Here is a 1153433-nt window from a genome sequence, read left to right as displayed (position 1 = left end):
ACTAACCTGATAAACCACTCATTTCAGCGTTAGAAAAACTAGGGTTCAAATCCTGGGTCCATGAAATAACTAATGTGTTCTATGGTCAAGTTATGTGACCTTTCTGAGCCTCAGTTTCTTCATCTGCAAAATGGGACTACACAGTAACTCTCACTCATTCTTCAGTGTTGTGGTTCAAAAGCCATTTCTCCTTGGAAGTCAGGGCTGAGCTTTCCAACCAGTCCAGGCACCCACCCACCCAGGGTATGCCCTCACAAAGAGCACGGGAAACTTCTCCTTTGAAACACTGACCACAATTCACCAACTGAGTAGTGTGAGACTGAACACATGGTTTTTGAATAGGTGAATAAATCATTAATAATGATTAAATACATGTGTAATGGATCACTCACTCTCGGTCTCCACCACCAGTATTTAAGTTCAGTGAGATAAGGGGTTGAGCTATCTTGTTCAAGGCTACATCCATGGTGCCTGGTGTGAGGATGCACTCAACACAGTGAGTAAAACAAAGGGCTGAATATAGGACTGGACAAGTGACGTGATACATATGGTGTCACTGGCTCACAGAGGTCATGCAACAAACATCAGCTGTCTTAATAATTATCTTCAGAGAGGCCCAGTATCTTGCCCACAGACACACAGCAGGGTTGAAACCTGAACTCAGTCCTCTGGACTGCCAGCCTCATTTTTGTCCATTATGTCACTCAACCTTACTTTTCACACTGAAGAGAGGGCTTCTAGGAAATAATGGCAGGCTGGCTTTGCCCACTGGAGTGAGCTGGAAACCCATAGCTTCTTGCATATTCCCAACCTTCACTGAAGCAGTCCACACACATGCACACACATTTGCTGATGATGATTGGCACCGTGCTCCTTGGTCCTCTCTTGAGAAGGTTTTGGGTCAAAAGCTCCTTGAGGACAGAAACTGTGATTTTGGCTCCCCTCACACAACAGGCCCATAGGAAGTCTATTCTTTGCTAATGACGGATTCAAGGGACAGCACTGTTTTGATCTAAGCACCAGTCAAACCATATGCACTGTGGGGCCAAATCCCTGTGAGGATTTCCAAATTTCCCCATTGGCCATCACGCTGTCTGAGGTTTAGGGGCAGTTGGCCCTTAGAGGGTCACATAGAGGTGGCAGAATTCACATCATTGTCTGCTTACACACTACTGGGGAAGTGAGTTTCAGAATAAGACCAGGGTGAGTATTTTGGGGAATGACTTTGGATGACCCCTTGTCTGTCTGCACTAGCACTGGTATCAAGAACTCTTCAGATTTTCATTTTAGTAGATTTCATTTACTTAAAAGTTCTATATACTACCATATGTAAATTAGATAGCCAGTGGGAAATTGCTGCATCACTCTGGGAGCTCAAATGGATGCTCTGTGACAACCTAGGGGGTAGGATAGGGTGAGAAGTGGGAGGGAAGTTCAAAACGGATGGTACGTATGTCTACCTATGGCTGATTCATGCTGAGGTATGGCAGAAATCAACACAATACTGTAAGGCAATTATCCTTCAATTAAAAATAAATTTTTTTTTTAAAAAGTTTCTATGACCCAGATCCTATGCCAAGTGCTTTATAGATATAATTTCATTTAACTGTTTTGATTCTGAGGGATTGTACTCATTGTCATTATCTTACACAAATGGAAACTGAGACTGAGAATAATTTGCTAAAGGTCACAAACACCAGTACAAGCCAAGACCAGCACTGGACCCAGGTCTAAGTAATGATTCCAGGGCTTTAGTTCAGTCCACAAAGATTTATTGAGCCCCACTATGTGCCATGTTTTCCAGCTGCAAAGAATACGCAGTTAGCACTCCATACCTGCGAGCTTCTCAGCAGGCGACACAGAGGGCCAACCGTGTATTCATTGTACTATGCCATTCAATATAAGGGACTTAGCATCCACCAATCTTGGTATCCGAGGGACTCCTGGAAGCAACCCTCTGAGGATACCAAAGAATGATCGTATTACAGACAAAGCTCTTTGTTCTTATGGGACTTAGTTTTTGTCAGAAGGAGACAAACCATAAATAATAAATCTAATCACCAAGAAAAGTAATAGTGCTTTAACTAACAAGTGCTGGAGAGGGTACAGAGAAAAGGAAACTCTTCTACACTGTTGGTGGGAATGTAAGTTGGTGCAGCCACCATGGAAAACAGTATCCAGGTTCCTTAAAAAAATAAAAATATAGTTACCATAAGATCCAACAATTTCATTCCTGGCCATGTATCTGGACAAAATTGTGATTCAAAAAAAAAAAAAAAATGCAACCCTATTTTCATAGCAGCACTACTCACAATGTCTAAGACATGGAAACAGCCTAAATGTCCATTGAGAAATGAATGGATAAAGAAGATGTGATACAGACATAGATACATATAATGGAATATTACTTAACCATAAAAAAGAATGATATAATGCCACTTGCAGTAACACAGTTAGACACAGAGATTATCAGACTAAGTAAGTAAGTCAGAAAGAGAAAGATAAATATCATAAGATATCACTTATATGTGGAACCTAAAATAAGACACAGATGAAGTTATTCATGAAACAGAAACAGACTCACAGGCACAGAGATCAGACTGTGGTTGCTGAGTAGGGGAAGTAAGGATAGGTGCTTTTGGACCCGCAGATGAAAACTATTACACATAGGATGAATAGACAACAAAGTCCTACTGAACAGCAGAGGAAACTATATTTAATATTCTGGGATAAAAAATGAAGAAGAAAATGGAAAAGGATAGACAGACAGATAATGTATAACTGAATCACTTTGCTGTACAGCAGAAATGAACACATAAGTCAACTATACTTCAATAAAATTTTTTACAAAGAGAGTGTTGGTACTCTAAAAACTGGGGTAGTGAAGAAAGAAAGGGAGTGGTTGGAGGTATGTGGGGAAGGGAGGCTGTGATACAGGTTTGCAATTTAAAATAGGGTGATTAGGACAGGTCTCAGTGATGAAGTCACATGTTAGAAAAGAAGAAAAAGAGTCTAAGTTATATACCATGTTCATTATGACTCCCTAAAATGAATGGATGTACAAAACAGTGAATGTAACCACCACTGATGAAGCACCTGATAACGCATCAAGGGCTGTGCCAACCATTTCATCTGCAATGTCTCACTGAATCCTCAAAATGACCATATAAGATGAAGATCATATCCATTTTCCAGATGAGGAAACTGAGACTCAGAGACTATAAAAAACACTGTCCAAAATGATTGGGTTAATGAGTGATAGGGCTGGCATTTTAATTCAGTTCCTCCAGCCCCAGGCCACTGCCCTTTTGATGACCAAGATGCTGATGATGTTATGTTTTATTTCCACATGGTTTTGAAATTCATTGTTTTGTAGTTGGAACATTTAGATGTAGAGAAGCAGTCCCCAAAGAGCCATTTGCAAATGTCAGAAAATGCATGCTTTCGGGAAGCTTCCCAGGAAGGCTGCTCTTTCATGGAGGAATAGTGGTACCCTGGGCACTAGAGGCCAGAGGTTAAGCATCTTTTTAGGGTGTGTTAGAGGAAACCATTTATAAACTTAAAAGAACTTTGTTCTTGACTTGGCAAGCTTGGCTGTCATGAGTGATTCCCGTATTAAGTCTGACGTCATGCCCTCACACTGCACTTTATCTTTCCTCTCGAGATCAGGAGCCCAGTGGTCTAAGAGGACTTGACGTGTGGAATGAAGATCTCTCAGCCTACAATGTATTCAGCCCTCCCCACTACCCAGCCTCACATGGATACCAATGCAGCCAGGTCAAGTGACATTCATTTGGAAGTCTGTGAACAAAAGAGGTGGGTCACTTGAGTGCCTTTGGTCACTCAGTAACAAACCTACTGAGACAGTGAAATGACTGATGTGTTAGTGCTCTGAAAAGTTAGGGGCACCATGGAAATACACTTGGAAGAAAATGAGGAAGTGGAGAAGGATGTCTGAATCCATTCTTTCTGGGAGATCCAGGTTTCACAGCCTCAGTCTACCCTTTGACCCTAAGCCAACTCAAAAGTATAGATCTGTCATTTACATCCATTGCATATACATGTATTGAATGTGTATGTGTAACAATGACAACCAGTATTTGTTAACATGTTTTTTATGTTTTGAAAGCACTACAGATGGGCATTGACTTGTTTATTCTCATTCAAGTGACATAACTCAGTGAATGTGATGTGGTGCTTTAAATCTCTTTTTGTAAATGAGGAAACTGAAGCAACGAAAGTTCAATGACTTGACCAGGTCAGAGCTGGCGAATGATGGGTAATGTACGTGAAGTCCAGGTACCCTGAGTCAAATATTCAACTTTCCTCTCTGACAGGGGAAGGGTGTTTGGTACCAGATTCATCCAGAACAAGAACAGTAGGATCACTCTCTGCCTGTCTCTCTCTTCTTCCTGTATCCCTGTTTACTCAGCATCTCTACTCTCCCCTCTCTCTCTTCCCCTTCCCCTCCTTCTTCCCCTTCTTCTCCTTCCTCTCTCTGTTTCAACTTGGATTTTGGTTTATTTCAGGGTGGTTTTGTGTTGTTCAGTCACTCAGTTGTGTCTGAGTCTTTGTGACCCCATGAACTGTAGCCCACCAGGCTCCTCCGTCCACAGGATTTCCCAGGCAAGAATACTGGAGTGGGTTGCCATTTCCTTCTCCATACTGCAGGGTGAAATATGCAGAAAACCATCATTATATGTGGTCTCACCTACAGCATGATCCTGTGGCAGGGACCCCAAGAGGGATACTGTAATGAGACTTTTATAAATTACTCTAGAGCGCTGAGTTGGCTGCATGCCCTGGTGCCTTATTGAAGCTAAAACTGTCATTGGGAGCAGCATCGAGGATGGTGTCCCATGACACAGGCTCACATGGAGTGAGTGATGTTCCAGGTCATGCAGAGTCAAGGCCGAACCCAGGGTCCAAATCCGGAGTCCCTCGGGGCCCTTCCTGGGGACTCCGTTACATTCATCACACTCTGTCCAGCGTCCTTCTCCCCCCTTAGCCGGGCGACGTAGGGTGTAAGGGCCACAAGGACTGTGTCTGCCTTGTTAACCACTATCCACTGCACAGTGCCAGGTGCTGGGTAAGCCCTCACAGGCATGTGGAGAGTAAGTAAATGAATGAACAAATGAAGGGTTGATGCAATAACAATAGCTTAACATTCTCCCCAGCTACACTTCCGTTTTGAAAGAAGATTCTAATGAAGGCTGTGTCTTAAACTCAGAATTTTCCACATCTTGGCTATTATAAACAGTGCTGTGGTGAACACTGGGGTACACGTGTCTCTTTCAGATCTGGTTTCCTCGGTGTGTATGCCCAGGAGTGGGATTGCTGGGTCATATGGCAGTTCTATTTCCAGTTTTTAAAGGAATCTCCACACTGTTCTCTATAGCGGCTGTACTAGTTTGCATTCCCACCAACAGTGTAAGAGGGTTCCCTTTTCTCCACACCCTCTCCAGCATTTATGCTTGTAGACTTAAGCCCACCAGCAGACGAATGGATATAAAAGCTATGGTACATATACACAATGGAATATTACTCAGCCACTACAACGAATACATTTGAATCAGTTCTAATGAGATGGATGAAACTGGAACCCATCATACAGAGTGAAGTAAGCCAGAAAGATAAACACCAATACAGTATACTAACACATATATATGGAATTTAGAAAGATGGTAATGATAACCCTATATGCAAGACAGAAAAAGAGACACAGATGTATAGAATGGACTTTTGGATTCTGTGAGAGAAGGCGAGGGTGGGATGATCTGAGAGAATAGCATTGAAACATGTATATTATCAAGTGTGAAACAGATCACCAGTCCAGGTTGGATGCATGAGACAACTGCTCAGGGCTGGTGCACTGGAAAGACCCAGAGGGATGGGATGGGGAGGGAAGTGGGAGGGGGGTTCAGGATGGGGAACACATGTATATCCATGGCTGATTCATGCCAATGTATGGCAAAAACCACTACAATATTGTAAAGTAATTAGCCTCCAACTAATAAAAATAAATGAAAAAAAAAAAAAAAGAATTTTCACAGAGAAGGAGTTCCCTGGAAGGCTCACTCTGGAGTGAGTGTGGTGAGGATGGCATCTTTCCAGCATTTCTGAAATGGTACCAGCAGATGTCCTGGCATTAAATTCGTCTCATCCCCAAAACCAAGAGTGATTGGACCTCAAAGAACAGTTGAGGAAGCCAAGGAAAAAGGCAACTGGGGTTTGACTTTATCCCACCCAGACGTCCCCTCTGTGAGCCTCTGGTTATTCCATCCTGAATGCAAGGTGAACGTGTAGAGGTCTAGAGTCACGGCCTAGGAGGCCAAGTTCTCGTGGGACAATAAAAATCTGAACCAACTGCGGGCCCTGCTGGGTCTGTCTGTTATTGGAATTAAGTTCCCCATTTCATTTCATTCAAACTGAAGAAATTTTCTGGCATGGTGTCAGGTTTCAAACAGAAATGTCAGCCAAGGGCTCCTGAGGCCAAAGTCTGATCAGAACAAACTTGCATCAGTTTATGCACTAGGTAAAAACTCATAGTAGTCTGGTGGGCCTTTCTGTTGAACAGTCCTCATTTGCATGTTCAGGACTAAAACCCTGCAAGGAGCTATGTATAAAAACAACATCTGAGGCCAATGTGACTTCTACACAAAGTGAACACACATCTGTAGATGAATATGAAGGGCCCACTACAATGATTTTCCTCCCCAGTAGAGGAGCAGAAAAGAATATGAACATGTTCTCAGGTCCAGTGTAAACCTTGATCTTTGACCCAATCAAAACTAACCCAACATGCAGGAATATAAACTGGATGCTTATTGCAGATTTAATTGTAATTTCATACCCTGTACAGGATATTTTTCAGAACTCAGATCCCATTTTGGTAGCAAAGATAGATAAGCCAAATAGTAGAACTTGGTTTGTTCCTTCCAGTTGCTGGCACAAAAAGAAAGCACTGGATACTTAACTGGAAAATCCAGTCTCCAAATGATTTAGCTTTGTATCAATACACTAGACAGCTCAAGATTCTGCTTGTCCCCTGGGATATTGAAGATATGTTTAAATCACTTCTTTATACCCTTAGCATGTAGGCAGAGAAATAACCAGAGATTGTTTGGGATTCCTATAGTCCTGAAGACCACAATAATGAATAACATGGCCATAAGTAAGTGCCCTGATAGGGGGATGGATTTCATCCACCCACTAAATTATTTTCAACTATATACTTGCTCTTTGCAGAAGGCTTGAATCAAACCCTAACTAAAACAACAAGTACATGGATAGATGCCCAACTCCAATAATATAGAGAGGAATACAAATTAAATGATATTTTTCACATATCATTTTGGCAAATATTTAAAAATTTGATAATATCAATCATAGCAGTGGTAAGGAGAAGCAGGTTAGCATCTGCTCATGACACTGAATTGGAAGGGTCATTTTGGAAGCATTAAAAATGTATACCACCTGTGAGTTAATAAGTCCCTTTTACATATCTACCATCAAGAAACATTTATACATATTCATAAGAATGCTCACTGCATCATCATTTGTGGTATCAAAAATTTAGAGATGGCTGAAATGTAACAATCCATATCATGGAATGTCACACAGCACAAAAAAGATAGACCTTCTCTACACTGACCAACAAAAATGCTTGACACACCCTTAACTTAAAAAATTAATAAAGCATGGTATAATCCAATGATATTATCACACATACACACACCGATGTATTTTTTAAAAAGGAAGGGAAAGGCACACATCAGAACCAGAGATTAGATTACTTCTGGGGAAGCTCCAAGGTTGGAAAGCAATGGCCATGTGAACCATCCATCATTCATACATTCTACAGATAATGTCTAGCACCTTCCAGGCCAGGCACTGGTGCTGCTTTGTGATCAACAGAATAGACTAGAATCCTTACAACCATGACATCTACATCCTAGCAGTATTGTTTTGTGAGGTATGATTATAGGATGAGAATGTATGGCTTCCCTGGTGGTTCAGACAGTAAAGAATCTGCCTGCAATTCAAGAGACCCAGGTTCAGTTCCCAGGTTGGGAAGATCCCCTGGAGAAGGGAATGGTGACCCACTTCAACATTCTTGGGTGGAGGATTCCATGGACAGAGGAGCCTGGTAGGCTACAGGGAGGGGTTGCAAAGAGTCAGACATGACTGAGTAACTAACACTTTTACACTTTCACTTTCTGTAAATAAAAATAAGTAAAAATAAAAGCAAATTAAAGAACAGATTTTAACATTGATGAAATGTCAAGTGACTATTTTGGCTTTTGAGAGTCCTTGCAAACTGTCTCAACCCTAAATGCTGTACTGGTAACTGTCATGTGGCTACCATATTCCTCAAACAGTCCTCTTTCAATGGCTGGCACAGAGTGGTACCGTGACAGTCTCTCCAGCACAAGGACTTGCATAAAGTTGGTTCATTTCCCCTCTCATCATCTTTTGAGAGTATCATTAGGCATTAAACTTCATATGTGTTAGTTGCTCAGTCATGTCTGACTCTTTGTGACCCCATAACCGTACCCTGCCAGGCTTCTCTGTCTGTGGGATTCTCCAGGCAAGAATACTGGAGTGGGTTGCCATTTCATTCTCCAGGGGATCTTCTTGACCCAGGGATGGAACCCAGGTCTCCTACATTGCAGGCAGATTCTTTACAGTTTGAGACACCAGGGAAGCCCAAGAAGAAAGGCTTCCCTGATCGGGAACTGGACCGGGCCATGGTGCTGAGAGCACCAAATCCTAACCACGAGACCATGGGGGAGCATGAGTCAACTCCAACTGCTTATATACATTCACCAAAAGACATGTACAGAAGTGATCTTAGCACTACTAGTCATAAGAGCCCCAAACTGACTCTGTGGGAGAAGGCGAGGGTGGGATGTTTCAAGAGAACAGCATCGAAACATGTATATTATCTAGGGTGAAACAGATCACCAGCCCAGGTTGGGTGCATGAGACAAGTGCTCGGGCCTGGTGCACTGGGAAGACCCAGAGGGATCAGGTGGAGAGGGAGGTGGGAGGGGGGACCGGGATGGGGAATACATGTAAATCCATGGCTAATTCATGTCAATGTATGACAAAAACCACTGCAATGTTGTAAAGTAATTAGCCTCCAACTAATAAAAATAAATGGAAAGAAAAAAAAGAGCCCCAAACTGGAAATGATCTAAATGTCTACCAGCAGTTGAAAACATATACAATGTACTATACTCATGGAAAAGAATGTTACACATAAATTAAAATCAATGCATTAAAACTACACATAGAGACTTCCTTAGTGCTCCAGTAGCTGAGACTCCACATTCCCAATGCAGGGGGCCCGGGTTCAATCCCTGGTCAGGGAACTAGACCCCACATACCACAGCTATGACCTGGCAGAGTCAAATAAATAAATAAATAAATAAAACTATATACAAGTATGTGAATGAATCTCACCAATATAGAGCTGAAGGAAGCCAGGTGCAAGAATAACACACTACATAATTCCATTTACGTGACCTTTAATAATAGGCAAAAACGAGACATGATATTAGAAGGCAGGAGAGTGGTTACCCTTGGGAGGGAGCAGAGGCTACAGTACATTGTAGAGGCTTTGGGAAGTACTAGGAAGGCTTGACTTCTTGCTCGGGGTGCTGGTTATGTGGTTATATGGGTATCTCAGTTTAAGAAAATCTGTTGAGTTTCACAGTTATGATTTGCCTTTTCTGCAAGTATATTGTATTTCTACCAATAGTTTACCCCCCCTTCAAAAAAAAAATTAAAACATAAAACCCTAAAATCCAATCTGTGTTGTTTGAATCTCATATTTGGTAAGTCATACCCATTCTCCAGGCTTCAGTCTCAGCCTGTAAGATGGGAGGGGGATTTGTTAGCGCATATGTATGGGGCCTTCCAGCTGTATCACCTGTGTATCCAACAGTCAATTTCTGGAACAAGGGGAAATGAGAATGAGACTTGGGTCATTTGCTCTTTGAAATTATAGAAGGCTTACAATGTTATATGTGTCCCATTTTCAGGACATTTGTTGTAAACTGAAGACACAATCAATGAGCAAGGGAAATCCTGCCTTCCAGGAAAATGCTCATAGCTGATTTCTTCCCAGTTTGCTCGTGGGATAAGTGTGAATATGCCAAATGCTGCTCTGCCAAGCCTGTTGGTGTGGTGTCAATTCACAGACCTACAGTGGGAGAGTCAGCAGCTGCAGAGGTGGGGCTATTCCTGGTAGGAAGGAGGCAGCTGCCACGCTTGCGCCCGCTGACCGGACTGCTGTTTCAATAGGAACTTCCTCTCCAGGGGAGTTGGTTCATAATTTTCCTCTTACCCCTACTGGAAGTCCTAGAATGGCCACATCACAGCCTGTACCCATTCACAACAGGAAAGTTAGACATCCGCAGACAATCTTGGCACGAGAGGAGGAAAAGTCCGGTCTTGTATGTCAGCTTTTATATTAGAACCAGAACAATCATTTTTATGGTATAGACCATGCTGTCGCCTTCACAAGAGAGGTTGGGCTCCAAAAAGGAAAAGGTACTCTAGTGAAATTCAAGTGTGATGTCTGCAAGCAGGGACCCCAGAGAAGGCAACACTTTGAGGACCCTGAACATACACTCTGTGGTGACTCTAAACCCAAGGAAAGGTGCTTTGATAGTGGGAGACCGTTTCTGGTGCATGAGTTCCTTGTACGGTATTATCCTGCGTGTTCAGGACAGCTGGGCCCCATGTGAACTATGGGTCCTCACAGGCATGCTGAAGTTAACAACTGAAATTAACCACTCACAAAATCTGATAGGCATCTTACATCCTCCAGCTTGGTTTTTCTCAGATTAGCAGATGTGAAGGGCTCGTTCTGTTGTTTGATTTGATTTTGTTTGGTTATTTATTTCTAATCACTCACTGGTCAATACATTTATAAAAACAATAAAAAGAATTAAAAGTAGCATAAAGAGATAGGCAAAATATAGGTCCAATTCTTGCTTATTATTTTCAATAGACATTATTCTGTCAAGTGGCTAGCAAAGTTCATAAATGTTCCTTCCTGAGCTGGGCACTGGTCAAAGAGATGCTTTAAGCTTATGAAAATGCGTTGAGCTGTACATAATGTCTGTACAATATGGTGAACTGCTGGTGGATTTTAGAATTGCTGCTCCATGGAGGTTTTCTCACCCTTCTTTGGGAGGAAGTAGTTAACACAATGCCCCAAAATAGAGGAAAGGGCCAGGGAACAGGATATTGTGATAAGGATGGAGACCCAAGAGAATGGGAGAACAGCTAGGAAACTAGATTTGTGTTTTAAAAAAAAATCACGATTGTAGGGATGAAGTAAGTTTTGGTGATGAAGAAAGGAACCTGCTATTTTTAGAGGAGTAGGACCAAGTGACATGAGTAAATAACCAGAGTAATTATGTAGAAGGAGGCACAGAGATCTCTACTTATGGTATTCAGCCAGTCCAGATGCTAATCAACACATATGCATCATGTCAGATATTTAAGTTCTCATGCAGGTCAACCAGGGGACATGTGGCGGGAAGTGTCGCTTCTTTCTACTCATTTCCTACTCACACATGGCAGATGGAAGACCGATTTTTACAAAAACAATACTGCTGTTTCACCAAATTCCAAATATAAGGACTCATGTCAATAATATCGCTGTTCATGATTCTTGAAGGCAAATTTATAATTAGGGACAATTACCAAGAAACATGAAGAGAACAGGCTATGAAACAATTTATATAAAGTCACAGGAATAATGTTTCACTGAAGCCAGCCAACTATTCTTGTACTGTTTTGGTATTTTGGAAAAAAGAGAGATTTAAGTAGGTAAGACAAAAGGCTGAAATTCTACAAGTATTTCAGTTTCCAGTCCTCCAGGACAGCTGTTGGGTGATATCACCCATTGTGAGAACAGCCATGCGTGGAGGGAATTAGCAGATGAAAAGCCAGCAAACTCGACAAGGGGTATGTAAACGTGCTTTCTCAGTCTCTTTCGATTCTCCTTACAGAGGCACACACCTAAAAGTGAAGTTACATGTGTGGATGTTTATATGAAACAGAAAAGACACAAGAAAGGGTCTGAGACATGAAAAACGGCGGAGGAAGATAAACATTTCAAGATTCATATCACACTGCTGCTGCCTTGATTCAGAGAGTCTCTAAGGAAATAGCCAGAAGGGCTGCTCAACACTCAGCTTCCTCCCAAGGAATAAAGAGTTTGCTATGAGCCAAGGAAGTGCCAAGAAAATGCCAATTTACGTCACACTAACATCTCTCTTAAAGCTGAACATGGACTTCAGAAATGTAAACTTTTGGCTCCACTGAGCACAGCCAGTCTTAAGGGATTGATATTAGGCTCTTCTGAAGGACTGAGGGAAATTTGAGAAGAGATCAAATTAGACACCCAGTAATTAGAAAATGTACTGACACCAGAGTTTTATTCACAAGAGTGGTGGGGTCAACTTTTCCATGGCACCTGATGTGAACTCAGAAAAATGGCAACCTGAAATCAGTGTTTGGGAATGATTTCACTGGAGACAGAGAGAGACGGCAAACACTGGAAGGAGAGGGAACGAGAGACAAACTAAAGTGAGATTCTGTAATTGAGAAGACCTGCGGGAACTAGGCAGAAAAAGTTTCCTGCCACAGACAAAACAACCTTCAAAGGCTACCTTCTTTCTCTCATCGCTAGGGTAAAGTTGCTTTTGGAATAACCACCAATGCATTATACATATTTAAAACCCTCCTCTCTGGGTTTATAATTTTCGCAGAGACAGCTTCCTGCCAACGTAAGTCATGAATGTAAGATGATGCTCCTTTGTGGGGTTGTAAAGACAATCTAAGAACAAGTGATTTCAGAGTCACAAACTTCACAGCTGGGGAGCATTTCCATTGCCTAATGCACTTTCCCTTGAAGCTTTCATTGTTTCACTCTTACCCAGTGGTGTCATTATTTGACTTACCTCATCAGGGAAATCACTGTTTAAAAACTGAATATAAACGGTGAAATAGTTTTGTACTTATCTTTTCCAGGATAATAGCTTCCCTCGCCCGCTCCCAGTTCCCGCCACAGAAGGGTTAGGCCCCTGTGGGTGACAAATTGTCCCAGAATTTGACAGTTTCAGGGAGCGAAATGAGAGTAAAAATAACTAGCTGATTACCAATAGGAAGCAAATTGGCCACTTGAGAATTCAGCGGCTAGAAAGATGACAAATGAGAAAACGAAAATCCTCATCAAGAGATGAGGCTTTCTGATTAGGCCAAGGGCTTTGCACGCCTCTCCCTCCCTGCTGTGTGGTGATGTACATCCGACGGGACATCGTTTTGTATTGGGGGCAGTCACTTCCAAATGGGAAGACTTTGAAGTATTTCATTATAACCAGGAAGCATCAGGAGCTGAGCAAGTAAAATGGAAGATGCTCTATCTTGGGCTGTGGAATGTACATTTATAGAAGGAACCCACGTCTGGTTAGTTTGGTCTGGCTTTTTATTCCATCACCCCATAAGGCAAGCTTCCAAAATTTTCTGGACTCTGGAAGAAAATAAAAGTGAGAGTGTTCTTGGCCAAGGAAATTCACATTCAAGGCAGATTCAAGGATTTCAATATGTGGATAGACTGGGTTTTCTCTGTTAAGAGTCAACTACTAAAAATATAAATAATTTGGGAATCCTTTAAAGAGAGGCCATTTTTGCTAGTCCTCATTTGAATAAATCCATAAAGTGACAGAGGGTATATAATGAACTATAGACATGCTAGCTGTCCTCAAAAACCATAAATGTATCAGTGGTATTAAGTCATTTGTGCATGAAGAGATAAAACAGACCATCAACCATTAGCCTCCAACTGGGCACAGCCATAAGAGTTGTAGAAAGTAAGAAGAGAAACTGGGGAACTTTGAGTTAGGCAATCAGAATAGAATTCAGGGAGGAAGGGTGATAAGATGCAGGCCTTGAAGGATGAATAGAACTATAGCAAATTTCTGAGTGAGAACTGTTTGAATGGATAACAGCACTATTTTCTTTTTTAAAAAAATGATTTGTTAAAAAGTGACTGCAAGTGGTTTGTCTTGAGTAAAGGGGTTTGGAAAGATGAATTGGGATGTAGGTTTCCCACATATGCCTGGGCCTTCCACACCAGGCACAGGTGGGTTTGATCTTAGGAGCAGTGGAGGAACATGAGTGGTTTTGAGTAGTGTTTGAACTCTTTTAGAGGTATGTTATCCCTGTCAATGAAAAGAATAGGCAAAAGGATGTTCTCTGGAGCTTTACCAACAGGTCAGATTAAAAGATAAGGCCACCATTTTGATTCTTCTTCAGTTTTGACACCTGTGCTATGGAAGAGAAGAATGCATAACAGAGTGCTTGGCACATAGAGGGACTCAACCAATACTGCTGAATAGAGCCTGAATTTTCTCAGAATCAGAGTATTATCATTTCCTAGAATAGCTGAGGAAGACCTGAGGTTGCCTCAGCCCTCTCAAGAGGTAGCAATGAATGATTTGAAGAAGACCAGATTAGGAGTTATGTGAACCTGAGAATTTAAATTGACCTTCATGGGTCTGTATTATCTCAGTTAAGAAGGCAAAGGTTAGTTTTGTGAATGAACTCTAATAGAAGAAATCTTTTTGTGTATATTTTTGGAGAGCCATGTATACCTTGAGTTGAATGCTTAGAGGACTCTGTGACCCAACTCAAGGTTAAGAACCTAGGAATTACATTCCCTTTGGAAAACAAGAGATGGTGATTCTGAGAGTCCGAGAATGATTTTGTTCTCTGGAAGGACAACTGGGACATCTGGAACCATAGCTCTGCCAATCTTGTCACCTCGGAGGCCTGTGACTGATTGTTTTGACTGAAATGAGGAGGAAAGGATTTTGTCTCTAAATGTCAACCCAGCCTCAGATTCCCAAGCAATTTAAGGAGTTTTATTGATCTTATCAGGCATACTGGGGTGTAATTGACCATCAAAAAGAGACAAATCATTGAAAGACACTTGCCCTCAACAGAAAGTGACATTGGCAAAGTGTAACCTCTGACATACCTTTTTTTGTAGAATTTATTTTGCATTTCTGCTTCCTTTCTTAACGGCCTCTGTCATAGGGTTGCTGGAAAGAATAACTAGTTCATGATGGGGGAAAAGTACTTGGGAAGATGATGTACTTTGGCACTTAAGTCTATTGTTCAAAAACAATATGAAATAATATTTTTGTTGAATGGACATGTTCAGTAGGTGCTCTGATTTGGGGACTTGTCAATAATGATATGATGCTGTTTGCCAGAAATATGAGCAGTTAAAAAAATGTTATCTTTCTCTAGAAGCTATTTTCGGTGTAAAACTCCAGTATGGAAAGCTATTTCTTGCAATTTTTAATGAGGCAGGACTCTTAATAATGATTTTTGGCTTAATGTGTTAATGAGTAGAGATCTGAGGGATAAAGGACTTGCAATGTAAGAAGGAAACTCAAAGAAAGATTAGGCTCTAATAAAAATAAATAGTTTTAAAATTGATTTTAATAAATTCAACTCTGTTTCCTTTAATTTATATCATAAAGAAATGCACTTTGGTAAGCTGATTATAGCATTGATTAAAGAAAGAATGGATATTATATTTTAATATAATATTAATAAATTACAAATGCCAACTTACAAAAAAGAAATCACATATAGGCAAGAATATATATTCTTGGTAAGAAAAAAATGTTACCTATAAATGTAAGTAAATTTCTTTTCACTTTTTGAATAGCAGCTGTCAGGTTTAATTGAAAAGCTGATTAGTTCCATAGAAAAACATCTAAAATGGCAATGCTATGGATAATGGCAATAAAATTTAAAAGTACCCTTTCTTCTGATTGTTTTGCCCTACTGATGCCTTCTGCTTTTCCAAGTAGTAATGATGTTCCTTATTCTTCATTGAAAATATAAAAGTATTAGTTGCTCAGTTGTATTCAACTCTTTGCAACCCCAAGGACTATAGCCCACCAGGTTCCTTTGTCCATGAAATTCTCCAGGAAAGGATACTAGAGTGGGTTGCCAATCTCCTTTCCAGGGGATCTTCCCAACTCAGGAATCAAACCCAGATCTCCTGCACTGCAGGCAGATTCTTTACCATCTGAACCACCAGGGAAACCTACAGGCAACTTAAACTGAGAGAAGGCAATTTCCTCTAAGAAACGTCTTTAAGAAATCCAGTTTACTTCACTGAGAGTGTTATATAGAAAATACTGTCAAATGAGACAAGATCACTCTATTTCGTACCTAACTACTCTAGACTTGTCTAAAAAGAGAACCCTTCATGCACTGTTGGTGGGAATATACGTTTGTGTAGCCACTATGGAAAACAGTACAGAGGTTCCTTAAAAATTAAAAACAGAGTTGCCATATGATCCAGCAATCCCACTCCTGGAACTACATCCAGACAAAACTATAATTCAAAAAGATATGCACACTCCTAGTTCATTGTAGCACTATTCACAAAAGCCAAGACTTAGAAACAATCTAAATGTCCACTAACAGATGAGTGAATAAAGACGATGTGATATACATACACAATGGAATACTTCTCAGCCATAAAAAAGAACAAAATAATGCCATTTGCAGCAACAAATATGCAACTAGAGATTATCATACTAAGTGAAGTAAGTCAGAAGGAGAAAGACAAATATCATATATCACTTACAGGTGGAATCTAAAATATGCTACAAGTGAAACTATAAAACAGAAACCAACTCACAGACATAGAGAATAGATTTATGGTTGCCAAGTGGAGAGGGATGGAAGAGGGATGGCGTAGTAGTTTGGGGTTATTAGATGCAAACTATTACATATAGAATATAAGCAAGGTCCTACTGTATAGCAGAGGTACCTATGTTCAATACCCTGGGTTAAACCATAATGGAAAGAATATTTTAAAAATGTATATATATGTATAACTGGGTCACTTTGCTGTATAGTAGAAATTAATACAACATTGTGGATCAATTATACTTCAATCAAATACATAAATAAATAGATTTGTCCATATCTTTAAAATCTCTTCAACATGAAAACAAAGACTTCTACCCCAGATATAATTTTCTTTCTTCCACTGAAAATAATTTTTTTAAAAATGTACCCAGAATCACCCAAATCTCTGTCTTCCACTGAGCATAGTAAACTCTTTCCAGTTGCCTGGAAATGAAGACTATGGGTTAAACTCTAACTCTGGAGTCCAGTGCAATGCCATAAGCTAGTGTAGGTTCTGAGTAATATAACAGTATTATATCCTGTTTACATATATTATATATAAACATACATTTATATATATTATATTTAATATATATTATATTTATATATTATATATTATTTATTTTATATATTTTGTGTTTTAAATATATAAAAATATATTGTTATTAACATATTTTATATAAACACATATAAACATATTATAAATACATAATATTTATATATTATTTTATCTTTTATTTATATAAAAATATAATACATATTTATATTATATAATATGTATTATGTATTTATTTTTATATATTTTTAATATTTTATATTCTATATATACTGATATTGCAGTATCAGCAACAGGGAGTGCCCAATAAAAACTTGTTAAATAAAACTGAAAAATGGCCCAAACTTAAGTCACTCTGAGTTTGCAAGTTGTGCGGGACTCTATGCTTCGGACCCCAGTGTGGATCCTGTGGCTTCCCAAACCACCTAATCTCCCATATCATTGCCCATATTCTGAGAAGAGTTCTCTCAACGATACTATGATTTTGATCTCTTATTTCAAAAATCTAGTTCATGTAATAGATTTTTTTAAAAAACATACTGACTAGATTCTACCTGGGTAACACTGGGATCAGATTCTCATCATAGTGAACACCAAGAGAAACAACATGGATACAGTTATGAAAAATATAAACTAAGCCTATCCACATTGAATTCTCATTGACATCCTGAGGACAAGAGGGTCTGACTAGATGGTTTACCCAAGTAAACAACATATAAGGGTATTTATTAAATACCTTTAGACATTTTAGGTTATGACATGTTTAAGTGCCAACAAACACTTTTTTTCTGGGTACGATAGGATCACTGGCATTTTCATGTTAAGACAATGGTTGTATGTTAGTTCCATGGTAGATGTTAATTCCCTGCTGGCTCAGATGGTAAAGAATCTGCCTGCAATGCAGGAGACCCAGGTGTAATCCCAGGGTTGGGAAGATCCCCTGGAGGAGATGGCTACCCACTCCAGTATTCTTGACTGGAGAACTCCACAGAGGAGCCTGGCAGGCTACAGTCCATGGGGTCACAAAGAGTTGGACACGACTGAGCAACTAACACTTTCATCTTTCAGATGCTAAGTAATCCTATATTATAGTTATAATTGCTGCTGGAAACTGGGAATTTTGTGATGGCTCTTCTTTGGCATCTGAAACAGTGTGGTGCTTTTACTGGACTCTCCAAAATTGCTGCTTTTTTACCCATGGAGGTAAGTTCCCACTGCATAAGTTTTATGTCTTGAATGTTTTAGGATGCCCTCAAAAGATGGAACAGAGATCATGGATTCCAAACCAATTTGATGGGCTCCTGAAATACAGGTAAGCTCTAAGAGATCTGTGCTCCTCATTTATTCCTAGTAATTTTACCTCCAGTCTGAGTATCTTCCTCAGTGAGTTTCACTTCACAGATGATGAAACCAAAATTGCAGAAAGTTAAACAGTCATCTACAAAGACATGAAGAATATCAAATCAACCCAATTTGTATCATTGATTTAAAATCTTGACAACTTACCATCAGGGTCCCAAGCTGGCTACACCCCTACAATACTACAGTGGAGCTCTCAAAACAACAAAAGATTTAGTGAGTATGGGAGAAGGAAAGAGTAAGACAAAGCATCTCTAGCACTGCTGTATGGGAAGAGGTGCTTGTGGACACACACACACACGCGTGACCTTTTACGTTTCAACTCTGTTACTATGTTTCTCTGACTTTGGGAAGTCACTCTTTCAGTTCATTTCAGTTTGGTTCAGTGGCTCAGTCGTGTCGGACTCTTTGCGACCCCATGAATCGCAGCACACCAGGCCTCCCTGTCCATCACCAACTCCCGGAGTTTACTCAAACTCATGTCCATCGAGTCAGTGATGCCATCCAGCCGTCTCATCCTCTGTCGTCCCCTTCTCCTCCTGCCCCCAATCCCTCCCAGCATCAGGGTCTTTTCCAATGAGTCAACTCATTGGAAATGTGTGTGTGAGGTGGCCAAAGTATTGGAGTTTCAGCTTCAGCATCAGTCCTTCCAATGAACACCCAGGACTGATTTCCTTTAGGGTATTTAACTTATATGCAGAGTCACTGTTTAGTCTTCCTTATTTGTCAAATGTGGGCAGGAAAAAGAGTGAGTGGATGAGTTCAACTGCATGTGTTCTTAGGGCTGATGCTGAAGGATTCTAGAGTGTGTACATGCATGATATCATAATCTATAAAAGCCTGGAAAATTACTATAGCTTGGGAGTCTCCTTTTCATGATCCTTCCCCTCCCTCCTATCTCTAAACTTGAAAATTGCCAAAGTTTCACCCAAGCTCTCTCTTCTTCTCTAGCACTACTTTCTCCTTGGGTGGTCTCACCCATTTCCAGAACTTGTTTTAAAGTCTATTTTATCTGCTATTAGTATATCCACTCCAAGTTGCTTACGGTTGCTATTTGCATGGTGTATCTTTTTCCATCCATTTGCTTTCAAGCTGTTTGTATCTTTGAATCTAAAATGCCTCCTGTACACAGCAAATAGTCAGATCATGTTACTTTTCCAACCTAATCTGATAATCTGCCTTTCAGTTTGACTGTGTGATGATCCATATTTTAGTATCATCCATAAACCGTATTACAAACATGATTGAATTTACATCTGCCAGTTTGCTTTTGGTTTTATGTCTCAAATCTCTTTGTTCTTCTGTTTCTCTTTTACTGCTTTCATTTGTATTTAATGGATATTTCCTAGGTGGAGGACTAGAGGCCCTATTCCTTCTGAATAAAGGTCCTGCAACACAGGACTTTTGAAGAAAGATGAAAAATGCTGGCAGCCTGCCCCTCGCATGGTGATTCCGAAGATATAGCTGGGAGGGAGGTGTCATGGCTCAAACGTCAAAGACTCTCACTGTTCTTACTAAGATTTACTAAATTTACTTGAATGAATATTGCTCTAATTGCTGTTTGCCCTTAGGAAAGTTTTCAGAAAATATATACAATTTTCTTTAGTTAAATGGTCACTGGGGAGAATGTTTGCTGTGTTTCTCACTCCATCATTCCAGAGGTTACTCTCTTATCCAACCTCTTAAATATCATCTATGAGCTAACGATGCCTGTGTGTCTACTGCCAGCCCAGGCTTTCATCTGGATACCAGACTTCCATCTCTAGCAGACTGCTTGTCATCAAGTAGATATGGTTAGTTTTTCTCAAAAGAGGTTCTTTATAGGTCTTTTTTATTTTAGTAAATAAACCTACCACTGACCTAGTTAATCAAGTAAAAACTCTGAGCATCAGCTTGGATGCCTTCCTCATCGACCACATGTAATCCATCAGCAAGTCCCATGGGTTCTTTCTATCAACTGCATCTAGACACTGACCATCTCTCTCCACATCCCCTCTAATGCCTGAATCTAAATCACTCCCCCTCTCCCAGTCTACTAAAATAAGTCTTCTAATAGCCTCCACTTTCATCCCTGCTACCCCTCCAACATGTGCCTCACACAACTCCCAGAGTGATCATTTTATATATAATATTAATATATTACCCTTGGCACATAATTTCTACCACTGGCTTCAGTCCTGTATGAACTGGCTGAATTTTATCTCTTCTTCCAAACTTATCTAAACCTCCTCCATTGCCTGATCTGTTATAGTCACACTGACCTCTTTTATTTAAAATATTTATTTATTTGGCTGTGCTAGGTCTTAGTTGCAGAATGTGGAAACTTTTTTTTTTTTTCCCAGTATGAGGGATCTAGGTCCCTGATCAGGGATCAAACCCAGGCCCCCCTGCAGTGGGAGTGTGGAGTCTTAGCCACTGGACCACTAGGGAAGTCCCTGTCCTCTTTCATAGTATACTTTCCTTTGCTTTAGTATACTTTCCATAGTTCTCTCTCCTCCCTTTTCATAGTGGCCATTACAGCCTCTTTTTTTTTTTTTTTTAGCTTAAATGAGAAGTTTTCTATGTAGCTTTCCATTATTATTCTCTGTTGATTCATCCCATTCATTTATTTTGCAACCCTTGATATAGTTTATAATTATTAACTTGTATAGTGATTTATTGTCTGCTGCTCCCACTAGCTGGTAAATTCCAGGACAGCAGAAGTCATAGTTATTTTTGTTGACCATAATTGTTTTGTTGATCCGTTTTTGCTTATGATAGCAGAAATCATAGTTGTTTTTGTTTTGTAATAAATAGCTACCACTATTAAGAGCTCTGTCTTACCAAGTGCTGAATATGCATCAGAAACTGATTTAAGACACACATGAAAATAAATGTATATGTACATCTACACATACATACATATGTAAACATATATACACTCACATATATAGACATACACAGGTATGCACATTTATATACATCATCATCCAAGTACACATATACATACACACCAATTTAATTCTCATAACAAACCTACAAGATAATTTTAATGTTCACTTTACAGCTGGTTAAATTAAAGCACAGGGAGGTTAAGTGACTTGTCCAAGGTCTCACAGTAAATGAGCAATTGAATCCACTGTTTCAGAGTCTGGGCTCTTAGCCAGTTCAGGTTTTTCTGAGAGCATTGCCAGGAACAAAGTAGGCACTCAGTTAACACTGTAGGATGAGTAAACAAGGAGTGAAACAAAATGAACATACTATCGACTGCTAGAGCAGAGCTGTTCAAAAGAAGTTTCTGGGATGATGGAATTTCCACATCTCTGCTCTCCTATACAGCAGTCACAAGTCTCATATAGCTGTTGAGCATGTGAAATACAGCTAGTGTGACTCAAAAACTGAATTATTTTTGTTTAATTTCAAGTAATTTGAGTGTACATAGCTACATGTGGCTACTGATTATCACGTTGGATAGTACAGTCCAAGACTTTTAGGAGGTGGTATCACTTTTGATGTCATGAGGTTTATACAATCTTGATGAATTTAACTCCAAAAACAGACCACAAAATTCCCTTCTGCATTTCTTTTTTCCCTAGTGCCTTCTACCCACAGTTTTGCAAACATCCTTCATCCTCCCACTGTACTTCATTCCAGCCTAGAGAATGACACTCCTACCCTCACCCATAGCTCCAACAAAGTCATTTTCCTGCCTCCTCAATAGTGCCATAAACAGTCCTCCAGAAGTATTTAAGCAGCCGACAAACATCTAGAGACTGCTTGGATGGAATACTAGCCTGGGCACTGGGAAGGGGTAGAGGGAGTTGGAGATGTAAAGAAAATTAAACAAGGTCCCTGCCTAATAGTGTGTGAGGGGTGAGGGAGGTGGGGAGAGCAGTTAGATTGATAAACTGATACATTGTAAGGATTCAGTCAGAGGGGATGGAGTTGGGGAAAAGGCTTGTAGCCTCAGGAGTTTGCACTTCACAGAAATTGCTCTAAAACAGCACTGATTCCACTCACACCTGGACCATAAGAGTAAATGGATGGAGATGGATTTGCTTTCAAAACCAAGTTCAGGATGGATATAAGAAAAACCGTACAGATGTCTAAAAAGAAATGACTGGTCCAGATAAAGAGAACTGTTGTTACATTTCACCCTGATTGCCTGGGCTGCGGGTGGTTGGATTCAGTTCTTAGAACAGCACCACACCTTTTACAGAAAGAGAAATAATCAAAGAAAGAGTAGAGATTAGACTGAGAGCAAATATTAAGAATCAGGAGGAAGAAGAACAAAAGTGGTGCACATTAACCGTCCAACTCGTGGGCAATCACTACTCATATTCTTCCACAATTTCCAATAACTGGGGTAGTGAGCATGCATTTCTTTCCTCCCACTAGGTGCATGCTTGGAATCTCACTTACATTGTATGTAGGTTAGGGCAAAAGATGTTGCTTTGTTTGGATTTTGCTTCTTCTGTGGAATTCATTATAAAGCAATGTGCTTTTGTGTACCAAAGAGCAGAAAGGCTCCACTTCCTCTTTTCAAAAGGATTTGGGCAGAAGTCAACTACTCTATTTATTCCATGCAGTTTTCCTTTTGATGATTAGATGTGTGCTGGTTATAGATGCCACAGAAAAGCAGTGAATTTTCTCACCACAAAGAGCTTTCTATCTTAGGATGTGTTTCACAGCATCATGCTTCCGAGAATGCAATTTTTAGTCTGTCCTCTGAATGTCACTCCATCAGAGAAAGCACTTAAACATATAGAAATACCCAGATGATGCCAAAGTGCTTCATTTCTCATCCACAGATCTGTTATGAGTGGGTGAGTGTGAAATAATCATGTCTTCTATTTTCCCCAAACTTCCTCTATTTTATTCTTTTCAATTAAAGTAGTTTGCTAAACACAGAATCAAATGGGATTTCATTGTGATGCTTTCCCCGCACTTTTCTGATACAGGACATCACAGATCAGAAAATCAAAATGTAAGCAAACAGAAAAGGACTACATCAGCTGTCCCCATATATTTTAGACTGATGGGAATATCAGCTAAGAAATTAACTCTCTGCTTGTAAATTAACTCCAGCCTTTCCCAAAGTGTGCTCCTGAGAACATTAGTTCTGTGAATTGTACTGCAAAGAAAGCATTTCATGGCAAATTGCCCCTCAGCCCATTTGACCACACAAAATTGTTGGACTGTTTGCATAAAGATTTTCAGCGTTCAGGTGTACCCTCCACCTCACACCTCTACTGCCGAGCAAGAAGTCCTTATGCAAGCAAGCCTCAGACCAAGCTCTGCCAAACACACATGAAGGAAAATGTTAGTCACCCATTCGTATTTGACTCTTTGTGATCTCATGGATTTTAGACTGCCAGGCTCCTCTGTCCATGGAATTCTCTAGGCAAGAATACTGCAGTAGGTAACCATTCCTTTCTTCAGGGGATCTTTCCTAGCTAGGGATCAAACTCAGGTCTCCTGCATTGCAGGCAGATTCTTTACTGTCTGAGCCACCATGGAAGTCATATATGTAATAGCAGATAAACACAAATTATGGGAATGCCTATTTTTCGTGTAAGCCCTGGGAGATCCCAGTCTGCCTTGAGGTTGTTGCCTAAGTCCCTTTCATGAAATGTTCACTCTGCTTAAGACAGGCTGAGACCACAGTCCTCGGGTGGCTGGACCAGCCACTGTAGGGTTGGCCAAGTGACAGAGCCCTGCATGAAGTGCGGCCATAGGGAACCCAAGAGATGAGGTGACTGGCTCCCCTGGTTCACACGCTTTATTCACAGAAGCATAGGTGGGGCCATACAATCATTCTGGCCTTTAACATAGCTGGACATCACTAATTTTAACAATCAATAAAGCTTTTCTATTTCTCTTTTGAAAATTAATAAATCCTATGGTGTGGATTATAAGAGGCACATTCTAAAGGTCTGAGTCACTACCTGTGAGGTTGGATTTTTGCTGAGGGCACTTCAAATGCAGCTTTCTCCTACTGGGTAAGCTGACAGTAGTTTACACGTGCCTGTGCTCACACAGAAAACATGACCCTGTTTATGTTAAGTGATTACCGAAGTGAATCCACACATTGATCCAATCATGCATGCTTGGGGAAGTTTGGAAATCCTCTTGGGAATTCACAGAACTAATAAACACACTAAAGTTTCTCCCAAGTCCTACAAAAAGAAAATCTTGGCTACATTTGAAAGATTTCCATGTATTTGGCCTTGGAAATGTCAGGACACATGCATTTGAAGAAAGCACTGATTCTGTGTTCAAAGGAATCTACTAATCTAAGCATCATTTTCAAACTGGATTCTGAATAAGAGCTGGTGTTCAATGTCATTCCAAGTCCAGCCAACTCTTTACATGTGAAGAAAAAGACATTCCGATTCAGAAATCATTCTCCTGTGAGTCTAATGTGCAAGGATCTGTCCCCTAGAGTCTAGTATCTTCTAACATGGTAAAACTGAGTTTAGAGATCAGCAAAATTCACAGGTCACGGCAACCCTTCATTAAGATAGCATAGAACATACTAGGGATGTATTATGACAAGGACATAGCATCTATCATTTCATTCTTTCTTTTCAACAATGTATGTAAAAGATAGCATCATCAGCCTTTTATAGACAAGGGCATTGAATTTTTGAAAGGCTAAAGACATTTTTAAAATCATTGAGTGACCAGTCAGGATGGCTGCTATCCAAAAGTCTACAAGCAATAAATGCTGGAGAGGGTGTGGAGAAAAGGGAACCCTCTTACACTGTTGGTGGGAAGCAAACTAGTACAGCTGCTATGGAAAACAGTGTGGAGATTTCTTAAAAAACTGGAAATAGAACTGCCATATGACCCAGCAATCCCACTTCTGGGCATACACACCGAGGAAACCAGATCTGAAAGAGACACATGCACCCCAATGTTCATCACAGCACTGTTTATAATAGCCAGGACATGGAAGCAACCTAGATGCCCATCAGCAGACGAATGGATAAGGAAGCTGTGGTACATATACACCATGGAATATTACTCAGCCATTAAAAAGAATTCATTTGAATCAGTCCTAATGAGATGGATGAAACTGGAGCCCATTATACAGAGTGAAGTAAGCCAGAAAGATAAAGACCATTACAGTATAATAACACATATATATGGAATTTAGAAAGATGGTAACCATAACCCTATATGCAAAACAGAAAAAGAGACATAGATGTATAGAACAGACTTTTGGACTCTGTGGGAGAAGGCGAGGGTGGGATGTTTCAAGAGAATAGCATCGAACCATGTATATTATCTGGTGAAACAGATCACCAGCTCAGGTTGGATGCATGAGACAAGTGCTCAGACCTGGTGTACTGGGAAGACCCAGAGGGATCGGGTGGAGAGGGAGGTGGGAGGGGGGATCGGGATGGGGAATACATGTAAAACCATGGCTGATTCTTGTCAATGTATGACAAAAACCACTACAATATTGTAAAGTAATTAGCCTCCAACTAATAAAAAAAAAAAAAGTAAAAAAAATATATATATATAAAAATCATTGAGTGAGTAAGCAGCAGCATTAGGGTTAGAATATACAGAAGGCTTATTCAAAAGTGTGGACTCAACCACCACGCTGCCCTCTTTGAGGAGCAGATCCTATACCTATGGCCAACCTCTTATGTTCTGCCTCCTCTAAGTTTAGGTTTCAGTAGCAAACCAGCTGCCCTCAGCTCGGGCCCGCTTTGCAGATACGTAATCTGTGCAAGTGCCTGGGCTTGGCCCTGGGCTTGGCTTGGTGCTTTGCTGTGCCGTCTTAAAATTCTTAATAATTTTTGAACAAGGAGGCCTACATTTTTATTTTGCAGTGAGCTTCACCAATTACATGGCTGGTGCCATCCATACCACATAAGCTATAATTGACATAAGCTTCAAAAAAGAATTTTAAAGGCAAATTAGCTGCATAGAGTTCAGCTGATTTTGGAAACCAATTTGAGGATATACTGCCCAATCTTAGGTTATGAAAAAATATTTTGGCTTATTATAACTCTAGTGGAAACAGATAAGCCAATTATTATTCTATTAATTACCCTGGGAAGAGTTTTCAAAACTCATGAGCAACAGAGCAGAAACTTCACACCCTCCAACATGTGACCCAGTTCTATATGATTAATGCCCACACTGACCAATTAAATGATTATAAGGTCACAAATCACTGGTCACAGTACTTGTTCGGTTAGGAATGCTCCAGATGTGTCACACTCACACTGTGGCAGAAACTACCCGTTTGATAACACACAGAGTCGTTTCTATCTCCCTTGTTAGTCTTGCCCTAAAGAGGATGGAAAAAAGCTGAAGACTTGCTTTTTTCCCCAACTTCCTTTACAGCTAAGTATTATCATGTCACTTAAGGCTGGCCAATATGATGGAAAGGGAAGTTTTCTGGGAAGCTTCTGGAGAAAGCGTTTTCCTTTGTTAGAAGAAAGAGAGTTCCATTGTAGGAAAAGAGGTTTTTCACGACCACACCTTTGTCCACTTCCTACTTTAGTTTTATATGGTGCTCCAGCAGCCATCTTCTGACAATGAGGTAAAATCATGAATATGAAAAGCCAACAGCTAAGATGGGAGAGTAGACAGATGGGATATTGCTGACAGCATGCAACAAGTGACCCAATGCTGATGATCTCTTGATTAACTCACCATTTGTTTAAATTTCTGTTATCTTTTATTTTCAACCAAAAGTATTCTTAACTAAGAATACAATTTTTCAAAATCTGATCTCTTTAACTAAAGGACAAGACTTCCATTAACCTCATAGGGAAGACTCTGTTCACTGACTGTCATGGTAGCTCAGACCAAGTCTCCAAACCATCTTGGCCTTCCCTCTAGTTCTTCAAAATTCAACACATCCCCCTAAACTTATCTGTATATCTATCACCAAACTCTGCACATTCTTGTCATGCCACCTGTGTCTTACCACACATTCTAGTGTCTACCACAGAGCCTGACACCTTTACCCATACTGGGAAATGTATTGAACTGATAAGCAGCATTCTGTGACTGTATTCAGTGACAAAATCTCATTCTTCAAAAATTTTGTGCTTTTACAACTGAATTTAAAGGTGGAATACCTACTGCTCAATGTTTCGATAGGTGATGGCCTTAAAATTTTAAAAAGGAAAATACTGTATAATAACTGAAGGATACTAAGTATTAATATAAAGTTGATTGGGTTCTAATAGGCCATCAGTGATCTTGGCAATGATTGGCAGGATCAGCTGTGATGTGATGTGGTATTGTGTGGCATGGCATGGCATGGTGTGGTGTGGTGTGGAGAAGCATAGAGGTCATGGGCAAAGGCTGTGGAGTCAAACTACCTGGACTTAACTTCACCTCCATCACCTACTAGATGCCTCCTTCAGCTCCATCACTCATTAGATGCCTTTAAGCAAGTGTCTTCCTTCTGAATTTTGGTTTCCTTATTCCAGAATGAAGAATACTACCTACCTGACTCAGGAAGGTAGTATGAGAATCAAATGAATAAGAGAATGAAAACATGAAGTACTTAACACAAGACATGGCTCTTAGTAAGCACTCAATAGGTTTTAGTTACTGTATTTCACCTTAGGTGCTATCCGGGAGTCACTTTTCAAAAATTCTCAGAGCACTGCACATATCTAATGAAGTCATATAATACATATTTAAAGAAAAATTTAAGAACAGTAGGTAGCACACATATTGGAATGGCCAAAATCTGGAACACTGGCAACACCCAATACTGGTGATGCTGTGGAACAACAGGAAGTCTCATTCATTGCTGGGAATGAAAAATGGTAAAGCCACTTTGGAAGACCGTTTGGCTGTTTCTTACAAAACTAAACATACTTTTGCTATGCAACCCAGCAATCATGCTCCTTGGTATTTACCCAAAGGACTTGAAAACTTACGGCCACAGAAAATCCTACACGTGGATGTTTACAGCAGTTTTATGCATAACTGTCAAAACATGGAAGCAACCAAGATGTCCTTTAGTAGGTGAACAGGGATAAATAAACTGTGCTATAACCTGATAATGGAAATTACTCAGCACCAAAATTAAATGAGCTACCAAGCCATAAAAAGACAAAGGGGGACCTTAAATGCATATTACTAGGTGAAAGAAGCCAATCTGATAAGGTTACATCCTGCATGGTCTTTACTTTATGACATTCTAGAAAAAGCAGAGGAAACAAAAAATATAATGATTGCTGGGGTAGTGAGGAGCAGGGGAGGGATTAACAGGCAGAGCAAAAAAAGTTTTTTAGGGCAATGAAAATATTCTGTATGATACCATAATGATGGATACTTGTCATTATATATTTGTCCAAACCCATTGGAATACACAACACCAAGAGTGAGCCCTAAGGTAAAACTATGGACTCTAGGTGATTTTGATTTGTCAACGTAGTTTTCAGTAATACAACAAGTGTAACCTAAGGTGTGGAATATTGACAATGGGGGAGGCTGTGCATATGTAGGGCAAAGAATATATAGGAAATATCTGTATTTTCCTCTCAATTTTTCGACTAACTCAAAACTCTTTTAAAAAGAAAGTCTTTAAAAACAAACCAAAAAAGTAGTCACGGATAACTTCTGAAGAGTCAAAGTATTAATCGCTCAGTCATATCCAACTCTTTGCGACCTCATGGGCTATAGCCAGCCAGGCTCCTCTGTCCATGGAATCCTCCAGGCAAGAATACTGGAGTGGGTTGCCATTTCCTTCTCCAGGGGATCTTTCAACCCAGGGATCGAACCCAGGTCTCCTGCATTACAGGCAGATTTCTTTACCATCCGAACCAGCAGGAAATCCCCAAAAGAGTCAAACTGAGCTTCATATCAGACCCACATAGGATGTCGGAGCTTGGGGCCCAGGTCCAACAGCTTAAAGTTCCCTCATTGTCCAGTTCTGTCATCAAAGGGAAGTCAGTTAACATCAAGTTCCTCAGTTTCCTTAGGTGTAAAAATGTGAATTATAAACACCCTATTGGGTATTTGGAGGAGTGATGGGTTCTACCCAGTGTCTGACACTTAGCAGTCAATAAGTACTAATTCTTTTTAATAAACCCTAGAGAAGGCTCTGTGTGCTACGCTGAATGAAAATACACACCTGATTTTAATGTCCCTTTTTTTCCCCCGAGGTTCTTTCTAAACCTTGTGACATTCAGCTCTCTACAGAGCACTGATCAGTCTTAGAGCTCCTCCACTCTGCGCAACTTGTGAACCTTACCATACTAAGTACACAGCACACACCTCTGTCACCTCTTCTCTCATAAACAAAGGGCTCCCTGCCGGAGTGGTAGTCCTCAATTGCAAATTCCTATCTGGTTAACTCTCCAAAAGCAAAGTGTGAATTGGAGTCAAGCATATCATTCCTGGCATCCTTGCTCTGATGAATTAAGGTGAACGATGGGCCCGTTCCACAGTTTGCCGGAGATGCTGCATATGGCAAAAGTACATGCCTGAAAAACCAGGGGATTTTAGAAGTTCTTCCTAGCTGCATGCAGCTATAGGCACTGTCCTTCCTCCCATAGGCAAAAATATAAAGGGTGGCCAGATAAACAGCATTTGTGGGAAAGAGGTAGATCTCCTGTGGTAGAAGAGGATGGTAAATAGAAGAGTCTTATTATAGAAAAACTGGGCAGAAAGCAGTGATGGCAAATAGAATCCTGATACACAAGCAAAGGATGTAAGGCATTTACTGCATTTCCCTGTCCAGTGTTTATGCCGTCCTTTTTTGATATCAATGCCTCAGTTTCTCTGAGGAGTCTTCTAGTCCTTACAGTTTAAGGTGGGCTTGGGAAAGACCCTGGTGCTGGGAAAGATTGAAGGCAGGAGGAGAAGGGGATGACAGAGGATGAGATGGTTGGGTGGCATCACCAACTCAATGGACCTGAGTTTGGGTGGACTCTAGGAGTTGGTGATGGACAGGGAGGCCTGGCATGGCCGTGGTCCATGGGGTCGCAAAGAGCTGGACACGACTGAGCGACTGATCTGAACTGAACTGGGAGGGAAAAATGACTCAGTTTCAGCAGAAAGAACTTTTCAGAACTTCTGCTGAAACACTTTGGAAAGTCACTTTTTTCCCATATGGATACCAAGATGACAGGGGGCAGCCTGCTTGAGAATAAAGTCCACACAGAGGAGCAAGAGTGAGGAGGTAAGAGGTGTGGCTTTGCTGGGTCACTGATCAAGAATCTGTATCTAGCCAGCCATGAATCCCCTGGACTTTTCTGTTACAAGAGCCAGGGAATTCCCTTTTGCCTATGCAAGTTTCAATTATTTCCTGTCACCTGAAACTGAAAAAAGTCTGACTCATTACTGAGGTAAAAGAGGAAGTCACATCTACTTATCATATGTCATACTTTCCCTTCAAACACCAAGTATCTTCCATGTGATCTCTATATTGCTCTGTGGTGGCTGTATTTTCCCAACCACTTACTCATGTATTCAGCATAACTGCTCCGACAAGTAGAATTTTATTCATGGAACAACAGAGCATCTTGTCTGAATCAGAGTTACTCTGAAAACCAGGGACAGTTGGAGAAAACACATTTTCTGATAGTAATAATCACATAGTCTCGTTCCCTGGGTGAACTTTGGAGGCATGCATTTCAAACTCACATTCCATAATTTAGTAATCAGGCTAAAAATATCTTTGCTACACTCTCTAAGTAAAGATGGAAACACATTGCTGAAAACCACTTATCTGCAGCAAACTCTGAGCTGGTTAGTCAATATTTGGACCTCATGGAAAGAATTTCACCCCTTATGCCATCTTGCCCCTTGGGAGTAACCCACCCTAGTAACTTGTCTCTTTAGCATCTCAGGAACCACTTTGCTATGCAAGGGTAACACATCTTACATGTTATAGAAAGTTTCTCCTTAGAATCTGTGCAAACTCAAGTTTGTTCACTCCAGACCTAAGGTCTATGCATTATTACACATGATCATTTCAGAGATGATGGGTTACTAATTATTGCAGATTGGCAGCTGTCGAGGGGTTCTTAAGGCTGTGGCTTCTACTGTGACTGTTGGAATTATAATTTGCTTTTACAATCCAGAGGGCTACTGCTGGATTTAACCCTTACTATGTTCCAGGCCCTGTATTAAACACTTTACATATACTGACCAATAAACTACTTAAGAAAACTCCATAGCATAAGGTCTATTGATATCTCCAATTTACATATGAAGAAACTGAGGCTCAGAAAAAGTTGAACAAAATTCCCAAGATCACATACTTCGTAAATGATGGAATTGGGGCTAAATTCTAGGGCAATCCCCTCTATTCCCCATAACTCATGTTCTCGAATGCCTTTCTACATTTAGGTTTCTTATGAGAACTTTGGTCTTTTACCTGGGAACATCAGTGTTCATTCTGATAACTTGAAAATACTTAATAAGAGAATGCAAAGATAATACATTAAGCACACGCATAGCAGGAATACACAACAGTAAGAATAACTCAGCATCTTCCCCGGGGCAAACACAAGGCTTGGGGAATACAGCAGCCTCGTGAAGCCTCAGAAAAAAGCAATGACAAAGGAAGGCTCATGCATTTCTAGGAAAAGCTGAGGGTTGAAATCAGAAACTTCTGTTCTGGCATCTGCACTGCTCTGCGACCCGCTGGTTATCTGCACCTGGCAGGATGGTTCACCCATTGGGAGTTCAGTTTTCTAATCAATAACAGAGTAAGGCTAGATGATCTCCAAAGTCTCTTCCAGCCCTGAAATCTGTGGAGCTTCACGCTTTCTTCCTGGATCCCTGAAGAGAACAGTAAGTAGACAGATACATGCAGGAGCATAGTTCTCAAATTGAGTGAACAGTAGAAAAACCTGGGAAACTTGTTAAAACAAGATTTCTAGACCTACAACTGGGGAGAAGGCAATGGCAACCCACTTCAGTACTCTTGCCTGGAAAATCCCATGGACGGAGGAGCCTGGTAGGCTGCAGTCCATGGAGTTGTTAAAAGTCGGACACGACTGGGCAAATTCACTTTCACTTTTCACTTTCATGCATTGGAGAAGGAAACGGCAACCCACTCCAGTGTTCTTGCCTGGAGAATCCCAGGGACGGGGGAGCCTGGTGGGCTGCCGTCTATGGGGTCGCACAGAGTCGGACACAACTGAAGCAATTTAGCAGCAGCAGCAGCAGCAGCAGCAGACCTACAACCGGAGGGTTCCTTCCAGAAAAATGGAAGATCTGCATTTTTAATAAGCCTCTCAGAGGATTTTGCTACATGAATTGTGATTGAAATGCTGTTATTCAAAGCATCAGCAGTACTCAGGAGCTTATCCCAAGTGGATCTTGGATCCGACCCAAGATGAACTGAATCAGAACCTGCATATCAAGGTCTCTCGGTCATGCTCATGTAAGGGACAAACCTGGTTAATCTTTTTATTTAAAAAAAAAATTATTGGAATATAGTTGCTTTACAATGTTGTGTTAGTTTCTGCTGCATAGCAGCAACCTGGTAAATCTTGATACTGTGCTCAGTCTTGACACCAAAGAAACCACAGCAGCCCCTTACCTTTTTGTTATTAATTCAATTTCTCCTGTGGTGGATGTTTTTATCCAGGAGAGATATAAAAATGACTACTTCGAAAAGCATCTTCTGGAAGAGGGTTGTTAAGGTCAGTTTGGCAGAGCCAAAGACTTCAGTCCTCCAGGGCCATCTGGGAGTAAGGATTATGTCAGGCAACCTGGACTGAGCCAACCTCCAGGCCGCAAACCTCACTTCAAACCGAGCTGCCTCACTTTAATCAGTTTTAGAAATTGGGATTACAGTTTGATTTTCTTTGAAAAAAAGGGTTTCACTGCTATCAGTTTTTAAACTTATACTCCACAGCGCCCCTAAATACCATCAGTACCTTCTTCATGTTAGACAAAAGATGGGCTTAGAGAATGAACCTGGTTCTGTTTTCCTACATGCTTCCCTTGGGAGCTGAGATGTGACCTTCAAAATGTCAAAATGTGCCCCTGTTCCCAGGAGGGTTGTTAAGTTACTTTCCTATCTTACTTTAATATATGATGACCATGAAAGACACTAATGTGGAAAATTCTGAATTTGGCTCACATGCCGGTCCTAGTTTGTCTAATGAAAGGTCCATGTATCTTTTCTTGCAATGCAAAATGTTCCCACCAGTCAATGGGAACTTGATCTTTAAGGTAAACATAAGTAGTCCAGATCCTTCTTTAGACTAAGTATTTTGGGGATGTCTTTAGTGATTAACATTGCTTGGTGGCTCCAGAGTTAGAGTCTCAGAACTTACTTAATTAAAGTCTCAAGAGGCCCAGGAAAAGATAACCTCAGTTTCATTAACACCTAATGAGTGATTGTCAATGGGGATGCATGTAGAATCACCTGGGGAGCTTCGAAAAATCTTGATGCCTAGGCCACATCTCACTAAATCAATTTCTAGGATAGGGTCTCAAACTTTAATAGGACCCTAGATGGTTCTAATGTGCAGCTTCATTTGAGATCCACTGACCAGCGCGCTAGATATGGGAGTCCTGGAGATGGAATCCTATCAGACACATGCTCATTGGCCCTACGCCACCCTCTCTTGTTCTTCCTCTCCCTGATCTAGATCATTTAATCACTTAGCAGTTATTTACTGGAACTCCACTATATACTCATTTGGAACTGGAAATCAGAAATTCACAAATCCTATCCTCATGAAGCTAAGAGTACTACAAACAAAAGTGAATTAGAGTGAAATTAAGTCAGAAAGAGAAAAACAAATATCGTATATTAATGCTTATATGTGGAATCTTGAAAAATGCTACAGATGAACCTATTTGCAGGGCGGGAAGAGAGACACAGACAGAGGAAAGACCATGAACACAGTGGGGGAAGGGAAAGGTAAGATGAAATGGGAGATTAGGATTGACAAATACACATCACCTTATGAAAAATAGATAGTGGCACATGCTATAAAGCACAGGAGGCTTAGCTTGGTTCTCTGTGATGACCTAGGTGGGTGGAATGGGGCTGGGGAGTGTGGTGGAAGGGAGGCTCAAGAGGGAAGTGATATATATGAATACATAGAGCTGATTCACTTCATCATATGGCAGAAAGTAACACAACATTACAAAGCAACTATACTTCAATTAAAATTTTTTCAGGTATGAATAGGTGCTACAAAGAAGACAAAATAGGGTGCTAGTGTGTAGGAATAGCCTCTCTGAGAAAATGCCATTTGGGTTCTAATCTGACATATGAATTTGGATAAGAACAGAACTATAAGACAAACTGAGGTAGAGGCTCTTGTGCACAAGGAATAATCAGCACAAGAGCCCTCCCTCCCTCCATAGGAGGGAAAGAGCTTGGTAAATGGAAAGGACAGATAAGTCAGGGAGGCTGGGGCAAAGTGAATGGGGAGTGAAGTTAAAGGAAATGAGATCAATGTGGTCTAAAAATGAGATGGCGTTTGCCTTTACAGGGCCTAAAAAAAGAGTGGAAGAGAGAGTTTGACAGATAAATTTAACCATGGGAAAATATCTATACAAAAGACTATATGGATCACATGAAAAATGGCCTATACTCTAACATCAGATTGCATTTATTTTAGCTTAGTTTATGGCAAGGAGGGAGAGTCTAGAGACAGATACTAGAATTGCGTGGGAGAGGGGTTCCCTCAATATTCATTCCTGAATATTCATTGGAAGGACTGATGCTGAAGCTACAATACTGTGACCACCTGATTCGAAGAACTGACTCATTGGAAAAGACCCTGATGCTGGGAAAGACTGAAGGCAGGAGGAGAAGGGGATGACAGAGGATGAGATGGTTGGATGGCATCACTGACTCGATGGACATGAGTTTGAGTAAGCTTCAGGAGTTGGTGATGGACAGGGAAGCCTGGCGTGCTGCAGTCTATGGGATTGCAAAAAGCTGGACATGACTGAGCGACTGATCTAAACTGACTGGGGTTCCCTCAGGATGGATGGCATACTTTGTCCCTCTTCACTGTAAGAGTAACTCTCTCCCACTCCCTCAGGGATGTGATTCCTACCCTCTGAGCAACTGCTACTAGCAAGGTGGGCCATAGTCCTTGGTTCAAAACACAACAACAGGCACACTCAGCATTTTCAGGTGTACACCTGTCTAGTTCATTCACCCTGAACTTCAAACACCTGTACCCTCTGAAAAAGTCTATCAGGATGTCCCACCGCACCTCAAATGCACCATGACCAACACTGAACTCATCTTTCTTCATAAATAGACTGGTATCTCCTCCTATAATCTCTCTGTGAGTTGATATCAACAGATGGTCATTGAGGCTGGATCATCTCATGGTTTCCTCACTCACAGGTCTGCTGCTTGGGCTGGGTTGGCCAGAAGAGCTGAGTGGGAGCTAAGTCAGTTCTGTCCATTCTCCTCTGTCTAACTTGGGCTCCTGCACATCATGGTGGTCTCAGGATTGTTAGATTTATGTGGTCACTGCCTTCTCCCTAAATGAATGTTATAAGAGGCAGGAAGTAGAAGTTGCCAGTCTGATAAGGTTTGAACCTGAAAACAGTCACAGCATTACTTCCTCCATATCTATATCTGCCTGCTCAAATCAGTGTCTGAGCTCATGGGGTAGGAATCAAAGATTCACCTCTCAGTGGGAGGATTGTTGATGCATTTGTAGCCATGTTTTATCCATTGCATGTATAAAGTACACACACACACATATATATGCTCACATAATATATATATATATAGACATATACAGTGTCTGATAATGTTAAGTTATAATCTTTCAAGTTGAATCTACTCTAATAGTAACTAAATGTTATCCTGATTACCTTACAGTGATGTCCTTCAGTCTTTTTATAAACTTACTGGGCCAGCAAATGTTAGGGGAAGACAGGGGAAAGCAACCAACATCAGCCTTGGAAAGAATCGCTAACTTCCCTGTCAGAGGCATGAGTCACCCTCCATCTGTTGGGCACTGGAGGGTTGCAGGAAGTTCCTATCATAATCTTCCCAGTGTAGGCATTGTGCAGTCCCAAAGAAGAAGGGGCAGGCAGGGAGACTCATCTCATTGCAAATGCAGGAGCTTCTGTGCTCTGTGTAAAAGGTGGCCCATCAACAGAGAACAGGATATGCCAGTGTGACCATGAGTCATTAAGTGAAACCATGGCTACTTAGGTTGAAATATCTGCCAAAGCTGGGAGCAGTAAAACTGTCCCAGTCTCCCATCACCTCCAAGGAAGGATCAAAGAAGTTTCATCTCAAGATATATATGAGGAGAGGAAAGAACATGGTACCTGAACTTCTCAAATACAGATATTGTTGGATTCTTTATAAGGGCAAGGATAGAACCACAACTTTTCCTGAAATACATTATGAGGAAAAGGTGAAAATGAGCCAACCTAAGAATATATTAGATACATAATATGTAATATAATTGTCTTCAAATCTAATACATTAGACATATTAGATCTGAAGATATTTCATTATGACCAAGTTGGGTTTATCCCAAGTATGTAAAGCTACTAGACATTGGAAAATCTAACAGATGTAATTCACCCATGAATATATTCCTATAGTTGGTCTGTAAAGATGACCTCTCGCCAACTTGTCCTCATGTTGTCCCTCTGGACCTGAATCTAGGCTAGCCTGTGATTTACTTTAAACCACTGAACATGGTTATGCTGATTTCAGGAAAACGCCTTAAGGCCTGGAAACTCCTGCTTCACACTTTGGGCCACCATGGAATACATCAGCTACCAAGCTGGAGAGACCTTGTAAAGGCCAAATATAGAGACCACAGAGAGAAAAAGGGCAACAGCATTCCCAGCATGCCAGCTGCACTGGAACTTCCAGAAACCTCCAAGGAAGTACAAGGCATTTAATGAGCCATCTGGGACCTTTCAACAGCCAAGCTGAGATTCCAGATGAATCCAGAGCCAGAGCTACTGCCACTGCATGAGACCACCCAAACAAGAATGGGAGAAAAAAAAAAGAATGGGAGAGAAACACCTTGCTGAACCCTCTTGACCCACAGAATGTAAGGGATAATAAATGGCAGAAATTTTGGTATAGACTGTTATAAAACAATAGATAAAAGAGAAGACTCATAAAACAATAGATAAAAGAAAAAAAATCATTTCAAAGAATGCAGAAATGCAGAAAAAACATTTGGGATCAATTCTACAGTCATCAATGATAAAAAAAAAATAACAGAATGGACCTAGCTTCCTTAATCTGATAATGGAAATCTATGGAAAAAAAGAATAGAAAAGAAAACCCTGACAGTCATCATATTTGAAGGTGTAGTCTCACTTTGAGTTAAAAAACAAACTTTCCCACTGTTACCACTTGCAATGAGAATTACACGGAAGGTTTCAGTCAGTGCAGTGAGGCAAGGAAAATAAAAATCAGAAAAATAAAATTAATAAAAAGCATAGGAATTAGAAAGAAAGCAACAAATTTGTCATTTAAAGATTATGCTTAAGAATATAAAAGAAACCAGAAGAAAAAAACCCAAAAAGTCACCAAAAGAAACTACAGATATGTTATTTACAGATATATAATGAGAAAATATATTCTCTAGATATAATATTAATATGAAAAAGTCAACAATACTAAAGAGTTGCAAATACAAATAAAAATTTTTAAATAGCACTCAGAATAGCATCAAAAATATGTAAAAATAAATCTAACAAATGAGTTAAGACTTCCACTGAATAAATTATAAAATATTATTAATGGGCAGTAAAAAAAAAAAAGAGAGACCTAAATAAATATTCATAGATTGAAAGCCTCAGTACTATAAATATAGAAATTCTCCTCCAATATAATCCCAACTAGATGTCCCAATTTTTTAACATGATAATTTGTTGATGTTGTTAGTTGCTAAGTCATGTCCGACTCTTTGCAAACCCATGGACTGTAGCCCAGCAGGCTTCTTTGTCCAGGCATAAACTGAGTATCAATTGTGTTGGAATAGAAAAGGATGAATAAGATGAATAAGCAATGAATAAGCACCAAGAAGAACAGAAATGTGGGATGTGTGCCCCATCAAGGACCAAGAATTACCATGATATGAGAATTAACTGTGGATCAGTTAACTGCAAACAGACCAATGGAACAGAATAGTGAGCCCAGAAACAGACCCGGGCATGTAATATGGGCATTTGCTGTATGAGAGAGGTATCATGGCTGCTTGGTAGGGAAAGGACAGATATCAATAAGTTTTGCTAGGACAATTGCGTATCCATGTGTTTTTTTTAAAAAGAAAAAAATTATACCTCTACTTTACATTATATATAAAATAATACCGATTATGATCCAAATAGGAAAGTATAAACTATAAAATTTACAATACAGAAGAATATTTTCACAAGTGCAATGTAAATAAGAATGCCTTAAAAAAATGCAAAGAACCACAGGACAAGGTTGCCTACTTCACTACATTAAAAAAAAAAAAAAAACAACTTTATCAAAAGACACTATTAAGAGACTGAAAAGAAAAACTATAGGTTGGGGAAACAAAACCAATGAAGGTCTTGTTTTCAGAAAATTAAAAGAACAATTCCAAGACAATAAGATAAAATGACACAATAGAAAAGCATCTGCAAAAGATTCAAGTCTTTTGCTTTGTAAAAGATAACATAGACCAATAAGAATATGGGAAGGTATTTGATCTCATTAATTATCTGACACATACAAATGAAAAACAAAATTAAATAGCTCTGTGCATCTCCTAGATTGACAAAAAATGTAATGCTCTGAAAATGCCAAAAATGGGGGGAGTGTAGAAAACTTAGAATCCTCATACACAACTGGTGTGGAAAATGTAATCACTTACTTTGGCATTGTCTACTCAAAGATATATTTATCACATGACTCAATGATTTCAATCTTAGAGAAATAGGTGCACATGTGCCCCAGAATTATTGCAGCAGTGCAAATTTGGGATGTCCATACTGAGTATAGTAGAAAAATCTTGGTATATTAATACAATGGTAGGGCTTCCCAGGTAGCACAGTGGTGAAGAATCTGCCTGTCAATGAAGGAAGAGGCAAGAGACGCAGGTTCAATCCCTGGGTTGGAAAGATCCCCTGGAGAAGGAAATGGCAATCCATTCCAGTATATCTTGCCTGGAAAATTCCATGGACAGAGGAGCCTTGGCGGGCTACAGTCCATGGGGTTGCAAAGAGTCGGACATGACTGAGCACTCACACACGCACATAAAATGGTATGTCCTGCTGCACTGTAAATGAATAAGCTACATGGATAAATTTTACAAACATACAAGGAGCCAAAGAAGTCAGATACAAAAGTATGCTTCCATTTTATAAAAGTTCAAAACAGATATTTTAGGGTATTCATTCATATTTAGTAAAACTAAGTATAAAAAGATGAACATCACAAGGGTGGGTACCTCCAGGGAAGCCTGGGGAGTTGTGATAGGTAGGGGCTCATGGGCTGCTGGCAGTCATCTTTCCCTGGTCCAGTGTTGTAATTATACTAGTGTTCTCTGTTCTCTCTCTTTTCTTGTTTTGTTTTTTTGTGGCAAAAGTATATATAACCCAAAATTTATCATTTTAACCATTGTTAAGTATAGAGTTCTGTGGCCTTACGTATATTCATACTGGCATACAACTACTGCTGTTCCTTTTAGCATTGACTCAACTAACTGTAAAAACGTTTTCTGTGCTTTTTCTGTATGTTGATTATCTCTCACAAGAAATGACACCAAAACAGTACAAAATCAAGGAGGCATGAGTTCAAAGGTTTGGCTACAGAGGTATTAACCTTAACACTGTTTGTGATAGGAAAGAAAAATCTGAAACACTGAACCACTGTTTTGGATCACAGGAAGTGATGAATCAAATATCTCATCACATAGAGAGCCACAGAAGGGAATTCACAAAGCTTCCAGAGAGGAGCGCACAGAACAATATTTTATGGCATGACATCTAAAGACAACTGAGGGATGCAGTAGGTGGGAGAAGATATTTACAATACATCATGCACAAATGTTCCAATGTTTTAAAATAAACTACAAATATTTATGCAAGGAAAAAGACTGGGAAAATTACATTATAATTAACTATGGTTCTATTTGGGTGATGTTTCATGAGCGATCTCTGTTTTCATTATTTTGCTCATTGGTATAGTTTCAGTTTTGGGCAATGAAGATAGATTACTTTTTAAGGGAAATCAAAAGGAGACAATACATTCTATTGGAAAACAACAGTAACAACGACAAAAGACTAGAGCTGAACCATTCTAATAAAACAAAGAAGAAAATGAACTCTTCCTACGGGAGTAAATTCATTTGTTTTTTGATGGATTAACAGTAACAATAAACACTTAACTACATGCAGGGGTGTGTGGGGGGAATAAGAAACCTGGTACTGGGTGTGAGGTGTATTTATAATAGAATACCAGGTGTATCCTATCAACTCCTATTCATCCATTTGAATATACCTTTTCCATGACAATTACTTTTTTCCTGCTTGGTTACTATGTTCTCCAGCGCCCTAGCTCTGATAGCAAAATCAACATCTAGCTGTGCGCTTTGGAAACAAGTGGCAGCCGCGGGAGGGAATGAGGGGAGTGACCCTCCAGAAGAATCTGCTCCGAATTAAAAGAAAGTGAAAACCTCCAAATGTTGCAAGGAGGGTTGATAGATTGTCCTTCGGTTCTCACCCATCTGGTCTGCCGCCTCTTACAGAAACCAAGAGAGGAAATATGAAGTGTATCTAACACAGCAAATGAGGGGAGTCGTTTGGGTGATATAGTACCAGCTCCCCTTAGAATGTGTGAGGTGAACTGAGCAGTGAGACAAAGGGCACCAGTGACAGTGTTCACATCTGACTTCACACTGGGTACCTAGGCACCTGAGGACGCAAAACTATGGGTGCATATAGAAGGCTCCTCACTCAACACACAAATATTCCTGGTAGAAGGGGTGGGTTCACTCTCTGCATCCCTGTTAGCGCATCAGAATGAAATGTCCCAAACAGCTGTGGTATAATTTCCCCACTCAACTGATCCCCTGAGCCCTTGGGGCTATGGCCAGTACTTCATTAATTTACAGAAGGATTCACAGAATACTTATGGTGGGTAAAGATAGTCAAATATCATGAAGTAGACAAAAGATTTTCATGATCATTATGGATATATAAGTCATGCAACTATTATAATTTTTATTATATGTGTCTATGGATGTCACAACACAAAAAGACAGCCAAGTATTGGAGCTACTATAGGTCATGCTTGCATTAAATAAAATCTGGGGAAAAAAAGAGCTTGTGGGGTTGGGGAGGGGAAGTGCAGATGGGATTCCATACTATTTTTCAGTGGAAGTTGAGTTACTGTTAACAGGTGTGCTGTAAAATAGGGGTCAAATGAATCTGCAGAAACTTAAGTTTAGAAGAGTATACATTGTTTCAGGAATACCTAGGGTCTTTGATGAAAATGCACTGTGATTCTGCTACACATTTGTACTATGCAAATAGAAATAAGATGGAGTTATTGTGCAAAACATTTATGACCAGAGAATAGCATCTAAGGAATACACTTTGGAAATTTCTTCCATAAAGAAACCGTCCTCTTGCTGTTTTATCCACTCAAGAGACACAGTGTGCTCTTCTTTTGCACAGCCTTCACCCAGTATGCGAAAGAAAAGAGATGTGTCTCCACACAGTGCTTCAATACTTCCCTATCTGATGATATGACTTTCCCCACACTGGCTTTTCCTTGTATTGAGGGCTAGTGATAAACCTGATAAAGCTACAACTACTAACAAGTATCAGAGGTTTTCATCAACCAGACTGGATCCAGAGTCTTTGCAAAATGAGCCCCCAGCACTCAGAGGTAATCCACGGCTGAAACTGTTAATATTTTGCCAGAGAGTACACTTTGTCTTTGTTTTCAGTGTATTTTCTTTCCCGGAAGAGAAACACAAATGAGCTCAAAAGAAATAAATAGAGGAATGTATAGAATACCTTAAAAATGGCAGCTCTATGACTTTACCAAAAAAGAAAGAATGAAGGCATAATTTACCTATGTTCACTGACAAGCTTGCCACACTTAATAGTCACTTTCTGTGGCACTCGTGATCATCTTTGAAAACAATGGAATATAAATATTCAGTCAGAAGGATTATCCTACAGATGGAGTTAAGTTATAATAAGGACTAAATAAAGAACATGGCTAAGAATTATGCAGCCTTCTCACTTTACTTTTTCTGAGGTTCCAGGTGACCGCTCCCCTCTTTTGGCAGTAACAGAAACTCAAGGCACAGGAGCAAAATTCAACTGAAGTCTATATGCCAAAAGAAATAGAACTTAGCATTTATACTCTGTTCCTGCTTCCACTTGGAAATTGTCTTTCCCCCCCTAAGAAACATATTTAAAAGGATATAAAAGTGGCTTTCTATTTTTGGCCAGAAGTAGAAAATGAAAGACAATGGAGGGAAAAAAAAAATATTAGCTTTTCCAGACTTGAAATAATGTGTGATTTTTGCTGTTTTTCCAACTTTTGAAGCCAAGTCTGGTAAAATGCTTAATTCATTCAGCTGGTGAATCACCTTTCCTTTGTGGGGATATTAATGCCAAGCTAAAATTTCTCCATATGAGGAAGGAAAAAAAATTTTAAATGAGGTAAAGCTGGAGTAGGTTGGAAAAAACAATCATTCTGTCTTTACCTCATGACTTCTCCCTTCACTGTCTGGAGGTCCTGTAGCAGTGCATCATTGAAATGGTACCTTCAGGTGTTTCACTGAGAAATAATTAAAATGCTGTCATCTGGTGTTTCCTTGTGCAATTTGTCTAACTCCTTGCAAATGGCAAAACAGAGATCTTCATTATGACTTTGTTCAAGAAACTGTCCACGATTTCCTTGAGGTGCTCTGGAAAAGTGTTCGCCCAACTGGAAGAGAACTTAAGCATCACCAAGTTTCCTAAAGGGATTTCCTTAGCAATATATACAAGTGGTCCATTTGAATGGACCTGCTGTGACAGGCAAGCTTGTATCCAAGATATTCCATGTCAGAGTCGAACAGCACTAATGAATTTTTAAAATCTCCCTTATATTTATTTCTTCCCCCCCAAAGTTCTGCTATCAGGTGCATAATATGAACTTCCCATTGGAAAGAAAGCTATGATAGGGAACAAGATTCTATCCTGATAGAGTCGCTCATGGTCTAGAAGGAAGGCAGACATCTAGCTAGTAATTAACAACAACATGAGAGGAAATAACCACTATTGTGGATTTAACCTAGGGGTCAGGAAGACCATCCTCCCTGAGGAAGCAAATTCAAGAAACCTCCTAATGGATGCTCAGTGAAGATGGGAGAGAGGAAGGTACCAAGGTGAGGGAGAAACATGAGCTGTAGATCATCAGAAACAAAAGAGCTATACACTCTTGTTTCCTGTCTTTCGTATTTTGGTCCAAGATACATCTTTAGTTTTACATAGGCTAAGCCCACTTACTTCTCAAACAAGACTGGTAATAAGATTGTGTTTTCCACTATTTTCATTTATTCTGTTTCTTTAAAATAGGATGAATCTCAAAATAAGAGCTACTATTTGCTGAGCATTCATTTTGTGCCAAGCCCACTGAATCCTCACAAAATCTTTTATTTTATCCACTTACTTTGAGGGCAACTGGGGTTTAAAAGGGTACCGAGCCAGGCTATACCTGAGCTAGGTTTCAAAGCCATATCTGAGACTTTTAAGGTCAGGATTTTCACCACTTTACTGGGGTTTCTTCATGTTTGGCTCTACAAAAAATTTCACTAAAACGATGGGGGTGGTGTGGAGGGGGTGCATATTTGTTAAAAAGACAGACTCTCAGGACTCGACCAGCTGTTTTGAGTCTGAATCTCCGAGGAGGATGTGGTCTGGGAATTTGCATTTTAACAAAGTCCCCAGGTGCTTGCCTTGCATTTTAGAATCACTGAACTTAATCCATTTTTGAGAGAGAGAGGGTGTTGGGGAGAGAGCAAGAGAGGGAGAGAAAGGAGACAGACAGACAACCGCTGCAGTAGTTTACTGTATTCTTGCCCATGCTCTTGGAATGCTCTCCTGGTTATTTGATGAAACACTGCAATGCAGAATGGTTATAATTTTCAGACTGCAACACATTTAGCTTCGCATTCTGGCAAGATGTCTAGGCAGGGCTCAGAGAGCTGCTTTATTCAGCCTTCAGCCAAGCTGTGAAAAGTGAGGCTTTTTCAGAGGAAGTGAGATAAGACAAAAACTTACAAAAACAAACATCCTGAGGCCAGTGTTCAAAAGGCCACTGGCAGAATCTATAGTCTAATGCGAAGTGAGCTAAACAAAACACATTACAGGGCCATCCAGGAAACGTGAAGCAGATGCCTGGAAGCAGGATTGTGTTTTCAACCTGGGTAGAAATATCCTGGGGAGTGATGATATGGAATCAGACACAAAGTTCAGATAAAAACAACAAGGTTTGGCTGTGGAAGGGGGGCGGGGGGTTCAATAGGCAGTATACCCAGGATGGACTGGAGGTACTCTAGAGCAAGTTCAGGATAGAAGGGAGACCTACCGGTGCTCCAATCTTAAAGGTGTATGTCCTACTTTTCTCCTCATCACGGGGTGACCTGATGGCAACTAGTCAATGGAGGAGTGATGATGAAGGCCCAATGGCCAGGGTCGAATCTGCAGAGGTTTTGATATTGAAAAAATGATGGTGCTAGCCCCATCATCCTATTATATAGTTTAAAATAAAAAACAATACCAATTCAAAATATGAAAAAGGTAGTTCAGTAACATGCCAAGTTTCCTCCTAACACGAAGTCAAGGATTTTTGAAAATGCAAAATATATCTGTGTCCAGCAAAGAAAGAGAATAAAGTTCTGTGTACTTCACCATTACACTGTACAGAAGCTTAATCTGATGAGAAACAGCCTGTGAAATGCTCATCAGACTCCTTAGCATAGATGAAATACTGACTCAATGCTACTTATTATTATTTTTAATAATAGCAATCCATGTTCCCTAATTACATTTACTGCAGCTTCCTTCCCTTTAAAGGAATGCTGGGGCTCTCCCTTCTGTGGACTCATTTGTGCTAGTATTTTAGTAGTTGTAGTGTTAATCGCTCAGTCAGGTCCGACTCTTGGTGACCCCATGGACTATAGCCCGACAGGCTCCTCTGTCCATGGGATTCTCCAGGCAAGAATACTGGAGTGGATTGCCATTCCCTTCTCCAGAAGATCTTCCCAACCCAGGGATCGAACCTGGCTCTCCTGCATTGCAGGCAGATTCTTTACCGTTGGAGTTACAGGGAAGACCTTTGCTAGTATTTTACTATGAGGCATTGTTGGAACTTGGCTCTGTAGACATGAGAAAGTTGACCTTCGCTTCCCTCTCCTCAAAATCAGTCCAGTTCTCTGACCTGGTTTCCCACTGAGGTGTTTCTTTCCTACACTTTCCCTGTCCCATCACGACATTTAATGAGTTATCATTTTTTGCTTGTACTTAATTAAAGAAACACTGTTTACACTAATCTTGGAATCATTCAGTGAATGCCATTTAACTCTTGACATTTACTTAGGAAATACCATTTTGCAGAGTTTTTATAGCATGAATATTTGATGACTAGAGTAATTTCAGACACTCTCCAATTACAGGATTATTCCTCTTCTTCTATAAGATGATACCAGTCAGGTCGACCTTAAAATTCGTTATGACTCTTTCACACTGAAATTTCAACTGCATTTTGTATTTACATCATCAGTAATAACTGGGGAAGTTATAGTGTATTTTAGGATAACATACATATTTTTGTTATGCCTTGAAATTTTTCATGTTTTTTTTTCAACAAAAATTTTTCCCTAGGAAGTGATTTATTTTGCTACCAACAATTTTAAACACTGCAGTTGTCATGGTACAGCCTAATTATTATTACAAATAACTTTTTCCAGATCTGGATCTGGGTATGGGCAAGATATACTCCATGAAAAAAAGAGCAACAACAAAACTCTTAGCCAATATTTCCTTTGTTAAAAAGTTGCATTCAGGTCATTTAGTTCTGTTCATGACATCAAGGATGCCTATTTTTATGAAAAGCTGGTTTTACAGCAGGAAAATTGGCCTTTTCGTTATGATGCCTAATGATTCATGGTTGTTAGAGAACTCTTTCATAGAACAAAGCAGATTGGATTTGCTGGGGGAATTTGCATTCCACAGCATCTCTAAGGATCTCTATGGAGGCCAGGGATTTAAGTACTGGAAATTGTGTTTGGGCTCCAAGTTATTCGGTTCCATTTACTGCAGTCTCTGAGGGCAATTGTAAAAACTGGTAAAGAGGCAACAGTGTGAGTTGATGCAAGACACCACTGCCAGCAAAAAAGACCCAGGGGCCACCAAGGGTCTCAGCTCTCAGTAATAAGGCAGAGATGCTCACTAAGAATGGAAAGAAACATGGACAGCAGAGAAAAGTAGCCATAAAAGAGGAACCAAAATGTACGTAGAATGGTTTAACTTTTAAAAGTTACATCAGTAATTGTGGATCAATAGATACTATTAATTTATACTATGGATAAAACATAATCAACATAATCAACAAGGAACTATTGTGTGGCATGGGAAACTATATTCAGAATCTTATAATAACTTGTGATGGAAAAGAATCTGGAAAAAATACTATATATATGTATAGCCAAATATTATATATAGTGAAATACTATATTAATATATTAATATAGTAATCCTAATATAGTAATATAGTAAAATACTATATATATACTATACTTATCTTCTATATATAACTGAATCATTTTGCTATAGATCAGAATCAAATACAACATTGTAAATCAACTTTATTTCAATAAAAAGTTGTTTGTTTTGAAATAAATTTCATATTCTGTCTGCCTTGGGATAACCACAGTTTTCAAGCCTCAGAAGCATCTCACTGAGCTGTGAGAGGATTCTTTCCTATACACACTTGCTCAACTCACCTAAGTTCCTGATTCTTCCATTTATGTCTACCTAAGTGCTAGTTACTAGTAATCTTGGGCCAGATCATGTTTTATCACATTTATTCCACGCACATACTATACTGAGAGTAATAAATATCCTATTTCCTAAGTTCTATAAAGTCCACTCATCAAGTTAACCCCGGGGTATATGGAGAATACTGTATTGATACAGTATTGATACAGTAAGGTGTATCCCTACTTCATAAATTTTATTTAAAATATAAAAGAAGAGAACTTATCCTAGAATAGGGTGCTTGTGGAACATTTAAGAGCACAATTTATAAGCATATGGCTTTAAATCAGATTGATTCAGGATTAAATCTGGGCTCTGCCATGGGTGAGTGAGCTGAAATAAGTTATTTAAACTCCCTATGTTTCAGATTCTCATCTTTAAATCAGGATGATGGGAATTATTTCACAATTTTTTGAGAGACTTAAAATAATGTTAGCAAAACAGCAATACAATTGCCAACATTATCATTCTTCTAGGTTTGAGCTAAAGATTCAAACTGTGATGATTGTTAACATATAGGGACTTGGTGAGGGAGTAAGCCTAATGATTAAGAACTTGGAACGTGATATGTGGGTTTCAACCTCAGCTTTACAACTTCTTAGCTGTGTGACCTTGGTCATACTCACCCTTCCCAGACCTCAATTTTCTCATTGGTAAATAGGATTAACAAGAGTACTGATCTCCAAGAGTTAAGGGATTAAATGACTATATAAAAAATGATCAGCCCAATGCTTGGTACATGGCAAATATTCAATAAATACTAGCAATTTTTCTTGTTATTATTATACTATACTTAAAGATTTTTTTCTACTGCAATATAAAACATAAAACTTACCATTTTAACCATTTTTAAATGTGTAGTTCAGTGGCATTAAGTGCACTCATATTGCTGTACAACCATCATCACCCTCCATCTTCAGGTGAAAATCACTCAGTCATGTCCAACTCTTTGTGACCCCATGGACTGTATGTACAGTCCATGGAATTCTCCAGGCCAGAATACTGGAGTGGGTAGCCTTTCCCTTCTCCAGGGAATCTTTCCAACCCAGGTATGAAAGCCAGGTCTCCCACATTGCAGGCGGATTCTTTACCAGCTGAGCCACAAGGGAAGCCCCTCCATCTCCAAAAATGAGAGAAAAAGCCCTAGGAGCCCGAACATTTAAAGAGAGAGCAATGGGAGACTTACTCCCTTAAGAAAGCTAGATTCTTTGAATGGTGTTAAGTAGAGGCAGGGTTTGGTCTCATTAGTGGGGAGTTGGCAAAACATGTCAAGAATCTTACTTAGGACAGTGGCGTTGAACACAGTATGTTCAAGACTAAACATACATGCACACCAGGGAAGTCTCACAAACAGAGATCATGCTAGCATGAACAGCCTAATCAGAACCTCACAGCCCCTTCGAGAAGGATTTGCAGTGCTCTGGGCTTCAAATGTACCTTGCTCTACATCAGATCTTTAACCCTCTGTGCTGCCCCCAAAGAGTGCCATCTGCAACCAGCATATGACGAGACCAAGCATCATCACCTAAAGGCTATAATTTCAGAATCCTAGCTGATGGTAGAGCCAGCATTTCAGTCTGGGCCTGCCTTCTGCTAACTCCTAATTCAAAAGCAATATGCTCTGTGCCAGTCCTGAATGAGGCAAGAACTCCTCCCACATTCAGCCAGGAATCCTCTGAATCCTTGTTCTGGCTTGGTCATCTCTTGGAACTCTGTGTCTTTAAGACTTCTACAGAATCAGAGTGTCCTTCAAGTGTCTAATGGACTAGACACATTCTTGATCATACATTTTTTAGCTTGCCAAGGAAATTCAAACAGTAGCTCAGGCTCTGACTTCCCAGTCTCTTCACTAAATGTTCAAGTGATGCTGTATGCATTACAGCATAGTAGAGCCATGCACAGAATAGATCACAGTCCAGGATCTCTCCCTGATCATGACCCGCTTCTATTTCAGGTTCTATAAAAAAGGTAACTTAAATAAGGAAATCACTTCTAATATCTTTTGCTGCCTTCCAAAAATATGATTTTTTTAAAAAATTAGATTTATGTCACACTTGTAGCATACCACATAATTTAACACTTCCAAAGCAGTCCCTGAAGCTCTATTTTTCTCTGGGGTGAGTTCACTCATCCCAAGTGAGAGACATACGAGTAGCCCAAAGCCTGCATACTTCCTTCTAGAAATAACTGTCATGATTTGATGGTGACTCCTCAATAATTAAGGTGTTATCACAAGTTGAAAAGCCATTTCAGGAGATTCAAAAGGCAAAAATAACTTCCTTTCTATACAATGATTAGACACCAGCTATAACCCTTTAATAGGGTTGAAGCAATGATTAAACATGTGATGCATGTAAATATATTTTGCATACTATAATGGGCCTTACATATGTAAGGGATAACTGTTATTTTTATTACAAATGAACCTGTTATGCTACTGCTGCTGTCACTTCAGTCGTGTCCGACTCTGTGCGACCCCATCCCTGGGATTCTCCAGGCAAGGACACTGGAGTGGGTTGCCATTTCCTTCTCCAATGCATGAAAGTGAAAAGTGAAAGTGAAGTCACTCAGTCATGTCTGATTCTTCGCGACCCCATGGACTGCAGCCTACCAGGCTCCTCCGTCCATGGGATTTTCCAGGCAAGAGTACTGGAGTGGGGTGCCATTGCCTTCTCCGATGAACCTGTTATACATCTGATATTAAAACTTGAAAGTACTGTGCATAAGAAAGCTATTGATAAACCATGTTGAAAACTAAATTAAATGTTAGTTTCTTCTTTTAGCAAGCCTGCCAGCCTGGGAAGTTGGCATATCTGATTATAGAGTTAAAGAAATGATCTAGATCTGATTTTTTCAAATTTATCACTATCAACATTGTGGTCCAGATAAATTTTTATTGTGAAGTTTGCCTTGTGCATCATTGGATGTTTAGGAGTATCCCTGGCCTATGTCTACTTCCAACTCTGACTCACGATAATCAAAAAGTATTTAGACACTGCAGTGTTCCCTGGGAGGCAAAATTGCCCCAGACTGAGAACCACTCTTCTAGACAATGAAGTTGGAACGGTTGGTATATCAGCATGGATGCTCAGTTACATATTATTTTTAAAGTATTTTTATTTTTATTTATTTATTTGCTTGTTTATTTTTGGTTGCCTTGTTTATTTTTCATTGCTGCACGCCGGCTTTTTCTAGTTGCAACCAGAGGAAGCTATTCTTTGTTGTGGTGCATGAGCTGCTCACTGCAGTGACATCCCTCTGTGGAGCACTGCTTCTAGGAGCACGGGCTTCAGTAGTTGTGACTCGCAGGCTCTAGAGCTCAGGCTCAGTAACTGTGGCACACATGCTTAGTTGCTCCATGGCATGTGGGATCTCTGGGGACCAGGGATCAAATCCATGTCCCTTGCATTGGCAGGTAGATTCTTACCCACTGGAGGACCAAGGAAGTCTGAATTTTATGTTGTTTTAGAGCTTTTGGTACTGTTTCTGCTTTGTGGGACAAATACATTTTCATCCTTCTCTTTGACAAATCTGAGATATTGAATTGAAGATTCTGTAGAATGCCACTGAATTCATGTGGCTGATGGCTAAGACTTCTAAGAGATTAACCATAATTGGCTAAATTAGCATTTGGAATTACATCATCCAGAAATGAGCAAAAGTGAAAGCCAATAAGGTGGGGCTTTGTTTCCTCTGTTCCAAATGTTTTATATTTTTGGTGTAAAAAAAGATAAATTGCCAGCACTGCTCACACACAATTCAACATAAAACTCTTTCTCTCTCCTCAATCCCCCTCTCTCCCCCTTGCTCTTTCTCTCTCAAGCCCCCAAGATATTGTGCTCTTCTCTTGTAGGTGAAACAATAAAAACATTCAAAAGAAATCAACTTCCTAAGCAGTAATTTTGTTTTTTTTTTGTGAACAGAAAACTTCACCAAGTTCCCAACCTCTGGGGAGAACTTTATCAAAATTACTTGCTACCTGTTAAATAAGATACCAAATCTTTGGAGCTTATTCATTTCAGAGAAATCTGAAATATAAATTATGTATCATACTTAGCACTTGAGCTACACCTTTCTCTGAAAGCCCACCAAGAACTCTATAGTTTAATTAAGTCTGTGAATTTAGATAGGGCAACAGAGACATAGACGAAGTGGTCTACCCAAAGTGAACACCAGAGGGATTTTCAAATCCTTTTTCCTAAGTTATTTTTTCTCTCTCTCTGCCCTATCTTCTATCTTTCCCCCCTCATTCCGCTTCTCTTAGCTTATTACTGAGGATTCTGTCAATATAAAGTTTGGCTCATCATAGATGCTTGAGAAATATTTATAACTCAATGAAAGAAGACTCATACCATAGATACCAGGGAAATAAATTGAAGCAATTTGCCAGTGAAGATATTATTTGCCTTAGAACAATAAGGCATTGTGACTCTGAACATAAAAATTCTGGTTGACCTCACTTTAAATTCATGGTCACAGATCTCAGATGGATGTTCACCAAGGCCTGGTAATCCTACTGTATAGGACATTCAATTCTCCACTTTATCCCAAATCATAAAGCAAGAACCTTAGAAACCCACAGAAATCTTTGGTAGACAATCAAATACTAAAATAAAAACAAATTTACAGGTAGAAGCGAGCCCAGCGTGGCTTAAAAAAAAAAAAAGTCTGCTTTAGATGAAGGCTATGCATAAGGAGAGGAACATCTAAAGGCCAGTCAAAAGTCTTCACTGGAGCTTGAAAATCCACAGCTCTGAGCCTCCACGCACCGTCATTTGAAACCAGATGTCAAGCCCTCCTTTCTTTTCAGATATTCAGTGAGTATACCCACAGGAAAATCAGAAACTCATTAACGCTGGTTATTCTCTGCCTTCTCCATTCGATCTCATGCCAGGGAAACAGAAGAGAGACCTAGGGCTAGTGCATCTCCTCCTATCCTTGCCGGAGAAGCTCGCTACCATGGCAACCACACGCACAGACAGACATTTGCAGAACCTCAGAAGTTCAAGTGTTTAATTTAGCACATGCCTAGAATCACAGATATAGGCACTTTGTATACTCGTAATCTCTGGCAAATGACAAAATTTAAAGCAGCAGTTGTAGCCTTCCAGCTTCCTTAATTGTTATTTCCCCTGAGAATGCTTAATGGAATTCATGCAATGTAATCAAACTTCTACAAACATTTCACGTTCATGTCAGCTTTGACCAGGGTCCAAATGACTATAGCCAGTGACAAAGGAACAGATAAATAAATACATCTCACTTGTGTTCCTCTGCCCTGCTGCACTTGAACTATTGTAATCGCCCATTATCTCAACCCCTGCTTCCACTCTTCTGCTTTTCCAGCCCGTCTCCTCCCCCAAATTGAGTGAGAACACTGCAGCCGGAATGTAAATCAGATCATACCGCGTTCCCATTTAAATCTCCCCAGTGCCATTTCATTGTCTGGGACTCTCTGGCCTTTGGTTGAGCCGCCCTTGCACTGTCCAAGAATGCACTCGCCACTGCCTGCAGTCAGTCCAGGTTCTTCCCGTGAGCAGCTCCCAGCCCAAGAAACTCCACCCTGGTCTCCTTGTGTGCACATGGCCCCATTTAGGTGGTGGTTCTTCACACACCTCTCCCCTGAGAACTTCATCTACACAGATCTCCCCCTTCATTCTGCACCAGAATACCCCAATCGCTTTCTTCACAGCCACTGTCTCAGTTTGCAAAACTTGTTTATAAATAGTCGTCTTTGCTTATTCCCTTATCTCTTCCCTCAAAGACTGGAGGAGACTGTCTGTCTTACTCTCTGCTGTAAAGCAAGTTTCTAACTGTGCCAGACACCAAGTCAGTGCAATAGATTTTGCTTAAATGAACAAACATCTATCATTATGCAAAGAGGATGACAGCTATTGAGGGGACACGTCTGCCCCCAGAAGAGATCAAATTGAAGCCTGGTACCCAATGATTACATGTACCCATTTAGCCCTCTATCTCTTTTCTGTTCTGTTTTCTTGCCCTTTGTCCAAGTTTGGGATTTACAGAACTTGGGACTTTTCAATGTGGTAAAACCCTAGGAAGCTCAGAATCAGTCTACTGCTTATTTCATTCTGAGAGATTTTTGACCCCTGTGTATTTTAAGAGAAATCTAACCTTGATTCATTTATACTTGATGAAAACAATTTCATCTAATTGCCCTCAAAAAAAATTTTTTTTTTAATCAAAACCTTTTGCTGATCCAGGAAGTCATATTTTGTCAAGACTTGATAACTTGAACCCGGAGAGGTTTGAATTCTACTGCAACCTCAAAAACCACAAAAATGGAAGAAATTTGGAAAGTCAGATATGTCCTTGTGCCTCGTCGATAGGGCCTAACATTTTGTTCATCTTGGGAAGATTTGTGTGTTACCAGTTACATCCCCATTGTGGTTTCTCGGTACAGACACGTGATGCAATGTGGTGACTCTGATGTTAGAAGGCCATTTTCACAGCAACCCTTTTTAGCCTTTGGAGTTTCTAATGTAACCTTTGAAAACAGCTGGTCCAAATTCCATCTTGCCCTGGACCCACACATCCCTCCTCTGCATTGTGCTCAGATTGAGGACAAAGGAAGTTCAAGAAGGATCATGGAGCAAGATCTGATTTGGCCAAGCGATTACAGCTGCTTTGCAAGCAGCCACCCAGAATGCAGATTTTATTGTTGTTTTTGTTTTTTTAAAAAAAAAACTTTTAATGACTTATGGATCTGTACACTTTGATACTTTCTCCCCCAGAGTTGAGACAGAAGGCTTAACCCTACCGGGTGTTTTTCTACCCAGTAAAACCCTACACATTCATGAAGAAATCCTCCTCATGGCCTGGTTAACTCCCAAGATATACAGACTGTCACAGCCCTGAATTTCACTCAATGAGGTCCAGTAAAATTTAATTTAATGATGGATGTGACACCTTCTGACCTTGAATAAGCAGGCAACAGAGTGTAAGAGAAAAGAAATCCAGCATTTAGCTTGGAGTCCAAGAGTCTTAGCTTATGTCTCCGCTCTTTCTCTTGTAAATTATGTTAACTTGACCTCACACTTCTCATACGAAAAGCAGAGCTAAGTAATAGAAACTTGTATATCAGAGGATTACGATGAGATTACTTACTTACTTGAGTAAGTTAATGTAGATAAGATGCTTAGCAAGGGGCCTGACATATATCATTTTCTCAATATGTAAAGCCAGTATCATTACGACTTTTTTCCCTTCCTTCAGAATGAGGAACAGGGAGCAGTAAAGCTGTCTGAGGTGGAATCTGGGCATTTAATCGGGGTCCCTCAGTAGTGAAACACATGTGGGTATGCATCCACCTTAGCACGTACAATTCAAATTCCTACTACAGCAAAACGGTGAGTGACTTCATGGCATGAGTCTTAGGGACTGCTTTGGAAGAGACTTTAAACTCCAAGCATCAAGTGTCTACGATTTTAAAATTTTTATTTACTGGAATTTGAGATATGAAATGAATTAGAATTCAACTACATATGGAAATATTTTTCACCTCAAAATGAAGTTTTCCTTAAAATCCTATGTTAGAGAGATAAATATATCTTGTGAAAACAGAACTTGGTATAACCATTTTGGAAAAGAGTTACAAAAATATTTATTGAATTCTTTGAAAGTTTATGCAATTTCACTTTCCTGCATTTAATATGAGAGAAACACTTACCTGCAGAAGCATGTACAAAATATTAGGAAAAATATGATTTGCAATAGTGAGAAACTGGAAACAACCAACAATCAAAACCTAGCCTCTTTTAAGTTCAATTCAGTTCAGTTCAGTTGCTCAGTCATGTCCGACTCTTTGTGACCCCATGAATCACAGCACTCCAGGCCTCCTTGTCCATCACCAACTCCCGGAGTTTACTCAAACTCATGTCCATCGAGTCGGTGATGCCATCCAGCCATCTCATCCTCTGTCATCCCCTTCTCCTCCTGCCCCCTATCCCTCCCAGCATCAGGGTCTGTTCCAAAGAGTCAACTCTCCGCATGAGGTGGCCAAAGTATTGGAGTTTCAGCTTCAGCATCAGTCCTTCCAATGAACACCCAGGACTGATCTCCTTTAGGATGGACTGGTTGGATCTCCTTGCAGTCCAAGAGACTCTCAAGAGTCTTCTCCAACACCACAGTTCAAAAGCATCAATTCTTCGGCACTCAGCTTTCTTCACAGTCCAACTCTCACATCCATACATGACCACTGGAAAAATCATAGCCTTGACCAGATGGACCTTTGTTGGCAAAGTAATGTCTCTGCTTTTTAATATGCTATCTAGGTTGGTCATAACTTTCCTTCCAAGGAGTGTCTTTTAATTTCATGGCTGCAGTCACCATCCACAGTGATTTTGGAGCCCAAAAAAATAAAGTCTGACACTGTTTCCACTGTCTCCCCATCTATTTCCCATGAGGTGATGGGACCAGATGCCATGATCTTAGTTTTCTGAATGTTGAGCTTTAAGCCAACTTTTTCACTCTCCTCTTTCACTTTCACCGAGAGGCTTTTCAGTTCCTCTTCACTCTCTGCCATAAGGGTGGTGTCATCTGCATATCTGAGGTTATTGATATTTCTCCTGGCAATCTTGATTCCAGCTTGTGCTTCTTCCAGCCCAGCGCGTTTCTCATGATGTACTCTACATATAAGTTACATAAGCAGGGTGACAATATACAGCCTTGACGTACTCCTTTTCCTATTTGGAACCAGTTTATTGTTCCATGTCCAGTTCTAACTGTTGCTTCCTGACCTGCATACAGGTTTCTCAAGAGGCAGGTCAAGTGGTCTGGTATTCCCATCTCTTGAAGAATTTTCCACAGTTTATTGTGATCCACACAGTCAAAGGCTTTGGCATAGTCAGTAAAGCAGAAATAGATGTTTTTCTGGAACTCTCTTGCTTTTTTGATGATCCAGTGGATATTGGCAATTTGATCTCTGGTTCCACTGCCTTTTCTAAAACCAGCTTGAACATCTGGAAGTTCTTGGTTCACGTATTGCTGAAGCCTGGCTTGGAGAATTTTGAGCATTACTTTACTAGCGTGTGAGATGAGTGCAATTGTGCAGTAGTTTGAGCATTCTTTGGGATTGCCTTTCTTAGGGACTGGAATGAAAACTGACCTTTTCCAGTCCTGTGCCCACTGCTGAGTTTTCCAAATTTGCTGGCATATTGAGTGTAGCACTTTCACAGCATCATCTTTTAGGATTTGAAATAGCTCAACTGGAATTCCATCACATCCACTAGCTTTGTTCGTAGTGATGCTTTCTAAGGCCCACTTGACTTCACATTCCAAGAGGCTAATTCTGCAGGAAATAACCCTAAATATTTCAAGAGATTAACTGTTTGATATGGGGTGCACAAGCAGTCAATATGATGATTTTAAGACCCAGTCTTATTTCATCTGTGGCTCAGCCATTTCTTAGAACCTTGGCATCTTCTGCAAAATCCTTTGCATGTAATTGGCACATGAGATATGAGAAGGCATGGAGGACTTCATAAGATATTACAGATCAGGACTGTAAGTATTATACATTACTTCTTTCCACAATCCAGCTGTCCAAACTTGGCAACCTAGCTATTTCTAATCATCATGTGGTCTAGATACAGGTTCAGGAAGAAAGGAAACAAGGACTTTGGTGAACAACTACTCAGTTTCTGACACAAATACTATGAGAATGTTAAAAGATTAGGGCAGATCTAAGTTACTAGTAAATGAGCCTTCCATGACACACTACTGAGTGAAAAGGTTGGCAACAGACGTGTCATAGGGTGGGTTCCCTAAAGAGAAGGCTATGAGTTTACTGCTTACTGTTCAGGATATTTATTAACAAACACTTTTGCCATTAACATCTGAGAAAGCATGCTTGGGCAAGGGGAGAAGATGAGCTACAATACAGATGCAGCAGCAGCCTCAGTCACCCCATGCAGAGCTCTCAACCTTGAAAGGTCATTTGGAGTTGGCCCAAGTTAGGTCAATGTGGCAGGACATTTTATAGTCTTGCAATGAACTTGCACATTGGAACTGGATCATTTATTGGATGTTGGCTGACTTAGGAGAGACTGAGGGTGAGACGCCTCTGTGCCATTGCGGTAATCTATGAAGGGCCTGACAGTTAAAACTGTCTGCTGACAACATTTCCTACTGAAGCAATGAGTCCTTCATTAAAGAGGGATTTGGGCAATGTATTACAGTGTCTACCACATAGCTGAACAGTATAGTCTATTATTACTATAAAACAAAACAAGGCTTGCTTATGTTCTTTGGCTAAATTTCTACATAAATACAAAGGAAAAATCTGGGTAGATAAAAAACTGGACACTTTATGTAATAATAAATAGATATCAAGATTGTAATGTTCCTTTTCAGAAGAGGCAGGTCTGAGATTGAGGCTAAAGGTTAAAAAAAATTCAGTCAAATCATAATATTTAGTATTTTAAAACAAGGAAAATGAATTCATATTTCACTCCTGTAATAGAAATTGAATAAAACTGTATTTGAGATGTGCTAGAACAAATATATCTGATAAAGGTATCAATCAAAACAACAGTCTACAAAGAGCAGGATCTTCCAGTTGGTAAGCACCACATTAAAAGAGTTCTATTTTACACAAGGACTGACTGACTTTCCTTCTCTCTTCTTCCTCCCACAGCTTTTTGGCCATTCCATTGTTTACTAATATCTCCATGGAAGGGTGACTGGGGCTGGGGGCACTGGGTGTGGAAAAGAGAGGAAGGAAACTAGAAGCAGCAATTTCCATTACTTGCTAGCAATGCTGGTAAAGACATTTAGTGGGGGAAATGCTGAAAATCAGGTATTTGGATTATCTGAGCCTGTCAGCTGTCCATGTTCCACCCTCTTCCCAATAGCACAGACTCATGAGACTTGGTCATTATTGCATTTGCAGAGATGGCGCCTGAAATAAGATTGCTGTCAATGATTATGTGGTTCCAACATAACCTTTTTCTTCCTCTTTGAAATGGCACATCCTCACAAGGCATTCTAAAGAAGGAAATGTTTCCTATTGTATTCTCACCTGTCACACATCTATACATCTTTCAGGATGATAGTTAATCCAGACAGACCAGGACAGTTTCCTTGAGTTTGAAGGGGCATTTTATCTTTTGTCTTGGTCTGGTAATAGAAGAGTTTATGTGGGAGGTCCAGTAGTAAACAAGGCATCATGTCAACAATAAAAAGAAACAATAAATATTTGAATAAGTATTTGTTGGATTTAACAGAATTAAATATTATTTATAATGCCAATGTTAGAACTCAGTCTTTAAAATCTCTGCTGAGACTGTTCATACAGTGAGTTTTAACCAAACAACAGAAGCCAATGCAAAAGTGGACAATTTTCTCTTAGAATTACAGAATTCTGTGTTGGAAAACCTTGTAATAAAATTAAAAAGCTAGCGTTCTGATTTAGAGCACTCCATCTTAACTTAGTGATTTTGAGGCAAATTCAGCAAACCCTGACTCTGTTTGTTCAGTGACAAAATGAATATACAAGAACAAACTTTACGTTTAATGCTTTACAAATATTTTTGTATCATGATTTCTATGCTGACACTAATATTAACAAGCTATAGAAGGGTTTCATTGGTACTGAATCTCAACTTAATCATATATTGGCTGTTTGATGTTAGGGAAGCTAAGTGGCCTCTCCAAGATCCTATGTGTTCATTTGTAAAATGAGGCTACACATAACTCATTTATCACTGAATTGTTGGGAAGGTCAAAAGGGCAAAAACATGAAAAGCACATAGCACAATGCCTGGGACATAGCAGTCCATAATAAAAAGGAGTTATCTCTAAGTTCCAGTTATCCCTTGAACAAGACCCACTCTGTTTTTCTCCTCTTCTCAGAAAAAGTACACGTTGTAAACTAAGCATTCTTCAAAGACAACTTGAAGACGTCTGGTAATTTCAAAGCCTGAAAATTCCATGAGTTCACAGACGCTTTCACTAATTCCACTGATCTAAAGACAAAAAGGAGAGATGAAACCGTGTGCCCAAACTCATTTCTGATGATTTCTTCCATCCTACCCTTGTTGCCCCTCTGGGGGTGATTGTGCCTGTGAAAATCATTGACACTGTCAGGAACAGAATCAGCTTTCGAGATTGGAATGTCACAGTAGAGTCGTCTTTTACCTCAGACCAGAAGAGGCGTGCTTGGGTAAGAATTTTCAGGTCTGAAAGGAGACAGAGGTGGGATACAGGAATTGATACAGATAAACAGAAGGAACACCTTGGGAGGGTGATATGTCAAGAGAGACTAAAACAGACCAGGAAGAAGATCTGAAGCAAGATGAGATAAGAGCAAAAGACCCTGTCTACAAGTTCTACTGTGTGTTGCAACCAAAGACTGACCATGTCCTACAAAATCCCAAATTACGTAATTATACTGGGTAGTGGACACCTTCTCATAAAAAATGAGATTTTTTTTTCCCTTTTATGGCTAAAGAGAAAAGCATGAGAAGTCAGCCCATTAGGAACTACAGAGTGCCATCATGTGAGCTGGTATATTTAAGGTGAGTTAGATTGAAAGGATTAGGCAATTGGTTTGATTTTACACAGAGTAAAAGCTTATTTCTAACAGTGTTGAGAGAGAAACTTGGGACAGGTGTTAGAATGTTTGGCTGCTCTCTTTTGTTGTGAATAGGCCATTAAAACAGTTAGACAAAGAACCAAAGAAAGGGGTTCTATTCCACACTAGAATGTAGGCTCCATGAAAGATTGTTTTGTTCACTGTCATATTTCCAACTCCTAGAACATGCTCAGCCCTTTATAAGTATCTGTTGAGTTAATTAACCAGCTGAGAGGCCTTAGGAAGGAATTAGCCCATCTGTGTAATGAAAGGAATGAATTAGATCATTCTAGTTTTAAAATTTTATGATTCTATCAGAAACCACAAGTGAAACATTGTCATTCCATATTTTATCTCCACCACTTCTTCATTCAATGCTGATGTGACCTACTTTAGTATGATTATATGTAGAAAGTGCTAGGTGGTATATAAGATGCTTTAAGTAAAAAAAAAAAAAAAAAATGCTTTAAGTAGTCCAAAGATACAGTGTTTATTTTTAAAGAGCTACCTGCTTTTTAAAATATGTAATAGAAAAATATAATTAGTTTTTAAGCTGAGCGTTGAAGAATTGATGCTTTTGAACTGTAGTGCTGGAGAAGACTCTTGAGAGTCCCTTGGACTGCAAGCAGATCCAACCAGTCCATCCTAAAGGAGATCAGTCCTGGGTGTTCATTGGAAGGACTGATGCTGAAGCTGAAACTCCAGTACTCTGGCCACCTCATGCGAAGAGTTGACTCATTGTTAAAGACCCTGATGCTGGGAGGGATTGGGGGCAGAAGAAGAAGGGGGTGATAGAGGATGAGATGGCTGGATGGCATCACCGACTCGATGGGCATGAGTTTGGGTAAACTCCAGGAGCTGGTGATGGACAGGGAGGCCTGGCGTGCTGCGATTCATGGGGTCACAAAGAGTCGGACACGACTGAGCGACTGAACTGAACTTGTGATAGTGTTTTAGAGCATACTTTTCAAACAGAAGAATATAGGTCTGGAAATGTCACCCATTGGCAGTGTGGATATAAAATGGTATAAATATCTTAGAACACAACTTGCTAAGTAAGAATCTAAGAAATAAAGCCTGTATCTACATAGACTGTTCATTTGTGTATGTGTGTGTGCATGCTAAGTAGCGTAGTTGTGTCTGACTCTTTGCCACCCATGGACTCTAGTCTACCAGGCTCCTCTGTTCATGGGATTGTCCAAGAAAGAATACTGGAATGGGTTGCCAATTCCTTCTCCAGGGGATCTTCTGGACCCAGAGATCAAACATCTCATCTCTTGGTCTCCTGCATTGGCAGGTGGGTTCTTTACCACTAGGCGCCACCTGGGAAGCCCTTATTTGTATATGAGTAGTTGTTAATACATACAATATGAACGATTCTCAAAACCTTTTTGCTTAGTGAAAGCAGTAAAACACAAAACAGTACATATCACATTATTCCATTTGTATGTAGATTTAAAACAAGTAAATTTAGTCTATATCGATAAACAAAAATAAAACAGTGCCTGGGGTTGGATTGGGAAGTTGCTTGTGTTGGAGCAGAAAAGGGTATTTTAGTGTATTGGAAATTTTCTGTTTATTGCTTTGGATGATGGTCACATATATTTATGCATACATCAAAATTCATTGAACTGTACATTTTAAATGACTATATTCATTTTGTTGTATGTAAATTATACTTCAGTAAATCTAATAGCATATTTATATGCATACACATAAAGGGCAAAGTTATTGTAAGTTTCTGCCTATACATCTTCTTATCTTACATCTTCTTGATATTTTTTTTCTGTATCAGATTTATGCTAGTCTGTGTCTCTTCTTTCCTACTCAATAGGTTTTGGCTCTTCCTGCAATATGTTGAATGATCAACCTAATAAGTGATAGCTGTTGTCATATCTACAGAAAATACCTTCAGTTGTACAAAAAGAAAACCTCAAACTGTTTCCAATTAGGTTGCATACCCATGAAAGGTTTGTGGCATACCAAATGAGACCCCAAAATCTACAATCTTCTAGTTCATATTAATGACCTAATGCTTAAGCTAATTGTTCCTTAAGCAGATCCTAAACAATCCTGCTTTGTTTCTAGTCTTATCAACAGAAACTAAGGATGTTACACGGACTGAAGAAGGAAGGCAGGAAGAAGCTAGAAGCAAGAATTAACATGTCTTTGCATGATCTGAAAGCCTCTTTGGACCAAAGATAATACACGCTGAGGGTATGGTTGCCAAAAACATCAAATTTTTGGTTTCAGCTCATGATCCAAAAGCTGAAAGTATGTCAACTTTCATGATATCCAGAGATAATTCAGTTCAATCATCTTTGTCTACTGATAAGCGAAATGAATGTCAACAACACTAAACAGCCAGAAAACAAAAGTACAGTGTCAGCAAGGAACAATAAGAGAATCTTAACATCAATAGGTATAACTTACAGCATTACAGTTGATGAAGTTAGTAACCTTTAGCAAGGAGACACAGAATCAATAGCTGCCTAAGAGTTTGCAGCTGTGAATGGGAATTGACCAGGAATTCAGGTGTAAGAGGGGCTGGCAGAATATTTAAACCACATGAAAAATCATAAGATTTATAAATAAGTGACCAAAAATATGGTATTAGAATAACAATTTCTTTCATTTCCTAGAAAAATGGGGCCAATCTTCATCCAAAATATAGCAGATTTAGAGGACTGTGTGTGGATGGATTCATGGAAAGGACTTTTGGGTATTTAAACTGTGGCTATGAAAGTGCAGAATGGGAAAATATACTTTTAAAATTCAATGCATGCATTTCTATTTATCAGCATATCATGTATTTATCTGCTTAATTTTATGGTATTATTGTTGAGATGCTTATCATACAGCCTACTCAATTGGACCATGCTATATTGATGTACAGAGTTCATCAACAGACTAGATAAGTGATGAGGCCTCAGGGAAGAAGCACATTAAAGCTCAGCTCCAACACAATGAGTTGTCAGCCCCTTTGGGAAAGCAGAACTGTTAAACAAAACCAGGAGGCCACATTGCTCAGTGAATTCAGTGGGATCTAATGGGGATTTCAGAGTAAATTTAGTTTTAAGATGTGTAGGAAGCTTAATAATTCAAAGTACTTTTCTATCCCAAAGCAAGTCTTTCCACCAAATCTTTTCATTTAACACTAATGGGTTTGCTTAATGGATTAGGAAGGGAAAGGACACACTCTGAGTTAACTTTCTTTAAATTTTGCATTTAAAACTCTGTTAACAGCCTCCTACAAATGTATTATTTCTGCTGTCACAACTTAAGGGTATAACCTTGACTTTTTGCCAACTCTTTGCTATTTATTCCCTTACCTATTCTTACAAGTATATCAGCTTCATGCTGTAGAGTAAATAATATCTCAGAGATTTTAAAAACTAGTGATCATTTCATTTTAGACACCACGTCCAAAGACAGTGGGACCTGCCTCTCTGAACGACTGAGTAACATTCCATTGAAGGCTTTCTCACTTCTCACTGTCTTATTCAGAAATTATCAATAAAACATTGCATTCAAACTAAATAAAATTCAGAATGACTTTTATGAAAGAAGACAGTTTTAACACTGAACATTTTGATTCGGGAAAATTTGATTAATCTGTTATGCACACTAACTCCTTCTGTAAGACCAATTCTATTGTTGGCTACCTACTTTTGTCCCAGTAATAATACCAATCACAACTACAACATTTCTCTCTATTTGCTGCTGCTGCTGCTAAGTCGCTTCAGTCGTGTCCGACTCTGTGCGACCCCATAGACGGCAGCCCACCAGGCTCCTCCATCCATGGGATTCTCCAGGCGAGAACACTGGAGTAGGTTGCCATTTCCTTCTCCAACGCATGGAAGTGAAAAGTTAAAGTGAAGTCGCTCAGTCATGTCCGACTCTTCGCGACCCCATGGACTGTAGCCTATCAGGCTCCTCCATCTCTGTTTGAGTCACTATTCTAAATCCTTTATGTGTAACTCACTATATTCTCTGAATAATCTGAAGCGTTAGCTATCATCATCTCCAAAGAAACACAGTGAATCATTAACTTGCCCAAGATCACAGGGCTTAGGAAGGGACAAAGCAGGCACTTGCACTTTGCACAAAATGATATCCTTAAAGGCACAAGGAACACAACAGGAGTGTATCTATGAAACTCCATCTGTAGAAGTCCTTCACCGAAAAATACTAGCCTGACGCATCCAGAGAACACTCTAATTTAAAAAGATACACGCACTTCAGTGTACATTGCAGCACTATTCCCAATAGCCAAGACATGGAAATAACCTAAACGTCCACTGCCAGATGAATGGATAAAGAAAATACAGTGAGTGTGTGTGTCTGTGTGTACACACACAGAGACACAAAATGGAATACTGTGCTGCGCTCAGCCACTACAGTCATCTCCAACCCTTTGTGGCCCCGTGAACAATAGCCCACCAGCCTCCTCTGTCCACGGGATTTTCCAGGCAAGAATACTGGAGTGGGTTACCATGCTCTCCTCCAGGGGAATCTTCCTGACCCAGGGATTGAACTCATGTCTCCCACATCTCCTGCATTGCAAACAGATCTTTACCACTGAGCCACCAGGGAAACCCTAATGGAATATTACTCAGCCATAAAAATGAAATAATTTGCAGCAACATGAACGGACCTAGAGATGATCATACTAAGTGAAGTAAGTCAGAAAAAGAAAGAAATACCATATGATATCACTGATAAGAGGAATCAAATCTAATATGACACAGATAAACTTATCTATGAAAAGGAAACAGACTTACAGACATAGAGAGCAGACTTTCGGTCGCCAAGGGGAAGGGGGGTGGGAGGAATGGACTGGGAGTTTGGGATTAGTAGACACAAACTATTTTATATATAGGATGGATGAACAACAAGGTCCTACTGTATAACACAGGGAGCTTTATTCACTATCCTGAGATAAACTATAATGAAAAATAATGTGTATGTATATTTATATATCTATATCTGAATCATTTTGCTGTACAGTGGAAACTTATATAACATTGTAAATCAGCTATATTTCAATAAAATTAAAACAAAATACCAACCCTGTTGAAACAGAAAAATCGAGACAAATTCTGGCCAGAGAGTGACAACATCTTTCTATGTCCAGCTAAAAGACAACTAAAAAGATGTCTCAAATTGCCAGTATGCATGAATTTGGGTTAAAGAAGGAACAAATCCCAAAAGCAAGACAGGGTACCTTTGAAACTTAAGATGGAAATTTCAGAATCACTTTCTGGTTATTACTGAAAAGTGAACACCATCAGAAAGCAACATAAAGAAAAGTCACCAACAGTTTATTTGTGGCTTACTAAATGGCAACCAGGTCAAAAATGATGACTTTTCTGGTCTATCATTATGCAGTGGGGCAGAGCGAATATTTGCTAAGCAGGTAATGAAACTGACACTTTACATATGGCACAGCATATAAGGTTAAGAATTATGTCCTTTTTACAAATTTGGAATCTAAGGCTCAAAGTCCTTTCAAGGTCACACAGTTACTAGGCAGTGCTGGGATTCATCTCCTGGCCTATCTGATTACAAAAGCTCTCACTCTTTCCACTATCCTAGGCTTTGACTCTCATCACGGAAGCCCTAAATACAAAAAATGAACATGTATCATTGTCCAAGATGAGTTTCGATTGTCAGTTTATCTCTTCAGATAGATATTTTGGCTTTGGAAAAGAAAATTACTGGTTAGTCCTTCACCCTATTTCAACTTCTTGTCTTTCAGCAATCACATGAGAGTATTACCTTAAAATCTTAACGTTGGCAAACAAACCACATCTGGTGATATCAGATGAGCTATATTTCCCAGAAAAAAAAACAAAGTATGGGAAGGTTGGGAAAGTAACTCGACCTTGTTCTTGAGGCTGAAGATGCTGATAGGCATGTGTGAAAACTCTCAGAGGAAAATATTCACCATTTTTCACCAGTTCGGCTCAGTTTCCGTTGCCTCATCATTTTATTATCACCAAATACTGCATATTTACACAGGTGCTTCTCTGATTTAATTGTTTGGAAGCAGTCACTGGAAGCAAAACTATGTGACTCAGCTTTGGTGATGCAGTCCAGCTGGGGTCTGACAGGTAAATAATTACCACTAACCAAAGCCTAAATGAATTCAGGTTCTTCAAAGTCAGATGGGGGAGGGGCAAGGGTTATAAATGAACTGTGAGAAATATCAGGAGAAGTAAGAGCTGGGCAGTCTAGTCTTGGATGAAAGCACCAAACAGAAGAGTGAACAGTAAGGTCTCGGTTGCCACATGTATTTTAGCCCAAAGACCTCTGGCTGAGTCTTTTATCCCTTCTTCAGCCATCATTGGGATGGGATCTTAGGAGCCTCCCTGAAAAACTGAGTCCAATGAGGAGCTAGATTCTTTTCAGCTCTTAAAGTGTATAATCTCTTGATTTCATTACATAGAATTTGAATTTCTTGACATAAAGAGGAAAAAAATTCTTTCTCTGGGCTATCAGTAAATATAGCTTAAGACAAAAATCGAGAATGAATCCATGTTTGTTTAAGAGCAAACCGTCATCTCTAAGCATTTAGTAACTGAACAGATTACAGGTGGGAGGATATCCTTCATCTAGGGTCCAGTGATTTCAGCAGAGATTTCCTCAGTTTTCATGAAAGATACCTTCCTTGAAGCCTCAGCCCTTACATGATGTATTCACAAGCTTTGAGGATATTTGTTTAAAAGTCAGCCTGTACTGGTGGTAGAAATCCTTTCAGTCTTATTTGTAGCTTCTTGATAATGAAAAAACAGGTCTGATCATTGTGAATAAGACATTCAGGAAATGTGTGGTACAGGACTGCAGCTTCCAAGCAGTTGACAGAGAAATCTAATTCCATCAGTGTTGAGAGCCATGTCCAAAGATGCCATCTGTGTTTTGGGATGGGCTTTCCGGGTAGTTCAGCTGGTAAAAAATCTGCCTGCAATGCAGGAAACCCTGGTTTGATTCCTGGGATGGGAAGTTCCCCTGGAGAAGGGATTGGCTACACACTCCAGTATTCTTGGATTTCCCTGGTGGCTCAGATGGTAAAGAATCCGCCTGCATTGCGGGAGACCGGGGTTTGGTCCCTGGGTTGGAAGATCCCCTGGAGGTGGGCATGACAACCCATTCCAGTTTTCTTGCCTGGAGAGTCCCCAAGGACAGAGGAACCTGGCAGGCTACAGAGTGTGGCGTCACCAAGAGTCAGACATGACTAAGCAACTTAGCACATATACACACAGGATGGTGGTATCAGACTCAAGGCTATACTTTGACTGGTTTTCATCAATTTGACTTTGGTGGGTTTTTTCTCTTTCTGCCTCTTATGAAATCATTTGGTTTTGAAGGAGAAAAAAGCAATTTTTCAGCTGTAACTCAAAGTACTTTCTTATAGTCACCCATAGAATGTGGGCTGGAGGATTTACTTTATGGTTTGGCTCTTGGCTAGAAATGAGCGAGAGTCCAACATCAGGGGGAAATTTTAAATAGCCACTTGAGTTTCTCCTCTTAATTCTCTTCTCTAGTCTGAAATGATGATGCATAACCCTAAATCCTGGGCAGAATTCCCATCACAGCCTTGAATGTGGGGGTCTGGGAAAAACACATATTCTCTTGTATCAGAATGAGCACCTTGAAAATCACAACCCCAAAGAAAATTACCACCATCTTAAGGAAATGGTTCTGACCAACTAAGCTCTTCCAAGATGTAGGACTATGTGCTGACTCAGGGAAACTTATGGCCACACATTGAAAACATTTGCAGGCCTGGAAAATAACTAGTTTAATAATTCAAGATGTTTTTAAGTTACAAAGGAAAAAAAATCATAAAAACAAATAAGTCTCCCTTTCCAAAAGTAATGGTGTAGGATAAACTACTCTTGAAATGAAAAATAAAAACAGAGCTTGCCATCAAATGCAAATTCAGCTTTATGAAACTCCTAAACAATTGACCAAAAAACCTCAGCACTCCACACCCCAAGTGGACAAATGGAAATATCTATTTCATGACTTCAAAATATTTAGACAAAATGAAAATATTTAGTCAATACTCCAGATGTATTTTCATCTGAATGTCATAATCCTAGTGCTTCCAGAGGGATTTTCCAAGTGTTCCATATTCCTGGATGACTTCAGGATTTTTTCTTTTTTTGGTATGGCTACACAGTACTGACTAGGATTTATACCAATATTTTCTTAACCTCAGCACTGGATAATCCTCTGCTAGGGGTGGCGGGAGGGAGCTATCTCTGCACTGTAGGATGTTCTAAATCATCCTGAGTCACTACTCATTAGATCTCAGTGACATGCCCCCAGTTGTGACAACCAAAATGTCACCAGACATTGCTAAATATCTCCTGGGTAGCAAACTGCAACCAGTTAAGAACACACTTCTCTTACTTCTCCTGGTGGCTCAGAGGGTAAAGAATCTGCCTGTAATACAGGAAACCTGGGTCAGGAAGATCCACTGGACAAGGAAATGGCAAACCACTCCAGTATTCTTGCCTGGAGAATCCCATGGATAGATGAGCCTGGCGGCCTACAGTCCATAGGTTTGCAGAGTCAGACATGACTCAGTGACTAACACACACTTTTCTCTTGCTTTTACTAATTCAGTCCCAAAGACATCTTCTTCAGTAGGAGCTACTACCTCCCTCCTATTTCTTCGTCATTTATAAATAATGAGAATATAGCTGAGAGTGCTTTAAGAGATCTGTTTAATTTCATAGTCCAGTAAGTGGCAAAGGAAAGACTTCAACCAAATATACAAAACTTAGACTCTTCATCCTAACACTGAATACTCAGAATCTGAATTGAACAACATTGTAGATCTTTTCTCTATAGTCTAAGATTTCTAAAAATACAGAAATAAATAAATGAATACTTTTTTTAAAAGAGTCACAAGACGACTGTATTGAGATTTCCTCCCAATTCAAAGATGTTCGTTGGAAGGCAGGGAAGGAGCAAAGACTTGCCCATACTTGCATGTGGATAACTGAGTCATAAGTAATGCTTCTATATGCTCCTTAACACTTGCTGGTTATTTCAGTTACTTGAACAAATAAATAAGTCAAAAAAGCCTGCTAGATTCACAGCAAAGTTGATTGCTCTAACACTGGTTGGCAACAGATCCACCATGACAATGGAAAGAGAATGGAATTGGGAGCTGGGCCTACCTAGGGTTTCCAGCTCACTAGCTCTAGGAATTTAAGGAAATTGATTAATGCTCTTTAATTTCGGATTTCTTATCTGAAAAAAAGAAGACAATCATAACTTTCTTACAAGGTGGTTATAAGGAGAAGTTAATATATGCAAATCCCACGGGATAGAACTTGGTATCGAATAGGTACTTGATGTATGGTAGCCACTATCATGATTCACTTAATAGTTTTGAGTAACACAGACATAGATAATAGACTTACGGTTGCCAAGGGCTGGGTGAGGGAGAGATGAATTAGGAGTTTAGGATTAGCAGATGCTAACTCCTATACGTAGACTAGATGAACAATAAGGCCCTCCTGTAAAGCATAGGATACTGTATTCAATATCCTGTGATAAACTATAATGGAAAAGAATATGAAAAATATATATATTAATGTATACACACATATATAACTGAATCATGTTGTTGTACAGCAGAAATGAACACTTTGTAAATCAACTATACTTCTATAAAATAAATTTTAAAATTGGCTGTGAGACAAGGAAATTTTCAAAATTTTATTAGAGAATAGTGGGGGAGACAGACTTCATAAAATTTATTGGGTTTTTACTATATGTAATACTAAGCACTGTGCTGAGTGCTTTGCATGAATTATTTAATTTGATTCATGAAGTCCATTGTCTACTAAACATTTACATTAGGCACTTCTTCTTTGGTTTGTTTACTTATCTGTTATCTATCTCCTTCACTTACAGGACAGCAAGGAGCATATCTATTGTACTTACTAATAGAGTCCCAGTGCTTCATATCACAGTCAATGTTTGTTGAATTAATAAGTTGACAAATCAGTGAAAGAAGACAGGTCCCACTGGGAAGGATCTTTGACTCTTCTATCAAGTACTCTTGATTGATGGCAGCATTTCTGGGATTCATTCATTTCTCATCCGCCCAATAGCCACTAGGCTGCTCCTGACCCTCATTACCTTGAGTCTGGACTATTGTAGCCACATCATAATTCTCATGTGGTTTTAGCCACTTCTCACTGCCACCCATGCTCCCCGCTGCTGCAGTGGGACTCTTCCTCACAACCCCATCAGTCAATCATTTTCAGTAACCAGGTCCAGGTTAACAACTTCAACTCACAGAAGCCTTCCAAGATCGAGCTCAGCTTGCTCTAACTCACTTCAGTGTCTAACACTGACTAACGTCATCCTCTATTCCAGGCAGACCATGGTCTGCTTGAGCACTCTGGTATGTGAACCCTAAGATCATCCTCCCATTTATGTAGCATCCAGTTTATTGCGTGTCTCCTTTGGTCAGGCACTACATACTATGTGTTCTGCAACACCAAACATGATTCCTGTCCTTTAGAGCTTAAAAGGTAGATAAGGAGAAAAGCACCATAACAACTGCAATACAGTATCAACGAATTTGGGTTGTATAGCATACCAGATATCATCTATTACAAATACTTGGGAGGTCAGAGAACAGTTCTCAAGGGAGAGAGGACATAACTTGACATCCAACAACTGAAAGATGGAGACAACTGTTCTAGGAAAAATAGTGTAGAGAGAATAATGTCACATGTCAGCCCTCCAGAAGGAGGAATGCGGCTCGTTGAGTGAGCTGAAATAGGTGAGAATGCCTGCAGAGTAGAGCAAAAGTGAAGGAGGTGGAGGAGAGTAGAAGGGTGGAAGATGCTGGAGATGTGAATGTCATCACAGACACGGGCTTGCCCACCATTTGAACCCCACTCTCAAGACGATGGGCAATCATAAAGGAATTTTAAGTAGCTTATTTAAAATGTTACTATTTGAGACTCAAAAAGAGGATGGCATTTCCAGGAGCAAATGAGTCACCACTTCTTCCTTAAGAAATATAGCCTTGCAGAGCAATTCCAATTCCTGGCAGACAAAAGGAATGCCACTTACAGTGTAGCAAAATGATTTTTGTCATCGGAGTCCGGAAGAGGTCTGAAAAGCCTGTATTTAGGTCTTTCCTGAGCTCCATCAACAACTTTGGTGCATCTCTGTGCCTCAGTTTCCTCCTCTGTCAAATGATAGTGATTAACTGACTTTATGATCTCTCAGGGCTCTCTCAGTGCCTGCCTCCTCTGAATCCTGGCATCTTGCAGGTGGTCATTTTAAAGCTAAAATTTTTCTGAGAAGAACTATCTGAGGGACTTGTTAATATTGTAAAAACACATGCCTCATCCTCTGAAATGTAGGTACTATAGGTGTCAGGTGGGGACATTTAAAAAAAATGTGCTCCAGGTGAATCTCATGCACTGATCCTTAGACCAAACTTTTGAGAAACCCTGTAACAGGGGAGTGAGTCCCTTCATTTAAATAGAAAAGAGGCCTGTGAATGTCCACTCTCCCAGGAACTGTCCCCTCTAAAACTAATCAAAAGGAATCCCAAGTATCCAATAATGCCTTGAGAATGTAGAAGTCAGATTAGAATAGATAACCTTGTGGAACTGAAATAGAATAAATACCGCCTTCTCATTTCGTGCTGTGGCAGATACTTGACACTCATTAGTTGCTCCACTTGCTCCAGCATGATAGGCAGCATCACCAGGTTTCAACATTAAAGGGCATAAGTCCGGAGAAGGAGGTCTGTGGCATTTGTGGATAAGGAGTAAGTATCACCAACAATGACAGCTTTGGCTATAATTTCTCATTTCCCATTATTTGGTCATCCACGTTTCAGTTATGTATTCAATACATTTGCCCTTTGGTTTAGTGTTTCTTCCCCAACATTTTTTTTTGTTGTTGTTTGTTTGTTTTAACTAAAACAACTCTCTCATCTATATATTATCCTAATCTATGATTGAAAATATATCACTCTTAGAGGCAGTGCTCAAGGGAATTAAGTTCCCATCTCCTCTGTTCCTGTCAGATACACCATGAAACAGAAAAGATCAAAATAAAATGCATCAAAGAATTCAACTATGGAGATCTTTTCAGGAAATAATCCATCAGCTTCTAAGATAGTCAATCTGGCTGTTACAATCAGGGTAACTCCCTCCATACAAAATGACAAACTAATGTTGAACTTGAACAAGTCTCACACTAGGAACTCTCAAACAAGGAAAGAAATGGCTTGAGGAGGATTTGTTCTCAAAGGTGAAGCATGGATGAAGAATTAACCAAGGAAATGGGTGTTCTGGTATTGGGAACTATTCCTTGTTACTACTATCAAAACATTCTTGGCATGGGAAGATGACACAGTAGCCAGAATAGGCTGGATAATGCAAAGCTTGAAAGCAACACTTGCTTTGATTTTTGGTCACTAGACATCTTTACGGTCATTATGCATCTCTCTTGGAAATAATGCCAAGTACTAGGGAGACATGCCATAAAAATTAGAGGTAACATGTAATATGCCTAGGACACAGCTTGGTAAAAGAAGGCATTTCACAGACAGTAACCGTGATAATTGAATGGCATTCCAGTGAATTGGTTTTCTTGAGCTGAATCATAAGCACCAACCTTCCCTCAGCACAGGAGTCTGTTAAAAAGTGAGTTTCTGAACCTGCAGAGCTGTGCAATGTTCTATAGAAAACCACAACATTAATACTCAGCAAAAACAGGCTGCCACATTCAACCATCTCCAGAGTGGTAGCAAGCCTTGTTTTGTACAGGAGTTTTCAACATCCTTACTGTCCAGGACTTCACAAAATTGTGTCTTGAGGAGATGGTACTTTTTAAAAGATAAACTTATTTTCCCACTTTTCTCTAAGGCATAAGTCATTTTCTCACATAGTTTTGAATTGATGGCCTTCATTCACCAATATGTATCTATGGAATACAGCATGTCACCTGTCACACGCTGGGTATACTGCACTGACCAAGACTTGGTCCGTGCTCACAGTTTGATGTGTAGACAGAGAAATAAAATGACTGAAGGATGAATAAGAGATAACCCAGGAAGGAGACACAGGAAGAACGCTTTGGGCCAAAGGAACAACCACTGCAAGGCTGCCAGGTGAGAGAACAAGGGGATTCCAATAAAGGAAAGAAGCTTGGTGTGGCTGAAGGGTGATCTCTCGATGTACTGTCTTCCACTGTCTCATGGGGCCAAGTGTTTGATTTCTATTAGACTTACTGCAAATTTCTTTCACATCACTGGTGCTTTCACAGACCCCTGTAGATTTATAGAATGCCAACTTGGAATAATAAAGGGTTCTGGGCCAAACAAATACAAGCTAAATTCTCAATTCTACAGCAGAGTCTCTGCACAACTTTGGACTGGACACATACTGTCTTCAAGCCTCAATGCTGATATTTACGAATGAAAGGATAATAATACCTACCTTGTTAAATAGCTGTGACCATCAGATATAGCAATGATTTGGTTAAAGTACCTAAAATGCACTCTGATACATAGTAGGTACTTAATCACAACCATCAGCCATCACTGAAAGCTGAAATCTATTAATTTCCAACTGGCAAACACTGATAAAGAGCTTATGATTAAAAACTAGATATATCCAATTTAGATAAGTTTTGGAGACCAAAACCCTCATTAATAATAATCATACAATTATAATCATACAACACTTGCTACTATTGATTACTTACTCTGGGACAGGCACCATGGGAAGCATTTATCATAAATTCTTTCAACAATCCTATGAGGTCACTTGTATTTCATGAAACACTGCTCCCATTTTCTACCAAAGAAAAGAAAAAGAGTTCATGAACTCAAGCATATTTTGACATTGTGGATTAAACAAAGTTAAACAGGTTTATTTCCTTCAGAACTTCTCAGGAACTTTAATCTGACAACAGACATCATCAAATCCAAAATACAGGAAAAGAGTTTCTAAAGGGTTTTCCAAATGTACTTGACCACTAAATCTCTTTTTAGTTGGATGAACACTAAAATATCTTTTAAATATACTTTGTAAAAGGCTAAAGTAAGAATTATCAGTTACATTTTATACCTGAGAATATTGGGCTCAGAGAAAGTAAAGAAAGATGCCTGATGTCACAAAATTAGTCAGTAGGGTGGGCTGTGATTTGAAACCACATCTTTCTAACTCTGAAAACCACACTCTTGGCTGCAGAACAATGCTTTTCAACATTGTCCCAATTCTTCGAAACTGTTTAGGCTGCAAAACACATAGGCTGCTCTGCAGAGCTCTGACGATTCTGCACAGGATGGCCTCTTGAACAAGACCAAAGAAAACATTAGGGTACCAAGGCAGGAGTCAGAGTCTGAGAGGCTGGCCATCACCCCACACTAGGAAAAGGCAAGAAAGACCCCAGATCCAATCCTCTCCTGCTGTACGGAGCTCCTAAGCCCTGGTCACAGAGCTCAGTGGGACACCTACCTTATTGCTTCCGATTGTACCCAGGCTGTTTCCTTCAAGCTTCAGAGCTCAGGCCCCACCTATATGGCTCAGTGGTCCCCCACGCCCCCCCACCATTCTAGGGGTACTTGGTGACAGCTCACACCTGGCAATTCCCTCAGCAAAGGCAACTGCAGCCCACCACTGAGCATATTGCTTAAGTAAATAACTCACGGAGCCCAAACCTAATAATCCCTCCACAAAACTTAGAGACTAGGAAAAAGAATTACCCCATCTAGTTCCCTCGGCATGATGGGAACAGGCGAGACTTTCATTTATTCCAGCAGTCCATATGTTTGAAGGTCAAACAACACCTGGGTATTTCTTTGAAATAAACTAATTGAGCCTGGATGATTTACAGTCAGCCTTGCTGAAAGGCTCACTGGATCACCAATGGTAAAGTAAGATCTGCTTTAGAAAACGCTGGACCCTCCAGCCCCAGCTTTGTCAAACTGCAATGAATATTTGATGCTGTTCAAAGATTAAGAGCTGGACCAAACTGAGTAAAGAGCAAAAAGAAAGGATGGCTTTCAAACTGCTCTGAAAAGGCGTCTTGGCCCCAGGTGTTCAGGAGGTAAAGAAATCAGAGCCAGCCAAAAGAAAATCAGGCAGAGGGCCTAAAAAGGAATAGTTCCCAACCACTAAGTCTGCTCAGAAGGCACCTGGGAAACCCGTGAACAATGCAGGCTGCCCAGCTGGCCTTTGCCTTTTGTTCCCCTTTTGGCTGGTTTACATGGAAACTTGTTTGTGAGAACAAAACACAATTAACACATACAGAGGCCAGAGTGATTCAGAATGGGAGAGAAACATTGACTTCACCTACTGGGATTGCATCACATGCCACTACTTACACCAAACAGTTGGCCTGGTTTGTGCACAGGCAGCTTCTACCTGATGGTCAAAGGTGGGCCTCGAGATGAGAACTCCCTTCCCTGTTAAAGCTTAACCTCCTGACACCACGCACAAGTGAGACCTTGTACTCCTCCATAGCGTTGATGGCCACTGTAGTGAACTGCTTCCCTACTGGATTGTTTATACCTTTCTCTCCACTAGACTGTCAGCTCTATAAGGAACACCCCGTATTGGTCACTAGCACATCTCCAGAACCCTAAATGTACATTGAGGCGCTCTAATTATTTGCCAAGAAAATAAATGAATGATATTAGAAACCAATAACAAAGTTAATCAGAATTTCGTGGAGCAAATATTTTGGGAGATGAAGTTTTGGGGGAAAAATGACACATTGCACAGGCATGGATTTTCATCTTACAGTTCAAAAATGTATATCCTTGTAAAGAACTGTACTATTTAGTTTTAGTTACATTTCATCATTTTGATTCAGGGAGATTCTGGAAACTGAAATGATAATAACAGTGAAGTCATAATAATAATGATGCTAATAATAATGATCAAGGACTTGCGTGCCTGGCCTGGTGCTAGGTTTTGTTCATGAATTACCCCATTTAATTGTCTCAACAAACCCCTGAGGTAGGTATCCTCATTTTAGAGAATGAGGAATAGACGCTAACCATGAGAATTCCAGGCTTTCTGTGCTCTCAAACAGTATCCAGATACTGAAAGGAAATGTTCATTCATTTGAGTATTCATTCCTTCAATGAATATCTGAGCACATTCTATTCTAGTACCGAACACTGCAGACAACAGCAAGCAAAAACAGATCCTGTCCTAGTTCTTCTGGAGTTTACAGTCTAGTGGGCTGACAGATGTTAATCAATAAACCATACAAATAAGAAAAAAAAAAAACAGTTGTGTTAAGCACTACAAAGGAGCAGTATACGGTATTAAGAGGAACCAGTCATTGTCAGCTTTCTTAAGCTAACCTGAAGAGTCGGTAGACATTAACCAGAGAAAGAGGGAAGAGAAAAGCTTTCAAGACAGACAGAAGAACGGCTCAAAGGCCCTGTGGTAGAAAGAGACATAATGTGAAGGTGGAAAGGGGATGAAAAAAGCCTGTCAAGGTTAGAATTGTGAGAACAAGAAGCCAAACAGCCAGCAGAGTAAGTAGGCTCTAGAGCAGTGGTTTTCAAACCTGAGAATACACATCAGAATGATCTGGAGAACTTGCTAAATCTGCTGGATTCTATTCCCAGACTTTCTAATTCATGACATGTGGGGAGCAGTCCAAAACCCCGCATTTCAAAACACACACTGGGGTGATGCTGATGCATTCTGAGACTACAATCTGAGAATGGCTACCCTAGACTATCCAGTACCTGGTGGGCCAGGAGATGAATTTTTTTGATTCTGTCACAAGAGAATGAAAAATTATGCAAGGATTTCAGCACAAAGATGATATGATCAAATTTATCTTTTGAAAAATGAAAAACAAACTAGAGCTGCTGGTGAACTAGTCACAGGATGGAGAAATAACTATGTAGGGAGGCCAGTGTGGAAGCAGGTAGACAGTCAGCAGGTGGACAGCAGTCATTTAAAAAAGAGATCGTGGTAACATGGACTAGGGTGATGGCAGTGGAGATGGAGAGAAACAAATGGATTTGAGAGAGATTTAGGAGGGTGAAATTTATAGGACTTGATGATAAATAGGATGGTTACGGGAGAGAACAGATCCTTGGCTTCTGCTTGAGCAACCAGACAGACATTGGTGTCATTCATGAGACCCTGGACAAGGACCAGAGTTCAGCCTTGGGCTTGCTGATTGTGAGATATCTTTGAGACAGCTGACTTACATGCCCAGATTTAAGTGGTGAGATCAAGACTGGAGATAAAAATTGTGAGTCATCTGAGTGTATGTGTGATATGAAACCATGTGAGTGGATGAAATTACCAAGGAGAGAAACTAGGATAGGAGAAGCAGAGGTCCTTAGGACCTCCAACATTTAATGGCTAGGTAGAAGGGGAGCCAAAAAAGAAGTGAGATAAGAAGTATTCAGACCTGAATCAAAGAGAACTGTGCCCTGAAGTCAACGGAAGGGAGGCAATAGGAAGCAATAATGCAAATGCTTCTCAGAAGTCAGTGAAGATGAGGAGTGTCTTGCATTTAAGAAGGTGGACCTCACTATAATGAGAACTAACATGGTGAAGAGAGAGAGAAGAGGTGAGGGCCAGGCTTACAGCAGAAGTTGGGAAGACAGAGTGCTTCATCTCCAACCTTCATTTGGTATTATTTTCAATCTCCTCTCACCCCAGTGACAGTCCAAACCGATTACTTCTGGTCCCCATTTTCTGCCAAATGAATCAAGAGTTCACCCTTTCCTTTTCAAATCTCTCATTTATTCTTCCTACCCCTTCAATTTGCCTTCTGCTCTCATTACATTTTTAAGTATCATATTCATTTTTTACTTGTTGTACCAACCCATCAAATAGTTGCAAAAAATTTACCTACTCTTTAACAAGAAAGATCTCATCTCTTATTTTGCATTAAAGGTGATCTCAAGAATGCCAAGCCCCACTTCTTTCATTTTTCTGACTTGGCAGTGGAAGGTAAAAGCAATGGAAAGTTAAAGATAACAGAAGTCTTTTACTTAAAGGAGGAGTCTATCTGAATGTCTATGGTAGTAATTTTTTTTTTTTCCTTACCCAAATCATTCCTTGTTCAAAGGTAAACTTCAAATTTGGAATTCAGAGTCAGCTAGATTCGAACACAAAATTCAGCTCTACAACTTCCCAGCTGTGTAACTCTGAACAGGAGACTTGGTCTGTCTGAGACTCATCTGTTATTCATGGATAAAATTAGGATAAGTATAGTTACCCTAAAATATGGTTGTAAAGGATGAACTATTGGGCACAGTATCTACTTCATGTGAAGCAATTAGCACATTATAAAGTGACTGCAGTGGAAAAACAAGAAGGGTGAAGAGCAACCCTACAAAGTTTAATTGTTTTCCAAACTTATCCTTAAATCCTGAGTATACATTTGGGCTTTCCTACACTAGTCCATTTAAAAAAAAAACTTTAAAATCCATTACACTTTTAACTTCATTCACCTTGGATTGTCCTTTTTTCAATCAATATTCTACTCCTCCAGAAAAAAAGCCTGTTGAAGTTGCTTTTCACCCTTCTTGAAGTTTGCTCAGTCCACTGCAGTCACTATTATAATGTATTAATTGCTTTACATGAGTTAGGCACTGTACCTAACTCAGAGCACAGACTTCCCTGGTGGCACAGTGGATAAGAACCTGCCTGCCAATGCAGGGGACACAGGTTTGATCCCTGGTCTGGGAAGATTCCGTATGCCACAGGGCAACTGAAGTCCCTTCCCCATAACTATTGAGACCACACTCTGGAGCTTGACTGCTGCAATCACTGAGCCCATGTGCTGCAAATACTGAAGCTCATGTGCCTAGAGCCTGTGCTTCACAACAAGTGAAGCCACCACAATGAGCAGCCCAAGCACTGCAAGGAAGTGCAGCTCCCGCTCACCCGAGCAAAAGCAATGAAGACCCAGAAGAGCTAAAAAAAATTTTTTTTTAAGTAATTAAAGTACTCTTAAAGAGAGAAGTGAAGCAGGGGAAGGATAGATTGGGAATTTGGGGTTAGCAGATGTAAACTATTATATACAGAATAAACAACAAGGTCCTATTGTATGGTGCAGGGAACTATATTCAATATTCTGTGATAAACCGTAGTGAAAAAGAATATGAAAAAGAATGTATAATATGTGGATACCTAAATCATTTGCTGTACAGCAGATATTAATACAATGTTGTAAATCAGCTACACTTCAATAATATAATTAAAAAAAATAAGATAAAATACACCCAAGTTTTTGATGTATAGCTTCTAATTAAATAAAAACAAGAAATGCGTTATAAAACAAGGGGGAAATATATGAATTGAACAGGATGGTTTTGTTGAGATATGCAGATAAATCAGACATAAGAAAAAAATAAAGCATGGCACACCACTGTTTCTTAAGGAAAACAAATATCAGAATAGACAACATAAATGTACATCATTTTCATTCACTCACTTATTCATAGCTTTGAACACTTGCTTAGTAACAGGCCCTGAGCTAGGACCAAAATCAAAAGAATCAGACTTTACTGTTGTTTTTAAACTCCCACTCTTCCAGATAAGCCTTGACTCTTGTTTCAAGTAGAATTAATAGATCAGGTGCCAAAGAGAAGATGTTTGATATATGCATGGATTGTTTGCAATCTGGTACAAGGAAACCACGAAAATACTGAATCAAGATTTCTATATCAAGTTCAGTATCCAGCTATTGCCAAGTTAAAGACAATACACTCACTCAGCACTGCTGAGCACATCCAGGAGCTTTACCAATCAACTCACGAGAAAGACAATAATATCATGATGATGATGGTAATGATGGAAGCCTTTACTTTTAGTATTTTAAAGCAGTGTGCCTGCATTGATCTGTGTTATCTCTTCTACCCTGGTACCTTCTACCTTCTACCCTCATGGAAGGGAAAATATTATCATCCCAATTTTATAGACAAGGAAACTGACACTAGGATGGATTAAGCAATTTATCCAAGATCTAAAGTTTAAGTGGCAGAATTGAAATCTAACAGCATGTGGTCTATAGTGTAACTCTCCTTTTAAAATTAACTTGCTGTTGAGTCCAAAATTTAAAAACTCGAATTCTGAATTTTAAAATTCCACATCTTTATTTATCCTGTCCAGTAACTCTTTGAAGGTCATAATGGTCCCCACAGAAGAAGTGTGAAACTACCCTACCTTATTTTTATTTTTCAAGTTGCTCTGCAAAGCAAAATGGGTTCTTAGCTCATTCTTCATCTTCCAAAACAAGTCTTCCCAACCTCTCCACGCAGGCCTGCCCCATCTAATTGACATGGGAGCTTTCTGCAAATTAATCACTCTGAATATTGAAGGTCAGCAAACAATTTCTCATTCTAACCAGAGTGCAACAACTGTTTCTGATGCCAAATGAATGCTTTCACTGGCTACTGTCAAGACTTTTGAGACCAGCCAAAAGGAAAATGGCAGGACTATTCTTAGTCCTAGTGCTGGTGGCCTGAGATCTAAAGAAAACAGATATTCTTTCCTTGGAGTAAGATCTTCTAGCCATAAACCTGTTGTTTTATTATACCCGTTGTTTTATCAAGGACAGTGGTATCACCCTAAGGAAACTATTTTTGTGTTTCATGAGTCATGTGGAATGTTCACTGAGACTCAAACCTAGTTAGGTAAGCATCAGAATCCTGCACTATTTGGGGGTTTACGTTCTAAACGTAAGATCTAATCATTTCATACTAAGGGCTTGTATGTTTTGTGAACTTCCTAAAGGCCAGTAAAACACAAAGATCCTACTTTCCATTCAGCATAGGTGGTTGCATATTTAAACCAAGGATATTCTTGGTTTACATCTGAATAAACTTTTGGAGCATTTATTGCATGCCAGCCTCTGGGCTAAAGGTTATATACTATTACTTTTATAATTCTTACAAGAATTCTTTGGCATGGGAATTATTATCACTCTCATTTTACTGCTGAGAACATGGTTAAATAACCTCCTCAAAATGTTGACAGTTTTGAAGCAGGGTGATGGGTATATGAGAGTTTATTTTACCATTTTCTCTAATTTTATTTATGCCTAACATTTCTTTATAACACACTGTTGCTTTTACATTAACATCCCAAAGGTGCCCAGTTCATGAGTAGAGCCTGTGGTTTCAAATTCAAATTTATTTGCCTGCAAAGCCCAAGCTCTTAAACACAATCATACTGTTGACTATTGTCCACTTGAAAATGTTAGTCAATGTCTATGAGATGCCAAAATAGCTTCCTAGAAAACCAAAGCCCAAACTAAAATGAGGCAGCCAACTGGATATACTCAGTACTAGGCAGCCCTCCTAAAATGAATCTTAGATTGAAATTCCTGAGAGGATCACATTACAAAAAGCATTTCCTAGATGAAAACGGCTGTTTCTTCAGACCAATCAAAACTGTTCTTTCCATGAGTGTGCTGTATTTATTATTTATTTAACATACCATTTGTGGTGTAAACAGCTCCTTCTCAACAGGTCCTGCAGACCCAAGAACAGCAAACATGGCATCTGGCAGCAATCCCAGCATAAAACGAGCACCACATTTGCTATTTCCTGGTAATGTATCCCTCGAGATAGATAGCCCTCATCTCAAATAATGACCAGGGATCTTTGTGACAGGGTCTAGATTATCCTTTTATTAAACACCTAACAGCAATATACACAACTCATGTGTCCATAACCAATCACTTTTGATTTATGGCTTCATTCTTTTTCTTAAGATGACATATAAAAAGATACTTGTTTCCTAAGTGACAGCAGTATGTGTATTTGCTCCTGGCAGAATCTGTTGTGGGGAAACCAGGCCTAGGATTTACCTTGACATCAGTTTTCTAACATTTATGAGCAATTTCTAGCCCCAACTCCTAGACATGTAGCCCCGTGCCTTGTCGTTGCATTATGTCCTTAAGGAAACATGTGATTTCTCCCTCTTGCCAGAGTTTGGTTTCAGTGGCCCTGAGACCAGCCTGAGGGATAGTTTCTGGAGAAGCAGGGGGTTCTGGGAAGCATCAAACATCTGTCAGAGGGTGGGGGAAGATTGACTTAGTTTGGAAAAAGAAGCTCAGTGGAGCTTAAGAACATAAACCAAAAAAAAAAAAAAAGGAGGGGGCAACTGTTGGTTTGTGTTCTTCCCTTATCACTAAAATGGCTTATTCAGATAAATCTTCTTAGGGGAAACCTGTCTGATGCTGTGGTTTCTAAACATGAGGAAAACATTTTGAACCACTGAAAATGCTGATAAGGCAGTAATACAACAGCCATTCTCTTGGCCAAGTCTGTTATCTATAAAGTTGCATATCAGATATACATTATTTAAGTATTACAAAAAATATTAGAAGACCTTTCTATCAGTTGCTAAAATAGATTGCTAAAAATTGATATATCTGGGCAAATATTACTGAGGCCCTGGGGAGGTAAGATCAAAGGTTGAACAAAGGTTCACCTCTTCATCAAACCCATCCCAGCCCCCGACCCCACCCCTACCACGGAATGTAAGCAAATATGTCTTTGTAATTCTCAGGCTTGATGTCTTCTTGATCTGGGAGGCTTTTATACTTATCAAACCTCACATACAATTTCTATTACAAATAGTTGCTAACAAAACCAACCTACACACATAATTTGAAAAATATTAAATAACATGATGACTCCACTACATTACAGAGGACCAAGAAAAAAAATTAATTAATTACTATAACACATTTTAAAATGTAAATGCCCAGGCATGATTATACTAAAAGATATACTGATGTTTCAGCCTCTTACATCAAATCACTGTGGATTTAAGAAAAGTTACAGTACTCACAGGATGTAGCCATTCTTTCCATTTAACATTTTGAAATGAGAACCAAATACATATATTCGTATATACATGCAAAGAATTACCATGAGTGTCACAGCTACAAACTCAAACTGATACTCAAACCCAAATGTTCATATGTTTGTACTGCTATCAGTCATATGATTTTCTGAAATGGTGAACAATGCTTGGTTAATCTCTGTAGGTAATCAACTATAACCTACTTTCTGTAGTTGCATTTCTGGAAAAAAGTATATTATTAAACCTTTATCTTTCTATCTATTTAACATCTTTTTTAGTCTATATTCTACATAAGATAATCACATGCAGGTTTTTCAATCAAATTAAATGTCCAGCAGAATATGTGAAAATCATACAGGGCTTGGGAAAATTTCTCACTTTCTGTGTCTACATTACACATCTACCACCCCCACTTAAATTCCAGTAGTATCCCCTCAAATGTGACAACCCAAATAGTCCCCACTAATTTTCAAAAAACCTCCTAGTGGTTATGCTCCCTTTGAGAACCAAAGTCTAATGGAAACACCTATGAATTTGTGCACAGTTCATACTGTGGTCCCTATCTGGGATGCCCTGTTCTCACCTTCTTTGAAGATACATACTTCATTCTTTTTCAGAGCTTAGTAAACTCATTCCCTTGTCTGTTTTAAACTTTATTTTTAATTAGAGGATAATTGCTTTACAATGCTATGCTTGTTTGTACAACAACATGAATCAGCTGGAAGTATATGTATACCCCCTCCCTCTTGAAACTGTCTCCCACCTCCATCCCTTATTCCACTCCTCTAGGTTGCCACAGTGGAGAAGGAAATGGCAACCCACTCCCAGTACTCTTGCCTAGAGAATTCCATAGACAGAGGAGCCTGGTGGGCTGCTGTCTGTGGGGTCTCTTAGAGTCAGACATGACTGAAGCAACTTAGCATGCATGCATGCACTGGAGAAGGAAATGGCAACACACTCCAGTATTCTTGCCTGGAGAATCCCAGGGACAGAGGAGCCTGGTGGGCTGCCGTCTATGGGGTCGCACAGAGTCGGACACGACTGAAGCGACTTAGCAGCAGCAGGTTGCCACAGAGCACCAGGCTAAGCTCCCTGTATTATACGGCAACTTCCCATTAGCTATTTTACACATAATAATATATATTTGGACTGACACTAACCCTTATAGCTGGACTAGATTCCTTCTACTTCTGAATTCCCATTACATGGATTATTTCTGGGGCTCACATTAACAAGCAGTTATCTGCCAGCCCATGCTGATATTTAAACGTTTCATATGAACAAAGTTCCAAACTAACTGTAAATTTCTTAAGAGCAGTCTTTTCAGTATTTCTGTTAACAAAGTTTTATAGAGGCATTGTGGATTGAGGTTGAGTTAATAAAGTAAAAATCTGGGCAAGTAGATTTAATACTTTTCTGGACTTGTGAAAATGCAAATTTTGAGCAATCCAGGTTATAATTCAAACTTTGAAGTCATTATGTCACCTGAATATTCCCACAGTACAAAGTTACTCTGATCCCAATTCATAGTCACTGGCACTTTTACTCATATCAATTTTGAACTTATAACTTACAACTCAGAAACCAATCTACCTACTTTCTCTAAAGCGATACATCTCAAACTGTGGTCTATGTATTTATACTACCTATGTTAGAATTAACTGAAGATACTTGTTTAAAAAAAAAGAAATACTGGGTACAGTCCCCAGGAATGTACACTTTGAGGAACACTGTTCTACATGATATACCTCCTTTCACTTCAGCTAACCCCTTCATTACCAAACCATTCATCTATGTCTCTTGAATGTGACTAGGACCTTTATGCTAAACAGGGAATCCAATCAAAATGGTTAAGGCAGCCTCTAATTCAAATGTAAAACCCTACAGACTGTAAACCTCATGAAAGCCAAGGTCAAGATGCAGACCGTTTTGGCAGTTGACTTTTAGTGATGTTGTCTAATTTATTTCCAGGGGTCATCATTAGGTGTTTGCACATTATTTCACCAATATTTTGCCTATGTAGTACATCATTTTGCTAGTCAAAATATAGATTTTGGCACAGTAATATCAAAAATCATCAAGAGACAATTTCCTAGGGGGGAAAATCAAGGATAGGTAATTCCCTGTAACTCATTTCTTCTGCTACATTTAAAATTCCAGGAGGGCAGTGACTATCTATCCTGTTTATTCCTATCCCCCCTTTCTTGTCTGACACAGATGGGACAACTCATAAGAATGAATGAATGAAACATTCACCTAAAAATATATGAAGTGGAACACTCAACGTTAATGACAAGCGATCATTTCATTCACTTGATAAATATTTGTGCATTTCCTTCTGGGTGGATTTAGCTCCATGAAGCCACTCACATTGTTTGGAAGAAGTTAAACATGCTGATGATCACAACAGCTACATTTATGGAGTATTTAGTCTGTGTTGAATGTTTCAAAGATACTATGTTGCTTAATCCTTATAGAAACACTAAGGATAAAAGTATTACTTCTCCAATTTTGCAGATAAGAGAACTAAAATTTAGAAAAATGAAGAATCTTTCCACTTCTAAGCAGAAGTAGCAGAATTCCAGCCCAGATCTGTCTGTCTCCAGAGTCTTTTGCTCTTAATCATGCCACCATTCTGTTCTGAGTTGAGGTGATAGGAGATGTGGGTATAATAAAACACAACAATCAGAGAGCTGGAGGTCACAGAGATGAACAAGACAAAGTATTGAAAAGCTAATAATAACTGTTCAGGGGATGCTTTCAGAGTCAGAAGTGATGAGAAAGAGGCATGGAGGTGTTGGAGTTGAAGTCACTCCTGGAAGGACAGCAGGACATAACTAAGAGATGGCATTCTGGGGATCAGGGCCAGGGAGGAGGCAGCCCTGTGGCCCCTAAACATAAACAGCTGGGGATGGAAACAAGTCAGTGTACATGACTCAGGAGCTTGCAGGAGATGTACCTGGATGCAAACTACAGGAAAATCAGTGTACATAGTGTACACAGCAGCCTGCACCCATGCCTCATGAATTTCCTGCATGCAACCGGCATGCATCTCATGCAAGCCTGTGCTCTCTGTTTTCCAGTTCAGGCCACCACACCCTGTGAGTCACGGTCCCTTATATTTGTTCCTACCCACCTATCTGCAACTACCCAAAAGGAGGACAGATGAAAGATAAAATTACCTATCTGGGTTTCAGAGCCAACTGTAATCACTGATAGGAAAACCTCTGGAACTCAAGCTCAGTCTGCAGCCACCAAGAAGCGGATTACAGTGAAAGAGGGCTTAGGTGACTCACCCCAGCCCACAGGCAAGAACAGCTGGAGCTGAAGCCATCGCTAACAGGGCTCCCCTTGAGGTGAGCTGTGAAGCACTCGCCTGCTGGTCTGAGGCCCTTCCCTGAGTCCACAGAAGCCATTTCTTCTCTCTCCCTCCTCCCCATAAAAATGTGACCTATAGTCTCCCTCATCAGGCCCGTTTCTTTGAGGAGCAGGAAGACTGTGTGCATGTATCTTGGGGGTTTAGGAGCATGTGCTTCTGTCAAGCTTTGTTGACAACGAAGTCAACCTTCAGTCAGCAGAAGTGATGCTTGGCTTCTAGTCAAAATCGAATTTAATGCAACATGACATGTCAAATGCTTAGGGAAAAGGCACCATACCTGTATGTCAGGCCCAGTACTAGGCATTTTGTAATGGCGACATCTGGTGTAGATAAGATCATAATATCCAGGAGAGACGGTCAAGAGGGAGGGGATATATATAAACTTACAGTTGATTCATGTTGTTGTACAGCATAAATGCATTGCAAAGCAATTATCGTCCATTAAAAGTTTAAAACAAAAGAAAAGAAAATTTCATTTTAACCTACCATTACACAAAAAGATCATAATACCCCTCAGAGTTTGGCTTTAGGATCATGCCCATTTCTACAGATGGGAGAACTGAGGCAGAGCAAGGGTATCCACATTCAGTTCTGCTGCAATGTGCATGTGTTTCAACCGAATTGAAGCTTTAGGGGACAGGTTGAGCCTGGCGTGAATTTGTGATGCTTGCGTTTGCGGATGCTCAGTTCTCACTGGGAGAAACACCGGGTGAATGCAGCAGCTACGCTTGGCTGGAGTGGACTGCATGGAAATATGCAAAACGCACCTCTGCCCATCTCTCAAGTATCCCCCAAACATCTCAGTTCACCACAGGTGTTACAGGCCACGCTGTCTACGTCTGGTGCTACAACTTTCTGTCCCATTTCTGACAAACCTGCTTCCACCACACCACAAGTGTTCAAAAACTGCAGCCCATTCAGCATTTCCCATTTCCACATTTCCACAAGCGAACTCCTGATCTTTTTCAGGGCAAAGTGCAGTATTTATAGGATTAATGTATTTCCTAGCTACTGAACGCGTGTAAACTGTCTACTGTTGTTAAACTATGTTTTCTTTTTTTTTTTATGTCTCACTGACAAGTTTTTGCCTTGTGGCCCTAGCCTCGATTTTCTCCATAAGCTCTGTGATTTGTCTTTCGCTCACTTTTGCAAAGCACGGTGATTTTCAGGAATACATAGGCTGTGTTATGGGGCTTCCCAGATGGTGATAGTGGTAAAGGACCCATCTGCCAAGGCAGGAGATGTAAAAAACTCAGGTTTGATCCCCGGGGTCAGGAAGATCCCCTGGGGGAAGGCATGGCAACCCACTCCAGTATTCTTGCCTGAAGAAATCCCACGAAGAGAGGAGCCTAGCGGGCTATAGTCCACGGGGTTGCAAAGAGTCAGACACGACTGAGGCAACACAGCATGCACACAAGCAAGCATGGTGTGTTACAGCGCAACTATTATGAAATTTGCCCAAGGTCACATGGCTAAACGGTGGCCCAGCAGAGATTTAAATGCAATCTGCTCAGAAACCCAGCCTAGCTTCTTAACTCCTGTATTTTTCTGCTTGAACATTCATGAGCTCTTCTTATCTTCACAGCAGCCTTAAGAGGATCTCATATATAATTCCCATGTTACAAGGGGAGAAATTGTGATTAAGAAAGTAACTCACCCAAGGAAACCTTGGACCAAGTCATCCATAAGGTGTAACTCTGAAATTCATACTCATATCTGTTTTTCTCTAAGTACTTTATCCAGGTCAGGATTCCAGCAGTCTATATAATTGGTAAGAGTTGGAGGTGAAGGGGCAATGCCACAGGCCTACCCAGGCCTTCATTGACATTTTACTAATTCAATTCTCCTTGAGTACAAAAAAAAAGTAGGTCCTCAAAATTTAGAGCCATTATCTGAGCTATTTATTTACTAGATCACTTTTTGGTTATTGCCCTATCATTCCTTCATTCCTTCTCCTATTTATATTATTGATTACGTGGTATGATATTCCTTCTGTCTGGAATGCTGTCATTGCAGTATCTAACTATTAGGTGTTACCCTAAACACCACTCTCAGGGCTGCCTTCCATAATCTATGCCCCACTACATCAGTCTAGAGGGTCCTTCATCAATAGCATCCTTATTACTAGCAAAGATGGTATGAATATTTGTGAAGAGTTCTTTGTCATCTTTCCCCATACCATGCTAACCTCAACGACAGCAGACAAATTCATATATATATATATATATATATAAGTCCCAGCATCCAGGGTCATACTTGAAACATAGTAGGTGCTCAAAAAATACTTGACTATTTTTACTAATGACCTTGGAACTGGCACAGATATAAAAAGAAGCCCAGAGCACAGAAAACATTTTCAACCCAGACAGGTGCCTTTTCACAAAGTTTTAAACGTTATTGAAATTTTTAGGCTGGAAGGATATATTCCTGCAGTGTGTGCACAAAAGGGCTGTAAAGAAAAAGTAGCTGATGGACAGAAAACTGATCCACAATAGCATCTATAAATGGACCACGAAATCATCAGGTTCCTTGGTTTTTATTTGTTTCTGGATGGAATCCCAGGCAGGGAAGATAACCTTCGCCTCAGAACAATGTGGCGCATCATATGTAAATGTAATGAGATGATGAATTATTCCAGTGTCATTATGCCCCTGATTTATGGGGAGACATTATCTGCTAAAAGCCCAGGCTGAAAGAATATTGATTTCACTTTTACCAAGACAGCCATTTAAAACTTTTTAGAGACAGCAAATGATTGTTTGAAAGACCAACTTCACAAAGGCCAGTTTCAAACCGTTTGGTGGGGAGGGGTCGGAGGAAGCAAAAACAGTGATGCAGCTACTTTAAGAGCCAGTTATACCAAGCGAGGTCCTGGCGTCCTGTATTCTCCTGGAAGACCTTGTTTCTCTCCTTTGCAGCCCTTGACTGCACTCATAGGGTTTGGGACCACATTTAGGTTTGAATCTGAATTTTACTTTTTCTGAGCAAATAATTTTCTTTATCCTTCCCATTCAACTTATTTTGAAATCCAGAAGCTGTGGGTTGATGCTATTTGGTAGCAGTAATAGCAGTGGTAGGGAGTTTTCCTTTCCCCTTTAAATGAAATATTAATAACACAATTTTCTCAATCAAATACTATCATGTTGATAGTAAACTATGCTTCCTGCAGAATACAGGAGGAGTGTACTGGTGAATTTTTTTAAAGGAAGGAATACCAGTACAGAACAGTATGATATATTTGGGTCTATGCTAATGAATCTAAAGAAATATTTTCTTGTATTTTGTATCATCTTACACTCTGGCTAGGTTTCCTGCCACATACAAGAAAAAAAAATTAATTTCTGAGTACCTTTAACAGGCCAGGCATTTTATAACCATATTTTAACAGTCCTCCCAAGTTTTTCAGGATAGCTATGTTGTCTTCCTTTATAGATAAGACAACTGAGGCCCAGGAATTCTGAGGTTACAGTGACAGTTGACAGAGCCTGAATTTGCACCCGATCCTATTTGAAGCTCACACTTCTTGCTTATCACAAGACCTTCTTTCCATCTCAGTTCAGAAGATCACGTGTCCTTCCTAAGGAGGCAGTTTTAGTTTTTAGACTGTGTTAAGTTTGGAATTAGCAACCAACTCTTTCTTCTTGTCTACCTGAGTCAGTTAGGCAATACTTTTGTTCCTCATTTCCTCACAGTGTTGATTAGCTTAGACAGATAGACAGATGGATATCTAACCAACTCCGGTCACATGTTGGTCCTACATACTGAACATTAATCCCGTTGTTTCTGGGTGAGACTTCTCTGACGTAAAATGAAAATCCTAAAGGACAAATTGGTGATATGTGGGCTAAGTATAACCCCAGGCATGTTTTGTTATTCTTGTGGTAGCTGTTCATCAACCATCCTCTTAAAACTAGCGTATTCTCTTCTGTATATAAACTTCTTGAGATATAATTCACATACAACACAATTCACCCATTTAAAATGTACAGTTCCATGGTTTTCAGTATATTCAGAAGTCTGTAACCATCGCCACAATTTTAGCACATCTTCATCACTCACAAAAGAAATCAGTATGAATGAAGAGTTATTCCCCAACCACTACAACCAAATCCTCCACCTCTCAGCAATGACTAATCTAATTTCTGTCTCTATAAATTTGCCTATTCTGGGCATTTCATATACATGGGATTATACAATGCTTGGTCATTTCACTCACTTCTTTCACTTAGCACAATGTTTTCAAGGTTTATTCATGCTGTAACATATTATTTCTTTTTATGGCTCAGGAATATTCCATATTATGGATGGGTATATCACATTTTACATATCCGTTTACCAGCTGATGGACATCTGAGTTGTTTCTGTTTTTTGGCCATTAGAAACAAGCTGCTATGAACACCGATAGACAAATTTTTGTGTGGATATATATTTTCATTTCTCTTGGGTATGTATCTAGGAGAGGAATTATAAGATCACATAGTATAGTAACTCTGATTAATCTTTTGAGGAACTGCCAGACCATTTTTCAGGGTGTGTTCAAAATTTTAATTTCTCAGCAGTAGTGTGTAAGGAGTCTCACTTCTCCATATCCTTGCCAACTTGTTATTGTCTGGTCTTTTGATTATAGCCATCTTAATGGGTGTTGAATGATATCTAATTATAATTTTCATTTTCATTTACTTAATATTTAAAGATCGTTGCATATGCTCATTGGCTACTTGCATATTTTCTTCGGAGAAATGTCCATTCAGATCTTGCATCCATTATTTAATTGGGTTGTCATTTTTTTTTGAATAGTAAGAATTTTTGTTTCTATAATTCAGATGTAAGTCTCTTATCAAATATATGATTTTCTCTCAGTTTGTGGGTTATTATCTTTCCTTTTTCTTGATTGTATTCTTTCAGTACAAAGCTTTAATTATGATTAAGCCCATGTTATCTATTATTCTATTGTTGCTTGTACTTTTGGTGTCATATCTAAGAATCTATTGTCTAACAAAGTCAAAAAGATCTACGCCTATGTTTTTTTCTGAAACTTTTACAGTTTCAACTCTTATATTTAAGTCTGTGATCCATTTTCAGTTAATTTTTGTATATGGGGTGAGACAGAGGGTCCAACTTCACTTTTTCACATGTGGATACCAAGTTGTCTTAGCATAATTTGTTGAAAAGATTCATTTTACCTACTTAAAATCTCTATGTCCCATTGTAGAAAATCAATTTACTATAATTGTGAGGGTTTCTTTCCAGATTTTCAATCCTCTCTATTGATGTATATATAAATACTTATGTTAGTACCACACTGTCTTAATTAAAGGCTTTGTATTAAATTTTTAAATTGATGTGAGTTCTTCAAATATGCTCTCATTTTCAAGGTTGTTTTGTCTACTATAAATTCCTTGATTTTTTATATAAATATTAGGTTCATCTTGTCAATTTCTGCAAAAAAAAAAAAAAGACTCAGATTTTGAATAGGATTGCATTGAGTCTGTGGATCAATTTGGGGAGTGCGGTCATCTTAATAACATTAGATCTTCCAGCCTGTAAATATGGAATAACTTTTTATTTATTTATGTCTTTTTAAATTTCTTTCAGTAATGCTTTGTAGTTTTCAGGGTGTAAATTCTGTACTACTTTGATAAATTTATTCCTAAGAGTTTTATTCTTTTTGAAGCTAATGAAAATGGAATTCATTCCTTAATGTCATTTTCATTTTGTCCCTTGCTACTGTATAAAAAATATGAATGATTTTTGTATATTGATCTGTGTCCTTTAAACTTGTTCAACTCATTTATTAATTTCAATGTTTCTTTTAATTCTTTAGAATTTTTTACATATAAGATCATGTCATCTGCAAATAGACATAGTTTTACTATATCCTGTTCAATTTAAATGAATTTTTCTCACCTAATTTCCTAACTCAAGTATATATTTTATTTAAAGTGGCATACATGGACATTCTTCCCTGTTACTGATTTTCAGGGGAAAGCTTTCAGTTTTTCTCCTTTAAGGATAATGTTAACTCTGCGCTGTTTTTTGTAGATGCCCTTAATCAGGTTGAAGAATTCCCTTCTGCTCCTAGTCTATTGAGTGTTTTGTCCCAAAGGGTTTTGAATTTTGTCAAATGCTTTTTCTGCACCTTCTAAGATGATCACATGTTTTTTCTCCTGGGTTAGGTTGATATATTGATAGTACATTACATTAAATTTTTGGATATTAAGCCAAAATTATATTTTGGGGATAAGTCCCACTTTATCATAATGTATACTGTTCTTTTTTTGTATTGCTGGATTCAATTTTCTACTATTTTATGGAGAATTTTGTGTCTTATCCATAGGAGATATAAGCTGCAGTTTTCTTTTCTTGTGATGTCTTTGTCAAGTTTTGGTATCAGAGTAATCCTGGAGTCAGACTGAGTTGGGAAATGTTCTCTTTTCTTCTATTTTTTTGGGGAACAGTTGGCCAAGGTCACATACTATATACAGTGAGTCCAGGAGCCAAGTTTCCCAAATCCATGTCATTTTTCCTCCATCACTTCATGTGAATTCAAGAAAGGCTCACTCATTTTAATATTTTCCTAAGCTAAAACCGAAAAAGAGTTAAAGCTACTACAAAATGGCTATAGGTCTTTATTCCTCTTTGATTCAGTACTCTCTTTTCTTATGAAAAGGCAGAATCTATTTTCTTATTGCTTAAATGTGGGCTGGAATTGCAGTTTTCTTTCGTCAATAAAATGTGCTGAAAGGAAAGTTGTTCTCGATCCCAGCTACGTCTCAACAGGCATTATGGCTCTGCTTTCTTTTGGAACCTTGAAACTTGGGAATAAATCTAGTAGAGCTTATTGGATGAGAAAAGATACGTGGTCCAGTCAATGCATTGTGTGTATACTCTGTGCTCAGTCGTGTCCATCTCTTTGTGACCCCATGGACTGTAGCCCTCCAGGTTCCTCTGTGCATGGAATTTTCCAGGCAAGAATTCTGGAATGGGTTGCCATTTCCTACTCCAAGGGGTCTTCCTGATACAGGAATCGAACCCACGTATTTTTCAATTCTTTACCATTGTGCCATCTGGCAAGCCCTCCAGTCAGTGCATTACTCCAAAGCAAAACTCAAACAACCACTAGAGATGTGAATGAAGCCATCTTAGCCCATCCAGCCCCAGCCAAACTGCCAGCTGGCCAGGAACACACAAGCCAGCCAGACAAATCAGGTACATCTGACCTAGACCATCAGAACTGTCCAGATGACTCATGGACACTTCAGTAATAATAAATGAGTGTTGTTCTAAGCCTCTGAGTTTTGGACGAGTTTGTTATACTCCAGTAGCTTGCTGATAAAGCTGCCTAAAAGAATAGCATCAAAATGTGTTTTATATACATATAGAGAGAAGGAAATGGCAACCCACTCCAGTGGTCTTGCCTGGAGAATCCCAGGGACAGGGGAGCCTGGTGGGCTGACGTCTATGGGGTCACACAGAGTTGGACACGACTGAAGTGACTTAGCAGCAGCAGCATATATATGTGTATATATATATGCAATTTTGAATTATCTTTACTTTTGACCTCATCTAAATGTGATATGCATAAACTAGTGGTATGCAAGATAATTTTACAATAACACAAATAAATCTTTAAAATTTTAACAGATATATACGTAGATTTGGAGAAAGAAATGGCAACCCACTCCACTATTCTTGCCTGGAGAATTCTACGGACAGAGGAGCCTGGCGGGCTACAGCCCATGTGGTCACAAGAGTCGGACATGACTTAGTGACTAAACCAGCACCATACATAGATTAGTGTATGTTAGGAAACATTGGTTTTCTATAAACAAAGATCACATAAAGTATTTGTTTTAAATAAACATTTCAAACAAAAACTGTCTCAGTTTAAAGATATTAAGTAAACTATGGTAAGCAGAAATAGTAAAACGTGAATCTGGGAAATGAATGCCTGAAATGTGGGAAATATTGCAGCCAGACCTGACCTGACATTGGCTATGGCATTTAACACCTCACCAAGGTGTCTTACCTAAGAATTTGGCAATCCTTGGAGAATACTGGCCTGAAGGAATTTCTGTTCTAAGTGTGGAACAACAAAGCTGGTGTGAGGCATGTTGATGTGATAAAGGAAACAATTCTGCCAGAAAGTTCAGTTTGGTAGAACCAGGCCTGTATCTGTACATGGCGAGTACGTACAGACATACATTACTTAGTGTTTACACAGGGTCTTATCTAAGGATCTCATTACCCTTCACAGGCTTTAATTAAATCCCACAATATGCTTGATAAAGCAGCTATTATTTTAGATGGGTAAATTGAGATACTCTTAATCAAGGCTCCCCAAACTGATGAGGCAATGTGCCTAAGGACAAGCAGGAAATGATTATCTAAGCTGCAAACAGAAGCTGCTAGTCTTCTCTTAGCTTCCGACTCAAACCACTTTACCGCAGAGCCTGAGGGAGGAGAAAATTACTTCTTTTTAATGATTTCTTAGAGTAGTATGAAACTCGTCTCTCACCCTGGGCCTTACTCTTCTTAACATAGGGAAGAACAGTTTGCTTGTTATTTTTTTTTTCTTCCTGTCACAGGTAAATAAGTTCCTTATTCCATCCTATGAAGAGTATCTCAAATACTTTATAGATGTATTCTGGAACAATCTACCTATTGCATGAAGGCAGACATCAAGACTCTGCTTTTAGGGAGGATTTTAATCCCTTATCTTAAAACACTTTGTCAGAGTAAACAAGCTTCAAACTCTGCCTGTTCTCTGACAGGGGTAATGATCCATGGCCAAGCATTATCTTTGGCTCATTTAGACTTCCTGGAACCGTGAGTTCAAATCCTGCCAGGTCAGCATGGGCCTTCATCCTCCCAAATTAGATAAACAGAGAAGACAGTTTACCACACTGATTTCTTGGCTAAGACTTTGGAAAGCAAAGGTCTAATTTTAAGGTCTTGGGATGTTGGTCTTTTAAGAAAAGTTGTTGACTTTACCTTGGATCACTAGATCAAAGCTAAATGCTGCTAGGGAAGTAAAGGACTTGAAAAGGACTAATAATACTTTCTGTTGGAAAATTTTGCCAGGTTTTTTAAATAGAAGCTATTCATGAAACACACTACACACACACACACACACACACACACACACACACACACACTTGAATTGTTCCTCATACACCTTATTAACCTACTTACATGTTTTGTTAGATGCTCCTGTGCTGTGCTTAGTCGTTCAGTCTTGTCTGACTCTTTGGGACCCTCTGGACTGTAGTCCGCCAGGCTCCTCTGTCCATGGGGATTCTCCAGGCAAGAATACTGGAGTGGGTTGCCATGCCCTCCTCCAGGGGATCCTCCCAACTCAGGGATCAAACGCAGGTCTCTTGTATTGCACGTGGATTCTTTACCGTCTTAGCCACCAGGGAAGCCCTACTGGCCTGGAGCTAGTGACGCACAGAGACTCACAGGAACCAAGGGGAGTGTTACGAGGAAGATGGTTCTGATTACAACCTTTCATCTCACTTTTGTTGATTTTTGGAAAAGTCTTTTAATTAATGTGTATCTTAGTTTCCTCACATAAATGACGGATGATAATCACTTTCCATATGAGATGAGATAATCACTGCTTATACAGCAACTGTGAACAGTGAATGGAATGTATGCAAAAGCACTTTACAACCCATGAAATACAAAGCTATAAAGGATAAGTTATTTATGTAATGTTTCTTATGCACTGCATTCATTACTTCCATGTTAATGTACACTATCAGCATTCATCTGAAAAAAAATTGTATCCTACTCAAATAACTTAAACTCTTCTGATATTGCACTCAGCATATAACTTTGGTTATGAGTAATAGAAACTTCAACTTAAAATTGAAGTCTTCCTATAAATAGAATTGTCTTAAATAGAAAAGAAACTTGATTGGCTTGTGGAAGGGCCAGATTCAGTGGTCAACAAGATATAACTGAGATAGAATTATTTATAATTTTGCTATGTGTATTAATAGCATTGTAGTTATGTTTTTGAAAATTCCTTATCTACTGGAGATACAACATAGAATTCTTGTGGAAACATGGTGTTTATAATATACCTATATGATCTTAAGCCTGGTGAGAAAAGTAAGTGCACCCTCCTATCCTGAACTGTAAGCAAGCAGTAGCCTGTGACTGACCTGGCAAAATCAAACTCTGTTTAGAGGAAGCTCATAGAATAGCTTTGGCCAGAAGGATGAGCTAACCTCATAATAAGTACTTGCAGAGAGAAACCACTCCCCAAATGCATGATGTGTACCATGACCAGGACTGACATAACTAGGGTGAAGGAATCATAATTTTCCGTGTCTACAGATATGTAAGTAAGCCAAATGTGTGTTTCTTTTTCGGTATCAAAAGACAATTCTAGAACAACACTCATTGTCACATTCTTTTGAAAGGAATTCCCCACTGTCAAAAGTCTAAAAAACTACATTTTCACTCTCTTCTAAAACTGCTGCTGCTGTTAAGTCACTTCAGTCGTGTCCAACTCTCTGCGACCCCATAAACGGCAGCCCACTAGGTTCCTCTGTCCCCAGGATTCTCCAGGCAAGAACACTGGAGTGGGTTGCCACTTCCTTCTCCAATGCATGAAAGTGAAAAGTGAAAGTGAAGTTCCTCAGTCTTGTCTGACTCATGTCCGACTCTTCATGATCCCATGGACTGTAGCCCACCAGGCTCCTCCGTCCATGGGATTCTCCAGGCAAGAGCACCGGAGTGGGGTGCCATTTCCTTCTCCACTCCTCTAAACTGGAAGGCACTAATACAACACTGTTTTAACCGGAAGATTTTTGCACTCAATTCTAATTCAAAAACATATCTGCTGACATGCTTTATAAAACAATCTCTGAGTGATAATTATGTATCGAGCTGAATTACCAGTGCATTTGTCTTGAATGCTTAATATAGTCTATGAAAAGTGTCTTGAGAATTTCCATTTCTGTCCCTCCCAACAGAAAGAGGTATTAACCATTTGGAATGAGACACTCACATTAGGTTTTGTGCATAAAGGAAAACACAAGTAGGGTTTTAAGACTTAGAATTTTCTCCAGAGCCTACAATAGTAACTACTATTGAAGCACTGTAGATGCCGTCAGTATAGAGGCTGAAGGAATAGTGTCCTTCAGTATAGTATCCTCTCAGTACCTCTAATATGTCCCCCACATATTAGGCATTCAGTAAATTGTTGGTTCATGAATGAATAGCTCACAATTAAGAGAATATGTCACTTTGTATCTAAGGGCTCAAGTCTATTTTTATGTCTCATTATTCCACACATTGGTTATGTATTAGGTGACCTTACTAATTTCCCTATTTTTCTGAATTTCGATTTCCTAACTGATAAGTTGAGACTAATAATGCCATATTAGTTTGAGGTCAAAACAAGAAAAGCTACACAAAGCTTTTAGCATATTGACTGGTACATAAACAGTGCTTTATAAATGTTTGTAACTATTTTTAGAACTTATTTCTTTCACAGATCCAAAAAGGTTTTTCATTTCTTTTTTTTTCTTTTTCTTTCTTTCTTTCTTTTTTTTTTAATGATGGTTGCATTTCTTAAAATGATTACTTTTTATCTTTTGGAAGTCTAACTTCTCAACACTTAGCTTGATAATTACAATGAATTTGAGGATCCCAGATATTTTCCAGATAACATGTTACTTAGAAACAATTACAGTGGCTGTAAGAGTATACTTTTTTTAGTAACAATCTATCTGCACCCTTTAAAAAAACAACGAAAGGGACTTCCATGGTGGTCCAGTGACTCAGACTCTGGGCTCCCAGTGCATGGGGCCCGGGTTTGATCCCTGATCAGGGAACTATTAATAGATCCCACATGCTGCAACTAAGAGTTCTCATGCTGCAACTAAAAAGATCCACAATGAAGACCCTGCATGCCGCAACTAAGACCCAGCACAGTCAAATAACTAAATATACATACATATATATATATATATACACTTTTTTTTTTTCTTTAAAGCAACCCATAACAAGTGTATGCTTCATGTTAAGAAGACATGCTGGACTCCCCTGGTGGTCCAGTGTTTAAGAATCTGCTTGCCAATTCAGGGGACACAAGGTTCGATCCCTGGTCCAGGAAGATACCACATGATGCAGGAAACCAAGCCTGTGCTCCACAGATACTGAAGTCACCGCAGTGAGGAGCCCATGCATTTCCACTAGAGAGGAGCCCCTGCTAGTTGCAACTAGAGAAAGCCCACACACAGCAACAGAGACCCAGAGCAGCCAAAAATACACACATACATAAAATCAATTTTAAAAAAGAAGAAGACATGGGGGATGTGGGGTATAAATCATACACACTTATTAAGTACAGGAATCCCTTTTAGGTCCTGAATTTATACACATTGAATTTGTTGGCCAATTTAAGGAAGGATGAGACTGAGTTACCACCTAAGAAGTTGATTTCTCAATTATGTATGATTTTCTTTTACCTTTCAATAATTTTGGGATTATTTTATCCTTAAAGATCTTACATATTTTTGTTAAGTGTGCTTTAAGGACTCTGTAGTTTTTATGTATCTGTGGTAGAATACTATTATTATTATTTTCTAATTTATTAAAGCAGGAACAGAATATATGCTTTTATGTATTAATCTTCTAGCTTGCAAACTTGCTGACCTCTCTACTGTTGAATAGGTTGCAGATTCTCTTGTATTTACAATGCTAAAGATTATATGCAAATAAGCAACAATTTCATGTCTTCCACTTAAATCTTTATACATTTTTTCTTATTTATTTGCCAAGAATGTCTACTTAAAATTAAATGCAAATAACATTCAAGGGCAATATTTATTGATATTTCTCTGAATTTAAAAGCAATACTTCTAATGTTGATTAACTATAATGTTTGCTATAGATTTTTCATTTGCTAGGAATTCTTTTCTCTAGTATAAGTAGGCTCCATCACACCACTGGATACCTCCTTTAGTAAATAAATGTGTAGATTTCTGAGGACTTAGACAAAGAACTTTCAAGCAATGAAAAGGGTTCACTTAATAGTACAACCAAAGAGAAAGGAACAGATAAAAGAGAGGAAAAAGTACAAGAGACAGAAATGGCTGGTCATTGTGCAGTCCCAGTAGAGAAGCAAGGAAGAAATAATATTACTAGGGGTAGGCAAAGCAAACTTCAGCCTTACCTGCAATGTTTTATTTTACTTTTTAGAGAAGAGTTAGTTACACAGATATTGCAAAATAATCATTGGTTTTTAAAACTTAAATCTAACAAGAAAGATTTGAAATAAAGCTTTTCAAAGTCAACCTAAGAGATAAAAGGTTATATATATTCGGTTATATGAGATAAATGTAGCATCCTGATGTGTGGCATGGTGCTTTCACAGGACAAGGTTGGAGGGCACCCACATATAGTTCTAATACACCTAAATAGGCTCTGCCTCACCTCTTTCTGGGCTTCCCTGGTGGCTCAGTGGTAAAGAATCCGCCTGCAATGCAAGGGATGCAGGAGACCTGAGTTCAATCCCTGGATCAGGAAGATCCCTTGGAGGAGAACACGGCAACCCACTCCAATATTCATGCCTAGAGAATCCCATGGACTGAGGAACCTGGCAGGCTACAGTCTATGGGGTCGCAAAGACTCGGACATGACTGAGCACACATGCATGCACACCTCTTTTCAGTTTAGAAATCCCAGGGAAGTCTCTGTTCTCCCTAATTCATAGGGTTATTCTGAGGTTTTAATGACCTTGTAACCTTAAAGTATTATATGGTATCTGGCACAAAGTGCTCACTTAATGACAGCCCTTCATGTTGCCAGAAGGTTGTAACACTTGCCCAGGTCTGGATTCCTCTTGTTAGCATTGTCCAAAGCCCAGTTCTCTTTTCCCCCCTCAAAACACAGAAAGATGACTCAGTCTTGCCACCAAATTCTAACAGTGTTATAAGGTTTAAGGATTTAGCTTCTGAAAAAAACAAATTAGTATGTACAATAGCTACCCCTCATCCATGGGCTTTCTTCACACACTTTCAGTTACCAATGGTTAACCACAATCCAAAAATATTAAGTGGAAAATCCAGAAGAAAAGAACTCATCAATTTAAAATTGCATACTAGGATGAAATATCATTACCCCACTCTGTACCATGAGACACCAAGTGATCTTCTTCTAACATACCCTGTGCCTTACATAGGAGCCTCTCAATTAACAGATCAACTATCCTGGTATCAAACTCCTCAGGTTCAGGTAACCCTTACTTAAAATGGCCCTGAAGCATAACAGTAGTGATGCTGGCAGTTCAGATGCCAAAAAGAGAAGCTTTAAATTGTTTCCTTTAAGTGAAAAGGTGAAAGTTCTCAACTTAGTAAAGAGAAAACAAATCATATGCTGAGGTTACTAAGATCTACAGTAAGAAAAAATCTCCTATCCAAGAAGAAGAAGAACAAAGAAATTGGTGCTAGTTTGGGGCTTCCCTCATAGCTCAGTTGGTAAAGAACCTGCCTGCAATGCAGGAGACCCCAGTTCGATTCCTGGGTTGGAAAAATCCGCTGGAGAAGGGATTCCAGTATTTTTGGGCTTCGCTTGTGGCTCAGCTGGTAAAGACTTCACCTGCAATAAGGGAGACCTGGGTTCGATCGCTGGGTTGGGAAGAACCCCTGAAGAAGGGAAAGGCTACCCACTCCAGTATTCTAGCCTGGAGAATTCCATGGACTGTATAGTCCATGGGGTCATAAAGAGTTGGACATGACTGAGTGACTTGCACTTTCACTTTAACTTTGCTGTTGTATCTTAAACTAAAAGTTATGGCCATCTTGCATGATGAGTGCTTGCTGCTGCTGCTGCTAAGTCGCTTCAGTCGTGTGTGACTCTGTGCGACCCCATAGATGGCAGCCCACTAGGCTCCCTGTCCCTGGGATTCTCCAGGCAACAATATTGGAGTGGGTTACCATTTCCTTCTCCAATGCATGAAAGTGAAAAGTGCAAGTGAAGTCGCTCAATCGTGCCCGACTCTTAGCGACCCCATGGACTGCAGCCTACCAGGCTCCTCCATTCATGGGATTTTCCAGGCAAGAATACTGGAGTGGGTTGCCATTGCCTTCTCCAGATAAGTGCTTAGTTAAGATGAAAAAGGCATATATATATATGTATATGTATATATATATACATATACATATATATATATATATATATATATATAGAGAGAGAGAGAGAGAGAGAGACAGAGCAAGGTATTTTAAAAGAGAAACCACATTCATGTATCTTTTATTACAGTATATTGTTATAATTGTTCTATTTCATTACTAGCTATAGTTGTTAATCTCTTACTGTGCCTAATTTGTAAATTAAACTTTATCATAGATATGAATGTAGGGAAGAAAATACAGTATATAAAGGGTTTGGTACTACTGGTGATTTTGTCCATCCCCCTCAGATAAGGAAAGACTACTGTACCCAGTTTTTTTTTGAAGCTTAAGGATCAAAATTCTATAAAATAGGATTACATTTAATGAGAAGTACCTGTGCCATGAACATGTCATTGCTAATATTTGTTTCCATGGCGAATTGCACTGAACAATAAGGTATTCAGAAAAATAACCTGATACTGTGGGGTGAAGGCTCTCTTTACTTCTTATTAATTCTTGACTCCAAGTGCCCTTTGCACCTCTTGGCTCACCATTAGATCAGTGAAGTAATTATTATTACTGAAACATAAGGTTAACATTTCCATCATCACCGGGGTTAAAATTTGCATACTTCTGCATAATTCCTGTGCACAGCTGCTTGTAAACCTTGTCTTTCATCTTAGTTTGCACAGTTCATCTGGAATTTCTTAAAACTAGACTATTCATAATAACAGTCTTGTAAGAACTTAGGGGGAATGTTGACTTCAACATTTTAGCAGCATCCTTCACTTAAATAAAAATCTTCAGAGCCTCTTGAAGACATGAACAGTTTTGACTGAAAAGTATAATATCAACCACATGTGCTGAAGGATTGCAGAACAAATTTTATATTGCAATATAAATCTGCCAGAAACAACAACAAAAAAGGTCATCAGTCTCTTCCTCACGTTCTGTTGGCATTTTGAAATTACCGTCTTTTCCTGCCTCTCTGCTACTTCCCAAACAAAACCAGGGTATTCAATGTTGTCACAAATTCTATTTGTCAGTGATGTTCCTTTGATAAACTATTGAAGCTTATTGGCCAGATGAAAAGAAATCACATAAAAACTCAAACCATTTGTAAGATTCAAGACTGACTAAAAGGACTAAATGACTTCCACTTCATAGTGGACTCAAAAGAAATTGGTAAACAGCTATTATATGAAAAGAAGGAAAGGCAGCATAATAGAAAAGCTTAAAAGGAAGGGCATCTTAATTTTAGCTTTGACTTTGCCCATAATGTGATGCATTTCCTTCAGCACACATCACTCACTTTGCATTAGCCAGGCCTCTTGGTTTCAAGCAACAGAACTCAAGGCAATTGGCAAAATAAGAGATAAGCAGGGGTAGAGAAGAACCACTCACTAACTCATATAAAAAGTCCAGGGGTATATTTGGTGTGGCTGGATCCAGGTGTTTTAAAGACATCATCAAGAACAGGATTCTCCCTGGCTCCCAACTCCCTTTTCCAATGAGTTGACTTTACTTTTAGACAGAATTTTCACACCCTATGAAAAGACAATTATTAGCAGTTCTAGTGATTCAGCAATCCTTGGGACAGGAGACCACCACTTTTTCTACTGTTTCCATAAAAGTCCCATGGTCATTGGAGAGAAACTTCAGACCTCAGGCCCTACCTTGAACCAATAAAAACTGTAAATTAGCCAGGTCTAGAATATAAGGGTTTCCTTGGTGGCTCAGAGGTTAAAGCATCTGCCTGGAATGCGGGAGACCCAGGTTCGATCCCTGGGTTGGGAAGATCCCCTGGAGAAGGAAATGGCAACCCACTCCAGTATTCTTGCCTGGAGAATCCCATGGATGGAGGAGCCTGGTTGGCTACAGTCCACGGGGTCGCAGAGAGTCAGACACGACTGAGCGACTTCACTTTCACTTTCACTTTCAGAGTGTAAGCACCACATATTGCGTGGACTGAAATTTAAGAGGGGGTGTTTGTTCACAGGCAAATCAGGACACTGTTCCCAGAAAAAGTGGGGAATGCATGATAAACAGTGGATAAGTAAAAACAATGCACTTTCATCCCAACCTCTCTTGGATTTCAAAGTACTCAATAAAATACAGAATTTTAGAGCTGATAATGTAAAGCTTGTTACTCTAAGATTCAAACTACAGTATTTCAAAGAATCTTTTGAGGAAGAGATGGCTGAAACCCAATATTGACTCTCCTACTCTTGTTGCTATTCAGTCGCTCAGTCATGATAGACTCTATGACCCCACGAACTGCAGCACACCAGGCCTCCCTGTCCCTCACCATCTCCTGGAGCTTGATCAAACTCATGTGCATTGAGTTGGTGATAACATCCAAACATCCCATCCACTCTCATCCCCTTCTCCTCCTGCCTTCAATCTTTACCAGCATCAGGGGCTTTCTAATGAGTTGACTTGTCACATCAGGTGGCCAAAGTCCTGGAGTTTCAGCTGCAGCATCAATCCTTCCAATGAATATTCAGGGTTGTCTTCCTTTAGGATTGACTGGTTTGATCTCCTTGAAGTTCAACGGACTCTCGAGTCTTCTCCAACACCACAGTTCAAAAGCATCAATTCTTTGGCGCTCAGCCTTCTTTACGGTCCAACTCTCACATCATACTGGAAAAACCTACTCTACTTTCAGTAATAACCTGTCCTACCCACCTCACCTCAATTTGGATACATGCACAGCAGGCAGCAAAAAAGTATTATTTCCCACACTTCCCTGTAGCCAAATACAACCATAGGACTGATGTGGTCATTGCAGTTATGGCCTCCAAAGATATCCAAGTCTTAATCCCTGGATCGTTTGAAAGTTCCCTATGTGGTAACAGACTTCTTGCCAACTTGGTTGAGTTAAGGATCTTGAGATGGAGAGATTATTCTGGACTATAGGGTGATTCCCAAAGGCAATCACAAATGTCCTTATGAAATAGAGATCAAGAGGTATGACATACGGAAGAGAAGAAGGCCACATAGGTGGAAATGGGGGTGACGCAGTCCCAGGCCAGGAACACAGCCAGCCACCAGAAGCTGGAAGATGCAAGGAAATTCTCCCAAAAGCCTCCAGGAGGAGTGTAGCCATGTGGGCATCCTGATTTCAGCTCAAAGAGACCAAGAAAGAACTGTGACAGTATACACTTCTTTTGTTTTAAGCCACTACATTTGGGTAATTTGTTACAACAGCTATAGGTAACCAATCTAACTAAGTTATGACAAAATATGAGCAGAAAAGGAGATGTGCCGCTTCCAGTTCATGCTCTTCAAAGGAAAGATGCTTCTTTCTCTTTCATCTCTCTTCTATCCAGGTGGCTGCAATGAAGAAGTGCTGGTGATCCATCTTGTACCATTACTTATTGTGTAAATAACAGTAACATGGTAGGATGTTGGAGCAACAAGACAGAAGGGGCCCAGGCCCCCAATACTTACCTTAAAATCCCAATTTGAGAGAGATATAAAATTCTATTTTGTTTCAGCCACTATTTTGGATTCCCTTATTGTAGTTAATCTACATTTTAACAAAACTACCATTTTCACCGGCCATGAGGATGCACTTCAAAGGCTTGCAACTCTAAGGAGTATAATTAACCAAGACCCAAAGGCTACAATCTGAAATTCACCATCACATCTGCACCCAGCACTCACTTCGCAAAAGCTGCTCCCACAATCTCAGTGTGGTGAGGATGCACTCTCATTTCTGGGAGAACCAAGACTCCTCTAACAGCCAAACGACTCAAGGACTCCTCAGTGGCTTTGCTGAAACTCCTTAGGCAGCATAGCAGTCTAAAATACTTCCAGTCAATCTCCGTTCACTCTCCCTTCACTTGGAGCAGGTGGTTTCACCATGTGATGGTGCTCCCAACCTTACCAGTTTCTTTTTTTTTTTTTATTAGTTGGAGGCTAATTACTTTACAATATTGTAGTGGTTTTTGTCATACATTGACATGAATCAGCCATGGATTTACATGTATTCCCCATCCCGATCCCCCCTCCCACCTCCCTCTCCACCCGATCCCTCTGGGTCTTCCCAGTGCACCAGGTCCGAGCACTTGTCTCATGCATCCAACCTGGGCTGGTGATCTCTTTCACCCTAGATAATATACATGTTTAGATGCTGTTCTCTTGAAACATCCCACCATTGCCTTCTCCCACAGAGTCCAAAAGTCTGTTCTATACATCTGAGTCTCTTTTTCTGTTTTGCATATAGGGTTATCGTTACCATCTTTCTAAATTCCATATATATGTGTTAGTATGCTGTAATGGTCTTTATCTTTCTGGCTTACTTCACTCTGTATAATGGGCTCCAGTTTCATCCATCTCATTAGAACTGATTCAAATGAATTCTTTTTAATGGCTGAGTAATATTCCATGGTGTATATGTACCACAGCTTCCTTATCCATTCGTCTGCTGATGGGCATCTAGGTTGCTTCCATGTCCTGGCTATTATAAACAGTGCTGTGATGAACATTGGGGTGCACGAGTCTCTTTCAGATCTGGTTTCCTCAGTGTGTATGCCCAGAAGTGGGATTGCTGGGTCATATGGCAGTTCTATTTCCAGTTTTTTAAGAAATCTCCACACTGTTCTCCATAGCGGCTGTACTAGTTTGCATTCCCACCAACAGTGTAAGAGGGTTCCCTTTTCTCCACACCCTCTCCAGCATTTATTGCTTGTAGACTTTTGGATAGCAGCCATCCTGACTGGCATGTAATGGTACCTCATTGTGTCAACCTTACCAATTTCTTCCTTCCCCATTTTCTATCCCAGGTGTATCACTAGTTAAGTTCCTACTCATTTAATCCCATCTTGGCATCTTCTTTTCAGATTAACACACCACATTTTCTCAAAAGTTCATGAACAATGAGAAGCTCTGGCAAAATAAGAGCATAAGAATCTTACTGAGTAATAAAAGTATCTTGTCACAAGCATATTAACCCAAGGTAACTTTCTAGGAAAAGAAACAGACTTTCCCTTTGTCTTTTTGTCTGAAAGTAAGAAAAGAAACTTTACTTTCCCCCACACAACCTCTTGCTGACTTCCAAATTATCTGCTCTTATTAGGAAATAAATTATTCAGGCAATAGAATTTTCTCTCAAGATTTGGCAAACTGCATATTATTGATTGCAAATGAACGAGAAGTAAAATTTTATCAATTAGATAATTGCTTTGCTTAAATATAAAACATCAGGATGGTTGGTGGTAGCACATATAGGATTCAGGCTGACTAAATATTTCATCCATCTTTGTCCTGATTGAACCTAGTATAGGCAATGTCCATTAGCTCTGAATTTCTGCAGGTTTGCATGTTTTTGCCTTGGTGGGTACTATTCACCTGGCCCAGAGGTACAAATATCCATACAGTGTGAGGTCTTCTCTAACTTCCAATTACTGTCACTGTTGATCCCACTTCAGTCTACTGTTTGCACTTTTAATTATAACTTACTTCTTTCTGGAAGTATATTTGTCTCTGAGATCATCATACTTTTTATTCATTTTAGTAATCCCCTGACTCTTCCTCACACTTTCCTTATCAGTTTTCATTGCACATTTGCTGAACTGAAGTAAATGTAGAAGAGTTGGAAAATAGGGTACATTAATATTGTTGGAGACCAACATTTAGGCAATAGATTAGGAACATTCCCCCAGGAGTTGGGAACATCCCTCCAGGAGTGGTTATTAGAGTGAGAAAAAATACGCCATTGAGAATCTCAGGGATGAAAGTGTCTGCTCCTAACAAAGGCTTTGAACACAAAACTGAGCAGAGCAAATCGAAAATGATGAGTTATAACCCTTCAACATGTAGTATATTTACAACCATGCCAACTGTGGGAAGACTCTACAAACCATGGCTTATTCATTGATGTGTGGAAAGGATGAGATGTGTGTGTCTGTGTGTGTGTCCACGTGCATGTGTATCTGTGTTCCAGAAGACAGAGTTGTGCATTTCTTTCTCATCTATCGTCAGACAAAAAACAAAGGTTTTCTACTGCACTTCTGAAAACATGTTAGATTTCTACTTTTAAATGATTACAGTGCAAAACTGTTACTGACATATATGTTAACTGAACGTTTGTTTAGGCCTCAAGGATTTTTTAATATTAAAGGAAAACACGTTATCTGATCACAGTAATAAGAAAATACAATTAGAAAATTAGAGAATTCTTAGAATATCAGTATATCAGATATATGGAACTGGCGGGGTTCTGGACTTTGATTTCCAGATCTGAGTCTGACATAAACTAACAACACAACCTAGGATTAGTCACCTAAACACTCTGTGACCTGGCAACCTTATCTATACAAATGAAAGCACTGAAATGTTTCACAGATTGAAAACTGGTGGTTTATGAGCCAGGTGCTGCCTAAAGATGTGTTTTCTTTGGCTAGTTGAATTAGTTGCTTAACTTTAACTCAAGGCATTTTGCCAGAAAAATAATACAATCTCTGGCTCCTTTTGAAAAATCAAAAGATTAAACAACCTCATCCTGTATTCCCATATGGCAACCATTGGGCAAAGCAAATATTTTTCAGGTATACGTTACCCACTTCATTCATTTATGCCTGTGAATGTGTGAGTCCTACACTTCATTACCTCAAAGGGTCTGTCTAGTCCTAAAGGTCTGTGAGGCCAGAATAAAACTGAGAGTCTAGGAACAAACCCATATATATTCATTATCAATTGATTTTTCAGTAAATGTGTCAAGACAACTCAATGAGAAAATAATAGTCTTTTCAACAAATGGTCCTGAGACAACTTGATCTCTCCATGCAACTAAATGAAGTTAGATCCCTTCCTCATATACATAACAAATCATGATGGATCATAGATACAGATATAAGAGATCAGACTATAAAACTATTAGAAGAAAATATAGAAAAAAATCTTCATGATCCTAGATTAGGCAAAGTTGTCTGAGATATGACACCAAAAGATCAAGTGATGAAAGAAAAAAGATAAATTGGACTTCATCAAAATTTTAAAAAATATTTGTGCTTCAAAGGATACCTAACAAAATAAAAAGACACCCCACAGAATGAGACAAAATACTTGCAAATCATGTTTCTGATAAGGGATCTGTAAGATGGAGTATATAAAGAATTGTGTTGTTACAATGCAATAATAAAATGATGAATAACCCTCTTAGAAAACAAGAGACCTGAATAAACATTTCTCTAAAGATATACAAATGGTCAAAAAGCATATGAAAAGATGCTCACCATTATCAGGGAAATGCAAATAAAAATCACAATGAAATACAACTTCACATCCACTAAAATGACTATAACCAAAAAGATACATATAAACTAGTGCTGACAAAAATATGAAGAAATTTTTTGGTAGGAATATAAAATTTCGTACTCTTGAAAACAGTCTGAAAGTTCATTAAAAGGTTAAATGTGAAACAGGGAAGGCAATGGCACCCCACTTCAGTACTCTTGCCTGGAAAATCCCATGGACGGAGGAGCCTGGTGAGCTGCAGTCCATGGGGTCGCTCTGAGTCGGACACGACTGAGCACCTTCACTTTCACTTTTCACTTTCATGCATTGGAGGAGGAAATGGCAACACACTCCAGTATTCTTGCCTGGAGAATCCCAGGGACGGGGGGCCTGGTGGGCTGCCGTCTATGGGGTCGTTATGAGTCAGACACGACTAAAGCGACTTAGCAGCAGCAACCACATACCCAGTAATTCCACTACTAGATACATACCCAAGGGAAGTGACAATATATGTCCATAGGAAAACTTGTACATGAATGTTTATAGCAGCATTATTCACTATAAACAAAATATAGAAACAACCAAATGCCCATCCATTTGCAATAAAAATGAATGCAACAAACTGGAAAATTCTGAAAGAGATGGGAAAGCCAGAACACCTTACCTACCTCCTGAGAAACCTGGAGGCAGGTCAAGAAGCAAGAGTTAAACCAAACATGGAATGGACTGGTTCAAGATTGTCAGGGGAAATATCAATAACCTCAGATATGCAGATGATACCACTCTAAAGGCAAAAGGGAAGAGGAACTAAAGAGCCTCTTAATGAAGGTGAAAGAGGAGAGTGAAAAGGCTGACTTAAAACTCAACATTCAAAAAGCTAAGGCCATGGTGTCTGGTCCCATCACTTCATAGCAAATAGATAGGGAAGAAAAAAATGGTAACAGTGACAGGCTTTATTATCTTGGGCTCCAAAATCAATGCAGACAGAGACTGCAGCCAAAATTAAAAGACACTTGCTCCTTGGAAGAAAAGCTATGACAAACAAAGGCTGCATATTAAAAAAGCAGAGACATCACTTTGCTGACAAAGGTCTGTATAGTCAAAGAAACTTTGTTTTTCCAGTAGTCATGTATGGATGTGAGAGTTGGACCACAAAGAAGGCTGAGCACTGAAGAATTGATGCTTTCAACTGTGGTGCTGGAGAAGACTCTTGAGAGTCCTTTGCACAGCAAGGAGATCAAACCAGTCAATCCTTAAGAAAATCAACCCTGAATATTCACTGGAAGGACTGATGCTAAAACTGAAGCTCCAATATTTTGGAGCAACTCATCGGAAAAAACCCGGATGCTGGAAAAGACTGAAGGCAGAAGGAGAAGAGGAAGACAGAGGATGAGATGGTTGGATGGCATCACCAATTCAATGGACATGAGTTTGAACAAACTTCAGGAGACTGTGAAGGACAGGGAAGCCTGACGTGCTACAGTCCGTGGGGCCGCAAAGAGTCAGACACGACTGAGTGACTGAACGAAATAATACAGAAGGAATGGGACACAGAAACACACTACAGCAAGGATGAACCTTCAGAACAATATGGTGAGAGAAACAAGTCAGATACAAAAGGCCGTACGGTATGATTCCATTTATACGAAATGTCCAGAACAGGTAAATACACAGAACAGAAAGTAGGTTGGCAGCTGCCCCGGGAGGAGGAATACAGGGTGACTCTTAATGAATATGGGGTTTCTTTCTGGGGTGACGAAAATGTGGTGACATTAGATTGTGGTGATGGTTTTATAAATTTGCGAGTATGCTAAAAAAAAAAAATGCACTAAATTGTATACTTTAAAAGGGTAGATTTAGTAGTAAATGAATTATACCTCAGTTTTAAAAGTACATGAGCCTCTAGTAGGATCTAAATCTTCATCTCTATTATCCCTACTAACATTGTCAATATGATATTACTTTCCCTAGTCACAGGTTAACAGGTATGAGCTATCCACTTTAGCATAAAACATAGCAAATTATGACTAATGATGAAATGAATTTTACTTATGAAAGAATAAAACGAGTTGGAGAAATGAATGTTACTTATGAAAGAACAAAACTTGAGTTTCTTCTTTCATAGAAAGGGAACTCTGGGGAAATTTTTTAAAGACACATATTTTACTCTCTTCTAAAGTTTCAAATTTTTTGTATTTTTTTTCCTCAAATAAACATCTTAACTCTATACGATTTATCTATCTCTTTGTTTCAAGTTCTTTCTGGGCAAGGAAGACAAATACTAATCAATGATAAATTGACCCGTTTCATTTTTAACATCCTTTTGCATAATTACCCTGAAACTTACAAGCTCAACGTGTCTTCTGAAATTCAGATAAAGCTGAGGCATCTGGAAAATCGGCAGAACCTATTACAGAAGCTCACTTCAAGCCAGTCCCCACCTCTCCTCTCTATTACTTAGACATTAGAGGAAATGGCCAGCTGTCTTGTAATAGGCCTATAAAAGAAATTAATATCCTAATCAAAGGGGAGGTGTGTAGGCAAGCTCCCCAGCTCCTCCTTTCTCTTCCTGACCAATCACAAAAGGTAGTAAATTATTTAACAGTATCCAGCCAATTGGGGCAATATTCAAGCATTAAAGGTGAAAACATGATTGCCCTTAAAAGAAATTCATATGCAAGGGGCTGTGAATATAGATATGTTTACATACATAATGAGAAGTGGGAAAAAAATATGCTATTTTCTAAGGCAGCTACTGTTTGAACTGACTGGACTAAAAGAAGTGCAGATTCTCATTACTCAGCCATTAAAAAGAATTCATTTGAATCAATTCTAATGAGATGGATGAAACTGGAACCCATTATACAGAGCGAAGTAAGCCAGAAAGATAAAGACCATTACAGTATACTAACACATATATATGGACTTTAGAAAGATGATAACGATAACCCTATATGCAAAACAGAAAAAGAGACTCAGATGTATAGAACAGACTTGTGGACTCTGGGAGAAGGCGAGGGTGGGATGTTTCAAAAGAACAGCACTGAAACATGTATATTATCTAGGGTGAAACAGATAACCAGCTCAGGTTGGGTACATGAGACAAGTGCTCGGGCCTGGTGCACTGGGAAGACCCAGAGGGATCGGGTGGAGAGGGAGGTGGGAGGGGGGACTGGGATGGGGAATACATGTAAATAAAAAAAAAAAAAAAGAAGTGCAGATTCTCTTCGTTGGCAGAAAGATGTTCTTTGTTTAGAAAAACACCTGTATGAGTTGCCTTATTACCCCCTGGCCTAGATAACAGCCATCCAGAAAAGAAGAATAAAACTGATTTACATAATGAAACAAAACCAATTCCTTAAAAAGTAATTTTCCCAAAGGCAAGAGATACCTTGTGATCTATCCTTCCATCCTACTTTACTCTGTTATGTTTAACCTGTCCTCTGGAAGGCATGAAGCCGACTCCCTAACCCACTTGTTTCCAACTGGGCTGTACCAGGGGATAACTACCGATGATTGGAGGCTGAGGTCAGGGTGTTTATTCCCAAAGCTCTCTCTGTGCTGGGCCTCTGGCCCAGCAGAAGCGAGGCAATTCTTGCCCACAGTGGGGCTCCTCCCTCAAGGTTCGAGAGACTGCTTCTCTGCCCTTGTCCTTCCATCTAAAAGTTAGTAACAGCTCCCCACTGTTGCCAGCCACACAAAGCTTCAACATACATTCAGCTCTGCCACAAGCAACATATGTGTTCTTAAAAATCATCATGCAATACAAAACTGTGCAATAAAAAACATGGTGCTTATGGGAAAATGGGGTTAGAAACAAGCACACAGAAAAACTATCATCTGTGACATTTGAAAAAGAGAAGATCCTAACAAAGACAGTTGCCAGTATTATACTTATCACATGATTAAGAAATACAATAAATATTGCATTTTACTTTGAACAAGACCTTGGAGTTTGCTGGTGGAATTAAGCTTCCAAAGAGTTGCAGCATGTAAGCTATTGCGAAGCGGGCATCAGGAAGCTTATCTGCAATGGGGACAGAAAACTGTCCCACAAGATGGGGAAGGTGTGGTGCATAACTGTGTAGTCAGCTGAGGTGGGCAGAGGGTATTTGGGGGACAGTATGCACTGGTAGGTTCCTACACTGCTTGGTTCAAATTTCTGGGTTCTCCTAACTTTCTTTCTTTCTTTTTTTCATTTATTTTTATTAGTTGGAGGCTAATTACTTTACAACATTGCAGTGGTTTTTGTCATACATTGACATGAATTAGCCATGGATTTACATGTATTCCCCATCCCGGTCCCCCCTCCCACCTCCCTCTCCACCCGATCCCTCTGGGTCTTCCCAGTGCACCAGGTCCGAGCACTTGTCTCATGCATACAACCTGGGCTGGTGATCTCTTTCACCCTAGATAATGTACAGGTTTAGATGCTGTTCTCTTGAAACATCCCACCGTCGCCTTCTCCCACAGAGTCCAAAAGTCTGTTCTATACATCTGTGTCTCTTTTTCTGTTTTGCATATAGGGTTATCGTTACCATCTTTCTAAATTCCATATACATGTGTTAGTATGCTCTAATGGTCTTTGTCTTTCTGGCTTACTTCATTCTGTATAATGGGCTCCAGTTTCATCCATCTCATTAGAACTGATTCAAATGAATTCTTTTTAATGGCTGAATAATATTCCATGGTGTATATGTACCACAGCTTCCTCATCCATTCATCTGCTGATGGGCATCTAGGTTGCTTCCATGTCCTGGCTATTATAAACAGTGCTGTGATGAACATTGGGATGCACATGTCTCTTTCAGATCTGGTTTCCTCAGTGTGTATGCCCAGAAGTGGGATTGCTGGGTCATATGGCAGTTCTATTTCCAGTTTTTTAAGAAATCTCCACACTGTTCTCCATAGCGGCTGTGCTAGTTTGCATTCCCACCAACAGTGTAAAAGGGTTCCCTTTTCTCCACACCCTCTCCAGCATTTATTGCTTGTAGACTTTTGGATAGCAGCCATCCTGACAGGCATGTAATGGTACCTCATTGTGGTTTTGATTTGCATTTCTCTGATAATGAGTGATGTTGAGCATCTTTTCATGTGTTTATTAGCCATCTCTATGTCTTCCTTGGAGAAATGTCTGTTTAGTTCTTTGGCCCACTTTTTGATTGGGTCATTTATTTTTCTGGAGTTGAGCTGGAGGAGTTGCTTGTACATTTTTGAGATTAATCCTTTGTCTGTTGCTTTGTTTGCTATTATTTTCTCCCAGTCTGAGGGCTGTCTTTTCACCTTGCTTCTAGTTTCCTTTGTTGTGCAAAAGCTTTTCAGTCCCATTTTTTAGGTCCCATTTGTTTATTTTCGCTTTTGTTTCTCGTATTCTGGGATGTGGGTCATAGAGGATCCTGCTGTGGTTTATGTCTGAGAGTGTTTTGCCTATGTTCTCCTCTAGGAGTTTTATAGTTTCTGGTCTTACATTTAGATCTTTAATCCATTTTGAGTTTATTTTTGTGTATGGTGTGAGAAAGTGTTCTAGTTTCATTCTTTTACAGGTGGTTGACCAGTTTTCCCAGCACCACTTGTTAAAGAGGTTGTCTTTTTTCCCTTGTATATCCTTGCTTCCTTTGTCGAAGATAAGGTGACCATAGGTTCGTGGATTTATCTCTGGGCTTTCTATTCTGTTCCATTGATCTATATTTCTGTCTTTGTGCCAGTACCATACTTTCTTGATGACTGTGGCTTTGTAGTAGAGTCTGAAGTCAGGCAGGTTGATTCCTCCAGTTCCATTCTTCTTTCTCAAGATTACTTTGGCTATTCGAGGTTTTTTGTTGTGAAATTATTTGTTCTAGTTCTGTGAAAAATACCGTTGGTAGCTTGATAGGGATTTCACTGAATCTATAAATTGCTTTGGGTAGTATAGCCATTTTGACAATATTGATTCTTCCAATCCATGAACACAGTATATTTCTCCATCTGTTTGTGTCCTCTTTGATTTCTTTCATCAGTGATTTATAGTTTTCTATGTATAAGTCTTTTGTTTCTTTAGGTAGATATACTCCTAAGTATTTTATTCTTTTTGTTGCAATGGTGAATGGTATTGTTTCCTTAATTTCTCTTTCTGTTTTCTCATTGTTAGTGTATAGGAATGCAAGAGATTTCTGTGTGATTCCTAACTTTCTAATGGGTAAAATCACATGAGAACCAGTGCAAAACTAGGTTCAAGATGTTTCCAAAGACATCAAGGGCATTGGCAGAAATTTGAATTTTCAAAACAACTGTTAAAATATAACTGACTGTACATAGTTCATTTTCCTATACCTGGCCTATGACCTTATAAATAATAGTCCCTTTTCTATATTCTTCTCAGTTATCACATCTAATTGTGAATTATGTCTTCTGTTTCTTATTGTAATAGCTAGAGAGGGAGAGGGAAGGGCATTCTGTGGACAAGGTTCTGGCAATACAGTAGTAGTTCAGAACCTGATAAGAAATAAGTAGTTGCCAAGGAACTTTGAAGGATAGAGATGTGTCTTAATGGAATTCCAGTTGCTTCATGTACTTTAGTATCTTATAGTCCCCACCACAGCCTGCCCCACCATATCCTCTCTTACATGCAAGAGCTCTATACTAATGGAGGTCTAGACAATGAAAGGAGAGATTGATGTATGGGACATGAAGATAGGCAGGGAAGCACAGGTGTCACAATTGCTGAGATAAAACAAGAGAGACATACACCCCTTTCCCCAGACTCAACCTTTGAAGGGCATCAGGCAGTTCTTGTTCTGTTACTACGCATGTACCTCTCCTAGGGGCTGATTGGTTGGTAGAGAACTAGACTCTACATACAAGAAAAGTGAATATGGTTTTTACTTCTATATCTCTCCCCGACTCTGCCACAGTTTCTCAACAACATTTTCCATTTTAAAGGCATTTGTCCTGCAAGTAACAAGAATTTAGAAGGGAAAACATTCAATAATTCTCCCTTCAACACATCCTTTTCTTTTTTACCCTGAGTCTGAACATAAGTATAACCTAGTCTGTGCCCAATGATATTATATTAGCCATAGGCGCACACCCCCAGGAAGGGATTATTAATCCTCCAAAAAGCCTTGGCAGAATTTGATGAAAGATGAAATATATTTTCACAGACAGTTGTGTACTTAATTTGAAAAATTTTCAACAAAACAATACCCCATTTCTGTTGTATTCCCTGAAAGCAGCTATTACATGAAAAGGTAGACAGGTAAGACACCGATAACAAACACTAAAGAGTTGTCATCAGCTTAGAAATGTTCTGGAAAATAAATGAGGGCCACTTGCCAATAATATGACTATAAGATATAGAAATGAAAAATCTATATTGCAAATGTACATACACTTCCACCCCACATCACAGTTTGATGAAGCAAGAGATAAATTGCCCAACATTGATTGTTTTTACAGGAAAATGACAACTCCCCAAAGAAGAGAAACAGAACAGTTCTCCATTCACATAAAAAGCAAATTACAGATGCAGGGGTGGGGGGACACGGGGGGAAACTACTACTCTCAGAGCAAGATTCAATTAAAAAAATGTGTCTGGCTTTGACAGGGCAAATTCCAGGCATAGGAGATTTTCATAGAAGTCAGTTTTAAAGGAACGACTTGAGTGCTACAAAAGCCTATGGAACTTTTCATGGCTTGTCATAATTTCTCAGTAATACTAAACAAGGATTTCCGGCTCCTTAGCTCATATTTTTCCTCTAACTGATCCTGCAAGGTGATGTTATGCTTTTGACAGTGTGTTTCCTCTCTGAAAATCATTTTGAATTATAGCTTCATGGTAAGTATTAAATAATAAGTAATTGTGCTACCTTATCGTGTTGAATACCCTAGTATATAGTGCTTTACCAAGTATGGTGTGTGTGTGTGTGTGTGTGTGTGTGTGTGCGCGCGTGCTTATGAATATACATGGTTAAACAGCAGTTGAAACTGGAAGGAAGACCAGAGGCAGCTCATCCTGTCCCACGCAGAGCTTCAAGGACAGCAGAAATGGCATTATTGAAAGAGAAGGCAATTCTAACTCTGGGACATCCCTTTCCACCTTCAGAAATGTGAGCTCTTGTCTTTGTGTTGTTCAAAGGTACAACACAAAGAACCTTTGGAAGTGACAAGTTTTTTGACCCTAAACTTCTGTACTGCTCCCCTCTGCCCTGTCACCTTTCATCCACTTTGTACAAAGTATCATTAAGGGTTTCTAGACATTAAGTCCTCGATCTTGTTATAATGCTCAGAATTGCTGTCAGCAGACAGAAAAAGAACTCCAATCATCAGGTTTGAACTGTGCGAATAAATACACTCATTTGCGTGTTATCAAGCTGTTCCATTTGTATTATCATTTCATTCTTCAGTTGACATCGTGACCCTTGGAAAACCAAAGAAGGCGTTTCTTCAGGGCTCTACCCCCGACCTCAGGGCAGCATGGCCTTTATTCTCTCTCTTCTCTGTCCCCTTTTGCCCTTTGGAGATAATTGCCTACATTTGGGTGCCTATATTACATATGTTTCAACCTGCTCCCCAAACATTAGCTGTTTGGGATTAAAATAGTTTCTACGAAGCATTTTCAACCTTCTCTTGAACTCCTGCCAGTCTAGGGCTCTGAACAGAAAGGAAAATGCTGAGCATTAAAAACAAAATTGGGATTAGTCACAAGGAGATAATAAATAGCACATTATTGCATGTGGCAGAACCAAAAACAAACAAACAAACAAAAAACTTGTTTGTATTTTAGGGGTTTAACCATGACAACCATTTGAGGTCTTAGTAAAGGTAATAGGAACACAGGCCTGTCAAGAAGTAAGAAAAGATTGGAGAGAAGCTTTATCATGGAAATCATATCAGGTCATTGACATTGTTTATGCAAACAGATTGAGAGTTCATTCAAGTATTCCCACAAGGCATTATTCGCAATGCAAATACTAATTGAAATAATAAATGATGTAGAAAATCTTGATGAGGAAGATACAAAGCTAAGAGTTGGACTGAGGTCTGCAGGATCCAGTTCTCTTAATATTATGCTAATGAAAGTGTGGGACAAACACAACCCAGATCTTTTCAGAATCTCTGCAGGTTAAGGTGGAGGGTAGCCAGGCTGCCATATAGGAATGGAGAAACATAATGCTAAAATAAGAAAAAATACCACCACCACGACTAATCTTCAAAAAGAAAAAAAAAAGCACCCTATGAGGTTGATGTACTATTTTCATTCCCATATTACAGATGAGAAAATTAAGGTACATCAAGAGAGCTGAATCAATTTGCCAAAGGTTGCACAGTTAATAGACGTTGGAACAAAGATTTAAACCAAAGCAGTGCAGCTCATAAAAATCTGTATTCAGTCCTCCACTCTCAGTTTGGCATGAATGCTTTGGGAAAGTTGTGGCCTTTATACCACATAGAAGCAACAGTTAGAACTGGACATGGAACAATGGACTGGTTCAAAACTGGGAAAGGAGTACACTGAGGCTGTATATTGTCACCCTGTTTATTAACTCATATGCAAAGTACATCATGAGAAATGCCAGGCTGTATGAGTTACTGGATGGAATCAAGATGCAGGAGAAATATCAATGACCTCAGATAAGCAGATAACACCACACTTATGGCAGAAAGCCAAGAGGAACTAAAGAGCCTCTTGATGAAGGTGAAAGAGGAAGAGTGAAAAAGCTGGCTTAAAACTCAACATTCAAAAAATGAAGATTATGGCATCTGGTTCCATAACTTCATGGCAAATAGATGGGGAAACAATAGAAACAGTGACAGACTTTTTCTTGGGCTTCAAAATCACTGTGGACAATGACTGCAGCCATGAAATTAAAAGACACTTGCTCCTTGGAAGAAAAACTACGACAAACCTAGACAGCATACTGAAAAGCAGATATTACTTTGTCTACAAAGATCTATATAGTCAAAGTTACGGTTTTCCCAGTAGTCATGTATGGATGTGAGAGCTGGACGATAAAAAAGGCTGAGTGCCAAAGAAATGATGCCTTCAAACTGTGGTGCTAGAGAAGACTCTGGAGAGTCCCTTGGACTGCAAGGAGATCAAACCAGTCAATCCTAAAGGAAATCAACCCTGAATATTCATTGGAAGGACTGATGCTGAAGCTCCAATATTTTGGCCACCTGTTGCAAAAAGCTGACTCATCAGAAAAGACCCCGATGCTGGGAAAGGTTGAAGACAGGAAGAGAAGACGATGACAGAAGATGAGGTGATTCAATGGCATCACTGACTCAATAGGCATGAGTTTGAGCAGGCTCCAGGATATGGTGAGGGACAGGAAAGCCTAGTGTTCTGCAGTCCATGGGGTCTCAAACAGTTGGATATGATTGAGTGACTGAACTACAACAACCTTCACAGAAGTAGGCATTAGCCAATTACTCATGCATTTGCTCATACATTCAATAAATACATATGAAGCACCTACTATGTGCCATGTGTTCCCACTGGAGACTGGGGATTTAATGACAAACAAGCAGGTGAGATTGTTGTTTGGGAATTTACAATCTGGTTGGGCAGATTGGTGGAAAAATCCAGGGTGCCTACAAAGCTTTGGAGGGAAGATCCAAATAGTCAAGTGGGTCTGGAAGTTTTAACATGTATCAGAATTGCCAAGAGGGCTTATTAAAGAGGCATTGCTAGACCTGATTCCCATAGTTTCTGATTTAGTAGATCTGTTTTTAGGCCCAAGAATTTGCATTCCTAACAATGCATGAGGAGGAGGCATGCTTTGAAACCACTGCTGTAAGGGTTATTTAGTTGGGGAAGAAATATTTTTTCATGTTGTCCTGTGTATCTGTGTAGGGTAATTCTGTACTTAGAAATAAGAGCCAAGGAACTATATAGATCTAATTAGTGACCTGCTGGGAATAGCTCTCACTATGCCTTAGAAGATCAACATGTTCCCTAACATAGGTAACACATCCAGACACCAATGTTCACTTGACACAAGATCTGATAGAATAAGATATACACTAGGTAAGTTTGGCTACCACAGAGCCAAAATGAAAAGTAAAACATCAGGCCAGAGTGTGATGTCTTGAGTACATTATTGAGTAATGGGAAAGTAGCATTTAATATACTGATGGGCTGCTAAGGGGAAAAGAGAACCTACTAAAGGGGAATATTTTTACCCATCAATCAAAGAAACATTTCATTCTTACAGATAATGATACACTCTCATTTAATTGACATGATGATTCAAATTTCCTCCAGTCTCCTGGATCTGGTTTCAATATATATTAGAGGGGGGAAAAAAGCCTAAGTATTCCTTGTCTATAAAAGGGAGATTTTCCAGATTCATGGCCTTCTTGTCTATTGGAAAGATCCATGGCAAGAGTGAAAATTAATATTGGGAAAAGGCCAACTTCTTTGAAAACCATATGTGGATATAAAAGCGGCATTATCTGTGAACTGAACAACTATATATATATATATATATGTATATGTATATATATATATATATTTCCCCCCCCCTCGAAAAGAGTGGATAGTTTAATGCTACAGGATAAGAGGGAGCAGAAATGAGCAATACAAGTTTTAGCATTTGGCTGACCTTTCTCTCAGACCAAGTAAAATGAACTGCTCACGCTGGGGATGCCATTCTGCTGTGCTCTGCAAATAGTCTTCTGCTAAAGCCATGAAGGAAACTAACTAGTTGGGCAAATAAATATCCGACCTTAAAGACAGATGCAAGTGATCTGGAAAGTCATAGCTATCTGGTCACCCATTCTTTGTCTTGGCACAGGTAATTAAAAGATAGTTTTGCCAATAAGCAAGTGTTTAAGATGACAGCACGCAGGCCAAATCTGACCGATAGATCCCATTTGTTGACCTGCATATTTTGTTCCTGTTGTTGTGCCTCTAAACTTTGAACATGAATGACTAAAATGAACACTTGCCCTTTTCTGTATAACCTTGTCCTGACATTTTTCCAATATGTAGATATTTGAGATAGTCCTCGCCTAGATTGATGACATCTTTAAGTTACCAACCAATCCCCTGGGCAGACTTGAGGTTTTGATCCCTGGTGTATAATTTACAAAATCACCCTTCGATTCTAGCATTCTTCTCTGATGAATTCTAACTATACCTCATTTTTTTCATTTCACTAGTGAAAGCATAGGTTTTTCCACAAGAATTTTAATTGTTCCTAGGTGAGTGATATAAAACTATATGAAACGTTGGGAGGAAATAAGTTTCTCAGTAAAGGTGCAGAATTACATTGTATATGATTCACGTACAGTCCAGATTGTTGATCTGTTTTGCAATAGCTTAGACATTTGGAATGTTAGGGAACCTGATGCCAAGAACAGACTCATTAGAAAAGACCCTGATGCTGGAAAAGACTGAAGGAGGGAGGAAAAGGGGATGACAGAGGATGATGAGATGGTTGGATGGCATCACCGATTCTATGGACATGAGTTTGAGTAAGCTCCAGGAGTTGGTGATAGACAGGGAGGCCTGGTGTGCTGCAGTCCATGGGGTTGCAAAGAGCTGGACACGACTGAGCAACTGAACTGAACTGAAGAAATTTGGGACTCATTAAATGAAATTTCCCAGTCAAAACTGGGAAATGACTTGATTTTAGCAAAACAAACCTATCACCACCAGATAGGACTTATCCCAGAGAACACACTAAATTTGTGGACATTCAGAGTGGACTTTCTAAAAAATAGAGCTGAGAAGGCTGAAGGAATATAAAGTGCCCCAAGGCAAGTTCATTTTTATTCTGTAATGCATAGGAAATGCAGTACAATAAAAGCAGAATTAATGATTCAGAAAACAGCTGAAGATACTGCAACAGAATTAATCCTATTTTCCTGACTTGCGAAAACTGGTTAAAGGGCAAAGTGGGTTTAGAAGTCAGAACCTAAAAGGAAATGGAACAGTGATGTTAAGAATCTGTGACCATTCACATGTAATCACAGCACGCTCCTAAGTGGCAAATCTCACTAATTAGGAATAACTGGGGTGATGGCCACCAGTTGGAATCACTATGAAATGTGAAGTGTGGATACTTTTGAAGGAGATGTAGCAGTATTGTTTCAAGAGGAAAGACCAATAGTGAATGATTTTCCCAGGGTGGCAAGGTCCTGCTGGAGCTGATAAGGGGTATAATTATTAGAGGACAGGGATGCTACTCAGGGTATACCAATCACTATACAGCAGTTTGATGTTGAAAAGCTAAACCATCTCCTTCTATCTTATCTTTGCTGTTAATGCAACCATTTTCTTCAAGAATGCTAGAAAATCTTGAGCCCAAGCTGTTTTCTGAGGAACACATTTCACAATATTGGTAACCAATCCTGATGCTGAGAAAGATGGAAGACAAAAGGAGAAGGGGGTGAGAAGGTTAGATAGCATCACCAACTCAGTGGACACAAATGTGAGCAAATTCTGGGAGACAGTGGAGCACAGAAGGGCCTAGCGAGGTACTACAATCCATGGGGTCACAAAGAGTTGGACACAACTTAGCTACTGGACAACAAAAACATCAACAAAAAATGATCTTAAAAGCTTTTACTGTTACAAGTGAGGAAAGTCTGAAAAGTAAAACATACATATGTATCTATGTTTATATAAGTGTGTGTGAGTGTGGGCACCTACATATGTAAAACTTTATCTTGCCACCTACTATATTGCTATAGCATATTTGATGGAATAAAATGAACTCTAGGAGGCAAATCTGATCTCCAAATGTTTGTTTTGTGGTTTTTCTCCTTGAGTGTATTGGGAAACTCTAGACACAATGACCAGGGTCTTTCCTCACTAATGTATTTTCTGATGACTCTTGAACTAATAAAGACTTCATTTGGAAGCTCTGTTTTATCATCATCTGGTCCCTAAATGTATGTTGAACAGGAGAACAGTATTCATGTCCAAACCTATTTCAATAGCAGCTCATAACCAAAAGGAATCTTAACAGAATTTTCAAGTCCAAAGCACTTGTTTAATTCCACGTCCGTCACTTTTAAGAGTGAGGTGCCTATAAAAGGACATACTAGTTCAGGAGGGTTGCAAATGTCTTTGTGTGTTTTGGCTGGGGTTGCTCAGAGATCCTGGAAAAGACGACGACCTGAAGAAGACTGCCTGGAGGAAGAAAGGAAGACAAGACAAGAAAGGAAAGAAAGACAAGAACTGACCTCAAGTACATTCTCAGCACCAGATCCTGAATGATGCACTTAACGTCTGTGATATGTGAAAGGTCACCTTTTCATTGAGACTTTGCTGACTGCCCTATTTAAAATTATACCTCCCCTTCTTTAATTTCTCTCCTTAGCATTTATCACTTTGCACTATAAAATTTACATATTTTATTTACTTTCTGTGTTCTACTAGAATGTTAAGTCAGCTTCATGAGAGTAGGAATTTTGCCCATTTCTCACTCCTTTATCTCTGGTGCCCAGAATTTTGTCTGATAGGTAGTACATGCTCAGCAAATCAATGTCAAACGAGTAAATGAGTGAATATAAATATATATGGGTACAATCTCATATTTTGAGTGTCAATGAATTCAGCTAGGCTGGATTCTCTTTGAATCTCAGTTTCTTAATCCTTGAAATGCAGACAATGGTAGTTCCTTCCCCATAAGGCTATTGAATGACAAAAAAGGTGCATGCCAGGACAATCTTTGACATGGTCTCTAGCACACTGTAGGTGCTCCAAAATTGTTTTGGCTATTATTATTGATATTGTCTTTATTCCTGAACCATAAACTAGTGCAGAATAAATATCCAACGAATATACAAAATTCCACACCTATGTGTTTTTCCCCATTTTACTAAGAGCACTGACATAGAACTAGAAAGAAACTTATTGGTGAAGAAGCTACCTTACCCTTGCTCATATTTTGGAAAACACTACCTTAAGATTGGAGGGTAGGGACGGCCTCTTAGATGTGACCCCATGAAGGGCAGTGTGTAGCAGCTGGCCTGTCTGCCTCTGAGTTGTATGCTTTGTAAATCAAAGGATATTTGGGTCTCAGGCTGTCCACTGTGTTAGCTTCCTGAAGTCTTAAACACACTTTAAAAGCAATTATTTTGCTTCTATCTTTGGGAAGGAGGACATGAAGAGCAGCCTGGTGGAGGCAAAGCTCATATTTCAAGGCATGTCAGGGATGGAGATCGATGAAACGCAGATAACAGTGGAAATGGATGTAAAACATAACCTCAGGTAGACTCATGACCAGGCCCACACACAGCCCTCAACCCACTTCAGAATTGAGAGGAAATGGAGCCACAACATTCAAAATAGGGGCACAGTTTCAGAATGAAGGAAAGCTCAATAACACATAATCCCCAGGATTTCTGGAAAAAATGGTCATGTCTTGGCATTGTGCTGCACTTGGGTTTTATGAGCGTAAATGTTTCCAAATAATGTTTATTTTCTTACTTCCTGTTCTTTGTATTTAATGTCTTTATTAGACTTTACAGTAAAAGCTACTTTCTAAAAGTCCTTATTCTATGCCTAATTGCTTGTTGCAACAAACTCTTGAAACAGGGAGTATTATGCATGTGCCCATTTCACAGCTAGGGGCTTAAAGAGGTTAAATCACATGGTCATACACTTAGTAAGCAGTATAGTCAAAACTGGTTCCAGCTCCTCCACAACTAAACACTCTGCTCTAGACCATAACACCACAAACTAAATTTGGTTCCCAAGGATATTCTTGCAATTCCTTGTACTTTTTCTTCATATCATTGAACTTAATTTATAAATAAACATATAAATATGTGATTATAGTTGTCTAATACCTGCCTCAGTACTACACAAGATCTGTCAAATATGTAATTAAACATAAAGTCGACATAAACTGATATTTCAGATTCAGATCAAAATTTATTTAGTTTTTTAAAATAAATTAAAAGCACCCAAACTCTTCTATTTAGCAATTTTCTCCCTCTCAAAATAAAATCAGTTTGTAAGAGTTTCTAATAATTCTTTGCATAGTTATTTCACAATAACATGGGAAATTCAAGCAACTGTGCAATTTATCTATTTATCTATTTATTTATTATTTGTTGTTTGACTCTTCCACTAAACAGCTGCCAGTATATGTCTATCATGTACCCTTTTACCTCTTTTTATTTCCAGTCCTTAGTAGGCACTAAACTAACATCTGTGGAACAAACCAAACAAAAATATGTTGATGGACTTAACACAACTCCTAACAAAATACCCAACTTTCCACAGAACAAGTCATACTAAAATTTTTATGGAACTGAATAGATCACATATAGCCAAAGTCATCTTGAGAAAAAAAAAAAAACAAAGCTGGAGGTATCATGCTTCCTGACTTCAGACTATACTACAAAGTATAGTAATTAAAACAGGATGGTACTGGCACAAAAACAGACGTAAAGATCAACGATACAGAATGGAAAGTCCAGAAATAAACCTAAGCACATAGGTTCAATTAACCTGTGACAAAGAAGGAAAGAATGTAAAAACAAAAACAGTTTCTTTAATAAATGGTGCTGGGAAAATTGAACAACTATATGTAAAAGGATGAAATTAGAACATTTCCTCACAGCATATACAAAAATAAACTCAAAATGGATTAAAGACCTAAATGTAGGCCTGAAATCATAAAACTCTCAGAAGAGAATACGGGCAGAACACCATTTGACATAAACGGTAGCTATATTCCTGGGGTTCTGTCTCTTGAGGCAAAATAAACAAAAGCAAAAATAAGCAAATGGAACCTAATAAACAAAGTTTCTAATTAAATGAAACTTAAAAGTTTTTGCACAGCAAAGGAAACCACCAACAAAATGAAAAACAACTTATAGAATGGGAAAAAATATTTGCAAATGATATGACTGATAAGAGGTTAATATTCAAAATATATAGACAGTTCATACAACTCAGTAAATGAAAAAGAAAAAATTTTAAAATGGGCAGATAACCTGAATAGACATTTTTCCAAAGAAAACACAGAGATGGCTAACAGGCACATAAAAATATGTTCAACTTTGCCAATTATCTGAGAAATGTAAATCAAAATCACAATGAGACAATGCCATACACATCTGCCAGAATGGTTATCATCAAAAAAAAAGCCTACAAATAACTAACAACTAACAAATGTCAATAAGAATGTGAAGAAAAGGGAATCCTAATATACTGTTGGTGGGAGTATATCCATAAACTAGTGCAGCCATTATGGAAAGCAACATAGAGTTTCCTCAAAAAACTAAAATTAGAATTACCAGATAATTCAGCAATTTCACTGCTGGGTACATATTAAAAAAAAAAAAAAAAAAAAAGGAACACTAATTGAAAAGATGAATGTACTCCAATGTTCACAGAAGCATTATTTACAATAACTAGGAGATGGAAGCAACTTAAGTGTCCATCAACACATGAAGAAAATGTGGTATAGATATACAGTGGAATATTACTCAGCCTTAAAAAATGAAATGCTGCCATGTGCAGCAATTATGCTTAGTGAAATAAATCAGACAAAGAAAGACAAATATTGTTACTGCATGTGGAATCTAGAAACTAAAACAAATGAATATACTGAATATATAACAAAATAGAAATAGATTCACAGATATAGAAAACAAGCTAGTGGTTACTAGTGGGAAGAAGGAAATGGGGAGGGCCAAGGGTACGGGATTAAGCAGTACAAACTGCTATGCATAAAATAAATAAATAACAAGGATGTATTATACAACACAGAGAATATAGCTATGACTTTATAATAACTTTAAATGGAGTATACTCTATAAAAATATCGAATCATCTTGTTGTACACCTGCAACTAATATAATAACTCAACTAACTCTATTTCAATAAAAGGAAATACTACTGACAAGTTGTTGATATTTTAATGAAAGTAAAAATGCCGGTATCTTTATAACATATATATCTTTTCTGATTGGTATGAATTTAGAGATCTTTCAGAACAAGTTACTTTGTAACTTTTTAACATTTAAGACACAACAGAATAATGTCAGTTGATTCAAGGAAGAAACTCTGGTCATGAACCCAAGCTAAAGAGAAAAAACCTAGCTGTTTTAGTTAGGTTTTCCCAAACAAAGTCGGGAGGTAAACCACAGCTTCTGACCACATATTTAAACATTCAGAAAACTGGCTGAAATTGCTTACATGTAAACAGCAAGAGATTAATACTGTGCTTTTGATTTTAATGAGTTCTGTGAGATTTCACCACACAATAAGCTAAAATGATTGTTTTCAGAAATAAAGAGAAGTAATGTAAGAATTTATCATATCCTCCATTTATCCTTCTCTCAGAAATGAAAAAAAAAAAAAGACAAAACAAAACAAAACCCAAAACAGACAAAACAAACAAGAAGCAAAGAACAAAAGAATCTGGAAAAAAGGACTGATGATGAAGTACAGGAATGGAGAAATGTGCTATGAAGCACGGAGAAAAGCATTCCAGCGAAATGAAAGGGAAATACTGAATGAAAGATAGGAATGCAGGGTGAGCAAGAAGAAATGGTCAGAACTGGATACCAACGCAAAGGAATTGAGCTCCCAGCTGGTAAGTCAAATGTTGCAATAATCCAATTTTAATTATACGTGAGTCTCATCTTTGCTATTTGTTTAATTTTCTTCTCCTCTGCAAATACAGAGACAGCTGTTTCCCTTTTGACACAATTATCTTTGTTGAGAAGCTTTCGAAACTTTCCTTTGAAAGGTCTGCAGAACTTACAAGAAGCCTGAACATATTAAGTGACAGATCTTTTAGATTTCAGACAGGGAAAGCATTTCACTCAAGTCCTTGAATCTAAGGCCAGAGGGTCAGGGATGGTGGAATAAAACACTTTGAGATTCAATGTAGAATGAAAAGTGGAACTTATTTGATGCTGGGAGTCAACAACTTGACCATGAGCTTAATTACACTACGAGGGGAAAATTGAACCAAGGTGTCAACCCAGCAACCAATCAGATTGTCATTATGGGGAATCTGAACTAAGTTATTTAGAGTCTATAGTCAACTGGTGATGAACACTGGATCATAAACTCAAACAGATTTAGGGCTACTGGTCGGGTAGGTCACGCTAACCGAGAGACAGAAATAGAAAACTGAGGGCCTCAGTCAGGAGAGAGAAAAAATTAAAAGACACAAAACCAGGATTTCCCAGCTGGCACGAGTGCTGAAGAACCCATCTGCCAATGTAAGACATAAGAGATGTGGGTTCGATTCCTGGGTTGGGAAGATTGCCTGGAGGAGGGCATGGCAATCCACTCCAGTATTCTTGCCTGGAAATCCTAAGGACAGAGGAGCCTGGTTGGGCTACTGTCCACGGGGTTGCAAAGAGCCAGACATGACTGAAGCGACTTAGAATGCAAACAGAAAGAAAGAAAAAGACGGAATGGGTAGCCCCGGAGAGAAGTATCTTCCTTTCTTGTCAACATGCCTCCAGTCTCATGAAGACTCAGTATCCACATTCATGACAAAGATACAACGGTCAATTTTATTGAGCACATATCCAAAGCATTATACATACATACATATGATGTTTCATTATATCCTCAAACAACCCTAGGAAGTAAGAACTGTTATTGTTCCCATTTTATGGATGGCAGAGTGAAGCTGAGAGACATAGTGATTTGCCTCATGATGAGGAAATGGTAGTAAAGTTCATTTTTGACTCTAAGGCTCTCACTGTTAAGCCCAACTGTACACTATTTGTTGTATCCTTAAATTACCTTCTTTACTTGAACAAACTTGAGAGTATCTTTTTATAGAAACCAGTCATCCCTACTTAAGGCAGAAATGAACAAGTTCAAGATGTTGGGCCAGGAGGGAGCCCTCACTAGAAACTGAGGGTGTGACACAGAGACACTTCTATGGCTTAAAAGCACATGACTAAGTAGAAACATTAAAAAAGATCAGTGGTGACCAGGGGCTGGGATGGGAAGATGAATAGATGGCAAACAGAGGATTTTTAGGTCAGTGAAACTACCCTGCAACTATGACAATGGTGGATAGGTGTCATTTTATATTTGTCATTATACATCTGTTCAAACCAGCAAAATGTAACCATCAAAGGTGGTTCCTTTTGCCATGAACTCAAAATTGCTCTAAAAAATAAAGCTCACTAATGCAAAAAATTCTTTTGGGTATAAAGATTCAGCTTGTAATATTTTTTCTACTTTCCTTTCCTCCTTTCTAAATTTTTACATTCAGCAAGTTGATTGGTATAAACCACATTTCTTGCTAAATTTGATGTTCCATTGTTCTCTCCAAATCGTGTTCTGACCCATGAAAGAAGATATCAAGTAATTTAATTTTTATTTTTAAACTGAGTGGGAGAAAGACAGGGAGAGGGGATACTTTCAGTAAGAAAGCAAACAATGCTGAGGAAGTCAGATGTTTATGTTTACTACCAAGTAGATGTCAGGGGACATTTACATTTGCCAGATTCTGTGTGTGTGTATCTTTAAAGCTATCCAGCTGCATGAGATGGACACAGCATGACTACGGTCATACTCTGTTCCACCTCTCACTTCTGCACATCGGATTCCCTGCATATAAATGAAGGCCAGGACACTCATTTAAATGCAGTACTGGATGTGCTTTGCGAACAAGCTATCTAAAGAAATATTCCTTTCCAAACAGTGGATTTTCCTCTTCTTGTGTTTGGCTATGTAGGATTTCTGTTGTAGAGGAGTGAAGAGAAATCCAAAGGAAGCTCAATATAGGGGAAATAGTATCTATCTGATCTGGGCCTGGAGTGGCCATTGGCTAGTCATGTGACCGTGAGCCAGACGTGAGTCTGATTAAACGTGAGACCTGCCTGATGAAACTGAAAACCACATTATTCACATCACAGGGCAAGGTAACAATGAGACTGTCACTGGGCTAGAGTGTCTTGAACATATTGGATGATTGTTAACAATAGTTTCAAGGAAGAGCCTTAAACCCCACCTTATTTAAAGGAACAAATGTAGGGATTTACTGTGCACACAGCACTTGCTTTCTTAAGTAATAATCATGATCTCACAGTCACTCTTGGGTCTTTGCCTTCGCACAATAACAGAAGGTGCTGGACAAGATTTCCAGATGACTGCAGTGCAAAGTACTACCCACTGTCTCTCTGCCTCAGGCCTCTGTGTGGACATGAAGCAGGTTCACCCAGAAAAGGGGAAGGGATGGGCTGCAGGCACTCCAGGGGTCCCAGAGGACACAAGAAGGTGCTGAATGGGGCCATTTCTACCCCTCTTAACTGCGTTGAAATGATGGGTTCCTTGTTCTAGTCATACATTCTTTTGCTTGTCACATCACAGGCAAGATTTTCATAACCTATTTAGGTTCACATATACATTTATATAAAAACATGTTTCGTAAAAGAATAAGTCCTTAACAAATGAGCCTTTCAGGAGCGAATGAATAGTATGCAATGTCTTCCTTCCTCCTAGTAGGTCGACTGCCAGTTTCTAAGAAGGGACACCCAACTTGAGAACATTGGCTGAAATTTGTGTTCATCAGCTTCTCATGAAAGGAAACACAGTCACAGAACCAAGCTAAGGTGCCTCAAAGCAAAGTAGAGAATTTTCTGGAATCAGGGAGTTACGAGTGCTTGGAGCTCAGGAACAAATGTCAGAAGTCACATACAAAGGGTTGATTGAGATCACCCACAAACTAAGAGCACTATGTCGGTATATAGGTGTAGTGACAAGCAGTTAAGAAAGAAAAAGAACCTTTCAGACCATGTACAGAACAATGAAAAAAAAATTGTCATCACAGTTCAGCAAAGGGTGCAAGGAGATCTAGCATGAGAACCCATCATTAGCAGTGAGGAATGGAATCACCTGAGCCTGTATTATCACAGAAGACAAGGGGAACTCAAGAAACAGGAGGACAAGTCATGTGGTGTGGCCAAAGAATAAACAAATAAATAAAATAAGAAATTGGAAGAAAATGACGACTCCTGTTTAAATATTCCATGGGCAGATAACACTGCTTTGAAAAGACATTTTCAAGGGCTAAAAGACATAAAGTGGAGACAAGATGAAGTTCACCAGCTGATGAATCTTTCCAAAATATTAGCTCACCTTTCTTTAGGCAAAACAATAAACAACAACTAAAAAGGACATCTACAACCCTCTGTGAATGTTGTTGAAACTTCTAGTTTTCCAAGTTTTTCTTTTAGGTTGAATTTTTAAAATAAAAGTTATTCAAGGTCATTCCAGGTGTTTAAGCAGAGAAACCCAAAGATGAAAGAAGTAACTTAACTAATGAAGTATCATGGTGAAGATGGATGTCTGCAGCCCCACCAAGAGCCAACCCAACGCAGCTGACACTTGTAGCAACATGGCTTTAAAAGCTGCCACTGCACTCGGTGCCTGGGGGAGAGATTATCAATGGAAATATGAGACCTCAGGAGAGATGAGGATAAAAAGAGACAAAAGACTAGGGAGACTGTAGAATTTCTCATCCAAACAAGGCTGGGACTATTTGGGGAATAAACATAGGCACTGTTAATAATGACATAACAGGTAAACTGGACTGCCTCGGGCAACCTGGGACATATGAATTCTGTACCAAAAGCCAACAATGCTTTGGCTTCATGTAGGCCCTGATCAGGAGAAGGAAATGACAATTCACTCCGGTATTCTTGCCTGGAAAATTCCATGGACACAGGAGCCTGGTGGGCTACAGTCCATGGGGTTGCAAAGAGTTGGACACAACAGAGTGACTAATCCACATGCACACAGGCCCTAATCAAGCCATGGAACCTAAGATTAGGGCTCTGGTGATAACTGCCCTGATTCAAACACCCATACTGCTGCTTACTGACTGTGGGCAGGTTGTGGTTGTTTAAACTCTCTTGAGTATTCCCTACTTGAAATGGTAGTATCTGCCTCATAGAGTTGCTGGAATAATGAAAGGAGTTCATTTTTAAAATCTGAGTACAGTGCCTAGCATACAGTAGTCAGTCAAGAACAATATTATTATCATCATGATAAATTTAGTAGGTGCTCTCATGCATGTATACATATTATGACTGGAATCCTAAAAAGTATTTAATGCAAATGGCTGAGCGGAGTATTGCGGAAGAGATGGGAAAAAGAAAGACATCAATTTTCCTAGAAAAAAAATGTGTCATAACACTTCATGGAATATGACAAGCAAAAATATCAACTCCAATCTTCTTAGTTTTTTTTAAATGATGTGGCTACCTAAATAAATATGAAGTTACTGATACAAAAGTTATGGTTATCATGTTTATAAATGCAATAGTACCATAATCCAGGTTACTGTGGAGAAAGCTAAACTCTAGATAAAAGAAATTTCTCTTCCTTGTAGAACCAGCATTTCAGCTTAAGTGCTCTACCATTTTATTTATTTATTTGTGAGGGGCTTCCCTGGTAGCTCAGTTAGTCAAAAATCTGCCTACAATGCAGGAGACCCAGGTTCAGTCCCTGGGTTGGAAAGATCCCCTGAGGGAGGAAATGGCAGCCTACTCCAGTATTCTTGCCTGGAGAATCCCATGGAGAGAGGAGCCTGGCGGGCTACAGTCCATGGGGTCGCAAGAGTTGAACACGAGTTAGCGACCAAACCACCACCACCATTTTATTTAAGCAGGAAACTCTAAATGATGAGGCAATCCTTCAACTGGTCATCCATGAAATACATGAAATTTCTAGGTTTCATTTCAAAACCTGTTTTCTCTCCCACTGTTTTGATTCTTTATCTTCTTCAATTTATGAGCATTCACTCTGATAATGCTAGTTAAAATTCAACCCTGATGAAGCGTAGCATTTATGAAGCAATTTTTGTGTGCCAAATGGAATGCTGAATGCTTTATGGACATTATTTCAATTAATCTTTGAATGAATCTAGGATATGTTGGGACCATATCACCCCCAATTTACAGGGCAAGCACTGAGGCTCAAAAGAGGTTGCGTAAGTCACTCTAAATCACTGAGCTACGAATCAGACATACTTCAGTGTTAAACCAAAATCAGGCTCCCTAGCCCTCGTATGGTAACAACTATACTACTAGCTCTAGCTTTGGTGTGGCAACGTACTGACCACGAACAACACCAGATAGACCTACCCAACTTTTACCTATTTTTTTCGCTTGAGCAGTATTTCTCAAATCACAAATTTTTCTCTCCTCCCAACTTTGTTAACACCCTAAAGCAACACCCCTCTGTCCTCAAGTCTAACTGTACAAGATTTTACCTAAAATCTGTTGTTCCCTCTACCAATAATTCTCCTGTCTTACAGGATGTTCTCTCCCGGCCTACAGAAAGGAGGTATCTGTTTGATTTTAATCACTCTCCTTACAATCTCAGCTTAAGGGGATACAGGTAAAAACAAGAAAAGGAGTCAGCTGAAAAGTTCTTGGCTCCAAATTAAAAACAATTCTGGACATTCCATATCTGAAAAACGTGCAAATGATTCCTGGGAGGGACTTGGAAAAGAGCTTGCTTCTTACAGTAATAGATCAACTGTCAGCCTCTTAACATCGGAGGTTTAAAGATACACGCTGTTCTTGTTACGGAAGGCATGTTCTTGGGGGTACTTCCGCAGCCGTTTATGACTACTTCAAAATCCACTGCAAATTTCATCTATGTTTGAAATCCAGCATTTATGTGCATTTTAGGAGGCATATAAAATGATCTTAAATGAGATAATATGTGTAAAAACCCACTGAAAATTTAAAAGCTGCTTATAAATGCGAGTATTGTTATTACTGGAAGAACATTTGTTATGTAATGCATGTCAATCTCTTATCCAGCATCCTCCTGGAGAAATGGATTATGCCTTTCAAATTCTTCCCGTAAATCTGACTTTAAATGAAACACAGACAGACATGATTTTCGTATCTCTTGTTTCCATTTTCTGAGTGTTGACACACTTCAAATCAGTGAGTGAATCCATAAGGCGCTCAAATGCACTAGTGTGGTCTGCTCAGCCCAGACACTGTCCCCAGTTTTATGTGGTACATCTGACTAGGACAAGACATACAGAAAATAACTCTTTATTATTATCTGCACAACCTTTTCAGTCAGCTCCCACTAATTCAAACATTTCTAATCTGTGCAAAAGTTTTTCTCTCAGCTCTCTGATGAAGCTAACCATACAGTAAATGAAAGTATCAATAAAATAAGAGTTCAGAGGAGAAAGTTAAAAAGACTTTTTTTAAAGTTGTGAATACATCCTGATGCAAAAAAAAAAAACAAGAAAAATAATGATTACATAGCAACAATCACGTATCACCTAAACTTTTAAACCTCTTGAAAATCATGTCCAGTGTTTGCCCACAGGTTCACAATATACATGTTTAATTCCTCAGTCTGCCTTCAAATAATATACTGCTTCACATGGCAGGCAAGATAGCATTTAAGTTGCTTTCCGTGCATAACACGTGGAAATGAAAATACAGTTTAATGTGTTATGCGCTACATTTCAATCTCTTGCATGATGAGTGACCACTCCCTTTTCTGTCCCTTTATTGGTAGATTCTGGGTTCTGTTTCTTCACTTTGGTTGATGGTTCCCAAGGTGAATGTACATATAAAAATCCATTGTGTACTTTATTATAGGCATATTATAACTCAATGTTTAAAATGAGATGCCCACTCTAAGTCTTCATCATTGCTGTTCCAGAAGGCAGCACCACACTAAAGAAAATGTGGATGGAGCATATATTGGAGGCTGTGTGGGCTTCCTGTGTCAACACTCAGAGCTCAAAGGGCTGAAGTCTTTTGTTGAGCAGTTATCATTGCTCTGCTCTAATCCTAAAAGGCTTTTCCATCCCAACCAGCCAGCTTACAGATGCTGTCTGCTGCTCAAAAATGCCAGAATCCCATCAAAAAGAGGTATATTAACCAATGAAATAGTATCTTACAACTGACATTGCAGCTGGAGGATGGTGGTAGATGTTTTGTATTCCAGTCAGGTATAAAGAACGCCATCTTAATAGTGATAGGAAATCCCAATAAACGGAGAATAGTCTACATGCACTTATTTGTCCAGCATTTACTGCATGCTCATTATCTGCCAAACTTTGTGCAGGAGAGCAGTTGGAGCACCTAAGAGCTTACTGTATTTGGGGATACACAAGCAATTACAATCCAGCAACATGGTAAGTGTACGATAAATGGAATTGCAGAATATCATTCCAGGGTAGAATTGGAAGGCTCTCCCCCAGTTGGAGAAGATTAAAAGGCAATGATATGGATGTCTTTTTGGAGGATATTAAACATGATCACTAAAAATAATCTATTAGGATTTCCCTGATGGCCCAGTGGTTAAGACTCCAAGGTTCTACTGCAGGGGACACAAGCTTGATCCCTGGTCAGGGAAGTTCTACATGGTGTTGCCAAAAAAAAAAAAAAAATCTATCAATCTAGTGCCAGAAGTATTAATTCTTACCTCTCCTCCATTTCAAACATATTTCTCCCTTATTGAGCCTAATATCACCATTATTATTTTAGTTACTAAAGTAAAAAATCTGAGTCCTAGGAAGAGGCAGAAGGAATTCTTCACGATTGGTAGAAATATTCAATATTCCTATATTGTGGTTGGTTCACAGGTGTATACATCTGTCTACACATATCCAGTTGAACACTTTAAAATGGTAACATTTAATCAATAAAGTTGATTGAAAATCTAGAACTTATCCTTGATTAATCTTTTCTCTCAACTCAAACTTCTAAGTGCATCTTATGAGGTCAGTCCAATCCATCCACTCCTCTCCATTGCTACCACTTTTGGCTATGTCACCAGTCCATGTAGCCTGGATGACTCCTGAGTGGTCTTTATCTCTATTCTTTTCTCTATGTCTGTTAATGATGGTTAATGATGTAAATCTGGTTGGTCATCCTATGCCTTTATTTAAAACTTTCAAAGGTATGGAGATTCCTTAAAAAAAAAAACAAACTAGGAATAAAACTACCATATGACCCAGCAATCCCACTATTGTGCATATACACCCTGAGAAAACCATAACTGAAAAAAAATCACATGTACCCCAAAGTTCATCACAGCATTATTTACAATAGCTAGGACATGGAAGCAACCTAGATGTCCATCAAAAAATGAATGGACAAAGAGACTGTAGTACATATACACAATGGAATATTATTCAACCATAAAAACGAACACATGTGATTCAGTTCTAATAAGATAGATGAATCTAGAGCCTATTATACAGAGTGAAATGTCAGAAAGAGAAAAACAAATATTGTATATTAATGCATATATATATATATGGAATCTAGAAAGATGGTACTCAAGAACCTATCTGTGGGCAGCAATGGAAACACAGACATAGAGAAAGTACTTACAGACATGGGGCAGGGAAGGAAAGGGTGGGACGAATTCAGAGATTAGCATCGAAAGATATATATTACCATACGTAAAATTAGATAGCCAGTGGACATTTTCTGTATGGCACAGGGAGCTCAAACCTAGTGCTCTGTGACAACCAAGAGGGGTGGCATGGGATGAGAGGCAGAGGGCGGTTCAAGAGGGAGGGGGCATACATATACCTGTGACTGATCCATGTTGATACATGGCAGAAACCAACACAATATTGTAAAGCAGCTTTCTCCAATTAAAAATAAATTAATTTAAAAAAATTTCAAAAAGCTTCAAATCACACTTAGAAAAAAAAAAAAAAAAGACATTTCTTCCAAGGCCTTTAAGGTGTTACATCAACTGTAAAACTTTTTGGTTTCTGTATTCTTTTACACTTCTAAAAATTAGCAAAAAATGAAAAAACCTGGGTTATACCTATTCATACTTACCGTATTAGAAATTAAAGCTGAAATATTTTTATGCATCTTTTATTTTTTGTGATTACAATGTATTTTTATTTAATTAACTAATTTACTTTTTATTGAAGAGCTAGGCCTCTTTTAGTATAACTGTTAGTGGTTGCTCTAGAATTTACAACATATATCTTTAATAAATCTACTTTCAAATAATATTATACTTTTTTGCATGATGTATAAGAAACAAAACAGTAGTCTTGCTTTTTCTGTCCTCTACTTTTGTAATTATTTTATACATTTTACTGACATATGTTGTAAATACACTACTACTTGCTTTAGACAAATATTAACACTTGGAAAAGTAAGTTATCTTTTAGAGCAAACTGAAAAATGAAAAGCATGAATTTTATATCTACTTTCATTAATGCCATTTCCAGTGCTCTTCACTTCTTCATATAGATCGAAGTTTTTGTTGTATTATATTATTCTGCCTGAAGAAGTTCCTTTAACATTTTTAATAGAAAAGATCTGACAGTAATGAATCTCTCAGTCTTTATTGATCTGAAAAAGCCTCTACTTCCCTTTCATTTTTGAAAGATTTTTTGGGGGGGTATAGAAATCTGTGTTGCCTTTTTTGCCATGCTTTAAAAATGTCACTCTCCTGTCTTCCGGTTTAAAGAGTTTGGAAAAAGCGTCTCCTGTCATTTTCAGCTTTGTTCTTGTTTATGTAATGTCCGTTTTTCTCATACTGGTTTTATCTTTGTTTTTCAGAAGTTTTGAGTATATGGTGTCCAGGTTTCTGGATTTGGTTTTGTTTTTGTGTTAAATCTGTAGTAGTCTCCAAGCTTCTCAGATCTGTAGATTAGAATCTTCCATTAATCTTAGAAAATTCTCAGCCAGTTTTTCAAACATTGCTTCTGTCTTATTCTTTATCTCTTTTTTTTTCTAGGATTCTAATCACATGGGTGTTGAATCATCTGATATTGTTCCACAGGTCTTGAATGCTCAGATCTCTTTTCCAAAAATTACTTTTTCCATTTGTATTTCAGACTGAGCAATTTCTACTGGCCTACTTTTAATTCCACTGATTCTTTTCTCAGCTAGATTAAGTCTACTTATAAGCTTCTCACACTGAGTGACATTTTTTTTAATCTCTGTTTTTCATGTAGAGCATTTCTGTTTGATCATTTTCTGTTATTTCCATCTCTCTGCTGAAGTTTATCATCTGATATTGTATGTCATCCTCTGTTTTACTAGAACCTATAAGATACTCATTCAATTAATTTAAATCCTTTGTCCAGTGGTTCCAGCTGAAGGACGTTGTTGGGCTTCACACCTTTCCCACAGAAACCGTTGTTCCCCCCTCCAAGCCTGCACCACCAGTAGAGGTTTACTCTGAATCTTACTCCAACTTCAGTCTTTCTCCACAGCACTCACCACCAAACACTATCCCACTTTGCTCACTGCAGTCAGCCAAGCTGGTCTTTTAATTCCACCACCCAGATCTCTGATGACATAGATTTTTGACCCTATTTTCCTGACACAAAATGCTCTTTTCCAGGTCGTTAAATGACTGACCTCTTGTTATTGTCTAAATTTCAGCTTGAAAGTACCTCCTCAAAGAGGTCTTCCATGACCACCTTGATCTAAAGAACCCAAACACATACACCCACTCCAAGGCATTAGAAAGTCACACCACACTATTTGTTTTCTTTTATTGAAAAGTACTTGGGTTTTCAATATATTTGTTTTTTATTTTCTATCTTTGTCCAACTTTTAGACTTGTTTGCTACAATGTCTACAGTACCTAAGACAGCATCTGTTGGGTAGCAGCCCTTCAAAATGTTTGTAAAAAAAACAATGTCGTAGAATACTTTAATGACTGAACTGTATCAACCATTATCAAGCTAACTATACATTTTAAAATAATTTTTAAAAAAAGACTCCCAAGGGGTGATTTCACAGGCCATGGATACGTAGTACACAGAGCAAATGCTCTTTGAACTAAACTGGATTTTAACCTAGCCCCAGTTGAAATCAGTTCAGAGACAGGCTCAGCCATCAGAGACAGAGAAGCAAAGTAGAATATCTAAAATGTGATTTCAACACATGATAAAGCAAGCCTGTTTCAACAGCGTGGGAGGTGCAATTCCCTGAACAGCCAACACTGGCTTTCCATATCACATTACCTGGCAAAACACTGTTTTCTTTTCAATAATCTTTGGCTTACCATCCTTAGGCAATGTGAAAAACTAAAGGGGAAACTTCTAGCCAGGAGGCTGGTGGAAATCCCCTGTTTCTCAACTCTACTCTACCTGGATCCCCAAAATATTATCTCAACAAATAAAGATACCAGGAGTTAACGGAGACTCCAGAACTAAGTAAAAACCCATGATTAAGTGCCTGAAAATCTCATCATACTTTTTTCCCTAATGGAAGACTATGAAAATTGAGCAGAGGTGGGGGTGGGGTGGGGGCGGGTGGCAGGGAACTCATGTTTTTTTGTTGTTGTTCATTTTGGCAAGAAGTTAAATGCTGATAATTTGGGGTTTATTTTTTGCAAATTAAATAAGTATTTTAAAGAAAGAAATTTTACTCAACTCTCCTCATATTATTCACCACCTTCTCCTAAGATGTCTGATTTTAAATGTATGTTACCGAGTAGCTGAATCTTTTCTCTAAGGCTTGATAAGGGCACATACAGAAAATAAAAGAAAACAAGGGCAGTGATCCATGCCAGTTTTTAACAGTCTGAAAAGTCCATAACTCAGTCCTAGACAAAGAGTATAATATGTTGAAGAATAGAAAATATGAGGCTAAAATCATATTCATAGATATTTATATCTAATTAACTCAACATGCATTATTGAGCCCCTTCCATGTGACAGATGAAACACTAGATAAATAATAGTAAGCACACTGATACAGTTTCGTCCTTAATAGGCTTCAGAGTCTAGGAAGAAAATAAAGATATAATTAAATATGTAAATTACTACATAATGAAAAATGGAACATGTGATTAAGGAAAATGAATAATTGGATATATAAGACTGAAAACTCAGAGGAGAGATTAATAATGGAGATGAAATGTGGGGCATAACCAATATACAGGTCTTTTCTTGATGCTGTGATGGACAACAGACTGCTAACCTAGGGTGAGAGAATAAATACAAGACACAAGGAACCAAAGAACATTATGACTTAGAGTGTGGTTCGGAGGTAGAGAAACCAGAAAGTAACGCTAATTAAAAGACATCAGAGGAAAATCAGATAAGAGCCATACCACAGAAGGCAAGTTGGTGGTTCCAAGGAATAGTATTAGGTGATGTGGAGGGTCCAATGAAATGAGTACCCAAAATGGATGCTGAATGAGGAAACATGGAAGTCACTAGTGACCCAAATATGATCACTTTTATTGGTGCAATAGAAGCAGAAACCAGATCAAAGCAAGTTGAAGAATAATGGGGACTGTCTGGGCCAAGTTAATGGACTAAACACACATCTAATTCACATCCTCACAAAAGTTCAGTAAGAACCCAACAACAACAACAAAGAAGACACAGGACTACAAGGATGAGACGAGGAAGAGAAGAACAGGAGAAAAGACAAAAGGAACAAAATTTTGGAAGCTTAAAAGCAGAGGGATGAGTGGCAAATGGCTTAGCAGACTCAGGAAAGCTGAATCCAAGCTAGTCATGAGGAAATCTGAGCACAAGCCAATTTGCACCACAAAGTCCTCAGCAGACACAGGAATTAGCAGCAGCTGGTAACTCTAGAACTAGGTGCTGGGGCAGTTTACCAAAATGAAAAGGACTTGGTGAAAATTGTTTGAAAAACAGATTCCTCAATTCCCTCCCCCATTTCACTTTGTTGCGTAACTGTCCCTCTTCTGCCCCATAGAATTCTAGGGGATTTTTTTTACCTATAGAAAGTAAAACAGAGTCTTTGGATTAGTAAAAAAAAGTGAATGACATTCCAAAAACAAGGCAGATTAAATGATTATGTGAATATTCAGTGCTGAATACAGAGATCCACTATCTCTCTTTTCCTGTGTGTGCTCAATCTTGTCCGACTCTTTGTGGCTCCATGATCTATAACCCGACAGGCTCTTCTGCCCGTGGATTTTCCAGAGCATAAATGATTGCATGACTATTCAGTGATGAATACAGAGATACCCTACTTCTCTTTTCCTACTTGGCTCCAAAATAACAAGGATTCAGAACCTATTCTTTGAGCCAGGAGATGGGAAAACATCAGGTTGCCTGGGGAACCTGATCAAATCCATGGAGAAGCTCTAAAGACACCTTGAGAGTTCGTTCAAAAATAAGTAGAGTTCAAAGTTGATAAGCCCCACCCATGTGCTCAGGTCATCCCAACAGTTCAGCTCCCCCCTACTCTTAATCATGAGTATATGCTCAAGCATCATCAGACATATGGAAGAAAGTCTCTAACATGGAAGACAGAAATTATTACAATACAAAGAGGAAAAAAAAAAAACTTGGAGGAAACAAGTACTACACAGACACAAACTTCACAATTACCGAAGCAAATACCTTCAAAAAGTAAAAGAAAGACAATGCTCTCATAAGCAAAATGAAATTCTCTTCAAAATTAAATACATGATAGCAAATTGACAAATTATGTAAAGCAAGAATTGTAAGATAAAATTAAGGAAATCACTCAAAAAGAAAGCTAAATAAATTAATAGAGAGAAAACAGAAGAGGAAAAGATAGACTAGGAAAAAAAGTTCGAAAAGTCTACCTTCCAAGAAATAAGGGTATGATAAACAAAGGAAAGAGAGGAGTAGAAATCATCACTACAAAATAATGCAGTATTTCCTGAAGGACATTAGTCACCAGATTGAAAGGACCCACTGAGTGCCTAAAGTAACAGATGAAAATAAAAACATCAGTGAGGATAAAGATCAGTTCAATTCAGTTCAGTTGCTCAGTTATGTCCGACTCTTTGCAACCCCATGGACTGTAGCACATCAGGCCTCCCTGTCCATCACCAACTCCTGGAGTTTACTCAAACTCATGTCCATTGAGTCAGTGATGCTATCCAACCATCTCATCCTCTATCGTCCCCTTCTCCTCCCTCCTTCAATCTTTCCCAGCATCAGGGTCTTTTTAAATAAGTTAGCTCTTCGCATCAGGCGGCCAAAGTATTGGAGTTTCAGCTTCAACATCAGTCCTTCCAATGAATATTCAGGACTGATTTCCTTTAGGATGGACTGGTTGGATCTCCTTGCAGTCCAAGGTACTCTCAAGAGTCTTCTCCAACACCACAGTTCAAAAGCATCAATTCTTCAGCACTCAGCTTTCTTTACAGTCCAACTCTCACATCCATACATGACTGGATATCTCACAACATACATACTGGAAAAACCATAGCCTTGACTAGATGAACCTTTGTTGGCAAAGTAATCTCTCTGCTCTTTAACATGCTGTCTAGGTTGGTCATAACTTTTCTCCCAAAGAGTAAGCATCTTTTAATTTCATGGCAGTGATTTTGGAGCCCTCAAAAAGAGTCTGACGCTGTTTCTACTGTTTCCCCATCTATTACCCGTGAAGTGATGGGACCATGATCTTTGTTTTCTGAATGTTGAACTTTAAGCCAACTTTTTCACTCTCCTCCTTCACTTTCATCAAGAGGCTCTTTAGTTCTTCTTCACTTTCTGCCATTAGGGTGGTGTCATCTGCATATCTGAGGTTATTGATGTTTCTCCCAGCAATCTTGATTCCAGCTTGTGCCTCATCCAGCCCAGCGTTTCTCATGATGTATTCTGCATATAAGTTAAATAAGCACAGTGACAATATATACAGCCTTGATGTACTCCTTTTCCTATTTGGAACCAGTCTGTTGTCCATGGATAAAGATAAGAGTCCCTAATTTTTCATAAAGAAATGAAAAAATAACATGTCAGAAACAAAAGATCAGAAATCAGAACAATCTTGAGGTTTACAACACAGCCCTGGGAGCAAGGAAAATCATTTTCAACCTAAAATCCCGAACTCAGCTAAGCTATGAGTCAAATATGAGGGTTGGAAGACCACATTTAAATATACATATCCTAAAAAATAGTACTGCCTGTCTAATCTTTCTTCAAAAGCTATTAGAGGATAAACCCCATAAAAAACAAGAAACAAATCAAAAGAAGAGAAATAAATGAATACAACAAACCCAATCACATGAGAGAGGTTGTCCTCAATTGTCCAGAAGACTGTGAGTACAGATTGGATCTGTGTGACTAAAGAAACAGGAATCCTGAGCCTGCCATCTCCATACCTATTGTTGATTATTCTGATTCAAGGATAGAACGTCTGAGATTCTTGACTGTACATGTGATGTGCATGTGATTTTTATTCTTTTAGCTATAAAGGCATTTTATACACTCTTCTTATGTGCAAGATACATTTGATAGTTTCAAAAACATTTATCATAAAAAATGTTAAAAAGGGGAATTGAGAACTGGAATTATTATGGGGTGCTTATGAAGGAAAGCAAAGAAGTGAGGTAGTAACCCTAGGAGAGGTGGACTCAAAGGAAGATTTTAGCACTGTGAGAGATCTGAGCATAGGTTTTTATGCTGAAGGTTTATTTACAACAAAGAATTTGGAATGTCAGGAAGCCATTTATATGCAATTTGCTTGAAAATATTTTTAATAGGTAATGTAATATATAGGTGCATATGGATAAATTAAATCTAATATAGAATCTGGGGTCAGGTGATTAAATCTGAAGAATCCCAATCTGTTTATTTGTTACTTGTTTGTTGGGCTTTTTTCCCCCAGTTTTATTTATGTATTTATTTTACTTTACAATATTGTGTTGGTTTTGCCATACATTGACATGAATCTGCCATGGGTGTACATGTGTCCCCATCCTGAACCCCCCTCCCACCTCCCTCCCCATCCCATCCCTCTGGGTCATCCCAGTGCACCAGCCCCGAGCACCCTGTATCATGCATGGAACCTAGACTGGTGATCTGTTTCACATATGATAATATATATGTTTCAGTGCCATTCTCCCAAGTCATCCCACCCTCACCCTCTCCCACAGAGTCCAAAAGACTGTTCTGTACATCTGTGTCTCTTTTGCTGTCTTGCATACAGGGTTATCGTTACCATCTTTCTAAATTCCATATATATGCATCAGTATACTGTATTGGTGTTTGTCTTTCTGGCTTATTTCACTATGTATAACAGGCTCCAGTTTCATCCACCTCATTAGAACTCATTCAAATGTACTCTTTTTAATGGCTGAGTAATATTCCATTGTGTATATGTACCACAGCTTTCTTATCCATTCATCTGCTGATGGACATATAGGTTGCTTCCATATCCTGGCTATTATAAATAGTGCTGCGATGAACACTGGGGTACACATGTCTCTTTCAATTCTGATTTCCTTGGTGCATATGCCCAGCAGTGGGATTGCTGGGTCATATGGCAGTTCTATTTCCAGGTTTTTTTTTTCCATTTATTTTTATTAGTTGGAGGCTAATTACTTTACAATATTGTAGTGGTTTTTGTCATATATTGACATGAATCAGCCATGGATTTACATGTATTCCCCATCCTGGTCCCCCCTCCCACCTCCCTCTCCACCCGATCCCTCTGGGTCTTCCCAGTGCACCAGGCCCGAGCACTTGTCTCATGCATCCAACCTGGGCTGGTGATCTGTTTCACCCTAGATAATATACATGTTTCGATGCTGTTCTCTTGAAACATCCCACCGTCGCCTTCTCCCACAGAGTCCAAAAGTCTGTTCTGTACATCTGTGTCTCTTTTTCTGTTTTGCATATAGGGTTATCATTACCATCTTTCTAAATTCCATATACATGTGTTAGTATACTGTATCAGTCTTTATCTTTCTGGCTTACTTCACTCTGTATAATGGGCTCTAGTTTCATCCATCTCATTAGAACTTATTCAAATGAATTCTTTTTAATGGCTTAAAAAACTGGAAATAGAACTGTCATATGACCCAGCAATCCCACTGCTGGGCATACACACTGAGGAAACCAGATCTGAAAGAGACACGTGCACCCCAATATTTCCAGTTTTTTAAGGAATCACCACACTGTTCTCCATAGTGGTTGTACTAGTTTGCATTCCCACCAACAGTGTAAGAAGGTTCCCTTTTCTCCACACCCTCTCCAGCATTTATTGCTTGTAGACTTTTGGGTAGCAGCCATTCTGACTGGCGTGTAATGGTACCTCATTGTGGTTTTGATTTGCATTTCTCTGATAATGAGTGATGTTGAGCATCTTTTCATGTGTTTGTTAGCCATCTATCTGTCTTCTTTGGAGAAATGTATGTTTAGTTCTTTGACCCACTTTTTGATTGGGTCTTTTATTTTTCTGGAATTGAGCTGCAGGAGTTGCTTGTATATTTTTGAGATTAATTCTTTGTTCATTGCTTCGTTTGCTATTATTTTCTCCCATTCTGAAGGCTGTCTTTTCACCTTGCTTATAGTTTTCTTTGTTGTGCAGAAGATTTTAATTTTAATTAGGTCCCGTTTGTTTATTTTTGCTTTTATTTCCAATATCCTGGGAGGTGGGTCATAGAGGATCCTGCTGTGGTTTATGTCAGAGAGTGTTTTGCCTATGTTCTCCTCTAGGAGTTTTATAGTTTTTGGTCTTACATTTAGATCTTTAATCCATTTTTAGTTTATTTTTGTGTATGGTGTTAGAAAGTGTTCTAGTTTCATTCTTTTACAAGTTGTTGACCAGTTTTCCCAGGGCCACTTGTTAAAGAGATTGTCTTTTCTCCACTGTATATTCTTGCCTCCTTTGTCAAAGATAAGGTGTCCATAGGTGTGTGGATTTATCTCTGCACTTTCTATTTTGTTCCACTGATCTCTATTTATGTCTTTGGGCCAGTACCATACTGTCTTGATGACTGTGGCTTTGTAGTAGAGACTGTTTAGTTAGCATTTAAAAGACAAACAGGAACCCATAATCTAGTAGTTCTACAGAAAGCATTTCAAATAACTCCATCAAAATGTACAACAGCCAGATGTATGACAGAAATCAACAAAATATTGTAAAGCAATTATCCTCCAATTAAAAATAGATAATTTTTTTTTAAAAAGACACAATAGTGGATCCATGAATGAGCAAAACAGGTGTTGGAAGTAGTTTTTCCATTGGTCAAGTGAATGGTACTCAAGACAGGTAGTTGATTTTAAACACTATCCAGGACCTCTCGACCTTACAAAGATGGAACCTAGGAATCTGGTGGGCCTAACAGCCTAGCAATTCTACTACAGTGCCATCCAGCCACAGGGAGGCCTGCATCACAGCTGTGTCTGTGGTCCAGTACAGCTACCTTAGTAAATCTCACCATCAGGGCACAGCCGTGTCTGTCTTAGAGCGACCCTTTCCCTCAAGGTATTGTTCAGAGAACTTAAAACAACAAGAACAGAGTTAGCCACAGGTTCACAGAAGAGAACTGTGAGAACTGTGAACTTTGGGCAGAAACTTTTTCAAGTGTTGCCCTCAGTAATGACAAACTACTTGAAAGAAAAATGCACATGTGGGGGAAGAGACATCCACTTCCCAACCTGCTTTTCTTGTCAGAGCCTACCAATACTTGCTGAATGATCTCGACAAAGGTGAACCAACAAGGTAACTCCATTTATGACATTTGTCTGGCATACATATTGGATACAACAGTACTCATATTCTACATTTTGGATTTAAGCCTTTCTTTTCCTGCCCCTTCCCCAACTCAAAATGTCTCCTGTTCTCTTGTATATCAAGTACAGTCATCTTATTACATTATCATAACCATTCCAAAAAACTGAGTAATTCATAGTGCAAAACACTACTCATTGTAAAACACTTCTTAGCATCTCAACTGTAAGCTCCTAACTAGGAAGAATTTTGTTGCCCAATTTTCTTAGTAGTAATGACAATCATAATAATAAGAATGGATCTTTCTCTCCTGTGCTTACAATGTGCCACTGGGTTTAATGGAATTAACACCTATAATCTTCATAGTAGCTCTAAGTATCAGATACCATCAATGTGCACATTTTACAGAAGGGAAAACTGAGTCAGTGGACAGTTAAGATGTCCAGTAACACATCTGTCATTCAAACAAAGCCATTTAGGGGTCTAGAATCCAAACTATTAACCAGTATTATGAGACTTCTAACTTACAGAACTGTAAGATCATACATTTGTGCAGTTTTAAGACACTAGCTTTGTCAACTGTTTGTTATATTAGCAATATAAAACAAATACAATACTACTCCCATATGCATTCAAACCATTCAAACCAGAAGTGCAATTCTTTGCATGCATATCATACATTTTTAAGAGTAAAGATAAGAATGAATATATATTTGTTGAATTTGCTACAGTGATTCAAAAGGACTTAAGTCCTTACAAATGTAAATTCAAAGAAGAGGAAAGGGCACCAATCACAGAGACCAGAGACCATGATTCTGGACCTGGTTTTGTCCAGAAATGCCTGTGTGACTCAAGCAGATTTCTAATTTCTCTGGACCTCAGCTTCTACGTTGAAGAGTAAAGGAGTTGGACCAAGTCATCTTCAACTTTTCTCTGGCATTAGAAGGTCTTTTAAAATGTATTTTCTTCCTTTCCATTTAATTGGGTCAAATAATAATACACCCCAATATTTCCTCCGAGACAGTCAAAACATGTCATCATGAGCAGAACTAATAATCAGATTCATGATAAAATGCTCAAGAAAATACCTACATCTGACCTTAATGAACCACGGTCTAATATAAACCTGAGGTTTCCTCCTTCAACTTTTACTGATCCTGCTGAGTGGCTTGCCGTTCATCACAGAAACAGATCACACAAACCACAAGAGCATCGATCATATTTCTGGAGTCTATGCATTTGTATAACCTCATTGTCTCTACAGAGTGTACAGATTCAGACTTTCTGACACCATCTCTTTCTCTGCTGAAAAATAATACATGTTTGCATAGTATGAATGAAACTGGTCTTCTGGTGACCAGCTCAGTGGTTTACAGTTTTCAATAGAATATGCTTTTATGTATTGTTTTTCTAACAGTACTGTTACTGTAAAATACAATGGGGGAGTGTGCTGGGGAGAAGGGAGAGGATAGAAACGGGATGAGGGAGAGGAAGTAGAGGCTACAGTTGAGGGGGCTAGAAGATGCTTGAAGCTATTTGGCCTGCTGTCCACAATTGACAAAAACATTTAAATTTTTGTGGGTTGTGAAGCTCCAGCTAGAATACATTTGAAATAATGAAAAAAAAAATATAAAAATGTGATGCACAGAACTTAGAAAAACAACCATTACATGCAGAAAGCTGGAGACCTTGGGACCAACCTCTATTGCAAACGTTTGGGAAGAGAACACAGTTTGAGCCCCGTATATATCCCTCACTGTCAGAGCAGCGAGCGATAAGTGAAACAGGCAGATAAGGGAAACCACTGCAAGTAACATGAAATTCTTTTCTCAGCAAACTATAAGATAACATCTGACTTGAGTTGTGGAAAACACAGTCAAGATAGTTTTTTCTTCCTTTGAGTATGTTGATAAAATGAAAGGATAAGAATATGAGAGGGGATAAAGAAAAGGAGAAAACTTAATTAAAAACACCAACACTGTTGGATGACTAGGCAGAAAAGAGACATAGGATAACGGAGATTTTCAGAGATGAATGTCTTTTGTACCAAAGGAAGAAAAAGCATGGGCTAGCAAGAAAAAGGAAATAAAAGTTAGAGGACAAGGAAGTGGGAGAAAATAAATAGTGATAAGTTTGTGGAGAAAAAGAAGAATGGAAATAGAAAAGAGAGAAGAAAGGAAGGAGAAACAGAAAAGTAGAGGTTGACTAATGTGTATTCCTATCCTTCCAAGGGTACATCTTAGCAAGTTAAGAACCTTCTAATGTCTAATCCATCACTCCCTTCACTTTCTCCTCTTTCCTACTTTCTGTCACACCACAATGGGAAAAAAAAAAAAAAAAGCTGACTGAAGATACTCCCAGGTTCTCCCTCACTTCCATGTTAAGAAGGATGCACAGCTTAATTTTCTTTCCCACCAAAACAGCAAAAAATGGGGTTGCACAAAAGGTACTGTTATAAGATTGTTTATAATGGGGTCAGCCTAAGGAAATCAGAGTGCCTGAAGAAAAACTAAGTGATACTGGGCAATCAAAACAGAGTCAATGGACCAATATCCACAACAGAAGTGATTTTCTGAACTAGTTCAATCTTGCATTAAATGTTAACTACTCACAACTTAATGAAGGAAAGCTGAGAAGGAGACATTAAAGAAAAGTCTGTAAATGATGATTTGAAAAATTCCCCTGACCTAAGCCTGGCATGCTGCAATCCATGGGGTTGTAGACTTGGACATAATCTAGTAACTGAACAACAACAATGAATCATGAGGATGTTAATATTATTTGTCAAAAGTCAAAAACTAGTATGTAATAGAGCAAAGATTGGATTAATATCCAGGTCCACATCAAAGTCTATGTTTTCCAGTGTGTTCCTTTGATAGGCCTGCTGTAACAAAATACCATAAACTAGGCTTAGACAACAGAAAAACATTTTTTTTTTCTCTTGACCTAATCTCATAGATCAAGATTGCAAATAAAAACTCAATATACCTTTCCTATGATGTGAGTCTGTTTCTACAATAAAATCCCTAGATTAACTGAACTCTGACTTCTCAAAATTTCCATTAAAAATGAGAAGACATCATCTACTGAAAACTGAAATTAGTTACACCTTCACATATTGTTGTTTTTATATTTATGTTTTTACATTTATGGGCTTTGTTATCCCCTCCCCTTTTATAAAATTAGGTATCCTAAAGTTTATTATGTAGAAACAAATTGACGTTTTCTATATCACTTATTTTTAAAGATAAGGAGTTTTGTTATTCATTTGGTTGGTGCTGCTTCTGGCTTGTTATTCCTTGCATTCTTAAATGTTTTATCTTAAAAAATTGCTTTCAATATTTTTTCTTCATGAGTATGCTACTTAGGTCTCCCAGATTATTTTTACATATAAGATTATACATAATTATTGTAAAACGCATTTACAAATGACTAAATGGCAAAGCAAATATTTACATATATATTTACAGATAGGTATATGGTCAAAATTACCTTATACATAAATTTTACCAGACTTTATATTAAAAGGATGGCTATTTAAATGTCAAAATTCAGTTTTATCATTTTATAATCTTAGGATAATACTGACAAGGATTGCTGCCTAGAAATACTAAATGAACAAAATAAGCTGCAGATCAATATCCATAGTTTGACCTTATTGAATTAAAAAAAAACCTGTAGATGTATGAGGCTGTGATTGGTTTCTTGCATTTTTAAAACAAAAAGCAAGTTTCACATTTGCTTATAGATAAATTATTTTTAAAACTGCTAATTATGAGTGATTCTGTTTAAATGAAACTGGTAAATAAGTGGTTAAAAAGCAACATACAAGTACTTTCCATCAGTGGCTCAGTGTCAAGAATGGGCATAGTTTTCAGGAATCAGCCAGGGGCCTCTATGATTTAGTGGCTGTTGTTTGATCAATGGCTGAAATGATAAAGTGGAGAGCTTGCTGATTAAGTTTACGGATAAAGCTGTATTAACTAACTTTGGGAGCCATGATTAAGATCCAAACCAGCCTGTCAGAAGTGAGCTATGGCCAAGGGTGGGATGTGAGTGTAGTTGGGAGTGAAGAATGAATCTCTGAAAACTGCAAGGGTCAGACAAAACTACTTCAGTGCCACGGGATTCAGTGTGAACCAGAAGATGGATAAATGTCTGGAATAAACGGGGTTGCTTCAAGAAATGTGGATACTGCTCAGGCTTTTTATCTGTTAAAATAAGACAAGACTGAAAAAAATAGGAGCCTTCAGGGCATGCTGTATTGAAGATCATCAGGGAAAACATATGCATTTACAAAATGTGGTAAACTGTATCAGGCCATGTGCTACAGTGGCAAGTAAAGCTGACATCATTAGTGTCTTGGGGGGATGTACAGTCCAGCTAGCTTATAGTCTAGCTACTTTTTTTTACAACTAGGCCTTCTCTTTCTTGGTACCTAGCTTGACTGTTCTTTAAGGCCTTTAAGGCCTTCCTATTCAGAGAGTGGTCCAGGAACCAGAAGCAACAGACTCTCCTGGAGCTGACTAAAAGTGCAGAATCTGAGGCCCCATCTCAGACCCAGTGAATCAGAATCTGTTTTCTGGACAGGGTTCTGCAGGATTCTTTACTGTTTGAGCCAGACAGTAAAGAATCTGCCTGCAATGGCAGGAGACCCAGGTTCAATCCCTGGGTTGGGAAGATCCCCTGGAGAAGGGAATGGCGACACGCTCCAGTAATTCTGCCTGGAGAATTCCGTGGACAGAGGAGCCTGGTGGGCTACAGTCCATGGGGCTGCAAAGAGTCGGACATAACTCAGTGACTAACACATTCACACTTACACCCCAGAGTTCATGTGAACATTCAAATATGAGAACCACAGGTATAGGTTCTATCTGCCTCCATCCCCAGCCCCACCCTACAAGCCACTCTATTAAGGAGGAAGGCTCCCTACTTATTTTGCAGTCTCCTCACCTTTGATTTTGCCTAAAATGGATAGATGTGTGTGTGTGTGTGTGTGTGTGTGTGTGTGTGTGTGTGCGCGCTCAGTCATTCAGCTCTTTGCAACCCCATTGAATGTAGCCCTCCAGGCTCCTCTGTCCATGGGATTTTCCAGGCAGGAATACTGGAGTGTGTTGCCATTTCCTCCTCTGGGGGATCTTCCTGACCCAGGGGTCGAACCCACGTATCCTGCGTTAGCAGGTAGATTCTTTACCACTGAGCCACCTAGAAAGGCTAATGGATAGATAGGAAAACTGAGATAGGAGAAGCAGACATTCATCATAAAGAGATAAATAAGCAGAGAAGGGAAAGGCAAAGAGATTCAGACAGGGTGAGTTTGTGGGTGAATGTTAGGAAAACGTAGAGACACGAAAAAGAAATGCAGGGCAGTCACAGATAAATATATAGACAGATGGGAAAAGTCTTGCTTGTACAGTGTTAAGTGGCTTTCCATCTGCCATTTTTTTAGGAACCTCACAAAATATTTCAATTTTTTCTGCACTATCTGTAGGTGTCATTACTGCGATTTTTCTTACATGAAACTGGATAAAAGGGGGCTGCTAGAGACCCTGACTTTAGATGAGTTATATATTTATGGACTTTTCTCATCTTTTTTAGGAAGGATGATGGTGAAGGCAAGAAGAATTCAAGACAACTCCTACAATCTATAAATATGCGGTAAGCATTCTATATCATTTCCAAAAGAGGGAAGATTTTTTTTCCCATTATTTCACAATGTTTTTGTTGACGTTCATCCATCTTTGCACTGAATTATTTAATAATGCTAAATTAGAGCTAGATCCCCACATAGCTATAATTTAGCAGTTTGTAAGAGAGGAAAAGACAAGACAGATGCTGAACACTGGATTTAGCTGTATATTCCTGACAAGTGTGAATGAAAATAAATTAAAATAATCTCCAAGTTGTGGAGCCAAATTATAAGTAAGAATTTTTTTGTCTTCATTTTTATTTAAGTGAATTTCTAGAACATCAACAGCCATTATTCCTTCTATGCATTATTCCTTCTATCATTCCTTTTATGCACATAACAGAGAATTTATGTTAGAATCTAAATAAGTAAAGGTGATGGTGTAAAAGAGAATTTATAAACTGCATGGTAGAATACAATAATCCCAGCCCTTGGGACTGCTGGGTAAAATTTGTGCAAATCAAAAAAATATATCTACAACCAAAAAATCTGTTATGAAGTCTTTGAAGGTTATTGAAGGTGAAGTGATGGCTCTCTTTGGAAAACAAACTCTTGTAACATTTATTTTTTTTAATAATTTTCAGATCAGGAAGAAAAATCAGAGAGAACCCCTTCCTGGCTCTTTTTCTCTTTTTGGTGCCTGTCTGATCTGACCTCATGGTTGGGAGTTCTTAAAACAAAAATAAAGGATTTTGTTTAAATTTGAGCACAGCCTTGGATGTTCCATTACCTACACATGGTGACATATGATCTTCATTGACTTAGATATAGTACCATGTATGTGACTTCAGAACAAAGGCCTTCACAAGACTAAGTGCTCTTTTTTTCCAATTAATACTTAACTAACTAAAGTGAAAAGGCCTATAAAACAGATATATACAAAACCAGATGGAAAGAAAAGTGCTAAACTTCATGAGAATATTGTATGAGTGCTCAGTTTTTATGATTTATTATCACGAATTGCTGATGTGGATATCACCAAAATTCTCCAGATTTAAAAAAGAAAGAGAAAAGAGGAGCTTGCTCACCTGAATGTGCCTTTCAAAGACCTTATCAAGGCTATCATATTTCAAGTTGTTATACGCTATATTATTTACAAATATGGCAAAGGCAAAAAATTGTACTGGATTATTGCTGCTCCCTTTAAACCTCTGTGATATGGGCAGTGTATTTCTTAACAGACTATTACATCCCCAGGCCATATTGTCAGTGTGTTTTCTGGCTTGGGGTTTCAGTATATGAATTCTAATTATCATTAGTACACTAATCAATTTCCACTTCTTCAGCTATAAAACCCATTGTCGAAACTGGCCAAAAGTCAAAGCTGGAGAGGCAAGGTAAAATAAAATGTTGAGAAGTACAAGATCTTGTCCCTCTTCTGCTTAAATATTTTCTATGGTTCTTGGGATTAAGGTCAAAGTCTTTAGGCTAATCCAGCAACTCCTTAGTCCTTGCTCTGTCACTCTTTCCTAGCTTACTGGTCTTCAACTATATTGGCTTTCTTCCACCATAGGGTCTCCACTGAGACCACTGTCCCATGCCCCTGATTTTCTCTTTCTTTCCACCCTTCAATCATAGTGTCAAAGTCCATTTGTCAAAAGAAGTACACCATTCATACTCCAACTACTAGTTTATGTTCTGTTACGTGACCTCATAGGATCTTAAACTTTTCCGTGATAATATATACCACAATTGCAATTATACAGCTATAAGTGCAGTTTTTAAAAAATGCCAGTTCTCCTGGGCTTTAAGCTCTCCCTAACTCAATAAATATTTGTTAACCGAATGAATGAATAAAATGAAGAACAGATATGAGTCAGGTAATCCCATTAAACACTTTACTAATTTATCCATACTTTTTCTAAGAGCCTGTTTTACCAATTTTGCAATTTCGTATTTCTGAATCTGTCTTCCCTATTTAATTGTGTGACCTTCAGGCTAAGGGTCTTTGTCTGCCTTCATGCATAGTTTAGGGACTGACACATATAAAGTAGCTTAAAGATAAACTGCTTGGAGAAGAAAGGGAGGAAGACATGGAGACAGAGATGGATGGCAAGAAGGAAGGAGAAAAGTTACAGATGTGGGAGAAAAGGAAAAACTACATAGAATAGAGTTTCTAAGGATGCAAAAGACAGTCGTAATCAAGATAATTTTTAGCAAGGTCTTAAAACAAATTAAATGAAATATCAGTACATAAGAGAAAATTCATGATTAAAACCTTCTTTTGGAAGAAGAAAAGGCTTATGCAACCCTTTTGAACTGCATGCCAAACAAATGTGGCATGTTGATGACATATCATAAATAGTACAGATGAAAAAATTATTTTTATAAAGACAAACAGAAGGTTAAAATTCCTGCTGATCATATTCTGATCAAAACTATTAATAATTTTGATTTCAGGTTAAAATTTCTGTGGGACATAAGAGTGCACTTTAAATTGTTAGAAACCCCAGTGCTCTGTGACAACTGGGGGGGGATGAGGTGTGAACAGAGGTGGGATAAAGGTTCAAAATGGGTGGGACGCATGTATACCTATGGCTGATTCATGTTGATGTATGAGAACAGCTATCACAATATTGTAAAGCAATTATCTGCCAATTAAAATAAATGAATAAAAGTGTAACAGTTGTTAGAAACTGATGTATTACCAATGTAGTACCACATTCAAGGATTCTTGGGAAGTTTTGTGATGTCGCTTACTTTGAACAATATGAGGACCAGCTGTAAGCAGTACAGAATGAAGACCAATGACTAACTGTTCATATGCAAAACTCAGACTTGAAGAGGACTTCTTAGGCAGCACCAGATTGTTAGACTAAATTATTGGTTGATTTTAATTGAAAGCGTGAAAAGACATTGCAATTTGCAAGATGGTATAAAGCCAGCCTTCTTATTCTTAGCTGAAAGAATTTCACCCAAAGAGTTGCTATGATGCCAGAACTTTCAACTACATGTTGCAGATATTTTGCTGTTAATATTCTGTATTTTTAAAAGATGTGTTCAAAATGTACTGGGCTTTACTCTATAGATGGTCCCATCAGAAAGTCTTCAATTATCTAATAGTTTGAACTTCTTATTTTTACTAATTCATCCAACACAATATATTTGCTCACTGTCACCTTCTCACAAGGAATATGTATTATTAACATGTCTCAACTCCTTGTTTTTCTTAAATCTCAGGACATATACTTTTGCACACAATCATATACTTTTTGGAGAAGAAAAAGGAAACTTAATGAAATCTCTTAGTAAGAGCTTCATTCATGTTTTAGAAGAGATGGAATATCTGGTATGAAAAATCCAGTGAGTTTTTTTACATACTTTATCATAATTTTGCCAAAAGCAAGTAAAAGCCAACTAAACTCTGCATATAGGAGTGGATGATACCAATGTGAAAGTAGTGACACTTGAGTCCTGGGTCTTAGGAAGAGTACCTCACAGAGAAGCTGGGAAACATTAACTGAGCAAGATTCTCCCTTTCCCTCACCCCACTCTAAATCCAATCTAACTCCAATCCCATGAATTTTACTTCTAATATACAGTTCATATCCACCCATTTCCCATTCCCTAAGCTACTACAATGGTGTCCTAATAAGGCCTCTCTATAGTCTCTATCAATCCAACCTTCACATATCAGCCCAATGGATCTTTCAAAAGCATGCATCTGATCATATCACCTTTTAGTGATTTTCCCCCAAGTTAGGATAAAATGTAACTCTTTACCCCTACCCTAAAATGTCTCACCATTCTCTGTAAACTCACCCTGTATTACTCTCCAATCCATTTCCTTTACATTTATTTTTATCTTACAAGTTAATGTTTATTAACATGATATACACATTCACTGTGGTGTCCTCACCCATCCTGGGTCACTCATCCACAGTAAATGTGGCACTTGGTGGAGAAGGTCCACCTGCTGCTGACTTTAAAGGTCAATGGAAGGAGTTGTGATGCTATTTTTAAGTGGGGGAGGGGGAGCCAGTTGGGGGGTCTTGCTTAAAGTATGATCTCATGTGATTCACATTTTTGAAGAGTTTACTTTGGCTCTGTGCAGAGAATGGAATGTCAGGGAGCCAAAATGGCAGCAAGTGAGAACCACTCTAATAGACAGTAGGTCTTTAAAACCCAATGTCAAGCTCAAAACTAAAGAGAGAGTAATACTTCGTTGTTGAATGAACAAATAAACAATGAAGAATTAAAACAGCAGAACCAAAGACTGAGTCAAAACCAGTGGTGACTTATAGCCCATTGAAACTCACCCCGCATCCATTTGTGACCCTTCCCATCAGAAATCAGGACCACTGACCACTCCTGCTCTGGATGTCAGACAGCCCAGTGCTCTCATTTCAGACAGAGTGTATTTTATGATTTATCTTCATCCTTCTAAGTTCCATAGAAATAAATCACTGAAACATTTTACTCAGGGGAGGAGGGATGGTAAATGTTCTCAGCAAATATCCCCTTTAAACTTCTTTTGATGAAAGCAAATTTCCAAACTCACACATTTGACTGGGAACTAATGGTGGTAAACAAATACCCTGCTTCTGCCCGTGAGACCACAGAGGGGACTCTTGTATATGTCATCACTGAACAAAGCTTGTAATACATAGACAAAATTTCCACCTCCATTCTTACCTCCATTTCCAACTAACTTTAACCCATAAGACAGAAGTTGTTCAAGTTAAAATACGAGATCGCTGTGGTCTCTTAACTCAAGTTTTCACGCATGTTCTTTTTCTTTTCTGAGGCTTACATTTTCACTTGTGACACAGATCCCTCTCCTTGATTTGCAAATCTCCTTCCAAGGGCTGTCTAAATGGCAAGCTGCTTTGATCTATAGCCCAGTCAAAGGTAGGATCTCTGTTTCCAACGTCTAGAGCAGGCTGCCTCCCTGTTGACATTAATCTTCTTGCCTTTGCCAGGTCTAGACAATAGGGGTTGGAGAGTGTTAATCTAAAGATTCACCAGACACAAAGCCATAAATCTGCCTGGGGGTAGGTAGACTTGTGACATTTTCTATTTGCTCCCCTAAGAAGACTCAGTCTGATTCACTATTGCCTCTGCCCTGAAGATTGAATTACATACAGTGTCAAAACTTAGCTCCTTCAGAGCACCTCACACACAGCAAAGCTCAGAAGGAGAACTAAAGCACTTCAGGAAATAAGTCAGAAAACCCAAGGGAAGTCATTGTAGAGATAAGATATTTAGATGCTTTGAGATGTTTTGTTTTCTAACAGCGTAATGCCAGGGGAATATTTCTCGTCTTATAATCACATCTCTAATGAGCAATGTTGAGATTTTTCTACGTGCAGTGCCCATGAATACTTTTTAACGAAACTATGTAAGGGTGAAAGTTCTCGATTAGAATCCACATTTTAAAGTGTTTACAAGGGAATGCTACCAATAAGTTGGATATCTTCAGTATGTTTTCACAAAATCCAATTGTTAAGCAGCAAACCTGAAAAGTTTCCTGTATCCAAAATGATAGATTAGTCAATTGTACCTGCAAATTCAAAGGCATCATTATATCCTGTCTGCAAGCACAACTGATAAATGATTTCACCTGCAAAGTGATTCCATATTTTTGTTTTGACTTCTGTTTCCCCTGAGATTAACTGCACTGTCTACGTGTGTGGCTACAGACTTAAAGATCATTTTTCCTCTCTCTGTTTTTTTCTATCAAAGAAATCTCGGACATTTTAAAGTTACATCTCTTAACCCTTTTTATTTGTTCTGGCTTAAGAAAACCTCTAACTTAGCATGTTGGTTCTAGCGACCAGTTAACTAGAGAACTTCCAGTGCTAAACCTCTGCACACAGTAGGCAAAGCTCTGCATCAACTAAAGGAATTCCCTCTTGCACTTCTCCAGATGAAGTTTGGGTTCTTTTATATTTTGGGTTTAACTATATGTTGCCATCACTTAAAAGGAATACCCTAGTATGTACAAAAAGACGTGTTTCATTCCATGTGCCAAGAATGGGTTGGTAGTGTCTTCTGGGTTTTGAAATGATTCTGAGGCTACATCTTCCCTTAATGGGAATGAATGCCCAGATCATCAGGGCTATGTCCATAAAAATACCAAGTTGCATAGGGACACAAGTTACTTTCCACAATCTGTCCCCTAATGAGTGTTTCTATTGATAGATTTCATCTTGAACTGTCCACTTAATCCCATCACTTCATGGCTTGTGGGATCTTAGCTCCCCAACTAGGGACTAAACCCATGCCCCCCTCAGGGGAAGCATGGAGTCCTAACCGCTGGATCGTGGGGGAAATTCTCTGGTTTTTTTGAGTCTCTTAACCAAAGATGTTGGTCCATTTCTTTTTCAGGTTACCCTGACTTTAAGAAATAGACCCTGGACACTCACTTTAACCTCAAGTTGCCTGCAACATGGTTCATTCTTTGTGTTTCAGTTTCCAGGTTAATTTTATAAATAATTTGCATTAGAGTAAGGGTAAATGAGAGTCCCTTGGACTGCAAGAAGATCCAACCAGTCCATCCTAAAGGAGATCAGTTCTGGGTGTTCATTGGTGGGACTGATGTTGAAGCTGAAACTCCAATATTTTGGCCACCTGATGCGGAGAGCTGACTCATTTGAAAAGACCCTGATGCTGGGAAAGATTGAGGGCAGGAGGAGAAGGGGACGACAGAGGATGAGATGGTTGGATGGCATCACCGACTCAATGGACATGGGTTTGGGTGGATTCCGGGAGTTGGTGATGGACAGGGAGGCCTGGTGTGCTGCGGTTCATGGGGTTGCAAAGAGTCAGACACAACTGAGTGACTGAACTGAACTGAAATGAGAATTTTAAAATGAATTATGCTGCCCAGATTACCCATTTACATTTTGACTCAAATTTGGGGCTCTAAAAAGCCAGAGGAACAGACTTGTCCCCATCTCATCATGTACACAGTGTTTTACGGCTCGTCACATTATACCAAAAGGGCCAATCCCACCTTATTATGTCAGCTCTGGTGTAATCCAATTTATATTTTGCTCATTAAAACTGCACAAGAGAGTCTCATAATCCCAGGACTGAAGTCCTATAAGAAGTGAGCTGTAAATCTATGCACAAAATGGACAGTATTTTGTAACCATACAAAAAAGATTTCAGCGGCAGTTGTTACTACAGTGCACTTTGCTGATTAAAACTAGCTCAACATTGCACATTAAATACTCATGCACACTTCAGTTCTTTTAAGAACTGGTAACCAAGAAACACAAATAAAGAAATAAACCTCCTATACAAAAATAATGTGGGAGGAGGGAGAAACAGTCACATGTAGTAAATACACATTTATAGTCAGTACTGTAAATCATGAAACAGATAAGTTAATTACCCAGAAACATACAAACTTGTCCTCTAAATTATTCTTCTAACATCATAGCTCTCCACTGACACATTACTAAATTATTTTCCAGTGAATGAATTTACTTGTCTTCAAACACTTTGGGAGCTGCAAGGCGTTGGCGCTGATGAAATGTATTCTTGATTTCTACAAGGAGACAGGTTTTGTCCATACAACCTCGAATCAACTGGTTATAAAGCTGAAAACTTCTGCTGAACCACGGGGAAGTTTTCTTCTGTATAAAACAGTGGTTAGCAGCTACTCATTTTGCCACACCTGTCTTCGGAAATAAAAGTCACAGATAACATACCAATGTATCATTTAAATAAAAGATAGATAAATATTCCCTGCTTGTAATCTAGAGGGGGAAAAGCCACTTATCTTTATATGTTATGCATTACAATAATTGCATGTTTGGGCACTGAAAATCATAAATAAAAGAGTCAGAAGATTTCATCTGTGCAGAGGAGCACAAAAGCTACAAATACTCCCGATCCTTGGAACAACCAAAACTGTACCTGTAATGTCCACATAACCCCTGAAGGGAAGTGACTTTATTGAAACCTACATGTTTCTCCAACATCAAATGGTTTGTTTGATCATCTCTTCCTGATATTACTGCTTTCTTAAGCTCACAGTGTTATAGCCACTGAAGAGAATTTAGAACCACAAACCTTAAGTTTTTTTCAACTCTGTGGCAAAGTACAGTTCTCTAACATTACAACGTTAATGTACAAAGCTTAGAAACTGGTCTCATTCCGTGGACTTGTAAAAGATAGTACCAACAGAAGGAAACAGCACAAACTGAGGGAGAAGATAGTCCAGTGCAAAGACATTCTGAGGTTTGTCTTTTAGGCAGAAACAAATAGATTTTCTCTATTTCCCTTGACTTGGGTCTCTGAAATTTCAAAAGACATCTCCCTGGTTTTATTTGAGTCTGGAAAGCAGCTTGCTAGTGTCCAAAAATGGACATTCTTGGTTTTCTACATGGAACTCTGGCTTTTACTAAAGGTAAAGTATTTGAACTTCTTTGTATCTCACTAAGAAATAGGGGACTAGACATGATGAAAATACTCTCACTTATTCTGCAAGTTGCTGAGGAAATTCTCTCTATTAATACTGTTTTTTATTGTTGTTGCTGTTCAGTCAGCAAGTCATGTCTGATTCTTTGCAACCCCATGGATTGCAGCACACCAGGCCTCCCTGTAACTAGTATCTCCTGGAGTTTGCCCAAGGTCATGTCCATTGAATTGGTGATGCCATCCAGCCATCTCATCCTCTGTTGTCCCCTTCTCCTCCTGCCGTCAATCTATCCCAGCATCAGGTTCTTTTCCAAAGAGTCGACTCTTCACATCAGGTGGCCAAAGGATTGGAAATTCAGCTTCAGCATCAGTTCTTCCAATGAGTATTCAGGGTTGATTTCCTTTAGGATTGACTGGTTGATCTCCTTGCTGTGCAAAGGACTCTTAAGAGTCTCATCCAGAACCACAGTTCAAAACCATAAATTCTTTGGCACTCTGCTTCTCTACGGTCCAACTCCCACATCACACATGACTACTGGTAAGACCACAGCCTTGACTATATGAACCTTTGTTGCAAAGTGATGTCTTCACTTTTTAATACACTATTAGGTTTGTCATAGCTTTCAAGAAGCAACTGTCTTCTAATTTCATGGCTGCAGTCACCATCTACAGATTTTAGAGCCCAAGTAGAGAAATATTATGTTTTATTAGTCTTAATATTACCAAGAGAAAGAAGGATGAATTATTATCACTGAGTCTTCTTAAGTTATCTTGGAATAAAAATCAGTTGGAATTTCTCTTGTAGTAAATCATAGAGACAGGCTTTTCTGGTGACTCAGCAGTAAAGAATCTGCCTGCCAATGCAGGGGATGCAAGTTTGATACCTTTGTCCAGGAAGATCTTCTGTAGAAGGAAATGGCAAAAAAAAAAAAAAAAAAAAGGAAATGGCAACCCATTCTTACTTGAAAAATCCCATGGACAGAGGAGTCTGGTGGGTTACAGTCCATGGGATCACAAAAGAGTGGGAAACAACAGTGACTAAACAATGACAAATCACAGGGATAAAACCAAAAAACACAAAGCACTCCAATATATCAATTGTATGCTTCCTGCTTAGCTGCAGATATCTAATGAGATTTTGTACTTTCTAAAGATATCAATGGTGTTTACTTATAATATGTGTGTGTGTATCCATATGTGTGTGTGTGTGTGTGTGTGTGTGTGTAGGTATATATATATATATATATCTCCATATGTATCTTCTGTATAACATTATTCTAGAAACATTGTCAAGGTATTCAGGCTGCAAATACTTTGTACTTGCTATTCCACCAATAATCTACAAGAAAATACCCTTCTGTCCCTTCAATAATTTGCCTCCTGTAAAGAATAGATAGTTTCTATGACTTCCATGATTGTCCTCAAGCAGGCAATAGCTAAGAGTAGTAGCATAACTCAAGTGCTATGATTACAATGTTAGAAGAGTGAACAGGTACATATGTGTGACATTAGGACACAAGTTTCCTATGAAGAAGATTTCAAAAGAATCAGGGTGTGCATTAGAAAAATCTTTTTCTCTAGTTTTAGACTCTACCGTCCTCAACACAGAAGCTCTACGCTGGATTAGCTCTCCTCATGGTCACAAAATGGCTGCCACACAGTTCCAGGCTTCACACGTGGATGAAACAATGTCTAGCAGAAAAGAGACCACCTCTTCCTGAACTTGACTGAGACAGAACTTTTTTTCTGGGAAAGTTCTTTCTGAAAAGTCCCGAGCCAAGCTCTCATTTTTCATTGGCCAGAGCTGGGTTTCATGATCACACCTAAAATAACTAATTCAGAAGGAAAATTCTTGCTTGACTCTGGATTAATCTTTTGGCTAAAGAGAAGGTTCTCTTCCTGGAGGAATATCTGGGGACAGAGGAGGAAGGGAGTTCTATTGAAAAGGAATGAGCTGGTTTGTGTTTATTTGCTTGCTTTCTTTTTGGTGGGGATGGGAGCAAAGGCAGTAAATACTGTCTATTATATAAGGTTTGTAGAAGCTATCCAAGAAATTACCAGCATTTAACTTTTCTCATATTAAGGATTTCTCAAGCATTTCCATATGACAGTGCCATTTATAATTTCTTGCCTCCTCCGCATTGTTGGTATACAGAATGTTCTCTTTAGTCTCCTCTCACTGGGACTTCCAAGAAAGGTCATTTAGGCTGTTTCAAAGTGCAAATTACTATTATTTACGCATTATTAATGGGCTGGATGAAGCACAAGCTGGAATCAAGCTTTCCAGGAAAAATATCAATAACTTCAGATACGCAGATGACACCACCCTTATGGCAGAAAGTGAAGAAGAACTAAAGAGCTTCTTGATGAAAGTGAAAATGGAGAGTGAAAAAGTTGGCTTAAAGCTCAACACTCAGAAAACAAAGATCATGACATCTGGTACCATCACTTCATGGCAAACAGATGGAGAAACAGTGGAAACAGGAACAGACTTTATTATGGGGGGGCTCCAAAATCACTGCAGGTGGTGGCTGCAGCCATGAATTTAAAAGATGCTTACTCCTTGGGAGAAAAGTTATGACCAACCTAGATAGCATATTAAAAAGCAGAGACATTATTTTGCCAGCAAAGGTCCATCTAGTCAAGGCTATGGTTTTTTCAGTAGTCAAGTACGGATGTGAGAGCTAGACTATAAAGAAAGCTAAGCACTGAAGAATTGATTCTTTTAAACTGTGGTGTTGGAGAAGACTCTTGAGAGTACCTTGGACTGCAAGGAGATCTAACCAGTCCATCCTAAAGGAAATCAGTCCTGAATATTCATTGGAAGGACTGATGCTGAAGCTGAAACTCCAATACTTTGGCCACCTGATGCGAAGAGCTGATTCATCGGAAAAGACCCTGATGCTGGGGAAGATTGAGGGCAGGAAGAGAAGGGGATGACAGAGGATGAGATGGTTGGATGGCATCACCGACTCAATGGACATGGGTTTGAATATACTCTGGAAGTTTGTGATGGACAGGGAGGCCTGGCGTGCTGCAGTCCATGGGGTAGCAAACAGTTGGACACGATTGAGCGACTGAACTGAACTGAACTGAATAATAATTTAAATAAATTAAAAGCTTCCTTTTACTGACTGTTACTAAATGCCAGGCATGGTGTTAAATGCTTCCTAGGCAGACTTATGTAACCACCATTGTATTTCAGAGGCAGGTGTCATTTTATGCTTCTGTGATAAAGAAACTGAGCCCCAGAGAGGTAAGGCACTTTTTCAAAATCACACAAGTAAAAGTGGCAGAGCTGGTCCTTCATCATGGACTTATCTAACTCTGCAGCCCATGCCTAATCATTTACCCAATGTTTGCTATCTTCTCTCAGATTAGAAGCCATAGTTAGTAAGTTAATATAATCATTGACTGACTTCCATGTTCATAATTATTCAGTTTCAGCCTCCGCATAGCTCAAGGACAATACACATCATGATACCCTATCCTCAGAGTTCCTGAGAACTAGGAATGGGCTGGGATAATTAGCAGCATGGCTAAAACTCACTAGGTGAGTCAATCAGAGGAAGAGCTTAGAATTCAGTTCAGTTCAGTTCAGTCGCTCAATCATGTCCAACTCTTTGCTACCCCATGGACTGCAGCATGCCAGGCTTCCCTGTCCATCACCAACTCCCAGAGTTTATTCAAACCCATGTCCATTGAGTCGGTGATGCCATCCAACCATCTCATCCTCTGTCGTCCCCTTCTCCTCCTGCCCTCAATCTTAACCAGCATCAGGGTCTTTTCCAATGAGGCAGCTCTTTGTATCAGGTGGCCAAAGTATTGGAGTTTCAGCCTCAACATCAGTCCTCCCAATGAATATTCAGGACTGATTTCTTTTAGGATGGACTGGTTGGATCTCCTTGCTGTCCAACGGACTCTCAAGAGTCTTCTCCAACACCATAGTTCAAAAGCATCAATTCTTTGGCGTTCAGTTTTCTTTATAGCCCAACTCTCACAGCCATACATGACTACTGGAAAAACCATAGCCTTGACTAGACGGACCTTTGTTGGCAAAGTAATGGCTCTGCTTTTTAACATGCTGTCTAGGTTGGTCATAACTTTTCTTCCAAGGAGTAAAACATCTTTTAAATTCATTGCTGCAGTCACCATCTACAGTGATTTTGGAGCTTCCCAAAAATAAAATCTGCCACTGTTTCCCCATCTATTTGCCATGAAGTAACAGGACCAGATGCCATGATCTTTGTTTTCTGAATGTTGAGTTTTAAGCCAACTTTTTCACTCTCCTCTTTCACTTTCATCAAGAGGCTCTTTGGTTCTTCTTCACTTTCTGCCATAAGGGTGGTGTCATCTGCATATCTGAGGTTATTGATATTTCTCCTGGCAATCTTGATTCCAGCTTGTGCTTCTTCCAGCCCAGCGTTTCTCATGATGTACTCTGCATATAAGTTAAATAGCAGGGTGACAATGTACAGCCTTAATGTACTCCTTTTCCTAGTTGGAACCAGTCTGTTGTTACATGTCTAGTTCTAACTGTTGCTTCTTCGCCTGCATACAGATTTCTCAGGAGGCAGGTCAGGTGGCCTGGTATTCCCATCTCTTGAAGAATTTCCCACAGTTTGTTGTGATCCACACAGTCAAAGTCTTTGGTATAGTCAATAAAGCAGGAATACATGTTTCTGTGGAACTCTCTTAGAATTGGCAGAAGCTTAGAATTAAAACCAGAGTTTTATGACTCCTAGGCCAAATCTCTTCTCATAGATCGAAACATTTCTTATTTAGAACACAAACCATTCTCCCATAAAGTTCAGATGTTCTTCTTATCACCCAGGTAACCTCCTTAAGGCCCCCTAATAAATGTCAGCAAATGATATTAACCTTGATAGAAAGGGGCAAACCCAATAGGGGAGAAGTATGGTAGTTTTCCCATGGTCGCTAAACAAATCAAAGGTTGTGGACAAGGACCACAGTCATAGCAGGTATCTAAACTCTCCTTCCAAATTCTTCCGTAAGAAGAAGAAGTCCTTCTTACACTCCTTCTGCTATCTTGGTGAAGACTGTAGTAAACTATTTGATTTCACTCTGTCCACAGGACAAGATTGCTTCTGCCACATCCATTCCCCAACAGCTTAAAAGAGTATCTTAGTCTGTCAGTCCCAGTGAATGAGGCAAAATGACACTGATTTTGGGAAAGGTGAAAACCAAGTCAGGAGAGGGGAAGTGTACATGTCAACGTCTAATCGTGGCCTCTGGTCGAAGAACAAAAGTCTTAATTTCGGAGTGTTGAGGAAAGAGTATCCTCACTGGTAGGTGAAATGCAATCTCTCTGTAAAGAGGGGGCCTCACAGATCTCTGCTTTCTCTTCTCATGTACCTATTAGATGCTTTCCAAAAGGTTCATCAGCTTCAACATGGGGTAAATCACTGAATTCATTTAAAATATGGGATTTGCAAATGGATATTGGTAGTGTGAGCCACAAGGTCTATCATTCAACATAATGCAAACACACTCATATTTCATCACTAATTCAGACCCAAGGCAGCCTGTCCCTATGGCTGGGAAATGAGAATAATACTTTGGTAACTGTTATGAGGGCAGGTGTGCAGACCTAATGAGCTGAGGTTTCTTTGGACTTCTGTTTGAGGTATCCATCATGTGAGAGGACGATATTTGTATGTTAGAGGATGTCGTGCACAGTTTAATCCAAGTATATAGGGACTGATGTTAGACAACTCCCATAAATCATATCCTTTTGCATTGTTCAAAGAAGAGGAGAATGTCTCCTCTTAAAGCTGATTTGCCACACCACACTTCTGCCTGCAATCTCTCATAACATCTGTCACTGCCACAGCTTAACTCACAGTTCTTCAAAGAGATCTTGAACCATTAATCTAAAGTAGCCACGCAGCATTTGTCTTCCCAGTGCCTCTCTCCAAATGACACTCCCTTCCAGTCTTTTGCTGACTTATTTCTCTACAACAGAGTATAAACTCCATGAGAACTGGAGCCTTAACTACTGTTCCAATTAAGATGGGTTTGCTCTGCTGTTCATGGAAATTCATCAACCAGATAAGAACTCATTTTTCTTTCACATTGAAGTTGATCAGAAGTAAGAAGTCTAGGGCTGATAAGGAGTCTCCAAGACCCTCAAGGGGCTCAGGTTCTTTCAAACTTTTAAATTTGCCTTCAAAGAACTTTCACCTCAAGGTTCAGTCATGGCTTCTGTTTTCCAATGAGTAGCAAGACTAGATGAAAAGAAGCAAAGCCCTTCTTCCCTTAAATATACTTCTGCTTACATCTCACTGGCCTATGCTAAATCACATGGTCATATTTTCTGCAGGGGAGGCTAGGAAATGTAATCTTTGTTTCTGAACTGGTTTAGACAAAAAACAGGGATTTTATTATTAAAGAAGATAGTAAAAACTAATACCAGAATGCAATTAGCAGGCTCACACATTTGTCCTATTTGCTGCTCTGTACCTAAGACCTGGCCAATGATAGCCAATTAAAAAGGCTCAAAGTCATCTGTTGGATAAAAATAAGTGAATGAATTGCTTTCCTCAGCTTATACACTCAAAGATTTCCCACTGCTTGCAGGACAAAGTCCCAAAACCTCAACAAGGCCTCCAAAGACTGATATGACCTGGTATGACCTGTATCCAGTGTTCCCGCTCTTTTTCAACTTCAGCTGTGCTGACTTTCCTCAATTCCTGGAATATGCCAGGCTCTCTTCAGGTCACTACACATGCTATTTCCTTTGTGTGAGATATTCTTCCCCACTCCATTCATCTAGGTATTCCCTTGTGTTATCATGTTCCTTTTGCTCTCCCCAATTCCTAGGAAGGTACCCAGATTGTAGGAAATACTCCATAACTATCCTTTGATTGACTGAATTGACATGGGCTTCCTTCAGGGAGGACTCTCTTACTCTCTAGACCAAGTTGGGTTCCTTAATATGTACTCTATATCACTCTGAACTTTCCCTCTGTGATAGTATGTACTCTTAAAATTATTTACTTAATTGTTTACAATTATTTATTAAATATCTACCATCCCACCTTAGATAAAAATCCTAGAGGTCAAGAATTACATCAATCTCATTCTCTTTTATATCCAAAGAGCCTAGAAAAGTGTGTGGCACATAGTGGGTGCTTCATAAACATTTGTTGACTATGGATGAATGTCTAATTTGTATAAGCTATTATATGTGTATGCTATATTTACATACAAACTTTTGCTGAAGCAATTAAAACAATTAATCCTTGTTCTCATGGAACTAATATTCTAAGACAGACCCATGAGCATAAATGTACATTCAGGAAAAGACTATACAATGATACTTGAATCACATTCAGACTATCTTCATTCACTGTCTGTTGATAAGTGAAGCAACAGGGGTCTCACTTCTTGTGTGTGCTTGAACTCATATAAGCTGATGGGCAGATGATGGTTCTCCATGGAGATGACCTTGAGAACTTAGTGCTTAGTTCTGTGTCTATAAAAGGGGCATGGAAGACTTCAGAAAAGAGCATCTCAGGATTCCACATGAAAGGGAAAAAAAATCAATCTCTTCATGTCGACAACAAGATGTGAGATTCAAGATATTTAGCTTACTGGATTTGCTAAGGCTCTTGTCTGTTTCTGCCTTGGATGACTCTATATATCTCATGGGTTCCTCTTCAGAAGCTGTGATACATCTCAGCAATCATGGTCATGGGTATACCTTTGCTGACTGGGTCCACATATTTATGACAAATGCAACATGCTGTGATACAGGCATTGTTAAAAGCAGTAGATAGTAAATATTTCACAATGTCTTCAATTAGCCACTTTCAAGAACTTGTGAATTCCTGATTTATTAAGGAGGTTGGCCTTATTTCATTTCTGTTCCTCTAAAAATAATTCTTTAAAACCCTGCTGAAATTTAAATTATAATTTAGATGACTATTTAGAGGATCATAATTAATGAACTATCTGGAAAAGCTCAGCATGACTCTGCCTTTGTAGGAAACAAAAATGTCAGCTGAATGGTAGATGTTTTAATTTTTTACATTATCACATCCCTTTGGCTTCTAATGAGGATTTAGTGCCAATGAATTCTTTTCCTGCTCCAAATTTGCACAGGTGTGCATTTCATCTCAAAACAGAATCCAAGAGTCTATACTTTATGATATTTTTCTCCTGATAACTCAAGAAGTTGTGGTCAGGACAATATGAACCAACTACCTCAACAACCCATTCACCTCTCCATGGTAGATGATCTGCAAAAATGCCCTCCCCTCCAATTCCAACTATGCTGTTCCACAACCCATTCACCTCTCCATGGTAGATGATCTGCAAAAATGCCCTCCCCTCCAATTCCAACTATGCTGTTCCTCCCACCAAGAGGTAGAGCATATTTCACCTTCTCTTCAAACTAGGGTGACCTCATGGCTCTCTTCGGCCATAAACTGCAGCCAATGTATTTTTGGACCTAAACTGTAAGGGACTTGGCAGGTTCTGTATTTGCTCTCTTGAGATCCAGCCGCCATGTGAAAAAGTTTGGACTAGACTGTGAATGATGAGAGACCAGAGGGAGTGAGTCAGTCCACCCTGGGCTGCTCCTGTTCCACCCACCCCTACCCCGCAGCCCCAGGCATGTGAATGAGACCACTGCGGCCCTTCGAGCTCCCGTCCAACCCCTACCTCCCTGCAAGCCAGCACCATATGGAGCAGAGATGAGCCATCCAAGTCAAGTCCTGGCCAACGTGTGAGCAACCAAGTGGTTATGATTATTCTAAAACTCTAAGTTGTGGGGTGGGTTGTTACACAGCCATAGACAACCAGAACTGATGGGGAAACAGGAGCACAAAGGGCCATGATAGGTAATCAAGCAGCGAAACTTAAGATCTGAACCCAGGCTACCCAGCATCAGAAGTCACACCTTCAACCACTATTCTTTGTTGACTGTTTTGACATAAACCAAAGCAAAGCAGAATGAAAGGGCAGATCAAAGCTGCAGTCTAAGAGATGGGTACAAATATAGGAAGGGAAAAAGGGAATAAAACCAAAAATATCAGGCCAAGAAAATAAGGTAATAGAGGCAAGAAAGTGTATAAGAAACAGAATGGTTTTCAATACACACTTTTGCCTTTTAACCCCTGTCTGAAGCAGGACACATTTACCTTGGGCTTCATGCACATATGCAATACGTCATGAGTCCCATATACAATCCCTGGTGAGGAAAACAGCTAAGAGCTTCAACTTTGAGTAAACTCTCAAGCTCCCCTTGTAGCTCAGATGGTAAAGAATCTGCCTGCAGTGCAGGAGACATGGGTTCGACCTCTGCATTGAGAAGATCCCCTGGAAAAGGAACTGGCAACCCACTCCAGTATTCTTGCCTGGGAAATCCACAGACAGGGGAGCCTAGTGGGCCACAGTCCATGGGGTTGCGAAAGAGTCAGACACGACTTAGTGACTAAACAACAACTCAACCCCCACCCTACCTTTGTGTTCTGGTTGTATCACTTAACATCTGTGAACCCTAGTCTATCCATCTGTAAAATGGATACAACAGTTTGGTCTAACTCATAATTTGTTGCAAGGATTAATTCAAATAATACATTTATTCATGGTTAAATCTCAATAAATGAGAGATACTATTTTGATGGAAATCTACTAAACAAGGTGGCCCAGAGATTTTCCTCCTTATGTCTTTGACACTACACGTTGTTTCATTTGGCTTCAAATCTTCCAAGTTCTATCTCCAGGTCTATGTGCAGTGACAGCTACCAGATGTTGGTCCCCCTATAACACTGTAGGCTAATCCCTGCTTAGACACACCCTGTTAAACTGTCATGCCTGTTTGGCCAACAGATTTGGGAAGCTCTATTTTAAGGTTCCGTTGATGGTCATATCTGAAATCCCCCTTTCTAACCCAGAATCTCATTTGTATCTCTCATTATATTAAACAGTAAATAAATTACCACCTGATTGAGGCAAAAACTCTTTCGAAAGTTCTTTCCCTTTTCTTTCTTTTCTTATCATCAGTCTTTGTGGCTAGTCAGGTCGTTTTTTTTAATGACATCTAAGCTCTCTGCTCTCATGGGCTTCTGATACAGTCTGCTCTCTCTCAGCCTATAATGCCACAGTCCTCTCCCACTTTTCCCACTATCTCAAATTCCCCAACCACTAGAGTGATACCAACAAGCCAACAATATACTTGGCTGCCAGACCTCTTCTAAGCACTCCTTAATTCAGCTGGTCTGAGAGCAATAAGCTTTACCACCTGATGTAATTCCTTTCCTTCCCTATTCATTTTGCAGGCAAGGTGTCTGCACCTTGAAGGGGCCATGATGGATTGATTTTAGTTTAATGTATTCCTGCATGCATAAAGAAAGCATGAGAAGCTCAATTCCCATGATGAATGTACCAATCCACTCCCCTAGAGCCTTCATTTGAGCTCCTAATCACACACAGAAAGATCTGCCCATGATATGCAATGCTGGCAGCCACCACGTTCAACCTGGGGTGCTGTTCCCACTCTGAACTTCTTCAGACTCATCATGGAGCTTTACCCTCTGGTGAAGACATCCTGGAAACCATTCCTCACCTTAAGTTCCACCATGAGTTTTGTATCTTTGCCTTCTTCTTATGGTTCCATGAGAAACTTGGCTTTTAGAAGAAACACAGAATACACTCTCAGAGAATTTGCCCAATCAAATGATAATGCCTCAGATTTCCAGCAGGAAACAATAATTCAAACATAAAGCATCAGTGGCTTCTACCAGAAATACTGGCAGCACTTCCAGTGGGTTTCCATAGAGACAAAAAAGGACATTTCACTCACAAAAGGAAAGGGGAACAAAGTCCAATGACATTTGCTCACTCTCTGAAAATTTGAAAAACAACAGATGAAAAGACAAATCAGAAGCCTCCTCACAAACCTATTTTCCTAAAATAGATGAGAAAAATAGAGGCCCAGTTAAAGCTGACCCAGCCCTGTCAGCTATTAGAGAGTAACAAGAAGATCTGATAGAAGCGTCAAAAAAATACAAAGATATTTTTGTTCCAATGCCTTTTCCCATGATTTTATTACAAAACGTACAAAAATTATAGGGTAGGTCTGGAGGAGTGGAAGGAAAGGCTTCCTTTGTTCACTGCGCATCAGACCAACAGATCACAAAAATGTGACTATTTTCCTGTCTTTGGGATCTGATGTGTTGAAAGTGGGAGGAGCAGAGAGAGAACATTAGGAAGAAACTAGGAATTGAGTGAAGGAAAATCATAGCATCTAATTGAAGACAACTATATAATCAGTCACTTAATACTTGTGAGACACTCCCCTCACAAGGATCCTCATGTCCATCTCAGCTCTTTCTACTGGCCTCACCACTTATAATTCCCCAGTGGTCGACATTGTAATGCCGTGGGGACACTGCTTATGTTTTTGGAACTCGCCACTTCCTCCATTCCAACTACTTTCTCTACCTCTCAAATCCTACTTGTTCTACATGGCAGGAGAAGCCCTGAAAACTCTTCCAGTGCATTAACTGCCATTTCTTCCTCCCTCATAGGAACCCCATCATCATCACAGCCATCACTCAGTGAATGCTGGCTTCTATTTTTTCCTTGGTGTTCCGTTACTTAGCAAATATAATACTTAGGGTATTTGTGGTACTAATTGCTACTTATTTCTGGGTGGGGAGGTGGGTGTGAGGGATAAAGAGAATCAAACTTGTGCTCTTAATGAAATATCTATCAGAATGTCATCATCATCATCATCAAGTATTTAACTGCTGGTGCTATCCCATGGCTGATACATTTATTGCCCACTGAAACCACTGTTGGATCATTGAGAAAGCACGAGAGTTCCAGAAAAACATCTACTTCCGGTTTATGGACTACACCAAAGCCTTTGACTATGTGGATCACAACAAACTGTGGAAAATTCTTCAAGAGATGGGAATACCAGGCCACCTGACCTGCCTCCTGAGAAATCTCTATGCAGGTCAAGAACCAACAGTTAGAAATGGACATGGAACAACAGACTGGTTCCAAATTGGGAAGGGAGTATCTCAAGGCTGCATATTGTCACCCTGCTTATTTATCTTATATGCAGAGTATATCATGTGAAATCCCGGGGCTGGATGAGGCACAAGCTGGAATCAAAATTGCCAGGAGAAATATCAATAATTTCAGATACGCAGATGACACCACTCTTATGGTAGAAAGCAAAGAAGACGAAAGAGCCTGATGATGAAATTGAAAGAGGACTGTGAAAAAGTTGGCTTAAAACTCAACATTCAGAAAACTAAGATCATGGCATCTGGTCCTGTCACTTCATGGGAAATAGATGGGGAAACAATGGTATCAGTGAGAGACTTTATTTTGGTGGGCTCCAAAATCACTGCAGATGGTGACTGCAGCCATGAAATTAAAAGACACTTGCTCCTTGGAAGGAAAGTTATGACCAACCTAGACAGCATATTAAAAAGCAGAGACATTACATCGCCAACAAAGGTCTGTCTAGTCAAGGCTATGGTTTTTCCAGTAGTCATGTATGGATGTGAGAGCTGGACTATAAAGAAAGCTGAGCACCGAATAATTGATGCTTTTGAACTGTGGTGTTGGAGAAGACTCTTGAGAGTCCCTTGGACTGCAAGCAGATTCAACCAGTCCGTCCTAAAGGAAATCAGTCCTGAATATTCATTGGAAGGACTGATGTTGAAGTTGAAACTCCAATACTTTGGCCACCTGATGCAAAGAGCTGACTCATTGGAAAAGACCCTGATGCTGGGAAAGATTGAAGGCAGGAGGAGAAGGGGATGACAGAGGATGAAAGGGTTGGATGGACAAGAGTTGAGTAAGCTCCAGGAGGTGGTGATGGACAGGGAAGCCTGGCATGCTGCAGTCCATGGGGTTGCAAAGAGTCAGACATGACTGAGTGACTGAACTAAACTGAAATCCATGTACTTGCCCACACTCCCCTGTCCTCTGGCTTTAGAGGAGGTAATGGGAGTAGTTCTGACAAATGGGTTGTGAGGAGATGTGGCATGTTTCCCCTCCAACCTGAAGCATTTAAAGCCTGGGGAATAATGACCCCTTTTTCTCCAGCTTCCTCTCCTGTTCCTGGAAGTTGCATTAATGGGACAATGTCACAAGACTAGGGTCACCTAGATTACCACGAAGCCAGTGAATGGAGAGTAGTTGCTATGGGGATTTACCTGACTCTCAGCAGATTTAAATGAGAAATAAAGCTTTGTCAGATTGAGCACCAAAGTTTGGGGGGACTTGTCAGTACAGCATGGCCCATCCAAATCAGTGTAATACTTAAAAGTCAGATGCTCTTATCAAGCCCATTTTTAAATGAGATTCTGAGACTGAAGTATCTAACAGCACAGAGGGTAGAGAATCTGAGAGTACAGAGTGAAGTCACTCACACCTGGTACAGACAGAACCACAGTCCCTTACTTGCAAAATCAGGTCAAAACAGGAACAAAATACTCAGTAGGAACACTATAAAGCTAACTGACAACTGAGAGAAAACACCACTTTTACTAATATGGAGATGAGATTTACTATTAAGCTAATTCTAAATGCTAATCAAAAAAGTCATAGCAGGAGGGAAAATGGAACTTTTCATAACTGGAAGCCTTGATTCACTAGGTTGCTCTCTCCCAATTTTTTAAATCATTAAGCCATTTGCATGTATATCTTGCATATACTAAGTAAACTCTGTATTGTATTACCCTAGTAAAACTTATTCATTTATTTATTTTGCACAGAGCTTCCCAGGTAGCACTAGTAGTAAAGAATCCACTTGCCAATGCAGGAGACACCAGAGATGCAGGTTCAATCCCTGGGTCAGGAAGACCCCCAGGAGGAGGACATGGTACCCTACTTCAGTGTTCTTGCTGGGAGAATCCCATGGGTGGGCTACAGTCCATGGGGTCACAAAGAGTCAGACACAACTGAGCATCTTAGCACACAAAATATATTGATACATTTCATTTTGCTCAATGTATATTTATTAATTGTCAATCATATTAGTATCCTGATGGTCACAGTAGGTTCAGCAATGAAAAACACAGGCATCATTTCTACCTTCAAGGAGCACTTACAGTCTAAGTGAGAGGAGGGACAGTCATCAGATAAAGACATGAATGGCAATATATTTAAAGACAGTGATCAATGCTCTAAAGGAATATGGTTCATTGAAAATATGTGACTACAGAACCTTACACACACTGAACCAGCAAAATGTTCCTTGAGGATATGGAACTTGAGATAAAATTTAGGAAAAAAAAAACAAAAAACAGTGTTTTATATGGAGGGTAGGAAAAGAGGAGAACAGTTTAGACCAAAGAAACAACATAAAGATGCTAAGAAAGAGCAGTGGGATGAACTGAGAGAAGGTCAATGTATAGGAGATTAGAATATTTATGAAAAGATGATTGAAAGATGAATATCAAAAGATAAGCAGAGACTAAATATGGGAGGGAATTTTAGACTTGGCTATGTTCTCTGATTATTTGGCATCCTACATGGCTTGGGGTATAGATGAGAGGCTACTAATTCTTCTCTTAAAATCCTCTCTACCTTATCTCAATAGGCCAACAGCTCAGACAGCTCAACACCAAAACAAACACGCTAATCAAACACTGGGCACTTTTGGTTGGTTTGGACATTTCTCCTAAAAAGATACACAAATGGCCAACAGGAACATGAAAAAGATGTCCAACATATCTAATTGATATCTATAGGACATTTCATCCAAAAAAGAGTGTATATTTCACCTTTTTCTCAAGCGCACACAGAATGTTTTTCAGGATCTACCACATCTTGGGTCACAAATCAAGCCTGGGTAAATTTTTAAAAACTGAAATTGTATCAAGCATTGGAAGGACTGATGTTGAAGCTGATACTCTAATACTTTGGCCACCTGATGCGAAAAGCTGACTCATTGGAAAAGACCCTGATGCTGGGAAGGATTGAAGGCAGGAGAAGAAGGGGATGACAAAGGATGAGATGGTTGGATGGCATCACTGACTCAATGGACATAGGTTTGGGTAGACTCCAGGAGTTGGTCATGGACAGGGAGGCCTGGCATGCTGCGGTTCATGGGGTCGCAAAGAGTCGGACACAACTGAGCGACTGAACTGAACTGAACAAGCATTTTTCCTGATCACAATGCTATAAGATTATAGATCAGTTACCCAGGAAAAAACAGACCAAAAGAGAGAAAACACCTGTATGCAGAAAACTATCAGACACTAATGAAAGGAATATACAGGAACAAAAACAGAGAGACATACCATGTTTTTGGATTGGAAGAATCAATATTATCAAAATGACTATATTACCCAAAACAATCTACAATGCAATGCAATGCCTATCAAACTACCAATGGTGTTTTTCACAGAACTAGAACAAAAGATTTCACAACTTGTGTAGGAACACAGAAGACCCTGAATAGCCAAAGCAATCTTGAGAAACAAAAAGAGAGAGCTGAAGAAATCAACTTCTGGACTTCAGTCTATATTACAAAGTTACAATCATTGAGTCAGTATGGTACTGGCACAAAAGCAGATATATAAAACAATGGACAAGACAGAGACCCCAGAGATAAACCCATGCACCTATGGGCACCTTATCTTTGACAAGGGAGGAAAGAATATACAATGGAGAAAAGACAGCCTCTTCAAAAAGTGGTGCTAAGAAAACTGTACAGCGACATGTAAAAGAAAGAAACTAGAACACTTCCTAATACCACATCCAAAAATAAACTCAAAATGGGCTAAAGACTTAAATATAAGGCCAGAAACTATAAATTTCTTACAGGAAAATATAGGCAATACACTCTTTGTCATACATCACGGCAAGATCCTCTTTGACCCACCTCCTAGAGTAATGGAAATAAAAATAAAAATAAACGGGATCTAATTAAACTTAAAAGCTTTTGCACAGCAAAGGGAACTGTTAACAAGATGAAAACACAACCTTCAGAATGGGAGAAAATAATTTCAAATGAAGCAACTGACAAAGGATTAGTTTCCAAAATATATAAGCATCTCATACAATTCAGTATCAGAAAAACAAACAGCCCAATCAAAACATGGGCAGATCTAAACAGACATTTCTCCAAAGAAGACATACTGATGGTCAATAAATACATGAAAAGATGCTCAACATCACTAATTATTAGCGAAATGTAAATCAAAATTACTATGATATATCATTTCATACCAATCAGAAAGGCCATCATCAAAGAAATGTACAAACAATAAATGCTGGAGAGAATGTGGAGAAAGGAACACTCCTGCACTGTTGGTGGAAATGTAAATTGATACAGTCATTATGGAAAACAGTACAAAGATTCTTTAAAAAACTTGGAATAAATTTACCATATGACCCAACAATCCCACTACTGGGCATAGATCCTGAGAAAACCACAATTCTAAAAAACACATGTATCCCAATGTTCATTGCAGCACTATTTACAGTAGCCAGGCCATGAAAAAAATCTAAATGTCCATCAACAGATGCGTAGATAAAGAGATGTGGTACATATATACAATAGAATATTGCTCAGCCATAAATTGGAATGAATAATGCCATTTCAGCTATCCATCCATGGATGGACCTAGAAATTATCATATTAAGTGAAGTGAATCAGACAGAGAAAGACAGATAGCATATAATGTCACTTGTATGTGGAATCTAAAATATTACTATGTGACAGAAATAGACTCAGATATAGAGATAGACTTGCCTGTTACTGTCTGTTTCCATCATTAAAAAACACTGAAACTTCACTGAAGGAATGGCCTTTGGTCTATAGTAGCTTCTTCAGTAACTAGAATAATGCCAGGCATGTAGGAGATGCTCAATAATATCTGTAATCTTTATTAATGAAACCAGTCATAAGTATAGAGTATATAATTGTCATTCTTCTGCAATAGAAGTATGCTGTGTTAATGGGGAAGGAGTATTATATAATGGGAAGGGTTATCAAAGTGACTTTATTATTAGCAAGATCTTTTTTACTCCTCATTTAATTCTCTTCCATTAAATATCATTGATAAACTCCTTCCTTCCAGTCCTTGAGCCAACAGGTATACTATCTTCCCTGATGTACTATCAAGCCCCTCTACTCTTCCCTTGCCATGTGTGTCTCCTCCTGTTGGTTTTCCTAATCTGACCATAGCATTCCCCAGCTTAAAACATTTCCATTACATGCCAGTGCCCTTAGGATAAAGTCAACTAACATGACTTGGAAAACATTTTGCAATCCTATCTGTGCTCAGACCTTGAGCTTCACTGCGAGCCATGGAGAGTCAAAAGGAGAGCATACAACACTATGACACGGAGTAAGAGATATTCAGAAGAATTACCACCAGATTTTTTAGACATTAGCACCATAAAAGATTTAAGGATTCAGCCTTTAAACATGTGAAGTGTGAGCAGCATGTGCACAACACAACTTCCTTACCTTCTGAGGAGACATCAGTAGCAAGCTGTTGAATGCAGCATAAGGAAAAGTCAAACTTTGCTTCCATGATGCCAAAGAAACAGCCAAGTCTGCAAAAGGAGGAAATGACTGCGGATTAAACAAACTTTTTAAAGAGACCTCACTGGTCTTTGGCTTAAGTCTGCACCAATCAAAAAGTCTAGGGGAAAAGGAAGGTTCAGTGAACATGGAATCTAATCCTGCACTCACAGCAGGAGAAAGGATTGGAATGCAGAGAGGAAATCTGTCCCCAGTGGTCACACAGCTGGAGACCACAGAGCTAGATCCCAAGCAGGCATCCTGCTGCTCAGCCTTCTCTCCACAGCATCATGGCATGCGGTGGTGCCCCCCACCCCCATTTGCTTCCTTCTCTTCCACCAGGACCACCCGTTGTGCAAAACCAATGTGAGTGCAAAGTCATGCCATCTTCTGCCACCACCTTCCCCTGTCTTCATCTGAACCTGTAGGAAGGGCGATGTCCTGACACCTGCATGGGGATGAGAGGTATGGGACAAAGAGCCATCACCATTAACTGGCAGGCTCTGCCAGGTGAGAAAGGCTGCATGCTTTCCACTGCTTAGCAAGCTCCGCCAGAGGAAGAGGAGAGAGATGGATCACCAGACCACTATTCATGCCATGCTCGTTTTACAGACAGAGAACCAAGGAATGGAGGTTAGACTAAAGGGTTCCCAGAATTCAAACCCAGGCCTTCTGATTCCCACTGTAGTGCTCTTCCCATTATGATAATTTGCTCCCAGAAAACTTTCAGTCTAAAATTATCAAATAATACAAAAAAGTCCCCATTCTAGTAAAATAAGATAGGTTCTTGCTATGGGTTGAATTCTGTCCCCCAAAAAGATATGTTGAGGTCCTAAACCCTAGGCTCTCAGAAGGTGACCTTCTTTGGAAATAGAATCATTGCGGATATAATTAGTCAAGGTGAGGTCACACTGGGGTAGGGTGGGCCTGCAAAGCAGTAAGACTAGTATCCTTCTAAGAAGGAAGCCATGTGAATGGGAACACAAAGGGAGCCCACCATGTCGTAAGAAGGTCACTCATTTACAAGGCAGGATGCCAGAGATTGCCAGCAAATCATTAGACGCCAGGAAGAGACAGGGAGGGGTTCTTCCCTACAGGTTTCCGAGGGAGCACAGCACTGTGAGCACTGGCCTCCAGAACTGTGAGACAATAAATCTGTGTCATCCTAAACCACCCAATTTGTGGTATTTTTTATGATGGCCCTAGGGAATTAATTCCACTTTCATTTAGACAATCCATAAACAAGGGGAAAGCACAAACAGTTTAATGTCTGAAAGAAAGACAGAAAAGTACCCCCTTGGGATCAATTGGCTTTGGGCTACAACTCCTGTTTCCAGTGTGACCTTGAACAAGTGGTGTCTCTTTTCTTGGTCTCTCTTTTAACAACAAAGACAAGACAGTATTGACAGCTCCCTTATAGTTGGATGTAAAGATTAAATGAGGTAATGCATGCGAAAACACAAAGCACAAATAACAGATAGCACAGAATAAGGACTCAAAACTATCATTAGCATCAGTATTATTGATTTTTCAACGCAGATTTAAACACAAGGGAAAAAAACAACAACAAAAGAATAATTCACAAACTTAGTCTCAATAATCAACCTTCAGTTCACATACACTACAACTTGCCCAATAAGGGAGCTATTAGACACATGTGGCTATTCAAATTTAAATTATAAAATGAAATGAAAACTCTAGTCTCTGAGTATCTTTCAATGCTCAACAGCCACATGTAGCTAGTGACTACCATATTGGATGGCACAGAATAGAGCATTTCTAGCACTGCAGGGAGATCTGTTGGATGTTGATACCACCCTTTAAGGCATAAGGTAAAGATTTTGCAGAGACAGAGGCCAAGATGTCAGTGGTGTGGTATTTTCTTTTCAACTTATAAAAGATTTCCAACACTGCATCAGTTAATGGACATTAAAAAAATCCCTTTATCATCAGTAAACACAAAAGTCAGTTCTTATCACAACTTCAAATAGAAGGTACTGCTACCAAGACTTTTTCGTCTACAGTTGGAGATGCTAGAAGCCATGATATGGGGTGTGGATTAATAATGTAAATACTGGGATGTGAATAGCTCCCTCAGAAGTATCCATAAAAATGAAAAGGGCTTTGAATTTTGGAAACAAGAAGTGGTACAAACCCATGTAAACCAAACCCCAAACTCACGCCAGATTAAGAGAGGCTATTCTGGTATAATGTGCTGACCACACAAATACATTTTTAAAGTTCAGCACCTGGGATGGATTAAAAACCACATGGAGGGTTGTAACCAAAGCAGAGAAAACACAGTACTAAATGATAGAACAGAAATCAAAGTGACAATTATAGTTTACAAGTCTCTAGTTAGATGTCACCTAAATGCTTTGTTCACTGTAATTGGCCTATCAAGAAGGCATTATGCAGTGAATAGCTCAAGAGACAGCCCATGATGTCTCCAATCTTGATACAATTTCCAGACAGGGAAAGAGTATAATAGGCAAATCATTCCTGCTTCAATCAAGATGGGGAAATCACAGTCCAAGAAAAAGCAAATCAAAATAGAGAAATAAAGTTCAGTTTCCTACTAATCATAGATGACATTGAAAAGGACAATTGAACTCTTGGATAAAAGCCCAAAACTCTAAAGAAATCACTTGATCCCAAGCATAAAGGAGTGATAGGATCTTTGGTGCTGTTGAACAGAAAGGTGGATAAACCAGACACTATGTCCCACTGAGCCCTTTACATCCAGGGAAAGGCCTGTCCAAGAGGAATAAGATGGTATACATGTTCACTGGCAATAACCCAGCAGAGTCATCAGGCAAGCCCTTTTCTTGTCTGGCCATGCCTTATCTCACTCATAACTCACCATCCAATGATTCAATAGGACAGACAGAGAGGACCATCCATGGATGCCTGCCACAATCACCCTGTCGAGCTTTACCCAGACTCAGAAAATGATTATATCCCTTCAGGCATCCACACCAATTTTTATGGACTCTGGGTTATCTTCTTTCTGTCTCATAAATGTCAGCATGGGAGGTGGAAAGTTCTGTAGGGCAGGCCCAAAAAATATATCCCTGACATCACTTGTCCATAGAGCCCTCCCCCTGGGGGAAAAAAAAAAAAGATTAATGAAAGAGTTGATGATCCACACAAAGAAAGGGGTCAGAGAACGAACACCTGAAGAAAGAGCCTTTCTTAAGGAGGAGGAGCCCCCTCCATGCACATTTGCTGTGAACTCTGACAGCTCAAAGAGAAACTGCAGTGATCTCCACATCATGGCCACAACCCACCAGAGTCTCCACATTCCTTTCTTATGATACTTGTCTGCCACCTGGAGAGATGCGATCATCTCCTTTCCTCGGAGGGTTTTTGCACATGGCAAGGTGGGCTCAAGTGAAAGGCAAGCTATTGGTTGAAAGCGCCAGAGTATGGTTCTGCGATGTTTATGAGGTCAGATCTTGCACTGCTCCTATCATACTCCAGCTGTCTGCACTGTTAAGAAACACAAGAGATCTATCACATGATTTCTTTCTGGACACCCTCTCTCCACATAAAATGAGCTTGTCCCTCTAAGGATACTAAGTATAATGTGATCACTATAGCTAACGTTGCTGTATGGTATATAAAAAAGTTGTGAAAAGAGTAAATCCTAAAAGACCTCATTATAAAGAAGAATATTCCTTCCTTTTTTCTTTTTCTTAACACTATGCCTGTATGAGAAGAACAGATGGTTAGCTAAACCAACTGTTCATGTTATGTTCATCTCACAATATATGTAAAATCAAACCATCATGCTGTATACCTTAAAGTTACAGAAGTGATGCACATCAATTATTTATCAATAAAAGTGGAAAAATAATGTTAAAAAATAATGACCAAGATAATAAATAAATTCAATGAAGTAGGTTAAGTTTAATAAGAGGCAGTGGTACCAGAAAGTGACTGCATTAAAATGCTTTAGTAGAAATTCTGAGAACAATGAGTAGCCAATAACCTATTAGAGCAACAGAGGTGGTCATTTTTAATGACATATTTGTGAGAAAATCAGAAATAGGTAATAGAATATCTTCAAGAGGTCTCCATTTTAAAGCAGATGGTCTATCTCAGTACAGCCATCTCTGGATGGTCTCGACCCTCAGCTTTATTCCTTCTCTTTTGCCAGTATCTACATAGCCTGATGGCTTCCTGATCCCCCTGAAAGGCTATCCAAATGAGAAGAGCTAGGGATTATGTGGGTTCCAAATAGGAAAAGGAGTACGTCAAGGCTGTATATTGTCACCCTGCTTATTTAATTTATATGCAGAGTACATCATGAGAAATGCTGGGCTGGAAGAAGCACAAGCTGGAATCAAGATTGTCAGGAGAAATATCAATAACCTCAGATATGCAGATGATACCACCCTTATGGCAGAAAGTGAAGAGGAACTAAAAAGCCTCTCGGTGAAAGTGAAAGAGGAGAGTGAAAAAAGTTGGCTTAAAGCTCAACATTCAGAAAACTAAGATCGCAGAAAAAGAAGTAAAAGGAATCCAGATAGGAAAAGAAGAACTGAAACTCTCGCTGTTTGCAGATGACATGATCCTCTACATAGAAAACCCTAAAGACTCTACCAGAAAATTACTAGAGCTAATCAACAAATACAGTCAAGTTGCAGGATATAAAATTAACACACAGAAATCTCTTGCATTCCTATACACTAACAATGAGAAAACAGAAAGAGAAATTAAGGAAACAATACCATTCACCATTGCAACAAAAAGAATAAAATACTTAGGAGTATATCTACCTAAAGAAACAAAAGACCTATACATAGAAAACTATAAAACACTGATGAAAGAAATCAAAGAGGACACAAGCAGATGGAGAAATATACCATGTTCATGGATTGGAAGAATCAATATTGTCAAAATGGCTATACTACCCAAAGTAATCTATAGATTCAATGCAATCCCTATCAAACTACCAACAGTATTTTTCACAGAACTAGAACAAATAATTTCACAATTTGTATGGAAATACAAAAAACCTCGAATAGCCAAAGTAATCTTGAGAAAGAAGAATGGAACTGGAGGAATCAATCTGCCTGACTTCAGACTCTACTACAAAGCCACAGTCATCAAGACAGTATGGTACTGGCACAAAGACAGAAATATAGATCAATGGAACAGAATAGAAAGCCCAGAGATAAGTCCACGAACCTATGGTCACCTTATCTTCGACAAAGGAGGCAAGGATATACAATGGAAAAAAGATAACCTCTTTAACAAGTGGTGCTGGGAAAACTGGTCAACCACCTGTAAAAGAATGAAACTAGAACACTTTCTAACACCATACACAAAAATAAACTCAAAATGGATTAAAGATCTAAATGTAAGACCAGAAACTATAAGACTCCTAGAGGAGAACATAGGCAAAACACTCTCCGACATAAATCACAGCAGGATCCTCTATGACCCGCATCCCAGAATTTCAGAAATAAAAGCAAAAATAAACAAATGGGACCTAATGAAACTTAAAAGCTTTTGCACAACAAAGGAAACTATAAGCAAGGTGAAAAGACAGCCCTCAGATTGGGAGAAAATAATAGCAAATGAAGCAACAGACAAAGGATTAATCTCAAAAATATACAAGCAACTCCTCCAGCTCAACTCCAGAAAAATAAATGACCCAATCAAAAAATGGGCCAAAGAACTAAACAGACATTTCTCCAAGGAAGACATACAGATGGCTAACAAACACATGAAAAGATGCTCAACATCACTCATTATCAGAGAAATGCAAATCAAAACCACAATGAGGTACCATTACACGCCAGTCAGGATGGCTGCTATCCAAAAGTCTACAAGCAATAAATGCTGGAGAGGGTGTGGAGAAAAGGGAACCCTCTTACACTGTTGGTGGGAATGCAAATTAGTACAGCCACTATGGAAAACAGTGTGGAGATTTCTTAAAAAGCTGGAAATAGAACTGCCATATGACCCAGCAATCCCACTTCTGGGCATACACACCAAGGAAACCAGATCTGAAAGAGCCACATGCACCCCAATGTTCATCGCAGCACTGTTTATAATAGCCAGGACATGGAAGCAACCCAGATGCCCATCAGCAGACGAATGGATGAGGAAGCTGTGGTACATATACACCATGGAATACTACTCAGCCATTAAAAAGAATTCATTTGAATCAGTTCTAATGAGATGGATGAAACTGGAGCCCATTATACAGAGCGAAGTAAGCCAGAAAGATAAAGACCATTACAGTATACTAACACATATATATGGACTTTAGAAAGATGGTAACGATAACCCTATATGCAAAACAGAAAAAGAGACTCAGATGTATGGAACAGACTTGTGGACTCGGGGAGAAGGAGAGGGTGGGATGTTTCAGGAGAACAGCATTGAAACATGTATATTATCTAGGGTGAAACGGATAACCAGCTCAGGTTGGGTACATGAGACAAGTGCTCGGGCCTGGTGCACTGGGAAGAACCAGAGGGATCGGGTGGAGAGGGAGGTGGGAGGGGGGACTGGGATGGGGAATACATGTAAATCCATGGCTAATTCATATCAATGTATAACAAAAACTACTGTTATGATGTAAAGTAATTAGCCTCCAACTAATAAAAATTAAAAAAAAAATAAAAAATAAAAAAATAAAAAAAAAAGAAAACTAAGATCATGGCATCCAGTCCCATCACTTCATGGCAAATAGATGGGGAAACAGTGGAAACAGTGGCAGGCTTTATTTTTGGGGGCTCCAAAATCACTGCAGATGGTGATTGCAGCCATGAAATTAAAAGACACTTACTCCTTGGGAGGAAAGTCATGACCAACCTAGACAGCATATTAAAAAAGCAGAGACATTACTTTGCCAACAAAGGTCCATCTGGTCAAGGCTATGGTTTTTCCAGCGGTCACGTATGGATGTGAGAGTTGGACTATAAAGAAAGCTGAGTGCTGAAGAATTGATGCTTTTGAACTGTGGTGTTGGAGAAGATTCTTGAGAGTCCCTTGGACTGCAAGCAGATCCAACCAGTCCATCCTAAAGGAGATCAGTCCTGGGTGTTCATTGGAAGGACTGATGCTGAAGCCGAAACTCTAATACTTTGGCTACCTCGTGCGAAGAGTTGACTCATTGGAAAAGACCCTGATGCTGGGAGGGATTGGGAGCAGAAGGAGAAGGGGATGACAGAGGATGAGATGGCTGGATGGCATCACCGACTTGATGGAGATGAGTTTGGGTAAACTCTGGGAGTTGGTGATGGACAGGGAGGCCTGGCGTGCTACAGTTCATGGGGTCGCAAAGAATCGGACACGACTGAACTGAACTGAAGGGATTATGTATTGTTACTCTTTAACCTTCATCTGCCTACATGTTATAAAGAGTAGTGCATACACCCACCCTTTGTTCAGCTCTAATCCACATGGGGGACAAAACTGATTTGCAGTAAATCTAAGGATAAGCACAATTCACTAGCAATACTAGCAAAATAATCCTAAAAACACCAAAAATAGCTGTGTGCTTACTGGGTGCCTAGGCACTATTCTAAGCAGTTAACATATATCTCAATTAATCCTTGCAGCAACCCTATGAAGTCAGTCAGTTCAGTCGCTCAGATGTGTCCAACTCTTTGCGACCCCATGAACCACAGCACACCAGGCCTCCCTGTCCATTAGCCAAACTCATGTCCATTGAGTCAGTGATGCCATCTAACCATCTCATTCTCTGTCATCCCCTCCTCCTCCTGCCTTCAATCTTTCCCAATATCAGGGTCTTTTCAAATGAGTCAGCTCTTATGAAACACAAAGAAACTAAAGCATGGGAAGATTAAATAACTTGCCCAAGGTCACATATCCAAGCAGACAGCTTCCACAGATTCTGCTCGTGACTGCTCTGTCTTCTACTTGTTAAGAAACAGAAATGTAACTGCATCGTTTTCTCTCCTCTTCATAAAACATCACCAAAGGCAAAGAAAGTGAGAGTTAGCTTTAGAGAATTTCAAATTCACACAAAAATACTTTTAAACAGGAAATTGTTTATTTCAGATTTGGGTATAGAGAACCACAGACCAGTGTCAAATGACTTGAGACACACTTGCAAATCTCTATCCTAGCTCTGTGGTCATGTGTACTGGAAGGCACAGGGCAGAAGTTGCTTGGGCAAGTTTTGAATACATGCTCTGCTCAGTCTATATGATATCTTTAAGTTTTAAAAAATGTTTTTTCAAAATGTAAAGGTTGACATTTTTTTACGTAAATATTCAGGTTTTAGACTTTTTTAGGGTAAGCAGGTTTGTCAATGCTCCCTCATGCAACACTAGCCAGAGCTAAAACGTAGGTGTTGTCCTTGAAATGGAACATATAATCTAGTTTGCCATACTCACCACCACTCCCTATTGTGTTATACCTCACAACTTCTCTCCCTTATATTCCCTCTTAGGACCTCATAACACATTTGAGCAAGTGGACTCCTATTTAGAGGAAAGGAGATGTTATAGAGGAAAGAATTCTGAACCAAGAGGTGAAATTAAGGGTTTCTATTTCTAGTTATGGAACTGGTAATACTACCTTATTCCCTGTATGCACATTTTAAAAATATGAGGCCAGGCTAGATACTACGATTCCGTAAGTTTTAAAACTCAGGACACTAAAGCATTAAACTTTTTATCACAGTAGTGAGAAATGAGCTTGTCACTGTTTCACAGGCTGCCCAAGAAAGTTCTTCCTGTGCCTAGAATAACAAAGAAAAGAACTGGCCTAGGTCTAGATGAGACACTTGACCATCAGTGGAGCCTGAGAGGGAGCTCACAACAGTACTTTAGTACTTCTCATTACTGTATTGAATGTACTCTTCAGATAAGAGACAGTAACTCTTCATTTTGCAATGTTGTAAGCATCTCAATTTCACTTTGGCATCCACAGCAGAAAGGCTTTTCAGTTCAGTTCAGTTACTTAGCCGTATCTGACTCTTTGCAGCCCCATGGACTGCAGCACGCCAGGCTTCCCTGTCCATCAGCAACTCCTGAAGCCTGCTTAAACTCATGTCCATCGAGTTAGTGATGCCATCCAACCATCTCATCCTCTGCCTTCCCCTTCTCCTCCTGCCTTCAATCTTTCCCAGCATCAGGGTCTTTCCCAATGAGTCAGTTCTTCACATCAGGTGGCCAAAGTATTGGAGTTTCAGCTTCAGCATCAGTCCTTCCAATCATGCATTTTTGTACAAATTCATTAATTCATTCAATAAATGTGGATGAAGCTCTGGGCACTGTGCCAGACACTATAAAACCCCAAAGTAAAACAGTGGGTAAAGAGAGAACAAAAGGTTACTTTCTCAGGTGGCTGCCATTATGGGGAGGGTAATATGAGCACCTGAAGGTAACAGATAGTCAGACTTGGATGACATGCCCTGGGGTACATCCCAACTTTTAAGGAAAATTACTAATGCTTCACAAAGTATTCAGAAAGACCATTTTTTATTGAAAAAGAAGAGTCAGAACTTGTTAAGAGCAAGCGTAAGGCAAAATCTGGAAGGCTGAGTGAATTCAGGAAGCAGAACGTGAAAAGCAGAAGCGCTAATGCTACAAAATCACGGAGAATGCTCAGAGCTTCCTTGAATTGTAGGAGATTCAACTTAAACATGGTCTCATCAGAACACACAGCAGGAGCTCTCTAATGATTTGGTGCTGATGCCATTTGTTATGCAGGATGAAAGGATGTCTGAAGTGTGCAGCTTATATTCTGATTCCAATCTCACAATCCAAAACTGCCCAAGGCAAGGTCTTTCATCCAACTGGGCATAAGACAGACATCTGCTTCATGCTTGGTCTCATTTCACACCCACGAGGGTGTTTGCTTCCCTACCACTTCAAGAGGTCCCTTTGAGTTTATAGTAGCTCTGGGAGAACTGTGGGAAGGTACACACATGGGTCCTCAGATGGAAGCCTTGTGGCTTAGACTAAGTGTTGTTCCTGCTGGGTAATCATTGCTAAGAGTACCTTTGCATCAAGATTGGCCTGTCAATCAGTCAGACCTTTTGGCAGAGTCATGTAGAGCTACTAATTTTGTGGAAGTGAGCAGGATGTTAATATGTGCTGTGACCAGTACTTTTTCTCCAGGGCCACTTAACCAAGCACTTCCTAAGCAGATCTGAGGTACTGCCAAAATCCCTTCTGCCCAGAGTCACAGTCATTAGGCTCCTTTCTCTGTGCTTTCCTTCCCATAGATTATCACTTAGCTTCATGCCACCCTCAAAAAATCCTATTTCCTTTGTTTGGCCCACTTGGAAACTTTCACTGCCCCATTTAAAGCAGAATCTAAATCAGCAAGCAAAAATTTGGTTGCCACTCCCTTGAGGACAAGAAGGGCTTGGTCTTTAAAATAAGATTCTTTAATTTCAATTCACAGAAGTGAGAAGAAATATTTACTTGCCATCCTTCAGAAAGACACTTCATTCTCAGATGGGCTAAATCACCACTTCCAAAGCAGAAGCAACAATAGACTTTCCATATTAAAACAGGCTGAACTTTACCTAGAATTACATTTATACTGTGTATAACCTCATTCTCTAGATAAGCTAACTGGTAGAAAACTTTCACTTTTTCAAGTTCTTTATTTAGTTAGAGTCAACAAAAACTTCTTTACAGAGTGATCTCAGTTCACAGGCCAGGAAGCCATCATAGGAGTCAAGCAATAACTTGAATTCAGATATACCTGAATGCTGGTTCAGACCTCAACTAAGATACTTAATTTTTTGGTGTCCTTGGGCAAGTTATTTAACTTCTCTAAGCCTCCAATGCCAAAGAATGCTCAGACTACTGCACAATTGCACACATCTCACACACCAGTAGTAATGCTCAAAATTCTCCAAGACAGGCTTCAGCAATATGTGAACCGTGAACTTCCAGATGTCCAAGCTCGTTTTAGAAAAGGCAGAGGAACCAGAGATCTAATTGTCAACATCCATTGGATCATCGAAAAAGCAAGAGAGTTCCAGAAAAGCATCTATTTCTGCTTTATTGACTATGCCAAAGCCTTTGACTGTGTGGATCACAAGAAACTGTGGAAAATACTGAAAGAGATGGGAATACCAGACCACCTGACCTGCCTCTTGAGAAACCTATACAACGGTCAGGAAACAACAGTTAGAACTGGACATGGAACAACAAGACTGGTTCCATACAGGAAAAGGAGTACATCAAGGCTGTATATTGTCACCCAGCTTATTTAACTTATATGCAGAGAACATCATGAGAAATGCTGGGCTGGATGAGGCACAAGCTGGAATCAAGATTGCTGGGAGAAACATCAGTAACCTCAGATATGCAGATGACATCACCCTTATGGCAGAAAGTGAAGAAGAACTAAAGAGCTTCTTGATGAAAGTGAAAGAGGAGAGTGAAAAATTTTGACTTAAAGCTCAACATTCAGAAAACTAAGATCATGGCATCCGGTCCCATCACTTCATGTCAGATAGATGGGGAAACAGGAGAAACAGTGGCTGACTTTATTTTTCTGGGCTCTAAAATCACTGAAGATGGTGATTGCAGCCATGAAATTAAAAGACACTTACTCCTTGGAAGGAAAGTTATGACCAACCTAGACAGCATATTAAAAAGCAGAGACATGCCAACAAAGGTCTGTCTAGTCAAGGCTATGGTTTTTCCAGTGGTCACGTATGGATGTGAGAGTTGGACTATAAAGAAAGCTGAGTGCCGAAGAATTGATGCTTTTGAACTGTGGTGTTGGAGAAGTCCATTGGATTGCAAGCAGATCCAACCAGTCCATCCTAAAGGAGATCAGGCCTGGGTGTTCATTGGAAGGACTGATGCTGAAGCTGAAACTCCAGTACTCTGGCCACCTCATGCGAAGAGCTGACTTATTTGAAAAGACCCTGATGCTGGGAGGGATTGGAAGCAGGAGGAGAAGGGGACAACAGAGGATGAGATGGCTGGATGGCATCACTGACTCGATGGACATGAGTTTGGGTAAACTCCGGGAGTTGGTGATGGACAGGGAGGCCTGGCGTGCTGCAATTCATGGGGTCACAAAGAGTCGGACGTGACTGAGTGACTGAACTGAACTGAAGCCTCCAATTCCTAATCTAATGAGAGTGATAAAGCCTCCCTACTCTGCATGGCCCTAGGCAATACTTCAGAGCTAATATATGGACAAGCACTCAGCACAGTACCTGGCACACGAGCAGGGGCAGGGCACTAAAACAATAATGATGTCATGGCACAGAAGAGAAAACAATTAAAGCAAGGAGAGATGGCTCTCACTTTCTGTATCAATGTTTAACAGAACACCCAGAGAAAGGCGGAAGCATCAACCATGACGTGAGTTATATTTAAAAGAAAATTTTGAGGCAGAAGGATTGACCAAGGAAATACATTTAAAAAAAATTCACAAAGACTAAATAAGCAAAGAAATATACCATGTTCATGAATAGGAAGACTCAATACTGTCAAATGTCAGTTCTTTCCATTGATCTGTAGAGTCAATGCATGTGTGCATGCCAAGTCACTTCAGTCATGTCCGACTCTTTGCAACCTCATGAACTGTAGCCAGCCAGGCTCCCCTGTGCATGGGATTCTCCAGACAAGAATACTAGAGTGGGTTGCCATGCCCTCCTCCAAGGGATCATCCCAAGCCAGGGATCAAACCTGCATCTCTTACATCTCCTGCATTAACAGATGGGTTCTTTACCACTAACACCACCCAGGAAGCCTGCAGAGTCAATTCAATCCCCATTAAAATCCCAGTGAGTTGTTTTATAGTTATCAGTCAGCCAGTCCTGTTGCTCAGTCATGTCCAACTCTTTGCAACCCCATGGACTGCAGCACGCCAGGCCTCTCTGTCCATCACCAACTCCCAGAGCTTGCTGAAACTTATGTCCATTGAGTCCGTGATGCCATCCAACTGTCTCATCCTCTGTCGTTCCCTCCTCCTCCTGCCTTCAATCTTTCCCAGCATCAGGGTCTTTTCCAATGAATCAGTTCTTAGCATTAGGTGTCCAAAATACTGGAGCTTCCACTTTAGCACCAGTCTTTCCAAAGCATATTCAGGACTGATTTCCTTTAGGATGGACTGGTTGGATCTCCTTGCAGTCCAAGGGACTCTCATGAGTCTTCTCCAACACCACAGTTCAAAAGCATCAATTCTTCGGTGCTCAGCTTTATTTATGGTCCAGTTCTCACATCCATACACGACTACTGGAAAAACCATAGCTTTGACTATGGTTTGTCAGTATAGCAAAGATATGATAGAAAAAGTTCTGCAAAAGCTTGTTTATAGATATGAACAAGCCAGTTCTAAAGTTTATATGGAGAGACAACAGACACAGACTAACCAACACCATTTTGAAAGAACAAAGTTAGAGAACTATTAATAACAATACTTGATTTCAAGGCTTAACTATAAAACTGCTATAATCAAAAACATTATGGTACTGGCAAAAGAATAAATAAACAAATCAATGGAACAGAATAGAGAGCCCCAAAATAGACTTCCATAAATATAATTGATTTTTGACAAAGAAAAACAGAAAACACAATGGAGCAAAGACAGTCTTTTCAACCAACGGTGCTACAACAACTGGACAGCCACATAAAAAGAAAGAAATCAAGACATTGATCTTATGTCTTTCACAAGTGTGAAGTGAGAGTCACCAAGTCCTGTCCAGCTCTTTGCAGCCCTATGGTGTGTAAACTGCCAGGCTCCTCTGTCCATGGGATTTTCTGGGCAAGAATACTGGAGTGGGTCGCCATTCCCTTCTCCAGGGGCTCTTCCCGACCCAGGGATGGACCCAGGCCTCCAGTGTCTCCTGCATCGTCAGGCGCACTTTACCTCTCAGCCACTCGGGAGCCCCACAGTGCGGCATCACAGGTGCATCGATTTTAACAAATGCACTCTACTGTGGGGGATACGGGTAACAGGGGAGGCTAAGCCTGTGGTTAAGCATGTAAATGGGATATCCCTGGGCCTTCCATTTAATTTTAGTGTGAACCTAAACTGCTTGAAAAAAACTGTCTTAATAAAACTTCAGTTGCTGAATGGCATTGACTCATTCTGCCAATCCACACTGGGTAACAACTTCATATCAGATAAGAGCCAAATATGGCACGGGGGTGGTAATACAATGGCGAAAAAGATGTAATTAATGTCTGTTACCATGGAACTGCTGGGAGGTGGCGGTAAATAAACTACTGACAATATCATATCATGGTAGTGCTCAGGAAATATCAACAGTGCTCAGAAATATCAATAACCTCATACATGCAGATGACATCACACTTACGGCAGAAAGCGAAGACGAACTAAAGAGTCCTCTTGATGAAAGTGAAAGAGGAGAGTGAAAAAGTTGGCTTAAACCTCAACATTCAGAAAACTAAGATTATGGCTTCTGGTCCCATTACTTCATGGCAAATAGATGGGGGAAAAATGGAAACAGTGACAGACTTTATTTTGGGGGGCTCCAAAACCACTGCAGATGGTGACTGAAATTAAAAGACTCTTGCTCCTTGAAAGAAAAGTTATGACCAATCTAGACAGCATATTAAAAAGCAGAGACATTACTTTGCCCCACAAAGGTCTGTCTAGTCAAAGCTCTGGTTTTTCCAGTAGTCATGTATGGATGTGAGAGTTGGACTGTAAAGAAAACTGAGCACTGGAGAATTGATGCTTTTGAACTGTGGTGTTGGAAAAGACTCTTGAGAGTCCCTTGGACAGAAAGGAGATCCAACCAGTCCATCCTAAAGGAAATCAGTCCTGAATATTCATTGGAAGGACTGATGTTGAAGTTGAAACTCCAATACTTTGGCCACCTGATGTGAAGAACTGACTCACTGGCAAAGACCCTAATGCTGGGAAAGATTGAAGGCAGGAGGAGAAGGGGATGACAGAGGATGAGATGGTTGGATGGCATCACCGACTCAATGGACATGAGTTTGAGTAAGCTCCAGGGTTTGGTGGACAAGGAAGCCTGACGTACTGCAGTCCATAAGGTCACAAAGAGTCAGACATGACTGAGCAACTGAATTGAACTGAGTACTCAGGAAAGTATAAGGTGCTATAGGAGTATATGCCTAGCAAAGCTCTGATTGTGAAAAGCAGCTTTCCTAGAGGTTGGGCCATCTCAGCTGAGATCCACAGTGCAAGGAGAAACTTTCAGTGTGAAGGAGGTGTGTAACAGCAGGTACAAAGGTTTGGAGGTGAAAGGAAATGAGCCTTCCAAAGAACAGAAAGAAGTAGGAGAAGTCATAAGATGCTAGGAGCCACCAGGTATAGCGGTGGACTTGGCTCAGTCTAGGTCAGGTGGAGGCAATGGGGGCAGGGCAGGCTTGAAAGAGGGGAGCTGATATCCAATATACTGGAAAGCATCAGGGAGATTTTCAACAGAACAATGGCTTCTCTTTGGGTAGTGAGGCTAAGAAAGATATTTTCCCCCTTAACTTTTAGATTTTTCAAAATTCTAAAATGAGCAAGTATAGTTATGCCATTGATAAACAGCTTTTAAAGAACTCACTTTAAAGTGAAACAAATACAATAAACTATCTACCAAACAAGCCCTTCTTGGGGAGAAGGTCAGTGAACTAAAGACTGCTAACATCACCAAGAAAGCAAACTCAAAATTTAGAAACAGGGAAGAGGTAAAAACAGGATCTTTGCCTCTGCACATCAATCAAGAGATATAACTCAGCTGGAATGCAGACCAGACTCTAGAGCCTTCAACATGAAGTCCTCAGAGATGACCATCTAGAGGATGTCAGAGAAACAAGCTAGACGGAAACTTAGTCAGGGACCTCCTAAGTGGTTTTCAAATGTTTTTTAAGAAAAAAAGCTTTTTCTCTTTTTCAAATGAAATTTTCAACATAAAATAAATAAAAGATTACTGCACATTGAACAGGATGGGGAATATGGCTGGGAAATCCAAACTGTGATGACTTGATTTCCTTTATTTCCTAAGGTTAATTTTTCCTCCTTCACATAATAGTTTGAAATTTACCAGCCTAGGTTAACCATGCAAGAAACTGCAGTCCGCGGTGAGGAAGTCAAAATTTTTACCATGGGTAAGTATTGGTACAAATTTATTTATGTGTTAGTGCAGAAGAGGAATACAAACCCAGACACATGTTCAGCATTCACTCTGGCTTTCTCCACGCCCCAAAAAATGGATTTAAAAAATGATTGCCAGAAATTGTAGTGTTCATGATGAAGAAGTGAAGTGCAGCCAGAGTAGAACATCTCTTTATGAAACCCCATCTCACTTCCAAGGACCCTCTCTCCAGTCTTCAGCAAGCCCCACTCCACCCTACAAAGGAGCTCCCAGGGAGTGCTGTATATTAGTTTGAATTTCAACTCAAAGAACTTCAACAACAACAAAAGTGGGTCATTTTGGCTCACTTAAAAGGGAAGACTAAAGTCAGTTGTTCCTGGTATGACAAGATCTCAGAAGCACTCTTTCTCACCATTGTTTGTTCCAGTTTTCCTCTGAAATGCTTCTTACCGAAGGTAGATCTCTTCATCAACGTGGCCACTGACAGCTCTGAGTTTAATGTCAAATTTCTTGACATCTATGTCCTTGAAGGCAAGGGCAGCTCTTGCACTACAGTTTCAGCAAAAGTCTTCAGAAAGGCTTTGATCTGCCTGAACCAATAACTGTGATCAGGACAACTGTGATCTTCTAAGTGGCCCAGGCTGAATCTTGAGCCAACAAAGTAGAAACATTCCCACATCTGGGGGTAAGTGGGTGGGGGAGACTGGGAATTAGAGATCAGTGGTTCCTCAATGGAAATTTGGCCAGCTGTTCTCTAGGAAAGGGGCAGGAGTGCTCGGCCAGGACATATAAGACATAACCTTGACACTGCATGTCTCTGCCAGGTCATTTCCAACTTGCTGAAAGTGGTACTATTTATGTGAAATGGCACATCAGAGATACACTTAACACTTCTATTCACTCATGTAAATGGTCAAACACTGTTCACTGTCCTAATTGAATCAGGCTCAAACTAGAACTGAAGGGAAATCAGCTGAATTAAAAGACCTCTCTATTTTCTTTAAAGTCAAATGGGTCCCAAACTACTTCTGAAAATGCAAATCCTGACCTTAATACTGGCATGTAATCCTTGTCTCTACTACAGATTCCTACAGGAAAAAAAAGTATTTGAATGAAGACTTACTATATCCACCTTTAGGATAAATAAAAGCATTTCAAAGTTCTAAACATATGAACTTTTCAACACCAAATTTAAAGGATTTTTACAAAGACCACAGTGGAAAAAGTAGAATGCGCATATATACAATTATAATAGAATTAATGATTAATTTTTTAAAGAAATACCATCTTTCCAGAGCACAGAAAAATACTGAGCATTTGCCGCTGCCTTCCCTAGCCTATGGGCATTGGGAATAAGGTCAAATGCATATTTCAGAGCTTAGACATTTCAAGCTTTCTACTCCTTGGGTTTCCAAAATAGCTCTCAAATTTCTTCAAAGCTTTAGTCACAAAATAGAGCTAAAATGTAATGAGAAAAGGCTGAAAGAAAAGCTCTAACACAGATACATCAGGTGGTTTTTGAGAAGAACTTGAATGACAAAGCTGAAATCGACATCTGTTAGCACCTTTCATCAAGCCCCCTGGAAAATGCACTGAATCCATTTAACTCTTGGCATCCAACAAGAAGGGATTCTCCAGGTCCGGCAAGTATTAGATGCTCTAAACAAAGCCATGGAGTGGCTCTGATGCGACAAAAAAAAGAACACAAAATAAGCCAAAATGAAATTCACTTCTCTTCTCTTTGCTTGTCCTGCCCTGAAGGGAAATATGACGAAATGCATATGGGCTGAATCGCTGCACAAGTGAACCATGGGTAAGGGCCTCGGGTCAATCCAGGACAGGAGAATGACATCTGTTAGTGTTTGGGGATGGAAACATTCCCCAGGGACCTTTAGAAACAATGCCAGCTTTGAAATAGTGCTGGTCACTTTCCCCTTCCCCCCACCCCATATAAACAGAATTCTTCAAACTTTAATAATCAGAACCAAACTTTATACCACACTTCACACGGCAACATAGCCATTCCATGACTTTGCTATGGAGAGTCCATACTTTTTTTTCCTGCATAAAAGAGTTTCTCTATCAAATCAGTAGAAGACAATAGTTTGAAAAAAATGCACATAGTATATATTGATAAATTCAGGCAATGGAGAACCTAAGGCTTAAAATTGTATTTTCCCAAACCCAGCTCTTTGTCAAACTGTTTATCCTCACTTGTTTTGTCCCTTTTATACAGAGCAATCTAAGTAATCCAAAAGCATGTCAACATGTTCCTTTTATCCATAGTAAAACACACATGTGTGGGTACCTTGGTAGAGAAAATAAAGTCTGGGAGAACACTGTGGTGCTGTGGAACACTTAGGAGATTTGTACCTTTACTTCAAATCCTCTAAGTCTTGCTCATTTAGCTTTCATTTTTTAAGGGCCTAATATATGCTAGACATTGGATATAAAAAGATGAGCAAACGTTCACCAGGAGGTAAGTCAGGGAGATAAGCACATAAAGAAATGATTACAGTCCATTTGTGTGACTATTGAAAGCAGGCGACTGATGAGGAAAGGAAGGTTAATTTAGTCAGGCAAAGGGGTGTTATTAGGTAAGGGTCATTGGGTAGGTAACCCTTGACCCTTGAGAATTAAGTAAGAATTTACCAGGTGAAAAGTAGTGTTGAGCGGAGGAGACAGAACAAAGAGTGAGGAGTATATTCTAGACTAGTGAAAACAAGTGACTTCATCTCAAATCCTAATGCTAATTGACTGGGAGTGGTCTCTCCAAGTGTGGCAATGAAAAACACGATGAAGCCATGAAGCTGATGTTACTGAAGGTCCACTTTTCCTCGATTCTATCCACCCCTGAGTTCGCCTGTGGCCTCAGGGGACAATTGTGTTACATGCTGACAGCCTCCCATTTCAACCACCTACAGCATTCTACTTCTCCAAAGATTTTCTCTGGTTCTAGGAGCCCAAGGTCAGGGCAGCCTGAAAGATTGACAATTTCACGCCCCCCGCAGAGAAACTTTGTGTCCATGAGAAATGGAAGTCAGTGGAAAAGTATGTAAGCTCTGTGTCTTGGTTACATAATTCTCAAGTATGTCACAAATCATCCTCAATGATATGCCAATGGGACTGAAACCAACTGTCCATATTAAGGTATCTTTTATTCTCTCTCCCCTGACTCACTTTCCTCACTCCTTCATTTCTGCTTCCTAGGATCACCGTTCAAACATTATGCATTAGTTACCTATTGCTGTGTAACAAATGGCCCCCAAATTCAGTTTGAGACAATAATGAACACCTACTATCTCTTATAGTTTCTATAGGTCAGGAAATCAGGAAAAGCATAGTTGTATGGTTCTGCCCCAGGCCCTCTCCCAAGGTTGCAGTCAAATGAAGGCATGATGGACCTGGAGGGTCCACTTTCAAGGTGGCTCATTCAGAAGACTGGCAAGTTTCTACTGGCTATTAGCAGGAGGACTCCCCACAAGAAATTCTCCACAGTGTTGCTTGAGGGTTCCTCACAGCAGGGCAGCTAGCCTCCCTCCCAAGAAAGGATCCAAAAGAGAACAAAGGGAGTAGGTCACAACATCTTTTTGACTTAGTCTCAGAAGTCACACACTGTCACTTACACTCTATTCTAAGATTCAAACAGGACAGCTTTATGCAATATAAGATGGAATGACAGAAGGGAGTGGATACACAGGAAGGCTAGGATCATTGGGAGACATTTTGGAGACTGACTGTCATACTTTATCTTAGGGTTTATCAGCCAGGTTGGTTCTGTTCTGTTAGGGATAGCTGCCCTGAATGGACCATCAGAGGGCTGTCATGCATTCATTAATGCATGCTGGGACCCTAAATAATCTTTAATCTCCAAAAAGATTTAATCTCCAAAACTTTCAGAGAGTCAGCAGATTCTGATCAGGTTCTGAAAACATACTCCCATTTTGGGTGTAACTGCTCCAAAATTAAGCCAACCTTTCATTTTCCTACTAATATATTCTTCCTTTGGGGACTCATGTTGCTGAGCAGATCTGAGACAATAACTTTCCATCTCATTTAGAAATATTTTCAGAGCTCTCCACTGTTTATGGCAATGTTAGACTGCGTCAATCACCAATACAAGTTCAAAATTCTAAAGAAGTTGTTCTAATTTGTAATTTACATGCATTCTTCAGCAAAAATCAGTCACTAGGAAAAAGCAACAGAAAATCTAAATTACCCTTCAAGATTACCATATTCATATCCACATGGGAATTACACAGTATATATCAGATCTACACAAATAAGATCTGCCCCCAGATTCCTTCAAGTGTATAAATGATATCAGATAATTCAGCTTGCAGATGACAGTTCAAAACCCTCCTCTTTGTCCTCTTGTGACAAACCTAAGATAGATGTATCCAAAGTAGACTAATTGTCAAGTGGCTAAAGAGGTTCACCAGGAAGAAGAGTTACACATGACCCATATTTCAAACTCTCCCCCCAAAAACCTTGTCAGTCCATAAAATGAACAGTATCTTTAGATTGTCCCCATGGAATACTTAAATTGCAATACAATGTCAAAATTTAATTTCCTCAAGAGTATGGCCTTGGTTATACCCAAGATCATATGACCATGTAAGACTTATATTAGCAAACACAGAGCAAAATATAAATATCTATGTATATGAACAACTAAAAACTAAAATCTCAAAACTTAAACTGTTTAAATTTCTCATGTGCCCCTTCTTTTTAGGATACACTTAGTCATTTCTCATGGCAATTAAAAGCATCCCAGCAGCATATTCCAGTAGTCATGTGTGAATGTGAGGGTTGGAATATAAAGAAAGCTGAGCGATGAAGAATTGATGCTTTTGAACTGTGGTGTTGGAGAAGACTCTTGAGAATCCCTTGGGCAGCAAGGAGATCCAACCAGTCCATTCTAAAGGAAATCAGTCCTGAATATTCATTGGAAAGACTGATGCTGAAGCTGAAACTCCAATACTTTGGCCACCTGATGCGAAGAACTGACTCATTGGCAAAGACCCTAATGCTGGGAAAGATTGAAGGTGGGAGAACAAGGGGATGACAGAGGATGAGATGGTTGGATGGCATCACTGATGCTATGAACATGGGTTTGAGCAAGCTCCTGGAGTTGGTGACGGACAGGGAAGCCTGGCATGCTGCAGTCCATGGGGTAGCAAAGAGTTGGACACGACTGAGCAACTGAACTGAACTGAATTCTTATGCATTCAAGGGTCTGGGACTAAAATATTAACATCAAAGCGTGAGAATAAAATCTGACATTAAATAGACAAAGATACTCACTTGGAAAGGAAATGATGAGACCAAGAAGAAACACAACGAGAGAGTTTCAGGTTTAAAGCCATCTTCATTGCAAAAAGGCTCAACTCTTACTTGATTATCAGCTTTTATTATGACACCAAGTAGAAGAGCCTGGAGAAGGAAATGGCAACCCACTCCAGTATTCTTGCCCGGAGAATCCCATGGACAGAGGCGCCTGGTGGGCTACAGTCCATGGGATTGCAAAGAGTCGGACACGACTGAGCAACTACACACAGCACAGGAAGAGTCTGACTTTTTTCTTTTTCAAGGAAACACCAATCTCTCTTTAACCATTCTCCAACTTAAGGGGAGAAAAAGACTTAAATTGTGAGACCTAGAGGCTTTATTTAGTATGCCAAGGAGACAGATTTTAATTAATCTAATCACAGTGAAATCTCACCATCTAAAATAATTAGTAGTGCCTAGCCAACAAACTATTATCTGTTGAACATAATCATTATAGGGAGCCAGACTGGACAGGTAAGGATCCAACAAAACCTTTTTACTGTTTTTGATCAAGAGCAGAAGCATCAGGCTGAGGTTATTCAGTCTTAATTTCCCTTTTCTTTTTCTCTGCCAGCACAAGCTCAGTGCAAAGTGACCAAAGCTAACTGGATGTATTGATGGGTGAATCTCATTTCCATATGTTGTTTGTGAAGAAATCTGCTTTGTTTATCTAGTTTTTAACAGGGAGATGTGATGATTACACTTTGTTTAATACATGTTTGCTGTGTTGCAAAACAGTTTAGCTCTCTTAAAAATGTAAGTTAAAAACTACTGGCTTCTGCTGAGTCACTCATCCACAAAAGACCCGAGAGCATTATTTGAGAACAGCTGGGAAATGCCTTTATCTTTTTAAAAACAGCTTTATTGAGATAAAATTCACATCCCATAAAATTGACCTTTTTAAAACATACAACTCAGTGTTTTTAGTATATTCACAAAATTGTGCAATCATCATCACCGTCTAATTCCAAAACATTTTCATCATGTCCAAAAGAGCCGCCATACCCATTAAAAAGTCACTCCTCACCACTTCCTCCACCCAGGCGCTGCGTTAATTTACTTTATGTCTCCATAAATATAGACAGAATGTGACAATATGTGGCCTGTTGTGATGGACTTCTTTCACTGAGTTTAGTGTTTCAAGGTTCACCCATGTTGTAGCATATAGTGGTATTCACTTTTGTATAGTTGAATAATATTCCATTATATACATATATCAGATTTCTTTATCCATTCATTAATTGATGGATGTTTGGCTTGCTTCAACTTTTGGCTATTATGAATAATGTTATCATGAACATTTGTAGAAATATTTTTGTGTGGACATATTTTCAATTCTTTAGAGTTTATACCTAAAGTTGGAATTTTTTGGCCATAATAACCCTATGTTGAATTTTTGAGAAACTGAAAAACTTTCTTCAAAGTGGCTGCACCATTTTACATTCCTATCAGTAAGAAATTTACAGTTTCTTGGAAACATTGGCTATTCATTGTCTGTTTGATTATAGACATTCTATTTGATTATAGATATCTCATTGTGGTTTTGAATTGCATTTCCCTATTGACTAATGATATTCAGCATCTTTTCATATGATTATGGACTATTTGTATATTTTCTTGAGAAAAGACTATTGAAATCCTTTGCTCATTTTAAAATTAGGTTGTCCTTTTATTGTTGAGCTATAAGAATTCTTTATATATCATGGATACTAGATTCTTATTAAATATATAATTTGAAAATCTATTCTCCAATTATCTGGATGGTCTTTTTACTTTATTGATGACTTTATTTTTACTTTATTGATGATCTTTTGAAGCACACAAGTTTTATTTTATTTTTTTCCATTTATTTTTATTAGTTGGAGGCTAATTACTTTACATCATTACAGTAGTTTTTGTCATACATTGACATGAATCAGCCATGGATTTACATGTATTCCCCATCCCGATCCCCCTTCCCACCTCCCTCTCCACCCGATCCCTCTGGGTCTTCCCAGTGCACCAGCCCCGAGCACTTGTCTCATGCACCCAACCTGGGCTGGTGATCTGTTTCACCCTAGATAATATACATGTTTCAATGCTGTTCTCTTGAAACATCCCACCCTCGCCTTCTCCCAGAGTCCACAAGTCTCTTCTATACATCTGAGACTCTTTTTCTGTTTTGCATATAGGGTTATCGTTACCATCTTTCTAAATTCCATATATATGTGTTAGTATACTGTAATGGTCTTTATCTTTCTGGCTTACTTCGCTCTGTATAATGGGCTCCAGTTTCATCTATCTCATTAGAACTGATTCAAATGAATTCTTTTTAATGGCTGAGTAATAGTCCATGGTGTATATGTACCACAGCTTCCTCATCCATTCATCTGCTGATGGGCATCTGGGTTGCTTCCATGTCCTGGCTATTATAAACAGTGCTGCGATGAACATTGGGGTGAAGCACACAAGTTTTAAATTCTGAGGATATCAGATTTATCTATACTTTTTATTTTTGCTTTTATTGTCATTTCCAGGAAACCATGCCTACTCAAATGTCACAAAGATTAGTTTAAGTTCTTATATTTAAGAATATGATGTATTTTGAGTTAATTTTTGTGTATGATGGTGAGTAGGGATACAAGTTCATTCTTTTTTTTCCATTTATTTTTATTAGTTGGAGGCTAATTACTTTACAATATTGTAGTGGTTTTTGCCATACACTGACATGAATCAGCCATGGATTTACATGTATTCCCCATCCCGATCCCCCCTCCCACCTCCCTCTCTACCCGATCCCTCTGGGTCTTAACAGTGCACCAGGCCCGAGCACTTGTCTCATGCATACAACCTGGGCTGGTGATCTGTTTCACCCTAGATAATATACATGTTTCGATGCTGTTCTCTCGAAACATCCCACCCTCGCCTTCTCCCACAGAGTCCAAAAGTCTGTTCTGTACATCTGTGTCTCTTTTTCTGTTTTGCATATAGGGTTATCGTTACCATCTTTCTAAATTCCATATATATGTGTTAGTATACTGTATCGGTCTTCATCTTTCTGGCTTACTTCGCATCTGTATAATGGGCTCCAGTTTCATCCATCTCATTAGAACTGATTCAAATGAATTCTTTTTAATGGCTGAGTAATATTCCATGGTGTATATGTACCACAGCTTCCTTATTCATTCATCTGCTGATGGGCATCTGGGTTGCTTCCACGTCCTGGCTATTATAAACAGTGCTGTGATGAACATTGGGGTGCACGTGTTTCTTTCAGATCTGGTTTCCTCGGTGTGTATGCCCAGAAGTGGGATTGCTAGGTCATATGGCAGTTCTATTTCCAGTTTTTTAAGAAATCTCCACACTGTTCTCCATAGCAGCTGTACTAGTTTGCATTCCATTGCCTGTGGATATCCAGTTGTGCCAGTAGCAGTTGTTGACAAGTCTATGCTTTCCCTATTGAATTTTCTTACCACTCTTGCCAAAAATAAATTAAAATAAATCAAAATAAATAAAAAATCAAATAAAATAAATAAATCTCTGGATGTTTCAGGTTATTCCATTGATCTCTATATCTACCCTTATGCCAGTACCACCCTGTCTTTATTATTGTAAATTTTTAAAAAGATTTGAAATCAGGAAGTGTGAATTTTCCAGCTTTGTCCTTTCTCAAGCTTGATTTTTCTTCTCTCAGTCCCTTATTTTTCTATATGAATTTCAGGAACAGCTTGTCCATTTTTCCAAAGAAAGGCAGCTTGGATTTTGAAAGAGACGGCGTTAAATCTGTAGATTAATTGAGGAAGCTTTGCTTCTTAACATTATTAATTTTCCAATCCATAGACTTGGGATATTTTCCACTTATCTAGGTATTCTTTAGCTTCAATGAATGATTTCTTTTAGTTTTCCAGGTACAAGTCTTACATTTATTTTGTTAAATTTATTCTTAAGTATTTCATTCTTTTTGAGGCTATTGGAAATAGAATTGCTTTCATTTCATTTTCCATTTATTCACTGATAAAACTGGGAAATACAATTGACATTGAATGCTGATCTTATGCCCTCAACTTGTTGAACTCATTTATTGAGTCAGTTCAGTTCAGTCGCTCAGTCATGTCTGACTCCCTGGGACTCCATGAACTGCAGCACACCAGGCCTCCCTGTCCACCATCAACTCCCGGAATTTACCCAAACTCATCTCCATCAAGTCGGTGATGCCATCCAACCATCTCATCCTCTGTCGTCCCCTTCTCCTCCTGTCCTCAACCTTTCCTAGCATCTGGGTCTTTTCAAGTAAGTCAGCTTTTTGCATCAGATGGCCAAAATATTGGAGTTTCAGCTTCAACTTCAGTCCTTCCAAAGAACACCCAGGACTGATCTCCTTTAGGATGGACTGGTTGGATCTCCTGGCAGTCCAATGGACTCTCAAGGGTCTTCTCCAACACCACAGTTCAAAAGCATCAATTCTTCGGTGTTCAGCTTTCTTTATAGTCCAACTCTCACATCCATACATGACTACTGGCAAAACCATAGCCTTGACTAGACGGACCTTTGTTGACAAAGTAATGTCTCTACTTTTTAATATGCTGTCTAGGTTGGTCATAACTTTCCTTCCAAGGAGTAAGTGCCTTTTAACTTCATGGCTGCCATCACCATCTGCAGTGATTTTGGAGCCCAAAAAAATAAAGTCAGCCACTGTTTCCACTGTTTCCCCATCTATTTGCCATGAAGTGATGGGACCGGCTGCCATGAGCTTAGCTTTCTGAATGTTGAGCTTTAAGCCAACTTTTTCCATTCTCCTCTTTCGCTTTTATCAAGAGGCTCTTTAGTTCTTCACTATTTCTCTCAGCAATCTTGACTCCAGCTTGTGCTTCATCCATCCCTGCATTTCTCATGATGTACTCTGCATAGAATTAAATAAGTAGGGTGACAATATACAGCCTTGATGTACTCTTTTTCCTATTTGGAACTCATTTACTAGCTCTAATCATTTTTGTGGGGGTGGAGTGGGGTGGAGCAGGTTCCTGAAGATTTTCTGCATAAAATTTCCATGGTCTTTTAGATTCCTAGCAATATATCAGAGATTTTTAAAACCCCCTGTGGGTCTCCCATTCCTCATTTTTTTTTCTCATTTGTTGGTCAACCTCTTGTTAGCCCTAACTAGTAATGGTACCTCGGTTCAGTTCAGTCACTCAGTCGTGTCCCACTCTTTGCGGCCCCATGGACTGCAGCACGCCAGGCTTCCCTGTCCATCACCAACTCCCAGAGCCTACTCAAACTCATGTCCATTGTGTCAGTGATGCCATCCAACCATCTCATCCTGTTGTCTCCTCCTTCAATCTTCCTCAGCATCAGGGTCTTTTCCAATGAGTCAGTTCTTTGCATCAGGTGGCCAAAGCATTGGAGTTTCAGATTCAGCATCAGTCCTTCCAGTGAATATTCAGGACTGACTGGATCTCCTTGCAGTCCAAGGGACTCTCAAGAGTTCTCCAATACCACAGTTCAAAAGCATAAATTCTTCAGCGATCAGCTTTCTTTATAGTCCAACTCTCACATCCATAAACAACTACTGGAAAAACCATAGCTTTGACTAGATGGACCTTTGTTGGCAAAGTAATGTCTCTGCTTTTTAATATGCTGTCTAGGTTGGTCATAACTTTTCTTCCAAGGAGCAAGCATATTTTAATTTCATGGCTGCAGTCACCATCTGCAGTGATTTTTGAAGCCCCCCCAAAATAAAATCTTTCACTATTTCCATCATTTCCCTATCTATTTGCCATGAAGTGATGGGACCAGGTGCCGTGATCTTAGTTTTCTGAATGTTGAGTTTTAAGCCAACTTTGACCATTATAAATAATTGCCACTTATTGTTTCCAACCAATACCCTGGGGAAAATGCTACTGATACTGATTAAGTTCTGAATCAGGCTAGGTAAGAACAAGCTCTGAGAATGAAGTTTTTCAGCAAGCTTCCAGATGAGCTAAATAGTGGAAATTCTCTAAAGACTGGGCTCCAGGGGAGTTCCAAACACATTTTCTGCCTCCCGGGGCTGATAGGCTACTGGTATTTGTAGCTAGCTATCACAGGGCAATCTGAAATCACACTTTCAGATTTCAAATCTTATTAAAAATCTACATTAATAAAGACAGGGTGGTACTGGCATAAGGGTAGACATATAGATCAGTGGAATAAAATGAAGAACAATGTTATGTGCCAGTTGACCAAAAGTTTTGGAAATCTTTTTTTCAATCACAAAGCTCTTTGTACATATAAGCTTTATCCTTACTATGAACTCAGAATCAAGCAGAGTTGTAAGTAATATTTCACTATATCAAACATCCATGTACATTTTATGTACACTCCTGGTACTCTCCAGGGAGAGTGAGGAGGGAAGATTCCCTATTTTTTTTTACTTTTGCCATGCCCAAAGTATGTCTCAACTATATTGCTACCAAAATGATGCATGTTCTAGAAGATACTACAGATAAGACAAAATATTGAGAAAATTAAATTCCTTCAGACTTGCCCTAAAAAAACTGAACCATTTAGTGTGATAGCGACATCTCAGGGAGTTTCTCCAAATTTATCGGAAGGGAAACAAACAACAAAATCCCACTGGTAATAACAATACATACATTATTGCAGCCTGAGATAATGTAGGGGTAAATCTTAAGAAAAAAAAAAAAACTTTTTTAGAACAGTGTTTAATATCCAACTTTCAAGATTATACAAAATCTAAACATTTGTGGAAAGTGCTATGAGAAGCAACATTGCAATACAATTATTTTATTTCATAATGTGTTACATAGTCACTGATGACCTCAGGACATGTACCCTTATTACGTCCAAAACCAGTTAGTGATGTTAGCAGAGAGAGAGAGAGAAAGTAACAGAAGTGGTTTCCTTCAAATAACTGAAGAGTGGCACTTGTTCCTTCTCTATTTATAGCACAGGCACCCGACTTAACGGTTGCTTCAATGTAATGGGAGTAAAGTGGAATTCTCAACTCAGATATGGACAAGCTTAGAGTCAGATATAGGTGTACAATGATCCTTTTTTGATTCAGCTAATTACTTAATGACATTTTAATAAGCACCTGAGATAGGACAAACCTATTATTTATATAAAAATCAGTCCCAAGCTGCAGACAAGAATTTTGACTATAGAATCCAGGAAGAATGCCCAGATACCAAAGTGAGGTCAAATGAAAACTCCATAATTGCTACGTGTCTTTGAAGTTTCAATGCCAAAGGATAAGAAAACTTTCTCCCCATCCTATAAGAAGAATCAAAGACCAGAGCAAAGACAGTTTTCCTACATGCTGTTAAAATCCTAATTAAAAATTTCAATTTGAAGAGTCTGATAGTTCTTTGCTCTCAATTTTTTTTTAACCAACCTTTTAGATGGTTGGTTTGTGATCTCGCAGAAAACCTTGCTTCAAGATAAGCACTTTCATCTTTCAAATGGCTTTGGGGCATCTCTCTCAGTGCCAGGAACACAGTCATCCATTGCACAAATGAAGCCAAATGATGACATTACTTGGCCTTCCCTGTACAAACATCCTTCCCATCCACAACCAAGCAGTGAATGTTTGAATGGCATCTGAGACCTACAAATTGCCTGTGTAAATCTCCCCACACAAAGCAATCAATAGGTGTTTTCAGAAAGTCAAAGAGATCCCCTATAAAGTAAGAAGCTGAACACAGTGGAGGGGGAAAGTGTTGGGGGATTCCATTTCTGTGATGAGTGTGTTACTGTGTTCCGTTGGCCTATTTTCCTACCCTAAATCCTGAGAGAAGACAATCTTACTCCAAAACAGCTAAGACAGTCTTACCAGTGTGACCTTGGCTTACAAATCATGTAAGCCTTATTGGCTTACTCTCCTCACATACAAACAAGAATAATAACAGCAACTACCCTCATGAGTTGTATGAAACATAGGCTGTATAATATGCCTACTGCAGTGCCTGACTCCCTGTCAGTGCTCAACAAATAGTAGCTCTGATGATGACAAGGATTAGACTGATGAGAGTGGTGACTGATAATTGTTAAGGAAGTCAACACTCATGATAAGGTCACATCAAAATTCAGCTCAGAAACTCTTTTTGATTACTGCCTTTCTCTCTTTTTCACAAAGCTCTTTCCTCAAAATCAAAGAATCTATATCCCCCAGACGGAAAGAGAATATCAACACACTGATAAACTTAAATATCTGTAATTCAAAGATAACAGCAAGAAAACAGTGAATAAAGTACTCATAAGGTGAATTCAGGTGCTTGAGCATCTATCCAGGGCAACTTTTTGTGGGCAGCCAGGATGGAAGGAATGAATGAGACCGAGGGGACAGTAGAAGGAGCAGAGCTCAGCTGAGAATCCACCTGGGGACTAAGCTGGTGGTCCAGTGTTAAGACGTCACACTCACAATGCAGGAGGCCCAGATTTAATCCCTGGTTGGGGAACTAAAATCCCACACGCTGCACAGTATGACCAAATAAATAAATACAAAAGACAACAACATCAAAAAGAGAGAATCCACCTGTATAGATGGTCTTTGTGAAGTCAATTCGTAGATATTCCAGTGAGCATCTGTGATGGAAGAGCTGAGGCATGGAGACTTTCCCTGGTATTGGAAGATTAGAATATTACCCAAAGCAGCCCAAACGCAGTCTTCCCTTCCTCCCCCTGCCCTCCTCCTCTTAATTTCACACATTCATTTGATGACTCAATTTAACTTTTCTGTTAATTAAGATATTTCTTCCCTTAAAGGAAAGAGTTATCCTTTCTATTAGATGATAATAAAGCTCACTTGAAAAAAATGAAGAGAAGCATTTAATTTTAACTCATTCAGGAAAAGTACATTTATAGATGAGGAAGGGTAAAATCTAAACTTCTAAATTTAAATTGCAAGCTTTTGTGGTGGGGGGTGATAAGTTTTTATTCTATTTGATTTTAAAGATACTAGTATTGATGATTAATTTTTTAAAATCAGTCCATATGAGGAAGGCCAATCTGATACAGGAATAATCATACAGAAGTTGAAGTCCAAAGACCTGGATCCAAAGTCCATCTCTGGCTCAAGTGGGCAGTGTTACTGTAAGAAAGTCATTTAATTCCTCCATTTTCATTTCTCTTACTTATAAAATGAGAGTATGTAATATGTATTTTCTTCCATCTATGTGCATTCTAAATCTTTATACATTCTTATAAAAAAAAATGCAGGGGTATGTCAATGTAATAGGAACACTCCCCTCCAACTGATTAACCATAATTCTCACTGCTCAGAGATAACCACAGATGATAGTTTCTATGTATTCATAGATACATGAGATTAAAATATTTATTTTAAAAATGAGTCTACTCTATGGACTATCATGCAATTGCTTTTTTATTTCTAATAATACTCCATAAACTTCATTTCAAGTGAGTCCAAGTAAATTCACTTTATCCTTTTTTGATATTATCTAACATTATGTTGTGACATGGTTTATTTAACGTTTCACCTACTTGGAAATTTAGATCATTTCTACTCTTGTTTTTTAGCTGATAAAAATAAGGCAGAAATAAAATTTTTTGGACACAATATGTAAACAGTCAAGTTCATAGATCTGTTGACATGGATAGAATCATATTGCAGAGAGCTTTGGCAAATGGTTCTGAAATGACCTCTCTCTGTGTGTGTCTCTCTCTTTAAGAAACAAAGATACAAATATAATGACATTTTACTAAAAATCTGACAGAAAGCCTGAAAAGGGGTTTTCAGAAGGTGTTATTTAATATCATAAATAACAGGATATAGTTTTGCCTGTCAAGCTCCTCAGAAATTTAAAGAAATACTTAGAACTTGATGAATGAGAATAATAACAAAGTAGTGGCATAGTGGAGGAGGGGGAAGAGATGCTAATTATCTACAGAAAACCATGCAGAATGCAAATGAGAAGAAAAATCTCCTTTCTGATTGACAGACTGAGGAAAAAGAATAATTCAACTTCAAAGTCAAAACAAAACAAAAAAAAATTACTACTCACTGTAATTTAAGAGTAAAGACTGACAGTTGGTTACAAAAGTTAAACTCCTGATTCATGTTCAAGGCATTGACTTGATCGAATACCATCACTTATAGTACTGCCTAAGAATTAATGAAATTTGCTACTGGAGATTTTACAACTTCCTGTATTTAAGAACAGAGGTTCCTTTAAAAATGAGATGTCATTTTAGTTGTCCATGCCCCCTTTCAACTCAAATACTGCATATTACATGCAGTCAATGACATGGTAATTAAACCAGTGAAATCTACTACAAAGGAAATGGAGAATATGATGGATGGCATAGTCACCTGTTTCAGAAGGTGGACTATCAAGTCAAACAGAGGAAAGTCAGGCCAGAATGACATGACCACCATCTTATTTTCTTCCAGCAATGCATTTATCCAACACTGCCCATTCATCTTTCCCTTGCTTTATTTTTATTGTAAGCATCCATCTTCCTCTCAGAATAAGACACATTTCCTAGGTGTGAGGGAAGGCTTTTAAATTAGTGAGTTATTTATGTACCAAGTATTCTGAGGGAAAGGAATATGAAAAGGGGAATAAGAAAGTCACCAAACCCAACTCTGTGAAAAGACACAATATATAGATTTTGTTTTGTAGGAAACTTCTTACAAAAGGGCCAAATAATTCCAAGAAATCATTTTGGTTAGTCACCCCAATCCATCACCCCAACCAAGTGGTTTCTTTCTGTACAGCTGCATCAATGAGAAAGCTCTGAATGTGTTACAATCAAAGAGCCCAAGGCTAATCGTTTCACAAAAATTACTGTTGTATGACTCTGAAATTATTTATATTAATATGCTCTGAAGGAAATCTTGACTCTATAATAAGATGATATAACAAGTAACTGAAAGTGAAGCCTTTATGATTTTATAATGTTCAGTTCTTAATTTCCTCACTGTTATACTATAAACCACAAGTATTCTATAGGTTCCTAGCATTCTCCGTGTTTTAGGACTACTCCTATAAATGTGAAAATGCCAACATACAGACACAGGTATGTATATTATAAATCTCACAGAAATACTTACCTTGGACACTAACGTTTCCTTAGAAATATGCCATTAAAGGGGTTTTGATTCGACCCAGTGGCCACTTTAGAGACAACTCTAGTATGAATGTTCTAGGCTGTTACCTGCCTAATCTCTATTCACTTACCTTTCACATCCTGATTTTCCCTGTACTGCCTTTCCATCATCTCAATAGAGTGGTGTCCATCAACTCCATAGTTCCAGGTAGACATCTGAGTCTAACAAATCACAGCATCTCATCCCTGGGACCACAGTGGTTAGTTCAGAGATGAACAAAGGAGCTCAATCTAGGCTGGTTAAGGCCAATGAGTTTCAATGCTGGGAGCCTACTTTGGGGGAAAAAACTTAGTTTCCATGGGAGTTACTTAATTAATACATACCTTTCCAAACAAGCTTTTCCTTTATGGTGTTTTGGCCAATTTCTCAATTTACTAGGAACATTTGGCAAATGAAATCAACCTCAAACTTGGATATTTCACTCCTTTTTGTTTGTTTTTCTTTGTTTTGATCTTTTCTACCCCACCCCACCCCCACTTCAGTTCTCTGACTTCTTAAAAAAAATCATACTCTGACCAACTCCTTTGTTTCTTATTCTTTTAGAACCTCAGTATCCAGAAACCAATCAGAGAATGGGAAAAAAAAATTGCTTCAGAAGGATCAGGATTTAGGCACCATGTGGAATTCAGTTGGAGTGTTTCTTAACATGTTCTTTACAAAAACAATAAAAAGAAAAAAATAAATAAAGCAACTGCAATAAGAAATCTGCCAACCTAGCACTTCTTTTCTTTTTTCTTAAAGCTTGGCTGGGCATCCTGCAAAACAAAGCAATTTACTGGCAATGTGAAGTTCATGTGTCAGTTACAACTGTCTTTTGCATGGAGCTGAAAACTCAACTTGAACAGAATTAAGTTAAAAGAGAGAAGCTGTTAGCCTCTTTTTCAGAAACGTCCATAATAGAGGTTGGCTCTGGCTCAACTAGATTCCAGATCCAAATGATACTATCCTGATCTATTTTTATTCCCTGTCACCACTCTGCCTTCCACTGTGTTGACTTTATGGTCAGACCCCTAATGGTCATAATGAAAAATCATAGGTCAAGTACCCCTTAGAGCTAGATGATACAGCACATGCAATCCATTCATTTGTTTGTTCATTCATTCCTTTGGTTATCTTTGTTTCTCCACTTAGCTGTTCTCTGCTTTCAAACACATATCTGATCATGGCATCCTTTGTGGTATCAGATCATAAGTCTACATGACTTTCATCTCTCCAAAGGTGACTAATTCAATCACTATGCCCAAATGCAAGCACCCTGGAGAGGGGCTTTCATAGGGGCCATCTGTGTCTACACCTTGTCAAATCAGTGAAACCATGAAAGCTCTTCTGGTTGTAAAAGTCCCTAAAAGAGCTGAAAGGCAAAAAAGGAAATAACAGATTGTGTTCAAGCAGAACACAGCCTCTCACTCCCTCCCCCACCCCGGGAAAACACACACACATTTCTAAAGTCACTTCTGCTCTTCTTACGAAACGAACATACTCTCTTGTGTGGCATAGGACTGGCGACGCAACTGGAAAACTCTCTCCATTCAGGCTCAGCGGAATTCCCATTTCCAGTCTCTGTGTGCTCCCAAAGTGCAAACTTCTTCACACACCACTGAAGTTAGATCAGCAATTCTTTCATAATATTCCAAACACAGATTAATCCAGTAAAACCCTTGGCCAGCTCCAACTGAATTTGTAACTGATACCAGATGCACCAGACACAATGAGTTCAAATTTTGGCCCCATCGGTGATTAGCCCTGTTGCCTTATCTTTGCTGCATTTTCTATATAAAACATAAACCACATGATCTCTGTGGTGCCTTCATTCTATGTGTCACCATTTTCTACAGTGGTCCTGTGTAGTGTTATCCTTTTAGACTTACATCCCTTTTAATGTTCTAAGTTAATCACCCAAAGGATGATATGTCAAAAGAGCTTCAGTGTAGAAATACAAATGAGTTCTTGACCAAGCCCTGACCTTAGTCATTGTGTTGCTTTAAAAAGGCACTAAACTTGGGCACCCAAATTGTCACCTACAAAATGAGGGAATTGGAGTAATTGTCTCCATGTTTCCTTCCACCTTTATTCTAATAATACCCCTTAAGTGTAACAAGTATTTTAAGATTGGACTTGAGGTAACTTAAATGCTACTGTCATGGAAAAATTAAGATGCCTTTGTTCAATAAAGGAAGTACCAGGACACTGTCAAATATGGAATTCTCTTGTATACATGAGACAGGAGGAAAAAAAAATCTAAGAAAGCAACCTCTTAGCAAGGCTTCTGAGAGACTCTCTGAGGTAATATCCTGCAAGAACACAGCTTCTCATTAAGATGCTTGGGTCTGAACATGGCAGAACAAAAGAGAACACGCAGAACACTTTCCCTTGTAATCTGTTGCTGGTCTTTTGTGGGACTGTTCCCCACCCCGCCATCTTGATTCCATTTATTACTTAACTACTCATAGTTTTCTTGGTCTGGTAGTAAGCCCCTTTGTGATTTATAAGATGTGTTCCAAAGCAATCTTTGTTTTGTTGCAGGCAGAGAAATTGGCTTGCTGGACCTCTAGGCTTTTGGGTCCTGAAGGAGGCTTAACCCGAGCAGAATATTACGTCTGAGGAGCCAAGCAGTCCCTCGGCTGCCACAGTCATATATCCATAGCATGCCAGGAAATATGCTTTTGTTCAAGAATCATTTTCAAGTCACTTCCCAGGCATCTCCACAGAAGCAAATGCCACTCCGTCATTATTTTCCCTCTGACCTGAGCACAAATACATTTTCCCACAGCACCAAACGCTCTTCTGCCAAGGCTCAATCCTCCAGCCATCCTGGAAGGAGGATGCCTAGCTTCATAGCAGCACTAATTTTGAGTCTGTGCCCTGTTTTGTGAACCTAATCACATCTTTCTTATGAAAAGCCAAATACAAATTAGAGAGGTAAAATCCATAGATGGGGTGTATGGGTATCATGTCTGAAACTCTTCAGAAATGAGAAGGATAGAAAAATCATTTGTTGAGCACTTGTTCTGCAGGTCGAGCTTTAAATACACTTGTCAAATTAAATCCAGATAATAATGTGGGTGGGTGATTGATGCTCTTCTATTTCTTTTTCACACGGTTCGGAAGCAACTTGCCCTAGGCCACTTAGCTAGTAAGCAGTTGAGCTAGGACCTGAACCCAGGTCTCTTCGACTTCAAAGCCTGTGTTTTTTCCTTATCTCCAAAATGTCCATATTCCATTTGATATAGTTACAAAGAGTATGTGCCTCATATCCTAATTCAGACTCCACCTTGAACCATAACATGTAAAGTTTCCTATACGATGATGAAGGCTTCTTTCTATGATATTTTTGTAATGTCTCTGAAAGTACAATTTTTCTCTACAAGAAACTCAGAGAGAATTTGACTATCTTGCTTACTTGAAAAGGCAAGATTATACTCCACATTCAAAACAAAACAGCTCCCCCTACAGTTTTGCTCCCTGCAGGTCCTCAGCTTTGGGGAAGGAGGCTGAGAACACTCAGGTCTGATGCAGGAAGGCGGAGCTGGGCGTTTGCCCTGTAAGGATGGGAATAATTTTTAATCAATCATCTTAGAGAGGATTAGTGGATGCTACTCCTCACTTTCAACTAGATCAATCTATAACCATGCAGAGTCTTGTTCTGATTTTGACTGGCTCCAGGCTGGAGTGACAGTGTGCTTTCTGTAAGGTCCAATTCCCTTCTGAGTTGCAGTGTGTAGCTGGCAAAGGCAGACTCTGTCAGCCTTCCAAGTACTAAGATTCCTCTGTGACATCATGAGTCCCAGCTCGGCTGGGTGCCCACTACCACCCGAGAACTGTTTGGAACATTGCAGGGCCATGCGTCAGCATCACCTCGGGGTGTACCACCAACGTCATCCCCCATGGGTCAACGGGAAGGCAGGCCACTGATGATGCAAACGCTGATCGGAACTTCTCTACAGTGTTATAGGTGCCCAGGGGCATGGGAATGTCTTGAGTCTTAATGTCATTTGCTCTCATCATTATCCCTTCTAACAAGCCATCTCCACTCCTCTCCCATTGATTCTCTCTCTTAGAGAGTTTCCCAGGGAATATGGGGAAAAGAGGGCAGGGAAGATCATTCACATATCCATGCAAAACCTATGCAAGTGGTTAAATGATGTAAGATGCATAATAATCAGGCATCCCCACCACCACCACCTTATCAGTAATGTTAAGGATGATTAAATGAGAAAATGCAGCTAAAAAGTGCCCTGTAAAATTGAAAACACATTGAAATAGTATTAGCTACCAGGTCAGACACAACTGAGTGATTTGGGATTAGCAAATTAAATTAGCAGATGCAAATTATTACATATTGGATGGATAAACAACAAGGTCCCACCATAAAGGATAGGGACTTACACTCAATATTCTGTGATAAACCATAATGGAAAACAATAAGAAAAAGAATGTATACATATGTATAACTGAATCACTTTGCTGGTACAGTAGAAATTAATACAACATTATAAATCAACTACATTTCAACGAAATAATTTTTTTAATGAATAAAAAGTAGCAGTCTCCTGATTCTCAGTTCACGGGTTTTTCTACTTGCCTGAGATGCCTGTCTTTGGAACAAACAGTAACTTCAATCCTTCTACCTCTAACAGCAAACCCTGTCCTTCAGATCCACATTCCTCCTTCACCCAAACACCTCTACCCAAAAACAAGATTTATTCACTTATGTATACTTCTCCCCCTTCACTACCCAGATTTGATGAGTAACTTGTTCTCAAAATCCCCCAAGTTTCCTTGTCCAGCTGAAAGTGGTGACCAAATTACAAAGCAAGAGGAATGTACGAATGTGACAGACTAAACATCTGGAATGATATTGCCTAAGTTGAATTTATTTTAATCAAGTAGCTTAATTCAAGCCATGATTAACTCTCCCATGCCAATGGTATCAATGGAATGACCTCCTAAAAGTCCCTGCTGACCCCATCTGGACACTTGGATCCATTTTGTAGTGAAGCAAGTGTAATCTTATAAAAATGCAAGTCCCACTCTGGCATTAAGCCTCTCCAATCCTTTGTAAGGCTTTTAAGGTGATCAAACCCTTACAATAACATATGACCCTGGCTCATCTGTCCAAATTCTGAGGTCACTGCCCCACAAGCTGTCTTTCTCCTCTGAGTTTTCATCCTGTCCTCTTTACACAGTGGATGGAATGTCTCTCTACCATAGCCCTGACCATAAACCTCAGCCTAGGATTGGGCATCTCTAGGAACAGCTACAACAAGACAGCCGTTCCCTTGATAGACATCAAATTGCCATTCACTAGTTGACTCAATTAGCTCTTTTATAACTTAGCCTCTGGAGTCACAGAGATCTGGGTCCACCACACACTAGCTACATGAGCTCTGTCTCAGTCCTTCTGTTTCCTCATGTGAGAGATGGACAACCTCATAAGGTCACTGTAGCAAGTAAATGAAAACATACACAGAGCACTTCCAGTAGTGCCTTACACAGAGTAGGTGTTTAATAAACACTAGTCTCCAGCATTATCATCATCCATTTCCCCACATCCCTTCCATTCACTTGGCTACACACCCCAAGTGTCTTTAATCAATGCATAAGTGTATTAACTAGCTAAAAAAAAAGTCAGCTAACATTTATTGAGCCATCATAGGACATAGAGCCCAAGACCTTTTTATCTGAGGAAAAAAGGTCTTACATTATGTTTAGAGGATCCCTAGCCCTGCTGCCAAGATTATGAGGTGTTTGCTGACCAGGATCACAGGCCTATTGCCCACATCCTCCCACTAAGCCAAGCCCACACCTCACACGCATGCACACAGACCAAAGGGTAAATTAATTTCCCAGTTTAGTTACCTTTGGAAATGGATTTCTGATTCAACTTGAGTTTACACTAGGTATCAGTCCTAGGTACACAGGCAATAGAAGAGAAGGAAAATGACATGCTCAGATCAGGGGCAGCATCATAAGAACTTTATTTTTTAATAGATGGATAGAGGAATAAAATAAAGTAAATGCCAAGGGGGGTGGGGAAAAGAAACCCTGATGTGGTGCTCTCATTTATGTTTCGGGTTCACAGTGAAAAATCAATATGGTCTCTGTGTTTTCTTTCAAGAACTCAAATGCTTCCCACTTCAAAGCATATCATCTGCTTAGTTACTGCCTTTCACAAAGACACAAAGTGAGACGTGAATTTGTGCGGGAAGAACTGAATTTTCTAAAGAAATACACAGGGAATGGATATGAGAAGGATCTGTGGGTGCCGCCTGGCATTGATGATGTGAATAATCCTGCCCGGCCAGATGTGGGTAGATTTTACCACAGTTTTATCCTGCTCACATCCATAGCCTGAATACTGCACCAGACAAATCTGGAGAAGCATCATATTTTCTTTGTACCTACAGCCTCTTCAAACCATAAAGATGTGCTTAAAACAAGCAAATGATAAAACGTGTGGGTCTGTATTATATTATGATAATATACCATTTATTTTTTATGGTAATACACCATAAAATACTTTTATGGTAATATACCATGACTATTGTGATAAACAGATCAGAGAAAAGAAAGATCAACCTTTAAACTGTAAACTTAAGTAATTCAAAATCAAATCACCATCCAGGGCACCCACCCCATCTTGCCTTATCACTTCAGTTGGATAGCAAACTCAAGGAGAGATGAAATTAGTTTCTCGGTTTTTGCTCACTTCACGATTGCCACTCCCTCCTCACACCCTCAGTCTCCTATCAGCCTCTGCTCTGAGCAAACAGAGCTCATGGGAAAGTTGACAGCAATCCCTTCACTCTCCATCTTCAAGGCCCTTCTACTTCATCACTGTCATGTATACATTTCTGTCCTCATAACACTCAGAACATGTCTGGATAATTCCCCAGGACTCCTTTGGTTACCAGGGACAGAAACTAACATTAATTAAACTAGACTGGAATGACTGGCCCAGATAACAAGAGAGTCCAGAGGTAAGCTGGTTCACAGGGAACCCAGAAACTTAGACAATGTGATTATGTTTCCCAATCTTCTTCTGTTTCCCAACTCAGATTCTGCTGGTGCCTTCCTTCATTTCTATAGACTGGCTTTTTCCTGGTGGCCAGCAGGAGGGATGGAGTGGTAACAGAAATGTGGATGCAGACAATGCCAGGTTTCCATCACCCTCGCTTAATCCCAACACCATTTCTTTAGTTCACCATCTTTCTATATAAAATTGCAGGGAAAGATTCTGATTGGCCTGGATTGAGTCACATGCTCATACCTGCAGCTATAGGAATGGGTGATTGTGATTGGCCAGGACTCTTTCATGTGTCCATTCCTGTGGCCACAAGGCTATGACTTGGGATCAGCAGCTCCTCAGAACCACATGGAGTAGAAGAGGAACAGTTCCTAGAAAATGGGGCATATTTGATGTTCTCAGAACATGGGTGGGAAAATAAAATAAGAGATATTCATCAATTCATTCCATTAAGCCTTTATTTCTAGGATATCCATATACTGTGACCCTCTTTCACCTTAACCCACAAGCTCTGATCCCAATTAAATACTCCCTGTAATAACATTTTAATGGTTATAAAAGCTTTTTGGATCCATCTTAAAAGCCTCGTTTCAACTCATTTCTCATTTTTATATTTAAAGAAATTTATCCTAGTAACCAATAAATAAAAAGCAATTTAAATGCTTACTACAGTTTGATAAGGAAAAAAGTCAACTTAAGAGTTGTAGACTTCCCTGGCAGCTCAGTAGTAAAGAATCTGCCTACCAATGCAGGAGACCCAGGTCTGATCTCTGATCCCAGAAGATCCCACATGCCTCGGAGCAACTAAGCCCATGTCCCACAACTACTGAGCCTGTACTCTAGAACTGGGGAAGGCAACTACTGAGCTCACATGCCTAGAGTCTGTGTGCCTAGAGCCCATGCTTCACAAGAGAAGCCAACACAATGAGAAGCCCAAGGACCACAACTAGAGAGTAGCCCCTACTTGCTGCAACTAGAGAAAAGCCGACACAGAAACAAAGACCCAGAACAGCCAAAAATAAATAGATAGAGAAAATTCTTTTAAAAAATTAATCTTGTAACATCCAGAAAGAGTCTCTTGCCAAATATTCCCTCTTTCTCAAACTCTAAGATGCATGAAAGCTAACACCAACAACTGCTCTTCAAACTGGTCCCACTTTTCATTTTCCCCTCACTATTATTTTTCTCCTACCATTTGCTCTTTGACCTTTTCAGAGTAACTAACTAGTATCTCCAGACCTCACCATGTCTAGTGATGTCCTCACCATGTCCAGTGATGTATTATAAAGATTAAGAAGCTAGTGATCAAGACAGAAACCTATTTGGTAGAGTAGAAGTGATGGAACCATGTTGGCAGAGCCAGATGCCTCTTTAGCAAGTGAAGAAGAGAGGGACATGTGAATATTCACATGCTGATGAATTTTCCCTGCTGTACCCTCAACAGCCTCTCATTTCACAAACTCATTCATAAGCAGGCAGGGCTCTACAAAGCGTGTAGCCTAGCCCATGTTCTCATGAGACGCTACAGGACAAAACAGTTTAGTAACCAAATAATTTGGAAATGTTTCATTTTATTTATATCCCTTCATTTGAGATCTATGATGTCTCTGAATGGCTTGACAAGTTGTGCAGTAAACAAATGTGTTTAATTTGCTTTACCTGGCATTTCAAAAACAAATCTGTGGATTAAACTCTTTAAGGTAATACCTATTAACAGTCTTAGAATAGACTTGAAGAATTTTAACACCATGAGATTTGTGGTTAACAACATCTTCTCTGGAGAATTTTTTTTTGGAAGGCTCATGCAAACAGCACACCACTATTGAAGGAGATGGAGGCTACATGACTGGTCAGTGGGAGGTGTTTGGTATCTCCTAATGGCTACACTTCTCCCGTATTAAACTTGAATTGCTCTCCATATACCAGTCCTGAGCAACTGGATACCATGAGTAAGAGAAAAATAAATTTGGTCCCACTGGAAGGTCTCCCTCTCATCAAATCTGTTTAGTACACTTACAGCTCCCTCTGTACATTGGTCATTAACAGATTTGTACAAAGGAGACCAAATGTTCTTAATGGTATTTTAGGAAAAGTTCTCCAGGTTCCTCACATGTTTTGGTCTTAAATATGCTGGTTCAGAAGTAAAGAATCTGCCTGCAACACAGGAGACCAGGGTTCAATCCCTGGGTCGGGAAGATCCCATGGAGAAGGAAATGGCAATCCACTCCAGTATTCTTGCCTGGAGTATTCCATGGACTCTAGGCACACAGACTCTAGGCATATGAGCTCAGTAGTTGCTTTCCCAAGTTCTAGAGCACAGGCTCAGTAGTTGTGGCACACGGGATTAGTTGCTCCAAGGCATGTGGGATCTTCCGGGGTCAGGGATCAGACCTGGGTTTCCTGCATTGGCAGGCTGGTGGGCTACAGTCCATGGGGCTGTGAAGAGTCAGACACAACTAAGCAATTAACAAATACGCATGTGCTTCTTCCAGGCTTCCCAGGTTGGCCCTAGTGGTAAAGAACCCACTTGCCAGTGTAGGAGACAAAAGAGATGCAGGTCCAATCCCTGGGTTGAGAAGATTCCCTGGAGGAAGGAATGGCACCATCAGTATTCTTGCCTGGAGAAACCCATGGACAGAGGAGCCTGGTGGGCTATAGTCCATAGGGTCACAAAGAGTTGGACACGACTGAAGTGACTTAGCACGCATGCATGCTTCCTCCGTCTTGCCATTTCTGGCTGAGAACCCACATGAAGCTGCAGAGGGGGTTTCCATCTCTCTCTCTCTCTCTCTCTGGCCTCTCGGATTTGATGTTTTATTCCTGAGGTCTAGTTCTAACTCCAAATCTACTCTCATACCCCAAACGGTAGGTCAACCTCACCCTATTAAACTCAGGTTACAGAATCCCAGCCCAAGAATGAGCTTCCCATCTACCACTGATCTGCAAAAGAAAAATAAGAGTTTCCCTCCTTTAAAACGTTTCATAAATCTTATCTCTTTCTTTCGTCAAATTTAATGCTTCCTACTTGCACTACAGCTATACAAATTCATGGCCTAAATCTCTATTCCACCTCCTCTAAGATCTCAAGCTTCTGTAGGAAAAAAAAATCTGTTTATGGTATTTTTTTTTCTTTATTCTTTACAATGCCTAGTTAAAGTTGATTGCATGCAATAGGCACTCAATAGATGTGCCTAATAGGTGTTTATTGGCTCAATGAATAAAAGAATGAATTGTCTTGTATATAGCATACAGAATTTTGCTTTCAAGGATCAAGAGAAAAGAAAACCTGTTCACAAGTGCAACAAGTAAAAGTAAAATAACAGTACCTCTTGTTAGTTTAGAATGTTAATTGCAAAGTTTTGTTAATTTCCACAGTGTGATGATTTTGCCTTTCTCCTTCCACCCCCAGGTATACCTGGCAATATCTGGTAATATATTTCATTGTCACAACTTGGGTGGGAGGAGGAAAGCTATTGGCATCCAGTGGGTAAGAAGCCAGGAATGCTGCTCAACATCTTACAATGCACAGGACAGCCCCACCACCCCCTACAACAAAGAATTACATGACTCAAAATGTCAATAAAGCCACTACTATGAAACCCTGCCATAGAGGTCAAGCAAAAGCCCTCCTTTTCACTGCCCAATAACAAAGACTTGCTAAAGAAATTAATAGCTTAAAAAGACTGCAAATAGAATTCAAGCCTTTTCAAGTGCTTCAAGTCACCTGATTTGCTCTCATCAAAGAGTAGTCATCATTATTGTTATTATTTTGCACTCTGTAATCACCCAGAATGCTTTGCTTATGCTCTGTGTTTGACCAATTGGTGAATTGCTTAAATGCTTTCACTTCTTAGTGATGCTTTTGTCTATATTACAGGGTAGAAACCAAATTTAATTCCCTAGTCATAGGACAAATATTTACCACAAACAATAGCATTCCAGCAGTTTGAATCCCTCACTGTCAGAAGGCCTTCTAGAAAAGAAATGGTAAGCACAAATGCTCAGTATTTAAAGACTCAATTGCTAATAAGACAGACAGCACAGACACAAATTAGTTCTTTCTTCACTTGACAACTGCTGTTTTTACCCTGACACATCCATTCAAAAATTGTTTCTGACAAAAATATTAACAGCTTTAAATCAGTGTAATTAAAGGTAATACACTTTTGCTAGAAAAGTGTTTGATATTTTATAGTATCGCACAGTTCACTTTTCAAATCAGGTTACTTAGTGCACTAATAAACATCCAAAACACCTCCACTGACATGACCTTCTATCAAAGGAAAATGTTTCTAATGTTCTTCTGGAAGTTCCTAATTACAAAGTTACAGGTAGTCAAAAATGCTTGGAGAGTTTCTTCATAGTGTATCAGCACCATGTCCTCCAATACTACTTTATCTAGATGTGGTAGGCAGCTTCTGGCAGGGTTCCCAATGATCCTTGCCTCCTTGGACCCACATTTTTCTGTGACCCCCGCTTTCCATGAGTACATGCAGAACATAGGGACTCACTTGTAACAAGCAGAATATAACAAAGGTGATGGGATGTTATTTCCATTATGGAGTTACAAAGAAGTCTGACTCCCATCTTTCTCACTTTTTCTAGAGTCTCTACTGCTGGCACTCTCTCTGAGCTTCTCAATCCCTTTTTACCATTGCTGTCTGTTGCCCTGTGGAGAGGGCCACCTGGAAACCAACTGATGGTGGTCAAGAGCTCACGAGGATCTGAAACTTAGTCCAACAACCCACGTGGAAATGAATCTTGCCAACAGACATGTGAGTGATCTTGGAAGCAAATCCTTCCCAGTTAAGCTTTGAGATGACGGTTGCCCCATGAGAAACCCAGCTAAGTTGGATTCCTGATCCACAGGATCTGTGAAATAAGAAAAATCTTGTCTTTTACCAGCTGATAGGTCTTGGGATAACATATTATGCAGCAATAGATAACTGACACACGGTATGACCTCCAGATCTTTATCCCTCTTTTTTGAATCCCCATGTACATAAAAGGCCCATATCTTTATTCTTTGATGGAATAAAATGGTTCCAACTACATCTCCTAAACCCTGCATCTTCTTATCCACATACATGCTTTTTCTTCTTTTTTTTTTCAAAAGCATGCTCCTTTACCCTCTTTCCTCTTTCCCAAAGCCCAAATGAATGGAATGAGAAATGTAATCCCAGCCATTTGGATTCAGAGCACTGGTGTCATCGTTAACTTCCCCATCCCCTGCACTGACAAGTCTACACACAGTCTCAATGCCTCAAGCTTGATCTCTTTCCTTCACAAAGGTCCTTCCATCCATTCCTCCCTGCCTGATTATTGCTTCCTCATGTCAGAACTTTTGTAACTGTCTAGAAAAGATTTCTTTTCAATTCATTTTGTATGTCAAAGGCAGATGACACCTCCTACAACATCACTTTTCTCATTTTACATGAAGCTTTTGCCTAAAAATCTAAAGAACTCTCACCTGTGCTTGGGCAATTACTTTTCATCATGACATTCAATCTGACAGTGCACCTGGTATGTCAAGTTATGTCCCTTTTATGACCAGAACCTTATGAAAACCTGACTTCTAAGGTTCAGCATTTTCAAGTCTTAGAGGAAAAAAAAAAAAAACCATCACCGACAACATGACATAACATAACACATTTATCAAAGCTATCATTGAGGGTCAGGTTTTCAGAAAGTGAACTGTGAAATGGAATTAACACCATTAGAGAAGATTATTAAGGAGTCCTTCAAAATTGGCAGTGGGATTGGGAGGAAAGAGAGCTGGACTGGGCAGAGGGAGAAGTTGGGCAACAATGCAATCACTACAAAGGTTTCACCTTTAATCAAAATAGCATCTCTATTCATCGAAGACTAAAAGTGGAAACAATCCAAAATGTTCATCAGCAAAATCAACTGCAGTGTATTCAGACAAGGAATACTATGCAACAAATTTTTTCTAAAGAACAAACTACTGTTCATGCAACAACATGGATGACTTTTACAGACATAATATTAAGCAAAAGAAATCAGACACCAAAGGAATGACTGGATGATTCCATTTATATAAAGTTCAAGAAGTGACAAAACTAATTTAAGGCAATAAGGATCAGAACAGTCCTCTTAGGGAAGAGGGGTTATTGACTGGGATGGGCCATGAGGGGATCTTCTTAGGTGAGGAGTGCTGAAGACATTCTGTCTTAATCTTGGGGGTTATTACATAGGTACATACATATGTAACACAAATTATGCACTGAATATTTGTGTACTATAATAGATGCATGTTATAACTTTTCAAAGGGGAAAAATTAGCATTAGCCTAAACAAAACAACAATTATCTCAAACAAATATGTCCACCTTCTTTGACCAGAAGGCAATTTTTAAAAGCAATTTTCATCACTGTGCCGCTATAAGCATACCTCTACCTGTAAAGTACAGGACATAGGCACCAATACAAAGGGAAGACACTTGCATAATGACAATAGCAATAATCTCTGGGCACCTTAATTACACACAATTTTCATTTTCTCTTTTTCACCCCTTTGATTTTGTAAAATGAACACTGATTTTTTTGCTGTTGTTTTAAGGGGAAAAGTGAATATCCTTTAAAGATGCATTATAATTCACTGAAGAATGGGATAGAAGAGAAAGGCAACACTGAAAGTGAGGTTATAAACATTGCAACACATACAATGTGTGCTAAACAGCAAAGTGAAAGGGAGTGTCTTTTTCAAGACAGGAGAGTGGTAGTCAGGATAGAATGCCAATGGGAAAAGGTGCCATGTTTAAAATTAGTTGAAAAATGACCCAAACTGAAGTGATGATGCGTTCAAATGGGAGTGTCCAATCTGAAGGGCCAGAGCATAACTGCTGACAACCAGCTAAGGATTTCTGGCCAGCAGCTGGCAGAGACAGAGGGGCTGTGACTGAAACATGGCTCTGATCTCCCAGCTGGCCAAGAGAGAGCCCAGGCCTCCGACAATGGCAGGCTCTTCCAGAGGCTGTCGGCAGACAGACTAGACACAGATGCAAAAGCAAGAAAACCACACCCTTCTTTATTTACCTGTCACTGTGCTTTACTCTGGTGTTCCTGGGCAAAAGGGCTGACGGCCCAGTTACTCAGCCAGGTTCAGACACCAGAGCATCAGGGATGTCAGCCCTTTTGCCCAGGAACACCCAGAGTAAAGCACAGTGGCAGGTAAATAAAGAAGGGTGTGAACTTGTCAGATTCCGAAGGCTTCCAGCCATCCTGACTCAGTGCCTCCTGAAATCATTTCACGATGATCGGCCTGTTCCCAGAGCCCCGCACAGTGAACCATCACGTTCTCTGCCAGCGCAACTCAGGATCATGAATCCCCAGGGCCAGCTGAAGGAACACATACATTTCAGCAAAGAGTTTTAATGACAGGAGGGAAAAGATCTCTCACAAAGAACATTGAAAGCCCACAAAAAGAAAAACTTTCATTTCTTTATCACTTAGTAGAAGTAAAACAATAATGAAAATAGTAATTTAAGGATTTCTATTTGAAGAAGGAAGAGAAAGATAGCGTGTTGGCTGTGAAAGATGCCATTTGCTTTTGTGGAAGCAAGGATAGCCTTGTGATGAAAAGCACTAGGCCTGGCTGCATGGCCTCGGGGAATTTACCTCTCTCTGCCCCAGTGGGGAGAAAGATGACACCCATCTCACAGACTGTTTTGAGTAGGGGGAATTATATGTATTATATGTACTTAGCTAGCACTTATTAATAATATCTATTATATGAAACAGACTCACAGACATTATATGCACTTAGCAAGCACTTATTAATAAAATCTATTTTATGAAACAGACTCACAGACAAAGAAAATAAACTTAGGGTTATTAGAGGGGAAAGGCAGGGGTAATAAATTAGGAGTATGGAGTTAACAGATAAACACAACTATACATAAAATAGATAAACAACAAGGACCTACTATATAGCACAGGGAACTATATTCAATATCTTGTTATAAGCTATAATGGAAAAGAATCTGAAAAAGAATATCTATTAATATCTATCTATATATTAATGTATATAACTGAATCACTTTGCTATACACTTGAAACTAATAAAATATTATAAATCAGCATACTTCAATTAATAATAATAATTATATCTGTTACATGATACATGCTAGTGTCATGGTTATGGGCAGTTCTCATCACAGTCTCATTTGACATCTTATTCCAGTTTCATTCCTAGTGTAAAGTCTACTTTTTCATATCTCTTATTGTGTGTTCTTTTTGCTAAAATATAGTCTAATCTTATAAAAGATGTACATGACAAGGGCCAGTCCAAGTCATCTGACACAAGGCCACAATAAGTGGCAGTGGGATGCTGCTGCTGCTAAGTCACTTCAGTTGTGTCCAACTCTGTGCGACCCCCATCCCTGGGATTCTCCAGGCAAAAACACTGGAGTGGGTTGCCATTTCCTTCTCCAATGCATAAAAGTGAAAAGTGAAAGTGAAGTCGCTCAGTCATGTCTGACTCTTCGCGACCCCATGGACTGCAGCCCACATTGCAAATCCAGTGAAATTAGAGTCTAAAGACATTATGCAAAATAAGCTTACCTGGTTTTTCTCATTGGAGAGACATCAGAATCTTGACTCATGAAGTCTGACATGAGCCTCTTGTCTAAGTACCTATAAATGAGACGTGTTTAATCAAAAAATCTGAGAGGCTCATAGAAAATGACAGAATTCATATTCCATAAGAAAACCCACATTCTATAAAATTGGTAATAGATGACATGTAATCTTGAGCCCCTCCTCACTGAGGAGCTGGTGACAAACTCTCAACAACGAAGTTGAAGAAACAGTTCTCATTCTGTGTCTGGTAACAGACAAACTTTTTACTTTCTGTTTAGGTATTTGCAAGAAGCATAGTATCCAAATGCCTGGGATTCTAAACCCAGCATCAAAGTTTGCTAGATGTGTGATTTGGGTGTATTACTAACATCTCTGTGCTTCAGTTTTGTCAACACTAGATGGGAATATCTGTTTCAAAAAATGATTGTAAGCATTAAATCAACTTACTTATGATAAAATAAAGCATTTACAGCATGGTAAGCAGTAGGTAAATCTTCAGCTATTTTTATTAATTAATTTTTGATTAATACATTTCTATTAATTTTTACTCATATTTGTGTTAGAAATTTCAGAAAATAAATTAAAAAGGGGAAAAATAAATTAAAAAGAAGAAGATTTAAAGTCTTCTGTTATCCAGTCTCTCAGAAATAACCACTGTTAACATTTTGGAAAAGTTTCCTTCCTGAGTTTTTAATATACAATCTCAGAACTAGGAATAAACTACAGATGTTATTTTTTTTTACCTAATTTGTTTGCATTTAACCATGACTAATTGGAAAATATCATATTTTTCACTTAACCATACTTTATGGAAAAAAATTCTTAGCATTGCATTGCTTAGAGTATTTATTTAACCATTGCCCCATTACTGGATATTTAGAAGGTTTACAAATTTTTATTAGTTTTACAAAACTGTTGAACATACTTGCTGGTAAATGTTTATGCAGATTTAAGATCTCTTCCTTAAGATAAATTCCTAGAAGTAAAGTTTCCAATGTCTAAAATGAATAAACATTATGAAACCCTTTGGTATATTCAATGGATTTCTATTTGAATACATTATTCCTTTCAAAATGTTCTTTACAATTCTGGCTAAGAATGTGATGCTATACTTCTTTGTCTCACTAACCAATCACATCTTATTTTCAGTTTCATTACAAGACACACACACTCTTCTATGTGATAGTAAGAAAGGCTTTTAAAGTTTTCTGATAGAAAAGAATTCTTTCCTCTGTCATTTAAGCTGGAATTGGATTATGCAAAAATAAGAAGGCCACAATACATACTGTGCAACCTCTGGTAACAGCATCTCTAAATGTTGTCCTTTATCACTTGAAGTCCAGTATTTTGTGAGTTCCATTCTTTTCCAGTTTGACCCTTAGCTATTTGAGTTCCCCCTTCTCCTGACTTATCTCTTCACTTCTCTTTTACACTTTTTGGACTGGAATATTACTTTTTCGTTGACCATAGAGAGTTTTAAACATGAAATCCCAAACTTCAACAAATTTGGAAACTGGTACACATGCACACACATTTCCTTTAGTGGCTTCTCATTGAAATGAGAACAAAACTCCTTCCACAGACATGCGAAACAGAAGATCCAGCCCCTGGTTAGTTCTCCAACTACACTGCTGCCTCTCTCACTCCTTTGCCCACCAAACTCTCATCACAGGAAACATTCTTTAGGTCCAAGCACCTTCTGACCCTAGGGCCTACACATGAACTTTTCCCTCTGCCTGGAGGATATTCTCCTTTCTGTCATTCAGATCACAGTTCAAGTCATATCTCCTCACAGATACTCCCTGGCCATTTAATCTTAAGATGTCTTTATTCCTTCTCCTATTACTCAGTTTAAGTCTCTGCAGTACAGCTGTCATTTTCTGATCTTAAATAATATTAAAGAAGATTCCTATTGTTCTCTGCTGTATTTCTAAGAACTGATGCCTGGCACATCAGTTCAGTTCAGTTCAGTCGCTCAGTAGTGTCCGACTCTTTGCGACCCCATCAATTGCAGCATGCCAGGCCTCCCTGTCCATCATCAACTCCCGGAGTTTACTCAAACTCATGTCCATCGAGCTGGTGATGCCATCCAGCCATCTCATCCTCTGTTGTCCCCTTCTCCTCCTGCCTCCAATCCCTCCCAGCATCAGGGTCTTTTCCAGTGAGTCAACCCTTCGCATGAGGTGGCCAAAGTATTGGAGTTTCAGCTTCAGCATCAGTCCTTCCAATGAACACCCAGGACTGATCTCCTTTAGGATGGACTGGTTGGATCTCAGAGAAACTCTGGGCCTGGTACATAGGAGGTGTTTAATAAGCATTTATTGACATTTTTATTGAATTGATTATTTTCAGAATTGCTTATTATATACTGTTTGAAACTGCCAGCCTATGCGTAGTTTGCAGGTTTCTCTGTCCATGGAACTTTTCAGGCAAGAATACTGGAGTGGGTTGCCATACGCTTCTCCAGGGGATCTTCCCTACCCAAGGACTGAACCTGCGTCTCCTGCATTGGCAGGCAGATTCCTTACCACTGAGCCATCAGGGAAGCCCAAGCAAATCTACAGATACCAAATGGGAGAAGATAGATTTGGGGACTTTAAAGTATCAGAGAAACTTCCTTCTGATTGTCAAAAAGGAATGGAAGGAGAGAGAGAACACAGGCTGGAGCAGACGAAAGGGAGGAGACAAGAGAAGAAGTGAGAGAGGAAAAGAAAAAGTGAATTCAAAATGGATCTTGAAATGCTATGTGGTTAAGATCTTACAGAGGCACAAGCCACATGAAATGAACCCACAGAAAACAAAAACAATATATTACTGGGAAATCAAGGTGCATTTCAAGGAGATTTTTGAATTAAATTTGTAGATTTAGTAACATTCTTTTTCCTAACAGAAAGAGAAGGAAAAGAAAAACATAGCAGAGTCTAAACAAAGGTAAGCAGAAACAAAAGTGCAGGGCTGGTTCAGAGAAATGAAGGTCATTTGCGGGGCTGGTGTATGAATACGGAGGGCAATCAGAAGTCATTCTGACAGCTAGTATGAATGTATCTGGCACATTCATTCCCCAAGTATGCCAGCTGTGAACCATAGCAAGAAGGCCAGTCACATAGCCCATGTTCTTACCAGATTCCTCTCTTGTTTTCCTTTTTCTTTTTTTCTTTTCTTTGACATCTTTAAGGATATAAAATACACATACTATCCAATTCACCTGTGTAAAGTGTACAAGCTAGTAGATTTAGTATAGTCACTGAGTTTTACAACCATCATCACTATCTAATTCCAGAACATTTTCATCACCCCCAAAAAGAAGCCTCATACCCACTAAATCAGCCCTCATCCCCACACTCCACCCACAGGCAAACATTAATCCACTTTCAGTCTCTACATATTTGCCAGTTCTGGACACTTCATATAAAAGGAGTCTTACAACACCTAGTCTTCTCTGACTTCTCTTACTTAGCACAATGTTTTCTAGAGTCATCCTTGGTGTAGCATGTATCAGTACTTCACTCCTTTTCATGGCTCAATAATATTGCACTGTATGGATACAGCACAATTTATATATCCATTCGTCAATTCATCAGCTTATGGACCTTTGAATTATTTCCATCTTTTGGCTATTATGAATAATTCTGCTCTCAATATTCATATACAAGTACTTCTATGAGCATATATTTTTATTTGTCCTGGGTATATACCTAGGAATATTCATTGGAAGGACTGATGCTGAAGCTGAAGCTCCAATACTTTGGTCACCTGATGCAAACAGCTAATTCATTGGAAAAGATCCTGATGCTGGGAAAGATTGAAGACAGGAAGAGAAGGGGACAACAGAAGATGAGATGGTTGGATGGCATCACCAATTCAATGGACATGAGTTTGAGCAAACTCTGGGAGATGGTGAAGGACAGGGAAGCCTGGTGTGCTGCAGTCCATGGGGTCACAAAGAATCAGACGTGACTGAATGACTGAACAACAACAATATACACAGGAGTAGAATCACTGGGTCATATGGTTCACTCTATCTGTACATTTTTGAGAAATAGCCTATTTTCCAAAGTGGCTATACTATTTTACATTATCACCAACAATATATGAGGTGCCAGTTCCTCTACATCCTTGCCATCTCTCGCTCTATCTGTCATTTTGATTATAGTCTTCATAGTGGATGTGAAGCGATATCTCATTATAGTATCTCATTATAGTTTGATCTGCCTTACCCTAACGACTACTTATGTTGAGCATCTATTATTGTGCATATTGGCTATTCTATTTCTGCTCAATCTACTCTTCACACAGAAGCAAATTATAGTCCATAACCTACACCAAGTCTCAATACTTCTTTGCCTAAAATTTTCCCACAACATACTGGGCACTGCACAGTGTTATAACTTGACATTACTAATTTGAAATTATTTTACTGATTTTAATTTACTAAATAATGAACAATACACTATCATTATCCAACATTTATCATATATTTATTTTATATTGTTCCTTATAATATATTCAATATTATTCGATGTTTAATACTTCATTTCAGGGTATGTGTCAGACTTTCCCATTCAGAAGAGCAGGAATAATGTCTGGCCATCCTCTGTGAATCCACATGCCTAAAACAATGCCTAGCATATGGGAAAACACACAGTCACCAAATGCATGAATAATTTAAAGGTTAAAAACATGATCCTCCCCAAATATAACTAGATAATACCTAGTACTACATGAGGGAAAAATGATGTGAATGCATGTCCTCCATTTATTTAGATAGAATAATAGTGGTGTATTCCCATAAAACACATGCACTGGCCAGACTAGAAGTGGAGAATGTATTGAGCATAGGCATACTGATACTTATCGTAGTTAACTCAATCACAGTCTCTAAAGAGTGTTGTCTGCTACTGTGGTATTTTCAACCAACAAAACTTATATCCACGTGCTGTACATTTGTCACTCAGTGATGCTAAAAAAAAAGAGAATAAATGAGTCAGGCAACAAGCTGATTACCATTACGCTGATTGGTAATGCAGACTTTATTGCACAGACTGGCAAGGATGTGTGGACTCTGATTCTGTGAACAGCCAAATGGAAGTGTTGGCGGCTCTATCGTGACTCTGTGTCTTAACACATTCCACAGATACTGTGATTCTCCCACAAGCCAGCCTCTGTGCAATAAAACATAAAAGTCATTCTGAACCATGCTACAAAGTTTGTTTCTTTGGGGTTTTGAGGTTGCTATTGCCACACCCTGAGAAATTAAAGTAATTGGAAGTTAATAAAGACAGAAATCATTCATACCATATGCACTTAAAATGACATACCATCAGTCTGATGGCTTGTCATCTTTTACATGGAAAGCAACTTTTTTTTTCCTTTTCCTTTCTGAATATATGGCTTTGAGAATTAAAAGAAAACAGAACAGGAAATATTTCCCCCTAGTCCTCACTGACCTCTTCCTTCTTGGGACACACTTTTCTACACATTTGTTCCCAAGTACTCATCTTGTTCCTCAGTTACCTAAGCTTAAGTTTCATTTCCTGCAGAAAGATTCTAATCAGTGCACTCTTTCATAACGAATCATCCACATCTTTCCACTTCTTCGGTCACTACCAGGTCTGGGCCATTCCTTCCTGGATGACTGCAGTCACCCTACTATTCTCCCATCTCTACTCATGCTCCCCTCCAGTCCACCCTCCATCCAGCAAGTCACATCTCATCACACCCCATCACTTTTGAATGAATGAACAAATGAATGAATGATTAAGCATAGGCGAAGCAGCACCAGTTCTAATAATAATGTTCTCATATGTATAAAGCCTTTGTTCATATCCTCAAATCAGTATTTTGGTGAGGAGAGGTGGAAATTATTATTATTATTTCCATTTTCATATTTCAAAAACTGTGGTCAGGGGAGTGGAATGATGCACCTGGGGTTTTACAATTTAGTCTGGGGACCCACAGAACCAATATTCTGATTTGGAATTCCAAATTCCTTGTCTTATGTTCTTTCCATTGCATTGTGTTTTCTCTTCCCACCACCACACAAACACAGACACTCATATCCATGCAGACACAACGCACACAGACACTGATTCAAGTGAAATCTAGGATGTCTAATCTGTTTCAAAAGAAATCTAAAAGCTATTTATATTATCCTGTCTTGAGTCAGAAAGAAACTATTGCTTGAAAAATCTGTGATAACAGAAGTGTATGAGATTATTTCATTCCCAGGATAGAACCAATCATGCTGTCCTAAGCACTGCCCAAGAAGAAACTCCCAATCTCAGAACATACACACAACTCAGATTATCAGGAAAAGCCATGGAGATAAGAAGGCCATGATCTCCTTTCAAAGGAAGTACCTCAAATTAATGTTCAGCTGAGTGTATCTAGAAAATGGGAAAGATTAAAATGTTCCATGATGCTTTTCTTTCTTTCAAGCAAGTTATTAAATGAGACAGATCTCCTTATGAGGCCTGTATTTCTGGGAGCTCACAGAAGGAACAACAACATGATGAAAGACAGGGTAAAGTAGACTACAACTGAGAAAGGAGACTAGAGAAAATTTCAGAAAAAATAAGGAGAGAATCATAAAGTATCTTCATACCCAAATGACTTCTCAGGTGGTGCTAGAGGTAAAGAACCCACCTGCCCAGACAGGAGACGTAAGAGAGGCAGGTTCAACCCCTGGGTCAGGAAGATCCCCTGGAGGAGGGCATGACAAGCCACTCTAGTATTCTCACCTGCAGAATCCTAGGGACAGAGGAACTTAGCCGGCTACTGTCCTTGGGGGCACAAAGAGTCAGACACGACTGAACTGAATTAGCATGCAAGCACACATGTATACCAAAATACACATTAGAACAGAAAGCAGACAGGAGACATTGTTCCACAAGACTATCTCACTGAGCATCTTATTTCTTTATGAACCATCTAAATCTCCTCTCTCATCCAAGATAAAAACAACACCCACATTCTCTGGAGAAGGCTATTGGGTAAGTAGCAAAGGGAAAACACCTCTGTGAGTGGCTTGAAGAGACTGGTTACCAGATGGTACATATTCCACAACTATGGTCAAGAAGTAAGCTCAGGAACTAATGGGATCTAAAAGGTAATCAAATCATCCCAGACCAAAAAGTTAAGTGCAAAAAAAAAAAAAGGATGAATTCAAGCTTGAGTCTGAAATACATAAAAATTCAAAATTCTTCCTCTAGCCAAGTCTCTTTGCCTATCCTGCTATGTAGTCCCTCCCCTTCTTTCTCCAAGTTCTACTTTGTAAGAACCATATACCTCCCAATCGAAAGTTTTCTTTTCTCTCTTGAGTTCTCAGGATGGGAAGTTATTTTAAAAAAAGAAAAGAAACAACAACAGCAACTTTCAGATGTCTGGGTCAATGAAAGCACTTGCCAGGATCATGTCTGCACCGCATTCTGTCTACATGATTATCACAGCGCACCCTCCACTTTCACCAGCTAGAAGGACATCCCTTTCTCTCAGTTCTTTAAACACACTATACTATAGATTCCTTGGAAACTTTAAAAATGTTTGTTCCCTTATCTAGACTGGTTTCTTTTTCTTCTCAGCCTTCTTTTTTAAAAATTTATTTATTTATTTTCATTGGAAGCTCCTGTTTTGTCTCTCCTGTTAGACTAGACATTCCAAGAGGGCAAGAACATGATTTTACTCTCCTTACTCCTAGAATCCCAGCGATTAATTCATTGCTTGGCCATAGTAAGTGCTCAATAAAAATCTGTTGTTCCTTTTGCTATCACTTCTCAAACTCCACCCTACCTCACTGCACCCTCTTTCCCAAGTTGTATCTCAGTGTACAACGACTTGGAAATGAAACTCAGTTGATCAGAGGGAGGCTGTTAGACATCAGTGACCAAGATGCAGTAGCGTTGCCCCTCCTCTATAATAGCCTGTCTCAGTGGTAAAGAACCTGCCTGTCAATGCAGGGTATGCAGCAGACTTGGGTTAAATCCCTGGGTTGGGAAGATCCCCTGGAGGAGGAAATGGCAACCCATTCCAGTATTCTTGCCTGGATGTGTACAGACTCTGGTGGGCTACAGTCCTTGATAACACAGAGTGGGACATGACTGAGAACACACACTGACATAAAATGACATAACTCTCCCTCACTGTCACATTTAACCCATCACTTAAGACCATCGATTTTATCACCTCTGCCAACCCTTCAGTTCTCTTCTAGCAACAGCCTTCTTCTATCTGCTTCTATCTTCTTCCCACTGCTTCCCTTTCCCTCCACTCCCCTCTGTTCTCCACTTAGCAGGCAGAATGTCCCTGGTGAAACACCTGCCACACCACACCACTGCTTTCAGTGACTTCCCACTGTTCTTGGGACTGGAAACGAAAGCCTTAATTGGTCTACGAGGCCCTCACAGAGATGACCACTGTGCCCCTCACCCACCTCAACTACAGCCAGTTCCCCACATGTTCAGCCAATCTGGCCATCTTCAGACCTGTGGCCACCCCAGGCCCATGGTGTCACAGGGCCCTGAGCAAAGGCTCCCTCTGCCCAGAGTGCTCTTTCCCCTGTTAACCCTGCTCACTTGTCAGATTCCTGCTCAACAGTCCTGCCTCAGAGAGTCTTTCGCGGGCACAGTTCCTCCCCTAGTCTAGAGCCAGATTATTTTTTTCTCTTTACAGGATTTAGATATGTCTCTAAATGTTTCTAATTATGCATTCATCCACTTGGACTACTTGAGCAATATTTGTCTTTTTCACCAGACTCTAAATTCCTGAAGAGCAGAGACTTGGTATTTTAATATTTGCCATCACATCCTCAACATGTAACAGGATCTAGCACATAGAGGCACTGAACAAGCTTCCATGGATGGATGAATGGGTAGATGGTTGGGTGAACTGTCTTAGGTACCATTTTATCTATCAACTAAGCCAAGCATTACAAAAATCCCCAGAGGAACCAAGCCTATAGCATAAATATGTGAATTGTGCTGGGAATTAGTAAACGGAGTAATAGAGAAAGCACTGAAAGAGACTCCTACTGGAAGACTTGAAGAACCACTTCTCAGACAGAAAGAGAGTTTTGGAGGTCACAGGCAACCATCACACTAAGACTTCTGCTTTCAGACGGGAAGTTCTGTTCTCACGGAGCAGAGGGTATCCACACAAATCCAAGCCCGGTGAAGATGACTAGCCCATAACTTGAAAGCCCAGAATTCTCACATCTACTTAATTCTGACTCATTTCATAAAGTTTAAATGACTAAAAGAAATGTGAAACTTAACTATGTGGTATAACCCCAGAAATTCATTTGCTCAATTAAAAAAAAAAAAAAGTTAAACTTTGTAACAATAGTATGAGTACAAAAACATTTCCTAGGAGCAAAAGGAGACTTGTGGCTTTGAAATTCTGCTTTTTATCTTCATGGGAAAAGCAAAAGTTTACAAGCTGAAAAAAATAAGTTTCCTTTTGGTAAATTCACAGGACCCTGGGTATTGCTTCCCTATAAGCTCAAATGTTTTTTAATGATCATGCCTTGATCATGTAGAAATGTTAAAATGAAAAATCAAGGTCATTTTCACTTACCTTTCTTATGCTTTTCTATGAAGGGAACTCAATATATTCTAGGTTTACATGTGATTTTACTAGATTTTTGCCATTACAAATCTGTTTTTCTTTAACTGCAAACCACCTGATTCTGATTTTCCCTTGCCATAAATCTGAATTTTTACTACATTTTATCTGAGATTCACAACAGATGGGCTATGAATCAACAAAAATAAAATGGGAAGAAAGGAAAGATAAAATTACTGGGCAAAAACTGCAGAGAAGATAAAACAGCTCTCAGAAAGGATAAAACAGGATGCTAGAGGTAGTCTTAACAAAACAAAAGATTTGACAACTACCTTTAAATGAAGAAAAACATTTTCTTAAAACTGAAGAAACAGCTGCATTCACCTTAAGCATTATTGCAGCCTAGAAAAAAAGCAGATACCTTGGCATTATATCCATCATATTTTAACGTCCTGACATAAAGGATTTCTTTCCATTGCTCTCTGCATACTTAGTGGTCATAAAACAGAGCAACCATGTTCAGTGATGCTAAATCCTCCAACTCCCATATTTCTGACTCAAAACTGCATTCTTCCTGAAACAAAACTCACCAGACATCTTTAACCAGCCTTGCAAAAAGATGTTATGAAAATCAGGGTCCACTGAAATCTAGCCCATCCAAACATTCCAGAACAGGTGAGAGCAAAGTCAATTGATTGAATAAGTGTCTGAAATCTTAAAAGTTATGTTAAAATTCAAGATTAATGGCAGAAGAGCAATTTATACCATGACACAAAATGTTTAAATAGAAAATAAATCATTATATATACATATACACAAATATATATATATATATATATATATACACTTAAACACATACACTATGCCTGCTGCTGCTGCTGCTAAGTCACTTCAGTTGTGTCCAACTCTGTGCAACCCCATAGACGGCAGTCCACCAGGATCCCCAATCCCTGGGATTATCCAGGCAAGAACACTGGAGTGGGTTGCCATTTCCTTCTCCAGCGCATGAAAGTGAAAAGTGAAAGTGAAGTCGCTCAGTCGGGTCCGACTCTTAGCGACCCCATAGACTGCAGCCTACAAGGCTCCTCCATTCATGGGATTTGCCAGGCAAGAGTCCCGTGCCTACCTGGTACCAAAAACAGGTCATACATTAAAACAACTATCTTCACGTTAGGGACTTGCTATCAAATTTTTATAGGGTCCTAGTCCTGCAAAACTTTTCTGATGTATACTACTGTCTTACTTCTTTTATTCTCTTTGTAAAAATTCAAGAACAGTCTTTATCTGATAGAAGAACCACCTTTCTCATGAGTAAAAGCACTGATAAAACTTGATTTTTAACCTAAAAACTTATTTCCAAAAATTTCTAGAATGTGACTTTCAGCAAACTTAAAAAAAAAAAAAATTCTGAATGTTTGTTGTTGCTATTGTCAATTTTTAGAAGGATGAATTCCTTTTGTGTTAAAGTTCATTTGGTCACAAGTAACAGATACTCTTTGAATCCTTCTTTGCGGTAGGAGATGAAGAGAATATACTGTGGCACTCAGGGCAGGGAATAGTTCTTGGATGCGAACCAAGACCTAGACAGCCAGTCTCTGAATCCTGATCTACCTGCATGATGTTCTGTCATCTCTGCATCTCTGTAGAGTCGATTTCAGTCTTCTTTGTGTAAAATGGCTTCCTCTGCCACTGCAGGAATGCATGACACAAACTGGCCATTCCTGCATCTCACAATTTTGCAGATCCCCATTTGAATAATTTTATTGGCTATGCCAAAGGCTTTGACTGTGTGGATCACAACAAACTGTGGGAAATTCTTCAAGAGATGGGAATACCAGGCCACCTGACCTGCCTCCTAAGAAATCTGTATGCAGGCGAAGAAGCAACAGTTAGAACTGGACATGGAACAACAGACTGGTTCCAAATCAGGAAAGGGATATATCAAGGCTGTGTATTGTCACCCTGCTTATTTAACTTATATGCAGAGTACATCATCAGAAATGCTGGGCTGGATGAAGCACAAGCTGGAGTCAACATTGTTGGGAGAAATATCAATAACCTCAGCCATGCAGATGACACCACCCTTATTGCAGAAAGTGAAGAACTAAAGAGCCTACTGATGAAAGTGAAAGAGGAGGGTGAAAAAGTTGGCTTAAAGCTCAACGTTCGGAAAACTAAGATCATGACATCTGGTCCCATCACTTCATGGCAAATAGATGGGGAAACAGCAGAAACAGTGACAGACTTTATTTTCTTGGACTCCAAAATCACTGCAGATGGTGACTGCAGCCATGAAATTAAAAGACTCCTTGGAAGTAAAGTTATGACCAACAGCTTTTTTCCTTTTTGCGCTGGGCGCTGACCGGTTGCGCGCCTCTTTTTCTTGGCTGCCTCCCAGTTCTAGATTAGCCTTCGCCATGGGTTTTGGAGACTTGAAAAGCCCCGCTGGCCTCCAGGTGCTCAACGACTACTTGGCGGACAAGAGTTACATAGAGGGGTATGTGCCATCGCAAGCAGATGTGGCAGTATTTGAAGCCGTCTCCGGCCCACCACCTGCCGACTTGTGTCATGCCCTCCGTTGGTATAATCACATCAAATCTTATGAGAAGGAAAAGGCCAGCCTGCCAGGAGTGAAGAAAGCTTTGGGCAAGTATGGCCCTGCTAATGTGGAAGACACCACAGAAAGTGGAGCTACAGATAGTAAAGATGATGATGACATTGATCTCTTTGGATCTGATGATGAGGAGGAAAGTGAAGAAGCCAAGAGGCTAAGAGAAGAACGCCTTGCCCAGTATGAGTCAAAGAAAGCCAAAAAACCAGCACTTGTCGCCAAGTCTTCCATCTTATTAGACGTGAAACCTTGGGATGATGAGACCGATATGGCAAAACTAGAGGAGTGCGTCAGAAGCATTCAAGCAGACGGCTTGGTCTGGGGCTCTTCTAAACTAGTTCCAGTTGGGTATGGCATTAAAAAACTTCAAATACAGTGTGTAGTTGAAGACGACAAAGTTGGGACAGACATGCTGGAGGAGCAGATCACTGCTTTCGATGAGTATGTACAGTCTATGGATGTGGCTGCGTTCAACAAGATCTAAAATCCATCATGGATCAGTGCCCTTAAATAAAAGTTTGAAAGACAAAAAAAAAAAAAAAAAAAAAAGTTATGACCAACATAGAAAGCATATTAAAGGCAGAGACATTACTTTGCCAACAAAGGTCTAGTCAAAGCTATGGTTTTCCAGTGGTCATGTACGGATGTGACAGTTGGACTATATAGAAAGCTGAGCACTGAAGAATTGATGCTTTTGAACTGTGGTGTGGAGAAAACTCTTGAGAGCCCCTTGGACTGCCAGGAGATCCAACCAGTCCATCCTAAAGGAAATCAGTCCTGAATATTCATTGGAAGGACTGATGCTGAAGCAGAAACTCCAATACTTTGGCCACCTGATGCAAAGAACTGACTCATTGGAAAAGACCCTGATGCTGGGAAAGATTGAAGGTGAGAAGAGAAGGAGACGACAGAGGATGAGATGGTTGGATGGCATCTCTGACTCAGTGAACATGAGTTTGAGTAAGTTCTGGGATGGACAAGGAGGCCTGGAGTGCTGCAGTTCATGGGGTCACAAAAAGTTGGACATGACTGAGCGACTGAACTGAAATGAATTTGAATGATTAGACAGACTACTTTTCCTGACTGAATTTCCACATGAAATCCAACCTCCAATCAGGTTTCAACAGGGGAGAAAGTTCTCATGCAAGAACAATCTCCGAGTACAAGAATCACTCAGGCAAATTGCTATGTATACATTTCCTGTGACCTAGAAACCACCCCAAGGAAAATTTCACACAGGTTCATAAAGGGACATAAATAAGGATATTCTTTGCACCCTGTATTGGCAAGAAGCTGTGTGTCCATCAGAGCGAGAGGAAGTGAGGTAAAATTTGGTGGATGCACACGGCAGAGTGTTATGCAGCAATCAGAAGCAAAGGACGACACAGTGGCACACAGATGTTTGTTGAGTGTGGGGCTTTGTCGCACATGGTGCAAGCTACTTAGAGACAGATCAGTAATCCCAGGGAGAAGAGCTACAGCACCAAGCGGGACACACAGCTGTCCTTTGCCATGGCATCCCCTGGAGAGAAGTTCTTAGGTCAGAGTGTAGCCAGACGGACTGTGGGCTGTGCACAAGGAGGGAGATCCACTCCTTTTCATCAGGTTTGAGAGCTGCCTTGCACGCAGCAAAACAGGGCCAAGCCAGGCTGCAGAAAAAAAGCTCAAGTGTTAGTTGCCCAGTTGTAACCGACCCTTTGCAACCACAGGGGCTGTAGCCCACCAGGCTCCTCTCTCCATTGAATTCTCCAGGCAAGAATACTGGAGTGGACAGCCATTCCTTTCTAGGGGACCTTTCCGACCCAGGGAGCAAACCCGGGTCATCTCTCCATGAGTGGCAGACTCTTTACAGTCTGAGCCACCAGGGGAACCAAGCTGTACCTAGTGGCTATTCAGGGTAGTTGCAATGCTGGATGCATCTGCAGAACTTCTGGGAAACTGAGACTGGCTACAGTCCATCCCTCCTGGAGAGAGGAAAGGAGCTCCTAATACCAGCCAGCTCATTTATAGTTGATGGGAAGAGATGCTGGATCCTACAATTGACATCATATTGGTCACTGCAAATATGAAGTGCACAATGCTTAGTGAAAAAAGGTAGTTAATCGAAAGATGTCTATAAAATAATAAAGAGTACCATTAGCATAAATGGGAGTGGGGAATGTGTGAATGAAGTGGGGTGAATGATAAATAGAAAAAAGCGGATCTTCCACAGAACAATGATGGTAATGTGGCAGAACTGGTATGTACAACCAACTAAAGGCTTTATCCTGGAGGTCCAAAAACAACCACAACAAATCATTGTTTTTCTTTTTTTAAAGTATAGTTGATTTATAAAGTGTTAGCTTCAAGTGTACCTGATAATGATTCAGTACTTTTGCAGTTTATACTCCATTTTAGGCTCAAGATAATGGGTATAATGCCCTGTGCTGCACAGTAAATTGTTACTGATTACCTATTTTATGTATAGTAGTTGTGCTGGTTAATCCTATACTCCTAGTTTGTCCCTTCCCCCTTCCTTCTCCCGTTTGGTAACCATAAGTTTGTCTTCTATGTCTATGATTCTGTTTCCATTTTACATATACATTCATTTGTATTATTTTCTAGATTTCTCATATAAGTGATATCATATAGTATTTGTCTTTCTTTGACCTATTTCCCTAACCATAATATTCTCTAGTCCATCCATGATGCTACAAATGCTATCACTTCACTCTTTTTATGGCTGAGTAGTATTCCATTGTGTATACCTAGCACATCTTCTTAAGCCAGCAGTCTGTTGATGGGCACTTGGGATACTTTCATGCCTTGGCTATTATAAATAGTGCTGCTATGAACACTCGGGTGCATGTATCTTTCTGAAATAGTCTTTTTGTTTTGTTCTGTTTTTTGAATACATACCCATGAGTGGAATTGCTGTGTCATATGGTAGTTTTATTTTAGTTTCTTGAGAAACATCCAGTTTTCCACAGCAGCTGCACCAATTTACATTCCCATGGAGGGTTGTAGGAGGGTTCCTTTTTCTCCACATCCTTGCCAATATCTGTTATTTGTGTTCTTTTTGGCCACAACCATTCTGACAGGTATGAAGAGATACCTCATTGTGGTTTCGATTTGCATTTTTCTAATAATTAACTTTCTTGAACGTCTTTTCATGTGCCTGTTAGTCATCTGATGTTGCCTTTGATTAGGTTGTTTGTTATTTTGATATTGAGTTATATGAGTTGTCTGTATATTTTGCACTCTGGCTCCTTGCTGGGTCACATCATTTGCAAATATTTTCTTCCCCATTCCATAGGTTGTCTATAAAATTTTAAATAAATAAATATAACAGTTTTATGACTGCGGTTTCAGAAAGACTGGGAGGTCTCAGGCTGAGAAGACAGCCTCTAAGCTGCACATGAAGACCTATAACTAATCATCTGTATGGATTCTGAACCAGAAATAAAGGTTGTTATACAGTACAGCTGAAATGACCTGTAAATAACAGTTTATCTTTGCCACCAGGATATTTTTCACTTACCAGGAGATGCTAGGAAATAAGATTAATTCTTCTTTTCTTTGAAGGTGGTAGTGATAGAAAGATCAAATATCCTCTTGACCTCAAAAATCACATAAATAACAGCTCAGCAATGCAATGCTTCATTGTTGTCAAGGAAAATCTTGACCACGAGCAGTTTAGCATTTGTAGAGAATGAAGAAAAAGATAGTGTCTGGCAAATGTTTTAATAAATCACCACAGCTTGGAAATGTGTCTGAAAGGCGCGTGGCATAAATTGATTTTTAGATTTCTGATCTTAAAGGTTTGAACATGCTTCATATCTGCAAAAACAGATCTACTTCAATGCACATCATTTTTCAAATCAATGTGAATTGAGCTAAAGGTGGACTAAAGTCAAAGAGCATCTCTGATGAATGTGGAACAAGGCCTATTTCCCAGGTCACAGGATAATTACACACTGGATTTTTAACTATGAACTTTCTTTTTTTTTTAATCACAAAATGTTGTTGTTTAATCACTAAGTCGTGCTCAACTCTTTTGCTATCTCACGACTGTTGTCTGCCAGGCTCCTTTGTCCTCGGGATTTCCCAGACAAGAATACTGGAATTGGTTGCCATTTCCTTTTCCAAACTATGGACTTTCAATTCTACACCAACTTAAATTTCCAGTTTTTCCCTTTTATCAACAGAACAGGACTGCCACAGGGACGGTTTCACGGGGGAAATGCTGATGAAGCCAAGCTGGGGTTGGAGGTACAGCTGAAGCCAGGACTGGCCTTTTCCCAGGAATTTCTTGGACGCACAAAGGACACAGATGATTGAGGCTGCAGGAGAGAGGTCCTCAGCCACCAACGGGCAAGTAAGGGTCACTAGTTTAATGATGCACAGGATGTCACGGTGACCCCTCACTTGGGTCTCAGGCCCTACATTTTATAGTTTGATTGTTATGTGACCTGAGGGGGTTTATTGAGAACCATTAATTCTCATTAGAAGACATGTTTTTAAGTTCCAAGTTTTTAATAGTTACCATCTCCAAAATTCTTACAAGGGGCTTCATATTCATAAAACATCTCAACACCCAAGAGCATGGCTGAACCAAGGCAACCCTGGGAAGTAGGTAACATCTGTTTCTGCATCTCAACACTATCAGCCTTCTGGCCGGTGCTGCTCTATTACTAAATCCTTCTCTCCCTGACTAAATAGGTAGTCAGACACCCTGCATCTGTGGTCCCCCAATATTCAACTTCTTTTCCCCTCCCCTGGCTTGGATTTTTGCTAGAAGATTGCTGATAGGATGAATTCACAATGTGAGAGAGTCAGGAGCTGCCAGTGTCCTAATACCCAGATTCTCAAAGATAGAGGGACGTCAATGCACAGACCTGGCATTAAGGAGCATCTGTGCTAACAGCTCAGGGCCTGTGGCAGACTGTTAAAGACTTTAACACCACCCTGCACAGAGAGCATGTTCATATATATATATATATACACACATATATATATGACATATATATATGTCATGCCTTCTCTTCCCTCCAGTTTCTCTGCTCCTTACCCAAATTCAAAACTTTATCTCATGAGTCAGTGACAAAGGGAGTCACTGCGATCAATGAAGATGTATATTCATCTTTAGGTATTTTGATTCAGAAAAAAATAAAAGTCCAAGGGCCAGAGCTTCAATTTTTACTGCAATGGTTTTCAAGACTGGCTGCAGGTTGGAAATTATGTGAGAGAGCTTTTTTTTTTTTTTTAATTTAAATACCGATGGCCAGTTCTACCCTATGTCAATTAAGTTATTTTCTTGTAAATATTGAATAGCATCAGTAATTCTTAAAGATTCTCCAATTGATTGCAGCCAAGCTTGATAACTACTGGGTTGCTGTTTCCAGATAGAATACTCTATCTGTAATCTAGGGTCTATAAGGTTTTAACTCCAATGAGGAATTTCAAGCACTCTAGCTGAGGAGAGGAAATATTTTGGTTTTGTTTGGATATCACTTGATATAATCAGTTTCTTCGTCCATCTCGGCACAGGATGCCAGCATTGTGTCCGATATCCTCGCCTTTTTTAACCAACACGTAAATTAGACTGGCTCAAGACTCTATGGGAGGGGTTCTGATACCGACTGGGGTGTGTCTGATGAAAGTCTTCTCTTGATGGTTATATTAATGCATGGAAAGGCAAACTCCATGGCCCTGTGCAGTTGAGCATTGAAATTAAAAAAAAAAAAAGCAAAATCTATATCCTTAAGACACTCTACTTCATGCTTGATTTACTCTACTTAAGTTTAGTCCATGCTGGCCTTTCTATATTAAATTGTTTTTCCTGCCGTCTTATACTTTAAAGCCCTTTGAGAAGTCCGACATTAAATTGGCCACACAATAGAAAAATTGGGAGAAGCAGACTCCCTCCCACCCTCCTTTGTTAGCATGATTGTTTTTGATTAAGTCAAGTCCAAAATGAAAACCGCAGGGGCCTTCCATCACAGACATCCATCATAAGCCATGTTGAAGACATTCTCAGAATCCTATTAGAAGCCCTCCTCATGTGAACACAGAGAAACTCGCTTGGAAATTCTGGTAACTGAGAAACATTTCTGGGGAGTCATGGTTTGGGTGGGAGGTATAAGCAAGAATCATTCAGCTAAATGGCTCAAGAATAGAGAAACGTTTTCCTAAAAATAGCATTTTTTTTTCCAATTAGAGTTCTTTCAGAATGATATCACCACAAAATCCAACTCATTGTTTAATTCTGTATGGCTTCAATGTTTCTTCTATCCTCGGTTACTTCTGTTTGTAGTTGTATTTTCTATTTTGATTCTGAGGCCTCCATACCAAAGATTATATGCTGTACATAAAAGCAGCATTTTTCTGAAAAGGGGATGGTGGTCAGGAAATCTTTATTTGACACAGAAACTGCCACATATATTTTCCGAACCACAGATAATAAAAATGATAGATGCAGCAATCATTCAGTCAGCTTGGCACAGAGGCTTAGGCAGCGCTGTTACAAGTTCAGCTCATGGAGTCCTGTTGTGTCTTCTTCATAGAACTGCTATGTCCTAAGTTTCACTGAACTCTCACCACGGATATTCCCTTCAGTTTACAAATGAAGAACCTGAGGTGGCAGTAGTTAAACACAGATTGCATTAGCACAACCAGAAGGGAACCCCAGTTTTTCTCACTCCAAAGTCTATGAGCTCTTAATAGCAACTTTGTATTCCCTTGTGGAAGACAGACTATTAAATATAATAGAGATTATTAGATAGTATTTATATTATTAACACTTAGAGTATTAATACGAAATACTATTTCATATAGATTTTTATCCCCATGGACAGAGGAGCCTGGCGGGCTACAGTCCATGGAGTCAGACACAACTGAGCAACTCAGCACAGAAGAGCACACAGCCTTTTAAACAAAATCTGGATGCAAAATCCCACGCAGGCCCTTCTTCTGTCCTGAATCTTCCTGTGGACCACACTGAAGGACACGAGATGGGGTAGGGGGTGGGGAGGCCGGGGGCCAGATCATTCACATAGAGCAGGATTTCTCCCAGACCCCCAGACATAGAGAATAGACTTGTGGCTGACAACAGGGCAGGGCAGTGGTGAGGGGGATGAAGTGGGAGTTTCAGATGCAACCCGTGCTGCAGTCCATAGGGTTGCAGACTCAGACACAACTGGGCCACTGAACAACAAGGTGCAAACTACTGTATATAAAATGGATGAACAACAAGGTTTTACTGTATAGCACAGGGAACTATATTCAATATCCTGTGATAATTTAAAAGAATGTTTTAAAAGAATGCATACATATATGCATAACTAAATCACTTTGCTGTATGTCAGATATTAACACAACATAGTAAATCAATTAACTCTGATAAAATTTTTAAAAAAGAGTAGAAATAACACCAAAGGGTTTCTCCACCTCTCACTGTAGACATTTTGGGCCAGATCATCCCTTGTTGAGGGGTCTGTACAGTGCATTGTAGGATGTTTAGCCTCCCTCCTCTACACACTAGATGTCAGAAGCAGCCCCTTCCCAGTTGTGATGACCACAAATGACTCCAGACGCTGGAACATGTCTCTGGGGGCACAGTCATCCCCAACTGAAAACCAGTGACATGAGAATGGGGAGCCCGTGAAAGGCACCAGAGCATCAGCCCTGCTCCATCCATCCATTACTAAAAGGCTTTGAATAAAAACAGGGATCCAACAGAATGAGTCAAATCCAAGAGGAATGGCTACCACTAGAACAGAGGGGTTTGAGATGCCCCTAAAGCATTTATTTGCCCACTGGGTAGACTGCACTGGAGTCCATGCCACAGTGGAAGCCAGTGAATCATTCTTTATGGAGAGCCCTGTTCATATTTTTTCTAGAAGCCACCCAACTGATACCACCTTGCAGTGTCTCATTTAGGTCATACCCTATCAGATCTATAGTCTACTATATCCTGGAGTCTCCATTTCCCATCTATCAAAAGGAGAGCAGAAAACAGAGGCAGTCATGGAGATGAAAAACATAAAACTCTTGAAGTCAACGTTGATGTAAAGTCTTGCTACTAGTCTGGCTTCCTTTACAGGACAAAGATTATTCCTGTTCTACCAAACGTCTTTCTATCATATAACACAAGGTCTTTCAACCTAATGTAACACAAATCACTGACACCTCTACCCCAAGGAAACTAAGCAAAATAGTTCTTAAACAAAAGTTCTTTCAATCTTGGAATGTTGAGGCTTATGTTAGAACAAAGAGCTTGAGAGGCTCCATGTAAGGAATTTTAACCTAAGCATCAGGTTGTGTTAACAAACAGAGTAGCCGTGACACTGTGTTAATTCATGTGTTGGTCTTGGCTGCTGATCTTTTTATCCTCCCAAGTGTTGGTCCTGGTAGAATTGTGAATGCTTTCAACTTGAGTTCAAGGTGATATGTAGGATGAATGTGAGCCATGTCATTAACAGCTGATAAAAAGTAAAGAGGGAGGGAGACAGGAATGTTCTAACAACCCCAAGAATGTTCTAAGATTCCAGAACTCCTCCATACAAGTGCACCTGCAAATTTTGTTTCAGACTCAAGACAGTGGGCTCTGCAGAGTTACATACAACATTGAAAAGTTTTATACTTGGTCTTCTCAGGGCCCTGTTGCCTCCTGCCACCCCTGGATGTCACTGGAGGTGTGACACTTTCACTGTCATGGAAACAGGATGCTACTAGTTTGGCTGCCAGCTATTGGGACCTGGAAATGATATCTACACCACATGGGCACTTCTGTCTTGGCAGTTGGGGGTCTCAAATTGAACCTATAGCCTTGCTTCCCTGATAGAAATAATTTTGGGGATTTCCCTCAAGTGAATTGGAGACTGGACCCAAGTTTGGCCTTGAAAACACTTCCTGCCTCTAAACTGAGCTGACGGAATGAGTTATTTCATGCAGGAGGGCCTCCTTTAAGCTCAAAACCTCTCTGCCCCTGCCAGATGACCCAGACAATGAATCTGATTTTTTTTCTCCTTCCTGCTAATCTTCCTTCTGAAGGTCAGGCCATGTGCGTGTCTCACAAACATTTTTACAAGTCAGAGAGTAAGAAAAGGGAAAATGTAGCAGTTATGTTATATTCTCCTATCATACCCAACTCTTCTGTTAAATAAGTCCCCCCCCAAATGGCTGAAAGATCCACATCTGAAAATTTTTCCCTACTTAGGATCATGCCATCATTTGGTTTCAGCAGTAACTAAAACTGTGGGTTGGCAAGTTCTTACCCTGGTGCTTGGCACTGAGGCTGGTATGTTGGGAAAATTTCATACACATGTAAAGGAGATAAATCCCACAGACCAATACAGCCAGTTTTTTGAGAGTTTAGATAATGGCAGTCAAAAGAACACAGTCCAAAAATCAAAAGAGAATTCTCACACATGAACTCTTTACTCAGCCATCCAAAGAAAAGTCAAATAAGGAGACCTTACCTTGTCTCTCTATGTTCTCCCTTAAGCTACAACAGTGTATTTTCCATAAAGTAACTGGAATGACCAAAGGAAATTTGGCCATGTTACCCCTCCGCTTAGAATCATGAAGTCCAAAGTTATATTCCAGCCTCCGTGATCTACTGCCTGTTGGATCTCACTTCCTACCTGTGACTTTCAGAGACAATGATCGAGACTTTTGTCTTGCTTTCTTTTCTTTGAACATATAGAGCAAGCTCCTATCATTACTAGGCACAAATGTCCACTCTTCAGGAAGGCCTTTGCTGACTGATCAATAAAGCCCCCTCCTCCCACCAGCTTATTCTCTAATGCCCTTTACCCTGGTTTCGTGTCACATTAAGCATTAATTGGCTTATCTGTCACCCCCCTCTATCAGAGCAGAGACACTGTTGCCAGCATGATCAAGGAAGGCTTCTCTGAGGAGATGACACTTGAGCAGAGACCTCAGGGATCCCTGAATGAAATAAGGGATCAAGATGGGAGAAAACAGCACTGGGCAGGACACAAACATAACAAATCTGAGACCAGACTGACCTTCACCATGCTGAGAAACAAGGAAAATAGGTTTTCAATTCTTTCATGGTAATTTCTTAATGTTGGCATCTTTTCTTTTTGGAAAAAACAAACTTCCTTTTCACAGCTATTTGTTATATTTGATAGAAGTAGATGAAGACTTTGTGTTCTTATATATTTACAAATTCTATTCTCTGAGAATGACCATTTTCTGTAGTAAGATATGAGGGGATGGGAGAGTTGAACCATAAAGAAGATCGAGCAATGAATAATTGCTGCTTTTGAACTATGGTGTTGAAGACTCTTGAGAGTCCCTTGGACTGCAAGGAGGTCAAACCAGTCAATCCTAAAGGAAACCAATCCTGAATATTCATTGGAAGGACTGATGTTGAAGCTGAAGCTCCAATACTTTGGCCACCTGATGCGAAAAACCGACTCATTAGGGAAGACCCTGATGCTAGGAAGATTGAAGGCAGGAGGAGAAGGGGATGACAGAGGACAAGATGGTTGGATGGCATCACTGACTCTATGCACATGAGTTTGAGCAAACTCCAGGATATAGTGAAAGACAGGGAAGCCTGGCATGCTGCAGTCCATGGGGTTGCAAAGAGTCAGACACAGCTGAGCGACTGAACAACAATGAGGGGTCAATAAGTGTTTTGTGCAAGATGGTGAACTTTACAGGGGCAAAGAAGTTGGACTGCTAATCTATCCCACTACTAGCCCGCACGGAGATTCTTATCTGGACTTTTTAAATGCTTTTAACCAGCTTATTTCTGACCTTTTTAGAAAATAGGGATTAAGCAAACAAAGTGTCTTCTTTGTCTTCAGTATCTCCCAGAGTTTGTTCATGTACATTGAGTTAACTGCACTCAGGACTCTTGATTGGAGTCTAGACTAGAGATCTCTTCAAGAAAATTAGAGATACCAAGGGAATATTTCATGCAATGATGGGCTCAATAAAGGACAGAAATGGTATGGACCTAACAGAAGTAGAAGATATTAAGGAGAGGTGGCAAAAATACACACAAGAACTATACAGAAATGATCTTTATGACCCAGATAACCATGATGGTGTGATCACTCACCTAGAGCCAGACATCCTGGAATGTGAAGTCAAGTGGGCCTTAGGAAGCATCACTACGAACAAAGCTAGTGGAGGAGATGGAATTCCAGTTGAGCTATTTCAAATCCTAAAAGATGATGCTGTGAAAGTGCATCCAATATGCCAGCAAATTTGGAAAACTCAGCACTGGCCACAGGACTGGGAAAGGTCAGTTTTCATTCCAATCCCAAAGAAAGGCAATGCCAAAAAATGTTCAAACTATTGCACAGTTGTATTCATCTCATATGCTAGCAAAGTAATGCTCAAAATTCTCCAAGCCAGGCTTCAACAGTATGCTAACCATGAACTTCCAGATGTTCAAGCTGGATTTAGAAAAGGCAGAGGAACCAGAGGTCAAATTACCAACATCCGCTGGATCACTGAAAAATCAAGAGAGTTCCAAAAGAGCATCTACTTCTGCTTTATTGACTATGCCAAAGCCTTTGACGGTGTGGACCACAACAAACTGTGGAAAATTCTTCAAGAGATGGGAATACCAGGCCACCTGACCTGCCTCCTGAGAAATCTGTATGCAGGTCAAGAAGCAACAGTTAGAACCGGACATGGAACAAAGGACTAGTTCCAAATTGGGAGAGGAGTACGTCAAGGCTGTATATTATCACTCTGCTTATTTAACCTATATGCAGAGTACATCAGGCAAAATGCCAGGCTGGATGAAGTACAAGCTAGAATCAAGATTGCTGGGAGAAATATCAATAACCTCAGATATGCAGATGACACCACCCTTATGGCAAAAAGCAAAAAAGAACTAAAGAGCCTCTTGATGAAAGTGAAAGAGGAGAGTGAAAAAACTGGCTTAAAACTCAGAAAACTAAGATCATGGCATCTGGTCCCATCACTTTATGGCAAACAGATGAGGAAACAACGGAAACAGTGAGAGACTTTATATTCTTGGGCTCCCAAATCCCTGCAGAAGGTGATTGCAGCCATGAAATTAAAAGATGCTTGCTCCTTGGAAGAAAAGCTATGACCAACCTAGAGAGCATATTCAAAAGCAGAGATATTACTTTGTCAACAAAGTTCCATCTAGTCAAAGCTATGGTTTTTCCAGTAGTCATGTATGGATGTGAGAGTTGGACTCTAAAGAAAACTGAGCGCCAAAGAATTGATGCTTTTGAACTGTGGTGTTAGAGAAGACTCTTGAGAGTCCCTCGGACTGCAAAGAGATCAAACCAGTCAAACCTAAAGGAAATCAGTCCTGAATACTCATTGGCAGGACTGTTGATGAAAATGAAACTCCAATACTTTGACCATACTATCTTTTGTGAAGAACGGACTCATTGGAAAAAGACCTTGATGCTGGGAAGGATTGAAGGCAGGAGGAGAAGGGGACAACAGAGGATGAGATGGTTGGATGGCATCACTGACTTGATGGACATGAGTTTGAGCAAGCTCTGGGAGTTGGTGACGGACAGGGAAGCCTGGCGTGCTGCAGTCCATGGGGTCGCAAAGAATCGGACACAACTGAGTGACTGAACTGAACTGAACGAATTGAGCTGGTGATGCTGTCTAACCACTTCATCTTCTGCCAGCCCCTTCTCATCCTGCCCTCAATCTTTCCTAATATCAGGGTCTTTTCCAACGAGTCAGCTCCTCAAATCAGATGGCCAAAGTATTGGAGCTTCTTTGGTTTACAGAGCAAACAGGCAAAAGCCTAATTTTCTAAAAGTCTTAAAAGACAGCCCAACGACCTTTCTTCCCAATGGCTAAGGGCTAATTCATGGTTATAATGGGTGTATTTTCTTGTTTTAGGAAGAAATAGTATTTCAGCTGCTGTTAATCATTAAAATGTATATAAGATACACATACCAAAGTTTAGTTTAGAGCAAAGAATTACCTGCCAGATAATACCTTTGGGGTAGGTGGAAGAATTTAGGGTAAACATTTGTAATTCCATTATGCCAAAAGATCTGAGTTCTGAGTTGGTCATTTTTTAAGACACTTTGACCTCTTTGAAAGTGAAAGTGAAAGTCGCTCAGTTGTGTCCAACTCTTTGTGACCCCATGGACTATACAGCCCATGGAATTCTCTAGGCCAGAATACTGGAGTAGGTAGCCTTTCCCTTCTCCAGGGGATCTTCCGAACCCAGAGGTTGAACCCAGGGATCAAACCCAGGTCTCTCACATTGCAGGTGGGTTCTTTACCAGCTGAGCCACAAGGGAAGCCCAAGAATACTGTAGTGGGAAGCTTATCCCTTCTCCAGGGGATCTTCCCAACTCAGGAATTGAACCAGGGTCTCCTGCACTGCAGGCGAATTCTTTACCAACTGAGCTATCAGGGAGCCCTTGACCTCTTTATGTGCCTCTGAATTTGAGCCACAGGGAATATCAGACCCATCTACCCATCACCCAGTAAACAGAAGACCTTATAATCTACCTCATCCCAAAGTGAAGGCGTCATAATTTGGTACCTCCTCCAGACGTTTGCATTACAATTTCATTTTGCTGAAAAACTTATTAACCATCTGCTATGGAAGAGGCTTTCTGTTCCCTGATTACACTTGTCTTATTTCAGTGGCTTTTAATAGAATGAGGCTATAAGAATTAGGTTAGGGAGAGGGGGAGGGAAGAGCATACAAGTGGTTTGAAAAAAAATGTGTGTAATAGCTCTTATTATTTTCATAATATAAACTATATAAAGTTGAACCAAAGTTTACTTAGCTAGTGGTCTTGCAGCAGCTGATCCTAGACCTTAATCTTCAATAATCCTACCTTTCCTCTTTGTCCCTGACCCCTTGGCATGGTACATGCTTACTTTAGTGGCTGACTGGTTGTCAATTCCCACTGGCTACTCAGCCCATCTTTGATGATCCATGTAACTGATTCTCTGCATTATATCCCCTTGATCTTCAACATGGGCTTCCCAGGTGGCACTAGTGGTAAAGAACCCGCCTGTCAATGCAGGATTTTAAACAAATAGAGTGTTGTCTTTTTCTGATTGGATCCTAACTGAACCAGAGACCATACCTTACACATCCAAGGTCACAGTTAAAAGAAGGTGAACTAGGGCTTAAGTTCAAGTCTGTGTGCATCCAACAGCCATAGTTTTCCCACTACTTCATGCTGCTCAGATAAATCCATTCATTCACTTAGTATTCAATGAGTTCCCATGGCCTGCTAGGCACTGTACTAGGAAGAGGATGAATAAGATTCTAAAAGCTGGAAAAGGCCTCAAATGTGACCACGCCTTGGACCCTGTGTTTATGGATAAACGTGTTAAGAGGATTTCCTTCCCAAGAGTGAGCCTGCCTCAAGATTCTCCCTATGCTATGGCCACAAACTCCAAAGGTCAACTCAGGAACTGACAGAGTGCTTCACAGGTTTCTCTATCCAAGAAATGAATCACAAGAATCTCCTAATCTTAGAAAAGTATGTTCTTTTACTAAAATGTCAGGAGAGGCAACTCTGCTCAGAGATTCTCAGAGGGGTCTCTTACCTCCACGACTCCCACCAACACAATTCACAGATACATCCTGCCTGAGCTTACTTCTGAATCTCCTTTTTGGTTGAGTTCCCGCCAACCATCCCCACCTCCCCCTGGAGATACACTAACAGGGAGTCTGGATTGAGCACCACAAGCTTGTCACAAAATGCATATTTTATTGTCTCCTGTTCCCATAGCAAGTGACCCCCAAATCCCAAATAATCTCATGAAATCCATCTTGCTTTTTCTCCTTCTCCTGAGCCATACCGGTAGAGGATTAGAGAAATCATAACATCTACTTTGTGCATCCCATCTCTTCTTGTATCTTATCATCAAGAGAAGGGTAGAAGCTTGCGACAGTGACACAGAGGCACTGGAGTATTACTGAGAGGAAGAACTTGTCTATTTTATGGTTTACGGGTTTCAAGCACATCTAGAAGGAATCTGTTAAGATACATATACAGGAGGGCTTTTGTATTATGTATGTGAGGCCCAGAACCCTAGGCTTAAAGGTGTATGAATTTTAGATATGAGCTTCTGAATACATTACACTCCATGCCCAATGTAGCCTAACAAAGAAACTGAGGCGCAGGAAGATGAAACAATTTGACCAGAGACAAAATCCAAGTTTGTGGCAAAAAGAGTTTGTAAGGCCAGCCATTCAAGTTTTTCTCAAAAGGATGGCTGCTTCACTTTGGTTTTACTAATAAAACATTTTAAACCATTTATTCACACACACACACACACAAACACCACTGTAAATTTAGAAATCCTTGGGAAATACACAACAAATAATGGCATGAAAGGAGATTAACCAACTTTTAGAGAGCAAAAAGCAATTCTACCACTCAAAATCTCTTTCCTCAATAAAAAATGATGCTGTGTACAAGAAAGCAAACCCTGAGGATATATCCCAAGGACCCTCTGCATGCACAGGAAATACAATGGCTTACAGCTGAGCAGGTACACACCCTCCCTTCACTAGGAGGATTGCTCAAGTCAATAAATAAAAATGCAAACACATATTGGTGTGTGTAGAAATTCTCAGTATTAAATCCCACATTTCTTTGGGATTTGGAGTTCTGATTAAGAAAACACACGTAATTTTTTTCTGGTCCAGAAATTAAAAACTTCAGTCCTTGGATTCAGTGATGTTATCCTCGGTCAGATACACATAGGATTCAGTCAAATCTTGGTCTCATCTGGGAATAATTCACAAGTAAGTGCTGATTCAGAAAGGGAAAAAAAAAAACTTTTAATCCACCAGTGATATCTAAAATATATTCTTTGATGCTCTTCTCATCAAGAGTGAACTCTTATTCCATTTCCCTAGAATACAGCTCCCTTTGGAGGAAGAGAAAGCAATGGGTTTCTGTGTGGCTTCTGGGGCTAGAACCATAAAAGGCACCTGGCTCTCTCGCCTCTTGGGACATAGACCTCTGGAACCCTGAGCCACCCTACTGGCAAAACAACAAAGAGAGAGAGAGAGATGAGCCAGGAATTCCAGCTGTTCAAATCTTCCCAGCCCAGGTGCTAAATGTATGAGTGATGATGCCCTTAACATGACTCCAGGTTTGCCACCATCTGACTGCAACTGCTTTAATGACCCCAAGTAGAAACCATATAGCTTGCTAGCCAACAGGACTGTGAAAAATAATAATGAATGATTATTATTATTTCATGCCACCAAGTTGGAATGATCAGTCATTTTTTACCTGCCCAGATTTTTTTTTCCTTTTAGCAACCGAAGAACAACAAAAGCAAGTACTAGGTCCAGCCGACTCTTACACAAGGACACAAAGACTGCAAAGCAGGATCAAGGGGCAACATTTTAGATACTAAGTATTTCTCCAAGGACATTCTTCCTTCACTGAAGTCTTCTGTATCTTCTAAGGTCAAACTTAAAGTCACAAGTGTTTTATGATGGGGTTCTTGGTACAGAAATTAGTGATGACCAAAAAAAAAAAAATCCTTTTAGGAAATTGAAGGGTGGGGTTCCCTAAAACCCAAGCTATTTCAGAATTACTATTACTATATATTAGGGGACTATGGTCAACAGTCTTATTAGAAGGTAGAAACTAGATTTTTCTTATTTTCTTTTAGCTTCTCAGTGAGTGGTTGAGGAGTGAGACTAACGGATGGAGAATATAGTACTAGACCTTCTCCAAATCTCAGGTGTGCCATCATCATATATTTAAAAATCATTAACACAAAAGCCAAAGCTTTCTTGGTCTAAAGGAAGACTGGCCTTGGACCAAGGCTTTCCCATCCAAGCCACTGAAGTCACTCTCAGTTACTTAGGGACACAGGTGTACTTGGGTCTGTAGGAATGTAGCCAGAGTTCAGAGTTAATTACTTTGGTGGAATAGGAAGTACATTGCAAGCTATCTGTTATCAGTAGCACTTGGGCATCCTCCATTTAAGAAAAAAAAAAAAGTTCCTTCCTCCTTTCTAACCACTAATTACTCCATAAAATCCTATTTGCTTTTGTAAATATGTTCCTCTAGCAAAATGAATCCGTAAAACCAAACTGACACCATTAAACAGCTCTCTGTTAAGCTTTAAAAAAGAACTATCATTATTCAGATTTGGCACACGCTAAAAAAAAGGATGAAATCATTGGCAATGATTATTGACTATACATTTTAAAAGAAGTTTTAGACTCCAGGGGGCTTTATTCTAAAAACTGTTTCACTGCTTTTTAGAGAAGCATATATAGAAGGAATTATTTACAGTTTTTACTCACATTTTTCTCCACATAGACTGGCACTTCTAGATTTTGCATGTTTGCTACTTATTTTTGAATAAGTGTCTTCATTTTCCCATCTATGTAGAAGACAGTGTTAAATTGCCCCCAGAGAACCGCAGGCACTGACCAGTGGCCTGAAGACCTTTCTTGGGCTCTCATATGGGAAGACTAAGGGTGAGACTGAGAGTAAAGCCGCAACAGAAAATTTGTTCATCTTGATCCAAGTTTTGCATGGGTCAATTTCATTCAAGGAAACAAAAAATAACCTGCCATCTAGTTTTTAAACCAAGATACGTGATCTACAGAGAAATGTTGCTCATCAGTAGACAGCTCTGCTACAAAGCTGCTTCCCATCACCAAAATGTCATTATAATAATTGATACTTTATAGTCGGTTCTGCAGAGAAGGCAATGGCAACCCACTCCAATACTCTTGCCTGGCAAATCCCATGGACGGAGGAGCCTGGTAGGCTGCAGTCCACGGGGTAGCTAAGAGTCGGACACAAACTGAACGACTTCACTTTCACTTTTCACTTTCATGCATTGGAGAAGGAAATGGCAACCCACTCCAGTGTTCTTGCCTGGAGAATCCCAGGGACAGGGGAGCCTGGTGGGCTGCCATCTCTGGGGTCGCACAGAGTCGGACACGACTGAAGCGACTCAGCAGTAGCAGTTGGTTCTGACTTTCAAAAATTGTCATCAACCCTTCTTAACATTTCTTCCCAAACCAGTTATGAATAGAGCCCAAAGTTTAAGACTCAGTTTTCTGTGAGAAGTGGCTTGAATGCTCCTCTCTCTTCCTATGCCCTTCAACCCAAAGATTAGAAACGAGGCTGGAAAGGACAAGCATCTCCACTTTGTGGTCTCACTCAGTGTTATCCATGAAAAGCATCTCACATGGCTGGGTTAGAAGTCTCAGGACTTGTGGCTAGAGGAGGGACATCATAGGTATACACTTCTAGGAACTCCAAGGTGGAAATGGTCCTTGAAGCTATTTTGAAGTGGTTTCTTGGCATAGATAACCCCACTGGATACAAATGTAACAGTGGATATGATAGTCAAAAACTTGGTTTATTAGTCTTCATTCTCAGATCCTCCATCTTGGATGGGAGAGTCCTGTACTTTCCATCTGCCCACGGGAAAAACACATTTGTCTTTCTGTAATCTTAACCCCCTTCTTTGATAGATGATATTTAGTTATGAACTACTGATAACTTCCTATCTGAATGTAAGTTATATTTAGCAAGTTTATCTAAAACCCCAGAACAGACATTGTAGTTATCTCCAAATATTCATTCTATGCATTTCCCACTGGAAAAAAAGACACATAGTTTGGGAAGGTGGACCTCACATCCAGGACCCACACTCCTGGTGAGTTGTGCTGAGGTTTCCCAGTCTTTCACTTTTCCTCTTGGCTAAGCACACAGGTTCAGGTGTTGGAGAGTTTGAGTTCTAATCCTAGTTCTGCCACTTACTCTCTCTGGGCTTTTTTTTTTTTTTTTCCTACACCCTATCTGACTGGGTATAATAACAGTATCCACTTTACAGGCATGTTGTGAGGATTAAATGAGATAATCTACAAATAGTGGATGCTCAAACAATGGCAGGGCATTGGAATACAGCAGGGCTCAACTGAAGGCAGCAAGTGCCAACATTGTACTTGTGGTAAAAAGGTTATGAAAAGAGTGAGTTCTTGCATTCTAAAACCAGAAAACCTCGGAAAGTAACAATCCACAGGTTTTCAAGTTGAGTGGGAAAGAGAGAGCATGAACGAGTCAATAGCTGGGCTATTATGGAATAATAGTGGGACATGAAGAACACAAGCTTATGCACATTTCTAATTACTCTCCCAACCTCTAATTATCTGAGGAGGCCATAACAAAGTCTTAAGTCAAAAATCATAGAAATTTGGAAGTATCAAGTGCAACCCTCTAATTTCACAGATGGAAAAAATGGAGGTCCAGCAAGGTAAAATGACTTGCCCAAAATCATGCAATTTGTTTGTGGTAGAAGTAGTGATACATTAAGATCTCATGACAGCCAACACCAGTATTTTTTACCCATCAACCAGAGGAATATAATTAGCTCTATTTTATTTCTCCTGATGAATTTTTTTAAATTGATTTTTATAACTGGTTTCGATTATGATGCTATCATAAATATATTCAAAGTGTCATGACCTGCAGGTCAACCTTACACACAAACTCCTGTTTAAGTTTTTACCAGAGGAGGTCAATATGGCCCCACAAATTCCTTTCCAACAGGGAGAAGACCAGAAAGCAAATATCATTATGCTAAAATTATCAAACCATTGAATCATCATATAGAATGTACTTATATTAGAGCATCAATCTATACATAAAATAGAACACAGCACGAAACACAAACTTGGTACAGACAGATCGAGGAAGATTATGATGAACAAAACTGCTTCAAGCTAAACCAGGAGAACGAAAGGTGCTCTCACCACTCCGAATTTATCATTTTGACCCTTACAGCTGTCATGAGACCTGAGACACAATGACATACATTTCGACTCTCTTCAACTTAGGAGCTATGTGACTGGAGCCAGTTACTTAAACTCTCATGGCTCCAGATTTTGCTTCTATAAACAGGAGATAGAAGCATCTGACTCACAGGGTTTTTTCATGAAGCATTAGAGAGAAATTATTGACAATGCCCAGTAGTGTGTCCAGTCCATGGCATTTGGCACTGCCTCTCCCAATCCAGGTATACCCAAAGATACTCATTTTCTGAAAAGCCAGTAATTATCTGTTATGCAGCAGGTCTTTCCTAATTGGGCTCTTGTTTTGTTTTGTTTTAATGATTTTCCAAATTAAATAGAGAGCAAGAAGCTGGTTTAGATTACAGAGTCACCACAAAATAGCTGAGGTTGTAGATGTGACCTATTTTTAAGCCGCCACAGCATAATTGGGAATATTTTCTTTGCCTTGGTAAGGAGCCAGAGTTGGAAGCTTCCTTTCTGCTTTGTGGGTCAGACCAACCAAGGCAGACTATTTGACAACTTTGAGGCCCTGACCCAAGCCTAGGAGCTTCCTCCACCTTCCTGGGCCCCTCCCCAGAAGACTTGTTCAGTACACTGCCCAGCATCATTGACATGTCCTCTACTTACAATTAAAGCTCCAACCAAGGTGATCATCAGTGTGTTTATAATGCCATTGCAGCAATCTCTAATGCCATCTGTTGGTGGTGGGTAGAGATGATATGCTCCTGGTCTAGAGTATGGTTTTCTTGAATGCTATGCTTTATGGCGGATCATCCCTTACGATGGTCACTAACTCACCTTACAAGAAATACTAAAGGAAGTTCATTAGACTGAAAGAAAGCATTCCCAGGTGGTAATTCAAATCCACACCAAAAAATAAAATACACACCAGTTAAGGTAATTACGTAATTATAAAAGATGGTACAAATTCTTGTTTCTTTTACTTTCTTTTCTTAACTAATTTAAAAGGCAACTGTACCAAAAATACATACATAATTATATTGCTAGGCCTATAATATATAGAAGTATAAAGGGTTTGAAAGTAAAGAAAATCAGTGAATCAAAAGACAAGTCAATTACAATACTTCCTTCCCTGTACACACACACCGTTCCTCCCATCAAGAGATGGGAGTCTATTTCTCTTCTCTCTGAATGTGGAAATGCCTTGTAACTTGCACCAACCAAACAAACGTAGCAGAAATGGTCATCAAAGAGGCTATCTTGGTACACAGGTCTGGCCTAGCCTGCTGTGACAGAGGCCTCAAGGAAAGTCCTAGAGGAAGAGAGGACACAAGGTGAAGAACAAGGGCTTCCCAATGTTAGCCAGCATTGAAACCTCCAACATGTGAGACAAGATGGTGAAGTCTTACAGCCCAGCCCAGTCACCAGGTGAATGAAACTTCATGAGGTCTCCCAGCCAACACCATGTGGAGCAAAAGACCATGCAGCCCACTGACAGAGTTGTAAGAAAAAATACATGGCTGTGTTAAGCCGCTAAGTGATAACTGAAAACAGTTTTGGGGTTTAGAGCTCCTAAGTAGAGAAACTGAGTATATAATACATTTTGACTGAAGCTCAATCTTATTCATCTATAACACTGAAGACAGAAGACACCTGACCTTCTGGTCCTAGGGTTTTCAACCTCCCATAGATGAAACTAGATGAAAGCTGAGCTTCTCTGCTTGATGTGGAGCTGGTAGTGGGAAGACACCCAGAAACCCACCTCTTCAACCTCTCTGCCTCTCTGAGATTTCTCACTGCCAAAACTTTGAGTGACCAAACATCATTAACACCATTTGAAGATCTGTAATTTAACACTGTGATTTTATAGAAAACACACAGAAGAAAGGGGGTTACTCATGTCAACTTACTAGCTGACTTATAATCAGTCAGGTCTCCAGAGGCTTACTTTAGTACGTCATGCTCAATACCAGGGTTTTCCTGAAAACTACTTCATCTTGTGCTCACTATGGGGACCTTTCTCACTATGACAGGCTAGATAGAGAGCAGAGTTATGACACAGACTCTGGAGCCACATTCCCTTTCTAGCTTTGTGACCTTGACTTCTCCCAGCAGCAGAGACCAAAACTGAGTTCCCAATATGGCACCATTCCCTGGGTGCATGTTGATTACACTGGACCACTTCCATCACGGAAGGGGCAGCATTTTGCTCTTACTGGAACAGACACTTAATCTAAATATGAATTCGCCTTCCCAGCAGTCAAAAATTCTGCCAAAACCACCGTTGGTGGACTTACAGAATGCCTCATCCACATTCATGCCATTCCACACAGCATTGCTCTGACCAAGGAACTTGCTTCACAGCGAATGAACTGGCTATGGATCCACACTTGTGAAATTTACTTGTCCTGCCATGTTCCCCACCATCCTGAAGTGGGTGGCTTGATAGACTGGTGGAATGATCTGATGTCTCATTCACAGTGTCATTTAAGTGGCAATCCCTGCAGGGCAGGGGCAAGATTCTCCAAGAAGCTATATATGCTCTGATTCAGTGCCCCATAGCCAACATTTCTCCCACAGTCAAGAAATTGATGGATCCAGGAATCAAAAGTGACTTCACTAGTAAATAGCTCTAATGATCCACTAACAAATTTTGCTTCTTACTCCTGGAAGCTTTCTTCTGCAAATCTATAGATCTTAGTTCCAAAGGAATCCTTTACCAGAAGCCATGACAGTGATTCCATTGAACAGGAAGTTAAGATTGCCACCCAACCACTTTGCACTCCTCATGATTCTGAATTAGCAGGCAAAGAAGAGAGTTATCACACTGGCTAGAGTGACTGATTCTGATTATCAAGGGGAAACTGGATGACTACTCCCACTGGAGGTAAAGAAGAGTACATCTGAAATACAGAAGGGTTCTTAGGGTGTCTCTTGGTATGTACTCTTTGCTTTGTGGTTAAAATCAATAGAAAATCACAACAACTTAATTGAAGTGGGGCTACTTAGGGCCAAGAATCTTCAGGAATGAAGGTTTGGGTCAGATCACCAGGTAAAGGTGAGGACAGAGAAGTACCTGTTCTTTGTCCAGAGGTGAGGACAAAGAACAGGTAGTAGAGGAAAGTAGTTATAAACACCAGCAAAGATCATGAGATCGGTTTCAGAAACAGGTTGATGTCATCAGTGTTTTCTCATTTTGTTACAAATGTGAATCTGTGTGTATTAAGCAAGTAACTTTCTCTTCCCTCTCTTATTCCCTTAACTAATTGTTTTGGAAACAGAAGTCCATGTGCCCAATGGACAGTGAGGCCAAACTATACCAAAACATCAGAGTCTGGAAGAAAGTTTTATTGAGAGCTGCGGAAGGAGATGGGTGTTTCATGCCTTTGAGACCTCACACTCCTTGTAAGCTTTCAGCAAAGCCCTTTCCTAGGAAAGGTGAGGGAGGGGCATGGTGAGTTGTTGCAAACGTCTTGGTGTCAGAGGTCTTGTTCTTCAGGTCAGGTCATGGTCAGGTAATGAGGTTCGAATAAATCTCCACCAAACAGATTGTTACTCTCTATTCTGACAAGAAAGGGCAAGGTCCCCAGGAACAGCTTTCACCCTCTGAGGTCCAGGTCCTGACTGAGAGGAGGCAGGTCTCAGTGGCAGCTCCTCAGGGTCACCTCCACCCAGCTGTCATTGCTGAGGGAGCCAGGCATTCAAGAGGCAGCTGGCCCTCAGGCTCCTCAGGCCACACACACAGAAGGGGCAGGTCCCTCAGACCGCATTATACACAGATGGCTGCTGTCATTAGGTTGCCAAGGTGGGGATGGGGGAGAGGTTCACTGCCACTTCAAGACCTGAAACTGGCCAGTGAGCAGACATGGCGAGGGCTCTGGAGCCCTGCAGGTTCCAGCCTATTCCCTGGGGCCCCCAGCTCACCTACTGGCACGGCTGAGGGAGCTGAAGAGCCCTGAGGAGAAAGCCAGGATCCAACTCTTACCTCGCTCTCCGCCTGAGGACCACCACTCCACTGACTGTTGGCTGAATAGCCACTAAGGGTCGCCTTCTGATAGCTGGTCACTTGGGGGAGGGGCCCACTGCAGCACCAACCAATAGCTGAGCAGATCCACTAACGGTCCTCCTCTGACAGTTGCTCACTTGGGGCAGGGGCCCACTGCAGCACCAACCAATAGCTGAGCAGGTCCACTAACGGTCCTCCTCTGACAGTTGCTCACTTGGGGCAGGGGCCCACTGCAGCACCAACCAATAGCTGAGCAGATCCACTAACGGTCCTCCTCTGACAGTTGCTCACTTGGGGCAGGGGCCCACTGCAGCACCAACCAATAGCTGAGCAGATCCACTAACGGTCCTCCTCTGACAGTTGCTCACTTGGGGCAGGGGCCCACTGCAGCACCAACCAATAGCTGAGCAGGTCCACTAACGGTCCTCCTCTGACAGTTGCTCACTTGGGAGAGGGGCCCACTGCAGCACCAACCAATAGCTGAGCACGTCCACTAACGGTCCTCCTCTGACAGTTGCTCACTTGGGGCAGGGGCCCACTGCAGCACCAACCAATAGCTGAGCACGTCCACTAACGGTCCTCCTCTGACAGTTGCTCACTTGGGGCAGGGGCCCACTGCAGCACCAACCAATAGCTGAGCACATCCACTAACGGTCCTCCTCTGACAGTTGCTCACTTGGGGCAGGGGCCCACTGTAGCACCAACCAATAGCTGAGCAGGTCCACTAACAGTCCTCCTTTGACAGGCAGGCTTTTCTCTCCCCAGTCCTTCTCCCTCTCCCTCTTTCCAATACGAAAAAACAGTTATTGATTGTCTGACTCCTATGGGTTCTGTTTCACTGGAGCACTCTGACTGATAGAAACACTACACAAGCATGTACTATTACCATATATTATTACAATGTACCTCATTTCTTCAGTTCAGTTGCTCAGTCATGTCAGACTCTTTGTGAACCCATGGACTGCAGCACGCCAGGCTTCCCTGTCCATCACCAGCTCCCAGAAGTTGCTCAAAGTCATGTCCATTGAGTCAGTGATGCCATTCAACTACCTCATCCTCTGTCACCCCCTTCTCCTCCTGCCTTCAATCTTTCCCAGCATCAGGATCTTTTCCAGTGAGTCAGTTCCTCACATCAGGTGGCTAGAGTACTGGAGTTTCAGCTTCAGCATCAGTCCTTCCAATGAATATTCACGACTGATTTCCTTTAGGAAGAACTGGTTTGATCTCCTTGCAGTCCAAGGGACTCTCAAGGGTCTTCTCCAACACCACAGTTCAGAAGCATCAATTCTTTGGCGCTCAGCTTTCTCTGTATTCCAACTCTCACATCCATACAAAACTACTGGAAAAACTATATCTTTAACTAGACAGACCTTTGTTAGCAAAGTACTGTCTCTGCTTTTGAATATGCTGTCTAGGTTGGTCATAGCTTTTCTTCCAAGGAGCAAGTGTCTTTTAATTTCATGGCTATAGTCACCATCTGTAGTGATTTGGAGCCCAAAAATATAAAGTCTCTCACTGTTTCCATTATTTCCCCATCTATTTGCCATGAAGTAATGGGACCAGATACCATGATCTTAGTTTTTCGAATGTTGAGTTTTAAGCCAACTTTTCACTCTCCTCTTTCACTTTTATCAAGAGGCACTTTAGTTCCTCTTCACTTTCTGCCATAAGGGTGATATCAACTGAGTATCTGAGGCTATTGATATTTCTCCCAACAATCTTGAGTCTAGCTTGTTCTTCATCCAGCCCAGCATTTCTCATGATGTACTCTGCATGTAAGTTAAATAAGCAGGGTGAAAATATACAGCCTTGACCTACTCCTTTCCCAATTTGGAATCAGTCTGTTGTTCCATGTCCGCTTCTAACTGTTACTTCCTGACCTGCATACAGATTTCTCAGGAGGCAGGTCAGGTGGTCTGGTATTCCCATCTCTTTAAGAATTTTCCACAGTTTGCTGTGATCTACACAATCAAAGGCTTTGGCCTTTGTATCTTTGCATGACATCTCAATTTTCCTTTGAACTATGACATCAATTTCTACTCATAGAACACTGTAAATCACATTAGAGGTATGACTCTCCCTTAACTAAAATGTTAAGACTTTAAGGGCAAAAACTGTTTGCATTAATCTTTATATTCCCTTAACAAATTACAGATGATCAATAAATATTTGAATGAATAAATGAATGGATGGATGAAACAATTCTGCCCTAAAGCATCCAAAATATCAACTTGTTCTTAGCTCATGTCACATTAGTCTGATCAGTTCTGTCAATGGAACTGATAGCTAACCTGAGGTTAAGCTAAAAGAGAGATTAGATGCAACTATTTCAGGGATGAGTCACTTATAGACTCATTAACAATTTTGTCACTCTTTAGCTCACACTGATTAGCTCAAATTTCCCCAAAGTTCTTAATCATAATACAGAAAGAATTTCTTCCAGTTACTACAGTCTCAGCTGTCCTCAGGCTGAAGCTGCTTAAGAACTAGGAGGGCAAGAAATATGAACAGCTCTTAAGATTTCATGAGTTCTCAAAACTAAAGGGCCAGAAAGAAGACAGAGCCCAATAAACTTCAGTCCATCTTTCTTTTTCAACTTGACACTGTGGAAACCACATGGTGAGCACTTAACTAGGTTACCTATTCTTAGTAGCAAGTTCTGTCTTCCAATTTTAGCATATTTATTAAATCAGTACAGACCAGAAGACAAGCAGTATATCCAGAATAATCAACATATAGTTGGGCTATATAAGAACAATTGCTGGAATTTCAACAGAAATAGTCTTTCAATTATCATTATAATTAATAATAATAATATAGGTAATTTTCTAACTAGCTAGGATGAAATCACTCAACACTGAAATTGACACAAAATCTCAGTTAGAATTATAGGATCAACTTCTTAGCTGCTTGGGAATCTAACAGTTTTCTTACCACTTTCAGGAAATGAGCTTGAGGATTTAGAAAATTCGGTTCATAATGAGTCATAGAATTCCAGAGTCTCAAAAGGTCAAAACCAAGAAAAGCATCTATATTCAATTTCTTTATAAGACATTGGTGTGTATTAGCATGAAAATGTTGAAAATATACTGTCAATGAAAACAATAAACTGCAAAACAATATATATAATATCAATTTTTATAAATTTGCTGACATTGATGTTTAGTTGCTAAGTCATGTTTGACTCTTTTGTGACCCCCTGGACTATGCCCGAGAGGCTCCTCTGCCCATAAGATTTCCCAGGCAAGAAGACTGGAGTGGGTTGCCATTTCCTTTTCCAGGGCATCTTCCCAACCCAGGGATCAAACCCACATCTCCTGCATTGGCAGGCAGATTCTTTACCACTGAACCACCAGAGAAGCCCTTATAAATATAATGAACACCAAAAAAATATACCTTTTCTGGAAAAAGCTATGTTCTAAAAAATAAAAATAGATACAAATATTCTGGATAAATCCAGAAGAATTTAAAAATACTAATAGTGATTATTTTTGAGGGAATAAAGTTTACAGTGATTACAATAAGAGCTCACCTTATTTCCCCTTTCTGTATATATGCTGCTTAAAATGTGACTTTGCAACCAAAATGTGGAGTCAATTTCTCCTCTCCTTAAATCTTGGATGGCCATGAGTCTGCTTTGGCCAATGGAAGAAGCAGGAAAAAAGGAATGTCAGTTACAAATCCAGGCCTCAAAAAGCTTCCACTTGCTCTTATAGAGCCCTGCTCAGCCACCATGAGAACCAGCCTGCTGGTGATAAAAAAGACAGCCCAGACACCTCCGTTGCTCCAACTGACAGCCAGCTCCACCAGATTTACAAATGAGCCTATCCTAAACCAGTTACTCTAGCCAATATACTCGCTAACCACAGACAGATAAGCAAGTTCAGGTATGACCTACTAAGCTTGAACCGGATTAGCAGAACCACCCAACAAATATTTAAAGTCGTGAGCAATATAAACACTTAACTATTTCAAGCCACTGGATTCAGGTGAGATTTGTTATATAGTAATAGTTAACTGATATCCTGGTTGTTCAGATGGTAAAGAATCTGCCTGCAATGCAGGAGATCTGGGTTCGATCCCTGGGTGGGGAAGATCCCCTGGAGATGGGAATGGTTACCTACTCCAGTATTCTTGCTTGGAAGAAGGAGCCTGGCAGACTACAGTCCATGCGATCCTGAAGAGTTGGACATAACTGAGTGACTAACACATAATGGTTAAGTGAATACAACCTGATAATCCTTTCCTACAATGTTATAATTTTACAATCAGAAAAATGTATTGCTTTCTAAAGCAAAATTTAAAAAATTAAAGTATCTCACCTTCTAAAGAGAAGAACACTAAAGCCCTCAAGGAGTATTGCCCAATTGGCAAGAACTCTGGCTGCAAGTGGCAAAAATCTGACTCAAAATTTCAGCAAATCAGCTAACTTACTGATTCACAGGATTCTGAGGCCTTCAGTTTCAGTAACAGCTGAATTTAGATGATCAAAATATTTGTCTGAATATATTTTTCTCCTTTTTATATCTTCATTTCCTCTACTACTAGTAGAAGTAGTAGAAATTATCTTTCACTCTCAGACAGGTAATTCCAGCAGTAAGAAGATGGGGGACTGGAGGGTTAGCAGCCTCCCAGGCAAAACAGAATTCTCCTTTCCCAGAAATTCTGGCAAATTTCAGGATTCACTTTAACTGGCCCAATTTGGGTCACATGCCCACCTCTCAAGCAATCACTGCTGTCCTTATCAGCCAGGCCTGTTCACATCACATACCTCATTCACAGGTTTGCACTGAATGGAAAAGTATAGTCGTTCAAAGGAAAATTGAGGCACCACTGCTCTAAAAAGAGTAAAGTGGGAGTTTGGCAGGGGGTGGGGGGGGGGGGGAGACAGGCTTCTGATACCTAAGAGCATATAACTAATAAATGACCAGAGTGAAAAAGTGAAGTGAAAGTGTTAGTCACTCAGTCATGTCAGACTCTGCAACCCCAAGGATTGTAGCCCGCCAGGCTTCTCTGTCCATGGAATTCTCCAGGGAAGAATACTGGCGTGAGTAGCCATTCTCTTCCCCAGGGGATCTTCCCAACCCAGGGACGGAACCCGTGTTTCTCATATTGCAGGCGGATTCTTTGCCATTTTACCCACCAGGGAAAACCAGTAAGTGACCAAGTTGGGACTAACCCCCAGGTCTTCTGACTCCCAGCACAGCACTGGAAAACAACATTCCATACCCTGGAATATGGTCTATTCATCTCTGCCTTTACGCTCTTTCTCTATCTGCCAAGAAGTGTTAAAAAAAAAAAAAAGAAAAGAAACATTCTGCTGTGTGAAAACTCATGACAAAATGCTGTTTTCACAAGTTAAAATGAAGCAGCCATCATACATTTTAGGGAAGCAACAAAATTGCATTCCTTCCTTCCATAACTATCTTGTGGCCACCAACCACTATGTGCCTTAATCTATGACTCTATCAGTAATTAAATGAAAAGCAATACATACATTCTAAAAGGAGGCTAAGTTTAATTATCACAACCAGTTTTTCAAACTCTCCCAAGTAAAGTGTAAAAGATACCTTATCACAGCAGAAACATAGGGAGGCCATTGCTTGATACATGGGATAAAATGGGTCTGTGAAAATAAAATCCTGAAAGGAACTTTTACTATACTTAAGTAACCTCATGCTTTTCTGCTACAGTTTCAAAATACTGACATATTATCACATTTGTCATAATCTCTGATGGCAAAGCCTCCTAGCTCACTGTATAGAAAAAGAAAATTAAGACCCAGAGGGAGAAATCAGCATGTTACAGTTTCATTGTTTGACTAGATATGTCTCAACTCTGATCACCCAGGAGTGGAAAGGATTCTGACCTGCAAAGTGGAAGGCAGAGACACTTTTCTCTTCCACAAACTTTGACGTCACAAAGACAAAGCCCGAACATACTGGAGAACATTTGATATTCTCACCATCCTCAAATAAAACATCCTCCTTGTCTGATTCATTTGGTACTTAATCATGGACTGCCTTGTGATGCTTCTTTCCTGGTTATTTTGAAATAGGAATTAAATCTTTATACTTAACATGTCTTATGTTTGCTTTGTCTCCCAGTTAGATACCGTGACTTGAGGGCAGGGTCTCTTTGATAAGCCAGTGAAGACCAGCTCCCTTTCTGCCATTTCCAGTCAAGTAGAACTAACTGGTAGGATGTTGGGAAGTTTAATGTCAGGGCTCTATGGGAAAGAGGGCTGAAGGCATTGGTCATGCCTGCCATGGGTCTCATAGGGCAGGAGTGGGTGACCGCAAGTTAACTGCCTTGTCCCTCCATCAACCCAGCCCCCAGCTCCCCTTTCATTTGACACAAGAGCTTCTTGTTTTTCATGAAACACCAATCTATTTTCTTTATCCAGGAGTCTAATCTTTGTATGGGTATAGATCAATAAAAGTTAGATCGCTACCCAATATATATGCAGGCAATTGTTTTAAAATAAATTTGTTTTCCTATCAGAATGTTATCATGTACTTTGTGTAGCAAATATATAAAATGAAGGGGAAATGACAATAATTATAAAAAGATAAAGAAAAAATGACTTTAATTACATCAACCAAAGATAACCACTGATGATATTTTTAGGGTGTCCCTTACTAACCAATTTATTTTTCTATTTGGATATACCAAATTTGGTCTATGCCAGTATATATTTTTTTAACTGTTTGTATCACTTAACACTATATTCTAGACATTTTAAAGTTATCATTCTGGGAGGGAGGAGCAAGAGGGAGGGCACGTATGTATACCTATGGTGGATTCATGTTGTGTGGCAAAAGCCAATACAATATTGTAAAGCAATTATCTTTCAATTAAAAATAAATAATTTTTTAAGTCATTATTCTTTCCCCAAAATGTGTTTACTCTCAATAATATTCCCTTACATGGATTCCCGTGTGTTGATTTTCAATTTAACTGAGCATTTATTTCTATTAAATGATATTGGCTTTGATAATTTAGATAGAATTTTCTTAACAGCAGTGGAGCTTATTACTGCATCATTACAGTAAATAAAGTATTCTCAGGGGTTCTGCTTCCAAACTGGAAAAATATTCTGGATTCAAACCCAATCAAGCTATGAGTTCACCTGGTTTATTCAGTGTTAGAAACACTAATGATCTGATAATGAGAGGAGAATAATAGTTAAGTTACGTGTATCTATTGGAATATAATCTGGAAGCACATTCTATCTTTTTTGTTTTCTTACTGAATTAAGAATTTACACTAATTGCATCTGGTTATTTTTTTTTCCTCTCCTTAATTATTTCTAGAGTCTTCACATCCTTAAAGCCAGAGGGGAAAGAATCATCTTATCAGCAGAGAATCTCATTAACCTCATGGCAAGTAACACAGTCTGCATTTCATTTAGGGAACATTCTACAGATCTGTCCTTAGGGATTATAGCAGGCAGAAAGAAGAGTCAGCAAGAGCTAGAACATTCTAGCAATCATCCTAGGTCAGTCATTCATAGGCATCCTTACTGTTGCATAGACTTGAAACCTTACGCCTATTTAGCTTTTATAAGTTATTTAATGTTAATCTACATAAGACGTTCTTAAATGTGCATAATAACCATCTAGAGGTTTGTTAAAAATTCACATTCCCATGATTCAGCCCAAACTTACTAAATTAGAATCCTGGAAATTAGAAGAGGGATATGGGAGAATCTGTAGTGTCACAAGTTCTCTATGTGATGCTGATGCAACCAGTGGGGAACCACAGCCACAAAACAAGCAAAGTCTCAGTCAATAACTCGTTATTTTGTCTGCTTGATTCAGTGTCAAACAAACTGAATAAATTGAATACTTATCTTGATGAAATAAATGTTCCCTCAATCAAGCCAACTGATATATATTAAGCATAAATATTGTGCTCATCTGTGTCCTCAACCAAGGGTTTGCCATTCTTTCATAATCAAACCGTAGGACTCTGATAACTAGTCCCGCATAAACACCCCCAAAATTTCTATAACATCCTCGAGAGCCAATTTGCACATCGAGCAGACAAAAAAATAACTAGGATTATCGCCCTGTTTATATAATTCCAGCAAAGAGCAAGGACAACTGACATTTCAGTTGGTCTAAATGGCTTTAGGATGGGGAAATATACCTTGTCTGGTTGACATTTTGAAATACTAGAAACACCCAAGGCTTCTCATCCATTATTCCCTACTCATTCATCCCTAGCTGGGCTTCAGTTTGCTAGGAAATTATATATCTTAGGATACTCACAGAGTGATAAGGAGAACAGAATTTATTTCAAATAACAAGGGAAGAATAAAAGCCACTGTGTAATCAAGAGCTACATTGTGAAGAAAAGATCCTGAGTACCAGAGGAATTTGGTGAAGAAAAAAACTATACAAGATTTGGTCTCTATAATTACATTAGCCTTGCAGATGGCAACTTGCCTACAACTGAGTAGTTTCTCATGATCTTTATTTTAAATGTCTCATTATATTACCATCCCCGGAGCCTGGATGGGTTAACTGTTTTTGTCAATTGATATATCTGGGGAGCTTTCTTGAAAGCCTAGTTTGTACCATAAAGCAATCAGGTAAATCCCTCAACATGAAATAAATTTAAAGAAGCAATTATACTTCACCCTCTCCTTCTGTCTGTGGTAAAATAATTTTTCACCCCAATGACTGGATTGTAAATTGCCAAAAATCCATCACTTTCAGAAAGTTTGTCATATATAATAAAAAGGAAACTTTGATCACTTGTAGCTAGCTTCATTTTACTACACTACTGTAAAAGAATTTTTGCCTTAATGTAAAGGAAGTATTAGCATTTAGAAAACAAACCCTACTGAACACAGTTTTGGATATAAACATATTTTATTTTTTTATTTTTTAAACATATTTTAAAATTAAATATAACTTCAGAATATCTTTGTTATAAGAAAAATAACTTTTATGCTTGTAATTCTACCAACCAGAGAGAAACACTGTTAACATTTTGGTATATAACATTCCAAACCTTTTGCTAAATGTATCTCTGTTTCTGTCTCTGTCTCTCTCTCTCTCACACACACACACACACACACACCCACACAGATTTGTATTATACATATGAAAAATATTTTAGAGAAATATTATAAAATTACATATAGGATAATTTTATAAATAAGGCAGTATGCCATACATCTGTTTTGTAAGCTGTTCTTCTTATTCTACTTGTGAATATAATTTCCTTTATCAAAAATATTCATCTACAATGTTATTTCTAATCAATAACTTGAATTCTATTATACAGATATACAAAAATATATTCAATCAATTACACATTGGCAGACATTTCAATTTTTTCAAATTGTTTGCTATTAAATAATTACAATCATGAACAAGAAAATATTTTCACCAGTGATTAAATTTTCAGAATGAATTTCTAGACCTGGAATTTGGTGATCATGAATATTCTAGTGATACACATAATACCAAGTTTTCCTGGCCCCAGCCCAGTCCACAACCATTTGCCCAAGGTGTCAGCATGAGAGAAGAGTAACTCTAAGGCAAACCAACCTTTCTAAGTAACATGGATCTCCTGTCCTAGCCTACACTGCAGTGCTCAACACATCACTGAGCTGAAGTGTCTCCTCCCCATCACCTGTCCAGTAGGGGAAGACCAATAAGGCAAAGGGGATAGAACCCTCACAAGGCACATTCCACTCACTCATTCCAGAAGCATGTGTTAAACACTCAGTTTATGCCAGGTACTGTGAATGGAGCTCGCGATTCAAAGTTTAGCAACCAGCATTTTGAACTGAGATAATCACAGATTCATAGATAATCCTGGAAGGATGTGATAACATGCTGTGTGTCATGTGCCAGGGGCCTTGAAAACACAAAGGGCAAGGTAACAGGCTCTACCTGAGAGCTCAGAATCACACATCATAGAAAAGGTCAACAACCCCGAGCCTAAAGAAAGCCATACTTTTTTCAGGTAAACAAGTAGACAGGAGAAGGACATCATAGTCAGAGGGAACAGACACCAAAGGCTCAGAGGCCGATGTGAAAGGAAAGTTCTGGGAAACAGCAAGAAAATTATGGATACAGGGAGAAAGCACAAACCCCCAGAAACACTAGGATGTGAGGAGGGGAACATGGCCTCGGTCAGCCCTCAAAGGCCTCCAAATCCCATGTAAAGGGCTCAGGACACCAAAAGATATTCAAGAAGTCTTCTTTAAAAAATGAGTTTGAGAAGGAGATTTTTCATCTTTAAAAACATGAACTCATTTGACCAGACAGTAGTTAAACCTAAGGGTTTGGAGTCACGTGAAGCTGAAGATAGTATCTATCTCATGTTTACGAGGCGTCAGGTACCACACTCTCACACATTATACCCTATCACAAAACCTCACATTAAGTACTGTTATACAGACAAACTGAAGATCAGAGAAGTTCAAAAACTTGCCCACAGCTACAAAATAGTAGCTAGTATATTCGAACATGAGCCACCATCATTCATCATTCCTAAGCCAGCAGTTTTATGTTCTGTAAACATTTTGTCCAAACAATCCAGACAGCCCGCCTCTCCAACAACAAAAAATTCTACATCTTGACAGAAGCTATCATCAGCTTTGACACAGGCTTTTTCCAGAGCTGATGTTTCTGTATTGGGTCCCAGGGATCACTGGCTTCTTAGGCCACAGAGTGGCCCTGGCATGTTGCCATTCTGGGTCTTGCAGAGGGGCAATCTCCTATTTGAAAGGTTGCATTGGGAAAAGGCTCTTCCGTAATGCTCTGATAGGAACCGCTGCAACTGAGTGCCACTGCCTGGCAGTGTGTCTGAGTCTAGTGATGGACAGAAGGGGAGAGTGACATTTATTAAATCAGGTCGTATCCTCCATGTGAAGGAATGAGGAGCGGGAGTAAGTAAGCAGGAGTGATTCACTGAACCTGCTTCGGCAATCTGCAAAGACTTTATTCCAGGCTCACAGCAGGGAAAAACAGACTTAAATCTTGCCCACAGAGCTCTCTGGGAATGAAATCCATCATGTCACCGGAAGAGGAGAGAGAGAAATCAGCTCTGCAGTTATAGGCTGCGTCCAGCGACTAGTCACGGCTGTCAATATTCAAAATTTCCCTGGACGCTTAATAAGATGCAACCAGCAATATCTGCACATGCGCACAGCACTAACCAATGGGGACATGGGGCTCCACAGGGCAGAGAGTCACTTTGATGTAGGAGAAAACAGGCTCGGTGCAGGGAAGATGAGAGGTGGGCTTGGTTCGAAGGCTATAAACTGTCAGGAGGAATAAAAGCAGGATTCTAAGAGGGAGAACACACTGCATCCATCTTCCCCCATGGTCAACCACTATCTCACTAAACAGGATGCGAGCTTGCTGGAAGTCCCAGCCCCCTGTGCAGGAGAGATGAGTCAATGCATAGAGGTATCAAAGGAAGAGGGAGGCAGCAAAGGTTTAGCAACTAGTAACCATTCCACCCTCCTGAACTAAACTATGGGTCCGAATTGTTACTGAGGCTTCCCTATGTGCCAGGCACTATACCAAGTTCCTTATGTCTGTATTCACTTTATAAAAGAGCCCTCTGAAGTGGAAACTATTGCTATCCCTAATATACAGATGAGGGTTTTTAGTAACTTCCATGGAGTCACCCATGTCATGAGTAGCTCTAGCAGGCTTTATGTAGAGCCTTATACCCTAACTGCTAGGCTAGATCACCGCAAGTATTTACACTTGGGTCTGCTCTCCAAGGCCACTGCTAAATTATTATTTCTCCAGAAGGGATGACACCAAACCATTACTGATTTCCCAGGTCACTTCATATCTATCACAATGTAGACATATTTATTTCCTCTTGGCTTATTTATTATCATTCTGTTCTCCCCAATAGACTATAAGCTCCAAGAGAAAAAGGATCCTGTGTGTCACATTTACTAGTGATTCATCATCCAAAACCATGCTCAACACATGCAAAGCTTTCATTACATATTTGCTGAATGAACGGTTTGACATTCATACTCTTGGCTTAAGTAGGAATATAGGTCATGAGCTTCTCAGAGGCAGGGCATGGGTTTCATTTGTTTCAATGGCCCACTGTCTAATTCATGGCCTTGACCCAAATTGAGTATGCAATTAATGTTCAGGGCCATGTAGTATAAAACAGCTGTCTGAAAACAGGTAGGGACTTCCCCAGTGGGCCAGTGGTTAAGAATCCACCTTGAAGGGTATGTTGTTTTGATCCCTGGTCAGGGAACTAAGTTATTTCAAAATAGCCCACAAGGCAACTAAGCCTGCGCACCACAACTGAATCTGAGTGCTACAATGAAAGGCCCCACATGCCCCAACTAAGACCCAAGGCAGCCAAATTTAAAGAAGGACAGGTATATGCCCTTAGGAGCAGACAGACCTGAGCTTAATCACATGATAATTGTGTAAGCTTGAGACACTTACTTAAACAATTTGTGTCACCACAGTTGCAACATCTATAAAATGATAGAATTGTGCAGAGGATTAAATGATAAAAATCTTGGCTCCTAGTCATTTCCTAACAGTACTTGCCATGTTCTTGATCTTCTGTGTCTGGGGTAATGTCAAGCAAAAAGCAGAGGCTCAAAAATATGCGTTGAATTACTGAAGGGGAAATCAGTGTTCTGGGAGATGGAGCTCCTGACAGCTTCCAGGCCATGAAGCCAAGAGCATGGAGTATAGGAGTGCGGGTAGGCTGAGTCCATTAAAACTGGTCTCAGTTCTCCCAAATTCACATGCACCCAGAACCTCAGCATGTGACCTACCTGGAAACAGGATCTTCTGCTGATGTCAGCAGTTAAGAATCTAAAATAAAGATAAAAATCATCTAGAATTTAGGGTGGCCCTTTCTCTTTTAAAGAAGAAGAGAGAACACAGAGCAACGCAGAGAGCAAGGCCCTGTGCAGACGCAGAGGCAAAACCTGGAGTTACGATGCCATAAGCCAAGGAATGCCAGGAGCCACCAGAACCTGGATGAGACCAGGATTCCTCTCCAAAACCTTGTCAGGCATGTAGCCCTACTGACACTTCGATTCCAGACTTCTGATCTCCAAAACTGTGAGAGAATACATTTCTGTTGTTTTAAGCTATCCAGTTTGTAGTACTTTTTAAGGGCAGCCCTAGGAATCAAATATAGTAGTAAGAAAAGGTGTTAGTCGCTCAATCATCTCAGACTCTTCGCAACCCCATGGAATTGTAGCCTGCCAGACTCCTCCGTCCAGGGCATTTCCCAGGTAAGAATACTGAAGCGGGTAACCATTTCCATCTCCAGGGGATCTTCCTGATCCAGGGATGGAATCCGCATCTCCTGCACTGCAGGCAGATTCTTTATCATCAGGGCCGCCGGGGAATGTAGATGCTGTTTCAGAATACAGCTTGTAGCTTAAATAAAACAACTACAAATGACCCATCTTTGAAGCATTATAGGTGTACCTCTCTGGGGACAAGCTTAATGAATAAGTTTCCTAATTCACAGACAAGATGAATTAGAGAGCAAGGACCTTCTCAAAATGATTTGGCACAAGATCTCCTTAAAGAACAAGATTCAATTTAGCAAAACTTGTTTACCCACAAGTTTTCATCCCACACTTGGTGAGCAGAATAAGATACAATTATATAAACCATTGTCCTGGAATCAACTACTGTTCTTATCTTCACCCCATAAAAAAGCTGACCTGCATATTTATTAGGCATCTCCCTTCTAATCTTGTTTTAAAGTAAACCAGTTCATTACAGTATAATCTACGTGCAGAAAAGTTTCCTGCATCCTGTGTGGCTTGGTGGATTTTTCCAAACTGTTCATACCCATGAAATCAAGAAAGAAATAGAACTTGATCAGCATTCTAGAAGTCTCTCCCCTGACTCTCTATCAATAACTACTCCTCCTCCATAAGAGGTAGCTACCATCCTGACCTATTCTTCAATCAGTTTGGCCTGTTTTGAATATTATATAATGGAATCACACAGTATTTATTCCATGTCAGCTTGTTTTGCGAACATCTCTGAGATTTATCCATGTTGTTGCATGCATGGTAGTTTGTAGTTTGGGATTTCTGTGTAAATATAATAATTTAATTATCAACTGTATTGTTGATAAAATTTAGGGTTTAATGGCCACAACATTGGAATAATGTTCTATGAACATTTTCCTATCTGCCTCTTGGTGTAGATACGAACTTGTTTCCTTTGAGATAGTTAACACATTAGTGTTTAATTATGAAGGCATTAGATATCCACACACACTTTCAGCTTTCTAACATACAATTTTTGTCATCATAGATTTTCAGTGGCAATTTCATGGTGGTTTTCATTTGTGTTACTGTTGTAATTACAACATTGGGCATCTTTCAAATGTTTTCAAATACCGATTGTTCTCTTTGGTGAAGTGCCTGTATAAGTCTTCCCATTTAACAAAAAAAACTAGTTGCCAACTTGAACACATTTTTAGCTTAAGGTTTTCCATGTAAATATTTTACAAAGATCACGTGATAAACATTTCAGCAAGCCAAGTACTATAAACAAGAGTCTGAGAAGAACAGGCATTTCTGTCTTGCTATGTGGTTAGACTACCTCCCTTTTTTGTTGGACAGAGGAAAGTCTTGAACAAAGATATGGGAGCTGAGTCTAGAGGCTCGATGTCCATTTGGGGCTATAAAACTGGATATGTGGAGGCAAACATGCTGTGGAATTCCCCTGGAAGTCAGTTGGAGAACATTTAAAATCCTTCATTTCCATGTCAGCAGCCACATCTTTCCCTTTCTCTCCTATCATAAGTAATGGGAAGGCAGCACAAATGATTCAGGGTTCCTTTTCTCAGCTCACAGGAAACTCATCCATCAGTGATTACTTTATTTTGATACATGGAGGTGATTTTTTTTTTCACATAAATCCCTGCAGTGTTCTTCTATATCATTCCTTGTCCTAGTAAAAAGAATTGCTTTTCTTCCTAATTTTTACTTTGCTTTCAGGGAAAATATTTTGTTCCAATAAGTATGACTGGTTGCTTTAGATCTGGTTTCTGTTCATATCAATGCTCTGTTCATCACTGGAATGACCAATTTGAACTATTTTGGCTTTGTTGATGGTAAAGTGATACAATTTTCCAGAATTCAGACTGTGCAAAAAGTACCTAAAATAGTACTTTGAGTTCTCCTGAGGAGTGAAGAAAGTATTATACTAAACAGAGAGATTACCATTCCTATTGGCATTTCAGACCTTGGGTTTAGAGTCAGCTATAGAGGAAAAACCCAGGGAAAAGATCTGCAGAATTGAAAATGCTGTCCTCAGGGATTTTTATTAGGTGAGTTCCCCACCTAATTATTTTTAAATGTTACCTTTAAGACACACCAGAACAGGCTCAATCTCAGGGGAAGCTACATGTAAATTAGGAAGGGCAAATTTTCTCCACTTAGCAAGTCTCTCTTCTTAGTGACAGACCTAAGTTTCTAGGGGCTTATACCCTGAATCTAGGGCTGGAAATCACAACCAGCGCTGGTGACAAATACCATTGTTGGTTGTTCTTGCAAAATATATCCTAATGAAATAATAAAGGATATGCACAAAGATTTGCAGACAAGGATGGTCATATCAGCATTATTTATAATGAAAAAAGTGAAAGTGTGAAAATGTTAGTTGCTCAATTGTGTCCAACTCTTTGCAACCCCATTGAATGTAGCCTGCCAGGTTTCTCGGTCCATGGAATTCTCCAGGCAAGAATACTGGAGTGGGTTGCCATTTCCTTCTCCAGGGGATCTTCCTGACCCAGGGATTTGAACCTGGGTCTCAGGTAGATTCTCTACCGTCTGAGCCACCGTGGAAGTCTGTTTATAATGGTAAGATATTGCCAATTACCTAAATGTTAAAGAACAAAAGATTAGAGTTATATGTTTTTTATTTTTGCTTAAATGTGCTTTCTGTTTTTCCACACACAAAAAATCAATTTCTTATTTAAGATTTTTTAAATTAAGTAATATTAAAAATCAAGTTAGACTACTAAAGAAAATAATAGAGGAGAGAAATTGCAAAGAAGTATTTTGTAATCTTTGAAATAGACCTCTAGGATGGAGCTGTGTGGGATTTCCAGTTTGCAGTAATCACCTTTAGGAAAGGAGGATAATGAAATAACAGATGAGGCAGCTGGTTCCTGCACAGACTCTTGTTTGACAGAAAACAGTAACAATAGATTTGTCCTTGAGCCTAGAGAGAGTTACCATTTAAGTGCTAATAGATGTCAGGCCATGTGCCAGATATAATCCTTATGTGTATCACTTAATTTGGGCAAAGACGGGGCGGGGGGGGGGGGGGGGGGGGAAGGGAATTTGGGCAAAGACGTGATGTAGGCACAATTCATGATCAACACCTCAATCTTCCCGCAACTCCATCCTTCCGATCAACCCTATGTTGCAGTTCCCCACTACCAACCCTCTGAGTTAGAGGATGACTGCCACCATTCTTCCCTCCTGTTCTGGACCTTCTTTCCTACCCCACAGTCATGTTATACAGCAAAATCATTCATGTATTCTTCCATTCAACAGTGAGTCAAGACCCAAACCCCAGCAGGCCAACTCCAGAATCAAGCACTTCCCCTCTATGCCCAACTAGCCTTGGCACACACACAAGCTCTGATCTTTACAGACATGGCTTCAAATCCCTATGCTGCCAGCTTCTAGCTGGATGGGATCTAGGGCAAATCACCAAGAACTCAAAGCCATGTTGCCTTCCATTATAAAAATGGGTTAACTAATGGTAATTTGTTTCATAGGGTTAATATGAGGGTTAAATTAAATAAGACAGTTCAGCAAAACCCAGCATAAAATTTAGTTCAATTGATTATAATTGAACTGAAATAGTGGCCCATCAAATCAAATTCCTGAAAGAAAAATTTATTGTGTTAATTTCAACATTTGGAAAGTGTCTGAAAATGAACCATATAAATAGAGCCATTTGCTAAGTATATAAATGTTGAGTTTCTATCGAGGTCAGTTTGTGCCCAGTCATCCCCTATTATCATTTTATAAAGGTCTGATGGAGAGCCTTCTGTTCTGGAAAGTAAGCACCTCCTCTAGCAAATGTTTCTCTGAACTGCCTTTCTCTCAGAGGTATTATCTTCTGGTCTCTGTGATTCCTCCCAACAAGATTTAAAATGAGATATTATGTTACATCATATTCAAAACATTTGGCACAGTACTTAAAAGAAGGAAGGACCCTCTGAGATGATTTCTCCTGTTGCTCCTCCGTCTTTAATGTGCACACAAATCAACCTGGGGCAGATCTGGGTTCGGACCTGAGCTGCTACCTTTCTAAGATGCTCCCACGTGATATGGTGCTGCTGGTCTCGGGATCACATTGAGAGAAGCACAGCCTCAGAGTCCTCTTTCTTTAGCTTCCCTATATATCTGAGTTGCTTCAAAGCTGTTAAAATACTGCTGCCTGGTTTTCACCCATAGAGATTCTAATTTCGCAGATGTAGGATGTACCCTAGGCAGTGGGCATTTTTGTTGTTAGTAACTCTACACAAAAACAAATGGTAGCACATTTATATTGAAGTTGTCACAGGTCATAAATAGAGAGAATATACTATGATCTCCAGGAAAAAGAAAATATTTATGTAGATATATGGCCTAGATTGCTTTCTCTCAGGTAGAATACCACTCTACTAAGAAGCAAGTCCTTTGTTAGAAGGCACATATATTTCACTTAACTCTAAGATAACCTACTAGGGTAGGTATCATTATACCCATTTCACATGACACTCAAAAAATTAACCAATTGTCCAATAGTCAAACAGCTTGCAGCTAAGACAGCTTCACTTGATGGCAAATAGATGGGGAAACAATGGAAACAGTGACAGATTTTATTTTGAGGAGCTCTAAAATCACTGCAGATGGTGACTGCAGCCATGAAAGTAAAAGACACTTGCTCCTTGGAAGAAAAGCTATGACCAACCTAGACAGCAAATTACAAAGCAGAGACATTACTTTGCCAACAAATGTCCATCTAGTCAAAGCTATGGTTTTCCCAGTAGTGATGTATGGATGTGAGAGTTGGACTATAAAGGAAGCTGAGCACCAAAGAATTGATGCTCTTGAACTGTGGTGTTGGAGAAAACTCTTGAGAGTCCCTTGGACTGCAAGGAGATCAAACCAGTCCATCCTAAAGGAAATCAGTCCTGAATATTCACTGGAAGGACTGATGCTGAAGCTAAAACTCCAATAATTTGGCCACCTGATGGGAAGAACTGACTCATTGGCAAAGACCCTGATGCTGGGAAAGAGTGAAGTCGGGAGGAGAAGGGGATGACAGAGGATGAGATGGTAGGATGGCATCTCCAACTCAATGGACATGAGTTTGAGTAAGCTCCAGGAGTTGGTGATGGAGAGGGAGGCCTGGCATGATGCAGTCTACAGGGTTGCAAAGAGTCAGACGCCGGTGTCCAACTCTTTATGACCCCATTGATTGTAGCCCACCAGGCTCGTCTGTGCATGGGGATTCTCAAGGCAAGAACACGGGAGTGGGTTGCAATGCCATCCTCCAAGGGAGTCTTCCCAACCCAGGGATTGAACCCAGGTCTCCCGCATTGTCGGTTGATTCTTTACCATCTGAGCTATCAGGGACGCCCTAGAGTCAAAGGTGGGATCAAAACCAAGACAGTCTGAAGGCAAGGTTAACAGTGTGTGTTTTTTATTACTTTAACAGCTGTATTGAGGTGTAAATGACACACAGTAAACTGTGTATAAAGGGGATGGTTTGATGAGTTTTGAAATATGTCTACATCTATAAAATTATCATCACAATCTAAAAAAGTGATTCCACCTCCCCTAAAAGCTTTCTCATGCTCTTGTGTCATCTCTCTCTCCTGATCACTACCCTAACCCTACATAACCAGTGGTTTTTTTGTCACTATCCTTTGGGTTTCAAGAGTTATATTTAAATGGAATTATAGATTATGTACCTTCTCAGCTGCCTACTTCCAGCATATAAATTTTGAGATTCATCCACATTATCGGGGGTGTAAATAGTTCCTCTTATTTTTTTTCTAAGTGATATTCCATTTTATGAATATTCCACATTTTGTTTATCCATTCACCTGTTAATGAACACTGGATTGTTTCCAGTTTGACATAACTACAAAAAACACTGCAAAGAGCAATCATGTAATATCTTTATGGAAATATATGTTTTCATATCTCTTGGATAAATATGCAGGAGTGGAATGACCAGGTCCTATATTAACTGCATTTAACTTTTTAAGAATGGCCAGATTCCTTTCCAAGGTGATTGCACCACTTTACATTCTTAGTAGCAGTGTCACAGGGTTCCAGTGACTACATGTTCTCATCCACACTTAATATAATCTTTGGAATTTTAACAATTGTAATGGATACATGGTGATACCTTTGTTGTGGGTTTTTTTCAGGTTTTATAACTTTTTATTTGCATATTAAAAACCTGTACATTCCAATAATTAAAATCATCTGAACAACAAAAAAATGGCACTCTGATCAAACTGCATTTTACAGCCCACAAGTCAGCTTGGACCAGCTTGCTTTTTACTCCAGATTTCACTCTCATTCCATCCAGCTTTCTCCTTCACCAACAAGCAAGTTCTTTTCCTTCCCTGCTAGCCACACAGATAGGTGGGAGAGGCAGGCGTGGCCTATGTTGTCAGTAGTTCTTCATTCTTTGATGTGAAAAGGGTAGCACAGTCATTTAAACTTGATCTAATCTCTTTGCATATTACAAAGCTGAACAGCTAAAAGAAATAAAATAAGACAATGCTTGTGGAATATACAGTGCATACTAGCAGCACACACTTCATCACGACTCGCCTGCTTGCTTCTCCTTTTCAATCATTTCTTTTGAAGGCAGTGGATTTTTCTCTTGCATTCTGCTTTTTTTTTTTCTTTGAGAATATTTTTTTAAGTGCAGAAAAAATTATAGGAGCCTCTTGAATGATGTCATTAATAACTTAAATATAATAGATTTATATGTATTTAATTTATATTAATCATATCCTACCCAAATATATTAAAAAATTTGTGTCTCATACATTGTTATTTTTTTTTTCTTGTTTTTATTTTTTTTTTTTGTCAACTTACAGAATTTCTCAATCTCAGCCATATCGGGCGGGTTTGTGAGACATGGCTGCAGACGGAGCTGAGCAAGCTGTGAGTGAGTCAAGTCTGCAATGGCAGCCATGGAGTCTTGATGTGGTTTTAACTTGAATTTTCCCAGTGAGTAATGATGCTGAACATCTTTTCATGTGCTTATTTTAAAATGCAAGCTTTTATATTCAACATCACTATTTCCCAAACAAAACAATGTGATTCTTTTTAAATGAAAAAAATAAAATCACACCAATCCCTAAACTTTACTTAAATAATTTTTATACTGTTATGTATGTACCTATATATGTGGTTTTTGGCCACACTATATGACCTATGGGATCTCAGTTCCCTGACCTGGGATCAAACCTGTGCCCACTGCACTGCGAGCACAGAGTCCTAACCACTGGACTGCCAGGGAAATTCCTATTTTTATTATGATATTAATAAAGTGCCAATATAAAATCAGGCAAACATTTATTTTACTTATTAACTTTATGCGACTATAAAAAGTAAAGACTAAATCTAAGCAAAATATGGCGCAAATGAACTTATCTATGAAATAGAATATGAACAATAGTCATAGAGATACTGCTGCTTGCTGACCCGAAATCACCACTTGCAAATTTAATTGAACTCGTCATAGTGTGCCATGATATTATGTGGTGCTCCCTTGGCAGGTATTAAGAATTTTTGTGGAAGGTCTGCCTTTACTCTTAAGCCTGAGACAAAGTAGTTCTTCTTGGCTCCAAAAGAGTCATAAACACCAATGCAAATGTAGGCCTTGGCATTGAGTGGCAATACTTGGTTATAAGAAGAAAAAGATGATCCAGAAGATGCATGTATTTTTTTTGGTAGATTTTCATCAAAACAAACAAACAAAAAAAACCACAACACTGAAATACCCTTATAGACAACAACTTATTCTCTACTATTGAACTATAAAAAAGAATGAAATAATGCAGCAACGTGGATGGACCTAGAGATTATCATACTAAGTGAAGTAAGTCAGAAAGAGAAAGACAAATACCATAGGATACCACTAACAGGTGGAATCTAAAACATGGCACAAATGAACTTAACTATGAAACAGAAACAGAATCATGGACAAAGAGAACAGATTTGTGATTGCCAATGGAGAGGGGGTGGGGATTACAGATATAAGCTTTTATACATAGAATGTATAAACAACCAAGTCCTCCTGTAGAGCATGAGGAATTATGTTCAATATCCTATGATAAACCGTAATGGAAAATAATTTAGAGAAAAAAGAATGTATATATGTATAACTGAATCACTTTGCTGCATAGCAGTAATTAACACAACATTATAAATCAACTGCACTTCAATTTGAAAAACATATTTTTAGTGATTAAAAAAAGAAGAAAATAAGTCATTTCCTAAAGACAGGGCTATGGATTCCAGGCGTGGGCAGTCACCCTAGTTATAAAAGTTCCACATTGGGACAGGGAATCCTAAGCTGTGTTGACTTAACCAGACACGTCTCTTGAACCCTGAGTCCAACACTGACACTGCCCTGCAATGCTAATGACTCATAGTTTGTTGTGCTACTTGATTTTCCCCCTCACAACCTTGCAAGGAAGACAGAGCATCACCCTGACTTGCAGATGAGGAAACAGAGGCTGACAATTCAAGGGGAGCCTGGCCAGGTTCCCAAAACAGAACCTGATGGCTGAAGACTAAAACCAATTCTTCTGAGTCCAACCTACAGCTTCTTTCCTACATTACATGACTCCCCTGGCATTATTAGTAGAAGCAGCATTCTGGAGAACATATAAACCTGGGACTTCTTAAATAGCTCTTCTTATGATCAAACAACCAAATGTTTTCCACCCATTTCATTGCCACTAATCCAAAACAGATTCAGTGCCCTTTCCCCTATAATTCATGTCTATTTTTCCTTCGTTGTCTCTTTATCCTCTTCAATAGGAAACACAAAGTCCTGGGCACACAACTGGGTATGACACAATCCAGCTGCCACCCACCACGAGGCTACCGGCCATCATGTAAAAACAGAGACCCCCCTTCCTCACCATTTCCACAGAACTAACGCTGCTGTCTGTATAGTCACACCATCTTTCTGTATCCTGAGCACATTCACAAATGTCATTAAGGATGTCACATTTCTTTTCCAGGTGGAACTCTTCAAACAAAGCTCTAAAAACAATAGAACAATGACATCTGCCATTCATTGAGCTTTTGTTTCATGCTAGGCCTTATACTAAAAATGTGCCTCTTTTCCAGACCATGTCCTGAGGTGGCACAAACTATCATACTCCCATTTTGGAGACAGTGAGTTTAGACAGTGCCAGTGTTACACAGCTGATAACTAGCGCAGCCAAGAATCCAACTCCAGTCTTTTAAGTGCCAGTAATGTGTGCATTTCATTATCAAGTTAATAGTACATCTGAAAAGTCACTGCCAATTTCCCCAGGCTGTAGGGAATAGCTCCTGCCTCTGAAAAGTGACACCGTTCAACTCTATCTCTCTTGCCCTATTTAGCACTTCTGACCTTGCACTATCCTGAGTGAGCTGTGCTGAACAGTCCCTCGGGCTCTCATACAGGCATTAGGACACTGTTACAATTTCTTGTTGTTGTTCAGTCATGAAGTCATGTCCAACTCTGCAACCTCATGGACTGCAGGATCCAGGCTCCTGTGTCCTCCACTATTTCCCAGAGTTTGCTCCAACTCATGTCCATTGAGTCAGTGATGCCATCCAACCATCTCCTCCTCTGTTCTTATCTCCTCCTGCCTCCAACCTCTCCCAGCACCAAGGTCTTTTCCAATTGAGTCAGCTCTTCACGTCAGGTGGCTGAAGTATTAGAGCTTTAGCACCAGTCTGTCCAATGACTATGCAGGATTGATTTCCTTTAGGACTGACTGGTTTGATGTCCTTGCAGTCCAAAGGATTCTCAAGAGTCTTCTCAAGCACCACAATTCAAAAGCATCAATTCTTCAGTGCTCACCCTTCTTTATGGTCCAACTCTCACATCTGTGCATCACTACTGGAAAAACCATAGCGTTGACTATACAGACGTTTGTCAGCAAAGTGATATCTCTGCTTTTTAATACATTGTCTAGGTTTGTCATTGCTTTCCTTCCAAGGAGCAAGCATCTTTTAATTTCATGGCTACAGTCACCATCCACAGTGATTTTGGAGCCCCCCAAAAATAAAATCTCTCACTGCTTCCATTTTTTTCCCCATCTATTTGCCATGAAGTGATGGGACTGGATGCCATGATCTTAGTTTTTTCATGTTGAGTTTCAAGCCAGCTTTTTTCCTCTTCTCTTTCACCCTCATCAAGAGGCACTTTAGTTCCTCTTCAACTTCTGCCATTAGAGTGGTATCATCAGCATATCTGAGGTTCTTGACATTTCTCCTGGCTATCTTGATTCCAGCTTGTGATTCATCCAGCCCGGCATTCATTCATCTACCTTCCCCCCCGCCCCCACTATGTAGGTGGATGAAGAGGACCCAGGTCCTTTCCTTTGCCTAGTGTCCTCAATTCTGGAATTGGCATCCACAACCATAACCATGATCAACCATGGTGTCCACTATCTTCCCTGGTCATATGAAAGAAAGAATTTCCAAATTTCCCTGCAATATCAGTTGGTCCAGAAAGGGAAGCTGATCCAAACCAACTTCCCCATAGACATTTTCATGATAAAAAGTTGGTAGAAAAAAGAAGGCATGGAGTGCTATTCATCAAGGATTTTTAGCTTTCTGACTTCAGGGCATTGGGTGAGTTTATACCTCCCATCCTCTTTGAATTTAGATGTGGACAAGTGACTTGCTTTGGCCTAGAGATGTAAGCTAGTGTTGCTTCTGGAAGAACCTGTGGAGGCCTATTTGTGATTCTGCTTGTTCCCACCTGACCATTGCAGTGATCAAGGAAGCACATGTTAAGATGAAACCTCCCCCAACTTGGGTCTCTGAGAGACTGAGAACAAGCCCCAGTCAAAGCACAGTGGACATGCAGGCAAGCATTTAATAGGACTGAGGAGCTGTTTGTTACAGCAGCTAGCTCTTCCTGAGGGGGAAGAGAATGTACGTTGTGGGAAAATCAACACTTCATCCTCTAAATCACAGGAAGCTTTAACCATAAAATTTCAACTCCTAGACCCCTCCTAAATAGGAGGTTTCAAAAGCACACACTCAGAGCAGGCTAAAAATACTGATGTTATTGTTTCAAAGGATCGATTCCGTTGTGGCCCAATACCAAACCCATTGTGTTCATTCTTTTAAGATATCTGTGCTGTTAAATATAATATTGAAGAAACCATTCCAACTTCTGTATTTCCTTCTTTGCTATCTGCCAAAAATATATCACAGAATGGTGTTGAAGGATCTGGCAAGAACCTTTGCAAAAAGCTAGAATCTGCCCTGTAAGCTGGCTGCTTGTGACTCAGCAGGGGGATGTGAGCAGCCAGCACTTTGGAAGACAGATCACTGGCCTTGAGGAAGTTTCCACGGAGAGGTTGTCACAGGCAACTGGAATTCACCAGCAGTACCAACTAGAGAAGTAAACTGCTTCTCTCCACCACTTAGAGGAAATCTTTCTCAACCACTCAAAACCCACTGCACCAACTCCAGAAGCATTACTTGCTGCAGCAAGTGGTACTTGAAAGGTCAGTATTGGATTTTTTTTTTTTAAGTAGCTCAAGTGACCTCTCCAAGAAGAAATCATTTAAAAGTGAAGAAGTCACCCGGAATCCATACTCACTGCAACAAAGGTTCTCTGAGAGCAGAGGAAGATGAGATAAGTGGCATGATGGATAGGTCTGTATTAGAAGGAAAGGATCACAGAGTTTCTGGTTAATGATGGCTCCCTGTCATGCACAACATAACAATGGCTCTCACCACCTTTGAAAGTCCACGCCTCGTGTTATCCCTCAGCAATTCTTTCAGCAGCTGTGTCTGAAACCCTTGCCTTTGTCTAAGTTGACTTAGAAGTCATATGATCTCTAGCTAGTTACCTAAAATCTCTGAGCCTCAATTTCTCCATCTATAAATTAGGACTAAGAATGTTGTAAAGATTAAATAAAACCAAAATATAAAGAGCTTAGCAAGGCCTGGCACAGAGTCAGAGTCCAATAAATGTTTCTGTATTCTTTGGTAGGAACTTGCACATCTACCTGTGTTGCGTAGCCCTTTCCTTTTTAACTTTTTAAGGGGTTGAAGCCTTTGTTTTATTTCCCTCTTTAATTCAAGGGCATTGCATTATGTGCCAGGCACTGTCCTTACAGATTGTTGACAATGATGAATGAGACAGATTTCCTTGTTCCAAAAGGACAATGCAATCAGAATGTAATGCAGGAAAAAAGGCTGTGGCACCAGGAAAGAGGGTTCCAGTGGTCTTACCCTGAACAGGGGTATTTGAAGGTTACCCTCTTCCCAGGCCCAGCTACATCCCAAACAGGACCTGCAAATATCACTCAACAGGTATTAAGAAACTAAAGGAAAACTCCCCACCCAGATTCCAGTGCTATGAAAACTGGCCAGAATGAAAGAGCTCCAGAAGACATGAGTAAATTCTGAAGTACTGGAACTAAGGGCTTGAGATGGGCATGGTTTTCTTGCTTGTGTACTGGAGACAGTCATAACAAAAAGCATAAAAACAGAGCTTCTATTCTAATAAAATTGGGAAAATGATTCCAATTGTATTTTCCTCTTCACAACTTCTGCAATCATTTCTCACTGCATGCTCAAGTCATAAAGCTTCACTTGACAGTCTCCTTGCATTTCAAATCTGAATTTATTGCTTCAACAAAGCATGTGCATTTTATTAGCATGACCATACACCCTGATTTGGTTATGATAGTCTGGCTTTATTCCTGTTGTCCTGAGGTAATTATTAATAGCATTACCTTTTACTTGCAAAGGTATCTGAGCTTGAATGCTAAATGCATTTATACAGTCAATCTAATTTGCTTTTAAATTTTTATTGGAGTATAGTTGAATTCCTGGCATGCTGCAGTCTATGGTGTTGCAAAGAGTTGGACACGACTGAGTGACTGAACTGATACCTGATAGTTGATTTACAATGTTGTGTTAGTTTCAGGTATAGAGTCAACCTAATTTTAGTAAATCTCTCTAAAATTTGAAAAAAAAAAATAAAAACCTAAGGGTATTTTGAGGCTGAAGATACCTTAACATTCTGAGAAGTTGGACTCATTTTCAATATCATTCATATCATAGATTGATAGAATCGTAGTGACAAACATTTATTTACCATTTATTAAAAAGCAAGTTCACTTGTCATTATGGTAATTTGTTGATTTTATTTCACACATAAGTTTTATGGTTTCATTTTTAACCAGCTTCTATACATGTGGAAATGAGGCATGAGACAGAGCAATGGCTTGTGGAGGAATCAACCAGGGGTGGGAAGAACAGCGCTGTGGAAGGAAGACACAGTCATGACATCCAGAGGAGATGAAGACGTTAGAAAAAGAAAAAGAGGCTGGCAACTGAGCACAAAGCAAAGACAAGGAAGTCAGCTTGAAACACGAACACTTCTTGGCTTTGGAGTCAAATTTTAAGTCAAATATTCAGCAGCCCAGAAGGTTTCAAGAAGTCCTGAAGTCCACTGACTCCAGAATACTGGGATACAAGCCTTTGCAATAATAGAGTTTCTTATCATGTCAATCGTCCCCACCTCCAGCTTTTTCTTGGCCGTACGCTGTCTCTCTAGAGCTCTCTAAGGCAATATCAAATTAAAAAGATAAGCATGACTTTTAAAAACCCAAGGGTAATTAAAAATACATTCAAGAGTTATCATGGCCTGCAAAGTCCCTGCTATGGCTAAATTGCAGAGGACCAATTTCCCATCTCCTCTCAGATTAATCTACTAGCTGATACCATGGAGCGTGGCCAGTGGATCTGAGCACTGGGAGATGGATTCGGATGTCTCCTCTTGCATTATTCAAGTTCTCACTGGCATTAGCACCAAAGTCTCATTTCCAGCATCATGATTCATCTAATCCCCCCATGTTTCCACAACTAATCACATCTTCATGAAATTTAAGTTAATGTAATTTAACGTAACACTGCCCTCTTGTGCCTCACCATGTGAGGGCCCTTTTTGGGCAAAGATTATCCTTAATTAAAAAAATATATATTGTATATAATAAAATTTATAATTTCAGTACCTTATTGAACTTTATGCTGGAGAGAGGAAGATGTATTTCTTATCTCCCTTCATCATTTATCCCAGTCTTCTGTTATACTGGTTTCCATCAATGATAACTGCTGGCCAAAGAAATCAATTCTAAAGGCAGACTTTAACATAAATCCACATGTGATTATTTTAAAGTAGCATATGGACGGAAATAGCAAACAATGAATCCAGGCTGCCCAGGAATGAGGAGTGCAGGAGAAACTGAGTAAGAAATCAGGAAATGAAAAGAAAGTTATTAAATAGACTTGCCACAGCTGGCTTAGTGATTTCAATAGACTTGGTTAATGGGAAAAACAATCAGAGAGAGTCCTTTAATTGCTTTTCTGCTGAGTTCCTTTCCACATCTCCATGTTTGCAGAGATTAATTAAGAGTTTCAATCACAACCTAAAACTAAACTCAGTAAGACAGATTAGAAAATTTTTTTAAATGGTGGCATGCTCTAAAGACTTCTGAGCAGTGTATCTCATAAAATTGATGGTCAGTGGTTCCAGTTTGCAAAAGGTTATTTGTAAGGAATATGTAATGTAAGGGCAGAACCTAACATCAAAAAACACACAAACTGCCACGTTTTGAGTCATATTCCTAGCAAAAAAAAAAAAATGGGTTTTAGTATTTTCCTCTTGATAAGTCAGCACTCTGAGCAAATAATGATGGGTAGGAAAATGATCCAGAAAGCCATGGATACTCTCTATAAGTCACAGAAACAAAAAGGATGCAACCAAGCTGCCCTCTAAGAAAAGGTGAAGCAGAAACGGACTGCAGAGACACCTCTGGAGGCATGTTCTTCACTCTTCCAGGGACAGAGCTTCTAAGAATTGATCTATTTCCATTTGGTTTTCTAACTCCAGCATCCATCTTTGGATGAAGAAGGTGAATACTTTGGCCAGGACATATGTCTAAGGATTGCATCACAGCAGGGATGCCTAAAAAATCCAGTCTTTGTGTTTCTTTTCCAATCCCTTACTTATCCTGTGCTTTCTGATGAACTCTTTTTATCTAGTCCAGAAGTTTCCGTTTTGCCCAAGGGTTGGTACATTCCTGATGTCCTGAATGACCAAGACGCCCCCTTTCCCTTTATCTTGTATTACCACATTTTTGTTTTTAAGTATTACGCCCCCTGCCGGTCTCCTTCACACAGAACCACCATCAGTGTTGCATGACAGAGAAGCAAAGGTGTTATTATTAAAGGTGATGACAGGGTCATATTACCTAGGTCAGCAGGTGGGAACAATCTTCCCTAAGGACGTTTACTCTCCCTGAGAAAAGATACCCTGATTGGGTAAGGAAAAGGAATAGAAAAGAAGGATCATTTCCAAAGAGAGGTACTGCAAAGGTTAAAATCATAATAAATAGGGAAGCTTGATGTGTTGAGAGAATTTTAAAAGAGTTAACATCATCAAATAAGCAGGAAACAAACAATGCCACACATTGAGACATGGGAAGGTTCTTTTTGCTCCATTTTTCAAGAAAGAATAAGAAATCATCATCATACTATCACACTCCTCTTTCTTGATCTTAAGTACCTCTGTTCTCCAGATCACACAGAGTTCTATACCCTCTACCTATCAAAACTACATCTCAATCACACTGATGAAACTTGGTCAATGGAGACGTGGCTACAAAGTGTAGCAAGTCGGAGTCTCACAGACTACAAAACCCATGGCATCTGTAGATGGCCTGAATTCAAACCCAGTATTTCACTCTGCCTTTCAGTTTCCTCATCTGTAAAGTGCAAGTATTAATAGTGCCTTTCCGGCAAGGCTTTTGTGAGGATTTCTAAGATGCTACACTGCTTAACAGAGTACCTAACACGTCACAGCAAAATAATCTTAGCCATTATTTGCATTTCAATTATGCACAGAACTTTAGGCAGAAAGAACAAATGTGCTGGCATTTTAGGTACAAATGGGCTGGAAAGGGGGTATGCCTTTTGTTCACCTCAGAGTGCAGAGCTCCAACTTAGCATACTGAAAGACCAGGCTTACTATCTCATGAAGCAAAGCAAGATACACTTCATAAACCTGTATCAGTCAAGGTCGAGTTTGCAGCCACCTTGCCTGGGGGCCAACCCCACCCACCAGCATCCCCACAGCAATTGTGGCCAAACCACCCTGGAGAGGCAAACACAAGGGACACCCCTGGAGCATCTGGCTTTGTGACCAGGAGGTATTCTGCCAATGGGCCCCACAGGACACATTCTCTTTAAGGCCACTCTTTCCAGACTAGGAAATATACCTAATACATAGAAACACAGAGAGTTAGGCAAGGTGAGAAGACAAAGGAAAACCTTGCAAATGAAAGGATAAGACAAAGACCTCCGAAAAAGGACTAAATAAAATGGAGATAACCAATTTATGAAACAAAGAATTCAAACAGTCATAAAGATGTTCACTGAGCTCAGTGAGAACATCAACAAAGAGATTAAAAAATATTTTAAAATCTGATCTAAAGAATGCAATAAGTGAAACGAAAGATACTCTATAAGGAACCAACAGTATATTATACGATGCAGAAAAACAGATGAGCAATGTGGAAGATGGGGTAGTTAAAATCACCCAATTGTAGTAGCAGAAAAGAAAAAAAAAAAAAAGTTAAAAAATGAGGATACTAGAAATCAATTCAGTTCAGCTCAGTTGCTCAGTCACGTACAACTCTTTGCGACCCCATGGACTGCAGCAGGCCAGGCCTCACTGTCCATCACCAACTCCCAAAGTTTACTCAAACTCATGTCCACTGAGTCACTGATGCCATCTAACCATCTCACCCTCTGTCGTCCCCTTCTCCTCCTGCCTTCAATCCTTCCCAGAATCAGGGTCTTTTCAAATGTCAGTTCTTTGCATCAGGTGGCCAAAGTATTGGAGTTTCAGCTTCAACATCAGTCCTTCCAATGAACACCCAGGACTGAGCTCCTTTAGGATGGACTGGTTGGATCTCCATGCAGTCCAAGGGACTCTCAAGAGTCTTCTCCAACACCACAGTTCAAAAGCATCAATTCTTTAGTCCAACTCACATCCATACATGACTACTAGATAAACCATAGCTTTGACTAGACAGACTTTGTCGGCAAAGTAATGTCTGCTTTTTATTTTTTTTTTTTTTTTTTTTGCTTTTTAACATGCTGTCTAGGTTGGTCATAGCTTTTCTTCCAAGGAGCAAGCACCTTTTAATTTCATGGCTGCAGTCACCATCTGCAGTGATTTTGGAGCCCCCAAAAAAGTCTCTCACGTTTTCCATTGTTTCCCTGTCTATTTCCCATGAAGTGATGGGACCGGATGCCATGATCTTAGTTTTTTGAATGTTGAGTTTTAAGCCACTTTTCTCACTCTCCTCTTTCACTTTCATCAAGAGGCTGTTTAGTTCTTCTTCACTTTCTGCCATAAGGGTGGTATCATCTGCATATCTGAGGTTATTGGAATTTCTCCCAGCAATCTTGATTCCAGCTTGTGTTTCATCCAGCCCAGCATTTTGCATGATGTACTCTGTATATAAGTTAAATAAGCAGGGTGACAATATATAGCCTTGATGTACTCCTTTCCCGATTTGGAACCAGTCTGTTGTTCCATGTCCAGTTCTGACTTTGTTGTACACTTGAAACTAATGTATGTCAACCATACTTCAACTAAAAAAGAAATACATTAAATACTAATATTAAATACTGAAAATAAAACAAAGAAAAAATCTGACCATACCACCTCCCTAATGAACATCTTTTCATGGCATGAAAAGATTAGCTTAAGGATCTGGCATATTAGATTAAGGATCTGACCATTACTGACAAGACCACTTACAGTATTGCTCCTGACCAGTGTACTATAGGGCTCCCCAGGTGGCACTAGTGGTTAAAAAAATTTTTTACCTGCCAATTCAGGGGATGGAAGAGATGTGGTTCAATCCCTGGGTTGAAAGATCCCCCGGAGGAAGAAAATGGTAACTCGCTCCAGTATTCTTGCCTGAAAAATTCCATGGCCAAGAGGAGGCTGGCAGGCTACAGTCCATGGGGTTGTTAAAAGGTGGATATGACTGAGCATGCATGCACCCTGATGAATAACTCATAGAAATCCTTTACAAACTTTAATGGGCATCACATTGCTTGAGGGACTTGTCAAAATGCAGATTCTGATTCAGAAGATCAGGAATGGGGTCTAAGATGTTGCATTTCTTACAAGTTCCCAGGTGATGATGAGGCTCTGACTTCAAGGACCACACCTTGAGGAGCAATCAACTACAGCTTTCTCTCAGGAGCAGGCCAACCCTCTTTGCCCACTGCAAATCTGGAATGAATACAGTTCTGTGCTGCTTTCAAGTACTCCATGAATACTTTAACCCTAATGTTCAGTAAACTTGCATTTCTCCCTCATAGTTTGCAAGGAGTTTGAGGACAGGAAATTCTTTATCGTTTATAAACCATGGACATTACTGAGTGCCAGGGATAGATAAAAGGATGGATGAATTTATGGATGGACAGAGATAGATAGGTAGACAGATAATGAATGGAGGAATGAATGAATGAATGAGGGGCAGATCAATCTTTTCATCTAGACACATATAGAAGTTTTACTTGAATAAATTCTTAGGAATTGTCTAAAATACATTTAGCTAAATGCAAAAAAAAAAATACATTTAGCTAAATGCATAGTGACAAAAATCACCATGTGTGCTCATTAAAATCCCACACAAAAAAATGTCAAGTATCTCTAAAAGCAGAGCTCCTCTTCCCAAGAAGGGCACTATATCCTCTATTTTGACTTCCAACCATGCTAGAGACCTGACAATATAGTCTTCTTAAAAAGTTGTTTGAGGGTATCTTCTTTCACTGTGCTGTATGATTTTATTCACCTTTATGTAATCCACAAAATGTATCTGTTTCTACCACTGTAGCTACTGTATTATAAACTAAATTATAGTAACAAGATCAGCTGGAATTTATTAAGTACTTTTTACCATCCAGGAGCCCTGTTTAGTATTTTTACTTTAAACACCTCTTAGAAACAGTATAATGACCCTAATACAGGATACATGATGAGATTAAAAAGGTTGTGTTAGCCACCCAAGGTCAAAGAGCTGGAAGTAGAACAGAACTTGGAACCCAGGACTCTCTGACCTCAGAAACCATACTTTTAACCTCTACATCACAGAACCTCCCAAGGAACATGCTTTGGTCACTCACAGGCACATCAAAGCCTTTGGGACATTTGTCTGGAGAGATCTCTGGGTTTGTCACCACTTCACTGGACGACCACTGGAAATGTTCATCACTGAAATTTCCTTGACCGAAGAACATCACTGCATTATTTCCTAGAGGGTAAATTACACTCAATTTAGCCCCAGCTCACATCCAGATCTTTGGAAATTCACCCTCCTAGACAGTCTTAAATTTCTTCACTTCTGTGTCTTATTTTATTAAAGTAGTGGTGGAGAATCAATATGTATCTGGTAGTTAGTAAATGGCACATTAAAATACCAAACATTTCCAGAAATCGTAAGTCTCCTCAAAAACACTAAGGTGTTTTCTTTAGTGTTACTTACAATTTCTGGAATTTCCCTGGTGATCCAAGGAAGTGGGTCAAGTCAAGGGGCTAAGACTCTATGCTCCCAATGTATGTTCAATCCCTGGTCATGGAACTAGATGCAATTAAGAGTTACCTGATGCAATTAACTTACTCGATGCAATTAAGAGTTTGCATGCCCCAATTAAGACTGAAGATCCCACATGCCACAACTAAAGAGCTCATATGCCACAACAAAGATTGAAGATCCCATGTGCCACAACTAAGGCCGGTCACAGTCAAAAAAACAAAAATCCCAAATTCCACAGCTGTCCTCTTGTTACCTGCATGGCTGCTGCTGAGACTTGTCTTCATCTGAGATTCAGACAACCTCAGTTTTAACTCACAATTACATTGCCCTCCCAGTGTCTTCTGCCACTTTCCCATCTCTCCTATAGCCCCAGCTTCCATGTGTGTTCTGTTACCCTTTGTCAATCCAGATGAGAAATTCAGTCCTTTGCCAGTTTCTGCAAAAGCAATGCTGGAAGCAAGGAAGAATTTATTAGAGGACTGGGGACCAGGAGGACAGTCACTCAGAACTGCCATATCACTAACCTTTCTTCTTACTGCCCTTCTCAGTCATCTCCCAGAGAAACCTATCTAGTCCCTCTCGAATATGCAGAATAAATACACCAGACACTGATGTTCTTGTAATCAGCAATATTTCCCTCTTTTGCATTCTAATAGAACCCTGACATTTTTAGCAATCCAACTGTACAAGCAACTCCATGCTTCAGAGGACACGTCCCCTCTCACCAGCTCCAAAAACAGACTTGATTTGTCAAAGAGGAATCTCATTCCCCTTTCAGCAATATAAGCAGGTAGGAGCAATTGATGGTCGATGAGAAGTGAGGCAAGGTTTGCTGGGGGGTTTCTGGAAGAGGTGAACTCATTCAAAGGAGACAGCCAAAAACAGAGACAGTTTCTTTTCTTTCCTTAGCCATGGTGACAGGATGTGACACCTGGAACTGCTGCAGCCATGTCGCTACCAGAGAAGGTAGCTACCAGAAGACTTTGAGAATGTCAAAGCAGAAAAATGGAAAGAACTCATGAGGTCGAGATAGTAAGCTCACCAAACTTACTTTATTTTCTTCCTAGGCACCAAGGAAACCATAGTTAATAGCCTCCCCTGAAGTTAGGCAGTGCCACAGGATTGAGTCCTGACTAGTGCATTACAGGTGGAAATGATGTTTACAGCTTCTGGACCTGGGCTGGAAAATGTCCTGCTTGATCCTTCACAATCTTCTGCTTCTCCACTGTAGAACACATTGTGCCGGGATGACTGTGAAGCCATGTTCAAGATGGCAGGACTATAGCATAAAAGGAGGCAAGGTCCTTGGATGTAGTAGAAGCCTCCATTTTCACAGAATGCTGCATACATGAACAGTGCTGCTGTATTGTGTGAAGCCCTTGAGATCTCACAAATAATTTGTTGTAGCCTATTATAGACTGAATGTTTGTGTCTTTCCCAAATTCATATGCTGAAATCTAATTTCCAGTGTGATGGTATTCAAGGTGAGGTCTTTGCAAGGTAATTAAGTCATGAGGGTGAAGCCCTCATGAACAGGATTAGTGTCCTTATGAGAAGAGGCCAGAGAGCTCGTTCTCTTTCAGCCTTGTGAAAATATAAGAACTTGGCATTCTGCAACCCAAAAAAAGAGCCCTCAACAGAACCTGGCCATGCTGGAACCCTCATCTTGGACTTCCAATCTCCAGATTTCTGTTGATTTTAATTCACTCAGCTCATGACATTCTGTTACAGTAGCGCAAATGACAAAGACATGGCACATAGCATTTCCTACATTAATTAATATAACCAAACTCCTGGGGTACTGAATCAACCAAGCCTGAAGTCTTTCTGATATTAGACTTTCAACTCTTATGAACCAAGTTTTCTTTAATTTTTAAACCTATTTGGGGCAAGATCTTGTTTTTCCTTTGATACAAAGCATTTTAACAGAGAAATTCGTATGTTTACAGTTCCTACTTTTATACATGCATAAACAAACCCAGCTATATGTTCACAAAACCAAGGCCAGGATTCACCCTGTTAAAGATAATTATCAGTGTATGTAAAAACTTTTTGAACACTCTTTAGGAGTAGTCTACTTTCTAATTCTCACCATGTGATTTTTCTGCCCCTCTATTGGCAAGATAGATCTCTGTGCTTACTTCTGCTTGACAGTCCAGTAAATTCTAACCTGTATCCTCTTCCAGACAGCCAGGCCACGTCCAGCAACGTGGGTTGTACAGCAGGCATTCTGGAATCTCTCTCTCAATAAGTCTATTGATCAGAACTCCTCGAGCAGTTTCCTCAGATCGCACAACAAACTGGATTTTCGCCTGAGTATCATCTTTTCAGTTCCTGGTTCACTGGTCTTCCCTTAGGAGAAGGACCTTGAGGTGATGCTACCCTCCTTTTGCGGACACTTTTATCTGCCCCCAATCCAAAGGTGCCGTGTGACTTTTCTCCCAGGCAGGAGTTCCAGTGCGGCCAGGGGGGCTCCGGTGCCCCACCTGGTACTGAAGCATGAATGGGTCCACACTCTAGGGGATACCAGACTAACTCAGTTGGTCTTCCTGCAGCTCTCATGGGCTATGAAGACAGAGGAGATGCAGAGAGGAAACAAAATATTCCCGACAAACAGCATTATAGATATACATGGCAAGTATTTACATATCCTCCCTACTTATGGTATTTTCCCTTATAAAATAAAATAATCTTTCTGACTCCAAAGTCTTTCCTGAAGCTCCTCCTCCTCATTCCTCACACTAGAATTCATTGTTTCCTCCTTTATGAACCTTACTATGGTACATATGGTCCTTTGGCATATTCTTTGATGTAGCGGAGTATACAGGTTAAGAGCTTGAACTCTGGATCAGACAATGTAACCTCTCAGGCCTCAGTCTTCTCATGGGTAGAAAAGGGTAATAATACTACTGATTTAATCAAGTAGTGGGAACATTTATTGAGGAAATTTATCTAGTGTGCCTAGAAGAGTATGTAGAACAGACTAAGTGCTAAATAAATACACATACAAGTGTTTGTACACTCTCAGCTCTTCTGAGATTATAAACTCCTTGAATTGAAGAACAAAATCCTATCCATCTTTATATCTCTAGTAGTATACCTAAGTAGTGTTCTGTATGTGTTGACTGAAAGAAGGAATGAATGAGAAATAAGTAATTGGAAGAACATCCAGCTGTGTCTATGGCTAGTAAGCAATTATTTAGAGACAGTTCCACTGAAAATCACAGCTTTATAGCCAGAGAATTCCAGTCTTTGTTTCATTTGTCATAATCCAAACCAACTGTGGTTCTGTTTTCTTGGCACCAGTGAGCTTTCTGAAGCATTTTCTGCTTCCACCCCTGTCCTCAATCCCCACTCCTGCTCTGTCCCTTGGCCTGGGTGAAAACATCATGCTTAGATAACTCATCCTTCTAAGGCAAGTTGTTGGTAATAAACTGTTGAATGATAAAATCCGGTTATAAAACTGCATTATAGAATGCCCATTTTAGTAAGAAATACATTTTATATACATACTAAATGCCCAGATCTATTGTTTTTGCCTGAACATTAGACCCGTATAATGACCCCTGCCCAAGTGCACTCTTGACCACTGGAATCAGAATCTTTGGAAGAGAAACATAGTCATTGTTATTCCTTAAAAGCTCCCCAAGTGATTCTAAAGATATTCTGATATGTAATCAGTGACTGTCTGCCTGATAGAATTTCTGGAGCTGCTATTTTCTTTTCTTCACTTATCTTTTTCTTTCCTTCTATAAACATGTATTGGTTTTATGATAAGAAAAAAACTGTATGATCAAAAGGACAGTAGGAAGGAGAGTAGAGTGGAGACAGTTCTTAAACATCAGCTGGCTCCTTACTGGAATGGGAAGAGTTTCCATTCTAGAAACACTTACATGCTACACTGTCTAAATTTAGATTCCACAAGAACTTGTTAGAAGGGCTAGTGGCACAAAATACCATTGTATACTGCAGATCAACACCAACCCATGAACAGATAATTAAACATTAAACTGGGCAACTCTAAATGATAAGACTCATTTTTAACCGTATTAACCTTGTTAGTTGGGGCTTCCCAGGTGGCTCCAGTAAAATATCTGCCTGTCAGGGCAGTAGATGCAGGAGATGTGGGTTCAATCCCTGGGTTGGGAAGACTCCCTGGAGTAGGAAAAGGCAACATGCTTAAAGCCAAGCTTTAACTGTCAACTGCCATCAGACCTGAACCAAAAGAAGACACTGCACACAGGAGTGCCCTGACAGTCCACAAGGCTGTGTGATTATGAAGCAGATGGCAATGGCTGCTAAATGGACAAACACATCCAATCCTCTCCAATGCAGAGAATTTGAAAATTATCTCTGAGCTGTCTCTAGAGTTCAAGATAATGATAAATTTAGAGACTTACATAAGGAGTGGTGTAGACAGGGAGATCTGAGAAAATCCCACCAGTAACATATGCAGGGCCTAGGGCAAGAGTTCAAGTCAAAATCTACATACTATAGGGACCTGTTTTATAAGTCAAGCTAACAAACACATTTAAATAAATAAAAGGAGATAGGACAATCGAATGCAATGTGTTACCCAAGATTAGATCCATTCACTATAAATAACATTAATGGAACAATGAGCAAAACTTGAATGTGGTCTATGAATTAAATGATAGTCATTTATAAACGTTAACTTTGTGATGTTGATGGTTATATTCTAATTATACAGGAGTATGTCCTCATTTAGGTCAAGTATACTCCAAAGTACTGGGGAATGAATGGGCTCTATGTTTACGATTTACTCTCCAATGATTAAAGGTGGGGAAAAAGTTCTTTGTGTAGTTTCTTCAATTTTTCTGTAAGAAGAAATTCAAACATTGTTTTTAAGTAACCCTTCATCCTGAAATTCCACTATTATTAACATTACTAGCTGTCTCCACTAGAAGAAAATATCTTCTTTTGGTTCATCTTTTTAAACTACTAACATTCCTGAAGGAGAATACATGTTCATTCAACAAAATTTTACCCATCTATTTGATTACTTTTTAGTGCCTGTTATGTGTCAGGAACTATGTAGGCCAGAGGGTTACACTGGCAAACAAAATTCATCTTGATCCTGACCCTTTTAGGCTTCTGATGTAGTAAAGGAGAAACAAATTAATCCAAAAGTCGCACAAACAACTATAAAACTCCAATCATCACAAATATTGTAGAGAAATAAGTGATGCCACAACAGAATATGCTAGAGGAATGGACCGAGTTAGTTTCTTTGGGGCACTGAAAATAAAAGAGATATGCCTCACAGCATAATAAAGGGAAAAATACAAATCAACTTTTTTATGATCTGAGAAGTCTAGTAAGAGGAATGTGAAAATCAATGCATTCAGGGTTTAAAGGAGGGTTTGATCTTAATGTGAACAGGTCATGGATTAAGTTTCACTTCATCCATATCCTGAAAAATGGGTACACAAAGAAGTGCACCCAATCCAAGGAATTCAGGTGAGCAGAGGCAAAGGCGGTTGTAGGGAGTAGGGGTACCAGGGCTTGGTAAGAGATCAAGAACACAGTATGCCTGTCACACAAACTCTCTGAGAAAGTATGGCAGGAACAATGGCTTCAAAGGCAGGTTAAGATTTGACTGAGAAGGACCAAAATTTGACTTTTATTTTTCTAGGCAACAAGGAGCCAATACACTTTGTAAATAGTAGAGATGTATAGCCACTCCTTTGTTTAAAGTTAACTACACTCATCCATGGAGTTGAGATTTCAAAATGTTGAATGGATAAATGAGTCTTACAACTGAAAATGTAACTATTAAAAATATTGTATGAACTAGCATTCATTGTTGATATGACTACATCAGTTTTAAATGACACAACCCCATCCATCTAATGTCCAATCTACTATCACAAAGGGCTGAACTGTCCACACTCCCACCACAAGGAGCTCCAATGTATGCCTGAAATGAACCTCTGAGAAGCCCTCCCACCATGAAATGTGTTTTTCTTTTACCAATGAAATGTGGATTTTTGTGACAAACAAGATGCTACAATCTTCATGCTCAGTTTTCAAAAAAGAGATGGCTTCTAATTATAAATTCAGGAGGGGAAACTTAAATCAGGTTAAATTACACAATTATGAGTCAGAACTCTGTATCACAAGTGACAGAAACCCAACTGAAACTGGTATAAGCAAAAGGGAAGCTATAAGATCATATAATGGAGGAATCAAAAGGATAACAGACTTAGGCATAGTTTGACCCAGAGGTCCAAGTAAAGTCAAAAGAAATCTGTGTCTCCCTCTATTTCTTGTATCTTCCTGAATCTCTTTGGCTTCTTTGTTAGATAGGTCCTCTCTTCATGGTTGCAAACCATCACAAGCAGCCCTTGTTGTTCAGTTGCCAAGTTGTGTCCAACTCTTGGCAACCCCATGGGCTGCAGCACGCCAGGCTTCCCTGTCCCTCACCATCTTCCAGAGCTTGCCCAAATTCATGTCCATTGAATTGGTGATGCCATCAAACCATCTCATCCTCTGTCATCCCCTTCTCCTCCTGCCTTTGGTCTTCCCCAGCATCAGGGTCTTTTCCAGTGAGTCAGCTCTTTGCATCAGGTAGCCAAAGGATTGGAGCTTCAGCTTCAGCAGCAGTCCTTCCAATGAATAATAAGGGTTGATTTCTTTTAGGACTGACTGGTTTGATCTCCTTACTGTCCAAGAGACTCTCAAGAGTCTTCTCCAGCACCACAGTTAGAAAGCATCAGTTCTTTGGCACTCAGCCTTCTTTATGGACCAACTCTCACATCCATACAAGACTACTGGAAAGAGCACAGCCTTGACTATATGAACCTTTGTCATCAAAGTGATGTCTTTGCTTTTTAACACCCTGTCTAGGTTTGTCATAGTTATCCAGCAAAGAAGCAACCATCTAATTTCATGGCTGAAGTTACTGTACACAGTGATTTTAGAGCCCAAGAAGGGAAACTCTATCACTGCTTCCACCTTTTCCCCTTTTATTTGCCATGAAGTGATGGGACCAGATGCCATACTATTACTTTTTTCTTTTTTTAATATTGAGTTTTACTTTTTCCCTCTCCTATTTCACACTCATCAAGAGGCTCTTTAATTCCTCTTCACTTTCTACCATTAAAATGATATCATCTGCATATATGAGGTTGTTGATATTTCCCCCGTCAATCTTTCCAGCTTATAACTCAACCAGCCCAGCATTTCGCATGATGTGCTCAGTGTATAAGTTAAATAAAAAGGGTGACAATAAACAGCCTCATCATAATCCTTTCTCAATTTTGAACCAGTCCATTGTTCCATATAAGGATCTAACTGTTGCTTCTTGACCTGTATACAGGTTTCTCAGGACAGGTTAGATGGTCTGGTATTCCCATCTCTTTAAGAGTTTTCCACAGTTTCTCATGATCCACACAGTCAAAGGATTTAGCAAAGACAATGAAACAGAGGTAGATGATTTTTTCTGGAATTCTCTTGCTTTCTCTATGATCCAGAAAATGCTGGCAACTTGATCTCTGGTTCCTCTGCCTTTTCTAAATCCAGCTTGACCATCTGGAAGTTCCCAGTTCATATACTGCTAAAGTCTACCTTGAATGGTTTTGAGCATAACTTTATCAGCATGGAAGATGAATGTAGTTGTCTGGTAGTTTGAACATTCTTTAATACTGCCCTTCTTGGGAACTGTGATGAAGACTGACCTTTTCTGGTCCTGTGGCCACTGCTGAGTTTTCCAAATTTGCTGGCACATCGAATGCAGCACTTTAAGATCATCTTTTAGGATTTTAAATAGCTCTGCTGGAATTCCATCACCTCCACTGGACAGCAGTGCTTCCTAAGGCCCACGTGACTTCACACTCCACCATGTGTGGCTCTGGGTGAGTGACCACACCATCGAGTTTATCTGGGTCATTATGATCTTTTTTGTACAGTTCTTCTGTGTATTCTTGCCATCTCTCCTTGATCTTTTCTGCTTCTGTTAGTTCTCTACCATTTCTGTCCTTTATTGTTCCCATCTTTGGATGAAATGTTCGTTTTATATTTCTAACTTCCTTGAAGAGATCTCTAGTCTTTCCCCTTCAGCTGTTTTCCTCTATTTCTCTGCATCATTCATTGAAGAAGGCCTTTTTGTCTCTCCTTGCTATTCTCTGAAACTCTGCATTCAGTTGGGTTTACCTTTCCTTTTCTCCCTTGTTTTTCACTTCTCTTCTTTCCTCAGTATTGTAAAGCCTCCTCAGACAACCACTTCGCCTTCTTGCATGTCTTTTTCTTTGGGATGATTTTGTTTGCTGCCTCCTATACATTATGAACCACAGTTCTTCAGGCACTCTGCTTAGGAGATCTAATCCCTTGAATCTATTCGTCACCTCCACTGTATATTCATAGGGGATTTGATTTAAGTTGTACCTGACTAGCCTAGTGGTTTTCCCCACTTTCTTTAGTTTAAGCCTGTACTATAAGGAGCTGATGATTCTGAGTCACAGTCAGCTCCCGGTCTTGTCTTTGATGACTGTATACAGCTTCTCTTCTCCATCTCCGGCTACAAAGAATGTAAACAATCTGATTTCGGTACTGAACATTTGATTATGTCCATGTGTTAGGTCATCTCTTATGTCATTAAGCAAAACTGTTTGCATTCTCTTGGCAGAATTTTGTTAGCCTTTGCCCTGCTTCATTTTGTACCTCAAGGCCAAACTTCCTGGTTACTCCAGGTATCTCTTGACTTTTTACATTTGCATTCCAATCCCCTGTGATGAATAGGACATCTTTTTTGGTGTTAGTTCTAGGAGGTCGTATAGGTCTTCATGGAAATTATCAACTTCAGCTTTTTTGGCATTAGTGGTTGGGGCATAGACTTGGATTACTGTGATGTTGAATGGTCTGCCTGGAAAACAAACTGAGATCATTCTATCATTTTTGAGGTTGCACCCAAGTACTGCATTTTGGACTCTCTTGTTGACTATGAGGGCTACTCCATTTCTTCTATGAGATTCTTGCCACAGTAGTAGATATAGTTGTCATCTGAATTAAAATTTCCCATTCCTATCTACTTTAGTTCATTAATTTTCCTAAGATGTAGATGTTTACTATTGCCATCTCCTGCCTCCATTCATGTCCTACATGTTTAGGAGTCTTGCTAGTAAAACTGAGCCTTTTTTCATAGCTTGGGGAGGGGGAAGAAGAGAAACCTTGGGAGGTGAGAAAGGAAGACTCTTATGGAACAGAACTAAAATGGATCAAGAGCACATCTCTAAACCCATCATGGTGCCTAGGTAAACAGGTTCATTTAATTGGTCAGTTCAAGTTAGATTATAGACTCTACCAAAAATTAAGTGGAAAATATTCCAGCTCTTTTATCCTAAGTGGCAGAAAATCAGACTGCCTACACTTAAAGGGGGCCTCCCCAGTGGCTCAGGAGTAAAGAATCCACCTGCAGTGCTGGAGACATGGGTTCAAGCCCTGAGTTGGGAAGATACCCTGCAGGAGAAAATGGCAACCCATGCCAGGATTTGCCTGGAAAATCCCATTGTCAGAGGAGCCTGGTGGGGTTGCAAAAGAGTCAGACAGGACTGAAGGGGTGAAACAACCATTTTGAGAAAATTAACAGCCAAGAACTTCTGTCTTCACTCCAAAAAATCAGACAGTGACTGCAAACTCTCCTGTCGAGGAGCACTCTTTTTATGCTAAGAAAGGCAGTTCTCACACAGGAAGCAACTGCTAGAATGACTTCATTACCAAGAACTGCTCTGTTTTCTCCTCACTACTGATAAGCTAAGAGGTTCTAGAATAGTTCTCCCATGAAGTTTTTTTTTTTTTTTTGGTCATATTTCTTTTTCAGTTGGCAGTTCAGAAAAGATGTGTTGTGGGTAAAAACAACTTCCTCTCAGTGAGTAAGAATAAAACTAAGGAGGGGGCTTGACTTGAACATGTTTTACAAAGAATTTAAATTTGAAAGATATGAGACTTTATCATCTATTGTATGTCTTGCTTTGGCATTTGTAAGAAACACTTCTCTAAAGGAATGTATACCTACTCTAATGCTTATCAAAAATCTGAACTGGTCTAAGCCTGGATCTCTTAACAGTCATTTGAGAAATTATTTGCATCTGTCATGATGCAGAGAGATAAATAACCATCATAGAGATTAAAGCCATCAGTGGGGAGAAAAGCCAGGTAACAGCATTGAGGGAAACCCCAGATTTTCTGGTTTTGTTTTACGGGCAAAATTTTTCATCCCATTCTACAAGAAATAGCATCCCTCCAGGCTGCTCCTCTGGTCGACAGATTCATTACTGCTGAGAAATCCAGGAGTGGTTCTCACGAAATACTTAGGGCTGCTGTGTTGACTGTATTTATTAAGCAACCAAGGATAAATATTGGCTGTGATGTTTCAGAAATCACACAAAATGATCCATGGAAGGCAATCACTTTTAACAGGGAGGGGAGATGGCTAGAGAGATTGCTCATCAGAGTTGCCCAGAAAAAAAGAGAGTTATTACCTGTTGCTAATGAGAGGTCTTGTAAATTATTGACTCAGAGGTGATATACAGAGAAGTGAGACATCACTGAAGGACTAAGAAATTAAAAGTCACATAAAATGAATGTCAGACAGCATAAAACCTAGGGCTTTGAAGGTTAGTTTTTTCCATATGTGTCGACAAAATAGAAAAATAAATTCCTCTAAAAGTGAGCTCAATGACCTGACTTTGTCCCTTACGAGCTCTATGAGCTTGGGCACATTTCAGTCTCTCAAGGGGCTTCCCTTGGCTCAGATGGTAAAGCGTCTGCCTGCAATGCGGAAGACCCAGGTTCGATCCCTGGGTCGGGAAGGTCCCCTGGAGAAGGAAATGGCAACCCACTCCAGTACTCTTGCCTGGAAAATTCCATGGACAGAGGAGCCTGGTGGGCTACAGTCCATGGGGTTGCAAAGAGTCGGACACGATTGAGCAACTTCACTTTCTTTCACTTTCAGTCTTTCAACGCCCTAGCTTACTCATCTCTAAAATGGGGTTAATAATGGTTGCCATTCTCACTGGCTAGCTGCATACAAAGAGCTTAAAGGAGTCTTCAGCATGGAGTAAGTAAGTAAGATCAATATTATTATTGATGCTACAACAGTATTATTAAGTTAGTTTGCCATGAAATCAATAAGTACAAGTGACAAAATGAAATGGTCCTCGAATAAACTGATATAAGCCAAGGAGGAAAAGAATACAGTGCTTGAGGGCATTATGATAAAACATCTTTAAATTAAAATTCGCTTCTTCAGATCCAGTGCTATTACGGAAAATGACTTACTGGCATTTCCCTTTGAACTGCTGATTTTTAAGAAGTGGTTTTAAAACAAATAAAATGATGGGAAGTAGATTATATGGATTGCATATGACCAAGTTCAACAGAAAAAGGAGGCTGAGTGTGCGGTCAGTATGCAAAGGTGACTTCTGCTCCCAGACTTACTTAAGAAAATAAAATATATTCACCTTGACAGACAGAGCTCTTTGTACAAGCAACTGTGTAGGTTCTCCTCCCATTTTCTGACATTTCCATTTTTACATCCTTGGCAAAGTCCTCTAAATCCACTCGCCTCTTAATTTGTATTGTTCCCAAAAGTCCCTGTGGGTTACTCTACTGGGTAAGAGGTATCAGTCAGGTCTCTTCACTTACACACAGCAGGACCTTACCATGACTGAGTTAAGCTGAAAGGGATATTATTGCCAACAAAACGAAAAGAGCCAAGGTCTCTACAGGCATCAGCATGGCAGAATCCAAATGCCTAGATGATATCCATTAGGAATCTGAGTTTCTTTTCACAGCTCAACTCTGCTTTCCAAGATGGTGGCTAGCTGTCCTCACAGTAGCAAGTTGACAACCAGATGCTGATCTGCTTAGCAACACCAGCAGAATGAGAGAAACCTCCTTTTTCTAACATGTCCATCACATATCTTAGGACTGAAACTGAGGTCACATGCTCATCACTGAACCAATCAAGGGGAAAGGAGACACATTTAGCCAGACCTTGATTACATGCCCATTCCACACAGATAATATACAAAATAGTCAGCAACCTGTAAATTCATGGATCAAGTAGAACAGATGCTGGCCGTAAGACTGGGACAGGGGCATGGAGGCACCCTCCCAGGGCCAAAAAATTTTGCCTCTTTAGCTGCTCTGTCATAGGGAGATCAGCATTTTTGGGGGTGGCAAGAGAAGCATGTCAAGTCAGCAGCTACTTACCAAGTGCTATGGAAGTACTTCAGTACTTCATCAGCTAATGTAGTTTTGTGGTTGTTTAGTCACTAAGTCAAGTCCAACTCTTCTGTGACCCCACAGATTATAGCCTGTCAGGCTGCTTCCTCAAGGAGGGGCTGTGCACCAGTGTTTTCTGGCTCTCTGCCAGACCGGGGAGGTGGGCACCCTGCTCCTTTCCCTCGGGGAACCCTGCAGGCCCCCAGGGGTGTTCCTGATCACTGCTCACAATGAACTTACTGTGTATGGAAAACTTCCTGGGTACCAAGCCTTGTGTAGAGAACTTTAGGAGTCTTTGTCTCTCTTGAGCCCCTTCACGGTCCAGTGAGGTTGATGCCATTAAGCCCCGTTTAGGAGAAGGCTATGGCACCCCACTCCGGTACTCTTGCCTGGAAAGTCCCATGGACGGAGGAGCCTGGTAGGCTGCAGTCCATGGGGTCACGAAGAGTCAGACATGACTGAGCGACTTCACTCTTTCACTTTTCATTTTCATGCATTGGAGAAGGAAATGGCAGGCAACCCACTCTAGGGTTCTTGCCTGGAGAATCCCAGGGACAAGGGAGCCTGGTGGACTGCTGTCTATGGGGTCACACAGAGTTGGACACGACTGAAGTGACTTAGCAGCAGCAGTAGAGAAGGAAATGGCAACTCACTCAAGTATTCTTGCCTGGATAATCCCATGGACGGAGGAGTCTGGCAGGCTACAGTCCATGGGGTCACAAGAATTAGACACGACTTAGCGACTTCACCACCACCATCACCACCAGGCTCCTCTGTCCATGGGATTTCCCAGGCAGCAATATTGAAGTAGATTGCCATTTCCTCCTCCAGGGGATCTTCCCAACCTAGGGACTGAATGCATGTCTCCTGCACTAACAGGCAGATTCTTTATCACTGAGCCACCAGGGAAGCCCAATATAAATGTACTGGTGCACTCTTGGTAATTAACCAGCTGTATGTGTGTTTGTGTGTATTTATATGTGTAATATAGATTATATACAGGTGTACATATGAAAAATAAGATTCCCAACAGTCTGCATTTTACACATTCTCTTTTCCAACTTCCAATAGTGTTCACACAACTATCCAGATATCTGAGAAAGATACTTTTGCCCAGAAAGATACATTAACTCTCTTTCCCATTATTCTTTCCATCAAAGAAGCATCTGCTTTGACTTCAGCTCCCAAAGAAACAGCTCCTGAAAGATCCCTTGAAGATGGCTCCAAGGTGACACTAGTCTCACTGTCACCTGGTCCTCTCATAAGCAAACTAGTCTCACTCACAGGATTCCCTGAACTCACATTCATTTACCAAGAGGGTTCAATACTCTCCTCTTAAAAGATGAAACAAACACCACAAATCTTAAGTGATCAAAAGGCAACCAGGGTTGGGAAAACCAGGGAAGCTAATTTTGCATTCACAAAGGAGGCAGCAGTGGTCAGGTCCTGCCAGCGGGTGAATTTATAACATATAATTCTTTCAGAATGAGATATGCAAATTAAATCAATTAAATCCTAGCTATCGCTTGGCCATTCTAATGCGCACACTCATCGCCACATTAATTGAAACAACGCTGAAGGAGTCTTAAATTCAGGGTAATAAGTTGTGTCTGAGATGATCAACAGGCAATGCATTCATATTAGGGCTGAGCAGGAAGAGCTGATTCTAAATCATTCAGGAATCCAGCACTGCATGTGAACAAGGTGAGTCATGCGGTGCTGATAACCCAAAAGGAGCTCCATTTTTCATTTCTATTGGCAAGAGGCATAGCTTGCTTAGGAGAGAAGCTGGGTTTTTTTCTTTTTTTTTTTTTTTCCGTCTCTGGACACTGGACAGGCACGAGGGGAAAAAAGAACAACAACTGAGACCCTGACTTAGCAAGAGCTCAACAGAATAAAATGTAGGAATATAAAACTGCCCAACAGACCACATACCATCAATAAACTCAACACAGAAACCTGGGTATTATACTGTCTTCCTCCCATTCTAACGATCCCTCTCCACCAGCCAAACCATCCCTGGATCCTCATTTTTTGCCACGTAATTATACCCTTAATTCATCAGTCTCTCTCGACCTGTATTGGCATCACTACCCTAGACCAAGCCATTACCATGTCTCCGGTACTGTAATTGCCTGTTTCTGCTCCTTTCCCCCTACTCCATTCTCCTTGTGGAAGTCATAGTGATTTTTATAAATAGAAATCTGATCATATTATACCTTAAAAACCATTGCATTTGGGGTAAAACCCCAAAATTTTTATTGAGGTATAGTTGTTATACAATGTTGAATAATCTTCAGATGTACAACAGTGATTCACAATTTTAAAGGTTATATTCCATTTATAATTATTATTAAATATTGATTATAATCCCTGTGTTGTCAATATATCCTTATGGCTTACTTACTTTATACATAGTAGTTAGTACTTCTTCATCCCCCACCGTTATCTTGCCCCTCCCCCTTCCCTCCCCTCCGCTGGTAACTACTAGTTTGTTCTCTGTACCTATGAGTCTGATTCTTTTTTGTTATAATCAGTAGTTTGTTTCAGTTTTTTAGATGTCACAAAAACCCAAACTATGTATCATAGTCTACTTGGCCAAGTATACTGTTGCCCTTCCTGCCTCTCTAACAATGACTGGTACCCAATTTCCCCCTCCCCTTCCACCATCCTTCCCTACTTACTAATTTCAGTCACACTGCCCACCTTTCAGTTGGTCAAATATACTGAATTCTTTCCTCTTGGTGCAATTCCCTCTGCCTAAAACATTCTTCCCTACCACACCCAGCCGCATCCCCAACCTTTTTGCATGGCTGGCTCCTTCTGATCTTACTGGTCTCGCCCTAAATATCACCTCCTCACTGAGGAGGTTTCTGACCAATGTGTCCAAAGAGTATTCTTTATTCCTCCATGCCCAACAACTTGCAACACCATTTTCCCAAAAAAGGAAGTTTGATACCTTCTGCTAGGGTTTTCACATTATCCCTATTAGCCTGTCTCAAGAGTCTGAGAAACAGAAATCCCAATTTTTAGCCGGTCTCTTTCAAGCCCTTCAACACTGCTGCTGCAGCGGCAGTAAGAGATTAAACATTTCAAGATCTGTTCCTGCTGGGATCCATTTCCTCTATCAGCAGGCACGCTCCAAAAGGGATAACATGCGGATGGTGGGGAACCCACTTGAGCTGATTTGCTTTCAATCCAGTCAACAAGGAAAGGCAATTTAGTCTCCCATTTAGTACCACTTGCTTTTTGATAAGTACATTCTAACAGAGTTTTAATAACCTAACCCAAGGAGCATTCTATCTACATATCAGTTGATTGGTTGAGAACTTTGATTTCCCCACCAGAGACCTCTCTATTAATCCATGATTTAATAAGCCATTAGTCAAAGACTTCAACACCCCAAACATGCTGTCATTAATACTTAAGCTACCCTATCTCTCACCTTTCTTTTCCACTTTTTGGAAAGTCTACTAGGGGCTGTTACCTTGGGTATGTGCCCCAAGAACCAACAATATCCCCAACTCACCTCAGGTTCTATGTACACCCTCCAGCCCTTAATTCTGATTTAGCCAGAGAGGCCTTCACAGAATTGCTACCAAAGTCTTGGCCAACTTCTGTACTTCTTAATATGACTTTGCCTGTCCTGGCCCTGAAGAGTTTAATATGTCAAGAGGCAGTTTCCCAATTTTCTCAACTGATTAGCTTAACCCACTTAATCAGATCCATCTTCTGAAAATGCACTTGTTTTTGCAAATATGCTTGACAATATGATGCAAAGGAGGTGTATGCCACCTTTGTTGCTGAGCACAGGCTCCAGGGAGCACGGGCTTCATCAGTTGCAGCAAGGACCCAGTAGTCACAGTTCACGGGCTTAGTTGCTCTGTGGCATGTGGAATCTTCCCAGATCAAGGATCAAACTTGTGTCACCAAGTGTATATGCCACCTCTGACACAGCCCATCAAACTGCTGCTCATTTTATAAAGTTGCTTTTAAATGTACTTTTTGAAACAAAATTGTATCTCTTTTTTATCCTTCTCTGGGGTTAAAGACATGAAGTCTGGGGAGATGGGGAAATAATAGTCAACTTATTATTTCCATTGTCCTAATTTATTAAAAAGATACTTTCTTCCTTTAATACTAGTATCAATAATCAGCATTATTCTAGAATTTTGTTTTCCTTCTTTCCTCTTTCTCTTTTGGCTTTCATTGCCTTTAGTAATCAGAATTCCTAAGTCCAAACTTCCTTAGTAGTACGGTGGATAAGAATCTACCTGCCAATGCAGGGGACCCAGGTTCGATCCTTGGTCTGGGAAGATTCCACATGCCACAGAGCCAGCTAAGCCCGTGAGCTGCAACTACTGAAGCCCGTGCTGCTGAGAGCCTGGACTCCGCAAGAGCAGCCACCACCACGAGAAGCCCCCATGCCGCAACGAAGACCCAGTGAAGCCCTACATAAATAAATAAACTAGCAATGAATTCCTAAGTCCAGGAAACCAAAACGAACTCTCAGTGTCTCCAGAGAAAAAGAAATTCACTGGAAGGATATTAGAAAGACCATATCAATCAGAGATTGAAGAGCCAGGACGTGGAACTGTTAAGGAACCATGAGACACTGGAAAGCCGGGTATCAGACATACTGGGAAGAAAAGCATGCCGACAGCTGCTGTCATGACCCCAAGTGAATACTAATGGATCCTTCTTCTCTGTTTCCTTTGCTCAAGATTTAAAGTCTCTGGTGAGAGACTAGGATGGGCTGACCTCATACAAGTGCACATGCCAGAGCAGCCGGGCAGCAAAGAGACAGGGAAAGTGGCCCAAGGAGTGGATGCTGTGGTCCATGGCCAGCTCCTCCCATCCCTTGGGATGTCACCTACCGATGCCTCACAGAGCCCTTCCCAAGGAATCATCCTCCAGTGGGAAGGGTCGCCTCACCCAGGGGTACACGCTCTCCGAGGGGCAGCCCATAGTCAATGCCAGTGGATACTGGGACACTAAAGTCTGGCCCCGTGCCTCAGTTTGGACATCTCTAAAGGACCATCCCAGACTCAGAGCTCCTTGTGGGTTGACAAACTACAACACAGTTCAACATCATCCTGCTTTCCTGTCTCCCTTACAGACGTTTCTCTGAAGAGTGGACCCCAGTGAACCACATACAGACAAACGTCTGTCTCAGGGTCATCTTCAACCTATCTATGATGGCCCCCTCAGTTTCCCAGAAAAAACTACCCTTAGTAGGAGAGTCTTGCTGTAAATATAACAGGGCTTGGATACTGGGTAACCAAAGAAAATGGAATATGTCCCAATACTTTTGCATGTTAGAGTAAATGCTTCCATTAGCAAAGAGTTCTCAATGTATAGTTCTATTCTTCAAATCCTAGGAAATTCCTTTGAGGTCAGGTGAGCTTCCTTACCCCCATTCATCTCCTCCCATCCCCGTTCTCCCTCCTCTATCTCACTCCTTCCTCATTCCTAAACTTACCTCTGTATATTTCTACATCGTTCTACACAGCTGTCTCTATCTCTGGAGATGACAGGAATGGACTTGGAGAGAGAGGGGTGGTAACAGAGAGATACAGAGATGAAAGAGAGCAAGAGATCACATACAATTTTACTTCTATCTGTCCTCATGATCTCATGATCTTCTCCCTTCCTGGAATTCCTTCTCCTTGTCTTTCTCTGCCAGTATAAATCCTACCTATTCTTATTCATAAAACCAATCCCTTAGTTAGGGAGTTTGGGATTAACATGTACACATTATAATTAAAATAGATAACCAACAAGTACCTACCTACAGCACAGGGAACCCTGCTCAATATTATGTAACAACCTAAATGGGGAAAGAATTTGAAAAAGAATAGATACATGCATATATAATTAAATCACTTTGCTGGACACCTAAAACCAACACAACGTTGTTAATCAACTATATTATCATGTAAAATAAAAAAGTTAAAAATAAATCAACTGTATAAGAAAATGATTTTATTTATGATAGCATAACTCAAAATAAATTACAAGCAAATAAATTTTATAAATAAATATAGCCAAGTCCTCACATTTGAAAAGCACTTGGAGAATTCAAAGTGCTTTAATACACTTTACCTGACTTGATTTCACAAAATCACCATGAATAAAGTAGCGCACTGTTACTTCCATTTTCCCCATGGGGAGACCTGTCTTGGAAGTATGAGGTAACTCATCCAGATTCATTTTCCCATCATGTCCTTTGGGAATCTTCCATCCCACTGTGGCCCTTCAATGAGCTACGGAAGTGATTATAGTTTGTACACCAAACCTGATTCACAGCATCAGGTATCACTGTCCTGACAGGTTACTAAATAATAACAACATATTTAATGTTCACAGCATGCAAATCCAAATATATATTTTAGTCTCATTATCTTTTACAAAACACCAACTAATTCCTCTGCCTTTCCATCAACTGTGCACCAAAAAAACCAGCAGCCACTAGTACGTGTCACAGACCATCACATCACGCATACCACCAAAGCCCAGTATTCCATAAGCCAGGAGCAATTCTCGTTTTACAAATGTAGTAATTTCAGCCCAAACAGTAAGCAACTGCTCAAGGTCACACAGTCAAAAGGTAGCAGGATGGGAGCTAAAACTGAGTCCTGGACTAACATCTCTTCTCTAGTTCACAGATTAGCAGGGTTATTTCTTATCAGGTTAGCTTGCTCTCAGCTACAGGGTGAAAACTCTGGCTGGTATATCAGGAGAGATTAATGTTAATTTCATTTTAACAGAGGTTCAGAATTATTTGGTTACCAAAAATGAAACCCACCCAGACTGCCTTAAGAGGAGAAATTTTTTGAAGGGTCAGGAATATCTCATGGAATTTTAAGGCTGTTGAGAAACTGAAACAGGAAGAGCTAGGGCGAAGCAAGTAAGCTGTTTCTCTCTTGCTCTTTTCAGCTATTCACTGTCGCCTCATCTCCTGACCTCTCACATGCACGTTCTTCTCAAGCCCAGCTTTCTCTGCTGCTTCTTAACAGGGAATGAAACACAGCCACCTCAACGCCTTATACTGCTTCCCAATTCCAGTGCCACCAACCAGCTCCCTATCATCCCTGTGTCCCAATTCCAAATTCCCAGGTCAGAACCTCTCATAGCTGAGCCCAACCAATGAAAAGACTCACTTTACTCAGGTGTCTGTCTTCAGCCAAACTGCTGAAGCCATTTAGAAGTATAGTTACATAACATAATCATGATTGCAGGGTGGCACGTCTTTGAGTGCAGCAAGGGACAATGTCTCAGAGAAGGTGTTGCCCAAAAGAAACCATCAGGATAAACTTGGATATTAAAACAATAGCCTGGTATCAATCATCTGGCTACTCCCAAACATCTGGATGATGGGCATCTCCATTTGTGCATTGTGGCAATCCATCCAAAAAGAGATGTGGACTCTAACAGTGCCAAAGTCATGGGGGTGTACCACTCACATCTACCTTCAAAAGACACTGGAATCTTAAAGAAATATCTTCACAGCTATGTTCATCTTGAGTAGTCACAATAGTCAACAGGTAGAATCAACCTAAGTGTCCATCAACAGATGAATGAATAAAAAAGTGTGATCTATACCTACAAGGGAATACTACTCAGCCTGAGAAAAGAATGAAATTCTGACACATGCTACAGTATCGATGAACCTTAAGGACAGTATGCTTAGTGAAATCAGTCAGTCACAAAAAGCAAGTAACTGCATGATGCCACTTATATGTGGTATCTAATAGAATCAAACTCTTAGCAACAGCAAATAGAATGGTGGTCACTGGAGGACTGTGGGAGGGGAGAAAAGAACATTGTTTGAGAGATATCAAACTTCTGTTGTACAAGATGAAAAAGTTCCAGAGACTGTTGTACAATGATGTGCATATACTTAATATGACTGTACACTTGAAAATGGCTAAAATGGTAATTTTTATGTTGTGTGTTTTTGACCGCAATGGGGGTGGGTGGAGGGAAGGAGAAAGAAAAAAAAGAGAGACAGAGACAGAGAGTGCAGTTAGCTCTCAGTCTCCACCGTGGTTGTTTCAGAATCTGCTTCAATTTTTAGCGGAGTTCCCCCAGTCCCCAGGTACACTCCAGCCAAATATGAAGCACAGCATGGTACAGGCCTCACATGTACATGAAATGTCTCTACAGGTAACCTTCACACCAGGGCTCCCTTTGGACTAGCCAAGACTCTCTCACATCTATCCTACAATGTGAAGCTCCTACGCCTTCCTTTTACCTTACCTGTCCTACATGCAAGCCCTACTTCATGGGCTGAAGGTTTTCCCTGCATACTCTTCCTCCCTTCCCTCTCATCCTTCACAGGTATTAACCCTCTTCCATGCCTTCCTCTAACCTGGTATCTGCTTTCCCATGGGAGAGAGGACATGCATGTGCATGCACATCCATGGTTAAGGATGCTGCATGAGGATGCCTCTCTCAGCACCAGCCTGACACCCCCAGACAGTGCTAGCTCTTCTCTATCCCACTGCATCACTCATACCTCTGTGATCACACTTTGCAGCCTATCACAGTTGTTTACAAGTCCACAACCCCACGGTGAACATACCCCATGAAGGCTAAGAGCATACCCTTACTTATCACTGTAGCCCCAGCACCTGGCGGCACCTGGAAGGTAGGAAATGTATGCAGAAAGAAAGGAGCTCAGGCAGGAGGGAAAGAATGAAAGAAGGGTTAAAGGACAGGAACCACTTTTCACGAATCTCTGCACATGTCCAAAAATGTTCATCCACAGGCTGCATGCATACAGTCGTCTGTCCCTTCTTGTCACCCACTCAACTTACCAAATATCTATTGAGTGCCTACTGTGTACCATGCATGTGGTCTCCGACCTGAGCATCACAACACTGGGCATTTAATTCCACTGCGGTCACCATTTCCCAGCATTACTTGACTTGATCAACAAAGTATCCTCCGTACACCGGGAAATTTTTGAGGGAGGGTAAGGGTCATCGCTCAGGAAAATGAACTCTGATGTCACTGACAGTCCCCCCAAGATGGCACAGGGCAACATTCCACTCAATGACTCATTAGTCATTTTCAGGTACAGCCTGAGCTTTCTCTTCACTAATTATTTTGACCTTTCTTGAGGCAAAGATTGACACTGTGAATATATTACCTGTTTCAAAACTCATCTGTTTGTAAATGAAACGGTGGCATGGTGCCTGCAAAGGTTTGCAGACGTGGCCACATGAGAGTGCCTCCCATTTGGTAGATTTTACCGCATTTGAGTCATCTGAGGCCTTTAAAACAATTGCTCCAACCATGACCAAATCTTAGGACCTTCTTCAAGAACAGAAAGTACTAAATGTAACCTGATTTTAACGCCATCTTAAAAAATTTGTTTTGCTGACTCATTCCAGCTTGGGGTGGATTTCTGAGTTTCAAAGTGGAAGGACCAGTAAGTAATGGAGATTGCTTCAGTTCAGTGCCCCGTAGCAACCATCAATTCACTTTCCTGTTGCCATAACAACTATAGCACGAACATCAAGGTCATCAAGCCCACTGCTCTCAGGAAGCTGAATTTCTCACACTCTCCAGTCTTCTCTGTTTGCTCTCACAGAAGATATTTTCTGGAAATTGACATCTGCCTCTCCCTTCCTCCACTCCACAGGAGTTTAGAAAACAATCTATTTAAAATGAACAAGATAATCCCTAAGAAGGGGGATGCAAAGACCCAACCTCACAGATTGATAGAGCCATTTATAACCTGGTATATAAACTGTGCTGTATCTTCAAATGGTTCTGTTTTTCAAAAATGGAGACACAGTATAGCTGGTGGAAGGATTTCAAAATTCTTAGTCTTCTATTCCAGTATGACATGTGTCACCATCTTACAACTCCCTTAGGTCCTACAGCTTGAGTTTCTGGGGGAGAAAGGTGGCAGGGGCAGGGAGGGGAGGTTGAATGTGATGATTTCCAAGGTCCCTTTAAGGTCCCACATTTTGAGAATCCACATTCCTATGGGTCACCTCTTGCAAAGACTTGCTTTTAAGTGGTAAAGAGAAGCCAGTCCCAGCAGAGGAAGGCTTGTCCGCCTCTCAGTAAAACAAACAGCTTTGAGGAACAAAAGCAAGAAGGCCCCTCTCAAAATGTGCTTTTGTGCTCACGCTCACGTGCCCCTGGTAGAGCTGGCACTCCAGAAATACTGAATCCCCATGAATAATTAGGTGGCAGCCAAATTTTCTCTTCTTTGTGTTCTTTGAAGAAGTATAAATAGTTGACATTAAAAATGTCAGCTTCACCTCAGGTCTCACCCCTACATCACTGGAATTAGCTAGATAGTAAGACTCGCAGCTAGCATCATTTTGTAGCTCTGTTACAGCAGACAAATAAATCTCCAGGAAAAACTGATTCTATAATACTTTGCAAGAAAGAAGGGTCTCCTTGGGTTCCTACAAGAATAAGCAAATCCTTAGCCCATTTCAGGTAAACTCCATTTGTCAAGGTTTCCAAGTCATCACTATTACCTGCAACCATGTTCTGAAATTTTGCCCTACTGATCACATATGTAGCTTTCGGTGCCTATCACTTATACATTTTATTTCAAGACTTGTGCACTGCACTCAGTTTTTGAACTGAAGATCTCACCTTCTTTCTTTACTTTTTGATACTTTTCTTGTCAGAAAATAATATTTCTTTAGTTGGGAACATTATCATCTGCCTCCTTGCTTGTTCTGCCAGGCCTTACTGACCTCAAAGTCTTAATGCTTGCTCATCAGTCTTCTCTCCTTGCCAGCAGGGACAGCTTGAGAAACTGATGGAGCAGGTGTGTGTAGAGGAGGGGACATAGCACCAAGACTTACACAGCTGAAAACATTTTTTTTTGGTTGGGAAAGTAAAAGCATTGCTGGAAAGAAAGTCTGCTTCCTGGCTGCCCTTGTTTCATCAGGGCTTCTCAGGAGGAAAAATATGCTCAGCAATGGAGGAAGGACACCTGGAAACTAGACAGTGATTTCCTCCTGCGGGCATGGAGATCTGACTCATGTATTCCGTAGAAGTGGAAAAAGATGACAGACACGTAGCAAATGATAAATTCCTTATAAAAATGCTAATTAGAAACTGGTGACTGGCACACAGTGGGCACTTAATAAAAGTCTCTGGAATGAATACATGAATCCCAATGTCAGTAATTAGCATGTGCTGAGTGGAGGTAGAATAAAGTTGCAACCCTGAAGAATTCAATTAAATTCATCCACTCATAGATGATCCACATAATTCTACCTCACATTGATAGTTTACATGGCCTTTTATCTTTTCAGGACTCTGCTACACATTCTTTCTGGCACTCACAATATCCTTATGCTCAGAAAATTTTTCTATTCCCATTTCATGAAGAAACTGAGATGGACATTAAAAACTTACTGAAATCCTACAGCTAAATGGCTACAGCACTGAGGGTTAAATTTAGTGCTCCTGACTCCCAGCCCAGTGGCTTCACCCTAAGGTGCAAGCTTTTCTAGAAGGTGGATGAATTTGGAATTAGAATTACTTACCTATAAAATACAGTTTAAGCAATTAAAAAAAAAAGGCATCAGTTAGGATTCCTGACTTCAAGGAAGATAAACCAACTGGGACAACTGTTAGCAAGAAGGATCCATTGGAAGGATTTAAATGGCTCAGTTCCAATAAGCAGCTGGGAAGGAGGGTGTGGGGACGGCCAGGGCTCTAGGGGGTGATTTCGCTAGAAACAGAAAGCACAGTAACTCTCTTCAGAAATAGTCTAGTCAGAATACCGCAGGTGGTACCACTATCATCACTACCATTGCAACCAACAGCCATGAAAATTCCTACAATTTTTTTCTTTATGCTTGTATAATTATTTCAAGAATTAAGTCACAAGAGAGAGCATCCTACTGGCTGAGCTCAAGCCACACATCCAGCCCCTGGCTCTTTCAAAGAACTGGCAGAGGAGGAATCTGCTCTCCTCTCCTCACCTTTCAGTTTCTGTAGCAGGAAAGTGGTACATGCAAGCCCACATTCAATGGAGGAGGGCTAGTTCTCCAGAAAAAAAAAAAAAAAAAAACTGATGGCATTAAGAAGATGAATGATTACTGAGCCCAAAATGAAAGTCAAGCACTTGCTACCTCAAGGTTAGAGATAAATATATTATCCAAGAAAATTTCACTAGGAAGTTAAAGCCTTAATATAGACAGCTAGACCATTTCCCATCATTTGACCATTCTTGGGGTCCCTGGAGTAACGTAATGAAAACAAAAGCTAGTAGGTCATATAGCATCCTAGAAAGCCTGGCTGCCTTGGTGAGATATGGGTGGAAGGAGGCACTGTAATTTCCACTCAAAGAAGCACATGTGTACAAATCATTGTGTTGGTTAAGCCCTGCTCCATCCTGCACATTCATCCACCCACAGTGTACTCCTCCTGGCTCAGGGTACACCTCTTCACCATAAGAAATCACAGTGGAGGTTCATAACCACAGTGAAGGTTCTTATTAGCAAAGAAGTGAAGAGTACGCTGGTACAGATAATTTCTGCCTTTACTTGGAAATTTGCCGTTGAGGGCCTCATTTAGTAATCTAGAGAGTTCTTTTAGTCAATGAGCTTTCTCTTTCTAAAACCTTTCTACTTCTTAACTTCAGGGACACTCATCAGACTTAGAAGTAGTTTGAACCACAGTGAATAATTGTGAGTTTTGTCTCTCCAGCACCCTGTCTTCTTCCTTCCAGAGATAACATCTTGGTCCTAGCAAGGGGAAAAATACCTCCCTAACTCTCAGAATACACATTGCTAGTGGGGCTGAGCGCATCCTCCCCAGATCCTGGATGAGCATGATCAAAGCCTGGACTATTCACATGACCCTCCCTCCAGGCAACAGTGATTGGTTCAGGACACAAGTGTATTATTCAAGTTGGACCAATGACATGCAAGTCAAGGACATCTGATGGAAGAATGGAGAAGCTTTTTTTTCAGTGAGATGATGAAATTGTGAGTATACTTGCCTGTAGCTGGTGGCAGTCTATTCACCATGAGATAATGGACTTCCTAAGCATGAACATAATATAAGTGGAGCTGAGACATGAAGAAAAGCAGATTTTGATGCTCACTGTTTAAGCGTCTGCCTCTTTTTCCCTCCATTCCTGAATCAAAACCTGATTTGTTTAATTATTTGAGTCAATTATTCCCTTTTTGTGACTGAGACCATTTGACTTGTATTACCCTCCATGCTTATTTTTCACAAATATAAGAATAATAAATCCATCCACTCATTCATAAAATATTTTGTGAGGACCAGGCGCTCTGATAAGGGAAAATATTGTGTGCAAAATGGCACTGCATTCTGAGAGTGGAGACATGAGTCAAGTAAAGGCATAGATAAACAGGCTTTGAGGGACTTCCCTGGTTTGCCAGTGGTTAAGACTCCTTACTCCCATTGAAGGGGACATGGGTTCGCTCCCTGGTTTGGAGAACTAAGATCCCATGCAATATGGCCAAAAAATGAAAACATAAATTTAAGCAAGCATCTTTTAAAAAAGAAAAAATAGGCTTTAAAAGAAAAATATGCTAGGAAAACATGCTAAGAAGGAAAATATAGAGCCCTTCAAGGTTATAATGAAGGTCTATATGACTACTCCCTGAATACAAAAGAGACCATGAAATGTCTACAGAGGGAGCAGTGAAGAGGCACTTTCAGGGAGACCAAGGAAAATGAGAGACAGATCTAACCTGACAGGTAAGGCAGTTTCACTCCACTTTACGTGAGTAGCCCTGTGTGTGTGTGTGTGTGTGTGTGTTTTCAATTATGGGAATAATACTTAATATGAGATCTACTCAACTGTTTAAGTACACAGTACAGTGTTGGTAACTATAGGTGCAATGTTACACAGCAGATCTCAAGAACTTAGTCATCTAGCAAAACTGTAATTTTATACCTGGTGAACAGAAACTCCTCACTTCACTTCCCCCAGTGCCTGGCAACCACCATTCTACTCTCTGTTTCTATGCATTTGACGGGCTCATACCCCTCATGGAAGTGGAATCATGCAGTGTTTGCCCTCCTGCAACTGACTTATTTCACTTGACACGATGTCCACGATGTCCTGAAGGACCTGAAAATAGCAGGACTGCCTTCTTTTTTAAGGCTGAGTCATAATCCCTTTTATGTATATACCACATTTTCATCATCTGTTCATCTGTGACAGGCATTTACATTATGTCCACTTTGGGCCATTGTGCATAAAGCTCCAACAAAATATGGGAGTACAGATATCTCTTCAAAAGCTTAATTTCAATTCTTCTGGATCTTTTTAAGGCTCCCCAACATAGACTGTGGATATGGAATTGAGAATAAGAAATTTTAAGGGTTCCAGAGCAGGGAATATAGTCTAAACTTCCAATGGAGAGATTTCAGAGAGAAAAATCATATATGAACCCAAACTTAGTCAGTTTGCTTTCACCAAAGGACTCTTTGAGCATCTGCCCATGATATCTTATTTCATCTGCACTGGGCTGGGCCCTGAGGACAGTAAAAGGACAATAAATACACTCATCCTTAAAATGTTCACACTGTTCATACAGGAAACAATAAGCTGGCTTAACCAAGATCATAGTTGTGTGAAGCAGATAAACTGTGTTCAAGGATAGTCATTCTCAGCAGAGAGGAAGAAGGTGTTAGATATTTGAGAAAGCATTTAACACCCTAAAAACATAAGGCTTTATTAAATAAGTTTGTGGCTGGTACAGATACACAGAAGACAGGGAGGAGTATTGAGTGAACATGGTTTTTTTTTAAGTTCTATAATTTTTTCAGCTAAAGGAGAGGTTTATGGTAGGTACAACAGCAGAAAAAGACAGCCCTTATTAGGCTCAAGGGCTTTGCAGTCAGATAGACCCAAGTTCAAACCCCAGCACTGTCACTCACTAGCTGTAAGGAATGGGACTCTGGTTGTAGGACCTCACTTTTCTTAGTATCAGATACCTCTTTTAAACAATAGAGATACAAACACAGCCTACTTTACGGAGAACTTGTGCTAACGAGATGGTATAATTGTTGGGAAAAACCTTGTGCTTTCTGGCACAAAATAAATACCACATAACCCTTTGTTATTATCATTGTCCTGGTCTTTGATGCATGGAGAAGCTATGACTAGATCTGGCTCTTAAAGACTAACGTGTCCTAATAGCAACAGTTAATTTGTAGAGAGTATTGACTGCATGCCAGACGTTACGCTGAGTTCTTCCCACGTTATTCCTCATTCATGCATAGTGAGGAAGTACTACCATTCCCCTTGCCTACAGGTGACAGCACTGACATACAGAGAAGTTACTAGTCTAGGCTCAGAGATCAGAAGTAGCAACACAGGGCTTAACCCTGTGCAGTCTGATTCCAAGTCTCCACACATCACCATGATGCAATGCTGCTCAAGGCAATTCTTAATTCTAGGCAATCAAAACCTCTTGCAGAGATTTTTTTTTTTTTTCAAAGACTTCATCTCAGGACTCATACCAAAGGGTCCCATTCAGTAAGTTTCAAGGTGGACCTAAAATCAGAATGCTTAAAGCTCTCCGGGGGATTCTGAAGATCAAAGGAATTTGGAAACTCTGGCTTTAGAGGACCAGGACACTGATGACCCTGGCAGGGAGTTAACTTTAGCTGTCCCCTGCCCCCAGCACCATAGTCTCTACAACAGACAACGCTGCCTCTTCCGCCAACATGACAGAAGTGTTTTCCTGCAGAGCTTAACTCAATTGGGACCAGTATAGTTCAGCAGGCAGGGACTCATTCCAGGTGTCAAATCCCTACATCAAAATCAAGAGCTTTCTTTGCCCAGACTTAAGAGCCACTCAAATATTAATTTCAGTTCCACTATAAATCACAAGCTGTGGCCCGTGCCCACTGTTCTTTAAAACATTTTGAGCTCCCTAGACTGACGAATTCTGTGTTCCACTCTCCATTTATCCCACTCTCTCCCAGAATGTTATGCTGTCCATTAATGACCATCCTGGTCCCCCAGATCACAGACAGGAACCAGTCCCTCAGTCACTGCCGAGAGATATCGAACACTCTCCATCTAATTCTGAGCCACAAGGTCCCACCATGAGCCTGTGTGCAAGCTCAAAGCAGAGAAATTAAATGCTTAAGTGGTCTTGGCACATGCTCGGCACAGACTCAGCAAACAAGGAAAAGCTTTATCTGATTTTCCGGAAACACTGAGAATGAATGATGCTCCCCACAGGCCACTTAACCAGGATGGGAAGTTGTTCCTTTAAGTCTGTTAAAAACAAGAACCGGGGGCTGTATACACGTGATTGCTGATTCAGCCCAAACAAAGCCATCGCTGTCACCATACAGTCCTGGCAAGTCTTTAAAGATATGGGGTGCCCATACCCATGGGCTTCCCTCATAGATCAGTAGGTAAAGAATCCGACTGCAGTGTTAGAGACCTGGGTGAGATGCCTGGGTTGGGAAGATCTCCTGGAGAAGAAAATGGCAACCCACTCCAGTATTCTTGCCTGGAGAATCCCATGGACAGAGGAACCTGGCAGGCTACAGTACAATAACCCAGGCAAACATATCTAATAACAGCCAGAATCAATGGGCACCAAGTCCGTGTTTAATCCAGGCCAGGCACTTGCAAGCGGTGGAACCTCGCGACAGCTCAACTCCTCTCCCACCCTTCTAGGGTGATATCCCAGCAGTCATTGCTGCTGCCTGCAGCAGCAATAGACCTTGTTTAGACAAGTGTTTGAAGCACATTGTTCACACAACAATGGAGAGAGACTGAGCAAAAGCTCCGTGCTTTGACTGATGTGTGATACAGCCTAAGGTGACATAATATAAAATATTTAGGTGAAACAGTGCACAGAGCTGGAGCTCGTATGCAAATGTAAGCACAAGAGACTTCACAGCAATTTCCTCATTATCTGCTGGTGGTTTTCCTGCACTCTTGTGTTTGCTCCATCCTCCTTGCCAGAGTACTGTGGGGACTTCTTCCACCGACTTTCATGCATTTTTAATATAGATTTTTAACTCTATTAAAAATAAATTGATTTTCTGCTTTACTAAAGATAAATTGATTAACTCTGTTCAACAAGTCTGGAGCAATGTCTTTTGGAATCCAAAAAGACTTTATTTTTTTACACAAGGGAAATTATAAGGGTAAACAATACTACTTGCCAGCAATTGACTTCAATCTGTGAAATGGGTCTTCAAGGTAAATCTGGATAAGCAGAAGAGTGAACTGCCTTCCAGCTCACCCCACCCTTAACTGCCTCCCAGGTATACACATTGAAAACAAATTCTCAGCATGCTAAATTCTGAATCCCCATCCATGAATTTCCAGATGAACAAGCAAACCATGAAATTAAATGCAAGCAGGTGAACTTGGCGAATGTCTACTTATGATTTTTCTCTCCCTCTTTCTGATTCCTCTCGATAATTGTGGTACATATCACTGTGCCGTTGTTCATATATCCTAAAACTTATTCTTTTGTGCCACTGGGGAAATTTATTCTCCTTTAGCGTTATTTCCATATTTTTACAATCTATTTCTTTCCCCTATTTTTCTTGGTTAATGGCACATTCAGGATCCTCTTTGGAGAGCCTGTTTAATTCTCTGTGCTGCAGTGATTAAACACATTCAAGTGACAAACAAGTACTGAGAATATTCTTCATGATAAAGACATAGCCTTTCCTGACAAAAAACAAAAATCAAAGGAAGATGTGTATCTCAATCTTCCGTCGTCTTTGCAAAGGGGCAGCATGCCCTTCACAGCAGTCACCAGACCATGGTTTGAGTACCACCATTTTCTACGATGTCGTGACAACCTCCTGGTTTTGTGGTTTATTTATCTGTTTGGGCTGCTTAAAGCCAACAACAATCTCTGAGTTGTAAGCAAACTAGTTATGAAAGCTAAAACCAGAATAAATAGAGGTAGAGAAAGGAAACTAAGGCTTACTGAATAATTGGTGGTAGTTTCCCTCTTCGTTCTAAACAGTCTTCAATTTGTATTTGGAGATCCACGTGATTCCAGGAAGCCGACTCCACCCCAATCTCAGCAGGGGGATATGTGACCTCAGCTGAACCCATCCTTGCATTTCACCCCTTAGGTCAGTGATTGTGTCAGTATTAGGCAGGTGTTTTTAAAAGGATGCAGCTGTGAACGGGACAGAGACTCCAAATTAGCAGTGACTTGGGGGGGTGGTGGTGGCGCTGTAGTTGCTAAGTCGTGTCCGACTCTTGCAGCCCCATGGACTGTAGTCTACCAGGCTCCTCTGCCCAGGGGAGTCTCCAGGCAAGAACACTGGAGTGGGTTGCCATTTCCTCCTCCAGGGATCTTCCCAGCCCAGGAACTGAACCTGGGTCACCTGCATTGCATGCAGATTCTTTACCTACTGAGCTATGAGGGAAGCCCCAGCAGTGACTTAAACAAGATCAAAGTTGATTTCTCTATCAGATACAACTCAAGCTGGTATAATAATTCTGCTCTCTGCAGCAGCAGGGGCCCAAGCTCTTTCTGTCTTGCTACTCTTCTCTTCCTCAAGTTCTGCTCTTATTTGCATATTTCCAAGAGTGCTTGCAACCAAAAAGCACTCATTTCCTCTTTTTACTCCAGGAAAAAAAAAAACCAAAACTGTACACAATAGTTTCACTTACTTCTCATTGGCTAGAACTCAGCCACACAGTCACACTAATAGCAAAGGAAGATGGAAAATACTTTTTTTTTCCTCCCAGGCATATATGTGGCCAGCTACAATTACATTACTAGAAAAGAAGAATAGGTATTAGGGGTCAACCAGTAGTCTCTTCCTGGCCTGTGAACTGAACTATTGCAGATCTTCATGTTGTAGCCTAGAACCCAAGAAAACAGGTGCCTATTCTTTTTCTGGATGTATGGCTTGCTGAAGTGGGAGCTTATTGACAGTACCAATTTTTGAAACCATAAGGAAACCAGTAATAGGATGAAGCTGCCAAGTGGAAAAGGACAAATCAAGCAAATCCCAAAGAAAAGTATCTAGATATCTAGTAACATCACAGAATTCTAGATCAAACCACATCTGAGGCTCTGTCTTTACACTTTTCATTTATGTCACCCCTGTAAATTGTCCATATTTTCCAAAAGAGCTTGAACCGAAATGTTCTTATTTTCAATCAAAACATCCTAAGATATAGAATAAGATAGGGACAGAGAGAGAGATGGGGAGAAAGGCCAAGATAAATACTGAAAGATGCCGAATAATTATTACACAAAACCTTGACCAGAGTTACCTTCAGAAACAGGGAGGATATAAACTAAAACGGAAGTGCTGAATATCAACAAGAACGGGAGATGACCCAAATACTACCAAAACTTCTCAGAACAAAGGATAGATGACAAAGAAGGGCTGGTACTGAGCAGTCAAGAAGTATGTTCTAAATAATTCTTTCCCAAACTAGCTAGTGGGGATTAAACTCTACTGTGAAATCACTCTTTACTGCACCCTCTTCCATAGAAAAGACTTTGGTAGGTGAGATGATGCCTTAAACCTAAAAGCCTCATTAAGTTAGCAACTATTGTAGATCAAAGACTTGGGTAGATGCCGCTGGCCTTAACTCTTCAACATATCCCGCTGTCGTGATCAGTGCAAGTCCTTGAACACAGCTTTGTAAATTTCCAAAAATGTTATCTAAGCTTCTTTAACTCTGGGCTCTGATGACAAGACCAGGCAAGTACAAGCCTTCTGGCCTTTATTTTCCCTAAGATCATCATCAGGAAGTTGCTAGGCAAAACTTTTAATATAAATGAAGATGAAATAGGCACAATTATTAGAAAATTATGAAAGTTTTCTTTTTTCTAAGATAACGAAGTTAAATAAGACATGTTTGAATAAAAAGGAAACTGAAAAGATGAGAAAAAAGAAGTTGGAAGAAAGTTCATTCTTCATGGTCACAAACAAATGAGAGGTAGAGATGGAATTAGAATTGGGGTCTACTTGTTCTAATAGACATCTTCCCTAAAATTCCTTCTATGTATTGATTTACAGACTGAGAAGACTTGTAGTAGGGATAAGTCCTAACAGAAATATGGCTTAAAATGGATACCTCCTACTGCAAAAGGTCATTGAAATTTGAAAACAAACACCAGACATTCCAGGAGGTATTTTCATGCATTATTTTGCATATGAGACAGGAAACGTACAACACAGGAGTATAAAGAGTGGAGATTGTGGAGCTGAGCATTTGTTCATTTCACAAATAGTGCTTGCCCTTACTATGTGCCATGAGCCACTCTACATGCTGAGGATATAGTGTTAAATGAAGTGGACAAGAAACCCCTGTCTTTAGAGGCTTTAGGTGATAATAAGGGCTAAGGAGAAAAAGTGTAAGGAGGTTGGGGAGTTCTGGGATAGCAAGGGAGGGAGTCAGTTTTAAATAGGAGAATCAGGGAAAGATACCCTGAAAAGGTGACTGTATTCATTGTCTGTTGCTCCAACAGAAAAATATCCTTCAACTTTGCATCTTAAAACAACAAACATTTATTATCCCACAGTTTCTACGGGTCAGGAATTCGAGAGCAGCTAAGTTGTGTGGTTCTGACTCAAGGTCTCTCATAAAAATGTTGTCAGCTGGGGTTGTAGGCGTCTGAGACTGGCCTGGGGCTGAAGAATCCAGTTTGGCAAACCTCAGCTCTTTTCTGTGTGAATGTCTCTGTGTGCTTCTGAGAGTATTTGCAACCCGGCAGTTAGCTACGCCATCCCCCAGAGCAAGTGATGAGAGAGAGAACTCGAAATGCAAGCCACAGGCTTTTATAATCTCATCCCAGAAGTGACAGACCAATCCTTCTGCTGTATGCTCTTGTTCACAGACACGAGACCTGGGACATCGTGGGAGACTACCAGTGTGACTATTAGGAGGTCAGGATCCCTGGGGGGCTCCTTGGAGGCTGGCTAACACTGACACTGAATAAACACCTGAAAGAGATGCGATCAAAGACATAAATCTTCAGATGAATAATTTAATTTTTATAAATTTAGTTTTCTCAATACACTAGAAATGTTTAAAATATCTACATTGTCACCACATTGAGAAGCCTTTGATAATATCAACAAATTTCTTTGGTTCAGAGCCTGGCATTTCATAAATGAGCACTACATGTTTGTCAGCTATTTATCATTACTGTTGATGTGGTTGTCATCATCATCCTCATTTTACAGATGAGAAAACTGAGCCTTCAAGATTTAAATCCTCTAAAGCAACTATACTCCAATAAAAATCAATAAACTGTTGTTTTAAAATCTCTGTCCAAGAAAAAGATGTAAATCCTCCCTGACGGTCATGTCCCTGAAACAGAGGATAATCATGTTCAAACTTTCTGAATTCAATAGCTTCTTTCTTTATTTTACTGTGCTACCTCATAGGTTTGGAGAAGGAAATGGCAACGCACTCCAGTATTCTTGCCTGGAGAATCCCATGGACAGAGGAGCCTGGTGGGCTACAGTCCATGGGGTTGCAAAGCCACGACTGAGAGACTAACACACACCTTATAGCTACCTTGGAAAGGATAGATAAAAGATCTGAAGATTATTCCAAAGCAAGAATAAGAAAATTAAAATTCTATGAGGAAAGAAAGACAAAAAGACTCAAAACCTACTCCACCAGCAATAACCAGCAATAAGCCATTAGGAGTGCTTTTTGGCTGAAAGTAATAGAAAACCCAACTCTCTGTGGCTTACACAAGGAGTATGAAGGTCAATAATCGCTAGCTTTCATTCTGACAGTTACCTTTTGGCCTTTTGTCTACATGATTCTTGTTTCATAGTTACAAGATGACTCTCGTAGCTTCTGGCATCACATTGACAATTCAGGAAGAGAGAGGGGTGGTACGCACAAGCTCTGCCTTCCAAGATGCCTCAGCTGACTTTTATTTACACCTAATCAGCAAGAGCTGTATCAGCAGCTCCCTAGGACAGGGGTAGCGGCAAAGGCTAGACTTCAACCAATCATGACTCACCCTGAGACCTAGACACATCACTACCCAAGAAAAATCTGACTTCTGTTCTTAGAAAAAAAGAAATGTCTGTGTCTGCTGCAGACAACTGACAGGTTCCTCCATAGTCAAGTGGATTCCCCAAGAGAAAAGCACCCACCAAGCATGGCTGTATGTTCCACACTTTTCAGGTGAAATCTATGCAAATACTTTCGTAATAACTGAGAAGAGTTATCATAACTTTGTAGCTTCCATGTCAGAGATATAAAAACTAAAGAAGAGGACTTCCCTGATGGTCCATTGGTTAAGAATCCACCTGCCAATGCAGGGGACATGGGTTCGATCCCTGGTCTGGGAAGACACCACATGCCATGGAGCAACTAAGCCCATGCACCACAACGACTGATGCCTTCACGGCTAGAGTCCATGCTCTGCAACTTGAGAAGGTATTATGAGAAGCCCTCACACCACGACGAAGACCAACTCCCTACTCACCTCAACTAGAGGAAGTCCGTGTGCCGCAATGAAGACCCAGCACAGCCAAAACTAAAGAAATAATAATTTAAAAAAAAAAAACTGAAGAAAAGCCACTGGGAAAATGGCTCCTTGGAAACACCTGGTTTTGTTTACAGCATCTCTCAGTGGCAGGTGAGACAAAGGTGACTTCAACTTAGCAAAGGCTCTTAAAGGGCACCAAACAATATAACCCCTCGGCAACTGAGCCAAACAAGATTGTCCCTGCCGCATAGTCTACCCTTACTGCCCTGTGCTTCCTTCTGAGGTAATTCAGGATACTACTTTCTGGTCCTGGTAGGTAGCAACAAATGTTCTCACAACTCCAAATCACAGACATTATACACATCACATAGAACAAATGTCTTTTTTCATTATTTTTTGTATTTGATGATTTTTGTCACCATTCTCCATTTTTTGTGGGGCCAGAGAGCCCCCGGAGGCACATTCTACAATGGAAATTTTCCAAAAGCTCACAGAAGTACAAGACAGCCTTGAAAAACAATGATTCTTCTCAAATAATCTAATGAAACCATTATGCAGAGAACTTTTTATTTTATTTTTGTTTGTTTTATTTCTTGTTTAAAATTTTTTTTTTCATTTATTTTTATTAGTTGGAGGCTAATTACTTTACATCATTGCAGTAGTTTTTGTCATACATTGAAATGAATTAGCCATGGATTTACATGTATTCCCCATCCCGATCCCCCCTCCCACCTCCCTCTCCACCCGATCCCTCTGGGTCTTCCCAGTGCACCAGGCCCAAGCACTTGTCTCATGCACCCAACCTGGGCTGGTGATCTGTTTCACCCTAGATAATATACATGTTTCGATGCTGTTCTCTTGAAACATCCCACCCTCGCCTTCTCCCAGAGTCCACAAGTCTGTTCTATACATCTGAGTCTCTTTTTCTGTTTTGCATATAGGGTTATCGTTACCATCTTTCTAAATTCCATATATATGTGTTAGTATACTGTAATGTTCTTTATCTTTCTGGCTTACTTCACTCTGTATAATGGGCTCCAGCTTCATCCATCTCATTAGAACTGATTCAAATGAATTCTTTTTAATGGCTGAGTAATATTCCATGGTGTATATGTACCACAGCTTCCTCATCCATTCGTCTGCTGGTGGGCATCTAGGTTGCTTCCATGTCCTGGCTATTATAAACAGTGCTGCGATGAACATTGGGGTGCACGTGTCTCTTTCAGATCTGGTTTCCTTGGGGTGTATGCCCAGAAGTGGGATTGCTGGGTCATATGGCAGTTCTATTTCCAGCTTTTTAAGAAATCTCCACATTGTTTTCCATAGTGGCTGTACTAATTTGCATTCCCACCAACAGTGTAAGAGGGTTCCCTTTTCTCCACACCCTCTCCAGCATTTGTTGCTTGTAGACTTTTGGATAGCAGCCATCCTGACTGGCGTATAATGGTACCTCATTGTGGTTTTGATTTGCATTTCTCTGATAATGAGTGATGTTGAGCATCTTTTCATGTGTTTGTTAGCCATCTGTATGTCTTCCTTGGAGAAATGTCTGTTGAGTTCTTTGGCCCATTTTTTGATTGGGTCATTTATTTTTCTGGAGTTGAGCTGGAGGAGTTGCTTGTATATTTTTGAGATTAATCCTTTGTCTGTTGCTTCGTTTGCTATTATTTTCTCCCAATCTGAGGGCTGGCAGAGAACTTTTTAAATTAACTCAAGGAAAGCAGATGCTTCTAAAGAATCTCCATACCACTGAAATCATGAGGCAGTGTGGTGTCTTCATGAACCACAGAACAGAGAGCATCAGAATTCCTAAGTTCTAAGCCCTGCTTGTCTAGCTAGAAGCCCTGAGGCATAAAGCAATTCATTTATGCTGACACTGAGATGTTTTCTGCCAAACACATAGGTTGAGGGGATGGATCTGGGGTTGGCCCCCCAGAAATGGTACTTTGTGTGAAAATGCTTTCTGGATAGCTACATTTTATTATGAGACAAGTTTGTGGCAGAGCCCATGCAAACTTGACTCTCATCTCATTTGAGCCCAATCTACATGGTAGATGCAGTTACTGCTTTAGAGTTGATAAAATTGGGGATAGGAAGAACTATAGTGACTTAGTCTTATGACACAGACAGAAAATCTTAGGGCTTGGATTCAATTGTGGATCTGTATGGCTCCACCCATTACAGGATTATTATTATTTTTTTTTAATTTAGAGTCTCTCTCTCTTGCCCACAAACACACACATACACAGATTCAGTGACTGTGATTGTTGTAGTTGTATTCTCTAGTCTTGTCTATTTTCCAAAACATCTCACTGTCCTTCAGGTCTGCCCAAGATAATATTTTAGAATCTTCAAATGAAGCTCAACAACTTACTCTAGTATCCCATCTTCCCTAGACATATCTGCTGTTTTTGAAACAAACACATATGTGAGCATACACACAGATAATACAATCCATTTTAGATCTTGCAGTTTGGGGTGAATTATCAGAAGATGAATAAAATGACTGATACAGATTAAGTTGAAAAAATGAAAGGAATAAAACTGCTGAGGCAACAACACTTATAGAAGCCAATAATTTTCAAACAGAGAGGCTTATTGACATTTTGGCTAGATATGGAAAATCAAAGAGATGGGAATTATGAGGAGAAAATTATTCTGCCTTTTATAAATGAGAAGAAGGACAGGTGGAAAAAAGCAGTACAAGCTAGGGAAGTAATTATAGTAAGATACATTTAGTTTCAGAAAATTTCTTTGATAACCAGAAAATGCCACATTATAAAGTTAGGGACTTAATACTCCTAAGTCCATTACAGATAGAATCTTTACCATGCTGGAAATAATTGAAAAGCAGAGGCATGCAATAGACCACTTTATGGCTTCTTTGATTTCTCCAGGCTGTTTGAAGAGTTGAATTCTGGAAAGGATTTGAAAACTGGGCGCTGGAACTCTGACCAGCTAATTGCCAATGAAGAAGAATGAATTACTCTGCAATTATATTAAAGGTGAAAGAGGTCCCAGAGAAAAATTCTAACCAAAAAAATGGACTGACTTGGGATAAAAGCTTGATTGGTAACAGCCATGACTATTAAGATGCTGGGCTTGAGTTCAAAGAGAGGACAAGATCAACTTTATGTCTGACAGTCTCAAGACAAGGTCACCACCTTCTACCAAGTACATGCCAGCTTATTCAGATATGTCATTCCATGTCATACATCCTTTCTTCAACCACCAAAGTTTTAAAAACTGCTATCAGATTTGTTTAACATGACTTGTACCTGGATTTGTTCTTAAGGTTTTGCATCCAAGTCCTTAGTTTGGCCATTGTAAAGTTACAGACAAATTTATGACAGAGAGGCACAGATAGACTCATTCTTCTGAACTTATAGGTGGTTAGTGACCTTATGGAACTCATTAATCCCCAAAGCTGATAGAGCTTGAAAACAGAGATAGATTACAAGCAGGTTTTCATAATTCTTGGATGTCAGATAATAATGGGTCGTGAAGAAAAGAGAGACCCAACAATTATCTTTTGGGCATCTAATGGGGTTTCCACATAAAATTCATGACACCCAATTCAAGTTTCAGAGATTTTTAGAGTAAGGATATCCCATACAGTATTTGAAATATACTTGTACTTAAAAAGGTATTGTTTATCTGAAATTCAAATGTAACTAATCACCTTGGTTTGGTTTGATTTTTCTTTTGCTTGTTTCCTTACTTGCTTGCTTTTGCTAAGTCTGGCATCTTAGTCTCTGTTCATGTAGGGTCCCAATTCACATGGCGATTAAGGAAAAATTGCCTGGCTTAAAAAATATCTAGAAAAATTATTTAAATCACTCAAAGTCTTAATCTACTTGATTCTGTACCATTGTACTATATCTCTCAGTGATTCCAAACAGACCATTTTTCTCCCAGTGTTGACAAATTCTCAGTTGAACACCAAATGAAGTCTTTAGGTTGTGTTTATGGGCCCTGTTGTATAAATAAACAAATACGGTCTGACTTTTAAAGTTAATGTTTATCCAAAAAAAATACAGGTGCACGGTTATAAATGCCTGCCGACCAACCAACGAATCACTCAGTCGTGTCTGACTCTGTGACCTCATGGAATGTAGCCTTCCAGGCTCCTTTGTCCATGGAATTCTCCAGGCAAGAATACTGGAGTGGGTTGCCAACAGTGAACTTATTTTAATGACATATCCACATTCTTCTGCACCCTTCAGACCAACTCCCCACAGGCAAGAAACATGCAAACTCTTCTATTGCTTTCCTTAAATTAATATTTATTTCCATATTTATAAATAATAGGGCAGTACTATTCTCTCCTAACTCACCCATTTTAGGTATTATCTACACATTATATGATACTTCTGAGCCAGTCTGTATTTTATGACCATGTCTTCTTTGGACAGTCCATAGTTTTTGAAGTTAATCATTGACTTGGGTTTATTTTCTTGTTTTAGCCTGATTTTCTAAGTACAATTTGTTAAATTTTTCAAAAGCTTCAACATCTCTACTACACACCTGTGAATAATATTTTCCATTTACCCACATACATCAGTTCCATTTTCTTTTTTCACCAAAGATCTCCACCCATGTTTGCTCTATTCTGGACCTTCATTTCTAGGCCTGCTACACAATAGTCATTCTAGGTCTTTTCCTTTGAAAGTATCCTGTATTGGAGTGCCCATTCCTGAATTCTATGTTTGCTCTTTCAATGTTTTCTACCCAATTGTTTATAGGAGTACAACCTCCAGAATCTTTGTAGGGAGGATACTATGAATACATTTTAAGTCTTTGCAAGCATGAAAGAGTCATTTCCCCAGAAAATAAATATCCTGCCTCTTGTCAGGAGTGCACAGGGAAGGGTAGTCTACTGGCTGAAAAGAGTGGAATGGGGAATCTTGACATTAAGAGCTCCATATTATTTTCTTTCCTAACCCATCTGTTTCTTTAGCCACATTCATTACCCTGCCCTTAGTTATAGCTTTTTTGAATACAAGTGAGAAAACAGTTACTAATGTTAGGGACAGTATATACCAGACCCTTTATCAAATTTTAAAAAGGTCTATATCTAACATTTGAGGCTGCCATCAACCAAATCAGGGGCTTCCCTAGTGGCTAAATCAGTATAGAGGCTGCCTGCAAGGTGAGAGACCTGGGTTCGATCTCTGGGTCAGGAAGATCCCCTGTAGAAGGAAATGGCAACCCATTCCAGTGTTCTTGCCTGGAGAATTCCATGCACAGGGAAGAATGCTTGGCTATAGTCCATGGGGTCACAAAGAGTCAGACACGACTGTGACTAACTTTCACTTTTTCAACCAAATCATCTCCTCAAATATTGCTTTTTTAATCATGATGACTCGAGAAGGTTCTAACTTATATGAATGAAAAGGAAAAGATGGCATTTGCTGACTGTCTACTGAAGCTGTATTGGAGAATTCGAGAACAGGTATGAGGTGAGGATAGAGTACTAATTGGAGTTAAGAAATCCTAAATGACTAGGGATGTGATACTAGTTGGGAAACACAAACGGTTCTGGTCTACAGCTGAGGGCAGTAAAGGCTAGTGCGTGGGAAGGATGGAGGCTACCATGCTCAGGACTCCAGTGGTTAAGAACAGGGTGTAGTCCCAGCTTAATAGTCTCATCAGCTCTGGACCCAGTTTCTATCTCATACTAATTCTCCATCACCACTCTGAATCTCTCCTTTCTTGTGTGTTTCGGCAGAATATGAGGCCAAATCAAACACTATCCCAGTGCCTTCACTCCAGAAAGTGCCCCAGACAAAAGAGATTTGTGAACTCCTCTATAGATGGTTTAGAAAAGAGCCATGGGCCAGAGGCAGGGAAGGGGGGAGTCTCAACACTTTTATAGCCATTGACTAAGGATTGGATTTTGGCCATCATTTCTTTTAAATCTGTCTCTAACTGCCACTGGCTTTTAGTTTGTCTCTGGCTAATTTGCTAGCTAGCTGTCTTTCCTCCAGAGCCCCTTTGCCCCTTTCTATGGTGGTTCCTAGAGAGTACTCACATTCTTTTTTTATGAGAGGAATTTAATTCCTTTGTTTCAATTTTCTACCTTCAAGACATCTACAGAGACCATCATTTTGTGGAATAAATAGCCTATTAATGTGTTTTTGCTAAGCAAAAAGTTATCTGATGCAACAAGAAATGCTGCCACCCCTTAAACTGACAGACGTGGATGTACCTGTGTTACTAGTAAAGAACAGTTTTATTTTCCTCACACCTTCTTATAGTTGTATGGTGTGGTCACATTTTTATAAATACTTATGTGTGTATGCACATAAAAATATATACTTCATATACATGCATACATGTATATACTACATACACAAATTTAGACATGATTAGAGAGAGAGAGAGAAAGAGAAATTTGGAATTATATTTACCAAAACTCTTAATCAACCATCAGAGAAATTAATTCTGGGAATTCAGTATTCTGTGACAACCTAGAGGGGTGGGATGGGGCGGGAGGTGGGAGGGAGGTTCGGGGTGAGGGGACATACATATACCTATGGCTGATTCATGTTGATATATGGCAGAAGCCAACACAATATTGCAAAGCAAATATCCTCCCATTTAAAAAAAATAAAGATTAACACAATAACCCAAGCAATAATAATAATGGAGAACTCACAGGCAGCTCAGTGGGTAAAGAATCTGCCTGCAGTGCAGGAGACCCAGTTCAACCCCCAGATCAGGAATATCCCCTGAAGAAGGAAATGGCATCCCACTGCAGTATTCTTGCCTGGAAAATCCCACGGACAGAGAAGCCTGGTGGGCTACAGTCCATGGGGTCACAAGAGTCAGACATGTCTTAGCAACTAAACCACCACCAATAATACAATAGCAAAGAATATGCTATGTTAAAAAAATAGAAGAGATTTGGACAGTGTGCTCAGAGGTTTCCAGTCACAACCTTTGGAACTGGCCTCTCAGCTATCCTCAGCCACTGGGACCAGCCAACACCATTTTTTGAGCTTTACTGTTTATTAGGGATCAACCACAAGCTCCCAGGTTTGTCAGAATTATTTCACTAACATGGAAGCTGTCATCAATCACCATGCATCTGTGGGCCTCCTAAACCTACCTCTCTCTGGCGTCTTATTTCCACCTCCACAATGTGGTTCCGGAAGGTATGTGCTGGCTTTCTCCAGCAATCGGCCGAGGAGAAGTAAGAGGGCACCCAGCACCTCTTGAAAATGCAAAACCACTGTGGCAGCAGCCTCCCTCTTCCAGAACATGTAGGCGCCATCCCAAGACAAGTGGGGTAAAGCCAGAGCACTGCGGAGGCAGTCATTCTTATGGAGAGGAGCCTGAACTACGACCTGGCGGACCTGCACACCCTGGTTTTGCCCAGGCAAACCCACACCTCTGTGACTTACAGACAGCGGCTTCTCGCGGAGCAGGTGGAACTCACCGAGAAGATGTATGACCACGTGGCTAACCTCCGCAGGACGACTGGTCCGCAGGTGAGGCTGGGCAAGCATCTCATTGCAAGGCTCACCCTCAAGCTTGACTAGCAGCCTCGGAAGCCCAGCAGCCTTTGAGGAGCCTGTTTGGTGTCAGAGCTTCTTCTTGAAGCTCCTCTCTGCAGCCACCAGGCAGCTTTTTAACCGCCCTGTATCCCTTTCCCAGGATGTGGAAATGATAAAGCTTTTGCAGCACCCCCCAAAAAGTTTTGATTTTCTGCATTTTTACAGACATGTATTACTCAAACAATGAGAAAACGAAAGTGAAACTATCTTCACTTAGAAAAGTTAAGTGAGTAATAAACATAAAAAGTCTACCCAGAACTACAGAGAATGTTTTTTCAAAACAAATAAAAAAAGACATTTATAATAAGGAAAGAGAGAGGAATTCATAATCTGAAAAAGTCATTCAACAGGGGATGATACATCTTATGTCACATTCCCATAAGAACAAAACAGAGGTCTTAAGTGCACTTCATGAAGCATGAAAGAAAAAAGAAAGAAACCAGCTAAAGGTTAATGAAAAGTGCAAGTGAATGAAGTTAGCTGCCAGATCTGTAAAATCCATGTAATCTGAAGTTGTATTCATATTAAGGAAGTGAATGAAATGGTTCATACTTCCCTCCCAATTTATATCTTCATGGATAGTGCTGGTTTTTCTACCATGCTAATTCAGCTCAGATCACTTTCTTTATGGAAATATGTTAAATACATTAAGGAAATTAGCCTATTTGGTCAATTTTATAAAGAAATGGTGATTCTGTGCCTAATACCACATCCTGTAGAGACATGAGTAAAGAACCAAATTTCATTGCAGTAGTTACCATATGCTCACTCCATTTCCCCTCAGCACTCTGAAGTTGATGGTACCATTGGAAAAAAATTATAAATCCCAGAAAGTTAGAAATAATCTCAAAATTTCAAAGAAGAAAGGAAAGAATAAAACATAAGTCCAATAAAAGGAAAGAAAAATTGCTGAATTTCTTAGTTTTTTTTTTCCTAATTATAAAAGGAAAAAGGTTATTAAGGATGATTCTTTAAAAGGCTGATGAGGTGACAATGACAGACCAAGTTATTTGGACTAGCTCTCCTACTGAAAGCAGCTGAAACTGCTGCATTAAACATTTGTAATCCTTTTAGCAGCATCAAAGAGCTGACAAAATAGAGAGGAAATACCAAATAAGTACAATACTAAAATAAGAAAGGTAAATGGAAAACTTATGAGTTGCTTTAGCTCTGAAGGCATTTGCTAATCTGGAAGAAACAAAACTGTGTTTTGATGGCCTAGTGGGACGAGGGCTACAAAAGTATGGGGCCCATTCATAGTTGCGTGTCTGGTAAACCACCTCACAGTTATGCATTAAGCTGAGATCTCAAAGGGTCACAGCATCGGAGAAAGGATCAACCGACAGTTTTTCCACCCCACTCCTTCCACCCCAGTAGTTTTTGGGGAAATATACCTTGTTGCTGAACAGAGCAGGAGTAAAGAAAGGAAAGAAAAAGTAACGAGAATTGTCATTGAAAGGGTGTAAACCATGGATAAGCTCTCTAGGGCTTACTGTCCCAACTTTGCAGCACCTAAGCAATCAAAAAACTATACATGATGGTTTTAACTTAAAATAGCTCTCTGGTCATCAGGAAGTGCCCCTCCACACACACACACACACACACACACACAAATAGTTGTTTAAGGTCAGTGAGCCACAAAGGTAACAAAAACTACCTAAGGAAATAATATACCATGAGTGAAAAACAGCAGATATAACAGACACTTAAATACTTCAGATACTGCAATTAGGATACATGGAGTATTTTTAAAAAGCTATGCTTCTTTGCTTAAGGAAATGAGATAAATTTGAAAATGAAGGGTACAGGAAACTCTAAAAGTATTCCAGCAGATTGAAAAAAGAACCAAATTAAACTTGCATAAATTAAAAATACAACAACTGAAAGTTAAAACAATAAATTGAGCAGATCACATAACAAGAGAATAAGTGGACTAGAAGAGAGAAGGCACTTATCCAGAATGCAGCACATGAAACAAACAACTGGAAAAATAAGAGAGGCTTTAGAGGGGACTGGCTTAGAATAGGTATTCAACAAACGGTTGCTGAATGCTCTGAAAACCAACAGCACTCTAATTTTACTGATGAGATTATTTTCTGGCTTCAGATGTGAGCTGGCTCTTCTAGGTTGGGACTTAGAGAAGATCTTGTAAAAGGAGTATCAATGTCAGTGGCTGCCACTGAAAAAATAATTGATATGATCAACAGACATTTACTGAGAGTTTACTAAATGCAAAACACTGTGCTAAGCAGAGTTAAAAATACCTATGTTGCTACATGTAATTTATATGTTCTTTCTTATAAGAACAAGAGTTCTATGAGTTCTAACCTGACTTTTCTACTTCCTTGCTTTGCAGTTTTAGACAACTTAGGTAAAATCTCTCTGAGGCTCATTTACTCTATTTTTAAGATAGGGACAATAGAAACAAAAGGTAACACAGAAAGCAATGGCTTTTCTCATGGTACATAGTATCTGCTCAGTAAATGTAAGCATCTTCTCTCATTAACTAAAAACATTTAATCATGCACTGGATTTGGAGAAACCAATATATAATATTTAATTTCAAATGAATTGTGAATTCACATAATCTCCAAAGCCAAAGAAGTACTGAAATCTCTTTTTGATTGTCACAGTTACCTAACAATATGATTATGACATGGTTACCTAACAATTTGTGGAGAATATTGCAAGTGACTTAGCTAGTGACCTAGCAAAAAAAAAAAAAAATCCATCCCCTTTAGTTTCTAATGGGTTTCCCTGGTGGCTCAGACAGTAAACAATCTGCCTGCAACACAGGAGACCCGGGTTCAATCCCTGGGTTGGGAAGACCCCTTAGAGAGGGGGATGCCAGTCCACTCCAGTATTCTTACCTGGAGAATTCCATGGACAGAGGAGACTGAAGGGCCACAGTCCATGGAGTCACAAAGAGCTGGACTTGAATGAGCAACTAACACTTTCACTTTCACTTCTTCGTAACAGAACCCAAAATTTATTTGTAGCAGTAACATGATGACCTAAGGCTTTATCTCCCAACTCCTTGGAAGACAAGAGTGTTCATGTGACACCTGTAAGTCTGGCCAATGAGGTATTAGCGCTACACATGAGGATTCCCATGAGCCCTTTAGCTTTTTGTCTCTGGACTTCCTTCCTGCCTGGAAGGCAAGCAGAACTCTTAGACGTGTGGCATCCACCTTATGAGTGTGAGAAAAAGTCACACAGAAAGGCAAAGAAAGAGCAGAGAGAGAGCCTGGATCCTTGATCAGCGGGCTACCGTGTTGACCCAGTACTGCCGACTGCCAGACCTTTCCCTCTCCTCTGAGACAATTAGATCTCTTTTTCATATAAGTTTTACAGGCTTTATCATAACAAGCTGCATTACTTGGGGTTCTCCAGAGAAACAGAACCAACAGGATAAATGAAGATATAAAGAGATTTTTATCTGTAAGGAATTGACTCATGTGATTTGGGGGACTAAGAAGTCATAAGAGCCGCAGTCAGCAGGCTGGAGACTCAACAGAACCAATGATCTAAGTCCAGGTTAAATCCAAAGGCCTGAGAAACAGGAGAACCGATGGAATAAAGCCCAGTCCAAAAGCCAACAGGCTTGAGACTTAAGAAGAGCCAATGTTTCAAGTTTAAACCCAGGAAAAAAGTGATGTTCCAGCTCCCCAGTCTGGCAGGAGGAGTTTATCCCTTCATCATGGGAAAGTCAGCTTTTTTGTTCTATTCAGGCCTTCACTGGACTGGCTGAGGGCCATCCACATTAGGTAGAGCAATCTGCTTTTCTCAGTCTACCATTCAAATATTAACCTTATCCAAAAGCACACTCAAAGACACACCCAAAAGAACGTTTAACCAAATATCTGGGCACCCTCTGACCCAGTCAAGTTGACACCCAAGTTGAACCAGCACACAAGCAGTCAGATACAATCCTGAAACATGAGTCAGGACCAGCTCTTGGGCAACTATAAAAGAAAACCCAAAGCTTCCTTTATGAGTAAGTCTTTAATGAAGTGTCCCTACTCCCTACAATTTGACATTTAGAAAATCCACAGGGAGACTTCTCTGGCAATCCAGTGGCTAAGACTCTGCTCTCCCAAAGTAGGGGGCCTGGATTTGATCCCTGGTCAAGGAATCAAATACCACATAGCATAACTAAGACTTGGGACAGTCAAATACATACATAAATAAATTTTTTAAAATAAATAAACAAATTGTTTAAAAGCAGAAAATCCACAGGAAGGGTAGTAGAACGAAAACACAAATATTAAGGGAGTTAAGGATAGTGAGGAAAATTGGTAACTGTGGCTTAGTATTAACTAGCCCTGAAAGAATAGCTGTAGAAGAAGTATAAAGGAATAGGGAGAGAAAATGCGCCAGCCCCTTCCGCATGGAGTTCTTCACAACTGCTCACAAAGGAACTTTGAAATCGCCAGTGCTCTCAACCTAGAAAACGAGACTTGAGCCACCGGTCCCACCTCTGGCCCCAGGAGAGAGAACAGAACCATGTACCTCATCAGCATTACAAAAGCTTTCCTGATGTAAAATTCAACATTCTTTTTGATCATTTTCCCTGATACTTTAGAATTTGTGTATAATGAGCATGTAAAGCACAAACTTATTTATACATTAAAAGTGAGCCCAGAGGAAAGGTCCTAATTCACATGTGACACTTGCTCACTCATTCAGTGACTTGTTGGATAAACTAATGAGTGCATTCTAAGTGGCCGACTCTGGGGACACAAAGCCAGGTACTTGACGAAGAGATTTAAGAAGCCAACTCTGTGCTCTAAGAGTTAATAAATAATCTAATACTCACACTGATAGACAGACACAGACCTTATGGCAACAGAATAAAAGAATTAATCTGGGACATTCCCAGACAGTGAAGTATTTGTGTCACAAAGAGCTTAGCACTGAAGTTAATGTTTGCAAATAAGAGTAACTGGATGTGAAATGAAAACGTTTTTGCTCAAACTTCTATTCCCAATGTAGTTGAGCAAACTTGGACCAATTGCAGAGCCTCTGTGAGCCTCATTCTCCTCATGCATAAACAAAGATAATGACATCTAACAGTGCAGATTCTTTGATGATTAAATAACAGCATGTAAAATATATAGCACAATGTCCAGCACAGCTTAAATAGAAAGTACTTTTAATAGCTGCTCCTACAATATGACAATCACCTGAACAATATTAATATCCACTAGAAAGGTAAAGGGTTTACATGCTATGTGTGTGTGGCAATTTCACAGACTTACCTTTTTTCTACCAAAGAGCCAGGGTCTCCGATCTGTCCCCAATGACTCAGTTCTCACCAGAGCAAAACGTTTTATTGAAGCAAAGAATATGGGGGCTGAAAGTATGAGAAGAAATTAAGTTGATTCAGATGGTAAAGCATCTGCCTGCCATGCAGGAGGCCAAGGTTCTATCCCTGGGGCAGGAAGATCCCCTGGAGAAGAAAATGGCAACCCCTTCCAGTATTCTTGCCTGGAGAATTCCATGGACAGAGGAGCCTGGCAGATTACAGTTTATGCGGTCGCAAAGAGTAGGCCACAACTGAGTGACTAAAAACAACACTTTGAATGCTTTTGCCAGTTGTAGAATCAGCTACGTCTGCTTTGCATTATCAATCAACGGTCTTCTGAAATTCCTGTCTCTCCATCTTCTCCTTAAAACAAACAGTTCTGTATTACTAAGCATGATTTTCTAGGTCCTCCTTTATAATACATGCATATTTTTCTTATTCATTTGTTCACTGAATTCATTAAAAATAAGATTTGGGCATCTTCTAAAGAGTTAGACACTGTTTTGAATGTAACACAAAATCACTAAGATAGACACAGTTCCTAATCCCAGCTATTTCAGTGAAGGCTGCTGTTCTAAAATGTCTTTCTTTCGCACCATGCACTTTCCTGGCCACTCATTGTAAAATGTCATCCTTTAAAGATGGCCCATGATATAAGTATCCACTAAACTCCCATCTTTATTTATAGGCTACAATTCATCAGGGTGATTTTGATTTCCACTTTTATTCTCTCACCCACACTTTTTCAAGTTAGTGGGTCCCAGGATGGACAGAAATATTGATGCTTAATTTTGGTGGTTGGAGAAGTGCTCGTGTCAAGGTTTGATTGAACAATAAGTCATTCCTCTGACACAAATGAGGTCCTAATGCAATGTGATGATGACATATGAAAAGGAGGTTTTTCCGGTAAATTCTCTAGAGTTTTCATCAACTCAGCAGGTAGGAGAGATTGAATACCTGCTCAAAGCATATGTTTATCAGGGACATATGCACCAAGACATGACCTATCATTTTTCCAAGCAAGATTTTTAAAATCCAAGTCTTTCATGTTACAAGACATTAAAGGCACTGAACAGTCACTGCATGAATTACAGCCATTTACTGTGTGGGGAACCAGTGGGCAATTCTCTGCACATCAAAAGATGCTGCCAGCAAATTTTCCATCTCTCTCTGGACGTTAATGCTTGCCCTGACTGATCTCCCATGAAAGACTAATATATAATGTCTTTGTAAATAACTATTTTTGCCTTATGTAACATTCACAGACCAGGCATTCAGGGGGAAAAAAAAACTTAGCAAATTTGTGGGAAGAGTTGAAAGCCTGTTTTGTTTTAGATGTTCTCGCGTTCACGAAGGGATGAGATAAACACATTTCCAGAAGTTCAGCTAAACTTTTTCAGAAATTCAACAAAAAACTCCTGGAAGGCTAAGAGGTATTGATCAATTCCTTCCAGCCCAGCATCACAGTCCCAGCCAAGGGCTTAACAAATGGTAAAGTAAGGTCTATATTGATGTCCTTTCTCAATCGCCTAATTTTACCCAGGAAGTAACTCACCCAGCAGGGCCTGGCCTCTTTGTTTAATCATCCACCAGCCCCTTCACAGTACAGTCGTGGTGATAAAGCAATTCACTGGTACCCAGCGCTGGTCAGCAGGTAAGAGCACCCCTGGGAGTTCACAGGCTAAGAAATTCTCTGCCTGTCTCATTCTGCCTGGGTCATGCTTGTCTGTTAGTCTTCACAGCAATCTGACTGACTCTGTCCCTGGGTCTGTCTCTACCTCTGATTCTTTCTCCCTCCCTAACTTAATTTCTGCCTCCACATGCCTCTCTCTGTTCATCTCTCTGTGTTCCTCTCTCTGTGTATTTCTCTGTGTCTTTCTATTTGTCTCAGTCTCTCTCTTTTTCTTGCTCCTTCATCTCTCTCCCTCTGGCTCTCTATATAGAGAGAGCAGCAGTGTGTCTCTGTGTGTGTGTCTCTGTTTCTGTATGTGTGTGCATGCGTGTGCCTTTTCCCCCTCTCTTTCTCGGTCTCTCACTCTCTCATACCTGTTCATGCATACACAAACAACCAATGGCATTACTGTTTCCTCTTCACTATTAACTCCAATAAACTGTTACGTGTTTCCCACACAAGCGCAATGAAAAACAATGTTTCCCTGCAGAGAAATGTCGTTCACTACTAGAAAACAAAGTCCCAATACAAACACAGGGCAGGGTCTTCATTATCCTCAGCATCCAGGATTTTCCACGAGGACCCAAACATTTAGTGAAGGCTCCTTCTTGTCACTTAGATCAGTAGTCCAAAATATGTCCAGAGATAACCTCAAGTCTATAGGTACCTAGGCTGAGTGCCGAAGAATTGATGTTTTTGAACTGGGATGTTGGAGAAGACTCTTGAGAGTCTCTTGATAGTAAGGAGATCAAACCAGTCAGTCCTAAAGGAAATCAACCCAGACTATTCATTGGAAGGACTGATGCTGAAACTGAAGCTCCAATACTTTGGCCACCTGATACAAAGAGCCAAATCATTTGAAAAGCCAAATCTTTCCTTGATGCTGGGAAAGATTAAAGGCAGGAGGAGAAGGGGATGACAGAGGATGAAATGGTTGGATGGCGTCACCAACTCAATGGACATGAGTTTGAGCAAACTCTGGGAGATGATGAAGGACAGGGATGCCTGGCATACTGCAGTTCATGGGGTCGCATAGAGTCAGACATGACTGAGCAACTGAACAACAACAAAAATCACCAGGTATATACTGAATATGTTATAAATTTTATATTTGCATTTACTATTTTTTCCAAATATATGCAACTCAGAATTTCTTAGAGACCATGGATGTCCACAATAGGTGGTTTGCGGATGGGGGTGTCCATGAACACCCTGATGCCTACAAGAACTCATGTTCTGCCTATAAGCATCTTTCAGGGAAAAAAGTTCACAGTTTTCAACAAGATTTTTTTTTTTAATCCTCATCATACACAGGCAAAAAATTAATCACCAATGAGGTTGTCATTTTCAATAAGGTATAAGTTCATCATAAAGATTTTACTTTGGGTCAAATATACATCATACTGAAGTTCACAAAACATTTTGATAATTAAAACAGTGCAAATCAGAGGCTTATAAATTCCGCCTACAGGGAACATTTTTATTTGGTGCTACTGTTATATTTCAATCTTTTCTATGGTATTTGAGAACTATTTATGACATAGTCTAAACAAGCTCCATCTCCATAAATTTTTACCTTCCTGAACACTTCCAAAGAATCTTTTCTTTTCTCACAAATGTCCTTAAACAGACACTCACAGGAGAGAATAAAGATATGAAGCACTGAGTGGGTAGCACATTCTATTCTCCACAATTAGTCCCACAGAGGAGTCAAGGAAGAGAAAACGTAGAAAAGGTTACCTATTGTTTCCCTTCTCAATGCAGGCTGAGTTTGTGTATTTGGCTTCAACAACTGTATAAATAATGAAACCACAGAAAATGGTCAAGGTTAATTTAATGAAGATACTGCACTTTAAATGCAATTGTCATTTCATTTCTACAACACTTCTAAAAAGAAATGATTGCTTGGGAAATGAGTATCAAAGCACAGATTTGAAACTTTAAAAATGGGTTGTTTAGCAAGGATGCTGGCTTCAGGAAGCACCATGAGGCCAAGGATGGAAAGGTGCTTTAAGAATTCCACGATGCCCAAAGAGCAAATCTCTCAAACTGTCTTTCAAGGATCCTGAAAATGTAGTGTGCAGAGGGAGGTGAGAGGGGTTCAGGAAGGTGGGGAACACGTGTATACCTGTGGCTGATTCATGTTGATATATGGCAAAAGCCATCACAGTATTGCAATTATTCTCCAATTTAAGTAATTTTAAAAATGTAGCAGGAAACTTCAGATCCAGTCTTGTGTCCAATAGTTGTCAACAACCATTTTCTCTCTTCCTTTCCCTCTTGAAACCAATATTCTAATAACCTCCAGTGTTTTGCTACTGTGACAGACCAAATACAAACAGGCAACCACCATCCCCAACATGCCTGGTGCATTCACATCTTTGTGTCATCCAGTCCCCTTGAGTGTCTGCTTTCAATCAACAGAATATGACCAAAAGGATGGGATGAAACCCCCTGATTGTGTTATATAACATTCTCTATTGCTAGCAGATTCATTCTAGAATCTCTATCTCTCTCTCTCTCCATTGCTCATTTTAATGAAGCAAGCTGCCCTGAACTCTACAGTGTCATGGAAATTAATTCTGCCACCAATTTAATGAAACTTGGAAGTGGACCCTACCCCAGTTGAGCCTCTGATGAGAACTAGCCCTAGTTAACACCTTCATTGAAGCCTTGTGAGATTTTGCATATAGAACTCAGCCAAGCTTCGACCAAATGCCTGACCCACAAAAATGGTGAGATAATAAATGTGTGTGCTTTTAAGCTGCTAAGTTTGTTATACAGCAGGGAAAACTAATATAGTAAGTACTGTGCTGTCTTTTGAGAATGCAAAAGACATTGAAATTTGTCTTTGAAATCCTGTTCTTACGTAAAGAATCAGATCCAAAATTTCTCCTCTGCCATCTCCTCACCTAAACCTAACAATGTGTCCCAGGGTCTCCCTAGTAGTTTGGTTTTTAGGCTCTTCTCAATATCCCTTTCCCACAGGGGTGACTCTGGGATTTCTCTGCCTGTGTCCACACAGATCACCATAACTTCAGATACATCCACTCAATCGATTGCCTCTGCCCGGTAAGATCTTCATGGTTTTGTAGTCCGGTTTTCCTGGGTCCGTCACTTCTTTTCTCACCACTCGGCTCTTTTCCTCTCTCTACAACAAAGACAACCCCTAGCATCTTCCTGAACTTTAGTCACACACACACACACACACACACACACACACACCTTTAGAGCTGTAAGTTGGCTTCTTCTTGACTCTGAGCCCATGCTGATTTCCCCAGCCAACCAAACTCTCTCAAGAGCTTAAGAAGGGCTCAGTGAGGAATCATCCCATTGTAAAACACAGCTCTCTAATCAGTTCAATGAGGCCCTCACCACTGATACACTGGAACTATGAGCTGTGGGACCAGCTTCTTATCAGTCATCTGACCAGCTTTTTAAATACTCAACACTCAAGCATTGACATATATATACTACCACATGTAAAACGGATAACTAGTAGGAAGCTGCTATACAAAACAGGGAGCTCAGCTCAGGGCTCAGGGATCACCTGGGGGATGGGATGGCGGGGGAGGCTCTAGAGGGAGGGGGTAAATGTACACATGTAGCTGATTCACTACGTTGTACAACAGAAACTAAGATAACAAATTATTGCAATTATACTCCAACGATAAATTTTTTAAGTTGTTATGTAAAAAATAAATAAGCACTCAGATGCAGGAAAAGATGATCCCATGTTTGAGCCCACTTCCAGGTCACAACAGATCGTCCTCACCTTACTTTACCTGTACCTACTACACATCGAGTGAGTATAGAGTTAGCCTTCAACATCCATAAGATATTATCCAGTGACTACTAGGATGGGTGGGAATGTATAATAGGAAGGTGTTTTTGCAAAATAATCTGGAGTATCTATCAAAATATGAGTTTATACCCTTTTACACATGTCAGATGATAATGCTATACACCTGAAACTTACATAATAACAAAAGGGTTTATACCCTTTGATTGAGAAATTGCACTCTGGTTAATATCACAGAAAAGCATCTTTACAGGAGCACAAATTGACATGCACTAGGCCATTCTGGAGAGCATGGTTTTTTTAATAAAAATGTGGGAAAATGTTAAGTTGGATGACCTGCACTATGATATACCCATGCATTCATAACAGGGTGATACTCACCAGTTAAAAAGAACACCAGGACTTCAGCTTCTGGGAGAAGAGAATATACTTTTCAGTAGTCTTTCTGCTAAGTATAACTAAAAACCCTGGGTGTTATATATGAAACAAGCATAAGGAAACTCTAAAAGGAATGAAGAGGCAGTTCAGCTAGGGATCTGAGATCAAAGGAATGACATGGTGCTAAACATCCTGGATTTTCTGTTTGCCTTGTATATCCCGGAATGAAGGCAAAAGAAGCCAAAATCCAACTTGTACACAAAAGTTTACAACATTCTTAATGGTCCCCAAATGGAACAGCCAAGTTGACCTTCCATGGGTGAAAAAATTACACGTGTGGTACATCCATACTATGGAATATGATTCAGCAAAAAAAGGAACTCTGAATACATGTGAAAACTTGAACAAACCTCCAGAGAACCACACTGACTGAAAAGAATTGATCACAAAAGTTTACACACTGTGACATGCCATTTATGTAACATTCTTGGAATCATAAAATAATAGAAATGGAGGAGAGATGAGCAGTTGCAGGTTTAAAGAGCGGTGGGGCAGTGTTGAAGGATGGCAGGGAACGGACAAACAAACTGAAAAGTTATACCAGATGATATGCTATATGAGGTGAGAAATGCCGGAGAGGAGAAAAAGGAACCCTCTGACACTATTAGTGGGACTGTAAATTGGTGCTGCCACTCTGGAGAGCAGTGTGGAGGTTCCCTAAAAAAATGAAAAAAAGGGTTACCATTTGATCCAGCAGTCCCACTCTTGGATATATATCCAGAGGAAACTCTAATATGAAAAGATACAAACACCCCAATGTTCCCTGCCTCATTATTTACAATAGCCAAGACATGTAAGCAACCTAAATGTCCATAGATAGATGAATGGATGAAAAAGGTATCATATACATACACAATGGAATATTACTCAGACATAAAAAGTGAAATAATGCCATTTCTAGCAGCACAGATAGACCTAAAGATTATCAAATTAAGTGAAATAAGCCAAAGACAAATATCATATGATATCACTTATATGTGGAATCTAAAAAAAATGATACAAATGAAATTATTTACAAAACACACATAGACTCACAGTCGGAGAAAACAAACTTATGGTTACCAAATGGGAAAGAGAGGGAGGGATATCTCAGGAGTTTGGGATCACTCTACATAAAACATGTAAACAACAAGCACCTATTGTATAGCACAGGGACCTATATGCAATATTTTATAATTACCTACAAGGGAAAAGAATCTGAAAAGAAAGTGTGTGTGTGTGTGTATAACTGAATCACTTTGCCGTACACCTACATCTAATACAACATTATAAATCAACTCTACTTCAATTGAAAAATTATATCAGATATAAACATGGTATTCTCTTGAATAAAGACAGACATTGAGGGAGGTAACGTTCAGACAGCCACTCTGAATGGAGACATGAAGGAGTGGGGGAAATGCAGGGGAAGAAAGTTCCAAGAAGGAACAGGAAATGCAAAGGCCCCGAGGTAGGACTAAGCCTTCTGTGTTTGCGGCACAGAAAGGAAGCCAGGGAAGTGAACAATAAAGAGAGACTGTCAGAGACGTTGGCAAGGCCTTCTAGATCAGGGTAAGAATTTTAATGCTTTGCTTGAAAGGTGTCAAGAAGCCAGTGGAGGGTTAAATTTTACTTTTCAAGTCCATGTCATGTAGTAAGAGAACAAAGTATTTTTAAGTTACTTTCTGACCCTTAATATTGTCCTGACTTTGACAGCTTTTCTTTCACCTGTTTCAAAGTGGGGAGAGTTTACAAATCATCAGCATATGATATACCCACACACCAGGGTTCACCATCACCAACCTTGTTGCCATACATCAGAGCTTTTGCCCCTGTTCTCTTCTTGGCTGCACTGGAAAGATCAATAGCAATCTGCCAACAGAACTACAAAAATATTTTTTGTTTTTTTTCTAAGCAAACCTCTTGATTTTTCTCTGAACAAACACCACCCAATTTGACTGAGAACACACAAACACTAGCCAAAATGAAGTCCAGAGCCCCATCAGATGAAGACAAGGCTGAGTATCTGTGTAAGCAAACAGTCCCACACTGTCCAGCGCACACAGGGGGCCTTGCAGTTTAAAGAGACTCTGTGCCACATATTACATATTTCTAAAACTATACTTCTTGTTTCATCCTCTCCTTCAGATTAGGGTAAGTAGACCCAAAGCTCCGATGCTCTTTAGCACAGGCATAATGGTTTCTCAGCCTTGGCATTCTTGGCATTCTGACCTGTGAAACTCCTTGCTATGGGGCTGTTCTGGATGCTGTCGGATAAGTAACAGTATCCCCAGCCTCCACTCATGTTAGATGTCAATAGAACCTTCCTGTTTTTTTACAGACAAAAGTGTCTCCAGACGTTTTGAAATGTCCTTTAGAGGACAAAATGCCCCAGTTGAGAACAGTTTCCATAAAGGCTCAGGTGTGTGCCCTTGGCAAGGCTTCTCATTCTTTGGCCTTTGATTGTTAGCACCAACAGTGTGGACAACGTTATTCTATGTGTCTTAAGATAGGAAGTTGGATGACATGATTCTCTGACATCTCTGTGCAAGTTCTATGCTTATGTGAAATTGTGATCCTTAATGAAGCCATTAAAATAGATTGAGAGCATCCTTGTGAAACTCAGGGCTACTTGAGGGCCAGATGGAATCAAGCCCAGTGTGTGACACACAGTAAGTTCTCCATACATATTGGCTTAGTTATAACAACATACAGCCCACACTGTCCTTCTCTTGATTGGTTCCACTAGACCTCATATAATCAGTACAAGACAGGTACTTAATAAATGCTTGATAGTTTTACATAATGTGGTAAGGTCACTTTAAAATCAGGCCCTGCACTAATTCAAAAATGTTCAAGGTAATCAACTTTATTGATCATTTGTAGTGATCCAAGTACTAAACAGATGGAAATGAATGGAACATGGCTCCTGTCCTTCAAAGAGTCATGTTGTAGCGGCATAAATCAGCTCAATGCCACACGAGATTCCACTCCACAATGAAAGATGTCAGTCAGGATGGCAGAGGTTCCAAGGATAATTCTGCACACTTCTGCCAATTTTTTCCTTGCATGGACTTCCAGGGTAAGGAATTGAACAGTACTAATCAACTATATTTTGAAGCATATTAATCAACTATATTTTATAGAAATTAAGTCATTTCTTGGCTAGAATGCTTCATAAAGTAGGTCACATATTTTCTCACCCCTATACCTGAGTCATAGGCAACTCAGCAGTGGTTTCATCCTGAATGCCAACTTTGACACATATTGGCTTCCAGGAGAACTATGTTAAGAATGGTTCTGAGATCACATTCAAGCCCATACTTAATGTCTCTCATGGATCCAGCATGAAGAAATGGTGACTGATCATCTCTGATTTAACCTCTTATTGTAAGTCAACATTATATTGTAAATATGGTCCAACATGTCAGTAAATGGCAACTCCATCATCCGATTTGCTTGGACCAACATCCTTGGGATCATTCTGGACTCCGAGTTCACTCTTTCAGGCTACATCTAATTTGTCGGTAAATACCAGTGGCTCTACTAGCAGAGTGTATTCACCTCCACTGCTTCCATCTGTTTATATCTCCTACTACTCTCCTTTGCACCATACCAATCTCACTCTTATTCCTTGAACTGGACAGGAACCCACCCAGCTCAGGACTTTTGAGTTTCTAGTTCTCTCCAGCTTTGACCTGGGCTCTGTCACCAGATAAGTACAGCTTGACCCGCCTCCTTCACCTTCTCAGTGAGACCTTTTACACCTTCCTGTTTATAACTGTAGGCTTCCCAGGTGGCTCAGTGGTAAAGAATCTGCCTGCCAAATGCAGGATACGTGAGTTCAATCCCTGGGTGGGGAAGATCCCCTGGAGAAGGAAATGGTAACCCACTCCAGTATTCTTGCCTGGGAAATCCCATGGAGAGAGAAGCCTGGCAGTCTACAGTCCATGGGGTTGCAAAGAGTCAGACACAACTTAGCAACTAAAGAACAACAATGGCCAATAATAAACAATTAATAATTGCAGCTCCCACATCCCCTCTTTCCAACCCTTTTCCCTCACTTGTACATATCACTCATCATCAGTTGACATCCTGCATAATTTTCTTACTTACTTATTTAGTGGATACATCACTCCACTAAAATACACACTGCATAAAGACAAAGATTTCCTCAGTCCATTCACTATTAAATCCCAGCACCTAGAACAGTGCAAGTACATGGTAGCTGCTTAATAAATATTTATCTAGTAAAGAGTATAAACAAATGGATGAGTGGGGCTATAATTCAATGAAGCCCAGGAACTGTTGGTATTTTAGGAGCCTCTTTGTCCCTACACTATAGGCCTTATCCTACAATGCTTTGGTTACTTCACAATAGCCAATAAACCTATTTAGAAGAGAACAGCAAGGTTTATACTAGTTATTTACAGCTTGAGGATTTTGGTAACCCAGGGAGAAGTACCCATCACCAGTTTTTGCTTCAGTAGACCATGGGACCCACACACTGCATCATCACTGATACCTGCCATAGACATTTTACCTATGCTCTCTAAATAATCCAGCAAGCCAGCTGCAGAGATCAGGATGGGCAACTATCCTTCAGAATGAAGTGTTTTTCTCCTCCTGCCTTCAGCTCTCGCCTCTCCTGAGAACAAATGGATCTGTCACTGATGAAGAAAGTCCACACTTCAGCACCTGTACCATTACCTTCAGGAACAACTGCAGTCTTTCTCTGTCTTCCTGTTTAATTACAATCTGCTTTCATATCCATCTAAGGAACTGTACCTATCCCCGGTGGACAAGAAGCCTCACGATCCCTCAAGGATAAGATCAGAGATTAAGTTCAAATGAGCTACCAGCACAGTCTGATCTAATTTTAACACTGCTAAATAACTAAAGGAAAAAAAAAAACAATAAGCAAGTTTTTTAAAAAGAGTCTGACATCTTTAAATTTGCAATTAAAATTAATTTATTTTGAAATATGCCATGTCTTATCCCCTTGTTTTTTCTAACTTGAGGAATACTTGTTATTTCACAGCCAAAATGTTCCTATCATTTTCTGAAGGAAATATGTATTTTCAGATATTTAAGGTGATGACTTTTCACTAATTAATGTTTTTTTCATGATAGTGTCCTAATTTCATTCCATGATTAACTGGTTCTTTCCTTATCTATACCTCAACTCTGTCTTTTAGAAAGCTGACCAGTGGATCTTTGAGGATTCTGAATAAGTCTTATTCACCTGTTGTGTTCCTCATGGTGCCTCGTAGAGAATCTGATCATGAATTGGTGTGGGATTCTTGAATGAATGTATGAATGCAGAGCAAGCAGGTAAAGAAGTCATCGCAATATCACCAACACTAATCAGCAGGGAAATGTGAATCAAAATCACAATGAGATAATCACCTCATACCTGTCAGAATGGTTATCACCAAAAGGACCACAAATAACCAATGTCGCAGAAAATGTGGAGAAAAGGGAGCCCTCATACACTGTGGGTACAAATGTAAGTTAGTGTGGCCGCTGTGGAAAACAATAGGCGGTCTCTTTAAAAACTAAAAATCAAAAGACCATATGACCTAGCAATTTCACTCCTGGGTACGTACCCCCCAAAAAATAAAGCAAAAACACTAATTCTGAAAGAAACACATACCCCAATGTTCACAGAAGCATAGTTTACAATTACCAAGGTATGGAAGCAACCTAAGTGTCCATCAACAGAGGAATGGATAAAGAAGATGTGGCATATATATGTGTATATATATATATATAATGTGCATATATATAATGGAGGGCATTCTGCTAAATGAAACAAGTCAAACAGAGAAAGACAAATACTGTATGATATCACTCCTTTGTGAAATTTTTAAAACTATCCCTGATATCTCAGTTGGTAAAGAATCTGACTGCAATGCAGGAGACCCCGGGTTGATTCCTGGGTCAGGAAGATCTGCTGGAGAAGGGATAGGCCATCCACTCCAGTGTTCTTGGGCTTTCCCTGTGGCTCAGCTGGGTAAAGAATCTGCCTGTAATGTGGAAGACCTGGGTTCGATCCCCTGGAGCTGGAAAGATCCCCTGGAGAAAGGAAAGGCTACCCACTTCAGTATTCTGGCCTGGAGAATTCCATGAACTGTACAGTCCATGGGGTCACAAAGATTTGGACACGACTGAGCAACTTTCACTTTCACAACAAACTCACGGATAGAACAAAAAAGAAGCAGGCGCACAGATACAGAGAACAAGCAAGCAGTTACCAGTGGGGACAGGGAAGGCACAGTATGAGGGGGGAGTTTATTAGGGATTATATCCAATCATGTTTAGAAAATAAAGACTTTCATTCAATAACAGAAAAAAACAAAAGTCACCACAGGTACCTGTGGCATGGACAGTCTTGGTCTGTGTGCCTTCACTTGGAGAATGCTCTCGATCCTGCAAACAGAAGCACTTTTACCAATGGAACTTTGTTGTGCAGAATAATCCTGCTTATGCTAGCTCAGATGTGGCTGGGAACAGATGAAGGAGAGATACTATGAGAACACTGGGAGGCAACATAGTTTTCAAACAATAATAAGGACCCAGACAGATGCCATGTTCCTAAATGGGTTTAAGAAGAAAAAGTCTCTTTGGACTTAACCCACTTCTTTCAGGGCAACAGCATTTGCAATTAGGAGAATGTACCAGGGGACAAGGACAACAGGAAAGCTTCAAGTCACATACTGGCACCTGGATCATCTTGGCTGAAATGGCTCTCAGTCACTCCTCTGTTGGTTTCCAGGTGGCGCAGGGAAATGCAGTCTGAGCTGTAACTTGGCAGGACACCCTGCAGATGCAAATGCCAAGGTGGTAAGTACAAGAGACTGCAAAGACCAACTAGTGGGAGAGAAATAACTGTGGGCTCTCAGCCAGACTCCTAGATCTGCCCTTTATCTGATCATATGTGACCAAGAGACCCAGTCAAGCTACTGAATATCTCTGGGCTTCAGTTTTCCTGTATCTAAAACAGGAATAACAATTGTACGTATTTCACAGCGTTGTTGTACAGACTGACAAACATAAAGTGCCAAAAGTACCAGGAAAGTAGTCACTCATCAAAAAGTGATTGATCCTATGATGACAATGATGACGATGTTGAGAAAAGTGTATTTTAAGTAGAGATTTCATTCTAAACCACGGCTTATATTATGTACAGATCTAGGTTGTGTCCATAATCTATAGGTCCTAAGATACAGAGGAAGGAAGGGTTTCACTGAATGTGCACAGATAGGTCCACATGTGAGAGGATTCTATAGCACCGATGTTCTGGGCCATCACCACAAAAGTGGGAGGCAGTAGAAAATAGCGGTTACAAGTCGGACTGGTATGATCTCAAAGCTCACCTCTATCACTTAATATCTATGCCGCAAGGACAAGCATTCCCCAGGTGGTGCTGGTGGTAAAGAATCCACCAGCCAATGCAGAAGACAGAGTTCAATCCCTGGATTGGGAAGATACCCTGGAGGAGGAAATGGCAACCCACTCCAATGTTCTTGCCTGAAAAATTCCATGGAGAGAGGAGACTGGCAGGCTATATTCCATGGGGCTGCAAAGAGTTGGATATGATTGAGCAATCAAACAAGCTGGTGGGGAACATCATGTTCCTTTGAGTCTATCATGGGACTCTGATTCAAAGGATCAAAGTCCTTTGGATTCAAAGTCCTGATTCAAAGTCCTTCAGAGGACTTTCTAAGCTGCAAGATGCCTCCAGGATCATTTAGCCCATGGTCCTTTCTTCACAGATAAGAAAATCTGAGACCCAAGTGGGGAAGTCACTTGCCCACGCTTACCCACCTGGGTAGAGTCAGAGAATTCAAATCTGGTTTTCCTCATTTCCTGGTCTAGGGTTTCTTTAGCAACATCAAACTGACCTCCTCCTCATTTTTAGGTGCTGTTTTCTTCACCTTATCCCACTGTCTTAGTTGCTACCAATGCCCCAGCCACCACCTCTCAGCATCTGCTGCGTGGCTTATGTCCTAGCTTCTGGTGGAACATCCCTGAGGATGCTGCACACTGTCTCCCAGGGAATTGCTTGTGGGACTGAGCCCCAGCAGCTCTCAGAGGTATCCAACAACCAAGTTACCTTGGGTCGGTTTCCTTCTTTTCCTGCCTCACTTCCCCATCACCTTCCCACTGCATCCTGGGAACACCTTCCAAAACAACAATTTGCATTCAATGGTTTACCTTGTGGTTTGCTTCTGAAGGAGCACAACCTAAGACACTCACATATCAAACACTTGTTTGCAGAGGGGGGAAAAAGGAAGGATAATATAACAGGAAAAAATCAGTATAAAACAAAACACACTGCTTGCTGAGTGTTTAGGTACAATCTGTGCATTAGGGAGAGTTGAATCAGAAAGTACAAACCGGTCACTGGGAGTTACACGGCTAGAGAGCCTTAAGCTCCAGTTGCCTGGCATGTCTCCGGGTCAGACTGCCAGGCAATGGCAAGCCACCAGACACCTTCTATGGACGGTCCCACAGCACAACCAGCATCTCATACCCACAACTCTGCCAACAGACAAAGCACACTGCTTTCCTTCTCCCTAAAAAACCTCCCTCCCCCCATATATTCTTCAAACGGAAATTCCCAACTTCAGAAAACTCAGTCTTTCATTTGCCCTCCCCAACCCACGAGTACAGAGGGTCATCATTCAGACTGTTTCTCAACAGAAACAAAAAGGCACTGAGCTTTTCACAGAAAATAAAAATTCCATAGCTATTTATTTTTCAGTAAAGATACAAATAGCCCCACTATATGTCAATCACTTTATTAGTCAGTATACATATGCTATTTTTAATCTTCTCCCAAACTCTAAAATGATATTAAATATATATAGGAAATCTCATTCTGTGGGGCGATTAAAGCCCAGAGAGGTTTAGTGATTTAGCCTGGGTCACACAACATGTACACACTGGAATAAAATGTGAACCAGTTCATTCCCCAGAGCTTGAGTTCTATGCGCTCTGTGACATTCTGCCTCATGTTTAATATATACTACCTCCTTGAAACATGAATTGTCTTAGTAGCTTTCTCCTGAGCTTGGCTGATTTAAATTTTGCAGCCAACACAACAGCTGTTTGAATGTAATTCAAAGAGCTTTAGGGTCCTCTCAAGTTGAAGGCCTCAGAGGGATTATGGAGGGGGAACACATGCAACTTGTCTCCTAAAAAAAGCGGTAATTCAGACTAAGCGAAGCTAGTCTGCAGGCTACTTTCCCAGCCAGAGCCAGGCGAGGTCAAGGTTGACAGGAAATCCCAAATGAGAAAATGAAGTGCTCAGCTGTACACCAAGAAGGCTGCCAAGAAATTAATTCATTAAAGAAACAGGCTCCAGTGCCATGGAAAGCACACAGCTTTTGATAAGACAGAAATGCAAGCACACAGCCAAAAGCCTGGGAACCTCCTTGCAAATAAGGAAATGGCTCAATCCATTTTGCAACCTTGGTGGTGTCCAGCTGGGGGCTCCCTTAGACAACTGGCTCTCCAAGTCAAGATCATTTCCATGGTTAGAATGGCTATTTATTCATCATTAGAAATGATGTGTTGGGGGGCGGGGGCGGGGGGGGGGCGGAAGAGACTGGGAGAGCATAGGCAGGATGGAAGAAAATCTAGGGAAATGGGCCAAGCCTAAAATGCAATGTTCAATGTTAGACTACAGAAATGCCAAGTCTTTGAGGAATAAAGTTTGAAGACATTTATTGTCCTTTCTTGACTACAGAAAAGTCAAGAAGGGACAATAAATGACTTTTTTAAAGCTCTTCACTTTTGCAAGAACAAAAGATACTCACTATATTATGTTCACTTAAATAAAAAGAGAGGGCCAGAAATTCATGGTATCTTTAAATGGGGATAATCATTTCGAATCTTCCTCTGTCACTGCCAAGTTGGTACTAAAGGGGACTGGTAATTTTTGTCTGGGAGCGAAAAACTACAGAGAACTCAAGGTTAAACAAGCAATTAATGCAATATTGACAGTGGGACTTGCTGATAGACTTATCTGGCTCCCAGCTGCCTGGCATTTCCATCTCACTTTCATTAGCCATTTTTGGATTAGGAAGAGAAGGTTCAAGAACTGTTTATCAGAGGATCTGGCTTTTAACGAATTGAGAATTTCTACGTAGGAGCAACCTGCAATAGGGCATGGGAAGACTATGGGAAATTGAAAAGGGAAAGCTGAAAAAACTATCTTAAAGCTACATTTACATAACCAGCATAAAGCTGTTTCTTGGATTATAAGTGTCTGTGCAGGGCCTTTAAGGGAGTGATAGACACATGGGTGACTTTGCTTCTTCCTAGCCACATGTGATCTTTGGCAAATTACTAACCTTTCCAAACCGCAGAGATCCATCAACATGTACTGAAGGCTTACTGTGCACCAGGCATTGCCCACAGACACTTAAGAACCAATGGTAAAGCAGACAAGCTCCTGCCCTCAAGAACCTGAAATTTAAGGGATGGAAGACACAAAACCTAAATGGAACTCTGATTCCAGGTGGTTGTTAACCTGAATAAGAGAATAAGGAGTGAGTGAAATCAGAAGATTTGTGAAGGTTTGTGACATTGTACAGGAGGCAGTGATCAAGACCATTCCCAAGAAAAAGAAATGCAAAAAGGCAAAATGGTTGTCTGAGGAGGCCTTACAAATAGCTGAGAAAAGAAGAGAAGCTAAAGGTAAAGGAGAAAAAGAAAGATATACCCATTTGAATGCAGAGTTCCAAAGAATAGCAAGGAGAGATAGGAAAGACTTCCTCGGTGATCAATGCAAAGAAATAGAGGGAAACAATAGAATGGGAAAGACTAGAGATCTCTTCAAGAAAATTAGAGATACCAAGGGAACTTCTCATGCAAAGATGGACACAATAAAGGACCGAAATGGTATGAACCTAACAGAAGCAAAAGATATTACGAAGAGGTGGCAAGAATACACAGAAGAACTATACAAAAAAGATCTTCATGACCCAGATAACCGTGATGGTGTGATCACTCACCAAGAGCCAGACATCCTGAAATACAAAGTCAAGTGGGCCTTAGAAAGCATCACTATGAACAAAGCTAGTGGAGGTGATAGGAATCCAGTTGAGCTATTTCAAATCCTAAAAGATGATGCTGTGAAAGTGCTGCACTCAATATACCAGCAAATTTGGAAAACTAAGCAGTGGTCACAGGACTGGAAAAAGTCAGTTTTCATTCCAATCCCAAAGAAAGGCAATGCCAAAAAATGTTCAAACTACTGCACAATTGCACTCATCTCACATACTAGCAAAGTAGTGCTCAAAATTCTCCAAGCCAGGCTTCAACAGTACATGAACCATGAACTTCCAGATGTTCAAGCTGGATTTTAAAAGGCAGAGGAACCAGAGATCAAATTGTCAAAAAGAGAGTTCCAGATAAAAATCTACTCCTGCTTTATTGACTATGCCAAAGCCTTTCACTGTGTCGATCACAACAAACCATGCAAAATTCTTAAGAGATGAGAATACCAGACCACCTGACCTGCCTCCTGAGAAATCTGTATGCAGGTCAAGAAGCAACAGTTAGAACCGGACATGGAACAATGGACTAGTTCCAAATTGGGAAAGGAGTAGGTCAAGGCTTCTTACTGTCACCTTGCTTATTTAATTTATATGCAGAGTACATCATGTGAAATGCCAGGCTGGATGAAGCACAAGTTGGAATCAAGATTGCTGGGGGAAAGATCAATAACCTCAGATATGCAGATGACACCACACTTATGGCAGAAAGCAAAGAAGAACTAAAGAGCCTCTTAATGAAAGTGAAAGAGGAGAGTGAAAAAGCTGGCTTAAAACTCAACATTCAGAAAACTAAGATCACGGAATCTGGTCCAATCACTTCATGGCAAATAGATGGGGAAACAAAGGAAAAAGTGACAGATTTTATTTTGGGGGGCTCCAAAATCACTGAAGATGGTGACTGCAGCCATGAAATTAAAAGACACTTGCTGATGCTGGGAAAGATTGAAAGCAGGAGGAGAAGGGGATTACAGAGGATGAGATGGTTGGATGGCATCATCAACTCAATGGACATGAGCTTGAGTAAACTCTGGGAGTTGGTGATGGACATGGAGGCCTGGCGTGCTGCGATTCATGGGGTCGCAAAGAGTCAGACACGACTGAGTGACAGAACTGAACTGAACTGCTCCTTGGAAGAAAAGCTATGACCAACCTAGACAGCATATTAAAAATCAGAGACATTACTTTGCCAACAAAGGTCCATCTAGTCAAAGCTATGGTTTTTCCAGTAGTCCTGTACAGATGTGAGCATTGGACCATAGAGAAGGCTAGAGCTAAAGAATTGATGCTTTTGAACTGTTGTGTTGGAGAAGACTCTTGAGAGTCACTTGGACATAAGGAGATCAAACCAGTCCATCCTAAAGGAAGTCCTGAATATTCACTGGAAGGACTGATGCTGAAGCTGAATCTCCAATACTTTGGCCACCTGATATGAAGAACTGGCTCATTGGGAAAGACCCTGATGCAGGGGAAGATTGAAGGTGGGAGGAGAAGGGGATAACAGAGGATTAGATGGTTGGATAGTAACACCAATTCGATGGACATGAGTTTGAGTAAGCTCTGGGAGTTGGTGATGGACAGGGAAGCCTGGCGTGCTTCAGTCCATGGGGTCGCAAAGAGTCAGACACGACTGAGTGACTGAACTGAACTGAACTGGAATCAGAAGAGGGGAAACACTTTCAGAGAGTGAGCATCAAAGGTTTTTTTTTTCCCCCTGAGGAGAAAATAATGGGGCAAAGAACTGAAGAGGGCAGGGATTCTCACCCTTGGCAGCATTACTGACGTCTGGTGCCAAGTAACTCCCAACATTGGGGCTGTCCTGTGTATATAGGAAGCTGAGCAGCACCCCTGGCTTCTACCCATTAGATGGACTAGCACCCTCCTCAGTTGTGACAATCAAATATGTTTCCAGACAGCTGTCAGATGTCCTCTGTGGGCTGCTGTCCACTGCCCCAGGTGAGAAGCACTAAGAGAAGAGTAAGGGGGAGAGGGATGTGGCTGTTCAAGGGCAGAGTCTTATAGGGAGAAGAAAGCGCAAGTATAAATGCACCTACCCACAGGGTGAGAATCAGCCAGTGGTTTGGAAGAACAGGAAGGAGTGTAGATGTCTAAAATGCTGATGTCAAAAGGAAGAAGAAAGATGTTGATGGTGAAGTCAGAGCATCAGTGAGGGACTAGATCACGCAGGTCCTCAGAGATGGTAATAAGAGATTTGGAATGTGAATGGCAAGAGGAGCTAAAAGAAGTTTTGAAAAGAATTTGACTTTGTTTTCATCTTGAAGAGATCACTGGCTACCATGGGGAGAATTGACCCTCAAGGGTAGAATAGAAAAAATGGGTCCACTTACAGAGGCTTGCTCAGCCACCCAAGGAGAGATGCTGGTGTGGAGACTGTGATGATGGCAATGGGCACATGGAGAAGTTGTCAGAAAATATAATAATTTGATGGAAGAACTGTTAGAATCAGGAGATGTATTAGAAGGTATAAACAAAGGGAACAGAAGCCAAAGAAATGCTTAGCTTGGGGTATGAACATCTGGGTGGGGCTGCTGAAATTACAAGTAGCTGAGGCAAGATAGCGGGAGTGAGTTTGGGTGGAGGAACCAATAGTGTCAACTTGGACTTGCTGCCTTTGACATGGTTCTCCTCGGGCAGGAAGGTAGGGGGTGGGGAAAGGGTCTGCACAATGCCTGGCACATAGCGAGAGCTCTATCAATGGGGCGAGAAGAAGAGAGGGGGAAAGCAGACACAGCTGAACTATCATAGCCTAGAATTCTTTATGAAAGCCTCTGAACTGCTATTTAAATTATGTGTTTCCCGCAGATATTTCAGTTAAGACAAATTTGGGAAGAAATTGTATCCATTTCATTTACCCATACCTTTCATTCCCATTTGCTAAAATAGAATAGTTTGTCTTGCTGAAATAGGATAGTTGATAGCTGATACGAGGAATTATTTGAGTAACTGGGATCCATCATCCATGAGAAGTTGGGTTAATTTTCCTGACTTTCCCTCCATTTATTTGTTAGATGGTAAGTCATTGGCAGAGTTCTTTGGGACCAATCTCTTTATAATATTTTTCTCTATGGTTTCTTACACTAAAAAAAAAAAAAAAGTTGCACTCCAGAGAGAAGGATTACAGACTCAGATGTTGACTACAGACAAAAGTGATTTTTAAGGAGTTTAAGGGTGACGTTTATATTTAGAACAAGCTGGGCCTTCTAGGATTGAGTAGAGAAACTGCTACTGGTCATTAATTAAACAAACCCCTGCTGTTTCTCTCCATGGAGCATGTGCATGCATGTGTTCCTGTGAAAAGCACCAGTGGGTGGTTGCCATTTGGAGCATCTATCTCTGAGACTTCAGGTTTTAACTTGTTATTTGTCATTGCTGTTTTCTCTGCCCGTGTAGTCTTAACCCATATGGCACATCTCTTCCAATTATTAGGACATGGAACCTTAGTTTTAGATCCTCTGGAGTAAGGATTAGCAAATTTTTTCCTATAAAGGCCAGAAAATATATATTCTAGGCTTTGCAGACCATATAGTGTCTGTCAAAAGTATACAGCTCTATCATTGTGGCCCAAAAGCAACCACAGATAACATGTGAACAAGTGAGTATGGCTGTGTCCCAATAAAACTTGACAAAAACTGACCACAGGTGGGATTTGGTCCATGGGTTACAGAGCTCTGCTCTGTAGGATTAATCTCTTTCAGACGACATCCAAGTCAACCGTCAAGTGACTTTCATGTATACAGTAGAGCCCATTTGAAGACAATCATATAGAGTATAGCCTCCTAATCTATTGAAAAGCAAATAATAACACAAATGAACAGACTTATAATGATCTTTCTCTTTCAAGTTTCATGTCAGGGACTTAAGCGTTTTAGTTTCCAATAGAAGAAAAATCAGATAGTCTATATACTGTATCTATTACTACAGTAAGGCTATGAAACAAATCATCCCCAAACTCAGTAACTGAATACAACACCGATCTATCACTTCTCCAACATGTAGTGATCCCCTGGATGGTTCTGTTAAGCTGGGTTTGCTGATCTTGGCTGGATTTGCATATTGTCTGCAGTCAGCCAGTGGGTCGGCTGGGGCTGGTTGGCCTTGACTAGGATGACTTAGCTCTTCTCCATAAGGTCTTCATCCTCTAGAACACTAGCTCGGGCTGGTTCTCATGTCATGGCTGGAGTCCAAACATGAGGAAGACCAATTATGCAAGAGAACAAGTGAAACATGTAAGCCCTCTTGAGACCTAGGCTCCAAACTATTGTGTCATCATTTCCAACACATTCTCTTGGCTAATGCAAATCACAAAGCTGGTCAAGAATCATACTGAAATGGAAACTACAAAGTTAGGGCAAAAGGAATAAATCCAGAGAGACAATGATTTGAGGTCATCAATGCAGCTGGCCCACCCCTGTGGCCACTCCAATATCAGCTCCATACAGCCACGCATTCTCTGGGATTGGAACACATCATGCTATCACTTAACCAGGGGAAAAGAGTGGGAGAAATAAAGTGATTCTGATTCTCTGAAAATCAATGTTTCAAATTTTCAGAATAGCTTAGACGGTACTGCTGCTTTTCCTCTACTTAACCAGGCTGAAAAGAAGTCTTATAATTTCAGCGGTGATTATTTTAAAATATACTTTCCCCCAAAGTTAAGACTTAACAGAGACAAGAAGTCTTAAGAAGTAAAATAGCATCAAAATACTCTGGTTAGAGAGGCAAACTAAAACAAACAAACAAAAAAAGCCTGCCAGGAAACCAAACCACAGAGCACTGTGCTCCCTACCTTCATCCAGGCTGTTCTGTGGGCACAGGATGTTTTCTGTTAAGCCACCTGAGTGATCTGAACAAAAATCTTCCACCAAGAAAACACATCAAAGATGTTTCCCTTCTTTTGTAGCAAGCTCCATGGAAACTGTGTTCATTTGAATCTTTTGGTTGCAAGTAACAGAAACCAACTTGAATTGGCTAAGGCATTGAAAAAAAAAAAAAGAGAGAGAGAGACTTAAAAAGGATACAGGTTGTTTCTCAGAACTGATGGACAAAGATGCAGCAAAGCTTCAAGAAGAGGCTGAAAAACAAACAGGAGACAAGACAGTCTTTTCTCTCATCTCTGCTGACTTTATTTTCCTCTCTCTGCAAACTAGTTTTTTCTGTTCCTTAACCCACATGGTAGAGAATACAGAGTGGAAAATGGCTGTCTTGTTTTTCCTATAGTTTAATTTTCTCAGCTCAAACTGATCCAGAAAGTCTTAAGTCCTAACTTCACATTCTTGATAAGGTAGATTTTATTGGTCCAGCGTGGGTCAGAGGGCCACACTTGTCCAACCATATATGACCAGAGTTAAGAGATTGTAAAAATGGTTGTAGGGCCCCTCGTTTCGTGGGTGAGGGAGGCACTTAAGAGGTTGCTATGACTTGCACAGGCATACCTCTAAAGTGTTTATGATAGTAATTCTCCCCAGCTTTAGGAAGGGGTTTCAATAAAGAGGAAAAGAAGTCAATCTTGTGATATCATAAAAATTCATTCATTCATTCTGATTCTTTGAAAATCTGTGTTCCAATATATTAAATTTTTAGAATAGCTGAAAGATGGCATTGCTTATTTTCCTCTATCTAACCATGCTTAAGAGAAGTATTTTAGTTTTAGTTTTAGTTTGAGGAATCACTAGCAACAGACTCTGAGTCAAAGATTTAAGGGCAATTAGCTTCTTCAGGAGCTTCCTAAGTGGCTCAGACAGTAAAGAGTCTGGCTACAGTGCGGGAGACCCAGGTTCAATCCCTGAGACAGGAAGATCCCTGGAGAAGAAAATGGCAACCCACTCCAGTATTCTTTCCTGGAGAATCCCATGGACGGGGGAACCTGGCAGGCAGTCGGAGTCACAAAGAGTCGGACGCGACAGAGCAATTTCACTTTCACTTTTCATCTTATTTGGGAGGTAATCCCAGGAAAAGTCAACGCAGGAGTGGGAAAACCAGAGACCAGAAGGCACAAATTAATGGTGAATTAACAAACAAATTACCATTGTGGGCAATTAACACTTAATCCTGCTGGGAAACTCTTAAGAAGCAGTGTTGGTCACACACAGAAGACTTGTCAAGCACGAGGGCTGTTAGAACTGGGTTATTTAATCCCTGGTCCTGCCAGTCTGCTGCTTACATGGTAAGAATGGTTCCACTGGCCAGAGATCACTCATGGGCTTTAAAATTCAGATTCCAGCCACTGGAAGTCCAGCTGATGTTCACTGACCATAACCAACCAGGGAAGAGGGTGTGATGAATCAGGGAGGGGGCACTCAGGAGCATCTGAGCTACTTCTAAAAAGGTTCACACTAGAAGGGTGCAAATGAGACCAGTAAGTAAGTTCTACATTAGTCCAGGCTTAAGATGCTAGTATCTTGAAAGAGCATGAATGGTGAGGCTGGGGAGAAGTGGTTGATGGCTGGTAAGAGTTAGAAGGACAGTCTACAGGAATTACTAACAGATTAGAAAGTCATAAGAGTGACCTCAAAGTACATTTTTTGTTTGTTATAATTTTGTTAGGAAGGGGAAGGCATCGAAGGCCAAGCAGCAACTGAAGTGTAGGCAAGTGCCAGACTACAACGTTTGCTAAGACTAGATGCTTGGGGGTCTAGGATGGAGGTAGGGGAGCTGCTAGAAAGTTAGGCTGGGGTCTGATTTGGAGGAGCACTGCCTTGTCTTCAGCAGGGAGTGGCCCTGGTAAGTAGGCTTTTATAGGGAAGAGTGACATAATGAGATCTGTTTTATAAAGTTCTTTTGGCAAATCAAGGAAAGCACATTACTTGAGGAAAGAGTATAGATGCAAAGGTGTCCAGCTACAAAACTGACATACTCCTGAAAGAATAAGAAGAAGGCTTGAGGCAGACTTGAGACAGGCTTGAGGCAGACACACTGGCAAAGAAGTGGGAAGGCATTTGGGGAGCATTTCAGGACCGCTCAGAAGAGCTGGAGCGAGGACGTGAAGTTGGAAGAACTGGGTCAAAGAAAGAACGCTCTGACGTTGACTTTAGGTCAACAGGGAACACGGGCAAGCTCTCTCTTGAGCTAAGGGAATTCAAAAACAGAGAGAGTTTTTCTAGGGTGGATTGCCAGATAAAATACAGGGTGCCCAGTTACATATGAATTTTAAGAAAAACAATGGATATGTTTTTAGGATAAGTATGTCCCATGCAAAACTTAGAACATACTTAACCTAAAAAGTTATTCATTGTTTATCTGAAATATACATGTAATGAAGCCTTCTGTGCTTTTCCTGCTAAGTTTGGCAACCCTAGGTTTTGGATGTATTGAGTTTGAGGTGTCCATGGGACACGGGGAGCAGATGGAGACCTCGGTCTCATATTGGGAGGAGAGGTTGAGGCTAGAAGTAGATACCTGAGAAGCACTTTTGGGAAATGATTCGCACTTCTGCTTCTTGTACTTGCCCACGCTTGGGAATCATCTAGAGATTTTTAAAAACACCAATGATCAGAAGTTTTGTTTTAATTGATCTACAGTGCAATCTGGGCACTGGGATGTTTACATGCATCCTCAGGTAATTCTAAAATGGCAGGACATACTGATGATGAACATAGGTGGAATCACCAAAGTAGAGAAGAATACCCAGGATGGTCCCATGGGACGCTACTAGCATCCAAAAGGTACACAGGGGCAAGGAGACAAGGAAGATGTGTGGACAGTAGAGGTCAGAGGGAAAGGAAGGGAACAGCAAAGGTGGAGAGCCAAGGAGAGGGTGGTCAGCTGTGTGTGCAGTGCCACAGAAAGGGAAGAGAGGGAAAGCAGGACACGGGCACCGAACTTGTCTCTTAAGACTTGTCTATTAGACTTTATGGGCTTGGGTCACCTGGGGTCAATACACAGTCTGAATTGCAAGGGCTGCAGAGTGCATGTGAGGTGAGCAGGTGAACTCAACAACATGTATTGGCATCTGTAGGCAATTCCTTTATTCCCTGTCTCTTTAATCTGAAGAACAGAGAAAATGCCACCTTTCCTACTAGACTCACAGCGAGTCAAAAGCCAGAGTGGAAAAGAAAAGGTGCAATGAAAATTCTTTTGCATGAGGTGCTGGGAAGAATACAACACTGCATCATGGCTTCCCAGCTGTGACCATGGGCATGAGAGCAGCCTCTGTGAGCCTCAGTTATGGCATCTGTAAACTGGGGACAGTGGTACACACCTCAGTAGGTGTTGTGACGATTAGACGGGGTATGTAGTATGCAAGGACAGAGCTTGGCACATTCTGACTACAACTTTTTATCCAAACTGCAAAAGGTTGTACAAATAAAAGTTCATGATGAAAATGACAAAGCTGATCATTATGAGAGAAGAGAGAGACAAACACCAGAAGGGTTAAAAGATAAGGGTCTGCACAGGAAATAAAGAATCCTTAATATAGGCTGTGGTTTACTTGAAAGATTTTTAGTAGACTCAATCATATTTTCCATTTTATGGGGGACAGGGAGTAGGGGACACAGGGTGAATGGATAAAGTACATAAGAGAACACACACCATTTCTCTAATTTACTTATTGGTGTTTCAGAAGTACTACTTTGAAGTCTCCCATCACTACTAAGGGATGTTAATTTCTCTTGGGGATGTTTTTTCTCCTCATCTTGCCACTAAAAGAGAATCTGAAAATAGCCATCACAAACGAGGTTAGCGTCTTTCCACTGTAGGTCACTACTGCTTATTCCAATATCCTTCCTCACAGCAAACTAATAACTGCTTGGGTAAGGAAGAAGCCAGGCAGGATAAAAGCTACTCATAATGCCTAAAAAATGCCTAATCTGCCTATTTATTAAACTGAGAACTCAAAGCAGGATTTTTATCTTTAAAGAACCTTACAAAAGTTAACTAATTAATCCCCATAACACCTTCTGATGCATGCATTACTATTTAATTCAAGGTGAAGCTTCAGTTAGTGGATGAAATTTAGATCAAGGCCACTTGATAGTGAGAAATAATGCAACTGAATATGTAACCAAACTTAGGAGGGCTGTATATGTCAGCCCTCCTAAGAAGCCTGTATGTTACAACTAAGAAATTTAACAGACTGCTTCAGTAACTATCTGAAAATAAAGAAAGGAAACTGTTCACTGAGATGTCTGTCATTTCAAGGAAACATTCAAATAACCAATTTTGGAGGCTCATCTAAAAATTGTATCTTCTGCAAAATTAAGATGTCAATATTCTTTCAAATTATTTCCCTAAGTTCTACTAAAACTACAAAGAAGAATTTATAACTATCCTTTTTGAACTCTTCCAAAAGATCAAAGAAGAGGGAATACTCTCAAAGTCATTGTATGAAGCCACCATCAACCTGATACCAAAATCAGACAAAGATGATATCAAAAAAGAAAGATATAGGTCAATGTCTTTATGAATATAGATGCAAAAACCTTCAACAAAATTAGCAAACTGAATCCAGCAACACATAAAAAAGGATCATACACTATGATCAAGTTGGAGTTGTTCTAGGTCACAAAGATAGTTTGACATACACACATCAATCAATGTGATATAACACATCAAGAAAAGAAAAGACAAAAACCACATGAACACCTCAAAAGGTACAGGAAAAGCATTGGATAAAATTTAACATCCATAAAACTCTCACCAAAGTGAGTATAGAGGAAACATATCTCAACAAAATAAAAGCCAGTTATGACAAAAAGCTGAAAGCCTTCTTGCTAACAGGACAAGGACGCTCATTCTAATCATTTCTTTCCAACATTGTATTGGAAGTCCAATCACAAAAGAAAAAGAAATAAAAGGTATCCAAATTGGAAAAGTAAAAGTGAAAGTTGCTCAGTCATGTCTGACTTTTTTGCAACCCCATGGACTGTAACCTGCCAGGCTCCTCTGCCCATGGAATTCTCCAGGAAAGAATACTAGAGTGGATTGCCATGCCCTCCTCCAGGGGATCTTCCCTTCTCCTTGGGACTTCCCCAACCCAGGGATCAAACCTGGGTCTCCTGCATTGCAGGTGGGTTCTTTACAGTCTGAGCCACCAGGGAATCCCTGGAAATGGTCAAATTGACACTGTAAGCAGATGAAATGATACTCTATAGAGAACCCTAAAGACTCCACACAAAAACTATTAGAACTGATGAATGAATTCAGCATGGTAGCAGGATACAAGATAATATGCAGAAATCTGGTGCATTTCTTTACACTGACAGTTTTTAAAATCCCATTCAGAATTGCATTAAAATTTAAAAAAACACCAAAAACCTTGGAAGTAACCTGACCAAGGAGGAGGTGACTTATATGCTAAGAATTATAAAACATTGTTGAAGGAAACTGAAGATGATTTAGAGAAATGGAAACATATCCCATGCTCTTGGATTGGAATAATAGAGTTAAAATGGCCATACAACTCAAAACAGCTACAGATTTAAAGAGATCTCTATCAAATTACTCATGACATTTTTCATAGAATTGGAACAAATAATTCTAAAATATACATCGAACCACAAAAGACCCAGAATTGCCAAAACAATCCTGAGGAAAAAGAACAAAGCTGGAGGCATAACCTTTTCTGATTTCAGGCAATACTACAAACTACAGTTACCACAAGAGTGTGGTATTGCTGCAAAAGCAGACATAGATCAGAGGAACAGAAAAGAGAGGACAGAAATAATACCCCACACAGATGGTCGATTAATCTTCAACAAAGGAGGCTAGAATACACAATGGAGGAAAGTGAATCTCTTCAGAAAGTGGTTTTGGGAAATCTGGTCAGCCACATATAAATTGCTGACGTTAAAAAACACTCCTTCACACCATATACAAACATAAACTCAAAATGGCTTAAAGACTTAAATACAAGACATGATACCATAAAAACCCTAGAAGAGAACATAAGCAATACATTCTTTAAATATAAATATATTCTCTTAGGTCAGTCTCCCAAAACAATAGAAATAAAAGCAAAAATAAACAAATGAGACCCAATCACACGTAAGACTTTGCACAGTAGAGGACACCATAAACAAAACAAAAAGACAGTCTACAAACTGGAGAAAATATTTTCAAACAATATAACTGACAAAGATTTAATTTCCAAAATACATAAACAGCTCATTCAGCTCAATATCAAAAAAACCCCAACAACCTATTCAAAAAATGGCAGAAGACCTCAACATATTTCTCCAAAGAAGACATACAAATGGCCAACAGGCACATGAAAAAGTACTCAACACTAGAGAAATATAAATCAAAACTACAATGAGGTATCATCTCACACTGGATCAGACTGGCCATCATAAAAAATTCTACAAATAATGAATCTGGAGAAAGTGTGGAGAAAAGGGAACCCTCCTACACTGGTGGAAAAGTAAATTAGTGAAAGCATTATGAAAAATATCATGGAGGTTCCTTAAAAACTAAAAATGGAATTACTGTATGATCCTGTAATCTCCCTCTTGGGCATATATCCAGAGAAAATAAAAACTGTAATTCAAAAAGATACATGTATCCCAATGTTCACAGCAAGACTATTCAAAAAAAGCCAAGAAATGGAAGCAACCTAAGTGTCCATCAAGAGATGAATGAAAAAAAAAAAGAAAAAGAAAAAAAAAAGATGGATGAATAAAGAAGTTACGGTGTATACACACACAGACACACACACACACACACACACACACACACACACACATAATGGAATATTACTCAGCCATTAAAAAGCAATGAAATAATGTCATTTGCAGCAACATGGATGGAGTCAGAGATTATCATACTAAGTAACGTAAGTCAAAGACAAATATTATATGATATCACTTATATGTGGAATCTAAAAGTTAGTGCAAATGAATTTATTTACAATGCAGAAACAGACTCACATACAGAAAACAAACTTAAGGTCCCCAAAGGGGAAAGGGGGAGAAGGGATAAATTAGGAGTTTGGGATTAACAGATACACACTACTATATATAAAAGAGATAAACAACAAGGACCTACTGCATAGCACAGGGAACTATATTCAGTATCTTGCAATAACCTATGCAGTATAACATAATAAAAAAATATATACATATATATTTATATATATAAAACAGAATCACTTTGCTGTATACCTGAAACTGACACAACACTGTAAATCAACTATACTTCAACAAAAAAAGATGGAAGTTCCCAGCAAATTTATATCATTTGGGTTAAACCAGTTTTTCTCAACTTTTGCACTACTGACACTGGAGGCTAGATAATTCACTGTTTCTGTCCTGTACTTTGGAGAATGTTCAACAGCATCCCTGGCCTCTACCCACTAAATGCAGTAGCCAACACCCTTCCCCCTCCCCTAGTTATGATAATGAAAGTGTCTCCAGATGCTGCTAACTGTGCCCGGGGGGCAAAATTGAGAACCATTGTCTTAAGCAAGAGGTCAAAGTATTTCTCTCCAGTAGTGCTCACCTCCAGAGGGCCCTGGTAGATTTACCAGAAAAAAAGAAATTTTCTTTATCTTTCCTAGGTTATTACTCTTTTATCTAAATGAACAGAGAATTCCAGATTTTCCCATGCATCAAGGGACTTCACTGTGGATGCATGCGGAGGGTTCCTAAAGATGCACAGAATAGTGAATGCAGCCTTTGGTAACTGGTTGCAAATCCCCCTGGACAACCTGTCTGAATAGTGGCTGGGAACCAAGCTGGGGGTGTCTGCCTGTAGCCTGGAGCTTTTTTTGGTCCTCTGAGGTTTCCCACTGGCAATGCTAATTTTTATGGAAGGTTTGTAGCCCACACAGGACATTTCTGGCCTTGCCTGCCTCCTCCAACTTTGCATCCTGAAATGCCAAATTCTCCCACTTTCTTCACAGGGAGAGAAGAAGCTGAAAATTTCGTGGGCAAAGTGAGAATGAGTAATTGGGGAATCAGCCTTTTAGAAATCAATCTCTTACTTCCTATCCCTCCCCATCTCTATTCCCTCTCTCTCCTGACTTCCATACCCCCAGAGGCGAAGGAAATCTCAGTCTCTTTTAGATTAAGAGGACAAAATCATGTTGTAGTGAAACTTCAAAAAAATGTAAAGGAATTTCTACATGGCAGATACAGTTAAAGAGATTAAAGAAAGTATAATACATCCGTATAAATGCGATGGGCTGAATTATGTTTCCTTGAAATTCTTATGTTGAAGCTCTAATCCCTGTGTGACTGTGGAGATAGTCTTTAAGGAAGGCAACTAAGCTTAAATGAGGTCATAAGGGTGGGCCCTAACCAGAAAGGATTAGTCTCCTTACAGGAGAAGGGAAAGACAGCAGCAGGGCTTCTGCCCAGAGACAAGACTGCAGGAGAACAAAAACAGAAGACAACCATCTATAAGCCAGGAAGGGCAGTCACCAGGAACCAATCCAAGGAGTTTAATTCTGGACTTCTAGCCTAGAAAAAGATGAGAAAATAAACTGCTGTTGTCTAAATCACTGAATCTATGGTGTTCTGTTACAGCCGCACGAGCAGACTAGTAGACTACAGAATACTATTCAGCAGTTTAAAAAACAAGAAAAAAAGTGTGAGAACACTAACTAAACTGGTAAGATCTACAAGATACATTATGTGAGAAAAAACAAATAACACTGCCAAGCAATATGTATATTATCATGTACTTATGTTAGAATCCCACAGACAAAAACTACCTATGTGTATATATGTGTGTGTGTATATATATATATGTGTGTGTGTCTGTGTGATGTGTCTGAATGGACAGACCTAATGTGATAACAGTGGCTAGCTATGGGGTATGACTGGAATTGGGGGTCGGGTCAACAGGGTCTTTTATTTTACACTATTTGGATTACTTTTAAACAAAGCTAATGTAGTATCTATTATTTGTGTCACAACACAAATGAGGTTTTTGTCTCACCGGTCTTTGTAGTATTTTTAAAGCCTGAGTCATAGTCTCAGTGATGCTCACATCTGGCTCTTTCTAATAGTATTAAAAACAGCAAGAGAATAGGGAATCTTTTTTGGTCTAAATCCTATGAATGGAGCAGATCTCTTGCCAGTCTTTGAATGTCACTGTTCATGCCATCATGGGGGGCGGGGAGGGGCACAGAGGAGCTAACTCTTCCTCAAATCCAAATTAAAGTTCACTAATATGGGGAACAATTACAACATTTCATTCTCCAGGCATGCACCTTTGGAATTTCTTATTCAGTTCATATCAGTGGAAGTCAGGAAGAGAAAGAAAACAAATTTTTAGTAAGAAAGACTGAAACAAGAGCCATCCAAACATAACACATCCAAGTAATAAAAATAACCCCCCATGAAATAGATTTCTAAAATAAAACTGAAACAGGTTGATGGGGAAGGACATCATAAATCAGACTGGGTGATTTCACAGGGTTTGTAACCTTGCTCAATAATTTTTCCCATCTATCTGCAGGAAATGTTTTCCTGTTAAACATTTCCACTAAGACCTACCTGGTTTAAAACAAACAAAAAAAGTGACCGACGGCAAAGGTACGCCCAACTTAAGTGCATTTTCTGTAACTCAAAGGTTGGTTTTTATAGCAAGAATACACACAATATTTGTTTCTTTGTAAAAAGGAGATTAATACATGATTTTTCTTCAAATATTTGTGGTTATTCTAGCAGATTTCAGGATTATAGAGATGGCAAATATCTTCCGTTCTCACAGCTTTTGTGTGTGTGTGTGTGTGTGTGACATTTTAGTGATGGGGGAATCACTTGATCCCTTGTTAATTGCTCCTCTGGGCTCTCTTTTCTCACCCAGTAGGAGTAGGTCTCTCTCCCTATGGCTTACAGACACATTCCAAGCCTTGCTTCTCCCTCTTCCTCTCTCGTTGGCCTACATTTCTAGTCCCATGGGTCTTTGGATTCACTCCTGGAACAAACTGTACTCCCTCTGCCACGAGGCCTCTGCCCAGGTCTCCTTTCTCTTTGGCAAGCCCTTCCTCCTCTTTGCCTTTCTTTGCACTGTCTACAGTTAAGTTGCCTTCTTACAGACAGTCATGGGCACTACATCCACATCTACAGCTCTTACCGCAATTTAAGTTCATCATTCAATGTCCGTCCACCCTGCCAGACTCTAAACTTCAGGAAGGTTGGGATTTTTCTTGCCTCTGACAATGAGCACTGTGCCTGGAAAACAGTCGTCACTACATACTTGCTAACAAACTGCTTTGAACAAAGCTCTATTTTCAGGTGACAATGTGAGGAGTTAAAGTCAACTAAGTTATTATTCCAAGGATATATGAGAATTTGCCTGATAAAATTCCTTACATAAAGGGTGACTATAGAGAGGGCTATCAAGTTGAGTGGTTGGAGAGATAGATGAAATTTTCACTGGTTTTGTCACATTCATCAGTCAATGAAAGATGTATCCTGCCTCCGTCTAGACACTATGACTATCTCAAATATATTTCCCTTTGGTCCAGAGTTAGGGCTGGTCATCTCAGTGGTGGATCCCACACCAATGGCCTGGATCCACGTTAGTCTTTTATGTTAATCTATGTAAGTGGTACTTATTCCCAGCACTGTTTTCCCAAGAATTTTATACCCCTTGGATTTTAAAGTATAGATGTTGTTTTGGTCATAGGAATGTCACATTCCCCTTATTCAGCCACGGAATAATTACTTTTCAACCCCAAAGTTGTCTGCTAAAAGTACAATAGCTGTGTAGTAGGTTGAGGGAAGAAGAATCATATATACTTTGGAAGAACTTGTTAGAAAACAATTGTTCATCATCATGATTGCTATTTGCTATTTATTCAGTATTCTCTTTATTTCATTAGGTTTTATTTAACATACCACAAGTCCCATTTCATGGGCTTCCCAGGTGGTGCTAGAGGTAAAGAACCCACCTGCCAATGCAGATTAGGTGTAAGAGAAGCTGGTTCGATCCCTGGGTTGGGAAGATCCCCTGGAGAAGGGCATGGCAACCCACTCCAGTATTCTTGCCTGGAGAATCCCACGGAGAGAGGAGCCTGGCGGGCTACAGTCCAGAGGGTAGCACAGAGTCTACGACTGAAGTGACTTAGCATTGCACTGTATTGTTCCATTTTGTAAGATCATTAAAATAATTCTCGAACTAATTTAAGTGAACATACACCAGCTAAATTTTGGTTTAAATGATAGTGTTCAGATCTGTTCTTGCTGAGGATGTAGATGTCTCCTCATTATCCTTACTAATGAGTACGTTTAGCAGTGGCAGGAATATTAAACAGAACTCACAATGGAAATATATACACTTATTATCTTTTATTTACTAATAACTTCTTGGAATTGAAAGGCATTTCAGTTTACTTTGCACTTCCTGTGTGGCTCAACTGGTAAAGAATCTGTCTGCAGTGCGGGAGACCTGGGTTTGATCCCTGGGTTGGGCAGATCCCCTGGAGAAGGGAAAGGCAAACCACTCCAGTATTCTGGCTTAGAGAATTACATGGACTGTATAGGTCATTAGTTTACTTTGGGAAAATATTCTCTAACCATGATTCCTTTGAGCTGTTGCTATATTGCAAACTAAAAATGACAATAGTAGATACTATAAAGCAGAAAGAAGTAAAACAGGCCTATTCAATCCCACACAGTCTATGAGGTTAAAGTAAATGAAGAATGCAACTGCAGCCAATTAGAATCCTCTGGGACCTTAAGAAAAGCCAGGTCACATCCCAGACTAATTATGCCAGGATCTCTGAGGGTGGGTCCAGGCATTTTTAAAGCTCCTGGGTGATTTCCATGTGTATCCAAGGCTATGAACTGGTGGTTTAGTGGTGGTAAGTGGTTATTGTGTTTGGTAACTCTCCCTGATGAGATATAGGTCTCCAGTCTACAAGCACTTTGCTCAAGACAGCTATTTCCAATGCAAGCAGGCGAAGTCTCAACAATACTAGTATTATCAGAAATAAAAAAGAACTAGCACTCACAATGTATCCCTTTAAAAGTGTTCAAACCACTCAAGAGTACTGAGTTCTTGAATAAGGTTGTTTGCAGCAGCATGTTTTTGTAACTCAACTAGTTAAGTAAATGTTCAACTTCAGAATATTAAAAAACTAAGAAATATAATACTTCTACTTACTGAGCAAATATTATGTGCATCTACTATAAATATGATCCTATTATGGGAACTTGAAATATATCAGCATTCAGCACCAAGATCCTGTGAATCTTGTATTCTATACAAGGCAAGCTACATCATTTGCAGGGCTCAGTGCAAACTGCAAATGTGCTGCTCCTTGCTCAAGAATTACTAAATTTCAAGATGGTGATGGCAGAGCATTAAATCAAGTATGGGATCCACGGATGTGCAGGACTGCACATACATAAAGTCAACCCAGTTTCTAAAGGAGGGAGACAGGTGATAAACAATAAAGATAATAAGTACATACAGTGTACAGCATGTTAGAAGCTGATAAGTGCCATGGAGGGGAAAAGAGAACTAAGAAAGGGAATCAAGTTGTAAATGGAAGTGGTCAGGATAAGCCTCATTGGAAGGGGGAGATTTGAGCAGATTTGAATGAAGTGAGGGAGTCCATTGTGAATACTTGGGGAAAGAGCTTTCCAGATGGACTAGCTAGAGCAAAGGCAGTAAGTGAGGCTGGGAGCATGCCTAGAGTGTGGATGGAGCAGAACTGGAGAGGGAGCATCAGGGAAGAAGGAAAGGCTGGGTCACACAGGGCTTTAGAGCCTGCTGTAAGGACTCTGATCCTTCACTTGGGATTTTGAAAGATTTGCTGTGTGGAGAAGAGTCTGTAAGTGGGCAAGAAAAACAAGAAAGAAGCTATTGCAGTAACTTGGGATGAAGGACAGATATATGTATAATATATATATATACACACTCTAATTCTGTGTATGTATATATATATACATACACAGTCAAGAAGCAACAGTTAGAACTGTACATGGAACAAGAGACTGGTTCCAATTCAGGAAAGAAATGTCAAGGCTGTATATTGTCACCCTGCTTATTTAACTTATATGCAGAGTACATCATGAGAAATGTCAGGCTGGATGAAGCACAAACTGGAATCAAGATTGCTGGGAGAAATACCAACAACCTCAGATATGCAGATGACACCATCCTTATGGCAGAAAGTGAAGAACCAAAGAGACTCTTGATGAAAGTGAAAGAGGAGAGTGAAAAAGGTGACTTGAAACTCAACATTCTGAAAACTAAGATCATGGCATCCGGTCCCATCACTTCACTGCAGATGGGGAAACAATGGAAAATGTGAGAGACTTTATGTTTTGGGGCGCCAAGATGGTGACTGAAGCCATGAAATTAAAAGATGCTTACTCCTTGCAAGAAGAGCTATGACCAACCTAGACAGCATATTTAAAAGCAGAGAGATTACTTTGCCAACAAAGGTCTGTCTAGTCAAAGCTATGGTTTTTCCAGTAGTCATGTATGGATATGAGAGTTGGACTATAAAGAAAGCTGAGTGCTGAAGAATTGATGCTTTTGAACTGTGGTGTTGGAGAAGACTCTTGAGAGTCCCTTGGACTGCAAGGAGGTCCAACCAGTCCATCCTGAAGGAAATCAGTCCTGAATATTCATTGGAAGGACTGATGCTGAAGCTGAAACTCCCAATACTTTGGCCACCTGATGTGAAGAACTGACTCACTGGGAAAGATCCTGATGCTGGGAAAGACTGAAGGTGGGAGGAGAAGGGGATGACAGATGATGAGAGGGTTGGATGGCATCTCTGACTCAATGGACATGAGTTTGAGTAAACTCCGGGAGTTGATGATGGACAGGGAAGCCTGGTGTGCTGCATTCCATAAGATGGAAGAGTCTGACATGACTGAGTGACTGAACTGAACTGATACATGTATCAGTTTGGCTTAGGTGCCTTCCGCCCCCTGGGGCGTGTGAGATCTTAGTTCCCCAACCAGGGACTGAACCCACATCCTCTGCATTGTAAGATGGATTCTTAACCACTGGACTACCAGGGAAGTCCCAATGACCCATTTGTGTTGTATAAAATCAAACTCCTGGAATGTATACACACACACACACACACACACACACACACACACACACACACACACACACTTATGTAGAAAAAGATCATAAATGTCATAAACTATGGTGTTAGTAATAATCTCTCAGGATTGGGGTTGACAGATAGTAAGGAACAATGTCACATTTTATTTTATACTCTCCTGACACACTTGAATATTTTAAGAATGAGTTAGTTTTGCAAAGTTAAAAAAAAAAAAAATCCACCACTGGTAATTGCCTGGCAGTATAGTGGTTAGGACTCCGTGGGGTTCAGGTTCTCAGGTCCCATATGCCATGTGACACAGCCAAAAAAATAAACCCCCAAACACACTACTTTTCTAAGTGCGATGTTCTAGGAGCAGTTCCTTTCTGAATATAAATATGGGGATGTTTAACAAGGATGGGGTAATGGGGTAATACTCAACGGGGCTTCTATACCTTGAGAAAGATGTATTACAAATGATCTCAAAAAAAAAGAAAGAAAGAAAACAGGATTACAAGGTTTTAAATCAGAAGCTGAAAAAAATAAAAAAGGTAGTGAGGTGAGAAGAAACTTGAAGAAAACCAGGTAGAAGAGCAAATGACTGACTTTAATGCAAGAAACAGGATATAGGATTTTACCGTTAGTGGTTAACAACCCGCCTGCCAGTGTAGAGGATCTGGTTTTGAGCCCTGGTCTGGTGAGACTCCATGTGCCATGGGGCAACTAAGCCTGTGTGCCACAACCCTGGAGCCCATGCTCTAGAGCTGATGCTCCACAAGAGAGCTGCCCCCACTCATGGCAACCGAAGAAAGCCCCTGCACAGCAATAAGGTCTCAGCACATCCAAAAATAAATACATACATAAAGTACAAAATCATCTATTTAAAAAAAAAGAAAGAAACCAGGTAGTGTGTTCTGCAGGTCTTAACAAAGGTCTAGTGAAGGCGGTGGGGGAGGGGGGAGGGGGGGTAGAAGGATTAGGTTGGGAAGGAAATGAATTCTCCTCACAAGAGGATGATAAACATGGGCCTGGGGACTTTTCAGTTAAGAGAACTCCTGTCTTAACCAGGATGCTGTTTTATGATAAGCGATGCTCTCTGGATGTGAACTAGTGCTTTAGGAGATTCACCTCTACTCTCCTCTCATCTGCTCTCTGTGCAGATCCAAGGCCATCTTTGTTAAGTTCAAACCTGAGCTGGTCACCAGCCCCTCCCCCAGCACACATACAGCTCGTGGAGGGGTGGGGGTGGGAGTTGGGGTCGGATCGGGGTGGGGGTGGAGGTGGGGGTCGGGCGGAGTCCGGTTACACCCTCCAGTGGCCACTTATTACAGCAAAGTCTAAAATTCAAAATAACCACCCTCCCGGCCCAATGGCCCCTCAAAGCGCTCTCTTTTCCATTTTGAACCATGTTCTCTCCCTCTTTGGTCAGTTAACCCCTCTTCCTTATGCAGTCATAACCTTCCTCAGTCTGCCTAAAACCCCGATTACTTTCTTTCACAATGCCCTGTGCTTCTGCTTGAAATGGAGTTTGTAAGTATTTGGCCATTCACTTTCCCCCACTAAACTATACATGTTCAAGACCAGGAGCAGGTGTTTCTAGTCCCAGGATACTGGCCCAAAGTGGTCCTCAATGTGTTGAAAGAATGAATGTGTCACAGCCTTGACTATGACACATGTAGGAATTAGCAGCCTTTTTGAGCTCTTTCCCTTTCACCTGTAGGATCCTAGGCGATCATAGGGAATTTCTTCCCTGAGAGATAAATATACTTGAAATGTCAGTGCTTACAAGTATGGTGTAGCATTTAGAGGGCCCTGCTGTGCAGACCGAGTTATGATTCCTCAACATGACAATGCACACTTATCAGTTAGGTGGAAAGGTAGCAGTCACATGCAAAACTCCAGTATTTACTGTTAATACCACAGAAAGTGGAGGCAAGCGGCCAGCGTGCAACTGAAGCCAGAGGACACTGCTTAACTGGTTAGAACTGCCTAGATAGAAGATGGCGGAAGCCTCAATGCCCAGTGTACCTTGCGCCTCCTTATTCACTCATTATAATAATTAGCTTAATGACACGCCCACCAGCACCATGACAGTTAATAGAAATTCCAGCCCTTCCCAGCACCACCCCACTCAAATAGATGGAATAATCCTGCCACTCATTAGCGTATGAAATTACCCACCCCAGGGAATTTCTGGCAGTCTAGTGGTTAGGACTCCGCACTGTCACTGCTGTGGCCTGTGCCTGTGTGCACTCTAAGTCGCTTCACTCCTGACTCTGTGCGACCCTATGGACTGCAGTCTTCCAGGTTCTGTCCTTGGAATTCTCCAGGCAAGAATACTGGAGTGGGTTGCCATGCCCTTCTCCAGGGGATCTTAGGACCCACGGATTGAACGTGCGTCTCTTACATTGCAGGCCTCCTGCATTGACAGGCAGTGCGAGTGTAACCTGGGAAGCCCACAGGACATGGCCAAAAAAAAAATTATCCAGGCCATAAAAACTAACCACCCCATATTTCTGGGTCTCTCACCTACGGAGACTGCCCACACTCCACACTGTAGTGTGTGTTTCACCCTTGGCTGCTCTCATTTCTGAGATCACGTGCCTTAGGGTCTCTCTTGCCTTTTGAGACAGACTGCGTTCTGTCTGTGGAATGTGTATTGCTCTAAAGAAGTCCACTCTTACCTATGACTCTGTCTCCCACTGATTCTTTCTGCGATGAGACACAAAGAATCTGAGTTTTATGAAGTTCTGAGGCCAGGTATGTGATCTCACTTCAAACACAGTGGATTCAAGTCCCAATCTGAGTTGTGCTGTTCCACCACCTTGCTGAGATCTATATGCTTTCAAAAAGGCCTTGCCTTTTGGCTCGAGTGAACACCTGATGTCTTGTGTGGTGTGGAGAAGTAAAACCACATCACTCCTGCCCTGACAATGAGCACAATGATTAAAGACATCACTGGGTGAAACTTGTCAAAACATTTTCACAGAAGGCCCACTCCTGCAAAAAGAAAAAGAAAAACAAATAACTGTAGGAAGGGGCCAACTTTGTTAGAAGTTTGTAATTACACATACTGCAAAAGCACTAGCATCTTATTGTGCTGAATACCCCCATGCTGACGATGTTGAGGGATAAGAAAATTCTCCTGGAAGAACTCGGAAGGGACTTTCACAATTGATGCAGACCACGTGAGGTGGTCTCACACTGGCTCCCCAGAAGGAAAAATCCTGAGAACTCTAATTGACCCTCAGTACCTTCTCTGTGGTGTGACCATTTATGACAGGCAAAGAACGTGTGCAATTTAAGGGTTTCACAAATAGTTTCCCATTGTCAGTTAAGCCAGGGACCAATCTAGATAAAGTGACCACTGTCTACAATCACCATGTTGGTGACAAAATAAAGCAATATACTATCACACACGATACTTTTTGAGTTCTTAGGAACTCAGGTTCTGTAGGTAAATCCTAACTACTAAGTCGTATGAGGCAACAATCCAAAAACTGTAAGGAAACTGGAAAGAATTACAAAATATATCATCAACCAGAATACATGCAGAGTCACTCATTGACTGCTTAGCCTTTTCATCGAGTTAAAAGTATGTCTAACTTCACATACATCTCTATCACCAAAAGATAAGTTTTGAGGCTATTTTCATCTTAACTTTAACAGCATTGTATTCTGGATTCCTATTTTAAAACACTGGTCACTGTAATTTTTATACTTGTGAAGTAGTATGAACCACATTGTTTGCTAACTTTATAATTAAAATAGAAGGCCTTCTTCTCCATTTTAATAGAGAAAATACTTCTTCGTTTTGATTGGAAAATAAACCAGGACAATAAAAAGGAGTAGATTGGAATGCAGAAAATCCTCCTTAAAAGAAGTTTAGTGTTATTTACTGAGGATTTTTCTGATTGTCAGAGGTGTGCTAATCACTTTGCATTTCCTTTCACCAACTCTATGACATCGGCCCCTTCAAAGATGAGGAAACTGATTCTTTAAAAGAGGTTAAGGAACTGGCCCAACATTACACCATTAGGAGGCAATGAAATTCTTAGCTTAGCAGGTTGTGCTTTATCACTAGGGTTCCATGCAATACCATGCAGCTCAAACTTTCATGTGCATTACATGGGGATCTTGTTAAAGGCACATTCTGACTCAGTAGGTCAAGAGTGGGGCTTGAAACTTTGCATTTCTAATATGCTCTCCAATGATGAGGTGGCAGTTGCTCTACAGACTGGATTTTGAGTAGCAATGCACTATACTACTGAAAGACCATCATCTCTTCCCTTTCAACAGAATGGTATGATAGTTCATTGCACTGGGAGCCAGACACTCTTACTTGGTTACATGACCCTGATACATATGAGACAACACAGAGACAAAGATATCAATCCAGAAGCAATCGTGGTTATGGAATGCATACATTTCCATGTATTTTTACAGTAAAAATGCATTAAAAAATCTTTCACAAAAGAAACTTAAAAAATACAAGTAGGGTGTTAAGTCCTCCCCACGACATTCTTTCAGGCATCAACTGTCTCATGGGTGGGAGGGGAGTTCCTAAAGGGTTTGATTTCATCATACAAAATACTCATTCATATCATCTCTCATCAAGACATTTACATGAAGTGGGGAACTAGGGAAAGTAGGCTCAAAAGAATCAGTCTCCAATTTAAGGTTACAGTAGTTCAGAGAAAACTCTATCTTTCTGCTTAGTGTATAGGCCCTGTACAGTACGATATTTTCAAAGTATGAAACTCAGATGACACTGCCACGCTAAAAGTCTTCACGGATAAAGCCAAGCCCAGGTGGGTAGCACATAGATTTTAACATGTCAAACATCTCTGACAACAAGAAAGACACTGAGATGTTAACTTCATGATCCACTCCAAAAACCCACCTCTTGATTTCATTTATTTAAAACTCTGGACCACAATTGAGAGCATCGATCATTTAACATCATGGATTTGGCTAGAATAAGTGGGAGAATTCCTAGCAGTGGAGCCTTAGGAATAAAATCCCTAGTTGGCTCTTAGGAAATTGATGAAAAAAGAACATCATTATTCAGTTGTGTTCTCCCTCACCATACTACTGTAGCTCAATGTATGCTCTGTATGGAAAACTCTGAAGATAAAAATAGCAGTCTCAGACTTTTTCCTCTGTTTTAGCTATAGAATGTACATTGTGTCTGTTCCAGGAAATGAACTTGGTTTGTGCATATCCACAGAAGGACAGCTACTCATTGTAATGTTGTATAAACCCATAAGTCAAATAAAGCTATGAACAATGTAATATTTATATATGCATAGTGTTTTATAAAAAGATTGGCCCACATACTGCTTTTCATCAATACAGAAAGAGCATCAAGTCCACAGCACACTGCAAGAAATGAATGAAGAACAGAAATGCAAACAAGTGCTTAATAATTCACAAGCAGGCTCACCATGGAGGAAATGATGATACTCAAACCAACTAAAGCTTTAGAGAATTACTTATATAGTCTCCCATTTTTAAAACAGCTTTACATACCTGATTTAGTTTACAGTAAAATATATCCCAATGAATCAATTTGTTCCATATTCAGAAATATAAACACATGTCACATTCCTCACAGCTAATTTTTTTGTCATAAATTCTCTTTTATACAAGAAAAAAAGGCAACAGTTGTTTGTTTTTAAAACAGGCTCTATTAATTACAATTTTAAACTCTGTACATAAGATAATTGGCTGGTTTTCTCCATTTTTTTTCTTTATCCTTTTTTTTTTTTTAAAACAGTACCATGAGAACAACAGTGATTGACTTGCAAAGTTTTGTGTCTGTATGGAAAATGCAAAACAGTACTACAGAAATACGCAATGCATCATAAGCAGCGATTGGTTGTAGTGGTCCAACAGGTACAAGCAAGGGTTTTGGCTCAGCTAGGCAGTAATTCATTTCAACCACAACCCGGGGCTATAGCCGACCCAACCAAACCTCCTGTGAGATAGCAAAAGAATGTCTTCTATTAAAGAAAAATTTCTATAGTTTGTTCTGTCCAAAGATTCAAAGGACAGGGTCATAAGTGCAGATGTTTGTCAACCAGGTCTAGAACCAATGAAATCGAATCCTTCTCTTTCAGCCATTTTGGAGATTTTTATTATGGTTCCAAAGAAAACTGGCATTTCTAAGAATGAGCATGCCCAACCCTCATTTCTTTAAATATCAACAGAGAAGTTCCTTCTACCAAGGCTTACTCCCTTCTCCCCAATTTGACAAAGGGCAACCACAGGCTCATGATAAAAAGGGGAAACTTAGCTTTCTGTACTAGTGATTCTTAGGGCTCCTCACACCGGCACGTTGTCTCCCATGCAGTCTACTATTCAGTCTCAAATCAGGCAAGACAACACCAAAGGTGTTTGCTGTGCATTCCTTCTAGTAGTTGAGCAAAACTTTCATGGCACTGCCTTAATGAGATTCTCATTCAATGTTGGTGATGCTAATGAACCTGACCATCTGTGTTTGGGCTGCATTTAGGTAATGGTGACCAAACTTCTCCTCTCTGCACCTTTCTATAGCTAAGGAGAGTACAAACTGTTTTCTGAACAGACAATAACTTGAGAACATAATATTTCTTTGTGCTTTGTGCTGTGTCCTTTAGCTATAAATATCCTTCATTTGCAACAGTAGTCTCTTCATACAGTTTGCTTAACTTTAGGATCATCAGCAATCCTCATTCATTCCAAAGAGTCCTCAGCTTTTACAAATATAACTTTTGCCTTTTTGCTTTTTTTATTAAAAAAAAAAAAAAAAAAAAACTCACCAAACTCCTAACTAAACTACAGCACTACATCAGTACATAACAGTCTCCATCAAATTAATTAAATTTGATCAATAATTTTCCTTACTTAGAGAAAATGATCAACAGCCCCATTTAACCAGGAGAGAAAAAGATCACACCCCCCCCCCCCCCAAAGGGAACAATTCTTAACAATTCTACAGTTTATGTAGAAACAAAATTTATATCCCTTTGGGGGAAGCATTTAGCAAATAATTTCCCAAAAAAGTATGCATTTAAAAATACTTTCTTTAATATGATACATCAGGCACAACACTTTTCATATATATATTTTTTTCTTATAAGATTTCAAATGCATCAAATGTCGCTAGTCAGAGGATCATCAGGCTGACGTCAGATGCTTCATTAGGTAAGAAACTAAAATGATTTCAGGTTTGTGAGCTTCCTCTTCGAACCTTTGACATGGTAAAGGCTGGAAATGTGACGCAGGCTCTCAGATACTGAGGTCGGTGCTACATTCTTTGTAAGGTCTTCTTCGCTGCTCCGGGGGATGTCTGGAACTCCGGCCGGCGTCCTGTCTTAGACTCGTCTCGTCCCTCTCCCGGTGGCTGCCTCTGTCCTCTTTGTTTCTTTTCTCCAGGGACCGCTCTCTCCTCCGCTCAGGGGACTTGGTCCGCCTCCGGTCGGTGGATTTGGCTCTCCTTTCGGGCGAGCTTCCTCTCTTGCGCTCGGGCGATCTTCTCTGATCCAAGAGTCTCTCCAGAGACCGCCGCCGCCGGCCTGGAGAGCCGTCCCTCCGGCGGGTCGGGGACCGCTCTCGCCTCCTCTCCGGGGAAACCTCCTTCCTTTTCTCCTGCTTCTCCCTTCTCTCCAAAGTGTTGTCAGCGCTGCGCGTGCCTTCCCTCCGCTTCTCCGGAGACCTCCTCTTGGGGCCATTGGTCACCATCCGCTCGGGTTGGGCGTCTCTTCGTCCCTCGGGTGCCCGGTCTTTGGGTCGGCAAGCCCCACTGTCGGGTTTTCTAGAAGTTCCATTCCATGTGTGATGTTCATTGGGTTGTCTGCTATACTCTCTGCTGCCTTTGGGATCTCTCACGTGTGCCCGCTTTTCCCCATGTGGTGATGATTTGTGAAGATCGGGTGGGTAACTGGACTCCAATGATGGATGCTGTCGGTGGTCAGGGGGCCCAGCCCTCATTTCCGGAACACCTTGTGGACCGGTGGGGGGGCCGTTCCCGTCGCTGCTGGGGTCTGCCAGGAAGAGAAACGAGAGTAACAGTTTGGTATCAAGGACCTTGGCTCCTGTCCCCACCCGCCCTCTTGAGACCCCATTAGTCACAACAAACAAACAACTGTTAAAAGCAGTCAGAATCAAAGCCAAACTGACTCTTAGTTAAAGTGTAACTGCAACTAGCCAGGGTTAAAAACTGGTACTTGTGGCTTTTGGCAGCTAGCCTACTATCTTTATACTCATATAGATCATTCAACTTGTAACAGTCATGAGTTTAGTCTTTAAAGGAATAACCCAAGTAATCTGTCTACAAGTATCAAAATGGCCTTCCCCCTTAGTATCTCCTGTTCTTTCTTGCCCCAGCCATCACCCTTCCTCCCCTCACCCCATGACAGAAAATATTCCTTTGTTTAAAGATTGTTTTAATTTGCTTACAAAAATCTGGGCTGTTGAACTGGAGGGGCATGAGGGAACTTTGTAAGGGAATGGAAAGAATCTATGTTTTGATCTGAGTGGGGATTAAATGGGTGCATAGAGAGGTAGAAATTCACTGCTCTGGACCCTCAGGCTTTATGAATGCTACTGTAAGCAAAGTATACTTTCATTAAGGGGGAAAAAAAAGAAAGCCAGGCTGGTGATGACAGAGGCAACACAGCCAGATGTTGACGACAGGCAAATGTGACATTATGGGAGGGTCCATTACACATTCTCTCTACCTGTGTGAGTGCTGTCCAACTATTTTCTTTATTTTTGCATATGTTTAAGGAACTGTTTTTAAGCTGTGGGGTCATCTGACAGATAAAAGGAAGTGGAAGAGAGGCTGTCACGTGCACATTTGACATTACATGGGGTTGGCATAGAGGCACGTTTCTTGATGCTATAAAAGCAGCCATAATTACATCTCAGGTGGATTCACTGGGCGACTTTTTATAACCTTAAGACATCTATAGACTAAAAAGCAGGGGAGCCCCATAAAGGCTCCTGTTTATTGTTAAACTATCTGAAATGACACTGCAAAAACATTAAATAGCATCCTGGATTTATGAGAGTTCTTCTCAAAGCTTTGTCATACCTAAACCCAGTAAGCCATACATACTATCCCATTCCAGGCTAGGCACCAGAAATGATGTGCTGCCGCACAGAGGACACACCAGGCCACAGTCACAGAGACCAAGGAATCATGGGTGCTCTTTAAGGATCTTTCATGAGTCAACAAGGTCAACATTAGGCAATTAATCTTTCACAAATGATCTCCCAAAACCTAGAGTAAGTTTTAACAAAAACAGGAACATAGCCTAAAGCAGGAATCAGTAAACTTCTTTCTGTAAAGGGCCAAAGAGTAAAATATTTATGGTTTTTGCATGCCACATAGTTTGTCACAACTGTTCATCTGCCACGATATGGCAAAAGCAGCCATAGACAACACATACAAGAAATGGGCATGGCTATGTGCCAATAAAACTTTACTTATCAATTCATAAACAGGCTGTGAACAAGATTTGGCCCCTGGACTGTCATTTGACAAGAGATAACTAAGTAGGAAATCTCATCTTCCTGTTTTAGCAGAGTTTTATCTCTTTAGGTGAGAGCTTTGTGATCTGAGATTTGTTCTTTTGGAATGCTGGGGAGATGTCTAGAAATACCACACAGAGGCTTAAGAAGTCATTTTAAGATCTAGGTGAGGGAAGGGGCTTCAGTGACCATCCTAAATCTAACCTTGGGGTTTTCTACACCTATATGTAAGAGAAGGGAGAGTAAGGCTTCCAGAGTCAGTGGTGTACTTACAATTCAAAGAACGCAGGGTGCTCAGAATGAATTGCCAAACATATCAAAACAGAGCTAAAGCAGAAGCAATGAGGAAATTAGGCCACAGCACAGAAACACCTAGTATTGATTGAGCTACAAACCGTAGTTTGATTATGGCCCATAAGGTAGAAGCAAGCCTCCCCGAGCTTTTCATTTCTCATACATGCAGCGATATTAGGAGGTATCATCGCTGTAGAAGGGAGGGCCCAGCACCAAGAACAGTCAGAGAAGAGAGAGAAAGAGAGAAAGAGAAAAAGTTGAACATTTAGATTCCCTATAACAAAGAGGAAAGAAAAAAAAAATCTGCATTTGTTAACATAGGGTAAAGAGAGTTTATTTGTCCAGTCAGACAGTCTAAGGCAACACTCAAATAAGGCTGCAGAGACCAAAATCAGAACAGTGACGTTTTCAGACAGCCAGATAACGTGAGAGAACCCAGACAAAGGATGCATCCTTTTTTTTCTTTTACTTTCTTTCTTTTTCAAACAACTGGAACAATGACAGGCTGGCATAAGAGAGCATTAACAATAAACAACAAAAGAACAAAGTTCCCTCCCTCCCCCTCCCCGCCCCCCAAGACCGCGGCAGTTAAATTAAGTACAAAAAACTCATTACAAAAATAGCCTCACAGAGAAGCAGGTTCCAATCAAGTCAGAAAAATATTGGAACTTAACATATTATAACCCATTTGTGACTCTAATCAATAGAATTAGAGAAATTTAGTCCCAATGACACATGGAGACGTTACAGTAGCACAACTCTGGCACATTCAACCCTTTTGGGAAAAAAAAAAAAACGGTGTATTGAAATGATCTTTATTTTTAGCCCAAAGAACATTGGTTAGTGTTGGATTTTCATCCTCAGTGCAACAGACATAGGTTTTGAGAAGGTACACAGGTTACTGATGATGACTCGCAAATGAAAGATCACATCCAACAGAAGCATAGGGAAGACAGAAAAGGGAGACAATGTTACACAGTTTCAGTGGCATCGATACACCTACAGTCAAGGTTTAGTACAGTGCACAGTTGTGGCATCTTAATGTTGTCAAAATACTTCCCCTGTGGTTGGGCATGTTTAAAGGGGCCTCATCAGATACCCGCCCCTCCCCCGCCATGGGCCCCTTATTATTTTGCACCTGTATGGATGTCCAACACCTGGGGAGACTGTCCTTCAAAGGAGTTCTCCTTCTCCTTGAGCTGCATCTGAATTAAGGATCTCATCAAGTCCAAAATGCAACTGGGAATTGTGCCAAATGACTTTCAGAAAAAAGGGCAATAACAGATAAATCCCTAATAAAGGGGACCGATGTATATGGGGACCATTCAATCACAGTTTCTATAGAAACTTTTGTAGACCTTTGGTTGGGAAGAAGAGCCCTACATCTAGGGCATAGCTTTTTTTTTTCCTTTAAATTTTAAACAAGAATCTCAAATAGGACATAATTATTATAATATACAATATTTTGCCATCAGAACACTAAGCTATGTAAAGATCATTGCTGTTTAGTCAAATCATGTCTACAGATATGACAAAGGAACTCTATGCATAAGTTGGCTTTCCTCACAGGAAAGGTATAGTAACATGTTTCCCTCATGATGGGCACTGGGAATTGATTTCATCCTTTATCATCTAAAAACATATGGCTAAAGTTTCAACAGTTTTGTTTGTTTTGTAGTTGTGGGCTCAGGTGGTCTGATTTGGGGTAGGGACCAGTAGGAGGGATGCAGGAGAACTGTATACCCCTCCTTGATGCTGAGCAAGGCCCCCAAATCATCTCCAAAATTCATGCCTCTTAAATAAAGGTATCAAAACGAGAGAGGAGAAAAAAAAATTGTGCCTCAACATTATCACTCAGGAAACCTGCTTTCCTGCTTCTTAAAAGGAGTAGAGTCATTTTGTGCTAACAATTGGATCTGAGAAACGGTTTGGCACAGTTCAAACAAACATTCCTTCGCTCTTGGTCGGACTAGACAAAATGTTCTCTCTGATTATCAGAAAGGGGGCTATATAAAGATCTTGTCTTAGACCATGCCCCAGTCCACGTGAGCAAGCAAAAGGATGAAATGTGTAGAGATTTCAGAACAAGCGAGGCAAATAATCACATGGTGCAAGAGGCTGGTAAGACACTGGTGAATAGGGGAAACAAAAAGACTTTCCTGCTGCAGTTCTGGAGACAAATTCATGGAGTCATGCCAGGGAAGGAAGGAATGTTTTCATAGTTTGACCCACCATATTCTGGGACCGAGCCGTCTCCCCGCTTCAGAAACAGACGCACTCTGCGGCCACCATTCTTAATCAGTTCTATAGCCCGAGAATGCTTCATGTTTTTGGTGGTCTCACCATTGATCTCTAAAATCTCATCACCAACCTGCCAAAAAGAGAGAGACAAGTGAGAAGATCACCAAAGGGTTTCATCAGCTATGGAGGTGCTTTATGATTTCAAATTCTTCCACTTACTGACTGACCAACTACTCATTGAACATGTTCCAGAAAAATCTTCTATTACTTAGGAAACAGAAATGAAAAAAAAAAACAAAAACCCAAACTCTCTGTCCTCAAGGAGATGACATTCTAATATGGGAAATACAATACAACAGGCAACTTAAAAAAATACATGGTATGCTAGATCGTGTAAGTGCTAAGGTAAAAAAATAAAGCAGAGGGAAATATAAGTTACTGAAGGAAAAGGATGTGGTCAATAGCTTCTGGAATGGCCCCCAATGATCCTTGCCTACTTGAATTCATATCCTGTGTAATCTATCCTTTGGATGTGAGTTGGAATGAATGACTTGCTTTTAACAAACAGAACATGGTAAATGTGATGAGAGGTCAAAGATAAGGTTACAAAATAATTTTGGCTTTTGCCTTACTGGCCCTCATTTGTCATCTCACTTTTCTATTCTGATGCCTGTTGTGAGATGCCCTACAGAGCCTATGGTACGGAAACGAGAGACGGCTCGGGTCAACAGCCCAAGATGCACTGATCCTGACAACAACCATGAAGCTTTAGAGGCAAATCCCTCCCTAGAGGAGCCTTCAGATGAGACCACACTCCTGGCTGATACACTTGACTGCTAATACATTGGAGGTAAAGGAGTGAACAAGATAGGCCAGATACGTCCTCTCGAGAAGCACATATTCTAGAAGGCAGAAGAGAAAAAGATTGGTGCTGGAGTTTAAAGCACTGAATTTGAGTCCTATCACTTGATAGCTAAGTGATCTTGGTTAAGTCCTCTACTTTTTTGCAGTTCATTTCCTCATCTGACTAAGGGTAGGGTAACAATTCATGCCTAAAATGTTGAAGTCCAATTAAATGTTACAGTATGTCAGGTGAACTATGTAACATTATACAAAATATCATAATAATGGTATTTCTTTCAATCAGAAACTTTTTTAAATGAGTAAAGGGAAAAGCAAAATCCATGTGTTTGGAAATATGAACAAAAGGACTATATACCACTGTATATGCACAAATTATGCATGTGTATGTATAGAGGAAGGATATATAAGAAATTGGTACATAGTTTGACCTTGGAAATTATATTCTTACTATGCATCATTTTTTAATCTAATTCTAAAAAATCACATTCCTGGTCTATTTTCTCAATTTAAAAAAAAGATTATTTAAAAAATTCAGTCTTCAGAAATATAAACTTCAAGATTCTGTCTTAAGTTACAAGTATTAAATTCCTCATCTTTGGTCACTTTTCCCCCTTTCTGCTAAGGACTCATTTTATTCACTTTTTTCCTTTCCTGATCTGACTCTCAAATTCTTTTAATTCCTTCCAAATTGCTCCCAATGTCTCAATCTATGCCCCCTAGATATAATGAGCAAATGATTTTTTTTTTAAATCATTTGATCTGCCCATAAGAGCAACATATTCATATGTGGTAAGAGATATTAGATATCTAAACAGAACACAGTGGGTTTTTGGCATGTGTGCATTTAAAATTTGCATTATTGAGTACTACCAAATGATCTTGAATATTCATGCTATGGTGTCCTTGGCCCACTGTTAAGACAGTTAACTCATTCCTGAGGCCAGAGAAAGGTGGCAGTGACTAGTGAGAGACTGAATGGAGCTCACCACCCAGAACCTACAAAACCATGTGGCTTCCTGCTCTCAAAGCATGCTGGGATACCCAGGAATTCCAGGGAAGTAATACGAGATTAAGTACAAGAAATGAAAAACGGGATTGGGATTTGGAAATGGGATTCAGACAATATCCACTTTAGTAAGTTCATGGGTGATTTTAATCCTTTATTCAACGCCAGAGTTGGAAGAGCTCACCTAATTCTGGTAGATACATCTAAGCTTGAGGGAGAGATGAAAAGCTGTAGAAACATGTAATTCTCACGAGCATGCAGGTTCTAATCATAAGATGTCACGAAGTCACTGTAGATGACTTATTTACATCCACCCCACATGCCTCTCCCGACTTACCTTCATCTTCCCACACCTTTCCGCAGGACCATCCTCTGCTAAGCGCAGAACGTAGAGGTCCATGTTATACTCTCGACCGCCTCGAAGACTGAAACCAAATCCCTTGGCTCCTCTTTCCAGCTCCACAGTGTAAAAATCTTGCTCCTATTCAAAGAAATTAAACGCAGTTATTCTGGGAGGACTTAAATCGACACACATTTCTCTCTCTCTTCCCAAACACTCTCCATTATGGCTCATTTGACCCAAAGGCAAAATTTGTATTCCCTTCTTGGTGGTTTCTAATTGTTTATTAATATCAATTAACCTTAGGAGTTTAGAGATCCAGAATGTGAAAACATTCATGAGTGTGCATACAGATTGCATACCAACACGCATATATTAAAATTTAATCAGTGAGGCTGTGACTTGCATTTGTGACAGGAAAATCCTTCATTAAATAATACCATCCTGCACATTGCTGGTGTTTTAGTCTCCCTGCCCAAGGCCCTAAAATATCTCATCATTTGGATAGCAACAACAAGCTCCACACATCTTGACAGTGGTTCCTATGCTAGTTAAGGAGAACTGGGAAAAGATTAGGAAAGGCTTTGAGAAGGCCAGTGAGGGGGAGGGAAAACAAAAAAAAGACTTAACTCTGTATCACCCAATGTTTCCCAAATCTGCTTCACCTATTATCACTTGTGTACCCTCCATTACCACCTTGTGGGACAGGTAGGTAGCTTTAGGAGCCTCACCTGAAATTCACAAATCTGAGAAACAGCTTAACCAAAAGACACTTTCTTGCCATAAGTGCCTTTATGAATACCATGACCAGCTATATCCTGTTTTGCTCTTTCTCTGATCACCTATTAATTGAGTTAATTGATAGCATTTTATTTTGTTTGGTCCTCCTCACCCCCTGCCTCCAGAAAAAGGATGTCTAGGGATATTTTTCAAAGGTAGTAAAATAATGTTATTTACTTGATAACCCAATGTGAGTTGATGTTTAGTATATATTTAGTACATAAAAGGTTATTTATGTTAATTGCGAGTAGCTTATAAGATACCTGGTAAAAAGAGCTTCAGAATATTGGAAGGAAATGCACAAAGCCAACAAGGCAAAAAGAGACACAGTCCTCACCTGTGTTGCCTGGGGTGCTTTGAATTCAAACTGAGATTCTGGCTTTGGTTTGGTGGTGTTCCTGCCAAAGCAAGAGAAAAAAAAATATATATATATATATAAGAGCAACCCATGGAGAGCCTGAGAAAGAATCAAAGAGAAGTACCATCACACCACCAGGAGTTACTTTTTCCCCCTGAAAGTAACAAAAGAAGCCAAAGTCATATCTGACCTGGTCTCCTGGGCTCCTTGCTGCGAAGGGGTGTGTGTAGTGGTGATGGTGGCTATCTTCTCTGCATTGGTCAGCAGAGTGGCATTCGAAGACTCTGCAGGGTAAGACAGAGCATCATGAAACGAAGGCCCCGGAGAAGACAGTATCAAATCAGATGCGCACAAGCCCCACACCTGAATGACATCTGAATTCTCTCTCACCATTTCAAAACGTTCTGACTTGCATTTCTAAACTAGAGTGTGGTATGAGCCATGTACACCCCCATGACACTCCTCCAACCAGGTATCTCCACAAATGAAATAAAGAGTTTGCCCAAGAAAATGGTACTTTAAAAATCATAGCCAAGGTAGGTGCCTTTCACTCTTCCCCCATCACTTTAAAAGGGCAGTCCCATCAAATCACTGCAAAATTATTTCCCAGACTTTTACAGGCTAATAATAAATGTCTCTGCTAATGTCCCTGCAATTTATTGGTGATCTTTAGTGAGTCTGCTTAATTTCCTCATGTGAATAGTCAGTGTTCTAACTTCTTGCTACTAATAAATACACATCCAGAGAACATCTACTTTCTTCTCCAAAGCTTTTAATGAAACACAACTAAAAATGTGGAATCCTTGTGAGATCTTGCCTAGTATCACTCATGAAGAGTTATTTTTAAAACTTGCATTAGTCAGAGCCAGTATGTAAATCTAAGTTGTACAAATCAGGAAGCCACCCTAATGTAACAAATATGATTATATTCTTATGTAAATTGACTTTCTTCTTCACTAAACACATTCATAAACAACTTCATTAATCTCTGGGAGCTTGGAAACCTAGGATTTGAAAACACTCATGAACATGCCTACAAACTGCTAACTGACATGCATATATAAACATATATTAAAATAATTTACATAGTATCAGTCTTATTTTCTTTTACTATTTCTCCATTAAGATCAAGGCAGATAGTAAACAATGATGACTATGTTGCACTATTTGAATTTATTTTTAGATTGACAGTTTGGAACCTGCCACACATTTTCTAATCAAGAAAATGATAATGTGGGGGTGAAGTTCTTAGGTTAGCCTATAAACTACCCCTTTACTTCACACTGTGCCATGAAGTCTAGGAGTTTCTAGGTGTTCTGAGGTTGGCAGTAGGCACTCCATAGTTTGTGGAATACATGTATCTACCCATCACGTATAACCAAGTTTCTATGGATATCTCACTAATCCCACTTATTTGTGCTCTATCTTCCATTGTACTTTGCTAAAAATGCTACTCAGCTTAGGTCTGACTTTCTGTTATTCTATTTTCATTACAAATAGCTGTTAAAAGCAAAGGGCTGGAGATCAGACCCAGGTTCAAATCTCTTTGTCCTTGACTCATTATCTGTATGTCTTCTTTTCCTTGAAAGGGATGACGACAATAATCATCCCTTTTCTTGGATTAAAGTATATGAAATGTTTAGCACTGTATCTGACATATAGTAAGCACTCAATATACACTGACTGCAGCCAGCGCCCTTGCTATTTCTATGTTGTATTTATTACTGTGGAAATGTGTTTAAGTTTTTTAAACTCGCTGCAAAATGAGACAGTTGAAATATGATTTTAACAGTTTCTATTCCAGCCCTAAAGCTTATGATCTGGGTAGTGGTGGTGCAAGATCAGTAAGAAAATGTAACTCAATCAGGTGAACAAAAACTGTGAATCCAGTTCATGCTCCAGAACGACGTCTCCCACAGAACCTGTTTTACCAAATGCTGCACCGGAATCTGAGGGAACAGTAATCTGCAGTCAAGTAAGGGTGAAAAACAGTGGATGAAACAGAAATGTTTTTGCGTGTCTGTGTTTTGTTTTCCCCATGGACCCTTAATTGTGCCAGTATACCTTGTGACCCTCCAAGATGGGGATGTGGTGCTTCTCAAGCTTGTCAGTTGTATTGGTTACAAGGTCAGTGGCTAGACTCAGACTACCTGGCTTGGCAACCGAAACTTTGCAATTTACTAGCTGGGACTTGAAGGAAAGTTACTTAGACTTTCTACGCTTGAGTTTCCTCACCTACACATACAGAATAACAGAAGTATCTAAGAACACTGATGCAAAAACGACCTGGGAGGAAAAGCATTTGGGCTCGTGCCTGGCACGTAAAAACTACTCAAAAATTGAAGACCATCTTTTTTATGGGTGGCATGTATTTATTACCATTATCACAATATTAAGAGCATATTTAGTCTGTTTTTATGACTGCAGTTAACCGGCACAACCACGGTGATAAATCTAAGTGGTATTTCATAAAGTCTACCCGCTGTGCCCCTACAAAGGACTAGTAGACTGCAAAGCTTGTCAATGTGACTTGCCAGAAGTTTCATAAACATGTATTGGTCCTTTAAAAAAAACTTCATATTATGTACTGTAATTAATTTTATGGAAACTCTCTGGGAAATCACTAGATTGCTTGGGCCACAGGGAAATCACCATCAGAATACCAAAAAGAAAGTTTCCTTGTAATTAGAGTGATTATAATTACTAAATTGTGCAGAGGTTCCCCTTTAGAGGTATTGGGTGTTTTTGGTAGCCAGAGTTTTCTAGGCAGATCAGATCCTTTTCTCAAGCCTTTTTAGTACTTCTGCCATTTTCAAGGTTTGATGAGATATAACAGATAACCTCTATTTATTTTCCTCCCATCATTCCTTTGCTATTTTCAAATATTTATATGCAAATCTGTTCTGAGTTGAAGCTTAACGTCAAGCATTTCAGAAATTAACATTTAGTATGCAAATACCTATTTGAGCGAGCCCACTGAATTTTTTTTTCTTTTGTTTGTTTTTCTTAATCTATGAAGAACCACCATATTTCAATTATTTCCAATGTGCCACACACCATGTAAGGTTCATTCCCACATGCACAGTTTCATTTCATCCTCATAACTGAAAGAAATAGGTGCAGGTGCAATTAATTACGCCCATTTTAAAGCTATAGACACTGAGGCTTACAAAAAATAGGCAATATGTCCAGGGCCCTCCAGAGAGCAAGTGGAGGCACTGGCAGTTAAACCCAGGGCATGCCTGACAGTCAACTTTTAGTTTCAATCTGTTCACAAGGGAATTATTCATGGGTCAAGGAAATCGGATCTGATTGGTACATTCCCTTCTTAACAAGCAAGTACTTTTACCTTCCTGTATAAATACCACTAACTTCACTAAGTAGTATCACAGATTAATTAAAATACAAAACACTCTGGTTTCGACTTCTAGATTTCCTGGGTCATTTTCAAGCACTATAACTTTTAGCATACCCTCAATTTCCAGGATGCTTTTTAAAAGATCTATAATGTCATATACTTTTAAATGAGCTTTTAAGTCTTCATTTAGAATCAAACCAAGACAGTGTGTGCTGAAATTCTCTCCAGCTTTTAAAACTACCGAGTTGAAGCCCATCCTCACAAAGTTCTATCTCTATTCCAAAGTAAAATGTCCCCCATATAAAAGAATAAACATAAAAGACGGGTCTGATATAATATACACCCTAGCAACAGTTTTAAAAAGCACTGTCAATGTATTTGACTTGTAGAACTCTTAAGGCAGATGGACAGGTTGACTGTTTTCATGATAAATTCCAGCAAGTGCCCTATGTGCTTCCTTAAACAATGTTTATACCTGCTTTAGCTCTCCCGGAGGAATGAAAATGGATATTATTACCCTTCCCACAGCAATCATGTATCAAGAGGAGCATATCCTAGCTCTCAAGGCACCATCACGGTGCTGTGCTCAATCAGGGCACTAACTTCTGAAAGGAGCTTCTATCTGGGTTTCAACTTATCTCTGTGACAAGTGATTACCATTCTAACCTTGCTCCCATGTTAATATCCTTAGCTGCCCTTACAGAACCACATTACAAGACCAAGCAAAGAGACAACTGATATAATCATTCCATTCATAAATATTTTAATGCACAAACACATATGTAATAAATACCTGAAGGAAGCATTTGAAAATTTAAATCCCATAAATATTTGAAAAGTTTGGGGAGACTTTTAAAATGTGTATGATAGAAACTCTGTTCTTCTTGCCTAAGTATATGCTAGCTATCATATCTACAGAGCTTTCTGTTAAGATAATTAAACTCTTTTAGGCCTTTGCCAAGGAAATGGCACTACCTGTGTCACCAAGCCTTACTTCCTATACGAGTAAATACTTTTAAGTCAGAGAGATGTGAAGTACAAAAATAGATACATAAACATGTATAACTGAATCACTTTGTTGTACACCAGAAACTAACACAGCATTGTTAATCAACTATACTCCAATAAAAAGAAAAAAAAAATTAAAAAAAAAAAGACTTCAGGGAAAAGAGACTATATTTAAATAATGTCTTTTATTTTTATTATTTATTTATTTAGGGTGCACCACGGGGCAAGCCAGGTCTTAGTTCCCCAACCAGGGATTGAACCCACGCCCCATGCAGTGGAAGCATGGACACTTAACCACTGGACCTCCAAGTAAGTCCCTAAATAAGGTATTTTTAAGTTCATAAATACTTTCATTCATTTGAACTTGACTCAATCTGATGATTCCATGAAAGCCTGGCTCAGTCAGGATTAGTCTGATTAGTCCTGACTAGTCCTGGCCCTGTCTGATTAGTCTCACTCACACCCAGACTTCACAGGCTATTTCTATACACTCCATAGTAGGAGGCATGTGTGCTCTGACTTGCCAGAACTCAAGTTCAAGTTCAGTATGTTAAGCCAGTCTGTGGGCCTTTCCTATCCACCTGTGCATCTCTCACAGGAGAAGAGGCTCTACCTTCACTCCACTTCCCAGCCTCTTCCCAAAGCTTAGGAGGATGACAATGCCCCTGAATGCGCCTGTCTGAGAACTCTGAACAACACAATAGTGCCCAAATCAAGGGGGGTCATGTTTCAAAGCTTTTGTTGGAGGGGGCTAGCACAGACAGAAAGGTGAGAGGGTAATGGGAGAAAGAGAGTGAGGAGAAAAGTGAAGCTGGAGAATCAGGTGACTGATGACAAGAAGAAAGAACACGAGCATGCTACGTCCCTGGAATCCAGTCGATTATGATTCCATGCTTCCATTGCAGGAGGCATGGGTCAGGTTCCTGGTTGGGGAAGAATTATGATCCCATGTGCCACAAGGCACAGCCAATAGATAGGGAGTAAATTCTGAGCATGGCCCAATCAAGGGTGTGTCGTCCTTTTTTTTTTTTAATTTGATCATTTTTTAGTTAGAAAACTAAAACAGTTTGTAGTAAGAAATTTAAAAAATGGTTATGATGCCTTATGTAAAATAGAAGGAAAATATATATATATAAAAGTCACTTGGGGACTAATGCCAGGTATGGCTTATTCCTTTAAACCATATATTAATATTTTGGTTGTAAATTTCATTTAGGGACATTCTCAGTCATTAAATATATGTGATCTCTCCTTAATTCAAGACTCCATTAATAGTAAATGGGTTATCTCTTAGAGGCATCTTTGAATACACATTTTGCAAATATTTATCCCGAACTGAAATATGACTGACATGACAGGATAAAATCAGAAAACACAAGTATTCAATGACAGTTTGAAAATGATGACTTCAGTTCAATCCTTGTCTGATAAAAATAACCCCCAAGAACTGTTAAAATTGCTCAACCACGTTGTGATATTATTTCAAGACTATCTTGCTTTTTAAGTTTCCCTTTGAGGAACTGTGCAAAGAAAGGATGGGTTAATCTTCAACTCCATAATGAACAAGTAACTAGCCCAGAAACTAATATAAAGTGTTTAGCCTCATCTCCTTCAAATTTGGTCAGCTTCTCTCTGTCTATCTGACTCATATGAGTGCCTCTTCTTGAAGTGGCTCCTTGTGTTTCTGAGAACAGTACCCTGAACAAGATGGATTTCTAAGAGCTCCTAAGCCACTCTGATGATGGACTTCAGTTTTTTTATGAAGATCACTCAACAAAATGTCCCTGGGCTAGTCCATTAAACACTAGAGTGAGAGACTGAAATAGACCAGAACTTCCTGACATGGAGAGAATGCCTTCTTTTTACCTTACAATCTACCATGTCCAGCACACTTTTATGGAGAGGAAGTAGATTCAGCATGATTTTCTCTTCATCAGATTGCAAAGGTCACTCTCTGTTCAAGAGGTTTTTGTAAAATCCTCATGGATTGCTTCAGCATCTTTCCAGATGCTGCCTGCCTTCATTCTAGCTTCCAAGATGGCAATTTTTGGCCCCACTTAAAAGATGAGTATTAGAAATCCACTCTCTGTCAGACTTGATTCCCTTTACCTGCACTTTGAAAATGAAAAAGTAATCAGTGAAGAGTTTTATTATAATGGTGGTGAATTCCTGAAATATCTTGCGATGAAATCGCATCCTCAGCAGTACATCTATCCTTAACTACACTGTGTCATCTTTAACATTTACTTTCTTCTTACCAAGATGGCCTGTGATAGCTCTGTTCAAATTTTACACTTTTGAAGCACTGTAGTTTAAAAAAAAACCATCTTTTTATTGACAAATGTTATTGGATAATCTATCTTGCTTTCCATTTTTTGGTGTTCAGGTTCTCAAAAAATACTTTCCCTTGCCCAATATTAATTTAACTCAACAAGTATGTGCACAGGAGTATAAGTTGCTTCTGCATATTTATCTTTCCTGATTGTGAATTCTTTTCTAAGCTCTTCCCTCAAGGAGCTCTTTCTTTCCTTCCTTCCTTTTTGGAAGTTTTCATTCCCACAGACTAACCAACACAGACTCAGCAAGTTATATCCTGTGTTCATTTCTTTTGAATTAATTTTCTGAAATCCCACCACAGCATGGAAATAAATATATCTAAATTTATATACTACATTAGGCTCTCTCCACCATTTGTCACCAAATTTTCCTAGCTTCCTTCATCTTTTCCACTAGGAACCTAGGTTATATCATCTTGTGACCACTTTCCTAAATTGTAATAGCTTTCCAGAGTGGTGATTTGGTAGAATGGACTCTAGACCAGATGGTAAATTACTAACCATGCATTTGAGGCAGGCTGAAATAGACCATCATTCAAGGAGCTATTTTTTCCCTCCACATTTGGCAGAGGGTATTTCTGGTACAGAGAAACATCCCTGTTCTTAGAATGAACAATTTTCAAATATTTATTGTTTGGTTTTAGACTTACATCTTCTGAAATGCACAGCCTATAGTACTCAAATTTTAAATTAACATGGCTCACTTTCTAGCAATTGGTAGATAAAAATGTTGATCTGGTGAATTACTTTGAGATAAAACTTCTGATTTTCTTATTTTACAGATCAGTGGCATAGAATTTTATCACACTATCACCATAAACCACAGTTTTCTCTTGAGAAATACCCACTGGCTTTTGGAATATATTTTATTTTATAAAATATATAGTAAGAATGAAAAAAAAAAAAAGACACTGAAACATTCTGGGAAAAGTATCACTTTTTTCTCAAGGGCAAAGTCTGCTTAGAAGGAAGTCATTATACAGGACTTAATTCTCTGAAGGTTCTTAGAGACATTAGTGTATCAACTCCATTTTTATTAAATAATACTAAAATAAGTAAATATAATGTAATGTAATATAGTAAGTATTATATAATATATTAATATAGTACATAAGAATAATAAAGTAAGTACTGATATTTTTTGCTGGAAAACTTTTGGTAGTGGGGGCGGTCCTGTGTACTATAGGATGTTTACAAGTGTCCTTGGTCTCTACCCACTAGATTATCAGTTAGCACCTACTCCAGACAATGCCAAATGTCCCCCTAGGGGCAGAATCACCACTGTTATAAAAGAACCAAAGATCTGAATTGAACCAATCAAACAAACAAGTAAGAACATGCCTAGTTTAATGGAAGCCTGTCAAAATATTAAAAATACTGAGATTTTATTCTTTCTTCATCCACATGCAAAAATTAGAGACAAATCATAAAGCACAAATTCTAATAACTTCCTATTAAATAAAAAACATGGATACATTCACTTACTTTGATCAAAAAAAATTTTTTAAAAACCAGTATTGGCTCTCCATTGTCCTTACATAGGTTTTATGGTATCATCATACTATACACTCTGATTTTACATTCCTATTTTTTAATAATTTCCAGGTAGAATATCAGGCAAGTTTTACCACCTATACTCAAACTATTCTGTTGTTTTAAAGACAAGGACACCACGCTAAAATAAATTGGAGAGAGTTAAAAATTTTCTGTTATGTTTATCTCTGTAGCAAGACAGGGTCCCTGGGCAAGAGGATGAAGTCAAGAAGGTGAGGTGATGTAGTAACAGTGGCGCAGGAGTGCTTGATGGGTATACTCAGAGAAGGTCGGAGAGGACTGTCTCTTAAGTCAACGCTATTCAGCTACATGAACACCAAAGACAGAGTAAGACCGAAGAGAGAGAGACAGACACACACAAGAGGTATACTTTACCATCCCCAGGGATGATGCGGAGGGTGACTGTGTTGCCTGCTTCCTTGATGAGGTTGACAATGTCAGAGTGGGATTTGTTGGTGATGGAACATCCATTTACTGCCAAGATCCGGTCTCCTACTTTCAGCTTGCCGCATCGGTCAGCAGGGCTCCCCTCAATAATCCGACCTATTTTGTGAGGCATGGCCACACATGCATTGCCTGCTTTGATAGTCAGTTTTAATTTTTTTTTTTTTTAACGTTACATGGGAATAGAGTGAAGGGAGGAGAAAAAGGGTTGAAAAGGGAAAGAGAAGGTTAAGTGTTAATTAATTAAAGCATTAAGCAAATGTTATTAAAGGAGAACTCTGTGCCGAGGGTCAAAACATTGGCAAAGTTCCAGGCATTTGTGTAAGAAGTTACAGTCCTAAACGATAGTTCATCGCTGCAGTCCTTTCCCGATTTAAAACGAGGGGGACACCCCAGCTTTCCTCTTTCTATCAGTGGCAAAATTTGGGATCTTTAGCAATTTCCAAAGATTCTCAAGAGCCCCCAGAGTAACTTGCCATGGGCTTATTTGAGGACTTCAAACATGAAACCCAGAGCTGGGATGGAAGCTTTTGCACATTCTGTGTTCATGTCACTTCATTTTTGCCAGATGTTGCTTAAGCTTCTGCCAATGTTTTGTTCTTTCTCCATTTAGAAAAAACAATCACTGGGTGTCTAGTGAGGTCAGAGAGTCCACCAGTGCCAAAAATCCAATCTGAAAACACCTAACAGACAAACACTCAAGACTTTCTGCCTGCTATGCAGCATGATGAAAGCTTTAGCAAAGGGGCATAATTACAAGATGAGCCAAGAAAGCACCCAACCTTGACACGCATTTTTCCTTTTATGACCTTTGCTCAGCTGCTCTCATGGGCTTTTAGAGAAGAGCCCAAATGGCTCATTAGCTCTGAAATCCTCCTTCTTCCTCATAGAAATCCCCTCAAAGCCATAAGAAAATCTAGTACATACTCAGACTGAGCACAGTGATCTGAAGCTAGGTTCAAATCATTCCTCAACCCTTTTTCTTTAATCATTTCCTTTGTCCTCCTCAGTTACTATACAGCTCAGACAGGAAAAATCAGGGAAAGTGCACTGGAAGAAGATGTGCTCTGAGGCACTTCATGTCACAACCAAGAGTAGCTGGTAACTTTTAGAAGAGAGGTGGAAAATAGGCTCTGAGGCCTGATTGGGGTTTCCGGATACTTGCATACTGAGTTGTAAACCTTCTTGGGCATGTCCACTGATTTTGAGAGTTTGTCTTTCTGTAAAGATAGTTACATAGTTGAGCCATCCTTTGGGAAAAGGTGATAAAATTAACATGGGAAACCCTGAAATAGAAGGCTCTTCCATCCTAATTCAGAGTGTGAGGATAAAATGTATGGGAAATGAGCTGCAATTCCTTTGAATTTCAGCATATTTGCCTGAGTCTGTATCACTGGATGTTAAGGTTAAGGTTAAATAATTTTTCAAAAGAGAGTTAAACAGTCTTCTGGAAAGCAACAAGCAGGTGTGATGGAAAGCCTCCATACTCAAATTCAAGGTCTTGATTAAGTTTAGCCCATCTCCAAGGACAAGTCCCATGGGAAAGGTATCATATAGCAGGTGGGAGGAAAGCTCTGCATAGCTCAGAAGAGAAGTCACATGCAAGGTATTAGGGAAAGTTTAATTTGTTCATTGTAAAAGTTGGAGGAAAACAATCAAAGACCAAATTATGAGTGAAGACATTCGATATCTGTTAAACCACAAAACCTCCCACCAGACACATCTGTTATTTCATTCTAGAAGGGGAAACTGAGAACTCAGATTCTGAGAATATCACCAGGTGCATAGGGACAAACTGCAGATCTGAAGAAGATAACTTGAGATGTCTTTGTCCCCTCTGGTTTTCTTTTTATTTTTAAATTGGGCAGAAAAGTCTTCAAAACTAATGGAGAAACAAACCAAAAAACCACCCTGCCTTGAGGTCAAGTCACCCACCACCCACGACATGCTGTGATAATGCTATTAACAGAGCTCACAGAGGCACTGTTAGTAACGGGTGTTTGTTATTGCAGCCACACATGCACAGACCTGGCTTGACGCACTGTCCCCCTCAAGTTTGCACCTTAAAGGGACATGACTTTAGCAGGAAGCAAAGTACCAAGACTAAACAGAGACAAGCGGAGCTGTACCAGAGCAGAAATCCAATAGGGCGGAGCACCTAGCCGATGTTAGCCAGCAAGCGACCTGGACCACTGGTCCTCAGACTCTTTGTGTGCAGGTCATTTGGAGACAGAGCTGAAGCATGTTTCAAAGCCTGCACAGCCCCTCCCGTCTCCCATCGTATTCCATATAACTAACAAATGTGCTTGGAGAAAACAACAAATGACACTTTATTTAATGAAGAAGGTGGATCAGTTCTGGAGTACATACTTATGATCCATTTTAATAGGAAGACTCATGATTCCTAGTTCCTAGAATCACCTGGCTTCCTATTTGTCTCAGCCCGTGCACCCTGCAGAGGGTGGTAGTTGTGTTTCTCCAGTCTCTGCTGAAACCCCCAACATCTGGATGAGACAGGAGAACCACCCCTGCAAGAATTCAAGGGCAGTGAAGACAAACAGCTCTGCACTCAGATTTTAATTAGATTCTCCACCAGCCAACAGTAAACATATTATTTTAAATTAAAATTTAAAAATTTCAGATGGAGATAGGTAGAGTAGAGGCAGGACACAGATAAGATGGAAAGGGCATTGCATGTATATTTTTTACTCCTCACACCTCTATTTTTCCCCCCAGACATTTATTTCTACAACCATATGCTTCTTTTAAAAATGTGGAGACCTTCTGAGACAACTGCTATGATTGATACTCTGCTCAGGACCTTGCAAAGGTCTCTCTATGGCAAGAATTTTTCACACTTCATCCTGTCAAGGGGCTTCTTTGCAAATGTCACCTATGCATGAAGTTGTCTGCCTGTGAATGTGCTATCAGAATGGAAGCTGAAGAGTTAAAAAAAAAAAATCCCAACCTTCAGGAGGGGAAAAGCTACCCAATAAAGTCCGTCCCCAATTAAGACTTTCATTACCTGAAGCAGAAAGCATGACAAGCATTTCTGTTAATGAGATTCTGGCTCGTCTTTCCCTCTCCAGAGAACAGTCACCCCAGGAAACGCTGGGGAGCAGAAGTGACCACACTCACCGAACGTCGTGCCGGCCTCGGGCCTGCTCACCGACGACACGATGACAAAGCCGAAGCCCTCGTTCTCGCCGCGCCGGATCTCCACGTCGTAAGGCTGGACCACGGTGCTGACCACACCGCTGCCGCCGCCGCCGCCACTGCCGATGCCACTGGTGCTGCCGCTGCCCGAGCTCACCGTGTTCAGCGAGTTCTGGCTGCCCTGCGGGGTCCGCTTCTCCTCCGTCAGCGAGGCTGGCTGGTTGCTACTGTGATGGGATGAGGCTGGCGAGGGCACCTCGTTCTCGGTTTTGGGGGCTGTGCAAGAGACGTACCTGTTGGTTACCTGCCTCTGCAAGAAATGTGCCCTGTCAGCCCTTCCTCCTTCCCCCATCCACTCCACATCCAAATTAAGAGAGTGACAGCTATGACAGCACCTGGCCTCACATAACTGAGACACAGGAACTGAAAACCACTCTGATAAGTATTTACCATTCAAGATCTACAGACATCGATACCATGGGAGAACAACAAAGGGGACACCCAGACTATCTGTATTTGGACTCAAATCTGCAGTAAGACTAGCCCACTCTGAAGTATTTCCTGCTTTATAGGTTGAAAAATGACCCCTTGACATTATGCTAAGTGAAATAAGTCAGACAGAGAAAACAAATATTGTACGGTATCACTTAAGTGTAGAATCTAAAAAATACAACCAACTAGTGGATTAACAAAAAAGAAGCAGACACACATACAGAGAACAAACTAGCAGTTATCATAGAGCAGAAGATGGGGTGAAGGGCAGTATAGTGGTAGGGGAGTAAGAGGTACAAACTATTAGGTATAAAATGAGCTATAAGGATATATTCTACAATGTTCCAATGTAGCCAGTATTTTATAATAACTATAAATGAGCTTCCCTGGTGGCTCAGATGGTAAAGAATCTGCCTGCAATTTAGGAGACCTGAATTTGATCTCTGGGTTGGGAAGATCCCCTGGAGAAGGGAATGGCTACCCACTCAGGTATTCTTGCCTGGAGAATCTCATGGACAGAGGAGCCTGGCAGGCTATACAGTCCATGAGGTTGCAAAGAGTTGGACATGACTAAGCGACTTTCACTTCATTTCACAAATGGAGTATAGCCTTTAAAAATTGTGAATCACTGTATTATACACTTGTAACATATATAATATTGTACAGCAGTAAGACTTCAATGAAACAAACAAAAACAACCCACTGAAGGAAGCATAAGATGTGGTCCACCATCTTTGCCTCAGGGACGTAACTGCGTTCAAGTTGTCATTACCCTTAAGTCATATTTCTGCTTAGCTTTGCAAAGTTTTGCTTCTGCTTTTTCCATCAGAGAGACTATAAGTTGACAGCACCATTATGATGTCCCTACTACAGGATTCCTGACAACACCTGTCAGAGGTATACTTCACTTTTCTCCCCAGCTTCCAGATGTCAATGATCGACTCTGATCACACAATTGGATACATTAACATCCCTCAGAATTCATTTTATCAAATTCCAGTTTTATTGCTTTATTAAGTGACAGGGTAAACCACTTCTAGATAGCCACAAAAGTGGGTGGGACCACTTATTTTTCATGCCAAAAGCAAAATATGGGTTCAGATTTTGGATAGGACTACTAAATTTATTCCCTAAAGCATCTCCTTTCATAGATTTCATTTTATGGTAGGAATATACAGAACCTAAAACTCATTACTGTAAGCATTTTAGATATATACTTCAGTGGCATTAAGTATAGAAACACAGTTGTACAACCATCTCCACCAGCTATCTCCAGAACTTTTCATCTTCTGAAACTGAAGTTTTGTATCTTTTAAACACTAATCTCTTTCCCTGGCAACTAATCACTAATCACCAACGCCTGGCAGCCACCATTCTTTCTGTCTGTATATTGACTACTCTAGGCACCTCATGGAGGTAGAAGCATACCATTTTTGTCCTTTTGTGACTGGCTTATTTCACTGAGCCTTATGTCTCTCCAAAGATTTAATAGGCCTTTTTACCCAAGAGCTTAAAGCCCCCAATATTTAAGATTTTAAAAAATAAATCTGAAACAAACAAAAATCTCATTGCTCTATTATTTTTATTTGGACCAGTGAAATAAAAAGTCTTCAACTCATCTTAAAAGTCATTTCTGATTGCTGTTGGCTACATGGGACAGTATATTATCCTGATGCCATAAATGAGCTCTCAGGACATAAATGATTAACACTGCTTTCCATGGCGGCAATAGGTATTAGGGCTCTCACACTGGACCCTGATGTCTTAATTTTTTTGAAATTAATAGTATACTGTTGAAGTGAGTTCTACTAATTTTTCCTAAACAAGGAGCCAGTTGATTTTATTTGATAAGTAGCTGTTTCACTAGTACTATAGCTATGGAGAGTTCATGAAATTTCATGTCATACTTTTTCAGTAATTCCACTGATATAACATGGAATTTCTTTCTTCTGCATTCTGGGTTGTCTTGAATACCTGGAGGTGGGGGCTGCCAACAAAGGTGATGGATGAAATGAAAGGAAGACACTCAATGGACTGTCTCAAAATGGCAGATCCTAACACAGAAGTAAACCATGATTCCCAAGGATGATAAGAAAGGAAGGCTAAAATCAGCAGGTAGTTGGAGGGAGTAGAGAATTGCCAAGGGTTTTGAGTTAAGGATGTACAGGACTCCCAGGTGTAGAGGAAGAAATCAAAGATAACCTGAAACTGGCTAGCCATACGGCTTTCTTATAGAGAAAAAGTAAAAAATTAAAATAGTTTAATACATATGGCTGTCAACAACAGAGCAACTTTTTTATAAGCTTATTTGGCAGCATGAAACTGATTTTTGCTCTCCTATTTGGGTGCTACAATTCACCTGTCACAGTGACCTCTTTTGTTGAGAATTCTCATCAAATGAAGACAATGACTAAGTTCTGGTTGGCAAGGGGATGAAGGGGCATAACATATATATTCAACTAGCTTTATTCTAAAAGCCTTTGCTGGATATGCATGGCTGGCACATTAAAGTACTTTTGAGTGACAGTAGTTTTGGAGGGTTTGAGAGAAGTAAACCATCTGGAAATTCTGTGCTTAATCACATTTGCAAACATTTGCTAAAATAGATGCTTGAGGAGGCAGACATAGGAAGGGGGCCTCTTCTGTGCATAAAGTGACAAGGCAACGTCTAAAGGAATGAATGAAAACCATACCAGCAAACACCACTTTACGCCGCACTGTCAGATTGACGTGGCCTTGCTTAGCGGCTTGTTGCATAAGTTGGACCACAAGCTGGTGTGATTTTCCAATGACTGGTGTCCCATCCACACAGATTAATTCATCCCCAGACCTCAGACGGCCGTCCGTATCAGCAGCACCCAGTGGTACGATGTGACCGATATAAATCTGTTGAGTAATTAGATGATAGATGAAACACTAACCTTTTGGTTCACTGTTACAGGCACACCTCGGTGATATTGTGGGTTCAGTTCCAGATCACCGCAATAAAGCAAGTATCACCACAAAGCGAGTCACATGATTTTTTTCCCCTGTGCATATAAGTTATGTTTACCCTATCCTATGCTGGTAGTTTTGATTTCCCAAGTGGCATTAGTGGTAAAGAATCTGCCTGCCAACTCAGGAGACCTAAGAGAGATGGACTCAAACCCTGAGTCAGACAGATCCCCTAGAGAAAAAAATGGCAACCTGCTCCAGTACTCTTGCCTGGGAAATTCCATGGACAGGGGAGCCTGGTGGGCTACAGACTATGGGGTCACAAAGAGCTGGACATGACTAAGTGCTCATACAAACACAGATACTGTAGTGTAGTAAGTGTGTGATAGCATTATGTCTAAAAAGGTACATACCTTAATTAAAAAAAAAATTACGTGTTAAAAAATGCTAACTATCATCTGACAATGGAAGGTTGGCACCAAACTTCAACTTGTAAAAAAATGTAATTTTTGCAAAGCTTAATAAAACAAGGCTTGTCAGTGCAACGATGGCCTTCATATCTCTGAGCAAAATTCAGTCCATTCATTTGTGTCTGCATCCGTGCCCCTCACTGGGTTCTAGCTGCTGTGCTAGGTGGTACAATAATTCTTAAATGGTGGAAAAAAATAACTTTTTGTTGTTTGGTTCCTTGACATTTATCTGTGGTTTGCTGATGACTCATTCTTTTTTCCCCTTTGCAGAAATCAATCATTTTACTCCCTTCATGGGCAAAACTTTTTCTCCTTTTCTATCTACCTATAAGCCTTCTATTCAGAAAATTCTGCTAAGTATAACAGTAATACAACTTTTCTTTAAAGGTCAGCATGTGCCTAGCAATAGGGAATGCACGATAAATATTGTTAAACGAAAGGGTGAATCAAGCAAAGTCTGGTTGGGCATCCCTATTTCCATAGTCTATAGCACTGGCATGCAGAGCAGGTATTGTTATATTAACCAATCACTGAACTTCACAGGTGGCACAGTGGTAAAGAATCTGCCTGCAATGCAGGAGACACAAGAGACACAGGTTTGATCCCTGGGTCAGGAAGATCCCCTGGAGAAAGAAATGACAACCCACTCCAGTATTCTTGCCTGGAAAATACCACGGACAGAGGAGGCTGGTGGGCTACAGTCCATGGAGTCGCAAAGAGTTAGACACAACTGAGAACTGAGCACATCACAAACTTTAGCTAAAACATCTATGTTTTCCTTCCCTTCTCACTAGGTAATAATGTACAATGGTCTTTATGTGACATGTATCTTTTACAAAAAACTTTGGTAGAAAAGTGGTTAAGAATATGGACTCTGGAATCACAGCCTTTCCAGTCCCTCCATTTACTAACTCTGTGATCCCAGGCAAGATCACATCAACTTTTCTGTGATTTCATGATTTGAAAATGGGGGTAAATTCATAGATTTGATGCATACATGAGAAGGATGTATGTTAAAAGCCTTCAGCATAGCAACTGGCACATAGTAAGCACATAAAAAAATGATAACTATTTTTATTATGATGAGGAAAATTTGAACAATACTTATCTTTAGTTCTTTTTTTCCCCTTTCAAAAGAATCCCGTGGTGGTCTCCTCAATGTATTCTAAAGATGAGGCCCGGAGAGATTAAATGTCTCCTGATCCTTGTTCAGGATTCTTTCTCTAATTTTGTAAAGAGTGGTCCTACTTTCTCTAATCTCTCATAATGCCTTGTCAAGTGCCTTCTAAGTCCTAGCTGCTCAATATACAAAGCCAACGACCTGCTGGCAGATTTAGCAGAACTGGCCAGAAGGATCAGGCCATTGTGTTCTCACCTGATGTCTATTCCTATTTTGCTTTTTTTGGTTTCCGTTTCTTTGATAGCGAGCTACAGATGCTGCAGCTGCCACCCTCCACAAACATGAATACACACTTTTTAGAAAGGATATAGTCTCTTCTTCCTCAAGACAGAAAGAGCTTCACAAAATCCAAAGAATAACTCCCACTGGTTAAGATGAAAGAGCCAGAGAAGATACATATATATATAAATATAACTGAATCACTTTGCTGTATATCAGAAATTAACACCAACATTGTAAATCAAACTTTTTTTTTCCCCTCCAAAAGATGAAAACAGTTTTGGGTGCACCTAGTGGGACTCAAATCTTGGTGATCTGTCACTGATGCCAGTTGGTTTTGAATTCTTAGAAATTAGTACTGTGAGGGACAGGACGGGGCAGGGAGACAAGAGACTCACAGGTTCCCCTGGTTCATTGCCACCCAGAATCCTAAATCCAAATCCGGTCTCTTTTCTCCAGAGGAAGATGTCCTGTTCTTGATAATCTGGAACTGCAGAGAAGGGAGAGGAAGAGAGAGATTATTTCTGTGAATAAAAGAATCAGAGCCCTAAGGCGAACACAGTGACAGGACCAATACTGATGGTGCTTGAATGGACGACAGCTTTCAAACACACACAAGCAAACAAAATAATCTGGACAGGTGAAATAAAAGAGGACAGTGAGCAGAAATAAATGGTGGGGACAGTCATTGAGCCTGAAGTGTTTTTTTTTTTCCAAAGGACTAATCACTGTTTGATAATTCCTCATCAAGAAATTATCCCTGATGAAGGCTGCAGTCAGCGCTCGCCACTCTCCTGGGTATTGTTCCAAGAGGAATTTAGTAAATTAAAATTATCATGCTCTGCACCACAAAGCGGGTGCCCATATCTGAGGAAGGAGTTCATGCTAAGTCAGACTGACCTCTGATGCAGAGGCGGGGGACGAGGATTCAGTAGACCTGTTAAGTGCCAATGTTATCAACTACAAGATGAAAAAAAACTTATGGCAAAAACTATTAAAAAAAAAATCACTTCTGTTTTTCCCTAAAGTAATTAAGACTAGCACACTGATAATATGATCTGTTAGGTCATTTTTGCCAAACAAGTTACTCTCAAACATCCTAATATTTCCCAATTTAGAACATTTATTATGATTTCACTACTATTACCAAAAAGTAGCCAGCCTTCTATATCCTTAAGATCAATGGGGACAACAAACTGTTCTACGTAAATGAACTATATTTCATCACTAAATGAGTTTTTTACTCCATGATTTGCCTATAATATTTCAACATTGTAAGTACTAATTTATTATCCAATAACGATATTTTACTTTCAAAATGCAGTAATAGTTCAGGGTTTTGAAATGGAAATCTCATTTTTTTGTTTAAAGAAAAGTAATTTCCTTAAGACCATGCTTACTGTACATGAGACTGTCCTATACACCATTATGACTTAACTAAGGAAATAAAAAAGGGTTATTCCTATTTAATTCTTACTTAATATTTTAGTGTATTTGTAGTGTGTTTTATAGTCTATAAAATGACAAATCTTTTATTTAAAGAGAAAAAAAAATTTAGTGGCTGTGAATCCTAAAAGAGATTCTCAAATACTGCTCTGCAGAATTTCTTTAATTCCTTGGCTTTGGGGCTGAAGGAGTGTGTAGATACTAAGAATTTAATTTCCACCTTCTCTGATTTTGTACAATGGGATAGGAAAGAAGAAGGTGGTTGTTTAGATTTCAAGCAGGTGACAGATGTCCCATTTTGGGGACTCACCCATGAGCTTAACATGTACAGTGAGTGAATATGCCAAGAGAGAGGAAACTAAATGAACAGGTAAATACAAGTCAGAGGAGTCTGAATCCAATATTTGTGCTTGAGCTACCTTAATGCTGTGCTTTCAATGAATCTTCTTATCCAACGCATTTTTATAATTGCCGGGGCTAAGCTGTAAGACGCCATGGTACATGGAGTTAAGCTACATCACAGTACTCTCAGAAACATAATTTGAGAATGATATTTTCTTGAGCATGCTAAGGTAACAATATTTTCTTTCTGTTTGAGTAGCTGGCTAAAGGGTATTTGCTGTAATAGCCTCATTGAAACAACAAATTAAATCAAGTTGAGTCTCCATCTTAGGTTCACTCAAGCAGGAGGATTATTACCAAAATAGACCATGGGTGCTTTCCAGCCAATACAAGGTTCTTGGCAGAGTCTGCCTGAAAATAGCTGAACTTTTCTGTGAACAAGGAAACACCTCTGCAGAGACCTCCAGCCCAGACCAATTTTTATTTTTATTGCAGCATCATTTAACACCAGAACACTTGCCCATCCTATAGTGACACCAAATGTAGCAACGGACTTAGGCTTATCAAACAGTTTAACCCACTGGAAAAAAACTTGTTCTCAGAAATAAGCAAATGACAAATTTACTTAACGAGTGTCGGACTGAAAATGAAGACGCCCAATGACAGACCCCAAGGATGCAGAAGACGCTAACAATGAACCTTCAGGAAAACACACACAAACACAGATAAGTTACAAAGAAAGTCTTTTGGCTCTTGAACTTGAGCATTTTGACAATTATGTTCTTCTACCAACCAAATACTATGTACCAAACACAGAACTTCGGTGATCAATCAGTACTGAAACATATTACAGAATTATTTTATCTTCTCTGTCCTCTGCTGCCTCTTATTCCCAATGGCATTAAAGTTTCTAAACTACTCCCCTCGCCAAATGTTTTTCTGTTCTCTTCTTTATTTTAGGAAGATTTTATTAGAATTAAGTTTTTAGGAGGTAGCAGGGTAGAACCAACTTTCTGATATTACTATCAACTTTTTATTTTCCCAGTCTAGATCAAGAAGAGCTAGGAAAATCTCATCCAGCTCTTTACTTCTAAGCCCTGGCACATGAGACAGGAAGAGTAGCTCATTCGCTCTGGTAATTCTACCAACAACCCAACAGAGCAGTCAAAAGACTTCCTTTGATAATTAGAGACAATGGAATCACCAGGTCTGCAGAGAACCATCCTGGTGTCTCCATCACTACAGACACACAACGTATTTGCAGACTTGGTTACAACATGCCTATCACTCTTTACTTCCTTGTCTTTGATCTAGGCTTGGTCAACAAGAAAGTCCCAAACCCTTCAGTTCCTGGCATCCCTCTTTCTTCCCTCCTTTTCCTGAGTTTGTTCCCACCCCCGGACCAATGGGCACATCAAACAAGATGAATAATAATAGAGAAATGAAAGTTTTCAGTGGATCCTTACTCTGACATTCTCCAAAATTCGTGGAATTGATTTCTCTCTCTCTTTCACCCTTGCTCAATCCCGATGCAGGCGAAGGTGACATAGCTGGAATATTAATGTCACAATTTTGCAAAGCTTAATGTATGTGCTTTCTCTTACTTCATTTTAATTTAGTTTTGATTGATAAGGAATGTGCAGTTAAGCTTTCACAGTAAAGGTCAAGGCTGCTGTGGATTTTAAAAGACTGTAGTTTGAGTCTTTTCTTTTTCATGGTACTTTTCTTGTCAAAAAGCTAGAATTTACAACTGTACTATTGAGAATTTCATTGAACCAGCATTACCATCTTAAGACTCTTCCTATTTAATTATACTCTAAAGTACCCATTCTCATATGACCTTGTTTGAATCATGTCATGAACTTGAGATTTATCTAAACCACTTATTTCCTTTTGAGAAAAATGTAAGCATGCTTTTGTCATTTAAAATAATATCAAGTTTCTGATGGAATAAATTCTTGGACTAATACCTGTTCAGATGTATTCTTGGCAGTTCAACCAAAATACTCTTTTATTTAGTGACACAAGTCATCAGATCTGGCCAAGAGCTGAACAAATACACAAGTAAGAACTGTCACAATCGCTCTTAAAATCTAGAGCTTCCAAGCTTCTTAAACCATGATAAAGGAGCTGTACACCAATTCAAGCTCAGTAAGCATGTCTCTCAAGGGACAGGTGTACGCTGGTTAATATGACAGCTTTGTCATTTTTTCTTTCCCAACTCTCTTGTGAACAGGTAAAGTTTCAAGTGAAAGCTTTAGATTTTCTTTTGTAGTAAACACTAGCGGATACCAGCTGCTCTTCCTGAACATTTACAAATAATTGACTTCATCAATGTCATTTTTTAAAGATATGCACAACTGCCATGTAATCTAGAAAAAATACAAAACAGGCAATGTGGCTTTTAAGGGACTTCCATGCTTGTTTTTAACTGAACATTTAAGTTCATCAAAGGGATTTATTAACACATCTGTAATTCAGACTGATTCATCTGGACACTGATGTTTTGACAGATGGCCATATTAAGAATGTGGTATTCACAGCATTCAGACCATGTGAAGGAACTGGATCAGAGACTTGGTTAAGAATCTTCATACTGCCCCTCACAATAAAACAAAATATAAGGAAAATATATTTCCCCCTCAAAAGGGGGATAAATTAAGGGTACAAGAAGGTGCTACCACTGACTTTAATTTTCTTGTTTTTCCTGGAGTACTTTGCCTTGCGGGGAGGGGCAGGGAATCACACCTAATGAGGCTACATGTTGTAATTTTTCCTTTTTTCAAAAAAGCAGATTAAAAAAACAGCTTGTGGGAATGGCAGAAACTGATCTGGAATAAAGCAAACTACTGATTAAAAGACAAGACTAATGTAGGTTCATTCAATAGGTACTGTGAAGAAAAAAAAATCTGTGATACATACTAAGTAACTATCATGGAGAGAGAAATCTTATCATTACCCTCATTTAGTCGTGAGGAAGAAATCCATCTGAATTTTAACATCAATTAGGTTCTACAATCACTCAATTATGGAGCCTCTAATCACCAAAAAAAAAAAAAAAAACCTGCTTCTCATTTGTGAGAATGAGACATCCTTAGATGTCCTAGAAAGTCAAGGCCTAAAGAGGCACCATTCCAAACGTTTCAGTCAGCTTCTCATTGTAGGTTTTGAGCAGCTGGCTATGGCAGAATTACAGTTTGTTTGTTTTCTTTTCCTGGTAAAAACTTCTTAAAAAATTAAATACCAAAGTCTTGATATAACAGAAATACCACTTGATATAATAGCAATACCATTTCTATCAAGGTAAAAATGGCATCTGAGCTAGAGCCTCATATTCCTTCAGTGTGTTAGAATTGTCTGTCAATCCATGTAGCCCTCACCGGCACGTCAGGACAAATTGTTTTACTGCAAAAAGATTCATACATGGGAAACTCAGTCATAAATGTGTACTCTATTGAGAAAAGCAGGGACAAGGTCAATAAAGCAGTATCTCCACATCAGGTGAAGTTGGGTCATTGATTGGAGGAGCTGTGTGCTTGGAAATGTGAAGGGAATGTGAACATATTCCTCTTTGAAAAACATTTCTTCAATGAAATCTTTACAATCAATGAGAAGACACAGTAAGAACAGACGCCAGGTTCATGCTTAGCAATACTGCTTACAAGGGATGCTCCAAATGGAACTTCATTTCTTCTGGCCTGAAGTCAGGCATACTCCAGGGGTCTTTCTAGTCCAGAGACTAAATAAATCCTTCTCAAATTATCGGGCTTTTGCCAGCATAGTGAAGCCTTAGCCAAAAGAGTGTACTTAATTCCACATACTACTATAGTGAGAAGGTAATGATCTCTCTCCCTTGAAGAGGAAAAGGAGACAGGCGAACCCCTGAAAACTTCTAACACTTGACCATCACCAAGACAGGCCTTGTGTCCCCGAAGTGCTGACTTTCACCCAGCAGCGTGGCCTGCTTTCAGACAGGGTTGCTGGGTTCAGTCCCCTGTTTGGTTTGGGTCACAGAGGAGCTGCTTCAGCCAGCAAGGGAATTGCTTCCTGGCCAAGTCCAAGGGGGTGGGCAGCAGGCTGCAGCACTTCCCATACCCCCATCACCTCTATGTCTTGTCTCTCCAGAGGGCTAAACTGAGAGAAGGCCAGCTGTGACTCCAAAGGACACTTATGCTGAGGGGAGTGGGGGCCAGGAGGATGGACAGAATGACTCCCTTCTCTATTCCAATTTTAATCAGACTCTTCAGCAGACCCTTGTTAAACATGCTCTCCTACCCAATGACAACAAAGTGCATGTACTTTATAGTTACTTTGTCCTGACCACACTTATGGAAAAAATGTCAGTAAAATCAACAGCTAAAAAAAAAGGGAGAAGGGGGGTCTATTTGCACGCCCTAAGATTAAAGCATTTGTAGGAACTTGGATTTAGTAAGATAAATGAATATTATTTGTGGTGAACAGTCTTTGGAAATCATCTCACAACAAAAAGCAAGAAAAGAAAAAGTCCAGGGACTCTTCAGTTTATCAGAGCCAATAAGACATCAGTAGTTCACATTTATCAAAAAGGTAAAGCTGAAGGAACACACACAACTACAGTATAAACAATTAAAGCGCAAACACCCACAGCTTTTTTTTTTTCCTTTTTGAAGGGAAGGTTTAGAAAGCCTAATAACAGTTAAAAACATTACGAGTGTCCTTAAAAACCAAGAGACCACTAAGAAAGCACTGAATTTCTTCTTATTACTCTTGCAATCCACACCAATCGTATATGTTCTATTGTATATGAGAGCCCTTTCACAAGACAGGAGCTCAAAGGAGGCCACCATCTCTACGCAGGAAAGCATTAATGAGGCAGTAGCTCATATCTGCCACTTCTTCTAACAGAAAGGAAAAATAAATCCATTTTCCCCCCAGGCCCTTCATCTGATGACCATCCATGACTACCCCACCCCACCCAAGCAGATGACAGACAGAGCCTCAGTGAATATCTAGCAGATTCTATCACTGCTCTGAGATGCTGTCACCTTTCACCTGGATTCATCTCTCTCCTGTTCACACACTGACAATCTATTCTCAACAACCCTCAAGACAGAGTTGGAGCACCAAGATGGGGTCCAGGCAAGACAGGAGCCAGGGTGCTACTCACGTCGATTTTCATACATGCTCCTGGACTGGGCCCAGATTTTAAAAGGATCTGGTTTTTTCTGCCCAGAATTGTCGGTCTGATCTGGAGCCGGGGCCTCGGCGGGTGGGAACTCAGGCAGCACCTGTGTGCTGTGGCTGGGGGAGGCAGTGTGCAGGCTTCGGTGGCTGGCGACACTATGCTGGGAGCTATTCTGGCTGTCTTTTCTTTCCAGTGGTTGCTGAAAGGAAGCAAGTGAGAGGGGCAAGAAGAGATTATTATTGGTTCCCTGAGTGGGTGTTTTCCATCAGCTTGTTTTTGTTCACCACTTCTGTGCACACATACATAAATTTATCAACAACATTTTGGCTTCCACCTTCATCGGGCTCATGCTGAATGCAGATAAATCTCCAGGTGACTGACAGACTGATAGAGGGGTGGGCCAGATAGAAGGACATCATCACAAAACATACTGCTTTCAGGGCTGGAGCAGAAAACAAATCGAATTTCCATCACAGGTTCTCAGCTAAGACACCAGGCTTGTTTATTATGAGATGTATCTGTTTTAACATCTTCATTTTTTTTAATTACAAAGAATTTTATTCAGTAGTTAAATCTTTCCATCTTAATACTTGCATAAACATCGTCATTTTTAAACAAAACATCTGACAGAAAATATCACTCATGGTTTAAATAGGAGGCTAAAATATCCAAGAAAGTAAATCAGGGCTAACAAGGTTCCTTCAGACCCTGCATTTTCCATCTTTCAATAATAAAACACCCAACCTCTAGTTAAGGGTTTACTATCAGTCTTTCTAGTCTGTAAGAAACAAGGATCAGATCTTTAAAAAAGAAACCATGCCTAGCATTATGTGTGTGCTTGTACTTATAACTATATAAATAACTGCTATCTGAAGAGCTCTCATAATTCTTAGTGAATCAGTTTTGTAGGCATCACATTTCACCTCTGATCTCCTGATAACTGTTGGTTGAAAACCAAGATCCAACTTTATATATGGGTTGACCTCCAAGGCTCAGCCTTCTTAGATGTGCAGTAACTTGTGCAAACTCCAAGCAGTAGTCAAAGGCACAGAGTTTCACTTGAATTTCAGTTAAAATAAGCAAGTTTCCTGTTCCTTAAAATCTGCTCAGCAAAATACCCTTCCCATTTTACGAGATGCTCTTTGTCGGAAGGACCACTGAAGGGACAGCAAAATCTAGTGGGAGGAAAAATCCTGGATGGGAAATAAAATAATTTCTGCTCTTATTTTCTCCAGTGAAACATGTGATAAACCCAGGTGTGTGTTCTCCTCATTCAAAAAAAAATCCGGGAGTCCTGTCTCTCATACAACAGTGTCACTACACTTATAGTAAAAGGGCATCTCCAGCTTGTGTTATAGATTCCATGTAGCCTATCAAGTAGTTTATAAGATCTCTGACCTAGACATTCCAGTTCCCTAACGTTCTTATAGTATCAAACTCTTGCCCTTGGTCTCACAAAAGTCATATCACATCATTCTTCCTTGCTCTCTCCCCAGGCAGCCTCCAACTTTTATTCCCATCTCAATAGAAATTTCCAAGGTCCCTCTCATTTACTTCTTAGGTCCCTCTACTCCTTCCCTTTCCAGTCCTTGCTTTGAAATAAGCACCAAAGTAAGGTAAAGGAGGACAAAAACTTAATGTTCCCTTCACTGTTCCAGATTACAGATCTGAAGATGGGTTTTAGTAAGGATTCAAAGTTGAGGAAAATGGGGCATGTGTTTCATGAAGGTAAAATACATGCTTTAAAATTATACTTGGTGTGGCCTGTGGGAGAAACATGAGGAACATATTCTAAACTAGCAAAGAAGTCTTGGTAACCAATGGTATGAGAGGCTTCATTCACTCAGACTCAAGGGAAAAGCTGATGAAGAGGTCAGGAAAACACACTGGCAAGGACAATCATCACCATTACCCCACATCACCATGTTCCCTTTTGAGGACCAAGGGCTCAGCTCAGACCTGGATGGATCAGCATTCCAAAGACTTGGGACAGAACCTGGTTCTGCCAACTTCCAACAATGTCCCCCACCAAGGTGAATTCAATTCTCAGGGCCAGGTATCCCCTTTCTATTTCCTGAGAAGGTCAATACTGCCTCCCTGCTTCCCCTAGAGACATGCTGAAGATGTTCAGAGTCAGAAAAATGTTAATGACAGATACAACTCCTATCCCCTTATACACAAGTATGGGAATGTTTTTCTCTTCACTGCAGTCTTCACAAGGGTCTCCATTATAAATAAATATGTGCAGTGTCAGTCCACTTTGGGTGTGTAAACATCCCAGCATAAACAGAAAATATGTTGGATTCAGGGGGAATTTTTCCCCCTCTTATATTTTCCTGAACTGCCTACTTCTTACTTGCATAATGCACAGAGAATGTTTTTATAATCTAGACCAAATGTAAACCTGTTTTCACTTAGAAATGAACCTTAGTAAGGGAAATTAATGGGACTGTAACTTTCTACTTTTTACAATTTTGTTTCCGCCCTCCTAGAAAGAGGTGGGGGAGAGGGCTTCCCTGGTGGCTCAAATGGTAAAGAATCTGCCTGTAATTCAGGAGACCAGGGTTTGATCCCCAGGTTGGGAAGATCCCCTGGAGAAGGGCATGGCAACCCACTCCAGTATTCTTGCCTGGAGAATCCCCATGGACAGAGGAACCTGGCAGGCTACAGCCCATAGTGTTGCAAAGAGCTGGAAACAACTAAGTGACTAACACATGGAAGGGGAGGAAAATAATATTTTAAAAGTGAAAGCAGCATGTATATTACCATATGTGAAAGAGATGACCGGTCCAAGTTTGATGCATGAAACAGGGCACTCAGAGCTGGTGCACTGGGACAACCCTGAGGGATGGGATGGGGAGGGAGGCAGGAGAGGGATTCAGGATGCACACCCATGGCTGATTCATGTCAATGTATGGAAAAACCACTACAATACTGTAAAGTAATTAGCCTCCAATTAAAATAATTTAAAATTATTTAAAATAAATTAAACTTAATTTTTAAAAATTAAAAAAATAAAATAAATAGCTGAATTAATAAATAAGAGAAAAACTTAAATAACTAAAAGTGAAAGCAAATAATTCAATAGATGAAGAACCTCTGGGTTTACCATGAGAGTTGCATCCCTCTCTTCAAATGCCCTACCTTTCCTGGTTTTTCAAACGAGTAGCAAATGCCAGATGTGGGTTCCGACCATTATCACCAAGTTCAGTTCACAGGTAGAGTAGGATTCAGACTCTGGAAGCTCTCACATCCTCTGTACAGAGGCTCCTCTTCACGGACCCTGTCTGGGACCCTGTGCAGCCCACCTCAGGATTAGCTAAGGGAAACCTCACACCCTTCTTCCTCCTGTCCTGGCGTTACTGTGTAACCTCTCGAAATGTAACCTCTTCCAATCACTGCCTCTTCCTGAACAAGAGAAAAGTCTCTTTCCCGCAGTCCTGTCCCACTGAAAGAGTTTGGACATTTCTCCAACAGAGAACACATGTGCTCTCACACACATGCCCACAAAGGCATGCACAGAGATTCCGTCCATCACCTCAGGGGTTTCCAAGACCCTCTGAATCCCAGTGTAACAGATCTGACATGGAGGATCTGAAAATCTTGTGTTTAACTGAAGAGACAGCCTCACTGTAACCAAAGAGTGCAAATGAAGTTTACTGGAAATGGCTTGGGCCATTTAAAAAATTTTATCACCTTTTCTCAACTTTCCCATAAAGGACACATTTAGGTCCAATTTATCACAAAATGACAGATATGATCTGGACTGAGTTTGCAAAACTGCTTCTCCATCAAACTGCACCTCTGCATCCCCTTTGAATCTCATCTAAACTTTGTTCCTAAATGTGGAAAATCAAAGCAAAGCAGCATCCTGAGAATATGCTCTAAAAACCATAACCATGCCACCACTAACCTATCACTAATTGGAATATTCTAACCTACCCTCAGGGGCTAAACATATGAGCATCTGGAAGCTTTTTGGACTTTTCCCTGATAAGATTTAACCTTGTTTTATTTTTCTTCTCAAGCTCAATTATAAAAATGACTTAATTTGAAGATGCATTCTGTATTTAATATCTTGGCACCTTTCTGAAACTGTTTGGTGGGTATGGAGAAGTTCAAAATATGCTTTTTTATTTTCTGAGAACATGTTAATTAGCTACAACATTGTCTTTTATTTGGTTAAGGTCCAGAACTGTCCAGGAGAAAAGCAATGCTTACATAGCTCTCAAAGTCATCTTGTATGCCAACAGTCTGGATTACCTCCCAGAAGACTTGGGGCATAAGAACAAATTCACTTCTGAACTTGTTATAACACAGGATCTGACTTGCATCAGAAAGGTACAAAGATAGTATGACTATCTTTCACATCATTTTTCAATGAGAAACTGGCCCCCAAATAAGCATTAATAGTTAAAGATATACTTTCAAGGGCTTCCCAGGTGGCACTAGTGGTAAAGAACCTGCCTGTCATTGCAGAAAACATAAGAGATGTGGGTTGGATCCCTGGGTCTGGAAGATCCCCTGGAGAAGGGCATGGCAATCCTCCCCATTATTCTTGCCAGGAGAATCCCATGGACAGAGGAGTCTGGTGGGCTACAGTCCATGTGGGTTGCAAAGAATTGCACACGACTGAAGCAACTTAGCACCCACACACACATACACTTTCAAGTCTGCTGAAGCAGTTCTGTGCATGCTAAGAACATGGGTGGTGTAAACACCCAGAACATCAATGACAGAACATCCAGAACAGCCCCTCTTGAGTAAATACCTGCCATACATTTATTCCCTCATCCAATAAATATATACTGATCACCTGCTGTGAGCCAGATTCTGAAAGATATAATGTATAAGTAAGAAAGATATATTACCTAAGAAGTTATACCTGTGTATCTAGGGAAGGTGCGTGTGTGTGTACATGTGTATGTCAGTTCAGTCACTCAGTTGTGTCTGACTCTTTGCAATCCCATGAATTGCAGCACGCCAGGCCTCCCTGTCCAACACCAACTCTTGGAGTTTACTCAAACTCATGTCCATCGAGTCGGTGATGCCATCCAGCCATCTCATCCTCTGTCATCCCCTTCTCTTCCTGCCCCCAGCCCCTCCCAGCATCAAGGTCTTTTCCAATGAGTCAACTCTTTGCATGAGGTGGCCAAAGTATTGGAGTTTCAGCTTCAGTGTCAGTCCTTCCAATGAACACCCAGGACTGATCTCCTTTAGGATGGACTGGTTGGATCTCCTTGCAGTCCAAGGGACTCTCAAGAGTCTTCTCCAACACCACAGTTCAAAAGCATCAATTTTTCGGGACTCAGCTTTCTTCACAGTCCAACTCTCACATCCATACATGACCACTGGATTAGATGGATATTAATCAAATAATCAAAACAGATTGATGATAACATATTGCAATGTCCTTTAGGTAAGTAGTAAGGGGTGGCTTGGGCTTCCCTGGTGGCTCAGAGGTTAAAGTGTCTGCCCGCAATGTGGGAGACCCGGGTTCAATCCCTGGGTCAGGAAGATCCCCTGGAGAAGGAAATGGCAACCCACTCCAGTATTCTTGCCTAGAGAATCCCATGGACGGAGGAGCCTGGTAGGCTACAGTCCACAGGGTTGCAAAGAGTCGGACACAACTGAGCGACTTCACTTTCACTTTCACTAAGGGATAGCTTCTGGAAGAATATTCCATTGCTGAAAGCAGCATGTGCTAAGTCTGCAAAGCAAAATGGAGCCCGAACTGTTAGAAGAACTGAGAGACAGCTATGGAGGCACACTGGGGTCGGGGGGCAGGGGAGGTGAGGAGGTGGCTTGAGATGAACTTGGAGACCAAATAATGCAAGGGCCTTGTGGGCTACTTTATGGAGGCTGGGTTTCACTCTCAGTTCTGGGGAGGAAGACTCCATTAACAAATTAAAGCAAGGATGTGCCAAGAGCCAGCTTATTTCCAGAAAGTTTGGTCTGACTACTGCCTGGAATATATGTGGGTGGGGATGGGAGTAAAAGCAGAGGACCAGTTAGGAGGCTACTATACAGAACAGGTGAAGGACCTAGGGTGGTTTACACCAAGGGAAAAGCAGTGACAAAGGGGAGGGACAAAAAAAAAGTGGGGGGGGAGGGACAACTAACATCAAAAGACATTTTGGTGCCAGATTGACAGGCATTGCTGAAAGCTTGAATGGAGGAGAAGACGAGGAGGAGGAGGAGGAGAGGGCAGGAGGAGTGGTTGGGCAGAGGAAAAGGAGATCCTAGAGACATGGACATCTACCTGTAGGTCTCCAGCTTAAATAAACGACTGGAAATGGGTACCACATACTGAGCAGAGTATCTCCAACACAAGTTGTTGTCACTACGTGGACATTTTTGGAGCAAGATTTTTTATTTCTGAGTATCACATAGAGCCAACTAGGAAGAAAGAAATGGGTTCAATTTTGAAAACTCCTTGGAAGTCCTTGGCCACACACCAGCCTTGAACTTGTGTCATAAGACCTTTTAAAATAACACTGAACCAATCTCCCTAAAACAAATGATTTCCTTATTACTGACAGGCCAGGGAAATTGGAAAGATGCAATGGATTTTACAAATGGGAATGGGGGAAAAAGTCAGCTCATTAGTATTTCACAGAATGATTTCAAAGTGGAGGTACTTATAAAGCGAGCTGAAAATATTTGCTCAGAAGAGCAAACTAATACAGACAGCACTTAGGCGCTTAAATGATGAAAAGAATTCATATGGCTTAAAAATGACAAATCGATCCATTTTTAAAGCAAAATTATTTACAGTTCATGTATCTGCCAAGACTGAAGGCCACTGCAGTGATTTACATGGACAACAGGAAAAACTCCAAGTGCTGATGAGGTATTAGGCCAATGTCATTAAAGGTTGCTCCAAAATCAGTCTCAGATACAAACCAAAGCAGAGGACGGTCCTTTTTATCTCTCTTTTATCATTTATGGGTCTAAGTCAAATGATTTTCTCCAAAAAGCAAGAAAGAGGAGTTAATGGAGAAGAAAAGGGAGTATTGATTAATATGAAAATGAATTACGTATGTTTTAATGGAGTCTAATACAACAGCAAAGTCTATTTCACAAGGCTCCAAAGGGCTGAGGGTACGAGCCGCTGTGAGCAATGGGAGGCCTCCTACCATCTCCTTCTCCCACTGCTTTTCCTCGTAGCTTGGACTTAGGTGGGTTGTACCACTGTCCTGGCTCTGGGTCAAGTGGCATTCGGGGCACTAATGCAATGGGAGAATCTGAGAGAGGCAGCATTCAGGAGGATTCAGGCTGGGTTACCTAACTGTGTACATTACCTAACATCTTTTGGTGACTAGCTGTCAACTATGTCCTCAGAAGTCCTTCCAGGAGTAAGGGACAGAGAACAATGGGACAGAAACCTGTTATTGTTGCTGCTTTCATCTTGTTGTGTTTGCTGAAGATACTTCTTCGCCCATCATTTGGTGTCCTTTAGAAAAACTTTGTGTGAGAAATTTTTTCCAAAACTAGGAAAATACTGTCTCTTTAGTGAACACATTATGTTTTTTTTTAATTTGATTAATACTTATTTGATTAATACTACTTTGATTAATACTTATCTTTTAATAAAAGATAAGTAAATAATGTGGTTACCTACATTGCGTAGGTTGCTGGGGAACTCAGAAGAATTTCATAGCCCCATCACAGCATCTAACTCAATTTTTTAAATGGCTTTTTATGGCTTTGGATGACTACTTCACTAAGGTTATTATCATTAAGAGCTCAATGACTTTTATTATGTGTGTACTTGTTCAATGTTATATTTCTGCTTTGCTACCTTTTAAAAGTACATACTCATCAGACTTTAGGCCTCATGAGGATGGCGAGTATAGATAGATTTGTCTTTTTATCTCTCGCAAGTTGTATGAGGGCTTGAATGTTTTCTGTTTTAGTTCCTGTTGTATACTAGCACTGGGTCTGGCTCATAGGAGATACCCAATAAATATCTGTTGATGGAACAAATGCATAAAAATGTTTAGTGATCTGTGACAGGGCATCCTTTTTTTGAAAGGCGCAATCAATAAATCATTTGTAGGCTCCAAGAAGGCGCCATCTTATTTATTACATCATTGCCAGTAGCTCACACCAAACCTGACACTTAGTAGTTTTTCAACACCAGCTTGCTGAATGGATGGATGAAAGGATGAGTAGATAAAAGAGAAATGTATGGATAGATGGACAGATGAAAGAAGAGAGAAAAGGAAGCAACGGTTGGGAAATGAACTATCGAACAAACCTAGGTGAACAGTGACTTCAAATTCAGGGTTTAGCGTGATACCAAGTTTTCAATTCTCACACACAAAATCCTTGTGTGAGTCTCTGTTAAACAAGTTTCCAGTCAAGATGATTAAATTGGGCCACCGAATGTTTCCCAGTGAGGGCTAAAACCTGACAGCAAATATGTCTTATTTTTGTCTCTGCCATTTGGCAGAAAAATCCCTGATGCTATGGATGTCCAGGCATTAAATTAGAAAGATTTTATTAAGATATCACCATTGTCCCCCATGAGTATATAAACCATAAATTTAACATTTACACTAAACCTAGCAGGTGAAATTGCTGATTGAGAGTAAGTTACAGAGACTATCCAGGAGGGGAAATGAGATAAAAAAGAGAAGTCCTTCTGTTCTAATAAAAACCCAACTACTTAATTATTGAAAGCATTAGAAAAAAAAAAAAGGTATGAGGGCAAAGGAAGCTGTCAGTCACATGAGCAAGCCAACAACGTCAGGAGGCTCTACAAATAAAGAACAGACACCATCCTCAGTTCAGACAGTGTATCTCAGAACTAATAGTAACTCTCAGCATATCATAACCCAGGCACAGACAGTGTGCATTTCATTCCACAGCCTAACTGACCCTGTCTGTCACTATGGGAATGGCATTCTGGAACCAGGACATTCAACTTCCCCGTGGATTCCCTCCCATCCTACCCCAAAAAATATCATCATCATCTGTCTCTCTGGCAGGACTTCATCAAAATTCATACTGGGAAAGGGGAACAGCTTTCAACCCACCTGTACAGAACTCCCACTGATCACAGATGTTAGCAAGGCTCTAACTGGCAACAGCAGACCTTGGCTGATAGCCCCTCACTTTGTGCAGCAGCTGCCAGAGGGTGCCAGCAATGCTGTGAAAACCACCATCCCTGTCCTGGCAGAGAAACCAGGAAAGGACAGCCCCAGGCTGGGGGCTGGCTCTTTTCTAACCCAGCAACACACCAGTCTCTTAGCTTGTGGTAATTAAGAGCCAGCAGACTGTGGGCAAAGCAGTTAAGAAAGCTTTTTTTCCCTAGGAATGCAGCCTGAGTAATTGGTTTGCTGCTTGCTAATGACACAGCTTCCACAAAAATAAACGGTCACGGGGAATTCTTAACTGATTTGGTGAAGGCGGGCCCCTATACCTGTCTGATACCCTTCGAGTTCAGCAGGAGATTCCACAATGTGTTGGGGGAGAAAAGATGCAAATGAATCTACAAAGATCCTTTTGCACAGCAAGTTTAAATGGAATGCAAAGCAACACAGAACCCCTTGCTACTGATGTCATCCTGGCTGTGCCAAACTGCTCTCTCCCCCAGTATGCTCCGTGTCAAGACTCCATGTCATGTGGAGTGCATAAAGTAAGCCTATGCATCTCGTAGCATGCTAGGGGGCAGGGGAGAAAAAAGGATGACTCCTGATAACTCAAGCTCGTGTGACACGTCTCTCAGTTGTGTTTCTATTTTTTTCTGAAGGCCGAAAAGGTTTCTGACTACGACCCAGGGATGGGGAGACACATATGCATGCATATACACACACACGCGCGTGTGCACACACACACACACAAGCTTTGGAATCTCCGTAGTTCTAATACGGACACCTACCAGCCCTTCTCAGCCTGGACATTAACACAAAATGACAACGGAGGCAGCCCCGAAGTCACATGTTCCCATCACCATGGTATCATGCCACTAGAATCACATCAATTATTGCAGGTTTTTCTCTTTGGAGAACTTAGGAGTAGGGCTTATGAATGCAGGAAGCTCCCTCTCTCATCTCCTGAATAAACTTCTGCCTCTTGCTGCCAGGCTTGGAGACAGGTGGAAAAATTCAGCTGCAGCACATAAGCTGCAAAGTTTTTAAGGGTTCTCCGCTCCTGGATGGCAGAAGGTTGTCAATTTTCCCTCCCCAGCCCCCTAATATTCTAAGCCATAAGGAAGCACACCCCTCTCTCAGTATTTTAGTGTTAAAGATTTGGGAAAAGTTCTTTCACCTAGATCAATTGCACAGGCACCGGAGTTCCAGATTTTGAGTTTTTAAGTAGCATTTTAATTTGTTGTCAGTGCCCTGGGAGCAGAAGCTCACCACCACCAAGCAAAACACTAGAGCCTCTAAGCTATTAGCTAACATGTCAACTAGGTAATGCATCTTCAGGGAAACCAGATTAGAAAGGACAGCATAACATTGATTTTTTTTTTTTTTTTAAAGAATCCTATACCTGCAGCATAATGCTGCTAAAGCCGGCAAAACAACAAAGGATATTTCCACAGAAAGGAAAATGTCTTATTCTCAGTGCTGGGGCATTTTCCATGTGAGCATGGGCATATACACAGGACAGAGTTATTCCTCCGTAAACCTACAGGCTTTACAATTTTTAAATAATTTATTATCCAGTGCATAAGAAAGCTTAGGGAGGGAATCCACCCATGTGAATGGCTGGAAACACCAGTTGAGAGCAATGCTATTCAGGAAGCAGGTAAAGGGTTTTCTTCCCTCCTCCCAAAAGAAACAATAGCATTTGTATCAAGTTAAAACATCTAAGAGACTCATGCATTGGAATGAGAGTTGTGAAGCATTTATACAGAGAAGATCACAAATGTGCATTCTTTATCCAGGCTCCTGCAGCCTGCCTACAAATCACTGGACAGTTAAAGACAAACCGGATAATACCTTCTATACCAAACGGAGCTCCAGAACTTAATAAAATGAGCCTTGGTTCTTGTCTCCTCCACCCACTCTAAAACACATTTAGTGAAGTCCAGCTAGATAGCGTCTCCTCCCACCACCAGCCTCCCACCCTCCACCCCCAAAAAACCAGTACCAAGTAACTGACAAGTCCTTACCGACTTTGGGCTCTTCTTGGGAACTGGCAGTCCTGGAAAAAATGCAACAAGGAGGGAAGGGGTTGGGGGTGGGGGGAGAGAAATTATTAGCATATAAATGTTACCTTTTCCTTAAAGAACAATCCCCAGGTGTTTCATGGCAACCTAGCCATCTGCAGAGTTATGTCAGATTTCTCCCCAGCATCGGAGTTACCAGGCTGTTCATATCGAATCAAAGCAGAGGGAGGAGGAGAGCGAGAGGCAGGAGATCTATCTGCATTAGCTATGCTGACTTGTACTGCAGCAGCCTGGAGGCTGGGAAAAGAAATTCACAGACCTCAGCGGCCTGGGAAATTGAACACTTGGACAGAATCTCAAATGCTCTTCTGGATTAAGAGAGACTTAACTTACAATTAAGTCCAAGATATTTCCTTTCCACACGATCCACTTGTCAGTCGATGAGGACCAATCAGGACAGAGGAAGGGGGTGTATATGTAGTTTCAGAGGAGTCCATGGTTAAAATTAAAAAAGAAATTTTTTTTCTTAGTCTTTTTTTCCCCCTCTGCTTTTTAGGAGAGGAAATGCCTTCTTTATTTGGATGAGCTGAATACCAAAACAAAGACAGATACTCTTTTGCCAACACACACAGAACACAAACCCAAGCCAGTCTAGGAAGCCCTCTGGATTGTGGCACACCTCTCCGCACGTCACCCATGCAAGTAAACTCCTATTCAGTTTACTAGGACCAGCCCCTCGAAAGCAGATGGTTAGGAAGTAAAAAGAGAGATTTCATGGTGCTGAGAGAAAAAGATAATAATGTAGAAAGAGAAAGGCAGAGGAGAAAAGGTGCTCACGGATCCTAGCAGGCTCTTCCAAAATCCCCCTGTCTTTACCGGGACAGGGACAGCTGAGAGGGACCACTGCTCTCACTTCTGGGAAACTCAGCAGGCATTAGGCATTGGGGCAGACTTATGGGAAACCTGTCACCAAGAGGAGTGTGGCCAAGGAGGGCTTGAACGGAAAAGCACAGCATTTATCGGTGTTCAAAAAGTAATCATTTCTGCAAGCTGTCCAATCTCTCTTTTTGTTTTTTTTTTTAATTTTTGGTTTGAGCCAAGGTTAAATTGCAAAATGCAGATTCCACCTGTGTTAGGCACAATACAGGTCCTGATGTATTGGGATCTGATGACTCTGCACCGGAAATGTCAACCTTTTTTAGAACACACTCCCTAGGTAGTGATGATTTCACCTCTACTTGGAAGTGACTTGTCAAACCATGAGGTGCGCTAAGTTCAACGCAAGTGACAGGAGGCGGCGGAAGTGGGTGAGTAGGAGGAAGCCGTCCAGAGAAGCACTGCTAATGGGGCCCTGCAGGAGGGCACGACAGGGGCTGCTCGTCCCCGTAGGCAGTGGGGACACTCTTCTGGGATGGCTCATCATCTCACCGAAAGGAGGTCACCATGGTCTAGCACAGTGGTTCCGGGACTTCAGAGTGCATGCCAGGAGGACCTGGCAACTTCTTATCAAAGCAGAATCCCAGGACCCACCATCAGGGGCCCAGAATTTGCAGAATGAAAACACATCCCAGGAGATTCTGACGCAGGTCTGAGGACTCTTTTAAGGAAACTATGCCACAGTAGGACAAGGATTATCACTCTCTCAATTCTGGCAAATTTGCGCAATGCAACATATATATTGCATTTTAACATGCTAGGGGAAATATTTTGCCTATGGATGAGAATAACTGTCTTGAGCGATTTAGATGTGTCATTTTTTCTTAAAAATAATTATTAGGTGCCACTTTGATTTGTTCATTAATGAGAGTCCCTTAAGGAATTTTATCAAGTGATATTAGTTTTGGGTCACTGTGTACACATTAAAATGGTCTAATATTACATCTTTAAATATAGATTTTTCTCTAATTCAGACTGATCTTCTTAGTGCATTGGAATAAACAATACTTCACTGGAGTGAGCTTTTGCTAGACTTGTCATCACCCAGGATTCCAACAACCCTCTACAAAATTTTGTAAAGAATCTCCAACTAGTCAAGAGGAGTCAGGGAAAATGACTTCAATTTACACTCTGCTTATCAGTTCTAAAACTCTGACCATCTCAAATCCTCAATCTCTTAAGATTTTCATATATAAAATAAAGGATACTTTGGATCCTCTATCATAGTGAAATATTCTCACCCACATTCAAAGTTTTGCAGGTACATGCTGCTCACTGCAGCGTGACTAGTACAGAAAGAATCTGGAAACAACTGGAAGTTCTAGATAAACTCAGGGACAGCCAACCTATGAAGCAGAGGTTAAAAGGTACAAGCTACCTCTATTAGTGACAGCATGGATGGTCGTCTCCAAACTATAGCGCTGAATGAGAACAGCATGAAGCTGAAGGGAAGGCACAAGAGATGGGTATTAAACAGATGCAGACACATCCGTGCTCTTGACTGTCACACACAAATATTGGTAAGTGAAGTATTTCCAGTGGGGATATAAGGGACAGGGAGTGGATGGACTATTTTAAGCAGGCTTCAGCCTTAATCTAGAATTCTTTCCACAACACCATATTCACATCTTGTTGAGGCAATAAACTAAACATTAATTAATTAGTGCCCCTTCCATTAACTGCACAAAATCAACCAGTCTAAAGCATACTGTGGTAACCAGTTAGCCTGTTTGCTCTGGAGAAGCAGTTCATGGACCCTTCTAAAAAATCCTAGGCTCAAGTGACCCAACAAGTTGTTTTACAAATAAAGTTCTTTAATTTGAAGAGGGATTTGCTCTTCTGTGCTGGCTAGTTGCCAAAACTCTTCTTTTTTAAAAAGCCACACCATTGACAGGAGCCAAATGTGCCCACAAAACAGTGTTTAAAAAGTCAAAAATCAAGAGACTCCATTTGACTGCTAAAAAAAGAAGAAATCAAAGATTTGTTTTAGGTCCACATCATCATTAAATCTTAAAATCTAATGAATATGAATGTTGGAACCAAGCTCCTGATGACAATTTATAATTTATTTCAACTAAAGCTATTCAGATAGGCCGAAAATAGCTGGGAAGACCTAATGAAAAGCACTAAAAGAGATCCCTTTTTGGCAGAATTCTCCAAGACTGAGAAATCCTGCTAAGTGGCTCTGGTTTAGCTGGAGGTGACTGCAGGGCATCCGACTTTGGATAGGCCACAGAAAGCAGAACCATCCAATACTAACAGCATGTCAGTGGTTTTCCTTAGGACAAAGGTAAACTTTGTGTTCCCAGGGGAAGCAGAAAGCCCTTCTTGTAGAAATCATGTTACATACTACATAGGAGGCATATGGGCAGGAAGAGCACCTGTCTTAATGGGCTCATTTGCTCCCTTCAGGGAAAGGACGGGGGGTTTTGAGAAGAGGCAGAAGAAAGAATCCACGGACAGCACCATCTGCTCTTAGAGCCTGGAACTAGGAAATGCTACTTCAAAGGGATCCCAGAAAATTTCACGGGGAAGTGTACTTTCAAAGTGTAAGTCTGGGTGTGATCTACAGAAGTGAGAAAACCTGGGGGCCTGAATTTCTAAAGTTTCCAATGAACAAGGTGTCCCTTTGGAGAAAACAAATGGCAAATGATCTGCTAGTGACTGATACCTGACCAATTAACATGAGGAGGAGGAAGAATCTCTTTCCTTTAGCTATCAAGGCCATAAACTATGCTACTGAACATGTTCTCATATACCTAAATGGCAAGTATTATTCTTGGTGGAATTTTAAAATGGTTGTACACAAAAGTTTATATGAAAAAGGTAAAAATATAACAGAATGCAAAGCATTTGGGAATAAAGCACAGAAATTTATACACTGAAACCATGTGTTCTTGGGCCAATGATATCATGGATGGCTTTATTACCTATTTTAGAATCTTCCACAACAATAAAAGCTTTATTTACTTACAAACATATACATACCAACAGATACCACAATAAGGTCTATACTAGCTCTTTAAGTAAGATAAATGCAGCAAATTTCAGAACATTTTATTGCATTTTTAAATTTCTAGAGCCACTACTGACTTCTACTGACTTCTTCTCCAAGAGTTGCTTACTTTTTCCCAAAATGAATATACACATTGAGTTCCTTTAAACATCCTGTTGAGATTAAGACTTGTGTTTGTCCTACTGACTAGATGGAAATAGGAAAGACACTGGATAGCTCAGCTGGGTATCAGGCAAGCCAAACAGAAGTTAATCTCTTTCCCATTTTGTCACCAAGATTAACAAAACCTGAGATGCTGGGAAAGAGATTGGATTTCCCTGGACCTAATTTCCTCTAGGTTGAAATGAAGTGAGAATGTCTACCAACTTTACTCTCTGAAAGAACCAAGAAAAATTGCACAAAGGGTCTGGAAGAGGGGAATGCTAAAGTCATTGTCAAAAGCAAAGTGGATCTTCAAATAAGAAAAATGCCCTGAGTCATCAATTTCCTTTTTTTTCATTGTGATAGTCATTCCCCTTTTCACTTAGTCTCTAGATTTGAGAATTTTAATGGAAACATTTGGTTTCTGCCTCAGTATTCTGACATATACTATGTCACTAATTTACATCATCAAACACAAGGGATTCCTTAGAAGTGTGCAGAGCAAAATGATGCAGTTACAACTGTACTGCTGAATAGGGTAATGCCATGTGTAAGGAGCAAGGAACTTATTTTTATTCAGAAAGAGAGAGGTAGCTCACAGAAAAGCCACAGAAAGGAGAAGACTAAGAACTTGATCAGAGGCTAATCTTAGATAGACTTCAAAGAGATTAAGACTACTTTTGAGCACATTTTCATTTCAGACCCTACAAGTTTTCTTTCTTATTCTAAAACTTACCAATGCATAATGCTAAATGCAGGATTCAAAGATTACAACTGACTTTAACTCAGTAAACTTATCATTAGGATTTGTATTAAGGGAATACGAAGAGAGTCTCTCACACAGATATACATAGAAAAGATGTTCCACACAGTGTTATTTAAAGAAGGCAGAAATGAAACAATTTGAACTTCCAAGAACTGAAGAATGAGCAAGCATTATTGTTATATCAACAAGGTGGAAAATTATGAATTCATTAAAAATGAATGGACTGTAAAAGTGAAGACTATTGAGCAACATGGGAAAATGGTAACGACACAAGACATGAAAAGCAGATTAAAACCTGCCAGACAATATAAATTCATTTTTTAAAAATGTTATATCACACACATACATCATATACCCAAAGACTACAGAAAGATGTATTAAAACATCCTTCCAGACTGCTAGGATGAATAGGTGATTCATATTCTTATTTTTGGTATTTTTCAAGAATTTACATATACTACAACTAGAATTATAAACAGTTAATTTTTATTGACTATTGTAGCCACACTGAATGCACTTGGACAGTGGGATATACCTACTGGCTTTAGTGCACTGCTAGATTAAAAAATAACTGGAGTTTGTCTTAGCTCTCTCTTGATTCAATGATGCCATTTCTACTCAAGTGTCTGTACTGCTAAATTATGGGACATGGCCTTGATTGAAAATGGGATACAAAGCTGTTAGAGCCTTTCTGAAGCAAAGCTGCAGAGAAGCACACAGTTTTGCATACAAATTCAAGGAGTCCCTGAAACCTTGACCAAGGAGCCTGAGAAGCACCTTCTGTTGGGGTATATGATCTGCAGGTTAAATTATCTTGTTCAAGCACATGACTGTGGTGTTAGAAGCAATTCCTAGAATGAAGTTCATTTCTGCTGAGTTTGTGTCTCTAAGAACAGGGTATGCAAAATACTTCATCTGCAAATAGAGGGGACAATGAGAAGAATCAAGCAGAAAGGGGAAGGTTTCACTGCTTTTCCTCTCCTTCTTTCTTGGGAAGATCTAAAGGTCACAGCTAAGAAAATTTTGAGGAGAGATACTGCATTAAAGAACACACCAGAACACTAGTATTTATCAGCAAAAAATGCTGCTGCATGAAAAAATTATGAAACTAGTAGGTAATGATTTTACTGGAGGATAGAGTAGTATGCTGATGGATCCAAATACCAAGAGATCAGTAAGATACAGATGGGAAGAGGTACAGGACAAAGAGAGTGAGAAAATTTGTGATGTTCCTGGTAATGCAGAATTGATGATTATTAGACTGCAAACCAATGGCTCTGAACAATTAACATTAATGGCCAGTAACCTTTCTGGAAAAAAGCCACCTGCACCATTCTCTACCAATTAGTATTTCGTTTGTTTTGTTCAATACATAAAATATAAACCACAAAACAAATTTAATTTGCCCTCACCTTACCAGTGAAATGCTAATAAGGACAGTCCAGAAAACTGAAAAAGATAAGTACAGTTTGCCCTAACTTTTTTCGCTAAAGGCAGGAAGGAAATCAGGAAAATGCACTTACTCATTTAAGCAAACTGGGCTAAGGGCCTGCTATGTGCCAAGAGCTGGCATGAGATAGAGCATTGAATTACACCTGTTTTTGCAGTGTTCCCATTCTGTGGGGAAATAGAAAAAAAAAAAATTCACAAATAATTTCAGAGTGATAATTCGGTGAAGAAAATGAAGCAGGATAGGGCTTCCCTTGTGGTCAGTGAATAAGAATCTTCCTGCCAATGCAGGGAACACAGGTTTGATACCTGGTCTGGGAAGATTCCACATGCCTTGGGGCAGCTAAGCCCATATGCCACAACTACTGAGCCTGCGCTGGGAGCCCATGGTGTGCCAAGGAGAAACTATCACAGTGAGAACCCTGAACACTGCAGCAGAGCCAGAACTAGAGAAAGCGGGTGTGCAGCAATGAAGACCCAGTGCAGCCAATAAACAAATAAATTACTTAACTTTTTTTTTAAAGGAAATTAAGCAGGATAATGGAACATGCAGTGCCTGGCAAGCTTGGCTACTTTATACTCAGTGGCCAAGCATCTCTTTCTTAAAGAGTATTTAAGATAAGACCTGAATCATGAGACGAGATTGTCCATGTACCTATTCACCCATGCAAGATCTACTGAGCTCTGCCAAATGCCTATCGAAGCATGAAAGGTAAATCAGACATGGCCCTGACCTGGATGAGTTTATAGTCTGTCTTAAAAGAGAAACAGGTGGGACTTCCCTGGAGCTCCCGAGGCAAGGGACCACGAGGGAAGTCCCACCTCTTTCTCTTTTAAGAGAGGGCCTTGGTTCAATCACTGGTCAGGGAACTAGATCCCACATGCCACAACTAAGACTTGGTACAGCCAAAAAAATAAATAATTTTTTAAAAAAGAGAGAGAGAGATGCAAAACAACAGTTATGACGCAATGTGGTCAGTACTAAGTGCTGTGATAAGAGGGAGCTCCATTGCTCTTGGGAGTATGAGAGAAAAAAAAAAGCAAATTCAATGAGAAGAAGGGAGCAGAGGGGACAATGGCCACTGAAGCATCTAAACATGAGGTTAAGAGGTTGGAAGCAACATGCAATAACTGATTCCTGATTGAATAATAATGATGACCTTTTTTTAAAAAGTTACCTTCCCTTCAAACAAAGTGAGTGTGCCAGCATAAACTCAATGCCAAGTTTAAAACTAGAGTACATTTCCACTGAAGGACCTTATAAACACAATATATCACAAAACTGAATCCATAAAGCAAAATGAAAAATGGTCCTAATTTAGATATGTTTGATTTTTTCTCCTTCTTCTAGCCAAATATCATCATCAACCCTGCAGCATAATTTTTTAATGCAAATATGATATCAGCTGCCAAGAACAGGAGCATCAGACTCAATGTCTCTAAAAAGATGAAGACATTCTTTCCTTTGGGGACCTCATAATGGTCATTATGAAATAGTACGGCCATCATAATTTAAAGAGATGCTTAGACTTCCGACGTATGGACTAAGTGAGCTCCCAATGCTATGTCAGGTGGCATTTTGTTAAGAAGATTAAGAATACACTTGTACAGCTTTACAGCTATGAAGAAGTCTGCTTCAATTACACAGTACATATAGCCTAATAAATATGTCTTGAAGAGAAATAAACGGCTTGCAAGGCTGGTGATTGCTAATGGTTTACAGAGCCTTTCACCTCAAAGTCATAAGCCTTGAACTGGCACAGGTGAGGAAAGACCCAGAGTCAATAATACTCTGAGCTGCTCCAAAATCTGGGTAAGATGGATGGATTGTCCTCATGCTATTCTTAAAAGATAAATGGTCACTTCAGATAGAGTGTCACTGAAGTAACATGGATAGTCCTACTGTTGACTTTTGAAAACATGAAAAACACCTTGAAGGGTCTCTGACTCAGCTTCCTATTAAGAAATAAACAAAAAGGGGGTCTTCAAAAGCAAGGGCTAAATGCCAAAATAACAAGAACTGAGACATACACTTGCCTCTGACATACACTTATTCTTCATAACTGCTGTCCAAGTTCTAATAGCATTCCTATGATTACAGATGAGAAAATTGACACATTGATGGGTAAATAACATGGCCAAGGTCACACAGTTAGGTGAGCAGTGGCCTGAAGACCTGGTTTAATGTCAAGTTTATGCTTTTAAACACTGAACTGTACAGTCTCATTTAAAGGTGCTTCATCTATTTGGATCGTAGCCCATCAAGAAGTGATTAGAATGACACTGTTTGTGCATCAAAATGTATTCATAGCAAGTTTGGCATATAGCTTCATGGAATATATGAATATTAACCTATAGGTCAATAGGTAGAGGTATCTTGGACCCATAATTGTAATGTGAATCCAGAAAGAGTTTCCTTTCTACAAATAGCATGAGAGTCCATGTACGGTCAAACAAATTCTTAAGATGTCTGTGATATTTTACTCCAAGTCACATTATGGAAATCATTGGCCATCTAAAGCTATACATGCTAAAATGTAATAATATGGGTCTCTGATTTGAAGGCAATGAAGCCAGTCTTTTAAGCTACGTAACTAATAGGTTGGCTGGACATCAAGTCCTATGATACACTTCTAAAAGTTTCTTCTTTTTTAGCTTGAAAATGCATTCTGACACTACTTGATAATAGATTTTTGTTGTTGTTGGGAAAACAACAGGGAAAAAATGGAGAGAGTGAGAAGAGTGGGTTGTGACATCATCTCTCCAGGTAGGAAAAGAAAAGTAACTAAACAGTCAACTTAGAAAGTCCACTAGCTGCTCATGGTGTTCTTCTCTAGGGAATATTCCTACCAAGATCTACTTAAAACAATGGAATTAACCCAGTTTTTCAAGTGGTTCCAGGAAACCTCTCAATGTGGATTGGAAATGTTTTCTAATATGGGTATTTGGGCATAAGATCTCACCTTAGTTACACCTCCTGCCTGTAAGGAGGACTACCCAGCTGGCTTCCCTACCACCTATATTTCAAATCTGAAATACTTATTGAGCAAATGCTTAAGGGTTGGCCCTGTTACACCCATTCTCCTTACCAATAGTTCATCAAGGTTCTCCAAGGGATAGGAGAGAAAACTTGTCTGCAGGGCAGTGCCTCCAAGTTAAGTTTGACTTTTAGCTGCATAAAGTGTATGGGGCGGGGGGGAGATCTTGAAACAATAGCCCAAAACAGCTCCCTGAAAGAAAAAACTGATAAGGATTCCTTGCCTGGGGTGAAAAACAGGATGCTGTGTGGGTCCTTATTTTAAATTAAGGTCACCGGCCTAAAAGGGAAACCTATCACAAATAGCACTGTAATTGGTACTGAGATGGTTCTAGGTTTATAGAAAAAAAAAAAAAAAAAAAAAACATGCCAGAATCTTTTTCTTCAGGATTACTGACCTTGGGGATGATTCTTATCCTGGATGCCTATTTTTAGCAATGTAAGTTGGACACAGGACCAGGTATGAGAATCTATGAGGGTATCCCCAGTTTCAACCTTATAAGACCTCAAACCTCTAAAATTTGAGGCCCTTCTTGAGGCTTATTTATCTTTCTTATCATGTCCATCTCCTAACTGTATTCTGAAATATCTGTCCATCTCCACTACCACCACCTTTTCTTGCTTGTGTGACTGCAAGAGCCAAAAACCTGGTCTCTCTGTTTTATTCTTCATCCACTTTAATGCACTGTCCACAAAGAGGCCAGAGACATCTTTCTATAGCATAAATCAGATTACATGGACTCCTAACTACACATCCCTGTGGCTTCCCAATACAGTTTCAACAACACACACATTCTTTCTGTGCCCCACAAAGCCTTCCTTGCTCTGAGCCTGCTTGCCTCTTTAAATTCCAGCACTCTTCCCCTTGACCATGCACCACAGCCAGAAGGGCACTCTCTCCACTTCTGGCCTCATTCCTTTCATTCCTCTGGGCACTTTCACTGGCTGTTCCCCCTGTCTGGAACACTGTTTCTGCAGATCTACATGGGGCAGCTTTTTCCCATTACTCAGGGCTCTCCTCAAACATCACTTCCTCACAGAAGCCATTCAGTAATCCTGGCCAACACAAGAAAAGATCCTTCTTGTCCCACTGTATTCACACAGCTCAGTTTGCTTTCATAGACCTGGCGACAGTTTATATTGTTTATTACCATTTACTTGTTCACTGTCTCTGTTTCAGGGGCTTTGCATGTTATCCTGAAGTTAGTCCCCCAGCCCTTGAGGGTATCTGGTCCCAGTTCAATAAGTATCTTTGGAATGGATGCATGATTGTTGGGAACTCAGAAAGTCAGTTTGTGTCTTGAGGGCTGCAAGAAGAGCTGATGAGGCAAAGGGGAGGGCGACCTGGCCTTTCTTTTGATCACCACCATCACTGCTGTGACTGCTAACAGCTCTGGATCCTTGGGCCGCTCCTTGATTTATCGGTGAGCTGCCAGGATCAGCCTGACTCACCGCTGTCTCCCTCTGTGGAGAGCAAGGTTCCACTGTGCCACCTTGTGTTCTAAACTCCTTATCACAACGAATGGGAATCGCTCAAGTCCCAGAGTTAACTGGAGGCTCACAAAGCAACTCCAAGCCTGACAGTTATTGGTCTCAGCAAAGTGTGTGTGTTCTCAGGGACTCTTGGAGAATCTAAACACATTTTCAGTTAAGGACACCTTCATACCTTTCCTTAGAAAAGCAACTTCTTATGACAACACTGAGTTAAAAAGCTCCAAATTCTTCACCCTTCCTGACAAAAGGCAAACACAGGAGGATGGAAACTATTTCATGTTCTTTTCTTCAGTCAAATCTATGAATCTCTTGAGCAGTTTTAACAGCCTTTATTGGGTGTGACAATCACTTTTCTGTCACAGTGTACTTTTGCCAAATAGGAGGGCAATTTTCCCGTCTGCTCTATAAGGGCGTCTATTATTCAGCCATTTCAATTAACTTCATTACCAAACTGCTTAATTGCGACGGAAGCCACCCCTGGCACTGTATCAAACCTGACTCCAATCTCTTAAATTTAGAAAATCATATTAGCTTTTGGAAAGCATGGGTCATGGTTAACAACGGCAAGGAGATCCAACTTATGAGTCCAACAGCACTGCATTATTCAAAGTGTCTGGCAGTCAGACCCAAAGAGCCATTTACTAACGGGTCATGTTTTTCCAAAGAGCAAAGGACATATGATGAGCAGCCCCATTCTTCTCCTGTGGAGATATTAAATGTCTTCAAAATCCTCTTGCTGAAACAATATCTGCCCTGGTCTAAGTGATTATGTGAATTACAGAGGGAAAAAAAGCTGTTACCTTGACTTTGTCAATTTCTAATGATTGCTGCTTCATATAGCTATGGGAAGCAGTAGACGCTCCTGCTTTGTTCAACTATTAGATTGCAGGTTTCAGTGAGTCAATACTCATTTTGCCAATTGGATTTGCTTAAAGGCAGAATATGGGAATCAGTTTCACCCACACACACCTCAAGACACACAATGTCCCACTCGGGATGAATCTCAATTAGAAAGAACTTTTATAGGTCAAGTACATTTAAGATGCAGGGAAATTCAAGGACTGCAAGTCCTTTTAATGAAATATTTCAGCTGGGAACAAGATGTACAACAGGGCATTTGCCTTCAAGAAGTACACTGCATTTATGGCAAGGAAGAGTAAGTACATAAATTCATATTGGAAATGACACAGATGATCTCCCAGTACACATTTACACTGAAGAAGGTACTCAACACATTTCTCATGGTGGAGATCAAATGCCAGAATCCTTTTGCTCCCTCTCCTATCTGATTTTAGCAGGTTTCTTTTTGTTGTTGTTGTTAGTAAATAAAGCTCTAATCAGGTTTAGAGTTAATGCAGAGGGAGAACTTAATGCAAACGAACACACTGAAAATGGATTTTTTAAAAAAGCTGTCATAAAGTTTTGGACACTTTTTTATATGCGCAGAATTAGCCACGGATATTTTGGGGGCACCTCATGCATCGTCAATGTGTATAATTCATCCGATTTTTCTCTTGCTTTTGAATTTAACATTCTCTGCGTTACCTTAATAACTTATACATGACAAAAGAATTTGTGAAAGAGTCTAACCAATAAGTGCAGTATTTGAGCAACACAGGGCAGAGAGATGAATCCACCCCTGGCCTTGAACTTCTCACTCAGTTTCTCCCTAAATTAAGAGACTGTGGAAGCCATGGTTGAGACCAAGGAGGTTCCCATACTCTTCCTATGGTTTGGATTCTAGACTCCTCCTCACACTCTACTTCCAAGCGTCCCACCTCCTTTCCTCTGCTCTCTCTAACATCCTGACAGCCTCCTTCCCTACAGCAGTGATTCCTGCATTTGAGATTTTAGGAACCAGCAATTTTTCACTAAATGGATTTGAGCAACTGACCACAAAGTGCCAATTCCTTGTTTTGCAAACTAGAAACATTCAAAAGGGGGTGGGAAGGTAACAACCAACTACTATTCCATAAGTAAAAGGATACTTCACCAGAAAAAAAAAAAAAGATAGAGGGATATAATCTCCCAAAGAGAGTCTTTGAGAGATTATAAAACTTCAGGAATAACCTACTTCTCTATCCTGCTTTATTCTCATTTCACTGCTTACTGAAAATCACTGTCATCACAGAGTAGAATAAGAAACATCTCCAGTCACATTTTTTTCTTAAAGTGACTCCTTTTTGCCTTCTCTTGTCTCTCCCCCAGAAAACTTCTACTGAAGTACTGAAATTGGAAGTACCACCTGAGTATTTCATCCACCCGCTTTCTCCTAAGCCTCATCCAATCATACAGAGCAGTCAACCCTCCATCAGGATAGGGCAGCAGGGTGAGTAAGACGACTCCTGTCTCGATCCATCCTCACTGCAATACCGAGGAAGATACCGATCCCCTCGTATTTCAGATGACAATGCAGAGGTTCAGGGACGTTGCCCATGGCTGTCCCAGGCAGAACTGCTGGCAAGAGGCAGAGAGGAAGACTGAAGGGAGAACATGATGCGGCCAATGGGCTACTTCCATCAATGAACTGATATAGAAGCAACAATTGAGAAGGAATGGGGACTTCTCCCATGAACTCACTTCCATCCAAATTCAACACACAAAAATCCATAAACTAATTTCATTTACATCTTAAAAAAAAATGAGACACCATGTACAAGAAGTAAAAACAAAGGGCGTCTAAGGAGTCTCGTTCCAGGTTGCTGCTGCCCTTCAGGGCACGTCGGCCGTGTCTGAACACACTGTCGGGTACCACTGCTGGGGAGGTGGAGAGTGCTGCTGGCATCTAGAGGGCAGAGGCAAAGGATGCTGTGACACATCCCATGATGCACGGGGCAGCCCCCCTAACAAAGAACTGCCCGGTCCATGCTATCAACAGGGCCCGGTTTAAGAAACTCTGGGATAAAAACAACTGCGCCTTCCTGTTTCATCACCAAAGTCAAAGTGACAGTTATTTTGCAGGGGCAAACTACATAAACAAAGAATCCATGAATTCATGGGCACTATTACTATTTTTCCAACACAAACATTTCCCACTTTGGTCACTGGTATCTATGGCAAAAGTAATCACAGAGAACATTTTTCAGTTTAGAAACAACATAAATGTCTCAGGAAGCATAGATCTAATTCCAACTGTCTCCAAATTATTAAAATAAACTGATTTGTATTATGCAACTATAAGAAAGATTTTTAAAATGTAGGGTTTTTTTTTGATGGGTTCCCCATGCCATGGACCCTGAACATACCAATTGTTAAAATAAATGTCTAACAAAAACAGAAGGTAGTTTCCTGGTGGTCCAGTGGCTAAGACTCTGTGCTCCCAATGCAGGGGCCCTTGGTCAGAGAACTAGACTACACAGGCCACAACTAAGACCTGGCACAGCCAAATAAATAAACAATATTAAAAGACAAAACAAAACAAAACAAAACAGGTGGCTGAATAAGGCATGCTGGTACCCAACACCTGAGATGGAAAGGAATTTCCTCTATTATAGGATCTTAAAATTGATCCACGCTGCAGTTTCCTAGCTATCATGACTGCTACTCTAAGACACAGTGCAAAAGGATCTTTTGAATAACTCTGCCTCAAATGTTAAAATTACAAAAATAGGATATGAGAAGTTTTCATGGCAAAGGTAATATGCTAAATGGAATTTCTAGAAAAAGAACTGAGCATAAGGAAATGGAGAGGATATGATTAACCACGCTGTATTTTAGATGTTTACTTGCATGTCATTCATCTATAATGAGAGATTATCACAGTGCTGAAGGCCCATTGCATAAAGGAAAGGCTGAATAGCATTTGTTGCATGTGGTGAGAAACAAAAAACATCAATAACATTAGAAACACACACACACAAAACAGGAGTATAACATAAACCCAGGTACCAACTTGGCATTAAAAAAAGGCAGGTTCCACGCTGCCAGTGGAAACAACACTTCTAACGACCCAGTGCTATTTTCAAAGATGTTAAAATTCTACCAACAAGATTTCGGAACCAGAAAGGATTATGTTCATAAATGAAGGACATGACTAATCTTTGAGCAGGAATACAAACATGTGAGATACCAGGTAGGATACAAGTTGGGGAATGTTTTAAAATTTGCAGGTGCAATGCAAAGACCGACTCAACAAAAACTATAGCAGACATTTAACTCCAGATGGTGGTAAAGAATGTGTGATTTAATTTAAGGAAAATGAAGGAGGGTGGGAAAATATTACCCTGAGTAAACTCTCTGCCTCAACAACTGTTTTGAAAATGTTGAGAACTGCAAAATGCTTAGAGGGAAGGTTAGGAAGACACCTCTTCCAATAAAGAGAAGCTTAATGAAGTGAGGTCACAAAACTATTACCAAATAAGGGAGAACGGTAATTAAAAAAAACATAATAATGTTCCTCATATCAGATGCCTCTCACACCACAGCCCCCATCCTAAGGATGATGATGATCACTAATTAATTTTCATATAGAACCAAAGTAAAGGAAGAAAATAAACTTCAATGTCAAGAATAAAAAGTCTGAGAATGTCATCTTTCTTTTGTCACCAAAAAAAAAAAAAAAAAAAGTATAAATTAAATCCAAAAGAAAAGAAAAGCAGCCAGTTCCTGAAATTTTGAGATAAGGATGGTAGAAAGAAATTCCTAGGAAACAAGTCCTCCTCACAGTGACTGCACAATTGCTGTTTTGGGGTCTCAAAGTCCATTGTATATGAGCAAAGGGCAAGAAATGCACAGGAGTGTGTGAGGCCAGATGGCATATAAAAGGAAATGGCAGGCCGTGGCAAATTGGAATTGTTAGCACCAACCAAAGGCATGTAAATTTAAAAATACTTTTTAAAGAGACTACTAAAAAATACATGAGTGGGTTATGCCAAATACTACCCATGGACCACCCATTCACAACTCTCAATCCTTCAGGTACTTCAAAGTTCCAGTCTAGTAGTTCTCAGCAAATGGTAATTTTGTCCCATTCCCACCCAGGGGTCATTTGTCAATGTCTGAAGACATTCAGGGAGGGAATGTGGAAGCAGGTACAGTGCTGGGCAGAGACCAGGGAAGTTGTTCAACATCCAGCAATGCACGGGATGAACCCTTATAACAATTATCTGGCCCTAAGTGTGTGTGTGGGGGGTGGGGATTAGGAGACTGGAATTGACATATACACACTATGGTATACAAAACAGGTTAATAAAGACCTACTGTATACCACAGGGAACTTTACTCAACACTCTATAATTGTTTATATGGGAAAAGAATTTGAAAAAGAATAGACGCTTGTATAACCAAGTCACTTTGTTGTATACTTGAAAGTAACAACATTGTAAATCAACTAAACTCCAATAAAAATTAAAAAAAAAAAAATCTGACCCTAAATGTCAACAGTACTGAGGTTGAGACACTCCGTTGTGGCCTCAAGTCATTTAGAAGGTGCCATGGTCACCCCTTTCCTCCTTGACGCACCTCTTATCCAAATCTGCAGGCACAGATTCAGATTAGAGATTACTGCTGGTTGCATTCACAGATGAGTCTCGTCTCTGTATCTGGGTTGTGGGCACCTTGTTTCCCCTCCCCTTATCCTAGGGCTGGGCACATGGAATAAACGCAGACCTCGATTACACAATGGGTCAACTGGAAAAAGGCTCGTCACCAGTTTAGAACAAGGAAATAGAGAGGAAGAACAGCTATAGTATATAAGCTCAACTGGTTCTACCAACAGAAAACCTCAAATACACAGAAATTTCACTAGCTTAATTTTAGGAGAAAAGGGAGTCACCAAATATAGTTCTGCTTTCTGCAATTTACAAATACTGTTCCAAAAGCCAACCCCTCCTCTCTTACGCTGGGTCCTACTTCCTTCTCTTCTTAAGGCCCTCACTCCTACAATGACGCCCCTTTCTCCTCTGCATCTCCAGTTTCTCTGTCATCTGGGTTGTTTCTATAGACATACATGTTGCACTGTCTCCCATGTGAAAAACCAAAGCAAATTCTCTCAACCGCACAGCCCTCTCGACTTCTCTAGGCACTAGCTCTTTTCTCTGCTCCATTTCACAGGGAGAATTCTTGGACCACTTGATCAAATCCCCATCCCACTCCTGCCTTCTATGCCCCACTCCAGGCTGCTGCTTATAGACACATCATGAACTCTGCTCTCAGAGACGACCAATGCCACACGCAATGTTTCCACCCTCATATGCCTCCACTTCCTGATGTGGAAGGAATACACTTGAGATACTTTCTCCTCTAGGACTCATAACACCACATTTCCTGTTTGCACTGGGTGCCCCATGATAATCTCCATTACCAGTCCCTCTTCCTCAGCTTGATCCCTGCAAGATGATGTGCCCCAGGCCTCTGTCCTGGCTCTTTCTTTCCTTTCTACTCTCTCCTTAAGCAATTTCATTCATCCTCATGGCTATATATACTATCTACATGTGTGTTTGGCAAATGGTAGTGAACATAGTCGACAGTGAGAAATGCACTTGGTAACAGATTCACACACATATACATACATGTGTTCGTATGTGAGTGTATATGTGTATGCACACATATAAGTCAAAGTTTCATGAACATGTGCTTATCTTTACTGAGAAAGACATATTATTGTTTCTATTTTATTTCGCTTTTGAGAAAAACACTGGTCAAAGCCCAGTACAGTAGTTTCAGGGCCTACTAACGGGCCAGGGCTCGTGGTATGCAGCAAACTCACTAAGATAATGGCTCATAAATGTTTCTCTCTCCTGCCCTAACTTGCCAGTAATGAACTCCGGGCCCCAGACAACTGCCTGTGTTTCTGCTCCACTGGGATGTCAGATGGGCATTTCACAATTACCATGTCTGAGAAGGCACCCTTGATGCCCGAGTTCAAGGCCCATCCACTCCTACCTCATATTCACATCTCAACAAATGGTCCCTCTGTCTATCCACCTGCCCCAGCAAGAAACTTGGGGGGTCATTCCTGGCTCCTCTCCTTTCCTTTCCTTCCTCAGCAGGGCTCAGCAAACTGTAGCCCCAGGACCAAATAACGTTTTCTTGGAACATAACCCATCCATTCGTGTTCACGTCATCTGCTCCAAGGGCAGAGGAGAGCAGTGCTCACACACTATGTGGCCCACAAAGTGAGAATACAGACCACCTGGCCCTTCAGAGACAAGAGTTTGGCAACCCTTATCCTGATCAACCTTCCCAGTGCTGTCAACTCTCCTGAACACGCCTCAACACCACCCCCCACCCCCAACTTTCCTCTGTCTCCACAGCCATCACAAGAGTTTACACTGCAAATGCCCTTCTCCAACCACCACAGTGGCCCTACCGGGTCTCCCCTTCCACATCAGTTCCTCTAAAATACATTCTCCACAAATACGCCAGAGGGATTGTTTAACATGTTAATGAGACCTCATCCTCGCATTTCTTAAAACCAGCCATCACACAGAAAATAAAACCTGAATTCTAGACCCTGGTTGCTGGTCTCTGAAGCTCATCACCACTCCCCGTGCTCACCTTTCTTCAGCCACACTGCCCCCATTCTAGTTCCTTCTTGGGGCCTTGGCATTAACTGTCCCTTGTTCCTGGAATGCCGTTTCCTTCCTTGCGGTCACTCAGATCTTGTCACCTAATTGAAAGCAGCCGTCTCGGCCCTACTCCTCTGGCACCCCCACACCACTTCATCCAGTTTCTCACAGCACTTCTCTCTGGATGATATTTTCTTGCTCATCAGAATATTTCTGCCCTTTTCCTCCTTGCTCTAGAATAAAAGGGTCATGAAATATGGAGTAAACTTGCTTTGTTTGTGGATGATCTGTTTCATTCCCAGAGTCTAGACAATGCCTGGCCCACAAGGTTTAGGAATTTGTCCCCCCAAAAGGGAAAACAAAAGAACCTCTTTACATTTAAATGCAGCCCTGTAGGTAGGAGGAGTATTCTATAGCCCACAGACCAATGCAATAATTCTAACTTGAAATTCCTACACTCTTCCAGAAAGGGGAGACAATGTCACCACTCCTTAATGAAAATTATAAATCACGTACACATTTATAATAAATAATGCACAAAAGCAAATAACTTGGAACATTAAGTTTACATTTAATCACTAGGAAGTTATCAGGTAACACGCTGGATTTAGTAAGAGAACTTGACTTTCCCAAAATTACTAGAAAAACCAAGCATCACAGGTAAGCAGGGAGGTCAATTAGTTTGAGATACCAAAGCAGATAAACACACCAAGATGACTTCTACATCTTCCTTTTTTAAGTAGAGGTCTGACAAGCTGTAAATTGCTGATAGGTCATGCAGCAGATTATATACTATTTTATATTTAAGAATTTAAGGTGAATTTTTTTTGTGTTAAAGTTTCTTCCCTTTTGGGGGTAAAGATACTTTACAGAACATAATAATGTAAATTAAACTCCTCAACAGCAGTCCAGTATAACACATGAGATGCTTCCTGGCCAGGTTAAAAGTTGATGAGCTATTTCAGGACTGGAACACAGCAGATCGCCCAGGCACTAATATGTTTCAAGTGTTTCATGTTCTCTGAGTCTCAATTCCTTGTGACCCCCTAACATCCAGTTAACACATGTAGAGAGCTGAGAGCAGTACCTACACATGGAAAGAATTTAATAAATAGGACCTATTATTATTATTATCTGTATAAAAGAAGTGCATTAACCATGAAGTTGCCTTTAATTTCATATTTTTCTTCTTCAAAAGGCATTAAAAATAAGAGAAAGGGTAAAATGAAGGATATTCAACATAGCACTTTTGAGGGCAAAATAATCAAAATCTCTAGAGCAGCACTGTCCAACTGCATTTTCTACAAGGATGCAAAGATTCTAAAACTGCACTGTCCAATATGGTAGCCATTGGCCACATATGGCTCTTCAGTTCTTGAAATGTGGTCAGTCAGACTACACTTTACATTGTATTTAACTTTAATTAATTAAATAGCCACATGTGGATAGTGACAACTGCACTGGACCTGGAAAACAGGCTTAATTGGACCATGATTCACTGTCATGTAATGTATTTCCTTGTCATTTCTTTATTTACTTGAAGTAGAGTTGATTTACAATGTTGTGTTAGTTTTAGGTACAATAGCACAGTGATTCACTTATACACATACGTGCGCACGTGTTTGGGTGTGTGTATGATATATACATACACATATATACATATATATTGGCTTCCCAGGTAGTGCGGTGGTAAAGAATCCACCTGCCAAGGCAGGAGACTCAAGAGACATGGGTTCGATTCCTGGGTCGGGAAGATCCCCTAGGAAATGGCACCCTGCTTCAGTATTCCTGCCTGGAAAATCCCATGGACAGAGGAGCCTGGTAGGCTACAGTCCATGGGGTCACAAAAGACTCAGGCATGACTGACTAAGCGCACACACACATGTGTGTGTGTGTATATTATTTTTCAGACTCTCTTCTCTTATAGGTTATTATAAAATATTCCCTGTACTACACCATAGGTCCTTGTTGTTCATCTATTGTATACATAGCCGTGTGTATCTATTAATGTCAAACTCCTCATTTACCCCTTCCCCTTTGGGAACCAAAGTTTGTTTTCTACTGTCTGTGGGTCTATTTCCATCCTGTATGTAAGTTCATTTGTACCATGTTTCCCTTACCATTTAGAACAGCCCACGATAGAGGGATGGGTTTTGTAAGCCAAGAAGTCTGGGTTAGAAGTCAGGCGATGTCACCTTCATGCTGTGTGATTTCTGAGGTGGTCCATCTCCTGCTGCCCATCTTCCCAGCTCTAAGGATAAGCGCTCATCCCAGAAAGTTCTGTCCAAGACGATGAGCACTTGTGAAAACAAATGGCCTGGCATTAATTCTTATTTTTCTTTCAATATAGAGAATTTTCTGAAGTCCTACAATGTGCCAGGCACAACTTGAGGTGGTGAGGATCAAATCGTGATTGAGACCCAGTCTTTGCTCTCACGGAGGAAAGAGCAGAGCTTGATGGCGGTGGACACTGTTTGCTATGCAGCAGTCAGAGCAGGTTTTTCGGAGGAAAGGACTTTTGACCAGAGTCTGAAGGACAGGAGTGAGAGAGCTCTGTGGCTCTCTGCAAGAGGAAATATACAGACAGAAAAAAGAGCAGCTCTCGCCTGTGACACAGGACTTTGGAGTTTCCTCTGAATGATGGGACGTCATCCTGACACTAGCAGTGACTGGATCCAATTGACTTTAAATCACTCTAGCTGGAGAATGGACTAGAGGAAGCGTTGAGACCTGTTGCAAGGCCACAGCAAGGCCAGGTGCCACATGATGGATGGCAGAGGCCGGGGAAGACACGGGAGGATGACAGGACAGAGGAGGAGGAGGAGGGGATGGGTTGTGCTGATGTGAATACACAGGACTCTCCACCTCCATTAGGACATCAGTCAGCCAGCAACCTGAATTTTCCTTTCCGAGGCCCTGCAGCTTAACTGAAGAGATTCTGGCAGTCAAACCTTAAGTGGTGCAATTTGCAATTCATTCTCCAGTCCGTGACCAGAGGGCAAAGAGAACAGAGGCGCCAGATAACTCAGGTTTAACTCTGAGGCAGGGCACAGCTCACTGCGGTTCTAATTATGATGGTTCTACATCGTTTCAGACAGAGGAAAAACACACACAAAGAAGAGCTAATGCTAATCATGTGCTTGGATGATGAAATTAGATATTGCTTTCCCTATGTGGATCGATGACGATTTAATCAACTAAATATCATCATTAATTTGTATGAAAATTAAGTTGCATTAATTTGCCACGGACTTCAGACCTTATTCATTCCTTTCTGTATGGAAGCATTTAGTGTTTTTATTACAAAAGCTTTAAGCAAGCAAGAGTCTTAAACATACTTACCAACTAAACTAGAAATTTCCCTTTTGCTTTATACTAGGCAAATTTAACTGTGGAGTCTCAACACCTACAACAAAAGCAATTCCCTTTTTTCCCCTACCAATCACTGCCTTCATTTCCCACAGAGCCCTGTTCAGAATCACACTGCAAATGGATGGTTCCAATGTGGTCGCAACAATGGGATGCTAAGAGGTTTTATTTAAGTGTGTATATATCGCTTGTACCATGGTAACAATTCTGGTACATAGTATAACCAACAGTATTTTTAACACTATCATTACTATCACTACCACCAATTTTATATCTAATTTGTTGTCTTTTAACATCTCTCTTATGTTTCTGAAGTTATGAAGAGTGACTATGAAGTACATAATTAATTTTCTAATGTGACTTGCAGAGGAAGTTAAATTTATCCAGTTGGTATTTAACTGAGACCTTACCACATACCATATTCCCCAAGACGTCCAGAGATACAAAAGTACAAGTTGGATAGAGTCTTACCCTCCAGGAATCCTAGCATTTCATTACTTTACATTTAGATCCTAAAATTACTCAGTGTCCTGACAAGAGCACTCAGTAAACAAAGCATCACTTCTAACTCCATTTTGATCAGCTAAAACCACTCGGGGGATGAGCTCAAAAGAAGCATCTCTGAGACCAAGTCCTCCTTTCTATCCTCCTCTAAAGTAGAAAAATATTAACTTTGGGAGCTGCAATGGACCTTAGCGAAGATGGAGAAATCTGTAGCTTAGAAAGTAGACTTTAGAAGAAGAATATTACTTAGAAATGAAAACAACTGTTAAACTTTATACACTTATTTAACTCCCATATATATGTCACAGAATCAAAATGAGAAGGAATCAGGAGGGCAGAAGCCTAAAACTGACTCCAATTCTGACTTTATATCAGAATTGCTGGTAGAGCTTCTAAAAAAAAATACAGGTGCCTGCACATCGTGTACTCAGATTAAGATTCTGCAGATACAGGATAAAACTCTTTTTAAAAAGAGAAAAAATAAGCTACCACATTCAGTGGCTTCTGATACTAGATAAGATCAGTAACACACTACTCATCATGTGACTGCTTCTAGGTCAGGAACTGGCACAAGTAATACTTTTTTCAGACGACTTACCTAAAGTCACAAAGGGAATAAAGGCAGGAGTTGGAATTTAAACTTGCATCATCTGAATCTCGAATCTTTCTTTCCTCTACACATCAATGAACGTATTGTTGGCATAAAATTAGAGCGGTCATCCTAAAGATGATCTAATTCAAAGTATCCTTTTCTTTTTTTTAAAGATAAAGAAATGAGTCTCAGGGCAGGAGTTGTAACCCAATCAGAGTTATAGCGGAGTTACAGGCAGAGGTTGAACTAGAGGCAGACTCCTGGAACCCTCAGTTTAGCTTTCTCTTTTAAATATCACTTAAAACAAGATGATTAAAACACACTTATTCCTTGGCAGAGAAGCTGTAACAAACCTAGACAGTGCATGAAAAGTCAAAGATATCACTTTGTCAACAAAGGTCCATTATAGTCAAAGCTATGGTGTTCTCAGTAGTCATGGATAGATGTTGGACCATAAAGAAGGCTGAGCACCAAAGAACTGATGTTTTCGAACTGTGGTGCTAGAGAAGACTCCTGAGAGTCCCTTGGATTGCAAGGAGATCAAACCAGTCAATCTTAAAGGAAATTAACTCTGAATATTCTTAGGAAGCACTGATGCCAAAGCTGAAGCTCCAATACTTTGGCCACTTGATGCAAAGAGCTGACTTATTGAAAAGGCCCTGATGCTGGGAAAGACTGAGGCAGGAGGAGAAGAGGGTGACAGAGGGTGAGATGGTTGGATGGTATCACGAACTCAATGGCCAGGAGTTTGAGCAAACTCCAGCAGATAGTATAGGACAGAGAGGCCTGGCATGCTGCAGTCCATGGGGTTGCAAAGAGTCAGACATGACCTAGTGACCAAACAACAACAAAAACAAAATGATATGTACTTTTTTTTCCCCATTTGGCCATGCTGAATCTTAGTTGTGGTATGTGGGATCTAGTTCCCTGACCTGGAATGAACCCAGGCCTCTTCACTGGGAACTCAGAGTCTTAACCACTGGACCGCCAGGGAAGGCCTCAGGTTCAGCTTTTTTAATACACATCTTCTGTCCAGGTAAAAGACACATATTCCTCTTTCAAAAAATATTCCAAGTTGTCTTTTGAAACAAGAGTATTCTGACTCCACTCCCAATGGTGTCTTCAAAAGCATCGTACTTCCTACTAGGTATAAATTAGCCAAATACACAGGGGGCACAGGTAGTTATGCTACATATAGTATAATCCCTTTTTAAAAGTAAAAAACCTTCATGAAATAAATTCTTCATCTTTTGTCAATTAAAAAAATTATTCAAAACAATAGTAATAACCTTGTAGCATCATTTTCCAAACATGCAAAAAGACTCTAGACTCACACTGGTGTCAGGTGATGGGTCTTCTGAATGCAAATGCTCTGTGAAAAATTAAGAAAAATAGAAGGCATTCTCCTGACTGGACGGCAGAGGGAGAAAGAGGAATGGACTGGCCATGGGAAGATGGGAAGCCAGGCAAAGGAAGAAGGGGCTGCCTTTTATAGAACTTGACTGCTAGCCACAGACACGGACTTGTTTACAGAGAAGACACCTGTAAACAAATCAATAACGATCCCAATTGTCAAGGCTATGAATGGACATCCCCAGCAAGCCCAAGCCTGGCCCAAAAAACTGTCTCCAGAAATTTACAAGTAATATTTCAACCTTTGCTTATTTTCAGGTTGGCAGGAGGGAGATAGGAAAAAAAAAAAAACCAAAACGCACCTGATCTCAACCAGAACAAAAATAATAAATGAGTTTAGGAGACTAAGAGTGAAAACCAAAATGCAAATATAGCTAAGTTTTGCCCAAAGTAGAAAAGACTACTTCTTTAAAGCACAGAAAGTGACATGCTTGAGATATGAAGTCCTGAGAATCAAGAAAAGTGTGGACTTAATGAGTTTATCAATCTGCTTACCAGGAGTTAAGACAGAAATGAGAGAGAATCAGTGAAATGGCCATTTGCTTTCTCATTTAACCTAGCTGCTATCCTTATTGATCATCAAACCTTCTCATTTACATTCCCATCATACAAGAAGAATGATTAAAATGCCAGGCCTGATTCAAATAACTGATATATGGCAGAAACAAATATATTTATATGCTTTCTAGAAAGATTAATAGTAGCTGGTGCTGGCTTGCCAAGTGAAGATGTACAAACTTTCTATCTGATGCATAAATCAAACGCAAAGCATATAGCATATTTTAAAGACTGCTGATGTTACAGTGATTTTAAATTACTCAGGTTCTGGAATAAACTATGCAGATGTTGACTAATGTGGTAATGTATTCTGGAGCTTCTCTTATTAATTTAATGTTATAAAATGTAATAGCATTAACCAAAGAGGTCTGAGGAATTAAGAGAAAAAATAAACATATTTGAAATCAAGGGTATTTTATTTTTAACCCATACTTTATTGATGAATAGTCTGATCATTTCCATTGTATTTCACTGTGATTAAGATTCTTTAACATGCTTCCCTGTACACTCTTAAAAAAATTTTGTTTAATTTAATTTTATTATTGGAGTATAATTGCTTTACAATATTGTGTTAGTTTCTGCTGTGCAACAAAGTGAATCAGCTAGGGATATGTTTTTATAATGAGTTGTTTGCTAGCTTGGGCAGATTCATTACAAAATGGTTCCATTAACCACTGTGGTTTAGTAGATTACAATGATAACTTTGCTTCTTGTCCCTTTAAAATTAAATTGAATGGAAAAGAAAAACTGAACAAAATGACAAAAGAAATGGAAGGGCAAATAAATGAAGACGGAGAACAGTGTGATTTGTAATGTCAAATGAACAGTGGCTGAATCAGAGATGCCCTGATGTACCAAAAACTATTTACAAGTTTCCAACCTGCTGGCCACTAAAACCAGCAAATATGAAAAAATCAGCAGTGTTCAGAGTTAAGTAAAGCAGAATACTGGACTGGAAACCAAAGAATCTGGGTGAACTTCTCAATTCTGCTCTTGGTTGGTACCTGCCTACCTCTCAGGGGCATGGTAAACATGGCCTGAGAGGCGCGTGTAGGTTTGAAAAGCACTTTTTAAACTGCTCTCCTGCTTGTGAGTGCCAGGTACCACCATCCTCCACCCTCTCCCCGTCCTCATCCTTAACCTCAAGTCACTTCCTGTAACATCTTGGTCACTGTTTAAAACACATCTGTGAAGTCAAGTGATCTGGGTACAAGAAGACACTTCAAAATACTATTGGTAGAAATAATTATTTGAAAAAAATCTGTAAATGGCTTTTATACCTGTTTAAGAATGGTGAACTGAGCACTGTGATTCACACAGTCCTGAATTCTGGATTCCCTTCCAACAACCCCAATCATTTTGATCACAGAACACATCACTGTTGTGACATAGACAAGCTTTTCCATCTCAGTGAAATGGAGAGAAAGTAGAAGTCTGGTCCTGATCTTTTTTCAGAGGGTCAGAATACTCCGTGCATAAACACATCGTGTTGGCAAGAGTCAGGGGAACTACCAATCTCCTGCCCATTGTGGGAGGTAATCAATCAAGATTAGCCACAAACACTGACCCAGGAAATATTTCTCAGTGTGAGGTCCTGGAAGTTCTGGTGGGACAGGGGTGGAGGGATGGGGGTGCTGACAGGGGAAAAAGAAGAAAGCCAACTGTCTCAAGATTTATTTAGAATACCTCACTTCTCTGAGATTCCAAGTGTGGGTATGCTGAGATGTTTTTAATATGATTCATGAACTGTTGCTCCCACCAAGGGAAATAATAATCACATGTCCATTCATTCATTACCTGTTCATGCATGAACACCTAGCAGGAGTCAGATACTATGTTAAATGCCAGGGACACAGCTGTCAACATGCACACGTGGGCCCTGGCTTTAAGGATATTAAATTCTAATGAAAAAGGGAGAGCAACAAAGAAAAATAAGAAAACGTACAAAACAATGGCTTGCGATAATAATGACTGTGATAGAAGCTAACAAGAAATGGAGTGATGCAATAGGGATTACACAGGATTGCTGGGGGCTACTTTAGATAAATAATCAGAGAATCCCTCTCTCAGGAGGAGGCTTGAATGAGAATGAGCGAGCCAAGTGAAGAGTTGGGGAAAAGTTTTCCAAGCAATGGAAACAGAAAGTGCAAAGGCCCTCAGACAGAAGGGCTTAGAGAACTGAAGGCATCATAGAGAAGCCAGGTGGCCAAGCAAACTGAGGAAGGGAGAGGAGTGTGAGATGAGGCTGGAACAGTGGCCAAGAGCTACAAATCACACGCACGCTGTGCAGACCAGGTTCAGGAGACTTACAGGATAAAGGTTTTCAAGTCTTAATGGGTTTTAAAAGGCACAGTTTGATTTACATTGAAAGGAAATTGAAACAGAGCAGGATACTACGGTTCTTTCCCTCCAGATCTTCCGCCTGTCTTTTGTCCACAGAAGAACTTCAAAGATTAAGTTTAATCGGAGAAGTAAGAAAATGCAGGAGCGAATGAAGACAATCAAACAGAACCAGAAAGTATTAGTTTAGTCACTAAGCAAAGTTAGGGACCTTGAGGTTCTCCTCAATGGCTACAGATAGCAATTGGAGCCGTAGCCTTTGAGCTGTTCTACAGACACTGAAACCCCCATCAGGTGGAATAAGCTAACTACCGGATGATCAGAATGTAGCCATGACATAAGCTGCCACAATTCTGAGAAATGGCCTCCAAGAAACGGGAATACACTGACCCTGGAACTTAAAACTGACTTTGAAACAATCAAGATGACACTGATCAGACCACTGCATGACCAATTTTAAGACAACTGTGCTATTTCCACATGTAGCCTGTTCTCTCTGCGTATACACCTCCTCCTTCTGTCTATAAAAGTTCTCGCCCACTGAATGTCAGTGGGGGATGGGCGGGTGGGAATTGGCCTCTGGATATGAGTCTACCCTCCCTCAGGTTGCCCACCTCCAAAACAAAGCGAATTTTCCTTTCTACCAGCCTTGCATTTTTATTGGCTTTTGAGTCTCAAGCACCTGGATCCCACTCTCAGCAACAGTATTACCCTATGTGCATGCCCTTTGTATAAACACATAATGTATAAACATAACCTTTATTCTAAAGAGGCTAGCATTTGGAGAAATCAGAAGGCATTTTGACTGCATTTCCCAGTATTTAAATAAAAATGATCTTAGAGGACTAGATGTTTAGAAAGCCCTTAAGAGCCACCTGATAACCAGTATATATAACAATGGATGTAAGGTTTTAAAGAAATGAAACAAAATAAATCTACATACCTCCTCGTTGCACCAATAATGTGACCTCACTTCCCTTTGGACATTCGATGAGCATATCCACGACTTGGTTGTGAGTTAGGGCCTGCACATTCTTCTTATTAACTTCCACTATAAGATCCCCTTCTTTCAGGCCTCGGCACCTTGGACTGTCAACAATCTGTTTCACTCTTTGGCCGCCACCCCCAGGACTGTCCGCGATAGTAAAACCAAAACCCATTGGCCCTTTGACTATATGAACAGTTATGAGTTCTGGCTGAGTGGCTATGGAGGAAGCCAAAGAGACAGTGTCATTGGGGTAACCATGGGAACCATTTGAAGCCACATCCGCAGGGCTGCTTGGCCTGGCGTCCTTCATACTGCTGACTTTGCCTGTTTTACTACTGTGACTAGCTGGCGAGTCATAGGTCTCTTGACCATTCACAATAATTGGTTCTTTATCCAAAATGGCCACCGAAGTCACTAAACTTGTGTTGGGGTCATCTGGGTCAAAAGGCAATGGATAACCTCGGCAGAGTTCAAGGTCCACGCTGGCACCAATGGGAATGGACTGGAAGATTTTCACAACTTGTGCATGAGTGTGTCCCAAAACACAGGTGTCATTCACGCTCACAATCACATCTCCTGCAAAAGAGTTTGGGATTAAAAAAACTGCCCAGGAAAGTTCTATCAATTTTATACTATAAAATCCTACCAATAAGAAGTTGAGCTGAAATTGGATTAGGGGGTGATACTACAAGGCACAAAAAGCTTCTATTACTTTGTTTATGCTAATAAGGCATTCTTGTAACATTTACTGTCTTCCCTGCTAATGGGAATATAATGATCATTGAAAGAACATTTGAGCTTTTTTGTTCAAAAAAAAAAAGGAAAAAAACCACTGCAGAATACCAAGTTGAGAATTCATTCATTCAAATGGATCTGCTTTTTTAGTAAATTACTCCTTTACTATACTCGACAGCACCCTAACAGTTCCCCAAAAGGAAAAATGTTAAAGCAGCTTCAAAGCTCTTCATCTATACCAGGGGACACATTTACGTTGTACAGGAAGGTTGCTCATTCGCCAAGTTTTTAAAGGACAATGACAAGCTCAAGAAATCACGATGCCATCTGGTCCTGACCACACAGGACCAAGTTGTGTCTCATACCTGTTTCCATCTTGCCATCCAGGGCGGCAGGACCATCTAGGACCAAGCTCTTGATTTGCAGAAACTCGTCAGGTTCATCCCCTCCAACGACTGTGAAACCAAAGCCACGACTGCTTTTCCGCAGCTTCGTGTGAATGAATTTGCCTTTCAACTCTGAAGGGTTTCGTGTAAAAAAGGGTTTGCCTGCATCAAAACAAGATGTGTAAGGAGGGTCACCATGAGTGAAAAGATGAAGTAAATAAGAAATGATACAAGTTAGAGATATCTCTCCAAACTCCTGTGCTGGGGCATGGGCACAGAGGTTTTTCAAGAAAGTCCTTCTTGATTTCAGTTATAAGGGAATTCCTAGACCCTTTTGTGTAAGGAGGGGGCTAGGGTTCACTGTGTGCCAGCATGAAGATCAAAAGAAAATGTAACAGAAGGATGACTTTGGTGTCCACAGTCTGACACAGATCCTTGGTCTTGTTTCATGTAGTTTGACAGCAACTGAGTTGCTAGGAGGCCCTTCACAAAAAATGGAGTGGGACTTTGTTTTGTGTCTTTTGTTTTGTCACAGATTATATTTTCTACTATGGCTTCCAGTATGTTGTCTTGAGTTTGGCTCCCATTTGTAGAGTCAATTACACAGAAACTTTTCAAACAGAAAACTCATTCTGAAAATAAAAAGATGATACCAGGAGACATAGCATGGTCACCAAGAATAACTCATATAAACAAAAAATGGAGAATCATGGGACTTCTCTGTTTGTCCAGTGGTTAGGTCTTCCCTGTAGCTCAGTCGGTTAAGAGTCTGCCTGCAATGCAGGAGACCCGGGTTCAATCCCTGGGTCAGGAAGATCCCCTGGAGAAGGAAATGACAACCCACTTCAGTATTCCTGTCGTGGAGAATTCCATGGACAGAGGAGCTTGGTGGACTGTAGTCCATGGGGTCACAAAGAGTCAGAAACAACTGAGTAACTAATACACACTCTCTCTAAGACTTCACCTTCCAATGCAGGGGACATGGGTTCAATCTGCATGCCCGCTTGCCTGGGAAGATTGTACATGCCCCAGGACAACTAAGCCTGTGTATCACAACTACTGAGACCATGCAACACAATTACTGAAGCCTGAACAACCTAGAGCCCGCGCTCCAGAACAAGAGACACCACCACAGTAAGAAGCCCACAAATTGCAACTAGAGAGTAGGCCCCTGCTCAATGCAACTTGAGAAAGCCCGTGCGCATCCATGAAGACCCAGCAAAACCAAAAATAAATAAAATAAATAGAGCATCGCTATTTTAAAAATTAAAAGGAGTCACTACTTTGAATTGAATTCTAAATTCAACTGATTTTTCCTGTCCATTTGCATCATTTAACAATTTGTGAAATAGCCTAGGTATGTCCAAAATCAGTTGTCTCATTAAAAACAAATTAACAGATACACAGCTAAATAGCTTCCAAACATTTAGTGAATCCTCTTGATAACATTCACAAATAACATTTTGCACACAAATCCAATATTTTATTTTGAGTTTGGGCATTTCTCTGTAATTGAGAAGCTCAACTGAATTTCCCTGATTATCCCAAAGTAGTGAACATCATTCTAGGGTCAGACTCTTTCAACTCTCCTATCATACTTCCTATCTCCTGCCCTTGACACAGCTTCCCCATATGCCCTATTACTTTTCTACCAAAAATGCTATCCAAAAGAAAAAGGAGAAAAAAATTCCCCATGTCTCCATATACCCCTGCACTAGGAGGCAGGCACCCAGGAAGGAAAGTTATTTTTGGTTAGCTACATCTAAAAGGTCTTTTTAAAATGGTCTCTGGGCACACATACAATTTTTAATTGCACATTTCAAAAGTCTCTGGCTCTTAAGAAGGCTTTTTTAAATTGCCTGGAGTCACAGGTCTGCTCACTAACCTCCTCCCCGCTACTGCAGTCCCAAGGCTGGCTGGAAGCATGACAAACTATAGTCCTGTCCCCATGCCTAAAGAAAGGCAAGGGGATTCACCGTGTGAAGTCATCTGCCAAAGCACCAGGGAGGGGATGTCAAGCACAGCCAGGGCTTATCCTGAAAGAGTTGCCATGGCAATTACTAGATGGAAAATTGAGAACCATTCAGATAACCCCCAAATTTCCCTTTATGGGGTACGTGAATAGCAGCTATTCTTGAAGCAGAGGCTACTAAGGAAAGCTTTAAGGCAAACACATATTTCACTTAGGCAAAGACATCAATAACCATCAACTTTTCAGTGAGACACTCTCTGTCCCCTTATTAAATACTGCAATATCTGCTCCAGCATTCACAACCCCCCTTACATGCTTTATTTTTGATCTCAGCATTTATCACCATCCGACACAGGATACAGCTTACTCACTGATTGGGGGTTTTATCTCCCTCTCCCCATACCCCATTGTAGGAGAGGCACTGCACATGCTCACACATACAACACTAGAAAAAACTCCACAAGGATTTATGATTGCATGTCCAGAGTGTAAATAAAACATGGCCTGTTTCATTGTGTGTGCTCCAAAAATGTGTGCTGAATGAACGAATGAATAAGAGCACAAAGAAATGAAATTTAACGTGTCTCTGAGAAGGCTACAAGAGGTGGCTGGGTGTATTAAGTTTTTCACCCTGATTATAGCAAAGTTAGAAAATGTAAAAATGTGTCTGGCAGTTTATCTAAATGAATGTTTTAAAAAGCCATTAGCATATTTTGAGCTGAGAATGCTTTCAGCTTAAAAGAGACATGAAGAGGACTTTGAAATTACACAACTGACTTTCTGTTTCAACATTTAACTAGGGAGGGAAGATCAGAGGGTTCCACATTTATGCACATTTTATTACGTTTTATGTACAGGTAGGTCATCAGTTACTGTAGCTTTGGAGAAGAAGTGCTTTTCTATATACAAGCAGTGGAATGAGGAGCTCTCTGCTGCAGCCTTGTGGCACATGTAATTTTCTAAGACAGGCTAATTTGCTGACTAGTCACCAGTTGTAAGATCTGGTGATGTGGAAGGATCACCTGGGTAGCTTTTTAAAAATGTACTCATTTCTAGGGCCTGCCCTGGATTCACTGAATCTGGACCTTCTGGGTCTCGGCCCAAAAACATCTACTCATGAACAACCTGTAGCTGCTTGCTTCTCTGCCAAGTTGGCACTATTCTTGCAACTAGTGTTTAAATGCCATAGAACGGTGTTGCCCCAGAGTACTTCCTGTGACACAGGAAATGCTCGGTATCTGCACCATCCAATACAACAGCCGCTAGTCACAGGAGGCTCTCCTGAGCCCTTGAAACATGGCTAGTGGAAACAAGAAACTAACTTTTTTATTTTTTAAAATTGCAATTAACTTGAATTTAAAAGGTAACACGTACCCAGTAGCATCCAAACTGAATGGCATACATTAAGACGATGAGGTATCCCACAAAATAAAAAAAACACACAACAAAAGGGTTTAAGTCAGAAGTTAAACTGTTCCTAATGACCCCCAGGGTTCAAATCTGTGCTCTACTACTTCCTGGCTGTGTGTGAATGACTAAACCTCTCTCTGCCTGAGTGTCGGATGTATAAGTGGAGATAATGAGAGTGCCAACCTCACTATTTACATGATAGTTGTAAGAAGGAACGGTGACAGATAACATAGCTGAAGTGCTCAAGGAGATGCCTGACGCATAAAAAGAGCTCAATCAATGTAGGCTATTATTTTGTTGATGGTGGTGGTGAAATGGACAGGGTGAAGGAGTGACTGCAAAATCTCTGAGCATAAAGCTGGAAGCTGGAGAGATTTCCGAAGAGCAAATCTCTTTAAAGTTAACATTTTCTGAGTTGAAAAGGATACCCTCTTGATCAGAGGAAAGCTCAGTTGAGCAATGAACTCAGCTAAATTAATACCAAACAATCTAACCCTGTTAGCCACACAGCTTCTTCCTGAGAGTACTGTCAGGAACATAGACCAGGATACTTAACAGGCACACAGGGAACTCAGAGTTGTAACCTATGGTGATAAAGCCCAACTTAATGTTTCTCACAACTGTAGCTTGGAGTCAAAGAGTGTGGATTTAAACTGGCTTCTATGGTATTGGTTATACTTTGAAGATTATGATTATGCTTGAAAGACAAGAGTCAATACAGAGACTAGAAAGTTTCAAGAATGGACTATTTCCCACAGGGAGTTCAGTGAGCCTCTCCCAAACCCCAACCACTAGGGGACCCAAGAAGATTAAAAGGAGAAAAAAAAAAAAAGAAAGCGAAGAATCTGAAATAAAGTTCCTAATACAGATCAATACTGTCTGGACCCTTAACTCAGTTGGTGCACAAAGCACTTGACACTCAGAATCTGAAATTCTAAAGCTCTATAATTTATTTAATCTCTAAGACAAGCCTTTAAGGAAGCCAGGCTGTTTATCACGGATGTACATATGTTATTTCACACAATAATAAATTTAGCAGAGAGGATGAGATCTAGTTCAGGATATCCTAGAGTGGAAAAACAAAACAAAACACAATCTCATACCTCCATGGGATTTAAAGTCTGAAGTGGAAACTTGCCAGATAACTGAACTCCAATGAACACTAATTACCAACTGTTAAATTCTATAAATGAGAAGTTTGACATGGGAAGAGTGAATAGGACAGAATCCAGCAAAAACCTTAGATGAGCAAAAGTTGGCAAAGCAAAGAGTGAGAGGAAAAGGCAGCTGCAAACGGAGAAGAGCATATGCAAAGACCCTGATGTGGTGCACAGTTTCGATGATTCAAGGAATTAACAAGAGGTTCAAGCAACTAAAAAGTTAGTGTAGTTAACTTATCATGAGAGAAGGAAATAAAACAACATGAAGTTGAAGAAGGAATTTTATACTTTAAAAATACAGAGGAGCCCCCAATCCTGTTGATATTAATTTAAATATCATTATCTTCTATATTCTGTCTGTATTAAAAACATTATCACCATTAAATGGTATCAAACTATTTTATACAAGTTGATATTAATACCAATAGGGAAATAATTTTTCTTATGAAAATAAAAATGGAGGAATGAAAATTAGGGAAAAGGGGTATCTTACCTATCTTTTAATATCTAACACATTTATATCTTTAAAAATGTAGAGAGGAGAAAAGACAAATTTTACAGCTTTTTATTGGTTCTGTAACATACTCCCCAACATTATTAAATATGATGCTTATTCTACTTTTTTTTTTACTTTTTTATTTAAAAGAAAAAACCTAAAGAAAAAAAATCCCCAAATCTTTTTTATCCTTTAAAAGTAATGAGGCCTGAAAGTAGCAAGATTCTGAGTTTCCAATTTTCTGTAATGAATCTCAGTAGGGATGCATACTATTTGTGAATGTAAATAAGTGAGAACCAATGAAACATTGTAAAACATGCATGAATGCCCAAACTGCAACAGGAACAGAGGTTAGAGTGTATAACACAGTAATATCAAACCATTTTACAAGAAAACCTTAGTCAAAAGCAAATACACTGACCAGAATCTTGAAACATGTAGTGCTGAATTTTCAATGTATCTTATTTAACACAGTATTAAATGTGTGTGTTCTTTAAATTTAGGGTTCACAACTCAACATGATTTTGCACACCACCCCCCACTCCCAGCAGCATTTGGCAACATCTGGAGACAGTTTTGTTTGTCACACTGGGAGAGGGTTTCTCCTGGCACTGAGTGGGTAGAGGCTGGGGACACTGCTCATTCCCGGTACCACATATACAAGTCAGCCCCACAACAAAGAACTGTCTTGAAACAATCCTTTGGAAAAATCTAGGAATTCACAGATTTCATGTTTTAAAGTTTCTTTAAAAACATTAAACTTCTGAGCCAAACTAGGATGCAATTATAAAAACACTTTACCCTGAAGTGGAGCTTCTCTGGCTGGCTCCGGATTACTTGGGGGGTGGTTTGGAATAGCAGGAGGCACAAGCGATGAATGATCTTCTGTCCATTCTACAATAAAAACAAGAAACAGTTTACTGTTTTCCTTCCAATCACTGGTCACCTTACTTAGGATTAGCCACCTTCATTTTAAAACTATCCAAACCAATAAAACCAGAAGCAGAGAGCTTCACTTGAAAAGAAACTGGTATCTGATGCTATTCTATACAGGGCTTCCCAGGTGGCACTAGTGGTAAAGAACCCTCCTGCCAATGCAGGAGACATAAGAGCTGTGGGTTCGATCCCTGGATCAGGAAGATCCCCTAGAGGAGGGCACTGGCAACCTGTTCCTGTATTCCTGTGCGGAGAATCCCATGGACAGAGGAGCCTGGAAGGCTGCAGCCCATAGGGTTGCACAGAATAGGACACCACTTAGCACACCCACTCTATGTTAAGGTCCCTCCCTGGTTTGTGTGTTTATGTCTCTTTCTCCTAAGACCTCTGAGGCCAGAAAAAAAACCAATAAAAGAACAACCAATAAAATCTCCAGTTCTCTCTGGCTGCAGTGTTCAAAGTGAGATCAAGTAAAAAAGTATCAGAAAAGATACACAGTAAACTAAAGCAGGCCCAATAAGGCAGAAACTTCTCTAATTCATCTGAGACTTGGCTGGGCTGCTGAAGTCTGCTTGGCTGAGGCAGTAAAGGTAGGTTTCAGGAGTTTGGTAAGGTGCTGGCCCCTATCATCTCTCAAACCCGAAGGGGACCCATTACTAAAATCCCTGAGTCCTAACTAGTCTAAGTGAACTAAGTGTAGTCTTGTTCACTTTAAAGACCAAGAAATAACTCACTGAGAATGAATCTTAAGATTTATCCCCAGTTCACCTTTCCAGCTAAGCTAACACAGTCAATTGTGTATATAAAGTCAATTTTACACTCATTTTTCAATTGTACATTCTCATTCCCCAAATTCATGAAAATATTTTAAAAAATTTTTAAATAGAAAAGAGATTAAGGTAGAAAGGAGAACTTTTCAATAGCTGAGTGTGCGCACGCACGCACACACACAGATACATACAAACACACTCTCTAAAATACAGTCTATGGCTTACAGGCCAAACTGGCCCCCGTGCCTATTTTTATAAAGCTTGTAAGAATGTTTTCACACATTTTTAAATGATTAAGAAGAATATTTTGTTGACATATAAACTACATGACACTCAAATTTCAGTGTTCAGTGTTTCAGCCACATACATTTGTTTACAGTCTATAACATATTTCATACCATAAGGGCAGAGATAATAGACGCCGTATGAATAACAAAGCCTAAAGTGTTTATTATCTGATCACTTACAAAAAACGTTTGCCAGCTCCATGCTGTGGTCTATATTAATTCAGTTTAATATATAATAAGAGAAGTACTGAATTTTATATTCATATTTTACATTGAAGGAGCAGTAAACCTAATATTTTTAAAGACTGCAATGAAAAATGAAGAAAAATCTAAGCATCTGCTAATAAACAGAGGGCTAAATGAAGTAAAGAGATTCATAAAAGGAATATTATGCAGTCATTAAAAATCCCAAGGTAAATCTATATTAAGCAGCCTTGAAAATGTGCAAGAAATAACTGAGAAAAATAGGTCATAAAACTAATATGTATGTAAATACAGAATGTATTCATATACATAAATTATGACCTGGTGTTTGTTAAAATCTGCATATTTGTACATCCCCAGAAAATTTCTGCACATTGCTTATTGCTGAGAAGAGAATGGGAACCAGCAGGGGAGATGTAAATGTTCTCCACTTCTGAACTGTTCACGCTTTTGTGAAGAACATGAAGTAACTTTTAATTTTTTAAGAGCACTGAAAATTACCAGGTTTTTCTGATGCCTACATGCCTACAATTAAAAGTTAGTTCCATACCCTGCACATCTTCTTAAAGAACTAGCAGTGGTTTGGATTTATATATCACGTGCTGTGCAAAAGCTCCCGGAACAAGGGAATTCTGTCACCATCAGAAATGTTCTCCAATCTAACAACAGCCCCTTTCTAAGTGATAGTGGAGATTGGGTGCTTTTAAACTGGGCCCCCCACTTTAGCTGTCTGCGTTCACGGCGTGGACTCTAGCAGAGGTTCTGCATCACTCCCCAGGCTTCCAGGACACTGAGTTCCTAGCACCACACAGGACGTGATTCTCGCGGCCACTTTTGACCACACGGGGGTGTCAGTGCCCAGGCTTCGCCTGGCGCTCCGGGCCCACAGAGAGGAAAAGCCAACCTTCTGGCTGCGGCTGCTGCTGCTGCTGCTGCTGCTCCAACTGCTTCTTCCGTTTGGCTTCTAGAACCGGGTTCTCATACTGTGTCTTCCTGTTGATGTGGCTGGAGCAGAAGCATATCGCACTCAGTTAGAAAACATTTTGTCCCACAAGCAAAATGCCAATCAGGCCAAGTTCCCTTGATTGGACCTGCACAAAGCAGGTGGTTGAGCATGTTGTGTAAAAAACCACAGTTAGGAAGATACAATAAAAATGAAAATGAATGGTTTCCACATACTGACTGCTTATCTGTATCAAGTGTTGTACAATCAATTTTACATGTGTTTTATTTTAAAAATCTTCAGTAAATGCCAAGATGAAGGTCCCTATTGTTGTTGTTATTTTGTGGATAAGGAAAATAAATTTCTGAGCAGTTAAGTACCAGCTGACCTAACAGAACAGAGCTAGTCAACACTAAGGAGGCTTCAAGCTCAGCATGGCCAGCTTTCAAGTCCCAGGACTGTAACCACCGATTCTCCCAAATGCCCAAAGAATCACGTGACAAAGAATGTTTCTTTAATTTAACAAGAAGTCAGTTACAGAATTATTTTAAAATGGAGTTGAAAGTGGAGATGTGGTGTTGTCTGTAACATGTAATGCCAGAAACTGTGTGTAACTTTCTATAATACAGTTTATGGAACCATAAGCACCCTGCCCCCTAAAGATCAAGTTAAAAGAAGGACTCTACCAACATCTGTCAACTATTTTGATCAACAGGCATGGAGTCAGGATTCAAAGTGTAAGCCCTAGGCAAAAAGATTCCAAATGCAGCTAACCTAAGCAAATGTGATGTGTTCAAAGTGACAAAGACCCAGATACTTCAGATGGCTCCAAAACGAATAAGGCCAAGGAAACATAAAAATACACACATATATACATACAAACATATATATGAATCCAAAGCATTATTTTTTTTGCCATTGTTATTCAGTGTATGCATATGTAGGCTTCTCTGTTGGCTTAGCAGTAAAGAATTCATCTGCCAATGCAGGAGACCTGGGCTTGATCCCTGGGTCAGAAAGATCCCCTGGAGAAGGACATGGCAACCTACACCACTATTCTTGCCTGGGAACTCCCATGGACAGAGGAGCCTGGCAGGTTACAGTCCATGTGGACACAAAAGAGTCAGACACAACTGAGCAACTAAAGAACAATTATGTGTATATGTATATATACACATATTACATCAACACATATATATACAAGCCTATACATATTCTCATCTTTTTTACTTCATCAAAATCATATTTCATAAGAAGTTTAGAAATATTCCTACTTCGTGATCATTTAGAACTCAAAATACTGTTTTCAAGCCAGGCTTTATTTTTTTTTCTTTTTCATTTATTTTTATTAGTTGGAGGCTAATTACTTTACAATATTGTAGTGGTTTTTGTCATACATTGACATGATTAGCCATGGATTTACATGTATTCCCCATCCTGATCCCCCCTCCCACCTCCCTCTCCACCTGATCCCTCTGGGTCTTCCCAGTGCACCAGGCCCGAGCACTTGTCTCATGCATCCAACCTGGGCTGGTGATCTGTTTCACCCTAGATAATATACATGTTTCGATGCTGTTCTCTTGAAACATCCCACCCTCGCCTTCTCCCACAGAGTCCAAAAGTCTGTTCTATACATCTGTGTCTCTTTTTTTGTTTTGCATATAGGGTTATCGTTACTATCTTCTAAATTCCATATATATGTGTTAGTATACTGTAATGGTCTTTATCTTTTTTCAAGCCAGGCTTTATTTTTTAACAGCTTTCCTGGAGGTTCAGTTGCTAAAGAATCCACCTGCAATGCAGGAGACCTGGGTTCGATCCCTGGGTTGGGAAGATCCCCTGGAGAAGGGAATGGCTACCTTCTGGTACTGGAGAATTTAGAAAGTTTAAATGAATAAATACGTTATCACTGAGAATCTCAGACCTGAGCAGGGCAAAATAATAGGCAAAACTGATCCTCTTCCTGAAGATAAACAACTCATACTCAAATGGTCTATTGAGTAGTTGCTTTTTGCATTCATTTAAATAATACCTATTATTAAGTACCTGCCATAGACCAGGACTATATTTGGCTCTGGCAATACCGTAGTAAACAGGAGACATGTTGCCCTCAGGGATTTTATTATATATCATCATCAGATTTGCTGAATATTTTCTTATTCATTAAACTATTTTTTCATTTTAAAATTAATATAATGTTACTATTACTACTTGTTTTTACCTTATCACAATGGCAAATTCTATTCAGCATAAATGTACATAATTACAGAAGAATGCAAACTAAAATGTGTCTTAATAGGCACTTACTCTACATAGTAGATACCATAGACAGGGTCTTCAATCTTTTCCCAACCAGCAGGCAGTTCTGAAAAATAAAAGAACATTCAGAGCAAGAAGAAGATATTCCTGAAGAGCCTAGAGATTTTTAACAACCAATTCAGGCCAAAAAAAAAAAAAAAAAGAGTCACAAAAATACTGTCTAAAGTCCAATCAATGTCCAAATAAAAACTGTCTAAAGTCCAATTAAAAAGTGAGCATTATTTTATCAGTGTTTTTCTACACAAAGAGCAATTGTTTACTGATATTTTGTATAAGCAAATGAAACTTAATATAATGCAGCCTTAGGTGCCTTCATTCTAAATCAACTATTAAATTAGATTTTAATGAAAATATATTTAAATTTTGCCTTGAATGCCTGGTTCCCATACTAAATATCTACAGTGTTCTCATTCTATTGCGAGACTGCCTTACCGCACAAGCAAAAATGGATGAAAATAAATGTTCCTTTTCATTTTCAAGTCCCATTTTTGTTCTCCCTAGAATACATTAAAATTTGCATCTAATTTTCTCCTTGTTCCTAATCAAAATGCTACCAAGTAAATAAAAATGCCCACCTGGAGTTGAGTTCTTGAGTTGTACACACCTATCACTCAACTGGCTACATCTGGACAGGCCCAAATCTTCACCAGGCTGTGCCTATGAAAGCAGAAACATCGGTCCTGCTCTCCAAAAACTCCACATAACTGGGTAGACTTCATTCCTTTAAATGTGGTGGTAAAACGGCACTGGGGAATATACATGCCTTTCCGAAAACTCATCTGTGCTCTACTGAACTTCATAAAGTTTCACATCAAAAGTTGCTACTTTGTTAACGAGGTAACAGAGGGTTCTGTCATAACAAGTGCCTATTTCCAAAAGTCCACTGCACCAGATAACTGGGTGAAAGAGCAACTGTGTTGTATTTTGTGTCACTAGACAACTCTTCAGGCAGAGCTGCAATTCTCAACTTAATTTCAAAGCCACCCTGCTCTGTGCATAGTTAAGGCAAGGTGGTATAAAGTGTTGTACTCCAAAGTGAACCTTTATTCCTAGAAGGCCACATTAAGATTGACTTGAACATTACACTTGATTGAAAAAAAAAAGACTTAAAAAAAAAAAAAATCAATGATTTTGTGGTCACCATTTGAAAATAGTGACCATTTCATCAGAGCTTAGGTTTTCCATAAGACACAAACAGTTCTACCCTAAAACGGAGTCAGGTGCATGCACATACACACATGTGCAGACACACACAGACACACACAGGCTAATTACTCAAAGTTTACATTTTGCTCAGATTTGGCTGCACATCAAGAGACATTAATTTTATGGTTTTTGCTCCACATGTCATTTGTTTGCAAACAGAGACATGTTTTCCCCTCCCTCTTTCTTCATGGGGGTGGGGAACACTTAGCAGGTTTTAAAGAAGTCTTTGAATACTGGGAGACATAGCTACTAAAATGCAAGGCAGGTCCAATGTGCAGATGTTGACACAACTTGGCTTTTTTATACCCAACGTCTTGTGAACTGATGCAAATCAAATGCCTGGGAAATGCTTTCCCCTTACAATGCTGGAAATTACCATTTAAATGAAAACGAACCAGGAAAAATATTTCCAAAGAGCTGGGAAATCTGAAAATTAGAAAAATGCAAATTGGTGCCCAGGCATATGTTTGTGCTGGCACAGGCAGAAGAGTGAGTGGGTATTAGGGGACTGCACCTTGTTTAATGAACCAAACTTCTTTTCAAATTCGTCAACCTTAATATATGACCTAGGGACTTCCTTGGCAGTCCAGTGGTTAAGACTTTGCTCCCAGTGCAGAGGGTCCGAGTTCTTAAAAAGATATATATGGCCTGGTCATCTTTGGCTAACATAGGGAAAAAATTAAGAATTCAATTCATCCCATTACTTGTCAAACATCTGTTGAGTGCTGGACACCAAGGACACAAAGTGAATAACAAGGGCACCGTTTGGGCAGACAATTCAAATATGGCACAGTGAGTGCTCTGACAGAGGTCCAAGAGGGCTTCAAGAGAAGAAGCCACCTTTGACTTAGCCATGTCACCTACTCCACAATTTACATACTAGGGCTGAGACACAAGGGTGGTCAACTGGTATTTCTGGACATTTGTTCTTCTGGGGCAGATGAACAAACTCCAGAAATGGTCCAGTTTCTCAAGATAAAACTCATTTAACATTGAAAAGATAGATATCTCACTTCCAATGCAGTGATTAACTTAATAATAGGAATTCACTTCCGAAAGCTTAAAATAGAAATTGCTCATCAATTTGTCTCGCAGTGTGCCATTTGGTTCTAAAAAGTTGAAAATGGCAGAAAACACTGAAGCCTAGAAAATGATGACATTAAATTTTTTTTCTTACTCTAAAGGTACTTAAGAGAGCCATACCCTCGTGTCTAACAACTGTCAGACCTCAGACCAGTCTGGACAAGATGTCACTGGGACTGAAGGTGGTGAAGACCCTTTTGGGGTTGTCCAGATCTAAGGTATGAACCTTAGCCATACTGGTTTTTATCTGCCTCGTGTTCAGCTACTTACAAACCTTGAAACCACACCTCTCCCCTAGATTTACCTCGAAGGTCAAATGTAGATTAAATAAAGTTTGAAAACCTTTTACATAGTACCTGGCACCTAAGCTTAGCTAATGGCAATTTTAAGAAAGCCCAAAAGAAGTAGGACAGATCCACATGGCCTGTTAGCTTGCTGTCCCTACCACTAAAAAATTCACGCTGTACTAATCATCACCATGGAAGCAAATATGGAGCAGACAAATGTTCCCAGAGTTTTGTCAACACACAGATTAAAAGTCATGTTCACAAACAGAGATAAATTTCTAAACTGTGATTCAGTGTTGGCTGGGAGGGGACCTCATTTCTCTGTCTCTGCCTCCTAATTGGCTGCAGCACATGAATACTCTGCAATTCAAAAAGAAGCTTCTTCAAGTGCTTTTTGATTCTGGGGAGTTTACTGCAGAAGATGTGATAAATTCTGCAAACCCAAAGTGTGTAATGGAGCTACCGATTCAGTACAAACAACACAGCTCAGAAAAGACAACTCTGTAAGCAAATGATGAAGGTCCAACACCCAAACGCACCACCCCTACTTCTCAGGGGCAGATTATAGAGAGGGTGTCCTTGTCACATCTAGAATCACATTTTTCAATGAAAACCCTGACAGTTGCTATTGTCTGAAATTAGGATCCTCTTATTAAGAAAATGTACACAACTCTTTATACAGAGGACACATACAGACAAAAACCAGGGAGTCCTGTCTCTAAGCACACACATTTGGGCCAACTCTGTAGTATACATGTTGCTCTCCTGTCCCATATTAAACACAAGGAAGAACCAAAATGTCCCACAGGGAAGAACTGGTTAATAAATCAGAAAATTGGCAAAAACAATGTGATCACAGGGACAAATATATATTAAGACACAATATCATTAAGTCTTCTCTTAAGCCCCATGGGAGCTCGTCTTAGGTTAGGAACAGGAAGCTAAGAGAAGGTGAATGATTTCCACAAGGTCACAGAGTCAGTAAGTGGGAGAGCCCAGAAATGAAGCCAGGCAATGTGCCTTGACCCCAGAGACAGCTTCCGCTTTATCAAACCATCTCCCAGAACTGTGAATCTGATCATGAAAAGGGATACTATGCAGCCAGTAAAACTTACTTTGCAGAGTCTTTAACAGCACAGGAATGTTTCCACAATGTTACAGGTACACCAAAAAAGAGGACAATTGATTTTTCCCTAAAAATTTCAACATTCAAGCTTCTATAGAAGCAAATAAGGCTGTACCCCTGTGCACAGGGGAATTATCTCACCAGCCAGCTACACGTGGTGTTGGGCACTCACACACATTAGTCAGGTGGCCAGGGGCTAGAGTCCATGGAGTTGCAAAGAGTCAGACACGACTGAGCACACACAGAGTAGTTTAAACTGGTTTCACAAAGGATTGAGGCACTCGTTTTTCATCTGGAAAACCTAGTTCTGTCTTTTTCAACAATCATTAATATCACTAGATTAACATTTTTTTTAATTTACAAAATGAGTTTCTAATTTTTCTATTACACAGGCCGAATCTCAAATCATTCCTACCACAATGACAACTTACTGTATGTCTTTAAAAATATATCTTTCAACAGTTATTGACCACTGCTGACATATCCACCAATAACAACAGGATATATTCCAAACATTAACAAAAATAGAGCAAGATTCTCTTATATCCTGAGCCAACCATGATAAATCATCTTTACTTAGATAATAAAAACAAATAAAACTGAACAAAAACCAATAATCTGTATTAAATATTTATATTATCAGTTTTTAAGGCAAACTTAAAAATGCTAGTCTGATTGAATAATCTCAGGGCAGTTCTATTCATATTGATGTTAAATAATCTTGTTTTTAAAATATATTATTGTCAATTTTCAATCAGCCAAGGCTTTCAAGTGCCATTTAGCCAAAACTTGTGCTTTCCCATCTATCGTTTCATAGATGCATCAGATGGAAAGCAAACTAATTTTAATACTGTTCAAAGATGAACATTAAACATTTAACTTACCAGGGAACATAATTCAATATGTTCCAACAGCAAAGATAAAAGACTTTGGCATTATCAGCTAATGTAAATTATTCCCAAACTGCAAGAACTCAGAGTAATCAAGACTTGATTTCTACTGACATACACATTCAAAGGAAAATAACACAGAAACCCGGCATCTGGTTTTCAAGCCATTCACTACAGTTACAAAGTCAACAAGTAGCCTATGACGAACAATATAATACTAGGACTTAGCAACCATTCAGTTATCAGTGGAACTGTTGTACTGCTGTTACTCTCCCTACGATCTTTCAATTAGTCTGGTAGATTTTTGTTTGTTTCGCTTTTCTATATTCCCAATGGAGAAAACCACTCATATCAAATAAAGAATTGAGACCGAGATAGACTATAGGAGAGTTCAGGGGACATGGCAAGCATCTATCCCTCAGTTTTCTCTTAATCCTTAATTTATGAGAGTACTGATCTGCTAACTCTCATTCTAGTCCCAATTCCCTCAGACTTTTTCTTTGTAGACACAATTTATCACAACTCTGTATGATGTCTGCAGTCAGACACATGGGTTGTATACGACTGACCTTTTGTGGCTAAGCCGGAATGAAAATCATAATTGAAGAAGTGCAAACTAAAGAAACACAGAGATTAAGCAAGTCACTGGAAACCAAAGCATCCAGAGCAAGTCATGCAGGCTGGGAGAGTTTACCTAGTTCACTGTCCAGCTCCTCCGTATGGATCCCTTCTTCTCCAAAGGAATAGCAGGAATGAGACAGAAAAGAGAGAAAGAAAAATTCAGACACCAGCACCAAGGAAAGAAACTCCCTTCAAGAAAAACAGCAAACACATCACTTTATTATGTCCTTACCTGCATTGTGGCTTATTTCATTGGCTTGGCTACTCAACTCAGACCTCAGTGTAAATCACAAAATGGGAAGAGCTGATATTGGCAACATAATTACATGGCTCATTTCCTTGTGTGTCAAAATAAGGTTTGACTGGTTGTAAAAGATGACAAACACCTTTGCGGTTTTTGGTGTTCTTACTTGGAAAGTCACTTATTACAGACCTTATTTCGAGCAAACAAAGCTGCTAGACCTTTCAATATTAGTCCTTTTAATCCTTCTATGATCCTCTAATCTGCAAGGCAATTACACTCACAATTAAAAAATTACTTAACCTATAATACTGCTGCCTGAAAAACGGAAGGTGAGGTCAAACTGAGAACACAGATTCTAAGATAAGCTACACTGTCTTTCAAAAGGAGTTAGAAAAATGAACTATGTCAGGATGATGTACATCGGGAGGTGAGGCTTGAAGGCTGCCCTGAAAGGACGATAGGAAAGCAGAGTTTAGTTTGTTTAAGATTTCTAAGTCAAGCAGCTCAGAAATATTAGAATGAAAATGTTCTCTGTAATTTCAGTAAGCAAAACAAGTCAAGATCCTTTTCACTCCTGACCACCTCTTGCTGTCAGTTAAACATTTGTTATGACTGCAAAGAGAATATAGGACACCATACAACAAATCGCTTCATACACAGTTATGGTTGTCCCCTCCACCATAAGCTAAACAAACACACAGATCAAGTCCGCTTTCACTACTTCAGTGCTCAGTGCCCACTGGAGCTTTGGATATATAACAGGTACCAAATATTTTTCAAATGGATGAGAAAACAGACAAATGAATTGATTATTGACTTTAGTCACCAACTGCCAACAATAAAGTAATAAGGTTGACACCGGCACTGGTTCCCTAAGGAGGGAATCTTATTTACATAAAATCTTTCATGAAAATGCCCATTAGGATATTATTTAAAATATCTTTTGGGGCACTCATTCATTCCCTTAAAAATTCTTTAATGAGATTTACTATGTGCAAGTCCCTGAGCCATCATCTGAACATTATGTAAAATTTAATGAAAAGAGTTAGAGTGAAAAATGGCTAGAATTTAAGCTTGGCTAGAGTGGGGCTTCTTGTTTATTGTGTTCAATGATACAACTGACTTTCCCAGAATGCACCTGACATACAAAAAACATTCAACAATTATTTGTGGAATGTAAGAGCATTCTAAGAAGGGAGAACTGCACATCTAACTATCACAGAGCAGGAGGAACTCAATGTGGACTGGGGGTGATGGACAGAATGTGCGATGGAAGTAGAGTCAGACAAGCTCAGAGGGTGAACTGCAGAGAACTTGGAAAGACAAGCTTTGAACCTGGCATTCACTCAACAGACCAGAGAGCTACAATATTAAACAGGGCTTGAGGCAGTGGTGATAACGCAAACACATTTTAACAGACTGCTCTTAATACAGTGCAAGAAGGAGAGTGGGCAAGAGTGTGGGTGGAAGATGAGCATAACCTTGACTAGGATGGTATACATGGTGAGGAAAACGGAGAATGAATTCCAAAGATATCTGGGAGGCAAGGTGAACTCAGCTGGTAGCAAATGGATTAGAAATGGGTGTTAAGAAAAATAAAAGGTCAAGAGAGACTCTTAAGTATGCAAGAATTTACCATTCACTTAGACAGGGAATACTTTTAGAAGACCAGATTTGGGTTGATGGGAATCATTAGTTGGGTTTTAATCAGAATGAATCTAAACTCTCTTTAGGACAAAAAGCATTATTAAATATTAAAATACTGGCCTGGAGCTCACAAACAAGGGAGAAATCTAATTGAACTACTAAAATACAGAAATCACAATAAAGGTTATACGCTGAATATCAAAATCCCAAATTAGTTTCTGCTTTTTTGAGATAGGAAAAAGAAAACAGAAAAATTTCTACAATAATGTTATACTGTTACATTCAACATGCATGTGACCTACAGAGAGCAGAAACACACACAGGAACAGTATTGTAAAAGAACAATGTGACTCTTCTTTGTGACGTGATATAAACAGCACAAGACAGTGTTATGGTAATTGGCAGGAGAAAAGGCAGATACGGATACTTGCCACTGTGGTAGAATCTGCTTGTATATACTTAAACCATTTATGGTTTTACAGGCATACAGACATACATATAGTTTCCACCAGAAAAAGAACGTATGAATTCTAATGGTGAAGCGACAATCACTAATTGAACTGCATTGGATATGAATATATACTTGTCCCAGAGGGAATAATGTTCACTCCAGTGACATGAACTCTAAGAATTAAAAATTATTAGAATGGCTAAAAAAAAATTTCAGTAATTCTATCAACACTTTCACTCCATTTTTCACAGTAAAAGTTATTGGAGTCTTCTATTATCTATCAAATTATACTAACAGGCATTTTCATACATTCCTACTATAATTATAATGGATAGTGAAACTGAAGATCTGATGGTAATAAGAGGACCTAAAATAGCTTTGAAATCTCAGGCATCAAATGAAGATTACATTCCGTTCCAAGAAGTTTTATGGTTGGATGTATTTTATGTTCTTATCTTTGAAAACTGGTCACTTCTGTATCACATATTAAATAGAATATGTGAATAATCATGATAGCCCATTATCCTTAAGGATGCAAAATAATGCATTTGCCCATGCCTGTTTCTTTTCTTCTTTATGACTAAGCAATCAAAATAAAACGAGTCTCTCAGTTATGCCTCCTCAGTCAGGATTTGTATTTCCACTTGAAGTTACTCAGATAAACGTGAACACACAATTCTATGTTCATTTCATGCAATCTTACAATCCACATATATCCTGTAGTTTAAAGCTCTCACAGGATCATACTTCACTGGCTTATATTTTCAAACAAACATCAAGTTTAAACAGACAATAATTCTGCCTCATAGAATAAATTAATAAAGTTTCACTAACTTACAGTAAAATGTATATTCAATAATTATACTACTAATTCAAATGCCAGGAATGAATAATGAGTAGTAAAGCAAGCCAGTTCCCTTTTAATTTGTCCGTGTCAAAAAGCAATTTTGGTAAAACTTAGGGCAAATCAAAAATGAACACACTTGTTCAACCTTAATTTCTTTTCCACTTTTGCAAAAGTAACTAGAAATTACAAAGCCTTGGATTAGACTTTATTGACAGCGGAACCTTTTTTCGTTACATTAACAGAAATAGTGAGGCTGAGGGTAACACCTCAGGCTCTTCTGTGGAAGAATGTACTTTCTCATATTTAGGATACATTCTAAATCACACAGAGATCCCCAAACATAATAAGATCTGCTTTCTTTATGCTAAACCTGGAGAAATACTCAAATTATGAAGCATGAACACTTCAAGAAAAGTTTCTAATATTTTTTTCTCGAACACTGTCACAATATATGATTGCGGTTCAGAACGTAAGTGACCAAAGCATTTTTGGTTTCTAAATTCCTAGAGACTTTCTAGAGTTTTCTCCAAGTTCCTGAAGGGCTTAGGTTGCATCTACATCTGAATCCTTCCTGACTGTGCTGCAGTTCTGTTTCTAATAGAGAGTTGAGTACGTCTTTATGTTTAAACAAACTGTTCTTCTAAAACAATTTTACAGATTTCTCTCCTGCTTTTGGAAACCATAATGCACTTACTAGAAACTGGATTATCTTTCAAAAACTCTTTGTTAGAAACCTGGTTGACCATGCTACAACTCTTTAAACTTCGCATGTGGGACTTCCCTGGCAGTTAAGATTCTGCAATGCCACTGCAAGGGGCACAGGTTCAATCTGGTTGGTGAACTAAGATCCCGCATGCCACACAGTACAGCAAAAGAATAAAAAATAAAATAAAATTTCCATGTGTGAACAAGCCCACTTAAACTCAGACTTTCTTAGCCCCTTACCATCATCTTCACACTCTTCCAGAGGCTTCTGCTGCTTGTTCAGGCACCGAGGGTCTAACCAAGATGTTGTTTTTGTGTTGTGGCTGAAATTCAGAAATAAGAAATATGTTTGAAAGGGTGGGAAGGGGGGAATGTAAAAACTCAATGACAAAAGATTTAAATAGTCTTGAATATTTATTCTTCACTAAAGCAAAGATACTGTCTAACAGTCAACTGAGGGCAAAAGAGAGCCCTGGAATAAAGAGAAGCTTGGAGAGGCTGGACATGAAACCCTACTTCCTGCAGGAGGGTCGAGCCCAACCGGAGATGAAGTGTTTCATTAGACACTGTTGCCCTTCGATCATGAGAGAAATGAGAGGCAAATGACTGGGCTGATTGACCTGAAGCAGATCTGGGACAAAATTCTGCTTGAGCAATCAGTCCATTTTATGCAAACTAAATAAGAGGATCAAAGAGCTACAAGTCCAATAGTTCAAGCTGCAAACCAAAAATGAAACACACACAAAAAAATTTTCCGCAAGTGTAGGTAGTAAAGTCTTAAGTTTAAGTTGTACTAATAAGTATTTTGAAAAATTGTCACAGTTTTTAATTCTAGATTCAAATCTTATTAATTGATGGGAAAAACTTAAGGCTTAGGTGAAAAACACAATATGCAAAAGCCTACAAACCTTGTCTAAAATGTGTTCAAATAAAATAAAACCAATGAAAGGTAATACTGCTACAAGTATCACAACAAACAATACTTACTTGTACATGTAGAACTATCCTGTCTAACCTATCCTAATTTTGTGAGTCATGCATGCTTTTGCAGGCATGTAGTTCAGCTGGTAAAGAATCTGCCTGTAGTGCAGGAGACCACGGTTTGATTCCTGGGTCAGGAAGATCCCCTGGAGAAGGGATGGCTACCCACTCTAGTATTCTAGGGCTTCCCTTGTGGCTCAGCTGGTAAAAAATCCGCCTGCAATGCGGGAGACCTGGGTTCGATCCCTGGGTTGGGAAGATCCCCGGGTTGGGAAGATCCCCTGGAGAAGGGAAAGGCTACCCACTCCAGTATTCTGGCCTGGAGAATTCCATGGATTGTATAGTCCATGGGTTTGCAAAGAGTCGGACACGACTGAGCGACTTTCACTTTCACTAAGAATTTGGGGGTTTTATCCTTAGAACAAAGAGAACTTTCTGAAGGTTTTAAGCACCAGTGTAGTTGGGGGATGGAAGGTGGGGAGTGGAGAAGAAACTGGAGGGTATATCTGGGAAGGGTATGTGGAGAATATACAAGACCAGTGTTCAGAACAGTTTGGACCTGGAGATGAAGGAAGAGAAATAACTGGCCCAGAGAAAAACAGGGTGTAACCCAGGGCCTGGCTGAGATGCCTGCAGGAAAGACTGTGCAGAGACAGAGCTCTTGCGAGATGGGGTCCAGTCAGCAAAGAAGGCTGAGGGGGAAGAGACAGGGAGCTGGGGGACCATCAGGAAGTTATTATCTTTATCATGAAGCAGGACCTATAGAATAACCAAAAGCCCAATTAAAACTATCTTAACCTGCTTTGTCATTTACATATAAATTACAATTTACTTAATCCCTACCAAGAACCCTATGAGAGGAGTATCATTAGTATTAAAATGATTACTCCCTATTTTCCAAATGAGAAAACTGAGGACAGAGATGTGAAGAAACCTGAAAAGGACACCCTGCTGACACACAGAATCAAATCCAAGGAGTCCCACACTAGAAACCATGGTCTGTGCTATTCTTACACAATAAGAGAGCAAAAATGGAGAATGACGGGAGGGAAGATTAGGTGTGATATTTTAAAAAAACACTTATATCTCAAGATAATTGTAGATTCACATGCAGTTGTAAGAATGAACAAAGAGAGATCCTACATTCACCCTACCAAGATACCACCAAAGGTAACATCTTGCAGAACTATAGTACAAAGTCACAACTGGGATACTGACAGCCAAACAGTCAATATATGGAACACTTCCATCATCACAGGATCCCTCATGTTGCCCTTTGATAGCCACACTTGGTTCCCTTCCAACCCTTACCTACAAAAAAACCCACTGCTAATCCCTGGCAACCACTAATCTGTTCTCCATTTCTATACTTTTGTCATACCAAAAATGTTATATAAATGAAATCACATGGTATCTAATCTTTGGGGATTTGCATTTTTTATTCAGCATAACTCTCCTCAAGATTGTTGCATACATCAGTAACTGTTGTTATTGTCAGTAGTATTTCATGGCATGAATGTACTACAGTTTAACCACTGAAGGACACCTGGGTGGCTTCTAGCTTTGGGTTATTTAGAAGAAAACCTATTATAAACAGGCTTCCCTGGTGGCTCAGCTGATAAAGAATCCGCCTGCAATATGGGAGACCTGGGTTCGAACCCTGGTTGGGAAGATCCCCTGGAGAAGAGAACGACATCCACTGGATCATAGAAAAAGTAAGAGAATTCCAGAAAAACATCTACTTCTGCTTCACTGACTCTGCTAAAGCCTTTGACTGTGGGGATCACAACAAACTGCAGAAAATTCTTAGAGAGATGGGAATACCAGACCACCTAACCTTCCTCCTGAGAAATCTGTATGCAGGACAAGAAGCAACAGTTAGAATTGGACATGGAACAATGGACTGGTTCCAAATTGGGAAAGGAGTAAGTCAACACTATATACTGTCACCGTGCTTATTTAATTTATATGCAGAGAACATTATGCGAAATGCCAGGCTGGATGAAGCACAAGCTGGAATCAAGATTGCTGGGAGAAATATCAATAACCTCAGACATGCAAATGATGCCACCCTTATGGCAGAAAGCAATGAGAAACTAAAGAGCCTCTTGATGAAAGTGAAACAGGAGAGTGAAAAGGCTGGCTTAAAACTCAACATGCAAAAAACAAAGATTATGGCATCCGGTCCCATCACTTCATGGCAAATAGATGCAGAAAGAATGGAAACAGTGAGAGACTTTATTTTCTTGGGCTCCAAAATCAAAGAAGAAGGTGACTGCAGCCATGAAATTAAAAGACACTTGCTCCTTGAAAGAAAAGCTATGACCAACCTAGACAGTATATTAAAAAGCAGAGACATTACTTTACCGACAAAGGTTCGTTTAGTCAAAGCTCGTTTTTCCAGTAATCATGTATGGATGTGTGAGTTGGACCATAAAGAAAGCTGAGCACCAAAGAATTGATGCTTTTGAACTGTGGTGTTGGAGAAGACTCTTAAAGAGTCCCTTGAACTGCAAGGAGATCAAACCAGTCAATTCTAAAGGAAATCAGTGCTGAGTATTCATTGAAAGGACTGATACTGAAGCTCCAATACTTTGGCCACCTGATGTGAAGAACTGACTCACTGGAAAAGACCCTGTTGCTGGGAAAGACTGAAGGCAGGAGGAGAAGGGACGACAGAGGATAAGATGGTTGGACGGCATCACCGATTCGATGGACATGAGTTTGAGCAAGCACCAGGAGTTGGTGATGGACAGGGAAACCTGGTGTGTTGCATGCAGTTCATGGGGTTGCAAAAAGTCAGACACAACTGAGTGACTGAACTACTATAAACATTTATGCATAAGCTTTTATGTGAATATAAGTGTTCACTTGGGTTTCCTAGATGCCCCAGTGGTAAAGAATCTGCCTGTCAATGTAGGAGACACGGGTGTGATCTCTAGTTTGGAAAGATCCCCTGGAGAAGGAAATGCCAACCCACTCCAGTATTCGTGCCTGGAAAATCCCATGGACAGAGGAGCCTGGCAGGCTACAGTTTATGGGGCTGCAAAAGAGTCAGACACAACTTAGTGACTAAACAACCACAACAAAGTATTCTCTTCTCTGGACAAATGTGCAATGGCTGGGTTCTATGGTAATTGAAATGTTTAGTTTAAAAAAATGCCAAACTGCTTTTTGGAACACCACAGAATTTTACATACCCACCAGCAACGTGTTAGTGATATAGCCTCTTGGCATCTTTACCATCATTTAGTGTTTTTTAGTTCATTCTCTAATTGGATTTTTTTTTTCTTTTTACTGTTGAGTTTTGAGAGTGGCTCAGATGGTAAAAGTATCTGCCTACAATGTGGGAGACCTGGGTTCAATCTCTGGGTCGGGAAGATCCCCTGGAGAAGGAAATGGCACCCCACTCCAGTACTCTTGCCTGGAAAATCCCATGGATGGAGAAGCCTAGTAGGCTACAATCCATGGGGTCACAAAGAATCGGACACAACTGAGCGACTTCACTTTTACATATTCTAGATACCAGTCCATTTTGAGATACAAGCTTTATAAAAACTTTTTCCCTGTGTATAGTTTGTCCTTTCATTTACTTACAAGTCTTTGCAAAGTGAAATTTTTTCATTTTGATAAACCTGAGTTGACCAATTATTCCTTTTAGGATTATGCTTTTGATGTCAAGTCTGAGAACCCCTTGCCTACTACTAGGTCTCAAAGAATTTCTACTTTTTTCCCCCTAAAAATTCTATTACTTTACATTTTATACTTTATGATGATTTATTTTGAGGTTTTTTTTTTTTTTTAATAAGGCAAGAGGTTTAGTTTCAGGTTAATTTATTTGCCTTTGGCTATAGACCAGCTTAAAGTACCATCTTATTGAAAAGGTTACCTTCCATGCATTGGACTGCTTTTGCATTCTCTACTGAAAATCACTTGGACACATTTGTGGGTTTGTTTGTGGGTTCCTTTGATCTATGGGTCTATTTCTTCATCAGTAGCATTCAACCTTTATGACTGAAAATTTATAATAAGCCTGATATCGGGCAGACTGATTACTGTGACTTTATTCTCCTTTTCAAAACTGTTTTAACTAGTCTAGTTCCTTTGCCTTTTGCTAATAAATTTTACAATAAACATGTCAATAGTAACAAAAAGCTTCACTGAGATTTTTGACAGGATTTATATTAAACCTGTACACACATTTGGGGAGAACTGACATCTTTACTATACCAATTCTGAGTCTTTTGATCCATGAATAGAGTAGGTCTCTCAATTTACTTAAACTTTCATTTATTTCTTTCATCAGTATTTTGTAGTTTACAGAATACAAATCCTGTACATATTTAATTAGGTTTATACCTAAGTGAATTTTTTAAAAAGTAAATGTAAATTATATTTCATTTTGAATTTTGTTATCTGCTTGCTCATTGTTAGTATATAGATATAGAATGCAGGATACTGAAAAACTCATCAAATAGAATATACTGTTATTGTTTAGTTGCTCAGTTGTGTCTCTTTAGTGAGCCCCTGGATTGTAGCCTGGCAGGCTCCTCTGTCCATGGAATTCCCCAGGCAAGAATACTGGAGTGGGTTGCTAGTTCCTTCTACAGGGGATTTTCCCAACCCAGCGATCGAACCTACATATCCTGCACTGGCAGGTGGAGTCTGTATCACTGAGCCATGAGGGAAGTCTAAATCATGTGCATCTAATAATTTAATGTGTATGGAATCTGACCGCTGCCGACCAAATCACAGAGTTGTCATAATAAGCTATACTTCTGCATAAATTTTCTATTAAACAATAGACCAAAGATTGGCCTAGCACTATTAAAAGCTAAACTAGGTTATAAAAAGTAAGCAAATCACCATACTCTCCTCTAAAGCACTCAAAGTCTTGGGTCTTCATTAACTATTTTTACTAACCACAGTCCTCACTAACCCTCAAAATAACCCAATTTTTTTTTCAAATTTATCAAGTCAGTCTTGAGCAAACTATTAACACATTCTTTTCCAAAAGTTTGAGTTTCATATATTACTCTGTTCTAGGAATTCCTCTGTTATTTCCCTTTGCTACATACAATTATTCCTTACTAACAGGCATAATTTAGAGGACAACTTATCACAAAAGCTAAGTACAAAATTCTAAGCTTATAGCTGACATCCATTTTCATAACATTTAAGCTCCTCTGTAATAACCACATGATGAAAATAAACATGGTAACAGTAACAATAATACTCACTAATTGGCACGAGTCCAAGTTTTACATCCTTTATCTAACTCTCACGAAAATCTGACAGGGTAGGCATGATCAATAACACTCACGTCCTTCTACAGATAGGGAAAACTGAGACGCGGAGAGGCAAACTCAAGTTCACGAGGTCACACAGATAAGGAGCTTTGGAGAGTTCTTAACCAGTGTACTTTCCTAACTCCAAGGGAAAGATTTCATCGTCCACCCGTCTTCAACAAGCATTTGTCATTAACATGAAGACAAAAATGTGGACTGTCATCTCCTTCAGGCTGGAAAATAACCCAGGAGCAATAGTTCGCTCATCTCTGATTTCCTAGGTTAGTTCTGAGAGAGGATGTTTTGACACCCAAGCCTTCCCCCATACTCCCAAATCTTTAGGAAAATAGTACTTTTTTACCCTTGTTGATTTTTCTGATTACAAAATGTATGCTGGAATATCTTTCTAAGTGGTAATATGTATTCAGACCCCACAGAAAGCTATAATGTAGTTAAGAAAATAAATTTCTTAAATTCCTTACTTAACTCAAACTCAAGTGTTAATAGATATTTCTGGAATTTTTCTTCACATAGAATTATATCTACATATTCACAGAAAACAAATATACACATAGCACAGCACATAAGTGTATACACCCATGTATTTTACAAAATAAGATACTTCATGTTGTTCAGAAATGTCTGTTATTGTTCCCTGAACAGCAGACCTGCAACATTAATTCATTTGAGTAGAACAGATTTATCTATGTTTTGAATTATTTCATAGTTTAATTGGTCTTTTTGTTTTTATTTTTTACAGGTTCATAATACTATAGTGAATGATAATAGGAAATCTCAAAAGGAGAGCCAAAGAATTTTAAAAATTGACTGTCATGGTTAAGAAATTATATTAGCTTAGATTTTCTAGAATGGTTTCAATTTTATACATTTTTTTTCCTTCCCAGTATAGGTTGCTAAATGTTTAACTATATAATATTTAAGTTTTTAATTTTAAAAGACTTTTCACATCTTCATATTCTCAAACTTTAACCCATCTGCCTTGCACCATGTAAAAAAAATAACTAAAAATAGATCATATACCAAGATGTAAAATGTAACCTATAAAACTTATAAAACAAATATAGCAGAAAATGACTGAATTTTTACTTTGAGTCAGGCAAAGGTTTCTTATGTTCCACAATAAAAACACAATTCACAAAGGAAAAAAGAAAGTGATTAGAGTTCATAAAAATTAAGAACTTCTGGCTCTTTAAAAGATGCAGTTAAGACAATGAAAAATCAAATTTGGACAAAATGTTTGCAAATTACAAATGTAATTAACAAACTGAATCAAAAATATGTGAAGAACTCTTTAACACTCAAAGGAAACTGTAACCCAATTAAGGAAAAAAAAAAAAGCAAAGGATTTACCTATTCTAAGCAGCTAGATATATTCTTCATATTAATGTATAATATAATTTATATATGCACCATAATTTAGTTGTTTAACTCTTTAGGGAAATAATTATCCTTATGCTTCTTCCAGCTCTTCAGATTCAATGGTTAGGATGTTATGCTAATTGCTTTTTTTGTACAAGGCTTGTTAAATTGTAGGAGAGAAGACCAACAGCATGTGATCAATACTTTTAGAGTTAATTTAAATCTGTAGCTGCTAGAGAAAGAGAAGGGAAATAGGGGGGAAAAGGGGAGAGATTCAAGTAGAAATAATGGTACTTTACTCTATAAAATAGACTTCTCCATTTTCGGTATAGGCCATCTCCCAGTTTTCAGGTAGAGGACCTAAATTATCCTCTGCAGAAAGAGGTAGGTATTGAGGGAACTTCTGAGAAGGGTCCGTGATGGGAGCAGCGATGATGCTACTATTCACAGGTGGGAGCGTTGCTTCTTGGAGACTGTGCTCTTCTTGGTCACCAGAATCGGCTATTTATTCACCAGAGAGAGAGAAAAAAAAAATAATTCATCAATCATACTCCAAACAGGGTGATCACTACTGTGCACATTTATGTTCTTAAAATCCTTTCCTAATTGCAGGACATCAACTATATTCTGTCTCACTTAGATGAAAGTTCTTTTAATAGAAAACTGACGTGATGAACCAAATTTATTTTACTGAAAAAGAAGAAAAGGAGAAAATATGCTCAAATAATGCATTACTCACAATCCTGGAAATGTCAAAGAAGAAACATATTCATGACTCAAACCCTCAAGTCCCTCTAACTTTAAGAAGGCCATCAAGTCACAGACTGAGCTGAACTCTCATTACTTAGCTATCATTTGGCTTCATGACTCAAAAGGACTTCTGGGGCAAGGAAAAAGTCCATGCTGAAAACACAGAGATAGTGACATTATCATCCATTTGTAAAAATTTATCTAAAATATTTTTGGTAGATGGTGGCAAATATCAAAGACTGACAAATCAAACTAAAAAGTCTACAAAGGTTTAGAACACAGAGACAGCTCCACCAATGAGTCAGTCTAGCCTCTTTTGGAAAAGTGAGTAGAATGTTCCTGTGAAAACCAAGACAGTTACCCGCAAAGAGTATCCTGTGGGTGGACTGATTTGACTTGGGTCTTGAAGGCTCTAAGTTTCTGAATCTCTTTGCCTTCTTATTAACTAGACATATCCAGAAGGGATGTCATCAGAGTTTCCACAAACGGCATTGTTGACATTCTGGTTGAATTTTTATAGAGGCTGATGATATTAAATGTCAATCTCTATGGGACTTTAAAACATTAATCAGGGGATGCAGTCATTTTCTGTCTCCCACAATAATTCTCCTACAGACATTTCTGATTTACTCATAGCCAACTGAGGAATAATAAAAGGTTGCTTTCAAATCTTTCCCTGATGAGTAGCTCCCAATGACACACATGAGAATAAAGGCAATCCAAAAGTTGGATGGAGGACATGTCAAGCCTATTAAATGATTACCTCCACCAAAAATCCACTGCTTCTGAGAAGGAAGCCTGGGGTCTTTCACCGCCCTGCATCTATACCCTCTTCTTCTGGTACCAACACTCGGATCTCCATTTGGAAATCATCCCCTTCATCGGAGGTTCATGTGGTCCAGGTGGAGACTGACTGATGCCCACTCCAAGCTCATGCAGTGGGCTCAAGTCACACTCATTTCACTCATGCCTTTATGGTTGGATCAGGCACCCATGATCCTTTATGGTTGGATCATGGCAAACTACAGACTGTTCAGCCTGCAAGTGCTTGAGGAACTATTAGGCAAGAGGTAGCCTCTTGATGCTAAAATTAATAAGCTGGTAGATTCTCATGTTGTGAGATGAGAATGCTGATGGTGCTGATGGCCATCTTGAGAACCTTGGCAAGGCTTATCTGAGAACTAAATCCACACAGAGGAAAGTACAGATGAAATATGGGAAAGTCACCCAATAACCCTGATGAAGCCTCTCATAGGATTACATGTACTCCTGGCTTCTCCAACTGCGTGATTCCCTCAACTCCCTTTCCTGCTTAAATCAATCTGAATTGCTTTTAAAATTTGCACCCATGAGTGGAGATTAGTAAAATTTTAAGTTAGAAGAAAAAAAGAAGAAATTAGGCCACTATGAAAGAAACAGTTTGAAACTGGTGCGAGCATGCGTGCTCACTTGATTCAATCTCGATCGACTCTGCAACCCTAGGACTGTAGCCCACCAGGCTCTTCTGTCCATGAGATTCTCCATGCAAGAATACTGGAGTGGGTTGCCATGCCCTCCTCCAGGGGATCTTCCCCACCCAGGGACTGAACCCGTGTCTCCTGTGTCTCCTGCACTGTAGGCAGACACTTGACAGCTGAGCCACCAGGAAAGCCCCTGAAACTGGTAATTAATAACAAAGATTCAAAAGTTGGCAAGAATTAAAAGCATGCATGTGTGCAAAGTCTCTCAGTCATGTCTGACTCTTTGTGACCCCATGGACTGTAGCCCACCAGGCTCCTCTGTTTACAGGATTCTTCAGGCAAGAATACTGCAACTGGATGCCATTCCCTCCTCCAGGCATGGCTCCCTACTTCAGAGAATAGATTTGGAATTAGGTTCAAAATATATACTTTGAGGGCACCCAGGTGATGGAGATTGAAGTACAAGCATTACATTTTGAAGACTGAGATACAAAAAGTACTTAAAAAAACAAATCACTGGAATCTTGTTTCTCAGATGGGTTCTGTCAGCTGGCAACATGTCAGAGTATGGTGCGGCCACATGGTACAAATGATGGATATCCAGAACACTGCATCCTGTCTGAAGGAAGCAGAGAACTCAGTGCCAGGCAACTAGCATCCTGATAAAAGTGGACTCAGGGTTTCCAGATCCCTGACTCTTTAAGAAAAGGTGGAAATTTATATTTTGATGCAAAAATCACCAATTTACCAACCATAATTCCTTAAAAAAATAAAGCAGTGTGTCTGGCACAAGCCAAAAAAAAAAAAGAAAGGTAGTGACTATAAGCACTGACTGTGCAGTCAGTCTGCCTGAGTCTGAATCTTGGCTTTACGTTGACTGGGTTTACTCAACCTTTATGTGCTTGAGTTTCCTTATCTTTACAGGCGGAATAGTAACAGTCCCTACCTTATAAGGTTGTAGGGAGGATTAGTCTACGTAAAGCACTCAGTACAGATTTTAGTATACAATAAACCTCATCTTCCTCATTAAAGTCGTTATGATTAATCTTTGCTCGCTGGTCAGAGCTGGCCCATAGATTCATTACAAATGGGCAGAAAAGGATGGATTAGACATCAAACCACAGATCAAATCACAGTGTGCCTGTTTCTAGCTGTGTGTCTTTGAAAGAGACTTTACCTTTCTGGGTACCTGTTTCCTCATCTGTAAAATGGGCATAACACATGCACTACAAGAATGTTTTCATGACATGTTTTCAATACATGCAAAGCACCTGCCAAAGTACCTGGTGCTCAGAGTGCTCAAGAGAGCTCAGGATCAGGACCGGCTAAAGGAAACACCCAGGGCCAAAGTCAGTGGTCATCTCTTAATATAACATTTAAGAGTTTGAAAAATTTTAATTGACCCATTTTAATAGAAACTAGAACAGGAAAGGGATGGTAGCCACAGGTAGGTCACTACATGTGAAAAGAGAAACAGTGTGATTTAATACCTAATGTATACAATTTATGCCGGGAGGAAAAGAGAGGAGGGAGAGGAAGAAAGAGTTCTGCCAGCATTCCAAAATCTGGACTACATGAAGGGAATATTAGCTCACTGGAAATACATATATGTAAATTGTAACTTCCTAGAGAAAAAAGAAATTCCTCTAGCAATGAGACCTTTTTTTTTTTTGAGACTTATTTTAAATTATCCAAATATTTATTTTATAGGTTCTCAGTGTCTTCCTGTTTTAAAACCACTTTATTTACATATTAACTGACATACAAAAAGTTAGATATTAATTTCTCAGCTTTATTGAGGTATAATTGACAAAACTGTAAGATATTTAAAATGAACATCATAACAATTTGACATATGTGAATGTTACCCAAGGATTCCTTCCATCTAGTTAATTTTTGGGAGGGGGGAAAAAAACATAGATATTAAACACGTACGACTTGATATATTTAGTTTTCTGTTTCTTTTTTCAATAGAACCTTAAACATTCTCATTCTCTGAAAGAAAAAGAGAAGTCCAAAAATGAGAGAGAGGAGCAGATTTTAAAAATTCACAGTCCTAATCACAGCTTTGACCTTAACACACGCTCTGACTTCAAAAACTCTTTCATTTAATTTACCGAACATTTAAGAGCACTGCTATCACGCTCTAAAGATTAGATTACTAAATTATTACTAAAGATTGCCAATGCATCTAAAGAGGACAGGTAGAATGGATTACTCGAATACTGAGACTGGCAAGTAGATAAGAAGCTACATGCTCCAACTGCCTAGTGGGATTGATAACACTATTTCTCAGGGTTCTTGTCTGCAAAATGGGGAAGATAATAGTTAGACTGCTTATTTCTCAAAAATTTCCAAAAGGTTTATAAGATACATGTGAAAATGATTCATAAACCATAAAAAAACCACAAAAAACATTTTCATTTGCAGACACTTCCCAGTATTTACATCACACACACACACTCTTGGGAGATTTTGAAGGTGACTTTGAGAACATAAACTCGTGTCAAACACACATTCTGGAGCTTATTTTAAATTACACATGCATTTAGATTTATGTGTACACTCACTGTGTACATAACCAGTCAAAACCTTTGATGCTGCAAGGGGCTAGTAAACTTGACTTAAAACACAAAGCCATATAGATTCTGGAGTCAGGATTTTTGGGTTGAAATGACAGCTTTGACCCTCATTGGTTGAGTAATACTGGACAAGCAGTTAAACTCCCCAGTAATATGCATGAGAGCTTAGCAAAATGCCTGCCACAGAGCACTGCGGAAACATTAACTCTTTTGGTAATATTGTTATCTCTTGACATTCCAAAGCAGTATTTTACCATTAATCACTAATGAAAAAGAAGCATTGGCAGCCTAATGTTGAACAACAGGGAAGCTGTTGAGAAAACAAGCTTAGGAAGAAAAATAACATTTTTGGTGTCTCTTATATATGGTTGATGGATGCATCAACTACTTTTTAGTTGTGGTGGTTTGTTACATATTTTCCAAGTTTTTCTACAATGAACAAAATCTTTTAAAAAATGTTTTCATTTACTTATATAAATAACTGTGTTTTGCCCAACAATTTAAGCTTATATCTACTTTCATGAAGGGCCTTCTTTAAATCTATAATTTGGGCATTATTTGTAGACGATTCTCCCTCTGTCTTGTGTTCGACAGTAAGTTCTATGGTAAGAATCGGGGATGACTGCTCATGACTCAGCTCCTGCCTCCATCTTTGGTTGCAGAAAGGAAGATTCAACCTTCCCAGGATGCTCCAGGCCTTAAGTACCCTGCTCTCTGCCAGCAGACAGTGCCAACATTATTTAGGCATGTTATTTAGATATCCTGTGTCCCTTTCAAAAGACCCAAGCAGACGTTGGCTGAAATCGTACCAATATCCCATTATTAAAAAACACCCTAGGTAAATATCATTTTAAATAGCTGTATGGTGTTTCCACATTTGAATCTGGTACCCTTCATCACCATTGGCCCAACCAGGAGCCAAGACCTCATTATGTTACTGTCACTCTGTGCTCAAAGCGGCTGCTGGATTGCTACTTACAAGTGGTTCAGAGTGCAAGATGCTTTGACACAGCTAGCATGGTACACATCTCACAGACTGTGTAGTGGCAATTATTTCAAAAGAATTCACATGAGTGAGAGTATGACAGCTTGTCAGCTGTCATACTTGTAGTCTGGTAAGTGAAGAGCCATTTATTCAACATATCCCTTGCATACTGAAGATGCCCAATTGCTTGTCTATCTCAAGATCACTTCTCTCTCTGTATATCTGATCAGGTGACAATCAGTTTTCTTTCTTTGTGCATAAATGAATGTTCACACTGCCTTTAGCAATGATGACCTGGGGCCAGATTTTTTTTTTTTTTTTTTTTTGACACCAGGATTTCAAACAGGGGTGTTACAAGGTCAGATTTTCTGAGGTGTGACTTCTACAACAGGGATTTATAGTGGTTAGAAATTAGGAAGCATCAAAACCTACAGTCAGCTATCCCTGCTCTGTTCAAGCTTTGTACTGACAAGGAGGACACACAAAGGTACACAAGCTTCTTGAGACCATCCAGTCACCCTGGCAGAACTGTTTCACTGCATGTTATCCCCAAGGTCTGTTAATATTTCTATGCCCACATCTATATTTTTGGGTTATATCATGATTTGCTGTTCTTACCTGTTGAAAGATCAAGACCCTTTTTTTTTTTCATAATGTGCTTTCCTTTTGGTGATGACTACTATATATGGATAAAATATTTTGATGTAGATGAAATTAGCTGATTTCAATAAATGCCTAAGTAAAAACAGGTAAATTTCTCCTAGATACTGTTAACAACAGGTCAGTGACCAGCCTAATGAAGAAAATACAAATTTTCATGAACTTAAATCCTTAGGGCTGGAAGGGGGGACCTGATGTGATTGAATTCTAATCAGTAATTAGAGAAGTTAGATACTAACTTCATAACAAGACAGCTACCAAGAACAAAGCTAGGGTAGCAAACTGGGTCTCCTCCTTTCTCTAGTGCTTCTTGCAGAATGGCTGGTCTAACTGTTACGATGATAAGTCACCAAAACCTTTTTTTTTTAATTGTTAACTTCAAAAATTTTAGGCTTCTGAATTCAGTGAATGAGAAAGCTTCAGAGAGGTCCATACAGGCAGTAGAAAGCACTCAACTAATAGAAACTGCTTTTCTGAAAGACTCTGTTACGACTTAACAGCACAAGAAGGAAAATACCCTAAAATATCAAAAGAAATTAAGTACAGGAAAAACAGAAGAAACAAGATGGTCTTTTAAAGTCACATCCTTATAGACTGGAGTAATTCACGTCTTATGGAGCTGTTAAATTTTGAGTTACTCTATATATTAAACCCCCGCAAAGCCAAATATACTATTGAACCATTCTGGGTCACTGTGCTAACCTATAGAGCATATATCATGGCCTCAATGAACAGTGCCTCCTAGGAATGTGCACGTCCTAATCTGCATAGCTTTATGCAGAGGGTTCATCTTTGAAGATCCTTTCATAAAATATAGCCTACTAAGCTTGAGCATAGATAGTTCTGACTGTATATTAAAAACTATACTGCAATGAGCAATATATGCTATGCAATATAAAATACATATAGAAAATATAATCTTAGAATATTTATTTTTCCATCTTTTATTTCTTAGGGAATGTAGTAAACTTTGCATTAATTAACTGAAAACGTGATTTATTTCTACTGTATCTCTATTTACAAAGGTATGAGATAAAAGGATGCATTCCATATAGCATCAAGTGATATTAAACAGATTCTCCTATTTCTCTTTATAAACAATCATCCATAATTATGGAGCAGTGTCAAGGCCAAGTAATAAATGAACAAAATAGTGATTCTTATAGGTATCAATTTGAAGAGAGAGAAAGGATGCCGATTATTTTTTTTGTTTCCGCCCGGTTCCAAACTGGGGACCTTTCACATGTGAGGCAAACATGATAACCACTACACTACGGAAACTCTGAAGGATGCCGATTATTTTTTATTTCCTTCTACAAACACTTCCCTCCTGTCCCTTTAAGATAGCTGGGTGAAGTTAAAAGACTCTTGACAAGAAGCATGAAAAACAGACCAGGGAAAAGATCAGCTATTATACAGAGTGAGGTAAGTCAGAAAGAAACACAACTATCGTATATTAATGCATATATATGGAATCTAGAAAGATGGGCAGCAGTGGAGACTCAGACACAGAGAACAGACTTGTGGACACACTGCGGGAAGGGGAGGGTGGGACGAATGGAGAGAGTGGTATGAAAACATACACACTAACACATAAAACAGATTGCCCATGGGGATTTTCTGCATGACTCAGGGAGCCCAAACCAGTGCTCTGACCACCTAGAGGGATGAATGGGGTGGGAAGTGGGGGGGAAGTTCAAAAGGGAGGGGACACATGTATACCTATGGCTGATTCACATTAATGTACGGCAGTAACCAAAACCATATTGCAAAGTAATTACCTTTCAATTAAAAATGAAAATTTTAAAAATAAGGGAGGTGGGAGGGAGGTTTAAGAGGAAGGGGACATATGTATACCTATGGCTGATTCATGTTGATGTCTGACAGAAAACAACAAAATTCTGTAAAGCAATTATCCTTCAATTAAAAAATTTAATAAAATTTTAAAAAGAAAAAAAAAATTCTGGGCACAGGATAAAAATAAAAAGACCATCTCTTCCATAAGCACTGTGTGGCCACAGTTTGAATTTTAGTGATCCTTCCAAATTCTTCCCGAGAACAAAAACCTCCTCACAACTCCTTGTAAATCCTCCCTCCTCCCTCCTTCCCCAAGTCCGCTTAGGGGGAGCATCATCTGGTCTTTACCTGTAAAGCTACTGTTCATTTCAGGAACATCATCCTCTTCCTCATTCTCCGCGTGGACTATGCCAGCATTTTGCATATCATTGTAGGACTTGGTTCGCTTTGGGGTTGACTGCTTGGAGCCAGAGTGAAGGCTTTGCAAGGCATCCGTCGTGATCACTTTCCCACTGACTGGCTGGCTAGGAGGTTTGGGTGTCCCATAATAGTTTCCTAGGTGATGGAGAGACACATTTGCATGTTTTAGAAAGAATACTTTGTTTTTCTCAAGTCTGCAAATCCAAATCTCTTAGCCCATTTAAAAAAAAATTTTTTTTTTTTTTTTTTTAAATTAGAAAACCAGAACAACCTGTATTTCATTTCTGGAATGGGTAAGAAAACATGTTGGTCCTATCCAGTTAGACATGGTGATTTCAGAAGCCAGGAGGAAAGCTGCATTGTGGTGGGGAAAGAACCCACTAGGGATGAAAACAAAAGGGGCTATGCAGAATGGAAAAGCTTCATCCTCATTACATTTGAATTTCAATTGGTCACCGTTTCACATATATGCACTAGCATAATGCAGAATCCAATTTGGAGTGAGTGGCACACAAAATAACAAATTCATTACCGCCAGCACCCTTACAAGCTGACACAGTGGAGGTCACCCTCCCTTAATAAGGAAAACTCCTCAAGAGGGAACCCAAGCAATATTTTTTTAAAAAAGAGAGTGAACACCACGTGGCGCCTCTTTAGCTGAATGGCAGGTCTGAGTGGCACAGTCGTGTGTGGCTGGAACAAACCCGTGCCCAGCTCTCACAGGAAACTCTGGGTCAGCAGTGGCAGACTGGCACCCTTCACGGGTCACTTGTTTAGTCAGTGCCCATTTTCATTTTTAGCCACTTGCCTCCAGAGTTTGGCTCAGCTCTGACTCTCATGTGCAAAGTGACTCTGGGCAGGACCAGGATAGGCTTTCATGTCCTAATTTTTTTAATTTAAAATGTGTATATTTTTAGTGTGCAGTACAGAAATCTAACTAGTAAAATAAAATGTTTACTTTAAAAAATGATAAAGCAATACTTTATAAAATTGACTTTTTAAAACGTGAAGATTAAACTTCAGGTTTAAAAAAGCAGATATATTTAATAAGAAATTGGGTATATAATAACAACAGTAGAAATGAGGTGTCTTTTGAACATGAGTTAAAAATTATTTTAAAGAAAGTGTCAAGCAAATAATGGACACTATAACAAGATATAGACAAAATCTTGAAGGTTAATTCATGAATGGGCAAAATTTGAAAACTACAGCTTAAAATCAATAATATTCAGTGACCATATGATCAAAAGCATCAACATCAGAATGCCCTAAATCCACTCAGCATCTCACATCTTCTAGACTAAGGCCAGATAGACTGATCTTCTTAGGCCCTACAAAAAATCCTATGTAATGTCTATAATTTTGTGCTTGGTAAAGTAGAATTTGTAAATAATAACAAATCCCATACACACTGTTTCTTCCCAAGAATCTCATCCCATTGTCAAACAGATATTACAGGGTTTATATACATTAAGCTTTATCTTTATAATTAAATATTCTTTATGACATTATTTTTTTAAACTATTTTTTGAATCATCAAACTTATGAACATATGCATCCACTTTCTTTGAAAGTGGTGTAAATAGCATGCGTCAGCAGGGAAATCCTGAACATGCATGTTAAAAAGAGCAGCAGAATGAGACAAGCGCTCAGGGCTGGTGCACTGGGAAGACCCAGAGGGATGGGATGGAGAGGGAGGCGGGAGGGGGGATTGGGATGGGGAACACATGCAAATCCATGGCTGATTCACGTCAATGTATGGCAAAAACCACTACAATATTGTAAAGTAATTAGCCTCCAACTAATAAAAATAAATGGAAAAAAGAAAAAAAAAAACAGCAGCAGAATAAAGGGCACCATGTTTGAACTTGAAGGAAACCACACAGAAGTCAATGAGCACATTCTGGTGGCTTGCACTCAACTCAATCACTTCTTTCACACAAGGAGGTATCTCAACCTCTTCAAAACCTTCATTCAGCTTTCTAACACAAAGGTAGAGAGACTGAGCAGAACCAGTGTGAAGAAAAGGCATCCATGTGTTTCTAGGAACTAACACAAGTACAGGGAAAAATAAACACATAAATAAGCCAAGACTCAGCCTGCATTTCTAAACAGGTTACATCAAAGGATGTCCCATGTCTTTGATGAAGTTGAATCTTGGCCGCAGTATTGACTATTTTCACTAACTGGAGATTCTTAGTGGGGTTTAGGTAAATAAAACAGTTGACTATTTAAAAAGTAATCTTCACGGTGAACAAGAAATAAAGACAAAGCTCTACCGAATTCTTTATGATCATTATTATACCAAAACATAGCATACATTTTTCAGTTAGAGATTAAAGTAAGGCCAATGTCTACAAATAAGAATCTTCCAGTGAAGGATGTGATTTAAAAGATAGGACTCTTGATTCATAATTTTATAATTATAATTTTATAACATTCAAGAAGCTATTGTCATTTAAAAAATCAATTAAAACTTAGACATCCTGTTTATGACAAAAATAAATGTCTGGAAAAGAAAAGTTCTACCTAAATTTGACAAATTTATGTGGATTTTCCTCAGTTTTCAAGGAAGGTCAGGGTCTTTCTTAAGTTAGTAAATGATTAGCAGATTTCTCAACGCAATTACAAATTCTCCCAACAACCCACTTATTCATAGTTGTTTCCTGTCTCTGGAAATTAGTTTAAGATTGATTAGAGACAGATAAAGTACATATTATTAGACTGAACCATATGCAACTGCTGATACAGAAGACAAACTGTCAAATATCAGCAATTTCATTTGGGTTAATCTACAGTAAAGCATCTGCCTACAATGTGGGAGACCCAGGTTCAATCCCTGGGTCAGGAAGCTCTCCTGGAGAAGGAAATGGCAACCCACTCCAGTATTCTTGCCTGGAAAATCCCATGGATGGAGGAACCTGGTAGGCTACAGTCCATGGGGTTGCAAAGAGTCAGACACGACCGCGACTTCACTTTCACTTTCAAAGTATAGATTAACATATGTTCAACATTCACTGGATCACAGAAAAAGCAAGAGAGTTCCAGAGAAACATCTACTTCTGCTTCACTGACTATGCTAAAGCCTTTGATCATGTGGATCACAACAAACTGTGGAAAATTCTTAAAGAGACAAGAGGATCAGACCACCTTACCTGTCTCCTGAGAAACTTGTATGCGAGTCAGAAAGCCATAATGAGAACCTTACATAGAATGACTTGTCCAAAATTGGGAAAGGAATATGACAAGGCTGCATATTGTCAGCCTGTTTATTTACCTTATATACAGAGTACATCATGCAAAATACAAGGCTGGATGGATCACAAGTTAGAATCAAGATTGCAGGGAGAAATATCAACATCTCAGATATGCAGATGATACCACTATAATAGCAGGAAGAAGAGGAACTAAAGAGCCTCTTGATGAGGGTGAAAAAGCTGGCTTAAAACTCAACATTAAAAAAACTAAGATCATGGCATCTGGTCCCATCACTTCATGGCAAATAGAAGGGGTAAAAGTGGAAGTAGTGACAGATTTTATTTTCTTGGTCTCCAAAGTCAATATGGATGGTGACTATAGCCATAAAATTAAAAGATGCTTGCTCCTTAGAAGGAAAGCTATGACAAACCTAGACAACATATTAAAAAGCAGAGACATTACTTTGCTGACAAAGGTCCATATAGTCAAAGCTTGTTTTCCAGTAGTCATGTATGAATGTGAGAGTTGGACCGTAAAGAAGGCTGAGTGCTAAAGAAATGATGCTTTCAAATTGTGGTACTGGAGAAAACTCATGAGTTCCTTGGTCTGCAAGGAGAAAAAACCAGTCAATCCTAAAGGAAATCAACTCTAAATATTCATTGGAAGGACTGATGCTGAAGCTCAAGCTCCAACACTTTGGCCACCTGATGTGAAGAGCAGACTCTTCCTATTATGAGGATACAATGAGACAGTCCATTTAATGCTTTTAGTACTTGCAAAAGACTTCACTATAAGGCTTGATACATGCTATAATACTTAATGTTAACAGTGTATGTTTCTAATCTTTAAAAGGAAGCTCTTTACACCTTAGTAGAAGGATTAATGAGACAATGTGTCTGAAGTGCTTGCCACATGGTAACAGAGTACCACAACTTTACTGACATAAAGGAACAAGCAGGTAAACCTCCCAATGACCAAATAACCTTGAGCAAATTACTTATTATCATCTCATACTTTCTCTGTGATATGATAATGGCAGCATGAGCTCCAACAGCATCACGGGATTACCATGACAATCAAATGATGCAACTTTCTCAAAGGTACCCTGTAAACTATAAGATCTTATAAATACGAGAGAGTGTAATTATTCAAACTTCTCTAGCATATTACCTACAACCTTTACAGAAAAGCTTCTATCAAGTGGTGTTTCCTAAGGGCAGAGGGTTCAAGTTCCCATTGCAGATACATTTTTTAAAATAACTAGAATTTAGTGACCCACATTTAAAAACTGAGTATCTCTGATTCAAATCTGGATATACTGAGACATGCTGCTGGACAAACTGTAAGGTCTGTCTTCCTGAGATTTGTCTCTTATGGGCAATGTTGGTGACAAGTGTGTGACCAAATTCACCAGGACCACACTACCCTGTGGTGATAGAGAAGACTCTTGAAAGTCCCTTGGACTGCAAGGAGATCAAACCAGTCAATCCTAAAGGAAATCAGTTCTGAATATTCATTGGAAGGACTGATGCTGAAGCTGAAAAAGTCCAATACTTTGGCTACCTGATGTGAAGAACTGACTTATTGGAAAAAGACCCTGATGCTGGGAAAGATTAAAGGCAGGAGAAGAAGAGGATAACAGAGGATGATACGGTTGGATGGCATCACTGATTCAATGGACATGACTTTGAGCAAGCTCTGAGATTTGGTGATGGACAGGGAAACCTGGCATGCTGCAGTCCATGGGGTTGCAAAGAGTCGGACACGACTGAACGACTGAACTGAACACACACAATTAAGGATTTCTGCACAGAGGTTTTGGCTCCTATCTTTGGATAGGAGGCTCCCAGCCTTTGCCAGACAAACACCTTGACCTCAACCTAGAAGAGTACCCTAAGGTCTGAGCAGATAAAGGGGCATGGACACAAGAGGGATGAAGAAAACTTTTAAACTTCAAAAAATCCTCAGGAATCCCAGTGAGACCATGAATGAATTGATTTTGGCCGAATCTGGGATTGGCCACGTTATCTTTCCACACAACCAAGGGCAAGATGACTCACGCACTCCTCCGTTTACCACCTTTCCCACCAGCACTGCCTTCACCTGCCTTCACTCACTCCACTGATGTGGACCTCCGGGCATTTAAATTCAAAACCATGCCCTTCCAGGAAACTCCCCAGCTTATCAATCATTTCCACTCTGGTCAGCATCAAGCCAAGCCTAGCCAGAAACACAAACCTCCTTACATAGACTATGCACAAGAGACTGCCTGTGAAGACTATATGGATCGCTTAATGGTACTAAGTAAAAATCATTTGAAGAATTATAATGAATAAAAGATTAATTTAGGTTATCACTTGGCAGGCTGCATAGTTTCTAAGAGACACGAGCCTGACCATACCACAGTCCCCATGTTAGCCAACACACACTTCCTGAGGTGACTGGGCTCCCTCCCAAGTGACAATTGTGTGTGTCCCAGCTGCTATTTTCAGAACTGGCTCCACAATACAACTCAGCAGGGATGATGGCTGGGGAGGGAGAGGAGGGCAAGGAAGACGCAAGAGGAAGCCACCAATAGCCATAATTAATAGGCACACTCTTTGGCCATGACCAAGCCAAAGAAAATATTTTCTGACACAGAGTTAAAAATTAATGGGGACTGCAAATCAATTTTTAGAGCTTGATAAAATATTGAAAGAGGACTGCAACCCTGAGTTTTAAGCCAGAATGAATCAAATCTTTAAAGCCTTTCACTTTGTATAAATTTAATATTCATTCATTCATTTCCTTATAGAGAACCTCTTGTTATGCTAGGCACTATGCTGGAAAGGCAGAAATGGAACTAGAACATGATTTTCATGAATGCTCTGCATAGTATACATCAGTTTTTTAAACTTTGTACATATAACAGTTACATCAAATGGAGATTCTCTTTTAAAAGGTCAAGGTGGGGCTTGAAATTTTGAATTTCTAACAAGGACTCAGGTGATGCTGATGACACTGGTCCATGGACCACCTTCTGTGTAGCAAAGGTGAAGAAATCAGAGACAAGCATTCGCATTTAGGCCCTTTGTCCTGCAGTGCTATGTTTCTTTAGAATTGGGAGGTGGCAGAGGTGGGGAAGCTGAAGGGAGGGATGGCTTGCTTCTCTTTTTCCAAACAGAACATGCTTTGAAAATAAGTAGAGGACAGGATGACAGTGACCACAAATGGCTGGAAATCCACAGAATGTATTATCAAAGGGGCAACACTATACCCAAGGGGCAAAAGCGAGTGTGTGCTCAGTTGTGTCCGACTCTTAGCAACACCATGGACTACAGCCCATCAGGCTCCTTTGTCCATGGAAGTTTTCAGGCAAGAATACTGGAGTTGGTTACCATTTCCACTTCAAGAGGATCTTTCCAACCCAGGGATCCAACTCGAGTCTCCTGCATTGACAGGAAGGTTCATTACCGCTGAGCCACCTGGGAAGCCCAGGGTAAGATGTGTGGGGTCCAAAAACCTTACTCTTGTTCTGTGTAAAGCACAAATATGTATACAGTACATAAGGACATAGATCCAGCATATCTGATTCTGTCTTGGTCTCAAGGTCATGCATGTGTGACCCTTGCAGGCTCTGCAGGCAAGCTTCACAGTTGGACCCCTTGCTCTCTCTGCTCAAATCTCTGGTTTTCTTTCAGGTCTCATATGCAATCTGTGCCCCCACTCACCTCACAGCTCTTGCACTCACTCTTCTCTCTGTTTAACTTTCTTCCCTCTGCTTCTCATCCCAGTATCACCTGCTGATCCTCTGACCCCACCAACTAGATCCCAAGTCTCCTGTATATGTTTTTAGGGAAGCGTGTATCTCTTCCTTCCCAAGGCTCTTTGCTCAGTTTATCAGACTATTTAATGAAATGATATCTGTCTTTACCTCTACACTGTAAGCTCCATGAAGGCAGGATCCACATGTGCTCTGTGCACTACTGCATTCCCAAATCAAACATGGTGCCGGGCACAAGGGGTCACTCAGTGATTCTATGCAGAATGAGTAACTGAATAAAGTGGAGAGAGTACACACAAATCCCAGCCTGGGATGCTCCTCAATACCTATATTGTGGATCTGGTTTTTAAGAGCATGACTCATGACAGTTTCTTTTCAGTCCATCAATTCTATCTGAATTATCTCAGATCCACATCACTTCACTTTGCCACTTGCTTACTCAACACATGATGGTATCATTCATAAAACTCCCAACACTTTCTATTTATTCTTTCTTTAATGACCTGCTCCACTCTATAAATCTATGATTTACATGCACAGAATGATAATAAGTCCATGTCCTATAAGTAGAGTTTTGTTCTTACTAGTGCCATGTGCCTTTGAATTTAAGACCAGAAAGGGCAAAGTAAGTTAATAGTGTTGTGACCCTGAGCAAGGTAAGGGACCTCTTTTTTTCTGGCCTTGGTTCTCATGTAGAAAGACTAGTACCCATGAAACAGAGTTTTTGCACAGATTAAATTAGACCACATATATAAAGCACTCAGTACTGTGCTTGGCACAATATGAACATGTAATAAACCCCAGCATCAGTTGTTCCTGATACTCTGAGCAGCTCTAAGATGTAAAATTTGGTATTGTTATCAAAGCACATATTTAAAGAACATTAACAAAAAGTTACCTTTACTGTGCATCTATCATATGTCGCTACCCACAGATTCACTTATTCTAATCATTAACAATTCTACAGAAAAAAAATTAATATTCCCATTTTCAGATGAAGAAACTGACACTCACACAATGCTTAAATGACAGCTGGCATTTAAACATGGATCTGTCTCCACTGTCTATGCTCTTGACTCAAGGAATGGGTGGGGATCTCTGAGCAGAAAATTAACCAAACCGTCCCTGGGCTTGGCCTCCTTGTCTTCAAAGGCAGAGGAACATACAATTGTCGCACAGATTTCCTTTGGTTCTTTCATTATCAACAGAGAACACTCCACAGTGGAGTTTGCCAACAAAGCTTATCACAACAGACGGGTGCTGAGGCCTGCCAAAGAACAGGACTCCAGACGGTCTCGTCTTCCTCAATGACAAAAAGAACTCTCTTCACCCCAGCTTTATTACCATGTCCCCCCAAAGTAGACCCTTGGCAGCTGCCTTTTTGCAGACCTTCTAAGAAGCAGAACAGTACCATTATTGAAGGCTGACACATACACTCCCTTCCTAATTAACATGAAGAGATATGCAACCCATAACTCCAATTGGAAATGTCACATTGGGACCGCACTTCTATGCTGAGTGAAAACCTTTGCAAGCTCAAAGTGTATAATCAGCCTCTTCTACCCAGAGGCATTTGTAAAACAGGCATGTTTGGAACCACTCCCACTGAATAGTTCCGCCCTTACAAACTCTCTCCCAGAGAAGTCCCAAGGGCTGGCTGAGGCAGCAACCTGTCTTACTGAGCTAAAATGTCAACAGGAGAAAAAAAAAAAAGCAAGGCAAAAAGGAGATGGTGCTTCTGATTTATTTCAAAAATACTATCCAATAAATGAGCTCAGTGTCACAATTAGGAAGCTGGGCCAAGAGGGAAAAACACGTTTAGTCTTGTCTTCTGTCTTGCCTTGATTTTGATTGCAACCAGTGACAGAATGAGGAGTTGGCTCAAATTGCAGAGCTGAGACCAATTATGAACTCTACTCATAACTCATATGCCTTTGTGAGGGGCAATACTTAGGTTCCTTAAACAGTCACAAAGTGCATCTACTCTGTTGGAAGATACACATAATATGCCAGCATTACAGCTGTTGGGGGCGGAAAATTCCATCCTGGAGACCCTGACACCCCCCACCCCACACACACACCAATCCTGGCTCTTTCCAGTGTTTCTAATCTAAGCAAACAGTACCAACATCTTTCCAGTTTTCTAAGACAGAAGTAGGAGTCATCCTAGGTGGAATATCATCACCTAAATCTTCTACCTCTTCTTCCAATAACTAATACATTAGCAAGTCTGCATAAACATTTTATACTGTTGATATAATGCAACACTCCCTTAAAAATGGTGGCTCAGATGGTAACGAATCTGCTTGTGGGAGATCTAGGTTCAATCCCTGGGTTGGGAAGATCCCCTGGAGAAGGGAATGGCAACCCACTCCAGTGTTCTTGCCTGGAGAATTCCATGGACAGAGGAGCCTGGCAGGCTACAGTCTACTAGTAGCTACAGGCTACTGTTAGACCTCTAAGGACAACAATCATGTCTGGTTTTGCTAAACATTTTATCATTAATGGTTAAATGAATGAATGCACAAACTAGTAAGAGAGTCTATAGGGAGACTATCCATTTTCAAGCAGCAGACTCGGGCAAGATGAGCATTTCAGTCCTGCCTGGGACATGACCTTAGTGAAAGGCATTTGGCCAGATTTGGTTCCCAATTCCCTTTAGTGTCTTAGACATTCTCTTTCTGGATCTCAGTTTTGTCTTCTGAAGAGATGAGCTCTACTGCCTTTCCAGTTTATAAACTTTTACAACCCTGAAATTCTAAACCCCAAACAAATATTGGACCTGAAAGAATATTCAGAAAGTTATCAGGCCTTGAGGTTTTATTGGTTCACTCCACTTGTCTGCCCTGTATACATCACAGAATGTACACAAAGAAGATCACCTCTCCTCTGTAGTGACATCCTCTTTGGGAGGATTCAAAACTATGTTTTCCAAAAGGAGATTAGCTCTTGAAGATGAGCTTAGCTCTCTGAAATCGGATGACTGAGAAGAGAAAGATCTTCTTGAGTAGGTCCTCAACCATCCTTGCAGAAGCTTTTATTCTAAAACTGCCCTAGAAAATATGGCAGTCATTAGACACATGCGACTATTTAAGGCTAAACTAGTTTAAACTAAATTAATTTTAAAATGCAGCTTCTCAGTAACAAAAATCACATGTGGTCCATGGCTGTTGTGTTGGACAGCTTGGAATAATGAACATTTTCATCACTGAAGAAAGTCCTATTGTATGGCATTGGTTGTACAGGAAGCAAGAGATGATTCCCTGCTTCTCCATCTCTAGCACCAACGTTCCGACCTTTTCTTGGTTCACACTGCATTTGCTTTCTTGGGATCCTGGCTTTAGGGTCGGTGCCCACACCTGAACTCATGCGGTCCTCTGACAAGCTTCAGATCGAAGACCACGTCTTCACGGGGACTGACCCTAATGTTAGAGTCAACGGAGCACTCTTGTAGTTCTCTTCTCTGAACACTCATCACTTCTCTAGAAGCTGTTTAAATTATTTTGCCTCCCAAGACTGAGGGGCTGTAGAGTAGAGACCCTAGAGATAAGCCTGGGTTTGAATGCCAGCTCTATCTTGGGCTCACCATATGGAGTTAAAAAAAGACAATGGGCATCTCTGGGCCTCATACTCTTCTTCTGTAAAATGGGGACAAACTGTACTCAGCTCATAGGATTACTGGATAATTAAGTGAGTTGTTACACATAATGCACTTTGAAAAGCACTCATCACATATATACTGGACAAACACTGTCAGAAATAAATCACTATGAAGCATAGTGCGTAAGTGACAGAATGAGGTGCATAAGCACCTTCAAAGGCAGAGCTACTTTGATCTTCTGCCCCATACATCACACCCTGTACCATGGGACAATGCTGAAATGAAGGCACAGAAGGGCTGCTTTTAAAACTGCACTGCCAGGAATTGCCTCTATAAATCTATTCAAAACAGTACAGTGAGACATTTGTACAGAGGTGTTTGCAGCAGTATTGTTTACAAAACATTAAAAAAAAGTGGGGGGAGGAGACATCTTAAACATCCACCTGCAGGGGGCTAGTTAAATAAACTATATAAATTCATACAATGGCATATTTTGCAGCATTTATAAAGAATGAGGTGGAACTATGTGGGGTAACTGGGAAGATCTCCAGGATGTATTAAGTCAATGGACAAAAATACTTAGTTTTATGCCGTTTATGTCTACGTTTTCCGAATCTTTGCACTAGACCTTTTTTTTGGTTATTTATTCATTTATTTATTTATTTTTTATTTTATTTATAAAATTTTTTTAAAATTTTATTTATAAATAAAATAAAAAATAAATAAATAAATGCACTAGACCTTTTAACAGAGGTTTCCTGTGAGGAGGAGGAGAATCAACTTACACTTAAAGATGTTTAAGTTCTTTACTCTAGAAAGAATTCCATCTTGTATATTCATTACTTTTACTTCAAGCTGTTTAAAAGTCTTGCTTTAAAGAGTGATTTGCGTTGCGGTGTTTTCCTCTTTGGAGCCAGGTCAGGCCAAGAGGAATAAAATGTGAGCAATGGAAATAGACAGTGAGTTACCTAGAGAAGTAAATAAAGATATTTTACTGGTAAATCCACTAGTTTACTGACTAGGAGAAGGAGAAGAGAATCCATCCACCAGGGTGGCAATTTGGGGCCAGTCGTGTGTATAAATATAAGAGCTAACGCTGACAGAGAGCTTACGTGTGTCAGACGCTGTGCTCAGCCCTTTCCAATTATTGTCTCATTTAATCCTACCTATGAGAAAGCACTATTATTATCCTCATTTTACCGAAGGGAAAATGGAGACATGCGGCATTAAGTAACTTGCCGGAGGGCACACAGCTCAACAGCGAAGGGGCTGAGACCTAAACTCGGGCAGGGCCACAGCCCAGCCCGCAGGCTTGTTAGTGTCCCACTGACAGAATCCCCACTAAGGGGGCCCAGAGGGGCTCACAAAGATCTCTCCAGCCCTATTCCTGTAACACTATCTGGCATATCACAAAAATTCCATTTTGCTTTCACCTTATGAAAGTCAATACAATACATTCCAATTGCTACCAAAAAATTATAAGCCATCTTGTGCAGCAGGGAAATCATACAGCCAAAAGGTCAAAAGGCTGAAGAATACAGGTAAATGGCCAAAAAACACTGGACCCATACACAACATGAGAATTTCAACTCTAAAATAACTGAGTGACATTCACAGAAAGACGGTTTTATGTAAGGATGACTAGACATTTTCTGAAAAACTTTTTCCTGTTGTTACTCAGCAAGAAGTTGGGTGAAAGTACTAATGGTCTATTATCACAACTTTTTAGTTACATCAGTATCATCTTCTTAGCATGTCCAGGAAAGAGCATAGGATCTAAAAATTCAACAGCTGGGTCTGTTTCCTGACTCTCACCTTCTGGAACCAGCTGCACAACCTTAAGAAAGTCCCTAAGTGCTACCTGGTCTAAGCATCCCCATCTAAAAAGCTGGGGATAGATAGCTACCTCTGTCAAAGTGATAAAATTAATGGGGAAAAAAGGTGACTCCACCTATGTACCACTTGTAACATAAACATCTCAGTAAAATGAGCTGATTTTCTTTTTTGTCCCAGATATGCTGTTGCCTAACCACATGCTTTTCTTTTTCAACAAAGTACTCTTTGCCTTTGCACAGCCACTCCCACCCCTAACCTCTCCAAACATGCAAATAAATATTTTTTTATATTCTGGATTAAAGCTCCTCTGATGGTTATAATAAGTGATTTCAGACAGGACAACTCACTTTCTTAAACCAAAGAGGATCCACATTTGCTCTCTTCTCAGCTACATGAATTTTTAACCATATTCATATTTATAAAACAACACACTGAAGAAGCTCTTGGTACATCCACTGAGCCCCCATCCCTTTCCCTCACAACTAGGTCAATTCTTTTTTATTGGAGGATAAATACTTTACAATATTGTGATGGCTTCTGCCATACATCAGCATGAATCAGCCATAGGTATACTAAGGTCCCCTCCCTCTTAAACCTCCTTCCCATCTCCCTCCCCACCCCACCCCTCTAGGTTCACAGAGCACCAGCTTTGGTTACCTGTGTCATACCACTAGCTATCTATTTTCCATATGGTAATGTATATGTTTCAATGCTACTCTCATATCATCCCACCCTCCCCTTCCCTCACTTTGTCCAAAAGTCTGTCCTTTATGTCTGCATCTCCTTCGCTGCCCTGCAAATAGGATCAGAAGTATCATCTTTTTAGATTCCATACATATGTACTAATATACGATATTTCTCTCACTCTTTCTGACTTACTTCACTCTTCATCCATCTCATTACTCACTCTTCATCCACCTCATTAGAACTGACTCAAATGCATTTCTTTTTATTGCTGAGTAATATTCCATTGTATATAGGTACCAGTCTTAACAAATCATTCTTGCTTGGGGCACCCTCACATCTCCCAACCCACCAACCCCCAGTCAAATGCCAATACTTGAAGGAAACCACAACAGTGGATAACCAGCAATACTGGCTCAGCTGGTAAAGAATCTGCCTGCAATGCAGGAGACCTGGGTTTGATCCCCGAGTTGGGAAGATCCTTGGGAGAAGGGAATGGCTACCCACTCCAGTATTCTGGCCTGGAGAATTCCATGGACAGAGGAGCCTGGCAGGCTACAGTCCATGGAGTGGCAAAGAATTAGACATGACTGAACGACTTTCATAACAATGGATAACCAGCAATACTCAAAGAAAATCTTCTTGTATTCACAATTAGGAATCTGATAAATATCTACCTAATGTTTAATGTACATTCACAATTTGGACATGAACAGTAGGCACAAAGTTAATGTTCTTCCCTATACCCACTGCAAAAAATGCCCCTGAAACAGGGGCAATTATCACATCCAAACTTACAATGCCCTTAATAAAATAATAGTCTATTTCATATTCATCCTTTGTTTTTAAGTCTCATCTGGAAAATGCCACTGTGTTCATCCCATAAATCCAGATTTTAGTACACAAAACTTAATAACTTGACCCAGTTATTAACAGTATCATAGTATGTCCTTTTGTCTCAAATAAAAACACTCAACAAAGCAATCAAGCTATAATATTGTCTTCAGAAGATGTAAGTTTAATTTTCTCCCCACATTTGGCTTTGCTCTCATCCTACAGATTTACTTTCACCTATATGAAATGATTTATACTCACGTTATTCAACACAGTCATGTTTTAAAATATTAAAAAACGTTTATTCAAAAAGACCTAGTTAAATAAATTGTGGTCCACGTAGTCAGGAGATTACTTAGTCACTTTAAAAAGAAAACAAAAAGCACTCTAGTACTGAACCTCAAAGACTCAGAAGACATACTTTCATGATATAAAAGAGCAAGATGCCAAATAGCATATAGTGTATATCTTCTTTATAAAACAGGGAAGATATGAGAACACACGTATGACACTTGCATGTATGTGTTTGTATTTACATTAAAAAAAATTTCAGAAGAGTAACAGAAATGAATAACACTGGTTTTAATATCTGGGGAAAACATAAATGGAAATTAGGCAGGTGGAAGATAAATTTAGGATAGAGGCTACTTACTAAATACTTCTGAAATATTCTGCTTTGAAATATTCCATGAAAATCTATCACCTATTCAAAAATATATTAAACATCAATTGGTGGTACAAATGACATTCCAGTCCTTTTGATACTAAAACACCACCACCTATAAGGTCACATTTTATGCTATGAGTCTTCTTCCTCTTCTTTCTAATACTGTACATACCCATATTAAACACACACACACACACACACACACACACACACACACGCCCACACGCACACGTGTCTGCATTTAAATCAACAAATTAAAGGAGAAAAATCCTGGAGGAAAAAAAAAATCCAAATTATTTTTAAACAGCTCCACAAAGCCTTATTCCATATATTTTATTATTATTAATCCCACTAAGGTGAACTGCCATCTCCTACAGATGTTTAGACTTCACTAGTCCATAGAACATCTCTGCCTCAATGGCCCAGGATCCTCTGTGGTGCCCAGCAGAGAGGCACGCTCACTGCTGCCATACAGATCAGCTCACCTTCATAGGTGCCGACTTCCAGAAGAGTCCCGCTCTGCTCGAGGTCCAAGAACTCCTTCACAGTCAGAAAGTTATAGTCCACGCCAGGCACCTCTCCTTCTCTGGGAGACCGGGTTGTGCCTGTAGCAGACAAGGCAAAAGGCACAAGAAAACATCAGTCCACTGAAAGAGGAAGCGCCCCATCCAGGTGTAATTAAAATAACCAGTTCAGTAAGTACCTAAGCTGACAGACCCACCTACTGAGACAGGGACCTGGCAAAGGTGACTTCTTTCTAGCAGAAAAGCATCCTGACTTCCATCCTCTCGTGCCTGGGCCCCTCAAATACCAGAAAGAGAAAACCAAACACAGCAAGGCAACCCAGGGAGATTTTTATCACTTAAAAAAAATGATGAATGCACTGAATGAAAAGGGTGAACTGGATTTTATACACATAACATTCACAATCAGCAGCTTTTAGGGCTCCAGTAAATTCTAAAAACATTATCCACCTTAAGCTCAGAGCCTAAGGGGTTTATAATTTTATCACAGGCCTCGAAATTCTTGTGTTCCTCAATACATCCGGCAACTTCCAATGTAATAAGCCCTTTGAAGAAAATGACACCCGTTGCATAAACACATCACTAGAGAAATTCAATTGCCCAAGATCTGTGGCTGGATACCTCCCAGGGATCAAAATGTTGCTGTGTCTCCATGTAATTAATATGTTTGGCAAAAAGAGGCCACCCGTAAGTTCTGAGAGGAGAAAAAGGACACTGAATTTGATAGAAAATTCTCCCCCTGAATTAATCTCATCATTCATTCAAAGACTCATAAATATAACAATTCTTATGAAATAACACAGACCCTCTAAAACATTTAAGTCACCCAGCCAAGGTGCTGGGTGAAAGACCTATCATTTTAGCCCAGTCAACCTCAATCAAAAGTGTGGAAGGAGTGTGGTTTACACTCAAACTAAAAAAAGAAACCATAAGAAATTTTGTAGTACATACTAGGAATCTATATTAAATGGGAGGGGAGATTAAAAAAAAAACAAAAGCAAAATTCATGGTTTCTGCTCCAACATTCAAGTTAGGTAGGGCATACAACCAACATGAGTTCATTCTGCAAGGCACATAGTGCCTTTTAAGTCATTTTATATGTATATAAATACATATATATATATATAAAATAAGCAGGAATGTTTTCCTCTAGTCCTAGTTCTAATTCTCCCTAAAAAGAAATTAAATAACCAACTGTATGTTGTCTCCAGTGTTCATGGCAGAACAGTCTCTGATTACCTGCCCATGTGAATTTCCATGCATCTACAGTAGATGACCAGAATTCTCTTACGTCAAAAACTCAACACTTCTTGCATATCTTACTCAAGGAAAACACATTTTTAAACAAGTCGATTTTTTCTAACATCGGAAATCTGAGTGTTAGAAAGAGCTGCAAATTATCCATAGTACCAGTTATGTTACAAATGTTTGCTTGTCATGCTCAGCACACCAGGACTTTCTGGTATAGAAGCCTGCTTGTGTAGTGTCCAAAAGTCTATTCTTAAACTGTTTCCTAAGTTTTTCCCATATCTTGCTTCCCTGGCAGACTATGACACCCTTGAGGTACTTTACAATGTTTAAATTTACATCTCGGTGTCAGGCATATAGTGGGTACTCCAGAGCACACTGCTGTTGAGCAGGTACACATAGAAAGGGAATGAAGAATTCATGATCTGCCTCATTCCTGAGCTTCTGCTGTTTCTCAGTTTCCTAACCTGTGAAATAAGGACAATAAACTACCTACACATTTGTTGTGTCTATTGAATAAGACAAGGCTTTTAAAAGGCCTAGCTCAGTACCTGCTACCAGATACACAGTTCATGTTATCATTAGAATGAAATGAGTTGGTATTATAGTTCAAATTACATACATAATCGAGCTTCCCTGGTGGCTCAGGTGGTAAAGAATCTGCATGCGATGCAGAAGACCCTGCTTTGATCCCTGGTTGGGAAAGATCCCCTGAAGAAGAGAATGGCAATACACTCTAGCATTCTTGCCTAGAAAACTCCATGAACGAGAAGCTTGGCAAGCTACAGTCCATGGGGTTGCAAAGAGTCAGACATGACTGAGAGACTAACACTTTTACTCTCTTCAGTATCCAGTTGAGAAAAAAAAATTAGGGCATAGACAAGAAAAATAGGATGGAGGTGATAAGCAATGAGATTTCTATTATGAATTGTGAACACTTTAAACGGCTGTAAGAGACTACATAGGATAGATGTGTTCAAAGTACATCAACTCATCAGGCCAGGCTAGGTTTAGATTTTAAAGACAGAAACCGCTGATGGAGTGTGTAAGAAAAACAGAAGAATATGACTGGGCAAATGGGATGTACTACTTACAGACATCAAGAAGATGGGGGGAATGGTGCATAAGGGGAAAAAAAATTAAGAGTTCACTTCTGAATATGTGAAAGCTTGAGATGCCTATCAGACACCTGGGTGTAGAGAGCTCTGGACAGCTGAATATGTAAATCGAAAAATCAGATGGGTGGTTGGGCCCTAAATTTGAGAGTTATCACTAAACCACTGGCATTTGAAGGCAAGAGAAAGAAAGAACGAATCTAGGGGGAGAGACATGATAGAAAAAGCAGTCAAGAAGTCTGCCTTAAACACAAAAACTTTACAATTTTTGGAAACTGAGAAGAGGAAAAGATCCTCGGAGGAGATGAAGAGGCAGCTGTCAACAAAGCAGGAGCAGAGGAGGAGGGTGTGATGCCTCAGAGCAAAAGCTGTTCAGCCGGCTCTTTGGAAAACACAGTCCACACCATACTGGGAAATTCCAGTGTGGGGCAAGAACAGAATCTCTCTGAAACTTGCTGTGAAAGAATCTGTCCTAAATATGTTCTATATGGCCATTCTCACACTCAAGTCTCCATACCAAAATTCTATTAACTAAATCCATCCCTCCATCCCCAGCACCCCCAAATGTGGATACATAAGTAAGACCAAACAGAAGATTTGTTGTGGTTTTTTTTTTTAAGTCTTCCACACCAGACAATATTTTGGTTTTTCTCCCCCTCCTATAATCATCTTATCGTTGACATTTCTTCCAGTCATGTTTTCTGAACCAATTTGTCAGAGTAACTGTTGAGACAACACTAACCTCTGGGACTTCATTTCCTGAAAGGATTGAAAATGATCAAGAACTTGGGGGAAAATGGTACATTTTAGAGGAAAAATGAAAACAAGCAGACACCATTTTCCCTTGGAAATAAATACGCTTAGAATAGCCTTTAAGCAGCAGGGAAAGCGGGTAGGGGAGGATTCAGCTCCACCCACAAAACCTTCAGGGTTTGCTACCCAGACAAAACCTTTCCTCTCTGCAGGCCAGCAGGAGCTTACTGGAGTTATCCTCTGAGCAACAGGCCCTGGGCCTGGTCCACATGACCAGACTCCCATTCAGAGATGCTAGGGAGAAAGGGCCTGGGAGGGGACCCCGCCCTCTCTTTTCTTTCAGCAGAATGACAGGCTGCCTGCTGGACACACGCCTGGCAGATGGCATTTCAAAGGTTTTTCAGGAGCCATCTGGGGTGGGTACAATTATTACAAACCACACTTCTAACAAAGCCAGAAGGGTTACTTCCTGGCAGAAGAGAAGTAAAACAAATTCTACCATGTTTCTCAGGGACAGCGTGTTTAAAAAAAAAAATCACCAGGCTGACAAATGGAGGTTGCTTACAGCTTACTATACCATCTTTTGTTGGTCCAGCTAGAAATCAGGGCAACAATATCTTGCAGCTACTATGTTTGAACAAACAAACACAGAACTCACCTCCTGGCCTTCCAAAAGAAAAAAGAGATAATCAAACACTAGGAAAAAAAGAATAGCTTCCACTTATTTGATGCTTACCTATATCTTAGGTAAAGTGTTCAACAGTTCATCAATAGTGCTATAGCTAATCTTTCTCAGAAACACAGAAGGATTGCTATTTACTTTATTGACGAGGAAGCTGATACCCAGAGAAGCAAAGTAAGTTTCCCAAGGTCACATACAACTCAGCTGGGCACAGCTATGATTTGAAAGTAGGCAATCTGACTTTAGTCAGTTGAAATCATTGTTGTCCAATAGATCTTTCTGCCATATGGGAAATGTTTCATAGATGTGAGTCTAAGATGGTAGCCACGAGCCACATCTGGTTATTATTATTTTTATTAAATACATTTCAGGTGCACAGCATTAAAGTCCAACATGTGTACACATGTAGCTATTGATACGTGGCTAACGTGACAGAGGAACTGAATTGAAATTTTATCTAATGTTAATTACTTTAGATTTAAAGAAGCACATGTGGCTAGCGGCAACTGGATAGGCCAGTGCATTTCTAAACCAGGAGGGCATTTCCAGTATTATGTTCACTACCATGCCCCCAAAGCACTTTCAGCTTTTGAAATAAAAATAAGAAACATATCAAACTGCTTGAGAAGGAAATGACAACCCACTCCAGCATTCTTGTCTGTGAAATGCCATGGACACAGGAGCCTCATAAACTACAATCCACAGGGTCACAAATAGTCAGACATGATTTATTGACTTAACAACAACAATCAAACTGCAGGATCTTGTACTCAAACAGGAAACTCATCCTTTATTTGCTTTGAAAAATGATAGTCAAGTTTTATGTTTTGTACTAAAAATTCTGTTTGGTTTCTTTTGGACATGGTATCTTGGGAAAAAAGTCTTCTTAGATATTTGCGTCTTCACTTTTGGCAGCCAAAACAAAAACCGAAAGCAACAAGATCAAAACAAAAGCAGTCCTCGAAAATACACACACACAAAAAGTGAGTTCCTGTGAATATAGGAATGAGTAAATGAAATATGGTAGATTTGCCCTTAGGAATTTTTTTTTTTTTTTTTTTTTTGCTCTGTAAAGAAGTACTAGTTAGATGCCCAAGCAGTTATGAGAAAGAATATCTATAATATACAGTTAAGTAATATAAAGTGCAAAAATAATCACTGCATTTTATTGAAAAAAAGAAAAGAAAGCCCTATGGGTGCTACATGTTTTCTGAGTTAATAAATAGATAAACGGATGGAATAAATCCTTAACAGTGGTAATCAGAAGAGGGTGGGTGCAGAAATGGGAGGAGAAAAAAAATTGCTTCTTTATATCCTTTTGAATTGTACCACTGTGCTTGTAGTTAGTTGTTTTGGTATTTTATAAATCGAATAAAATAATTAAAATAATAAAATAATTCTGAAAGTCCTGACTCTTAGGCATCGTACCCAAACAACTTCAATATTAGCTTAATCCTTGTAAGAACATGCCAAAGAATAGAGGCTCCAACTGAATCAACACACAATACATCCCAAGGTTTCCCACTTCATAGAAAGCTAGCATCAAGGTCCTCAATACTTGCCTTTAGCTATGAATAGGCTATGGTTGTTCAGTCGCTCAGTCGTGTCCGACACTTTGCAACCTAAAGTTAGGAAAAGGTGGCAGTATTTTTCTGCCTGATTTTGGTTTTTAAATCTCAAACCGTTCATCACTTATACAGGGTCTTTTTAAAGTGTTAAAATTTAACAAGATTTGCACCAGAGAAGTGAATACTATCAGTCTTTTATGCACCAGATAAATGAATGTGAGCTGTGCCCTGCTGACTGTCTCAGTATGAATTAGCAGTACCCACAAAAGTTTGCCCCCAAAGCTTTAGTGGCTGCTTGTTTCTTGGGCACATTGTATGGTTCATAAACTTTCAGTGTACCTGGCACGAGAGAATCTTGATGAGGACATCAAAAAAACGACCTTCCTTATCATCAAACTCCACAAAATATGGCTACAGAGAATGAGATGGTGGGATAGCACTGCCAAATCAATGATATGAGTTTAAGCAAACTGAGAGACAGTGAAGGACAGGGAAGCCTGGTGTGCTGCAGTGCCTGGGGTCGCAGAGTCTCACACAACTGAGTGACTGAACAACAAGAAATGGCTACAGAAACAAAACCAGATTTGGAGCTCATTTGCATTCTCTCCTTACTTCTAGAATTTCTCTTGAAATATGCAGTTCAAGCAGGAAAAAAATTCTAGAAATGGAACACTAATATGCTATTTCCTACTGCTAAGTGTTCCCAATACCATTAAGTTTCAAGGCAAGTCATCACTCCAACTGGCCTCAAGGCCAGACTGCTAGTAGAGAGATCATTACTAAGAGTAAACTGTTATACTCAATGGGATCATCTGATGTTAACTTCATCTGGGTTTTGCTTATCCAAATGTAATGAGACTTTTTTTTTTGTAACGAGACTTTCAAAAATCATAGTCACCCCATCTGCTTACAGGTTAAGGAAACAAGTGTTTATGTTGCTTGAAATTCATCAGATATCCAAGATAACCTCATAGTCTTTATTCTTTAGTTGCCAGAGATAAAGCAGAGTAGAACATGCTTTTTCCCCAAATTCACTCAGTTACCTACCACTCACACAATTTTTCCCCAGTGGCTCAGTGGAAAAAAAAATCTGCCTGTGATGCAGAAGCCAAAGGTTCGATCCCTAGGTCGGAAAGATCCCCTCAAGGAGGGCATGGCTACCCACTCCACTATTCTTGCCTGGAGAATCCCATGGACAGAGGAACCTGGCAGGCTACAGTCCCTGGGGTCACTAGGAGCTGAAAACAACTGAAGTGACTTGGCATGCACGCACACGGTTTTAGCCATATCTTGAGGTCAAAAGAAATGTTTAACTGTTATATACCTATTAGATTGGGCTTAAAAAAAAAAAATCTTACAGTACCAGATGCTAGTGAAAACATGGAGCAACTGGAACTTTTTTATACATTATTGGTAAGGATGCAAAATGGTACAGCCACTTGAAAAAGAGCTTGGCAGCTTGTTTAAAAATTAAACATAAATCTACATAGGACTCCCAAATCACACTCCTAAATATTTATCCTCAATAAATGAAAACTCATATTTACACAAAAACCTATATACAAATGTTTATAGCAGCTCTACACATAATCAGCCCAAAACAGATAGACAACCTAAATGTGCTTAAATTGATAATTGGATACACAGTGGTAAATCCTTACAATAAACTCAACAAAAGTTTAGATGTACACAACAACATGGATTAATCCCAAATACATTTCAGTAAGTGTAAAAAAAAGCCAGACTCAAAAGGCTAGATAGTGCATATTCCATTTCAGTGATAGTCTATAAAAGGCAAAACTACAGTAGAGATGGAGAATAAACCAGCTGTTGCCAGGTGTATGGTTGACGTTGACTACAGGGGGGCAGCTCCAGGGAATGGGAGGAGTGGAGAGGGTTTGGGGGGGCAGAACAGTTCTGTATCCTGATTGTGGTGGAAGGTGAAGGACAATACACTCCTCAAAAGCTACAGAACTGTACACCACAAAGAGCAGATTTTACTACTACAAAACTTCAAACAGGAAACACTTATCATTACCTACAATGAACAATCAGTTCCAGCCTGCCATAAACAACAACTAAAAATAAATACAACAAAAATAAAATTGGTTCATTTCATCTGGAGTCTGAGGCTCTGAGCTTGAAGTCACATTCTCTTATTACAAAGGGAGATTAACAAATATTAGAGACTTATTAGCACCAAACTGAGACTTTCTCCTTAACACAATTACAAGCCTTTTTTTTTTTTAATTACAGAGAGAGTCACATGCTCAGTATTAATTAGATCTTTAACTAGCATCAAGAACACTGCTTAAAATCATCTCACTTTACCCCTAAAGTCATGTTGGGAACCATTAGGACTAGTTCTCTACCAACCAGGAAAACCCAGGACAGACATTAGAGCCTCTAGTTTTTAAGGTGGAAAACGGTAGTTTCAGAGTTCTACTCCATCACCTTACTCTCTAAAGAATTTAGGTTGCTCCATCTAAGTCTCAGTTTCCTCACCTACACTGACGCTGGAAAAAAATAAAACCATAAAAATTTACAATAACAATTTTTAAGTACTAAAAATACCTACACCTCTGGGTTTTGTGCAAGTACAAAGGGAGACAAGGTGTGTGCCACTCCCATCATGGTGTCCAGCGGGGACAGAGTACCTGAAACAAACAAGTAGCTGATGTGCAGGTGACTTGGATTTGGCTAGCTTGGTGAGTTTCATCAACACTCTTGAAATATGTTCAAGGAGAAAAACCTCTCTGCATATGATTTAAATACATTACATATTATTTTGTATTCCTACTAGATATTCTCACAGTCAAACCTGCGTCATTTCTGGCCCTCAGTTAATGCAACCTTCTTTACCCCGGCTAGAAGATCATCTGCCTATTTACCATGTCACCCCATCTATTTCATTTCAACATAAAGATGAAAGGAAGGTATGTCCTACAACTAAGCGATCTTTATGTTTCTACCCTGTAGGGCTAAGTCCTAACTCTTTGGCTCCAATTCATGAATGCTCATGCACTCTTGTCACCATCGCAGAAATACAAATCTCGTAGCATGTGCCATAGCAAATATTTTTCTTTGAGTACATGCCTTTTTCTAGGGAGCCTGACCAACCACAAGGGTGTAAACCCCCTTACTCCCCAAACAGAGATTTAGAAACAATGTATCTACTAATACTGACCACAAAGCCTTGCATGTCTAATATATTCAAAACACTAGTGACTTTTCTATGGTGCTTTAATCATGGCTTCAGGCGCCCAAATGTGGAGCCACTTGAATAGCTAGTGTGTGTTTCTTCCTGGACAAAAAGCACTTGCTTTTACTGAAGCTTTTGTATTACCAGTGCTGCCAGTGAACATGAGGCAGGAACAGAGAACTGAGGACAGAAGACCAACAGACCCTTTCTCCTAAGAGAACGTGTTTATGTTTAAAATCAGTCATCAACAGATGAATGGCTAAAGAAAATGTGGTATATATACATAAAATGGAATACTACTCAGACATAAAAAGGAATGAAGTAATGCCATTTCTAGAAACAAGGATGGACCTAGAGATTCTCCAGTGGAGTAAATCAGACAGAGAAAGACAAATATAACATGAATCTCTCACATGTCAGATCTAAAAAAATTATACAAATAAATTTATTTATAAAGCAGAAATTAATTCAGAGACATAGAAAACAAACTTATGGCTACAAAAGGGGAATTGGGGTGGGGGGGAGGAAATAAATTAGGAATATGAGATTAACATTTACATATTACTATATATAAAGCAGATAAACAACAAGGACCTACTGTATAGCACAGGGAACTATAACTATATTCAATGTCTTACAATAGCCTAGAATGGAGAAGAATCTGAGAAAGAATACATACATACATACATATACATACTCACAGATATATATACATATAACTAAATCACTTTGCTGTATACCTAAACATCGTAAATCAACTACACCTCAATTTTTAATAATTAGGAAAAGAACAGAATAAAACAAGTCCCCTACTTGTGTCCTTTTAAATCCACTAAATAGTCAAACAAAAACAACCCTATAGTTATTATTATTGTGCCCACTTCACAGGTGACAAAACGGGCACACAGAGATGAGGTGACTTGCCAAAAATGACACAGTTGGTAAGTGGCAGAGCCAGGATTTGAACCCGAGACTTTATGTCCACAGGGCAGCAAAAGCCCCTGTATATGAAGAAAGCATTGGGGACAGGAACAAACCAGTGTGAGGAGGGGGAAAGCTTTTTCATAGCTCTTCATCTCCGTCCTCATCAAACGAAACGAAGGGGTGCGGATGGGGTTAAGCCTGAGGGAGAATGCTCAGCCCCATTCCCCATGACTTCCTTAATCCAAAACCCGAGCTTCCAGGAAATATGTTTTACTTCCCCTTAATCAGAATAATGAGGTAATTCAGGCCAGAATTCACTGAACAGGAAAGTCTAGCAATAACTTGAACATGCACATAAACCATTCTTCCTCTTTGATGCAGGGGAGAGGCAAATACAAAGTCATGGGAATTCTGCATTCATTAAAAACAGGAAAGGGAAAATTTCCAAGCTGTCACAGATTCATTGCAAACATTTAGCATTCAGGCAATGAATGAAAAGAACTTCCAACACTCCATACATGCTTATCAAAAATCAACTTTGGGGGGATTATCTTGAGGCATTTTTTGTTCAGAAAGGAATTCTGAAAATCAGTAATGCCGTAGTTTAGTACTAAAGGCTGTCTATGACAAGAAGGGATTAGATCAGATAGACTTTCAGTATTATGGCAGTTTATACATTTTACTTTCTCTGAATTAATGACAGCAATTGTTTGTATAAAATGGAATGAACTAATGCCAATGATTTCAACCAGGTAATTTCAAAAGTATGTGAAAGAAAACGGTTATTTTGGTGAAAAGCTATAATTAATGGAGAATGTCAAGTTTTCACAAATAAGGTGACTGCAAGCCAATGCTAAATGCTGCTAATCTTTGGCAGCTTTCTTTCTTTAGTTTAAAAAAAATAATGAAGATTGACTGCCAGTGGGTAGATGGTTTCTTTCAGGGGTGAAAAGAATGTCCTGAAATTAGAAGGCTGGTTTCACAGTTTTAGGAATATAATAAAAATGTTGAATTTTATGGAGTGTACACTATCAGTAACACTGTTAAAAATAATACTACACTACAGATATGCAGAGATAAACAGAAGGTAGTCTCTGTCTCCAAGGATATGACTATTCAGCAGAGGAGTTGTTAACATTTCTGTGAATAATATGTGCATGGCATAAATTTCTTCTTCAACAGTAACTTGCTTTCATTAGTCCTTCCAATATATGAATCAAGTATAAGTGTGAGATCAGAAATCAGAAATTACTGCCCATGTTACGTTATATCTTCCTAAAAACTTCAGGGGTCTGGAGTTTTCCCAGAGCAGCCATATAGAGACAGAAACTGTTACAAGAACTAAAATCAGATATGGTGAGTTCAAATTCCTGGTCTGATATTGACAAACTGTGTAACCATAGCCAAGTTAAACATTTTGGGCCATGGTTTCCTCATGTCCAAAATAATACCTGCCTCATAAATTTGTGTAAGGATTAAGACAATACATATAACCTGCTAGGTCTGGTCATAATCTGCATTCAGTGAACCCTGACTATAACAACAAAAGCATCATCACCATCACCACCACACCTCCCTCTTCTCTCTTTCCAACCATTTCTCTTTAAAAGTAAAGAAAGTAAATACTGCCACTTCATTACACTGCTATTGTGGAACACAGGTTTTCTATACATGATGCCTAATTTGATTATCCCCAGTGGCATTCTTTTCCCACAAGTTTCACATTATACAAAATTTTCTATTTTTAATTATCATTCGTCAAAACCTCTCACACAAAAGCACACAACTCCCAACCACAACTTTGTGGACTGTATTTTGGTAAGAAATCATAAAGTCAACTCGTTCTGTAAATACCCTAATTTTAAATGGCCCTTGTCATTGAGCACTAGCATGTATCTGTAAGGACAGATAGGCGCCTATCTGCTGGAGTACACTGTGTCTGAATGTGAGGCCCTCAAGTCCCGTAATTTCATGTTACCATGCTATTCTCCATACAAGTAATTCCTTCCCATGGAAAGGGTAAACATACTCAAGAAATACCATAAACCCGGATATAAAGAGAGAAAAAAATTTATATCTAACACCAAGAGAGAGCAGTTACAAGAGCAAGTCAAGATGTACATAAGAAAAAAGGAGTTTGCATTGATTTAATTAATACACTGGTTCTCAGTCAACCTAGACATGACAATTCTTAAAGCCTTCTCAAGTATTCAGACTAACAGTCATCACCATGTAAATTTTACTTTGGCTCTTGTCAAGCGTATAACTGCTATGTTAAAGAAAACAAAAGGAAATAGTGTGTGACATACAATATGAGATGCTAAAAGAATAAAGCAGTTTGGTACAACATTAAGCATATACCAAATACATGTTATGGCCTTTATAATAAAGGAAAACATGGTGTGAACAGTAAAATTTCTAGGATTATGTTTCAAAAGTGTTGAAATTGAGCAAAAAGCATAAAAACTGAGTATTACTATTTTTTAGCATGTCCTTCTCTGCCTTTTAAATTTCCCTTAATACCACCCTTCACCTTGAGAAGACTATATTGGCACTCAAAACTCTTAACATTCAAAAAGTATCTTTTGAGCCAAGCCCGAGAAATATGAAGGTGTGAACATCATGTAAAGATGAGATCCCAGGCAGCTGAATTCACTCCTGGGACTCTGCTATTGTTCATAAGCTACTTATGCTTTTCCCCATAAATGATGACATCAGCAGATTCCCAGAAAACTGAATTACCGCCTTGACTTCCCCTACTCTGGGACCATCCATTACCTTATCTAATGCTTGCCAATTACCTCTCCAACTCTAAGTCACATTCCAAAAATATATGGACTGGGAACAACTGCAAAATGATGTAGATCCAGCTGATGAACTGTTATTGCCCTTCTTTTGCTTAATTCATTTCTCAATGAGCAATTACAGTCTCACATTATGCAGTACTTCTCTTGTCACGGCTCTGGGTCATTTATGTTATAGACTACACTTCCTAGATAGATGACTCATATAAATTATTATTTTTCACTCTGCCTAGTAAGCCAAATGAAGTAGCTTTCAGAGGTGAAATTAAACACAAATTATTAATGCTTCTAAACAGTTGCTTGGAAAAATGTAGACAGTGATGAACAGAAGTCTGAGCTCATGTGATATCACCTACACTGACTTTTAAAGTAATGATTTCATTAGAATAATATATGAGATAGCAAAGGTATTATTAGGAAGTGAGTGGCCAGTTTCAAATAAGTAAAATCAAATAGAAATGTTATTATGAGTTACTTATAATAATTACTACATAAAACTCTAAATTATTCTATGCTTTCTAATAGAAATTGGCCCTTTTCAAAGAAACCTTATTTCAGAGATGTCAGGTGAGTGAAAGAGCTGCCTTCAAAAACAGCCACATCATTTTTAGTCCACAGGCTTCTCCTTAACCCAAGAAAGAAAATTATGCCCATGTCCTCAAAACAAACTAGACGTAATATGTGTCCAGATAAAATCAGGTCAAGGATCAAATCAATGACTATTAAAGACAGAATTTAATAAACCAATTCATTAAAAGGCAATGACATCTTAGCTCTGACATATGAACAATCTATCTTTAGTAAAAAGTCGAGCAGTTTCATTTGTTTCTGGTTTATTTCACACCTGGTAATTAAATGTCATATTGCACAATGCTTCCTGGTCCTCATTCTTGAGTTTCATCTAATTCATCAGCCCTATTGACAGTGCCTGCTGATCAAGGGAAAGGAGAAGGGAGAGGCAATCTTTATTTCCTTGATCTGGCAGCATGGGTACCACTGCCATTAGCTTCCTGTCAGCAGGTGAAGACATGAGAAAATGATAGATGATCCTGGAGCTGTTACAAGGAGTTTTCACCAGATACCTACCTGCCTCTTAACCTATTTACCCAACACTTACACTTTCATTTTCTAAGAAACCCACATTTTTGCACAGAGGGAGCAAAGAGTCAATATCTTCTATAAATCCAAAAAGCATAAAAACTGAGTTTTATCCAAAAGCTACCAGCATGGCCTTTCACAGATTTGGTTTCACACAACAAAACAAACAAACAAAAAAGGGTATAGGTATTTGACTGAGCCAGCTGGGAAATCCAGAAAGCTTATTTTACTCTCAACATGCCATACGTGTTACATCTGAAAAGAGTAATAAGAGACTAAAGCAATTCATTTTTAAAGTTAGGGACTTTTCACCAATCTGTACAGATTTTTGTTTTACATATGTAAAACAGGAAATGAGACATTTAAAAGCAAAGAGTGCTTTCCTAAACCCTTAAATGAGCAACAACTAAGGTCAGTGAATGACATTTACAACAACATAAATGTGATATAGGACATTCACAAAATAGGGCCTGATCAAAATTGAGGTAGAAGTGGCTAGCTTAAAAATTAAAAACTTTTACTCTCTTATTTCCGTCTTCAGAGATAAAAAGTACATGCTCTGCTGCTGCTGCTGCCAAGTTGCTTCAGTCGTGTCCAACTCTGTGTGACCCCATAGACGGCAGCCCACCAGGCTCCCCCGTCCCTGGGATTCTCCAGGCAAGAACACTGGAGTGGGTGCCATTTCCTTCTCCAATGCATGAAAGTTAAAAGTAAAAGTGAGGTCACTCAGTCGTGTCCGACTCTTCACAATCCCATGGACTGCAGCCTACCGGGCTCCCCCATCCATGGGATTCTCCAGGCAAGAGTACTGGAGTGCATTGCCATTGCCTTCTCCGAGTACATGCTCTAGAAAATGTCAAACCCATAAAAAGCATAAAGAAAACAAGTTTCTCCACCATCCGGTAAGGAACACGTCATATATATCAATATTCAAGGACCTTAAGTCCCCAGTCACCACTGAGTCCTGATATTTTGAGGTAAATTCTCAGCCATGAGAATCATCCTTAACTACTGCAGCCTCCATTAAATCAGCATAATGACCGTGGCCAATACTGGACAAAGAGAAAGAACTATTTTTTGTTTTCTGTTTTCCAACCACACCAGCACACCTGCCACCGTAACACTTCAATTACACAAATTCTAAAAATGAGGGAGGACACACCAGAAAGTTTACGTAGGAAGCAGTACTGACTGATGCACAACTCAGAAATCTTTCCATGGAGTACAGGGCTTGGAATTCTAAACATTCCAAAATTGCTCAAAAGCAATTTCTTATCCTGGGCTCCAAGCTCTGAGTCATGAAAGAAGTTTAACAGCAGTAGCAGTCATGATCAAGAAGAAAAAGAAGAGAAGCAGCAGCACTAGCAACAGCAGGTGTTAAAATAATAATCAGTTCAGTTCAGTTGCTCTGTCCTGTCCAACTCTTTTGAGACTCCATGGACAGCAGCACACCAGTCTTCCCTGTCCTTCACTATTTCCTGGAGTTTGCTCAAACTCATGTCCATTGAGTCAGTGATGCTATCCAACCATCTCATCCTCTGTCATCCCCTTCTCCTCCTGCCTTCAATCTTTCCCAGCATCAGGGTCTTTTCCAATGAGTCATTTCTGTGAAGTCATTTCAGGTGGCCAAAGTACTGGAGCTTCAGCTTCAGCATCAGTCCTTCCAACCTTTAGGATTGACTGGTTTGACCTCCTTGCAGTCCAAGGGACTCTCAAGAGTCTTCTCCAAAATCACAGTTCAAAAGTATCACTTCTTTGGCACTCAGCTTTGTTTACGATCCAACTCTTATATCCATACATGACTACTGGAAAAACCAAAGCTTTGACTAGATGGAACTTGTCGGTAATTTCTCTACTTTTTTAGTATGCTGTCTAGGTTGGTCATAGCTTTTCTTCCAAGGAGCAAGTGTCTTTAAATTTCATGGCTGCAGTTACCATCTGCTGTGATTTTGGAGCCCAAGAAAATAAAGACTCTCACTGTTTCCATTGCTTCGAATCTATTTGCCATGAAGTGATGGGACCAGATGCCATGATCTCTGTTTTTGGAATGTTGAGTTTTAAGCCAACTTTTTCACTCTCCTCTTTCACTTTCATCAAGAGGTTCTTTAGTTCCTCTTCACTTTCTGCGATAAGGGTGGTGTCATCTGCATAGCTAAGGTTATTGATATTTTTCCCAGCAATCTTAATTCCAGTTTGTGCTTCATCCAGCCTGGCTTTCACATGATATAAGTTAAATAAGTTAGTTAAATAACCAAATTTGTTTAAATAAATAACTAATTTATTTAAGTTAAATAAGCAAGGTGACAATATACAGCCTTGACACACTCCTTTCCCAATTTGGAACCAGTCTGTTGTTCCGTATCCAGTTCTAAGTGTTGCTTCTTGACCTGCATACAGATTTCTCAGGAGGCAGGTCAGGTGGTCTGGTATTCCCATCTCTTTCGGAATTTTCCACAGTTTGTTGTGATCCACACAGTCAAAGGCTTTGGCATAGTCAATAAAGAAGAAGTAGGTGTTTTTCTGGAACTCTCTTGCTTTTTTGATGATCCAACGGATGTTGGCAATTTGATTTCTGGTCCCTCTGCCTTTTCTAAATCCCTTTAAAGTACTCCCTCCTTATCCCAGGAGGATACCTTTCAACAACCCTGGTGGACACTTAAAACTACAGATAATACAGAATCCATCCATATACACATATATACATATATATATACACACACATGACATTTTTTTCTTATCATATATACAGTCAAAGGCTTTAGCACAGTCAATGAAGCAGAAGTAGATGTTTTTCTGGAATTTTCTGTAGTAGTAGACCTGTATAAAATAGTAATAGACCTGTATAAAATAGTAATACAGGTCTACTATTATCACCACCACAACCAACCATTTATTAAGCACTTACTATGTGTCAGCCACTGTATAAACTACATTTTTTCCCCTTGAAACGTCATCATAACCACAGGGCATAGTGTTTATATCCCTGTTTCCCAAATGGGCAAACTGAGCATTGGAAAGCATGTATTACTTGCTTTCGATGGTCAGTTAAAGAGGGTGCTGAATTGGTATTAAAATTTGGGGTTTCCTGACTCTGGAGCATTAAGTCTGATACCAAATATCTTGAAGTCTCCCTCTGTGTCAGCCACGTTGGTCTCCCTGTTCCTAGCACACTCCAGGCAGTTTCCTGCCTCAGGGCCTTTGCACTTCCCCAAGCCATCTGAGAGGTATGTACACCCAAGGCTGGTGCTGCCTCCTTAGAGGTCTGAGCTCTCAGCCATGAAGCCCCTCCCCTAACATCCCCCCTTCCATTGGACTCTCCCTCCCTAACAGTGTGAGCCGCTTCATGACCTTACTGTTTTCTCTCTGCGTAACACTGAGCTCTCCTTTAGCTTTTTCAGACCCTACATTACTAGATTCTCTCTGCTGAAATACCTAGTATTGCTTCTGTCTTCCTGACTTGACGCTGCTGAATATACTGTAAAATATTACAGTAATTTTAATTTTATATTACAAATAAAATTTTAAAATATCTTATAGTGGAATGTAAAATCCATGAGAAGAGGGGTTTTTTGTCCTGTTAAAGCTGAATCCCTAACACCTGGAAAAACATCTGGCACATGGTAGGTGCTAAATTCACATTAGTTGAATAAACATATCCCTCTGGTTAGTAGCTTAAAACTAACCAAAAGCCACTGTCTACATTTCAGCCTAAAGACCTCCTTGCACCCGATGTCTCCCTGTCTATATCTAAAGCAAATCCTGCCTAATTGTCCTTCACAGACCACCGCATAGCTTTCATAGTGATTTTCAGAATTTGTAATGACTTTGTGTGTATGTACAATTATTTACTGTCTTCCTCTTTCATCATGATAGTAACACTATAAGAAGAAGGCTATGTCTGTCCTACTATATCCTCAGTGACTAGCACAGACTGGGCGTGCAGTAATTGTACAAGTATTTATTGAAAGAAAGGTACCTTGGAGCTTAGAAAACTTCACAGGATGATAAACTCCATGAATGTTTACAAGAAAAAGTAGGAGGAGATTGGAATAAGCAGAGATTTCATTTTGGATCTCCTCAATAAGACCTGAAATTCCAAATGGCTGTTATTAAACCAGATTTAATCCCACAGACACAAAGTTATATTCATAAATTAAAATACTTCATAAACATTAATGCCATAAAAATTTAAATCTGTGTTGAAATCAAGTTCCTCTGTGCATCTGACAAATATTCACTGAACACCTACTATGTGCCAGGTATTGTACTGTGGAAGTTACTGGGATTCAGCAACAAAATAAACCAAAGTCTCTGTCCTCATGGAGATTATATTCTAATGGGTGGACATAACACAATAAATAAGTTAATAATATGTCATATGACACTCAGTGTAAGGGAGAAAAAGTAGAAAAAGAGTGAAAGGAAATTCTGGATGGTGAAGTGGAATTCCATCTTCTCAGGTCAGCGGATGCCTCACTGAGAAGGTAAAATGCACAGAGGTCTAGACGAAAGGAAGATGGGAGTCATATAAAAAACCTGAAGGAGTATTCTAGGCATACACAGCATGCAACACCAAATACAAATGCCCTGAGGCAGGAACACGCTTGGTGTTTGAAGGAGAACATGGAACAGAGACAGTCAAACATTAGAGCAGAGAGGATAAAGATTTGATAACACAGGTAGATGCAGGCCCCCATGAGGACTTTGTTTATTACTTCAAGTAAGAAGGGAAGCAATTAGAGGGTTTTCACCAGAGCAGGATCAAGAGGTTTTACAGACTGATTTTAAGTAGGTCACTCTGTCTCTTGGGTTGAGAACAAATTCCATGCTGGACTAGAACAGGAAGAGGAACAATAGTTAAGAGAATATTATAGAAACTGAAGTAATAGATTGTGAGAAGGGAAAAAAGCTACTAATCCTGCCCATTAAAACATGGTGTCCAACTCTACTCCGCTTGAATTAGAATCTGCTTAGTAACTTGCCTGGGCTTCCCTGGTGGCTCAGCTGGTAAAGAATCTGCCTGCAATGCAGGGGACCCAGCTTCGATCCCTGGGTCAGGAAGATCCCCTGGAGAAGGAAATGGCAACCCACTCCAGTATTCTTGCCTGGGAACTCCCATGGACAGAGGAGCCTGACGGGCTACAGTCCACGGGGTCACAAAGAGTCAGACATGACTGAGCGACTAAACCAATAACTTGCTTGGCCAAGAGAATATAGAGAAAGTGATGCTATGCTATCACTGAGCCCAGTCAAAAGAACTCGTGCAGCTTGTGACGTGGCCTCTTATACTTGCTAACAGGCTTTTGTAACACCGCAGCCATGCTAGGAGGGAGCTGACAGACCACAGAGAGGAGCCGAAGTTTCCAAAGTTCCCATCCAACAGTCCCAGCCGGGCTCCCAGTCAACAGCCCACACACCTTTGCAGTCACAAGAAGTAAACCCTCTAACTCATGTGACCCACCCAGCCTACCCTTAGGAAAGACACCCCACTGAGACAGCCTAGCTGCAGACTCACGAACAAGATAAATGCTTGCTACTGTTTTTAAGCAGCTAAGTTTTGGAGTGATGGAGTGATCTGTGACACAGCAGTGGTTAACTGAAACAATTCACTGAGGACTGGATCAGCCATAAGGGGGAAAAAAGTTCCGAAGCACTTATGTGGGAGATATTACAGTAATACAGTTAAGAACTTGAGTTTTAGAGTCAGAAAGATTTGTATTTAAACTCAGGTAAGCTGCTTAACAGGTGACCCAAGGCAAATTCATTGATTTTTCTGAACTTCAGCTTCCCTGTCTGTAAATGAGATTAATAATAGGGCCTAGTTTCTAAAAATATAGTGAGGCTACATTGAGATAACATACATAAAATACTCTGCCAGTGCCTGACACACAATGAGTGCTCTTTCAAAAAAAAAAAAAAAAAAAGTATGCTAGCTAAAGAATTGATTTTCACCTTTTTAAAAAATGGCATTATCATGAGGAACATTTTCAAAATGGAAAGTTGTGTGGCATGACTCCCTGATTTCCATTACATTAAGAGCTGAACTACAAAAAGAATTAGTCCCAGGGGAATCAGCAACCACAGCTGACTACCCATCTTCTAAGCGTGAACAATGTTTATTAAGATGTCTTAGTTGTCTTATTATGATCTGTCAAACTTCCTTTCAGAAGCCTCTTGTGACTGATGAAGCACGGTGGTAACAGAAGCTAACTAAATACCTCGGCGTAATAACCCTGACAAAATTTAAGACCATCAAATCTATTTTGGCAAAGTTTTAGCCAATCCAGGGGAGGGCAAACCATCATGACACCAACTTATAAGATTCTGTAAGTTCATAAAAGAAAGAGAATGACTTTATCATTCTATTCAGAATCTCGCTGCTGATAATTAGTGCAAACTCCATCATAAAATCCAAGACATACAATGTAACATTCACCACAAACAGTGGAAGAGACTTCAAACAGAAGCATCACTGCACCACTTTATTATCCTGGGCTTGATAACAGATTGTGTTTGAGACTCACATTCCCTTTCCACTTTATCACAGAGATCACACTGAAGGGAGAGTTCCTTTTAACAGTATAAGTCTTTCTGTGGCATTTAGCCATGAACAATAAAATTTTGACCTAACAACTATAACAAAACAGAAAAACCTATTGTCATACATCTCTACATTAAATAATCAGCCCTCAAGATACATCACTGGAAGGACATTAGAAACGAATAATCCTTAAAAACATCAGCAGCCCATGATTTAGGAGGAAGTATGACAAACGTTTAACTAGTTTAATAAATATTTAAATATGCATGCTGATGTGCCATTAGTTTGTGAAATACAGACTTCAGAAAATATTGACATGAGGCCTGTACTACTTACTGAGTAAATACAAAGCACAATGAATATTCATGAATGATGAAAATTCACTGTTTTAATGTAAATATGCATACCTGAGTTCCTGAGTGATTTAGTTTCCTATTTGGTGGTTGTTAGATTATGATAAACATTATACCTCTTACCATATGTTAAAGAGTAATTCAAGGCATAAGAGCTTTATGAAACTCAAGTTATCATTTTAAACTGCCAAATGATGAAATGCATTAGAAAGCCATTACAAACTAACAGTTATAAAACTTTTCATTTTTACAGAGAAGTCACCATTTATCTGCTAAAGCACAAACCAAAGGTTTGTTGTTTAAAAAGACTTTTGGAGAATTCACTGGTGGTCTACTGGTTAGGACTCTGTGCTTTCACTGCAGAGAATCCAGGCTCAATCCCTGACTGGGGAACTAAGATCCCACAAATGGTGGGGTGTGGCCAAAGTAAAAAGAAACAAAAAACTTGCAATGGCTATGAACCTTATGCTTTAGTTTAACAGGATTCAATTTACTGGGGATGTGTTTCTCTACAATTTTCAGTGTTCTTCTTTACAACTACACTAACTTAAGTTAGTAATGGGTTCCTGATTTCCTTAACTGCTATACAGAGGTAGCAATCAAGAGAACATACTATCACAGGGAAAGGAAAAACCAGTTTCATTCCTCATTGTATACTGAATATTTCTTTCAATGTCCTCCGTTAAGAACAATGCTTTCTTCCACAGCATAGCCTGCAAATGTTAACAGATTTTCAGCCATAAAGAAATCTAAGTCAAATGATTTTGGAAAGCACCAGGTTTAATCCAATTCAACAGAATACTTCACTGCAAGACTTCTTTCTGTTTACCCAACTCTTTCTTCAGTGGGCATTGCACAGGACTAGCATTCTTTGACACACACTTCAAGAAATACTAACAGAAGCAAGCAAAATTTGAGGACCACTCTCCTTAACTTCCTACAAAGCTTACTCATGGCTTTAGAGGATCTCAGTGTGAAGAATGACTCCCCTTCTACCACATAAAGCTAAGTTTAGGGTAAAAATCTCACAACAATTAACAATACAGATTATACCTTCTAGACTCAGGAGACAAGAACAGCAAATTCAAATCTAACTACATCATTCACCTGTTTGAAGCTTTCCAAAGTCTACAAACATAAACCCAACTTCTGCAGAGTTCTTGGAAGCTTCCCGTGACCTGCTCGTGCCTTCTCCTCTGGTCATATATGTCAGCACCGAGCACTCGGGATCTCAGTTTTGTTGCTTCTGTAACTCCCACCCACGCAACTGCTCCAAAGGCAGAGCAGTCTTGGCTAATTTCTGAATGCGGCACCTACTGCAACTGTCTACACTTGGAAACCTCAAGTTTGCTGTTTCTCTCTCACAGAACACTTATACGACCAATCCCTACTGCACCCCCATATGTTCCTGCAATATAATTCTCAGTGCAGATACCAATTCTTCTAGGAAACCTAGCCTGATACACAAATACTGGGCTGGGTATCATCACTGTGGATTCTCATAGTATCCGGTCCCTGGCCACACCACAGCTCCACTCTCCAGTCAAAGAACTTGTCTGTTTCCTCAACCAGCATGTCCATGCCCTGGGTGCTATTAATAACTACAGTGTTTGGGCACACATATCATGTCTACTAAAGAGTCTTTTACACCGCAATCAATTAATAAAGCACAGGTAGTTGCTCAGAATGTATGCTAGCCCTAAAGAGTCACTAAACAAATTGTTTTTGAACCACTGTATCCCTGCCATTTAATCTCAAGAGGAGAAAATTCTGCTTCAGATGCTAGGAATGCTGAATAAGACAATGTTCTAGTCTACACACTATAAAGGTCCAAGAGAGCATTACAGGCCAATCATTATAAATGTCACCTGATGTGAACACACTTCATGAGTGACATCAGAAAAAAGGAGAGAGACGGAGCGGGCAGAAAAGAAATACACAAGAGAGAAAAGCAAGGGAAAGTGCTATTGTTACTCCATTCACATGACCTTCTGTCTCTGAGTAACCGGGAAATGAAAGGCTGCTCTCCCAGCGGTCTCTGCTTCCTGTGCATCTCAAAGCAAGCATCTTGCCCCATGGTGAAGTTAGACACTTGATCAAATAAGAAAATTTCAATGGGAAGTTAGACCTTAAAGCTACTTCATTTGCATCATGTGCTTGAAAATGAACTTGTTCTAAGTTAAAACTCAACTGCCTAAGCATTCTAAGGACGGACTCTTCAGTGCCAGTAAAAACTAGAAATAGTGATGAGAACTGAGAAGATGACACAAATTAGCCACCAAGGTGAAAAAAATCCTTTTCTTAATTTTGTGTCATTTGGACAACCATAAATATTTCCAGAGTGCACATCCTGGGAGAACTCATTACATAAGAGTCAATGAAACTCCTGACAGTAAGAGAAATTCAAATGTAGAGATCTCAGAAAACACTGCCCTCAAGTTACTCCAGAGGTTGTTACAAAGCAAATGCTCAGTAAAACTTTGAGAAAGGGTGGGAAGAAAGGAAGGGAGGATAAAGAGGAGAGAAGGAAGGAAAAGAGGAATAACAGAAAGAATGAGGAAGAAAAGTAAAGAGGGAGGGAAAGAAGCAAGGCAAGTTGGTTTTGGTCTGTAGGATAATTCTGTAATTCCACAGCAATGTCGGACAACTAATATTGTGACCTATACTCTCAAACCACAAGCCTTGTTATACAATGAAAATGGATGCTACCCAGTGGAAAAATTCCTACATGTTCTATCTAGAAACAATGGAGTCTCTCATAGACTCCATAAGAAGACAAAGAGCCACAATAAAGCAATACTGCTCTTTTCTCTTCACAGCTCACTGCACTGTTCTGAAAATTCTGAGATAACTGGTACAACTCTTCGTATGTACAAGGTTTGGCACTTCACAGGATTTAATGAATGTGAGCCCCTAGTTCTTCCCTCATTCTCTTCTTGCTTACAGAAAAGAGAAAGGCATTTAGTTGTTTTTTGACCAATTTCCAGAGCAACTTCTCAGGTGTTTCAGGGCATCACTCAGTTCCAGATTGATCACACTAGATTGGAGTAGGGTTGGGCAACACAGGGAACAAAGAAAAACTAAGCAAATGCATCACACCCTACAGGGTGTGAACACAGCCTGCTCCTCTGGCCTGCTGTGAGAGTGCGAAGACAAGTGAGCAGTCCTCTCTACAGAACCAGGATGAGCCACACAATGGATCACGCCAGGGGGATATCTGATCAGTCAGGCCAGGCAGAATTCCTTGCGGTCACTCACATTCCAGCTCTCTCAGCTCCATGGGGCTCTCTCTGGAGGTCGAAACTCATCCACAAGGTTCTGGCTGTGATCCAGAAAAATGTAATAGGAAAACTGGCAAAGCTCCCAGGCCAGCCCATTAATAATTGGCAAACTGTGCCCCTCAGATCAAGCACTCAAGACCACAGGGCTTGGAGGTGCAGCCTCACATATGTCTTCCAGAAACAATTACTTTAAAACAAAGGTTCATTTGTGTAGTTTGCTAGATTCTCCACTTCCTTCTGCTCCACTTCCCTCAGCCAGAATTTTAATACCTACTTAACTGCATTTCTAGACTCAAATTGTAAACATTCTCATCTCCCTAGAATGAGTCTGTGGTCCCCCCTTTCAGCTCACAATGATCAATCAGCATGTTCCCCAGATGCAGCCATCCTTCTGTCCTGAGGTCAAGGCTGCCTCATCTCTAAACAAGTTTCCTGGGAAAATTCCAACGAGCACTGAACATAACACCTTCCTCAAATCAACAGCTTCAACTGAGAGTCTCACAAATCCCATCAACACTCAGTAGTTCTGTTTCCTTTCTTCTCCTTAGAGTCTTTATAACCAAGTATATTATCAGCTATCATCTGCTATACTGAGGTAATCCAGAGAAATAACTGACTAATGTTTGGAATGCTTTTAAAAATCAAGTATTTAAGATAAATTCATGATACTCAAAGATTTTATTTTCACTCAAGGACCAATGGTAATCAGAAATGTAAACACTAAGTTTAAGAATACTGAGTTTTCAAGTCCAATAGAGTAGCTTGGAGAAAGGTAAAATAAAACGGTATCTTTTTAAGACTGAACTATAGTTTATTTACAATACTGTGAAATTACTACTATAAATGGTAGTTGATATCTGTTAATCCCATACCCCTAAAGTGTCCCTATCCCCTTCCCTTCTTCCCTTTGATAACTACAAGTTTGTTTTCTATACCCATGAGTCTGTTTCTCTTTTGTATATACATTCATTTTATTTTTTAGATTCCACATAGAAGTGATATCATGCAGTGTCTGCCTCTCTGTCTTATTTCACTAAAGCATTGCTTTTGTAGGTCCATCTAAATTACTACAAATGGCACATTTCATTCTTTTTTATGACTGAGTAATATCCCATTACTCTGTGTGTGTGTGTTTGTGTGTATACACCATGGGTCTTAAGTCAATTACCTATTGATGAATACTTGGGTAGCTGCTATGTCCTGGCTACTATAAATAATGCTGCTCTGAACATTGGGATACATGTGTCTCTGTGAATTGGTGTTTTCTTTTTTTTCTAGTTAAACACCCAGGAGTGGAATTGCTCTATCATACGGTGGTAGAAAAACACCTATTTCTGCTTTATTGACTATGCCAAAGCCTTTGACTGTGTGGATCACAATAAACTGTGGAAAATTCTGAAAGAGATGGGAATACCAGACCACCTGACCTGCCTCTTGAGAAACCTGTATGCAGGTCAGGAAGCAACAGTTAGAACTGGACATGGAACAGCAGACTGGTTCCAAACAGGAAAAGGAGTACGTCAAGGTTGTATATTGTCATCCTGCTTATTTTACTTATATGCAGAGTACATCATGAGAAATGCTGGGCTGGAAGAAGCACACGCTGGAATCAAGATTGCTGGGAGAAATATCAATAACCTCAGATATGCAGATGACACCACCCTTATGGCAGAGAGTGAAGAGGAACTAAAAAGCCTCTTGATGAAAGTGAAAGAGGAGAGTGAAAAAGTTGGCTTAAAGCTCAACATTCAGAAAACTAAGATCATGGCATCTGGTCTCATCACTTCATGGCAAATAGATGGGGAAACAGTGGAAACAGTGTCTGACTTTATTATTTTGGGCTCCAAAATCACTGCAGATGGTGACTGCAGCCATGAAATTAAAAGACGCTTACTCCTTGGAAGGAAAGTTATGACCAACCTAGACAGCATATTAAAAAGCACAGACATTACTTTGTCAACAAAGGTCCGTCTAGTCAAGGCTATGGTTTTTCCAGTGGTCATGTATGGATGTGAGAGTTGGACTGTGAAGAAAGCTGAGCACTGAAGAATTGATGCTTTTGAACTGTGGTGTTGGAGAAGACTCTTGAGAGTCCCTTGGACTGCAAGGAGATCCAACCAGTCCATCCTAAAGGAGATCAGTCCTTTAGTTCAGCTGAAGCTGACACTCCAACACTTTGGCCTCCTCATGAGAAGAGTTGACTCATTGGAAAAGACCCTGATGCTGGGAGGGATTGGGGACAGGAGGAGAAGGGGACGACAGAGGATGAGATGGCTGGATGGCATCACTGACTCAATGGACATGAGTTTGAGTAAACTCCGGGAGTTGGTGATGTATAGGCAGGCCTGATGTGCTGCGATTCATGGGGTCACAAGGAGTTGGACACAACTGAGCTACTGAACTGAACTGATTGTGGTTCTATGTTGGATTTTTAAAGGAAGCTCCATTCTGTTTTCCACAGCAGTTGCACCAATTTAATTTCCCACTAATAGTGTACAAGGTAACCTTCTCTTCACATCTTCTCCAACAATCATTATGTGTAAACTTTTTTTTCTTCTTGATGAGGCCCATCTTTAAAGTCTTTATTGAATTTGTTACAATATTGTTTCTGCTTTAAGATATGCTTTTTGTTTTTTGTTTTTGGCTGTGAGGCATGTGAGAACTTAGCTCCAGGACCAGGGATAAAACCTGTACCTCCTGCATTGGATGACAAGGTCTTAACCACTGGACCATCAGGGAAGTCCCACATGTAGATTTTTTGATTATCATCAAAAAATCTAATTCTTCATTCTATAAATATTTACGGAGCACACACTATGTTTAATCACCTTGCCCACTGTAAGGGATGCAAACAGTCTCCTGCTTGCATGCAAACAGGTGTTCATTCCCCTGGGGACCTCAGTGACTTCACCGAATCACAGCCGCAGGGAGATGAAAGTTTTTACACAACGTGAACAGAAAAAAGGTTTCCTGATCTTTGCAAAGACAACAAAGAACCTTCTGTTACTTATTGTTAAGATTTTCAAAGAATTAATCTTATAGTTTCCATTTTCACCATAATTTCAGTTCAGTTCCGTTCAGTCACTCACTTGTGTCCGACTCTTTGCAACCCCATGAATCACAGCACGCCAAGCCTCCCTGTCCATCACCAACTCCCGGAGTGTACCCAAACCCATGCCCATCGAGTTGGTGATGCCATCCAGCCATTTCATCCTCTGTAGTTCCCTTCTCCTCCTCTGCTCACCATAATTTACATTGCCCCAATTCATTAGACTCTCTAGTTAGTAAAATCTATTGTGACTTTTGGGCTTTCCTGGTTGCGCACTGGTAAAGAATCTGTCTGCTAATTCAGGAGATGCAGGTTTGATCCCTGGGTCACAAGATCCCCTGGAGCAGGAAATGGCAACCCATTCTTATTTTTCCTGCCCTCCTGAGATTTGGTTCATTGTGAAGGTGTTGTTGACACTACTACCGTATTACACCAAAAAGGCTGCTCAAATTAGGATGCTGTAAAACAAGTAAGACATCACTGAAATGGCTACTTCCTACTTGTCTATCATTTGAAACTTAACAAAGTCAGGGAGATGCGTCTCAGGAGCATACCTCTGGTAAAAGTCCCAGTTCTTACTAGCAATGTATGTTATGTAGTAATTATGCTACCAAGCTGTCTAGAATTCTTATCTGCATGCAAATTAGGTCATATGTGCTACAGCTGCTATTATGCCACTATTCAAACAAGAATCTGATAATGAAACTCTCCTCTTTATGGAAACACAGTTCAATTACTCTAATAACCCACTGCGCATACCCACAATAGTTCACCAACCGAAGGCCTAACTAACTGCTTTCCAGCACATGGGACGCTGCATTTAACCCACCTCCACATTGCTTTAAATAAGTGCAACAGCCAAGGGTGAGAATTTCCAGGCTACCTTTCACAGACCTGACTTCTTCAATCCTGCGATGGGAATGCTCCCTCAACTGACAATATAGGTAACTGGGTGATTAAATAATTCCACAGTCCCCTAAAGAGTAAAAAATTAAACAGCCATCAAACTCACAGGTGTTCAGCCCTAGGTTTTCCTAGAAATTGTAAAGGCTATCAGAAGGTAGGAGTGAAAAAGGCTTAAAGGATATTCAGTCCTTATTTCCAGGTCTGAAACACATGCACAAAGGCAAGAATGCAGGCTTAACCCACTGATAAGGGTCGTTACATTTCAGGAAGGCTAACAGTCACACATTTTCTCTTCCTCTGGTATTTTCTTGATGTCTCAAACAGCCATTCTAAATCATTGCTTTTAGGCTAAACCTGCAGAGTGAAAGTAAGCATCCCTTGGTCATTCCAGCAGTCTACGTCCAAGGAGGCCAAGTTGCAGCCAGCAGAACTAGCATTTACACAGCTGGCTAGCTGGGGATGCTACTCAGCATCATCTTACATATACATATTTCCAATACTGTTCTCAAAGTTAATTACATTTCAGAGAGATTATAAGTACCAACTGGCAAGTTCACAAGAAGTGTAGAATACTGAGCTTTATCTAAAGTTAATTTTATAGACTGCCTTTTTTGGTTGACTGAAAAGAATATCAAGACTTTAAGAGGACAATAAACTAATTCTCAATTACTTATTAAGTCCTTCTTGTTCCACTTCTATCATTTACATCAGGAAGAATTCAGACACCCTGAAAAGTGTGACTTCAAACTCAAGACTTTTAAAACCTATCAGAAATACCATATTTGCACTTCACTTTTATTCCATGTCAATCAATAGAGATTCATCTAATGGTGCAAAATTCATCTGTTTTCTCAGGAATGATCCCCCCACACACACAAAAGTGGTGCACTTGTCATCAAACATGGAGATGCTTTATGTAGCTAAAGACCTATGTCCATTTCTTGACGAGACTGAATACATTTGCCATGGTGGGTCAGGGGCCAGGGCCGGAGATAACCGTGGATGAACAAGAAGAGGGGGTGCCTGGCCCAATGGAGTGGAACATCTAAGGAGCCCAGCACTCACAGAGACCACACTTCTCTGTGAAACACTGGACAGGTTACAGAACACCTACACCTCTATTTCTGAATCTGTAACACGGAGAAAATACATCCACCCCACCCTCCAACAAACAGCTATTTAAACTTGATAACCTAGTTAAACATTTTGCACAGCGTCTAAAAAGAAAGCATTTTAAAAGTGGAAAGTTTTGAATACTTATTTTTAATAGAGGTAAAATAGAAAAGACATACAATTCACCATTCAAATCATTTTACACTGTATAAATTCAGTGCATTTAGTACATTCACAATGCTGTGCAACCATCATCGTAATCTGATTTCAAAACATTTGTTACCCCAAATGGAAATTCCATACCCATTAAGCATTTACTCCTATTCCCCTCTACCCAACCTCCCAGTAACTGCTATGGGCTTGACTGTTCTAGGCATTTCACATAAATTTATTGTTGTTTAGTCGACTAGCCATGTCAGACTCTTTATGACTCCATGGACTGAAGCATGACAGGCTTCCCTGTTCTTCACTATTTCCCCGAATTTGCTCAAACTCATGTCCATTGAGTCAGTGATGCCATCCAACCATTTTATCCTCTGTTGTCCCCTTCTCCTCCTGCCTTTCATCTTTCCCAGCAACAGGGTCTTTTACAGTGAGTTGGTTCTTCACATATAAACGAAACTGTACAAAATGAGGCCTTTTCTGCCTGGTTTCCTGCACTGAGCATAATGTTTTCAAGGTTCACTTATATTGAAGCATATGTCAGCACTTCATTTCTTTTCACTCCTGAATAATATTCTGTTGTGTGCACACACCACATTTTCTTCATCTATCTAGAGTTGATGGATATCTGGGTTGTTTCTACCTTTTAGCCATTGTGAATAGCAAGCTGCCATGAACATTTCTGTACAAGTTTTTGTTTGAGCATCTGTTTTCAATTATATTGAGTCTACACCTAGGAGTAGAATGGGTTTTTAATATGTTAAATATATCATATATATGAAACACACACACATAATATAATATATATACACAAATATACACATCTATTATATATACATAGATATAATTAGTATGCAGTTACACTAAATATGTACATACACATAGCACACAGCTTCTGTAGTAATCTTTTGTTATACTTGTTCTGTTAAGACCTTTCCTGTTCCCTTCTCCATGATTAGCTGATTTTGACCAACTCTCACTTTCATATTGTAATCTCCTGAAACAATTTTTATTCCTTTCCACGCCCCCTGCTTATGTATTACCCTTATATCTAGGAGAGTTCCTAGCATGTACCAGTTGTTCCATTAATGTTTGCTAATGAATGAATGCTATGTATGAATGTGAGAGTTGAACTATAAACAAAGCTGAGTGCCGAAGAATTGATGCTTTTGAACTGTGGTGTTGAAGAAGACTCTTGAGAGTCCCTTGGACTGCAAGGAGATCCAACCAGTCCATCCTAAAGGAGATCAGTCCTGAATATTCACTGGAAGGACTGATGCTGAAGCTGAAACTCCAATACTTTGGCCACCAGATGCACAGAACTGACTCATTGGAAAAGACCCTGATGCTGGGAAAGACTGAAGGCAGGAAGAGAAGGGGACGACAGAGGATGAGATGGTTGGATGGCATCACTGACTCAATGGACATGAATTTGAGTAAACCCCAGGAGCTGGTGATGGACAGGGAGGCCTGGTGTGCTGCAGCCCATGGGCTCACAAAGAGTCGGACACGACTGAGCGACTGAACTGAACTGAATGAATAAAGCAGTACCTTGTGTAGAGCAAAGATAAAGTGAGCATCTGAAGGAAAACTGACCCTACAATCAATATTCAAGGTTAAAACAAAGGGCAGCCTTCAGTGCTCAAGAGGACTACTCTGATTTTCACTTTCAGAATACCTATTACCAAATCACCCTTTTTATTTAATTAGGCAAGTGCTAAGGCTGCCCTTATTTCTCTCATCTATCACAAAACTCCTCCAAATGGTATGGCACAGCAGTTAAAAATATAAGTTTGGAGACAGATCACTGCTGGAATCTCTATTGGCCATGTTGCTGTCTACAGTTCCTGTAAGCTTCCATTTGCCTGTCTAAGAAACAAGGAAAATAATCTGCATGTCTTCGAGTTGCTAAGGGAAGTGAATGACATAATTCACATAAAGTGTACCTCTAACCATTAATTAAGTAGGTTCCAAGTCTAAGCCAAAACTCTCCTCTTACACTAAAGTCTCCCACATGTGAGCTCAGTTGCTCAATCATGCCCAACTCTTTGCAACCCCATGGACTGTAGCCCGTCAGGCTCCTGTGTCCATGGGATTATCCAGGCAAGAATACTGGCGTGGGTTGTCATTTCTTCCTCCAGTGGATCTTCCCTGACTCAGGGATCAAACTCAAGTTTCCTGAGTCTTCTGCACTAACAGGCAGATTCTTCACCACGGAGCTACCTGGGAAGCCTAAAGTCTCCTAGGACACACCAAAATCTATGGGAACATTAACTCTGTTTCAATCCAGACCCATGGTTCTACATCTACATATTGATGGATTTTAAATTTATAGCTGCAGTGTGAGCTGCAGATTTGCCTATTATCCAAAAATCTATGTGAAATCTTCACTCAGGTCGCTGAAGCATCTCAGAATATAGTGCATGCTTAAGAAATTATTGGCGGAAGCTGGGGGAAGGAAACACAGAAACTCTCTGTACTATATTTGCAACTTTATGTAAGTCAAACTATTTTCAGAGTAAAAGTCATTAATGATTTTTAAGTCATTAGTGATTACTAAAACTAACCTGGCCCAAACTGAACTAGTATAGGTTTGTTCTCTAGCTCTAAATTGCTTAGCCATCTCAATAAAAGAACCACAGTGCACCTAATGGAAGGGAGAAGCAACCAGGCATCATCCTGGCTCCTCCAGTTTCCAGTCAAATGACCTTGGACAAACGACTTGACCTTCCCTTACTTCAGTATTGTCATCTGTAAAATAAGAATAAATAGCGCCTACAGCACAGAGTTACTAGAAGGATTATAAGGGCAGGTGCTAGTTAATAACTCATCTCATTATTAGTAGATTTAATGTAAAATAGACAGTAATTGAGCACCTACAGGGTGGAGACAGTGGAGAAACAAAGATGACTGACACAGTCACTGTCCCCAGGGACCTCATGGTGTGACAAGACTTTTATCCTCATCTCGAGGAGCACCGTTAAATATTCAGGAAGTAAATGGTAAGTTGACAGTAACTTTTGTTCAGTGTATAGTTAGGAGCTTAGACATTACCCATTATTTTCATTTTTGGATCTAATTTTGGAGAACATTGGAATCACTTTTGTAGTGTTCTGACTATCACAAAACATGGATATCTTCCAAAAGATAGCTTTAAAAATGTCACAAAACACTCAGTTATTGAAAAGTTCTGTCATTGCTCCGTCCTCTCTTCAAAATCACTCTCCAGAATTCAAAGACTTTGATTACCCCCTTGAGAATGGTAACAAATAGGATTTTATAAAGTGCTTTTAATGAGACCAAATATTCTCACAAGAAGCAATTCCAAACAGATCACCCACCTCAAAACATTTTCTGCGCATGTGTGTAAGGAATTATCTTCATGGTTAAGATGGTTTCTTGATTTAATTCATGCAAGGAGGAAGCCTTGAAAATTCAGTCTACAAAGTACTATAAAATCATCTCACTTACTACATCCATCCAATCTCAGATTTTCCACTACTATCTAAGATTGCCTGTGAAAGCTTTTATCACTTGTGTAAATGTTACTTTGGGATATTTTTTCAAAAAATGACCACTAATGGTCCCACTTCCAGATTACATTATGACAAAGAATACAGTATAAAAACACAATACTAGATACTATTTTAGAGTTAGAAAGGACTATTGGTTAGGATTGTGGGATTAGGAAAAAGAAAGACCAGAGTCTGAAACTGGCCTGAGCCATGTGATGTGGACAAGTTCCTCAGTAACCATTCCAAGCCTCAGTTCCACAAGAGCTGAGGTGACAAATAAATGAGATCAGGAAATGAGATGACAGCTCCTGGCATAAAGGAGCACTATGACATCAGTGAGCATGACGATAATGACAGCGAGAGTGAGCCAGAACTGGAATCCAGGTCTGACTGCCTCTGAAACTCAACCTCATCTTACTATCTATTGTACAGCTTTTTGCATCCCTGGTCTCCAACCCAGAGCATCAAGACAAGCATCCAGCTCTGGTTCTTAAGGTGTAGAAGGTGCAAAATCTCTGCAGGATGAGTCTGCTCAACCCCTTCACTATGGCAGGTAATCTGTGCAGCAGGAAGGACAGAGACTGAAGGGGAAGTGCCAATTCTCCACATGGGGGACAAGGCACCATATGGCCCTGCAATTAGGGAAGAATTAGACTGCCAAGAGCAAAAATAACCCTGGCAAAATCCAAAACGGCTGGTAGGAGATGTCGGCCCAGGTCAGCTCCTTCTTGGGGCTGTTTTTGTTCCCCAAGAGATTTTACTGATTTGTGGCCGTGAAAAGGAACGGAAAGATGAAAAGGAAAACTGATGATAGCAGATATTTCTAAGGCCAGGCCATTAAAACAATTTTCCCTTTTCCTATAAGCCTGGTGCATCAATAAGTCTTCAAAGGGAAGATCACTGTTAACTTTGAGGAAACTTAACAACCTCACTCTCCTCTCTCTCTTGTTAAAAAAAAAAAAAAAAAGCAGGTGAACTAGATGAGCTGGCTCATCTCTTGTAGCTCTGACATAAGTTTCTGATGTCATGTGCCAGAGATGGCAAACGGGAGAGGAGGAAGGAAGCTGTGGAGATGGATCCCACCAGTCTCTAGGAGTAAAGTTCATCTTCAAAGGAAAACGGCAGGGAACACTGAAATAGGATCCATAAGAAGGTGACCTCACGTGTATTTTTATGAGTATACAGGTATGTGTCACACCAGAAAAATGAACAAAGTGATGTTTTGAATCCAGAAAGTAACCCAAATATTGTTTCTCTTTTAATAAAATGAAACTATCAGTGACATGCACATACATTTCATTCAACTGAAAGCTATTTTATGCATTTGACTACGAGGGATGATTCAAGGAAAAACAGCAAAGGGCTGTACTTGCAAAATGAAAATTAACATTCCTTAAAATAGAGATCAGTTAGGTCATCTCTTTCTTAATTATGACACCTCAATATTTTTTTCTTGACAGCTTACATTCAAAATCACCCTTCGTGGCTGCTGCTTCGGTTAAACAGCAGCTGAGCAAGCTGGCTTGGATTCAAGGACCACGTTTATTTATTTACTTGTTTTATTTAACTGGAGGCTAATTATTTTACAATATTGTAATGGCTCTGCCATACACTGACATGAATGGGTGTCATGTGTTCCCCATCCTGAGGCCTCCTCCTACCACCCTCCCCATCCCATCCCTCTGAGGACCATGTTTAATTTAAAAAAATAAAGAAAAGCACTAGATTCATACCTACTTGGTGAGATGTTCACACCATAAGGGTGTGAAAACTGAAAACAAATGAAAAAGATTCATGCTTCAATTTCTGCTCACTCTGGAGATTTTACCCACAGTATTGAATGGCGGCTGACATGGACTGTATTATATATATGTTTTTCCTTATAAATTTTGATTTAGTTTTTTATATAGACTCACACTTCACTACTTATTATTTTATTCTTTTTGTTCTAATCTTCTCTCTCCTAACAAGCTGTAACTTCTGTGAAGTTACATTCATCTTTGTGTAATAACTCCTGGCACACTACAGGTTCCTAGCTTCTAGTACTTTCCACACAGGAGGTTTTCAGGAACCTTATACTAGATAATAGTAATGGGGGGAAAATGATTGCTAATGAAATATGATTTTTTAAAGTGAAAGGTATGAAAATGTTGCTACATTTTATCTTTCCTAGAGATTTTTGTTTTGGAAATTATTTATTTTAATTGGAGGCTAATTATAACATTGTAGTGGGTTTTGCCATACATTCACAAGAATCAGCCATGGGTGTACACGTGTCCCCCATCCTGAACCCCCCTCCCACCTCTCTCCCCATCCCATCCCTCAGGGTTGTCCCAGTGCACCAAAAAGATAACATGCCTTCTGGCTGGCCTCCTTACAACAGTAAGGAAGGTAAAAAGGCATCCAAAAGGATTTCACAGTCTTTTCAAAGAAGACAATCCTTTTAATTTATGGAGTAGAATTTGCATTGAGAACATACTGTTTTGTTCTATCTAGTCTCCATTCCCTATTTTCCTACAATCCGGTGAGTGACCCTGACCTAGCTATCAGCGTGGTCCATTCTCTAGCCAAAGTGTTCAGCAGTGGTCATATGATCCAAGTTAATGCGACTGGATTCAATCTCAGGACTAACTTATGATTGCAACCATTAAGAAAAAGAAACTCACTTTTCTGGGAGATTGCTAAGCTGCAAGGATGGGAGTCTACAGCTGTGAGGAACAATATCATTCCCACCAGAGACGAGCCTATGAATTCAACTAACAAAGCAAAGAACAGAGCTGAGGTACAGATTCATGATAACAACTTCTGGGTACCTGGATCCAGCCATTTCTGAAGGCAGCAGTATCTTCAGACTTTTTCCATTAGATAAGCCAATAAATTCTCGTTTCTGATTAAATCAGGACTAATTTCAGATTCTAACTATGGTAATAGAAAAGAGTTCTAAGTGAGATATGGGTGTTCCTGAGGATTACCACAGGTTTGCAACACTCACATTCTTCACAATATATCCCAATCTACTTACTCTAACCTCACCTGCCATCATCTACCATTCATTCGATGTATTTAAATATTAGATGCCCTCCATTATCAACTGTCCATGAAAACACCAGGCACATTTATGCCAACATGCCTTTGCTCATGATATTAGCTCTTTTCATGAGATCCTTCCTCCTTTCTTTGCCTGGAAAACTCCTATTGATACTACAAAGCCCATTTTCTATAACCATCTCCCATATGCCTCCTTTGTATTTCCTCCTATGATATGGCATGTGATGACATTTGCCACACTGGACTATTATTAAGTGTTCCTTTATCTCTCCTCCTGTTCAACAGTCCATATTCAAGAAAGTGAACTTATTCACTCTTGTTTCCTCACAGTTTAATGTTCACTAAATGAATGTATGAAGGAAAAAGGAATGAAAGGCAGAGGAAAGGGATATTTTCTGAACAAGATTCTCGAGGACCTTTCAGGTCCTTGTAACAACTTGTAATAAAAGCAAAAATCAGGATATCAGTATTAGATTCAAATATTTCCAAAATAACCTTCCCATCTTCCTCCTTACACTGAAGAATCACTAGAAACAATCACTGCTATAGTCAGATTAGGATTCCATGTTCTCCTCCCAAACTTCTGAAAACTATGTTTAAAGAGACAGAGAACAAACTTAATGAAGTTAAATGTAATCACAACTGTAGATCTGCCTCTCACATTTTCCATAATGTACAGGTTAGAGCATAAGAATGAAATCATAAGGCAGAAACATGGATTTCAGGAAAGCAATGGCTTCAAGGCCACCTACTCTCAGTATAGTCAACAAACTGCCTCAGCTACAAATAATCCTCTAACAGGGGTGGACTCAATGGGAAATTGGTTGGCCAGACAGAAAAGTACACATCACACTTTTAGCACAGTGTGACACTGATCTCTCTCCTTCTCTCATCCAAAAATATTTGTCTTGTGTTAAGCATTGTTGGAAAATAATACATACATCCAGAAATCTCCTACAGGTAGATGCATCACAAGTTAGGCTGGGTTTAACTGTAAAATTACCAAAGCTCTTTGAAATCAGGAAAAGAAAACATTAAGGCTATCAAGAGAAACAAGTAATTGAGCTGAAAAATTAATTACAGCCTCAATGTAATTCTCTTCAATTGGTAAGATTTGCTAGACACTGCACTATCATCTCAGTCTCATTGAGCAAGATTCATGTCAGAACCAGATGGATGTGAAAGGCAGCAGCCAGACCCAGAGCAGCCACTTTCTCTCCATTTGGTCCTCAATATTCTTCTGTGAAACAAGACACATGCATCAAGTATCATCAAACAGCAAATTCCCTCCCGCTATTGCCAAGGGGCCATCTGAAATAGATATCCCCATTCTCTGAGGAACACGAACAACAACCAAAAAAAGATGCCTGTGTCCTTTCAACCTGGGCCCACATTTGTGATCGTGGGCCAAAGCATATGTGCTCAGTAACAGGGGTGTAAGGAAACATATGTTAAATAACTCACTGCAGCACAACTCGGGATCAAAAGCAGAGCAAACCTTGCCATGGTATGGCTAGACACAAAGGGAGCTGGCTTCCTTAGTGCTTCAGCAGCTTGTGGACAGCTAGTTAGCATACGAAGAGAGGCCCCTTGCCCATACCCACTTTCTGGAAACAAAAGCAGTCTGTCATCAATATAAATAGTTTACATACCAATAGTTTGTAATTAACCTTTCACCAGTGGTTTTGACCACAAGGGCCTTTTCCTTCTGAGCCTTAGGAGCCAGAGGACTAACTCTAGACTCAAAGCCTTTGGTTTTAAAGGGATTTCAATTCTGCATTTGAGTATCACCTCTGCTACTCAGGAGCTGTGTGAACTTGGGTCAGTAACTTAACTATTCTTGCTTTGCCATATACTTAGGAAAGGCATTATAGCTCTCTTATAAGACAGTGAGAAGATGAGGTTAAACGACGGATGGAAGTGCTCGTCACCATGAAGTCCTTAGGGGAGAGTCACAAAGCACAGAGTGACAACTGGTAGTCAGGCGTTCAGTAACAGCTGTGCTATGATAACTATTCCAGATCAGCTATCACAGACAATAGAAGAGTCCTCTTAATTTATATTTTCCTTCCTGGACCACTCTACCCTGAAGAAATACAAATCTCTTTGAAGCTCAGTTCAGAGTTCAGTTGCTCAGTCGTGTCCAACTCTTTGTGACCCCACGGACTACAGCATGCCAGGCCGCCCTGTCCATCACCACCTCATGGAGTTTACTCAAACTCATGTCCATTGAGTCGGTGATGCCATCCAACCATCTCATCCTCTGTCATCCCCTTCTCCTCCCGCCTTCAGTCTTTCCCAGCATCAGGGTCTTTTCCAGTGAGTCAGTTCTTCGCATCAGGTGGCCAAAGTACTGGAGTTTCAGCTTCAGCATTAGTCCTTCCAATGAATATTCAGGACTGATTTCCTTTAGGATGAACTGGTTGGATCTCCTGAGAGTCTCCTCCTACACCACAGTTCAAAAACATCAATTCTTCGACACTCAACTTTCTTCATAGTCCAATTCTCACATCCATATATGACTACTGGAAAAACAATAGCTTTGACCAGATGGACCTTTGTTGGCAAAGTAATGTCTCTGCTCTTTAATATGCTGTGTAGGTTGGTCATAACTTTTCTTCCAAGGAGCAAGCATCTTTTAATTTCATGGCTGCAGTCAACATCTGCAGTGATTTTGGAGCCCCCCAAAATAAAGTCTGTCACTGCTTCCACTGTTTGCCCATCTATTTGCCATTAAGTGATGGGATCAGATGCCATGATCTTAGTTTTCTGAAGGTTGAGTTTTAAGCCACCTTTTTCACTCTCCTCTTTTACTTTCATCAAGAGGCTTTTTAGTTTCTTTTCGCTTTCTGCGGTAAGAGTGGTATCATCTGCATATCTGAGGTTATTGATATTTCTCCCAGCAATCTTGATTCCAGCTTGTGCTTCATCCAACCCAGTGTTTCTCATGAGGTACTCTGCATATAAGTTAAATAAGCAGGGTGACAATACACAGTCTTGACATACTCATTTCCCTATTTGGAACCAGTCTGCTGTTCCATGTCCGGTTCTAACTGTTGCTTCCTGACCTTCATACAGATTTCCCAGGAGGCAGGTCAGGTGGTCTGGTATTCCCATCTCTTTCAGAATTTTCCATAGTTTATTGTGATACACACAGTCAAAGGCTTTGGCATAGTCAATAGAGGAGAATTAGATGGTTTTCTGGAACTCTCTTGCTTTTTCGTTGATGGAGCAGATGTTGGCAATTTGATCTCTAGTTCTTCTGCCTTTTCTAAATCCCTTTAAAGTAGTCCCTCCCTATCCCAGGAGGAAACCTTTCAATAACCCCAGTGGACATTTAAAACTACAGATAATACAGAATATATATATATATATATATATATATACACACACACACACACCACACTACATTTTTTTTCTTATCATATATATTTATGATAAAATTTAATCTACAAATTAGATTCAGTAACAGATTGACAACAATAACTGGCAAAAGTAGAACAACATCATAATGTAATAGGAGTTATGTGAACATGATCTCTCAAAATATCTTACTGAACAAATTTAACACCTTTTCCGTCTTAACAAAACATTTATCATAAGCTGTGACCATAACTTTTGCAGTATGAGGTGTTAGAGCAAAACAAATATGAATCTCTTTTTCATTCTTCACAATTTCATGGACACAAGATTTGTTCCTCCTATAGATCTTAGCAACCTCAGCATGCTTTTTTTTTTTTTTAAATTAAGTCAAGGACTTTCCTCTTTTCACTTAAACACTTCATGGCTTCTCTTTAGGACATCTGAACTGCCAGTATCACTCCTCTTGTGCTTTGAGGCTATTATTGAGTAAAATAAGGATCATTCAAGCACAAACACTTTGATAGCAGGACAGCCAATCTGATAACCAGGAGGGCTACTATTATTAAGTGACAAATGGACAGAACTCGCTGGACAAAGGGATGGTTCACATCCAGGTGGGACAGAGCAGGATGGCCTGAGACTTCTTCATGCAACACAGAATGGTGCACAGTGTAAAACTAGTACATTGTTTACTTCTAGAATTTTCCATTTAACATTTCTGGACCATGGTTGAGCTCAGGGAACTGAAACCAAGGAACACGAAACTATGAATATCTTCTCATTCTGCTTTATTATTTCATATCAAAACATGTACCACTCCCTGGCATTATATATTTATTAGGGGTTTATTTTCTGTATCCACACTCAATAATGTAAGGTTGGTTGAGCTCACTGCTATACCCCCAGTGCCCATAACAGTGCCTGGCTAAAAAGAGGCCCTCAATAAAAATCTGGAGGATGATAGAATGAAGTGAAGTCAAAAAGTATAAGGGTTATAAATTTATATATTTGTTCTGGGGAGAAGGCTGTCTTTGATAAAAGTATTTTTAATATTGCAGGCTGCTTTAAGCCAAATAGGATTATCCTCTACTTAGGCAACAAATATTTATTGGACAGTACATTTTACAATGCTACCTCCTAGGCAGGGAGGAAGAGCTAATGATTAATCAGATCCTGACCTTAAAGAGGTTTTAGAATAATCCGGTTTCTATACTACTGGGGTGCATCAAAGTGAAAGTGAAAGTCTATCAGTCATATCCAACTCTATTCAACCCTATGGACTATACACACTATGGAATTCTCCGGGCCAGAATAGAGTGGGTAGCCTTTCCCTTTTTGAGGGGATCTTCCCAACCCATGGATTGAACCCAGGTCTCCCACATTGTAGGCAGATTCTTTACCAGCTGAGCCACAAGAGAAGCCCAGGAATACTGGCGTGGGTAGCCTATCCCTTCTCCAGGGGATCTTCCTGACCCAGGAATTGAACCAGGGTTTCCTGCACTGCAAGTGGATTCTTTACCAACTGAGCTATTGGGGAAGCCCTGGGGTGCATCAATGTACAATAATTCTTCTTTCACTAGAACTGCCCTTTGCCATCCTCCTATGCGATGAAAGCAAAGGCAGCCACATCGCTAAAATGTAACAACCAGTGTGCAGGGAGAAGGATGGAGGAAGCAGATGTACAGAGATGCAGCAGAGCTGAAAGAGGACTTCAGGGCTCCCCACAGGGCTGCGAGGCCCAATTTCCAACTGTCACCAAATCTCTGGGTGCTACAAGAACCAACAATTCTGAGGGGGCGGGGATGGCAGGGAATACTTAGGCACTAGATAAGAAGAACTTCCTTAAAGTCTATACCTTCCTAGGGAAAACTAGCCTAAAGAAATCAACAGAAATCTAAACATACATTAAAACATGAAGATGTCTCTCACAGCCAATTAAAAAGTAAAAGCTGATAATTTTATGTAGGATAATGAATGAGCAACTATGTAATGTCAAGATACTATTCAATAATAACAAATAAGTACTCGAGCAAAATCAGATTTATGTTAAGGTCATATTCATGATTTATGTTAAATATAAAAAGCAGGATACAAAAGTACATTAGATATTATGGAAAATCCTGAACTTTCTGACCAAAAAAATATAAATACACACACACACACACACACACACACATATATACACACACATTCATGCCCATTATTTATACAGACACACATGAATAGAGTATGTATACATATGGAAAGAAAGATATAGAAGTGGATATAGGTAAAGGAAATATAGCTGTGTTCAAATGATGATTCCCAGTTTATGTAATTAATAAGAAACATTTATTCTTGATATCTTTTCATACTTTTCAGATTTTCTGTAACGCGTATTTACTGTTTTACAGACAAAATGCTATACTTTAGAATATTACTCAAGCACTTCTGAAATATTCTGTTTATTCACAACTAAATACCAAATGCTTCCAAAACAATCAGGAAAATACTTATAGTTGAACCAGTTGGTTTACTCCCCACTGCAATAGGGAGAGTGCACACTTCGAGGTCTGTGGGTGGTTCAAGAAGATGGTGGACTTCCCTGGTGGTTCAGATAGTAAAGAATCCACCTGCAATGCAGGAAACCAGGGTTCAATCTCTCAGTCAGAAAAAATCCCTGGAGATGGGAATGGCTACCCACTCCAATATTATTGCCTGGAAAATCCCCTGGACAGAGGAGCCTGGTGGGGCAGCAGTCCATGGAGTCACAAAGAGGCAGACATGACTGAGCGACTAAGCATATCAAGACAGTACTGCAAAGGATTTTTAGTCCTGAATCACCTGGGCATGAGTCAAGTGACTTCAGGTGACGTGAGGGAAGGTTCAGGAAGTAAGGCTTCCTTCCAAACTGGATGCTATTAGAAAGTGGAGAAAATTTTCTGTTTGCATATTCAAATAAATCCTAGAACACTACATCTGTAACTACAAAAATCAAGAAGCAGCAGTGAGTCGTGTTAGTCAGAAGGAGAGGATGTACCATCATTTTGGTGGTCTGGACAACGTTTACATTTCTGGCCATGCTGAGACATGATTATGAGTGGTCTTCTCCTGACTCATCATTCACATCAGTAACAACAAGGACTCACTGATAGTAGCAGGCCAGCTCCAGAATCTCAAGGAACAGATAGGCTGTTAAAAAGTATCGAGGAAAAAGTATTGTGATGTGTGTTATCTCTGATAACAAACACAATGAAAACTTGGTATTACTTTGTAAATTAAGTAATACATGTGAGTGCAACTGAGGAGTTAAAAACTACAATATACATATTAAGGTGGTGCTACATCTTCACCATCATTGTCACCTGTATCAATCTCTTCTAAGACATAAGAAATAAGAATCAGTATTCTTTTATAGGTCAGCAATGGAAATTTGTGCATTGGTTTTACTCTACCAAGATGGTTAAGGATGGTGAAAACTAAGACCCAGATCTTTAAAATGGATAGATACTAAATATTGAGACAACTTTTAAAACATGTATTTCTTAACTGTAACATGTATCCTTAAAAATCCATAAGAAAGAAGTGTAATACCTATCCCCAAATATAGTAACTGAAAGAAACTTAAAGATTGAGGGGGAAGAGGACCAAAGGTGAAAGAGTATGATGTGTGCAACAAATTTTCAGTGGTGCAGTCAGAAACAAAACAAAGTAATGAGAGAAAGCAAGTATCACATACTATTCATATCTGAGCATACAAACAGTATTAAAAAGATACAGAACTCTTGAGAGTTTCCTCCTGTATTCTCATGGGTCATCTCATATTTTGGAGACTAACTCGTTATAGAACCTATATAAGGGTCGGAATTCTGAAAGTACACATAAGATGTTTTTCAAAAATTAGGAAGTACTTTTCCTGAAGCAAAAATTGCTTAATTTGAGACTAGTCCTTATTGTTATGAAACTCAAATTCATATTATGGCAGAAAGTGAAGAACTAAAGAGCCTCTTGATGAAGGTGAAAGAAGAGAGTGAAAAAGTTGGCTTAAAACTCAACATTCAGAAAACTAAGATCATGGCATCTGGTTCCAACACTTCATGGCAAATAGATGGGGAAACAGTGGAAGCAGTGACAGACTTTATTTTTGGGGGCTCTGAAATCACTGCAGATGGTCATGAAATTAAGACTCTTGCTCCTTGGAAGAAAAGCTATGACCAACCTCTAGACAGCTTATTAAAGAGTAGAGACATTACCAACAAGTTCCATCTAGTCAAAGTTTTGGTTTTTCCAGTGGTCATGTATGGATGTGAGAGTTGGACCGTAAACAAAGCTCAGTGCCAAAGAATTGATGCTTTTGAACTGTGGTGTTGGAGAAGACTTTTGAGAGTCCCTTGGACTCCAAGGAGATCAAACCAGTCAATCCTAAAGGAAATCAGTCCTAAATATTCATTGAAAGGACTGATGCTGAACCTGAAGCTCCAGTACTTTGGCCTGATGGGAAGAACTGACTCATTGGAAAAGACCCTGATGCTGGGAAAGACTGAAGGCAGGAGGAGAAGGGGATGACAGAGGATGAGATGGTTGGATGGCATCACTGATTCTATGGACATGAGTTTGAGTAAACTCTGGGAGATGGTAATGGACAGGGCGGCCTGGTATGCTGCAGTCCATGGGGTCACAAAGAGTCGGACACGACTGAGTGACTGAACTGAACTGATTGATGTGACTCATACTTTAGCTATCCATTCATTACAAAATAATTTATGGAGTTCCTGAGAGGGACCATGCTTTGCATAAGGCATGAAGGTGCATGAAACCTGTTCTAATAGACAAAAAATGGGTCTCTCTCATGAGCAACTCCAAAGGCAGGACAATGAATCAATGTAGGAATTACATCCAGTAGATAACTCTCAAAAAAAAAAAAAAAAATCCAGTCCTACCATCGTAGCAAAGAGTTGTGTGTGTGCTTGCTAAGTCACTTCAGTCATGTCCAACTCTTTGCAACCCCATGAACCGTAGCCTGCCAGGCCCCTATGTCCATGGGATTCTCCCAGCAAGAATACTGGAGTGGGTTGCCATTTCCTCCTTCAGGGGATCTTCCCAACCCAGGGATCAAACCTGAGTCTCTTAAGTCTTCTGCATTGGCAGGTGAGTTCTTTACCACTAGTTCCACCTGGGAAGTCCTATCAAAGGGTTGCAAGTATTTAAACAAGGCAAAGAAATTAAACAGCATATAATAAAAGGATAACAGAAAGGGTTAGTTAAATAGAACAACACTGGGGAAAATTAGGTACTCTTAACTTTTCAGTTATTGACTAGTACATGTACAAAATGGGGAAGGGTTTGAAAAATAAGATACCAACCAACCAACCAGCAAACACAAAAATTCCCTTCCACCCCCAGTCCTATATTTGCAAACAAATATATATTCACTCATTTAAAAACATACATGGCATTGAACTATAAACTCTGTTCAATACCTTGTTTTGCCTCAAAGAACAATATTTACTCATTCAGTCAGTGATTTATTAAGCATCTATTACATAGCAAGCACTACTGTACAGGTGCTAGAGAGCTGATCAAAATGGATAATATCCTTAAATTCATGGAGTTGATACTGCAGTATTACATTCTATATCAGCATATAAACCACACTTCATTCTCTCAAGGGGCTGCATTCACCCATTCTAAGTATATGCTATTATGTCTTTAACCAGTCTCTTACTTACGGGCTTTTAGATCCTTTTCCAGTTGATGCATGCTTTTTTTTTTTTTTTTTAAAATAAATGTTGATCTTCTAGCATTCTCTTCATTTATAAACAAATATTTGGGCCAAATTCTAAACAGCCATTTAAAACCAGTTAATTCATGTCACCATTGTATCTTGAAAATGTTTTAGTCATTAAGTTCTTTTCATTTAACCAGTATCTATAAAACCACATGGGAGAATATATTCTCCTAGAGTTGTTTAACTAAGTTACAATTCCAGTTGATTATTTGTAACAGTTTAGCAAAATATGTTACAGTTTTCAGAACCCAGGAAGAAAGCAAATGTCATTGCCAATCCATTTTTTTCCCCCTTGCAGTGCTAATTCTTCCAGAGTTAGGTGCAGTGCTAATTCTTCCAGCTGGTTTTCAGACAGCTTTAAAATTAACTCTGAAGTTTCCCTAACCCTTAAAAGTCAGAGTGACTGCTTTGCCAAGAGAAACAGAGCTCTTACTAAACAAGGCACAATTCACTTAGTACTTATCATTTCAAATGTACATGTTCCCGATGTGTGTGTGTGTGTGTCCCACAACACTTGCAAAGGATCTATGATGCACCCACTCCAGTATTCTTGCCTAGAGAATCCCCATGGACAGAAGAGCCTGGTGGGCTACAGTCCATGGGGTCGCAAGGAGTCACACACAACTGAAAGACTAAGCACATTATGCACTGCAGCCCAAGGAGTAATTGCCGAACCATACTAATTCAGAAATGACAAAATAAAAACAAACCCAATACAGGAACCTGCACTGATTCACAAAAAAACACAATCAAACCAAATCAGACAACAAACTCCAACAATAACATTTCTTGAGTACTATGGATGCCAGACCCTGTGTCAAGGATTTTAAGTACATCTCATTTGGTTGGAGGGCAACCCCTCTACAGATGTGAAAACTAAGGCTTAAGAGAAGTTTAGGTGTTTTGCCAAGTTCATTCATTCATTCCTTACGTGATAGGACTGAACGTAAACATGGACAGCCTTGGCTTTAAAATCTAGTTATGACACTGTGCTCCTGCAACTACAAAATCCATTTAATAATTGTTTATAAATTATGTACCAGCCATTTAAAATGACATACCATGGAGGAGTGATAAAGGTTAACTCACAAATTCTACATATGTTGGAGCCAAGATTCAACCCCAGTCTATCTGACCCTACAGTGAGTCTTCTTGAATCCACCTTGTGGAACCTCAGGATGATGATGCCATGGAGAGATTTTACTGTCCACCTTCCTCAAAGAAGAAGAGTTAAGGGCATCAGCTCTGGACTAATACTGCCTAGATTCAAATCCCAGCAAGTGGTTACTGTGGACACAGGATAAATTAATCTCTCCATGTTTCTGTTTATCTATTACAGATTCTTGGTAGCTCTATGTATCAAAGAGGATAATATATGTAAAGAGCAGAGAACTGTGTCCAGCCAATGCTCAGGCTCTCCAGACAGCTCACCACTACAGCAACAGTGCCATTTACTCATTCTAGAATAGAGCTACAATCACCTATCTTACATACAGATGACAGAGGATGAGATGGTTGGATGGCATCACCAACTCAATGGACATGAGTCTGAGCAAACTCCGGGAGATGGTGAGGGACAGGGAAGCCGGGCGTGTTGCAGTCCATGGATCGCAAAGAGACTGACACAACTGAGTGACCAACCAACAAAATACAAACAATCACAACACTACCTCAGGGAGCACAGCCTGGGGTTGAAACACATCATATGCTGTAGAAAAGGCCAACTGTGAAAATTCATTATTAGGAGAAAATTAAGGACAATATTCAACTGAGGAGTCACGGAGGAACTCCTGAACTCCCATCCAAGAGTTCCTCAAGCAAGTATCTGTAATAACCACCAAACCCTGCTGAGAATTCACAGAGCCTGCGAACGTGGATCTACTTCGAGCTGGAGGAAGAAACTCTGCCTTTGGCAGACAGGCGTGATTGCCAGGAGTTGCATTTCCTGTGAGTGGGCAGTGAAGCCATGGCAACTAGAACCACGGGATGTCTGGGGGCATCCCAGGTGAAATGGAGCCCTCACAGCTTCAGAGCGACCTTTTACCCACAGAAGAAGAATCCCAATAGAGGAGGAGAAGGGCAGTTGACAGACAGCAAGCCAAGGATGTCTGGGGTGCTTTAGCATCCCTCCTTCTCTGTTGGGAACCTTCAGAGGCTCGAGTTGGGGTGGGGGGAAGACAGCTTTACAATGGGGCTCAGCACAAAAGGCCCTCCTCCTTTTCAGTCCCTCTCCTCTTTCTCCAGCTGAGCCCAGTTATATGCAAACAACGCTCTAAAAGAAGCTCAAAATACAGGCTACAGGATGGCTGAGGAAGAACAGGGTGGGGGAGCCAACAGTTCAAAGAGTGGCAGCAGGCCAGTGAAGTGGGGTCTGCAGGAGCGGGAGGCAGCGGGCAACCCTGGCTTTTACCCAACTGGAAGCAAAGTAAAGCATCTTCCAGCGGGCCCCCTGCCCTAAGCAGCGCGAGCCTGGAGCAGAGCGACCGCTCTCATCCTCTTCCACCTGCCCCCACGCCGCAGCCAAGGCTGTCCCCGCGTGGGGGCCTTGCCGCTCAGCTGTGCCGCCGGAGATGCTCGCCCAGAAAACATGGCTGAGCCTCCACGATGCGCGCGCGACGCGGGAGCGTTTTGGGGAGGGATGCGCCCGGCGCCCGGCCCTGCAGCTGGGAGAGGTCGGAGGTGGGGAACTTGAACGGTTGGGTTGGAGGCAAGTGCTGCGCGTGCCAGCTGCTCCTCGGCGTGGCTCCTTCCTCCCTCCCTCCCTCTCCTTTTCCTTCCTCCCCTTTCCTCCTCCTTCCCGTCTTCCCGTCTTCCTCCCTTCTTCATCCCTGCCCAGCCTCCCTCCTGACAACCCGACCCTCGGCCCTGCCCTCCGCCCGCTGTCACTCCCAAGCCCGGGGACAAAACCCGCCCGCCCGCGGTTACCTGCGGGCCCCCAGAGTAGCCCCAAGGTCTGCCTCGGTCACTGCCGGAGCCCAGGCGCGCACTCAGCCGCCGCCCGCCTCATCCCCGCGCATCTGAGCGGCCCCAGCGGCAGCTGCTCCTTTTATGGGGCCCGCAGGCAGAGGCAGTGCCCTGGCGTCCCCAGCCCGCTCGAGCGGCAGCGTTGTCAATGTGCGCTATTCACACTGAGGGGCCGCTGCTGGGTCCCCGGTAGTGAGCGGCAGCCTCCCGCCCATCCGCATCCACAGGGCCTGGGTAGGGGTGCGGAGGGGGTGGGGTGTGGATAAACAAGGGCTTTCACGGTACCCAGCGTGGGAGGGGAGGTCACGTGGTCCCGGTCCAGGGTAACCAAGGAAATATGGGCCCACTAAGAGTTGCAACCTTGGAAACGGATGTGGAGACGGTGGTCAAACAGGAGAGTCAGATATACTTTAAAATATATCAGGAATAAAGTTGCACCTTCTTTCCTCATCATTATTTTCTTTAAAATAACAATTCTTAAATAGCACCTGCCCTTTTAGCAATGACTATGAGGAGCCTTTTATTCTCTCCTGGTACAGCCTATTTTGAAAGTACTGTGCTGATGTTCCAGTACACCACTGTGACCCTTTGGTTAATACAAATCGTGTCTTCACTCTTTAGGAAACTTAGATTGGCACCAATCCATAAAATAAAAGCTAAACACCTTAACTGAGCATTCAAGGTCCTTTAAAAAAAAAAAAAAAAGACATCCTAAAAAAGGGCCCTACTCTCTAGTAGCAAAGTCAATCCATCTCATCATCCTGCAGCCCTGGAAAGAAGGAACTATTTGTCTTGCCTCTGAAAGATGAAAAGGATGAAGCTCAAAGAGGTTAAGTAACAGTCAAAGGTCACTCAGCTAAGTGCTTGGAGCAGTGTCTCAGGTCAGTCCAAGTTCAAAGTCCTGAATCTTGGTCTCCCTGTGCTTCTGCCTTTTGTGAACTTTTAAGGTCAAGGGGCATGCCTTAACTCTGGAAAATACTTCACCTCTTCTCTGGCAAGGATAAACCTGAAAAAGGTGAGTTCCCTGGGCTAGGAGGGAAAAGAAAACACTGAGAAAGCTCCCTTTGAATCTATCACCTCACCTCAGCATTTCCTTTCGATTCATATATAATTTTAGTTCTAATTTCAGGTGGAGCATGGCAGTAGTAGTGAGTGGAGCATTCACGGGAAGTCATCAATTTGACAACACTGGGGTTGGTCCCAGCATATCTACGTCACTGCCTGGGACCCCAAATCATCTCCCAAGGAAGAAGCCCTAATGCAGTTATTTGAAACACTTTACATAATGTTAAAATGAAGTTTGCATGTGAGTTACAGAAGCGGAGGACAATAAAATCCACACTGAGGGTCTGAGTGGGCCTCCCTTCCAAGGTGTGGAAAAATATTAGCCAAAAGAGCAAACAACACAACCCATTTACTGCTGTGTCTTTTTTTCCCCAGCAGCCACAGGAGAAGGATTTGACATGAGGGGTTTTCCAGAGTGAACCTAGCACAATTTCTCTAGTGGAGCTCATTACAAGACTAGATAAGCCTGATTGTGATAAGACGCAGTAAAGGAATGTCTATACTAATAACTCCAGAAAGGTAAGGGGGTGGGTGGAGGTGATTGAGAGCCTTCTGTTGTAGTGAAAGTGACTTTCAGTTTCAAACAATTATACAAGGACATTCGGTGTGTAGAAAGAAGTGTCTGTATTACACGGTGTTCCTGCTAAGAGGGTTCTCAAAGGCAGAAAGCCTGTAATTAGAAACCCTGAAGTACCCACCTCTCCATGAAGAAGGCTAGAGGACAGCCTGCCCAGGTAATAGGGTTTGAGTGTGAGTGTATCTGTGTAAAAGTGACAGAGAGGGTGTGTGTGTGTGTGTCCCCTCAGTCTCCATTTCCCAGCATTACCGTCTAATTACCATATAATACCAAGGTTTATAAGTTTTCAGTGGTGGGGAAAAAAGAAATAAAAACGAAGAGATGCACTGGGATGACCCAGAGGGATGGGATGGGGAGGGAAATGGGAGGGGGGTTCAGGATGGGGAACACATGTACACCTGTGGCGGATTCATGTCAATGTATGGCAAAACCACTACAATATTGTAAAGTAATTAGCCTCCGATTAAAATAAGTAAATTTATATTAAAAAAAAAAAAAAGGAAACAAAAAAGCCACTTAACAGGACCCTAAAAAAATGTGATTTAGAGAAAGAGATATTTGAACACACATCCAAAAGCAGCTCATCTAACATGGGGGCAGGAGAGTGGCTTAGCCTTTGAAGCAGACAGCAAAATTCCTCCCCACTCTCAGATTCTGACCTCCATAACTTCCTATTTCATTTGCACGCATGGTAAACCTTCTTAGAAGGCCCTCTCAATGCTGCTGGTATATGCCACTGAGAATAAGAAAATGGGGACTTGGTGGTGATGTCACCACCTTTTTGTCTATCTCCACTCATATATATGAAAATGGGCTTCTTCTGAGCCAGCCAAGCCTTTCTTGGGCCCTGATCCTCTGAATTACTCATTTCAGGAAGGGTCTGTGAGAACTGAAATTTGCATTTGTCTGTAAGGGATAGTTTGGCAAATCCAACTTAATTCTATAGTCACTCCTGAACCTTCACAGTATCTGAAGGAGATACACGTGCTCCCCCTTGGTTAAGGCTTATGAGATGCATTGTTTGTAATAACCTAATTTATGTTTCCTGTTCACAGATGGTAAATGTAAAATTTCTCAAGGGGAAGAAATTACATCCCATACAACTTGGGGTTTGTGTTCATCTGTCCATGACTATAATACATCTCAGATAGGTTTACTCCCTACCCCAAACAGAAATAGCTGGTCTTGACACTCAATTGAAAAAGAAAAGATGACACTGTATATTTCACCCAATTGTATTATCAATATTCTGTCTCAAACAATAATATTGGTTGTTTTTTTTTTTTGAACCCCTCAAAATGGATGGGAAAATTAAGTCTGATTTAATCTCTCTTAGCTCTGCATGGTATAACAATATTAAGTCATATGTTTGGAGTTTGAGTAGCTGGAGGCAGTTTCTACATCAAACTCAAATGGCCACCCAGAACTTATTTTCTCTGTGGTAGGTATGCGTCTTGTCATACATTTTGGTGGTTGCTGTTTATTTTTTTAAGAGTAAGCATCACGGCGCTAACATCAAACAGATGTAATTGAGTTCGGCTTTGACTTTTTTTTTCTTAAAATACAATAACCTTTTGTTTTTATTTATTCAACACATATTTTTTGAGCACTTAGTATGTGTTGCATTGTTCTCAGCATTGGAGATACAACAGTGGACAGACCAAAAACCTGCCTTCATGCAATTATATTCATGTAGCTGACTAGACTCCTAATATCAACACTGTAAATGTATGCAGAACTGACCCACAATTATTAACCTTAATCATGGGGTAATAATTAACAGGAAATTCTAATTACTGAGTAAGCCTAGAAAACTTTTCCTTGGTTTTAGGATATGTTATGGTTTTATTCTATTGACTTTCTTTTTTTTACTTGTTTTCATGAATAAGGCTACAAATTGACAAGGATAATCACTGTTTAGACCTTGACCTTGGAGCCTACCTGTCTGAATGGATATCCCTAATCTACACTTGGCTCTGTGACCTTGAGGAAGGTACTCAATTCTGCTAATTCACTATTTCCCCATTTGTATTTGTTAATGGGAATAATATGTCCCTTGAGATAATGTTGAAAATTAAAATGAGATGACATAAGCAAGTCATCTGGCCTAAATCAACATATCTCAACCTTTTTTCTCCCTCATTATTGAACCTATCAGTAAGTTTTTTAAGATTTCTTTTCCCTAATCACCACCCCCCCCCCCACTTTCAATGAAATTTTAATACCACAGATATCTCACATGGCTGTTTTGGTATTGTGTACTTATACACAAGAATACTTTTTTTTCAACTTCCCAAAAAACCAATGTTTTTTCCCCTTAGGGGTGATATTGCTCCCCACTGAGAAAAGTTGGCTTAGAGCCTGGCACAGTGCTTGCTGAGTCTTAACCAATATAATAGTCATAGCAAAAATAAATAGAAGGCCCTGTGTCCCCAGACTACAGAAGAGCATAAAGTCTTATAAAAAGATAGCAAAAAGCCCATCAGCTCTGAGAATTATCCAGGGAACCAAAGCCCAAATCCAGTATCACAGCCAGCAGCATCTGGAGGCTGGAGTTGAGCCTGAATCAGAAGATCTTGCTGATGAGAAAAAGGCAAGATGCAAAGCAGCAGGGCAGCTAAACAAGGTGTGATTACAACTCTTAATCAGTCAACTCAGGTTACCCATCACTCACACACACAGAGAAGAACCAAGACAGCACCAAAGTGCTCCCGGTTAGAGATGTGGGCACAGTTTTTTCTTGCCTGAAAACTCCTCTTTCCACTTTTCTGTCCATCCAAGTCTCACTCCTCCATCAAGTCCGCCCAAAGCACCAATTCGTCACGATGTCTTTTTCAGTACAAAGTCTTTTCCAGCCTTCAGTCATCACACAAATCTAAGCTGAAGGACAATTTACAGAATAACTTATTACAGTTTATTAAAAAAATGTTGAGGTCATGAAAGACTAGGACTGGTTGAGGAGAAACTCCCCCAAATTGGAGAGGACAAGACATCAATATGGTACCCTAGACTGGACCCTGAAACAGAAGAAGACTTTAGTGAGAAAAAACAGTGAAATCCAAAAAGTCCTTAGTTAACAGAATTGTATCAATGTTAATTTCTCAGTTTTGATCATTGCACATGGTTACGTAAGATGCTAACATTAGGGGAAGCTGGTTATGGCAAAACTTCATACTATTTCTGCAACTTTTCTCCAAATTTAAATGATTTTGAAATAGTAAATTTAAGAAAGATGATGATTTGTTCATTTATTCTTGCAGCAAGTGTGCCCAGAGGCTGGTAATCAGCAATGAACCAAGCAAAACAAAAATTCCTAATACCATGCATATTATTATATGTTTTAGGGATTTCACTCTTTCTGAGTATAGCTATGTGGCAATACCTACAGGCCAGATTTTGTCTACTACTGCTGTGCCACATCCGTGTGCTCTTGCCATGTCCCTGTGCTGGGCGTCTAACTTGCATGTGGGCATATGGCTCTTTTCCTCTGCCCTTCTCCAGGGGAGTGGATGGGAGATGAGAGCTCTTAAGTTCACTGCATGGCAAATAACATATGCCCAGAACAGTGCTTAATACAGGCTAGATCTTGGATAGGTAATAAGAGATTCCATTTTTAAAAACATGAAAGCTTTTGACACAGAGCCTGTTCACAAAGTAACTGTTCAAGGACTTCCCTGGTGGTCCTATGGTTAAGATTCCATGCTTCCACTGCAGGGGGCGTGGATTCAACCCCAGTCAGGGAACATGCAGTGTGGCCAAAAAAAACCCACACAACAAAGTAGGTATTCAGTTACCATATTTCTTGCATTGAACTTAAGAATGATCATCTCTTTGTCTCCTCAGACTTAAATGTTGCAATTTTATGACATGTAATACTTAATTTCTTGACAAGTAGGAGTGTATGTATGTGTGTCAGAGAAATTGTGTGAGAGAATGATAGGGAATTTATTTTAGAATGTATGTGTGTCAGAGAAATTGTGTGAGAGAATGATAGGGAATTTATTTTAGAGACTGTGGGAAACAGTAACGGAGATCTGAACTGATACATCCTAATGGACCCTAACACTTCAAGAAACAAATTAAGTTGGGATTTAAAAGATTTCCCTAGATGGGGCTTCCCTAGTAGCTCAGATGGTAAAGCGTCTTCCTGCAATGCAGGAGACCCGGGATCTTCGATCCCTAGGTCTGAATACCCTCTGGAGAAGAAAGTGGTAACCCACTCTAGTACTCTTGCCTGGAAAATCCCATGGATGGAGGAGCCTGGTAGGCTACAATCCATGGGGTCGCAAAGAGTCTGACATGACTGAGTGACTTCACTTTTCTTTCTTTCTTTAAAAGATTTCAACAACATGCTTTAAAAGACAAGGATGATAATCAACAGAGAAATGCCAAGAAATCCCTGTCATACTTACCAAATTTTAGCTACTTACACATAAATTAATACAAAAAAAACCCAAACCTGTCAGATGGCTCTTAAAATGCAGTGTGCTTTTGTGGATAAGAGTAGAATTACATTTTTGTTGGTAAAGACCTTCATGTTCATCCCTGTGCCCGAACCATCTGACACACTTCCTTAGTACATGTAACGATGTGTGTAAGTTCAGGGTCAGGCCTATCATGTAGTCCATACACCTGGTCCTTTTTCCAGGGTTCACTCTATTAGCAAATGTCACCTCCATCCACCCAATTCTAGAAGCCAGAACCTCATCAACCAGCCTGGATAACCCCGGCAGGTACGTCTTGAAGTTCTGACAAATTTTGCTCCTAAATACGTTTCATGTCTGTCCACGACTGTCTCTGCTGCTAATGTTCTCATCCACCATGATCTTTAGCCTGGACAATTATAATACCTTCTAAACTGGTTTCCCAACCTATAATCTATCTTGCTTATAGCAGGAAGAGAGACTTAAAAACATTTTTTAAAAAAAGTAAATCTGATCATGTCATTTACCAACTTAAGTCTCCAAAGCACAAAGTCTTCAATTTGACCTAAAAGGACATGCTTGGTCTTATCTCTGCCAACCTCTCCAGCATTATCTCTTAGACATGATTTCTGTCTCTTTCTGCTCTGTCTTCACTAGCCATCATTCACTGTTTCAAAATATACCAAGCTGTGACCACCTGGTAAAGGCTTTCTACCATATCACCCTCATTCCACCTACTCAACTTTTGTGTCTCACTTGAACAGCACCTTCTCATAAAAGACCTTCAACAACCCCCCAGACTCAGTGAGTTACCTCAAAGATAACCTTTAATGATGACCATTTCTTGGTATTCAGACTATTAAATACTCTCCACTCACAGGTACCAGGGTTGGTCTATATAACAAACAGTAGGTAGGAAAAGTGATGGTCTTTCACTTCCAAGGCTGGGTTATAAGACACTACCACTTCCATCTTGGTCATTTGTGCACACTCTCTGTCTCCTATTGGACTGTTTGGGGAAGGCAGCTGTCATCTGAGAACTGAAGCCTCCTGTACATTCTTTAGCTCCAGTCAAACTTTCAGATGATGGTAGCCCCAGCCATCTGACTATATCCTTGTGAGAATATATGAAGTAAGTCCACCCAGCTATACCACTTCTGGATTTTTGACCCTCAGAATTGAAACTCTAAGACTAAATATTTGTTGTTTCACATTGCTAAGTTTTAGGGTAATTTGATGGGGGAGTAACTTATACAGCAATAGATAATCAATACACTTAGTTAGAAATCCAGGTCATACTCTCTCACAGAATCTTAGTTCTTCCTCTCTTTCTTGTATATATACCATTTGGTAATTACATATTTATGGAAGTAAATACATCAATGTTGGTCTCTTCATCAGCTTTATCTCTCCATCTCACCATGGTGTTTCTAGAACTTTGCACCAGGAACATAGTGCACCATCAAAAACATTAGGTGCTTCTGTTTTCAGAGTCTCATATCTGGAAGATTTTCCTTCAGTAATGTAATCACCTTGCTAAACTTGCTTTTGGTAGGGAGTCACTATACGTAACATGAGCCCTAGATGTAGTCAGTAATTAATATGAGAGATCCATGTAAACAAGCACCCAAACACAGCCTCATCCACCATTACTCTCACTCTGCTGCATACCTTCAACAGGGAACACTGGCTGTCAAACCCAAGAGGTTAATCATAACAATAAAATAGCATCTGATCCCCATCTGGCCACACTGCACTCTCCCTCCTGTCACTGTCATGGAGATCTATGGAAGTCCGGGGCACTAATAGACTTTCTCACCCTTGAAGGATAATTATCAGAGTACTGCATGTTAAGAACAATGTCTTCCTAAGAACTAGAGGTGAATGCTCTCAATACCCAACCAGGGGACTAACTGCCCTGACTTGTTTCTATTTTTAATTGGTTGATTTTCATTCAACCAAAGATGAAAACCATGTTGTTGGTCTTCCCTCTGTAACATTAAGACTGCTGGTCATAAATGGAATCATCTTTGAAGTAAAATACAGCCAACGGTACCCCAAAGAGATGTGACAGGCCATCAATACCCAGTGTTAACTCAAAGATGATGATATATTTTATTCTCTCCTTGCACAATGCACCTTCAACTACTTCCCCACTTAAGGTCTTATGGGTAGACAAGGGGAAGACAAGGCCCACAATTCACTTCCAAAAAACACAGGAATTTAGCCATCACTTCCAGTGGGTTGAATGTGGAAGCTAAGGTTGTGCAGCCTTTCTTGAATACATACTTTCAACAGGGGTGCTTGCTTTAAAATTAAAAAAATCTGGATTTTGACCCCATCTTGATACATTCAGTCAGAATTTCCAGAGAAAGAGCCTTGGGATCAGCCTTTTTAACAAGTAACTGAAGAAATGGACTCTACTGCCAGGAATAAAAGCTTATAAAAGGCATAAAAGGTGATCCATTGGAATACATTTTTGTATTAGTACAGATGCAGTCCACTTTTTGAAAATGTTACAGGCAAAGCATCCTTCTATCAGTAAGTCTTACTGCAAAAACACAACCAGTATAACAGATATATAGAGAAAGAGAAAAAAAGTTGTTTGATCTATGAGATGTAGCAAAAGCAGTTCTTAGAGGGAAGTTCATAGTCATACAAGCCTTCCTCAAAAAGCAAGAAAAGTCTCAGATAAACAACCTAACCCACCACCTAAAAGAGTGAGAAAAAGCAGAACAAACAAAACCTAAAGTCAGCAGAAGGAAGGAAACAATAAAGACTGGATGTGGTGGTGGTTTAGTTGCTAAGTTGTGTCTGACTCTTGTGACCCTATGGACTGTAGCCCGCCAGGCTCCTCTGTCCATGGGATTTCCCAGGCAATAATACTGGAGTGGTTTGCCATTTCCTTCTCTAGAAGATCTTCCCAACCCAAAGACAGTATCCGCATCTCCTACATTGCAAACAAATTCTTTACCACTGAGCCACCAGGAAAGTCCCAATTAAGATTGGAGAGGAAATAAAAACAACCTGTTTGAGGCACTTCGGTGTCAAACCTGATGCTCTCCTTATTTCTGTAACAGGCTCTATACCTTAGGGTTTTATCAAGACTTTGTACTTGTATGTAGAAAAATATTTCACAGATCTTCAAACATGACTAAGAAAACTCAGAACATAAAACAATGATTTTTTTTTTATTAGTTGGAGGCTAATTACTTTACATCATTACAGTAGTTTTTGTCATACATTGAAATGAATTAGCCATGGATTTACATGTATTCCCCATCCCGGTCCCCCCTCCCACCTCCCTCTCCACCCGATCCCTCTGAGTCTTCCCAGTGCACCAGGCCCGAGCACTTGTCTCATGCACCCAACCTGGGCTGGTGATCTGTTTCACCCTAGATAATATACATGTTTCGATGCTGTTCTCTTGAAACATCCCACCCTTGCCTTCTCCCAGAGTCCACAAGTCTGTTCTATACATCTGAGTCTCTTTTTCTGTTTTGCATATAGGGTTATCATTACCATCTTTCTAAATTTCATATATATGTGTTAGTATACTGTAATGGTCTTTATCTTTCTGGCTTACTTCGCTCTGTATAATGGGCTCCAGTTTCATCCATCTCATTAGAACTGATTCAAATGAATTCTTTTTAATGGCTGAGTAATATTCCATGGTGTATATGTACCACAGCTTCCTCATCCATTCGTCTGCTGATGGGCATCTAGGTTGCTTCCATGTCCTGGCTATGATAAACAGTGCTGCGATGAACATTGGGGTGCACGTGTCTCTTTCAGATCTGGTTTCCTCAGTGTGTATGCCCAGAAGTGGGATTGCTGGGTCATATGGTAGAAATGGATTAAAGATCTAAATGTAAGACCAGAAACTATAAAACTCCTAGAGGAGAACATAGGCAAAACACTCCCCGACATAAACCACAGCAGGATCCTCTATGACCCACATCCCAGAATACGAGAAACAAAAGCAAAAATAAACAAATGGGACCTAAAAAATGGGACTGAAAAGCTTTTGCACAACAAAGGAAACTAGAAGCAAGGTGAAAAGACAGCCCTCAGACTGGGAGAAAATAATAGCAAATGAAGCAACAGACAAAGGATTAATCTCAAAAATATACAAGCAACTCCTGCAGCTCAACTCCAGAAAAATAAATGACCCAATCAAAAAGTGGGCCAAAGAACTCAACAGACATTTCTCCAAGGAAGACATACAGATGGCTAACAAACACATGAAAAGATGCTCAACATCACTCATTATCAGAGATTTTTTTTTTTATTAGTAACAGTTCCCTATTTGGTATAGCTTTGAGTTATAAAGAAGATCTCATTTTAATAAAGTATTTTGAGAGCTTTTTTCCCCCCTCCATACTTGTATTCAGTTCTTTATCCTCAGTACCAGGGCCCCATTTACAATATCTATGGTTGGGGCAAAGGAAAAGTAAGGATTCTAGCCAGATTAAAGTGGAGGATATTAGCAATGGATAAATTAAGAATTCAAAAAAGTTCTATTTCACATGTTTTTCACAAAGGAAAAAACCACCACACAGAAAAATCCAAACTGAAGAAGCAAAATCCTAGTATCTGCTTAGCTAGAGGTCAAAGAACCCTGAGATGTTTAGGAAAGAGCTCTGAGGCAGGGGTCCATGTGTGCATGCATGCTAAGTCACTTCAGTAGTGTCTGACTCTTTGCGACCCTATGGACTGTTGCCCACCAGACTCCTCTGTCCATGGAATTCTCTAGGTATGAACACTGGACTGGATTGCCATGCCCTTCTCCAGGGGGTCTCCCTGACCCAGGGATTGAACCCATATCTCCTGCACTGGCAGGCAAGTTCTTTACAACTAGAGCCACGTGGGGCACCCGAGAGTCCAGGACCCTCCTGAAATCACAAACAAACTCGATATAATGCTCTCATGAGCACTGTTTGTTGGAGAGGATTGATGGATTTCATCCTACTATAAAAACTTCTGACTCTCCTCCACCCATGCAGATGAAGAATTAGGTTCTGTTTTCTTCCAGAAAAGATCCAGAATCTCAGGATATTCAAACTGACAGAGACTTTCTAGACCTAATTTATGGCCACTCTTATTTGACACATGAGAAAAATGAGACACACAGATGTGATGATTACTTTCATTGAAACAAGATAAACTAAGAGTTTTTCACTTTTTAAAAGAAACCATTGCTTTATAAAACTTTATTAATAAACTTAGACAGACTTGGCCAAACCATAGCTGGGCAGATATGCCCACCTCAACTATAATGAGCAATTAACATGTATTTAACATGTTTTCTAGAAAATAAAATCATAAGACATACCGTGCTTCACCAAAAGTAAGATAACAGTTGTAATTTATGAAGCAATAAGGCAGGAAATATACTGCCAATTAAATAACAAGATGGTTGAATGCATTGCATTTCTAAAACTCTGCATCTTAGATCTGATGAAATGCAATATTGCAAAAAAGTAATGCCTTGATTTATATGACTCTTGGAAGAACAGAATTTAGTAAACTTCCTTTTGTAAAAATTAAACTGTAAGAGAAAACCTGTGAAACATTAAAAGCCCTCTTTTCAACATGTTTGAGACTAGCACATACTGAGTTAATCACAAGAAAAGAAATCATACAAAATTATTCATACATACGTCAAGTATCTTATTTTAACACACAGGGTGTTCATTCCTTCATCCATCTTTTAAAGTAGATTGAGAACTATTTTTGGACATATGTTACCAGTTAAAGATTCTATAGGCTCTTTCTTGATATAAACACTTACAATTTAGAGTCTATGATTTCCAATTTGGGTTCAGTTGAAATGGAGTGATAATGTAAAGACACTTGCAAAGCAACGTGAATGTTTTAGATTTTCTTTTAATGACTTCTCTTTACATTTTGCAGTTATTCCAACACCTAATTTAACAACCTGCCCACAACCAACACCCAGTAACCAGGTGTGCAAGTGAGACAGCTAGGAAGTAGATCATCCAGCCCCAGCCAAGCCTTTGGAGGATTCAGCCACCTAGGCTGATATCCACTGAGATAAACTTGGCCCAGAACAACTGAGCTAAGCCAGTCCCAGTTTCCCTTCTACAGGAACTATATGAAGCCATGCATTGTTTTAAGTCACAAAGTCTGTGGATAGTTTGACACATAAAAGTGATAACAAATACAGCAGCCAACTAAACAACGTAGGCAGTTAGCAGGCTGAGGGCACCTTTCAGAATGAAGAGTGAATTGATTAAGTGAAGCTTCCTGAAAGTTCTGTGAATTTCTGTACTACTGAAAGTGAAAGTGGCTCAACTGTGTCTGACTCTTTGTGACCCCATGGACTACACAGTCCATGGAATTCTCCAGGCCAGAATACTGGAGTGGATAGCCTTTCCCTTTTCCAGGGGATCTTCCCGACCCAGGGATTGAACCCAGGTCTCCCTCATTGCAGGTGGATTCTTTACCAGCTGAGGCACAAGGGAAGCCCTTCTGTCCTACTGGAGGCTACCAAATACCCCTTTTATACGTGAGGCTCTTCTCCATTCCAGGCCTCCCTGGTGGCTCAGGGATAAAGAATCTGCCTTCCAATGCAGGCAATGCGGGTTCAACCCCTGGGTTGGGAAGATGCCCTGGAGGAGGGAATGGCAACCCACTCCAGTATGCTTGTCTGGAGAATCCCATGAACAGAGGAGCCTGGTGGGCTATAGTCCATAGGGTCACAAAGAGTCGGATATGACTGAAGTGACTTACCACATGACAGTCTTCTTTCCTAATTCCCCACAGTGGTACTGAATCAAAGATAAGTAATAAATTAAGAGATGATAACAATGGTACCAGTAAGCAAGAGGGTTGGAGTAAGGGTGACTGAGCCCTCTGTGCTTCTTGCTGCCTGCATGATGTCAAACCAGTGTCCACTGCCTGCTACCCCTCCTTAACACCTGCAAGTGGCTACTGGCCAAAACCTAAATTCTGTCTGCTTTCTTCTCCTGCACTGCACTGTACTTCTGAAGATCTACACTGGGGAGTCATCAGCCCTTGGAATAGCCAAGCTTGAAAAAGTAGGTCTCTGAAGCCCACATACAAATCTCTTTCATAAAAAAACAAAATCTGGGGCAGAAAAAAACCCAGGAGTAAGTGATCTAGAAAATGCTACCTACATTTCAATATAGCCAATCCAGTCCCTCTTTATATACAAGGAAAATCAATTAGCAGAAACTACTGATGTTCAAATCCTCATGGTCAAGCCTTAGCTAAATAAATCTGTTTTATGAAATACAAAAGAGGCTAACACAGAAGCATGTATTAGATGAAGCTGGCTTTTAAGACCTCAAAATTCAGAGAAGGGCAAGGGTAGGCTCCGAATGGCAAAAATAGAGATAGATATCATGGTTCTCATGTGTCCTGAATATACTTTCTTATAATTATCCTATAAATTTTACAGATAAGGAAACATTTCAAGTCATGGGGATTAAGAATTTACCCCAAATCACACGGTGAGCACCCACTTGCCTTGCTCTACACTAAGATGGGGAAGCTAATGCACAGATGTGTCTCTCCTGGTTGTTTATCCCATTAGCACTGGTCAGAGCAGGGGCATTCCAGCTGCTCACTCTCTGGGATGGTGGTGGGTTCCCTCTAACTATCTCCAACTTCATCATACAAGAAGGGTAGAGAGGCTGCAGAAAGAGCTGAACTCCAGCTCAAAAGTAAGAGCCTAATTTTGGTAAAAACATAGATAATTCATCCTATAGTTCCTTTGCCTCCAGGACTGAAATCAGTTTGACAGCACAGAAAATAGAATCAAGAATAGAATTCACAACTTCACCTTAGTTCTTGTAAGCTGTGTGATCTTGGGTGAGTCAGATCAGACCAACATCACTGGGTTTCATAAAGATTACATAAGAATGTCTACAAAATAACTGCCAACAGCAAATACCCATTACACACATGGTACTGATCTCTAATATAATCAGTGCTTATGAGCATAAGTTTTGTAATCTTTCTGACCTGGATTCAAACCCAGATGCAGCCACTGATAGCTCAGTAAGTGAGGTACTCCACTCTCCCAAGACTCAATATCTCATCAGTAAAATGGGATTGACATTCATGCGAAATCACTGGGTTGTTATCAGGAGTTGTTATAAATTCAGTACAAATACTGTCAACAACTAACGGTTACCGAATGCAGACTTACATCAAACCAAGCCTTAATGTGTGTAGTCATATTATGGTGATCATAAGCCTTCTTATGGTGATCCATAAGCCTTCTTACCCTCTCACTAAGGTAGGTACCAGAGTGTGACACTTGGAAAGTACATCACAGATGCAGCTTCCAGCAAAAGGACATATGATAAGGAAGCACTCCAGCACTGAGAGGCTGGGCTCCAGGGAAACAAGACACAGGTCCCCTCAGGCCAAATGGACCACCTGAGCTGCTGTATTCGCTGTTCTCCATTCCTTCTCTCCTATTAAAGGGGCCTCCTCACTAGGTCAGAAAAACTGATCAGAACGGGGTGCAGGGCTGGCAGGTGACCTCATGGATCCTGGACCAGTGGCCCTGCCTCAGATAAGGCTACAAAAATAGATAACAAATCTTTTAAGGAAAAAACAAAAACAAAAACAAAAACGTCAGAACAGATCTATTTTAAAGATTCTTCCCTTCCTTTTACAATCACAATGTGCTTCACAAATGCCCTGATTTTGATATTTCCACTGCCATGTTCTGCCCCTGCTTTTGGCCTCCTTCCACGTCTAATTCTGATTTTTCTTTTTCACTGAATAGATCTAGCCAAGGCAAAGAGATGATTAGGTGGCGTAAGAATGAATGAGATTTTATTTTAAAAATCCCTTATAAATAACTCCCTGCAGAAATCTTGAAATAACTGTGGACAAGAGTTGTCATCTAATTTACAATCCTAACAAGTAGACCAAAAAAAAAAAAAAATAGCGGGCCATGTAATAGCTATTCTTGAATCCCCCAGGAAATTAAAAATAGGCACAGCCTCATCTCATGTTCAATAACAAACTCAAGATTTATTTGCTTAACATTTTGATGGTCTAATGGTATTCTAACCTGCAGCCAGGGTCTTTAGCAGAGAGACTACTTGTCAAAACTACTCTTAAGTGGCATCACCAATGTTTGAATGTCATTAAATGCCTATGAGAGAATAAGTTTACTGGCCTCTCACTGCCAACCAACCCACCCTGGGCAGAAATACAGTGTGTTTCCAAAGGCTTGAGACCAAGTGGGATAGCAACTTAAAAATAGAGATGAGCCAACAGGCTACATATTCAGACTACAGGTACCCCTGAGAAGACAAAAGCAGTAAACCTTCAGTTGAGACCAGCTGAACTGCCAAGATACTATGGATATTAACAGAAACTTCTGCCCAAAGCTAGATGCTCACCAACAGGCACCAACACAAGCCCATATGTACACGTGCACACATAGGGGCATACATACTGGATTCCCCTCATGGCTCAGACAGGAAAGAACCTGCCAGCAATGCAGGAGGCCCAGGTGCAATCCCTTGGTCAGAAAGATCCCCTGGGGAAGGGCATGACAACCCACCCCAGGATTCTTGCCTGGACAACTCCATGGACAGAGAAGCCTGGTGGGCTACAGTCCATGGGGTCGCAAAGAGTTAGACACGACTGAGCGACTCACACACACACAGATACACACACAGACACACACACACACACAGACACATGAATGTACAAGCAATTCATGAAACAATTAAACACAGTTCTAGTGATCAAAAGCAAGAGAAAAGCAGTGTACATGATTTAAGACACCTTTTCTCTTTACTTCTCATTATCAAATGCTGTGGCCTGTATCAGATACAGACTAACTCTATTATTCTTATCAATGGCCTATCATATTCCTTGCTGTGAACCCACAGTATGTAGCCAACTCTAGCATGTCTGTACTAATTAGAAAATACACAGGCACAGTAATGGACAAGTATTTCATAAGACTGTGGAAGACTATAAGAGTAGAACTGCAGGAGATGTTTAAAATAAAAATATGCAGTGGTTATCTGCACTCATGATTGTTAAGTCAAAGTGTTTTGGTTGGTTTAGTATCTCAGATTCTAACCCTCTTCAGCTAAACAACGTGGTTCAGTTTGGGTAGAACTACTCTTATTAAGAAATATTTATGCAGCAATCTACATGCCCCTAAGCGGGCACCAAGTAGCAGCTAAGGAAAAATCCACCACTCAGTGGACTCAGAAAGAGCTTTTACCACTTATACCAGTGGCAGGTACAGGAACTGGAAAAGAAAAATGGCACAACATCTGAACAGGAAAAAAGGATAAAAAGCAAGTCTGGTTAACATATGTACACATGTTACACATCTACAAACTTCATCTATATACTCACAGAAAAAAGATAGGAAGGAAATCAACATGAAGATATTAACAGTGCCTAAGCAGTAGGATTTGGATGATTTTTGTTTCACCCTTTTGTTTATCTGTCTTTTCTTTCCACAATTAACACAAATGATCTGTGATAGTCACATGAACTGCAAATGGTAGAAAAAGGAGAAGTACACACTTCATACTCATAACCTGGGGACATTTGTTTTCAGAGTTTCTTAAGGCTTTGGCTAACATGAGATGCTAACATAAAGGTCAGTTTTCCCAAGTCAATACTACTGAGGTTTTGTTTGTTTACTTTGCAACATGAAGCACATGCTTCTGCTCATGAGTTTAGGTGTTTGCAAAAAGCAATACAAGGTACAATACAGTTTTAATTAGTAGTACTTCTCTAAAAGTAGGCAAAATCAACAGGGCCTCTTCCATGTCAGAAGAGGCCCAGGAAGCTTCTGGTTTTTTGAGGCCTTTTGTACAAACACCCAGAAGTTCTTATAAAAATTGTGATTTAACTTTACATAGACTAACAGCTTCCCTGGCGGCTAAGTGGTAAAGAATCCATCTGCCAATGCAGGAGACACAGGTTTGATCCTTAGGTTGGGAAGATCTCCTGGAGAAGGGAATGGCAACCCACTTAGGTATTCTTGTCTGGGAAATCCCATGGCAGAGAAGCCTGGTGGGCTTTAGTCCATGGGGTCACAAGAGTTGGCCATACTTGGTAACTAAACAACAATGATACTAGTTAAAATCCTGTGAATATATCTATATGATTCTATGTCACCCTTCATTTGCAGATGATGTCAAAAGTCTAAATTTGGGGCCATTCTTCTTCCCTTGATAACTACTCTGACCCTGTGAAGGATGAAAAGAAATGCCCTCCCTCAAATGATAATATAGAAGGAGAGCTACTAATACTTAAAAATGTCCTAAGCATTTGGTGGAGAAAGTAACTTTTACAAAAATTAATGTTTGGGACTTCCCCAGTGGTCAGTGGTGAAGAATCCGCCTGCCAATGCAGAGGATATGGTTTGATCCCTAGTCTGGAAAGATCCCACATGCCATGGAGCAACTAAGCCCGTGTCCCATAATTACTGAGCCCATGCTCTAGAGCCCACACAATGCAACTGCTGAAGCCCAAGTGACTAAAGCCCATGATCTACAAAGGCAACGCACAGCAACGAAAACCCAGAGCAGCCAAAAATTAGTTAATTAATTAAACTTTAAAAATTAATGTCCAAAGTATTTGATGGAAAGCCTTATAACTGTGTCCATTACCATTTCATCAAATCGAAATAAGGAAAGAAAAAGAGGAGAGGAAGCTGCAGGCACTCCTCGTATGCTATCATGTACCCCACAGGCAGGTGATATTCACACTTAACGGAGGCTGAACAGGTCTCGAGTAAATCTCTCTTAGTCACTCAGTGTTTCCTTCAAAGGAATCTTCGCACATAAATCCTGTTATCAGCATCCATGTCAGTACCAACACAGAAACCTTAAAAAGCCCGGTCCTAAGGGAACACGTTTACCAGGGGAAGGACCCAACCAGAGGGGCAAGTGACATGGAGGACTGCTAAAGAGCCAAGCCACTACTTTAACACCGACTGTTCATAAATTCTTTACCCCTCTGAGTAAATCATAGGCACTGTTCACATTGGGAGAGAAGCAGGAATTGTTTCCGCGGCTCATTACCTCGTCTTCTCCAGTTTATAAGCCAAGCTTTGTGGCAATGAAAGTAAAATAATAACTGACTGGGAAACATGTATTTGGGGATTTTGTTTTGTTGTTCACATGAGCTTAAAGAGGCCTTGTTATATACATCCAAGGAATCCGGGTGACGTGCTGTATGGTCTGTCATCAGTCCTTAACCATAAGCAAATCAAGGTACAGAAAGGAGACATCTTTGTGAAACTCCGAGTCAGGCAGCCACTGCACATGGGCGGGAAGCTTTCACTTGATTAGCCCTCAGGCTGTGCTCAGGTTGGCTGCTTCACTTCTCTAGCAGCATACCAGATAATAGGGACTAAGTGCAACTTGGGTCTGAAATTTACTCATTCATCCTGCGCTTGCTAGTGCCTGCTGTTGAGCTAAGCTCCATGCAAGGTGCTGTATGTTGGTTCCCAGAGAACTGCTGCCAAGTTTGCTTTAGGACTTTAACCACATTAAGTATTAAATATAAGTGCAGGGTGTCCTGAAAAGTCTCTGATAATGCTCCATAAATTTCACTTACAGAACAAATCAAGTCTTTAAGTAGATGGAGGCCTGACCCATTAGTGTGATTTCCGGGGTTACTTTATCCTCTGCACCTTCAAGGTTTCTGTGACCGATAGCAATGAGTGCATAAAAATGTCCATGTGTAATTTTATTATCCGTGTAGGGCAGCTGATGCAAATGGCAGCCCATGTGCTAAATTCAGACACCTGGGAATTTTTTTTTGTCACACTGTGCTTCCAATTCCTTTGATAAATTAGTTGCTGAGCAATCCAAGTACTGATCAATGGATGAATGGGTAAATAAAAAGTGGCCCATATATACAAAGGAATATTATTCAGCCTTAAAAAGGAAGTTCTGACACATGCTACAACACAGATGGAAGCTTAAAAACATTATGCTGAATGAAACAAGCCCATCACAAAAAGCAAGCATTGTCTATGATTCCACTTATTAGAGAGGACTTCCCTGGAGGTCCGGTGCTTAAGACTACATGCGCCCAATGCAGGGGGCTCAAGTTTGTCCCTTTGTCAGGGAACTAAGACACTATATTCTATGTGGTACAGCCACACACACACACACAGACACATTTATATGCGGCCCCTAAAGTAGTCAAACTCTTGGAGATGGAAAGGAGAAGGATGGTTGTCAGAGCTGGGGGAGGGGCAGCGGGGAGTTGTTTAATGGGCACAGTTTCAGGTTCACAAGGAGAAGAAAGTTCTGGAGACTGGCTGCACAACAGTGGGCATGTCCTGCAACTGAACTGTACACTTAAAGCTGTGTGAGATGGGAAGTTTTATATGTACTTTAGCACAATTAAGAATACTGCCAACAGACAGTACTGATGACCCTGTCTACAGAGCAGCAATGAAGATGTAGACACAGAGAACAGACTTTCAGACACAGTTCAGGGGAGAGAGAAGATGGAATGATTTAAGAGAGTAGCACTGACACATATACATTACCATACGTAAAGTAGACAGCCAGTGGGAATTTGCTATATGACACAGGGAACCCAAAGCCAGTGGTCTGTGACAACCTAGAGGAGTGGGACAGGGAGGCAGGTGGGAGGGAGGTTTAAGAGGGAGGGCACGTATGTATACCCATGGCTGAGTCATGCTGATACATAGCAGAAACCATCACAATATTGTAAAGTAATTATTGTCCAAGTAAAAGATTAAAAATAACTTTAAAAACTGGGAGAAATCATAGAAAAAAAAATCCACATTTCTAGCTTGCCTTAAAAAATGGGGAAGATGTGACAGCATGGGGCCTGCACTGTGCCTGGCATGGAGGTTGGAGCAGAGGAGAATATACCCTTTATGTGCCCTAGTTTCTCAAATTCCCTACCCTCCCTGTCGTCAACCTGCACAGCCCATTTAATTTAGTTATGGCAAGAGTTCCCAACATGGGGCATGCAGAGTGCTTTGTGTGTATGAATGATGGTGCTTAGTTTCAGTTTCAGCCACAGCACCCTTAAGATATCCATATATAATATTTTGGGTGTATCCAGAGAATCTTATCCAGTCCAGTATAAAGCCTAAAACTAAATGGATGAAAGTAAGAAAGCATGTATAAGACCTATAACAAAGACCAATATACTGGGATCCGCTAAAGATGAAAAGCCCTGAGCTTCCATAGCTCAATGACATTCAGTCTCTCTGCAGGGATGAATGCAGCCCTTCACTCTCCCACTACTGGAAGGTCCAGCCTCTGAGCAGAGATTGTCAATCTCACTCTGTTGAGAGCCGAAAATCAGAGCCAACTCATAGTGATGTCCTCTCTGGGCACTGGTAACACAAAGATCTTTTCCTTCTCCAAAGTGACTAATGGCCCACTGCAGACACCCACTTAGACCAAAGGCCCTGTGATAGGCCACCTCACCTGAAGGAACGTCAGTGTGATGTGCATTCGAAAGAAGATTTCGTTTGGGTAGACTCATTTTATGTTAAGCAACATTTTCTTGTGTGTGCTCAGTCACTAAGTCACATTCAACTCTCTTGCAACCCCATGGACTGTAGCCCACCAGGCTCCTCTATTCATGGGATTCTCCAAGGTAAGAATAGTAGAGAGGATTGCCATTTCCTTCTCCAGGGGATCTTCTTGACCCAGGGATCGAACATGTGTCTCTTGCACTGCAGGTAGATTCTTTATTACTGTGTATTATGTAACAATAGCAATCCTTGATTTTTCACTTCTGGGCAGTTTCCGTATTATTTTTTGTTTAACCATGGGAAATGAATGTAAAGTGGTTTGCATATCTCAGACCCTATATATCTGACAGAGGGTAATGCCTACCACCACCATAACCACCCCCTCTTTACCAGGAAACTTTTAGAAAATGCATGGATGTGATTTTGGTTGCCACACAATAAGAGATGGGTGCTGTGCAGAGGCAGAGATGTGAAATGGTCTCTGATACCTGAGACAATGTCACACAATGGAACTGTCCCACCCACAGGGCCAGTAAAGCCATTAAAATAAAGAAGATGAAATGTTGATTTATGTTAACTTCTTGACATTGATAGGCCTTTCACCATGTGATTCAAATACAGAATAAGTACACCAATGTCAGAATCCAAGACCCAGAGTCCCAAGGTCTGTCTGCAGATATGAACACCATGTGCTCCTTGCAAGCCTATGTAGGCTCTCGGAATCTCAGTTTCTGCATCTACAAAAAGAGTCCTGTGACCCCCATTCACCTTCAAGTTTTCTGGAGGTTTAGCTTTTAAAACATGAGTGTCAAATGGGTTCTGCAACTATAAAACAAAGGGCACAATTAAAGGGTGACTGTAAAAATCTTTTTTTTATTTTTAAAATGTGATACACATCAAAGGATGAACTCTGAAGACATGTTCAGTGAAATAAGCCAGATACAATATAGTATATAATTTCACTTATATGAGATATCTTGAATAATTAAATTTACCAAAAAGAAGAAACATGGTTACCATCTGCTGGGGAAAGGAAGGGATAGGAAATTATACTTTAGTGATCACACAGTTTCAGTTTGAGAGGATGAAAAAGATCTGGAGATGGATGATGGTAGTGGTTGTGTAAGAGTGTAAATGTACTTCACAAAAATGAACTGCACACTTTAAAATAGTCCAAATGTTAAACTTTGTTATATATATTTAGCTATAATTTTAAATGTTAAAAAACCTTACTCATTTACAAAAATGAATATATGTGCACTGTACAATCAAAAATAAGGATAAGAAAATATAACTCCTTGCACAACTCAGAAAAAACCATGCTCATTATTTTGGTATAAATCCTCTCAAGACATTTTCTTTTGATGACCTAAGATTAATAATTTTCAAGAGAACATTATCTGCTGATTGTTGAGTCTTACACTATTTTTACTGAAATACTCAGTTGCTGCTGCAGCTGCTGAGTCACTTCAGTCGTGTCTGACTCTGTGCGACCCCATAGAGGCAGCCCACCAGGCTCCCCCGTCCCTGGGATTCTCCAGGCAAGAACACTGGGGTGGGTTGCCATTTCCTTCTCCAGTTAGGATAAGCCAATTGAGGAATCTGCAGCATGAGAAGGAAGGTGAGAGGCAATACTTCCCCTCAACACATAAGTAAGCTTCTTTCATTTCTACAAGACTTTTTAAAGGAATACATGTTTAATCTGATCACATTAAAATACAGCAATGAAAGAAAAAAATTATAAGTTGATTAGAAATTTAATACTGTCCTAAAAAAGAACACCAAACATCAAGAAAAGTCCACTATCTGTAAAGTCTATGATCATCAGATCAAATGCACTGAAATATTTACAAACGAAATTTGTAAACCACTAAAAAATTCTTGCCTTGAGAACCCCATGAACAATATAGGAAGGCAAAAAGATAGGACACTGAAAGATGAACTCCCCAGGTCGGTACATGCCCAATATGCTACTGGAGATCAGTGGAGAAATAAGTCCAGAAAGAATGAAGAGACGGAGCCAAAGCAAAAACAATACCCAGTTGTGGATGTGACTGGTGACGGAAGTAAAGTCCGATGCTGTAAAGAGTAACATTGCATAGGAACCTGGAATGTTAGGACCATGAATCAAGGCAAACTGGAAGTGGTCAAACAGGAGATGGCAAGAGTGAATATCGACATTTTCAGAATCAACAAACTAAAATGGACTGGAATGGGTGAATGTAACTCAGAAGACCATTATATCTACTACTGTGGGCAGGAATCCCTTAGAAGAAATGGAGTAGCCATCAGAGTCAACAAAAGGGTCTGAAATGCAGTACTTGGATGCAATCTTAAAAACGATAGAAGGATCTCTGGTTGTTTTCAAGGCAAACCATCCAATATCACAGTAATCCAGGTCTATGCCCCGACCAGTAATGCTGAAGAAGCTGAAGGTGAACGGTTCTATGAAGACCCACAAGACCTTCTAGAACTAACACCAAAAAAAGATGTCCTTCTCATTATAGGGGACTGGAATGCAAAAGTAGGAAGCCAAGAAACACCTGGAGTAACAGGCAAATTTGGCCGTGGAGGACAGAATGAAGCAGGGCAAAGGCTAAAAGTTTTGCCAAGAGAACACTGATCATTAGCAAACACCCTCTTGCAACGACACAAGAGGAGACTCTACACATGTACGTCACCACATGATCAATACCGAAATCAGACTGATTATATTCTTTGCAGTCAAAGATGGAGAAGCTCTATATAGTTAGCAAAAACAAGACCGGGAGCTGACTATGGCTCAAATCATGAACTCCTTCTTGCCAAATTCAGACTTAAATTGAAGAAAGCAGGGAAAACCACTAGACCATTCACGTATGACCTAAATCAAACCCCTTAGACTTATCCAGTGGAAGTGAGAAATAGATCTAAGGGATTAGATCTGAAAGAGTGCCTGAAGAACTATGGTTGGAGGTTCATGACATTGTACAGGAGGCAGTGGTCAAGACCATCCCTATTAAAAAGAAATGCAAAAAGGCAAATGGTTATCTGAGGAGGCCTTACAAAGAGCTATGAAAAGAAAAGAAGCAAAAGGCAAAGGAGAAAAGGAAAGATATACCCATTTGAATACAGAGTTCCAAAGAATACCAAGGAGAGATAAGAATGCTTTACTCAGTGACAAATGCAAAGAATTAGAGGAAAACAATAGAATGGGAAAGACTAGAGCTCTCTTCAAGAAAATTAGAGATACCAAGGGAACATTTCATGCAAAGATGGGCTCAATAAAGGACAGAAATGGTAGGGACCTAACAGAAGGAGAAGATATTAAGAAGAGGTGGCAAGAATACACAGAACTATTCAAAAAAACATCTTCACGATCCAGATAATCACAATGGTGTGATCACTCACCTAGAGCCAGACATCCTGGAATATGAAGTCTAGTGGGCCTTAGGAAGTATCACTACAAACAAAGCTAGTGGAGACAATGGAATTTCACCTGAGCTTTTTCAAATCCTAAAAGATGATGCTGTCAAAGTGCTGCACTCAATACGCCAGAAAATCTGGAAAACTCAGCAGTGGCCACAGGACTGGAAAAGGTCAGTTTTCATTCTAATCCCAAAGAAAAGCAATGCCAAAGAATGCTCATACTACCACACAATTGCACACTCATCTCACACACTAGTAAAGTAATAATCAAAATTCTCCAAGCCAGGCTTCAATAGTACGTGAACCGTGAACTTCCAGATGTTCAAGCCAGATTTAGAAAAGGCAGAGGAACCAGAGATCAAATTTCCAACATCCGCTGGATCATCGAAAAAGAAAGGGAGTTCCAGAAAAGCATCTACTTCTGCTTTATTGACTATGCCAAAGCCTTTGACTGTGTAGATCACAATAAACTGTGGAAAATTCTTAAAGAGATGGGAATACCAGACCACCTGACCTGCCTCCTGAGAAATCTGTATGCAGGTCAGGAAGCAACAGTTAGAACTGGACATGGAACAACAGACTGGTTCCAAATAGGGAAATGAGTCTGTCAAGGCTGTAAATTGTCACCCTGTTTATTTAATTTATATGCAGAGTATATTATGAGAAATGCTGGGCTGGATGAGGCACAAGCTGGAATCAAGACTGCTGGGAGAAACATCAATAACCTCAGATATACAGATGATAATACCCTTATGGCACAAAGCAAAGAAAAACTAAAGAACCTCTTGATGAAAGTGAAAGAGGAGAATGAAAAAGTTGACTTAAAACTCAACATTCAGAAAGCTAAGAACATGGCATCTGGTCCTGTCACTTCATGGCAAATAGATGGGGAAACAGTGGAAGCAGTGACAGACTTTATTTGGGGGGGTTCTAAAATCACTGCAGATGGTGACTGCAGCCATGAAATTAAAAGATGCTTGCTCCTTGCAAGAAAAGTTATGACCAACCTAGACAGCATATTAAAAAGTAGAGACATTATTTGCCAACAAAGGTCGGTCTAGACAAAGCTATGGTTTTTCCAGTAGTCATGTATGGATGTGAATGTTGGACCATAAAGAAAGCTGAGGGCTGAAGAATTGATGCTTTTGAACTGTGGTGTTGGAGAAGACTCTTGAGAGTCCCTTGGACTGCAAGAAGATCCAACCAGTCCATCCTATAGGAAATCAGTCCTGAATATTCTTGGAAGGACTGATGCTGAAGCTGAAACTCCAATACTTTGGCCACCTGATGCGAAGAACTGACTCACTGGAAAAGACCCTGATGCTGGGAAAGATTGAAGGTGGGAGGAGAAGGGGATGACAGAGGATGAGATGGTGGGATGGCATCACTGACTCAATGGACATAATTTTCAGTAAACTCCGGAAGTTGGTAATGGACAGGGAGGCCTGGGATGTTGCAGTCCATGGGGTCGCAAAGAGTCTGACATGACTGAGCAACTGAACTGAACTGAACTGAACAAGTGAAATTATTCAGTGTCCAAGATCTGCTCCAAATTAATCCAGTGTCAGGGGATATAGGTATATAGATGAGACAAGATTTGCCAAGAGTTGATAACTACAAAAACAAGGTGTTGGGTATATCTAGATTTATTTAACAGTCTATCTTCTTTATAGGGGAAAAATCAAGTTAAAAATAGAAAACAGAATAAGCAATGGATACAGATGAAACAACCTTTTTTTTTTTTTCTTTCCACTGCATCACTCAACCTTTAGCTGTCAAATGGTTTGGGGTCTTTTTTAAATTTAACGATTCAAAAGAAATATACACACAAAAAAAAGGAAACCAAAGCAAACTGTCAATTACAGTATAACATATTTAGTTTTGCCACTATATCTGTAGAAAATGGCCTTAAGTGTTTTTTAAAATCAGGTATATTTACTATTTTAATATTTTTACCTTGAAGAGGGCAGACAGAAAGGTCATCTCTTTTTCCAGAAACCTATAAAGCAGTTTGCTTTTTATTGTTTTTCATTAAAATTTTAAGCATGAAATATGTTCCAGCAAATGAAAAACCCAAATGCACCTGCCCACATTAGGCATTAATTGCTTGGAAAATTCCATTTTAAAAATTGCAGTGATTGAAATTAAGGTGCACTTCCCCCCATTACTCAACTATATGTGAATTAGGGAGGAGCCAAAAGTAACTGGACAAAGAGTATTGACTGATGGCTCAATTTTGAGAGATGTAAACAAATGCCATATGTGACTCTGTCCCATTCAGTGATGTGTGCTCATCTATGATGAAAACACAAATGGCATGCAGATCAAAAACAGCTCCAAGATAGTGTTGATAATTTGCTGCATTTTAAAAGGTTTAAAATCACTTGGTCAGTCAGACAAATATATCCGTATATTTGTATACTTTACTAAATGTCCCCTCCCAACTCCCCCCAAGTGGTATATTGTGTTCATATATATGGGATCTCCCTGGTGGCTCGGATGGTAAATAACCTGCCTGCAATGTGGGAGACCCAGATTTGATCCTCAGGTAGGCAAAAACCCCTGGAGAAGGGAAAGGCTACCCATTCTGTATGTATATACCACATATATCCCAATGGGGGAAGGGCATTTAGGAGACAGGGACAGGAAGGATTTATCCTTTAATAGAGAAGTCATGTGAAAAACATGGGAGGAACTAACCCTACTAACTTGTGACTAATGAGAATGAGGCAGATCAGACTGGTTGATAACACTGAACACTTAGTGTGTGTCAAGCACCATTAGTTCTCAATATTTTACAAGTTATATTTCATCAATACCACTCAACAAGAGGGGCACCCCTACTATCCCATTTTCATGGATAATTAAATTAAGACCCAAAGAAGTCAAAGGATGGTCCAAGATCACCTGACTTTTAGTGAGGTAACCTGGATTTATATCCCAGGCTAAGAGAGCAGGTAATGTAACCATCTCAAGCTAAGGACAAACTAAAGATATTAGAGGGACAGAAAGAAAACCAGTGTTGCTAGCCCATGATGTGTGACACAATATGAGGGGAGATTGGACAACCAATCAGGTAGACACTGCTGAGCACTGCAGCAGAAGAATTAAAAGAATTAAAAGATCACAAGGTCATAAACATCTATCCTTCAAAGTAGTTAAGCAGAAGCAGGAGATCACCTGTCAAACATGAAGATAATATAGGCACTGAGTGTAAAGTTAGACTTGAAAGAGACCTTATGTTTCTTTGATCCTATAAACAGACCAGCAACAACAGTGGTAGTAGAGATGACCATTTATTACTATTTATTTAAAATGTTCTATGTTCTATAAAGTATCCCTGTATCATTATAACGATACTGCCTGGTAGATATTATGCCCATTTTAAAAACAGAAAAAGTAAAAGCCCACAGGCATGTCAGTTAACAGGACGGAGATTCAAGGTCAGATCCGTCTAATTACAAAAACCCATACACTATTTTCTTCCCAAAAGAGCAACCAGATCATAGAAACACTTGATTTGTTCAACAGTTTTAGGAAGGATCTCCCACCTAAACCCAGATGATTTCTCTCCCACTTACACATTCCCCAAAGAATTTCCCAGGAGTTACTATGAATTCCACTTTGGGTTCACACATTTTACTCATAAAGAAAAAGAAATACATATTGGGAAACCAAAAAAATTTGTGTGGGGCACATTATTGCAATAAAGTATACCTATACTTGTCATTGGTAATCAGAAATTGAATATTTAAAATCATACTTATAATAGCATTAAAAATAAAAAATACTCAGGGATAACTGACTACAAATTTGAATGACCTATATAAATACTATAAAAATTTACTGTGAAAAAAAAATTTACTGTGAAATATTTTAAAAGAAGTATTCCTTTCATGATCAAGTGTTTTTAAAATGTCAATTCTCCCCTAAATTGATCTCTCTATAGTCAATGTAATCACAATCAAAATCCCACTATACCTTTTTGTAGAAATGGACAAACTCTCCTATACAATGACAATTATTAATAACCCATTCAACAATAATTTTGATGCATCCCAACACAGACAACCTGTAAATTCACCTTAAGACACTAGGATAATCAACATAGTGGTACCAATATCATAATGTATGTACTAGCATAAAACTAGTGGTGATCCATGGAGATATTACTAACCAATCACAATACTCTTCCTCTCTAAGCCTGGATAAAGGATTCCAGTTCTAACAGCCTGGAGCTGGTACAAAAGGTTAACCCTCATGCCACTCCAGATGTCTAGAGGGTGCTGCTGATTAAGGTGAGGTGAGGTGAGGTGAAGTTGCTCAGTCGTGTCCAACTCTTGGCAATCCCATGGACCTACCAGGCTCCTCCATCCATAGAATTCTCCAGGCAAGGGATTAAGGTAGGTAAATACTTTTCTATCTTTATTTTCTTGCCTGGCTTTCACTGTGCCATGTATTGATTTACCAAAATCAAGGGAAATGGACTTGGTATTATTGCCAATATTCAGTCTTGCATTTAAATGCGTTTCCATAATGTTCTCCTTTAAGAATCAATATAAGACTCATTCCAGAAGTTTCCTATTGGTTAAGCCCATATCATAGTAACTATGGCTTTCTCTGAATCCTTACAACACTAGATTCTGTACTAGGCAATGCCATAGTTATTTGCAGCTAGAGTTATTTTTGGGCATCATTTTTCTCACCTATGAAATGGTGAAACTGATATCTACATTACAGAGTTGTGAAAACTAGAGATAATGTATGGTTACCAATGGGATGTGAGCTCTACAAATACTGACATTTTGTCTAACTGGTGTATCACTGTAACTTCAGCACCTAAAATAGTGCCAAGCACATACTAAGTGCTGAATAAATAGCTACTAAATAAATGAAGTGTAAATGGGCTTTCCCATATCATGGCATATAAAAAAGACTTCAACTCATATACATAGATAATATTCTATAAATATTGAGGTTCTTGAAGATAGTCACTCTGAGTGCTTTATTTGTCCCTTGGAATCATTTTTCACTCAGGACTTCTAAAGTTAAAAACTAATGCAAATGACATGAACAGAGCTGGACTAGAGTGAAACAACTAAACCACATCACTTGAATGCAAATTTCACTGAACTACCCCCAGAATTCAGTAACTGGGAGAAATAGTTATTTTTATGCAACATTTTTAAAAATCAAAACTAGTGCAAACAAATCCCTGATGAGCCAGGCATCAGTTATAAATAAAGACGAAATCAGTTAATAGTGCCATGCTGAGTCGTATTGAAGCCTGAGGCAAAAGGAAAAAAAAGTTACACCGATCCTACATTTATTTAAAAAAATTTTTGACTTTTAAAAAATATTATTTCTCATGATTATGAAGTTTTTTTTAGAACCTGCATTAATTTTGTGCTGAAGGGGAGTGCCTCATTGGCTTCACCTAACTCCAGCTCGGAGAAGGCACCAGCAACCCACCCCAGTACTCTTGCCTGGAAAATCCCATGGGCGGAGGAGCCTGGTAGGCTGCAGTCCATGGAGTCGTGAAGAGTCGGACACAACTGAGCAAGCTCACTTTCCCTTTTCCCTTCCATGGATTGGAGAAGGAAATGGCAACCCACTCCAGTGATCCTGCCTGGAGAATCCCAGGGATGGGGGAGCCTGGTGGGCTGCCATCTATGGGGTCACACAGAGTCGGACACGACTGAAGAGACTTAGCAGCAACCCCAGCTCTGCTTGACAGTCAAAACTGACCTTGAAAAATCCCTTAAGACTGTCTGTGAAATAAAATATTCTACTCTCAACACATTCAAGCCAGTCCATTTGTCGCCAGTGTTGGAACAGCTTACTGTTTCTCTAGATAAGCTCTGCATGAAGATGTTGGCTTATATTTAAAGAGCCTCGCCATACACAAAATGTGTCTTTAGCACTGTCACACTCAGCTCAAGAGGTGCTGATGCTGTGTGAGGTTCCTGGCAACTGAGACCAACAGAATCCTGTCTTCCATGTCACCCCAACTCCATGCACAGACTCCAAGGCAGCTGGACCCAATTATGCTCTTCTGTCCATATGTGTTTTCATTTGTGTTCTTTCTTTCCCTCTGTGCCTCTTTCTCTCCATTTCTTTTTCTCTTTCTCTCTCTAACATGCACATAAACACATTTGTGCAATGTGAATGCATAAATGATGTGGCTCTACTGGAAACATAATACTGCCTGCGCCTTGGCCTTACCCGGCTTGCCTGCTCATTGACCGACTCTATCCTCAGGGGCCTCAGCTCCTACAAATCACGAGTGATTTCCTCCAGTCACCAAGACAAAGGCGACTGGCAGCCAGGCTCTGTATTCCTTTTGCTTTCCCTAAGTACCCGTACCATATTGCTTCCCACAAATTCACAGTTTTATCCTGAGATGAAATCACACCATTTCTGCCAGGAATCACACACGGAAACATGGTTCTGTTTTGTTTCTGGACATACTGTATTTGATAAAATTAGAAGAAAGTCACCATATCAACATTTTCACACAAGAAGAGAGAAAAAAAGGAGGAAAGCAAAACTCAACCAGCTACAAAATCCAGTACAGAGAAGATAAGAGCAAATGTGTCTTGCAGGTTTCAAATCCTCAGGTACAAAATAACCCCTCCCTATCCCTCTTTGTTCCTCCTCGTGGCATCGAGCCAGTCACTAACTAATCTAAGAGCCGGATGCCAATTCTATTCAATGTATCTGAGCCTAAATGGAGAAACAGTCATGGGGGAAAATGCAATCTCCCTGATCTAAGTCTCTCAGTGAGAATGGGTATTCTCTGTGAGCTCTCTGAAATCAGCTCCATTTTTTGGGTCACTGAAACAAAGCATGGATTTGGAACAGGACATCTTTTAACAGAAGGGAGGTTGGATAATCACATTCATGTAAATATCCACGAGGTGAGTGTTCTTCACATTCAAACCGGGCATTGTCCAGCACCACCACTGTGCAAATTCTGGACTCACAGAGGATCAGATTCAACTAGTCCCAGATATTATTCAAATGAGGGAGCAGAAGCTTGCTTAGCAAGGCTGGTAACTCATTTTAGATCATACTGACAGCAGGTATGTGTGTGTGCATGCTCAGTCATGTCTGACTCTTTGCGACCCCATAGATTATAGCCCACCAGGCTCCTCTGTCCATAGATTTCCCAGGCAAGAATACTGGAGTAGGCTGTCATTTCCCCCTCCAGGGTATCTTCCCAACCCAGGGGTCAAACCTGTGTCTCCTGAATCTCCTGTATTGGTAGATTCTTTACCACTGAGCCCCCTGGGAAGCTGATAGCAGGTTTGACTTTTCCCCAAAGCTTTTGTCAAGGAAGTATGATCTTTGTAGCTGCCCTGTGGTAGGACCATTTAAGCCCAAGGCTGTTACACGTCCAGGCTTTATGTAGACCCTCACCACGGTAAGGAGAGAGAGACCCCTCAACCCACTACTACAAAATAAGACATATTACGCAAGTGGCTTCAGAAATTCAGCCAAGAGTCACACAGTCACAATGGCTCACTCCTTTGAGACCATCACAGGAAGAAACGTGGACAGAGAATGATTCATAAAAAACTCGCTCAGTCCAAGTGCATAAAAAGCCAATGAAACTAGACAAGTTCACTCACATTCTTTCTTCATTAATTAGTATATCTTTCTTCTAATTATAAAACTACAATGATCTCACAAGGCTATTAGCTCCCTGAAGTTGCAAAACCTCTTCCTGTCTTATTCACTGATCTGCCTTCATCTGGGTCTGAATCTAATACTGAATAAACATTTCCTGAATTTTTTTTAAAAAGAAAAATATATCTACTTATTGAAATCCTCCCCCCAAAATACTTTAAATGAAATAAAACTCTCCCATCATTTCACAACAGAGAGATAGTGGCTGTACTATTTCAGAATATTCTGTTCGGAATGTATTCTGTACATGTAGATACAAGCTTTCAATCTAATTTGAGATTAGACCATATATAGAATTTTGCATTCTACTTTTCTTTGCCAACTAACATCATATCTTGCTTTTATTTTTAGCCTTCCCTTCGGTTCTCTCTTCTTCAACTCAAGTACATTGGCAGCTAAAGGCACCAGAAATGAGTCAGTCGATACACAGTGACCTAAAGTGAAACACTGGAAGTTCTTCCTGGAGTTAAACATCTTTGGTGGAATAAAAAGAGTCCTTCTGAACTAGTTCTTCCTCACTCCTAACACAGGTCATGTTTTCAATTAACAAGTTAAGCAAACACCAGGACCATTATCATCATATTGAACTTTGTGGTATTCTCTGCACAGAAAGGATGTAAGTCTATCTACCAAAGAACAGATAAAGAAATGAACTGAAGAACTTCCCTGGTGGTCCAGGGGACAAGATGCCCCACTTCCTCTACAGGGGGTGTGGGTTTGATCCCTGGTTGGGAAACTAAGTTCCTACATGCAGTGGGGCATAGCCAAAAATAGAAAAAAATAAGAAAGAGAAAGAATTGAAGGACCATAAAAAAGTTGTGCGTACAAAAATCCTGGGTATCAGATTACTCCAGAACTTCTGAATGATAAAGACTTACAAGTGGGTTCCTGTAAGAATTGCACATTTTCCCCCCAACTGTTTCATGATATTAAAAAACTGGTTTCTAAAAATTATTTGTTCATTTCAATTCATCTGACTTTCCAACTGATATCTCTACTTGGATAGCTAATGAAATAAAAAATGTCCAAAGCTGCACAATATTCTTCTCCTTCAAACCTACAACTTGTCCTATCTCAATAAATGACACCAGTCTTCCTTTTGGCTCAGGGCAAAAATCATGTCATGATTTTCTGCTCTCTTTCTTTTATACCTACCAAACCTCTACCTTCAGAAAAGACCAGTCCCCACTTGCTCCAGGCAACCCTCCATCACTGCTCACCTTAATAACTGCATAAGTGTCCCAACTGGTCTTCCTGCATCTCAGGTGCTTTCCCAGAGTCTACAATCCACAGAGCATCCAGAGTTGTCCTCTCAAGTATTAAGTTATTAGCAAAGAAGTAGCACAAGGGAGGTTTCTGAAGTGATGGGAAGACCGACTCTGTGCTTTGACTGTGGTCGTGGTCATATGACTGTGTGTGCTTATCAAAGCTCAGAGAACTGTACACCAGAAAAGATATGTGAAAAAAAATTTAATGAAAAATGTTAAGTCAGACCACTGAAGTTTTCTGCTCAAAATCCTGTATTGTAAAAGTGAAATTCCCTTTTGATGCAATTGCCTATCACCTCCCTGACTTCATCCTAATATTCTTTCTCCTCTGGCGCATTGTGGTCCAGCCACACTAGCCCCCTGACTACTCCTCAGACAGATTAGGTAGGCTCCTGCCTTGGCAACTTTGCACCAGCTTGTTCCCTTCACCTGGAATGTAACCCAACCCCTCTAGCCCTCATCCCTGCCAGTCCTTATACCCTCCACTCCAACTCCTGCAGAGCAGACACCTCCCAAATTAGGCTCTACTGAAAGCTGCAACCTATCTCCCACCAGCATTCCCAGAACCCATAGTTCAATTTGGAGAACTTGCCACAGCGACAGTGGTGTGAAATCTGTAGCACGATGGACCTAAAATAATCAACACATCACCGAGCATCCAGACTCAGACATTTCCCACCCTATTTCCATCCACCACGACCTAAAAAAAAGTTACTTCTGCAAAAGAGAACATACTGGTTTAATGTTAACTGCCTCCTCTGAGGGTGGAAGGCTGGTTTCCAGCCTTCAGAATGGTTCTGCCTACAGAATGAGACACTCAGGCCCACTTGTAACAGCTGACTCAGCAGCGACCAGCTGAAACAACGGTTTTTCAGACCAGTTCTGGAGTTGGTGAGGCTCTGAAATCACTCTGCGAAAATCAGTGATTTCTTCAAAATGGGTCAGGACACAGGAACTCAGATACTCTATCTACCGGCCGTCTTTCTTGGAAAAGGCAAAGACCAGCCTACACACACCCACTAGCCAGAAAACAGCCAAAACGAAACTGGCAGCAACCTCCAGCAGAGCTGAGTGATAAGCAGTGTTCAGCAAAGCTGGGAAACCATTGATCTATCTTCAATTATTTGCTAACATCCCATTCAAGTGGGAGAGACACCTAAGAATGAGACATGGGTCATGGTTCTTTGGCCCTTGAGAAAGCGTATAAAAGCAGAGAGAAGAAAAAGAAAATCATGCAGCATCCCAAATGCTTCCACCCTCAGCCTCCCTAAAAATAAATCTGAAGTGTGTGGGTAAAAAGATATCAATAACTATACACTAAAATAAATGGAGAATGTAACAGGGCTACAACTCAACAAATACTCCTAGATTCACATCACTGTCTCACAAAACTGTATGCGTGATATTCTCGGTGAGTTAAGCATAAATAGTAGGCATGCTTTCCTTGACTCATTTCTTCATTCAATCACTTCATGTCTTTCATGCTCTGGGCACCATGCTAGACACTGACACCGCAATGGTTGACAAAAACCTGCCTACCTAAGTTCACCTGAGTCAGTGATGCTGAGATTTGCAAAAACTGTTATTTGGTGAATACCTACTATGTGTTATGTTCTTTGCAAGGCACTCAGTCCTAACAACCACCAGTAAGTAGGCACTGAGACCATTTTACAGATGATGTAACTGAATGCTGCAGAGGTTAAATGACTTGCCAAGGTCAATCAGATAGTCAATGACAGAGCCAAGCTGTCCAGACTTGTCTGATTCCTGTCATAAGCTTAATGCTTGAAAATAGACTGTTTATACTGTATAGCACAGGAAACTATATTCATTATCTTGTAATAACCTATATTGGAAAAGAATCTAAATGTATGCTAAAGAATACATGTGCATAAATATATCCTTATATATATATAGATCCTTTTTCACATATATGCACATGTATACTTTAACCACTTTGTTTTACACTTGAAACTAACACAATATTGTAAGTCAACTCGAAGTTTTAAAAAATAAAATGTTTATAAATAATGCTTGAAAGCATTATTTTGTATTGAAAAAAATTTCAGGCAAGCCAAACATGAGCAGGATTGAGTGATACATTCTCTTAAAATGTGTAATTGAAAAAAACTCCACTTTATTTATTTTTTTTTCTTCCATTTATTTTTATTTGTTGGAGGCTAATTACTTTACAACATTGCAGTGGTTTTTGTCATACACTGAAATGAATTAGCCATGGATTTACATGTATTCCCCATCCCGGTCCCCCCTCCCACCTCCCTCTCCAACCCATCCCTCTGGGTCTTCCCAGTGCACCAGGCCTGAGCACTTGTCTCATGCATCCAATCTGGGCTGGTGATCTGAAAAACTCCACTTTAAAAAATGGATGAAAGACACTGGATAAATGTCTTCACCAAAGAAATTGATGGCAAATACACACATGAAAACATGTTCAACATCTTGAGCATTTGGAAAATGCAAGTTAAAATCACAAGGAAATACCCCCATATTATGTATTAAACAGTCTGGAGGTGAGGGAAACTTTTCTTTTTTTCAATTGACAATACCAACTGCCTGTGAAGATGCAGAGCAACTGGAACTTTTAAACACTGCTAAGGAAAAATGCAAAATGGTTCAGCTTTTTGCAAAAGACTTGGGCAGTTTCTTATATAGTTGTACATATTCACCATAACCAGTGATCTCACTCCTAGGTATCTATCCAAGCAAACTGGAAATCTGGTATGTCCATAAAGTGGAATATGATGCAGTGAGCAAAATGAACAAATGTGATAGAAGCAACAAAATGAATGAACCTGAAATCCTCTTAGTTAGTCAAAGAAGCTAAATCCAAAAGCTTCATACTATATGATTCCATTTATACAACATTCAGAAAAAGGCAAAATTATTAAGAACAGAAAACAGCTGTGGTTGCCAAGGGATAGGGGAAGAGACTAAGAACAAAAGAGTAAGAGGAAAGAATTTTGCAGACGGAGAGGGTGAGACTGTTCTGTATCTTGAATGAAATGGTGGTCACAAGATTGTATGCATTTACCAAAACTCAGAGAATAGTTTAGCAAGAAGAGCAAACTTTATTGCAAGTAAACTCTGAAAGGTGAATAAAGCTCACTTCAAAAAATAGTGATTTTTTCACATGAGAAATTAAATACCTCTCACAGATGCATTACAATGCTGAAAACTCATCTTGATTATAGCCATCTCAAATTACAAGTAATTTTCTTAAAGACAAAATGTTGGACCACACATACTTTCTTACTGGCAAGTAACAGACTTTTTTTCTTTAACACCTTCCCTCTGGTTGGCAAGTAGAACAGTTCCCTCTAGTACCTTCACTCTGAATGCTGGAAAATACAAAAATGTGGTGCAGGGGAGACAGGTTTCCCCTCAGTCTGTAATGTCACAAAATCTGCTGTTGCTAATGTATGTCTTTACAAGAGAGAAGGTGTCACAAAGCTGTAATTTTCCAAAGGCTTGCTGGTTTCCCATTAGGGAAGATGCACCATAAGAACAACCTGGTCAACTGCCCCAGGAGTTTCCATCCTCGACTACTCCTGGGTAAGTACTGCTGTCAAAGTCACGGTGAGCTCCTTTTGACATTTTGTGTCATTCCCCAATAAGTTATCTTAGGACCCCAAGTCTCTCCTTACCCTGATGCTTTTCTTACTATCACTAGAATATTAGCCACACTCTCCATCCCACTTTTTTGCATGACTTACCGTAACACCTATTACCTCTCTGTTAGAGACCTAACAGAGGCCCTCAATCAGCAAGTATAAATGAAGTCTCTGGCAAGCCAGAGCAGCTCCACTTGGCAGTTTTGGGACACTCGTGTCTCAATTCCCCAGCACACATATGGTTCCCTCCCTGGGGCTCGAGAGCATATTCTCTTGATTTCCTTAGACGCTCCTTTCATGAACAGCCCCAGAGCTCTGGCTCATCTGCCTACCAAAGACTTGCTAAAAACCTATATTACAAGCAATTCAAAGCATGAAATGAAAATTGATGCTTTCAACTCCTATAATGATGAAACGGGAAGCTGCCAGAGACTCCGTGTTCCTTCATTTTCCATGTCACTTTCCAAGAATACAGATATCAGCATGTTACATGAGAATAAAATGGGAACCAGGGCAAAGCATTCCTCCTTAAATTTTACCCCACTATGACAGACCTTTTGCAGGAAAACACAAGTCTGGAAGCAGAACAAAAAAAAAACAAACAAAACCAAAACCCAACACTTCAGAATCGACACTCACTAGAGTAATTATAACAACCAACTCCGTGTATACAAAAGTGCATTAAAACAAATAAATTGCTATGTTCTTGAATGGAAATCAAATGACACTGTTCAATCTGAACAACACAAATGAAAGCCTCATCACTCTACTGCTGAAATGGACAGTTTAAGTTCTATACCTGCACAGTTTAAACATGTAAAATAAGACGACTGAGCAAGAATTACAATCTCAGTGTTCTCTTGCAATATTATGTTCTATACTTTTAAGAATTAGAAAAGCATAGAGGGTAACATCTTTTCTATCTTCTATTAAAATGTAAGTTTCATGAGGGCAATCATTGTATCCTTGACATCTAGCAAACCACTTCAGTATTCTTGCCTTGAGAACCCCATGAACAATATGGAAAGGCAAAAAGATAGGACACTGAAAGATGAACTCCCCAGGTCGGTACATGCCCAATATGCTACTGGAGATCAGTGGAGAAAATAACTCCAGAAAGAATGAAGAGACGGAGGCAAAGCAAAAACAATACCCAGTTGTGGATGTGACTGGTGATGGAAATAAAGTCCAATGCTATAAAGAGCAATATTGCATAGGAACCTGGAATGTTAGGACTATGAATCAAGGCAAACTGGAAGTGGTTAAACAGGAGATGGCAAGAGTGAACATAGACATTTTCAGAATCAACAAACTAAAATGGACTGGAATGGGTGAATGTAACTCAGAAGACCATTATATCTACTACTGTGGGCAGGAATCCCTTAGAAGAAATGGACTAGCCATCAGAGTCAACAAAAGGGTCTGAAATGTTGTACTTGGATGCAATCTTAAAAACGACAGAAGGATCTCTGGTTGTTTTCAAGGCAAACCATCCAATATCACAGTAATCCAGGTCTATGCCCCGACCAGTAATGCTGAAGAAGCTGAAGGTGAACGGTTCTATGAAGACCCACAAGACCTTCTAGAACACCAAAGAAAAGATGTCCTTTTCATTATAGGGGACTGGAATGCAAAAGTAGGAAGCCAAGAAACACCTGGAGTAACAGGCAAATTTGGCCGTGGAGGACAGAATGAAGCAGGGCAAAGGCTAAAAGTTTTGCCAAGAGAACGCACTGGTCATAGCAAACACCCTCTTCCAACAACACAAGAGGAGACTCTACACATGGACGTCACCACATGATCAATACCGAAATCAGATTGATTATATTCTTTGCAGTCAAAGATGGAGAAGCTCTATGTAGTTAGCAAAAACAAGACCGGGAGCTGACTGTGGCTCAAATCATGAATTCCTTCTTGCCAAATTCAGACTTAAATTGAAGAAAATAGGGGAAACCACTAGACCATTCACGTATGACCGAAATCAAACCCCTTAGACTTATCCAGTGGAAGTGAGAAATAGATCTAAGGGATTAGATCTGATAGACAGAGTGCCTGAAGAACTATGGTTGGAGGTTCATGACATTGTACAGGAAGAAGTGGTCAAGACCATCCCCATTAAAAAGAAATGCAAAAAGGCAAAATAGTTGTCTGAGGAGGCCTTACAAATATCTGAGAAAAGGAGAGAAGCGAAAGGCAAAGGACAGAAGGAAAGATATACCAACTTGAATGTAGAGTTCCAAAGAATACCAAGGATAGGTAAGAAAGCCTTCCTCAGTGATCAATGCAAAGAAATAGAGGAAAATAATAGAATGGGAAAGACTAGTGATCCCTTCAAGAAAATTAGAGATACCAAAGGAACATTTCATGCAAAGATGGGCTCAATAAAGGACAGAAATGGTAGGGGTCTAACAGAAGCAGACGATATTAAGAAGAGGTGGCAAGAATACACAGAAGAACTGTACAAGAAACATTTTCATGACCCAGATAATCACAATGGTGTGATCATTCTCACCTAGAGCCAGACATCCTAGAATGCGAAGTCAAGTGCTCCTTAGGAAGCATCACTACAAACAAAGCTAGTGGAGGCAATGGAATTTCAGCTGAGTTTTTTCAAATCCTAAAAGATAGTACTGTCAAAGTGCTGCACTCAATATGCCAGAAAATTTGGAAAACTCAGCAGTGGCTACAGTTTTCATTCCAATCCCAAAGAAAGGCAATGCCAAAGAATGCTCATACTACCGCACAATTGCACACTCATCTCACACGCTATTAAAGTAATGATCAAAATTCTCCAAGCCAGGCTTCAATAGTACGTGAACCGTGAACTTCCAGATGTTCAAGCCGGATTTAGAAAAGGCAGAGGAACCAGAGATCAAATTGCCAACATCCGCTGGATCATCAAAAAGCCAAGGGAGTTCCAGAAAAGCATCTACTTCTGTTTTATTGACTATGCCAAAGCCTTTGACTGTGTGGATCACAATAAACTATGGAAAATTCTTAAAGAGATGGGAATACCAGACCACCTGACCTGCCTCCTGAGAAATCTGTATGCAGGTCATGAAGCAACTGTTAGAACTGGACATGGAACAACAGACTGGTTCCAAATAGGGAAATGAGTCTGTCAAGGCTGTAAATTGTCACCCTGCTTTATTTATTTATTTAATTTATTTTTTAATATATTTAATTTATACACAGAGTACATTATGAGAAATGGTGTACTGGATGAAGCATAAAGCTGGAATCAAGATTGCTGGGAGAAATATCAATAACCTCAGATATGCAGATGACACCACACTTATGGCAGAAAGCAAAGAAGAACTAAAGAACCTCTTGATGAAAGTGAAAGAGGAGAATGAAAAAGTTGGCTTAAAACTCAACATTCAGAAAGCTAAGATCATGACTTTTGGTCCCATCACTTCATGGCAAATTGATGCGGAAACAGTGGAAGCAGTGACAGACTTTATTTTGGGGGGCTCCAAAATCACTGCAGATGGTGACTGCAGCCATGAAATTAAAAGACGTTTGCTCCTTGGAAGAAAAGTTATGACCAACCTAAACAGCTTATTAAAAAGCAGAGACATTACTTCGCCACAAAGGTCTGTCTAGTCAAAGCTATGGTTTTTCCAATAGTCATGTATGGATGTGAGAGTTGGACTATAAAGAAAACTGAGTGCTGAAGAACTGATGCTTTTGAACTGTGGTGTTGGAGAAGACTCTTGAGAGTCCCTTGGACAGCAAGGAGATCCAACCAGTCCATCCTGAAGGAAATCAATCCTGACTATTCATTGTAAAGACTGATGCTGAAGCTGAAACTCCAATACTTTGGCCACCTGATTAGGAAGAACTGACTCATTGGAAAAGACCCTGATGCTGGGAGGGATTGGGGGTGGGAGGAGAAGGGGATGACAGAGGATGAGATGGTTGAATGGTATCACCAACTCAATGGACATGAGTCTGAGTAACCTCCCAGAGTTGGTGATGGACAGGGCGGCCTGGCGTGCTGCAGTCCATGGGGGTCGCAAAGAGTGGGACATGAGTGAGTGACTGAACTGAACTGAAACCTAGCAGAGTGCCTGGCATATGTGTACAATGTGCTCAATAAATTTTTGTTGAAAAACTGAGTGAATGATATTAGAGGTAAGGTAAGTTTGCTTTTGTCCCATCATTTGACTATTGGGTTCTGTAAATTAGAAACAAACACTTATACACCTAATTTGAGTCTTCATGGTAGACCGAGCAGACACACAAACATGCATGAGACACAGAGTGTATCCTTGAACTTACAATTTAGATAGGGAAGCAAGAAACAGTTATTTGAGATAAGGACCACATAGGCAGTAAAGTGTTTCCACTGAAGCGACATAAAGGTTCAGAGAAGGGAGAGTCAGCACGGACAGCCCGTAGTCTGCAAAGATGGCACAGACATGATGACAAGCCTTGATTGGCCAAGAAAGATCAAAAATGTCAAAGAAAGAACTCATTTCCAGAATAGGATATTTGATGGCACAGTGGGATTAGATGGTTCTGGACTTTTACATGATAACAAGATACTTTGAACACAGGTTCAAACTCACCATTTTGAACACCCACTTCTACCACTTAGGCTCATTTATCCCTCATTCAGCTGGACATTTCCACTCAGATGCCCCTTAGGACCTTCTGGTCAGCCTGATCACTCTTCCCAGGAGCACACACACACCATTTTGGCCTCCTCCCTCTTTCTACACCTCCCATCCCATGACTCACTAAGTTCTTTCTCTTGACTACCTCTTGAGTCTCCCCTCCCCCTGGCCTCCTTTGCCTTAAGTTTTCACTTCAGCCATAGCTTCTCTGTTTCCAGTCTACTCCTCACCATCCACATTAATTTCATCCCATAAATTAAGGGTTGACAAACTTTTTCTGTAAAGGGCCAGATAGTGAATAGCTCAGACTTTGGAGGCCGTACAGTCTCTGATTCAACTACTCAACAATGCCACTGTAGCACAAAAGCAGCCATAAACAATACATAAACACAGGACTGTGTTCCAGTAAAACATCTTTAACAGAAACAGGCAATGGCCTGAGGATCATAGTTTGATGAACCCTGTCTTAGATGTCTGCCAGAGTGGCTTTCAAAAAATACAAATAAGACCATGTTATTCCCCACCCTAAACTCTTCTAAGCCTCCCACTGCCCTCAGGAGAAGTTCCAGGCTCCTTGGCAGGACATACAAGGGCCTCTGTGTCTCTCCCCTTGCCAGTCCCTCACAGCTCTTATGACTGCACATTCAGCAGTCAATGACTTGATGCTTCCCAGAAATACCAGCCTCTCACACCATGATCTGCACATGCTTGGGTCCTCTTTCTGCAATGTCTCCTCTAATACATCTGACTACATATATCCTCTAATACATCACATCTCTAATACATCATGTCTGTCCTTCAAACCCATAACCAATGTTTCTTTCATGAAAATTCCCCGACCTGAATTCTGGACAAAATTCAGGCCAGTGTCTTTATTCCCCCAAGAACTTTTACATAATTCTTTTATAGCCTGTGGGACACTGGAATGTCTGGTTGTATATGTGTCTTCCCCCACCCACTCCAATGGTCCCTCTATGAGGATAAAGACTGTGTTTCATATATTTTTGCATCCCCTAGATCTAACATAGTATCTAGAATTTAGCTGTGTCATAGCAACTATTTGTTTAATTAGTAAAAGGAAGTCACAAAACTTCTAACTTGGTGCTCATTTGATTTGGCGTAACTTTAAATAAAGAGACTGCAATTCGCTCAATGTTCTAACTATCTTGGTGATGTCAATGATTTGAATTCAACACTCGCTACTAAAACTTGTCCAAATGTCAGAATGAACTGTTCTTTTTCAGGAAGATATAATTCAACATTTCCCCTTTTAAAAGAGACGTACTCTAAAACTGCTACTTAGCTGTCTCCCCATTAGTCTTTAATTAGCTGCTTGAACAATGCTGAATATGTTGCATCCTCTTCCAGAGAGCTAAGTCCTCAAGCTACCAAGTATGACCTGCAACACCACTGTGCAAACCTTCACAGAACAGTGAACAGTCCTATGTGTTCCAGAGCTGGACAGAGCTTCTGAGATCAGAGGACACATGAGCTCAAAGTAAAAGCCCATAAAAAGTCTTTGACCTATCGAAGTTGCAAAACTTTATAAAACGATATTAAGTTTCGGCAAAAATGAAGCAAAATAAATACTTCTGTACGCACTGATGGGAATGTAAATCATACAATCCTTTTTGGTAGAGTAATTTGGAAGTACTTTCGAATCCTAAAATGCACACACTCTTAAACTCAGTGAGGCCAGCTTCAATTTAGCTTTCATTAGGATTCACAGTTGGGCACCCAGGTGTATGTGCAAGATGCTCTTTTTCAGCACTGTTTCTACCTTTCCACAACTGTGGGATGATGGTACAGCCATGTTCTCCAAGAATTCACCCACTGAGTTCCTGACAGCCCACTTCCATGTCTAATAAACATCTCAAACTCAGTAAGTCCAAAATGAAACTCCAGACCTTACAACAAACGAAGACCCAGCCACGTGGCCTCCCTGGTAGGACCCAGGCCACTAAGAATCCGCCTGCAGTGCAGGAGACCTGGGTTCAATCTCTGGGTTGGGAAGATCTACCTGGAAAAGGGAATGGCAACCAACTCCAGTATTCTTGCCTGGAAAATACCATGGACAGAGGAGCTTGACAGACTACAGTCCATGGGGTTGCAAAGGGTCACACACGACTTAAAGACTAACATTTTCACTTTTCACTTTCTGACACAGCCCCAGCTCTCCCCACCCAGTAAAGAGCAATTCCATCTTTTAAAGGCGCTCCATTTAAACAAACAAACAAACAAACAAAATCTTGTAGTCACTCTCACATCCCTCATCTAAGCCATCAGGCAATTGCTTTAGGGATGCTTTCGAAATACAACCAGCCACTTCTTATACCACTTTCACTCCTACTGCTACTCTGGTCTAACCACTGCCATCTTGCACTAAGATTTCGATAACAGCTCCCTAGCTGTGCTCCCTGCTTCCACCCCTCCATAAATCCTGCATTAACCAAAGTGAGACTTCTCCTATGTTAATTGAGACATGTCATTATCCCAATCAAGACCCTGCAATGACTACCTCTGCACTCAGAGTCAAGTAATGAAAAGGATCTAAAATGCTTGGCATGACCTGTCTGCTGTCCCTTACAATTGGACCTCTCCTTCCACATTTCCAGCCTCTGCTCTCTCTATTCCAGCCACTGTTGCCACAACGCTGGTACCACTTCTGTCTCAGGGCCTTTGCACAGGGCTTTGTACCTTGGCCAAAGGACATCTGTACTTCAGCCAGATGTACACATGGCCCCTCACTTCACTCTTTCAAATTTCTGCTTAAATGCTACTTTCCCAGAGAGGTTTACCCTGATAACCCTGTTTAAAATTACAACATGCCCCATTTCCACAGTCTTGACAACGTTACTCTGCATTGCTTCCCCTCCCCCATACCACCTTCTAATATACAAAATAATTCACTTATTTGAGTACATTAACTGTTTATTGTCTGTTTCCCCGACTAGACCATAAACCCCAAGAGGAATCTTTTATCTCTTTTGGTCAATAATATCCCAAGCACCTAGAACAGTTTCTAGCACATGAAGGTTGTTTAATAAATATTTGCTGAATGAAAATCTTAATGATTTTGTGAACAGCCCTAGCAAATAGTCATCTAATAAATACAGGTTCCAGTTATTAGAAAGAATGAAGTAAGCATACAGGTACTGATGTAGAAGGGTGGCCAATCATAATGACAATAATAAAAGCCAAGATACTACTATGCAAAGACAGTTATCACAGTGCTATTAGCAATAATGAAAAAAAAAAAAAAAAAGACAAACAGAAACAATCTAAAATCTCTTTACCCAGGTAATATTTAAATAGATTATGCCAATCCTCAAGTCATGCTTTGGATACCACGTAGTCATTACCAAGAATTATGTATGAATACTTTATCATATTAAAATGCCAATTTCAGCTAGGGAAAAAAAAGTTGTTATTGACTGAACAGGATTTAGAGTGTAATACCATTTACTTTGACATTAAAAAAAATAAAATAAATAAAGAAAAGAAGTTGTGTGTGTAAACATTAAAGCAAAAAAGGAGGGAAACCAAATTTCTATACATACAATTTCTTATATTTGAAAGATATACTTTAAAATAAGTTATTTTTGAGGAGTGAGGCTGAGGAGAGAAAGAAGGCTCCTGTGTAATTTTATACTGCATTGTTTTATTGTGCAAGCAATCAAGCAAACCTCAGTTTTACCAACCACAGACATTTTTAGGAACAAGCATCTCACAGCTGAAAGATTTCATTTTAACTAATCATTTCAACCTTATTCCCTATTCCCTGATCATATTAGGACTAAATAAATACAGACTTTAATACAAGCTCGAGGAGGGCAGGGACACTGTCTTATTTGGTCACTGTGCTAATACCCAGAAAGTGGCTGGCACATAGTAGGCTCTTAAATATTTATAAAGTAAGTTGGTTCTAATATGAGACCACCTCCAGGTAAAAATATAAGCAATGAGTGAAAGAGTTCAAAAAGAAATATCAAAGGCCTCCACAAACTAGAGTATTAAGCCTCCAAATAAAGAGTTAAAATGTTTTAGACATTTTTGCTCCCTTTCAGGTCTCTCTCACAATCACTGTGTATTTTTTAAAGCAACTCTCTTTGGCACTGCTCCATAATTAACTTGAAAATTATGGCATTTATTGCCTCATAAGCAAGTTACTTCATATGGTAATTGTCAAATGTATAGATTCTCACTGATCTAAGATTCATAGCAACAAAGACTACCCAGGGCAATAATTCAGGCCCAAGGTCAACTACAGTGGGACAGGTCATGAAAAAGGAGATTTTCTAATCAACAGAATAGTTCAGCATTTAAGATGAATTAACTGATTAGTAGAAACCTAAATGATTTTTAAATTTCCAATAGATCTAATGAGATGGATGAAACTGGAGTCCATTATACAGAGCGAAGTAAGCCAGAAAGATAAAGACCATTACAGTATACTAACACATATATATGGAATTTAGAAAGATGGTAACGATAACCCTATATGCAAAACAGAAAAAGAGACTCAGATGTATAGAACAGACTTGTGGACTCTGTGGGAGAAGGCGAGGGTGGGATGTTTCAAGAGAACAGCATCGAAACCTGTCTATTATCTAGGGTGAAACAGATCACCAGCCCAGGTTGGATGCATGAGACAAGTGCTCGGGCCTGGTGCACTGGGAAGACCCAGAGGGATCGGGTGGAGAGGGAGGTGGGAGGGGGGATTGGGATGGGGAATACTTGTAAATCCATGGCTGATTCATGTCAATGTATGACAAAAACCACTACAATGTTGTAAAGTAATTAGCCTCCAACTAATAAAAATAAATGGAAAAAAAAAATTTCCAATAGAACAAGAGGAAAAACTGGTTTGTGGGAAAGAATATATGTTATTAAAATTGATAAAAAGTGGTGATTCTTTTTTCTATTTTTAAAACAACATTTGATGGAATCGTGCTTTTTGCTGTGTTGCTAAGAGTAATTCCACTCCAGGAAATAACTCAAACTTTTTCATAGTGACTGGTCTAAGTTCTCGATGTAACCACTCATTCAACTGCTTGTTGAACACATGTGATAGGTTAAGTGTTGGGCTTAGAACTCGTATACAAACAAAGAAAGAGCAAAACCCTCCGGGGACAAAAATGCTGAGCCTCACAAAACAGAGTTATGTGCACTATGCTTTTTTGCGGTCCTTTCAGGTTAGATAAATGTAAATGTCAACACATTCAAAATCTTTTCATTCAAGAACTTTCAACCTAGTAATTCATTTCTAAGACCTCGTCTACTCTTATGCTTACAATCTTCTCAAACATCTTAGTAAATACTAGGCAATATTTCTACCATTCTGTTTTTAAATCTGATAGTCTATTCAAACTTTAACGGATGTCAACCTCATTGGAAGAAAGAATAAAAATCAGTAACAGCAGCTCCAGAACTGTGTCAACAAAAAACAAAAACAGGTATCTAGATAGCATTCAGTTATCAACTCAACAGACTATGGGGAAGTGAATGGGTTCAGTGTGGCATTTTTATCAACATGGCACCACATATCAAATAGGTTTATCAGTGAAAATGGCATATCATACTCTTTCAGAGGTATTGTTTGGGCATAATTTTCCTGGCTGTGAGCATCCCAAATTGATCAGTTGTGCCAGAGATCCCCAGGGGCAGAAAATTGACAGCAAGACCCAACAAGCCAGCAAGATCTTTGCACTTACTGTTTATAATGCTCTAAAAGTCACCCAGAGCAGACCGGCTGTCAGGCAGAGCCATCAGAAGAGTTACTGAATTAATGATTGGCGCTGCTCTCGTTTCTTCCCACCAGACTTCTCAAATTTTTTCTGACAGTTTTTCTGGTGCCAGAGGGTGTCAGTATGACTGCAAGGGATGTGCTTACAGTCAAATATTTGGGGTCTGATTATCAACATAAAAACAATTTTAAAAAAGAAGAAGACGCAAACATGATAGGAAAATGGTAATCGCCAAACTCACTGGATTTTGCCATGAAAATATAGTTAAAAGGGAAAAAAAAATACTTGGTGTGTATTTGATGGGGCTGAGGGAGTCCTGTGATTTCCCTTTTTCTAACATTACCATCTCTGTGTTTACTTTTCTTTCTAGAAATTCTTTTCCCTTTAGTTATAAGTGTCTCCCAAATTCTTTTCCCTATAGCAACTCTAATCAGTCAGCATCATGGATCTGCATACTTCTTGGGATCAGTAAATCAGCAATCTCTGTTGGTATTACATCACCTGCTTTAAGTGACACAGCAGAGGGTCAAACAGGAATTACAATTTAATTTTTCTGTCACTGGTATCACGTAATCATGGTGATTCTCTCTCTCCTCTTTTTCCTCTCCTCTACCCACATCCAGATGCTATGAGAGAATGGAAACAAGGGGGAGAGAAGGAGTGCCTCATCAGAAGCCTCTGTTACTTGAGTCTTAATAATATTAATATTAGTCATGGCTTCTGTGGTGCCTTTAATGAATGGGCACCATTTCTGTTTTCACATTTATGCACATCAAAGAGCTACAGCTGCTGACTACAAAAACAGTCCTGGTGTCGGAAAAAATACACTGGATTGAGGTGGTCCTTTCTGTTAATGAAATTGTTACCTGCAAGTTTTCAGAGAATCTGAGTCCCATGATTGGTAGCTCTAGGAAACACACCAGAGGCTCCATCACAAACTGCTCCTCTGACCACAGTTAACTTAAAAGGTAGTGAAGCTCTGGTCTCCCCTGTGGGAGGTCTCATGATAAACACAACTCTCTATGTTTTTGCTCAACACAGTCCAGCAGGTAAGACTCAAGTCTAGAGGAAATATAGATCCATTCAGGAGCTATAGTAAGTGAAAGAACAACAAACTGATCCCACATCTCTTTATTACATGCACAACAAATTCAAATACCAAAACCCAAACATTTTTTTTTTTTAATGCTGCCACAGAAATATAGCCTAAGAAAAAAAACTACATAGGGATGCAAACCAGTAACATTCAGTATTTCATTTGGTGGGGTCCAGGAGGGGTGAGGTGGGCTTCAGGGTTAGAGACCAGTGTCCTCAGCAGGACTCTCCTTCCGGCCCATCCCCTGCTCCCAAAGCATAACTCGGAAAGACACTGGGAGGTCAGGGCAGACTGCTTCTGGTTGCTCAGCTCAGAAATGAAGGAATCAAGACCCTGTTGATATCATTAATCTGCTAAAGCTTTCAACAGCACTAAAATTCATGGGCAACTGATGAGCTGCATCTTGTTGACAAGTTCCAGTGCAAGTTAAATCAAGAAAAGAACCTACAGGCATATCCAATCAATACTTGAGGGCTTGCAAAGTTATCAAAAACACCAATTTTTAGACGGTAATAGCCTTACAGGTGATAAAAGACAAGCTTTTTCTCAACTAAAGAAATGTATTTTCCCAGAACCAGAAAGACAGTATGTTATTATTGAGGTTATCGAGTTCATATACATGGGTTCATCTGCATTGTATACATACCCACTCTCAAATATTTTTAATATGAAAAAGTCACGATGACCTCATGCAAAAGCTTCCAGTTTTAGTGGCTCCCCCAACAAACATGTCTGAACGTTTTGAAAGCACTGAATGCTTATTCAAGATGAATAGTAAAACAAACAAACAGACCACAACAAAAACCAGCAAGGCTTTTTTGGTCAGCACACGCTCATGAGTAAGTAGTCTCCTCAACGATTCTCAACTGACAAAGCACAGGCACGGTAAACTCTAGGAAAGAGAAGAGGACACCACATACCTCCTAATCCTTATAAATACGCTACACATACCCTCAAATAATTTGGCTCAGGCACAAATCCATTCCCTTTGTGTTCCAGGCAAAAGTGTGTGTTTCAAAACCACGACATGACAGCTTCCATGCACACTCCACTGCTGCCTGGCACTCAGGTCAGACAGACTCAGGACACGGGAAGGGGCAGGGCCAGCCTTCATGCCTCTCTAAAACCCTCCCAGCCTCCCTTGCTCGGCCCACTCACTCAGAAGAACCAGACAGCGAGAAGAGCCTTTCAGCTCCCAAGCACTCAGCAAGCCAGAGACTCTAGATTCTGTTTTCTATTTTCTGGTTGCCCACAGACATCCATATCCTCCCTAGATAAGACAGTGCTCTGATACACACATGTTAATTTCCAGGAAACTTAAAAAGCCGCCTGCGCCTGCAGGTACTCTCTTTCTTTTAAAAATGGGTAAAACGGGAGGAGGCGATGGCAGCTCTTTCCTCCTTTTATTTCCCCGGGAGCTTGCGAAGCCCTCCAAAGTGCAAAGGCATTTGCCCACCAGTGCCCGGGCGAAGTAGCTCACCCTCTTCCCCGCCAACCCCAGGCTGGGCGCCGGAACAATGCAGTAACATACATTTCCCAACACCTGCTGGAGCCTATTAATATGCACGGGGACCTATTGATTTTTCCCCCGTCCCTTCCCCTGCCCTCCACACTGAGCAGGCTTTCATCTCCTCCTTTACCATCCATCAGGAACTCATTTCAGCGCCCCCTTCCCCCTCCCACCGCCGGTCCCCATTCAGCCGAGCCCCTCTCTCGAAAGCCAGGCTGACGAGCACACTTTGGAATGCACTTCATTAAAATTTAGCTGCCCGATTCCAACCTGCAATGCGGAGGAGGCGATACAAAGCGCGCGCCACACTTCCTCCAGCATCCCCTTCAAAAGCCCCATTGTTCGCCAGGCATCTGCTCCAGAGCCCGGCCTCTCCCTACCCACTGACCCCTGATTTTTTTTTTTCTCCCCCCACCCCCTCCCGCCCGCCCTGCCGGGCCAAACGGGCCTGTCCGGTGAATTAGAACGCAGCCGCAGCCATCTGGCCCTCCCAAGCTGGCCCGGTTTCTCCCCGCCCCTCCTCCCTGGTCCACACACCATACACGGCATCTTCACCTCCATGGATGTTCCCACAACCCAAGCGCAAACCTCGGGCGACGGTGCGCCTCTGCCGACGCTTCCTCCTGCAGCGGAGCGTTCGAATCCAGAGGGGCAGGGGGCGGCGGGGGCGAAGAGCGGGCGTTCGTGTACCTCTTGTACTTGCCTGCAAACCCCAGCCCAATCGCCAAGATTAATCCTTCCCTTTGTGAGCCAGAAAGAGCCTCCCACCACGCTGGTCCTCGGCTCTGCAGCGGCTGTAAAGAGAGGCGGGGGTTGAGGGGGTGGGGTGGGATCCGAACCCCTTCCTAGTTGAGCTGGGGGCGCCTCGGCCACCTGACCATGGAGAGGTTTTGCGAGGGAAGCAGGCGCTGGCGGCAGGAGCAGCTGACGGTGCGAGAAGGAAAAGAAGATGCCCAAGCTTGCGCCTTTTATATTACAGGCGACATTTCTAACACATGACAACAATTTCCATCTGTATTTAAGCCGGGAGTGTGAAAAAAGAGCATTACATCACAGAGCCCGGGTTCCTAGAGGCTGCCGGATATCTAGGCCAGGGGGATTAGGGCCGCACCTGCGGAGTGGGCGGAAGCCAAGAGCCCGGCGAAGCGGGCACGGCCTCTCTCTCCCGCCGGGCGTGTCACGTCCCTGTCGCCCGTGAGGTCCTGGGGGAGAGACCCTGGCCAAGGAAAGGCGGGAAATAAGGCTGCCCCATTTGCAAGACGAAGGAGGCTGGGGGAAGGAAAACGGGGGAAGGTGGTGACTCTCTTGGCTAAGGATGCAACCCTGACTTCCCAAGAGGAAGGGGCAGCCGGCTTCCAAGCACCTTCAGGTGGGACTCATTTCTGCCCTTCTGCTTCGTCCCCAACTCTGGAGGGAACTTCAAAGATAATAACTCTGATGTTTGAAATAATAGTTTTCCCTGGAGTTAGAGGTAGATGGAGAAGCTTAGCATATTAATTTGTGGAATCTACTTTCAAGGAACAGCCACTTTAAGAACTCTGAGTAGAAGCGGGCTCAGAATCAAGCTGTTTCTTTATGGCTTATCTCTGTGTCATTCAAATCCACTCTTTAAATGTAAGAGCCTAGTGGTGTTATCTCCCCTCTGCTTCCAATGAGGCATCCCTCCCCTCCTTAGGGGCCCTCACCCTCCTTACCAAGAAAACTTCATTGAAAGCCATCTGGCTCTAAAGAGGTACATTTTTTCCCTCTATTGTCAAATGGTCAGTCCTTAGAAACTGCTGGAGCCACCTGTAAGGCAGAGAATGCCCACAGACTGTCAAAGGAGGGAGATGGTCCACTGCCTGCCTTCCCCTCACTCAGGTGTGACAGAGTCACCTGTGAGCAGCCTCTGAAAATTCCTGACTCAGTTGGGACAGGAGGAGATAAGGGGGCAGGAGAAATATTCCAGGGGGACAAGTGACAAGAATATAAGAAAAGGGAGGGAGGAAGCAAGGGACATGTCTATTCCTGGGGGTTAGGGAGGACAAGGACAATGCAGAACCTATATTCAGCATGGACAGAAGACCAGATTTCATGTGATGGTAAAGCAGGATGATGGAGGAAAAGGTGAGAGGGCAGCAGAGACATTCAAATCACGGGGTAACAGAGAGTTCACCCTTGAAGGCAGTATCAGTTGCATTTCACACCAGATGAGAAAACAAAATGTGTTCCTTCGATATTCGCTACCCAGTAAAGTCTCTGTGTGCACATCCATCTTGCTATCTGTTCCCTGAGAAACCGGGATGTGGACGGACAGCATTGCTAAAGCTCCTGGTCCTTCTAGTCACTCATGATGGTCAAAACCCTCAACTCTGGAGTCACACTCACTGGGTTCTCTCTACCTTTCTGCTGTGCAGCAGAGGGTAGCTTACTTGTTAGGTCTGCACCTGTTTTTCTCCACATGTAAAAGGTACTAAAACTATCTACTTGTTGGATAATATATACCAAGTGCCTGGCACAGCTCACCACACAAAAAAATGGTGCTCACTAAATGTCACCTATGATTATTATTATGACCTTATCTCTATGTAAAGAGTCCTCACAAAGTGAAAACCTCCATCCTCTACTTCTGTGGACACCTACAAACTGGGACAGCTCCCTGGGCTTAGCAAAAGGCACACACCAGCACCCTGGATGTCACCTGGTCAGAAACAGATACCCTGGAAGAAAAAGCAGTTTCATCTGCTTCATTCTTGTCTCACACCTACTTTGAGGAAGATGGAAAGGCCTTGAGAAGTGAATGAGAAGTATTAGATTACATTTTTGGTTTGCAAGAAACAATAAAAACTTAAGAGGATGGTTTCTTTATCACCCATGTACATAATACATGTGAACATTTACATCATTTCCCCTCTTGATCATCATCAAAAAAGAAGAAAGATAAAGGGAAGCAGATTATATATAAAACTTTTTAAAAGCCTTTAGCTACAACCCAATGCTGAAAAATGGAATTTGTGTGTTATTAGTTTTCCACAAGAAAATGATTGTGCAGTACAAATTAAATTGCTCTTTTGCAAGGAATGTGCTTAGAGACTGCACTGATGGGAACAAAAATACAAAAGCCATTCTCCTTATGAAAGAAAGAAGGGAACTTTTATTCAATAAGTATTCAAGGATGTAGCTTTCCAATCTTCAATAGGGGGAGAAAAATAGCCCTCATTTGGTTTGGAAATTGTCCCTAACAATAACAAATTATTTTCAATCAGAGCTCCAAAAACCAGGTTTCTCTACATCTAATAAAGCACAAGGAAAAGATTCCATGAAAATCTACTTGGTTTTTTATCAGAGTACACACTTGATCTCAAAAACTGGCTCTCTGAGCTTGTGTGGTCTCCAGCATAAGGCAGGAGAGATGCTTCACTGCATTTTTTTCTGAGTTTCTTTTTGTCACACACACAAAAAAAAATGGAAATCAGCAGGTCCTGAACTAGCCTTCCTTCCTGGATGTCTAACTTCCGAAACTTAAGGGTGAGCTATGCAGTGTCTCCAGAGCACAGTTCAGAGTGGTAGCAAAATGTAGATATGCCTTTATGACAATATTTAACTAACAATGGAAAGAAAAGGGCCAAGAATTTCCTCCACTGACTATGTTCAAAGCAATTACAGAAATAATTATAAATCAGACCGATAAATTTGTAAAAGTGACCACTAAGGAGGTGACAGAATGTAGTAGTTATCAAAGCGGAATTTGGGGCTAGCCTAGCGGGGCTGAAAACCCGCTTCTGGCTCTCTCTTGGTGTGAATCATTGGGTAAGAGATACCACCTTGCTACACCTTCACTTTCTCACCCATAAAGTGGGAATAAAGCATTCCTGCCTCATAGGATTGTTACAAAGACTGAGTACGTACCGGGCAAGGCACTTATATGAGTGGCTGGGGCAGAGAAAAGTACTTAGTAAGTGTTAGTTATTACTGTGACATCAATCACTTCTAACATTTAGGTATGGATTTCCTCAAAAAACTTGCTCTACATGTGTCTTCCCATAAATATGTATTAGCACATACCAAGTACACAGCATTGTTGCATGTAGTAAGTAGTACATGTATAGAGTTGAAAAAAAGCTTTATAGTTATTTTTTAATAGAAATGTACTTTGGATAAAATTATATTGATTTTTTCATGTGACATATTAATAATACAGGCTACCTTCATGGAGTAAAATGCAATAAAAACAGAAAAAATTTAATAGAAAAGGAAGAAAAATTATCAATAACAACAATAAAATCTGTAGGATGTACCTAGATTCCGAAACAGAAGGAAATTATAGCTTTAAATGATTTATTAGAGAACAAGAGAGACAGAAAATTAAGAAAATTAATGTCTTATGCTTTATACTCATGAAGCTATAAAATAAAAATGAAATGAATTTTTAAAAGAAGCAAAAGAAAATCTGAGTTGAGTCAACTGAATATCCACATACAAATGAATCAAGTTGGAAACCTACCTCATACTGTACATGAAAAGTAACTCAAAATGAATCATAGGCCTAAGTGTAAGACCTAAAACTATACTGCTCTTAGAAGAAAACACAGGAGTAAATTTGGGATAGATAATGACAACAAAAGCACAAGTCACAAAAGAAAAAAATAGGTATGTTATACTACACCAAAATCTTAAGTTTTGTGCTAAGAACAATATTACCAATTACGTGAAATGACAATCTACGGAGGATATATGTACATGTATAACAGATTCACTCTGCTGCATATCTGAAACTAAGACAACGTTGTAAATCAACTGTAGTCCAACTTTTTTTTTTTAATGACAATCCACAAAATGGAAGAGAATAGTTGTGAATCATATACCTGATAAGGGACTTGCATCTAGACTGTACAAAGAATCCCTCCAACTTAACAATAAAGACAAATAACCCAATTAAAAAATGAGAAAGTACTTAGATATTTCTTCAAAGACAAGACACAGGTGGCCAATAAACATATTGGAGTACAACATCATTAGTCATTAGGGAAATGTCAATAAAAACCAAGATAAGATACCACTTCAAACTCACTTGGGTGCCTATCACTGAAGACTCAGCAACTCTATTCCTAGATCTATAGCCAAGAGAAATTAAAACTACTTCTACACAAAACTTTTAATTGAATGTCACTAGCAACATTATTCATCATAACCCAAAGAGGAAATAAACAAATGTTCATCAACTAACAAATGAATTTATAGGTGTATCCATACAAAGGATAATACTCAGCAATAAAAAGGAATTAAGTACTGATAGATGCTGCAACTTGGATGACCCTTGAAAACATTATGCTAAGTTAAAGAAACTAGACACAAAATGCTGCATAATGTATGATTTCATTGATATGAAATATCCTAGAACAGGCAAATTTATAGATGAAGAATAGACTAGTATTATAGTTACCTAAAGCTTTGGGATTTGGGAGGAAATGGGGCGTAACTGTTAATTAGTCAAGGATTCCTTATGGGGAAGATTAAAACACTCTAAAATTTGATTGTGGTGACATCCTCACAACCTTGTGAATATACTAAAAAAAACACTGAATTTTTGAAAAGCGGGTGAACTATATAGTATGTGAATTACATTTCCATAAAGTTGTTCTAAAAATGTAGAAAGAAGGAATAATGAAATTAAGGTGGAAATATAGATAGGTAACTGGAGGCAATAAAGAAAAAAAATCAAGAGAAAAAAAAGCTGTTTTATGATAGGATTAATAAAATTGAAAAGCGTTTGGCAATTATGACCATGGGTGGGTGCAGAGTGGGGAGGAGAAATCACATACACTCAAAAAAAAAAAAAAAAAAAAAATCAACTTTAGCACAAAAGAGGTGGCATTAAAAATACATAAAAGAGATTTATTTTCATGCATAAGAGAATACTATGTACAGCTTTATACCAGTTTAATTTCAAAATCTAGTAAGAACAGATCATTTTCCAGGGCAATAAATTAATGGAACTACCTCAAGAAGCAGTAGGAATCCTAAGTAGAGCAATGGTTTTAACTAAAATGAAATGAAGTTAAAGAGTTATCTCCTTGTTCCCTTTTCCTAGCATTTATAAGCAAAAACACATGTCCCAGGCCAGGATGCTTTACGGGAAGATTATACTTATAAAGACTTTCAAAGAAGAGTGTGGTACCCTTTATGGTAATCAACACACACACACAACTATGTATTATCCATTTTTCTTTGGACTCATATATATATTTATGAATGATTAGAGAACTATACCAGAGGATAATTTTAAATGGTGATCTGTGGTTGTCTTTGGGGAAAAACAAAAGAAAACAGTAAGAGGGTCGGATGGTCAAAGAGAAGGCTGAAATTTATTGTGATGCTTTTGTTTTTAATGAAAAAATTGATATGCATTGCTTACATAATAGAAAAAGGAATTTGAAATGAAAAAAAATTTTAAAGTGTTCACAGGAGACTAAATTTTCTGTCTCATTGACTGAAACATGGAAGGTAGATAAGAGGGTACCATTATTGCCATCTTATGGCAATGTATTCTAATTGCAGGCAAAATCCCTAAGGAACTAAATAAATAGTCTCTGAAAGCTGGATTTGCAAGCCTGACCAGAATGTCAAAGCAGTAGCCTGGTAATTTTTAGAATACCAAAATTTTCTTATAAGATGTCATTAATTATAACATACATCTTTGAATTAACAGCTTTCCAGAAAAAAACAAAAGTACCACAATAAACATCTATATCTATGTTTAACAACAGCCAATCACAGAAAAAAATATTGATTTCTTACTGTCTGAGAATCAAGAAATAATGGTGCTATCTAACCAAGTGAGATGCTGATAAAAATGAAAAATATTCTTCAAATGATAATAATTTAATCTGTGTTGTTTAGATTCTGTAGCCAAGTTTGGTCTGGAAAATGATATTTAATTAGATATGGACATTAATTATAAAAAATAATAAACATTTTGGTTATTAAGGAAAACAGCATTGGTTAGGAAGGAAAACAGAATCATCTCATTATATCTGATGCTTTTAAAAGTGACCAAGGGGCCTGAATATAAGATCAACATATAACAGTGATATTGAACAGCATCGAAACATGTATATTATCTAGGGTGAAACAGATCACCAGCCCAGGTTGGATGCATGAGACAAGTGCTTGGGCCTGGTGCACTGGGAAGACCCAGAGGGATCGGGTAGAGAGGGAGGTGGGAGGGGGGATCGGGATGGGGAATACATGTAAATCCATGGCTAATTCATGTCAATGTATGACAAAAACCAATACAATATTGTAAAGTAATTAGCCTCCAACTAATAAAGATAAATGAAAAAAAAAAGTGATATTGTTCATGTTTTTTCATGACTTATGGATGAAAGATAACAAATTTCATATGTCAAAGACAAATGACATATCACTTAGCTTTGAGTATTTACATAACGAAAGAAATGGGTATTTTCCTTATAATAAACTTAGATTTCCAGCATTAAAAATATATAGATCAACTTGAGATGGTATTTTCCAGCTGGACTTTTAACTCGAATTTCCATGGAAGTGTGAGGAAAAGACCCTTTATGAAGTAACAACTCCACTGACAATTTTCTGGCTTTTGTTAGTCAACAGGGGAACCAAATAGCAAAGGGGAAATATGTAGAATTCCTATGGCTGTAAATTTCAACAAGAAATGGAAATAGGACAGACATGGAACATTTATATTAAAGTGTCATAATTCTTGCATTACTTCTCTTCAAGGTGTGAAAGATGATCATATTCTTGGATGGGACTCAAATGAGATTTTTTACAGGTTTTCCAAGAAAATGCAAAAAAAATAAAATAAAAATCAAGCTTCCAGCTGTTACACAAGAAAATGGCTCATGCAATGAAAATACACAATTTAAGGTAGTTAATAGGAGAAGGATCCTGCAATGGTGCTATCAAAGATCAAAGTTTCAGGAACTTCAGACTTTAACTGCACACAGGATAGTGTCAAAATTGACTCTTTACATTTTTGTGACCAGATCTCTCTACAAATGACCTGATTAACAAGACCACATCTCTCCCTCCTTTAAACTGTGAAACTTACATTGAACCTACAGTATCATCTTTGTGTCTTTTGACTCCTGCTGCCTTCAGGATACAAATTAGGACTCCCAAGAGTATATTCACCATGTGCATGTTAGAACGTCTCACTACATTCATATACCAGCCGAAAAGACTTCTGAATAAATCTGTCACAGTGAATGAGTAAAGAGGGCATGAAATACAGATTCGATACTTTCCAGAAAGTCTGTTGTGAAAGGCACCTGTGCTTCTTGGGGACCATGCACCACTGCGGGGAGTGCTTATCTTCTTGCAGATATGCAGTGACTCAGAGATGGAGAGCCCAGGAGCTGGCAATAAAAGAAAAACTAGCCCCTGGAGGCCAGCTAGTCCTTTCCAGGGTGCCTATCCTACCTTTAGAGTGTGCTGAAGGGCTTTCAGCAGATCAGAGTTGATGAGGAGGAGAGAATGAATTAAGCTTATACTATGCAGCATTTAAAAGTACCCATCAGTGGGCCTTATGTTAGTAAATTATAAATTGTTCAACATGGCCTCGATGGTGGGTGAGTGATACGGTAGACTTTTCTCAACAGTAATTGCTCTAATTAATATAAAACACTGTAGTGGAAGAATTATAGAGACCAAACCTTGTAAGAAAGCCTTTTTTTCCTCTTTTCTTTTTTTAAAGAAAGCCCATTTTTATCCACAACCCAGAGATGAGGTCTAGCAAGTGCTCTTGTGCAGCAGAGTAGTTACATCCAAACACCCTTTTGTCCTCCTCAGCATCACTCCACTCTGCTCACTAAACAGTTGTCATGGAAATAGAGCATGCACATCTACTCATCAGATACATGAGTATATTTCTGCAGTTTGAGTAACTATTACTTGCTAGGACCTCTCTTGGTGCTTCTTATGTCTCATATGTCGCATAACTCTCACCACAGTTCTATTGGGATGATACTACTGTCCCAATTTTATAAACTAGGAAACCTCAGGGAAGTAATTTATCTGAGATCACAGAGCCACAGAGTGGAGGAGTGGTGAGTCTAACCAGTTCCATCCACAACCAAAGCTTATGTTTACTCAGCAGTCACAACCCTGTGCCTCTCAGCATCCTGAAAACTGAAGGGGACTGATTTTCTAGGAAGTTGCCTTGAACTAAGGTTCTGCTCAATGTTGACACAGGTATTCAAGGTGAGTTTCAGTAACTTCCTATGCCATTAGGATATTCTGATTTTGATATTTTTAGGAATAAATAATCTAGCACAGTAATATGGTTTAGGATGCCCAGGTCATCTTCAACACACACAAATCTGGTGTGCAAATGGGCAACCTATGGTGATTCCTCCCAGAACAGAGGACTCTTTGCTCTTTTCTAGCCATCCCACCTACTTCCTGAAACTGCTATTGTCTGCCCTGAAACAGCCTTTCACATGGGCTGTAAACAAGTCTGCTAATAGAAGTGGTCCCTTCAGTATCTTCAATACCATCATGGCCAGCACAATCACCATGCCAATGACCCATCCCAGCATTCTCCAGATGTAAAGTGCTTACAGGAGATCAAGATGGTGCCAGACCACCTGACTAACCCTTTAAGGAAAGTATTGTTATTCCTATTTTGAAAATGAGAAAGCAAAGTCACAAGAAACTGGCTGACAAGGAAGAAAGAAGAAATAAAAGACATGCTTCCCACCACTACCCAGGGCAGGCAGATTTCTTTAATTGGGTCCTACATCTGCATTTTATCTTATTCTCTCCTTTTCAGAAACTCTCTTTTGGTTCTCACTTGTCCCAGTTGCAAGCACAGAATTCTTGAGAACAGATACAACTTCTAATTTTCTTTTGTAGGAGATAAGTCACTTTGGCCTATAGTGTATTATGCACATGGGCACTCTTCCCTTTTGTTATATAAGTATAAAAAAGAGAAGAGAATACTGGGAAAGAAAAAGAAAGGTATTTAAAGTATCTCAATAGGCTATTCACCTGGTAGCAGAACAGATTTTTTTCATTTTAGTTATAAGTCACCCATGCCTTTTCTGTGCTTGGAAACACAGGCATAGTAATGTATGTTACCAGAAATTAACATACAATTCTTCAAGTCACTCTCACCACAACCTATAAAATAGGTATTACTGGCCCCATCCTATAGATGGAAGCTCAAAAAGGTGAGGCAACCTTTCCAAGCACAGCTAATAAGCAACAGAGTCAGGATTTAAAACCCAGCTTTTTCTACCAATCAGCAAGAAAAAGACAAACTACCCAATTAAAAAGAAAAATGGGAAAGGATTTCAATGGTATTTCACAAAAGAGGGTCCCCAAGTAGACAATAAACATTTGAAAGTGTGCTTCATATCATTCTATATCAGAAAAATGAAAATTCAAATGATAATGAAATACCATGGCACATCTACCACGAGGATGAAAAATCTAAAAGACTGACAATAGCAAATGTCGGTGAGGATGAGGAGCAACTGGAACTCTCACACATGTAAGTAGTAGTACAAATTGGTACAATCACTTTGGAAACTGTGTGACAATCTCGGTTATAGGGAACTGCTTATGCCTGCATGTGCCTACACATATGCCAACAACTCTAGGTGAGAAAGGAGTACATACATCCACTTACATAAGAATGTTCCCAGTAGTAAGCTAAAACTGGGAGATAGCTTAGATCAACAGAAAAATGGATAAAGATGGTGGTATAGTCACACAATTCAAGACTCAGCACAAAAACAACAAAAAACCGAACTACTGCTACTGTTACATGCAAACAATGTGGATGAAAAAGAAGTTAGAACAAAATAATACATACGGTATGATTCTGTTTATATGAAATTCAAGAGCAGACAAAATAATCTAGGGTACTTAAGTTACAATCATCAGAGGAGACATGAGGGACCTGCTGGAATGCTCAGTGTTCTCAATATTGATCTGGGTAATGGTTACATAGATATGGGGATGGGGGTATGAATGTGAATGTGCATAAAAATTCAGCAAGCTATGCACATAAGATTTATATAATTTATTATATATGTTTTATTTGTTTTCTACCTTAACTTTTTTTTTTTTAATATGGAACGCTTCAAGAATTTGCATGTCATCCTTGCACAAGGGCCATGCTAATCTTCTCTGTATTGTTCCAATTTTAGTATATGTGCTGCCGAAGCAAGCACTACCTTCACTTTTTTTTAAGGTCTCTGTTAGAACCCAAATACACTTAGCTCCAGTAATGGCTATTGACAGCTCTACTGCCAGAGTCTGGAACAAGGGGGAGAAATAGACAGTTTGTGGTGGAAGGAAAGAAAAGAAAGAGGGGGTAGGAAATGGAGAGTGGGAAGAACAATGGGAGGAAGGAAAGAACAGAGGAAAGGAGAAAGAAGGCTGATAGGTCATGGCAGGCCAGGCCTCTAAAGTATACAACATGAATTCAGAACATAACGGCAAGTATTCTATCAACAAGTTATTTTTTTCAACTGCTCCACATTCCCTAAAGATAACATTTTTACAGTTGTATCTAACAGTTTGCTTCTGCAAAATCATCCACATCTACAGTCAGAAGGTACAAAATTCTTCCAAAGGATCCTGCTATATGGGAGGACCACATTAAGCAGCAAACTTGAAATTCAACAGAACCTGTATTAGTCACAAACTTCTCTTCACTAGGGCAAAAACATGTAGATTCTCAGACTTATTTACAGTCATGCACAGAACTTAGGCCAAATTTCAGTCTATCTGATGTTTTTATAGGATGTTTCACTTTCAGGTCATATTATTCATCTAGAGAATACTTTATGTACAATTTGGGTAACATTTTTTTGTGCATCCCTCAAATCAATTGATGATGAAAACTAAAAATACATAAGTTGTAATTTCTGACAATCCTATAGGATCTGTTTAAAATGATCTTATGAGACTGGAAAAGAGAAAAATATCAATTTTATTTACATACAGCAACTACAACTAGAAAGCCAAAGTAATAAATCTTTTAAGCTTGTTGACCCTGAAAATGACTTCATTGGTAATATAACCAAATTTTGTCTCAGTTTTCAAAGCAAAGCACTTAAGAGATAGCATGGTCTCACTTCTAATAGGGAAGTCAGGAGAGAAGTCTCAACTAGAAACATGGCAACCTCAGAAGAAGTGGTCCAAGTAATAAAAATTTTCCTTCTGATGACAGAAGTGTTAGAAATACAATGAGAAGGCTGAGCCCTAGTACAACTGGAGCTCAGTAGGGCCTGTCTTGCTTGCTTAGACAGTCCGTGGATCACTTGTTCACTCTACTTTGGCTTTTTCCATTAGCAAGCTACTGCACCTTGATTGGAAAAAGCCAAGTCTCAGTCCAAAGTGTCATCTCATCTTGTGAAAGTTGCTCAGTTTTGTCCTACTCTTTGTGACCCCATGGACTATGGGGGTCCATAAAATTCTCCAGGTCAGAATACTGGAGTGGGTAGCCTTTCCCTTCTCTGGGAGATCTTCCCAACCCACGGATCAAACCCATGTCTCCCGCATTGCAGGTGGATTCTTTACCAGCCAAACCACAAGGGAAGCCCAAGAATACTAGAGTGGGTAGTCTACCCCTTCTCCAGCAGATCTTCCCGACCCAGGAAACAAACCAGAGTCTCCTGCATTGCAGGCGGATTCTTACCAACTGAGCCATCAGGGACACCCCATCTCATCTCATAGCATCCTGTATCTACTGAGATTGAAAAGGAGACAAAGGGGCAAGATCTTTAAAAACCCATGTCTACTATTCGTGAAGGGCCTTAAAATGAGACTTTTGGTATCATCAAATAAAGTTATGTCTACAGCTACAAAGATACACTAAAAGAAATGTATTTGGACTTGGAGTCTATTACTAGACTATACTGCCTTTAATATACCTTGAGTTAATGTTTTATACATCTTGCAGTTAGTGAACAGCCCTATTATACTGCATTGTTACATGTACGCTAAAAGGATTAAGTAAATGCAAGCATTAAAACCGTGTCCCATCTTTTACTGTGGCAGTGGTTTTTGTTGTTATTATTTTTTAACATTTCAGAAGATACAAAACACTAAGCAGTCTATTCTTGAAGGGTCCTAAGGAGAGAGCACTGTACAAAGGACTATATTATCTTGAGACCAGGTCTGGGATATTAAGATGCTTAATGAGTGAATTATACCCCTAATAAACATACTCCTTTTTAAAGAGGAATTAAGCCTAGAGATCTTAGTCACTTGCCCATGGCTATATGAGTAGATATTTCCTGATTCTTCCTAGGGAAGATATTCCACTGCCTTTCCTTATGTCTTCTCTTCTGGGACTTATTTCACTTCCTGGTCACACTGATTCATTGGTCTCAAGACTGAGCCTGGTGTCTGTCTTTGTATTTCATGTAATCTTGGGCTTACTCTACCACTGGACTTACTTCACTCTCTTACGGCTGTCTCTTGTTTGTTATAGTGGTTGCCCACTATACTATAAACTCTCTTAGAGCAGGAAAGGTAACCAGTTTCCCCCCTAAATGCTGAGCATCTATCATGGTGACCTGCTCACAGTAGTATTCAACACATGCTTGCTGAATAGACAGATACATGGAATAAATGGAGAATGGCTGTGTGAATAGATGGAGCAAATGACTGAAGGCAGGATAAATGAAAGAAATATCAGCTTCTACCCTAAAAGATTCAATTCCAGTACTGTCTCAAACCTTTAATCAGCAGAATTAAGGATGGAGAGATCTTATAATTGGACTGGATTAGGCTTCTGGTGTTCAAGTATCTGCTGGGTATTACCCTCACAGGAATAAGGTACCGTTTTACCATGACTGAGACACATGCATCCCAAATGAATGGCAATTTGGTTCTCTTTCAGGCTAGCTGAGTATCTACTACTGGAACTCAGCCACAAGATAAAGCCAGGCAGTCAGGGTACTGCCCACAACCCAGGGCACCATTCACATAGATTATAAACTGAATAGTACCCCCTGGAATTGTATAATGTGGTAGCTTTGATAGAATCTAAGACTAAGACATATTATCTTAAAAAGAAAAACAGGGAATTTTCTGTCAGTTCAGTGATTAGGACTCCACACTTTTACTGCTGTGGGTCGAGATTCAATCCCTGGTCACAGCCCTAATACCCCCACCAAAAAAAGAGTATGAAAAAATAGTTGCTCTGTTCTCCAAAAAAGGAGTATGTTGAATTACTGATTATTTTCCTTTTTTTTGTTTTTCCTAATGTTCTCCAGAGTGATAAATAGCAGGCAATATGAGCCACTGGCTAAGAAGGAAACTTTTAGAACAAGACAACACAGTTCTACCTTAACCATAACATCTTCATTAAAGTATTCAATCACTTTGTTCCTCAGTTTCCCTGAATGTGGAGAGTATTAACATATACATACAAGGCTACTGTGAGGATTAAATGAGTTATTACACAAATATAAGATAAAATCTAGCACCTGGCAAGCACTCAATATATGGTAATAATTCTAATGATGATTATTATACTCATAGTCATCTAGAATGCCATTAGCAGATACTTAGGATCCATTTAAAAGAATTTTTCCTAACTTATTTCCTAAATATATCGAGTCTGTGTATATGTATCTATACACACAATCTGAGCTAAGAAAATGTGGCTACTAGTGGCAGCATTAGCATCCATGTTGAGTTGAGTGCCTTGGTTCCAGTTCGATTCCACAACTTTAAGACAAAGTATTAACCTTACCAAGTCTCAGTATCCTCATCTGTAAATGAGAACAATAATAATTACTTTATACCCACAGTTTTTCCTCAAAGGTTAAACGAGAAACTATAACTACAACATGCTATTTGGTATTCTGTAAGTGTTGGGTTTTTGTTTTAATATATGCACAATGTCTCAGGCTAGTCCCACTATAGTTTAATAAATAACATCTATCAAAGTAGTAACAAAATCTCAATATTAGGTTAAAAATATTAATATTAATAATCTGGAAAAAAATATAACACTAATATATAACCCCCCTTTCCAGAAACTACATTGGTTTTTTGGTTTGTTTTTTTTTTTTAATTTTGGTATGGGTAAATAGATGGGGAAACAATGGAAACAGTGAGAGACTTTATTTTGGGGGGCTCCAAAATCACTGCAGATGGTGATTGCAACCATGAAACTAAAAGACGCTTGCTCCTTGGAAGAAAAGCTATGACCAACCTAGACAGCATATTAAAAAACAGAGACATTACTTTGCCAACAAAGGTTCATCTAGTCAAAGCTGTGGTTTTTCCAGTAGCCATGTATGGATGTGAGAGTTGGACCACAAAGAAAGCTGAGCACTGAAGAACTGATGCTTTTGAACTGTGGTGTTGGAGAAGACTCTTAAGAGTCCCTTAGATTGCATGGAGATCCAACCAGTCCATCCTAAAGGAAATCAGTCCTGAATATTCATTGGAAGGACTGATGTTGAAACTGAAGCTCCAATACTCTGGCCACCTGATGCAAAGAACTGACTTTTGGAAAAGACCCTGATCGACGGTGGGAGGAGAAGGGGATGACAAAGGATGAGACGATTGGATGGCATCACCGACACAATGGACATGAGTTTGAGTAGGCCCCGAGAGTTGGTGATGGACAAGGAAAGCCTGGTGTGCTGCAGTCCATGGGGTCACAAAGAGTCAGACACAACTGGGTGACTGAACTGAACTGTTTTTAAAATACTTTTATTTGGAAATAATTCCATATTTATAGAAGTTTGTAAGAATAAGAATAATACAAAATTTTAACCATTTCTAATGTTTTGTAGCCATGTGAAAGTAAGCTGCATTCACCATAGCCCTATATCCCTAAATATGTTAGAGTGTATTTTCTCAAAATAGAGGTGTGTAATTGGTTAAATTTTAAATGCAAGAGGCAATATGTCAAGCAGGTCATAAGTCTACTTTATTCATATCATGACTGAAACTAACAAAAGTGACACTTTCTTCTTGTTTAAACTGTGGGTAGCTCATTTCATAGGGACTTTAGGTAACCTTAACATAGCATAACTGGTGAAGTGTTCTTACTTGGATCTCATCTAAGTGCTCATTATCCATTAGAGAAGCTAGAAATTTTATTTGTACATAGTTTTATAAAACAGATTTGATACAAGATTTCTTTAAACATATATTGTATTTCACTCTCTTAAATGATTCTTCCTAAATCTAAAATTACTAAAATTTCATCAAATCTTTTCTTAAAATAACTAAGTGGTAAGGATATTGTGAAACTTCCCTGTCCCTGCGTAAATTTCTATGGAAATTGCTTTATAATTTCAACAAATCTTGATGAAAAATGTCAGCTAAAATTATAAAGCAATTAAATAAATTAACATGGCTGCCAAACAGATATGTTAGCATATCCTACATCCAGCCAAGGACTAATCTATATGTTATTAAGACTCTTTTAAACTCAGTACATTAATTTAAACTGGTCTTTAAGGTGACTGAACCCAGAGACATAAACCAAGAGCATAGCCTCTCAGGGGAGGTTAGTACTGGATTTGAATCTGGGTTCCATCATTATTAAACTGCTCATCTTGAACAAGTCACTTATAAGCTCCTCATTCCATGCTCCTAACACAGGGATGGTAACATTATGCCTTTCAGAGTCTGGTGAAGGATAAAAGAGACAAAACTTGTAAATCACTGGGCATAGTACCTGGTACATAGTGGTAAATACTCGATTAATAACAGATGTTATTATTAAGCATTAAGGTTGGTTTAACATGTTTCCACAAGAAGATCAGAAATTCCATCAACCGTAATTAAACTTAAATCTAAACTCCTATGGCTTTTCCTTGTTCTATACTCCTGAGAACCTTAGAATAAAGAACACCAGCCACACCATGTTTATATGAGTCTATTAACAGACAAATATAAATCAAATCCAGTGTAATGTGCCTTTAAGGTCATAGTTTTTCTTTTTTTTTCGAATATGACTCCATCCACTCACCAAATATGCAATGGCAATTACAGTTAACAACATATAATAATAAATACAAAGAAGAAAGAACACTAGGGAATTAGCTGATGCTGGGGATATGCAGAGAATGTGCTATTTCAAACATGCCTATTATTGGCTAAATGAGCCAATCATTAATCTCCACTATGTTCTCACCTAACATTGAATGTTGGGTTGTTACTCAACAAACATTGGAGAATCTTTTTTTTTTTTTTAAAACTTAGCTTGTTCTTCCCCACCAACCCCACCAAAAAAGTCATAAAAATCATAAAACAGAGAACCATATACATAAAGCCCAAAGTCTAATGACAACTTGAAAAGAAAAAAGGGAAAAGAGCTGAATTTGAGGAGTCATATTAGAAAGGAAAGGGAAAGGGGTCTGGAAGAAAGAACACTGATTTACAGAGAAGAACTTTGGTACTTCCCTGGTGGCCCAGGGGTTAGGATTCCGGTCTTTCACTATCATGGCCCAGGTTCCACCCTGGTGGGGAAACTGAGATCTTGCAAGCCACATGGTACAACCAAAAGAAAACAAAACAAAGAAACTTATACATAGAGGACCCTTAAATAGAGGATCTATGAACTGCCATGATTAATGCTGGGGGCTGAGGTACCTCGGAAACATAAACACAGGTAATGAGGAAACGGAGTCTCAAAGAACCCAAGTCAACAGCACTAGTTCGGGTAGACCTGCCAGCCTCTCTGGTCCGCCATAGCAGAAAGCCCAGCACATGAGAAGGTCTAGCCCTGAGAAGAAGAGAGAATATCCAGATCAGGAATGTCCAAGATCTTCTCAAGAACTCACTGATGGGATAACTCTAAATCTAGATCACATCTAAGCAACAAGTTTTTTGTTTTTGTTTTTTCCCTAATCCCATTATTTTTAATTTGGCACAAAACTCCTTGCCTACTATTGCTTACCTTCTCTGCTTACACTTGCTGAAATGGGAATATACACACGTCTGAGAAGTGAAACAGCCAGCAGAGGGGGAAATCCCCTTGACATAGACAAGCCTATGTTTAAAATATCATCTATGTATACCATACTGTGTTAAACACTAGAAAAAGGACAAAAACAAACCAAAACCATAAGAATTCATCCCTACCTATGGACATCCCTCCAGAATATCCCATTTTATAGGATGTTTCTAGAAGCACCACATTTAAACTTATATGTGTTAAGATATGAGTATTATGTAAGAGAGAACTCTGTACCATCATATGAACCATTCACTTCTTTCTTCTAATTCTTGGCTTCTTAGAGGACAGCCCCATGAGAAACCAATGTAGAACAAGTAAGATCTGATAGAGAAGGAAAGGACAGGCATAGGCAGTAAGGGATGGGCCAGTGGGTAATGGAGTCTCCAGACCTCAGACCAGCTAGGAGCACATGGTAAAATACAGTACTGATGGGAAGAATGGAAGAGGAGAGAAAAAGTTGAGAAGTGATGGAGAAGGGATGAGGACATACACTGATCTGATTATGGGCAACAAACATTTGCAACTGAATAGAAAAGGGGGAGGGTCTATGAGTGCAGTGCGCTTGAGTTCAGGTCCTCAATAGACTGTGGGTCTTCCCTGAGGCCAGAGTGAGAGATGGCCTATGTATCAGCATTATGGCATGGTATGTGGTACACGGTAGAAGCACAAAAGACAGCATCTGGAGAGCTGTTAAACGGTTACTAGTCAGAGTTCTGCAGCAAGGCTGAGCTTGGTAAAGACTAAGGTGATCCTTCAGTATCAGCCATCACTAACTGGTAAGAGGAAAAGGGAAATAGTCACAGTGAGAACATATCTAGTGACTTTCATCTCATTAGTCTTGGGGTTGCTTACAGAACTGTCTACATCACGAATGAAAATCTGAAGCCTTCTACTTGTGTCAAATACAACCTAAACACAGAAATGTACAGTCTAGGAAAGAAGCAAAGTTCCAACACCCAGTTCTTTATCCTGGCCTCTCGCTGATAAACTGGCCTAGTTCATATCATCAGCTCTAACTGAAAAATGAGTTAGTTCCAGGCAAGAAGTACTGGAAACAGCTATGCTTAAGAGAAATTAACACATTTGAATAACACCAAAGGTAACTTATGGTCCTGTCATCACAGTCACAATCAAAATAATAAACACATCAACTGTTGGTTAGCAGACGCTAACATGCCCATTAAAATCCACCACCTCTACAAATAAAAAGCAGGATCACCTATGTTTATCACATTAGATTTAAATAATCTTAGAGATCAAACATGTTTAATTCCTTTGTAAACTCCTTTAAGTCAATGATCAATGCCTCTTACACAGGTTACAATGATCTCAGTATCAGGGAGAGCCTTGATCAACATGTTATGCTACAGAAAAAAACTGACTTATCCTTTCGTCTTTCAAATGACCTCTTCTTGAAAAGAAAGAGGTGCTCAATCACCCAGAGCCCAGAGAAGGGAGAAGGAACAGGAGGGGTGGACTTCAGCATTCCAGAGCCCCAAGACTCCTAGATGAGTTGTATCTCATTTTGACAGCAGCAGTAGAGTAAATGACAAGCCCTGTCAGGTAATGCATTTATCTTCACGGGCAAAGCAGCCGTTCCAAAGCAAGAATCTCAGATGTTGTCACATCAGCTAAGACAAGAAGTCATAAAGCAGAATGGCTATCAGTGCAGGAGGTGCAGCGATATCCAGACTGTAATGAGGAGGAGCTGTGAATGGGCAGTCCAGCTCCAAGCTCACTGGGAGCCTTGACTTTCTTCCTCTGGGTTTAGATTCTCAGTCACGTAATCAGTGGAGTCTTCATTAGCCAACTTGGAGCTCAAGTTGCTGAGCTGTCCTGTATTCTAAGAGCTTTATGGCAAGAGTAGCTCTGCTGATTCCCCCAAATGTTAAGTAATGAAGAAAAAAATAATAATAAAACAAGAAAAACAAAGAAGGTCTCTATCCATTTCTTCATCAATTCTTTCATCAATAGATATTTATCCCATGGTCCAGGCACTCAGCCAGGTGTGGGCTGATCACTGAGGTAGATCTAGTCACTGGCCTCAGAAGAGTAGGATTCTAAAAGAACAGACAGATATACACCAGGCAGAGTATGTGGTCAAGGGGGGTGGCAGGGCTGTGGGAGCAGTGAGGACGGCAATGGGCCCCACCTATGGAGGCCTTCCTGGATGAAGCGGCATCTAGACTAAAGCTTACAAGAAGTGTATGAACTGGTTAGATGGAAAGATGGAGAGAAAAGAGGCAATAATTTATACCCAGTTGTAAGAAGATATCAGGTGTATTTGAGAAATGGACGAAGTTTGTATGACTAAAGAATTAGGGGTAAGGGGATTGGGAATGTAAGCAGGATTTGAGGGACAGGAGACAGAAATATTATCCAGATGATTCTGAGGAATGAGAGAAGTCAGCAACACTGATGATGTTTACATGCATTTGAAATCCACTTACTGGGATTCCCCCGGTAGCTCAGTGGTAAAGAATCCGCAGGCGGGTTGGATTCCTGGCCCAGGAAGATAACACATGCCGAGGAGCAACTAAGCCCATCCACCACAACCACTGAGCCTGTGCCCAAGAGCCTGGAAACCACAATTACAGAGACATAACCACTGAAGCCTGCCTATTGCAACTACAGAATAGCCCCCACTCACTGCAACTAGAGAAAAGCTCATGCAGCAAGGAAGACCCAGGACAGCTGCAATTAAAAAAATTCTTTTTTAAAAGATCCATTTATCTTAAGGTGGTTTTCCATGAGTAGACTATTGATATATCTCAAGAGATTCCTACAGTGATTTTTTAAAGGCTGAATAATCATTAAGCAGTTATTAAAATTCAATTCTACACAAGAGTGAAATACATGAAAATCAGAGAAAAGATGCTTATTTCTTAGATACGATGCCTTATCTAGCTTCCCACCCCCAAGACATAAAACTCTATGATTTTAAACATGTATAATTCAACAGTGAGGGTTCTTTTTTCTCTTTCTTCTTTCAATCTCAATGGTCCATGGTATACTGCTCTAATCACACTGTGCGTGTGTTGCTGTTTAGTCTCTCAGTCGTGTCCGACTCTTTGCGACCCCATAGACTGCAGCATGTCAGGCTTTCCTGTTCATTGCCATCTCCAGGAGCTTGCTCAAACTCACGTCCATTGAATCAGAGATGCCATCCAACCATTGGGTCCTCGGTCATTCTCTTCTCCTCCGGGCTCAATCTTTCCCAGCATTAGGGTCTTTTCTAATGAGTCAGCTTTTCGCATCAGGTGGCCAAAGTATTGGAGTTTCAGCTTCAGATCAGTCCTTACAATGAATATTCGGGATTGATTTCCTTTAGGATTGACTGGTTTGATCTCCTTGCAGTCCAACACACTCTCAAGAGTCTTCTCCAATACCACAGTTCAAAAGCATTAATTCTTTGGCGCTTAGCTTTCTTTATGGTCCAACTCTCATATCCATACATGACTACTAAAAAAACCACAGTGTTGACTAGACAAACATTTGTTGATAAAAGTAATGACTGCTTTTTAATATGCTGTTCCGGTTTGTCATACCTTTTCTTCCAAGGAGCAAGTGTCTTTTAATTTCATGGCTGCAGTCACCATCTGCAGGGCTTTTGGGGCCCAAGAAAATAACAGTCTGCCATTATTTCCCCACCTATTTGCCATGAAGTGATCAAGTGGTCTTGTAGGTCTTCATACAACTGTTCAAATTCAGCTTCTTCAGCGTTACTGATCAGGGCATAGACTTGAATTACCGTGATGTTTAATGGTTTGCTTTGGAAATGTCATTCTGTCGTTTTTGAGATTGCATCCAAGTACTGCATTTCAGACTCTTTTGTTGACTGTGATGGCTACTCCATTTCTTCTAAGGGATTCCTGCCCAGAGTAGTAGATATAATGGTCATCTGAGTTAAATTCAACCATTCCAGTCCATCTTAGTTCACTGATTCCTAGAATGTAGATGTTCACTCTTGTCATCTCTTTTGTTTGACCACTTTCAATTTGCCTTGATTCATGGACCTAACATTCCAGGTTTCTATGCAATATTGCTCTTTACAGCATCAAATCTTGCTTCTATCACCAGTACCATTCACAACCGGGTATTGTTTTTGCTCTGGCTCCGTCTCTTCATTCTTTCTGGAATTACTTCTCCACTGATCTCTAGTAGCATATTGGGCATCTACTGACCTGGGGAGTTCATCTTTCAGTGTCTTATCTTTTTGCCTTTTCATATTGTTCATGCGGTTCTCAAGGCACGAATACTGAAGTGGTTTGCCATTCCCTTCTCCAGTGGACCACATTCTGTCAGACCTCTCCACCATGCCCCGTCCATCTTGGGTGGCCCCATATGGTATGGGTTAGTTTCACTGAGTTAGACAAGGCCGTGGCCCATGTGACCAGATTGGCTAGTTGTCTGTGACTGTAGTTTCAGTCTGTCTGCCCCCTGATCCCCTCTCTCAGTGCCTACTGCCTTACCTGGGTTTCTCTTACCTTGGACGCAGGGTCTCTCTTAACGGCTACGCAGCAGCCGCTGCTCCTTACATCGGATGTGAGGTAGCTCCTCTCAGCCACTGCTCCTGACCTCAGGCGCAGGGTAGCTCCTCTGCCCTTTTCATTCCAATCCCAAAGAAAGGCAATGCTAAAGAATGCTCAAACTACTGCACAATTGCACTCATCTCACAGGCTAGTAAAGTAATGCTTAAAATTCTCCAAGCCAGGCTTTAACAATACATGAACCGTGAACTTCCAGATGTTCAAGCTGGTTTTAGAAAAGGCAGAGGAACCAGAGATCAAATTGCCAACATCTGACGGATCATCGAAAAAGCAAGAGAGTTCCACAAAAACATCTACTTCTGCTTTATTGACTATGCCAAAGCCTTTGACCGTGTGGGTCACAATAAACTGTGGACAATTCTGAAAGAGATGGGAATACCAGACCACCTGACCTGCCTCTTGAGGAACCTGTATGCAGGTCAGCAAGCAACAGTTAGAACTGGACATGGAACAATAGACTGGTTCCAAATAGGAAAAAGAGTATGTCAAGGCTGTATATTGTCAACCTGCTTATTTAACTTCTACGCAGAGGACATCATGAGAAACGCTGGGCTGCATGAAATACAAGCTGGAATCAAGTTTGCTGGGAGAAATATCAATAACCTCAGATAGACAAATGACACCACCCTTAGGGCAGAAAGTGAAGAACTAAAGAGCCTCTTGATGAAAGTGAAAGAGGAGAGTGAAAAAGTTGGCTTAAAGCTCAACATTCAGAAAACTAACACCACAGCATCCGGTCCCATCACTTCATGGCAGATAGATGGGGAAACAGTGGAAACTGGCTGACTTTATTTTTCTGGACTCCAAAATCACTGCAGATGGTAATTGAAGCCATGAAATTAAAAGATGCTTACTCCTTGGAAGGAAAGTTATTACCAACCTAGATAGCATATTAAAAAGCAGAGACATTAATTTGCCAACAAAGGTCCGTGTAGTCAAGACTATGGCTTTTCCAGTGGTCATGTACGGATGTGAGAGTTGGACTATAAAGAAAGCTGAGCGCCAAAGAATTGATGCTTTTGAACTGTGGTGTTGGAGAAGACTTGTAAGAGCCCCTTGGACTGCAAGGAGATCCAACCAGTCCATTCTAAAGAAGATCAGTCCTGGGTGTTCATTGGAAGGACTGATGTTGAAGCTGAAACTCCAATACTTTGGCCACCTGATGCAAAGAGCTGACTCACTGGAAAAGACCTTGATGCTGGGAAAGATCGAGGGCAGGAGGAGAAGGGGATGACAGAGGATGAGATGGTTGGATGGCATCATTGACTCGATGGACCTGATTTTGGGTGGACTCCGGGAGTTGGTGATGGACAAGGAGGCCTGCCATACTGCAGTTCATGGGGTCGCAAAGAATAAGACACAACTGAGCGACTGAACAGAACTGATGAAGTGATGGGACCGGATGCCATGATCTTAGTTTTTTGATTGTTGAGTTTTAAGCCAGCTTTTTCACTCTCCTCTTTCACCCTCATCAAAGGCTCTTTAGCTAGTTCCTCTTCACTTTCCAGTCATAAGGGTGGTGTTATCTGCATATCGGGGGTTACTGATATTTCTCCCTGGAATCTGGATTCCAGTTTGTGCTTCATTCAGCCCAGCATTTCACATGATGTACTCTGCATATAAGTTAAATAAGCAGGGTGACAATACACAGCCTTGACATACTCCTTTCCCAATTTTGAACCAGTTCATTGTTCCATGTCTGATTCTAACGGTTGCTTCTTGAACTGCAAACAGGTTTCTCCAATCACATTACTGTCAATTATACCCAGTACAGGAGTTAGAGAATTGGTTAAACCCTGACCATGCTCTTTGCTAACTATGTGATTCAAAGCAACCTATATACTTCCCTGAGCCTCTGTCTCCTCCAATGGATCCATCTCTTGGGACTGCTGTCAGTATTTGGTGAGACAATGCTGGAGGTAGATATTTCTAGCTCCATTTTACTAGAGATTAAAAAGAGAGAGAGAGACTCAGAGAGGCTATCTGACCAAGATGACCAGTTATAGAACAGCCCTCAGATTTTACACCAAGGCTTCTGAGTAATTCTGCATCTAGTTCTCTCTTTTTCCACAGTAATTTGGGGTGGGGTGGGGTGGTGGTAGTAATTTTCAGTATGAAAAGGCAAAAAGATATGAAAAGATGAACTCCCCAGGTCGGTAGGTGCCCAATATGCTACTGGAAATAAGTGGAGAAATAACTCCGGAAAGAATGAAGAAACAGAACCAAAGTGAAAACAATGCCCAGTTGTGGATGTGATTGGTGATGGAAATAAAGTCCAATACTGTAAAGAACAACATTGCATAGAAACCTGGAATGTTAGGTCCATGAATCAAGGTAAATTGAAAGTGGTCAAACAGGGGATTGCAAGAGTGAACATTGACATTTTAGGATCAGCGAACTAAAATGGACCGGATAGGTGAATTTAATTCAGATGAACATTATATCCAATACTGTGGGGAAGAATCCCTTAGAAAAGATGGAGAAGCCCTTATACTCAACAATAGTCTGAAATGCAGAGCTTGGGTGCAATCTGAAAAATGAAAGAATGATCCCTGTTCATTTCCAAGGCAAGCCATTCAGTACCACAGTAATTCAAGTCTATGTCCCAACCACTAACGCCGACAAAGCTGAAGTTGAACAGTTCTATGATGACCTATAAGAACTTCTAGAACTAACACCCAAAAAAGATGTCCTTTCATCATAGGAGACTAGAATGCAAAAGTAGGAAGTCAAGAAATACCTGGTGTAACAGGCAAGTTTGGCCTTGGAGGACAAAATGAAGCAGGGCAAAGGCTAACAGAGTTTTGCCAAGAAAATGCACTGGTCATAGCAAACACCCTCTTCCAACAATACAAGAGACAACTCTACACATGGACATCACCAAATAATTAATACCAAAATCAGACTGATTGTATTCTTTGCAGCCAAAGATAGAGAAGCTCTATACAGTCAGCAAAAACAAGACTGGGAGCTGACTGTGGCTCAGATCATGAACTCCTTATTGCAAAATTCAGACTCAAAATGAAGAACGTAGGGAAAACCACTAGATCATTCAGATATGACCTGGTCAGGCAAAATAGTAACCATCTGTTTTACAATAGGAGGTCCTGGTAAGGAACACAGAACTAATAAGCCAGCACCAACCGGAAGAGTTCGGGAAAGTTCAAAAGGTGACACCACACGTCCAACCAACTCCCAGAATCCTTCTCGCTGGCATCCATCTTGACTGATCAATGTATACGCCACCAGGAAGGACTACGAGTCAGAATGATTGGCCAAAGACAACCTGGAAAATAATCCCTTCACCATAAAACCAGAGACTGCAAGCCACAAGGCAGAGCAGTTCTCCCGGGATCCTTATCCTACTACACTCTGCCCAGGCGCCCCTTCCCAATAAACTCTCTTGCTTTGTCAGCCTATGTGTCTCCTTGGACAATTCATTTCCAAGTGTTAGACTTTTGGGCACTGGAAGTGTACCCCCTTCCTGCAACAAAATCATTGTTGATGGTGACTGCAGCCATGAAATTAAAAGACACTTACTCCTTGGAAGAAAAGCTATGACAAACCTAGACAGCATATTAAAAAGCAGAGACATTACTTTGCCAACAAAGGGTCCATCTAGTCAAAACTATGGATTTTCCAGTAGTCATGCATCCATGTGAGAGTTGGACCATAAAGAAAGCTGAGCACTGAAGAATTGATGCTTTTGAACTGTGGTGTTGGAGAAGACTCTTGAGAGTCTGTTGTACTGCAAGGAAACCAAACCAGTCCATCCTAAAGGAAATCAATCCTGAATACTCATTGGAAGGACTGATGCTGAAGCTGAAGCTCCAATACTTCAGCCACCTGATGTCAACAACTGACTCATTAGAAAAGACAGTGATGCTGGGAAAGATTGAAGGCAGGAGGAGAAGGGGATGACAGAGGGTGAGATGGTTGGATGGCATCATTGACTCGATGGACATGAGTTAAAGAAAGCTCCAGGAGCTGGAGATGAACAGGAAAGCCTGGTGTGCTGCAGTCTATGGGATCGCACAGAGTCAAACACAACTGAGCAACTGAACTGAACTGAGTAATTTTCAATGATAATATAATTAAATTTTATCTATGATGACCCTTTTCATACTATGGAAATAATAAATGTTTTTGAATCAAAACAAAAGGAGTAGAAAATAATAATGACTATAGCAAAAATAGCACTAAATGAACAATTTAAGTGGGTGAACTATATGATATATGAATTATATTTCAATAAAGTCACTTTTAAAAATAGCACTGGATGAAAAAAAAAATAGCACTGGATGAGAAGTGAGTAACGTGGCATTAGAACTGATTTTGAGGAAACTACATTTGCTACTTCACTTTTTTACCTTAAGATATGGATGCAAAACTTGCACTGTCTTTGCCAAAAAACTAGGATAAAATGGAATTCTGAACGGCAAAATCCATCATGGTACCCAGAAGGTTCTACAGCTTTATCTGTTAATTTCTACTGACATGTGAGCCTCCTAAAATGTACAGAAAAGGAAGTCTACCCCAGCTCGCAAGCACCTGTTCATGAGATCATCCCTTCTCAAAAAACCAAAGTTACTGAAATATCGGCAGCAGGAAGTTCTGGAAAATATAGACTGCAAGAGCTCATTTCCCTGTGGCATAGTTACAACATCACTGGAAAGATCCGTGACTCAATCAAGGGCTTCCTCATCCATGAGCACAACAGCTTGGTACTGAGTTCTGCTCTATCAGTCACATGGGCCAAAGAACCAAAATAAACACAAATGTGGCCCCAGTCATCTCAGCCCATAACCGAATCCCATGTCACCCCTGTTCAAAGGCACACACACTGAGCCAGATTCAGAAACAGAGCTCTTCCGAGTTTCCTTCCTTTTTTTATGCAGGAAATATAAAACGAAATGTTACCTGTTTTCTCTTTAGTAAAAAAAAAAAAGAAAACTCTCTCCACATTCTCAATTTCTGACTTATTGGTTTCATAGACATGAAACATCAATACCAATAGCTTAATATAAGCAAAGACAAAATATTATTTTCCACTGTTTTTTAAAAAGCTGAGGTCATTTTGCCCCAATTCCTACAGAGTGATAAGCTTAAAATCAAGCCATTTAGCTCACAGTCAGGTCCAATAAATCAGTGGAAAAAATAAATGGAAAAGCTTGCCAAAATGTAACCAGAGTAACACCACAGATGCGTCAAGAAATGGTGTGCTCATTTGCTTCATTCCCCATTTCTTAAATTGGAATCTGAGTAGGGGAAAAATTACACAGAGAACAATCATGATTCTGCAATTACTGAATTCTGAAAAACTGTATCCAACCTGCTTACTAGAACTTCAGAGGCAGCAATGGTCGAGCTACAGAAATAGCCCTGGATGGCTTACAAGTCCCAAATCCCTGGATCTGCCATGTAACAGTTACTTGATCGCTCTGTGACTGTTTCCTCATCTGGAAAATGGGTACTGGAAACCTCAACCTCAAAGGGTTGCTATTCTAAGTGTAAAATGGGACAGTACATCAGAGGTAGGACAATGACTTGAAATCCTAGTCACCTTTGGCCGTGCTTTAATCAGCTTACCTTTGTGTCTTGATTTCTTTATTTTTATAAAAATAGAAAGGCAATCCCTGCCCATTCATGTGAGTAACCACAGGAATTTTCATTATTATTATTATTAATCCAAGTGTAAGGAACAGTTAGGATATTATTAGGATTATGGCTTTCAATACTAATGATGCAAAATTAAAAGAACTGGGGGCCAGAGATTCACATTAATGCATGATCACATTTTCTCTCTCTTTATTTATTTAAAATAAATAAATAAATAAATGTGGCTCTTCCACTCAGTAGAAAGAGGCAACCTTGGGGCACTGACCCAAGTCACTTGCAGTCAACTCAGTCTCTTACTCTGGGAGTCTTGGTTTTATGAATAGGTGAAATGGAAGGCAGGGTCTGTTTTAAAATCTGATCGCTAAAGGTCTCCAGCTATGCTTTCAGTCTAAATCCTTGCAGAACCATGGCATGCCTGAAATCAATTCTGTTCATCATTTTGCAGTAGTATGAGGAAACACTAGCACTCTAGCATATCACTGGAAAAATATTACTTCTTTTAAAGAAAACCATCCATAGCAAACAAATTAGAGCAATAAGCAGAGTACCTTGAACTTCAAATTTTTCTGCCTTTTTTTAGGTGATTAAAAAATTTTTTTTTAATTATAGAATTTTGAAGGACTGGATAATAGGAAAAATGAAAACTCCCAAGTAATAAAAATCATCTTTCTTCTTATTTTTTTATTTTTTTCTTCCTATTTTGAATGAAGGTAAATAATCACATGTCATCCCAGGATTCTCATCTCATAATGAGTTGGATGAGAATGTAGTCTGGTAGAGCATGGTAATACCTCATGATCTGGTAGGCTGATTCCCTCCTCCTTTCCTTCTTTCCCTTAACCACAAAATTCCCAATGTCATAGTCCCTACATTCTATTATCTTGCTTTCTCAGATTTGGTCTTATCTAATAGGTTTGGAACTTTGGGATTTTTAACCTGTGGATTTTTAATCTGTGGAATCACAGAGGCTTTCTTCAAAGGAAATCATACATTAAATCATGATTTATTGATCTCATGAAGGTGGGGAGGAAGAGAGAGTTCACTGAGGCATTCCCTTTGTTGAGGAACACCAGAGACCTACTGAAATCCTCAGAGGTCAGTTTGAAGGCCTCTGGCCTGTCCTCTCCACTCATAACAAAAATGGTTAACATTTACGAGGCTTACACCATGCCCATATGATACAAACACATTGACAAATGTCACTCCTTTGACTTTCTAACAGTTCTGTAAAGTTAGTAGGAGTGAGATGTCCTTTTCACTGCTGTGAAAACATGACCTTACAAAGGATAAATAATTTGTCTGGCATACTCAAGCCAGGACTTGAAAAACCAAGTAATTCACCTGGCTTAGTACTCTGTCTCACTGTCAATTTTTTTTCTTGTTTTTACATTGTTTTACCATTTTTTGGCCTCCCCTCGCAGTATGTGGGGTCTTAGTGTCCTAACTAGAGGTAGAACTCACGCCCCCTACATTGGAAGTGCGGAGTCTTAACCACTGGATTGCCAGTCCCCCACTGTCAATTTGGACTCCCTACACTTAGGGAGTCACTAAGTGAGCAAACTGCCAAGTATTCCAGAACCAGCCATTGCTTGTCTTCCCTCAACTTTTCATATACCCACCAGCAGTAAGATGTCCCAAACTGGCTACTTACAAGGCACAGCATGGCGGTAAAGGTTATCTCTTATGGTCTGCTGGAGCTCATGATCAGGCGACCCTTTCTGGAACCTCTGATTGAGAAAATGTCGCAGGTCTTTGTTCAGCTTTCCTCCTACAGGAAATATATAAAACAGAAGGCATCAAACATCAGGTTTCCTAGAGACTGAGCAGCCTGAGAGCCATGTATGAGAAAGCCATATGAAGCCATTCTAGTCTGCCACCCTCAGTCATCAGGAAAACTTAAGTTTAGGGTTTCCTCTGCAGGGGAAAAAGCAAGCAGGAATGTAATAAAGATAAAACAGCACTGAAACAGCATTAATTTGGGGGTCCCAATTCACATAATACTAGGAGACTCAAATAACAAAGAATTCAAAAGAGGCTATTACATTTAAAATATGTATTGTAGACACTTGCAAACATTATTAGTGGATGGCTGAAATCTTACAGAGGACAATCTAGCAATAGCCGACAAATTATAAAATGCTCTTTGACTAGGGATTCAATTGGAATAAATTTACTCAATGGTTATATTTGCAAAAGTCTATCCAAATCTCCAGTATTGTTCATTGAAACATTTTTGTAACAGTGAATAAATAAAAATAAACATGAAAACACCCTGGAAACAACCATCAGGAATCACTAGATCTTCATGTGTTGGAAGTGCAGGAAAATATGTGGAACGGTAACTACTATCTGACCTTTTATGTGAGAAGAATAAAGACAAGGAGAGACCATGTATTAATGGAAAGAACCACCAACAAGTTTTAACAACAGTCTCCTTTAGGACGAAGGACTTGAGCTTGGGAAATAAAAGAGGAGACGTCACTCTTCATTACACAGACAGAAAGAGATAGATAGATCTGACTATTCTGTGTTGATTTATAAGCACTAAACACACTTTTTTAAAAAATTGGTGTTGCTTAAGCAATAGTTATCTGGGCTGGTCTATGTGTTTATTTCTTTTTAATTCTCTCCAGATAATAGACGGAAACAAAAGCTTAAAAAATATATTATTACAAAATGTATCACAGAAAGAAGTAGGTAACCAAACTTTTTTTAAAAATTATAAACACAAATTATAGTCTACATGATCAGCAGATGGCTTATAGATCAACATAGCTAACACTTATTCTTAATGGAGAAAACTGCTTCAGTGACAGCTAAAAATAACAAGGCTAAGATTGTCCTTCCGTTTTTAGACAAGATAAAAATTAGTTAAGAGCATTTTTAGCATTAGAGAAACAATGCAGGATCTGTGTGAACCACAAAATTCACATCTTCAGAAGATAATTTTCCCATGGTCAAAAAGAGCAAGTTGTGAAGATGAAAGTTTTGATGGTTAAGAAGATGCTATGATGCCTAGGAGAGGAACTACTGATCTTTATTTTAGTATCACATTCTAAACCAGATTCCCTACTATAGTTGATCATTTTAGAATAGACTAATGAAACTCAACTTGAACTATTTTATTTGAGTTGTAGTACACCTAAGATTTCAAGTGGCCAAAAGAAAAACATATAGCTCTATCTCAGATCATTCAATTATACATCAAATATTTATTAAGTAAGAAGACACACACACACATTTCCTACCCCCCCAAAATGGTCTGAATATATAGTTTATAAAATACATACAATTGTGCATTAAGCATATGAAAAGATATTCAACATCACTAATTATTAGAGAAAGACAAATTAAAGTCACAGTGAGATCCTACTACATACCTGCCAGAATGGCAAAATCAATATTAGGTTTTAGCAAGACCGTGAAGCAACAGGAACTTCTATATACTGCTAGTGGGTGTCTAAAATGGTAAACAATTTGATAGTATCTTATAAACTAATCTTCACTAACCAATGTTAGCAAGAGAAGTGAAAACAAGTACACACATATAAACACACAATGTATAGATGAATCATCATAGTGACTTTATTCATTATATAATAGCCCCAAATTGAAAACAATCCAAATGATTGTCAACATTGAATGGATAACGGAACTACATTATATTCAAACAACAGGATGCTACACAACAATTAAAAGACACAAACCACTAACTAATATTGATGAATCTCAAACACATTATGCTGAGCAAAAGAAACCAGACACAAAAGACAACATATTATCTGATTCCATTTATATATAAAGCTTCAGAGCAGGCCTATCTACAATGACAGAAAACAGTTCAGCAGTTACCTGGAGTGAGAACAGGCAGAGATTAGCACACAGCGAATAAAATCTATAGAGTATACCTGTAATTTCCTGGCTGTGCAACTGTACTATAGCTATATAAGAATGTTAGCACTGGAAGAAGCAGGGTGAAGGATACACAAGAAGTCTGAACTATTTTTTTATGACTTCCTGAGAATCAACACTGATATCAAAACAAAAAACTTTTTTAAAAGGGGGACTCAAAAGGAAACTTTGGGGGGTGATTCCAATACAGTATATCTCAATTGTTGTTAGTGATAACACAGGTTTACACATTTATCAAAATTTACGGAATAGTATATCTAAATGGAGACATTTTATAGTATAGAAACTGTACTATCATAAAATCAATTTCAAAAGTTTAAACTGTACATAATTATTGAAAGACTATATGGTAGGCACTGTTCTTAATGCTTAGTTTTCAATTTTTCATTAAAGAGAGAAACTGAAAGAAGAGTGGAGTAAATCTTGGTGGTTAAGACAGACAGGCTTGAGTGTGAATCCTGGTTCTACTCTTTATTAGCTGGTAAACCCAAGTGCCTTGCTTAATCTCTGAGCCTCACTTTTCTCATTTATGAAAAGAGAGCACTGATGTAACAGCAGCTCTATACAAGACTTGTAAGGATTAAATGAGATTCAGACAGTACTTGGCAAAGAGAAAGCACTTAATAAAAGATGGAGATTATCACTAGAGTGGGCCACCACTGAAGCAAACGGAGAAAGAGCCGAGATCATTCCAAAGCGGACTGTTATACCTTTTAAAAATACACATAGCGAATTCCCTGGTGGGCCAATGCTTAGGACACCAAGCTCTCACTGCCAAGGGCCTCCCTTGGTTCAATCACTGGTTAAGGAACCAAGATCCTAAAAAGCCACACAGCATGGCCAAATACATACTCATACAAAATACTAACTATGAATTAATATATAAGAAATTATAATTAAAATGAACTTTTAAAAAATACACATAAAACTTTTGACTTACATGGCCAGAAACAAAATACAAGCATGCGGAAATTTGGAATAAAGGATACTTCTAGAGTTTCCAGAAGGGAATAAAACTCTCAGCTCAGTTCAGTTGCTCAGTTGTGTCCAAATCTTAGAGACCCCATGGACTGCAGCACGCTAGGCTTTCCTGTCCATCATCAACTCCCGGAGCCTATTCAAACTAATGTTCATCACATTGGTGATGCCATCCAACCATCTCCTCCTCTGTCATCCCCTTCTCCTGTCTTCAATCTTTCCCAGCATCAGGGTCTTTTCCAATGAATCAGTTCTTCGCATCTGGTGGCCAAGGTATTGGAGTTTCAGCTTCAGCGTCAGTCCTTCCAGTGAATATTCAGGACTCTAATAAAACTCTACTGCACTAAAATTTTCTGGACACGTGTAAACTGGTTGACATGTGTAAACTGGTTAACATTTAGCACAGGTTTAATACACTCCTGGCACTGTGCCACCAACTTGAAGGGCATGAGTTTGAGCAAGCTCCAAGAGTTGGTGATGGACAAGGAAGCCTGGCGTGCTGCAGTCCATGGCGTAGCAAAGAGTTGGACACGATTGAGCGACTGAACTGAACTGAACTGTCACTTCACTGGAATTATTCAGAAAATAAAATCAACTAGTAAATTACTGATATGGGATAGTCATGCTGGCCAACTCTACTTCTAGGTCTAAATATTCTTGAATTTGACCACAAGGACAAGAAAGTTTATCAGCAAAATCCCCATTGCCTAGAACCTAGGATTTATATTCCCCTAGGAGACCAGAGCTCTGTTTCTGTGCAATAAAAACACACCAACAGTTAACATTTGAGCTGTAAGTTGTAAACATGTTATGGGATCCAAATGTAACACTGCCTAAGTCAGAAGCAATTCCAAAGACTCAGGATTCGGTATCTGTCTCAAACAGGTCCTTATGACTCCAAAACAAAAATCCAAAGAAGACTCAGGATACAATATTTCTTTATCCCACATAGATCCTTATGAATCACAGTCAATACCTATGAAGATGAACCTGGGGCATTGAGACTGGAAGCATTCTTAATTCATAGACACTCTTTGTTTACACTTGAGCTTTACAATCAAACTAGCCAAGCTAACTAAAGTTTATGATCATCAAACTAAAACTCCTCCCTACTGTGGATGTGCAAAAGGGCAGGGTTAACTAAGCTGCCGGTTAACATTTACTCTGTGTTCCGTGACATTTATAAGCCAAAAGCCTCAACCTTCGCATTACATTAGAAATACTGTACTTTTTTGGCATCTAATCTCAAATTAATTGCCAATTATTCAGGAGACATGTCTATAAATCTTCTCCTAATTGTCAAGGGCAGTGAGCCAACGAAATAATAATTGTTAGAGGAAGAGTTTGCCATAGCATCTTCGCTCTCTGTGAAATTCAAGATTTGTTTTGCAAATGGAAAAGAGAACACAGGTCAGCAACATGCAGAACTTTTTCCAAGAAAAGGTTTCAGAGCTAATTTTAAGATAATTTTATCATTTAAATAGGAAAAGGGGGACTTCAGACCCTATCTTGGATTAGTCACTATTTCATATTTTCATATGTATATATCTGGAATTCTGTGGCTTTAAATTTACAACAATATAGCTCTGCTTTTTTGATTACCATTACTTGACAGAAATTTAACCATGTCAATCAGTGTACTTTTGAATTATTTACATGTTGTATAATATTCCACTTTTAAAATACAGCAATTTTATTTCTCCTTCAGAGATAATTAGGCTATTTCCAATGTTGCTGACAATTCAACAATGCTGCAGTTAAGTGTCATTAAAATACTTTAAAAAAAAAAAAAAGCAAAACTGTGTATTTTTTACTCTTAAAATATCTAAACCTGGAAATAGAAGTAGTCACCTTCCAACTTACCTGTGAAGTGAAGTGAAGTGAAGTCGCTCAGTCGTGTCTGACTCTTTGGGACCCCATGGACTGTAGCCTACCAGGATCCTCAGTCCATGGGATTTTCCAGGCAAGAATACTGGAGTGGGTTGCCATTTCCTTCTCCAGGGTATCATCCTGACCCAGGGATTGAACCCGGGTCTCGCACATTGTAGGCAGACGCTTTACTGTCTGAGCTACAAGGGAAGCCCCTCCAACTTACCTAGGTATCTCTAAATTCTCAAAATCATTGGGGCCAACTTGCTTTTCTACCAAAAGACTTGGAAGTTGTATTTCCCCACACTTAGGCCAACATTTGCTATTATTTGTGTATGTAGGGTCCTGGGACTAGTCCCAGATTTGAAGATTCGCTAGGAAGATTAACAGGACTCAGAATATACTTGTACTCAAAGTTATATTTCATTATGGAAAAAGGGTACAACACAATTGCACCAAAGGGAAAAGGTTCAAGGGGCAATAAAGTCCAAAGGAAATCAGGTACAAGCTTCTAAGAGTCTCCTCCCCAGTGAAGCCACTAATTCCCAGGGCAACAATGTGAAATGCTCCCATTAGACACTCAAGGCAGCTCATTACACATAAGGGCCCAGAATTTGTATTAGGAACTAATTGTGTAGGCAGCCTCTGCCTGGCATAAAATCAAGTTCCAGATTCTCAGAAGGAAAGGATAAAATGTATCTTTTGCATCAATAGTTAAAGCACAGTAAGCCGCTATTAGTTCTGGGAATGGATAGAACCCTCTGGAAATGCAATTTCCCAGACCCTAGCCAAGAGCTGAAGCTGAAACTCCAATACTTTGGCCACCTCATGCGAAGAGCTGACTCATTGGAAAAGACCCTGATGCTGGCAGGAACTGGGGGCAGGAGGAGAAGGGGACGACAGAGGATGAAATGGTTGGATGGCATCACCAACTCAATGTACATGAGTTTGAGTAAACTCCGGGAGTTGGTGATGGACAGGGAGGCCTGGCATGCTGTGACTCATGGGGTCGCAAAGAGTCAGACACGACTGAGCGACTGAACTGAACTGAACTGAGCCAAGAGCCAATTTGGTACGCTGACATTCAAACTAACCATCAACTCTTTTCTGCACTGTCCATGGTGTTTCCCAGGTGGCGCAATGTTAAAGAATCCGCCTGCCAATGTAGGAGATGCAAGAGACAAGGATTCAATCCCTGGGTCAGGATGATCCCCTGGAGTAGGAAAAGGCATCCCGCTCCAGTATTCTTGCCTAGAAAATTCCATGGACAGAGGAGCCTGGTGGGCTACACAGTCCATGGGGATGCAAAAAGTCAGACATGACTGAGCATACACAAACCACCCATCTTTTAAAATCTTCCTAATCTAATAAAGGTGAATTGATATTTTGGTCCTACACTAATTTATTTACAACTACCTAGTATTAATGAAATTGGACATTATTTTTTTCTTTTTAACATTTCTTCTCCAGTAACTTGCCTGTTCATATTCTTTGTGTATTTTCCTAATGGGTTGTCTTGTTATTCTTGATAAGATGCTATTTATATATTCTGGGTATGATTCCTTCATCAAGTATTTATGTTACAAACCTTGCCTGTTATTATTTAAACATGAAACAATTCCCAAAATAACTGAGTTGTGCTGTTCTTCAACTATTCCCCTCCCATGCTAGATAGTTTTCTGCCAACTCAACCAGAGCATCATTTTCAAGGTGATGATGGATTATAAAGGAACTCTGCTCTGATCTCTATCTTCTAGAATATAGATTCTAAGGAGGAATGCTAGTCAGTAGAAATAATGTGCATGGTCAAGAAATTAGGTTCCTATATAAACAAAAGTACCTACAGAATGGGAGAAAATATTCAGTATGTGCAAATGATGCAACCTATTTGGGATTTATTTCCAAAATACAGAAAAAAAACAGCTCACACAGCCCAACAACAAAAAAACAAAAAACTCAACCAAAAAATGGACAGAAGACCTAGGTAGATATTTTTCCAAAGAAGACACACAGATGGCCAACAGACACATGAAAAGATGCTCAACATTGCTAATTATTAGAGAAATGCAAATCAAAACTACAATGAGATATCACCTCACATCAACCAGAACTGCCACCATCAAAAAGTCTACAATTAATAAATGCCGAAGAGCATGTGGAGAAAAGAGAACTCTCCTACATTGTTCATGGGAAAGTAAATCTGTGTAAGCACTACGGAGCATAGTATAGAGGTTCCTTTAAAAATGAAAAATAAAGCTACCATATGATCCACCAATTCCACTTCTGGGCATATACTTGGAAAAGGTGAAAACTCTAATTCAAAAAGATATACGAACTCCTACACTCACAGCAGAAATATTAACAACAGCCAAGTCATGGAAGCAACCTAAGTGTCCAGCGGGAGATCAATGAATAAAGAAGATACAGTGTATGTGTGTGTATAGATGCAGGCGTGTGCGCGTGCACGCACACAGACACACACACACAAAACTCGAATATTACTCAGCCATAAAAAAGAAGAAAATAATGTCATTTGCAACAAAATGGATGGACCTAGAGAATATTATATTCTGACTGAGAAAGGCAAATGTTATATGATACCACTTATATGTGGAATCTAAAAAATTACATAAATGAACTTATTTACAAAACAGAAATAGGCTCATAGACATAGAAAACAAACTTATGGTCACCAAAGGGAAAGGGAGGGGTAATAAATTAAGAGGTTTGGATTAACAGATGCACACTATTGTAAATAAAATAAACAACAAGAACTTACTGCACAGCACAAATAATTATATTCAATATCTTATAATAAACTATAACAGAAAAGAATCTGAAAAGAATATATTCTTTAGGTGTCTGTATATGTATATACATTTTTATATATATACATCAATATATATACATGTACTATATACAGGATAGGCTTTTCTAATACAAAATTCTAAAGTGAAGAACAAATTTACTAGCTTTGTAGTCACTCAGACTTACAATCTGACATATCTTTAAATGAGCTTTGTCCGAAAAATATGTTCGCTATTTGTCATAACATGTTTTTCCTAATGTTTTTCTTACTGTGAAAATAAGATAAGTTACTGATGAATTTTAATACTTAAAGGGTACAGAGTTTCACCTGGGAAAGATGTAAAAAATTCTGGAAATGTATGGTGTTGATGGCTGCACAACAAAATGAATGTACTTAATGCCACAGACCTGTATACTTAAAAATGGTTAAAATGATATATTTTATGTTATGTATATTTTACCATAATAAAGAAGCAATATAAATTAATTACAAGATTTAAAAAATATAAAAACTACCCAAAGAAAGTTTATTTATTTATTTTTAATTGAAAGATAACTGCGTTACAGAATTTTGTTGTTTTCTGCCAAAAGTTTAAAATAAACTGTTATTTAATTTGCATCACCATTAACATTTAGTACTATATGCCCTGAGTATGCATATACATACATACTTATAATATGCTTACACATTGAAGCAGATTCGTTGACTCACTCAACAAATCTTTCTTAAGTGCCTTCAGCCAGATACCCTGTGGGCCCAGAAGACACGGCAAGAAAACACTGACTTCCTGAGTCAGGACGTACACACCTGCTTCGGGAAGCAGAAAGCAGGCCTCAGGACTGAGGTAACAGTGAGATGGGAAGAAAGCCGAGAAGCTGATTAGTTTTGCCAAGTGTGGGGGAAAGCACTGTAGACAGAGGGACAGCATGTGTAAAAAGTTTCAGAAGCAGAAAAGAGGTTAAAATTTTTGAGAAACAGCACAAAGCTCAGACAAGGGCTAGACTCAGACAGAGGTTCCAAAGATAAGCAGGGACCAGATAATTTTGTACCTTGCAGACCATGAGAAGAGTCTGCACTTTATTCCAAGCTCAGTAGGAATCCACTCAAGGGATTTTAGTCAGGGAGGTGGGAAGGTCTGGTGTAAATTTTGAGATGACTCTTGCAGCCGTGTAGTGGGTGAAGCGTACGGGGAGGAAATGGGATGACATCAGTGAAGCTGACCCAACAAGACCTGAGATGACCTGGATTAAGGAAATGACCAAGAAGAGGGGCAGAGAGGACAGAGGAGGTACAATTTAAAGCTGAAACTGATAAAGTTCACCTATGTGATGGAGGAAAATAGCAAATGCAAGAGAGGACTCAAAAATGACTTCAGCGTCTGAACTTCAGTTAAGCTGTGATGAACAGGTTTGAGTGGAATTGAGAGTTCCATGAGTACCTATTTAACATGGGATGTGTCAAGATCATGTGATATACATGATTCAAACCCAAATGTTCTAATAATTCAAAATATACTTTTAACTTACATAGTATTTTAGCTTATCAATTTATCACAGTCTCTGTAATCATTACCAATTATTAAGCATACAAATTGTTTCCATTGTGTTTATCTTCCTTATACAAAATCTATCTGTATTTTTTAATACCTTCTCATGATTTGTAAGTGAAAATGTTGGTACAAAAGGTATAAAAACGTTTAAGGTTCTTAACAGAAAACCCCCTCCAAAAAGATTGTATCAACATCCCTTCATCCTTGATTTCATTTATTTTTACCACATTACAAGGCATGTGGGATCTTAATTTCCCAACGAGAGATCAAATCTAAGCCCCCTGCAGTACAAACACAGAGTCTCAACCACTGAACAGCCAGAGCATTTCCTTCCAGCTTGATTTTAAATGGTCCCAAAATATCAGTGTGGGTTCACCTTAATATTATTAGCTCCACATTAATAGACATTTAGATGTCTTTTCTTTAAAAAAAAAAAATATATAATAAACAGTGCTGTAATGGAAAACACTGAATATGAATTTTTGCTGAAATTTCCTGGAAGTAGAATGAATAGAGCAATGAGTATGAACATTATTTTTAAAGACTTTTGATACATATTGACAAATTGCCTTCCATACAGCAGTTTTTGGAGAAAATATAGTATCACTGATCTGACAACTGGGGGCTTCTCTGGTGGCTCACAAAGTAAAAAATCTGACTGCAATGTGGGAGACCTAAGTTTGATCCCTGGGTCAGGAAGATCCCCAGAGAAGAGAATGGCTACCCACTCCAGTATTCTTGTCTGAAGAATTCCAGGGACAGAAGAGCCTCGTGGGCGACAGTCCATGGGGTCACTAAGAGTCAGACATGACTGAGCAACTAACACACATCTGACAATTACAGAATCCAAATGAGAATGATTTTTCTCCTTTAAATTACATGATTTTTTTTTTTAAAAACAAAAGTTTCCACCAATAATTCAAATAATTTTAATTCAAAGCTCTGTATTAGAGAGGGAGCATGGCTGCTAAAACTATGCCTCTTTTCATTCTGAGAAACTGTTGGTTCCAATGAGAAAACTAATTTGGAGAACGCCTTGTTGAGAAAAAACAAATGAATTCCATTATCATATGTATTTAAGTAAAAAAAAAAAATAAAAATAAAAACAAAAGAACCCTTGTCTCTAAAAAACACAGAACTTGGTAACACTCCGTGTGCCAGTTATGGAATTACTTCCAAGCCGCCTTCCCCCAAACGACAAGGAAGCGTTGGTCTAGGTCAGGGGTCAGCAGAATTTCTCTGTAAAGGGCCAACAGCCAGAAAGCACATATTTTTCAGCTCTGGGGGCATGTATGGACTCAGTCCAACTGGTCAACTCTGCCTTTGTAGTATGAAAACAGCCATAGATTGTATGTAAACAAAGTTGTTTTCCAACAGAACTTATTTACAAACAGGCAGCAGATTCAGCCCAGGGGCCACATTTGGCTAACTCTTTGTCCAGATGTTGGTTCTGCATCTCCAGGTGAGCAATTCTTGTGTAACACTTGGGGTACAGGATATTCATCATCTCTAACATTAGCCTGAGCAGCTCTACTCAGAAACTTATTGAAATTCAGATTACTACATTGTACTCAAGACCTACTGAACTAAAATTTCTGAAAGCCAGGTTCACCAATCTATGGTTTAACAAGCCTTCAAGTAATTTTATACATGCTAAAGTCGTCAAATTAAAGGTCTAAGTCCAGCAAAGTTCCTTAATAAAACTTGGGGAACTGGGTTCTGAGAATGAGCTTTTCCCTCTTTCTCCCATCTCGTGCAAACCTCAAGAGATGCTGCCACTCCACTAGTGAGCCAGTAATAACACTTTATAATAAGAGGCACAGCACACATGACTCCGGGCAGGTGGTATCTCATTAGACCAGCAGAGATTGAATCCTTTCCCCTAGTGGTACAAAGACTGCTGTCCTTACAGTCTTGTTTCTGCAGAACTTAAAAACAGAACAGAAAAATACATGGTGAGTCTGTGATGTGAAACAGAGTCTGCAGGACAGATTTCTGTATGCTGATGAAGCTCTAGAAATCACTATCTACATTTAACTCCCTACATGGACAAGCATGAAACATTTTGCTAGCACTTCAGGATAGCTGCTTTATTATTATTACCCCGCCTGTTTGTTCGGTTCTTTTTCTCCTGGTCAATCTTTTGATGAATTTCATCCCACAGTGAGAAGAAACCTGAATTAGTCATGGAAAGGAAAACAAGGTTCAAATTCCATCATCTCTGTTTTTCTCATTATTTCCAGCCTTTTGTGCTTTTTATATTCATTCTAGTTAAACAGGGTAGTAGAATAACACCTGCTCAGAAAAATAAATAAATAAAAGATTTACTGAGAGTAGAAAAGACAATGGTCCCCTGCCGGAAACACTATATAGCTGAGTTTCTGCCCAACCCTAATCAACAAACAGCTGCATGACCTCATGTAAAGCTGAAGTCAAATGTCTCTACAATCAGAACCGTGAGTGGAATCTGAAGATAGTGTGTGTGTGTCCTTCAGGAAGACACTAAATTCTTAAAAAGAGATTAGGATTTAACAGAACTGTACCCAGCCAACCTGCAGGACTCAAGTGCTGACAACGAACACTGGATGAACATGGCTCTGAAGGCCACCCACAATGCTAAGTAATAACTTTACAATCCTTACTCCAACCCAATGATACTGGTTCTGCTTCCAATGCCATCTTACATGAGATTAAATTGAGGCTCACAGATTGCCCCATAACCCAGGTAATTTGACAAAGTGGAAATATGTGTAAATAGAGAGAGATAAGGGGCAGAGCAAGATGTTAATAGCAGTCAGTGATGGTGGAATACATTATGCTGTGTTTTTTTTTTTTTAATTAGTGTATGGGTTTGAAATGTTTCAAGATAAAAAAAGAATAAAATGATTTTTTTTAAACAGTCATGCTCATCATGCCACTAGAAAACATCTATGTGGATCTCAACATAAAAACCACAGGCTGACTTCCCATAAAACTGTGGCACTGTACAGCTGTTCCAATATCCTCTTGATGCTCAACATAAGGAAACCAAGAAAGTGACATCTGAACAGCATTAGATTCCAGAGAACGCTCATACAGGGAGTGTGTGCAAGGTTCCGTCCCAGGATTGGGCACCCCGGCTTGAAGCCCTGCACTCTTGGGTCTTAGGACACTGTTGACAAGAAGTTTTCAGTGTGTTTACACAAATACAAACTCAGATGCCATTGGCATGCCATAGTTTGAACATACATAGTAATTAACACAGCTGTTCCCCTACCATCCCAATCTCACTCCAATTTATTCTCAGACAAGAACAGATAATGCAGGTGGTACACTATATTCTAATATGGTCTGATATCATTCAAGCAACAGCAGGCTAGGACTAGAGTTCCAGGTCCTCTGACCTACAGAAGGAAATATCATACAAGCAGAAAGTTAAAGCGAAGTCTCTCAGTCATGTCCGACTCTTTGGGACCCCACGGACTGTAGCCTACCAGGCTCCTCCGTCCATGGGATTTTCCAGGCAACAGTACTGGAATGGGTTGTCATTTCCTTCTCCAGGGGATCCTCCTGACCCAGGGATTGAACCCAGGTCCCCGGCATTGCAGGCAGACGCTTTACCATCTGAGCCACCAGGGAAGCCACCAAGCCATACAAACAGGGTGCTGGGAAAGACCGAGGGCAGGAGGAAAAGGAGGCGACAGGGTGAAACTGTTGGATGGCACCGTCAGCTCAATGGACATGAGTTTGAGCAAACCCCAGGGGATAGTGAAGGACAGAGAAGCCTGCTATGCTGCAGTCCACGGGGTCGGAAAGGGTCAGACCCTACTGAGCGACTGAACAACAAGGGTCATGTTAGCACACGCCACTCCAATTTCTGCTGGACTGTGAGAACAGAGCCCACCAGCAGTATCTACACATTATTTGATGGGTCTGAAAAAGGTGAGAGCATTTCCCCTGAGCAAAGCATCCTAATAATTCTATGCTTTGCACATCACTCCTCTTTAAAAATCTTTCAGAACTGAAAACAAATAAGAGAATCACAAGTATATGGTCCCAGACAGGTGAGAATGGAAAGAAAGACATCTTGCATCAGTAAGATTCTACAGAAGATGCAGGCAAAACTTTTCTGAAAGGTCAGACAGTAAATATTTTAGGCTTCACAGGCTATAAGGTCTGTGTTCCAACTCTTCAGCTCTGTTTTACCAGGAAATCAACTCTAAACAAAATGTAAACAATTGTGCCTGGCTGTGTTCTAATAAAACTTTATTACAAAAACGTACAGAAGCCTGGACTTGGCCCACAAGCTGTAGTTTGCCACCACCCCATTCCAGAGGATTGTCTCTCTCTCAAAAATGTGCTGTTTGCCTAAAGCTTGACAGGCTTTACATGACTGCGCATCTGTGTGTTTACAGGTAGCTCTGGTGTACAAACAACTGCCTTAGAAAAAGAATAGGAGGGTGAGCCACAGATCTGCACTGATGGGGCTTTCATAAAAAAACTCAATGGCTTAAACATAACCCATTCTAATGGCCTCTACAAAGCAGAACAATTTTACACATTTAAAGAGACTTCTGAGAAATGTATTAAATGTTTCCTGGGATGGAATGTTATTGGTGTCAATCTCCACTTTATACAAATCTGCAGGATAGAAAAACTCAGACATTATAAATAAAAATTTCCCTCTGATGATCATATGTTTGATGCTTTATCATAAATCTCTTTCATGAACGTTATCTCATTTAAACCTCATAAAACCCATGGAGAATGGTAACATTGTTCCCATTGTTCCCATCAAAACAGATGAAAAAAGTGACACTACAGGTACTGAAGGGATGAGACACATGTAGGACTAGAACTCAGATGTCCTAACTCCAAATCTCTATACTTTCCCCTTTCATCTCTGTGATTCTAAACCAGGTGTTTATCCAGCAGTGGAGAGTGAAACTTTTTGTTAAAACCATATATTGGTATTTATCACAACTGTCAAAGTCATGGAAAAGCAAGATTAAGAACCTTGTACAGACTAGAGGAGTTTAAGACATGACAACTAAACACAATATAGTATCCTGAACTGGATCTAGGGACAGAAAATAGATACTGGTAAAGCAACTTATGTCAAATGTATCATGACTATGCAAGATGTTGGCACTGGGGAAAATTAGGTGAAGGAGATTCCAGAATGCTCTGTACTATCTTTGCAACTTTTTGCATCTAAAATATTCCAAAATAGAATTTATTTCTAAAAAAATGTACATAATGCACCTATGTGAATGTGCCTATGGGCAGGGTTCTCAGGCTGTTTTACTTTTGCAAAACCAGTAGGTAAGAATTCTTATAGGGATTGATCACAGTTCTCATTTATAGAGAGTATGATATATGGTATATGTAGCTAAAAAATATTTGGGAGAAAGAGTTCTTAATTCATAGGCAGTCATAAGATATTTCTAATTCCTATAATTCCATAAGTGATTATCATTTTCACACTGTTATTTCCACTCCATCACCGTCTTTCAGCTGTTATTCCAAAGTGATTATAAATAATGGGGCTATAAAAGCCATTCAATAATTAGGACACTCACTGGCCATATGCCCACCCCGACAGTGGGAGGTGATTTATGTAAGGAAACCCCATCACATCTGCCAAGCTGGTTTCTCTCTGACAAACTCTCCAAATGCAGATGAAAACATGCCTCTTAATAGTCATCTTTTTCTTAACTAGAGCACTGACTTGCGAGCCAAAGTGCTATAGCATTTGAAATTTTGTATACAAGGAAACAAAAACAGACTCAATATAACCATTCTCTGTCTTGCCATTTCATGGATCCAGATAAGCAGACGAAAAGCACAGAACATCATCAACTGGGTCTGGTCAGAATCCTGGCCTTTGTCACAGAATGGGAAAAATCTAAAGGAAATCCACGAACAAAAGAACTCAGACCTAGCTGGTCAAATCTCACCCCCTTGATACACAAGACTTTAACAGATGTAAGCTTAAGCCCATGGCATGATTCACCAAGGGTTTCTTACAGGAGTGCCACTGACATCTTGGACAGGAAAATTCTTTGTTGTTGTGCGTTTACTCTCTGAACCTCAGCAGCCCAGCTCTTGGCAGCTTCCAAATAAATGCCTGAAGTGATCTCCAGTCACTGCAACAAGCCTACTGAGGCAGTGCCACCCTGGGAGATGGGTAAATGAAGAGCAATTAGGAACAGCTATTCCTGTTGAGCTTTCTTTCCTTTCTCCATTTAGGCCCAAGAACATATTAGAAGAATACTGGGGGGGAACCCTCATACTGGGGATGATTTCAAACAGCTAAGATCTCCTCTTCACATACTTACATAAACATATCTGCCTTCTAGTTCAGGGATGCTGGTAAAGAGAAATCAGAGCTTAATGCTGAGACCAGAGGTTTGTGTTAGTCTTCACAATGATCCAGCAGAGAGAGTCTCCAGCAAGCCTCTCATTGAAAAGCCCCTCCACCAGTATCTAGCCCATCGCTCTGGTGTATTGTGTTCACAGCTTTTGCGTGACTGCTCAGTCGCTTCAGTTGTGTCCAACTCTTTGCGACTCTATGGACTGTAGCCCACCAGGCTCCTCTGTCCAAGGGATTCTCCAAGCAAGAATACTAGAGTGGGTTGCCATGCCCTCCTCCAGCGGCTCTTCCTGACCTGGGGATAGAATCCTTGTCTCCTGCATTGCATGTGAATTTTTCACCCACTGAGCCACCTAAAGTGATGATTTTTTTTTTATCCACTGAACCACCTAAGGTGGTTTATCAATATGTTTCTTTATCTTGTTTATTGCGTGTCCTCCACCACCATGATGGTTTCGCATGAGAACTGAGACCTTCTCAGCTTAGAGGAGAAATTGGCATAGACCTAGTGATGATTAAATGAGTGGATGAAAGATGAAAACACTAGCTAAAATAACACTAGTGACTAAAGCAGGACCAAGCAGAACTACATTCCCATCCTGACTTTGCCATTTGCTACCTCTGTGTTCTTCGGCAAGTTCCTTAATCACTCTGGGCCTCTGTTTCCTTATTAGGAAAATGTGGATAATGACAGTACATATATCAGGGCAGTCAAGATTATTAAATGAAAACATGCAATGTTCAGCAAATGCTAGCTACCCTCCCCTTGACTTGGAAGTATCAGTATCATATTTCAAAATGTATCTTTTGTGGAATATTTGACCTCAAGGAGAGTTTTTTTAATGATTAATGCTTATGACAAAATGTATAGAACAAGTTAAACAAGTCAAGCTTTCCATATTACTAGGCTGAAAACTAACTAAAACTTGGATGCTGTCACTGGACTGCTTTCACACACCAAACACTTACAAATAGTGCATCCATGGTATACTCTATGGCCAAAGGTGTGCAAGCAAAGACAGGATTTTTAGGTTTGTATGGAATACGAATGATAGTGCAGAGTATCAAATACCCTTCAGTCCAGCACCAGTTATCGGGAAATCTGGCATTCATTTTTTACTTTACTATTTATTTCAATGTTCTTCATATATGTTATACTGCTTCTTCATTACTTTAATTTGTATTACCCTGATGGATAAGGATATGAAGTATCTTCTATTCCTTTGTGAAATTTCTATTCAAATTGTTTAACTTTTTTTTAATTAGTTTATCTTCTTAATATTGACTTTAAGAGTTCCTTACACATCCTGCATATCAGTCCTTTGTCAGAAATAAATTTTGCAAACCACTTCTCCTAGCCTGTAACTCATCTATTCACTTTGTTAAGATATCTTTTGATGAATGGAAGTTTTGATGGTTGATGAAGCCTCATTTATTGATTTTTATGGCTACTTTTGTCTTTATTGTTCATTTGTTACAGATGAGTCATAAAATAGGGACATGAAGCAGACAGAACTCTGAGCAAGGGTCAGGAGATATTGCTTTGAGACCTACATCTGTGCCATGTATTTTGGAAAAGTCATGGCTGAGGGCTAACTTTACACGTCAGCCTGACTGGACCACAAGGTGTCTAGATACCTAGATATCTAGTCAAGTATTATTTAACATGTTTCTTATGAGAATTCTACTGGATGACTTTCACCTTTCAACTGATACACTGAGTAAAGCAGATCACCATCTCTAGATGGGGAAACAGTGGAAACAGTGTCAGACTTTATTTTGGGGGGACTCCCAAATCACTACAGATGGTGACTGCAGCCATGAAATTAAAAGACCCTTACTCCTTGGAAGGAAAGTTATGACCAACCTAGACAGCATATTAAAAAGCACAGACACTACTTTGCCAACAAAGGTCCATCTAGTCAAGGCTATGGTTTTTCCAGTGGTCATGTATGGATGTGAGAGTTGGACTGTGAAGAGGGCTGAGCGCCGAAGAATTGATGCTTTTGAACTCTAGTATTGGAGAAGACTCTTGAGAGTCCCTTGGACTGCAAGGAGATCCAACCAGTCCATCCTAAAGGAGATCATTGGAAGTTCATGGTGTTCATTGGAAGGACTGACGCTGAAGCTGAAACTCCAATACTTTGGCCACCTGATGCGAAGAGTTGACTCACTGGAAAAGACCCTGATGCTGGGAGGGATTAGGGGCAGGAGGAGAAGGGGACGACAGAGGATGAGATGGTTGGATGGCATCACCGACTCGATGGACATGAGTTTGACTAAACTCCGGGAGTTGGTGATGGACAGGGAGGCCTGGCGTGCTGCAGTTTATGGGGTTGCAAAGAGTTGGACACGACTGAGCGACTAGACTGAACTGAACTGAACACCTAATCAGTTGAGGGCAAGCTGACTTGCCCATGAATAAAAGGGAATAACTCCTGCCTCAACCTTTGAGCTAAGACATCAGCTTTCCAGATTTCATACTAAACTGAAACATCAGCTCTCCTTGTCTCAAGCTTACCAGCCTTCAGACTAGAACTTACACCATCAGCTCTCCTAGATCTCAAGCCTCTAGACTCTTAACTAAAACCATACCATCAGTATTTCTGGGCCTCCAGCTTACCAACTATAGACCGTGGGGCTTGTCAGTCTACATAACTGCATAAGCCAATATCTTACCATAAAGTAAGTAAGGAAAAGTTGCTCAGTCATGTCTGACTCTTTGCGACCCATGGACTATACAGATCATGGACTTCTCCAGGCCAGAACACTGGAGTAGATAGCTGTTCCCTTCTCCAAGGGATCTTCCCAACCCAGGGATCAAACCAAGGTCTCCTGCATTGCAGGCAGATTCTTTCCCAGCTGAGCCACAAGGGAAGCCCAATTTCTTATCATAAATATCCATAAATAGATAAAACTTCCTATTGGTTCTGTTTCTCTGGAGAACCCGAATACGTTAACTACCTCTTCTAGTTCCAACACAACATGCAGCATTCTAACAGGCGCTTAATGAATCTTGCTGAAATCCCTAATAAATCAGCTTGGTTCACATACCTGTAAGTGAGCAGGCTAGATGTGACAATCCCAGTGTTCTCTCCCCTTCTGATACTTATCGTGATCTCACCTTCTATTCCAGCAAGGGCTTCTCCCTTGGGTGTCCTCTTGCAAAATTAATCCAGCTAAGCCTCTCAGAAAAAGTGACAAACCATTCTCTTGGCTCATCAACTCAGCAGTCACTCTTAACAGGCCCTGCTACATGTAAACCTGTTCCGGCTTGTTTGCCCCCACTTTGAGGAAGCAGAGTGCTAAGGAGTTCAGACAGTTCGAAGTTATTTGAGTGTTTACACATCATAGAGGTTACAGCAGCTGAATTCTTAACAGCACAGGGAACTTTACTCAAGATCTTGTAATAACCTACAACGCTAAAGAATCTAAAAAAGAATGTTAATCAAAACTAATCTAAAACAGAATCATACATTATATATATATATATCTGTGTGTGTATATATATATATATATATATATAACTGATTCATATATATATGTATAACTGAATCATGGCTATGCATCTGCAACTAACACAGCATTGTAAATCAACTAAGTTTCAATAAAACATAAAAAAAAAAACCCAGGATGCTAAAACAAACCAAAAAACAATAAATAAATAAATCGCTGATACAAAGACATACTCACCAGACTTCTAAACTGACATTTTAAAAACTGCAACAAAGTCACCAAATGAGGCAATGAATCTAATTACTGATTGTTGTTATGAGGCAAGCAAGTCACAGGTGACACTACAGAGGTACCAAAACACAGAAGGGGGTCTAACATTTGTCAGAGGAACAAACAAGAAGTATGTCAACACCTCAGCCTTTGGGAACCTCTGACACCTTCTTTTCCATTGCTTGATTTCACACCAGTCCATAGGAGACAGAAAATTTTCTTTAGAAATTAAAGTGATCTTAAATAAATTTTGCAACACCTTTTGAGGCCAACCTACACCCCAGGGAGATGTCAAGCCACATTTGAGAATTCCTGCTTTAGAATAAGCCGTATTAAATAAGAAAATTAGGTGATAATGATTTACAGTGACCAAGAGAACCTGAAGGAATGGAGTTCATCTGGCTTCCCTCACAAGTCTCTAACAGCAAAAGCAGGGAACTGGCCTCTCCTCGGGGCCTGGAATGTCCTAATGACAAAGAACCAGCCAGGATCACTCAGAATGGAAGAGGTAACTGGACATTACCTGGAAGGGAGGGTTATGAACCTTGATATTAGAATCACTAGGGCACAGCTGAAATAATACGAGTGTCCAATCTCCCATCGCTGAGTAACTAAATAAGAATCTATGAGGAAAGACTGGACAGTGGTGGGTTGTTTTGTTTTCTCATCTCCCCTAGTGATTGCAGTGTGCAGTCAGCATTCTAAGCCTAGCCTACTTCTCTGATCCTGAATGCTCAGTGGAGTCACTAATTGTGAGAACCTTCTGTGTAGAGAGAATCCTGTAGATCTCCTAAGATGAAGTGCCCTGAGCTTCAAAGGTGAAATCAGACTCTGAACCAGGAGCAGGGTGGGATGGGTGGAGTGAAGAACACCAAGAGGAAAGGAAGCATTAAAAAAAAAAAAAAAACAAAAACCTAACACCCTCTTAAAGCCACAGCCCTGGGAATTTAAATTGGGTTTCTGCCTGCCCTGACTAGGGAAGAAAACTCAAATTAGCTGGGTAGAAAATTCATCTCAAAGGATCTGGAGATGCGGGGTGACTTGGACTTTGATGTCTCTCGCTGCAGCTCAGCCACCCCCTTGGCTTTCTGACCAATTCCTGAGAAAAGTAATAAGCTACATACATTTAGTTTGAAGAACACGTATCAAGTGAAAAGGTGGGAAAGGGGCTACAATCAATGACAAAGAATAAGGTGAGAAAGGGTGGAGCACGAGCACAAATGCAGGGCTTTCCCACACAAAAATAGTAATGCTGATGTCTGAAGAGTGGTACAGGCTGGCTTCTGGAGCTGAATAAAACACCGGCACACTTAGAAAGAACCAGAGAAGATGAAAGAACAAACAGAAGTCTCCCCTAAATTAAACACAGCTCAAATGTAACTGCTGTGAATCGGGTAATTATTCTATTGACGGATTCTACACTCAAGCTGACACTAAACCATGGGCTGCCTCATTTTTTCAAGTACCAACACCAAGTGATGCTTTCAGCCACCCTCAGATCTCAATCAAGCTGTTCAGTGCTCACAACTGATCAATTTCCTTTAATGAAATATTATTCTGCCACTAGTCAGAGATATAGAAGCTACTACAATCATCCCTCTCTCCAAAAGACTCCCAGGGAATAAGTGAAAAGGCCTTATAGCTTTTTCATCAGCAACTACATATATTTAAGCCCAGCAGAAAACTTTTTCCGCATCCATATATTAAAATTTTCCTTGAAGTGTTTCTGTACTGTCTTACCTAGACATGTGCACTCCCTAAAACCCTCATGCGTAGTCTTTATTTCTTTATACTAAAATCACACTGGTATCTTAAAAGTTCAAGCAAAATCAAATTATGAAAGTAAAGTAGTTACACTTTCATTTCTTTTTCTTGTTAAAAGAATGCTAGCTTAACATTTGCATTTTCCCCCATAATTAGAAGGATTATGGAAAGAGAAGAGAAAATGTAGTCAAACAGGCTTGAGCAGAAAATAGCTAAAATAGAAGCCCCATATACAAAAGAATAACAATTAAAGAATAAAAGCTCCATCCTTCATTTGATAGGTATTACCTGATTGGAAATTAAAACACTTAGTGCTATCTCTAGAGAAGAATTCTGTTCCAAAACGAGGGTCTAATGTTTAAATTGTGCAAGCCAAATCAGCTTGAAGAAACAGAAGGCTCTGCTAAGCTTTAGCAGAACAAGCCCTAACATAATATGCCAAGGAACACGTTTCACAAAACAGAAGTAGAAAAATATTTTCAAAATCGGTTCTTGGCTTAAATCTAGCATTTGGCACCTCAAATAAACACAGAGAAGAAGAACTAACTTGGCTGTGCCATGTGACTTTCAGAACTGCAACAGGCCAGATGGTGGGGTAGGTTATTCATTTCTCAGCTTCTCACCATCTCTGCCCTTACATTAGAGCCTCTCGAGGTGAGGGTGCCTTAGAAGGGTTGGAAAAACAATAACTGGATAAATGCATATAACCAGTTTTCTGGGTAATTATTATCTCCTTTAAAACCATGCCTTTATCAAACATCTCATGCCAACTCAACAGCTCTCATTAATAAATGTTCTGGCTTACAGAACCAAGTCAACGTCACACCTGCTCTCTATAAACAGTAAAGGAGTAACACCTCCTCTTCTGGAAAGATGATGCAGATGTGCATTTCCCTCATCCTCCCACAGAGCACAACAGCAGACCTTGAATGTCATTTATGAAACTGACAAGAAGGCTCTGAAATGTGAACAGAAGGCAGAACTCTTAGGACTCTCAGGAAAGATCTCAGCATGCAGGTGAGTTCTGTGGGCTTTCTTTATGTCCCATATAACCCAGCTTCACAGCAGGAGATGCTGACAACAAGTAGATGCCAATAGGTGCAGATGAAGAGTCCAACAAAAGCCTGTTCTCTGTACCTAAAGAACCAGGTAATAGGTGCAAGGCAGGCGCACCTGGGTTCGATCCCTAGTCAGGAAACAAGATCTCACACGACTCAGCTAAGAGTTCACATGCTGAAATTGAGAAGTTCACATGCCACAACTAAAGATCCTGTATGCTGCAATGAAAGATCTTATGTGCCGTAATTAAGACCTGGTGCAGCCAAATAAATAAATACAAATAAATATTCAAAAAAATTAACAACGTTGCCAAGTGATGAACATGCAAATAAAGTTTGAGGGTTACTGATATGAACTATTACATGATTGGGGGGATGGGGACCGCACAGCTTGTGGGATCTTAGTTCCTCATCTAGAGGTCAACCCAGGCCTTTAGCAGTGAAAGCAGAGAGCCCTGACCACTGAACCACCAGGTAATTCCCTACTACACAATTCTTAATTCACCATAGCGATGACTTTGTACCAACATGGAATGTATTTATTATATCCCCATAAGTAAAAAAAGCAGGGCACACATCTAAAAATCCTTAATGCTAGTGTAATTTGTGTGTGTGCACACAAGTCAAGGCCTGGCAGGAAATGAGCACAACATAAAAAGAGCGGTTTCGGGGCAGAGGGATTATGACTCTTTCCCCACCAAGTCCCCCACTTTGTTCTTAACACTTCTAATCCTGCTAATATGTCATATGACAAGACGCCAGGGCCAATGTATGAGGATCAACACTTTTTACTTTCTGGCTTGCTGCTTTCCTAGGATCATGACAAGCTGGTAGAATGAAATCCCACATACTTGAGGTTACCCAGGTTCATGAACAACCAGATCTGCAAGGGCCCTGGCTTGGTTTTAGCCAGTTTAACTACCTACAAAAAGAACAAATAGTGTTCCAAAGGAGTCTCATTTGAAGGCACACCCAAAGCAGCTCAAACATGCTCTAGACATAAGGTCCAACTTGTCAGTAGAGTAACGCTCCCCGCAGGTCCAAAGTCTTTGGATCTACACTGGCTCCAGGATGCAGATATGGCAGCGAGAGCCCAGCACTCACCAGAAATACACAGTGCCCTAACTGTGATGGTGGTGAGCTGTGTGCCTGGACATTATGGTCTCTGAGACTGTACATTAAACCTACTCCTCCAGTCACACAGCATCAGCACCAGACAAAGAAATCAACTGACTGCTCAACAGTGAGTCAACTTTTACATTCTTTGCTTCCTTTTTTTTTTCTCACTGCAGGCAGAATCCCAAGTATGTCATCCTTGTAAATGGCACCAAGAAAACACCACCAGATTTTCAGAGGATCCAAGAAATAATCCGTGTCCCATAGTTGAAAAAACTATATGCTTAACTTAACCCCAAAGTTAACTCTTCAAATGATTTTTTACTACAAGCCAACTTTTCCCCACCTCATCTCAAAATGACTACATTTCAGATAAACTCTTCAGCTCATGTTGAGAGTATGTAGCGCCCCAGTTCAAACATGTTCTGGGAATATTTATATGTAAACATGTAAAACCCTATATTCCTTAACTATTACACTGATGGGAAAAAAAACAAACAAACACTTTAATTAAAGGGATAATGCTACATTGGCTGAACAAAACAATATCTACTTCCAAACTTCAACAATAATTTATACACATGCCATCCAAAATGAAAACTAAAGGAGCTTTATTACTGTTTCTATACTAGTCACACTCATGCTATGAAATCATTACTTAAATATTTTTAAACTCTGATTATCAAAGGGTAGATAAATAAGCACTTTTGTAAGAAAATTGGTTTTCCAGTTCTAAATATGAAGTCACTTGTCATTTTTGAAACATTTCAAAAAGGAAGGGCGATTCACAGTCATTCAAAGACAGTAAGAGAGGGGAGATATAACACCATAACAACTGGAACAAATAAAAGTTTTCCTTTAACTCAGGGCTTTCACCCTTAGCACTACTGACATCCAGGGTGAGATGATTCTTTGTTGTAGGGGCTGTGCTGTGCCTTGTGGGATGTTTAGCAGCATCCCTGGTGTCTACCCACGAGATGCCAAAACTCATTTGTGGCCAGTTGTGAAAACCAAACACATCCCCAGACATTGCCAACTGTCTCCTGGGGAATTAACTGTCCTCAATTGAGCACCACTACTTAACTTAAGCAACAGAGTAGACTAGTTGAATCCTAAATGTAACTGAAATCTCTCTTGGCCTCTGTGGCTTAGTGGTTTGCCAACACAACAGAATGACTGTCACCATTCAACCTCCTATGACTGCATTTGAGGAATCATCAAGTATTAGCAGATGGCATGCAATGCAAGTCCATGCATGAAGAGGCCTCAGTTTTACTGGGATTGAAACACTGGTGGTATCAACTGCTCACTGATTTTCTAGAGACTGAATATATGTATATTTTGAACGCTGAGGCCAGTGACTAGAGTTACTGTGAGGCATACATGAAAGAGTCACTATGTCCAAAACTATGGGCAAGTAGACTGCAGTCCTGGCCAAAGTTACCATCACAATATGACTGTCTATTAGCCTAAATTGCTAGAGTCCAGGAACACTGAGTAGTTAGGAGAAGTGCACTAGGTGAACTAACTCGTCCACAGAGGTCACTAGTGTTTAACAAACACATTCAAAGAGGTAAGCAACTCTGTATGTTTTTTTTCCACTTCTTCCCCAATGAAAATCTGCACTGAACTCACAGCCTGGCGAATAGGAAAAGGCACCTTCTTATACCTGAAAGGCATCTTTGACTCTATTTCCCACATCCTCCATGTCACAATAGTTGCCAAGTTCTCGCAATTCCACCTCCTGAGTCTCTCTTGAATAGGCCCACTTCTTCCCATCATACATTTCATTGCTGAATTATTACAGACACCTCCTAACCAAATACTGAGCTTCTAGTTTCTTGGCCTCTTCCATGGGACATAAAACAATTTTTCAAACGCACAAATCCGATTGCCTTTCTCCAGCTTGTATTTCTTCATGGGTGTCCCACTGTTCTTAAACGAAATCCAAACATCCTCATGCTTCTATGTTATCCGAACCATCGATATGGGCACATGGGAGGGACATTAGAAGAAAAAAAAAATCAGTATCACATGCAGTGGAATCAAATCTTTTTTTTTTCCTCTCTCAAAATTGTTTATTAGGGAAAGAATTAGAGGATAAAACAATAAATCTAGAGAAAAACAGACAGACAAAAAATACATTGGTATCCTAACACCAGTGGCTCTACAACTAGAGGTTTTCATTTTTCTTATGCTATGGTACACCAAAAAGCTATTCATAAGATCCATTGATACATATATGAAAGAAAATGAAAGTGAAGTCACTCAGTCGTGTCCGACTCTTTGCGACCCCATGGACTGTAGCCTACTAGGTTGCTCCGTCCATGGGATTTTCCAGGCAATACTGGAGTGGGTTGCCATTTCCTTCTCCTGAAATCAAATCTTAAGCTGAGTCTGGTACTAAAAGTTTAAAAACCCAGAATTATTGTTATTTTAATTATATCTAAAAATCCCACTAACCTGCCAGGACCTGGGCTTTTGGAAACTCAAAGGCCAAGAATCAACCTTAGTTTTTCTTTGCATTTCTTTCGTGCCTTTCTTTTCCCTGAGACAGTGAGGGAGTTAGGCCAAGATTAGTTTAAATGTGGCAAGGGTGAAGGATTGGGGAAGTTAAATTGCTGATAAACATTATTTAGAATGTGATTCTGGAATACAAAACACAACTCAAACTATGTTCAAAATATACATACACACACGTGGTATATTTACATGGGGTAGAGGAAGCTGTTACAGAGAGTTCTAAGCAAGGCAAATGAACCAGAAAGAAATACAGCCATATGTTAACAGGAATATCTCCGGATACTGTAACTAGAGATGATTAATTTGATTTTCCATACTTTCATGTACTTTACACTATCAGTACCAGAATAAGAAAAGTAAATAAAAACTCTAAAAGGTAACTTTGCCTTTGCTTCATGCTAAGGTTTGACAGAAAACAAAATTCTGTAAAGCAATTATCCTTCAATAAAAAATCAATTAATAAAAAAAGAAAACCTTTATATATCAGCTAAGATACAGAACAGATGGCAAAGGTAGCATCAAATTATTCTGGAATGTAAAGATTTATCACTTGCCCTTATTTTGCTAAGCTGCAGATCTCTGTGCCCAGATAACGGGGCACAGAACAGAAACTGTTGTCGTGTGGTGTGTCCAGAAGTTATCCCCTCAAATCATTCAGCCCTAAGCTTTTTGACAAACACACAGTAAGATACACAAAATTGAGGACAGGGAAATGTCCTGCAACATTGTTAAACAGTGGTAGGAGAATATTAGTGCACAAGTTAAAGGTACGGAGAAAGCTGTGGAATGCTGACTGCCGGGAATATAAGCAAAAGGAAAGGCACAGTTTTGAAGTATGAGCACCTGATAATGATCAGTGAAAAGATTTCCTTGCCGCTTTCACGAAGAGTAAAAAGCTTCAAATTCACAGCTTAATTCAACACACACTGTTGAGTCTCCATTCTCTGTGCTAGTGACATGGGCAGTGACTGCCTACTTTTTGCCCTGAAGAATGTCTTTTTTTCATTCTGGGCAAGGTGACATGCCAATTTGCCTAACTTTACCTGCTTTTATCTCTCCTTGCCCCAAAGCAACAGTGTGAATTTTGGTCCGGGCATGAAATGCACCTTTGTGTAGGGACCACATTCCACACTGACTCCTTCTGCCTATTGCATTTCCTTTCCAAGTTTCTGAGTGTTGAGGGTCCCAACTATAAGAATACAAACTACATTGACTTCATTGTCCAATAGTTTGAGAAATGCAAAATGGTAAGCATAAAGTACATGGGGAGTGAACTATGTATTTTGTAACTGTCAAATAACCTAAATTTCAACATGAAAATGCCTCTTGCTATTACCCCCATTTTTTTCAGATCAATTTCAAAAGGTGAAAACTGTCTCCTGCCTTAGCACAGCTGCAATCATCACAGGAGCCTTTATAAGCTCTCTTTATTACACACAATGCATTTTCCTACCAGCATGAAGGCCAGCGGGGGGGTCTCATTCAACTCCCTGGCATTCTAACAGTATGATGACTGGGAGTACAGACACAGAGCGGAGAGAGGGGAAAAAACAGCATCTCACCACCTGTAATCCCAGATGGCACTGGGAGACACTTCACTGAAAACCCATAAAGGCTTTAGAAAATATAAAGCAATGCACTAATTAAAAGGGAAAAAAAATCTACATCCAGCCACACAGAGTTATGGTACAGATTATTACACAGTCAACTGTGACTTTGGAAAAAGAACCCAAACTCTAGCAAAACACATATGAGAAAATGAAGAGCTTTTCTAGTGTTCACTCCATTGACAGTACAATGCCTACAGACTGGTTAACTCAGAGTGTTTCCATGTTGCTCACTTTGACATGCAGAGGAGAATTCTGAATCATCCTCATCCATCACCACGCTGACTGCAATTTATTGCAGGACTGTGGTAAGTGCTTACATACATTATTTAATTCAGTCCTCACCACTTTTTGAAATGGGAACTATCATTACCTCTGTTTTCAGAAACAGAAACGGAAGCACAAACAAGTTGAGAAAGCTGCCCAAGTTCAAACAGCTTAGTAAGAGCCAATTCCCAGGGCTCTTTCACACTCTTGTGAAAAGTCATGCTGTTTAGCAAGAAATCATCTTTCTAAGTTTGGGGGATTTGTTGGGTTTTTGTCTTTTAGTTTCTTCTCAAAGGTGGGCTCTACTTTGAGTTCACTGACAACCTGGAAAGCTCTAGTGCCAAAGACCCTGGAACTGTTGAGCATACAAGCATGGGTCTTCTTGCTAACCATTCCAGATTTCAGTATAAAAACATAATCCTCTAATCGCATCAAGTCTGCATCAGGGAAAGAGAAATGAAGTTTCAGAAGTGCTAAATTTTAAAAAAGTTTCCCTCAATATCACCACAAAAATTCCAGGCCATATATTTAGAAAATTCATTCTTGATCAAAAGTTAGAAAACTTGCATCCATCTCTAAGCCCCTTAGCCTCTGATGCATTTTACTGTACCTCAAACTACATATAACACTGCCACGATGTCAGCTCTCTTTCTCTTTTCCAGTTGGCCTCCCAGAAGACTTAATATTAGAAATGAGGTGAGGTCTGGTATCAATTTTCAAACTAGATCTCAGATCCAAAGGAGAAAATTCTATATGCCAAACTATCCTCAAACACAGAATAACACGCATCTTTTAAGTAATTTTCAATTCTAAATCTTATGCATTCCATAATATGTAATTATATGCATTCCATAATTTATATTATGCATTCCATAATATAAATATTATGGAAAGGCTAATAGACTTAAGATAATCATCATAGGTAAAAAGATAAAGGAATCTTTTGGTACAAACGTCTTATTCCATGGGGGAAATGAAGAAGGGCTATCTAACAAAAAAACAAACAAACAAAAAAATGGGAATAAATGGAAGAATATCTACTGTGTTCCACACCAAACACAGGCTATATCTGGAGATATCAAAAAAGAGGTACAATAGCAAACATGATGATAAACAGGCTAAGGATAATGATATCAATAGCTAATATTATGGAATGCCTAATACCTGTCAAGTATTGGGCTAAGAACCTGGTAAGTCTCCCAGGACTTCCCAGGTGGCACAGTGGTAAAGAATCCACCTGTTAATGCAGGAGACATGGGATCCCTGGATGGGGAAGATCCCCTGGAGGAGGAAATGTCAACTCACTCCAGTATTTTTGCCTGGAAAGTTCCATGGGCAGAGGAACCTGGTGGGCTACAGACCACGGGATACAATGGGATTGTAAAGAGTCAGACACGACTGAACATGCACACACATGTTTAGGGTGCAAACACACACACACCTTCAAAGCCACAACATCCCTAGAAAGTAAATACTATTGTTAGTCCCGATTTAAAGAGAAGGAAACAGAAACACAGGCAGGCTAAGTATGTTTGCCCAAGGCATACAGCAAATGTGGAGCTGAGATCCACCTCCAGGGCCTGTACTGACAATGCCTCCCAGGTAAAACAAACAGAAAATATGCCTTTGAATTAAGAGGGGAGGGGGAAAGCGCTCTCTATTTAGTATGTACAATAGACGCATGTAGCTAGTTATTGAGGAAGAAAGTTGCAGTTATTTCCTAAATGAACCCTCTGTCAAAGGGAACACAAAGCAGGATCCCCCAAGCAAGTGGGAAATGGAACACCTCTGCCCACCACCTACCTGCTTCAACATTTGGTCTGGTTAAACTTTACTTTCTATAAAAACCTCTATCTGCATGCATCCTAATTAGCCTGAGCTTGGTGCAGCCAAAACATGACAGCAATGACACTTGCTCTCAAGTCTGGAGCAAAGCCCAATAAAAATCAAAACAACTTGAAAAAAACCTCCAGTAGAAGCAATGGTACTAAGACTTTCATTTAAATCTTGATTCTGCCATTGAATGACCACCTGCTACTGTGAAGGTCACCAATATTCTCAGTGAAATTTCCTCATCTATCAAACTAGTGAAGCAATATCTTCCCGTGCAGGTCTTTGTCAATTGAGATAATGCATGTGAATTGTTTGCATCACATCTGATATACTTATCAGTGAAGCATTAAGTGTGTACACAGAAAGCAATTAGGGATTTAACATTAATGCAGTATGTGAGGACTTTCAAATGATATGGAAGTCACACTAGGGAAAATCAGTGACTTAACTGTTAATGTTCCTTGGGGAAAGAGATTAAATGCCAAAAAGAACAATCTGTATTGCAAAGGTGAAATGAGGTGAGGGTTTCTTAACATTTACTTATTCAAGTCTTTCTGACTCAAAATCACTTATAAAATCTTTCTTTTGGACTTCAGAGAACTACACGGTTCTCTATAAATATCACTGTTGACTTTCCATAAGGATATGACAAACCAAATATCAATTTGTCAGTAAAGGAATGAATGCTCCAGTTAGTTATTGAGTCAAAATTCAGTGGTCAAGAAAAATGCTGCTATTTAACAAACAAGTTTAATTTAAAAAATGATTTCTAACTTTTCTGTCCTCCAATACCATCTATAAGCACCAAGATTCCCATTTGCTAGTAACCAAATGAAGGAACTCTATCAGATTTATCTTCTCAGATGTTAATGTGCCTTTTTTTTTCAATTATCTAGGAATTTGGTTACAATGTTGATCTGGTTCCTCAGGACTGAGGTAAGCCATGAAATTCTGCATTTCTAACAAACTCACAGGTGATACCAATGCTGCTGGTCCATGGATCACACTTTGAGTAGCAAGGTTGTGGGACACAAGGCAACCATCACGCACATGTGCGTACACGCTCTTTCTCTCATAAATCCAGCTTTGAAAAAAAATTATCAGCTCATAAGCAACATTCTGTGCTCCTACCTAAGTTTTTGTCCAATGCCAAAACCAAATGAAATATATACAAAATACAAAAGTACACTGGGTCTAAATTTGAGGGTTTTCTTTCCCAGTATCATAATATAACTACACAAGGATGAAGATAGTAAATACTAGAAATTAGCCAGAACTTTTATCCACAATTCCTTCTTTTAAGGATCAATGAGGTGGCTCCCTCCTCATATGTTTCATGCCAGTCCTGTACACTCACCTAATCTCAGGAACTACCAGGTCAGTCAGTCAGTCAGTCAGTTCAGTCCCTCAGTCGTGTCTGACTCTTTGCAACCCCGTGGACTGAAGCACACCAGGCTTCCCTGTCCATCACTAACTCCTGAAGCCTACTCAAACTCATGTTCATTACGTCGGTGATGCCATCCAACCATCTCATCCTCTGTCGTCCCCTTCTCTTCCTGCCTTCAATCTTTCCCAGCACCAGGGTCTTTTCCAATGAGTCCGTTCTTCGCATCAGGTAGCCAAAGTATTGGAGTTTCAGCTTCAGCATCAGTCCTTCCAATGAATATTCAGGACTGATTTCCTTTAGGATGGACTGGTTGGATCTCCTTGCAGTCCAAGGGACTCTCAAGAGTCTTCTCCAACACCACAGTTCAAAAGCATCAATTCTTCGGTGCTCAGCTTTCTTTATAAACCAGCTCTCACATCTATACATGACTACTGGAAAAACCATAGCTTTGACTAGACAGAACTTTGTGGGCAAACTAATGTCTCTGCTTTTTAACATGCTGTCTATGTTGGTCATAGTTTTTTTTCCAAGGAGCAAGTGTCTTTTAATTTCATGGCTGCAGTCATCATCTCCAGTGATTTTGGAGCCCAAAAAAAATAAAGTCTCACTTGCCACGATCTATTTGCCATGAAGTGATGGGACCAGATGCTATGATCTTAAGTTTTTTGAATGCTGAGTTTCAAGCCAGCTTTTTCATCTTCCTCTTTTACCCTCATCAAGAGGCTCTTTAGTTTCTCTTCACTTTCTGCCATAAGGGTGGTGTCATCTGCATATCTGAGGTTATTGATATTTCTGCCAGCAAACTTGATTCCAGCTTGTGCTTCATCCAGCATGGCCTTTCCATGAACAGTATGAAAAGGCAACTACCAGGTAGGTCCTGTATTTATCTCTAATCTGTAGAAGAGGAGAGTGAAGCTAGGCCAGATTAAATAACTTGCCCAATGTCACCAGACAGGAAGTACAGAATGTCTGACTACCAAGTCCATGCTCATAAACATTATGCCATGATGTATAATTATCCCAGAACTGCCAATTCTGCTTCTGGAAAAATTCAGCTCCAAATCACTCCCTATGTCACAGCGACGTTGACCTCAAGTTCTACTTTTCTCATCCCTAGAATTTCCAAATGAGTAGATGGTGAAGAAAGTAGGTTCCCAGAGTTTGGCTGGGTCTCTCCGTATGATGGATTGAGTCCGTGGTTTATAGCCTGCCCAGAACAATACTAAATAGTCACAGATTATAAATTAGCTACATAGAAATCATTCAGCTGTCCAATTTAACTGCTATTTAGAAAATGATTCCTCTGTGCTTTGTTGTTATGTACATAAAAAAAAAGAGAGACATGGTTTCAGCCTCCAAAGGAGCCCAGTATTTTGGTGAGGTAAAATTTTTGTCGATTTGACTCATTCATTTCACAAATATTCACTCTGAGACTATCCCATGTCACCCACTTTGCAGAGCTGTCAGACAAGGGTTTCACTGAGTTCATAGTCAAGCAGTAGAAATACACATTAAATGTGAAATTATATAAATAATCAGAATTGTGATGAATGGAACAACAGTCAAGTACAAAATGCTGGGGGAGACCTGGTCTTGTGTAGGGCCACAGATAGTACATTCTAAAAAACTCAAGCAAGGTTAAGATAAATACTCAAACACTAATATTTAGCCACCTTTGAGGGAGTGGTCTAGCTATAGAAAGTGACTGTCCCTTGACAACTCTGAAATCTACATATTCACGGGGAACAAAGGACATTATTGTCTTTTGAAAGTTTCTAGACTTCATTAGAGGAAAATGGGCCAGATTCCTGCTCTTATCACATGATTACCTCAAACTAAGATTAAAAATCACAGAAAGCAAGGGTGTCAAAAAGTTTCCTGACATCTGTCTTCTAATTATTCTTTCCACTTTCAGATTAGACAAATTTTGCTATAATGGAACAAGATTAACAAGGAACATCATCTCCATGGGAGGCCACAAGGTCCAGTCTTCCATAACAAGCTATTACAACACGATGGAGTCAACTACACAATGCCAGAGGACCAATTATTACTAGAAGTTACTTCTGGGAATAAAACTGGTAGGCAGAAGAGCATCAAGTTCAAATAAAAACACACTCATCAAACTGGCACCTCAAAGGCATATCAGACAAAACACTAAACTACACCCCAAGGACCCCAGCACCAATACTCATTTTCTGAGCAAATTAGGCACCCTTCAGGACACAGAACTATCTTCCCCAACATCAGTTGAGAGCTCTAGAAAAAAGAAGAAAAAAAAACTTGAAAAGCCCAAATGTCTATCTTCTACACATTTGCTCAGCAGATGGTTTGCAACTAGATTAACTGTGAGTATATGTCCCCCCAGGGGGCAGAGCTAGCCATTTCGGATTCCTAGTCTCAATCTACAATGAGTGGGGAGAAAAGCAAATGTCAAAGCATACCCCCGCTCTCCTATGTGCATTACAGAATAAATGATTTCCTGTCAACAAAATGAATCCTGTAGGTTGTTTTGGAAATGGCATCTTATTAAACACACAAGTCATTTTCATAATTAAACAAGGACAAATTCAGTGGAAAACAGCCATTTAAAATGACATCTTGGTTTTTCAGAAAAAGAGCTGGAAAACTAACATCTAAAATATATGGGGAAAACAGAAACCACAGCAACCCATCAATAATCAAAAGCCTTTGATGCATAAGGGTTACGACTAGACTCAGGTCAAGATATTTGAGTTGGAAACCCTGTCTTGCTCCTTCTAAGCTGGGAGACCTTGGGTGTCTCATATGTGGGTCTTGGGTTCCCCATATGAAAATAGGGGCAGACTTGCTATATGATGTGAGGCATACAAAGTACATAACCTGGTGCTTTCTACTAGTAATCATCACCTGTTATTTCTAGTCTTATGTTATTGTTGTTGTTGAGTCACTAAGTCACGTCAGACTCTGTGACCTCACGGACTGCAGCATGCCAGGCTTCGCTGTCCTTCATGATCTCCCGGAATTTGTTCAAACTTATGTTCACTGAATGGGTGATGCCACCCTCTGTCGCCCTCTTCTGCCCTCAATCTTTCCCAGCATCAGGGTCTTTTCCAATGAGTCAGCTCTTGCATCAGGTGGCCAAAATATTGGAGTTTCAGCTTTAGCACCAGTCTTTACAATGAATATTCAGGCTTGACTTCCTTTAGGATTAACTAGTTTGATCTTGCTACCCGGGGCACTCTCCCTCGCCTTCTCTGGCACCACAATTCAAAAGCATCAATTCTTCAGCACTCAGCCTTCTTTATGGTCCAACACTCACATCTGTACATGACTACTGGAAAAACCATAGTTTCATCTTTATTTCTTTATTATGGCCACCAAGAAAGCAGGCCACGAACATACTGAAAAAACAGGAATTACCAAGAACTCCACTAACAAATTCAGGATAGAAACTTTATCAAAAGAAACCAAAAGGTGCATTAGAGACAAAAATAAAAATAAAAACCATCATTTGACTGGAACCACTCTCTCTCACCCCCATCATAACAAGTAGGACCTATTCAGTTCAAGGAGAAATCAAATTGTTTAGATCAGATATGCAAATGAGCACCCTACCCTGGTTTTACATGAAAAAGTGCTTGTCTAAATTAGGAATCACCAAACATTTTCTCTAAAAGACCACCCTGATTATCTTACATTCTGCAGACCATACAGACTCTGTAGCAACCACTCAGTTCAACTAGTTAGTGCGCAAGCAGCCAGAGACATTGCATGGACATGGCTGTGTTCCAATAAAACTTTTATGAAATGGGATTAGTTTTCCAATCTCTGATCTAAATGGAAGTTTGAGAAGTCAGTATGGTAAGTATGTGTTTATTGTTTCTCCAGCAGCTGGTTCTGTGGACTTGCTGTGGTTCTGGGCGGGGGTGGAGTGGGCGAAGACAGGGTTCTGAGTGGAGTCGAGAGGTAGAATGCTGAGCAGAGCACCGAAACACCTGTGCCAGAGAACGGCACCCTACCCGTGCCCAAGCACAGACTGGGTGTTCAATAAATATGTCAGCAATGTTGTACCTCTTTAACAAGTAGAAAAGGTGACAGAGTGAGGCTCAAAGGGAGATAACAAACATAAACTTGAGATAGCAAAGTGTCAGGAATTCCCTGGCGGTCCAGGGGTTAGGACTCCACGTTTCCACAGCAGGGGGCATGGATCCTATCCTTGCTCAGGGACCTAAGATCCTGAAAGACATGTAGCTTGGACAACTTTAAAAAAGAAAAAGATAGCAAAATGTCAACATTTGTGAAATCTGGAAAGTCAGAATCTGAGCATTGGTTATCTATACTTCTCAAACTAGCAAAAGTGAAGAATCAAGCTTTTAAATCTCCAACCTGCTGCAGTCCAATAATTCTGTATATGCAACAGAAACATCACAGGATTGGCCAATTGCTCTCAAAATGCCTAAACTCTTACTCCCACATTCTCTACTGGCCTCCTTCTGGACTGATAACAGTTTGAAGACTGGCACCACTCCACAGACCACACTGTGAGCTCTGTTTATACTGTTTTTTTCCCATATGTTTGAAATATGGCACAGTTGAAATTTTGTAAATAATAAAATTAAAAGGAAGGAGAAAAGTCAAAGATTAGCTCTTAAGATTAGAGGTCATGAAGCCCACCTGTGGACATGCCTAACCAAAGGTCTGTGCATCTGCAAATTCCTTCAATCTACAAGTGTCCCTTGAGGGTCCACTGGGCATCCACTCCTGTGTCAGGGTTCAGGAGGGTGACTAGGTCGGTGCCTGAGCTCAGGAAGTTTTCAGTTTCACTCAGGGTTTTTCACCCTTGGCCCTATGGCCGTTTTGAACCAGATAGTTCTTTGCTGTGGGCAGCTAGCTGTCCTGTGTCTGTAAGAAACGTAGCAGCAACCCTGGCCCCCACCCACTAGATGCCAGGAGCACCTCCCCCAGATATGACAACTGACAAAGACCTTCAGACGTTGCCAAACGTCCCTGATAATCAAAACCACTTCCACTGTGAACCACTAGCCTAAGGCGAAAGAAGGATAATTATAGTTGACAGGAACTATAATATGCTAAGTGGTGAGAAAGGGGCTTTACCCCAAAATGTTAAATCCTCGTGGAAAAATACTGTAAATGCTGACTAAGTGATATTCATGACTACTAGGAAAATGGTAGGCTGCATTCATACTGTTTCATCACGCTGTAACTGTTCCTGTGTTGGCCTTCAGAGCTAACCAAATTCTGTCACCAATGGTATGTCGATAAAATGCACACTGCAGCCCTCTTAAGCACAGATGAACCTTGAGCAACACAGGGTGAACTGGGTGGACCCACTTACAAATTTTTTTTGTACAGTAATTTACTACATTACTGTGTAATCTGGTTGAATCTGTGGATGTGGAACCACAAATACTATAAAGTTAAAAATGGATTTTCAGTGGCACAGAAGGTTACTCTCCCTAATCCCAGCACATTGTACAAGAGTCAGCTGTAATTATGTATGTTTGCAAGGAAAAGTAAACAAATCTAGAGAAATTAAACCTTAAGCATGAAGTAGGCCAGTTTACTCCACGTCTAAGATCATGACGGCCAACAACACAGAACATTTAACATTTATGGAGTACGCGCATATGTAAACTTGTTCTGACCATTATCTCAACTAATGGTCATGACAGCCCTATGAGAGAGCATCTGATACTATTACATTTTGCACCAAAATATAACCTGAGGATAAGAGAAACTAAATAATGAGCCTGAAGTTACGGCACGCTGACACAAAGTGTCGGAAGAGGGATTTGAATTCTTCTACATAGATGGTTCCTCAAAATCCAACTTCACATGGAGAAATACTGAATATTCATGGAGTAGGTATTTCTGAATTCACCTATATGTAACCCCTAAATCAACATTTGTGGCACTTCCCAATAATTCACAGACAAGTAACAATCAGTGAAAAATTTTCATTGACCAACATCACATTACAGGAGATTAAAGGTGAGGCTCCACCTTCTGTTTTTAGGTCTCACAGTATAAACAAGCATTTTTTTCATGATCTATTAAGTGCCATGTTTTCACACTTTTGTGCTTTTTGTTGTGATTTCTCTATTTAAAGTAACCCTCAAATAAACTGCTAAAATGCTATCTAGTGTCCCAAAGTGCAAGAAGGTTGTGATGTAACTTACAGAAAAAATACGCATTAGATAAGTTTCATTTAGGCATGAATTATAGGTGGCTTTCACCATCTGCATATTTAATCAATCTCAGAACAAAAAAAATTTTTTTTAATTTCCAGAAAGTTCCAAGAAGCAAAACTTGATTTCCCTATGCACCAGCAACTATTTACATGGCATTTACATTGTATCCAGTATTATAATCATCTAGAGATGATTCATAATATACATATAGGATGAGCCTAGGTTATATGCAAATACTAAACCACTTTATATAAACATCTTTAGATTTTTGTATCCCCGGAGCAGGGGTCCTGGAACCAATCCCCCTCAGATATTAAGAGGCTATATAGTGCCATGAGTTCAAAAGTAGGTATACTCAGAAAAAGGAATAGAAAATTTGCCCATCTGTACATGAGGCTGCTCCAGAAAGTGCTAAAAGTAACATTTATAGCACATGATGAAGATACAGAAAAAAAATAGAAATGTGGCTACATTTGTGAGTTCTTGAGATGACAACTGATTTTTTAAAAACCAGCATAGCAGACAGCACTGTGAGACTGAAAGTCAAAGAATTTATAGTCACATTATGCAGGGTCAGGAAAATATTAAATCTTTCTTATTTCTTGTTTCATTATAAAGAAATTCTGAATGTATGATTTTTAGAAGTACATGTTACATAAAATGTACGTAAACAGAAACAGAAATAAAACAAAGACATGCACTGAGTAACGGATGAAAATGTGACCAAAAGCTTGCAGGAACCTAATCCTGTATCTACCCTAGGAGTAATAGCTCAGTATTTGCAAATTCAGCACTCTGGCAACCCTACAGAACATAAGTACTGCAACTAACAAGTACCAACTACTTTTAGACTACCCATAGAAATCACACATTTCTAAGCTTTACCTTGGTGCTCTGAATTAAAATTTCAGCACAAGGGTCCATAAATCTGAACGTTCTTTATCCACAGACCTATGTCTATAAAGACCTGGGGCATACTATGCTCCCTAACAAAATTTAACTATTCATCCCAGAATCTGGCACAACCCTGAATTAAATGTGCATAGCCAGAAATACAAGCTGATGTCATGAAACCACCTGGATTATATCTTTGCTTCCAGTCAACAATTTACCTAAAACAACCAGGGGAAAAAAAAATCCAACACCCTCACAGGGTTATTTAAAAAGTAACCCCACCTAAAATTCCAGCCAAAAGTCTACTCACTGAGGCAGAAGGCTTTCTATAGTCACCACAGTTACACTAACTCATGGTGATGGGGGTGTTCAGTCACCAAGTCATGTCTGACCATTTGCAACCTCATGGACTGCAGTATGCCAGGTTTCCTTATCCTTCACTATCTCCCAGAGTTTGCTCAAACTCATGTCCATTGACTTGGTAATGCCATCCAATCATCTCCTCTGTCACTCAATGTTAACCAGTATATAACAGGAGTCCATCATTGACTCCTGCTCATTCTCAGCAAATTTAAATTTCCCACCTCTTGAAAACTTCACATTTCTGCCTTTGTTTACCATGAACCATTACATTAATAATCAAAGCAATACACAAATAGCATTAAAAAATCATCCCTCATGGCTCAGTGGTAAAGAGTCCCCCTGCTAATGCAGGAGACATGGGTCCGATCCCTAATCCAGGAAGATACCACATGCCATGGAGCAACTAAGCTCAAGGAGCCACAGCGACTGGGGCCCGTGCTCCCTAGAGTCCGTGCTCCACAAGAGAAGCCACCGCAGGGAGAAGCCTGTGCACCGCAATTAGAGAGCAGCCCCGGTGGCCAGAGAAAAGCCCGTGCAGTGACCAGGGCCCAGCACAGCCAAAAGTAAAGAAACAGAATCATTTTAAAAAATTTAAAAGATCATCAGAGACATTAACAGGATTATGAATGACTTGGAAATGTATTTTCTTAAGAGAACAATGACTGACTCCTGCTCAGTGTGGATCTCACGGTCGCCCTCAAATGTCAAACAATTTTTATCTTCAATATAAAATTCCCCAGAGGATCTTCTACTGAACACAAATCCCATAAAATTCTTTGAGAAGAAAGAATTCTATGGCAGGTGAGACTAGGAAAATTGCTGGGTAAAACCTTGCAGACATTCCATCACATAAAATACAATAAAAGCACAAAGACTCCCTAAAGGGAAGATAGGAATGAAACATGTCTGAAATATGTTTCAAAAAGCAGTTCTCAGACTTAGTTGATGAGGGACTTCTTTTAAGCACCTATAAACTCCAGGGAACAACATTGAGAAGTACTGTTTGAATATATTACTGGCAGAGGCCACAGAAAAAGATAAAACCACCTGCCACCCATGGGCCCTTCATTGCTCTCACAGGTCCTCTATGACTCCTCATCACAGACCCCTCTCTATCCGGTTTTGGATCCCTTCTAGAAATTCCACGGCTGCACCGTTTGCCACATGGCCACAGTTAAGGGTGCTTAGCAGGAGACAAAGATTGGCCTTCAGTTCTCTTTTCTCCATGACAATATCCATCCCGAAGCAAACAATACAATCCAAGTTAAGTCTTTTTAGAAATAGCTACAACTATCCCACTGGGAGAGACAAGCATGACAAAAGAATATTCTTAGAGACTAAAACTGACAGTTTCCTGTTTGTCCACATGGAGTGAAAATGGCCTTCCTTCTGTCTAGAATAAGAACAGAGGAGAAAGTCTTCAAATTAAGATATGTTCATTTTCAAAAGGCCTTTATGTAAATAATTTGGTTGGCATCAGGAGAGAGTCCATAAGAAGTAAGCAATGGGCTTGGCCTTGAGGGACAATTCCAAACGGACAAGTGGGACTGAAGTCTTCTGAGAATATGAGACGGTGGGTTAAACAGGATGAACAAACGTAACACAGAGTAGAGTTCGGTTCTTCAGAATTCCACAGTGGCTAGCTCCTACGAGAAAAGCAGCCAGAAGGTAAAACTTAATTATGCTTTCTGAAGCCATCAGAGACATGCCCGCATGAGAAGCGTGATGTGTGCTTGGCACTGGTGAGGAAGGGAGGGCTGCGTGTGAGGGAGAAAGGAGACAGCCAGGAGGAAGGGGTGTCTTTCAGAAGAAATTCTGGACCTCTTAGAGTTTTCTGAGTGATAACAATGTAATGCTGAGGTGCAGAGCACGCACTCTGAAACCAGGCTGCCTGGGTTGCCAGCCCAGCTCTGACAATTACCGGCTTTGTGACCTTAGGTTATTTGTTTAACCCTCTGTGCTCAGTTTTCTCACCAGCAAAATGGGGATGACACTAGTATATCTACCTCAAAAGGGCGGACATGAAGTTATACAATTATATACATAAGTATGTACATGAATTAATATACTTCTAATACTTAGCACAGTACCTGACACACAAGGAGTGTTAACAGCTGTGTACTAGAGTTCACTTGCACTGGCTCAGAGTAAAATCCTTTCCCAACTCCATATCCAGTGACATCTGTCATTGCCTGAAAAAGTAGTCATGTTGAACATTTCCCAAATTATCATATCTATATATATGTATACACACACACACACACACACACACACAAGTGTGTGTATGTGCACAGGCCTAGTCATTACGGGCTACAGAAGAAGCATAACAAAGGTCTTTGCCCACAAAGAGTTTAGAACCTAGCTAAAATTGTTTGCAAAGGAAATGCCAGAAGTAAAACCCCTCTCACAGGATTAAAGGAAGAGCAAGCAGGAATCGGGCCCCAAGTAGTCAGTGATCATTGCCTTCCCTGGGTCATTTTAAGTACCATTATCTGTCTTTTGTCCTTCCTCCAGTAACCTCAGCTCCCTCCACAGTTGATATAGATCAGTATAGCCTGAGGCTATGCATACTGGGGGCTCATCATTCCTACTAGATAGGTACAAAAAAAGTGATGTTACATACACACCCACACACACACACTTGTTCTCTCTCATTCAAATTTTTCAACTTAATAAAAATCAACAAGCATGCATCAAGCCCCCAGAATGTGCCAAGCTACTTTTTGTAAGTTTCCAACTTTGAAGGTTATTCATTCACTGTTTTCAGCCATGTCTTAATGGCATTGTATCAAAACTAAAAATCGTGCACTGTAATGATAATTTAATCATAACACCAAACGTTTATTGAGAATTTACTACCACCCATGCATTCTTCTAAGTGCTTTACACTATTTTATGAAGTGCCCCTCATTGTGAAGTATCCCCATTTTACAGATGGGAAAACTAAGCTTCAAGGGATTAAGTAACTTGCCTAGGGTCACAGAGCTGGTAAAATTCAATCTGGAGTCTGGCAGACTTGAGATCCTGTGCTATTAATTACTATAATCAGGTTTCTCAATTTTGACACAGGACTGAATAATTCTGTGCTGTGCATCACAGGTGTTTAGCAGCAAAGGTCTGTCTAGTCAAGGCTATGGTTTTTCCAGTGGTAATGTATGGATGTGAGAGTTGGACTGTGAAGAAAGCTGGGCACAGAAGAATTGATGCTTTTGAACTGTGGTGTTGGAGAAGACTCTTGAGAGTCCCTTGGACTGCAAGGAGATCCAGCCAGTCCATCCTAAAGGAGATCAGTCCTGGGTGTTCACTGGAAGGACTGGTGCTGAAGCTGAAACTCCAATACTTTGGCCACGTGATACGAAGAGTTGACTCCTTGGAAAAGACCCTGATGCTGGGAGGGATTGGGGGCAGGAGGAGAAGGGGACAACAGAGAATGAGATGGCTGGATGGCATCATCAACTCGATGGGCATGAGTCTGAGTAAACTCCAGGAGTTTGTGATGGACAGGGAGGCCTGGCATGCTGCATGTCATGGGGTCACAAAGAGTTGGACACAAGTGAGCCACTGAACTGAACTAGCCGCCACCAACTGGATACTAGGAGCCATTTCCATTTGTGACAATTAAAAGTTTGCCTCTGGTAAGAACAAACCTCATTCCAATGAGCTTGCCAAATGACCTCTGTGAGTCAAAAGTGCCCCTGACTGAGAAGCACTGTTGCAAATTAAGAGAAACAGAGTAGAGGAATTCCTCAAGCTGACTAGAAATTAGAAATACCTACAAGACACTTTTAAAAATAAGATTAGAATCGCAGGCACCAAGCCCTACCATACTTTCTAATTTCTAGGGACCCAGCAAAATGGCTCAGGAGAAACTGTAAGAGGAGGAGGAGACATTTGTCCCCTGCCCATTAGTTCTATTATCTTGAGGAACTACTTGCCTTCTCAGAGTCTCAAATCCCTTATCAATAAGTTGAGTAGACACAACTAGATGATGTGGAAGACCTCTCCATAGTTAACCATCCATTCTGTGAAACCACCCAGTACCCTGAGTCTCCCTCCATCCCAGATTTCTAGCCCACACTGTACACAGTGGGTCAAATCCCCCAAAGAGAAAAGCTTGTACAACTCCCTCATAGAACTATGAGACAATCTGGCCAAAGACAGATTTCTTAATGGAAGTACAATCTATTCACCACAGACACAAAACTGGTAAGGAATCAGTGCTAGAAAAAGGCTAATTTCCACTTCACATCTCAGGGGACATGAAATTTAACCTCAAATTAGAAATGCAGCTTGGCATTAAGCAAAGTATCTATTGCATCCCTGAGAAAAGCCATTCCCCAAACCAGTATTGCCATGAACTATTCACTAGAAATCTTCGATTTGAAGAGACACTGGGAAATGTGCTCACGCTTTTGGATTCATGAAATATGTCCATGTCACTTATGTAAAAGAATGCAAAAAAAAAGACATCATCTACACTATAAACATGCAGGCTTTAGTCTGAAAATCCCAGATTCTATCCCAACTCAACAAAATTCACTCTGTGACTGAAAAAAAAGTACTTTAGAGGCTCAAACTGTCATTGCTCTGTCTGTATGTACTAGTTAGGACCATAAGGGAACAACAACAATACAAGCCGAGTTAAAAGAAGCCACGTTTGTTTGCTTATAAAAATTCGTATATAATCAGCATGTTACATCAGCTTAGCGCACTTTTACTTTATATGCCCATGTGTAGAAATGAAGTGAAAGTGGTTATACTTGAAAGTGTCTGGAGTTGTCAAAGTGAAAAAGAGAATAACTGTTCTTTCATTCTTCAAATAGGAGGGGGAAGAAAAGAATTCCTGCAAGAATGTTGAATAGAAGGGAATATGCAGGGGGTCAAGAGGAAAGGAGAGACTTCCTGAATTAAAACACCATGATACAGTCTTCTGCCCAGAAATTAGTTGCATGCTATCAATTAATTAAGAGAAGATATCACTAAATCAACTTACGCGGAACTGATCTCAAAGAAAACAGACTTGTAACTGCAATTTCAAATTCACTCCTTTAAATATATACTACCAAGGCCACTCTATCAAGGCAGGTCTTATCAATATTAAAGTGTGAAAGAAACAATTTCAACTTTCTTGGCAAGTATGGAATTACAGAAGGCAATCAACTGAACCTAAGTGCCATACCACCAGGCCCTAAACAAGTATCAAAAATTGCTTTCTTCTATACAAGCTTCTAAACTGATGTATACAATAGGTTATATAGAGATGAGTGCTAAAAAATACTTGTGCACAAGCCCAGAGGGGGTGTCAACTAAATGACCACTACCACCATCTGTTGGAAGTTGGTAGAGTTGCACTTTTACTCTGGCTCACAGTTTCTTCACTCACTTTGGTTCAAGGTTCCTTAATGAAAGTTTTGCATGTGGAGGAGCATCTTCATACTATGCTTAATGCTGTGGTACAGATGTCCTTAAACATATTGCCCAATGTCTGTACCCCTTATGTATGTGGGCACTGAATGAACTCCCTGTAGTGACCTGGAGGTAAAGTTGCCTCAAATTTCCTGATGTCTCATATAATTCATATTAAAATTTCTTTAGAATTTTATGTTCAACACCAGAGTAATCCACTCCTGGGTCCACATAAAAATATTTAAGGTTACTTACACTTCAACTTCTTATATTTTATGACCAAATATTCAGGTTTAATTGCTAATTCATTTCAGTTCAGTCGCTCAGTCGTGTCTGACTCTTTGCAACCCCATGAACCACAGCACACCAGGCCTCCCTGTCCATCACCAACTCCCGGAGCCTACCCAAACTCATGTCCATTGAGTCAGTGATGCCATTCAACCATCTTATCCTCTGTTGTCACCTTCTCCTCCTGCCCCCAATCCCTCCCAGCATCAGGGTCTTTTCCAAGAGTCAGCTCTAAGCATCAGGTGACCAAAGTATTAGAGTTCCAGCTTCAGCATCAATCCTTCCACCAGAACTGATCTTTAGGATGGACTGGTTAGATCTCCTTGCAGTCCAAGGGACTCTCAAGAGTTTTCTCCAACACCACAGTTCAAAAGCATCAATTCTTCTGTGCTCAGCTTTCTTTACAGTCCAACTCTCACATCCATACATGACTACTGGTAAAACCATAGCTTTGACTAGACAGACCTTTGTTAACAAAGTAATGTCTCTGCTTTTTAATATGCTGTCTAGGTTGGTCATAGCTTTCCTTCCAAGGAGTAAGCGTCTTTTAATTTCATGGCTGCAATCACCATCTGCAGTTATTTTAGAGCCCCCCAAAATAAAGTCTGACACTGCTTCCACTGTTTCCCCATCTATTTCCCATGAAGTGATATGACTGGATGCCATGATCTTAGTTTTCTAAATGTTGAGCTTTAAGCCAACCTTTTCACTCTCCTCTTTCACTTTCATCAAGAGGCTCTTTAGTTCTTCTTCATTTTCTGCCATAGGGTGGTGTCATCTGCATATCTGAGGTTATTGATATTTCTCCTGGCAATCCAGTTTGTGCTTCCTCCAGCCCAGCGTTTCTCATGATGTATTCTGCATATAAGTTAAATAAGCAGAGTGACACTATACAGCCTTGACATATTCCTTCTCCTATTTGGAACCAGTCGGTTGTTCCATGTCCAGTTCTAACTGTTGCTTCCTGACCTGCACACAGGTTTCTCAAGAGGCAGGTCAGGTGGTCTGGTATTTCCATCTCTTTCAGAATTTTCCACAGTTTATTTGGGTGTTCCATAATTAGTCCCTGGTTTCATGTAATGCTAGATACCTAAAATCTCCAGAAACACTTTTGACCCAGTGTGAGAAGCAGCAGCATGAACTCAAGCTAGCTCCACCAAAGCCCACTGCATGCCCATGCTGAGCCTCAGTTCCTTACCTGTAATGTAAGGACCTTGGAAGGGATCTCCAAGGGTGCTTCGACCTCTACAACAATGACCAGAGGTGGATCTGGAGATCTACCAACCTGCAATGCCTGCAACAATGTCAGATCATCAGACATAAGACACTCCTCTCTCTTTATTGGTGAGGCATGGGTATATACTCATAAAATGTAGGCACAGACAAATGTGACAACACTATTATTTTATAGAATATATAAATAAAGTAATAAATATTACAAATAGGCATTTCCTATTTCATCTACATTCCTAAAGCTTTTGTATTATAGTTGACAAAATAAAAGCTCCCTGCATCCTTATAAGCAAAATGGGGTAACACCTAATCTGTGAGATCACCTCATTTTTATTGTTCAGTCAGTAAGTCGTGTCTGACTCTTCATGACCCCATGGACTGCAGCATGCCAGGCTCCTCTCTCCTCTACTATCTCCTGGAGTTTGCTCATATTCATGTCCACTGAGTCAGTGATGCTATCATCTTTAAATGCATACTAAGTCAGTAAGACTAGTCTTGGAGTTCAAGAATGAGGCAAATGATAACACTACAGACAAAAGCAATCAGTACATCATAATGAACTGAAGATCCACCCCCGACCAAAAAAAAAAAGGACTCGCAAAGCTCAACATAGGAAAACAACCCAATTAAAAATGGGCCAAAGATCCTAAGGGACATCTCACCAAAGAAGACATGCAGATGACAAACAGGCATAAGGAAAGATGCTCCACATCATACGTCATCAGGGAAATGCAAATTAAAAGAATGAAAGGCCACTACACACCTAGTAGAACAGAAAGAATCCGGAAATCTGACAATACCCAATGCTGGCAAGGATGTGGAGCAACAGGAACTCGCATTCATTACTGACAGGAGTAAAAATATGGTATAGCCACTCTGAAAAACTTCGGTGGTTTCTTAAACCAAACAGCCTCAGCATATGATTCAGCAACTGTGCTCCTTGATATTTATCCAAAGAAACATAAAAAAGTATGTCCACACAAAATCTTGCACATAGATTTTTATGACAGCTTTATTTATAGTTGCCAAATCATGGAAGAAACTAAGATGTCTTTTAGTAAGTAAATGGATAAGTAAATCATGACAATCAGACAATGGAATATTCATCATTAAAAAGAAAAAGCCATCAAGCCATAAAAAAACATTGGGAAAGCTTAGATGCGTATTGTTCAGTTCAGTTCAGTTGCTTATTCATGTCTGACTCTTTGCGACTCCATGGACTGCAGCACTCCAGGTATCCCTGTCTATCACCAACTCTGGAGTTTACTCAAACTCATGTCCATTGAGTCGGTGATGCCATCCAACCATCTCATCCTCTGTCATCCCCTTCTCCTCCTGTCTTCAATCTTTCCCAGTATCAGGGTCTTTTCCAGAGTCAGTTCTTTGCATCAGGTGGCCAAAGTATTGGAGTTTCAGCTTCAGGATCAGTCCTTCCAATGAACACTCAGGACTGATTTCCTTTAGGATGGACTGGTTGGATCTCCTTGCAGTCCAAGGGATTTTCAGTAATCTTCTCCAACACCACAGTTCAAAAATACCAATTCTTTGGCGCTCAGCTTGCTTTATAGTCCAACTCTCACATCCATACATGACCACTGGAAAAACCAGAGCCTTGACTAGACGGACCTTTGTTGGCAAAGTAATGTCTCTGCTTTTTAATATGCTATCTAGGTTGGTCATAACTTTCCTTCCAAGGAATAAGCGTCTTTAATTTCATGGCTGCAGTCACCATCTGCAGTGATTTTGGAGACCAGAAAAATAAAGTCAGCCACTATTTCCACTGTTTCCCCATCTATTTGCCATGAAGTGATGGGACCAGATACCATGATCTTAGTTTTCTGAATGCTGAGCTTTAAGTCAACTTTTTCACTCTCCTCTTTCACTTTCATCAACAGGCTCTTTACTTCTTTTTCATTTTCTGCCATAAGGGTGGTGTCATCTGCATATCTGAGGTTATTGATATTTCTCCTGGCAATCTTGATTCCAGCTTGTGCTTCCTCCAGCCCAGAGTTTCTCATGATGTACTCTGCACATAAGTTAAATAAGCAGGGTGACAATATACAGACTTGACATATTCCTTCTCCTATTTCGAGCCAGTCTGTTGTTCCATGTCCAGTTCTAACTGTTGCTTCCTGACCTACATACAGGTTTCTCAACAGGCAGGTCAGGTGGTCTGGTATTCCCATCTCGTTCAGAATATTCCACAGTTTGCTGTGATCCACAGAGTCAAAGGCTTTGGCATAGTCAATAAAGCAGAAATAGATGTTTTTCTGGAATTCTCTTGCTTTTTTGATGATCCAGCAGATGTTGGCAATTTGATCTCTGGTTCCTCTGCCTTTTCTAAAACCAGCTTGAACATCTGGAAGTTCACAGTTCACGTATTGCTGAAGCCTGGCTTGGGGAATTTTGAGCATTGTTAGGAAAGAAACTAATCTGAAACACTACATACTCCATGATTTCAACTCAATAATATTCTGGAAAAGGTGAAACTAGAGACACAATAGAAGGTCAGTGGTTGCCAGGGATTAAGGAAAGGGGAAGGATGAACAGGTAGAGCACAGAGGATATTCAGGGTGTCAAAATTACTCCTTATGATACTATACTGATGGGTAGCTACATATCATTATACATTAGTTCAATCATAAAACATACAACACCAAAGTGAACCCTAATGTAAATGATGGACTTGGGTAATTATGGCTTGTCAATGTAAGTTCATCAATTAGAACAAATGTACCACTCTGAAATCTACTCTGAATATTCATGCTAAAGCTGAAGCTCCAATATGTTGGCCACCTGATGTGAAGAGCCAACTCACTGGAAAAGACCCTGATGCTGGGAAAGGCTGAGGGCAGGAGGAGAAGGGGGGACAGAGGATGAGATAGTTGGATGGTACCATAGACACAATGGATATGAGTTTGAGCAAACTCCAGGAAATAGTGAAGGACAGGGAAGTCTGGTGTGCTGCAGTCCATAGGGTTGCAAGAGTCAGACAAGACTTAGAGACTAAACAACAACCACCAGCACTCTGGTGGGGGATGCTGGTAATGGGGGAAGCTATGTATGTGTAAGAGCAGAAGGTATATACAGGAATTCTGTATCTTCACAGCTAAACTGAGATTTTGCTGTGAACTTAATACTGTCCTAAAAAAAAAGGCTCAAAAATATATTCTCGGTCCGTGACGGGGGGTGGGGGGGGGAGGAGGGTGGTGGCGCGCGCGCCGTTTCTAGTCATTTTCAAAGCGCCTCGTGCTGGTTCTCGCGGGCCCGGCCACCGGCCCCAGCTCTGCCCTGCAACATAATAAAATGGCTAATCAGGTGAATGGTAATGCGGTACAGTTAAAAGAAGAGGAAGAACCAATGGATACTTCCAGTGTAAATCACACAGAACACTACAAGACACTGATAGAGGCAGGCCTCCCTCAGAAGGTGGAAGAAAGACTTGATGAAATATTTCAGACAGGATTGGTAGCTTATGTCGATCTTGATGAAAGAGCAATTGATGCTCTCAGGGAATTTAATGAAGAAGGAGCTCTGTCTGTACTGCAGCAGTTCAAGGAAAGTGACTTATCACATGTTCAGAACAAAAGTGCATTTTTATGTGGAGTTATGAAGACCTACAGGCAAAGGGAGAAACAGGGGAGCAAGGTGCAAGAGTCCACAAAGGGACCTGATGAAGCAAAGATCAAGGCCTTGCTTGAAAGGACCGGTTATACCTTGGATGTAACCACAGGACAGAGGAAGTATGGTGGTCCTCCCCCAGACAGTGTGTACTCTGGCGTGCAACCTAGAATTGGAACAGAAGTCTTTGTAGGTAAAATACGAAGAGATTTATACGAGGATGAATTGGTGCCCCTCTTTGAAAAGGCTGGTCCCATTTGGGATCTGCGTCTTATGATGGATCCACTGTCTGGTCAGAACAGAGGGTATGCGTTCATCACCTTCTGTGGAAAGGAAGCTGCGCAGGAAGCTGTTAAACTGTGTGACAGCTATGAAATTCGCCCTGGTAAACACCTTGGAGTGTGCATTTCAGTGGCAAACAACAGGCTTTTTGTTGGATCAATTCCGAAGAATAAGACTAAAGAAAACATTCTGGAAGAATTCAGTAAAGTCACAGGTTTAACAGAGGGTTTGGTGGACGTTATTCTCTATCATCAACCCGATGACAAAAAGAAGAATCGGGGGTTCTGCTTCCTTGAGTATGAGGATCACAAGTCAGCAGCACAAGCCAGACGCCGGCTGATGAGTGGAAAAGTAAAAGTGTGGGGAAATGTAGTTATAGTTGAATGGGCTGATCCTGTGGAAGAACCAGAGCCAGAAGTCATGGCTAAGGTGAAAGTTTTATTTGTGAGAAACTTGGCTACTACAGTGACAGAAGAAATATTGGAAAAGTCATTTTCTGAGTTTGGAAAACTTGAAAGAGTGAAGAAGTTGAAAGATTATGCATTTGTTCATTTCGAAGACAGAGGAGCAGCTGTTAAGGCCATGGATGAAATGAATGGCAAAGAAATAGAAGGGGAAGAAATTGAAATAGTCTTAGCCAAGCCACCAGACAAGAAAAGGAAAGAGCGCCAAGCTTCTAGACAGGCCTCCAGGAGTACTAAGTATGAAGATTATTACTATCACCCTCCTCCTCGAATGCCACCTCCAATTAGAGGTCGGGGTCGTGGTGGGGGGAGAGGTGGATATGGCTACCCTCCAGATTACTATGGCTATGAAGATTACTATGATGATTACTATGGTTATGATTATCACGACTATCGTGGAGGCTATGAAGATCCCTACTACGGCTATGATGATGGCTATGCAGTAAGAGGAGGAGGAAGGGGAGGGCGAGGTGCTCCACCACCACCAAGGGGGCGGGGAGCACCACCTCCAAGGGGTAGAGCTGGCTACTCACAGAGGGGGGCACCTTTGGGACCACCAAGAGGCTCTAGGGGTGGCAGAGGGGGTCCTGCACAACAGCAGAGAGGCCATGGTTCCCGTGGATCTCCGGGCAACCGTGGGGGCAATGTAGGAGGCAAGAGAAAGGCAGACGGGTACAACCAACCTGACTCCAAGCGCCGTCAGACCAACAACCAACAGAACTGGGGTTCCCAACCCATCGCTCAAGAGCCGCTTCAGTAAGGTGGTGACTATTCTGGTAACTATGGTTACAATAATGACAACCAGGAATTTTATCAGGATACTTATGGGCAACAGTGGAAATAGACAAGTGAGGGCTTGAAAATGATATTGACAAGATACGATTGGCTCTAGATCTACATCCTTCAAAAAAAATTGGCTTATCTGTTTCATCTTTAAGTAGCAATTTGCTGCCATTTGTATTTGGCTGAAGAAATCACTATTGTGTATATACTCAAGTCTTTTTATTTTTTCCTCTTTTCATAAATGCTCTTGGACATTATTGGGCTTGCAGAGTTCCCTTATTCTGGGAGTTACAATGCTTTTATCGTTTCAGGCTTCACTTTAGCTTCAAAATAAGCTGAGCACACTGTTAAAATCATGATTTTGCAGAACTTTTGGTTTTGGACAGTTTCATTTTTTGGATTTGGGATAGCCTACATAGGGGTATGGAGTATGCTGTAAATAAAAATACAAGCTAGTGCTTTGTCTTAGTAGTTTGAAGAAATTAAAAGCAAACAAATTTAAGTTTTCTTGTATTGAAAATAACCTATGATTGTATGTTTTGCATTCCTAGAAGTAGGTCAACTGTGTTTTTAAATTGTTATAACTTCACACCTTTTTGAAACCTGCCCTACAAAATTTGTTTGGCTTAAACGTCAAAGCCGTGACAATTTGTTCTTTGATGTGATTGTATTTCCAATTTCTTGTTCATGTAAGATTTCAATAAAACTCAAAAATCTATTCAAAAAAAAAATATATATATATACACATACCTAAAGAAAAAAGATGATAAGTAGCTGAGATTTTCCCACTTGGTGGTCTGTGGATTTTTCACATGCTGACAAGCCTGAAAAGATAATGCACCAGCACAGAGAACCCAACCACAGCCCAATCAGCCTGAGGTCTTTAGGGCAGATTCTTGCAAACATCGAAGAATCAAGTCCTCAAATGTATTTTCAAGAACAAAAACCAGGCATTTTATTTCTTCCCTGTGATCACAGACAGACCCAATTGCAAGAGGTGCCTGTGAAACTTCACATATGGGAAGTGTATTTTCAGGGGAAAGGCCAAAGTGTCAGGAGCAATGAACACAAGAACACTCTCCCTCTCTTTTGAGCTTCCCAGGGAGCTCAGTGGTAAAGAATTCGCCTGCCAATGCAGGAGATGCAGGAAACGGGGGTTCGATCCCTGGGTGGGGAAAATTCCATGGAAGAGGAAATGGCAATCCACTCCAGTATTCTTGCTTGAAGAATCCCATGGACAGAGGAGCCCGGAGAGATTACAGCTCATGGGCTTGCAAAGAGATAGCATGCGTACTCAGTCGTGTCCATCTCTTCTACTGACACAGTTCAGCTTTCCCTCATTCCTAACTTTCCAGATTTTATGTTCTTAGACAAGGTTCATTCTATAGAGCCACCATGAAAAAAAAAAAAATATTTCCAATGCACCCCTTCACCTTGTCACTATTTCCAGTCAAGCCCAGCTCCAGGTGTTCTGTGGTTTGAGGGCTGCCTACCACACAACCTGCTGTCTAATTCAAAATCTAATTCAAATCTAATTCAAAATCTGGTACACTTCCCAGTCACATCAGTAGTCTACATTTGTATGACAGTGAAGGCTTCAAGCTATTAATCAGTTGCAAACCAAATATTAAAAATGAGGATTAATCTCATCACCACAGCCCAACAGATGCATTTAGGGTTAATAAATAAACTTCAAACTTCCTGCAGACACTGTAAAGTGCATTCCCAATTCTGCTTTTGTACCAGGTTCCCAACAGAGAGGAGGGGAGAGTGCCATTGGTATTCTAAGGGTGCAATACCCAAGGATGCAAGCAGCCGGCTCTGCTGTATCTCACAAAATAAAAGATTCAGAAATTAGACGGGGAGAAACATTCTAACCTGATGCTCTCTGATCTTCCTAACAAAACTTCAACCATATCATCACTCTCAATCACATCATGTGGGCACTGAGATTCATGAGGCCAAATAAAAATAAAATCACGACATTCATTAACATGTGTGATGGAAGGGTAGATGAAAAGCTCCATATGTTTAGAGTTTTCAGTATAATTTAAAACAGCAATGTATCAGCCCTAAAAATGGAACCCCCATGGCCTCCAAACTTCAAGGAGGAAGGAAGATGCTTGCTTTGAATAAATCAGTTTGGAAAGCTGCAGTCATCCATCTCAAAGTAATCTCTGCCAAAGCATAAATGGCAACTTAAACACAAGAAAATTTTTAAAAGGTGCCAGAAAAATACTACTTGAGAAAGTGGACTAACAGTACATAATAGAAAATGTACAAAGGTTACCTGTTAAGAAACTTATGAAAAACACAAAGAGATAAGCTCATACAAACTCACACACAAATGGAGCACAGTGAATTCAACAGTATATTAAAAACAAAAGCAAATCCACCATGAACCACATAGGGCTTGACCCCAAAACTAAAGGGAAAAACAACAGATCTATTGCAGAGTTCATTACAATGGTAGAGTCTCATACCCACATCTGACTGAGGAATTTCAACTGTATTACTGAGCTCAAAACAAAACAATATCAACAAAACCAAGAACAACTATCTTTGATAAAAGATGGTTCTTTAACACAAGCCAGTCAGTTCATGAGATTCATTCAAAGAAACAATGATCTATTCCAATCTCAGAGGAAAATTTGGCTGAGCTCTTCTCACTGAAAAATACTAGAGCAGAAGTGGGAATGATTTGACAGATCTTCAAAAACAATCATGACAGTATTGCACAAAACCTGACTTACAATGTGATTATGTCCTGACAGACCCATCATAAGTGGAAAATACCATTAAGTCTAAATGGTAGCAAACATCACGGCCTAGTCGGCATAGCTTAAATATGCTCAGAATACTTAGTCTGTGGTTGGGCACAATCATCTAGCACAAAGAAGGTTTTATGATACAGTCTTGATATACCATGTAACTTGTTGTCTACTACACTGAAAGTGAAAACAGAATGGCTGTCTGGGTACAGAACGGTTGTAATCCTAAAGGTTGTTTACCCTTGTGATCACATGGCTGACGGGGAACTACAGTGGCTGCCACTGCCCAGCATCGTAAGAGAGGACCACACCGTATGCCACTAATCCAGGAAAAGATAAAACTTCAAAGCATGGTGTCTACTGGATACATGACACTTTTGCCAAAAAATCATAAGCCAAACCATGATAAGTCAGGGAACATCTGTACAATTTTCACCTTGTTTGTTAACTTTCAACATTAATTTGTTTTGTTGTTGAGTTGCTAGGTCATGTCTGACTCTTTCATGACCGTATGGACTAAAGCCCACCCAGCTCCTCTGTCCCTGGGGTTTTCCAGGCAAGAATACTGGAGTGGGTTGTCATTTCCTTCTCCAGGTGATCTCCCCAATCCAGGGACTGAACCCATGTCTCCTGCACTGGCAGGCAGATTCTTTAGCGCTGAGCCACCTGTGAAACCCTTCAACATTAATACCCTTAACATATCAATAATTTAGAGAAGCAAAACCATATGATTACCTGAGCATATAATATAAAGGAAGTCTCTGATAAAATTGAGCACAAATTCTAGACACACTTTGTTAAAGTACAAGGATATTTGCAGCACTGGATTCAATAGTTAATTCCGGAAACAACCCCAACATGTATCTATTTGAGAGCAGTTACAGAATTATGACAAATCTAAATAAAGAAATTCTACAAAATCATCAAAAAGAAGGAAATGTGCATATACAGTAAGGACAAAAATATGCAAATTAGAGAGAATAAAAACTATAATCATTTTTATAAAAGTCACATGTTTTGTCCTATATGCATGTATATATGTTTTTATATTTAAAGTAAAAAGCAGGAAAAGACAGGCACTAAACCATTAATAGTGGTTAGTTCTGGGGAAAGAAAGTGGAGCAGAGGTTTCTTTTTTTAACGTTATACATTTATGAAATCTCAGATTTTTTTTAAACAAATTTCCCTTATAATTAAAAAAAAAAAACCAAAAACATAAATCTGGAGAATAAGAGGGGAAAACACCTGAACTAAAAACCACAGAATTGGAATCAGCCCAGAGAGGTCATCCGGAAAAACTATGCCCATCATCTCCATCAAAGAGGACATTCCTTTTTATGAAGACTCTAGGGAAGAAGATGGCAGAGTTCCTAGATAATCCAGTCAATGGTTATATAACATGAATACTGAAAAAAAAAATCCTTCCTTTTATCTACTCCCTTCTTATTCTCAGCTCAGAGCCCAGTCTTTTGGTTCTTTCCTCAGGAGCTATAGAAAACAGATGGTCACCCCATCCTTTGAATTTGTCAATGAAATCACACAAAACTAACAATGTTTTTCTGGAGGGACGATATCATGTTTGACAATACAGAATGACATACCCCAGTTTGCTGCTCACACAGGAACTTACCAGACTTCATTACTAATGAGCTATTCAAAGGGATTTCACCAGATGTTTTTAACTTAATTCAACAAACATTAATTCAGTGTCTCCCATGCACTGATATTTTATTACGAGCAGGGCATGGAACTTCACAAATTTAAAACTTCATAGTAGGAAAGAAGATAAACAATTCAGGGTTGTTTAAGATTAACTAGGAGACTGCATTCCATCATCATCATTAATTATGATTATTATTATTATTATAGCATAAACAAGATCTTTATATAGAGTTGGGATTAGGCTTAAATAGGGTAAGCAGAGAACTTTTTAATGACTTTTAAAATTTTTACTATTTTAGTTTGTTTTCCTTCTTAAGTTTTTGGTTTTGTCTTGCTTTGGTATTTACTATTTGCCAGCAAGATCAGATAAGCTTTGGAAAAGAGAACACTGAAGTTCTGGTCAGGCCATACAGCAAGCTGAAGGCATAAAGAGGAAGAAAGAGCCTTCCACAGTCATAAGCCATCCAGCAGTGCCAGCTGGGTTAAGGGCAGTGACCATCAAAGATTTGACCTGGCTTGGTGTCAAATTAGCAAGGTTTGGTAGTCTCATAAATAGCAATGGGGGAGGTTCCAATAACTGACACAAACAGGAAGAGAGATGTTGAATTCGGGAAGAGTATTTAACAGAATGAAAAAGAATTCACATCAGTTTGTGGAAACAGGAAAGCAGTTTAAAAAGTCAAATTTGGATCCAGATTTATCCTTTAGGAAAAGGAATCAACACATGAAAACTCAGTGGCAACTTCTCCTACTTGATCTTCTGTATCCATGCCAAAAGGTAAAACCCTTCATACACCAAGTGACCCACCTATGCCTAATGCAAATCCACAAAGAAATACACTAAAGAACAGATATCATGGCATGTGTCACAGGTGAGGACAAAAATTCAACACTATTAATCGTTAGTAGGCTGTGTTTCCATTCCCTAAAAAAAAAGAAAAATGTACTAAGTGGCAGTATTTTTGTGTTTTCTTTATATATCCACCTTGCAGACCAAAAATTAAATCAAATGCCTTTGCCAACAAAATAAAAGTGAGCATTACTACCAGATCAAGTAACAGCACAATAGGATTAAGGAAAATGTGCAGAAGTCTTTCTGGTCCTAAAAATGGAGGGAATGGATAATCAAGACTATCTCATGTCCACTCTGTATTTTTAGACTTTCTGAAGATTCAAGGAAGTGTAGCTGGATTTGGTTGCACTGACACTAACACACAGCTTGCCTTGTTCAATGTAGAAACCTCAGGGTCATCTTTTCATTCCCTTGCTTATCAGTGCTGTGCTTTTCATGTTTTGTCAACTTGTTGTGCTAATGCCCTTCAAACAAGAATACTGTCCATTAGTGGAACATGGCTCTCCTATTCTGAAACAACAGATTTCTGAACAGCTGCAAAATTCCACACATACTTATCTTGTGAATCTTGAGAATCTCTTATTCATTTCAACGTACCCTTTTTTTCTTCTAAGATAGATGTTCTCTATCCTCATGGAGACCCAAATGAATAATTAAGAGCTATCTAATCTCCAAACATGAATAATGGCCTAGATGGTGACAAAATTCATTGTTATTTCCATGTTCTAGCTGCTTAGCTTTTCCTCCTCAATCATGTTGTTTAATTTCTCGTCAGCTAAGCATATCTTTGGACTAACAAAGCAATTTTCCCCTAGCGTGTGCCATTTCTGCAGGGAGAGCTTGCCATTTACCTGCCTACCTTCTTCAGCTCAAAAACCTGAATGTGGTAAATACTCAACTGTCTCAAGTATTCTGCAATTTACATGAATCACACACAGTGAACCAGTGGTTACTTCATTTTAGGACCATCCCTGTACAGGTATCTCTGGTGATAAGAACTGTGACTGATGTTTCCCTGGGGATTCTTTGGATAAGTCTTACTGTTTCCTTAACAGCATTCCCACCGCCTAATGAAAGCCTCCCCTGGGCTAATCAGAAAATCCATCAACAAGAAAGGAGAAGACTTCCCTGGTGATGCAGTGGATAAGAATCTGCCTCCCAATGCAAGGGATATATATGGGTTCAACCCCTGGTCTGGGAAGATTCCACAGGTCTCAGAGCAACTAAGCCCGAGAGCACAACTAGAGAGCCTGCATTCCAGAGCCCTTGAGCAGCAACTTCTGGGGCCCGCGTGCCTAGCGTTTGTGCTCCACAACAAGAGACGCCACCAGAATGAGAGGCCACACAGTGAGGAAGCCTACGTGGAGCAATGAAGACCCAGTGCAGTCAACATTGAATAAATCAATTTTTTTTTAAAAAAGAAAGGAGAATAAATTCAACCCACAAGACCTTATAGAGGGTGCTACCTTCAGAGGGCTCTACATGTTACCTGGACAAATGACTTAAGGCCTGTAGCTGTTTAATGTCCCCACTCTTGCTCAGAGGTCCTCAAACACTCCAGTATACTTCCCAAAAGGGTAGAAAGAATGAAACAAGAAACTTAACAATGAAGCGTTCAGGTTTGCTAACTATTTTCTTCTATTTTTCACATAAACTACTAGAAATTAGAGGCACAGTCACAGAAAACGTAGTCCTCTCATATCTGCATTCTACTCTATCTTCTTTAGTTCAGTGAGAATGTGTGAATTTTACTGCTCAAATGTCAAATATTGTATGCATTCCTTACTGATACTGCCATTAATAGTAACAAACACTTTCTAATGAAATGTTTAAGATATCAGTTTCGTTCCCTGCTAAAATGAGACTTTTTGAGATATATAAAAATTGTTGGTATCACTACTTAGGTGTTTAAAAAATACTGCTATACCTAAGAAGGGTGGAGGCACTGAGGCTACCCTTCCTTACCTTGTGGTAAAGTTTCATCATGTCACCCCATTCCTTAGAGGCAAAAATAATGATAAGAACCTGGGGACTATTCATGAAGAGCAGAAGATAGATGTGGCTTTAACAAAACCCCTCATATCTCCCACCTTCATTCTACCATCCAGTAAGAAGAGGACTGCCATCCTCAGGGAGGGCAAAGGTCATTTCGGTGGTCTCAAAGACTGGGTGGGGGTTGCTTTCTGCCTGTCAGAAGTCTGAGTGCATGAGGCTGCAAAATCTTGTCCATCTCCCAAGTTTCCATGGCTCTCGGGCAGTAACATGGTTAAGGCTCTAGGAGACAGCATGGCAAGATGACGCTGATGTTCTGGCACTGACTCTTCTCTTGATGAAGGGGGATGAAGGAGACAGAACCTTTTTCTCCCTTGACCTCAAAGATTCTCCCCTTTGAAATATGGGTAGAAAAGGTAGAAAGGCAAGCATAGGAAAAGCCCTGACATTTCATTCTTTTTTCTTTGTGTGCTTCCTATTCTTTCATGAGAAAAAGTAGAACAGATCTGCAAGTATTTCCATTAGATCCCCATGCGCTGTGCCTAACTCATCTCAGTCAGGACACATTAGTAGACAGAAGCCTAGGGTAGCCTCCTCCAGGCATTAAGGGAGGTCACCTTGTGTTGTCACCAATACTTTCAATTTGTTTAGGACTTAAGTATGCTAAGCCTACAGGGCCTGTAATATCATCCAAACATGGACCTTCTTGAGAGTGAAAGAGAGTACTTTAAATAATTAATTATACTGGGACAACCAGGGATATATATTAAAATTGTCACAGGCATGTAACATGCCAAAGAATGTTAAAACTACCACACAAATGCACTGATCTCACATGCTAGCAAAGTCATGCTCAAAATTCTCCAAGTGAGGCTTCAACAGTACGTGAACCGCGAGAACTTCCAGATGTTCAAGCTGTATTTAAAAAAGCCAGAGGAACCAGAGATTAAATTGCTAACATCCCTTGGATCATAGAAAAAGCAAGACAGTTCCAGAAAAACATCTACTGCTGCTTTGTTGACTATGCCAAAACCTTTGACTGTGTGGATCACAACAAACTGTGAAAAATTCTTAAACAGATGGGAGTACTAGACCACTTTACCTGCCTCCTGAGAAATCTGTGTGCAGGTCAAGAAGCAACAGTTAGAACCAGACATGGAACAATGGACTGGTTCCAAATTGGGAAAGGAATAAATACATCAGAATGTTTATTGTCACCCTGATTATTTAACTTATATGCAGAGTACATCATGAGAAATGTCAGGCTGGATGAAGCACAAGCTAGACTCAAGATTGCTGAGAGAAATATCAATAATCTCAGATGTGCAGATGACACACCCTTATGGCAGAAAGCAAAAAGGAACTAAAGGGCCTCTTGATGAAAGTGAAAGAGGAGAGTGAAAAACTTGGCTTAAAACTCAACATTCAAAAAATGAAGATCACAGTCCCATCACTTCAAGGCAAATAGATGGGGAAAAAATGGTGAGAGACTTTATTTTCTTGGGCTCCAAAATCACCGCAGATGGTAACTGTAGCCATGAAATTAAAAGACGCTTAGTCCTTGGAAGGAAAGCTATGACCAACCTAGACAGCATATTAAAAAGCAGAGACATTACTTTGCCAACAAAGGTCCGTCTAGTCAAAGCTATGGTTTTTCCAGCAGTCATGTATGGGTGTGAGAGTTGGACCATAAAGAAAGCTGAGCACCCAAGAACTGATGCCTGGTTTGCCTGACAGGGCTCAGGAAAGGTGTTCCCCAAAGGTCCGTAGGTCCAGACGTGCTTAACCAAGGTCTGCAGGGGGGCATGGGGACAAAACCTTCTACGTGCTTGCACTCCGATTCATCTTCTGTGCACAAGTGTCTCAGGAACTTTGAGAAGAGAGCTTAGGTACTCCATGGTTTACTGGCTACAGCATGATCAGAGACACTTGAGGGCACTCATTTCATTATTTATGAACTAAGAATAATTCAAAATCATCTCTCCCTGAATGTATTCCTTCTCTCTTCCAAAGACCTGGGATTTACTCACAGACCACAATCTAAAAACATCTGCCCCAAACAAGCTGTTCCTTCCAATTCCCTGTCAAGTAACAAAGGACCTATGACTCTCAAAGATAAAATCATTATTTCATCCTACCCTTATTTTATAATATGAGTTATATCATTTTCATTCTAAATGAACAACCCAAACATTTTTCAGAAAAAGACTCTTCCTGTGTTTACAAATCTAACTGAGACAGACATTACAATTTACACTATCATTTTGCTGTCATATTGTTTGGAAACATTTTCCAAAGAAGATAACTCCAAAAAACTTTCTGTTTAAATAAACACTGGCAAACCCTGAGCACTTATATTTATGCTCAAGTTCACTGAGATTCCAGGGCAAAACCCTCTTGCTTTTGAACATAATACTGTGAGATTGTCAGTGGCTAATTTCCACTCTTCATCCCCATTCCCAACCATGTAGATAAACTTGAACAAAATCAAAAGAAGTTAGATACCCAAGTAAGTAGATGATGGCCAAAAAAAAAAAAAAAAAAAAAGGCCAGAATGAGTCCACAGCAATGTCCTTGAAAAGTTCAGCAGGTTTAGGTGCACATAAATAAAATCGCTGACATCTACAATTTTAGTTGCGAAAAATGAGTAAGGAAAAATAAAAGACAGGATTTCCTGGGAAAAGGAAATGTTCCCTCTGTAAAACAAAATAATATCTGGAGGGAAAATTAGAACATTGAGTCCAGGGTTGAAAATGAACATCAAGGATAGGAATGCAAAACCAGAAAAGAGGACCCACCCACAACAAGCAGCCCTAGAAGAGCTACAACAATCCTGACAAAGAATGAGGTGGAAGGAATCACTCTACCTAATATTAAGGTTTGTTACAGAGCTACAATAATGAGGACAGAGGGAAAGACACAAAAATCAATAGGACATAATCTAGAACCCGGACACAGACCTACACAAACATGCCTAACTGATTGACAAAGGTGCAAAAAGCATTCAAACAGAGAATTAGTCTTTTCAACAAATGGTACTAGAACAAGTAGATATTCATTGGCAAAAAAAAAAAAAAAAAAATTACTACTGACATAATCTCACACCACACACAAAACTTTACTCAGGATGGATCATAGATTTAAATGTAAGATGTAAAGCTTTTAAAGGGGAAAAAAAATGCAAAAATCTTTAGATCTAGAACAAGTGCTATTGTAATTATTAGACTTGACACCAAAATATTGATTCATAAAACAAAAACACTGATCATTTGAACCTAATCAAAATTTAAAACTTTTGCTCTATGAAAACCCACGTGAAGAAAAAGAAAATGACAACCTACAGTCTGGGGGAAAATATTTCATATCACATATGTGATTAGTATCTAGAACATATAAAGAATTCTCAAACATCAACATTAAAAACAAAAAGTCCAATGTAACAAAATGAGCAAAAGGCCTGAATAAATATCTGCCTGAAGAAGATCTGCAGAAGGCAAGCACATGAAGAGATGCTCAACATTATCAGGCATTATTGCTACTGTCTGGGCTTCCCTGGCGGCTCAGATGGTAAACTGTCTGACTGCAATGCAGGAGACCTGGGTTAGATTCCTGGATTGGGATTGGGAAGAGTTATTGTTTAGCTGATCCGTTATGTCCGACTTGTGACCTCATGGACTATAGCCTGCCAGGCTCCTCTGTCCATGAGATTTCTGAGACAAGAATGCTGGAGTGGGTTGCCACCTCAAAAGTATTTCCAACCCAGGGAATCTTCCCAACCCAGGGATCGAACCCACATCTCCTGCATTGGCAGGAGGATTCTTTACCACTGTGCTACCAGGGAAGCCCTTAAAAGCAGTAATAAAGAACAAATAATAAGGCACTGGGGAAATGCCAATTTAAACTACAATGAGATCATTTCACACCTATCAGAATGGATAAAATGAAAACAGTGACAACAGCATATGGTAGTAAGGATATGACAAAATTGGATTATACTCATATACGGCTGGTGAGAATGATACAACAAGTCTGGAAAGTGGTTTCTTAGTTTCTTATAAAACTAAACATTTGACCAGCAATTGCACTCATGTGCATTTATCCCAGGGAAAAAAAAATGAAAATTTTTATTCAAAACAAACAAGCAAACAAAAAAACTGTACATGAATGTTCATGGCAGGTTTCTCACAGCTAAAAGCTAGATCCAGCCAAAGTGTCTTTCAACAGGTGAGTGGTTAAGCAAACTGTGGAATACACAGAATATATACACATATATGTACATACATCTAAATATATATATGCAAAGATATACTGATGTAAACACATATATATTGTATATATATAGTACGTGTGTATGTATCATGATATACTACTCAGCAACTGAAAAGCAATAAAATATTGATATCAACAACAAAGTGGATGAATCTCCAAAGAATTCTCCAAAGAATTTGGGGATGGGCACCCCAAAATGTTAATGTGTAATATTGCAGTAACACAAAATTTTTGAAAAGACAAAATTTTAGAAATTTAGCCAGAGGAGTGGTTATCAGGGGTTAGAAGGAGAGGCAGGAGGGAGATGAGTGTGGCTGTAAAAGGGAAACAGGAGGGCTAGTTGTGATGTCAAAACTGTTCATATCTGACTATGGAGGTGGACACACAAACGTAGGCAGGTGACTGAACTTTACAAAACCAAGTACATGTCTCCACACATATGAGTACAAGCACAACAGGAGAAACTAACAAAACGGGTAGACTGTATCAGTGTCAGTATCTGTGATGGGATATTACACTAGAGGCGTTTTTGTTTGTTGTGTTTACTTACTGCTACTGGTTAAATACAGAGACGTAACTGAGGAATAGCCAAAGAGAAGAGGGTGTGTATGTGCGTGGGGCTTCCACGTCCGTGGTAGTGTGCCATCCCGATGTGTTCACTAACCTGGAAACTCCCCAAATTTTGTGGTTCAAAAGTTTTCATAGAGTTCATCTCCAGCAACTTCTTTCTCCCTGAAAGTCAGCGCCACGGGATGAAATTTCCAACCCTCTAATCACTTGAGCCTTCTTTGAGATATAGTTGACTTCCAATGTTGAGTTGATTTGTGCAGTACAGCAAAGTGATTCAGTTATACATATATACATATGTATATAACACGCACATAAATGCATATATTACATCCATTTTTATATCATTTTTCCATTTTGTCTTATCACAAGATATTGAATAGATTTCCCCTTGCTAGATACAGCAGGACCTCGCAGTTTATCCATTCTATATATAATGGTTTCCATCTGCGAAACCAGCTCCCACTCCACCCCTCCCCAACCCCTCCCCCATGGCAACCACAGGTCTGCTCTCTATGTCTGCAAGTCTGTTTCTGTTTCTAGACTTGAGTTTTGCAAAATGTAACCACTGGAGGAGACTGGGCCAAGTGTCAAAGGTATCTCATGAAACTGCATGTGAACCTATTAGTATCTCAAAGTTTTCTATTAATAAAAAATTAGCGCTAATATGAAGCATCATTAAGATGCATACTTTATAACACTAAATAAAAATACTAGCATACAAAATGAGTAGAACTATTCTGATTCTGTTAAAATGTGAATATGTGCCTATACTATTTTTATATTAAAAAAAGATTAGGAAGAAATACTTGTCTGCTGTTGTCATTTCTGATGATGAGATGAGGCACACTGTTACTTGCTGTTTAATTTTTCTCTCAAATTTGTAATTTATTTTTCAAATACTCTAAAATATATATAACCCAATGGTTCTTATACTCCAATGGTATTAAAAATGTTTGATATCAAAAGGAGGAAAAAAATCATCCTCATTGTATGTATTTCTTACCCAGCACAATGAGAGAGGAGGGAACTTGTCTGAGGATTAAGATGTTAAGATTTTTTAAGTTATATTACTCAGCCATTAAAAAGAATTCATTTGAATCAGTTCTAATGAGATGGATGAAACTGGAGCCCATTATACAGAGCAAAGTAAGCCAGAAAGATAAAGACCATTACAGTATACTAACACATATACATGGAATTTAGAAAGATGGTAACGATAACCCTATATGCAAAACAGAAAAAGAGACTCAGATGTATAGAACAGACTTGTGGACTCTGGGAGAAGGCGAGGGTGGGATGTTTCAAGAGAACAGCATCGAAACATGTATATTATCTAGGGTGAAACAGATCACCAGCCCAGGTTGGGTGCATGAGACAAGTGCTCGGGCCTGGTGCACTGGGAAGACCCAGAGGGATGGGGTGGAGAGGGAGGTGGGAGGGGGGACCGGGATGGGGAATACATGTAAATCTATGGCTAATTCATTTCAATGTATGACAAAGACCACTGCAATGATGTAAAGTAATTAGCCTCCGACTAATAAAAATAAATGAAAAAAAAAAAAAAAAAGAACCTATCTGAGGCAGTAACATTGAATCCAGAAGTGGTAGTTCCTTGAAAATAAATCTTTCTTGCAATAAAACTATTAAAACCTAGAATAAGACTTTCAGCAGAACTGTATGGTACAAAGGTAGGACTTCAGAGGATTACATCACCCTGAATAACTGCTCTTTCCTTTTCTGTGTCAGGAGGATACCCATGGTCTCTGACACTGGAAATACAGGGCCACTGGGAAAGGTAAAAACTAAGCTGAAAAACAATTCAGTCTGTGGTTACCAGGAAGTTACACTTGCTTATTTCCACCCCAGCCCCGAAATTATCTCCATTTGCTTCAGTTTCTTCACAGGCCTGCATTTAACACCCTCTCACAACACACTGCAAAACAAATCTGTCAGCAGCAAATACGGCCATAGCAACTCCCTCCAATTGCCAGGGTAACAAAGTGAACAGCAGGGAAAACACCTCCGAAAAGAATGTGCCCTTCAGCTGTCATGCGCTGTGCAAGGACTTCCATCTCTCCATTAACCACAGGCCCTGGATGGTGTGACAATGTGCCTAAATAAACTACAGGGAGTGACATCACACCCGTGAATGTCCCTGTGGCCTGTTCCCATGTTTTGGTCTTTGGGTTCAGAAGTCCTCAACAGATGGTACTTCCTCCCAGGGGGCATCTTGGAAATCTACGGGGAAATTTCTGAATCCAGAGGGAAAGGGAGCTGTCATAGCAATTGAGAGGCAGGAGTGGGATCTGATGGGCAGGGTGTCCCCAGAATTGTGTATAACTCCGGACTGCCCTCAGTTCAGTTCAGTTCAGTCATTCAGTCATGTCTGACTCTTTGCAACCTCATGGACTGCAGCACGCCAGGCCTCCCTGTCCATCACCAACTCTCGGAGTTTACTCAAACTCATGTCCATTGAGTCAGTGATGCCATCCAACCATCTCATCCTCTGTCATCCCCTTCTCCTCCTGCCTTCAATCTTTCCCAGCATCACAGTCTTTTCTAATGAGTCAGTTCTTTGCATCAGGTGGCCAAAGTATTGGAGTTTCAGCTTCAGCATCAGTCCTTCCATCAGGACTGATCTCCTTTAGAATGGACTGGTTGGATCTCCTTGCAGTCCAACGGACTCTCAAGAGTCTTTTACAACACCACAGTTCAAAAGCATCAATTCTTCGGCACTCAACTTTCTTTACAGTCCAACTTTCACATCCATACGTGACTACTGGAAAAACCAAAGCCTTGACTAGACGGACCTTTGTCGGCAAAAGTAATGTCTCTGCTTTTGAATATGCTGTCTAGGTTGCTCATAACTTTCCTTCCAAGGAGCAAGTGTCTTTTAATTAAGATGCTTTTAATTAAAATAAATTTGATTCAATTTAAGATGGTGGCTGCAGTCACCATCTGTAGTGATTTTGGAGCCCAGAAAAATAAAGCCTGCCAGTGTTTCTACTGTTTCCCCATCTATTTCCCATGAAGTGATGGAACCAGATGCCATGAACTTAGCTTCCCAAATGTTGAGTTTTAAACCAACTTTTTCACTCTCCTCTTTCACTTTCATCAACATGCTCTTTAGTTCCTCTTCACTTTCTGCCATAAGGGTGGTGTCATCTGCATATCTGAGGTTATTGATATTTCTCCCGGCAATCTTGATTCCAATTTGTGCTTCATCCAGCCCAGCATTTCTCATGATGTACTCTGCATATAAGTTAAATAAGCAGGGTGACAATATACAGCCTTGACATATACAGGAATGCCCTAGCAGATAGGAAACAAAATGCCAAGCCTCCAAACCTAGAAACCTTCAGTTCACAAAAATGCAAAGAATAATTTTTTTGTTTCTGTTTTTGCTTTACAGTCTTAATATACTCAGCATGTAAAATTGTGTAAAATGAGAAGAAACTGCTATTCTGCTTTGCTGGGAACTTTACTAAGGATTGTTTACCATTTCAAAAATGGTGTCACCCACAGCAACGGTAGCCCATTCAATTCGTCTGTAGCAGTGGGTTTCATAGCTGAAGCATTCATAAAGAGTCTGTGTATAAGCACAAGCATCTGATATCTTATTATGTCCTTCAGAGTCTCCTTATCCAAAGTGAGGATCAAACTCATTGGTACCAGCATTTCCTTGTAGGTTGTTAGAAATGAATAATCTCAGGCCCCACACCAGAGCCATAGAATCAGAATATGCATTTTAGAAATTCTCAAGAAGTACTGCTCTAGAAAACATGTGCTGAAGCATCACTCACATACTGCAACATGCATCATTTGTTATAAATTACTTTCATTTTTATTTTCTAGGGTTAGATAAGTAAATGACTTTTAAGAATTAAATGAATTAAAGTAAAATTGAGAATCTGGGGTTCACAGATACACACTACTATATATAAAATAGATAAACAGCAAGCACCTACTTTATAGCTCAGGGAACCTTATGCAATTATCTTGTAATAACCTATAATGGAAAAGAATCTGAAAAAGAATATACATATATGTAATAACTGAAGCACTTTGCTGTATACTTGAAACTAATAAAACACTATAAATCTACTATACCTCAACAAAAAATAATAACAAACAGAGAGAGAAGAATCAGGCATATTTAAATATATTATCTACTAGTTTCATTTCTGGAAAATAAAGGGAATACTAAAAATATTTATTATTAAATATAAAATAGGGAGCCTCAGCGTTGAGAACTACTGAAGAAACTATTTACCCATTTCCAGCTCTGTTTGTAGTTTTATTTTTCTACCTTATCCCTACTCCTAGGAAGAGTTGAAGTTCAGCTGACTACAATAGAAACAAATGTGAATTTTTCCTTGACTATAATTTTTGTGACCCAAATTGTCTTCATTGAGGCAGTGAGATGTTAATGTCACTAAAATGTGGCATGAACACAATTTGCCACTCACAAATGGAAACATTGGGAAACACATAATCCCTCAGAGACTCAGACATCAGCTCATTTAAGAGAAAATACTCCATGAATACTTCCCTTAAATAGTCTTTTTCTTTAATACAGCACCCCACCTCCTGCATCTCATGAGGAAATATGTCTATACTTTTACCAGGGAAAATTTTGCTTAAAACTGAAGTTACAGCTAAAATTGGTTTTTCCCAGGATACAACCAAATGGACCTGAGTTTCCATGCTCACAACTGCCACTGTTTCACTAATAGGTCAGGTGCGTCTCACTTCCAAATTCACAGTCAGCATCTTTTCTCCTTAATCTGCTTTTTCCCCTACGCTCCCTTATTTCAGTTCATGACTTCTCACCAAGAAAAAATAAATACATAAAAATCCCAATCCTCTAATTCTGTAACAGTGAAAAAAGTCACTGACAATTAACTATATGCCAGGCTACAGTAACACCAAGATGGAACAAACACAGTATCCCAGGTGGACAAGCTCACAGACAAGAAATCCTCAGAGTCAACAGTCATATCAACCAGAATGAAGTCATCCTGAATCCTCCCTCTCACTTGCTTCCCACACAGAATCAATTGTCAGGATATGTTGATATTATTTCTGTGGCATTTCTTCTATTTGTTTACTTTATCAGTATCTAGTCAATTAACAAACTTAATTAGCTGCAATTTAACTAACTAGAAACTTAATTAACTGAAATCTTTTTCATTGGATTTACAGGAAAAGAGGTATTCACAAGCCTGAAGGCAGGTAATGTTTTCACCTGCCAGGCATACATTTCTGCTTCTTCGGGTCACTGTACCTCCATTTTCCCCTAGGGATCCATATCCCAAGGCCCCTTCCTTGCTCTGTGCATGGACTTCCAATGGGGTAGCCCCCACCCCTCGGCATAAGAGAGGGTACACAATCCAGTTTTGCCCACACGGGGGTAGGAGGAAATAGGAGGCAGGGAGTCACAGGACCCAAATCACACCAATGAGAATTAAATCTAGGACTCTGTTGGAAGAAAGGAAATATATATTTATATCTCAATAGCCACTGCACACACTAAGTGAGCAGGCCTACAAGAGTCCATCTCCTTAGACCGGCAAAGATCTTCCTTAATGATCAAGTGACTGCAGAGGAAGAGAAAATTCTGCAGACAGAACTGGGCTGGATCCTGAGGACACACTCTTCAGCAGTTAATAAAACCCCCTCCAGACACTTTCACACAATTTTTTGTTAAAGCCAGTTGGAATTGATTTTCTGACACTTGCAATAATAAACAAGGAAACTTTGAGTTTTTTTTTTTAATTGCTAAATTTAGTTTTAAAACTTACACTTTAAGCACTGTCTGCATTAAAAAATGATATTTAGAATGATGCCTGTGAAATACCAACATATAATTCTATGATATCTTGAATGGAAGATATGATGATTTTCTTAGATGAAATTCTGAGAAATATCCCCAAAGCAACAAAATGAGTGAACTAATTTTAGACTGTCTACAGAGACCACCCTCAAAGTATGTTTCTCAGGATACCAGTCCCTTAAGAAAAAAAAGAGTGGGGGGAAATGTGTGCAAGTATGCACACTGTATTTGTGACCTGGAAAGTCACAACGAATATCAGCATTTTAAGAGTGCTTGTGCTCTTTGACCAAAAAACTTTCATTTATTATTATGTTTTTATTTTTTTTAATTTTATTTATTTTAAATTTATTTTTAGTGGTACTCAGGAACATGAGGGAAAACACTACACTCAAGATCCCATCAGCTACATTTAAATCATCAGCTGTATTGATTGAGTACTCTAATTTCAATGGTGACATGAAACAAAGATGGCTTCTTTTTTTAGCCTTTTATCTTGAAAACACAGTGTCTGGATTTTACAAAGGTCTTGGCATATCCCAACAATGTGTACTATTCTAGGGTGTGACAACTTAGGAGTGAATATGATATGAACTTAATACTTTTAGAGGGTGTCAAATTCAGGCAGATCCATCTTCTGGCCCTTAACATGGTCCTACAGTAAATTGCTTGAGGAAATTGGATCCCAAAGAGTACAGATGGGGAATTTTGAAGTATGTCCATATCCCACTGGAGAGATCAAAGAAGTCTAACTGAAAGAATAGTGGGCTGACTAAAATGACAGCTGTGTATTGAACAAAACTTTTTGAAAGGCCTATCTTATCTTGAAGATCATGACTTTGGTGGAACTAAAGTGATTGGCAGTGAAGAATCAGAACATGTGAAATTCCTTAAAAACTTATTGACTTAAATATTTTTGCCTATGTTATACATGGAGAAGGGAATGGCAACCCACTCCAGTATTCTTGCCTGGAGAATCCCATGGACAGAGAAGCCTGGAGGACTACAGTCCACAGGATCACAGAGTCAGGCACACCTGAAGCGACTTAGCATGCATGCATGCATGTTACACATGCAAAACCTTAAAAAAAAAAAAAAAGAACCCACCAGTCCCACGTTAAGTACATCCCTCACCTCATTGTTCCCAGTTTGCTGCTATATTGATAAAAATGCTAAGAACCTTGATTTATGAAATCCAACAGAATTTAAATCCCACTATCACAGCCTATCACACGATAATGTACTTCTAGAAGTTATACTGTCAGCACCTTGTTACATTTTTCAATTTTGTATTTGAGACTGCTGTGGCCACCTGAACTTACATGGGAGCAAAAAGAAAAAGGCATGCATAAAGGGACTGCAATCATCCCAGAAAATAGCTGCTTCAACCAATTCCAATCTAATTAAGTTTCTCATAGAAGCTAACACCCTGCTTTCTACAACCACATAGCGATTCGATTTAACAACCAAAGTCAACGTGCTGCATGTCAGAACAGAGTAACATTCAGGTTATAACTAATCAGCCCAGAATTGAAATTTAAATATTCCGAGTCTGTGATTTAATTACATGAGTAACGCTACTTGAGCTGAATCAAGTAGACAAGTATAGGCATATGAGATTTTCCATTTAATGTGATTTGGACATTCCTAGATCAGATGGACTCACTTCAGAACAGGGAAAAATAGAATCCAAAGAACAAGCTCAATGTTAGAACATGAAATAAAAAGGCATGTTTTTAATGTTTCAATGATCAACAAAGTGTATTTCATTCATTTATACTTGTATCCATATTCATTCATTTAATAGATAATTGTGTGTGCGTGTGCATGTGTGTGTGTTAGTCGCTTGGTCATATCCCACTCTTTGTAACTCCATGGAGCCCACCAGTCTTCTCTCTGTCCCTAGGGATTCTCCAGGCAAGAATACTGAGTGAGTTACCATTTCCTGCTCCAGCAGATTTTCCCAACCCAGGGATCAAACCCAGGTCTCCTGCATTGCAGGCTGGTTCTTTACCATCTGAGCCACAGGGAAGCCCAAGAACACTGGAGTGGGTAGCCGATCCCTTCTCCAGGGCATCTTCGCAAACCCAGGAATTGAACCAGGGTCTCCTGCATTGCAGGCAGATTCTTTATCAGCTGAGCTACCAGGGAAGCCCAAGAGATATTTATTGATGGTCAACTCTGGGTTAAGTGCTAAATGTTAGATAACGGGGAAAGTGTGGTGAATGAAATACACTTTCTCCCTTCACTCGTGTTATTGGCTGAACTGTGCTCCACCTCCACACAGGCCAAATTCATTTAAGTCCTAACTCCAAGCACTCTCAGAATGTGACTGTATTTGGAGATAAGGTCTTAAAAAAGGTAGTTAAGTTAAAATGAGGTCATAAGAGTGGCCCTAATCCAATACGAAGGGTATCCTTACATGAAGAAGAAATTAGGACACAGACAGGCACAGAGGCAAGACCATGTGAAAACAAAGAAGGACGGTGGCCATCTGCAAGGCAAGGAATGAAACTTCAGAAGAAACCAATCTTGCTGGAAACCAACTTCTAGCCTCCAGAATTGTGAGGAAATAAATTTCTGTTGCTGAAGCCACCTAGTCAATACTTGGTGATGTTAGCAAACAAATACACTCAAAAAGCTTAAACTCTATATAGAGGCAGACTTTGATCAAATGATCACACAAAGAATCCCAAACCTGGAGTTCTGAGTGGGAGCATGGAGATCCCAAAAGAGGTTCTGTGACCTGGAGGGGAGACCAAGGAGATCTTTCTTGGGGAAGAGACACAGCACCAAGATGGGGAGGAAAAAACAGAGTGAGAAAGGTGGGGGGGGGGGGGGGTGTGTGTGTGTGTGTGTACATTCCAGGCAGGAGATCCAGTGTGTGCAAAGGTCTCATGGAGAGACATACGAGGGACCAAGAGTAGGCAGTGTGACTGGGAGCAGAGAGGAAGCGAATGTGGAAGGAGACACATGTCTGGCAAGGTAAGCAGAGGCCAAGCCGTAGGGAACAAGAGAGGGAAGGACTTACTGTTAAGATTATATTCCAAGGGTCTCAGAATTTGGATGGGTAAAAATTACATTTCTATCTTTACTCTCTTTTGACTAAAATTCAGCATTTCCTTCTATTATGAGCATAGGCAACAAATCATGATGCTATTATAGCAAGAGCTGCCACTTTCTCACCAATAGAAATTAGAATCCATTTTCCTATCTTGTTAGGGTTTTGCAGACACCATGAAATTCATACACATTCATCACTACTTACAAATTATGGAGTTACTGTGCCTAGATCTGGATCTTGTAATTTAACACATTTGAAGAAGTTCATATGTTACTTCTATGATCCATAAGCTCCAAGTTTATTTAAAATATTCTGTGCATTATGTTTAAATGTAATTGTTTCCTTTGTAATACTATTTTATACAGTTAAAAAATAGTATGCTGAGACAGTTTCCATAGGTTTTACCAGAGTGCTAGAAAGGGTCCAGACACAAAAAGTTTAGGAACTTTTAATATCTTTATTTTGTCTCTCTTCTAAGTTTAATTGCCAGCTGCATCACTTGGGCAAGTTTTAACATCTCTGAAACCTGGTTCCCTCATCTGTAAAATGGGGATTTAGAAGCCTATCCATTACAAAGGATCCAATGAGTCAATACACAGAAAATACTCAGAATGGACTTAGTAAGCCTTAAAAAACAGCAGATATTGCTTTTATTATTAACACGAATCCATTGCAGTGTTTTGAGGGAGTGACATGGTGGTCGAGTTTATACTTCGAAATACCATCCTGGCTCTGATGTGGAAAGTGCCTGAAGGAGGTCAGAAAGTGGCCAAAACAGGAGACTGCCAGAGCAGTGTTGCATTTGAAGAATTTTCTAATCTAAAATGAAACTTTTCAGTAGGGGAAACCATTCTTCAAATCAGATCTTAAGTAGAAGTCAGATACATAAATCAGAGAAAAGCAAAACCAGTCTGACTGAAGCTGGGTGTGGGAAGCCAGAGTCACATCAGCTCAGCATTTCTCTCTTCTCCCAGAAAATCAATTTCAACACACTTTAAAGAAACTCCCAAATCTACAAAGGCCATCATTTGCAAACTGTTCCTAGTTATCTTCTGCTACAATTCTGAAACTACCAAAACCTCTTAAAAAAAAAAAAAGTCCTTAAAAAAAGAAAGCTCATCTGTATCTCAACTTCCCTGCATGTTAAGTTTCAGTAGGGATCATTTGTTTATTCAAAGGCATTTGTTGAGAATTCACTCCATGCCAGGCACTATTCTAGACACTGGGGATACAGCTACACTTAAGAGCATTAAGTAAAAAATCTAGGGGGTGGAGGGGAGGACAGAAAACAAACACAATAAAATAAGAAAAACATATTATCTAGAAGATCATAGTGTAGATTAACATCTACGTGGCCATGGCACTATAACTGGCAACAATTTGTTCACTGCTGTAGGCCCAAGGTGCAAAGGGGCATGTGGTAAAATTGAAACTCAAAGTTGAAGAGGGGGTGGGGGGATGGCTGTATGGCTGGCTGGATGGACAGAAGAATAGACAGATGGATAGATGATGGATGGATGGACAGATGCATGGATGGATGGGTGTGTGGAAGGAAGAACGGGTGTGTGGGTGAGTGGATAGACTATTGGACAGATGGAAGGATGGAAAGAATGGAAGAAAGGGTAGGGAAGGCAGGAAGGAACATTGTAAAGGAAACAGACATTGAGGGAAAAGTAGAACACATAGAGAATGAAGCATCTAACTTGAGAGGAGGAATAAAAGCCCGCAGTGGCCTTAACCTATGAAGTTGTATTTAATTAATGTAACCCTACAAGATGGGCAGTTTCATCAATATCATCATCATGTCATCATCCCCACCAGCCCCATTCTGGGTTATGAGGGCTGAGATGCTAAAACACTGAGAGATATTCCTAAGATTAGGCAACTTTTATAAAGAGAGCTCAGATATGGACTCAAGTCTTTCCTGCCCTCACACTCTTGGGTCCAACCCACCCGGAACATAAAAAGTAGCATACAAATTGGCTCTGTTTCCAAGTAAGTCAAATAAGATCCTGAAGATGCTAAAAATTAGTAGAAGTAGAAGGAATGTCCACAGTCATAATTTCCTGGAGGATCTTTATTGACTTATACAAAATGTCTATTCCCCTATCCCCAAAGGGGAGTAAAGAAGAGTCTTCCTAGTTGGTACAAAGAAGGCTTGATCCAAGAGGACCAGCAGATATTGTGTTGTGATAGGATGTCCATTTCAGAGCATTTACAGGAGGAAAAAAAAAATTGGTAAAAAAATTTTTTTAACTGATTTTTTTATCAGTAGAAAAACAAAGATGAAAATTAGTATTATGAAATGGAGTCAGACAACCACATAAACAGAAAACAACACGTATTAGGTATCAGATCTCTTATACTCTGTAGTATATTCAAACTATGTTTCTTTTTTGTTAAATCTAAAGAACAGCAGCAGCAGCTATTTCCTTCCCAGAAACACTCCATGTGTATCAGGCACTGCACTAACCTGGGTGTCCTTGAGCGGTTCACCTAACCTTCCATGCCATCCCTTCCCCAAGAGGAACATGAGGGCAGCAGTGTTGATCCCAGTAGCTACTGCAAGGATCAACTGAAATGGTGAATGTAAAGTGCTTTGGCATTTGCCTGGTGGGTTTCAAGCACTCAGAATGTGAACTCTTCTCATCACCACCATCCTGAGTTAATCCCCACAGAAACCCACTGAGGCGGACCCAATTGATTCCATTTTACAGATGAGTATAGCAAAGCACAGTGAGCCATCTTCAAGGTTGGTGAGCAAAAAGGGCTCACTGTGGAGTCCCTTAATCAAGACACACGCTGACAGCAGTGCCAGTCAGTTCTGGCTGAGCCTCAGTTCTGCACCAACCACACCTGGAAACTCTTACGCAGGAAAGAGCAGCTGCCCCATACTTCTCGCTAACTCAGCTCCCATGACTAAGCCCTCAGCTGCACTTTTCAAAGCAAGGCCCTCCAATGGGCAATAAAACAAACGTAGGCCAAAAACCAGAAATCTATTATTTACAACCAAAGACTTCCATGACAAAATACTGCAACGACTACTCACTGCTCGGGCTGGGCGGCTCCGAACAGATCAAACAACTGGCTTCCTTTTTGTTTTATTCTTCCTGTTGAACGACATTTTTCTGTGTGTAAATTTTAGCAAACACTATATCAGGGTACAACATGAGAAACACCTTTTGTATATAAGGTCTCCTGGGCTCAAGGGAAATTTTAGAAAGTGAAACTGGCATTTATTACAAAAAATAATTATGGAGGGAAAGAAGAAAGGAAGTCCCCAAACTAATAAACTTATTAATACATAAATGCCATGTGAAATCCATCCTAATATAGTCCCCCACACAATCCTCATCAACATAAGTAATGGAAAAATGAAAAAAAGGAGGATAAGAAATAAAAGAATTACAGAAAGGAAGACAAAATGGAAATGAGAGCAGGAAAATGGGATGGTGGGGGGTATTAAAGGGGAAGCCCAGAACGAACTCAGGCATCCATCACCCCCATCAAAGGATGCAGAGACTTGTCAATTGTGACACAGGGAGAGAACTGCAGAGCTCACAGTCTGCATGGACCAGAAGGATACATGTGAACTAAGAAAAAACAGGATCTGTGCCCAAGATACATTCTCCTTCAGTCCATCTTGCCATGGAACCCTGTACCTGCTGCTCTTCTGCTTCCCCTATTATGTAAATGGCCCCATTTTTCAGGACTCAATCATGTTCTTCTTCTTCAAAGCACTTATGATCTGAAATTATCAAGTCTATCTACTCATAGGCTTCTTTTTATTGTCTGCCTCACAACACTCAGTACATAGTGTTGATGAATGAATGTCATTGAGCAGGTGCCCAGACCTCTTTGAAGGATAGATACAGCAGTGGAAAGTCATTTGCTATGTGAACTGTTAGGAGAGAGAGAAAGAGACTTCATTTCATGTGCAGAGACCAAGAGTTCTATTCTAACCGTGCTATGTTGGAAGCAATCTCAATGACTTTTCAGTTCAGTTCAGTCGCTCAGTCATATCTGACTCTTTGTGACACCATGGACTGTAGCATGCCAGGCCTTCCTGTCCATCGCCAACTCCCAGAATTTACACAAACTCATGTCCATTGAGTCGGTGATGCCATCCAACCATCTCATCCTCTGTCACTCCTTTCTCCTCCTGCCTTCAATCTTTCCCAGCATCACGGTCTTTTCCCATGAGTCAGTTCTTCACATCAGGTGGCCAAAGTACTGGAGTTTCAGCTTCAGCATCAGTCCTTCCAATGAATATTCAGGACTGATTTCCTTTAGGATGTACTGGTTGGATCTCCTTGCAGTCCAAGGGGCTCTCAAGAGTCTTCTCCAAAACCACAGTTCAAAAGCATCAATTCTTCAGTGCTCAGCTTTCTTCACAGTCCAACTCTCATACCCATACATGACTACTGGAAAAGCCATAGCCTTGACTAGATGGACCTTTGTTGGCAAACTAATGTCTCTGTTTATTAATATGTGTCTAGGTGGGTCATAACTTTCATTCCAACAAGTGTCTTTTAACTTCATGGCTGTAGTCACCATCAGCAATGATTTTAGAGCCCCCCCCAAAAAAGTCTGCCACTGTTTCCCCATCTATTGCCCATGAAGTGATGGGACCAGATGCCATGAACTTAGCTTCCCGAATGTTGAGTTTTAAGCCAACTGTTTCACTCTCCTCTTTCACTTTCATCAAGAGGCTCTTTAGTTCTTCTTCACTTTCTGCCATATGGTGGTGTCATCTGCATATCTGAGATTATTTCTGGGATATTTCTCCCAGCAATCTAGATTCCAGCTTGTGCTTCTTCCAGCCCAGTGCTTCTCATGATGTACTCTGCATATAAGTTAAATAAGCAGGCTGACAATATATAGCCTTGACGTACTCCTTTTCCTATTTGGAACCAGTCTGTTGTCCCATGTCTGGTGCTAACTGTTACTTCCTGACCTGCATACAGATTTCTCAAGAGGCAGGTCTGGTGGTTTGGTATTCAATGGCTTTTACCCTTTGTAAAATTGCCCTCCCTCACCACCACGTTTTATAATCCCATTAGCTTCATTCTTCTTTAGGACATTTCTTACTTGACATGATTTATTGTCTGTTTGCTCCCTCCATCCCTTCCCATGTGCCACCTAAATGTCTAAACTCCATTAGAAAAGTGATTTTGTCTTCTTTATTCAAGAAGTATCCAGAACGCTGAGAATAATATTGGGTACATATAAAGAGTCCCTGCAACATACATATTGAATGAATGAGTAATAAATAAATAAATTTCCACTGATAATTAAACTGATTAAAGCCTATTTTCATCAAAAGAATAGCTTATCCACCTATTAAAACCTGTCTATATGTTAGGGAACTATTGACTGCAACTGCCCACCTTGGCCAGGCACAATTGTAACTGCTTGCATGAGTGGTCTCGCAACAGGAGGTCCAAACAAGGAACATGGTGCTGGTGCTGAAAACTAACTGGAAAAATTGGGAGGGGCCAAAAAGGGGGAGGAGACATCAGCCCATAATGTATCCTTCAAACCTCCTAGAATCCTTTGTTTTGAAATCCACCTTGGGTGAGAGACGCTTGTGCCACCAGGAAGAACTTGAGTCAGAACAACCATGGACCAAGCAAGATGACTGGTCAGAGACACCCCAGAAACTAAACCCATTACTGTGGATGCAAGCTACATGGCAGAGTGGTTCTCCTGGGTTTCCTTCCCTTTTTGCTCTCTGCCCAGGCGCCCCCTCCCCAATAAAGTCTCTTGCTTTGTCAGCTCGTGTTGCCTCCTTGGAGGATTCACTTCCGAGTATCAGACAAGAGCTCACTCTTGGGCCCTGGAAGGGGTCCCCCTTCCTGCAACATATATGGTTTCATATCTTGCTACCCTCCTACAAAATACCATAAATCCAATTTCCCAATTTGAAACAATTCTAATGAGAAGCCAAACAGAAATGCACATTCACAGCAAAAAGCAGCGTACCCAACCATGACACGCCTGTAACAAGGAAACAAGAGGGGGAAGTCCCCCTGTGTGGCCCCTTACAGGTTTTCCCTAAAGCGGCGATTCTCAAAATATGGCCCCTAAACTCAGAATCAGGCCCCCTTCTTCCAAGCTCGAAATGCAGTCTTGGGCTCGACTCTACATACCCTGAATCAAAAACTCTAAAGGTAGAGACCCAGAAATAGGGGCCCTTTAACAAGCCTCCCAAAAGATTCTGATGTACATTCCAGTTTGATAACTACTGCCCCAAAAGGAGACATGAACTTTTTCAAACTTTAACTAGGCACAACTTTACTCTTTTGTCTTGTAAATTAAAAACATGATTCCTTATAAGGTGAATAAGATAGCTCTTAAATAATAGCAAACTTGATCTTATCTCCTTAATGGGATTGTCATTTTGACAGAAAGTTGTACAAAATGGAGTTAATGTTTTAAAGCATTTTCAAGAATCAAGCTTCATATTCCATATCTGCCCCAGATCTACTTATAAATAAAATGGAACAAGCACATCTAACCTTATGCCAATGTTGTGACTGTTTCAGGTAGCAGTTCTAATAATTAGCAGGAATCAGCAAATTAAAAAGTGACTGTAAAACGTCCTGTAAGAAATCCTCAAAGGACTGAAAACATGAGTGTCTAATGGCCCCACGTCCAGAAATTTCACAAACTGTCTTTACCTGAAGTTGTTTCTCTAATTGCTTCTAATGAAGTCAATGCATGTGTTAATTAAATATTACGTGCAAATGTGAGTACTTATAAGATGTGCACAGCTCTTCAGAAAACCGAAGTGCTCGTCACTCCCCAACTCTAGAGAACAGTGTTGGGGTCCCCATCACTGCAGCTGACACTCTGCAGCCATCCCAACAGTGCTCATTATCATATTTCAGAGACAAGAACCATGCCCGTGATATGGCTTGAGGACAGTTTATATAAACAAGTTAGCAATATGAATTGCTAGCCTTATACTATGTGCTATATTCATAGTACATGTTTCATTTTTACAATGGCCCTCTGAAGTTTGTACTTATCCTCAGTTACAAAGGAACTGAGGTCCCAACAGACAAAGGAACTTATCTAAAATTGCGCAACACAAAGACCAAAGCCTGAACTTGAATCCATGTAGCTTTCTACACAAGACTTACTTTTTTCCCCTTAAAAAAGTGGCTTCCTTGAGCTTCCAAGAAAACCCAAATAAAGGCACTTCCACTAAAGGACAGAGAAAGATGAGACTAGACTTGAAGCACTTGAATGCAAACTTCATTTGCCAAGAAATGGTCTCTGGCAGATTCAGATTTTCCCCATTTTTCCTTCTTTGATGCTCTGAATCACAGCTGTACATTTCTAACAAAAAGATACATGCATCACAGACAGTCAATTTGAGCAAAAGAATAAAATAGAGAGGGAAATAGTAAGAAATGGCTACACTGGTAGCCGTGATAAAATTTTAATGTGAACATTTTCTGAGACCAGATTTCAGCTTATCAAGTGCTATGTAAATCCCATGCACATCCCCCACAATGCCTGCTGCTGCTGCGGCTGCTAAGTCACTTCAGTCGTGTCCGACTCTGTGCGACCCCAGAGACAGTAGCCCACCAGGCTCCCCCATCCCTGGCATTCCCCAGGCAAGAACACTGGAGTGGGTTGCCATTTCCTTCTCCAATGCATGAAAGTGAAAAGTGAAAGTGAAGCTGCTCAGTCATGTCCGACTCTTAGCGACCCCATGGACTGCAGCCTACCAGGCTCCTCTGTCCATGGGATTTTCCAGGCAAGAGTACTGGAGTGGGGTGCCATTTCCTTCTCCTCCACAATGCCTGCACATATTCCCATCTCTCTCCCTTTCTGTCTCTCCCTCCCCCTCCCTCCCTGCTTTTTTTTCGCTCTGCCCTCCCTGGGACGTGGCCCTCAGGAAATCCAAGTAGAAACAACAGAACTGTGATTGCCCTCTTGGCTCGGTGCTCTGGATGGACATTGGCTGCCGTGGAGATGACAAATCGGAGGGAAGTTTCTGATCGGTATTCGGTACATACATTCACTGGTCTCCTATAACGGCAGCACTAAATCCAAACGTCTAGAAGAATTTGTATACACATATTTTTCAAGTGTCAGTTTCAAAGGCCTCAGTCTAGTTACAGGCAGACTTTTGCCACCCTGCTTCTTTAAAATTCAATGCACGCACACAACAAACCATCTCTTTGATGGACTCATTAGGCCGAAAGTTTTTCACAGTTGAACCCAATGCCTTTGAAATGAGAATTCAAATGGAAACCAAGGAAAGCTCAATGCCACCACTGCCCTCTGAGTCACTGCTGTCATCTGTCATAGGGTCACTAGCCTGGGAGACATCTCACACATGGCATATACCTCTCACTGCCTAGAATTACCAAAGCCTCTCCAGCATGGCCTTTGTAACTGTTTAACTGCTCTTGATTGTCCTAAATCTATCCCCTTTGCATACTTCAGGACACGGCTTAAATATCCACTCTTTGAAGAGGCCATCCCTAGGCTAAAGATTTCTTGTTGTTTAGTTACTAAGTCGCTAAGCTGGACAAGCCCAGGACTGTAGCCTACCAGTCCACAGTGTAGGCTCCTCTGTCCATGGAATTTTCCAGGCAAGAGTACTGGAGTGGGTTGCCATGACCTCCTCCAGGGGAACCTCCCAACCCAGGATTGAACCTGTGTCTCCTGCACTGCAGATGGACATTTTTACGGCTGAGCCACTGGGGAAGCTAAGAAGATTACTGAATTATTTTCTACCAGAATATTAATCACTTATAATTATTTCATTTATTTCATCTATAGTATATCTCTTCTAGAATGTGAATTCCTTGAAAGCAGAGACTTTGTTTGTATTGACAATAAGGTATCTCGAACGCTGTGGCTTGCTTGGCATGCTCGCCAAGTAAATAAATAAATAAGCAGCTTGCTTTTAAAATTTCCACTCCTAAAAGCTTAAGCTCCACATATGGCAGTGAGAAACTTTCTTCCTTAGATCTCTGAGAGCCAGGGCTACCCCCCTGCTAAGGAGGATGGAAGGTATTTGCCTTCATAGAATACTTTCAAGTAGAATCTGGAGGAGAAACACTGAGGGAAGGGCCTAGGGAGTCAGGGCACCCTCCAAGTTCAGGGGACCCACACAGCACTTGCCAATCTGCCTCATCTGGGCTTCAAGGCATGATGTACTTCTCCCTATTGTTTGGGCAGAGGGTGGCTGGCTTTTCAGTCTTTGCTGCTCTATGTGTTGTAATGGCTACTGAACCAGAAGATGAGCACATCTGACAGCTGCCCCAATGCTGAGTGAGCTTAACTAGAGTAATGAACACCAGGAGCGCATACACTGAACCCAGGAATGAGGTATAAGTAAGGACCCAAGACTGGAGAATCAATTACCTATTCAAATGCTAGCAAGACTGCCCTGGACAACTTTTCTGGCTCATTAGTATAAAGACCCAATAAAAACTTGCTCAAGAAAATTTAAATACACTCCTGGTGCCCTTTCCCATTCCATTAGACATGTTGCCCTTAGGCAATTCTATCTGAGCTCAAGTCTTCAATGACTATCTCTATGCTAATGAGTCTTCCAGGCTGGACCTTTCTCTTGAGCTTCTCCCATATGACCAGCTGCCCCTTGGACATGGCTACTTGGATATCTTGCAGGCATCTCAAATTCATAATGTGCAAAACTTGCCTAAGGTCATGCTGATAGAAAGTGGCAGGTTCATTTCAGGTTCAGATGACACGAAACACTATACACAGTCTTTCCCTCTCACGGATGGGGATGCCTGTAGGGAGGATGCCACTGAACTGATTTGCTTGGGTAAATGAACTTCAGGGAAATGAATTCTACAGCACAAATGGCAGTGAACACTGTCAATAAAATGCTACTCAATCTCACATTAACCTGGCAATTGTAAACGACAGTGTTAGCTGGGGATTTCTTAGACAATGACGGCCTTACAGTTGCTGCAAGAAAATCACTTGCCTAGAATTCAGTGGGTTTGCAGGGAAGCGGGTACAGCCTAATAGCCCTTTATTGCTTACTTAGCTTTTAAGGTGTCTCAATTAATGAAGGATCTCCCAGGACAAGGGATGAGAAGGAATGCAGAATGGAGATCATCAATCCACTGTTCTCTTTTAACAATCCTCTTAGGAAAATACTGTTTCTTGAGCAACACCGTGCAGGTCCCGCCAGTCTTGTGTTTTGCCTCATTCCTTTTATGTTTTTGTTCACCAACACAAACAGTCTTAGTTAGCCCCATCCTTGAACAGAGTCCTCTTGTTCTCAAAAGACACAGTTTCATTTGCAGCTTGTTTCCAAGCTTCAACTCTTTCCAATTTTCTTAGACGTGGTTGTTAACAAATATGCACCTGCCTCAGGTATCGACTCAGCCAATTTGCCCAGGGACGACCATCCATCCTTCCCAGGAAGATGCTCAAGTCAGACTCGCTGTGCTACTCCCCCTCCCTTTCCACATGCTGCCTTGAGATTTTTTGGACATTACCCCTTGCCAGATTTCCCTGCCCTTGATATTCTGTTTCCAATTATCTTTGTCCAGACAAATTATTTTTAATTTAATGTGTGACTTTTTTTATCCCTATCATTTGTGTTGGCACCAAGAACTTGCACATTTTACAACAGAATCAATGGAGTTGAAGTGGATTTTAAGTTTAGGGATGCTACTGTAGATCAGTTTCTTTTTCAACATTTATTTTCATCAATTCCTGAGAACTGAATGCCTTGACTTGTAAAGATTTACTCTTTTTAGATTCTTTTTTTTAAATGACACAGGTAGCATCAACACTAACCCTGTGCAGACATGCACCTATCTAATGAGCTAAATATTTCTCCTCTGTTGTAGTCATGCACAAGACCCCATCTCATTCCATTCTGCAATAAATGTGCCTTGTGAGGTATGTCTCATATTTACCTACTCTTCCAATTAATCCCTACTTTCCTTCTAGACTCAAAATATGGCTTTCTACTGCTGCACAAATCCCTTAGTGGCTTTCCCAAATCCCCAATCAATTAAAAATGGCTCTACCTGGCTGAATTTTTGGAGAATTTTGCTGATGTGAAGGATCAGTCACAATTCATCACATATTACTTTCATACAAATACTAGATAGGACACTGATGCAGAGAATTTTGGAAGATTTTATAAAAACTCTCATTTTCATGGTGTTAAGTCAAGCTATGCTCATATCAAGGTTCATTTGAAGTAAGAGAAATTGTCTAAGCTTACATTTAGATAATAAAGTGTTATTCTAGCTAATTTAAAAAAATTTGAGTATGTTAGCTTAACTGAGTATTTTTTCTGCCCTGTGAAGTTTTAGAAAGTGGTTAGCATTCAGTAGCTAACTAAGGTCATTTGTGAGGTTCTCTAGGAATTTACTGAAATTCTAACTAGACCCTTAAGAGAAGCAAGACTAACTACACACTCGATTCTTAAAAAGCAATTTATGGCTGTAAGTCTCTGAATTATCATTGATCATGGACATCTTCACACTCCCCTCGATGATTAGACCTTCACTCATCCATTTCAACGATTACTTCCATATGAAAAAGCTAATTTTAAAATTAAATAACTATTGACCTTTAAGTTCAATGCCATGGAACAAAAGTTCCAAGATTCTTTAGGTTTCAGAGCATCTGTCCTCACATTACAGAATCAAGCAAGAAGTTAGTACTGATAATTTTATTAATGGAGGAAAACTCTTATAGTAGAAAGATCATTTCCTTACCTGCAGTATATTTCTGTGGAGGAATTGGATTTTTAGCACAAACTTAGTCTAAGTCCACAAGTTAACAAATTCTTCCCCCAACCTCTCTGTTTAAAACTCCATTCACTGGTTCAACAAGTGTAGATTAAGCATATCCTAGGTATGAACCACAAGGCAAGACACGGGAAAACTGTCAAAAATGAGCCAAGGTTCCCTGTTTCAATGAGCTGGGAAATAGACAACACTACAATAGAATCTTTTCTATTGGTTTTTCTATTAGCTTCCATTGTAGCTCAGTCGGTAAGGAATCTGCCTGCAGTGGAGACCTGGGTTCAATTCCTGGGTTGGAAAGATCACCTGGAGAAGGAAATGGCAACCCACTCCAGTATCCTTGCCTGGAAAATCTCATGGACAGAAGAGCCTGGTGGGCTGCAGTCCATGGGGTCATAAAGAGTCAGGCATGACTGAGTGACTAACACTTATACTTACTTACAATAGAATCTGCCAAATAAAAAGGGCATAGTGAAGCTTGGGATATTGGGAGGAAATCCAGGATGCTCCTGACTAGAGTAAAAGATGAGGAGAGCTTCCCAGGTGGCACTAGTGGTAAAGAACCTGCCTGTCAACACAGGAGACACAAGAGAGCAGGGTTCAATCCCTGGGTCAGGAAGATCCCCTGGAGGAGGGCATGGCAACCCACCCCAGTATTCCTGCCTGCAGAATCCCAAGGACAGAGGAGGCTGGTAGGCTACAGTCCATAGCACTGCAAAGGGTCAGACAAAACTGAAGCAACCTAGCATGCACACTTGCAAGCATGGGAGGAGAAGGGAGAGATTCAGAAAGAAGATATGGAAATGCAAAGATTCTAAGACAAAGTAATTATGACAGCACTATGGCATTTCTGTTTATTTCAGACAAATGAAAAGAGGGCTGGGTAGCATGGGATGGAACTAAAAAAGCAGGGAGGGCCCAGACACCACAGGGCTTGGTTGGCCATGGTAATAAGTTTCTGCATCTTATTCTCATTTCAGCAGGAAGACACTGAAGACATTTATTTAGGATGCTCAATTTGCTTTAAATCCAGCCCTATAATTCCATCTTTGGGAGGCATAAAAAATTTCCGTACCAAAACCACCTGTGGATTTCATCCATCATCTTCAGTGAGCCACTGTTTCAGGAGGCAGCAGGATAAACTAAAGCCGTGGCAAAGAACTTAGAGAGATGACAGCTCATTGATCAAACATGAATGTGTATGCCATAGTTACTGTAGATAGTATAGGAACTTCTATCCCCAAAGTCTGACCAAACCTTAGATGTAGGAAACATTCTTCAGTGCTGATTAGCAAGGCTCCTAAGGTATAACTTTCAAACTAAACCTGACATTTCACACTCACAAATTAAATATTTCATGACTCATATGCTTCAGGTTTGATGCTATGCCACATGGAAGCACTTTGTAAATAATCAAAATATGTAATCAAGAAGGCAAAGGCACCTGTGGAGAAGAGAGCGTTATTAAGCCACAGAGATAAAAGATGTTTTGCCAGTCAAGGGTATCAAAACTTCCCTCTCAAGTTTCTTTCTCAGTAAAGCCTTTAAACTACATTGATAGTCGAACCAGAGGAAAAGTGATCAATAAAACACTGACGATTATAAGGCCTGTCAAAACGCAAAGTTATGACCATGCCAGTCCAACCTGAGGCTGTGACTGTGTTTAGAATATACAACTGAATAGGTACAAAGAGTTACGGATCATTAGATAGAGCATCAATGTACACATACTAAGAAAGCATTTCATCATCAAACAGCATGAAGTTGGACATACTTTTACATATGGTCTATTAACCAAAGTAACCAACCCTACAAATGCAACCCACTTTCTGTAAGTTGAAAAATAATCTTTAGAACTAACCTAACAAGATCCATGACTCTCCCGCAACTAAACCTCCAATCTGAGTTTCAAGACTGCGCCAACCATTTATAGATGAGACTCAACCTGGTTTTCCCTCTACCTTAAAATAATAAGCCCACTTAAATGTGGAGACTTTAACAAAAAGAAAAGAACAATTAAGAGAAGACAGTGAGACCCAGGAGAGGAGGAATGACAGCATCTGCTGGGCTAAGGATTCTGTGGCCAATTGAAAGGAAGACTGAGGAGTCTGGGCAGAGTTCTCTGTCCCTGTGGAGAAAGAGGGAATTCGGTCAGAAGAGCAGCCACGGGGGAAAGAGCCCAATCACAGGTGGAGCAGAAACAGAGAAAAGCTGAGAGATGCCATTTTCTCCTTAATCCAGAAAAGCTTTATTTCCTTAAAAAAAGCATTTGGGAAGATGGTCTCAATCATTTATTTCTTCTAACTAGGGTTTAAATAAATAGTAAGATGGGCAATTGTGTTACCGGTAGTGGGGGGAAGGGGGAAAAAAGGAAGGTAAATTGAGAGAACAAGACAGGAGGAAAGAAGAGTTGATGCACGGGGTGGGGAAGAAGGCTAAAGAAGAAAGAAGAGGAGGAGGGGGCATTTCCTGGCAGTCCAGTGGTTAGGCTGTCTCATTTCCACCACAGGAGGAGTGAGTTCAATTCCTGGTCGGGGAACTAAGATCCCACATGCCATATGGTATGACCAACAAAAAGAAAGAAAAAGAAGAGGATGGAAAAAGGAGAAAGAACAGACAAAAGATAACATTCCATGTCCTCTGACAGCTTCCAGAAACTCTGCATTCATATCAATTAGCATTTCCCTAATTACCCCCCCACTGCTAATGTAGCTGACAAAAGGAGAAATCCAGCCAAGAAGTGAAGAGTTAATTTCCCACTCTCACCCTATTATATTCTCCCCATTCTACACTGGCTCTGTGGCTCAGGGGGGGAATCTGAGGTTTCATATGAGTTAAACAAATTGTTCCAATTTAACTAGACCCCAGAAAATGGGACAGACCCTACACCCCAGTTTCTGCAGGGTAGAAACTAAGTTTAAAACTAGTCAGTCATTTTCCAATAAAGATGGATGGATACACATATATGTTATATATATAAGAGATCTCTGTTCCCTTTTGTGTGACAGAAATGTGCTCTATATTCACATCACTATCACTCAGTTTTTTACAAGTATAAAGAGTTGAGGAGGAAAGAAAAATATGCAGCCTGACACATTTCTTAAACCAATTTCCAAGGTAAAGGTGGTTAGTGACACATCAGAAATGAAAACCCCCTATCTCTTTGTTTCCAGTCCAATGCTTAGCACACTGGATTAGAGAGTCCTCAAAAGTTTTGAGAAAATTCATCTTTGAGGCTGAGAATTTTGCTAAGACTTCGCCTTTAAAAGTGAGTTGATTCAACCACCTCTGTTAATACTTCTGAGGTTTTCCTTCACTTTTAAGAACTACTGAAAAAAAAACCAGATTGGGGGACAAAATATTTAAATCTCTTTTAGAAACATCATAGTTGAGGTGTGGGAAAATGAAAATGTGAAATTACAGACAAAGCAAGGACATCAGCACTTTTTTACTAACACAAGCTTCCACAAGACAAGATACGTTTAATACCTTCCTTTCTGTTTCTTATCCATTAGAGTTGTGTTTAAGCAAGCTGACATCCAATTCTGTCATCTCCATCAGCACATAAAAGTGCTCACCTTATGTGTCATATGTAACAGGTTAAAAACTCAAGACATGCTTTTGTCAAGCAATTTGAGGAGAAAATGAGTAGCTGTAATTTACCTATGACACCAGCCTCTGTATTAATTGAAATGCAAACTATAACTGGTATAAATCAGACCATGCTTGCTATGCCTAGAAGTGTCTGGTGTGCTGCAAGTTATGGGGAATAACTGTCTCCAAAATCAGTGACCTTATGGCCAAAGCTCCTCCAAGAATCCTACTCAAGGACAAAAGGATGAACATAGAAGAACATAGAAGTCTAAGTTTTTGACTTTTGAAAGTACTCTTTTGGAGATTACCAAATAGTCATTGGAAAGACTGATGCTGAAGCTGAAACTCCAGTACTTTGGCCACCTGATGCAAAGAACTGACTCACTGGAAAAGACCCTGATGCTGGGAAAGACTGAAGACAGGAGGAGAGGGGGATGACAGAGGATGAGATGGTTGGACGGCATCACCAACTCAATGGACGTGAGTTTGAGCAAGTTCTGCAAGCTGGCGATGGACAAGGAAGCCTGGTGTGCTGCAGTCCATGTGGTCGCAAAGAGTTGGACATGACTGAGTGACTGAACTGAACCAAAGAAGTTATTCCCTAAGACTTTATAATCCTTTAGAGTTGATTTAGAAAAGCAAAATACTGCAGGAGGGAGACAGTTTAGGCATAACTGAAAAAGTGAAAATGTTAGTCACTCAGTCGTGTCCAACTCTTTGCGACTCTGTGGACTGTGGCTCGCCAGGCTCCTCTGTCCATGGGATTCTCCAGGCAAGAATACTGGAGTGGGTAGCCAATCCCTTCTCTAGGGGATCTTCCTGACGCAGGGACTGAACCTGGGTCTCCTGCATTGCAGGCAGATTCTTTACCATCTGAGTCATCAGGGAAGTCCATAATTGAAAAAACAAAGACTTAAAATGGGTAAGTTTAGAAGACCCTTGATTTTGAGTAGCATGTCTCCCCTTAACATTTCAAGAGTGCTTATGTACTAAGTCGCTTCAGATGCATCCGACTCTTTGTGACCCCGTGGACTGTAGCCCAGCAGGCTCCTCTGTCCATGGGATTCTCCAGGCAAGAATATTGGGACAGGTAGCCATTTCTTCCTGAAGGGCATCTTCCTGACCCAGGGATCAAACTCTGGTCTCTTATGATCCTATACCAGCAGGAAGGTTTTTCACTACTAGCGCCACCTGGGAAGAGTACTTAGTAGTGTTTTAATTTGTCTACGAACTTCAGAAGGAAAGCAAGAGGATAGAGCTGCCACTTGTGATGGCTTAAAAGAGAACCAAACATTTTTTCACACTCTTTCCATTGACAGGTAGGGTCTATGTCTCCTCCCCTTTAATGTGGGCTTTTGGACAACACGACCATGCAGAATATGGTAGAAGCAATGTTGTGCCAGTTTTCAGGCTGAGAGTTTAAGAGACTTCCACTTCCTTTCTCCTGGACACCCACTCCTGCACCCCAGTCACCACAGTGTGATGAAACCAGGCCAGGTAGAGAGACCACCAGCACATGTGCTGGCTGACAGTTCAGGGTGAGGTCCCAACTATGAGCCAGCATCAGCCAGAACATGAATTAGGAACCCCCAGGATGAATACAGCTGCAGGTCCCACCTGAACTGCAACCACACTAGAGACCAGAACAACTCCCCAAACCAGGGCAGATAATATAAAGTTGTTATGCTAAACTGTGTTGTTTTGCAAAGGTTATGGAGCAAGAGATTACTCAAATGGCACTCTTTAAGTATGTTCTCAATGAAGTTCTTTCTGACACATTCCTATAAATTTTGTCCATAGTGCTTTCGGATCCCTCTGGGAATCTTACCACAAGAGCAGCATTCTACCTTTATTCCCTCACAGGTAAAATCTCCAACTTATTATGTATTTAGGCAAATCATAGTTAGAAAAGTAATCCTATTGTTAAGTCTTGACCCTGAATACAGGCAAACCTCTCTTTCACAGGCAAAAACAGTTTTTCAGAACCCATTCCTCGAATATTATCAGCCAGTTTCTGCCCACTGTCATTGGCTGCAGACCATGCTATTCATGGTCATAAAGATTTGGGATACCTCATGATGCAACATCACCCTCTCTGCAGATCCCTCTCTCTGCAGTCCCAGCCCAATCAAAGCTGCAACCATTACCATGGAAACCACCCCAGGAAGAAGCTCAACATTCTTGGTCAAACCCTCTATGCTATCACTCACAGAAAGCTCTGGAAGGAGAAGCTCGTATTTAAGTAAACATGGTTATTTCAACTTCTGAGAGGCACCTATTGCTTTCTCCCATTGTTTTCTCCCTATGAAGCTGTAAGAGAGATTCCAAAAATAAAAACAAATGAAACTCATTTGTAACTGACTTCCAAAATTACACTTACTGCCTACCTTGTGGGAACTACTAAAACAGGTGATAGAGAACCATAAACTCAAAGGATGCTTGTGCATCAGGCTGATTCCACTACTAACTAAGAAGGGCAGAGACTAATATTAACTCTGAGTCAGAAAGACCTCATTTCCAGTCCTGACTCCATTACAAAGTGGGGGAGCAAGTCTATTTGCTCATTTATATATTCATTCAACAAATATTTGCGGTATCTACTAGGTCACAGTAGCTTTGAGAAAACCCTTGGATCCAAAACAGACATACTCCAGAAAGATCTACCCCGTGCCTAACACACCACTAGCCACAGAATCTAGCTGCAGGGAAGGCAAAGGTGAAGGAGCTGAAATCCGTGACGTTAAGGAGCTTTCGTTCTAGCAGTGAAGACAGAGAAAACATTTAAAGGAAAGGACATGTTGTGATAAGAGCCAGGAAAGAGACATATAAGAAGCTAAAACAAAATAACAGTTCCACCTCAGTGCAGGTAATGCTGTTTCAACTCTTTACATGTGAGTTTGCCTGCAATGGCACCCCGCTCCAGTACGCTTGCCTGGAAAATCCCACGGACGGAGGAGCCTGGTAGGCTGCAGTCCAAGGGGTCGCTAAGAGTAGGACACAACTAAGCGACTTCACTTTTCACTTTCACGCCTTGGAGAAGGAAATGGCAACCCACTCCAGTGTTCTTGCCTGGAGAATCCCAGGGACGGCGGAGCCTGGTGGGCTGCCATCTACAGGGTCGCACAGAGTCGGACACAACTGAAATGACGAAGCAGCAACAGCAGCAGTCACACGCTGCACTGGAGTTGTCACAAGGATGCAAATTAAACTACACTGAGTATGTATGCTGTGCTTGGAGCATGATGATGCTCAGTAAATGGCAGCTAGTTGTATGATTAATATGACACATCAAAGTACCTTGGGAGTAGCATTCCACCACAGGCCATGAGCCCTGAGTGTCCCAGCAAAGAATGCTAAGTCCTGACCACTCTTTGCAAAGGCCACCAACAGGTCTGTATCTACAGAGACCAATCTTGAGGGGAAAAGTCTTGTCTGCTTCCAGGGCAAAAAGCAAGTTTGCATAAAAGAGATGGGTCCCCCAAGCTCCCAATTCCTTGGCTTTGCAGCAAATCCAGTGCGCACAGTATTCCCGGAGGCCCCTTCACATTGCCTGTGTGGGATGTGGGGAGCTGATACATATGTGATGCTCTTGTTACCTATTGTGCTGTGACTGATTAAGTCCTTTATCTGACCCAGGAGTCTTATGTTTTCTGGAAGCACCATAATAGGTGATTCTAGTTCATATGCAGGGTAGAATCTTCAATCCTGATAGCATCCTTCCAAAATCACCAGTAACCTTTAACTTAGTTTTCTACAGATAAGTCCTCATTCACTTCCTCCCTGACACAGCAGGCTCTCTTAATGATGGTTTTCAGGCACCATCATCACAAAATATACACACATCACACAGCAACAGTCTAAAACACCTTCAATTTCTTTTCCCACCACCACTAAGTGGGGCAGTTTCTTTTACTCCTCATCACTAGAGAACTATTATATGAATGATGGCTTCTTTTTTTTCCTCTAGCAAGTCAGAAAGACCAGAGACCCTATACAGACACAACTTTAGAATCAGCATATAGTACAGTGATGAACTTATGACAAAAGACAGTGAAAGAGAGAATGCCAAAGAATCATAAAAACAAAGAAGGTGGCAAGTTTGCAAATGAGGTAAAGCACATAGATTTGCTCTCAAATGGAGACCTATCTAGGAAGAAAAATGAACTTAGACAAGTAAGTTTAATCAGCAAAAGGGCATATCAGTTGTATCAGATGGTAAAAATGGTGTGTAACAATTTCCTCTATCTCAAGTAAAAGTAAAAAATGGACAGGCAGCAGTTATTATTTTTGAAGGGTCAGAAGCTTTTCTTAGACTCTTATTGTATTTTCTTTCTTCTCTCCAAGCCATTTTATTTTTAAGTGCAAAGGTGTAAGTTGAATTCACTAACTCTTATTATATATGGCAAAAGCTCAGAATCTGAAATGCATTTTCAAATAAGGATGCTGCTGGGAGTCTGGAAACTGCAAGTGGACCAGCCGTTGTCTATTTCATTGTGACTGCCAAAAACAACAACAAAAAAAACCCCACTGCTTCCTCCTAGAAGTCACATGCACATTCCAGGGAAGGAAGTGGCAGGCACAAACAGACGCGTGCACACGTGACCCACCGTTTCAGACACACAGTTTGTTTATTTAAAAAAGAAATCTCTCAGGGGAAGGAAGTAGGTTGATCGTTTCTCCCAGGCACTAGCCAAGCTGCAAAATCATTTCACGTCAAAGATCATTGCATCAATGAAATATTTATGCACACTCATTATAGGAAAACATTGCATTTTATAACCAAGGTTTTCTGCTGAAGAAAAAAAAAAATCAGGAAGAGTTTAGGCTGTTAAATTCATTCTGTTTGGGATTTACAAATTGAGCACGGTAAGACCAGGACACTCCTTTGAACAACCAGAGGTGCACGAAGCAGTTCAAGAGAATCGAGTTTTCAAAAAGTTCCCTGTTCCCTGTCATAAGTCAAGGGATGTCAGATTCAGGTCTCTCTGTTCCCTGAGGCCTTTGAAAACAAAAAATTAGCCTCCAAGAGAGCACTTGCTCTACTAAAGCAGTCAGGCTCCCTTGGATTGCTTTAAACGAAAGGCATCCCTGGTCATCACCTTGGGGGCTGATGTACCAGACACCATCTCTTGTGGACTGAGGAACTACATCAGAGGCAGGACCAACCTGAGAAGCTAGGAGAGTCTCTGAGGACATGGAAGGCATTGAAAGGACCACTGGATGTGCTCCAGGCTGGTAAATGGTAATTCCAAAGGGATTTGTGTATCTCCCTGTTAGAAAATTCACAGACTCCAGGACACACAGCTGAGAACATAAACATATTTTATTTTGAGAAACTGCTCTGAGAAGGAAAATAAAAGTAATAAATTCTTATCCACCCAGGGTTGATTTATCAGTCACTTACCTCGATGAGCAAGGCACAAAAAAATGAAGGGAAGGAAGAGCAGCAATTAGGCTAACATGAAAACTGACTATCTTATTTCACAGAGTGGTAGGAACAGTGGGGAACTGCAATTCGTTCTTTGCTACCTGACTCTGAAATCCCAGCTCTTTAAAATCACTTAATTGCTTCTCTTTGCAGGGAATGTTTACTTCCTTTCCCTTCATTTTCTCTCCCAGAGTCCTGTCTAACAATTCATGTGGTAAAGTTTCTAATAACTCTTCTTCATGGCACCCAAGATGAATGGAAAGAATAAACTCACATTTACTGAGTTCAAAGGGAAGGCCCATTGTTTAACAGGCTTTATGTTAAGTGCTGGGAGTTTAAAAGAACTGAGTTTATAAACTGAACCATGATTAAAAAGAGGTTTCCAATACTAAATCTCAAACATTTTATTGTTAATTTTAGGGTGTAGTCACTGACATCAATCTAGTTCAAGCAAAAAAGAAATTTATCAGTGCATGCAGGAGTCAGAAAAATGTCCATCCCAACACTCTGAACTTATGAATATGTCACCTTGCATGGCAAAATGACTTAGTAGACGAAATTAAGGACCAAGATGGGGAGACTATTCTGGATTACCTGGATGGGCCAATCTAATCACATGACTCCTTAAAAGAGAAAAATATTTTCTGGCTTTGGTCACAGATACAAAGACAGAAACATGGTCATATAGACAACAGCAACAGAAAACTGATACAGTACGAACAACCAAACAATTCAAGAGTTCTCTTCAAACCCAGTTAGACCCAGTTGCTTCAACCAGTAGTTTTCACCTAGAGACGATTTTGTCCTTCAGAGAACATTGGGCAAAACCTGGAAACATGTCCAGTTATCAAACCTAAAGTTCAGGGGTTGTGCAATTGGCATCTGCTGGGTAGAGGTCAAGCATGGTGCTAAACATCCTATAAGGTATAACACAGCCCCCATCAACAAAGAATCACCCAGCCCAAAACGTCAAGACAATCTCTCTTAACATTATACTGACACATTTCTCTATATGTCTTGGCTTTGTTTAGTTTTATTCTTAGGTAAGATCTCCCCACATGATAGCAAAGTGGCTGCATACAGCTTCAAGCCCACTGCTTTCAACCTCAAAAATCCCTTCTGTGATGGGTCTGGCAGAGTCCTGGGGTGATTCTGATTGGCCCATCTTGATTCATCCCAACTCCCAAACTCTTGAGAGTCCCTTGGACAGCAAGGAGATCAAACCAGGATTAAAGGAAATCAATCCTGAATATTCATTGGAAGGACTGATGCTGAAACTGAAGCTCCGATAATATGGCCACCTGATGCGAAGAGCTGGATCAATGGAAAAGACCCTGATGCCCGGAAAGATTGAGGGTAGGAGAAGGGGACAACAGAGGATGAGATGGTTGAATGGCATCACTGACTCAATGGACATGAGTTTGAGCAAACTCTGAGAGATAATGAAGGAGAGGGAAGCCTGGCATACCGCAGTCCACAGGGCTGCAAAGTTGGACATGACTGAGTGACTGAATAACAACACATAAATTAATCTCAGCGGCTATGAGGATGGAGTACTATTCTGATTGGCCAAGCTTAGTCACATGCCCTCCCCTAAGCCCACAAGTGCTGAGTCAGCTCCGGCTCCACATAAACCATTATGCAGTGGCAGAAGATGACCATCAAAAGAAAACAATGTCAGAAAGAATTTTAAATGTCTGCTGCTGAGGTAGAGTCTGTCTAATCAAGTGGATCAAGAGTGAGTCTGGAGGGTTTTATAACCACTAACAACATCTTCCATGAACAGGAATCTGTTGGTTCCATATCTCTCTTCGGGCCTCTGAATTGTCCCTAGCTCTCCATCAAAGTGTTTCTGAAGGGTCAAAATGACATACAATTGGCAGGCTGTGTTGTCTCAGGTTAACAAGACACGATTTGGTCAAGAAGACTTTCTTTTTAAGAATGCTAAGACTGGGCACTCTCACAGTAGATGTAAACTCTACAAAACTGCCAGAAGCACTGTGGCTGGATCTAAAAGATAACTTCCTAAGATGATGAAAAAAGGATTAGTCTCAGAACTTGATGCAATTCTCTTCACAGCACACGTTTCTAGACCAAGACAAAGATGAACGAATTTTTGATCAGTAACAGCAACAGACAGGAGAAAGGGAAATGACCTTAGTGCCCCAGCCCAAACGTGGCAATGGTGAGTATTCGCTTTATCTTTTCAAACTGACCTCTTCTCTCACACTTCTTTTATCTGCAAAGCATAAGTGGTTCACTTTAGTTAAGCATTAGTCATGTGCCCTGCCTTAAAATTTCCTTCCCTTTCCATAACTCTTATATAAACAGTCAAAAGTAGTCTGTGATCAAGGATGATACAGATTTCTGAGCATAACTGAAGTCAAATTATTATAGGATCCACATACAAACATGAGAATGTGAACCCAGAAGTTGATAAAACACTAAGGAGGGCAACATAAAAGTAAGATGAATAAAATCCTCTTTCTCCATATGAATCTCCCATGAACAATGTATTTGTCACGTTTGGACTCATGCGTCCCAAGTCAAGCACCACTAAGCATCCTTCATAGATGTGTACCTTCCTTTCACACTAGAGCACAGTACTTTTCCTTCCTTCATTTCTCATTTCTTCCTTTCCTTCCTTATTCCCTTCCATCATTCCTTCCTTTCAAAATTCACTGAGTCCTTGCCAACTCCACTCTGCCCTCTTTCTGTTCCTCACCCCATCCTATGAGCTGTCTTCCAGAATTTCCAACCAGCAGCACACAGCCCTACAAACAAAAGGACACATAGTAAATGCCCTTTCAAAAAATAACATCTAAACCAAAAAATTATATATTCATTGCAAAACACCAGAAGACACAAATACAAAGAAATCTACAAGCAGCAGTCTGTCCATACAAGGTCAATCAATATAAACATACTGCTTTAGATCTGTTCAAACTGTACACACATGTGTGCCTTTATACAAACACACATGAGCTACATAGAACATACACATACATACATAGTACATATGGACTTCCCAGGTGGCACTAGTGGTAAAGAACTCGTCTGCCAATGCAGGAGACCCGGGTGTGATACCTGGGTTGGCAAGATCCTCTGAGGGAGGGCATGGCAACCCACTCCAGTATTCTTGCCTGGAGAATCCCATCAACTGAGGACCCTGGCGGGCTACAGTCCATAGTGTTGCAGAACTGGACATGACTAAAGCGACTTAGCATGCAGCACACATACAGTCCACATATATTACTATATACAACTTCATTTTTGTAAGGCATAGATAATATACTACCTTTGTTGTAAGGATATTATACCAAATCTACTGCACAGATTTCTGTATCATACCATATCGACTATACCCGTTGTTGTTGTGCGTGTGCTCATTCGTGTCCGACTCTTGTGTGACCCCAGTGACTATAGCCCTTCAGGCTTCTCTGTCCATGGGACGTCCCAGGCAAGAGCACTGGAGAGGGTTACCATTTCCTCCTCCAGGGGATCTTCCCAACCCCTCATCTCCTGCCCTGGCAGGCGGATTCTTTATCACTGAGCCATCTGGGAAGCCCTATACTGACTATACAGATTACTTCTAATAAACGATGGAACGTTATGTGCTAGTTTGTAACTCTGTTTCTACCAGGTGAACAAATACTACCAGCAACAAATACTGTGACCACTGATTCATACGAAATCATATTCACCTACGACATCACTGTTAATACATGAATGAGAAAATGATGGCCCTAGAAGGGAGACAGGATATGGCTAGCAGTGAAATCCCTATGACACTATGGATATACTGTAGTGAGGAAAATGCATCAATGAATGGGAGAAAAAAGGAGCTACCTCATCAAAAGTTCACTACTGGGGTTTTCACACAGAATGTCTCAAGCTGACATTCCCCTACCCCAAGGTAGCTCAAGAAGGAAGCAGAGACCCTCCAGATGGCAGAGACAAGAGCAGAGAGTCTTATCCTGGTACCTCTGGTTGTGGAAACTACTCAAGGTCTCAGGACTTCTTCATACTTTCTTAAATCATTCTGCCAAGGCCTTTATCCAGCTCACAGGGTCCCCTGGGATGGCAACTGGATTCCGTAGGTGTAACTTGTGCCACCATCCAAAACAGGCTGGCATCTATGCCTCTTGAACATACACCTCCTATTTAAGTAGTGCTCCCTCATTAATCTCAGGGAATCAGTAACAACATACAACAAAAGATGATAAAGTCAGTCATTCTGATTTGTAAAATACATATCATAATCCCAGTTTTGGTGGAGAACGTATGCTAAAGTGAGAGCAATGAAATCTTAATCGCAGAGGAGGGCCTCATTAGAGCCTCAAGTATTTCATGTTCACTGAGATGCAGCGTCAGCTTCAGAGAGCTTTGTGTGAAAATTAGCATGTTTTCTGGATTAGAAAAAGTGAGAATCTGCTAGGTGTTCCTGTGAACATATATATTTTAAAAAGCCCATCGCTTGCAGGCAGACTATCATTACAAACAAAGCAATCTGATATTCCAAGCGAGGCAGGGGCAATTAGAAGTCTGCACAGACAGGTTTAATTACCCTGAACATTGTAGTTATCTTTATAAAGACAACACAGGTATTACAGCTATCCTCCATCCCAACCAGGCTCTGTAAAAAGCACATTTGTGTGTTCATAAACTCACTCACACTGTCCTGTCAAAATTATGATGTAGCAGTGGAGAGAGATGCTAAGAGAAAGTAGTTACCATAGCAACGAAAATCGCCACCACACTGAAGATATCTGAGTGATTCTGTCTCATCTCTCAGGTTCTTATCAGAATGACTTGCTCAAGTTATCTTTCAGCCATCCAGAAGAAAGTTCCTTAGGCACAGGACTCTGTTCTGAATCACCTGAGTGTGGCCATAACTACAAAGTCTCTGGACAGGAAATTTTACTGCATACCTGGCTCAAAAAAATAGGCAGCACTGCCTAGTAGAATGTATGCTACATGAAAGTAGGGTATGTCCACTGTTTTGCTTTTTGCTGAATCTGCATTACCTAAGATAATGCCTGGCACATGCTAAGGGCTCAATAAATATATGTTAAATGAATGATCACAATGAAAAACACAGCACTAACCAGAACCACAGTATAAAACTCCACACTCTCTTGTAAAATCACAAGGCCCAGGATTTGGGTCAAGAGTACTCAATTTTTCAATCTGATCAGAACTCCAAACAAGATTCCTTAAGTTTTATTTCTTTATCCCCTCCATTTATCATGAACTTTCAACAGACAGAGGAGTACAGTGGTGAAGCAGATGGACTCTGGGACCGAAATGCCCGGGTTTGAATCCTGACTCTATCACCAAGTGACCTTAAAGTGATCAGTTAACCTGTGTGTGCCTCAGTGTGTCCATCTGAGAAAGAGAGTGAGAAACAGGACCCACATCAAACGTTGGCTATTACCATTCAGCACACACTATAGATAAAAAGATGACTAAAATATCCCTATGTTCTTACAACAGCAGCACCATATGATATTATATATCTGGCTATATGTTTAACTCTCCCCACCAGGAGGCAGAAGAACAATCATGAGATAACCTTCCATTGTCTCAACTATGCAAAAGCTGGTGGACATTTTGCTACAGTTGGGAAGTGGACTTAAAAACTCTACCAAATCTCTGAAGATCACAATGAATAGATGCTTTGAATTTCCAACCGCTACTCAGAAACTAAGACTGGAAACTAAACATCTGGGCTTGCTTTTTGATCCACAGCACAAAAAAGAAGGAATGTGAGGGACTTCATTGAGACCAAGGGGGTTGAAAGAAAAGAACTGTGATCTCCTCCATCCACACTCCACCACAACCGCAGAATGAGTGGCAACATATTTGATTCCAGCCAACTAAAAAAGTGGAAGGAGCCAGCCTCAACCAACCATAGACCCAAAAATCTAGAGGTTAGCTGAGACACTCCAAGCTGGGTGCTCCAATATTAGAAAATTCTGTGCGTAATAAGAAAAATGTGGAAACTCAACCTCTCAGAAAACCTGATTCCAGATAATCTAATTAGCAAAAAAAAAAAAAAAAAAAGGAAAGAAAAGGGGGAAAGAAACTATGATTTAAAGGGTTAATAGTCTGGTTGCTTTTCAAATATTTTCTAAAGCCAATTTAGCAGGGGGAAAGAGATTTATATGAACAAATTCTTGGCAGACAGAGTACAGTGAAGAAATATAAAATTATGCAAAGACTTGTTGGGATTAAATGAATTACTGTTGCATATGAATCAGTCTTTTTTCAAGAAGCTATACAGCATAAAATAGACATGGTCTTGTAGTTGATTAGATTTACACTTTCATCTTATTTAAACTATGCCACCTGGAGAATAAAATAATTCAACACTTTTTATATAAAACACCTTGGCTTAATATTTCACAATGAGGAACCTTCCTTTTGAATTAAATTATGCCAAAATGGGAGTCTAGGAGAAGAGAAAATTTATTATGTGTGATGTTAGACCATTCAATCTGGTAAAGACACTGAGTCTCTGACATTGGAGAACTATTGCAATGTATATTTTCTTATGGTTGGGAAGTAGATTTAAAAACTCCACCAATCTTTAACAACTATACCACAGGCATGTACTATCACGCTTTCTTGTTGGGGCATCAAACTTCTGCAGCATTCAGAAAGTCCAAAAATCTCTGAATGACGCCATTTTTAGTTCACAGATGACATCTAGGAAATAGCTGGAGAGAATCTGATTCTCTCCAGTGATCTTCTTCTACACATAGTGATTTGAAAGGCCATAGTCTACGTTATCTATGACTCCATTCATAAATGTGCTAGGAAGCGTAGCTTCTCAACTAGGGTTCCTAGGAAGATTGATGTCCTCGGCCCTGGGGGCCTGGGTGGGGATTTGGGGAGATGAGAGCCCCAGGATGAACTCATCCTATATGCATTTTATTAGAGCTCTAAATTCTCTCTGAAATGTCATGCTAATAATACCACTGGCTATTTCAGCCATGATATGCCAAAGGTTGGAGGCAGAAGGACAGGTTATAGGTTCCATACATCTTAACAGGAGTTTGGAAGAAAGCAAAATATAACTGGGATGGGGAATCCATGGCTAAATAAGTATAGTGAATAGTGACACAAAGTAATAAGGGGTTTCTTTACTACAGACCTTGAAAAATCCCTTGATATGCTATTGGAATATGCTAAAGGAATATGATACTGCTGGATTTCATCAACTTATTTGACAGCACTCACGTTTTAATGGTGTTTCATCTGGATTAAGAACAGAACACAGTCTGAGAACTGCTGCTCTGAGTATTTAGCTTGTGACCGGATGAAGGGGCTTCAATAAGCATTTGAGTTATATTTGAATTGTTTTTAAAATTTAAAAAAAAAAAGAAAGGAGGTATTATTCCAGATGGAGTTCCTGATGATGTAGACATTTTATGATACAAAGGACAGAATGTGATCTGGGAGAAGAGAGAAAGAATATATTTGGATGGCCTCAATTAACTCTGCCATTTTACTTTTTAAATATTCCAAGTATATTTTTACACTGTTTGCTTCCTTTTGCTCCATTTGAGGAGTATCACTGAGTGCCTACTATGTGCCTTAGGCACTGGGGGATCCCATGGTCCTTAGACACCTACAGTGGGCCACATGGAACTTCCATCCACAGAAAGGGAGACAGACAACAGAAATACTGATATACAAAATAAATTCAGACTTGAAATATGTTATGCTTTTATGCATGACTCATCAACCTGGTTGATGTGACATAGCAAGAAAGATAAGGGTGACACAGGACTGGAGTCTGTAACCAGGAGAGTAAGTCAGTCAAGCAAGGATCTGAAAAGACATTCCCCTTACTAGACAAACAACAGGGAAATGAGTTTGGAGTAAGAGAGTAACTGCAGTTGGAGCACCTCCTAAGAGGGAGAAGGTGGCAAAAGATGAGCCTGTAGACCCAGGGAGGGAACAGAGGTCACACGGGACCACAGAACCCATAGTAAAGAATCTGGATGCACATCTAAGGAAAGGAACTCGGCACTTTTTAACAGTAAAAGCCCTGACATGATTTCTGACATTAAAAATGGGTACTGTTGGGGCATCCCAGGTGGCTTGCTAGTAAAGAATCCACTTGTAAATGCAAGAGACAAGTTTTGATCCCTAATCTGAGAAGATTCCACATGCCGCAGAGCAACAAAGCCTATGCACCGCAACTACTGAGCCCGTGTTCTAGGGCCCATGGGCCGAAACTACTGAGTCCACATGCAACAACTACTGAAGCCCCCTCACCCTCGAGCCTGTGCTCCGCCGGTGCAATGACAAGCCCGAGCACCTCAACTGCAGAGGAGCCCCAGCTCACTCCAGCTGCAGAGAAGCCTGAGCAGCAACAAAGGCCGGCACACCCAATGCTTTGCAAATCCACAGGCTGTAGCCGGCCAGGCTCCTCTATCCATGGCGTTTCCCAGGCAAGACTACTGGAGTGGGTTGCCATTTCCTTCTCCAGGGGGTCTTCCCAACCCAGGGATCGAACCCAGGTCTCCCGCACTGCAGGCGGATTCTTTATCACCTGAGCCACCAAGGAAGACTTAACAAAGACCCAGCATAGTCAAAAATAAGTAAATAAATAAATTTCTCTTTAAAATAAAGATGGGTGCTGTTGTGTGGGAAACAGTGATAGGAAAAAGTAAAGAAATGAAATAGAATAATTATATGGTAGGTTACCTCCTCAAATCTTAGGGCCTAAAAGTCCAAATTCTGCAAGGGTGAGTCAAGCCTGATTTTCATCCAACTAAGAACCAGATGTTCTGTCACACAAGGGCACTGCACTATTGTCAGAGGAGATACAGTCATGCCAAAGAAGTGACACAAGGAAATTTTTTTTTTAATTTGCTTTCATATTAGCTTGTCTATAGCATCATTTATTCTTAACAACCTTCTTTTGAATCATAAATGAAAGGGAAAAAAGAGAAAGAACTCGAGGATAAAACTTTTCTTTACCTACATAAGCATTACTCCTCTAGTAGAGCCCAAGTGTGTACTGAAGCCAATTATTTCTTTAAAATAGTAAGGCTTTACCTTGATTTTTAATCAATACCCACATGACATTGCCTCACAAAATGATAACTTACCATGTTTAATAACTCTTGAGATTTAAAAGAGAAAACCTTGGCATATGGCAAAATCTGATTAATTCTGGTCCTATTAAATGGGATCCTGTAAAAATCTGGACCTGGGTAATCTGAATCAGTATTCTGCTTTATCCAATTTTTTCAAATTTTGTTCTACAAATTAGGAATTAACAAATAATTACACAGAGGAGGGTATTCAATCTGAAGAGAACAAACTCTAGAGAAATATATTTATGCATAACCAACCACTGATTACAAACAGTTCATCTACTCATTCATGCAGGCCACTTAAAGATTACTATTACATTCTTAGCCTACTTTGAGGTTTCCTGCATCTATATATTAGCAAACAAATGTATTTATTTCAAAATATTTCCTAGTTGAAAATTCTCAGTAATTCTAGCTAAACATTGAGGCTGGTTTGAATCACACATAATCAGTGCATTTTAATATTCCAGGTACAACATTTTGCCCAATATTTAATAAACAACAGACATATTCAGTCTGGTCACCTGTATATCTGGTTTTACCTGAATTTCTAAGTGCAGTAACTTACAGCTCTTCAGGTTTAGAAATGAAGCTGAATCTAACTCAGAAGAGACACTACTGATCTTGCTTTATCTAAACATTACAGCAACTGCCCAAGGCCAGGTTCCTTGAGTAGACCTGTGCCTGGCCTCTCTGGGAACCCATCCTGGAGACTCCTACCACTAATGAAAGTAAACTCCACCTCCTGACCTCTTCAGCTGTTCCAGGAATACAGTCATACTCAGAGTCTCTGGAGGCAAACTCTGAATCAGTCTACTGTAAATATAGTCCTGTAATCTAAGCAGCAGACTGGACTAGATTTTAAAACAAGTGGTTTGCAGTAAAAGACAGCAACACTAAAATCACCGTGAAATGCAATCCTGCTAGCTCTGATCTTCAGTTATACAGTAGTACAGGATAATTTAATTAAAAAAGAAATGCTAGATTATTTTTTTTCTGTTGCCAAATACTTTGGGACCTCATGTTCAATTAAAAATTAAAACTTGGCCACAAATACCAAGAGTCTAATTACATTTCTCAACATCTGTCTTTCATTCCAGGCCAAAAAAAAATAATATTTACAGAATAGCAGATTGAGACAAAATATACTACTGTCTTTTCATCTAGTTGAGTTGCTGAACTTCTCCACTGCATGTTAACTTTACATGGTATATCAATTAGGAATGCTTTTGACTGCAAATAAGAGAATCCTTAAACAACACTGGCTTCAATACTTAGTAGTTTATTTTTTGCCTAGAAACCTGGAGAGAGGTGGTCCCTGGGAGTGATTCAGCTATTCCACAATGCTGACAAAGACACAGCTCTCCCTTTCTAGTCTACCATCCTCAGCATGTGAGTTTTCTTCATCAAGCCTGTCACCTCATTTTTCAAGTTGGCTGCTACCTTTCCAAGCAACATATCCTCATTTAAAGTAGAAAGCAAGAGACAGAGGCAAAAGGATTTACCTTCATGGGAGTCCTTTTTATTCAGGAAGGGAATCTCTCCCACTTCCCCTTAAGCCTCATTGGTTAGGATTGAGTCAAATGCACATCTTTATACCAATCACTGCTGAAGCAGAATGGGCTGACCAGACTGGTTTAGACCAATTACAATTCATCAAGGATTACTAGAGTCAACCTGCTTTGCTTGAGACCAAGCTGATGACAAAAAAAATTGGGGCTCTATTAGCATGAACAAGGGGATAGGTGATAGGTAGGCAAAAATAGTTGTTTATGCCACAAGTGTTTCACAGAATGGAAGGATCTATGAAAAATCACATAAACACATGGCCATTAAAGAAAATAATATAATAGTATACCTTCCATCTCCTGTTAAACCTGAATATTGTGGGAAACTGAAATGGGTCAGAGCTATAAAAGCAGATGAGTTATTATCTAACTCTCCTCCTTGGATTTTCTGAGGATTATTCTTAATAAGAGAGATGGTTATCTCCATACCAAGTTTTACCATATCCTCTGCAAAGAAGCAGGATGAAATCAAATCATCTCTGGAAATATCTTCCCACCCCACCAAATGCAGTGACAGGATAACTCCAAGGGTAACAAAAATACAACAGGTTATTTCATCCACTCTCCCTGGAATGTGATTTAAATGTCCATTTTAAATGTACAACACATACTCCAGTGATATAACAAGTAGTATATAAAGAAAAGGTGAAACTTGTAAATACCCTTGGAGGCAATCTGTTGTCAGAATGTAGAGCTCCAAAGGAAACATAAGGATTTCTGTCTGCCAAGTCAGGCACACATACAAGTAATTTCTATGTTATAGCTAAAAACACCATTGCACAGCCAACCTTAACATTTGTTTGCAGTCTGGCAAAAACTGAATTCCAGTAGCATATAGAGAAATTTATATCATTACACATAAATTAGCAACTTTTAGTGTTTTAAACAGTCAACAGTATTTCTCAAAACTCAGCCAATAAGCAAACTGTGTATATGTATTCCCAGGAATCAAGGACTAAGATAAAAATTAAATGTTAGTAGTCGCCAAGATTGGAAAGTAAGATGCAATCTCTATTCTTGCTAAGTTTTAAGCACAGGGCAAAATGAGTCTGCAAATTTTAGAAACCACCAAATATAATATTGTTAAAGTGATTATCTGGGGTTCAGATATGATATCAGTTCAGTTCAGTCACTCAGTCATGTCCGACTCTTTGCAACCCATGAACTGCAGCACGCCAGGCCTCCCTGTCCATCACCAACTCCCGGAGTTTACCCAAACCTATGTCCATTGTGTCGGTGATGCCATCCAACCAACTCATCCTCCGTCGTCCCGTTCTCCTCCTGCCCTCAATCTTTCTCAGCATCATGGTCTTTTCAAATGAGTCAGCTCTCCGCATCAGGTAGCTAAAGTACTGGAGTTTCAGCTTCAACATCAGTCCCTCCAATGAACACCCAGGACTGATCTCCTTTAGGATGAACTGGTTGGATCTCTTTGCAATCCAAGAGACTCTCAAGAGTCTTCTCCAACACCACAGTTCAAAAGCATCAATTTTTCGGTGCTCAGCTTTCTTTATAGTCCAACTCTCACATCCATACATGACCACGGGAAAAACCAGAGCCTTAACAAGACGGACCTTTGTTGGCAAAGTAATGTCTCTGCTTTTTAATATACTGTCTAGGTTGGTCGTAATGTTCCTTCCAAGGAGTAAGCGTCTTTTAATTTCATGGCTGCAATCACCATCTGCAGTGATTTTGGAGCCCAGAAAAATAAAGTCAGCCACTGTTTCCACTGTTTCCCCATCTATTTGCCATGAAGTGATGGGACTGGATGACATGATCTTAGTTTTCTGAATGTTGAGCTTTAAGCCAACTTTTTCACTCTCCTCTTTCACTTTCATCAGGAGGCTCTTTAGATCTTCTTCACTTTCTGCCATAAGGGTGGTGTCATCTGCATATCTGAGGTTATTGATATTTCTCCCAGCAACCTTGATTCCAGCTTGTGCTTCCTCCAGCCCAGCATTTCTCATGATGTACTCTGCATAGACGTTAAATAAGCAGGGTGACAATATACAGCCTTGACGTACTCCTTTTCCTATTTGAAAATAGTCTGTTGTTCCATGTCCAGTTCTAACTGTTGCTTCCTGACCTGCATACAGGTTTCTCAACAGGCAGGTCAGGTGGTCTGGTATTCCCAACTCTTTCAGAATTTTCCACAGTTTATTGTGATCCACAGAGTCAAAGGCTTTGGCATAGTCAATAAAACAGAAGTAGATATTTTTCTGGAATTCTCCTGCTTTTTTGATGATCCAGTGGATGTTGGCAATTTGATCTCTGGTCCCTCTGCCTTTTCTAAATCCAGCTTGAACATCTGGAAGTTCACGGTTCACATACTGCTGAAGCCTGGCATGGAGAATTTTGAGCATTACTTTCCTAGCGTGTGAGATGAGTGCAAGTGTGTGGTAGTTTGAGCATTCTTTGGCATTGCCTTTCTTTGGGATTGGAATGAAAACTGACCTTTTCCAGTCCTGTGGCCACTGCTGAGTTTTCCAAATTTGCTAACATACTGAGTGCAGCACTTTAACAGCATCATCCTTTTAGGATTTGAAATAGCTCAACTGGAATTCCATCACCTCCACTAGCTTTGTTCGTAGTGATGCTTCCTAAGGCCCACCTGACTTCACATTCCAGGATGTCTGGCTCTAGATAAGTGCGAGTGATCACACCTTTGTGATTATTTGGGTTGTGAAGATCTTTTTTGTACAGTTCTTCTGTGTATCCTTGCCACCTTCTTCTTAATATCCTCTGCTTCTGTTAGGTCCATACCATTTCTGCCCTTTATTGAGCCCATCTTTGCATGAAATGTTCCCTTGGTATCTCTAATTTTCTTGAAGTGATCTCTAGTCTTTCCCATTCTGTTGTTTTCCTCTATTTCTTTGCATGGATTGCTGAGGAAAGCTTTCTTATCTCTCCTTGCTATTCACTGGAACTCTTCATTCAAATGGGTATATCTTTTCCTTTCTCCTTTGCTTTTCATTTCTCTTCTTTTTACAGCTATTTGTAAGGCCTCCTCAGTCAGCCATTTTGCTCTTTTGCATTTCTTTTTCTTGGTATAAAGTATATACCAGATGTGGTATAAAGATGATAATAAAATGTCAAAATTAAACAATTCTATTATAAGTCCTGTGGAAAATTTCCCCTTTAAATTACTTTGCTTCAAAAATAAAAATAAAATAAAATAAATTACTTTGCTTCCTAGTAGAAAATAACCATGTAAATCAATTAAGCAAAATAGCTCTTGCCAACCTGTTCAGGAATAAAATGAATTCAGTCCTAGTCTAAAGACAGAGGCCAGAAATCTGAGACAACAGAAACTAAAGAGGAAAAGCTTCTGCCTTTCTTTTCATTGTCTCTGTGCTAGGATGACAGTACAGTTCTTTGGCACTTAGTAGTCAAACAAAACAGACACGCAGGCAATATTTGGCCAGAAAGATTTAAAAGACACACACAAAAAATAAGACAGAAAAACTTGCCAAAACTTTGCATATACACGCTTCTTATTCGATTCCTAGGGATGCTACTAAACAATACCAAGCAGAAAATCTAACTTGCATCCCTTTTCTGACATCTCCAAGAACTCCCTATACTTCTAGAATTTACATGCAAGAAAGATAGAAGTTTTCAGAATTATTTCAAACCGGTGACCCTGCCCCAGACTCTTAACATTAAACTGCTCTATACGGCCTTCTAAAGGAGCTGAACATTACAGCAGGAAAAAAGACCAGACTGCTAAAGTTTTCATATCACTACGTACTTTTTATTCATTTATTTCTGATGACTTAAAAACAAGAATGTGAAATTTATTTAAAATGAGGATTTCTTCAATATAACATTCAAAACTCTTCTGAAACTTAGGTGTTTCCATTTCAACTACCATGTGGAAATCATGCAAAAATTTTGTCATAGATTGACTGTACATCACATTCAAGCATAATTTATTCAGTATAGTGTGTACCTGTTAATCCCATACTCCTACAAATTTATCCCTCATCCCCTTCCCTTTTGATAACCATAAATTTGTTTTCTATGCAGTAGGTCTATTTCTGTTTTATAAGTAAGTGCATTTGTATAGTTTTTCTTTCTTTTAAAAAAAGATTCCACAAATAAGCGATATCATATATTTGTCTTTGGTTTATTTCACTTAGTATAATATCTAGGTCCATCCATGTTGCTGCAAATGGCATTATTTCATTCTTTTTTATGGTGACTCAGTGATTCTTGAATTCACTGATTAGAAATGCAAATGAGAGAAATAAGCTTAGTTTAAAAACTTAAGGAATGGTGAGTACTGTGACAAACTGGAAAATTCATGCCCCTTATAGGGGTGAGGATCTACTTCATTCCTGGGCCCAGGGTTGCAACAAAAGTCAATTTTTTTCTAAAGAAAAGTTCTCCCAAATATATATCTAAAATCTCCATAATTTTGATGTTTAAATTACCACAAAACACTATACTGGGTAAAAGAAATCACAACAATAAATTGGATTTGCCCACTAGAGCAGATATCTCTGCTGTAACATCACTGTCAATGGCAACTACAAACCAAGAGACAAACCAGACAAGGAAAAACTCATCCATCTCTCCTACAATGAGATTCATCCTATCAAAAAACCATCTGGTGAATAGGAACAGATGTAGCACATGTGGTAATTTGAAGACTGCTTAAATCTTCAGCTAGTCCCTTTCTTGGGTTTTTCAACTTAATTTTGAAACAAAGTAGCTTTATATGGCATATTAAAACAAATAAATCACTCCCAGAGTTTGGGCTATTTCTTCCCCTGCTGGTTCAGTCCAAAAGCTCAGAGGACAGGTAGTCAGATGGTCATCCCCCAAGGAGGAAGTGGAGGCCATGTCACCACTGCTGTCAGTTGCTGTCCCCCGTGGAAGGGGCAATACAAGTCTGCTGAAACAACATTTCTAGCCTTAACTCCTACTGTTACTTTTGCACGTCTTGGGTCTGATTTAAATTCCAATCTACCCTTCCCATCGGCATAATGGCCCTTCCTCACTTCCATTTATCCCTTTCAAAAATGAGTATAGACTCTCAGTCCATTTTCTCCAGAGCTGACAGACCAAGGCATATGAGAAAAGATTTAGCAAATGAGGATGAGCTGGCAAGGTGCCAACTCATTTTCATTTGAGGGTTAAATACACTGTCTTATCTATATAACCTTTACTATCATTAGTCAAATCTCTATTTCAGCAAGCAGCACTGAAATGTCCTTAGTGACTGTTCTCCACTCAGATACATGACCTTTTAAGATTTCTGAAGGAAGCAGAGTTGCTAAAATTTAATAAAAAGACGTAATCTCTCTGAAGATACTTATGCATTTACCAGGAGTTCCCAGGGAGCCTAAATCCAGTATCATATCTGGATTAACAGCTCTGGACAAGAGACAGAGTGAGTAAGTGAGAAAGAGATAGAGAGGGAGAGAACAGACCCTAAAATTATCCTACTGACCACTGTGATTCACATGAGAGTTTCTCTCTATATATGAAACAATGTATGAACCTGTACATACCGTTAAGCTACTTGAAAAGCTCGCCAAATCTTTATTGATCATTTAAAAGCAAAATTATTCCTGAAGGAGATGCAAAGTTACATTTAAAGACCAATGGATGTTATTTCATCTCCAAACACTGATTCAGATCCCCACTGGAATTGTACTATATTCCTAGCACTTAATTTTTTCCTTGAAAATGAATGTATGAGAGCCATGCAGATGGCTTCATTTACAATTTCACTGTATTGATTGCTCCCTGCAAGTGTTCTAATAATAGACAAATGAAAGTAGAATGCATTGTTTAGTTCTCTCGTTTTAAAAGTGAGTAAGGTTGATTTTTTGTTTGTTTTTTGAATGCTGAGGTTTCCTTTCTTATTTTTTTTAATTTACTTATTTTTAATTGAAGGATAATTGCTTTACAGAATTTTGTTGTTTTCTGTCAAACTTCAACATGAATCAGCCATAGGTATACATATATCCCCTCCCTTTTGAGCCTCCCTCCCTTCTACCTCCCTATCCCACCCTTCTAGGTTGATAAGAGCCCCTGTTTGAGTTTCATGAGACATACAGTAAATTCCTGTTGGCTATCTATTATGCATATGGTAATGTAAGTTTCCATGTTACTCTCTCCATATATCTCACCCTCTACTCCCCTCTTCCCTGGATAAGGCTGATTTTTTTAAGTTTTTTTTTTTAAAGACAGGAGGTCAAGAGAAAATACAAATGTTGTGATATCTGAGGTTATGAAAAATAAGTGGGATCAGTGAGAGTCTGTGGACTTGCTTTATCATTGGGAGATTATAAATCAGAATAATCAGTCATGTTGTCACAGGGTCAAGGGCAATCTGAAGACTCCACTCATGCTCAGATAGCACTGAATTCAGTATACATAACTCTTGCTGTGGATCATTTGAAGTCAGCAGAAACTCTATAAGCTCATGTAAAAATACAATCCCCGGGTCCCAGAGCAGAATATCGATAGTGATTATTATCAACAGCCTATTAGAGACCAAACAAAATGCAACACATGGTAACCAAAGAGCTCCACAAGTAAAGATTTTTTTCCTCTGCTAATTCTCATTTACAACTAAAGAAATCAGGCATTTCAATATGAACAGTTTAACAATGATAATTGCCACCATCCATTAAATGTATAGACCATGCCAGGCACTACACCATGCACTTAACAGGCACTGTGTAAATGAATTCTGAAGACGTCCTTGTGAGACTTGCCATTCTTATCTCTACAGTCAGGGCTCACGGACACCCATGGAGATTAGATGGCCCAGTCAGGGTCATCCCACCAGTGAGGACCCAAGCTATAGCCCAAACCCAGATCCAAAGCTACATATCTTACCTAAGAAGCTCTAACAACTAAAATTCCCAGACATAGCCTTTTCAGGAACAACATGGATATTTGTTAAAATGAATTCAGAGAGGAAATGGTTGGCTATCTACCCCTCATTCTTTGTTTCCATCATTTAACTCACCTATAGCTTTATATGGGTCTCACTACAAAAGGACTTTCAATTCTATCACTGGATTGCAAAGTTCCCAGACACAGCAGCAGACTTACTTAGGATTTGACAGTGGTTATTTTTAGATGAATAGTGCTCCAGGGGCCTTGTTTAAGGGAATACTATTAATTTCAAAGACAACAACATTCATCAAGTATTACAAATCCCTGTATTCTCACCTGCCAAAACTGAACACTAGTTCTATCTACTTCAGGTCTTTTAAAATGAGGGATGAGGGAAATTCTCTGGCAGTCCAGAAGTTAGGACTCTGTGCTTCCACTGCAGGGGGCATGGGTTCAACCCCCCGTTGGGGAACTAAGATTCCAAATGCCACACTGCACAGCCAAACTAAATAAATAAATGAACCAACTGAATTGGAAAGACGTCTAAATTGTTAAAATTTAAGAAATAAAAGTAAAAGGAATAGATGGGTGGGTAGATGGATGGATGGATGGATGTCTAGCTTGACAGAAAGATAGATCTGCCCCAAAATTAATGATAAAAGCAACTTCTACTGGTCTCAGGTAATTTATTCACTCACCAAGTGTGCCCTGAATCAAAATCTAACAACATGGTAGACACTGGAATGCTCCAATTGTGTAAATGTTTCAATGAGGGTAAGCAGAAGACAGTTTTATGGGAACATAGCAATGGGGAGCTAAATTCCTATCCTAAAGACACCATGGTCATCTTCACCCATAGGTGGCAAATGTCTACAGCACCAGGCAAATGTCTACAGATGTCAGGCAAGTGACATTAATGAGCTGTGGGGCCTGAAAGCTTGGTCTAAGGGCTTCAACCACTTTTCACTGACAACCAACCACCACCACCTACTGCCAGCCCTTCCAACTCTGCTGCAAGCAGGAAATAAAGACTTTCAACGAGCAGGTAGCCAGGGCCAGGTCATCAAAAGCCAGGTAAGTCCTGTCAAATTAGAACCAGTGAAACGCTTCAAACAAGGAAGTGAGGCCATCAGATTCCACTTCATCAGCATCACTCCAGCCAGCTACCTCTGGCAAACGGGTCAGAAGTCGGTGACAAGGCAAGACTGAGGTTCCACTTCTCCAGTGACTGAACACACACACCCACCCACACATAGCATTAGCCTGTGAAACCAGCCTCATTAGACCTCCTAAAATTAGATTCTGTATCCTCTTACAATTTTCTAACATAAAAAGACTCACTGTACGCAAGAGTACTTTCCAAAACTCCAAGTTTTCTTTCCACTTCGTGCCAATGGCTTCAGGCCACATCTTCTCACTATAGTCCCAAAGTGTTTTCAACCACAGGTTTACAATGAAACGAGCACCCATCCTCCCCACTGCCTCCAAGGAGCCTTCTAATTGGTTTTCTTGTACTAGTTCAGCTGAAGCATCTGATAGGAAGGTATACTCAGCACACAAACACACACAAAACCACATACTCACATATCAAACCAGCAACCTAGATTCACATTTCTGCTAGGAAATACCATGGATCAGCTTCCAATGGGGGTGCCTTTTAGGTTTTTATAATGATCAACTGACAACGACACTAATGACTGATAATAACACTAATCACATTTTCTGAGTGCCAGACGTACAATGTACAGTTCACACATGACCTTAACATTTAATCCTTGCATGGATCCTAGGAGGTTAGTGCAACTACTATCCCCAGTGTGCAAGGACAAAGAGCAGAGCTTAGGCACATTAGTGAGCTGGCCACGGGTTACCAATCCAGTAAATTACAATCCTGAGATCTGAACCTGGAGAGCCTGACTCCAACCCCTGTGTTTCTCAAAATCATGCCAACCATATTAAGTGCAAGAACAGAGGCTGTCTACACAGCCTTCTGCCATTCTGTATCAACAACAAAAACAGCAGCAACAGAACTCATAACTTACAGGGTATTAGGGACCATGTCAAAAATTTTACATTGCCTCTCACATTTAAGAGATGACTCTCAGAATCTCTGTGCTCGTGTTTTGAGACAATGCATCCATTTCTTTTTCCTTTCACAAAAATCCACCCCAGAACATGCTCTCATTCAGTAATTCCTTGTTTATATGAGCAGGAAGGGCTTTGGAGCCTGACACATCAGAGTATGACTTGGGGGACACTGAGAATTTGTCCAAACTTCAGTCAATTCTATGGTCTCTGAGCCACTCTGTCCTCATCCGTGAAATGAAGGTTCCAGTCTCTCTTCCAGAACTCTTCAGAGGATGACATAAGATACCACATGTGAGTGAACGTGTGTGTGCACTGCTCAGGACCTGGCAGGACAGGCACACAGCAACTGGCCATGTTCTTATTCAAGTCAAGACCTGCAACCAAACTGCTTCCTGTGCTCTCACCCTTTTAATGAATTCCATGCTGTATACTTCGTCCTCAGACTCCTTATGAGGCTTCCCTGGACTCTGCTGAGTCGGTAAACTTCTCTGTCCCTGCATCTACAAAACCCTATAGCATTTGTCATACAATCAGAACACAGAAAACAGACTTAAGAAGCTGCATGTTAATTGAGGAAACCTGCTGATCGACAATATGTCTGGGAAATGTTTGTAAACAAACTGAAACATCTGCCCATATACAAGCCTGAAAACAGACAGGATACTTAGCTTTTGAAGGGGGTAATAGGAGGTAGGGTAAAACAAGCCCTATTTTATCCATCTCTAGGAACAGCAATGCTATCTGCTTTCTATCTACAAAAACATCAGCACAGAGTCCTTATTGCTAGATGCTCATAACAATACAAACAGGAGTCATACCATTCCATGATCACCTCTCCAATTTCCCTGAGATCATGTGTTAAAATATATCTTTGTTCCTGTGGTGATAACATTCATAGTCTAATGTTAAAAAGTTCTGCCCTTTCAAAAATCCCTTCATTCATCTAGCTGCATATCAAGTTCCTACTATACGCCTGGTACCATTATACACAATGATAAGATAGTCCAGAAGATCCCAAACAGTTTCTCCAATTATTCTTACTCCACCATCTCACTTATAAATCAACCAAGATAAATGTTTCTGAAGCAAACCTAGTTTCCAACAGTATTTAAAAATGCTAAGAAACATTTCAATGCATTTCATTAAGGCTTTTGTGAAAATGTGTATTTTTCCCTGTCCTTGTTGTATTTTTAGAATATATTCATTTCCCTGTGTTGATTCTCTAATCTTGAATGGGATACATTTTAATAGAAGAAAAGAAAGCCTGAGGAGAATTCATTTACACATTAAGATAGACACCATATTCACCAAGACTCCACTATCGTGTGCGAGCTCTGTCCTTTTCCGTCTTAAAATATGAGACTACACCCTCCTTCGTTAGAATTCTAGTAAAGTGAGCTATTATATTACAAATCAGTTTTGAGGAAAGGGCAAAAGCATGTCTGTCGCGCATCCACTGACATAAGAAAGAAGAGCTAGCTGATTTTGTTGTGTTTGTTTTGTTTCTGGCTGGAGCATGTGCTTGGGGGATTTTAGTTCTCTGACCAGGGATTGAACCCTGGCCCTCAGCAATGAGACTGCACAGTCCTAACCACTGGACCACCAGGGAATGTCCAATAGAGCTTACTTTAGAAAATGGTTATAACTGCTTGTTCATGGCCAGGTTACCTGCACTTAGTTTTCAAGTTTTCTCTGGCTTCTTTCAAGTACCACAATGTTTTCGAGGTTTTCTACAACTGAAAATTTTTTTAAATTTGTATTTGCATATTTGAATTTTTTATTACAGTGGAAATGTTATATATAGGAAATTATCAGGCTTTGCGTTTTAATAATGAGTGATAAACAATGAAGCAGAAGAGAAAAAGGAAGCCGCCCCAAGCAGGAAGAATATAGCAGGAATGGTACATAGGACAGACGGTCTACACACTGGTGTAGGGAGAGGAGTTTATGATCAGGGGTTATTAATCTGACTGGCACTCTGACATCAGCCTAACAGAGAGAAAATACAACCCAGAGTGTCTTGCAGAGCTCTTACCTCCAGATCCACTCCACTGACAAAAGCACAGAGCATCTTACTTACAATTGAAGCCCTAATTTTGCAGGCAAGCATATTTTGCATGACTTGGCAGGGTACAAATGAACACAAGAAGACAGCATCTGTCAGGTTCCTTAGAAAACCAGGCAGAACCAAATATAATTCCTTACCTGAAAAACATAAACACATAACACAAATTAAAATTCAATTGGCATAATTTTATGTCTTTCTTAGTCATTTAAGCCCCATGTTTAATCAATTATTTCTTCTTCTCACGGAAGACTGGCAAAGGCAAGGGGATATGGAAGTCTTAATTCAAAGCGTATTGTTCCCACCAACTCAAGACTGTTTTGATGGAAACGTTTCCACCTAGAATGTATATTTGATAAGTGCTCCTAACACAAATATATGAAACCATTGCATCAAACATAACTCAGAATTGACAGCAATTATATTATTAACGGGACAGTTAGTCATTTCCAAGACACAATAATTACATAATAAGTCCTCCACTCTCACTCAAAATCCCATCTAATCCCTGAATTCACCTATTCACTAGTTGAATATCCATCCACTCACTCAGTACAACATGTACTGAACACAAACTATGTCCATTGATGATTCACGGAGAAAAAGCAAGATGCCAGCCATTAAGGACTTTAGATACTAATGTAGAAATAAATGATGTTAAAGCCTTTTCCCTTGTTACTAGTAAATTCCTAAAAAAAATAATTGTATTAGTTTTTACTTCTGCCTACTCAATAATAGATACAGTAAGTATAATCAGAACATGTGTGCTAAGAATGCATAATACAATAGTGAATGAAGCTCCAGTCCCTGCCTTCAGGGACCTTAGAATTTGGTAGTTAAATACAGATGTTTTAATATAAGTGTGCGTGATATGATGGCACAATAAGGAGCTGTAGTATTGGGTGAGAGAGCACCTCTTTGATTACACACATCTAAAACTGAGACCTAAATGATTATTAGGCCTTAAAGGAAGCATCACATAGGTGGGTGAAAGTGGTTCTCAAAGTGTGGTCAGGGGACCCAGGAGGATTCTCAAGGCCCTTTCAGAGGATTGACAAGCTCAAACCATTTCCTAATAATATTAACACATATATGCCCTTTTCACTCTCAATTTTTTTTAAAGTATACTGTGGTGTTTTCCAGAGCCTATGTGACTAGTGGCATCACAACTGAATGAAGGCAGAATCAATCACTAGAAACCAACTGTATTCTATTAAATCAGACCAGAAAGAAACAGACAAAAATATAAAAGAATATCATTGCTACATACATATTTTTTAATTTCTCAGTTTTAACTTCCATAAAGGTGACTACATAAGAAACAAAGCCTTTCTGCATTCTCAAATATATTTATGAGTTGAAAAAAGTAAACTACAGACTTTGATTAAGTAATATATTGACATTGGTTCATCAATGCTAAAAAAAATACACACTAACACAAGAGATTTTTAGAGCAGCCTTGGGTTTACAGAAAAATTGTACAAAAATACAGAGGTGGACATGAGTTAGCAACTGTACAACAGCAACGCAAGAAGTTATTAATAAGAGAAACTATGAGGTAAAAGGGAAAAGGATATGTGGGAGCTCTATATATTTTCTGTGCAATTTTTCAGTAAACCTAAAGCTGCTCTAAAAACTAAAATCTATTGAAAAGAGAGAAATTCACATACCACATGAAAAAATAAACTCAAAATGGATAAAAGACCTAAATGTAATACTAGAAATTGTGAAACTCCTAGAAGAAAAAAAAAAAAGTAAAATGCTCTTTGACATAAATTGCAGGAATTTTTTTTTTTTAATATCTGTCTCCTAAGGCAAAGAAAACGGAAACAAACAGGACCTAATTAAACTTAAAAGCTTTGGCACAGCAAAGGATGTCAACGACAAGACAAAAAGATAAACCATTGAATGGGAGAAAATATTTGTAAATTATATGACTGAGAAGGAGTAAATAATCCAAGTGTATAAACAGCTCATACAACTCAGCATCAAAATAACAAACAATCTGACTTTAAAAATTGGACAGAAGACCTAAATAGCTATCTTTTCCAAAGAAGACATATAGATGATCAACAGGCATATGAAGAGATGTTCAACATCATTAATCATCAGAGAAATGCAAATCAAAACCACAATAACATACCAGTTCACACCTGTCAGAATCGCTATCATCAAGAGAAACACAAATAACAAATATTGGCAAAGATGTGGAAAAAAAGGAACCCTTGAACACTGTTGCTGGGAACATAAATTGGTGAAACCACTGTGGAAAAAAGTATGAAGATTCTTCACAAAACTAAAAATAGAACTACCATATGATCTAGTAATTACACTGCTGGGTATATATATCTGAAGAAAACAAAAACACTAATTCAGAAAGACACATGCACCTAGTATTCACAACAGCAGTATTTATGATAGCCAAGACATGGAAACAACCTACGTGTCCATCAACAGATGAATAGACAAAGACGTTACACACACACACACACACACACCCACACACACCCACACACACACACACACATATTCTACGGAATATGACTCAGCCATTAAAATGAAATTTTGCCATTTGCAACAACATGGATGGAATTAGAGTGTATTATGCTTAGTGAAGTAAGTCAGAGAAGGATAGTTACTATAGGTTATCATGCATATTTGGAACCTTAAAAATAAAACTAATGAATGTAAGCCAACCTAGACAGCATATATATGAATATATGATCAAACTAGACAGCATATTAAAAAGCAGACACATTACTTTGATGACAAAAGTCCACCTAGTCAAAGCTATGGATTTTCCAGTAGTCATGTATGGATATGAGAGTTGGACCATTAAGAAAGCTGAGCGCCAAAAACTTGATGCTTTTGAACTGTGGTGTTGGAGAAGACTCTTGGAAGTCCCTTGGACTGCAAGGAGATCCAACCCGTCCATCCTAAAGGAAATCAGTCCTGAATATTCACTGGAAGGATTAATGCTGAAGCTGAAGCTCTAATACTTTGGCTACCTGATGCGAAGAAGTGACACACTGGAAAAGACCCTGATGCTGAGAAAGACTAAAGGCAAGAGAAGGGGATGACAGAGGATGAGATGGTTTGATGGCATCACCAACTCAATGGACATGAATTTGAGCAAGCTCCAGGAGTTGGTGAAGGACAGGGAAGCCTGGTATGCTGAAATCCATGGAATCACAAAGAGTCAGACATGACTGAGTGAGTGAACTGAACTGAATGAATATAAGAAAAAAGAAACAGACTCACAGACAGAGAACAAGTTAGAGGTTACCAGTGGGGAGAGGAAAGGGGGAAAAGGGCAAGATAGAGGTGGAGGATTAATAAGCAGAAACTATTATATATACAATAGACAAGCAACATAGACATATTGTACAGCACAGAGAATGTAGCCAATATTTTATAACTATAAATGGAGTACAATCTATAAACATTTTGAATCACTATGTTGTACCCCTGAAAATAATATTGTAAGCCAATTATTCCTTACAAAAGAAAGAGGGGGGATTAAGAATGCTGAGATCAAATGGTTTGAGAACCACTGACCTATAAAAAAGAAGAATTGAAGCTACTGAAGGAGGTGGGCAGAGAAACCTGTAAACAGACTGCTTGGCAACCAGGATGAGAGGTGATGGTGACTAGAACTAAGCTGTGACTCTGAAGAATGCTATGGACAAGACAAATGATTCCCAGCAAGACTGCCTGAAACAGAACACCTCCTCTCTCTAATGACAGCTAAGAGGGACTATGAAAACAAAAAGCCTCAGAGACAATCAAGCTACAACCAATCCTTATAGGCACCATAGTAGCAGAATTTGGATATTAAGACTTCTCAGGTCCGCTCTTATCAAGATTAGAATAATTAAGATTTTGTTGTTTTAATATATACCAGGTAACTTGAAAATGTCATCATAGACTAAAGTGACTAAAGTCACTTTCTCCTGTGGCAAAGAGAAGGAAGCTTAGGCAGAGTCTGTACAGACATTCCAATTCTAGGTTAGGGTTTTTAAAAACTGAGCAGTAACCCCCAGAGAGTGCAGGATGCTAGGGAAAGGCAATTAAAGATATGCAATTTTCAGACACCAAGTGACGTAAATTTATAGCTATTGCTTTGTACTACTACTCAGTACAGGACAAGCTAGGTTCAGCTGTCCATTCATTCTTTCAACTGACCTTTATTAAACGCCAACTGTGTGTCAGACCTGACATCCAGGACCTGGTGATCAAGTTGATGAACTGATATTTAAAAAAAAAAAAAAGACCAGAAATATAGTCTGATATATGTTAAAAGATAAGGAAAGGATGCTATAGGCACCCAAAGGAAGGACAACAACATATCTTTCTGGAGGAGATGTTGTCAAAATTGAGGTCTAGTTAACAAGTAGTATTTGGCCAGGTAAGGAAATGAAAGGCCCAACCACGTTGAAATTTGGGGGAATACATGTACAAAAGGCAGAAGCAACACAGGATCCCAAAGCAACTCTGGGAAAGGGGATTAAACTAAATGCTGGAGAAGACAGAGGAGTGATGACAGTGGGCGTGATTGGCATCCTCAACTTAGCCAGTTAGGAACAGTTTGATAGAAGGAGATAGATGGATACAGAGATATTTTAGAATACCATTGATGAAAATGAAGTGGAAGTGTTAGTTGCTTAGTGATGTCCAACTCTTTGAGACCCCATGGACTGTAGCCCATTAGGTTTCTCTGTCCATGGAATTCTCTAGACAAGAATCCTAGAGTGGGTTGCCAATCCCGTCTTCAGGGGATCTTTCTGACCCAGGGATCAAACTCAGGTCTCCTGAGTTGTAGGCAGATTCTTTACCATCTGAGTCACCAGGGAAGCCTAGGACTCGGCAAATGACAGGATGCACAAAATTAAAGAGAGGAAAACAGCACGAACAGCCAATTCTCTCTAGTGGAAGAGCTGACAGGCATCTAAGACTTGGTCACACAGGAGTGGAAGGCATTTGGTGGTGGCCAGCAAACTGTAGCCAAGATTGTGAGGAACATGAAATGAAAGGAAACCCTGGAAGTATCTGAAAAATGTGATTCATAACTGTTGTTACTACTATTATTGGAGCTCTCCTTGTAACTGAGCATCAGTAAAAATAAAGATGAATTTGATTCTGTTCTATGTAAAACATAGACCAAAATCAGCTATTACACTGTGCTGTGGGCTAATCATTTATTATGTGAGTGAAGTTGAAAGTTATATTCAGAAAGAGCTGATATTACAGAATCAAATCGTGGCCAAGCAAACAAAGGGGAGGCCTCCAGCCATGTTCTGGAATCTTTATTCTAAAATACATATTTTGTTTGAGCCTCCTCCGGCAAAGTCCAGGTGATACAAACAGAGCATCCTCTTTCCACCAGGCTCCATAACCTTGAGGGTAGGATTTAAAGTCAAAATAATGATGCAATGGAAGACGGGTCAGAAAGACTACAGCGCAAATGAGGAAAATCCAACTTCCTGGAGGGCAAAGCTCTGGTTAAGGGCAGGCAGAACAGGATGGGGTCCAGTTGCTGCTAAAGCTTAGAGATACATGCCACAAATTAAAATCAGAAAATTGAAGCCCTCAGGCAAACAGGAGAACAAGATGAATGGGTAATCAGTAAAATGATGGTCGGCGACCATAGAGGAAGCATCCTGTAATTCTGCCAAGTGTGCTAATGGAGACAGGGATGAAAACATGTGAAACCTGAGAGTTAAAAGGGAGGTACACATGTCACAGAGGGGTTGGGAGAACAGGCCTCTTAAAAAGTGACGGAGCTGGGATTTATAAGCAGAGAGGTAGGAAAGAAATCTTTAATACTGCTTCTCATGTAGAGATGCATCTCCCTCTAAGACAAAATCTGGCATTGACAAACGAGATGAATGAAGAAGATGAACTCACAAATTTTATAAAAGATCTCACAACATAGGTCCTCTAAACTGAGATTTATTTCACAAATACTGGTTTACATACATTTAGACAACCTATTTAATGTCATTAGTGACTCTGAGAATCAGACTTAAGTTCAAAATTTGCTATTTAGATTAGAATTTCTCCAAACGTGGCCAAGGGAGAACCTAGCGCTCTCTCACTTGAGATATTTGCTTAAAAAAAAAAAAAAAGTACACTTTAGAACTCAAATCAGATTCATTTCATTGGGATCTTCAGGTCACAGGGATATGAAATTTTCACAAGCTCCCCCGAAGAATTTTACAAACACTGAAATTTGAAAGCCACGAGGGGAAAGGAAGCAGACCTTGAAGGATGGGCTGTTACATACTCAACTGTTCTCAACGAACATAAGAAATAAAATACTACTTGGAATTTTTGTTGCCAAAGAAAGAGTTTTACAACAGGAGGTGTCTTTGGATATTGAAATGAGTTACCAAAGAAGAAGCAGCTTATAAAAATCTCTGAAGCTTTCTTTATATAAGATGCAGTCAAAACATAAGAGTGAATATAACAAAAAAGAAACAAACTCACAGATACAGAGAACAAACTAGAGGTTGCCAGTAGGGAGCGGGAAGGAAGGAGGAACAAGACAGGGCAGAGGATTAAGAGGTAGAAATTGCTATGTATTAAATAAATAAACACGCTACCAGGACACGCTGTATTGCATGGAGAATACAGCCCATATTTTATAATAACTATAAATAGAGTATAACTTAAAAATTGCAAATCACTATGTAACACATCTGAAACCCTTAATACTGTAAATCAACTAATGACTTACAAACGACTCAATGCCAGCTTTAAAAAAAAGATGCAGTGGGCAAGCTATTTAACCTCTCAGAACCTCACTTTATTCATCTTTAAAACGGGTATTAAAAATAATGTCATAAATCTTAAGAGAACTTACCCAGCTAATACATTAATTATGTGCACAGTGCTTGGCACAGAGCAAATGCCTAATGGTTGTAAGCTATAATTATCGGGATAAAATATTTGCTTAAAATGATATAGCTAGTCCTGTATTTAGAAGAGGAGAAAAGTATCAATTACATTTCTGCCCTTAGCCCTGAGACTCCCTGAAGTACAAGGAGCCTTCAGCTGACCTCTTCTCACAAAGAAAGAAACTGTCCTGCCCCCTGCTGGGCAACGGGTTATTAACACACAGAGAGAGAAGGAATGAGATGTTTGCAGCATCAGTCAGGCCAGAGCGGTTTCATTGTGTGGCAGGGTCAGCTTCAAAGAGCAAACAGTGTCTCTCCTTGTCTACTTTGATGTCTCTTTTCAATCTCAGATTATGATGTCGCACTAACCTTTAGAGAAAAGGGCACTGTTCTACACAGTTCTGATAAGCTGCTTTCTAAAAAACACTTCCTAGACGCTAGCAGTACTTCTTACCAAGAGGACAAGACAACAATTGTGTCATTTAATAGTGGCCTTAGGAAAAAGACACCAATGACAAAAGTGATTTCCAAATGTCACTGAAGAATGTTCTTTGTAAGTATCACTGAGGCAAATGTGGACAGTAGGTATTGTAAGAATATATGTTCATGTGAATTGTATATGCACCTATAAACATTTTTCTCCTTCACTGAAATATATACAAATTCTACAATTAAGTTCATGTAACATTTTACAGCTTAAAAGAAAATAGAATAATTGAAAGACCTGATCACTAATTTTTAAAATTTCCTTCTTTGTTCTGTTCAGTCTTCTACAAATACAGAATTTCTTATGGAAGAAATTTTTAAAGGTATTTACCTTTAAAGCTGTTTCTAAAGATACCTAAAGGTATTTTGAAGATCGAGACTCAAACCTCAGGTTTTGTGGTTTACTTTAACATGATGTCAGCCAAGTCACTTAACCTTTTTAAGCTTTCATTTTTGCCTTTAAGATGCCTGCTTAGGTTTCCTGTGAGGCAGAAATGAAATAATGTATAAGAAAGTGCTTTACAATGGCAACCCCTCACAGAAAGAAAATTTGAAGTCAAAATGAGTCACATAATTAATCTAAAATGGTTCCTCTCCATAAAATTTTAGAAATGATTTTGTAAAGACATAAGTGCAATCTCAGAGGTGTGATTTTTAAGCATCCAGAAAGAGCCAAGCTACTAAGGGGACAGGCCTTTCTGTGTATTGACAAAGACTCTCTCTTAGACCAAACTTGAGCTGGGCTCCTCTAAGCCTTGTTCCTCATCCCACTTTTGGCCTGCCTAGCTCCATTTTAACAAATCATAATAGCTCTCCCCTCCTTGATACCTAATTACCTTGACTTGCCTTCAGCAGCAATCCTGTGAGCGGACCACATGGATGCAGGCAATTTTTCATGGACACAAAGTCTTACAGAAGAAGCAAATTCGTTTGCCCTCAACGTCAGCTATAATCACACAAAATCTTTCTCATTGTTTTTCCAAAATTTCTCCTAGAAAACCTTATTTCTCCTTCCTAACCCATCTACTATTCATTTGAAATCTAACACATGATGGCTCCTGCTGGAAAAACTAACTTTTTTTTTTTTAAAAAACTAACATTTTATCAATTATTTTAAGGCATAAAAGCAAAACTGTTATTTCCTACTTAATGATGAGAGACAGAATTTTGATCATTACAACAAAGAGTAAATCAAGCAAATACGCCAGTATCTGATGCAAAAAAAATGACATATTAAAAATTAATTTGTCTCTATTCAAGTGACAGTTGCAAGAAGGAAAAAAAAATAGCTAATTGGTGACAAAATGAAACAGTTAACTATTTAAAATATCTATCAAAGATTTATTAACATTAAGGACACTCAAAAACATGTTCAACCAATTTGATGCTTACTCACTTGTTTCAGTCCCCAGATTTTTACCCTCATCATTTTTTTTTTCAAGAGTAATAAAGAAGTTATTTCACAAATTTCCAAGACAAGTATTTTATTAACTGTATTTTATGATGTAATTTTATTGTTGAGTCTACCTTCTTAGCGGTGCTACTGTGAAAGGAAATACCTTAAGGAAAACAGCTTTATATAAACCAGTTTTACCCCCCAAAGGCAGTGTTAGTTCCAGGAAGCTAAACAAAGTAAAACTTTGGAAAAGCCCTATTAGGTTTCAAATTCTATCTTCTCATTATTTGAAACCAAATATGCCAAGTTACAGATAAACACATGGCAAAGTCCTAATCAACAGATTTGAACATTATCTTGGAGGTTAAATCCATTTGGAGAACATATCAGTTAATTGCTATTTTCCATGTTTAAAAGATCTGAGTACCTTCCAATTAAAGGAGGGTAGAAGAAGGGCCAGTTCAATACCTACTATCCCCCAAAACACAACATATTTAGAATATTTCAATTTTTTCACCCATTTCCCACCCTACCCCATCCCCACCCCCACCCCCAGCTTTTGGCAAACACCAATTTTTACTTTGCTTCTATGAGTTCTCATATATAAGTGAGAGCATATAATATTTATCTTTCCAGGTAGCATCGAGGCCTATCTCTGTTGTCACAAATCATAGTTTCCTTTTTATAACTGAACAGTATTTCACTGTATATGCATACACCACATTTTCTTCTTCCAGTCATCTGCTGATGGAAACAGGTTGCTTCTGTGTCTTGGCTATCAAGAATAATAATACTTTTCTATGAACATGGTGGGGAGGGGGATACAAATATCTCTTTGAGATAGTGATCCCATTTCCTTGAGATATATTTGAACTGTTAGATTCTATGGTAGTTCTATTTCTAATTTTTCGAGGAACCTCTGTAACATTTTCCACAGTAGCTCTACCAATTTACATATTCTCTCAATGAATGCTTAAATAATTCACCCAAGAAGGTAGTTCTCTCCTTTTGACAATTAAGGAAAGAGCTTAGAAAATTTAATTGACTTGTCTGGGTTCATGGTCATTTCTGACCAGATGCAGCCCATATTCTTGTACCCTATACCTGCAGTCTTTAAGAGTAGCACATTTACACAAACATGTGGGAGTTTGTTTGAAATAAAAATCACTATTTTGAGCAGAGTTGTAGACGAGGCAGGGAAAGAGTATGGGCAATATTAGAATTAATTTCTTTCAAATCGTATGTAATGGAATTCAGCATGAGGATGGTAGGCATATAAGCATACAAAATAAATATCTTCTAAACATGTAAACGAGACCCAAGGATATATATATTGATGGCCTACAGAAAGGTTAGCATAATGCTTTAATATTTTCTCATGTGAATAATGAAATTAACTTACCACAATCAAGCAAGTGTAGAAAAAAATTAAGGCAACAGCTATTCTTCAAAGTTACCATAATTATTAAAATAAAATCTCATTAACCCTGGGCCAACTTATTTCGAATAGTGCCCATTCGAGGAAACTGTTACCCCGGAGGCAACTTTCTGCATTACTATGTTGCAATACAAATAATGAATCACCTTTGAACCTGGATAATTCAAAATCTGTCCTTGCTGATCTCTTACATGTTACATTCATATAGCATTACCATTTTTACTTCTCCACTTATGAATAGGCTCTCACCTTGAATTTCTAAAATACTTTCAACTTTCACAACGAAAGAATCCAAAGATATTCTGAATATCCAAAGATACTCTGAATCTGGGAACAACAACACAATATGCAGGTGATGAAAACATTAATATAGGAGAATTCATGGATTTCTCCTTCTCTTTCCCAACTGAGTCTCCTCTCTGACCCCCACTGGATGAAAAGGAAAGGGACAATCTGATGAGTTTCCACATCAGAGTGAGAATGGAGGCTGCCTAGCACTGGGGAAACAGGGTCTGGTAGGAAGAAACTACACATCTCTGTGCAGCACAGCTAAGGAACTGAATGGCGGTACCTGATGGTATAAGTGAAAGCAAAGTTCTCAAGCGCTGAGTAGCAAGAGAAAAGAGCTGCGAGAAAATTTCAGTAAGAGCTGTGATGCAGTCAGTGGTTTTGGACCACCTTCAATATCTTGTAAAAACACGCATGCATGTGAAGTTGCTTCAGTTGTTTCTGATTCTTTGCGACCCGATGGATTGTAAGCCACCAGAATCCTCCATCCATGCGATTCTCCAGGCAAGAACACTGGAGTGGGTTGCCATGCCCTCCTCCAGAGGATCTTCCCCACCCAGAGTCAAACCTGCATCTCTTAAATCTCCAGCATTAGCAGGCGAATTCTTTACAAGTACCACCTGGGTTCTTTGTAAAAACATGAGTGAAGATCAAAATTCATGGGACTATGCTTCTTTAAATGCAACACTGCTCTGGGACTGGACAGGGTGAGTACAGAGTTATAAACATGATCTGTGCACGCCAGCCTCCAGCACCTGCTATTTGCAGAGGTATCCACAACAACAAGCCTTTCATAGTATCTGAACATCCTGAAATATGCCCTTTGCCCACTGGACGTGCTCCAACGTGAAACATGGTGGCAGTCTTTTTCCTATAAACTACATGTATGGAAAATTATGGTAATATTCCCAAGTGACACATTCTGTGTGAGGTTAATGGCAGACATTCTCATTATCAGTGCAGTGTACTCAGAGAAGAGAGCTAAAATGACAGGTATACAGTGTCTATGCTTCAGTCTTGATTAAAAGTAACACCCACAAACATACCATCAAAAGAAAAGAGTTAACTACTTACCTATTAAGTATTTGCTAAGATGGTGACTCTATTTAACTGTTACCTAACCTTGAAAAAAAACAATTCCTTTGGAACTTGTATTTGAACTTTTACATAGAGAAGTTTGAAAGTTTTTCAGTTCAAGAAAATAACTCTCAAACTGTGAAGAAATAATTCGCTTTCAGACACTTAAAATATACTTCAGAATCCTGTAATATCATAGCCTCAGGTTATTACAGTTTTGAATGCAAAGTTTATAAAATCATTCAAAAGCCTTTCCCAAATTATGTAGATTTCTATTAGCTAATTTTTTTTAACCAGAAACCTGGAGAAAAAACTATATTTGATTATCTATATGGACTCTTTTTCATAAATAAGTGACTTATAACCATTGACTTATAACCATTTTGGAGGGCATTTACAGAAAAGAAATTTTCTGAACATGAAAACAGAGGGACTCTACTGTAGCTATATAACCAGTTAATTTTTTAAAATATAGTGTAAATTAAATTTCTATAAATAAAACCATAACCTCTTAGTTACTTAAACCATCTTCTCAGAAGATGTAGGGACAAATAACAACTTCAGTTTGAGGTTTCTCTGACAGCTTCTTTACAGTTTGATTCATTAAACTGGAACTCTAAAATAAATTCTTAAAGAAATTAAAAAGCAAAAAATACTCATTTCTGCTTTCTCTGGTTTAAAAGTTAAGATTTCCGTCTTCTGATATAGAAAGTAAGACATACTTTAATTTTAACTAAATGAAGCACCTAATTTCCTCTGAAAAATACTGAAAGACATTCTGCTCCAGGGAGACATTTAGGAGTATTTCTTCTCTTGCCAGGAACTTCTCCAAGGAAGAGCTAACATGAGAGGCCCATTTCTGTGATACCTCAGTGCATTACACACAGCTTAAAGGCACCTGAAATCCTAGAGCCTAATTAAGTGGTTCAAACCCAAAAAAAAGGACACTTGCTGACTTCAAGAGTGCACTGACCCTCTAGGAGATAAATCTCACTCCTAGCTGAGTCTCTCAAAGAGGCGCAGAGAGGAACACACACACACACACACACACACACACACACACACACACACACACAAAAAGGAAAGCAAGAGAGCCACACATTGTTAAACTAATCACTTTCCCAAGTCAAGACGGGGCAGACTAAAACTAACAAAACCAAGGGAAGAGAGGGAAAGAAAGGTACTCATTGTCTTTAAAGATGCAACAGCTGACTTTATTGTGCTCAAAACTTTCCACATATTGGACAGTCTGTCTCACTGCTTTTTTCTTTCATGCGGAGCTTGTACCCAAGAAAGGCACTCGTGAAACACTTGGAAAAAAATCTGTACTTGGCACAGGACAAGCTTTCAGAAGAACAAACAGCTGCTATTGTTCTTTGCATGAAGTGGGACTCCAGATCAAGTGTGTAATTATAGCAGAATAATATTTAAGCAAGCAACCCAACAGCAGGAGAGGAAAGCCACCATAAGCAGCACCTATCGTAAATATCTTTGTCCAATAAAATTGATCTGAATCTAATCTCATTATTGAAAGGGACAGGTCAAACAGACTCAAAATGAAGCTCATTTTAATATGGGTGATGTGGCACTGAAATTAAAACTCAAGCCCAGCTCAAATCAGACAACCCAGATTCAAATCCTGGCTCTATGACTTTCTAGCTCTGATCAGTAGAAAGTTACATAATACTGGTAACAATTCAGCTTTCTTGTCAAATTTGGACATGACCACAGTACCTCTCCCTCACAGAACTATTCTGAGATTGAAATGAAAGCATATGCTGAACTCTTAACATATAGTACATGTAGAATAAATGCTAGCCATCACTACTGATGTTGCTTTTTGTTATCATCACAATGATTGTCATCAACACCATCATCATCCATAAGACCAAGCTCACAGCAGGCTCAAAATTTTGAATGTCTACTGATTAATAATTGCAAACATTTAATGATGGTATACTACATGCCAAACATTGTACTATGAGATAGTTACTATTACCATCCCCTTTGAAAAAGGAAGAGACTGGCCATCAAGAGAGGTTAAGAAACTTGCTCAAGGTCACACAGTTAGGAAGCAACAGAGCTGAAATTTGAGCCCAGGCTGTCAGGCTTCAAAGTCTAAATCCTTAGCCACCCCACACCCTGTTTTGAAATAGAGCAACAGTGGGGATTTCCCTGGAGATCCAGTGGTTAGGACTCCAGGCTTCCACTGCATGGGGAGCGGGTTCAATTCCTTATAAGGGAACTATGATCTTGCATTACGCATGAGGCATGGTGAGGGGTTAAAAAAAAAAAAGAGGAACAGTGAAACCAAGGCTGAGAAATTTCTCATGAACCTAAAATTTCAACACACAAGCTTCACCTCAAAACCATGAAGAGAAACTACATGCCTGAGCTGGCCTATAGAGGGAAGCTTCTGGAAACACATCTTTGAAATAAGGTATTGAGGTAGGTGGGAAATCATATTTGAGTGCAGTAAGTTTGCTTGTCATTAAACATATTTAGTGTATACTGACAGAAGACCTAAAGGCACAATCGAGGATCCCTGAAAAAGGCAGATATTGAAGAAGGAAAAGATGGAGCCTTTCCACATGGCAGATGAAGTAAAATAACATATGTTATTTTAAACCTTCAATCTTGACTCTCATCAAGCAAGTCCAATTTCCAGAGTGTCCCTGAGATGTAGAAGGGAAAAGATGGAATATTTGGGGGGAAACAGCCTTCAGGCATCATAAACCTACACAACTTTACCATATGATCACCAACCAAATTCAGAGGAATAATTATTCAACTCAAGACTGTAACTGGAGATACCAACACAGCCAGAGAAGGCAAATAGAGTAAATTTAAGAACACCGTTATAGACATTTCTATGAAGAATAAATCATTTCCCAATAGTCCTAGGCGTAATCTTGTCAAGTAAGGACTCTAAAGAACTACAACAGAATACCAAATCCCAACATTGTTAAGCCTTTTCCTACAGTAATTACATGAGGTTTCATTCCTAACCTCTCCAAATGCTTTTATGTCTGTCTCTTGTCTATAGTGGCAAAGGCAGAAAGGTTAAGAGGAGAGAACAATTTTGTTTCAAACAAGCCACAAACTGAATGCACAATGCTGCAAAAGAAGCCTTTATTCTGTCAGCTGGCCTGCTCCTCATTAACCAACCAAGAATGAGTCTGGAATGCACAATTTCATGGCAATCACAGAAAAGACAGGCTGTGATGGCTGCAGGTAAAACTGACGGGTCTTGCCTCTTAGGACCACATAGTAGAGAATGAGATCAGTTTTATTTCCCCTCCAACAGGAGGATTGCTGGGCTTCCAGGTGTTTGTGAAAACAAGTCAGCTGCTGCAAGAAATGAAAAATGGCCTTGACAAGATGAAGAGTTGCATTTTTCATCCTGTTTGTACACAGGACTCAATGGACACAAAGTGAGGACTGTTAACCCTTGGAGATCCAAGCCTCTCAAGAGCAGATGGTGATACAAACCCACAAAGTTTCAGGAGGCCACAGGGCAGTGAGGACAAGCGCTTTCCTCTCTTCTTTCTGTAACTCAGTCTCCTGTATCCAGCATTCACATACTCCAGAATAACTGCATTTCAACAGGTAAAAACCACTTCAAATGCCCAGGTCCTTTCAGGCAGGCAATCCGTGAACAATCACAGTTCAACTGGTTTCACTTTTTCCTTTCCAACAAAAACCACAAACGTATCCTGGGAAGGGGTTCCATCAGCACCTCCTTGAAAATCCATTTTGCTCTTCTCCAAATCAGAAATTTTATACAGACCTCTCTGATGATGGAAAAGAGATCTTTGCAGCAGAGCTACTTTCAAAGTACCTATTCATTCTCCAAAAACTAGCCTCTTTTAGGAATCTCAGCATTGCAGAGCAGATGGACAGTGAGGTAACAAAGAGTAGAAAGGGGAAGAAAAAAAAAGCAAAAATGCACAAGCTCTCAGACAGACACCATCATTATTTTACTTTATAATAATCCCATGAAAGTAGTGAACCACTCATTCTTCATTTATTCATTTACTGGAGAATCGTGAACAGGACTCTGGGGAAGCAAGAATGTTATCATTAACAAAAATGATCCTGTTTCTATTTGTTCCTTTGGTTACATCATGTCTGATGCGTTTATAATGGCCCAACCACTTCCCTAAGTGTTTTACATGCTTTTTTCATATAATCCTTATAAACAGCATTGAAGTAGATACTATTGGTTCTACTTACTTTATCAAAGAGGAAACAGGTCCTGAAAGGCTAAATAACTCACCAAACAGTCACATAGCTAGTAAGTAGCTTGAGATAGGATTTAAACTCTGGTCTGCACTTAGACAAAGAAACAGAGCAGCATTCTCTGTATGGTATTAACGTATACATCACTCTGTCACCTCCAGGACATGGTCTACTAAATGCAGGCATCGGTGTACATACAAGGATATTCACTGCAACAGAGTAAAACCAAAAAATGAAAATATCATCTATCCCCAAAGTAAGGCTGGGTCACAAAGTTGTGATCAAGTCATACAACGCAATATATGCAAAGGAAAACACAGACTAAGTGAGGGGGTGACAGAAACATTTACAGAGCACTCACTGTCTGTCAGATATTTTCCATCTATTTGCTCATTTAATCCTCTCAACCACTTCAGACAGCTGAGACACAGACAAAGCACCCAATCACGTGACTGCTGAGTGCAAAAGCTAGGGATCCAATCCAGGCTGTCAGCTCAAAGTGTATGTGCTTAAGCAGTACCCTATATTAATGGCTACAAAACAACACAATCTCCTTTTTGGGAATGTATGTATATTCCATATTTTATTACATATACACACATTTTTTAATAAAGAAAAACACCAATTGTTTAAAAAAAATTTATAAAAGCGTATTTTAAAAGTTTTCTCTTCCACTTTATAACAAAATACTTCATACAGTTAGCAAAATTTCCAAACTCAACCCCTCCCCCGCCAAAAAAAACAGACGTCAAAAATGGTATGATAATGAATTATTGAGATACATATATATTTGTATCTACCATTTTCTTTTTTTACAAAAAGCACAAGATGTGTAAAAAAAATAGTATCAATTAACATGACTTTTTGAATGGAATTTCAGAAATTCATTCATTTCTGGAATGAACCAGTGGTGCCTACACAATAGATACAGTTCATGCCTGGGGTTTCATGATTTCTGCCAGACATTTAAAAACAGTACCTCTTGTTTTGTCCACTTTCATGTCTTTTTCACTTAACTCAAAGTACCATGGCAACAGACCGTGTACTATCTCCTTGCAGTTTCAACATTAAACCAAGATTATGGCAGAAAAGTGATCACTCAATCATCAAGAAATCACAGGAAATAAATTAAGTCAACCAAACAGTGAGGTTGGCTTTCCTAAGGGGCTATGTCCCTGGGGTTGCGATGCATATTTTCCATCTTAGAGGTCAATGGACGGCTCTTGCCACAGTGTCCTCGGTCCTACAGAACTCAACAGCTAACGTTATGTGATTAACACCATCTGACTTATCTGTTCTATTTTAAAAGTGTAATTCATGAAGTCAGCTCCTACAGAATGAAAATCTCTGGCAAACATGATGAACCCCACTTACAGTGCTGGTATTAGGAATGGGCTAATACTAAAGGGAAAAGCCACCCAAACTACAAAAAGATACCTAATACGGGGCTCAGTTTTTATTTAGTGCCAAGTATTTGGTTCTCTCTCAATAACTGGTCATGGCAATGACAATTATAAAGGTACAACTATTCGAGAACTGTAGAACACAAGAGTCTCATTAGTGCTCTTAATAATCTTATAAAGTGTGTCTTATTAATTCTATCTTACATAAGAAAGAAAATTGAATTTTAAAGGATTTAAGTAATAAACCAACGTCATTCAACTAGAGATCTGGACAAGTAGGGAATCAAGCTCAGCACAGCCTAGCCCCAAATTCACTAACCTATAGTGACTTTCCTCCATCTTCACCTTGCCCTAAAAAGTGTGACACTAGCCTTTAGAAATACTCAACCAGAGCTTATACAGCATTTTGGAATTAATTTTGTAGAGAATTTAATCACAAGCTGGTGAATACCAGTGGTTCCTTCCCTATGGAATCAATTCCTTTGTTTCTGTAAGCAAGTCAATGGACAATCTTCACATGGGTTAACATTTTCAGATTTCCTGTCCTTCTTAAACTTGTTTCTAAGCAGAGTAACGATTCTTCCTAGACAATATTCTCATTTCTTCAAAATCTGCCTAACTTGTTAATATGTACATAACTCTGCTTAATATAACCAAAATACTTGCTGCCCTTAACTAAATAATAATTTGATTATTTGACCATCCCAAACACTAGTCCCACCTGTGGCTTTATTCTTGCTACTTATTAACCTGAGATGAAGAGGTAGGAATGAACTACACCTAACATTTCCCTGCTTATTTAATTAACAACTATGGCTGTTTGCATGTGCTGTCCTAACATATTTAGTACTAATTAAGCTTCACAGATTGAGCACAGCTCTTTCTACAAGGCACAGCAAAAGTTAACAAATTAATGCTCAGAAAATTGGTATAAGTGTGAAGTATCTGCTTCAGCTCAGAAGTAGAGATTTGAATGAGTTTTGGTGGTATTCAATGTAGCACATGATTTAGAAGAAGGGAGGTGTCCTCAGAGACCCAGAGAACAGTTGTGGTTGAGGGCAGGGGGTAGAGTGGGAGTATGGGATTAGCAGTTTCAATTTAGTATATGTGGAATAGATAAATGACAGGAAACTATATTAACTATCCTGTAATAAACCATAATGGCAAAGAATATGAAAAAGAACATATATATATACATATATATAAAGACACACGTATAACCGAGTCCCTTTGCTGTTTATCAGAAATTCACACAACACGGTAAATCAATCATGCGTCAATAAAAAATTAAAAAAGGAGGCACCCTGCTCTAGCAGGCAATATAACAGTTCCCCCCTTATTGCTAGGCGATATGTGCTAAGACCCCCCTCCCCCGCCTCCAGTGGAAACTTAAAATTGGAGGTAATACCCAGCCCTGTGTATACTATGTTTTTCCCTAGATGTACATACCCATGATAAAGTTTAATATACAGAGTAGGCACTGTAAGAGACTAACAATAATTAATAAGAAAATGGAACAACTCTAACAATATAATGTAATGAGAGTTGCGTGAATATTGTCTCTCTTTCTTTTAAAATACCATATTGCACAAATGTAATGCCTTTTCCATCTTAACTAAGTGGTTATCACTCACTGTGGCCACAACTTTTGCACTTAGAGATGCAACAACAAAACTAGCAGGGATATCTTTTTCCTTTTTCACAATTTCATGGATAGAAGATTCGATCTTACCAGAGATCTCAGCAACCTCTGCACACAGTTTTTTCTTTCCTCATCAAGTCAAGAACTCTCATGGACTCACTTCAAGGAAGCACTTTGGGACTTCTCATTGGCAAACCTGAACTGCCAGTATCACTACTACTCTTGCAGTTTGGGGTCATTAAGTAAAATAAAGGTCACTAGAACACAAGTATTGTGAATACAGTTGATCTGATCTGCTGCTGTGACTACCAGGCGGACACGTACAGAGGGATGTTGCGCGCTTGGAGCAGGTCGGCAGATTCCATCGTGTTGCTCAGAGAAGCACATGATTTAAAACCTATGAACTGTTTATTTCTGGAACTATCCTCTTAATAGTCTCAGACCACGGCGGAACTGTGATAAATGAAACCACAGAATGTAAAACCATGGATAAGTGGGGATCTATGGTAGTGACGAAACACCCAAGTTACTGTAATTCACTCTGGGTGCCACACCTTAAGAGGGACACAAACCAAACGGTGTCCAAAGGAGATGTAAATAAGAGAGATTTGAAACCAGGTTGAAAGGGATTCTACAGGAGGTATATATCTAAAAAAAAAAAATGTTCCTTACATTAGCTCAAAACAAGAGTTTAATAGGATACACTAAGAAACAAAAACAAAAGGGGGGGTTGTATGTCAAACAGTTGGAAATGATATACTATAATATCTTCCTATTGGAGATTTTTTTAAAAATACTAACATTCTTAGTATTTAGGGACACATTTAGGGAAGAGATGCTTTTTTTAAAAGGGGCTTTCCCCCCCCTTTAAAAAAAAAAATAGGCTTAAACATCTACACCTCAGCTGGCAACCCCCAGCTACCAACAAGAGCTTCAAGACAGCTGTAGAGACAAATTGGCAAGTTTGATAAAATGACAAGAGTGGGAAATATGGTCTGCTGAAATGAAAGAAAAACCTTCCCCACTGCCATTACTGTGACGGAGCAATACAAAATACACTAGCATGTGGGGTAAAAACGCCTGGTTCCTGTCCTAACAGCTGACAGCAGACCACTATCCTGAGCAAGCCCTGTGCCTCTCTTTGACTTTCAGATTCTCTTTTTTTCTCTTCTATGTGTTTGGTCTTGATTATCTACCAGAAATGGCAGAGCTACGGCAGGCAAAATCAATCAGCACAGAGGTTCCATTTGGTCAGTAAGAATTCCTCAGATCCTCACACTTGTTACCTCTCCATCTTATCAATAATCACCTATTCACACCTTTAACGTTCCTTCCTAACCCCTGTATGATACAAAAATATATATGCTTTCTCTTTCTGAGTCACTCATAATTTTGTTTGGCTAATGAAGACTTTCCTCAAAGCATTTCCAAAATCCCCATCACCCTAAATTGGAGAATATTTTTATAGCACTTAAAAATCAAAAGCTAGAGTTTCCTGCTGGTCCTATGGTTAATAACCTACCTGCCAATGAGGGTACAAGGGTTTGATCCCTGATACAGGAAGATTTCACATGCCTTGGGGCAACCAAGTCCATGCACCACAACTACTGAGCTAGCACCCTAGAGCCTGGGAGCCACAGCTACTGAGGCTGTGTGCCCTGGAGCCCAAGCTCTCAGCAGTCACCGCAGTAAGAAGCCTTCACACCACAACTAGAGAGTAGCACCTGACTGCCACAACTAGAGAAAGCCCGTACACAGCAACAAAGACCAAGGACAGCTAAAAAGAAAGAAAAAAGAAAAAATTAATTAAAAAGCACAAAGCCATCCTCTTCTGTGAAGGACAGAACACCCCAGGATGAAGCTCTGACAACAGAATTAGGCAAGCATCCTTTTCCTAATGGAAATCCTCTAAACAAACTATGGGAAAAAAAAAAAATTAAGGATATTGATTCTACCATATCAAATTCAAGAACTGGTAAAACAAAGGTCACTTGCCTCAATTAAGTTTTTTAATCATTTTTAATCATTTTGTTTTGCATGCTTACAAAAACTACTGAAATCTAAGAGCAGAAAGTTGGAATGGTTTCTGAAAAACTAATCACTCCTGCGGGGTTTACATAACAGAGCCAGCTGTGGGGTAGAATGACTTTATTCACGTCTATTAAGTAAATGACAAAGATGAAATGCAGCAGTGAAGGCCCATTTTTTCCAGTTAAGGTAAAGCACACACAACTGTGCATTTGAACCTTCCTAAAATTTAATTTTTTTTCTAAAATTTAATTTTTAATATCTCTGCTTTAGACAACTCTGCGGTGGCATTACTTTAAAGAAATCATTATCTTTTAGAAAATGTGAGAAATATGTTCTTAAAAGATAAAAACCACGCCACATAGAGAATAATATTTTCCCCTTTAAGCCCCAGCGACAAGGGAAATTTTTCCAGTGCCACCTTACTGCAGCCCGCTGGGATTCTGAGTAAGCCTTCCTATCCCAAACTCAGTGCTAAGAATTCAGGAAATGTAAAACTAGCAAATACATCTTGGTAACTTCAATCAAAGTATTTCAGTTTTAAAGTCAACATCTCCTTAATAAGAAGCAGTGACTTAAAACATTTTTTTGCAAAGTCTGAGCTCATTGTCTGCTTTATCATCAAAGAAAACAATCAGGAAAATATTCTTCAAAAGCCATCAATCTTTTTTTTTTATGACAAAGGAATTCAAGTAAGCAAGGCAAAATGGTTATTTTAATGTATATAATTCTAATAAATGTGCGTATTTAAGGGTTGTTTTGACGATCTTGTCAGGGGAACCACTGACCGAAATTGACCGCACTGGCCAGACCTGACAACAACCATCTGTATGAGCTATTTTACAACAGGAGGTCCTGGGAAGGAACGTGGAACTAACACACTACCACCAACTGGAATAATTCAGGAAATGTTACAAGGAGAGAGGAAACACAAGTCCATATGTCCTACCAACCTCCTGGAAGCCTCCTTGCTGGAAGCCATCTTGGCTGAGTGATGCGTGTGTCACCAGGGAGGCCCTTGGGTCAGAACGATTGGTCAGAGACAACCAGGAAACTAACCCCACTGCCGCAAAAATGGAGACTGCAAGCCACTTGGCAGAGCAGTCCTCCTGGGTTCCCTGACCCTGCTGCTCTCCACCCAGGAGCCCCTTCCCAATAAAGACCCTTGCTTGGTCAGCACGTGTGTCTCCTTGGACAATTCATTTCCCAGTGTTAGACAAGAACACACTCTCAGGCCCTGGAAGGAGTCCCCTTCCTGCAACAATCTTTCTGCAAACATGGGCTCACACTGCACGTGCCCTTCCTTGGTTTTGCTGCTCAAAGGCCATTAGCATCACAGAAAGCTTATTAAAAATACACAGTGGCAGGCACCACCCCGGGTACTAGCTGTATTTTAAGGATATTCAAGGGGATTCACATGCAAAAGAAAGTTGAAGAAGCCCTGGACTATAAGGGGATTCTAAAGAACCATTCTCTATTCTTCTGTTGGGAAAAGATCCAGATCCAGATACTGATAACACATATCCCTGGACACAAAGGAAATAAATATGCACCTTGTTTTAAAAGTATAGCTACCATCTCTATATAATAGTGCCTTTAAAAAAAAAAAGCATGATTTGATTTTTCTAGAATAGACCCATAGATGGTGATAATGTGTCTTATTTACCTCTAAACTGTCGTGAAAGCAAAAGTACAATTAAAAAAAACCATTTCAGAACCACTATAAGCAATTACCTAATCTCATTATCCATCTCATTTAATCTTGGTGCAATATATTTCATGTACTTGTTTGACACATAGCAAAGTGAAGCAGAAAGATGTTAAAAGACCCTTAAAGTGCAGGTTTTGGGAGGGGTGAAGGGTATTTGGGAACAGTTTCCCCAGCTTGCATCACTTCTCCAATAAAGTCACTTAAACATCATGAATGAGACAGCTTCTGCTGTCACAACTTTTAATGAAAGTCAATGCACCCAACAGGGTCCTTGGACAAAGATGCTCACGTCCAAAGTTCACCACTGAAAGTCTCAACTGGCTGATCTATATGCCACCTGAAGACTGCTATCTTGGGCCCTTGACATGATACAGCTCTCATGTACCTTATTACTGAGGATACAGGACAGGTGAGGGATAGAGAGGAAAATATATCATAGTGCTAACTGCTCTCTGTTTACCACAGGCTTATTTGAATTTTCTGCCTACAGAAATGCACCCACTGGGACAAAAGCTTTCAGGCCATTCAACTGTTCCCTGGAATTCTTTATCTGGCCCCGTTCTAAAGAAGATGCTTCCTGGAAAACTGTCATTCCTGTCCTTATATCAAAATTGGCCAAGCACCATTAGTAGTGTTTAAAATGCTAACATGCGTTTTTCTCTACCCTTTTCAATACCATAGGACATCACTTAGTGAATTTAATCTGCCATTTATCTTGCCAGGTGTAAAAAGAAACAGGTGGGAAAACCCCGCTGGTCAGTCCTTGTTCTGATCACACACACTAGCCCTTCCCAGAAGCAAGTCACTCTGTGTGCCTCAGCTCAAATGGGTAAAAGATACCTATTTGCCTCAAGTGTTTTTCACAGTGTGGTGCACTTTGCACGGAGGGGTGGGAAAGGGTTATGAAAGATGCTTTTTAATAAGTAATAAGCATTCAAAAAATCAGTGGTTCGTATACAGGTGAGTTTTCTTTCATTAGCAAAAAAATTTTTTTTAAATGTTTAAGGAAGTTGACATAAACACTATGTGCATGCTAAGTTGCTTTGGTCATGTCTGACTCTTTGTGACCTATGGACTATAGCCCACCAGGCTTCTCTGTCCATGGGATTCTCCAGGCAAGAATGGAGTGGGTTGCCATGCCCTCCTCCAGGGGATCTTCCCAACCCAGGGCTCAAACCCATGTCTTTTTTGTCTCCTGCATTTGCAGGCAGGTTCTTTTTTCTTTTTTTTAGTAGAGTCTGGCAATTCTTTATTTTTTTTTTTTTTTTACAGTAGCTTTGATATTTTTAGGACATTTTTAAGGGGAAGATAGTTTAATATTACATCAGCTTATCCTTCATGAAACCAGGGTGTTTTCTGCAACTTCTTTGAGAGTCTTATACATTATCTTCTGGCCTTGGGGCCTATTGACATTTTGTTACCTCTAAACATTTTTGAATAATATTTTTGTGTTCTCTAATAGGGCTTCCTCTCCACGAAGGGCTCTTTGCCTATTCTGCAGGCAGGTTCTTAACCACTCAATTCAGTTCAGTTCAGTCGCTCAGTCATGTCCGACTCTCTGCAACCCCATGGACTGCAGCACACCAGGCTTCCCTGTCCTTCACCAACTCCCAAAGCTTGTTCAAACTCATGTCCATTGAGTCGGTGATGCCATCCAACCATCTCATACTCTGTCATCCCCTTCTCCTCCTGCCTTCAATCCTTCCCAGTATCAGAGTCTTTTCCAACAGTCAGTTCTTCACATCAGGTTGTCAAAGTACTGGAGTTTCAGCTTCAGCATCAGTCCTTTCAATGAATATTCAGGACTGATTTCCTTCAGGATTGACTGACTGGATCTCCTTGCAGTCCACTAGCGCCCTATTATTAGGCAAATATCAGCACAGGTAATATGTGAAAGTGGGAAAAATAAATCTTAAATGTGGTTCTCAGTGTTTTCAGGTGGCAGAGCAAAGACAGTGTCATAAACCACAAGGAAAATTTCATAATTGTATAATATAAAATCACAACCATCATATTACATATCTGCAATTAAAAAAAAACTGGCTATCAAAGTGAAATATAACCAGATTTCTTCAAATATAGTGGCTCTCCATTAATATTAGCTATTGCTACTTTAACCACCATAAAATGCAAAGTTAAAGAAAAAACATAAACTCTCATGTTCTCACTGACCCTGAATCACAATGACCAAGGACTGACATTAAAACAATAGTCAATGCCTTCTGAAGACTAATGACCTAACAGGATGGGGTTTGGGGAAGGACTGCTGGCAGATGAAGTCATAATATTCTGACACCAGGTCTGAACAGCACCATTCTGAATGTACAAAGTCAGCCACTGGCTTAGAAAGTTACACAGGCTGTGGTGCTGGTAGACAGGACTTGGAATTCTAAGTTACAATCACCTTTGAATTTCCTCTATGATTAAGAAGTGCATAAGACTGCCTTCTGGAGAGATCGGTCAATTCAGAAGGAAAATAAAACTGTTCTAATTTGCTTTTCTCAGGCCTCAGATCTCCTTGACTAGGCTGGCTATGCCTTAATTATATGTAAGTCATTAATTTTAATGACATTTTTTGTAATTAGATACAAAGATTAGAATTTTTATATCCCATTGTACTTTCAATTTAACACGAATTACTTGTGGTTGCTGAACAAGTTACAAATTAGAATAATTCTAAACAAAGAACAAAGAGGAAGAAGAATTCACAGGAAGAGAGAAAATTCCAAAGGGTACATAGCTCTGTTGTAAAAATTACATGCTACGGAATCCCAAATGCAACCAACTCAATAATTAAGTGGCACAGGATATTTGTTTTCATTGCCCCAGATTCTCTAGCTAATAAACAAAAGTTGAAAACCTAAAGAGTATAACATTTTATCCTAATACTGAATGAAAATTTTCATTATTATGAATTTCTGTTTATGATATTAATATAATTCCAGCTGAACTAAAATTCTGTTTTTGACAAGCACAGAAGTCCTGAGCAGGACGAAATGGTGGTTATCACCTATGCTGTTGCTATCAAAGGCACAGAAGGCATTTATCAGTGATATTACCAAGATAATATTATTGTTGCTTCTAAAATCTCCCTGTGATTTTCTTTCCCACCCAATGAACTTATTGTAAATACATTTGAAATGAGCACAACTTCTGTCCTGAAAACGCTTCTAGAATACTTAGTTTCCCAAGGCCAAATTTGGCCTCCATTTAAAATCTTCTTGGAGTAAAAGGTTCCTTCTTATTTTGAATACCCAGGTTTTGGTAGAAAAGGACTCAGAATAAGTGCTCACATATTTTCCTTGGAACTTCCCTGGCAGGTGTCCTCTAAAGCTCAAGGGTCAATCAAGCTACTGTTCATACAGCGTATGACTGTACTGTGTACTCATTCTTCATCTTGATATTCAACTATTCTGCTAAGAGAAACAGCATACTCAAAATACTTTCCCATTTGGGGAGGAACAACCACATGGAACTTAAAGATCACAGTAAGACAGTCAAGAAATTGAAACAAAGAGCCAAATGGAGATGAACCAGTGTTCTGTGCCTAACAAGGAGTTCTTGGCCTTGGCCAATGGGAGACCATATTAACAGGTCGTGTGTTTGGCACCAGGAAAGCTTGGGTTGACTGTTGCCTGTGCAGTTGATTAGCTATATGAGTCAATTATTTAGCCTTTCTACGCTTCGGTTTCCACATCTACAAATGTAGGATAAAATTTTACCATCATCACAAGTAGTAGTGAAAATGTGATAGAACAATATACATTAAGTTCATAGTGCCTGGTACTGACAAAGAGTTCAGTAAGATTGGCTATAATTTTTTTATCATCATTATATTCTTATTATAATACAGGAGACTCACATTAACACAATATAGATATACATTAATCTCATATGTATTTTTCTAAATTTTCTGAAATCATGTTATATAATAAAGTTTCACCTTTCCCCCCACCACTCTGCAAAAATATTGCTGCTTACTTTGGGAAAAATGACACATTGTAAAAGCTTTTGTCATTGTTGTTCAGCTGCTGAGTCAGCTGCTGAGTCACGTCCTACTCTTTGGGACCCTATGGACTGCCACACCCCAGGCTCCTCTGTCCTTCACTATCTCATGGAGTTTGCTCAAACTCATGTCCACTGAAGCAGTAATGCCATCTAACCATCTCATCCTCTGTTGTCCCCTTCTCCTCCTGCCTTCTATCTTTCCGAGCATCAGGATCTTTTCCAATGAGTCGGCTCTTCACATCAAGTGGCCAAAGTATCAGAGCTTCTGCTTCAGTAACAATCCTTCCAATGAATATTCAGGGTTGATTTCCTTTAGGATTGACTGGTTGGTTTGATATCCTTGATGTCCAAGGGACCTTCAGGAGCCTTCTCCAGCACCACAATTTGGAAGCATCTATTCTTCGAAGAAAGCACAGCTTCTCTGGTGCCTCAGTGGTAAAGAATCTGCCTGCAATGCAGGCGACACGGGCTTAGTCCCTGGGTCAGGAAGATCCCCTGGAGATGGAACTGGCAATCCACTCCAGTATTCTTGCCTGGGAAATCCCATGGACAGAGGAGCCTGGCAAGCTACAATCCATGGGGTAGCAAAAGAGTCGGACACAACTGAGCAACTAAACAACAAAGTCTGTATGCTAACGGACATGCACAGAAAATATCTGCAATAATCTACACCAAAGTATCAACTGAGGTTACAAAATATGGTAACACTATAGGTCTTTCTAACAGCATTTTCTTACTGCTGTTCAATGAACAAATATTACTTATGAAATAAAGAAATTAAAATGTGCTTCTATAAAAGAAAGAAAACAGAAACCATAAGCTTACAAAGTGTCCAAAGTACAGGTGAATATATTACATGAATGCATTTTTTTGGTTACCTTTGCTACCCAGTTGGCAACATTTACCAGTTCCTTGAGGTATAAATACTCATTCCTCTGTCTTCTCCATAGGTGGTACAGAAAGAATAAATGAAATTAATGCAGCATTCTTTAATACCTTCTGCATGAAACACTACTGGCTTTAGACAGCTGGGGTTTTTTTATGGCTTCGGAATGTTTTACCTTCCATTAATTAAATCCTCCTTTCAATTTTTCTTTTTAAAAAAAGCACATAAACATTAATATAAAAAAAAGTGATGAAGTGAAAGAATGAAAGATATACATCCAAAAATTTCTGAGTCCCAGAAAACATAATTTTTTAAATGGTAATGCTTTTTAAAACATACACAAAGATCTCCTTGTCAAACACATTAAACTATAAATTGAACATCAGTTTTGTAAAGGTTGATTTCTAAATTATAATAGAACACATCTGGGGTGATTTTTGACTTTGCGAATATTTGGTTTTCTTGGCAGCTGCAAGAAATCTCTGGGCAGACACACCGCTACAATAATTAATGCCAGCTTTCAGGCATCACAATGAAAAAAAAATCCTGACAGCAACAAAAAACGGTGCACCCGCCCCCCCAGAATAACCACAGATTTAATGTAAAACATGAATCCACAGGGCTTCCAGCCTAGAACAGCTGAAAGACATTTGTGTCATTCATGAACAAAGAGTGATTTGATCTCTTCCATCAGACCTTTTCTGCATTTCAGCTACTCTTGTTGACTCCCATCACTGGCTGCTTCATTCATACCCAGATTATGTCTGGGTTGAACAGTACTTGCGGCTTCTATCACTGATTCCAACAAGGCCTTTACTTTGTCCTCATTTTACATCTTCCTGTAGCCCTGAGGGGCATCAAGGGCTTGCATAGTGCCAAGAACACAGCAGATGCTCAATGAGAGGCCATGGATTGACAGGCTGGATGGCAAATTAATGCACACATCAAGAATGTGCACCAAAATGTGGAGGAAAGGGAATCCCTCTTCACTTTTAGTGCAAATGTAAATGTGCGTAGCCAGTATGGAAAACAGCATGGAGATTCCTCAAAAAACTAAGAACAGAACTACCAGATGATCCAGCAATTCCACTCCTGGGCATATATCCAGACAAGAGTATAATTCAAAAAAATACATGCATCACTATATTCAGAGCAGAACTATTTAGAACAGTCAAGGCATGGAAAACAACATATATGCCCATCAACAGATGAATGAACAAAGAAGATGTGATACACATATACATAATGGAAAATTTGTTGTTGTTTAGTCACTAAGTCATGTCCTCATGGACTGTAGACCAACAGGCTCCTCTGTCCATGAGATTTCCCAGACAAGAATACTGGAGTGGATTTCCCATCCACTCTCCAGTGGATGTTCCTGACCCAGGGATCAAACCTGCATCTCCGGCATTGGCAGGTGCATTCTTTACCACTGAGCTACCAAGGAAGTTCTAACAGAATATTACTCAGCCATCAAAAAGAATGAAATAATGCCATAAGCAGCAACATGGGTGCAATTAGAGATTACCCTACTAAGTCAGAAAGAGAATGAATAACAAATACCATATGAATCCCTTTAAAGTAGAATATAAAATGACACAAATGAACTTAATACAAAACAGAAACAGACTCATAGACATAAAGTAAGACTTACGGTTAACAAGGGAAGGAAGGTAGGGAAGGACTGGGAGTTAGGTATCAGCAGACACAAACTATTATACACAGAAAGATATGTATCTTTCTACCAAGGACCTACTGTATCCCACGGAGAACTATATTCAGTATTCTGTGATAAAGCATAATGGAAAAGAGTATGAAAAAAACGTGTGTGTGTGTGTGTATATGTGTGTGTGTGTACAACCAGTCACTAAAATTTAAAGTAGGAATTAATACAACACTGTGAAACAACTATATGTCAATAAAATAATTTTTTTAAAATAAAGAATGTGTACCAAAAGCAAGCACTGAAAACTAAAACACATTCCTGATTCTAAAACTATTCATAAAATAAAATAAAAATGTTAAAACTTTACAATATTTACAAAGTTATAAAAACAAAATTTTCTATTGTTTAAAGTTTTTTCTAGTTTTCTTGAGATTAAAAACCAGTGTTGCCTGCCATCCAGTTCTACAAGGATTAAATTATTAGCCACTGCAGTTGCTGACTTACAGTCCACCCTGAAAGGAATTCATGATGAAGAATAGGGTGAGGCACTCTGTGCTCCGGAGAAATAAGCAAAACAGGTCCTTAGTAATATTTCAGGAGAAAACATTTTTATGAATCTGGATTTGTGCATCTTTCCATAGCTTGAAAAGCATTAAAATCACTGAGACATCTGTTTCTCCTGAATAACAGTAACTGAGATGTAAGCTGGGTTGCAAGTACTCCTTAACCAGAATTGTATAAACACTGGCATCTCCTCCCATCTCTTTCAAGTGATTCCTTAGCGCTGAGAGGCTGTCTCCCAGGCTACAGTCAGGTCCCCGAATACAAGTGCTGCAAGTTCTCACAATGTGCATCTTTTTCAATTGACAAGACATAACTATTATACATCACTGTATAAGCTTAAGGTACATAGCATAATGGTCTGACATATATATTGTGAAATAATCACAATTATGTTAGCATCCATCATCTCACATAGACACAATAAAAAGAAAAGAAAGGAAAAAAAAAGAAAAGAAAGAGCAAAAAAAATTTTTTTCCTTTGTGATGAGAACTCTTAGGATTTACACCTGTAAAATGTTTTTCTACATCTTATACAGCAGTGTTAGCTTCGGTCGTTATATGTTAAATTCCTAGTACTTATTTACCTTATAACCAGAAGCTTGCTGACCACCTTCCTCAAATTCTCCCTCTTCCCACCCCAACCTCTGACAACCACAAATGTAATCTCCTTTTCTAAGAGTTTGGCAGGGTGGCAGGCGTTGGTTGGTTGTTTGTTTTAGATTCCACATATAAGTGAGATCATATTTGTTTTTTCCCATTTGACATTTCATTTAACATAATGCAGTCAAGCTTCATCCATGTTGTTGCAAACGGCAGGTTTTCCTCATTTCTTATGGATAACACTCCATCGTATGTATATATCACAACTTCTTCATTCATCATCCTTCAGTGGACATTTGGCTTTCTCTCATGTCTAGGCTATTGTAAATAACGCTGTTATGAATATGGGGGTGCAGATATCTTTTCAAGTTAATCTTTTTGTTTCCTTTGGTTACATACCTAGAAGTGGAATTGCTAGATCATAGGGTAGTTCTATTTTTAAGTCTTTGAGGATCCTTCCTCTAAGTTTAGCAGCAGACACACAGATACTGTGCTCAGTAGCTGTGTGACTTTAGGTAAATCCCTTAGCCTCTGTGCCTTGGTTTCCTCACCTGGAAAACAAAGAGTAACAGTATCTGTCTCAGGGGGTTGTTATAAGGGTTAGATTAGCTACTGCTTGTACCTGGAACAGCATGAGGGTTGCAGAATAAAAGTCAAGGGGGAAAAATTAACTAGAAGCAAATAAACACCAAGTTCATTATCACTAGTTTATTAAAACTCAAGGGGCCATCCTTAGTGTAACATCAAATGAACATAAAAAATATGTTCAGTCTCCTAAAAAGATCAGGATCAAGTACACACAGCTGGCTCTGAATCCTGCCTATTTGGTTGGGGTGTTGTATTAATATAATCTATGGGCGTCTGTGTAAACAATCTCTGTATGGATAAGTTTTTGTGTTCCTGTCTCATAGGGTTTTTGTGAAGATTAAATTAATAATATTTGTAAAGACTTTAGCAAGATGCCTGGCACAAAGTTAACAATCAATACATTTCAGTTAACACTACAAGAGTGCTATTTGAGGATGTAGTAATATGGGTTGGGAAGATCCGCTGGAGAAGTGAAAAGCTACCCACTCTAGTATTCTGGCCTGGAGAATTCCAAGGACTATATGGTCCAGGAGCTTGCAAAGAGTCGGACACCACTGAGTGACTTTCACTTTCATTTTTTCAACATGATTAAACAGATACTGTACAATTACTCATGCATCTCATACTTATGAGAACTTGTAGCATACAAAGCAATTTTAGATCCATATTCTGAAAAGTCCCACAAGAGCCAAACGAGAGAGTTTATAGCACTAACTTCATTAAAGACAAAACATTAAGAAGGAAAAAAAAAAAAACTTGGGGGGAATGTTGGTGAGGGGAAGAGATACATTTGCTGAATATCCAGCACATTCCAGGCCCTATATAGAGCCCTTCACATATATGATCACTTCCTCACTGCATACCAAGAAGATTAATACCATCATCTCACCTGCACAGGTGAGGAAACACAGCAGTTAAGCCACTTGCCAAGACCACATAGGACCAGAAATGACCAGAAATCAAACTCAGAAACAGCCAACTTCATGCCCTTCTCTTTTTAAATTTCATAAACAGAAAAATAAACAGAGGTGAATAAAGCCAAATAATCAGAATTTATCTTTATATTTAGTACCTTTTATAAAGAGAACTCTTCATCTCAGCTCATGGTCTTATTATTAACAAATTTCCAAAGATGGCAATGTATTCCAAAAGCTCTCTACAGGGGTGATGATGCTCCCAGGGACCCTGTCCAGTGACATTAATGGTTGTCACGATGAGTGAGGTACTACTGGTGCCTAGAGGTAGAGGCCAAGGATGTGGATAAATATCCTACAATACACAGATTAGCCCGAAGAGCCCTTCTATACACAGTAAGGGATTATCCAGTCCAAACATCAATAGAATAGAGGTTAAGAAATCCTGTATTAATCAATTAAATAAAAATCTTTGACTCTCCAAACAGTTGTACTGTGCTTGCGCTTGGTCATGCTCCAGAATTCCACATAATAACCACTTAACACACTCATTTTTTCTTTACTATTAAGTTTCTGCTTCAGCAGACATTACTGGCAATATGACCTCTTCCATCACACCCTGGGCTTGGCCAGCATTCCCGTTCATGGCCCTTTTCCCCATGCAGATGGGAACAAATGGACCGAGGCAGGATTCAAGTTGATACAGAGGTTCTCAATTAGCTTCTGGAAGGACTCAGCCCAAAGTAAGGAAGGTCAGGGGCAGGCTCTTTCAGATGACATTCACTGTCACACTCAAAATTTTTTTGAGATATAATACATCCTCACCCCAGTGATAAGGTCTTCTCTGCCTGTGTTTTCTGGCATAAGAAATTGTGGAACAACTTAAAATTAAACTTTGCCAGGGCAAAGTTTAATCTGCTTTCTAATGGCAGGAACCACACAGTCACTTGATAGATTTATCCCTAATTTGATAGCCTCTGCCCCTTCCCAGAAAAATTCAACTTAAGATTTATGGGTCTAGTTGGATGGATAGTTCTCCTGTGGGAACACAAGCCTTTTTTTAAAGTCACATTCTAATGAACTTTTCTCACATCATAAAGAAAAAGATCTTACTTCCTTAAGGTCTCCAAAATAGATCCATCTTTTGAAAGTAACAAGTACGGTGTTAAGCCAAGGCAGTAGCAAGTAACTCTAACCATATTCTTACTGGCTAGATCTGTTACTGCTTACTTGTGATGGGTATCTGAATTGTCAGGCAAATCACAGCATTTAAGAAGGGGGTGGGATGACAGCTGGAGCACTTCTGACAACCTGAGAAAGAGGTGGTGCCTTGTGAGATAATGCCATCAACTTAATGTGTTACAATAAGCAGGAAAAAGGAAAGGAGATTTGCTCAAGGCCATGGCCATCTAACATGTAAGCAGGATGGCAAAAATACTCTCCCTAGCAAACTTAAACAGAGTACTTTCAATCAACACTTAATGATAAATTACTAACACCCAAGGATGAACAATCAGATCCGAAACCATTCAGGGACTTCGGTCTTCCCTGGCGGTCCAGCAGTTAAAAATCTGCCTGCCAATGCAGGGGACGCAGGGTCAAATTCGATCCCAGTCTGGGAAGACTTCACACAAAACTAAGCAACTAGGTCAGCCCACCTCAAATACGGAGGACTTTAGCCCTAGAACCTGAACTCATGATCCACAACAAAAGAAGCACTGCAATGAAAAGCCCTTACACGGCAAACAGAGAGCAGCTCCCACTCACCACAACTAGAAAAAAGCCTGTGAGCAGCAGTGTAGACCCAGTGCAGTCACAAATAAATAAATAAAATTTTAAAACAAAGAAGAAGAATCTGGGAAGGCTAATTTTCAGATCGTTTTTATATGCATATTCAAGATTACACAAGGTCAGAAAGTGTTAACAGTTGAACTAAAGTTCCTCTTTTTTTTCCTAAAAAAACATGATCCTAACATTAAAATAAATCACTATTTTGACCAATTAGATGAATAACCCACCGTGTATTTTAAGGGCAAGTGTGGATTTGTGTGTAAAATTTTAAAAAATTAAGGAAGGATTGGTATCAAATTATTAACAGTGGTTCACAGAGGGGGGCTGATGAGAGAAGAGGAAAGAAATCTAGCTCACTGAGGGCAGAAGGAGGTATTAGCACCACTTATTTTATATATTTTCAGGGCTCTGTTTATGCATGAATTTTATTTTTTCAATGCTTTTAAGTTTTTATGTTTTAATACTTCTGTATTTATATTTTTAAAATTTGGAAGAAAAAGAAAATAACACCTGCAAACAGAATCCTCAAAAACAAATATTGGTACATCATCATAAGATAGTTCAGGTTTCCCTGATAGCTCAGTTAGTAAAGAATCCACCTGCAATGTAGGAGATCCCAGTTCGATTCTCGAGTCAGGAAGATTTGCTGCAGAAGGGATTGTATTATTGGGCTCCAGTATTACTGGGCTTCCCATGTGGCTCAGCTGGTAGACAATCCACCTGCAATGCAGGAGACCTGGGTTCGATCCCTGAGTTGCGAAGATCCCCTGGAGAGGGAAAGGTCTAGAGAATTTCAAGGACTGTATAGTCCATGGGGTAGCAAAGAGTCAGACATGAATGAGCAATTTTCACTTTCACTTTCATAAGATAGTTCATAGTATCCACTGACCACTTTCATGTGCCAAGCACTAAGCAAAGGGTTTCTCTTGATGGTATAAGCATTTGGTTTTCTCCTCTTCCCAACTCCCTCATCAACCCTGATCAGGGAACGGAGTCTTTTTTTTTTAAGTAAACAGTTTGTTTCATAGAAACAGGTTCATTAAAAGAATTATTATACAAATTATATACAATTACAGTTTTTCAAAAATGAAGGATATAGTGAAATTGACTTGACATTAAAGTCATATTATAGATAATTCAGTTTCATCTCATGACTGAGATGCTGTTATAGGATCATAACAGCTTTGGGGGCCATACTGGCAATAACCATAATGAAAACAGCCTCCATGAGAGGAACCTGGTAACAGTTTGAAGTCAATTCTGATTAATCTCTATCACTCTGCCTCTCCCTCTGAGGCTACAAAAACATAGTTGAGGTAGCTTTCCTCACAGGGTCAGGGGGAGGCTGAACCATCTGATTGAAGAGCCCCTCACTGCAAATGGTTCTGTAAAAACAGACACACGTGAGAAGAGCATCCTCCTGAGCAGACTATCTCACACAGTTTGGAATGAGATGCCTTGCATGTCAGTTTCTCACAGGTACCATGTCTAGAAACTCATGGCTATCAAAGGGAAATACTCTGTAATCACACCTGGCACAGACAAAATCAGGAAGAATGAAACTCAGACTAATGGCCCTTGATGACACCCACGACCTAATATCCAGATCTTATGAATATGATATATGCCAAAGGAGACTTAACTTTGCTAACTGTAAAGCATCTTAAAATACCACCATGATCCTGGGTTATCCACGAAACCCAGATCTAATCACAAGGACCCTTAGTAGAGGACCAGGCAAGCACAATTAAGAAGTGAATTGAGACTAAGGAAGAAAGATGTAACTTTCTTGGTTGTGACGACAGAATAAAAGAGTCCTAGAAGTCAAGGGAACATTTCAAGCAAAGACAGGCACAATAAAGGAAAGAAATGGTATGGACCTAACAGAAGCAGAAGATATTAAGAAGAGGTGGCAAGAATACACAAAAGAACTATATAAAAAAAAAAAATATCTTCATGATCCAGATAACCATGATGGTGTGTGATCACTCACCTCAAGCCAGAAACCCTGGAATGCCAAGTCAACTGGACCTTAGGAAGCATCACTATGAACAAAGCTAGTGGAGGAGATGGAATTTCAGCTGAGCTATTTCAAATCCTAAAAGATGGTGCTGTGAAAGTGCTGCACTCAATATGCCAGCAAATTTGGAAAACTCAGCAGTGGCCACAGGTCTGGAAAAGTTCTGGTTTCATTCCAAAGAAAAGTAATGCCAAAGAATGTTCAAACTACTGCACAACTGCACTCATCTCATACTTTAGCAAAGTGAAGTTCAAATTTCTCCAAGCCAAGCTTCAACAGTACGTAACTGTGAACTTCCAGATGTTCAAGCTGGTTTTAGAAAAGGCAAAGGAACCAGAGATCAAATTGCCAACATCCGCTTGATCATTGAAAAAACAAGGCAGTGCCAGAAAAATACCTACTTCTGTTTTATTGACTACACCAAGGCTTTGACTGTGTGGATCATAACAAATTGTGGAAAATTCTTAAAGAGATGGGAATACCAGACCACTGATCTGCCACCTGAGAAATCTGTATGCAGGTCAGGAAGCAACAGTTAGAACAGCATCTGGTCCCATCACTCCATGGCAAATGGATGGGGAAACAACGGAAACAGTGAGAGACTTTATTTTGGGGGACTCCAAAATCACTGTAGATGGTGAATGCAGCCATGAAATTAAAAGATGCCTGCTCCTTTGAAGGAAAGCTATGACCAACCTAGACAGCATATTAAAAAGCAGAGATACTTTGCTGACAAAGGTCTGTCTAGTCAAAGCTATGGCTTTTCCAGTAGTCACGTATGAGTGTGAGAGTTGAACTATAAAGAAAACTGAGTGCTGAAGAATCGATGCTTTTGAACTGTGGTGTTGGAGAAGACTCTTTAGAGTCCCAGGGACTGCAAGGAGATCCAACCAGTCCATCCTAAACGAAACCAGTCCGGAATACTCACTGGAAGGACTGATGCTGAAGCTGAAACTCCAGTACTTTGGCCACCTGATGCGAAGAACCAACTCATCTGAAAAGACCCTGATGCTGGGGAAGATTGAAGGTGGGAGGAGAAGGGGATGACAGAAGATGAAATGGTTGGATGGCATTACCAACTTGATGGACAGGAGTTTGAGTAGGCTCCAGGAGTTGGTGATGGAAAGGGAAGCCTGGCATGCTGCAGTCCAAACTGTTGGGGTCACAAAGAGTTGGACATGACCGAGTGACTGAACTGAACTGAACTGAGAAGTCAAGGAAACAGATATTCCCCTAGAGATTTGAAGGAACACAACCCTGCAGATAACCTGATTTTAGCTCCATGAGACATCTGTCAGATTTCTAACCTAAAAAGGTGTAATAAGTCATAAATTTGTTTAATATTTAACAGTAGTAAAAAGGAAATTAATATAGGGAGTAACTACTGAACTTTTGTCTAGACCTCTTTAAACAAAGAATAATATAAACTCTTTTTAAAAGAATTACAAGGATTATTTTTAGCAAAAGAAAAAAAATCACAAGTTAGATGAACAGTTATTTATTAATAGTATTATTTTCCTCACAATATCTGCCTTCCAGAGTAATTGAAGCTCACTTTTATTATAGTTTAGGGTACGACCTTAATAATTGGAGGATTCTATTTTAGTAAAATTGGTCTGTTTTCAAGTTCAATAGCAACCATTAATATTGGCTGAGTGTTGGCTATATTCCAGGTATAAGTATTACCTCATTAAGTTATCACAACCTGTGAGGCAAATACAGTTGGGCCACTGGTAAAAATTGATTTAACGGATCATAAGTCGAAATTTAAGGGCTAAAACTGTAGAACTCTTAAAAGTAAATTCCATGACCTTTAACCAAAATATGTTTTTTAGGTGTGACCAAAAGCATAAGTACCGAAAGAAAAAAGCAGACAAAATGGGCTACATTAAAATTAAAATTAGGAGCTGTAAACAATGCTATTAAGAAAGTGAAGAGACAACCTGAAGAATGGGGAAAATATTTGGAAACCATAGAGTAATTAGGGTCCATTATCTATAAGATGAAAAAAAAAAAAAAACTGAAGCTCAACAGTAAAAAGACAGTCCAATTAAAAAAATAGCTTAAGAATTTAAGGCTTCCCTTGTGGCTCACCTGGTAAAGAATGCACCTGCAATGCAGGAGACAGGGTTTCGATCCCTGGGTTGGGAAGATCCCCTGGAGAAGGGAAAGGCTACCCACTCCAGTATTCTGGCCTGGAGAATTCCATGGACTGTATAGTTCATGGGGTTGCAAAGAGTTGGCAACAACTGAGAGACTTTCACTAAGAATTTAAATACTCATTTCTTCAAAGAAAATACACAGTGGCCACTAAGTACATAAGATGCTCAAGGTTATTACTCACTAAGGAACTGTGAATCAAAGCTACAATGAAATACCACTTCACATCCACTAGAGTGGCTTAAATCAAAAAGGCATAATAACAAGTTTTGGTGAGGATGTGGAGAAATTAGGGTCACCAGTCAGTCACTTTGAAAAACTGTCTTGTAGTTTTTCAAAAAGTTAAATGCGGAATTACCCTATAACCTAGCAATTCCATTCCTAGGTATATACACAAGAGAAAAAAAAAGTATGAGGTACAGAAGTTAAATTACATTGTAAACAGCTTTAATGAGACATAATACACCATTCTGTTCTCCATATGTATTTATGAACTACTCCATAGTTTTAAACAAGGCAGCAGATATTTGAAAAACAACTTAAAACCACAGGCACCCACAAGAGGGCGCTTTCTTCATAGCTTCAGACTCAGGAGATTCTACACTGTGCTTAGTATTAGCAGCTCAGTAGCATCAGACTATTTGTGACCCCATGAACTGTAGCCCGCCAGCCTCTGTCCATGGGGATTCTCCACACAAGAATACTGCACTGGATTGCTATGCCCTTCTCCGGGGATCTTCCCAACCCGGGGACTAAACTCAGGGCTCCCACATTGCAGGCAGATTCTTTCCCATCTGAGCCACCAGGGAAGACCAATTTTACATTACCTGGATAATATTTACCAGTTTGATCTCCTTCTCCACTTTTTGTTGGAGTTAATGCTGGAGTATATTTCATCCAATACATTTAAGCCAATAGTGTGACCAGAGATGGTGATAGGTTTAGAAAATCATGACTTAAACACAGCTAAAAGTAAACGTTTAACATTAACCTCCATCAGAGAAACTACGGATGACATTGTGTCTCATTCCTTTTTTCCCTTCTAGCTGTATAACACATTATACAAAGTTACTTATTTAGCATAAAACTCACTGAGATCATAAAAATCATTACAAGAAATGAAACATGTTATAAATACTTGGTCTCCAGTTCTCTGCTGTTTATTTCCGTCAGAACGATGCCTGGTATAAGTGGCACTCAATTCATTAAATGAATTAGAGAAACGAATGACTGAGTGAAATCCACAGTTCTTAAATTTATGAGAAAAAGAAAGTTTTATCTATGCCTTGGAAGCCAGATCAAAATATTTCCCTTGATCCATACCAAAAATGAATAAAACATTATAGTCATTTCACTGAATAAGGATCTCCCAAACAAGTTCATAGAGACATTCTATGGTGTTAAATATAATTTCTTTGGCCAAGGAATCCTTTAATACTGACTGACATCTCTCTCTCAATGCATTGTCTCTGGTCTTCCTATTTATTTTTTATTTATTTATTTTTTATTTATTTATTCCTCAATCATCAAAAAAATTTTTTTTAAATTAAGTTTCTCAATCAATGTAGCTCTCAATAAACCACAAGCACAAAACATTTCATTAGAAGCCATGTTCCTATCCATCCCTCTCATATTTCAAACAGTCTGACATCAGAATAGCATCTGAAGCAGTAATAATACTGGCCTTATTTCCTACCCAGAAGCCAGGTTTAGTTGAGAAAATTGTATTACCCCCTAGCTCAACCACAATAAAAATTAGGCATTATTTTTTAGACTGCTTTTTCATTTGGGATTAACAAATGGGTAGAGGATGACCTGCTGCAGACATAGACACTTGTCATCTTTAAGGTACCCTGAATTTATCAGGCACTGAAGCACTTTCATAGCGACACACTTTGCAAGAAACTAGATCACCAAACGATAAACTCAACTTGAAAAGTCTTCCTCTGCCATTTTTTAGTGAAGAGTGCACTGTCAAAGCAAAGATGTTATGTTTAGCCAGTTCTAGGCAGCCCAGAAACTTTAAATAGAACACCAAAACACATTGTACTTGAGCGACAAGGAAACTAACTCTCACACATCATTCATCTATATACCTAATAATTATTCCGTGTAACTCGGGGCTATATTAGGTGCTTGGAGACATAACAGCAAAAAGGGCCAAAAAGGGCACCATTCCCTGCCCTCTGGAAGCACAGAGCCTAGTAGAGCTGATGAACAAATATAAACCAGTGCTAACCAAAGAGACAGGAATGTCAGGGGTAGGCAAGTGGTGTTACGGGAACACAGAGGTTGAACACCTAATTTAACTTGGGTGGTTACTAATGACTATATCTGGATGTGATAATACAGCTGGAATTTAAGAGAAGAATTTAACCACTGACATAAATAGAAAAAATAGCCCAGGCAGGAAAACAAAAAGCCTGAACAAAAACTTGGGCGCAGGATAGCTTAGCCAGTTCAAGAAATAACAGGGTTTAATATAGTTGAAACCAACTATGGAACAGAGGCTGACAAGGGTGAAGGAGGTAAGGAGAAGCCAATCACACACACACACACACACACACACACACACACAAATTTATTTAGGCTTGATCCTACGAGAGCCATGGCTACCATGGCCTGCACGTCTGGAAGCTGCATTTTTCCTTTCCTCCATCCTTTCTAGACTCTTCTAAATTTCTTTGAGGTCAAACCAGAAACCTTAGAAAGTAATTAACACACATTGTCACTCAACTGTGTAAGAAAGTTTCCAAAAGCCCAAGTGGGCAGGCCTCACAAATCACATGTACACTAAAAGTACTTTTAAAGTTTTAAAAAGTCATCAAACGCAATTTGTCCTAGTAATCCCACCACCATCCCACGAGGTAGGGGCTCTCATTCCAATCCTACAAATAGCACTACTGAGGTTCAAAAAGGAGAACAGACTAGCTATGGTCATGAACTCAGGAATAATATTGATACCTGGACCCCACATCTGGCCTCTGGCATTCCAGTTATCATTTTTTTGTTACCAAAACAGCCGATTCCCTCTGGAAACAAGTTGTTAGTGTGTATAAAAGTTGTGACCACTTTTCCCTAAGTTTTTTTTTTTGACAATTTACTTCCTATTTCAGGAAGCTGCTTTTCTAGTGTGTTCTGCTTAAATTCACTTCTCACATGCCCTGCTGGCAGCAGTGTCACAGAGGTCTGTGGACTGCTAAGAAAAATTAGCAAGTTCAGCTTGCACTTAAGACACTCCGCTATAATAAAATCAACTATACAGTAGCTCCCTCCAAACCACTTCCAGTTTACACTTATCTCTGTATTGCTACTCACACCAAACAGAAGCATCTCAGAAAGTAAATCAATATTCAGAGAAATAGGGCATCCTCAAAGGAAAATAATATTAGTCTAAGACGCCTTCTCCAATTATGTGTGGGGTTTTCTCAGTGAAAGTAAAAGGATAATTTAGAAAAGTTTATTGATTTTCTAGGCACAAAACTCACAAAACAAACAAAAAAAAATTTTTTTAAGAAACAAAACAAAAAGATCAAGAACATCTCCTCTACAGGGAAGGAAAAAAGCAAGCATGTGGACTAGTGAACGCCCTATGGCACACCTCCTCCCCATTCTCAAAGGATGCTTAATTCTCCTGGGTCCAGATCTCCTGCAGGTGGTAACAGAGGCCTTGGAAATTCCTTTTGTGGGAGACAAGAGATTGACCCAGATGCTGAAACCCCAAGTAGAGCCTACAGTCACAAGTCATAGAACATTCTGCTTAGCTCCAAGTCTTCTCCGTTCTGCAAATTATTGGGTATCAGTTAATCCTTCATTCAACCTTGAGAGGTTTAATTGAGACCCATTTTACACTTTGAGGCAGATGATTATCAAAAAGGCTGAGAAATTTAAACTCAACTACTCAGTGTAAGGAAAAACCGGAAACCAAGCTCAAATCTCTGAGCCCTAAGTTAGGGAGCCACATCTGTCTTTTTGAATAACATGTGCCTCCATGCTCAAATCTCTCAGGCCATATAGAAAATCTTTTTCATATATGGTCCAAGAAAGTACCCTCTGGGCTCAGTAAACATTAAATGATAGGACAGAAACACCTCAAGAGGCTGCTTTTGTGAACGCCTCACTCCTTCAGGGCCCTAATGCTGCCACTGGGGACTCAAAATTGGTGAGAATTATGTAAAATTTATGGAGTAAATTTCAAATGGAAAAAAAAAAACTCACAAGGCTTGCTTTTATAAAGTCCTTTAATTTTATCAAAATTTCCTGTGTTCTATTTTTCACAAAAAGGAAGCATCTTGAACACAAAAATCTTTTAATTCCTCAAAATCATGTCTTGCCCAGAGCACTCAAAATAAAAAGCATTATTATTAAAAGCATAATCATATATCATCATTATAAATGTAATAAATAGCATCACTTTCATTTCAAAACTTGCAAATCATTCTTTTTAAAAGTCAAAAAAATATTTGGCGGGGGGGGAACTAGTTCTAACTTTCCTAAGAGCCAAAGCAAGTTTATGCTTGCCCTAATTTCACTAAACAAACCCAACATTTAAAAATCAAGATACAATATTGAAAAACTAAGAACAACTATAAGACCACCGGACCATAATTTAAAAAAAGAAAAACAAGTGATAAAATGCCTTCTTAATTATAGCAGTTCACATGACTCGGAAGAAAAAAGAACAAGAAAGTCCATTGAGGCCTCCTTGCAAAATACTTGCATGCTCATTCATGTCCAACTCTTTGAAACCCCATGGACTACAGTCTGCCAGGCTCCTCTATCCATGGGATTTCCCAACAAAAATACTGGAATGGGTTGCCATTTTCTTCTTCAGAGGATCTTCCCCACCTAGGGATTGAACCCACATCTGCATTGCAAGTAGATTCTTTACCACTGAGCCACCTGAGAATCCCCACGTATGTATGTATGTATATACATGCATATATAACCACACACACACAGACCTGCCCTTCGATGTTTCTTTAAGGCCTTTATAACAGTGTGGCTTGTGGAACCACAAGCAACAGAACTGCCTGTGGGTATCTTTTCAAAATAGTGTTCTTACCTCCACTCTATCCTTTTAAATCAGAATTTCTGAGGCAGTCCTAGAATTTGTATTTTAAGTCTCTCTCAGTGACTCACTCTAAAGCACATCAAAGTAGGAGAAATACTGTCTCTGAGTTTTAAAAACTGGTTTATTATATGGCTAAATTCTGATCCTAATGATTTGTTCAAGCAACCAGCTAAGTTGAATAGGTTTCTTTTCTTGATGAGAAACCCTTTGAAGACTGTCTCTGGGGAAGGCAACCTCAGAAACAAGGGAATCTGGAAGGCAGAGCCATGAACTCAAGGTGGCAATTACTGGCAGGGCTTGGTCATATTCAACTGGATTCATACCATTTAGGTTCTCTGGGCTCTGTTGAAGGGGAAAAGCCAGTGTAGTTGGGACAGATTGTACATGGGATGAATCTATTTGCAGTCGCCTTTAATAAAATTACTGGCCCTGGTAAAGGATAAAATGATTGATACATAAGTTGGTTAATTATACACAATGGTACTAATGAAAAGAGCTCTCACCAATAGAGCCTGAGATAGATAAACCAATTGTTTTCCACTGTGAATCACAGAATCACAGAATGATAGATACAAGATGGAACTGAGAAATTACATAAAGCAGATCAGAAAAGGAGTATCAGAAAAACCCACCCTGAGGCCTGGGCTATGCATATCAGAGTATCTATCCAAAAGAGAGAAACAAAACAACCACTGAGTTAACTTCAAGGGGGTTAGCCTAAGAATCTGGAGTGGTATCTAGAAGAGACTATGATTTCAGAGAGAATAACTGAAGCAGATATCTGAGCTGTATAGTCCAGAAGAACTGCCTTTCAAGAGCACTGTGTCCCTGGTTCTTCTCCTGGCTTTGTCTTCTCTACACTCCAACAGAGACATAACTCTAGTTATGGAAATGATAAATACATCATTTCATGGCTATATTTTTGCATCCATGCCACATAAACAGAAACAAGTCTATTTTCCACTATGCAATGCTGGCACCTTGTGGACCCAGATGATGCTTAAAGCTCCCAGTGGCTGAGAAGTTATCCAACCTCCTCCTCACAATGCACTCCAGCGAGCCTGCAAACCCATCCCCTTCTTTTCTCCTGGGACACAGAAACCACAGTATCTGGGACTATGCACTATAAAAAATACATGTTGGGTCCCGAGTTTTCCCCTTCTTGGACCATGTCCTAAAACTACAAGGTACAATAACAGTAAAAAGATGAGAGGAAAGCCATGGACAGATTTGGAAGGGCCAACAGCACCATCCATGGAAAGGGAAACCGTGAATGAGATATAAAATGTAAAACTTTTGCTCAACGGAAGGACAAGCGGCAGACTGGGAGGAAATACTTGCAAATCATGTATCTGATAATGGACTAGGATCTGGAATATATAGGCAACTCTCAAAACTCAACCCTTTCTTTTCCTCAGCTGCCGCTACAGTGTTCAGTCCTACTGGGGAAGCAAAGGCCGCCTTAGGGAGACTTTCACTTCATGGTTTCCCCATAGTTTCTGTCCCCAGGCTTGCCTGCATCAACCTGGCCTCCATCCTGCACTTTTCTCTTGGGTGTTCAACCACTAAACAGAGAACATGGAGGGAGTGGGGCATTTGGCTCTCACAGGAATTGGCTCCGAGCACCGTGACATCTAAGTGGGGCAAGCAAGCTGTTAGTGAGTTCAGTTTTTCTATGAAACAGAATTAAGGTACTTTTATTAATTCAGTTTGAATACTTAAAGCCTAAACCTAATGAATAATAGTTACACTGATTCTGATTCTCTAACCGAGGGGTTGGCATATCTTATGTGTGTGAAAGGGATTCACAGGTGGCTCAGATGGTAAAAAAAAAATCCGCTTGTAATGCATCGTTCTAAATTCCATACATATGCATTAAAATACTGCATTGGTGTTTTTCTTTCTGGCTTACTTCACTCTGTATAATAGGCTCCAGTTTCATCCACCTCATTAGAATTCAAATGCATTCTTTTCAATAGTTGAGTAATATTCCATTGTGTATATGTACCACAGCTTTCTTATCCATTCATCTGCCAATGGACATCTAGGTTGCTTCCATGTCCTGGCTATTATAAACAGTGCTGCAATGAACACTGGGGTACACGTGTCTCTTTTAGATCTGGTTTCCTCAGTGTGTATGCCCAGGAGTGGGATTGCTGGGTCACATGGCAGTTCTATTTCCAGTGTTTTAAGGAATCTCCACACTGTTCTCCATTGTGGCTGTGCTAGTTTGCATTCCCACCAACAGTGTAAGAGGGTTCCCTTTTCTCTGCACCCTCTGCAGCATTTATTGTTTGTAAACTTTTTGATAACAGCCATTGTGGCCAGCATGAGATGGTACCTCATTGTGGTTTTGATTTGCATTTCTCTGATAATGAGTGATGTTGAGCATCTTTTCATGTGTTTGTTAGCCATCTGTATGTCTTCTTTAGAGAAATGTCTGTTTAGTTCTTTGGCCCATTTTTTGATTGGATTGTTTATCTTTCTGGCCACTCCAGCATTCTTGTCTGGAGAATTCCATGAACAGAGGAGCCTCATGGGCTATAGTCCATGGGGTCACAAAGAACTGGACACCACTGAGTGACTAATTTCTCTTTTCACCTTAATATGTATAAGAAAGTATCAGATGGTAAGTATTTTATGCACTGCAGGATATACATTCTCTACCCTAACCTCTCAAGTCTGCTGTTGTATTGGAAGAGAAGTCTTAGACCACACAGAAACAAATGAGAATGATTGTGTTCCATCAAAATTTTACTTATAGGGACTTCCCTTCTGGTCCAGGGGTTACACACTTCCACTGCAGGGAGCATGGGTCCAATTCCTAGTCAGGGAACCAAGATCCCGCACATCACATGGTGGGAGAAAAAAAAAAAAACAACATACATTACTTATAAAACAGATCACAGGGCAGATTCGGTCTGAGGGCCACAGTCTGAAGATCCTAGGCCTACCTATTCCCAACAAATTTTCAAGAATTTTTCATTCTCCCTTCGTCTTTTCAGGGTGTGATCTTGAAGTGAATCTAATAATACTTCTCTTTTTTTTAATAGCACTTGCTATTTATCTAGAAAACTTTGGCTATGCCTCAGGAGTCATGATTACTTGTTGTACGTTGAATGTTGAGTTATTACTATTTGCTAGCAGTTTTTTAACTGTAAGGAAAAATGATTAAAAGCCTCATTCTCTGAGATAGAATGCAAGCCTAATTAGCATGGACAATACAAGCCATTACCCAGCTTCAATGGTCTCTCAAGTTTTCAAAAGAATAAGTGGAGACAGATAAACACTGTAGCACAGTCAACAGGGAAGAAGCTTCTAAGGAAGCTTTAATAGAGTCATGATGCCTTGAGAGAGTCTAGGACTAACTGCATTATTCTGGAAAAGCTTTTTAATTACCGTGATATAAGAATTAAATTCCTTCTTCTCATGAAATAGATGTGAAGTAGAAAAACAAAACAAAAACCTATTTTCTATAAATATTAGCATCTTAACCAATATGAATATTCAGGAACTTAGAAGAGTCCAAAATAGAGACATGGGAAAAAAAGATACAAAGTTGATTCAGCACATTGGAGAAGTATGTTATGATTACGGTGCTATGAGTAAGTAAACCCTTGGATTAGATAAACCTGTAATGTTAGTATATGGGCAGTACAGCTCTTGACAGGGATATAACTTGCCTGAATTGCTAGAACATACCTTCAATTCTTCCTTTTAAAAACACAGCCACAGATGCTTTGAACAATGACCTCCCCACCCTTCCATGTCCTTCTTCCTCACAGGAAACGGAGTCATCAGAGCCCAGAGAGCTGACATCACTCTGAACATTAAGGACATCACCCTTAGGTTTCAGAGAAAGGCTTCAGTGGGAGGACTCCCATCAAGATGAGAGTAGAGCTGCTACAGCTCTCATGTCTTTACTGTGGCTCCAGAAGAATGCCTTGAGTTTCGTTAAGCTCAACACTCAGGAAGATTGCAATCAAAATAAACAGTCCCAAGATCTAAAGCAATCTTCATTGAGAACCTCATTGTGAACTGAGGTTTCTTTTAATTAAAACACTTAGAGAAATGCTACAGCTATACTAAAGACTGATTCACAAATCAGACAACTGGAGTTTTAATATGCTTTGAGCTTCCCTGGTAGCTCAGCAGTAAAGAATCTGCTTGCAATGCAGGAGATGCAGGAGACATGGATTCGATCCCTGGATTGGGACGATCCCTTAGAGGAGAAAATAGCAACCCACTACAGTATTCTTGCCCGGAGAATCCTATGGACAGAGGAGCCTGGCAGACTACAGTTCATAGGGTCACAAAGCGTCGGAAAGGACTAAGCATAATAAAACCCATATTTAAATATTTTTAAAATATATTCTTTTGATCCATGTTTAAAAAAATCTTTGGAAATGCTGTAGCATTTTGTACATTCTTTTCCAGATGAGTAAGTGGACACAAAGAACATCTGAATGCTCTTCAGTTGAAAAGATGCCTAGTAGTTAAAAAGAGTGTATTATTTGAACAAACAGCTAACATAATGCTCAAAAATAATTTTATAATGTGTTTCCAGATTTTTTTTGATACCATGAATGAATATTCAGGCTACATAATTCCAGGTCAACCATTTACTAGTTGAACCATCTTTAAGGATGTTACTTCATCTCCCAAAACTTCTGTTTTCTGTTTTGGAAATGGAGATCTTAATAATGCTGGCCCCATATGGGGCTCTAAGAAAGAGATGACTCAATGCATGTAAAGTATTTAGGAAAATACCTAGCAGATAGCAAGCCCTTAGTAAGTGCTAATCACCATCACCACCACCATCATCATCTTTTTCTTCATCAATTTTTGGTCCTCTCGTTTAAAGGTGCCATAAAAGTTAAATGTACAAGTAGATAAAAATTGGGGGGGGGGGGGCGCATTAACTGTTAAATACAGTCAACCATTCATTACTTAGTTTATTTAAAATTGAAGAACAGCCTTTAGTAATTCTGAATTTCTCTCTTATCCCCAGGAGGAAATAGAGGGATCTTTAGAGAAGGTCAGACCTGAGGGTCACTGAGACCAATTCAACACTATCACAGTCTCCTGATCACCCACCAGACAGCCCAGAAAACAGGAGCTCTGTGAGCAGACCAAGAACTGCTTAAATGTGTGAAATATGTTCATGGAAACAGGTAACACCCACCAGGAGACATATTTTTAAATAAGCAAGAATTCCTATACACTAACAATGAGAAAACAGAGAAATTAAGGAAACAATACCATTCACCACTGCAACAAAAAGAATAAAATACTTAGGAGTATATCTACCTAAAGAAACAAAAGACTTATACATAGAAAACTATAAAACACTGATGAAAGAAATCAAAGAGGACACAAACAGATGGAGAAATATACCATGTTCATGGATTGGAAGAATCAATATTGTCAAAATGGCTATACTACCCAAAGCAATCTATAGATTCAATGCAATCCCTATCAAACTACCAACGGTATTTTTCACAGAACTAGAGCAAATAATTTCACAATTTGTATGGAAATACAAAAAACCTCGAATAGCCAAAGTAACATTGAGAAAGAAGAATGGAACTGGAGGAATCAACCTGCCTGACTTCAGACTCTACTACAAAGCCACAGTCATCAAGACAGTATGATACTGGCACAAAGACAGAAATATAGATCAATGGAACAGAATAGAAAGCCCAGAGATAAATCCACAAACCTATGGTCATCTTATCTTCGACAAAGGAGGCAAGGATATACAATGGAAAAAAGACAACCTCTTTAACAAGTGGTGCTGGGAAAACTGGTCAACCACCTGTAAAAGAATGAAACTAGAACACTTTCTCACACCATACACAAAAATAAACTCAAAATGGATTAAAGATCTAAATGTAAGACCAGAAACTATCAAACTCCTAGAGGAGAACATAGGCAAAACACTCTCCGACATAAATCACAGCAGGATCCTCTATGACCCACATCCCAGAATTTTAGAAACAAAAGCAAAAATAAACAAATGGGACCTAATGAAACTTAAAAGCTTTTGCACAGCAAAGGAAACTATAAGCAAGGTGAAAAGACAGCCCTCAGATTGGGAGAAAATAATAGCAAACGAAGCAACAGACAAAGGATTAATCTCAAAAATATACAAGCAACTCCTCCAGCTCAACTCCAGAAAAATAAATGACCCAATCAAAAAATGGGCCAAAGAACTAAACAGACATTTCTCCAAGGAAGACATACAGATGGCTAACAAACACATGAAAAGATGCTCAACATCACTCATTATCAGAGAAATGCAAATCAAAACCACAATGAGGTACCATTACACACCAGTCAGGATGGCTGCTATCCAAAAGTCTACAAGCAATAAATGCTGGAGAGGGTGTGGAGAAAAGGGAACCCTCTTACACTGTTGGTGGGAATGCAAATTAGTACAGCCACTATGGAAAACAGTGTGGAGATTTCTTAAAAAGCTGGAAATAGAACTGCCATATGACCCAGCAATCCCACTTCTGGGCATACACACCAAGGAAACCAGATCTGAAAGAGACACGTGCACCCCAATGTTCATCGCAGCACTGTTTATCATAGCCAGGACATGGAAGCAACCTAGATGCCCATCAGCAGACGAATGGATGAGGAAGCTGTGGTACATATACACCATGGAATATTACTCAGCCATTAAAAAGAATTCATTTGAATCAGTTCCAATGAGATGGATGAAACTGGAGCCCATTATACAGAGCAAAGTAAGCCAGAAAGATAAAGACCATTACAATATACTAACATATATATGGAATTTAGAAAGATGGTAAGGATAACCCTATATGCAAAACAGAAAAAGAGACTCAGATGTATAGAACAGACTTGTGGACTCTGGGAGAAGGCGAGGGTGGGTTGTTTCAAGAGAACAGCATCGAAACATGTATATTATCTAGGGTGAAACAGATCACCAGCCCAGGTTGGGTGCATGAGACAAGTGCTCAGGCCTGGTGCACTGGGAAGACCCAGAGGGATCGGGTGGAGAGGGAGGTGGGAGGGGGGACCGGGATGGGGAATACATGTAAATCTATGGCTAATTCATTTCAATGTATGACAAAAACCACTGCAATGAGGTAAAGTAATTAGCCTCCAACTAATAAAAATAAATGGGAAAAAAAAAAAATAAGCAGGAAAAAACTACCATACAAGAAACTGGCAAAATTGCCATTTCTGGGAAAGAGAAATAAAAACTGAAAAAATGTGTCCATTCCTATGGTTTCCAAGCACTTCAATATCCTTATATTCTACCAGAAATTCCACAGCATATATACTTCCTTTGCCTTAGAATGAGGCTATTTGTTACATAGTTTTTAAGTTTTTCCTGGAGGCAAGAGGGTGGGATGAACAGAGTGAGTACAAGCAACTTTCTCTGCAAGTTCTTACTTAACTCTTCTTCTCAGTCACCTTACGTTTCTTTGCAAACTGCCAAGCAACACTGGTTTCTATTTTAGATGTTTATGAAAATGAGAGATAAAGAACAACTCTTTAGGGCTCACACCATGGTGCGAAGATTTCCAGGAGACTACTCATTTTAGAAATGGCAAGGGACAACCACAGTTGGGCGGGGCAGGGAGGTGGGGTGTGGGGGTAGCGGATACAGATTTCCTAAACAGCATGTGTTTAGCTTCCAGTTATACAAAAACACTTATGGAGTCAATAGCAATAGCTTGAGTATTTCCAGATCTAATAGTATACATTCAAAGGATGGGTTTTAAAAAAAAATTGGAAGCTTTGAACTGATAAAAGTACCAAAGTCTTGAGATCAGATAGAAAAATGACAGACTCATTAGATTTTAGATTCCATCAAGATGACTGCAAACTCTGTAGAAAAAACCTCTGCACTTGAGTAACTTCACTGAAGTTACCATCTTAGACAAACTTGGTCTGAAAAAAGTTTCACATTATCAAGATCTGAGGAAGATCTCTAAAAATCTGAGGAATCATCATCCTGGAAGCCTGCCTCACTTTCCAGCAACTTGCCCACCCACTGCTTGTCCAGCACTCCAACTCAGTGCTCCAACTTTTCCAACAATGTAGATAGGTTTTAAACTTTAGTGGAATGACTAAGTATTCAGTTATTAATATGCTGGTTAAGAAAATACATATTTAAAAAACCATTAAGAAATTCACCATGGGAGGAAGAATAAATTAGAAGATTGGGACTGACACATACACGATGCTATATATAAAATTGATAACTAAAAAGGACCTACTGTACAGCACAGGGAACTCTAGTTAATACCTTGTAATGGCCTATATAGGAAAAGAATCAAAATAAGAGTTGATATATGTATATGTACAACAGTTTCACTTTGCTATACATGTGAAACTAACACAACTTTGTAAATCAACTATACACCCAACAAAAATGTTTTTAAAAACATTTAAAAACCAAGAGTTTCTATTTTATTAATCCCCAAAGTATCTGCATTCCACTGATAGTTGAGACCCTATTATGTGCTAGACACTGTTCATAGAACTTGAGACACAAATTTTGCCCCTCAAAACTTCTCATTCCTTCTCTCCCTCCTTCCTAGACCTCTCTGTCTCAAAAGAGGTCTGAACAAAATGGCTTCTTCTGACAGAAGAATTCTGAATTTTATTTGGTTGAGGGAAGGAGGTAAGAGAAAGAAATGGAGGTAATTTTTCCTTTATCTTTGGTGTTTTAATTTTTGACTACATGAATGTATTCATGAATTAGTCATGAAACTAAACATAAAGGGAGGGGATAAAATAATGATGTAAGAGATACCTAGAAAAATTAAACAGTCCTTTGCAACTCCTTTAAGCCCTCCTCACCCTTGCCATCCTCAGCACACAAGACTACCCAACTCTACACTGCACGTTAAAGTGAGAAACCAGTGGCTCTCCCCAGTTGTTCACATCAATAAGAACTAGTAAAGTGGCAACACTCAAGCAAGAATCATCGTTCTTTTGTTGGTCCCTGTAAAGCCCATCAAGTACACCATGACTGGCATATAACCAACACTCAATTGTGTAATCACCGAATGGCTTGCTGAAAGAACAAGTGACTGAAGAAACTGAGTGTCTTGTCTTAAGGACTGAATGCTGATCATTTTCCTTCCTTGGTGACTCAACACACTGTCCAAGACTCCCCTCAAAGGATCACTCCTAAGTGTCTATATTTTGTTGACAGCTAGCTTACTCGCTGGGTTTCCCTGATAGCTCAGATGGTAAAGAATCCACCTGCAATTCAGGAGACCCAGGTTTGATTTCTGGGTCAGGAAGATCCCCTGGAGAAGAATTAGGCTATCCACTCCAGTATTCTTGGGTTTCCCTGATGGCTCAGATGGCAAAGAATCAGCCTGCAATGCACGATACCTGGGTTCAACCCACGGGTTGGGAAGATCCCCTGGAGGAGGGCATGGCAAACCACTCCACTATTCTTGTCTGAACAATCTCCATGGACAGAGGAGCCTGACAGGGTTCACGGGGTTGCAAAGAGTTGGACACTGCTAAGTACAGCACAGCTTAGTCACTGTGAGGAACACAAACTTTGAGCCTATATCTAGATGTCTTCTGCTGATGGCTAATTCCACGAAACCATCAAGCAGATAAAGACAGAGACAACATTTTAAGCAATCCCAACAGATCCCCTCAGTACGTCCTCCTTTTATGTTTTTAGTAACGTCTTCCTCCACTTTTTGTTTATTTGTTTTCTGCTACTTGGAAAGTGAAACAGGTTTTGAATAAGACAATGATTAAACAAGTTGATTTTTTTTCTTCTGTATTAGAGAAAATATCCCTAATCTAGCAGTGATACAGACCAAAAATAGTAGGAGGAATCTAACCGCATTCTGTGAGGAGGTAAAAATTTAACACTGTTGGGATCTAAACTACATATGTGATATTTATTATAAAGGGTACTCTGCAAATAAGAATGGATCAAACATTTCTATTTGTAAATTACCTTTATTCTCAATAGTCAATGCTTAAATAATTTTCTATTCACATGCTTGTTGACTAAAAATAAAAGATGCACTAAGGAAATATTCAGAGGTGACACAATGTGTCCTTTCAAACTCCTCATCTTAAAATTGTTCCCTTTGTGAAACTTTATTCCACCCATCACTTGAATGTTCAAAGGTAAAACATTTTGTTAAATAAATTTTGCTAAGGACAAAATACCTCATACCTTCTTTCACACAGGCATGATAACATGAAGGACTCAAAAAAAATTTTAAAGAAGGTCCATAAAAACAACTTAAATCTCTAAGATAATAATGATAAAATGAATCTAGCACAAACTGTTTAAGGAATCTCTAAAATCCACTCTGCATCTCTCCCTGGGACAACTCCAAGAACATTCAAGTCCCATTTGTAACCTTCAAGAAGTTTGAAAAACAAACATTTGTCTTAGCAATGTAGAAAACCAGAGAAGGATCACACCATTAGCTACTTGACACAGCCTGGCACAGACTCTGCTTGGCGCAGAACACAAGCAAGGCAGAAAGTTCCAAAGAATTCATCATGCTGCAAAATAGAGCATTTTTCAGATGGCTTAGCAAAAGAGACAGAGTAATTCCAGAATATCAAAACAGAAGAAAGATTTCCAGATGACATCACTGACTGCTATGGGCAATTTATTTACATCAGAGTTTCTTAACCCCAACACTCTTGGCACTTGGGACTAGACAATTATTTTTTATAGGAGATTGTGCGTTGCAGGGTGCTTAATAGCATACCAAGTTTCTGCCCACTAGATGCCCGTGTATACACCCAAGTCACAACAACCAAAAAAAAAAAAAAAAACCAAAATCTCCAGACATTCCTGATATCTCCTGGGAGATGAAACAGCCCTTGGGTGAGAACCACTAAGAAACAACAATGACACAGATGATGACAATGATGATGAAGATAGTAAAAAAGCAGTAATAATAATAAATCAAAACAATTTCAACTTAGTATTCTACATCAGATATGGTACTAGGGACTTTATATATACTTTATCCTATAAAACAACCCTAAGAGATAGATACTACAATTTTCCACATATTATAGATAAAGGAACTGAAGCTTTAAAAAGTTAAGTGCCTTATTCAAAGTCGTACAATTATTAAGGGGGTGATAAGGGTTCAATTTCTAAATCAGTAAGTTTAACCACTATGCTACATACTGCCATCCCTCCAAGGAGAATCATGAGTGTGTCTTTGAGTGCAACACCCAACAAGCTGTTGCAAAGAGAGGTGAATGTATAATGTGGTACCCAAAGAAAACAACAGACTTTGTGGAGAGATAGGTGAAGCAGGGCATCGTTGGCCAGGAAACTCCTGGGAGGCACCTATTAATAACATATGCTTTACATATAATCTTGATCATCCTCAGAGCAACCCCTCAAAATAGACACCAGCATTCCTATGTCACAGATTAAAAAAAAAAAAAAAAAAACTACATCCAGAGAGACTTGAATAAATAATTCAAGGTCACATAACTGACTTTCCGAATAGAGTCAAGACTTAAAATGAGATTGGCCTGACAAATGAGCTTCAACTGCTAGGGATACAATGATTTTATGGGTTGAGAAAGAATAATGTAAACAGCACACATACCATGGGCAGTAACTGATGCAGGTGAAATCCCCTTGGGTCCCACTTTGTGGTGAGACCTTGAGAAGACCAACAGAACTCACTCATGATCCAACCACCTCACAAACTGGGGACTGTTCCAGTATCCTGTCCCTCTGGACCACCTCAGGCTCCATTTAAGTACTGGCTTTTTAGATTTTATTTTAAGAGAACCAGATTTTTTTTTTCCCTAAGTGAAATTTCCCTTTACTAGGATATTAACTTCACAGTTGAAGGTCATCTGGGACATGTGAGGTGCATGAACAACATGTCTGGCGGATAATCCAAAAGGGGAGGAAAAACACAAAGGGAGATTTATGGTGGGAAAATGAGAGAAACACTCAAGGAGGAAATAATCTACAGTACAGATATTTAATCTGAGAGAAATATTTGGATATTGGGAATAACACAGGAGAATTGAGGCCATGATTATGGTTTAGAAGGGCCCAGGGATTGTTATTAACTGAGAGACTATTCTACATACACACACCAATGTAAAAGCACTGTTTGAGGTTTCACAGAGCCCTCCCATCACAGACAGTGATGAGATGATCTAAAAGCTAGGATAATTGACCACACTGGGATCCTATGCTTGTTTCTGGACGCTTCAGCAGCTCACATGTAGAAGCTAAATTTAAGTGTAAGGCCACTGGAATATAGTAATAATTGTCACTGCTTCCAAAGGGAAGTTAAATATTAAGTAGGTTAAAGAATTTTACATAATTTTTCAGGATCACAGAAATTCAGTTCTTAGATGCCATCCATCTTAAGTTATTTTGCAAAAGGGAAAGGAGAGCTTATACAAGCCAGACAACTGGAGGCATTAAAGGTGGCAGAGAGGAGAAAACTATGGAGTAGGAAAGAACAACTTATATTAGGGCTCTTTCAGGAACACTTTGCACTGGGCTGTTCACTTTGTTCTAACACTATGGTGGTTCAGTTCTACCACCATGCAAAAATTCCAAACAATTAGAAAAAAAAAAAACCTTTCAGTTATGACGGAAAACCCAACTGAAGCTGAAGACGGGACGCTCTCACTTATTGACCTAGTCACATGCCCAGCCCTGGAGCCTGGAAGCCCAGGAAGAGGCTAGTGCAGGACAAAAGGGTGGGATGCCCAGCGGGAGGTGGTACCCAGTTATCAAGGGGAATGGATATGATGCAGGGAAAAACATATACTGCACATCCCAATCATGTATCATGTACACACAATGGTAAATACTGCACAGCTCTTCTTTCTAGAAAAACTCATAGTCTTTCAAACTCATTTATGTTCCTTTCCTCTCTACTGTCCTACTGCACATCATCAATTTGAACACTCCTCCCTTAACTTAACTCCTACTTCTTCTGTGTGCTCGTCTGAGTCCCCCTCCTGATCCCCCACTTAACACACACAAACTTCGCTTCAGTATCTGTCATTTTTCTCCATTTCGGGATCTCTGCTTTTTCCAAGTATCTTATAATTTAATCTACAGTACAAACATAAGCCAGTATAAGAATTCATTCCCCAAAAGGTGCTGTCATCTTCCTCTTTGCCTGTAATGTCCCTTTACATAGTTATTTTAACTTGAAGGCATGCATGCATGCTAATGGTGGAATTTCAGATACTGTGACACTTCTGGGGAGACCAAGAAGACCCTTCTTCTGAATGGGCTTCAAATCATGCCACAGAGATAGACAAGCCACAGAAATAGCCCACAGGAACCCTCTCTCCTTATCCAGTTTCTGCCCCACCCACTTAAAAAGTTGATATGCATGGCCAGTAATGTCTTTACCTGGAAAAGTAATACTTCCAAAAGGTTATTTCAAAACAGACTGTTAAATGAAGCATGAGTAATTCCATTAGAGTGTTGATTATGAACACAAGGCAGAAACTACTCCAGACAAGAAAAGAGTAACTACAACAACAAATGGAAAATGAGTTCCAATTTGGCTCCCTGGAGAGAACTGAATGAATGGATGGGTATTTTCCTTCTCTAATTCCTGAGGATCCAGCAAGGTTCCCTGTCTGTCAGTGATGCTAAGAGGTCAGTCACAGGGAAGATGATAGCAGGCCTCTGTTGCATATCTTGTGTTCCTCAATCAGCCAAAGGGGCCCAGGCCAGTGTCAACATATAGCAAGGAGTAGGTTTCTACATTTCGACAAAATACAGGCAACACAAGCTCAAATCTCATTCCTCTGCTACTTACACAACATATACACATACAAAAACACATAATGATGCAGTTTGATTAACTGCAGAATGACTCACAAATAATGTTACTACCAGAAGGACATGTTTGCCTTCTAGTAATTTCATTAAATATTTGCTAAAGGTATTTTGGGGGAGGAGCAGATAGATTTTCTTTTTTTTTTTTTTAATGTCAACCTTGAGATCTGTCTTCCAGTTTCAATGGTATTCCCTGTTCAGCGACTTTCTCAACTCACACCTCTGAATGTGGGGATAAGACACCCCATGTGTCCAGATGCTTTAGATGAAACAAAAATATCGAGCCTCCAGACGTTACACTAACAACTCACTCAGCCTGGGATGGTCAGAAGTTTTCCCCACTTTCTTTCCTCACTCCTGAGAAACTTACATGCTGCATTTACTGTGGCCCCACAGTTCCTTATACCTCTCAGCCCCAGATGTCTTTGCTTGTTGTCATATCCGTCACATATTCCAAAAAAAAGGACTACAAACCATGCAGATTTGTTAAAAAATAAAAACTCACCATCTACCAGGTCCTCATGACCCAGGCTCAGGCACACCCAATCTGCCTTCCTCATTATGACCCAGCCCTAAGACTGTCTTTCCCTCTATCTGGAAAAGTCCTTGCCCAATTCTTCCCATTCCGCCAGTCTCAAGCCTATGCATCTTCTTCATGACTTGAAATCAATGGTACAGAAACAGCCCTATTTCCTCCCCAGGTCCACAGGCTCTCATTTTCAGCAACCTATTTATGTGCTTCAAAGCACCTATGTACCTTGATATTGCACTTGTTTTGTTATGTATGAACATGTTCAGTCTCTCTCCCATTTCTCCCATGCAAGACCGTATATTTCAGGAGGGCTTCTGGCAGTATCTTCATTACCTTGTAAGTTCCTGACCTATAAACACTTAATACATATTTCTTGGGATAATTAATCCATTGGTTTTAAACAAAAGACTGATGAATAATTTAATTAATAGCTACATACTGCCTCAGTTAGCTAGAAATATGATAAAATACTGGGTGGCTTACACATCAGAAATTTCATTCTCAGAGTTACTAAAATTTGGAAGTGTAAGCTTCAGGCACCAGCTGATTCGGTTCCTGGGTAGAGCTCTTTTCCCAGCTTCCAAGGGCCACGTTTTCACTCTCTTCTCACATGGTGACAAAAATGGAATGCTCTGGTCTAGTTATATTCTTATAAGGACATTAGTTGCATCAAGGGGGCTCCAAGGTCACGACCTCACCTAAATCTAATTACTTCCCAAAGACCCCACCTCCAATATCATCATGTTAGGAAGTAGGGCTTCAACATATGAATTTAGAGGAGATGGAAACATTCAGTCCATAACACTTATGGAAGAAGGAAAGAATGATTTTTTGCTTGATTCATCTTAGACTTTTAGCTTCTGCAAGCTAACAGTAGAAAATGTTCTATAATATGAAAGCAAGTACACGAGAAAGCAAAAAGTTGGCATACATACTTCATTATTTATCTGCATGCAGTTTCACAGAAAAAACTCTTTGTATCTTGGCCCCTCAATATGTATAGAACATCTTTCTGTTATGATAACTTTCCATCAGTCTTATAATTCAGCCAGTACTGACATAAACAAACAATGAAGACTACAGCTGCTAACATTTCCTGGTTACAGTCTAGGAGATTAGTGTCTGAATCCTGGGTAGCTTTTTTCTTATTATATTGGACATCTTTTGGATGGTCTGCCAAGCCCAGAAGCCAATCATCTTCTTGGGAAGCCATTCTTGCCAGATCTCCAAGGGAGCCCCAGGCAGCCATGTTTGGACAGGGAATCCAGGCTACACTCATTGGCCAAGAGCAGTCACATGACCGAGGCTTGGCAAAGCAAAATCTAACTTTCCAGGGAATTTGGAACTGTGAATGAGAGCCAGCCAGCCAGTCTCCGTGGGTGGCTGGAATTGTAGAAGCGGCTAGGGTTATTCATGTTTTCTTGAATAAGAAAGCTGCTCAGCAGAAAAATATAGAATATAGCAAAAACTAAAAAGCAGAGGCAAGAGAATCAGAGAATGTCCCAGAAGTTTTTCAGGTCCAGAATATAGCCCATACCCAAGTACCAGCTCACTTGTGACCGTGAACACCATGAAACACCCCAGTATAACAGACACCCTTTTTTCTTCTTTTACTTGAGCCACTTTTGTAGCTAGCTAATTAATTGAATACAACCCAATATGTATATTTACATACCCTATGAAAATGAAAAACTTTTGTGTATTTATATACATATGCATGGGTACATGCATACAATAGGCTATGAATATGAAACCTTTTCGTTTTCTGCAAACTCCCACAAAAACTCTGAATGAGGGGGACTAATTAATCTCACGATCTCTAAATTAATTCAGCATGAAACTTTTTTTTTCCTTTATGAAGCTCAAAGCCAAGCCATCTAAAGAGTTTTCAGGAAACATATTTTCCTAAACAAATGATAATTTTTTTAAGTAGAGAGGAAAAATAGGAATGCTCCACTAAGTTGGACACTCATGGCATTTCTGACTCAGTGTAGGTGCAACATAAAAGCTGTCACAAAGTGAGTGTTCTAGGAATGTTAATAGCTGTTATTGTTGCTATTAATTATCTGTTTTTGACCCAGTGCTCCCCAGTAGGATGTGTGAGATAGGGGCACACTTCTGCTGTGGCCCTAAAACTGTAAAAACATCTTTTCCCAGCAAGGACTGAATAAAATTACAGGATAACTAAGAGATTTAGCAACGACACTTCGCATGCCATGTTTTAAAGGAATTCTAGATGACTTAAAATTAATGAAACAAAATGACTAGTTAAAATTGGCTTACATTTTTTAAAATATAAATGTATTTCTAACATGCTCTTTAACTTTATCAGCATAAGGCAATTAAGATAAAATTCATCTTTAAGACGGTGAAGAAATTTAATTGAGATGATAGAAAAGTTTTTGCCCCAGTGTCTGGTACACAAGAGTCCACAGTGGAAGCTCTTTTGCTATATATCAGCTTAAAGCTTAGAAGTTTACTTTAGCCGGAGTTCATCCTTCACTTTCCATTAATGTAGCAATTAAAATCATCATCAGCTCAGTCCTTCTAGAAGGCACCCATAAAACCAAGTCTTCTCTGTTTCTGGTTATGAAACATATTTTATTTCTGTGAAATTTTAATAGAATGCAAACTATCTCCAATAAAAACATCTGTCAAATGAATATAATCCCTTATGATTATACAGTGGAAGTGACAAATCGATTTAAGGGATTAAATCTGATAGAGTGCCTGAAGAACCATGGACAGAGGTTCCTGACAACGTACAAGAGACAGGGATCAAGACTATCGCCAAGAAAAAGAAATGCAAAAAAGAAAATGGCTATCTGAGGAGGCCGTACAAATAGCTGAAAAAAGAAGAGAAGCGAAAAGGAGAAGAGGAAAGATACACCCATTTAATGCAGAGGTGCAAAGAATAGCAAGGAGAGATAAGAAAGCCTTCCTCAGTGATCAGTGCAAAGAAATAGAAGAAAACAATAGAATGAGAAAGACTAGAGATCTCTTAAAGAAAATTAGAGATACCAAGGGAACATTTCATGCAAAGAAGGGCACAATAAAGGACAGAAATGGTATGGACCTAACAGAAGCAGAAGATAATTAAGAAGAATTATTAAAAAAAAAAAAAGATCTTCAAGACCCAGATATTCACGATGGTATGATCACTCATACCATCAGACATCCTGGAATGTGAAGTCAAGTAGGCCTTAGGAAGCATCACTACGAACAAAGCTAATGGAGGTGATGGAATTCCAGTTGAGCTATTTCAAATCCTGAAAGATGATGCTGTGAAAAGTGCTGCACTCAACATGCCAGCAAATTTGGAAAACTCAGCAGTGGCCACAGGACTGGAAAAGGTCAGTTTTCATTCAAATCCCAAAGAAAGGCAATGCCAAAGAATGCTCATACTACCAAACAATTGTACTTATCTCACACGCTAATAAAGTAATGCTCAAAATTCTCCAAGCCAGGCTTCAACAATACATGAACCATGAAATTCCAGATGGTCAAGCTGGATTTAGAAAAGGCAGAGGAACCAGAGATCAAATTGCCATCATTGAAAAAACAAGAGAGTTCCAGAAAAACATCTATTTCTGCTTTATTGACTATGCCAAAGCCTTTAACTCAGTGGATCACAACAAATTGTGGAAAATTCTTAAAGAGATGGAAATACCAGACAACCTGACCTGCCTCTTGAGAAATCTGTATGCCGGTCAGGAAGCAACAGTTAGAACTGAACATGGAACAACAGACTGGATCCAAATAGGGAAAGGAGTATGTCAAGGTTGCATATTGTCACCCTGCTTATTTAATTTATATGCAGAGTACATCATGAGAAATGCTGGGCTGGAGGAAGCACAAGCTGGAATCAAGATTGCCAGGAGAAATATCAATAACCTCAGATATGCAGATGACACCACCCTTATGCAGAAAGCGAATAACAACTAAAGAGCCTCTTGATGAAAGTGAAAAAAGAAAGTGAAAAAGTTGGCTTAAAAATCTACACTCAGAAAACTAAGATCATGGCGTCTGGTCCCATCAGTTCAAGGCAAATAGATGGGGAAACAGTGGAAACAGTGTCAGACTTTATTTTGGGGGGTTCCAAAATCACTGCAGATGGTGATTACAGCCATGAAATTAAAAGACGCTTACTTCTCAGGAGAAAAGTTATGACCAACCTAGATAGCATATTAAAAAGCAGAGACATTACTTTGGCAACAAAGGTCCATCTAGTCAAGGTTGTGGTTTTTTCAGTAGTCATGTATGGATGTGAGAGTTGGACTATAAAGAAAGCTGAGCGCCAAGAATTGACGCTTTTGAACTGTGGTGTTGGAGAAGACTTGAGGGTCCCTTGGACTGCAAGGAGATCCAACCAGTCCATCCTAAAGGAAATCAGTCCTGACTATTCACTGGAAGGACTGATGCTGAAGCTGAAACTCCAGTACTTTGGCCACCTCATGCGAAAAACTGACTCACTGGAAAAGACCCTGATGCTGGGAAAGATTGAAGGCGGGAGGAGAAGAGGATGACAGAGGATGAGATGGTTGGATGGCATCACCGACTCAATGGACATGAGTTTGAGTAAACTCTGGGAGTTGGTGATTGACAGGGAGCCCTGGTGTGTTACAGTCCTTGAGGTCACAAACAGTCAGACATGACTGAGCAACTGAACTGAACTGAATGCATACATTTCTATTCCACTGGCTGTTCTATTAAAATATAATAACTTTATGCATAATTGGAATAATGGAAAATACATTTATAAGTAACCGAATCAAATATAGAAGCAATTTTTTTTCAAAGCCCCTCCCCAACAAAGGATAACAAAACTTTTTAAAATGGCATGTTTCACATTATAAATAATTCAAAGTCATGTCTTATACATAGTCAAATCTCACCCAAATTGGGACTCCAATCTGAACTGTACAGGTGTTGTCAGGGGCAGGGACATTTGCAACTAACAAAGCAAGCACTTCATTTTCATAAAACAACTGCATATCCTAACAACTCAACAGGTTGCCTTTCCTAGCAGCCAAAGGACAACTCAAGAACATTCAGAGCATCACAGAACATTACAGAAGTCTTTTATTGAGAGAAGTATGGCTGTTGTGTTTTTCTGTCTTTGAGAAATGGCGATAATTCAGGTTTTACTTCTATAGTAATTTGATTTGATCATTTTAAAATTCACACATAAAATGGTTCATTTATATAACCAGTTGCTAAGAGTCTTGGTATTTTAATAGGCGACTTATGAAAACATACCTATTGAAAGAAATTACTAGTGTCTACAGAGAGGAAAAGGATGGATGAAGCTCATAAAACTTAACTGCATTTTAGTTTTGACTTGGGAAAGCTGCAAGATCATCCATTGGGAAACTCAATCTATAGACCCACTGATATATTGCTAAGTCTCACCTGCTACATTCCCAGCCAGCTGCAATGAGAGTCCCTTGTCTAAAGGGTTCCAGGAGCCAACAGCAGAGCTGACATGTGCTCCTCCATTACCACTTCTACATCTAACCTCATGAAAGTCTCAAGGACTCAGAGAACTAGAAGGGAGTTTCTTTCCTCAAAATCTGACAAGTCTGGGCTTGATGTCTGGGAATAAATTGGTCCAGCCTAATTCAAACCAGGGCCAACAAGTGGTTGCTGACAGCTCTAAAAAGTGAAAATTGTTAGTTGCTCAGTTGTGTCTGACTCTGTGCTACTCCACTGACTGTAGCCCATCAGGCTCCTCTGTCCATGGAATTCTCCAGGTAAAAACATTGGAGTGGGTAGCTGTTTCCTTCTCCAGGGGATCTTCTAGAACCAGGAAAGAACCCAGGTCTCCTGCATTGCAGGCAGATTCTTTACCATCTGAGCCACCAGTGAAGCCCTGACTGCTCTAAGCATGGAGGCAATACCAAATCCAGTCAAGTCTCAAGAGAGAACACCTGCTAAGAACATTCAAATTCAATCCTGTTCAGCAATTTTATGTTGTGAACCAGAAAAGCTGAACAAGCAACTTCTGGTAGGTACAGCAGACTCTATAGAAAACTTCCTATGGAAAAGCCAGGGAAAGAGTTCTCATCACAAGCCAAAAATGCTGGGACCTTGATCTGAGATTCCAAACAAGCACATTTGTGAGAAATAAATGTCTGTTATTAAAAGAAAGAAAGGAACCTTCCTGTTCCAAAATATCTCCCTATTCATTTGACAGGAATGCCTAAATTCTTACCTTGAGTTGCCATGAGATACAGTAAGGAAATACTTAAAATTTCCCTGACAAAGAGGGCAAAATCCATGAAGATAATAAATCCTGTAGTATTATCTTAGCATGAATTTTATAATTTTACATTATAAAATTCATTTTATGTTGTAAAATATATTCTATTAAAAGATATATTAATATTTATTAAGGGTTTTTGTGCCAGGAACTGTGATTATATGCAGTTTATATACGAGTGTTTTATATACCTTATCTTAATTAATCCTCATATGCTTCAAGGCAAGTTCTATTATTATCTATATTTTAGTTACAAAACCTTAGTCTGGTTAAGTAACTGACCAAAAGTCAAGAAACAAGTAAAGAAGCAGAATGACCCAGGGTCATTTGACTCTAAATGCTGAACTCTAACATTATATCTACATTTCTCTCCAGCAAAGTTCCAAAGGAGGCTGGTAAACAAAAGACAGACATAGCAAGTACAAAGGACACTGATTTGTCCCATTAAAAAACAAAATGTTTTTTTTTTTGTCTAGATGGTGATGCTGAATGTTAGCAGCTGGCTGGAACAGCTGGGGGAATTTTTTTTTTTTTAATGCTGGTGCCCAGGCCCCAGGCCTTGATCCCTATTCTGATTCCAATTGGTTTCTACATCAGAAATTTTATACACTTCCACAGGTGATTTACACAGAGAGTACAGGTCAAACTACCATCTGGAAGGATGCAGAGTGGAAATTAAATGTTAATAAAAGAAGCTAAGTGACCAAATGAAGTTTTAGAAAACTCTAGCACAGTGTTGTCCATGTTAGAAATGATCTATAATCTGCCTTGTCCAGTATGGTAGCTACTATCTACAATGGCTAGTGTGACTGAAGAAGTCAATTTAACATTTAATTTCAAATATTTTTCATTTAATCGAAAATAGATGCTACTATATTGGACAACATAGCTCCAGAGGTCCCTCAATGCATCTCAGCATCCTTGGTTTGCAACAGCTAAAAAGAGGGATATGGACTGTAAGCAACAAGGCAAGGTAGATAAGGCCTTACTGTTCATATCCATCAGGACCAATTTTCCAAAATAGAGCTTTGTTAACAATTCAGATGCTCTGAGTACCTTACAGGGAAAAAAAAAAGATCAATGCCATAGAAAGTATGTCCAGCCAAATATGCTTTGAGGACACAAGTCTTCAGAATCATTCTTTATTTGCTCTGTATAAAGCAAGTACCACCTGCAAGCCATGGCTGTTATATACACCATATTATACTGATAATGCAGAGAAATGAAGACAGTTAAGGATGTGAAGAAACTGCATCTTCACATCTTTGGCATCTACTAAAGTATATATACATAAACACACACAAACACACACATATATATATAGTCCATGGATTGATTAGTAATTTAGTAGCATAGAAAATATAAATACATTTATCTAATATTGTGAATATTATAGCTAATAATACTTGAGGAATATAAAAGCTTAGACACAAGTTACAGTCTAAAAAATATATGTTCTCGGCCGCTAAGTCGGGTTCAACTCTTTGCAACCCTGTGGACTGGAGCCCATGAGCTCTTCTGTCCGTGGGATTTTCCAGACAAGAATACTGGACTGGACTGTGTTGCTATTTCCTCCTCCAGGGGATCTTCTCAACCCAGGGATCGAACTCAAAATCTTCTGCATTGGCAGGTGGATTCTTTTCCACTGAGCCACCTGGAAAGTCAAAAATATATATCCACAGTCTACCAAAAAGCCTCACTTTTACCTCAATAAGAGTTGTAAAAATTCTCTGACAAAAAACATGCCTGTGTGTCAAGCTATTAAACATTCCTTAATTTGGGCTACAAGAGTACATGTCGGTAGTCATTCCAGAGACGTGTATATTTCCCTAAATTTTGCCATAAAGTGAGATGCTTTTTTACAAGCTGAAATTATTTGTATTTTGCATATCAAATATTAAAATATTTTATATCTGAATTTAATTTAGAATTCAACTTAATGTTTAACTAACTATATATGTGAATACCTCAATTATTTAAAATGATTTACTATATTCTGAATGGGACTTTCAAAAAGAAATATCATCTGTGTCTCTGTATTTACCTTTATAATGGAGTCATGCAAAACCTGAGCATAATACCAATCTAAACAAAACCAGGAACTTCATCTGGTAAATTAAACTGTCTGTAGATAAACATCAGAAACTTGTTGATACACTTCTTATTAACTTGATAATATACTTGAACGTCCATTTTCCAAAATCAAGACAAGTTAACGACTAAGAGCTGCTAGAAAAGAGAGAGGAAGAAGGATTAGTAACACTGAAAATGCGTTGAATGTATTCAAAATCCAAGATCATCAGTTGCTTTCCGGGTACAGTTCTTCTGGACCATTCCTATTCTACTCTATATCATCTAAGTAACAACTACTGTTCTAGCCTTGGTAACTCCTTTTATGACAGCAGTGAAAAGGAAGAGTTTGCCTTTGTTTTCAAGAAAATGACACACAAATGTAATACAACAAGACACAATGGTCCAATAAAAAGGAAAAGCAAATCTTAAAAGAAATTTGGACTATGATAATGGCCTAAAACAGTCATTTCCAATGCAAGAGACCATGATATCTACTAATGGTTCCTTTCCAATTACACAGTAAAAGTCAAAGACATAACACATTAGCTGCAGCAAAGAACGAGTGAAATTATGAATCTATCTCACTTTATCTTTTTAAACAGAATTTTTTTTTAAAGCCCATAGTCTTTTTTTTTTTTAAGACAATATTCCAAGTAATTCAAACACTACCCTGGCCTGAAAAAAAGTTGGTTAACTGATCCTCCATGGGGTATCTTATACATTTTCCTACCAAAGTATTCACTGTACTATTCTTGTTTGCACATATATCTCCAATATTTAATTCAAAAAATACTTATTGAGGCTCCATATGCCAAGTGCCATACCAGACACTGGCAATCTGACAATGAACACAGTAAGTTTAATGGTCTGATGAAACAACATATAAATTTATGGATAAAAAATGCTGCTAAGTGCTCTAATAGGAGCACAATCAGGATGCTCTCAGAACATACAAAAGGGTGGATCCAGCCCACACATGGAAGTAAGAAAAAGCCTTCCAGAAGATGTGATCTAAGAAGGATAACAGAACCAATTGGGGGCAGAGAATATGGGACACTAAGAGCATCACTATCCAAAAAATTAACATGTACAACAGTTCAGTGGTGAGCAGGGCACTGAATGAATGAGAAAGCAATGCTCACTAAGCTCAAGAAGAAAGTGGGTTCAAGACGTGGTCAGTGAACAAGCAGAGGTAACCAGTGAAGGATTTATACATCACGTTAAGGAGTCACAGCTTCCATCCTGATAGCCTGGAGGTGCCAGATTTGAGTTTTATAGGACAATTATTTTGGTAGCCTTGGAGAAAAGAAATTGGAAGTGTGGAGGAGGCCAAAGTGTGTAAGACTCCTGATGACTATCTCCCAGAATGCAGTTTAACAGGATTCAATGCAAGATCAACCGACAGCATTGATTAAACTTAATTCATGCTGCAAAACATATCTATTGACCTATTCACGCCCAAAATAAATATTTCTATCACTCTTTACTAACAAGGCATGTGCTTACCATCTATAGGTGGTAAGGATATGGAGTTTAAGCTATTTCATAATAGCTTTCCCCAAGTTTTATGTACTCTATCTCCTTCCCACCACCCTCACATCGGTCATTCCAGTGATCAATGGATACACCCATATAGCAGCTGGTCACAGTTAAGAGACAGATCTTCCCCTAAACTGAGGTAACTTCTTTTTTTCACAATGTTGATTCTACCAATATAATACAGTCCACCCAGCATTAAAACAATAAAAAACAATTATTGAGGGATAAATGTATCCATCCAGAAACTGTTGAGCAGAATTATATACCTGTATATCAAGCAAATATGCTGCATTTGCACAGGGATATAACTCAAGAAGCATCCCACTGGACCATACTAGGCATTATCCCAGCAATTTATAAATTAGTTAACTGACCTTTAAGCTGACTTTCCAGAATACCCCAAAATTCGTACCCAAAGAGAAACAAGTCTTTACTGCTGCAGAAGCAAGTATTTCAAAGTGAGAGAAAAAAAAAAAATCACCATACTTGAATAGTGTTATTTATTGTAGCATATATTTTTTTCCTGCCTTTCAGCTTGCACCGCATAAAATTACCATTTTCTGGGAGATCCTTGGAGATGAGTCTCTCATGCTCTTACCACAAATGGGAACAGTTTTAGAAGTCTGCTCTTTAACATTTGAGATTTCTCTATGGTTTTCTTGCTATTTACAGCCCATCTCCAGTTACATCAGTGACACCATCCTCCATTTCAAGGGGCCAGAGGGTAGAATGGGTAGTGACATAGTGCGTGCTTACATGCTAAATTGCTTCAGTCCTGTCCGACTCTTGTCCATGGAGTTTTCCAGGCAAGAATACTGGAGGTGATTGTCATTTCCTTCTCCAGAGGATCTTCCCAACCCAGGGATCAAACCTGTGTCTCTTATGTCTCCTGCATCGGTAGACAGGTTCTTTATCACTAGCGCCACCTGGGAAATCCAGGGACAGAGTAGCAATCTCTTCCATTTAAGTCAAGGAGTACACCTTCAACTCTAATTTAAACACATCTTCACCAAGGGTCCTTAACCTATTAGGCTCATAAGTATATGGACGTAAAGTACAACATGATAAATATAATTAACATTGTTGTATGCTATATATAAAAGTTGTTAAGAGAGTAAATCATAAGTGAGTTTTCATACAAGGAAAAAACTCTCTGCTTCTTTTAACATTGCATATATATATATATATATATATATATATGCAATGATGTCAGATGTTCAATAACCTTACTGTGGTAATCAAAAAAGAAGAAAAGGCATAATGAATATTTGTTATGAAAGAGAGGGTTAAGTACTAATTCAAAAAGACATATGCATAATAATGTTCACAGCAGTATTATTTACAATAGCCAAGGTATGAAGCAACCTAAGCATTCATCAATAGATGGATTAAGAACATGCGGTACACACACACACACACACACACACACACACACCATACAGAAGAATAAAACTTAGAAATTTTTTAAAGAAAAGAAATATAGTCATTTGCAACAACATGGGTAAATTTAGAGGGTAATATGCTGTGAAATAAGAGAAAGACAAATACCATATGATCTCAGTTATATGTGTAATTTAAAAAAGCAAAGAGAAAACAGACTTATAGATACAGAAAACAGAGAAGCTGCCAGAAGCGGGGTCCGCAGAGGCTGAGAGGGCAAAATAGGTGAAGAGAATTAAGAGGTATAAGGCGCATGCGTTCTCAGTCATGTTTGACTCTCTTGGAACCCCACAGACTGTATCCCGCCAGGATCCTCTGTCCACGGGATTTCCCAGGCAAGAACACACTGGAGTGGGTTGCCATTTCCTCCTCCAGGGGATCTTCCCGGCCCAGGGATTGAACCCAAGTCCCCTGTATTACAGACAGATTCTTTACCACTACTGCCACCTGGGAAGCCCCCACGAGGTACAAACCCTCCAATTGTATCAATAAAATAAATTACCCATAAGGATGTAAAATACAGCATATCAAATATGGTAAACAATATTATAATAACTGTTTGGAGGCAGATGGTTACTAGACTTACTGTAATCTTTTCATAATGTGTGAAATGTCAAATCATTATGTAGTACAGCTGAAACTAACATAATATTGTACATCAATTAAATTTCAACTAAAAAAAAAAGGTAGAGAAAAGAAATGAATGTAGAGGGTATCCCCACTAGGTCATATTATTCATTTGGTGCATATTACTCACTCCACTAGTCCTAAGGCTAGTGGCATCACGGCGAGGCCCACAGAAATCTAAATAAAACCCTTCCCAGCCTGCTTCCACTGTTATTTACATACACTGTATGCACTGCTGTTGTCAACAACATCTCCTCCCGTCCACCACTACTGCTGTGCTTCCAGGTGGCTTCTTCAGGACTCACAGCTTGGCACATCATCTCCATGATTACTGAAATGCAATACAAGTGAGAAAAGTCCAACCCAAAGGAATCTAATTTTTTTTTTCTTTTGAAAAATGGTATTTACTGCACCTGTACTGATCTAGATCCTGAGGGTGATAAGCCTTTCAGGGGGCTTTCATTTGGAAGCATGGAACATGCCTGGCACACACCCTCCCCAATGTCACCATGAGAGGCAACAATGCACAGGAAGGTTCTGGAATTTAAGAGTGTGTATAAATCTTGGTTTTGCCCCTGACCAGATGGTGGGACACTAGATGAACCCTTTAAACTCTCTTTGCCTCAGTGTCCTCACTGGTAAAACAGAGAATATTTAAAATTCTACTTCCCAGAGTTGTTGGAATTAAACACAAAATGGCTATCACAATACCCAGTCAAAACAATGACTACAGCTACTAGTTATCATACCAGGTTTTTTCCCAGGAAAATTTTGAAGATTAACTTGTTTTAATTAAAAGAGGATTAAAGGCTGTTTGGCCAAGTCACCCACATCGACTCACTCCCCGTGCGAACTTGGAACTGCACATGATTTGGGGAATCCCCATCCTGCTCTTTCCCTAAACCCTTCGGGGGGGGGGGGGGGGGGTCCTCAGATGAGAATCCTAACAAGTGCCAGAGCTGCAGATACGCAGATATAGGACTTGGTTGCTCATCACATCTGGACTTCTCTCCAACTCCTTGGTGGCCAAGTTCCAAAGCTTTAAGTCTTATTTGTACACCTGCTGCATGAGGCAAACGAGCCACACTCCACTGCATGGACGGAGGCAAACTGGGGGGGGGGGGGGGGGTTAGCAGGTCTGGAAGGCCCAAGGATAACTCCCCAGCTGTGAGCTGTTGAAAAAGATAGGAATGGTGAGGAAGACCCATAGAAAGCAGCAGGTACAAACCAAATGAGCTGTTGAAAGGATTTTGCATGAGTTTCATTATCTTCAAAAACAAATCCATCCACTGCTCTCAGCCGACTCAACCTCTTTCCACATTAATGGATTCCCCAACAAAGAAACAAGACACAATAGCCCTCCACTTCCTCCTGAAAGTGGCCACCTAAATACCTTTCGAATCTATAGCAGCATCTAGGGTTTGGGTTTTTAGTCAGGAAAGCAGTATTGCTCGAAGCCATGGATTTTCTATTCCTATCAATAATTTAACCTCTCAGTAAATTACAGGAAACATGTGCTTGCTGAAAAGCACCATGTTACTTTCCATCATAACCTCTTCTGCTGCCACACAACAACGAATCTGTGGCAATATTCAAAAATATTTTAAGATTACATGGATACTAAGTATTTACAGATGCTCCCTGTGAGAAGCATGATCTGCACTGCTTACTTCAAACAATCAAACATGCACACACAAGCAGCTTAAGGGAAAAGATCCTTGAACTATAAAGTGGAGAAAGAATTATCTTCAAAAAGTAGAGCAGACAATGAATGAACCATTTGTAAAGAACATCTTGGTTTAATATATTATTTTTGAAAACATAAGTCTGAGGTTAGTTTTGGGAAATCTAAGAGAAGCAACGTACTTTATAGCTCACCCAATTAACCATTTTGGCCAATGGCACTGTCTTTTCTCCCCCCTACCCAAGGGCCTTGCATTTAAACAATACTTCTCTTAAAAAAAAACTGCCCTTTACATCAATTGTATAAAACTTTGAAGCCTAGCACTAGGTTGCTGAAGCTGGCTTGCAGCATCTCTTGTAAATTGCAGGTTCAGTGACATTCATGTTAATAGGCTGAAATCATTCATGGTGGGTATGTTTACAACTCGGAAATCACCAAGTGCTACAAATCAGAAGTCTTTTCTTTTGCTTAGAGAGCCAGTTAAACACCAGCACACCAATGAAGCAAAATATCCATCAAAAAGGGACTGGCTTGGGCTTTCCTGGTGGCTCAGTGGTAAAGAAATTGCCTGCCAGTGCAGGAGACATGGGTTTGACCCTGGTCGGGGGAGATCCCACATGCCTCAAAGCAACTAAACCCCTGTGCCTCAACTATTGAGCCTGTGCTCAAGAGCCCGAGAGCTGCAATTCCTCAGCCCACGTTAAGACCATGCACCCCAGAGCCCGCGCTCTGCTACAAGAGAAGCCACCACATTGAGGGGCCCACGCCCCACAGCTAGAAATAGTCCCTGCTCACCACAAGTAGAGAAGAACTTGTACAAAGCCAAAAATCTAAAACTTAAAAAAAATTTAAAGGACAGGTTTAATAAATTATGGCAAAATTATACAAAAGCATTCCAAAACACCTTGAAAACTAATGCTAAACTATATATTGATGGAGAAGGAAAGGTGTCCACAGTATTTTAAAGTTACAATTATATATTAGAAGCAATTTTAAAACTACACATATAGATATATATATGTATTTTTACATGGGATCCCATTTTAGTAACTTACATATGTATAATACATATATATACACACACAAAGAGAGAAAAATCTGGAAAAATATGGTAACTAAATAGCAAAAACACACTATCTATCAATGGCTGATAAGAGTATGAGTAAATTCTAGTTTACCTAACTTTTCTGAATTTTCCAAAGTTTTTGGAATAAATGGCTATGATTTCAAAATGGGCAGGGGACTACAATGAAACTTAAATGAAAAGAAATTAGTGTTATGATACTGGCCCAAGTATACACATTTCAATGCTAGAATCATGAACCACCTGTATGTGAAGATGATTGGGGTAAGAAGTAGAGGGGAGTATTCTCTCCTTTTCATTTTACTTATTTTTTAAAAAATATTGAAATGAATTAGGTATCAGAGTTCCCTGTAAATTTTGAGAAGTTGTTTTGGCCTAAATGCACCTTCACCTGCTTCCAGACTAATTAAGAATAGATACTCAGTCTGATGAAACTTTGAAAAAAAAACTAGCATATAATTGAGAAGAATTCTTTTCTTAGTGACCTTTCCTATCACTGCACACACTGGTCCATAACATTCAACACTTGGAAAATTTTGAGCCCAACTCAAAAGACCAGGCCAACATGACATATACCAGCATGTATTCTTTTTTTTTTAAACTCTCTAATTGCCACAAAGACATCATTGCATTGAGGCATCAATAGTTTCGCCATTGGGATGCTCTAATAATCTCAGATTCTCCAAAACCTTCTGCAGTAGGTTTTGAAGGCAGACACGACCCATTTCCTATTTCAAATGTGAGTATTTTTCATTGCCTTTAAACATTTTATCAAACATAGTGCAAACAATAACATTATTGAGAGGAACGAGAACATCTTTAAAAATGAAAAAGAGAAAATTAATCCATCCTACTAGCACTGTTCTTAGCAACACCCTCCAGCTTCTCCTCACATTACTTGAGTTATTCAAATCTAATATGAATTTGTACCACCAGCCCCTGCATCCTACTCCAGTAAAGAGATCTCAGGAGATATAGCATCTCCCATGGGAGTTCAATTTCCATAATCCACAGTAATCAGATGATTATAAGACTCCTAAAATAAGGATTTCCTTATTTTATTCAAGTTTTTCAGACTTGCCTTTTCTTCATGACTTTGACACTTCTGAAGAATACTGATCTGGTATTTTATAGAACGACATTCCATTTCTCTTTGATGTACTTCTCATTAGGCTAGGGTTATAAACTTGTGGAAAAAATACAAACAGGTGAGGTATACTTCTAATCATACCATATTAGGGGCAAATGATGTTAACATGGCTTATCGCTGGTGATGTTGACCATATTCACTTAGTAAAGTTGTGTCTACCAGGTTTCTCCATGGTAAAGTCACTATTTTCCATTCCCTACCTTATATTCTTTGAAAGCAAGTTACTGAGTTCATGCCACACTTCAGAGGAGGCAAACTTAGCTCCCCCTTCCAAGAGTAAAAGTATCAACATAGACTACTTGGAATTCTTCTGGAATGACTGTCATCATTGTGGACTCATGGATAACCATTTTATTCTTTGGGCTACAATTCAATGCTATCATTTAGTTTGTTGCTATTTATACTTTTAACCTGCACAATTTTTTGAGAAATTGAGATTTGGGATCTTCTCATCAGCTATGTTAGATAGAAATATTTCATTTACCTTACAGTTACATTTTCACAGCTTCAGTGGTTGTCCCATATACTAGGAATCTGAGATTTGCTCTACAAATGTATGCCATCTTGAGGACTACCACACTGCATAGCTCCAGGGGGATACTGGTCACTCACACACACACACACACAGAGACACACACACACACACACACACACACACAGACACACACACACACACAGAATTCCTGTTATCTTCACCACTAATCATTAGGTGTCTCTTTCTTTTCCTTTCTATATTCCACTAGTTTCCCTGATACAGTAGCAAAACAGGAATACCCATGATCAGAAGCATAAGAGATCTGCAGGACGTGAGAAAGTTAATGATGAACTGGAATGTCAGACAGCAAGTGGGGATGCAAGGGAAGAAGAAAGCAACTATTTCCATTTATTGATCACTTCACTGCATGCCAAGCACAATACCAACATATTATTTAAAAAGAAAAAGTCTCTCAATGCTCAAAAATCCCTTCTGGAGACTAACATCCAGATTGTACTCAGTAAAATAAGACAATACCAAAGTCACACACAGCAAAGTTGGTTAACTATGAAGTCAAATCACCCTTGTCCAAAACTCTTTATCTTGAGCACTATAATATTCTACGTTCAAGTAAGCCAGGATCTAAATTTAACATGTTTTTGACTTGGGATGTTGAGTGAAGGGGGCAAACCACAGCATTATCAGGTGCATCTTTTCTTCAAGCCCTACTCACCTACAGTCCCTCCACCACACACTAAATTTCTAGTTCCCCAGCTATGCACATTGGCATGGAGGAAGTTATATAAGTTATATAAGATAACATAATTATCACAGAGAAAGATAAGCTTTCTTTGATCTCACTTCAGTACTGAGAAATACAGCTCTCATATTTATGTAATATGTAAGTTATATCCCATCAAGTCCTTCCAACTGCCTGGAGTATAATAAAACGTTATGTGTAAAAAATAAACAGCATCTTTACATCAATCATGACGATGCTGAGACTTACTATTCATCCAAAAAATTCCCTGAGCACCTCCTTTCAGAGGAACCAATAACCATTCATTCATATAAAGTGCATGTTCAACTAGAGTCAGTTTCATAATATATTAATTAACATTGCTTCACTCTGCAATGACAAGACTCCATCTGCTTTCCTGGCAATGTAGAGGAGATAGATTTTAAGTCAGTTTAAGGGAGATCTGAGTCTCAGATGTTTCTATCTGTACTTGAAACTGAAAGTTCTCATCTAGGTCTACTTTTCACTGTCTGTTAACTCAGCACATCTTAACAGATCTCAAGGCCTTAACAGATCCTCAAGTCCTCAAGAGGAGGACTATTTATCAAGTTCCGTCACAAGGTGAGTGAACATCAAACATCAGCATCACAGGCTAACTCTGGAGCTGAACTTTGACGAAGAGAGAAGGATCATAAGATGTTCCACCACCAAAACCTCTCTCCACTTCTCTACAGTTAAATCTACCTTCTGCACTGTTGCTATTCTCTGAGGTAGTCTTATCTTAAATATATGGCCAGATTTCTCTGAATGACTCTTTAATATGGGGCCTAGAGGAAAGGGAGCAAGAACAATGTTACCCTATGGTTAATTATTAATACTCTGATCACCAAATCCTGAAGGCAGAAATCTAAGCAAACTAACATGGTTTCAAGTTTTAAAGTCATGTTAGGCTACATCGGCAGGATAATATTCCCTTGGATGTCCACATCCTAATGCCCAGATATTATGTTATGTTACATTAAAGGACTTGGCAGGTAGGATAAAGAAAAGGTATGGTCCTCTAGGGGCTTCCCTAGTTGATCAGCGGTGAAGAATCTGCCTGAAATGTAGGAGATTCAAGAGATATGGGTTCAATCTCTGGGTCAGGAAGATCCCCTGGAGTAGCAAATGGCAACCCACTCCAGCATTCTTGCCTGGAAAATCCCATGGACAGAGAAGTCTGGCAGGCTACAGTCCATGGGGTTGCAAAAACTCAGACACAACTGTGCAACTGAGCGCGCGCGCGCGCGCACACACACACACACACACACACACACACGGTCCTTTAGATGTGAAGTCTATCCTGGATTATCCAGTAGGTCCAATATAAATTATATGAGTCCTTAAGAACTGAGAACAATTCCTGGTCAGAGAGACAGAATAGAAGGAGGAGGAGAGATTTCAAAAGCAAAAGGAACTCAACCACTGTTGCTGGCTTAAAGATGGAAGATTATATAGTAACCAACTAATGAAAATGGAGGGTCCTTAGAAGCTAAGAATGGTTCTCAGCCAGCAAGAAAATGGGGATCTCATTAACAATGACAACGAAATGAATTTTGCCAAAAACCCAATCAAGGAAACAGATCTCTCCCAAGAGACTCCAGAAAAGAATGCAGCCCTGCCAACACCTTGATACTAGCCTAGTAAGTTCTGTGTCAGAAACACAAAATAAATTTGTATTGTCGTTAAGACACTAGGTTCATGACAATCTGTTATAGCAACAAGAGAAAACTAACACATGGGCCCAGGCAAAATGAAGCCTTGTGAGAATATCTTCTAGGATTTCAGCCTTTAAAATCACAAGGAACAAATCATATAGTACATTGTTCACAAATGTTCTTCAGTAAGTGAGAGCAGCAACACCAAAGACAGCTGTTGGTGTTCAGCAAAGTCTCTGAAAGATTATTACCAAAAATATTAAATCAACTCAGATTATTCTCAAAAGCAAAGATAATTAACTTTGACCAGTAATTCCAACGTTTTTTCAAGTATAAGAAGCTTTTATAGAAACAATAAATGGCATGGGTCCCTACATGAACAGTGAAGCTTTTAGTATCAGTCAGTTCATCGCTCAGCCATGTCCAACTCTTTGCGACCCCATGAATCGCAGCATACCAGGCCTCCCTGTCCATCACCAACTCTCAGAGTTCACTCAAACTCATGTCCATCAAGTTGGTGATGCCATCCAGCCATCTCATCCTCTGTTGTCCCCTTCTCCTCCTGCCCCTAATCCCTCCCAGCATCAGGGTCTTTTTCAATGAGTCAACTCTTCGCATGAGGTGGCCAAAGTATTGGAGTTTCAGCTTCAGCATCAGTCCTTCCAATGAATACCCAGGACTTATCTCCTTTAGGATGGACTGGTTGGATCTCCTTGCAGTCCATGGGACTCTCAAGAGTCTTCTCCAACACCACAGTTCAAAAGCATCAATTTTTCAGTGCTCAGCTTTCTTCACAGTCCAACTCTCACATCCATACATGACCACTGGAAAAACCATAGCGTTGACTAGATGGACCTTTGCTGGCAATGTAATGTCTCTGCTTTTTAATATGCTATCTAGGTTGGTCATAACTTTCCTTCCAAGGAGGAAGCGTCTTTTAATTTCATGGCTGCAGTCACCATCCGCAGTGATTTTGGAGCCCAAAAAAATAAAGTCTGACACTGTTTCCACTGTTTCCCCATCTATTTCCCATGAAGTGATGGGGCCAGATGCCATGATCTTAGTTTTCTGAATGTTGAGCCTTAAGCCAACTTTTTCACTCTCTTCTTCCACTTTCATCAAGAAGCTTTTTAGTTCCTCTTCACTTTCTGCCATAAGGGTGGCATCATCTGCATATCTGAGGCTATTGATATTTCTCCCAGCAATCTTGATTCCAGCTTGGGCTTCTTCCAGCCCAGCGTTTCTCATGATGTACTCTGCATATAAGTTAAACAAGCAGGGTGACAATATACAGCCTTGATGTACTCCTTTTCCTATTGATTGACATAATCCCCCAAATCTAGTCTGGATTCATTGATGCTTGTAAATGACTTTGCATCTTATTAATCACAACAGAATCTACATACAGGTGAAAAATTGCATCCCGTACACAAAGGAGAAGATTATTTATACAGACAAAGCTTGGTACACATAGAGGGGCAAAGATTCTTCTTGGTCCTGGCCACCAGCACTGCTCAGACCCATAAAATGAAAATCAGCATCATGGACTAAATACCACCATCAGTCTTGGCACATGTGTGTCAGAGGGTACCTCTGTTAGAGGCATCGCAGGTTTTCCAATTTCTATCTTATGGATAAGTCTTAAGATATTTTTATTATCTAAGGATTTTTAATCCTCTTAATATTTTAAGGAATTTTTTAATAATCACAGATCCACCTGAAGTTATTTTATACACTGCTATAACCACACTTAGGAAAGATACTATAAACAGAATGACTATCCTCCCCGCTAACAAAATCACTTCCCAAAAAATACATAAGGCAGCATGTTGGCATGTTTCCGTTTTTCACCAATCCATAACTTGGTTCAACTAAGTTCTTAAGACAAACAGAAAATGTTTTAAAACAGAAAACTGATTCAATTATATTTCTAAATATTAAATCACACAAAACCAATACTAGGAGAATATGCTGCTATACTCATTTTCCACCAGTAGACATTTTTTTTCTGTTTTTTGTTTACTTTACAATATTGTATTGGTTTTGCCATACATTGACATGAATCTGCCATGGGTGTACATGTGTTCCCCATCCTGAACCCCCCTCCCACCTTCCACCAGTAGACATTATGTCCAAGAGACTCCCAAAGGCAGACTTTATATCAATATGAGATCCAGCAAACAACCTCAAATAATACAACAAGGCTGACTTAACAAATACAATCAATTTCCAATATAACTTACAGTTAACAGTATGATGTTGCACAATCCATTAAAAAATAATTAAATACACCCATGTAATCAAATACCAGGACACTTGCCCAAAGTTTATCAAGGTTAGAATATAATATCTTACTTCAATACTATGGGTAAGTAAAATATAAAGAGATGAAAATAATTCCATGCTTTATCACAAATCCCAAATGTGACATCTGGTGATAACCAAAATGAAACGGTTTATAATAATAAATTGAACCAAACAAGTGGGTAAAACTAGAGAGAAGGCAGCATTTGATGGTTTTAGGATGATAATATGGAATTTTCAAAAGTGACAACAACGCTGGCATTTAGACTTTACCAATAATCTGATGTACATCTTTAGACAAATAATTGAACCTCTCTGAGCTTAAACGATTTTCCCCCTCATGTGTAAAATGATGAGGTTGGTTCTCATTTGACACTGGAATAGCAGTGTCCCTACTGTCTTCAGGTTCTGATACTGTTCCTTATCTCTAAGACTGAGCTAGGAGTCAGTTAGCCCACTGCTCTAACCCTGATTTGATGCACAACCTCAAGCAAGTGTGGATTTCCCAGCAAGCCTCCGCTTCTCCTTTGCTAAAAGCTTCCTTTTCTAACTGTGAAGAGAATAGGACTACCTGGGGAGAAATTCCTATACAATCAAAGTAGCATCCCTGTTTATAAAAACTAAACAATGCTCAGATTAAACTCCACGTTAGTGAGCTCCACTTGCTTTATAATTTTAAGAATGGAGTGGAGGGGAAAAATAAAAAGGGGAGAGCATCTCATTGGGACAAACTCCACTGTTGGACTTGGTCATTCTTCCAAAGCACACAAAATAGAACGCTTAATCCATAAAATAGACTTGAAGATTGGCCTCTAACTCCCGACAGTTGGCATGCAACCACAATAAAGCATGCCAAGTTACTGAACCAAAAAAAAAAAAAAAAAAAAACCCAGGTTAAATGACTCCTAGTCTTAAGATTTGGGCAGGAAAGCAAAATGAAACAAAACAGAATTCCACAAAGATTTTTGGCAAGAGAGAATTTTAAAAGCACCTACTAAAGAAAACCTACTTGCAGGAATGGGACTTTTAGATAAAATGCCCACTTGAACTGCAAGGACTTTAAAGAAAGGGAGAGAGGGAGGGAAGAAAGGTGGCAGGTAATCAGTCTTTACTGCATATATGAAATTGAAAAAAGCAAATCTGAATCCTGCCACCACAGTGTGAGACACAAGGTTACTGTGAGGAGAACACCCTCAGAATTCTAATTTATGTCATCTATCCCCTCCTGGACTTAGAGAATGGTGACTAATAATTGTGAGGACCTTGCTTTCAGTAATAGTGCCAATACTCTCTTGAGAGACTTCATACTGTTATTTATCAAGAAGTCTCTACCACTTTCTTGTCATCACTCCCAAATGCCTTTTGGCCTCTGTTGTTCTCAACCATCTCTCTTTTTGAGAGCACCTCTCTCGTCTGTCCACAGAATATTTAATTGTGTACAGAAAAGGAACAACCACACGGCCATCAGCATAAGTCACGCTGCATATCCACTAACTGCCACATTTAATTGGCGGAATTGATGTCTCTCACATCAGTGCCTGCAAATGCAGCTGGTTCTGTAGGGTCCTCATGCCTTATAATTTGGTTAAGCCTTTAAAAAATTATGCCAAGGGAGAAGCAAACAGATATTCTTCAAGACAATGGAGAACGACTTTCAGTATGTTTTCAGTACATGTAATAAAACGAAACCCACTGAAAATAAAATTCCCAGGGATTGGGAAATCACAAAACTAAAAAGTTTATGGCAGTTCTTCATAGCCAGACTGCTAGCAAATCTCTGAATGTGTGTTCTTCCACACCTCTCCGCTCTGCAAGTAAACTCTGCCTGATTCCTCTACCTTTGTCAGGTGAAGAGTCAGTTATCCTTGGAGACTGCTGAGGGAAGGTGCATGCTCCTTTGTCTCTGGTACAAAAGAGCCCAGTCCACAGCTTCAGTTCTAGCAATTACTATATGCTTTGTAGCTGTTCCTTTTTTTCTGACCATCTCTCTCCCAAGACCTACTTTTTTTGTTCATTTCTGTACCTCAACAGCCTAGCCCCACCCCAGACATACAAGTGGTACTTGACATTTACTACCATGACTGTCAATCAAGAAAAGGATCTGCCTCAAATATAACCATTGAGGTCACCATCCACTGTGATGGAAATGACACACCATCAAGGATATTGTTGAGTTTGCAAGGGAGATAACTGGACCTCTACTCACTACTTCACTACTTTCACCCAGTATATGAGAGTGTCCAGGGAACAAATTAAAAATGCATTATATTATTTTCTTATTAAAATACATACAGCAACTCTACAGTGGTGCTTTTGCCATTCCCCTTCTTATGGCTGAGGTAACTAAGTCTTGAAAGAATAAATGACTTTCCAAATATCTCCCAACTAAACGAGTGATAAACCAAGGACTGGGTCCTAGATCTATCAAACTCCCAAATTGATGCATCATGATCTCTTCAGTTTACCCAACAGCTTACGGCCAACTCCAAAAGAGAAGGAAGAAAAACTTGACAATGATCTCTCACTTAATGTGCATGTGCATGTTCAACTATCTGTTTGATCGGGTAAACACTGTTTGGTAATCATTTACCTATTTTCAAGTCTTGTCAACGCTCTATAAAATAGAGAATACTAATTTTTAAATTCCAGTTTTACTTCATTATTACAATCAGCTTCAGGGAACCACCAGCCTTGTTCCACAAGTTAAGTCTGCAGGCTTCTCAATGCTTGTAAGCATTTGTCCTATTTCAACCAAGCTCCCCTAAGAGTTTCCTTAGCTAGGAAAACAAATATATGAAACCAAAGGTTAGCTAAACAGAGAGAGGCTAGTTCTCTTTGTCTCATTAGCATGTAGTCAAGAGTTTATTTATTAACTTTCACAAGACCCCTAGTGGTTTTCTGTGGCAGAGAGTATCTTTGGATAACCAGTGTATGTGGCTACCTAGCTGACTGAAATCTACAATCCATTCAACAAATTCTTACTCAGCCCCAGAGGCTGGGACTGGTGATACAGCAGGTGTAATCCCTACTTTTCTGAAACTTACACATATTCTTATTTGGCTGCATCATGCAGCGTACATGATCTTAGTTCGACCAGGGAACAAACCCACACCCATGCAGTGGAAGCATAGAGTTTTAACCACTGGATCGTCAGGCAAGTCTCCTGAAGCTAATATTCTTGTGTATAATACTGGCTCATAAATAAGTAAACAAACAGAAAAGGTAGCTTCAGATATTAATAAGTGCATGCATGCATGTTCAGTCGTGTCCAATTCTTTGCAACCCTATGGACTGTGGTCCACCAGGCTCCTCTGTCCATGGAATTTTTCAGGCAAATTCTTTACCACTGAGCCACCTGGTACTAAGAAGAAAATGCAGACTAACACAAAAGTTGATGGAGGGTGGTGAAGTCAAGAAGATACTAGCCGGATGATGTTGTGCAAAATTTCTTTGTGTGCTTAATCACTCAGTCATGTCAGACTCTTTGCAACCCCAAGGACTATAGCCTTTCAGGCTCCACTCTCCATGGGGATCCTCCAGGGAAGAATACTGGATGTGGTTGTCATGCACTCCTCCAGGGGATCTTCTCAACCCAGGGATGGAACCCAGGTCTCCCTCATTGCAGGCATATTCTTTACCAACTGAGCCACCAGGGAAACCCAATTTTTCTTTACATAAGGTAACTACCAAAGTTTCTGAGATGGTGGTGAATTTAGAGTTTAGATGATTAAGTCAGCAGAAAACCTGAGGAAAGACATCTAGACAGAGACCTCAAGTGGTGTGAATGGGTTTACTATGTTAGAGAAACAATACAGAAAGCCCAAATAGCTGCAGCTATCGTTCCCTTACTGATTTCTACTTTTGATTCCATCATGGTCAGAGGGCAATCTCAATTCTTTCAAACTTGGTGAGGCTTGTTTTATGGCTCAAGATACAGTCCATCTTGGTATATGGCCTGTGGGTACTTGAAAAGAATGCATGCTCTACTTTTGTTGGGTGGCGTGTTCTATAAATGCCAACCTGATAGTTGATGGTGCTTCTGTGTTCTTCAATATATTTGCTCATCTTCCCACTTGTTCTAACAATCGCTGAGACAGAGGTGTTGAAGTCTCCCACCATAACTGTGGATTTGTCTATTTTTCCTTTCATCTGTAAGTTTTTGCTTCATGTAGTTGGCTGCTTTGTTGTTTGGTGCACAGGCATGTAGAATTCCTATATCAATGTGGTGAATGACCCTTTTATTATAAACTGTCTCTCTCTATCTGTAGTTATTTTATTTGCTATGAAGCCTACCTTATCTGATATTAATATTGCCAACTTTGCTTTCTTTTGATTACTGTTTCCATGATACACTTTTTCCATTCTTTTACATTGAACCAGCCTACTTCATATTAATTGAAGCGAGTTCCTTGAAGATAACATAATCGGGTCATATTTTCAGCCCCCTCTGCCAGTCTCTGTCTTAAATTGGTATACTTACACTATATGCATTTGATGAATTTACTCATCAAATTATGTGTTAGGACTTAGGTCTTTTTTTTTCTTTCTGTTTTTCTTTTCTCTCTTTTCTTTTTCCTACCTTCCTATGCGTTGCCTGAGCCTTTTTTAGAATTCATTTTGATTTATCTATAGTATTTTTGAGTATATGTCTTATTGATAAAATATTTTATTTTATCCAGGAACTTATGTGCTAGATACTAATGTAACTACTTTACTCACATGAAGGAGACAAGACTGCAGTTATAGCATAAGAATATTTAAAAATTCACTAGTTCAGGTATGTTTGGCAGGAAGAGAAAAGTGTTAGATGGGCCTCTTAATAGCAATGACAAATGTACCAGCAAGCTAGTTTATATCAAACAAATACAAAGAAGATTCACCTTCAACCCAAACCTAATGCATTTTCTAATTCCGTGAATCTCCATTTCCTGTCTCTGGTTCTTGCCACTTTAACAAATAGGGCTCATAAGTATGATAAAGACCATTCATGATAAGCCAATATTTAAAAATAGATGACTGTGTACAACAAATTAATAACTCTGTCTAGTATATTTGCTTTCATTGCCGAATAATATTTGCATTAATATTACATTTTTATAGTAAAATCTAAGAAATCTAAACTATTTAAATGTAAATGAGAATATTCTTATTTTACACTAGGTATTTATAGACCATTATTTGGCAGATTTAATGATTTATATTTACAATTTCAGCACCCACTGCACCATACATAGGCTCTCCCAGTTTGTGCCTAAAACCAAAATGCAGCCCTTCTGTTCAACCACCCTGTTTCTTCCCTTGAAGATTATACTAGGCTTCTTGCTTATTTCTGCTTTAATAATGAAATGGGTACCATGAAGAACATAAGAAAGGCAAACTGAAGTCCACACCACTGCACACAACCAGGGTGCTCAACCTGAGGGCCCAATATCAGGACACTCTGGTTGGGCGGCTGCTGTCACATCACCCACGCAGTCTCAGGTACATATTCCTTTGGTCTACCAGCTCAGTGTTGCCTAGAGCAGGCTGTGGGATCCAGGATTGAAGTGAGGCAAATCCAGTCCCACGTAAGAGGTAAAAGGAACTATATACAACATCACAAAGCCAAGGAAGGATGACTTTTTCATTGGAAAATCTGAAAATTCTTCATGAGAGATTACAATCATGACAGTAAACAACTCTAGCTACTGATAGTTACCTTGGTTAGCCCTAGGTAACCAAGAGACTAATCTAATTCTGCAGGCATCGTGCAGTGCTCTCGCATTTTTCTAGTTCCTTAAAGGATCTCTAAAACACAACAGAGGCTGAAGATGTCAACAAAGAAAAAATTAAGATCACTAATACACTGACTATACTTTGATAAAAAATGATTAACAAAATTAAATTTTTAAACACACACACACCCACACACAGGAAAATGGAATCAATTCAGTTTCCTTGTGAAACAACCATGATATCTCAGCTCCAAGGCAGCACACGTGGGACACGGGAACCACTTCCTACTAGGACTAATCCCAGGCAAATGTAAGTCTCCAAGGCAGATGTGTGCCTCTCTGGCCCTGCCTCCTCCATCCCGGGACCTGTTTGGTATTTCTGCAGCAGCTGGCTCAACAAGCCTCAGGTCAACACCAGCTGCAGTGCCTGCTGAGAGAAGACAGAGCACAACGCTGAAGCGGAAAGAGGGGGAAAATGCAACAACCTCCCATAGGTGAGGCAGGGCTCCTGGATTTCTTCCAGCCCCATTCTCCAACACCCACACACCTCCAAAGTCAGACCACCATTGTCTCTATTCCTCCAGCTCACCACAAGGGAATACCACACTAGCAGGGTCTTCATCCTTTGCTTGTATGAAATCTGTAGCCCCTGCAACCAGCTGCTCAGCCAAGCTCCAGCCAAGATCCTGCTGCTTGGTAACAATGAGCATTTACCTGTGGCCTAAAAACCACAGGTGATTGTAAAGCACAAAATAACTCAAAACATGTTGTCATTTTCTTTCTCTTTATAATTTTTTCTCCTTTAGAGACACAAGAGTGGTTTTTGTCAGCATGCTAATCTATGATGGTCTTTGCTATGTTGCTCCTATCTGATTTGCTCTCTGGTCGCTTAAAGGCATAAGCCGCATAACCCCAGACCTCACACGCCCTTCTGTGTTGTGTGCGGGCTCAGTCACTCAGTTGGATCCGACTCTGCAACCCTCAAACTGTTGACATTTGGGGTTGGAGAACTCTCTACTGCTGTGGCTTTGCTGTGCACTATGGGATGTTTAGCAGCATCTTTCACCTCTGTCAGGAGCATCCCCCACCACCACAGGTCCATCAAAAATGTGTCCAGACATTATCCAGGAGTGAGCGAGGGAGGAGGTGAAGGGGGTTTTCACATATGGAGAGCAAACAATCCATATTACAACTGGCTTGAAGAGAGCCAACTCAAAACGCCTGAGTGACATCGGGGGCTCATTTCGAAAACAGGATCATTATCTACGGTGATAATATAGATATAAAGGAAGCCAATCCTGGTAACTAAATATTTAAATAACTCAATATTTAAACATTCAGCAGCAGAATTATTTCTACCTTTCAAGTTCTTGCCCCATACCTTCCCCACCCCCCACAGAAATGTTTTGCCTCAATCAAATTTTTATTACCATTTCCCTAACATCAAAACAGATGTCACAGCCCTGACTTATGGAGCTGTTTCCCAAAGAAAAGGAAGAAGTTGATTTTTCCCTCCTGGGTTTCTTAAGACATAACAAATAAATAATATCAGCATTTGTAACACCACAATTTATACTCTTCTAAGGGAGGAAGTATAAAAGGTTATTTAATCAAGTAAACAAATTCACAAATTTCTCCTCTTTTTCATTCTCTTTCCCTTGAATTTTATACATGTGTACTTTTAACCTAATATTTTTTCCTGTTGAAAGAAATATTTGGACTATAGCAAAATGCTTCTCTATAATTCCACCCTTCCTTCCTTCTAGCAAGCTTCAGAGCTCACCGTGTTTTACAAAGGGTAAGCTTTGCTATCTTACTTCCAAGATCATTCATGATATCACCCAATATGTTACTGACCTTATGGCCTAGAGACAGATTAACATACAAAACCTATCCAATCCTTTTGCCCTCCTTATTGAATTAAAAATAAAAAGTAAGAAAGGCTGTGATTAAAAAAAAAAAAACAAACACATAAATCTTCCTTATAAAAAATTTGGGAATCAAAGCTACAAATCAGAAGTAGTAACCTTCAGCCCTTCATTTGGCCAGTTCTGAACCCATAGAAACTGACTTGTGCTGTGGTCAGACATAGAGAGGAGGGAACAGGAGATCAGGCAGCTATAAATGCAGCGACTCCTAGCCTCATCCTAACATGAACAGAAGGTAGTGTTTAGGTAAAAGTGTTATTTTCAAGACGCTCATAAGAAGCTCCAAAGTTGACTAGGGGCTGACTAAAAACTAGTGTCATTCTAGGATGCAACAAGCCCTGATACAATATGGTTTCAAGCAAACAATAACTGAAACAATTTACAGACTCTACAACGCTGTAAATCTATAGCAACACTGAAAGGCTGGATGCAGCTTGGTCTAGTAAGTTATTTAACTACTCTCAGCAACATTTCTTCATCTGCAAACTGGGGTTCATGCTCTGGATGTTCTGGGTTGTTAGAGTTAAATGATGCTCGGCCACCAATGGCACAGTAGAGCAGTGAAACTGGGATAGAGTCTCTGGCTCCCTGAGAGTCCTCGTAATAATCCTAGGTAGCAGCTGGGATCAAAATACCAACATTCATGGTCATCAATGTCTTTTGAGCATTTATTCTGTTTTAAAAAAAAGTTTCATATTTGAAGCTCACAACAACCCCAAACTAGGTCCTCTTATCCCCAAAACAGATGAGATAACTGTAGACTGAGAGGTCAAGGGACTTCTATCCAAGGCAGCTAGGAAATGCTGGAGCAAGGATTCAAACCCAGGCAATCTGCCTGCAGGGTCTGAGGTTACAGCCAGCAGACCACATCGCTTCCGGAAGGAAGCATTTAATATGTGAAAGGACGGATGGGTTAATTAATATAATTATCTGATCTTTTCATTCTCCATTTTCATTCTTTATTTTCTCCTTCCCAAATAAAAGAGGGAAACATTGATTTGTTCTCCCTACAGATTACAGAGTAGAATTATCTTACTAAACACCAAGCATTATTTGTTTGTATTGATTTTAACACAATAATTTGATGAACCAAATTTTTACTACCCTGAGAGTAGGTACTTAAACATTGCTGCATAATGAAATGGCTATGAAAAAAAGCAACAGCTGATCACTACAGGCAACTACTTTTTCTTTGTAAATACAAAACTCCAATCAGCTAAAAGAGTGTAGCATGACAGGTCACAAGTCAGAGAGAGTCTTCTCCATAGGAATTTAAAGCTCAAGAATTTCAAAGTACTTAATAACATTAAATCTAAGGCAGATGGCTGAGTGCCTTAAGAGATCCCAAACTATTAAGGGTATCCCGGATGGAAATTCCTTGGCTGAATTGTCTTTCTGCATCAGAAAATGGCTGGCACCACCTGGTGGCTTTTTTCCTCCTCTAAAACCTAAATTCCACTGAACCATAAAACTAAGACCTGGAAGATATTCTGTCAGGGTTATCCATATAAGAAAGAAGGCAATCTTCATGAATTATTTATTTCATAATTCTAACTAAAGTGTTGAATGAATTTAGTTTTTATCCACATGGAAATACTCTGACCTCTAGAGCATTCTCTTAAATATAGAGCTTCTATCAAAATACATGAGTTGAAAAGGCTCACGCCTGGCTCAGTTGGAGCACTTCTGAACCCATACAGCATGGGGAACCACCCACAACATTCATTCATGCTGAGGACAGGGAAACAATGTCCTCTAAGGTAAATATGTTTCTGATAATATAACTCCACTGGGTACTGTCCATGTCATCATTTAACAGGTGAGAACAATGAGGCTCAGCCTGAATTAAAAACTTAACCCAGAACTAGGGATTTAAATACTGCTTTGCCTCTTTTTATGGTCCTCACTGCTATACTATGATTTGCTTTGTCACGATGACCACAATAATGATTCATCCAAATATATGTGCATGAAAATGGAGGAGTTCCAGTTACTTCTATCTCTAAATCCTATTAACTAACTGCAGTCAAGTTGAAATTGTCCTTGGCTGGAAATCCTACTAAATATAGGTGTAATTATACTGGACACACAAGAGCTCAAATATTAGCTAAATAATTAAAAGTTCAGTACACCTTCGGTAGCTCTAAAGTCCTAAATACCTTTGCCCAGTAGAAGCACAAAAGAGATAACCAGAGGGTAAGAATTACCCAAAGGATAGGAAGGATGTTTGGTAAAAATAAACCAAGCATCAACAAGGAGACACAAGTCTGAAGAAATCCACTCTGTCCAACTCTGTCTCTCTAAGTAACTGAAAGTATGGTGACCATGAGAACTGTGTTTTATCCTGAATGGTTTCGAGCATTAGAAAACCAAATGGGTTCTCTCTTCAGCAGCACATATACTAAAATTGGAACGATACAGAGAAGATTAGCATGGCCCCTGCGCAAGGATGACACGCAAATTTGTGACGCGTTCCTTCCATATTTTTGAATGAAACTGGAGCCCATTATACAGAGTGAAGTAAGCCAGAAAGATAAACACCAATACAGTATACTAACACATATATATAGAATTTAGATAGATGGTAATGATAATCCTATATGCAAGACAGAAAAAGAGACATGGATGTACAGAACAGACTTTTTGGACTCTGGGAGAAGGCGAGGGTGGGATGATCTGAGAGAATAGCATCGAAACATGTATATTATCAAGTGTGAAACAGATCACCAGCCCAGGCTGGATGCATGAGACAAGTGCTCGGACCTGGTGCACTGGGATGACCCAGAGGGATGGGATGGAGAGGGAGGTGGGAGGGGGGATCAGGATGGGGAACACATGTAAACCCATGGCTGATTCATGTCAATGTATGGCAAAAACCACTACAATATTGTAAAGTAATTAGCCTCCAACTAATAAAAATAAAGGAAAAAAGAAAAGAAAACCAAATGGGAAACATATGGGAGAATTAAAGAGGTGGATGAAGCAAAGTCAAGTGACCTAGAATGTTTCACATCCCATGCGAGGCTTGAACACCCTTAATAAGATGCTCAGATGGCGTCCTATGAACTGGGAATCTACTTCAGCACTTAAATACATTTACCCCTGGTCCCACAGACCTACTAGTGTTCAGCTTACAATAACACAAACAGCTGACAGGCAAATTTTAATTAAAATACATTGAAAATAACTTGAGGCATACTTTGTACAAAGAAAATGACTTTTTTGGTAGAATTACTCAACTTACATTGTATCTGTGTGTGTGTGTCCCTTCTCTTCTGAGAGTTTTCAATAAAGGGAAAAAATGATCTTATAATTTATACAGAGACAGGGACTTCCATGGTGGTCCAGTGGTTAAGACTCCGAACTTCCACTCCAGGAGGTGTGGGTTCAATTCCTGGGCAAGAACTAAGATCCCACATACCATATGGTGTGGCCAAATGAAAACAAAAGTGTTAGTCGCTTAGTCATCTCTGACTGTGTGATCCCATGGACTGTGGCCCACCAGGCTCTTCTATCCATGGAACTCTCAAGGCAAGAACACTGACTGAGTGGGTAGACATTCCCTTCCCCAGGGGACCTTCCGGAACCAGTGATCAAACCTGCATCTCAGGCACTGCAGGCAGATTCTTTACTGTCTGAGGCAATAGTGAAGTCTCATGGCCAAAAAAACAGAACCTTCTCCTCCAAAAAAAATCTGCACTGAGTCCTGTCACCTGCAAGCAGGATGCTCTACATCAAGTTACTTAAATTTTCTTAGTCTCTTGCCCCTCATCTTCAAATAGCGATTTCCAGATGTGGTGGACATCAGAGCAGTTCACCAACTATTTTTTGCCCTTTGCCAGTGAAGACATGAAAGGGTTAACTACCCGGTCTCCTCTTCTATATGTGAGAGGTGGGTAGGAGAGCATATGTTTGGTTCTAGCTCATCAGATGTATGTAGAAACCAAGTGTACTGTGTCTACTCCAAACTCTGAACTCCAGATTCAAAACCACCCAGGGAGGGTGAGTTCTCTAAGGCTCTGAGTGAATACAGTGGGCAAGACCACTCCCCACTCACTGACTCAACTGATGCATGAGTATCCTGAGCTAACAGCAAGTCTTTTTTCTTTCTTTTCTGTGTTTTTGTTTTTGTTTTTTTGGTAGCACTGGTATTTGGGGGATTGGTTGCATCTTTTACTTTAGACAATGCCAACTGATAGACCACTTTTATAAGTTAATTATAAGGAGTAAAGTTAAGATGTCCATAAGTAGTCAATGAATAACTGATTTTTTTGTTGTTGTGTTTGTTGTTGTTTGTTTGGTAAGAAATACACATTTTCGCCAAACATGTACAAATGGTTAAATGGTGTTCCCAGGATATACTAGAGGTATATTTTTTCCTTCACACCTAACACAGAAGAGATTTAACAGAACTAAAATATAACCCAATAAACATTTTCTTTTTTCCTTCTTTCCAGGTTCCACTAAAGATTTGATGTGAGTGTTTGGAAACCTACAGAAATTTAATCCCAAAGAAATGAGCTCTTTCCTCCAGAGCCAGCGAGAGTTTAAGCAACTCAGCCAAGAGCATCTTGCTTGCATGCGGCAGAGGTAAAACTCAGGACTGTCAGGGTCCAGCAACCCAAGCCTCGACACTAAATTACACAGCTGCTATTCTTCCGCTCCCTACTACAAACTGTATTTATTTCTTTATAAATTTAAGTTCATTTTCTTCCCTTCATTGAAAATTCTCAGCATAGAAGGAAAATACACACAAACACACATAGACTGTAGAGAATTTCTCTGCAGTACAGATAAATAAGATACTTGACTAGTAAGGTACAAAGCATGAATACGTACCTAAAATCAATTTATCAATTATGCACTATCATAGTTCAAAGGCCGTAACATATTTTTCTCCAAAATAACTAACATTAGAAGTGAGACAAAATATCACCAGTCAAACTTATTTAGATACCCTGTTTCTCTGCTTAAAAAATAATGATCAAACCAGTGAATCCTAAAGGAAATCAACCCTGAATATTCATTGGAAGGGTTGATGCTGAAACTGAAGCCCCAGTACTCTGGCCACCTGATGCAAAGAGCTGACTCATTAGAAAAGATCCTTATGCTGGGAAAGATTGAGGGCAGGAGGAGAAGGGGATGACAGAGGATGAGATGGTTGGATGGCATCTCTGACTCAATGGACATGAGTTTGAACAAATTTCGGGAGATGGTGAAGGGCAGAGAAGCCTGGTGTGCTGTGTTCATGGGGTCACAAAGAACTGGACACAACTTAGCAACTGAACAACAAGAAGCAAGTAAAGTATCAGCAGCCAAACTTATTTCTCTATTTAAAAAAATAATAATAATACTAATTTAAATATAACTATTTTTAGAACGTTCTAAGAGTATGTACCGGCATGTTTGTGATGTGCTACAAACTGAGATAAATGTATCCCCCTCCCACTTCTGCAATCTAAGATGACCAACAAGTACCATTTTGCCTGACACTTACCCAGTTTAAGCACTGAAAGTCCCACAGACCCAGGAAATCACTCAGTCCCAGACAAACCAGGATGGTCCAGCACTGTCTCTATGTTAAGAAAGTCAAAGTCACACATCCCAAGAGTCCCCTCAGTCCAAAACAAACCAGGATGTTGGGTCACGCAGTAAAGAAAAGACATCTTTGAAGCATCAAGTAACCAAGAAACATCTTCCTGGAGTGTAAAGATAAAAGGAGGGACATTACATCACCTAAAAGAGCTTCATATGAAAACAAAGATATAGAATACTACGTAAACTCTGGATGAACTTTGATGGAAAAAAAAACTCAAGGCAGTCAAAATAGTTGAGTTTTTCATGCTGTTTTTACAGAGGTACACAGGTGGAAAGAATTGATAAGACTACAGAAGAAAAACTGCTGATATAGAAACATCTAGGATGCAATGTTCTCGCCCTCCCTAACTTGCTACATGAACCTAGGCGAGGCCTTGAACCCCTCAAAGGCACAATCACACTTACTTTATTTTTAAACAATCCCCACTAGAAGGCGGGGACTTTGCTTTATTAATGACGTTCTGTGTGCCTGGTATCTAGAACCAGGCCTGGCACACAGGAAGGGCTCACTCTGCAATGTTTCACTAAATGAGTAGCTAAATCTCCAGTCAGAGATAAAACTACCACCCATGGTAAGATCTGCGAAACTATCAAAGATGATCATATTTACAGAAGCAACTTGCGTACTAATAAAAGCTGTATGAAAGTGATCTCATTTATTTCTGTAAATTTCTTTATCTTATTTTCTCCCATTTCAGTGATTTATAAATATTACATTATTGCTTGGTTTGGATTTTGTTGGGTAGTGGTGATGGGGTGTGTATTTGTAAACTTAAGTTGGGGGAAATCTGTTAGGCTAAATTATATATATCTATACTGACATGGCCACATATGTTCAGGAATGTTTTCTAAAATATATTATGCTGGCAGAAATCATGCGTTTATACTCAGTAATTTTAAAAAAACAAAGTTTAAGTGAAAAATCATGAAGATATAAGCATCAAAAGAAAGAAGTAGCTGCAGAGTTTTGATCTACAAGAGAAAGAGGAAAAGGAGAAGAATTTGAGAGCAATGTGGATGAAGGCCAAAAGCTGAGATCCTACAGAGAAGGTTTCTAAGGTTTTAAAAGAGAATAAACAGACCTGCGGGCTCAAGAACACCAAGGGCCCAAGTCAAGTAGTCGATTCTTCTACCAGGTGGGGTTACGACTGGCCTATATATCAAGGGTTCATGGGTCAACACTACCTACAACTGCCCTCTTTTTGGACCCCAGCACAAGGAAGAGAACCTGACCAAGGTATTTCTCCTGGTGGCTTCCATGAGGAGATAGCACCCAGTCAGGGGAATAGCAGGCTGACAGGGATGGAATTCCTGCCCCTGGTCAGCATCAGATTTGAGCCTGCCCAGAAAAGTAAGAGGAGGACAGTGATCAAACACTTTTAGGATGCTGGGTAAAAGTGTGATGCTCATACCTAATAAGTAAAAACAAACACTACATGTGTGTACACACACATGTCCATTACCAAGAAAAAAAACAAACAGAAGACATGCCTTACACCCACATTTTAAATAAATGGTAAACTACGAGAAAATATGTGTGGTCTCTACTCTGAGGCACACCACCAGATCCTCTGTTGATTTGTAACCCAAGATTCAAAAGGAAGTGTCTTAATATTGATGACAATCTCTAGCTAGCCCAACACAACATGGATGTAGTGAACAGCTCAGTGGAAACTGTGAGCATTACCTTGCTTGTGTGATACAAAGAGTCCTACGAGTGCATGTTTAAGAAACAGATAAGTGAGTTCCTGGCAGGAGCAAGATCTTAGCTCATTCTCCTATGCATACCCTGTGCTGATAATATTTTTAACGAACACTCCATCCTTCAAATGCCTTACTATCAAAAGTTTAAAACACTACACTTTTCTTGGATGCTAGCAAGTTCTGATACATCTAATAACCCTTACTCATTAATCTGCTCTGTCCATACTGTCCTCCCCCATCAACTTAATATTAGAGAAACATACAATGAATTTCTGAATCAATAAATAAACCTTAAGATGTGTCCAAAAACGGATAACTGGATGACAAGGAAAGAAAAGCAGTCTGTATCTCTACAAGAACAAATTTTATGAAATTGAGATAAAATGATTTGCCTGGCATATCTTGTAGCTAATACTAAAAGCAGAAAGCTTTACAGAAGAAAATGGTTTTCTAAACCAAGACCTCTCAGAAATGCCCTTGATAAAAATAGATTGGTTATATGAAAAGTCTAACTTTTCATTTAGGGGGAAAAAAATTAAGCAGATAAAAACAAAGCAACATAAACAAATGCAGTATGCTTTCTTGCACTCAAGGATTTTGCCAAACCAGTAACTTAAGAGTGTGCTTTGAATGTACAAAATATCAGATCTTTGGATGAGTGAATGAGGGATGGGTGGGTGGATGGATGGATGGATGGATGGTTCAATGAATGAAGTGAATCAATCACATGCATCCACTCTCCTCTCAAAAAGCTTAGGAATTCCTATACTGTAATTCCTATACTGTAGGAATTGCCGTTTCCATATGATTCATTCAAAAAGGCCACCATATAAATAAAAGTGGTTAAAAAGGCTAGACTTAGGAGAACCATCTTCTCTACAACATGAATAACTTTCAAATATAGTCATAGAAAAGCTTAAAGCTAGTCTTAAAAACACCACTCCAGGAAATCCTATTCGGGGTAATTTGCAACATCCCCCCAGAGGGTGCTCTGTGCCACAGGTTTCACAAAAGAAGCAGAGATCTACAAATCAAGCTGTCTGCTGTGTCAACCAACTATTCAGGTTGCACTATGAAGGGCAGTTCCCACATACCTCCTGGATGATAAGCCATGACAGATGGTCACATCCCTGAAAAGGAAAATACCTATTAAAAGCCCATAATTAGAATTTCATGACGGCCCTGTAGTTAGGACTCCATGCTCTCACTACCGAGGACTTGGGTTTGATCCTTGGTAGGGAAACTAAGATCCCACAAGCTGCTAGGTACTGCAAACAAAACAACAAAACCCCACAATCTAGGGAAAGTGTAGCATCTGAAAGATGGGAATAGCATCCTCTGATCAGGGGCTGGAGACACAAGTGTCTGCAGGAACCAGGAAGGTGACCATAAACAAGCACATGTGCTGGGCATTATACAAGAGGGGATGTGCTGACTGCAGCTGGAGAGGGTATGCCTATCCTTAAGGATAAAAATAAATAGTTAAGGTCTGGGCTTATAGAATAGAACCTGCCCACATCCATGGAATATGCATTCACAACCTCTAAAATGGAAATAAAAGCATGCGGTTGAGCCAGGCTACAGGGTGCCTACCTAATACTCACTCTTCCCTTAGTATTTGTGGGTAGAAGGTCAATGTCACCAGGGGGAGGATGTTCAGATGAAAGACTACATGTCCCAGCTTCCCCTGCAGTGAGGGAAAGCCAAGGAGGTGCCAGCAGAGTCACTGGGTGGAACCTCCAAAAACTCCCTTAAAACAGGACAGACAGCTGTCATGTCATCTTACCCCTTCTCATCCTTCTTGCTCCCTCCTGCCTTGAATTTGACCCAGGAGTCTCATTCAAGGAGAGGAGAAGAGCCTAACTCAGGAACAGCAAAACAGAAAACAAAAAATCATATTACAATGGGCTTTAAACACCCTAGATCACCTTTGCCTAGACTTCTCATTTCCTGGGGAAAAAAGTCAATCTTGTATAGGTTACCATTTTAGAGTCTTTGCATTATCATCCAAATATAATAAATCCTAAATGATATTAATTCAATTAATCCTAAATGATACTAATACAATTAATCTTAAATGATACAGAGCCCCAGGTACTTCCAAGAGGAATCAGAATATTTACAGAAATGAAAGCAATAATCAGGGTATAGCAAAAGAGGGTCCAGTCTGGTGGCTTTCAATTCTTCAATACGGATGTGACCACTAGATCTGACGCGTTCTACACAGCTGGCTCACCTTGGGCAAGCTTCTTATCCTGGCAGTCCTCAGCTTTCCCATGGGGACTCAAGGAGAATATACCTCCCATGAAGAATGCAAGGATTGCATTAAATTGTTGACCTAACACACTCAGTGCCTAGTGTACAGGACGTGCTCAAAGAAAAATGCCATTAGGAGTAGGACCCAGTGTAAGTCCAAAAGACAGAAAATGGCCTGTGAAATGTTTGTTTTGAGACCTTCAGGCAAAAGATCAAACAGCTCTGAAGAACTGGGAGGAAATGTAATTAAATAAGTGAAGTCAGAAGGGGGCAGATGGCACATGCATACTTATAAGAACCACTCCTGGAAAGCATTACCCTCACTGGGGACATCAGTTCGAGTGAGGGAAAAAAAGCACAGCATTAAACCAAGCACATGGAGAACAAAATCCCTTCATTCACCTCTCCTTCCTAACTCACTTGTGCAAAGGATAGTCACTGGGAGCTTTTCACGGTCAGGCACCCCCATTTCTGCACTAAAGACGATGGAATTAGTATGTACAAATGCACATGTACATATACATACATACATACACACACACACAGAGGCCCCCTGCTCTTTCAGAGTTTACTGTCTGTAGTGATGTCCAACAGAATTTTGTGTGCTGATGCAAACAACTGTATCGCACTGTCCTACATGGCAGCCACACGTGGCTATAGACCACTTGAAACATGGCAATTGTGTTGGGGGGATTGAGGGTCTTTTCATTCTTTTTAGTTTTCATCAATTTATATTTCAATTTAAATAGACCCATGTGGCTAACGGGCACCACAGTGGATAGCACAGGCACAGGGAGAGCTTGGAGACGAGCAATTCTCATTTGGAAAGAAGAAAAGCAAGGAAAATTGAAGACTCCAGAGGGACAGAATGTAGTACCCCTCTGCGTACTAAACTTTTGGTATCAATTAAATAGCTCACAGGTTCAGCTTTTCCATGCCTACTTCCTCCATCCAATCTTTAAAAAAAAAAAAAAAATCCCCAGTGACAGAAATTAAAATCAAATGGCAGGTGGTGACAAACACTTAAGATCCTATCCAATGAAGTATCTACAAGAGCACTAAGTGAATGAACTCCAGTGCCCAATCCAATTTAGTCCAAACTGCATGCTGCCTGATGCTGTTTCCTTTCCACACATCCCAACATGCAGAATGACAAGGTCACCTTCACATCAAGTGACAGAAATGTTGCAGCACTACAGAAAACAAGGAGTCTAGGAGAACACACCAAGCTTTGCTCTTATTCATTCTGACATATTTCGGATGAATAAGGGAGGATATCATGAGCTAAACCTTCGTGTCAACAATCCTTTTTTAAGTGATCAGCTTATTTGGGATGATGGTTGAAGTCTGTGGACTTTATTCTGATTGGTTCATGGTGAGGTAACAAGGTGATGTTTCAGGAATCTTAATCACCAATATTCTGGTTCCAACCAGTCTGGGTTGTCAGCATGTAGTCAGCACCCTCCACCTGGGCAGGGGTCTTAGTTTCTGCAGAACAACTCAAAGATCTGCAACAGATTGTCACATATGTATATCCCTCAAGGAGGAATTAGGGTTTTGTTTTATTGCTGAATTATTAAGTTACCAGGATTCTGTTAGCTTCACTGCTTTTGTCAGTTTCTGCCTCACTTCCCTAATTAGTAACTACTTCAGTCTGCTTGCTGGAACTCTGGGAAGGCCTAGGAGAGAGGGAAGGCTCCAGAGTCCTGCTGGGTTTCACTTTCCCTTTTCTGTGATACTTCTCAATCCTGAAAGGAATAAGAAAAGGACAAGAAAGGGAATAGTTCTACTCAGTTGAGTCCCACTCTTTCCCTATGAACTGCAGCACACCAGGTTTCCCTGTCCATCACCAACTCCCAGAGCTTGCTCAAACTCATGTCCATCAAGTCGGTGATGCCATCCAATCATCTTGTCTTCTGTCGTCCCCTTCTCCTCCTGCCTTCAATCGTTCCCAGCATCAGGGTCTTCTCTAATGAGTTGGCTCTTCACATAAGGTGGCCAAAGTATTGGAGCTTCAGCTTCAGCATCCATCCTTCCAGTGAATATTCAGGATTGATTTCCTTTAGGATTGATTGGTTTGAACACCTTGCAGTTTTGAATAGAGAGAAGTTAATCATCAACTTGGCAGAGGAACTTGATTTTTGACTGCAGTCAGCACAGGGAGGAACAGGATCTTCTCTTCTTTGGGAGGCTTGATGCATGCTCAATTTTACAGGATACCAAATGGGAGTGGACCTCAAACTCCACCAGACTTCCTGTTTTCTTAATTGAGTGACATATGAAAAACTGTCAACCTGTCTCCTCAAAATGCAGAACCACATGAAAACCAATATAACCTAACTGCCCTATTCACTTGACAGGAATCAGCCAGCTCAAACAGAGGTAATGGTGCTTAGCGGGAATCATGGCCACTGCACACACACGAGCACACCTGGCAGAAAGGCAGACCTTATTTCTCCATAGGAGTTGGCCTTTTCCCTAGGGGCAGCTGCTAGAGTCATGGTCAGAGGTATTCAGAACAGGAAATAGAGCTGGTCTTTAAGAGGACTGGCAAGTGGTTTTCTGGAGAGAGGAAACATACAAGGCCTGCCCAAAGTCTGAGACTGTTATAGATTTTACAAACCATCAAAACACAAAAATGAAGCCAAGGCATCTATGGTTTCAGCTATGTCCTACTTTTCACATTTTAACAACATTAAAATTGATGAAATTTGTGTAATTATCACCCAAGAATTGCTGAAAATTAGAGTGCTTTCATGGCCATTCTGTAATTTACACAGGTTAAGCCTCGCATTACTTGGGCTTGGAACCCAACTGACGGAGGTGAAAACTCCAAGTCGAGTTTCCTGCCAGATCACACAGTTTGGAGTTCAGGGTCTCTGCTCTTCTTCCCCTCAGGGATACGCTACAAGGTGCTGATCAGCAAGGCTGTGATTTTTTGGCTCTTCTGCCCAGGATTCCCCTAAAGGAAGAACCTGAAGGGAAGCAGAATTTGCCAGCCCAAAATATGTCTCTCAGACAAAAATACTGTTTTAGGGCTGATCATTTGTAAGAAACAGCAGACAGGGTGAAGCTCTGAAAAGTGAGTTACCTTTTATAAGAGACATTTACTTGATAAGGGAAATCTCCATTTGTAAGGGTGTCTTCCTGTCTGTCCCAGAAGAGGAACATGAATAAGAAATTCTTATCAACAGAGAAGCAAGGATTTAAAGCTGCATATTAACCGTACTCTGGTTGACTGTGGTTTTCTAGCAATCTCCCATAACTGACTACCCCCTATATCATCCCTAACATCTTCTTTTGTCTTTTACTGGAGATGGTATTTAAGATATGGTTTGGGTTATTTCAGGGAATTTTATTCAGTTTTCCTAGGTATATTCTCTGTATACAAGAGGTAAAGATGTCATTAAACCTCTATTTGTTTTCCTCCTGTGAATCTTTCATTTATTACTAAGAGGGTGGCAGGGGGAGTGTCTCAGCTAATACAAACAGGGTAAAGATAATATTATTTTCCCTTCCCTAAAAACCTAAAAATGTGCATACCTGAGATGCTGCCTTTCTTGAAATCCTAAAAAGTGCTATGCCCTAGAAAGCTGGTTAGATGGTGCTATAGTCTGTCAGACTATATATGGGACAGTCACAGGTGGGTCCTGCTTTACCTGTATTTCATTCTTTTCTGGAGGGAAACCCTGAAAACATCCCTTAGGCATTTAAAAGGATACACTACAGGAAGAGGGAAGGAATGCATTGACCAAGCGATATAACATTTACACTATATTAAGTAAAGATTCATAAAAACCTTGTGTTTTCAACTATATTAATTGCAAAAGGATAATAACAAGCATAATACTTTAATAATGGTATAATCTTAAATGTAATCAATGCAGTGAACAAAAATTCAAGACAAGATGAAGCTTCCAGATGACTTCAGAAAGACGTCTCTGCTCCATGTTGACATAACATGAAGGGATGTTTACAAAACAGCGTGATTAGCAAAAAGTTCCATGCCTAACATTCACAACACAAGCCAGTTGCTGCAGAGACAATACATCAGTGGGTCCGTGCTGAACTCAACAAATCTTTAACTTGTGGATTTGTGACTCTGTTTGGCTAGGAAATGCTATTAATACATTTGAAAAGATGAGAGACAGGACTTTCAAAATTCTAATAAGAGATCACTAAATCATTGCTTCTTCCCAAGAGGAACTTAAAATTCCTTTAACTCTATTCTACTCCTTATCTCTTCATGGGCTACAATTCTGACTTTCTCCCTCCTTTGGGAAGAAGTAAGGGGTCATCGGTAGCATTATGACCCTAAAAGTTTGCTTTTTAAAAACAGTGAGAAAGTTTAAAATAAATGTTTAATGACTCAAAGAAAAAAAACAAAACAAAACACCGATGACCTGCTTTTCTCATCTCTGCAAGAAACTCCACCTGTGTGATGACATGAGGTAAAACAAAACAGCAATTTTCAAGGATTATTTTAGAAAAATACATAATCTCCAACTACATGTAATTGCAATAGCAATAAATCAAATCGCATTTTATCACTGATTTTATTAGCAATTCAAAGTTAACTCATCTTCACTCCTGAATGAGCTAACACTAAGTTTCTCTGTATCAACTATAAACACAAGTAGAATCTTCAAACTTAAAGAGCAAGAAATTCTTACTGTGGGCAGGGAAGGGGGAGAACGGAACAATTAATGATGGTATGCTGCCCACAAGAATGTAGACCCCAGACCAGTTGGACCTGAAGGTTGATGATGTTGACTGCTACCTACCTCACCACCAATCCATCAAACTAATGTCCACAAGCTGATCACGCCCTCTGAAGAACTGCTATAAAACTGCTCACTATCTCCCCCAAGTTGGGACACATCCTTTTGAGGGTTTTAGCCAGCTGTGGCCTCCTTTATCTGGCAAAACAATAAAGCTACTCTTATGCTTCACCCAAAACCCTGTCTCCGAGATTTGGTTTAGCATTGATGTACAGAGAAGCTGAGATTTCAGCACCACTACTGTGGCATGTGCTTTAAATACGTGATTTTCTTTTTTCCTTATACCAGAATTGTAAACACGCACACTAACAGAGCCATCTTCAAAAATGGACACAAACACTGGATCAAGGATGAACCAGAGACTCACAGATGGGCAGTGACACTGCTGGTCTCTGCAGCTCATGTGCTTCCCCTCCCTCCCTCCACACTACTCAAAATGAAACAGCTCACCTCAGATTGGGACTTGAACCCAGCCAAAACCCACTCTGGGACTTGAACCCACCTGGCTGGGACTCAAACGTAGCCAAAACCCACAATCTTCCAACTGAGATCAAAACACCCAGTTTCAGGACCTCAGTCCAGTCCAGTCGCTCAGCCATGTCTGACTTTTGCAACCCCATGGACTGCAGCACGCCAGGCTTCCCTGTCCATTCCCAGAGCTTACTCAAACTCATGTCTATCAAGTCAGTGATGCCATCCAACCATTTCATCCTCTGTCGTCCCCTTCTCCTCCCGCCTTCAATCCTTCCCAGCATCAGGGTGTTTTCCAATGACTCAGTTCTTCACATCAGGTGGCCAAAGTATTGGAGTTTCAGCTTCAGCATCAGTCCTTCCAATGAATATCAGGACTGATTTCCTTTAGGATGGACTGGTTGGATCTCCTTGCAGTCCAAGGGACTCTCAAGAGTCTTCTCCAACACCATAGTTCAAAAGCATCCATTCTTCAGTGCTCAGCCTTCTTTATGGTCCAACTCTCACATCCATACATGACTACTGGAAAAACCATAGCTTTGACTAGATGGACCTTTGTCGGCAAAGTAATGTCTCTGCTTTTTAATATGCTGTCTAGGTTAGTCATAGCTTTTCTTCCAAGGGCAAATCGTCTTTTAATTTCATGGCTGCAATCACCATCTGCAGTGATTTTGGAACCCAAGAAAATAAAGTCTCTGCTTCCATTGTTTCCCCATCTATTTGCCATGAAGTGATGGGACCAAATGTCATGATCTTCGTTTTTTGAATGTTGAGTTTTAAGCCAACTTTTTTACTCTACTCTTTCACTTTAATCAAGAGGCTCTTTAGTTCTCCTTTACTTTCTGCCATAAGGGTGGTGTCATCTGCATATCTAAGGGTATTGATATTTCTCCCAGCAATCTTGATTCCAGCTTATGCTTCATCTAGTCAAGCATTTCTAATGATGTACTCTGCATATAAGTTAAATAAACAGGGTGACAATATACAGTCTTGAGGTACTCCTTTCCCAATTTGGGAAACACCCAGTTTCCCCCTCAGTAAAGCTTTCATAAGCCTCTTATCCTTCTCCATCAGTGGGAGGATTATTCCAACTATTTTGGGGAAGGGGAAGAGATTTCCAGGAGTTGGGCCACCTCCCACTTTTGGTCTTTGATGGTCAGTGGTCGAACTGTCATGGCACATCTGAGTGTGTCATTTAGCTTTCTAATGTGTTAGGATGAGTGTATACTGAGGATCAAGTTCTAGTCAAAGTTGATTTGACTGCTGTCTTAAACCCATCTGATTCTAATCAGCTTATGCGGCCTCCTTGGGCTATGTCCTTCTATCATAGGCTGTGCCCTGCTCCCTTCCCTCCTGCTTCAGAAAGAGAGAGAAGTCCTCGTGGGAGGCCACAGGGATCTCTGGGTACATCTCTAACAGGACCTGTGGGGATCTGCCATGGTGATGGCATCCTCAGTCAGATGCTGCAGAGAACGTCCCTCTGGGATTGTGATTCGAGCTGCCCTCCACCAAGGCAGCTGCTGCCTCTGAAAGGCGTCCTCAGGAGAGAAAAGCAGGATGTGTGTACGGTAAACTCATCATGAGTAATTTTCCCTCTTCTTCCATTTCCACCACTTCCTTTGAGAAGAGACTGCCCTTCATAGATTTCAACTGGGTTTGACATGACAAATTACGCTTTTGAGCCATTTCAAAATAACAAACAATACTCATTACCTCCCCCACCCCTTGTTTTCTCATTACTTCCAAAGTAACATGCAGAATTCAAATAAGAGGGGCATAGCTCGTGTCTCAGTGAAGGTCTTGATCTCAGCAGTATTTCAAAGGATGTCAGCGGGTCAGCTGATGGCATGCCCTGTGACCACAAGGCCAAATTTAAGAGTGACAGAAAACAAGGTCTCCTCACACTAGTTTTCAGCTTGGGGGGTGTGCAGGGGATGGGGGGCTTGGCTATGTGCTCTTGATGTTAATAATCCCTGTTTTCTATGATTTCTCCAAAGAGCTATATTCTTTATCAGAGATCACAAATAAGAAACCAAAGGGCTGAACATATCTCACGTAACTGTTTTGTTTGCCAAACGATATTTTGGTTTGCTCTTAAGTTTAGCTAGCAGTTTTACAGACCAGGCACGCACTCTCTCACTGAGCTACAACCCCACCAATTCTGACTGTCCCAGACAGGTGAGGGTCACTCTTACGTCACCTCCCTGGCCCCTAAACATTTTCTGTCGCAACCTCCATTTATATATTCAGAAGAGGAAAAGAACAAACCTCATCTCCACAAAAAGTATGCCCCCCGCAACCTCACTTGTATATAAACCCCAGAAACTGGGGATATTAATTAATATCCTCACAGAGGAAAGAGTCCAGAATAGATTATTACAAAAAATAAACATAGAGAGAGCTAACTTCCAAGCATGAACAGAAAAAAGGGAAAACTGCCTCTGACCATGGAAGTTAGAGAAAGCTTCCCAAGGAAAGGCCATCTGTCCTTGGTCTTGAAGATGACGGGAAGGTGGCAGAGGGGAGGGGCAGCCTGAGACAGTGAAGACTGGAATGACTCAAGGCTGAGTCACAGGGACTGGGCCTCCACTGTCCCATCTAAAAGTGCATCAAACTTTCCCTTAACACAGAGCAACCAATAAAAACCAATAAGTAAAACCAATAAAACTACTTACAAGGCAACTTGTCAAGATGTGAACAGGCATGTACAGTCCATGTGCTACATCAGGGTCAGACACTGTGAGATGGGAGATCTGGAACAACCGGTAAGGCCTCTCACACGGAGTCACACAGAGCACGCCCTGTCTGTGTAATGGGCAGCCCTGGGCCCCCAAGCTTGACATCTTGTTCAGCTTGGATTCCTTTCTTATCCTCACATCTCATAAGGCACTGGCCACCTCTGTGCAGACCTGGGCCAAATGCTCACCTTCCCCTTCCTCCTGCTTTCTAGGAAGGCAGCACAGCCCAGCAAGAGTCAGTCTAGACTAAAAACTCAGATGCTAGACTAAGATCTGCCTCGTTCTGAACCCTGGTTCTTCTAGTTCTCAACAAGTCATCCCCAGGCTCAGATTTTTCTTCTGTAAAATGGGGGCAACAACAGTAACTACCTCATGTTAGTTGCTCAGTCGTGTCTGACTTTCTCCGACTCCATGGACTGTGGCCCACTAGGCTCTTCTGCTCATGGGATTCTCCAGGGAAGAATACTGGAGTGGGTTGCCATTTCCTTCTCCAAACTACCTCACAGGGTTGGTGCTTATGAAGTAACCTAGCTCCAGTCCACAGTGATATTTGTTAACATTTATTAACAAATAAATGTTAGCCTTAATTATTCATGCCTTCATGCTGACCCCTTTTCCCTCCCTCTTTGGGCTCCTTCTCTAGATCACACTCAATCCACCACAACTAAAACAGTGATGCAGCAACGTTTGCAATTCTGTTCCTGTTCATTCAATGCAAGACACCTAGACTCCACTCTCCAGCCCATGTGCAGCTTGAGAGTGCCTTGGAACTTAGTTACAACCAATGAAATGTGCACAAATGTGATATGAGACCATGTATAAACTTGGCATATAAAAACTTCAGGCTGCTCTGTGTTTTTTTCTTCTTCCACCAACTTGTTGCAGATATGTGTAGTGACACGGAAGCCACAGACTAAAGATGCAGAGTCCCCAAATAGGAAAAGACTTGGGGTGCTGAATCACCACTTGAAAGAAAGCTGCATGTCAATGACAAACACCGCTTTTAGACGTTATAAGGAGAAATTAATTACTATGGTGTGAAGCCACAGAGGCTCTGTAGTTAATCTGCTAAATCAGCTAATATTCCCCAACATAAACATGATGAAAGTATTCTCTCCTCACTACCTACAGAGTGAGATGTAACTTTCCTAGCACGGCATTCAAGGTCTCTGCCAATCCAGCCCCAACTACTCTACAAGTCCATTTCCCACCAAAAAGCCAGTGATACACCTAGTACTTTCCATAAGTACCAGATATCGCCAGGCCTCTGTAATCCTTGATATTGTTCCTCTTAGGGTTCCTCCTATTAGAAGGCCCAAATCCCTCAATACCTGACAAAATTCCAACTAGCCTTCAAGGATTAGTTCATACACAACCTCCTCTGAGCCACCCATGTGGAGCTGGTGACCATGTCCTCGGGCTTCCAGAACAGACGAACAGACTAGGTTCAATCCTTTACTACACGAAGCTGCCTTATGATACTGTAGAGTGAACGGCTTCTGTATCATCACATATACTGGGTGCGCTTGAAGGAAGAGGCTAAGAGCTCCCTGACTTCATGTTCTCAACCCTTAACATACTAGGTGGCAGGAGTAGGGCCCTGGTAAATGTTACATGAGAGAATTCACAGAGACACAAAGGAAAAGGGGCATATTCCAGTTACCAAACGAGGCCACTCCGTTGTGCAGTTCCTTGGCAGGTCTATTACCTTTGTCTACAGTCCAGTCTGAGCTTTGGAAACTTGGACCACTGAGTATCAGAAGCCAGATAAGGATGTTGGTAAATACAGGCAAATCCATTCCACTGCCAGACCAAGAGCTCAAAGTTCTAATCCATCCACAAAAAATGAAAAAAATGGATGAAAAATCAGCAGTAATCTAAATGCAACCACATACATCAATAAAGCTGGGGGGAGGGGGGGGAAAGCCCAACAATGTTATATAATCTATGGCATATCCATAAGTGGAATTATTACACAGCTATAAAAATAGATGCAGACCTCAGATGGCAACTGCAGTGACAGTTCCTTGGGGATTGGGTCCTCTCTGCTAAACGCCCACCAAGTAACTTTCCTTCAGAGTTCCTTCACATTCATTGCTATAATTATTTGACTATTATCTGTCTCTCCCAATGATATTGAATGATGGTGGAAAGCATGTTCTTTTGTGCAATTTTTAGAAGTCAGTGAATGAATAAATACATGAATGAATGAATATTCAACAGAATACTGACATGAAAAAATAATATACTTTTAAATTTTAAAAATCAGGTTACAGAAGAGCATATTCAACACAGCCCTATTTTGCAAAAGAAAAATTTTACATCCGCCTGACAACACACACACACACACACACACACACACACACACAGAGTAAGGAACCTATGGAAGATCTTTCACAAAAATGTCAATAATGGGCTTTTCTATCCAAGATGAAAACGTCTGTAGGGTGTTCACGACCCTGTTCAGAAGATTCCAGACTCTTTCTCTTTCTTTTTCCTGGTCCAGTCCTATCAAGTTTCCTTCTGAGCAATGGATGAAATGGACCACTTCTGTGAGCAGGTGGAAGAGGTGGCTTGCTTCCCTGCTTTGCCTGCCAACTGAGAAAACAGCAGCTGTGATGAGCAAGTGCGGATGGTCCAGGCCATCCATCAGCCACGGCACCACAACAGGGCCCAGGGCACATGCCGAGTGGTGAGACCGCCGGGTCTGTTACTGTGCTGCCAGCTGCACATCAAACTGGAAAAAACAGCACTTTGCATTTTCAGTTACCCAGTTTGAGCAGGCTCACTATGGACAAGAGATGAGTTATAGGAGGAGGGAAAGCACTGGTACCCTTTCCCTGCCACCTGCCTCCAGGCTGTGGTGGAGAAGCAGGTAGCTTTTCGAGGTGATTCACTGGAAATTCTGAACAAATAAGAAAGTTCTGCCTAGTCACTTTTGTGCTCATCAGTCTCAAGCCTCAGTCACAAAAAGGAGATTTCACTGAGGCTGTATAATAAGGGAAATGAAGATTTTTGTAGGGAAAGTTGGCAGGGATAAAGGAATATGTGTAAATATCTACCATTATCATAATGACACACAAAAGCAGCTCTGCCCTTCAACACTTTAGATAAGGACATCTACAGTACTGCTACACACATACATATGTACATATACACACACACATATATACATGCTCATCCATACAATACATGCATGCATACTCACATACATATACTATGTATGTAGAAGGTATACATATGATAATGTTCTATTTAAAAAATCAAAAGTAGGGGAAACTAGACAGCATAGACTGATATTCTTCACCCTTTGATAGCACCATTTGTTCCTAGAAATTTGTCAAGCAAATAACCTAGAGAAATTTCCCTATCAGTCCACTGGTTAAGATTTCGTGCTTCCAAGGCAGGGGCCAAGATTCAATCCCTGGTCGGGGAACTAAGATCCCTGAATGCTGTGTGGTGCAGCCAAAAAAAAATCTAGGATGTGTGCCAAAATGAAAATATGGAAATATCCAAAGCAGTAACTTTGGTACATCGAAACAAGGATCACTTTTCATACTTCAAAAACCACAGGTGCATCTGCTGACAGGGAATGATGTTCATGATGCATCATTACATGAAAAAAAACTTTAAAATACTGTAATTGTTTTCAAAATATTACATATATTGATTCAAATTTTGTTAACATAAACATAACATATATATAAGCTAAACATTTATATTATTCTATTAAAATATAAATATTACATAGAATATAAAACTACATGAGTTATAAAAAAAATGAAGGTATACTACATATGAATAGCACAGATATGCTTGAGAGGGATTGTTGAAATTGACTATCTTTATGTTTTTCTCCTGTATTTTCTACTTTTTTTCTTTAAAAATGAGATATGCAGGGTTTTTTTTTAAAGGTGGGGACAAAGAAAACTCTAAAGCAAAAAGGAAGACTACCTAAACTAAGGTTCAGAAGAGCCAGTTGAGAAAGAATGAAACCTAGCAGGACCCTGGGAGTTTCCTGGGCACAGAAACCTTTTTGTGTCCTGTTTCTTATTTGCAGGGAATAGGCTTCAGCCCCCATGACCTTCCCTGAGTTTCAAAGTTCAACAGCTCAGTTTCTAATCAGGAAAGGGAGGGGATGAGACACAAGGGAGGAGCAGTCAAGAAACAATCCTGCAGCCTTGAGCCAGGATCCCGGTTCCTCTTCAAGGGATACACGTAACAATATCTTTGAACTCTTCTACAGAACTAGAACCCCCAACAAATGGAAGATGTTAACTACTTGATGAAGCATTCTTCATTCCAGAGAAGAAGGCCACAGTCTGACAGCGTGAAAAACCAAAGAGGCTGATCAGGAGACCACCTGAGGCCAGATTAAAGGAGTGCAGGCCCAGCACATACTTTAATCCCTATCAGCAACTCCCTATCCCTTGAACTACTGCTATAAAACTCCTCACCCAATCCTCCTGGGTTGGGACACACAGTTTTGAGGGCATTAGCCTACTGTATCCCTGTCTGACTAGCAAAGCACTAAAGTTATTCTTTTCTACTTCCCCCAACACTCTGTCTCTGAAAATCAATCCAGCAAAAGTGCACAGAAGCCAAGTTTCAGCATCGAGACCAGGTTATGACAGAATAAACTATGTAGTATGTGCTCTAGAACTAAAGAGAGGCAGTGTCTCAGTTATATGCATATAGAGGCAAGATAGCGTTTCCACTGTGGGCACTGCTTCCTACACCTTTCCTCTGTCCCCCTTCCACTCTCCTTCCCCAGGCATCTAAACTTCACTCCTTTCTAAGGCTGACCATTTTCCACAACTGGGGTGCTGCCATATCCATCAAATAAACTTGATAAACAGCATAACTCAGGGTTGCTCACCAACTGTGGAGGAGGTGAGGTAGTCAGCACAGGGAAAAGGGTGAGAGATTATGGAGCAGTGAGGACGGCAGCCAGCCAACTGGATGAGCAGCCACACAACTGCTGCTGGCTGTTGCTGAGCAGGATGCAAGCCCATTCATGTCCATCCATTTGCAGGTCTTTTTAAGGAGAAGCTGAAAACCCAGATATCTGGGAAATCTGGTATTTTAAGTGTCCGTTTACCAGTGGGTGTGAGTTACAATGGGGGTGAGTTACCTAAGCTCTCTCCAGCATGGCTTCCTCATCTCCAAATTGGAGATAACAACAGTATCTCCCCCAAGGCTGCTGTGACATATAAATGACTTCTGACTTAGAAGCCCTTTGGGTAGATCAGCCCTTACCTGGCCCCAAATAAACACCTAGTGTTTATCATCATCCAACCAGAAGCCCCCATGGTCACGCCAAAGAACCACTATGTCAGGGTGAGAAGTCCCCTGAGAACAGGGCCTGTGCCTCCACTAGTTTTGGTTACACAACCCCTAGTGCAGTGTCTGACACGCTGATGGCAGCAGTGCTTTCTGGATACATGAAGCAGTCCTCGAAAATTTCCCCAAGAGCTAAGGTCCAGAATTCCTTTCTGTATCACTAACCCAGAACCCACCTCATCTTAAAGGATGTGATTGGGCTGCACAAAAAACAGCTACCACGTAAAGCTAACCTCAGCCAGGGGAGGACTGGGAACAGATGGTGGTCCCAGGGGTGACTCCTTGTAACCGCTGATCTATCAAGACTCCACAAGTCACTTCTCTCTGCCTGTCATTTGTTTACGAGTCTACCTGCTGACAAAAATCCCCGTGAGTTCTTTTGGTCCATATGCTGTTCTGAAAAGTTGGCCCCGTGTTAGGAAGCAGAAGTGAGAAGTGCCAGGGCCTCCCTACTCTGGGCCTCTCACCTGGCCTAGACAAGGGGCCTTGCAAGACTAATTGTTATCTAAACCATCTTGCCAACGACTCCTTTCTTGAAACAAAACCTTAGATGTGTCTACAGATGAGAACGGATAAGAATAATCACCACTGGGACAATGTGTCAGACCCCATACTAAACACTGTCAATAACACTTATATCAGCTTTACAACAACTTTTGAGCTAAGTATCAATTTTCCCATTTTACAGAGGAAGAAAGCAAAGCTGAAAGAGGTGAAGGACACAATAATCATTGTCAAATGGTAGAATTCACATTCAAAAGGCAATATGACTCTGAAGACAGAACTCCCATCACTTAAAATCCCAGAGAGGTTCCTAGTATTCTGGAAAAATGGCTCAAAATTTCTGGAAGTCGGTCACAAAGTCTCCACGTAACATAATAAGCATTTATCTGCAGGAGGTGCTTACCGACACACAGTCTCACGTCCTCTGAGCTCTACTGAAAAACTGTCTGTTCTATCCCTTTCGCCACCCAGTCACTTCCTGGGGCTAATGGATTTCCCCAGAGAAACTATACGCCATTAAAGGGTATGGGTAACGGGACGAACCATTCCTGCACTGCCCAGCTCCACAAAGACCTGGTAGATGAATTTTCCAACTCTTAATGAGATAACAGGATAATATTTTGCTTATTTTACTCAATTCTTGACCTCTCCAGGAAGTCTCCCCTGACTATTTCATTTACTACAATAATCTGCTAAACCCTGACCTCAATCCCCTTACTTTGCTCTACTCCCCCCCCCACAGTTCTTATCAACTTCTACTGTATTCTATAATTTTCTAATTAATTATGCTTATAGTTTTTTATCCATCCTACCCTGCCTACCTACCCTTTTTAGAATGTACACTGCCTAAGGGCAAGCCTCTTTGTTTTTTAATGATGTATTTCAAGTGTCTTACAACAGAGCCTGGCACACAATAGGCACCCAATGAATACTTCTAAGTGAACTAAACTGAAATAGAGATCCTTACTGTTTAGCATCTCACATTTCTTGTCTGCAATTAAACGACTCCACTGCCAGCTATTTCATGTCTGAGAGTGAGAATGAGCGGGTGAGAGACGTGTGGACCATGCAGTATAAGACTGGGCACAGAGTAATAAAGTGTCAATATATCTCCCCTATTCTTCAACCGAGAAAACAAAATCTGCATTGCATTCCAATACCAGGCTGTATAGATTGAATCACTGATTTGCTACCCTTACAATGGATCAAGTTACTTCTGAGGTTGGGAAGGCCATTCTTCATTAAATGCAATTCCTCTTAGAAAGAGCTACTTATTCTGCCAACAATGCTGAGTTTGTTTCTACTGTAGACAGAAGCCTATAATGTTGACAAATATTTATAATGTAAACAAACATGGGAAGGATAAAAATTGACTTAATTTAATAGGCTGCCTGAGCACTGGGATATGATTTTTTTTTTAATTCTCAGGACCCAAGGTCAATTCAATACCGGAGAAGGGAATTTGGGTTGCCAATGGTTCTTCAATTGCATTCTGAGTGAGTAAGGATTGTCCAAAAGACAGAAAGCTTTTATAGCAATAAACTATTCATATTCTGATCTCCTCACAAGATCTTGGCCTCCTAGAAAGTGATGGCCTTGTCTCAGTGCATCTTTATACCCCCTGGTCCCTACACGATGACTGAAATAAACAAGCAACTCAAATTAGGAAGGGGAGAGGGGGAAATGAAGGGGAAAATGGAAGGAGCCAGAAAGGGAGAGAGCATGGATCTGCAGGGAAGTGGGCAGAAAGGAGAGAGCAAGAGGGGAAGGAGGGAAAATCACAGGAAAGAGGAGAGGAGAGAGAAGGGGAAAACTGGACTGTGTGCATGGTGAGGCCCTATCATTTTAGTAAAGAAATGAAGACAGAATATGGTCTAAAGGCTTTTATATGTTCCTACAAGTGCGAAAAGCTAATCAATCTGGCATCATTGGCTGGCTGGAGTGGGGCTGAGGGAAGGGTGAATGTGGAAGGGGAAGGAGGAGGGTTAACATTTCTTTCCTGCACCTCTGTAATGTGTGACTTGCTCCAGTACTGGGGTTATGGAACTACTGCAAAGCCACCCAGTTAATAGCTCAGCACCGAGAGAAGACAATGGAGGAATTATGGAGGGGAAGAGGAAGAAAAAGAACTGTGGAACCCTGGGTGCTTCCCAGGAGGCAAATGCTGGATCTTAGAAAGCAACAGAAACATGGTGTAAGGCCAACAGAGCACAAAACATGGCCGGCAGAGCCAGAAGAAAATGGAATAAGAAGGCATTTTTACCTGGGACCAGACTGAGGGATGAGACTTCAGAAAGAAGTGGGGGGAAGGTGCAATCTGGACCATTATCAACACCTTGATGCAAAGTTTCTAGTGAATGCTGGGAAAGGAACTCAAAAACTTGCCATGAAGATGAGGCTAAATATTATGGAAAGAGATTCACCAACTCTCCTTTGTCCTTCATTCCAGACAATCACTGTTCCTTCCTGAACTACTCCAGAAAACCCTGGATGACGTACTTGTGTTTAATACTGCCTATGTGGACAGTAGCTCTCCACTTGTGAATGTCTACAAACAACCTTATTGTCTTTCACTGTCTACTCTCCACAGTCTCTGCAATCCATACACTGGTGTCCACCTATCGAGTCCTCACTCTACTAGAGAAGGGGATCAAACATTACAACCCATTTGGCAGTGTCTTCTAAAGCCAAATACAAACCTACCATCCATCCAAGCTCTTCTTCTATCTACTGAAACATCCTGCCAGACAAGAATAAAGAGAATTTTTTATTGAAAATAGCCCCAAACTACAAGCTACCCAGATGCCTATGAACATAAGAATGAATAAATCTATTAAGGTATGGACATATTATAGAAGCAGTAATAAATGAACTATTAATACAACAAAACAAATGTATCACACAAACATAAGTGAACAAGTTAAGCCAGGCGTAAGAAAGCACAGTGTTTGCTTACTCAAATATCAAGAGCCAACAAAACAAATGTATCGTAAAAGAAACCAGAGCAACAGTGACCTCTTTGAGAAAGGAACACTGAATGGGCAGAGGCAGGAGGGAACCTTCAGGAGTGTTATACTGTGTTCCACACATTGATCAGTGTTCCACATATTGATCTAGGTGATGGTCACACAAGAATACATACGTTAAAAGATTGTCAAGCTGTATTAAATATTCTTGCCCTTTATGTACTTTCAGTATTTCAGATTTCAATAAAAAAGAACAAAGACAATAAAAATATCTAAATCCATTTCATTGTACAGGTCTCCAGGGTTGTGGGGCAGTAGCCAAGATAGTACCAAGGCTTTGGTACTATCCACAGGCAAAGTGCTGATTTGTCTCTTGGTTGAGACCTGAGAAAACCTTCTGTGTAGGACTAGGAATGGTGCAGCTGAGGGCATATCCACTGGAGTCACAGCCAAGTGCATCTGCTGCTCTCTGCACCTTCTGTCCCCAGAGTAAGCTCCCAGGCCTGCAGAGATCTGCAGCAAAAGCTGGAGCGCAGCTCATCCACAGCTGGGCTCTTGTGCTGACTCTGTGCTGTGTTCTTTTCTAACTCTCAGAAATAAATCCTACTTCATATTTTCTGGGACATTTGATGGTTTTTAGTTGGTACATTATGATACTCCCCTTTCAAACCAGGAATGAACTGCTCCAAGATGTTTACTCCCTCTAGTCACAAAGGTTTCAGACACAGAGTATTATGGGGAATCTATTCATTTCATTATCATGCACATCACTGCGTTAGTCACCTACACTTCATGGTAGAGCATTAGTCACCTACACTTCATCCTGACGGTATGTCAAAACCCCTGTAGATTTGATTTTTGACAAGGGTTCTGAGACAACTTAGTGAGAAAAGAATAATCTTTTCAACAAATGGTGCTGGGGCCATTTCATATCTCTATGCAAAACAGTGAAGTCAAGATCCTTTCCTTACACTATACATAAAAATTAACTTCACACAGACAGAACCAAAACAACAAAACTCTTAGAAGATATAGGAATATATGTTCATGACCTCGAGTTAGGTAAAAGCCTTTTTAGATATGAACCAAAAATACAAACACAGAAGGAAAAAATAAGACTTCTGTGCTGAAAACACCATCAACAAGAAAGTAAAAATATGTCCCAAAAGAAAGGAAAAAATATTTATAAATCATACAACAGGTAAGGGAATTACATCCATAACATATAAAGAACTGTACCATTCAGTAAGAAAAATAACACAGTATACAAGGAGAGACAACATCTGAATAGGTATTTCTCCAAAGGCGATGAACAAAGGGCAGTAAATGCAGGATACGATGGTCAGTATTATCAGCCACCAGTGAACTATGCACCAAAACCATAATAAGATACCATGTCATACACTTAAGGTTGGTGTATGTCACACACAGGAGATATTAACATACACTGCTGGTGGGAATGGAAAACAGTACAGCTGCTTTAGAAAACAGTCTGGTTACTCCTTGAAAAGTTAAACACAGAGTTTCCATATGAACCAGCAATACAAGCCCTAGATATTTCCCCAGGAGAAATGAAAACACATGTCTTCACAAAAATGCGTACGTGAATATTCAGAGTAGCAATATTCATAATGGCCAAAAAGTAGAAACAACAAATGTCCATCGACTGATGAACAGATAAACAAAATAGCTATCTATATGACGGAATATGATTTAGCCATAAAAGGAATGAAATATTGACTCCTGCTACAACATAGATGAATTCTGCAAACAGTCTATTAAGTAAAAAAGGCTCATCACAAAAGACCTCATATTGTAGGCTCCATTTATATGAAATGTCCAGAACAGGTAAACCTATAGACATAAAAAGTAAATTAGTTACCTAGGGTTAAGGATCAGGGGAATAATAGCAAAACTACAGACTTTCTTTTTGAGACAGTGAAAATGTTAAGTCAGATTTTGGCAATGGCATACAATTCTGTGAATATGCTAAAACTACTGAATTATAAACTTTAGGTGAGCGATTGATATTCAGATTGTATTTCAATAAAGCTACTACTTATTTGTTTTAAATTAAGAAATTAGGCAAAGGAAGAAGAAATGACTAAGACACAACACAATAAAAACAAAATAAAAAACCCTGCAAGCTACGGGGCTACATGAGAAAATGGAAAGAACACATGACTATAACTAATGTTAGAGATATAGGGGTCTAGTTATGGCTCCACCTCTCTGAACTGACTCGACCCATGACCTTGGTAAAGACACCTCATCTACTCTGGGTCTCAGTGCAAAATGAAAGGTTATATCTCAGGTCTTTTCCAGCTATAAAAATACACCTGATTCCTAGAGATGCACTGCAGATTAGTGAGCATAATTAAACATGATAAAGAAGAGGAGAAAGTTTTTCTTTAACAAGAATAACAGTAACTAACACTGATTAAGTTTTTATTTCATGCCACTCCCTTCCATTTCTCTCAGCTTATTAAATTCTCACAATAACTCCCTGTGATAGATAATATTATCCCCATTCCACAGATGAAGAGCCATGGCTGAGAAGGGTTAAGACACTTTCCCTTTCAAGGACTCTAGGAAGAGAAATTCCAAGATGGCACTACGGGACAGACACAGAAAATGCCCAGTCAAGATTAGGACAGGAAGACAGTAAACAACATGAGACAGGACTCAAAAGAAAATTTTTAAAGGAACTGAAGAATTTGATTGGTTTGACTATGTTGGGAGGATTTTTCAGTTCTGGTATAGAGTTTCAGGAAGAATTAGGGTACAAAGAAAAACAAGCAACAGAAGAAGCAAAGCACTTGTGCCATCAAAACCAACGTAATTATAGTACACTACAAGACTTCACTGTGAATGAGCATCCAAAAATGCTGATACGCTGATACCATTATGTAGATTTTAGGAGGGTAGAGGAAGAATTTTGTGTTTTCAGATAGAGTGAGAAAACAAACCTCAAGGTCCTTTCAAGGGATAATAAGAGGTAACAAGACATGATACCTACATTTGAAACTTTAAGAAACAAACATATGAGTTCTAAATATAAAGGGAAATTTCATAAGAAAAACTTACAGTTAAAAATGGTACCCTCTGGGGGATCCCATTGAAGGGTAGGTAGACATGATGTTGGGGACTCTAAAGTTATTGTTATAAATCATTGAGCTTCTTAAAATTATCTATGTGTACTGCTTTATTAATTTTTTAAAATAAAAATTAAGTTAAAGCCAAAATCCCTCTTCAAGTTTGAGCTGAGATTCAAAAGGAGGTCTCAATTCAAAATCCATGCTGTGATCAACACATTCTGTGGCCAACTTATGGGGCCTTTTTCCCTCTGAAATTTATAAAAAAATGATCTTGGAGATGTCTTAGAAAATGTCTTTTAAGACATTTTGACATAACCACCGATATGAGTTTATTCATTCCACAGAAGAGATGAAACTCTCCACAGTTCAATTCCCTGTCTTCTAACACTTAACTGAGATGAGTAACACCAGTAATTAGTCAGGGCCATAAACAGCCTCCTTATAAGAATGAGCAGCTCTCAAAAGCCCAGAGATATTTTAATGTGTTTTTCTCCACTTCCACCCATGAGGACTGGTTCCCTAGAGATGATCTCAGCTTGCATCCAGCTGCAGCGAACAAGGCCTCAACCAGAGAGAAAGTGTCTTAGCTCTCAGGAACAGAATAAGTATGGTAAGAAAAAGACAGAGAAAATGTTTCCCACCAAACATACATACTTGAATTTTCAGTTAACTTATGTGCTGAAGCTTTCTGATCACCAGAAAAGAACCCAGAGACTTCCCTAGCGGTCCAGTGGTTAAGACTCCAAGCTTCCACTGAAAAGGGTGTGGGTTCAATTCCTGCTCAGGGAACTAAGATCCCACATGCTGTACGGTGCAGCCAAAATATTTTAAAAATAAATTAATAAAACTTTAAAAAAAAAAAAAAAAAGAAGAATCTAATCACCTGCAAAAACAGAACAAAAACAAACCGTGGTCCATAGCCAAACCACTCTGGCGTTGGATGAAATAATCAGGTCACAGGGTTCACACTGCAAATCAAAACTTTGGATGTGAGAGTGTACATCCATCCTTTAATTACCCAAATGAAGACAAAATAATCATTCTCTCCAGTCCTCAAATGAGTACATCTTTACCACAAGATGAGAAGGAAAAAACAAAAGTAAAGGACAGATCACACAAGAGATGGGACAGGCTTGCCACCATGACTGCATGTTCTGTGTGATGGTTTAAATATCACACTTTGTTTCGATGCTGTCAACCTGTTTACAAATAGCCCAGAACCCAGCTCGTCACAGCCCAAAGGAAAGCTGTCTGGATTGATTTGGTGACCAGCTCAGACCAAGCCACCTCCAGTTGATATAGGCAAACAGGTGGGGGGATGAACAGAGGTGCTAAGGTGGGAACTGACTTTTGCACTAGAGAGTTTCTTCCCCCAAATCCTGATCATTGACCCCATTGGAGCTGCTTTCAGCGGCCCCTGGGCCCAGAACTCCTCCAGCTGGGGGTGGAGTGATCAAAGTCAATACAGATCTTGCTTTGGAGTAACTTCGGTGCCATCAAGCCACCTTAAGGAAAAAAAAAAAGAAATGCTTCTCAGTAAACAAAAAGTATCCCCACCTGGCAGGTCTGCCACCTAGTTGTGGGTGCGAAAGCTCATCGAGGCACCAGAGGCTAGCTGCAAATTTCCTCTACCATTTCTCAACATGCTGATGCCAAACCAGAATTTGAAGTGGAAGCAGAGAATGAAAAGAAGTGACTAAAGTTCACCAGGAAGTCCCAGGATGGACAGTTAAACCCTGGATAAGTAATCATTCTTTCTTTGCGTTAAGGAATTTGGAACATCAGGCCCACCTCCACCCGCAGCAGGCAGAAAGAACTCCAAGTTGGGACCAAGGGTCCTGGGTAAAGAGCAGACTACCTGGGAAAGATTGATGGCAGGAGGAGAAAGGATGACAGAGGATGATTGGATGGCATCACCGACTCGATGGACCTGAGTTTTAGCAAGCTCCAGGAGTTGGTGATGGACAGGGAAGCCTGGAGCACTGCAGTCCATGGGGTCGCAAAGGTCAGACACGACTGAACGACTGAACTGAACTGAGAGACAGCAGTCAAGTCCACCTCCATGAGGGAAAAAGAAGCTTTCTTTGATGCTGAAAGCCCAGTTTGTGGTCGTGATACTACACTTTGAATAAACATGACAATGTACCAAGGGAAGTGATGTGCAAAGTCTCACGTATTACAACAACCTGGGACAACCAGACTGCCTTTGTTCTTATCCCAGCCCCACTTCATGCTGACTCTGTGTTCACGGACGAAGCTCTTAATCCCTCTATGCTAAGAATCAGATGTAAATTGGAAATACTAACGATTTCTACAACTCAAAGCAAAGGTTCGAAGTAGATAATCTGAGTAAAATGTCTGATTCATAAGTAATCAACATCATTTTATGGTTATTATTATTCCCATTTTACAGATAAGGAAACCAGCTTAGAAGGTATACAAAACTTGTCTTAACATTACACAGCTGATAAATTGCAGAAGTGGGTCTGATGGGCCCCAGATCTCACATTTTATCACAGTCTCCCCTCTCCCCTATACCCTTCCCCTTATCAACCCCAACAGTCACATGAGATCAGCTGTTGGCTTGACCATATGATAAAAAAAACTTAGAGGAAAAATTAAAATTCCCTAGCAAGCCCATATAGTACTAACAGTAGGAGCGGTGGTGATGTTGGCAGTGGTTATCACCATGATAGCAGCCCCCAGGGACCCTCTGCGTGCCACTGTGGACTAAAGTGTCTATATACAATATCTCACCTTCTCTGTCAGCAGAGACTCCAAGGGTTACATATCAGCTAAAACATCAGGGATCTGGAAGTCGTATCACAGAAAGGGAGGTATGCTTTGGCGGGACAATTATGGACAAGAAATACTGGTGAATGGTCCCCAAACAAGGATCTTTATGACAGATGGGGTGGGAGGATCAAATGCTTGTGCCATAAAAGTAAGCATTACACACCTCGCATATGAGAATCTCATGAACAGCTGACAGCCGCAGATCACAGGGAGGCGTCCATACTAAACCATCTCAGCAGGTTAAGCAGGGAGGAAGTGGCCTTAATTTTTCTTCAGTAGAGAAAATCAAAGACAAGTTTGAGAAATCGTTGTAACTCCTAAACCAATGATTAGGAAAGTACTCTTGGTCCAGGACACATCTCAACAATGTCACATCATCACTTTCATCTTCTACATTTTCATCATTTTCATGGACAATGAAACATCTCTGGGTCTGATTTTAATTCCTCTTCTTTATCCTAAAGTCTATAAGGACAGGGACTGAGTCATGTTCACCAGTAAACAAACAGCCAATACCTGATAACAGTACCTGGCACAAACTAAGTAGATAATAAATATTTGCTGAATGCATAAATGATATATTTAAATCTCTTAGCAGGCAAACACTAAGGACTCAGTAAATGAATGGTATCTGATTATTAATATTTTCTATTTTCCTCTACAAAAGGATTAATCTATTTCTTCGGGTCTCACAATTTGCAAGCCTCACACGCAAAGTTCATTAGTATCTCAGAAATAAAGAAAAAAGATGAACATTTGCAATTCATCATTTCACAAACAGATCCCTGCCATCATAAGTGAGGGATTAAAGCAAACCTGAATCATATATACACAGATACACAACTCCTGCAATTTATTATGTATATATTGAACACTTCCTTCCCAGAAAATACAGGAGAAATCCACACAGCAAAAAGGTAATTAACCAGATGGCACTATTGTTTTCACAACCTGGAAGTTCATCATTGTTGATTTCTCTCTTTGCATCAAAAAACAAATTTCTTGAGGGCAGAAAGTGAAGAAGAGAGAAATGCAAGATTATTACTTTCTTCCTGACCCAGGGATCAATCCCATGCCCCCTGCATTAGAACTGTGGAGTCCTAATCACTGCCAGGGAAGTCCCAGGATAATGATGTTTTAACAAAGAGGAGATGCTTCTCCATCCCAGTTTTTCTGTTACCTACTCACTCTTAAACCTACCTTCATTAAAAAATTCATAGCATGTTATAACTAAAAGAAATAGCAAAGATTATCTAATGACCAAACTTCTCAATTTACCATGGAAGAAGAGTAGAAATGTAGTAATTTCATATGAAAACAAAATCACACTCAAGACATTCAATGTTCTCAAAACATAGTATAATTAACATAAGATAATTTTAGATCTGCAAAGGCCACAGATACCCTGTAAATATTTGCAGTTTGGACTCAACTCCAGCCTTATTCCTTTCTTCAAACCCCTGCTTCCACCCCAGGAACACATGTGTAAGAAGGAATTTCAGCATCTGTGGGTCAAAAGGCCATGCATTCCCAAATTCACATTTAGGAAGTGAGAACGACCAAGTCTGTATCAGTGGGGCTGCTCACCATCAGTATGCCGCTAAGTCAAGTGGGCCCAACTCAGCTGGACAAAACCCTGACCTGTAGACCTGGAGCGATCCAAGGAGAACCCAAGAGGTTGTGATCCCACTACCCACCCTGCGCTCTAACTGCACATCTCACCTATTAAAACAAAACCAGAGAAACACTACAACAGGTCCACAGCCAGCAAGCCACAAAGAGGACCATGACACAACCCTAATTCCTCATGGACATTTTCCATGACATGCAGAAAACTCACAACAGAAAGGCACATTTCTCTGGTGAGTCAGAGGACAAAGTGGCATCCTAGAGTTCTAGAGGAGAAAGAGTCCTTCAAATTCATGTGTAATACCTTTCTGTTACAAATAAACTGAAATCAGAGCAGTGAGCAAGGTCCCATGGTAAACAGCAACAAACTCAGGTTCCCCGATTCCCAACCGTAGGGTCTGTCTCCTGTCCTGAAAGCGGAGAAATGATACGAGGGATCCAGGGTTGCATAAACACAACTGCAATTTGTCATGCTTTCGAACCCTTCCCACCCTCTTAAATCAGTTTATCTTTCAAGGCCAAATTAAATTTCATCTACTCTGTAAGGTCTACCTTCTCTTTCCTCAGCCCAGTTAGGACCAATCACTTCTTATTCTCTGTTATCAAGTCAGCCCTTTCCTTGATCTGCCAATTAACCCTCAGTTCAGCAATCCTGTAAATGAATTTTATCATTCACCATTTTTCTTTTCCTCTGGACTGGAAGTTCCTTGATGCCCAGATTCATCATTCTACCCTCCCATTCACCCTCAGTCGCTCAACCACTGCCCATTTGCACACACTCATCAAAATGTGCATTTATCCAACAAATACTTACTAAGCTGCTTCTTTGTGTTACACACTTCCCTGAGGATGTAACAATGACCAACACAGGAAATGAACCTGTCCCCATGCAGTCATCACTCTTAAAAGTGGAGAATCATATTACAGAATTAATTAAATGGTACAGATGGGTAGTACTGATCAGGAGAAAAGTGTCCTATGTTTATACGGTTAGGAATGGTTGGGATAAGTAACAAGTCAAAAAAAATGATTCTTACGAGAGATTCTCCACGTGAAGGTGCTTATTATTTTGGAACACTGTGGATGTTATGTAGCCAGTAGTAAAATGTACTCAATCTGAAGATTCTGATGACCATGATTTCACCAACAAGGAAAATATGTTTTGGGCAGGAGCATCCATAGGCATGATTCAAAGTCAAGTTCTGACACATTGGCCCTTAAAAGGGAGGAAGAAACTGGAATGAGAATTGGGGGAAATGTGTAGAACATAAGTGAGTGGTGAACAGGGATGGGTTTTCTGAAAAAGAGTTTGACACTGAGACCTGAACGAGGACTGTGACAAGAACAGCTGTGTTGAGAAGGATAAGAAACAGAAATGGTGTGGATTCTCTCAGGTGGAAAGAACAGCAGATTCATATCAAGCCTGAAGTCAAGATTACAAATAACCGGTACACTATAAACATCCCAACATTTCAAAAGTATTAATAACCAATTTCTAGGCGCCTATATGTCTTCTTCCTTCATCACTGAAATCCACACATTCAGGCATCTGCCTGATGCTGCCTGGCAGATGTGTCAATTCCTCCCAAATACAATTTCAAACAGATTTAGTTTCCCAGGAAGCATCACATATAAATTTTAAATCACCCTCTTGCCTTAAAGGACAAGATGGTCTCAGGGTAGAAACTGCACAGAAGGAGCTGGAAAACATGGTTGTAAAGCAAGTTTTGTTGTTAATTTACCAGATGGCCTTTGGCAAGTCAATAAACAACCTTCTGTCTTCAATTCTCTATCTACAAAATCATTATCCAGAATGACCCTCTTTTCTAAATACACTGAAATTTTATGAGAACTGCCAAGATGTACCACTGAATCTGCTTTAAAATGATTCAATAACTTTAAAAATTATTTTAAAGTATTTAAACGTTGTTTGGTCTTTTGATGTGGAGGAATTCTACTCTTAGAAATTATGTCTTTTTTTCTTAAGTAGTTTAAAAATCTGTGCTAGAGCATTTACATTGATTAGAAAAATAATATATGGTGCAATTCTTGAGCATGCAACACTGAAAATCGCAAGTTGGCAAATTACTGGCTGGATGACCATGGACAAGTGTGTCAGAACTTCATATAGTGCAGTTTCCAAGAGGAACCAAGAGCAACAGTGTAGATATGGCAGTTCATGGTCTGAATTTTTCTTCTACCACCTCACCAGCTAAGTAACCTGACTTTGGGCCTTAACCTTTCCAAGTCTCATTTTCCTACATGAAAAATGGAGCTGAAGACTACCTTGGTGGATAGCTACTTCACAACATATTAACAAAGTTTAGCACAGTACATGGCATATACCAGTGCTTAAGAAACTGTAATCAACTTTAGCCTTAAAAAGTAGAACAAAGGCCAACATTACAGCGTGAACATGAAGTTTTCTCTAATATACACTGAAGAATTCAGAAGCATTTAGAGTTCAATCCAGGTAGTATGTAAGTCTTAGGAACCTGAGAACATAATGTGGCTGTATTAAGCTCATCTTACATATGGAGTAGCTCTATAAAATGATATGACTTAGCCTTAAGAAAGTATAGATTTAACCCAGCAATCCCACTTCTGGGCATACACACCAAGGAAACCAGATCTGAAAGAGACACGTGCACCCCAATGTTCATCGCAGCACTGGTTATCATAGCCAGGACATGGAAGCAACCTAGATGCCCATCAGCAGACGAATGGATGAGGAAGCTGTGGTACATATACACCATGGAATATTACTCAGCCATTAAAAAGAATTCATTTGAATCAGTTCTAATGAGATGGATGAAACTGGAGCCCATTATACAGAGCGAAGTAAGCCAGAAAGATAAAGACCATTACAGTATACTAACACATATACATGGAATTTAGAAAGATGGTAAGGATAACCCTATATGCAAAACAGAAAAAGAGACTCAGATGTATAGAACAGACTTGTGGGCTCTGTGGGAGAAGGCGAGGGTGGGATGTTTCAAGAGAACAGCATCGAAACATGTATATTATCTAGGGTGAAACAGATCACCAGCCCAGGTTGGATGCATGAGACAAGTGCTCGGGCCTGGTGCACTGGGAAGACCCAGAGGGATCGGGTGGAGAGGGAAGTGGGAGGGGGGACCGGGATGGGGAATACATGTAAATCCATGGCTAATTCATTTCAATGTATGACAAAAACCACTGCAATGTTGTAAAGTAATTAGCCTCCAACTAATAAAAATAAATGGAAAAAAAATAAAAATAAAAAAAATTAAAAATAAAATTAAAGTTGGTTTGATGCCTAAACAAAAAAAAAAAGAAAGTATAGATTTAGAGAAGAATGTGCTCTCAATTTTATGGTGGAGAGCCTCTGCTCTTAGAATCTTTCTAAATTAGTTGTATTTTTCCTTGCAGGTGAAGTGGGTAGGAGAGGAAATTCAAAGTTCTCTTCCTCAAAGTAGACAGTGGTTAAAAACGCATGGGACCCTCTGGAAATCTAGCAGAGAAAAGGGCTATGGGCTGACAGAGTCCATTCAAGCATTATCAAGAGGAAATCAGGTTTCTATCCTGGATCATACAACTATCTTACCCTATTCATCAAGCAGTCTTCTATCTGGGAAACTCCTGAATTCCACACGGCTTGCCAATAGGCAACCATTAAAATGTTATATTAAGCTTGCATGTTGACAGCAGCCTTTCTTTTTATAAATTCATAAGTGTTCATTCTAACTCATGTTTCTGTGAAATGAACTAATGTGAATTTGCTCCTGGCAGTAGGTAAATACCCTCCTTGGAGGCTCCCTGGCTGCTGCACCAGCAGCCCTTGAGCCACTGTGAAATTGTTCATTGTACATTTGTACAACTGTACATTGTACATTTCAGATAGGCTTCTATGGTTAGCAACAGAAACAAACTCTGGCTAATGTAAAAGGAAAAAAGCAATTTATTGTGTGACCACAAAAAAAAAAAAAAAGGCTGAAGAAACAGCCTCAGGAATAACAGGTAACAAAATAACTCTAAAGATCTAGGAAGCGGGAGCCAAATCTCTTCTCACCTCTGGATGAATAAGTTTTCACATCACTCAGTTCTGTATTTAACTTTTGTAAGGGTCTTAGCTTAATTCACACATTCTCCCAGCAGAAGTCAGAGAACTTTGGCTGGTGAACCCATTAAGACTAAACCAGACATTCCCCAATGGGCATAAAAGGGAGGAGGGGAGAAAAAGGAAGCAAAAGAATGAGGAAAACATGATCAAAGAAAATGAGCAAAAATCACCTCCGTGAAGAAAAATGCTATCTCAAGTGAAGAAAAAGTCATCTCAAGTGCAGTGAGGAAGCCCACAGTAGCAACTAAAGCAACTGCCAATATCTCCAATTTCTTTAAAATGCCAGTCTTTTCATGGGTCTAGTTATACTAAAAAAGTGGAAGACTGGGTGTGACTATAACAAGGGACTCTCATGAGAAGAGCACAGGTAAAACATATATATTGAAAACGAGCCCCAAAGTCAGTGAAAATCATAAAAAATATTTTTTTTATGATGTACCTCATCATACAGTCTTTTCTGAAGCTGGATTTTGTGTTAATCAAACAAGCTGGAAATAAGTGTTTCAAAAACATACGCACTGGAGGGAGGTTCAAGAAGGAGAGGACATACGTATACTTAAGGCTGATTTATGTTGTTGTATGGCAGAAACCAACAACAACATTGTAAAGCAATCATTTTCCAATTAAAAGTCAATTTAAAAAAGCATATGCATGCAGAAGTTGCACTAGGAACTTCTTGCCTAAAAGAAATAGAATGAAAAAAATCTGAAATGTAATTCTCAAGAATGAAAAACAGTATCCTGTTTATAAGCAGGATGGGTCATAGCAAAGAACTTCATACTTGTTAAGATAAATAACTCTGCAACTATTACAATAAAGACTTATTTGTGGAGTTCCACTGAAACTAGCAATTTACACTAAGATTCTACTGCTGGAAGACCACCCAGTTAAGATGGAATCTGTGAATTACAGAATTACTAATATTCACAGTTTTCAAAAGATATTTTTTGACAGAAATTGTTACTCTAAACACTGGCATCAGAATATCCAGTTGTGAGACAAATGATATATTTCAGGACAGCCACTGTTCTAACCTTCTCTAGGGTCTTATTTTCCCTGTCTCTTACCCTGAGACAGAAAGAGAGAGGAAACTGCAAAAATTACAATGGTTTATCTTGAGCTTTATGTTTATGTGAATTGCCTATGGGCATTCAATAAACTGTGACTCTCCCAAATAAACTATCAGGGCTACTATATTTCTTGTTCATTAGGAAAAAACAAGCTTTTCAGTCTTAATTCCCCAGTTTACCAAAAAGAAAGAAGAAAGGAATTCTTTCAGAATCATACTCCAGTAGGTAAAAAAAAAAAAGAAAAAGAAAGAAAGATACTGAGATTCTAATAGAAAAACAAGGAAAAGAAGAAGAATGAAAAGAGGAAGATAAATAGAGGTAATTCACCAGCAGATGGATACATTAAAACAATCTAAAGTGATGGTCCACTAATGGGATTCCCAAACTCACAATCTAACAGAAGGAAATGCAGGGCCACACAAAGCTTACCAATCTCCACTCCCTATGGCCAACGAATTGCTGCCTATCCTTAGATAAAACAGGGAGCTAATGACAGAAAGCACAGAACATGAGGTATCCAAGTGCAGACTCATTACCAATAAAAAAAGGATAAATTGTACCACATGCCGTGGAAGAATAAAGGGAGAACTAGATTACACCACCATCTAAAATATACAACATAAGCAAACCACGAATAAAAATACTCTCCTCGAATACAAAGAAACACTTATTTCCAAGTGTGGGATAAAATCAAAGAAGAAGAAAATAAAAATTAAATAACTGGAATCAATTTCCCAACTACTAAAACAATTAACTATATTTATTATCAGATTATCATAGATTTAAATGAAAGATAAAACTCCAGGGTTGAGTAGAATACAAGGAAATTTGTACTAACATGATATTTATCAAAAACCTTAAAAAAGTATAAATCCCATCTGCAAACAGTTCTGGATGTAATACTGGTCTCAAGGAAATATTCAGAAAAATATGTAACATTATGTACACAAAAACATTCATCATGGTACTGTTTAAAACAGCAAAAGTGTAGACACAGCCTAAATATTCAAAATTAGAACTCATTAAATCAATTCTAAAATATCCATAAAATGGATACCTTAATAGTGGTGATGTTTTTACATGTAGCATGAACATCAGTTAAGTCCACTTCAGTCGCTCAGTCATGTTTAACTGCCCGCAACCCAATGGACTGCAGCACACCAGGCTTCCCTGTCTATCAACAACTTCCAGAGCTTACTCAAACTCATGTCCATCAGGTCAGAGATGCCATCCAACCATCTCATCCTCTGCCATCTCCTTCTCCTCCTGCCTTCAATCTTTACCAGCATCAGCATCTTTTCTAATGAGTTAGTTCTTCCCATCAGGTGGCCAAAGTATTGGATTTGCAGCTTCAACATCAATCCTCCCAATGATTATTCAGGACTGATGTCCTTTAGGATTCACTGATTTGACCTCCTGGCAGTCCAAGGGACTCTCAAAAGTCTTCTCCAACACCACAGCTCAAAAGTATCAGTTCTTTGGCACTCAGTAATCTTTACAGTCCAACTCTCACATCCATACATGACTACTGGAAAAACCAAAGCTTTGACTAGACAGATATTTGTTGGCAAAGTAATGTCACTGCTTTTTAATATGCTGTCTAGACTGGTCTTAGCTTTCCCTACAAGGAGCAAGTATCTTTTAATTTCATGGCTGCAGTCACCATCTGCAGTGATTTTGGAGCCCAGAAAAATAAAGTCTTTCACTGTTTCCATTGCTTTGGCATCTATTCCCATAAAGTGATGGAACTAGATGCCATGATCTTAGTTTTCTGAATGTTGAGTTTTAAGCCACCTTTTTCACTCTCCTTTTTCATTCTCATCAAGAGGCTCTTTAGTTATAAGTTGCTTGCTGCCATAACGGTGGTGACATCTGTATGTCTGAGGTTACTGATATTTAGCCTGGCAGTCTTGATTTAGCTTATGCTTCATCAGTCCAGCATTTCACATGATGTGTTCTGCATATAAGTTAAATAAGCAGGGTGACAATATACAGCCTTGATGTACTTCTTTCTCGATTTGTAACCAGTCTGTTGTTCCATGTACAGTTCTAACTGTTGCTCCTTGACTGGCAAACAGATTATTCAAGAGGCAGGTCAGGTGGACTGGTATTTCCATCTCTTTAAGAACTTTCCACAGTTTGTTGTGATCCACACAGTCAAAGGCTTTGGCATAGTCAACAAAGCAGAAGTAGATGTTTTTCTGGAACTCTCTTACTTTTTCAACAATCCAACAGATGTTGGCAATTTGATCTCTGATTCCTCTGCCTTTTCTAAATCCAGCTTGAACATCTGGAAGTTCACAGGTCACGTACTGTTGAAGCCTCAATTGGAGAATTTTGAGCATTACTTTCCTAGCATGTGAGATGAGTGCAACTGTCCCGTATTTTAAACATTCATTCAAATTACCTTTCTTTGGGATCAGAATGAAAACTGACCTTTTCCAGTCCTGTGGCCACTGCTGAGTTGTCCAAATTTGCTGGCATATTGAGTGCAGCATTTTCACAGCATCATCTTTTAGGATTTGAAATAGCTCAAGTGGAATTCCATCACCTCTACTAGATTTGTTCATAGTGATGCTTCGTAAGGCCCACTTGACTTCACATTCCAGGATGTCTGGCTCTAGATGAGCAATCACACTATCATAATTACCTGGGTCGCAAAGATCTTTTTTGTATAGATCTTCTGTGTATTCCTGCCACCTCTTCTTAATATCTTCTGCTTCTGTTAGGCCCATACCATTTCTGTTCTTTACTGTGCCCATCTTTGCATGAAATATTCCCTTGGTATCTCTAATTTTCTTGAAGAGATCTCTAGCCTTTCCCATTCTATTGCTTTTCTGTATTTCTTTGCATTGATCACTGAGGAAGGCTTTCTTGTCTCTCCTTGCTATTCTTTGGAACGCTGAGTTCAGATGGATATCTTTCCTTTTCTTCTTTGCCTTTCACTTCTCTCCTTTTCTCAACTATTTGTAAGGCCTCCTCAGACAACCATTTTGCCTTTTTGCATTTCTTTTCCATGGGGATGGTCTTGATCCCTGTCTCCGGTACAATATCATGAACCTCCGTCCATAGTTCATCAGGTACTCTATCAGATCTAGTCCCTTAAATCTATTTCTCACTTCCACTATATAGTCATAAGGGATTTGATTTAGGTCATACCTGAATGGCCTAGTGGTTTTCCCTACTTTCTTCGATTTAAGTCTGAATTCGGCAAGGAGTTCATGATCTGAGACACAGTCAGCTCCGGGTCTTGTTTTTGCTGACTGTATAGAGCTTCTCCATCTTTGGCTGCAAAGAATGTAATCAATCTGATTTCAGTATTGACCATCTGGTGATGTCCACATTACCTCCACCATAGTTTGGCCTCAGGTCAAACAACAAGGAGAAAACACAGCCCAGCCGATCAAGAAAAACTGGATTAAAGATTTACTGAACATGGCCTCACCCATCAGAATAGGACCCAGTTTTCCCCTCAGTCAGTCTCTCCCCATCAGGAAGCCTCTTATCCTTCTCCATCAGAGGGCAGACAGAATGAAAATCACAATCACAAGAAACTAACCACACTGATCACATGGACCACAGCCTGATCACATGGACCACAGCCTTGTTTAACTCAATGAAACTTTGAGCCATACCGTGTACGACCACCCAAGATGGATGTGTCATGGTGGAGAGTTGTGACAAAATGTGGTCCACTGGAGAAGGGAATGGCAAACCACTTCAGTATTCTTGCCTTGTGAACCCCATGAACAGTAGGAAAAGGCAAAAAGACAGGTCACTGAAAGATAAGATCCCTGGGTCAATAAGTGCCCATTCGATACTGGAGATCAGTGGAAAAATAACTCCAGAAAGAATGAGGAGATGGAGCCAAAGCAAAAACAACACCCAGCTGTGGATGTGACTGGTGATAGAAGCAAGGTCAGATGCTGTAAAGAGCAATATTGCATAGGAACCTGGAATGTTAGGTCCATGAATCAAGGCAAATTGGAAGTGGTCAAACAGGAGATGGCATGAGTGAATGCTGACATTTTAGGAATCAGCGAACTAAAATGGACTGGAATGGGTGAATTTAACTCAAGACGACCATTATATCTACTACTGTGGGCCAAAATCCCTTAGAAGAAATGGAGTAGCCCTCATAGTTAACAAAAGAGTCTGAAATGCATTACTTGGATGCAATCTCAAAAACAACAGAATGATCTCTGTTCATTTGCAAAGCAAACCATTCAATATCACAGTATTTCAAGTCTATGCCCCGATCAGTAATGCTGAAGAAGCTGAAGTTGAATGGTTCTATGAAGACCTACAAGACCTTCTAGAGCTAACATCCCAAAATGATGTCCTTTTCATGATAGGGGACTGGAATGCAAAAGTAGGAAGTCAGGAGACACCTGGAGTAACAGGCAAATCAGGCTGGCCTTGGAGTACAAAACGAAGCAGGTCAAAGGCTAACAGAGTTTTGCCAAGAGAACACACTGGTCACAGCAAACACCCTCTTCAAACAACACAAGAGAAGCATGAACATCCTACATTATCAAATATAGATCACGTGGGAAAAATTCAGACTATGAAGCAGCTAAGATCTCTGAGTCAAATGCTTATGTAATTGTGGGTATTATATGTATATATTTCTACATACATATTTATTCACATATATATAATGCTATTTAAAAATCAAATGTAGTACAGCAGTAATCTCTGAGAAGAGGTATTACAGTTTTATTTGTCTATATTTTCTGAGTATAGCAAACAAGTTTGATAAATTGAAGTAAAACTAACTCTACAGGAATAAGGTGGTATAAGATTAGGCATGTATGTATATAACAAGCCAACTTTTCGTTAAACTGAGAAATGAACTATTATCCTCCAAATCTCCCTATTTTTTATATAGTTTCCTAATTTTAGCTTTATACTTATTCTGTAGAGAACATTCATACGTAAAGTTTCACTGAACTTTCCAAGTGGCTCAGTGGTAAGGAATCTGCCTGTCAGTGCAGAAGATGCAGGAGATATGGGTTCGATCCCTGGGTCAGAAAGATCCCCTGGAAGGGGAAATGACAACCAACTTCAGTTTTCTTGCCTGGAAAGTTCCAAGGGCAGAGAAGTCTGGTGGGTTATACTCCACAGGGTCACAAAAGTCAGAAACAACTTAGCAACTAACCAACAAAAAACAACAAAAAGATTTCATTATCAGCAAAATTATATGCAATACTTTTTGACCGTCAAACTATATAAATGATTAACAACAAGGAAAATACTTAAAAGAGAAAACTACTTGGTTAACTTACATTTGGTACCATCAAGGGGATTTTTCACTTAATCTCAAAAAAATGTTTATGTTTCAAGATTCCTTTTAAACAAAATGATAAAGTTATACTTGTCACAAAGACTGTGAGATGCCTTCTGAAATACCTGTTCCCCACGTCCTCCAAATTTCTCAACTGAGCATACGGCTGTTCTGATTAAAGTGCTCCACTGCATCTGGTTATGACCATATGATGAGGTCTGGCTAATGAGATGTGAGCAGAAGTGGAATGTGTAATTTCTAAGACATGTCTACAAAAAGCAGAGTTCTGCACTCCCATTGTCCCCTGACCACTAGCAGAAATGCTATGGAGGACAAAATTTGCAAACAGCAGAGTAATAAATGAAATGAAACCCAACTTCACAACCCCACAGAACCACCACATTAACCGTGAACTATTATAGGGTTCGACCATTATATGAGAAAGAAATGAACTTCTGTGATACTGAAACCACTATGATTTGGGAGCATGTGCAAACTCCAATGCCTCAGTGGGTAAACAATACACCTACAATGCAAGAGAAGAGGAGACACAAGAGATGTAAGTTTGATCTCCAGGTTGGGAAGATCTCCTGGAGAAGAAAATGGCAACCCATTCCAGTATTCTTGCCTGGGACATCCCAAGGACAGAGGAGTCTGATAGGCTACAATCCATGGGGTCGTAAAGAATCAGATGAAACAAGAGTGACTAAGCACAGTTAATAATGTAACTAAATGTATTCTTTTAAGACTTTTCATATTGTTCATGGGGTTCTCAAGATAATAATGCTGAAGTTAGCAAATACCCTCTTCCAACAACACAAGAGACAGTTCTACACATAGAAATCACCAGATAGTCAATACCAAAATCAGACTGATTATATTTTTTGCAGCCAAAGATGGATACGCTCTATATACACTCAGCAAAAACAAGACCAGGAGCTTACTGTGCTCAGATCATGAGCTCCTTCTTGCCAAATTCAGACTTAAATTGAAGAAAGTAGGGAAAACCACTAGACCATTCAGGCATGACCTAAACCAAATCCCTTATGATTATACAGTGGAAGTGACAAATAGATCAAAGGGATTGGATCTGACAGAGTGCCTGAAGAACTATGGACGGAGGTTCATGACACTGTACAGGAGGTCGTGACCAAGATCATTCCCAAGAAAAATAAATGCAAAAAGGCAAAATGGTTGTCTGAGGAGGCCTTACAAATAGCTGAGAAAAGGAGAGAAGTGAAAGGCAAAGGAGAAAAGGAAAGATGGATCCATCTGAACGCAGAGTTCCAAAGAACAGCAAGGAGAGACAAGAAAGCCTTCCTCAGTGATCAATGCAAAGAAATACAGAAAAGCAATAGAATGGAAAAGACTAGAGATCTCTTCAAGAAAATTAGAGATACCAAGGGAATATTTCATGCAAAGATGGACACAATAAAGGACAGAAATGGTATGGACCTAACAGAAGCAGAAGATATTAAGAAGAGGTGGCAAGAATACACAGAAGAACTCTATAAAAAGAGATCTTCATGACCAAGATAATCACAATCGTGTGATCACTCACCTAGAGCCAGACATCCTGGAATGTTTAGTCAAGTGGGCCTTAGGAAGCATTACTATGAACAAAATTAGTGGAGGTGATGGAATTCTAGTTGAGCTATTTCAAACCGTAAAAGATGATGCTGTGAAAGTACTTCACTCAATATGCCAGAAAGTTTGGACAACTCAGCAGTGGTCACAGGACTAGAAAAGGTCAGTTTTCATTCCAATCCCAAAGAAAGATAATGGAAAAGAATGTTCAAACTACCACATAATTGCACTCAACTCTCGTGCTAGCAAAGTAATACTCAAAATTCTCCAAGCGAGACTTCAATGGTACATGAACCATGAATTTCCATGTGTTCAAGTCAGATTGAGGAAGGGCAGAGGAATCAGAGATCAAATTGCCAACATCTGTTGGATTGTTGAAAAAGCAAGAGAGTTCCAGAAGAACATCTACTTCTGTTTTATTGACTGCACTAAAGCCTTTGACTGTGTGGATCACAACAGACTATAGAAAATTCTTAAAGAGATGAGAATACCAGAACACCTTACCCACCTCCTGAGAAATTTGTAGGCAGATTTTTTTTCTCTGTATACAGAAAAATCTGTATGTCAAGGAGCAACAATTAGAACTGTACATGGAAGATCAGACTAGTTTCAAATTGAGAAAGGAGTACATCAAGGCTGTATACTGTCACCCTGCTTATTTAACTTCTATGCAGAGTACATCATGCAAGATGCCAGCCTGATGAAGCACAAGCTGGAATCAAGATTGCTGAGAGAAATATCAATAACCTCAGACATGCAGATGTCACCACCCTTATGGCAGGAAAGCGAATAATAACTAAAGAGCCTCCTAATGAAATTTAAAGAGGAGAGTGAAAAAGGTGTCTTAAAACTCAGTATTCAAAAAATGAAGATCATGGCATCCAGTCTCATCACTTCATGGCAAACAGATGCTGAAACAATGGTAACAGTGACAGATTTTATTTTCCTGGGCTCCAAAATCACTGCAGATGGTGACTGCAGCCATGAAATAATGAAAAATGCTTGCTCCTTGGAAGAAAAGCTATGACCAACCTAGACAGCATATTAAAAAACAGAGACATTACTTTGCCAACAAAGATTCGTCTAGTCAAAGCTCTGGTCTTTCCAGTAGTCATGTATTGATGTGAGAGTTGGACCATAAAGAAAGTTGAGCGCCAAAGAACTGATACTTTTGAGCTGTGGTGTTGGGAGACTATTCAGAGTCCCTTGGACTGCCAGGAGATCAAACCAGTAGATCTTAAAGGAAATCAATCCTGAACATTCATTGGAAGGACTGGTGCTGAAGTTGAAGCTCAAATACTCTGGCCAGGTGATGCAAAAAACTGACTCATTGGAAAATACTCTGATGCTGGTAAAGATTGAAGGCTGGAGCAGTAGGGGATGACAGAGGATGAGATGGTTGGATGGCATCACCAACTCAATGGACACGAGTTTGAGCAAGCTCCGGGAGTTGGTGATGGACAGGGAAGCCTGGTGTGCTGCAGTCCATAGGGTCACGAAAGATTAGACATGACTGAGTAACTGAACTGAACTGAACTGACTGAAACCTATTCTTAGAATCCAGTGGAAGCAGTGAACTGGCTGTTTGATTTCTCGAACTTGATCTTACATATCTCTTCCTCAAAAAATAGTTGAGAAGTGGTACATAACTCTTGTCACTTCTTAATCATTTAAGAAAATAGAGTATCTAATGTCCAAGGTTTCTGAGCTAACACAAGAAATACTAAGTATAGCTATAATAAAATATTAAGGACAGTCTAAGTTGAAAGCCAGATTTTCAAACAAGAATTAAATAAGTATATCTGCTTATTTAAAAATCATCTAAATTTTTAAAATTCTAAAGATTATCTACATACTTTATATGTGTAGAAAAAATATAAGTAAAATTGGTTTACCTCTGTAGATCTGGACGTTTGGGTTCGAGAAAGAAGGAAGTAGGTAACAGGAAAAAATGTAGTTTTCCTCTTAAAAATCTATGTTTTAGTAGAATTTTATAATAAATGTGTATTACTTTAATAATATACAAAAACTTCAAAAATAAAGCATATATTAGAACTCTGTAAGTTACACCAATTAAAAAAAAACACAGAGGCAAGAAGAGGCAATGAAATTTCCATCTACAAATAAAACCACAGGTTTCTGAAGTCAATGAAGTAAATCTATACATTCATATAAGTTCTACTGTACATTAAAAAAAATACTGCACACCATAAAACTTAAACCTATTTTTTAAACTTTCTTTCCTTTAATGGACATAACAATTTCTCTCAGACTAATAGAGTATACAGAAAAAAAAAAAACACACACATAAAATTAAAGGAACAGAAATACACACATTCTATATCTGGTTAAGATATTAATAAACTAACAATCAAAGGACATCACTGGATCTAACGCACAGTATTTTCAATCTGAATGTTAAGTCAGTACATCTTTGAGCATGGATCTGTGTCTGAAGGCTATCAAGACCTTGTGAGGGGGTAGTAGGCTGCTGTTACCCAACTTGGGCACTGGTACATTATCCACTGCCAAGTACTTATTCTCACGTAAGAGCACATCTACACTACCAAACAGAGTAACATCACATACACTGAATGTTAGCAAATATTACAGCATCTAGAATTAAACATTAAGCATCGAGAATTCATCTAAACAACTTTACAAAAGCCCAAAGGTATTCAAAGAGAGTTGGAGAAAAGAAGGACTATCTTTCATCTCCAGGGCCAGAATCAAGGAAAACTATTGAGCGTATATCAGGTTGACTGTCTAATGCAGTCAGCCAAAGTTTTAAGAGACTCAGTATAACTCTCAAGGTCCAAATGAACTCTTATGAGGCTAAGCTGAGAAGAAGGAAAAAAAAAAGTTGGTGTTTATTGCAAGTTATTACTGGCAGAAGAAAATAAAAGCATTCAAGTAATAAATGGGATAAAATTTATAATAATATGATGCAGATTGAAAACCTACTAAAACTGGAAAATTGATTCACTAAAGTCTTACATACACACACACAGATACTAAATTTTAAAATGCTAAAACAGTATTCTTTACAATTAAAAAAAAAACTCTTAAAAACAAAATATTGATTATAAAAAACTAAAAGCCTTTAATTCTCCCATTCTAAAAGAAAGAGAAAGCATAAGCATTGCCCAGATGCTCAAGACATTCCAATCCAACGCAGCTATGAACTTCAGGTGACAAAATCTGATAGATGGAAAACAGTTATTGTAAGAGTTTTGGTACTCTATATATTATCTGTATAATAAATAAATAATATAAACTAAATAAATATTTTCCATTACACACATATGTAACAGATATGGTAATACAGAGATGCAATGTACAATAAATAGGCACTACCAGATTCATAGTGGCTTTCCAAAACTACCAGATCCTAAAAGTATAACTAATATTAAGTAAGTGTCTAATTCTTTTTTTTAAATACAGACTCTAAAACAATAGAAACCATATCCTTAGCCAGAGTGATCTTTCAATTAACCTGGGTAATATACTGTCTGATAGCTAGCGAGAGTTACTAAATCAGCCCTGGGTCAGACTGAAATGGCTGAAGTAACCAAGCAAAAAGACCAATCATCCAACCTGCAGTGGAACATGTGTGAAAGGAGAAGAGAAAGATCTATCAACTGAAAAAGGCAAGAACTCCTTTCTGTTTCTGGGAGTCCTTGGAAAGGTCCCATTGCTTCCACAGATTTTGAATCAGCACAAATCCTCTTCTGGGCTTATCAATGCGCTCAACATTTTCAGTTCAGAGTCATATTCGCTGTCTTCTCAGCTACTCTGTAACACAATGAGCCATAGTTATGACTATTCTTGACTACCTTTAGTTGAGTACCATCAGTGACTTTCAACAAATTCCTTTTTCCCCAAAACACAACAAAGAAGGACAGTAACAAAGTCAATTTCAATGAGAGCAAAGGTTTAGTAAGATTCTTCTACAATTATTTGCCTCAAAGTACCTATGAAAACAACAGTAAATAAAAGCCTGTAGCACAGTTTCTTGTATGTAACACAAATAAAATAAGATTTCCTTCTGCTCCCCTTTTCTTCATCTGTTCTTCTATAATGGAATAATTATTCCTCTTTCTACCAACTGAAACCAAAGGTTCTTGGACATGTACAATCTTAGAAAAATATGTAAAATAAATGCTTGACAGATATTAGTAAAAGACTAATTTCTTTGCACAAAAATAACATTCAAACTTTGATATCCAAAAGCCCCACTGGTTTCTTACCTAAAGGTGCTTAAACAACATTTGCATAACTCCTTTAAAAATCGTAATAATCAACATAAATCCCTCCACACATTCTCAAACTCCAACAATATAGTTTCATAGTAAATAACAACAACTATCATTTATTTAACATCTCACAAGTATTAAAACACTAAATATCATGATACATCTAGAGGGAGTCCCGTTCATACTTAAAGAAACAAATACAAAGAAGTTAAATAGCTTGCCTAAGGTCACACAGCTATTAAGGGGTGGAGACAGGATTCAAACCTAGAAGAACGACTGCTTCATTTGAATCTCGCAATGAACTTGTTCTGATTACTTACTGCTACATGGCAAATCACCCCAAAATATCATGACTTCAGACAACAACCAGATGTTCACTACCTTTTACAGTTGCGGTGCATCAGGTTTTTACACATAGCACAATGGAAATGTCTTGCCTCTGCTTCTTGACTCCTGGAGCTTACACTGGTAAGATTTAAGGTGACTCAACAGCAAGGGTAACTCATGCAGTATTCCCCTAGCTCAAGTGGGGCTGTCCACTAGAACACCAATGGGAGCACCTCCAAGTGGTTGCCTGAGGTTCCTCACAGCCTGCTGGCTGGATTCCAAAAGCAAATGTCCCAAGACACTCAGCAAATAGCTCTCTTTTTAGGATACTGTCTTGGAATTCTCACAGCACCACTCCCATCATCATCACAAATTCCTCTTGACTCAAAGGGAAGCAACATAGACTCCACTGCCCCCTTCCTCCCCATGGAAACAGTGTCTAGTGGAATGGGAGCTATCACGACAGTCAATTGGTGCCATAATCTCTAAGGGACTAGTATTATGATTCTTAACTAGACTGAAAAACTAAGTTTCAGAAAGGCTCTGTGACCTTCCTAAGTTGACATAACTAATTAACTATATTAAGATGCTAAAACAGGCCATGGTGATGCCAAATCCTATGCAATTTACCATTACTTGTAAAACCACCACTGAAATTGTGCTATTCTTTGGCAAAAGGTGTGTTTTTGAAAAAAACTTTTTAAAAAGCAAAGCATCTCATAAAAATTATGCTAAAAGATTCTGCAAATATGAATTATCAGATTTTGGAAAGGTGGCAAGTAAAAACCCTATTATATTCTTAGCCTTGTCAAGCATGTTGAACACTGGAGCTTGTTTTTAATTGAGGATTAGTGTTAAGAGAAGAGAAATGGAGTACCAACAGCATTCTGTAAAGACAGTCCTTGAGAAGAACAGGAGACACCTAGGACAGCGATGCAACCATCCAGTGCCGCCTACACAGGACAGACCCAGGCAACACGGGGAACCCAGTGAGCTAGCATCTTCACCTGAGGTCAAGTCCAAGAAAGGAATCCTTAGTCATCACCATCAACAGCCATGAAAGCGCCAACCCCAGCAATGAGCGACTCCTCTGGCATGGGAAATTTCACAACACATCTTTATTACAAGCCAAGGCTGCTTGCATCATCCACAGTCACTGACTTACGAAAACTGCAATGTGAATGTTTACTGTTGTCATGGCACCTTCATATGAGGCAAAGATAACACACACCCATCACTGTGACAACTCCAAAGAGGACTGAACAATATAACAAGGATCAGAAATGAAGACATTTCATGTTATTTATTAAAACAATTCAATATTTCTCTTTTTTAGGGGTCTGGGATGTTCGCGGGAGACAGAAATCTGCACATGGTCTTGCATAACCTGACAATAAATACACACACACACACACACACACACACACACACACACACACAGAATGTGGGCTTCCTAGGTGGCACTACTGGTAAAGAACCTGCCTGTCAATGCAGGAGATGCAAGGTTCCATCCCTGGATTGGGAAGATCCCCTGGAGAAGGAAATGACAACTAACTCCAATATTCTTGCCTGGAGAATCCCATGGTCATAGGAGCCTAGCGGGCTACAGACCACAGGGTCGCAAAGAGTCGAACAGGACTGAAGCAACTGAACACACACACATACACGGTGCATACTGAGTAAACCTTAAAAGTGAGAGTATAAAAATCATATGGGGATGTTTTTGGCAGAACAAAATATTCACAATTTATTGAGAAGTGAAAATTCAAGTAGCAGTATGTACACACTTCAATATAAGTCTTAATTTTATATACAAATAAAATTCTAGAGTAACATCACAAAAGGATAACATTGGTGGAAGTAAAGGTTTTTTTAATCTATTCTAAAGTTACTCTGACAAACACAGAGCATTCGTTTGCATCAGAAAGTTAATGGAAATCATAAGCATTTTCCCACATTCTATGCCTTTAAATGGAGCATTTTTAAAGGCGTATTGTTTTCAAAGAGATATTTGCTCCCTAAAATTAACTTGTAGCCCAAATCCAAATATTTAACTCAAGATAATTTCATAATTAGCTCTTTTTTCTCTGCAGAATTCTTAAGATAAATGCTTGAGATAAGACTACCAGCCAGAGCATTTGATATGCCACAAGCTCAATAATTCTTTTCAATAGAATCAGTGCTCAAAATAATTCTTTTCAATTTATCTATTTTTGCTAGGTATTTTCACCCAGAAGTCCAACATTAATTATAAAGAATCAAATTCTTAGTCTTACCAAATGATATTCCACTGAAAACTTTAAATACAAATGGGGTGGGGGTAAAGGGTGTGGGAAAAAGTATTATTTTTTAATACCTTAAGAAAAAGTAGTAACACAGAAGAGTTTAGTGTGGCAACAACATATAATGTAGTCATTTGTTTGTAAAAATTGAATATACATATTTGTTTGTATTATGGATCCATGTGTATATGTGTGTATAGTTACCCACACATACACATATCAAACAAAATATATAATCTGAAATTTAAATTTTGGCAAGTACAAACAATAGAAGTAAGTTGATGGCTCATTCATCTCATTCATTCCTATGACTCATTTCAGCAAAAGTTTCTATTACCATTTTGAAATGCTTATTATACAAAGTCCTTCAAAACAACTGACTTAGAGCAACAAATAAAAACAACAGAAACCAATGACAAAGCAATACACTGTAAAAAGATGCATTCACACTGTGAAATCTATACCAAAAGGATTCGGGTCCATGAAAACAGTCACCATAGGCAGGAAGTTCCCACTTACTCGGGTCTATTTTCTCTCTATAATTCTTATTAACAACACAACTTCATGATCATTCATCTGAAAAAAATCAGGTTTATCATGAAATGAAAACAGATGACAGGAAGGCAGAGGAGGAATGTCAACTTCATAAAAAAAGAGAGAGAGAGAGAGAGAGAACCTTTCAGAGGTGCTGACAGATAATGGAAATATCACCCATGCCAAAAACTACCAACCCTTTTGACATGACTGGACTAAAATCCTTTGTAGACAACAGTATCAGAGGAATAAAATAAGAAGACTAGGAATAGAACACTTATGAGTCGTTTTCGTTTTTATGCTGGAAAATTAATTTATAGCAAGAACCTTGGCATCAATGTTAATTTTCCATACATGCACCAAAAACCCACAGAGATTTTTAATACAATTTCTAATATACTTCAGGTAACTTGCTTACATTTTGAATTAGAACGTGCAAAGGGGGATTAAAGTTAAAACTGGATTAAGGAATGCAAATTAAAACAAACTCTCCCTGATGCATTCCTTTTCCAGAGAAAACAGAAGTCTTGGTCAAGTCCAAAGGGAGAGTACTAAAATGGCCTTAAGTCCATGGAAATGCACATCTTGCCTCCAAACAAAGAGGGAAAAGAATGTTTTTCACATGTCTGCAGTTAATCACTTGTATGCTTAAATCAAAAAGAATAATTAAAGTTCCAAAAGAATTAGTGTCCCATGATTACAATTACCTGGACCCAGAATATAATGAGCTTTCTTGCCTACTGGTAAATTAAATTATTCTTCTTTGAGTGTCTTTGGGACAGGTGATGGGCAGCAGAAATCCAATCTTCATGCCAGGGATATTTCTTTAAAGACACATGCAGCTTCCTTCAAGAATATATGCAGTTTCTTACAGATCTTATCTTGCCTTTATCGGGCACCTTTGAATTCATTAACTATTTAAAGTCACAACCACCACTCAGGACATAAAAGATACATATCAAACATCACTACCTAACTCTCAAAATAACTTGCTGTTCACTATAATGAACATGATGTGTAACAAGCAGACAGAAAAAAACAGTTAAAATTGGGAAGAGGTAGTAAAGACATTGCGGGCAGGAGAAGAAGGGGACGAGAGAGGATGAGATGGCTGGATGGCATCACCAATCAACGGACATGCGTTTGAGTAAACTCCGGGAGTTGGTGATGGACAGGGAGGCCTGGCGTGCAGCGATTCATGGGGTCGCAAAGAGTCGCAAACGACTGAGCGACTGAACTGAACTGAACTGAGTAAAGACACGGACAAAAATAAAATGAGTCATGTAATTAATGTCTAATACTAGACTTGAAACAAAGCTTAACATACAGTAGACACTCAAATGCTCACTAAATAATAATAATATTCTAGACATAATTGGAGAAGGCAATGGCACCCCACTCCAGTACTCTTGCCTGGAAAATCCCACGGACAGAGGAGCCTGGTGGGCTGCAGTCCATGGGGTCTCGAAGAGTCGGACAGACTGAGTGACTTCACTTTCACTTTTCACTTTCCTGCGCTAGAGAAGGAAATGGCAGCCCACTCCAGTGTTCTTGCCTGGAGAATCCCAGGGATGGCGGAGCCTGGTGGGCTACCATCTATGGGGTCGCAAGAATCAGACACGACTGAAGTGACTTAGCAGCAGCGGCAGACATAATTACTTTGCCGTATCTGTCTGTCCAACACCACGCATATAAATACCAGTGTTTGACTAAATTCTGATAAAGTTGAAGTTAAGATGGAGAGGGAATTAGCAAGAGGTCCTACAAGGTCCAACGAACAAGCATAAATTCCAACTGTGGTGTATATACCACTGGGAAGCCTGGGAAATACTCTGTCACCACCCTCCTTCCAATCTTCTAGTCACTGTCATACCCCTATTTACTGGTTTCAGCAGATACACTTCCAGCTACCACAGCTGCATAGAACTCCATTGCACTGTTTATGGATCAAGGCTCTTATGGACCCAACTCTCTCAATCAGAGCTCCTCTCCCTGGAATTCTCAACAGGGACTATATGATTCCAACCTCAGTCTGGCTGAGCCAGTGAGAGTAAGAAATGTACGCTGGGAACTGCAGGGAACCACGTTCTGGTATGGAAGGGAGATGAGTCTATTTTTAAGAAACAGAAGACTAAAGCAAGAGCATATTAAGGGAGAAAGGGCAGACACTTAGAGCAAAACCAAATAAGGTTCAAAACCCAAGTCCTAGGGTATTTTAAAGGCTTGACTTCATGCCTTACCTTGACTACATGCCTTAACTTATCTCTCAGGCATCTTATTTCCTACAAATACATACCTTTGTTTTGCTTTTGCTAAAAAGCATTATACTACTTTCAACTCAGCCTTACATGAAAGATTAACAAAAATAATCAACAGATAAGAAAGGGAAGAGCAAATGATCCAGGGTGGCACTTGAACAGAAGAGGAATCCACCACGCAGAGCCATGACAAAGCCCGGAGAGCTCAGAACAAGCAGATGAACTGCAGTTCTGTTCATCCACTGAGTAAGGGCTGGGGAAAGACAGTGACCCCACCGGCTACAGATATCAGCGCTGTTTTTACAATGTTTTAGTATCTGTGAATACCACATTCTTTTCCTTTCTTGTACAGTCTTGTTTGAAACTCTGGCAAATCCTACAGAGGGGATGCAACTGAAAGCTGGCAGAGATGAAGTTTTGTGATTTCTGTTAGAAACATTCTCTGATTCACCACTTGCTACAGCTGTGGAAAAGAAAGAACTGCAGTGACAAGGGCGGGGGGTGGAGGGGGGGGTGTCTATTGAAAAAATATTTTTCCTAAGCTTCAGAATGGTGAAAATCATTTACCTACAAACAAAAATAACTTCTATTTAAGCTATACGAAGATTCTGGTCCAATCCCCAGATTCTGGGAAAATGGCAAATTTTGTAGAGACTAATTCTACTGTTCTGGTTTCCACACACTTGTGCTGACATAGCCAAGAATGGCTAAAAACGCCCCCCAGATGCCTGCTATCCCACAGAGTTCCAATAATCTTCACTTTTACTAGAACATGCTCATTCTGCTTCAGAAGATACCTGCCAGGTTGAAAAAAAATCATTATTATTAAATACACCCCTTTCACAATACCAAAAAAAAAAAGAAAAAACTGCCAAGGCTGTTTTCTGCAAAAGAACAAACATAACTTAATTTTTCCCCATGATACTAAACATGAAAAAAATGTAACAATAAAACCTCTGTGAGCATTCTCTGCTATAAATTAATGATATCTTCTAATACAGTAAGAATAAGGAATAGACAACTGGATTTGCTTATGCTTCCTGAACAATTGTACAGGTTGGGATGTTAGCATTATACAAATAAAAGGGAGGCACACGAGCAAAGTGGAAGGAGAAAGCACTTCCCACATCTCTGAGCTCTGTCTTCCCAAAGAACTGGTCCCAGGAACGCTGCCTCTCCCTCCAGGAGGGAAGTCACAGACTGGCAGCCCTCAACATGAAGCCCAGCTTCCAAGAGTGGAATGAAAATAAAAAGAGCCAAGATGGCTCCTTCACACTGAAATTCCAGCAATGCAGGAAGACAGCCACCCACCAAAACTGATTTCAGAGGCAGGGATAGCCCCAGCCCCTTGAAAGTGTAAAAATAAACCCCCATATGGAGTCATTCGTTCCTGCAGGAAGCACCCACGGCCCTGCTGGAGTCACAAGCAGAAGGGCTGAGTTTTAGCTGTAAAACAACAGACCGAGCTCGGGCTCTCTTACCTGTACCAGCCTGCGGCTCCCTCCCCCTTGTTCCAATTTGGGACGGGCGACCAGGGCTCTCCCAGAAACTCCGAGAAAGGGGCGGGGCTGCTGGAAGACTGCTCACACCTGCGAGCAGGAAACTGAGCATGCTCCCGCGCCAGGAAGATGCGAGGGCAAGGACACCACCTTCATCCGGAGCTTAAGAGAAAGACCAGGACCCTAGCACTGGCCTTCCAACATTACCATTAATCTCAGGAAACTAAAACTGCCCTAAGGAGCTTTAACACAATCAAAAATTAAAGATCACAGGAAGAGAACAAAAGAGATCACGAGTGTCAATCAAATGGCTGAAATTAGGCACAGGGCCAATCCTTTAAAAAGGAGCCATGGAATTTGTCCACATTCAGCCAGAAATTCTTAGTTTGAAGTCTTCAGGCAGTGGGAGAGCAGAAGATAAGAGCTCCAGCTATGCAACCCTGGTTTATACCCTGACTCTGCCAGTTCCTACCTAGTTGGGTGTTACCTTGGACAAGTCCCTCCTCTCTGGGGTAAAGTTTCCTCATCTACAAAACAGCGATCCCAGCAGTGCCTAAACTTCATAGGGTGGAGTGAGAATTAAATTCTGAACACACAAAAAGCACTGACGAAATGTCATTATTAAGGGTAATAAACAAGAGGAGTATGTATACACACCCACATACCCATACCTTCAAGACCAGTTTCCTGAAGACAAAGAAAAGAAGATACTTCCTGAAAGGTTTTTGTTTTTATTCCTTGCCAACTGGTTTGCTTTAATCAAAATTCCTAACTACCTTTTACAAATGACCCAGTTTTCAATGTGCTGGAAATCGGGCACAGAAACTTTTAAATTCCTTGAAAACACACAAACCTAGCAAATTAGGTTGAAACACAGAATACGTCATCTTTGGGGAAGTCATCTAGATTGTGCAATAGCTTTTTGATTCAGTTCTCACCTTTCAAACTAATTACAGACAATGCAGAAACACCATCACATTCATGGCTGATAGATCTACAATCTATGAGGTGAAGAGAGCTGGTGAAGGCCAGAGTTACCTACATTGACCAACCCCAATTCATTTTCTATTTTCCCTGCTTGACTGAAAGCAGATTCTCAGGATTAGAAGAGGCAATAGAGTCATCCAATCTCAAGGCCCTTATCGCATCTCTAAAAGTTGTATTAATAATTGTGCACCAGGAATTAAAACACCATTTGCACCCCAACATGAGTCTATAAAACCTATGTTCAGAGTGGCATGGCACTTACCCAAAAAGTACAGAAAACGGACAAAATATAGTCTAACAACTTAGTTGAGGACTGTACACCATTCAACTTATACTACACAGCAGGGAAAAATAGCATAGCTAAACCAGAGGGCAGTGCCATAAAGATCAGGACAGACCTGTCCTCTGACAGATTTCTTTTTGTGCTGCTTCTGGGTACAAGGAAGCATTCTCAACAGTTCTTAGAATGCTAAAAGAATGGAATTTCTGGGATGGTTTATATACAATTAAAGTATTCCCTTTTAAAAAAATAACTTTGCATTTGTTCACTTTTTATTTTACCATCTCTGTATTGGAACATGTGTTTTACATTACCTAATAATGGAGAGGCGTGTCATTCTTCTGCCTGAAAATATGCTGCTATCATGAAAGCACATGTTCAAAATGATAGCAGTTAACCATAAAGAGAATGGAGGACTTGAATCAGGACTAAGAGAGGAAAGGGAGACTCATGGTCTAAAATTAATAAAAGGATTGGTGAGATTAAGGTGGCTCAAAAGAGCAAGTGAAGGCTTCGTAGAGAAAGAAGCACTAGGGGTGGGATTTACAGAGGGCTAGGATTACACAGGCACACAGAAGCAAGGAAGGATTTCAGCCCAGCATGAAGAACAGCCAAGACAAGCGGTTGACAGTAGCACAAGAGCTGTGCCCTGCGGGGAGAGGAGGTGTGTGACGAGTACACATCTTTTCCTGGAGGGAACCAGCCCCCAGGCTCCCAGACCTTTCTTGCCCTCTTCAGTATCCATGAAAGTCAATGCCTTCATTAAACTCTCAAGGGAAAGACAATGAAAAGTCTAAATCTAAAACAAAGTCCATGGTGTTCCACAAGTTTTAAAAATGAAGAACTTAAGAATGTACTTCTGCATCTGAGTTTGGTGAGAAAAATGAGATCTCACCATTGGATCTAGTGTGCATGCTCAGTCATGTCCGACTCTTTGCGATCTTATGGACTGTGGCCTGCCAGGTTCCCTTTGTCCATGAGACTTTGCAGGCAAGAATACTGGAGTGGGTTGCCATTTCCTCATCCAATGGGATCTTTCTGACCCAGGGATCAAACTCATGTCTCCTGTACTAGTAGGCATATTCTTCAGCATTGAGCCACCTGGGAAGCCCATTGGATCTAGCATGGATCCATACATTTAGTGAGGAAAATCTTGCTTCTTATTTACTTAAAACAATAGCCACTGGAATAAACTCATCTTGGTGCAGGTTAAGGATTTTCAAAAAGAAATAGCTCAGTTACAACAGTAACATTAGTTTTAGTCATGCTACTGCCTAAAAAGCCCTTAAGAATTTTTAAATCCTAAGAATCTTACTGCTTACCTCTCTTTGGTTTCAAATATGACATCATATGTATTATTAATAATAAACATTCTGTATATGTAATACCCATTGATCCTGCAGAAAACTCTAATGGGTGAATATCACTATCTTTTCACAGACTGAGGCCTAGAGAGATAAAGTTATTTGCCCAACGTCCTACAGATTGTCAGTGACAGAGTTAAGACTCAGACTCAGGGCTCTAGTTCCGAATGATTTGAAGGTCACCACCTGCAAAATGCTTTCACTGCCACCTCTGTCCTGGATCTTATAACAGCTCAGTCAGTCAAGCTTCCACTACTGAAACATAAGGAATTATGAAAGCAAAGAACCAGGTTAAAAGCAAAAGCACAAATTATTTTAAAATCTGGAAGATTCTGCTCTCTAGAACCGGCCAATCAAAGGCTTGACATTTTTCAGGTAGAAGCCTTCAGTAGACCTGGCTTTTCATGTTGCCTGACCCAGAATCCTCATTTAGTCACCATTAATCCTCCTGGGAAACTTCACTGTCATGTCATTGTAACCTGTTTCTAACTATTCCTTCTCCATCTCACTTCCTTCCTCAAACATCCAGTGGTTTATTCAGACTTGTTCCTGCCTGAGGCCCTTGACACTTGCCATTCTCTCTGCAGGGAACTCTCTTTCCCCAATATCCATGTGCCTGGCTTGGTTCAATATTCCAACTCAAACATCACCTCCTCTGAGAGGCCTACTAGGATTACATCGTGCCCGACTCTTTGCGACCCTACGGACTATAGCCCACCAGGTTCCTCTGTCCATGGGATACTCCAGGCAAGAATACTTCAGTGGGTTGCCAAGAAACAGGTTAGGATACAACAATCAGCTAAGAAAAAACTGACTAACTAACCTGTCCAAAATAAAGTAGATCAGGATTCTCTGGCCAGCTGCCCCTCCCAAAAACGTTGATCAGTCTTTCCAACATTTGTCCAATTCAGGGCAACTTTCCAGTGTACCTCATTAGAGGATTCTCTTGGTCATTAGCTATAAGGGCTATTCACATCCCCTCATTTCCATCTGTAACACAGTGGGGCTGCTACTCAGAAGACTTTTCATTCCCTAGCATGTTACGCTGATGAAGATCCAATTTAGTAATAAAAATGATACATTCATGGTTTTAAAATATTTCCTCCCAGCTATGAGGAATTAACTCATTTTGCAGTGCCAACCCTGTACACAACTGGGACTCAAAAGTGAAACTACTTCCAAGGAGAGCATGTGAATTCTTATCAGAGGGTGATTTCTGCTCACAGTGCCCCCCATCTCCAGGAGGCAACTCTCAAGTTATAATCACAAGTAAAAAATCCCTCTTCCTACACTGACACCATCAATGAAGTGCGAGTATCAAAATTATGTTCTACAGCCCACGTCTTCCCAAAGTAGCCGCTGCCAGCTTTATTTCAGAGGTTTGGGGATTCCAAATGTAAGCAAACACAAATAATATCAATATAATGTTAGTTCATAACCATATGTCTGTTTGGAAAACACTATAATGAATAACTGAACACAAAATAATAAATAGTTTAAGTATCTTGGGCTATTAATTTAAAGACTTAAGGAGCACCTTTGTTATGAGCTAGATATGTCATGAGCTGGGAATATCAAATTTATGAGACTTTTTATCCCCATGAAAAGAATACAGTGATCCCTCTAATATCTGCCAGGGAAACTGGTTCCAGGACTCCCTGTGGAAATCAAATTCCACAGGTGTTCAGGTCCCTTATATAAAATTGTGCACTATTTGCATATAGCCTATGAATATCCTCCCACATATTTTAAATCATCTCTACATGATGTATAATACCTAATACAAAGTAAATATTACATATATAGTTGTAAAATATATTGTAAGTGTTATGTAAATAGTTGCCAATGTGCTGCAAACTTAAGTTTTGCTATTTGGAAATTTATGGAAATTTTTTTGAAATATTTTTAATCTGTGGTAGGTTCAATTCATGAATGCAAAACCCGTGGATACAGGGGGCTAACTATACCAGTTAATTCAAAGCAGATATATAGAAAATGATGATAAATCCTGTGCTGACAATATACAAATCTGTCAAAGACACATTCCAGAGGAAAATCAAATATCCTAAATAAGTCAGTCAAAAACAACCAAAAAAGCATGTCACCATTAGTCAGTATCTTTCCTATTTATATGTTAAAGTGGCTGCTGGGTCAGCACATGCTGAAAATTATGATGGCGGTATGAGGTAGCCAGTAAAGGTTAGAAATTAATCCAAGGAAAGAGTCAGTGATGGTTTGTAAAGAACTATTTACTTATAACATTTTGCTGTAAAAACAAGACATGACCTTCAACCTTCACCAAAATGTTACAATGGCTCCAGCTTTCCTTCCCAATATCCTCCTGATGCAAAGGCTCTGATCTCATCAAATCTCTGTTCATCACCTATGCAACATCACTGTCTGATTTCAACCTTCAGGCTTCTTCCGGACATGGTAAACTTTTGCCACCCAACATGCATTTCCCCTGCATCTGGTAGGAGTAATGCAATTCTTTCAAAAGACATAATCCTTTCTTCACTGGCTCTGGTTGAGTGAGAGTCAAGGCGCTCTATGTGGGAACTTTCCCAAGATGGACCATTTGTTCCAGCAGAGAAAGGATGAAAAAAGCCAGGGGGCAATCATTCTACAGGGGGCATTTGACAGAGATGGTGTATTAGTTCCTTCACCCAGCAACCCTGGAGGTGTCCAGTTCCAAACCACTCTGATTCCATTTTTCAGGTGACCCTCAGACTCCATAGGCTACTTACTCTATGTCTCTATTGTTGGTTTTTAATAAATGTATCTTTAGCTTAAAGTGTATTCAGGGCAGATAATCTGCTGCTTGCACCCAAAACACACAAAGCCCACATGCTTGACAAGATCATTCTGACAGCTTGGTACCAAAACCCAGTCACAGATAATTTTCAAGTCCCTCAATGTTATACCCCAACACCATGAACCTCCTTCCTCAAAGTTTTTATGACTCCTATTGTGTATGCTTACTTTTTTATTTACTCTGCTTTCTCAAACAAATACAAAACCATAATTTTATAGCCCACTAACTTGTGATTTTCCAGCATTAAATTTGCTACCAAGAAGGTGATAAAGTTCTTTTATCTACCATCCCTAGGTGCTTACTCCCACCATACCTTATTTCACTTAATCTACACAGGATAGGTCATGCAATCCCCTTTAACAGACAAGTATACTAAGGCTAAAAAGAGATAACCTTGCCCAAGAATATACATACATTGCTCTGGAAAAAACAAACCAGGATTTAAATCCAAGTATACCCTGAAAAACCTCAACTGCCAACCACCAATGATAACATTTGACTGGGGTGGGGGAAATGGTTATGAAACTAATTGTACTTTGGCGATTTTTATTTTGTTAACTGGTTGCAGATGACCAACCCATATCTTCTCTTGGGTCTCATTTAAAAACTCTGTCAATCTGAATGTCCACAAACCCTGTCTTGAAAACTATTCAGAGTTAAATGAAACAATCCATTATTTCATCTAGACAGAAAAAATAAAATGCTGTCCTCTTAAGAAAAATGTCAGCATCCTAAATCAAACATACCATGTCCACAGACTTTCAGCTCAGTTCTGTTCAGTTGCTCAGTTGTGTCCAACTCTTTGCGACCCCATGGGCTGCAGCATGCCAGGCCTCCTGATCCATCACCAACTCGCGGAATTTACTCAAACTCATGTCCATTGAGTCAGTGATGCTATCCAACCATCTCATTCTCTGTCATCGCCTTCTCCTCCCACCTTCAATTTTTCCCAGCATCAGGGTCTTTTCAAATGGGTCAGCTCTTTGCATCAGGTGGTCAAAGTATTGGAGTTTCAGCTTCAGCATCAGTCCTTCCAATGAATATTCAGGACTGATTTCCTTTAGGATGGACTGATTGGATCTCCTTGCAGTGCAAGGGACTTTCACTTTTCTCCAACACCACAGTTCAAAAGCACCTCCAGTTTTCTTTATAGTCCAACTCTCACATCCATACATGACTACTGGAAAAACCATAGCTTTGACTAAACGGACCTCTGTTGGCAAAGTAACATCCACACACTTTAGAGTTGCTTTATGAGCAGCTCTGACAAAGCCAAGGCAGGGGCAGGGGGACAGAACAGCCAACAGGGAAGCTGGGAAGAAACCAGCAGTGCATTAAAAATTAGCTACAAGTGGTAATTTACATATGGATCATTAGGATTTGGGCACAGTTAAAAACAGCTCACATCTGGTTTTATTTGGACTCCCTGTTTTGTCTAATAAACAAGTGCCAAAATGTAAGGAATTCTCATTTTGGGCTTTAAAAAAAATCAAGTTAACACAAAGGTATTTTTTTCAAGTCATACACAAAGCAGGGTTAGTTTTGGGAATGCAGACATGCAGCTAGAAAGACGAAGTCACTGAATTAACTCACCATGAGACCCTGAGCAAGTGACTTGATCTTCTAGAACTAGCTCCCTTAATAAAATGGGGAATTATGTTTCCTATAGTAATCTCACAGGATTATTATATCAAAGGAAAGTGTTTTATTCAGGAAAGATTTACAACCAAGAAAAGATATTAACAAACATGCCCAGGAGAAGCAAAGCAGGTCCAACTGAGTCGACATTTCGACAAGTTTGTCCAATGTGTTACAAACTGCAGGATAAGATTAGTTGCAAATCACCAAAACAGAAAGAAATACAGTCCCCATGTCATCAAGCAATCCACCCACAGACATCATGAAGAATGACATAGGCTTTATTTAGCCTAATCATTTTAAATACAACCAAGCTATGAAGTTCAATGCTTCATTAAAAATTATTCAGACCTGACAAACTTGCATTTCACAAAATAAATCCATTTGAATGGAATTGGGATCATGCTCCCACCCTCCCCCTCTCCCCCTGCCCAAACAAAACCAAAGCAACCAACAAAAACCATGGTTCATGTTTTTAGGTAACATTTACTAAGAGGCAATCTCAATGTATGTTCTGTAGAAAGCTGATAGGTATGTGCAGTTTTGGAGGACAAGGAGGTGATGTACAGAAAGGATGGGTTCCAGAGGAGTTCTCTGGTAAACTAAATATATTCCTTAAATATGGTACTGCCCACATCCTCTAATACAGTACGTACTTCAAGTTCCTGAGTAAATGTTGGGATAAAAAATATTTTCCAAACATTTGTATTGAGCATCCTACAGGGAAGTATTTCATGAGAGACACATTAAAATATGGTAGAAAATATTTAAAGATGGAAATACATGAAACAGACCTCTTTTCAAAACACAGCAAAGGACATAAATAGCAGCATGGGAGGGGAGTTCTACCACTGACTCAGTATCCCAAGTTCCCTTCATACTATTCAAGGAGTACTAAGGTTCCCTGAACATTATTAATAACTTAGAAGACACTCATATGGGGCCAAAATGCAATTCATCTAAAACTGGAGAGTCAATTAAGAAGGAAGGGAGCAAGGAAGGAATGCAGGAAGAAAGGGAAGGAAAGGAAAGAAAAAAAAAAGATCACGAACTCTTCTTTCTAACGATGATGAACAAACTTGCTTTCACCTTTTTTTTTTTTTTTCGGTCAAGAGATTTAGACTTATGAAAAAAATCACCTCAGGGTATATTATTCTAATCAACCAAACATCAGTCTTCAGGGGATGCACCATATGACTCTACCGCAGGTCAGCAGACAGAAGTGAGGCGGGAAATTCTACCTACTAAAGGACTTCTGTGAAACATGTTAACAGTAAATTGGTAATGAAGTCGACTCATTGTTTTATAGAGAGTAATGTAAATTAATCTGAACCCACAAATGAACACATCCTAACCAGCATACTTCCTGATTTAATAGTTTCTGCACTTGCAAATGTGGATGCTATCAGGACCCATGTAGATAACCTTAATGAGTGAAGCAGGCAGAGCCTAAGGAAATAGAGTTATGGGGACTAAGGAGGAACTTGAGAGCACACAAAAGCCTCAAGGCTTTCACGCTCAATTCAATTAAAACAGTGCTGGCTTCTCCCTTCTTCCCCCTCCAAAACAAAACAGGTGCATTCCACATTCAGCCTACAGGCTGCTGGCTTGAGACCTCTGGAGACCCACCATTCTTAAGAGGATCTGACCCAACTCCTCTGCAAATGCCTGATGAGCACATTAAATTCACAAATTGCCAAGATGAGAGTAGAGTGTCAACCCAGATGTGTCAAATACATTTGCTTATGGTGGATGAATATTTGCAAGGTGTACGTACAAACAGAATAGATTTTCAACACTGTACAACTGAGTTGAACGCCTTACAATCACCTCTTGAGTGACCTCAGGCAATATATGTCACCTCTCTGAGCTTGAATCTGCTCATTTATAAATAAAGATGATAATACCAAGCCCTCTGTATTGTAGTACAGGTTACACAAGAATACATTTGTAACACTTTTAGCAGATAGCAGGCATTTGTTAAGAATATTAATAAAAAGAAATTTCAATTAAATAGAGCTGGGTCAATACCTGCTATGATAGAAGAACTCAATGGGAGGAAGAAACTGGCAGGGACTCAGCCAGTGAAAAGCCAGGGTCTCTACAGGTTTACTATAGCCCTCCCCCAATTTCCTTTTCCTCTCTTGCCAAAGAGGGAACTTGCAGGTGACTTGCCAAGGTTGGACTCTCAAACTTGGATTCTCTGCTGATCCCAAATATTTTTGCTGGAGAAGCTTCTGGCAATCTATTTACTCCAGACCTACACACATAGTTAAACAATAGTTAATAATTTTTATTACAAAGTATATGTCAGTTACTACTACACGTGATGTACAGAATGATTCATTGGAGGACAGAGTAAATTTCATAGGTAAACAATGTTGATCAGTCCCTTGGGAGAAGCTACTAATCTTGTGACCAACATCAGTCACTTTCCAAAAGTCATGGAAAGATGCCAGTGCCACCTCATGGAAATGCTCAGAATCCAGAGAAGATTAAAAAATACTAGTGCCATTCAAATTTGAACAGCAGTTTGTACACATTTAGCATTAATTCTATTAAATATTTTCAAACACAAATCAGAAGTGCAAATCCAAAGATACACAGGATGCTAATACACAGCTCCCTGTACACAGTCATTTTCCCTCTATAATTCACACGGATTAATGTTACTATTCTCACCTCGTCTTCCAGCAGATGATCAGTATAACTCCCCTTTTTAAGACACTGAACACTTTTCCCTACAAAAACTTAAATTCCAACTGGTTGAGTTTTTTTTTTCTTTTTTTAATCCCTGAAGAAAATGGACTGAGAAGAGGAAAAACAATGAAGTAAAAACACCCAGGTGCTTCCTACCTAATTAAAAGAAGTTTACAGCTGCACTGTAGTGAATCATCCCTATGGATTATCCACATGTATCCTTCAAGGGGCACGTAGCTCCATCAAGAGCCATATTCCATATGCTTTCCTCAAAACTGCCGTCTCCTAGCTTGGTAAAATGATGACTATCAGGTAACTCATGGTATTTTCTGTTTCCTGGCTTTCCTCCCTATGGACATCACAGTTCATTTGTATTTCCTTAATTCTAAAAATAATTAAGTAACCATGAAGCGAGAGGCTCAGAGCTTAGTAAATCAAGCTTTATTTTATTTTAAATCAAAGTGTACTGTCAGCGTTAAAAAAAAAAAAAGCTAAATGTAAAATGAGTATAAAGCTACCATTTGTGTTTCACAACACACACCTAATGCACACCTTGTCATTAACTCCAGGAGAACCCACCGAGGGAGGCGAGGGGAACCAAACTGATCATAGGTTTCATCATATACCCTCTTACCTTCTGAAATTATACACCTGATGAATATATTAATGGCCCCCAAAATGCACCTTTGACTTTTAAAAATTTCATCTGGACTGCCAGGTGTTTCATACATATCAAAGTACCACTAAAAAAGACGTTTATACTAATCTGTTTTTAACTAAAATTTACCCATGGATATTTCTCTTTTTTACACATAAATAAAATATCTAGAAAGGCAAACATCAGACCACTAACTCTAAGCAGAAGGGACTAGAAGGTTCACTTTTTTGTCTAATCTTCTGTAATAGTATCACCTTTAAAATTTAAAAATAATAATAATAAAGTAAAAGCTGATCAAACCAGTCAATCCTAAAGGAAATCAACCCTGAATATTCATGGGAAGGACTGATGCTGAAGCTGAAACTCCAATACTTTGGCCACCTGATGCGAAGAACTGACTCAGTGGAAAAGACCCTGATGCTGGGAAAGATTGAAGGCACGAGGAGAAGCAGACAACAGAGGATGAGACGGTTGTTTGTCATCACTGACTTGAAGGACGGGAGTTTGAGCAAGCTCCAGGAGTTGCTAATGGACAGGGGAGCCCGGCGTGCTGCAGTCCATGCGGCTGCAAAGAGTCGGACATGACTGAGCAACTGAACTGAACTGAATTCAGAGGGTAAACAAAGAGATACCACTCCACATCTATTAGAGTGCTGGCCACAGTTCACAACTGACAAGACCAAATGCTGACAAGGATGTAGAAACAGCAGGAACTCTCTTTCGTTCTGGTGGGAACAAAGAATGGTACAGCCACTTTGGAAGCCATTTTGGTGGTTTCTTACAAAACTAAACAGTGTTACCACACAGTTGTGCTTCTTGGTATTTACCAACAGGAGGTAAAAAACTTACATCCACAGAAAAACCTAAGCACAGATGTTTAGACCAGTTTTATTCACAATTGTAAAAATCTGGAAGTAACCAAGATGTCCTTCCGTAAGAGAATGGATAAATAACCGGTGGCACATCTAGACCATGTAATATTATTCAGCACTAAAAAAAAATGAGCCATGAAGCCATGAAAGGGCATGGAGGAATGGTATGTGCATATGACTAAATGAAAAACCCATCTTAAAAGGCTATACTATACAACTCCAACTCTATAACATTCTGGAAAATGCAAAGCTACGGAAAGAGCATAAAGATCAGTGGTTGACAGAGGTTAGAGCAGCAGGAAGGATGAATATAGGAACACAGATGACTCTTAGGGCAGAGACAATACTCTGTATGATACCATAACCGAGAATATAAGTCTTTAAACATTTGTCCATACCTACAGACTACATAATATCAAGAGGGAACACTAATGGAGCTATGAACTTTGGGCGATAACAACATGTCAGTGTAGGTTCATCAATTATAACAAATGTTATCACTCTGGTGAGGCATGTTGATAACACACAAGGTTATGCACATGTAGGGAGAGAAGGTATAGGAGAAATCTCTGTGCCTTACTCTCAGTTTTGCTATGAACTTAAAACTGCTCTAAAAAATATATTTTTTTTAAGCTACACAGAAAAATGTCAGAATGAGACTGAGTTAATTTTATAAACAGAATAGCTACATACTGAGGTAGGGTCAGAATCCTAACAAATAAATTGTTACCTTTAAGCATTTTTATTAAATGCTCGGGACAATTATAGTTTAAACAGGGACTTAATTATATCAGGTTAATTTTCTGCATTCTTTTTATCTTCCAGATTCAACTTATTGTATAGGAATATTCCTATTTCTTCATTACAGATCTTCTGCACTTTTAAATAATTAAAAAGTACTTAAAATTAAGATGCTTCTGCCCCTCAAATAGTTCATGTATTATTTGACTATTGGCAGCAACTGGGCTTCCAATGTATTTTGTAGTTACTGTGAGTTTAATCACAGTGTGATATTTAATATAAAATTCTATTTTTATTGAATGAAAGAATTTATATTTTACAGTTCTTTACAATTTTCAAGTTTCACACACATGGTTTCATATAATAAACTTTTTTTCCCCTGTGCATTCTTTACTTAGCTTATCTTGATTAAAAATCTAGAGTAGGAAACTTTTACCTGTACAATGTATTCTTTAGAGAATCTATAGAAATATCTAGCTCCACAACATTCTTCAACTGATCTTTTTACAATAAATAAATTGTTTTCATCCTACTGCTTAGAGGCTAGGCATGTGAATTGAAAATTAAAGTAAGCCTAAAATATTTCAAATATTTTTCTTCACTTCAAATTACTCCCCCCGCCATAAACAAATTTCTCCTGTGGAAAATGCTTATAAAAACTGCTGAACAGTTAAACCCAGAGAGACCTGATTTTCTGCAGGAAAGATGATAATCCTCATTTTCCAAAAAATAAAAATAAATAGAACAACCACTACAAAATGAACACCAGCCAAAAGGGCATAAAATTTGAGTCCTATATTATTCTGGCAGACAACAATAGCATGTCTACTGGGGATTCAGAGTATGTGGAACCAAGAAATAAGTTAAGCATTGATTTGAGAAGATCAGTTTTCATGACCCTACTCAAAAGAATTTCATCATCATTTATTTTGGAGAAGAGTAAATTAATACAACTGGTTTAGGAGACTTATTTTTTTCCCCACCCAGAAGACAAAATGCTGACTTCTCATTCTGAACCTATATATGTAAGAACAACACAGCTTTCCATTTCTTTTTTCTTTGAGTTAAAACTGACATATAACATGTAGTTTCAGGTATACAACATAAGAATTCAGTATTTTTATACACATTTGCTATTTCTTAATCCCCAAAATGCTTACAGAAGAGAAGGCATCCAGGAGGGAATCTGGATATATTCTCATTCATATTCATTCCCCTCCCTCCACCCTCTACACCTCTCACATTGTGCCAAGTGAGAAAAAGGCAATTTTCCACCATTTGAGGCCTTGCTGACAATGAACACTAAATACTGTTGGAAAAATTTTGCTCATACATACTCTTAGCCACCTCCTTAATAGCTAGATACTCATTTGTGTATCAAAAGTCTACTTTTTAACTAAATATTCTAGACCTTCAAGGAACTCCCTAGTGGTGCAGTGGTAAAGAAGCAGCACCTGCCAATGAAGGAGACACAAGAGGCACGGGTTCAATCCCTGGGTCAGGAAGATCTCCTGGAGTAAGAAATGGCAACCCATTCCAGTATTCTTGCCTGGTAAATTCCATGGACAGAGGAGCCTGGAGGGTTACAGTCCACAGGGTCACAAAGAGTGGGACACGACTTACGAACAAGAACAAATCTTTAGCTAGGCATGGCCTCTCCAAAAGGAGCACATTTAAACTGAGTAAGGGAAGAGATTTAGGAGAATCAAGAGCAGTTAAACAGAAAGGCACACACACACACATTCTAGACCTTCAATCATGTTGCCCCCTTTAAATTTTTCAATTGTATCCAATGGTCATCAGCTTAAAATTCCTGGAAATGCAAGAATGACAGGAATCTAAGTGGTCACCTGGCCCAACTTCTCATTTAATGTCTGAGTCCATTCACAACTTCTGCTTAGAATTACGCAGGATGGGTTTGGAGAGCTCAGATGCCAATGAACGAACCACCTTTCGAGGCAGCCACATCTCATTTTAGGGCACTTCACAAGTCACCAATTACAGCCATAGTCCTGCTCACATCTCTTAGGTCCACAGAAAACAAACGGAAGTTCATTTACAAATATCAATTGTTCACTTATTCAAAGTGTTGGTCTTCACCTCCATTCTGCTGTATTATTTCCTCAAGTTCTGCCCTCATTTTCTCTAAGGCCTCTGTTAATAGTCATTAAAGACAGTAATATTCAAGAACAAGTTGTTCTAAAATTACTTTCCTTCCAGTTTTAAGCTGTGTGGAACAAAACATATTGGATCTTCAATCAAATTCTGACAGTCACATACAAACGCCACATGAATTTCTAATCCTGAACCATCTCATTTTAAGCCATAAAACATGAGTCAGACAAAAACCTAACTTCTCTTAGATCCAATCATCTCAAGGCACTCCATATTTATAAACTCCATTCTCTCCTGGAACTTATATATTTTTTAAATAATACAGTACAATTAAGTTTAGCCCATTTTGCCACTTCTCAAAAAGACCCTTAACAACATTTATTCAATTTCACATTTCAGAAGAAAATTAAAACTAATGTTAAATTATCCCTTGTGATTATTTATACATGGGTTTTAATTTATATTACATTTACATTCACTAAGTACAAAATAGAATTAGGTTGCAATTTTATACTTATAATCTACTCCACTGCCAAAATAAGTTCAGTAAAAAGTGATAATTGCACTAAAAGTGCAAACATACGATTTTGACTTTTTATTACCATTTCAACCCACTGCAGAAATTATTTAACATGGTTTCGCCAAGTTGGAAGAACCCTATCATATGGTATCTGCTCAAGCCAATGTACAATCATAAAAAAATTGACTTGAAGACAATTTTTTAAAGTATGTGTTTTAGCCTTGACTTAACAACTTTCTTAAAAACTCTACCAGATCAGAATATTCTCCAATCAACACAGACACCATCACCTATCTTGTAATATACTCTCCCTTGATCCCCAAGGAATGATCATTTTGCCCTGTCAATCGTAGAATGAATTAAAAAGAATGACAATTGTATGCAACCTACTAACGAAAGTTAGAAAATCAGAATTGATTTGGAAAATGCTAACAAAAAATTCTTTTTAGAAAGTAATTTTAGTTTCGGGGAAAAAAAAAAAAAAAACCCTCCAGAAGGGTTTCGGGGGGAAAAAAAAAAAAAAAGAAAGAAAGTAATTTTAGGTTCAGGTTAAATACTAAAGAAAAGAACAAGAAGAGAGTATTAAATGCTTTACCCTGTACTGGCTGTGTATTACACTATTTATCTGCATTATCACATTTAATGCTGAAAACTTCCTAAGACACAAGTACTATTACTGGTGCCCTCCTACTTAAACTGAGCATCTAATATATGACATGACATGCACAAAGTCACATATAGAACAGCAGACCTCCGCTGCCATCGGGTCGCGCGGATGAGGGAAAGGGAGGAATGTTTCACCGCTGCCTCAAGGCCTGGGCTTGGCTAGTGGGTGGCCTTGGTGTGGGCTCTGAAGCCCTCCAGGACAAAGTCCCCAGCCTGTTCCCTGCCCCCCACCCCCCCAGTTCACGTGCCAGCCCGAGGCCAAGTGAGCGGAGGAGCCATGGGATAAGGCCGGGATCCACCTCTCACCTCGTTCTCCGACGGCCTACACTCCACTGACTGTTGGCTAAACGGGCCAATAACGGCCACTCTTGACAGTTGCTCGCTTGGGGGAGGGGCCCACTGCAGCACCAACCAATGTCTGAGCAGGACCACTAACGGTCGCTCTTTGACAACTGACAGTTGCTCGCTTGGGGGAGGGGCCCACTGCAGCACCAAACAATGTCTGAGCAGGACCACTAACGGTTACTCTTTGACAACTGACAGTTGCTCGCTTGGGGGAGGGGCCCACTGCAGCACCAAACAATGTCTGAGCAGGACCACTAACGGTTACTCTTTGACAACTGCCAGTTACTCGCTTGGGGAAGGAGACCACTGTGTCACCGACCAATGGCTGAACAGGAACCTCTAACCACAGCTCTAACCACCTCACATCAGTGGTCTCCCGTTAGTGGTTTCACGGTAACCCGTTGCCTGGTAAGGAGTTGCGCTGTAATGGCGTAGAGCAACAGTCACATGCTAAGGGCTGTGCATTGCCCTACTCTATTACTACTACACACACCTAAGATGAGCTCTGGTAGCACAGCACATAATGAGAAAACACAGCATTTTTTTCTGGAGAGTAGGAACATCTGGTTATGTCAAATATAAGAGATTCACAACAGAAGATACGTGCAAAATATAGCATCCCTAAGGCTGAAAAGCACCTAGATAAAACTTGATTATTCTATACCAGCCTGTAAGTTTGATTCTAAATCCCAGATTCATACACCTCAATCAAAAGATTTCTAATCCTTTCATGTAAGATCTATGCTTGCTCTATTCATTCCCTAGACATCCATGGGCCCAGACATGGATGCAATTGTCAAGCCTGCCTTCAGTAAACATCATAAACAATAAACATCATAAAAAGCGTACTGGGTACCTGGTATTTTGCTTGTTCTTAACAATACAGTAGTAAATATGACAAATACAGAGACAGTTTACAGAGAGTTTACCCTCTAGCAAAAATCAGAGACATTCAATCAGTCATTTTAAGTGAGATAAGGATTACCAAGGAAACATAAAAGATGTTATGGGGGATATGAGATGAGGTGGTCAGTTATGTGCAGCTGCACAGGCTGTGCATGGCACAAGGGCACATGGCCAAGGAACATGTGTAGCCCTATCCATATGTAGAGCCTGACCAGAAGAGCAATATTTCTTCATTATCACAAAGAGGCAATTCTAACTAGCATTAACCCTGAGGACAGGGGTAGAGGTCTTGTAGGTAGCAATAATAAATTTGGATTTTATATTAAGAGTGATGGGAAATAATGGAAGAATTTTGTACATACTAGACTCAACTGTCTGTGGGAGCAGAGGCAATAATTTACTCAAGATGATTTCATCACTTGTGTAATACTGAAATAATTCAAGGAAATGTATAAATAATTGAAGTGAAGACCATTTGTCAAAATGCATTTTGACATTTTACCAGTTGATGTGCATTTAAAACCAGGATGAAAAATATAGCTTTTTTTCATTCTCTTAACTTCAGAAGGATATAAACCCTTTATTAATCAGATGTACTTTCATTTGACTCCAGTAAGATCACAAGCCCTATGCAGAGCTGTCTCCCATTTCCACACAGCAAGTTCTCACCTTCAAGAGATGCTACTAAAATGCTCAAATGGAGAAGGTACGGTCTGCAGAAAAGGGATCTATTCTCCCCATCCAGGAGACTGTAAAGTTGGAAAATTAAATCTGTCACTTTTAGATTTATGAGTCCTGCACTTTCAGAACTTATAGCATCAAAGCAAGCAAGAAAATCATTGGGAAACAAATCTATATAACGTGGGGATTTTAAGAGAAGCCATCATTTCCTCCACAGAAACCAGAAGGCCTAGAAATGTTAAGGTCAGAAAAAGGCCACCCGACATCCAAAATCATCTACACGTGAGTCAGTGTATTTAGAGCATTAGACCAAGCTTCCCACGGCTCTCATTACATAACGTGCGTCAAAAAACTTGTCTCTGGTCAGATAACATTTAAGAAATCCTACATCCTCCACTCTAGGATTCAGTTTCCTCACATATCAAATGAGAATAACAGTCGTGCTCTTCTGAAGATTTACAAGGTAATACACATAAAGTGCTCAGAACCATGTTTGGCACATAGTAAGTGCTAAATAAAAGTTAATTGTTATTGTTATTTTCATTTTTAAAGCATCATGATTGATTTCCATGCATAAAATCCTCTGAACAGACAAGAGAACAGATAAATCCATTGAGCTTTAAGTGTCCCAGTCTCTGCCAAACTTGTCTGGCCAGCAGATCCTTTCTCTACCTGTTAAACACTTTCTATCACTAGGGGAGCTCAAGTTCTACAGAGCTCACCATGGGACACGCAGCTGCTCATTCGGGAATCCAGAAGGAGGTTTTATTTATAACAGAAGTCACGAGATGGCAGAAGAAAAAGCAGACACATATTTAGGCCACCTTTAAATTTCCAGTTCCTCATCTATTTCATCGTCCTTGATATTTCCGTTGAAATTTAATTCCAAAGTAATAAAAAGCCTCAGTCCAGGTGGTGTTTTTTATGTGTTATTTATACATCAGAAATTGGCTGAAAGGGCACATGAAATGACAATAAAGGGCATCTTGCCCAGACTTAGTGTAAAAAAGCCCACCTTGACTCAACAAGGACAATTATAAACAACCCAGGGCCAGTGAAAACATAATTCCCCAAAGTTGAACTGGGAGGAAAACAATAAGAACTTTTTGTTCATAATATTAACACAATGTGGCTCATTCTTTTTTCTGTTTACATAACCTAGAACCCTAAGTAACACTCCTTTAAGAACTAGAACATATCGGTTAGACTGATAAAAATGAAGAATTCCCTCACCACCACCACCATGAAGAACATCACTCTCTTAAAAATAATTATAATAGTTCACACTTACATAGCCATAACTATCTTTAATGTATAACTCATTTAATCCTCACTACTACCCTTTGAAATAACGGCTTTTATCCCCATTTTTCAGATGAGCACACTGAGGATGCACCAAGTATTAAGAACCTTACCCAAGATCACACAACTAGTAAAAGAGGAATTCAAGTCAAGAGACTTACGGTTCATGCTCTTGACTGCTATACACACCCATGATTATGAGGAGATATTTTTAGATTCTAAAATATTGCTTATTTTATGACCTGGGCTCTTAAAGAGCTTTGTATCCACTTCTGATCTTGCAGCATTGTTTAGACAAACATTAACCAAACTTCAGACCTTGAAGATATACCTTCATAATGTGTCAAACTTAAAAACCATGTGCTATTTATCTCAAATTTCTTTAAATACATTTTAACATGAATACTTTCAATTTGAAAGAAAATTTTATTTCATTTTGTGAGAGGAAAATCAATGTCATCTACTGTGAGTAAAAGACAAATCTAAAGATAAATAAATACAATATATTGTAACTAAAGGAATGTTCATTTCTAGCTAAACCAGTCATCTGCGGAGACGCTTAAGTTCCTATACACCCCCTTCTCCCTGTCTCCTTTCTCTTTTGAGAAAAGGCACATCAGCAACTGATTGCTGTTTTTGTTCAGTTGCTCAATTGTGTCCAACTCTTTCCAACTGATATATTAAAGACTCACTGGCACCAAAATGAGACTGTATCCTCAACTGCATCACACTCGCTGACAGTGAACTACAAGGGGGAGCAACTCTCTTCAAGTCAATGTCATTCAGTGCCAATCTCCTCACTTCTCATGGGTGATTCCACACTTTGGAAAACATTGCCTCAAGGAGCATTAAGACCTAGAGAAGTCACAAATGCAAATTTATCTGCCAATAAATCAAGCTGCCCCTGTAGTTATTTTGCATAATGAGAAACCACAGGAATAAATGTAAAGTACTGCGTCTAGGTTCCATCAGTCAATGGTAAAACGATCTGATGAGGGAAAGCTAGCATGGCTGGCAGGCATTCCTGTGGCAAGGGACCTGTGGCTTGCACTGACCACAAGACAACAGCAGCCAAGAATGGGACTTGGGTCCATGGAGAGAGAAAGGCCTCTCAGGCTGCATTCTTAAACCTATTAGGGACCAGTTTGCGCTATGACACCTGGGGCTCAGAGCACACAACTTAACACAGCATGTCCTTTTGAGAAAAGGCAATGAGCAATCATGAAAGGTCTGAAAATTAAGCCATGTGAGGAATAACATCCCCATATTTAAAACAGTAACCCAAATCTCTTCAATATACATAATCCCCTTCATTCTGTTCTATTTTGTTTCACAGCATTTTCACCTCCTAACACACAAATTTCTTGCTTTTATATGAGTCTGTTGTCTAGCTCCCTCCATAAACGGGAGGATATTTACTGTTTTGTTCACAGATGCACCAGGAGTGTCCAGAACAATGACTGACACACACAGATGCTCAATAAACTCAATCAATGAAAGAGCTATTTTATTAGAATTGTGGGTGCATACAACCAGAAAGCAGATGCTTAGATGAATACAATCAGCTTTTCATTTTATTTTGTATTTTACACTGATACTCTGTGCAGATTCTGATATCAGAAAGACATGGGTTTGAATCTGCCACTTACAAGCAACTACAATCTAAATACTTGGATAACCTCAAGTTTCACAGAAATAACTATAAAGAAGTTGAGAATCCAAGTATTTGGGAATAGAGACTGTATTAAAATGAGGTAAGTAATAACACTTATTTCCCAGTTATGATGGTGCTCAAATAAGGTAAGAGTGTGTGTGTGTGTGTGTGTGTGTGTGTGTGTGTGTGTGTGTGTGTGTAAAAGAGCTTTTAAAACTCTTGTTCCCAGTAAACCATTATCCATTCTCATTTACAGTCATGATAATTTACTGTGTATGGAGCTCAATGGTGGCAGAAGCCACTCATATTAACGTCAAGGAGCCAACTGTGCAGCTCTTCCCAATCCTGTGTTCAGTGTCTTTTCATTAGTGACTTAACATTGGCCAAAGTGTATTTACACAGTGGAAATTGGCACACTACAAACCAGCACTCCCTGCCCTGAGCAGGTTGATAACCATTAACCAGCATACCACTAATTACATTTGAGGACAGAATTAGGGGCAAGAGCAACTTTAGGACAAACTTTCAGTGAGAGAGTTTTCCAAAGTGGCCCCAGGAGCATGTTTAAACACAAAATGGACATCATTTGTCAGAAGCACATGAAATGCAATCAATGCATTGTTGTCCCACTGACTCATTTTTATGAGCACTCATTTCATTGTGTGCTGTGCGCACAGCAATCTCCACTGTCCCCATCTCCGCACCCCCAACACTGCCACAGGAGCAAGCAGGCTGCATATGCTGGCTGTACGCTTCCTTCTCCCTCAAGATTCTAAAATTCTGTGATACATGTCAAATTACATTAGATCTGATTTCCATGGTCCTGATGCCTCCTTTTAAATATAAAAGGTGCAGTTTCACCTTTTAAAACCTACCTTCCAAATAAGAAAGTTTCAATGAAAGCTATTACACAAGGAAAACCACACCTTGCAGTGTTACCATCCTAGCCTACAGGCAAAACAATGAAAAGGACACCCACCACCACCACCACCACCCCACCCCACCCCACCCTGAAAATAATGCAATTAGCAGTTTGCAGAGATGCAATGATAATGAGTATGCAGAGCATTCAATGAAAAAAGCCTGTGACAATGAACCTGTTTGTAGAGCCTCTGTCCTGAAAGCTATCTTTACTTCATTCATCCTTTCTCCTCATTCTGATTCAAAACTCATTTACACAAGTATCCTCTCTACCACTGGTGGTAACAAAAGGTGACAAAAACTCCACCATTACAAAGAAATGGAATCAAAATATTTAAAGCAAGAATTTAATGCAATCTGTATAAGATACTGGACAATTTCACCTGTTCTTTAACTAAGATCCTTTCATGCTGTCAAAGTTATAAAGTAAAAAATGAAAACAAATCCTTATAAACAAGGTACCATAAACCACAAACCAAGGGGCCTGGTCCAGAAACCAAGTCAGGGGAATTATTTAGGATGCGAAGCTGAGGGGATGTAACATGGGAGGTGTACCGAGTCAGAAATCCAGGGTTCTAGTTCATTCTTTGATGTAATAATACCTTCGTGGCTTTGGGCAAGCAATTAAATGAAGTTAGTTTTTTCCATCAGCAAAAGAAAAAATGCTCCCGTGTGGACCTCACACCTTTTCTACAGGGTAAATCCCTTAAAAGTATGTCAGTGTAAACTCTTTAAAAGCAAACTCTGAATAACAAAAATGTATATTGTATCTAAAATAAGCATTAGGTTCTTCCGATTATGGCCTTCAGCTTCTCCAAGTATTTATCAAAAAGATGACTTGCATTCTTGTGTTTGCTCAACTTCTTTTCAAGTTATATTACAGGATGTGTGTGTTAGTCACTCAGTCGTGTCCAACTCTTTGTGACCCCATGGGGTATGTACCACGCCAAGCTCCTCCATCCGTGTGATTTTCCAGGCAAGAATACTGGAGTGGGTTGCCATTTCCTTCTCCAATATTATAGGATAAGAAACAGGTTATGCATTATTCCCAAGGGCACAAAAAACACTACCATTAAAAATGGATTTGAACACAATTTTATGTATGGCACAGGGAAAATCCCCACCTATATTTTCTTACAACTGACTTTTCATTGTACTGTTAGGGAACCACACAACTTGTCCAGGCAAGTGATAACTACTTGCCTGAGCCGTCCCACAGTAGGAGGTCCCGATAAGGAACACTAGCCATGAGAATTTGGGAGAGGCCAAAAGAAGGAGATGACCAACCTTCCAGAGTCCTTTTCGCTGATCCATCTTGGCTGAGAGACGCGTGTGCCACCAGGAAGTCAGACATGAGCCAAGCAAGATGACCAGCCAGAGACAATTCAGAAAGTAACCCCATTGCTATAAAACCTGAGACTGTGTGCCACATGGCAGAGTCGTTCTCCTGGATTCCCTTGCCTTACTGTTCTCTGCACAGGCGCCCCTTCCCAATAAAAGTCTTCTGTTTTATCAGCACGTAAATCTCCTCTGACAATTCATTTCTAAGTAACACAGGAGCTCTAGAGCCCTGGGAAGGGCTCCTGCTTACTGTAACAGAATTGTAACTAGAGTATGCATATATGTACGCTCACAGAAAAGCCTTATGACACTAACTAAACCAAGTGTTTTAAAATAGCCCTCCCCATTGGAATATTAGTTCCTAAGTCATGTCTGACTCTTTTGTGAACTGGACTGTAGCCCACCAGGCTCCTCTGTCCATGGAATTCTCCAGGCAAGAATACTGGAGTGGGTAGCCATTCCCATCTCCAAGGGATCTTCCTGACCCAGGGATCAAACCTCGTCTCCTGCATTCCAGGCAGACTCTTTACCATCTGAGCCACCAGGAAAGCCCTACCATGACATACGTTACTCCAAATACTTCACTGAAACTGGGAAATGCCAAATATTCCGCAGATAAATCAAGAGATTGATGCATGCAAGCATTTTTGAATAGAAAAAAAAAAAAACACCGCAGTAAATTAAACTTGTGAAGTCACAAATGCTTAGAAACACTTCAGAAGAGCTCAATGAACTATTTTTTTCAGCGAGGAATGCGTCAAACTTGCTCTTTTTAATCTGACTAGTACGTCAGTTTCTTGTTCATTTTTCTCTTCCATTCTGTTTAAAACAACGCAGAGAAAGCCCTGTTGGAAACTAGTGCCATATCCCAATTATTTCATTATATTGTTCAAGGAGGAAGTATTTTATTTTATTTTTTTTAAGGAGGAAGTATTTTAGACATCCTGACTCTAAGATGTATGTGGCAAATTAAGAACATCAGAACTGCCGCGTGTGTTTTGCCCAAATTCCCAGACAAAGCTTAAGTGTACACGGACTAGAAGAAGGGTATTTGTTTTCACTCCTCACACTCTTTCAAATGTGTATTTACAAGTGATGATCTGGAATGGCCAAGAACACTGACTTTCCTCATAGGTGTCATAAAAGTACATTATTGATACCAGTCTCTGGTTTTGACCTTTAACATGGGTAATAAACTACATTCTCACTAAAGTTCTTGGTAGTAACATTTATAACCCAGGATCTAAGTAGGAATAAGGGAGAGGAGGGAAATTATATTTAGGGTTTTATCATCAACTACCATTTTATAGAATGACAGGCTGAGAATGCGCTGCCCCACAAAGCTGAGATAACACATCATGTTTTCTAAAACTGGTTCTCTCCTATCTGAGCAAATACCTCTGAGGTTTCTGTCTGTCCCACAGGCTCCCTTAGAATTTAACGCCCCCTACAGTATCCTTACTCTCCCTACCCAACTCCCACCCCACATACCTATACCATTAATAGGAAATGCTACAAGCAGTCCCACAGTCCCGTCCCCAACTCCAGCTCCTCCCCTAGGGCAGTGGCTGATTGATTGGCTCAGGAATGGGCATCTGGCTGAAACTCTACCAATCAAATTCTCTCTTTGGGGAAAACTTGAAGGGTGTCTCTGTTTAACTAAAACTGTCACATAATAAAGGGAGCTGTAGGACTTCCAAATGCCACCTTGTAAATGGAAAATCAGAGGAAGACCAGCTAGAGAAAAAGATATTCAGAGCAAGAAGAGATGAAGTAAGAGTCCTTACAATTTTCTACTCCAGTTCTAGATCCTTTATGAGACCTGCCTCCATCCTTAACCTGGGGCTCCATGAGACATTTTCTATATAAAATTTCCTTTTTGCTCATGCTGTTTACTTGACACCAAAGTCAATTCGTAAGTTTAAATAAAGCACTATGCTATACTACCCTGTAGCAGACTTAACTTACTTGACATTTCTATCTTTTCAAAGTTTTGATCATATAAGGTATGAATGATATGAAAGATGACACGATTTTCTCATCTACCTCTAGGTAGCATCTAACCCAACGTTCCACTGAAATCTGGGTATCCAGGAAAAGTTATAGTTACGTTTCTTCCAATAAATAGATATGTTATGTACTATGTATCTTTTCCAGGGCAAAGTTCAGTCAATCTTGTCACAGACAAAGGCCACATTCATTTCTTAGAGTCCAGAGAGAATGCAAAATGGCCAATATATACCTCTCTATTTCCATGTAACACACTACTCAACATGTAACAAGCCTAAAATAACAAGAGACATGAATTATCTCAATATTTACCATTTCTATGGGTCAGGATTTGGAAATAGCTACATGGCTCTGGCTCAGTCCCTCATGTTTGTGCAGTCAGGATGTTGACCAGTCATCTGAAGGCCTGATGGAGGCTAGAGGATCTGCTTCTAAGATGCTAACTCATATGGCTGTTGGCAAGAGACCTGGGTTCCTCACGTCATAGTCCAATCGACCACATGGACAATTCTCAAAGACTGTTTGCATGTCCTAAAGTGGCAACTGGCTTACCTCACAGCAAGTGATCAAAAAAAGTATACCGGAAGCCACAATGTCTTTTATTCCACCATACTGGCCTGGCTCAAATGTCGGTATAATTTGGTGTGGGAAGAGACTATACATGGACATAAATACAAGGAGGTAAGAACTGCTGAGGTCAGGGGGAGGGGGGAGGGTTGTCTTGGAGACTAGCTACTACAACTGACTAGATTAGAAAATATATTCGCTGAAACTCTTAACACTAAATCTAATGCTTGGAGCAAAAGAAGAAAGAAGGAGGATGTTTTGGCTGAGCCAGAGTCTATTAATTATTTATGATAGTATGCACTGTGAAGAAAATAAATGAGGTATGAAATACACTCCTATTCCTTCAAAAAGTTGATTCTAGGTGAGAGGTTGAGACTTGCACATGACATAATTAGAGAGCAATTAGTGCACTGATTCTAAGTATAGTACAGATTCAGAAAAGGAAGAACTAATAGGGTGGCTGAGCTAGGGAAAGCCATTCTCCACTCTTTACAAACAAAAGCTTAGCTTAACTTCACATTTTTAACCACCTATTTTATGGACTACAGGTAGGACTTCTTCCAAACATTCATTTGAGGCTAGCAAGTGATTTAACAGCTCTAATGACTCTTAAAGAAAAAGGTTTCCACCTTAATTACTCCACAACCAAGTACCTCTTCAACTGGGCTATCATCTTGATGCTAGATTGCTGGGCTGAGAAGGGAAAAAAAATAAAAAACTTTTAGAGTGGGTAAGAGGTAGGATTCCAAGGGGAACTTCAAAATCATCTTGTGAGCAAACAACAATAAGGAATCTACACCAATTTGATCTTGTGATTCCATAAATATTTATCTAACAGTAGCTATTATAAGCCAGTCACTGTGCTGGACACAGAGTAAGAACAAGACAGACACCAATCCTGATCTCTGACAGTTTCCAGTTTATCAGGAAAGAAAAAAATAAAATAACTCTAGTAAGGATAATGAAGTTAAAAACTAAACTATGCGTTTAGTACCAAATACATTAACGGGGTGGGGGTGGGAGTGGGGCGAAACAGGCAAGAAAGTATATTCCAGGTGGACAGACATATATGTTTGAAGGCCAAAAGCTAGAAAATAAGATGAGTTTAAGGAACTGAAAGAAAGAGACTAAAACATGCAATGAAAGGGGGCAAGTGAGAAAGGAGAAATGCTGAATGGTTTAGCAGAGTAAATTCTCTGCAACAAGTCCCAGCAAGAAGAGAAGTCTGTTTCCTCACCCTTTAAATTCTGGCCAGCCTGGGATCTGCTTTGACCAATAAATGTGGTGAAGGTAACACTGTGTGACCTCTATTAGTCTGGGCCCCAAGAGACCTTGCTATATCCACTTTCACTCCTTTGGAATGCTGTCCCCAAAGCACCAGGTAAGTCAAGAGACCTTGCCATATCCACTTTCACTGCTTTGGAATGCTGTCCCAAAACCACCAGGTAAGGAAGCCAGTCTAAGCTAATGGAGGCAAAGGGGCCACCTGGAAGAGAAGCAAGGTGCCCCAGCAGACAACCAGAACCAAATACCAAACACGTGATGGAGATGAGCTGGGACCTTCCAGAGCTCAGTTACCCCTCCAAATGACCACATCAGATGAGTGAGTCCAGGTGAAATTAGCCCAACTACCATCTGGTCAACTCAAAAAATCATAAGAAATAAAAATTCTTGTTTTTTGATTTTTTTTTTTAAGTTACTAAGCTTTGGGGATTTTGTTAGCAAATAGAAAGAAGCCAGATTACACAGGACCAGGTAAAAGACTTTGAAATTCAGTCTGAAATCAATAATAAGACATGGATGGGTTTTTAGAATAGAGTAACATAATCTGTGAGTACCACAGACACAGTGCCCAGGCCAACAAGATTTCCAGGAGCTGAAAAATCTTGTAAAGGTGGTAGGAGAGACGGAATGGATTATGAAATGCAAAAGAACAAAAAACAAAAACAAAAACAAAAGGCAGAATCAGAGCTCATTCGTGTTTCATTAGATGTCTGCAATCTGCAGCAGGATGACTACAAATCAATTCTTAGATAGTTACATATATTATTTTTCATCTGGGAGATGGGTTCATTTTAACCTGTTAGACTAGCCACAGAAGAAGGGCTCTCCAAAAAGCCTTGTCTTTAAATGGCAAATATGGGAACAAAGAGAAGGTCTCAGAAGTGACAGTGGTACTCAGAGACACCAAAAGGCTTACCACACCATGGTGCCAACTCATGAATACAGCAAAGAAGTTTTATCTATCCTGCAGGCCAAAAATTTAGCAAAATTTGAGTCAAATCGCTTTAAAAAAAAATTCTCTCCCTAACTTTCTCTATAGATGGTATCTTTCATCCCAACAATGAGACAGTTTGTAAAGAGACCAAAAGCAAATTGATACCCATGTGCTTATACCAGGCAGAGAATCTCATCAGGGAAGTAAACTAGCAAAAGAGAAGATGGTCTGTTTTCTGGAATCTAAATTCCAACAGCAAGTTATGGTCGCTGGAGATCACCAAGAGCTGTCAAAAGGATGGCAGCCAAATACCTTAAAAATGCTTTCAACCAATTTGCAGACCTCAGCCTGCCCCTCCCTGCCCCTCCTTTGCCCTTTTCCCTCCTATTTCCCAGGCTCCCCAGCTTTGTCTGTTTTGAATGGCAGGGCACAGTGTTCAGCTAAGGAAATCCCCTCCTTCCCCAGCTGGCTCACCAGGAAATTGTTTAGAAGTCAGCTTTTTCCTGGAGGTGGCCTGACTGCCTACAGGGAGAGAGGGAGACTGTCTCTGGAGCTGTCTCCCCAGGCAGGTCAACATGTGGATGTTGGGCCAACCACCCGGCCTCAGGCAGCCTCTGCAGTGTGAATGACCTGTCTGCATGAGCGTCTACTGTATGGACTGCTTCAAATAAGCACCACCCAGGATTCACTATCCCTCACCTGCTAAATAGAACTTTTAAGTCATAAATTTTATTTTATTTTATTTTTATTTCCAACTTCACTTCTGATAAATAGGAGTGCTATTGCAAAGGGTGAGGTCTCAATCAAAGACGGGTAAAGAGAGAGATAATGAAATTACATCAAAATTAAAAAGAATTTTCCCTAAAGGACATTCTTCAGTTTGATGATTACTTTAGCCCAAAAGAGTTTTAAATAGGTGAAGTCAGCCTCCCAGTCAATTCAATGAAAAAAGAATATGGCAGCTCTTTATTTTTTATTTAATTTTATTTATATATTTAGTTTTTTTTTAACAGCAATTGCCAGAATCAAAGGAATATGGCCAAAATAATATTTTTCTAAGGATGAACTATTTAACTACACACCTAGACCTTAAGGGGGCTTCCCAAGTGGTGCAGTGGCAAAGAATCCGCCTGCTAATGTAGGAGATGCAAGAGACATGACTTTGATCCCTGGGTCGGGAAGATCTCCTGAAGTAGGAAATGGCAACCTAGTCCAGTATTCTTGCCTAGAAAATTCCATGGACAGAGGAGCCTGAAAGGCTACAATCCATGGGGCCACAAACAGTCAGACACGACAGAGCACACACACATTTGACCTTAAGAGAATATATTCCACATTAAATGTCAATATGATCATCCTTGCTCTCAACTTCAAATACACACAAGGAAGACAATCTTCAAGCTACTGCCAATGTTTTTTCAATTATCCATGGTACAAATAAAAATAGAGCTACCATGAGAAATAAAGAACTTGATTCATGGAAAGCAGCAATATCTTCCAATTTAGCTTAGTTAACTAAAGTGTTACTTGGGGAAAATTGTACAACTTGCTTCTTTAAGAACATTAACAAAGGCTCTGTTCTCACTTACCTGCTCCGGGTGATTCAAGTACTACATAGAGGCTGGGACAGGAGGGACAATCTCTGAATGTCTCCAGTCTTAAGATGACATCGTTCAAAAGGAAAACCTCACCACTAGCCATATTCATGGAGACTTGTTATTTTTCCCCTTTCAGCATTTAGACAAAACAATTTAAAGCCCCGAATGGAATAAATTAAAACAAGTGTCAAACACGCACCCCTTTAAATGCAGGCTGCTTGTAATGTACGTAGGTGGGACATCCTAATTATCTCAGGCCTCAAGATGTCCTTGTTCTTTGGTGTAACAGTGACATAAGATTTATTTATAGTTTTCCTGAGACTCATTAAACATTTCCTGAAATGAGACCACATCACTGAAATCATTTTATTATGGTAGGCTGCCAGAGCTCAGCCTTGGTAGCAGAGGGAGGGGCATTTTAAAAAAAAAACGAACAGAGGATGCAGCCACTGGAGGTAAACAGCAAGAACACTCTCAGGCTATTACATCCTGTCCTGTTTAACTCATTAATTTAGGAGACCCTATGCTCATAGAGTGAACACTAGCATTAGTAATTCCTTTGTGATTGATTATGCAGCTGAAGAGAAAAACATAAATCAATCTACTTATAGTTGTAAATTAATGTAGATTAATTTAAAATAAGTAGACTGTTTATGCAGAAACTGAGACACTCAGATCATCCATGAAATATACTCTTTTGAACTTACTGTGGCCCCCTAGTTGGACATGAAATCTTTTTATTTCCTCTCTTTTTTAATTGCCTTTTTCAAGTCCTGTAGGCTCCCACATTTTATGACTATCGGCACAAAGACCTCTATAACAGCAAACTGTGTAATCTTTACTATTAAAAATATATACAAATTACATTTTACCATCTGTATTTCACAGTATTTCATGTTTAAACACTGGGTTGGGGGTGGGGAGGGGATCAATAACCAGACAGATCACCAATGATAATTCTAAACAAATTACAAACAGCTAAATGTAGACAACTGATCTTGAATTACTCACAGACAGACTAAATAATTTGAAAGTATACCAAAGAAAGAGAGTCAAAGGGTCTTAAAGATGGTTTGTTTTCTAACTGCAGAGAAAATATTTCAATGGTGGATGTTAAAAGATGTGCCCATGTAAATTATTAAGTAGGAGTAACAAGGGCCACATAAAACACCAACTCCTACTTGGCCATCACTCAGACTAGCCCCTCTGATCTTCCCTAGAATGTATCATCCACATCACAGACCCTACAAGAAAGGAAAGGATGATTGATCTGGGGAGTAAAAAGACTGAAGCAGTCACAGTATCAAGTAGTTCAGGGCTAATGAGGATCTGGAAGCAGAACTGACATTCCTCATATTCTTTGAACATCAGTAGGCACACTGTAGCCACTTGATAAATGGCCACTCAAAATATTACCGGGTTTCTGGATCAATTTATAGTCTCTCAGATAAAGGAAGAAAACATGAGAAAGACAAATTTTTAGTGAAATTTAAAAAAAAAAAGAAGAAGAATCTTGAAATATCAGTGCAGTACAAGCTATAATTTGCCTGTTGTCAATTCTACCCTTTTGCACCTTAGTAACAGAACTTTCACATTACTGGTAACCAAGTACCAGGAGCTGGGCTAGGAGATCATCAGGGAGGGAAGGTGTCACAGTACCAGAGTCACACTCAGGAAGCTCCCTACATCCTACTTCTCTTTATCCCAAACAAAGCAGAGCTCACAAGGAAAGCAACTCTTAGGAATGCCCACTCAAAGACTTTCAGCTCAGTTCAGTCACTCAGTCCTGTCTGATTCCTTGCAACTCCATGAACTGCAGCACACCAGGCTTCCCTGTCCATCACCAATACCGGGAGCTTGCCCAAATTCATGTCCATCAAGTCAGTGGTGCCAAAGACCTTGCATCATGCTTAAAGAAAGAATTAGGGAGTCCAGTTATTTTACTACATCATTAAAATGAGTAAGATTTTGAATTTTATTGACTATCATGAGTAAGCAAAATAAGTCATTGTCAAAAGCAAAACAGTTGTCACACTACCCAACACAGGGACAACCTGAAATTTTTAACCATGATTTAGTTTGTTTGTAGCATGTATTTCAGCAGATCTCTACCAACACACAAATTCCAAACCCCAAACAACCTCCTGTTATTCCAAAGTTCAACAATTAGAGAAACTCTACAAATATTATGATTTTCCAGGCAACTGACATTGTTTTTCACCTCTCCTCACCACTGCAGGATTCTATCCCCTGCCAACTAAAATCTGCAACTGGATATGAAACTGCAATGAAGAAAAAAAAAAAAATTAATATAATCAAGGAGTTGAATTCTACTGTCCCTAGTTAAAACCAAGATGGTTCACTAACACTGAACTGCATCTAATTTCTCCAAAGCAGGCTTTCTCAACTGTAGCACTATTTGCCCTCACAGCTAGTAAATTCTTTCCTCTGAGGAACTATACTATGCACTGCAGCCTGTTTAAGCAGCATCCCTGGCCTCTACCCTCTAGGTGCCAACAGCACCCTCCCAGATGTGACAATCAAAACTGTGTCCAGATATTGCCAAATGTCTCCTGGGAGACACCATTAACCCTGTGGAGACCCACTACTAGGTTAACATCACTGAAATGAGAACCACACTACAGTATAAAGTCACAAGGCTCATGAGTTTAGCTTCTCTCCTAAGTGAATCAAATAACTTCTTTAGAAATAAAATGTGTTTCTCAACAGCTCTGGGGCAGTCGAGGAAAAAATATTAACTTTCTTAGAGAATGCCAGTTTCCTTTGTTGAGGAGCAGGGGAAAAGTCTTTTTTTCTCTGTCCTGTTCAATTCTCAGCCAGGGCAAGACAAGACAGAAGCACAGATTTATTTAATATAAGCTTTACATGACACAAAAGCCTTCATAAGGAAATGAAAACCAAACAAAGTAGTAAAATCTGAGCATTTTTTTATACTATGTGTGATGAAGAGCACAAAGTCATGAAAAAGGTGACAGGACAGAAGGATATGAGGCAAGGGTAGTGGACTGGGGGAAACCTGGCAAAACCTCTTAATTCAGATATCTCCTGGTGTCTTAACAGCTCAGTGGGTAAATAACCCGTCTGCAATGCAGGAGATACAGGAGACGCGGGTTTGATCCCTAGGCTGGGAAGATCCCTGAAAGGAGGAAAAAGGCAACCCACTCCAGTATTCTTGCCTGAAAAATCCCATGGAAAGAGAAGCCTGGCAAGCTACACAGTGCAAAGGATGACAGAGAGTCGGAGATGACTGAGCAAATGAGCACACATTTGGTGTCTTAGGAAATATGGATGCTCCTTCCCTCCAGGGCGCACCAGGGTCATGAGCCCGCATCAGGGGACGGTCAGAGAGCCCTTGACGCCAAAGCCACTTCTCAAACTCCTTCAGTTTAAAACAGTCAAATGCCAACACCAAATGTCCTACTATATAGCACAGGGAACAATACTCAATATCCTGTGATCAACCATAATGGAAAACAATATGAAAAAGAATATATATGTGTGAAAACCTGAGTCACTTTGCTGTATCATAGAAATTAACACAACACTGGAAATCAACTGTTGTTGTTGAGTCTGTAGCCCACCAGGGTCCTCTGTGGGGTTTCCCAGGCAAGAATACTAGAGTGGGTTGCCATTTCCTTCTCCAGCGGATCTTTCTGACCCAGGGATCAAAACTAGCATCCCCTGCACTGGCAGGCGATTTCTCTACCACAGAACCAACTGAGAAGCCCCTGTAAATCAACTAGAGTCGTAGCAGTAGTAGTGTTAGTCGCTCAGTCATGTCAGACTTTTTGCGATCCTATGGGCTGTGGCCAGCCAGGATTCTCTGTCCATGGAATTCTCTAGGCACAGATACTGGAGTGGGTAGCCATTCCCTCCTCCAGGAGATCTTTCCAACCCCTATACTTCAATAAAAAGAATATCCAACATGCCAAGAGTCGTATTTTGGGGTAGTATGTCCTAAACACTGTTTTCTTCCTCACCTGTGGCCAACTCAGCATGTCACTATGTACACAGTACAGTTTGTGAGAACTGTTACTTTTATCAAAGTTTTATACTGCTTTCAGAGCAGACAGACACAAAACCAACAAGAGGAGTAATCCTGACATTAGTGAAACACTTTATTATCAAACAAAAATATTTCTTACTAAGGATGGCTGGCAAGCAGTATCTGAAGAAGTTTTATCCATGTTTTGGACAACTGTCATATTTTAAGAGCCATCAAGCAGATCATTCCAGCAGCTGAGCATAACTTGCTATGTCCCTCAACCCCATTACTATGGGGCAATAAAGAATACCTGGCATGATACCCACTCTAATATTATATGGTTGACTTCTCTTTTTGGTTTTTAATGACCACTGTTAAACATGAGGTCAAAGCTATACATACTAGAGTAATTATTACTGCCACTTTCTGATTTTACAGTTCATGGTATCAGACAGAATGTTAGCAAGCACCTCATGTTTCTCATTCATAAAACGGGAATAATAATAGCACAGGGTTATTATGAGGACCAACTTAATTAACATTTATAAAAGGTTCACAATAGTGTTGCAACATAGGAATCAACATAAGTGATTGCTAAATAAACTTAATGTGGCCTGGTTATTTGAACACGATATTTTAATGTTTATGCTGGCATTCTTCATGTCAAATCGGCTGTTATTTTTGTGTTGTTTTGTTTTTCGTCTGGTAGGAGCACTGTTTTGAAATGTCCGTTTCTACCTCTGAACTTTTAGGATACACTCATACCTTGGGAGAAAAATCATTTTATTTTTCCTAGAAAACAATACCCCACTATATGTGATGTACTAATCTTATGTATATACATATGTGTACATGTAAATTCTGATTGCAACCTCCCACATAAATTTCCCTACTATCATTTATGAATCTTGTCCTACCATTTGAAAACACCACTTCAGGTCCATATGTGCCAAAGGTGTTCTGTAGAGATATAAGATCAGCAGGTATTAAAGGAGGGGTTCTGTGGTCAATTAAGTTTGGGAAACAGTTTATGTCATATACCCCAAACACAATGCAAGCCAAGAAATTCTAAATGAAGAAATGGTATCATTCTGTAGAACTCAAAGACCTCAAATTTATTTACAGACTGGGAATATTTTTTCTTCCATGGTAACAGAGTAGCACTACAAAGCTTGAGGAATCATAGCTAATTCTTATATTTCTTATATGGAAGGAAAACAAAGCCTAAGAGCGGCATTCTTTGTGACTCAGCCTACAAGTGCCTTAAACCTGGGACTAACTCAAGGTAGGTATTTAGGAATTCTCACTCAATTCTGTTAAGCATTTTGGAGTTTCTTAATATGATTTAATGACGATTAATCCTGAATGCCAAAGAAAGGCAATGCCAAAGAAGGCTCAAACTACCGCACAATTGCACTCATCTCACAAGCTAGTAAAGTAATGCTCAAAATTCTCCAAGACAGGCTTCAACAATACGTGAACCGCGAACTTCCAGATGTTCAAGCTGGTTTTAGAAAAGGCAGAAGAACCAGAGATCAAATTGCCAACATCCACTAGATCATCAAAAAAACAAGAGAGTCCCAGAAAAACATCCATTTCTACTTTATTGACTATGCCAAAGCCTCTGACTCAGTGGATCACAATAAACTGTGGAAAATTCTTCAAGAGATGGGAATATCAGACCACCTGACCTGCCTCTTGAGAAACCTGTATGCAGGCCAGGAAGCAACAGTTAGAACTGGACATGGGACAACAGACTATTTCCAAATAGGAAAAGGAGTACGTCAAGGCTGTATATTGTCACCCTGCTTATTTAACTTATATGAAGAGTACATCATGAGAAACGCTGGGTTGGAAGAAGCACAAGCTGGAATGAAGATTGCTGGGAGAAATATCAATAACCTCAGATATGCAGATGACACCACCCTTATGGCAGAAAGTGAAGAAGAACTAAAGAGCCTCTCAATGAAAGTGAAAGAAGAGGGTGAAAAAGTTGGCTTAAAGCTCAACATTCAGAAAACTAAGATCATGGCATCCGGTCCCATCACTTCATGGCAAATAGATAGGGAAACAGTGGAAACAGTGGCTGGCTTTATTTCTCTGGGCTCCAAAATCACTGCAGATGGTGATTACAGCCATGAAATTAAAAGACGCTTACTCCTTGGAAGGAAAGTTATGACCAACCTAGACAGCATATTAAAAAGCAGAGACATTACTTTGTCAACAAAGGCCCACCTAGTCAAGGCTATGGTTTTTCCAATGGTCATGTATAGATGTGAGAGTTGGACTATAAAGAAAGCTGAGCACCAAAGAATGGATGCTTTTGAACTGTGCTGTTGGAGAAGACTTGAGAATACCCTGGACTGCAAGGCGATCCAACCAGTCCATCCTAAAGGAGATCAGTCCTGGGTATTCATTGGAAGGACTGATGTTGAAGCTGAAACTCCAATACTTTGGTCACCTGATGTGAAGAGTTGATTCATTTGAAAAGACCCTGATGCTGGGAAAGATTGAGGGCAGGAGGAGAAGGGGATGACAGAGGATGAGATGATTGGATGGCATCACCAACTCAATGGACACAGGTTTGGGTGGACTCCGGGAGTTGTTGAAGGACAGGGAGGCCTAGCATGCTGTGGTCGCAAAGAGTCGGACACACTGAGTGACTAAACTGAACTGATCCTGAATTGCTTTTCCCTTATAAAGCAACGTCCTAATTGAGTAAGTAAAATTCAGGTCAGTTCAGTTCAGTTCAGTCACTCAGTTAGTTTTCTGAATGTTGAGTTTTAAACCACCTTTTTCACTCTCATCTTTCACTTTCATCAAGAGGCTCTTTAGTTCTTCTTTGCTTTGTGCCATCAGGGTGGTGTCATCTGCATATATGAGATTATTGATATTTCTCCCGGCAATCTTGATTCCAGCTTGTGCTTCATCCAGTCAAGCATTTCTCATGATGTACTCTGCATATAAGTTAAATAAGCAGGGTGACAATATACAGCCTTGAGGTACCCCTTTTCCTATTTGGAACCATTCTGTTGTTCCATGTTCAGTTCTAACTGTTGCTTCTAGACCTGCATACAGATTTCTCAGGGCGCAGGTCAGGTGGTCTGGTATTCCCATCTCTTTAAGAATTTTCCACAGCTTGTTGTGATCCACCGAGTCAAAGACTTTGGTATAGTCAATAAAGCAAAAGTAGATGTTTTTCTGGAACTCTCCTGATTTTTTGATGATCCAGCAGATGTTAGCAATTTGATCTCTGGTTCCTCTGCCTTTTCTAAATCCAGTTTGACCATCTGGAAGTTCATGGTTCACGTACTGTTGAAGACTGGCTTGGAGAATTTTGAGCATTACTTTGCAAGCATGTAAGATGAGTGCAATTGTGTGGTAGTTTGAGCATTCTTTGGCATCGCCTTTCTTTGGGATTGCAATGAAACCTGACCTTTCCCAGTCCTGTGGCCACTTCTGAGTTTTCCAGATTTGCTGGCACATTGAATGCAGCACTTTCACAGCATCATCTTTTAGGACTTGAAATAGTTCAACTGTAATTCCATCACCTCCACTAGATTTGCTCATAGTGATGCTTCCTAAGGCCCACTTGACTTCGCATTCCAGGATGTCTGGCTCTTAATTTTATATAATTAATATAATAATTATATAATATATAGATATATATGTTGTAGGGTGGAGGAGTTGGCGTTTCTTTTTTTCCTAGTTTAAATGAGATATAATTGACATATAATGATGTATTATAATATACAACAATAATAATTAGATATATATTATTCTGAATGATTGCCACGGTAAGTTTTGTTAACATCTATTACTTTACAGAGTTAGTAATTTTTTAATACAGTCTTTTAAATAAATAAAATATTTAAGACCATGAAGAGAATCCTTTGGATAGTCTATCTCCTCTCTGCAAGATAGTTCTAGAAAGAACCACCACTCACAAATTGAAAAGCTATATGCCTAAATTATTCTTTGTAGCATTAAAGAATAACAGAGAGCTTCCCAGGAAGCGCTAGTGGTAAAGAACACCCCTGCCAACACAGAGACGCCAGAGACTGGGTTCAATTCCCGTGTGTGAAAGATCCACTGGAGGAGGAAATAACAACCCACTCCAGTATTCCTGCTGGAAAGTGCCACAGAAGAGTCTGGCTGGCTAAAGTCCATGGGGTCACAGAGAGTCAAGACACTACTGAGCAACAGGGCACGCATGGATGCACACACACATTCACATACCCATTCATTCATTCATTCACTCATCAAATGTTTATTAAATTCTAGTCTGCCAGAATATTAGAATGGAAAAGTGAAAAGGCAGAAAACAAAAGAAATAAAGAAAAATGGAAAATGGGGGGGGTGGGGTGGGTAAAGTAAAAACAGGGAATTGGTTAGGTATGTAGAGATTGTCAGTTTGTTAGATAACATCAAAATGTATAACTGGGTAAACATGAAATATATAATGTCAGCACTCATCTGCTATACAGGGGATATGCATTATATGATATTGCTGTGGAGAGGCAGGGAGTCTGGACTGGAGAACAGGAACTAAGATCCTCATGTTACAACAGGAAAAACTGAAGATAGCTGGGGTGTTAGCGCATCAGTCTCAACAGGAGTCTGCTGGAGAAATCAATCTTAAGATGCAGATTTTCTGGCCTCTCTCCAGACATTCTGATTCTTGAGGCCTATGGTGTGCCTGAGAATCTGCATTTCTAACGACCACCCAGTAGCTTCTGAGGCTGGTGGTCTGTAGACCACACATTCTTTCAATGAAACCTCAGTGTGTACCTAATACGTGCCAATTCCTGCTTGAGGTGCTAAAATCCGATCAGTGAGAAAAGCACATGTGAGAAACAAGCATTCAGGTGGTAATAACTTTTAAAAAATTATTTTAAAGTAATATAGTATTCCTCAAATAAATTAAAAAAACTAATTTGGGAACCAAAATTTCCCTGCTGTAACTTACTTATTACATTAGAGGAAAAAGCCATTAGCAGCCGTCTGGGGCTGACCCAAAGGTCAGTCCCAGATGTGGACACTGGGAGGGAGTGGAGTAGGCTGACCACAAGGGCTAGCAGCCACCTGGGGAGGGTCTGCAAAGGAGGCTCCAGCCTTTCCCGCCAGTCCTGTGTGTGCCCTCTCCCTGGGACCATGGGAGGATCACTGGAGAACAGAAAGGGTGCTGATAGAGAGGAAGCAAAAACAATATGTCATATGGCAGTTCTATTTCCAGTTTTTTAAGAAATCTCCACACTGTTTTCCATAGCGGCTGTACTAGTTTGCATTCCCACCAACAGTGTAAGAGGGTTCCCTTTTCTCCATATCCTCTCCAGCATTTATTGCTTGTAGACTTTTGGATAGCAGCCATCCTGACTGGCGTGTAATGGTACCTCATTGAGGTTTTGATTTGCATTTCTCTGATAATGAGTGATGTTGAGCATCTTTTCATGTGTTTTTTAGCCATCTGTATGTCTTCCTTGCAGAAATGTCTGTTTAGTTCTTTGGCCCATTTTTTGATTGGGTCATTTATTTTTCTGGAATTGAGCTGCAAGAGTTGCTTGTATATTTTTGAGATTAATCCTTTGTCTGTTGCTTCATTTGCTATTATTTTCTCCCAGTCTGAGGGCTGTCTTTTCACCTTGCTTCTAGTTTCCTTTGTTGTGCAAAAGCTTTTCAGTCCCATTTTTTAGGTCCCATTTGTTTATTTTCGCTTTTGTTTCTCGTATTCTGGGATGTGGGTCATAGAGGATCCTGCTGTGGTTTATGTCGGGGAGTGTTTTGCCTATGTTCTCCTCTAGGAGTTTTATAAGTTTCTGGTCTTACATTTAGATCTTTAATCCATTTCTGCCATATGACCCAGCAATCCCACTTCTGGGCATACACATCGAGGAAACCAGATCTGAAAGAGACACGTGCACCCCAATGTTCATCGCAGCACTGTTTATCATAGCCAGGACATGGAAGCAACCTAGATGCCCATCAGCAGACGAATGGATGAGGAAGCTGTGGTACATATACACCATGGAATATTACTCAGCCATTAAAAAGAATTCATTTGAATCAGTTCTAATGAGATGGATGAAACTGGAGTCCATTATACAGAGCGAAGTAAGCCAGAAAGATAAAGACCATTACAGTATACTAACACATATATATGGAATTTAGAAAGATGGTAACGATAACCCTATATGCAAAACAGAGAAAGAGACTCAGATGTATAGAACAGATTTTGGACTCTGTGGGAGAAGGCGAGGGTGGGATGTTTCAAGAGAACAGCATCGAAACATGTATATTATCTAGGGTGAAACAGATCACCAGCCCAGGTTGGATGCATGAGACAAGTGCTTGGGGCTGGTGCACTGGGAAGACCCAGAGAGATCGGGTGGAGAGGGAGGTGGGAGGGGGGATCGGGATGGGGAATACATGATATCCATGGCTGATTCATGTCAATGTATGACAAAAACCACTACAATATTGTGAAGTAATTAGCCTCCAACTAACTGAAAAAAAAAAAAAAAACAATATGTCAGCTCTCTTGCCAACAAGCCCCAGTTAAAGGACTTTCAAACCTGCAAGTCCTCCTCTTCCTAATTCTGTTCACTGACGATGACCTCTGAACTCAGTGCAGTTAGAATTTGCTCCCTCCCTTTTCTGCATTTCATCATATGCTTCCTGATTTAGAATATTAAAGCTTCACTACGTTCTATTTCTCATCCTCCACCCACCCCCTTTGGCTCCAAATTTCAGCAAAAGCGTCTCCAGGATAGAGAAAGACAGACTCAATAGGGGTATGAAATTCACCCCTGGGCAAGATCAGCCACCAAAGAGGACAACTCAGTCCTATTTGTCTTGGCAAGGCATTCAGTAAGCTGCTGGTTATGTCATTCACCCACAAGTAGGCAGGCCTGGCTGTTTCGCAGTCATCCATTTCCCAAAAATGGTATTCTGACCACACACACACACCCCCACACACACACACCCACACACACACACACACACACACACACACACACACCACCCCCTCCCAGCATATACTACCTCTCTAGTGCCTTCCAAAAGAAGCAGGGCCAGACAAAAGGAAATGAAAACAAAAAAGATACAATCCACATGGAACAAAACACATAAAATTTTTCAATACACAAAGATGTTTTTCAGCTACAGAGAAAGTACAGAATAAAATGCGGATAGCTGGAGAATTTTCTCCAACTAATAAGTTGATACAGCATACTTCTGAAGTTAAATGACAAAACCAGGAAAGCCAAGCAGTACCCAAAATTCCACTACTAAAGTGTTTCATCTCAGGTATTTTATATGAATGAATTTCAATTTACAGCTAAATGTCAAGGAAAACTGGTTTGCTTTCTACATGGCATTATGTTTGGTGCCCTACGGCCTTCAGGCCCTGAGTAGCTTATAAATAAATAACATTTTCTCCTGACTGTTATGTAAAATAATTTCCCAGCTTGCACTTCCTGCAGTCCCTAAAGGAAACAGAACTCCAGTGTTACAAGAGAATTAGATCTATAAGCCACAGTAAACAGTTTCTGAAAGCAGACCAGCAAAATGCTAAGAGAGTCGGCCTCTGTCCTTTTATATTTATACCTGTATCCATACTAACGCTGGGGCTGAAATTTGTAAAACTCCCAAACAGAATTGCAAGATGGAACTATACCCCACATAGGATTAAGAACCTAGAAAAATGTATGCACAACCTAAAATGGAGAAGGGGGAGAATAAACAACAACATTTCTCTAAATTCTGGCTTAAGATAATTTGCAAGCATTTAAAAATCCTGTGAAAGTGAAAAATGAATGTCGCTCAGTCGTGTCCAACTCTTTGCAACCCCGTGGACTATACAATCCGTGGAATTCTCTAGGCCAGAATACTGGAATGGGTATCCATTCCCTTCTCCAGGGGATCTTCCCAACCCAGGAATGAAACCGCAGTCTCCCGCATTGCAGGCAGATTCTTTACCAGCTAAGCCACCAGGGAAGCCCATATAAAAAAAATCCTGTATTTGTATCTTAAAATCACCAAAAGACTACACCAAGACAAGCTATCATGAAATTATTGTGATCAAATAACACTAATTATAAACTGCACATCTTTGATTAACTATTGAAGCTTTTACCAGCAGTACCTTTTTAAAACCACTTTGCCCAGTGTCCTAAGACAGGTTGAACTTTAAGCCCAAGCAAAGAAGACTAGTTCAATAACACCCCCTCTTTAAGGGCAAAAGGAAAAGATCTGGAATACTCTGAGATGAGACCCACCTCCCTTGGCCCTCCTTCAGTGATTCTCTTGTTCTATAAAATGTCGAGTTTTCTCGCTCTACTTTGAGACTTTCCTCATTAATGAAAGTTTTCCCTACTGCAACAGCCTGAATAAAATGCTCAGTAATTTGCCCTTTCATTGTAATAAAATTCAAAGTGTTCAAGCAGAGCTATGGTAAACTTTGAAACAGGATTAAAAGTCACCTGGGTCAGCCTCATTAAACTTCAGTTTGTGTTAAACCTAAGAGGTTGAAAATTCTTGGAAAGTTAGGTCAGACTAACTCCATGTTTGAACTTTGGACATCTTTCATTTAAAAGATAAGAATATAATTCATACTGGCTCAGCTTATTCAGTAGATTTGTAAAACAAATCCCTTAATATCACAAGCAAAGACATTCCTCTTCAACTCAAGCATTTCAAGTCATTCATGCCGATGTATTACGTCTAAGCAACTATTTAAATTACCTAAAATTTAAACTGCTTCAAATTGTTTGAACAATCTAAAACCTGTTTTGATTTTAGCATCATAAAATCTCGCAAGAGATTTATTAAGAAACAAATTCTGCAATGAATGAAGAAGTTACTGCAGAGATACACTATCTGTGAACCATGCAGCTGAATTTTCACGTCCCAAAGCAAAAGGACTGACCTGACTCACCCAGCCTCCTTCAACTGCCCAGTAACCAACCTAAGAAGATGACACAAACAGAGTGAAGAAGTGAAAAGAAGGCAAATGTCACTCCTTCAGATGCATTCAGCAGACTTACTGCTCCATATTCTTCCAAGCATTTGTCACTTCCTGAGAATATTTCCATAGCAGTGGAACATTCAGCTATAAATTTTTGGTCACTCAACTTGTTAAAGTACAAGTGTGCCTGTGTCACATCTGATACGTCCCCAACATCTGCACAATAAACGCAAGCAAACTCTGCATCCATTGTGTGGGTAGCTATATTTTAGAACAGTGCTTGACACATAGGAAACACCCACTAAACACTTGTTGAATGAACCAGTAAATGCCCACTGTTGTTTCTGATGTTATTACTGCTGCTTGGCTGGAAATTCCTAAGTTTCTGTTAGGTGTGTGATTAAATAAACAAAACAGAATCCACTGACAATTGTACCTTCTGTCTCAATCATCATTTAGGCTTATCCAAATTTACAGCTTTGTTTTACCAAGACTAACGACTCCAGGTCCCCAAGAGCAGGAAATGTGCCTTTGGTTCTCTTTCAGAAGCCCTAGAAACACTAAGACAATCAACATGCAGGCCCAGAGTTCAGTTGAAGGGTGGCACATGCTTCTAGGTTTCTAAGGTCCCAAAGAGTTCAACATTCTCTCAAAGAGCCAAAGACACCCAGGACTACAGAATTCATTTCCAACAGCATCTGACTGCCTTCCATATCCATCTAAAACCTCAAATGTTTAAACTTCTATGTCGAAGAAACAATAAACCGGATTGGGACTAGCTACTCTATTGATTCATAATGTTTTCACAGCTTGTCAATTTTAAGCGAGAGAAATGAAAAGGCCACATCCAGGATCAAAAATTAGACACACACGTTAGGATATGAAAGTCAAGCTAGACCGCCCAAGTGGAGAGCTTAATCTTGGCTGAAATTGCCTAGCTTAACTTCAGAGATCCATTCCTGGAAGGGAGAGACATGAACAACTGCAGTCAATTGTGGAAAATGTGGAGCCTCACTTAACCTTCCTGGTAAAGAAACTCCACGTGGATTTACATCTCCTCTCAGCCCCCCTAAGACTAAAAAACACTAGGCTCGTATACCACTCAGTCATAAAAAAGAATGAAATTTTGCCTTTTGCAACAACATGGATGGACCTGGAGGGTTTCATTCTTAGTGAAATAAGTAGGTAAAGACAAATACTCTGTGTTATTAGTTATATGCGCATCTAAAAACTAAAACTAGTGAATACAACAAAAAAGAAACAGACTTAGATATAGAGAACTAGTGATTACCAGTGAGAACAGAGAGGGGAGAAGGGGCAAGATAAAGACAGAGGATTAAGAGATACAAAGTACTAGGTATAAAATAAGCTAAAATTATATATTCTACAGCATAGGAATAAATCCATTATTTTGCAATAACTATAAATGGAGTACAATCTTCGAAAACTGTGAATCACTATGTTGGACACCTGAAACATATAATATTATACACCAACTATATCTCAGTACACACACACAAACACACACACTCACACACACACGTGGGCCCAAAACGAAAACACTAGGCCTGCATCTGCCCTACCTGGTGAATGACAGTCAAAGAAGATAGGCTTTGAATCCAAAAAGTAAAGACCATAGTAAAAGACTAAATATAAACTGAGTGCTGCAAAATGCAGATATAACCACTATAAATTCAGATGTAAATTAACTCCCTTATTATGCCAAAGGCTTGCTCAAGGAAAATAATTAGAATCTCTCCTCTCCCAAGAATTTGTAAATCTCTCTTCTACCAGTTGGAATGGAAATTACAAAATGCCAGCTCCCCAATGATCTTCAAAAGCCAACACTTGAATGGAAATGCCTACCCTGTAAGACACAAAGCTCCAGCCAGAGTTCTGTATTCTGTGTGAGTCTAGTGGGGAACAGGAAGGATGAGGGTCTACTGGAAGACAGGCAGAGTGCTGGGGAGACTTTAAGGAGAGGACAAAACAAGCACTTGGTTCACTAAACAAAGTAACAAAAGAGCGCAGGTTACGTTAAGGAAGTCTCCCTGGAGTCCTATTCCTGCTTCTCCTTGCGAGGCCTTCATATCTAGTCTGGCTCCCAAGATGGGCTAACAGGACGAACACAGGCCACACACAGGACTGCTTACATACTTATAAGGTGGGCGAGTGCAACAGAGAAACTTTATTTTAAATGTCATCTTCACTGATTTAAAAAGATAGTGCAGTTAATGGAAAACTTTTCATTTTATTTTAAGCCACCTGAATCTACTTTTCCAACTAAATTCTTTTCAACATACATACTCAAGTATGAAGACACATACACAGAGCAAGTATTTCCAGTGAAATTATAGCATCCAAACTGAGATGTACTCTAAATGATACATCTAAAGATACACTTGATTTCGAAGACTGGTATGAAAACAAAGGTAAAAATCTCATTAGTAACTTAATATTGACTACTTGTTGAAACCATAATATCCTGAATAGATTCAGTCAAAATGAGTATCATTAAAATTAACTTATTATAATTAATCTTCCAACTGAAATTAATCTTATTTATACAATAATAAAATTGTATTATTAACAGTAATTAAATCTACTTCATTTTATTCTTTTAAAGTAGCTTTAAAACTTTTTAACTACTTGTGGTTCACATTATATTTATATTGGACGGCACCACTCTTCAGATTTAAATCAGCCTAAACTTTCAGCTTTAAAACTCCCTCTTAATCTTTTCTGTGTATGGACTTGGGCAGTCAGATAAAACCTATGAACCCTTCTAAGAATGATGCTTATAAATAAATAAAATGAGTGGTTTATTTTATTGAACGAAAACAATAAAATAAATTGGTTTCACAAATGAAACAAATTATACTAAAATACTATTGCCCAAATACTTTTAAAATAATCTTATAATTGTGCTTTTCTTTTTTTAAATTTTCATCATTAAAGAACTGGAAAACCATAAATAAATAGTGATGAGTCTAATGACTAGTATAATTTCTAACTAGAGATAACCATAAATGAATCTGTCATGCCATATTAAATCTTCCAAGATTTCTGTTGACAAAGTTGTGGGTATTGTTTATGCTGCTGAGGTTTGTTGCCTACATTTATAATTGAAGGAAATGCTCAAGTTCAGTTCAGGGTGAGCGGGGGGAATGTGGATGTACTTACTTTTTACTCCACCCAAATGTATAAACCCCTTGCTGTTTACTCATAGACCCCCGTGGGGACCAATGGATTCGAGGTTAAAAGAGTTGCTTGAATACCTGGTGAATTCCTGAATCTGTTTGTCAAAAATGACCCCTTATCCCTAGGATGTCATTTTACCTTGGCTCATTCCTGTTCATTTGGAGGTCATGACTCACAATTCCTGTTTTTGACCACAACTAAACCAATATTAAAAGGAAACGCTTGCACTTGTTTTTTTCCGATACTTTTGCCCTCCAAAGGGAACAGGAAGAGCAGCTCAGAATGTATATATTTTAATTTTACTGAAGCACAGTTGATTTACAATGTTATTTTCTGCTGTACAGCTAAATGACTCAGTTATACACATATATTTTTCATATTCTTTTCTATTATAATTTATCACAGGATACTGAATATAATTCCCTGTCCCACACAGGAGAACCTTGTTAAAGAATGTTAAAAAAAAAAAAATTTTTAAGTACCTAGTATCAAAAATTAGTCTTTTGATCTAATGATTAATTTCTGTGCGTCAGAATATTCAGCAGCCACAAAGACCACAGAAATTTCAGTGGCACTTGATATAATTGACCACCTGGCAATGTCCTTGTGTACAGTCGTCTCTTGTGTTGTTGGAAGAGGGTATTTGCTGTGACCAGTGCATTCTCTTGGCAAAACTCATTAGCCTTTGCCTGCTTCATTTCGTACTTCAAGGTCAAATTTAGCTGTTACTCCTGTTATCTCTTGACTTCCTACTTTTGCATTCCAGTCCCCTGTGATGTAAAGGACATCTTTTTTTGGTGTTGGTTCTAGAGGGTCTTATAGGTCATCATAGAACTGTTCAATTTTAGCTTCTTCAGCATTAGAAGTTGGGGCATAGACTTGTATTACTGCAATACTAAATGGTCTGATACTGAATGGAAACAAACAGATCATTCTGTCATTTTTGAGATTGCACCCAAGTACTGCATTTTGGACTAAATATCAATAACCTCAGATATGCTGATGACACCACCCTTATGGCAGAAAGTGAGAGAAACTAAAGAGCCTTTTGATGAAAGTGAAAGAGGAGAGTGAAAAAGTTGGCTTAAAACTCAACATTCAAAAAAACGAAGATCATGGCATCCAGTCCCGTCACTTCATGGCAAAGAGATGTGGAAACAATGGAAACCATGACAGATTTTTTTTTTTTTTTTTGGGGGCTCCAAAATCATTGCAGATGGTAATTGTAGCCATGAAATTAAGATGCTTGCTCCTTGGAAGAAAAGCTTTGACCAATCTAGACAGCATATTAAAAAGCAGAAACATTACTGACAAAGGTCTGTCTAGCCAAAGCTATGGTTTTTCCAGTAGTCATGTATGGATGTGAGAGTTGAACCATAAAGAAACTTGAGCGCCAAAGAATGGATGCTTTTGATCAGTGGTGTTGGAAAAGACTCTTGAGAGTCCCTGGGACTGCCAGGAGATCCAACCCGTCCACCCTAAAGGAAATCAGTCCTGAACATTCACTGGAAGGACTGATGCTGAAGCTGAAGCTCCAATATTTTGGCCACCTGATGTGAAGAACTGACTCATTGGAAAAGACCCTAATGCTGGGAAAGACTGAAGGCAGGAGAAGGAGACAACAGGATGAGATGGTTGGATGGCATCACCAAAGCGATGGACATGAATTTGATCAAGCTCCAGGAGCTGGTGCTGGACAGGGAAGTCTGGCATGCTGCAGTCTATGGGGGTCACAAAGAGTCAGACACAGCTGAGCAAGTGAACTAAATAGAATTGCACAAAGTATCTCCCAGATTATTTTAATTTACAAACACTTCTACTATACTTATTGTCTGTGAGGTACTGTTCTAAGGACTCCAAGTATTAACTCCTAAATCCTTAACACAATTCTATGACTTAAGTATTATCAGTATTATACCCTAATAAAAGAGAGAAAATTGAGGCTCAGAGAGATGTTAAGTAACTTTCCCAAGGTCACACAGCTGGGCTTACAAGAGAAACCAGCTGCCTATTATATTTTCAAGGTGAAGTCAACACCGAACAATGGAACCTCAAGACTGCTCATTACAAGGGAGCTAATGGTTTTGTTTTCATTTTGTTTTACCATCTTCATTTTTGCTTCTTAATCATTCAGTGAAAAAGCTAGATGAGGTAAGAAAGGCCACCTTTATACCTTCCAGCCTATTCACAATCAGGTTTCAAAATTAAACCAAATGCCTTTCTTTGTCTGTGATGAAAAATAAGCTCCTCTGTATCTCAGCACAGAGAATGCTAGGCCTGTCTTTTCTTCCAACTCTTATCTAAAATGCGTTCCAGGAGAACTGAGGCCCGTGATAAGCCAAGTTTCGACTTCACCACACCAGCTCAAGAGAGATTACACACATGCTCACGGGACTGAACCAGCAGGAGAACGACCCAGAAACCTTAGTTTCTAGGTGTCCAGTCACTATTGACACTGTTGCCAGGGCCACGGGATCTCCGCCTGTGTCAGGCGCTCAGCCATGAGCTTTCACCAGAGAAACCAGCCCTACAGGTGTATCCAGGGAGGCAGGTGTACAAGGGCCACATTCTTGCCTTCTGTGAACAAATGCAGAATTGTCTCCAGGCTGTGCTAGGCTCCCAGAGCCAGATAACAACCCCCCACAAACACACACAGTAATCTCAACACAGAAACATTTCAGCAGGCTGCCACTCTGTAACGCTGAAAGTAAAAGGCTTTGAAGCCAACCACTAAAAGAAAGAGTCTGATAATGTTACAATAACATTCATCTAGATAGACAAGGCTTCTTAGGTAAAATTTAACTACATCAAGAATTTTTAGGGCAGATAAAATCGATCAATATTTGTGGCTCTGAAAACCTACTGCTCTCTTTTAAAAGATTTCTTGGACTAATATAAAAGCTTCTTCTTGGCTGTGTTAACTGCCATCCCCTTGCTGAAATGATAGAGTCCCAGTGGTAACTATAATATTAAATAAAATGACTTCATTTCCTCCAGAGAAATATTTTTACCTTGACCCCCGCACTCCAGCACTCAAATACACAGGATTCTAATATCAGGGGGCAAAAAGTCAGGCCTAATAGGCCTGGCCCGTTCTCAGATTAACAACCTTAGGGGAATAATCCTATAAGAAAATATTTTCAAGATTTGGGGTAATAACATTTTGGGGCCAGATGAAATTTGTTAGAGTTTGCACTTTTGTTTCTCAAAACCTCTGAAGTCATTTGTTTCCCACAGTTTTTCTCAGAAGCTACTTTGTGGGAAAGAAAGCCAGTTCCTAGGCAACAAGCCAGCTAGAACTGGGCTTCTCTGAAAGCCAGCCAGCTCCCACCAAGGCTGGGCTAAAATGGCCAGCTCTTGCCAAGGTGGTTAATTTTTGACCCAGGTAGAACTATAGGTATTGACCTAGAAAAATGTCTGTGACAGTGTCAGGGAACAAGCAACATGAACCTGGTTTCTTGGATCTGCGTTCTTGCTTCAAATGACAGAGGAGGAGCTATGCCAACCTGTGAAATGCTTATCTCTAGATAAGAGTGAAGGATGGGGATACCCTGGTTGGAGGGATGGTGGGAAACTGGCAATATTGTGACAAAGACATAAACTCTGGAACCAGACTGCCTCCTGTGCAAATCCCAGTTCGGCTACTTCTTACCTGAGTGATGCTTGGTCAGGTTACTTAGACACTCTCTGCCTCAGTTTCCTCCTCTGTAGATTAGAGCCCACAACCCACAGGGCTGTTGTAAGGATTAATGAACGTATATATACCAAGTTCCTAAGGTAACTGCAATTCTCACATGTTACTTGGTAACATTGGTCCCATTTGCCACAAGTTTTGTAACAAAGGGCAGGACTACTGTCTCCATGCAGAGATGAAAGCACAGAGGCTTAGAGAAATTACAGAATTTGCCCTCCATCATGGAGTTAATAAGAGACTATGTGGACGGATGCACACCAGTGGTGTCAACTCAACCCAGCAGGGTTAGTCTCTTTGGTCTCTTGTCTGGCTTTTCTTTACTGAGTTATTTCTCTCTTAAAAAAAGAAAGTGATGGGGAAGTTTAAAATATATATATAGGGTATATTATACTTTTTTAATTAATAAAAATAATCTTAATGACACGAAACTCCAACAAGTCAAACTCTTGGAGGCTGAGAGATGAGGGGCTACTCTTAACCTGCCCTCTTGGCCTGGCCTGTACCTTGATTCTAGTTGATCTTCCCCAGCCAGGCAAATAGAGCAGAGGAAGGCCATGCTCACAGGGAAGAGACGCAATTATCCACAGCTCAATTTTCTTGGAAAAATCTCTCCTAAGGCTCAAGAGAGGCAGCATGATAAATCCAGGCGCTTAGGGAAGGGAATGCAAACAACCCACATGACTCTCCTCTGCTTTTTCCTGCTTGAGAAGTCTCCCAGTTTCCCTCAAAAGAAATATTTACCTTAAGGTTCCTATTTCTCTTTATATCACTTTTTCATCTCTGGAATTGCTACAGTTGGTTGTCCTTCGAATATCAGCATGACAATGACTGATCTTTCAAAACGCCACCCTCGCTCACCCTGTGATGGCAGGAAAGGAAAAAAGCAACCACACAGGGCTGCTCATCACAATATTTACCAGGGCTGAAATGTTTTGTTAGTTTTCAGTTGGAGGATGCCGAGATTTGACAAAGGAAAAACAAAAACTCCTCTGTGTCAAAACACAAGCTGAAGATGATTTCCTTCCCTGCTGCCCTGGTGTCAACCGCACACAAATTCAGAGCTGCCCTGGGCTCAAGGAGTGTTTATGATCCAACAGAGCTATAAACACGCCATCCTTCAAAACAACACACAGAGCCACCCAACATCAAACAAGCGAGGGTGATCCAGAAAGGATATATTGGGTTTTGACGTCCAACACACTGAGTGAAATAACTTTGTTTCCTCTAAAAATAGGTAAACTAAAACAAATATAGGAGTGTTCCAAAGCACTGTAGTCAGCCACTTCTTCCTGTGACTCACAAGGATCTCATAGCTCCTTTTTTGTAATGACCACGGGCCAGGAATGACATGCTTTTTGGTGGACTGACTCACAGACTCTTCATACCAGTGCTGTGATGAATTTGAAATTATTCCCATTTTGCAGGCGAGAAGACTGAGGCTCATGGAGGTCAAGCTATGGTGCAGGTTCACAAAGTTTGCCACTGGCTTTTGGACCTGGTCTGTGAGATTCTGGAGGTCAAACTTAAAGAAAATTGGCTCAGACAGTACCTCAGTGTCCCTTCAACAAGGGTTTAAGCAAAATTAATTCAAGGTTTCTGGGCTCCAAATCTGATTTCTTTTCACCAAAAACACCTAGACTCTACAATGAATGATCAATTTTTAAAATTTAAACTAGGCATACTTTTTCTGTCTAAAATGAAAAGAATGGCAATACCAAATGTAGGTGAGAATGTTAAACAACAGAAATTCACATACTGCTGGTGGGAATGCAGACTGGCACCATCACCTTGAAACACTATTTAAAATTATCTACTAGAATTAGATAAATGCATACCCAATGCCCCAATCCTGCAGTTGCACCCCAGGGTTCACCCCTGAGAAATGCAAGTACTTTTCATGTGCACCAAGACATAGATGGTCATCAATGGTCATAGTGACAGTAATATTATTCATGAGTCCCAAATTGCAAGCAACATAAATGTCACCAAAAGTAAAGCATGCTTGTAAACGTTGCTGTCTCCACATTGTAATACCATACAAAAATGAAAATGAATGAACCACAGCTATCCACAACACAGACAAACCTCAGGATAATGGTGAGGAAATGAAAGCAAAAGAATACAATACTGAATGAATCCATTTATACAGAGTTCCAAAACAAGCACAACTCATCAGTGGGGAGCAAAGTCAGGACAGCGGTTACTTTTGGGGAGAAGGAAGCAAGTCCTAAGAAGGAGCTTCTTGGTTATTGTCACGTTCTATTTCCAGATCCAGCCTGTGGGGTAAACTCATCCACTGTCTGCTTAAGACTTATGTGACTCTCTTTCAGATGACCTTCCTCTCCCTTCCCTCCAAAACAAACAAACAAAGTAAGGAAATTCATAAATCCTTGAAAAATAAACCAGGTTTTTAAGATCTGTACCGGGGGCGGGGAGGTACTGTCTAAGACATTCTAAACCAAGTTCAATGGTCTTAACACACAGGAAAAGCTCTACAGAGAAATCTTCTCAGCAGTATTATAAACCATGTTTGTATTCAATAAAGGCCTGTTTATTGTGGCATCAAAGAGATACAAATGTGATCCATCTCAGGAAGGGGCACACACACACACACACACACACACACACACACACAGTGCCAGGGGTTTGAAAGTATAACTCTCTTATTGCAATGATGGAGCCATTTAGTATTTTGGTACAAAATCCTCTATGCCAGGGTAAAAACTGAGCATTCTCAACATCAGCTACTAAGAGAAAACAAAAGACCAGCCTGGTCCTAAATGTCATCTTTACCATGGCAGACTTACTTCAGCAATCCTATAAGACAACAGGGCTCTATATAGTATGATAAAGGCCCATATATTTGAGATTAAAAAAAAAAAAACCATGATCCTAGTAAGGAAAAATACTCACTATGCCCCCTTGGACAGTATAGAAAGAATTGCACTGCTTCTCACCGTGCCAAAGGACAAATAAGATTTCAAACTTGGACTTCCCTGGTGGTCCAGCAGTTAAGAATTCATCTACCAATGCAGAGGACATGGGTTCGATCCCTTGTCCGGGGAGATTCCACAGGCTGTGGAACAAGTAAGCCCATCGGCCACAACCACTGACCCTGTGCCCTAGAGACCCTGCGCAGCGACGACTGAAACCCACGCCCTAGAGCCTGTGCTGGGCAACAGCAGAAGCCACCGCAAGGAGAGACAATCCAGCAAAACTAGAGAGGAGCACCCCCTGCCCCCCGCTCCCCGCCAGTTGCTGCAACTAGAAAAAGCCTGCCTACAGCAACAAAGACTCAGGGAGTGCAGTCATCAAATAACTCAATAAAAATAAAACCACATTTCTTTTAAAAATTTTTCAAACTCTCCAAGAGCCCCTGAGGGCATGGTACCTCCAAGAGATACAGACCCTGGGACTCTAAGGTGGTTTGTTTGTCTGATCCCTTCATTTGGTTAACTCCCAGATACTTTTCAGACCTGCCTCAAGCTTGCTGCTTCCAAGCTTTCTCTGACCTCCCCTTCCCCTGTGGGTCCTTTCATCTTCTAGACCCTTAGAATGTTATTCCTTTACAATCAGCCCTTTACTCAAACTGTCATTATATCCTTATCTACTTAATTTGATTTGCTGCAAAGAACTTCACTTTTCTGTCCATCTTCAATTGCTTACAGCAAAATATCTGTGCACAGTGGGTGCTCGATAAAGTCTTAATGGATAAATGAAAAATCTCTCTCGTAATAACTACAAAGGCAAATATCTTCCTGTTTTCTATGCAAAACTACAAACTGCAGCCTGGTAAGTTTCAGGAGAGATCTAAAAGTCAGAAGGGTTTTTAGACAGTCAAGTTCATTTTCCTTTCTGCCTAGATTCCCCATGTGGAAAAGCTCCCAGAAAGGCTTGCCGAGATAAGGAGAAAGTGATGTCTAGACGATTCTGCTTAGCCTTCTGCTGGGAAAACCTCCAGCTATTTCACTGAACCTCATATAACCAAGTCATAGTTCACATTTCACAGATTCCACAAGAGGGTTTTGACATCTCTGGAGAAGAGAGTTGGGGGATGGGTGGACAGACTTCAGCCTTTAGAGTGGTTTCCAACAAACCAATAAGTACAAACAATTCTAAAAGGATAGGATGGCACTGGTTCCTGTGGTTGCCGAACAAAAAAGAAGGTCTGTCCTATGGAGTGGCTCTAAAACAGTGAAAATGTGCTTAATCATGATCTAATTACAATATTTTATGCTGAAACCACGGAGGGGAAAATCTCCCAGGTTTCCAGCTAGAATTGTGGATCTCAGTGTCCATACACATATGTTAATATGTAAGACTGCTGTGGAGCAGAACTGTGTCGGGCAGTGGGTTTTTGGTACTCTTCACCCATATCCATTCTCTCACTTCTCCCCTAAAATGTCCCCAATACAATTTCCTTATCCTTCTTCCTATATGGCCGTGAGGAAAAAAATTCTAAGAAATGAGTTTCTTGCTCTAGATACATGCATTCCTTCCTTGTTTGTTAATAACCCATAACCCTTACTGACTTTCTGTACCTTGACTCTAAGCTCTAAGCTGTTGATAGACAGGGACTGATCTGTCTTTTCCATACTCTCAGCACAGAGTACACCCTATATGTCGGCATAGCAGGCATGCAAATGCTGATAGGCTAAATGGATAGATTAGGTTCCTTTTCTGCTTTGAAATACATGGAATGCCAGAATAACCTTTTGAACTTCCCTGACACCAAGCTTCTGTGAACGAAGAAGGGTAAGATTACTCCTGTTTGCCACCTGGTATATCCCTGCATCAGGCTAGCCCCATGTGTTAAGATACATCAGAAGGAAGACGATAGAAACCTACTCTTGATCAAATCAAAAACTTATTCAACATAGATCTATAGAAACAAAAGTCACCTTGATCTTAGTGCTACTTGCCCAGCATTCATTTCCCCTTGCCTCTTTAAATTCACTGAGTGACTCAGCCCACCCCTTCCTGAGAGTTAGTTGCTTAAGCTCCTGAACACGTGTAAATGAACTGTATACTGTCAGCACTGAATAAATTACTAGAGTCTTGAAGATTCTTTATGTAAATTGAGAAAAAATATAAAACTAAAAAAAACACATTGAAAAATAACATGCATCCGTATGGTTGGCTTTAACAGCTGAAATACCTTTGCATGCATGCTCTGCTGGTTATCATGTGTACTCAGTCACTTGGTTGTGTCCAGTTCTTTGGGACCCAATGGCCTGCAGCCCGCCAGGTTCCTCTGTCCATGGAATCTTCCGGGTAAGAATACTGAAATGAGTTGTCATCTCCTACTCCAGGGGATCTTCCTAACTCAGGGATCAAACCCACGTCTCTTACATCTCCTGCCTTGGCAGAGAGATTCTTTACCAATGCACCACCTGGGAAGACCCTCAACTTCTAGTACCAATTCTAAAAACTCACATACATATGCTAACCATATTACTAAAAAAAAAACATGAAATCCTTGTATTACCAATAGATGCTGGGAACTTCACAATGCATTCTCAAAGAGGCAGAATTCCATCTACAAGAGGGCCATCTAGTCCTTCCACCATGGATGGAACAGCTGCCTCCCCACCCTCGTGGTTCAGACCACAGGGGCCACATGATGGGCTGTCTGAGTCATACACAGCACATGGTTGACCCTCAATACACGGCTCAGCTTACCACAAAGCAATAATATTAAAATGGAGCTCTTTTGGAGATAACAATGAGATAAGGAAGACCTAGCACCTAGATTGTGCCTCAAAAGGCACTTTATGAAGAACAAGTATTCTCATTCTCAATATAGTCAGGAGCCGAACAGATCATACAAAAGTACGTCTGTTTATGTAATTTTACATGTTTCAAAAAACAAGCTTTCCAATAACAACAGACTCATTCCTCTTCCCCATGACCTTCTTGTCAGGCTTCCCTTAATGAAGCTTCTCCCTGATAAACATCATGAATGTTCCATTGTGCCAAGGAGAAAGCAACTCACATCCAGTTGCTTGGTTTGAACTAAACACTTAGGAGCCACCTGAGCAAATCAGCTAAAGTCTTTAGAAGAGGTTACTTCCAACTGGGACAGTTTTGATGATATCACTTGGAATAATATTCAACAGCAGGTTCTTTTTCTTCCAATATCTTTCTCATAATCAGTAGTTTCAAGATAAGAAGGAAACATATTCGGCTTTTTTTTTTCTCACAGACACTACTCAACTATATTACTCAAATATATTCAAGTTTTTCCAAGAGTTATTCATATGCACACACGTGTGCACACACATACCAAACAGATGAACTTTCTAGGAAAGTTGTTTAAGAAGATACACTTTCACAATACTGTAAATCAACTATGCTCCCATCAAAATTAATGTAAAAAAAAAAGAAGATGGACTTTGTTACCTCAAAATAGTGATTAAAAAGTCAAGACACAGGGGCAGAGAAATTTGATTTCTCTCATAAATAGGCAAAAAAAAAAGAAAAAAAGAACACTAAAAGAAAACAAATTTTTAAAAAATACTGTGTGTAGAACAATGAAGTCATTTTTTTCAATAATTTTATTGTTAAATAATGACACCCCAGTATAGAATGGGCAGCTCATCACTTCTCAATAACAGTTATTTTCTAATTTTAACAAGAGCCTTATACCTTTTACAGGCACTAATTTATTTAAATTTCACAATAATCTTAAGTGAGAAGGGAAAAAAAATTCCGTGAGGGCAGAGAGCTTTGCCTGCTTTTTCACTCATTTATCTTAAGAGCTGGTGTGGAGTCTGGTGCACAATAGGTATATAATGAAATCTCTTGACTGAAGGTCATATGTTAGACAACGCAGCTCATAAATCTCAAGCACCTGTCGGAGACCAGAAGACTAGGAAGTGGCTGAGCCAGGCTCCCAGTGAAAGGTGGTGGGATTCCTGAGTCCTGGCAGGACTGGTCCTTTCAATGCCATTAAAAAAAAAAAAATTTAATTGGAGTATAATTGCTTTACACTATTGTTAGTGTCTCTGTACAACATGAATCAGCTATATGTATACACATATCACCTCCCTCACACACACACACTCCATCCCACCCCTCCGGGTCATCTCAGAGCACAAGGCTGAGCTCCCTGTTCCACAGCCGCTTCCCACCAGCTATCTATTTTATACTGGATATATGACAACGCTACTCTCTCAATTTGCCACACACCCCCTTCCCTTCCCTTGTGTCCACAAGTCCGGGAATAGAGATTCAGACAAACAGAATGGACTTCTAACACTTTTAAGATCACACCATATCCCTGCAAGGCAGCTATAAGTCACTATCCTGTAGAATGAGAAACAAACATGTTTTTAACCCATTAACCCAGTAACTGCCCTGCCCATGAATTTCACTCTCCTTCCACTGTCTCTTTCGGGAAACTTGACCCCCAAGAATTACTTAAGAGTTACAGTCCCATGGAGAAGGAAATGGCAACCTACTCCAGTATCCTTGCCTGGAGAAGAATCCCACGGACAGAGGAGCCTGGTGGGCTACAGTCCGCGGAGTTGCAAGAGTCAGACACGACGTAGCAACTAAACCACCACCACCACAGCTCCACAGGGTCTTCCCAGGTGGCCCCAGTGGCTAAAAACCCCCCTGACAATGCAGGAGACACAGGAGGCTGGGACAGACCCCTGGGTCGGGAAGCTCCCCTGGAGGAAAAAATGGCAACCCACTCCAGTATCCTTGCCTGGGAAATCCTATGAACAGAGGAGCCTGGCGGGCTACAGTCCACAGCGTCCCAAAGAGCCAGACACGACTGAAGCAACCTAGCACATGTGCACCGCTGCACGGGGAAGTGAAGACCACCAGAACTCAGGAGAAGCCAAACCACGGACCTGTAGATACCATAGCTGCTGTGGGAGAAAGTCACTTCTGTACTAATGTCAAAATCAGTACCAAGGAGAAGCAGAAAGCAAAGGGAGTAGAGGGAGCTCATCTGAAATCACCCAGACAATCTGAATGGGCCCCCTATCCCTGTGTCAGCAAGCGAATCAAAGGGAAAGAACTCTTCACAGAACAGTGGCATGAGTCATGGGTTCCCCTTTTACCAAGTGATGCAAAGAAAAGGAGTTTTCCTTTATATACCTAGAAATCTCTCAGTCTCTCCCAATCAATCAACCTGTTTCTCTCTTTTTCATCTGCACCCTTTCTCAAGGGTCCATGAATTCGAACAAGTTCTTATCAGTGAGCATCTGCTTCTCTTTCCAAGCTTAGATCCTGTCCTTTCCTTCCCTCCTTTCCAAAGTGAAGTCGCTCAGTCGTGTCCAACTCTTTGTGACCCCATGGACTGTAGCCCACCAGGCTCCTCCATCCATGGAATTTTCTAGGCAAGAGTACTGGAGTGGGTTGCCATTTCCTTCTCCAAGGGATCTTCCCAACCCAGGGATCGAACCCCAGTCTCCTGCATTGCAGGCAGATGCTTTACCATGTGAGCCACCAGGGAATCCCCACCTTTCCAAAGGATGATTCAATAATTTAGCACTAACCCAGCTCAGGCAGATTCTGAAAGCAGAGGTACACATTTATCCTCCTGAACAGCATCACTGAGAACCATGCCAATCCTGAGGCTTATCCTGGACTCCCTTTCAGGGCACTCTCTGAGGACGCCCTTTTTGATGTCCCTCTGCCTTATGAAGTCACCCCAAGACGAACAAGACATATAGTAGCCATTTCCTGGGTGTCGGACACATAAGAAATGCGAAGAAATTCAAGGAGAAGTTAAAAGCATCAGCATCCAACTCAGCCACTCTAGGTACCAATGATACCAAGGGCTGTCTCATAAAAACAAGCGCGCTTGCCCAGAGCTCCAAGGCGTAATTATAATTAGCCTTGCTCTGAAAACTTCCGGAGAGGCCAAAACCTACTGCACATGTCATCTCAGTCAAGAGACAGATGTAGGGTGAGCATTTTCCACTGAGCATCTTCACAACAGAAGCAACTTCCTGATAAATGTTCCCTCTGCCCAAAGCATTTACTTTCAAGAGACAGGACAAAAAACCCTGAGGACTGATTAGTATTTCTTTAAACACCATCATTTGCATCCTCATTCTCACAAATCTGGTCACAATTGAGTACCATTTTATTATTCCATCTTCACTTTCAAAAAAAAAAAAAAAACCCAGCTTATATTTATGTAAATAAACGTATCTTACATGGAAACTTTTTATCACTTCTCTAAGCAGACATATAGAACCAGTTGCCATAAAAACAAGGTAACTTCAAAAGCAAATACAAGCAAGGCAAAATGCTGTCATTAAAAACTAGGGCCTCTCAATTAGAAAGGGAGATTTGTGCACGTATGCATGCTCAGTCGTGTCAGACTACTGTGAACGCATGGACTGTAGCCCACCAGGCTCCTCTGTCAAGGGATTCTCCAGGCAAGAATACTGAAGTGGGTTGCCATTTCCTACTCCAGGGGAATCTTCCAGACCCAGGGGCTGAACCTGTGTCTCTGGCACTGGCAGGCAGATTCTTTACCACTGCACCACCTAGGCAGCAGAAAGGGAGATTAGCAAATGTTAAAGGGTATTAAAGACATATTAGCACCTAGAATTAAAGAGGAACAGCGGAAAGGATTGAATCTGAATGGAGGCAGGAACTCCAGGAAGAAGACAAAAAAAGCCTCGGGGCTTTATTTCAATCTCCTCTTTATTACCCAAGGTGTGTGCATAACACAGTTTACTGCAGACTTCCTCTCCTCCAGGGGATCTTCCCAACAGAGGGATGGAACCTGCCTCGCTTTTGTCTCCTGCATTGGCAGGCGGATCCTGCCACTAGCACCAAGTGCTTCGATCCCTGGGGTGGGGAAGATCCCCTGAAGGAGGGCATGGCAACACACTCCAGTATTCTTGCCTGGAGAATCCCATGGACAAAGCAGCCTGGTGGACCTGGATTTCCTGGATTAAAAAACCTACAGTCCATAGGGTCGCAAAGAGTTGGACACAACTGAAGCCACTTAGCAGGCACACTAGCATTTGAGATGTTAAACAGGTGACATACATGGTACTTTAAAACACCCTCAAGATAGTTCCTACCCAGCAAGGTCAGTCAGCACACCAGGCAGCAGGAGGACCCAGAACTGGAAGCGTGCATGGGAAGGAAAAGAATTTTAACAAGACACAAAAAAACAGTAACTTCTTTCTTCTGCAAGATTGACCTTCAGCAGCTCAAGGTCACACCAAAGTGGTAAAACCTTGAGGGCCGGTGCCTGCTTCTGGAGTTCAAAGGAAAGTTTTTTCCTCAGCCATAGAAACCTCTGCCACCTTATACAACCCAGCAGTGTCTCCATCTCGTGATTAAAAGAGAAAGAGCGAAGCATGCAGATAATAACCATTGGAGTAGGATATACTTGTGACTAAATCCCATCCCTGCCGCTTTCTGCCCGCAGTTAGCTCATCCGCAAATGGGATAACCTGTTTAAGGTTATTTTGAGGATCAAACTGTTAGGTAGTTAGAATAGGGAAAAGGAGTCCAGAATGGTGCTGGCTAAAAGACCTGGAAGGGAAAAGCCTATGAAAATAGAACAAAGGAAGGTCCGAGGACCGGAGTGAGAACCTCAGGTAAAACAAACAGCACTCCTGGCTGGCCCAATTTACAAAGGACAGGCCCAGGGAGAGAAAACATATAAAAAGAGGAGCCAAAGCTAGCTCTCTCTCTCTCCCGCGCACTGGGGCGTCCTTCTCTTCGCGTCTTTGGGTCGACATGCCCTCACGCCTCGAAGATGGATTTTCCTGCTATCTTCTAAATAAAATAGAGCTGTAACACTGATTTATCTAAGAGCTATAACACGGTCCGTTCGAGACCTGAGAGCTATAACATGGTCTGTCCAAGTCCCAAGAGCTGGGACACGCCGAGGAGGGTTTTAATGTCCGTCACGCCAAATCTGAGGAGCTGAGGAGCATACACTCGCCTGACAAAATGAGGCGATGTACATACAATGTCTGGCCCAATACCAGGTACACAGTTGTTTCTCCTTAAAATCTAGGAAATTTATTGCTTCTTTTTTCCATCCAGGAAATCAAAATTAACTTAGCACTTACTTTATGGCATGTACTAAGGGAGGCCTGGCGTACTGCGATTCATGGGGTCACAAAGAGTCGGACACGACTGAGCGACTGAACTGAAGTGACTTATATGTTGTGTCCTGTTCTACATGCTAGACATGTACTGATGCATTTAATCTCACAAATCCCCTGAAGTAGGCACTATTATTATTTCCATTTTGCAGATGAGAACACCAAGGCGACACAGAGATTTGGTAACTTACCTAAGGTCAGAGGGTTCAAACAGAGGAGCCAGGATTCAAACTCACAGCTCACACTCCAAACCACACTCATTCCATGATGCCTCTGAAATGCCAGAGGTATCACTAACAGAGCCTCAAATGATGAATGGGGAAACAGCGATATAATAAAACAAGTATAGTAAAATGTTTAGGGCAGAATCTATTAGCAGACATATGAGTGTTTGCTATAAAATTTTTATAACTTTGCTAGATGTTTAGAATTTCTCATAATAAAATACTGGAAGGAGAGAGGATGAGCCCAGGATGTTGTCTCCTGCTCAAAAATGGAAGAACACTGAAAAAAAGGATTTGCCAACGATGTCATGGTGAAAGGATTTTTTATTAATCCTTTTTTTAATCCCTTTTTCTTAAATGTCCCCATTAAATTCCAGAGGCCACAGAATCAAGTTACAGGTAACCCCACATGGGATGGAAGGCTAGGAAACAGAGGAGCTGGGGGGATGGAAACCTTGGTCTTCTGCCAGCTTAGCTAGAGAAACCATCTCCCCACTGAAAGCGTTAATGGAGATGCCAGGCCAAAGCAGTCATCTGGAAATCGTTTCTTGACACTGTACATGCAAACAAGACACAGCTTCGTCTGAAAGGGCAAAGAAGGCAGTGGTCCAACCATGCCTGTCTTTAAGTACTGGCAAGCACCCAAGACAAGTGAACAGATTTGGACTTTCGGGGTGCTAGCGACGAATACCAGCTCTTAAAAGCTTCCCAGAGGAATGAAGAGAGAAGAGTGAAGAAAGAGATTTCACACTGATGAGGCTGAGCCAGCAAATGAAGGGGAAGGGAGCCACTGGCCGGCGGCATTGCCTACCCCGCCAGGAAGGAAATAGGGGCAGTGTTCACAAAGGGGACAGGTCTGTGTCTTTCATGAAAGCTCCTGCAATTTGTGTTCCACAGACTTCAATAAGATAAACCCTTTCACTGAAGGCTCCTCACCTTCTAGACTGGGTCTGGGGGCAGGAAGGAGAGTTGGAGAGGATAACAGGGTGGTAAAGATTATAAAGAAGTACAAGGATGAAATTTTAGGCATGTCCATAGATAAGTTAAGGTAGAAAATGGTGCATCTTTTTAAAAGGCAATCTGGCAATATGTCATAGAAACATAAAATGTACCTACCTACCTTTTGAACCAGAATGTCCACTACTGGGATTTTATTTTACAAATGTAATTATATATGCATAAAGATTAAGATACAAGAGTGTATTGTTCATTGCAGCATTTATAAAACCCAAAGCTTGGAGAGGACTGTAATGCACATTAGCAGGAGACTGGTTCAATAAATTATGTATGGAACACTGACAGGAGGGCGAACTCCAAGTCACTGAAAAGAATGAAGCCAGTTTCAGTACTGATGGAAAAACAGCTCTAAGACAAAGTTGTAAATATTAACTGAAAACAATAAGGAACAGAACATAAAAAATTACATAGAGTCTAGGTATGTATATGTATTTATGTAACACACATACATATATATAAATTTTCTTTTCTATATATTTTTCTATATATTCTTATTAAAGATGTACAATGTGTTAATTTCTGTTGTACAGCAAAGTGATAAATGGGAAAAAAGTATGCATGTGTCTAATTAACTGTTATTGATTAAAATATCCAGGACAAAAACGTGTCACTTCCGTGGGCATTCTGCCATGGATTTTTTCAGGGATAAAATCAAAGTATCTTAGGGGCTATCAATTTGGAGAAATCATGTTAATTCATACAATTTTCAAGTGATTAAAATTCAAGTCTTCTTCAAAAATCACAGGTCCTGGGACATCTGTGGTGGTCCAGTGGTTAAAACTCTGCACTTTAAATGCAATGAGCGAGAGTTCAACGCCTAGTCAGGGAACTAAGATCCTACATGCCTTGCAGCATGTCTTAAAAAAAAAAAAAAAAATTCACAGGTCCCCCTTAAAGTACACATGGGCTTCCCTGGTGGCTCAGATGGTAAAGAATACACCTGCAATGCAGGAGACCCAGGTTCAATCCTGGGTCAGGAAGATCCTCTGGAGAAGAGAATGACAACCTACAGCAGTCTTCTTGCTGTAGGAAGAAGATGGAAAATCCCATGGACAGAGGGGCTTAGTGGGCTACAGTCCATGGAGTCTCAAAGGTCAGACATGACCGAGCATCTAACACTTTCACTGAGTACATACAGGTCTTTCAGTCCCTACAGGTGATGTAAGACAGAAAATCCTCAGGTGCTATCACTGCCTACTGAGTTGATAAAATCTTAAAAAAGCATTTTACCGATGCCCTTTGATCTGACAAGTAGGGCTAAAGATTATCACCAACCCAAAGGCCACTAGTAAAGTATGATGAGGTCCCACAGTTTGTTTATGTAAAATAATACTTCATTCATAGGGAATGAGATACTCCACTTGGAATGTAGTTAAAACATCTCCACGAGATTACTGCACTGAATGCCTACTCTGTGTAGACATAAAAGTGAAAGAGTATTAGCCACTCGGTCGTGTCTGACTCTTCGCAACCGCAGGGACTATAGCCCACCCGGCTCCTCTGTCCATGGGATTCTCCAGGCAAGAATAGTGGAGTTGGTTGCCATGCCCTCCTCCAGGGGATCTTCCCAACCCAGGGATGAAACCCAGGTCTCAAATGTCCTATGCACACTAAAAAAAAAAAAAAAAGAAACCCAGGTCTCCTACAACTGCAGGCAGATTCTTTACCCTCTGAGCCAGTTTACACAGCGTGGAACTAAGATAAGGAACTACTAAATAACTTGCCTTGTTAGGAACATGCAGCAGAAGGCTAAAAACCCAACCTAAAAGAATTTAGGTGAAAGAGGAAAGTTTTATAACACTGAGGTCCTATACAGAACCCCAACAAAGGAAAAGAGGCTGGTCTCAGAAACAAGGGAACTGGATCCTGGTCAGGGGTCTCCATCTCTGCGGCTGCATTCTCTCTCAGTGACACCAGCTTCTTCTACATACCAGAAAACATGTCTCTCAGATATCGGTTATCATCTGTAAACAGTTCACCAGGAGCAGGAACATATCTCTAGTTTGGAATTGTGAGCATTTGGGGCCATATACTTTTGTGGTGCAGGGACCGCCCTGTGCATTGTAAGAGGTTTATCAGCACCCCTGGCCTCCACCCTCTAGATGAGATGCCAGTAGCACCTCCCTCTCCCTGCAGCTGTGACAATCAAAACTCTTGCCAAACATTGCCAGATGCCTCCTGTGAGTAAAATGATCATTGACCTAGAGAAATCTAAATTATTTGCTCAGTTTGCTTTCCGAAATGCTGAGGAAGGCCTCTGATTGGCTAGGTGGTTGCTCAGATCTGAACAAATAAAATATGGCCATCTTGCACTCAGAAGGTGACTTTGACATGTCTGTGGTTTAGAAGAAGAAAGTTTCCAGAAGGAGAGAGTTGTTTTATATCTGCATCATTCAATACAGTAGTCACTAACCACATGTGGCTATTAATCCTTTAAAATGCAGCTACTGCAAGTAAAGAAGCACATTTTAAAATTTTGTTTTCACTTTGATTTATATTTAAATGGCCACATGTAACTGCTGGCTAACAAATAGGAGAGCACAACTCTGTCAATTGAGAAATTTTAGGGTGCTTGAGGAAAACTGCTGGCACATACTGGCACTTAAAATTTGCTGAATTAATGAATAAATGAATGAACAAGAATGAACACAGGGTCTGAAGCGGAAAGGATTATTAGGCAAAGTCAGATGACTCCAGCCATAGGGGAAAATGGAAAATCAGTGACAAAGAATCAGAAAAATTAAATTAATCCAAGTATCCACTGAAAGATGATTAGATAAACAAAATACGGTATATGTATATTATTCAGCCTGAAAAAGAAAGGAAAATTTGACACATGCTACCACATGAATGAATCTTGAAGACATTACGCCAAGTAAAATAAGCCAGTCACAAAATAACAAACATTAGGTGATTTTACTTATATGAGGTTCCTAGAATTATCAAATTCATAAAGACATTACATAGAAGGGAAGTTGCCAGGGGCTGGGGGAAAGAAGAAATGGGGTGTTGGTATATAATGGGAATAGACCTTCACTTGGGAAGATGAGAAGTTCTGGGTGATAGTGATGGCTGCACAAAAACATGAATGCAGTTAATGCCACATAAAGAAATATGGATTTATGTATGTGTTGTGCTGTGCTTGGCTGCTCAGTCGTGTCTGAATCTTTGTGACCCCGTGGACTGTACCCCATCAGGCTCTTCTATCCATGGTGATTCTTCAGACAAGAGTACTGGAGTGGGTTGCCATGCCCTCCCCCAGGGGATCTGCTCAACCCAGGGATAGAACCCAGGTCTCCCACATTGCAGGTGGATTCTTTACCGTCTGAGCAACCAGTGAAGCCCAAGAATACAGGAGTGGGTAGCCTATCCCTTCTCCAGAGGAACTTCCCAACCCAGGAATCGATCGAATTGGGGTCTCCTGCATTGCAGGCAGATTTCTTAACAGTTGAGCTACCCAGGAAGCCCAGATTTATATATATTTTACCACCAAAAAACAAAAAAAGAAAGAGAAGGAGGGAGGACAGATGGATGGATGAATAGATGGATGGACCTACAAAACCTAACACAGCATGGTGGACTAAACCATGCCTCATGATTCTTCATGCTATGTCTGCATAGAAATTATACATCCATGCCCTTTCCCCTGTAAACTTATAGTTTTCTTTTTTCTGATATGGATACAGTATATTTCCCTGCACCATTAATGTTGGATCTGACCACACGATCTGCTTTGGGCAGAATGAGAAGACACAAACAGAGGTTTCCATGTACTTTGCAGTCTGGTTTGCCTTCTCACACTCAACTGATGCACCATCAGAAGAAAACGCCAGAGTAGCTGCTAGTCAAAGAAAGAGGGAATAAACAGAACAGATCCAAACCCAACCCCGTACTCCGAATCCAAGATCTATTAACCCACAGCCTGACTTAAAGCCACTTCACCAACCTGTGGCCAAGAGAAAGACATGTTATTATTGCAGGCTATGGGATATGTGAGCAGTTTGTTACACAGCATGTTTATACCAAAAGGTACCTGATACAAAGAGTTTTAGTGGTCACGGTTTTACCACCAAGAGAATCATCAATGAGTACCTGCCACAAGTATCTTAGGAGGAGTTACATTCTAGAATTATACGTATTTAGGTTATTTTAAATATAACGCCCTGAACTATAAACTTTTTATGAATTATTTAGTAGGCCCACTAGGCCTCAGAGTTTTGAACAAGGTGAGTCCAATGTAGAAGTGTGCTTCATTCCTTAAGGGCCTGTGGCTTCTGGTCTTAAGTGGTGTTAAATCAGAAGAAAACAAATCCTGGCACCTCTCATAATGCATTATCATCCGAGAAGACCATCTGATTCAGAAAGGACCTAATTTGAAACTCTCCCTGAAGCACAAGCTTCATTTAGCACTCTCCTTCCAAAATTTCTCCTTTCAGCAGTCCCTGGTAGTCACTCCAAGCTGGCAGCCAACAGACTGTACTATCCAAGACCCTTCACCCAAGGAGGAAATAAAATTCACATCCAAGTCAAGTGCATGTTTTGATGCAAGTCAAAGAAACCAAACCTTAAACAATGGGAAGGCTCACAGGAGCCCTGTCAACATCCACGAAGATCTGTGAAGCCAACTCCAATGCTCCATCACTTCCACAACACAGAGATGCCTTCCTGCATCTTGCTGGGAGGAAGTTTTTCTGTTTCTTGCCTGATGTGCTTCCCTGGGCTTTCAAGAGCTCCACCTCTACTCCAGCCTCCCTTCACCTCTGCACCAAGTGCCCGAAGGAGAAAGAATGGTTTGGATTTTTTTTCTCCAAGAGGCAAACTTCTAATGCTTCGGGGCCCCAAGCTCACCCAAGCAGAAGAAAAATCCAAGGGCAAATGGAAAAAGATTCGATCGGGGGGATAAGAAGAACAGAACATAGGAGAAAGACTGATTCTAGGGCACAAGAGAGAATGCATTAAGACAAAGTCCACCCTCAGGTACCAAATTCTGTCACATCACATAGCAAAGCAGCACCCATTTCTTATTTGGAAAACCAGCAGGGACACAAGACAGCATGGAGGAGAAACATACTAGCAGCAGAGAAAACAGTAGAAAGGAGAAAACTATTACAAGAGGAATTTATGACACAAAGCATGTTGTTTTAAATTCAAAACATTAACTAGTGTTAAAAAAAAATGACAGAACAGAAATACTTTAGAAAGATGTTTACCAAAAGATGAAATTTCGCTGACAAATTTATTTTTCTATTTTTATTTTTAGAAGTTTTTTGGTTTTTAGTTGGGTGGGAGGGGGGTTTGCTGGCAATTTTAAATATTTCCTGATGCAGTAATGTTCCACTGCCCTAAGTGTATGCCATATGCATATGCATTTCTTCTTTTATCTAAATTGTAAATTAACTAAAAGTATTCCTCAAAACTCAGTTTTTATTATGTAACCTCCTGGGTAGTCAGCACCATATGACCTTCACTTGGCTAGAACCATTTTGTTCCCTCATTTTTATTTGAAGTTTCTAGCCAGCCTAAAATCTCATGTATTCCTGCTAAAATCATTTCTAATGATGAGGATGATGATGACGAAGAGGGGAAGAAAGGGAAAAGAAAAGCGACCCTATGTTAAACTATTAACAGTCAACTTTTATTAAACACATTAAACACATTTTATTAAACACACATATATATATATGCATTTACTCAATCCTCAGAACAACATAATAGTATGCTAATATTATTCTAATTTTATATATGGGAAAATATGCTAAAAAATGCTTAGGCCTCTGACTTAAGTCATACACTTGGTAAAAAGAGTGGTGCTTGGATTAAAGCCAGGGCCAATTAATTCCAGTCCTGATCTCAGAACACCTTCCCAAGTGCACTGCCCTCCAGGTGGGTGACAAACAGCTTTCTAAAGACAAAAGGTAAGGGGACTTGTTCTCCTCCAGGAGGCATTAGTCAACTCATCTCAGCCTCCTCTCTTAACAGTGATCAAATTTAATGAGATAAGTAAGTTTTCATGAGAACTGTAATCTGCTGCGTTTCTTTCTCTTTTTTCCCCCAACTCCAGCATCTTTATGAAGGAAGAGTTCCTTTAGGCTGCACAGGACTCAATAAAAAACCTCCATTTACAGTTCTATTACAGCCTCCAGGATATTCTGATACAAATTTGGCCAAATCATGCTTTAAGGGCTCTGTTTACACATGGAAAACAGGACAACTGAGAGCACCCTGCAAAAACTATAAACTCCTGAAACATGTAGCATGGCGCTGTGTATCGGTATACAAGCACACACATCTATGTGGAACAGAGCAGGGAAGATCTTGAGACCTGAGCCTGAAAGTCACCTCCAACCCTTACTGATCTTTGGACTCCACGCTGATTAACTGTTCTACATCTTAGTTTCATATCCACAAGATAGGGATAATAATTATAATACCTTTTGAGGACTAAACGAAAATATGTATAAATTGCTTAGCACAGAATCTGGCATAGAGAAAGGACTCCAATCAACATTATTAATAGTATTTACTATTAAGTATTAATTGGGGCTTTCCAGGTAACTCAGTGGTAAAGATCTGCCTGTCAATGCGGGAGACACAGGAGACGTGGGTTTGATTCCTGAGTCTGGCATGCTCTGGAGGAAGAAGTGACAACCCACTCCAGTATTCTTGTCTAGAGAATTCCATTGACGGAAGAGCATGGCAGGCTACAGTCCATGGGATCTCAAAGAGTCAGACATGACAGAGCATGCACCCATGCATTAATCTGGCTCAAATCACATTTTCTTCCTGAAATTCCTTAGTAACTTTTTATTTTTGGAACCATTCATATAATCAGGGGAAAATTATAAACAATGAATATCAAGAATTCAATCAAAGCATTATATACAACTTATAAATACTGATGCCATATAGTTTGCATTAATTTCATCTAAAATTCAATGTAAACCAAGTAAGATTTAAAGTAATGTTTATTATGGGCTTCCCAGGTGGTGCTAAAAGAATCCACCTGCCAATGCAGGAGACATAAAGACGGGTTCAATCCCTGGGTCAGAAAGATCCCCTGGAGGAGGAATCAGCAACCCATTCAGTATTCTTGCCTGGGAAATCCTATGGATATAGGAGCCTGGAAGGCTATAGTCCATGGGGTCACACAGAGTAGGGATGGACTGAACTGACTTATTAGCATACAGTGTTTATTGTTACCTATTTTGAGTAGCATAAAGAATATAAAAAAGGAAAGACAGGGAAAAAACAAGAATTTCCCTTAAATATTCACTTTTTAAAGTCATATTTAATTCTATCTTAAAAAAAATTAATCCTAGGAAAGTGGAAAGGTAGTATTCCACTCTGATTTAATGGGGAAAACTAGGTATTTTTACTCCTTGAGAACACTGATTCTGGCACTCACTTCAACTTTCTAATCACTGAGTATAGTTCACAGGACAGAGTAACTCCTCAAATATTTGTTGAAAGCAGAGAGTTGGATGGATGGATGAATGTATGGATAAAGTAGGTGGAATGGGTAGGTGGAATGGGTAGGTGGGATGGGTGGATGGATGGATGAATGGATGAATAGATGCATGGGTGGATAAATTAACCAATCTTATATTACTAGACTGTATTTGTTTTCTATTCGTGTATAACAAATTACCCCAAATGCACTGGCTTCAAACAACAAAAATTTATTTTCTCACAGTTTCTATGGGTCAGGAAACCAGAAATGGCTTAGTTGGGTGGTTCTGGGTTAGGATCTCTCACAGTCTTGGAGTCAAAACATTAATAGGACTGCAATCATTTACAGCTTGACTGGGTCTGGAGATACTCTTCCAAACTCATGCATATGTCTGTTTGCATGTTCCTGTCCACAGGGTTGCTCACAACATGGATTTCCCCACAGTGAGGGATCCCAAGAGAGACGGAAAGAGAAAAAAATGCTGAGGAAAAGAAGGCGGGCTTTTATAAAGATGCACCATCACTTCTGCTAGGGGTCACACAGGCCAGTCCTGCACAAGGGTGTAAATACCTGGAATCATGAAGGGACATTCTAAAGGCTGTAAAGTTTGAAATCATCAACTCTTCTAAATCTCTGAGCCAAGCTCAGACGCTGACAAAGTAACACAGCATCAGAGGCAGATTTCTTTTTGTACAGTAGCAAAAGCTTACACAAAGCATTCATATTATGTTACAAAACCAAAACGGGAAATACCTATAAAGAAGAAAAAGTAACCATCTATGAGCAATGTCAACTTCAATTTTCTTCCTGATCCAAAAGTGACTGAAATGCTCCTGCTAACTCCCAACTCATGGCAACAGTGGTTTTCACTCTAAAAATTCAAAACTTAACTCAGCAAACACATCAATGCCAAAAAGGCAGATGTCTAAAATCACATCTTGCTCTTTCTGGAGCACAGGTTAGATATAAATGAAGAAACAATCTAGACCACAAAACGAGCTGTCATTTTGAGCCCTTGTATAAACAAGTTACATTTTAAGTAAGGCATAAAATAGAAGGAAACACTTTTCTAGAATGCCTTACTACCCAAGTCTGAATTGGAAGATGGTTTTTATATCACCGAAAGCTTTGCACCAGTTTCCCTCTATTTCTTTGTCTATAATCAGATGTCACTCAGACTTGAACTAAAATAAAGTCATAACTGACCAGTGTTGACTCTTGTTTTTGAGCTCTTCTTCCGTGACTAGATCAAGCCCCTGAGTATCCTTATGTGGCACATTCTTCCTCTTTTTAAATGCTTCCAGAGGATGGTGGCAGTGGCCAGCATACATTAATACAAAGTACTTTAAATCTTTTTTTCCCCCCTCTGGATCTGGAATTAAGAAGAAACAAATGCCAGGCTGAACTCAGTTTTACTGCTGAATGATGGAGATGGTCTCTCTCCCAAAGGACAGTCTTTATGGCTGCTTCCTATTCTGGTACCTTCAAAACTGCTCTTTGCAAATATATCATCAATATTCTGGAGTTCCCAGGTAGCAGAGTGGTAAAGAAGCCACCTGCCGACGCAAGAGACGCAAGAGACGCGGGTCCAGTCCCTGGGTCAGGAAGAACCCCTGGAGGAGGACATGGCAGCCCACTCCAGCATTCTTGCCAGGAAAATTTCCAAGGACAGAGGAGCCCTTGGGCTGCAGTCCATGGGGTTGCAAAGATTCAGATGCTACTGCACAACTGAGCGCACAAACACATCAAAGTTCTATTGCAAATGCTAAAAAAGCCAGAAGCATTTGGTAACCTCAATCGTGCTTCTTTCTGTGGGCTGTAACCCCTTGCTGCCCCTCCCAGTTCAGCCCATATATGACCCTAGATGATACTGTAAAAGCTGCTGAGTAGTAGGATATTCATAAGTAAAGCAAATTATCACCAACACCTTCAAATGATGGAAATTATTGTTCATGACTATTCTTCAAAGTGAGGAGGGGGGTTAAAAACACAGGCCATGCACAAGGTAATGGTAAAATTTTCTTAAGGTCTCTCAGAGAGAGAAGAACAAATAACATATGATATTACTTCAATGTGGAATTGAAAAAGAATGTCACAAATGAACTTATTTACAAAACAGAAAGAGACTCACACATATAAAAAATAAACTATGGTGACCAAAGGAGAAAGGTGGTGGAGGGATGAATTAGAAGTATCAGATTAACAGATATACACTACTATATATAAAATAGATAAACAACAAAGACCTACTGCTGTCATATAACAAAGGGAACTAAATTCAGTGTCTTGTAATAACCTATAATGGAAAAGAATCTGAAAAATACACACTTACATATATAAACACACACATGCATGTATGTATGCTGTATGACTGACTCACTTTGCTATACACCTGAAACTAACACAAGAATCAACTGCTTCAATTCTTTAAAAAAAAAAAGATATAAAAGACATTTCTCACCACTGAGTTCATTGATGGTAAAACACTTTTGATCACGTTCTAGAGTTAATTACTCTTGAATTTGACTCTGTTAGTCTTTTAAATCAAATTCAATTACATATATGAATCAACCAAAACACACTTAGCTTGAAGAGCAGCAGTTAAACCAAGAAAAGGCATTAGAAGTTGTAACACAAAATTGGTAGACGCTTTATTACTTGCCCTAATTCAGATCACACACTTTCACACCTGCTTTGCTCAGAAGCAACAAAGGCAGAAGGCATTTCAAAAAACACCTTCATCCTCTGTGGTATCTCTTCCAGGTATTTTCAAGCAGAGATCGTTTGAACATTTCAAGTTAATAAGAAACGGAAACCACTCCAGCAATCATTCAAATTCTAATTTCAGGAAACCTAAATGTCAGTTAAAACAGTTAACCTTGGCCCTTTTTAGTGATGTTCAATACTTATTTATAAAAGATGGTAGTAGCATGGGGTTTCCTTCCATTTAATTTGTGCTTTAAGTATCTCAGCCTTGGAAAGGAGACCAGAGGTCATCATAGACTCTAACCCTTGTGGACGTCTCCTCCATCCAAGGACATGCTTCAAAGGTTGTCAGCAGCACTGCCAGTGTCACAGTCACCTTCAACCTGTGTGCAACTTCACTTGACTTCATTCTAAGAGCACACCCAGGTACAGGTTCCAGAGTAGCTTTTCCAAAACCAGGTCAAGACCCTGCACCCTGCTCATTTGGACACCCACCTTACAATACCCTTACAATAAAATCCAAGTTCACCTCCAAGGTCTACGTGCAATGGCCACTATCTCGTCTTTGAGTCACACTGGTCTTGCAGCGCCTCCTCAAGCTCAGTAGGTTCTTTTCTGTCTCAGGGCCTTTGGTGGTGCTGCTCCTTCTTCCCCCAGATCATCACGAAGTAGACTCCTTAGAATCCAGGTCCTGGCTCAAGTATCAACTTGATATCAGAACAGCCCTCCCCAACCAATTGAACTAATATTGCATACCCCATTCTCTCTTATTAGCTGTTATTTTTGCCTGCATTTACTCATTAACATGTCTATTGCCTGTTATGTGGGTACACATAAGGCAACAAGCTCTATAATAACAGCAGTTGATAAAAAACTAAGGCTGATGTTGGATATAAAATTCATTAGGTTGCCAGGCATAGTTCTAAGCACCTTAGTTCTCTCAACAACCACATAAAACAACTAACCAATACTTTCTTCCTCATTTCACAAATGGGAACACCAAACACATTGAGGTTAAATACTTTGCCCAGGACACACAGCTACTCGGGGATAAAACTAGGATTCAAATCCAGAAGTGTGTGGGTCCAGAATTCATACTCTTAACCATCACATCCTGCTGCATTCCCGTCAGAGCAGACACCTTTTTTGTTCTACTCACTGCTGGATGCTGGGAAGAAAAGGGTTAGAAGGGAGCTAATTCATCTCCTACCCCATCACCCCAAATACTGCCAGCCTCCACAGTGCACTCAGCTTGTTTGTTGCCAGGTACAATCTGAACTAATGTAACATGGGTGACTCAGCTATAAAGTTCTTCAATCACAGAGCAACAATTTTAAGTATCCAGACAGTATCTCTTTCTTCATTCAAAGGTACTAAATAGCTACTCAATTCACTCAATTTTTTTAAATTCCAGGGGAAAAAAAAGAGTTTTAGAGAGAAGAGCCAGGTTTGGGGGGTTTCGTGTTTTGTTGTTGTTTTTGCCACAGTCAACTTAGAGATCTCAAGATCTCTGAAACAATAAATAAGAACTGAACATTAAAAACCCAGTCCAATTTTTTTTACAGTAATTTATCAAACAAGGCACAACCTCAGCCTACAAGCCCTTGCTGCTCCTCTAGCTCCTATGTGGACTACAGTATTTCTATCTTCAAGAGATCACATTCCCAGGGCTGTGAAGTAAGTAGCCTGCTGCTTAATCAAAATGCCATCCAACAAAACCTTCCTAGCAGTTAACTACGGTTTTCTTCAGGAGCACTTGGCTGGAAGCTCACTGGGATGTGTGCTTTCACCTATTTGTACTCTTCAGGGCTGTGCTATTTTTCCTCAAAGCAGTGTAGCCCAGCAACCCCAAGGAACCCTGATTAGCTTCTTTGGGGATGTGCTTGTAGAACTCTTAGCTCTCTTCAGGGAACTGAATGGCAGAATCTCTGTTTTACTACATAAAATACTCAGAGACATGTGAGCAACAACTGAGGCCTCTTCTGGAATCTTGTCTCTCACTGTTTCTCATTTTGTTTTTAGAAACCAGGTCAGCAGTAGGAACTGGAACTTACACTTCAACTCTCTAAAGAACAGCTGCATTGATACACTTGAAGATAAGGGGTCGTAAAGAGATCTTTATGAGTGAATATTTTATGCAATAATAGGACAAACTGATTACTCCAGTGTCTGTGGACTCCATCATTCAGGTGCTTCTGGTGGTGGTTTAGTTGTTAAGTCATGTCCAACTCTTTCAACCCCATGGACTGTAGCCTGCCAGGCTTCTCTGTCCATGGGATTTCCCAGGCATGAATACTGGAGTGGGTTGCCATTTCCTTCTCCAGGGGATCTTCCCAACCAAGGAATTGAACCCAGGTCTCCTGCATTGCAGGCAGATTCTTTACCAACTGAGCTATAAGGGAAGCCTCAGATGTTTCTAGCACCAGGCTATGAGACCAAGGATGCAAAGTCAGTCTCTCCTGATAAGCTGAGCCCAGCAATATTGCAAGATTCAGCTGCACTCTTGGCTTTAGAGAGTCCATCTTGAAAGTATGTGCTAATGACTCGAGACGAACTGGCCTGCAAAGTGGGTCAGTACAACAGATCACCATTCCTGAAAGAGCTACTGAGTCCTTGGTCCTGGGTGAGAGCACATCTGAACAACCATCAGGGCCAGATGCAGACGGGGAGAATGAGGCTTGGGCATCTGTGTGCAGGGTCAGATCCTGAATTTATTTTCAGTTTTAGTATCTGTCATAAATTTTTGATTAATTTAAAAGTATTGCATTTGCTATTATTTACCTTGATTATTGAGCTTTTGGCAGCCCAGAAATTTTCCAACCAAGATGAATGCTTCATTCTAGTTGCTGCCTGGGCAGCCCATCTCTATGGAGTAACTGCTTACATCTTAAGCTTCATGTGTCAGTGGATTTACTCATCTCTGTTACGTCATTTGATTTAATCCTCATAACAACCCTATGAGGCAGGTGCTGTTATGATCTCCATTTTACTCAAGACAAGTTATATAACTTGCTCAAGGTTGCAGGGAGTCCAAGGGCTTCCCTCCTAAAGGAGCCAGAGGGGAATGTGTAGCTGTACTGGTATCTTAACAAGTAAGCTTCAAACCCCTTCCTGCATTGCACTGCCTACCTTCACTTAAAAGAAAGGATACCAAGGAATACAACATAACCCTCAATGTATCAGCCCAAAAATAGCTTGAAATAGCTTGTCCTGGACTATCACAAGCTAAATACAAGCAATGTAAGACTTCTCCTTAAAAGACTATTTAGACAAACAAGCATCTAAGCTTCTGCAACTCCAATGGATACTTCAAATATGACTTATGTACCACAAGAGAAAAACAACCTCAGTTACCTAATCTGAGCCAGAACCAAACTTGCTGCAACCTTGGTGAGGCCACGCACATGCCTTAGAAAATGAAATCAAGGGTGAAAGAATCTGAGATGTACGCATTTGCACCTGGGGAATGTCAAAGCAAGAGCTAATTTTAGGACTAGCTGGCCTGTTCCAAACCCTTTACCTTAATTACACACTTATACTAGTAGAGCGGAGAGGCTGGCCCTGATTCAGATGCACACCCCAACTCATCCATGAATAAAATTAGGATAGGTTGTAAATGTATTTATAGAACCTATGTCTTCATTTGAACCTAAGGATCTCTGCAAATATTAACTCTTCTTCTAAGATAAGTTGATCTTTATTTTCTAAGTTAATTTAATATGGGTAAAATCTAGGACACATCAATAGAAAAACTCATGTCTTATTATTATGAATAACACACAGTTTCATTTCATGTGCCAATTCTAATAACCTGAGAATAACTGCAACCACAATTGCGTTTGGTGGGAGAAGGTGCCAAAACTGATCAGCTGTGTCTGTCGTGGGCTTGGGGAAACAACGACCACATAGACAACCCATTTGCTACTCTGATCCTAAACCCTTGCCCTTGAGTTGATTATCCAAAAGCTAGTGAAAGACAGCAGTCTATCAACTAAGGCAGAAGTCTGCAGCATGTAATACATCCTTCTTGACTAACGGTTCTAAACTGAGACATGGTGTAGACTTAAAATGGACACTATTTTGTTTTAGTTTTCCATTTTCAGTTCTCTTGGATTTTCGGCAATGCCACTAGCCTTTTCACCTGAACCCACAGATGCAAAAAACTTGAGCCAAATTGGGTCTATCCCAAATCACTGTCTGAAATCATAGCCCCATTGTTCTGAGACAATATGACATTTCCTCTAAAAAGGTGGTTAGTAAATAAACAATCAAATACTGGAAATGAAGTTTATTTTAGCCTCTCAAAGTACCAGGGGAAAAAAGGCATGGGATTCATTCCTTTATACAGTTTATTAGTCCTGTACTCCCTTCCATGACCTTCAATCCCATTGAACTTTTCAGAATGTGATACGTAAAGAATTTTCACTGAGATCAAGACAGATAGATAGACATTTCAAACTTTTCCCAATTGTTTATCACATACATTTCCAATGAGGAAGAACCTAAATACTGACTTACCAGCTAGATCCAATCAGCCATTGACAATATCCTTGAATATGTCAAAAACAATCAGGCTACCAAAGAGGCCACTGTGATCAGTTTGGCCCTTCTCAGAAAAGACTAAAGTCAAGAACGAGGTCTCAGCTTAAATGCTATCTTCTGCCAAGTCCTTGACTTGCCACTCCCTATACTGATGATATAAAGAACAACTTCTCTCACATGTTTCTGAAACTCTGTGAACTCCATCCAATACTCAGCATGCTTCTAATTACATGCTCAGAGTAAGAGAATGGCTATCTAATTCATCATGGAACTCGAGAGGCTAACAGCCTTACAAAAGTCTCACAAGACGTAGTTAACAACTGAGGAAATGGGCTTGCCATCAGTACCAAAAGTGGGTTGCAAGGGCTGCTACAAAGAACTGGACTTAGGCAGAACTTCAAATTACTCCAAAGCAAAACAAAAGTAAAATCTCCCCTCTTCTCCACAATATTAATCTGAAAAAAAAAGTGTTAGGTACTCAATCGTGTCCAGCTCTTTGAGATCCCATGGACTGTAACCCGCGAGGCTCCTCTGTCCATGGAATTCTCCAGGCAAGAATACTGGAGTGGAAAGCCATCCCTTCTCCAGGGGATCTTCCTGACCCAGGGATCAAACTCTGGCCTCCGGCATTGCAGGCAGATTCTTTACCATCTGAGCCACCAGGGAAATCCCAATCTGAGAATAAAACGGCATTATCTTTTGAAAAATACATAATGGTCTATTATATTTATATATTTAAAAGGGGGGAAGATATAAACATGCAGATTGACCATAACAATTCCATTAAGCATTCCCACCCTGGTATAAACAGAATTTTTTAAAAAAATAAATATTAGGTTCAAGCATCCGTGAATGCAAAACCACATTTTTCCATTAACCACTAACACACTGCCTTCTAAGAAGGCACTCAGCTTATACTGGATGAATGAGAGAGCAGGTGAATTAAAGGATGATGATAATGATGACTAATAATAACATCAGAAAAGTAGTATTAATGACAAATATACTTAGTACTTCCTGGGTGCCAGGTACATTGTATGCATTAACTCATTTAAACCTCCCACTAATTTATACACTATACCTATGGTAGTTATCATCTGAGGCTGTAATATCACTATTCCTATTTTACAAATCTGGAAAATTGAGACAAAGAAAGGTTAAATAACCAGGCAAAGTTACCCAAGAAAGTAGCTGCTCCCAACTAATGTTTCCGTCCATTCTAGGAATGCTGAGTGATGGAAAGATGAGGGCATGAGGAAATAATGAGAGCATAATTGGGAGGAAGAGAAGAACATGGGAGGGGCAGATAAATGATTTATTTAAAGGACTGGCCACCAAACCCTTTAATTTTTTTTTTAAACACAATATTTATCTAAAAAGAAAATGCACTTAGAGAAAAGCATTCAAATTTGAAATCATGCTGTCTAAATCTCGCTGTCAGTGCCAATTCTTTCTTTTTTCTTTTTTTGGCCATGCTGCACTGGCATGCAGGGTCTTAATTCCCTGACCAGGCACTGAGCCAACACCCCCTGCCCTGGAAGCATGGAGTCTTAACCACTGGACTGCCAGGGAAGTCTCATTCATTCCAATTCTCTTAATCCAAATTCTGTAAGTAAATTTTAAAAGACAGAAAAGCCCAGAGTTGCCATGCTCACCAGTTGTTTTAAAGTCACTTCACAGAGACCTCAGAGAACCACACTGTACTCTGCATTATTGGGATAAAAGAACTTCATTTAATTTTCACAACTTCAAAGGGGAACACGAGTAAACAATGGTCCATAAATCAGGAGCTATTGAAGCAGAAAGCAAGAGGAGAGAAATAAATAGTAAGTCTACATAATAAAGAAAAGGAAGCAAATATTTATGTCAGAAAGCAAACAAGTTCTCCTTTATGGGGTAGCTTGGATTTTTCTTCTTCTCTAAGAAACCCCATGCATTAAAACAACCAAGCTCCTCGCTCTTAAAAAACTTTTTCTTTTTTAAAATTTTTATAGGCCAGACTGTGCCGTCCCAAGACTATCATGAAGGCTTTTGCAAGCTCTTAGTTCCAGGGTCTCTTAGTCACAGGGAGCTTCAAATTCAGTCTTGCAACATTTTCTCATAGTGAGTTTAGATATAAGTGACTATAATCTACTGACAGGAATGAAATTACATCACTGTCAACACAACTTTACACATGAGCCCCATTACCAGACCACACATCCTCTAAGACACCAGTAATTAATATTTTTTATGAAACCATAACCATATAATAATGGCAGTAACTCCACATGGCATATTAGGTATGCATTAAAAGCACAAATTTATTAGGCATAAATATTTAAAATATACCATCATTTTTATAGCTTGTCTGGCACTTATTCCCTTTATGAATGCACGGTGGAAAGTACCCAAGTGTCTCCCGACCTCTGTCCAGGACTGGGACTGAAGTATGTCGACAGTGAGGAGACGGATAACAGAACAGGGATCTGCCTTCATTCTGGAAGCTGCACCTTGTGTAGGAATACCCAGAACAAGACAAGGAGCAGGGAGCCTGCCCAAGTTCAGCCCCAGAGATAAGGAGGGGGTGGGGACTGAATCCCAAGCCAATCTCAGGCTGAGGTGCTCACAGAAACCCCCTCCCTAAATCACTAGGCTCTTCTCAGAGCCACTGGGAAAAGGTCAGATGCCCAGGGGCCTAGGCCAAGAGATGAAGGCGCTTGTCTTCAGATAAAACCCAGTTGCAGCCAAAACGGCACTGCAGGGAAAATATCGCTTCACTGTTTTAAGTTACATAATTAAGATGTCCACTCCTACAAGGTCAGAAGGTGCTGCAATGCAGTGCTGTTTTAAGAATTTGAGCTCTGAAGGCAGCCAGAGGTCCCCACTTATAAGACCAGGGGTAAGTGCTGAGCTACATGCAAAATACATATACACCATCTTTTGAGTCTTAGTGTATAAAACATCTCATAGAATATTTACAAGTCTGTAAGGGGATTATGCGCAGTGGGGCCGGGGGAGGCTCAAGGTGGCATAGTAGGAATGCAAGATATTCTTGTCGGGAGAATCTCAGGGACAGAGGATATGGGCAGCTCCACAGAACCAGGATGCACAGCAGGAGGTGGGCAAGGAAGCGAAGCTTCATCAGTATTTACAGCCGCTCACATCTCTCACACTACTGCCTGAGCTCCGCCTTCTGTCAAGTGTAACGCACTTGGATCATCCTGAAACCATTCCTCCACACCCGGTCAGTGGTGCAAAAAGGTCGGGGACCACTGTTCTCCAGCTAAGCTATCCCATTACAGGAGCCACCAGCCACACATGGCTACTGAGTTCTTGAAATGAGCCTAATGTAACTCAGGAACTAAATGTATTGTTTTATTTTATTTCTATTCAATTAATTGTAATTATTTAAATGTAAATAATATGAACATAGGACAGGATAAGCTCTTGAGCACATGGATGATCCAGGGCCTGGTTGGCACTAGTAAGTAAACTTTCAAACTCTCAGGCCAGTGCTCTTTCCCACAGTATCAAACATCAGGAGTTCTGTGTACAAACTAGTTCTCTGACCTACCATCATATTAACTAAGACAGAATGGTTGGATGGCATCACCACCACAATACACACAAGTCTGAGCAAACTCTGGGATGATGAAGGACAAGGGAGCCTGGCGTGCCGCCTTTCACGGAGTCACAAAGTGTCGGACACGACTTAGCAACTGAACAGCAGCAGCCATTCTGTGCTAAATCACAAGGGCTCCCACATGTTATCCTTCAACTCTTCACACACCCACGTACTACATTCTTACAGCCCATCATAATATGGCTCAGAGAAACTAACTAATTTGCCCAGTGTCACACAGCTTGTAAGTGACAGGAGCCAGAATTTAAAACAGTTAGCTTCTGACTCCAGCTTACTTAAAGCTGGATCTTAACTGCCAGCACCACTTACTTCTATCAAATGATGCTGATGCCTTTCCTGATTACCTCATAGTGTTATAAGGCTAAAATGAGAACAGGGATCGGAAAATGCACTGAAAACATAAGACAGGTGTAAGTTATTATCTGAATACCTTTTCTTTTAAGTTTGAAAAACAAAAATCCTCTCAACTTTTTAGAGCTTATTAATGGAGACTTAGGACATGCCAATCAAAAAAGAAACCTACATCAGTTAAGTAATGGAAATATTCAGAAGCTTCTCCAAGTCACTCAGATCTCCACTTGTCCTGAAACTTAAGGTTTTTGTTTGTATGTAAGATCCTATTTTTTTTAGCCTATGGCTCCCAGAAGCCAGGAAGGCCAACTATTTTCTAGTTGAAGGGTAAATCAGGCATAATTGAGTTCCTAATAATGTTAGTAACCGTCCCTAGGAAGAGGAAGAATTCATACAGCACCCATAAGCCCAATGGGAGATGGGGAGGGTAGATATTTCTCTTCACCCACACTCCTGCGTCTGAGCCATCATCTGGAACAAAGCAACACTTCTATCACCAGTGTGGAAACACACAACTTCCAAGACTCTACCACAAATGAGGGCAAATCCAGAGCTAACCCACTGCAGTAAAAACCAAGTAAACACAATGAGGTACAGGGAAAGGGAGTCGAACTTCAAGACACCAAATTCAGACCTGACTATATATTTTATTTTAGTTGTAATTAACAGCCACTGTTCATTTCAAGCACTACGATGAGCCCAGCTGTTCCATTTTGGGGACTATGAACAGTCCGAGAGCAAAAATATAGGGTAGGTTCTATAATTATAATTAGCAAGTAGTCATTTTTTTAAATCACCCACCACTAATGTCAAATATCTTCTCCTCATACTCTTCCTATGCTATTTCTTATCTTTCCCCAGGCTCGCTAATAGTAATAGTTGTAAGACATGATACCCTTAATACATTTGATGGTACATTTTTTTGGTACTTTTTTTAAAACTGAAGGAAAATTGCTTTACAATGCTGTGTTGATTTCTGCCATACCAATATGAATCAATCATAATTATATTATATATTTTCATGGCACATGTTAAGAATGCATTTTCTCATTTGAACATTACTGAGCTGGGAGATATGCAGGGTATGATGAGTCTCTCTATGTCACTTAACAAAAATTCAGAAAGATATAGCCATTTACCTACAGTCCTCAAGTTAAAACATGGCAGAACTAAGCCTAGAACCCAAGTTTGCTCACTTTCACTCCAGTATCACCAAACTGTATACCTAAAATGTTTCCTCTGCAGATACTATTTAAAGCACTGTAATTATTTCTGTACAACCAGTAAGTCTTGAAAATCACAGTTTTGAGAAGATTAATGTAGACATAAAGTAAAACATGAGTTAAAACAGGTAGAGACTAAAGAAAGGCTATTTGACCCTATTCTAGGCTCAGTTCAGTTCAGTTCAGTCGCTCAGTTGTGTCCGACTCTTTGCGACCCCATGAACCGCAGCACACCAGGCCTCCCTGTCCATCACCAACTCCCAGAGTCCACCTAAACCCATGTCCATTGAGTCGGTGATGCCATCCAATCATCTCATCCTCTGTCATCCCCTTCTCCTCCTGCCCTCAATTTTTTCCCAGCATCAGGGTCTTTTCCAACGAGTCAGCCCTTCGCATCAGGTGGCCAAAGTATTGGAGTTTCAGCTTCAACATCAGTCTTTCCAATGAACACACAGGCTCAGGAGTTTTTGATTCCAGCTGCACAACAGACTCACCACAGACGCTTTTTAGAAAAACATGTTCTACTTGTAACCCATTCTCAGAAATTCTGATTTAACCGATAAGGCTTGGGACAGGGAGTTTGTTGGGGTTTTTTTTTAATATCTTCTCACATGAATCTAATGTACTTCAGCTGAAAAACCACTGCTACAGGTCAAAGCTCAGTACCCAAAATACATGGGCAAGGATGGTACATGAAATGATTTTGTCATACCAGGCACCTTTTGTGTGTGTGTGTTAACAGTTGTATTTTCATTTTTATGAATATTTGGAAAACATTAGTGATCATATAAAACCAAGGATTTTACAGACTTTAACAGACTATCTTGTAAAAAGTTTCTGACCAACAGAAAAATATAAGTAAAAAATAGTACAGGTGGTAGACAGACATAGAAAAAAAATTATGAAGGTGGTTCAAGCATGGCTGAAGTCTAGATCTTTGATGATAAAAGATGGAGGTGGGGAGGGGTCTTGAGAGAAAGGAGACAGGAAAAAGCAGACACAGGAAGAGGAACCAGCAAGAGGCAGAAGGAGTTAACAAGAGTGCACCATGACAAAGCGCAGGAAAATGAAGTCATTTCTCAGTTCTCTATCTTGCTCCAAGTACTATAAATACCTGGTAGGGTTTCAGTAAGCACTACACCACAGGCAGAAAAAGGAAAAGTTAAAGATTAAGGAGGTTGCTGATGGAAGACTAACATCGAAACCAAATGCTCAGGCTAATTGCCTTAGAAAGGTCCACAAGTCCCTTGAGGAAGGTGCCACCTAACTACGGCAGCCTGCCAGAGAACGGCCCTGGAGGAAGAGAGACTCCTTATTTAGCTGAAGTTTCTAAAACCATCCGAGCATAGCTATCAAGCCATTCTCAGGCACATGCATGCTTCAAGTTTCATTCTTCAAATTCAGTTCCTGCCTTGGCGCTATATTCCTTTGAGGCAGTCTGCCTCCTCACACAGGGTAAATGATGAGCATGAACTCAGTATAACATAATGTTCCTAAAGTCTACGAACCACTTGCTCAGGGGTGGCTCAAGGAAGAGAATTCCAACCGTGAAAGCTCACTCATCCTCAGTCATATGTGCCAATGGACAGGAGGAGAATTCCAATGGTATACACACACAGAAATGAGTGGATCACATTTTGAAAAAATTACTCCTGTCTAATTCTCTCTCAATCCTTCAAATTTTGGATCTCAGAAGGCCAGAGTTTAGAACTAGAGGGTTTTTTTCCCCATCTAACACTGGTTAATCGCACTATTTATTCTTAATTGGATGAAAATTGCTTTACACTGTTGTGTTGGTTTTGCCATACAACAGTGCAAATCAGCCCTAATTATACATATAACAACTCCTCCTTGTGCCTCGCTTCCCTCCCCCATCCCACTCCTCCAGGTCACTCTTTAATGAATGGACAACAGGACTCAGGCCCAGAAGCTTGTGATGCGTTACATTCATGAGAACAGTGCGGGTTTCCACAGAAAACTGATATAAAGCTTGCTCCTAAAACACATCTAATTCTTTAAAAGTGACTCAGTTACAGAAAAACAGGTTAATAGTCCAGTAACAGTATGTGAATGGGGGGGGGGGGGCAATTGTGAAGGTGGTTTCCAAATGACTCATATTTGAGGACTTCTGTTTCAGATATGTGTTTTAGTGTTCTCTTTCAATGGCATTATATGTGTGTCTCTACAGCTTCAGGATATTTATGATACGTAGGTGTTGGAAATGCAGAACTAGACATCACTTTTTGTCATTCCCAGGAAACTGAAAAAAATAGCTCGCATGAGCTCATCCTAGCTGATTGTCTCCTGGCCTGCTTCTGATGCAATGAAATTCAAACATTTACCAAGCACTACTATACTGAAGACTTTAACTGACCAAAGATATGTTTTCATGTAGATTCTTTTCGTGCTTAGATTCCTCCCTACATCTCATGTTGATATTAGTTTAAAAAAAAAAAAAAATCCTAAAGTCATGAGAAAAAAAGTGTGCAGGATGATGGCACAGAAGTGTTCAGGTGCCAGAGAGATGCAGAGTTTGATCATAGGCAATCAAATTCCTGGTGGTTCAGGGGGTAGTGTCTGCCTGCAGTGTGGGAGACCCAGGTTTGATTTCTGGGTCAGGAAGATCCTCTCAAGAATGAAATGGCGTAAATCCATGGCTAATTCATTTCAATGTATAACAAAAACTACTGTAATGATGTACAGTAATTAGCCTCCAACTAATAAAAATAAATGGAAAAAAAAAAAAAAGAATGAAATGGCAACCCACTCCCAGTATGCTTGCCTGGAAAATCCCATGGACAGAGGAGCTTGGTAGGCTATAATCCATGGGGTCGAAAAGGGTCAGACACAACTGAGCAACTTCACTTTAACTTTCACAATCAAATTAATCTCCTCAAACCTCCACATCTTCCTAAAGCTTTAAGATGACGAAATGAAATAATGCACAAAAGGTGGGTCGTGTACTAACCAACATATAATAGGTGTTTCATAAATGTCAGCTTGCTTTCCCTGTCTCTAAAAAAAAAAAAAAAAAAGCCAGTTACAGAGTTAAGGAATCAGGACCTCACCGATGCCCTGACACAGACATTCAACCCATAAATAATTTAGGACAACTATTTTGCTCTCCTTCCTCAGATCCCTGAGTGATATCCTCCATTCTCTGTAATAAAAAGACATGTATTGAATGCAATTTGAACTGCGCCAAAAACAGACCAAAGTTAATTGTGACTAAAGTTAATTGCCAATTAACAGTGTATCCTGTCTGCCTTTATATAGCACTTTTAGTTTAACAGTCATCATTCTGCCTTCCCTTCAACACCAGGCCCATCTAACCAAAACTCTCCAATTCTCCTCCCATCATACGTTCAATGGGCCAAGGCATCACCTGAGGATCCTGTTCAAATGCACATTCTCATCTCATAGGACTGGGAAGGGGACTGAGATTCCATACTTTAATAAGCTCTCAGGAGATGCTGAAGCTGCTAATCAGTCCAAAGACTACATTTTAGGTAGCAAAAACCCAGACAACATCATCACCTTCCAGATTCAGTACTTAGAACAAGGGAAGAACCTTATCAGATTCTCACAAATTTCCTTCTCTTTCCAAGAGTCTGTCTGTCATTCAGCTTTATTTTGAGATGTTCCAAGCAGAAAATGTCTAAAACAATCCCCCCACTTAATGGAGAACCATTGGATCAGGCCTTAAGGTGCTGGTTATAATGACACAAAGCTAATTTGCTTTCTTTGCATGATTTTACCAGCAACTCATCTGATGTCAGATTCCCCACTGACACTTCAAACTGACAGTTTTTTGGCCTATTTTCCATAGGGTGTGGCTCTGCTTTGGTGGAACAAATGTTGAGGTAGCTAGAGGCTGGGTCACTGTAGGAATTGAGAGGCAATTAGAAAAACCAGCAAGCCCTTACTGAACACCTACTGACCAAGAATAACTTCCATCCAAACAGACTTCACACATTAGTCATTCATTCAACAAATGCTGGCGAGGCACTCTTTGCTAAGCCTGTTCTAGGTTCCACAGACCGAACTCAGAAATTTGTTCACAACTATAGCCTTAACAATCCTTGATAGGTTCTCTCTTTTTTTTAATCAAATTGAATGACATTTGATCAGAACAAGCCTATGCCTTCAGCAGTTCAAACACAATCTTAGCAGATCTTATCAGACTACTTGCTGTATCATCTTACAGTTTTTGAGCTCCATGAGGTTAATATGATCTGTAGTTAAGAGATCACAGGGAATTCTCTGGCTGCCCAGTGGTTAAAACCCTGCATCACCACTGCAGGAGGTAGGGGTTTGATTGCTGGTTAGGGAACTAAGATCCCACATGCCACATGGCATGGACCAAAAAATAAAGAGACAGAGATCACACACACACATACCCATCTTGGGGTGGTTAAGTAAACTTCTCCCAACACAGCTAATAAATACCAAGGAACAAAACCCCACCTGACTCCAAGATCCATGCTCTCCATCTCGAGCCTGCTCTACCTCCTCAGAGGAGAGAATCAACTCCATGCCTGCCCTCAAGAAGTTTATCATCTCATGAAAACTAGAGAACAACCCACAGCTTGGAGGCAATTCAACAAACACAGAAAATGGTAAATGGTAAGCCAAAGGGAACACTTTCAACACAAAGTCCTCTAGAACTCAGCATCCCATGAGCAACTCATTGCCCTCTTCAAAATACTTTTAACTTGGGAAACTATATCAAATCTCTTTCTTCCCATCCATACACTACAGCTTCCAAGGTGGCACCGTCAGTAAAGAAACCACCTGCCAATACAGGAGACATAAGCGACATGGGTTCAATCCCTGGGATGGGAAGATCCCCTGGAGGAGAGCATGGCAACTCACTCCAATATTCTTCCCTGGGAAATCTCATGGACAGAGGATCCTGGCATGCAATGTATGGTCCATAGGGTCGCAAAGAGTCAGACACAAATAAAGCAACTTAGCACGCACACATACACTAAGCTCCAAGATGTACAGAGACCAGCCCAGTGATGCACCCACACTTAGTGCTGACTAAATATCTCCTGGATATTTAATGCTTGTGCTGGATGAAGCACAAGCTGGAATCAAGATTGCTAGGAGAAATGCCAAGAACCTCAGATATGCAGATGACACCACCCTGGTGGCAGAAAGAGAAGAACTAAAGAGCCTCTTGATGAAAGTGAAAGAGGATGAGGGAAATGGGAGGGGGGACTGGGATGGGGAATACATGTAAATCCATGACTAATTCATTTCAATGTATGACAAAAACTACTGTAATGATGTAAAGTAATTAGCCTCCAACTAATAAAAATAAATGGGAAAAAAAAAAAGAAAGTGAAAGAGGAGAGTGAAAACAATGGCTTAAAACTCAATATTCAGAAAACAAAGATCAAGGCATCTGGTCCCATCACTTGAAGGCAAATAGATGCAGAAACAATGGAAACAGTGACAGACTTTATTTTCTTAGGCTGCAAAATCACTGCAGAAGGTGACTGCAGCCATGAAATTAAAAGACGCTTACTCCCTGGAAGGAAAGTTATGACCAATCTAGACAGCATATTAAAAAGCAGAGACATTACTTTGCCAGCAAAGGTCCATCTAGTCAAAGTTATGGTTTTTCCAGTAGTAATGTATGGATGTGAGAGTTGGACCATAAAGAAAGCTGAACACCGAAGAATTGATGCTTTTGAACTGTGGTGTTGGAGAAGACTCTTGAGAGTCCCTTGGACTGCAAGGAGATCCAACCAGTCCTTCCTGAATATTCATTGGAAGGACTGATGCTGAAGCTGAAACTCCAATACTTTGGCCACCTGATGGGAAGAACTGACTCATTGGAAAAGAGCCTGATGCTGGGAAAGATTGAAGGCAGGAGAAGAAGGGGATGACAGAGGATGAGATGATTGGACGGCATCATCAACTAGATGGACATGAGTTTGAGCAAACTCTGGGAGTTGGTGATGGACAGGGAAGCCTGGCGTGTTGCAGCCCATGTGGTCGCAAAGAGTCGAACACAACTGAGAGACTGAACTGAACTATCTCCTGAATGCATGTTTCAATTACCTTTTTAAAACCAAACTAACCAAAACTTAGGGGCTTAGGACAAATTCAACAATCATTTCATTATTTTGAAAGTGGTATCTTATCTAATGGAGCCAGGGTCTCTGACACACCTTGTATACCCACGAGTTGGCGGTCCCAACAAGAACGGTTGAGTGGTTAGATATGCTTACAAAGCGTTAAGAAATCAGGTGCTAAAAGTGAGGGACACAGAGTCTTGGACCGGAAGCCTCCCCACCAACATACAAGATTCGGGGGCAGGGAGGAGAACACTGTATTGTTCCTCACTGACTGCCCCTGGCTCATACACTGCAGGCCCCAGACAAACACGGAAGGCACCGTCCATGACCCTCTGATGAGTCACCCAGCTCTGGCATCTCCCTGGTGCAGACAACAAGAAACACATTTCCATAAAGGCGCCGAGATAAGCAGCAGCATAAATAACACAAGCAATCTGGTCTCAGGATGGATTTTCGACTCGACGGTGCCTGTCCAGAGGGTTTGGCAATGGCCAATTACTACAACAAGTCATTAGGAGGTAAGCGGCTTGAGTTGACCCAACACGGGGAAGTCGAGAAATAATAAGAGCCAGACAGGTTTGGTCCCCCTGGAAGCTCAAGCTAACTGGAAATTGAAAATTTTTTAACCACACAGCTGATGGAAACAAGAGGACACGATCTTTTCTCCCATTTTCCCTGTAGGCAATTAGGGAAGGATGGCTCCCTTACAGGCTTTTTTTTTTTCTTGAGAAAGGGGTCAGATTCGAAGTGTGTCTCCAGGCCCCAAACAACGAATTCAAATCCTACTGGAGTAGGGGAAATGAAGGAATAGCAAGCGCATTCCTAAAACACCAACTTAACAACCTCCCATAATCTCTTCCAGCTGAGAGAGCACTGCTCCACTGGGTCCTTCTATTCCCATTTGTAATTATTCAAGTGCACTGGTTTCCATAGTACTCAACATCTAAGTACCAAGTCCATGCTGTGTGAACCCTGGCAATAGGTTCTTCATAACGAGAGTCTGTACAACAATTCAGAAGGCTCTTTATCTGCTTCCTAATAATAACCAGAGTCCTATGAATTTGCGTCCTAGACATACAAGTGTGGATCAGAATCTAGGACCCACCAGTCATGAGCTCAGTAACCTTGGGCCACTACTGCACTTCTCTAAGCCTCAGTTTCCTCATCTATAATAAGAGAATAATTTTAACACCCACCTCACAAAGATGTTAGGAAGTTAAAAAAAAAAGGATGTCAAGTGCTTTGCTCAGGACATAGCACCCAATAAACTCTCAATAATTGCTAGCTACTATTATAACTTGCCTTTTTATACCACACCTAACCCTACATTAGCAGTGAGACACTTCATTCTTTTTAAGTCTAATTCCATCCCATTCAAGTCTAACTGAATTTCAAATATACACCAAAAACTAAAAAAGAGATACAGGCACAGCTGCCAAATGGCAAGTGAAAAGCCGTAATTTTCCATCATCGGAATATATTTAGTGATAACTATAAATGAAAAACTAAGGGAAAAAAAAAAAATTCCCAACTTGAAGTCACCCTCCCAGTCTGCCGGTCTGAAAACCAAAAATGAAGTTAGACTTCCGCTAGCTTTGCTCCTTTCCACTCCCGTCTGTCAAGGTTGGGTGGAGAATTCCCACATTTCCTGTTCTGAGCTGGGAGCTCTCTGCCAGGTAAAGCAAGAGACACTCCAGTTTGTGTTGACAGCTGGGACAGTCAAGGGAGGGGCTGGGAACTAAGGAAGCTGTCTACCATTCTTTCTAGGGTGTTTCTGATAGTATAAGCACCCTAATCTGTGAGAGGGCCCCAGTCAGTCAGGGTTAAAGATTTAATCACCAAAACATGCCTGCTGCTTAAGCAACTCGTGTGTGGCCATACGCAGTATCAAATGACATCATCTCCAGGACACACCTTGCTGGGTGTTCAACTTTCAACTTCTCACTCCTGAAAAGGAAACAGCCTGCTGGTTCCTAATATGCTTAGTGAAGGCAGAAATTTAATTGGGATATAGATGGTTCTTTTATTACATCCCGCAGATTATGTTACCTCCAGCCCTTGACACTTCCAAGAGAATAGTTTCTGCTCCAGGGACGACTTAAAAGTGTGCATGAGTGCACACCTCGGCCTTGATGGACGTGGTCTGGCAACAAACTTCCTCACTTCCTCTGACCAGCATGTGCGAAACTTCATACAAGATCCAAACCACGAAAACCTCCACCACGTTGACCACAGACCAAGGTTCAGATTTGCCAAGACCTATAAAACTGTAGCGATATCACACTAGGAAGAAAGAAATATCACCCTTAAAGAACTCTAAACAAATGACAAAGTAAAGTACATATACATGATATTTCAGGCAGTATGTTCTACCTCATCATCTCACCCACTATCTAAACTATCTTGTTCCAGTATTTGCTGTTGTGTTTACTATCTTTTCCCTCCACCCCTGCTCCCCTGAAACAAGAATAATAAATGATCCTTGAGTGCAAGAACTTTATCAATCTTGTTCATCATTGTAACTCTGACCTTACAAGGTATAGCAAATAGTAGTGGGTATGGATTCAAATTTTTTCTGGCAAATATTTCTCTCTCCTTCTCCTATAACCAAGGTGGGAGAAATATACTTCATTAACATGTCTTGGATATGTGTCTAAATGACAGTGTCATGTCACTTCCAAGACAAGACTTATCTGTCTACATCTATACCTGCTTGCCCCTCTAGGAGCCTGGGTTCTTGCACCACAAGGAGAACCTGCCCTAAATTACCAATGCCCCCACCAGCCTGAGCCCCAGAAAGAGACTTGCAGAAAAGAGCTCCTTGGCCAACCTGCAAACGTGGAAGTGTGAGAATAAAAACTTCCTGTTGAATACCACGGAGTTTGGAGTGATTTGTTACACACCACTTTTGTACCAATAGATGACTGATACAGCAGCCTCTCAATATATTTTTTTCATTTTTTTCCCATGTACGTTTGCTAAAGTAACTAAAGAAAAAAATTTCATTCCACTTAGCACTTCTAAAACTCCACTATTTGTGACAGTTCTAAACACATTAAGTTTTAAGCCTAGTTTTGCTTCCTTTGTGTAATAAAAAGTACATATTCAGAAACTGGGACCAAAGAGACCAACAATGATCTGTTTGGTCTTCCTTATTTAACCAGAACCAAAAGATAATGACTACTTCTTCCATTTATAGATTATACTCTGAAACCACGGATTTTTTTTTAACCCCCTCCTTTCCTAAAATGCTGGTGAAGGCTTCAAGCTCATAAGATATCAACTTTAATGGGGTACTATCCGTTTCGTCTAGTGCAGAAAGCCTTGAAGCTCATAAAATTGAGGCTGCAAACTTTTAAGGCATATAGCTTTGTAGGGTGATTGTTGATGTATTTCCATTACTTGAACACTTGGAAGCCATTTCACAGTTCACTTACATACTGTATTTACAATTACTTCATTTCTTAGCAGAGACTAGAATCACATCTAAATGGGAGTAAATCCACGTTACAATCTCTAAGTATCTTTTCATTCTGACCCTTTATCACTCAAGGCAACAGCTGTTGAAGAACTCCTTGTAATACAATCATTAATACAATTTCAGTGGGGTGGAGGATAGACAAGACAGAAAGGGGGAAGGACCAATATAATCTGAGACCAACATGTTTCCCAGCTATGGTACTGATATGTTTGATCTGAATGTGCCAAGCATATGAAATACTAAAATTTTGTATGTGCAGATGGGTATAATCTATCAATGCCTTCTCCCCTTCCAAGTGTTAAAAAATATGGGGGAAACACCTAACAGAGCCACAGTATATACCAGGATATACCAGTGGTCCATTATCTTTTTGCCATCCAGAGAACTAATTGCACCATGCTTTGCAAATACAGCCCAGTCATGAGAAGCCTGTGCTCCCCAGCTGTACTTATAAACTAATGAGAAACTTATCTGCTCCCAAGATAGCCAATGAAACCAACAGAGGTGAGATAATTCCAACTAAGAGTCAAGAAATTTGACATTTTAGTTAACCTACGAAACCACATCTTCAGAAAACAAACTCCAATCCGATAGGTTTCTTCTCATTTAACAATGAAAAAAACTTGAGATTCCCCCCTCCCCAAAGGTTTTTTTTTAAGAACTCTAAGACACAGGAAACCAGGTTGAGAGATAGTATGTGGTTTTAATCTTTAATTTCCCTTCTCTTTCTTTCTATCCCAATTAAATGGCTTTAAAATATATATATATATATATATATATATATATATATATATATATATGATTAAGGCAAAAACTACTTCCTATATACACATACTCTGATGATTGAACCCTGGTTATTTACCAAGTAATGGTAGGGATTAAAAATGAAGACCATCCAACGGCACCACACAAGATGAAAGGTGTTGCAAACTGTACTATCTCAAAAGGTAAGCAGGTGGGCTAAGAACTTGGCCTAGGCCCTGTGACTCCTGAGGGGACAGAGGAGCTGGGGGCTGATGCCGGGGCGGTCAGCACTTAGCAAAGGGCTGGGCCCTTAAGTGGTCACTTAAGGAATGTAATCCCCAACATGGGTTCAATCTTCTCTATCAGAGTTTATGAAAGGTGGGAATTATTTCCTCTCAGTCCACCAACCTTGGTGACAATCCACGTCAGGCTAAACCCTGTGTAAAGTGTTTCACACACATTATTTTGTTTAACCACCCCAATGATCTAGTGAGTAATAAGGAAACTGAGGCTGTAAGAGCTGCCATCAGCATGTACTAAGACATTAGGAAGATACCTTGTCCTGGTACTGGAAGTGGTGAAATGGAGAGATGTAATTATTTATAAGGTACCTGCTTATCAAACAGAAGAGACAGAAAGGTTTTCAGACAATAACTGAATATTACAATAAGAAGCAAATACAAGGGGTCAGAGGAGACCCCTAAGACACAGGTTTGCTCCCTGGGTTGGGAAGATCCCCTGGAGGAGTGCGTGGCAACCCACTCCAATACTCTTGCTGAGAAAATCCCATAGACAGACAAGCCTGATGGGCAACAGTCCATGAGGCTGCAAAGAGACTGTTTTTAAGACATTTTGGAGAGGAAAAGATGATCTGTGTTTTCTTCAAAACGAATGAGTACTACTTAACACTTGCATGTCCCAATGACTACCAAAAGCAGTGCTTCAGATTCACTGCATTTCAGAGCTGGCCTCTAATATTGCCAGGTACAACTGGCATAAGAAGGACCATTAGCTTAGGCAGGAAAATTAATGACTGACCCAACAGTAGAATTAGTGCAGGGGTGGAATTAACAATAAACACACATATACACAAACACATACACACACCATCCAGGCAGTATTAGATCCATATTCATATATTAGGCAAAACTTCTGCTTGAACTACTTAGACCTGTTCTCCATGAACATACGAAAGAAGAAGAAATGATAACTCTGATACCTAATAAAGTAGTGACGACGCACAGACAGGTGGTGCCATAAACTCTCATTCAAACTCTTCTTCGCCTTTCTTTGGCACTGGCACTGAGCACGGGCAATCTGGCCACAGTATAATGGAAAATAAATTGGCTTGTTGACTCCTAAGGTTAAAAGAGGGTAGGCATGAGAGAAAACTATTCCACTACAGAAAAGCGGGAAATCTCCTGTCATATTATTTGTTTCTATCACTCACGGACAGATAAAATTTTTTAAATGTATTTACCTATTTATGTACCAGGAAGAAAGGCATGTAATAGTCCCCAGGACATCTCCTGTGAATACAAAGAGCTTTTGTTGACACTAAAATCACCTTCTGGAGAAGGAAATGGCAACCCACTCCAGTATTCTTGCCTGGAGAATCCCATGGACAGAGGAGCCTGGCAGGCTACAGTCTATGGGGTCATAAAGAGTCGGACACCACTGAGTGAGTAACACTTTCTTAAAATCACCTTTAGGCAATTTCTGTCTGAAAACAGCATGGTGTCCCAAGAATAGTGAGAGCCAGGAGGCCAGAACCCCAGTCTAAGCTCTACCACATCCTGGCTGTGTGACCCCAGCCAAGTCATCTCTCTCTCGGTATCAGCTTCTGTACAACAAAGATAACAGAGAGGGTCCAGTGGTTAGAACTCCGCGCTTCCACTGCAGAGGGAATAGGTTTGAGCCCTGGTCAGGAAACTAATAATGTCCAAGCTGAGCAGTATGGCGAAAAAAAAGAAAAAACAAAAGATAAAGATAATAGATATGTGACTGCCAAGGTCATTGTAGCCTTGACACACATTATCAGAAAGTGCCTCCCACCATATGTTTGTCAAATGTGGTTTAGAAAAGTCATCATGGATAGGGAGCTATATAGGAAGATATTAACTCAAAACCAAGAATACAGCAGATCCTATGGGATGTCAGGACACCAAAAGTTTTCAAACATTTCATGTTAACGAGAAACCTCAATTGCTTTTAAGGCTTAACCTGGAAATTTAAGGCTAACCTGGTAACTGCCTGGAGCAAATTCTCACCTTTTTGCTAGTTTGTTTTAGTAACAGAACAGTACCAAGAAAAGGTACATCACAGCATCTACCTGTACTCTTTCTTAAGCTAACAATGCTACTTCCTTTATACCTGGGAGGCAAGCTAAATAATTCAAAAGGTTTTGAATTATTTCATGTTATCGTTCCAATTTTAGTATATGTGCTGCCGAAGCGAGCACTATTTCGTGTTATAAATATATATATATATATATGGGGAAAAATAAAACACTCAAAATTCACTTGAATGGAATGCTTTCTGTTTCAGTCTCTCTCTCTCTGGTTACTAATTCTCTGAAACAAATCACCCTCAAACTCTGTGGTATGAAATAACCATTTTATTAGGCTCACTGGTTCTAGAGTCCAGAAATTCAGAAGGAGCAAAATGGAGACAGCTGGACTCCACAGTGTCTGGGGCTTTGGCTGGGGGTGACTTGACAGCTAAGCACTGGAACATCTGAAGGCATCTTCACTTACATGTCTGGAGGCTCACACTGGCCATTAGCTGGAACACCTACACATGGCCTCTCCATGTGGTCTCTCTACATGGGTTAGTTTGAGCTTCCTCACAGCATGGTGGCTGGGTTCCAAGAGTAAGGCAGAAACACATGGCATTTTTACAGTCTTGCCACAAAAGTCACAGTATGACTTTTATCATACTCTGTAGGTCAAGACAGTCACAAAGGTCTGCCCAGGTTCTAGAAGAGAAGATATAAACACCCTCTCCTTACTCTATGGAAGAAGAGTCACAGTCATGTTATAAGATAAGCCTGTTATAAGATAAGCCATTCCATCCCTGTGGAATGGTACATAGTTTTGCCTCCACCTTTGGAAATGCAGTCTGCCGTGCAGACAGACCCCTGACAGAAGAAACCCATGACCAAGGTAAGTACAAAAATCTGGATCTCAGGCATCCTTGACTATTGTCAATTTAAAGCCAACACTTTGATAGGCAAAAGATCACAGCCAAAAGCCAGAGGAATGCTTTTTTAGCCACAGAAGCGCACTGAGTTTCCTTTGAAGCCATGATTACAAACACTGGTCCTGGTAACAATTAAAAGTGTCCTCAACATACAATATGTACCTCCACTGTTTTATTACAGCTTGGTTCCTTCTGTATTCCATTGACATATGATTTAAATGTATGAGAGTAATAAAACATCTGCTGAATTACAATTCCAAAGTTCAGATGACATTGAGATGAAATCTATGAAACCATGAATTCACCATGTTAAATAGTTTTTTTTTTTTCAATTTTTAATGGAACACAGAGAGCAGCTGTTTATAAAGCAGCCCCACATGCGAAGACATGGGTTAGGTTTAATTCGGAGCTGATGTGACCTACAGATCTTTGGATGTACTGCAAGGGAGACCTCAGTCTTCAATAATGTAGCAGTCAAAGCAAGCCTGCTCTCCAAGATGTCAGGGAAGGAGAGGCAGAGCAGAGGAGAGGATCTACACTATTCCGTGGTTTTTCAGCAACTTTCGCCTTTTTAAACCTAAAACACCTAATCAAGTCTCTTCCTCTTTAAGGATGTAATAAACACACCTTTGGGCTTCCTGGGTGGTACAGTGGTAAAGAACCTGCCTGCCAATGCAGGAGACACAAGAGACCCAGGTTACATCCTGAGTCGGGAAGATCCCCTGGAAGAGGAAATGGCAACCCACTCCAGTATTCTTGCCTGGGAAATCCCATGGAGAGAGAAGCCTGGCAAGCCACAGTCCACGGGACACGACTGAAAGTGCATATGCGCGCGCACACATACACACACACAGAGACTCATCTTTCAGATTCCTAGTACCATCACCAACCAGGACCATCATCGCTATCTGATATTAGGTTAGGACACTCATTATGTAAGTAACTGCCCTATTGATACTTGTTCAGTAATCAATATCCACAGCCTCTTTGCCTCCCCTCACCTCCTAAGAAAACTTTGGCCTTTTCCACTTAGCACTAACTCCATTCCTAAATCTCCTTGTGTCTTACTCAACACACTGAGGCAATCAGTGTGTGTGGGTGGAGGAGTAAAATGCAAAGGGGGATTAGAAGACAGCAGCTGAAGGGTAAAGAGAAAGAGGAGGATGAAGGGACCAAGAAGGGCAGCAGGATGGCAGGGAGAGACTTGCTAGAGAATAAGGAATATACAATTAGGAGACCATCAAGGCATCTACCAGGTACAAACAATGGGACTGAAAACAAATTGTCAGAGAAGGGAAGTGTTGCCCGCCTGAGTTCCTCTAAATGTTCTTCAAGAGATGTAAGATGAGAATCACTTCTATTGTTGGCCCTGGACTCTTTCCTTGAAGGAGAAGCTGCACCAGGACCTAACGATTTTCATGGGGTCCACACAGCTGATAAAAAGGCTTAGAGAGGCTGAGAGAATTCCCTGATTGTCCAGTGGTTAGAGCTCAGTGCTTCTCCTGCAGGGGGGGCCCAGGTTTGATCCCTAGTTAGGGAACTAAGATCCCACAAACCGCACAGCAGGGCCAAAAAAAAAATCACAATAAGTTGAGGCGACAACACAGTTCTGCCTAAGAATGTGATTTGCCAATGCAACACACTAGGCAAATAGAAATCATACAGATTCACTGAGCTCTTATCATCTATTGCTCCTCAGCATGAGCTATTCACCAAGCAGGACAAGCAACCAGGAAAGGAGGCATCTGTGTTGCTACTATGCAAATAACATCAACAAAGAAAAATTAACTCACAAGAGGCTGAGAAATTACTGCCAGTGGTAAATGTAAAACAAAAGGAATTCCAACCTTCTAAAAGAGAAAAGTGCCATGGATTTTTGCTGCAGTTTTAAAGTCTTAGAAACTTCTCATAATGTCAATCAAGTGATTTTTTTTAACTTGCAACATAAATGTATGCACACATGTATATATAGGGGTTTATATGTAACTACAGTCATGCATATATTTGGGTATATGTATGTACGTGTGTATGTGTGTGCCTAAGTCAAACTACAGTGATTTACTTTCAGCAAATGCCAAACCCCAGGCAAATGCCAAATAATGCTTTATTATTTGCTTAACGAAATGGCAATCCACTCCAGTACTCTTGCTTGGAGAATCCCAGCGATGGCGGAGCCTGGTGGGCTGCCGTCTATGGGGTCGCACAGAGTCGGACACAACTGAAGCGACTTAGCAGCAGCAACCATACTACGGTATCAGGACTTCAGCAAGTTTCCAATGATGTCACATATTATACTGTTTAAAGAGTATGACATAAAAACATCTGAACAGACCCATAAATATTAAGGGAGAATGGGACTCTACATTTTTAAATTTTGTTTCAGTTTGTTTTTAGTTCAGCAGTTTTATCTTTAAATAGCACAAAGTTCCTGTAAAATGTATTTGAGTTCTACCAAGCTCAGAGCGCAGTGCAGAGGCCAGATTTCAGGGTCAGGAGAGGAGGGTGAGTCCCCAGTCCCATCCTGGTAGACCTTCGGGTTATTATCAGCTCTATCTGATGATCTCGTCCAAGCCCCCAGCTCACGGTGGCATTCCCATTTTCCCAGTGAGTCACTGCCTCTTTTCCTATATAATTAACTAACAGGCAAAAATCAAGTTGCAAACAAGAGGATAAGGAAAACAAGAAGAAAAGTTGGGTCACACACTCAGAACACAATCAGTGCCTAAGACATCAGGAGTTGCCTCCAAGTCCTCTGGCACCACATGTCTTAGGCGCAGTCCAAGCCTGACGGAGAGGAGGACAGCGGACAAAGAAACTCAGCTCCATAAATGTACGAGGAAAAGAACATTGCCACGTGGAGGAGAAATCCCTCAACTGCATCCCCAGCAGCTACCTTCAGTAAGGTCTGCTGTTGCTGCCGTGTTGTTTCAGAGGAAATCCTTCAGGACTGTTCATCACGGGAGTTGGAACATGATACGGATGAGCTTGACACAAAAGAGAAAATATACTGCACGCAAGGAGGAAAACAGAGAACTAAATGTGACAAGCCACAGAGAAGAGGTAACCGTGTCCGTGTATTTGTTCTACTCTCCTCGGGAGCAACAGAGAATGAAAGGTACAAAGCAGAGGAGGGGTGTGTGCACCAGCCATACCTGCTCGCTGGATCTTACCTGGCTGCACAGACTCTTATTATTCAACATATGGTCCTAGGATCTGCATCAGCATCACCTGGCAGCTTGTTAGAGCTGCCCAACCTGGGCCACTGAGTCAGAACTGACGTCCGCATGTGACTCATATACATATTCAAGTTTACTCTGCTGGGCCCTACACCATCTGGTGAACCCAGAAGAAGAACCCATCTTCTCTTCATCTCTTCCTTCAGTTAGTCTCCAAAGTGTGAAGACCCATGGCATGCAAGCTCCATCTCTGGCAGGGACTGCAGATATATAAAACTGATATAAAAAACAGCATGTCTGGACTCTCGTGGTGGTCCAGCAGTTAAGAATTCCCCTGCCAATGCAGGTGACATGGGTTTGATCCCTAGTCCAGGAAGATTTCACCACGCCACAGGGCACAAAGCCCAGGTACTGCAACCACTGAGGCCTGTGAGCCCTGGAGTCAGTGCTCCGCAACAAAGGAAGCCACAATAATGCAAATGGAGAGTGGCCCCAGTTGTCACAACTGGAGAAAGCCCCCTCGCAGCAATGAAGATGCAGAGCAGGCAATAAACAGAAAGTCCCCGGCACTCATGCAGCTTAGAGTTGAGCACTGGGCGGGGGGAGGGGGGTGGTGGAGGGAAGATAAGACTCATACAACCACAAATACATATAAAAGTACAACATTAAAAAGTGTGATGAGTGCTTTCAAAGGAAAACGTGTGGTCTTACAAAAGTAGAAAATAAGGAAATCAGACCTTGTCAAGGATGGCTCCCTAGAGAAATGGATGATAGAACTGAGATCTGCAGGATGACTAGACGTTAACTAGGTAAGGAGAAGGTACAGCATTCGGGTAGAGAGGAAAGACATACGCAAAAGCCCCGTGGCCTGAAGGAACACCACACATTAAAGGAACTATATTAGCACAATATGTACAAAATGAAACTGGCAAGAGAGGCAGAGGGCAGATCACGCCGGCTCCTGGAGATCCATGAAGGATTTGGTCCTAAGAACAGAGGGAAGCCCCTGACAGATTTTAGGTAGGCTACCCAAGGTGAGAAAAAAAGAGTAAAGACAAGTGGACAGATCCCAGGGATTTCACTCTGGAAGCAAGACTCAGATCTCAGACAACCCTCTTTGTACAATTTACCTGCCCTCCCTTTGAGCCTTGGCTCTACCTTGCCTGCTGCCCACCCCAAAACACAAAGTGAGCCCCTTACCCACAGAAGGGTATGCAAGAATCGCCCCAATGCTAAAGCAAGAGAAACATACAGCTAAGCTAGCCAGTAAGCCTAAATGGCTTCCTGTAATGTTGGAAGGATGTTAAGTAGTACCTGAGATCCAGGAATATCTGAATTCAGACCTGGCTCTATCGCTGAACACCTCTGAGCCTTCATTTACTCAAGGCCATAATAGTCCCTACATCACAGGGTTCTGACTGGTTTGAACAAAGCAGAAACAGAGTCTACAAGCCCTAAGCAATGCCCTTAGCATGCAGTAGGTGTTCAATGAAAGATGTCTTATCTTTATACATCACTGTCAACCTGCCTCCATGAACAGATTAACTCTTGAAGCTAAAAGCTTCTTTATTAAAAAATCATCTTCACTACCAAGGAGCAAATACTTAGACACAATGTAAAGCCCTCATCTCTCATTCATTATTTCATTAAGTCACCACAGTAGCTCTACAAAGCAGACACTGCTCTTAAGCCCACTGCACAACAAAGCACAAAGAGGCCACGCTGCCAGCTCACATGCCAAGGCTGAGTCCAGGCTCTAAGCAGGCTCATGGACCCCGAGGGCTCCCCGTGGGCATGCACCAAGTGGGCTCTCGCACTGCTTGAAGCAATCAGCACGAAATTCACCAACTCCCAATGAGACCTGGTGCACCCAAATTCCAGCTGAGTGAAAAGCTTGGATGAAGGAAGCTGCTGCTCAAAGAATCTGAGCCTCTGACTCAGGTGAAGAGTAAGAAAGGTTGGGGACTGCCCTGGTGGTCCAGTGGTTCAGACCCTGCACTTCCAATGCAAGGGGCATGGGATCCATCCCTGGTTGGGGAACTAAGATCCCATCTCCCACATGGCAAGGCCAAAACAAGAAAAGGAAAAAAGAAATCAGTAAGAAAGGTTGAAGAGAAGTGTACTTACCGGGAGCACCTCACTATACCTCTCTCTCTTGACTGGACTGCAATGTCCTTAGCAGGTCAGTGACCTGAAAATCCCTCGGGACTGAATTTTGGTAAAATGTAACTTTCTCCTTGGAATTTCCTGTTTGGGGTATTTGGAGGAATTGCTTCAACTCTGGGTTCGTTCAACCATAAACTGAACTACCTTTATTTTCCAATTTTTTGCACACCATGGCCACCGCCAATTCGGTATTTACAAAACACCTTTGCCCTCAGGATTTCCAGGCATCGATAAAAGCGGCGAAGAAATCTTTTATAGCTTTGGTCCTGTACTAGTGTGGTCAGGGGCAAGCAGAATGCCAGCCAGCTGTAAGCCTAGCACCAGGACTTGAGAGCTTTCTGAAAGGAAGCCAAGAGCTCCCCACGGGATTTTAATGGTAAGAGACCTGGTGAGTCAAGTGCTTCCCAGGGGAACTGGAGGGACACCAATGTGTTTGAAGTCACCCCTGGCTGAGGAACATAATAGAGGCATAGAGTTCAGACTTTGTTTTTTCCAACTGATGATTTGTTTAGGACAAGTGATTTTACCTTTCCTTTCACCCCCTGTGACAAAAGGTATGTCAGAGAAAGTCAATTCAGCAAACCTCAAGGGGGTCCCCACACTGCAGCGGATGTAAAGCCACATGGAAAATGGAACAGACTGCCACGGGTAATCTTCTGAGGCAACTCTCATTGCAAGCTGTCTCAGTACAGGTTTGGGGGCTAGTCAAATGTGAATTCAGGGGACTTCCCTGGTGGTCCAGTGGTTAAGAAGCTAAGCTTCCAACACAGGGGACTCTGGTTCCACTCCTGGTTGGGGAACTATGATCTCACATGAGTGGCACAGTCAAAAGATAACAAGTAATTTTTGTGTGTGAACTCAAATCCAAACACATCTACTTTTCAGATGTATCTTCTTGGTCAAGTTACTCAAGGAAGTGGTACTCAAATAATTATCCAGCACAAAATGTTAATAGTGCTGAGGAGGTGAAATCCTAGTGGAGTGGAGGGAGCTCTAGAATCCCCAATCAAAGGAACCCAACTAGACTCTCATGTACCTGGGCCAGGAACTTAAGCTTTTCTGAGCCTCGGTCTCCAAAGGCTTAAAACGGGGCCTGTAACACTCTTGAAGAGTTCTGGTAAGGAACACGTGAGATGGCACGTGAGAAATGACCTAGCACAGTGCCCGGTACATCAAAGGTGCCCATGATGTCTGGGCAATCTGAATTACTGCTATTTTTTAACTGCAGCTACTTCCCACCAATCTCTATTTCCTCTATGATTTTACTAGGAAGCAAAGAAAAGAGGAACCCAGCCAATTTGAAGCCCACTCTAGGTCAAGAGTTTGCATCTAGCTCATTTAATAAATCTGACTCCTATTGTGTCTTTTACATTTGAGAAACCCAGGGGTGAGGAAGGCCACAATTTCTACATTTTTTTTTAAGGTGTGTTGTTTTTCCAAAAAAGAATTTCAATTTAATGGCCTAGAAGCCAAATGAAAGAAGGAAATGCAAAAATCCCCACTAGATCAATGAAAAAGCCTATTGCTGCTAAGTCACTTCAGTCGTGTCCGACTCTGTGCGACCCCATAGACGTCAGCCCACCAGGCTCTCCAATCCCTGGGATTCTCCAGGCAAGAACACTGGAGTGGGTTGCCATTTCTTTCTCCGATGAAAAAGCCTGTTAGTGGGAAACCTAATAAGCACTTTTCTCAGACAAAGGAGTATCTTCGATGAGTGGACCCAAGACTTCTTTAAGCAGAACAAAGTAGGTGCTCAGATATCAGACAAAACCAAAAAAAGGTAACTTATCCTTTAGTAATGACCTCACATTGTGGCTAAGCAGAACACCACTGCATAGTATCTTAGGAGCATATCCTCAGTTTACCTTATAAAAATAATACTTGCCTGTTATAAACTATACCAAGTCCTGTGTGTGACATCCAATTTCCCTTTCCTCTTGCCCCAGTTCTAATCCTCAGAGGAAGGTAAAGTAGCCATGTAATTCATCATCCCAACCAGGCCACTCAAGGCTGAAAGGGAGCACAAGAATAATTACACTGGGTTAACAGGTGTGGACCAGGTATTTCTGCAGCAAAGTGGGACAGATGGCCACCCCACTCAGAGGTAGCCGTGGCTCATAGTTACCTGTCATTCACAATTTTAAGGTACACACACAGGCACCCATGAGGTCAACTGTGAATGAGTCATACTAATGGGATGAGCCGGTAGATTCTGCTGTCTCCTGTGGGTTTTTTTTCTTTTAACATATGATGTGTCTACATGTCAGAAAACAGAGATCACCTCATTTGTTTTGGTTGTTGTTATTAATGCAGAATATACTACTGTATAAGGTACCATAATTTTTCAAACACATGTAAGGCAACTTCATATTTTTGTCATTACAAGTAGAGCTACAGGGAACATAACCCTAAACACATCTTTTATGGGCTTGTGTATTTCCGGAGAACAGGCTTCTGGTGGTGAAAATACTAAAACAAAGGTTACCATTTTTGAAGGGTTCTCCCCAAATGCTTTCCCAGGTCATACCAAGCAGTTCCTTGACAGTTTTTGAGTTTCTGCCAAGCTGATAAAGGAAGCATGCTAATGTACCCCAGTGTTCATAGCTGCATTATTTACAATTGCCATGGTATGGAAGAAGTAATCTAGGTGTCCATCAACAGACAAATGGATAAAGAAGACGGGTCATAAACACACAATAGAATATTGCTCAGGCATAAAAAAGAATGACATTTTGCCATTTACAACAACAAGGATGGGCTTGGATAGCATTCTGTTAAGTGAAGTAAGTAAAAGAAAGGCAAATACTGTATGATATCACTTATGTACGTGCATGCTCACTCGTAAGTCGTGTCCAACTCTGCGACCCTATGGACTGTAGCCCACCAGGCTCCTCTGTCCATGGGATTCTCCAGGCAAGAATACTGCAGTGGGTAGCCACGCTCTCTTCCAAGGGATCTTTCTGACCCAAGGGTTGAATCCACATCTCCTGCCCCGCAGGTGGATTCTTTACCCACTGAGCCACCTGGGAAGCCCCATATCAGTTATATGGGGAATCTAAAAATAAATAAATAAAACTAGCAAATAAAACAACAACAAAGCAGACTCAGAGATACAGAGGAATAGGTTACCAGCAGTGAGAGGGACAATATAGGGGTAAGGGAGATAAAAAAAGGTTATTATGGAATTATATGAAATCATGTGTGTGATACTTTTGAAAATTGTAAAGCACTACAGAATGTAAACAATCTTCTGATCTTTTTTTAAAGCAAATATATACAAAATTAGAGAGAGAAAAAAAAGCAGTAAGTGACCTTTTGGTAGGGGTCAGAGACCATGCTCCAGAAGGCTTGACCAAATAATCCAAGATGAGATGTCAAAGGCATTTCTGTCCTCATACCCTGATCAACTGTGCCAAATTGAAAAAATAAAAAAAGGATATTAACTCATTCCATGATTTCCTTACATGTTCCCTCAACTCCAGTCTGGGCCGTGAGTGTATTTGGAATTTTCCTGCCACCAGGCCTCTGCTCTGTCATTCCCTCCACTTAGAATAACATTCTACCCACCTCTTTAAATATGCTACCAACAATAAATACAACCTCCATAAGACCTGTCCTGAGCCAGACTAACTACAAACTGTCTTCACATCATCTTTTCCTCCTACAAAAGCCCACCGTGCTAATTCCCCCCACTACAACTCCTTTCCCATAATCTGAATTAGAGTCCACAATCACCATTAAATCACAGGAACTCAAAGACAAGAGTCAATGGGCACACACAATGGGCAAAAGACCTGCCCGGCCCCAATTTCCAGGCCTCAGTTTCTGCAGCTATAAAATGGGGATTTTAGATAGTAACTACCCCAAGGTTTATTTTGAAAATTATATGAGCAAATGTATAGAAAATACTTAACATACAAGATAACAGAAAGAAATGCTAACAATTTAATTTATTACTATTTAATGAGAGAACTCCCTTAAGGGCTAAGTTTCACTCAATTGTGAGTCCTTTGGAATCTAGCACATTCAATTGCACATAGAAATCATACAATATATATGTTTGTTGAATGGAGACTTTAATGATATTGCTCAATGGGTCAAATTATACTAATAACAATGGTATCTCACATGAATTGAGCACTTACAAAGCACAAGGCATTCTGATGAATATTTCTCATACATCATCATAACTTAATCGTCACAATAATTCTATGAGGTAGGTACTTTACTTGACTTGAAGAGAAAACTAAGACTTGAAGAGGTTGCAAATCTCACCCAAAGCCACAGGCGAATCAGAGATTCAGACTCACAACCGCCTGACCCCTGAGTCTGTACCTAACACAGTGTCCCTGTGTCCCTATGTTGTACCCCACACTGCATCTAAAATCTCATTAGAGAGAGAAATCAACAGAGTCCCAAGACCTCCTTGCCTTAGTTACATATGAATTCTTTCCTAGATTATAAAATATCTTTATATGCATGGGGCCTTGATTTTCAGAGAGGGGGAGAAAACCTGCTGCTTAGTAGAATCACCAGGTATCCCTGACCTTGAATCACCCATCCTTCACCAGCTCTCTCTTTCAATGAAACCAAATATTTATTTTAAACATAACGCAGGGACAGACGAAACAGTTCTGTGGATGGAGAATGCCAGGTCTCTGAAGTTAGGCTCAGCCGAGGGTTCTTTCAGTCCTGCCAGTCCCGGAGCTGCCCCACGGTGCAGCCTGCAAGCCCAAGACATATTCATATAGCCCTGCTGCAGCCTGCGGCCTCAAGACAGGAAACAGGACTGGGCACTGCAGCAGCTAGGGGAACAATTCCCAAATGAGACTTGCACCATATGAGCAACTTCGAGCTCCACGGGGGATGAGTGCACAGCCAAAGCCACTGCTGGCACTTAAGGTGCAAAGAAGCCATGTTCTCAGGATAGATACTCAACCTTGGCAAACATGCAAACAACAACTTCACTGAATTCTAGAAATATGTCTTGATGTCCACAAATACAGCATAGTACTCTTTCTACAGACAAAGAAACTGAGGCATTGGCAGTACAACGTAGCAGAGTCCTGGATCACTTGAAAGTAGGAATAAACTGTAATAGTTGGGAAATACAGAGTCTTCCCTTCAACAACCTTGCTGACCTGTTACATCATTCTCAGGGTTTGTCCAAACTGCCCTTGTCATATATCATCGGTCTTTCTGGACCTGGAAAAATGGAAGACGTAATGTACATAATGGAGATTGCTGTGGTAAATCAAAATCAGCTCAAGACACAGCATCAAAGACCTGGATGGGTAAAACTATATTCAATATCCTATGATAAACCACGATGAAAAACAATTATGAAAAAGAAGGTGTGTGTATGTGCGTGTGTGTGTGTGTGTGTGTGTGTGTGTATCAATAAACAAATAAGTCACTTTGCTGTCCAGCTGTAAATAACACATCACTGTAAATCAATTATACTTAAAAAAAAAAAAAAAAAAAAAGACCTGTATGGGCTCTGCTGATCCTCAGAGAGGTCCATTTCTTTATCAACAAGTAAAGATGCCAACCACCTCCCAGGGCTCAGAAGGGCATACATCATTCCTGGACTCACTTTGTACTCCAGTTCTGCCATTAACAGCAATGGCAGAGAATACTTTTAACTTCTCTGAGCCTCAATTTTTTTCTTCCATAAAATGGGAAGAATTATAGTACCTACACTCCACAGACTTGTTTGAGGAGTAAATGAAATAATATAGAGCACTGACAGCAAAGCACAGCACACAGTCAGACTCTAACTAGTGCTTTTAAAAAGGATTAAATGAGAGAAAAGTATACAAAAAATTTAATAAGCAATGTCTAGTGGTTCCCTCATGATCCCATTCACAGCTGGAATAAATATTTGCAAGAATAACTGACCAAACTAGGTAACTACTCTTGCATCAAGTTTATTGGAAAATGCCTATCTTTATACCAATCATTCTAGAATTCTAAAGACTCAGGAATCATTTAATTGCTCTGTAATCATTTGTAGCTTCCACAGAGTGGTGACTAAATTCAGACCTCAAGAGACAGATTTAAGAAAAATAACATAAAGACATAAAGATAGTATACTTAGAGTGTGTCTCTATCAAATCTGCTCCATATAATTTGGTCCAACAAATTCAGCTCCATAAAATCTAAGATGAGGTGTTAGTGCCAAGGAAGAATATAAAAATGCAGAGTGTTAAACAGAAGTGTTTTAAGTCAATTATGCAGTAAATTCAGCGCTTCCATAAACCTAAAATCAAAAGTAATCAGATTGAAAAGAGAGAAGCTGACAAATGTAATATAATAATATCATTCATCCAATGCTCTGTGTTCCACAATACGAGCTTCATTGCAACATTTCTTTTAATCCTTGCAGCAACCATACAAGGTCACAGAAGTGAAACCATGCATCAAAGGTCACAGAGCAGTCAAGCAGTGGGACTGGATTTGAACCCAGTGGGTAAAGAATCTATCTGCAATAGGAGATGCAGGAGACTCAGGTTCAATCCCTGTGTCAGAAAGATCCCCTGAAGGAAGGCATGGCAACCCACTCCAGTATTCTTGTCTGCAGAATTCCATGGACAGAGGAGCCTGGTGGGCTAGAGTCGACAGTGTCACAAAGAGTCAGACACAACTAAAGAGACTTGAGTGCACACATACATCTGAAATACAAAGTCGGTGAGTGTCACTTCTAAGCTTATGGCTGGGTCAGGAAGATTCCCTGAAGAGAGAAATGGCAACCCACTCCAGTATTCTTGTCTGGGAAATTCCACGGACAGAGAAGTCTGGCGAGCTACAGTCCATGGGGTCGCAAAGAGTCAGACATGACTAAGCGACTAAACCACAACCTCCACCACCACACACACTTCACAGCCTGTGCTGAGGATTAAAGATCAGGCTTGGGCAGCCCTCAGAGCAAAGCCTGACCTGCCCAGCACTGAACCTAGTTCTGCTCTTGAGGACATCATTGGTACTAGCTTTCTCTGCTGGGTTTTCACTCCCATACCTGAAGTCCAAAAGGCAGATGACAGGACAAAGTTTGAGGAGGTGAGGGCCAGAAGGCTTCCCCACTCTGACAAGAAAGACGGACTTAGAGTCTCACACAATAAGGCAGGAGAAAGGCATTGAAGTTGAACCGTGAGGATGCCAGGAGCCAACATTATAAAGGAGAAGCAAGCATCCTTACTCCTCTTTGGGAGTTAAAAATCTGCCAATTGCTTTCTTATCCGGGATTCATTTATCTTCCCCCTCTTATCTCGCTCAGAGATGGGGTCCCTAATTACTGCTGGCTATGCTTCACACACACAACACACACAGGAGCAACCGAGGCATATTCTCACATTGCAACTTTCTGTTACCACAACTTGGGAGATGTAAAAGAAGACTATTTTCCTGCAGAGACTGTATGCTTGGGTAACAGATTTTGGCCACACTATCTTTCCCTAAAGATGGCATCCCCCTCCTACACCCATCTACCAGGGTATTCAGAGCCAGCATTTGAACCCAATCTGCATTTCCAAAACTCTTAAGTAAGAAGCTAGCTATGTGGCCTGCAGCCAGGAACTAGAATTATCTTTGGATTTTACAGATAAGGGAACTGAGGCACAGAGAAGCTAAGCCATATGCCCAAGGCCACACAGCTGGTAAAGAGTGGACTGGAACTGAAATCAGGGCAGCCCACGGTAACCACTTAGCTCTTTTGATTCACAGAGTTCATGGTTCCCTATAGCCTGATGCTAGATGTATTCCAGCCATACCTGCTACAGCCAATGAGGCTGGTGACCTTCTTTACACCCCTTGCATTTTGAGTGCTGAGGCTCTTAGCTCACTCAGCACAACACATGCTTGTTCTCCGTACTTAATTCCATTTCCCTCTTCAAGTCAGCGCTTGTCAAGCTTTGCCAGCAGGCTGAAAATCTGTCTGCTCATCTCTCACTCTGCCCTTCATGAATCCATGGTGTGTCTCCACAGTTCTCCTGCACTGCTCAATCAAAATTCCTGGTTAATTTTCATCTCTTCCCTAAGCCATGCATTTGTCTGAAAGCATCTACCCATCATGAGAAGGCAGCCATTTGGCGTCATTCACTCATTGGTCCATTGAATGAATGGACCAATTCATTGGTTTGTTCTGCTCAGCTATCAAGTGCCAGAAACTGCCTGGCCACAAGAATAAGAAAGCAGGGAATTCCCTGCTGGTCCAGTGGTTAGGACTTGGTGCTTTCACTGCCATGGCCTGGGTTGGATCCCTGGTTGGGGAACTGAGATCCTGAAAGCTGCATTGCACAGCCAAAATAAGAAGAAAGTATATGATTCAAGTTCCTCCCCTTAAGGTAATCACACTCTGGTGGGACAGATAATAAAGGGGTTAATTTCAGATGGCGAATGAGGGCAAAAGCAAAAGCAGAGTGATGAAGTGGTGAGTGACTGGAGAAGAGGAAGGTTCTGTGAGAAGGTAACACGAGTCCAAACCAGGATTTCTAAATCTTGGTACAATACAAAGGACCCAGACTACTGAACTCACTCCTACTTCAAGTGGCCAATGATCTGCTTAAGCCTCAAGGACTGGTTTGTGGCATTCTTCTTCTCCATCTCTCTCCCCCTGGCTATAAATAAGCAGGCCTGTCACCCCTTTTGCCGTGGTCACCTGTCTGCAAACAAGAGAAGTCACCCTAAGGTCAAGCCAGCATTGTGAAGAGAGCACCGAGAGATCCAAGGCTATCCTTTAAGTATCTAGGCTGTGTCCTTACAGCCGGTAAGTATAGGCTGAGATCCAATTCATTCTCTGCTCTTCACGCCATGCAGGGAGGTGTTTGCCCAGCAGAGATACAATTTCTACCCTGAACAAAGACATCATATGGCCTAGTGGCAGCTCTGAAGCAAATCAGAAAAACACGGCCCATGCCCTGATCAAACCCTACCTGAAACTCCCTTCTTATCCTGAAATTCTTGGTTATATATATCTTCATATATATATATATATATATATATATATATATATCAGTTAATCCTCTTTGCTGTTTAAAGCCATTGGAGTTGTTTTTTCTGTGATTTGTAACAAAAAGCATCAAGTGATAAAATGGCTTATGCGACTCCCAGGTAACTTAGAGTTTCCCTCTCTGCATAAAATACTCAAATTGAAGTAATTTATTCAACCATCTGTTATATTAGGTGCTGGAGACTGAGCAGTCCACAGGAAAAACATCATCCCTAGCTTCATGGAAATATCTGTTCCTTGTAAACTACTCCATTTGAGACAATCAGCACAATGCCATACTGAGCTTCTTTAAGAAAACTGTCACCAGTAAATATATTGATAAAACAGTCAGAAGGACACTTAAAATCTACCTATCCCAGGCTTTCACATTTAACAAACATCAACACAAAGGGTCACTTCAGCCTCTTTTTCTTGGAGCAGCTAAATGTGTCACTAAAGAAATATGACTGTTTCTCACCATTTGTAATAGCAATGTCCCCCATGCTGTTCAGTCTGGTAGACTCTAGCCACGTGTGGCTACTTATGGGTAAATTTAAATTAATGCTATGTAAATAAAAAGAAAACAATAGCTTTTTCATAGCATGGCTGGTGAGAGGTGGCCACGCCAACCACATGACAAGTACACAATCTCCTTATGCTAGTGTATAAAATAGCAGACAGCACAGGTCAAGCCCATTTCCATCATTGCAAAAAAATTCTACTGGGTTGTATTAATACTTTCCTTCTGCAGAGTTTCTTTTCTATTTTGCAAAAAGGCAAGCGTGGTGATGAGGAAGAGGTCTCTTAAATTACCAGGCTAACGCTAGGATCCTGAAGCAAAAAAATGACCTTCCACGTATGCATCTGAACACAGCCAGTATGGGCCACCCTAAAAGAACCAGCAGCTCAAATAACTCAATTAGTCTTTCTATTCTTGACTCCGTTCTCCAATCAATGTTCATTTAAATGTAGAGTGGGGTCTGCTACCATCATTTATTAGGGAACGGGATTTGAAAAGGCCAGCATGTTAGAACCTGGAGTCTCAAGCTTTAAACTTACTGCAACAAGCCAAAACTTTAAAAAAAATAAGTGTGGATTCACACGGTCCACCCCTAGGATTCTAGATTCCACAGGTCTGAGATGGGGCCGAATAACCCCCAAATTTCATAAACACTCGGATGATTCTCAATCGGTGTCCGTTCTATGAACCACTCTTTGGAGTTGGGGTTATCAGGATTCCACCGGGCAGGGAGACACGAGTCCGCAGCACGAATGGACTCGCCCGCGGATGTCCAGAGCTCACAAACTCTCCCAGGTAATTCTGATGTACTTTCCATTCACCCAAAACCTAATTTGCAGGCCCCTGTTTCTGAAGTTGATTATTTTCTCTAAGCAGCTCTGCCCGCAAGCTGCTGGCAGCCATCAGGTGACTCTAAGCGCCTGGTAACAGGTACCCAGGGCTTCCAATTTCCCTCACAGCCCTTTCAGAATGTCTTTCCCTCAGGAATTCAGGCAACAAGGTGACTCATCATGTTTTATTAAACCCCATGGACAGGCTCCTTCCACCAAAACAGATTCCAACAGTGACAACCAGCTATCATCTTCCCCAGTAACGCCGTCTTCTAACAATTGCCTTCCTCAGAGATAATTCACGCAGAATAGCTTGAGCTTACATTTTTAGCTAAAATGTCTCAGAAGCAGATTCACATTGCTTTAGAAAGCTGAGGCCTTTCTTCCTTATGGCAGTATTTTCCCACAGCCAGAGACAGAAATAGCCAAGAGCTGCACTGAGTTTTCCTCCGCTGGGCATCCCCTCTCTCTGACATTCCTTTTACAAATCATGATATGTGTACAATATATCAATAATGAGACAACACTTTGTGCTTTCTAAAGAGTCTTCCTAGACCCTGTGCAGGTACTAAACGGGGACTTTGCACTGTGGCATGATTCCTCATGGCTGGACTCTTCTCTCTACCCAACACCAAACCTAGGGAAGCTTACCAATGTCTGTCCAGCCTAAAACACTGAAGAGGACTTCCCTGGTGGTCCAGTAGTTAAGACTCCGCACTTCCACTGCAGAGGGCACAGGCTCATTCCCTGGTCTGGGAAAATCCTGCATGTGGCATAGGGCAGCCAAAAAATTAAAATTAAAAAAAAAATAAAAACAGTTAAAACACTGCAGAATATGAGCCTTTCCTGCTCCATCTTATCCTTGGGCATTTTAAAGTAGGACAGAAGCCAAATTTCATCCTAACTTGGGGGAATCATGGGGGCCCCAAAAGTGGTGATCATAAGGAAGGAGGCGGATCAGAGCATATAGCAGTCTCCACTTGAAAACACGCCTTAGTTTTGTCTCACACCCAAAGTCCTGGATTACATATAGTATATCTTATCTAAAATCTGAATTCCTAGACAGTCTCTCGGAATGCTCTCACTCTGATACAGATATGGAGAGAAAGAAGGCAATGGGAGCAGAAGAGAATAGAAACACAGTCCTAATCCACACCTGGCACAATCTGAGCTCTACGTCAGGCTCTCACTGCCAACTCCACAGTTTTCATTTTACAGAGGCCCTTCCTTGGTTGGCTCCATGATAGAAAAACTCCACTCCCTAACTTTCAAATCTGATTTACACAAGTCCCCTTCCCCATCCTAGGTCAGCAAGCCTGGTGCCCACCATGAATCCTGCAACACAAAATGATCCATGATGCAGACAGGAAAGCAAGAAGGGCCGCGCTGGTTTTCAAAAAACTAGAATTCTACCAGATAATGCTGGCCTGGAGAACAGAGGTGAATCGTGTTCTGAAAGCATCTGCTCTTGGACTAAAGGTCAGGGTCCTGATTTACCTGTAGAATAGCCAAATGAGTCATGTTATTAGGGATTTTCCTGCCATATTTAGAAGTTTCCCAAGAAATTCACATAAAAGTCATTCATTCTTTAATTTGTAAGACTACACATTTTAGAGTACAATCACCTCAGGGTAGAGAATATATACTGTTCCCAGTACATACACACATAAATGTCATCATCAAGATGTTATTTTGCACCCAGTTCTAAGACTCAGCAGACCAGGACCCTGAAATAAAATAGTCCAAGACTCAAGATCTACTGTCAAAATAATATCCTCTCCCCATCTCCTTGTAACTCGAATGGGAGAGCGGTCACCAGCTAAGCGACCAATAAACTAATACGGTCTAAAGGGACACAGCTGACCACTTCTGGAACTTATTATTCTCCTCAACACACGTCTGTGGGCCCTCACTGGGAGCCAGTTGCTATCCTGGGCCCTGAGAACACAGACGAGTAAGAAATGTGACAACTGCTCTTGAAGAAACAGTGTGAGAGACATCAAGTGAGAAAGACAAATAGGTCAACCAGAGGCTGCAGCTTGTTGCTTGAGGACCAAATATGGCTCCCAGATGCATTCTTGGTTTATCCATGCTTTAGAAAATTTTTGAAGAAAATTTTTGAACTAATACTTTCAAATTGGCGAAGTTCTTTTTTTTTTTTAACAATTAAAGATTCTGCACTTCTCTTTAAAGCTTAAAAAAAAATCTGGCAACGATAGGCAATGCCCCCGACAAGTCAACAACCAGCTAAAGCTGCTCCCTTTGAATAAAACAGTTCCTTACAATTTACCCCAGTCCCCACCATTCCCTAATGCCCTTTAAAATATCCATTCATTATCCGCGTTTGTGATGACTATTGCAAAGGAACAATTCCAGTGCTAGGCAGGATCTGTTCTAACTGAACTAAGTTAAGAAATACAAAACTGTGACATCCAGGCGGCAGGGAGTTAAGCTGATAAGCAGTCTGAATGGTTTTTTCAAGGCATAAAGTCTTAAAAAGATAAAATTCAAGTGAGACAAGAAGTTCTAGACATCTATCCAAAGAAAATAGCTGAAGAAGTTCACTGAAATGTATATATAAGGATATTCAGCAATGTGTTGTATAAAACAAGAACTAAAAACAACCTAAATGTTCACTCTGAAAACATGATTTAACATATTATAGCACAACTAAAAACTGATTCCACAGCCATCAAAATGGTAAAGTTGATCTACACGTAAGTGTAAGAAAAAAATCTGTGATATGTCGTTAGGCACAAAGAAAAATCACACTAAAACTTATATGTGCAGTACTACTCAATTTTCATAAGAAAAAGACCCTCCTAAAAAAGTCTACCAAAAAAAAAAGTATGTGTATTTACATATGGTTTTATATATATATATATGTATATGTGTATATATATATATAAATGTCTGGGTAAAAATAGAGTAACACGTGTATTTCTCTGAGATGGGATAATGTGCGATGTGGGTACATTTTCCTTTCATAGAGTCACATCTTTCTGTATTGTACACATTGTTTAAATGAGGGAACAAATTGAATTTCACCATGAAAAAACCATAAGCTATGGAAGCACAGAACAACGGAGAGTGATCGACAGTCATCCAAGATCACAACTTTGAGTTTTTAAAAAATTAGAAACCAAAAAAATCTACATGCCTGTGCTTTCTGGGAAGAGAAAAAAAAAAAAACCTACATGCTTCAACACCAAACAAAGTCCTTTTTTTAATAACTTGATCTTGAGTTTTGAATTCTTAACCAAGTCACACAGACTTAAACAGGCTGATAGTTGGAGGAGGAAATGAACAGGCTCTCCCTATCAGATGTAAATTCCAACGCTTAGCCAAGAATCCAGGTGGTAAAATACTGACTCTATTTAAATCAAGCCAAAGTGATGCCTTCCGTGGCCACATTACATAAGCAATAGGCTCCATTGCTGCACACATCTGGTCAGAATAAAGGCCCTCTAAGACCTTCAACACAATTAATTCAATATTTTCCTGACAGTTCAAAATGCTACGACAACTGGCAGACAACCATCTTAAATCATCACGGAAAAGTCAGACATATGGCTAAGTATATTTAATATGCTTTAAAAATAAGCCACAGATTTTTGAGCCAACAAGATCTTAGGCAAGAATTTTTCTTATTTATTTAAAAGTTATGCCTACTCATTACCTCAAAAGGTTTCGATTCAAAGGTGATTGCTTGAGTACCTAGAGAGGGCAGAGATTACAAAGAGACATAAAACAGGGATGCTGCCTTCAAGACTGTGAGAAACACATAACCCAGTGCAAGAGACAGACAAGCAAATCTGCGTTCAAGACACTATTGTGACTCTTGAAATCATGATGTGCGAGGAGGAAAGAATCAACAGTGCTGGTGATGGAGATCTGGGAAAAGAGAAGGCAAATAAGCAGAATTGCTTGAAACTCTGTGGCAGCACCCTTTGTGTTCTGCCCAATAAACACTTTGCAAATCCATTGTACTATTATTATTAATTCTGGGACTCTTTCGGGGGATGGGTGAGGTCACCAGGCATGGTTTGCTGTCTCAGACAGCAATGGTACAGCTTAACAGAGATCAACACACTTCTAGTATGGAAAACCCTAGGATGAGAATTTTGGGACCAGGCAGATCTGAGCTTGAAACTTGTGTAAGTAAGCTACCCGGGGACCAGGATAAATTATCTGAGCTCTCCAGCTACTTTTCTCATAACTAAAATGAGAATGACATCATCCACCTGGGCAAAACCCTAACCGGGGTCTCAGAGACATGGCAGAAGATCAATATATAGTCATTATGATGATCAGTTTACTGCTTCTAATTCAGACTCCCAGTCTCAACCATGAAATTACACCTGAGAGAAGAGCTTGTGGACTCAGTCTCAGTGCCCTCTGGGGCTGGATATCTCTCTGTGATGGCTGTTGTTGTCCAGTCACTAAGCACGCCAGGCTCCTCTGTCCTCCACTATCTCCTGGAGTTTGCTCAAATTCATGTCCACTGAGTTGGTGACCCTATCTAACCATCTCATCCTCTGTCACCCCTCCTGCCTTCAATCTCTCCCAGCATCAGCACCTTTTCCAATGAGACAGCTCTTAGCATCAGGTGGACATACTGTGCACTGTAGGATGTTTAGTCACATCTCTGGGCTCTGCTCCCTAAATGCCACTTAGCATTGACCCATCCTGAGCTGATACAACCAACAAGGTCTCCAGACATGGCCAAATGTCCCTTGGGGGTCGAAATCACCTTCAGTTGAAAAACCACTTCTTCACAGGATGGACTGTTGGGTCTTTGTTGATGGGTCTTCACTTCTGAACTGAAAATTATCATGGCTGCTATCAGGTAGGTATTGCGGTAAGGACCATTTACTGAACACGCCAAGCAGAGGATAAAGTGTTCTGCATATGTTTTCTCATTTAATTCTCACAACCACCCCCATGAGGTAGGCATTATTCTCATTTTCAACTGGGACAACTGACATTCTGGGAGGTTAACATGCCCACGGTTCTTCAGCTGGAGTCAGACACAACCAGGCTGACTTCAAAAGCTTGTAACACCAAGTCCCACTGTCTCTCCAGCCTTTCTTGATTCGGGAGCCCAGGTATGGTGCCAAAAAGGCCAGAGGACCTCAGGGTCAAGCTCTTAAGGATCACTTTTGCTGGTACTGCCCTACCCAGGACCCCCAGGAAACTGGGAGAGGACCCATCCTCCCTACACCTTCCTGAACCAGGGTCCTGAGGACACTCACTAGAATTAATTCTTCACCAGTGACAACACAGGAGAAATTCAGGCAGAGATCCAGAGGTTTCCTTCTTCCTTGTCTGAACTAATCCAGTCTCAGCCTTTTTAAATAGTGGCATCTGAATCAGGCAGAAAAAGGAGGGCTTTTTCTGGACTTGAAAAGCTCTCTAGGGAACTGTGTACCACAATTGCTATCTCTCAAGAGATCCTTTCTTCTCCCACGTGCTTTCCAACAGGGAACATTCAAACAATAACAGAAGCCGGTATTTCATGAGCACGCACTACGTGCCAGGCCCTGGGCCGTGTGGTTTACCTCAATCTCCTAATTTGATCCCTCCATCAGCCTCAGGTAGTAGGTATTATTATCCCCATTTTCAGAAGGGGAAATCCTGACACAGTGAGGTAGAGTATCTTGCCCTAAGTCACACAGGTATTACACTGAAATGCCTGGCTTCTAACCCAGGCCAGCCAGAGTCCAAAACCTGCCAATTTACAACACATCGATAAATGCATACGGTCCTATTAACACTGTATATGGCAATAACTGTGAAACATGGCTTATAATCAGGGCATAATGGCCTTTTAATTGCACCATCATGCCACTGTCCATAAAGAGAGCTCCAAGTCTCTCCTCACAATGGACTGAAAGATTAGCGTTATTGTGGAAAACATAACTGCACGCTATTAAAGTCACACACTAATGCCTCTGCGGGCAGTAAGAACAGGGCTGACACCTTAGCGGGAGGATGTCATTCTCTTACGTAACTCACTCTCACCACACTGCAGATGGAACAGGAAAAGTCTATACACACAGCTGATGGTGCCCAAAACATCTCCACCATCCACTGAACGGTGAGAGAGTGTGCAAAGTTATCTGACACACTCAGCATGGTGCTGGTCTAAATCCCTAAAATAAAGACCATTTGAGACCAGCCTGCAAGGCTCACTGTCTTCAAGGTTACTCTGAAATCAATCAGTGAAGCTCTATTTAGACCAAGTTGCAGACAGCAAAAGTTAAATTAAGTTTAATGCAGTTTATCACAAAGTACCTACATTTTCAGAGACTTTCAAATATCAGAATTTTCAGAGGCAACCAAGCTCAGAGAGAGTTCTTCTAGCTCTAAAGTTGACAGTGGACATTCAAGAAATACTTGAGCAATTACTATGCATTAGGCACCATTCTTGGTATCGGGGATGCAGCAGGAAACAGATCTACAACAATCCTACCCTCTTGGAGCTTATATTTGAGAGAGACAAAGTAAGGAACTTAAGTTACTTTGAAATACTCGACATATTATAAAGTAAAATAAAGCAGAGGACGGGAATGGGGACTATCAAGACAAGTGGGAAAGACTTGAAGTTCATGAGGGAGTAAGCCTCCCAGGTGACCAAGTGGGGACCACCAGGCCGTGGCCAGGGAGACACAGGACAAGTTACGGGCCGGATTGTGGGGGCGTGGGGGGTCCTGTGAGTCACCAGGAGTCTTCAGTTTTTACTCAAGAGAGAAGGGCTAGAGAAACAACTGTGTTATAGATTAGCCATTCTTTAATTATTTAGCTATAAAAAGAGATTCCTATTTAATCATTAGAGGCATTGTTCAAATTACATCTTCTCGATTTGCTACGTGCTTTCAGAAAGGATAACACCCAGAACACACTGGACCCCCCACAGGCTACTATACCATAAAGCAAAAGTCGGTATTACTTGCTTGTCCTTGACATCCATGCAGGTTCAGCTGTGAAAAACACCAAAACGAATTCCCCAGACATGCTACATGGATGTTGACACCCAGAGGAGTGCAGTAGAGCAAAGCTCCAGCGTTTGCCAAGGATTTTTCAAGGTTACAGATCTCACATATGAGCTCCATAAAGACAGGCAGGAAGGCAGTAACCTTCTTTTTTTAGGATATGAATGTCAGCCCTTAACGAATTTGACAGCCTTTATTCACAGTGTATACAAAAATCAGTATATTCTGTTACACGTATATACAAACTTAAGGAAGGGACCACTAACATCAGAGACTGGTGTTTTGCATTAAATAATCATCGTTTATAAAGCAACATCCTTCATGTAAACCCTTGTGGTAAGGAGATGTCAGAATGTTTTCCCTTATAAACCGCTTAATTCCCCTTGGTGGATATCAGCAATTCTGCCATCCGAAACTAGCTGGGTAATGAATGCCAACAAATGCAGTGAGCCCACTGTACGCCAAGGCATCATAAGGTCAAGTTATTCTATTTTTAAATAACATGGCCTTTGGCAAAGAGTACCACCAGAAACAATGGACATGTTGGGTTCACTGTCCTTGCATTATTTTTTTTAAAGCTATAGAATGTTCCACAGTAAAACCTAAATATATCCTTCAGAGAGTGGTCTTTTGGCACCAAAAATAAAAACAGACTGATTTTTGAAAGTTTAAGTTAAAAAAAAGACATAAACACAAAGCTCAGTTTAAGAGCAAGAGAGGACAAAAATCAGACTGTTTTCTGCAGCAAAGATCCGATCTGCTCTTGGCTGGAAAAACTGTACACAGGGACAAGGCTACAAGAAAACAGAGGTAAAGTGTCATTCTTCCGGATGCTGATGTAGACCAGGTCCCACATAAACAGAAAACAGGACAGCTCCTCATCATCCTGTTGAATGAACGTCTGAAATTTCATCTCTTAAACCCCACCTAGAGTCAACAGGCAGAAACACTTAAGTATAATTCATGAAGCCTTGTCAGTTATTTATTTATTTATAGTTCAGCATAAATTATTAGACAGAGAACCAGCTGATCAGAATGCCTAGTGATGAGAAAATGAACATATTAGGATCTAAACTGAGAAGAAGTCAAAGAGGAATAAAGAGGAAAGGAGGAAACATGTTGTGGATGGCCTGATCTACATTCACCATCCTAATAAGAAGTAACAAGAGAAAATTCATTCACGTGGCCAACAAATTTTAGCAAGCACCGGTGGAAACAGTGACAGACTTTATCTTCTTAGGCTCCAAAATCACTGCACATGGTGACTGCAGCCATGAAATTAAAACATTCTTGCTCCTTGGAAGTAGAGCTATGACAAATCTAGACAGCATACTGAAAAGAAGAGACATTACTTTGCCCACAAAGGTCCGCCTAGTCAAAGCTATGGTTTTTCCAGGAGTCATGTATGGATGTGAGAGTTGGACTATAAAGAAAGCTGAGGGGACTTCCCTGGCAGTCAAGGGGTTAAGACTCTGTGCTTCCAATGCAGGGGATGCGGGTTCAATCCCTGGTCGGGGAAGTAAGATCCCACATGCCATGCAGCAAGGCCAAAAAATAAATAAAAATATTAAAAAAAAAAAAAGAAAGCTGAGCACCGAAGAATTGATGCTCACCGAAGAAAGATTGAAGGCAGGAAGAGAAGGGGACGACAGAGGATGAGATGGTTGGATGGCATCACCAGCTCAATGGACATGAGTCTGAGCAGGCTCTGGGAGTTGGTGATGGACAGGGAAGCCTGGCATGCTGCAGTCCATGGGGCCACAGTCAGACATGATGGGGTGACTGTACTGAACTGATGACTTGCCAGGTACTATTTTAGGGAAATAGAGGCATGAACACATGAGATAAATTTCTTATTTTCATGAGCCTTACATTCCAATGGGAAGAGAGACAGACAATAAAGAAGCAACAAAAGAAGATAATGTGAAATTATATCAAGGCTATAAAGACACAAACCAAAATGGGGAGATGGTATGTAATCCAGGGAGCTCTCTTATATGGGGATCAGTGTGAACACTGGGGCCAGCTCAGACTGGCTCTGGAGAACGAATTACATGCATCTCTTTCCAACTCCAGTGATACAACAAATCAGTGTCTCCCCGCCACCAGAGCCAGTTGTTAAGCCTTTAGGAGCACACCACCAGATGAGGAGGTCTTTCTGAAGAGACACTAAATAGACAAGTCAACCTTGTGACCACCTTGGGTGGGGTCAGGGGGTGGGGGAGGAAGCAAGCCCAGAGACCCCAAAAGCAGAATTCACAGGAAACCAAGCAAGATAAAGCACTGTTTTAAAACAAGAACAGAATTATTTTGTTAAGCTATTGTAATACATTCCAATTGGTCAAAATAAACACGCAATGTCAAAACAAAACTCAAAAAAGCACAAAGAGCTATATTCAATTGTATAATGGTCCTAAGTCCCTCATTACAGCGAGGGGAAGGGTCTGGTGGTGGTGGTGTGGTTTTTAAATTGTGTCTTATTTATTGTCTCCATTCTGTCTGTAAAAAAAAAAGTGGAGGGACAGTTTTGGTTCCTGGGTAATTTGCAAAACCACAAAATTCACTTACAAAAATATGTAAGCGTGACCTATAATATTACCAGTTTGGGAAACTACAATCACACCCTTTTAAACTTTTGGAGTCTGGGTTATTCAGGGAATCTTAGCATTTTATGAATGCAAAGGAACTGAAGGGGCATATCCACTTATTTTAGGTATAAAGAAAGGTCCAAATAGGTAACATACTGGAGATAACAGCACTAGTCACCTAGCTTGTTCACGATTATCTGTTTCATTTGATGCCACATTTGTTTTCTTCTTTTTTTTTTCAGCTCCACTGTGCAGCATGTGGAATTTCAGTTCCTCGACCAGGGATCAAACACATGCCCTCTGCATTGGAAGCACAGAGCCTTAACATCTAGACTGCCAGGGAAGTTCAATGCCATATTTTCAATGTCATTCTATATCCTAGGACAGTGGTGCTCAAAACTGAGCATGCATCAGAATCACCTGAGGACTTGTTTAAAACACCCACAGGCTGCACGCTCCTGAGTTTAGGAATCTATAGGGCTGAGGTAAGGGCCAGGAATCTGCACATATAACCAGTTCCCTGGTAATGTCAATGCCACTGGTCTGGGGACCCTACTTGAAATTCACTGACCCAAGAAGTGGAAGCATGGGTTTTGCAACCTAACACAGCTGAGTTCCAGCTCCACTTCAGTCACTTGTACGACCCTTGGAAAAGCCACCCAAACCCTCTGAACTTCAGTCTCTGACACTTAAGTCCAGGTGGGAGGAATAAAGAAATGCCCATAAAGCACTAACTCAGCCAAGGGCCAGGCCTTTTAGAAGCAAGTGCTCAAAAAACACTAGTTACATTCTACAGAAATGTTTCCTTAACCATCATAGCTCCCTGTTACCTGCTATTTCACTTTCTGTGATTTCAGTTACCTATAGTCAACCACAGTCTGAAAATGTTCAACAGAAAATTCCACAAATACACAATTCACACGTTTTAAATTGTGCACCAAGTAACATGATGAAAGTTCCATTCTTCCCGCTCTGTCCTGCCCAGGACATGAATCATCCCTTTGTCCAGGGTATCCTTCCCATGAGTCACTTAGAAGTTCCGTTATCAAATCAACTGTCCAGGTATAGCAGTTCTTGTATTCAAGTGACCCTTATTGTGCTCAATAATGGCCCCAAAGCACAAGAGGAGAGATGCTGGTAGTTCAGATCTGCCAAAGAGAAGCCATAAAGTACTTCCTTGAAGTGAAAATGTGGAAGTTCTCAACTTAATAAAATCATATGCCGCGGGGACTTCCCTGGTTAAGACTGCACTTCTACCCCAGAGGACAAGGTTTTGATCCCGGGTCTGGGAACTAAGATCCCATCTGCCACATGGCACAACCAAAAAAAATCATAAGCTGTGGATACTAAGATCTACAGTAAGAATGAATTTTCTACTTGTAAAATCATGAAGAAAGAAAAAAGAAATACATGCTAGTTTTGCTTTCATACTTAAAACTGCAAAGTTGCAGCTGCAGTGCATGATAAGTGCTTCATAGTAATAAGATAGAAAAGGCACGAAATTTGTACAGTAAGGCATTTTGAGAGAGCGCATTCACATACCTTTTATTACAGTATACAGTTATAATTTGTTTTATTTTCTCATGTTGTTGTTAATCTCTCACTGTGCCTAATTTGGAATGTACCATTCGAAAATACTTCACTTTTCTCCTTTTTCAACATACACTAGAATAGTTAAAGATAAAAAGATAGATAAGATCAAAGATTGGCAAAGATATGGAAGAACTGGAACATTTATAGCAGCTTTATTCATAATAGGCGAGAAAAAAAACAGTCCAAATGCCCATTGAGAAACAAAAATATAAACAATCTGGTACATGTATGCAATGTTATACTTCTCCACGATACAAAACAACCCTGATACACACAATACGAACTCTCCAAAATATTTTGTTGAGGGAAAAAACCTAGACACAAAAGAATGCACAGTACATTATTTCACTGATATGAATTTCAACAATAGACAAGACTAACCCAAAGTGAGAGAAATCAAATAGTCAATGCCTCTGGAAGAGGTGGAGGGAACTGACTGGAAAAGTATAGGAGGGAAATTTCTGAGGTAATGGAAATGCTCTGTATCTTGATTTGGGTGAAGCGGACATGAGCATATACATTCATCAAAACCCATCAAACTACATACTGAAGATCTGTACATTTTACTACAGGTAAATATAAAGCTATAGTATATATAGTACATGTACATATTATATTATACATGTATGTATATATATATATAATAGTATATCATATATATGAAGTGATTTATTTTACATAGCATATATATGTAAATTTCTTAAGGCACTTTTGTGACAAAAAACTGTCATCCCCAATTAAAAATAAACCAAATCCAACCTAGTAGATCCATTTAGCTTGATACTTTTACAGACCAGCCCTATTTCATATACCATTTACAACAGACTAGTTTGGTCTGTGCAACTTTCCAGAGAGCTGCCATGAAATAGAAAGACAAGAATTCTCTCCCACAAGAGGATCATGACATTTCCATACAGACAGCATCCACAGTGACCCATGGCCCTGGGAGTAGCTGATTTAAGGTGCAGACAACTCAAAAGTATTATTTTTCTTTACCAAGTAGGAGCCTATTTAATATGATTAAAACACAGTAATGAAAACACAAGAACAACTTTATAGTATAATTTAAATCATACTCTCAATATGAAAGAGAAGGCTGGTGATGTGGACGGGAGGGGACTTTGGGGGAGAATGGATACACAAATATATGTATGGCTGAGTCCCTTCCCTGTTTACCTGAAACTACCACAACATTGTTAAATCGGCTATATCCCAATACAAAATAAAAAGTTACAAGCTACCAAAAAAAAAGAGAGAGAGAGAGAGAGAGAAGGCTGGTGAAATGCTCTCCAGCGCCTTCTTTCTGTAATGAAGATGTTAGAAGAGCTGCCTGTGCCTGTGTAATCATGATGGGAAATAGTAGCTTTTACATTGTGGTGGATTTCAGACCATTCAAACGTCCCCATCCATAACTTTATTCCACTATAAGAAGAACAAGTAGGTTTGCATACACACACATGCACACACACTTTCTATGAGCATTCTTGAGTAGCACATAGAATAATTCTGGGTGAAAGGAAATAAGATGGGGAGACACTAGCTTCCTTCAAACCCAGAGGCGTCTGATTCCAAACACACTTGGTTATCTGATTGACCTTTCCAGAGTTTCACGATGCAGCAACACTGGAACAAAGCCTCCCAATCTTTGGTGCAGGGAGGCTCAGCCACCTATAGTATCTCACACACTGAGAATGAGCTCCCATTGATCCATGAGACACCATTAAATGCTCCCTGCCCCCATAACCTCCGGGACAGTCAGGAACTCGTGCCCGTCCTCCTACCAGCCCTGTCTCCAAGATGCCCCTGCACGGTGACCCGCAGCCGATCCCATCAAATGCTATGACACAGTATTTTCTCTACAGTTGGATCAAGTCCTAGTAATGCAAGAACCTGAATTATGGTGTTAACCTCATAATTCAGATTCCTGACACTAAAAAAACCCGAGTCAGACATGACTTAGAGACTGAACAACAATCTAGTCCTCCAGGAAACCTTCTCTGATCATACAACTGGAAGTTGTACATAGGCATTATTTTCTTCCATGAGACTGGACGCTCCTAGAGATTGAGGACTGTTTTGTAAACTTCATTTTATGTCTAACATTGCCTGCTCAGTAGATAGCACATAAATGTCTCAAAATGTTTGGCGATATACGGAGTAAGTGGAACCCGTTTTAATGTAGTAATGGTAATACACTGGGTTATTATCATTCTATATCTAATACCTAATAAAGTACTAACACATTTTTTTTAAAGCTAAACTTAAAAGCTAGACATAGAAATAACTGCCCCAACTTCACTTGAAACATAATAATAGCTAGTCTTTACTGAGCACTTATTATGTTCCAGGCACTATTCTGCACCCTTTATAAGTTTATGTAACACAAAACAGCCAGTTTACAGATAAGGGAGACATTATTTCCAGGTGAGACAAGGTGTTGGACCTTAAGCAAAGTTGAGGCAAGGTTTAGTAAATGAGGCATATTCTCTCCTTTCAATAGGCTTACCACCTTGTATGGAAAGAAGGGAAGGGATCTAACACATAGTTCAGAATAAGTAAAAACCTACAAGACACACATTTAGGGGAGTCCAGAGGAAGGCTGATTTCTTCATCCTGGCAGGATACCTGAGGGCTTCTTGGAGGAGGTGTGCAAGCAGATACTGAGGACACAAATGGAAGGAGATTTCCCTGTCAGTCCCTCAGCTACCAAAAGGCCTGTCTCTTCTCCCTGTCCCCCTCCTCCACTTCATCTGGAACAGACCTGTTTCCAAAAGAGGACAAGCTCAGCCCAGCCCTCCTTTCCTCTGACACAGTCCTCCAGCTGCTACTTGCCCTTTCAAGCACGCAGGCACATGTGTGAACTTTTCACCAGGTCTCAACCTGGTGCTTTTGCAGGGAAGAACCTGCATCACGGTGCTTGGTCATACAAGGGACCCCTTTAAGGGAATCAGTCCTTCTCTACTGCACTACATCAGGGACAGCCCTGAGCCTATACCAAACGAAAATGCAAGGGGCTCCCCCCAGCCAGCAGCCATCAGAAGGGTCATCACTCCTCTCCAGGCTTCGAAGAGGTGAATTTGCCTGCACTCCCTTCTCTCAAGTGCACCCCTCAGGTCTCCCGCACAGTGAGTTTCAAACCCTCACTCTTGGCATCTGTGTGACCTTGGGCAAGTAACTGAACCAACATCAGTAAATGAAACAACGTCAGTCCCAGCTTCCTTATCCAAAACATGGGGTTTTTAAGAAAAACTCCCTCTCAGAATTGTTGCGCATCAGAACAAAAGAGTGCAAGGAAAGCATTTTACACAGAACCTGACACATAATAAGCGAACAAGAAATAGCAGCTATAATCATCTTCACAGGGATGATGACGATGGTTGCAGCGATGGGGATGGTGGTGACGCTGGTGGCAGTATAAACTTGGGCTTGAACGGCGCTGAAATACCCTCTCTATCCTCTCCCCTCAGCGCCACCCACAAGTCTGGGGCCAGGCCACACGGTAGAGACACATGCGTCATCCAGCTGTGGGGTGAATGCAAGATCTTCAGGCTGCAGGCTTTGGGACTGAAAGGTGGTGATGCCCTAGCCCACCTGGCCGGTCACGGGGTGAGGCTGATTTTCTGATTAAGTAGGTCCAACAATCAAAGACCTCCTTCATACCCATTCTCCAGATCTGAAAACAGCTAGGAGATCAAGGAACGCGTTAGCTGCGCACGCTGCAACACTCGCCCAGGGAGCCAGGAGAGCGTCCACTTTGCCCCTGCCTCAGTTCCCCAACTCTCCTCCCGGTGCAGGCAGGCCACTGCTGCCCTTGGTGGCGGAGATAACAGGTTAGCAAACCGGGCCAGGGAAAAATCTCTGCGATTCCCCGAGCTAACCCAAACCCCTCTTCCCAACGCAGGTGGGCAAACAACCCACAACCTCTCAACAACTTGGTGTATTTCACCATCACTGGGCACACGGCCTCAACATCGCCCCTATGCCGCGTTCGCAGGAGAAAAGCGGGAAATCGGAAGCGGGGCGGGGGGAGCCTCCTCAGGCCGGTTTCCTATTCTGGGGGTGCCTCCAGGAGGCGCGTCCCGACTTACCTTGTCTGACGGCTTTGAAGGTGACGGCCTCCTTGCAGCTGTCGATGACTCCCAGTACGTCATAGCGGGGCAAGCCGGACACCCGGATCCCCTGCACCTCCAGAAGCAACTCACCCTCGCCCAGCCGAGGGCCCTCGCCGCCGCCGGGAAGCCCCGACGCCTCGGTCGCCGTCACCGCTCCGACATAGGGAAACTCTCCATTCTCCGCGCCCCCCAGCACCGTCACCCCCAGCTCTCCCTGGGGTCCCCGCTTCACGGTGCATTCGTGAACCCTGCTAGTCCAGTGGTTCTTCTTCTGGATCACTTTCGACATGATGAGTTACACCCCTCCTACCCCCGCCAAAAAAAATAATGATAAAATGAGAGACAGGTGCCCCCCACAGCACAAGCCCCCAAGCCCCTGCTGGTTCATGGGAGAGACATCTCCCCCCAAACAACGCAGCGGGAGAGAGAAACTTGGCAGCCTTGCTCCCTAGCACACACTCGCTCACTCAAGCCATCATAAAACAAACTTTCTGGGCTTCCCCGCGAGCCCTGCACAGGCGCCCGCGAGCTTTGTTTGCATTCCGGTGCTTCTCGGTCCACGTTCCGGCGCCCGACCGTGCTCTCTCTGGGACCAGAGTCCACTCTGCGCCGCTTGGATTATTTTTTTCCCTTCCTTCCTTTCTTTCTTGCCTCTTAGAAATGCGGTGTCTCCTCTTTGCCTCGCGCCTGGCTCGCCTTTCCTCGCTGGCGGGCAGTTTCTGAGGGTGAGGGAAGCCCTTCCAGCCAGTTGCTGGGAGCCCTGGAGACGCGGTAGCTGAGCGGGGGCGGGGGGGACAGGAGGGAAGTGCCTGCGTCCCCTTTAAGCAGATACAAAGGCTCGGCTTGTTTTGTTACAGTTCATTCTATTCCGCGCCGCCGAGCGCAGCGGCCGGCGAGAGGAGACGCGCGCGCATGCGCCCCGCGACCGCCTGCCGGCCGGCCCGCCCCACCCCGCCTTCCTGAAGTGAGAGATTCCAATGTGCTTCCCGTTGGGTCCTAAGTCCGACCCTTCCAGGATCAGCCACTTTTCTCCCCCTTCACACACCCTTCTCATTCCTACTTTTATTTTAGTGCTCACGACTCTGCATAGCCCTTCGGGGGTGTGGGAAACGATCAAGTGTTTTACTCCAACGTCTGCAACTTTTGAAAACATGGGCAATCTGCTTGGGCATTTTAAAACCATTTCAAACAGGTGGGGGTTGGGGACGCTCACACTCACCCTCGCGCTCACACTCACGCACACACGCACGCACACACGCCGGCCTAAGCTTCCTTACCGCCCTCGGCCAGTGGCTGGCCACGCTGTCGGTCACCCAGCCCACCCCCCGCCGCATCTCCCTCTAATACCCTGAACCCAACCCAGAGGAGGGCGCCTGCCCGGCTTGCCCCCAACCTGCACCGTGCGGGCGGGTTCTGGTCTTGGAGCAGGGTGTGCTCCAGCCTCTGCGACCCTGGGGAGGGGGGCCGTGGTGGTCCCCCTAATGGGATCCGTCACACGCTCACACACGTATACACACACTTATCTGCATCCTTAAACTTTAGAGCCAACTTTTCTGGACGCAGATAAAATAAAAGGCGAGGGAAAGAAGCCAAAAAGCAAGAGGGGCTTGGGGTCTTCAACCGAAAAGGGTCTAGCTCTTTAAAACTCCCTTGCGGCCAGAGACCTCTGAAGGCAGGCGTCTGTCCCGGACTCTAGTTCCCGGCTGAGCTGGGCAGCCTTTGGACCCGCCCCGGGGCCAGGAGATAAGGATCACTCCCGGGTCTGGGATCTGCACCCGAGTCCTGGCGCCCGCGGGGGCGTGGGCGCGACAGCCACCTCTCGGAATTCGCAGCCGGGAGTTGCTGCTGCCTCGGGCACCGCCCGAGGGCGGGGGTAGAGCCAGCTAATGTCCCTGCTAGGTTTCGGAACGTGCTCGGGGGTTGCGGACGGAAAGAATATCCTGCACCGGCAAGGCTACCCTCCCCAATACTCCCCAATCGGCCTGGACGATAGTCTCCTAAACATTTTCTTTTCCTCAGTGATTTATAACTTGTTTATCCATCTTGGGTCACAAGAGAGATTTCAAGTGCTAAATAAGGGAGGTGAGTGTAAAGGACTCCGAAAGGACGGGGTGCCTCAGAGGTTGGGAGCTGAGCTCTGAGGTTTAGGTTCTCACCGGTCCAGTGTCCGTGTGATCTTGACCAAGCGCTGGGACCCCTCAGAGCCTGAGTTTCTTGAGTAAGTGTAACAATACCTGACAAGATTCTTGGGAGTATTACGGGAAGGACACTTGTAAAGTGATGTATAATAAAAGCTTATTAGAAGTAGTAGTACTAGTAGTGGTTTGAAAATTTAGGAATCATTTGGGGTTTCAAGTTACATGGGAATTCCTCCTCTTCTTTCTAAAACTTAAAATATATAGGCATACATTTAAATATTTTAAAGCACTGCTTATAGGGCACTTTTCTAAGCCAATAAAAACAAGAGAAGAACGTTGCTACTTCTGTCTTGAGATATCCAAAACTGAAAAATCCTATTGCTTTCTAGTATTTGTAAAAGAAGGAAGTGACCAGTTTTCCATGGCTCTTCTTGGTAAAGGAAACCATCTTCAGCCTCTTTTCTTAGAAGATACCCATTTGTCTCCAGCTTGACTGGATCAAGATGAATGAGAAATTAAAAAGGTTCAGTCCCAAAACCAAAGATCCAGCCACTCAGAATCTTAAGGATAGGTTCTATCATCTGGATGTTTAAGGTTGCCTTTACATGGCGCTAGTACACACCACTGAGGACCACAAGTCTATCATCTTGATTCCTGAGCTCACAGACACTTTTAGGGTAAGAATCTATGTCCACATCTTCTTGGACAGTATATACTCCAGGAAGGTAGTGGATTTGGGTAGTTTAGTTTACTGATGTATTCCCAGTTCTTAGAACAATATGTGATACCTTGTTAATGTTCAAGTATTTGGTGAGTGAATCCTCTTCCCAAAATGAACATTTTGCGTACTACCTTAAGAGTGAAATCACAGATTTCCCTACAGATCATTGGTAATCTTGACCTTCTATATTTCCCACTTCCCACACTCCATATTTTACAACTGTGGGTGCCTACGATTACTTGCCAGGAATTCTCCCACTTGCCTCTAATCAGCGGTCACCTACCTAGAGGAGGCCAAACAATAGACAAGATTAAGTGGTCAGCAGTTCCTCCCACTGGCAGCAGCACCATTTTCCCTCTCCAGGGTTCCGCGTGATCCTGAAGCTGAGAAGAGGAAAGGACTTGGAATTTAGCCTACTTCAGATTCTAGGTGTGGAATAACCACCCCCCCCCAAAAAAAAAGAAGGGAAAAGTGAGGGCACAGACAGCAGGGTAGAGAGAGGTATAGAGAGACATATTAAAATCCAGGAATTTAAAAAGAAGTCATTTGAACTTTCAAAACAGCTGAGACTGCCAATTTCCAGACATTAAGTTTATGATGTTCCCAAACACTCTGCCTCTCCTCTGAACCTTTCTGTTTGTTCTACTTCTCCTGGTTCAGTTCCTGTGTCCCAGATTGGAAGGAGCTTCAATGCAGAAATCATATTTATTCTACCCAAACTTTGAATACTCAGCACCTAAACCCATGCCTTGAGGTGAGTGTGCACATACACACTTGATGAATGAATGTGTGAATGCATGGGTGAAGTGTGACCTTAAACTATGTAGAATGTGACCTTTAGCATGAAACCCATTTAAATTCCCTGACCTTTCAGTGGTTAGTTAGGACTACACCTTTCTGTTGCAGGGGGCGTGAGTTCCCTGTGGCATGGCCAAAAAATTAAGTAAGTAAAAAAAACATGAAACCCATTTAGATTTGGTGGCTAAAGCTGATATTTATAGATTGTTTTCTTAAGAGTTTATAGTTATCTTGAAGTAGATTTTTCTTGAATATATATAAAGAAGAACCCTGTGTTCTGGCTTCTCTCACTTACATTATGATTTTGACAATATATTCTAGTGGGGGGAAATAATGCCATAAAATAGTTATGTGCATTATTTTATTTAATCACTATAACAATTGTGTGAGGTAGGTATGGCCTTGATTTTGTATGAATGACTTTGATTTTAGAGGAAAGTAAAGCGGAGAAGGCAGAGGCACCCCACTCCAGTATTCTTGCTTGGAAAATCCCATGGACGGAGGAGCCTGGTAGGCTGTGGTCCATGGAGTCGCAAAGAGTCAGACATGACTGAGCGACTTCACTTTCACTTTTCACTTTTATGCACTGGAGAAGGAAATGGCAACCCACTCCAGTGTTCTTGCCTGGAGAATCCCAGGGATGGGGTCGCACAGAATCGGACACAACTGAAGTGACTTAGCAGTAGCAAAGCTAGATAAGTAAAGAAACTTGCTCAAGAGCCTGGAAATGATAGAGCTAGGATGTGAACCCAGGGGCCCAAACCAAAGCCCACATTCAGAGCTACAGCCCTATGGGAGGGGTAGGATGTGGCCATCCACCATCTAGCATATTTGGGTACCAGCATATTTTGGCTCCAGTATCTGCCACATAGTGTGTGCATACCAGTTAAGACACTCTTCTATCTCTTCCTTTTAAACTGAAAGAATACAGTGTTCCACTCTGGAATCCAATCTGCAACTCTCCTTTGAGCCCTGAGTATCAAATAATTTACTGGAATGTAAAGAGTATTAATTTGCAAACATTTCTGAAGTGTCTAGAGATCTGTCGGCTCTGGTACAGGTGACATGCCAATATACTGTTACTGCAGAAGCAGTTCAACAATGAAATCTTAATAAACGTGATTAAGAAGTAAACTGTGACATAATAAACTGCAAAAATGATGGTCTTATTTTCCTATAGCTAGTTCCACTCAAAGGAAGAAGAAAATCCACAAATGTAAAATTGTGCATTTCTTTCTGACAAAGACATTTCTTTTCAAAGGTTTCCAGTTGTGAGTAAAGAAAGCATTACTACAGTCGAAAGTGGTAACTTACCTCCTTTTTCTGAAAATGTGAAGACAGGAGATAAGTTGGTTGACTGTGAGGCAAAAGAGGACATATAAATTGGTTATCTTTTAGTTTCTGAAAAATGTCATCAAGAAGCATATATTATAGATATCAAGGTAAATGCTTCATATTCAATAAGGTAACTGACTCCAAACTGGTAATTTAGAGCAGATCAACAAAGGAAGTTAAAACCCTTATTTCAGATAGAGGGAAACAGATAGTGAGGACCACTTTCTGAGTCATCTCCTGGAGGCACTTTTATGATTTACTTGATAACATCTTCTTTTCCTCACAGGGAGGCAGACAGATTTTTTCTGACCACAGTACCCCTCTAGTTTCAGCTAGGGAAAAAAAATAAAATGTTGATTCTCGTGAGGTCGTGATCTTCCAAGCCATCGCATGTGAACTATTATTTTCATATCCTAGAGGAGGGACTCCAGGAAGAGAGTTTAATCCTGGCTAATGTTCTGGTTCATTTCCATGGGAAAAAAATTAATATTGGTAACTGGAAGATTTGAAATTTCAATGTTGGCTGTGAGGAACCAAGAGAAACCCAAGAATTTATTATGGGAATCTCTCCTAAAATTTCCCAAATATTCAGCTATACTGTAACATATCATCCTGCATAATTCCACTGAAAATATACCTGGTGACAGTAAATTTCCTCATGAACAGGATATTTGCAATTTTCTTCATAATAGATATTTGTATCTCTTTTATTTCATCTCCCACCAACTCTATGAAAATATAGAAATTGGAACCTGGTAGATGCTTAAATAATAATTTGATTATTGAAGGTGTTCGTTCAATGTATGTCTTCTTATTTGTATATTTTAACAATTTTTATTGCACTGAAGCAGAAGTGAACGAAGGAAGAAGAAATACACATTGAAATCAAGGATGCAATACCTGCGTTTTAAAAAATACCCCATAGTATAAATTATTCCTGAACAACTTTAAAAATAGACAAATAAAAAGGCAGAATTAAATTAAATCATTCAGGGACTTCCCTGGTGGCCCAGTGGCTAAGACTCTGTGCTCCCAAAGCAGGGGGCCCCGGGTTCAATCCCTGGTCAGGGAACTAGATCCCACATGCTGCAACTAAGATCTGATGCAGCCAAATAAATAACTAAATATTTTAAAAGTAATTAATTAAATAATTCAAGATTGTATTGCCATGAAATAACTACTTTTTGTATTTGGGTTTATCGCCTCCTGGACTTTGGCCAATACAAATATATACACACTGACACAATCTACTTTCTTTAGTTGTTTCTGTCATTTGGGATTTATAGTTAGTTTATGGAATAAAATAATCCTTTATACCTTTTATTGTGTGTGTGTGTTTGTGTGCTCAGTTGCTCGGTCGTGTCCAACTCTCTGAGACCCCGTGAACTGTAGCCCACCAGGCTCCTCTGTCCATGGGATTTCCCAGGCAAGAATACTGGAGTGGGTTGCCACTTCCTCCTCCAGGGGATCTTCCCAACCCAGGGACTGAATCTGCATCTCCTGCATTGGCAGGTGAATTCTTTGCCACCTGGTAAGCCCCTTATCTTTTATTACTCACCAATATATCCTCAATTTTCTATTTGTTAAATATAAACCTATATCTATCACTTTTATCAGCTCAATAATATTCCATTCTTTAAATGTTCCAAAATTTATTAAAACAATGCCCTATTAATGATCATTTAGGATTCTGCATAAGACTAAATTATTTGTATTAGGATGTTTAGGTTGCCAGGGACAGAAACTTAGTTGAACTAATTTAGGAATAAAAGGAAATGTATTAATCCATATAACTGGCAAGACTAGAGATGAAGCTAGTTTTCAGCAAGCCTAGATTAAGAGGCTCAAGCAATGCTGTCAGCTTTATCCCATCTCTTGATTCTTTTTTTCTCTGTTGCCCTCATCCTCTCATACTACATATGGATTGACCTTCTCCCAAAATCCAGGAAAGACAACCATGTGCATCTAGGTTTAGCAATCCCAAAAGAAAGATTTTCACTAACAGATAGGAAAAGCAATGAGAGAAATTTCATTCCGTATTAAAGTTTTCAGTTTCAATTGTGGAGAGTATAGATGAGTTTGTGTACTTTTCACCGGCTTTGAGAATAAACACAAGTGAGTCACAAACATGATTGGCCACCTGATCAAGCCTGGCAGTGTGTGTGTAGACTTGAGACTCAGGGAAAGATCATTAAGGTATGTTTCTCTACAAGCTCCTATCGTGGTTGCCTCTTATGCAGTTAACTAAGAGTTCCAAGAATACAAATATAGTGGGAGTTTGATTTCAATCAAAGCTGCAGTGGTTGGCCCACACATTGGTAGCTATTTTGAATTTACTCTGAATCTGGCAGTAGTGCAGGATTGTACCCTTTACAAAGGAAGCCAGTCAAGTGTTATACTTATTTAATACAGATGGTTTGTTAAACTATTTACATAACATCGATTTTAAATATTCTGAAATGAGTCTTAAGTTTTTCTGAAGCTAAACTAAAAAAGAAAAAGTTAAATATTTTAAGATGATCCGTGACAGTTGACAGATTGTTAGATTGTTTTCATTCATTTGTTCCTTCAACAAATGTTGATTAAATACTTATTTTGTCAATTTGCACTAGGCACTGATGGTATAGAACTAAAAGACCCACTAGGCTTTTTTTTTTTTTTTTTTTGGCTGGAGGAAGGTTATCTCCTAATTGGATACACAAACAAAACTACAAGTTCAACTGTGTTGGGTAAGTTCAATAACAAGGAGCTAGGGTCATCTTGGTAGACATCTCTTTAGGAAAATTATAATTTGCAAACATGGCTTCAGAGATTAAAGGTGCCATTTTTAGAAGAACTTCTTGCCTCCTCCACCTTTAATTTATTTTAATAGTATTTTAATAAGTGAAAGAGAATGTCCAGTTTTATGATCACATTATGATACCTGAAGATATGTTTTATGGAACCATTCACTGAGTTCCCATATGGTTACAGTTGAATATAGTGTGAATATGTGCTTCCATAAAAGACAACTCTATCTTGCCACAAAGTGATCCAGCAAACGCTAGGTGGAGTTTTGGAAAATGACTCAGCAATCTGGAATCTGAGCAGCCTTGCTCCTTGAACTGTACTATCTTTGGAAAATTGTTCCCTATAAAATCTTGTAGCCAGATGAACAAGGACCCCTGAAGATGCAGTACTCACTTTCCAGATTTAGCACATTCCTAGAATTTTAAACTCATTTTTATGGACTGTTGCCCAGGTGAGGGGGGGGCTTAGCCAAGCCAGGAACAGTTATGAGCAACATCCCCCAGGAAGTCAGTTCCCAAATTTGGAGTGCTTATATTCTGAACATTCCTGACACTTCTGGCTGAGAAATTCAGCTTGCCTAATCCTTGGGGTACCCCAAGGATTTTACATGCAGCAAAGAACTGCTGAATTAAGCTAAGTGTTAGAAGACATTGCAGTTTTAATTATTATTAAGTTAGCCCCCTGCTTTAGTGAATGCACAAGTTGGCATATGTTTGGGAATGTTTCTGTTTCCAAACTCACAGCAACTGCATTTTTTAAATGTTTGACCTTGATCTTGTGACCTTTCCTCTAGAATCCTGAGAGTCCTGGGAACACTCACAGCTGAGTGATGGGAGCAAAACTAGACAGATAGCAATTTTCTTTTTATTTATTTGTTTAACTCTTAGGCTACTTTGTTATAAACTAGACCAAACTTCCCTTTCAGTTATTAATTTTATTTAAATCTATCCTCTTGGTATGACTTTACACTTTGAATTGATACCACTAAAGCCTAAAACTAGTAAAGCTATGTGACCCACCTGCTAAGGCAAGCCGGCATTTTGACACTGCTCTCCAGAGAGCTGAGACTGTTCTCTAGATTAATGTTTTCAAAGTCTTTGATTGCTGTTCAGAATAAGAAACAGCACATGAACATATATAAACACACACATATTATATGTGATTGAAACAAAAATTTCAAGAAACCATATTTATCCTTTCTGCATATGATGTACTATGCCTTGGGTTATGGCCCACAGCCATATTTCTTAACCTTTCCCTGGTATTACCTACAAGCTAAGAACAGTTTTATGTTTTTCAGTGGTTAAAAGCAAACAAATTATAATGAGACACATTTACAATATGTCATGTGCTCTTCTGAGCCTTCGCATTTATTGACTTGTTAAATCTTTAGTGGTTAACATATTTTGAGAGAGTGCTCAGTGTGCAGGATGCTTTGGTAAGTGCTTTCAATGATGCTTCCCAGGTAGCTCAAATGGTACAGAATCTGCCTGCAATGAGGGAGACCTGGGTTCGATCCCTGGGTTGGGAACATCCCCTAGAGAAGGGCATGGCAACCCACTCCAGTATTCTTGCCTGGAGAATTCCATGGACAGAGAGCCTGGCAAGCTAGTCCATGGAGTCAGTCACAAAGAGTCGGACATGACTAAGTGACCAACATTTTCTCTTTCACTCTTTGAGGCAGGGGATATTAGTAGTCACACTTAATAGATGACAAAACAGAGGCTATATCAATTGCACAGGATTACACACTTAGGAAGTGGTAATTAGGATTTAATCCTAGGTTTCTCTGCTTCCAAACTTTTGGTTCTTAATACTGTTGATATTTTCAGCTTCTTGACCATAGCTTGACACATAGTATGGACCCAATGCATATTTGAAGAATGAGTGAATACATGTATGAATGAATGAAGGATGCAGAGATAGATTGATGGTATCCCATAGACCCTGACCAACTATGAGAACACAGATAAATTAGGTGATTGCTTGGTGCTTTAAAAAGCAACCAACCAAACAAATAAACAAAGTAAATCCCTCACTTATTAAGTGCTAAATACTTCATGTGGGCTTTCCTGGTGGCTCAGCAGTAAAGAAACACACCTGCAGTGAAGGAGATGCAGGAGACTCAGGTTCGATCCCTGGGTCAGAAAGATCACCTGGAAAAGGAAATGGTAATCTATTGCAATATTCTTGCCTGGAAAATCCCATGGACAGAGGAGCCTGGCGGGCTTCAGTCACAAGAGTCTGAAATGACTTAGCGATTAAACCACCACTACCACCACCAACAACTACTTTATGTAATTGCTTTCAATATCTTTATTCAATTAACCCTCATAAGGACACTATGAGGTAGATGTTATCCCTGTTTTGCAAAAGGATGGACTGAGGTCCACAGAGGTTAAGTATATTGCCTAAGATGATACGACCAGTATAGTTAGATCTGGTGTGACTAAGACAGATGATCTTCTTAATTATTATGCTATGTAGCTCCATTTATTAATTTCTAATATCACTGTAATACTACCTACCCCTATAATTGTATAACCAAAATAGACAATGTATCAGAACCTTCATGAATAACTATAATATTTTCCAGTGACATATTTCACTACCAAAAAGTTAAAAACTCAAGGTGGAAGAAGTAGAGGAGGCAAAGAAATGCCTCCCAGTACATTTGATATGGAAATTGTTATTAAAATGTTGTGTTATATTTCTTGCAAATGTTCTATAAATCTAAAATTATTCTAGAATAATTTTTTTAAGAACACGATGAAGCACATGAAAAAATGTTTTACTTAACCCCAGTGAGATACTACTATACCTCCACTAGTATGGGTACAGTTTTTTTTTAATGGAAGATAACAAGTGTTGGTTCAGATGCAAAGAAATTAGAACACTTAGGCATTTTTGCTGGAACTGTAAAATAATGCATACACTGTAAAACAGTTTGATGGCTCTTCATTATGCTAAATATTGAATTACTGTATCACCCAGCAACTTAATTCCTAGGTGTATACCTACATATGCAAAAGAATTGAACACAGATGTACAAACAAAAACTTGTATGTGGATGCTCATGGCAGCAATTGTCACAATAGCCAAAGATGGGGATAATCCAAAAATCCATCAAAAAATTATGTTAAAGAAAATGCAAAAAAAAAAAGAAAGAAAATGCAGCTTTCCATACAGTAGAACAGTATTAAGCTGTAAAGAAAAACAAAGGACTGACATATACTATAAAGCAAAAGAACCCTGAAAACATGATACTAAGTGAAAGAAGTCATATACAAAAGACCATATATTGTATGATTCCATTTCTATGAAATGTCCAGAACAGGCAAATCCATAGAGATGAGAAATAAATTGGTGGTTATCATAATTGTGGGGAGGCAGAAGGGGGAGTGCTGGTTAATGATCATGGGACTTTCTTTTGGGATGATGAAAATGTTCTGGAACTAAATAATGGTGATAGCCACACAGTACTTTGAATGTACTAAATGCTACTGAATTGTACACTTTAAAATGGGTAAGATAGGGAATTCCCTGGCAGTCCAGTAGTTGGGCTTGGCACTTTCACTGCAGTGGCCCAGGTTCAATTCCTGGTCCCAAAAGCCATGTGTCAATAATAACAATAATAAGCTTAAAATAACAAATTTTATGTTCAGTGAATTTTACCTCAATTTAAAAGCTCACTGTGATACCATTTTTAAAAGGTAGTATACTGAAATAGAAAGTGCTGGGAGATACGATACAACTTACAAAGGAAAAAAATTAAATATTACATGAAATACCAGTGTTCAGTACAGCATCTTGATTTAGAGCATGGACTTTCAAAACTGGCAGCTCTAGAATCAAAGCCCTGTGCTTTCACATAATGACCAGTTATCCTTAGGCAAGTTTTATAACCTGTCTGAGACTCAGAGTCCTCATTCATTAACTGTGTGTCATTGCTATTGGTTATAATGAAATACTTTTTATATAAGTTGTCACCTAGCCTAAAAATAATGATGATGATTAATATATACGTTGTTGTTTTTTCTTTTTCACCTTTGTATATATGTGAATTGAGTGTTACTAGTCTTCCTAATGATAATTTCACTAAAAAGAAAGTGATCTGGGTTTGGGGAGATAACAATCATAGTTTTATCACCATATGTGACTTTTTACATCCCAGGAAAAGTATTCCGTGAACAGATCTTTAAAATAACATCCAAAGGAGTCCAGCAATTCACTGTAACGATTATGTGAGGTTATATTGAAATTTAGGCTAAATTGCTATTACTAAAATTTCTAGGTTGCTTCCAACTGTTACTACAAAATAATAGTCGTGGAATCTGAGAATTGATAGGAAAGACTTTATTAGAAAAAAAGATACCTACGTTTCCTTCCTTTCCCCTTGAGGATAACTAAGCTGTCACCATGAATATCAACACTGCTATTTCTTCATGAATTTGCATATGGCATCCTCCCAGGTAATTTATGGAGCAAATCCTGACATAGCTCAGGAAGAAACCATGTAGCTCCTTTAGCATCATTAGTAACTGAAAGGCCAAAACATTTTAAGAGGTAGAGGAAATTCATCTCCCAAAGATTCAGACACAGCATTCTCTGCTCTACACCATACACAATTCTTCCAGCCACACAACTCAGCCTTTCTAAAGTAAGAAAAAGAAACTTCTAGAACCCTGCCCTCTAACCTCTGTTCCTCATCCTCTTGGGCTCTCCTGGGAGTTGAGGAATGTGGGGAGAAAAATAGCTGCAGGGTTTGGCTTCCAGTTGGTCAACCCTGACGCTAATCGCTCTATGGGAGATTTTTAGATCTCCGTTCTTGGCAAGAAACTGCAGGACAACAAAACTGCCAACTGAGTGACTATGTGAAGAGCGGGGAGCTGGGTCTGATGGGTATCTGGGGAAGGAAAGGTTTAACAGTTTCCATGCCTGTTCAAACATTCTAGTCTTACCAACAAATATAACAAAGTCTCACTGACGTTTGACCTGCAGGCATACCTGTTTCCTGCATTTTGCAGATATTATATTAATAGTTTTATAAATTGAAGGTTTGTGGCAATCCCACCTCAAGCAAATCTACTGGTACCATTTTTTTTCCCCCTACTGGTACCATTTTTCCACCAGCATTTGCTCACTCCTGGTCTCTGTGTCACGTTTTGGTAATGCTTACAGTATTTCAAATTTTTTCATTAAGATTGTATCTGTTACGGTGATGTGTGGTCAGTGATCTTTGATGTTACTATTGTAATTGTTTTCCAGCACCACAAACTGTGCCTGTGTAAGGACACAGTTAACGTATCTGATAAATGCTGTATGTGTTCCAACTGCTCCACAAACCGACCGTTCCCCTGGTCCATCTCTACCCCTCTCCTCCTGCTGTCCTATTCCCTGAGACACAACGATATTGACATTAGGCCAATTAATAAACTTACAGTGGCCTCTAAGTTTTCAAGTGAAAAGAAGAGTCTCATGTCTCTAATTTTAAGTAAAAAATAGAAATGATGAAGCTGAGTGAGGTAGGAATGTCAAAAGCCTAGACAGGCCAAAAGTCAGGCCTCTTGCACCAGTCAGCCAAGTTGTGAACGCAGAGGAAAAAATTCTTGGAGAAAATTATAAGTGCTGCTCCAGTGAATCCAGAAATGATAAGAAAGTGAAACAGCGTTACTGCAGATATGGAGAACATATCAGTGGTCTGGATAGATCAAACCAGCCAGAACATTCCCTTAAGCCAAAGCCTAATCCAGAGCCAGGTTCTAACTCTGTTCTATTCTATGAAGACTGAGAGGTAAGCAAGCTGCAGAACAAGAATTTAAAGCTATCAGAGGTTGGTTCATGAGGCTTAAGGAAAGAACCCGTATCTGTAACATAGAAGTGCAAAGAGAAGCAGCAAGTGCTGACGTAGAAGCTGCAGCAAGGTATACAAAATATTTAGCTAATATAATTTATGAAGGTGACTATCCTGACATTTTCAGTATACATAAAACAATGTTCTATTGAAAGAAGATGTCCTCTAGGACTTTCATAGCTAGAGAGGTAGCTAGAGAGGAGAAGTTGATGCCTAGCTTCAAAACTTCAAAGGATTGTCTGATTCTCTTGTGAGGGGTTATTGCAGCTGGTCATTTACAGTTGAAGCCAACGCTCGATGACCATTCTGAGACTCTTAGGGCCCTTACAAATTATGCTTAATCTACTCTGCTTATGTGTTGTCAATGGAACAACAAAACCTGGATGACAGACAGCACATCTGTTTACAACATGGTTAACTGAATATTTTAAGCCCACTGTTGAGAACTACTTCTCAGGGGGAAAAAAAAAAAAAAAAACAACTCCTTGTAAAATATTACTGTTCATTGGGCTTTTCTGGGGGCTCAGTGGTAAAGAATCCTCCCACCAGTGCAGGAGACATGAGTTGGATTCCTGGTCCAGGAAGATCCCATATGCCATGAAGCAATTAACTTCATGTGCCACAACTATTGAGCCTGTGCTCTAGAGCCCAGGAACCTCAACTACTGAGACCACATGCTGTAACTACTGAAGCCCACACACCCTAGAGCCTGTGCTCCCCAAGAAGACAAACCACGGCCATGAGAAGTCTGTGCATCACAACTACAGAGTAGCCCCACTCATTGCAACTAAAGAAAAGACCACACAGCAATGAAGACCCAGCACAGCCAAAAATTAATAAATAAATTATTTTTAAAAATAAATATTACTGCTGCTTAGTGACAGTACATCTTAGCATCTAACCGCTCAGACGGAGATATACAATGAGTAACATTATCCACTCTAGCAACATTATCCTGCTAGTAACATTATCCATTCTGTAGCTTGTGGATCAAGGAGTCATGTTTACTTTCAAGTCTTATTATTAAGAAATATATTTCCTAAGGTTATAGCTTCCATAGACAGTGATTCCTCTGATGAATCTAGGCAAAAGAAACTGAAAATCTTCTGGAAAGGATTCACCATTTTAGATGCTGTTAAGAATAGTCAAGATTCATAGGAAGAGGTCAAATTGTCAATATTAATGGGAGTTTGGAAGAAGTTAATTCCAAGCCTCCTGTAAAACTTTGAGGGGTTCAAGACTTCAGTGAATAAAGTAACGACAGCTATGGTAGAAACAGCAAGAGAACCGCAATTAGAAGTGGAGCCTGAAGATGTGGCTAAATTGCTGCAATCTCAGAATAAAACATGAACAAATGAGTTTCTTTTTGTGGACAACCAAAGAAAATGGTTTATTGAGATCACTATTTCCTTCATCTCCTGGAGGAGACGCTGTAAAGATTATTGAAATGACAACAAAGGATTTAGAATATGACATAAGCTTAGATGATAAAGGAGCAGCAGGGTTTGAAATGGTTGGCTCCAATTTGAAAGAAGTTCTACTGTGGGTAATGCTATCAAATTGCAAGCTAAAGAGAAATAATTTGTGAAAGGAAGAGTCAATCGGTGTGGCAAACTTCATTGTTATCTTAAGGAATGGACTTCCCTGGTAGTCCAGTGGTTAAGAATTCACCTGCCAATGCAGGAAACATGGGTTGAATCCCTGGTTCGGGAAGATTCCACCTGCCTCAGGGCAACTACGCCTCTGCGCCTCTGCGCCACCACTACGGAAGCCCGCCCTCCGCATAAGAGAAGCCATGACGGTGAATGCTCACTGCACTCACATGGTTGCTCACCGCAACTACAGAAAGCCTTAGCTGCAACGAAGAACCAGCACAGCCCCAAATAAGATAAACAAATTAAATAAACTGCCACAGCCAAGAAACGAAGATCCTGCCTGCTCGGTATGTCCCGTTCCCACACCCCTGCAAAAGAAAAACAGAAAAAATACCTGAGCAAATCTAAACACAGGGTTCCCTTAAAAATAGTAGGGTGAACTGAGGGGAAAGGAGGCAGCCCTCAGGATCACCCCTGTGTCAAATGGGATCTTTCCGTAGAGCTAAGAGGGCTGCAGATGGCTCCCAATGGCGGTGCGCCCGCCCCAGTCTCGCGGGATCTGCTGTGGCGCGCAGGCTCCAGAGTTCGAGCGCACAGAGGTTGCACACGCATGGGCTTCTCTCCAGTTGTGGCACGTGGGGGTTTCAGAGCGTGTGTGGGCTCTGTAGCTGTGGTGTGAGGGCTCAGTTGCCCTGCAGCATGTGGGCTCTTAGTTCCCCAAACAGGGATGGAGCCGCATGTCCCCTGCATGGGAAGGCGGATTCTTAACCAGTGGACAAGCTGAGAAGTCCCAAGGGCAGAGGTTTTATCTGTGGACTGGCTGACTGACTCGCTAACAGCTCCAGCAATCTCACAACCAGCCGAAAGCCTCAGTGGTAACAGGCAACTCGAGTTTTGTGAGTAGACTGTGCCAAATTCTGGGTTTAGAACGGCCCAGCAAATTCGGTACTATTCAAAACTGTGACTTCTGTTTCAAAATCATAGATAAAAGCTGACTGTGACCATGAAGCTCTCCTCCCACTGAGAAAGAGTCCAAGCGGCACTTTTCTCCCTTTGTCATATCAAGATGGCATTCTTATCTTAACTTAGCGTACTGCACTTCTATTCTATGATGGGTGCTTACTGCATAGTCTTAAAGAATCAAACTGTCGGATGAGAAGACAATATTGTTCTTTTATTTCAAGAATGTGTGGTGTTATCTAAGATACCATTGCCCATCCAGTTGATGGATTGCCAAGGCATTTCATCTGCAAGGAAAAAAACAAACAAAAGGTATGGCATGAGTCTGGGACAAAGTGAGAAGAGTTAGCCCCTCACTTTTCCAAACTTGAAATCAACTTTAAGGGGAGAATTCTGATATTTCTTATCAGCCTCCACTCTTCGGTTCCTGCTTCCCAACAATTCTCATCTTGCATTTGAGGCCCCCTGTGGTACCAGGGACGCTTCCCTGGTGACGCAGTGGTAAAGAACCTACCTGCCAATGCAGGCGCCTTGAGGGTTGGATCCCTGGGTGGTGAAGATCCCCTGGAGAAGGGAATGGCAACCCATTCCAGCATTCTTACCTGGAAAATTCCAGACAGAGGAGCCTGGCAGGGCTACAGTCCAGGGGGTTGAAAAGAGTCATGTCTGAACATGCATGCATCCCACTACATCATGGTGCCATGGAAGTGAATTCTGTCTTCCCAGGGGCAGGAGCAAGGAACTCAGGTGTGGCCCATTTGGTTCACCTGGCCACAGTCACGGATGCCAGGCTCTGCACCGGTGATCTAGGCTGGTTCCAGGCGTGAACCTCGGGCGCTGCACTTGGAATGCCGGGACAGAGGCTCCCCTCATTCTGGGCTGTGTGGTGGCATTGCCAGCCCCTAGAACAGCAGTGACATTTTTTGCCACTGTTAGGGGGAGCCAGCCCGAGGCCAGTGCTAATTCAGAGGACGACCTAGATGAGAGAACTGAGTGGAAAGAGCAGTGGAGCCCCCATAACATGCATCAGATCGCAACTGAGTCTGGCCCTGTTTCTGGACTCTTCCACAAAGTCTATATATTCTGTTACCGAAACTGAAACTTCTGGATTCGCTGACCAAATATCCTAGGAGGTAAGGGTGACAGAAATCCAGAAACAATTTTCGTTCTCTAAAAATATAGTAGTATATATAGGAAATCAGGATGCAGCTGTAATTGCTGCAAGATCTATTTTCTCTTAGTTTTTTTAAGTGAAATCTTCCAAGTGTTAACACCTTAAATATGTTAATAACATTTTGAATACATCTGTTTTCTTAAAAATGGCAATAGTGTGAAAGGATAAACATTGAGGAAGGTGTCTCCATCCCATTTTTCTCAGTTCTCCTCCTCAAAGGCAACATTTAATTCCTTTACAGGCTTCTTAGTATACTTCTAAAGATATTCTGCACAAAGAAGTTAACACTTGCTATTGGGTTGGCCCAAAAGTTCATTTGAGTTTTTCTATAAGACATTATGGAAAAACACAAATGAATCTTTTGGCAAACTTAATATATGCTGTCAGCATCTTGCTTTTTTTGCTTACAAATATTTTTCAGAGGTTGTTCCATATCAGAAAATATTTAAGCTGCTTCTTTATTTTTTATTTCAATTGAAATATGGTTGATGGACAACCAACAAACATATTTGTTTTTTTTTTTAATGGGAAAACTGCTTCTTAAATATGACAACATGGGTAGGAATTTTTCATTCTTCATTTTGCTGCTACCTGCAAACAAGGGTGAGTAAATTAGTTTGTTTAATTAGTGAAATGAAGCAACTGTAGCAAATACCTGTTACACATTTCTGAAGAAATTCATTTAAAATTATGAAACAGCTCCAAACTAGTCTCTGTTTTGGTTCTGTGATTTATTTAACCAAGGTCCTATAGCGAATCATTTAGGCTATAACCTTTAGCTATTTTACATAAAGCTGCAGCAAATGTGGTTATGTATGCTCCTTTGTTTGAAAGCTATGTAAAATGTTCTCAAAAACAGCCTGTATAAATATAGGCTATTGAATCAAAAGTTTTAAATTTGAGACTCTGAATACAAGAATTCAAAAATTTGTTTTTGTTGGCTTTTTTGTTTGTGTGTGTTAACCCTTCCCCTTGACAAAAAGTTTAAAATTGAGGCATAATTGACTTACAACATTAGGATATTTTCAAGTATACTGCAAAGTGATTCAGTTTTAAATTATACTATATTACATATATTTTATTTTATTCTTGTCCATTATAAGCTATTATAAGATATTGAATATAGTTCCCTGTGCTGTACAGTAAATCCTTATTGTTTACTTTATATAGAGTGTGTATCTGTTAATCCCTTACTCTCAATTTATTCCCCCATCGCATCCTTTTTGGTTATCTTAAAGTTTGTCTTATATGTCTGTGAGTCTGTTTCCATTTTGTAAATGACTGTATCATTTGTTTAGATTTCATATATAAGTGATATCATATGATATTTGTCTTTCTCTGGTTACTTCACTTATGGTAATTTGTAGGTCCAGATGGATTCCTTTTTCTCACTCACCCATCCATCCATTCATTTATTCAATAAATAGCTATTGAGCACTCAATATGTGCCAGGGAGTATTTTGGGTACTGATCCTTACCTCAGGGACCTTCACTGAAAAAGAACATAATAGGTCTGATGAATGTCCAGTCATCTGTGGTTATTTAGACACGTTAGTATTTAAGGGGCTTTGTTATAACAGCTTCACAGTTATTCCAGTACAAACCAATTCATTTTTGGACCTGTATCAGAAGTCATGGCTATGCTAGGGCATTCAATATTTCTAGGTGATAAAAGTAAGGGACCAATAGTTCTTTTTGATGGAGAGCCTTCCATAGAATACTTCTAGAAACTGTTCCAAGCCATTTATTATGCATCAGTAGCCCCACTTACAGGGTCTTCCCTATAGGCCCAGCTCTCTGGCCTTGGCTGACTGGACCAAGAGTGGGCATGGGACCTTAAGGCAGCCACTTGATAGGCTGATTGGTGACCTCTAGGCTGACCTGGCTCCAGAGCTTTGTCCATTAGGAATATTGGTCACAACATTGCACCAATCAGACCCTCTCAAATTGAGATACTGAGAAAATAAAATAAGTGTTAGCTAAGGAAGCAAAACCCAAAGGAAAGGAGAGACTGAGTCACATAGTCAAGTCATGAAATCCTGTAGCCAAGGTTTTCATACCCAGTGACTAGCCAGAGTTAACCAGGGCAGGTCTGGTCTAGGGCAATTTTCCTCAAACTTGGACAGAGAGTCCCTGCTTCTGGATCTTTAAATTAGGTCAGTCCATAATTCCATTTATTGTTTAAATTGAGACTTCTGTTTAATTGGTGATTGATGTCCCAATTATCCCAGATGGTAAAGGTGATAGAAATCTAGAAACAATCTTCTCTCCTTGCCTGGAGGGCCTGTTAAAATAGAGATGCTAGTTCCACAGTCAGAATTCCTAATACAGTGGGTCTGGGGCACCAAGAATTTGCATTGCTAACAAATTCCTAGTTGGTGCTGATACTGTTGATCCAAGGACCAAACTTTGAGAACCACTACTCTACAGAAATATTCCATGCATTCAAATCTCTTTGAAATAAGATGGGTCCTCTTCTTGCTGTTAGACTAGATAGAACATTTCATTTTCTGGGTCCCTGTGAGATCATTCTACCACAGAGCTGAAATTCCTGATTGCCTGTATTTTCAGGTCCTTTTGACATCTCCACATTATTTAAGCTAATCTGAGTGAGTCCTTATCACAATATGAGCCTCCAAAATAGAACATAGTAATAGGTATCATTTATTGAAGTCCTTACTCTGTACAAAGAGAAAGCATTCAATAAATGATAACTAGATGTTCCACTAGGGAATTGCAATGACTCATAAATATTTTGTCCCTAAGTTCATTACTGCAATGTTGTTTATTTCGTGTTTTTCTTTTTAAAAATGTTTAATTTCCTCTTGATTCTTACAGTCAATTATATAAGAACCAGTTTTGGCTCAGGTTTGCAATTTTTTTCTACAGTTGCAATGTTCCATCATATCCTCAAAAATATTAAAACTCAGAGAAAACCAAAATCAGCACTAACAATTGAGACTGAGCTCTTCCTTTGACCTAGATACAGAGTTTCTGACAAATTAGTGTGTTATTAAAATGTCTTACCTCTGAGGACATCTGCAATCACATTTATTACAAACAGAACTAGGAAGATCGATTAGAAGTTTATACCAGGCTCCATCCTAATAGTATCAAGTCTCTGGTTATGTCTTTTGTCAAACTTTAAAATGGACTATTTATTTCATGATTATTCCTTGTGCTTCTGCACCACTAAACTCTAAGCTTCATAAATCCTGCAAGTGGGTCCACCAGTTTTCTCTCAGTGCCTAACACATGACAGGTGTTCAATAAATATTGATGGATGTTATGGACTCAATGTTTGTATTCCCCACCCCTAATTCTAACTCCTAATATGATGGAATTCAGAGGTGGAAGTCATTAGGTCATGTGATGAAGCTTCAGTAAGTGGGATTGAAGTAAAGTGAAAGTCGCTCAGTCTGACTGTTTGTGTCTCCATGGACTGTAGCCTGCCAGGCTCCTCTGTCCATGGAATTCTCCAGGCAAGAATACTGGAATGGGTAGCTGTTGTCTTCTCCAGGGGATCTTCCCAACCCAAGGATCAAAGCCAGGTCTCCTGCATTGCAGGCAGATCCTTTACTGTCTGAACCACCGATTGGTGCCCTTATAAAAAGAGGTTAGAGTACTCCTTTGTCCATTTTCCTCCATGTGAAGGTACTAGGAGAAGAGGGCAATCTACAAGCCAGAAGAGGACCCTCGTCAGAACCCAACCATACTAGCACCCTTGTCTCAGACTTCCAGTCTCCAAGACTGTGAGAAACACATATCTGTTGTTTAGAAGCCACACAGTCTATGATGCTTTGTTATAGCAGCCCGATTAGACTAAGACAGTGAAACTGAATTTCCCTGGCTGTACACTTACAATTAATGTGCTAAGGCAAGGGTCATTTGTATAATTTAAACTAAAATAATAACATGGAAATAATTAAAATGGAATAATACATTGAAAATAAAGTAGCTCATTTAGAAAGCCAGTGAAAATAAAAGGAGAAGCAACAAAGCTAGGAATTACTTTATTCTTCATTCCATTGATAAGAACTCTGCCTGTGGCCAAGGGCAAGTAGATGGTTTAATCGGTGAAGTAAGGCAACCACTTTGGATTCATTTAAAACAAGTTTGCTCCATAATCTGTAAAAGAAAAATAAGAAAGCACATAATAAAAATGACAGCCTGATACACCAAAATGACCCCTTTTATCTCAAGACCTTGAGGCATTTTGCAAATGACAATTATCTCTTACATCATCCGCTCTGAGGTAAGAATTATTTTCCCCATTATAACTGAGCCTCCATAAAATTATTCTTTCCCAAAGTCCCAAATCATGGCTGCTCTTTGAATCCCTCACCTCCTGAGAAATGTCTAAGTTAGCACATAAATCACGTTAAAGAAAACTTTAAATCAGGGCAAAAAGTTATATTTGAGCTATCAAGAGACTAAGCTACTTAGAGATTTCAGATTTCAGTAAAACTTCCACAGTGGGCTTCCCTGGTGGCTCAGCTGATAAAGAACCTGCCTGCCAGTGCAGCAGACACAAGAGACGTAGGTTCAATCCCTGGGTTGGAAAGATCCCCTGGAGAAGGAAATGGCAACCCACTCCCGTATTCTTGTCTGGAAAATTCCACGGAGAGAGGAGCCTGGCAGGCTATGGTCCAAAGAGACACAAAGAGTAGGACATGATGGAGTGCGTTTGTGCGCATGCCCGTGTGTACACACACATACACACACACACACACACACACACAGCAATGAGTGGAAATGAGAATAGATTGGGAGAATTTTAACGCAAAAATCTGCTCAATTCTACTTCATATTTTAATGACATTTTCAATATTTGGAAGGCCTTAGATGTGAATTGACTTCAAAACACATTCTGAAATTGTAGGTGATCTGGAGCCAAAATAAAGAATATCTGACCAAGAATACATTCTCAGAGGAATGATAATAAAATCCAAGACTGGGAGAATGTTCCATTTTATTGCCCAGATCCATAGAAATTCACCATGGTAGATCAGACTTTTAATATCTGGTCACAACAGGACATCATTCTTAATGATCCCCAGCTGCAGAGAGTATGTACTTGGAATTTTCATCCCTACCTTTGTACTATTAGGGAGCCTACGTTTTAGATTTACGGTATTTTTAAACTTCTATTTGCAAGGAATTACAAGCATCAAGAAAAAAACTTACCAAGATAGTATAAAAACACTCCATAATGCCCTTCACCTAGATTCACCAATTGTTAATGTCTTGCCCGATTTACTTTGTCATTTGTCATATATAGAATATTTTTCCCAAACCATCTGCAGTTATACCACCTTATCCTTAAGTCCTTTACTGTGTCTTCCTAAGAATAAGAACATTCTCTTACATAACTGCATTATAATTATCTACTTCAGGTAATTAAACATTAATCAATATTTTTATTCAGTCTACTGTTCACATTCCAATTTTGTTGACTGATCCAATAGGATCTTTATTGTATTTTTCTTCTACAGTACAGGATTCAGACCAAGATTGCTTATTACATTTTGTTACTATGTCTCCTTTAATTTTGATCAATTCTTCAGGTTTGTTTTTTTTTTCCCATAAGAGTGACATTTTTGAAGAACACAGGTACCTTTTTAAATATATTACATAGAAAAAATTTTTGGAGAAATTTAGGTTTAATGATGGTAGTTTTAATTTTTCAGCTAACAAAGTTTTAAAAAATTGAAGCATAGTTGATTTACAATTCTGTGTGTGTTTCACATGTACAACACTGTGTTTCAGTTATATATATACATATATATATGTACATATATATCCTGGAGGAGGAAATGGCAACCCACTCCAGTATTACTGCCTGGAGAATTCCATGGACAGAGGAGGCTGGCAGGCTACAATCCATGGGGTTTCAAAGAGTTGGACATGACTGAAGCAACTTAGCATTCATGCATATATATATATATATACACACCATACTGTGATTGTTATATATATAAATATATGTGATTCAGTTTTACATATATATATATATATATATATATATATATATATACTTTTTCAAATTATTTTCCCTTATAGGTTATCACAAAATATTAAGTATAGTTCCCTGTGCTATACAGTAGATCTTGTTTGGTTATCTATTATGTATATATACACAGATAATAGATATATATGTATGTGTGTATTAATCCTAACCATTAGTTTATTTCTGCTGAACAACTTTTGATGGTAACTGCAAGGAGAGACAGGAATTGCATAGCTTCTAATTCAGTCCTATCAGTGAAATTCATAAAAATGCATTCACATGTAATGTGCTAAAGGAGTGCCTGGCACATGGTTACTAGAAAATAAATGTCCTCAAGGGTAGCTTTCTTCCCCTCTCCAAACATGTATGTTCCATGTGATGAGAGTCATATATGAGTCTTGTTGGTAATTTCATCCTAATTATCTAAGATCGTGGGTTGATATTGAGTAGACTCAATAAAAAGTTTGCTGAATGAATGACTCCTGCAGCAATGAGGTGCTAACTAGTACCATCTTTTTCTTTAAAATTTCAGTACCTAACAAGTGACAAGGCACAAAGTAATTGAGCAGGTATTGAAAGCCTTCACCTTCCTGGGAAAATGGGTTTCCCAGCAGGTGTCAAGCATATTCCTACAAAAGAATATTTTGTTTACTCCCCAAATGCTTAAAATCCACTGAAAAGATTGTGTTCTGTTATCTTTAATGGCCATTGTACATAATTTTCTTCTCTTCTTTGTTCATTCCTTCTCTCCACATGTTTAAGATACCTACCAAAAACTCATTAACTCAAATTCTGATAAACTGAAACCTGTGGAGTTTTTGAAATATTCTCTGCTGTCTGAACATGCTAAACAAATTTTAAAAATAAATAAACCGTGTAAGGGTGCTCATTTAGTTTACTTAAGGAAATCAATAGTGCTTTGCTGAGGCACTGTTTACGTACAAGTGATGGGTTAATTGCAAAGAGCTCTATACTATTATTTAGTTAGCAAATTGAGAGGACAGATTTAGGGGACTGTGCATCTGTTTACTTGTTCTTATCCCAACACAACCATGCTTCAACCACAGACCAGATGATTAATGCTCAGTGAGAAGGAACTAGCCCAGGGTCACACAGGTAGGAAGTGGCTCAGATGGGATTTGGACCCAGGCCTTCAAGTCTCACCTTTGCTAGACCGCTCTGTGCCCACACAGTTTGCGTCCTGTGGGTTCGTACTACGCTGAGTCTGTAGTAGGCAGATTAAGCCGATCAGGTAACTTCACGAAGAAAAACATTTGGAGAAAGAATTTAAGTATATGCTATTTGAAGGAAATCAACAATGTAGTCCTTGTGGGAAAAGGAGAACTTTGGCCTTTCCCCCCACTTATTTTAGAGTTGTTTTTATTTTGAAATACGAGGTGGGGTGTGGAGAGCAGCCATTGGAATGTCTTCAGTCTTTAGAGCCTCTTAAAGTACGAACTGCAGCCCTGAGTCCTTTAAAAAGAATAAAATGGCATTTCATTTAAATATATTCTTTTCATCATTTTAGAGAAAGCTTCCTTCACATTAAGATAATGAGCTTTTCCAGCAAAATATGATGGTGAGACACTTTGAATTACCCAACTCGGAGCAAATTTTAAGCAATTAGAACAGCTCCTGAGATAAAAGAAATCACCTGATAAAAAACACGTTATTTGTGTCTAGAGAGAATTACAATGAAGATTTCAGAGTACCATTATTTTCTGATTTTTCATTGTTTGTCTCCGGTCAGCTAAGGATTGCATTCTTTCTTCATAGATTAAGTGCCCTTCTGAATATTTAATGGCTCACTCAGAGTTGGTTTTTTAATTTCTTTAAAGATAGTTTTGATTTTTTTACTGGGAGCTACAGGGGATAAGTTGTGGGAAGAGTCTGTTAGGCGTATGAAAGGAATTGTATTCACTTTAAAGAAAGAATAATGAAACGATCCATCTAGTCATATTTTAAATCTTCCTTTTATATCCATGACTTAGACTGTTCATAAGTATGATTGGTTTCATTTAAGTTACATGCATTTTCTCCTAATTATGCTTCTCAAAAATTATGGGGAAAAAAAACAAGGTGTAAACCTTTTTTTGCACTTGACTTACATAAACTGATAAATGACTATTGCAGAATAAACACGTGCTAGTTTGTAATAACTGGAGTGAGATTGTCCAAACTGGTTGGCTGGTGGACAGGCCAAGTGGTCACAGTCATGGAACCTAGATTTACTTAGCAGTTGTTATTTGTAGGTGCTAAGGAAAGCCCTTCACTTTCACCTAATCCTCACCTGAAACCTCAAAGGCAGTGACTCCTATCAGTTTTGTAGGTGAAGACAATGAGGACGGGAAACACTATGCATGACCAAAAGTCCTAGGGTTAATGATCCCATTCAGTCTGACTCCAGAGACTACACTTTGTATTGGGTAGATCTCACTGGCACTTGTCACTGGGGAAATTAAAAGACTGTTGAGTAGATTCAACAAGCTAGAGGAAGAACTGCTGCAGGAGTCCAGGTAGAAGATGACGGGAGCTGAGACGAAAAAAAATTTTTTTAATTAATTTTTTCTTTCTTTTAACCTGTTCCTCCCATCCTTTACCTGCCACATCTGGCAACCACCAAATAGCTCTTCTCTATATCTATCATCTTGGTTTTTTGTTTTTAGATTCCCCATATAAGTAAGATCATATGATATCACTTAGCATAATACACTCAAAGTCCATTTATGTTGTTGCAAATGGCCAGATAATTCTCTTTTATGACTGAATAATGTTCCACTGTATGTGTGTGTGTGTGTGTAAAAACATGGAGGCTCATATTTTTTTTTCAAATTAATATTTTTGTTTTCTTCAGATAAATATCCAGAAGTAGAATTTCTGGGTCCCATTATGATTGCATTTTTAATTTTTTGAGGAATTTCATACTGTTTTCCATGTGTGTGAAAGTCACTCAGTCATTTCTGACTCTTTGCAACCCCATGAACTGTAGCCTGCCAGGCTCCTCTGTCCATTAAATGCTCCAGGCCAGAATACTAGAGTGGATAGCCATTCCCTTCTCCAGGGGATCTTCCCAACCCAGGGATAGAACCCAGGTCTCCCGCATGGCAGGCTGATTCTTTACCATCTGAGCTACCAGGGAAGCCCAAGAATACTTGAATGGGTAGCCTATCCCTTCTCCAGCGGAGCTTCCTGACCCATGAATCAAACTGAGGTCTCCTGCATTACGGGTGGATTCTTTAGCAGCTAGGCTACCCGGAAAGCCCACTGTTTTCCATAGTGGCTATACTAATTTACATTCTCTCCAATACTTCTCCATGTCCCTGCCAACACTTGCTATTTCTTGTCTTTTGATAATAGGCCTACTTACAGGTGTGCAGGGACATCTCATTGTGGTTTTGATTTGCGTTTCCCTTATGATTAGTGACATGGAGTATCTTTGAGTATACCTGTGGCTATCTGTAAGTCTTCTTTGGAAAAATATCTATTCAGCATCTCTGAAATTAAAAGATGCTTACTCCTTGGAGGAAAGTTATGGCCAACCTAGAAAGCATATTAAAAAGCAGAGACATTACTTTCTCGACAAAGGTCCATCTAGTCAAGGCTATGGTTTTTCCAGTAGTCATGTATGGATATGAGAATTGGACTATAAAGAAAGCTGAGCGCAGAAGAATTGATGCTTTTGAACTGTGGTCTTGGAGAAGACTCTCTCTTTTTTTTTTTTTTTTTGGAGAAAGACTCTTGAGAGTCCCTTGGACTGCAAGAATATCCAACCAGTCCATCCTAAAGGAGATCAGTCCTGGGTGTTCATTGGAAGGACTGATGTTGAAGCTAAAACTCCAATCCTTTGGCCACCTGATGCAAAGAGCTGGCTCACTTGAAAAGACCCTGATGCTGGGAAAGATGGAGGGCAGGAGGAAAAGGGGACAATAGAGGATGAGATGGTTGGATGGCATCACCGACTCAATGGACATGAGTTTGGGTAGACTCCGGGAGTTGGTGATGGACAGGGAGGCCTGGCGTGCTGCGATTCATGGGGTCGCAAAGAGTTGGACACGACTGAGCGACTGAACTGAAGTAAACTGAACTGACCCTATTTTTTAATTAACTTGTTTTCGGTTTTTGGCTATTGACTTCCATCTGGTTATTCCTGAATTAAATCCTTTTATAATAAGCCAGTAACCTAGTAAATAAATGTTTCTGAGTTCTGCGAGCTGCTCTAGCAAATTAAGGAAGGAAGCTGTGGGAACCTTCAGTGTTGGTCAGATACACAGGTGACAACCTGGACTTGCATTTGGCATCATGAATTAGAATCATCAGAACCTCCAGTCTCTAGCCAGCTGGTCACAAGCGCAGGAGATAACTGAAGTGGGACAGCAGGGAGCATATGGGGGCACTCTTGTGGGACTGAACCCTGACTCTGAAACCTGATGCTATCTCTGGGTGTGCAGTGTCTGAATTGAGTTGAATCATAGGATGCCACCTGGTGTCCTGAGAATTGCTTGCTGATATGGGAAGGAGCCCCACCCCTACACACACATTCATACACTGGAATTAAGTCCAGAAACCCTAAAATACATGGCTAAGACAGGTGGTGGAGAAGGAGCTCTGGAGAAGATCTATGAAACCCTCATTTATCTGACTCCTTGCTTTTGTTGTTCAGTCACTCAGTCGTGTTCGACTCTTTGTGACCCCATGGACTACAGCATGCCAGGCCTCCCTCTCCTTCAACATCTCCTGAAGTATGCACAAACTCATGTCCACTGAATCAATGACGCCATCCAACCATCTCATCCTCTGTCATCCCCTTCTCCTCCTGTCTTCAATCTTTCCCAGCATCAGGGTCTTTTCAAATGAGTCAATTCTTCCCATCAGGTGGTCAAAGTATTGGAGCTTCAGCTTCAGCATCAGTCCTTCCAATGAATATTCAGGGTTGATTTCCTTTAGGATTGACTGGTTTGATCTCCTTGCAGTCCAAGGGACTCTCAAGAGTCTTCTCCAACACCAAAGCTGGAAAGCATTAATTCTTCACTCTCAGCCTTCTTTATGGTCCGACTCTCTCATCTGTACATGACTACTGGAAAACCATAGCTTTGACTAAATCTTCTCCAGGGAATCTTCCCAACCCAGGGATCGAACCCACATCTCCTGCACTGCAGGCAGATTCTTTACCATTTGAGCCACAGGGAAGCCCCTACTCCTTGTTAGAGGAAGGCCAATTAGAATGAGTGGAGGTCAGAATGGTGACATATTTTAAAGGAAATGGTTTCACTATTTCCAAGAAATAGAACCAGGTTATAAAATTATTCCTTCATCTTCCCTCAAGCACTTGCTTAATAAAGAATTAGAAATGATTTGCCATTCAGAAATCAGCTGGACGGCCAATGGTCCTTCTCAAGTGTTTGAAGGTGATTAAAAGCAATTTGCTTTTGTGAGGTGTTTAAATAATCCCTCTGGAAATCTTGTTAAACTCTTCATTTGCTTCCCTTTTCTTTAAAAAAGGGGAAAACATAAACTCTGTTGAGAGTTGAGCCTTTCTGTGTCCCAATTAATGAAGCTTTACTCAATTAAGAAATATTGACTGGCTGCATTAGCATGCATCTTCCTCTGGGGTCAACAGAGGCACCTTTCACCAGGCACTTAAACCTTAGCTGATGTTAGTGACTATTTTAACGACCACTCCGGTTAGCATTTTGCATTCTGCCAAATAGACTAATGGGGTGAGGGTGCGGATAAGGGACAAAGTCTCATAGCCTGATTTGCCTGGAAACAGACCCCAAATCATGAAACTATGTCATGGTGGAGGTATTTCCTCTGATGTGTTAAATACCTTCACACGCCAGACTTCCACACTCACTGTCTGCTTTAGTCCCCGCAACCAGCAGACCTGGATTATATTTCAGCTTTCCCTTTTGCAGATGATAGAACCCAAATCTTAAACCTGTATATCCAACGCTCTGTTGGCCATCTTCACCTGTACCTTCCCTGAGTAAAAGCCCAAACAACTCTATTTTTTTAAAAACCTCCTTTTTTTTTTTTTTGAGGGGGTCAGGAATCAATTCATCCATCAACAATTAGAAATCTTGACTCATTTTTTATTCTTCCTTCTGTCTCTGTTTTTAAACCTTGCATAATCTAACAGTTGCCAGCTCTTAATGGTTTCATTCCTACATATTTCTGTACAGTTGACTCTTTGACAGCACAGGTTTGAACTGCATGTTTCTACTTATATGGGGATATTTCTCAATAGTAAATAATATAGCAGTACATGGTCCTCTGTTGGTTGAATCTTTGGCTGCAGAAGAACCACAGACATGGAGGCCCAACTGTAAATTATACATGGATTAACACCAGTGTTGTTCAAGGCTAATGGCTGCTTCCTCCAAGAACAACAGTTTTTCTCTCCCTGCGTCTATGGTCACCCGTCCAAAGACTTCTTCCTCTTCTGCAACTGAATCTCTCTCTCCTTCCCTCTTACAAGGATACTGTGATAACACTAAGAGCTCACCCAGATAACCTCCCTGTCTCAAAGTCCCTAATCACATCTGCAAAATCCTTTTTGTCATGTCAGGTGACTTCACAGGTTCAAGGGATGAGGACATGGACATCTTGAGGGGCTAAGCCCCCCCACATCCTCCTTGCCTTGCCCACCTTGTCCTCACTTCTCACCTCCTCACTGGTCTCTCTGTCTTTAGGGTAACCCATCCTCCCTTTCTGCCACCTGTGAGCAGCATTTCCCAACACAGATCTGTTAACTGAACCCTGGGGGACAGTTAACAGGACAGATGCCTGGGTTCTACCTCTAGAGATTCTGAGTCAGAAAGTCCAGTGGATCTGTATTTTTGAAATCCACCAGCATACTAAATAAGTAAATGAGCAAAAAAAAACTTTATACTTGGATGACAGTTCCAAAATTTCAACATGGGGTAAGTCAGAAGTTCGTTTTGAGGAATAATCTCATAGGGGACTTACCTGAGACTGTTTACATAGCAAACATGTTATGTTTACATTGATTGCATGTTACAGATCAATAAAAATAGCAAGATTTTCTAAAGATGCTTTTCTGCAGATATTACATTACTTAAAAAAAATTGTTTTAGTAGAGGAGTGATTTTTAACCCTTCCTTCCTCTTGCTACACCTTATCACCTACTGTTTCTCGAGGTCACTGATACCCAAGGGAGTTTGGGAACCTCTGATTCTCAGACTTCTTAAGGACAAGTATTTAGTCTCCACCTCCTAGAATTCCGGTACTCAGTCAGCATTCAATTACTATGCTAAGTGCACAATTCTTCAAATTAATAGAATTTGCTAGTACAAAATCCAAGTATAAAAGCGTTTGTTAAGTTTTTACTAAAAGACAACCTACTTTGATGAGAAACTGAGGCGGAGGATTAAAGGAGAACCATAAACACCCAGGCTGTTTGGAGGTCTAGGTGAGCATTTTCTGTTGAAGAGTGTTACCAAGGCTGGTTGGTGGTGATGCATTTCGAGAGTGGATCCAAACACTCCTGGGAAGTGAAAAGCCAAGCAGATGTGTGTTATTTGTATCTGTCCAGATATGGAGTATACAGATTATACCTAGCATGTTGCACTTCTAATGGGCCCTCAGATGCTGTTCTGATCACTGTATATGTATTAGCATGCTTCACCTCATGTAATTTGTATCATCTCATTTAATTTTCAGAAGACCTTAATAACTCACACACACACACACACACACACACAAACATTTAAGAATGGTGAATCAGTGTGGTTAAATACCTTGGCCATGGTCACACAGCTAGGGAGTAGGTCGTTAAATGCAAGCGCTCTGGTTGCAGAGGTTTTACCCAGCACACTGCACTGCCCAGAGATGTCAGCTGTGTCACCAGGCATAGTACAAGAGAGACAGAAGAACAGGCCCTGAGTACATGGTCTAGTTAGGTAGAAAGGACACAAACACAAAAACATTCTGAGGCCATGACAAATAATTCAATACAAACAGACCTGTGCCCTGAAGTCTTATGGAGGGCAAGTGATTTGTCCAGGATCAAGCCAGTAAATAGCACAGTTGAGAATAGAATCCATGTGTATCTGAGACCAGATCCAGGTACTTTCAAATGGAATGAGGCTATCTAAAGCAGGAGCCAAGGGAAGGTACAGCAAGGGCATTTTATTTACTCTTGGGCTAAAAAAGGCCTGGCTTTATTATTATAAAAATTTTTTTGTTGTACAGTTCAGTGATTTTCATTCAGCTCACTGAGTTGTATAACTATCATTGAAATACAATTTTTATAACATTCTCATCACCCCTTTAAGCTCCCTCATTCCCATGTACAGTTAATTTCTGTTTCTATCTCCAGTCACAAGCAACCTTTTGTGTACTTCCTATAGATTTGCTTCTTTCTGGACATTTCGTACAAGGGGAATCACACAATATGTGATCTTTTGTATTGATTGCTTTCATTTAGCATAATGCGTTTTAGGTTAATCAGTGTTGTAGCATATATCAGTACTTTTTGCAGCTAAATAATATTTCGATCTATGGGTATATCGCATTTTGTTTATCCATTTTCTTCATTTGCCAGTTGACAAATCTTTGAATGTTTCCCAGTTTGGGGCTCTTAAGAATAATGTCGCTACTAACAATCATGCACAAGGTTTTGTGCAGATGTTTACATTTCTCTAGTGCACATGCCTAGAAATAGAATTGCTCAGTTGTGGTAATCTTGTTTACTTTTGAGTATGTTTAATTTTTAAGGAACTGAACTGAACTGAACTGAAGGCCTGACATTTAAGCAAAGATATGAAGATGAGAAAAGAAAGAGCCAAGGAAAAAGGAAGGGACAATGTTCTAGACAGTGGGTAAAGCACCAGTTTCTTTATTCCTGATGGGATACCTATAAAGTAATAACTATTGTATTTTGCATCTTAAACCCAAGGCAAAATAGTGTTATCAAAGGAAAACTGTCAGTTTCTTGAAGGTGACAAATGAGCCTACATCACAGTTAGGTTGCATTTTCTGTCTGGTTTAAACTATTCTGTGAGAAATCATTTAAAAAAGAAGAAGAAGAAAGAAAGAAACACCCCAAACTAAAGCAAGGAACAAACACGCAAGCAAATGAAAAACCAAAATGCTGGCCATGATAGTCTGATAAGAGAAAGGCACAAGTGAAAAGAAAGAATCTATACTGTTCCTTAGAGTCTGTGTTTTTCTGTTTCAGTGAGTTAATCTCTTCACATGCATAGCAATAATATTTGCACAGACTGAAAGCCACAGCTCTGCTTGTACTGCTTCCCAGAAGATAAATGGTGTTTAGCAAAATGCAGGAAAATAATCATACCCAAGCCATCTTTCTCCAGTATGCTGTCTTCCTGTTTGTCAGATTTAGCCTAAGTTGTTTTGTGTGCCTGTGTGTTTTCCCTCTTCGTGTGCTTTTCTCTTCAAGACAGGGCACATATTCAGGGCCCTGGCAGTTGTGCACACAATACATTGGTTAATCCAAGGTGACCTGCAGGTTTCAACTTTGTTTGTGAAGGCAGCTACTGTACACCAGCGAGGTAATTACGACACTACAAACCATGGACATAAAGTTGGAGAGCTGATTTCTAAAAGGCCCAAAGAGAGTTTTTACTTCTTAGCTTATGACCAGAAGTTCATGGTACATTAAGTTTTCCATTTGAAAGCTAAGAGAATCCCTTGCCACCACTTCTAACTTCTCAAAGTGATTGGAGAGAGAAAATGTCAGGATTTCTCTTGATGAGAAAAGTGCTCTTCAAGTGGAATGATAGAATGCCAGCTTTGTCTCTGTACTTTAAGACTGAATAGGAAGCAGAGGTTGGAGTTTCATCTGGACGGAAGTCAGTGACGGCCTTTTTTTTTTTTTCATCATCTACTTAAAATTCATGTCCCTAACTTCTGGATATGGCCCATTCATTTTCCTTTGTGAAGTTCTCAAGTTCACGTAGTTTGCTTGTTCTGAGGCCATCACCATGCCCTGGGGGTAGGCACAATGGTCCAGATGTGACCATTTGGAACAATGCGTATACCTGGTCACAATATTGGGTTCAAGAATGGGCATGTGACCTCCTAAGCTGGGCTAATGAGAAGTCTAGAACTTTTGCTTAAACAGTCAGGAGAAAGGTGTCCTCTTTCCTTTGGATTGTTAGGCTGGAAGAATTTAAGTCTAGAGGTGCTAATAAATATCTCCTCTAGTTTAAAGGAGCAATCCTATCTGTAACAGGACAAAATAATAGCTGAGAGAGAGAAGTAGAACCCAGAGATGAGGAAAGACAGTGTCCATCTGTGCTAAAATCTATAGCTTCTAAACTAGTCTATTATTTGAACCAGTAATTTCCTTTGTGTGTGTTTGGATAGAGGGAGGATTTTGTTACCTGCAATAGAAAAACAACAACAAAAATCCCACCATTCTGACTGATTTAGGGGTCACCCAAAACTGTGTTTAGTACTAAAAGAAAGTGGCATTTCTCCATACCTTAAACCCCAACTCTGAATCAACAAAGGAATTTGGGAAAAGTCTCAGCATATGAATTTAGGTTCAGCTTCTATTGTGGCTCAGCTGGTAAAGATACTGCCTGCAATGTGGGCGACCTGGGTTTGATCTCTGGGTTGGGAAGATCCCCTGGAGGTGGGAAAGGTTACCCACTCCAGTATTCTGGCCAAGGGAATTCCATGGACTGTATAGTCCATGGGGTTGCAAATAGTCAGATACAACTGAGCAACTTTCTCTTTCACGTTCTACATAAGTGCCATACATAAAAATTTCAGCAAGTTAAACCAGAAAGAATCCCAGAAAGTTTGTGACCTAAAAAGGTGAAGTTACTGTCCCAGGGTTGTCTGTTGTGGTATAACTGAAGTGCCATGACGTTGGAGTCCTCCACTCTCTTTGACTATCTTTTAGTGAAACAAATTTCAAAATGTAAGCTCCTGCATATATGTGGATTGTAATATCAACTTGGGCTTCCCAGGAGGCTAAGTGGGTAGAGAATCTATCTGCTAATTCAGGAGACGTGGGTTTGATCTCTGGGTCAGGAAGATCCCCTGGAGAAGGAAATAGCAACCCACTCCAGTTTTCTTGCCTGGGAAATCCCATGGACAGAGGAGACTGGATTGCTACAGTACATGGGTTTACAAAGAGTTGGACACAACTTAGTGACTAAACAATAGCAGTGTTAACTTATGGACAGTGGTCAGCTTTTTATAAATGAAATATAATAGATAACATCAGAATACATCACATGTTAGAGAAGAGTAAGTAGTATTTAGTGAAGTTTTGTTTAAGTTGTATACTTAAAAATATGTATATATCCAAGTATACATAGAAATCAGTACAGTGAATCATTGAATCTGACATGAACTATGTGCTTGTATTGTGGTTCTTAGAGTTTGAAAACCTCTTGAATGCATGCTTGGATTTCTTTTATGAGCACGTTTATATTTGAAAGGAACGGGGGGAGTATGTTTTTCATAACAGCAAAGGGTTCCTGGTCTCCCAAGCTAGCCTATTCCGGAGGGCAGGGATTCTAAGGAAGGTTCAGAGCCTGGGTTGTGAACACAACAATTTCCCTGTTTGTCTTACCCATCACTGAGCTACCAGCAACCAGAGCATTCTTTTGGAACGCTTTTGGAATTCTTTGGGGGATGAAAGTGCTGTATAAAATAAAGTCTGGTCTGTTTATGGATGTAATTCCCTGTACCCAGAGATCAGGACGAGCGCTGCGGTCGGAATTACACTGCATCTGATTCTCATTAACTGCCCATGATTTCTCCCCTGGATCCCGCGACTCTCCTCTCTCTGAATTACTGCGCACATGGTTGGCTTCCGCAGATTGCTCAACCCGGGTCATCTGCGATCCAGTCCGCCGTTCCGTTAGAACCGATGCTGCAATTTGAGTGGACCTACATCAGAAGTGCTTTCGACATGAAAATTCTGTCTAATGATTAAAGAAACTTCCTGAGCTCAATGCTGCTGACTTTACAGAGTTTATTACCAAACGCTGTGGGGAAGGGGTAGATTAGATTTCTTTGGCCTGGAGACAGAAAATTGGACAATACATGTTTATTACCAAAACTGGGACAGCAATCAAGGCCTATCTCAATCCCTGTTTAGCACTGAAAGAGTGTTGCACACTTTTTTTTAACCTAATAATTACTTATATCAGTTCAGTTCATTTCAGTTCAGTCGCTCAGTCGTGTCCGACTCTGCAACCCCATGAATCGCAGCACGCCAGGCCTCCCTGTCCATCACCAACTCCCGGAGTCTACCCAAACTCACGTCCATTGAGTCGGTGATGCCATCCAACCATCTCATCCTCTGATGTCCCCTTCTCCTCCTGCCCTCAATCTTTCCCAGCATCAGGGTCTTTTCCAATGAGTTAGCTCTTGGCATCAGGTGGCCAAAGTATTGGAGTTTCAGCTTCAACATCAGTCCTTCCAGTGAACACCCAGGACTGATCTCCTTTAGGATGGACTGGTTGGATATCCTTGCAGTCCAAGGGACTCTCAAGAGTCTTCTCCAAGACCACAGTTCAAAAGCATCAATTCTTCAATGCTCAGCTTTCTTTATAGTCCAACTCTCACATCCATACATGACTACTGGAAAAACCATAGCCTTAACTAGACGGACCTTTGTTGGCAAGGTAATGTCTCTGCTTTTTAATATGCTGTCTAGGTTGGTCATAACTTTCCTTCCAAGGAGTAAGCGTCTTTTAATTTCATGGCTGCAATCACCATCTGCAGTTATTTTGGAGCCCCCAAAAATAAAGTCAGCCACTGTTTCCACTGTTTCCCCATCTATTTGCCATCAAGTGACAGGACCAGATGCCATGATCTTAGTTTTCTGAATGTTGAGCTTTAAGCCAACTTTTTCCACTCTCCTCTTTCACTTTCATCAAGAGGCTCTTTAGTTCTTCTTCACTTTCTGCCATAAGGGTAGTGTCATCTGCATATCTGAGGTTATTTATATTTCTCCTGGCAATCTTGATTCTAGCTTGTGCTTCCTCCAGCCCAGCATTTCTCATGATGTACTCTGCATATAAGTTAAATAAGCACAGTAACAATATGCAGCCTTGACGTACTCCTTTTCTTATTTGGAACCAGTCTGTTGTCCTGTGTCCAGTTCTAACTGTTGCTTCCTGACCTGCATACAGGTTTCTCAAGAGGCAGGTCAGGTCATCTGGTATTCCCATCTCTTTAAGAATTTTCCACAGTTTATTGTGATCCACACAGTCAAATTACTTACATAGTGTTGCTATATACCATTCATGTTCTCAATGCTAACTGTTATGTCATGCAGTCTTCCTATGGACTCTATCAGGGTGGGCTCAGTGATGCTGAGTAAGGAACAGCTCTCACATTTCAGTGTTTAAAACTACAGGTGTTTACAAAACTGCAATGAGGTACCACCTCACACTTGTCAGAATGACCATGATTAAAATATTTACAATTAACAAAAGTTCCAGGCGGTGTAAAAAAAAGGAACCCCCCCCCTTACTATTGATGGGAATGTAAAGTGGTACACCCATTGTAGAGAATAGTATGGAGGCTCCTCAGAACATTAAAATAGAATTGCCATATGATCTAGTGATTCCACTCCTGGATGTAAATCCAAACAGTTCAGTTCAGTTCAGTCACTCAGTCGTGTCTGACTCTTTGTGACCCCTTGGACTGCAGCACGCCAGGCCTCCCTGTCCATCACCAACTCCTGGAGGTTACTCAAACTCCTACAAATCAAAAAGAAAAATGCATCCCAATGTTTATAGAAGCATTGTTCACAATAGCCACGATATGGAAACAACCTAAATGTTGATCAACAGATAAATGGTTGAAGAAGATGTAGTTTACCTACACAATGGAATATTACTCAGCTCTAAGAATGAAATAATGCCATTTGCAACAACATAGGTGGACCTAAAGAGAAATAATGGTTGAGTGAAATAGTCAGAAAGAGAAAGACAAATACCACATATGACACAAATATGTGGAATCTAAATATAGACACAAATGAACCTATCTACCAAACAGAAACAGACTCACAGATATAGAGAACAGACTTGTGATTGACAAGTGGGAGGGGAGGCAAAGGAGGGATGGATTGCAAGTGTGGGTTATCAGATGCAAATCTGAAGCAACAAGGTCCTACTATATAGAATAGGAAACTATATTCAGTATCCTGGAATAAACCGTAATAGAAAAGAACTTTTAAAAGAATATATATACATATATATATATGTGAATCACTTTGCTGTACAGTAGAAATTAATACAACATTGTAAAGCAACTATTGTTGTTGTTCAGTCACTCTGTCCTGTCTGACCCTTTGTGACCCCATGGACTGCAGTACACCAGCCCTCCCTGTCTTTCACTATCTCCTGGAGTTTGCTCAAACTCTTGTCCATCGAGTCGGTGATGCCATCTAACCATCTCATGCTCTGTCCCCTTCTCCTGCTGCCTTCAATCTTTCCCAACCTCAGGGTCTTTTTCAATGAGTCAGCTCTTCCCATTAAGTGGCCTAAGTTGGAGCTTCAGCATCAGTCCTTCCAATGAATAATTGATTTCCTTTAGGATTGACTGGTTTGATCTCCTTGCTGTCCAAGGGACTCTCAAGAATCTCCAGAAACACAGTTTGAAAGCATCAGTTGTTTGGCACTCAGCCTTCTTTATGGTCCAACTCTCACATCCGTACATGACTACTGGAAAAACTGTAGCTTTGACTAGATGGACCTTTGTCAGCAAAGTGATGTCTGCTTTTTAATACACTCTCCAGGCTTGTCAAAACTTTTCTTTCATGGGGCAAGCGTCTTTTAATTTTATGGCTGCAGTCAATATCTGCAGTGATTTTGGAGCCCAAGAAAATAAAGTCTGTCACTACTTTTCATTTTTTTCCTTTCTGTTTGCCATGAAGTAATGGGACCAGATGCCATGATCTTAGTTTTCTGAATGTTGAGTTTTAACCCAGCTTTTTCACTCTCCTCTTTCACCTTCATCAAGAGGTTCTTTAGTTCCTCTTCACTTTCTGCTCATAAGGGTGGTGTCATCTGCCTATCTGAGGTTTTTGATATTTCTCCCAGCAATCTTGATTCCAGTTTGTGCTTCAGCCAATCTGGCATTTCTCATGACGTACTCTGTGTATAAGTTAAATAAGCAAGGTGACGATATACAGCCTTGATGTACTCCTTTCCCAATTTGGAAAAAGTCCATTGTTCCATGTCCGGTTCTAACAGTTGCTTCTTGACCTGCACACAGATTTCTCAGGAAGCAGATAAGGTGATCTGGTGTTCTCATCTCTTGAAGAATCTTCCACAATTAGTTGTGATCCATACAGTCAAAGGATTTAGTGTAGTCAATGAAGCAGAAATAGAATTTTTTCTGGAATTCTGTTGGTTTTACTATGATCCAGTGGATGTTGACAATTTGATCTCTGATTCCTCTGCCTTTTCTAAATCCAGCTTGTACGTCTGAAAGTTTTCGGTTCACATACTCTTGAAGCCTAACTTGAAGGATTTTGAGCATGACCTTGCTAACATGTGAAATGAGTGCCACTCTGACAAGGGAACAGAGGGTGGCAAGTTGTGCAGCAGTACTTAGACTTCTACTCGAAGTAATACCTTCCTTCTGCTCACTTCTCGTTGGCTAAAGCAGGTTGCAGGCCTCACCTAATTTGAGAAGAGCAAGAAAGTACTGTCCTACCCATGTTTCTGGAAGGAAGAGAAACACATATTTATTGAACAAGGGAAATAACTTCTGCAACTGTTCTATGAAGAATGTGTTTTTACTATACCCATTTCTCATCCATTTTACAGATGAGAAAACTGAAACATAGCAAACTTATAGAACCTGCGTCAGGTCACAAAAACAGTAAACAGTAGAATGACCAGGTTTAGCAAATAAAAATACAGGATGCTTAGTTCAATTTGAATTTCAGACAACCAACAAATTGTTTTTTAGTATGTATGTGCGTGCTAAGTCGCCTTCAGTCATATCTGACTCTTTTCAACTCTATGGACTATAGCCTTCCAGGCTCCTCTGTCCATGAGATTGCTCCAGGCAAGAATACCAGAGTGGGTTGCCATGCCCTCCTCCAGGGGATCTTCCTGGGCCAGAGATTGAACCCACGTCTCTTGTATCTCCTGTGATGGCAGGCAAGGTCTTTACCACTAGCGCCACCTGTATAAATACAAATATCTCTGTATTTTTGCTAAACAGGTATTTGGTGTTTATCTAAAAATTAAACTTAACTGGCTGCCATGTATTTTATCTGGCAGCCTTAAAATGAAGTGGCCAGGATTTGAACCCAAGAATTTTGGCTCCAGAAATTATTTTTTGTTGTTATTTATCATGGATTTTTTTTTTTTTTTTTTTGCTTCAATCTCTATTTTTATTTTTTGGCCACTTTCCACTGCATTTGGGATCCTAGTTCCCCAACTAGGATAGAACCCATGCCCCCTGCAGTGGAAGCGTGGAATCCCAACCACTGGACCACCAGGGAAGTCCCACCAGAGATGAATATTCTGTTTAGTACCATTCTCTTCCTATGGTTTTGTTCCCCTTTCAATGTTAATTTAGTGTTTTCTCTTTAATCATATGAATAAGGCCATAAGCAAATTTGAACACTTCTCTAAGAGGAAAGAAAAAGGCACTCGAAACGTTTTCTTGCTGATAGTTTCTTGTACTGTTCTAGGAGGTGGGGATGGGACTCAGGAGGGGACAGAAGGTGGGGAAGCTAAGAAAATAGAGGAGAATGAGAATCTGTCTGCTTTCAGACCCATCTCATGATCTGCCCCCTAATGTTCTTAGCAAGTAGGAGGGGAAATGTGGGGCAGATAATCCCCAAATTTTTCTATGGTTTTAAAACGTGCAAATTTCCCTTTTAATTATGAAGCTTGTAGGCTTATAATAAACTTAGTTGTCATTCCTGGTTCACAATAATTGGAGGATACAGGCTTGAGGAGTTGCATTTAACTGTGGTTGTCAGCGGGCATATGATTTGTTTATGTGGGTGGGTGTAAGTTTGGGGTTGGGTGGGTTAGGAAGCCAGCCTAAGACTCTAGATGTCTCAGATACTTACCCACCCAGTAAAGAGTTGGTATGCAAATAATTGTTGATAATAATTAAGCCAGCCCAAGCCTCCACGGGCTTCGCAGGTTGCGCTAGTGGTATAGAACCCTCCTGCCAAGGCAGGAGACCCAGGAGACGTAGGTTTGATCCCTGGGTCAGGAAGATCCCCTGGAGAAGAGAATGGCAACCCACTCCAATATTCTTGCCTGGAGAATCCCATGGACAGAGGAGCCAGTGGTCTACAGTCCATGGGGCCACAAAGAATTGGACACGACTGAAGCAACTAAGCACGCAGCACACAAGACTCCACATTTTTCAGATACATTTTCACCAAGCTGATAGTTGATATGCAAACAATTATTTAATAATTATTACTATTAATTATTAAACAATAGCTGACTCATGATTAGCATTTGATAAACTTATTCATTGCCTGAAGCAGAATCTAGCATATAATGGAAATGAAATCTTTCTTGAATCAGTGATTTAAAGTTGATGCCTTTATTTGCCCTATTATACAAATGAGGAATTAGAAGTTTAGAGGAGCGAAGTGACCATTAATTAAAGTCAGACCGGTTTCTGAAGAGCTTTTGGTCTAGGCAAGAACTTTAATTTGCCGAAAGGCTGGTGTTCCACAGCTGGTTATTATTGATACTACTCCCTTAGACTTGACTTGGCCTTCTAAGGCAAGCAGTTCAGCCTTAGAAGACTATTAAGAGTGGAGTAAGGACAAACAAATAATTAGGAGGAGCCTATTGGTATGCTTGAGCCCTTGGATAAAAAGATAACCCAGTACAGAAGATTAACATTTCTTTACTGCTAAAGGTCCTGTTTCAAGTCTTAATCCCATGCAAAGGGAGGCAAAATCTTTCCCTAAACTAGGTTTTTCTTTTTTTGACTGCGCTGGGTCTTTGTTTCCATATATGCGCTCTTCAATGGGGCCCACAGGCTTTCTCTAGTTGTGACTTAGTTTCCTCTTGGCATGTGGGACGGGATGGAACCTATGTCCTCTGCACTGCAAGGCGGATTCTTAACCACTGGACTACCAGGGAAATACCTAGGCTAGGTTTTAAAGCAAAATATTTCTTTTGATTTGGTGATCCCACCAACTGAGCTATTTTTCTTTAAATGTTGTCCTGCAAGACACAGTCTGAGTAGTTTTGTTCTAGAAATAGATGCTGTATGCAAAATCACCATGGTCCTTTATTTTAATTTTGCTGGCTGGCTTGTAGTTCGAAGAAATTACCTTCTCAGTGAGGCCTGTACAACTTTCAGATCTGAGCAATGGAGATTCAGTATCTTCTTGGTGTGCCTTGGTGCAGGGACCAAGGAAAAGGAAAGTAAATGCAAATCTAAAGAAGTTGTTTCTGATCAGGAATCTACTCTACACAGATATGTTCCTTAAGCTTTTTAATACATTTTGGCTTGGCACTAGGGGTATATCAGTAAGCAGGACATACATATCTCAAAAACTAGTGTAACAGAAGATAACACCTGGCATTAATTAATTTCCATTGTGAATACTATTATTTAGTCATTACTATTAATATATCCCAGATCCTGTCCTGTGTTCTTTGTCATGATCATATTTTATATCCTTCAAAACAGGCTTATGGACTATTCTAACATTGTTGGTGGGTATACAGCTTGGTAAAGCCACTTCAGAAAACTGGCACTCTCTCCCAGGCTGAACACATGCATACCGTATGACCCAGCAATTCCACTCCTTAGTATATGTATACCCAACACAGATGTGTACAAGTGCTTACCAAAAGATATCTTCTAGAATATGCATAGGAGCAATGTTAGTAATGGTCCCCAAAGAAGAAGTACCCACATACCCAAATAAGAGAAGTACCCAAATAAATCAACTTTTAAATGGATAAGTAAATTGTGTTATATTCACACTTGCAGCAATGCAAATAAACCATCTACAATTACATATAGAAGGATGAGTGTATTTCACAACTGTAATGTTGAATCAAGGAAACAAGACACAAGAGGCATACTGTATGATTCCATTTTTATAAAGATCAAAAATTGGTAAAACTCCTGTGTTCTATATATATATGTCAGAGAGTAGCTACCCTTAGAGAAGGGTGTGGTAGGAGAATTCCAACACAGCCACCGTGGTCCATGCAAGTACTCCCTAGCATAACCTCTGCCACTTTAATACAGTGAAACCTGTGATTTGATGGGATATAATTCCTATAACTAAGATCTTAATCACCCAGGAGATTGACCTGGGTAGCTTGAACTAACCAGGTGAGCTCTTGAGAGAACATTTAAAGGTCATAGAGAGACCAGCTACTGCTAGACTGAAAGAAAGCAACAGGGTTAACTGGATGAAAGCCACATGGCAAGAACTGTGGGCCACCTGTAGGAGCTGAAACTGGCATCCTGCCAACAACTAACAAGAAAGAAGGGACCTCAGTTACTGAGCTATAAGGAACTGAGTTCCAACAACAGGAATGAGCTCAGGTCAAAGATAAGACCCAAGCATTGTGTGACACCTTGATTCTCACCTGTGACCCGAGCAGAGGATCTAGCTAAGCCACACCCTGACTCCTGCCCTATGGAAGCTGAGGTCATCAATGTATCTTGTTTTAAGGCACTAAACTGGTTTTTTACATAGCAAAAGAAAATTAATATAGATCATAGAGACTGGAAAGAGCTACTGGGGTCTGTTTCCTGATTCAAGTGATGGTTACACTTCGGTGTGTGTGTGTATGTATATGTATATACACACAGGCTTCCCTGGTAGCTCGGTTGGTAAAGAATATGCCTGCAATGCAGGAGACCCCAGTTTGATTCCTGGGTCGGGAAGATCCACTGGAGAAGAGATAGGCTACCCACTCCAGTATTCTTGGGCTCCCCTGGTGGCTCAGTTGGTAAAGATACTGCCTGCAATGTGAGAGACCTGGGTTCAATCCCTGGGTTGGGAAGATCCCCTGGAGAAAGGAAAAGCTAAAAGTATACTGGCCTGGAGAATTCTGTGGATTGTATTGAGTTCATGGGGTCACCAAGAGTTGGACATGACTGAGCGACTTTCACTCACTCACTCACTCATATATACATGTATATATGTAGGTTGTTCTTTGAGGCTTGTAAGATCTTAGTTTCCCAACCAGGAATTGAACCTGGGCCTCAGCAGTGAAAGCACCAAATCCTAACCACTGGATCTCCAGAGAATTTCCTACAGCAGTATGTTTTTAAATTGTGACGATTCATTGTGCTTTACACTTAGGATATGTGCACTTTTCTATTTGTATTTTGTATATATGTTTTAAATTTTGACTTATTTATTTTTGGTTCTGTTCGGTCTTAGTTGTAGCATGTGGGATCTTCATCATGGCATCTTCTGTTGCAGTGAGTGGACTCAGTTGCCCTGCAGCATATGGGATCCTAGTTCCTTGACCAGGACTTGCACCCACATCCCCTGCATTGGAAGACAGATTCTTAACCACTGGCTGCCAAGGAAGCCCCTGTATTTTGTATATTGTTTTGAAAGAGTCATCAAATTATGGTACAGGCTTATGAAGTAAGTTATATATTCTGATGTCTACAGTTGAAGAAGCCCAGAGACATACAAACCCAGGCCCACCTGGTTACACTGTAGCTAGTCTCTTTGGTTCATGATCAGGCAATGAAAATATCCCCATGGGATTGGTGCTACTGCAAAAAGGAGAATAGGATTACTCTTTAGAAGGAATCAGACCTTTGCGATGTCACTTCGATTATTCAGAGAAGCTTGAAGATAGTTTCAGTCCTTCTCTCATGGTGCAGTTGAGTGATCTCTGCTAAGTATGGCCTTTTCTTGCTATCTCCCTGCCCTTCCTTCCTCCAGGGGTTAGCAAAAATTGTAGCTCCTGAAGATTTTGGCTTTGACTCTGCCTGTCAACAGTAGAGAATGAAAGTAAAGATAAGGATGAGAGGTAGGATTTCACCTAAGGTGTGTTAGTGCAGGGAAAGGCATTCTTGACAGCAGCAGTTTCTTCAAACAAACAACGCAGCACCAACTCTCTTTTAAAGGTACTGATACAGGGATTTCTCTTGTGGTCTGGTGGCTGAGTCTCTGTGCTTCCAATGCAGGGGGCCCAGGTTTGATCCCTGGCCAGGGAACTAGATCCCACAGACTGCAACTAAGACCCAGCACAGCCAAATAAAAATAATTATTTTTAAAAAATAAAAAAAAGATACTGATACATAACTATACTATAATAAAAATTTTAAAACCTGTTAAGCATCTTTTCCTTTCTATTTAAATAAATATATATTGAAAGTGAAAGTGTTAGTTGCTCAGTCGTGTCTGACTCTTTGTGAACCCACCAGGCTGTCCATGGGATTCTCCAGGCAAGAATACTGGAGTGGGTTGCCATGCCCTTCTCCAGGGCATCTTCCCAATCCAGGGACTGAACCCAGGTCTCCTGCATTGCAGGTGGATTCTTTATGGACTGAGCCACCAGGGAAGTTGAAATAAATAAATATTACTGATATAATCTTAATGTTTAATAATAATATTTTAACGATAGAATTTTAACATAAACAACCTGTAAATTAAAGGCTCTCCTTCTGAAAATAAACACTGTTAACTCTTGGGTAGGTCTTTGTTTTATTTTGCTTTTTTTTTTTTTTTTAATGATCAGTTTAAATTAAAAAAAAAAAAAAACAAGTGGAAAGTTACCAATAACAGAACTGGCTATCCTGTTGTTATGGAGAATGAGGGCATATGCCCATCTAAAGCCACTCTGTTCTATACAACAGACTCTAGCCATACTGAGATGTCCTGTGTAAAATACAGAGAATTTCAAAGGCTTAGGGGAAAAAAGAATATCTCAATGGCATTATATTGATTATATATTAAAATGAAAATCTTTTGATATAGTAAGTACATTATTCTATTACCATGTCAACTACAAATTGGCACTTACCAAGAGCACTGCCAACGACTGGACAACAAAGGCCTTTGCCATCTGCCTCTATGGGGAATTGAACCCCTTGCTGCTATAGCTGTTGACCTTCAACAATCCCGAGGGAGTTCAGGATGGAGTGAGGCGCTCTGTGCTCCAGGGAATCTGGTAGGACAGGTCTTAAGATAGTTGGATGTTTTTAGGGACAGATTTTATTATCTCAATCCTTGCATCTCTTCATATCTAGAGAAGCACTAAATCCCTTCAAGGGGACATCAGATCCTCATGACTAACAAAAACCTTTTGTAAAATGAGTGCTTCATCAACTCCCCCTTCACCAAAACCTTGTATGTATTGACTTTCCCCCACTGCCACTTTGGAGCACTCTCAGAGCTGTCTGAGATGCTGCCTCCTGGGCTGCAGTCCTCATTTTGCCCCAAATAAAACTTAACTCACAACTCTCAAGTTGTACATCTTGTTTTAGTCGACAGAATAAAATTTTATCTGTAGCTCGTATGTATTTATTTCCATTGGGTAGACTAATTTAACGTATTGCAGAGTCTTACAAAAGATACCTGGAAAGGAAAGAACTGGAGATTTAGTTCCACAGCATCATTATTTGTTTCTTAATAACGTTTTTTCTCTTTGTAAATGTATTACAGTAAGAAAGAAAAAAGTTAGTGCAGGAGAGAATAAATTAGAAAGTAAAAGCTCTCCCACAAACTGAACCATCATTTTTGTTAACATGATGGCTTATACCCTTATAAACTGTAATTACACATACATACTATGTATAGTCTCTTCTATAAACATTTTTTCACTAAATCTATCATAGATGTCTTTCTATAGAAATACATTGGTAGATATTTCACTGTGTGAGTGTACCAGGAGATTAAGGTTCTATATGATTCATTTTTCATGGGGAGAAAAAAAAATGTCACTTACTAGAATTCTAATAGTACTTTTATCATTAATTCATCGCAATTTTAGGATTTTAAGTTTTCAAGGAGTGCCTAGAAATTGGTAGGTGCTCAATTGCTGTAATTAATGGAAGTAGAAGAAATATTCAATGCCATTTAGCCAACCATTATGCTAGTAGAATTAGCACCATTTTATTAGACCTTTAAAACCATTTTGTATTCAGAAACATGCTTTAGTCTACAAATATACACCTCTAGGGATTTAAGGTCCATAGATTATCATTCTATAATACTGTATAATCATCAAGAGTATTTTTAAAAAGACAAATGTCACCTACTGGAGTACAACGGAAAGGTTCGAAGAAGGGACTGACTAATTTCTCCTGGAGTTTGGAGGGCCCAGAGCCTGACTTACACAGAATAGCCTGAAGATCAATAGCTGAGAGATTGTCCCTCCGAGTGAGCTGTGAACCGAGAGTGTGGACACTCCACTGGCATTGGTAACTTTGATTTTCTCAAGATCCCCCCACACTGAAGAGGAGAGTACCGGAATGTGGCATTATGGGCTGGGTCGCCAGAGTAGGCTGGAAGGAAACACAGGCTGTTGGTAAAAATGTACATTCAGGAAATAGGGCACTGTCAGAAATCCCTAATTTTGGTGTTCAGTAAGACCAGATTTGGGGCTTGCTCAGAGACTCAGTGATAAAGAATCTGCCTGCAATGCAGGAGACATAAGCTACACAGGTTTGATTCCTAGGTCAGGAAGATCCCCTGGAGGAGGGCATGGTAACCCACTCCAGTATTCTTGCCTGGAGAATCCCATGGACAGAGGAGCCTGGCAGGCTAGGTTTGCAAAGAGTTGGACACAACTGAAGCAACTGAGCATGCACACACATAGGACCATATTTGAAGTTCAGTGAAGACCATAAACTCTTCCCTTTCTCCCAGTTTCAGCTCTTTGTGATCCTCAAGTACCCAAAAGTGTCTAAAATTGCAGGCACAATAAGGAAAGAAGCATCAAGGCATTTTGCCCTCCCATCTAGGGTTAGGTCTGAGCTACTTGGGGAAAAATTCTGGAATGGATGAGAAACTGAAGTTTTGATAGTTACACTACCTTGGACATTCTAATACCTGAAAATTAGATTGTTAATAAACTCAGATGTTCCAGAACAAGCCATGGAATCTGGCCTAGATATTGACCTGGGGTAGAGGAGACAAACACAGTAAAGAAGATCTGAAGATGGCAATGGGGAAAATTAGTTTGTTTTCTTATCAAGGAACTCTTACCAAGTTCAATTCATTTAATTAACCAGTTTCTCACATAAACCTTCATTACTATTTAAACTGTAATTCAGTTTTTACAACCTGAGATAATCTGATTGACCCAATAATCATATGTGACTTATAAGTTTGGGATTAAGTCAAGTTTCTCTATTGAGATGGCTATCTTTGACTAAACAGCAGACTGGTCTAGGAATCAGCAGCATCAGTGTCCCCTGGGAGCTGTCAGAACTACCGAATTTCAGGCTTTATCCCAGACCTACATAAGAGGAATATATAATTCTAACAAGATCCCCCAGGTGATTTATACACACATTATAATTTCAGAAGCTTGATCAGAGAATTCAGTATGTTTTGCATTGTCTGCTACATGGGGAATTGCTCTTTTTGATCTCAAAACTGTGAGATGCTGAGTTAAAGGGAGGTTGGAATTGTGATACCCGGGCCCTCACTGTGCTACCCTGGGCAAGTCATTTCTAGGACTCTCCTGCTTTCTCCTAGTTGTCTCATCAGATGAATTGTAAGGTCCTCTCTGGCTCTGATGTTCTGTAATTCTAAGAAATTTCAGTGAAGCAAAACAAAATGAAACAAAAAACCCACTTGAGATTTAATAAACTCTGTAATCAATTGATTAAAGAGCCACTGCAGATTTACCATGTCCTTGCGTAACTGTGATGAAGGATAGTGCCTGTGCATCCAAGCTTGTTGCATAGTCCTTTGTGTTAGCCCAAATGAAAAGTAATTTCCTGTTTAATAACAATTATCTCTTCTGCATTGAGGAGGAAGCATATTTGATAGTAAAAGAAGATTATTGCTAAAACAAAATAATATTTAAAGCAGTAGCCTTCCAGGAGCTTCTGAATCATTTGTATTAGAATGATCAGTAAATTCTTCATCTGAAAGCATGGCTAATTGGGATCGGTTTGGTGTAAATGGACTTCTTCTGAAGAAAGCTCTGTTGAAAAACAAAACCCACATTACTTCCCCAATGCACATACACCGAAATTCTCCTTCATCTTCTGAATTTAAGTCACGTGTTGGTGCAGATAAAGGAGATCCCTGGGGCTCAGTACTCGGGGATATGTGTCAGGTGCATCACTGATTCACAATGCGACTATAGCAAAATTTCTTTCCTCTTCTGGGGTCCAGTTCTGTTATCTTAAAAGTGATTAGAGAAAAAAAAAAGTGATCAGGGGTTTCGCTGGAGGCACAGCGGTAAAGAGTCTGCCTGCAGATGTATGGTTCGATCTCTTATCCGGGAGGATCCTCCTTGCCTCCGAGCAACTAAGCCCAAGTGCCACAACTATTGAGCCTGTGCTCCTAGGGCCTGGGAAGCACCACTACTGAACCCATGTGCTGCAGCTACTGAAGTCTGCATGCCCTAGAGCCTGTGTTCCACAACAGGAGAAGCCACTGCAAGGAGAAGCCCTCAAACTGCAACTAGAGCGTAGCCCCCACTTGTCACAACTAGAGAAAAGCCTGTGAAGCAACGAAGACCTGCACAGCCAAAAATAAATTAAAATTTTTTTTGTTGTTTAAAGTGATGGAACTGGACTATTTCACCCTGGGTGTTAATTGCTGCTCTCTAACAGAGGTTTCCTGGCACTGGGGGCCTGAGAAGGACAGCAGGACTTCAAGCAAGCTCACTGGGAAGGAGTCGATCAGTTAGTAATGTCTGCTATGGGCAAAGGAGCAGGAAGTGACAAAATAAGTTCCATTTGTTTGCAAATTCCTGGACTCCCTGGGCTCTCTGAAGACGGTCATTTTTAAAAAATATTTCTTCCTGGAAACATTTATAACAGGTTCTTCTTCTAGGCTCAAATGAAAGAAATAGACCGATTACTAGGTTTGCTATCGCTCTGCTGGAGTCTTTTCAAAGCTTCAAGTGTTTTTGTGTTCTCGATAGCAACATGCGGGGCAAGCTCTGAGGCAAAGAAAAATGTGCCTGGATTTAAAAGAAATTCAGTGTGAGATATCTGATAGGTTGAAAGTGATTTATGAAATGAGTTCTCTGTTTTGTTAGAACGTGGAGTGTTGTTCCATTCAGGGGCCCTTGATATGAAACAGATGCCCCATCTTATAAATCAGGCAACCTGCGGTAAGGAGATGGCATTTTTGTATAAATTATTGTGGATCCAGGAAGGAAAATCATGGGTGAACAAATTTTTACTGGCTTCTTGGCGTAGAAGTCACTTCACTGGTCATCTGTCTGAGCTGATCTTCCTCTCCATTTTTCCTGGAGGATTGATGATGAGGAAAGAGTCGAAAGTTCTGTGGAGGAACATCCTCTTTGACCTAACAAGTCTCTCTGCAGGTTTGACACGGCTGGATAGGTAAGTGCTGCATTCCCAGCCTGTAGAGACAGTACCGCTGTCGCGCTGGGGTTTCAATTTCAAATGTAAACCCTCCGAAAGGAAGCTGGATTAAAGCCTTCCATCGAGTTCAGAGAAGGAATACATTTATAGTTTTCTTTTTTCTATCCAAGGTCATTAAGCTCTTCCTTCAGTGGTCTACTTTCTACTTTTCATTTGAAAAATGAAAACTTCATTGTTTTCATGCTATTCCTTGGTTCTTTGATAGTTTTTGACAGAGTCAGCTAATGATTATTCTCTCTGCAGTTGAACGCAGCAAGCTCATTCATTTATTCATTTGTTCAGGAAAAAGTATGCCTTACACTCTCTGATTGAAAGTAAGAGACATACCTGGCTACCTGTTTTATAGGCGCTGCATACAACCTTGCACAGGGCCATCAGGGTTTTCAAAATGACAGAGAAGTCAAATATGGATCTGAGTTGGGAAGTCTGTACTCATTTTAGAAGATGTTAATTATTTTCCTTATTTTGATTGCATTATTGGAGTTGGTCATATATTCACACAACTTAAAAATATATTGCAGTCAAAAGAAGTCTTATTCTATCTCCTGACTCCACCTACCCAATTTTCCACCTTCAGCCTCCTATATGTACCCACTCATTAATTTCTTGTATAGCCTTCTGGTGTTTGTCTTTCTGCAGATATAAGCAAATATAAACATGTTTTTATTTGCCCCTTGTTTATATAGAAATGCTATATACACTGCTTTGCATCCTTCCTCTTTCATTTAATAGTTTCCCTGAGATATTTCCGCAGGGCATGGAGAATTGCATTCTCCTTTTCTCAGCCACGTGATACTGTGTGAAGTACCATGGATTATTTATCTGCTCCTCTTTAGATGGACATTTGGGTATTTGCAGCCACTTGCTCACACAGTCTTACGATCAATAACGAGGTTTAGCTGTCACTTTACTTCACATTGGTTTAAGTAGAGCTGTAAAAAAAAAAAAAAAAATCCCAGGAGTGAAATTGCTGAGTAAAAAAGTAAACGTATTCATAATTTCAATAGTGATTGCCAATAAGCTCCCCAAAGGGTTGTGGGCCATTTTTCACTCTTACCAGCAATGCATGAAAATGCCCAATTATGCTATTTATTACAGAATGTGCTGGGTAAAACTTTTGAATTGAATTTTTGCCAATTTGATAGGTGAAAAATGATATCCTTGTGCAGTTTTGACTTGCAGTTTTCTTATTATAAGTAAGGTGGTCAAACATCTTTTCAAATGTGTGAGAGCCATTTATATTTATTTTTCTGTGACCTGTCAGTGTTCCAGTTGTATTTCTATTGCTTTGCTGATATTTTTCTCCTTCAGTTTCTAGGTGGATTTACTCTTATTTGTGAACATTTATTTTAAGAATCTAAGTTCTTTTTATACATGTACTCATTTAATCCTCATAACAAGCTTGGGAGTTGGGTATTGCCACCCCATTTTAAAATGAGAAAACAGATTCAGAATAGTTAAGACACTGACTGCAGGCCACACAGCTAGGAAGAGGCAAAACCAATGCTCAAATCCAAGTTCATCTCCCTGCAAAAGCCTTTCCTCTTAATCCTCCGGTAGTACTGTTTCTCTTAGGCAGAGACCAGAATTAACTAATTCAAACTGACTTTCCTTTCCCCAGCACGTAAGATGGCAGAGGAGGGTTTGGCCGAGATTGTGCTGGGTGGCATGTGGAAGCCCAGCTGGGATTAGAAACATGCCTCCTATAATCCAACCAGTGAATAATCCGCAGGAAGATTGATGGTACAGCCCCCCACCCCCGCCCTCAGGAAAGGATTGCCACAATGCATTTGAAGCCAAGAGGAAACAGAAATGACAAGTGGCTGAAATTAGACAGGAAAAGGATCACTCCGAGTCAGGCATCAAAGCACGTGTGTGGTCGCTGTGAACCGAGCACAGAAACCAGACTTTACCTACCAAGAGGGCTTTCCCATTAGGAACCCAGAAAATTTTTAAATATTGCAGTTCCTTTTGCCTCTGCCACCTTAAAGGAGGCTTCAGAAAAACCTGAGGGATCGGTGGGGTCAGCAGCCCTTCACAGACAGCTGGGGCCAGCACGTGGAGCTCAGTCATTCTTGGGAAGGGTTGTTTCCCTTCCCAGCTGTCCTGTCTGCTTAAAGTTGCCTGTGCTGATTGAAAAACTAGAGCTGGGCCCCAGAGACGAAAAGAGAGAAAACTGTAGTTCATTTACAGCATTTGACAAATCTGCAAGATTTGAGGGAAGTGCATTACCAACTGATTAAAACCCCAGGTTCTCCCCTCTGAGAATAAGTGTGTAGGAACATTTCATTACTTGCTGAATAATGTAATCACTACAGTTTTCTGTCAGTTCAAAAAGACAGCCAAGATGCCCATTTTCCCTCTATTTCCCATGTTCTTAAAGTCATCTTCCCTAAGGCGACTTTCTTCATTTTCTTTCACATTCATTTATTGTGACTCGACAGAATATGAATCCAGTGGATTTAAACTTAATTAAGATTACTGTCACGTTTTTCATCGAGGTAGCAGGCATGCACAAGGGCATGTGCTAACAAGGTTCAGGGGGTGTCTCCTGGTGTACCGACTGGTCACACACACACAAGAGTGGGAGTCTGAAAGGGTTTTGTATTGCTGAGCATTTAATTAAAGTTTTCATTATGATACAGAGGTCCAGCATTACCCCTGAATGCATGTGTTCAGCAGTGGAAAAATCCGTGGAAACAGATTTTTAGTGTTTGGTCCCAAAGCTTGATGTTACAACGGAGCTGGTGTGGTATAAATAGGAAGACCTTTGAACTGTAGCCACATCAGAGAGCAAAGGTTGGTAAACTTTTCTGTAAAGGGTATTGACCTGAAATAAATAGACTGCTGGATATTTCTCCAGGAAAAAAAAAAAAAGGTGGGGGTCATTTATTTGGGATCAGTAGAGAATTGCAATTTGAATCTGCCACTCCAGCAAGTCTTGCACAGCCAGGGAAGGAAACTGCTTTTATAGAGGGGAAAATGAAGTTGGGAGGGCTAGGGTAAACAAAGCTTCCATGACTGTTCATTGGCTGAGTCCTTGCCAGGAAAGAAGAGAAGGCTTTCTTCCTAGGGCATGATGGCTCCCCCTTCTGGTCTCCTAACTCTATTTAACTGAGGTTTCTCTTTGCTTATTTATTTATTTTACTTTACAAAAAACAGACTGTCACTATTAAGGCTTTTTAAAACTTAATTTTTATTGGAGTGTATAGTTAATTTATAATGTTGTGTTATTTTCTGCTGTGTAGCAAAGAGAATCAGTTATACATAGGCATATATCCACTCTGTTTTAAATTCTTTTCCACACAAGTCATTATAGTGTATTGAGTAGAGGATATTTAAGGCTTTTAATGGCTCTGTTACAACCCCTCACCTCTGTCACTGAGGTATGAAAGCAACCACAGCCAAAACTAACACCTGAATGAACAAGAGTGGCTCTACATCAATAAAACTTTATTAAAAACAAAATGAAACAAAACAGGCCATGGGTAGGATTGGGTCTGAGAGCCTTACCTAAGCTTGCCAAAAAGCAGAGTATGAGGACTCTCTTTTCCTGCATGGGAAATCTTACTTTGGGCAGTACCTTCAAGTTATAAAAATTTGTAAATGTGTGATTGCCTCAATTGTGATTGCCACAATTAATACTGCATACCACCAAGAGGACTCTGAGATGGGTCTAAAACCAACTCTTTATTTTCACCCTTCTATCATGTGCCTCTATCTTTTCAGTTTACTTTCTCTCCTTTCCTGGTTGACCCTGGAGAGGAAAGGGGAGGGAGTAAAATTCTGGCCTTGACCCTAGTTCACCATGGATTCAACTCTTGCCTTAGTCACCTGTGTAAGTGCTTGACTACTGGGATTGTGTTTGCTTTGATCTTTCAAATGAGGATTGATGTAGATAATCAGTAAAGTTATTGTGATGTTCACACATGAGAATGAATGAAGCTTCACAAATTACTACTCAATGCATGCATGCTCAGTTGCCTCAGTCATGTCCAAATCTTTGTGACCCTATAAGTAACCTGCCAGGCTCCTCTGTCCATGGGACTCTTCAGGCAAGAATACTGGAGTGGGTTGCCCTACCCTCCTCCAGGGGATCTTCCTGACCGAGGGATCGAACCTGTGTCTCCTGGACTTCAGGCATATTCTTTACTCACTGAATCACTTGGGAAGCTCTTTAGTACTCAATAAATACTAAAAAAAAAAAAAAAGTACAAAATAAGTCTAAATTATTACTGGTTTATAGTCTCTGTCCTTCTCTCTACTTTTGTGAATCAAATTATGAGTTTCTTCCAGATTTACATATATGCTAAAATGGGAAGCAGAAACATCCTCAGCCAAGAAGTCATTGTTTTGACTGGGGGTGACAAAAACAGAGACTCACAGGATCTCAGAGAAGAGCAGCTGGGGCAGCCTGGCACCCAGGATGGAGGCTCCTTCTGTCTCAGGTCCCCTGTGCCCACATTGTCATCCAGCCCCACATGGGAACGCTCTGTGGGCATTTAAGCAATCAGAAAGCTCAGGTCAGGGCTGGAAGGGGGAGAAGAAGAGGCATTGCACAGTCACCCAGTGACCCCCTCAGGTACACACTCTGTCACATGAACTTGCTTTACTTTCAGCACAAGCTAGAATCATCTTTCATCTTTTTGTTTATTGCCTGTCTCCTCCCAATAGAATATAAGCTTTAGGAGTTTGGGGACTTTATTCGCCACTGTTGGTCCGGTATCTAATACAACGGCTGGCATGTTGTAGATGCCCATTCCTTGTCTTTAGAATGAATTCCAGAGTTAAATTAGTTCAGATTTGATACACTGAAAGGATTCATCTTTGTGTCTTTCAGAGTGCTTTGTGCATAGTAAGTACTCAATGCAAATAACAAGAGTGATGCTTGAACCATCAACAGAATATCTGTAGCTTGCGTCTGTGCCAGAAAATAATCATAGTTAACACTGATTTTGTCCTGAAGGATATGCAAAGTGTTTGACATGTTTGATCTCCTCCACCTACCCCAAATTCAAGGACTATGGGTGGTAGTAGTAGTGGCAGCAGTCAATCTCATTTCAATGATCAGAAAACTGGACTTCAGGAAAGCTCAATAACTTTCCCAAGGTCATATCACTGAAAAAAAATTCGGGACTTGACCCAGGGGTCTCAGATTTGAAGGGCTTTTCCCTGGTGGCTCAGTCAGTAAAGAACCTGCCTACAATGCGGGAGACCCGGGTTCATTCCCCGGGTCTGGAAGATCCCCTGGAGAAAGAAATGGCTATTCTCTCCAGTATCCTTGCCTGGAGAATGCCATGGACCGAGGAGCCTGGTGGGCTACAGTCCATAGGGTCACAAAGAGTCGGACACTACTGAAGCAACTTAGCATGCCTGCTTTACCCACAGAGGAGCCTGCTGAATTGTGTGGATTAGATAGAGATGATTTCAGAATTGCTGGACTCATGGGAATAAGAAGTATTTGAGGCGCAGCAGACCTGTCTTTAATATGTGTGGCAAAGAGGTACGAAGAAGCACTGTGAGAAGGCATTACTGTGCTTGGTCTTTGTCCATTGACTTGATGATGAGCCTGTCTCAACTTGTTCTTTCGTTTTATTATAATTAGTGATAGGCGTTCAACTTAAATTCAAGGGAAAGTTAATGAAGTGAAGTCTGAAAGTTAGCAAAAGGAGGAAATAAATCAAACTGATAAAAAGCTAAACCGGAAAACTTTCTTTCTTAAACATTTGAAGTCACATTTCTTTATCAAGTGTCAAGTGTCCAGACCCTTATTTAATTAGCTATTTTGTGTGTGCGGCGGGTGGGGGGTGGGGCTGGTTAGAGTGCAGCTAAAATCATGACCATAATTCAGGTGCTAAGAGCTATAACTATAAAATGTCTTGGAATTCATTCTTTTAACATACAAATAAAAAATCTTCCTGTTTGAGGGGGTATGGAATATCAGGAAACACCTAAGACTTAGATGGGTCTGGCTTTTAAAGACTGGCTTTGCTAGTTTCTGTCTGAGTGGTCAATGTCTTCTTGTTTCTCTGAGACCTGGTTTCCTTATCTTTAAAAAGGCTGGAAGTGGGTCCTAAAATTTCCTTCAATGTTTTGTCATGAAAAATCGGTGAGATAAAACCCATGTCACATAATCTCTGCCAATTACAAGCACCTATGAAAAGCTGAATTGGGCTGTGAATTTAACATGTGATGTCTCTCTGGGATTTGCCATAGTCACTGAGAGCACCATGATGATAAATAGTACATGTCTGAATTTTTTTTTTTTTATGTCTGAACTTTTATAGTGGCTCAGACGGTAAAGAATCTGCCTGCGATGCGAGAGACCCAGGATCAATCCCTGGGTCTGGAAGATCCCCTGGAGAAGGAAATGGCTACTCACTCCAGTATTCTTACCTGGAGAATTCTATCAACAGAGGAGCCTGGCAAGCTACAGGCCAAAGAGTCAGACATGACTGAGTGACTAACACTTTAAACATTAAGAGCCCAGCCCAATGCAGGGTTGAGAATTGCTGAGCTTGCTCATACTTTGTACTTTAAGTTGATTTGATCCCTTTTTTAAACACTTTTTAAAAACTGAGGAACAACATGCCTACAACAAAATGCATAAATCTTGAGCATAATGTTCAGAGAAATTTAAATATGTATGCACTCTTGTACCCCCAACCAGGATCAAGAAAAAGAATATCTAGTACCCCAGCTTTCCTTACATCCCTCCCAGTTGATACTTCTCTGGAAGGGAACAATATTCTTTTTCTTTTTTTTTTGTAACATTGCATTATGAAATAATCTCATCTTTACCAAAAAAAAAAAAAAAAGTTGCAAAAGTAGGACAAAGAATTTCTGTCTACCCATCACCCACTTTTCCCTAGTGGTGATATATTTCTTAATCATTGACAATTCTCAAAACCCAGAAATTAACATTGATACAATACTGCTAACTCTTCTACAGACCTTATCTCAATTATTCCACTATAGTTCTTTTTCTGATCCAGGATTCAAACCAGGGTCACACACTGTATCCTGCTTTTATCTCTCTTTAGTCTATCCCAATCTGGGACAGTTCCTCTGTCTTTCCTGTCTTTCATGACATTTTAAGAGACCATTCCACTATTTTGCAGAATGTCTCTCAATTTAGTCTGTGTGATGTTTCCCCAGATTACATTCAGGTTATGTGTTTTTGGCAAGAATGTTTCAGAAATGATGTGCTCGGCTTAGTGCTTTCTAACTGGAGACATATGATGACGTCTCAATATTGTTGACATTAGCCTTGATCACATGATGAAGGTAATATCTCCCAGAGTTCTCAAATGTAAAGATACTTTCCCCCTTTCTTATTAATAATTATCTTGGGAGATATTTTGAGACCATGCAAATACCTTATTACTCATCAGGCATTTACTGACTAATTTTAGCATCCATTATTTGCCAAACTGGTGCTTTTCTATTTTTACCATTCCTTTCCTACTTATGAATTGAAACTCTCCTGTAAAGAAGAACTGTCCCTTCTCCTAAACTTATTTCTTCACTTAATTATTATTTATATTAGTCTATACTCATATGGAGATTTATTTTATTCTATGCATTGTAACTCATTACTATCAGTATTTCTTTCTCAAATTGTCCATTGGGTAGTTTCAGGACATTGGAAGTCCCTTCTTGTTGCCTCCTGTGTCTTTTAAACATGACCCACTATTATCTGCTTTTTAAAAAATTTTGTTGGAGTATAGTTGATTTACATTGTCTTAGTTTCAGGTGTACAGCCAAGTGATTCAGCTATACATATATTCATTCTTTTTCAGATTCTTTTCTCATATAGCTTATCACAAAATATTAAGTAGTGTTCCCTGTGCTATATAGTAGGTTCTTGTTGGTTGTCTATTTTATATATAGTACAATGTTTATGGGCTTTCCAGGTGGCTCAGTGCTAAAGAATCCACCTGCCAATGCAGAAGACGTAAGAGACTTGGGTTCAATACTGGGTCAGGAAGATCCCCTGGAGTGGGAAATGGTACGGACAGAGGAGCCTGGTGGGCTACAGTCCGAGGGGTTGCAGAGTCAGACACCATTGAGCCCGCACACAGGCATCATGCTTATGTTAATCCCAAGCTCCTAGTTTATCTCTGCCTCTCCTCCTCCACATTTCCCCTCTGGTAACTATAAATTTGTTTTCAAAACCTGTGAGTCTATTTTGTAAATAAGTTCATTTGTATCATTTTTTAAAAATTAGATTTCACATATATGAGTGATATCACATAGTTGTCTTTCTCTGACTTACTTAGTATAATTTCTAGGGTCTATCCATGTTGCTACAAATGGCGTTTTTTCATTCTTTTTTATGGCTGAGGAATATTCCTTCGTGTGATTTGAGATGCCACCTTTATCATATGCTAGATTCTCAGATATCCTTGAGTCTATTTGAGGCTTCCTATTGCACATGTGTCTTCATTTGCAAATACAACACTGTTTCAATTTTAAAGGCTATTTATTTGATAGACCAAGACCACACTTGAAGTTTTTCTTTTCTAGTGTGGGTAAAAACTATTCTGACTCCATCACTTAGACTGATTTTGCCTGCTTTTGATCTTAATATACAAATATACAGTGTGTACTATTTTGAGTTTTATTTCATTCATTTAACCTTAAATCTGTGAGATGCATTCACAGAAGTTGTTAGTATCAGTAGCTTGTTTATTTTCATTGCTATGTAGTCTTCCATTGTATGCCTTGTACCACAATCATCTCATCCATTTCTTAGTTGATAGACATATAAGTTGTTTTCAGCTTGAAAGCTTCTATGAATATTCTTATACATGTTTATACACACATATCTTTGGGATTTCTAGGAATGAAATTACTAGGTCAAAAGAATAAGACTGTTTATTTCAAAGTGTTTGTACTAATTTATACTCCTACCAACTATGTATGTGGTTTGCACTTGCTCCACAACCACAGAGCTTGTGATACTGTTAGTTTTTTAAGTTGCCTTAAAGGAAAAGAAAGAAAAAAGGAAAACCTTGCATGATATAGATCCTTTTTTTTTTTTTTTTTTTTAGATTGAGGAGCCATTTCCAAAGCAAGGAAGACCCTAGAAATAAAAAATAAAAACACACAGCAGACCCCGTTTTTCATCACACCTGACAAGTTAACTCAAGAGTGGTGAATGGGGCTTCCCTGGTGGCTCAGCAGTAAGGAATCTGCCTGCAATGCACAAGACGTGGGTTCAATCCCTGGGTCAGGAATATCCCTTGGAGAAGTAAATGGCAACCCATTCCAGTTTTGTAGAAAAATATGGTGCTAGCCCAAAAGTTTATTCGGATTTTTCTGAATGAACTATTTGGCCCAATAAATATAAAAAAGCAGTTATTAACGCAGACTTCGGGTAGCATACAGTTTGTCTTCCAACTCAAAATTCATTTCCCTTCTTTCTCCTTACTAGCAGGACCTCAGCTTTGTTCAGTAGCCATGTTTCAGGGGAGGCCATATTTCAGAGGAACTGATGACCAGCTCTGGAAAATCATGACTAAGTTAACCCTGGTTTTCCTATTACTTTCCCCAGTAATTAGCTAAGTAATAAGCTTGTGACCCATGTCTAGTCAATGAGAAAGGAATAAAGGTCTGCTGAGGGTGACAGAGGCTCCTAGAAAAGTTTCCTTACTATTAAGAAGGAGCTTCCAGAAGAAATGGTTCATTTTGCCTCTGGATGTGGTGTGTGATACATGGAACTGCAGTAGCCATCTGACTGCCAGGATTGAAGATGAAGCACGCACGTGAAAGAATCGTAAGAAATGGAGATGGAGCCTTAAACAGAGGTCTTAGAACCTGCCCTATTCAAGTTCATGTGAAGTAATAAATTTACATATTGTTTAAGACTATTTGGCTGAGTACTTTTTACTGGACACTGTAACTAATAGCCCTGGCATTAAGCTGTATTAAAATAACAAAGAGATACTCTTACTCATCCGTTATAGACCAGTGATTTTCAATATTTAGCATGTGTTAGAATCACCTATAAAGCTATTAAAACAGCTTGCCTTAATCCATTAAAGAGCTTCTGAGTCAGTAGGTCTGAAATAGGGCATTTTCCCAAGTGGTGCTGATGCTGCTGGCCCTGGGACCACTCTTTGAGAATTGCTGTTCTAGAATTTAGACACCATCTTACTGCATGTATTTATTTGCTTTAATTTTCTTTTTAAAATTTCTATTTGTTTATTTTTGGCTGTGATGGGTCTTCATTGCTGTGTGGGCTTTTCTCTAGTTGTGGCCAACAGGGGCTTCTCTCTACTTGCTGGGCTCAGGCTTCTCATTGCAGTGGCCTCTCGTATTGCAGAGCGTGGGCTCTAGGGTGTGTGGGCTTCAGTAGTTGTAGCCGTAATTGTGGCTCCCAGGTTCTAGAGCACAGGCTGAAGAGTTGTGATGCTCGGGCTTATTTGCTTCGAGTTATGTGGGATTTTCCATGACCGGTGATCGAACTCTCATGTCCCCCACATTGGCAGGCAGATTCTTTACCACTGAGCCACCAGGAAAGCCCACCATCTTACTGTATTTAGCAACATGCTTTTAAGACTCAAATCTTTCATGAACTGCTTTTTCATGTCAGTGAGTACAGACCTTTATCATCTTTTTGAGTGACTACCTAGTAATATATTTTGCAGCTATGTCAGAACTTGCAAAACCATGCTACTAATAATAGATACTTCTATTTGGCAGGTGGTTGTATTATTATATTAACATGCACAATCCTGCCATAGATATCATTTTATGGTACTCCTGACTACCTGTTGGATTCCCCGGTGGCTCAGCAGTAAAGAATCCACCTGCAATGCAGGAGACATAAAAGACGCGGGTTTGATCCATGGGTGGGGAAGATCCCCTGGAGAAGGAAATGGCAACCCGCTGCAGTATTCTTTCCTGGAGAACCACATGGTGGGCCCCAGCCCATACGGTCACAAAGAGTCAGACATGACTTAGTGACTAAACAACAACAACATAAAGCACTTACAACATTGAGTAATTTCCTTAAGGTAAATTCCTAGAAGTAGAATTCTGACATTTGGGGAAACATTTGGGGTTTTCCCCCTTCTGTTTCATTTCCAAAATCCCTCTAATCTACTTGCAGATACATTGTCCTTAGGTTTAGATATTTTGTCAGAGGACCCTTGGTTGACCCTGACTCAGCAGGACAAGACCTTGGCTATTTGCCTTGCAGTGGTCATTCCTTCACGTTCAGAGAGTTGAGCACTAAAGATTATGGCACAGACTGTTTTATTTGTAAGGGTTAATTTAGTGATTTTACTCGGGGTCGTGAATGGAAGCTTGTGAACTTCTTGAGTCTTTCTTTCTCTACATTATGAGAATCTGAGCATGTTTTCTATCTTTGTCATACTTTTATTTGAGAATAAAGCAAACCAACTGTTCAGTGGTCTAAATATCAACGCTTGCATTTGGATGTCATCTGTCAATCATTTAAGGTATTAAAGAAGGTCACCCTACAGGGGGAAAAGCTGGGTCCAAGTTAACGGCTGTGATGCTTGAGTATGGAAGCATTTCTTTTCAGATGTATCTAACCTCCTGAGTGGGAGCAGCACCTTTGCTTTAGCCAGGATGTTTAGTATAATTCAGGGGAAAATATTTACCAGAAGAAAGTTGGCAAATGGAATACAGATAATACCTGATTATTACTGGCCTTGGCTTGAGTTCTTTAGAAAGTAGAGCCCAAGGAAAGACAGAAGCACCTAATACGTTTTCATTCTAAATACCAAAGTTTCTCTCTCTCATGTACAGACCCAGTGATGAATGGTCCAGAACTGGCAAGGTAGCTCAGCTATCATTGATTTGTAGCCTTAAAACTGTTCAAATCAGTGCTACATCCCTGCCAGCAGGGAGTAGGATGATAGAAAAAAAGAGGATGGGAGGGAAGTGTTTACTAAATTGTTTTTAAGGGCAAGACCTAGAATTTGTATATTCCACTTCTCATAACCCATTGGCAAGAACTTAGTCAAACAGTCACACCCAGATCCAAGAGTGTGGTCTCTCGCAGTGAAGCCACGAGTACGGCGCTAAAACTTTTATTTTGGATGTTCAAACCCAGGGAGGTGATGGTGAGGGAAAAAGTGTAGCCAGACAAGGAAAGATGGGAAGCAGTGTGATGCCTAGCTTTATAAGTCAGTCGTGAAGAGACGCATGAACCACTCCTCAGGCTTTGCACATAGTGCCTTTCTCTGGGTTGCAAGAAAACATTGTGCCTGGGAGTAGTTCATGGAAAGAGAAAAGGAAGGGGGTTTATCTACTCTTCTCCCTCCCTCTTCCCATTCCCAACTGTCAAAGTTTACCCTCATGGAGAACTGATTTGCCTGTCTTCCTAGTGTATCACCCAACCCCTTGGCAACTGCTCAGGAAACAGGTACCCTGCCCCTGAAGTAGAAGAATGACCACACATGAATGAGGCACTAACCAGGAGAGAAAAGGGGGCAGTTAGAGTCTGAGAAGATGTATGAAATGTGTGTTTTAGTACATGATTTACTGTCATTTTGAGTAGATAGTAAAAGGAACTCCTTGGAAAACTTTTCTAACTGAAGTCTACCTCCTAGAGTTCTGAACCTGTTGCCCACTACCTTACAAAATAAACTAACTGATCAGAGGCTGGTAGGGAGAGGGGAGTCTCCCTTCGTCTTCGGCCAATAACTCTCCTGACATAGGGATGGTATTTGTTGGGCATCTCAGGAACCTAAAGGATGATTTCCTCTCGTTGCTCTTCTCCCCTCATGGATAGCAATTAGAATGCCAAGAGAGGTTGTCCTTCCTCCTTTCCTTCCTCCTCCCTTCCTTCCAAAGGAAGATTTGTGTGTGATTACTTTTGTTTTTTAAGAAGGTTAAACTCTTTCATGGAATCAACTCCATCATGGAATTTTTCCTGGCAAACAAGCAAGTGTGCAAACCAACCATTTCAAATGACCTAGAACATGGATGGCTAGCCAACCAAACCAGTATATACTTTAAGCCGTCTTTGATTGAGCTTGACATGTTTGTTTACTGTGAATCGGTGAATTGAGAAATACAGCCAAATCAAAACATAACTAAAAGCCCCCTCTCCAAGGAGAAACAGGCTCAGTGGGTTTTGAAACACCTGTTTTCAAAGGATCTTTAAAAACAGAAATCTGATCTAACTGGCACAAATGCTACTTAAGGGGCAGAATGCCTAGTGGTTAAGTTCACTTCCTGTAGAATCAGAACACCTAGAATTAAGTATCTCAGTGCATGTTACCAAATTCTTAGACTAGTTTTATTTTCTGTTTAATGAGCATCTAGTATTATGACAGTAGCTATCATTACACTACCTCATAGGGATATTGTAAGAACTAAATGAGATAAAACATGCCAAGTTCCTGGCACATAATATGCCCTTAATAAATGGCAAAATTTATCATGATCATCATCGTTGTCATCATCGATATTATTTTATGGCATGATTCATGTTCCATTCACTGACATATCATTCCATGTTGTTAATGTTTGAGGGTTTTTAAGTGGCCTTTCATTTCATTAAAGGGATAATGGCCGCTGCCATAAATCATGAAGCACATAAGGGTGGTGCTTCTGGGCTCAATCAATTGTTGATTGGTTACAGGTTATACTACCATTACGTTAAGCTTCCTTTAAAAGTCACTTTAGCTCTCATGTCAAAGGGCAAATGTAGTTACCTCAAGTTTATTTCCCATTGTCTTGTTAGGAAGCCTTATTTTGGGATTGTTGAAACTCTGTGAAGATGCCAAGGCATCCCTGCACAGTGAAATATTCTCCTTGTCCACTGAAGATTCCTGATGCTCTGGCTCAAGAGGACCTCACTTAACATTCAAATTCCACTCTTTATCTTATTTAAAAACAAAAACTCCTATCTCATATTAACAGAGCTTGTTAGGGCAATAATCCTGTGAAACTGTTCATTGCCGGCAGATATCATTAATCAATTTGTTTACACTTGGTCTAGGGTAATTTGGCAGTTATAAAATCTGTTCGTTGGTTTCTAACAGATACCAAGAGCTTACCCTATAAATTCTGCAGCTGTGGAACTAAAGACATTAGGGTTGTCCCTTCATATTTTGGAGTGTATACCACCAGAGTGGCGCCCCACCCCTCCACCTCAGGATAGATGTATTACAGATATAGCATACGTTCCATAAAGCAAAGTGTCATCTTTTCTTGACTCAGCAGTTCTTAGCTGCAAAGACCATGATTCATCTGGTCAGGTGAATGCCAGCTTCCAAATGAGAAGGAAAAAAGAAACAGCATTAGGAAGATTCACCTGTAGGCTCTCTCTTACCATTTCTCCTCCAAGCTTACTCTTATAAAGCCACTGCTTTCCAGAATCAATATCAATGGATCTTACCTTTCTAGCTTTTGACCCTCAAAGAAGACAAAAGTGAAGCCAGAGTCTTGTAGAGAGAATGATGGGGACGATGAATTTCGAGACTTTACGAAGTTGTGGACCAACGAATCGGCTGGGTTCTATCAGACCACTCCTCTTGACTCAATGCCCCTTCCACTCTCCAGTCCAACCACAGTGGTCTCCTCACGACCCCTCAAATATGTAAGCTTTTCCATGATGACCTGGAGCTCTTCTTCCCAGATCCTCTCATGCCTGGCACTTTCTCAACTCAAGGATCACTTCTTCAGAGTAGCTTACTTCACTGAAAGAAGCCCCTCCAGCTTACCCCAGCAATATTCTTTCAACACTTCACCCTATTTTATTGTCTCCTTAATCCTTTGGACTCTCTGAAATAACTGCTTATTCACTTAACAGTTCACTTTTCTTTGTTTTGGTTGCACTGTGAAGCTTATGGGATCTTAGTTCCCTGACTAAGGGTCAAACCCGTGCTCCCTGCAATGGAAGTGCAGAGTCCTAACCACTGGACTACCAGGGCATTCCCTTGTGGCTGTTGTTGAGTCACTAAGTCCTGTCTGAGTCTTCTGCTATGTGGACTATAGCCCTCCAGGCGCCTCTGTCCGTAGAATTTCCCAGGCAAAAATACTGGAGTAGATTGCCATTTCCTTCTCCAGGGGATCTTCCCGACCCAGGGATGGAACCTGAGCTTCCTGTATTGCAGGCAGATTTTTTTTTACCACTGAGCCACCAGAGAAGGCCAGGGAATGCCCTACAAGTTCGCTTATTTTATGTCTTTCTCATCTTCCACATAAGATGTATGAGAGCAAAACCTTCATTTGTCCTGTTCACCACTCCATCTCCAGCTTCTGGAAGAGATCATGGTACTTCATAGGTGTAAAGAGCACTTGACAAGGGGTCAGATGATTTGGGTGGCATTTCCAACAATGAGCAACTTTGACTCATTTCCCCATCTTCCTGAACCTCCTTCCCTCACCTGTAAAAAGAGACAATAATACCTACCTCACAGAGTACCTGTGAAGATCATTGAAACAATGATCCTGAAAATATAGTTTTAACCTGTTATCATTACATGTGGGAGAAATCCCAGGGTTTTGTAAAGGACCTGGTTAGTGAATGGATGAATGAAATATGGAAAGTGGAGAGTCTTAACCTCTTGAGATGATTAAAATTTAAGATGCTTATCCCACTCAGAAAAAAAAAAGTATGGAAGTTACTACCTCAAGAAGTTACATCAGTTGATTGTACAGAGTCTAGAAAGTTAAAGCAGAAATAAATGACAAGCTATAATCAAGTGAGTTTTAGAGTCAGACTTCTGGAGTCCTGGGGTCTTCTTGGAAGCCCCCTTGGCGTCTTACTGTGGTAAAGGGGAAATCATACTAAATGGGAGACTGAAGTGACAGGAGTTCATGGCCTTCCTCCCCAATCCAGACTGACCAGCTCCATTTTTGTGCTTTTTGCCCTGTTTCAGAAACTAGCTATTTCCTGCTCAGCCCTCCTCCCCCACTTCCTTCCTACACCCTGATTTTGTGTGCGGTGGCAGTGGGCCCAACTTCAAGCTGTGGGGTTTGGTCAGAGTCATTCACGGCAATCCTGTCCCTCAATCCCTGTCTGGCTGGGAGCTATGGATTGACACGTGACCCAGCTATGGCTTCTCATGGAAACATGAGAAGTCCCTGATGCTGAAGCTTTGGGGAAACTTTGATTTCCTTAGTAGTAAGGGACATGTGTGGCTGGTTCTGACCTTGCCTTTGTTCCTCCGCCTCCCTTCATGGTCAGCATTGTGCCTGCTTCTGACTTGCAGCCTTGTCACCATGTGTCCATAAGCATGATGGGAATGCCTGGAATTGACAGACGTGGAATTTGATCAGTGAGTTACTGAATCAATGCCAGCAAACGTCTGGCTCCAGAATTCTTGCCATGTGAGGAAAGGAACCCCCTACTGTCTAAGTGACTTCATTTGGGCTTTCGTTACTTGCATCCAAAAAGGCTTTCCTGACAGATATACAAACATGGTGCTTCCGGGTAAGATTTTGTTTAGATCAGGAGTCTGAGACTAAAAAGAATTTGAAACACTGTAATCTTGTCTCCTCTTCTCATCTTAAAGATATGGAAAAAGTTGTAACTGTCTATCATTGCAGAACGAGGTATCTTTGAACATAGAGACTTCACACAATGGCCTTTTGGGTGTCTCCTACAATTCTGTGAGCTGGCTGGGTTCAGCCAGGCAGTTCTTCTGCTCCTAGTGACATCGTCTGGGCTACAGTTAACTGGGAGCTCAGTGAGCTTGTCTCTTTTGACAGGAATGCCTGTAAGTTTGACTCACTTGGGACATTGGGCCTCTCTCTTTTCATGTCATCTCAGAGCCTCCCCACGTGGCCTCTCCATGTCGCCTGTCCATTTGGTCTCTCTGATCAGGTAGCTGGATCTCTTACATGGCACCTCAGGAATTCCCAAGTACAAAAGCAGATGCCACCAGGCCTTCCTAAGGCTTAGGCTGATGGCATGCATAGTGTCCCATTTGCCATATTCTACTGGTGACAGTGGGGCGTCCCCCCTGGCTCAGTGTAGAGAATCTGCCTGCAGTGCAGGAGACACACGAGATGCAAGTTCAGTCATGGTGTTAGGAAGAGCCCTGGGAGGAGGGCCTGGCAATCCACTCCAGTATTTTTGCCGGGAAAAATCTCACAGACAGAGGAACCAGGTGGGCTACGGTCCATGGGGTTGCAAAGAGTTGGGCACAGCTGAAGTGACTGAGTATGCACACACCTGCTGACGACAGTGAATCACAGGGACATTTAGATTCAAGGATAGGGGACCTCCCTGCTGGTCTGGTGGTTGAGACTCCACACTTCCACTGGAGGGGGCACAGGTTTGATTCCTGATTGGGGAACTAAGATCCCCACATCCCATACGGCCAATATATTTAAATTAGATTCAGGGGCCGAGTACTATCCAAGGGCATGCATATCAGCAAAGTGTGCCTTATTGGAGACCGTGTGTATTAGCTGCTCAGAAACTGAGACCCAGACTGCGAAGGCTGGTAGTCTAAGCTGCTAGAGTCATAGCTATTGAATTTAGCTGATCACTGAAGGGCTGAGAGGTGCAGAGAGGGATGGAGTGAGGTGGGGTGAGGAGGAAGGAGGGAAGGTACTTATCCCTAGCCTCAGCACTCTAGAGATTTGGGGCTGGATCATTCTTTGCTATAAGCGCCGTCCTGTGCACTGTAGGATGCCTGCTTGGCCTCCACCTACTAAATGCCTCTAGCACCTAACTGCTGGCTGTCACAGCAACCAAAAATGTCTCCAGACATTGCCAAATGTCCCCTGGGAACAAAACAGCCCTTGACTGCGAACAGTGGCCCTCACCTTAGTGGTGTTTAGAGGTTCTGTTACTATGCAGAAGTCTAAAGGCTTTTCAGGCTGGAGATGCTGGTTTTACATACGGTGGGGTGGGGGGCACATTTATACTCTTAAAGTCTTTCAATGGGAAATGTCCATATGTAATAGAAAAAGATAGGAAATCAGGTTCACACTCTGGGCCTCTTGTTCTTTGTGGAGCCTTTGCTTTAGACAGAGACTTGATAATTTCTGCTCTAAATTGACAAAGGTGTATTTTTAAGATTGTGCTCCTGGGTGAAATCTGAGCTGGCAATCTCCTTTACTGCCAGTACATAGTAACATAGTATTAAGCAGTTCCCTTACCGTGTTTCCTCTTTTTTTGTTTTTTTTTTTTTTAACCAAGGGTGGTCCACAAATAAGTAAGTGTATTTTTAAGTCATGGGACTGAGTGACATCAGCTGGAGAAGTAAGCAGGTGAAGGAAGAAGAAAAGATGGTGGGCTAGGCCAGGGTCCTCTCTGAGTCCCTGAAATATTTTGAGGTGGTTAGACCCACCATTGGAAACCAATTGGATATGTAAAATAAGAAGGAAGAATCTGAATTAACTCTTGGTCATACTTAAATAAGGCAAATGAATCAATCTGATCACTGCCAAGTCCAGGCTCTTTACTGTCTCCTCTGGAACAAGAGAGGGTGAATTTATGAGCGCCACAAAACTTGCCTGCCTTGCTCACCACTGTGTCCACAGTGCCCGGAAAAGTGCATGGCATGGGGCAGGCGCTCCTGATACGTTCATTGAATGAGTACGTGCCTGTACGTGTCTGTGCTGGAAGGCAAAGCACTGTAACATGGAAAGCCAGATGACACAGGTCATAAGTGCAACTCTGTGTGATGTCCCTGCAACTGGTGCTGCTGGTGCCTTGCCCTGATCGCCTTTATCTGTCCTCCAGTGGCTGCAAGAGTTGACTTAATGCAGGTGAGGGAAAATGATGAGTTAGGCCATGGTATTGTCTGTAGAAGTGTTACAGGGGATCAGATTCTAGATTGCATTGTTTATGTTTTTTAATTTTCTTTATGTTGTGATGTTTCCATCTTAAAAACAAACAAACAAAAAACACTTTTCTGGCTAGGGAAGACTGCCCCTCCCAAAGCTATTCTTAGAGATAGGAAAGGGCTCAGCATGCCTTTGGTTTGCAGACTAACCAATTCAGAGACAGACATCCTCTCCTTGACCTCTGCTTCCCATTCCTCTGCCTTAATCGTCCTGAAGCCAGGGACCAGGTAACTAGAGACCAGGTAACTAGACCACCCTGAGAGCTTAAATTCCAAAGAATTATTCCAAGTAGCCAATCCTAAACCATTTACCCAGCTGTGCCTTGCTTTGCAGTTCCTGCAGAAACTGCAGTAAAGGTTGACCTAGATTTTCCCCTCCTTCCTGTCTTCCTTCCCCTGACCCAAACCTGGTGTCCCTCACATGGCCCTAGGTGGCCTGTCCTGCCTCCTGTTTCCAGGGTCTGTAAGGATATTAAAACTTGTTTGCCTGAGCCACTCCTGTGTCTGTTCTTATGGCCACGCCTGACTGTCTCATAAAAGAGCACAGAGCATAGATACATTTTGATGGTAGAGCCAACAGGATTTCCTGGTGGATAGGATATGGAAAGTGAGACAAAGATTGCAGACGAGGATGAATCCCAGGTTTTTGGCCAGAGTGACTGGAGAGAGGAAGTGGAAATTTGCTGAGATATGGAAGACTACAAAGGGAACAAGTCAGGGGTGGAGTGGAGGATTGAGTGTAGAGTTTGGCCATGTTAATTTCCACATGTCTTTTAGATATACATTCAAGAGAAGCAACTGAGTAGGTAGTTGAAACAGTGAGTCTGGACTTTAGGAGAAAGATCTGAGCCAGAGATATTACTGGGGAGTTATTGACATATAGATGATGTTTAGAGTCGTGGGACTGAAAGAAATCATCCCATATTTAGAGCAGAGGGCCAAGGACTGAGCTTCAAGACGACCAAAACTTAAAAGTTTGTCCCAGTGTTTCTCTAAGTTTCATTTCTATTGTCTTATTCTGTTATCCTCATTGAGCTAATAAGTTTATCAATCTTTCCCCAAATTATTCATCGTCTGAATCCAGTTATTACTGCTCCAGTCATCTCTTGCTGTATACCAAGCTTCACCAAAAGAGTGGCATAAAACACCAGCGTTTAGAGTTATAGATACATAAAACATTCTTGTGATTACCAGGGGGGAAGAGGGGGAGGGATAAATTGGGTGGTTGGGATTGACATGTGCACACTACTATATATAAAATAGATAATCAACAAAGACCTACTGGGACTTCCCTGGTGGTCCAGTGGTAAGACTCTGTGCTCCCAAAGCAAGGGGCCTAAGTTCAATCCCTGGTCATAGAACTAGATCCCTCATGCCGTAATTAAAGTTTATGCTGCAAAGAAGATTGAAGATGCCACATGCTGGAACTAAGATCAGGTGCTGCCAAATTAAATAAACAAATACCCACAAAGATCGACTCTACAGCACAGGGAACTCTACTCAGCACTCTTCAACGGCAAATAGATCTATGTATAACTGATTCACTTTGCCACACACCTGAAACTAACATGACATTGTAAATCAACTATACTCCACTAAAAAGTTTTTTAAAACCCAACATTTTGTTATATCTCCTGGTTTTGTGGGTGCAGAATATGGGCTGGGTAGTTCTTCTGATCCTTGTGGGGGTAGCTGGAGGTCTATCCATGGTATTTAGCTAAACTAATTAGATAAACTTAACACGTTCATTGAGGAGAGATGTAAATTGACTCTCGCAGCAGTGCAGGTAAGAGCCAATGAAAATAAGAGACACTGTATGTTTCAGGAAGAGAGGGTGGACAGTCTTGGAGAGAAGACTGAAGCCTCCCCAGACCCTAAGGCTGTTAGAGATGGAGGAACAACCAGGCATTTGGTAAATTGCAGCATAAATAAAAGAGACAAATTTACTCACATACAAGGAAACCAGAATCCCATCGGAGCACAGCACTTCCTCCAGCTCATCACTCTCGTTTCATCTAATAACTGAGCTTTGACCTGGTGACCTATGGATCCTTGTGCAGAAGCCACTGTTCCACATACTTCTCGGGAAATGCTTTCCAGATTCCTCCAGGCAGAAGTGGTTGTTTGTCCTGCTGTGTCCCTGCAGTATTTTATACTCACAAGAGGTCCCTGGCACTGGATCAAAACTTCAAATGAGGTGCAAACTTCAGTGCTTAATGTGGATGTGTGTTTGGTGTGAGAGCAGGCTTAGCGGGACTTGACCTTGAAAGAAATTATAAAAAGAAATGATTTCTTACTCGATAAAATGTTGTTTCTGATGGCAACGACATGCAAGAGGCAAAGAATGAATTAAGTGTTTATTGTTTTGCTTGGCATAAAGTTTTCACACATAAAATTTTATGATAAAGGGCAAGACAAGTCATCCTTTACTCAAGTGCCACTTTTTTAGCCTAATACAAAAAAGATCAGTTTTGCATTTATATATGCATATCTGTGTATGTGTGTACGTAATGATCCAGAGCTTCAATACTTTAAACTTTTCTGGTCTATAATATACTCACAGAAAAGCGCACAACTCCTAAGTATAAAGCTCAATGAATTTTCATTTTCATTTTCATAAATTCTTCACACCCAGGAAGTCAGCACCTACCTCCAGGAACAGAGCTTTACTAGCACCCTGAATGCTCCTCTCATGCTTAAATCCAGTTTTCCACCATCCCCATAATCCCCTCAACAAATAACTTTCTTGTCTTCTGATAGCCTCATAGGTGAGGTTTGCTTATTCTTAAACTTGATATAAATAAAATTACATTTTGTATCTGCCTTCTTTTTCTCCACCTTATGTCTATGAGATTTATATTTGTCATTGCTGACAGAGGTTTATTCATTCTTATTGATTGCTGCCTGTATTTCATAGTGTGCACGTACTGAACGTTATCCATTCCACCATTGATGGATCTTTGGGAAGTCTCCAGTTGGAGGCTCTTAGGAAGAGGGTGACTGTGAATATTTTAGTATGTGACTTTTGGTGCACACGTGTATGCATTTCTTTTAGGTCATGATATAGGTGTTTTTGCCTGTGGATCTGTTAATTAATTTGGTCATATCTGTTCAACTTTGTTGTGTTGATGACATTTTGTACATTGTTGAAACTTCACACGTTGGGTTTAACTGATGTTTGATAAACTTGAGAAAAGAGAACATAATGATTCAGCATTAAAATGGAAAGTTATATCCACAGTTTTCTTGGATATAGAAACAAGAGTTGTTATTGTTGGTAGTTGCTAAGTCATGTATGATTTTTTTGCAACCCAGTGGACTGTAGCCCACCAAGCTCTTCCATCCATGAGATTTTCCAGGCAAAAATACTGCAGTGGGTTGCCATTTCCTTTTCCAGGGGATCTTCCCAACCCAAGGATTGATATTGCGTCTCCCGCATTGGCAGGCAGATTCTTTACTGCTGAACCACCAGGGAGATTCAGAAACAGAGTTGCAGGGTGCAAGTAATGTGATTGATACAAATATTCATCAAGGGAGAATTACTTCAATTCTTCTAAATATTTGTAGAAGAAACCTAAGAACACAGATCCCCTCAAGGAGATGAAACTGCCAATCATACTTGAGTTCATGCTGTTTCTCAGATATGTGCAAAAGTATTTCTCATCTCATGGCAAGTCATGCAGCTGAAGGAAGGAGAAATGGCCAAATTCCTTGAAATAGATGAAAGAAATTTTAAAGCATCGAGAAGCTGACGTTACCTCGTTTAGGCATCATGCAGGATTATCATTAAAGCCTTGTGTCATCGTTTGGCAGCATTTTTACTTTTCCTTGCATGCTACGTCACTTCAGTCATATCTGACTCTGTGCGACCCCTTGGACTGTAGCCCTCCAGACTCTTCTGTCCATGGGATCTCCAGGCAAGAATACTGGAGTGGGTTGCCATCCCTTCTCCAGGGGATGAATCCCACTCAGGGATTGAACCTGCATCTCTTATGTCTCCTGCATTGCCAGGCAGGTTCTTTATCACTAGCGCCACCTGGGAAATCCTCACGTTTCCTTGGAGGTAGATAAATAACAATGCATTTACCAATAATGGTGTCTTATATTTTGATGAAATCTGGTAATTAGAATGATAATATTAAAACTGTAATTTATTGGTCCAGGCAGTTGCAACAATTTTCTAACATTGTCTCATTTAATTTGATCTTCACAGCAGCTGAGAAGGTAATATCTTTAGCCCTGGAGAAATTAGGTACCTTGTGCAATATGCAGTGATAGCAAGTGATAGATCCAGGACTCAAACCCAGGGATGTGGAGCTTACTGAATGCTGACCTGCCCGGTGCTGGGAGTTCTGCAGTTTTCCAGCTGCTCTACATGGAGAAGGAATTCATCCGAGATGAGGAGAGACAGGAAGATTATTTTGGCTCTGTGTTGGCAGTATTCTTCCCTCCAACTTTAATGGCGATAAAGCTTCCACTCTGGTCCAAACTCTCGTCATCTATTATCTCTGTTAGTTGTAATAATTTCCTGCTAAGTCTCCCTATTTCTAACATGGTATCTTCCTACAATTTGTTCCCCACACAGCAGCTGGAGCAAGCGTTTCAAGTATAAGTCAGAACATGTCACCCCAGGAATTCCCTGGCGGTCCAGGGGTTAGGACTTCACAATTTCACTACTGAGGGCATGAGTTCAGTCTCTGATCAGGGAACTAAGATCCCAAAAGTCGTGCAGTGCAGCCAAAAAAAAAAAAATAAAACTCTCCAACGGCTTCCCATCTTATGCATGCTAAGTCACTTCAGTCGTGTCTGACTCTGTGATCCTACAGGGTGTAGCCCTCCAGGCCCCTCCATGGGATTCTGCAGTCAAGAATACTAAAGTTGGTGGTCATGCCCTCCTCCAGGGGATCTTCGTGTCCCAGGGATGGAACCCGCGTCTCTTCTGTCTCCTGCATTGGCAGGCAGGTTCTTTACCACTAGCACCACCTGTGAAGCCCATTTTACTAGATGTAAAATCTGAGCATCCTCCAGGCCTTGTGGCGTGATCTTGTCTTGTTCTCTGACTTTCTCTCCTGTCACTCCCCTGCCTCCTTCCGTTCAGCAATACAGGCCTCCTTCTGTGCCCACACTCACAGCCTTTCTGTTTGTGTCTCCCCCACCCTCAGCAGCAGACTCAAGAGACATGGATTTGAATGTCAGTTATTTAGCTGGATCATGTCAATGTATGGCAAAAACCACTACAATCCTGTAAGGTAATTAGCCTCCAATTAAAATTTTTTTTTAAAAGTTATTTAGCTGGGGAAGCAAAGGAAATACCCATAGGACACAGGGAAGGGAGATTGGAAATGAAAGTCTCCTAATATGGATGTTACTAAGGCAGCCACCACTGTGGACCACTGATTTCAGTTCCACTGGCAAAGTGTGGGAGTAGAACAGACATCAGGGTCAGCCCTCCTGAGAGGCAAGGGGCCTGGAGGTGCATAGCCCAACTCTCTCCTGTCGCTGGCAGGTGTTGATTACACTACTGCCAGCTAGCTGTGTGTATCTATGTCCATCTCTCTGTCTGTGTGAACATAGAAGCCTCCAGCGCCCAGAGAAAGCCTACAGGCATGAAGGATAAAAATGTTGGTAATGTGACATCAGGCTGGTCCTCTACTAATAAAGCCTGAGGCATAAGGGCAAGGCCCTGAAAATGTCCACAATAGCCCCAGGCATTTGCTCTGCCTGGAACACTTTTCCCTCTGATGATTGAGTTTTAACCCCTAAGGTTTACACTTGAATGACTCCTCAGCGAGGCCTTTCTTGATCACTGTGATTAAATTGCCACTCCACTTCTAACATACGTGTATATCTTGCTCATTGTCTTTCTTACCCCATTTAACAGAGGCACCACAAGGGCAGAATTTTGGTCTGTTGTGTTTGTGGCTTTATCTGCAATGCTTAGCATGGTGGCTGGTACACAGTAGATGTTCATGTACATGTAAATGACTTTTCATTTAATATTTATGAATGAAATGAATGAATGAAAGGTCATTTTTAAAAGTCTCTATTAGTGTCCTGTGTCTATATGTCAATTGACTAATAATCCCCAAGAGATGAAAAAATATGATTAATTGACATCTACACATGCTAACATATACCCGTTAGGACCTGATTATGAATGGCCTTCAATGGCCTTCATGCTGTCTCAAAAATGTTGACCGTCAAGTACATACCAGGCACTGTTTAAATACTAGGAACATCGCTTTATAGTAGCTAGGAATGACTTTTGGAAGGCAGAAACACTGAAAGCAACGGCTTAAACTGAGTTGGTTTTATTTTTCTCGTATAATTAGAAGTCTAGACGTAGGCAGTCCGGGGCTTGTACAGTGGCTCCAAGGGGCCACCGGGGACCCTGTCTGCTTCTGCCTTCTCCATGTGGTCCCAAGTTTGCTGCTTCAACTCCGTCAGCATCTGCATTCCAGGCAGGAACAGGGGAAGGGCCAAAGGAAAGTGTGTGTTCCAGAGGATTCCTCAGCCTATGATCAATCTCTTCCTGTAAAGTTCTACCTGGACAATCCCCACTTACTTCTTACCCATCTCTTGGCCACCTAGCAGCAATACTAAGAAACACAGCATTTTTTGTTTACTTTGTTTCCTTTGGTCAGCTGTGTTATTTCGTAAACAAAATTGGGGAAAAGAGTACAATTAAAGGCATCCTTGTATAAGTGGCCAACAATGCCAGCTGCCCCAAGACTTCTAAGAATCATACTCCGTTGGACCTGTCACTGTAGTTAAGGCAAACAGAAAACCAGAAAGCAAACACACATCCATCAGTACATAGTACCCACTTGCCAGAAAACAACAATGCCAAACAGCTGCAGTAGTAAAATAAGTGGAGACATTAGAGTGACTCAGATGCTACATTGTACCTAGAAGTCAGGGAAGCAGCTGTCCAAAGAGGTGACATTTCAGCTGAATTCTCAATGAAGAAACAAGCAATCTTGCCAAGATCAATTGCAATTTTACTGATCCTTTGTTGTTTGTAATTTAATCCAGGACAAGGAAGCAGTATAACCATGTCTGCCTAGTTCTATAAAATCCAGCTTTCAAGAGATGGGATAAATCATCCCTAGTTTTCCTAAACATTCTTTCAAAGCTGTGATGAGTCCTTTTCTCCTTTTTGATGCTTTTTAAAATTCTCTCCTTTCTTCTCCCTGACACACAGAGCAAAAATGATATTGTTCCTGGAAATAATGGTAAATGATCATGAGATGGTGGGGTCAGAGGGCATTGTTTTGTTTTGTTTTTAAAGCTTGCTATAGGCAAATGCAAGAAAAAAATATTTCCAGAAAATAAACTGGATGCAGGCAATTTATAAGAGAGGGAGTAATTTTAGAGACATTCTGTTCAACCCATGAGCCCATCTGGTAAATGTACTAATTTTTTAAAAAATTTTATTGGGGTATAATTACTTTACACTGTTATGTTAGTTTCTGCAGTACAGCAAAGTGAATCAGTTATATGTATATGTATGCATGTATCCTCTTGAATGTAGGTTAATATTAAAGAAGGCACATTTTGAGAGCTCAATGTTTTAGCGTCAAGAGGCTGTAGTGTTGGGTGAAACTCTGTCTTATGTTCTGATTCACACACAGCCTTAGAAAGGTTCTCACGTGCTCAGGTGTTATAAGACAGTTAAGCAGAAATGTTATATTTGCATCTAGAAAGTTTGTTGACCATAATTGCAAATTCAAATTCTATCAGATTTATTTTTTCTTGAGACTGGGCTAATGTATGGACTCCTGCTGCCAGTTCTTTTTCTCCCAATCCTTTTATGCTATAATTGCACCTTTGTGCAAGTTGACAAGTATGGTTCCTAAAACCCTTGCCTAGACCCAAATCCGCAGGTGCATCCAAGTCCACTTTCAAGGGAATCATTAAAGAGAAAGGTGGAACAATGTCCGTGAACACTGGGACTCTAACATGGACACATGGATATAACAGACTACCGTCCCTTACATTCACCAGTGACGTTTTAGGCTTTGTGTGTGTGTGTGTGCTCAGTTGCACAGTTGCGTCCGACTCTGTAACCCCATGAACAGTAGCTTGCCAGGCTTCTCGATCTATGGGATTTTCCTGGCAAGATTACTGCAATAGATAGCTATTCCCTTCTCCAGGGGATCTTCCCGACCCAGGGATCGAACCTGGGTCTTCTGCATTGCAGACAGATTTTTTACCACTGAGCCACCTGGGAAGTCCTATGCTTTGCATACAGATATTTAAAACGCTTTCCATCGCATTTCACTTTTTGGTTGCAGTGTTGTGCTGTGTACTGCACTCTTTTACCCCTGATATCACCAAGATTGCCCAGATGATTTAGCTCTTCTACAAAACTGCCACATCCAGACGGGTTTTCATTCTTTATCTGGATGTTTTGGTACTGTGTAAATGCTGCCTAAGTGAAAAGTTTTTCTTTTTAATTGTGAAGAATCTGAGTTATAATGGATTCAGACCTTTTCATGTTTTTATCACCTACAACTTTTTTTGCTAATAATATTCTGTTTAGAGGAAGTCCCTGCTGCTTATTCAGTTGTATTTGAAACTGCTGACAACAAAACCCTATGCTCTCAATTTCTGAATTCCGTAGCTTGTTCATGTAATAATTCTACTTATAGGATAAAGATTTATGATGAAAGATTTTGATAATCAAAATGATTTTTAAATGTTTCTTAAATGGTTTGAAGAAACTGGTCCATGAATACAAAGGAATTATTTGCAAGTACTAGCAACACTTTCTAAAAAACATTAATATGGTGTTAGTATGTCTTGAATAAAAATATGGAAGTTATGGAATAATGTAATTACTGAATGATTCCAGTTTTTTAAGATACATTAAAAAACCCAGGAAAACACCATATTTATGTATTAACCATTGTAGGATGGAAGTTTGAGTTATTTTTACTTTCTTATTTTGCTTGTACTTGCAAAGTTTAAATTATCTTTACAAGGAACAGGTAAAGGCAATGTTTTTTCTTTTTTCTTTTTGCTGAACCGAGGCTTGTGGGGGTCTTCGTTCCCCAACCAGGGATTGAACCCATGCCCCCTACACTGGAAGCGCAGAATCCTAACCACTGGACCACCACGGAATCTTCTAAAAGTGATTTTAAATGACTACACATCCAACAAGGATGGAGTGCATGAAGAAGAAAGAACATCAGCTTAGGATCTGAGCAGATGTGGGTTCAAATCCAATGGGTCACTGATTGCACATGCAACCTAAACCTCCAGGCTTCAGCGTCTCTCCTGGATAAGTTCAGGGAGAGGGAAGAGTGGTTCTCTAAAGCCACGCCTTTTTCAATAAAAATAAAGATGAAGAGTTGAAATGACAGTTGTTAATGAATCCTGATAAGAAGATGGTAGAGGAATCTGTGAGAAAGCACAATCTCTCATGGTTAAAGTGAAGACATGAGGATGTCCACACTCCCCAAACCACCATCAGCACAGGCTCATGATCACTGTTTCCAGACTGCTTCTAGAACCTATCTACCCTCCTTCTATAATGTGAGAATGAAAATGCATATTCCATCCAGATCAAGAGAAGATGCCAGTAAAATAATTCACATTGCAGGCACTCAGAATTGCTATATTCTAATGTTTGTTTCTGTCACCCCCCAATTGAAAGGAAAGAAGGCTAGAACATCAAAATTACCATTGGTGCTGAGATGGCAGCTGTAGGTATTCAGAAGTCTATTTTAGCAGACTTCCCTCCAGTTGGAAAACAAAACAGGCATAACTAGCTTGACTTTGTCTCTTTATCTCTTTCCATTTAAACACAGATATCCTGTTGTGATAACCTTTGACACTGTATTTCACGGTGATGGTAAATAACAACTGCCCCCATTTTGTAATGTCATTCTTGGTTAAACAGTGCCATTAATTACTGAACATAAAAGTTGAAGTTTTTGTGAATAGAAGGAAATGTTGCTTGAACTCCTTTGCTTTGTTCACTAAATTTATTTGAAGGCTTGGGTGGTTTAAAAGGCTTAGAGAGAATTATTGGATTGTGGATCTGTCATTGGGAACGGCCCCTGCACTGACCATAAGAACCACTCCATTTGGGTGCAGTGGTGAATTATTTAAGAGACTTACAGAGCTTCCTGGGAAATCTGAGTTCACAGTAAAATTAAGAATTAATGAAATTAAGAAATCAACTTTCGGATGCTCACAAACTACCTTAATTTGGTTAGGAAATGCAGCTTGGTTTACCTTTTTTACTGTATTAAAAAATGATACTCTTTGTTATTGAAACAGTGTCTGAGAACTTTGCAAAAGAATGAGTTTAAAATCATTATGTAGGTCACTTTGAAGAAAGTCTTGGAAATTGTTTTACCATAAATTTCTGTATTGATCAGAACATTGAGTTAGAGCTTCTGTCATCTTTCATCTTTGATAGTGTCATTCTTTGTCAGTATTTCTTAAATAAGGAAAAGCCTGGGATTATATAATACCTTTTACTGAAAGTTATTTAATTTTGTTTTCCTATAAGCAGTTCTTTTTTCTTGACTTATATTTTAATTTCAGCAACTATTTTTATTTCAAGTTGATTTTTTTTAAGTGAATTTGATGATATTGCATGTCTATCTTTTCAAATTAGTGTTTCGGGGGGTTTTTGGTGTGTTCTAGGAGTGGAATTGCTGGAATGTATGGTAGTTCTACTTTTAGTTTTTGGATAAACCTCCATACTGCTTTCCACAGTGGCTGTGTCAGGTTGATTTTCAATTTACTCCCAGCCTTTTTAAAACTTAGCTTTTTGTAAAATGTAAATAAACATTATAAACTGCTAGGAGATGGAACCCTAAACTTTGAGATTTGGAAAGAGCCTTTTCTGTTCCATCTTTCCCATTAGTTAAGATGATTACTGTGTGCTCAGTCACCCAGTCGTGTCCAACTCTTTGCCACCCCATGGACTGTAGCCCACTAGGCCCCTCTGCCAATGGGATTTCCCCCAGGCAAGAATACTGGAGTAGGTCGCCATTTCCTCCTCCAGGGGATCTTCCTGACCCAGGGATCGAACCTGCATCTCTTCTGTCTAATGCATTGGCAGGCAGATTCTTTATCGCTGAGCCACCGGGAAGCCCTTCCCCTTCCCTCCCCAGGTTTTCCACCTCATCTTCCTGGTGGCTCAGATACTAAAGAATCTGCCTGCAATGCAGGAGATCTAGGTTCCATCCCTGGGTCAGGAAGATCCCCTGGAGAAGGAAATGGCAACCCATTCCAGTATTCTTGCCTGGAGAATTCCAGGACTGAGGAGCCTGGTGGGCTACAGTCTATGGGGTCACAAAAAGTCGGACACCACTGAGCTTCTGAGCACACTTTTTCCCCTATTTCATCTATTTTTTATTATAAATCTGCTATTTTCAAAGTGGTGTTAACTTCTGCACATCAGGTCTTGACATAAGCGTAAGGAAAAATTTAAGACTTCGGAATTTTTAAAAAAGAGATGACTGGATAGTCTTTCAGCAGAATACCAATACCTTTGGGGATCTTGTACCCCTACAGGAACATGCATTTTTATCTGTGACTAAGCTATTTTACAAGTCCATTGAGCTAAAAGTCAACTTGAAAACTATATTAGTTGACCAGAACAATTCATAATTTGATGAGGAAACTCTAGTAATGCAAATAATTCTTGTCCATAGACAAGCAAAGATAGTCTGTCCCGTGAACAGTCTATTGATTTTCCTTTCCCGTTGTGGAAGAAGACAGCTTTGTATCCATTTGTAAATTTATTTTAGCATTCCCATCTATACATGTTTCTTCTCTTTGACTTCTCCTTTGAATGAGTTGTCGCATTTCACTGATAATGAAATAAATAAAATATTTATAAGGTATTCCTTTCCTTGTGGCTCAGCTGGTAAAGAATCTCCCTGCAATGCTGGAGATCTGGGTTCGATCCCTGGGTTTGGAAGATCCCCTGGAAAAGGGAAAAGCTAACCACTCCAGTATTCTGGCCTGGAGAATTCCATGGACTGTATAGTCCATAGGGTCACAAAGAGCTGGACGTGACTGCGCAACTTTCACTTTCACTTCATTTTCATATCTATAGGAGAGCCAAGCCTTTACCTTTTTGTGAAAATTATCCTTTAACCTAAGATATTATACAAATGGCCACTGAATCATAGAAAACTTCTTGTCATTCTCCCTAGGCTTATAGATAAAGAGAGTTAGGCTCACAGAAACTCAGAGTATTATATACAGGCAATAAACTGCTGACTTGGACTTGAATCCATGTCCACTCCTAAACTGTTGTTTTGTTCTATCGCTTAGCACTGCCTTCTTATTGAGAAATAAATTTTTATGCATTAAAAGATGGCTTTTAGTTTTATGTTCCAGTTGATGCTAATATTCAAAGTAATTACTTGTTATCCAAAAAAAAAGTGATACCCCATAATCTTGAGATTCATAGTAAACTTGATTTATACAGTCTCAGACCTCAGCTTTGTCTTTCTAACTTCGAGGTTTCTCTGTTCTGCTTTGGTGGGGATGTTTTTCTTGGCTTTGCATCAAATAATACCATATTTCTCAAAGCTTCGGTTGGTCTCATTTAAGGTATGCATTAAATTGCATACGTGGCTACTCCCTCTCAGTTCTTGCTCAGGCCTTCTGATCATGTCGAGAAGAAAGCCTCAATGAAGCAGCTGTGTGCCTTTCACATGTCTCATTCTTGCTACTCTCTTACAACAAAGAGAGCCTCAGAGCTTCCCCAGCGTGGTCAGTACTTATTTTTATTTGTTTTTATTGTGCTTATTAAACGGTTATCTTTTATTTGTGGAAAATTATTCTGTTTTGAATTTACATTAGTAGTATAAAACTTCTCTTAAAATAGACTGCTGTCAAAAATAGGTTGCAATAACAGTTATGAACTCAGTTCAGTTCAGTCGCTCAGTTGTGTCTGACTCTTTGTGATCCCACGGACTGCAGCATACCAGGATTCCCTGTCCATCACCAACTCCCAGAGCTTGCTCAAATTCATGTCCATCGAGTCAGTGATGCCATCCAACCACCTCATCCTCTGTCGTCCCCTTCTCCTCCTGCCTTCAATCTTTCCCAGCATCAGGGTCTTTTCCCATGAGTCAGTTCTTCGAGCCAGGTGGCCAAAGTATTGGAGTTTCAGCTTCAGCATCAGTCCTTCCAACGAATATTCAAGACTGATTTCCTTTAGGATTAACTGGTTTGATCTCCTTGCTGTCCAAGGGACTCTCAAGAGTCTTCTCCAACACCACAGTTCAAAAGCATCAATTCTTTGGCACTCAACTTTTTTATAGTCCAACTCTCACATCCATACACGACTACTGGAAAAACCATAGCTTTATATGGACCTTTATCAGCAAAGTAATGTCTCTGCTTTTTAATATGCTATCTAGGTTGGTTATAGCTTTTCTTCCAAGGAGCAAGCGTCTTTTAATTTCATTGCTGCGGTCACCATCTGCATTGATTTTGGAACCCCCAAAAATAAAGTCTGTCACTGTTTCCATTGTTTCTCTGTCTATTTGCCATTAAGTGATGAACTAGGAGATGGCAAATACCATGACTCTTATTGTTGTTCAATCGCTAAATCGAGCCTGACTCTTTGCAGCCCCATGAACTGCAGCATGCCAGGCTCCCGGTCCTTCACTATCTCCCAGAGATTGCTCAGATCCATGGCCATTGAGTCAGTGATACTATCTAACCGTCTCATCCTCTGCCACCCTCTTCTCATTTTGCCTTCAGTCTTTCTCAGCGTCAGGGTCTTTTCCAGTGAGTTTTACGAGGCCTCAAATTTAGGATGGAGAAGTCTTTGGAGGTGAAAATCCAGAAGAAAAACAGTCAGTTGTGTATTAAGTAAGTGGCCTTGGGTCGATTACCACCTCTAGGAACCTAGCCATCAAACTGAGAACACTACCATCTACCTCACAGAGTCGTTGTAACAAAGAAATAAAATAGCTCCCCAGAGTATATGCCTAGCTTATATTTTTAATCCTTCAGCTTCTCACGCAGTCCTTAGCATGTGACTTAATTAGAGCCTCGTTTGCATCCTTCTTTCTGTGATGGCACTTGGTATTGTCACATGATTCCCTATGTTATTATAAAGTAGAGAGTCTACCATACGAACACATGAAATACACACAAGCATTTCCAGTCTTTCATTTCCCCCACAATTATCAAAGCTGCATGTGGTCACTGTACACATTGTATATGTTGTGCCCAGAATACACATTTGAAACATAGAAAAAGATAATAAAGCAACTAAAAAAGGCCTCCCTCAAATTCCGCCTCCCTGTACACACACACACACACACACACACACACATCACACATCAAAGTCAGTCATTCTTGTCAAAATTCAGTGTTTCTAAAATTTAAAAAAATATATATGTATGTGTGTGTGAGTGCACGTGTGCACTCAATTTTGTCCAACTCTTTGCAACTCTACGGACTGTAGCCCGCCAGCTACTACTGCATACACAGTTTTGCAACCAGTCATGTTCACTTAACATTAGATCATCAGCCTTTTACTCAGTGTTACAGAATTCTTTTCACTCAGCACCATTTTTAATGTTTCCCCACAGTAGGGCCTTGCTTTTGCACTAGTCGTGGGATCTGCCGGGTTTAGAACGTCAACCTGTGAACCCTTGGGTAGAAATGTTCCCAGATGAACCAATCAGTTTGGATGCAGCTCATGGCTGTTTTCGGGGGCAGGTTAGGGAAAGAGGAGATGGAGGGTGGCGGATAGGAAAGGAGCCGTGGAGACAGCTTCACCTGCACGAACTAGATTGGGCAGTCCTGAGTAAGAGCCGGTCGCCTTGGCGACGCTGGGAACCCACCCATTAATCTCGCGCTCCCTCTGCTGGCCTCCGCGAACCCGTTCGCTGCGTGATGAAAGTGAGCGGTGGCCATTGAAATCGCCTGTGATGGACAGACGAGAAACAGCCACCCTTTATGCAGTTTTTATAAGGACAAAGTTTACATCAACACTGATGGATTGACTGACTGTGCTTATTCGGTTGAAACAAATGAGAATATGCAACCCCCCCCTCCCGCCTCCTCCCCAGAGTAATGCAATTCTAAAGGTCTCCCCTTTCCTTTTCAAGATTCTTATATCCTCCTGCCAGGTCTCCGGTGATCTCTTCGGTTGTTTTTCTTAACTGTATTTTGCTGTTGCTTTGCTCGGCGTTTCCACCGCTTTGCCCCGCCCCACCCCCTTCGCTGATGCCATTTGTGAATAAGAAAGTCATGGGAAAACCCTCCCTTTGCCTTGCAAAGCACAACTCCAGTCAGCTGCTCTAATCGTGCAGCCTCTTATTTCTCCATTTGGGCTTAATTCAAAGCTGTAAAAAGCTTTCAAAATAGGTGTGCGCTCTCCTTGACAGTTGTGATAAAACAATGCCTCCAATAAAGAGAAAGCAAGACACATTTGCAATTTCCTTTTCCATAATTTATAGTGATTTAGCTCCCCGCATCAGGAGATAAGAATTTCTTTGGGAACAATTTGCTTTTAATAGCACCATCTGAAGTAGCAAACATTTCTTTCGCAGTCATTAGAGCGCCTAGCCTACAAACAGTGACTGAAGATTTAGACAGTGGCTGTCTGCATCACATAAATAAACAATGAGAGACCTGACCATTTCATTACAGAACTTAAATAATCAGTACAGATGGTCAGCTGCAGCATTATGCATGCATAACCTATTTAAAAGACAACACTGTAGGGGCAGAAGAATAAATGTACTCCCAGTGCCACTCACCTACTCTACTTGAGTTACTTCTTTTGCAGTGAGCACCAAAGCCTGGGTCAGGCAAATTATTGCAGGCAGTAATGCAGACACATGAGAAGATAAGGGAATTGTTGAATGATGAAAGGACAAAGACTAAAATTAGCTTAAGGATTTATGGCCCCAAGCTTAGCCTAATGAATGTTATGTGCTTTGGTCCTTCTCAGTGAGTTGCAAATGACCAAAAAACCAAACCAAAAAAAAAAATTTAACTACACCCCAAAAGGTAATTTTTTAATCTTTTTAGCTCATGTAACTAAGAACTTCAGAGCTTTAGATATAGCTGGTTCTAGACACTTAGGTAAGGCTGTCAATTCTGCTCCTTTCCCCACTGGCTTCCTTTCCAGCATGACATCCCTGATGGTCTCCACTGATACTCCATGCTTTTGTATTAACACCTTCAAACCCAATTAAAAGAGATTCTTTGTCCTAATCGGGCAAGATCATGGATTACATCTGTCTTTTTTGGGGGGTTACATCTCTTTGACCAGTTTTGAATATGTGCGTTTTCTGAATCAATCACTGTGTCCAGAAGAGAAACATGTTTTGATGGAGTCCTTCTACTGAGCCATGAGTGTGTGCGTGTGTGTGTGTGTGTGTGTGTGTGTGTGTGTGTGTGTGTTTAGGGCAGGGGTGGGGGAGGTGACAGAGGGGCAGAGTGGGAGAAAACTGTTTATGCGTAGCACTCCCTAAACAAGTAGACTAGGAGAGGAGGTAAGCGGCCCTTCAAGGGAAAACCTACATGCTATTAGCAGATGATGGTGAAGGGATGTTGACAAAGCAAAAGAGATGTCTGACCCTTTAACAAATGCAATGTAGAAAGGAACATTCTCTAGAACCTTCACATGAATTAAGTTAATACACAGGATGGAGCCTACAGTCAACACTGGGAAATGTCCTCAAGTCTATGTATTTGCCTGAGGAGTTCCAAGTTACGTTTGTTACCAGGGTGAAATAACACGAGTTCTTAACAGGTAAAAACAATCTTCCTGGCATCTTTTCTATGCTCCCACTCAGTGTTTGCTGGCTTTTATGTTTCCCATTTTCTCAAATGAAAGAAGAGTATCTTAGAGTACCCCATCCCTCAGTCTGTTGAATAAACCCAAATATGTGCCAGCCCTTTTGAGAATCCTGGTGCTGAAAGGGTCAAGTGAATGTAAATAAGGCATGGCTGACCTAACAGGTTCCAGACTGCTAAGCCCCTGTTACTTCTTTGGAAATGTTTCTTTTAACTTGTACTCAGAGTCATTTACTTGTGGTTATTCTGGTTGTGCCACAATCTCTCTGGAATGTTTTACTTGTTGACAGAGTAAAAGGAACTGTTATTACGTTTCAGTTAGAAACAGGACACACACACACAAATGAGTACAGATAAAACCACTGAATCTGAATGAGATAGATGGATTGTATCAATATCAGTTTCCTGGTTGTGATATTATTCTATAGTTTTGAAAGATATTACCATTGGGAGAAATTGGGAGGAGGATCACAAGATGTCTCTGTATAATATTTTTTACAGCTACATATGCGTCTATAATTATCTTAAAAGTTCTTTTACAGTTTTTTTTTTAAATAAAGATACCATAAGACTAACATACAAAACAACCACAAAAAAAAAAAATGCAGAAAAAGGTTGACATCTTAATGATAACAATGTCTGATGTCATTTTGACGGAAGCAAGTACTTAAAATGTTTTTTCAAAGAAAGGTGTGAATGTGTCCTTATCTTCATCGGCTGAAATTTTTGAAGCGCTAGGCTAAGTTAAGAATACGCTATACTTGGTTTTGGAGAGAGTTTGGTCACAAGTTCTATAAATATTTATTCTTTCAACAAATACTTTTTTTTCAGTTTTTTTTTAAATCAAGGTAAAATTAATACAATACACAGTTAATCCTTTTAAAACAAAACTAACCTTTTAAAAGAAACAATTCTCAGCATTTAGTATTATACATTCATAATAAGCCTGTGCAACAGCGGCTTCCCTTGTGGCTTAGCTGGTAAAGAATCCGCCTGCAATGCGGGAGACCTCCTGGGTCGGGAAGATCCCCTGGAGTAGGGAGAGGATACCCACTCCAGTATTCTGGCCTGGAGAATTCCATGGACTGTATAGTCCCTGGGGTCGCAAAGAGTCGGACACGACTGAGCGACTTTCACTTCACTTCACTTCACTTCACTTCACTTCACAACCACCATTTCTATCCAACTCCATCCATGTTTATTACACCAAAATAAAACCCATACTCATCAAGCAGTTACTCTCCATCTCTCCTTCCTCCCCTGCCTCCTTAGCCTCTGGCAACCACCAATCTACTTCCTATATCTACAGATTAACCGTTTCTGGATATTTCACAAGGCAGAATTATAAATATGTGATCTTTTGTGTTTGATTTGATGTAGCATAATATTTTGCTATGGAAAACATTCGTCCATATCAGAGCACATATCAGTGTTTCACTCTTTTTCCTGGTTGAATAATATTCTGTTTACCAGATATAGCACATTTTGTTCATCCATTCAACAGCTGATGGAAATTTGGGTTGTTTCCACCCTTTGGTTATAGCGCCACTATAACATTTGTTTACAAAATTTTGCTTGAAACATCTGTTTTCAGTTCTTTTGGGAATACACCTAGGAGTGAAATTGCTGGGTCACATAATAATCCTCTGTTTAAGTTAACAAATACTCATTGAGCAGCTACAGTATTCTCTGTAATGTCCTAAGTACTGACAACACAATATTGAACCTAGGAGATACCCTGCTCTCCTGGGTACCTACTAGCAAAGAGATAATTAACAGTAAGCTGGAGAGGTGCATAACTTGCGGTATAAAATGAAAATGAAGATCTTCTTGGGAAAAAAAAAAATTTAGAATCCCAAGACAGTGACAGCAGAACATTAAACCACATGGAGAACCCATCCAAACTTGGGATTCCAAGAGAACTTACGTGTCACTCAGGCTGAAGCTGATCCTGACAACAAAAACACAGGTACGGTCATTTCAGCTGCCAAGCACCCACAAGTACATGAAATGGGGATACTTGATGAGCAGCAACAACCAGGAATGTGTGAGCTACTTAGTATAGGTGGTGGGGAAGGGCGTTTCTGAGGTTATATTCAAGCTCAGACCTGGATGATAAAAAGGAAACAGTTTAGCTCCATCTAGGGGCAGAGCAACCAAGCAGATGGAACAGACTGAACAAAGGCCCCAAGGCGTAAAAGCTCTTGGTGTAGTTAAAGAACCAAAACAACAGAATCAGGCCACTGTGTCTGGAGCCTGGTGACTTCAGCATGTGTTGAAGTATGGTTTCTAACCATACGTTCCTTGAAGAGGGTCCCGGAGTTTTTACAGTTCTACTCAATAAAAACTGGGACCTGTTTTTGGAGTGAAGTTAGTGAAGCTTGGTAACTTCAGACTCTGGACCCATCATTCTCAATGAGCAGGATGTTCTCAATGGCACACCGCTGTTCCCCAGGCCCTTCTCAGTGGGGGCCAGGGTGGGGGTCAGATTTCACTGAATGTGTGAAAAGTACTCTGCTTCACAGAGAATTTGTGGTTATCTGTAGGAGTGCTGAGCTGAGGGGTGGCAGGATGTGGTGTGTGTGTAGAATGTGATGCAAGTCAATGTTAAGAAGTATACCATAATTCCAACCAGGGTCAAAGATCATCTCCTGGGATGGACTGAGAATAGGAGTCTCTAAGTGCAGAGTCGTGGAAGGGAAGGAGGCTGAACTGAGGCCGAGAGCACAGAGTGACTCTTGTAAACAACACCCAGACACGGGAGTGGATGCTGCATTGCCATCACTGCTGAGGGCTTCTGTGTCTCTTCATCCCTCATAGCATGCCTTCAAAAGTTCAGTACTCATAAAGTTCTGGAAACTGGGGAAAATGTGGAGAACATGATGCCAGACAGCATTTACAAGCGCTATGTAGGTGAAACAGTCAGACATCTGGCTGACCTAGCAGTTCTTTCTGCAACTGGGGAAGCCCTGGCCCAAGAAGTAGGGTTTACACCCAAGCCAAGAATTTTCTGGAGCCATGAGGGCAGGATGGGTGACTCAGAGAGGTGATGCAGTCCAAAAGGAATATTTTAGGAATTACTGTAAAATCAGTGGTTTATAAAACTGAGTTAATAAAGTTGGAGACCGGGGGTGTGGTGGGAAACCTGTATGCGCCAAGTCTTCCCATAGCATGCTAAGAGAGAACAGCAATGAATATCATCTAAGAGGAGAAAATGAAGATATCAGATCACAGAAACGATCAGGTGGCAGTATAAACACTTCACAGGATTTTCATGAGCAAATATTTCCTAGTTCTTTTTGGTTAGATAAACGCTTTGTTATCTTAGATCGTGCTCGGACAGATAAATGTGATCATATTCATTTAAAAGGACACTGCTTCAGTCATTTGAAGTGGTTGTAACAAACTACCTCAGACTGGATGGCTTAAACAGCAAACATTTATTTCTCATAGTTTAGGAGGCTGGAATTCTGGGAACAGGGTGCCAGCATGGTTGGGATTGGTGAGATCCCTCTTCTAGGTGGCAAAATGGATTTTTCACTGTATCCTCACATGGTGGAGAGATGATGAGAGAGCTGTCCCAGGTCCCTTCTATAAAGGATCTAATAAATGGGACGCTAGTCTCATTCATGAAGGCTCCATCTTTGGGAACTAATTACCTTCCCAGAGCCCCCCCTCCCCCCACTAATAGCATCACACTAAGGATAGAATTTCAACGTATAAATTGGGTGGTGGGGGTGTCAGTATACAAATAATGTAGCTCATTGCTGATCATGTCCGTGGGTACATACTGAGTCACATCTGACTTTTTGCAACCCTGTGGACTGTAGCCCATCAGGCTCCTCTGTCCATGGGATTCTCCAGGCAAGAATACTGGAGTGTGTTGCCATTTCATCCTCCAGGGATCTTCCCAACCCAAGGATTGAACCCGTGCCTCCTACATCTCTTACACTGTCAGGCAGATTCTTTACCACTGAACCACTTGGGAAGCCCATTGCTGGCCATATCAAGTTCCAAAGTGTACTTCATATTCATTACATTTGTGGAAGTACCAACCAGTGAGAACGTTCTGCATGGTTTCAGCCATGTCTGGGCATCCAGTTATAAGATAGTTCTTGGTAATATACAAAATTCCAAATTCTCTTGCCTTTTTGACAGACATTGCTGACTCAGCATTCCATTCAGATCGTGAAACACATACCTTTTTTTTTTTAATACTCATCATCATTTGGCAGGTTTTTTTTTTTTACTTTGAAAGTGAGGTACCTAGGGAAAATGTTAGATCCTCATTTTAAGCTAAATATAACCTCTCCAGATGGAAATTGAAACTAGAAAATGTGCTATCTTATTTTAATTCTTTTTTCCCCCTTCTCTTCTATGATCATAGAAGAAATTCACTGAAAATCAGCTAAGTAAAAAAAGTATTCCCCACATTTATTTTTCCCAGCCTGAGTAAAATTTGAAAGCTAAGTCACTTCTTTATAAGCCAGAACTCTGAAAATATTTTTTTTTGTAATTGTTTTGGGAAAAGGTGGCATTATAATAATCATAATAATAATGTTCTACAAAAATAAAGTTAACTTTTGTATGATTGAAATTTAATCTGAGGACATTAACTTCCTATGATTTGTTTTAATTGGAAAGGTAGTCTATTATGCACTTTTCACTTTTGAGAACTTTTAATTTAAAAACTGAATAATAATTTCACCTTTGTTTTAAAAAATATGTATATATGTTCAGTTCACTTCAGTTGCTTAGTCATGTCTGACCTTTTGTGACCCCATGGACTGCAGCACACCAGGCTTTCCTGTCCATCACCAACTCCCAGAGCTTGCTCAAATGCATGTCCATCGAGTCAGTGATGCCATCCAACCATCTCATCTTCTGTCGTCCCCTTCTCCTCCCACCTTTATTCTTTCCCAGCATCAGGGTTTTTTCACATGAGTTATTTCTTTGCATCCGGTGGCCAAAGTATTGGAGTTTCAGCTTCAGCATCAGTCCTCCCAATGAATATTCAGGACTGGTTTGATCTCCTTGCTGTCCAAGGGACTCTCAAGAGTCTTCTCTAACACCACAGTTCAAAAGCATCAATTCTTCAGTGCTCAGCTTTCTTTAGAGTCCAACTCTCACATCCATACATGACTACTGCAGCTTCCTTGGGTTAGGCCATTCACCTAACGATTATTTAGTCTGTCTTTTTTTTGGCTTCACCATGAAACATTAGTTCCCCAACCAGAGATGGAACCCACACCTCCTGCCTTGCAAGCATGGAATGTTAACCACTGGAGTACCAGAGAAGTCCCTAGTCTGCCCGTCTTTGTGCCCAAGTGTGTGGTGGAGTGCTGAGCACGCTGCGATGCTGTCACCTGTGGTCACTGTCATTGTGACTGTGTCGTTGGCGCTCACAGCAATGAAGATACAGAAATGGATTCGGTTCAAGTCAGCCTGACCCACAGCTCCATTCCTTCTGTCAACCCCAAATAACAAATGTGGTGTGAACATGCTAGGCCATGCTGGTCTACTCTGCTGGGTGATAAGGCAAGGAGGCGGAAAACAAGAACAAAAGATGTTGGGACAAGGGCTCAGATTGTCACACTCTGAGCTCATAAACTGTGCTATGTGGGAAAGCACTATATTTAAAATATGTCAATGACTTCCCACTCAGCAAAGGAATAAACATGGTGATGCTATCCTATGGGATGGGAGGAAATACATGGAAACCACAAATCTGATGTCCAAAGTATATTAGAAACTCCTACAACTCAATAGCAAGATAACTGAAAACTTGATTAAATGGGCTAAATACTTGAAGACACTTTTCTCCAAAGAAGACATACAAACAACTGACAGGCAGATGAACAAATGCTTAATATCACTAATTATCAGGGAAATGCAAATCAAAATCATAATCAGGTCTCACCTCACACCTTCCAAGATGGCTATTTTCAAAAGAGGCAGCAAATGTTGGCAAGGAGGTGGAGGATGTAGTAAGGATGAGAAGGCTTGCACACTGCTGATGAGAATGCAAGCTGATGCACCCACTACGGAGAACAGTATAGAGATTCCTCAAAAAAGTTAAAAAAAAACAAAAGATAAAGCTACTATGTGATCCAGCAATCCCAACTCTGGGTATCTGATCCAAAGAACTGCAATCAGAGTCCCAAAGAGAAATTAACATTCCCATGTTCAAAACAGCAGTATTCACAATAGCAGTATTCACAATAGCAACCTAAAAGTCCATTGACAGATGAATGAATAAAAACAATGTGGTATATACACATGGAGGAATACTATTCCACCTTGTGATAAAAAGAAACTCTGCAATATGCAACAACATGGATGAACCTCAAGGATATTATGCTAAACGAAATAAACCAGCTACAGAAAGACAAATGCTACATGATCCTGCTTATTTGAGATATGTAAAACAGTCAAATTTATAAAATCAAAGAAGGGTTGTTGCTAGGGGCTGGGAGTGAGAGATATAGGGAAATACTCATCAATAGGCATTAACTTTCAGTTAAAGAGGATAAATAAGCTCTAGAAATGCTGTATAATATTGTCAGCCTAAAGTCAACAATAATGTACATGTAAAAATGTGTTAAGAGGGTAGATTTCATGTTAAGCATTCCTATCAAAGTGAAATAAATATGAAAATGCGTCAGTGGCTTTCTGTTAGTTTGAGGATTACGGGAGGAATCCTTAACGTGGTTTTTATGTTGTTAAAGAGGCTGACCCTTGGTTACCTGTCTGATCTCATTCTGACCCTCCCTGCTCCCTGCTCCTGGCAACGGTTGTGTTCACTCGCTTCTTCCAACTTGAAAAGCTTACACATTGTCTTCCCTTGTGCCTCAAATATTCTCCTCTTTACATGTCCCACTCTTCTCTACTCGCCCTTCCGATCTCCTCAGGGCAGCCTTGCCTGACCACTCTGATCAAATCAAATATCCCCCACGGAGGAACCCTATGGGAGGAACCCCCATAAGACCTCTCCAGGGCAGCACTTATATCATTGGCACATTAACATTTATCTGTGAGATTGCGATATCTGTTTTCTCAAATGCACAAGGAGCTTCTTAAAGGGCAGAGTATGCCTCTTCTCTCTTCTTTGACCACACTTTTGAATGTTTCTGCTAATTTTGTCTCTGCATTGCAGGTAGTCTCCTGCATTGCAGGCGGATTCTTTACCGACTGAGCCACCAGGGAAACCCTTAAACTCATAAATGTAGTGCTAAATATGTATTTACTGAATGAGTGAAAGAATGGATGAACTGATGGAGTTGAGGTGTTGGCAAGTATAAAACAGGGCACTTAACCAAGTCATAGAACCAAGTGAGCAAGTCTGTTTTCTGCTTGTCCTTGGCTCCCTATTATCTAGCTCAGTGCTTAGGAGAGCGGTTACCTAAGCCCAGGTGTCTTAAACTTTAATGTTCATTTGAGTCTCTCAGGGTTCTTATTAAGCACAGTTTCTGATTCAGTAGATCTGAAGAGGAGCCTGAGATTCTGCATTTCTAAGAAGTTCCTAGGTGATGTTGAGGCTGCTGGTTCAAGGACCACTTTTCATCAAGGCTTGTTGATAAAAAATTAATCGATAGTCAATCTAAGAAAGAAATGGAACATTTTATTCAGGCCAACCAGAGGATTATAACCCAGGAGACAGTCGTTCAGAAACTTCTGAGGACTATTCCACCCATTAGAGGTCAAACCACATTTATATAAGTTTTTGAGACAAAGGATTCTACATCAAAATGAGACTAGTAATGGGTTACTGTAACCCCTTACCGAATTGAGAAAGGAATGTCATCTCCTAAAGAGTTACCTTGCTGGTGTCAGGAAGAAATTGCTTCTTCTTCTTTTCTTTCTTTTTTTTTTGACTAGTAGGTGTTCCTGAGTCTTCTTAGGGGATCTAGTTAAGGTACAATGCACATTACAGGGGGAGGGGTAGGAGCGCAAAAGGTAGAGAAAATTTTATGTTAAGTTCTTTTCTTGCCTTGCCTTAAAAATTATTTCATTTCATTAGCTCTAAGCAATATACTATACAGGTCTTCCTTGACTTACAGTGAGATTACATCTGATAAGCCCATCATAACTGAAAAATATAGTATGTTGGAAATGCATTTAATGTATCTAACCTGCTGAATACCATAGTTCTACCATAGCCTGGCCTACCTTAAAGTGCTCAGAACACTTGGATTACCTTGTATGTGTGTGTGCTGAGTCACTCAGTCATGTCTGACTCTTTGTGACTCCCTGGACTGTAGCCCACCAAGCTCCTCTGTCTATGGAATTTTCCAGGCGAGTATACTGGAATGGGTTGCCATTTCCTACTCCAGCGGATCTTCCTGACCCAGGTCAAACCCGAATCTTTTGCATCTCTTGCACTGACAGGCAAATTCTTTACCACTGTGCCACCTACATTACCCTAAAGTTGAGCAAGATCATCTAACACAAAGCCTAATTTATAATGAAGTCTTGACTATCTCATTTAATTTATTGAATTCTATACTGAAAGTGAAAAACAGAGTGGTTCTCAGAGTACAGAATGGTTGGAGGTGTATCAGTTGTTTACCCTGTGATCGATGATTGACTGGGAGCTGCACTCGCTGCCCTGTCCAGCATCTCAAGACAATATCATATTGCTAGACTGGAAAAGATCAACATTTAAAATTTAAGGTACAGTTTCTTCTGAATGTATGTTTCTTTCACATCATTATAAAGTTGAAAGATTGTAAGTCAAACCACTGTAATTTGGGGACCATCTATAATTGCAAGAGGATATTGGTCTGGAGTGGTATATCAGTTAGAATGCTTTTGATTGCAGGTAACAGAAAACCCACCTCAAGCTGGCTTACTTAAAAAATAAAGATGATTTATCTTGTCATGTAACTGATTATAACTTGGCAGGGTGGAATTCAGGTACAATTTGATCAAGGCTATAGCTCTGTTTCTCTGTGCTTCTTTTGATGCTGCCCTCCTCTGAGCACCCTTCCCATTTTTGGTCAACTTCTTTGATAGTGGTGAAATGACTGCAGCTTTGTCAGCTGTCATCTCTCTATATTTTACCATCCAGTAGAAAAAAGTTTATCTGTTTTCCTAGCCATCAAGGAACGTTCTGTTTTAAATTCTGATTTAGGTCATATATGGGGTGAGATGGGAGGAATTTATAATGTATCTGGCTGAAGCTCTGTGTTTGTTAGTTTCAAAAAAGGTGGATTTTGCATCCCTATCTGGGTGCCCAGTCTTGATGATACACAGGTGCTCAGACAATCCCATCAATGTGACTTGAGTGTTTATAGCTTCCATGAAGTTACAAACATACATGTAGACTCGTGCCTCCAGCATCTACCTAGAGCAGGGATTCTTAACTCTGCCATATTGAATCATTTGGGAAAACTTAATGGTGCCTCACTTCCACCCCAACTCAAACAAATAAGACTTTCTTGGGGGCAAAGTTCAATAATCCAAGTTTGACAAAGATCCTTGAGTGACTCCAATGTTCAGCCAGGATTGGAACCCACTTATCTACAACAGTGCTTCTCAGTAGGGTGTAAAGGTGGGGGGGTTCTGTCCCCGGGGGACACTTGTCATTAGTCATTGACATTCTATTGACATTTGGAGCCATTTCTGGTTGCCACAACTGGAGGGAAGTCATTACAGGTATCTAATAGGATGGTGCCAAACATTCTATAATGTAGAGGATAACCCTCATCTGCAAAAAACCTACCTGGCCCAGGGGTTGATAGTATGGAAGTGGAGAACATCTGACCTAGAGGGACAAGATGTTAGAACCAGCCATTTGTTTGCAGCGTGTTCTGGCCCCCTGGTAGGGGAACATACAGTGTAGAATGGTTGTTTTCAAGCCTTATTGTACTTAAGGATTAGCAGGAGTACTTGTTTAAAATGAAACTTCCTGGGTCCCATGCTCTGAAGAATTAATTCATCCAATCTGAAACAAGAGCTAACTGGTTAACAGAACACTTACTCTGATAAAGTTGATTTGAACGTCAGTGTTCCACAGAGCACACGTTAAGAAACAATAACAGAATGTCCCTTGGCCTTTTGTAAAATCAAATAAAAACCCAGCTCTCATCTTCTTTGGAGGAAAGATTGCCTGAAGACAGGGTTCCAGTGCACCAAGAAAGTTCTGAAGGTTTTACTGACATTCGTTTTTATAGCTCTGAGGAGGTAAATTCTCTCCCTTCTGAGAGTGCTGGGAGATGAGTCAGAAGGAAAAACCACCCCATCCCTCCCACAGGAATGTCCAGTTTATTTGAGTCCTTTAATGTAGTTGCAATGAGCCTAGTCTGAGCCTCCTAGAAGCTCTGTGGCCAGGACTGTGTTTATCATCTCACTGTGATGCCTGGATGTGAAACCCCCAGGTACCAGACCCTGGCTGCCCAGCAGATTTAGGGAAGAGATAGGTGGCCTTGTGAACTTCAGCCATCCACCCTGCCTCCCGAGGTGAGGGACCCTGGGCCTCTATCAGACATCCATTCACTGGGCATAGACACGCTGCTTCTGCAGGCACAACTAACTAACTGCCTCTTCCCTTTGCTGCTTGCAGTGCTTTAGCAGAATTTATCCTAAAAATAGCACAGCAGAGTCCTGCCTGGATCCCTTCTGCCCGATGTTTCTTCAGGGTTGTGCTGTATGTACGGTTCTGCCACACTTGTCATCTCCTCTTGGAGGCAGAATTTTGCAGGATGGCTGGTAAAGAACCCTACTGGGCTTTGGAGACAGAAGACAGCAGTTAAGTCCAGGCTCTGCCTCTGACCAGCCTCATTGACTTTGGATAAGTTACTTAACCCTTGTGGGTGAGGCTCACTTTTACAAACATGCCTATAAAACGGACATCTTTTAAAAATCAGTGATGTGGGATCAGTCTGAGGGTCAAATCAGATAAAATGTGTGTTAGTGCTTGGTTCTTTGGTTGGTAAAAAATCGAATGTGGGTCCCCATTCTAAGCTGATGGTGGTCCCCTTAATACTGATGATGACTTAAGCCCAGCACATTCCTGGCACATACCAGACAGTATACAATGCAAACATTCACTATTTCTCTTCTTGTCTTTATTTGATTAATGCTGTCTCCCTGCCCTAATTCCACCAAGGCAGAGGCAGTGTCCAACTTTCTGCACATCTGTTTTCCTCTATTTTCTATCCCAGTGCCCAGCTTGATAAATACTTGTTGAGTAAGTGAACAAATGAATGAATATATGAAAAATGAAGTCAAGTCAACAAAGGTTTTGAGGATGCCTCCCACATGCTAGGGTTTAGTGCTCAGGAATTTTCTGTGGGCAGGAAGCAGAAACCCAATCAAACTAATGTAAAGTGAAAGAAATAACCACGGCTAGAAGCACAGCCGAGTCTTGAGGGGCAAGATGAAAAACTGGAAACCAGCATGCTCCAATCAGTGAGTTCACTTGCCCAGACTCTCTCTCTCTTCCTCACTCTTCTCCCATCTCTTCACTTCCTCTCTACAGTGTGTTTTATTCTCTTTACCTTCATACTAGCTCCTTCTGATTTGAATATATTTGAGATCCAGACCTCTCCAGCTTCTCATTTTAAGCACCAACTCTTATTAATCAGAATCTCTGAGTGCCAAGCCCAAATTTTCCAGAACAAAATTAGGAATGTCTCAGGTTAGAGCAAGAATCCACCCCAAGTCTAACCAGCCATGATGGCAGAGGCAGTGTGTGTGGTGAGGGAGGTCCTCTGATCCACCCCCAATGTGGAGGGCACCCCCAGAAGTAGGGGCACAGAGGGAAAACACTGACTGGTTCTCTTGGAGGGGGAATGGAGGCTGAGCGGTGATTTTCGATAGAGATTATTGTGTCTGGAACACGGGCATTGTGTTGAGCACTGGGGCAAGGACCATTCACTTGTTATTTCAGGAATAACCACTGAATGCCTGCCATGTTCAGGTCTTTATTCCAGGTGCTGGGATCCAGCAGTGACAAAGAAGACAGTCAGGAACTTTGTCCTCCCAGAACCCTCGTTCTTCAAGACAAACAATTGTACATTACAGCAAATGTGAACACTAGCAGGATAACTTCAGATAAGTGCATGGAGGAACTGGCAATATAATATAAGATGATGGGGCAAGGAGTGAGGTGGTTATTTATTTATTTTTTTGAGGTGGTTATTTTTAATGTCCACTTACAGTGTTTTATTCTGTCATAATGGCCCAAAATATCCAAAATAGTGCCAGGATCTGGTTGTTCTATTTATGAAGAAGGTCTTAAGAATAGAGTCCAGAATGTTCCTTGCAATTCTCTCTGTGCTTATCATGTTATGAAGAACAATCCAGGGCAAGGAATGGAGTTTGGGCTGGTCTAGGAAGAAGCAGGTGCAGGAGTCCACTTCTCTGACTCTCTATTGGCTCAGGACAAGTCACATTCCAAGAGCCACCTGCCTTTGCTTTCTTCGGGGGCCTGCCTAGTGCCAGCATCAGGGGGAAGCCCAGGAGTGCATAGGAGAGACGTTCATCTGTTCATCTCAACTTCAAGTCTCTTGGAGTTTTCCCAATAGTCTTCCATAGAAAGGAGACAGCAATGGGCAAGTTTGTTCTCTCAGTATCCTCAGAAATAGCAACAGCTAACGTTTACTGCAAACTTAACTGTAAGAAGCAATTAACTATTCTGGTCAACAATTTGAGAGTAAGCGAGGATACTCTACACGGTCAGCTGGGTGTCCTACAATTCAAGTCAATTCTGACACGCTCTAAGGAGAGATAGCTCCAGGTTCCACAGGTGAAGAACTCAGTCCCACACCTTGTTAACATAAAAAGATGCCTTTGTCACTCATCACTTAGGATATTCTTAGGGCTTTAGAGCTCTGTGCCGGGAATGGGGATGAAGACCAAATATATATTTCTTGTTCTAAAACAAAGTATCACAGCTATGTTCTAAAAGCTCTACATGTATTAATTTCTACAATTACATTATGAGGTACAATTATAATCCCTATATTACAGTTGAGGAAATCAAGCCACAGAAAGCTTATATAACTTGCTCAAGATTTCATGGTAGAACTTGACTTCAAATGCAGGCATTCCAGCTCTCAAATCCATGATTCTTAAGAATAATATCTGGTCCCAGCTGACTCAGACCCCTGTCTCTGGCTTCCTTCAAAGTAAGTATTTAACAACTAAATGACTACATCAAGTTTACTATTTCCATTGAATTTTTTGCTAAATAAGTACTATATGCATGTTCAACATCTTTCAAAGCTCCTATTCAAATACAGAAAGAGAGAGTGAAAAACCATGAATATCAGGTAAGCTGCAGAATGATTTTTTATGTGTGTTCAAACTTTCCTTCAAACCATCATAGTCTGAAATCCATTGAGACGAGGAAGAATTGTACTATATTTGTCTTCATTTAGAAGCAAGATTGGACTCAGCTTGTTCCACGAATGTGAAGAGGAAGAATGGAGTTAAATGCTTTGACTGGAATGTAACCACAGTAGAGTTTCAGTAAAATAAGTAAGAACAGAAGTGTTTGGAGGCAGGCAGCATTTTGATCGTCTAACCTAACTGCAATCCTTGGTAAATGTGGTGGACTCTATCCGCTCAGCCCAAGTCTGGTTTTGCTAGAAGGAACTAGAGAGCTGGTGGTTCTTTCCCCCCATTTCTCACTTTAAAAATGTTTTTTTTTTTAATTGCAATCTAATTCACACACCATAAAATTAACCTTTTAAAGTCTAGGATATTCACAAAGTTGTACAACCATCAAGGCTATCTAATTTCAGAACATTCTATTTACTCATAAAAGACTTCCATAAAGAACCTATTAGCAGCCATTCCCCATTCCCCTCTTCCCTTAGCTCCTGGCAACTACCTGCTGACCTTCTGTCTCTCTGACTTTACATGTTCTGGACATTTCGTATAAATGGATTCAGACAGTATGTGGTCTTTGAGTTCAGCTTCCTTCACTTAACATTTGTTTGAGGTTCATCCATGTTGTAGCACGTATCCGTACTTCATTCCTTTTTAAAGCTTAATACTATTCTATTGTATGGATGTAATTCATTTTATTTATCTATTCATCAATTGATAGCCATTGGAATTGCTTTCCGTTTTCGCTATTATGAATAACATTGCTACCAACAGACATGTACATGGAAGTTTTGTGGATGCTTGCTTTTAATTCCCTTAAAGTGAAAGTGAGGTCGCTCAGTCATGTCTGACTCTTTGTGACCCTGTGGACTGTAGCCTACCAGGCTCCTCCGTCCATGGGATTTTCCAGGCAAGAGTACTGGAGTGGGTTTCCATTTCCTTCTCCAGAGGACCGTCCCGACCCAGGGATCGAACCCAGGTCCCCCACATTGTAGGCAGACGCCTTACTTGAGCCACCAGGGAACTCTAATTCCCTTAAGTACAAACCTAAGTGCTATTGTTCCTCTTGTTGGTTATAGGGTGTCGATTCTTATAGGTATTTTGTTCATCAGTTACTATATAAGGTAGTTTTTTGTTATCTCTTTATATGTGAAGAGGCAGGGGAAGAAGGGAAAGGTAGGGACAAAGAGTTTTGCCACCTAACCTTGTCTCATGAATTGATCTTGAGTCTCAGGGAAGAGAGGAAATAGTTAAGAGCTCAAGAAGTCCCTGAAATGGGAACTCCCTGGTGGTCCAGTGGCTAAGACTCTGCACTTCTGATACAGGTGGGCTGGGTTCGATCCTTGGTCAGGGAACTAGATCCCACATGCCACAGCTAAGATTCTATGCAGCCAAATAAATAAAAATAAGTGTTTAAAAAAAAAAAAAAGAAGTCCCTGAAACACCTAGTAATAATACTCTCTTCCCAGCAGGATGCTTTGGGACCCAAAGGATGGGGTTCAGTATGGTGGGGACTGTGTGCCCATATTGATGCTGGAATGAGGGCCAAGAAGGAGGTGGCTGAGTGATAGGGGCGGGTGGGCAGTGGCTTCCACGAAGATGCCAGGATGAGAGAACATACTGTGACATGTGAAGGCTCGGGGGGTAAGTGTCAGCCCGATTTGAGAATGAATCTTTAACCCATAGGCTAACAACTACCACGACCACATCCTGTGGCCCTACCTCAAAGACCCTTGTGCAAATCCAAGTCACTGTTTGCCTTTTAGGGAATTCTAGGCCTGACAAGTATAAGCACAATAGCTGTGACCCTACTGAAGGAAGGAGAGATGGAAGCATCGTGACCTTTTACATCCTCATATTTCTACAAAGCCCAGTATTTCTCATGAGTGTTTTACAGACTGGAAGAAAAGCGATTTTGTACCATGTCAATTATTTTGAGTTTCTGGTATCCAGCGGGAAGATCCTCAGAGCATGTTTTATGCCAGTCCATTAGAACACGTGCCTTATTGATGAACCAATAAAGCTTGCCCTGCCTGGGCCTTGTAATGGAATCTCCTAATTCATAATTATTATTCAGATAGGATACCACCTCATTAATCTGATTTCCCTTCTGTAGTAATTGAGGTTTAATTTCTATTTTACTAGCCAGGATTGGTAAAGCTTGTGAGCTTCTGGTTCCAGGTGTTTGCTCTGAGAGTCTGCTATGTCCTTCAGTGTTTGGAGGTTAAAGATACTTTTCTGTAAACAAGGAAGCCTGTCACATCTTTTCTTTGTGTGTTCTTACCTTTAAGAAGCCCTTCCACGATCTGACGTGGGCCCCGTGCCCACTCGAGAAGGTAAGATGAAGCAGGTATCATGAAACCACATTTTTAAAAAATTAATTTATTTTTAATTTATTTTTGGCTGTGCTGGGTCTTTCTTGCTGCACTTAGGCGTTCTCTAGTTGTGGTGAGCAGGGTTACTCTGTTGTAGTGCACAGACTTCTCATTGTGGCGGCTTCTCTTGGTGCAGAGCACAGGCATGTGGGATCTTCTCGATCCAGGTATCAAACCCATGTCCCCTGCATTGACAGCAGATTCTAATCCACTCTGCCACCAAGGAAGCTCATGAAGCCCCAGTTTTTAACTCATGAGATTTACAACGTGTCTTCAGTGGCAAAACAAATGAATTCTGACAGTGATTCTCTCAGTTCTACACAAGTCCTACGCTGCATTCACAGGACGTTAATAACGAAAGCTGTAAGATGGCTTTATTGACTTAATTTGTCAAATCAGTCTGTCTCCCATTTCTCTACCACCACCACTTTCCAAAGCCAACGAGTAAATAGAGTGCTTCAGAAGCTAATGCTGGAAGCCAAAACATTGTCAGGATGACTGATACATTCGGGTCAGTTCTGCCTGAAATAAAATAAAGTTCTGCCCAAGCAAAACTATTTTTAAAAATCAGACACAAAGGTGTAAGGGGGATAAATTTGTTCCCATTACACTAGCCTCCCTCCACCCCCAACAACAAGACCAAAAAATTCATTATTCCAAATGCACAATAGCCTGTGACAAACTTAAATTAACATATTGGGTTAATAAACTATTATGAAAATCAATAGTAATTAAAGGGAACACTTCACTGACGAAGTTGACAGAATAGAATGTATTGGCAAGTTCTTAATTTTCTTTTTCTCCCTAATTGCTCCCTCTGGCTGTCTTGGCTTTCAACTGTTCATTATCCAAATATCAAAAAGCGGATCTTGTCTGGGTATTATTGGGTGATTTCAATTACTAAAAGTGCAAAATGGGATTTTATTTTCTAAAGAACTTCTCCCATCTTGTATTTATTCCTTTAAACTCTTATCATTTTGGGCTATGATTGGTGGTTACATAGAAAGTGGAGGCCAATTGCTTTCCTGTGGAATCAGCATAAATGGATTGAGGTGCAGCAGGAGGTATTAGGGCTGATGAGGTGGCTCAGTGGGTAAAAAATCCACCTGCCAGTGCAGGAGATGCAGCAGATGTGGGTTCGATCCCTGGGTCAGGAAGATCCCCTGGAGAAAGAAATCGCTACCCATTCCAGTATTCTGTCCAGGGAAATCCCATGGACAGAGGAGCCTGGTGGGCTAGTCCCTGGGATCACAAGAGTCAGACACGGCCGAGTGACTGAGCACACAGGAGATATTAAGGTGCTTCCAGATTGTGGATCCCGAAATGCACCAAGTGGAGAAGGAAGTGGCAACCCACTCCAGTACTCTTGTCTAGAGAATTCCGTGGACAGAGGAGCCTGGTGGGCTGCTGTCCATGGGTCGCACAGAGTCGGACATGACTGAAGTGATAGCATGCATGCATGCATTGGAGAAGGAATTGGCAACCCACTCCAGTGTTCTTGCCTGGAGAATCCCAGGGACGGAGGAGCCTGGCGGGCTGCCGTCTATGGGGTCGCACAGAGTCGGACACGACTGAAGCGACCTAGCAGCAGCAGCAAATGCACCAAGAAACTCTTCTCTCTTTCATCTTCTCCTCCCATCCTCACTGACTCTGACTCCTATGGGTAATGTGAGTGAAACAGACATGGTGAGACACAGAACCTAGATAAATAGATAAATAATGGAAAACCCACCAGGAAATTTTCTTTGCTATTCATGATTCTCAGGCCAAATTTGGGGAACATTTGAAATGTGTGCCTTCATAGATCCTGTGAGGTATAGATAATTTGATTAGAAATTACTGAATTCAAGTAAACTATCTAGGAAAATGCCACTCCAAATCTGTCTTTTCTTAAGTGAGAGAGGTTTTGTTTACCTAAATTACTGGATAACTTACATGGTGTTTTCCATTCATATCCATCCATTCATCTATGGAAACCACTGCATTGTACGCCTTCTATATGCCTGTGGGCATTCAGGTAGGTCTTGATGATACATAGATACATAATCCCTGATCTCAAGACTTTCAGTCACTCACCCCTCAAGTCAAGCCATCAACGCTCACACACTAAGGAGACAGAACATTTCAATATGATAAGTGTTTGGAAAAAAAAAATAAAGGATGGTGACAGAAGGTCATAGCTGGTCTTCTGGAATTCATGGAAGACTTCCTAGGGTGTATTAGTTTGCTTGGGCTGCCATAATGAAGTACCCTAGACTAGGTGGCTTAAACAACAGAAATGTATTTCTTCACAGTTCTGGAGGCTGGAAGTCCAAAGTCAAGATGTGGGCAGGGCTGACTTCTCCCAAGGCCGCACTCCCTGGCTTTTGGACAGCCATCTTCACGTGGCCTTTCCTCTGTGTATCTCTGTGTCCCAATCTCTCCTCAAAAGGACACCGGTCATACTGGATCGGGTGCACCCATAAGACCTCATTTCACCTCAATGACCCCCAAAAGGCACTGTCTCCACATATTCACATTCAGAGTAGTACTGAGAGTTAGGGCTTCAACACATGAACTTCGGGGCTGACACAATTCAGCCCATAACACAGAGGAAGGGGCTTTTAAACTGGGACTTGAAGCACAAGGAGGATTCAGTCAGGTGAAAGGCTGGGTAGAGGGAGACCACTCTGTGCCAAAGGTACACGTATATCTGTTTATCAAGGCAAGTTAAAGGAAATGGCAGCTGCACCAAACTTCATGTCCTTTGGGGTAGCCAGAGCCTAGAAGTAACATGGAAAGCCATAATATATTTGAGGCTGGAGCATAAGAAAGGCTAGACTGTGCCCAGCCATTGAAGGTAACATTGGGACAATGAAGTACAGGGAAGGATTTTAAGCAAAAGGCTGAAGACCAGATTATATTAGTCTAGTATATAGAGAGGCTGCTCAAGAGTGCATGAGCACGTAGCATGACTTTGCACAAGCAGTCAGGAGGCTGTGCACCTTTCACGCATGCCAAGTAGCTTCAGTCATGTCCAACCCTTTGCGACCACTTGCACCATAGCCTGCCAGGGTCCTCTGTCCATGGCATTCTCCAGGCAAGAATCCGGAAGTGGATTGCCACACCCTCCTCGGGGGATCTTCCTGACCCAGGAACTGAACCTCTGCTCCGGCAGAGCAGGTCGGTTCTCTGCCGTAAGTACCCCCTGGGAAGACCCCCACATCTTTCATAGAAAACAGTTTGTGGAGGTAATAAGGGTAATAACCCTCCTCGCATATGTAGGTGCAGTTAAAGAAGCTTCCATGAAGATGTTTTTTGTTCAATTCTCCAAAGTCACAGCTGAGAAAACCATGGCTCAGAGAGACAGAGGGACCTGCCCAGCCGAGGTCACCAAGCTAGCCTGTGAGCTGGAGATGCGACCCAGTTTGGAACACTGTTCTCTCACTCTTCACCCCAGGCTCTTTCTAGGAAATCAACTTCCTTTCTGAGTGATCAACTGCATTCTCTAGCCTCCCTTCCAAAAAGCCCTGCAGCACATATTTCTTTGTGGTCTGCTCCACAGCCTTGATAAAAACATTCACCCTTTTACGGGAGAAAGAAAGCTGTCATTTGAGAAGCACCGACTGCCATAATTACAGCCGCCATTTGGTGACGTTGAGTGAGAAAACCCCAATGACTTAAGAGACAAACCACACTCCATATGCCACAATCTGTCAGGGGCCAGCATTTGACAGAAAACAGTTTGCTGGAAGCTTTTCTGTTGTGTTTTCAAAAGAGATAGGCATATTGCTGGGAACCACTCTCGATACAATGATTTTTCTCATTGCTGAGTTATGTTTTCTCAACCACTTTTGGGTGCTACCTTCTTCTTTTTTTTCATTGACTGGTTTATTTATTAGTTTCTGGTCGCACTCGGTCGTCGCCACCTCTGGGCTACTCTCTAGCTGCGGTGCGCAGGCACCGCAGTGCAGGGGCTTCTCTTGCTGTGGGGCAGAGGCCGGGGGTGCATGAGCTTCCGAACGTGCAGCGCATGGGCTTAGTAGGTGTGGAGCACGGCCTTTAGTTGCTCAGAGGCATTGGAATCTTCCTGGACCAGGGATTGAACCGTGTTCCCTGCATTGGAGGTGGATTTTTACCCAATGTACCACCAGGGAAGGCCAAGGTGTTACTTAATCTCCCCCCACCCCACCACCCCATCCTTTATCAAAACCTTGGCCCCAAAGGGCCACGGGCTCCCTAAAGCCTGGGTACCATTACCAAGATCACATTTCTTTCTTTTCATCTTTATCATCAGAAATGTTGTGGTCCCCAGGACCATTTTGTCCAAGGCCCAGACCAAGAAACTTGGTCATCATGCCCAATAACTTCCACACAACAACAGCAACGAAAAAGGATCAGAAGAGGAGATGGGGGTGGTTATCTCTGTACCCCCTCCAGCCCGAGGCACAGCCAGGATTTCCACCGTGCCCACCTCCTGCCTCTTCCTTTGTCTTATGGTTCCATCACCCCCTTTCAAGCTACCCATTGTCTTGAAGGCCTCTCTGCCTTGACCAGAGTGTGGCTGAACCCCACACTTAATCTAAAGTGTTGCATGATAAATCATGTACACTAGAAACGAATGTCCTAGGGATCATTCCACAATACCAGTAGTTCTCTACCAGGAGTCATTTTGTTCCCCAGGGGGCGTGTGGAAATGTCTGTGACATTATTGTTTGTCACAACGTAAGGGAAGTTGTGTTTGTAAGATTTAGTAGGTAGAGGGGCTTCCTTGGTGGATCAGTGGTTAAGACTCTGCTTCTACTGCAGGGGTCTTGGGTTCAATCCCTGGTAGGGGAACTAAGATCCTGAGTGGTGCTGTCAAAGAAAAAAAAGTAAAAATCTAGTGGGGTGGAGGCCAGGAATGCTGCTAGGCATCCTGCAATCCATATGACAGCCTCCATAACAAAGAATTATCTGGCCCCAGTGTCTGTCATGCTGAGGTTAAGAAACCGTGGTTTATACAACTGATACTTTAGACTTTATTCTATGCCAGGCCTTATTGTAGAAATAAAATATTCTCTGATAAACAGGCATTTTTACCCACTAAAAATTCACTGTCTAGAGGAAGGTATATATAGTTTAGTGTGATTTAAGCTGCCAGTAACAAGATCCCAAGGATTGGCTTAAAGATAGTTTTAATTTTCTCATGTAACAAAAATATGGAAATAGATTGTTTTAGGATTGGTTAACTAAGCAACTCAACAATGTCAGGTGTGAGTCAACTTCTCCTGAATATTCTCGGCTTTCTCTTTATGTTTACAAAGTGGCTGCCACATCACCATTCTCACAAGAGAACCCCAAAAGCAGGATAGATGAAAAGTATATGGGATATCCTTTAGTGATATCATTTTTTTCTTATGAAGAGGAAAAAAAATCTTTCCAGAAGCTCCCCAAGCCCAGTAGGCTTTCTCTTTATTCTTCAGACTAGAATTGGAACACCTGCCTGTCCTTAAAACCTTCAGGGAAAGTTGGGAATGAGATTACCATCAGGAATTAGCAAACTTTTTCTGTAAAGGATCACAGAGAAAATATTCTAGGCTTTGTGTGCAATATAGGGTCTCTGTTGCACATTCTTCTTTTAATTTTTATAACTGTTAAAGCTATCTTTAGCTCAATGGGCCATAGTTTGCTAACACCTGGAAAAATTGCTTTCTAATACCTGAACAAAACCAGGGTTCTATTATCAAGGAGAATGGGAATAATGACTCTTGGTAAGCAGACAGCTGTGTATGCTACAGAAGGGTGTGCAAATAAAAGGTAATTACAACACATTGGGACAAGTGCTGTGATAAGAATGCATAAAAGAGGTTGTTGCCCTTAGATGACCCCCAATGATCCCTGCTTCCTAGTATTTATCTGCTAGTATTAGGTTGGATTTTTGGACTAATGGAAGTGACAGCATATGACTTTAGAGGCTGGGTCCTAAAAGACACTGCTGCTTCTCCCTCATTCTCCTGAAGTGCCCATTCTGGGGTAAACTAGTTGCCTTGTTGTGAAAACAACGTAAGGAACTGTTGAGAGGCCCACAAAGAGAAGAGCTGAGGTTTCCTACCCACGGCCAGCTCCAGATTGTCAGCCGTGTGGATGAATGTCCCTGGAAGCAGCTCCTCCAGACCCAGACAACCTTAGGCTTGCCTGCAGCTCTGGTTCATATCTTAACGGCAACCTCGTGAGAGACCCTGAGCCAGAGCTCAGCTAAGCGGCTTCCAAATTCCCGACCCACAGGAACTGTAAGACAGTACATATTGATTAAGTCCCTTAGTTTGGGGGTGATTAGTTACACAGCCATGGATAACACAAGCCTTAGTCTTAAGACTTTTGGAATGGAATTTTCAAATATTAGTAAGACAGTAAGGTGTAGGGGGGAGAGCAGGGTGGAAACCCAACAGACTAGGATTCAGGAAGCCTGGGACCTCTACTTCACTTATGCACTTGAGGCAAACTGACTCACTTCTTGGGATGACATAAGCACATCTTGGAAGAAGAGGGTATAATTGTCAGAAAAAAAAATGAGAGAACTATCAAATGCTTGTAGAATAACCTATATATTGTGATACAAGTCTCAGTTATTTTCTCTGAGGCAGTAAATAACATCTTTTTTCCCCATTCATCTCAAAGACAGAAATACAGAAACACCGGTAGGACCAGGAGAGGTTGGACTGGCATACAAGCGTCCACCATTAGGAAAAGCAACGGTTCAGAACCAAGGACAGTAGCCGACGTACCCCTGCCACTTCCCTCCACAGGTGATTTGGGGCTTGATATGCATTTCCTGGCATCCATTCTCTGATATGTAAAACTGGAGGAGTTGAATCATAGGCTATTTAAAACTCAGCTCTAATCTGCAAATTCACGCTTCCAGCTTCTTTGTACCGCTCTTAGATCCCTGTCAAACACCTTCAGATCTGCTAATGTAGAAGGTCAGGTTTGTCTATCAGATCCGCATAGCGCTGAGGTTGGTATACTGAACTCACATCAATTTACCAAGGAAAAGAGGACAAGGAAAGGTGCTAATTTATTTCTCTTTATTCAGCTCACATTGGCTGCTGCTTGCGATTATTTGCCAAGCCCTACAGGGGGAAAAGGCGGGAAGTCACAGATTCTTCCCTCAAAAAAGTCTGCAGTCTAGAAGGGAAGTGACAAGGACTCAAATAACTCTCTTTACTGTGTTTCCTCCTTCCTCCTTCATACACACACTATATACATCTTTCTACATAAGACTGACTCTCAAAGCAGAATCTTAGAACTTTTTCTTCCATGTTGGTTTAATTTACCTGTGTTACCATGCACTTTAAACCTCATCTGTCTTATGGAATGAAGGTTAACGAGGTCATGATTTGCAGACACGTTTTAATTTGGGCAAGTCCACTGTTAAAATTGTGTGTTGGCAAAATGGAACTAATGATATTGGCTTTGCCTATTTGTAGCTTTTGTCAGCTTAGCATGCCTCCTTCCATTGCAGAAATAGTACCCCCAGCCCTAATTCCATGTGGCTGTAGCTGGACTGTCAGTCACATTTACTGTCTGGTCACCATAGTAACCATACACGTGAGCCCAGCTAATGGTGGCAAACTGCTCCAGTGTTCACAGAGGTTGGCTCAAGGGATGGGTGCATGGCTGAGGCAGGGCCCGTTAGAATCTCCCCACATGATCTGATTTCTGCTTCATGTGGAATTGCAATCTACAAGGATGACATCAGCTTTAGCTGCCTGTAGGAAGCCATCTGCAATAGAAGAAGATAACACTAATGTGTTAAAGAAAAATGAAACCAAGATACATAGAGGGAAGTGTTAAGAGAGAGTGAAAGAGGGAGGGAGAGAGGTTGTTTGGCCTCTGTATCTGAATACAGCACCTGAGTATACAGACCTGAATACAGCACATTTTATATATGCCAAATGGCTTCCAGGTAGCTCATGCGTACATAATCTGCCTGCAAAGCAGGAGACCCGGGTTCAATCCCTGGGTCGGGAAGATCCCCTGGAGAAGGGAATGCAACCCACTCCAGTATTCTTGCCTGGAGAATTCCATGGACAGAGGTGCCTTGTGGGCTATAGTCTATGGGGTTGCAAAGAGTTAGACACGACTGAGCAACTAACACACACTCATATATGCTAATACATTCCCTCTTATGCTTAAGCATGCTTAAGATATGTATCTTTCATTTGCAACCTAAAGGATCCTGACTAACATGCGAACTCTAAGAGTTATTATGAGGACAGGAAAAATATCTGAAAAACTTTTGTCCAGCAGAAAGTGTAAAAACTGCCATAACGTTCTCTGGAGCTGATCCTTTAATCTCTCCAGGTGTCCTCACGTGCACAGTCAACATTACTCCTTCAGTACAGTCCTGCAGCCTTGTTGCCCTGATGGTGGAGAAAATGTTCAATTCTCCCTCCTTTGATATTAGGCTAATGTGTTTCATTTATTGAATTTCTCAGTGAACTACATAATAACCTGACAGAGCTCTGTCTTCTTTCCGTATGGGTTAAAAATGCCTAGCTGCTCAGAGTTAAGTGCAAACAGCTTTTTGCATAACAAGAACCTTAAGGAAACCATTGCTCCCTTTATGTTTTGCTTAAATTGCAGTGAAATGGCTGCCATTTTGGATGATAGAACACTCCGACATTCACTGCCTTTGATTTTATCTGCACTAAGATGAATCTATTACAGTGACATTCCTGAAATTCTGAGGGAGGGAAAAACTTTTGCAGATGTTCTCTCAAATTAACTTCTCTCTCTTTTGGAGTGGGGAGCTCTTTACAAAAGCTTGCATTTCTAAAGCATTTTTAGGGAGTCCTGTTGAAGCCTTGACTTCAAGTCAGAACCATAATTAGTTTTATTTTTTCCTCCAAACTTGAAATATCTCTGCTGGAAACATGGGACTTTGTGCTTTTCTCTAAAAGTAGGACATTTTGGAGTATAATTTAGAGATGTTGAAGAGTTGATGGTTGAAGTGAAAGTAGGGGCTGTAGTGGAGTCTAAAAAGTTGGTGAATTAGAGCTTCTAGCTGACAGAGGTGGTTTGGAGCCCTTCAGAACCCACATAGCTCAAGTAATTTCTAAAACTTAATCTATAGCCCACAGGTCTTACTAATATAGTATTTAATCACTTAAAAGAGTGCTGGCCCTCTCTTGAACTTTTACAAGGACTTTTATGATTTCTAGATTTTCATTAGTACAGTTAGAGGCTATTTCTAAAAGCCTATTGAATAGTTACCAAGTGGTCAGAAACTAAGCTTATTGCACTATTGAGTTACTGGGGCCTCAAATTCAGTGTTAATTTACTATATGCCACCTACGCTGGTCCCATCTCTATTCCCCTAAGACCACATTCATCACCTATGCAGGACCTTTGCATTTGATATTTCCTCTGCCTTGGAGTACAACTTTTAGTTCTTTAAACATTGGGCTTGCCATTTAGGTATCAACGCAAAAGACTCCTAAGGACCTACCCTGCCCACCCCATGAAAAAACAGCCACCTATTAGTCACTCTTAGTTACTGTATCCCATCTCGTTCTATACCTTGCTTTTTGTGTTTATTGTAATCTTGTCCCTAGAATCTCAATCCCCCAAGGACCCAGGCCTGTTCGTCTTGTTCATATCTGTATCACCAGCTTCTAGAAACTATGCCAGATGCAGGGCAGACACTCAGTGAATATTAGCTGGATGAAAAAAAGCGTAGGCTTCTCATTGCAGTGGCTTCTCTCATTGCAGAGCCATAGGCTCTAGGTGTGTGGCTTCAGTAGTTGTGGCTCATGGACTCTAGCGCACAGGCTCAGTAGTCGCTCCGTGGCCTGTGGGGTCTTCCTGGACCAGGCATCCCACCTGTGTCCCCTGCTGTGGCAGGCGGATTCTTAACCACTGGACCACCAGGAAGTGCCTGGTAGCATGATTTTGATTATGATCCAGTGTGCTGGATGTGATCAGATTCTCTAGTCATCCCAGCAATTATTTGGTTTATTCAGCGGCCTTTTAATAAACCCTCCCCCACCTTATTTTTGTTAAACATGTGCTATCACTTACAACTAAGTCCTCTGACATTTTCATGGCCTTTGTTCATCACATATTTATAGAGCAACTCCTTTGTGGCAAGCACTGGAGATACAGCAAGGAACCACTCAGCAAAAGGTCCTGCTCTCCTGGAGGTCATGTAAAACAGCCTCACTCCTCCTTTACTTCCTTCCTGCATGGTCATTCTGCTGGTTAAATATCCCCAGCTTCTTCGACCTTGCCTAGGTGACACAGTTTTAGTCCCAACACCATCCTATTCCCTGTAGCTCCCCCCCAACCACCAATACTGTTAGAGTTCAATGGAGTATGTGTGAGGAATCTGAAGTAGCAAGTGTTAGAAACTCAGTCATATTGGATTAAGTAAAAAATATATATGTACCTATATATATGTATGTATATACATACACATAGGCTCAGAAAACTGAGAATTCTAGGGCAAATCAAGTTCAGGCAAGACCGGTCAGGGGCTCCGTATGCATGTGCTAGGGCTATAACAAAGTTCTCCGTGATGGATGGCTTTAAACAAAAGGTATAGAGATAGAGATACATGTATATAGACCCATTTAATTTATTTTATTGAAGTATAGTTGATTTACAACATTGTGTTAATTTCTGCTACTGCAAAGTGATTCAGATATATATATATATTCTTTTCATATTTTTCCATTCTGGTTTATTATAGGATATTGAATATAGTTCCCTGTATAGTGCTATACCATAGGACCTTGTTGTTTATCCACTCTATGTATAATAGTTGATATCTGCTAGCCCCAAATTCCCAATCCATCCCTCCCTCTAGGCAACTGTGAGTCTGTTTGTGTTTTATAGGTAAGTTTATTTGGGTCATATTTTAGATCCCACATATCAGTGGTATCTTACAGTATTTGTCTTTCTCTTTCTACTGATTTCACTTAGTATGATAATCTCTAGGTCCATTCATGTTGCTGCAGATGGCATTATTTCATTTTTTTTTAATGGCTGAGTAGTATTGCATTGTATATACCACATATTCTTTTTTTTTTTTTTTTTTACCACATATTCTTTACCTGTTCATCTGTCTGTGAACATTTTCATTGCTTCCATGTCTTGTCTTTTGTAACCGACTGATGCAATGGACATTGGGGTCTGAGGGTCTTTTTGGATACTGGCTTTCTCTGGATAAACCCCCAGGAGTGGGGCTGTCAGATCATCTGATAATGTTCTTTCAAGTTTTTTATGGAACTGCCATACTGTTCTTTATAGTGATGGTTGGTTTTCACTCCCACCAGCAGCTTAGGAGGGCTCCCTTTTCTCCATACCTTCTCCAGTTACTTTTATTTGTAGAATTTTTGATGATGACCACGTGACTGGTGCAAGGCGATACCTCGTTGTAGTTTTGACTTGCGTGTCTCTAATAATTACAGATGCTGAGCATCATGTCATGTGTTTTCTTTTTAAACAGTGTGAGTAAAAGTTAGGTCTTGAAATTGCCTTCTTCACAGGCTGTGTGTTTTATATTCTTTTCTGATTCCCTACCACACAGGACATTTCTTGAGGGCAGGGGTCATCTACAGTCCCCCAGGTCTTGTGACGTGAAAATGTTAGTCGCTCAGTCGCGTCCGACCCTTTTGCAACCCCATGGACTGTAGCCCGCCAGCCTCCTCTGTCCATGGGATTCTCCAGGCAAGAATACTGGAGTGGGTTGCCATACCCTTCTCCAGGGGGCTCTTCCTGATCCTGGAATCGAACCTGGGTCTCCTGCATTGCAGGCAGATTTTTAACCATCTGAGCCTACCAAGGGAAGGCCTTTGTTAATAGGAAGTGTCCATAAACACCGGTTTTAAGGTTGTTGTTATGGGAAACGGCCACAAGGGGGCAGGATTTCTTCATACCCAGTTCTGGTTACTCAAACAAGAGCTTTATGGAAAGTTCTGTTCCCCAGTTGCAAATTCAAGTGGTATGTGTTAGAACAAGTACCCAAGAGGACTTCCTTGGCGGTCCAGTGGTGAAAACTCCATGTTTCTATTTGATCCAGCAACTGGATCCGTTCTTTTTGGGAGAACTAGAATCCCACTTGCCAGGCAGCCAAAGGGGGAAAAAAAAACCCCAAAGGGTTCTGGACTCATTATTTCCTCACCATAACCCCTCATCCCAGAGGTAAATCCCAACTTTGGAAACCATTTGTTTCTGAGTTTTTCTTCTCTTTTTTATTTAGATATCATTGCATACTGGAGTAGAGTTGATGAACAAAGTGGTGTTGTCTTGGGTGTTCGGTATTCTGATTCAGTTATAGAGATATCGACGTGTATTCTTTGGATTCTTTTTCCATCTGCGGTATTACAGTGTTGAGTAGAACTCACTGAATTATGCCTTAGCTCCTTGTGGGTAATTTATATTGCCTCTATTACTGTGTTTACTTTCAAACCACACTCTGTATTGAAACCTGTCTGAACCCCACCATACTCCTTTGGTAACCAGAAATTTCCTTTCCAAGTCTCTGAGTCGGTTTTTCCTTTTCAAATCAGTTCATTTGTACAGATGTTCATATTCCCCCCATCGGGGTATCACAGACATTCTGTCATCCTCTGGGAGTCTCCCTTCACTTCGTATAATTATCTCATGTCCATCCATGCTGCTGGAAATGACTCTAGCTCTTTATTTCCTCTGGCTGAGGCGTATTATTGTAGGTATATGAAATAGCTTCTTGATCCATCCATCTTCCCTGGAACTTTTAGGTGCTTCACTTTTTGCTAAATGTCAATAATGCTGCAGTGAATGCTGGAGTGCCTGTGTCATCTCCAAGTCCCGACTTTCTCTAGGAAGAGACCTGGAATGAAAAGGACCATTCATGTGGCATCTCAATTTTCAGTTTTTAAGGAAACTCCATACTGTCCTCTGTCCTAACTGTTGCCAATTACACGGTTCCCAAGAAGTGTAATATGGTTCAGTTCTCCATGCCCTGTTGCGAATTTACTCCTTGTACCCCAATGCCCTCCCCCCCTTTTTTGTACTCTTTACTTTCCTGTGGAGAGCAGCTGATTAGCATGAATGTGACAGTATAAGGTGAAGAGCCAGAGGTTCATTCCCATATATCCGTTCTTCCTGAAACAGAACTTGTTAATTTTTTGATGACTGTGGTTCTCAGGGTTGCCTCATTGCAGTTTCCATTTTCATTTTTCTGACATTTAGGGACGTGGATCAGCCTTACAAGGGCTTTCAAAAAAAAAAAAACCAACACACAACTTTTGTTAAGTTGAACTCTTGAGATTGGATTCTTGAAGGTGGGCTCTGCTGAGGTTTTTTTCAACCATCTGCCCTGGACAGTTACCGGAGGTTCTTGAGGTCAGGTATCCTTTTCAGCTCTTCAGGCCTCCTGCATCAGAAGTGTCCCTAAAGCACCGGTTTTTCTCTTGCTGTTACCAGAAATGTCCACAAGGCGGCAGCACTGTCTCACACGCTACCAGGGCTCCTAGGCTAACTGGATCCCTACACAGAGCTACGTTCCAGGGTTCGAGTGGGCAGCCTGTGCCAAGGCTCGTGTCTTCTGACATTTTTTCCCCTTCCCCTGCACCCCCGCCACCCAGAAGATTCCCAAGTCCGACCCAAACAGTGATGCTCAGGGTAATTTTGGAACGGGCCCGAAGTCTCGGGAGACACAGGCTGCAGCAGGGACCCCAGGGGCTGAGAGTCTCGGAGGCCAGGGGACTTTTCAAGGAGCTTTCTGCCCAGAAGCCCTGCTTTCCTTTGGGTGCACTAGTCCAGGGGGAGGTGTCTGAGGATATGCCTGCATCTGAAGATTGGGGTCCCATCCACAGGCCACAAGGGGCTCCTCCTCCAAAGTGGGGCTCCTCCTCCAAAGTGGGGCTCCTTTGGTGATCCATGCTCCCTAACACCCTCCGATTCAGTACAGTCCAGCCTCGAAACCCACTGTTGCTCAGGGTCTAGGGACGTGTCACCAGCCCAAATCTCCTAGGCCTGAGGCCAATATCCCAGGCATTTATTTCTGAGGTTTTCTTCTCTCTCTCTCTTTTTTTTCCTTCTCTTTTTAAATTGAGTTATCGTTGAATACTGGAGTGGAGCTGATTAAAAAGCAGTGTTGGCTTCCATGTTCAGTATCCTGATTCAGTTATAGACATACCTATGTGTATTCTTCTTAGGATTCTTTTCCCATTGGCGCTATTACAGGGCATTGAGTAGATTTCCCTGAGTTATGCCTTTGGTCCTGTTGGACTATTTGCATTGCCTCTATTACTGTGTATATGTTCAAACCAACCTCTGTATTTAAACCTCCCTGAACCTGACCGTTCTTTTTGGTAACCAGAAATTTCCTTTCTAAGTCTCAGAGTCGGTTTCTCTTTTTAAAACCAGTTCATGTGTATCGATGTTCATATTTCGCCCATACGGGATATCCCAGACCTTTTGTTGTCCTATCTGAGTCTCCCTTCACTTAGTATGATCATTGCAAGCACGTCCATGCTGCTGGACAAGATTTTAGCTCATTATTTTCTCTGGCTGAGGCATATTATTGTAGGCATATGAAACAGCCTTTTGTTCCATCCATGGTCCCTGGAACTTGTGGGTGCTCTGCTTTCTGCTGAATGTAAATCATGCTGCAGTGAACGTTGCAGGGCTTGTGTCGTTCCCAGATCGCGGCTTTCTCCCAGAGGAGACCTGGAGTGAAAAGGACCAGTCGTGTGGCATCTCACTTTCCAGCTTTTTAAGCAATCTCTTCACTGTCCTGTGTCCTGACTGTTAACACCCACACAGTCCCCGAGAAGAGTAGCTGCGTTATCGGTCTCCAGGCCCTCTCACGCCTTTACTCCTTGTATCCTGCAGTGCCGCGTTTGTTTATTTGTACTTTTTTCTTCAACTTTTTACTGTACTGTGGAGAAGAGCCAATTAGCATCGATGCAAGAGTTGAAAAGCTGGCTTAAAATCCAACATTCAAAAAACTAAGATCATGGCATCTGGTCCCATCACTTCATGGCAAATAGATGGGGAAACAATGAAAACCATGACAGACTTTATTTTCTTGGGTTCCAAAATCACTGCAGATGGTGACTGCAGCCATGAAGTTAAAAGACGCTTACTCCTTGGAAGGAAAGCTATGACCAACCTAGACAGCATACTGAAAAGCAGAGACATTACTTTGCCAACAAATGTCCATCTAGTCAAAGCTATGGTTTTTTCAGTAGTCATGTATGGATGTGAGAGTGGGACCATAAAGAAAGCTGAGCATCAAAGAACTGATGCTTTTGAGCTGTGGTGTTGGAGAAGACTCTTGAGAGTCCCTTGGACTTCCAGGAGATCAAACAAGTCAGTCCTAAAGGAAACTAGTCCTGATTTTCATTGGAAGGACTGAAGCTGAAGCTCCAATACTTTGGCCACCTGATGGGAAGAGCTGACTCATTGGAAAAGACCCTGATGCCGGGGAAGATTGAAGGCAGGAGGAGAAGGGGATGACAGAGGGTGAGATGGTTGGATGGCATCACAGAGTCGATAGACATGCGTTTGAGCAAGCTTCAGAAGTTGGTGATGGGACAGGGAAGCCTGGCATGCTGAAGTCCATGGGGTCACAGAGTCAGATATGACTGAGCAACAGAATCGAGACTGAAGAGTTTCACGGGAAAAGTGGAGAGAATCAGCCGTGCATTCCTATATATCCATTCTCCCTGAAACTGCAGTTTTTAATTTTTGATGATGGCAGTTCTGAGGGCTGCCAGGTGATTCCTTATTGCAGCTTTCATATTTTTTTGTGATATTTAGGGACGTGGATCAGCCTCTCATGGACTTTAAATTAAAAAAAATAAAAAAACCAAAATGCCTTTTGTTAACTGAACTCTAGAGATTGGGTCCTTGAAAGTCTGCCCTGTTGAGATGTTTTCAACTCTCTACCCTGGGCGTTGCTTGAGGTCAGGTACCCTTCTCAGCCCTTCGGGCTTTGTGAATGACGTGCCCTTCAGCACCGGTTTTCCTCTTGCTGTTACTAGAAATGTCCACAAGGCGGCAGCACTGTCTCACGCCCTACTGGGGTTCCTAGGCCCGCAGAGCTGCGTTCCAGGGTTATAGATTTGCGTGGCAAACCTGTGCCAAGGCGCCTGTCTTTTGACCTTTTTCCCCTTCCCCTGCACCCCCGTCCCCAGAAAAATCCCCAATCCTGTCAAAACAGCGATGCTCAGGGTCCTGTCTGAAGGGGCCCGGAGTCTCAGGAGAAAGATTGCTGTGGGGCACGCCGTCACTGGGAGCCTGAGGCCGAGCTTTCAATCCAGAGGATCCAGCGTCCTTGGGATGCGTCAGGCTAACTTGAGGTGTGCTGGAGACGGCCAGGATCTGTAGCTTGCGGTCCCATTCACAGGCCTCAATGCCCTCTTTGTTTAAATTTGTGCTCCTTTGCTAGTCCATCGTCCTCCGGCACCCTGCACTTCAGCCCAGTCCAGCCTTGGGAGTCAAGGCTTAGGGTCCAGGGATCTGTCTCCAGTCCAGGTCCCCGAGGACTGAGACCAATATAATTACCATTCCTTTATTTTATTTTATTCTTTTGAAACTTGCTATTTGTTTTGATGTGAAAATAATTGGTTTTCAATGGTGTGCCTTTTCTATGTACAGCGAATAATTTCATTTATACATATATCACAGTGCATCTAGTAGTTTTCTGATTATTTTCCCATAGCAGTTAGAGCTGAAAGTGGAGTAGATTTTCTTGTCTGAAATCAATTGCTCGTGAATTCCTATTATTTTTCTATTTCTGTGTATAGGCGAATCCAGACCTTCTAGTGTGTTCTTTTTCCTTAATCTTTCCAAGGTGTAATCCTATGTTTGTGGTTTAACTTTGTGTGTTTCCTTTTTTGTAAATTTATTCTTTACAAAATGAACTACTGTATCTATTTTTTCCAATGCACTTTTAAGCGACGCGATTGGCTCTTTGTCCCTCTCTGCCTGAATTACTTCATTTAGTGTATGATCGTTCTCGGTGTCCATGTTGCTGCCAATGACTTTATTTCATTCTTCTTTTTTATGGCTGAGTAATAGTTCATTGTATATTTGTACCATACACTTTGTGTGCGTATATCTGTTGGTGGACATTTTTGTTAAAAAGCAAAGTTATTTATTTTCACAGATTTGGGGGTAGAAATCCAAGGTCAAGGTTTGAACAGGTTTGGTTTCCCCTGAGGCTGCCACTCTCCTAGCCCCAGGTGGTTTTCTGGCTGTCTTTGTCTTTGTCTATTGTCTTTGAAATAACAAGCAGCAGAAAACAGATAGGATGCCATTGTTCAGTATTCAACCAAATTTGAGTTATATTCTTCTTCTGTATAAAGTTATGACCGATGAATGACTCTCCCTGGAAAGTAGAATCGCCCCAGACTCTTCATCAGGGCTAGAGAGCAGTTTGTGGAGTTGTAGTTAAGTTATGCAGCCCAGAATCCCCACATCTCAGCACTTCAGCGTTTATATCCACATTTCCATTTTGAACCAAACTTTTTAGATGCTCTCCCACTTATGTGATAAGGCTTTCATAAGAAAAGACAGTGCCTTGAGCACTTATTAATATTCATCATTATTTCTAAATGAAAACCAAAATGAAATGATGTCAGACATATGAAAATGCATTATGAAAAGTCACCAAATATTGCTATGCAGGGCATAGCACTCAAAGCTTTTCAGATTCAGAGGGTTCATTTCAGTTTACCCAGGCTTCCCACTTTAGTTAATTCTGAAAGTAAGTTGAATTGGTTTAGTTAATCCAGAAAATAAGTCGGTTTCTTTGTTAAGTGAAACCCAGTTGGTACAGTGAGCATAAAGGTTATCTGCATACCTGACTTTTGAATCATAATATACCTGGTTCTAAGCCCAGCTCCAACCTTTACTTTCTGGGCACGTAACTGGGCAAGTATTTTAAGCATCAGTTTCTTTATCTACAATATGGCAATAAATATATGTGGCCCTTATGGTCATTTTGAGGATTAAATAATTGTGAGATTACAGGGCACAGTGTTAAAGGAAAGCACTTGGCAAAATGGCAACCGCTATGAAGTTTAAAAAAAAAGCAAATTTTCTTTAGTCATTAGAGTACCATAAGCGCACTTGATCTGGCTTGGATATGGTGTTTAGATAAATGGAATCTTTGAAAACCCACACCTGGATTTTTTTTTCCCACCTTTAGTGAGGTGTCGTGTCAAAGGGAGGGTTTCATCCTGTTTTTACTTTGTGATGTAAGAGTAAGTTATACCTGCGAGTAATGGTTTCAAAAAGCTGTCTATGCTTACACAGAGTTCTTTAAGAAAGAAAGAAAAACAGGAGCAAATATTCTAGCATCTTCCATCAAACCTGAGAAAAGTATTGAGGTGTTATATAACCATAAAAAAATATGCAAAAACTAGGAATGATGAACGCTGTTACAGCCGTAAGAGAGTTTCCCACAGAGAGTTGGTGAATGGTGGCATCGTTTACAAATGACAGTCCTCGTGCCTGTAGGACGCTGCTCTAATATAAATTCAGAGGACGCCTTGGAGCTTAGTAAATCAAAAGTAGATTTGAGCCTTATTGATTAAATAAGAAATCAAATCTTCTGAAACCTATTTGCAGCTACAGGATGTTGCCAGAAATTTGAGACTATTAAGGAAAAAATACCAGCCAAAAGCAGAGGGTGGGAATTTAGAAGCTCTCAGGCTTCTGTGTATACTTAAACTCACCATTTCCAAGTCTAACATCAACTTATACCTAGCCAACAAAAGTAATGGTCACTGAAGACAGGAATCAAAGGACAGCTTGATTGTCCTTTTCCTTTTTTCTGTCTAGGCCATGAAGCATGTGGGATTTTAGTTCCCCGACCAGGGATCGATCCTATCCCCCCTGCAGTGGAAACACGGAGTCTTAACCCCTGAACCATCAGGGAAATCCCTGTCCTTTTTCTTTTTTGATTGAATTATAATTGACACATATATGAGGTTAGTTTCAGGTGTATATCACAATGATTTTATATCTTCATACATTATGAAATGATTACTATGTCTAGTTACCATCAATCACCATACAGAGTTACCACAATGTTTTTTACTTTGCCCCTGTGTTGTCCATCACATCCCTGTGACTTATTATTTTATCATTCTAAGTTTGCACCTCCTACTCCCCCTCACCCATTTCACCCATCCCCTCAACTGTATTATCCTTTGTTCCTAAGGACACTTCATAATCTGCAGGATCTGATGAGGACTTCATTTCTGGTTGCTTTTATTGGGGAAGGAGCGAAAGCTGGTAAGACAGAATGAGAGCAATGCATGTGTGCTAAGTTGTGTCCGACTCTGCGACACCGTGGCCTATAGCCCGCCAGGCTCCTCTGTCCATGAAATTTTCCAGCAAGACTGCTGGGATGGGTTGCCATTTCCTTCTCCAGGAGATCTTCCCAACCTAGGGATTGAACCTGCGTCTCTTGAATCTCCTGGCTCTTTACTACTGCACCACCTGGGAAGGAGGGAGGGCAAGGATGGTAACAAATCCCCCCCCTCCCCCACCCCCACCCACTAAGCGTGGAAAGGAAGAGGTGTCTGATATCTTTTTGTTCCACAAATTGAGCTTATTGTCCTGGAGATGAATGACCTTCTTAGATCTCCTTCTAGTCCTACAATTTTTTTAATTGTAAGAATAAAGTCTCCCTCCAGTCATCAAGCAATTAATGTAAGGATCACACTTTGGCAAAAGTGAGATGATGGTGGGAGTCATCCTGTCAATCACTGTAATCCTCAGCTTCCCTTTGACATTGGGAGCTTGTCAGGTTTAGTCAAAGGATGGACCCTGCTGACTGGGTGAATGGACGGTTAACTGGGTTCCTTGAGAAGGTCTAACTCACTGGGTACCACAGATGATGTGATCTCTAGCCTGCAGAATTTTGGAAGTGCTAACATAGCAGGACTGAACACAGTAGATTATCTTTTAGGTTTCGGCAATCTTAGTGATATTGACAAGTAACAAGGAGGCTCTGAACAGAGCAACTATTCCCAAAACCACTTGAATAAATGACAAAAGGAGAATCACAGTGGACCCCCAGAAAAACTTGTTTTCAGTAAAAATTCACAACACTTCCTGGTGAGCAGCTCTCCCCTTTTGAGCTACCACGAACGTCCCGGTGGCTCAGACGGTAAAGAATCCGCCTGCAATGCTGGAGACCTGGGTTCAGTCCCTGGGTCAGGAAGATCCCCTGGAGCAGGGCATGGCAACCCACCCCAGTATTCTTGCTTGGAGAATCCCACGGACAGAGGAACTTGGTGGGCTACAGTCCATGGGGCCACAGTCAGACACAACTGAGCGACTAACACCCTTTGAGCTATTACCCTTCCTGGCAAGCATCTCCTGTCCCCTCCACCTCAGATAGAATCCGCAGGTTACCTCTTGCCCCCACATAGAACCAATGCAATGACCCCCTATATGTCTCTGATGTACCCATCCTCTGTCTATCCTGTGATTGTCCAGGAGATGGGGATAAGTGAGATCACTGGGTGACCCGGATGGTGTATGAAACCTTCAGGGTGTGGACTTGTCCTTCAGAGTCATGCTAAGTAAATGCTGGCATTTTAGGCACAACTTGGGTCAACGGTTCACAATACGTTTATTGGCCTTTATTATGTGCTGGAGGGTTTTTTTTAAGTAGTCGCTCACTTACTTATGACTTTTGGATGGGCTGGGTTTTTCTTGCGGTGCACGGGCATCTCACTGCGGTGGCAGAGCGCAGGCCGTAGGTATGCATGCTCAGTAGTTGCGGCATGCAGGACTTAGTTGCTCCACTGCACTTGGAATCTTCCCCGACTAGGGATCGAACCTGTGTCCGCTGCATCAGCATGCAGATTCTTATCCACTGGACCACCAGGATAGTCCCTGTGCTGGAGTTTTAGGAACCGCTGTGGCTCATTCCCTTTAACTTTAGTCAAGTACAGGCCCAGGAGGAAGATGTTGCTGGCTTTCTCACACTGTTGGACAGCTGTTCTTTCATTCTACTTCTGGGAGAGAAAGTGGTAAGATGAGTGAACTAAACAGAACTGATTTATTTATTTGGTTGTCTTTGGGGCTATAGGAGATGGGTGACTTCAAAGATGGTGACCACGTGTGTAGAATTTTCCACCTGAGACAGCTCTCTAGACTTGAAAATTTTGATTTTCCTGATATTTGTTGAATTTGAGGAAGCAGCCTGGTCTCTCCAAGTAGGCTCATTTCAAAGTAATAGAGGGGCTTTCTCAGTTACTTTGACTTACTAAGGCGATGTAGTGTCTTCTCCTGCTAATTAATGTTTTAAATATGTAAAGTGTTAAAATGTAATAAATATGTTTAAAATGCCAGAGCAAGTAACATAGAAGGAAAGCCCTCAAGAAAGCCTAATGAGGATGCAAAAATAAGGTGCAGAATGACATACTAAGATGCTTCTCTAATTGTCTAAAGACATACAAAGCTGACTCTGTGTGGTGAAATCAGACTCATTTGTAAGGCAAAAAGAGATCTGCCACTAGCTGTGTTCTAGCTGTTGCGGCTGGAGGTCAGGGTTCAGAAGGTCCAACAATTCAGGGTGAGTTCAGACCCACCGTGGCTGGCCGCATCCCAGTGGAGTGTGCCTTGTTCTCCTTTGGGGGCTTTCCTGATGCCCCCACCATCCATGGAAGGTGCAGCCCTGAAGCTTGGGGGAAGTTAATGCCCTGGGGCCCATCATCAACCAGTGGAGAAGAAGAGCTTAGAGTTGAATTTCTCATCCTCCATTCCTTTATTTATTTATTTATTTTCCCATTTATTTTTATTAGTTGGAGGCTAATTACTTTACAACATTGCAGTGGTTTTTGTCATACATTGAAATGAATTAGCCATGGATTTACATGTATTCCCCATCCCAGTCCCCCCTCCCACCTCCCTCTCCACCCCATCCCTCTGGGTCTTCCCAGTGCACCAGGCCTGAGCACTTGTCTCATGCATCCAACCTGGGCTGGTGATCTGTTTCACCCTAGATATACATGTTTCGATGCTGTTTTCTTGAAACATCCCACCCTCGCCTTCTCCCACAGAGTCCACAAGTCTGTTCTATACATCTGAGTCTCTTTTTCTTTTTTTGCGTATAGGGTTATCGTTACCATCTTTCCTCCATTCCTTTAGATCGATAATCCTGGGCAGCATTTCGTGTGTTTTACAAGAGGTCCTGGTGGTATAGAGGCTCTGTGGCCCCACCCAATGCAGTTTCAGTCATATTCTTTGGCACTGACTTCCTCACCCCACGCTTCCTCACTCACTTGCTTCCTGGGACTCTCTCAATAGATTAATTGCCCCAAAATCTTTGTCTTAGAGGTTCCCAACGTAAGTCATTGAGGGAGTGCCATTCTCTGATAATATTCTGTGAAGTGCTGGAACTATATCGGTGTCTCCCAATTACTTAGACTTATTGAGCTTCTGAAATGTCTCCTCCTGCAAATTAAAGTAAAAATGCAAATTGTTAAAAATTTCATTAAACATTTAAAAAATGTCATCAAGTATTAGGAGGAATGCCTTCAAGAATGCATGAAAGTGGAAGTGTTAGTCACTCAGTCGCGTCCGACTCTGTGCTACTCCATGGACTGTAACCCTCCAGGCTCCTCTGTCCATGGAATTTTCCAGGCAAGATACTGGAGTGGGTTGCCATGCCCTTCTCCAGGGGATCTTCCCAACCCAGGGACTGTACCCATGTCTCCTGTGACTCCTCCATTGCAGGCGGATTCTTTACCACTGAGTCACCAGAGGGGCCCAAGTATGCATACGAGAATGCAAAATTAAGTTGAAGAATGACACAGTAAGATGCGTATACAACTGTCAAAGGACATACGAAGCAATGCACAAAGCAGAGGGCATACAGAGCGTACCACATTTCTATCCTTCCTCTGTCGTTGTTGGGTCGCTCAGTCGTGTCCGGCTCTTTTCGACCCCATGGACTGCAGCCATCTATAAAAACTTTAAATATATGAGCTTCATTCTATCTTCTATAAGTACGTCTGGTTGCTGGGCTATTTTTTTTTGCCTTCTTATGATTAAAAATAACCTTTATTAAGTGTACAAACTGAACTTCCCATTTGGAATCATGTGTACGGCTGCCACTTGGAATTATTCAGTATTATTTTTTATTAATATATTAATACGTATTGGGAGACAAGAGAACATTTTGATAAATACGCATGAAACGTGCCAGATCGTTGCATACTTAGAGTCTCTATTTGCACAAAGCAATGACGTGAACATATGGCTCACAAATTCTGAAGTCTGATCCTGTTAGATAGATGGATGCTGGTAATTTATCATGCGCAGGCACAGGTAGGGAGATGAATTGTAAAACCCTTTAATGGCTTCTGGCCTCCAGGCAACAAACCTTTCTGGCCTTTCCCTCTCTCCCCTCGAAGGCATCAGCATCTCTCTGAAGTAGGATTCAAGGATGACGTCCACAGGATACTTTTTCTCTAAGTTTTAAGGAACAGATGGGGAGGGCTTGGTTATGAAGAGACCTAAATAGAAATCCAGTATTCTTGCCTGGGAAATCGCATGGACGGAAGAGCCTGGCAGGGCTCCATGGGACTCCATAGTCCATGGGGTCGCAAGAGTCAGACACAACTTGACTACACCACCACCAGCCAACAGAAAGCACTACAGAGATAAAAAGCAGACTGTCTTTCCCTCTGTTTTTTTCTGTTTTGTTTTGCTTTGCTTTGCTTTTTAAAAGAACCTGTAGCTTTGCATACTGCAAACCTTTCTGTTTCCCTTCTCCCCCAACTCCCACCCTGTGGGAACAAGGAATAATCATTTCTAATGGCCTGGGGGGCGGGGGAGGGGCGGCAGGCTGTCAAGCCTTGGAAGTGATTTGAAAACTCTTGACCCCTTCAGACTCGTCGGTGCCAGAAACTATAAATAGGAACCCCTGGCAAGAGGGGAACAAGGGACAGACCTTTCACTTCTGCGGAATGCTCTTGAGAAGGAGGGAGGGAGTGAGCAGGAACGTTTTTTAAGTATTTTTCTCGAAACCGGCTTCATTCCTTTGACAGCAAAGCTGCGTGGCATTATGGGAGTTATCCGAGCAGGACTCAGAGCTCAAGAATTTTACCGCAGCGGCTGCTGTTGATCTGACGGGTTGAAAAATTTCCTCACTGGGGAGCAAACGTTGACAGAGTATTTATTTTTTGGAGTAGGTGTCTAGTGTGGACTGAATTACATCCTCCCCAAATTCGTATGTTGAATTCCTGACCCCTTCCTTCCCCTCAATGCGACAGTATTTAGAGATAGGACCTTTAGTAAGGTAACTGACACTGAATGAGGTCATAGGGTGGGTCCCTAACCCTATGGGACTGATGCCTTGGAAGAAAGGAAGAGACGACGGAGATCCCAGTCCCTCCACACTCAGAGGAAAGGCCGCGTGGAGACCCAGACACAAGGCAGCCACCTGCAAGCCAGGAAGACAGCTCCCCCCAGAAACCAACCACATCGGCGCCTCGCTCTGGGAATTCCAACCCCAGAACCGTGAGAGGCGAATACGTTGCTATTGTGTAAGCCACCTGGTCTGTGGTGGTCTGCTGTGGCAGCCCACCCCGGACTCACACAACGCCGATTACCGCTGGAAGGTGGGTTTCTTCTCACCTGGGGATGGTAGGGCTTCCCTGGTGGCTCAGAAGGTAAAGAATCCGCCTGCAATGCAGGAGACCTGGGTTCGATCCCTGGGTTGGGAAGATCCCCTGGAGGAGGGCATGACCTCACACTCCAGCATTGTTGCCTGGAGAACCCCATGGACAGAGGAGCCTCTTGGGCTACAGTCCACGGGTCACAAAGAGTCGGACATGACTGAGCAGGTAAGCTCAGTACGTAAGGGGACGTTCAACCGCTCAGGATGCATGTTAGGGTCCGAGAGGCGGCCGTGTGGTTAAGGGAATTGGCTGCTGGACGGGGGTCTTGTTCACATGCTAGTTAATGGCTCCCAAGGGCGTAACCTCCACCAAAAGACCATTTCTCTGCATGGCTCCTCATCTGTAGAAGAGGAATAGTAGTACTTTATACCTGCAAGATAGTTGTGAGGTTAGACACTTCAGTGTATGCAGAGCAAGTCACAAAGGCTGCTATCAAATTTGCTCTACCAAATTGCAGCTTTGTCAAGGAGGCTGGGAGCCTTGTGTATTTTCAGGTTTTTTTCTCCCCCAATATTTTGAGTTTACAAAGAGCTTCCTTAACCATGATTACATTTGATTTTTATAGCCATCTTTTGAGATTAGTTGGAGAGGAAACGTTACACCCACTTGAGGGAAGAGGAAACCCAAATTCAGAGAAGCCAAGAAACTTTCCCAAGCTCGATTTCCTAACAAATGTAATAAATCAAGCAGAGCCAGGCTTCAAATGTAAGTCCCCTGACACCAAGTTTCGTGCTTTCTGAAAATTTCTAAATTTGCTATCTCTCTGAATTTTTCCCTTCCCCTCTCATTCCCTCTTTTCTGGTCTTTTTTTCACCAAACTTGTATGGAGTTTCTATTACGCTCCTGGCATTTCCCCTTTTCCCCTGAATCTGTATTTCTTTTCTCTTTATTCATTTTGACCTGGAGACTAGGTGTGTCTCAGGATGACCCTCCACCTCGAGTCTTTGCCGCTAAACTGCCAGTTTTTAGCTCAAAGAAGTCGGCACTCAGTCTTCAAGGGCATATTATAAATAGAGCCTCAACAGCACTCTCCTTTCTTATCTGAAAACTGACACCAAACAGAGGCAATCAGGACAAAAAAAAGGAGAACACGGGAGTGGTAGAGCAGATAATCAATATCTTTAAATGATTTGAGAACAGAGATTCCCAAAAGAGAGGTGAAAAGACACCTGAATATGATGGCCTGCGAGAGCTCGCCGGGCTCCTCTGAGGGAGTGAGGGATGAGGTGCTGCTTGAAAAAGCAGATCTCACATTATGATGCTCATGTTTGGGAAAATGTCAAAAATATCTCTTATTCTCACAACACAAACTCTAGAAACCGCAGCTCGGCAGAATCTCTTTGATCCCTGAAGCTGTGTAGGAAGTGGGCTCTGAATTGTGAGGTGAGATAGTCACCCTGTGTTTTGGGCTGTGTGGGATGTGAATTTTTTTTGGGGGGGATGTGAATTTTAAAAGCTGGGAGACATTATTCTGCAGTCTTCAGAAGAGAAGCAGGGCCTGAAAGTTAGGAGTCGATGCCTGGAAGGATCACATGGAGTCTGAAATGACCATCCAATTCCTTATTTTATAGGTGAGGCAACTATAGACCCAGAGAGAAGTCTCTGGCTGGAGGGCTAGTAGTTAGGGTGCCTCACCAGCGCTTGCAGGGAGGGTCGTGTGGGTGAAAAGCTAGGGAACCTCCAAGCAGCCTTGCTCTAATTCTTTGATAAGAGAATTAAAATGTGTCTGGAGGAGGCTGGGACTCATCCAGTCCACTGGCTCAAGGGGCATGAAGGAAGCTTTGCGATGGAGGTTGCGGATTACTTCTTGCTGTTCTAGACGTGCTGTAAGAGGCCATGGATTGTCAGGTAGGTCTCTCCAAAGACTGGACATGGTGGATTGGACAGTAAAAATGTGGAGGATCGTGAAGTAGCTATCGGCTTTCTGTGCAGAAATAATGACCCTAATCCCAAGCCCCACAGTGACCTTGTCCCCAGATCTGACCCAACACTGACCTTCAACCTGACCCTCACTGAGACCCTCATTCTCAGGGGAATTGACTCTGAGGTCAGCCTAACATTGCCTCTGACCTTCCCACCCTGGAGCCTTACGTGAACTCGATTCTCAGCTTGTCCCCGCCTTTAACTGGACCCTCATCATCGCCCTATCTCGAAAACCTTTTCCCCTGATCCTGAAGCAGACCCTGACCCAGACTCTACTCCCACACCGGCCCAGAAACTGGCTTTGACCTGATTCTATGCTTTACGCTGACTTTTACCATATCCCTCAAGCTGACACTGACCGGGACCATCAGTGAACCTTTACTCTGGCCATCTTCCTCTCTCTGAATGTGGCTTGAACTTGAACTTTCTCTGACTCTCATGCTGACTCTGACCGTAACCTTCACTCTGAACTTCGTCCTTATTCCCACCATTTCTATAACCTTGACCCTAAATACACAGAACCTCTGCTTCATCAACCTGATCCTCACTCTGACCCTAATGCCCACATTTACCTTATTTACCTCAAAGTGACTCTGACCTTGACGTCACCCTGACACTATCTGACTTCCTTAAGCCCCCAATATTACTCTTGGGTGATCTTGACCCTGTTCATCGTTCTGAACTTGATTAGCACCCTGACCTTGACCCTTGTATTACTCTCACCCTGAAGCTGACCCTCACTTTTCTTGTCACCTTTTTAATCCTCGACATGCCCCTAATCCTGATCATACCTTCACTTTTACCTCGCACTGACAGTGAACCTGACTGGAATCTCAACCTGACCCAGATCTTCACCCTGTCCCTCGCATGAAGGACAATTACTCTGAGTTTCACCACCGCTTCCACCTTGATCCTGAAATTTCATTCACATGTTTACCCTAACTCTTATCAGGACCCTTAGCCTGACCTTGATGGTGATCATTGATCTTCAACCCGACCCTCACCCTGACGCTGACTCTGAAAAGTACACCCGCCCTCACTCTGAACTTGTACCAGACCTTCTCTTCTGTCACCCTGACACTAACTCCCTCACTGACCCCGACCTCAACATATACTCTGACCCAGATCCTAACACCTATTCTGACCCTCGTCATGATCCTAAAGCTCACGGTCATTGTGACTTTGACCCCTAACCTCCCTGCATGACCCTCAATGTGACTCTGACTCTCATAATGCTTTTCAGAACGGTTCTGACCCTGTAAATTACCTACCATCACCAAGCTGGGTCTGAACATGAAATCTTGTACACTGTCATACTAATTTCACCTAGATTTCTTATAACTAGCAATAAGAACATACTTTTGAGAACTATGTATAATTCTGAACTTTCTTACATTTGTATTGTATGTTTTCAAATGTGCTGCTTTGACGCGTCAATAGGGTCTACTTTTGAGAATGTGTGGTTCTCATTGATTTCTCAATAAGAATTTTCCTTAGAGATTAGCATCTGATTTCTGTACTGCTAGTTTGTTCACACAAATGTGATTTTCAGTGATACATGCCTTAACTCACGATAAGAAATTACTATGGAGAACAGTGTGTAAATATGAACTTATTTTCACAAATATGGGTTAGAGTCCTCTTACCTTGTTCTAACTCACAGGAAGAAAATGCAATGAAGATGAGGGTGAGTTTCTGAGGGTTTTTTGCTTATATAAATCTTATATATGTATGCGTGTAGGCAAACAGAAAGGAGAATTGAAAAAAATTCATATTAATGGAAAGAAGCTCAGCCTCAGATATTTCTCGAAAAAGAAACTCCTTGGTGCTTCTCAGAGTAAACCAAGATGAACACAAGTGTGGATGTTCGTCTCAAGGGCACACCCTCAGAGCTAATGAGGAAGAGTCTAAGCAGCAGTAGTGAAAAGAGTCCGTATTAGTATAAACAAGTTCAGTTTCAGACATTCTTTTCAAAGATAACTCTGTATTGCTTTTCAGAGTAAAGCACGATAAATATAAGTACAGTGCAACACTTGAAAAGGCACATTCTTATTAAAAAGACAAAGAGATAAAAATTTATGGTTTACTAAGTAATTTTTAATTAATCCTTTATTCTTAAAATGTCCATGGATTAAAAAATATGCAAATATCTTTGATGAATAATACATTTTTATTTGTATTTGCCTTCTCAGAGCCTTTAATTAATATGACATAAATGCTTATAAAAAATTACCTACATGGTTTTTAACTTTCTGTCCTTTAGGTGTCCCTTATGTCTAGAGGAAAAAAGAAAGGAAGGATTATTTACAGAAAGTACTTGGTGTTGACACAAGCACTGCAGAGATACAGGTGTATGCATAATAGGTGATTTTCTGTTTATTTTCAGAAGTTATGCACTTCATTCACATAATAAATTTAAGATGATATTTTATTTAGTATACTGACAATTATAGTTTAAAGTTTAAAACTTTAAATTATCTACTCATATGTTTTATATCTATGTGTCTCGAGCTTCCCAGGTGATTCAGGGGTAAAGAATCTGCCTGCCAAAGCAGGAGACACAGGAGATGTGGGTTTGATCCCTGGGTTGGGAAGATCCCCTGAAGGAGGAAATGGCAACTCACTCCAGTATTCTTGACTGGAAAATTCCATGGACAAGGGAGCCTGGCAGGCTACAGTCCATAGAGGTTGCAAAGTGTCGGACATAACTGAGTGAGCACACCCACGCATGCATGTCTTGGTGCATACAGAACAGGTATGGATCTTTTGCTACAATTTGTTACACAAGTAAAGTGCCCAAAGAATAATATTAAAATTTGAGCCTTTTCTGTAAAATTATTACTTTGTGCCCAGATCAACAGAAGTTCCTTTTTGTCACCAAATGTTAACTGCTGGTTAACTATTAATGCTTGTATTTTTTGCATACTCTTCAACCACTTTCTCAGCAAGTCCCCTGGATAGCATTGACCCAATTTGTTCAAAATTAAAAATCATCCTTTTTAACAAAGTTAAGTCATCCTTTAGACTGACAACTTCCACAAATAAATGAGTTCAGATGACTAGCATAATTGTCCTCATTCGTGGTTGCCTGCCCTCAAAAATTAAAAATGCAAATATTTATATAAATATGCTCTTGAGGTAGCTCACATATTCAGAGTTACTTAGAAACAAAGGTGTTTCTGGGATTTCCCTGGTGGTCCAGTGGCTAGGACTCCTTGGTCCCAATGCAGGGGGCCCGGGTTCAATCCCTGGTCAGGGAACAAATGACTGCATTCTGCAACCAAAGATTCTGCATGTGGGACTAAAGGATCCTGCATGCCATAATAAAAAGATTCCACAGTGAAGATCAAGGATTCCACATGCTGAAGCTAAGAACCAGTGCAGCCAAATAAATTTATATATATATATATAAGATTTTTCTAACCTTGAAAAATCTAAATAAGGTGGACAACACATTAAAGAACTTTTAGGTACTTTGTTAGTACCTAAGAAAATAGCTGTAATGAAAAATAAAAGGTCAAAGACTTAGAATCTCATAGCAACGCTTCAGCAGACTATTACTATGTCAAAAAAATTTTTTTTACCTAGATAAATACTCTTATAATCATGCAGACAAGAGAAGTCTTTGAGAAAATCAAAAAATGTCAGAAACATGTCCCTAATTCAATTTAGGATGTTCATTACATTTCTGGATGGATGATTATGCCAAAACAATTGCAGAAGGGAGTTCAACAACAGTTCTTCATGACATTGCCCAGGAAGCAAAGATAAATCTGCAACAGTATCAGATCATCACCAGTAGCCTGATTTTACAAGTAGACACCAGGGATGTTTCCAAAACAAGTCTTACTTGCCAACCATACTACCCTTAAACTGTCAAGGTGGGTGGATCCAGAACAGGAACCAAGAGCCCCAGGGTCCTTTAAATACTTCCGAATGGACTTCATACAAATACATTTTGCAGTAAATTAGGAATTTGTTGCTTCCGTTGTATATTTACTGTCAGAGTGCATCTAAGTTTTTCCTTGCTGGAGAGTTATGCCCAGACTTGGGATGGAGTGGGGGTGGGAGGGGGTGGGTTTTGTTTTCCCACCAGGGGAATTCCCACTTACTCCTTTAATGACTGAGATACTCATTTCACTATTACTGCGATTAAGTGCTTTTACACAGAAACTCCACTGTCCTTATCACCTACAAGTCAGGAACAACCCAGAAGACGAAAGGAATTTTAGAACTAAAATTAACTAAGGTTTCAAAAACCCTTGGGCCTTTGCAAATTCCAGCGCGAGGGAGCCCTACGCAGCCCCTGGAGTGCCCGTTAGCGGCAAGAATAAGGGTTCATAGGGAGATCTGTTGCATATTCCTCCTTCCTCAAAAGAAGGAAAGACACAGCAGGCAGGGTCGAGGCTCAGAAAAACATCATATTGTGACTGCCTGTTCCTTCGAGAAAGTGCGCTTGAGCTGGGCAGGCCAGCGGGCTCACTTCAGCGGCAGGAGCGCACGCGCTGGGTGTCTCCACCTGCTGGTCTGTGGTCCCTATTTTAGGCCTGGATTCAAGTTTGCGATGGCTTTTTTTTTTTTTTACCATTAACAAGTAAAATTAGGTCAGGGCTACGCAAGGGAATCTCAACAGAATAGTTGAAGAGTATGCATAAAGCACTGAGAATTAACAATAATTTGGTGACAAAAGGAACCTCTGTTTATCCTGGATTAAAATAATAATTTTACATGAAAGACTTAAATTCAAATTTATTTCTTAACATTATTTATGTAATGCATTTTAGTAAAGGGTCTATTGATATACATTTATTTGTGTGAATTCAAGCACACACATATATGCAAACATATAAATAGGAGATAATTTCAAGTTTCTGACAATAGTTTTAAAATATAATTACCCTATATATAGGTCTGTATATCTGTGAAATTGTTATACCTAGTATAGTTTCTATTAAAATTTATATAAATTAGCATTAATTAGTTAATACTGTTAATTACTTAGTATCTTTAATTAAAGTAAGCAACTCCTTTTTTCTTCTTTAAACATTAAACATACCCAGAGGGTAGAAAGTTTAAAACCATCCAGCTTTTTTTCTGAAAATAGTCTTTATTTTCTATTATTTTAACATTTTTGAAATGGTAAGAAAAAAGGTATTCTAACTCTACCCAGGCTGACCCCACAAGGCCTGTGCCCGTGTGTGCATTTTATTTGTCAGTGCCCTTGAATCAATGACTCCTGGGAACACACCTGTCATTGAATAACCCGGGCTTATTACTGGTTTCGTGGAGGGAGAATGCGCAGCTCTGGTGTGCCACAGGGTGTCTCAGTAAGAGACTGGTAGAAAATAACTCTTAGAGAATTTGGTCTTTTGCTGGGTGATTTGGGGAAGGTCTAGGGAAGTGAAGGGTTTGCTGTAGACTGGCTGTTGTTAGAAAACGGGGCCAGTTCTATAATCCAGGATTTTTGTGGATTGGATACACAAATTCGTAATTAGGTAGTAATTTATAGTTTATACTTACAGCTCTAAAATGTAATTTAATTGCCAGTTTACTAAATAAAGCAATATATAGATCATATTACATTTATTATGTGAATGAACTCCAGCAACTTCTTAAAATAAACACATGGAAAATCGAATAGGATCTCTCAATCAACTACATCAATTATTATTTTTAATTGAAGTAATCATTCTTTTCTTTCTTTTTCTGTAGTCATAAGTGACACCTAGAGGACAGAAAGTGAAAAGCCATCCAGGTAATTTTTTGGTGTCAGCATTATCTCATATTAATTAAAAATTTTGACAAGACAAATACAAATATATATGTATTACCACCCAAAAGTTTGTGCATATTTTAAATCACTGATAATTTAAGAAATAAGGAGTCAGTTAATAAGGGGTCATTATGGTTTATAAACAATGTTTTATATCTTTTTTCTTCAGGTAAGCGTGTACCTTTGAAATGAATCTGTTTTGCTGTCCTACGTTTACCTCGGTTTGCTGTAAGGAGAAATAAGGACTTTCTGATGAAAGGATTGTGTGAGGCCGAGCCGATTTGTGAATTGTTCTCAATACTGTTTCTCGTTTGCCTAAACTGAGACATATGCAAGATTTATGTGAGGAAAAAACAGAAACAAAACTCAAATGCATTTTATCTCAACTGCTTTTTCTTCCTATGAGTTTGAACAAGCTTCAAGCTTAAGACTTGCCTAAGTTGTGTATGTGAAAGAGCTCATATTTATGAATTGTTTCCAACAATAACTTCTTTTTGCAAGTTAAAGCAAACAGTTGAAAACTGTATGTATGTGCACAGACAAGGTGTAAAGAAGAATCAAGCTCAGAATCAAAGTTTCATCTCTAATAACGATGATGGTCTTGATGCTACCAAAAAATAAAAACTTACTTTTATTTAGCCAAAGGAAAAGAAAACCTTCATATCTAAAGAAAATTTGTAATGACTGTTAGAATTAGCAAAACTGAGCCTATACTCTGAGGCAAATCAATGAGGACCACACGTTCTTCTCAACTTCGCTTTCTTACTTTGAGGTAGACTATCTTAACACAAATCAAAACAGCATATTTGAAAGCATGCAGTATGAATTCAAAACTTCAAAAGTATACATAGTTATCAAAAATACATTCTTGAGTTACAAGAAATCTTGATAAAACCAGAGTATAATTGTTCAAGATTTCATATGCAAACTCATCCTGATGAAGGCAAGGCTCACATCAGAGCCCAGGTCATAATAAGAATCAGGGTCAGTATCAGGCTCTGGAAAGGGTCGAGGTATTGATTAAGTAGTTCATGATGACAGAGACTGTCAGGCTCAGGATGAGGGTAGGGTTGAGGTCACAGTGAGGTTAATAATGAGGGTCAGGACCAA

The 1153433-nt window shown here is 40.1% G+C and overlaps 3 protein-coding genes, 4 long non-coding RNA genes, 3 other non-coding genes and 1 pseudogene across 23 annotated transcripts; 6 read left to right on the top strand and 5 right to left on the bottom strand.

Annotated features, from left to right (window-relative positions):
* Positions 1-103345: 103345 nt before the first annotated feature.
* On the top strand, positions 103346-103417 carry TRNAS-GGA (transfer RNA serine (anticodon GGA)). Its single transcript has one exon. It is a non-coding gene; the product is annotated as a tRNA-Ser (tRNA).
* Positions 103418-237869: 134452 nt separating this feature from the next.
* On the top strand, positions 237870-238656 carry LOC110145581 (elongation factor 1-beta). Its single transcript, XM_020905970.2, has one exon. The coding sequence runs from the start codon at positions 237947-237949 to the stop codon at positions 238622-238624; it is 678 nt and encodes a 225-aa protein (XP_020761629.1). The 5' UTR covers positions 237870-237946; the 3' UTR covers positions 238625-238656.
* A 22573-nt stretch (positions 238657-261229) lies between these two features.
* Positions 261230-262010, bottom strand: LOC110143966 (uncharacterized). The gene is made up of 2 exons (XR_002315763.2): positions 261882-262010; positions 261230-261520 (listed from the first exon to the last, which is right to left on the bottom strand). It is a non-coding gene; the product is annotated as an uncharacterized lncRNA (long non-coding RNA).
* Positions 262011-281755: 19745 nt separating this feature from the next.
* On the bottom strand, positions 281756-282152 carry LOC139031300 (thymosin beta-4-like). Its single transcript, XM_070456146.1, has 2 exons — positions 282033-282152; positions 281756-281840 (listed from the first exon to the last, which is right to left on the bottom strand). Exons 1-2 carry the CDS (start codon positions 282134-282136, stop codon positions 281756-281758), a joined length of 189 nt encoding a protein of 62 aa, XP_070312247.1. The 5' UTR covers positions 282137-282152.
* Positions 282153-383642: 101490 nt separating this feature from the next.
* Positions 383643-1019629, bottom strand: MAGI1 (membrane associated guanylate kinase, WW and PDZ domain containing 1). 13 transcript variants are annotated; one of them, XM_070455725.1, is made up of 25 exons: positions 1018701-1019629; positions 636037-636153; positions 509183-509302; positions 494043-494249; positions 485760-485961; positions 478052-478134; positions 473991-474029; positions 468693-468750; positions 466347-466447; positions 464047-464139; positions 458187-458369; positions 457042-457662; positions 428979-429010; positions 417833-418049; positions 414153-414236; positions 411297-411388; positions 408789-408981; positions 405586-405879; positions 402379-402582; positions 393938-394031; positions 393727-393787; positions 392607-392750; positions 390391-390529; positions 388260-388348; positions 386228-386372 (listed from the first exon to the last, which is right to left on the bottom strand). In XM_070455725.1, exons 1-25 carry the CDS (start codon positions 1019011-1019013, stop codon positions 386316-386318), a joined length of 3837 nt encoding a protein of 1278 aa, XP_070311826.1. In that variant the 5' UTR covers positions 1019014-1019629; the 3' UTR covers positions 386228-386315. The 13 variants fall into 13 exon arrangements, with proteins under 13 accessions (XP_070311815.1, XP_070311817.1, XP_070311816.1 ...); XM_070455726.1 differs by having other exon boundaries at positions 473991-474026; XM_070455727.1 differs by having other exon boundaries at positions 402379-402579; positions 473991-474026.
* Positions 541915-543415, top strand: LOC110135048 (uncharacterized). Its single transcript, XR_011483785.1, has 3 exons — positions 541915-542088; positions 542571-542720; positions 542996-543415. It is a non-coding gene; the product is annotated as an uncharacterized lncRNA (long non-coding RNA).
* LOC139031350 (U6 spliceosomal RNA) lies at positions 617340-617446 on the bottom strand. Its single transcript, XR_011483824.1, has one exon. It is a non-coding gene; the product is annotated as a U6 spliceosomal RNA (small nuclear RNA).
* LOC139031243 (heterogeneous nuclear ribonucleoprotein R pseudogene) lies at positions 684771-687397 on the top strand (annotated as a pseudogene).
* LOC139031348 (U6 spliceosomal RNA) lies at positions 838524-838634 on the top strand. The gene has a single exon (XR_011483822.1). It is a non-coding gene; the product is annotated as a U6 spliceosomal RNA (small nuclear RNA).
* On the top strand, positions 913419-915918 carry LOC110135046 (uncharacterized). The gene is made up of 2 exons (XR_002313226.2): positions 913419-913579; positions 915564-915918. It is a non-coding gene; the product is annotated as an uncharacterized lncRNA (long non-coding RNA).
* A 15479-nt stretch (positions 1019630-1035108) lies between the features above and the next one.
* LOC110151481 (uncharacterized) lies at positions 1035109-1051590 on the bottom strand. Of its 2 annotated transcripts, none has more exons than XR_011483784.1 (4): positions 1051422-1051590; positions 1049465-1049606; positions 1040102-1040217; positions 1035109-1035202 (listed from the first exon to the last, which is right to left on the bottom strand). It is a non-coding gene; the product is annotated as an uncharacterized lncRNA (long non-coding RNA). The 2 variants fall into 2 exon arrangements; XR_002318090.2 differs by lacking the exon at positions 1035109-1035202 and adding an exon at positions 1036534-1036680.
* Between the last annotated feature and the right edge of the window lie 101843 nt (positions 1051591-1153433).

This window comes from Odocoileus virginianus, chromosome 26 (assembly GCF_023699985.2).
Source record: "Odocoileus virginianus isolate 20LAN1187 ecotype Illinois chromosome 26, Ovbor_1.2, whole genome shotgun sequence".
Classification (NCBI taxonomy): domain Eukaryota; kingdom Metazoa; phylum Chordata; class Mammalia; order Artiodactyla; family Cervidae; genus Odocoileus; species Odocoileus virginianus.
Note: the sequence above shows the minus strand (reverse complement) of the source record. Positions and strands in the feature narration are given on the sequence as shown.

Bases quoted from the DNA above. Each gene is read 5' to 3' on its own strand.
- LOC110145581 (XM_020905970.2), top strand. From the start codon at position 237,947: ATGGGTTTTGGAGACTTGAAAAGCCCCGCTGGCCTCCAGGTGCTCAAC.
- LOC139031300 (XM_070456146.1), bottom strand. From the start codon at position 282,136: ATGGCTGCCATTGCAGACTTGACTCACTCACAGCTTGCTCAGCTCCGT. The intron at 281,841-282,032 runs GTTGACAAAAAA...ATATTCTCAAAG, and splicing joins GAGATTGAGAAATTCTGTAA to AAAAAAAAAAAGCAGAATGC.
- MAGI1 (XM_070455714.1), bottom strand. From the start codon at position 1,019,013: ATGTCGAAAGTGATCCAGAAGAAGAACCACTGGACTAGCAGGGTTCAC. The intron at 394,032-402,378 runs GTAAAGTATACC...CTTACCCTGCAG, and splicing joins CCGCATCATCCCTGGGGATG to AGTCTTCGAATGCCACTCTG. The intron at 392,751-393,726 runs GTGAGGACTGTG...TTCTTTGAATAG, and splicing joins AAGCACCCCAGGCAACACAG to GAGCAAGATTTTTACACTGT.